Raw genomic sequence first — 1,122,600 nt, forward strand, 5'->3', positions numbered from 1 at the left:
CAGGTCTCGAAGAGCACAATGTCCTCCGTCATTCTTAAATGGAAGAACTTTGGAACCACCAGGACTCTTCATAGAGCTGGTCGCCGGGCCAAACTGAGTAATTAGGGGAGAATGGTCTTGGTCAGAGAGGAGACCAAGAACCCGATGGTCACCCTGACAGAGCTCCAGGGTTCCTCTGTGGAGATGGGAGGAACTTCCAGAAGGACAACTATATCTGCAGCACTCCACCAATCAGGCCTTTATGGTAGAGTGGCCGGACGGAAGCCACTCCTCAGTAAAAGGCACATGACAGCCCACTTGGAGTTTGTCAAAAGGTATGGGAAACAAGATTCTTTGGTCTCATGAAACCAAGATTGAACTCTTTGGCCTGAATGCCAAGCATCACATCTGGAGGAAACCAGGCACTGTTCATCACCTGGCCAATACGATACCCATAGTGAAGCATGGTGGTGGCAGCATCATGCTGTGGGGAAGTTTTTCAGTGGCAGGAACTAGTCAGGATCTAGGGAAAGATGAACAGAGCAAAGTACAGAGAGACCCTTGATGAAAACCTACTCCAGAGTGGTCTGGACCTCAGACTAGGGCAGAGGTTCACCTTCCAACAGGACAACGACCCTAAGCACACAGCAAGACAACGCAGGAGTGGCATTGTGACAAGTCTGTGAATGTCCTTGAGTGGCCCAGCCAGAGGATTTGAACCGGATCGAATATCTCAGGAGGGACCTGAAAATAGCTGTGCATTGACGCTCCCCGTCCAACCTGACAGAGCTTGAGAGGATCTGCAGGGAAGAATGGGAGAAATTACCGAAATACAGGTGTGCCAAGCTTGTAGCGTCATACCCAAGAAGACATGAGGCTGTAATCGCTGCCAAAGGTGCCTCAACAAAGTACTGAGTGAAGGGTCAGAGTACTTATGTAAATGTGATATTTCATGTTATTTATTTTTAAATACTTTGAAAAAGTTTCTGAACACTAGTTTTCACTATTTTATTATGGGGTATTGTGTACAGATTGATGATAAAAAATGACTTTAATCCATATTAGAATAAGGCTTTATTTAACGTAACCAAATGTGGAAAAAATGCACTGTATCTCGTTTATTTTCAAGCTGCTGTCACAAGATTGTTCCTCACAAAACATCCATGATTCATCCCCTAGCAAATTGCAATCCACCTCCAACCACCCTTCCAAATTCTCAGAACAAAATTCTTGTCCCTAGAGTTTATCATTTCATTACATTGAGATTTCAGAGGAAAGGGACGGAAACTGACATAACTGAGACCAAGAAAGAATGAAGGAAAGAGCTCAGAGGTGAAAGTATCATGCTGCATTAAATAAAAGCAAGCTAGTTGTAAAAGGAATGGGAAGCAGGCAGATTAAGTCATTTCTGGATAACAAACCTGGTTGGATCTTCATCCCTCATGGCTTGTGCTAAGCAAAGTAGTGTGCACCAACGCAATGTGATATCATGTTCTACAACACTGACGGGTGCTATATTTCCATATGGCCAGTTTCCAGTTTTTTTTTAAATAACCTTACTCATTACACTTTAAAAATTAATTTATTGACTGAAAAATTGCTTTTGGGATTGGGATTTGGGATGTTTCGTCTCTTCTCTTTTTTCTTATTACATTCTCTGCCCAAATAAGAATATTCTCTGCCCAAACTGTGGCCAGGCATGGGTGAGAGGAAAAGACAAATCTCTGTATTTTTTCTTGATGTTATAGAAATCTTCTCTTTTCCCATGAACCTTAGATAAACCTCTCTTTGCTCAATAATACTGAAGTTCTCTCACAAAGCAAAAATCCCTTTAGAGATCGCAAAAGATTGGGCTAATGGGAAGCCAATTAGTTAGTTTGTAAGAATCCTTTTGTATTTCGCCCCAAAAATTAAGCAGCTTTGAGTTTAACCCGATACCAAACATAAAATGCTCACCCCAGAAATAGAAATAATAAAGGAAATTTAGAGAATATTTTAGCATTCATCGCATTATACCATCCTTTGCACTCATGGGAAAAATGTTACAACTTATTTACTGCTATTTCACCTATTATCTCAGGAAATAACCAAACTTTTAGTTGACATAGCGGTGCCATTATGACATCACTAAGATGAAAATTTACTTTTTTTTGTAACGTGAGTGGCACTGAGATATGAGATAAATTACAGAGGATATGATGTCACTGGAATACAGTACAAAAAGATCACTTCAGCACATAGAATTTATTCCGGCGGTAAGTTCAATTCTTCCTCCTAATTGTATGTTTTCTACTTTGTTCCCATCATTACCATATGCATATGTCTAACACGTACCAAATATTAGATTTATGCAGTAAAGTAAAAACTTCAAAATAATGGCAGCAATTCCCACCTCCCTACTTTGAGTGCAGGTATGTGCAGGATGGGGTAAGGGAGTGGGAACAGCAAATATGACCATGAATATCAAAAACATGTCATTAAAGCATTTTAAAACTGGGCAGTGCTAAACAAAAAGAGGCAGGTGGTTTAGTATCAGAGGAGCCCTTATCAGGCCTGTTTGTTTACAATGCAGCAGAAGTAAAACCATCACATTCATAGCTGGAAATGTTTACATTCAACCTAGTCTTTAGGCGACTGGCTCCAGATATAAGAGCAATAACAATTTTAATCATATCACATCTTTAGCACGGGCAAATTTAGAACATTCCCAGATATGGTTCAGGTGAAAAACATCTTAAAAGTGGGAAACAAAAGTTGCTCACAAATGATGGATGCATTGTTCCTTTCATGGTTGCAGCTGCGAGTTAACATTGCCCCACAAGAAACTGAATTTTGGATTTCCCTTATGATAAATCCAGCTTTCACAAATATCTTGTGGGGACATTCCCCCCCAGGATACTGAACTTCGGATATCCCTTATTATATATCCTGCTACAATTGTGCGCAAGTACCAAACATGAAAAAGAGTACCAGAAACATTTTGTGTCACCTCCATATATTCAGTTCCACTGCTTTTTCTACCTTGTGCTTTTATATTCTAAAAAAAGATCATAATAAAGTAAGACAATAAAATTATTTGGATAGCAGTTTAGGTATAATTCATTCAAGTATAACTGAAACTGGTGGAAGAGCAGAAATCATTGGACAAAAACAAAATTAAACACAGATGCCTAGAAATTCTGACAGAGGAGACAGCTGATGCTGGAATCTTGAGCTACATATAAAGTGCTGGATGAACTCAACAGGCCAGACAGTATCTGTGGAGGGGTTGGACAGACAACATTTTAGGTTGGGGTGTCCCAACACAAAATGTTCAATGTCCTTCCCCCTCACTGATGCTTCCTGGTGTGCTTAGGTCCTCCAGCACGTTTTTATGTAATGCAGTACATTATCTACTACATGGTGCATTATTTGGAAAATATTACAAGATATTGGAAATGATCAGAGGCTGCTTGGCATGCAGAGTAACATAAAAAATCTGTGTAAACCTTGTATTAGACATTCCTTATGGTGAAATGGGTTTTGCACATAAGATCAGTAAATAGCTCAATTTCAAATAATGAAGCAAGGCTTAAAAGGTTGAGGACCAACCAGTCTAAATTGTTTGTATCCAGCCAGTCCATGATTGATTTCACCAGGTAGTTTCTTTCAGTTTGCTTTGTTACTGATTGCATCCCATCTATTTATGCCTACCTGTATCTTCATTATTGTATCTTCTTGATCCCTCCCTCATCATGTCCTTGAACAATTCCAATGCAATCTGTTTCCAACCTTTGACTGCCTCAAACGGCTAAACCCTGATGATCTCCCCAAATAACCTATCCTCCATATTATCTTCTCACCTCAACACCTCCATATTTCCACTACCAGCTCCTCCAATTGATGGTTAGGATCCTCTCATCTCAAACCCCACCCCATTTCTTGATCGAAACTATCAATTAACTAGAACAACTCCATCCCCACCCTACACTCAGTTCTATCTCCTATTCTGAACAGCTGATGCAGCAATTTAGTCCTGAATACACATTCTCTGCTTTTTCCCCTACTGCAATGGTTGAATATTGTACAGGAAAGGCCTGTATGATTGTAAGGCTGTTCTTCAGTATTTGTTATTGAGTCTCACACATTATAAAATAGCATATCCTGGGGACAGTCCACAATACTACCACCACCACCACATGCTGCTCATTTGGCATTGTTTTAATCGAATGCAATGTTTTATTGTCCATTGTGTGTACCTTTGATTTAAACCAGGATCTGCAGTTCTTTCCTACACATGAGATCTTCATCAAGTGGTTGCTGGTGCACTCCTGCAGATGGCACATGAGCTACTACACACTGCCTCGTGGCCCATCTACATATTAGCTGTAGGTGAAGGGAAGCTGGAAATCCTCGGAGTTCCTATAAATGTACAAAAGTAACTGATGACATCAGGTGGCACCATACTGTCAGATTTTGCAACCTATACCAACTACATAAAAGAGGCTATTTGAAATCAATGTTGGCTTCAGCAGTCCAACGAGAGCACCTTGTTAAAGGTAGATGCGTCTCCACCCTGTGATACTGAAATAGACTGGGGCATGAGTTACAAAATTGCTAGCTCTTTACAAACTTTCTTAAGTAACATTCATTAGGTTATGAATTTGACATTCATCCTGGCATACTTTCAAAAAACTGGATTCATTCTTTGTGGGGCATAAGACATTAAGCTTTTTTTTAGAATAATGGCTAGCAAGTTCGCTTTTCAGATTGATTACATTTCGAAGAACACATGCCCATGAAGGTGCACATAGCCACTCATGTATTCAATAAATTTAGATAGTTCATGATCAACAAAACTACATTTTGATAAGTTTCCTGGAAACTTATACCACTATACACCACTCAAAGAGCCTTCTATTAATTCATGGTATTTCTAAATGGATCTTGGGCAACCAAGGCTGCAGGAGAAAGTTGATGTTAGGCACATGGCTTATCTTAGTACAAACGTAAAGCAGGGATTTTAAAATAAGATCGGACTAATTGCCTGACAATACTGACTGAGGAGTCAAGATGACTGTGATGCACTTTATACTATACAGTTATACTGACTGGTGGGGTATCATCCATCAAACAGCCACCAGATAATATAATAATATCTAAAATTATGGCATACAGAATGCTGTATGGGGGTGAAATATAGAGAATATTTTCAACGCTGGACCAACCCAAGTTCCTATATGGATATTTGTTGAAGTATCATCTCCTCAACCCACCGATGAAATATTCTACAAAGTTGTCACCACCAGAATAGTGGTAAGTTACTAGATGACAAACATAAGTTTTTTAAAATATAAATGTTAACTTTTATATTTGTTTCTATGCCAAATAATTACGAAGATTAGTGATGGTGGCAGAGCACCTTTTAAAAATGGAACAATTTTATAAATGGAGGAATATTTGAGTGATTCATGCCAGAAGGAATTAGGAACCCAATGTACAATAATGCATTTAAAGCATTACATGAAGATATAGAGTTTTTGCATTTCTAAGTTGTAAATATGTGTCAGTCATTGCCTCTAACTGAATGAAATGGCAGAATAACAAGTACTAATTATTGAGCCTGCAAGCATGTAACACATTAAATGGATCTTTCATCTGCCAAAGCCCTGTGTCTTCCTTGTTGATCCCTAGGAAAAGGCTGAGATCAGGATTTCTCTGGAATGGGTCACACAAAATTCACACATTTCACTATAACTTATGTTTGTTAAAAATGCCAGCATATGAAATAGACAGAGTGGCAAATATTCCCCATTGTGCATGAGTTTTGCATGAATGGCATCATGATTACATTATAACAACACTGATTTGATCCGAAGCTGCCTCGTACACTATTTTTAAAGTACACCCACAATATAATGCCTCTACTTCCTGAGAAGATTATGGAGAGTCGGTTTGTCAAGGAGGACTCTCTCTAACTTCTACAGGTGCACAGTAGAGAGCATGCTGAACGGTTGCATCGTGGCTTGGTTCGGCAACTTGAGTGCCCTGGAGAGGAAAAGACTACAAAAAATAGTAAACACTGCCCAGTCCATCATCGGCTCTGACCTCCCTTCCATCGAGGCGATCTATCACAGTCGCTGCCTCAAAAAGGCTGGCAGTATCATCAAGGACCCACACCATCCTGGCCACACACTCATCTCCCTGCTACCTTCAGGTAGAATGTACAGGAGCCTGAAGACTGCAACAACCAGGTTCAGGAATAGCTACTTCCCCACACCCATCAGGCTATTAACCTTGGCTCGGACAAAACTCAGAACATTAATAGCCCATTATCTTTTATTTGCACTTTATCAGTTTATTTATTCATGTGTGTATATATTTATATAATGGTATATGGACACACTGATCTGTTTTGAAGTCAATGCCTACTATGTTCTGTTGTGCTGAAGCAAAGCAAGAATTTCATTGTCCTATCAGGGACACATGACAATAAAATCTCTTGAATCTTGAATTTAATGATAGAAACAAGGAACTCAAAATGCTGTCTTACAATAAAAGACTGGATAGTCTTCAGTTCCAAAGTGCTGGAATAACTCAGCAGGTTCGGCAGCATCCCTGGAGAACAAAGGATGGGTGACTTTTCGGGTCAGGACCCTTCTTCACACCAAAGATGCTTCACACTGATCCGAAGTCTATCAGTCTGAAGAAGCTACCCAACCTGAAATGTCACCTATCCAGTTTTTCCAGGGATGCTGCCTGAATGTTATCCCAGCATATTTGTTTACAATATAGCAATGCCGGTGTGAAACCAGAGGTTGTAACATTAGTTCTGGACAAACAGCATCTTATATACACAGAATTCTTGCAAATGGGATTCTCTCCAGTCAGGGGAAAGTTCTGTATGGCAACCTTACAATACAAAGTTCCTATCTCTCCACAATTTCATCTAAATTGTTCATGCAGTGCAAAATAGAATTGTCTGAACTCACTAAGCATTTAAGGTTATTCAATGTTATTTTTAAGCCTCTTCAAATTGAAAAATAAAAAAAGACGCAAAATGTTGGGGTAACTCAGCCGGGGTCAGGCAGAATTTCTGGCATATATGGATGGGTGATGTTTCAGGTCAGGACCCTGATTTTCCGACTATTTATTGTGGAGGGAGGAAGAAGCTGGAAGAGGGGGCAGGACAAAGCCTGTCGAGTGATAGGTGGATACAAGGTGAGGGGGGGGGGGGGGGGGGGGGGGGGGGGCGGTTGATAGGCAGATGGTTGGCTAAAGACCAGAGATGAAAAGACAAAAAGTGTGTGATAAGGATAGAAGATGTGTGAATTGTGAAGCCAGAGAAAAGAATATAGCTGGAAGGGGAGAAAAGCGTGTGTGGGTACTGGGAGGAGAGGGAAGAAAAAAAAATAGGGGTTAAGGGAGGGATGGGATGGTTTGTGTTAGTTACCTAAAATTGGAGATTTCAATGTTCATACCATTAAGTTGTGAGCTACATAAGTAGAATATGAGGAGTTGTTCCTCCAGTTTGTGTGTGGCCTCACTGGTGATGGAGGAGGCCCTGGACAGAAAGGTCAGTTCAGGGATTGGAAGTGGAGTTAAGATGGTTAGCAACTGGGAGATTCAGCCGGCTTTGGAGGATTGAGCGCAAGTGAGTGGCAAAATGGTCGGCCAGTCTGCGATTGGTCTTGCTGATGTAAAGGAGGCCACATCAAGAACATTGAATGCAGTAGATGAGGTTAAAGGAGATGCAAGTGAACCTCTGTCTCAACTGGAAGGAATGCTGGAGTCTCTGGATGGATGTGAGAGAGTAGGTGTAGGGACAGGTGTTACATCTCTTGTGATTGCAGAGAGCGGGGGGGGAGGGAGTTTGGATGGGAAAGGATGAATGAACCAAGGAGTTGCGGAGGGAGAGGTCTTTTTTTAAGGTGGAAAGGGAGAAGATGTGACTGATGGTGGTATCGAGTTGAAGGTGGCGGAAATGTCGGAGAATGATGTGTTGGATGCGGAGGGGTGTAAGGAAAGGAAGTAGGGAACACATCGAGGGATCCATCTGTGACCGCAGGAGGGAATTTTTTTTAAAGGTAAAGGGCATCTCAGATGTCCGAGAATGAAAAGTCTCATATTGGGAGCAGATGTCCCATTCTAGGGCAGCCTCACTGTAAAACTTTCTTGAATATCTAATGCAAAATCCATGATGTTGAAGTAAATGATAACTAATGGTTAGTAAATTAGCTGGGTAGACACATTTAGTTTTTGCATGATTTGTAACTTCCTTATGTAAATATTTCATTTTTCAGGTCTTCGTTAATGGTGTCGATATTTTAATATTTGGTGCTCTGCATAATGCGTAAAAGGTTAATTAAAAATGCTTGATGTTGTTTCTAAATATTTTTTAAGTGGTTGCCTCCTTAGGCTACTTGAAGGTGTCACAGCTGCTGGGCAGAAGGCATTGTTGGATCTTCTTGAAAATATGCCTGACAGTTCGAACGGGCAGGGTTCCTCCTCATTACCAGTGTCTAGAAGATCCCCAGCTGTAGTTTTATGAATCCGGAGTTAAATCACCCAACTGATTTTGTGGGTACACTTCACTAATTAATTCCCTTGTTTGAAACTATGTATGTGAGCTTAGTTTTATAAATGTATTTCGATGCTTATCTATATGGACAGTTCAAAATTAAATTTCTCATTTACATGCCAATTTGGAAATCAATGGGAAGCAAAATCCACTACATCGTGGGTGCTCTGGTTTCCTCCTACACTCCAAAGATATACAGGTTTGTAGGTTGATTGACCAGAAAAAATTGTAAATTGTCACTAGTGTGTAGGATAATGCTAATGTACGAGGATCACTGTTCAGCACGGACTCAGCGGGCCAAAGGGACTGTTTTCACGCTGTATCTCCAAATTACACTAAACTATAAAGAAAGCAAATGAACACCTCTACTTCCTTACAAGGGTTAGGAAGTTTGGCATGTCCCCAATGACCCTCACCAATTTCTACAGATGTGCCATAGAAAGCATCTTATTGGGATACATCACCACCTGATTTGGCAACAGCTACATCCAAGACTGCAAGAAATTGCAGAAAATTGTGGACATAGCCGTGACTATCATGCAAACCAACCTCCTTCCATTGACTCGATCCACACTTTGCAACAGCATAGTTAAGGATCAGTCTCACCCCAGTCACTCCCTCTTCTCCCCTCTCCCATCAGGCAGGAGATACAGAAGTTTCAAAATGCATCCCTCCAGATTCAGGAACAGCTTCTTCCCAGCTGCTATCACTGTCGTCTCATCCGCTAAGGGTGCAGTTCTGATCTCCCACCTACCTCATTGGAGACATATGAACTACCTTTAATCAGACTTCAATGTTATATAGTGCACTAAATGGAGTATGTAGCCTTTATCCTTTATCTGTGCACTGTGGACAGCTTAAGTGTATTCAAGTGTAGTCTTTTCGTTGACTGGACAGCATGCAATCTAAAGCTTTTCACTGTACCTCGGTTTACCTAAATTAAAGCAGTATATGTGAAAGACTAAGTAACATCACCCAATACTGGGCCAACTATGATAAATTACAAAGAAAAAATCTGTGATAATGTAGGATAGTGAAATGTATATTGATGCCCAAAGTCGGTCAGGAAGGGACAGAGTATAAAAACATCCAGCCCTACGGTCTCTCACCATTTAGATAAAATCCATTTGATATATTCCCTGACAAATACATAATTTGACATTCATGTACATTACACGTCATTGCCAGGTGTTTACCCATATCTTAACATGTCTATATTCTTTTGTAGCCTCCTTATCTAATCTTTGCAACTTACTTTCCCAGCTATCTTTGTCTCATCAATGAGTTTATCATCACCTGGTAGTTGAGGGTTCTTTTGAAAACCATTCAATAAAGGGACTTTGGAAAAGTTAGTTGTAACGTACATTAAAAAAATTGAAGATTCTGAAGTGACAGAAGTGAACAGTGAACATGATATAATTGATGTTTATATAAAACAAAATTAATTTAGTTCAATCAGAAACTAAGATTTTAAATCTGAGTAAAGGAAATTGCAAAGACATGAGGTATAAATGTGGTCAATCAGGAAACACTAAATGGTAGTGGATGTAGAATATGAGAAACATAAAAACAATAGACAATAGAGCCATTCGGCCTTTCGAGCCAGGACCTTTGTAATCATGGCTGATCATCCACAATCAGTAACCTGTTCCTGCCTTCTCCCCATAACCCTCAACTCCGCTATCTTTAAGAGCTCTATCTAACTCTCTCTTGAAAGCATCCAGAGAATTGGCCTCCACTGCCTTCTGAGGCAGAGAATTCCATAGATTCACTACTCTCGGGGTGAAAACGTTTTTCTTCTCATCACCATTCTAAATGGCCAACCCCTTATTCTTATACTGTTCTGGACTCCCCCAACATTTGGAATATATTTCCTGCCTCTAGCGTGTCTAATCCCTTAATAATCTTATATGTTTCAATAAGATACCCTCTCATCCTTCTAAATTCCAGTTACAAGCCCAGTCGCTCCATTCTCTCAACATATGATAGTCCCGCCATCCCAGGATTTAACCTCGTGAACCTACGCTGCACTCCAATAGCAAGAATGTCCTTCATCAAATTTGGAGACCAAAACTGCACACAATACTCCAGGTGTGGTCTCACCAGGGATCTGTACAACTGCAGAAGGACGTATTTACTCCTATACTCAACTCCTCTTGTTATGAAGGCCAACATGCCATTATCTTTTTTCACTGTCTGCTGTACCTGCATGCTTACTTTCAGTGACTGATGAACAAGGACCCCCCAGATCTCATTGTACTTCCCCTTTTCCCAACTTGACCAGTCAGATAGTAATCTGCCTTCCTGCTTTTGCCACCAAAGTGGATAACCTCACATTTATCCACATTAAACTGTATCTGCCATGCATCTGCCCACTCACCAAACCTGTCCAAGTCACTCTGCATCCTCATAGCATCCTCCTCACAATCCACACTGTCATCTGCAAATTTACTAATTTTACTTTAAATTAAATTAGATTAAATCCCTTCATCTAAATCATTAATGAATATTGTAAATAGCTGCGGTCCCAGCACCAAGCCTAGCGGTACCCCACTAGTCACTGCCTGGCATTCTGAAAGGAACACATTAAATCCTACTCTTTGTTTCCTGTCTGCCAACCAATTTTCTATCCATGTCAGCACTCTACCCCCAATACCATGTGCTCTAATTTTACCCACTAATCTCCTATGTGAGACTTTATCAAAGGCTTTCTGAGAGTCCAGTTGCACTACATACACTGGCTCTCCCCTGTCCATTTTCCTAGTTACATCCTCAAAAAATTTCAGATTAGTCAAGCATGATTTCCCCTTCGTAAATCCATGCTGACCCGGACATATCCTGTTACTGCTATCCAAATGTGCCGCTATTTCATCTTTTATAATTGACTCCAGCATCTTCCCAACCACCGAGGACAGATGATAAAAATCTATATGGACAACAGATGAGGCACATTTGATGTGGATTGCTCACAGAATAAAAACAGAACTTATATAGTGAATATGCAACAGAGAACTTAAATATTTAAGTGTTCATCATCCTGGAATAGACATAGAAATCTCTCAGAAATGGTGGAACTATAGGCTAGATTAAAAGAGCAGTTAAAAAGATTAGTATTAGGAGAAAAACAGCTTTGGAAAAAAACTAATCAATTAAACGCCAATGAGTCCCCCAGAACCTACTGGCCTGCATTCCAAGTTTTTGATTGAGTTGGCTATGAAGATAATCAATATACTGTTTGTCATCTTCCACAATTCTGTAGATTTTAGATTGATTCCAACATATTGGAGAACCTCCATGAATATTGGTTAACAAAGAGAATAATGTAGAGCATATAGGTGTAAATAAACAATCCATTTTCAAATTGATAGGCTGTGGCTATTGGGTGATAGGTATTCCATTTGTTCGTGATCTCTGTCAGTCATTTGGCTGAGGGGATTAAGTGTAATAATATATTTATGTTGATGGTCTAAAGCAAAGTGTCAGTGTGGGTCATGAGGTGGATTCAAAAATATATGGATAATTTTAACTGGACAGGAGAGGATATGGAATAAAATGTGAAAATAATAAATCATTGACTTTGGTAACAAATTAGAACGACAAGCTTTGTTTGAAAAAGTGAGATTGAAAGATGTTGCTGTTTAGAGGTATCTAGGTGTCCTTGTATAGAAATTACAGAAAGTTAATTTGCAGATATAGTTCCTGTACTGTTGGAGTCTTACTACTGGTACACATTGCCCTCTGGACAGCTGCAATGAAGAGGATGAGATGCTTGTCCACCTCTGTAGAATAAGGATTTGTGAAGAGGGTCTGGACAAGGATCCTTGTTAAGGGGTGGCAAAATGGCACAGCTGGTAGAGCTGCTGTCTCACAGCGCTAGGTTCGATCCTAACCTCGGGTGGTGTCTGTGTGGAGTTTGCACGTACTTCCTCTGACCACATGGGGTTTTTTTCTTCGGATTCTCCATTTTCCTCCCACATACCAAAGACATGCAGGTTTATAGGTTAATTGGTTGTAAATTGCCCCAAATATGTGGGGAGTAGATGCGAAAGTGGGATAACATGAGAACGGATGATCAATAGGCGACGTGGACTCGGGGCCAAAGGGCTTGTTTCCATGCCTAAACTAAACTAATTAGGAAGACAAATGAGAGGTTGGCCTGTATTGCAACATGACTTGAATACAAGAATTAAAGATGTATTGTTGAAGTTTTATGGAGGCTCCGGTGAGTCTGTACCTGGAGTACTGTGAAGAAGCTTGGTCTCTCGACTTACAGGAAAATATAGTTGTGATATAGGTACGTTTACGAATGCTCACGTATCCTGGAATACGGAAGGGCACGGAGATTGATCTATGAGAGATTAAACCGAGCTGAAACTTTCTTTCTGAGAGTTTAGAAGAATGAGAGCTGTTCTCGTTCAAATATACAGGATTCTTATACAGTTTAATAATAAAGATGCACGGAAGGTTTTGCCCGGCTGGGAACAATTTCGAAATAAGAGGTTGACAATTCCGGGCAGAGATTAGAGGAAAGTAAATATTAGGAAATGTAACCCAAACTGCTGTGGAGTGTCAGTACATTCAAGGCGGAGATCAATAGAACTTTCGGAAAGTAACGGAATGATGGGACTTGTGGTGAATGCCGAAAAGTAGGTCGAGGTGAAATTTAGTCTGGGTCTTATTAAACGCGGAGCTTGTACAGCGGGTCGAATGGCCTAATACTGCTTCCTTTTGTGTAACAACGCAATTCTTTGTCATGGTAAAACTTGGTTTTGAATTGCCATTTTACCACAAAACCTCGTCAAAACGTTGCTGCAAATAACAAGTATTATTGGCGCTACAACTGCACAATCATTTCATCACAGAGGTGTAAGAGACGTCTACCAGTTCTGTGGCGTAAGCAGATGCACTGTCGTTTTCAGAAAATTGTAAGCCTGTGAATTGTACAACGAGGGGCAACGCGTTTTATTTCTCTCCCCCGCACTGCTTTGGAACCTAAAGCAGGGAGGAATATGTCAAAGAAAAGATTAGAGAAGGGGCACGCATCCTTCGCCCACCCGCCGAACAAGTATATGATAGCTGTCAACTTACAGGACGCGGAAGCTCCGCATAGAGTGAACGCCATCGTTAGAGACAGCAGAGTAAACGTGTTTGGACAACACGTAGACGAGATCAAGACTAAAGATGGGGAAGTTCGGTACAATTTTCATGGGTTTGCGAACGAATTTGAGCTGCCTGATAACGTGGACCCGGATTCTCTCACTCTCAGTGTGGCCGATAATCAAACTATCATAATCGAGGGGGACAAACTCAGTCGCCGAGGAAGTGCCAGGAAACTAAGTGGATCGCAAAGGCCACTTCGGGAATCTCGATCTCAACCCAGAACTTACTCGCAGACCCAACCCTCAAAGGCAAGCAGACCAGAAGATCGATCAGAGAACAAGTCGGGACCAACGTCTTGGAAGACATGGAAAGAGGAAGACCTGCAGGCTCGGAGAACACACCCATATAAGCCGATTCACGAAAACAACTTGCCTCCATGTGAGCCACCAACCATGCAGTGGACGAAATCCAGACCCGTCACGCCTCCAGGTACTCCCTGCTGCCCACTTTGCTGCGGCCCCGTGTAAGGGCTAGAGTGCAAGGTCCGAACAGTCTTTTCCTGCAAATACACTTCTCGGCAAAAAGCGGAAAGACTTAATAAGACAAACTGAAGCACGTTTAATTACAAAAACAGCACAAGATAATCCAAGATTTGGGGACGACGCCTATCTAGCTTCCACAGAGAGTGCTTTACCATCCAAACCCTCTGCACTAATAAGACGGTGCAAAAAATAAGTACATTGTATTTGAGCTGGAAACAGTGACTCCTGGGTTTCCACCTGCTTAATAAAACTGACAATTGCCATTTCTTGTTGAAATTCATTCAAAACCTGTTAAATATTTAAACCATATTTTAAGATAATTATGTTACATATTAGTTCAATCAAACGTTTAATTTGAGGAATGATTATCGAATAAGCATCTATTATTTTCTTCGGACTATAATCGAAGTAAAGCACTAATATACTGCAGCTGATTCCAACACTCTGCTCCCCTCTTGTTAACAATATGATAGAATTTAAGAATATACAACTGATGCACTGTGTGCCAGAGCATATTGGTGTACAATATCTATGTGCAACTTCCTAATCAAAGGCCTAAATTTACATAATTTTAAATTTGGGTTTAAAATGTAAATAGGGCAGGCATATGCAAGAGACAAAATAGTGTGTGTGTACGATAGGTAGGGGGTGATTAAAATGACCTTGAGATTTTTCAAAGTAAATGATCCTCTCTTTATTTGGATATTTTTCAACAATAATTCGTTCATGCTGATCGGAGGATTAGCATATCCTGCAGTTGCCGTGCACACTTAAGCCAAGAAACCTGAGGCAACTTCTACTAAGTAGTCTTACAGTGTTTAGTGTTGATATCAGGGTGGTGTTTTTAATAGTATAGAAAATATTTTAAATAGTATAAAATCTTACTGATTTTTGAATAAAGACAGTGGGTGAATGGTCAGTTCACAAGATGATTAAGTGCATGGCAAAATGTAAATACTGTTTGTTGAATAAATCATAAAATATTTTTAATATATAAATCCTACAAAAGTATCCACTGAAAATAGCTCTCTATTTCCATGGTTTACTGTGTCAGTAATGATTTTCTGGATCGATAGAACAATGATTGATAAAGCATTTAATCAAGATATTTGTGCAAGACAATAATATAGCAGGTCGAGTAAGGGAGCACAAGAATTGTTGGTGTACCAGTCTCTAACAAACAGAATTTTCCGTGGAATATTTGACAAGTTCAATATAACAAAAACAACAGCATTTCCTACTATTTTCCATAGAATGAAAACAGGATGACTGACTATTCCTTACTTTATCTAGGAAACTGCATGTTTCTTAGGTCCAAAATTCAGTGGAACATCTCTTTCTTAAGGTATGGTTAAAGTATGGATTCATCAAATCCCTCTTATGATTTTCAGATTGGCTCCTGTTTATTAACAACTCTAGTTGAAGAAAAGCACATATGATGAATATAATCATTTCATCCAATGCGTATAAATGTAGTTGAAAATAGGGTTGCATGTTGAGGAACATGCTTTCTCCAACCCTGAAAGCATTCATTTTTAAATGCAGTATAATGCAACTGAGATACCAACAGCTGCTCCTTTGTATAAAGGCTGTGCAAATGGAAAAATGACTTTGGAAACAAAAGGAATTGCAAGATGTTGGTTTCCAAAAAAAACAAAGTGCTGGAGTAACTCAGCGAGTCAGAGAGCATCTCCAGAGGGTATGAATGGACAATGTTTTGGCTTGGGTTTGTTCTTCAGCCTGATTATATAGGGGGGGGGGGGGGGGGGGGGGGGGGGGGGGGGGGGGGGGGTGAAAAGTAGAAAAAGTAGAAAAAGTGGTGGGGGTGGAACAAAGCCTGGCAAATGATAGGTGGGTACAGGCGAAGAGTGTAAGATAAAGAGAGAAGAGGAGTGTCATGTGAAGTCAGAGGGAGGGATATACATGGAAGGGGATGATGGAAATAGGAAAGGAATGGTGGCACAGCAGGAGAAATGGGGTGTGCACCAGAGTGGGGCACAGGGAACGGGATGGGGGGGGGGGGGGGGGGGGGGGGGAGGTGTTAGGTGTTATCAACAATTGGAGAATTCAATGTTCATTAGGCTGTAAACTATCCAAGCAGTTATGAGGTATTGTTCCTCCAGTTTGCATGTGACCTCACTCTGCCAATGAAGGCGTCCCTGGATAGAAAGGTTTGTATGTGAATGGGTAAGGAATTAAAATACTGAGCAATCAGGAGATCCAGCAGGCCTTGGCAGAGGGAGCACAAGTGTTCAGCATGACAGCCACCGAGTTTATGTTTGGTTTCGCCAATGTAAAGGAGGCCACAACAGGAGCAGTGAATGCAATGCATGAGTTCAGCGGCGGTGCACGTGAAACTCAATTTCACCTGGAAGGATTGTTGGGGTCCCTGAATGGATTTAAGGAAGGAGGTGGGACAGGTGTTACACCTCCTGTGGTTACAGCAGAAAACACATGGGGGGGGGGGGGGGGGGGGGGGTTAGGTGGGAAGGGGTGAGGCACCCAAGGGGTTACATAGGGCAGGGTATCTATGGAAAGTGGCGAAGATGGGATAATGTTACTGGTGGTGGGGTCATGTTGAAGGTAGCAGAAATGTCTGTGAAAGAAGTGTTGGGTGAGAAGGCTGGTGGAATTATAGGTAAGGACCAGGACTATACATGTTTTTTTTTAGATACATTTATTGTTTTTATTTTTATATTAATAGTTTTGAGCAGGAGATAAGTTTATTGATCCACTCCATGTATACAAATTATTTATTTGTTGCATTTCCAATCATCCTTAATCTTGTGTTGACAAAGGCCTGTGTAGTTCCATCTTGCAATTCATTAAGGTCTCTTATTCTTCTGTTTCTTCAAATGCTTAACACATTTGAAGTAAAAATATCCTTCCTTTCCTGCCTTTCATTTGTAAAGGTGAATCATTCGTTTTAAGTTGTGTACATGAGAGAAAGGTATCGCTGGTTCTAATTTATCAAAAGTTTCATGATTTAAAAATGTTAAATCACGAAACTTAGTGCAACACACAAAACTTCCTGGTGGAATGGGAACTTGCAGAATATTGGTATGGGATAATAACACAGTGTAACATAATAGCACAATACATACAGACAAGAGAAATAAGCAAAAAGATGACAGATGAAATGCTGAGAACTGTGAAAGGATTCACTCGGCAGTAAAAACAATCCGAGCAAAGATGCACCAAATGGCTCAGTTTCAAAAGTGAGGTTGTACATGTCTGCAAGAAGGTTAGTTTGCTGCAGAAACAGGGACTAAGCAGAGAACAGAGGGACTTTCTGTTCTCAGTAAAATTCTCAACCGGGTCATCCTCAACCGTCTTCGGGAAGCTGTAGACAAGAGGCTACGGGACCAGCAAGCAGGATTCAGGAAGGATCGCTCATGCACAAACCACATAGCAACACTACGCATCATCATTGAGCAGTCTATTGAATGGAACACTTCCCTGTACATCAACTTCATCGACTTTGAGAAAGCGTTTGACAGCTTAGATAGGACAACACTATCGCGCCTAATAGACCACTATGGAATTCCCACCAAGATCATAAACTTAATCAAGAACTCGTATGATGGAACCTCATGCAAAGTTATGCATGCAGGCCCGTTCTCTCAGAGCTTTAGTGTCAGGACGGGCGTTAAGCAGGGGTGTCTATTGTCACCATTCCTGTTCCTCCTGGCAATTGACTGGATCATGATGGAAATAACTGAAGGGAAAATAAATGGAATTCAGTGGACAATGTGGGAGCAGCTAGATGATCTTGACTTTGCAGATGACATGGGTCTCCTTTCACACACACAGATACAAATGCAGAAGACGGACAGACTCTCACAAGCTGCAACAAAACTTAGTCTTACACCCAATACAGCAAAGACACAGGTGATGAGGATCCACTCCAAAACCAGCAACCCTATCCTTATGCACAGCACTGCTCTGGAGGAGGTAGAAACATTCACATACCTAGGCAGTGTTGTGGACATCACCAGGGGGGCAGAAGCAGACATAAGAAGTAGAATCAATAAGGCTAGGGTGGTGTTTAACATGCTCAGGAAGATCTGGAGCTCAAAACACATCCCAATCAACACCAAAATATGCATCTTTAACTCAAATGTAAAACAGATGAAGCCCATACTTTGAGCTATGGTTTTCGACACTAAGGTCTCTCTCTCTCCATCAATGTTATTAAGGGGATGCTGTTGAGGGTCCTGTCATTTCCCCTTACATTTAATCTTCCACAGTGCAACCTCATACTTTCCTGGATTAAACTCCATCTGCCATATCTCCACCTATATATGTGTTATAGACCATCACTGCTATAGACCATCACTGGTTACAGGCCTGCAGATACAAATGACACCCTTCCATCACTATCCCCTGCATTTCTCTATAATCTAAACAACAAAATCACCATGGATCCCAAGCATCTTAATCTTCTGGATCAATGAGGGACCTTATCGAATTCCTTACCAAAGACTATGAAGACATGGTCTGAAGTGGGGTCTCGACCCAAAACATCACCCATTCCTTCTCTCCAGAGATGATGCCTGTCCCACTGAGTTACTCCAGCATTTTGTGCCTCTCTACCATGTAGACAACATCCAATACCCTACTCTCATCAATCACCTGCGTCACCTCCTCCTTTTGCACAGTCTTTATCCTCTCATGTTCTTGTATCATTTATGTACAATTTATGTTTGCGTTTTGTCTGAGTTTATGTGCCTGTGACGCTGCTTTAAACAAGATTTTCACTTTACATGTACCTCACTTCACTTGTGCATATGACAATCAAATCAACTTGACAGTTCAGGGAAGTTCCACGCTTAAAAATAAAAATATACAATTCTGGGTTTTATATGTGGAGGCGAAGGTAAAAGTAACTAAAGCAAATAAGTGAATATTAAAGATTAATTGAACACGATAGAAAATGAGGTAAAAAAAATTATTATAAAAGGGAAAAATATATTTCAGAATCTAAATAGATAGATAGATAGAATAGGTGAAACTAAGAAAAACAGCTATATAGGGGAAACAAAGAAATAAGGGGTGATCACCCTGATGGGATTGTACTAAAGGCTCGTCAAAAATTGTGGTTATTAATTTAACAAAACTAAATAAGTCCAAAAGCTACTTCTGAAGAAATATCTTTGCTGAAAGAATAGTAAGAACAAATAATTCACTTTTACAGGGAGCAACCTGCAGAATCAATATAAATACATTTAAGACGTTGGATAAACATGAGGATATATGTGGAAAGAGTGTTATGCTGAAGAAATTAAATGAGCAAAATTGGGAAAGTCATTAAAGGATTGAATGGACCAAATTGACAGTTTGGTTACCATGTATTCTGTGTATAATAGTGTTCAAAATTATAAGGAGTGGCCAACTTGATATAGCAGCTGACAAGAAAGTGAAGGGTCATTTGGGGCGGCACGTGGCGCAGTAGAATTGCTGCCTTGTTGCACCAGAGACCCGACCCTGACTGTGCAGAGTTTGTACATTCTCCCCGTGACCACGTGGGTTTTCCCCAGGTGCTCTGGTTTCATCCCACATTCCAAAGACGTACAGATTTGTAGGTGAACTGGCTTCGGTAAAAATTGTAAATTGTAGATTAATTGGCTTTGGTAAAAACTGTAAATTGTTCCTTGTGTGTAGTGTAGTAACGGGGATCCCTGGTCGGGGCGGACCCGGTGAGCCGAAGGGCATCTTTCCACATTGTATCTCTGTATCTGTGTTTCTGTAATAATTAAAGGGTACAATTTAAGGATAATCGGGAAAAGAACCAAAGGGTACATACCTGAAAGTAAATGTTTAGTCATTTGATAGTACCTCTTTATCAGTGGTACTTATATAAACTTTTTCTGGACACATGGTTTAGCAGAACTTTATTTAACTTTATTTTCCTGAAGTGAATGCTGACTATAATACGTGACAATCAAATGATTGTCTGGTCAGGATTCTTAAAAATGCTTGTGATATATCAGTCCATGGTATATTTAATGATCTTTTGTGAATTTCCAATATCGATCTTAAAGAAATATGATCTAAACGTATTGTACATGGATCCTTGCTGACTTCAGAGATGCACACTGGACTTCAGAAGCATTTCCAAGATTATTCTTGAGTAAGATTAAACAGTTTTCATACACATATGTTAACTGTCATTTACATGTTTTCCCATTTGTAAAGTTGCAGCAAGTAAGAATTTAATAGTGCCAGTGCATATCTGGTGAATATGACAAATAAAGACTCGATTTGATTTCCCCCATATGGCAATGAAAAAAGAAACAGTATCTTCATACCATGCCTTGATCAAAGCCCATGTTTTTCAGGACCTGAACGTTAAAAAAAAACCTACCGATGGAAGGAACAGAATATTTGACAAATCATTTTCTGTGTCAAAGATTCCTGAATTAGAATGCATTTGCTCATTCTAGTCCTCAAAAGCAAACTGATTTATTGCATGAAATAGTAGAGTATAGAATTAATTAACATATCATTAATAAGCAATAGAACATTTCAAACTGTATTGTGTATGGATCTTCTCATTGCTCCTCCGGAAGTCAGACATCCAGCTGAGTTACTCCAGCATTTTGTGTCTATCTTCTATTAAATGTTAAATTCCGTTTATACTCAATGTAAATATGATATCATTTTTGCATTTGATTTAGACATAGATTTGATCAAAATGCTTTGTGGATATGTTCTATATCAAAACTCTTTTGTTTATTTCAATATTCTTTTGATGTCGTCTTCTAAGGCGATAATAGCAATCTCCAATCAAATATTAAAAGTAGTTCCATGGAGTATTATTTGTGATATCATATCATACCCATCTTCCCAATTCATTTTAATTATAAAGAGGATTTAGCATATTTTCAAACCACTAACTGAGCTAAGAAATTTTATTTCTAAATGGCAAATTTATTAATGACACATTGTTGTTACTTTCAAGCTGTTCTCTGCGACTTAGAATATTATGACAAAGTCATTATAATATTTGTCCATATTTTGTAGAACACTGTTGTGTACATTCCCACAAATGTACACAGCATAAAATGCTCTGATTATAAAGCAAGGGCATGTTGTACTTAAGTTATGGCTTATCAATTTCCAGGATGTTCCAAAGCCATTACGGGGGGTGGGGGGGATTACCATTGGCAAATGGCCAATGTGCACCATTGACTCCAAACAGCAAATTGAATCAATATGCTAGATGAGCGGGGTGGACAGTTGACAAGGGAACTAAGGCTTCCACTATGAATACTGCTATGATACTGTCCTAATTATCCACATAGCAACAGTACTTGGCACTAAAGGTAATTGTTGGTCCACATTAAGGTGCTCAGTCCTTGGGTACACAACTTTCTGAATCAGAGATTAGCACACTATTGATATTTATATAAGAACCAAACCAATATGTGTGAGGATTGCCCCATTTTCTATAATAATTAGATTTCTTAACAACAGGTGATGATGTGCAGTGGTCGTAATTCAGCGGTTTAAGAGTGACCCTTTACTTAATTCTTCACTGCCAGGAATTCCAAAGAGGGTCTTTCATTTTATAACTGAATTCCAAACTTGACTCGCTGGGGCGACTGTTGGTTGGTCCTCACGCCCAGCAGAACATAATTTTCTACTTTCCTTTTCCCATTTTACAACGATGTAGAATTTATTGTTGTTCTTTATATTAACATAAGTTGTTTTAACATATTTATAAAGTCAAGGGAATGTTTTCCCCATAGTTTCATGTGAGCAGTTTTACCTTGATGGTCAGCGCAATATGATTTCTCCGCAAATAACTGTGTATTAAAAATTGTGCATAGCCATTTTCATCATAGAGGTGGATAAACGCTTGTAAATCGTTTGCGTAAACAAATGTACTGCCAGTTTCAGAAAGTTACAAGCCTGTGAATTATGCAACGTTGGTCAGCGGAGGATGGCGAGGCGTGTAAGCGGTCCGCTGAATTAACCAAAGGCCCGGAACAGTCAAAACGTCTGCAAGGGGGAGCCGGGAACTCTGGCAAGGATGAGGCTCCACCGCAGTTTATCGTCTGTATCAATCTGGGCGACGTTCCTCCGGAGAACGTGAACGCGACCATCACCGGGCGGACTGTAAATATCACTGGAGAGCGGACGGAAATGATCGAAGAATATGACGGAATGATCAGAAAAAACTACCAAGGCTTTTCCAACACGTTTAACATCCCCCCAGAGGTGGACATAACTACGCTGAACTTAACCATTTGTGAAAAGCACACGTTATTGGTTGAGGCCGATTATTTCGACAACGTTGTTGGCCTGGAGGAGTACACAGGAGGCCCCAGGCAAAGCCGATTGAAATCCTTGGATAAATTGACCACCCAAGTAACATCAGCTCTGGATTTGGTCGCTTCGTCAGAACAAAGTGGGGACTCTTTGTACCAGACAGCCTTGCAATATCAGCCGTCTAAACAGTCTTTTCTTCCCAGTGGAGATCCTAGCAGAAGGAGCTCAGCTGCCACCAGAGCCTCGCTTAAAGAGAAGAGACGCCCAGTTCCCGACTTAGTTGCATGTAAAAAACCCGTGAGTCAAGAAGAAGGGAGGAGAGGCTCAGTACCCCACACAACTGGAAGCAGAAGACCCTCTTTAGGTCGTGATATTCGCGAAGAAGGGACGAGAAGCCCATTACCTCAAGCAATTGGAAGCAGAAGAACCTCTATAAGTCGTGACGGGAAAAGAGGCCCAATTGGAAGCAGAAGACCCTCAAAGAATTTAGAGCAATGTCAACGTGTGCAGGAGGAAGAAAATAAAATACCCACCACGAGTACAGATGGTGAACAGATAGGTTCGACGTTTGATCAAGATCAATGCAGAAGATCCTCAGTGGGATCAACAAAACGAAACGCTGTGCATGAGGAAGGGAAGCGAGGCTCATTAACTGAACAGGAACAGAGAAAACCTGCATGTCATGAAAAACCCCATGACAAAGGGAAGAGATGCTCCCACCACGATGGAAGCAGATCAGCTATGAGTCCAGAAAGAAGTCATTCGGTGCACAGTAAAAGAAAGGACTCAAAACATGTGCCAGTAAAAAGGCATAATAGACCCCGGACACCATCCACAGATAAATCCTCTAACTCAATTGAGACTTCTCTGAACTCCAGTGGCAGTACAATCTCAAATACAAGCAAAACCTCTTGGAACTCCGATGAAGGTGGAAGCGCAGGATCCATCCCAACATCCATGCGATCCCGACCATCCATCACTGATACAAGTGGGGTTACCCCAAAATCCACAAGGGATTCAGTTTCTAGTCAACAGAATTCAACAGATCCAAGATATGCAAATCAGATTTCAGCTGCCGCATCATCGACCCGCAGCAAAAACGCTCAGAAATCAAAAGCAGCTAAAAAAGAAAAGACATTAGCTTTTGATAGTTTTCCATTCTGCTGTTGCCCCCAGTCATTCTGAATCTCTGAAACTTAGTCAGTCGCCAGCAGAAATATCCAAAGAATCATGTCTGTAATATAGTTCTGACACTGGAAGACACTGAGAGCTGCAGAGTCCAGAGCAAAATGAAACTCGTCTAAAAAAGAAGCTATTTAGTTTCTTAAACTTATGGAATAGTTAGTCAAAGCAGAAGATCTAGCTTTACATCCATGTGGAATTAGAGGTCTCTAAAATGTAACTCTTTAATAAAATTCTGAATTAATCTTTGGTGCATTCCCCAATCATATTCCTTGTATTATCTTTTAGAAGATACGTAATATCAACATATTTTAAACAAACTGCTTGACCGACCTAAATGGGCAAAGGTTATTCAACTGATGTAATTTCACATTTTTAAAGGACCTTTGATAATGTGGCCAATTATAAATTCATGAATAAGATTAGCGAATGAGAGGAAAGAGCACAAAGTGCAGAAAGGGTTGATAACTGGCTATCAGCGAGAAATCAGAGAGTAGGTGGGGTAGTGGTGTACCACAAGGGTTAGTAGCAATGCTATTCAAACTTTAGACTCTGAAAAGGCACAATTTCTAAATTTAGTTACAATATTAACGGGGCATGGGCAAGGATGGGGTTGTCAATATTCAGAAGGATTATAACAAGTTACAGAAGCATATACAGCACCTTTGATTCTTCCTTGACTCAACTATTCTCTCAACTAACACTCTCTGCCCAGCAGAAATTATCCTCAGCCTCAACAACTTCTTCTTTGACTCTTCTCAATTTCTTTAACTTGAGGTGTAGCCATGGCCATTCGCTGGACCTCAGTCATGCTTGTGCTTTTGATGGCTAAGCTGAACAGTCCTTGTTCCAATCATACACTGGCACCATCCTCCAACTCTTTCTCCACTACATCGATGGCTGCATTGGGGTTGCCTCATGCACCCATGTAGAACGTTGATTTCATTAACTGTACCACTAAATTTTACCCTGCCCTTAAATTCACCTGGACTATCTCTGATACCTCCGTCCCCTTTCTTGATTTCTATCTTCATCACAGGGGCTATTGACTGACATCTACGACAAATCTACCAACTCCCACAGTTATTTGGACTACACTTCCTCCCACCCTGCCTCCAGCAAAGATGTTATCCCCTAATCTCAATTTCTCCGTTTCCACGGCATCTGCTCCCAAAATGAGCACTTCCATCTAGGACATCTGAGATGTCCACATTCTTTCGTAAACATGGTTTCCCCCCCCTGCTGTCATAGATTCATTCCTCACCCATGCCTCCTCTGTGCCTTATAGTTCTGTTCTCACTGCAGAGAGCCAGGCCACGTGCAAACTGGGGGAACGACACCTCAGATACCACTTGGGTAGCTTACAACTCAACAGTATAAATATTGAATGATCCAATAATAGGTAACCTCTAACAAATCCCCCCTTTTCCACCACACTCACCTTCCCACCACCTCCCCTGTGCCCAACCCGACAGACCTATTTCTTCACACCCTCCACACCCACGCCCAGTCATACAGCATGGAAACAGGCCCTTCAACCCAGTTTGTTGACGCCAACCAACATGCCCCATCATCACCAGTCCCATCTGCTAGCGTTTGACCCATAACCCTCTAAACACATCTTATCCATGAACCTGTCCAATTGTCTCTTAAATGTTATCATCGCACCTGCCTCAACTACAGTATCTCCTTTGGCAGCACATTCCAGATGTCTTATACAACAGTAACATGACCTCCCAACTCCTATACTCAGTACTCTGATTGATGAAGGACAATGTGCTGAAAGCCTTTGTGTCCACCCTATCTACCTGTGATACCACTTTCATGGAACTATACCTGCATTCTTAGCTCCCTCTGCTCTATAACACTCTCCAGAGCCCTACTATTCACTGTGTGGGTCCTGCCCATGTTAGAATTCCCAAAATGCAACATCTTTCTCTGCATTAAATTCTATCAACTATTTCCTCAGCCCACCATCGCAACCGATCAAGATCCTGTTGCAATTTTTGACAATCATCTTCAATATCTTAAATACCCCCCACTTTACTGTCATATGCAAACTTGCTAATCTTGCCTTGCATATTCTCATCCAAATCATAGAAGTAGATGTCAAACAGCAATGGGCCCAACACCGAATCCTGAAGCACACCAATAGTCACAGTCCGAAAAGCAACCTTCAACCATCCATGAAGCAAATTTTCTATTCCTTCGGCCGTCTCTCCTTGGATCCCATGCGATCTAACGTTCCAGAGCACCCTGCCATGTACAACTTTGTCAAAAGCCTTGCTGAATTCCATATAATCAACGTCTACAGCTCTGCATTCATCAACATTTTTCGTCACATCCTCAAAAAAACTCAGATTCATGAGATACAATCTCCCAAGTACAAAAAAACCCTGCTGACTATCCCTAATCGGCCCTTATCCATTTAAATGCAGAGATATCTTATCCCTCAGAATACGCCCTAGTAACTTTCTGACCACAGATGTTGGGCTCATTAGCCTGCATTTCCCAAGCAGCCCTTGGGAATAGAGGCACAACATTTGCCACCTTCCAGAATTCCGGCACCTCACCCATATTTAATGATGACTCTTAGATCTCAGCCAGGGCACTTACAATTTTCTCTCCTGCTTCCCACACTGCCCTCGGATATATCTGATCAAGTCCGGGAGATTTTACCTTCATACACATCAGGACCTTCAGCACCTCCACAACCATAAAAGTGACTGCCTTTAAGCCACTTTCATTGACCGCCCCAAGTTCCTCATGTCTTTCTTCATGTTCAAAACAGAGGAAAAATACACTTGAGGACCTTACCCATCTCCTGTGGCTCCACACACAGTAAACTACTTTGATTCCTGAATGGTCCCTTTTTCTATCTGGTTACCCTTTTCCCCTTTTATTTACATCAAATCTCTTGGGATTATCCTTAACATTATCTGCCCGAGCTATCTCCTGTTCCACTTTACCCTCCTGATCTTTTTTTTTAATCTTGTTTCCCAATTCCCAAAACTCCTCCAGGGATATGCTTGATCCCAGCTGCCTATAGCTGCCCATGCCTCCTCCTTACTCTTGACCAGAGCTTCAATTTCTCTCGTCATCCAAGTTTCCGTATGCCCACCTGCTTTGCCCTTCACTCTAACAGGAACATACATGTTCTGGACTTCAGCTCACTTTTAAAATCATCTCACTTTGCTGACATTCTTTTTCCTTCAAACAAACTGCTCCAATCAACTAGAGCGAGTTCATGTCGAATACCCACAGTTAGTCTTGTCCCAATTTAGGATTTTACCATGCGAGCCCACCCTGTCTCAATCCATAACTATCTTAAACTTAATGGAACAGTGGTTGCTGGTCGCAAAAGGATCATCCACAAACACTTCTTCCACTTACCCCTTTCAATTTCCCAAGACTGGATCAAGTGTTGCCCTCTCCCATGTAGGGCCCCTCTACATTTTGCCGGAGGAAATGTTGCTGAACGCATTTGACAAATTCTGCCCCATCTAAACCTTATTCACTATGACATTCCAAGACAATGTTGAGAAAGTTAAAATCCCCTTCTGCAACAACCTTATAAATCTTGCAGCTGCCTGCAATCTCCTAGCAAATTTGCTCTTCTAATCCCCGTTGATTATTTGGGGGCCTGCAGTACACTCCCAATGAGGTGGTCATCCTTTTCTTGTTTCTCAGTACCTCCACATGGGCGGACTCTCTGGATCAATACAAAAACACTGCCTCTTTTACCCCCTCCTTTGACTTTCCTGAAATACCAGTAGCTGGGAATGTTGCCCTGCCAGTCCTGTCCCTCTTTTAACCAGGTTTCTGTAATAGCTACAATATCCCAGTTGCACGTTCCTATCCATTCCCTGAATTTATCTATCTTATCTGTCAGGCCTCTTGCAATAAAATAAGTGTAATTCAAAGCAACACTCCTCCTTTGCTCCCTGCCTTTCTCCTGCCTATAGGGTCCACTAACCTTTCTCTCATCACCATACGGATTTCCATCCTCTCACCTGCCTTGGTCCTCTGCATTGGATCACCACCCTCCTGCCAATCAAGTTTAAATCCACCCATGTAGCACTAGTGAACCTGCCTGCCAGGATATTGGTTCTCCTCCAGTTTAGATGTAACCTATCCTTTCTGCACCAGAAGTGATCCCATGGTCCAGAAATCTGAATCCTTGCCCCTTGCACCAACTCAGCCACACATTCATCTCCCCCATCTTCCTGTTCCAAAGACGTGCAGGTTTGTAGGTTAATTGGCTTGGTAAATGTAGAAAAAAATTGGCCCTAGTGGGTGTTGGATCGTGTTAATGTGCGGGGATCGCTGGTCGGCGCGGACCCGGTGGTGGACAAAGGGCCTGTTTCCATCCCGTATCTCTAAACTAAACTAATCTACCTCACTAGCAGGTGGCACTGAAAGCAATCCAGAAATGAGTACCCTGGAGGTCATGCATTTTAGCCTTTAACTTAATTCCCTGTACTCCTATTGCAAAACCTCATTCCATTTCCTACCTTGGTCATTTGTGCTAACATGCACAACAAAGTCCGGCTGCTCCCCCTCTCCCCTGAGCAGCAGCTCCGAGACATCCTGAATCCTGGCACCAGGGAGACAGCACACCATCCTGGAGTCTTGAATGCTGCCACAGAATCCCCTGTCCGCATCCCTAACTAAAGGGTAGCCTACAACTAAGCCTCTGCCTGGTGTCACACTTATGTGCTGAACCTCAGTGTCAAGGTTGGTATCACAGCCCAGTCTGCAGCTCAATCTTGATGTGTCATCCCCCTGACAGCACCCAGAAGGGTGTACCATTTTAGAAGGGGGATGGCCACTGGGGTCACCTACACTGCACGTCGAATTCCCTTTCTCGTGGTCACCCATCTTCCCTTTTTCTGGATCTTTGGCATGATCCATTTCAGCCGGTCTCCTCTCCATTCTGAAATCCATCCTCTGCACTTTTGGAGACAGAGCCTTCTCCAGGGCAGCTCCCAGGCTCTGGAACTCCCTCCCACAATTGATCTGAACTTCTGAGTCCCTCACCATCTTCCAAGTCACCTCAAGACCCATCTCTTCACCTCTGCATACCCTTAGTCCCATGTCCCCCTCCCCTTTGCATCTCTGTCTTACTGCTCTATTGTGTTTTGTTCTTGACTCACCATGTAAAGCGACTTTGAGTCCTTGAAAAGCGCTATACAAATAAAATGTATTATTATTATTATTATTATTATTATGACACCCTCGCTACACGTCCTGTCCAAGAAACTCTCATTTTCCTGGATAGTCCTGAGGTCATCCAGCTGCTGCTCCATTTCCCTAATGTCAAGGAGCTTTAAGGAGCTACTGTACATGTGGACATAATTCCCACAGGTGAAGTCATCAGCAACACCAGCAGTTTCGCTGACTTTCCACATCCTGCAGGAGCATTGTACCAATTTACCCGCCATCACCTCTACAACGGAACCAATAATAAATAATGAGACTCACACACGAGAGCAGACTGAACCTTATCCTCCAATCCACCTCAGAGAGCTTCCTTGCCTCAGCCTCCTCGCAGAAGATAAACCAAAGACTCCCACTTGACCTCAACACAGCCTTTCACCTCTACACAGCCTCCCTCCCAACTTGGCTGCTCCCAATAGGTCACTCCGCTGTACCTTGCCTTGTTTTTAGTTGCTACTCAATTAGTCAACTTGGCCTCTCCAACCAATCTATGTACTTGTTGCTCCAAGCTGTTGCTCCTGCTCTGGCCTGCAGTTCAATTGCTTTTGTCTCACACCTGTTTTTTCATCACTGACCTTTATCTAACCATCTGCCAATCAATCCCCCCCCCCTCACCTGTGTTCACCTATTACCTGACATGCATTGTCTTGTCCTTCCTCTCTTCAAGCTTTCTTTCACCTCCCCTACAATCAGTCAGAATTCTCCAATTTTATTCTCCAATTTAAGTTACTAATTTTAGATAACCACATAACCTTCCCCCTTCGTCCCCCAAATACCCCCCCCCTCCCTCTTCCCCCCCCCCCCCCCCTTGTGTCCCATCTGGACGTAGCTATTTCACCCCATCCCCTCCCTTTCCACCTACATTTCCTCCTCTAGCACGGACAGCACGGACTGGGTGGGCCGAAGTGCCTGCTTCTGCGCTGTATGTCTAAACCAAATAAACTAAACTATTAACATAACAATGTCCGATAGTGTAGAAATCACCAAAGTTCCATACATGATATATTAACGTAGTTTTACAGTAGACTGTGATCTGCTGTTGTTTTAAAACACAACTGAATGTTTGTTAAGATTGCACAAGCAATGGCTACAAATCATTTGAGTGGAAAATAAATAGCTTTGAGATGTATTGCTGTAAAAAAGAACTTAATTATAACTTCATAATAATAAAGTCCACAGGGCATGGCTTTAAGGTGAAAGGGGTAAAGTTTAAAGGAGATGTGCCGCTCAGGTTTTTTTACACAGAGGGTAGTGGGTGCCTGGAACGCTCTGACAGGAGTGGTACTGGAGGAAAATACAACGGTGTGTTTAAGAGCCTTTTAGATATCACGGATATGCAGGAAATGAAGGTATATGGAATGGATCATGTGCAGGCAGCTGAAATTAATTTAGCTTAGCGTCATGTTCAGCACAGACATTTTGGGTTGCAGGGTCTGTACCTGTGCTGTTTTCTTCTATATTTTATGTAATGCCTGATTTGATGGATTAATTGAAATGATTGAGGTGATAAGACTGGACGATATGGTTACAGGTTTATGGAGGTTATATCTCAAGGTGTTTATTTTATGATGTCAAAAACAATACAAAATACGACAATGTGGCTGCATTGTTCCACAGTAGATCTTGAAAAGGGCAATTGAGAAACTCCTGTTAAAAGGACATCTCCATGTTGGAAATAGGTTGTTAATTACTTGTAATTGTGCTGCATTCTGGCCAGGTGAAGGAAACAGAGACTTGCAATTTATAAAATCATATAACAATCAAGAACTAATCCCACCACCTTGTTCTCCACCACAGACTTCTTCCTCAACTTCAAAAACACCAACAAAGGAGCAGATAAAGAAACAGTTGAATACAAGAGTAGGCTAGCAAGAAACATCACAACATCCTGCAAGAGCTTCTATAAATTTGTTGAAAAGAAACAGATTAGTATATGTGGCCAGGAGAAATTATTTGGGAGAATAAAGAAATGCTGAGAAATTATATTCTTATGTTCTTACAAATCCACTCTTTACATAAATGTTACAATGGGTTCTTCCTTTGCTTGTGGCATAAGTTCCTCAGTAATATCTTTGTAGCTATAGTCATACAGCATGAAAACAGGGCATTTGACCAAACTTGCCCACGCGACCAGCAGGTCCTTTTTTCATTAGTCGCACCTGGCTGCGTTTGGCCCAATTCCCTCTAAAACTCTCCTATCCATGTACCTGTACCTATCTAAATGTTTCTTAAGTGTTGCAATGGTACCTGCCCCAACTAGCTCCTCCAACAGCTTGTTTCATACTGTCCTCTGGTTCTTAATTCCCCTACTCTGGGCAAGCGACTCTGCATTTTGTTGACCCAATTCCTCTCATGATATTGTACACCTCTATAAGATCATCCATCATCCTGCTGCGCTCCAAGACAGAGTCCTAGTCTGCTCAACCTCTCCCAATAGCTCAGGCACTTGAGTCTTGGCAACATCCTCTAAATCTTCTCTGCACTGGTTACAACTGAACATACTCTAAATGTGGCCTCACCGATGTCTGATATAACTGTAACATGACTTCCCAACTTCAACACTCAATATTCTGGCTGATGAAAGCCTTTTTGACCACCATTTCTACCTGTGACACCACTTTCAAGGAATTATGTACCTGCACTCCTAGATCCCTCTGCTCTACGACACAGCCCAGAGCCTTCCCATTGATTGTGTAGGTCTCGCCCACGTTAGACTTCCCAAAAATGCATCCTCACATTTCTCTGTATTACATTTCAGATATGTTTCTCTTCTCTTAATCATTCTCCCCATTTTCTTAACTACAATTAAAAACTAAAGATTCATGACTTGCAGAAATAACTTTCCCTAGTCAGTTTACTAAAACTCTTCACACTTAATAACCCTGCATTAAATCACTTTTTAGCTTTCTGGAATCTATTGGAAGTAGATAGTAGAAAGTTATAATTTAAATTTTGGAAGGCTGAGCGACGAAGTCGTACTATATGACTCATTACTTTATTTTCCTTTCTTAAGAAGTAATCAACATGTACAAATTACTTCAGATATATATTAATCAAAGTGGTGCACAAATTAATCTCAACCTTTCTATTGTCATTGCCTCACATATAAACAATGTTGGTTATTTTGAAATGTATCTAGTAGCATTCGTAACTTGGAATTATTTCACTCCGCGGCAAGTCCAGACATTCATCGTGAACTGATTCCTAGATTCCACACGCTGGATACAAAATGTCATGAGTTATTGCCGCTGTCATTTTTATACTGTTAGTAGAGCGGAATAATTCAAGTATTCCATCTCCTATTCTTATACTCTTTTTGTTCAATGATTGTACATCAAATTATTAATTCACTGATTCATAGAACAGTCGCGATCCACAACAAACTGCTGATAAGTAACTGGATCAATCAATCTTACCTGATGAAATTATATGTGATCCACCAAAACTTGGTCACTTCACTCCTTTCCTGATCCATACAAAGGAATGATCCCACATTGTCCGTGGTCACTTTTATGACTGAAGTGTGTGTGTGTGTGATGCGACAATCAGACAGATGTGATGTCACAGTAATAGTAAACAGCAATAATAAAATTAAAAGATATAAACACAGACAACAAGAATAATACAATTAAAAGGCAAAAAAGCAGAATATATCATTTCCAAGCCTGATGAAAATTGAATCGTTTTTACCCCCTTTATAAATGTGCTATTTTGTTTTTCATTTCTAGTTACCTACTAAAGTAATTCGGTGTGTGTTGAAAGACCTTTGAAATTTTAGTCTGGAAATTGAATGTGCAATTCCATTTGTCCAAAATTGTTAATCGGTGAATTTAGTGCAGAATATTCAATTCGAGTAGTAAAAATAACTAAATAGCCCTAACATAATCGGTTAGTTGAACTCCGGTAACATTTCACTGATATCAACTTTTATTAATGATCAAGTTTAAACTTGGGAGTTTAATGGAATGAAATAGTGGATGAGTTTAATTTACTACGTTTATAAAGAGCCCGTACTACCTTCCTTTTGTGTTGCCATTAAATGGACAATGGGACAACTTGATTACATTTGTTTGCATCACTGTCATGTGTGATCTCATACTCGGCAAGCTGTGGCGTAAGGGCAAGGCTGACAGAAACACGGCCTCTCCAAGAGACGGGGGCACGAAGGGCGAAGCGCTTGTGGGAACCACCGCGCCGGTTTCAGAGACGGCCCCGAATACACACAAAGGCGAGACACATGCAATCCGCCACCGAACCGCCCGAGTTCTCATACTCCGTCAATCTGAGCGGGGTTTCTCCCGAAGAGATAGCCGTGAGGTTCGCCGATGGCAGAATGTCAGTTTATGGAGAACACGTGGAGAGATTCAAAGATGCTAACGGCGCAATGAATTTATGTTTGCGCGGTTTTTCGAACGAAGTTAATCTCCCTCCAGGTGTTGGCACAGATGCATTGACTTTCAGCATCTGCAATGACAAGATTCTGAAAATCAAGGCAAAAATGCCTCGCCCGCGTGTTGCTCCCGTCGCCAAGAGCCCAAAGGTTGTAACAAAGCCCCACTGTGAGAACTTCTCCTTGCAACCGGCGGGAAGCTCCAATCCTCTGTCGCCCTCCGGTCAACGACAGCCGTCGCCCAATCTCCAGAGAATGATGACTTGCTGCCACGACTTCGACTGCAGGAATAGGAATCTGTCCGGCGCCGCAAACTCACAATGTAATGATGTTGTCACCAAAGAATAGAGGACAGGGCAGGGCAGAACCGGCCGCAGGCTCAGGAGCGAGGTGAGGTGGGCAATTCAATAAACAAGCACCAGAACAGAAAGAAGAAAACTCTGGAGATATTTTCCAACTGTTGGATGGCGAAGCAACACGTGGCAAAGACGGAAGGTATTTCACTAAAACCCCTTTCCAGGAGGCAGGCGATGCCTGAAGCTGTTTAATAAAATCCAGGCGTCATGTTCACTTTCCTTTTTGTTTCAAATTCTTATACATATCTTTGCAGGCATCAAAAACGGAAAAACTATTTGAAATCCGAACAACAGACTCAAAACGAAAGCGATAACCCAAGAATTTACCAACGCTACTTTCTTATAACTGTTTAACCAGCCGTCGAAGTGCTTTAGCGGGTCTCGCTGAAGTCAAGTATTGATAGTAGACGAATCAAATTCAAATCCACTGCATGGACATGTTGTGGTCACAAGCTACAATTTCGTTCATCTGTTTAAAAAACCCTAAAATCAATTAATGTTGCCTATAGCGAGAGAAATTGTTACATTGATAATGTAGTGGACCATGCGAATGTTACTCTTAAATTGCAGGTGAACAGTGTTCTATTCCTTTGCTATTATCATTACGAATGAATGAATGACACTTTACTATCACGTGTTACATGTCACAGTGAGACGTTTTGCATACAAAGTATTCAAAGAGTCGCCAGATACAGGGGACCGAAAGTTGCAAAGTATTCAATTTTGTCCCCAATTGTCCCCTTATGTTCTCGGCGCACCCCCAAATCTAGGCTGTTGTTTAATTACGGCAGAATAAAGGGCGATTTGCGTAGAATTGAGCTAAACACACAGTCAACGTGAAGGGCCGCATGGACTCAACGGGCGGAACGGGCTTGGTTCCGTGCTGTGTTGCTCTGAGCGCAGACGGAGCATGAAACGTCAAGGATCATAGAGTCATAGCCATACAGTTACAGTGACATACAACGTCGAAACAGGCCCTTCGGTCCAACTTGCCCATACCGAACAACAAGACCTATCTACACTAATCCCGCCTGCGTGCATTTGGCCCATATCCATCGAAACCTGTCTTATCCATGCACCTGCCCAAATGTTTCTTAAACTTTGCAATACTACTTGCCTTAACTACCTTCTCGGGCAACGAGGTCCATACACCCACCACCCTCTGTATGAAAAAGTAATCCCTTGGTTCCCATTAAATCTTACCCCGCTCACTTTAAACCTACGTCCCCCGATTCTTGATTCCCCTACTCTGGGCAAGAAACTCTGTGCATTTACCTCATCTATTCCTCACATGATTTTGTGCATCCCTATAAGATTACCCCTTATCCTCCTGCGCTCCAAGGAATAGAGTCTGGGCCTGCTAGCATTGAAATTAAGTCGGAAGAAGGGTCTCGAACCAAAACATCACCCATTCCTTCTCTCCAGAGATGCTGCCTGACCCGCTGAGTTACTCCAGCATTTTGTGTCTATATTTGGAATAAAGTCCTAGTTGGTTTAACCTCTTCCTATAGCTCAGGCCCTTGAGTCATGGCAACATCCTCGTTAATCTTCTCTGCACCCTTTCCAGCTTGACAACATATTTCCTATAACATAGCGCCCAGATTTGAACACAATACTATGAATGCGGACTCACCAACGTCTTATATAACTGCAACATGACCACCAACTTCTATACTCAATACTGTGACTGATGAAGGCCAATGTGCCAAAACCCATTTTGACCACCCTATCCACCTGTGCTGCCACTTTTAATGAGCTATATACCCACACCAAATCCCTCTGTCTACAACACTCCCCAGATCCCTACCATTCACTGTGTAGGTCCTGCCGTTAGTCTTCTAAAAATGCAACACCTCTGCATAAAAATCTAATTGAAACATTCCTCAGCCCAATTGCCCAACTGATCCAGGTCTTGCTGCAATTTTTGACAACCATCTTCACTATCTAGAATATCATCCACTTTAGCGTCACCTCCGATCACTACCAGAGATCACTTACCTCTGAGATGCTCATCTGAAAATGCCTTGTTTGGATGGTGTAAGCGATCTAACACAATTGGTTGAAGAAGAGGGTTATTCTTCTGGAAATATGCCTCATTTTGCTGCTTTCAATTACATTATTAAAACAGAGCAAAATCAAATGCTGTAACTGCGAACTCAGATGGATAGGAAGTATCAGGTGGACAATGTAGGAATCTTTCAAAAACTGCTTACTGCTCCTTCACTAAGAAATTAACATTTATAATTTCACTCCCCTCACAATATTCCTATTTGCCACGATTCGCTTCCTATTTTTGCCCACTTTGCAATACAAACCATGTTAATGGAAATGAGATTTTTTTACTATGGAAGAAACACTGAAAATTCCTTATGTGTTAATTTGTCTTTATTAATAAATAATATATCTGTGAAACAGCTTGGAAGCTTTTAGTTTATTGCCCCGTAGGCAAATGTAAGTTTATGTTGTAGTTCATTAAAATTAAAAAAAATACATTTTTGAGAAGAAAAAATGGTGTTAAACAGAGAAATTTACTGTCACTTGGAAACATCCAATATTAATAACTAGTATTTGAATTATTCAAAAGAATTTACTAATGTGGACTATCTTCAAATTATTAGCATGGGAATAAAGAATTACCTTTGAGATTAAATATCTCTTTTTTGGGGTACTACTAATCACATTTGTCTCCATTCAGACCGTGAAGAATTAAGAAATATTTTGGTCATCTATTTTAAAGACATCTCACACAGAGTTGACACTGCTCATTCGCAAAGCATGAAATATGTTTTTTTCAATTGAAACTATTTTATGGCTGAATGTAAACTATTTTTCTGATGAGCATTACTGGAGTTGATGGAATGGGTTATCTAATTGCAAGACAATTCTGTTCAGTTAATACGATACAATAAATACGATATTCCAGGAGGGAAATTGATCTATAGCTTTTATAGTACAAAGTAACTATCTTCTTGAATGGCGCCCCACAGTAAGTACTTCACCATCCACAAAATGAATTTCACAATATAACCATATAACCATATAACAATTACAGCACAGAAACAGGCCATCTCGGCCCTACAAGTCCGTGCCGAACAATTTTTCCCCTTAGTCCCACCTGCCTGCACTCATACCATAACCCTCCATTCCCTTCTCATCCATATGCCTATCCAATTTATTTTTAAATGATACCAATGAACCTGCCTCCACCACTTCCCCTGGAAGCTCATTCCACACCGCCACCATTCTCCGAGTAAAGAAGTTTCCCCTCATATTACCCCTAACTTCTGTCCCTTAATTCTGAAGTCCTGTCCTCTTGTTTTGAATCTTCCCTATTCTCAAAGGGAAAAGCTTGTCCACATCAACTCTGTCTATCCCTCTCATCATTTTAAAGACCTCTATCAGGTCCCCCCTTAACCTTCTGCGCTCCAGAGAATAAAGACCTAACTTATTCACCTATCTCTGTAACTTAGTTGTTGAAACCCGGCATCATTCTAGTCTCTCTCCTCTGTACTCTGACTATTTCCTTGACATCCTTCCTATAATTGGGCGACCAAAATTGTACACCATACTCCAGATTTGCTCCCACCAATGCCTTGTACAATTTTAACATTACATCCCAACTTCTATACTCAATGCTCTGATTTATAAAGGCTAGCATACCAAAAGCTTTCTTTACCACCCTATCTAAAGATTCCCCTTCAAGGAACTATGCACCCCAACCATGGACTGTTTGCCCTCCTCCCATCAGGGATTACTGTTCTGCCAAGGGCAGTACAGGAGCATCAGGTCACGTACTACTCCATCTGTAGCCCATTTTTCCAAATGGCCTAAATCACTCAGACTTTGGAAATCCTCTTCATTATCCACAACACCCCCCTATCTTTATAATCTGCATACTTACTAATCCAAGTCCCGCCACCTTCATCCAGATCATTGATGTACATGACAAACAACAAAGGACCCAACCAGATCCCTGAGGCACCCCACTAGTCACCTGCCTCCAACCCGATAAACAGCCATCCACCATTACCCTCTGGCTCTTCCCATTCAGCCACTGTTGAATCCATCTTGCTATTCCTGCATTTATACCCAACAGTTGAACCTTCTTAACCAACCTTCCATGAGGAACCTTGTCAAAGGCCTTACTAAAGTCCATATAGACAACATCCACTGCTTTACCCTCGTCAATTTCCCTAGTAACCTCTTCAAAAAATTCAAGAAGATTAGTCAAACATGACCTTCCAGGCACAAATCCATGTTGACTGTTGAATATACGAGGTAATTTCCTCCAACAGAATCTATATAATGTGTGACAGATTGTAAGCAATTGCTCTTTTTGTGAAGAGCAATGCTGGAGTAGACAGAATGGCTGATCTGATTGCAAGACACAGCAGGCAGTGAAGAAAGCTAATGGCGTGTTGGCCTTCATTGCGAGAGAATTTGTGTTTAGGAGCAAGGAGGTCCTACTGCATCTATACAGGGCACTGGTGAGATTGCACCTGGAGTATTGTGTGCAATTTTGGTCTCTTAATTTGAGGAACGAAATTATTGCTATTGAGGGAGTGCGGTGTAGGTTCACCAGGTTAATTCCAGGATGGCGGGACTGACATATGATGAAAGAATGGGTCACCTGTGCTTGTATGCACTGGAATTTAGAAGGATGAGAGGATATCTTATAGAAACATATAAAATTCTGCAAGGATTGGACAGGCTAAATACAGGAAAAATGTTCCTGATGTTGGGGGAGTCCAGAACCAGGGGTCACAGTTTAAGAATAAGGGGTAGTCCATTTAGGACTGAGATGGGGACAAACTTTTTCACCCAGAGAGTTGTGAATCTGTGGAATTCCCTGCCACAGAAGGCAGTGGAGGCCAATTCACTGGATGTTTTCAAGAGAGAGTTAGATTTAGCTCATAGGGCTAACAGAATCAACGGATATGGGGAAAAAGCAGGAACGGGGTACTGATTATAGATGATCAGCCATGATCATATTGAATGGCGATGCTGGTTCGAAGGGGCGAATGTTTCTAAGACAGGTTAGCTGATAATATTTGAAGCATGAAGCAGTCTCTTATTTAAAGGCATCTAATGTGAGTGTGGTGTTATCTGCAAACCTCAATTGCACTATAGGAAGTAACCTCCATCAAATTAATCTAATTGTGTGGTTGAACATAAAACAAATTCTCGTTATGTTACACTAGAATATTTGAAATGATTTATTTCTCATAGGTTCAATTTAATTTTGTTATATGAAGGATCTCACAGAGTGTTGCACCATCTGCAAAGCTTATTCATATGTGAAATAACTTTCAATTGAAACTTTGACACAATATTATATTTTTCTCTAAATGTGAAGAGCAAAGCCAAGTAGGGTGTAAATGTTTTCCTCATTAGGAATCTCCCCACTGATTTATACTTTTCTGAGACATTGCTTACCTGTAGCATTGGAACAAAGCATTGTAGAGGTGCAATCAAGACTGTCTGAATAAAATCATCTCAATCTCTTTGCAGGAAAAATGTTGGTATTCTCTGTCAGACTAACACACACGGTGGATATTGTTAGCACGCTTCACATTAAATTCCCAATTAGAGGCACTTTGAGTTTAAAGAGGATGGAGGAATTGTCAATGATGTTTGCACAATCCGCATGAAAGTGTGTATTACCAGACTCATGGTAATCATTGGCTCCATCATCGCACAAAAAGGAGGAACAATTGAATGACACTGAGAACATTGAGACCCTTCATTGGAAGGACACAGAAGGCCAGCTAAAATGGTGGAAAGTGTGCATCACCTCCTAAACTCCCACATTGCTGTCCTATCAAGCACCCGTGATACAATTTACAGAACTCCCATTGGTCTTATCAGCCAGCTTGGAACTGGTGTGTAAACAGATGAATATTGACCGTGAGGGTTCTGTTGAAGAAGAACATTGTAAGAACTTTCAACTCATCAATAGAGGAAATCATGCAACCTCAGTTTCAGTGTTGTGTTACAAATGGAATCATGACCATGCTGTTCTGTGCACCTTGCATATGAATTTCGTGTTTTCATGAGCAATGTTAGGAAGACACATAATTCTGCTTTATCATTATAAAAAAAAAACAGAATTATTTTTAGGCGGTATAATTTAATATCTCAGCGTTAAATTCGAACTCATCTGCTCCTTCACACTATCTGCTCCTTTCCCATACCCCAAGAAGACTTATGTTTACAAATCTACTGTTCCTTTCTTAAATGCATTCAGCAACTTGGCCTCCATTGCCTACTGTAGTAGCAAATTTCACAGGTTCATTACTCTCTAAGTGAAGAAATTCCTCATCTCTGGTCAGAATATCATATTTCATGTCCACTGGGTCAAGCCCTTATGGACTTTTATATGTATCTATGAGATCCCCTCTCATTTTTCTAAACCCTAGTGTATACAAGCTTGGTCAACCTAATCATTCCTTCGACCACTGTCTTCTCACACTAGAAATCAGATATTGAACATTCATTACATTTCCTCTATGCCATGCATGTAGTTTGTTAAGCAAGGAGATGTGTTCATTCTACATATTTTTGGTACTGAGTTATGCAGAGAGCCTTCACCACTAACAATTATGTAATTAATACGATTAAAGGTATCACAAAATGTCGCAGGAATAAAAGTGTCATCATTTACTGAGACCTATAGCTGATGGAGGGGCGGGGTCAATGTCTCCGATAGTCAATACAAATATTGTTAAACTTGTAACAGGTGGGCAAAGAAACACAAATAACTAACAGGAAATAATGTAGAGATTAGGTAAAAAAAAGAAATACACCCATATAATTCAATGTACTAGTTCATTTAAATCCAATATGTTATATTATATTAAAAAAAAACCAGAAGAGTCAGAAAGAGAGACTAAAGATACAGGGAATATTGCGTTTATTTGAACATCAAATGGAATATACCACAGGAAATGAGGACTTGCACATTTAAAAAATCATAATGGGCTAATAATTGAAAGTACTTCTGTTTCATGTTCCACTGTTTTAACTAACCTGGGTTTACAGTTGGCAACAAATCATGAACGGGACCAAAATGTAGCAGAGATGCTCACACAATTATATGCATAAAAACATTTGATTTACTGTGTTCATCAAGATTCAAGATATAACTTTTTCCCAACATAACTGCCTCATTCATATTTGCAATAATTCTTTAGCAGTGCAGGTAGTTCTAGCCAGTCAATAGCTAGTCTGTGCATTATGTGTTTCTGTACAACCTGACGGCACAAAGTCTGTAGAGATGGAACTGCAGGGACAAAAATCAAAAGTGATCTTTTTAATCACAAATTTCATACTTCAAACTGACTGAAGTTCATGCATTTGATCTGTATTTATCAATGAACACGCACATATTTGTTTTTGAATCATTTTCATGCTTTTGTCCAGTAGGCTATCCAAAGCAGTGACGTGGTTGGAATTACCTTTCATCACAATATTTGATTTCTTCGTGACGTTATTTGGTATATCATATACACTTCATAAATCATGCTATAGCTACATTAAGTTTTAGATTTACAGGCTAAATTTTGATTTTTTTAATGGATATATGTATCTGTCTACTTTTACCACATCGCAAAGAAATATAGACAAGATTTTCGACACTGAATTAAAAAAATACAGTCTAGATTTGTTCTTATTGAAACAGAGTGGCCGATGAAGACTATCTGTACAAATATTCTAATTGAACTGAAGCAATTTTATCTTTATGTACTCTGAATGCAAAATTGTTGATGCGTATACTGATATTCCTTCATATTTTTTCAGAACAAAACACAATCTATTTTCAAGGATGACATAATATACTAGTTTGCAATCCAGGACATAAGTACAAACCACAAATGCAATGCACTGGCATTCAAGAAAATGAATACAGCGTTATTCCTAAAGCAAATCAAATTGAAAGATTAGCCTAATGATGGCTATTAGTTGGTGATACTTACAACCATAGTCTACTTGAATAATCCTTACAGATTTAGTGGAAGCGAACACATCCACAACAGCATAAAGAGGCTGATTTATGGGGATTCCTCTGGCGCAGGGACCCATATCCTCGCCGTTGATGACAATGTGCAAGTCTCCCATATTAGCACGAATGATATACAAGACCCCGACTCTACTCCCTCTGGCAGTTGCAGGAAGAATATTGGTCTTGTACAATTGATCCAAGATGTGACTGTACCTTCCTGGTCTGCTCCGTCCCACCAGTTTGTCCTTGGGGACCTTACAATTGCCAATTTGCAGAAAAGCCTCCATGGAACAGTGCGATTTTGGAGCAGGATTTGACTGTTGATCATCAGTGGTGACCTTATTATGATTTCTGGTTATTGCAAAAATCCAACTGCTCCCCAAATTTACCAGATCAGGGAGGGAGTACTCAGGAACAGTCTCCAGATTTCTTGGATCGTGTGCCGTCAAACCAATCCTTACATTACCGCACCAGCCTAACTCCTTCTCTTCAATTTCTACAAGGAAAATCTTGCCAGGGTCCAAAGGTTCTTTACTGAAACAAACTCCGTTGCCAAAGCTCTCGGCCCTGGTGGCCTGAGTCTGGGAATCATCCAGTCTCACGTTAGCTCCGTGGATTTGATGGAAACGCATATATAAATCTGACACTGCAGCCATTCTGTGATCCTTACTGCTTCTGCTATTTTTAACTGTGGCTGGAATTTATGCCCTGACAGCTGGGACTGACGGTGAAGCCTTTGGCTGAAACTTGCTGTCCAGTTTCCCAGAATCCTTCTGCTTCTCAAAGCACCAAAACTAATTAAACCATTAGGGAGGATATGAGGATTTTTTTTTTCACCCAGAAAATAGTATGGGTATGGAATTTTACTTGCCTAGAAGAGTCGTCCAAAATGTCTGACCTATCAATCAAAAGAACTAAGTTATCAGTGTTTATTGATACGAAAGCCAGATTACTGTTGATAGTTGATAGAAGCAATCAGCTGGAAGAACTCAGCTGGTTGTGTGGTATTTGTGGTGGGGAGGGGGTGTGGGGTGGGGGTGGAACCATTGCCAATGTTTCATGTTTATGTAGTTGTACAAAATGATACATGGAATAATACAGCGAGGAAACAGGCCCTTCAGCCCAACTTACCCACACCAACCAAAATGCCCAATCAGATTCAGATTCAATTTTAATTGTCATTGTCAGTGTACAGTACAGAGACAACGAAATCCACACTAGTCCCACCTGCCTGTATTTGGCCCATATCCCTCTAAACTTGTCCTATCCACATATGTGCCCGAATGCCTTTTTAAACATTGTTATTGTACCTGCCTCAACCACATCCAATGGTGGCTCATTCCATAAATGTACCACCCTCTGCATGGGAAAAACCTCTAGGTTGCCCCTCAGGTTAATATTAAATCCTTCTCCTCTTATCATAAACCTATGCCCGCTGAGGCAGCACAGTAGTGCAGTGGTAGAGTTGCTGCCTTAGAGTGCCAGAGACTTGGATTTGATCCTGACTACAGGTGCTTGGCTGTATGGGAGTTTGTCCATTTTTCTTGTGACCGTGTGGGTTTCCTCTGGGTGCTCCAGTTTCCTCCCACATTTCAAAGACGTGCTGGTTTGCAGGTCAATTGGTTTCTGTAAATTGACCCTATTCTATGATAGAACTAGTACAGGGAATCATTGGTGGGCCAAAGGGCCTGTTTCCATCCTGTATTTCAAATCTAAACTAAACATGTAATCCCCCATCCCATTTCTGCCCCTTATGATTTTATAGATTCTAAGATCATCCTTCCATCTCCTACATTTGAAGGAATATATCTTTCAAGGCTGCCCAACCTCTTCCTATAGCCCAGACTCTCGAGTCCTGGCAACATCGTTTTGAATCTTTCCAGTACTCTTTCAACCTTAGTGACATCTTTCCAGGAGCTATGTGATGAAAATTGAACACAATGTTCCAAGGTTTTGGATAAATAAAAATTACAATCCACTTCAAAGTGTGGAGAGGCAGGGAGGGTAGAAGGGTTGTGGGGAAAGAGAATCTCCCTGTGGATATAATCATTGCAGTAGGGGGAGTATTGGTCAGCAGTGGACCATTGGGGATAAGGATGTAAGGTTATGATGACTGGGTTAAGGCTATTGGGTAGGGGAAATAGTGGAGGTGATAAGGAGACAATAGGGTGCACAGTGGTGCTGATGCCTTACACGCCAGAGACCCAGGTTTGAGCCTGTCTACGAAGGGAGTTTGTACCTTCTCCCTGTGACTGCGTAGGGTGTTCTGCTTTCCCTGCTATGAACCTGCTTTCCCCCCACAGGTGCAGGTTCATAGGTTAATTGGCATCAGTACAATGTTCCTGGTGTGTAGATTAGAACTAGTGTTCAGGTGATCATTGGTCAGTGTTGTGCGGCAAATGAAACTTTTCACTACTCGTAATTTACTTAACTTTATTTAAGCTTTAAGCAACTGATTTATTTAATACATCAACTCAGAAACGTCTGGCAAACATGGATGATTCCGCAGGCCTTTCCTGCCCGAAATTCTTCGCACACGCGCACTCCGGAAAAGTCCTGCACATGCGCACATGCACCCGCTTCAGTCAGCGTGGGCTGAGGGCCTGTTTCCATGCTGTATCTCTAAATTGAACTAATGGTGACGGGATGGGGGAAGCAATTAGTAACCATAACCATTTACAACGCTCCTTCCTGGAAGACGCGTGTATTTGGATTTCACTGTGGTAGTCTACGTGAAGCCTGGCCCTTTATATAAAAACTGCATGCTTCAAACCTACTGGCAGACCCAGCATTTGTGGAGTAAGATAGTGTAAGTGACAATGAAACAAGTATTTTTTGCAAAAATTCATTAGAATGCTGTGTTAACTGCTGAATTACTCCAGCATTTTGTGTCTTTGGTGTAAGCCAGTATCTGCAGTTCCTTTTTATTACATTATTTTTGGGGGGGAATTTACTGTATGTGGCCTGAGGACCCTGCACAAGTGTATCTAAAGCCCAACTTCGCTTTGAAAAATGTGTTACCAATGCAGTTGGGGTTTTTTTAAATACCATAGTGATGTGCACAAATTCATTGTTCAGTCTAAAAATCATGGTATATTGTTGTAGAAAATCGCTTTAACATTCCTGTAAATCAGCATACACTGGTTTTTGCGGCACTTCCAGTAAAGAATCAGGAGTCACTCGGCTTCCACTTACTATATTTTTCAGATGTGTTAAGAATTCCTTTTATTTCATAACTTGTTCATTACAGTTCAAATAAGTGATTAAAAAGTTATTCAATATTTAATGTAAATAGCAAAATATTTCATTGACATTTTCTAAAACATTTAAATCTGCCACTGTACTTTATAAAATTAAAATCTATGTCCATATGTCCCTAAATAATTGTCGCCAGGATTATGTTATCTCTTATCAGGTATGGTTGCACCATTCTTAAAGTTACGATTCTCATTTAAAAAGTTCAGATTAAAAGTTAGTTACCCATTGGCTTACCTACTGTAAGTCTTATTTCAGAAGGAGTTTCCATTTACATAATGCATTTCCATTCCCAGAAAGTCCAAAACATTTTGCAAATGTAAAAAAACAGGAAGGAAGGTGTTCCGTCAAAATAGCAACATATATAATTAATAAAATTGACCATCTCTGATGTTGATTGAGAGAAATAATAATTGATACAAGCCTACCTGCCATTGTATGAATAATGTAATGGTAGAACTTGACTCCACCTCTAGCAGTAAATAGTTAAGTTGCTGAGGTTCGTATTTTTGTTTGAAGATGTAACATTACAGGAATACAGGTGTCAGAGGCATTTTATTTAGAGATACAGCATGGAAACAGGCCCTTCGGCCCACTGAGTCCGCACCGACCGACGATTACCCGATATTGTTACATCAAGTTTCCTGCTGGAAATAAAATGTATCCTTGGTTCACAATATTAAAAGCTCAGTCTGGCAACTACCTTGGCAGCGATGGCCAGATCATCCCAATACCAAAATATATTAATCACACCACGTGACGGGATGGGGGAAGCAATCAGTAACCATAACCATTTACAACGCCCCTTACAACTTTATAATCTGTTGTAGTGTCTTTTTTATGAACCGTCTTTGAAGGTATGTATTGACACTATCCAGAGTAGGAAAATATAGTCCCTTCATTAACGAGTGACAATGAAAACAAAGAAAATTGGTGTTTTGGCAGCAATTACAATTTCTAATGCAGTTTATTCAGAATGGTTGAAGAATTGTCTAATCAGGAACAACGTGTATTCAAAATGAGAAAGTATTATTCTATGATTCATTAATCTTCATTAAAATCATGAGCAATGATACAGGATTATTCTTTCACCCAACTTCATAATAAGGAACACACTCCCAAAGTGGTCATAGGAGAAAATTATGATTTGATTGGCTGGGGAGAATCATTTTCTGGAGGTATATCCAAAAAAGGGCATTAACCTAAAATCCACGCTAGGACGTTGGTATGCAATGTCAGGAACTACTTCCTTATTAAGCATGATGGAAATTGGGAATAGTTTCCCCAACACCCCCCTCCAAAACATTTAATCTGAGTTAATTCCAATTTTCTAACTGAAGACTGATAGATTTTGTTTATTCCCTTGAGCAAGACTGTAAACCATGGTTGTTGAAGTGCAGTTAACCAGAGAATTTGATTCTCAGCTGGTGTCATGACTTTCATTGTCTCTAAGCAGGTTAGAAGTGGAAAGTTTTAAATTAAACATCAGTGACGTGAACCAAGCACCTTTTAATAAATGTACATCTCCCGTAGTCCCTACTGAACCAAAATCCACAACGCCATTTATCCAAACATCATAAAAGGATCAGTTACTACAGGGATGAAGTGCCCCCTGTCTGAATTATTTCCCAATAGGTTTAGTCGACTCTGATGTAATCTCAATAACTGCAGGTACATTCACCCGCCAGAACTATAAACTGATTGTTGATCCAACAATGACAAAGTCCTGTGTGCTCTCCCAGATGGATGTAAAATATCTATAGCATTACACTGTAAGCAAAGCGGAAAGTTCCCTTCTGTCCTGGTTTAATTCTAGTTATTCAGATGGTCATTAATACATGGACTTGCTATGCATTGTAATTTACAAGAATAACAATGCTTCAGAAGCTATTCATTGATTCTAAAGTGCTTTGAAATGTCCTGAAGTAATGAAAGGCACTATATAAATGTAAGTGTTCAAGAAGGAACTGCAGATGCTGGAAAATCCAAGGTACACAAAAATGCCGGAGAAACTCAGCGGGTGCAGCAGCATCTATGGAGCGAAGCAATTTCCTTCACTCCATAGATGCTGCTGCACCCGCTGAGTTTCTCCGGCATTTTTGTGTACCATATAAATGTAGGTGTTTATTTTGTTTATCTTTTTTCCTGTTGCATTATGGAGCTGTATATAATTCATTCCAAAAAATATTTAATAAGGTGTTCTTTGAGACTAGGTTGGTTTAAAATATCGACTCCTGTCTCCTGGACTTGCTGGAGTCTTGCTTCAGATTGGCGTTTGTCTTTAGCTACTTTCCATGAGAGCCTGATGTTGGCTTGAAGTAAAGGCACGAGTAAAGGATGATATTCCTGGTTTTCTATAGTCTGCAAGGCCCGCCCGCAGTAAGCTTGGGCCTCTTCTAGTTGATCTTGTTCTTGGTAACACACAGAAATAGAAGTTAGGGTGAAAAGTAAATGGCTTGCATCATAGGAGCACAACTTCTGCTGCAAGTGAAGAGCATTGATTAATGTCTCCATAGCATTCTCACGCATACCCCCCTGTAATAATCTTTGACCCACCGTTAAATCTCGAAGGTAAAAAAATTCCAAAAATATTTTGGACCTGCGAATGTCCGAAAATGAGTGGATATGCTGGAGATACTGTTCGAAAGCCCGACTGCGTTTTGCAATGGTTTCATGTGTGTAGTTTTTCCGGATTCTTTTCTTTGGAAAGACCACCTTGCCCATATCCTCCCTGAAGTTCTTGTGGAGTGTTTCATTCAATTTTGCAAAATCAGTGTAACGCCGAATAATCAGTGCTTTGTCTTCGTCCAAACTTCCAAACCTTATTACTTGTATGGTGTAAGCCTTTGGGAAAGATAAGAAACTCATTAGAAGTATGCCTTAAAAAGTATTAATTGCAATATTAATACTGAAAACAAAATATCTGTAATGACGTCCACCCCACTGCCCACTCCCCACTGAATGTAGCCATGGTGCATTGCTACCATTTCTGCTTCCAATCAAGGTAGAGTGGCCAATAGAGGAGAATGCCCAGACCCTATTGACAAATCTAAAAGATTCCATGGTACTTTTTTTTAAAGAAGTATAGAGAGGTTTTCAATGGTTACTGCTGAACATGCTTATTCAGTCCTCAAGGAAAATATATATTTTTAACCTTTTCTTTAAAAATAAAAAGAATTTAAAAAATAATGTACAGGAATTGTGAAAGACTACAAATGATTCCTTACATGTCACACATTATGAATAAGACTCAACCAATGAGAATTTCCTTAATAAATGTTTTAGTTCCACTAACAATGTTGAGAAATAGAAAACAATGGTCATTGTACATGTTTGATTTGTGGAATCAAATTAAATCTTAATCCCATTACTCCTTCAAGAACCACATAGGTCTTTACAGCAGAGAAAACTGGTGGGAATTTTTGACTTCCTTTTCTAAAGGTACAATCGAATAGGTGTTTTTGCACGATAAAGGAACCATATTTTTTTTTTCTGTGAAAGTACAGATAGAGTTGCCTTAATTAGGAAAGGTATAGAGTACTTAAGCTGGGAGATCATGATGCAACATGGACTGTGCGCAGTTCTGATCGGCCAGTTATATAAAGGATGTCATTAAGTTGGAACAGTGTGCAGCAGAGGTTTACCAGGCAGTTACCTGGGCTTGAGGGCTTGAGTTGAAATGAGAGATTTGCAAAGATGTAACATCCAGAGACAGATGGCTCTGGGAGGAGATTCTACAGATACAAAAGAGAGATGCTGGAAACCAAGAACAAAGAAGCACAGGAGGAAAGTAATGTCACATAATCGACACCACATCAACATAAACACCAGAACATAGCTGAGATAACTTTTACTCCCACTGTGAACAGAACAAGGAAATGGGGATGTTTTGGGAACTGACATTTAGTGAAAGTACTACTAGGCAAATTATACAGTATAAACAGACACTTTGATTATTTTGGACCAGATGAACAGATGGTGGATCTGTGCCAATATGAATTTGAGAGTGAAAGCAGATATCTAGTGGTATGTGAAGAAAGGGACAGGAAGTATCTCGTAGGTGAACAGAGGGTAGTGATTCTGGTGACCAACCATCGAAGAAGCCAACCTTGAATCAGGTCTCAGAAAATAAATCACTGCTGAACTCAGCCACGTTCATTTAAAGCAGGTAAGTAGCGGGTTTTGACAGTTGTAAAAGTAAACTACAGAAGGACGTAAATAAAGCTGAAAGTAAGTATTTGAACAATGCAGTGAATCTTTAAGTTATTTCAACTAATTGCCCAACTAACTGGGTAGCACAGGGGCTCAGCTGGTAGAGCCACTGCCTGACCTATGGTGCTGTCATGTGGAGTTTACACGTTTCCCTGTGACCACGTGGGTTTCCTCCTTGTGCTCCGGTTTCCTCCCACATGCCAAAGATGTGCAGGTTAGAGCCTCTGTAAAATTCTCCATGTGTAGGGAGCCCATGAGAAAACGGGATAACGCAGAAATGGTGTGAACATGTGATCAATGGTTGGTGTGGACCCGGTGGGCCAAAGGGCCTGTTTCCATGCTGTATCTCTAAACTAAACGTTGTTAATAGTGTATACTTATTAGGCAAACTCATTGGTGTATACTCGTGCGTGTGCTATATTAAATCAACAACAGATGAAATTAGAACAGCTACAAAAAGTGGAAAAACTGGAATTCTAAAAATGACTAGCGTTACCCATTTTACCAAACAAGTAATAGTGTTGGTGTGTGGATTAGACACTGATGCTGAATGTGAGGGTGTGGTTTATTAACTTCTAAAAATAAAAGGTTGTGCCCTTCGTTTGGTTTATTCCAGATTGGGCGTTAGCAAATTTGTGGTATCATTTTTGCTCAGAAGGGCAAAAGTTGAAATAAAATTGCAACGTTTTTTTTTAACTGCACATGTGAAGTCATTTGGGCCCCAAATAGTTCCTGTTGCTGTTTATATTCCATTTTATTCATCTTCTCTAATTCACATAATGTTTTACTCCTTTCTCCTCCATATCTATCCTGCTTTTCTTTAAATTGATTTATAATATTTACCACAAATACGTGGGCACAAAAAGCACGCATGATTTTTCAGACATGCCAATCAGGATGCACCATAAAATTGGATTTTCAGCAGTCACAGATTTGGGAGGTGTTGAGAGACTTGTCCAGGGAAATAACTGCAGTACATCATACGGGTGATAAACATACTAGCCACCGTGCAGGGACTGAATGCTTAGGATGGAGGTTGTGCCGTTAGTCAAGACGGCTGCATTTTCTTGGATGAATTAAGGTTAGTTGAGAGTTATTCATAGACTCATCCAACATGTGGAAAGTATCCCATTTCACATGTTTCTAGATTGTGGAAGGGCTTAGGGAAACCAAAGGATGAATCTTACTTCATTCTCTGAATTGATCTTGTGGACACCATGTATTTGCTGGGCAGACCAGCTGAGTAGATTATCTGGCATTTACTTTGCTACCATGCAGCAGTGCTTCTTTATTCGAATGAATGGAGACCCTGTTACTCTGCCAGGTGTGACAGAGCACTCAGTTTTTCGGGTGCATTTCCCCAAGTTTGACGTTTTGGAAATTCATCCAAATGTCTGCTTGGACACCTGACTCCATGAGGAGTGGCGTGTCAAAATAGGCAGGAAAGACAGGGTAACTCACAATTACTCACATGCAGGAATTGTGAAATTGGGACAATCTGTCATTTACTTTCAACAGAAAGAACTCACCACGTATTTGGAAGACGAGTCCTGGATGACGTTGGCACTCGTGACCTCAAATGTTAGCTTCTCTTCAATAAACTTCACTCTGGGCTTCTTCCAACTTTCCTGAAGCTGCTTTGTAAGCATATTGCATTGTTTAAGTTCACCCAAGGGATTTCCTACAAAACACAAGACATGAATTGTATGTTACATAGCACATAGAACACTACAACACAGGAAATGTTATGGATGAAAGTTATTTCAAGTGTTAAAATACAGTAACAGTACAGTAAGGTGCAATTTATCGATAGCGCAGATTGTATTGGTCACTTTCTTACTTGTATATAGGACAGGCGCAATCTGGCTCAGAATATGGTTAATGGTAATATGAGACCAAGCATTTTACTTCACCAATTGGAAGTGCATTCCAAATGCAACAAGAGTTTAAATCCTTATATTTTTAAACCAAGTTTTTAAAATTAACCGGCTGGAATATTGAAAAATTAATTAACAATATTCCTAACCAGCATGTCTTGGTGTTCTGGGGTATGCAAAACTTGCATACAGTAAAGGATAATTTTGTTTCCGAAGCTAGAGTCTTTTGTAGAATGCATTAGACCATTTCTCATTATTAAACTAGTCTGACCATGGCGATGTAGGTCAGAGCCTGGCATTCCTGCTCTCTGCATTGTTTCAGGCTGTGGTGACAGTTGATGTCTGCCTTCCGTTTTAGATTACAGTTCACAGTTTCAGTTGCAACGTCACAGAGCTTCTGTGTTCAAGGATTGGGAAATACATCCCTTTTGCCTTGATTGGAATGCAAGCAGGCATAGCAAACAGGTTTTCCTCTGATAGTGATAGTCTCACAGTCAGGAGAGAGAGAGAGACCGAGAGAGAGACAGAGACAGAGGGAGAGAGAGAGCGAGAGAGAGAGAGGGAGAGATTCTCCCCCTGGCTCAAACATAGCCCTCCGTGAAGGTTAAACATGATGCTGGAGGACTTTGGAATGATCTTGTTCAACACTGTTTATTGGTATTTAAAGTCCCCTTTTGTGCACAATCCCAGTCACAGAACCCAATTGCATATTATTCTGTGCCTCTGGATTCTTAGAATATTGAAAGGTGCAGTTTCCTACATGTCAAATGTCTAAACCCAAGATCAGCAGAATACACAGTGATGTGACTGATTCTCACGTAACCTTCATTTCACACCACACTAGGCTCTTTATATCACTAAACCACCGTTAAGTCTTGCATATGAAATTAGGTCGGAACAGCAGGAAGAAGCCTGATTTCTGAATGTCTAAGGAGGATTCTTAATTATCAGTAGGTTTGTTGCGGTGCCCATTAGTGGAGAGCTTGTTCGTAGATGATCCCAGCAGCAAATCTGTATTGGTTGAAGAGAATTTCTATCATTGAGATGTTTGAGCCTGTTTGTAAAACTAATGCTCTCAAAGTGATCCAACATTGACTCCAGGAGCAGGGAGGACCTTGGGTCAAAGGGCTCTGGCAAGGAGGGTCTTCTGCCCATTGTTCTGGGAAAAATATTCTTATACCAAAGGTCCAAAGGTCCAAAGACCCAAGATGTCAAAAGAATCAAATGCTGAGAAACGCACTGTCATCTCCTGGATTTAGCTGCAGCGGGCAATGCAGACTTTGGGTTTCCTACAGTGACCATCCCCATGATAGAGAAATCACATCCATGGCATGGACTCTTCATATTAATACCAAGTTGGTCATCAACTGCGATGTTTACATAGTATGTCATAGAATTATACAGTTTAAAAGAAAACATGGTTGCTCAGGTGGAGTGCCATCACCTCTATGTAACCACACAAAAGAAATCCAAATTGTTCAATACTAAAAGCAGCTTTCTGTTTGTTATATTTCAGCCGTCATCAGGACGAACTCTCCGCTGAATCCATGCTCCTTTGTCCATGTATAAGCAAATTCCAGGTGCAAGTTATGCCCCTGTCCCACAGGAAACCTGAACGGAAACCTCTGGAGACTTTGCGCCCCATCCAAGGTTTCCGTGTGGTTCCCAGAGGTTTTTGTCAGTCTCCCTACCTGCTTCCAACCTGCAACCTCCGGGAACCACCTGCAACCTCCGGGAACCGCACGGAAACCTTGGGTGGGGCACAAAGTCTCCAGAGGTTTCGTTCAGGTTTCCTCAGTGGGACAGGGGCTTAACACACCAGAACAAATGTTTATACTAGTATATTAGAGCAACTCTTCAATGTGCTATTCAAGTTACAGACCATATCCTTTATAATTCCATTACCCTTTGCCCTTCTCTATCTCCCTTCTTATCCCGATCATCCCCAAATTGCATAGATAGATGCTCTTCCCCCACCCTATCGATGCTGGCCATCAAATATCCATCTATAATAATACCATTTACCAGCACATGGACTGTAGCCTTTTGACTTTTCCAGCAAGTATCTGCATCTTCCAAAGGAGATAAGAAATAATAACAGAAGTAAACCATTGATCTTCACATGCCTACTTGTCATTCAATAATTTCAGCTTATCCTGTATTTAGTGCCACTTTCCTGATCTAACCCCTTATCTTTCAATTACCTTAATATTTAAAAAATCTAATAATCTTTATCTGGAATATACTCAGCAACCCCTTCCACAGACTTTCAAGTACAGAATTCCTAAAATGTGTTGCCCTCTGAATAATGACATTTCTTCTCATCTCAACATTGAACAGTCAGTCTCTACATTGACACTGTGACCCCTGTCATGGGAAACATCAACTTCTTATCTACTGTCAGGCCCTATAAGATTTCTCTTCACTCCTCTCCCGTCAAGAAGAAAATTCAAAAGCTTGAAAGCGCATACCACCAGATTCAAGAACAGCTCTGTTGTTATCAGACTCTTGAACGGAGCTCTCATGTACTGTCCAAACCTTCCAATCTAATTTGCTGCAGCCCTTATACTTTTTTAAAATCTGCACCTTCTTTGTAGCTGTAACACTATCTTCTGCAATCTGTTTATTTTCTCTATTGCACGACCTGATGGACTCATGTATGGTATGAATTGCCTGAAAAGCATGCAAAACAATGTACCTTAGGACACGTGACAATAATACGTTAATACCAATTAACATTAATTATCTGCTACATTAATTGGAATTACAATGCGTTATTAAATCATGGACCAAGGAAGCCCTGCACATTTGCAAGGTACGCATCGCCTATCATCATTTTTACCTTTTTGGCTGGCAAATAGGAAATAGAGTACATGGACGGGTTTACTTCTGCTTGACAAGATACAACAAATGGTTTGTCACAGGGATCAGTTTAGGGCCTTAATATTTCAGAATTTCGATCAAAGACTGGGATGAAGACACCAATTTTATGGTTACCAAATCTGCTGAGATAGGCAGTAAAATCAAGTTGTGAAGTGGGCATAAGGAAGCTGAGTGAAGGGCAAAGAGCTGCTAAATGGAGTACAAGATGGGTCCATTTTATGAAGAAAAATCAGAAGGCATATTATCGAATTAGTGAGAGATTGCAGAGCTCTGAGATGCAGAAGGCTTTAGGCAGTGCAAATATGGTAAACAATTAGGAAAGCAGAATGTTATTGTTTATTACAATGGATATTTAATACAAGGGGGTTATGCTTCAGTTGCAAAGAGCATTTATGAGACCATATCTCTATACCGTGCAGTATTCCTTTCCATATTTAAGAAGATATATTAATGCATTGAAAGCAATTCAGAGAATATTTACTAAACTCTACTAGGTGGGATGTCTCATGAGGAAAGGTTGGGCAAGTTAGTCTTGTATACTCTGGTGTTTAGAAGAGAAAGAGTAGATTTGATTGAAACATGAGAGGTCTTGACAGGTGGATGTGTAGGGGATATTTCCACCTGTGCAAAGGTCTACAGCTCGGGATCATTGCAAAAAAAAAAAATTCACCTCACCTTCTCCTACATTGCAGCTCTCTTATACGTTTTTAAACAGAGCATTGGCAGACTTGGGGACTTTTTTCCTCAAAGGGCAATGAAAGCAGAATAAATAAGGAAGCGAGGTAAATTCTTTAAAAGAAAGGGGTTGGAAGGGTATCAGTGGTTGGCAAGAGGTGAAGTTGAGGTTATAATCAGTTCGGCAAAATCCTATTAACTGTGGAACAAGCACTGGGGCTGAATGCGCCACACCTAATGCAAGACTAATAAACTTCCAAGAGGTGACGGACAACACAGTTGCGATGGTTACGAGTCATGAAGTTGGTGGCGGTGGCCATGGGAGGCTCTACAGCAACGTGGTAAGTGCATGGATCGATTGCAGCCTGTGGAGGGTGTACATGGCATCTTGTGGTGGGCTAGGCCGGGCCTTACTTCAATGATCCAGTGTTGCCTGGACATCGGGCCATGAAACGAGAATATGAGACTTGGAAGATGTAAGATGGCGCTGGATAATGCATGCTGTTCCAGAAAATGTATAGTATAATTTGACCAAATAGCATGCAGAACTAGCTTTTCACCATATATCTGTACACATGACAATAATAAACTAAACAAAATTAAATGAATGCTAATTTGTACATTTGTTCACTAAGCTTTCTTGGATGAGGTTATACAAATAACTAGAAATAGAACAAAGTATGATATCATCATTTTTGCTTTTTAATCACTCCTGCCTTCCACTCTTTTTTCTTTTTTCCCTTGCATTGCACCGATTCTTGAGGGCATATTGTTAAACCTCCTGCATTTCCCATTTGTAAATGGAGGTTATCAATCTTGAGGGTAGATGCTGGAGTAACTCAGCGGGACAAGCTGCATCTCTGGAGCCAATCTTGAACTCTTTCAACCTTTACCTCGCTCTGTACATTCTACCTGATCTACCACCATTTATCTTTATCCTATTGGATTTCTGGTATCTGCAACATTTTCTTTTTCTCAAAAAAATAGATTTCAACCATTTCGGGACATCCTTTAATCCTAACATGCATTGATATAAATCCATGCTTTCTCTCTATTAACAACTATCACTGTCACCACAGTATATGCAATAATATACAGAGAAATGATTGATCACAGATTTCAGCTTGTACAGGAGACATATTCAAGATTCAATGTCAGATTTCAAACATTATCAAATGTATGTATAACTATATATGAAATCAATGGGTTTAATATTTTATAGCAATGGGAAGGTTAAAGAAAGAATGTGGTGGGGACATAAACATTGGTAAATAAAGCGTTTGTTAAAACATTTGTAGGGTCTTTAATACCTCAATAACTTTTAAATAAAAGAGGATGTCATGGTTTCAATATTATTCAGAGCTCTGAATCATGGTTTCAATATTATGCAGAGCTCTGAATCTAAATCACTATTCTGAGATTTATTCTCAGTATGGTTATGAAAATCAAATGTGATGAGAACTGGAAGGATTAGTTCTACTGACGTCAACAGAAGTGAATGTGTTGAGACATATCGACCAGCAGCCGATAATTTCACATGCTCATTGCCAGAAACCATTGGTGAATTTGTTCTTTATATTTTACACGGGTGGGCACTGCCGACCAACACACCTTCCGGGCGTGCGTCGACGCCACGAGACGAACAACTACGTGCGGCCCGCCTCCTGGGCAAGGATCTCAGCTCAACAAGATTAATAAACAGCTATCCTTCAGCACTGAACCGAAAATTAGTATGTGTGATCGATCACAAGGCTGAAAGGTCTGAGAATCCTTTATTTTCAAAAAAAAAAATGAGACTTTAATGATATGAAAAATGGGGTGCCTGAGAGTGACAAATGGCCGAGGAATAGAAAGACGACATTGATAGTAGAACATTTATGTGAAATAAATTTAAAATTCATTCAATAATAAAAGAAAAACTATCCTTCACGTTGAAATTCAAAAGAAACACGATTATTTTAATTGCTATCTGTATACAATATCATGGTTAATTCCATTACTGCAGATATAAAAGGGAAAAAAAGCACCAAACCAAAATGCAAATTGTCTCCTCATTAAAACTTATGACATCATTCAGTCACTCATAATACAAATTCTGCCAATCTTAGCATTATCAAAGAACCATTGGCACTGTCCCTAACAAGCTGCAGGATTCAATTTAATGGAGATTTTCCCACTTCCTTCTCCACCAAGGGAACGATGCATCCATCTTATACACACCGAGTACGATCTGCCTTATTTTCATTTCTTACAATGTAATGATGAAAGGTACCACTTCATCTTTCATGCTGTTTATATCATTGTTCCCCCTTTTTTCTGCAAATGATTTTGCAAATAAAAAACTGCAACATTCTACTTAGGCCATGACTATTGATGATCTCTACAAATAAACTTGACTCAAAGAAAGTAAGAAGCTTCCAGCCCATTGACGTCGATGCAATTAAAATAAAATCTACTGATTTTCCCCCCTCTTTCATAACTCACATTGCTCTCGCTGGGATACGGTTCCAGGAAATTGCTTTGTTCCCAGCTACTTTGTGTTCTAGTTTCTCATGGAAGTTATTGAAACATACTAGGAAGGAAGTGGATGCCACATACCCAACTCCAATGCTGCACTCACTGATGTTAATACACTAACAAAGGAGATGACAAGGGCAGAGTTGGAGCAAGAGCTCATGATAAGGCTCCATACATATTCCTGGCCTGAATGAGCTAAGACACCGCTGATTAGGGACTGAACCAAACAATTCATGGGTCTGCATCAATCATCTTTCATCGCCTCGATGAACTCAGACTGCCATTTTATCAAGGCAACAAATGTCAACTCTCTAGGAGCTAGTGGAATCAAGGGATATGGGGAGAAGGCAGGCACGGGTTATTGATTGGGGATGATCAGCCATGATCACAATGAATGGCGGTGCTGGCTCGAAGGGCTGAATGGCTTCTTCCTGTACCTATTTTCTATGTTTCTATGTATGTTTCTATGAAAACCATGATGCCAAATTAAAGTAACCCCATCTGCCTGCATTTGGTCCATATGCCTCCATTCTCTGCATGACCATGTCTCTGCCTAAATGCCTCTGAAAGATTGCTATCATATCTGCTTTTCACAATTCCCTGACAGCGCATTCCAGGTTTAGGTTTAGGTTTATTATTGTCACCTGTACTGCTGTACAGTGAAAAGCCTTGTTTTGCATGATATTCACTCGTCAGATAACACGATATGTAAATACAGCCAAGCTAACTCAAGTACAATAAGTAGAACAAAGGGAAATATATAGAGTGCAAACTATAGTTCTCAGCATTGCAGAACTCCAGTTCCAGAGTTAACATACAATGTCCACAATGGGGTGGAGGTGAATAGAACAGTACCCTAGGTTATGGAAGGGCCTTTCAGGAATCAGATAACAGAGGGGAAGAAGTTATTTCTGGGACACCAGCCAATCTTTGTGTAAAAAACAACTTGTCTTGCAACTACCTTTAAACTATCTTCCTCTCATTTTAAACCTATACCTCTAGTGTTGTCATTTTCAGTCTGGGGAAGAAAAATATTATCTATGATTCTCAGTCTCCAACACTCCAGAGAAAACAATCCAGTTTGTCCAATCTTCCCTCACATACCACCAGATCCAGAAACAGCTTCTTCTCTGTTATCAGACTTCGGAGCAGTCCTTTCATAACCACGGTACAGTTCTGATTCTCCAACCTACCTAATTGTAGACATTGGACTGTTTCTCTGGAACAGTTTGCTACATTGCTGAGAAACTATATTCTCCACTCTGGTATCTTTCTCTACGCTCTATCTATTGTACTTATGTTTGGCTTGATTATATTCATGTATAGTATTGTCTAATTTGATTAGGTAGCAGGCAAACTCAAGGTTTTCACAGTATCTTGATATTTGTGACAATAATTAAACTAATGCTAAACCTCTTCAGTACCCTCTGTTAAGCTTGTACATCTTTCCTCTGGAGTGTGTACGAGAAATACACACGATACTCCAAATGTGGCCTCACAAAAGTGTTAAGTAGCTGCAACCTGACAAGTAATCAAAATCTGAATGAATGAAGATCCACACTCTGAAAATGTAATACTCAATGTCATAGATTTTCTTTGGCAGCCATTGTTACTCACTGTGCAGTAACAACAAAGATCGCTCACATAGAATAGAAGACCCAGCAACATTCTGTAGATTATGTAGCAGCAAAAACCTACATCTATCCTGAATTTCAGTGCTATGTCTCTCAGCCAGGTATCAAACAGCAAAGTTGAGCAAAGATTCAGAGCTACTGAAATGGCAACCTCCTTATTATGGCCTACATTGGAGGCAGCAAACTGGTTGACTCCATATTATCACTGACACCTGTCAATTTCTTTATATATTCTGCTCTCCCCTGTCCATCTGGGACTTGGAATATCCACAACACTGGATGGATTCTATCAATGATGTCCCCACTAAATCTACTGGCAGAATAAGTGACCAAGTGTCAGTGAGCATCCCAGGCACTAAGGGCTATATTATACACAGGCAATTCCACTAGGAGAGCCTCTATTATACATGTCAAGAGCACACAGAATCCTACTGTAAAAAGCACAAGGAGTTTACCATCTCATAAACTAACTGCCCCCTTCCCTGCCAAGCAACAAATGCCTCATCTGAGGTAAAAGCTGCCTCCTCAGAATCTACAGAACTGAAGTGGTAGCAAGTCCTCCTCCAACCCAAGGGACTGCCTAAAAACGACTGCTGCCAAATTGGCATAAGTACCACAATCGTCAATGAATGCTTTTGGATAACATTCCAAACCTTTCACTCTTTCCCAAGTAAGCTCGCTAACTTTATTAGCTTTGCTGTTGAGCAATAACTCTGAGTCTCCAAGCCCACATTAGGTAACAAAGTTGAATAAACATCAATCAAATAATATAGTAAATTATTTCCTGAGGCCATCACGATCACCCCAATCTTGCAGCAGCTCTTAGCCAGTCGCTTGGGTTGGAGGGTTTGTTTCCACTTCGGTTCTACATATAAAGACAGCACCAGTCTGGTACTTAAATGTTAAGAATTTATGTCGACGTATTTTTTTTAAAGAAATGTGAATTTGTACCCGTCCTTTCAAGCTCATCACTCTCAACGCTGCATACAAACTCAGGGTCGCCGTCCACACCATCTGCTTGGGCCCAGTCCTTTTCTGCAACATCCGTCTCTCCAAAACTCAGGGTCCCACTAAGGCGCGCCGACAACCCGTCCATGTCATCGTACAGTTCCGATCTCTCAGGAAGATCTTCCACCGTTTCGACGTTGTGTCTGTCAACTTTCTTCCGGAACCGGTGCAACAGTTTTGAGGCCATGTCCACACTCTGTAAAAGTACATCAAACAAAAGCAAGTCAACATTGTGTGCAGGAAGGGACTGCAGATGCTGGTTTACACCGAAGATAGACACGAAATGCTGGAACGACTCAGCGGGGCAGTCAGCATCACTGGAGAAAAGGAATGGGTGACATTTCGTGTCTTCAGGAGAGTCTGAAGAAGGGTCTCGACCCGAAACGTCAGCCATTCATTCTCCATAGCGATGCTGCCTGTCCCGCTGAGTTACTCCAGCATTTCATGTCTATCAGCAAGTTAACATTTTACAGCCTGAATGAAGGATGTGGAAACGACACGATAGACAAGAGAAAGTGGAGATTCATCACAAGGTCAAACCTTGCAGGAATATTAAACATTTCCACTGCACTAAACCCTGGTCAATCACGGCAACACACATGACCGGGACGTGGGGAAGCGTAGCAGAACACGGCACTGAAGTCTGCTGGCGAGGAGTGAGCAAGCACAGCGCCGAGCTGCTGCTGTTCACTGTGTTTAAGAGGGAACTGCAGATGCTGGAGAATCGAAGGTTACACAAAAAAGCTGGAGAAACTCAGCGGGTGCAGCAGCATCATAGATGCTGCTGCACCCGCTGAGTTTCTCCAGCTTTTTTGTGTAACCTGCTGCTGTTCACTGTCGGGGACAGTGGCAGAGAGACCCGGGGGGGGGGGGGGGGGACAGTGGCAGAGAGCCACCCGCGGGGGGGCAGGAAGCGCCTGCGTTTCTCACAAATCACAGCGTTGCTAGTTACATTCTTAATTCGTGAGGCATGCGATTTGAGGGGCGAATACAAAATATTGTCGACACACAAATCCCACGGAAGTGTAACAATTCCGGTCTCGCTCCCTCCCCCTCCCCAACACACATCCAACTCCCAGCTCAGTTAAAGGTGGTAGCCGTCTCCCTCCCTGCGGCGAAGGTTAACACAGGGGCCTGCGGGAAGAGGGGTTCTTGGGCTGAGAGGCAACGCTGTGGAAACCCAGCCTTGGGCCCGGCCCGGCCGGTCGGGCTCAGGGATCTTTCACTAGACTAACCTGGGTTCAGTTCTGGCTCGGCCGGGAGCGTATTCCTCCCAGGGAGAAAAACATTCCCTGCCCCCTCGTTAGGTAGAAAACAAATGCAGAGGATAAGGAGCTGCAAAAGTTTGCAGAACTTTTAATCCAGCTTTCCCGCAGGCAGGACGAGAACTTCCTGGTGAGGCGCCGAGGAGGTGGATCCGGGATCGCGACGCTGCCGGCCGCCAACCTACCCACTCCCTCTCTTTCCCTCTTTTTCTCTCACTCACTCACTCACTCACTCACTCCCTCTCTCTCTCTCTCTCCCGATCCCTTCCTCTCTCTCCATCTTCTCTCTTTCCCTCTCTCTCTCTCTCCCAGCCCCCTCCCCCCGCCACGGCCGCAGGAGGCGGGACAGCCAGCAAAAGGCGAGGCCACGGTAGGAGCGGGTAGGTTTGGATGGGCTGTGGGAGAGAGATAGGTAGACAAGCCTAAAAGAAAATTGATTTTGAAAATGAATATTTCAACAAACAAAGCCAAGTGCAAAGGGTGCTCTGGATGGGACACAGAGTGAGTGCATTGAGAACATCATACCTCTCAGACTGTTCTAACATGAAAAAAATGCTTTGCACTTTATGAACAATGATGAATTGTGGAAATGTACTGCAGACCAACGCCAAAGCTAATCTAAGATGCCAAATTGGATTGCTGAAGGTATGTGACAGCGCTGCCGCGGCGGAATGAATGCGTTCTGTCTCTTGGATCCAGTCTGTACACTGGACACGTATGCAGAGATTTCATTGGGGGGCGAAGGAATTGGATTCATCTATGAATATCAGCAAGAAACGCACAGGTGGTATTCGGATAGATTCTACATTAGATTCTACATTTGACAATTCGAATCATATAAAACAAAGACAATATTCTCGGCCAACAGCCCCGAGAACTTAGTCGCTCTCAGCTGATATATGACTACAGTGAAAATGTTGTTTTGCAAAAGAAGACATAAAATGACAGTTTTGAAGAATGAGTCCAATGACCCCGTGGATCAACGGCAAAACACGTTAACCCTGTTTCATTCTCTGCAGACGCTTTTTGACCTGTTGAGTATTAGCAGAAAGTTTGTGTTCTTGTTCTATGTCTGCCCACCAAACATCAGACGTGGCTGCAGGAGGATCTGGCATGGGAACTTAATATTCAGTGTTATATATCCTATAGAAAGGACAGGAATGTGGGCAGAGGATGGGGGGTAGCTCTGCTGGTGAGGGATGGAATTCAGACCCTTGAGAAGGAAGACATAGGAACTGACGAGGTAGAGTCACTGTGGATTGAGTTGAGGAATTGCAAAGGCAAGAAGACACTATGTGTTCAAGACGGAACTGCAGATGCTGGAAGATCGAAGGTACACAAAAATGCTGGAGAAACTCAGCGGGTGCAGCAGCATCTATGGAGCGAAGGAAATAGGCGACGTTTCGGGCCGAAACCCTTCTTCAGACTGATGGGGGTGGAGGGGGAGAAGGAAGGAAAAAGGGAGGAGGAGGAGCCCGAGGGCGGGGGGATGGGAGGAGACAGCTCGAGGGTTAAGGAAGGGGAGGAGACAGCAAGGGCTAGCAAAACTGGGAGAATTCAACGTTCATGCCATCCGGACGCAAGCAACCCAGGCGGAATATGAGGTGCTGTTCCTCCAATTTCCGATGTTGCTCACTCTGGCAATGGAGGAGACCCAGGACAGAGAGGTCGGATTGGGAAAGGGAGGGGGAGTTGAAGTGCTGAGCCACCGGGAGTTCAGGTAGGTTATTGCGGACTGAGCGGAGGTGTTCGGCGAAACAATCGCCCAACCTCCGCTTAGTCTCCCCGATGTAAATCAGCTGACATCTAGAGCAGCAGATGCAGTAGATGAGGTTGGAGGAGATACAGGTGAACCTTTGTCGCACCTGGAACGACTGCTTGAGTCCTTGAATGGAGTCGAGGGGGGAGGTGAAGGGACAGGTGTATTTCTTGCGGTTGCAACGGAAAGTGCCCGGGGAGGGGGTGGTACGGGAGGGAATGTGGTGTTATCTACAGACCCCCAAATAGTAGCCCGGATGTAGGGTGTAAGTTGCAGCAGGAGTTAAAACAGGCATGTAACAAAGGTATGCCACTGTGGTGATGGGGATTTCAATATGCAGGTAGACTGGGAAAATCAGGTTGGTTCAGGACCCCAAGAAAGAGAGTTTGTAGAGTGCCTCCGAGATGGATTCCTAGAGCAGCTTGTAATGGAGTCGACCAGAGAAAAGGTAATTCTGGATTTAGTGTTGTCCAATGAACCAGATTTGATAAGAGAACTAGAGGTAAAGGAACCGCTTGGAGGTAGTGATCATAATATGATTAGTTTTAATCTGCAATTTGAGAAGGAGAATGTTAAATAGGAAGTGTCAGTGATGCAATTGAACAGAGGGGACTATGAAGGCATGAGAGGGGAGCTGGCCAAGGTAGACTGGAAAGGGATCCTAGCAGGAATGACGGTGGAACAGCAATGGCAGGAATTTCTTGACATAATCTGGAAGATGCAGGATCATTTCAATCCAAAAAGGAAGAAAGATTCTAGAGGGAGTAGGAGGCAACTGTGGCTGATAAGAGAAGTTAGGGATAGAATAAAACTAAAATAAAAGATGTATAATACAGCAAAGAGTAGCCAGAAGCTAGAGGATTGGGAAAATTTCATAGGACAGCAGAAGAAAACAAAACGGGCAATATGGGCTGAAAAGATGAAGTACGAGAGGAAGCTGGCCAGGAATATAAAGAAGGACAGTAAAAGCTTCTTTAAATATGTAAAGGGAAAAAGAGTAGCAAAATCAAATGTGGGTCCCTTGAACAGACACGGGTGAAATTATTATGGGGAAAAAGGAAATGGCAGAAGAGTTGAATAGGTACTTAGAATCTGTCTTCACTAAGGAAGACACAAACAATCTCCCAGATGTACTGGAGGACAGAGGATCTAAGGGGGTAGAGGAACTGAAATAAATTTTCATTAGGCGAGAAATAGCATTGGGTAGGCTAATGGGACTGAACGATGATAAATCCCCTGGCCCTGATGGGCTGCATCCCAGGGTCCTCAGGGAGGTGGCTCTAGAAATGGTGGACGCATTGGTGATCATTTCCTAATGTTCAATAGATTCAGGTTCAGTTCCTGTGGACTGGAGGAAGCTAATGTTATCCCACTTTTCAAGAAAGGAGCAAGAGAGAAAACGGGGAATTACAGACCAGTTAGCCTGACTGGTGGTTGGAAAGATGCTGGAGTCAATTATTAAAGAGGTAATAATGGGGCATTTGGATAGCAATAAAGGGATTAGTCCGAGTCAGCATGGATTTATGAAAGGAAAATCATGCTTGACTAATCTTCTGGAATTTTTTGAGGATGTGACAAGTAAAATGAATGAAGGGGAGCCAGTGGATGTAGTGTATCTAGATTTTCAGAAAGCCTTTGATAAGGTCCCGCACGGGAGACTGGTGACTAAAATTAGAGCACATGGCATTGGGGGTAGGGTGTTGACGTGGATAGAAAATTGGTTGGCAGACAGGAAGCAGGAAGCAAAAAGTGACGTTCATATATATATTAATCTTTACCAGTATGCTCCAAGGAGCCAAAGATCTCCTATACCAACTTTTATACAGCTGAAGAATTGTTGAAGAAGCTGACAACTCGGTGGGTGAGGCAGTATTTCAGGAGCACATGGACAGTCAGACCTCAGGGTCCAGACCGTAAATGTCGCCAATCCATGTTTTCCAGGTATGCCAGCTGACCCAATTAGTTACTCCAGCACTTTGTGTTATAGAAAGAACTGCAGATGCTGGAAAAATCAAAGGTAGACAAAAATGCTGGAGAAACTCAGCAGGTGAGGCAGCATCTATGGAGAGAAGGAATAGGCAACTTTACGGGTCGAGCCCCTTCTTCAGACTTTGTGTCTTCTTTTGCAAAGCAACATCAAGAGTCATGACTCATGAGTGTTTTATTGTCATATGTCTCAGAAAAGAACAGTGAAATTCTTACTTGCAGCAGCACAACAAAATATGTAAGCAGTACACAGTAAACAATATAATAAACAAGAGAGAAAAAAAAGTTCAGTGTGTGTATATCTATATTACTAAAACTCTGATCTTGACCGCTTTTGGCCCACCGTGCTGCGATTTCCGAGAGAGCGCCGCCACCTACGGCCGTCATTTTTGGCCACCTTGATCAGAGCCCACGTCTGCCTTCCTGGACCAGAGTATTTTTCCCATCGATGAAAAATCAGAGAGAAATTAATGTTTTTAAAACATTCGCCATTCTCTCTGCTGCCCCTGCTGGAGGGAGGGGGAGGGACTATAAAACCAGGAAGTGGTGTGCCTCAATCAGTCTCTACAAGATGGAGGTCTGAGCTCTGAATGACACTGAACACAACTGTGAGTACCCTTAATTTGGTTTGAAAATGAAAATATAGTTAGTTTGAAGTAAAAAAGCACTGCCTGCAAATGTTTGTTTGGGTTGAATTAAAAAGGCACTCTCTCTCTCTCTCCCCACCTCTCTCTCTCCCTATCCCTCTCTCTTTCTCTCTCTCTCTCTCTCCCTTTCTCTCTCTCTCTCTCCCTCCCTCTCTCTCCCCCTCTCTCTCTCTCTCTCCCCCCTCTCTCCCTCTCCCCCCCTCCCCCCCCCTCTCCCCCTCTCCTCTCCTCCCCCTCTCTCTCTCCCCCTCTCCACTCCTCTCCCCCCTCTCCTCTACTCCCTCCTCTCTCCTCCTCCCTCTCCTCTCCCCCACTCCTCTCCTCCCCCCTCCCTCTCCCCTCCTCCTCCCTCTTTCTCCCCCTCTCCTCTCCCCCCCCTCTCTCTTCCCCCCTCTCCCCCCCTTTCCCCCCCCCCCTCCCTCTCCCCCCTCCTCTCTCTCTCCCCCCTTCCCCTCCCCTACCCCCTTCCCTCCCCCTCCCCCCCCGCTCCCCACCTCCCCCCTCATCCCAACCCCCTCCCCCTCCCGCCTCTCCCCCATCCCCTCTCCCCCTCCCCTCCCCTCCACCCTCCACACCCCCTACCCCCTCTCTCCACCCTCCCCCCCCCCTCCCCTAGCCCTCCCCCTCTCAGCACCCCCTCTCTCTCCCCCTCACTCTCACCCTCACTCTCTCTCCCTCCCCTCCTCCCCCACCTTTCCCCCCCCTCACCCATCCCCCCTCTTCTCCTCCTCTCCACCCCCCTTCCTCTTGCCCCTCTCTCTGTGTCTCTGTGTCTCTCTCTGTCTCTTCTCTCTTTGCCCCTTCTCTCTCCCCCCTCACCCCCTACCCCCCCCCCCCCTAGATGTGACTGCAAGTTGGGGGCTATGCATCAATAGATAGGGTGGTTATGGGGTAAAAGGAGCAATTTAATAATATTAATATAATATCAAGGTGGGCAATTAGCGTGAGTGGGGGGGGGGGGGGGGGGGGGGGGGTTAGTTAGTGTGTGTGACGCATGCTGCCTCCCCCCCCACACACCGCACATTGGGGGAACAGACCCAACGGGTCTGCACTTGGTCTAGTATACACATACAAATGCACATATAATACACACACATACGTATACACAAAAAACAAATAATAAAACAATAATAGTCCATGTAGTTCAGAGTTTATTTGAGCTGGCAGTGTTTAATAGCTGAAAGAAGCTGTTCCTGAACCTGGACGTTACACTTTCTGCAGTTTCTTCCGTAGACATGTATCTGTTCATTTTGGAACAATGTTTCCTCCTCTGAACGTCGTGGTCTGGCATAGTTGTAAAATTACTGACCTTGTCCCCATTAATTCTGGATTCATTCCCAAAAGCTTTTGGAGTTGTTAATGCTCAGATTGTTGCAGCAGCAAATTCCATTTAACAACTCTTCAAAATGATGAAGTGGTCAAACATCAATCTGACTGACATTCCTTAATGAAAAGGGACGTTCATGGTGGATTTACATTAATCGGGTGGCACGGTGGCGCAGCTGGTAGAGCTGCTGCCTCACAATGCCAGAGACCCAGGCTCCATCCTGACATTGGGTGCTGTCTATATGGTGTTCGCATATTCTCCCTGTGAATGTTCTCATCAATGTCTGCCTTCACTGAGAGGTTGCTTCCAAGATCCAAAACATAGAAACATAGAAATTAGGTGCAGGAGTTTGGGCATTCGTTTTAGGGAGCCTGCACCGCCATTCAATATGATCATGGCTGATCATTTAAACTCAGTATCCCGATATTTGCCTTCTCTCCATACCCTCTGATCCCCTTGGCCACAAGGGCCACATGGTTTTAACTCCCTCTTAAAAATATTATTTTTTATAAATGGCCTCAACTACCCTCTGTGGCAGAGAGTCTAGCCAGAGATTCACCACTCTCTGTGTGAAAAAAGTACTCCTCATCTCGGTTTTAAAGGGTTTTCCCCCTGGAGTGTTCAGCTGTGACCCCTTTCCTGGACTTCCCCATACATCGGGAACAATCTTATGCATCTAGCTGTCCAACCCCTTAAGATGATTTGTAAGTTTCTATAAGATCCCCTCTCAATCTCCTAAATTCTAGAGAGTATAAACCAAGTCTATCCAGTCTTTCTTCATAAGACAGTCCTGACATCCCAGGAATCAGTCTGGTGAACCTTCTCTGCACTCCCTCTATGGCAATAATGTCCTTCCTCAGATTTGGAGACCAAAACTGCACGCAATACTCCAGGTGTGGTCTCACCAAGACCCTGTACAACAACAGCAGTAGAATCTCCCTGCTCCAATACTCAAATCCTCTTACTATGAAAGCCAACATACCATTCGCTTTCTTTACTGCCTGCTGCACCTGCATGCCTACCTTCAATGACTGGTGTACCATGACACCCAGGTCTCGCTGCATCTCCCCCTTTCCCAATCGGCCACCATTTAGATAATAGTCTGCTTTCCCGTTTTTGCCACCAAAATGGATAACCTCACATTTATCCACATTATGCTGCATCTGCCAAACATTTGCCCACTCACCCAGTCTATCCAAGTCACCTTGCAGTCTCCTAGCATCCTCCTCACACCTAACACTGCCCCCCAGCTTCGTGTCATCCGCAAACTTGGAGATATTGCCTTCAATTCCCTCATCCAGATCATTAATATATATCAAGATCCAAAACATAGCCCATTTTTCCCATGGTTTTATCATTTTTGGGCAATGTTTTAGGGATAGGTTGCCAGAGGACCTTAAATTTGTTTCCGATTATATTTAAACTGTGCTCTGGGATATTTAAATACACTGATTACACACAGATATTTCAAAACAGTTAATACTGGTTTTAATTATTTTTTTAAATTTTATTTTTTATATATTATATAATATATATTATAAATCTAGCCTTACTCTCACACCATTAATAAAGTGCACAATACTGTACTTTTAGTAACTGTATATTGAGGTTATGATTCATGGAGTGTACAGCACAGTAGGCCTTTCTGCCTGACTTGACCATACCTATTGAGACGCCTATCTATGCTAACCATTACGTAAGATGATTTGAATTTAAATGGATCTATATAAATCATGCAAAGTGACTGAACAAGACAAGATTTTCCTGAATATGTACTTGTAGATTGAGGCAAGGCAATTATATAATTGGTAACAATGCCAGTGCATCATTCATTGCATTTGTTTGAGAAACTTTTATAATAATCGGGTGAGATTACACAAGCTGGGTTTGTTTTATTTATCCGATACTGCCTGTTTCTATCCCCTTCCCAAAATCCACAAGTAGAGTTTGCAGGCCGACCGATTGTTCCTGCCCCACTAAACTCATCTGTAAATACCTTGTTATTATCTTGTCCCTTCCAGCCTACATCCAAAAAACTTAAAAAACGTTCTTCAAAACTTCAATAATTTTTAACTCCTAGGCCCATCACCTCAGTTTTATGATAGAAGCCTGATTGCTTAACATCTCCATTTACCATCATTTAGGACCCCCCACCTCTTTTTTCTCCCTCTTATTCTCCTTTCTTATTGTGTCCTCCTCCACCCCCAACATGGTTTGTGCCTCTTTCTCCCAGTATACTCTTACCGCCTCCCTAGCTCCCTCTCTCTGGCCTTACAGTTTACTCCAATATTACTCCACTCTCTCCTTACCATCTCCTTTTCATCGCTCGCCTTTGTCCATCCATCTGCCAATCAAACCCCCCCTCACCTGTTTCCACCTGTCACATGCCAAGCTTTGTCTTGCCCCCACCTCTTTTCCAACTTTCTCCACCTATAATCAGTCTGAAGAACAGTTCTGATTCGAAACTTCACATATCCATGTCCTCCAGAGATGCCACCTGACCCGTTGAGTTACTCAAGCACTTTGTGTCTTATTGAAGATTCCAGCATTAGCAGTTCCTTGTGTCTCCAGGTATTTGAATGAGTAGGGCAAAGAAGGATATGGAATTGACGCAAGTGAGTAGGATTTGTATAGATAGGCTTGATGATCGGCATAGACACTATGGGCATGAGGGCCTGTTCCTGTGCTTAGGGTCATAGCATAATACACCATGAAAACAGGCTCTTCGGTCCAACTTGCCCACACCGACCAACATGTCCATTTTTCACAAATCTGTGACCATATGTCTATAATATGGAATACATGCACTGTTGAAAATCAAAGACAAATACAAAAGGCTGGAGTAACTCAGTGGGTCAGACAGCATCACTGGAGAAATGGAATATGTGATGCTGAGTTACTCCAGCCTTTTGTGTCTGACTTCAGTTTAAAACGTTCTCGCTGGAAATCAAAATAGTTTGTGCTGCCATCTAGTGTTATCGTTGATACTTAAGGGCAATATTTGACTGCATTATCCCCAGTATTAACTCACATTGCATTAATAATTACAATAATTAAACAACACCATTGATCAACAGAATATTAAATATCTTATGTTTAAGAAAGAACTGCAGATGCTGGAAAATCGAAGGTAGACAAGAGTGCTGGAGAAACTCAGCAGGTGCAGCAGCATCTATGGAGCGAAGGAAATAGGCAACGTTTCGGGCCGAAACACTTCTTCAGACTGACGGAGTGTGGGGGAGGGGGGAGCGGGGAGAAGATAGGAGGAAGGAAGAGGAGGAGCCCGAGGGCTGAGGGAGAGCTGAGAAGGGGAGGAGACAACAAGGGCTACCGGAATTTGGAGAATTCAATGTTTATGCCGCTAGGGTGCAGACTGCCCAAGCGGAATATGAGGTGCTGCTCCTCCAATTTCCGGTGGTGCTCACTCTGGCCATGGAGGAGGCCCAGGACAGAGAGGTCGGATTTTGGAATGGGAGGGGGAGTTGAAGTGCCGAGCCACCGGTTGGTTAATGCAGGTCAGGTTGGTTAATGCAGACCGAGGGGAGGTGTTCGGCGAAACGATCGCCAAGCCTACGCTTGGTCTCACCGATGTAGATCAGCTGACATCTAGAGCAGCGGATGCAGCAGATGAGATTGGAGGAGATGCAGGTGAACCTCTGTCGCACCTGGAATGACTACTTGGGTCCTTGAATTGATCCAGGCAACCAATGTGTACAGCTTGTTCTTCAATTTGCCATCCGGAGTATAACAATTATCACTACTGGTCAAAAAAAAATCCCTTTTATATTTTATCCCATTTGCGTTAAGAAGAACTAGCCAGATTTAGTGCATGCACGAGCTTGTCTTTTAGTCTTTCATCATTACGCTGTTAGAGTAAATTGTGATTTATTTTTGAAGAATTTGAAACAGTTCCAAATCACCTGCATAATTCATTACACTATTTCGAAAAGCATGTATGTAAAACTAGCTGATTTTAAAATCTGATCTCTTTCTTCATGGCTTTGCCCAAGGTATTCCTGAAACTGTCTTTGGGGAACGCATGAGAGTTGTGATTCATTCTCATCCTCGTGTATCTAATGGAGGTTTGTCTCACCACGTTGAAGAGGCTGCTCCTCACAGTCTGCTGAACCATTGTGTAGAACATCATGAGTATGTCTCCTATAGTGGCACTGCTGCAATGTGTGCCACAGATAGTGTGCTCTGTTCTTCTTTTACACATATATGAATGGGAGCTCCTATTAACTAAACAAAAGAAGAACAAAGCACACTATCTGTGCAATGTGTGCCACAGATAGTTCGCTCTGTTCTTCTTTTATTTAGTTAATAGGTGCTCCCATTCATATATGTGTGCACAACCTTATCCAACAAAATAAACACAGGGTATACTATTTATATTTGTTAACGTTACTCCTACTCACACAAAATTAAGATCACACATACACTCTTTGGTGAAATGCTCAATTTCACAGATGGGATTTAATGCCTGGAGACTGAAGGACATTTATGCTCTATTTTTGTATCAAGTCCACATGAAATTCCATCTGCAGCCAAATGTCTTTGACAGGCATCATGATTGGTATATTAACTGTGACCTTCATGGTTAATTTGCAATTTAGAACATATTTCCTTCAGCAGTATGTAGATTAAACCACTATGCTTTATTAGCTTCTCAATTTCATAGTAATACAATTATACAAATTAGAGAGAGAAAGAGCAACATATAATGTGGGGGAGGGGGAGAGGAGGGGGGCAGGAGGAGGATAAAGGGAGGGGGAGGAGGAGGATGAAGGGAGGGGGAGGATGAAGGGTGGGAGGAGGGGCCGGTGGAGGGGTTGGGAAGGAACCGCCGGAAGGAGCCACTGGGAAAAACACATTGAAGAAGCATTGCCCCGTCCCACTTAGGAAACTTGAACGGAAACCTCTGGAGACTTTGCGCCCCACCCAAGGTTTCCGTGCGGTTCCCGGAGGTTGCAGGTGGTTGCCGGAGGTTGCAAGTAGTGGAAGCAGGTAGGGAGACTGACAAAAACCTCTGGGAACTGCATGGAAACCTTGGGTGGGGCGCAAAGTCTCCAGAGGTTTCCGTTCAGATTTTCCCAAGTGGGACAGGAGCATTAGACGGTTAGTGCCTCGACTGAGGTTAAAGTGAGTGGCTGGGACAAGCCTATTTCTGCCCATAGAAAACGAGGGATGGCGTCCACACACAGCGGCAAAGACAGGATATACCCAGTTACCATGAGCTCTGTCTTTTGAAGCCCAAACCTGAGACCGCCTGTGCCCCCTCTTGAGGAAAAGATGAACCTCAGGGAATAGCCTGAGATTGTGACGCCTCCTCCTTTGAAGACTAGAACTGCACTGTCGGGACATGTCCATCGTACTTGCGCCCTGACACATAAGGCCAGTGCCCCCATGACTTTCTTACCACTATAAATAAAATATATACATGTGGTCACCCTACTATAAGTGTCGGTGTGGTCACTGCCAAACCCAGAGTCATCCCTAATGCCACAACTTCAATGAAAGAAAATAATCTCACTCTACTCTTTTCTCATGTTCTGATATTCTCCTCCGACTGAAAAGTATTTTTCTTATCTCCCATTTGATTCTGTACATCTGCATTGCACCTTCTCAGTAATAAGCTGATCCCTCAGCCCATTATAAAAAATGGCCTGTCATATGTGCTCATAGAACTGCTGTGCCTCAACTCCAATGCATGGGTTCAATCCTGCTTGTTCGGAGTTTGCACATTTGCTCTGTAAACTCACCCTCGTGTGTAGGGATATAGCGGCAGCGGTTAAATCTTTGGGGAGTTGATGGGAATATGGAAGGAATAAAATAGGATTTGTGCACGTGACTGTTGTTGGTCAGCATGGACTGAGGGCTGAATGGCTTGTTTCCAGGCTGCATAAATTTATGACTAAGTCATCAGATATTTGGAATCAGAAGCCTTAGGAAAGAAAGATAGTTTGTTACTGCAAGTTTCATAGAATCATGGAAAATTTATGATTGAAGGAGCCATTCAGTCTCTTGTGTCTCTATACTGGTCAAAAGCAACAACCCAAGTTAATCTCACCTGCCAGCCCCAGCTCTAGCAAGACATGCCATAACATTTAACAACTGATTCCAACTGCTGTTTAAATATGAAAGGTTACTGTCTCCTCTATTCTTTCCGACTGTGCTCCAAAGCCCTGTTCCCTCTGACTATAAAGTATTTTTACATATCTCTGCTCTAACCTTTGTAAATCTCTTCTGCAAGCTCCCCGGTGCAATCACAACTTTTCTGTAATGTGGTAAAAATTATACGCACTACTCAAACTATGGTTCCGTTGATTTTGTGCACAGTACAAGTACAAAACGCCTCTTCTTCTATTCCATGCCTCATCCTTGTGATTTTCTCTTTCTACATGAACACATTTAATCTGCTAACATAACCACAACATCTAGGGAACTTTTCATGATTATGTGGCAAACTGTGTAATTTATAAACTTTTATGTAATTCATAATCCCTCCATTTCCACGAGACATGCCTGATTCGTTCTCTGCAAGGTGCACAATAGTTTTGCCCACTTCTAATTCGCAACCACGTTCAAATATTTAATTGGAAAGTAATAGATTTTTCAAATGTGGCGGCACCTTCCTAATCAAAAAAAAAATGAAACAAAGCACAAATGGTTACCGAACCAACACATGTGTACAAGCTTACAAATCGCTACACATATGGCTGCAAAAGTGTACTACATTGAAGACACGTTAATATTTTTGGATACGAGAAAAATATTTGGATGACAGCTGGGAGGCATTTGTAGCTGCTCTGAGGATTGATGTGACAGCTATTTCCAGCTGCACCATGAGAGAGGTTTGGTAATATGACAAATTATACTCACAGATCCACAGAAAGCAATGGAAAACTGAAAATAAGGCAGCTAATATTTCTCAGGCCAGACCTTGAAGCTTTCCTTCATCTCGCTTGAATATTTCATGTTAAATTCCCGTGTTGTATTAAAATAGCACCAAGAAGGAAAGAGTTTGATATTTTATTTTGAATTTCTTTTGATCTCCACCCACATTATCTCTAAAACATTTTTATCAAAAGACATATCCAGAAAATATTTTTTTTGGCCTTGCGACTGTGTACTTCTTTGTGCAGTAACGTGTAATCTGACAATCCTTCATGTAATACAAATACTTAATTTGAAAAGATTCATACATTCAGCTTTCTTTACTTTATAACTAAATTACAATGTTCATGTCTTTAGTTTTATTTCTAATTCATGTTCCTTTGCGATACAAAGGGAGACTATTTTAATCCATTGAGTGTGTCAGCTGACATTAATTGTGCCTTTTAACAGTTCCCTCCACATTCTCATCAATTTACCCTAGATTCTGCCACTCACCAACCACATTACAAGAATTCTGAAGAAGGGTCCTGACTTGAAATGTCACCCATCATTTTCTCCAGAGGTGCTGCTTGACCCGCTGAGTTACGCCAGCACTTTGAGTCTATACACAAAAAGGGCAGCTATGCTTTAAAATATTTTCTCATTATCATTTCCCACTTGCGAGTTTTGAAAATGAGTTTCCTTTCAACCGAACAGGAACATAAAGATTCTGTACTCTTAAAATTTCTCCTTTAAATGTCCTCCATTTCTCTTCTACATCTTTTGGGTTATACCGGGTTAATAGGTGATCAGAGGCAACTGAGTGCAACAGGTGAGGAGAGTTGGGCTGATGAGAGGGGAGTGGCAGGCGAGGAGAAGGAGGGACCGGTGGAAAAGTACTGGGAGGTGAAGTGGATGAGAATGAGGAGAGGGCAGACTGACAGTTTTATCAGCATGATTAATGGATCACATAAATTATCCAGATTTGACTGTTAGCTCTTTCACTGGGCATCTGCATGCAATGATGGCTGTCTGGCGCGTCTTGTGCTTCTTATGTGTGGTGGTGGTGGAAAGATTAGTGGAAACAAGGTCGCTACATGCATTCGCTTTCCTTGACCTCATTCTCCAGGTAGGTGAATTTAAACACAAGCAATGAGAATTGGTATTTAGAGTTCTGGTTTAACAGAGTCAATAATAGATGAGGGAAAGGCACTGATGGATTATTGGGTTAGGGAATGTTGCTGGTGGAATAATGTAACTGTAAATGATGAAACAGACGACTGATACAATAGGAAATAATACAGTTGAGGCACTTGAATCATTTAAACTAAATTTTCAATACTAGAATCAGATGAAGTATCATTTTTGCACCTTTGTCATTCTGCCATTAATAATCTTGTCATTGCATTGGGAGTGCAACTTGGGGCCAATTTAAGTCCGTAACAGCTTCAGCACGACGGTGTTTCTTTTGTGATACCTTTCAACTGGTCTTGGAGAAGGAGACTGATTGAAGGTATGTTTTATATGCCATGCTGATGAGCCATTATACAAAAGGGAGCTTGCCATTTCTCGAGAAGAATAAACATACAGACATTAATCTGTCACCTGGAACTAACTGGGAAGCTTAATCTTGATCACAGAAGCAGATTGTCAGGCTTCTGACATTCAGTGAATCCCATGAAACCGACCAGTAAAGCTGGCCCCAATAAAAACTATCATGATGATTACAGGTAAGATAATTCATAGATACACCGAGATAATGTATCAATAACTATCACATGATCATTGTAAATCGACCACGCTACCCCATGAAAATGTAAAAATAAGGATGTAATAAAAATTCTATATCTGATGAACACACTTAAAATTAAAACACCACCTAAATGTAATATCAAATCTGGCATTTCCAAATTGAGCAATCTAGCTGGAACAATTCCAAGTTTCTCTTTGTTTCCAGTTCTTCTACTTAACTCTTTCTCTCTCTCTGGATTGTCTAGTCTGTTTTTGTAACGGGTATAGCTTGGACCCAATAGCAGCACAGAGTAGTAACACGGGAATGGGTACACCGTTCTCACACAGAGGCTCAGGATTGAGCGAGGGTTCCGAAGAGGGGCAGGCAGGAGACGTAGTCGGGGTAGCGGAAGGTCCGGTAACCAGGAGATCCAACACACGATGCAAACAAACCAGCGAGGGACAGACGAAAGGAGAGTCGAAGCCAGGCAGGAAGTCGAGGAGCCGTTGCAGGGATACACCAAACAGCCCAGGAGAGAGGCAGACAGAAACCAGGAGGTACGGGACGAAACCCGTGGTCGGGGACAGAAGGCTGAGGTGATATCCGGGAAGACGACAGGACGGAATGGTCAGGGGCAGGCAGGTTCGAATCCGTGTAGGCAGTCGGGAAATCGCTGGAGAGTCTTGCATGAATGCTGAGAACAATCTGGCACTGTGTGAATGGTGAGGAGAGTTTATATAACATATAACAATTACAGCACGGAAACAGGCCATCTCGGCCCTACAAGTCCGTGCCGAACAACTTTTTTTTCCCTTAGTCCCACCTGCCTGCACTCATACCATAACCCTCCATTCCCTTCTCATCCATATGCCTATCCAATTTATTTTTAAATGATACCAACGAACCTGCCTCCACCACTTCCACTGGAAGCTTATTCCACACCGCTACCACTCTCTGAGTAAAGAAGTTCCCCCTCATGTTACCCCTAAGCTTCTGTCCCTTAATTCTGAAGTAGTGTCCTCTTGTTTGAATCTTCCCTATTCTCAAAGGGAAAAGCTTGTCCACATCAACTCTGTCTATCCCTCTCATCATTTTAAAGACCTCTATCAAGTCCCCCCTTAACCTTCTACGCTCCAGAGAATAAAGACCTAACTTATTCAACCTATCTCTGTAACTTAGTTGTTGAAACCCAAGCAACATTCTAGTAAATCTCCTCTGTACTCTCTCTATTTTGTTGACATCCTTCCTATAATTGGGCGACCAAAATTGTACCCCATACTCCAGATTTGGTCTCACCAATGCCTTGTACAATTTTAACATTACATCCCAGCTTCTATACTCAATGCTCTGATTTATAAAGGCTAGCATACCAAAAGCTTTCTTTACCACCCTATCTATATGAGATTCCACCTTCAAGGAACTATGCACGGTTATTCCCAGATCCCTCTGTTCAACTGTATTCTTCAATTCCCTACCATTTACCATGTACGTCCTATTTTGATTTGTCCTGCCAAGGTGTAGCACCTCACATTTATCAGCGTTAAACTCCACCTGCCATCTTTCAGCCCATTTTTCCCAAATGGCCTAAATCACTCTGTAGACTTTGGAAATCCTCTTCATTATCCACACCACCCCCTATCTTGGTATCATCTGCATACTTACTAATCCAATTTACCACACCTTCATCCAGATCATTGATGTACATGACAAACAACAAAGGACCCAACACAGATCCCTGAGGCACCCCACTAGTCACCTGCCTCCAACCTGATATACAGACATCCACCATTACCCTCTGGCTTCTCCCATTCAGCCACTGTTGAATCCATCTTGCTATTCCTGCATTTATACCCAACAGTTGAACCTTCTTAACCAACCTTTCATGAGGAACTTTGTCAAACGCCTTACTAAAGTCCATATAGACAACATCCACTGCTTTACCCTCGTCAATTTCCCTAGTAACCTCTTCAAAAAATTCAAGAAGATTAGTCAAACATGACCTTCCAGGCACAAATCCATGTTGACTGTTCCTAATCAGACCCTGTTTATCCAGATGCTTATATATATTATCTCTAAGTATCTTTTTCATTAATTTGCCCACCATTGAAGTGAAATTAACAGGTCTATAATTGCTAGGTTTACTCTTAGAACCCTTTTTAAACAATGGAACAACATGCGCAGTACGCCAATCCTGGGGACTATTCCCGTTTCTAATGACATTTGAAATATTTCTGTCATAGCCCCGGCTATTTCTACACTAACTTCCCTCAATGTCCTAGGGAATATCCTGTCAGGGCCTGGAGCCTTTTCCACTTTTATATTTTTCAAAAGTGTCAGTACTTCTTTTACTTTGAACCTCGTAGTATCCATAGCTACTCTACTAGTTTCCCTTACCTCACATAATTCAATATCCTTCTCCTTGGTGAATACCAAAGAGAAAAAATTGTTCAATATCTCCCCCATCTCTTTTGGCTCTGCAGATAGCTGTCCACTCTGTCTCTCCAATGGACCAATTTTATCCCTCGTTATCCTTTTGCTATTAATATAGCTGTAGAAACCCTTTGGCTTTACTTTCACCTTACTTGCCAAAGCAACCTCATATCTTCTTTTAGCTTTTCTAATTTCTTTCTTAAGATTCGTTTTACATTCCTTATACTCCTCAAGCACCTCATTTACTTCATGCTGCCTATAATTATTGTAGATCTCCCTCTTTTTCCGAACAAGATGTCCAATTTCCCTTGAAAACCGAACAGGAACATAAAGATTCTGTACTCTTAAAATTTCCCCTTTAAATGTCCTCCATTTCTCTTCTGCATCTTTCGGGTTATACCGGGTTAATAGATGGTCAGAGGCAACTGAGTGCAACAGGTGAGGAGAGTTGGGCTGATGAGAGGGGAGTGGCAGGCGAGAAGAAGGAGGGACCGGTGGAAAAGTACTGGGAGGTGAAGTGGATGAGAATGAGGAGAGGGCAGACTGTGACAGTTTTATCAGCATGATTAATGGATCACATAAATTATCTAGATTTGACTGTTAGCTCTTTCACTGGGCATCTGCATGCAATGATGTCTGTCTGGCGCTTCTTGTGCTTCTTATGTGTGGTGGTGGTGGAAAGATTAGTGGAAACAGGGTCGCAAAGAAAACATCATGGCTATTGTTGCAAACATGAAGGAACCATAAGTACTGCAAAGTGTAAGCTCCTGAATAGATCGAGCAACAATAGATAAATGCTTCAGAATTTGGTTAATAATGTGTGCATGTTCTTCTACTTCAATATTAATGTTGGCTTTTTGGCATAATTATCAGTATCATGAGATGGATATTATTATTCAAAAATGGTAAGATAGAGTTAACCCGATTACATATCGTGATTACATTGTGATGAGAAAGAATATGTAACTTACTATCTAAATTTGCTAAATCTAAAGTTGAACATTCTGTCTCATAAGCTGCAGAAGCCTCTTTTTCTGGGAGGTTAAACTGGAAGAGGGGATTTATGTTGTAACTCTTGTAGTTAGTAAAGGGGCTGTCCCAGTGCAGCGACCTATTTGGCAAGTTTAGGAGAGTTTGAAAAGGTGTCATGTTGAAGACCTCCTTCGACTATGTAGAAGACCTCCTTCGACCTCCTTTGACTATGTTGAATAGCTTTGACTAGCTTCGGGTAAATTGGACACTGAATAGTGGAGAGTGAAGACGACCTCCTTCGATCTCCTTCAACTTCCCTTCAACTTTGTTCAACTACCTTCGATTACACTCGATTACCTACGAATAACATGCTGACCTACTTCGACTAAACCTATGAGTAAAAAAAAAACATCAATTTTTTTCCATGGTGACCTTATTTTACTCGCGGGCATTTTTCAGCATGTTGAAAAATATGCCGCGACTTAGCTGAGGCTTCGAGTATGCGGGACGACTCTCGAGCATGAAGGAGAGTTAGAAAGACCACCCAGGACCTCGTGTCGACCATGCTGCGGGTATGAGTCGAGGGCAAAGTCTTCTAAATTCACAAATTAGGTTTCCGCAGTGGGACAGCGCCCTAAACTAATTAACACAAAACAATTTGCAAATTTTGGAAGAGCACCAATCACGAGCAGGAATAGAAGAGATATTCAAGACCACAGTGATTAATCTGTGATGAACGTCGTCAAATTGCACTTTACAGGTAAGGATTAAAACTAGATCCGGACTCCGAGCGGGTTGGGGTTGGGATCAATGTCGGAGAAAGAGTGGGAAAATGTGCCAGGCATCCACATGTATCAATTATATATATCTGTACACTTTGAGTTTGGTCACAATAAGAAGGACACATGGTGGAGTTTGGTTATCAGGGAAAATATCATGTATTGATTAGATCAGGCATAGCATATGTATGTACTGGTAATATTAAGGCCACACTTAGTAAGATATGGTACAAAGAATCCCATGCTTAATAAGATAAGAATACTGAATGCCCCATGCAGAAGGGCTGTCACAACTGACACAATCAGGGGCAGCTGTGGGATCTGTAAAGGAGGGTCTTCTTCAGTTCTCACGAGTTGTCTAGTGACTTTAACTGTTGCAGCTAAGAAGAATGGTGGGTCAAAGCTCATTAGGGATAAACATTACAATTTCAGAGAAAAATCTGAACAGGAAAAAAAGTGGTGTTTCTTCTTTTATGCCCAGTTCAAGATTAAATCATTACATTTAATTAATAAAGAGCAAGATAATTAACCAACTAATTTCAGTGAAAACTTTTAACGTACAATTCAAAGAATATAGAAGAAGAAATAGTGGATATGTGGCCCTGCATACACACCACACATGCACACAACATCTTAAAGAGCCACTTCCTCTTAAAAGATAAGATATCATGCAAATTTGTTTCACTTTAGGTTTCTTTCATTTGGTTCATCCTTATCCTTTAACATATTTCATTCACTCGCTCACCTCGCCTCGCTTTTAAAAATCAAAGTATGCTCCCAGACTTTTACAGGTCATGCAGCATTTTTAAACTCGCATATGATTCACATTTTTAACAGTTTAATAAATGACTTGCTCTTCAAGAGTTAGATATATTCATACAAACTTTAAGGAAACATTTAAATTTCAAGACATTAAAGGAAAATAAACCTTATAATACTTTTAGAACAACATTGGGTAATTATTAAAATGTTGTTGAACAGGTCCTGGATAAGTATATTCTGCAAGAAGAAAATCTAAATTCAAACTGATGAGACATGTGGGAATAAAAAAAATAAGGAAATTGATGCAAATAAGAAACAAATACCAAGTATACAGACACAGGAAATGAGCATGCAACAGACTGCTGGTGTTTCACTGATTGAATAGCAATCAATACAAGTTATATTTTCAGTTTTGATTTTAATATTTTTCTTACTGGCAGCATTTATGCAGACGGTGTCATAAACAGCTGGGCAGTTAAGTTTCTTTCATTAAGTATATATTGTAACCATATGTTATTTCTCAATGTAGAAGTGCTCATCGTGCCAAGTGGGTATGTGCCAATTAGAATATTGAGATTTTCATGGAAATTGAGTCGGGAGAGTGGCATGGAAAACCTTTGGTGAAAAGTACATTTTTTTTCATGATTTTATTGCTGTAACTATTTGAGTTTGCAGTCCCTTAAAAATGTATCCATTATTTCTTTTTATGAAATAAAGAGTCATGAAACAAAGAACCTCGCAGTTTACTTACCTACATTTAAATGCTGGAAGTGTATTCACTGTTGTAGGAATTGTTCTTTCTAAGTGTTATTTTAAATGTTTCCCTGAAATGTTGAGCTAATGCCTTATAGCGCCAGAGATCCGGGTTCGATCCTGACTCCAGATGCTTGTTTGTACGGAGTTTGTATGTTCTCGCTGTGACCTGTGCGGGTTTTCTCTGAGATCTTTGATTTCCCAGTTTGCCAAAAATCATCTCTAGTGTGTGTAGGGTAGTGTTAATGTGCGGGGATCGCTGGTCAATGCGGTCTCGGTGGGCCGAAGGGCCTGTGTCCATGCTGTATCTTTAAACTAAAATGTGTGTTTCTTACTGGAAGAAATAATTCCCCCAATGTCCACAAATGTGATCAGTTAAGTTCTCTGACATGTCAAACACATGATCCTTTAAACATTCAGAAAGAAATAAATAGCATTTCAACGTACAAATAAAGACATGTTGCAAAGTTGTACTTTTCAATATTTATGTTAAAAGACTCAGCAATGTCAAAACGCCTGTTTTACTCATGCAAATCTACATATACCCTTCTCCAACCACGAACATGTATGTGCCCATTTAGTGCAAAACTATTCGCTTTTGCCGTTTGATAATTGTAGTCTTAATTATTTAATCCAAATTACTTTTACAGATTTGCAAATGCCATTTGGACAAAAAATAACGTTCACAATACTACGAGACGTATTGAATGGAAAAATGTGCCTGAAAAGCCACAGCAAATAAACATTTCATTATTCCAGTTCATATCCAGTGCATATGACAAAATAAACCCCACTCTTGACACTCAGTCTTGTAGAGGTTATCCACTCTTGTAGAGATACTGGTATAAGGTGAACAATGAAGACTCGTTCCTTGTACTGAAAATACATCCAGATGCCACGATGTTTTCCTGATTTCTGTAAACCGGCCAAATTCATTAAATTGGTATTCTAAAAAATGTAGACTAAATTAATAATCCCAGCAAATTACATGGAATTTTTTTTTTCTCTTGAAAAGCAGCAAATGAGAATACATAACGCACACTCCATTGAAAGTGCAGAATTTGTTTTTACTGGTGCATTAAATTATTTCCTTAACGGCTCCCAATGAACTGTTGCAGGATTCACAAAAGCTCTTAGAAAAATCCTCCCATTATATGGAATCTCTCCTTGCATTAGAAGCTTACATATCTGTTTGCCAGTTGAATTGTGAAGAACAAAATTTTACCACACTTCTTCCTAATTTTGACAACTTTGGTTGGATTGCTGCATATTAAAATAACAAAAATTAAATTTTAAAATGTTTACTGAGCAACGATATCCATCATTTGCATTTTGCAGGATATTATAAAATATTAGTACAACATTTAGCACGACTTTCAGATCAACTCACTTCACCTGGGCGGTACAGTGGTTCAAAGGTAGAATTGCTGCCTTACAGACTCGGGTTTAATCCTGATTATCGGTGCTGTCTATATGGAATTTGTACATTCCCCCATGACCAATTGTGTTTTCTCCAAGCGCTGTGGTTTCCTCCCACATTTCAAACATGTGCAGGTTTGTTTGTAGGTTAATTTGCTTTTGTAAATTTATCTATAGTGTGTATGAGCTAGTGTATGGGTGATTGTTGGTCAGCGCCGACTCGGTGGGCCTGTTTCCACCTTGTATCTCTAAAGCTAAAATAAAACCTGCATTTGTTAAGAAATCTGACCTCCTTCTTTGGAGAACGACTGAATCCCATTACGAAATGTCACCTATCCATGTTCTCTTATGCTGCCTGACCTGCTAACTTACTCCAGCACTTTAAGTCTTTTTTTGTAAACCTGCATCTGCAGATCCTTGTTTCCTCATTCTCCATTATCCCAATGAAATAATAGCTTTCATTTATACCAATCAGTGCAGAAAAATCATTTTACAATGGCATATTTATTTAATTAGAAATACACCTTGCAATTTGAAGGCACCAATTTCATCATTTTAGGATTTTCCTTTGAGGTTCTTTTGAGCAGAAATCATGTGTGATTACATTTGCCAAAGGACATTTATTCTCCGTCTTAGACATTCAGAGGGTGCCATCTCAATCATAGTTAAAAGATATCTGCTCATGATTTTCTTTCTGAAGCCATTGCTCCCACTAACTCAGCAGATGTCACCTGCATGGTTCCATTGTGAAGTGGTGGGATCTAAGCCCCTGCATCTTATCCACTGCAGAATCCTAAATCGAGTGTTCCACTGAACTGGAGCTTCTAAATATTTTAACAATCCCTCATTCTTTTGCTATAAATGGCTTTTCTTGTGGAGGGAGAGCTGCCAAATGTCAGCTGTTCACACTTCAGTTCTGTTTGGACTTTAACATATGCTCAGCCAAATGTGAGAATACAAAACAGATGCCAGCATAGACGCCCTCCATCTCCAGCTCTGGGGATCTTCATGTACAGCCCATCAGCTTTACACCAGGGCATGCAGGCAATTGCTTCAATAATTTGAATGGAACCACCAACATCAAAATTATAAAAATCAAATGGTGGAAGTTAAATACAGTGAAAAAAATATTTATTTTGTTTTATCATTTTTAATTAATTACAATTTTAATGTGTTTTCATTTTTTAATTTTCAAACTTAAAAAAACTAGTATTCATTATTATTATTTATTTAAATATTTCGAAGCTGACTATCAGAGCTCTGGCAACAAATATCCTCCCTACATGAACAACAGTGGGGAATGCATGAAGCACTGATAAACATTGCCAATTTGCAGTTCATGACTGGCAAGACACTGCAGAACTGTTTGAAGTTTGGGTGGTATGCTACCTCAGAAATGCAGGGCGGCACAGTAGCTCAGTTGCAGTCTTGCTGCCTTACAGCACCAGAGACCCTGGTTCGACTCTGACTACAGGTGCTGTCTGTATGGAGTTTCATAAGTTCATTGACCATAAGAGCAGTATGAGGTCATTCAGCTCATCGAGTCTGCTCCACTCATGGCTGATCTATCGTTCTCTCTCAGTCACATTCTCCTGCCTTCTCCCCATAACTTTTGATACCTTTACTAATCAAGAATATGTCAATCCCCACTTTTAAAATACCCAATGACGGCCTCCACAGCCGTCTGTGGCCATGAATTCCACAGATTCACCACTCTTTGACTAAAGAAATTTCTCCTCAATTCCTTAATAAAGCCAGGGGCGGAAATCTCGGTGGGGACAGGTGGGACACGCGCTCCCCCCCCCCCCCCCCCCCCCCCCTGAGGCCAGTTCATTGGCTATAGTTAAGAGGGAGTTGGATGTGGCCCTTGTGGCTAAAGGGATCAGGAGGAATGGAGAGAAGGCAGGTACAGGATACTGAGTTGGATGATCAGCCATGATCATATTGAATTGTGGTGCAGGCTCGAAGGGCCGAATGGCCTCTACTCCTGCACCTATTTTCTATGTTTCTATCTGCAGGTCTTTCTTAAACTGTTGCAGCACCAGCATAGGGTCCCTTGGCCCAACAGCTCCGGCACTAACCGACACCACAGTAGCGCGGTTCAAATGGAAACTCTTCAAATGGATTACATCGAGCTAGAGAAGTGCCAAGGATATAGGTGTGTATGAAGTGGTGAGTCTGGGGAATTTTCTGCCTCGGAGGGCGGTGGAGGCAGGTTCTCTGGATGCTTTCAAGAAAGAGCCAGATAGGGCTCTTGAAAATAGCAGAGTCAGGGGATATGTGGAGAAGACAGGAACGGGGTATTGATTCGGGATGATCAGCCATGATCACATTGAACTGTGTTTAGTCCAAAAGTCCCGCTCATTTCTAGACTTCCGCTTAGTGGACAGGTCGCGCTGATTGCGTAATTTCAGGTGAGTGCAGATGTCACGCTGATTGTGGAAGTGCTATGTGTTGAAACTATGTTATATACCGTTACATGATTGGGCCAAAGAGTTGTCATTCTATGTGTTTTGCAGCCGGTATCGGTAATTGACTTGGAGGGGTTGCCTCCCCCAAGTAATGTCACACCCTTAGTTCAGAAGGGTATAGAAAGTGGGTAAGTCTTTGGGGTGGGTCGGATGAATGAGATATTGTTGTCTTGCGTGAGTGGATTGGCAACCATCCCTGCAGTTTGTCCTTCAACAAAGTAAGGTTTTGGAACCAGAGTTTGACAGTGTTTGACTAAACCAGACTAGGGGAGTAAGTATAGAACCGGAATTAACACTGGTCTTGATCCCTTCCTCTTTCGGAATGTGTAAGATTAGATGCCTGAATTTCAAGGATGGTTTCTAAAGTATTGAATATCACATAGCTTCTTAAGATGGCTCAAGTCACTACAGATGTCACTCTCCACTTCTGCCTGCTTCCCTATATGGTATCATAGCAGAACCTTCAGTTAAAAATAAATATACCAGATATACTGTATTATATCTGCTGAGGCAGCACCTTCAGACATGTGAAACTGCATATAATCCAGGTCACGCATTATTGTTTGTGCGTGAAACAATGTTAACAATGAGACAAAGTTAACAAATGGACAATGTTGACAAATAGAAAGCTATATCAGCAACGTAAGTGAAATTATTTCAATGATTAAGATAAATATTGACATCCAGGTTTCTTCATCTTTAATAAAGGAGAGGTACAGATTTTGTAATTATTAGTTTTTGTCATTAAACAAGGTGGGTGGGGGACGGGGGGGGGAGGAAGGTGGGGCGGGGGGGGGGGGGGGGGGTGGGGGGGGGTGGGGGGGGGGGGGGTTGGGGGGTGGTGGTGGTGGTGGTCAGGAATGACTGAGTAAAGTACGATGTTATTTACTGAGGATTAAATTAACATGCAAGTTTTCTCCTTAACAATCATTTATTCAATTGACAGATAGCATTGAATATCAAACAGGTAAACTTGGACAGGAGTGACAAATCCATTACCTAGACAAACGTTTGTGTGGCTGAGGAGTTAAATGGACAAGTAGCTGCTTCCTCTGTTTACATGGTGGTGAAGACATGGTTTCACTTGCATTCATGTTTTGAATAAAAGTTTTTATTTTCATTGGAATATGACTGTGAACCCTTGAAGGTCAATCAGCCCAGCCCCAGGCCATCACTGCAGGAGTTCCTCAGGCAGTGCCCTGGATTCATCCATTTTCAACTACTTCATCAATGACCTTTATTTCATCACAAGGGCAGTGGTCAGAATTTCACTGATGGTTGCAAAATGTTTGATTCCATGTGCAATTCCTCAGAAAACAGTCAGCGTCTCCATTAGACAGGGCCTTCAAAGTTCAGGCAAGGCCTAGCAATGTCAAATATTGTTGTAGCTGCACAGGTTCCAGTCAATGATCATTTCCAATAAATGAGTCTTAACGACTACCATTGGCATTCATTGGCACATTCATTAGACAATAGACAATAGCATTTGGCCCTTCGAGCAAGCACAGCCATTCACTGTGATCACGGCTGATCATCCACAATCAGTACCCCGTTCCTGCTTTCTCCCCATATCCCTTGCCTCTGCTATCTTTAAGAGCTCTATCTAACTCTCTCTCGAAAGCATCCAGAGAATTGGCCTCCACTGCCTTATGAGGCAGAGAATTCCACAGATTCACAACTCTTTGGGTGAAACAAGCCCAGTCGCTGCATTCTTTCAACATATGACAGCCCCGCCATTCGGGGAATTAACCTCCCAGGGATTAACTCCCTCAATAGCAAGAGTGTCCTTCCTCAAATTTGGATACCAAAACTGCACACAATACTCTAGGTGCGGTCTCACTAGGGCCCAGTACAACTGCAGAAGGACCGTTTGATCCTATACTCAATTTCTCTTGTTATGAAGGCCAACATGCCATTTGCTTTCTTCACTGCTTGCTATACCTGCTGAACAAGGACACCCAGATCTCGTTGTACTTCCCCTTTTCCTAACTTGACATCATTCAGATAATAATCTGCCTTCCTGTTCTTGCCAGCAAAGTGGATAACATGTATCCACATTAAGCTGCATCTGTCATGCATCTGCCCACTCACCCAACCTGTCCAAGTCGCCCTGCATCCTCATAGCATCCTCCTCACAGTTCACACTGCCACCCAGCGTCGTGTCATTTGCAAATTTGCTAATGTTACTTTTAATTCCTTCATCTAAATAATTTATGTATATTGTAAATAGTTGCAGTTCCAGCACCCAGCCTTGCGGTACCACATTAGTCACTGCCTGCCATTCTGAAAGGGACCTGTTAATCCCTACTTGTTGTTTCCTGTCTGCCAACCAATTTTCTATCCATGTCAGTGCCCTATTCTCAATACCATGTGCTCTAATTTTACCCACTATGTGGGACCTTATCAAAGGCTTTCTGAAAGTCCAGGTACACTACATCCACTGGCTCTCCCTTGTCCATGTTCCTAGTTACATCTTCCAAACCTACAAACATATTGACTCCCACAGTTATCTGGACTACACTTCTTCCTCTTGCAAAGACTATCCCCAACTCCCAACTCCTCTGTCTCCCCGCTTCTACTTCCAAGATAAGCTGTTCTACACTCGGACATCTGAGATGTCCTCATTCATAAGGGAACGGGGGTTCTCCCCTTCTATCATAGATGAAGCCCTCACAAGTGTCTCCTCTGTATTCAGTAGTTCTGCTGTTGCTTCCTCTCCCTCCAGTCGTAACAGGGACAGAGTCCCCCTGTCCTCACCTTTCACCCCATCAGTCTCCGACATTTTCGTCACCGCCAATGGGATCCCACCACAGACACGTCCTCCCATCTCCACCCCTTTTATGTTGCTTTCCACAGAGACTATTCCCTCCACAACTCCCTGATTCACTTTTAATATAAAAACTTAGTGAAAGCAGTCGTAAGAATATAATATACCATAGATTGGTACTTCTCCTTGAACAAATTCTACCATGTAACGAGAATCGTCTTGCTTTAAGGAATTGCTTGTTACCTGAGCCTCTGAAACTCAGACAAACAGATGGTTAGATTTAACAGTGAAATCTCCTGTGTACAAATTACTTGTCTCTCGAAAACATTGGCGGGGCAAGTGGCCGTCCCGCCTGTCGAAGATGATGAAGGTGACATCCCCGTCCGCGAATGAAGAACATTGGCCCCAAATAGAGAACTGATTCCAACCGCAAATAACCAAGTCGGTTGGGATGCGTGGTTCCTCCGAAATTTAAACCGCCCCAGGAGGACAAACTAGGCGAGTTCTTCAACGTACGTTCCCAGAAATGGTCTCTGTGTACATTGGCGGCGGTGAACTCCACTGAGCGCATTGGCAAAACCTACCGTTTGTGCAATACTGCCTACCCGGGCTCGTCCGTTGAGTCGTTGCTTGTCACCAGCATTATATCAATGTGGAAAATTGGGAATCTTCAATCCACGAGACCATTGTGTGTATTATTGATTATATATTGAATTATTCATTGGAAAGCAAAGCTCGGTAATATTGAAGAAAACTGAAGTTTAAAGTAGGTATAAGTCATCCGGACAGCAATCTCTCCAAACAGCACGAGGATGGGAGACTGATGACTGAGGCCCCAGGAATCGGCCACATTCAGCTCACAGCGTCGAATCGGATCAAACTGTGAATGAAGGAGATCTCATCCTCCCCGAAATAGTGAACGTGTGATAAATAGCGCGTTATATTGGTGTCTTATCCAGGTCACTTGTTTGGGCTATTTTTCAGATTGTGTGATTTAGATAATGTAATTAAAAAATGTGAAAATTAGTCGAATGTTTATTAAAATCTATAAATGAACCCAAGATGCTGGATTTACTTGTCAGACAGCATCACTTGGGGAAATGGAAAGGTGACGTTTCGGGTCGGGACCCTTCATCAGATTGTTACACAGAAAAGCTGGAGAAACTCAGCGGGTGCAGCAGCATCTATGGAGCGAAGGAAATAGGCAACGTTTCGGGCCGAAACCCTTCTTCAGACTGCGTACAGTTGGAGGGCAGGAGGGATCACAGATGGGGGACAGTTAGAGAGGAGGTTGTGAAACTGTCTCCGGAGAGAAGAGGAGAACTTCTTCAAGGTAGGCATATCTTGAAGAGATAACGCAGTAGAGTGTACACAGTGTTAAAGAGGGAACTGCAGATGCTGGAGAATCGAAGGTTACACAGAAAAGCTGGAGAAACTCAGCGGGTGCAGCAGCATCTATGGAGCTACCTTGAAGAAGTTCTCCTCTTCTCTCCGGAGACAGTTTCACAACCTCCTCTCTAACTGTCCCCCATCTGTGATCCCTCCTGCCCTCCAACTGTACGCCTAAACGTTGCCTATTTCCTTCGCTCCATAGATGCTGCTGCACCCGCTGAGTTTCTCCAGCTTTTCTGTGTAACCTTCGATTCTCCAGCATCTGCAGTTCCCTCTTTAACACTGTGTACACTCTACTGCGTTATCTCTTCAAGATATGCCTACCTTGAAGAAGTTCTCCTCTTCTCTCCGGAGACAGTTTCACAACCTCCTCTCTAACTGTCCCCCATCTGTGATCCCTCCTGCCCTCCAACTGTACGCAGTCTGAAGAAGGGTTTCGGCCCGAAACGTTGCCTATTTCCTTCGCTCCATAGATGCTGCTGCACCCGCTGAGTTTCTCCAGCTTTTCTGTGTAACCTTCGATTCTCCAGCATCTTGCAGTTCCCTCTTTAACACTGTGTACACTCTACTGCGTTATCTCTTCAAGATATGCCTACCTTGAAGAAGTTCTCCTCTTCTCTCCGGAGACAGTTTCACAACCTCCTCTCTAACTGTCCCCCATCTGTGATCCCTCCTGCCCTCCAACTGTACGCAGTCTGAAGAAGGGTTTCGGCCCGAAACGTTGCCTATTTCCTTCGCTCCATAGATGCTGCTGCACCCGCTGAGTTTCTCCAGCTTTTCTGTGTAACCTTCGATTCTCCAGCATCTGCAGTTCCCTCTTTAACCCTTCATCAGATTGTTTGGGGGAGGAGGGGGGGGGGGAAGCAAGAAGCAAGAAAAGATCAGGACAATTGACCCCTGATAGGGATCCCTGATAGACTGATTGTTCGCTGCGAAGTGAACCAAGAAGTGTGATACCAAGAAGAGGGGTAAAGTGAACCATTAGCTCCACCGTTGTAACTATCAATAGCTACTCATAGTATTAACAACTATGTACACATGGGCAGCGCCTCGGGCGGGATTTCCTGGCTTGAACAATTTCAGTAAAATCAGCGGACGGAAGATATGAATCTGCCGACGTGAGACTCAGGTGGAGGATCACGTTATCACTTGTTCCAAAGTGTGGCCTGTATAGTGAAACTACAGCTTAAGGATAGATGTCTGTTTGTCAGGGAATGTCAACAATGTTAATCTAAATGTGTTATAAAAAGGGCCGAGTCCTAAAGTCTTAAATAAAAGTACAAAACTCTGAAAGAGCTGAAAGGTCCACGGTCTCTCAGAGGCGGACTGGTGTAGATACTTCGGTTAAACCAATTCTCATGTTTGACCCAGACCTTTATGACAATGTCTACTTTTACTTGCGCCTTAAATACCGATATACTCGCTCCAAAGAGAATTCGGGCACGCTCAAAGACAAGTACAAAGGAGGTTTCACAAATGTATACGGGATATTCGTAAGGGAGAAACAGATTTCAAACTATCGTAGATAATAAAGGGATGTCAGTGTCAAATTCAGGTATAACCCTCACAAACAAACCCGGGCATGTTGAACACAGCAAACACTAAGAATGTACGGCATCCGCTGCCGTCAGTTAAACAAATTATTTGAGGGTGTTTGAAGGAAGTTATCGATGATCTCCTTCTAGTGATAGTGATCGAACTGTCGTCCAACGTCAGGCTCTTGGTTCCACGGATTCCCTTTCACTCACCTCCTGTCCTGTCAAACGTGTCAAGGTCGTTTGCTTTGAAAAGTAACCCAACATACGCGGCAGCTGGCCGTAATAAAAAAAACAGGCTTCAAAATTGCATCCAGTACTCCATACATTGCTACTCAAGCTCAATGACTTTTAGCACATGAAACTAATGCATCAATAAACTCGTGTTTTGTTTTCAGTTTTAATTAAGCCGGAGACCTCACGTTAAAAGTCAGCTTAGTTTTTTTTTAATATTCTGACGTGTCTCTGCTGCTAAACGGGAGGTTGATCTGAAACTCAGAGTGTGAACTGGCATTCTTTTAAAACAGACACACATGTAAATCTGCCAAGGATGTACAGTTCCCGGTCAAACACATGCATGTCCTGGTGATAAACACATAATGGGTGTACACTCCAACGCTTGGTGAATTCTGCTTCACAATGATAGGAAGAGCCGACAACAAAGGATCAAAAAGGACGTCGCTATGAACGATTGGCCGCCACAAGCCAGTTATCCCTGTGGTAACTGTGGGCGAGTATACTTTGTTAAAGTAGTGATAGTGATAGAATACTCGCCCAGGATAATTGCAGATAGACACAACGTGCTCAAATGCCGATATACACGGAACAGATCATTTCAGTTACACGTAATGATCTGACTTCTGTATAAGGTGCCGTCAAACACACGTGTGCGCATCGTAGACCAATACATCTCGAGACAAATAGGCTTTACATGGAATAAAACATATATACATTTGAATGGGATGCAACACATGTATTCTTATAACATATAAATGTAGGTGATGCATTGTAGACATCGCAGAGAAATAAGGATATCACTGTCCCATAAAAAATTACTGATATGCCAGTACAGAGACAACGAAATGCATTGATTACTGATATGCCAGCATAATAAGTTCTTCAGACTGCAGGGTCCCGACCCGGAAAGTCGCCTATCCATGCTCTCCAGAGATGCTGTCTGGCCGGCTGAGTTACTCCAGCGCTTTGTGTCATTTTTTTCGTAAACCAGCATCTGCAGTTCCTCGTTTCCTCACTGCCAAATACACATGTTCCCACTGTAGACAAATTATAGCATTTCCTTCACAAATAAACGTATACCCGACACAAGCAGATGGGGGTAACCTTTACAGACAACTACGCATGATGTGGGCACACCCGTCACTTAAAAAATGCACCCATTACAACCAAATACTAATATAGCAGTAACAGAAGAGAGCAGCTGCGCAAGTCACATAGAAATACAGCGATACCCGTGTGTATCCATAGAGAAACAAAGGCACGAATATACTCCACGAATAGATAAAAACACACAAAAATGTCCCTCAGCGGGACAGGCAGCATCTCTGGAGATAAGAGATGCACGGAAACGTAATTATTTATTTTATGTAAAGCATTTTGGTTTCAACGCGTTGATTTAAACGTGCTATATAAATAAAATTTACTTACTTACTTACTAAATATCGATATACTCGCTCCAAAGAGAATTCGGGTACACTCAAATATCCCGCATACATTTCGCAAATACATACGGGATATTCGTAAGGGAGAAACAGATTTCAAACTACCGTAGATAATAAAGGTATGTCAGTGTCAAATTCAGGTTTAACCCTCACAGCCAAACCCGGTCATGTTGAACACAGCAAACACTAAGAATGGACAAATAATGTTACATTCATGAAAATGCAGGTGTCACCATCATATTAAGAGGGAGTTAGAAGTGGCCCTTGTGGCTAAAGGGATCAGGGGGCATGGAGAGAAGGCAGGTACAGGATACTGAGTTGGGTGATCAGCCATGATCATATTGAATGGCGGTGCAGGCTCGAGGGCCGAATGGCCTACTCCTGCACCTATTTTCTATGTTTCTATATACAAATTCAGGTACATTTTCACACCCATTCAACGGTACAGCATTATCCAACACGGTGTGCTTATGAGTAAACAAATGCAGACGAGCACATCAAATCTGAATTCTAAAAATGTCCGCAATTGATTCTCACATAAAGCTCCATTCATTAAACAATTATTAAGTTAAATAGAAACCATTATTCGACATTTCTTTTGATTTTTAAAACGCATAATAATTAAGATTATATCAGTTATTTAAACGAAGAAATATATGAAAAGGGGGAATATACCATTTGCTTCATTAACCTCCATTGTGTTCAGGATTCTTTCCGCAGGATAATAGTTCACCTCCGGGGAATTATCATTAACTTTGTTGACATCTATTATCCCGCATCGTAATTAATAATACAAGAAAATAAAGTGCTTAGGGACTGCGGTACTAATTTTGCATCAACATCAAAATACAGATGTGATGCGATTCAAATGTATGGCACAAAATGCTGGGGTAACTCAGCGGGACAGGCAGCATCTCTGGAGATAAGAAATGGGTGACGTTTCGGGTCGAGACCCTTCTTCAGATGGTATTTGTTCGTTAAATGGTAGATCACTGTAGTTTGATAATTTTTATCCAAATTTTTATAGTTATTCTCAATAAAGGAATGTTCTAAAAACATGTTTTGTTTTTAATCCCCTGATTGAAAATGATGCATTTTGAGAAAAGTGTAAGCTTTTTGGTCCGCAGTAAAACTATTGACCATTTCCGAGGCACAATTATATAAGCATTTTTATCATTAAATTGAAGAGCACCGTTCTCAATGTTCTCGGTGATTGATCCCTGAGTTAAAAGTATGATTCCCTGTTTCGACTGAAGGAGCTTTCTTCTTTAAGACCTCGCTGAGACAAGGAGGCAAATGCTTGCATCCGCCAGTTAAATAATATTATCTCAAATCCTCAATGGACATCGAGCAATTGTGCAGTTTGCTTTACAATAAACATATCAATTTTCAATCCAATGTTACCATATCACAGCTCTGAAGGAGTTCAGTATAGTTTGCAACGGAGATTTATTGGAGCCGTTTTGCGAATAGCCGCAGTGCTAACCATGACATTAAATCGTTGTAGCATTCTATATTTTTATTCAGAAACATAAAAGGAACACAACTGCAGAACTCTGGCAGAATTTTGGCTGAAATGTTCTCACAATGTTCCCAGGAGAACAATGAGGGGGGGGGGGGGGGGGGGGGGGGGGGGGGGGGGGGGGGGGGGGGGGTTGATCTCTGGAATGATTGAATAGAAAGTTGTTTTTTTTACAAAAGGATTTAAGAATGAGTTTATCTATGGTTCTCGGCGCCAATAGTATATGCATACTAACAACTGATGATGCACGTTACAATGCACGGGGAAGCAAGCCACACAGTGAATGATATATAAAACGTTAAACTGGACTCGTATAGTAGCGTGCAGAATGGCTCTTCAGAAACACAGTCACATACCTGAGATGCTCCGGGATTTGGCCTCAATCGGGCACTTTGTATAATTTTTTTTACACAGAGCCCTCCCTCATTTGGTTGTAAAAAGGGAACACGTGCCCGAGTGACAATCTCACTATTGGCTTTTCAGAAAACAAGATCACAGATCCTGAAAGCTCACTGGGCATTCGGCTAATTAAAGAAAATGGGCAAGTTAAAAGCTGAGCCCAAAAAAGACTAGCTTTCAAGTGGGAATTGTGGAGAAGAGGAGTTTCATTTTATCTGAGATTCTGTGCCGCCTTAGTAAACCAGGACAATGGTAAGCAAAAGTCATTAAATTAATGTTTCCAGTGTGTTGTTTCATTACTTTCAGCATCATGCTAATCTCACCCAGGGTGTAAGAAATAGCTCCTGTGTCGTATATATAATATACAGTTATAAATATATATTTTAAATACTGAAAGGGACGTGACTATGCACAAGCGGAAGTATTCAAATAGTATTGCAAAGCTATTTTCAAAGCTATTTCAAATAGAAAATTATCAACAGAAAGGAATTATTCGGCATTCAATTCGGACAAGCAACCGAAAAGGGGATTTGAAGGCAATAAACAGCCACGGGCGTCTGGCGCTTATCACGACATGAAGAAATTAGTATTACCTGAAATCAGGTTCTGTAGAACCGTCTGATGACAAATTGGCAGAGACGACGGCTGGTTTTCACCTGAGTAGCCTTCATTGTTTTTAGGGAAAAGCAAACTGGATATGCAGGATGTTTGTAAAATTTGCAAATTACATAAGAGTAGACACATTTAAGAGTATAGCCATCTAGGATTAAAATGAAATTTATTTAAATCTTTTTTCAGACAACTTGAGTTACATAGGAAACTGCCATAAGAGAAAACAAATTCTTCAGCTTGGTACAGCCTCCAAAGTCAACATTTCAAAGCCCTAACAGCATGATAAATTTGAAAAAATAAAAAAAAGATAATCAGAAATTTCCCCCATTTGCTCTGAGTCTTTGCACTGTGACTTGTTCAAGAGCTCCAGCCCGACAGTTGTGCATGCAAGAGCAACCGAAGCAGAGAAAAGTCGCGGTCTCGCGTTATAAATAGAGTGAATAGGACGGCGCCTTCACTTACGAGGCACATTCCGATGACTAAAGTTTCTGCGTTGAGAGAGTCGCTCATCTGGGAGTTTGGAGTTTTCCGCCTTCGCCTCCTTTAATGGGCTCGCAGATTTCGAAATGTTGGCAGGAAAAGCGCAAGACGCTGAACCAGTTTGTATTGTGGAAATGTTGTTGTATGTTTTAACTGTCCAATTTCAAAATTCACCTGTCTTAATTTTATTCCGTTCTCCCCAAATGAGATTAAATAATGCTGCAGAGTTATGAGTTACAACTCCGCTAAAAATATTGACAATCCTTTTTATGGATTGAGAGAAAAAGAAATAGGCGCAAAAATAATAATTGCTTTATTGACGGGATAAAGTCTTAGATCTGGGCTATGGCCAATGAAGTCAGACAACGTATAACCGAATTTGCTGATCATTTCAAACTGCCGGCTGTCTCATCACTAATTTAAACCTCTGCTGGAGGAGTGTCACTGCCCGGCTGAATATCCCCTATATGGAGTCGATTAATTCTTCCAGTTAAAAATATATGATATATTATTTCATTGCAAGACCGTCCTGCTAAGTCAATCACTTGAGTTTGTGATATCTACTGCCACCCAGTGAATCGTCGACTCGGAATCGTCTGATTTGTAGACTTTATTGCCTTTCATATTGCCATGCAACTGAAACAAATCATTGTAAATTATTGCTGGAGGAACTCTGAGGGTCGGGCAGTACCTGTGGAGGGAATGGGTAGTAACATTTCGGATCAGGGTCCTTCTTCAGGCCCAGACCGATACGTCGACTGTCCATTCCCTCCACAAATGCTTCTTGACCCGCTGAGTCGCTTCAGCACTTCGTGTTTTGCTCAAGATTCCAGCATCTGCAGTTTCTTATGCCTTCAAAGTAAACTATTGGCGGATTTCTCACTTACACAACTGTTATTAAATATTTTCATTTGGACCACTCTTGAGCGTATTCCGACAAAATGTATTTGATAGATCGTAAAGTACAGAAACGGGTAGTTCGGCCCACTTCACATGATGACCCATCATGTACCTGTCTATATCGACATATCTCGACCTAAAACGTCACACTTTCCTTCGCTCCATAGATGCTGCCTCGCCCGCTGAGTTTCTCCAGCAATTTTATCTACCATCAATTTTTCCAGCATCTGCAGTTCTTTCTTAAACATACAATTGCTGGTCACTTTCAAATATTAGACACCGAATGAATAACATGAGCCATGTATATTGTTCATTGGGCAGTGAAGCATTGTTAATGGGCAATGATGAAGTGCTTTCAACCCAACTGACCAGGTGGAAACTCCCAGCAATAGGTTTGCAACCGCTCAACATAAACGCCCACGGATTTCAATCAATCGAGAATCGAATAGCTGCGTAAAACGAGGCAGGTTTCTCGACAAGGGGAGGGGGCTAACATTGCATCTCAATCGACATATCGTAAATTATTGCGGGATGATCCGGAAGTTCTCAGTTCCACACTTTGCTTCCTGCAATTTTACTGCGTAGTCAGCGCAATATTTTATTCTTACCCTGAGCTGATTTGCTGTTGAAGAAAGCCGACGTCGGCTATTTCACCAAGGTACATTTACAGACCAAGTGACATTCATATTGTTGCTGCTGCCGAAGTCAGAAGTAGAGGTTGTGAAAAAATAAAGGCTGAGGTAAGAAAACACTCTCTGTTCGTAATAATCTAGGGTTGGAATAACTTGGGAGGGTTTTATCTCAACATCTTATTGATGAAATCTACACATTTGATGTTGTTTTCTACGTACATCAATATAACAGCAACGCAAATCGTCCTTTGGTCAGATAAGTAACGGATCACCCGGGCATATTCTGATTGCCTAGAAGCAACCTCAAGACGGGAAAGCCTTGTGTACTTTGGGATTTATGTGCTGAATTCGTAGACGTTCATTGGATATACAGTTTGCGTGGTGTGTAAGGTGTACATTAAACAAAGTCGTCGGCAAGAAGCACTGGTTTTCAATCTTCAACAAATTCTCTGAAGTTTATTTCAAGTGGATTGCAATCTTGAAATTCAAGTTCAAGGAAGTATGCTTTGCCTGGTACCGTGCATTGGCAATATGAATTTGTAATTTTATATTCAGACAGTGAATATATTTATGATTAATTTATCCATCAAATTATTTTCAGATTAATAATTCATTCTCTTCCTCACTGCGTAACTGATTTGTGTGGCGCTTTTTCAGAAATGAGATAAATAGTTACTTGTCCGGAAAGTACTCAAGGGCGTGAGAAACTAAATGGTTAACTGGTACTAATGCACAGATCAGTCAGTTTATTTAAAATGAAGGGACACACTTTGATGCCGACTATACCACATACCGTTGCTTCATTCTGATCAGGCATCCACCGTTACGAATTGCTCGCTTTCAGCACCTGCACACCTGTTTATTGCGTTAAGCATGGCGTCTTTATTTCCTTTGGCATCGTGAGAATGGCATTAAACATCGTCGGTGTTCATAGTCCTTAAATTATGTATTATACATTGGATCGCTGAAGCGATTGCAATTTAAAAAGCACTCATTCGGTTATTGGATTATTTTTATTGATCTCTTTTACGTGCAGACCACCAAGAGCATTATACATTGCATTGGAATTAGGCCAAATGTAATAGAAGAAGCAGCAGCTAACCGTTCTCTGGTGTGTCTGAAAGGTGGAAGGGAGAATCTTTAAAAGGTTATAAGATGTACTGCCATGCCCTATGCTAAATTTAGTCGCAGACTCTGCTGTGAGAACTACCATTTATAGAAGCAGAGGCTCCTTGGCTGCAGCAGATACTGATCTAAGATTGAGCAGTGATCTGATAGATTATGGGATTCACTGCCTTGTATTGAATTTGCTTGGCAGTAAGAAACCAGTCCTGGGCTATAAACCATAAATGTGGCATACTCATTGGCTTTTTTGGCACATGAATATGCCAGGTACTATGTAGGTCTTGCAAAGGAGAATTTGCTTTTCTGAGAAAGTACAGAATATCGTTTCAAAATTAAACATGCCAGGGAAATAAACTGCAGTGCTTCAGGAACATCACATGACATTCAGAACTACCAACTTACCGCGACACTGCCAACTCCTATTAAACATGCGTTCAAACAATAGGTAAACATTAACAGTAATCTGGGAATTAAAATAATTGACTCAAAACATTTTGAGGAGACAAACATCCAGATTTGTTAAAATTATTCTCATTGGAGTAACCAGATTGATTTTCTTATTTGAAGATGCAAGAACGATATATCATGAAGGAATTGCAGTTGGTGCGTCCACATAAATATTTAGAAGACATTCCTATATAAAAGATTGGTTAGCAGATATGAGCCCTGTGGAATTATGGACTCGATAGAATTAGGGATTCCAAGATTGATGAACAAAGCAAAATGTGGTGGTACATTGTTTTTCAGACATGACAATGGTGGACAGACGTGTTCCCCAGTGATCAATCTTGGGAGCATATCTCATATCTACTATTGACTTAGGGACGAGTGGCAGAGGAAAATGTTCAAATTTGCAGATGACACAAAAGTAAGAAAAGTGATGAATAAGGAGGGAGATAGTAATATGTTGCAAAGGGCCATAGACAGATAAACGGCAATTAAAATGTGATACATAAGTGTAAAGTGATACGCTTTAACAGATACAAAAAGGAGAGTCAATATAGTCAGGTTCTTCTGTATAGGATCTGGTATAGACCAAGGTAGGTTGATTGAGTAATTAGTTTTATATATGGATTCTGAGAGTCATGCATCAAAGCATTGAGTTACTAACAATTTGAAGGTATATTGAATTTGCCTGCAAATTGGCTGTTACAAATGGAGAATTGTGCCCAATTCTGAAACCGAACTGCAAAAAAACTCATTCAATCAGTTCTAGAAACAAGTGTTTTCAGTGTAGCATGACCAGTCAGTATTGGAAATACTCAATAGATTTGGCAGCATCTGTGAAAAGAGAAACAAAGATATGTTTTCTGGTCATTAGTCCTTATAAAGGTTAATCAACCTGTACTGTTGACTGTTTCTCTCCACAGGTGCTGCCTGATCTGCTGAGTGTTTCCTGCTCTTTTGTTTCAGATGCCCAGCATCCACAGATTTTTATTTTTCATGTTCGGCCACAAGATTAGGCTAGGAAAGCTGGGCTGTTTAGGGTTAGATTTAAGTTTAGAGATACAGCGCGGAAACAGGCCCTTCGGCCCACAGAGTCTGCACTGACCAACGATCCCCGCACATTAACACTATCCTACACACACTAGGGACAATTTTACACATTCACCAAGACAATTAACCTACATAACTGTACGTCTGTCAGCATGAAATAAGGAAGGTTAGAGAAGGTTTGATAGAGGGGCATGAGATCATAACTGGTTTAAACAGGGTAAACAGAAGAATGTTATGTCCATTTGGATATAGTTTAAGGATTAGAGTGAATTGCAGGCAGTAGCTGGCAGAATACAGAGTTCAAAATTCACATGAATTGTCACTCAGATGAAAAGGAAACCTGTTGAGATGCACATCAACCTTAATCTAAATGATAGGTTTATTTGCATTTACCTTGAAGGATTGAACGATTGTTCCATCCATACTGGAAGCTAAAAAAAAAAAGATAAGATACTAAAACAGCACATTGGGTCTCATCAGCATCTGAACCATGGAAAACAATAGTTGAATATTTTGGGAGGACATCAGCCAAAGAACTTCATCTGACTTCGGCAGACTCTTGCTGTGAAGAGGAGCATGACCAGATAACTTTTATTACTGGATAAACCTAGGTTCAAGAGATCACCTCCTATTAGATTGTTCAATGTGGCTTCATGCAATCATTTGTTTCTTTTCTATGAGAGCATAGAGTTAAATGGCATTAGAGCAACCTGAGGCAAAGGAGTAGAATAAAGGTCAACATAGATGTTTAATGGATATTCGATCCACCAGAATTGAGCATAAATGTATCTTTGTCCCAGTGTCATAAAGCACAGGAACAGGCAGTCTGGCCCACCGAGTTCATGCTAATCACCAACCAGGCATTTACACCAATCCCATTGCTTAAAGATGGCACAGTGGTGCAGCTGATAAGAGCTGCTGCCTCACAGCACCAGAAACCCGGGATTCGATCCTGTCTGTGTTGAGTTTACACGTTCTCCTTGTGACTGTGTGAATATCCTTCAGATGCTCGGGTTTCTTCCTGCATCCCAAAGACTTGTGGGTTTAAAGGTTAATTGGACTATGTGTAGGGAGTGGATGCGAAAGTGGAATAACATAGAACTATTGGAAATGGGTGATCGAATGTCAGCGTGGACTTGCTGAAGGGCCTGTTTCCATGCTGTTTTTCTAAACTAAACTAAATTATTCTAATTCTTTGCATATTGTCATCAACTCTCCCCTAAATTCTACCACTCACCCATGAATTAGGAACAATTTACAGCGGCTAGTTAAACTATCAACCCTTATATCTTTGGAATTTGTGAGGAAAATGGGATGAAACCCATATAGTAACTGCAAGAACATCCAAACTCCACACAAACAATATCAAAGGTCAGGAGTGAATCCAGATCTCTCGCCGTGACGTAGTGGCTGTATTGACTGCACAGCTGTGCTGCTCCTGGCCTCCGAAACACTTCCGAAACTTCACATTGGTATCAGAACACACGTTTAAAAAGCAATGCATCAGTTGTGTTGATTTGTTTTTATCTTACTTGGAAAATCACTGTACATATTATTTCTAGCTCAGCTCTGAATCGAGTATGCATATCTCAAGGTACACTATGTAGACAATGTTTTTAAAACGTTTCTCTTCTCTTTCAGCCAATGACAGAACAACAAGCAGATGCGAGGTCTTACCTCAGCGAGGAAATGATCGCTGGTGAGTGGAAGATAAATTAAAGTTGGCTAAATATTTTAATAACAATTCAAGAGTAAGAGTACATATTTCACTTTCAGGTTGGATGCTGTGAATCACACTTCATGCGGTGTTGCATGTTCTCAGAATTGTTGGAATTAGTGCATTAAAATCTTGAACCTTTTGCTTCAGACTATGGATAGCATTTTCATCATCAGTCAGAAGGATGTGGCCTTAGGCTCCACCTCAGTACAGTACTGAAAGAATGCTGAACTCTCAGAGGGAATGTCTAGTGGATGGGTTATCTCGTAAAAGATTCTAGGTACACACTTCTGACCTGTAGGCTGTAGTTATGTAAATCAATATAACATGTATGAAATGATTTAATCATGTGTGAAATGTTGTTTGTGTGCATCCGAAGGATGCCTCTTGGAGCCTCAGGTGTTTTTAATATATTAATATATATATTATTTTAAGATGAGTCCACAAGGGTATATACATAATACAGGCAACAATTAAATATTAAAAAATAGGCTTTAAATAATGAAGGCATCAAGTAGCTGTATACTGTTGGCAGTAGGGCAAGTCACAGTTACTTCAACTTGCATATTGGAAGCAAATAGACAAGAATATAGATATAAGATGTAAGAATTATAGGTTAGTGCTTAGGGTTGTCTAGTTAAACCCTACAACAGTTACAATGGGAATAATTCAAAGTTGCAGTTCGGACTCACATTGGATATATTAGGAGTCATGAAGCCCATGACCAACCTTGAGAGTTTTGGTCTTCAGGCAGAGTGAAGAGAGCTGTTTCTCAGGGAAACAAAACAGATGAAATTGAGAGTAGGTGTAAAATGCCACCACACAATGATAGAAGAAAACAATGATTTTTATACCATAAAATATTCTAAGTACTCAGTAATCAGGCAGCATCTGTAAGAGAGTAACAAAGTCAATGTTTGTTTTAATTGTCGCAAGAAAATTTCAAATCAAAGATGCTTTATGATTTCATTTATAGAGATAGGCTCAGATATACTTGTTATTCAATGAGTTGATGGAGAGATTTTTAGAACCATCAATTGCCCATGGAAATCATGGAAAGTTACAAATTTGGTGTCTGAAACCAAAAGTCAGATGAGACTACTCATGACCAGTTAGTTGTATTAAAGAGCTTGACACAATGTAGTTATCTTGACACCTTCCTGAATGAGGCACCAAGAGAAAGAGATCCAATTTAATTACTGAACATTCAAAATTTCACATTTGAGGATAATATAAATGAGGCATGTTGATACAGATGACTTTTAAAATTGGCATACATTTTCAGCACATGCAAAATGTGCAAGAATGTGCATTCCTAGAGTGGTCGGTCATCTCCCTTTACATCGTCAGTCCTGATGCAACCCAAAACATCGACTTCTTTGCTTCTATCTCTCTGCTTCAGCTGCTTGACTCACTGAGTTTGGGTTTTTTTTGCACCAGATCTAAGCATGTGCATTATCTCGTGTCTCCGCTGTGCTCAATAATCCTTTCGAACAAAGCAAATGATGTGATCCAATTATTTGTATTTCTCTCCAGAGTTTAAGGCCGCATTCGACATGTTTGATATTGATGGTGGTGGTGACATTAGCACCAAGGAGTTGGGACAAGTCATGAAAATCCTGGGGCAAACTCCGACCAGAGAAGAATTAGATGCCATTATTGAGGAAGTGGATGAAGATGGTAAGATTGCAATTGTTAATAGCACCTAGCACTTGCAAATGTGCTCTTTTTCTTCAAGTCGTTTTACTATAATTGCTTATTTATCTCAGGAAGCGGTACCATCGACTTTGAAGAGTTCTTGGTGATGATGGTGCGCCAAATGAAAGAGGAAGCAAAAGGCAAATCTGAAGAAGAGTTGGCAGAATTCTTTCGCATATTTGATCAGTGAGTTTGACTTTTTAATTCCCAGGTAGATTAAAAAAACAATCCTAATTTTAGTAGAATATTTAGATTTCTAAATTCCTTGTTGCTTCTCTGGCCAAGAAGAGAAATATGTTGGCCTGTGGTCACTGGGAGAAAAGGAAAGTTACAAGTAACTGAGAGAAAACATATTGGCCTCATCAATCATGTGGGTCCAGACCAATATGAGAATTGGTATTTTACCTGATCTTTGAAAACTGATAGGCCCACATTGATCTGGAAGTGCCTTTGTTGCATCCAAAATCTTATTAAAGCTCAATGACAAATATCTTATGCTATATGTGCAAGCTTCTCCTCCATGGATTGCATGTGTGAATAACATGAAACTTTCAGAGCCACGTATAAATTCACATTTCCATTACTCTGCATTACTGATTCAGATATGTTATGAATTGTTGGGAACATTTTAAAACATCCCTCCATCAAAAAACAGAATGAATGAAGGGGCTTTCAGAATTGACTATAACCAGTGAGGATTGGATTGATAGGTTGCTAGATTGCTATTGTTCTGGGGAACAGCTGGTGCCCCAGGAATTGAAGGCTGGTGGACTCTGATTTATGACATAGCTGGAAAAGGACATATTATGTGAGACAATTGAGAGACTTAATGATTTTTCGGTTTCCAACATATCCAGCAATTTATGACTTATTTTACATTTCCATCATCGAGATAGATTTTCTACTGCCCTAAAGCTAACAAATGGGTTATCAGTATTCATCATATATTCATCAATCCTTCAACAATAACCATGTGAAATACCAAGAATGTGGGTGCTATGTTCAATGGCATAACATTTTGGGATTACCAATTTCAATAACTTCCAGCATGATATAACAAATGTAACATGCATGGAAGTAACATTGCCTTTAAATCTATAGTTTCCAAGCTCTGGATTAGTGGACTATGTTAGTAAAAATGTCTAGGTTTAGTTGCAGAATAATAGGTAAAAAATATTAATATGCTTAACCATAGACTGTTATCAGTGTCATGTGATTACTAGAGCTCAAGTGAGAAGACCTGGGTCTTTTCTCATCTGCTAACTTCCAAGGCAAATAACATTGTAAAATCAGCCCCTTCAGGCCACTCGACCTTCAATATCATTATGACCAATATGCCCTAGGTTTAAGCACATCTATTCCAGTTCTCTATAGTTCTCGATTCCCCATTCTTTCAAAAAATATATGTAGCTCCTCTTTGAATCTCCCCAGAGATAGATCCCTTACAATTCTCCAGGATAGAGAATTCCAGAGACTAACTGAAGGAGGAATTCCAATATATCTCAGTTCAAATGACTATTTCCTTATCCGCTAACCATGTCTGCTAATCCACGACCCTCTTATGAGCGAAAACATCATGTACCCTGTAAATGCCTCCTTTGGATCTTATGTTTCAGTAAGCCTACCCCTCATTCTCTTAAACTCCAGAGAATATTCAACTTCTTTAGCTGTTTTCCAAAGGATGATCCTTTCCTCTGGGGAACTAACCTAGTAAATCTCTTGTGAACTACTGCCAATGTGAGTATCCTCTTTCTTAAGTAAGGGACTAAAACTGTATATAGTGTTCCAGGTGTGGCCTCACCAACATGCTTTACATTAGTTACAATGCTTCTCTACACCAACCTTCTTGCATAAAAGTCACATACCCAAGTTCCAGTTGAACCTGCCTGCTAATATTTTGTGATTCATGCATGAGAAACCTAAATTGCATTATTTTGAATCCTCTGCATTTAGATAATAATTTTCCTTTTGATTCCTTTTCGCAAAGTGCATGATCTCACACTTTCTTCAATTAAACTCCAATTGCCAGATTTTCACTCACTCAATCTTTCTATATCCTGCTGCAGGGTCCAAATATCCTCATTATAACATACCCTTCCACCTATTTTCATGTGCTTAGAATACTTGGATATCTAACCCTTTACTGCTCCTCGTCATTAATATAGATAGCAAATAATTGTGAGCCAATAATAGTACCTTGGGCACCACTAATTATACCCCTCTAGCCGTCTTTGGTTTCTTATTTAAGAAAGACAATACTTGCATTGGAAGTAGTCCAGAAGAGATTCATGAGGTTAGTTGCTTGGATGAGAGGGTCGTGCTATCACAAACACCTAAACAAGTTGGATGTGCATTCTTTGGAGCAAATGACTTATTTATTGAGACTCTTTTCCATAACAACCAGCCTTAATCCATGCTAACACACTTATCTTGTGCACAGGAATGCTGATGGTTTCATCGAGCGGGATGAGCTTAAAGCTATAATAATGAGTGCTGGAGAAAAAGTTACAGAAGATGAAATTGATGAGCTCATGAAGGAGGGCGACAAAAACAACGATGGAAAACTAGACTTTGACGGTGTGTACAATTATCAAAATGATATGGAATGAATAAAATTCTGGCTGAAAGATTTATTTTCTTTCTACTATGTAAATTAAGCATTTTTTAAACACACCTTTTATCTTTCTTTCTGTTCTTTCCAGAATGGTTGAAGATGATGGAAAATGTCCAGTAAATGACCAACATTCCTCAACAACTGTCGGCATCTCATTTCTTAAGGAACCTTTTAAAATGTCACCTTTTATCTCATAATGAAAATCTATTACTTCTTTTTGTTTTTGGCTTGGCCTTGCCTCAAGATCATAAACATTAATCATAAAATAAATTGCAACGAATAGTTCATTATGCTGCACCTCTTACCACATTTTTCATGTCCTACTGCAGCTAATTGATTAGACATCAGAAAGGAACGTGATCACTGCATTGAATGCAAAGTCTATTCGACATGACTAATGCTATACATCAAGATTGCTAGTATAGTTATTGCAATTCGACCATACATGGGAAGGAACAAAATTCTATGTATGAAACTCTTAATGATTTTTCCAGCAACCTAGAACAAAGTACCATATATTCCAAGCTGTTTCCTAATAAAGCTAATGTCAATTTTTGGAGTCAGTTGTTGTCACATTTATTGAATGCATAATATGCTTAACATTTTCCAGGTGACTATTCTCAATTATCAAGAGGTGTTGAAGTTCAATTGCAACTTTCCAGACGTCTCGGTAACCTGCTCTTGGTATTTCACAGACTGTAGAACACTATTCCAGTATTTATGAACGTTTGTTCAAGTGCTTATGACAAAGTGTTCGGCATTCAATTCAATTTTGAAGTAGAAAAAATGGTACTCTAAAGGTGTGTGTACTGAAAACATTTGGTTGAAAGTTAATAAATTTGAACTTATCCATTAAGATTGAGTCTACCCGTAGCCGGCTGTCAACACATATCAAACGTAAGGACATCTGACCTTCTGCTCTACTTCTGGACTAATGACTAGTTCCACCACTAACTGGATCATTGATGTGTCAAGGTGAGAATCTATGCAGTGCCATGGTTACCCGTGTTTAAGAACTGCAACCCCATTCAATTGAACCTGTAAAATGTAAATAGCTTACTTATTTTAATTATTTGCTTTCATTATTTTTTAATTAAAATATTTTGTTATATTTATTAATTAATTTTATTCATTATTTAAATATATTTGAATATTTTCAACTGAAGAAATTTAACAAAAGTTCCACGGGCCTTTTGTCAGAAGGCTGTCCTGTGGTTAGGGTCTCAGCATACACGGCTGAGGCCAACTCAAAAAGTAAAAGTTGCTTCTCTCAAAGAGTGTGAACTCGGTCATCTCCACCCCCCATATCTGAAGGAGGTCATAAGATTCAAATTAGTTTATTGTCATATTCATCAGGGTGCAATGAAATTGTTGTTTGAATGAAGCTAATAGAGAAAAAATTATACATGGTAATGATACATCCAAGAACAAATACAATGATGAACGCAAAAAAACAAATGGTGCAAAGTTTGTACAGTGGTCTGAATACCAAAGTGCAATTACTGAATATCCAAATGCGATAGTTAAGATCAAGTACTTCTTGCAGCACCTCAAGGAAGAGAGTGTGGAAATGGTGTTTGGTTCAGGTATCTGATAACATTGGGGAAGAAACTGTTCTTAAGTTCAGATGTCTCAGATTTTGAGTTCATGTATTTTCTCGGAGAGGGTAGTAGAGAGAATAAGGAATGGCCAGGGTATCGGGTATCCTTGGAGATACTTCCTGTTGCAATGCACCATGAAGATGGACTGACCAAAGAGCCAGTGATGGAAAGGGCTATGATCACCACTCTGAAGGTTCTTGTGGTCAGGAGCAGAGCAAATGCCATGCCAGGTTTCGGTGCATCGCATTACAATACTTTCTATAACACATCTGTAAAAGTACAAGAGCATCCTTAAATGCCCCCAAAAATAAATATGCTTAATAAAACTTCCTTGATCACCACATCAGTATGAAGGAACAAGGTTAGGTTGCTGGTGATATGGATGCCTAGGAACGTAAAGCTGTTGACCATCTCTGCAGCAGCTCCATTGATGAGGACCCTTGCTTCCTCAGGTCAACAACCAACTTGTTTGTCTTGTTTACATTTAGGGCTACTTGTTGTCCTGACGTCATGTCACATGGTTACCAATCTCTTTTTTGTACTTAAGCTCATCATTGTTGTTAATCCAACTGAATACAATGGCATCATCTGAGAACATAGAGTCTAGTTTACAGATATAGCGTGGAACCAGGTCCTACAGCACACTGACCAACAATCACCCAAACACTAGTTCTGCCGTACACCCTAGGGACAATATACAGAAGCCAATTAACCTAAATACCCACACGTCTTTGGAATGTGGGACGAAATTGGAGTAGGAACATAGAAAATAGGTGCATTCGGACTTCGAGCCGGCACCGCCATTCAATATGATCATGACTGATCATCAAAAATCAGTACTGTGCTGCCCCAAAATTAAGCCACGCTATCGTGGGTGTATAGAGAGTAGAGCATTGGACTGAGTTCACACAACCTCGAGGAGCACAAATTTGGAGAAAATGTTATGATCATTTCTACCCCATTTAGGTCAGCTAGTCAGGAAGTCCAAATCCAGTTGCAGATGGAGGTCCCAAGGCTTGGTCTGGGAGTTTATAGATGAGCTTATTTGTTATTATGGTGTTGAAGGCAGAGTAGTGGACAGTGAACAACATTCTGACATGTGTCGACACAAAATGCTGGAGTAACTCAGCGGGGCAGCATCTCTGGAGAGTAGGAATGGGTGACGTTTCGGGTCGAGACCCTTCAGATTGATGTCAGGGGAATGGGCAGGACAGAGATAGATTGTAGTCAGACACAGTAAGACTGGTGGGAGAACTGGGAAGGGGGAGGGGATGGAGAGAGAGAGAGAAAGCAAGGGCTATTTGAAGTTAGAGAAGTCAATGTTCATGTCGCTGGGGTGTAAGCTACCCAAGCAAAATATGAGGTGCTGTTCATCCAATTTGCGCTGGGCCTCAATATGTATGCAATGGCTGATGGGGTGGAAGGTGAGGACAAGGGGGACTGTCCTTGTTACAAATGAGGAGCAAGAGCGGAGCTGCAAGATATCTAGGAGACCCTAGTGAGAGCCTCATCCATAACGGAAGAGTGGAACCACCGTTTCCTAACGAATAAGGACATCTCCGATGCCCTGGTATAGAAAATCTCATCCTGTGCGCAGATGCTGCATAAACATAGGAATTGGGAGTAGGGGGATAGAGTCTTTCCAGGAAGCAGAGTGGGAAGAAGTGTAGTCTAGATAGCTTGAGTGAGTCAGTGGGTTTGTAGTAGATGTCGTTCAATAGTCTGGATGTCGGTCAATAGATGAAGACGGTGAGATTTAGAAATGTTAGGGAGATGTCGGCGATGGTGCAAGTGAATTCCTTCCTTCTCTCCTTCTCTGCCTGTCCCACTGAGATACGCCAGCATTTTATTTCACCATTCCAGAGCATCAACGATGTCCTCATTCTTTAGGAAACAGGGGTTCCCCCCTTCTATTATAGATGAGGCTCTCACTAGGGTCTCCTCGATATCCCGCAGCTCCGCTCTTGCTCCCCCTCCCCTCATTCGTAACAAAGACAGAGTCCCCCTGGTCATCGAAACATAGAAAATAGGTGCAGGAGTAGGCCATTCGGCCCTTCGAGCCCGCACCGCCATTCAATATGATCATGGCTGGTCATCCAACTCAGTATTCTGTACCTGCCTTCTCTCCATACCCCCACCTTTAGCCACAAGGGCCACATCTAACTCCCTCCTAAATATAGCCAATGAACTGGCCTCAACTGCCTTCTGTGGCAGAGAATTCTCCAGATTCACCACTCTCTGTGTAAAAAAATGTTTTTCTTATCTCGGTCCTAAAAGGCTTCCCCCTTATCCTTAAACTGTGACCCCTTGTTCTGGACTTCCCCAACATCGGGAATAATCTTTCTGCATCTAGCCTGTCCTCACCTTCTACCCCATCAGCCGTCGCATACAGCATATAATCCTCCAACATTTTCGCCACCTCCAACGGGATCCTACTACAGGCCACATCTTCCCATCTCCACCACTTGTTGCTTTGCGCAGAGACCAGTCGTCCCTTCCCATCCAAATCACCCCCTCGTCTCTTCCCAACCAACTTGTCCCTTCCCATCCAAACCACCCCCTCCCCAGGTACTTTCCCCTGCAACTACAGGAGATGCAACACCTGTCCCTTTACCTCCCCCCTCAACTACATCCAAGGACCCCAACAGTCTTTTCAGGTGAGGCAGAAGTTCACTCGCACTTTCTCCAACCTCATCTACTGCATCCGCTGTTCCTGGTGTCAACTCCTGTACATCGACGAGACCAAGTGCCGGCTCAGTGATCATTTCGCTGAACACCTCCGCTCAGTCCGACTTAACCTACCTGATCTCCCAGTTGCTCAGCAGTTTGACTCCCCCTCCCATTCCCACACTGACCTTTCTGTCCTCCATTGTCATAGTGAGGCCCAGTGCAAATTGGAGGAACAGCACCTCATATTTCGCTTGGGAATCTAACACCCCAGTAACATGAACATTGACTTTTGTAACTTCAAATAGCCCTTACTTTCCCTCTCTCTCCATCCCCTCCCCCTTCCCAGTTCTCCCAACCGTCTTACTGTCACCGACTACATTCTATCTCTGTCCCACCCACTCCCCCGACATCAGTCTGAAGAAGGGTCTTAACTCAAAATGTGACCCGTTCCTTCTCTCCAGAGAAGCTGCCTGTCCCACTGAGCTACTCCAGCATTTTGTGACTACCTTTGATTTAAACCAGCATCTGCATTTCTTTGATACACATCCTGACATATGTGTTCTTCTTATCAAGGTGAATGGAGTGGGGATGTCAAATGTCAAGAATGTTTAATTGTCTTGTGTCTTGATAATGGAACAATGTAATTTTTACTTACAGCAGCTTAACAGGCGTTAAATTAAATAAATCAATAACTGTAATACTAGTGCAAAAATACTGAAGTGCACAGTGCAACCAAAGACACAGTCCATAGACGTTCATCGTTGCTGAGGTTCGTGTTGCGTAATGTTCTGGTTGCTGGGAAGAAGCTATTCTTGAAATTGTTGGTGATGATTTTCAGGCTCCTGTACCTGTCTCCTGATAGTAGGAGAGAAATGGGAACGTGGCTAGGGTGGTGTGGGTCTTTGATGATATTGGCTGCCTTTTTGCGGAAGCATCTCCTATAGATTCCTTCAATGGTGGGGTGGTCAGTGCGTATGAATGACCTGTCAGTGTCTACCACTCTCTGTTATTTTCCTTCATTCATGGGCGCTCAAGTTACCGAACCAGGTTGTGATGAAATCAGTATGCTCTCTACTGTATACCTGTGGAAATTCAGTAGAATATTTGTCAACAGACTAAATCTCTTAAATCTCAAAGGAAGTAGGGGCATTGAAAAGCTTTCTTTGTGATATTTAATCAATTGCTGGGCCCAGAATAGATCTTCAGAAATTTGCACACCCAGGAATTCGAGGCTGTTGACTCTCTTCACTGCCATTCTATCGATGAAGACAGGTTCGTGGATCATTGGCTTTCTCCTCCTGAAGTTGATAATCATCTCCCTGGTCTCGCTAACAATGAGAGCATGATTGTTGTTCTGGCACCATTCAGAATTTCAATCTATACTGTGACTCATCGTTGCCCATTAGTCATTCCACAACGATGGTGTCATTGGTGAATGTAATAACCATATAACCATATAACAATTACAGCACGGAAACAGGCCATCTCGACCCTTCTAGTCCGTGCCGAACACATAATCTCCCCTAGTCCCATATACCTGCGCTCAGACCATAACCCTCCATTCCCTTCCCATCCATATAACTATCCAATTTATTTATTTATTTATTTATTTTTTTTTTTTTATTAGAAGTAAGTACAGTCATATGGCACCAAAGTGCCTAATATATATTTTCATAATACATTTTATGTACAACTTCTTTTTTTTTTTTTGTTACATTGAAAAAAGATGAGAATAAGAAAAAGAAGTTAGATAGTAAAGGATAGAAAGATGTGAAATATATAGTGTGTGAAGAAAGAAAACGAGTAAATGAAGAAAATTGAGAGAGAAAATAGTGAAAAGAAAAGGAGATCATTATTTATAATCTTGACCAACCCTCGTCCAGTCCTGAAACAGTTATTTTTTACAATTGTGTTGCACCATATGATTCCAAAAAAACGACGAATGGAGACCAACTCGTTATGAATTGGTCTGATTTATCCATTAGGAGGAATCGCATTTCCTCAAGATGAGCGGTGTCCAACATACTTGCAATCCACATTTTAAGCGTTGGTATTGATGTACCCTTCCAAAATTTAAGTATTAATTTTTTTGCTATTATTAAACCATAGTTAAGGAATAGATTTTGAGATGTGTTCAATTTATTCCCATCTTCCATTACACCAAATATAATCATTTCAGTATTAGGTTCCATTCTTGTCTTGAATAATTTTGTAAGTATTTCAAAAATATCATTCCAAAATCTATAAAGTTTTATGCAGGAAACTAAGGAGTGTGTTATAGTTGCCTTTTGGGCTAGACATTTATCACAAGTGGCGGATATATTTGGATAAAATTTGTTCAATCTTGTTTTTGAATAATATAATCTATGTACAATTTTAAATTGAATTAGATTATGTCTTACATTAATTGAACATTTGTGAATATATATCAGGTATTTTTCCCATTTAACCTTCGTAATTTTTATCATTAATTCCCGTTCCCACTCTTCTCTAAGTACCTCTGTCGATGGTAGGTCTATATTTAGAATACTATTATATAAATAGGATATTAATTTTTGTGAGTCAGCTTCAATATTCATTGCTTCTTCCAATAAGTCAGGAGTTACTTTTTGATATCCTTGTATATATTTTTTCACAAAGTCGCAAATCTGAAGATATTTAAAATATTGGTTGTTTTTCAATTTTAATTTTAATTGTAGTTGTTGGAATGATAGTAGGTTTCCCATTTCGTACATATCCCTGATCCTTCTAATTCCGAGACTTTCCCATTGGTTATATGTCTTATCAATAAGAGATGGTTTAAATAAAGGGTTATTCGCTATTGGCATTAACAGTGATAGATTTCTTAATTTTAAAGATAATTTTATTTGTTTCCAAATTCTTATTGTACCATATATAATTGGGTTCTTCTTATATATTGTGTTATTCAGTTTTTTGGGGGAAAAGAGGATCGTTCCTATATTACAAGGATGGCAATCCTCCTTCTCCATTTTTATCCATTCTGTCTGTTGGGTAGAACTATCCAACCAATAAATCATATTCTTAATATGCACTGCCCAGTAATAATACATAAAATTCGGAAGTGAAAGTCCCCCGACCTCTTTTGGTTTACATAAGTGTTTTTTTGTGATTCTATGTGATTTATAGTCCCAAATATAATTTGTAATGTTAGAGTCTAATTAAAAAAAAAAATATTTTGGTATATATACCGGTATAGACTGAAATAGGTATAGTAATTGTGGTAGGAAGATCATTTTTATTGCATTTATTCTACCTAATAATGATAAGGGAAGTGTTTTCCAAAATTTAATCCGTGTATTAAGTTTATTTAATAAAGGTATGAAATTAGCATTGAATAATGCTTTATATTTTCTAGTAATCTGAATACCCAAATATTAAAATTTTTCTGTTGCGATTTTAAAGGGGAATCCAATTTATTTTTAAATGATAAAAACTAACCTGCCTCCATCACCTTCACTGGAAGCTCATTCCACACAGCTACCACTCTCTGAGTAAAGAAGTTCCCCCTCATGTTACCCCTAAACTTCAGTACCTTAATTCTCAAGTCATGTCCCCTTGTTTGAATCATCCCTACTCTCAGTGGGAAAAGCTTTTCCACGTCAACTCTGTCTATCCCTCTCATCATTTAAAAAACCTCTATCAAGTCCCCCCTTAACCTTCTGCGCTCCAAAGAATAAAGCCCTAACTTGTTCAACCTTTCTCTGTAACTTAGTTGCTGAAACCCAGGCAACATTCTAGTAAATCTCCTCTGTACTCTCTCTATTTTGTTGACATCCTTCCTATAATTAGGCGACCAAAATTGTACACCATACTCCAGAATTGGCCTCACCAATGCCTTGTACAATTTTAACATTACATCCCAACTTCTATACTCAATGCTCCGATTTATAAAGGCCAGCACACCAAAAGCTTTCTTTACCACCCTATCTACATGAGATTCCACTTTCAGGGAACTGTGCAGTTATTCCCAGATCCCTCTGTTCACCTACATTCTTCAATTCCCTACCATTTACCATGTACGTCCTATTTTGATTTGTCCTGCCAAGATGTAGCACCTCACACTTATCAGCATTAAACTCCATCTGCCATCTTTCAGCCCACTCTTCCAACTGGCATAAAGCTCTCTGTAGACTTTGAAACTCTACTTCATTACCCGCAACCCCACCTATCTTAGTATCATCTGCATACTTACTAATCCAATTTACCACACCATCATCCAGATCATTGATGTACATGACAAACAACAGTGGACCCAACACAGATCCCTGTGGCACCCCACTCGTCACTGGCCTCCAACCTGACAAACAACCATCCACCATTACTCTCTGGCTTCTCCCATTCAGCCACTGTTGAATCCATCTTGCTACTCCACCATTAATACCCAACCATTGAACCTTCTCAACCAACCTTCCATGAGGAACCTTGTCAAAGGCCTTACTGAAGTCCATATACACAACATCCACTGCTTTACCCTCATCAATTTCCCGAGTAACATCTTCAAAAAATTCAAGAAGATTAATTAAACATGACCTTCCAGGCACAAATCCATGTTGACTGTTCCTAATCAGACCCTGTTTATCCAGATGCTTATATATATATATTATCTCTAAGTATTCTTTCCATTAATTTGCCCACCACTGACGTCAAACTAACAGATCTATAATTGCTAGGTTTACTCTTAGACCCCTTTTTAAACAATGGAACAACATGCGCAGTACGCCAATCCTCCGGCACTATTCCCGTTTCTAATGACATTTGAAATATATCTGCCATAGCCCCTGCTATTTCTACACTAACTTCCCTCAATGTCCTAGGGAATATCCTGTCCGGACCTGGAGACTTATCCAAATTTATATTTCTCAAGTGTCAGTACTTCCTCTTCTTTGATCCTCATAGTTTCCATAGCTACTCAAGTAGAGTTTCACTTATCTCACATAATTCAATATCCTTCTCCTTGGTGAATACCGAAGAAAAGAAATTGTTCAATATCTCCCCCATCTCTTTTGGCTCTGCAGATAGTTGTCCACTCTGACTCTCTAATGGACCAATTTTATCCCTCGTTATCCTTTTGCTATTAATATAGCGGTAGAAACCCTTCGGATTTACTTTTACCTTACTTGCCAAAGCAACCTCATATCTTCTTTTAGCTTTTCTAATTTCTTTCTTAAGATTCTTTTTACATTCTTTATACTCCTCAAGCACCTCTTTTACTCCATGCTGCCTATAATTATTGTAGATCTCCCTCTTTTTCCAAACCAAGTGTCCAATTTCCCTTGAAAACCATGGCTCTTTACAATTTTTACGATTTCCTTTCAACCGAACAGGGACATAAAGATTCTGTACTCTTAAAATTTCACCTTTAAATGTACTCTATTTCTCTTCCACATCTTTCCCATAAAACAAACTGTCCCAATTTACTCCTTTTTAAATCCTTTCGCATCTCCTCAAAGTTAGCCTTTCTCCAATCAAAAATCTCAACCCTAGGTCCAGTTTTGTCCCTCTCCATAATTATATTGAAACTAATGTTATTGTGATCACTGGACCCGAACTGTTCCCCAACGCATACCTCTGCCACCTGACCCATCTCATTTCCTAACAGGAGGTCCAGTACCGCCGCTTCTCTGGTAGGTACTTCTATGTATTGTTGCAAAAAACTATCCTGCACACATTTTACAAACTCCAACCCATCCAGCCCATTTACAGAATGTGTTTCCCAGTCTATGTGTGGAAAATTGAAATCTCCCACAATCACTACCTTGTGCTTACTACTAATATCTGCAATCTCCTTACATATTTGCTCTTCCAATTCTCGCTCCCCATTTGGCGGTCTATAATACACCCCTATAAGTGTTGCTACCCCTTTCCCATTTCTCAGTTCCACCCAAATAGCCTCCCTAGACGAGCCCTCTAATCTATCCTGCCAAAGCACTGCTGTAATATCTTCCCTGATAAGCAATGCAACACCTCCACCTCTTGCCCCTCCAATTCTATCACACCTGAAGCAACAAAATCCTGGAATATTTAGTTTCCAATCACAGCCCTCCTGCAACCATGTTTCACTGATCGCCACAACATCATACTTCCAGGTGTCAATCCAGGCTCTAAGTTCATCCACTTTTCTTACAATGCTCCTAGCATTAAAATATACACATTTAAGAAACCCACCCAGTCTTATTCTCTGATTATTTTCTTTTTCTTCTCTCTCCCCTACATTTTGGGTCAGAGTGCTACCATTCTCTGCCCCCTGCTTCACACACTGACTGCTAGCTTTCCCAATTTGAGTCCCTCCCCCCAACCATACTAGTTTAAAGTCTCCCCAGTAGCCTTTGCAAATCTCCCCGCCAGGATATTGGTCCCCCTTGAGTTCAAGTGCAACCCATCCTTTCTGTACAGGTCGCACCTTCCCCAAAAGAGGTCCCAATGATCCAGAAACTTGAATCCATACCCACTGCACCAGTCCCTCATCCACGCATTTATCCTCCACCTCGCTCCATTCCTACTCTCACTGTCGCGTGGCACAGGCAGTAATCCTGAGATTGTTACCTTTCCAGTCCTTCTCCTTAACTCTCTACCCAACTCCCTAAATTCTTCTTTCAGGACCTCTTCTCTTTTTTTACCTATGTCGTTGGTACCTATATGCACCACAACCTCAGGCTCCTCTCCCTCCCATTTCAGGATTTCTTGGACACGTTCAGACACATCCCTGACCCTGGCACCAGGGAGGCAAACTACCATCCGGGACTCCTGTCTGCGTCCACAGAATCGTCTATCCGACCCCCTGACTATAGAGTCCCCTATTACAATTGCCCTCCCCTTCTTTTACTTACCCTTCTGAGCAACCGGACCTGTCTTTGTGCCAGAGGCCCGGCCGCTGTCGCTGCCCCCAGGTAGGCTGTCTCCCCCACCCTTACTCAAGCACGAGTACTTATTTTCAAGGTGTACAGCCACCGGGGTACTCACCAGTCCCTGCCTCTGCCCGTTGCCCTTCCTAACTGTGACCCAGTTTTCTGTCTCCCATGGTCTTGGAGTGACCACCTCCCTGTAACTCCTTTCTATGACCTCCTCGCTCTCCCCGAGCAGACAGAGGTCATCGAGTTGCTGTTCCAGGTTCCTGACACGGTCCCTTAGGAGCCCCATCTCGACGCACCTTGCGCAGATGTGGACGTCTGGAGGGCACTCCGACTCCATGACCTCTCACATCTGACATCCAGAACAGTAAACTGCCCTGGCCTTCATTCTCCCCCTTATCCAAATACAATAAAGCCTTACAATTACAATACAAATACAATACAAGCCAATCAGCTGCTTCCGCTGGTCCTCTTCCACCAATCAGAGGCTTCCACCAGAATCAGAATCCTTCTCTGGAAGTGAGATGGAACGTTGCAGATTTGGGTAACTCACAGCTCTAGGTAAGTCCTCCTCTCGCCAACGGCTCCCCGGGCCTCTGTAGAAGCAAACCCCGCGCTGTTTTTATACTCACAGCTCCAGGCAAGTCCTCCTCTCACCAACGGCTCCTCAGGCCTCTCAGTAATGATCGTACTGGAGCTATGTCTGGTTACACATTCATAGCTATAGAGAGACTGGAATAGGGGATTGAGCACAGCCTTGAGGTGCACCTGTGTTGATGGTCTTTAAGGAGGAAGTGCTGTTGCTAATTTGTACTGATAGTTATTTGCTGATGAGGAAGTTGAGGATTTGTTTATATATGGTATGGCAGAGACAAGTTCTCAGAGATTAACGATAAGTTTGGAGGGGGTGATAATGTGTAACACCGTGCTGCAATCAATGACAACAGCCTAATGTACAATAAAGGACCTGACCCACCAGCATGCGTCTAGCGCGCCCAAATGTGGTTGCTTGAGGCGTACGGCCTCGCGGGGCCGGTCCCACTTCCAAATGCGGAGGCGTATGGAGTTGTGCGGGACTGGTCCCGACATCGCGCGGGGCTCCAAAATTCCCGCATTGTCCGAAAATCCCGCGCGCCAATGGCCTGTCAGCCCGCAGGCGCATTGAGGGCGTACACAGCGTCTCGACGGGCGTACGCAACGTCACGACGTCGTACGCAGCGTCTAGATGGCGTATGCCTAGCAAGTGGCGTAGCGCGATGACGTCACCTCCCAGCATGCCGTTGGGTGTTGACGTCACCGCCCGACACCGTGCGACATCCAAATTCAGTCGGTCCGTCTCCTGCCCAGCTGATTGGTGAGTATGATGTCGGGACCAGCACCGCACAACTCCATACGCCTCCGCGGGTTCGAATTGGGACCAGCCCCGCGCGGCCGTACGCCTCAAGCGACCAGGTTTGGTCACGCTAGACGCATGCAATCGCATGCTGGTGGGACAGGCCCTTAATGTTCTTATTGTCCAAATGGTCTAAGCAGCGTGGATAGTTAAGAAGATTGTGTCCTCTGCTGGTCTATTGTGGAAGTACGCAAATTGTAATGGTCCAGGTCCTTACTAAGACAGGAGTTGGTATGTCCTAACCAACCTCTCAAAGCACTTCATCACTGTGGATGCTAGTGCCATGGATCAGTAATCCATGAGGCATGTGTCCTCACATTTTTGGGTCATCTGTATTATTGATGTCCTTTTGAACAACTTGATTGGTAGGCTCCCACAACCTCATCTTTACTATGAATGTACAGTCTCTATACATCTCCATCCTATATCAGGGACATCTTAACCCCTCCCTTCTTCCTGCAATAAGGACCTTACCGGTACCTCTCCATCAACACTCCCATCAATCTGGCAGAACTTGTTCTTACCCTGAACAACTTCTCTTTGAATTCCTCTTATTTCATACAAATTAAAGTAACATCCACCCCATCCTCAACATCACTTGGACCATTTCCAACACTTTTCTCTCTTCTCTGGATCTACGTTCTTTCCTCCCGCCTTCTGACTCCACCTGCCCATCATATACTGGTCATAAGACAGAACAGCACTGAAACAGGTCCTTCAGCCAACAACGTCTGTGTCAAACACAATGCCAAGTTAAACTCATCTCTGCTGCCTGCAAGTGACCCATATCCCTCAATTCCCTGCATCCCTCTATACCCTAGTCCCTTGGTCAATCCCTTCTCTGCTCTTATTTATACCAATTCAATACCATCATTAATTCCTTTCCCTATATATTGCTCCGTGACCTGTTATAGCCATAGAGTAATGCAGCATGGACACAGACTCAACGGCCCAACTTGCCTGTGCTGACCAAGCTGCAACCTCTACACTAGCTCCACCTGTCTGTGTTTGGCCAATATCCCTCTAAACCTTTCCTGTCCATGTACCTATCCAAATGTCTTTTAAATATTGTTACATTGTTGAGTTCTTCCAGTAGTTAGTTTTTTTGCTCTTCAGCATGTGTGTGAGCCTTTTTTGCAGCTTTGTCAAGTTGGTAATTCATTTTTGGATGCAGTTTCCAACATGCCCCTGCACAGCCATTGAACCAGGTTGGTAACCTACTTTAACTCTTATGGTAGGGTGAGAGATATGCAAGGTCCAGCAGTTACAGAATGTACTGGAATACATTTTGGATGCACTAGATGACCTTCAGCACCTCATGATGCCCAAGTATTAGCTACCAGAATTTATTGCATTTAGAATGATGGTTGTGCTGCACGTCATAAAAATATGTTAGAAATAGAACAGGTTTCGGCAAAAATCAAGCCTGCTCTCCTTTTCACTATGATAGTGGTTGATCCAATCATGGCTTCAGCACTACTTTCTTTCTTTCTGCCCTCAATCCTTAACGTCTCTGTGGTTCAAAGGATTCTCAAATTCTGCTGTGAATATTCAATGACACCACAACCATAGCTCCCTGAGATGGCCAAATTTTCACACCGTCTGGAATTCTTCTTCATCTCAGTCAGATCTATATAGCACGGAAACAAACGTTTTGTTCGAACTTGTCCATGCCAACAAAGTTGCTTAAACAAACTATTCCCACTTACCTGTGCCTGACCCACATCCCTTCATGCCTTTCCTATCCATTCCCCCTTCTACCACTTCCTCTGGCAGATCAATCCATGCACTCGCATCTCTCATGTAAAAATACTGCACCTCAGGTACCTTTTAAAATTTTTCTCTCAATTTAAATATATGTTCACTAGTTTTTTGATTCACCTAACCCGAGTGTAGATTAGTCGGTCTTTAGTATATCATTTACCACCTTCGTCTACGTTTGTGACGAACTAGTACAACAAGATGGCATTATCGTAAAGGGCCATAAATCTGTAATTCCTGCCTCCCTGCACAGCAAGTACTTTGATGCCGTCCATGGGGGACACCCAGGTGCAGAGGGAGCCATTCTACAAGCGAAAAACATGTTTTTCTGGCCTGGAATGACTGATTATATTCGTGAGAAGGTAGTCCTGTGCGGTGTGCAACAGTTTGACACCACACCAACAAAAGCAACCACTTCTCTCACACCCGGGTTCCCGACCTCCCATGGTCCACAGTGGCAACTAACATTTTTGCTTGGCATGGCAAACAATACCTGGTTCTAGTCGACTCGTATTGCGGATGGTTTGAAATTGATCTGCTCCGTAGCCCCACCTCCGCAGTGGTAGTCCAGAAGCTGGCACGCCATTTCTCTGTTCATGGGTCACCGTATCAACTACTGTCTGGCAAAAACAGGCACTGGTACCGCAAGTTCGCACACCACCTGAAATCCAATCCAAGCTTCAACAAAAATGAAACGTGCAAAAAAGATGGTATGGCAAGACGAGCAGACCACTTCCACCACTAGCCAAGGGACAAGTGGTCTGTCTACAAACAGAAAAGAGTCACGACTGCCTCGGTGTAATATCTGAAATTGCTCCCGAACCACTTTCATATCTGGTCAATGCCGACGGCAGCACCTAGACATAATAGACAGCACATCCTGCCTGTGAACAAACCAGCACCACCTCCGTATTATCCCAACCGCACAAGTATACTTCCAACCCCATCCAGCGGCACCGGCCCGACCATACCACCGTTGCCTGCCGCCTCTGGTTTCGCCCATGACCACGTCACCTCGACCCCTGCCAAGGTCTCCAGTTTCGTCGCCGTGGATGTTGCTTCAATTTCCTGCACCTCTTCTACCACCAATCACATCTCCGGTGAAGGAAGGAAATGCAGGGCTGTACCATACATGTGCAGGTCACACCTGCAAGCCTAACCTAAAGTACCAGGATTACGTTTGAACTGCCTCTGGTGTTGTTCCCTTCAGTTTACTTATACCTGCCACATGTAATCAGTGGTGCCTATATCTTGCATGCGATTATCATATCTATTTTATTATGTTAATTCCTTAAGAGGAAGGATGTAGATAAGTCTGTCTTTACTATATCTATCACCACACAATTAAGCATGCTGCACATTCCTTCTGTAGTCCAGTCCAGCTCTTCATCCCTACCCTGGACTGCTAGTCCTGCAAAGATAGTGCGTCACTGTCTCCCGACAGACTTGATGCAGACTATGGTGATGAAAGCATGTAATGTTCCCTCCGCTTGTACTGCAATAAAGACTATGAGTTATTACTTCTGTGTGCGGGTCTCATCATTCAACATGGTGTCAGAAGTGGGATTCGAACCCACGCCTCCAGTTGGTACCCATGCGACAAGGTATCAGCCAAGTGCATGGCCTTGACGGTCTCAAACCCAATCCATCAAAGACTATTGCAATTAACGAGTTACCAGCATCCACAGATATGAACAGCCTGCAGAGATTCCTTGGCATGGTAAACTACTTGGGGAAATTCATTCAGAATTTCATTGAACTATCGCCCCACTGCGCCAGCTAACTCACAAAGACACTGTTTGGTCCTGGCATGAACAGCAGCAGAGGGCGTTTGACACTCTTAAACAATAAATATCTTGTGCCCCCTCTCTCACCTACTTCGATGTTAAGCTACCTGTCACACTGATTTGTGACGCCTCCCAGTATGGTTTTGGAGCAGCTTGCCTCCAAAACAACGGGGACGGTAACAGACCCGTTGCCCATGCTTCTTGCACCATGACCGACACAGAACAACGCTAGGTTCAGATTGCAAAGGAGCTGCTAGCGGTAGTTTTTGCTTGCAATAAGTTTAATGACTTTATCTTCGGAAAAACGGTCACGATTGAAACTGACCATCAACCCCTAATCAACAAATGTGCTGCTATCCCATCTTTAATAACTGATTCAAGCAGTTTCCCCACTACCAACGTTAGACTAACTGGTCTGTAATTCCCCATTTTCTCTCTCCCTCCCTTTTTAAAAAGTGGTGTTACATTAGCTACCCTCCAATCCTCAGGAACTACTCCAGAATATAGAGTTTTGAAAAATTATCACTAATGCATCCACTATTTCTAGGGCTACTTCCTTAAGTACTTTGGGATGCAGCCTATCTGGCCCTGGGGATTTATCGGCCTTTAATCCATTCAATTTACCTAACACCACTTCCCGGCTAACCTGGATTTCACTCAGTTCCTCCATCTCATTTGACCCCCAGTCCCCTGCTATTTCCAGCAGATTATTTATGTCTTCCTTAGTGAAGACAGAACCAAAGTAGTTATTCAATTGGTCTGCCATGTCCTTGTTCCCCATGATCAATTCACCCGTTTCTGACTGCAAGGTTCTTTTTAACTCGTAGTGCAGTGGAGTCGCTATTTAGTTACAGGCAGTCGAGAGCAGCCATAGGCAATCTCCTTTGCTGACCGGGCATTTTGATTGGCTCATTGGAGTTTTCAGGACCAAGGAAAACCGACTGCTAAACTTTATTATACTTCTTAAAAATGTCTCCACTCCTTCTCCCCCCCCCCCCCCCCACACACACACTATCTATGTTACAAAACATCCGTCCAGCGGTGCTACAGTTCTGTCACTGCCCGTGTGCGCGACTTTGGTGCCTTTGAGAGGGGGAGGGGGGCCGGTTTAAAATGTCGTTTTTTCCCAGCCTGTTCAAATCGATTTTTGTCAGGCTGTTTAGCTGCTGAAGAATAATCGCTCCGACATCGGTTTTATTACGTTTTTTTAAAACTGCACTGGATATTTTAATAGCAGGAGTAATTTAAAAATCAACTTCTAAAGCTGTCAACACCGAAAACGGGAACGGATTTCACGTCTGGGATAGGTAAAGGAAAGCCGTTTATTTTACATATAAACGTGCTTCTAAGGATGCCTTTAATCAAAATGTTACGTTGCGAAAAGGTGACTTAGGACCCATACGAAAAGGCAGTATTTTTCCTGCCGATATGGGGTTTAAATTCACCTTAACCGCAACGTTCCAAACGATCACGTTCCACAAAATCCCACTCGCAAGATGATTAAAATGGCCTTTAATTTATGGAAATTAAACACTAAATTCCTTCCACTTGGCCTATAAATTCATGGCAATGAGATTTAAAAATCGTTATATTGTGAATTCTTGTGTGAATGTTATTTGGACACAGGCTATTTAAAAATGTTAACCTTCTCTTAAGAAATTGATAGATGTTTAGATCTAGTAATTGAATTTTATAATTAGCTACAATGAGATAACTAATTATATGTTGTAATTTCAGGTCATCCAAGTAAGATTGTTTCATATTTGTTTCAGAATGCTTCAATCTATAACAACTGAAAATGTCATTAAGTTCTCTTAATTTTTAAGAAAGTTGTGGGCTTTTGACTGTCCTCGATCACAGCTTTTGAGTTAAGTCAATGGAAAAGCAATAGGGAACAAGATGCTAATTTCCGAGTATGAATGGCCATAACCTTTTTTAATACTGAAGATATGAAAGTGAATTAGGTGTCAAATTAAACTTCGTTTTATGCTTTATCTGATGGGATAAATTGCAGACTTGATTTTTAAAAATCTCAAAATGTTGTAATATTGCTACACTATCAGTCTGAAGAAGGGTCCAAACCCGAAACGGCACCCGTCCCTTTTGTCCAGAGATGCTGCCTGACCCGCTGAGTTACTCCAGCATTCTGTGTCTGTCATTGGCATAAGCCTGTATCTGCAGTTCGTTGTTTGTAAATCAACAGATAGTTGCTCAATGGCGTTTGCACGATGGCCATTGCCATGAAGCACTGTGATCGCACACACATTTCGCCACACCCCTCAACCCACCTCTGGATCGAAGGAGTGGGTCACGTTTCGGGTAGAAACCCTTTCTCAGACGAGTCTGAAGTAGGATCTCGACCCGAAACGTCACCCATTCCTTCTACCCAGAGATGCTGCCTGTCCCGCTGAGTTACTCCAGCATTTTATATCTGTCTTCGGTGTAAACCAAAGATCATAGAGCGATGTAAACGAGTATCGACAATTCCTTCCTGCACCCTACCCACCAAAGATCCTCGCTACTCACCTCCCCCTCGCAACCGGGCACATGCGCAGTCGGGGCGATCGGCGCATGCGTGGTCACCGCTGATTCGGCCAAGCGGGAGGTTACAGTGCACAAGGACGCATGCGCAGAGAAAGCCCCTGGTCGCCTTCCGAGAGCGAGTGTGGTGAAGTCGGATGAGGCTAGTTGTCGTCCAGACAAGGAGAGTCATTCGTACAACAATCGACCTTGGTCGTCAGTTTACTTCAAGTTGATTAACGGTAAGAAATCAGCGGGCAGTTTGTGACGAAGTCGTGTTGGGAGTAGATCTTCTGACGGTTGGAATAAAAGCCGCTGTCTAATGGCCGCCGGCGCCTTTCTCCGCACAAAGAGCTGCGCGCTCAACATGGCGGACTCAAAGCTTAGCTCCGGACGCCGAGCGGCCGTGAACTAGCCGATGGTTGGAAGAGGTGGATCATAGTAGCTGGGACGTGATGGTGTTGGCAGGGTTGGGAAACGGAGTGGGGCCACGCTTCGCGGGGGATGCGCTTGGAAACGCGACCTGAAGGACAGAGCAGCTTAAAATGGCGGCGGGAGCAGATGGGGGAGGCGCTTCATCCCAGTCACTGCTGCTGTCCGCTTCTTTATCGGAATATCAAACTCTGATTATCACACTGAAAACAAAACGCACTCACATTTATTCTTGCATTCATTTTGCATTTGACTGAATAAAACTGGAGTACCTGAATTTCCACTCCGACACCAAGCACGGCTTCTGATGTTTTAAATGTGTCCGCTCATCAATCCGCTAGTATTTATTCATGGACACTGCAGAGATTCTTAATGTCTTTTTTCCTGAGATAACAATGAGGCAGAATAGGCAATATGACACTGCGCGCCAACGATTTTCCGTTGTGTACACGGGCCTGTACATTTTATACGTTACAACTCAGACCAAACTATCACACGACATCTGCTGGAGACTTATTGAGGACTCGCCACATTCTTTTTTTATGGGTAATTTGAAAATATTCCTCTTTGGATACGGTTTCTTGAGGAGCGTGGGCACGGTTTATATTTGGCGTATGCGAAAACGCTGTTCATTTTTCCCGCGCCTTTTGACAAGAAAAAATCGCCCATGGTTGTAATCAACGCGAGTCTCAGAAAAGTTGCACGTGGAACCGCCGGACACCACCTGCACACGTTTGGAGAAGGGAGCTCATGTTCGCTGTTAGAAGGAAGTGCGCCACTCTGGACCCCGTAATAACATGTCAAAGTGACGTCGATGGTGTTCATCTGTCTGTATTTTCGTCTTCTAATTTTTTTTTATTGCGTTTTAAAAGTCGGTGTAAATGTTCTCCGGTTTGTTTTAGGTGGGGGGGAGGGAGAGTCGGGGGAAACTTTTTTTTTCCGTTTCTTACCTTGCCGGAGATGCGATTGTTTTCTGGGTCGCATCTCGGGTCGCTCTGCGGCCTACCATCGATGGAACTGGAGGCCTCCTAGGACTGCCTTTGAGCCATGGTGAGGAAGGATTTGGAGGAAATGTTCCTTAAATATGGCAAGATAAATGGTTAGTATCTGGAAACACGGGGCCGTGGACATTGGAGTCCATCCCTTGCCTGGGATCGCTCCAACCGCGGCCTGCGGATTTTACATCGAGAGCTTGCAGTCGCGGGAGAGGCTAGTCTGGAGCTCCAATGACGCAGAGTCGATCGCCCGGTTCGGGGAAGGTGAACCCCCCCCCCCCCCCGAGGTGGAGGGCCAAAACGCCGCTGTCCACAAGAATCAAGATCGTCCAGTCAACGAAGGGCTCGAGGCCTCCGACCGCTGGAGAGCAAAGAAGGGAAGAGATCTGAACTTTTTTTTCATTTTCCATCGCAGTGAGGAATGTGGAGGAGTCACTGTTGTGGATGTTTATGTTAAAATGTATTTGTGTGTTCTGTTGATTGTTATTTGCATGATTATTAACTTGGCAAATGAAGTTCCTCGTATATTGCAAATCATACTTGGCTAATAGGGAGGTTTCACGGCAGTCGGGTCACGACCCAAGACCCGTACTGTTGCTACGCTACTCCAAATGGATTACACGCGATGAACTGCAGGTAGGCACTTACCATTGTTTCCAGCGTAGCGGGCCTGTTAAAACCCGCTGAAATTGTCAATATTTGCGCTGTAAATAATTATGGAAATCGGGATAAGCGGCGTGTGTGACATTTAGCCTACTTCAGAATTCTGAAAGTGAGGAGAAATGACGGTAGATAGAAACGAGAGCTGAAGGGACAACAACAGCCAGAGTGCTTGGCGAACATTGGCCGTTTGCTCACTGCATTTCATCAACTAAGGTGTTTTTTCATGATTCCTTTGGCATCTAAAAGGTTTCAGAAGTGATAAATCTGGCTGTAATTTTTTTAAATCGCCCATGGTTTGTTCCCAAGTGGGTTTTTACATACAAAATGGAAACACATCTGAAGAAAGATTTACAGCCAGATTTATCATTTCTGAGAATTTTTAGATACCAAAGGAATCAAGAAAAAACACAAATAATGCCTTACTTGATGAAAAGCAGTGAGCAAACGCGATAATTCCCGATATTTTCAATTCCGATAACTGCACGGCCAATGTTTACCTAGTACTTTAGCTGCTGTAGTCCCTTCAGTTCTCGCTTCTCTATACCTTCATTTTGCTTCACTTTTGGAATTCTAAAGTTGGGTACATGTCTCTCACATTTACCCCGACTCCCACAATTTTTTCAGCGCAAAAATTCAACATTTTGGCGGTTTTTAACGGGTAGGAAAGTACGTGTTTTTAGCATTAATAACATATACCGGAAGTGATGGATGTCCTCCAGATGGATTTAGCAGCTCCGTGTGTCAAGCCCTATGACCCAGTGACCTTACGTGCAACCCCCTTATTAAGTATTCTTGTGATTGCATGAATTGGCGGAGAATTTATAATTGCAAATGATAGCAACAATCATACAGAATGACACAAAAAGTTGGACTAACTCAGCGGGACAGGCAGCAGCTCTGGCGAGTTATGGGTGTCCTTTGGGGACGAGACTTCAACTTACTTTTGGATTGATTAGCAATTTCCAGATTGAGGTGCGAAATATTGCATGGTAGCATTCTACTTAATCGGCAGGAGCAGAATATTTATCTTTTGCACTGGTTTCTGCAAAGGTGTCTTGGATAGGTTTTTTTCTCTTCCCTCTAAAAATGTTTCCCTTTGGTACTTTATGTTTAAATTACAATACAGTACGTTTTTTGTTTGAGTTAGAAACATAGAAATTAGGTGCAGGAGTAGGCCATTCGGCCCTTCGAGCCTGCACCGCCATTCAATATGATCATGGCTGATCATCCAACTCAGTATCCCGTACCTGCCTTCTCTCCATACCCCCTGATCCCCTTAGCCACAAGGGCCACATCTAACTCCCTCTTAAATATAGCCAATGAAGTGGAGTTCTGCTTCAATTTTATTATCTGGAAAAGTTTGGATTTGTCATGTTACTTAAAATCACAGGTTGTGACTGCAGCAATTGAGAAGTTCCAAATTTGAAAAATAGAATCTAAATCTTCCAATCTAATCTAAGTGTGTTAAATCAGATTTCAGTAATTGTGTAGATTTTCATGATTGGCTAAGCCGTAACTGCTTTGTAAAATGCCTATTACAGAACATACACATTATAAATTAATGCCTGATTCAACATTATCATAATGTTCAACTGATTTGCCTATCCATTCAATTCTAAAGTTTATCAAATCAAGTCAAGTTTATTCGTCACATACACATACGAGATGTGCAGTGAAATGAAAAGTGGCAATGCTCGCGGACTTTGTGCAAAAAACAAACAAACTCCAAACAATGGAACAGAATCACATATTCTTTTATTGTGGGAGGAAGGAAAAAGGAAAACACAGCGTGGCAACGGATGCGTTTGCCTGACCGTAGCAACTGGAACAGTCCGTTGTAGGGGTGGAAGGGGTCTCCCATGATCTTATTGGCTCTGGAGTTACACCTTCTGATGTATAGATCCTGCAGAGTGAAGTTCCCATAGTGCGTTCAGCCGAACGCACTACTCTGCAGAGCCTTCTTGTCCTGGGCAGAGCAGTTCCCAAATCAAATCGTGATATTTCTGGACAGGATGCTTTCCACAGCTGCTGAGTAGAAGCACTGGAGGATCCTCAGAGACACTGAATTTCCTCAATTGCCTGAGGTGGTAAGGGCGCTGTCTTGCCTTACTCACGAGTGCTGCAGCATGTGATGTCCATGTCATATCCTCAGAGATGTGGACTCCCAGGTATTTAAAACAGCGCACCCTATCAACAGTATTCCCATTTATCCTCAATGGCGTGTACATCTTAACTACGTTTACAATATTCTTTGTAACTTTAGCAATGACTGCTGATGGCCTACTTGAGTTACATTCTCTGGAATGTTGGTGCTTAACTGTTGAATTTGATTTTCCATCCAAGAGCAATTTATTCAATACAAAATTCATACCTATGCCACTGAACATTTCAAGTGCTTTGAAATTATATGTGTTATGATATTAAACATAGCAAAATATATCCATTAGCTTATTTGTTGTGAAGGTTATTTAATGCTCATTTTGTTTGACAAGACTGATTTTTTTGTTACCTCCCATGTCCTCTCTTCTGTAGTATGAGTTAATTTCCTATTGTAAATTAAGTGTGACTTTTGTGGTATTTGGTATGAGTTTAGTGGGTCATTGGGAGATAGAGCTTGGTTCAAGCTTGAAAATACCTATTTTGTTTCAGTCTTTAGGCTCGGTTTGGATGGGGCTAGGCTAATTAGAAACAGAAAAATAGGTGCACGTAGGCCATTCGGCCCTTTGAGCCAGCACCACCATTCAATATGATCATGGCTGATCATTTAAAATCAGTACCCCGTTCCTGCTTTTTTCCCATATCCCATGATTCATTTAGCCCTAAGCTAAATCTAACTTTCTTGAAAATTCTGTGTAAATAAATGCCCTTGATCTTACTAGTTCAGGATATGATTGGAATGATTTTCCTATAAATGGTTGGTAAAGTGTACTTAGCAGGAAAGCTGTCACATTGTTTACTTTTCCTGAACATTTTTGTGTAATTTTACTTTTCCTGAACATTTTTGTGTAATTTAATGAATGCTTAGGTATCGGGTTTTTGTTTTATTCAAAGGAGCTAGTAGGTATTGAGGGGGGTGGAAACTGATTAACGCTGAGTGTTAGTATAGACAGAAGGCATTGGATTTGTAACATGGATGTACAAGAGTAACTGATTTGAATAATTACATAATTATGCTTAATTGATCAGCATTTTAAATGATCTAAAATCAATCTAATTTTTTTTTTGTCAGGCTTTCTGAAACATGTAATGTTCCAGTTAATGTGTGGTCTGATTAATAACAATTTGCTCGTGATCTTATTGAATGATTGTGCAAGAAACAATGGCCCACTGGCTCCATCTCCAATTTATGTTTTTGTGTCATATTCATTATATTCTTATTTTCAATTGTGTAAGACAGCCTTATTTAGTCTAATCTAAATTTGTTTGGAAAAAAAGTCTGCTGGACTGGAGTAAAAGGTAAAATGCAGTATCGGGGTTGAGCTTCTGATATAAAGGCTTGCTTCCTGAGTGTGACATAACTACATGTTGGGTATGGGAATCAGTACTGTATGAATTCTTGATAAGGTTTGGGTTGGACGTGGCTGGGTATTAATTTTATACCTGAACAGTTGGCCCACACAGGCCAACATGTCCTAGCTACACTAGTCTCACCTGCCATCGTTTGGCCCATATCCCTCCAACCTGTCTTATCCATGTACCTATCTAACTGTTTTTTAAATGTTGGGATAGTCCATGCCTCAACTACCTCCTCTGGCAGTTTGTTCCATACACCCACCACCCTTTTTGTGAAAAAGTTACACCCCAGCAGATTCCTATTAAATCTGTTCCCCTTAACCATAAACATACTTCCTTGATTCACCTACTCTGGACAGGATACGCTGTGCATCCACCCGATCTATTCTTTTCACAATTTTATACACATCTAAGATCAATTTTTTATTAATTGAACATAGCGATGGGCAAATATTGAAATGACTCAATTCCCCACATGTCAAAACAGTCTTGATTTTAAGTGGCCCATAGTCCTTCCAGCAGCCATGAGGACCGAATCGGTTTGTTCACTGGACCCGATTATGAAACTACTGAAAATAGCTTTAAAACAGGTGTCATTATTTTGTGATCAGACTAGTAATGGAGATGGCTTTCACTATTTTCGTTTGGTTAATGAGAGATGAGCGCCCTGAAGTTTTTTTATGTTGAACAGATTCCTATGTAGTGGGTTTCATGTTTTAGAGTAAAATAATAATTCAAGGCGCAGGGTGGCAAAATTCAGCACACAGACCATCATTTCATAATTTTCTATTCTACTATGATCCGATGACAGGTCATCGGTTGCGGTTAACTTTAATTTTTGACATTAATTATCTATTTCAGTGATGGTTAAATCGAACAGCATTTTGATTTACTTGTGGGTACTGTAATCTGTAGAAATTCATGTATCAAGTATCCTTTATTGTCATTCAGACTTTTCAGTCTGAACAAAATTTCGTGCCTTGCAGTCATAACATAGAATAAAAATAACAAAACACACAATAAACACAGATTTAACATCCACCACACTGAGTCCACCAGGCCCTCCTCACTGTGATGGGAGGCAAAAGTCTTAAGTCCTTGTCTCTTACCTCCTTGTTCTCCAATGCGTTGAATTGATCCAAGCTTCCGATGTTGTGACCCCACCGGGTGATGGTAAGTCCCACGGCTGAATCCGAGCACCGCAAACGGGCTGGTTCAAACTCCGCGGCCCGGGGCGGTCGAAGCTGCCACCCTCCAGTCCAGCGGACGCAGCTGTTGTTGCGGGAGCTCTGGAGAACAGGTCACCAACCTGTGACCTGCGAGCTCCAGACGTTATCGTCCACTGGGCCAGCGGCCGAGCCTCCGAAGTCGGGTCGCCGCCGCCACAGCCCCGAAGTCGGCCAGCTGGCTCTGCCTCCGGAGCCTCGAGGTCGGTCCCAGTTGGAGGCTGCCAGCTCCGCCGTTAGGCCTCAGCGGAGACGAAGAGGGGACGACGACAAGAAAAGGTCGCATCCCCCCGAAGGAAGAGACTAAAAACAACACACATACACAACTAATATAAACCGAAATAAACTGTAATAACATACACAACTAAATTAAAACTGAAACAAACTGACTGCAGGCGAGCCGCAGCTGCTAGGGCAGCGTCGCCACTTCCGGAGCAAATTGTCAGCCAAAATAAGTTATTGGGTGTATGTATATACTAAGATTGTTTTAACAAAATAGTTGAGTTTGGCTTTGCGTTTACTTGAGCAAAAAACTCGTGAACGGATCATCGTTGTAGTACTAATCCATGTGTAGAAATTGTTTACTGGATATGTTGTTACTAATGTAGTGAGTTAACTTGTCACCAATTTCTTACATAAAATCTCTTGTGAATAACTCAGCAATTACTTCACGTTGAAACCTGTTTTTTGTCCTTATTCTAAACACAATATTCTATTAATTATTTTTAAGTGATGGCAAAAGAAATCTTTATGCTATCAATGTAGATTATGTTTTTGGTAGAATGTCAAAAAATAATAAAATAAGGTAGGTATTGTCAGGAAATTATTTGGTATTTATACGGAATATACAGCAAATGAATCAATCGATCCAACACAGAGACATACAATTCATAATTTTCTATTCTACTATGATCCGGAAACAGGTCATTGATTGCAGTTAACTATTATTTTCGACATCTGATTTTTGAGACAAGGTAGGAGTACTGCATCGGTAGTATTATTGCACACTTCATTGAAATAACATCTCAAATTAATTTATAATTGTGCCTCATATCCAAGGCACCAAATTTAAAACTGAGCTGTATAAAACAAACCTAGTGATTCCTGTCTACTAACTGCTGGCATTTCACCACATAACATAGTCTTAATGTGGTGGCCCCAAACCCAATTTTGCATAACTTCTGATGTAACTTACAGGACTCTTTTTGCTAACGACTTCTCCTCAAACTTATAATCTAATGCAAATGGAAATTTTCTCTTTTTTGTTTCACGTGGTAAAGCCCGTAAAAGGATTCTAAATGATGTCCCGGAGAAGAAGCAGAAGTCCGTCCCGAGAACGTAGAATGCGTGGTGACCGGGGAGCAAGTAACAAGACTGACAGTGCTGATCCTCGAGATCTTGAGAGGCGTGTTTTTGTTGGAAATTTGCCCACCGACTCCATGGTGAGGAAGGATTTGGAGGAAATGTTCCTTAAATATGGCAAGATAAATGGTTAGTATCTGGAAACATTAGACTATCCAACTGAAACTGGTGCTTGCTTCTAATGTCCTACCTTTTACCGTTTGAAAGGTATGCTACCAGAATTAAACTGTGTTATCTTCTGGAAATTCAGTATCATTTGTTGACCCTTTGCTCCCAAGTTAGTAAATTGCAGCTGGAAAGCACGGACTTGAATTTTCTTATTTATCGCTATTTCTTGATTTAGTGGAGCAATGTGCTAAAATCTGTTTGAATCATTCATTTGTCCATGTTTGCACAACTCTGAATTCCCATTGCTTGTAATGGATATTCCTAAATATTGGGGAAAGGAGGTTTTTTTTTAAAAAAAACATTTCATGTGGCTTGAGGTAAGTTTGATTCTTTGAATTGGTGTGATGCATTAAATAGACTTTACCATTCTAACAACCAAAGTCAACGTATAGGGGGCAAAGTCCAAGATTTGGAGCAGTCATGCAGGAAAACTTGGAAATGGATGGCTGAATTGTGCTTCCTTTTCTATTCCGAAGTATACTAACCCCATTTCCAAACACTTAGTCAAACAGGAACAAAATATCATATTTTTCACCAGCAAGCCCAAGAGTTGCAATTAACGTGCTGCATTAAAGTTTTACGCAACATTCATCTTCCTTATACGATCAATTCTTTTTTGGTTCAACGTGGACATTTCATACTCTGGTATGACTAAACTAGTTGTCTGTTGGAAACTAACACTCTTAATCTGTGATTTGAAGTGTGGAATCCGCCATCAGTTTAAGTTTGATTTTAACATTCTACTTGAAGATCAGCCACGAGTGATGTCTCATCTGTTGCCAAGATAAGGAAAGATGAATTCACTTATTGCATCTCTGATAACTGAATCGGATCAAAGAGCCACATTTAATATTATTCAAAACAAGTAATGAAATAATTCACCAGGTTTGATCTTTTTAAGTGCCAGTGGGAAATACTTTTTTGTTTCTGGCTCATGGTGTCCTTAAAATTTTCGGTTCTAAACACAATAGCTAACAAAACAGTTATGCTGTGATGGAAGTTCATTTAATTCTGATATATTGGCTGCCAAACCTCTTGATGTACATAATTCTAATTACCGAAATACAGTTCCTGACTGATCTTCAACAAAATTTAAGGTCATTTTGTCCAATGACCTCTGGAATGGACTTGTGCGAACACTAGGTTGTGATTGCTTTTGTGGTTGATTCCTTACATTGGTATCAGCTGACATGGATGGACGTGTTTTGACGTGCTTCTGAGATTGCAGTGGATCTCTGCGGGAAATATCACAGTGAAAGGGAGGAACTGGGGATATTCTGTAATTATGATGTACATCTTGGAAAATATAACAATAAGTGAAAAGTTATTATGTTTGAGAGAATTTTATGACCAGATCACCAATATATGAGAAGAAAATCCACATGCAAGAAAATAAGTTTAATTTAGTACTTCTATGGAAACTATACTTTGCATTGGAGTAATTTGGGGATTGTATTATGGGTGTGGTTTTAAAATGAGACTGAATAAAAAGTGCTTCCAAATTTCTTTGATTGGGTTAGTTATCTCACCAGACTCTCAGATCCCCACCCCAATCTAGTCTAATATTAAATAATTTCAGAACTGCAAGGCAAATGTTTCGCCTTGTTGACACTCATGTCTTGGGGATTGGGGTGGAATCCATTTCGAAGTGGATGAGCCAGGTATCTACCACGGGCTTATATAGTCATTATGCTAAATGCTAAATGCATTTCGTTGTCTTTGTACTGTACACTGACAATGACAATTAAAATTGAATCTGAATCTGAATTACATATCCACTAGTAATGAAGGGTGATTTTGCATTTAATTTGAAAATATGAAATAATAACCAATTTTTTGGAAATGTAAGATTCCACATTGTACACTGACCATCAATTAAAATAAGCTTCCAGCTGGGCTCCTATAGTAATTACAAAGATTTGACAATGCCAGGTTCTGATTTGTTTTTTAGTTTAACTAGATTCCTGGGACACAGCAGGTATATAATGAAAGTGATTGGCCATTAAGCCAGCTGAAAGAATTCTGAGGGCCAGAAAGCAAATTTTTATTAACTTGGCTATCCATTACCTTATGAAATAAATATTGGACTGCGCACATAATCAACAATTACAAACAAGAATCATCTTATAAAATTTAAGGGAATTAAAGTAAGCATAAATATTAGGCTTTGCAAGCCTGCCATTTCTTCCGGTGGAAATTTGACTTGCTAAATGAATAGCAACTTAATTATATCTTGAGCCTATGACATTTTCAAGTTTTTATTTATATATATATTCAATATATACATATATAAAATATACTATATTGAATGATTACCTGATATTCGTGTCTTGAGTCTGTTGCACAATTAAATAATTACACAATTAAATAATAGTACAGCAAAGATGAAATTCTCTTAAGCTGTGGCAAATCTGCCTTTTATTTGTGTACTAATTTTCAGATATTTCCTTAAATTATTACGTGCACTTTAATTGGAGATGCGTTGCACAAAGGAAGTCTTTATATTTTGGTCAACTAACACAGAAAGGACACTATTTCAACCAGGACTGACATCTGATTTTTGAATTTCTCTAAAGGAAGCTTCTTTGGTTATTATATATAAATGGTAAAGGGCAATCATCAAGGCTAGCCTTTGCAATTTTATGAATGGATGAAATCCAGAGATTTTAATTTCTTGAAATGAATAATGGAGAATTTGCGAGCAGGAAGAGGCTTCATTAAGAACGTTTGAACTTTTGGCTTTTCATTTAATGCTGAATTGTTGGTGACACCCATAATATGGTTTTAAATTACAGAAGGAAAGAGGAAAATGTTAATGTGGGGATGTCAGTCATTCTTGCACTATGTATTGGCACTGATCTATGAACCTGAGTTATCAGTATAAGTCACTTTGGAGAGCTACTCAGTGGGCCAAACAGTATCTGTGAAAGAAAGTGGAAACCGGACGTTTTGGGATCCAGATGAAGGGTCTCAGGTGAAAATGGCGACTGCCCCCTTTCCAGATGCTGCCTGACCTGTTGATTTCTTCCAACAGCTTTTTTTTTTGTTCCAATACGACACAACCTGGTTTTCACACCATAGATAAACGTATTGTTTTGATATAACATGATCACTAATTAGAATACCCAATTTTGAAACTGGCGAACAAATAAATCAGCTAATTCGGCTGACTGGATTGCACACATGACAATAAACTGAACTCAACTAATTTGTTATCTATAGCTAACATATGGAAAATCTAAAACCATTGTTCTCATAAAGTTGTTATATTAAACTTTCTCCATACAGTGCTGATTCTAAAGCCTCCAACCACGTATTTCACAATTTATGGCCCATAATATGTGGGTAAATTTGTAGAATTATTTAAATCCTGAGTGCAATATGGAAATTTGGTTGATTTCTCATTATTTGTCAAACTCCTACTTGCATTCGTTTGGCAATATCTCTGAAAGGACTGGAAAAATATGCCAAATGAGTACATTTTAGTGGATGCTGCTCGATTTTTTTTCTTCCTAACAATGAATCAGATTTTTCAAATTTTTGTGCCCGATTTCGACAGTTTAGTTGGCAATGGAAGGAGTCAGTGGAGGTACCGGTCTGGAGGCGGGCAAGCTTGTGATTCATGATGGAAGTCGGCAAGATCAGCCAATAGCGGCAAACGCGCGCACACACACACATGCACACACAGGAGGCCATGGGCGGAGGGAACACAACAACGCTCTCTGGCTGCTACTGAGTTCAGCCTGGCGGAGGCGGTATGTGAGCTTTGACGGTGCCCGTTTGTCGGAGGGAACCGGAACACGAGCGGGTGTGATGCGGGGCCACGCGCGTGAGAGCGGGCTGGGGCCAGGACAGCTAAGACAGTGGTGATGACTGCTGCCCCTCCCCCTCCTCTCGTGAGGAAAATAAATATATTAACACTACAGTGTTTTGTGTTTCCCATATGGAGCTGCAACTGGGAAGGGAATGGTACCGGTGATGATAGTGGGAGTTAGAGAGATGTGGGGACCTGCCTCCTGGGCAGCGGCAACCCCCTCTCCTTTCTGGTGATTTTTTGTTTACATTGGGAATTTTTGTTTTTATTGTTATTGGCAGAGGGTTTTTAGTTTTCTACCTTCTTAGAGTTGTAGATGTGACATCAGTGTATTGACAGTTAACTGCGGTGCAGTATTGTGCATAATTATGCCTTGAGATGGTACCTTTCTAAGGTGATGTGTATGTTTTACTTTTGTGTTCTTTTGGTATCTCTACAAATAGCTAATTTAGAAATTCAGGTAATATTCTTTGTAAAAAAAATTTAGATGCATGAAGTCAGTTGTTTCATGAAATAGTTACCTTTTGGGGGGGTTTTACTGGTTATGTGCTGGAAAAATTCTAAGCTGTTATGTAAACCACTAGCAGAAACCTTAGGAATTACTTTCAATTTATTGAAAATGAAGGAGCCCCCTGAACCCCCACCGGGGGCGCTGCCCCTGGACCCTGCTGGGGGCCTAGCTGGCCTCCAGGACCCCCAGCCAATACTTCCTACTTTTTTTCTGGAGGTGAATATCATGCCTCATAATATTACTTAAAGGCGTGCTTTGTTCCATCTTTAGATTTGCCCACTTGGTAATTGTTGTGACTTGCTGAAAAGCAGTGCAGACTGTCAGGAAGAGTTTGTGAACTTGATTTATCCAATGTCTGTACAAGTGCACTTCAATTAGGAGTATCTGCAGTGCAATATAAAGCTTAATGACTTTGAGTTGTGTGCTGGATGTGGAGAGGCTTCATGGGAATATAGACAACTGGATGGATGAGCGCATTGCAGACAAAATGAGGAAACTTGCAAAGATGTACATTTTCAGCAGAAAAAAAAAATGAGTATTTTTTCTCTGGTTGAAAAATGCTATGTTTGGAAAGACCTGGGTGTGTATATATGAATCAATGAAATGTATAATAGAGGTATGTTTGTATATGAATCAATGAAAGGTTTAATAGAGGTATTGCATCGAAATAGGATGGGAAAACCATTTACTGGTCTTTATTGAAAGATTGAGTACAGAAAGATGTATTGCTGCAATTTGGTAATGCGTCAGGAATATTATGTACAGATCTGGGCTTCCTACCCCGTGACAGTGAGTGTTCAACAAAGGCTCTGGGAGATGGAGCCATACTTTCATTAATTTAGAAGAATGAGAAATGATTTCATTGAAGCACCTGGGATTCTTGTAGGTTTTTGGCATGATGGAAAAAGGGATGTTCTCTGGGCTGGGAGATACAACAAAGTTACATGGTCAGCCGTCTGAAGAAGGGTCTTGACCTGATTCCTTCTCTCCAGAAATGTTGCCTGTCCTGTTGAGTTACCCCAGCATTTTGTATCTATCTAATTTGTTTCAATGTCACTCAGAATTAGGATGAGAATGAATGAGATGTCCTTTGGGTGATGAAATCTTTACAATTGTCTACCATTGGGCAAGCTCAAGTTCTGACATTATTGGATATTAATGGATTGGTAATGCTGAGGCAAAGTATCAGCCAATGTTTTAATTAGAGGCAGAGCAGGCAACAGTCCCCAGGTTTCTGTTCATGTTCCCAGCAAGACCAAAGCCTGTGGATTTGCATTGATCAGATATTGTTTTTTTGCCATTTGATTTGATCTTGAACATAATTGAGAATTGGTAGTCTATCTGGCTATTGGTTAAAGCATTGAGACATTATACAAGCATTTCTTGCTGTCATTTTTCATTGTGTCATTATTTTACCTATTGGATCCACGTGAATGAGATCCACAAGAATGTTGCTTTGAGAAAAGCCTAGCCAGAATGTTGAGCTAGTCATTGCCATATAATCTCTTTTCATTGCTGATTTTGTTCCAGATGACTGCTTTTATGCCACTGTAAACTTCCCTATTCAGGGCTGACAATATGACCACCTTTGTATTTTTTTGCATGTTCTGAGTCACTGGAACACCTAAGCACTTTTTTCTTTGGAAGGGATTGGTTGGTCCTGTCAGAAATTGCCTCTGTACTGGATGATGCTACCCGCAGTGTGGCCCTGAATGGCAGGGGGGCACAATTGCTGATTGATGAACTAAAAACATGCAAACCTTGCTTCAAAAATGTCCTGCAATTGATCTGGTTGGCTCTTCCCCCCCCCTCCCCCCCACCCCCCCTTCTCTCCCCAGCTCTACTTTTTCCCTAGGATAATGCTTTAGAATTCTAGCATTCTAGAACCCGAGTCTAGATGCATTTCCTGTCTTTTTTTCTGAAGTCTGACCAGTTTTGATAGCTGAATTCTGGTGTCTGCAATTTGAACCACTGGCAAAAAGGTAGTGTATCTTTTATTGGTGTGGGTAAGTTGGAGTGCAAAGCCAATTTAAACCACTGTGCTTTAAATCACTCTTTACATGCTTGACATCAAAAATAAATATATACAATACAATGGATGCAGAAACTGAAGTATACTGCTACACTTGGCAAGGACAAGGCTTTTATGGTGAATGTAATAATGTTGCAGGTCAGCAACAGAACTGAATGTTTAAATGTTACAAATTTATAGTACCACTTTATATAACTTGGGATAAGTCATACCTGATGTTTTTTGCTCGGTGTCAAATTAAGCTGGTTTCTCCACCTCAGTTTGACAATTATGGATTTATTATAGATTTTCATATAGGTATTCCTGTTTTAGTTTTATTAATCGGTATAGAATTACTTGTTCCTAGAGGGACAATCCTAATTTTTTTTTTTACTGTGGGCAATGTTAGCTTTGTATAAATATAGATGCAGACATTTTGTTCAGTTAAATGAGGTGCTTATAGTTACATTTGGTATATTTTATTCATAATATTTTGCAGTAAAACACTACTTTTTCTTATAAATGTGATCTCTATTGATCTTATATTTTGTTGGTTACTATGCAGCAATTTTAATGCCTCTGGCTTGCTTAGTGAATCAAGTTCATAGGTTCTAGGAGCAGAATAAGGCCATTCGGCCCATCAACTCTACTCTGCCATTCAATCATGGCTGATTTATCTTTCCCACTCAACTCGATTTTCTTGCCTTCGCCCCATAAACCCTGGTACCCTTTGTAAAAGTTGAAATGTGAATATTTTGAGATTATGCATTTCCACTAATGGACACAAAGAAAGGAACTAAGTACTGTTTCCATTCAAGTTGCACGATTTGCTGCAATTTACCACAGAAACCTGCACTGCCTCACATTCTCGGTAATCACTTAAATGAAAAATTGGCATTGCAAATATAATTAGAGAAGATGCTTTCTTACTTGGCATTGTGGTGATTATGTTTAAGACGGCATTATTTCCCACTTATAACGCCGCTTCGCTTCAGGTTAGAGAATCTGAATAAGATTTATTTATTTCACATTCCAACTAATTTAAACCTTGCTTGAAGATTTCAATAATAGAAACGTTGAAATTGGGAACCTCTATTGAGAGGAATGCTGATATTTTGGTGCATGAACCTGTGGAGTGCTGCCACTTAGGTGCTTTTGTGCATTTTACTTAATGTGGTTAAACATCCACATTATTCACAACTAACTGACTAATTTTATATATTTTATATATATGACTCTAACATTCAAAAATGATTCATAAATTTGAGGCTTGAATAAACTTGGAGCATTTTACTCGTTAGAGACATCGGTCACTTTAGGTCACATCTTAGTCAGGATGATCCAAGAAATAGACATTGTAGTTTTTCAATGTTTTCAATTGCTTTTAATTAAAAAAAATTGCATGTTAATTTTGAAAATACCAGGTTTTTCAAGGTAGTTATACTTATAATTTTGATTTACAAGCTGGCATCTGGAGATTTGGCCAATGTTTAAAACTTAGGATCTATTGAGGTTAAAATGGCAATGTCTACCAAATAACAGTGATATTCCTATGGAATAAAACTTTTGGTCATCCTTTGAATACAAAATTACTGCATAGTTGTGTACTTGTTTTGGCAGCCACATTAATGTATTGTTAACTGTATGTATGAAATAAAAATATTATCCCCATTTTGAGCTCTGGACCTGTCTGTTTTGTTTTGGAATTGAGCTGCTTTTGTGTCTTCTGTTAAATGTAGGTAATAAGGTAGAAACTTTCCTTAAACCGCACATTGAAATTTACGTCGGAATTGGAACTAAACTCGACATTGGTTGATGTTCATTAAAGCCAAATTAATTTACTGTGGAACAGCTTTGGCATTGATCATGGTTTGATCAAACAAAGCACCTTACTAACAGGAAGTTTCATTATCTATTAACTTATCCCTAATGCAGTTACTTTTTGAGAATGCTTTAACAGCCCCATTGGTTGAGTGAAAAAGTATTTTTTATTTAAAAATAAGCCGTACAACAGTATTACCAGTGTAGTCTTGATTAATATAGAGATGAACCAAAGTTGCATCAGGAGGATTGTGTAGAACTAATGGATTTGTGAAGTTGGAATAGCTTAGGTTTGGTTATTAGTATTTTGAAAGATGATCTAAATTTGGTAAATATTTCAAACTTCTTTCCGTTCAATCTTTTTTTAAAGTTCATCTACTGCTAACTGATTGGAAAAAAAACTGAACTATCAAGTTTGTGTACTACACCATTGATTCTATTGGCTGGTTCCACCAAATAGGCTACAATTTGGTGTTGTCTGGAGCTACTTATGAGCTCATTATTATTGAGATCTTGTTTACAACATTTTGGATCCTGCCTTCAATATGGGGAATTTTGCCTGGCCATGTGAACAGTTTGAAGAGGTAATGGATTTCGTCATCAATTCAGTTGACCATCTGTGAATTAGACATTGCCAGTTTAACTTGCAAGTGTCAAGGGAAGTAATTTTGCTCTATTGAATGGAGATTTTTGAACATCTGGAATTTTCCATCCGACAGGTATGTACATTTTCATTAACAACATTAATTTTGCAGCTTTGTCAATACACCATGGATTTGGGTTTGTGCAGTTTGATCGTGTTGAGGATGCTAAAGCTGCCGTGCAAGGAGAGAACGAGCGAATGTGTAGAGGGTACAGATTAGGTAAGAACATGAGATAACTGCAAATGTATACTGTGAATGCATTGGGATTTACAAGCATTAAAGAACATATTTCTAAAGGAGTGTATTGCTTAACTGATTGACGGTGCTCATTTTTATTCTGGTTCCTTGTGCATTATTGCATCAGCCCATAATTCTCAAATAAATGGATTTGCAAGCTCGGACGTTCATGTGTTAACACTAGTTTTGGCATGTTTGGCATCCCAGTGTGATCTCGCTGTGGTAATCCGGAGTTTATTCTGAATGAGGTAACATTACACCACACCATCAATCCAACCATTTTTTTTGTTTGGTGTAACTCAATGGTCAAGATAGCAGAATTTTGTGTTCCGGAGAGATTTTCAAACTGTTAATTTATCCAAAACACGGGCGTGAGGACCTGCAATACCTCTTTCTCTCATTCTTGACTTTGGCTGTGCTGGAGCGGTTTTCCTATTTAGCTCAATTTTTAAAGCTACTGAAATGTAAAATTTACACCAGAAATTGTGTCGTTTGGAGTACATAATTCAGATGTCAGATTTTGATCGCGTGTCTGAATGTCATCTGTAAGCTTTTTGCTTCACACGTTAAACAATTCTTCTGGTAATAAAAAATTACGTAAATCTTGTCTTTGGATATGTTTGCTTTCAAGTCTGTTATGTTTTTGTTTTGTACAAATTGGTTGGTTGGTTCTTTTCAGATGTTAATATGGCAGCTGAACGAAGAAATTCGAATAAATCTGCACGGAGACCGAGTCCTCCGAGAAGGTAATAATACTTGTGCATCTTTTTATCACGAAGACAAGACTATTTGCCAGTGATGGGATGAAGGTCGTCTCTTGTTAAAACAGCATATTAAAATCTTAACAAAATTGGCACAATTTGTGTGGGGAGTTGTGAATCTGCTTTTTAAACTGGCTGTTCCACATTTGCGTTGAAGTAAGTTATACATCTCTTTTAAGGATTCTTGTTCGTTGTGTTGGCGTGTCAGTTGTACATTTTGCTAGCTTAAATAAAGTATGACTGTAGCATTAATGCTTGTGTATGTCTACAATGTAAATTAGTATTTATAAAAATTGAATAAAAGGTGCATTTTGTAATGAATTGCAGCTTGTAGTGAATTTTCCAAATGTTTTTTTGGAGTGATGACTATGGCATGGTTCCCAGTGATTCTCGTTTGCGCCCTTCTGTCACACGTCACTTCACATCTTGCTTACTCTTACGTCGAAGAATCATATGTGCGTTCATTTACTTTACACATGTAGGCTTGGGTGTCATGTCCAGTGAGGTAAGTATCAGGAGGACAAGTGGCGAGGGAGCACGAGGCTGATTCAGAGCTGGCAATAATTACTTATTGCTATTTTAAGCTTCTGTGGCCACACAGTTCTGCAGTCTTGATACACTATGGCGGCATAGAACTTACAATTTACTAGGCACTTACAAATTCAAAAGCCGCTTCAAATAAAGGCTGATGCCATGATTAAATCAATGGAAGCTGTTTTATTACCGATTTGGTCATTTGTATTTATTGTCGTATTCACACGGTCTATTTGGAAATGCTGATAACTATTTTGTACTTGGAGGATTATCACCTGATATGACAAAAGAACTCTTGATCCATTATTTAGAGCACACATACAGAATCAGCCACTTTGTGTAAATTTATTCACAACAGTGGAATGTGAGATGCTGATTACTTAAGAAATTGTTTCATTTAAGCAACCGACCAATGGATCTCATCATTAAAGCTTCTCAGAAAGCAGTCATAGTATGATTTTCCTGGATCTCAAGATCATATTCTTAAAAAAAGGTTTACTTGTAGGGCAATCTCTCTTCCCCCGTTTTCTCTTTCCCTCTACTGCCTTCTTGCTCCCTTCCTTAATGAGATAATAAATGGAAGGTAAGTATCACTTGATTAGCACAAGATTTCAAGAATAAGGCAGAGATGTCGGTTATGCTAACTTCTAAGGACATTGAAAATAGATTTCCAAAAAGCTTGACAAGCCAGCTATGGATTTACCATAGCTGTTGGAAAATGTGGCGGCAAAACTGGATCACCGGTATACAGAAGGGTTGTCTACAGTTCCTTTGTGAACCGTCTAATTGTAAAAACAAACAAATCTTCAGGAAATGACTGATGCATTCATATCAATATTTATGATAAAAATGAAGCATTGTACTGGATTTTGGGATTTAATCTCTCTGAACCTAAATAGCTAGACATTCTGATTTGATGTTCTTCAGTTTTCAAGACAACATGCAATGCAACATGGCCAGTTATAATACTTTATATAGAGAGTGCATCTTGAATCCTTAATTCACTGCTGGGTAGTATTTTTTTTATTTACTTTTATCCAAACACTTTCCTTGCTTCGCGCCCCTTGCCCCACATATTAAATGTTACATTCACAAAACCTGAACATTTAATGTGCAAGAAACTTGAGTGATTCCCATAAACACTATGAAAGTACTCATTTTGATTTATTGGTATTCAAACCGAAAGTTTTTGGTATATTGTGTTGTGCATGATTTTGGAAATAGCACATCAAAAACAAAGGGTAAATGGCGATGTGCCTGGTGCCAATACCAAAGTCAAGTGAAACTTGGTTCATTTAAAAAAAAAAAAAAATACAGTAAATGGTAATCTGCATCATTTTATTAAAATGTTAGAGATTTCAAGGTCATATGTGTTATTTTAGATTTTAGGCACCTTGTGACATATTTTGATCTCCAATATACAGTGCTCTCCATAATGTTTGGGACAAAGACCCGTTTATTTATTTGCCTCTGCACATTGTCAGGTTTTATTTAAGGCCATTTTTATACATTTTGTTTCGCTATGTAGAAATTACAGCTGTGTTTATGCATTTCAGGGCACCATAGTGTTTGGAACATATGGCATCACAGCCATGTAATTGCTCAGGTGTGTTTAAATGCCTCCTTATCGCAGGTAAAAGAGAGCCCTCCGCAGCTTGTCTTTCCATCACCTTTGGAAACATTTATGCTGTTTATCAACTTGAGGACCAAAGTTGTGCCAATGAAAGTCAAAGAAGCCATTCTGAGACTGAGAAACAAGAATAAAACTGTTAGAGATATCAGCCAAACCTTAGGCTTACCAAAATCAACTGTTTGGAACATCGTTAATAAGAAAGAGCACTGGTGAGCTTACTAATCACAAAGGGACTGCCAGGCTGATGACAGAAGAATTCTCTATAATAAAGAAAAATCCCCAAACACCTGTCCGACAGATCAGAAATACTCTTCAGGAGTCGGGTGTGAATTTGCAATGACCACTATGCAGAAGACGTCATGAACAGGAATACAGAGGCTACACTGCAAGATGCAACCACTGGTTAGCTGCAAAAATAGGATTGCCAGGTTACAGTTTGCCAAGAAGTACTTAAAAGAGCAACCACAGTTCTGGAAAATGGTCTTGTGGACAGATGGGACGAAGATTAACTTGCATCAGAGTGATGGCAAGAGCAAAGTATGGAGGAGAGAAAAGAACTGCACAATGCATACTATCTCATCTGTGAAACGCAGTGGTGGGGGTGTTATGGCCTGGGCATGTAAGGCTGCTGAAGTTACTGGCACACTTATCTTCATTAATGATAGAACTGCCGATGGTAGCAGTATAATGAATTACTCAAGATCAAACCTCAAATCTCATTGGCTGGCAGTTCATTCTACAGCAAGACAATGATCCCAAACACGCTGCAAAAGCAACAAAGGAGTTTTTCAAAGTTTTATAAATGGTTGATTCCTGAGTGGCCGTCAATCACCTGATCTGAACCCAATTGAGCATGCTGTTTATATGCTGAAGAGAAAACTGAAGGGGACTGCCCCCCAAAACAAGCATCGCCAGAGAAGCCCCCCCAGCAACTGGTGACATCCGTGAATCGCAGTCTTCAAGCAGTCATTGCATGCAAAGGATATGCACCAAAATACTAAACATGACTTATTTCATTCACATGACGTTGCTGTGTCCCAAACATTATGGTGCGCTGCTTCTACTTCTTGCGTATGGCGTGCACAGCCTAAAGTTGCAGGACAACTTGTTCTATTTGATTGTGCACGCCGGGTTGATTGCATTTGTTGAAACAGGGCGGACCACGTGAAGGCTACAATCTTACAAGTACATGGCTGTGAAGCATTGTGTCCCAAACATTATGGTGCGCTGAAATGGGGGGGGGGGGGGGGGGGGGGGGTGACTATGTATAAACACTGCTGTAATTTCTACATGCTGAAACCAAAATGTATAAAAATGGCCTTTAATAAAATCTGACAATGTGCACTTTTTTTTTAAAATATTAAAAAATCTCATTGTGGAGTGCAGAGGGAAATAAATAAATGACGGGTCTTTGTCCCAAACATTATGGAGGGCACTGTACCTTGTGAGAGTAACATCAAGATAGTTCTTAAATTCAAATATAAAGTGTTATTTCAGTAGATTTACACTGAGTCTACGTATTGGAGCAAATAGACTTGAAAGTGTGCTTATTTAATTTATCTGCTTTCGTTAGAGATCCATTTGCCTTTGGTGATGAACGTGATGTAAGGCGTGATCGCTCTCCACTCAGATCTACTAGAGATGAACGTGATGCAAGGGACCCTCTTTCCGATCGATATGCGAATGCTCGAGACCCCAGGGACGCTACATACAGGTAAAATTAATTAAAATGAAAAGTATACTGAAAATTCCCATATCATGCAGCACCTGGAGAATGCTGGGGTTTCTCTGTCTAGATGCAATTAATGTTAAGTAGATCAGGCAGAATTTGTGCTTCAGATTTTTCGCTTGTGTTTTTTTCAATTCTAGGTAGAAAAATAGCGCAGGAACTGGTCCTTCGGCCCACAATGTCTGTGCCAAACATATTGCCAAGCTAAACTTATCGAATCTCATCTTCCTGCACGTAAACCATATCCCTCCATTTCCTGCATATCCATGTGCAGAGTTGCCAGGTAGTACGGATTTTCCGTATTTTGTACGGAAATGCGATTTGAATACAGATGTACGATTTTGTGTTGTTAAATACAGATTTTAAATACGGAGTTCAGTTCAGTCTGAAGAAGGGTCTCGACCAGAAACGTCACCCATTCCTTCTCTCGAGTTGCTGCCTGTCCCGCTCCAGGTTTAAACAGAGCGCTGTCAGTTTAACGCGTGGGAATTTAAACGAAGAGCTGTCGGCTGCGCGCTGTGGGTTCAAAATATAGTGCTACCGGCTGGAGGACCATGGGCTTTAAACAGCGCTATGGTCACAGACTTTTCGGGAAAATTCTCGTATAACAATAATTCTCTTTCTCAGTGTAAGTTGACACATTGATTATTTTTCAGGCAATAGACAATAGGTGCAGGAGTAGGCCATTCGGCCCTTCGAGCCAGCACCATTCAATTTGGTCATGGCTGATCATCCCTAATCAGTACCCCGTTCCTGCCTTCTCCCCATCTCCCCTGACTCCGCTATTTTTAAGAGCCCTATCTAGCTCTCTCTTGAAAGCATCCAGAGAACCCGCCTCCATTACCCTCTGAGGCAGAGAATTCCACAGACTCTCTGAGAAAAAGTGTTTACTCGTCTCCGTTCTAAATGGCTTACTCCTTATTCTTAAACTGTGGCCCCTGGTTCTGGATTCCCTAACATCGGGAACATGTTTCCTGCCTCTAGCGTGTCCAAACCCTTAGCAATCTTATATGTTTCATTGATCCCCTCTCATCCTTCTAAACTCCAGAGTGTACACGCCCAGCTGCTCCATTCTCTCAGCATATGACTGTCCCGCCATCCCGGGAATGAACCTTTGTAAACCTACGCTGCACTCCCTCAATAGCAAGAATGTCCTTCCTCCAATTAGGGGACCAAAACTGCACACAATACTCCAGGTGTGGTCTCACTAGGGCTCTGTACAATTGCAGAAGGACCTCTTTGCTCCTATATTCGATTTCTCTTGTTATAAAGGCCAACATGCCATTCACTTTCTTCACTACCTGCTGTACCTGCATGTTTACTTTCATAGACTGATGTACAAGGATCTTCAGATCCCGTTGTACTTCCCCTTTTCCCAACTTGACGCCATTTAGATAATAATCTGCCTTCCTGTTTTTGCTACCAAAGTGGATAATCTCACATTTATCCACATTAAACTGCATCTGTCATGCATCTGCCCACTCACCCAACCTGTCCAAGTCACCCTGCATTCTCATAGCATCCTCCTCACAGTTCACACTGCCACCTAGCTTTGTGTCATCTGCAAATTTGCTAATGTTACTTTGAATCCCTTCATCCAAATCATTGATGTATATTGTAAATAGCTGCAGTCCCAGCACCGAGCCTCGCGGTGCTGCGCTAGTCACTGCCTGCCATTCTGAAAGGGACTCGTTAATCCCTACTCTTTGTTTCCTGTATGCCAACCACTTCTCTATTCATGTCAGCACTCTACCCCCAATACCATGTGCCCTAATATTGCCCACTAATCTCCTATGTGGCACCTTATCAAATGCGTTCTGAAAGTCCAGATGGCTCTCCACTGGCTCTCCCTTGTCCACTTTCCTAGTTACATCTTCAAAAAATTCCAGAAGATTAGTCAAGCATGATTTCCCCTTCGTAAATCCATGCTGACTCGGACAGATCCTGTTACTGCTATCCAAATGTTCGGCTATCTCATCTTTTATAATTGACTCCAGCATTTTCCCCACCACTGATGTCAGGCTAACTGGTCTATAATTCCCTGTTTTCTCTCTCCCACCTTTCTTAAAAAGTGGGATAACATTAGCTATCCTTCAATCCACAGGAACTGATCCTGAGTATAGAACATTGGAAAATGATCACCAATGCATCCACGGTTTCTAGAGCCACTTCCTTAAGTGCCCTGGGATGCAGACCATCAGGCCCAGGGGATTGATCAGCCTTCAGTCCCATCAGTCTGTCCAACACCATTTCCTGCCTAATGTGGATTTCCTTCAGTTCCTCTGTCAGCCCCAGATCCTCTGGCCACTGCTATATCAGGAAGATTGTTTGAGCCCTCCTTAGTGAAGACAGATCCAAAGTACTTGTTCAACTCATCTGCCATTTCCTTGTTCCCCATAATAAATTCACCTTTTTCAGTCTTCAAGGGTCCAACTTTGGTCTTAACTATTTTTTTTCCTCTTCCCATGTCTAAAGAAGCTTTTACTTAATATTCTTGGCTAGCTTACCTTCGTACCTCATCTTTTCTCCCCGTATTGTCTTTTTGGTTATCTTCTGTTGTTCTTTAAACATTACCCAATCCTCTTGCTTCCCGTCCATCTTTGCTAGGCAGTGGTAAAATTCTGGATAAGCCTAATGATGAAAGGTTATCAGTGGGACTGCAGTTACATTGGGATTGGCATTGATTTTTACAGAATGGTGGGTGGGCTCAAGGGGGATAGAGGGAGGGGTGGTGAGGGAGAAGGAAAGGGAGGGAGAAGAAAAGAGGGGGAGGGAGAGTGGGGGAGCGAGGGAGAGGGAAGCTTCCAAAATGGCTTCTACATCATCATCATCATCATCTGGTGCTAAAAGCAGGAAGCAGCCGCTCAAACAGCAGTATACAAAGATATGGCAATGAATGCACTGTCAGGTATGGTGCGTAGAAGACGTGTCAATTGGTAGCAAAGTTATGCATTCTTGTACTCTTAAATGGGTATGACCGCACATAAAAAACAAAAAATTTCAGCAAAATGGCGCTGCGTAAAAATACTGATTTCCTCTGTAAAATACTGATTTTCATTTACTAGAATACTGAACTGTTCTGACAAAACTTGGCAGCTCTGCATGTGCATATCTAAAAGCCTCTTAAATGCCCCCAACCTTCACACTTTGGCAGCATGTACGAGGCACCCACCACCCTCTGTATAATCAAAAATGTGCTCCATGTGCATTGGCATCTAACTGTTGTTGTTACACTTGCAAAAATCAACGACTGAATGGTGGGTGAAATGGCCATTTAAATGTTTTAAATTTACCTGCCAATCTGAATTACACAATTACTTCTGCCATTGAAAAGGATGTTTAATTACTGGTTCATTGAGCAAACTTTTCCTGCGAGCTTGGTATAAACACAGAGTGAGAACTGAATTAAGAGTAATTACAGCATGATAGAAATCATGATCGTGACAGTAAGATTTTGATTCCTGAATTTTTCTTTATTGTTTCCTGTAGTGTGAATTTGGAGCTTCATGCAATTTCTCTTCCCCCCCCCAGTTATTTTTGTACTGTTAATTGGATAACAATTTGAATATTTGTATGATTCTTGGATGAGAAGAACCGTTGCTTATGAATTGGGGCAAGATGCTTCGGTTAATATTTTCCTTTTTGGGTTTGTAATTATAGTTGATATGGGCAAGCTCGGTGGAAAGACCTGTTGCTGTGTTGTATGACTCTGACTGTGACCTTGTCTGTACTGAGGCAGTATCTTATCTATGCACAATATAGTCCGTTGTGCTGGTTTTTATTTCACAATTTTTTATAAAGAAAGGAAATAAAAGCCTTGAAGTCACAAATTAATGTCATAAATTTTGTGATTAAATGCCAACCATTTGTCATGCATTGTCGCAAAACTTAATTGCATGCACTTAATAGGAACGGTCATGCATGCACACTTAAGAATTTGTACTACACTATGTGTATTCACTAACTACTAGACAATAACCATGGACTCTTATAACCTTATAACTCAGCAAGGTGGCTTTTTTGATCTTGGCCTCAGATCCATTTCCCTCATATTGCATCAGCTCCACTTCCCATCGGGCTCTGTGCGAAAAAATTTCAGCGATGTCATCAGATATGAGATTTTTCCGCAGATTTTGAAATTCAGTGATGCTTCACCACCGCCGAGGCAGCTAGTCTTTCCTAGTCTTTCCATCACCTTTGGAAACATTTATTGCTGTTTATCAACATGAGGACCAAAGTTGTGCCAATGAACTTAAGAGACTGAGAAACAAGAATAAAAATTGTTAGAGACATCAGCCAAACCTTAGGCTTACCAAAATCAACTGTTTGGAACATCATTAATAAGAAAGAGAGCACTGGTGAGCTTACTAATTGCAAAGGGACTGGCAAGCCAAGGAAGACCTCCATAGCTGATGACAGAAGATTTATCTAATAAATAAAAATAAACACCTGTCCGACAGATCAGAAACACTCTTCAGGAGTCAGGTGTGAATTTGCAATGACCACTATCTGCAGAAGACTTAATGAACAGAAATACAGAGGCTGCACTGCAAGATGCAAACCATTGGTTAGCCGCAAAAATAGGATGGCCAGGTTACAGTTTGCCAAGTACTTAAAAGAGCAACCACAATTCTGGAAAAAGGTCTTGTGGAAACATGAGCCGAAACATGGTAGTGGCATACACAGATCTGGGGAAGGGTATTAAACAATTTCTGCAGCATTGCAGGTCCCGAAGAGCACAGTGGCCTCCGTCATTCTCAAATGGAAGAACTTTGGAACCACCAGGACTCTTCATAGAGCTGGCCGCCCGGCCAAACTGAGCAATCAATCGGGCGAGAAGGGCCTTAGTCAGGGAGGTGACCAAGAACCCAATGGTCACTCTGACAGAGTTCCTTTGTGGAGATGGGAGAACCTTCCAGAAGGACAGCTATATCTGCAGCACTCCACCAATCGGGCCTTTATGGTAGAGTGGCCAGACGGAAGGCACTCCTCAGTAAAAGGCACATGACAGCCCGCTTGGAGTTTGCCAAATGGCAACTAAATGAGAAACAAGATTCTCTGGTCTGATGAAACCAAAATTGAACTCTTTGGCCTGAATGCCAAGCGTCACGTCTGGAGGAAACCAGGCACTGCTCATCACCTGGCCAATACCATGCCTTCGGTGAAACATGGTGGTGGCAGCATCATGCTGTGGGGATGTTTTTCAGCGGTGGGGATGTTTTTCAGCGGCAGGAACTGGGAGACTAGTTGGGATCGAGGGAAAGGTGAACGGAGTGAAATACAGAGAGATCCTTGATATAAACCTGCTCCAGAACGTTCTGGACCTTGGTGGCCAATCAACTGCTGTCTCTAAGGGGTTTGCGTCCAATCACCGACCAGCTTCCCTTAAAATCCGCTTCGGCCTATAGTTCTCCAATCAGCCGCTGTCTCCAAGGGCGTTTCATCTCATCACCGACCAGCATCTCTTAAAATTCCCATCCAATCAACAAATCAATTTCCTGCTGACCAATCAGCCGCTGTTTCCAAAGGCGCTACGCCCAATCACATAATGCGGCGATCACTTGGCGGCCAATCAGATGCAGTCTCCGAGGGGCATTGCGGCCAATCACCGACCAGCTTCCCTTCCTGAAGCAGAGCAGAAGATGGCTGCAGGAGCCAAGAGGAATGAACTTGTTAGCAGCTCAGCTGGCAAGAAAGAAGCACAGGGAAGCCATGTTGAGCAAGTTTACAAAAAGAACGTGTCATGCAAAGAGGAAGTCAAACTAGAGTTTAGGTAATGTTACTTATGTCATCGGTTTATCAATCACTTTTTCTGTGCTGTTTGCACACAGTGCTAGGCAAAGAAACATCTCGGGTAACATTTTTTGTAAAGAGATTTTTTGCTGTATGAAGTCATTTATTTCATGAAGTATTTATCTTTTGGGGGTTATTTTACTGGTTAGGTGTTAGAAAAATTCAAAGCTGTTTTGTAAACTATCAGCAGAAAGCTGGCCTCATGGACCCCTGGTCAATACTTCCTACTTTTTTTCTGGAGGTGAATATCATGCCTGGCCAAGCTTGTAGTGTCATACCGAAGAAAACTTGAGGCTGTAATTGCTGCCGAAGGTGCCTCAACAAAGTACTGAGTAATGGGTCTGAATACTTATGTGATATTTCTATTTAATTTGCAAAATTTTCTAAACACCTGTTTTTGCATTTTCTTATTGTGCACAATGTGAATGTGTGACAACGTGCACTTGATTTGCAGTCTCCTGCTGTAGCAGCTAGAATATAGCTAACTTGCTAACTTGATCACCTCCTTGTATAAACCATTAAATTATTGTTGTCCTTGGGTGCATACCTGATCAATTTTGATTTATTTTACTTTATACAATGCAATGAAGTTATCTTCTGTTATTGGTTTTAACAAGGACTATAACTTTTATACCAAGGGTTCCCAACCTGGGATAAATTTACCCAGGGGGTAAATTTGATGATTCTGGGTTTGTACATATTTGTAAATAATAATTTTAAGAACAGTATTTTTAAATGTCCCCTTTGTCAGTGGCTTTAATATGGTAGAAGTGTAAACTCAATTTACTGAACAAAACAGGGTGAGGGTAAATTTACTTTCAAAAAGGTACTTGGGATAAACGGGACAGAGCAGGATGGGAACCCCTATTTTATTCCTCAAAGTCCACTCTGAGTACAGGTTGAACATCGATTTTGCGACACCCTCTGTTCCAGCGCCATCTGTTTTTATGGACCAACTGAGATGAGGTGATAATGAAATGACAAGACACCCATGGCCTGATAATTACACCCCTCCCGTGTCCCTTAAAGAACCATGGTGTGCCAGAAACATATAAATATCAAATATAAAATGTAAATTTAATGTGAATCGAAAGACCTGCTGAACCATCCCTGGCTCCCACTGTCTTCCTGGACATTTAGCCGAGTTACTCCAGCACCTTGTGTTTTTAAAACTAGTAAAACTTGTGTCACATTAAAACTAGTCGCCGATGCTGCTGGTCTGCACCAGCGAGCCCTTAACCATCTTCCAAGGTGGAGTATGTCAGCGACTCCGGGGGGAAGGGAGGAGGGAGAGGTAACTCAAAGAAAGGACTGCGTGAGCTGCAACAACAGCATTGTCACCGAAACATGCGGTGGGTGAACCGGGGACACGTTGCGAGCTGTGTTTGGGTCGGCAGGCGAGTCTGCTGTATCCAACATCTATTATAAGGGGGTCGTTAAAACAAGGGTTTTCTGCATTGTCTTTGTCAAACAGTTAGGAGAATAGATTGAGAGCATAGTTTTTTCTTTCACGATGAGGGAACACAACTGGAAAGAGCACTTGCCACTCGCAATGCCATCTGTGGCAGCTCAGGGAGTTTCAACTGAGCTCTCATAATTTAGGCCAGATTATAGGGATGGGTGGACCATCAGTTACCGGAAATTCAATGTTCAACATGTAATTGGTCATTTGTGGTTTAGAACTCTATAGTCAGGCTGAATATACAGAATAGTGTTGTTTGTTTTTACTGTTATTATGTGTGAAATGTTTTAAGTTTCATGTGCGATGCTCCGGTATTACCTGGGAAACGTCTTCTCATTTTGCACTGTACAACTGTTGCTTTGCAAGATGACAATAAAGGTTGATTGATTGATTGATTGATAGTCAAATTACAGTAGGTTTTCTGGCGTTTTGAGATTAATCTGCTTTATTGCCATTTTTTAAACATTTAGACCAATTGTCCAGCAAAGTAGCTAGCTAAAAGTGATGCAAATGGATAATTGCAATTCCTATTAGTTAATAGAGCAATGAACAAATTATGAATATGATGTTAGATGTGTCCTCTGAGCATGTTAGCCATATTCTTGTTGGTTGTGTTAATGCTAAACAAAATCTTTGACTTTCTTTACATCAGAGTTATGACCATTCTGATTTTTTTTTTAAATTCCATCCCCTAATGCATTATCTTGTATCTGGTCCTATCCCCTTTCCAATTCACTTCTCTCCAATCAGAAGAGAAAAATCATCTTCCAAATTCAGTTCTACCAACCTGAGGAAGGTTCCCAAGCTGAATCGTTGTAAATCCATTCCCTCCACAGGCACTGCCTGTTTCGCTGAGTTACTCCAGAAGCTGTGTTTTATCTCAAGATTCCAGTGCTTTGTATATTTAATTCTTATATTGATTGGATTGCTTCCTAAGCCGGAAATAATTCTGCTGTTGTCATAAATGCTTAACAGCCCAGCTATTTCTAATTTATATAAAGATGGACCCATAAGGCAGCATTTTCTATTTGCTTTTGACATATTTGGCATCTATTTAAGATGCCTATTTCAATAATAAAATTATTTGGGATTCTTTCAAAGGTTTGTTGGCAGATATCTGACTCGTAATTTCAAGAGAATGCTGAAAATTCCTGAAAAAGTCCTATGGCATTTATCATCGTGGTTATAGCCTGGGAATAGTAATTTTTTGTTACAAAATAAATGATCCGGGGGGGTTGGGCGAAATGATCTCGAAATAAACGTGTGTAGGAAGGAACAACAGATGCTGGTTTACACCGAAGATAGACACAAAGGATAGACAGCATCTTGGGATAGAAGGAATGGGTGAGACTTCGGGTCAAAACTCTTCTTCAGTCTTCCATCCAAAGATGCTGTCTGTCTCGCTGAGTTACTCCAGCATCTTATGTATAAACATGTGAAGTATCTTGCATTGTAGCTCTATTCAATGGGATTTCTATAAGAATAATTGCAACGTAAACTCAATGACTAATCATTTTCCTAAAATTGCTCAAATATTTTTACCTTAATTTGTATTGGGATGTATTTCTGGTAACTTCATAATATCTCTGCACTGTAGACTGGACGTCTATGATCGCTATTATCGCTATGATGATATTTTGAGCAGGAAGAAGGAGCCATATATGGACAGATTCCGTGAGCCTTGGGATCCCAGAGCATCTCGTGAAGTTGATGGTAAATAATGAGCGAACTTTTGATGCTGTCATATGCAAAGAACAAATTAAATCTATCTTGACTAGTATGTAGCTCTGGCAAATGCGTTAAGTGTTACTAATATTTCAATGTATTTTGAATGTATTGATTTGTTGTCTCCAGTGAATTCAGTATGCGGACATTTGAAACTTGGCACTAAGATTTTTGATTTTGCATTTCATTCCTCACGTTTTAAAAAAAATATTTTCACTATTATCCAAAGCATTTCTGCTTTTCATATGAAAGCAAGTATTGCTAATATTTGACAAGTGCATGTGTGGGTGTGTTCCACTCTGACAGTTGTAAACCTCTCCCTGTCTCTTTCCTTTGATACAATTAACTAGATTAATCTTAATTAAGGTTAAGGAAACAAACTTTTCTTTCGTCATAGCTGCAACATATCAATCCTGACAATGTATTTATGAATCTCCGTTGTACCTCGTTCCATCCAGCATAATCTTTAATCCAAGGTTTCACCTGCCATAGACGAGTAAATTGTTGTCACTTAACTATATCACTCTTGATATGATTTCCTTTCCCCCTCTGAGGAATGCTAGTGTTGCCTTTTTATTCATCAGCACAACACATTGCTTTGTTTTTTTATATTTAGCAGTTACTCGTGGCTCTTTTGGACTTTTTACTCGCTATCTGCTAATGTCTGGTATAAAACCATAACCCTCTTCTGTCAGTTATATTACGTTTCACTTTTACTAGTGGATACTTCTCTGTTAATGTCTTTATTTTTGTCCATTGTTCATGAGGAGATCTAATCTCTTGTGTCCCAGGTTGTATCTCTCTTTATTTGCAGTGAAAAATATACTTCCTCCAATTGCCATTCGCACATCAGCATTGCTGATAGGGCCAGCCAGTATTTATTGTTCCTCTATCAGTAAATGTGTTGGTGAGTCACCTTGATTGGTGCCTAATGATTGTAATATCACGCTGGTATTAGATGAGCCGATTCGGGGTTTATACCCGGGAACAGTAAATAACTAGCAAGTGAGCCCACTTTTGAGGAACTATATACTTGTCCTCCTTGATCCCACTGCTGTACAACACTCCAGGGCCCAACCATTCACTGTGAAGGTCCTACCACGGTTTCACTTCCAAAAATACAACACCACGCACTTATCTGAATTAAACTTCATTAGCCATTCCTCGGCACACTTGCCCAGTTAATCATTAGAGTCAAACAGCACAAAAACAGACCCCTTAGGTCAACTCGCTAGGGCGAATGGTATGTTAGCTTTCATTGCAAAAGGATTTGAGTATAGGAGCAGAGAGGTTCTACTGCAGTTGTACAGGGTCTTGGTGAGACCACACCTGGAGTATTGCGTACAGTTTTGGTCTCCAAATCTGAGGAAGGACATTATTGCCATAGAGGGAGTGCAGAGACGGTTCACCAGACTGATTCCTGGGATGTCAGGACTGTCTTATGAAGAAAGACTGGATAGACTTGGTTTATACTCTCTAGAATTTAGAAGATTGAGAGGAGGGGATCTTATAGAAACTTACAAAATTCTTAAGGGGTTGGACAGGCTAGATGCAGGAAGATTGTTCCCGATGTTAGGGAAGTCCAGGACAAGGGGTCACAGCTTAAGGATAAAGGGGAAATCCTTTAAAACCGAGATGAGAAGAACTTTTTTCACGCAGAGAGTGGTGAATCTCTGGAACTCTCTGCCACAGAGGGTAGTTGAGGCCACTTCATTGGCTATATTTAAGAGGGAGTTAGATGTGGCCCTTGTGGCTAAGGGGATCAGGGGGTATGGAGAGAAGGCAGGTACGGGATACTGAGTTGGATGATCAGCCATGATCATATTGAATGGCGGTGCAGGCTCGAAGAGCCGAATGGCCTACTCCTGCACCTAATTTCTATGTTTCTAACTCATCCATGCCAACCTAGATGTCCCATTTCTTGTGATTGGCCCAAATCCCTCTAAAGCTTTCCTATCCATGTACCTATCTAAATGTATTTTAAATGCTGTACCTGCCTCAAATACCTCCTGGCAGCTTGTTCCATGTACCTTGTACCATCCAAGAGACAAAGTTGCTGATCTCGTTCCTATAAAATCTTTCCTTGATCAGTTGATCAAAATCCACCTCTAACTCTTGGGAACCATCTTCAATGTCCACGATACCACCTATTTTGGCCCAGTACAGATCCCTGAGGCACACCACTAGTCAGGGGCTTCTAGTCTGAAAAACAACCTTCCATCACTACTCTGTACTTCCTACCATGAAGCCTATTCTGTGTCCAGTTAGGTAGATCTCCCTGGATCCCATGCAATCTAACCTTCTAGAGCAGCCTACCATGCAGAACCTTACCAAAGGCCTTGCTGAAGTCCATACAGAATATGTGTACAGCCCTGTCCTCATCAACCTTGGGCACTTTAGAGATACAGCTCGGCCACGGACCCTTCGGCCCACTGAATCTATGCTGACCATCAACCACCAGTTCTTGCCATTTCTACGTTATCCAACTTGCCCATCCACTCCCTGTACACCAGGGGCAACCTTGCAGAGGCTAATTACTATAAACCAGCACATCTTTGGGATGTTGGAGGAAATCTGAATACCCGGGGGACATTCACATGGTCACAGAGAATTTGCAAACTCCACACAGGCAACACCCAAGGCCAAGATAGGACCCAGGTCACTGGTACTGTAAGGCTGCAGCTCTACCAGATGTGCCTCAGTGTCATCCTGAAAGAACTATTGTAGGCTCCAGTGAGGTTTGATCCAGGTTTACAAGACCTGTTCTCTAACTTCTGAGCATTGCGGCCCGTGCCTCAAAAAAAATCCATTCAAATTTGTGAGAAACGATTTCCCACATAGAAAACCAAGCTAACTATCCCTAATCAACCCCTGTTTATCCAAATGCATTTTATCTAATCCCTCAGATATGCTCTCCAGTAACTTTCCTCCCATAGATGTTCAGCTTACTGGTCTATGGTACCCAGGTTTTTCTTTGCAGCTTCTTGTATAAACACACGCGATTAGCCACCCTCCAGTCTTTGGGCACCTCACTGAGTAGTAAGATTATAATCTATCTGGCTTTGGGAAATGCTCAAATATAAAGTTGATAATCATACACTGCCCATTTAAATTTGCTTGCAGCAAGCCACAATCTGGTTGGGAAAGAAGATATTTTCAATCTTGTTTTAATAATTCTTTTCTTTCTAAGATCCCCTGAGAAGAGAGCGCCGAAGAGAAGAATTGTATCGGCGGTATTATGATGAAATCCAAAGACGTTATGATGCTGAAAGACCTGTGGATTGTTCAGTTATTGTAGTCAATAAACAACAAAAGTAAGTTAAATAGAATGTTGCTATTTAGTGTGCATTCAGAAAGTATTCAGACCCCTACACTTTTTCCACATTTTGTTACGTTACAGCAGAGCTGCCAAGTATTTGTACGGAAATACGATAAGAATACGGATGTATGGATTTGCTTTGTAAAATACGGACTTCCTGTTTCGTCTTTTAAAAAAATGCAAGGATTTGGTAGCAAAGTTATGCATTCTTGTACTCTTACCGCACATAAAAAACATTTTTTTTCCAGCAAAATGGCATTGTGTAAAAGTACTGATTTCCTCGGCAAAATACTGATTTTCAGGTACTAGAATACTGATCTGCTTTAACAAAACTTGGCAGCTCTGTTACAGTTTTATTCTAAAATGGATTGAATTATTTTTTTTTAACATCAATCTGCACACAATACCCCATAATAAAAAGCAGATTGTTGGAATATCACTAGCAGATTATCACTAGCAGGTCCTGCTCTGTCCATATAGTGCTGGGCTGCAGCAGATGCTGAAGGTGTGCTCTCAGTATGGCCTTGATTATGACATAAAGTATAACGCTAAGAAAAGCCGCATAATGGTAGTTAGAAGCGCTGAGGACAGGGAATCAACTTTTCCAACCTTTTATTTGTCAGACAGTCCTCTTGCAGTGTGTGAGGAAATTAAATACTTGGGTCATGTCATATCTGATGACTGGAAGGATGACAAAGACCTCTACCGACAGCGCTGTAAAATTTATCTTCAAGCCAACATGCTTATAAGGAAGTTTTATATGTGCTCTGACCATGTAAGTGTTCCCTGTTCAGAACCTACATCACACCGTTATATACTGCTCAATTGTGGTCTAAGTACAAGCACAAAAGAAAGTATGCGGAGGCGGATTTCAGAATGGAAGATTTTTAGCGTAGACAAGGTGATGAAAAGTCTGGAGGTTGCTACTTCGGGAGAATCATTGTGTCCCTAGTTTGGAGGGCATAGTGCCAGTCAATTTAATTCTTGTCCCCTACCTAGCGACTCCCAAACCTGTCCGGCCGAGGCACTCTCCGACCCGGCAAGACAGCTGATGTCCAAATTAGTTCCGAGAATGTCGGGTCGCCTGGCAGCCCAAGATCAGAGAACGCACATAATTGAAGTCCTTAGTCGGAGCGCTGTGGCCCTCTGAAAAGCGTCGCTGGATATGGAGCCGCGGAGCTGGGGGCTTCCACTTCTAGGCGGTTAAGATGGCACCCTGGCTGGCTCCAATCCAGCGACGCTCCGCGCGGCCACACAGCGCTCCGGAGCTTACGGCGACCCGGTAAGGCATTTTAGCGCTGCGAATATGCATTTCTTGGAATGTAGCGCCTCAGGGGTAGAGTTGTCGGAGCTACAACTGCGCGCCCGCCCGCAGCCCCAACGGCCACATTCTTTGTACGGTAAGTTTGATGTGTATATGGACCTGTGTCTGAAATAAAGCTTAACCCCCTCTTCGACCCCCTTCACTAATAAAAGCCCTGACTAACATTTAAGCAATGATTTACAGATTTAAGCGTCTAAGGAATAATAATAATATCACGTTAGCACAACCTCCATTTAATTCTGAAAATCGCTTTGACCACAATGAAAGTGGTACTGTGGTGCAGCAGGTGGTGCCTGGTATCCAGAAGTACTGATGATAGGTTAATTGGCCCCTATTAATGGGGCCTGCAGTGCATTCAGAAAGTATTCAGATCCCTTCACTTTTTCCACATTTTGTTACGTTACAGCCTTATATTAAAAAGGATTAAATTCATTTTTTTAAATCATCAATCTACGCACAATACCCCAGCACAATGAATGAAGAAGCGAAAACAGGCGTTTAGGAATTTTTGCAAAGTAATTAAAAATAAATAACTGAATATCACATTTACATAAGTATTCAGACCCTTTGCAAGCATATTCAAAATTGAGCATCCTGTTTCCATTGATTATCCTTGATGTTTCTACAACGATTGGAGTCTACCAGTGGCAAATTAAATTGATTGTACATGATTTGGAAAGGCACACACCAGTCTAGATAAGGTCTCACAGTTGACAGTGCATATCGGAGCAAAAACCAAACCACGAAGACAGGAATTGTTCGTAGACCACCGAGACAGGATCTGCGGAAGGGCATAAAACAATTTCTGCAGCATTGCAGGTCCCGAAGAGTACAGTGGCCTCCGTCATTCTTAAATGGAAGAACTTTGGAACCACCAGGACTCTTCATAGAGCTGGCCGTACGGCCAAACTGAGCAATCGGTGGAGAAGGGCCTTGATCAGGGAGCTGACCAAGAACCCGATGGTCAATCTGACAGAGCTCCAGAGTTCCTCTGTGGAGATGGGAGAACCTTCCAGAAGGACAACTATAACGGTAGCACTCCACCAATCAGGCCTTTATGGTAGAGTGGCTAGGTGGAAGCCCGGACTCTCGGACCATGAGAAACAAGATTCTCTGGTCTGATGAAACCAAGATTGAACTCTGGCCTGAATACCAAGCGACATGTCTGGAGGAAACCAGGCATCGCTCATCACCTGGCCAATACCATACCTACGGTGAAGCATGGTAGTCGCAGCATCATGCTGTGGGGATGTTTTTCAGCGACAGGAACTGGGAGACTAGTCAGGATCGAGGGAAAGATGTACGGAGCAAAGTACAGAGAGATCCTTGATGTAAACCTGCTCCAGAGAGTTCAGGACATCGGACTGGGTCAGATATTCACCTTCCAACAGGACAACAACCCTAAGCACACAGCCAAGACAACACAGGAGTGGCTTTGTGACAAATCTGTGAATGTCCTTGAGTGGCCCAGCCAGAACCCGGACTTGAACCCGATCGAACATCTCTTGGGGGCCCTGAAAATAGCTGTGCATCGACACTCCCCGTCCAACATGACAGAGCTTGAGAGGATCTGCAGAGAAGAATGGGAGAAATTATCCAAATACAGGTGTGCCAAGCTTGTAGCGTCATCACCTAGAAGACTTGAGGCTGTAATCGCTGCCAAAGGTGCCTCAACAAAGTACTGAGTAAAGGGTCTGAAAACTTATGTAAATGTGATATTTCAGTTATTTATTTTTAATTAATTTGCAAAAATTTCTAAACTCCTGTTTTTGTGTTTTTGCTTTTTTATTATGAGGTATTATGTATAGATTGGTGATAAAGATGCATTTAATCCATTTTTGAATAAGGCTGTAACGTAACAAAATATGGTAAAAGTGAAGGGGTCTGAATACTTTCTGAATGCACTGTATATGTTGTCGTTCATGATCTTGATCGTGCCACACAACCAAATAAATATTTGGGAAATGTATTCAGAGGTACAGAAAGGCTACAGCATTGATGAGACATTTTTGCCCTTTGACTATGTGCTGGATGTTTGCAAAACCACTCCCTTTTTGTAACAATTAACATCCTTCAATGCATTCTGGATCTAAACCATTCATGTCTTTTTTTTTTGCCAATTACCACTACTTCTATATGCATAACACAAAGTTCTGGAGTAACTCAGCAGGTCAGGAATCATCTGTGGAGGAAGTTTTGGTAGAGGTCCTTTTTCAGACATACTGTAGTTGGGAGTGAGAATACTGGAAAAGGGTGGGGATGGGACAAAACTTGACAAGTGGCAGCTCCAAACTCTTTCAAGTTCCCATGGTGTGGGGCAGCATCGCTACCTGCTGCACCTCTGGGAGTAAAGAATTCTGGCCTTTGAATCTGTCCCAATGAGATCCTCAAAGCCATTTTCTGAGCTTTTCCAACAATCTTTGATTCTGCTGCTTAACAATCAATCTTTTTTACCTCTGAATTAATTCAAGAATTATGCTTTCTGGGGTGAGGTCATGATAGGCACTCAACTCTTGTAGCGAGCTTCTTCCTTATCTCAGGCCGAAGTAGGTAATAATGGTGTCCCTTTATTTTGAAATGATGCCCTCTGGTCCTGGCCTCTCCCACGAGTCTTCCTAGCATTTACTAACAAACCTAGCAAATCTTTTGTATTTCAATAGTCCCTATGTGGGTTGTGTTCTTTCAAAGTACTGGGCGCAGTGCTGCCAGCAGAATACTGCAGGACATCACTCTGAAACAAGGAGCACGTGGCATTAGGCAATGTAACCAATTAATTCATAGTAATGGACAGTTAGCCCCATTTTTCCATCAGTTATTTGTTATAGGTCTTAATTTTGAGTGGTTGTTTATTTTTGATTTTTGTAATTATTTAGGGAATATGCCGAGTCGGTTGGTCGAAAGGTTCGTGACCTTGGTATGGTGGTTGACTTGATATTCCTGAATACAGAAGTGTCACTTACTCAAGCCCTTGAAGATGTCAGCAGAGGAGGCACAGCATTTGCGATTGTTATTACCCAACAACATGAGATACACAGATCATGTACTGTCAATATCCTGTTTGGGACACCACAGGGTGAGTTTTTGCTGTGTAAGGTAGTGTTTAGTTTATTTTCAACTTTCATCTGCACTCACTAAACCTTTGAGACACAAGGACCTGCAGATGCTGGAATCATGCGTAATTGACAATAATAAATCTACACCTAAAGGAATATGAGGTGCTGTTCTTCCCTCGTATTTCATTCTACTCGGTCCTCTTCTTACCTAACATCTTTTTGTCACTGTTTTCTTTCTTTTTCATTGCCTACCTTTGTCTACCCATCTGCCAATCAAACCCCGTGTGTCAGGCTTTGTCCTGTCTCCTCTTTTACAGCTTCTGAAGAGGGTTCCGTCCCGAAACGCCTCCTATCCATGTCCTCCAAAGGTGCTGCCCGACTTGCTGAGTTACGCCAACAGTTTGTGTTCCTGGCTAAGATTTTGTTTGATGATTTAAAAAAAATCATCTGTAAGATAGAATAGGTGTTGGATAGAGCTAGTGTATGGGCGACCCTTGGTCGGCGTAGACTTGGTGGGCCGAAGGGCCTGTTTCCACACATTATCTCCAAACTAAACCAAGTGATAGTGGGAGGAGGGGTTGATTGGCAGATAACTGTCAAGTTGGAGAGCCAGGGTGGAGAAAAGAAATGGCAATTCAGATGTGGTAAGTGGAGAGCAAAAGGGTTCCGATTCTGGAATCTGATCCAAACAAGGTTAAAATTGATCTCAATGAGGGGTGGTAGCATTTGGGAGTGAGCAATAGGGTGTAAGCTGATCTACGGGAGGAGTGCAGGGCGAAACACGTTCTCGAGTGATGGAGTTTTGGTCTATGGTGAGAAGAAAGGTTCAGACAGGATCAGGATAGAGAGAAGGAGAGAGAAAGGGACAAATGGGGTGTTGGTTACCTGGAATTAGAGTATTAAGTGTTCATGCTGTTTAGTTGTAAACTACACAGGTGGAAGAGAAGGTGCTATTCCTCTAGTTTGCTTTGGCCTTACTCTGGCAGTGGAGATTATAACAGCGAATAGAGTGCAAATGTTCAGTAAAGTAGTTACATAGTCAACATTTGAGGTCACCAATGTATAGAAGACCTCATCGTGAGCACTGAATGCAATACATGAAGTTGGTGCAGGTGCAAGTGAATCGCTGTCTCAACTAGAAGGGCTATTTAGGTCACTGGATGGACGTGAAGAAGGAGATGTTGGTTGCAGGGGAAAGTGCCAGCGGAGAGGGGGAATTAATGATCCAGGGAGTCATAAAGGGAGTGGTCCCTGCAGAAAGCAAAGGGGTGTGTAATAGAAGGTGTGACTGGTGTTGAGATCATGTTGAAACTAGTGGAAATGTCAAAGAATAATGTGCTTGGTGTGTAGTCTGGTGGGATGAAAGGTAAGAATTAAGGGAACTTTATTCTGTCTGGGAAGAGGTGGGGGTGAGAGCAGAAGTGCAGGATATGGAGGAGATGCAGGAGATTTCCTCTTTACTACTTTCAAAGTGTCTTTCATACTCTCCTACATTTTATTTCTCCTCTTGATATACCTCCCCAACTTATAAAAGAGCTATGTTCTGCGAACCCTTGCATAAACCAGATTTTCCATAAATTGAAATCACTATCCCCCGGCCTGAAATAATTCACGTAGAGCATTAACTGTTTTGCTGTATCCGGTGCACTTATTGCCGTGCGTGGGCTTCTGGGTAAGCATTGCTGGCTAGATTTCTGTCTCGTCATTGGGGCACCTGGCCTTCTGGTTAAGCACTACTGCCATTTCTAGCCTGTTTCTGATGTAAACTTCAGTGATCGTACAGTGTTGTGGAAATTATAAACTGCCTTGATTGCACTAGGGTTTGAGTAAAGAATTGTTTACATAAGTGCGAGTTTACGCAAGTTGTAAAATTTACGTAAAATGTTGATAATCTAGCATCCTCTTGTTCAGGAATTCAATGGTCCAGCATCTGCTTCACTTCTGAAGGTATATTGGTCTAAAGAGCAAGCCAAGTTTGTGACTGGGGTCTTGAATATAGGCAGAATTGCAATGGGTTGGGGTCAGGAATATGGGTTGGCTTGAGGCCCGAGTTGGCATCTTGTCTTTTTTTTTGCACCGAACAAAATACTCTGTAACATAAATATATAATTGGAAAATTTGTGTATTAATAGAAATAACATCCAATCATTTACAAAATCTGCTAATTGGCACTACTAAATGCTCAAGGGTGGCAGATTATCATATTTTTTAATCTACTCCCATTGACCTTTCCATTCATTTTTTCACACTCTGCAAGAAATTTTGTTTTCTCTCTTTTGCTGTTCTGAAAAAGGGTCTTTGACCCTTGAAATACTATAACTATTTCTCTTTTGCCTGATCTGTGCATCCAGCATCTCCTATTTTTTATTTCACACCTCTAGCATGTGTAGATTTTTGACGGGTCTTCAGCAAAAACATCGAAGACTCTGAAACTTAAAAGAAAATTATTCTCTTCCAGATTTAGTGATAACGAACTGTTAATTGCAATGGGGAAAGTGGAAGATACATGTTTCAGAAATGTATGGATAATTGCAACTAATTTATGTGGAAGATCTTTGACTCATTTATCACATACAAATGCAATTTGGAATTATTGAGGCATACTTTCAATGAAATGCAAAAAAAAAAAAAAAGAAAGAAATCTGAAATAAAATCCCCAAATCCTGCCTGAACTGCTGGTATCTCCAGATTCTGTGGATAGAGGGAAATAATTAACATTTGGGGAGACAACCATTTTGGGTCTGATTGAAAAATCAATATGGTGCTTCCCTTCGCAGCTGCTGTCTGATCGGAATAATTTTATGCCTTTAATTTCTTAAATTAAAGAATATTTAATACTCTGCCGCATAGAGACTTGAGCACTAATGTAAGGATAGATTGATAAAATAGAAGTTTTAATTTTGTTTAAAGTTTCAATTTTGGTTAATCTAGCTAGAGAATCAAGGATAAATCCAATATGTTTTGCACTTTTACTATCCAGAACATCGTAATATGCCAATGGCTGACGCTATGATCTTGGTTGCACGTAATTATGAAAGGTACAAGACAGAAATGCGAGAGAAGGAGCGCGAGGAGATTGCAAGAAAGGCAGCAAAAATGGCAGATGAGATAACAATGCGGGAACGGGAACCTACTCAAGGAGGTCTCGAAGAACGAGTGAATCCCCCCAATATCCAGCCATTATTGAACCTGCTTGCAGATGGAAGATACCTTACCACAGAGGAAATTGATAAAATCATCGAATATCTGAGAGTGAAAAAGGAACGATTTCTTCGGGGAGGAGACTCCTTGCATGGTAACATGAAAAACTTGTACATGCAAATTCTATGAATTTTTCGGTGTTGTCATTTTATTAGCCAAGTGTGTTTTGCAACATACGAGGAAGAGATTGAACTTTTTTTCGCCTTCCATCACAGTGAGGAATGTGGAGTAGTCACTGTGATGGATGTTTATGTTAAAATGTGTTTTGGTTCTGTTGATTTTTATTTATGTGACTGACTTGGCAAATGAAATTCCTCTTATGTTGCAAAACATACTTGGCTAATAAAGTATGATTGTGATTGTGTGATTTTGTTTGACCCTTGTAAGCCTGCTGGTGATTGGATTATTTGACATTTTGAAAGTACAGTGATTACTTTCTACCAGTTCTTTGTTTGGTAATCTAACTGGAACGTCAGGCTATTTCCGATTTGGGATGTGCTCCATTATGGGTAAGAACACCGCAGATACTTAATTATCCATGTTTCGTACGGGTATTTGTGGTGGCATTTCAAATAGAGTCTGCGTCCAGTGAATGAATAAAATGTTTATATTTGGAACGGGGTTTTGCATTGATTTGTGAAATTATATGCTTTAATGAATGAAAGTGTTTGGGAAATTAAAAGTTATTCATTCAAGTTGCTTTGTGAGAATGTTCCGCTGTTCTGTCAACATTTTGTGGTGTTTTCCTATTTACTTTCCCGAATAGCTTGGCTCTGCTTTTTGCATTATGTTCGTCTGTCCTAAACTCCCCCATAAGTTGAATGCTTTTCTATTTATGTATTCCTTTCAGTCAGAATCCTAAAATCAACTTGTCTCTCTGTCTCTCAGAATCTCAATCCCATTGACTGTCATTTATGGAATCTATCCTTGAAGCTGTGGCAATATTCTTTGAATTTATGATGTATTCCATATGTTTGAATCCTTGAATAAATATAATAAGGGTTCTTAGCATAGATTTTGTCTGATATTAATCATTTACTTCCAATTAGACCACAATACAATTGTCTCTTGCCTACTTTAATCGTTAATTCTCAGATTAAATTAATTGCTTACTCTGGTCTTCAAATAGTAAAAGTAATACCTAATAATAATGATCCTTTGATGTTGTTGCAAATTAAAATAAATATATTAAAAAGGATATGTTTTTGTACTATTTCTCTTGACAGGACCTGTTCTCAATCCAGCTCCCATGACAAGACCAATCATGGGTTCTTCAGGAATGAATCCACTTGGTGCACAACAGTCTCTGCCAAATACTCAGACTTTGAAGGGAGGTCTACAGGATGTACAAGCAACACAACAGCAAGAGCTACAAGCCAAGATCCTAAGCCTCTTCAACAGTGGAACATCTGGCACCAATACTAATACTGCAGGAGCACAGGGCCCAGCATATGGAAGTACATTAAGCACCCAGCCTCAAAATCGTGCTGGCCAGCTTGGCCTCAGTAATTCCTCATATCTATCTCAAGCTCAGCTGCGCATGACGGGTCCTAATTCACAACTTCCATCTTTAATGAGTCAAGCAGTTGCACCGAGAGCCACTGCAATTCGCTCACCTCTGCCACAAACCCCAGGTCTCTATGGCCAGCAGCAACCTCGAGGTCCAATCCCCAACCAGTCAATTGTTTTGTCTCAAGCCCAGAGATCTGGTGTTGCAACGGGTATAAACTTTGATAACCCTAGTGTGCAGAAAGCATTGGATACCCTTATTCAGAGTGGTCCATCTCTTTCCCACCTCGTAAACCAAGCCTCTGTCCAGGTACCACGTCCTGGACCTCCAATGAATCAGGCTTCTATGGCGACTTACCAACGTCACTACTGAGCCTGTGGGGTGGGTAGTTTTCTCTTTATGGAAGAGCAGTCAGCAAATCTTTTGAATCCCTTCAAGGCTACCTGTTAAGGTTTCATAAACAAATGTATAAAATCAAGAGAGTGCTTCATTAAATTCTTGTTTTTGCTGGGCTTGGATGTTATTTAAAAAAATCCATTATGATTTTATGGTAGCCAGGTAATGATTTTTTTTTTACCACGGCACTCAATTTAACTTCTAACTGCATATAATAAAAAACACATTTGTTAATGAACAAGGCCTTAATTGCATTCACTTGGTTCATGTTGACTTTCATCTTTTAAATTCTAAAAAATTGAAATGTTAACCAGATGATTCTGTATTAAAGCATAATGCTGCAGTCTGAATCCAATGTTTTTAAATGGATATTTCTAAAAAATGTAACTAAAACCCAGGATAGCAGACCTTACTAGAGTTTTTTTATATTTTAATGTTTTGCCACTTTTTTAAAAATAATTAGATCAGACAGGTTGTGTCACTGTCATTATGGTTCTGTAAAATGAACTTCTGTACGTTTTTTATGATTTTCTGTTGCATTTGTGATCCCTTTCCCTTGTTCACTCTGCAGTTTTGAGCAATTGTTTTTGTGCTTCATTTGTAGCCAGAGCCATTTACAGTTGTGGAATGGTAGCTGCTGTATATTTCTTAGCAGTTCAATGTTTGAGTCATTACTTTCATCTGGTTTGTAAAGAATAAAGGTTTATCTTCCATTTTCCCCCTTTTTTATTGTGTATGTGTATATCTGCGTATATATACACATTTTGGATGGTCAGGAGAGAGTCCAAACTGGACAGATGGATAATGATACATTGTTAACACATTCCATTTTAAATACCATTGAGATATAAACAAGGAAGGTTGTAGAGGAAGTTACATCTTGAGCAGCAAAAAGTATAGTATTGATGAACTAGGGATTTTTTTTGAAAATATTGCTGAAATGGTGAAGTTGAAAAATGGTCATGAAAATTGAAAAGATAAGTTTTCAGGGAATGGGTCTCGATATGTTGAGAATAATATGCCTGAAGACAACACTGAATCTTTGCGTGAGGGCTAGATGGAATCTGAAAATTAAAGGAAAAATACTGCATGATTAATTTGGAATGCCCTTAAATATCAAAGAAGCCTTTTTGACCTTTACTTAATGTAAATGTTCCAAAAGTTGTAGATTAAGATTCAACACATATTGGAAGTGATATTCTGATTTTAAGTCTAAGGCTAGTTTAAAAACTATGGTGTAATGGTCCACCATGGGATATCATTTCAGATTAGTTGGATTCAATGGAATCTTTTCCCTAACAAGTTATAGTTTGTACAGTACATTTGTAACCCTATGGAAGTTGGCCAAAAGCAATAGGTTCCTTGCGCAGAGGATCACAGATGTAGGCCCAATCATTTTTCTGAAGACAGAATGTATTATCTCATGCACTGTGAAAATCAGGATGATCAAAAATGACACGATGGTTTATCAGTTTTTATATAGTAATAACCAGATGTTTTTGTCACCGGATGTTCTTGCACTTATTGGTCATTGCTGTTTTTAGTTTCTATCTCCAGTTGCATGCCTTTATTGAACAAAGAAGGTATCTTATATTACTCTATTTAAGTTGAAGGCAGCTGCTGCCATATTAATTTTTCAAATGGATATTCCAGAATTGGATTTCAGCAGAACCTAACGTGGCACATAGAAAATTGGAAATTATGAATTTGGGGATTGGTGCAAGAGTGGTGTATTTTTTTGATTTATTTGTATTGATACAGAAAATAGGTTCTGTAATATAGTGTATTTTATGCCTTGTTATTTCTATCTTTGATCTTGATGTATATCAATTCTAAAATAAGAAATATCTGCTATATGGGGAATTTAGTACAAATGTGTCAGTTTAGCATTATTCATATGTTCATTTTGGTTGGGTGAAGATTGGAAAATTCATAATTATAGGAAATTGTTGTAAACTTGAAGATTTGGTATAAGTAGCAGAGGGCACAGCCGGCATTTAATTCTTTTAAGTAAGATTGGGTGAGGGGCATGATGTGTTGATATAGGATTGGGATGGCACAAACAGTAATGTCAACTTTGTTTTGTAATTGCTCGGAGATTAAACAAAGTGTACGGAGGCAGCTGCATTGTTTGAGGCAGAGAGGCAAAACTACATGGCACTCCTATTTATGCTCTCTTGACAATCTAAAAAATATTGATTTCCAACCAAATTGGAGATTATTCTTGATCATGTACATTCCTAAAAGCCTATCAAGTACACTGATCTACTGCAAGTAATGACCAAGGATATAATGCAAGGATATAATTGTACTCAAACGTTTTTATCCCTAGTCTGATTAAGCAGTTAACCAACAGATCTATTTTCCCTTCTGGCTCAATGGTATTATTTATGTTTCAGACACCCAGAATACAGTGTGGATAGCAGGACATGTGATCATCAGCCAGTCACGTGACAGAGCAGCTACCAAACCGTATGGGACCAATCTTGGCCTTGATAAGCATGGTTTTTCAGTTCATTGGCTGAGCACACCTGACCTGCGATGGTGCCAGCTCCGTGGCCTCCTTATCCATCACCTGGGTCAAAATCAGCCCCCAAAGTACCTGCTCATTCATTTGGGAGATAATGAGATGGGGTACACCCAGGGTACTGATTTAATATACATATTGAAGGAGGTGTTGGGAGCTCTAGAACCCCTTCTACCACAAACTGTATTGGTGTGTTCAGAATTGCTCCCGCGCCCCAAGTTGGCTTTTCAACCTGGTGCTCCACTTGAGGATGTAAGAACAACCATAAATGGGGTAATAAAACAATATATGGTATACAAGGGGCAAAGATTCATAGAGCATCCTTATTTTGATAAGTCTCAAGCTCTTTATGCTAGCTCAGGGGATTACTTATCTAGTGTTGGTTTAGATTTATTTAATAATACTTTGATGGATAGCCTGAGTGTTTTTTAAGACAAGATTTGATGCGCAGTACTTAATGTTCCTCCCTGATTAACTAATCCCATCTGTCCACTGAAGCTCCAATCCTATGAGTGGCTACTGCAGTATCGGCTCGACTACAGTTAAGTTGGTTCGCTTGTCAATTTTGAGGATTTGTGAACTCGTAATCTTGTGCAGCTGCTGATAAACTGATATAAACAGTGAGCTAGTGCAGTTATGTTGACAAAATGAAAACCAAAATGGGGTGCAGCAAAATTGCATTATGTATATTAGTTTGAAAGCCTATAGACAAGACTAGGAAAAAAAATCCATGCCTGTTTGAATGGACTCTTATTTGTAATAAATACAGGCTGAATAGCCTTTCATTGTTAAGTGGTGTTGTGTTTTTCATTTTCACAGTCAGTTCAGAGTTAGGGCCATGCCACAACAGAACTGCTGTGCTTGAGTGTTGCTTTAGTGAACTGTAAATGTTGATACTGTACATGGCAGTGGATGCTTTTATATCATTGAACTGCACTCCCATGTGGTGAAAGAAATACCTTCATTTTAGAAAATCATGGGAAAAGGAGAAACAATACTGGTTTACAAAAAAAAAGACTGCTGGAGCAACTCAGTGGGTCAGGCAGCTCGGAAAAAATGGATAAGATGACGTTTTGGGTTGGGACCCCCCGGACTGATCGTGGTGGGGGAAGTGGAGAGGGAGGGCAGGATAAAGCATGGCAAGTAATATGTAAGGAACTGGCTGATGCTGGTTTAAACCGAAGATAGACACAAAGTTGGGAGTGACTCAGCGGGACAGGTAGCAACTCTGGAGAGATGGAATTGGTGACGTTTCTGGTCGAGACCCTTCAGACTGAAGAAGAGCCTTGACCCTAATCGTCACCCATTCCTTCTCTCCAGAGATGCTGCCTGTCCCGTTGAGTTACTCTAGCAATTTGTGTCTATCCTGGCAAGTAATATGTGGACATAGGTGAGGATGGGGTTGGGTTGATATGCAGAATGTTAGCCAAAAACCAGAGATGAAAGGACCAAAAATATGAGATTAGAAAATAAATAGAAACTTAGGTGGAAGGGGAGAAATGACTGTCCAGGTGAGGCACGGTAATATGGGGTGGGTGGGTGTTGCCTAAAATCAGAGAATGAAATGTCCATACCATTGAGTTATAAGCTGCCCAAGCAGAATATGAGGTGCTGTACTTCCAGTTTGTGTGTTGCCTCACTCTTGACAATGGGTGAGGTCCAGAATAGAATGGTCCACATGGGAAGGGGAGTTAAAATAGTTTGTCATCAAGAGACTCGGTAGGCTTTGGCTGTCAGAGCGCAAGTGTTTGGAGAAACACTCTGCTTGGGCTCGTTGATGTAAAGTAGGCCATGTCAGGAACACTGGATGCAGTAAATGAAGTTGGAGGAGATGCACATGAGCCCCTGTCTCACCTGGTAGGACCACTGGGGTCCCTGGATGGATGTAAGAGAGGGGGTGTAGGAACAAGTGTTGCATCTGTGGTTGCAGGGGAATGTACCCGGGTGAGGGTGGTTTATGTGGGATGGGATGAGTGAACTAGGTAATTGCAGGGGGAGCAGTCTGCAGAAGGTGGAAAGGGGTGGGGATAGAAAAATGTGACATGGTAAGATCACATTGAAGTTGGTGGAATTGTTGGAGAATAATCTTGGATACATACAGATGCTGGTGGGGTCAAAGATGAAGAGGGAGGGAACTCTATCCTTGTTCTGTTTGGGGGAAGGGTGAGGAAGAGCAGAACTACAGGATGCAATGGTGATGAGAGTGATTCACCTATGACCTCAGGAGGGAAATGACATTTACTAAAGAAAGGACATCTCGGATGTCCTAGTATGGACAGGCCCTTTGAGCAGCTGACATCACGACAGAAGTTGAGAGTTGGAGATATTGTCTGCAAAATGCAGGGTGGGAGTCTGTGTGGGTTTGTAGTGGATATCAATAGTATGTACCCTGTGATGGAGGCAGCGATGAATAAAGGGGAGAGGTGTCAGAGATAGTCCAAGTCATTTGAAGGCAGGGTGGAAGTTAATGGTAAAGGTAATGAAATAAAAACAAATTCTGCACGGGTGCGGGAGGCAGCCCTGGTGCTGTCGATGTAGCGGAGAAAGAGTTGGGGGATGGTGCAGTGTACGTTTGGAACAAGGATTGTTTGACGTAACCAACAAAAGGACAGCTGGGGCCCATGCAAGTGCCCATGGCTACAACTTTAACAAAGAAGGTAAGGAGTCAAATAAATTGTTGAGGGGGAGGACAAGTTGTGACATGGATGAGTGTTAGAAGGAAACTGATTGGGTCTCTGTTCAAAGAAGAGCCAGAGGCTCTGAGACATTCCTGGAGTGTGATGGAGGTGCAAAGGGATTGGACGTCCATGGTAAAGATGAGGCAATAGGGGCCTGGAAATTGAAAGCTAATAAAAAGTTGAAGGGCATGTGAGGTCTCAGATGTAGGTGTGAAGGGACTGGCCATAGCAGTAATGAATTAGATTAATGCTATATTTTGATTTGGCACTAATAATACTAAAAAATAACCGATTGTAGTAAAACAACACATTGCATTAAAAAAAATTTCAACACAGGAAAAAGGCGTTTAAAAAATAAATGTTCATTAAATGTCATATGCGGTGCAGATTTAAATGCAATGTTGCATTTTTCCATGTTGGTCCTATAATAGTGCAATATAGAAAGGCATCACAACACGTCACTTTAGTTTAGTTGGGAAATACAGTGTGGAAACGGGTCCTTCAGCCCATTGAGAGTCCACGCTGACCAATGATCACCCGTACACTATTTCTATCCCACACAGTAGGGACAATTAACAGAAGCTAATTAACTTATTTGGAATGTGGGAGGATATCAAGGATATCATAGCACCTAGAGAAAACCACATCATCACAGGGATAATGTACAAACTGCGTACAGACAGAACAACCCATGGTCTGGATCAAACCCAGGCTTTTGGCACTGCAAGGCAGAGATTTTACCACTGCGCCACTATGCCCTTCAACAGCCCAATTTCTCTCAAATTAGGTATTTAGATGATTTGATACGGCACAGAAAAAAGCCAATCAGCACATTGAGTGCACAGAGGTTCAATCACTCATTTACTCTAATCTTACATTAATCCCTAGATTTATTCCCCCCACATTCCCATTAATTCCCTCGGGCTCTAACACTCACCTTCAGGCAATTACCACAACACCTACAGGATATAGGCAATGTACAATAGCCATTTAAGATAGCAAACTGCCTTTCTTGGATGTGGTTGGAAACCAGAGACCCTAAAGGAAATCCACAGTCACTGGGAGAATGCTAATTACACACAAGCATTGTCAAAGATCACAACTGAACCTGGGTCTGGCACTATGAAGCAGAGGCACTCCAAGCTGTGCTGCCCGCTGTGGGCCCACTCTCAACTGTGCTGCCCTGTGCATTTTTCCAATTTTAAATCTTAATCTTTTGAATGATAAATCATTCAGTGCAGAGCTTATTAAGGTTCATGGCTGAAACCATTCGTTACTTTTATAGGAATTTTTTTTAAATGTGCTATAAAAAATTTATTGTAGCACATAGTTAAGGTTAATATTGATGGAACCAATTATTCACAAAACTAGGAGCTGCCTCACCCGCTGAGATTCTCCAGCATTTTTGTTTACCTTCAATTTTCCAGCACCTGCAGTTCCTTCTTAAATATTCTTTATATTCAAAGGGTCCTGAACAAAAACATCACATATCAATGTTCTCCAGAGATGCTGCCTGACCAAATGAGTTACACTTTTTTAAATGTATTCATCAACTGTTTTCACCACTGAGGCATAAAGAAAGAAAAATCAGATTGTAGGAATGTCACGTTAGCACAACCTCCATTTAATTCTGAAAATTGCGTTGACTTCACAATGAAAGTGGTACTGTGGTGCAGCAGATGGTGCCTGGTATCCAGAAGTACTGATGATAGGTTAATTGGCCCCTATAAATGGTGCCTGCAGTGCATTCAGAAAGTATTCAGACCCTTTCACTTTTTCCACATTTTGTTACGTTACAGCCTTATTTTAAAAAGGATTTAATTCTTTTTTTTTTAATCATCAATCTACACACAATACCCCAGAATGAAGAAGCGAAAACAGGTGTTTAGACATTTTTGCAAGGTAATTAAAAAGAAATAACTGAAAGATCACATTTACATAAGTATTCAGACCCTTTGCTATGACACTCAAAATTGAGCTTAGGTTCAACCTGTTTCCATTGATTATCCTTGAGATGTTTCTACAACTTGATTTGAGCATGGATTTACGAAGGGTTTCATGCTTGACTAACCTCTGGGATTTTTTGAGGATGTAACTAGGAAAATGGACAAGGGAGAGCCAGTGGATGTAGTGTACCTGGACTTTCAGAAAGCATTTGATAAGGTCACACATAGGAGATTAGTGTGCAAATTTAGGGTACAGTGCTGACATGGATAGAAAATAAATTGGCACACAGGAAACCAAGTAGGGATTAACAGGTTCCTTTCAGAATGACAGGCAGTGACAGGTGGGGTACCGCAAGGCTCGGTGCTGGAACCGCAGCTATTTACAATATACATCAATGATTTAGATGAAGGGATTCAAAGTAACATTAGCAAATTTGCAGATGACTCAAAGCTGGGTGGCAGTGTGAACTGTGAGGAGGATGCTAAGAGAATGTAGGGTGACTTGGACAGGTTGGGTGAGTGGGCAGATGCAGTTTAACGTGCAAAAATGTGAGGTTATCCACTTTGGTAGCAAAAACAGGAAGGCAGACTATAATCTAAATGGTGTCAAGTTGGGAAAATGGGAAGTACAACGGGATCTGGGGGTCCTTGTTCATCAGTCAATGAAAGTAAGCATGCAGCTACAGCAGGCAGTGAAGAAAGCGAATGGCTTGTTGGCCTTCATAAAAGAGGAGTTGAGTAAAGGAGCAAAGAGGTCCTTCTGCAGTTATACAGGGCTCGAGTGAGACCACACCTGGAGTATTGTGTGCAGATTTGGTCTCCTAATTTGAGGAAGGACATTCTTGCTATTGAGGGAGTGCAGTCGGGGTTAACAAGGTTAATTGCTGGGATGGGGGGGACTGTCATATGCTGAGAGAATGGAGCGGCTAGGCTTGTATACTCTGGAATTTAGAAGGATGAGAGGATATCTTATTGAAACATATAAGATTATAAAGGGTTTGGACACGCAAGAGGCAGGAAACATGTTCCCGATGTTGGGGGAGTCCAGAACCAGGAGCCACAGTTTAAGAATAAGGAGTAAGCCATTTTGAACGGAGACGAGGAAACACTTTTTCTCACAGAGTGTTATGCGTCTGTGGTATTCTCTGCCTCAGAGGGCGGTGGAGGCCGGTTCTCTGGATACCTTAAAGAGTGAGCTAGATAGGGCTCTTAAAGATAGCTGAATCGGGGATATGGGGAGAAGGCAGGAACGGGGTACTGATTGGGGATGATCAGCCATGATCACATTGAATGATGGTGCTGGCTCGAAGGGCTTGCTCCTGCACCTATTGTCTATTGAGAGAACCAGTGGTAAATTAAATTGAGTGGACGTGATTTGGAAAGGTGCACACCTGTCTATATAAGGTCCCACAGTTGACAGTGCATGTCAGATCAAAAACCAAGCCATGAAGATGAAGGAATTGCCCGTAAACCTCCGAGACCGGATTGTGTCGAGACACAGATCTGGGGAAGGGTATAAAACATTGCAGGTCCTGAAGAGCACAGTGGTCTCCGTCATTCTTAAATGGAAGAACTTTGGAGCCACCAGGACTCTTCATAGAGCTGGCAGCCCAACCAAACTGAGCAATTGAGGGAGAAGAGCCTTGGTCAGGGAGGTAACCAAGAACCCGATGGTCACTCTAACAGAGCTCCAGAGTTCCTCTGTGGAGGTGGGGGAACCTTCCAAGAAGGACAACTGTATCTGCAGCACTCCACCAATCAGACCTTTATGGTAGAGCGGCCAGACAGAAGCCACTCCTCAGTAAAAGACACATGACAGCCCACTTGGAGTTTGCCAAAAGGCAACTAAATGGCTTTCAGACCATGAGACACAATATTCTCTGGTCTGATGAAACCAAGATTAATAATAATAATAATAATAATAACTTTATTTATAGAGCACTTTAAAAACAACCACTGTTGCAACAAAGTGCTGTACATGACTAATCATGGACAACAAATTATTACACAACAATAAAAACATTAAAAGAGAGAGTAAAAACAATAAAAAAATAAAAAATAAAAAATAAATTAAAAAAAACATTAAAAACACTAAAACAGGAGCAAAGTCTCATGCAGGGTCAAAAGCCAAGGAATAGAAATGGGTTTTAAGATTGGTTTTGAAGATGGACAGTGAGCAACCGCCCTCTGAGGTAGAGAATACCACAGACACATAACACTCTGTGAGAAAAAGTGTTTCTTCGTCTCCGTTCGAAATGGCTTACTCCTTATTCTTAAACTGTGGCTCCTGGTTCTGGACTCCCCCAACATCGGGAACATGTTTCCTGCCTCTTGTGTGTCCAAACCCTTTATAATCTTATATGTTTCTATAATATAATATTATAAGTATCCTCTGTTATGTGATCAACATCAAAATAATTTCAAATGTAATGTTTTCACAGAACATAGACTATTTACGCCAAAGGATTCATGCCAGCTCCTGAAGAATTGCAATTGAACTCTTTGGCCTGAATGCCAAGCATCACGTCTGGAGGAAACCAGGCACCACTCATCACCTGGTCAATACCATACCTATGGTGAAGCATGATGGTGACAGCATCATGCTGTGTGGATGTTTTTTCAGTGCAGGAACTGAGAGACTAATCAGGATCGAGGGAAAGATGAACGGAGCAAAGTACGGAGAGATCCGTGATGAAAACTTGCTCCCGAGCGTTCAGGGCCTCAGACTGGGGCGGAGGTTCACTTTCTAACAGGACAACGCAGGAGTGGCTTTGTGACAAGTCTGTGAATGTCCTTGAGTGGCCCAGCCAGAGCCTGGACTTGAACCCGATCGAACATCTCTAGAGGGCCCTGAAAATAGCTGTGCATCGACACTCCCCAACCAACCTGACAGAGCTTGAGGGGATCTGCAGAGAAGAATGGGAGAAATGGCCCAAATACAGGTGTGCCGAGCTTGCAGCCTCATACCCAAGAAGACTTGAGGCTGTAATCACTGCCAAAGGTGCCTCAACAAAGTACTGAGTAAAGGGTCTGAACACTTATGTAAATGTGATATTTCAGATTTATTTTTGATTACTTTGCAAACATTTCTATTCACCTGTTTTTGCTGTTTTATTATGGGCTATTGTGTGTAGATTGATGATAAAAAAAAAAAAAAAAAATCAATTTTAGAATAAGGCTGTAACATAACAAAAAGAGGTCTGAATACTTTCTGAATGCACTGTATATTCTAGAGTTTAGAATAATGAGAGTGATCTCATTAGAATGTACAACATTTATGTGGGACTTCATAGGGTAGATGCCGGAGTGATGTTTCCTCTAGTTGGGTGTCTAAAACCATGGATTATTCTACTAAAATAAGAAGTCAGCTATTTGGGCCTGAGATGGGGAAATATTTTCACCCAGAGGATGTTGAATGTTTTGGCGTCATCAGTTGTACTGTTGTGCAGGAGTGCCTGGTATCCCAAAGTACTGTTGATAGGTTAATTGCCCCCTATAAATTACTCCTAGTTTTGGGTGGCCAAAGAATCGAAGGTTGATGAGCATGTGTGAGAGTATAGATTACATGAAAATGGGATCAATAGCAATTCTTCAGGAGCTGGCATGAATCCTTTGCGGTAAATAGTCTATGTTCTGTGAAAACATTACGTTTGAAATTATTTTGATGTTGATCGCATAACAGAGGATACTTTCAAACTGTTTAGGTGCACTAGCATACATTATTAAATATGTACCATAATAACAAAAGTTTGGGATTGTTCCATTAACTTAAACCATTAGCAAAGATGAAGGAATATGTCATTAGTTTGAGCAGGTTATAGGGCCTGTTTGAGGCATTTTAATTTTCAACAAATGGAAGAAGTACGAAAGTAATTTCTGTCAATGATCACAGTCCATTCAGTTCGTTTGATTATATGCATTAGCTTTAATGTGTTGTTCCAGTAGGCGGCGCGACTCTGGTCAGCAGCGGCCTCTGCAGCCTGTCCGCGTTTTTATTATTTTTTGTCTATGTTTATATGTAGTTTTTGTTATTTTATGTTGGGGTGTGTGTGTGGGGGGGTGGGGGTGGGAGGGAGGGGGAAACTTTTAAATCTCTCCCTGCACTGGAGACCCGACCTTTTCTCGTCGGGTCTCAGTTGTCGTTGGGGCTGCAACGAGGAGCGGCCTCCAACAGAAGAAGCCGGGGACTCTGGTGCCGACTCACCTCACCGTCGCGGAGCTGGCCGAGACCGGAGCGGGTGGAGCGGTGGAGGAGCGCTGCCGCTGCTGCGCTGCTGCTGCTGCCGCTGCTGCTGCTGATGCGGAGGCTGCTACTGCGGGTCTGCGGACGGCGGCACCGGGAGCCCGCGGATCCCTGGAGGGAGACCGCTTTTCAGGGCTCCTGCAACGGCGACTTCTCCCGCCCGAGTTGCGGGGTCGAAGAGCTCCTGGAGCGGGGCCTACATCACTGCCCCGCGCGGCTTGGAATGGCCGCGGGACTCTGCGAGCGCACGCCGGGGTCTCTAACACCAAGACCCGGTGTGCGACCTCGCACCACCCGGCGTGGCTTTAATGGCCGCGGGACAATCGCCATCGCCAGCCGGGGGCTTTGACTTTGACTCTGGCATCGGGGGGGGGGGGGGGGGGGGGGGGGGGGAGAGTGCAGTGGAGAGATAAGTTTTTTTTGAACCTCCAGGGGTCCAAATGACAATTAAATAGACTATTGACTATTGACTATTGACTATTGTTTGCTCGAGTAATTAGATACAGTAACTTGAAGCTACTATAAGATACAGAATGAAGGTTGTAATTTCTTTTTCCTCGTATATTCTTTTACACTGGAGTCAACGACTGCAACAATTTTGTTATTTTCCTAAATAAATTTATGTAATTTCTACTTTACCAGGAATACAAGTCAACAGATTGGAGGTAGGCCATGAATTTATTCCTTTCCATGCTGTGCTGAGGCAATCCACACTTAGAAAGATCCTGTGTAAGATTGCATGGCGATAGCAATTTATTTACCGAAGAAACCAAACCCAGCCTGCCATAACGACTTTCGACCAGTGGCCCTAACACCCATTGTAATGAGTGTTAAAGAGGGAACTGCAGATGCTGGAGAATCGAAGGTTACACAGAAAAGCTGGAGAAACTCAGCGGGTGCAGCAGCATCTATGGAGCGAAGGAAATAGGCAACGTTTCGGGCCGAAACCCTTCTTCAGACTTCAGTCTGAAGAAGGGTTTCGGCCCGAAACGTTGCCTATTTCCTTCGCTCCATAGATGCTGCTGCACCCGCTGAGTTTCTCCAGCTTTTCTGTGTAACCCATTGTAATGAAGTGTTTTGAGCGACTAGTTATGCAGCACATCAAAAACAGTCTACCTGCCGACCTAGACCCACTGCAGTTCGCCTACAGAGCCAACCGATCCACAGAGGACGCAGTCTCAACAACACTGAACCTCGTGTTGTCACATCTCGATCGGAAAAACACCTATGCCAGGATCCTCTTCATAGACTTCAGCTCCGCTTTCAACACAATCATCCCGCAGCAGCTGGTGGAGAAGTTGGAGCTGTTGGGGGTTGATGCTGGCACATGTAGCTGGGTCCTGAACTTCCTGTCGCAGCGGCAGCAGACAGTCAGGGTGGGCAGTAGGACATCAAAAACCATAGCCGTGAGCACTGGCTCACCCCAAGGCTGTGTCCTAAGCCCCCTTCTGTTTAGTCTGCTGACACACGACTGTACTGCCAGACTCAATAACAACTTCATCAACAAGTTCGCTGATGACACAACAGTAGTGGGTCTCATCAGTGACAACGATGAATCGGCGTACAGGATGGAGGTGGAGCTGCTCACAGGTTGGTGCAAATCCCACAACCTCACTCTTAACGTGGGAAAAACTAAGGAGATGGTGGTTGACTTCAGGAGGGCGGGGAAACATCACCATGCACCTCTGCACATCGACGGAGCTGATGTGGAAAGGGTCAGCAGCATGAAGTTCTTAGGACTACATCTGTCTGATGACCTGACGTCCACGGCCAACACCACAGCTCTGGTCAAGAGAGCCCAGCAGCGACTTCACCCCCTCCGAAGACTACGGAAAGCAGGGCTCCCCACCACACATCTACGGACTTTTTACAGGGGGACTGTCGAGAGCACACTGACATACGGCATCACTTCCTGGTTCGGGAGCTGCAAGGCGTATGAACGGCACCAACTGGACAGGATAGTGAAGACCGCAAGCAGGATTATTGGTGCTCCACTCCCCTTCCTGCTGGACATATACAAGAAGAGATGCATCAACAGAGCCATCTCCATCATCAAAGACCCTTACCACCCATCGCATGACTTTTTCACCATCCTCCCATCTGGGAAGAGGTACAGGAGCATCAGCTGCAAAACCAGCAGGATGCTCCTCAGCTTCTTCCCACAGGCTATAAGACTGTTAAATGAACTTTCCCCCCTGCCAAGTATCGCGCACAAACCCCCCACACTGCAGCAGAGCCACTGTTGTGCCGCTGCTGGTCGGAACGGCTGTTGAATGTTATTGAATGTTATTAGAGGGTTAAATTGTTCATGACATGTATTTTAATTTTAATTGCTATTTATTTTGTAACGAAAACTGAATGGACACTGGTTGAGAAACGTTTTTTTGTTTCCTCTGAGTATGCGAATACTCAGGAAATGACAATAAAGATTTACAATTTACAATTTACAATTTACAATTTATTTCAAACTATTAAACCTGAGTTATGACCATTCAACTACTAGTGGAATAATCAGGATTACAGAACCTAGTGCACATTTTAGCAATGTGGCATGTACCACTGTAGGCTTAGTTGTATCTAGATTCTAACCTCTACCCCACCACTAATCCTTTTTCTCTTCTGATGTTTGCTTTTGGTATATAATCCTATAAAATGTATCTTTGTTATACCCCCTTTAAAATCTATAGTGTTACATTTTTATTAAATCTACATTTACTTCATTTCAGATAGTGCTTCAGATCGCCCCAACTGGATGAAATGGGTGGGGAAGAAGGATGAATCTTTCATCCAGATATTTTCTGTTCTTTTTACAATCTCTGCTTATTGATTCAAAATCAAAGGGTAGGTTTCTCCATGAAAGTGACAACTTGAAATGTATATTAGTTCACCATTTAACCTTCACTCCCAGGAGGGCAGTCCTAAACCTTCTAGCTTTGAAAGCTTATAGTCCTGATAAATCTGTTCCTTTTTTTAAAGCAGCTGATAAATTTCCCGTTGCTTTTCCTCTGTACATTTTCCACGTGAGGCTTAACTGATATGTATATTAGCACTATGATATCTTTGCTTTAATATTCTATGACTCGGTTATCAGCCTAAGTAATTTGCATGTTTTTATCATTGCCACCCAAATGATCACCAATTATATCTCTGCTTACTTCCTTTTAAAACATTGCCTTTTACATTTTTGGCTTTGTGCTGTTATGAACAAAGGGAATTGTTTCATGCTTATCCATATTTAATTTTGGCTGTCATACTTCTGTGAACTTTATCTTCTTGCTTTTCTTTTGGAAGTCAACTATCCTCATCCTTGCTCTTTCCATGTTATTTACCTGCTATATTTACAACAAAGACCCATGTACTATAATCATAGATATTATGTAAAGAAATGTACTGATGGTAACAGAATTCGTGCATTCCAGAGTCAATGTTATAAACTCTTCCAATTAGGTGATGGATAATCACAATCCACTTCTTCTGTTGCATTTCTCAAAATTAGATTGAACATTGCTTTCCTTGCATGTTGACTGAACATTGCTTTCCTTGCATGTTGACTGGAGTCATGGTGGGTGAGAATGTTTTCTTGCACATGGATGAAATCCATCACTTTTGATATCTTATTACTCTTGCCACATCTGTTTTGAAGTTGTTAATGACTTCCCAAAGTTCCCAACAATATTGAGGATCTCAACCTGGAACGTCGCCTATCCAGAGATGCTGCCTGTCCTGCTGAGTTACTCTAGCTTTTTGTGTATATCTGTTTATTGCCCCACTTATTTTAGAGGCCTACTTCAGCTAACATAACAAATAACCATTTTGTTTATATCCTTTCAGAACTAATATGTCTAATGCTGCAACAGCAGAAGACACAAAAGAAATCCTTGAAAAATATTAACAGTAGTAAAAATTAATATTGGAGAAATTAATGGGACTGAATACTGACTAAATGCTTAACACCCAATGACCTGTTTTCAAAGCTTTGGAATGGGTGGCTGTGAACACAGTGGATTAACTGGTTGTCAACTTCCAAAAATCGTGCAGTCTTAATTAAAGTGGCTCCTAATTTTAATTTAAGATTGGAATGGAATGTAGTGAATATAACCTAATTATCAAAAAGGGATATAGGAAATATGGAACAAAGGCAAGTTAGTCTGGCATTAGCAATAGTGAAAATACTAGAATGTTTTACTGAGGTGGTAGTAGAGAATAGTAATAGGGGTAGGCAGTCGTGCAAGATTTTAAACGGTAAATTATGGTTGATTAATGTTTTTGTCGTGGCAGCCAGCAGAATAGACTGGAAGTGGGTAGAAACAGTGGATTTGATGGATGTGATGTAGATTGAGGTTTGGTTAAAGGACAGTGGAAACAGAAAAGACTTGATAGTGCCACGCCCTTAACAGTATTAATGTACAGAGGGTTCTTGGGGTCAATGTCCATAGCTCCCTGAAAGTGCAACACAAGTAGATACAGTGGTTTGGAAGGCATATGGTACACTTGCTTTTAGTGGGCAGGGCAATATGATAGTCAAGTTTCAGGAGGGTGGCTTTATAAGACTTTATAAGACTATAGGCTGTATTTGGAGTATTTCATGCAGTCATGGTCATCCCGTATAGGAAAGATGTGGAGGCTTTGGAGAGGATGCCCAAGAGGATTACCAGAATGTTTCCTTGATTAGAAGCTATTAGCAATATGGAAAGGTGAGACGGACTTGGAATATTTTCTCTCGAATGCCAGAGGTTGAGGGGCGACATGACAGAACTATATACAATAATGAGAGGCATAGATAAGGCAGGCAGAACCTTCTACCCAGGGTGGAAATGTCTAAGGCTAGAGAGCATAGCTTTAAGATGATAGGGGCAAAGTGTAAAGGAGATGTGCGAGGTAAGGACTTTTTTACACAGAGGGTGGGAGATATGCAGGAATTGAAGGGATATTGATCATGTGATGGCAGATGAGATCAGTTTATTTTGACATCATGTTCGGCACACAGACGTCGGCTAAACGCCCTGCTCTTGTGCTACACTTTCTATGTTTAAATGGGAGCTCGTGACAATTGCAGCTCTGAAGAGACTGGCTGTTCACAATCTCTCAGTGATTTGAATTGGGAGATAATTTACTGATAATATAAAGCTTGGCGAAACCTGATTGAGGGGGATACAGAGAAGCTTCAGAGTTAAATAAATGAATAGTGGAGCCTGTGACAATAGACAATAGGTGCAGGAGTAGGCCATTTGGACCTTCGAGCCAGCACCGCCATTCAATGTGATCATGGCTGATCATCCCCAATCAGTACCCCGTTCCTGCCTTCTCCCCATATCCCCTAACTCCGCTATTAAGAGCCCTATCTAGCTCTCTCTTGAAAGCATCCAGAGAACCTGCCTCCACCGCCCTCTGAGGCAGGTTCCACAGACTCACCACTCTCTGTGAGAAAAAGTGTTTCCTCGCCTCCGTTCGAAATGGCTTACTACTTATTCTTAAATTGTGGCCCCTGGTTCTGGACTCCCCCAACATTGGGAACATGTTTCCGGCCTCTAGAGTGTCCAAGCCCTTAACAATCTTATATGTTTCAATGAGATTCCCTCTCATCCTTCTAAACTCCAGAGTGTACAAGCCCAGCTGCTCCATTCTCTCAGCATATGACAGTCATGCCATCCTGGGAATTAACCTTGTAAACTTACGCTGCACTCCCTCAATAGCAAGAATGTCCTTCCTCAAATTAGGGGATCAAAACTGCACACAATAATCCAGGTGTGGTCTCACTAGGGCTCTGTACAACTGCAGAAGGACCTCTTTGCTCCTATATTCGATTCCTCTTGTTATAAAGGCCAACATGCCATTTGCTTTCTTCACTGCCTGCTGTACCTGCATGCTTACTTTCATAGACAGATGTACAAGGACCCCCCAGATTCCGTTGTACTTCCCCTTTCCCCAACTTGACGCCATTTAGATAGTAATCTGCCCACCTGTTTTTACTACCAAAGTGGATAACCTCACATTTATCCGCATTGAACTTCATCTGCCATGCATCTGCCCACTCCCCCCAACCTGTCCAAGTCACCCTGCATTCTCATAGCATCCTCCTCACAGTTCACACTGCCACCCAGCTTTGTGTCATCTGCAAATTTACTAATGTTACTTTGAATCCCTTCATCCAAATCATTGATGTATATTGTAAATAGCTGCGGTCCCAGGACTGAGCCTTGCAGTACCCCACCATCCACTGCCTGCCATTCTGAAAGGGTCCCGTTAATCCTTACTCTTTGTTTCCTGTCTGCCAACCAATTTTCTATCCATGTCAGCACTCTACCCCCAATACCATGTGCCTTAATTTTGCCCACTAATCTCCTATGTGGGACCTTATCAAATGCTTTCTGAAAGTCCAGGTACACTACATCCACTGGCTCTCCCTTGTCTATTTTCCTAGTTACATCTTCAAAAAATTCCAGAAGATTAGTCAAGCATGATTTCCCCTTCGTAAATCTATGCTGACTCGGACCGATCCTGTTACTGCTATCCAAATGTGCAGCTATCTCATCTTTTATAATTGACTCCAGCATCTTCCCCACCACCGATGTCAGGCTAACTGGTCTATATTTCCCCGTTTTCTCTCTCCCGCCTTTCTTAAAAAGTGGGATAACATTAGCTACCCTCCAATCCACGGGAACTGATCCTGAGTCTATAGAACATTGGAAAATTATCACCAATGCATCCACGATTTCTAGAGCCACTTCCTTAAGTACCCTGGGATGCAGACCATCAGGCCCAGGGGATTTATCAGCCTTCAGTCCCATCAGTCTATCCAACACCATTTCCTGCCCAATGTGGATTTCCTTCAGTTCCTCTGTCACCCCAGATCCTCTGGCCACTACTATATCAGGAAGATTGTTTGTGTCCTCCTTAGTGAAGACAGATCCGAAGTACCTGTTCAACTCATCTGCCATTTCCTTGTTCCCCATAATAAATTCACCTTTTTCAGTCTTCAAGGGTCCAACTTTGGTCTTAACTAATTTTTTCCTCTTCACATACCTAAAGAAGCTTTTACTATCATGCTTTATATTCTTGGCTAGCTTACCTTTGTACCTCATATTTTCTCCCTGTATTGTCTTTTTGGTTATCTTCTGTTGTTCTTTAAACATTACCCAATCCTCTTGCTTCCCGCTCATCTTTGCTACGTTGTACTTCTTTGCTTTAATTTTTATACTGTCCCTGACGTCCCTTGTCAGCCATGGTCGTCGCTTTCTCCCCTTGGAATCTTTCTTCCTCCTAGGAATGAACCGATCCTGCACCTTCTGTATTATTCCTAGAAACACCTGCCATTTGTGTTCCACTGTCATCCCTGCTAGTGTATCTTTCCAGTCAACTTTGGCCAGCTCCTCCTTCATGGCCCTATAGTCCCCTTTATTCAACTGCAACACTGACACCTCCGATCTACTCTTCTCCCTCTCCAATTGTAGATTAAACCTGACCATGTTATGGTCACTGCCTCCTAATGGCTCATTAACCTCGAGGTTCTTTATCAAATCCGGTTCATTACATAACACTAAATCCAGAATTGCCTTCTCCCTGGTAGGCTCCAATACAAGCTGTTCAAAGAATCCATCACGAAGGCACTCTACAAAGTCCCTTTCTTGGGGTCCAGTACCAACCTGATTTTCCCAGTCTACCTGCATGTTGAAATCTCCCATAACAACCACAGCATTACTTTTGCTACATGCCAATTTTAACTCTTGATTCAACTTGCGCGCTATGTCCAGGCTACTGTTTGGGGGCCTGTAGATTAGTCCCATTAGGGTCTTTTTACCCTTACAATTCCTTAGTTCTATCCATACTGACTACACATCTCCTGTTTCAATGTCACCCCTTGCAAGGGACTGAATTTCATTTCTCACCATCAGGGCAACCCCACCCCCTCTGCCCACTTGTATGTCTTTTCGATAGGAGGTATACCCTTGAATATTCAGTTCCCAGCCCTGGCCCTCTTGCAGCCATGTCTCAGCAATTCCCACAACATCATACTTGCCAGTTTCTAACTGAGCTTCAAACTTTATTCCTTATACTTTGCGCATTTCATATACAGTACTTTGACCTCCGTATTCACTTCCCCCCTCGCAATTGTCCCTGACCTTACTCTGTTTTCCATTCTCAAGCTTTCATTCCCATTAATTCGAGAAACTTTTGTAATTTTTCCTGTAGCCACTCTCCCATCAACTACATCTTTATACTCCCAATTTGTAAATCCCTCCCCCCCACTATTTAGTTTAAACCCACACGTGTAGCCCTAGCAAACCTGCCTGCCAGAATGTCGGTCGCCCTCCTGTGGAAGGTGAAACATCTGACAAAATGTCAGCTTATTCACTTTGGAAGAAAAATATAAAGAATCAGTTTTAAATAGTGGGAAGTTACAGAGTATTGGTTGTTCAGAGGGATCTGGGTGTGAGTGCCCTTGTATACAGATCACAAGTACAACAATCACCAAGGAAGGCAAATGGTATGCAGACCATTATTGAAAAAGGACTTGGGTACAAAAGCAAAGAATCTTGCTATAGTTATACAGGACCCTGGGAAGACTGCACCTGGAATGATGTGAATTGACCTGGTCTCCCTAAGGAATGATATACCTACAACACAGAGATAAGGACCAGTTCACCAGATTGACTCTTGGGATATTGGGATTTGTTCGGACAGAAGATTAAGCAGATGGGGCCTGTATTCTAGAGCTCATAATACTGAGTGATCTCATTAATGTACAATATTTATGTGGCACTTCATAGGGTAGATGCGGGGGTCAGCTATATGGGCCTATGGGGGAAATATTTTCACCCAGAGGATGTTGAACATTTTCGAGTCATCAGTGCTATACTGATGTGGATTGACGTTGGTCTAATGGACTGTGAATATAGAAAAGACTAAACATAATTAACAATCAGGAATATAAAATAACTCTGGAAACAATTAATCCCATTCCATATGATTTAAGATGAGAGCAAAATATTTGAAGGGGATCTGAGGCAGGATTTCAGTATGTGTGAGGATTTCAGTAGTTGCTAGAATAAGCGGTAAAGGCAGGTACAATTACTGGCCATCCCAGTTTATGAATACCAAACTTGTGTAGAGCCTTTTCATAAAATGAGCATCTGGGAGACTGGTGGTGCGGATTTATCTGCTGGTGTGAGGCTGCAGACATTTTTTGGTATGAGGAAACATTGGGTCAGTGAAATACCCGGTTTGACTAGAAGTTGCCCTTGGTTGGCCTAAGTTTTATTTATTTGGGTGGCCACATTTCCAACTTGCGAACTGTTTGGATTACAAACAGTTGTCGGGAACAGAACCCTATCATAATCTTTGCAACATTTTAAAAATATTTGGATAGGTATATGCTTAGGAGAATTTTAAAGTAATATGGGCCAAACATAAATAGAATTAGCTTAAATATGCACCTTGGTTAGCAAGGATGCATTGGTCCGAAGTTTTTGTTTCAGTACTATATGCTATAAATTACTTTAGTCCCATCCAATGAATGAATAATATGAAGTAAAGGTAATATCTAGGGTATGTAGTGATTCTCAAATAATTTTCAGGTTGGCTGGATGGCAGAAGGCAAAGAGTGGCAATAAAGGGGACTTTTCTGTTTGGCTGCCAGTGATTAGCAGAGTTCCGCAGGGGCTTGGTGCTGGGGCTGCTGCTCTTCACGTTGTATGTTAACGATTTGAATGAGGGGATTGAAGGCTTTGTTGCCAAATTTGTGGATGATGTGAAAATAGGTGGAGGGGCAGGTAGTGTAGAGAAAACGGGGACTCTGCAGAAGGACTTGGATAGGTTGGGAGAGTTGGCAGAGAAGTGACAGATGGAATATAGTGTAGCAAATTGTGGAGTCATGCATTTTGGTAGTAGGAATAAAGCTGTAGATTATTTTCTAAATGGAGAGAGAATCCAGAAATCTGAGGTGCAAAGGGGCTTGGGAGTGCTGATGCAGGATTCCCAAAAAGTTAATCTGTAAATTGAATCCATAATAAAGAAAGCAAACATGATTTCAAGAGGGCTTGTATACAAAAACAGAGATGTAATGCTGAGGCTCTATAAGTGCTGGTCAGACTGCATTTGGAATATTGTGAACAATTTTGGGCACCATATTTGAGGAAGTTCTAGAGAGGGTCCAGAGGAGGTTTACATGAATGATCCCAGGAATGAGTAGGTTGACATATGATGAGTGTTTGACGTCACTGGGTCTATATTCGTTGGAATTTAGAAGAATGAGGACCTCATTCTGAAATGCACAGAATAGTGAAGTCTTGGATAGAGTGGATGTGGAGAGGATGTTTTCACAAGTCGGAGAGTCTAGGACTAGAGGTCATAGCCTTTTCGGTAGGAGATGAGGAGGAATTTCTTTAGTCAGAGGGTGGTGAATCTGTGGAATTCTTTGCCACATAAGGCAGTGGAAGCAGTCAGTGGATATATTTAAGACAGAGATGGATAGATTCTTGATTAGTACGGGTGTCAGAGGTTATGGGGAGAAGGCAGGGGAATGGGGTTAGGAGGGAGAGATAGAAAAGCAATGATTGAATGGCAGAGTATACCTGATGGGCCAAATGGCCTAATTCTGCTCCTATCACATGATTTTATGAAGGGTAAATTTAACCTTAATAACTGAATAGTAATTCCAACTTAAATGTCAGAGCAATAGGAAGTTTAATTCTAATTCTAATAGTAATTTTTTTATGCGAGACATCCAATAGAAAAAAAACATTGATTTTAACCCCAATGTATAAAAGGAATGTAACTATTATCTGCCTATGAATGGGAATTTAGTTTCATGGTGAGAAAATACTTCACTCCCAATTGAATCTAATTCTGAGGACATTCAGTACAGATTGAAATTTATGGTCAAGTACTAAATATTCAGTAAGGAATATCTGTATTGCTGCCATCCTTGGATATCTTTGGATGTAATTTTAGTATGCCATAAGGGCTGACAGCTAATTCCAAGGATAAATGTAGCTGTTGTGGCAGTAATCGTAGATAACTGAATGATGCTTGACATTAAGGTCCTATGTATCTGGTGCACATTGCAATTTTTGTTGTGATCTACCACATAATACAACATATGATGTTAAAACAATTAATGCCATAAAATGAGATTTGAAAAGGGGAAAACGATTTTGATGGGATTTCTATGTAAATAGCTCACATTTGTCTAAGTTTACATAGTAAAAATTTCAAGAAAGCATTATCTTTTATTGCTGGTTGCAAGTACACATTCTAATAACATCCTAATTATTTCAGCCTTCCACATATTATTTTACAGCCTTTATTAATATGTGTGCATCCATTTAGTCTCTGGTAGGCTACTTACAAATTTGAAAAATTGCATGCAGTCAAACTTCGGATAATATGCACAATATGCACCACAGCACATGAATACGTACCAGACATTACACAGGCATCCAGAATAAATACACAGGCATCCAAACTCTATAAACTAATCTATAATGCAAAAACTCAAGAACAGTGGAAAACTGCAAAGCATAATCATCAATATATGATGATGTTCCTTAATATTTAAATGCATCATTTTGAATAGATTAATAAATCTGATGCTCCTGCTATAATGATTGAACAGCTCTTTTTAAAAATGTCTTAACTACAGTTCATACTTAATAGACTTTTTAACCAAGTGTATACTTTTTTTCAATCATAATTAATTTAAGGGATGTTCGGAGAAAAATACCTAAAGAATTGAAGGGTCAGAGACATAAAATGCAGTGTTATATTTTAAGTAGACAATGTCTTGAAAGTTGATATGTTTTATTTGGGAAGATATTTGGTCTTCCATTTGTGTATTTAATTAAGTTATATTGGTTATTTAATTAGCTCTTAGCTTTACTGCAATTGTTAGTGCTTCGAAACAAACTACCCAAAACATATGCTGGAATCATTAAATGATCTGAAAGCAGGTACAAACTTAACGTGTTACTTACATATTATGAAAAGAAATGTCTTCCAAACAAAACTTGATTAATATTGGACTATCAAGTTATTTCTATCATTAATATCTTATCAAAATCAAAGAGTATCCATAGCCTATGAATGCTATAGCATTCAAATGGTAACCAATCATAATTAGATGTAATGCGTTACAGGATAGCACATCTTCCAGCGACAATCAATTTTATTTAATAAGAGCTATCAACTTCAGATATAGATTTAGTTACAATTACTTATAACGTTAGCACATTCAATAGAAGATTTTTTAAATCTTGCAATAAGTATGTGTTCAGAGCATCTTGTCATTTAGTGTTTAGTATACACAAAAATTGTATATTTAATTTTGACACATTCAAGATTTATCTCTTATTTGTTCCAACATGGTTCTCATTGTATGGTAAACAAAGCCGTCACATCACCAGAAAAATCACCATATAAAAATATTTGCTGGGAATTAGGAAGTGATAAAATATTTATTGTCAGTTAAGTTCATTGGGGGGCTTTACAAACCACTAATTAATATTCCCAACTTGTTAGGTTACTTTTATTAACCAAATGTACTTTAAGCCAAGTACTAATGAATATATTGTAATGCTAAGTAGGGGATAAAATTTGAAAATACCACCATCTGCAAAATCTTCATATAATTTTAAATAGTGATATAAGTAAATGCCAAATTGTAATTTCTCTAAAAAAACATTGACAATCAAACCTAAAATGGGTGACAATGTTCTTTATTCTTCAATCATTCGACATCATAGCATTTTTGTTAACACCCCCTTTCATACCACTCATTACATTGGTTTCACAGACTAAAGTCACATAGGAATTGATATTCAATGAAGTTGAATATTCAATTTACATACATGAAACCATAGTTAACTTTGTCAGTGCAGCCAAGGGTAATAAATTTAAGCTTGTGCTGACCATTCACAGAAAGATATGTCAACTATACTTCAGCAAAGAATGTGATAATAGACAAGTGTAAAATTATCTTGGCATTCATTAACATGTAAACTACTGAATCAAAATAGATTTTACTTTTAAATGGTGCACCAACACATTTATAAAAGTGATTTGGGATAAAGTCCTTTTATGAATTAAATTTAGAGCAAGCAGATTGGTATTTTGCATATTACCTTTTTTTTGCATTCGGTTATAACTACAACTTAGTAGCATCATTCGAGAGAAGTAATACTATGAAATTGAATAGAAGAGTTGATGGCATAAGTAGAAACCCCACTGCTAAGATCTCATAATTATTTCTACCCCAACCTTCCTACCCTAAGTACATGCACAGATGGCTGCTACAGAATGAAATATTCCAACTCATGTTAGTGATCCTTTTAACTGAAATTATATTAAAAAGATAAAAGGATATAAATACTGCAACTACACCTAACACATGATTGATTAAAGAAGGCGGAAATAGATACTGAAAACACAACTCTACAACGATCTTACTCTATATAACATATTTGCAAATTGTATTTGAAATATAAATTTAGGTATATTTTCTGGAAAAATGACCAGACCATTCAATGGTTGATATCCCAATGACTTTTTACAGTAACTGTGTTTGCAAAACCAAAGGCGCATGCACAAGAACACGTTGTGGCAACAGGCAATAACACTTTAATTTAATTAATTAAATCAGTGGAACAAATTCTGCAATAAATTGTCTGGTATCATAGATCTTCATAATTTCTACTTTTTAAAAAATAAATGTCTGAACATCCATGATGGAAGGTTTGTTGTATTTGCATGACTGCATGAAGTGTCTGATTTTAGAGTTTTCCTCTTTGGCTTATTTTATAAATCTGTGCCATTTGCAGAATGACCAATTCAACAAAGGCTATAAATCATATGAACATACTCATTGAATCCGAATGTATTTATGAAGTTCTTACAACACTGAATAATCCTATCCCGGGAAGACACTGGAAGCTCGAAGCTTAACTACACTGATAGAAACCATCAGGAGAAGCATGTAGAGGTATCTTGAGGAATGAGCATGTAAGAGCATTATAATTGTCCAGCGAATAAATCCCCATGTATACATAAGCCAACTGTCCAGCAAATAAACACCTGCAAGTACCAAGAGTAATTGTCCGGTAATTAAACACCCATGCTTTCTAACAGAAGCTGTTCAGTCAATGAAATGTCCACAGCTTTGATTAGAACCAGTATAGTAAATAAAGTAAACAATGGAACTGTCCAATAAATAGATATCAGTGGATTTAGTAGAAGCTATATTGATACATTTGAAGCTGCCTGAAAAATAATAATACCATTGGAATCAATAACAGATGTCCAATAATTAAAGGCTAGTACATGTCTATTGAAACTGTCTGATAAATACGTATGTGCAATCACTTTTTTTTAGCATCTATAGGTGTTAATAAGAGTTTAAATAACTTTTTTCTAGGTACTTATTTAAGCAGAACAATACCGCGTAACAGATTCATTTACCCAACTGATGTTTAGTTCCCATCAGAACAATACATTGTTCTGATGGGAACTAAAAATCAGTTGGCTAAATAAATCTGTTATACGGTTAGAAATTGACAAGCAAATAGCAGTAGTTACAAATACAATGGTTTCAGTAAACAGTTGTGGGTTATCTTCATTAGAAAAATGCTAATAAATACTATTACAATTTGGCTGGTAGATTTCTGTAATCACTATAGGATCCTGTGAATATTTATGATTAAAATGACAAATTATTACTGTAAGAAACTGGCCAATACATTACTTTTATATACTGATAGTAACTATTTAGTGCATACAGAAATACACTTGGTTGCAGGCTAGTAAAATGTCTAAACAGGGTTAGAAAAGGTCAATGAAGTACCTGTCAGTACTTTTAATATCTGTCTAGTAGATAGCTGTAGGCACTTTCAGGTATGTATTAGCTGGTGAAATCCCACAGACAATGTTTGAAAATGGTCAGGGGAAGTACCCATAGTTGCATTAAGAAATATTCAAAACATCCAAGAGAAACTAGCCAATAATGTTCTCGTAAATACTGCTAGAAATTGTCACATTTTATCAATAGGTTTTAAACCGTTTTCTTATCATTTAAATGACAGACTCTTCCATAATTAACAATTTACAATTTATTTATACTTGTATGAATTTACGTGGTATGAGAAAGTTCAGGTTGCTGATTATTGCAATTATGGCTAATGAAGGAAATGGGTTAAATATTATCTAGGTCTATTGAATGGAGATTCAAAATAAATATTGGATTATTTATCCCATTAATTTAATAACCCATTATCCAATTTAACAATGGTTCCTGTATTTGATGATTTGAACAATATTGTGTAGTGGTTTTTTGCATGCACTGTTGCTATGCATGTTACCAGGTTTGAGTAATTCCTCAAGTTGTACCGTTGTAGGTATATGCGAATGGGATACGGCAACACTCAGTGAAGCACATTGCACGCAACCAGTGATAATCACTGTAGCAATTAAATGAATTTAACAGTGAACTTGTATTTTTACTAGGTCACTCTCTCTCTCTCATTGACTCAGAAACAAAACACATTCATGACAAATTGAAAAATGCAAAGACAATATGATTATCATTGTTGATAGAATTGGTGTCATCGGGAAAATGTATGAGATACAAAAAATTGTCTGGTAATAGTCATACAAAATAAACCAAAGAGCTCTAATATTTTCTAAGATGAATACTGTTTTAATTATTGGTTAAAATAATGAAAAGTAATATGAGGGCGAAAATAAATATTTAAGAAATGGTGACGAAAACATTTGTGACATCTTGTGGCCACTAAATGCATACCATTATTACTTCAGTTTTATGTACCACAATGAATATTTAAATGTTGCCTTTTTGCAAGCCTATTTCCAAGGAAATACCATAAAATAGGTTCTGAAAGTAAAGAATCACTGAAACAACAAAATGAATTTTAGTGAAGTAAAGATTGAGAATCAGAAGATGCTTTGGAAATTGTTATGTCATTGTCATATCAGATTTGCAATCAAAATCCTAATCTTCAGTATGTAACAGTCTTGAAAATACAAATCGTCTTGAAACAAGTGAATGTCTGAAGTGTTAAACATTTGTGTGTATAATTGTAACTCTAGGTAGTTGCTTTGATGTTAAAGCTAAGATTGTGCAGCTGTCTACTCTAGAATTTTTGTTTGATAATTTGCTATAACAAGTTAATTTCCTTAATTTCAGTCATTTTATCTTTCGCAAAACTGTTCTGCTACTAAATGCTTCATTTTCCCCACTCTGTTTGAATAGATCAAATTTTATATATTCTGATCATATTTCCCCAATAAATGCACTGAATGATCAAAAACTAAATACAGCTTGTTTCAGTTGTAGAAATCTATTAAAATGCAGCATGTAACAAATTATCATCAAAGAGAAATGCCCACAAGACACAGCTTTTAAATACATGAGCAAACTGCCCAAATCATTAATTTTTATGTTCTATGTTGCCATATAATTTTGAAAATTGATCAAGTGTATCTAATTACATGTTTGATATTGGCTCCTAATCACAATCAGTTTGATATGTCAAGAAATGAAACACAAAAATCACAATATGCTGTGATAGATATTAATCATTTACATTTCAGGGTTTCTAATTAGGAAACACACTTTCTGAGTAGTAACTTTTAATTTGTGAACCTTGTAATAAACGACTGCTAATATTCTCTAGATGCACATATCTCCTTGAGTAATATATATCAGCCCTTCTTTCAGGTTACAGTAATTTGCTATTTATAGTATATACATAATCAGCAATAACTGAATATCCTTTATCAGGGTCAGTGAAAAATGCTTCTTATCTGTGAAAATATATTCATATTGCTCATATTTTCCTTCTCAATTCATTCCAGCCAAAAAATAATCACAACCTTAAGAACACTAAATATGTGAGAAAGGATTATCGAGATGTTTTGAAATGTAGTCCACAAAACCTAATGTATTTTGGATAAATATTATTGGAGAATGCGCATCTCAACTAATTGTACAGTGTGTAACATATAATTAATATGGAGCGGTTTCACATCAACTGATGAATCCGATTAACCCTTAAATTGCAAGAGAACTAGTGTCTTGCTGAAATAATGATAAGTATTAAGGTTACTGAAACAGCAAGAGCAGTATTATTATTGTAATACTTGTTCAATCAGAAAACAGTATTGACAATACAAAGAAACACGACACTTAAATGTAACATCAACTTACCCCCAAGCTTCTCTTTCCCACTTTATATTTTATTTTACTTTATTTGTATCTAATATACCATATTTTATCTATTTTACATCCTCTAAAAATAAATAGCTTTCTTTTCTCACCTGCCCCCAGTGGTATCTTGGAAACTGAGTCCATCTTGAATAGATGAGCCTTCAACTGGATAAACACCAGCTAAAGGGCCAGTTTTTCATTCATTTATACTGGATGTTTGGAGATTGACAAGGTTGCATCGCAGATGCAAGTAAGCCAAATTCTTGCCTAATAATCTTGTGTAAAGTAGAAGGATCCTGGCCTTGAATGACTACCTTAACGAACAGCTCACCTGTGGAGTAATCCACACATGATGCACCAAGGTTTAAATTGTAAATAGGATGTTTTCTGGAAAGTTTTCTCTTGCATTACTAATGTTGCCAATTTGTGTATGTAGCCATACATCCCAGAATGGGTTACTGACACCTACAGTGCCCATGTATTATAATGATAGCTTTCTAATATTGTACTTGAATGGCAAGTTCCTAGAGAACAACTGAAGACAGGCATAAGCAAAGTAATTTAAGACAAGAAGCTGTGTCGGTGAGCATTCCCCTTACTGGTCTTTCAGTATTACTTTCTATCATGCCTCCAACAGGAAACATTTTACAAATACCATTGCCAGGAATTGAATAGAATGTTTCATTAGCTGCACGAGAAATATTATACATTGAGAAGAGACTAGGAGTTACTGAGAAAAAGCTGTGATGGGTTCATTGTGTGAACGTAGGTCAGGACTGATGCTCAGGAGTAAATGGTGATAACTTCTCGGCCTCCGCCACGGACCAACAGCACGCGTTCCAGACCTTCTGTCAACACTTCCAGAAACTCCATGTCTGTAATGTCTGTCAAAGAAAAGAATTTCTATCTTGACAACCATCGAGCTGAGACGCGAAGGCAAACAACATTACTGTGGACTAACTGCTCTTTACCCATTTATTCACCTTCATCTATCTCCAAGAGAGGGTCCAACCATCTCCCCTTGACATTCAAAGGCATTCACTACCTTCATCCAATTTCCCCCTAACGTCAGGTAATTTCCTGGAGGAAATGTAAGTAGAAGAAATGAATGGGGACTGAGATGGGAGAGAACTGTGAGCTACAGCACTCAGCAATTGGGAATCTGAAATAAAAGACAATGCTGGAAGTACCATCAGATCAGGTGCCATCTGTGGAGAGAGGGAAGCTGTGTTAATATTATTGATTATTACCTTCCTTCACTACCTTTAGTTTGGTTTAGAGATATCTTGCCGAAACAGACCCTTCGGCCCACCGAGTCCGTGCCTACCAGCGATCCCCACATATTAACAGAAGTCTACACATACTAGGGTCAATTTACACTTACGGTATACCAAGTATACAAACCCAAGCCAATTAACCTACAAACCTGTATGTTTTTGGAGTGTGGGAGGAAATCGAAGATCTCAGAGAAAACTCACGCGGTCACGAGGGGAACGTACAAACTCCGTACAGACAACACTCGTAGTTGGATCGAACCCAGGCCTCTGGCGCTGTAAGGCAGCAACTCTACTGCTGTGCCACCGTGACCTTTTCTCAGATAGCACTATGATTTGTGCCACTCATTTGCTTTTGGTTCTCAGTCGTTCACAGACATTCTTTCTGTTGGCTTCGATCCACCCCATCCCTGCATTTAAAATATGTTTTTCTAAATGTATCCTAGCTCTGATTAAATCTTACCAACCTGAAATGCCAACTTGGTTTCTTGCTCTGCAAAAGTAACCTGACTTGTTGAATCTCTCTGACACTTTCTGCATACATTTATGATTTCTAGCAGTCAGAGTTTTATTGTGCTTTAATTGGCCAGAAATGCTACAATTAAGATTAGTCTAACTTGGTTGAAAGGTTTTCAGCTAGAGAAGGAGAGCTGTTAACCTTCTTACACGAAAAGACTGTGCCAACTTATGACTATTAATTGCCAAGAATAGAAATTTACCAGCTCAGTTAAATTACAATTACAAAACACAAAGTACGTGCTATAACACCAGGATAAGCGTTCACCCAAGAAAACCAAGCCCAGTACTATCTAAACTGATTATACAAACTCCATATGCAATAATAAACTACATACATGTTAACAAGCACATAAAAACTGATTGGGTACATGCAAGTATATCATTGGGGATATCAAGTGTGCACCTCCCTTAACGTCGCTCAGCGGTTAGTTCTATCGTCCCAGGACTATCCCCCTCAATAATTGCTCTCACCACCTATGCTTCCAGTATCTACTAAATAAAGGAAACTTCAGATGATTAACGGAAGTTGGGGGATATTGCAATATTCATGTTGATGCTTGGTGTAATATATCCATGGACAGATATATCCTAGCAGTTTTAAGGGATATCTGATAGAGTTCTACACGAACAAAACCCTCCAGTACATAACCGGATAGATATACATGCTGGTATGAAATAAACTAAACCTGAACAACTCAGGATTTGTCTCAAACATCTTTATTAGAAATAAAAAGATGGGGGATGCCGGGTTATTATGGATTATCAATACTTCACAATGTTGTGCAATATATTCATTTTAAAAATGGATATGTTTAGCAGTGAAAAGATTTAGTGTGCAGCAGGCTAGTCTATGGGAAGTATTAATTTAAGATCCTCTGCTATTCAATATCAAACTGGGGGAAAAAATTTTTAAACCATGTGGGGACTGCTGCAACACCAAATCATAGAATATGTATATGGATGTCACTTAAACTTAAAAACAAATGCTAAACACTCGCATCCTGTCTTCCACTTATCCTAACCAATCATTAAACAGTTGTAGCGCCACTAATATCAGCCTCGCATAACACCGGGATACATCTACATGGGAATGCACTTGCAAAGAAATAGACACATACCATGCGTTGTTCATTTCCTTTCTGCCCCCAACTCACACTCTTTCTTCCCCTCCACCAAATCCACATACTACCTTGCTCTGCAAAAATGGCTGGTTATAGGTGCCTGATATAATGGTTTCAATATCAATGCATAATGTCCTAAGAAATATCACCCTAAAGATTTTTGTAAGGTTACTGCGTGATACCCAATGACTCTTTAGGTTTTAGGCTCACTGTTGCAAACTGAAATATTTTCTGAGGGCAAACGGGGTTGAGATGGGAGAGGGTGACAGTGGTTAAACAGATGTGGCTGTGTGATGTCAGGACCTTGTGTAATTTAGTTTAGAGATGCAACATGGAAACAACCCTTTGGCCCACCGAGTCCACACCAACTACTGATCACCCATTCACACTATATCTTCGTTATCCCACTTTCTCATCCATTCCCGACACTCGGGGCAATTTACAGAGGCCAATTAATAAATATATCTGCATGCCTTTGTAATGTGGGAGGAAAGTAGAACACCAGGTGGAACCCCACGCGGTCACGAGGAGAATGGGCATTCTCCACACAGACAGCATCTGAGGTCAGAATCAAACCCTGGGTCCCTGGCGCTGTGAGGCAGCAGGTCTACCAGCTCTGTTACTGTGATGACCCTGTTCAGGAGGAGGAGTGGTGAACTTGACAGGAAGGGCAAGGCTGATACTCTGAGGAGGGAGGACCATGAAGGTGAAACAAATTAGGAATAGTAGTTAATCAAATTGAGACATGCTGTGCTCAATAGTATGATGATATCCCATGCTCTGATTTCCCAAGTTCTGCAGTAATTATGTTGACATTTAAGTTCTTTTAACATGTGCACTTTGTATATTACATCTGCTTCACTTCCTTTATGTATACTTTCCAATCACCTATTGCTTTTCACTTGACAACTGTTTTTCTCTCTGCCTCTCTGGAAGAAGAGTGAGCCAGAGTTAGTAGGTATCTGAGCTGTTGAGAAGAGAATTCTCAACAGCTCAGATACCTACTAACTCTGGCTCACTCTTCTTCCATAATTCCCTATTGTGACATGATGGAGAGAAGAATTCAGGACCTTGACAGAAATAATGAAATTAAACCAAATGTATTCAGACTTTGAAGTAAAATAATCCTCCCACCTCAGATGCTGCTTTCCAATTGGAATTATTTATACCTAAAATAAAGACATAACTTGGTTACTTCACTATGATCCCAACTACTGAGATAAGGAGTTTGACAAAAGTGCTGGAGAAACTCAGCGGGTGAGGCAGCATCTATGGCGAGAAGGAAATAGGCAACGTTTCAGACCATAGAAACATAGAAAATAAGTGCAGGAGTAGGCCATTCGGCCCTTCGAGCCTGCACCGCCATTCAATATGATCATGGCTGATCATCCAACTCAGTATCCTGTACCTGCCTTCTCTCCATATCCCCTGATCCCTTTAGCCACAAGAGCCACATCTAGCTCCCTCTTAAATATAGCCAATGAACTGGCCTCAACTACATTCTGTGGCAGAGAATTCCACATATTCACCACTCTCTGTGTGAAAAATGTTTTTCTCATCTCGGTCCTAAAAGGAAGAGGTGGAGCCAGTGGGCTGAGGGAGAGATAAGGATACAGTTTTCATCTCCGTTCCGATTTTTAGGAGGTCCAGGCATGTTCAGGAGGACCAGCTTTGCTTCTTGCGACTTCTTCACAATGGCTTCATTCAGTTTCACTGCTGTGTGCATCCGCCGAACATTTGACTGATTTCTGATTAACAGAGAAAATTATCATCCTTTGCACTACAAATGAATAAATGCTTGTGTAGAATGAGACATTGAAAGTGAGTGCTAAACCTTAGGAGTAGCTGGTGGTGCTAAGAGAGCTGTATTTTAATACCATTACTTTGTGAAGGAGCAGGTCTTTTAAAAAAAAAAAATTGTGTGGTCACAGTAAATATACAACACTCAACTCAACAATTAATAGCATCAGCCCAGTTCATTTGTGGACCATCTAATACTGTAAAATTATCAAGCAGCATTACGATTTTCTTAAAAACTGTTTATATACCCCAGAATATCATACTCTGCAGTTTTTGTTACCTGTTGTTTTCTTGCCAATCACTTAATCAAGAGAACACTGATTGACATAAACAACAGCCAGCATTGTGGCCTCGTTAACTTTGTAATGTTAAAATATCAGCTATGTCCATGGGCAGTGGAACTGTAAATGCCATGTAAACAAAGCACATAAATCTACCAATGGATGAAGAAGAAATAAGATGGAAAAGCAATAAATTTGACTTACAGATTCTCCCACTCACTGGTAGCATAAAGAAAGTGAGAGAAAAAAAGAAATTAAAATTGTCAATGATTCTGACATAGCCATCAATTAAAAAAAAAAACACTCTTGCAGCTTTAAGAAGCTTAAAATCAAGCAAAGTTCTAATATTCACACAGGAACCTACATATTAATCTAATTTTATTCACTACAATGCGAATAAGGTTTAGTTATATAACTTCCCAGCTTCTCCATTGTGTGAACCATTTCAGATTAAATATACTTACGGTTTCATACTGAAGAGATCCCGGATTTCTTCTGGTGTAACAGGTCCTTTGTTTTTGCTCTTATCTCCTGTTAACTTATCTTTTGTCCAGGTCATGTGAACTTTCTCTCCAGGTGTGCTCACCTCATCTGCAGGTGACTGAGAAGCTATTGACTGAGTGGAAGCCGTTTTGTCAAGAATCAACTGAACCTGGAGTGTGGAGAAAGAGAGAATATAATAGGAATATGCAGCATGAGTAGTGGCCTGGAATCTGATTAACCACTGAACACACACAGAAGGCTCTTAGCCTAAAATATTTGTATATAGATATACCATGTTCCTTCCTGTACCATTTAATCAAAGTGAGTATAGCGCTGTAAAATAGCTGGAAAGGGGATTTTATTTTGGACGCCTGTAGAAAACTGGCATTTGGCAATTGGCTCAGCATTATCTATGCCCAACCTTTCCCTTCATTGTAGTTGGCAGAAAACAAATAGGGAATCCCCTGCACTGACTCATCAGCTTCCTGCTGAAGAAGGAGTAATGGTATGGGTGGGGGAGCAGGGGGGTGTTTAGTTGTGATATCCATCCCACTGTAATCTGTGGAAGGTTGATGGATCAGTGAGTCCCTGTTCTTAATTTCTTGAGTTCTTTATCAACTTTCAAAACTCCAGTTCCAAAGTGGTGCATAACTTTCAGTCAACTCTTCATCCATCTGTACAGATCCTTCAGCTTGGACTCATTCATTAATGGGGTTGGAATAAGATTTGGAATCACCAATCCTTTGCTACAATCACAATACCTCCTCCTCAGGCTTCTCTTCAACACTTCCCTCCTGTTCCTCCTGAGATCCCATGCGCAGCTTGGCTTTCGCTGGATGTTTACGACGAATGGAGCCACGCGATTCATCGGTGATGCTCTGAATCTGGGCAACAGAGAAAGTGAACAGTGGGGTAAGTTACCTCAAGAACTCTGGCTTCTTTTGTTGAGGAAATTACTTCAGTGACTGTGAGAGGTTCAGGGAGATATCATCGAGTCTCAATGATTGATTTTGCTTTTTGTTAAGATAATTAATATTTTCTCATCTTTAATAACTTCCTTTCCCATTTAGCATTTAGACAATAGGTGCGGGAGTAGGCCATTCGGCTATTCGAGCCAGCACCGCCATTCACTGTAATCATGGCTGATCATTCACAAACAGTACCCCGTTCCTGCCTTCTCCCCATATCCCTTGGCTTATCCCATATCCTTAAACTGTGGCCCCTGGCTCTGGACTCTCCCAACATTGGGAACATGTTTCCTGCCTCTAGCGTGTCCAAACCCTTAATAATCTTATGTGTTTCAATAAGATTCCCTCTCATCCTTCTAAATTCCAGAATATACAAGCCATTCCGCTCCATTCTATCAACATATGACAGTCCCGCCATCCGGCAATTAATGCTGTACTCCCTCAATCGCAAGAATGTCATTCCTCAAATTTGGAGACCAAAACTGCACACAATACTTCAGTGTAGTATCACTAGGGCCCAGTACAATTGCAGAAGGACCTCTTTGCTCCTAGACTCAACTCCTCTTGTTATGAAGGCCAACATGCCGTTCGCTTTCTTTACTGCCTTGAGAAAGACGGGAGAGAAATCCAGTCTTATTACCAGACCACTGGTTGAACCATCCATCATTTAAACCTACTCCTTGTTTCTACTCAGCCTGACGCAGCATCAGTTATCTGTGCAACTTTGCATGTTGTGTAGCATAACAAATGAATATTATCAACACGGTTGCATTCCCAGTTATTCCAGGGTCTAAACTTCTGATGTGCAGTTCAGTACATTTCCCAGGCACAATTTTCTCTCAGCTAGTCCTTTGTCCTGCATTCATATGGGTTAATACCATTTCACAAAAGATAATGGGTTAATAGTTTCAACTAAATAAGTTCTACATTTTAAGATTTTATAAACTTAACCAGTAGCCGGAAGAAGAGATGACTTGGGACAAAATAACTGATCCTGTACCTCACGCTCTCTCTCATTCTTCGTCAGTTGCATTTCCTTCAGGATCTGGGACCGCTGCTCCATCATCAGTGTTCGCTCATAAGTATAAGCTGAGATGTCACTGTCATGCTGTAGGGGGTGAGTCAGATAAAAATGAAACTTTCTTCAACTGGTCATATTACTTTGGAATAAATAAAATATCAATATGTCAGAAGTAGTAGAGAAGAGGGGAATGCAGGGATGGGTAGTTGGGGTTGAGATGTGTCAGGGATAGGAGTGGTGGGGGTTTGGGAGTCTGCAGAGGTGCATTAGAGATAGATATGCAGTTAAAGGTTCTTGAGAGTGAGTTGGGGACAGTTGGGGGTGCTGTGGGTAGGTGAGGGCCCAATTACCCATGAGATAAGACGAGTTTAAACAAATTAAACTGATGGATAACTGATGTCTGCTTCTTCCAGCTGTCAACTTTGATACCTATGTCTACACTACTGACGCAGCATTTTGTTAACCTCCTTCTCTTTGGGTCAATGATGCAGCTGTAATAGAATGTCGTGCTGAGTGGATCATTAAAAAAGAGTGAAAATCTCTTTCCATGGGAATTTAAAATGTACACATGTCTTCCACTTGGGCATGTGACAATTGGCAATTATTTTTTATATATGTGCCTGTTGCTAGAAGAGGTCTCTAGTAGGGTAAATTCCATTTGTCACAGACGGAATATGGCCACTGTGAATTCCAAAGTGCTCATCCTTTCTTTTAGTCCACTGATAATAATGATAGCAAAATGTACTTATCCACATATCTCCATACTTCACTGATGTCTCATACCATCTCTACGACTTCCACTTCGGCTACAATACGCAGGTGATAGAGGAATACGGTAAGGTCCTTCTTCATCTGGATACTATTATCTTCCATCTGGGCCACTGTAAAAATGCGCATCTTGCACTTCTTCCACACCTATCAGTCAATGAAAGGGCAGAAACAGGCTCAGCAATGCCTTGTCAAATACAGCTTTACAATGAGCTGTAATGATATTAACCTTACATTTATCAATGAATTTTACAAATAAGTTATGTTACTTTCCCTGAGATCTTGAAATGGCATCCACCATGCCTGTCACATCAGAATTGACCTGGGGTGACCCTTTTCTTCAAAGAATCTTCAATCTTCAAAGACAGTGCTACATCCTAAAATTTCTGAAATTACTTGGAAGGATCTTGCCATATAAGATGAGAAGATGGTTTCTCATAAGTCCTGGAAGAAAGACCATGCAATTTCTTGGGAGGTGTGCTCAATTCTTGGGTTTCTTTTGGATTGTAATGGAGTGGGATCACTACTGATTGACATTTTGAGTTCCAGCTAATTTGGCTCATTCAATTGATGGTCTATGATAATATGCTGCATTCTATGAGGATCCCGGTGTCTGGATGGAGACAGACGAGAAGGATAGGGTGGATAGAATGTTCCAGTGCAGGTAGGCTTGCAAGAATTATTGGGACTCTTCTCGAGAATGTGAGGCATGCTCTCTTGACAGATCCTGCAATGGACCTTTCAACTGAAATGGGCAGGTAGATAGCTGAAATGTGAATTCAGTGTCATGGTGCTCCATAGTGTTGTGCTGTTGATTTAGCAAACTGCACTAAGTGTGATCACAGCCTGCCAGTTGGCACAATGGTGGTGCACTGAATGAAACTGAAGTCTGTAAAGAATGTTCATAAGTTATAGGAGCAGAATTAGGCCATTCTGCCCATCAAATCTACTCTACCATTTAATCATGACTGATTTCCCTTTCCATCTCAACCCCATTCTCCTGCCTTCTCCCCAATACCCCTGACACCCTTACTGATCAAGAATGTATCTCATGTTTTGTTTCTGGTGAATAGGCATGCTACCCCTGAAACACTAAGACTCTGCCTGCAATGAGTAATGATTGTACTCTCTTAAGTGCACTGATGAATGTTCTTACCTGGGTATGGAAGGGGGAGCATAAATTAAAAGCAATTAATCTTTAGGCCATAACGAAATACAAGAAAATTATCTATCATATGGGGGAACAGACCCAACGGGTCTGCACTTGGTCTAGTATCTATTAAAACTATGTGTGTGTGTGTGTGTGTGTGTGTGTGTGCGCACGTGTGCACGTGCACGTATTTTGCACGTGAAACGTATCTCCTCGAAAACCAGACACAAGAACACGGAGATTTTTATAATTTCGTTAGGGATTTAACATTAGTTCAGAAACCACTCCTCTCTAGATTTCGTCAATTGTTTCCACAGAGTTTGTATAAAATTGTTCACAAAACTTAAAAAACTGCTCTGTCCCTGTAGTCCTGTATTAAGAATTATGTATTTCCTGTACTTTCTGTCCTATTGTCAATGGTATAGTCATGCAGCTGTCTGTATTGCTGCTTGTACCTACACATATCTGTACCCACTGTCCTCTACATATTGTCCTATATTTCCTTTATTTGCTGCCCTATTTTACAGTCCTGCTGCAGTGATCCTGTATCTGTTTTCCTTACTGACTTTCCTGTACTTATGGTAATGTCCCATGGTAATGCAGCGTAATGCATGGTAATGGCATGGTAATCCATGATAATGCGTAATCACAGTGAGATTTACTGTACTGGGAGATGATGGTGTCAATTCTTGAACAAAATTTGATAACAGTTAAGAAAAGTCTCGACCCAAAACGTCACCCATTCCTTCTATCTATCTTCGGTTTTAAACCAGAATCTGCATTTCTTTCCTATAACAGTACTACTGTTGGTCGAGCAGAACTAATCAAACAACATGGTTGGACGATAAAGGGATTAATATAACATTTCCGCCTTACCTTGTGCTGCCTGAGAAGGAACGGCAACAGCATCAGCATTCCTCCATCATGGACTATCCACCAGACATCGATATAACCCTCAGAGTACCTCTCCTGACTGGATGGGAAGGCTGCAATATTCTTAGCCACCAGAAGGGCTAAGCGGCCTGCGGTTGTTTCTCGAACCACTTCTACAAAAAGAGAGGGTATAAAATGTTTTGTTGTTGCTCTAACTGTTGGGATCTCTCACTCCTGCATTCACAGAATCTTTTGAAAGCACATTATTATTATCATTAACTTATTCAGAAGAAAATTTTAATGGGAACTCATCAATAACAAGAGAAAATAACCTCAATTAAAAATGAAACAGTTTACCTCACAAAGGGCTGCAGAAATCAGGAATTTGCTACTGAGTCCAGACACTGCAATAGGTCCAGACTAATGATAGGTGCTGTTTCTAAAGCTCGTTGGACCTCATTATAACAATGCAGGAGGCCAAATCATCCAGGTGAGATATTGTTTAAGAAGGAACTGCAGATGCTGAAGGTAGACTAAAGGTAGAAGGTATCCGAAGGTAGACAAAAATGCTGGAGAAACTCATTGGGTGAGGCAGCATCAATATCCTTCGCTCCATTGATGCTGCCTGACCCGCTGAGTTTCTCCAGCGTTTTTGTCTACCAGGTATTGGTTCAGTTTTGTTCTGTCCCCAGCACCACCGCCCTGTGGGCCTTATCCTGCATTCCTCCGTTTCACAGCTCTCACACGTCTTTATCACCACTCCTCATTTCCTATCTTTCATGTTTTCCCTTCCTTACTGTCCCCATTGATCCATCTGTCTGATGACCTAATTTACAGCTCATTTACAGAGAGTCTCACCTTATCAGAGATATTCCCTTTGTCCTGTCCATCCCTCCTCCTAATTTTCCCGCAGCTTGATACTCAGTTATTTTCTCTGTTTACCTGTTCTAAGGTTCTTCAGCCTAAAACTTGAACCTTGCTCCTCTTTTCCACAGACACTGTATGACAACTGCAAAGTTTTAGCATCTGCAGCTTTATGAATTTCAGATATCAGAAATTCCCTTCTTAAAGGATTGCTGGTGTTGTAGATAACTCAAGTGTGAGGTTGATACATTTCCATTAGTCAAGTAATTGTCATTCCAGGACTACAGTAGGCAAGTGAAATGAAGGCAAAGTTAGCATGTTCTGATTTCAATCTAAATTAGGATTGAACACACGTATTTGGAGTGGCAAATTAGCAGCTTTATGCAACGTTATGCTACCCAATGGGTAGGGGTATATAATAATACTATATATCAGACAATTTCCAAGAAAGACTATATACCAAACTTCAATATTTTACTGACCCATTTCTTCCGTCAGGTATTTTCATTCTTTTGGGGTTCCTTAAGATCTCCTGGTAAATAATTCTTTTTTACACATTTTTCTCCCTCTTATTGAATGTGACCATTGTGACTACAAAGCTATTGTGTGAACGGTGACATGAGAGAGCAGAAATTAAACAATCCAGTGAATTTGTGTATAAATATTGACTCATTGTGAGTGGTTTTGAACTCTAACCCTATTAACCCGAGTTTTCAGTGCAATCTTCACATCGGATTATAAAAGAAAATGCAATAACTATTTCTACTAATTTCTTTTAATTATTTTTCAATGCAATTCCTGTGCTATTTTCAAAAGACACATGTATTTTGTCACCGCTTCAGCTTGAATGGAAAGCTCTTTAACGTTCTTTGTTAAATGTTACACATACCAATTATATTTTTCCACGTTCTGGGATCATCAGATTGCCTCCAAGCTCTTGGCCAACCCATCAGGACAGTGTTGTGCTGCATTCCTCCTAGACCACATGACTGGATGAGGTGGGACATGCCATCGCGCAGGTTGGACGATACGACTGCCTGGCAGAACCCCTTCACCTTCTCCACTTCCATGAGACGTTTAATCGCCTGTCCAGAGAGACGCAGATGGGGCAAAGTGTGAAAGAGAATAATTTGGACAGATTGTCAGAGACATCAGTATTTGTGTGACTGCTTGATGGAGTGGGCTGCAATAACTGGAAAGAGCATGTTTAATCAACAATACAGAGGATTGATTTGAAATCTTTATTAACAGGTCTTTACAACTTTTCCTTCTTTCCCTGGACAAGTTTGAACCATTTGTCACACCTACGGTGGTGGGTGTAAGCAATTAGCTGACAGAGGAGGTAGTTGAGGCAGGTATTATAACAACATTTAATATACATTTGGACAGGTACATGGATCGGAAAGGTTTAGAGGGATATTTCCTCTATATTTCAAGGGAAATACAGGCAGATGGGACTATTGTAGATGGGGCACCTTGGTCAGCATTGTCAATCGGGCCAAAAGACCTATTTCCATGCTGTATGACTGACTCATTCGGCAGCAGTTTATAAATTCCTGAAAAATCTAACTGCAAAGGTCTTAAATTATACTTTTCAAAAGTCTTGAAGTACTTTGGTTTGTGATATCACAGGCAGAATCTTTCATGCCGAGCAATATTGGAAATAAAAACAAACATTTGACAAATACTCAACATCTGAGTATTTTCAGCACATTCTAGTTTTATTTCAGATTTCTGGCATCTGCTGATTTTGCTATTTGAGCAGTTATCTGAAGCAGTACATACTTCATTGCTCTCGTTACCAGTCCAACATGCTTGTGGGATGGTGATCATGTTTCTCAGTTCCCCATTCTGCACTTCAGCAGTGAGTAATTCTTGTAAAAACTCACTTTGACAGCAACAATGTAAAAAATAGTAGCAATTAAAAAATAATTGCCTCAATCAATTAAATCTTCAGGGATTGTTCTTGCAAAAGCAGTTTATGATATTTATAATATATCTTTTACAATGCAGAAAACTTATTAGTCGTTTTTATATGTAATTGGAAATATCTTACCTCTGCAATGAGGGATGGAAAAATCAGAAATCAAATGAAGTGAAATAAAACTATAGACATATAAACTCTTGGTTCAACATAAATAGTGCTAGGGAACAGAAACAAACATTGCTACCTACTACTCCAGTGGTTTTTTGAAAATGTAGTGTCAGATGAGGTTGTTTAGAGACACTAATGTGGGTGGTATGTATCGTAGATAATGAAGCTGATTATCAAAAATAGTGGAGAGATCTTTCCCCAGCTTCAGACTGCCACCTAGGGCCAATTGAAAAACTACTGTCTGGCATGGCATGGCATGGCACAGGAGGGTGAATGCTTCCTGAGATGCTCTGATGGGAGGTGGATTGATGTCTCGGTGAGGGGGGTAATGATTGTTATGAACCAGGGTGCACGGCAACCACTCATGGGTAGATGTTGGTGCATGACACACCGACAGCCTGTCCACCATTGCACCAACCTCCGAACTCTAACACTGCCCAGCCAGCAGACACGGTCCCCCATGGAAGCAGCACTCTGCTCAGGATGAGGAAAGGGGGCTGGAAGAGTATTCCTGTGTGCCATGTCTCTGTTCTGGCCGGAAGGAGAATTGTTCATTCATGATCATGCAGGACAGCGCGTTGTTCTCATGCAGTATTCCTTTACTTCTGGAGATCTGTGAATTACTGATGGGTGAAGCCACTGTGCTCACAGAGAGCTGCCCGCTCATGAGCATCCTCCTTCTGTTCAAGACATCAGCCCACTCCCTGGGGATATGCTGCTATTCTTGAGATGCTTCAAGTTGCTATCAATGGAGTGTTTATTCCTCCAGCCATGTCAGAAACACATTCTGTGGCCTCTTGACAGGTGTGATTAACTCTATGTGTGTGTGAGAGTGTGGGTGCGTGTGTGCGTGCGTATATGTGTGAAGCTCCCTTGGCATACCTTGTGACACTAGGGGATTTCTTCAGATCTTGTGCTGTGGTTCAAGGCTTCAGATTCTGGAAATTAAAGTGCAACTCCCCCTGCTTGACTCATCCTAAGGAGATCCTGACTGGTCATTCAGACCCTCTGGAGGTCATAACTTCTTACCTGCGTTTTTCAAGTTACTGATTTTTCAGGGTCTGGGCATCACTGGCAAGGCTAGCATTTGTTGCCCATCCCTATTAATCCTGAAGTAGGGACGAGCCACCCTCTTGAACCATTGCGGTATTTTTGGTGAAGGTGTTCCCACAGTGCTGTTGGGAATGGAGTTCCAGGATTTGGACCCAGTGATGATGAAGGACCAGTGATATATTTCCAAATCAGGACAGTGAAGGACTTGGAGAGAGACCTGCAGGAGGTGGTATCCTCATGCACTAGCTGCTTAGACCGTTGAGTTCTCCCAGCACTCTCTTGCTGGAGATGGACATTGCCTGGCACTTTTAAGGTGTGATTGTTACTTTCCACTTCCTCGCCCATGGTGTCTCAGTCTTGCTGAGTGCAAGCACAGGCTGCTCCATTTGCTGAGGAGTTACAAATGGATTCAAAGACACTGCAATCATTAGTGAACCTTCTAACCTTCTAATGGAAGGTTGGCATTGATGAAGCAGCTGAAGTTAGTTAGATCTATTTTTAAAATAAAGGCATTTGCATGTCTTTTTTAACAGAACACCCTGCTTATCTCTCTGGAAATAGGCCAAGCACAAAAATGAAGCAACCTCGTTCAGATGAAATGAACTTTGGAGCATTAATCTCACATGACATTCCCTAAAAAAAGCACTATGAATGGTGGCCTTGAGGTAGATCACCTGGAAATGGTTCTAACATTTCATTGAAACTTGCATTTCAAACTTAAGCGTGAAAGCTATTTATTCTCATATTTAGAAACCCTTGACAATAACTCACATCTCAGAATCTGTCAGGCTTTGAAATTAAATTTACTGGATGATTAAGATTAATTTGCCAAATAGCTTAAACACACTATGCCTGCACAAATAGAATACTGTGCTTCAATTGTTTATGCAAAGTACTGTTGACTATTTGGTGTAGAAATAGGTTAAAAACAATTGTTTCCTCTATATATTTTCTTACAGCATAGAAGGAGATCTTTCAGTCAATGGCAGCTCTCTGAGTAATTCCAGGGCTCCACTAACTTTCCCCATATTTCCATCAAATAGATCACCAGCGTTCACGGGGCAATTTCACAGTGCCCGGTTAATCTCACAATCTGCATGGAATTTGTGATGTGGGTGGAAACCAGAGTATCCAGTGGAACCTCATATGGTCATAGAGAGAACATATAAACCCACACAGGCAGCACCAGTGGTCAGGGTTGAACCTTTGCGCAGCTGTGCCATTGTGTGGTTATATCATCTCTGTCAAATCTAAGGTGAAATACCAGACGCACCTGGGAGTTTAGTTAGATAAATCTTTGAAGGTGGTAGTTTGCAGGGCTGGGTAGCAATGTTGCTAGAATAAAACGTATGTGACCATTGGCTTTAACACAAACATACAAAACACCCCCTGGTGAAGTCCTTTGGGAGTAAATTGGGCTAGCTGTGACAGCTGAGGAAACATTGCTGACCGCAGATAAATTCTGCATCTGTTCACTGGTCAGAACGACAACCATCTGTAACCTTTGCAGTGCTATCTTCATATGTAAGCAGGCAGCACCACACTGCAGCACATCCGTGATATGGAGCTACACGCTATATTTATCCCTCATGCTGATCATAACTAGCTTACTAAACTTGACATTTGTTATGCATATGAATCATTTCTTCAAAATCAAATTGGTAGCCCCAGGTTAGTAATAAGACAGTCACTGCTGCACATGCGGAGGTGAATAGTTTGCTTTTGCATCTTGTAGCTGGTCAAATCTCAATACAGTTATAATGCTAGTGACTGATTAAAGCTACCCTCAAATACGAGACTCTACCTGAAATCAGCTGCTATTCTTGTGCCAGCATTGATTTGAACAAAATTAATAGCTCGCTTATGATTGTGTGTCATTGATACTCACAACAATGAACAATGATTAGCACTAGGTGGCCAATATATTTGGTGGTAATAAAGTGATATGTAGTGACAGTACTTTATTTTCTTGACATCACTTCAATTAACTCCAAAGATTCCCAGCTTGATTGCATCCAATGAGTTATGTGAAAAGCCAGAATGTGGAAACTGCAATCTAAAACCCACCAATTACATTGGATAGGAGTAGAGGCCGCCTCTTTATTTTGATCCAGCATCGAAGACAAGAGCATAGGATAACATAGGATAACACCTAGGAGCAAACTACCTGTATAAATCAACCGTAAATCACATTTACAATGACAATTATCTTGTGTGATAGTTATCTCTTCAGAAAACAATCTCGTTCTAATTATATTTTTCTGCCGGCAAAAGTTGTGAGTCAAAATTAATCTATTGCTGCCAGTCATTCAATTTTCAAAATGTTGTGTCAGACAATCTGAGATGAGAAACGTTTAGAGTTTGTTGTTCAAATTTTAATCAGAAATTGATTTTTTTTTAAACTGGGATCTGTTTTCCATTAAAATATTGCAAAAGTTTTGTTATTAAAATTCTGAATTGTTTCTCACAACATCTTCAAGGAGCTGTTATTTTTGATCTGCCTTTTGGTAAGGTCAAAAGAGGCAGCTAAAATGAATGGGTGACAAACAGATTTTTCATGCACAGAAGTACAACATCAAGTAGACCAGAAATGCAGTTCGGAAAAATGCCGATGCATTCATCCCAAGGACATGGTGAGAAAACAATTTTGATGAAAATTTACAAGGCATGATCAGTTAGTTTGCAGATGACACAAAAGTGGGGTGCATCATATAGTGAAGATGGTTATCAAAAATTGCAGCAGGATTTCAATCAGTTGGGCAGGTGGGCTGAGGCATGATTAATGGAGTTTTATACAGTGGGATGTTGCCTTTTGGGAAATCAAACGATGGCTGGATCTTCACAATGAATGGCAGGCTCTGGGAAGTGCTGCAGAATAGAGATCTAGGAGTGCAGGTGCATGGTTCCTTGAAAGTGATGTCAAGAAGGGTGGTCAAGAAGGCTTTTGGCACATTGGCCTTCGAAATTTATGGTACTTAATACAAAAGGTTGGGTTCTTATGTTACAGTTGTGTAAGACACTGGGGAGGCCACATTTGGAGTATTATGTTCAGTTTTGATCTTGGTTTTATCGGAAAAATTTTGTTAAGTTGGATAGGATCCAGAGAAGATTTATAAGGATGTTGCCAGAAATCAAGGGCCTGAGCTATAAGGAGTTGTTGAGAAGGCCAGGACTTTATTCCTTAGAGTACAGTAGGATGAGGGGTTAACTTATACATGTGTATAATATCATGAGGGGAATACATTAATGCACAGAGCCTTTTAGCCAGAGTGTGGGAATTAAGAACCAGAGGACATAGATTTAGGGTGAGCGAGAAAGATTTAATAAGGACCTGAGGGCAACTTTGTCATGCAAAAGTAGGTGTGCATATGGTATGAGCTGCCAGGGGTTGTTGTGGAGGCAGATACTATTACTACATTTAAAATACATTTGGACAGGTACATGGATAGGAAATGTTTAGAAGGATATGGGTCAAATGCAGGTAGTGTAGATGAGGCAACTTGGTCAGCATGCGCAAGTTGGGCCAAAGAGCCTGTTTCCATGCTGAATGACTCTATGACTCTGACTATACTGTAAAGGCTGAAGAACGCCATACACAATAGTTTCTAAATTCAGTAACAGTCTGGGCTCCACTGAACAAGCTGTTTAGAATCTGTTATCGAAGTGGTTAATCTAGGCTTTTTTAAATCATATATCTTTGATGTTTGCTCTCTAATTATCATCCAATTAAATTACAGCGACTATCGACTTTTAATATTATGAGTTTATTTACTATTGGGTTAATCCAAGTAGTTTAAAATTCTGAAAATTTAACATTCTTTACAGTGCAGAATGCAATTAATATTTTGGGCTGCTGTCATATATTATGATGATGAAGTCAAAGAATTTGTAATCTGAGGAAATACATTCTTGCCATAGAGGGAGTACAGAGAAGTTTCACCAGACTGATTCCTGGGATGGCGGGACTTTCATATGAAGAAAGACTGGATAGACTCGGCTTGTACTCGCTAGAATTTAGAAGAATGAGGGGGGATCTTATAGGAACGTACAAAATTCTTAAGGGGTTGGACAGGCTAGATGCAAGAAGATTGTTCCCGATGTTGGAGAAGTCCAGAACAAGGGGTCACAGTTTAAGGATAAGAGGGAAGTCTTTTAGGACCGAGATGAGAAAAACATTTTTCACACAGAGAGTGGTGAATCTCTGTGAAAAATGATGTGGAATCTCTGCCACAGAAGGTAGTTGAGGCCAGTTCATTGGCTTATATTTAAGAGGGAGTTAGATGTGGCCCTTGTGACTAAAGGATCACAGGGGGTATGGAGAGAAGGCAGGTACAGGATAATGAGGTGGATGATCAACCATGATCGTATTGAATGGCGGTGCAGGCTCGAAGGGCCGAATGGCCTACTCCTGCACCTATTTTCTATGTTTCTATGTTTCTATGTAAGCAATCCTGGCTGAAAGGATAGGGCCATAAGTTTGGTTTACTTGGAGAATCTATCACAATATTTCAGTTTGCAATTCTGAATAGTTGTTTATCATTGCTAATTGTAGTTAGTGGAAGACTGATTGCATGATGGATTGGGGCAGAGTACCATTTCTTTTGAAATTATAATTTGATAAAAAACATTATTTGGAACTTCAAAAGTGTCCCTTCTACATGTCTGTGGTAATTATAACACAGTTCGAGTTACAAGAACATTTAGGACAACAAAGTATGTTTGAAAAGAGAAACCATGCTCGTGTTTGGGAACAGGGAAACACAAGCAATCAATAATTCAGCATAATTAAGGAAAATCCTTGTAGGCCTGTGTAAAGAAAAGTAGGGAACAAACTTCCCTCCAGCCTCACTATCCCAAGGCATTTCACAAGAAAGATCACACAGGAAAGAAATCCTTTATGAATCATTTTTTTCCTTTCAATGGAAGTCTGTCAGTATGAATCTGTCAGACACGATCTGGAACAAAATAATTACTTGCTCAGGTGCATACAAGAGCCAATAACTAAAGTTGTTCTATTCTGGGCCTCACATCACAGGCAAAGATTGGGTTTGTTTTTTGGTATGGCTTTACCAGATTAACTCGACTGAAGACAGATAATTCTTGCTGGAATACAGAGGGAAACATTAAAAATTAATGAGGTTTAACTGCACACTATTGAAACCAAGGACCATTAGAATGCATAGCTCAGTTGTAGTTCAATTAACATCTGCTGACAAATAATGATTTAACTCGATCAAAAGAGATAATTCCAGAAAAAAATGGAAAACATGAATTCAATGGATATTAGAATTTCATTTTTGTATGTATATTTATGTTCATTGCCATCTTCAGCCTGAAGAGCATGCTTAAAGTATGCTCCTAGATTTAGCTAACAGAATTGATTTCAGCTTAGGAAATGGCTGATGCCCGGCAACTATTTAATATTTTAGACTGGAAATTGGAGTAGAGATACCACCAGTGTTTCTGCTGTACATTTGGAAAATATGACACCCAGACCTGGCAGCAACACCCCACTACAACTTTGCCTAAAAACGACAGATCAGGGTCCACCAGATGCAATGTTCAGGCGATTCTATGAAGTGGACGGCCGTCTTTCTGACTGAAAGCCTGGATACTGTAAATATGGAAATTAGTGTCACAGTTTAAGGATAAGGGGGAAATCTTTTAGGACCCAGATGAGAAAAACATTTTTCACACAGAGAGTGGTGAATCTCTGGAATTCTCTGCCACAGAAAGTAGTTGGGGCCAGTTCATTGGCTATATTTAAGAGGGGGATTTTGCCCTTGTGGCTAAAGGGATCAGGGGGTATGGAGAGAAGGCAGGTACTGGATACTGAGTTGGATGATCAGCAATGATCATATTGAATGGCGGTGCAGGCTTGAAGGGCCGAATGGCCTACTCCTGCACTTATTTTCTATGTTTCTATGTTTCTATGTTTCCAGATTCTCAGGAAGCCAGTTTTAAGTTTTTCATTGCACAATTCAGATCCAAATGGCTGGAAGGTAAGCCTCTTGCCATTGTCAAGAGCACAGAATGGGCTAACCAAATGTTCCAACGGAGCTATGGAAACTGCTTAGGGATTGTTGCAGGAAGTTTTTATTTCTTCTCTTCTATTCCTCTTCCTCTTCCTCTTCCTCTTCCACTTCCTCTTCCTCTTCTTCCTCTTCCACTTCCTCTTTCTCTTTCTCTACCTCTTTCTCTTCTCTCCAGAGATGCTGCCTGTCCCACTGAGTTACTCAGCATTTTGTGTCTACCTTTGATTTAATCCAGCATCTGCAGTTCTTTCCAACGCAGGAAGTTTTTATTTCTTATTTTAATGATCTAGAAAAAGCCGGCAGTTATTTCTGGGCCTTGGAAAAAACTCCAGCCCAGGATCACCTTCCTCGGGTCATCGTCATCGGGTGGCAACGCGCGCGGCAGCCTCGCCAGCGGTTTGTCCGTCCTTTCACCCTTTTTGTTGTTTTTAGTCTGTCTAAATGTTTTTAGTCTGTCTAATGTATTTGGAGGTTTCTTTGTCTTTTTTATGTGGTGGGTGGGAGGGGAAGAGATGAAACCATTTCCCAGTCACTACTTGGTCGAGGATGCGTGTTTCTCCGAGTTGCATCTTCGCCTCCACCCTCGCGGCCTATCATCTGGATTGTCGTGGCCTTTCCTGCCGGAGACAGGCCAGAGCTTCAGCCGAGGCGCAACACTGGATTCCATTGTGGAGTGGGCGATGCCTTACCGGGGATCGCCGTGTTGGAGCTCCAGAGTGTTCGATGCTGATTAACACCGTGGAGCTGTGGTTTGCGGAGCTTCTAGCCACGGGCGGCACTGACTTTAACATCGCGGAGTCCTGAGATCTTTTGCTGGGGGTCGCAAGCGTTGAATCTGCGTCCATCTCAGCCTATGGACTTCGGGAGCCGCGGTCTCCGGTAGGAAGTGGCCGATTCGGAAACTCCAAGCCACTGAGTGTGTTCTTCTGTTCTGATGTCGGAGTTCCGATCATCCTGGCGAGAGGGCCTGAACATCGGGCCGCCCGTAGCGGCGACTGCGGAGGGCTCAAAGGCCCCGACCACGGGTGAACAATGAGGAAGATGACTGAACTTTATTGCCTTCCCTCACAGTGGGAAATGGTGATTCCACTGTGGGGGGATGTTTATGTTAAACTCTAGCGTGAATTGCGTTCTTTTTTATTCGTACGGCTGTATGGTAACTCAAATCTCAATGTACCAATTGGTGCATGTGACAATAAATGTAACTTGAACTTGAACTTAAACTCTCTCGTCCCAAGATTGTCCTGTCAGCCAATTCAGCACAGGAGCCAACTGATTCCCATCTCTCCTCAATCAGTGAACTGCTGCAAAGACGGTGCATAATTCACATGGCCCGTCAGGGAAAAAAGCATACAAATCATACTTTGAAGTAAGAATAATGCTTGGCTTGGATGATAAGATGCCATTAAAAGGAGTAGGAGCCTGAATACTTCAGTACAAAAACAGGCACATGAAGGTTGGAAACAGTCACAGGCCGCACACCCTCTATTGAGTGAGAATCAGTCACTGTTTTCTCTCACTTTCTATTAGAATAATGCTAAGTGTTTCTGGATTTTAAAAAATGTTTTGGTTTCTAGTAACTGCAGTTTATTGCTTTCATTTTTAGCAGAGTCATGAGTTTTTGATTTATTTAAAGGCCTGTTCTTGCAGTCACGCCATCAGTCACAGCAAAAGCTGGGCCATAAATTTCAAGTCATAGAAACTGGTATAAGACTCTTTCAGTTCCGAACATCAGGTAACCCTCCTATTCACCTTTGGCACTGAATTAGTGAGCTCACATTGAATGAAAAAGTATGGTGTTGCACAGTACAGCTGGGTCAATGAGATGTAGAGAATACAGCCAACCAAATCAGTGTTGACCAGGTGCTCTTCAAACTCTGTGGTTGAGACATACTGCTAGGCGATAGTGTAAGAAGAAACTGCAGATGCTGGTTCACACTGAAGGTAGACGCAAAATGCTGGAGTAACTCAGCGGGTCTGGCAGCATCTCTGGAGAAAATAGGTGACTTTTATGGGACTGAGAATCAGAGAAGGGGACACTGGAGGTATGGAGAGGTACAGAACAAAGCAGAGCCTGCATTGATGACTCAGGAAAGGTGAAGCCCACAATAGTCCAATGTTGGCTGGGATGAAGCGATAATGAAGGAATACAAACTGTGAAATTAGCAAGAGGACTGGGGTGGGGAGGGTTGGAGAGAGAGGTAATGCAAGGGTTACGATGTTAGAGAGGTGTTTAGTTGGAATGTGCTTGGAAGAAATCTCTTCCAAGGAACACCATGCTTCAGCTTGATGTACAAAATAATTACTGTTAAAAATGGTAAGATATGTTTATACGTTATTGATTTTAGCAGGTCATTTTGAAAATTATGAATTATCACCCAAATGGAAATGTTCCTAACTTCAAGAAAGTATTTTTTGCCAACAGCTTTACCAATAAATAGTACCTAATATTTTATGTGGTAATGACTTGAATTCTACTCTATTTCCGAAATTCTTTGGGTGCATGGAATATTGACTGCTATCAATTTCAAGTGTATTATTTTGCACCCTAAGCATATTATGAGTCAAGTGTCAATTCACGTGGTAAATATAAACTGATACACGCCGTATAATGTTTTTATACGTGTACCTTGGAGTACCAGGCTGCAAACTCTCAATTAACTTTTTCCAAAGAATGACCTTATTCTATCAGCCCACACACATCAATTGAAGCAAACTTGCAAAAGTATATGAGTGATTACCTCCTCAGCCCGTTGGGCCTGGGTGTGATTTTCCAGGAAGCTGCCCTGTAACACAGAGCCCACAATAGTGAGTCCTTTCCCAGCCTTCAGCTGGCAGGTGAATGCCAGAAGTTGTGGATGTTTGACATTCTGATCTTGGTCCACCTTTACAAGCACAAGAAGTTGGGGCCTAACGACAAAGCAAATTACTTAGTCAACTCAACATGTAAGAAAAAACATAACCTATCTGATCATACATTTAAAATAAATTTATAATATAAGTAACACAACCTTCATTATTAATGTTTTTGTGGGAGAGGAGTAGGTTAATATCATAAAGTCGCAGAGAGAGTCAACATAAAAATAGGCCCTTCAGATCTCTTACTCAGTGTTGCCATCAAAAACCCACTTACACTAATACTACCTAACCCATTTTATTCTCTCCTCATTCCCATCACCCCCCTCTGGATTCTATCACTCACCTACACACTTGGCAATTTGCAGTGGCCAATTAATCAACTTATCTTGAGATGTGGGAGAAAACTAGAGCGCTTGGAGGAAAGATCCATTGTATAATCTAGAGGAATATGCAAACTCCAAATAGACAGCAGCAGAGACCAGGATTGAACTTGAGTCTCTGGAGTTGTGGGGCAGTAGAAACATATCTGTATCTGACCATTTTAACCGAGCAAACACAGGTCTGAGTTTGTGGAACAGATGTTTGCACCATAGGTAGAACATAGACCCTTTGAAATCAGATAGTCCCTGGCAGGTTTGTTGACCTGGTCTTTTGCCACTAACAATTATGAAATGTCAACAAATATGCAGAGGCTTCCAAGATACCGTTTTGATTTTGAAGGTTAAGAGCTTAGTTTGGTAACTTGCCTCCAGTTCTTGGTGTGCGGAGGACCTTCTTCAAGCCGGAGTAGAGCGTAGCGGGCCGCACTGAGAGACACGCCACGGATTCCATCACCCCATTCTTTCTCAGCTCTTCAGGAAGAAAATAAAGATCAGTGAAACATTCTAGTGTTTAATAGTATATGCGTGATCTTTATAAATTACAGATTACTGATCAACAATAATTGGTCAGTCGCACATTTGCAATAATATTTTCCACAAAATGTACATTGATTACTCTATGAACAAACCAAAATTGAAATTCTTCTTGAGGTTAGATGCCATAAGAATTGATTTCATTGTTTTAATATTCTTCATCATTCTGATGTCAATCAAACAAATCTCATCAGTTTGTATAGAGTGGTTTTATTGGATTACTGGTCATTGTTTCCTGCTCCTTCAGGGTAATTTAAAAATAAATGTGATTAGTTTTCTAAACTCTCAAAGTTTTTTCTTTTGATCCTTTTCAGCTCTTTGGAACGCCATTGTCAAATGTTGGTAACTTCATGACTCTTTTGCCATTCAGGTTTCTCAAATGATCTATTTTGCTGGTAGTTTAGCTCAGTTCAAGGTCCCATGTTCTTGAGCTATGCCTGCTATTGAAGTAAGATATCAGATTTTCAGTTTTAATGTATGAATCAGTTTCAATGCTCCCGGAGACTGAATAAAATGATCTTGGCTTGTCCCTAAATCACAGGGTTATGAAAGGTACTGTAGTCACAAACATACAAGCAGACAGATTCACACACACTTACAATCTCTTTCATTTGCTCTTAGGGGGAACTTTCTGTGTTCTACCTAACAACTAAATCACAAATTGTCTCCCACCATTTCTAGGACCAGCAACCAGAAACTGAATGATCTGTCCATAAATGAAATTATTTCCTTTTGGTGAAATGCATCTTCCATTCTTCTTCTTTGTATATCTATCTGCCAGAGTCACATGTCAATCTATTGAGTGGTACTATACAAAGCTCACAGGTTGGTCTCAGCAAGATCTCCAAACTATGCATTAACTGGAGCGGATAGTGAGGTTGGGGTGGGGGATGTAGAAAATCCAAGGGTCGCTGATTCAGCAAATTTCTACCAGGGTGAAATCTGGAAACAATTCAAGATGAACTAGTTTTGAAATTCATACATTTGACCCCCAGCTATTACTGTTGGCAGATATCTGTCAGAGCGGCATTTCCTCCAATTGTGGCTGCTAGAATATTTGAGAGTCTATAGTAGGCTGGTATAATGAAAATGGAGGAAAGACCAATGGTCTAAATTCACTTTTGCTTAAACAAAGAAATAGGTCATTAAATGATAAAAAATGACTTTATATTTGCTAATTTATTAAATACAGAGCCAGCTCAGTTATTCTCCTTTCAAAGACTTATTTGTTCTTTTCCTCATATGCTGTGTAATTACTGTATTTCTTCCAGTATTTTCTACTTTTTAACAGATTTTCATCTCTTGCCTTTTCTGAGTTAACTACTGTCTCTCTCTTGCAACCTCAATGGCTCAGCCAGCAAAGAACCAGCCTGAACCCAAGCTCGAGCACTTGTATTGTGTAATTTAGTGGTAACATTTTGCACAGAGTAGAATTATCACCAGCAGGGTATGACTGGCTGGACTGTGATGCAAGGACATGGCAGTGAGTGTCATTCTACAAATTGTTGTTACAAAAGAAGTACAGTTACTTACCCATTGAATTCAATATACTTGTAGATAAGTCCAGCTATTACCATGGCCACAATGGCATAGTACCAAGAGCATATAAACATCAGGGCCAGGCACAGGCTCATTCCCAGGAATGACATAGCCCTAAAAGAAAACAAAATCTTGTCACGTGTGGAAATATAATTGTAGTTGCTAATATATATTGCTTATTGTTATGTATATACAATTCATCACAATTATTTAGTACTGTTCATTACAGGTTATCCACAATTGTGTCCGTTTTTGAATTATATTAGTGATCACTGGAAAGTATTTAATTGGGTGTAAAGCATGAAAAAGACATGTGGAAGATGTTGCAGAAATGTCCTTGTATGTAATTCATAATTAATTACAAGCAAGAACAGAATTGATTGTGAACATACAGCTGAGATCTTCTGAGTACAGAAGGAGTTAAGAGTTAGTTTTGTTTTGCAGAGGTAAGACACGGATCTAATGATAAGAGCCATTTCACTTTTTAAGAATAAGGGGTAGACCATTTAGGACTGAGATGAGGAAAATTGTTTTCACCCAGAGAGTTGTGAATCTGTGGAATTCTCTGCCACAGGCAGTGAAAGCCAATTCACTAGATGTTTTCAAGAGACAGTTAAATAAAGCTCTTGGGGCTAACAGAATCAAGGGATATGGGGAGAAAGCAGGAATGTGGAACTGATTTTGGTGATCAACCATCATTATATTGAATGGTGGTGCTGGTTCGAAGGGCCGAATGGCCAACTCCTGCACCTATTTTCTATGTTTCTATGTTTCCTGAAGTTGGCATTTTGTTGCCAGAACTACCCAGGAAATTAATGGGGAAGATTTTCATGCCAAAACTAACATTGGTGATTTACACTTCTGTAATGACTAGGAATGTTAATTAGGGAAATGGGAAGGGTCAGATGATCTTTCTTCATTACTGAGATTCATTCTTATAAATCTTGATAATATCCTCAGAAGTTATTGATTTATACTTATTTATCTACTATGTTAATTAAACACATTCTAAGGAACCTGCTACAATCTGTAAAACATCTGCAATGTACTTCAAACTATTTGCTATCAACTAAACCTACCTTAAATAATTTGTTGTCATACAAATCAAATGTTGATTCAACTGTAATCAATTAAGCAACACTGCTTTATTTAAGAATAATTTTTCAAATGCTTTTGTCACTATTAGAAAAAAAACTGAATGTTCAAATAAATAACTCATTGTTTATTATTGGTATTTTCTTGGCAGTGCTTAGATATATACTGTGCATTTCATAAGATCTCCGTATAATTTTCAGGTGCGTGTGTCGCCCTTTTGCATGAAGGTGCTAACACATGTGCAATGGTGTCCAATGGTGTTCTTCCTGCTTAATACCATCTATGGCACATGAATGGCACAGGCCAGTCATATGGGGGTAGTCCTTTACACAATATGTGATCTATTTCATTGGGATGTAAAGACAAATCTGGTCTGGTGCACTGCAGTCTTGAACTACAATCCATCAAAATTCTGTATTTCTGTAGATCTTCTTCCATCCTGTACTGGCAGATCCTAATTTATTCACAATCACAACCCCTGCCCCACCCTCCATACTCATATTGTGATCCATATTCCCAACCTCAATCACAAATCATTTGCCACTCCATACCTTGTGTACACCTGAATTCCAAGGTCCTGATTCTGCCCCCTTTTGAGGAACCCTATCTTTCCATCAAACTCCCTCCTCTTCACCCTCCGCGACCTGTTTGACTTTCTCCTCTTACCCTTGTGTTGCACAGCAAGTGGAGGAAATGTCTTTGTGCAATTCCTGGGTTTCATGCACAACAGAAATCTGCAGTAAGAGGTCATGTATAATATATGCGTTGACCTATCCTGCTTTATCAGGTTAGTACGCTTTCATAAGTTCATAAATGATAGGAGCAGAATTAGGCCATTCAGTCCATCAAGTCTACTCTGTCATTCAATCATTGCTGATCTATCTTTCTCACAACCCCATTCTCCTGCCTTCTCTCCATAAACCCTGACAGCTGTACTTTCCCCAGCACATGATCATTTAATAGATTATGTTGACTTTGAAACCAGATCATGATTTTTACATAATCATTTCATACCAGTGGTAATATTTGAATCGGGGTCTCCAGTTCGGAGTTCGGAGTAGAGTCTGCAGAGCGCAAGCCAGGTTCACAAACATATAACACATCAAGAAGAACCTGAGAAGAAAGAAATGTAATTTTAGATCACTTAATTTGTCATGCAATAGAAAAGGTACTGTTTTTTCTTTGATTAGTTTAAAGAACGCAGGATAAATCTGACGATAATAAAGAACAAACCCTAACAAACTGCATGATACATTTTTACTGTAAGCTTGGCTGTACGAAGATATTAATATTTGAAACCTTTATTTATGGTGCTACTATATTCCAGGTCATCCCAAACGTTAACGTTTCCCTTTCTAGTGCTCACTAGTTGCTCTGGTTTTCCCAGTATTTTCTTATAATTATTTCAGATTATTTTCTGTGCAAGATTTATTTATTTCTGTGTATACCAATTATTTCCAATATTCATGGATCATTAGATAATCCTTCCATCACTAAATGGAGTGCTGGTTTGGATTACTAGATTGTATCCTTCAGTGTTGGTGAATACACGTGTGTTTAGTGTAATTTCACAATCGTACACAGGTGCACGGATAATTTATAAATGTTGCTTTGCTGAGTGAAACGATATAAGAACATAACAGATAAAAACTGAAGGTTAACAAGAATTACGATGAAGAAACCCTCCAAACATAAGTATTTTAGAATCTTTTGCTAAGAGAATACAAAATAGAATCAGAAGTAATCAGGAATGATGAGATATAGGATCTACATTTAAAAGATAAATTAGACAGTTACAAAAAATGATTATGGTTTTTCAATAATAGTGGGTTGCATGTTAATTCTGTGCAGTTGCATGAGTGCTCATATTGTAGGGAGATACTTTCTGTTTGGAGCTTTCACCGTAGCTCCTTCTTTGGGAGACAAGGATGGGCGACACTACATGTGAGTTTTTTAAGCCTCTGCACTGGAGGGATTGGTGTATGTGGGTGCTTAGTGGTTGCTGGGTATTCAGTGGACCAAGGAGACCATACTTGTAATATAGGACTCTATTACTCTACGGCCTTAGTCATGTAGTTATAGATGGAGATTGTAGCTGCAAATAAGGAGATATGGTCAGACACAATGAAGGGATGATAGAAGATATCCACAGCAGTTAATCACAAGTGTTACATTTAATGATCCCATTCAAAGTGTCAAGAGCAGCAAATGCATCTTCAATCCCAATAACTGCACCGCTGGCCTCAGCGCCTCATGGCTCCATTATTCACAAACCAACAGACTATGCCAATCCTGTGTTCTACCTTACATTCCCAGGTTCTGTCCCTCTCCTCATGCTGCATGTTTTACTGCCTTCACAGACATCCATCCAGCTAACCCTTCATAACAGTAGCATCGCCCAAACACGGTGACATCAACTCAGTTCTCTCTATTTTGTCGGTTAAAATGGTTCACTGCAGCAATTGGCAACAGCTATTTGGCATGAGACAGATGAATGGAGGAAAGGGTTTTCATCATAAATGAAGTGGTTATGACTGAGACTGTGGTTGGCAGTGTAGCCAAAGCCACTAAAATCTCACACTTTGTCCTGAAACCTGGTCTGATTTACGTATCGATTCTGCAAGAATGCAACTCTTGAGATTTCTCTGTCCCTTCTCTCACCAAAAATGATCCCTGTACATTTCAGTTAGCTACGAACTTGGCCAGATGACTAGGCAGAAGAATAAAAAGAAAGTGACGATGAAGTCACAATCTAACACTTGCAAATATGATATGGAAGTCCCATTATACTCCCAGGTAACGTTTTCAACAGTTAGTTTGTGGTCTTTGACTGACTTAAGGCTACAGTCATGGTTGGAACATTTGATGGTCTTCCATAAGGACTTTTTAGTGGAGATATCTTTTATACTGTTCCTCACTGAACTCCAGGTTGGAAAATTGGCCCCAGTACATGCCTCTGCAGATAGGGCCTTTACTGCAAATCCCTTTGCTCTTCCTCCTATTTTTTTGCCCAAGTGCTTTTTTCTTCAGATTAGATTAGATTAGATTTGTGCACTGAATGACAATAAACGAGTCATGTTTCCCTGTCATGCTGTACGTAAGAGGAATGCATACAAATGAATCTGGATTAGGTTTGTGTTTAACCTCAAAGTCTAAAGAAGCTCTAATGCCTTTAGTATTTTCAGTAAGCAAGGATATGCATAAACTTCACTTTCTACTCTCTTCGAAGAGATCTGATTGCATCTGGTTAAACTCACCGAGAGATAATAGAATACATCCTGTGACATTTCATTTTTACCAAACGGGAATGCAAAAGAGCATTATGCAAAGGAAATTATGTAAGAAATATGTCAACTTAGCGTTTGGATTTGTTTTGCATTTTCATGGGTCAATTGTCAGCTGGAACTGGTTACCAAAGAATTTGTGAGATTCCAGTTAGTGAACGTTACAATCTAAAAAATATATATCTCTGGGAAATTAGTGTATGTCTGTTAGAATTAATATGAATTGCTTTTGAGAATGAAACACAATTTTATGCAAAATTGATCAACGTTGCTTTGTTGCTTCATGAAGTATCAAGTGTAGGATGTCTGCTACAGACCTGCTCTGCATAGCCTAGTTGGTCTTTCCCTTCCCTGCATTCTCCATTTCATGTCCAAGGTCTGTTGGAGAAATTTACTGCTTTTGGTTTGATGATGAAATGCACTGCTATCCAAAAACTCCCTATCACCTGTTGATGGAGCACGGGCTCACTTTCACAGAACCTCATCTTGTAAATGATTGATGGGAAGCATGGGGTCATGAAGAGGGATTTATTCGTAGGAAATGTCATTCATGTCTTTCTAAAATATATCCAGGGCAAAACAAAACAGAACTTACTGAGGAACACATCACAGAGTGACTGACATTTTAATAAATCCGAGCAAAATGTACACATTTATTTTTTTGATAAACAACACAATCCAAATGATTATTAAAATAATAGACAAAAAAGTACTGCTGAGAAAAACAGATGAGTTTCCAATTTGTCAACATTGGAAAATGTAACGCCACTGAAAATGCAAAATGTAACATTTGACCCTCGATTTGCAGGGTGGTTTGCATTGTCTAATATGTGTACGTACATGGAAAGGATGGGGGCTACTTCATCTAGAGAGGCAATGAGAATTCCGGTTTCACAGATGCATGCTGTCAGTAGCAGGGCCCAGGTGGGTTCACCGTTTGCTTTTCCATGGCCAAACACCTGAGAAATATAAATATAAATATAGACAAAGTGAGAAAATGAGAGCAAAATGACGCATATTCACAAAATGGTAAGTGCTTTAAAATTAACTCAACATTTAAAAGCAATCGGAAGAAAAAAATCCTTTTAGAGGAAATTGATTAGTTATCTATTTCCAGTTGCTCTATTGCTGACCCAAGATCCCGTTAAAAGTACATTTTTGTTAGATTCATGAATACCTAATAATTTGACTCAAAATTTGTAACTGTCTGTCCATAACATCTGAATGGTGAATTATAAACCACTGTAGCAGCGCCTGCTGGCGTACGCAGAGATCGAACCCGGCATTCGGAAGTTGCGGTCACGTGACTCGGGAGGCGCCGCTTGTTTTGCGCGGTTTTTGCTTGTGCGCGTTTGTTCAGCGCTGACCACCGTTGTGGGCAGACGTGTCTAAAGAACCTGTATACTGGAAATTGAACTTTTGAATAAAGATCTGTTGGAAACCCCAGTTGCCGTTCTTCAGACCGCCAAACCATGAAATTATTCTGTGCATACAGATTTTGGTTACAGTTTATCAGAACAGCCTACATATTCATTTTAAAGAAGTTTGGTATTAAAAAGCAGAAGGATTTCTCTAATGCTCCAATCATTTGTCCATCATTATTTGCATGGTGTGACAAAACCCACATCCTAATGCAGCATTATTGCTTGAGAGTGGGAGGAAAGTTTCATAGTTTCTTGCCTGTTGGACATTTTGAAATAAAACAGTGCCTGTCAAATGCATAACTTTCCCATGAGCCTCAATGTTATGAAGGAAGATAGTCCTATGTTTATTGATGTCTTGACATTTGCAGTCACTTTGATTTAAAAGCTGCTGGTTTGACACAGCTTTACAGAATATGTTGACTTTGTGAAGATATAATGTGGTTGATAATGAATAGGCAGAGGCCTGAAGTAAAATCTTCCTATTGGCTTCAATTGAAATATAAATATTGAATAACGTAAAGCAGGTTTCTCGATTGCTATCCCACATTTCACAATATTACACAAAGACCAAATTGTACACATTTTATGAAAACTCTGCTAATCAATGTTAAGTGACGGGTTTTATCCCATGCCACCTGATGGGAAACAAACGGGCAAGGATTACTGTATCGCTTCTTCATACTGAAGCTGAAAACCACATCAAAAATTGGTGGCAATTATAATTTAACTGTGAGCGTTGAAAGCTGTGGTATATGCCAGGTCCATCGCAAGGGGGCAGCTGAAGAAGTTTTCATTGGGTTTCAGTGACCCAACCTCTCCATTCCCACGGCATCAAATACTGCAAGTGGTACCTCCTGCATTTCCCTAAACGTTTAATACCAAATCCACAATTGACAAGGCTAACACATGCATTTCTACTGTTTTCTTATGAAAACCAGGCTAGTTTGCTACTTTAAATAAAATCTTCTTGAAGCTGAGAGATTTCTGTGACTAGTGAAAGCAAATGGATCTCTCTCCAGAGACATGTGTCACACGGTATCACCGTAATGCACATTTCCAAGAACCCTATGCCGAAGGCTTAAAGAGCCGCATGTTAGCAACAGTTCAAGGGAAACTGTCTCCGCAATTCAGAAATGTAAAATTTTGATGAAGTGGAGTCACGAAAATAGTAAGAGACCAAAAACCTCCTGGGGTAAGAAAGGATATGTAATGGCTGCTGTTGATAACTTTGTCACATTCAATTATTGTTCCCACAATGAGCCCTTTTTATTCTAATAAAAAGATTAAAAATGCTGAAAACACTCAGTTGGTCAGGCAGCATTTGTGGAGAGAGAAATTAGAGATAATGTTTCAAGTTTATCATCTTTCATTGGAGTTTTTGATGCAGGCTATTAACCTGAAACTTTAACTGTTTCTCTCCCCTCAGATGTTGCCTGATCTGCTGTGTATGTCCAGTATGGTGTGTTTTTATTTCAGATTGCCATCATCTGCAGTTACAGTAATTTGCTTTTTTATTATTTGTTGCATTTGGGATTCTCCGAGAGCAGTTATATGTAGGTTCTTTGCCCAGTAATGGTTTAAAAAAGGCCAGATTCTGGAACTCTACATTTTCCTTAGTTATATCTTCTATTACCCTGTTGGGGTGGGAGATGGCAACCTTCACGTGGTCCACCCTGTTTCGACTAATGCAACCGACCCGATGTGCACAAACAAATGGATCAAATAGATCCAGTTGTCCTACAACTTTAGGTTGTGAACACAATACGTAAGAAGAAGATGTACCTTGTTGTGTGTTGTGACTGTTGGCAGACCAATTTCCCTCCGGGGATGAATAAAGTTTATCTTATCGTATCGTAGATTGCTGAGAACAATTGGAAGCTCGGTGTTGAAGGGGGAAGGGGAATTGGAGCCTAGAAGATCATTAGTGATGGACGGGGGGGGATTTCTGGGTCCATGTGGAATTGTGAGGTCAAGCAGATCCTTCATCAGTGGCTGGATAATTTATTGGGCATTAGGAATGTGATGGAGAAGTAACCTTAATGTGGGGCAGGTAAAGGTTGAGCATTTTATTTCCTTTGCAACCCTTCCCATTTGGCATTGCAGGAGATAGGCCAGGTTGCTCTGGGAATATCCCCCAACTAATACCTGAAAGAAGTGGACCAGATTCCCCTGTAATGTTCCAACATGTTTGTTGCGTGAAAGATGATATCATCACATGCCCTCACACGGGAAAAGTGATGAAGATATACAGCGTGGAAATAGGCCCTTCCTTCCATTGAGTCCACACCAACCAGCGATCCCCGCATATTAACACTATCCTACACTAGGGCAAATTTTTTAACCATTTATACCAAGTCAATTAACCTACAATCTTGTACGTCTTTGAAGTGTGGGAGGAAACAGAAGTGTTCGGAGAAAACCCACGCAGGTCACAAGGAGAACTTACAAATGCCGTACAGATAAGCACCCATAGCCAGGATCGAACCCAGGCCTGTGGCACTGGAAGGCAGTATCTCTACTGCTGCCACTGTGTCGCTCTAGCATGTGTCCCATAATGATATAAGTTGTATGTGATTTTTCCTCTTTTTATATGTTCCTGTCATCCATCACCTCAAATTTCTCACGACGGAGATCATTTGGTTGGAATCATCAGCGTGCAAAATACATTTCTACCCAAATGGAACACAGCCGTTGTTTTGTAACCTCAAATGTTGTCCTCCATCTCCTAATGACAACAACTAAAAGCAGTAAAAAACATACCCGTAGGAATGGTACAATCCCATCTCGAGAGATGGCCTGCAAGAGGCGAGGGGCGCCTGTCAGGCTCTGAAGACCAGCGCCACATGTTGAGAAGAATGAGCCAATCACAATGACCCAAGGATTTGGCCAGGACAACGTTCCAATGACAAGATTTCCATTCACGCCCTCTCCAAATCTACAAAATCAACCACTAATTTTTACAAAACAATCGAACACAATTCCATTTGATCATGACATTTACTTTGAAATGTACAACACTAGTTAAAACATTTAATTAAAACAGTCCATTAACATTGAATACAAAGTGCAGTTTAAGTTTTATTTCAGACATTTTGTACATTAATGTCACTTTACCATTTTCCCTTTATATTATTGATATTTTGCCCCTAAATCCAGAAATGTGTGTGGTGTAATCAATTAGTTAGAACTTGCAGGTAATTGCTTGACCAGTCACATCCCAAAGCCCTGTTCCCCACCTTGATCTCTCATGGTTAGCAGCGTAATACAAGAGGAGTGATTTTAGCACAACTTGGCTTCTGTCGGAGAGGGCACAGACCGAGGATGTTGGTAAGTTTCTCCAATGCGCTTTGTGGATGGTACAGAGACTGCCCTCCGTATGCTTGTAACGGATGTACAAATTAAGATGGAAGATTGTGTATCAATCATGTAACCTGCCTTGTTCTTGAAAAGCATTTATCTCAAGTGTTGCTGAAGCTTAGCACATCCAGTCAAATGGGATATTCCATCAGACCACTGTGATGTCTTATAGAAGGCGGAAATGCTTTGGGAATTCAAGAATAGAAACATTCCTAAAAGAATGCTGAGCACCTGTCTGGTCAATGGCAATCATCCATCAAAAACCACTCCAATCCTTCCAAATCAGGATTGACCATTGTATTGGACAAATTAAGTTTTAAATCTGTGGCCAGCTCTAGCATCAATATGAAGTATGTGCAGGGGGAAGGTGAATTTCAATGGATAGGGCACACACTCTGGCCTCTTCCCGACACCAATTTACCAAAGTGAAATTCAGGTTCTTGAGAGCTATGAAGATGAACCCCAGCACTAAACAATTGGGTTGCAAAGTAAACCTGAGCATGACACCAGTAAAACCTGATGGCCAAGAGGGAATTTCATTAATGTATTTCAGGAAATAGAATTAGGAGGAAATGATTTGCATTAATATAGTGCCATTCACATCACTTTAGCAATATCAGAAAGTGCTTAACAACCAAAGACGTACCTTTGAAGTTTAGTAAAACATGGTGATGGTAATGCATAAATGATTAATAATAGGGCACAGAGATAGAGATTTAGTGAGTTTCAATTCACAAGCAATAATAAATTAAGCAAGGATTTAACTCCCAATTCTTAGAGTTAGATTTAGCTCTTAGGGATAAGGGAATCAAGGGATATGGGGGAAAAGCTAGAACGGGGTCTGATTTTGGATGATCGGCCATGATCATATTGAATGACCGAATGGTCACTCCTGCACCTATTTTCTATATTTCTATGTTTCTATGTTTCTTGTCCTTTACATATAATGCTGGTAAGGCATATTGGGAAACAAAGAACTGTGTTACATAGCTAGTGCATGCCTCGTCAGAGATCATGTTAGTATTTATCAATGGGCCAAGTGACAGGAAAATGGGAATTAAGTGACATGGCATTAGAATTATTGCTAGTATGCAGGATAAATCCCAATGCTGTCTGGGTGGGCTGAATGGCCAGGTTCATGAAATTCCTGTTTCATTCAGGGCAGTGTACTTTGGACAAAATGGTTGATTCTGTATTTAGAATGGCAACTTCTTTCTAAATGGATGAACAAAGATGTGATGAGTAACTTCTTCTTAATGTGTTTAATGCAGTTGGCAAGCACAGAGGTTGACCTGCATATGAACTACAAGTATCCCATCTGTAGTGTTTTTAATGCACTCGGAAAGTACAATAACAAAAGGACAATTTGTGGTCTTCACCCAACATTATACATTGGACGCTACGGAGAGAATGGAGATAAAATAGGTCAGTTTCCATAAATGCTGTAATTGGCTGTAACAGGGATGAATTGAAGTACAATCAGAGATAAGGTATGGAAATAACCCCTTCAGCACATTGAGACTGCTCTGACCTCAAACACACAGAATCCACCCCAACCCACTTTATTTCCTTCATATTCCCATTAACTCTCCCTTAGATTTTACCACTCACCTTCACACCAGGGGCAACTTACAATGGACAATCAACCTACAAAACCTGCACATTTTTGGGAAGTTGAATTGGATCTCTCAGAGAAAAATCTACAGAGAGACAACACAAACTGTTTTTAATATGGAAATGTTACCTAAATGTGCACAAAATTTCACTGAATTGAGGCATCAGAGATTTTTAAAAGATTGTTTGTTTTAGTTCCTGAGAAGTCTGAGTGATTTTAACTCATGTTTGGACTATTACATTAAATAGTTGTTGGATCTTTATTGGAAAATAGAATAAAAGATTGTTAAAAAAAAGGTCCATTAGCTCATTGGATCAGGTAACTCATGATCTGCTTTGAATTTCTGGTCAAGGTGAATTGTGAAATTGAATTAGCAAATCAAGTAAATTCAGATAAATGTATTGGGCCATCACAAAAGGATAGCTGCTTCAGTAGCATTTTTCAGCATTAAGAGAGAGGAAACACTTTCAACACCATCTAATAATTATCCAGCTGAGTCTGAAGGTAGGGGTGAACTGCAGGAAGAAGCCTGAGATCGCCATATCTCCTCCCTCTAAGCTGCCACGGCTAGCCCGAGATTATCAGTGTCAACGCACATACGCTCTGTCAGTAATGGACAATGCTCCCGGGCGGTCCTGGGCTTTCCTACCACTGTAAAATCAAGTGAATTAACCATACTGCGAGTATGTTGTGGTCATTGCGAAACTCGGCATCATCTCCGATGCCACAGTACAGAGGATCAAACCTGGTTCTCTAGTGTTGTGAGGCAGCAACTCTACTGCTTCATCACTGTGCCGCCCCGTATGTATGTTGGACTTTTGAATTTAATATTATGGGAACTGATTCATATGTAGGTGTGTCTATAAGTCAAGCGTTGGTAACCTGGGGAACACCTGCAACATGCATAATTTCAGTGAGGTCCCCCATCACTAGCTTCTCTGGTAAACTATATTTGGGCACAAAACTCAAAGTTGTTTCTATGATGCCAAGAATGAGTTTTATTGGGTTCACTAAACACACTTCATAACCACTCCAAATGTTCTTATTCTGTGGAACAAGGTAGATAAATCTTGTGGGCCTGATCAGATATAACCAAGGACATTGAGAGAGGCTGGAAAAGAATTTGCAGGGGCCTGCCTGAGATGTATGACTCATAATAAGACAGGGGCGAGGTGTTGGAAGAATGGAGGGTGGCTAATGCTGTGCCTCTATTTAAGAAGGGCTGCAAGGAAAATCCTGTGAATGATAAACCAGTGAGGTAGGTAGATCTTGGGCTAGATCTGTGGTTGGTAGGTTACTGGAGAGGATTCTGAGGGATAAGAGATATATGCATTTAGATAAGCAATGGCTGGTTAAGAATAGTCTGCATGGTTTTACATGTGGGAAATCATGAAGTAATCGAAAAGGTTGACGAGAGCAAAGCTGTAGGCGTTGTCGTATGCGGACTTCAGCAAGGCATTTGATACAGTTTCGCATGGGAGGCTGCTTTGGAAGTTTAGGTCACATGGGATCCAGGGAGAGTTAGCCGACTGGAAAGATACAGTAATTGGCTTTATGGAAGGAAGCCGAGGATAATCGTGCAGGCGTGGCTTTTTAGATTGAACGCCTATGATAAGTGCGGTGTCTCAGGATTTGGTGCATGGGTCTTTACTGTTTTTGGTTTCTATCAATGATTTAGATGAGAATGTACAAGGTATGATTAGTAAGATTGCAGATGACAATAAAGTGGGTGGTATTGTTGATAGCGAAAATGGATGTCAAATATAATAGCAGGATCCCGATCATTGGGCAAGTAGACGGACAAATAGTTGATGGATTTTAAAGCAGATAAGTGCAAGGTGTTACATTTTGTAAAAGCAAGCTAGATCTTTATTACTTAGAGCGCAGGAGGCTGAGGGGTGATCTTCTAGAGGTGTATACGGTCATGAAGGAAATTGATGGGGTGAATGCACAGTATCTTTTACCCAGAGTAGGGAAATCAAGAACTTGAAGGCCTAGGTTTAAAGTGAGGGGGTGAGATTTAATATTTTAGGACAGGTACATGGATAAAAAGTTTTTAGGGGGATGTGGGCCAAATGTGGGCATGTCGGACTCGCATAGATCGGGCATCTTGGTTGACATAGACAAGTTGGGCTGAAGGGACGGTTTCCTTGCTGTATGACTATGACTATGACTTGTCTCTGATGTGTAAACTCATAAGGTAATCGTTGATCGACAGTTCTGTGGATTTGTAATGGCCAACAGTTCAGCCTAATTTTGTCCTTCTTTGATAGCTATACATTCTGAAATGCATTATCTGAATTGGTAAGAGCACAGATTTAAAAATCGAACAGATTCAAAGAGGAATTGAATAAATATGTGAAAATAAACTATTTGTAAAAGATTGGGAAAGACCAGGGAATGGGATTAACTCTCTATAAAAGCTCTCATATTCGCAAAAGGCTATAAATTCCAGAAAAAAAATCTCAAACAAGCATTGGGAGTCAATTAACTAATCTTATTTTTGCCTCTCCTTCTCATGCATATTGAGGCCTGTTGTAACCTCCACCCAACCTGTGATTTGACTAATTCACACAGCAGGGGTCTGCACCTGCTAAGTGTGATTCCACCTTGATCCTTAATCATGTGTGTTAAGGAAGTAAGAAGGAATGACATAGGAATGAGAAAGTGAAGGGGAAAGGTCCTTTTAATTTATTAATGGGAAGTGACAAGGTTGGTATTTCTGGCTTGCCTCTAACCGCCTGCGAAGGTGGGACTAAGTCACCTTCTTGAACTGGCTCAGCCTTAGATACTGAAGATACTTGGAATTGAGTTACTGTTCCTTCATTACATGTTTTACCAATGGTGAATGAAATGTACTTACTTGTCTCGGAGCACCACACCTTCTATACATGCACCAAAGAGAATAATAGTGGATACATCTGTGATGGATTATGAAGGATCGAAACCATGTGAATGCAGGGAATTATCGCAAAAACAAACACTTCATTCCTCAGGGATCAAAGGGTGAAGAACCTAGGCCCTTGATTGGAGCAAAAGCAATGTTTTTATGTGTATTTTATTTTTCTACTTACAGCAGTGATGATAAATATAACTCCATTGCAATCCAAATGCTTTTGTTCCATTTTATGAACAGTAAAATAAGTATAAGTGAGGTGGAACATTGTCCACCGAAGCACCAGCTTTACAAGTCTGGTACCTGACGTGCCTGATCATTTACATTTATGTTACAGTTAGATCTCAGGGATACCATTCAGCTGGTCCTCATTAATAATTAAAATCTAACGCGATTGCATTATACAGATGTTCTGCCATCCATTTGCCCAGAATAGATGAGCATGTAAACATTGCTCAGAACTAGGCAGAATAATTCCTTGTGAACATAATAATACTCAAGCAATTATAAAGCTGACTAGAGTGGAAGTACTGGTGGACAATACAGGATTTACATCAAATTTATCAGATTTTTAATTTATATGGGAATTCATGTGAAAGGATTTGCTGTTAAATACATTACAACTCAAGCCTATTTCCAGATCTTTTTAATCTAATTTTTTTCTATTTTACTTCTCTCAGCTTGTCATTTGTTCTTATTAATCCTGTGGTCTTCCCGCAGCAAGGACTCAGTGAAAAAACTGACAAATGCCAGCCTGGTCAGTTGGAGCATAGAACACAGAACAGTACGACACTGAAAGAGGCCCTTCAGCCCGCTATGCCTGTGCCAAACATGATGCCTAGCTCAACTAATTTCCCCTAATTCAACTAATTTCCAAATTAAAAACATCTTTCCTATACAAAACTGAAAACAATACTCTAAATTTGGTCTCACCAATGTCCTGTACAACTGTAATCTGACCTCCCAAATTATATTCTCTGACTGATGAAGGCCAATGTGCCACTTTCAAGGAACATTGTTCCGGCACTCTGTTTTTACAACACTCCCCAGAGCCCTGCCATGCACTGTTTAGGTTCTGCCCTGGTTAGACTTCCCAAAATGCAACAACTCACACTCCTCTGTATTAAACTCCATCATCCATTCCTCAGACCACCTGCCCAACCAATCACAATCCTGCTTCAGTTTTGAACAACCATCTTCACTATCTACAATGCCACCCACTTTAGTGTCATCTGCAAACGTACTAATCATGCCTTGTACGTTCACATCCAAATCATTGATATAGATGACAAACAGCAATAGTCCCAGCACCGAACCCTGAGGCCCACTAGTCACAGGCCTCTAGTTTGAAAAACAACCTTCCACTATCACCCTCTGCTTCCTTTCATAAAGCAATTTTCTATCCAGTCACCTGGCTCTCCTTGGATCTCATGTGATCTCACCTTCCAGAGCTGCCCTCATCAACCTTTCTTGGTTACATCTTCAAAATACAGATTCGTGAGACACAATCTCCCACATTCAAAACTATGCTGACTCTCCCTAATCAGCCCTAGTCCATCTAAATGTGTACATACCTTAGCCCTCAGAATACTCTCTGGTTACATTTTGACCATAGTTAGTTAAACTCACTGGCCTATGGTTCCCAGGCTTTTCCTTGCAGCCCTTCTTAAATAGAAGCACAACATTTACCACCCTCCGGTATTCCGCACCTCAGCTGTATTTAATGATGACTCATGAATCTTAGCCAGGCGCCTGCAGCTTCCCACAGTGTCCTCGGATATATCAGATCAGCCCTTGGATATTCATCTGTGCAGGCTGATGAGATCATTTCAGCTGGGCATTATATTCAGCACAAACTGTGGGCTGAAGGGCCTGTTCCTGTATTGTACTGTTCTATGTTCTATGAATTATATCTACTTCCCTTATTAATTCAATGGACAACATTGGCTACTGTCTGACCTCTGGGACTTTGCCTGCGGCGAGAGACAATGCAAAGATCTTTGTCATGGCCGCTAAAATCTCCTCCTTTGCCTCTCTCAATTACTTGGGATAGACCCGGTCAGGCCCTGAGAATTTATCTACCTAAATGCTCTTCAAGAGTCCAAAAACCACCTCTGTCATGATCTCAATCTGTCCTAGCGTATTAGCATTCCCCACACAAAGCTCACTGAGCTCCATGTCCTTCCTCTCAGTAAATACAGGTGCAAAGTACTCATTTATTACCTCACCTGCATCCTATAACTCAAGTATAATACCCCTCCTTTATTTTTGAGTGATCATCCCTTCTGCCTCGTTACCCTCCTGCTTTAAATGTATGTATAAAAAGCCTTGGGATTTTCTTTAATCCGACTTGCCAATGGCATTTCATTGCTCCTTTTAGTCCTTTTCATTGCCCGCTTGAGTTCTTTCCTGCTAGCTTTATATTCCTTAAAACCCATGTCTGATTTCATCCTTCTTAACCTTACATATGGTTCCTTTTTCTTTTTGACTAAATTTGCATCCTCTTTCTTCATCCAAGGTTCTCTTACTTTGCCATCCTTTTCCCTTCTCTTATTGGAACATGACGGTCTTGTACTCGAATCAGTTAGCCTTTAAGTGGCTCCAAATTTTCAAATGTGGATTTACACTATAACAACTGCTCCCAATTTACTCTCCCTAGCTCGTGCCAAATAATGCTGTAATCTTTCTTACCTCGTCTTTCCCCAAAGTCCTTATTCATAACTATCGTTAGACCCTATCAGGCCCTTGGGATTTAATTGCCGTAATGTTCTTAAAGATACTCAAGACCAACTCCTTCTTGATCTCGAACTGCCCAAACTATATTAGAACACTCCACGCTAATGTCACTATCCTCCATGTCCTTCTCCTTGGTGAATTGGGGAAAAGGGTACTTGTTTTTTTTACCTCACCTACATTCTCTGACTCAAAGGATACATTCCCTCCTTCTTTCTTGATTTTACCTTTATTCTATTTTGTTGTTCATCCTTTATTCTACCTTCAACCAGATTCCCCTCTCGTTTTTAATGTACAAGTGAAAAGACGGGTTTTCGTGTATCTGACATTTAGTGGCTTCTTTTGACCCTTCCCTTTGCTCACTTGAGATCTTTCCTGTTAGTTTGAATTCCTCAAAGGCCCCGTGTGATTTTATCTTTTTTAACCTTGCATGCATTTCTTTTTTTCTTTTTGACGAAACTTACAACCTGGGTGGAGGAGTGACAGATGTCAATTATATTTAATGGCGGCGTTATATCAAGTGATATCCAGTGATTAACGCAGAAACAGTTTCACAGCCAAACATGAGGCAGTGGAAGGGTTAAGATGTATTGTATTAATGTTAATGATGCACTTTGGTGCCAGAACTACTGATAATGATAATAACGTGTCTCTTTCTTTCTCCCTCCAAAAGGGTCTCTTAACTTTCCCATACAAATGCAGCTTACAGTATGAATGGAGTTTCTGCTACAGAGTGACAATCAGGATCATCCTTTTTATTTTATCATTTTACCAGTTGAAAATAATGTGACCACGAATCATCCTGCGGCCACACATATTGTGCCTTCTATTAGGTAATACCAGGTGTTCCCATTATTTTACTAGTTTTTGCAAAGTTTTAAAATATTTTTTACATCTAATTTGTGAACTCAGGAAAGGCACCTGCTGTTGGCAACCTGTGAAGCTGAGGTCACATTGCTGTGGAAAGTGTACTGATTCCATTTGGCCTTTTGATATCAGCAGCTGCTATACCACTGCTGTACCTGTTGTCCAGTCATAAAATGCAAAGCACTCATGTATTCCCTAGAGCAAATCCATTATCCTAGAGCAGAGCTGAAGTGATCTATGCAGATGGACACAAAATGCTGGAGTAACTCGGCGGGACAGGCAGGCAGCATCTCTGGAGAGAAGGAATGGGTTCAAGATTCAAGATTCAAGATTCAAGAGAGTTTATAGTCATGTGTCCCAGATAGGACAATGAAATTCATGCTTTGCTTCAGCACAACAGAATATTGCAGGCATAAATAAATACGGAACAGGGTGACGTTTTGGGTCTAGACCCGTCTTCAGACTGATGCAGATTCTATGCAGACTCGATGCAGATCTGGCTTCACTGCCGACTGCAAAGCTCTCCATCTGTTATAAAATATGGATAATAGAACTTCGCACTTCAGGGGTTCCTGGTTTCAGCTGAACTAATGAATCTAGTCAGTCACTTTCTTTACACAAGAGATCTTGTAGGATTTAACAGCATTCTCCCCTGGAAATCTACCTGTAAACTGATCATTGGAAAGACATTATTTTCTGCCTTTGTTTTTTTGTCAGTTTTGCTTAACTGTAAGCTCACATATAATGCAATTACATGACCTCCCAACATATCCATTAATGTGATCTTTCGCTTTCACACACCATTAACAGTAATATTTGCACCACTGTAGCCAGCAATTTGCAGCATTTCTACACGAGGTTGTGGAGAAGTGTATTGGTGGTCCAAAGCCATTTTGGTGAGAAATGCCATCAATCTGCAGAAAGGGACTGACCAGAATTCTTGTTTTCACAGATGCTGCCTGACCCGCTGAGGTCCTTCAGCACTTTGTGTTTTTTTTTCTCAAAATTCTAGCATCTGCAGTCCTTTGTATTTCCATTTTGGAGACCTATTCATTTTAATGAAAGATCATTAGCATTCACAGATATTTCAAATACTTCTATTCTGCTTATCAGAGAGCAGCAGAAGAAAGTTTAGGTTTTATATTGAGTGAGTGAAATGAAGTGTTTCTGATGTATTTTCTCATACTGTATATCCCACTAATTTTATTTAATGTTAGCAGCATTAAACAGCCTCCAGCCACGCTTTTTATTATTTTTTTGGCTTGTCAGCAATTATGATTAATAACCACGTGAGATAAATTTAATGTTCTCCACTTTGCAGCAGTAAAGATGATCAAATAATAAGGAGCAGGTTGGCTACTTTAAACTGTAAGAGAGAAAAGGATACAGACTGCAGAAGTTGTTGCAATCGCCATGATGGTACCAATTGGAATAGACCTCTGGGCATCCCTAAGATCTCCAGAACGATTTGAACCAGCCATGATTCCTAAAAGAAATAAGAATAGGTTACAGGGATTACACAATGCCAGTGACACGAGCCTTGTGTATAAAACCAAAGTTCTTCAAGTTCTAATTAGCTTGGAGGCTGTATTAACAAACTCTCCATTGAGTGGAATATTACTAAAGGAAGAAAAATCGAGCAATATAAAAAGTGTTTAAAAATAAAACTCCATTTACACAAAGCTTTCCATAAATTGACTGATTACTAATTTATCACCACAGTTAAGGAGATCCTTGTTGTATAAACAGAGATGAATAAAAACAGTTACTATAATTCAAACTGTTTTGGTTAAAATTAAGAATAAAGTGGTTCTAACTACTTCTGAGATGAATTGGTTAAATTACGTTTTAAGAATGGTCATACAGCCCAATAGATAACCTCAAGGCAGATGGACACTGGTGTAAATACAGCATTCTCTTGAGATCTGAACAGGATATCTGAAATATATTTGCATCTTTGAATAACAGGCGGCTAGAAAGAATTACTAACCTGATTTGTTTCCCAGTTAGTGATCTCACTAAACAGCAGGTTTCACTCAGTAAACTTATTTAGCGCATTGTAAAAAAACAATAGCAAATGTCAATAGGTCTTTCTAATTAACACAATAAAATGAGGAAAGCTCCTGATAACTCATCACAACTTTTGTGGAAAAAGGTAGAAAGTGCTGAAGAATGGTCCCAACTTGAAATGTCACCTATCCGTGTTTGGCAGGGATGCTGCCTGACCCATTGAGCTATTCTAACATGTTGTGTCTTTTATTTGTAAACCAGCACCTACAGTTCCTTGTATCCACAAGTTTTGTGAAATTGTGGATACAACCTTCCAATTGAAAACTTTAGAGATTCTTACTAACACTTTTTTGAGAGTTCTTTCTGAGGGCAATATTGAAGGTTAAGGGCATTTCCATGTTGAAGTGATGTGCCTAATGACCATGAAAACACATAGTAAATTACTGGCTATAAACAATTTACAGAGCAACAATTTCACACTCACTCCAATAACAATTTAATTGCCTATTACTTCAATGTGATTTTATTAAAGAAATGTGAGGGTGCTTTGCCTTAAAATCTAATATTTACAAAATATCACCTTTTTCCGATTCCAATAAGCCTGATAATTTCACTTCTTACCAGAAAAATGTTGTGACAAAATTACTTCCAAATCATCCCAAGTTGGGGGTAGACAAAAATGCTGGAGAAACTCAACGGGTGAGGCAGCATCTATGGAACGAAGGAAATAGGGAACGTTTCGGGTCGAGACCCTTCTTCAATTTGGAGCATCACTTTCTTGAACATGGAACCAAGTGACTGTGTTTAAATATTGGACCTTGTGGGACCTGTGGGCGTAGCTGGCAATTGTATCAATACATTAAAGAAATGTGAGGGTGCTTTGCCTTAAAATCTAATATTTACAAAATATCACCTTTTTCCGCTTCCAATAAGCCTGATAATTTCACTTCTTACCAGAAAAATGTTGTGACAAAATTACTTCCAAATCATCCCAAGTTGGGAGTAGACAAAAATGCTGGAGAAACCCCCCCCCCCCCCCCCCCCCCCCCCCCCCGCCCCCACACACGGGTGAGGCATGGGATTATGTGCAGACAGATCCCTCAAGAGTTGATCTCTGCATCATCAGAATCTTTTTCTCAGGATTCAGATGAGAGGACCAAAGTTTAAAGGAGATTTTTTTTTACACAGACTGTGGTGGCGCAGATATTGATTATGTGCTGTACTGTTCTATGTTCTATGTTCTATGTTCCCATGCATCATTCAACATGGTCATGGAAGACCCAACCTTGGCTTCAGCATCACTTTTGCTCTCACTCTCCACTACCTCTTGACTCATTTATGGAGGTACGCATGAAGGAGTTTTGTGCTAAACTGCACAAATATATTCACAAATTGGAGGCGATTGGACTCCCAACTTTTACATTGTAAATCACTTTGCATATTGTTTAATTCTCACTTAAAGTTTAGAGCGAACAAACATGTAGGTTTATATGGTTATAAATGTGAACCACTGAATGGTGTGACCTTGGGTTACTTATCCAAATGATTAATGAATGCTTAATAAATGTGCATTAGCCTGCTGGTTTTCTAATTGATGGAAGCCTGCAGCTAAATGAACACAATGCAATTAGAATGCCTTCAGTCCCACATCAGAAAATGTATTGGAAATTAACTGCAATCGTAGATACTCTGGAATTTAAAACCACCCCCATTCCAGCACTAGGATTTACGCATTACTGTAATTTCAGCAGGCTTCCTGTTTTAAGGGATCTCGAGGCAATATGATACCTTCATATAATAATTGTTTGTTTTTCATGCAATGTGCCAACTCCTTCAAAAATAATTACAAATCATTTTGGTGAATGAGGCTTTAGTATTAGTCAGTTTTTTGAGCATATTTATTGTTTTTTGTTCTGTACGCAGCAGCCACTGATCTTATTGGGATCGTAGGAGATTGAGGTCAATTTTAGTTTTTGTTGCATGTGCAGTGACTGCTCAGCTGGTAAAAGTAACATTTACCTTTGAATCTTTAAACCTTTAAACTAATGTAATGGATAAGTGATTGGTTATTTTTTATTTTAATTTAATTTGTTAATTGTTTCAGGTAACATCACAATGTGTGTACTTAAGAAACTTTAGTTCCATCACAGCATTTTCTCCGAAGATGCGATCCTTGACCCTGAATAATCTCTGCTAAGTTTTAAATCATTCGAATTCTTATTTGTGAGTTCTTCATTAATTCATCCTGTGCAATATTATTCATAATGTTCTTTATCAAGGTCGATGTGAAATTGGTAATAATATTTTCACTGCACGACTCCTTCCTATGAAACCAATGTCTTTAGTGCTATTTACTCAATTACCTGTGAATTTAGATGAACATTGATTCTCCACCATTCCAGGATTGTGGATACGATTTACCATACCATAAATTCCATTGACTTGTGTAATACATTGTCATGTTCCAAATTATTTTTCCTCTTTCTCAACTGTGACGTTCTTCTTTAACATCCCTCTACGTTAGCACAATATGCTCTCTGCTATCTGCTTTTACACAGATAATGACCACTAATCAAAGCTACCAAAGGTCGTGGTTGTGAGTGTGGACTGTTGCTTTGTGCAGCAAGTCTCTGGTGCTTCAGTAGGTGGTGCCATTATACCAACCACCGTAGTAAATCCTTCACTTTGACTGGCTTGTCAGGCATGCAAGGTTCATCCGCTATTTTCCTCAATGTCGAAGCTATAGTAATGCAGGGTTAACAAGAGACCAAGCTGTCTTTATAACTTTCTCCATGCTGTGTATTCCTATTAAATCTCTGTACACTTCAAAATCTGGTATCTTACACATGCTTGACCTTCATACTCCACTGTTGGAGGCTGTGAATTCATTGTCCAAACCTCTTGAGTTCTTTCTGAATCCATTCTCTCTCCCTTCCTTTAGAACTCATTGAAATCTCTTTGACTCAGCTTTTAGTCACCCATCTTAATATTTTACACCGCTTATGTCAAATTTTGTTTGATATTACTCATGTGACCTTGTTACATCTTACTATTTTGAAGGCCATACAAAGATGGAAAATAATCAGTAAAATCCTTCACTTTTGACTAAAATCTCTATGATGATGTTTTCAGGCTTTCATTGAGTTGTGGAGAGAGTGTCCTTTTTTGTCAATGCTGAATGGGAGTGGAAGAAATTCACCTTTGCTGTTCGTGGCTGAGAATTAAACCGTAGCAGTAACTATGTGGGATTGCACTTTAGTCAACAGGACTGGCATTCTTCATATTGAAGGGGATACATTCTACGTAAATTCAAAAATAACAATTTCATATGAATTCAAAAATATTGTCATAAAATTAATATGTTGGCTATCCTCTCATTTTTCTCATTCAACATTCACTTTGCCTGGACCTCATCTAAATTAGTAATAATATGTGAAAAATAACTAACTTTCTTTCTCTCCTCATTAGAAAAGAAACAAAGGCTGCACCTACATAGTGCCTTTTATAACACTTGGTCTTTGCTTTTTCAATCAATTAAGGATATTTGAAGTTTAGATGTTATACTGTACATCATATGGTGAGCCTTAACCAATGCAATGTGGTGAATGTTCAGTTGATTTCCTTCATAGAGATTGCTTGAAGATTTAACATGGGCCCAGACTCTATTCTTCAAAATCTTTTAACCAACCAGGTGGGCTCAGATTAAACTGTAATCTTCTCAAAAATTCTCCCACAGCAGAGAATTTTCTTGGTTTTATATTTGAATGTCAACGAAGTATTTGTTTTATTTGCAGCGGATGCAATTAGTATGAAAATATGACCCCATATATATGACATGACCTGGCCTGAAAGGCCTGGATAGGTGAATGTGGAGAGGATGTTTCCACTAGTGGGAGTGTTTATGACCAGAGGCAATAGCCTCAGAATAAAATGGAGTACCTTTAGAAAGGAGATAAGAAGGAATGTCTTTAGTCAGAGTGTGGTGAATCTGTGCAATGTATTGCCACAGACAGTTGTGGAGGCCAAGTCAATAGATATTTTAAAGGCGGGGATTAACAGATTCTTGATTAGTAATGCCCCTGTCCCACTTAGGAAACCTGAACGGAAACCTCTGGAGACTTTGCGCCCCACCCAAGGTTTCCGTGCGGTTCCCGGAGGTTTTTGTCAATCTCCTTACCTGCTTCCACTACCTGCAACCTCCGGCAACCAACTGCAACCTCTGGGAACCGCACGGAAACCTTGGGTGGGGCGCAAAGTCTCCAGAGGTTTCCGTTCAGGTTTTCTAAGTGGGACAGGGGCATTAGAGTGTCCGGGGTCATGGGGTGAAGGCAGGAAAGTGGGGTTGAGAGGGAAAGATAGATCAGCCATGAGTGAACGATGGAGTAGACTTGATGGGTCAAATGGCTTTATTCTGCTCCTAGAACATATGAAATTATGAACAAGCTCTATAATATTAAGGACATTTCAGGACCAAGACTGGCAAAAGTTGTCAGTGTTATTTTTTTTTAATGTTATTCAAACATTCCTATGTGAAAGCTGATTGGCGTGTGGACATATTGCATGATGAAGAATCAGCGTCAATTATGTTCTAATGAATCAGATACTGTGTTGACCATTCACATCCAAATAATTGTCTGGATGAGGTGTTGATACCAAATAAAATGTAACTGTCATGGGTCAGTGGCCACAATGGAGAAATATTGATGAAAAAAGGCAAACTTCTCATAGAGACTGAAACAAAAACCGATAAATGTTATCAGGAGTAAATAGAAATATTCCACTAGCAGAACGGTCAGTAACCAGCAGCCATGGTTTAAAGTAGTTGGCAAAAATACCCGAGGCATCATAAGTCACTTTGCTTTATGCAGCACATGTTGTGATCAGAAATATATTCTAAGCAAGGGTGAAGCAGAATTCATAGCAATATTCAACTATGGATGAATACAAGAAGTGATAACATTTCTTGAACTGCAGGTAGAAATGGAGTATCTATTCATTGTTCATTGGAGAAATATGCTAAAATGCCAGCACAGGCATGTGGGACTGAAAGGTTGGCCAATAATATTTGAGAGTGTAGCAATAACCTGTAAAACTGAACCTCAGATCTTTTGGAGACGAGTTAGGATGAATGATTTCAAGCATCAGTGTGGATCCAAAATGCAATTTCATGGGTCAGAAGTTGTCTGAACATAATGTAGTTACTACAGCTGTTCCCAGGCTTGATGGCAACTTAATAGAATTGAAATTGTCTGTTGAAAATAAATTGCAGTTTAAGTAGTTAATTTCTTGCAAGTAGAAATCTGATTCGAAAATTAACATGTTGAATAGTGATATTAATTGCACTAACCCGTAAAACACAGCAGAGAATACTTTATAAACAAAATCTAAGAACAACATATAAGGGCAGCACGGTGGCGCAGTGGTAGAGTTGCTGCCTTACAGCGCCAGAGACCCGGGTTTGATTCTGACTGTGGATGCTGTTTGTACGGAGTTGGTACATGCTCTTGGCTTGGTAAAATTGCAAATTGTCCCAAGTGTGTGTAGGATAGTGTTAATGTGCAGGGATCCCTGGTTTGCGCAGACTCAGTGGGCCAAAGGGCCTGTTTCCGCGCTGTATCTCTAAACCAAACTAAACTTAACTAACACATTTGACAGTTCATTTTTAGAATAATGCTTGTGACATTGAGATAAAACATTAGCTTATATTGATAGTCTATAAACTTATTGTGGATTTTGTTAAATTGCCTTTAGTTATTGATAGGTGATAGACAGCCAATAATTTATTGGGAAAGGTCACTTCGGATCTCTGATTAATTGCAACTGATAAAATGGTTTAAAGATTGGCAGCAACACGATTATGAACAACTATTATTTGCAAAGTAGGTAGAATAGATTTTAAGTGGTGAAAAGTAGCACCTTCAACTAAGATTTTAGTTTTTGCTTCTATTAACTGCACATCTTTAGAATGATCATATCGTATCGTATCAAAACATGAACACCCGGAGAAAATCCATGTGCAAATTCCATACAAACAGCACCCATAGTCAGAATCGAACCTGGGTCTCTGCGCTATAAGGCTACTGTGCCACCTTAATCTTTCTTATCCATGTACCTCTCTGTTTTTTTAAATATTTAATTGTACCCGCATTGATCACTTGTTCTGACAGCTCATTCCATGTAAACATTCGCCCTCTGTGTGAAAAAAATTGGTCTGTTTTATATCTTTCCCCTCTCACCTTAAATCAATGCCCTCGAGTTTTAGACTCCCCTGACCAGAGAAAAAAACTGTGGCTATTCCCCTTATCTAAGCCCATCCTGATTTTGTATACATTTATCAAGTCACCTTGCAGCCTCCTACCCATGGAAAAGAGACTCAGCTTTTCCAATGTCTCCTTATAACTCAAACCCTACAGATCAAGTAACATCCTTTAAATATTTTTTGCACCCTATCATTATTCTGCTCCAATAGTAGGTTGACTAGAAGTGTACACAGTACTCAAAATGTGGTTTTACCAACATCTTGTACAGCTGTAAGATCACGTCCCGATTCCTGTACTCAACATCCCCACCAATGAAGGCAAGCACACCAAACATCTTCTTCACCACCCTGTCCATCTGTGTTGCTACTTTCATGCATACTATATATCTGCACTAATAGATCTTTCTGTTCATCAATTCTCCCCTGTGCACTACCATTTGTTGCAGATGTTTTCAACTGGCTTATCAAACCAAATGTATTTTTCTGAATTAATCTCTATCTAATTTTCCTTGCATATTTGCTGAGTCGATGTAATCCTTGATAACCTTTTGCACTGTCCACCATATCACCAAATTTAAAGCCATCTGCAAAATTGTTATTGTTATAGGCCTCCAGTCTAAAAAAAATTCTCTACCACCACCTTCTCTTTCCAACCTTCAAGCCAATTTTTGCATCCCAGTTTGCCTGGGCTCTCATCCAGATCTAACCTTCCAGACCAGCCTACCTTTACAACATGTTTTCTAAAGACCATGTGGACAATATGTACAGCTTTGCCATTATCAATCGTCTTGGTCACCATTTCCGAAAATATTCAATCAAATTGGCAAGACATGATTTCCCACAAACAAAGCCATGCTGATTACCCTAACCATTCCTCGCCTTTCCAAATACTGATAGATCCTGTCCCTCAGAATCCCCTCCAATAACTTACCAACCACTGATGTAAGGCTCACAGGTCTGTAGTTCCCAGGCTTTTTTCCATTATTATCACATGTAATGAGATACAGTGAAAAACTTTGTATCCTGGCGAATCATAGAATATGTAAGTACAATGAAACCATAAGTGAATAACCATCACAATATTAGCCACCTTCCAGTCTTTTAACACTTCACCTGTGGCTAAAGATGATTAAAAAATATATCAGAACCATGTCTTTGGTGTAAGTTCAACCCAAACAGAATCGGACCTCAGTCCATTTACACGATCTCCGCATAAAAATACTTCTTACCTGTTACTGAAGGGAAGTAGATGCCGACCAGCAGTGTGAAAAATGATGTAATGTCAGTGAAAACATAAGGTTGCTCCAAGTCAACTTTCCTGGAGGTGACGGGGACAGAAGGCAGTGCACTATGCTCCACAATCACACCTTTAGTCAGATAATTCGACCACAAATTCTCTGGAACAAAGAAAAATTAAAGGGGTAAATGTACTGGATTATCTTCATACAAAACCGTTTCAGCAGGATTATTATTTTCTCGATCATAGTGATGTTAATAAGCCCATTATGTTTGTCTGTCGTGTCATTTTGGGTCAAGTTAGAAAGTATTCATATTTTTTAATGACCTGAATCTCCCTCACAACTTCCTTTCCACCATCTTCTTTCCCTGATGGCAGATCACAGCTTTAGACAGGACATTAACCCACCTACATTTGCAGTCATCAATAATGGCACTGCTCAGAGTGCTCCATCGGATCAAACAGTTATAACACTGTGGAAGAAACCATGGTACTCAATACATCAATTTCAAAAATTTCTCCTGTACTCATAAAATGGTCTTAGTTCAGGAGATTCAAAACATTCCACTAGTTACATGAGATGAACAAAAATCTACAATGTTTTAAATTGAATCAGTTGAAAATATTCTGCTAAAAAAAAATCAATAAAGTCTTCATGAATTGGTTTGCACAATGTTCAGGGATCGTTTATCCTTCTGTGTGGGACCCGCCACACAGTAGAAAACATATGTAGATTTCTCTAATTTTTTATGTTTGGAAAGTATTAGCTTAAATTGCATATCCACGAGTAACTTAGAACATACTATAGTAACATCATTGGCAGATTAATAAACTTTCCAATGGGTAACAATACCAGTATATTGCATTAACTGTAGAAACAGGTCCCTACCCAATGCTACTGTTTATGATCCATTATAACGTTTGGGGAGGTTCTACATTCTCACCACTATCTGGGTAAAATAAACTTTCTGAATTCACAACCTGATTTGTTGCTGGCTCTATTATATTATAAATTCAAGATCTACCTAACCAATGGAGACATTCTCTCCATTTACTTTCACAATTTGAAAGACCTATATTAGGTCATAGAGTCATAGTTATACAGGCCCTTCAGCCCAATTTGCCCATGCCAACTAAGATGCCCCAATAAAACAAATAGAACTGCTGATTATTCTGCAAGAATGGTCCAGTCAAAATATGTTTAACATAACTTCTGTTGAGCCAATGGGCCTGTTTCCATGCTGTATGACCATAGCTATGACTCGAAGAGAATAAGGCCATTACAAAAGCAACTTGCGGGCTGGGTTTTTCCCCCAGAGAAAGAGAATTGAAGTTCTGTTAAACATATTTTGATGTGACCATATTTTGATACTCGGACGATTATGAACAGTTCTATTTATTGTATTAGTAGAAGGAAATAGAGGCACTGAAGGATGTATTAAAAGGCAGCAGAAAGATACAAGAAGTGCTACATGGATGGGAAAGGTTTAGAGGGATATGGGCCAAACGCAGGCAGGTGGGACTACTGTAGATGTGGCATCTTGGTCGACATGGGCACATTGAACACAATACTCAACCAATGTTCACTTGAGTAAAGCTTCTCTCAGTTCTCTAACAGTCTTGCCTATATTATGATGGGTTATAGAGGTGAATAATTATCTTGGAATACAATATTGGCATCAGGGAAAGTCTATTGAAGAGAAGTCACAACTGGAAGGTACTGCTAATACCAGTTTTCACCAATTAGGCCAAAACTGGCTCGATAGTTATCTGGATCACATTTATTTAGTTTTAATGGGACATATGAGCAATATTCACATCCTCAACTATGTGTCACTGTGATGATTGTACTCGTTCATATAAGCTGGCTGTAGTGATTGGAGTTGGACGAGATAGGGAGGCAGTGAGATGCAGCTGTTCTGGTGCATAAGTTTTAAGCAACTTAGATGATGTTTTTAGAGCCTGTGTCACATGGAGTTAATCAAAGTGACTGAAGACTTCAAAATTGGAATCATCCAGTCACTATTTTTGTCTGAACACTCCAGCTAATCACTCTTTAATTTTTCGACTTGCACATAAGCTCTGAAACAAAATTAAGGTGATGCACATATTGGCACAGTCAACCATTGAAACCTGAGTTAATGTCCTCACACTGCTGAAGGTTTAATCTCAATGGCAAATGAATGCAATAAAAATGATTAAATATGTCATATCCAGATTTCTGGCGGCTTGCCAAAAAATGAACATCTGTTGCAAAGTAGCTTATGACTTTGCTGCATTTGTAAGCCCAGAGGAACCAAGGTGAAAGACATTAAAACTAGGCCCAACAGGAAACCTTTTGATCTAAATGATAAATAATATCATTTTATCAGTTAAAGCCACCACTGTTTACATTTTAAATAGCGATTCTGGTTGGGGCGACTGCAGACGACTTAATTTAGATCCCTTCACCAACTTGCATTCATTATTAATAACTTATGCTGCATTTGGTAATTGTATTATTTGCAGATGAACAGGATTGGGTAACAAGGATTGGGTATCGATCCAACCTTGCAACTGTTTGGTTATAAAGTGACTGTGATTGATTTTATGAATTAAGTTTATGTGTATCACTGCCCTCCACTCACTGAATTATTGTGTAAAATTAGCCTGCTGCTTCTATTGGGTTGACATGCTGTCATTCTTGACATAAGTTCTGTTTCCTCCATTATCCAAGTAAGTTGACTTTGTTTAGAAACATAGAAACATAGAAAATAGGTGCAGGAGTAGGCCATTCGGCCCTTCGAGCCTGCACCGCCATTCGATATGATCATGGCTGATCATCCAACTCAGTATCCCATCCCTGCCTTCTCTCCATACCCCCTGATCCCTTTAGCCACAAGGGCCACATCTAACTCCTTCTTATATATAGCCAATGAACTGGCCTCAACTACCTTCTGTGGCAGGGGATTCCACAGATTTACCACTCTCTGTGTAAAAAATGATTTTCTCATCTCGGTCCTAAAAGACTTCCCTCTTATCCTTAAACTGTGACCCCTAGTTCTGGACTTCCCCAACATCAGGAATAATCTTCCTGCATCTAGCCTGTCCAACCCCTTAAGAATTTTGTAAGTTTCTATAAGAAATTTTGTAAGTTTGCTCTGAGTCCAGAAATAAATTTGGGTCTGGCTCAAACTCACTGGCTGCGACAATGTTGTCAAATGCACACACTGTAATTATTACCTATTCAGCTTGTCCCTGTCACTTAATCTACTCTTGACTAGTTTCATCTCGCTTTTTTTGGCAACAATACTGTACCCAAGAACATTGTCAGGAAAGAGTCTGGTCAGGTCACAGCCACTGAACGATAGGGCTGACCCATATGACTGCTTTTAGAATTGTCTTTTTGAGACTGATGATTGAACTCCAGTCCAATTGATCATAAGCCTCCCTGGTGATGGAAGCATTAACCATAATGGCACAGAAAATAGTCTGTGTCAACTAAAAAAGACCTCTTTAAATTAATGCCACACTCAGTCTCAGTCTGTATTCTTGCAGGTTTTCATTCTTCAAATGCTTGTTCAGTACGTTTTATAAATGGTGAGAGGTTCAGCTCCAACACCATTACTGTGCATTCTCTCCCCCCATTACTCCTTGAGTAGAAAGAAGATAATCAACATGCCTCTAATAGTTTTACCAAATTAATTTAAACCTATGTAACTTTGTTATTGACCTGTTTGCCAAGAAAAATAGTTCACATTATTCTTCTTATCTCACCCTCTCAGAACGTTATACGCTTCAATTAATTTCCCACAATAGTCTTTTGCTATCTTTGGAACATCTGACCACGTTTACTGAATGAAAATGTTATCACCTGTTACATCTGAACTAGAGGGTGTGAGAGCTGGAAAATTCCAGTAAGATTGACGAACACCTTCTCCAGTTCTATCACATTCTTCTAGCCGTTAGCTGAACTGAACACAGTGCAGTGATTTTGCAATATTTCTAGCTTATCTTTTGCTATGACATTGTGGTGTAACAGGAGTCCAGTGGCACTGACGAGATGACCCAATGCTCCAAACTAAATGCGGGAGATATTGGCCAACACCAGGTAAAATATATTGAAATAATTAACCATTTGCTTAATCAGGGTCGGGTTGAAGCCAGGCTGCTAGAGCTGGTAGGCAGCAACTCTATCCAGTTTGGAATGATATTCATGAATGAATGATCACTACTGTGGGAAAAGCTGGGAGGCATTTTTTAGGGAGAAAAATAATGCAGACATAGAAACATAGAAACATAGAAATTAGGTGCAGGTGTAGGCCATTCGGCCCTTCGAGCCTGCACCGCCATTCAATATGATCATGGCTGATCATCCAACTCAGTATCCCGTACCTGCCTTCTCTCCATACCCCCTGATCCTCTTAGCCACAAGAGCCACATCTAACTCCCTCTTAAATATAGCCAATGAACTGGCCTCAACTACCCAAAATTCATGCTCTTAAAATAGTGCAGTGGATAGTTAATTCTCTCTGACTCTTCCGGACTTATTTGTACATTTGGATGTACAGACATGACATCATTTTATCAGGTGATCATTTGAGCTGTAGACATTCGTCACTGGTCGTTGTTGGTTTTCGGTTGTCGTCCTCTGAGGTTGAAGGGGGTTGTGCTCATTCGCGGACCAATTTGCCAGAGACCATCATCGAGTAAAAGGTACACGGTCGAAGCCAGTCTTCAACATAGTCGAAGGAGGTCGAAGGAGACCTTCTTCATAGTTGAGGGAGGTCTTCAACATAGTCATAGGAGGTCGTACACATAGTCGAGGAAGGTCATAGGAGGTCGTAGGTCACTGCGGCCTTGATTTTTCTTTTAGTTGCTTAAGGTCGCCAGAGGTCGCGGTGGAGGTCTCCCAAGTGGGACAGGCCCATAAGTTTTAGCTTTTGAGATGCATCGCAGAAACAGGCCCTTCGGCCCACCGAGTCAGCGATCCTCCCATATTAACAATATCCTCCACACACTAGGGACAATTACACATTATATCAGTGAAATAATCTACAAACCTACAAGCATTTTGAGTGTGGGGAGGAAACCGAAGATCTTGGAAAAACCCACGCGGTCACGGGGAGAACGTACAAACTCCATACAGATAGCACCCGTAGTCTGGATCGAACCAGGGTCTCCGCCACTGTAAGACAGCAACTCTACCCCTGCGCCACCATGCAGCCCAAATGTACTTACAGTAGGTTTGTTTTGAATTGTCCAGAAGTCATAGTTAATACAACATGGAAGAAAACCTTTGTCAATCATATAGGACTCATTGCAAGGATCTGGAAATATTGGAGATCCATATCTTGTTTACCCTGATATATGGATACCTGCTGTGACCACTAGAATTCAGGCAACACTGGAAGAAGCTGCACTGTTTCTTAAGCATTTATTGAGGTCAATTTATGAATTTATAACCAGCAGCAGAATAGTGGAGCCTGAGAGAAAATTACCCTTGAAAGCTTCAAGTGTGTTGGTTTAAATTGACTTAAAATTTAATACGCTTTCGTCACCAGTGATAGTTAAATATAGCTTGTTTCAACCAGGCAGGCATGAACAACTGAATTCTGACATAATTAATTTATTTTGGGTGTGTTTGAAAACACATTGAATTTTGCCCATTTCTCGTATGTTGTAATTCACCTTCCTTGAAGCATGTGCATAACAGCAGACTATCGGGTGAATAACTTGTTTGACTATCGAGAATAACTGCAGCAAAGGCAGGGAACCTGCAGTGGATGTCTTCTAGGTCAACTGAAGGATTATCTTTTCGTTCCCATGCCATCTGGCAGCGCAGCTGATCTATTGCTTTTGAGTGTTACATTTATTATACCTTCCACCATTTCAGAATATCCTAGAATATATTAGCCTCTGTGAAATACACTTTTGAAATGGAATCACTATGACAATGTAAAAAATACAGGAGCTAATTTGTAAACTGGAATGGGAAAAGCGTCTTGATTATCCCTTTTGAAATCTTACTATTATGATATAACCATTGACCAGTGGCAAAATTCATGCTCTTAAAATAGTGCAGTGGATAGTTAATTCTCTCTGACTCTTCCGGACTTATTTGTACATTTGCATTTTGTGCCCATCACCACCGGGTGGCGCCGTACACGGCAGCATCGCCGATAGCCTGTATCGTCCCTTTCTTCTTTCATTGTTTTTAGTCTGGTTTTACTTGTATGTTTTAGTGTATCTTTAGTTTTTGTTTTATGTGGGGGTGGGGTGTTGGGGGAAACTTTTAAAATTTCTTTCCTCAACGGAGATGCGACCTTTTCTATATCGTATCTCCGTCCGCACTGCGGCATTCCATCTTGGAGCTGGCGGTCTTTTTGTTTGCGATCAACTGTAGGAGCCCTAACAACAGAAGCTTTGACTGCCCGATCGTGGGAGCATCGATCGCCCTGATGCGGGGGCTTCGATCGCTCCGACTGCCGGAGGTTCAATCGCTCCGACTGTGGAGGTTTCAATTGCCCCAACCGCGGGAGAAAAGGAGGAAAGAAGGTACGTTATTTGCCTTCCATCACAGTGGGGAATGTGAAGTCGCTGAAAAACAAGATGGACGTGCTGCCTGCACTGGGGAGGACTCGGAGAGAGTGTCGTGAGTGCAGTGATCTCGGTGCTTTGTGGGGACATGGCTCTATGTGGTCATCCCGGAGTCTAGTGCAAGTGTGGACGGCTTTCTGACTGTTCAGGCAGACAGGGACTGCAGAGAGAGTGACAGCGGTCGGTACAACTCTGGTCACATCACGGTGAAGGAGCGTATGTGTGGCCTGGCCATTGAACTGATGGCTGTGGGTCTCCGCTTATGCTGTGTGCCCTGGGGATTCTCACACGCCGCTGTGGTGGCTGTTTAAGTCTATGTTTAATCTTTATTTAATCATGTATCTTGTTGCTTTTTGTTGTATGACTGATGGTAAATCAAATTGCACTGTACCTCAAGGTAGACGAGACAATAAAGGACCATTGAACCATTTCATATTATTTTGCATTTTATGGATAGAATTACTCTGATCTTTCAAAAAGCAAGAATATTTAAATACTATGCAACATTTTTTACTTTTTCGATTAGCCTTGATTTAATTTACTAAATAACTTGAATCTAGCAATTATGTCAATAAAATAAAATTCAAAAGGAAGATCCCACAATCAGAATCATGTCAAATACAGATTGAAGTCACGATTATCATAACTAGCTTCCCAAGTTATTAATTGTGACTGTAAAGTTGCAAAGTGTGTTTATAATGCAGAGAGCTACGAGGAATGTGGTTTCATACACTGATGTCAAATCGGACACGAGCAACCAGCTGAGAAAATACATTTCTATCTATCAACTGGGATGGTATTTAAAATCTGCTCATGGATGTAGGAACATGCTCAGGGAAAAGAACAAGCACTTTGAAAATTAAGCCTGGACACCCCTGGAGTGTTGAGACGTTTACATGCCATTACATGTATACTTCAGGAAGAGACAGGTAAAACTGTGATAATATAACCATGGACCAGAGCTGAATTCTATTTTGCTGTTTTGACAAGTTAAACATTCAAGACACAGACACTCTTTTGGAAAACTAAAGATTCAGCTTCAATCCTGACCTCTTGAATGTCTATGGGGAGTTTGTACATTCTCCCTGTGACAATGTCCCATTTTCCCCCAGATGGTCCAGTTTCCTTCCATACTCCAAAGAAATTAGTGGTGGTTGGTTAATTGGCCACTGTAAAGCAACCTCGGGTCTAGGTGAGTAGCAGAGTCTGAAAGGGAGTGTAACTAATCAGAAGCTAATCGGAATGAGGGGAGAATAAAAAATGAGATTATTCTGGGGAATAGTGTAAATGCGTGTTTGATATTGAGCATGGACTTGGTAGCCTGAATGGTCTATTTATGTGTTGTATCTCTCTGTGACTCTCTGATTCTCTAATGATGAAAACACTCAGTAACATGATGCTATTTGCCCAATTTGTATCAATGCATTATTTTTGCATCTGATCTTTGGCCAAGCATTGACAGATTTAAGAGGTGTCAATTGTGATCTTTATACTTTTATTAGGGTGAATGCTCAATTTGACCAAGGTAGGAAGTCATTGTATATCTTAGAACAATCGGTTGAGAGGAATAGTGGCACATCTGCATGTGTTGACACTCTGCATCTCAGAGACTGACCTCCACTTCCTGTTTGAAGGCGAGGACAGCAGAAAAAACATCCTTTATGTTTGGAGACTCAGGAAGTTATGAGATAAAGTTCCAATCGGTTGGCCAGGAATGATGAACTGACCTAGTCCCACTACAGGAATAAACGTAATGCCCTCCTGTATGTGTGAGATTAATGCAAACAGCAACAAATGTAATCTACCAACAAATTCACTCATACACTTACATGTATTGTCACTCACTTACACATCTCACACTTTCCGATATTAAACCATACCATCTCTAATTGCACACACATGTGCATGCACACATACACACATGCATGCACACACACACATGCACAAACATGCACACAATCTCACCCCTTGAGTGGACTTTCATTTTCATTATGTGTAAAGTCAAGGTGGGTGTGGCAGTATCAGATGCCATTTATTTTTCTGACTGATTTCAAAGAGAGTACAATGGTTGACATTTCGATCCATACACAGAACTATTTAGATATTCTAATCGTGACTGAGTTGGGATTTCAACAGCTTCATTATAATAAGAAAAATAACATAATTCATTTTGAATTGCTTTTCCCACAAGAAAACTCTGTGAGCAACCCAAGTGTGTTTATCATAGACACGGCAATTGGCTAAAAAATGTTTTCACTAGGCTTTAATTTTCTCCTTGTAATTTTGTTTTTTACGTCAGCAATTGGCCCCAGGAGATAAAGCACTTTCAGGTAACACCATTTCATTTCACAGTCAACTTACAAAAAAATCACCAACGGATTCACTTTTCTCAATACATTGCATCAGGTAGAAGGGGAATATTGACCATTCAGTTATAGTTGGCTGCCAGGATTAAAACAAATGTATTGAATGAATGTTTGGGTTGGGTAGGGTAGGGTTTGGTTTTACAATTGCCAGTGTCAGAAAGGATGTCATTTTATTTAGGGCTGTTTTGAAAGTGAAATCAACGGTTGACCATTGGAATAGATTGGAACTGTGCTTGAGTTGGAGGAGCACGTGGCCATCTTTCTATTCCCATCAGGGCTGTTTTTGCACCTTCTAGTTAGCTGAGGATGAAGGTCTGACATGACCAGTAAGCTTCATGGCACATGGATCAGATTCTGGGCTGAGCTACTTTAGCTGTTTGTAGCAACAGCAGCTGGGGGTTTATTACAATGGACCTCAGCACCTTTTGGTGTTAGAGGGGGCATCCAATTGGCAGAGTTTTTGATCATGCTGCCCATTGAAGCTTGTGAACATTGCCTCAGCCTGTCTGTGAAGAACCTAAGGTTGAATAGCCTGTTGGCTCTGCACATGATGGAGTGTGCATGATGAGTATCTCTGGATCTGCATTGCCAGGTCATCAACTCGGTGAAAGATGCTCTTTGGTCTGCCCGAGCGTTGTTCAACACCCAGCAGGGCGAGATGTCCGTTGGGGAATGTTGCCGACTGGCCCGCTGCAGACTGCAGGAGGACGTGCTGAGGGACTCACTGAAGCTCGGTGCAGCCAACGCCACGGCTCGGTGGGGGAGGGCCACAGTCTAGGGCCCTTCCGCTGCTGGACATGGGGGGGCACGGTATGGTGGAGACGACCCCCAAAATAAGGGTAGGTATCCCACGCCAGGGGGCACATGAGTGGCATGGGTGGGGGACAGTTTTGTGGAATTTGAAAAATGTATAAACTGTATTGAACAATTTGTATAGCCTCCGAAAATGTCGGATGAATTTTTTTGCACGGTTCACGCATTTATTACTTGAATAAAGTCCATTTTGAAATTAAAAATAAATTTAAAAAAAGATGTGGAAGGAAGCCAACAGGGCAACGTGAAGTGAAAGGAATTTGAAAACCATTGATTTACGCTGGCCACCTGCACAAACGACCCTTACGCTAATTAATCTTTCTACTGCTCCTTGAACTGCCAATTACCTGCTATAAGTCCACTGGCGACTCCTGGGATCCCTTGTACTTCAGTGACGTTGTTGTTCATAAAGTATTCATCACATGTTGCATTGAGCAAATCAGACGTGCAGAAGAGTCGCCAAAGTTTGGTGGTCACGGTCTTATTGGCCACAGTGATCACTTTGGCACAAATATCAAAATCACTCTGTGACAATGTTCTGTTCCCTAGAATACAGACACTGAAAATAGAGATAGCATCTTGTTAACAGTTCTCCATAAAGTGTGAGTGAGCCTCAGTTACACTTATAAAAGTTCCCAAGGTAAACCTTATAAATTTTTTGTCATTTTGAGTAGATCATAAAAGTTACTGTAAAGATGACATCATGTAACAGCAAATAATGCACAATGTGTTACTCCACGGCTAATTGTTCTTAGTGGCCCTGTACCTCAAAGGTTTAATTTATCTGATTTAGCATTTGTAATCTGGCAGCTGATGTCGACAGGAATTTGCCGAGGTACTTTGTGTCGTTTGTTGTAAACCAGGATCCGCAGTTCCTACAGTTTGCAGAGGTATTTGGTAGTTTTTAGTTTGGGTTTCATTTGATAAAAGTGCTACTCTTTTTATGTCATGTGTTCCAGAGTTTGGGTAGCCACAAATCTTCTTTACAGATAGGTACTGTGTAAAAGCTCTGACTGACATGCCTGTATTATCAATTTGCTGCATTGTATAACAACAGCTCCATTGGTTTAGTCACTGCTGGTCGCCTCTATACTTTATTTTATCTTTGATTTTGCCTCCACTTTCAGAACACATTTTTGGTTAACCTACTCAGCATGTGAACTTTTTGAAATTTTAAATGACTAAGTTCCATGATATGGATCTGTATGGTGGTCTGTTTAGTTGCATCATTTCTATCTGAACCTGTTTGCCCTTACCCACAACAAGGAGAGAGACCCTTAAGAAAAGGGAGTGGAAAGGGAGCCAGGTTGTTTGGTGCTTTGGGGCTGCTGTGCTATTCAACACCATGGCTGCACTCTGCCTGTCAATTTTGATTTCTTTGGTAACCAAACAGCAGTCTCTGATACTCATCAACTGAGTGGATATTGTCTACTAGGGTAGAGAATTTCAAGCATACAGAACACATCAAGAAAATAACTTTTTCTTCATTCTAGTCCAAAGACAGTGTTCTCTGGTTCTGGAAACATCTCACCTGTCAAGCCCCTTAATAATTTTCAATAGGTAATTGCATATTATTCTACGTTCTCTGGGCTATATGCTTGGACTCTCAGTCTCTCCCGACAGGACAATACAATCATCTCAGAAATCCTTCTGGTGAAGCTTTGTTGCTCCGATAAAGAGGAGAATCTATGCTAGTACCTGTACTTCAAATATGGTCTATTCTGAGCCCTAATGCTGCAACTTTTGTTAGTTCTTTTACTTCAATCCTTCATAAAAAAAAGCTAGAATACTTCTCACTTTCCCAATTGTTATTTGTACCAGCAAGTTTGTGATTTGTTTACAAAGTCATCCAGGTTTCTTTCTATTAACGTTTTTTCCATAGTTACAATTAAAAAAAAATCTTACTTTCTACTTTATTTTTATGATAAAGTAGATATCCTAACACTTATTTGAATAAAATGCTATCATACACTTTCTAACAATTAACCTGTCTATGAATCTTTCCAATCTTTACTGTAATCAAGTTAACATTTTCTCATTGACTCTCTGTCTGAAAAAAAGGTCCTTAGACAGAGAGTCAATGACGAAGATCCTTCTTTAGACTGAGAGTCAGGGAAGGGAATGGTAATGGTTTCCTCCCCTGACTCTCAGTCTGAAGAAGGATCTCGACCTGAAATGTCACCTATTCCTTTTTACCAGAGATGCTGCCTGACCCACTGAGTTACTCCAGCATTTTATGTCTATTAACATTTTAAAATATCACCAAACTTTGGATTATTGGCAGACTTAAATTTGCTCATCCAAGACTTTGATATATATTACAGTTGCTGAACTCCAGACTTTGATCCGAGGCACCTCAGCAATCAATCAAAAAGTATCCATTTGTTCCTGCACTTTGTTTTCTGCTTGTTGATCAGTTCTCAATTCATGCTAACATATTACTTCCAATACTACTGTTGAAGTTCAGAACAAAATATCTGAAGTAGAATGCCGATGATATAGTTGTCTTTACCTAGCATTCATTGCAAATAGAATTAAATATAATAAAATGCAATTTCGATGCAAAGTGCAAGCTAGTAAGATTACCACAGTGGTGTTATTCTACTTCAAAAATATTTTATGGGACCTTCTTGAATTTAAGTTGCAAAAGCTGTATTATAAATGCACTGGTTTTCCTCACTGTGAATAATCCACTTCAATGGTTCCTAACATGCAGTTCATGGCAATCTTGGGGTGGGTGGCAAATGTTGCTGGCAATCTGTGATGCTGACGAATAATACTTTAAGGATAAAAAAAAAAAAACGTTGTACACTAGGTGTCCCTGATGTAGAATGACTGGTCATTGATATGAATTCCCTAGACAGTCTCAGCTGCTCAAACAAACAGGTCTGTGGATGTTTATGGAGGGAGGCAGGTGTATGTGTCTTATTGAGTATGAGTAACTGGGATATTCATGGACAAACACGGCGAACAACTGCTCTAGTTTCAGACATTTCTCTAATTTTCAACATTATCTATTAGAAAGCAAACAATCTCCCAATGCACTAGTCATGGGAATTGAGCAGAAAAAATATCATAATTTACATATTGATAATTAATGGCTGATTAAGGCAAATTATTCAATGCAGCAAAGAATGAAATGGTCACCAGCTAGGATGGATCAACTAAGAAAAATTAAAAGAATGATTTATTTCCAAAAGGGAATAGCGAATTAATTTAGTAGAAAAGTGCATCGGACATTGCAGATTAAAGAGGTTCATTTAAAAAAATGATACATTTTTAGAGAGAAAGAATTAAGGGATTTGATTAAAAGGCTGCTAGGTTGGATTGGCCTGCCAGATAAAAGTAGATTACCTAATGCTTTATCTGATAGCTATTATATTGAAAAGATAGATTCGGAGCCAGATGCATTTTAAGATGGTATTTTGTTGGATGAGACTACTGAATTCTATCAGAAAAACATGCAGCAGGGCATTTCATGCAACATCCATGGTGAACTTTACAGGCTCATGAGGTGTACTTCGATGCCATGCAAGGCATTGAACTTTTTGGCTTACATATTATTTTGGTGAATTTTGTTGTCCAGAATCTGGATCTGATCTTACTATTCTCTTGTTACAGGACTCATAATGTCCCTTCATTTGGAACAATGAGATAGTTGATGGCTGAGGTAGAACTATTCCTACCTGGACCTTCTAGATAAGCTGGAAAATTTGAATTAATTCCAATAGGTCAATTATTAGCTACAGCAGCTTGTAAGGCAAATATACTATGTGGAGCCTTTCATTTCGCTGTATTTTTTAAATGGTTATTTTCCTTTTATTTCGGATCCCAGCACTTTTCTTTTAATCTGTCCAGGTTATCTGGCTATTAACTGTGCAGAAAATAGAGATGAAAGAATAAACTTATGCATTGAATTCAAATAATGTCCAATAACTTCCAGCTTTCATATTATCCCATGGTACATCACCAGCAGCATGACTGGTAATTTAAATATTAATAAATATTGCATCGTTACTCTGGGGTATTGTACTTACGGGAAGTTTGGTGGGTCAAATGCAGATTTGATTACTCCAGCATAAATAGAAAGAATGGATAAGATGACACATGCCAGGAATACCAGAGCAAACTTGTTGACGTATTTGACTCCTACAAAGACTACTAGAGCCATGCAGGTGAGGACACACGTTCCATACACACGCATGTTATTCAACATGGCTGCTGCTTCCTCACTGGCTTCCTCGCCTTTGAAAATTGCCATACCAGGGAATATGTAGGTCTGCAAAAAGTACAGGGAGTTACAGAATTATCACATAAATATGTTGCCACCTTTCCCTTTGGACTCTTTGAACATAGTTATCAGTGCTTTTTAAGAGAAGGTGATAGCACTCAGAAATTGCTGACCCCTCACTTATTAACTGTACATAATAGAACAAGCAGGCTGGATCAGAACACAGAGTTAATGTAAGATGGAAATTCCATTGCAGGTGTAGGTATATGTGCAGGAGACTATACCAACATATTGTAAGGCCCCATTTATGGATAAGGTCCAAGTATTGCAAATGGTAGAATAACCCATCCACACTTGTGCTCACAAAGCCGTTTACTTCATGGAAGCTTGCCCTTGTGGAGAGTGAATATTGGAAAGGGAAGAAGTTTGTTGGACAGACTAAACAGGAGTATGGTTTGAGGAGTGGATCCTGAGCATTAGTGAGAGGGCAAGGTGAGTTTGCAGGATATCGTTAAGAATGGGGAGTACTATTGGTATGCTGGACAATAGTTTGGGGGAGGGGGTAAAGGGAAGATCACTAATAATGAAAAGTAGGATCCTGTCTGGGAATAGACATCTCAGGTTGCCAGGCAGAGTTGCAGGAATGGCTGTGCTCTTTGCAAGGAATCCTCAGGTCTCCAGTTAAGATTTACTTTGGTGTTCAAAGTCCGCGGACCTCATAAATACAGCAGGATTTTTCAGAACTAAAATCAATTAACCATTTTATACCATATTGTACATACCCACTCACTGATCACTATGCATATGCAGTGGTTAAGTTCTGAAACAAAATCTGTTGCAGAGCACAACGTAACATTGTTGAGCCAAAGGATGAAACGACTAGGCCAGCATATTATTATCAAGGTTCAATAGAATGTTCTTATTATATATTTACAATATTAATCTCGTTTGTTTTAAAAAAAATCTCAAAAAGAAGCAAAGTTTGCTTAAAAATGCCCTGCATATCAATTCCATTCTCTGCCCGAGCTTTATTAACTTTTAACACGCACGTGAACTAAACTGTGCCAATGGTAGACTCCGAAGTGTCTGTTAGCCCAGTGTTCATCTTGTTTTGCAGCAGAAAATTTCAAACTTCTCTTGTTCTTTAGCATATCTATATAATTAAAAGTCTCATCTTGACCACTTCCTGATGCCTGAACGTGAGTCAGTCACTCTGCAAGATCATGAGGGAGAGGCCATGACTGTCATTTTAAGCTGTGAATCAACTGAACGGTGAGTGTGCAATGTACTTGAAATAAATGATTTGTTAGCCCTTAACGACAATGCCATGAGTTGTTTGGCCTGATGCCCTGCCTATGCTTGAAAGTGCAATGCTTAATTTGAAATGAAATGAAATGACAATGCCATGAGTTGTTTGGCCTGCTACCCTGCCTGTGCTTGAAAGTACAATGCTTAATTGGAAATGAAATGACAATGCCATGAGTTGTTTGGCCTGCTGCCCTGCCTGTGCTTGAAACTGCAATGCTTTATTAGGTCAGACTGTGTTTGGAAGCAATAAATGCTTTATTAGGTCCGACTGTGTTTGGAAGGAATAAATGTTTTATTAGGTCCGACTGTGTTTAGTCCAAAAGTCCCGCTCATTTTGTGACTTCCGCTTAGTGGACAGGTTGCGTTGATTGCGTAATTTCTGGTGAATGCAGAGGTCATGCGAATTGCGGAAGTGCCGCTGACTGCGGAAGTCCCAAAGTGGAGAGGCCGCGCTCAGCCGTGTGAGTAGATTCAAGAAATTTTACTGTCATATATATTGTGTGTGAGTCAGTGTGTGTGAGTGTGAGTGTGAGTATGTGTATGTGAGTGTGTATGTGAGTGTGATTGTGTGTGTGTGTGTGTGTGTGAGAGTGTGTGAGTGTGTGTGTGTTTGTGTGTGTGTATGTGTGTGTGTGTGTGTGTGTGTGAGTGTTTGTGTGTGTGATGGTGTGTATGTGCGTGTGAGTGTGAGTGTATGTGTGTGTGTGTGTGAGTGTATGTGTGTGTGTGTGTGTGAGTGTTTGGCCGTGTTTGGAGCTTAGATGCTTGCGCAGAAGTTTAGTTTTTAGATTAGTTTGGGGAGACGATGGGAAGGTTAACCTTTGTACCATGCGGGCCATGCGGGGTCCATGGGAGATCTAAAGGAGATCATGCCAGATCTTGCCAGTGTTACGGAGACAAGAGAAGTTTTCTAATGTCTAAAGTAATAAGCTTGAGTTTGAAGAAGATTGTAGTAATTAGTCGGAAGAAATTTGGATGTATCTCACTGTTTTCTATCAATAATAAAGCATTTATTCATCAAAAGACTGTGTTTTGAATCCTTATCTGTGAAGAAGCTCTGAAGGTCTCTGTGAGTGAGCTTGCATGCGTTTAGAAGCCACCCCCTTCAATCATTCTCATCCAAATAACGGCTAAGGTGCTAATTACCTGAAAGATATGAAAATCTGCCGCTACACTCTGCACCTAATGATTTTTATTCTTAATCCAATTTTCACTGCAGTACTACAGGCATCTAAAACAGGAAACCCACTTGAACAGATACCCATCCATTTACAGAATACTGTTCCTGTTAATCCTGGCCAAATTGGAGAGGCTAGGACTTTAAAATGGGGTAAAAGCTTCAGGGCTGCTGGGAGATTTGGTCAATTTGGAATTGCTCTCTGCAGAACTGGGACAAGCTTCGGAGTGATGCCAGTGTGTCGAGAGCCTAGATACAAGTTGCAAGAAAAGAATAAGAACATCTGCAGACCCTATCAATTAGGTGCAAAATGCATAGAATGGATTGGATGGCTGTAAATCAGACATACACCTTGTAAATAATTGTAAATAATGTTGCAGAGTTCTACATTGCCGAGTGTTGATTAGATGAGGTATTGTGCCTTGTTTGGGTTTCTTGCAGATCAGGGTAAATGTTTCTAAGTTGGCTTCTTTCAGAAGTCCTGTTTGAATACAATGTATTATGCTGCTGTATTATTGGGTTAGAGAAATGTCTGTTACATATGGGGCTAATCGATATCTGTAATTGGATTATTAAGAGACCACCCCATGTGGTTCGGCCCCTCGAGGTCCCGGGACCTATAAAAGTCCACTGCCACGAGGTCCAGGGGCCATCTTCTGGGAGAGCGCTTGGGACTGCACGACCTCCTGGAGTGTCTCTGTTTGAGTGAGGCCTATAGGGCTTAATCAGGCAGATTCGAGGATAGAACCCGCAGTGGGATAGGTATAGTAGTTGAACTGTCATTGTGCTTTGTTAAAATAAAGATTAGTTGTTCAAGTGCTTAATTCAGTGGGTTTTTTACTTAAACTAGTCTGGGGGGAAGCTCAGAACAAGCAATTTACATTCCTTGCCCCAGTCAGGACTCCGTTACCCAGGCAATCCTTTTGCCATTCGTTCTCTCTCCCTACATTCTTCAAGTGAGGAACTTCTCAAGCCTTGCCCCAAACAGATTCCTAAGTACTAAAAGTCATTTCTTCATTCTCAGCAGTGCCTCCTCCACTTGATTTATTTACTCCCAGTACTGGACAGCAACCACCTCCTGTTACTCCCAACCCTGGCCAGCCACTACTTCTGTTACTCCCAGTACTGGACAGCAACCACTTCCTGTTACTCCCAACACTGGCCACCTACCACTTATTGTTACTTCCAATGCTGGACAGCTACCACTTCCTGCTGGAAGCCTGCTCTGGCTGGATATACCCCTGGAGGTGTCACCACATGAATTCTGACTACCACCCATCTGTTCATTGATCCATTTATCCATCTGCACCATTTCTCCTATCTTACAGACCAGGGCCCAGGAGGTCCGTGCTTCACTCCTGTCAACTCCAAACAAGTCTCGGTAGATTGTGACCCAAGATAGTTGATCAGTTCATGGGTTTATAATACCAAGGTTGCAGCAGTCGCAGATTGTGTGTGCACTTTTACCTCTTGACTTCAGAGAGTCTCCTGACTTCAGTGATTCAGTCAGTAAGCACAGTGGCCTGTGCGAATCACAATCTCTGCTCATATTTACTCTTTAGTTAGTAGTGAGCACTCTCACTCTGAACATGTACAGTGCCGTGGGCATGCTGAAGTCATGAAAGGTGTATCAGGAATGCATTTCTATACTTTGCCCAACCCGTGTTGCTTGTACTCACCAGCAGGATTTCAATGGTACCCAGGATGTACATGGCACCAGCAAATGTTGTTCCCAGGTAGAAACAAAGACCTACCGCACCACCGAATTCAGGACCCAATGAGCGTGAGATCATGTAGTAGGCGCCACCAGCTGCAGGAAACACAAGGGAAACAGGAGAGGATTGTTAATGCTTTAATTATTTGGCCTATGCATCTTTCTCCCTTTGATTTGGCATGAGATCAATTCAAAAGATTATGAAGGTAATGATGTTTGAAGAGTGCAGCATTTTCTGGGAATTAAATGATGCAAATTAAAGTTTTAACTCATTATTTGTTACATAATAGCTTGTATTTATAGTGTCTTTGTAATCCGGAGGTTATGCAACAAAATCCGACACCAAACAATGTAGTGAGATATTACATCTGGTGACCAGAAGGTGTATTAAGGAGGTAGGTTTTCATGGATGTATTATAGGATGGGAGAGAAATAAAGATGTTGTGATTTTGGGAGGGAGCATTGGTGCTTAGAGATCTGACAGTTATAGGTACAGTTGCCAGTGGTGGAGGTCAGAGATGGAGGAGTCCCCCCATCCACTCCATCTACACTTCACATTGCCTCGAGGAATTAGCCAAAACAAGCTAGGACTACCCGCGCCCCAGTCATTCTCTCTACTCCCCTCTCCTGTTGGGCAGGAGATACAAAAACTTAAAAGCACCTACTACCAGAATCAAGTACAGCTCCCCCCCCGCCCCAACTCTTATCGGACTCTTAAATAGACCTCACATAATCTAAGGATATATTCCCGATCTTCCAATCTGTCTCGTTGTGGCCTGTGCATGTATTTTTTCATCTGCACTTTCTCTACATCTGCAAAATAATAATTTGCACTGTTTATTTTCTCTTCCGCATTGCATGTTGAACTCGTGTATGGTATGATGTGCTTTGACGGCATGCAAAACAAAGTTTTACACGGCACCTGAGTACACGTGAAAATGAAAAAAAACTGTACCAATAGCAATACCAGATGTCAAAGCTAGTTGGGTGAGGTTGGCCAGACCCACAAACCTGAACACCCTTTCACTCTCACCCATCTTATCACAGGCAATGTTCATGTAATTGCCTGCCCTGGGATCAAGTCATCAGTCATCTGCCTTAAGGGCCTGTCCCACTTGGCCGTCATTTACACGACAGGTCGGTAGTGCGCGTAAACAGTCGCGCGCATCATCATGCGTCCACACAGCCGTCTGGAGCGCGTGACATCATTTGAAGATAGACACAAAATGCAGGAGCAATTCAGCGGGCCCAGCAGCATCTCTGGAGAGAAGGAATGGGCGATGTTTTGGTTCTTCAGTCTGAAGAAGGGCCTCAACCCGAAATGTCACCCATTGCTTCTCTCCAGAGATGCTGCCGGTCCCGCTGAGTTACTCCAGCATTTTGTGTCTATCTCCAATCGTCTTGGCCCCGCTCTGGGAGGAGGAGTGGGGGCGGATCCGGATCCGCAACGGCCGTGAGCCCCAGGCCGAGCTCGGCGATCGTTTGCCTGCTTCTGCTGCTGCTGGAGGTGAGACTTTGCGCCACACCAGGGCTTTGGGCCTGTCCCACTTTGGCTGTCAGTTATGCAACAGGCCGGTGGCACGCGAATATTTTGTGCAGGACGAAGTCCACAAGCCTCCACGCCACTCCACACTCCTCCACGCCACTCCACTCCATGCACCCGTCCCGCGCTACCCACGCACTACTCACGCGCGACCCACACACTAGAAGGTTGCGTAAATAGCGCGCGAATGACAGCCAAGTGGGACAGCCCCTTTATACCTATTTGTGCCATTGAAGATGAGATTGTGCAAAGTAAGTAAAGGGTGATGTGGTTTACATAGCCGGCAGCAGGCTATGGCCTCCAGCAAACAAGCAGCCTCACTCTAAAGACTCTGTGTTTGCCTACGACAAACACAATCCTGAATCTCCTACCACTCTGATACTCAAGCTTATCTGCTTGCTTATGACAGTACATCCTTCTGTGTTGTATCAAATAATTATTTGTACCTCCCCTTCCGTAGGTGAAGGTGAGGAACAGCCTATGCCGTTAATAACATAAGAATGTAAGATTATAGAAGCAAGAGTTGGCCATTCAATTGCATGAACCAGATGCTAATGTTTCACAAGATCATGCCTCATCTTCTGCCTTTGATACCTTAGTTCCCTTAGGAATCTATCAAACACTGTGCTGTGCCTCCATAATCCAATGGGATAGAGAATTCCAAAGATTCACTATCCTCTGTGTGAGAACATTTCTCCTCATCTTGTCCGGATCCTTGTTGTGAGAACGTGGCATGGACTTTAAAGCCGAGGGAATCATCCTCTCTGCATCCAGCACTCGAGCCCAGCAAGGTTGGATGAAGTATCTTCAAAATATGTTTCTAATTGCTTCCCTTTCCATAAATGCCGAGAGTTTCTAGCATTCTTTGTTTCATTCGAGATTTCCCAGCATCTGCAGTTTTTAGATTTTCATGATAAGATTTCAATGAGATTCCTTCTTATTCTTCGCAACTATAGGTAATACAGATTCAGATTTGTTTATTGTCATGTATACCAGGGTGTAATGAATGTCCTTGTTCACATGAAGATTATAGAGTAAACAGTGTACAATAGTAATAGATACAATCGTAGATACAACAGCAGAACGGTGCAAAGATTGAAGTGCAATCTGAAGTACTGCAAAAAAATAATAAAGTGCAATAACTGAATAACCGAATGAGGAAGAGTTAATAATGAAAGTGGATGTATTGGTTCAGGAGTCTGCTAGCTGTGAAAATAAACTCTTAAGGATGGACATCCAGGCTTTCAAGCTTCTGTATCTTCTCTCAGAAGGTAGAAGAGAGAATGGGAAATGGTTAGGGTGGCAGACATCCTTAACAACACTTCTAGCCTTTGTGATGCAACGTAATGTGAAGATGCACTATCCGACCTCTCCTCCTGTGGCAAACATGCCACCCCTGGAACCATGCAATGAATTGTTGCTGCACTTCCTCTATCTCTTTCTCTTTCATTCTTTTCTAGGTAAGGAGACCAAAACTATATGGATTATCCCAGATACAGTATCACCAGTATAACCCCCATATTCCAGATTCTCTTGCTAATGTTCATTGTATCCCTAACCTAAGTCTCAAAGCATTGGAGAATAATGAGCCCCATGTTATGTGGCCATTGAAACCTGCAGAGTGTGATTCATAACTACGTTTTTTAAATCGACCAGAAAATAGATCATGTCAGTCATCCTTTGCGTTGGATATTTGTTTCCTTTGACTTTATTAACTCAAATAAAATTGAGTGCATGTAAGTTACAAATGATTTCATTCACTTTTTTATAATGTGAATTCACTTTCAATTTTAAATTTAAATAGCAGCAATTTGCAATCAGATTAAAATGACATAACATCCATGTTACATATATTTCATGAGTTGATTTCTTTGCTCCAGTACCAAGAATTGGACACTGCTCTGTTCAGCATTTAATTTTGGAAATTTACCAAGATCCCAATGATTAAATACCATGACCTTTTTTTATCAGTCATTTAAGTTAGCAGGGACTTCCGTGACTGAACCTCTCCAATCAAGATACCAATGGCCTAATTCCCTGATAAATGGAAAGCAGTGATTTATTAAAACAATAATCCAGAAAGTCAAATAAAACCCTGACTGCGTCTTTTGTATACGTCTCCAGCCAGTCTCCATAAGAGTTCGGAATTAATTTGCAGTTGGCTGTGCTGTTTTGCATCCACCAGGGTTTGTACCAGGAAGTGTCCTAGTTCAGCACTGCGGCACTTTCAATTGACCTAGATAAGCAGCTCTTCCACAGCAATCACAACCACAGCAATGTGGCCTCATTTTTCTTTCTCAAAAGTTTATTTCCAAATGAAATGAAATGCAAGGCTCAATATTATTTTCACTGAACAGCAGGGTAAAATAATATAAATTGAATTCATCAGTCAATCATACTTTTCCCCCTCATCATTGTAGGCTGTGAGCTGTTGATAAAATTTACAATGAAGGGCATTGTATAAAAGCGCTAAGATATAACTGTGGCAGTTGGAAGATATCTGGTTGGCATGTGGTGCTCATAACTCCAACTCTCAATCCCAATGCTGTCAATGTGGAGTTTGAACCTTCTCTGGTTTCTTTCTACATCCGAACAAGGTATCCTGGCAGTCAACTGGCTACTTTAAATTGCCACTTGTGTAGGTAGATGGTAAGATAATCAGAAGGGATTTTAATTGGCATATGTGGTAATACAGATTATAGCAAAATAAATGGAGAATTGAGATTAATCTGAGAGCAAGCATGGACTTGATGGGCTGAATGGCTTTATACTATATTATAACCATATAACCATATAACAATTACAGCACGGAAACAGGCCATCTCGACCCTTCTAGTCCGTGCCGAACACATAATCTCCCCTAGTCCCATATACCTGCGCTCAGACCATAACCCTCCATTCCCTTCCCATCCATATAACTATCCAATTTATTTTTAAATGATAAAAACGAACCTGCCTCCACCACCTTCACTGGAAGCTCATTCCACACAGCTACCACTCTCTGAGTAAAGAAGTTCCCCCTCATGTTACCCCTAAACTTCAGTCCCTTAATTCTCAAGTCATGTCCCCTTGTTTGAATCTTCCCTACTCTCAGTGGGAAAAGCTTTTCCACGTCAACTCTGTCTATCTCTCTCATCATTTTAAAAACCTCTATCAAGTCCCCCCTTAACCTTCTGCGCTCCAAAGAATAAAGCCCAAACTTGTTCAACCTTTCTCTGTAACTTAGTTGCTGAAACCCAGGCAACATTCTAATAAATCTCCTCTGTACTCTCTCTTATTATAAGGAAATATGTAAAATATCTGTCCTTCTCTGTTAACTAGACTCCAATAAACATCAGCTTTTATCATCAGATCAAATGCCTTAAAATAGATGAGTGCAGTCCCTAATTTGTGCACAGATCTGCCCATCAACCATTCCCTAGTCCATTTCCCGGGTTGATCCAGATCCTTGTGTAAACCTCGATCCTGTGTCATTGTACACTAACCCACCAATTTCGGTGCCATGCACAAATTTCTTAATCACATTAACTATATTGTTATCCAAATTATTAATATAGATGACAAACAGAAGTGAACCCAGCATGGGTCCCTACCGCACACCACTGGTCACAGGCCTCCAGACAGGAAAACAACCAATATCACTCTCTGACCTCTTCCACGAAGGGAATTTTCATTATTGTTGGCTCACTCACCCCTGGATCTCATGATCAAATTTTCCCAGCGAGCCTACTAAGTAGGATCTTGTCAAAAGGCCTTGCTAAATTCTGTGTAGACCAATCCACTGTCCTGACCTTGCCAATCCACTTGGTGACCTCTTCAAGACATATCACAGAGAATAGTACAATGCAGAAACGGGCCATTCGGCCCACAATGGCCATGCCAAATATGATTCCAAGTTAAACTAGTTGCCTCTGCCTGTAAGTGATCCATGTCAATTCCATGCATATCCACATGCCTATCTATATCAAAACTCAATCAAATTGGTGAGATGATTTCCCACACAAAAATCCATGCTGACCATTCCTAGTCAGTTCGTGCCAATCCAAATGCTGGTGATCATGTCCCTCGGAATCCCCTCCAGTGACTTTCTCACTACTGACGTCACTGAGGAGTCAGTTCCTATGATACGTGTGATCAATCTCACCCACGGCTTTTGTTGTTAAAGTTCACTAGATCTTTCCTTTTTTATAACAACACGTGCAATTTGATTAATATAAAACCCAACCCTAATTTACAATCTTTATTTTATTCTTGGCAACAAAAGCTGATCTTTGGGAAGAGGATATGCAATCAGAAGAGGAGAGAATAATAAACGACAATGCTGGAATCATGTAAACCATGCACTGCAAATGGTTGGTACTTGGTTTTGACAGGTGGCTGTTAACCTTTGAAAGGCTCACTCCGTCTGTGCAGTGAATGATTTCATTGTCCTCCACACAGAATGTTTTCCCCTCTGGTGTTCTAGATTTATCAGCATATTGAAAGACTGCTGAATAGGTTTTATTCTAGCAACAATTGGGGCACAAACATGTCCAAAGGCGTTTGGAGGTAAATTCAGACTCTTTGGGTACAAGTCCGTTATTTCATTGTGGTGGGTATGAAAAGACAGACAGATAGAACAAACATCATCACTGTATTCATTATTAACTTCTCATCCTGTGTACAATACTAATCTATTGCAGTATTGTTTGCAGTTCTGGTTTCTCTCCTGCAGGAGGGATGTTATTAAAGTTCAGAAACAATTCATCCAAACTTGAGAGGTTAAGTTCTAAGGAGAGTATATAGGCTTGGACATTTTTCCTGGAGTACAATAAATTAAGCGGTGACCTTAGAGAGGTATACAAAATCATGAGAGGCATAGAAAAATTGGATGGTTCCATTTTTTTCCCCAAGGGTAGAGTAGTCCAGAATTAGAGGGCATAGGTGTAAAGTGAGAGGAGAAAGATTTAAAAAAACACCTGAGGGGATTTTCTTCATGCAGAGTGGTGTGGAGAGGAAGCTGTAGAAGGGGAAACAATTCCAACATCTAAAAGACATTTAGACACGAGCCGCATGGGAAAGGTTCAAAGGATATGAGCCAAAAGCAGGTAAATGGGACTAGTTATATAACCTGGTCGGCATCCATTAGTTGGGCTGAAGAACATATTACTGTGCTGTATATCTATGACTTTATCAGGTGAATTATGTTCAAAATCACCTTGAGTTTGATAACATATATTAACTGCTTGACACTTTCTTCCTTCTGCTTTATCTGTGATGAAGGTAATTCATTTATTTTGAAATTAGTTCATCACTTTTAGTTTAGTTTAGTTTAGAGATACAGCAAGGAAACAGGCCCTTCGGCCCAACGGGTCCGCGCCGACCAGCGATCCCCGCACATTAACACCATCCTACACCCACTAGGGACAATTTTTACATTTACCAAGCCAATTAACCTACAAACCTGTAAGTCTTTAGAGCGTGGGAGGAAACCGAAGATCTCGGAGAAAACCCACGTGGGTCTTAGGGAGAACGTACAAACTCCGTACAGACAGCACCCGTAGTCGGGATCGAACCTGGGTCTCAGGCACTTAATTTGCTGTAAGGCAACAACTCTACCGCTGCGCCACCGTGACCGTCCTTTATTCTTCACTGAAAAATAATGCCAAACAGATGGGCTGGAAATTCTTCAAAGTTAGGAATCATATACCTAGGGAGTGTTGGCCCATATCAGTTGTGTGTGAGACCCTTGGCAGTGAAAGCCTTATCACACATGAAGCCTGATGACAGATTAGTTCCCTTTAATTAACGCCAAGGTAGGGCCCTATTCCCCAGATCAATCCTGCTATGAAGTGAGCAACTTGCTTCATTTGCTGTGATCCAACATACAATCTAACTTTGCACAATTCATTCTTGAAATCTAGCAGTGTGTTTTATGTCATCCAATCTCTCTCTCCACTCAATCTGTAATCCATGTATAAGAAAGAACTACAGATGCTGGTTTAAATCGAAGGTGGACCCAAACATCACCCATTCCTTCTCTCCAGAGGTGCTGCCTGTCCTGCTGAGTTACTCCAGCATTTTGTGTCTACCTGTCTTCCATGTATCTACATATCATATGGATAAGGAACCCACAACAAATTCTCCTTTACATCAGCGCGACCAATGGTAGACTAGGCCACTGTTCCATTGAATACTTATGCTTGATATGCCAAGGCTGCAGGATCTGGTTGCTAACTCCCCTTCCCACTCCCATACTGACCTTTCCATGATGGGCCTCCTCCATTGCCAGAATGAGGCCACATGCAAATTGGAGGACCAGCACCTCATATTCCACTTAGGTAGTTTACAATCCAACGGTATGAACATTGATTTCTCCAATTTTAGGTTATACCCTTGCTTTTCCCCCCCTCTCTTTCCTGTGCCTCTCCCATCCATGTGTGCACACATTTCTTCCATTACCCCACTCCCTTTCCCTCCCCATGACCCTTTCCACCCATATCACCCTACACTGGCTTTACATTTCACTGCTCTCCTTATCCTTGTCTCCTTTTTGAATAATTCTGTCATCCTTTTGTCACCCTTTTGACTCATTTTCTTTACCAGCTTTTGATCTGCCAATGAAACTTCCATTTCCCTAACCTGTATCCAAAACTTGTCAGGCTTCGTCCCATCCCCACTTTTTTTCCTGCGTTCTCCTCCCTACCACAATCAGTCTGAAGAATGGTCCTGACCCGAAACTTAGTTTACCCACGTCCTCCAGAGATGTTGTCTGACCCGCTGAGTTACTCCAGCACTGTGTGCTATGCAAGATTCCAGCATTTGCAGTTCCATAAATCTTCAAATATGCATACGATTGTTTTGCATTTAGTGATTAGATTTTAAATAAAGTTCCTATGTATTTATTGTACTCCACCAGCCTATTACACTTTCCTATCTCAGGCCATACATTAGAACATTCTAAAATCTGTATCATTATTTGATTGTAACTATCCTGAGATGACCGTAGCTGAACAAGACTTCAATAAAGCGTTCAAAAGTATGATAGGCCAAGAGTTTGCATTGAGTGAATTACGATCACTGGTTAAAAAAAAAGTTAAGAGTTAAGGATAATTAGTTTATACAGCGTGGGTTGTTGTTATCTGGGTTGCTCTGTGATACACAATAATGGAAGCATTTTTTTTAATTTCACAAGGGAACTGGATGAAAAGGAGACATCTGCAGGTCTCTGGGGATGGAGTTGAAGATTAAGACCATTGGAGAACTCTTTCAAATGATCAATGCAGGAATGATGGATGAAAAAGCAACATCCTGTCTATATGTGAACTACTTTTTACATTTTGCCTTTTTTGAGTTGTCAGTGCTTTGATTTGCTGTGCTTGATTTTGCTGCATTTTTAGGTTGGCACACAGAAGCACGTGTGACACAGTGTGATTAAATCCTGAAGCTCTAACTCTTGAATTAATGGAGAATTTAAAAATCCAATACAGAGTTTGACAATTGCAGCCTCATGTAGAATGTATTGTGATTCAATTTCTTCTTTTATTTTCCAGTGGGCTCACCTTGAAATAAAACCTCCATTACAATGTTTTCTTTCTAATCTACTTTGTTAGCCTGGTGAAACCAGCTCATTAATACATGCCAGGCAAATTTTAATTTACACCTGAATAAATCAAAAGCCCCTGAGAATTTTGTGCTCAATCATTACTTCTCATCTCTCAGAGGAGATTTGAATCTTTGGAATTTTCTGACCTGAGGTGGTGGAGGTCAGATCATTAGATATATTTAAGGAGCAGATAGATAAATGCTTGAAAGATCAATTAATTGACGGTATGGGGATCTGGTGCAGTAGAGTAGTTGAGGGTAGCCATAATTATATCGAATGGCCCTGCTCGCTTGAGGAGCTTGGTGTCCTATTCCTGCCTTGTCTTGTATTTCTGTGTTTTTAATCCCAAAACCTCAATGACAACATATTCCTTTATTACACATGTAATATCAGTGCAATAAATATCAATACCAAAGAGACATGAAAACAAAATATTACATTTTTATATTTTGTTATATTGTACCTTGGCAATGAAAATGGAGAGCAACTAAATTGGCAATTTAGGTGAACACACTTTAATGACTTACAGGACATATAAAACTTCACATAGGAAAGAAAGTGTGATTTTAAGATGGAGTTAGAGAAACATTTGAACCTGAAATGATAGTTTGAGATATTATTTCAAGTAGCATTGAGTATGCAGAGATGGATTATTTCTCTGGATGGGGAGTAATTATAGGGGCAACTATTCTGTTGTACATAGTACATGCTTGTCTGTTACATCTGTTGAGATTGACTAGAAATCTACTGTACGTACATGGGTAGATTTACATAAAACGATTCAACCCTCTGCATAAAATACTACACATTAATGTGTTTGGCTACTGTCACTTGAACCTTATTTCTGCAATTCATCATCAGTTTCCTGAAGCAAAATAATGACAGTCCCACTTGGGCTGACACAAGCAAATCCCGTGTAATTGTTAAAGTGTTAGATGAATGGGACAAGGGTACATCAAAGGTTAAATTTCCCTAGAGTGTAGTATCGAGAAGCAGCAATCGATGCAAGTAAACAGATGTGGCAATGTGATCGTGTCAGGGTGATAAATAGCAGTTAATTAACTGGAGTTGCAGTGACGAAGCAATGTCAGGATGCAGTGTAAGCTGCAAATGTGCTGAACATGTAGGCTGCTACACAATCACTCTGGAAGACCAACAGAGCACAACTAGGTGGCAACATCTCTCTGCAGCACCAAGGCTAGACAACAGCTGTTACTTTACATTATATTGGGATCGACTTTTGACCTTGTCATATGTGTTGATCATATGAAATAGCTGTTATATGATCAAGCAGCAATACACAGTCCTGAGACAGGGTTTCACACCAAAATATCAACAAGATTACTTCACCCAATGGATGCTGTTCATTGCTCCAAGAGATTGTCTGTTGCCCCAGCATATACATATGATATTTTAATTATTAAATTTAGTTCCTAAACACTCCACTTACCCAATGTCGGTTATAATGTAAATAGAATCATATGGCACAGTAAAAGATCATTTGGCTCCTCGTGTATTTGCTGGCACTGAGAGGAAAGGGCTATCCAATTAGTCAAAACTTGGGCAATCTGCACGTGCAAAATCAAGCATCTCTATACTTATAAAAACCTGATCTTGGATGTGTATTTATTTGTGTGTTTGCATGTAATCACATCTTCGCAAAAAAACGATGCGGTAACGGTAACATTTTAACATATTCCAGTAGACATTTTTCCCCTGGAGTCCAAAATCGCCTCATCTGAAAATTTAATGCTTTATTTCACGTTGTTACTGAAAATGTTCAAAAATCTGACAAAACTTTGAATTTAAAAACGACCCTTTTGCTGATGACGTCACAATGGGTTTGCTCCACGTGCCGTATCTCGCGCTGCGAGTGATGTCCCCCCACCTACCATTCCCCCCCCCCCAAGGTTATTGAAAAGACGCAGAAAGAACAAGCAAGTTGGGCCCTGTACTCGCCTTGGGTTGGCGCATGGTGGGGAAGTTGCTGCTGCAGGCCGAGCACGGCGACTGGACCTGGGCAGAAGCAGAGCCTGGAGCTGGGACTGGAGCTGGAACGAGGGAGTATTGCGTTCGGGAACCAGCCCTCCCCTGTGACGCCGCGAGCCCTCCCATGCCTCTGTCTCTGCCCTCTGTCTTTGCCTCTGTCTCTGCCCTCTGCCCCCGCCCTCACTCTGCCCCTGCCCTCTCTCCCTCTCCCTCTCTAGCCATGCCTGTGATTTGGGGGCTATGCATGAGTGAATTGGCTAAAAGGAGCGAATGAATAATATTAATATAATATCAAGAAGGGTAGTTAGTGTGTGTGCGGGGGGGGTGGTTAGTGTGTGTGACGCTGCAGGCCGCATGCCCCCTCCCCCGCAACCGCGCGTTGAGGGGCGTGACCCAACTGGTCCCACTTGGTCTAGTATTACTTAAAACCTTCTGACCTGCTGAGTTAATTTGTCTTCTTAAAAAATAATCTTTCACTTTGCTTGCAGAATAATGACAAGTGTACACCTACCCACAGATTGTAATAATCCGTGCTTTTATGACAAATGCTATTCTGTTTTGAAGGTTTTGATGTTTCATGTTCTCATTACACCGTTTCAACTTAACCCAACACATATACTCCCTTTGTTCCACATATATTCCTCCCCCACCTTTTCGCCAACTGAAAACCTACCCAAATCTTTCTCTTTTTTCATTTTTGACAAAAGGGCGCTGTCCCGAAAGTTCCATAGATACTGCCAGACGTGCAGAGGTTTTTCAGCATGTTCTATTTTCGTTCCCACTGTCACGAATCAGCATATTTTAATTTTATTTTCAGACATTATTAGTGATTAGTTGAAAGTTAACTGGCTTTTGATGCTTGGATTTAAATATTTTTGGTTTCAAATATTGTTTTTGTGATGGTTTTTATTTTTATTCTCTAACAGATAGCAACGCATAGAATACAAGATGATGTATTCATTGGTTAATGTAAAACTGGGTTTCTGTTTTGGGTGATGCTTACTCATTTCACTCCTGGCATCAGGAAGAAGGTACAGGAGCCTGAAAACTGTAACGTCCAGGTTCAGGAACAGCTTCTTCCATACAACCATCAGGCTATTAAACACTACATCCTCAAAAAAACTCTGAACTTTAATAGACTATTATTATTATTATTATTATTATTATTATTATTAGTATTATTATTATTAGTATTATTATTATTACACTACTATTGTTTTTTTTTGTGTATATGTGTACATATATATATTTTTTTCTCTCTCGTTTATCATATTGTTTACAGTGTACTATGTTTCAATATATTGTTATGCTGCAGCAAGAATTTTATTGTTCTATCTGAGACACATGACAATAAAACACTCTTGATTTGACTTCACCCTTTTTCATTCCACATCTTCATTTCCCTGTATTGTTGGTCCATACCGGCACTTGATATGCAACTGGTAACAAGGGCTGTGCCTTCATGAAGACAGAGCAGTGCAGCAGAGGGCAGACATGGCAGACAGGTGGGATAACTCCATTACAGAATGCTAATATATCTGCTTCAGATGTGTCTATCCACCGTGGATAGGAGGAAGAAACAAATCCAAATTAATATTTTCAGAAATGTCAGTGTGTTGACGATTTGTTTCCCAAAATCAACGCAACGACACAGCTCCTAAACTGACTGAATAGGAAATGAAGCCATTGACATGAAAATGACATAACTGCAGGTGGGGGTCCCGCAGGTCATGTGACAACACAACTAAACATATGTTGCAGTTGCAATCATCTCTAGCCGGGCACAAACTTTCTGAACATCACGACAGCAGAACATTAGGCAGTACATAAAAAAAGGATAATGCCAAAATGATTGAGAACTAAATATATGTAATTCACATTTCAGTTTCAGAGCTATTGGTTACCATAAATGTCTTCATATACATATTTGTGATAATGTTAACATTGCAAGACTAAATACTGTACTGTGTTACACAGCAATAAATAACACGTCTCATCCAAGCATGGTTAACTTGCCAGGACAGGGTATACATGCTCCCTGTTCATTCAGCTCATTCATGTGACTACCTTCACATTTTGCACAGGGAGAATTGTTTGTCCTGAGTTTAACCAACCGATTTATCCGATATATCCAATTTATCTTTGGTATTTCTCTTCATATTTTCTTCATGATTTCCAGATATTCGAAGCAAAGCAAAAGATACATAAAATTGACAAGGGTGGAAAAAGTATTAAGTGAGAAATAAATAACTATTGACAGGACATCTGAAAGTCTGAACATCATCAAGATAAGCAGGAGTGCTACCTACATTACTTATTTGAATAACTGCTGTATTCTTTCTCTTCAGTTATTGTTCTAAAGTATGGTGTTGTATCTTCTGCTTAATGCTCATGTAGTCCTGATGGGGACGAGGTGCCCATAGGGATGACAAGCAGTTAATTTCAGGACACTCATTTAGTAACCATAGTGGAAGTTAGTAAACTGCACAAACATTACCAATTAGATACAAGAAGCTGGAGTAACTCAGTGGGTCGGACAGCATTTAGGGAGAAAGGGAATTGGTAATGTTTCGAGTCGAGACCCTTCTTTAGGCTGAGGGTCAGTGGAAAGGGAAACGAGAGATATAGATGGTGATATAGAGAGATATGGAACAAGTGAATGAAAGATATGCAAAAAAGTAATGATGATAAAGGAAACAGGCCATTGTTAGCTGTGGGCCAGGTGAAAATGAGTTACAGACAATGGAACTCACTAGGATGGCAGTGAAACTAGGGTGGGGGTGGGACGGAAAGAGAGGGGATGCAAGAGTTACTTGAAGTTAGATAAATCAACATTCACACTGCTACATTGTAAACAGCCCAAGTGAAATATGAGGTACTGTTCCACCAATTTGCATTTGGCCTCACTCTGACAATGGTGGAGGTCCAGGACAGAAAGGTCAGTGTGGGAATGAGATGGGGAGTTAAAGTGTTTGGCAACTTGGAGATCACATTGGCACAGAATAGAATAGAATAGTTTCTTTATTGTCATTGTAACATGAAGCATGTACAACAAAATTTAAAAATGTCAGCCAGTCAGTGCACCATTCAAACATTTCTAAAAGCTAACGATACATATAAGGTAAAATATTAAAAAAGATAAACAACTAAATTAAATATCATGAAAATAGCACGCATAAACACCCAATCCTACACCCTTCTGTCGATTTCACAGTGTACCACAGTCCCTTAGTATGTATCGCCCCTGCGTTCCTTGGCGGCTACATCTAGTGCCTTTATAGCAGTGGGGTAAAAACTGTTTTTAAGCCTGTTTGTCCTTGTCCTTGTAGATCTGTACCGTCTGCCTGACGGCAACAGTTCAAACAGGGAGTGTCTGGGGTGGGAAATGTCCTTTATAATACTCTGGGATTTTTTGATGCAGCGGGAACTGTGTAAGTCCTCTTAGGCAAGGAGAGGGCAGCCGACAATCCTCTGGGTGTTGTCAATGGCCCTCTGGAGCGCTTTCCTCTGAGTCGCTGTGCAGCTGGTGTACCATACGCATACACAGTATGTTAGGAGCATCGATAATAATCTCAATGGAGCATCGATAAAAGGACAGCAGCAGTCTCTGAGTGATGTTATTCATCCTGAGCACCCTCAGGAAGTGCAGTCTCTGCTGGACCTTTTTCAGCACCGCAGAGGTGTTCACGCTCCACGTCAGGTCCTCCTCAATATGGATTCCCAGGAAGCGGAAATCCGCCACCCTCTCCACACAGTCCCCTCTGATAATTAATGGTATCATGTCCGTTTTATTCTTCCTGAAGTCTATTATTATTTCCTTTGTCTTTAAGATGTTGAGGAGCAGGTTATTTTCTCCACACCACACTGTCAGCTGCTCCGCCTCATCCCGATAGGCGTACTCGTCCCCCTCGGAGATGAGTCCCACCACCGTAGTGTCATCCGCAAATTTGACAATGGTATTGCTGTGGTGGGCGGGGGTGCAGTCATGTGTGTAGATGGTGTAGAGCAGGGGGCTCAGCACGCAGCCCTATGGAGAGCCGGTACTGAGGCTGAGGGCCGTGGATGTGTGATGGCCCACTCTGACTCCTGGCTGCGACTAGACAGGAAGCTATTTATCCACATGCAGGTGGAGTGTGGAAGTCCCAAGTCCCCCAGTTTGTCCACCAGTTTGTGGGGAAGGATGGTATTAAAAGCAGAGCTGTAGTCCACAAAGAGCATCCGCACGTAGCTCCCCCGCTGCTCCAGGTGGGACAGTGCAGCATGGAGAGCTGTGGCTACAGCGTCCTCTGTAGATCTATTCGCTCTGTACGCAAACTGGTGGTGGTCAAAGCTTCGGGGCAGGAGTGATGTGATACGACCCCGGACCAGTTTTTCAAAACACTTCATCACCACTAGTGTGAGTGCGACTGGCCGGTAGTCGTTGAGGCTGGAACTGTGGGTTTTTTTGGGCAAGGGGACTATGGTTGCGGACTTCAGACAGGGTGGAACAGTGGACTGGGCCAGAGACTGGTTGAAAATCCTCGTACAGACTCCAGCCAGCTGCTCTGCGCAGTCCTTCAGCACGCGTCCAGAGACGCCGTCAGGTCCTGTAGCCTTCCTTGGATTGATGGCCCGCAGCGTGCGCCTCACCTCATGCTCCTCTATCTTGAGGGTTAGGCTGCTGTGGACCATGTGGTGTGATTTGGCTGTCTCGGGTGGCTCCACTTCAAAGCGAGCAAAGAAGAGGTTCAGCTCCTCTGCCAACGAGGCGTCACCTTCAGCAGCTCCATGGTTGGTCTTGTAGTTGGTGAGATACTGGATCCCCTGCCACACCTGCCTGCTGTTGTTACTGTCCAGGTGGTCCTCTATCTTCCTCCTGTAGTCTGATTTGGCCTCTCTGATGCCTCTCTTCAGGTTAGCTCGGGCCGTGCTGTATAAAGCCCTATCGCCAGTCCTAAGAGCGGTGTTCCTATCTTTTAACAGCCGCTGAACCTCCCGGGTCATCCAGGTGGACTGAGCGGAGGTGTTCAGCAAAATGATTGCCCAGTCTACGTTTGGACTCACTGATGTATAAGAGTCCACACCTGGAACAACGGATACAGTAGCTGAGGTTGGAGGAGGTGTAAGTGAACCTCTGCCTAACCTGAAAAGACTGTCAGGGTCTCTGGACAGAGTTGAGGGGGAGGTTTAGGGACAGGGTTGACTCTCCTGCGGTTGCAGGGAAAGGTACCTGGGGAGGGAGTGGTTTGGATGGAAAGGATGAGTTAACCAGGGAGTTGCGGAGGGAGCGGTCTCTGCAGAAGGTGGAAAGGAGTGGAGATGGAAAGATATGCTTAGTGGTGGGAATGATGGCACTGAAGCCAGGCTGGTTGCAGAAGTGGATCAGCTATCAACATTATAATCACTCCATTGGAGGTGGTGAAAATATTGTAAACATATGATCAAAAACACATAATTCTCTGACATTTTCACATGGAAAAGCAGAGGCTAATCAGGGAGAATCAGCCTGCCTTTGTGCTTGGGAAATCCTATCTCATCAATTTGGTTGAGCATTTTTGAGGAGGTAACACAGAAGATGAGGGCGGAGCAGCAGTCATTGTCTATATGGATGATAGACACAAAATACTGCAGTAACTAAGCAAGTCAGGCACCACCTCTGGAGAAATTTAGTTATTGCAACCTAAAAAAAAGATGTCTTGCATGTGATTGAATATGTGTCAGATTGTGATGATTTGGAAATTGCTTGCTTCTTATTGGTATTAACATTTTGGATGATTGTCCTGTTCCCAGCACTTAGATGTGATCTGAAGTGGGTGCACTAGGACCTTTACTTTGTTACAGGTTTAACAAAATTCATCATGTCACCAAATACTCTAACAAATACTACAGATATTTTGTAAACTGGTTGCAACATGCTTGGTATGGCAGTGAGAAGAAGGCATGGCCTCGAATCACCTTTTTGAGGCAGCAGTTTTTATAGATGCTATGGAAGATGAAATGCTGTGTCTGTGATGGAATGGGCTGAGTCCACATCTCTCCGCAGCCTCTCGCATTCCAGTGCATTGGAATTGCCGTATGAGGCCATGTTGTAACCAGTCAGTATACTTTATACAGAACATCTGTAGTATTAAGTGACATGGTAGATTTTGTTAAACTTTTAAGAAAGTAGAGGCCCTGGTGCACCATCTTCAGATTCCATCTACATGCTGGGCCAAGGGCAAACATCTGAAATGTTAATACCCAAGAATTTGAACCTGGTAACTCTCTCCACCGCTGACCCACCAATGAAAAGTGGTGCATGGTCACCCAACGTTCCCTTTCTGGAGTCTCTTAGTACATTGGCAATGCTACAAAGTTTATTTCATTCCTAAAGAAATATACACATGCTGAACTCAACATGATCGCAATTGCAGGAGGAATGGGTGGCATTTTGTACAGGGTGGAATACAATTAGTTTATATTATGATCATAGAACAATCTTAGTTTAGTTGGGTTTATTATTGTTACATGTACGTAGGTACGGTGAAGTTCTTTGTTGCATGATATCTAGTCAATGAGAAGAATATACATGATTACAATCAAGCTGTCCAAAGTGTACAGATACAGAGTAAAGGATATCTTATTTTGTGCAAGATAAAGTCTGACAAGGTATGATTAAAAATAGTTTAAAGGTCTCCAATGAGATAGATAGTAGGTCAGACCTGCACACTAGCTGGTGAAAGGATGGTTTAGTTGCCTGATAACAGCTGGGAAGAAACTGGCCCAGAATCTTCAGGTATGCACTTTAAACCGTCTGTACCTCTTGCCTGATGGGGGAGGGGAGAAGAGGGAGTGACCGGGGTGAGACTCATCCTTGATTATTCTGGTGGCCAATACAAGGCAGTGCGGTGTAAATGGGATTTGTGTAATGGTCTGCGCTATGTCCACGATTTTCTGCAATTTCTTGCTGTCTTGGACGGAATTGTTCCCAAACTATGCTGTGATGCATCCCGATAAAATGATTTCTATGGCACTTCTGTATAAGTTGGGGAGGGTTGTTGGGACCATGCCAAACTTCCTAAGGCGTTGGTGTGCTTTCTGATTCATTGCTGTTGATATTTACTTCTAAGAACTTCTAACAAGCTTTGGGCTTTGCACAGCTTGGCGCCATCAATATATACTGATGTGTGTGTACTGCTTCAGTTCCTGAAGTCAACCACAATCTTCTTTGTCTTGCTGAAATTGAGAGAGAGGTTGTTGTTTTTGTACGTTGTTACGAGATTCTTAATCTTTTTCTCTGTCTCCTGATTATTTTTGTGATTAGTTGATTGCACAGTCCAGTAGGGGGCTGAGAACACCTTGCTGGCATTGCTTAAAGGATGATTTGGATATCCACAGTGATTGGGTGTATGATCAGGAAGTCAAGGGACCAGTAGGGGGCTGACTCCAAGAACACTTCCTCGCTGAAAGTAGAGCACCATGAATAGGTGCCGTACGTGATTCTTCCAGCTTAAAGGATGATTTGTGTAGGGCCAGGGAAACATAACCTCTCTGATTGTGGTGCTGTTGTTTGAGGAAGTCAAGGGACCAGTTGAAGAGGGAAGTGCTGACTCCAAGTTCCACAAGTTAATCTAAGGGAGACTCCTTTTTTGAGCTTGGCATTGCGGCATTACGTTTTGAAAGCGGTAGGCGGGGACAGGGTAGTCAATGAAAAAATCTAAGTTTAGGTAATACTTACCTTTACGTTACGTGTGTTCCCCGCCTGCAAGCGGCCCCCTTGGATCCAGAGTTTTTCCGTTCGCAGGGGAGGATGAATGAGAGGGGACCATGGGGAAACCTGTGCCGGGCGGTAAATCAACAGGGGCGACATCGAGAGAGAGCGCAGGAAGACGGCGCTAGCACTGCGTTGGGGTTCCCCTCAGTCCTCGCTCGTCGAGTACTGTCCAGGTGAGGGGCAGGCGCAAACTGGAGTGCATCCGACATTTGCGGAGCCGTTAAGGGGACCCACTGTGCAGTGCTGGCAGGCGAGTGCAGGTGAGCAGCAGCCCGGATTTAGCGAGGACCGCTAATGCCACTGCACCAAGCCCCAGCCTCTTGGGAGGGGGGAAAAGCACTTTCATGATGGTGGAGCAACAGGCGGTAGGACCGCTTAGCGGGCGGTCCGCAAGGCCAGCCAGCCCGCTAGCACCTGTAAAACCCCGGCGGTGGAGCCGACATCGGACTGGGGACAATTGAAATCTTGGTCTTCTTTGGCACTGGGGTGATAATGATCTTCTTGAAGCAGGTTAATCTAAGGACTAAATTGTGGGAATTTTTCAAAGACTCACTCCTTTTCGTTCTCCAATTCTGATAGGGTGAACTGAACAGCCGCCTTAACTTCATTTTTCTGGAGGAGAATTCCACCGGGAACAGCAGCCTCCCTGAGACAGGACAGGCACTCCTCCATTTCATATTCCTTTGCTCCCTCATACCAAGGTTGGAGTTGACTCTTGGTGTTGGTATGGTCTGCAAATGGGGTAGGGGACAAAATCGGGAGGATGCATGAGGTCTTGTATCTTGTTCAATGGTGTGGTTACCGCTTCCACCCCACGGGCTGGAGCACCGCCGGAGCCATGGCAGCCAGCAAGAAATCTTGAACACTGCTTTCCCTCAAAGGCTTCGGCACTGAGTCATAAAGCTTGCATGGTTTGAAATCACAGAAGCTTTGAAATCTTCACGTAGTCACTCACGTGACTCCGAAGTAAAATAGTAAGATTAAACGAGAACTTACCAGTTTGAAGTTTGATCTGTATTTTATGAGGAGTTACGATGAGGGTCTACGTGCCCTCCGCTCCCACCCTCATTACATGGATCAAACTGACTGATGGCTTTATTCTTTACGCACCCCTTGTGTAATCTGTATTCCACACTTTAGTATGCCGCAATGCGTGCTGGGGCGGGCTTCTTCACGTAACCTCATCGTAACTCCTCTGTCGTGCACTTCTGGTAAGTTCTCGACTTACTATTCTGATACTGGAAACATTTTTCTGTTGCATTTTTGAGGTCTATTAGCCTGATGTTGGTCCAACACAGGCTCAGTCAGATTGCTCCAAGTTACTTGTGACCTTCAGTTATCCAGCAATGGCATGCACAATGGTATTACTGCATGCGTATGACCGTGTTAGTACTGAGGGGCATATGCATCACCTACCGACGTATGTCTTGGATACTGGATCGCTGACGCACCCCTTGTTTACAAGAAGCACCATCTACTCTGTCGTGCACTTCCTACCTCTTACTGGAAACAATCAAACCTAAATGTCACATACAGATTGCTAAGTTACTTGTGACCTTCATTATGTCATTGTAATCTTACTTATTGCAGTAGATGATCTTTGGGAGGAGGTTAATTCTAATCCATTTGTTTTCTACTTTGAAGATATAAAAATGAGAGAAATATTTCACTGGAGATTACTTACAAGTTTAAATCTGATAATTTAACAAGGGAATAAAAATACAATGGAGAGATGCTTTCGGAAAAGATAAATAACTGAAGGAGATTTGGTTCTACAATTCACAGCCCTCAGAGATTCTCGTATCTGGCGTTCCTTGGGGATTTATTATGGAGCAGTTTTCTGCCATTTACTTACAGTACAGTGCAAGAAATTTGACATGCCTGAATTTAACATCAGGGTCACCACTCCCCGCTACCCCTGTCCCACCTCCCCTACCCCTCTCCCCCCCTTCCTGCCCTCCCCGCTCTCCTTCCACTCCCCACTCTCCTCTCCCTCCCCATCTCTCCCCCAGCCCCATCTCTCTCCCTCCCCAATCTCTCCCCTTCCCCTCCTCCCCCTCTCCCCTCCCTCCCCCATCCCCATCTCTCTCCCCCATCCCCATCTCTCTCCCTCCCCCATCTCTCCTCCTCCCCCTCTCCCCTCCCTCCCCTCTTCTAGCATCTGCAGTTCCTTCTTAAATATGCTGTCTGACCCGTTGTGTTACTCCAGCTTTTTGTGTCTATCTTCAGTTTAGACCAGCATCTGCAGTTCCTTCCTACACTGAAAATTCTTTGCTGTTTTTTTCTCCGACAGTGAAGATATTTTGTTTATTATTGTGAATGTTCACAGCTGGCTAATGCTGGCTAATGGTTCCAAGAGGCAGTAGCACCCAGCTGGTTGGCAATGCTTAGCTCACAGAAGTGAAATACTGTTGTAAAATCATGATAATCATATGACACTAAAGTGTGCAAAACACATACCAGTATTTTCAGAAATCAGTCAAACAAAACCTTATATTTATGTCTGAAATACGTTTCAACAATCAATTCTGCAATCTTCAAAACTCCTCAGACCGTTAGTATGATTGCAGCTCACAGGCTAAGCCCTGAACAAATCTCGCTTGTAATCAACTATGAACAACATTTACTTTATGTTGCTTTCCAAAGCAGCACTAATGCAGAAAATTAAATTTCATCGGTGGCAGACCTGAAAGGGTCTGAACTTCAAGGTGCAGGAGCTCCAGTAATTTGAATCCATGCACGACACTTTCAGATTACACATATTAATCTCTCGCATATCTAAAGCGTGACATTTTTAATTTATAGTGTAATTCAAACCAATGCAGTTGTAGGCAGAATTGTGTAAAGCCATGAAAATTGTAGATTGTTGGGTTGAGTGCAGACTTTGTGGAGAATTGAGCACAACACAGAACTAGATCAGTCAACTCAGCTATTGTTTGTGTGTAAGAAGGAACTGGAGATGCCGGTTTAAAGCAACGACAGACACAAGAAGCTGGAGTAACTCGGCAGGACAGGCAGCATCTCTGGAAAGAAAGAATAGGTGACTTTTCGGGTCGAGACCCTTCTTCAGACTTTAAAACAGGCCGTTGTAAGTTGTTTGTAGAGTAAAAATGAGAAGCTAGTGCGACTTGGGTGGGGGAGGGATAGAGAGAGAGGGATTGCCGGGGTTACTTGACGTTAGATAAATCAACACATACCGTTGGACTGTAAGCTGCCCAGGCGAAATATGGGATGCTGTTCCACCAATTTGCATTTAGCCTCACTCTGACAATGGAGGAGACCTAGGACAGAAAGGTCTGTGTAGGAATGGGAAGGAGAATTAAAGTGTCCAGCAAATGGGAGATCAGATTGGTTCACGCGGGCTGAGCAAAGGTGTTCGGCGAAACGATCACCCAGTCTGCGTTTGGGAGTTGTGGAGGGAACGGTCTCAGTGGAAGGTGGAAACGGGTGGAGATGGGGAAATGTGGCTAGTGGTGGGATCCCGTTGGAGGTGGCAGATTTTGGAGGATTATGTGTTGTATGTTACAGCTGATGGGGTGGAAGGTAAGCACCAGGGGGATTCTGCCTCTGTTGCAACTAGGACCTCATTTATGATGGGAGAGGGGGAGCAAGGGCGGAGCAGCGGGTACCGAGGAGACATGAGTGAGGACCTCATTTATGATGGGAGAGGGGAACCCTCCTTCCCTAAAGAATGAGGCCATCTCGGATGTTCTAGCACGTAACACCTCATCTTGGGCACAGATACGGCATAGATGGAGGAATTGGGAGTAGGGGATAGTGTCTCTGCAGGAAGCAGGGTGGGAAGAAATGTAGATGAGATAGTTGTGGGAGTCAATGGGTTTGTAATAGACGTCAGTCAATGGTCTATTTCTTGTGATGGAGACTGAGATCAAGAAAGGGGAAGGAGATGTCGGAGATGGTCCAAGTAAATTTGAGTGTAGGATGAAAATTGGTGGTGAAGTGAAGTCTGAAGAAGGGTCTCGACCTGAAACGTCACCCATTTCTTCTCTCCAGAGACGCTGCCTGTCCTGCTGAGTTACTCCAGCTTTTTGTGTCTATCTTCAGTTATTGTTAATGTTTGACATGAGTCACTATCTCCAATTCTTCAACAAGAAATGTCAATATAACCTTCTTTTCCTTTCTCCTTGTTTTCTGAGCTCCCCTAAATGCAACTAAACTTTGTTTCAGCTATTCCTTGTGACAGAGACCTTCACACTCTGACCACTCAACGGGTAGAGAATTTTACCTGATTTCCCTTTTGATGCGTTAGTGACAAGGATTCAGGTTCAATATTCGCAAAAAGCTGAATTATGGGAGCAGAAATTCAATCTCACTTTAGGTGCTACATGACTGAACTGAAGGGTCATGTTGAGATGTAAGCACAATCATTAAAATTTAGTTTTTGGTTTTAGTATTTTACATACGGCGCAGAAACAGGTCCTTCGGCCCACTGAGTCCGAGCGGACCAGCGATCCCTGCACACTAACACTATCCTACACACACACAATGGACAATTTACAATTTTGCCAAGCCAATTAGCGTACAAACCTGTACATCTTTGGCGTGTGGGAGGAAACCGGAGCACCTGGAGAAAACTCACGGTGCAGGTCATGTGGAGAACATACAAACTCTGTACTGACAGCACCCATGGTCAGGATCGAACCAGGGTCTATGGCGCTATAAGGGTGCAAGTCTACCTCTGCCACCCTTAATGTCATGAATATATTATATGATACAAAATAGGATTGTGTGCATCCATGCACATAACATGCCAGTGTACATTGGATGCTGGACGGTGACATGAATTTGGCTTTGCTGTTGCAACACTGAAGCATAAATACAGAAGCTTTGAAAGCAAGCGTTATGTGAGGATCATTCAAACTGCCTTGGCCACTCCAATCTTCACCTCAGTTATTCGCAATGATGTCTGACTGAGCATTGGCCAAACAAGGTGTCTGCTGCTTTGTCTATTTCATTATGTTTATCATTAGATGACATTCCTGCAATGGTTCCATTTACAAACCACCACGTTAAGAGTACCTGACCTGGCAGTACATTGCATTGAAAACTTAAATCTTCCCATACAGCTTCAGAAAATATACATACTTAATGTCAAGGACCAGATTAATAGGCTGGAAATCAAGAGGGTTTTGTGCACAGGCTCTCGTGCATAGTGTGCTGATGAAAATGATTGCCACATTGTCCTGGGTGGAATGTGTCATTTTTACACATGAGTTTCTGTGTAAAATGTTTTTAGTCTAGTTTCCTTTCCTTCAAATCCTTTCATAACCTTAGATTTATCCAATGTAACCGTCTTTGGTCTTCTATCTTCTAGGATAAAGAGATTCAGCTTGTTCTGTCTCCTTTGATCCATTATTCTGGTATCATAGAAACATAGAAACATAGAAACATAGAAATTAGGTGCAGGAGTAGGCCATTAGGCCCTTCGAGCCTGCACCGCCATTCAATATGATCATGGCTGATCATCCAACTCAGTATCCCATACCCGCCTTCTCTCCATACCCCCTGATACCCTTAGCCACAAGAGCCACATCTAACTCCCTCTTAAATATAGCCAATGAACTGGCCTCAACTACCCTCTGTGGCAGAGAGTTCCAGAGATTCACCACTCTCTGTGTGAAAAACGTTCTTCTCATCTCGGTTTTAAAGGATTTCCCCCTTATCCTTAAGCTGTGACCCCTTGTCCTGGACTTCCCCAACATCGGGAACAATCTTCCTGCATCTAGCCTGTCCAACCCCTTAAGAATTTTGTAAGTTTCTATAAGATCCCCTCTCAATCTCCTAAATTCTAGAGAGTATAAACCAAGTCTATCCAGTCTTTCTTCATAAGACAGTCCTGACATTCCAGGAATCAGTCTGGTGAACCTTCTCTGCACTCCCTCTATGGCAATAATGTCCTTCCTCAGATTTGGAGACCAAAACTGTACGCAATACTCCAGGTGTGGTCTCACCAAGACCCTGTACAACTGCAGTAGAATCTCCCTGCTCCTATACTCAAATCCTTTTGCAATGAAAGCTAACATACCATTCGCTTTCTTTACTGCCATATCAATGCCATTATCCTTAGCAAATTGAATGCAGTAATCTGGACTGAATCCTTGCAGCTCTGAGTGTTGCACTGACAGAGGTTGCACCCTTCAGGTGAAGGTTAAAACATGGCCTGGTCGCATTCTCAGGTGGATGTGAAAGACCACTTGATATTATCTTCAAATAGAGCAGGCCTGTCATTCCCTCGAGCCAGAAAGTATTTTTCCTCAATCAGCATCATCAAAGCAGACTATGTGATCTTTTCACATTTCATCTCACAGGACTGTAAACAAATCTGCTATTATATTCACTGTGTTACAACTCTTCCAAGTACTTGAATTGGCTGTAAGGCCACAAGGGGCATTATGAGTTCCTGAAAACCCCATATAAATGCAAATGTTTTTTATTATAACGTGGTGAACAGAAACATGCACAATATTCCAAATATAGCTTAATGATGGGTTGAAAAAATCAAAACGTAATTTCCTGTTTTCCCATGTATTTTTCATGGACTTCTTAAAATAGATTTCTATTTGTGTATCTGGAGCCCTCTACTTATTCTTATTCTTTGTGCTGAGGTTTACCTTCTCATGTTTACCTGTACCAAAGCTCAGCTCTCAACTATATACCCACTCCACAAATGTATCGATGTTTCCTTTCATTGGGTTACAATCTTAATCACTGCACGAGTTAACCTTTGAATTTATAATTATTCATTATCGTTTAATAATAATTAATTAGCATGTATTATAATAAAATAATCATTTTATATAGGATCTTTGTGGTTTTCATTGAACATTTACCACACACACTCTAGAATTAGAGACCTTTTGTTAAAGTAAGATTTGAAGAAAAAAAACTCCAAATAAATCTAATGATTTAATTATTAATTAATTTTTTTTTTTGTCAAAATACAGTTTTGCAAGGTTCGCCATTATCTTTCAGATATTACACATTCATTACTCAGGGAAAGTACAGAAGATCACGAGGCAGCAGTGTAGAAAAATAAACAGTCAGAATAGGAATTAAAGGTCACCCACCCAAAACTGTCATCTCTCTTATAGTTGTACAGATATTGGATTATTTGCTGAGTATTTCCAGCAAAGATAGTTTTAACTTCAGAATTTGCAATATTTTCATTATTTTTGACATTGAAGTACTGAGAGTGTTAGCTGGAACTTTCAGAGGACTTATCTGGAGCCTAAACATGACACTGAATCAAATAATAATTTGCAGATTTCAGAGAAGAGGCTTTCAAATTGTAACTTCCTGCACTTTTGGTTGGAGTGCAGATTGCAGTAGAAGGAGAGAATCATTTTGACTGTGAGCAATAGGATAACTTGAGTGATATCAAATTGGTTGCTCATTTTTAACCTCCTGACCTATTAATTTCATTTAAAAAGTAGATTGGGAGATGTAAAAGAGCTACCAATTTATTCTCGCTGTTATTATAAATGGTCCCTAGTTTCTTCAGGTCAGAGGGTACATCCGTTCCCAAAATGTGACTTTGGACCTTCAGGAGGGAAACAATTACAGCCAAGAAGCAGCTTAGTTTTGAGGAAAGGCACTGATAAAACTCGGTGAACTGAGGACCATCAGATGTACATTTCTGTGGGTAATTTGGATTCTGCCACAAGCAACCAGGATTTTTATGGCAAGCTATCTAACCAGGATTCTCAATCAGATCCTTGTCTGAAATTCTCATAAGTAATTACAAATGTAAACGTTCTGCTGAAAGCTTCCAAAAAATAATTGGTACCATTGACTCTGAACTAAAGAAAGTTTTTAAAAGAAAGCAGTGGTGTTTTTTGGCATGTACAAAAACAGATGGTTGAGACCAGTGCTTTTTTTGTGAACAAAAAGGTGTCGGTATGCATATAATCCTTCATGTGATACTATTGCCTGCTGTACATCAATCTAGTTTTTAATTGCCGCACTGGCATGTAATGTTACAATTGAGGCAGTGATCGAGACTTCCAGTATTTATACCATATTCTTATATCATATTTTGGGATATATCATATTTATATCATATTATATCATAACAGCCCTACATTTGCACTCAAGGTCTGCCTGCTAACTGTACCCTCTTAATATGGAGGCCTAAGACTACCTGATGTTGGATCACAGACCTCATCAACTAATTTGGCATAAGTATGTCAGTACCTCTCTCCAATGCCTCATGTCTTTCATCAACAGAAATACTGAACCAATTATTGAAGGTAGACAAAAATGCTGGAGAAACTTAGCGGGTGAGGCAGTATCTATGGAACGAAGGAAAAGGTGACGTTTCGGTTCGAGACCCTGCTTCAGACTGAAGATATGAAAGTGAATTAGGTGTCAAATTAAACTTATTTTTATGCTTTATCTGATGGGATAAATTAAAGACTTGATTTTTAAAATCTCAAAATTTTGTAACATTGCTACATCAGTCCCTCCAGAATCCACAAAACTGGTGTGGTAGAAAGTTATTCTTGATTCTGAGGGTCTGCCCAAGAGGAATTATGCAACTACTACTTTCCAATCTTAAACAAAGCAGGTCTCACTCAGCTCAGATGAAATTTTCCATAAGGGTGACTGATTCAGGAATTGCCTATACAAGTGGTCGAATGTTTGCTGGCGTATTATAATCCTTTGTGAAATTGTTATATTTATAACTGGCACAGAATAGATGCAGCACATTTCACCCTGAAAAGGAACCCCATTTCCCGATCAGTAAATGGAATAACAAATGTTTGTTCTCTACCATCCAACAACTGGTTTCTATTCCCATTGAAGAAATAACCGAAAAACATCTAAAATACTGGGAAGTTTTTTTTTTTTTGTCTTGTTTTGGCTAAGTTTTAGTTTATTAGGGGGGGGGGGGGGGGGGGGGGTGAAACATGTTTTTTTGTCTCTCCCTTCGGGGGAATGCGACTTTTTCTTGTCGTATCCCCCTTCTCTGCCTCCGTCTGCGCTGAGGCCTAATGGCGGAGCTGGCAGTCTCCAACCTGCGACTGACCTCGAGGCTCCGGAGGCAGAGCCAGCCAGGACTTACCAACGCGAGGCTGGCCGTCTTCGGGGCCGAGGCAGCGGTGGCCCGACTCGCTGATGAGGCGTTCCAGCTTTCGGCAGCGGCCCGGAGCTGAGACTGCAGCGGAACTCGGAGCTGATGCAGTGGCCCTGGGCTGGGGCTGCGGGACTCGGAGCTGGGGCAGCGGGACTCGGAGCTGTTGCAGCGGCCTGGAGCTGAGGCGGGACTCGGAGCTGTTGCAGCGGGACTCGAAGCTGATGCAGCGAGACTCGGAGCTGATGCAGCGGCCCTGAGCTGAGGCTGCGGGACTCGGAGCTGGGGTAGCAGGACTCGGAGCTGAGGCTGCAGGACTCGGAGCTGGGGCAGCGGGACTCGGAGCTGAGGCTGCGGGACTCGGAGCTGTTGCAGCAGGACTCGGAGCTGAGGCTGCGGGACTCGGAGCTGAGGCTGCGGGACTCGGAGCTGTTGCAGCGGGACTCGGAGCTGAGGCTGCGGGACTCGGAGCTGAGGCTGCGGGACTCGGAGCTGAGGCTGCGGGACTCGGAGCTGAGGCTGCGGGACTCGGAGCTGAGGCTGCGGGACTCGGAGCTGATGCAGCGGGACAGCGGGACTCGGAGCTGATGCAGCGGGACTCGGAGCTGATGCAGCGGGACTCGGAGCTGAGGCTGTGGCGGGCCGACTCGGAGCTGAGATGGCGTTCCGGCTTTTGGCAGCGGTGACATCACCACGGAGATCCGCTGGACTGGAGAGCGGCATCTTCGGCCTGGATCGATCGCCTCAGCGCAGAGGGAGAACAAGGAGGGAAGAGACAGAGACTTTTGCCTCCATCACAGTGAGGAGGTGCTTGGTGAACTCACTGTGGTGGATGTTAATTTGTGTTTATTGTATGTTTTGTTATTTATTGTTACTGTGTATGACTGCAGGCAACGTAATTTCGTTCAGACCGAAAGGTCTGAATGACAATAAAGGAATCAAATTCAAATCAAATTCAAATCAAATTCAAATTCAAGTACAGCAATGCACAAGAATCAATTTGCTTCATTTAAGCAGTTATTGCAGATTTTTAGGGAATATCAATAAACCGTGAACTGGAGATAAGAATGATTAGAGTACTATTAAGAAGATTGCTGCTCGAATATCTGATGAATAATAGAACTGAAGATCATAGGATTACCAGGAAAGTACGTATATAGATAACAAAAATACCCAGTGGAAAACAATCACCCCATCCTTTTAGTTTGCTGTTATCAGTTAGCAAAGTGTGCATGACAAGGTTAGATTAATATGGCTAAACCGTGCATGATATGTCTGGAGTTATGTAAGGCACAATTCCCTTGGTAGATCTTTGCGCATTTTCACCACTAAGAGAGTAGATAAATTAGATAATCTCTTTGTTAGGTCAAATTGTTTCAGATCTGTAGAAAGGAAACTTGCTAACCATGCCATGTAGGTTATCATTGGAATCATTGATACAGAAGACAATCAGCAATGGTCCCAGCACCAGTCCGAAAAACAACCTTCCACCATCACCCTCTGCTTCATCCCATGATGCCAATTTTCCATCCATTCAGCTAACTTTCCTTGAATCCCATGGGATCTAACCTTCCAGAGCAGCCTATCATGCGGGACCTTGTTGAATGCCGTACTGAAATCCGTGTCTACAACCTACAGCTTTGCCCCCATTGACCTTTTTGGTCACATCCACATGACCTCCCAGGCACAAAAACCATGTTGAGTATCCTTAATCAGCACATCTATCTAAAAGCATGTATATCCTATCCCTCAGACTACTCTCCAGTAACCTTCCAACCACAGCTGTTAAGCCCATTGGCTGTAGTTCCTAGCCTTTTCCTTGCAGCCCTCTTCTTGAATAGAGATACAACATTTGTTCCATCCAGTCTTCCAGCAGCACGCCCGTTTGTAATGACGACTCATAAATCACAGCGAGGGCTCCTGCAATTTTCTCTTTAGCTTCCTGCAGTGTCCTCGAGTATATCTGATCAGGCCTGGGTCTATACTACGGATAACAATCCCATCTAATCAAATACCTCTGTGTAACTGAAGCTTCACATCTCTGACATTCTGGAAAATCTCCTCTGCCTTCTTGCTGAAGGGTGTATGCTTGATTTGAATCAACCTTCTCTCTTTGAAAATGGCAGCAGACAAATAAGAATAACATACTCCGGTTGAGTATTAAGTGCAATAGGATGGAAACAATTGATCTCATGCAGACTTTAGGGAAATCCTAAATGCGAATGTCAACTAATATTAACATTTAGTTTAGGTTTTTCAAAAGACTTTTATATGCGTTTTGCTGTGGGGCAATAACTACCTGGGGATGTTCACGAATTACCATTTGTGAGAACCCAGTCACTTCATTATGCTGTTGTTTCATTATAGTGAGGCAGAGATGTAACTGAGTTATTCATTTCTCTAATGTTTGAGGTTTTCAGAATTCAGTGGACAATTTTCTGTTATGCTTAGCTGAGCTGCTGGATGGACCAGAAGAATTCTGTCTTAGGAGAAGAAATATCAACAGGAATGTGATAGTAGAGAGAGACATAAACTTGTTGCACCAAAACTGAATGTGAGATATAGAGAAAAGAACCATTTGGATGAAATAAAAAATTAAACTTCAACAAGACATTATTTTTGAAAGCAACTCAGGAATATGAACAGGTGTTTAGCACATGTGAGCAGTTCTTTGCTGTATGAGAAAATGGAAAGGTCAGTAAGGCCCACTGATGTGAAGCTCGTTGGCAAGGCCAATGAATGGGATCCTAGTTCTTTCTGGAATACTGCCCAACACTGGGAGATTTATAAAGGCAAGGAAGACATTCTGCGGCACTATAATTGAGTTAATTTGTATCCACCTCTGGGTGATTTAGTGCTCCATGATCACAGTGGTTTTTCTAATCTGAGTTGGGCAGTGATTCCGATCTACCTTGAAGCAACAGCTGCAGTGGAAATAATGCCAGAGAATCAGAGCAGTCTTGTGCATACACTGTTCACAGGCTTCAGACTCAATCACACAACTTTATTTCAGTTTTTTTCTTCAACATCATCAATAACGAATGCGTGCTTTCATACCTGGCACAACACCATTAGTAGCGATGGCACTCATCGAGATTGCTGTCAGCATGGTCTGCAAAAGAAGAAAACACCTCCCGTCACTGTGGAGATTTAATCATCACATCAAGACTGGTCCCAAAGTCAACATGCATCAAATGAAGCACTTTTGCTTTCTCTTCCTTTTGAGACCAGGAAGACGGCAAATTTTAATTTGATTAAAGGGTTATAAGTCTAGATCTGGTTCATTCTGCACCAGATAGTCTGAGGAAGGGTCTCGACCCAAAACATTACTTATCCTTCTTCTCCAGAGATGCTGCATGACCCGCTGAATTATTCCAGCACTTTGTGACTATCTTTGGTATAAATCAGCATCGGCAGTTCTTTGTTTCTACATTTTGCAAGGCAAGTTGGATGTCTTACTTACAAATCAGAGGTTTTACATCATGCATGGACAATATACAATTTTCTTGTGCTAAACATGTCACTTTATGGCCACAAACGTAATTGTTGCAAATAGGAATGCTGAGATGCTGTGAAGTGAATTTTTATTACTCAACATGATCGTTTTGAACAGAAAACTTGGATTGAGCCTTGTTTCAATGAGCCTTTTCTCCCTGTCTCCAGTACCTGGGGGCCACAAAAAAAAGCGAGAGGATTGGTGGTGGTTTGGCAGCACCTCTGATTTATATTTCTGGAAGCCATTCCAATATAATTCAATATGTAGTTGAAGTAGTTTAGTTTATTGCCACCTGCACTGAAGTACAGATAAAAGCTTTAGTAGTGTGCTCGCCAGCAGCAGAAAGATTATCCATGATTACAATTGAGCCACTACTTGTATTGGGTGGGGTGGTACGGATAGATTGGGAAGGGGATTCACAAATATCATGACACATAGTGAATGACCATGGTAAGCATGACATAACCAGGCTGCCAGTTTACTCAGAGTGCAATTTGTGCAAAAAGTAATTTCAGATCAGCTGTCTCCAGTATGATAGTTGTGTAGCAGTAGAGCTACTGCCTTATACCCCTGTCCCACTTATGAAACCTGAACGGAAACCTCTGGAGACTTTGCGCCCCACCCAAGGTTTCCGGGCGGTTCCCGGAGGTTGCAGGTGGTTGCTGGAGGTTGCAGGTAGTGGAAGCAGGTAGGGAGACTGACAAAACCTCCGGGTTGGTACAAATTTTGACTTACTTGAGGCTTGAAAACCTCACTCTTCAATAAATTCTGTCCACCCGTGCACATAATTCGACAACTGGAGTATGATTAGGTTAATTAGATTATCATAAGAATAAGGTACAGTAGGAAGTGGAGGCACACTTAATTGAAAATCAATTTTGGTCCCCAATGACTGTTATTAAAGAGATAACGCAGGAGAGTTTGGCAGTCTGCCAAGGGCTTTTGATCTGCTTCTGAAGAGATTTGTTTTGGTTTGTACATCAGCAAATATTTTTCTTCATACCTAATGCAAAGATTCAAATTCAAATTGGAGCAACCAATCATGAGACCAAGTCTGCAAATACAGGCACATAACTATATGTTCAATTTCAGATGGGGAAACTTCTCCCTTAGGAAGATGTCTACACTTTTGAGCACATAGTCTATGTCAGTGGTAACGTTAGAAGAATGGAGTAGAAGTGGAGGGCCAGAAATGTTGCCAGAATTGCCACTTGTGTGAAACACTGACATTAACAGCTCACTTGGCAAGAGTAACAGCATCCGAAAACTAGCTTGAAATCCATATAATCCACATTTTTTGTTAGGAAGCTTTAAGTTTTTATCCTTTAAGATTATCCCTCTATAACATTGATGCAAAAACACTACAATAAATCCCTGATGCTGATCCCTGATTCCCCATGCACTGAATTTCTCAGTATTATCTTCAGTAGTTATTTTTGTGAATGGTCGAATATTGGAGCCTTTCAGCAGGCAGCAGGTTGTTATTTAAATGGCCCTAATCGAGTCTGACAGAGGTCACTATTTAATTATGAAGGATCAGTTATGATGTCTCTAAGCCCAAGAGACCCTAGAACATAGGAGCCCAGCAACACACAGGCCTGGCCAAACATCACGATCCAGACTCATTAGTTTTGCATGTAGCAAGTGACAAAATGGGAGTAAAGCTAGAGCATGTTGATGTAGATATAGAGAAAGCAAATTTGTAAATGTGCTTTGCCTCCATAGGGAACTACAACATAAAACATACGACTGTACCTTTTCCAGTCTCCCTCCCAAAAGATGAAGTATGACAAGGAATTCATACGTTGTGACCAAAAATTCAGTGATTAGAGACACAATCAAACCACAGATGCTGGAGGAACTCAGTGGAGGGAATGACAAACGACGTTTTGGGTTGGGACCCTTTTTCAGAATGATGGAGTAGGGAGGGAGTGACTGGAAAAGAGAGGTGGGGATGGGACAAAGTCTGGCAAGCAATAGGTGGGTACAGGTGAGGGTGGGGGAGGGGAGGGGGTTAATTGGTAGTTGGGAGGAATAAATGACAAATGCTAAAGAAGAAAAGGAGACAAAAAGGTTTCAGATAAGGAGGGAAGACGAGGAATAATATGTAAAGTTGGTGTGAGGGATATCGGAGGAATGGAACAGGGGGAGGAGAAAATGGGGGGGGATAAAAGAAAATGGGGATAGGGAATGGTAGTTGAGTTTACAAAGGAGAGGAAAGGCGCGGCATAACTGGGGAGATGGGAGATGGCGGGAGAAGGTGGAGTGCACTATGGAGTGAGGAGGGGGGCGGGGGAGGTACTGGAAAGAACAGGGCGTATTTCTTGAAAATTGAGAATTCAATGTTTATACCATTGAGTTGGCAACTACCTAAGCGCAATATGAGGTGCTGTTCCTCCAGTTTGCATGTTGCTTCACTCTGGCAATGGCGGAGGCCAAGGACGGAAAGGTCAGTATGAGAATGGGAAGAGGAGTTAAAATGGTTAAAAATCAAGCGATCCAACAGGCCTTGGTGGACATAGCACATGTGTTTGGTGAAACGGCCACTTGGTCTTGTTTCGCTGTAAAGGAGACTACATCGGGAGTACCGAATGCAGCAGAAAAGCTGACCATGGACGTCTGTATCTTGAAGGACCAGATGGAAGGGAGAAAGGGGAGGTTGCAGAGGGAAGGCACTGGGGGATGGATGAAAAGGCCTGAGTGAACCAAGGAGCTGCAGAGGTAGTGGTTTCCATGGAAAGTGATAAAGGAGTGCGTATTTGAAAATGTGGACAGGTGTGGGATCATATTGAAGGTGGCGGTAATATCGGAGCATGATAAATTGGATACAGGGTTAAAAGCGAGGACCAGAGGACTTCTAACCTTGTTCTAGCTAACGGGAGAGGATTGAGATTCACATGTGAGACACAGAGGAGACACAGGTGAGGGCCCTATCTATAACAGCAGTGGGCACCACATTTACTAAAGAAAGAGGACATCTCGGGTGTCCTGGAGTAGAAAGCCTCACCTTGGTACCAGATGCAGATGGAGAAATTGAGAGGAAGGGATGGCATCCTTGGCATCACTCCTCTCTTCTCTCCTGACCTAGCTTTACATTTCACTCCTCTCTTCTCTCCTGACCTGACACCATTTTGTCCTTTTCACCTCTAGCTTTTGTCACCTAATTCACTCATTTGCCAATCAAACCCTCACCTCACCAGTATCCATTTGTCATTTGCCAGACTTTGTCTCCACCCACCCCCCAACTCTATTTCAGCTTTCCCCTCCATATTCCAATCAGTCTGGGTAAAGGTCTTAACTTGAAATGTTGTCTGCTCATTCCTTTCGCAGATGCTGCCTGACCCGCTGAGATATTCCAGCATTTTGTTTTTTGCACACGATTCCAGTATCCACAATTTCTGTGTCTCCAATCATAATATCTATGTGGCTGCTTCCAACTGATATTTTGGTCAATGGTGACTCCCGGGAGGTAAGTGATGAAGGTCTCTCTTATTGGAAGTGGTCACTTTCTGACTTGTGTGGTTCAGTTGTTAGTTGTAATTTATCAATTCACATCTGAATGCTAGAGATGGCCAGCTGCATGAAGGCATGGATTTTTCATGGAATTTTCTTTTTCTGGGTAGTTGTGAATAGAATTGAACGTTCCCACTTCTGAACTCATAAAGAAAAAGACTGGGCCCAAGACTGTTCTGAGGAACACCTGCAGCAAATTCAGTGCTGAGGGGACTGATCTGCAACAAACACATCATCTTACTTTGCACAATTTCCCAATGAGGCCCATTCACTTTCACTCCACCCGGGCTTATTGATGCCACATTCATTAAGTCAAAGGCTGTCACACACCCTTCAGAATAAGGTGGAAGAAGACCCCAGAAGGAGTGCTAATTTCATCCACATCACAATAAGCATGTTAGGTTTTAAGTTTGAAACAATGCACAGACAGCTAATCCCCATATTGTAGAGCTGTCCCCACACTGAACACAGAACAATGTAACTGGGGACTCGACAAAATCATATCTTATAGCCTCCTCCATTTCAATCTCTTTCTAAGTGCTGTTTCAATGAAAATGACAGGTTAGGTTTTTCAAAAGCCTGGGTCATTCCACTTAACACATAAGACTCCACCTCCTCATCCCACCCTCTGAATTTGCCAAGCCTTTTGAGTGAACATGTGGGTGCTATCCAATTCATTTGAACCACCTCCAGTGTCAGGACTAATGGCAGAAGCTTGCCAGAAAGATGATAACAATTTTTTTTCCACTTCTTTATCATTGTTCTTTGGAAGGAGTTCAATTATAATGCCTTGGATTTCCTTTTTATGTTCTTCTAAATGCCCAGTTTTCCACCTGGGTAATTTCCTTGGGCACCACATACACTCCGTTTTTTTGTCTAATTTATTTTGCTCACGTGTGAATCTAACTCCATTGACAGGGTGTTGTGGATTTGGAAGGAATCCTGCCAGTGCTGATTGCAGATTGATTCTGGGATATTGGGGACTTCATTTTTACTCACCTCCTGGTGCAGAATTTTACAGACCTTTTTAGTTGCCCATTGGTTGATTGAATCAGATAAATTGAATATAATTGATGTATTGACCATTTGGCCACAGATTGCCACGATGCTGTTCCATATCTAGATATACTATGTTACACCTACGTCAGTTTACAACAAATGCACTTCTTTTGCGTTACTTTTTGCGTGGAAGAGGAGTTAAGGTCGGTAATTCATTCAGCAATAACAGCGGGATTGAAATGCATCTACTTCGTGCTAGGTCATATAATATGCGAGTTAAGTCTCACAGCTGAGCATGTGGAAAGAGAATTCTTACTTACACAGGAGCAGCACAAGATGACAATGAAGAAAGTTTCCATGATCCCGCCAACACCCACAACCCACGTCAGACGTAAGAACAATATGACTCCGAAGATATTCTGCAGGCAGGGAAAGTAGACTCCCATGATTGTACCCATTCGTGTTGCCTGCAAAGAAAGAAAATACAGTGGAAAAAGTCTTAGATCCAGATGTTTTATAATGTGCAAAAATAGGAATATAGTTAACGTCTATCTTAATTACTACATTAGTTTCCAGTGGAAGCATTATACATAATCCCTTTGCCATACTTTGCATCCTTTGGCATTTCATTGGCTTAAGAAGGGAAGCAATTGAAGAGGGTTCTTCAGACTAGGATTTACTCGCATTTGAAAGAGAATGGAACAATTAGTGACAGTCAGCAAGGTAATGTTTTACTGAAGCAAGGGCATCTTTTACTTTCAGCCTCAGTCTGAAGAAGGGTCTCGACCTGAAACATAGAAACATAGAAACATAGAAATTAGGTGCAGGAGTAGGCCATTCGGCCCTTCGAGCCTGCACCGCCATTTAATATGATCATGGCTGATCATCCAACTCAGTATCCCGTACCTGCCTTCTCTCCATACCCTCTGATCCCCTTGGCCACAAGGGCCACATCTAACTCCCTCTTAAATATAGCCAATGAACTGGCCTCAACTACCCTCTGTGGCAGAGAGTTCCAGAGATTCACCACTCTCTGTGTGAAAAAAAGTTCTCCTCATCTCGGTTTTAAAGGATTTCCCCCTTATCCTTAAGCTGTGACCCCTTGTCCTGGACTTCCCCAACATCGGGAACAATCTTCCTGCATCTAGCCTGTCCAACCCCTTAAGAATTTTGTAAGTTTCTATAAGATCCCCTCTCAATCTCCTAAATTCTAGAGAGTATAAACCAAGTCTATCCAGTCTTTCTTCATAAGACAGTCCTGACATCCCAGGAATCAGTCTGGTGAACCTTCTCTGCACTCCCTCTATGGCAATAATGTCCTTCCTCAGATTTGGAGACCAAAACTGCACGCAATACTCCAGGCGTGGTCTCACCAAGACCATATACAACTGCAGTAGAACCTCCCTGCTCCTATACTGAAACATCACCTATTCCCTTTCTCCAGAGATGCTGCCTGACCCGCTGAGTTACTCCAGCATTTTGTGCCTATCTCATGTTTTACTAACTTGAGTGAGTTTTTGATGAGGTAATGTAGGTGATTGATGAGGGCAGGGCAGAGGGTGTTGTTTATATGGATTTTAGTGAGGCTTTTTACAAATTTGTTCATGGTATTCTAATCCAGAAGATTAAGATGCATGGGATCTACTGTGACTTGGCATTTTGGAAGAAGACCGTTAAAAGGTCCGCCAAGAGATAGATCAGTTACGGATATGGGCAGAGTAATAGCAGGTGGAGGTTATTCTGAGCAAATGTGAGGGTGGTCAAATGTAAGGAGAAAGTATACAGTTAAAGGCAAGACCCTTAACAGAAATGATGTACAGAGAGATCGTGGGGTCCAATTTACAGCTCACTGAAAGAGGCAACACAAGTAGATAGCACAGCAAAGAAAGCATATTTTTAGACCACATTTGGAGTATTGCATGCTATTTTATAGGAGGCTCTGGAGAGGGTGCAGGAGGTTTACCAGAATGGTGTCTAGATTAGAAGGCATTAGCTATAAGGAGAGGTTGGACAAATGTTTTCTCTGGAATGTTCTCTGAAGTATATGCAATTATTAGAGGTATAGATAGGGTAGATAGTTGGTCCCTTTTTCCCATGGTAGAAGTGTCAAAGATTAGAGGGCATAGTTTTAAGGTGAGAGGGGCAGAGTTTAAAGGAGATGTGCAGGGCAGTTTTTTTCTATACAGAAAGTGATGAGGGCTTGGAACATACTGCCAAGCATGGTGGTGGAAGCAGATAGAATAGTGGTGTTTAAGAGGCTTTTAGATAGGCAGGTGGACATGCAAGGACTGGAGTAATATGAATCGCATGCAGGCAGAGGAGATCAGTTTAACTTGGCATCATGGTCAGCTCAGACATCATTGGCCAAAGAGCCTGTTCGTGTGCTGTACATGCCCGAGTATGTTACTCAGACTTCATTCATCTCAGTTTGCTCCCACTACCTAAGGCTGGGCTACAAACATCAAATCTTTACCCTGTTGATATATAAAATGTTTCCACTCTGAGATAATGGCCCAGCGGTAGAGTTGCTGCCTTACAGCGCTTGCAGCGCCGGAGACCCGGGATCGAACCCGACCACGGGTGCTGTCTGTAGTGCATGTGTAAATTGTTCCTGGTGTGTGTAGGATTGTGTTAATGAGTGCGGGGATTGCTGGTCGGTGTGGACTCGGTGGGCCAAAGGGCCTGTTTCCGTGCTGTATCTCTAAACTAAACTACTTTGGTAAATTGGCAAATTATTGAACTCTATTTATAATCTTAAACCTGATGCAAATTGACAATATCATAGGTAGTAGAGCAATCTGTGTCCAACCTGAGTGATGACATTCGAGATACTGTTAAGACTGTGGTGTCTGACCACAGTTCTGAGTTCAATAGAGAAGCAAGGGTCCAACAGACCAATTTCCAGCACCATTTACTTTACACTAACCACAGCCAATGCTGTGCAAACTGCGACTACTTTTTCCAGAGCCATTATCACTAACTGTTGCCGGCCTTGAGAGCGACCTTAAGCAACCATGATGGGCTTATTACATTTACCAGCAAGTGAAGCTGAAAGGAACTGAAGGGCTCCATCCCCTACCTGTCAGTAAGTCAAACCGCCTAAAGTAATGTCAAATCTGATCTGATTCTTGAGGTGGTAGCAATTTCTGCCAGTCCAATTGGCTTTCCATTTGAGCATTTAGAGACAATTCTGTGGCTTAAAAAGGCCATGACAAATTACCACCTCTATTTATAATTATGCAGTTAACTGTCATTCACAGTTGAGGTTTGGCGCAAGAAAGACATTTCAGAAAGGCGTTGATATGTGTTATTGAAACATGAACACCAGCTTGAAAAAATACAACACGCTGTCGGTCACAACTGTACCAACCAGAACTGATTCTCCCCCATTCTCCAACTGTTGGTTCAATTCCTAAAAGCTAAAAGAAAATGATACTCCTACAGTCCAATGTCAACGTTTCAACTGATAATATTAATCACAAGGAGGCCCTCTCTCATTGGTTAGGGGCAATGTTCACCAGCGGGCATAAAGTCATTAAGTCCGGCAGTAAAGGGGAAGATATAGTGTGCAGGATATAGTTCTCAGCATTTTAGCACATTGTAACACAGCAGTTCCATAGACAAAATCCAATGTCCACAATGGGGTAGAGGTGAATTGGACAGTACCATAGCTTGTGGAAGTGTTTAGAAGCTTGATAATTTAGGAGAATATACTGTTCCTGAGTCTGGTGGTTTGTGCTCTCAAGCATCTGTATGTTCTACTGGATGGGAACAGGGAACAGAAGTAATGACTGGATTGGAACAAGTCTTTGATTATGTTGGTTGCTTTAACGAGGCAGCATGAAGTGTAGACGGAGTGAATAATGGGAAGTCTCGTCTGTGTGAAGGTCTGGGCTGTATCTACAACTCTCTGCACTTTCTTGCAATCTTGGACAGAGCTGTTTCAAATCCACAATATCGTGTAACTTGACAGTATGCTTTCTGTGGTGTATCTGTAGAAGTTTCCAAGAGTCATTGGGAACATGCCAAATTTCTTCAGTCTCCTCAGGAGGTAGAGGCACTGATGTGCCTTCTTGGCAGACGCATCAATGTGGTTGATCCACGACAGATCGTTAGTAATAATATAGCCAAGGAACTTGAAGATCTTAGCCATTTCTATTTCCGCACAACTGACCAGTGGTTCTGATATCCACCGTCATGAAGTGCTTTGAGAAACTGGTAATAGCGCTCATTAACTCCACCCTCCCAGCTGGTCTTGATCCATTTAGTTTGCTCACCGACAGAACAGGTCTACAGCAGACTGCCATCTCTGTGGACCAAAACCTATTTCTGGAAGACCTAGACAAGATGGACCCCTACGTTAGTCTCCTTTTCATCAACTGCTGGACGTAGGAATGAATTCCTCCCTCTGCCACTGGATCCTCAAATGTCTGACCCACAGACCTCAATCAGTGAGCATAGGTGACAACACCTCCTCCACAGTAACTCTCAAACTAGTACGCCACAGGGATGATTTCTCAGTTAAACCAGCAACTCTCCCATTTTCCTCCTTTCAAATAGTAGCTCTGAGAGAAATGTTTTTTTTACTAGTCTGTGGTGTGGGGGCAGTGGAACAGAAGATATCAAGAGTCCATTTTGTACCACATTTAAACTCTAGTTTGGGCTCAACTCCTAAAGGAGCTCATACAAATGTTCGGATATTATATCCTGGTAAGGAAGCACTTTTCCTGGTGTTAGTGACCATCGATGCCATTGTTACCTTATCCTGTCTGTTACATTCCTCCCCCGGACCATTGGAAATTCTGTTCATTAACTTCGACCACGCTGCCCATTGTGTATGTGTTTACAGATCTACACTGGGTCATAGCTTAGTTCTATCTCAATTTTAAATTTCCATTTCTTGCTTGAAATTCTTCCATGGCCTTATCCTTTCCTTCCTGCATAAAAAACACCTACCTGTGGCTCAGATCTCTGCATTACTCCAGTTCTGGTCTCAATCCCATTCTTAATATTCTACATTCCACCCCAGTTGGATGTGTTTTTGGCTGGGCGGCTCTCAGGTCTGGAGTTCTCTCTATTAATCCCTCTGGCCCTCCACATTGTTTAGCTCTTCTCAACCAGTGCTCCTTAAAACCTAGTAGTGTTTCCCACTATCTCATCCGTGCAGTGCCCTATCTTGTTAATATTCCGCTGCAGAGCTTTGGAATGGTTTCATGTTTAAGGTAAAATTGTAAGTTATTATTTATGCTTCAATGGTACCCGTAGATACAAAATGCTGGATTTACTCAGCGGGTCAGGCAGCATCTCTGGAGAAAATGAAGAGGTGACGTTTTGGGCCAAGACCCTTGATCTGACTGAGAGTCAGGGAGGTGGACACTGGAGGTATGGGGGAACACATAACCAATATGCTACATCTGCAGCATAGCATCTGCAGTTCCTTCTTACCCACTCACTAATTAGTGGGGTAGGCATCTATTGTTTATTGCTTCTTTGATATTCACTAGTTTTGCTACTTTAGATCACTATGCTGCAAATGAATTTCCAATCAGCTGATAGCTTTGGATGTTTTTTATGGACTGTGTTACATTGTGCTGTGTGGAGCAATCTCTGTGGGCATCCCTCTGTAGTTGTCAGCGGATCACTGTTGGTTGGTAGTCAGACACGGATGCACCTGAAATCATTCCTTACCTGACCACCTGCATGTAGAGGGAGAGACAACTGCCTTTGGAAATATCACAATTCCCACTTGTGAGACAACAATTCCCAAAGAAGCTCAGCCGGGAGCTGTGCACACTGAGGCAGACAATGTTTGTACAAGGACATCACGCTCATTGGCTGGTAGCATCTGTATTTATTTTTCAAAACGTTTGTTCCTTCCAAGTCACAGCAGGGAACATTTGCCAAATGTTTCTAACCTGCAGGATGCGGTTGCATCAAGCAGATTGCAGAGAGATTTTTGCCCAGTTCACTTATTTGATCAATTCCATACCCAACACGATGCGATATATATGGGGCCATTATAAGCAGACTTTTCCAACTGCGGGGCATAGCTGATGCCATGAACTTGAATGGACAGCTTCTGTCTTCCAGTTCTACCACGTTATGAACAAATTGTACTCAGGCACTCACTCACTGAAAGCACACATTGTCAGTGACCACAAATACAAATCCAAGGGCCTGAGTAGCAATATTGTAAAAACAACATACACCCACCCTCCAACATATGAACATCAGACTTTCCATGGCCTCATACAGCATTTACCAATGACTGTCCAAATATTTGGTTACCCTCACAAGCACAGACACCCTACACTGGAGATGCTAATTATATGTTGAAATTAATAACCAAAGGAAATAGAAACATAGAAACATTGAAATGTACAGCACAGAAACAGGCCCTACAGCCCACCATGTTAGCACTAACTATAAATTAAACTAATGCCATCTGTATCCCTTTCTTCCCTGCTTATTCATGTGTCTGTCCAAATGCCTCTTAAATGCTTCGCTTGTATCTGCTTCTAACCCCCACTGGTAGCAAATTCCAGGCACATAGATTCTGTCTAGAAAAAGACTTGCCTTGCAACTCTCCTTTACATTTTCCCTTCACCTTAAATCTGTCCCCTTTAGTATTGTTGATGACTCTTACCATGCTATTTTCCTTAATGTCCCTGTTGATATGTCTAGCCTGCTGAACACTATAACATGAAACAGCTTATAGACATAATAGGTTGTACTAGAGATCCAATCTGGGTGGGCTATTGTTTGGCTGATGGATATTTCAAATTAGTTTCTCACTTTTCCAACAGCCAGTTAGATCGGGCATGTGGGATATTGGCTGTTCTCATGGGAGACACTAAGAACTGCAGATGCTGGAATCCTGAGTAAAACTCAAAATGCTCAAAAAAGAGGGCAGGCAGCATCTCTGGAGGATAGGGATACAACATTTTGAGTTGGGAAACTTCTTCAGCCTTCCCAGTATAATATGGTTCTAATTCTCCAGAAGCAAAGTACTGCATGGGGAATGACATCATAAGATGCCTTCCTGACATGGAAATTGCATTGATTTCAAAAGGATGGTTCATGTCAGAAGTGCCAGGTTGAATTTTTCAGTTGATGTGAGTCGATGTGGAAATGCTTGGAAAGCAATTTACTTCTGCCCTGCTTTTCAATTTTCCAAACCAGACTATAATTTAGGTCTCTAAATTCCAATTAAATTTCAAATTAGAGGCAACTTTCCACTGTGTTTTAAATTGGCAACCAGAAGAAAGCCATGCTGGCTAATTTTGTAACTTTTAGTGCCTTGTCCTCGAGTAATGTGGGTGGCACACTAGTGCAGCGGTAGAGTTGCTGCCTTACAGTGCCAGAGACCCGTGTTTGACCTTTACTATGGGTGCTGTCTGTACAGAGTTTCAATGTTCTCCCTGTGACCATGTAGGCTTTTTGCGGTTGCTCCAGTTTTCTCCCACACCCCAAAGATATATCGGTTTGTAGGTTAAGTGGTTTCTGTAAATTGTCTTTAGTGTGCAGGATAGTGCTAGTGTATGGGGTGATTGCTGGTCGGTGCGGACTCGGTGAGACAAACAACCTGTTTCCATGCTGCATCTCTAAAGTCTAAAGTCTAATGCAGCCTGATTACACATTTCTATGCAACTGATGCACTATCATGCAGAGAATTACATTCTGCACTCTGTATCTTCACCTTTGCTCTATCTACTGGATGGGATTGAACTGTTTGTATGCATGTATGGTGTATCTGATCTGTTTGGATAGCATGCAAAACAAAGCTTTTCACTGCACCTCGGTACATTTGACAATAATAAGCCTCAACCTAAACCCCGACCATCTTCCTATCCTCACAACTTCCTGCATTCCATGGTGACCGCTCCCTCCGCAACTCCTTGGTTCACTAATCCCTTCCCATCCAACCTGCTCCATCCTATGCACTTTCTCCTTCGACTGCAGGGAAAGTAACACCTCTCTCCCTTCATCCAGCAACCTGGCTGCCCTTCCAGGTGAGGTTCAGAATCTCTTCACTCCTTGTTTATTGTATTTGGTGTCCTGACATTTCTCTGAACTCTTTCACTCTGCCCACCAATTCCTCTACATCTCCCAGTTGCTAACCATTCTCCCTTTCTCATTTCTGCACCATTCATTCCCTTTCCAATTTTCCATTCACTCTGACAATGGTAGAGGTCAAGGACGGAAAGGTCTGCATCAGAATGGGAAGTAGAGTTTAAATGATATTGGATCAGGAGGTCCAGTAGGCCTCGGTGGACATTCGTTAGGTGGGCACTGGAAATTGCTCCGTGTGTAGGGAGTAGATGAGAAAGTAGGATAACAGAAATAATGTGAATGGGTGATGATGATCGGTGGGCTAAAGAGGCTGATTCATACTGTATCTATCAAACTCAAACAAACATTTCTCCTACCATCTTCCACCATCTTTGTTGTCCTGCTCATTCATCTCTTTCAGATGCTCATCTTTCATCCCCAAGTGCCATATTTTCTTTTTATCCTTCACTTTCCCCTAATCTCCATCTCTTTCCATCAATTTCCCTTCCCTCAGTTACATTTGACCCCTCCTTTCTTTATCTCCTTTTCACCTCTAGCCTTTGTCACTTACTTGACAAATCTGCCAATAATTACCCCCTCACCTGCATCCACTTATCACTTGCTAGGCTTTGCCCCAATCCCACCTCTTTTCAAGAGTCAAGTCAAAAGTCAAAAATCAAGAGTGTTTAATTGTTATATCTGCCAACAATGGAAAAATTAAATTCTTAATTGGAGCAGTGTAACAAGCCTGTAATACTATACACATAGATATCAATATTACTAAAAGTCTGATCTTGACCACTTCCTGTTGTTCTGTATATTGATTATAGAAAAAACGCTGCCACTTTCGGCTGTGATTTCTAGCCATGTTACTCAGAGTCCCCCCTCCGCTGCACAGGACAAGAGGATGTTTCCTATCGATGAAAAATAAAAGCGTTATTAGTATTTAAATATTGTTGAGATTGTTGGAAATGCTAAAGCTGTGTTGCCTTTGGTTTGGAAATGCTAAAGCTGTGTTGCCTTTGGTTTGGAAATGCTAACGCTGTGTTGCCTAATTAAAGTTGCCTTGCATAATTAAAGTTGCCTTGCCTAATTAAAGTTGTCTTGCCTATCTGAATAAATCAATGTATGAGCAAAATCCGATAATACACATTACCCTACGTATCTGGAAACAGTTGAAATTATGTCTTAAACTGAGAAATTTGTCTCTCCCTGTCTATTGCTAACAATCCCTCATTTAAATCTACCTTAGATAAAGTGTTTGTTCATTGGAAAAACCTAGAAATTCATACTGTGGGAGACCTCTATAAGAAGGGGACTCTCCTCTCTTTTCAAGAACAACAGGAGAAATATCATTTGAAAGCAAGCAATCTTTTGAGATATCTTCAAGTCCGAGATTATGTGAAAGCATTGTCCTTTTATGGGTCCAGATATATTAGACGATTGTTTGAATAGACATGCCGACACAAGTAAGTTGATATCTTACATTTATAACACTCTCTTAAATGTTGATACCCCACCTTCTGAGATGTGTAGGCAAGCATGGGAAGACAAGTTGGGTTTATCATTTTCAAAAGAAATATGGGAGGAAAGTCTAATATACATACATTACTGTTCTTTCAATGTCAGGCATTCCCTTGATACAATTCAAAATACTGCATAGGCTATACTACTCAAAGACTGGATTGAATAAGATCTTCCCAACCGTCTCCCCTATCTGTGATAAATGTCACCTCCAAGAAGCTACCTTAACCCATTCCTTTGCATCCTGTGTCAAGATACAAAACTTCTGGATGGAATTATTCGATATATTTTCTAAAACACTTAAAATTAAACTGGAATCAGATACAAAACTAATAATTTTAGGAATGTCAGAGGCCTGCTCTAAGTTAACGATATTTCAAAGATGTTTCCTTGATTACGGCTTAATAACTGTGAAAAAACTCATACTCAAATTCTGGAAAAAGGATAACAGTTTCCAAAGTGAAGATGTGGATTACTGAAATGTCCGAGACACTACATTTAGAAAAACTTCGGCTTGTTTTGGCTGATAAAGTAGACCAATTCTCCAAAACATGGTCTCCTTTCAATGAATTTCTTCAACAACAGAATGGTTCTTGGTTCTTGGGTTACTTGGTCCTCCAAAATACTCCAACTGGAATTTAAACTGGAGGTGGTGAAGGGAGGGATTAAGCCAGAAAGGGTTATTGGGCTACTTTAAATTTAGTTGCATCTGGTTGGGTAACTATAGTTTGGTGGAGATTATTCCATGCTTTAATTGTGTGTGGGAATTGCTGTACACATCTGTCTTTGTAGCTGGGATCACAAATTGGATCGAATGCCCTCGTCTGCTCCTAATTGGTTTGGGGTTGGTGTAGGTCTTTAATGATTCTGTGTGTCTTTTGAGGCAGTGTCTGCAAAATAATCCGTCAATGGATGGGACATGTGTATCCGCAATGGACCGGGCGGTGACCACCACCTTTTGTAATCTCCTTTATTCCTGGGCATTCAAGTTGCTGTCCAGGTCATGATGCAACCTGTTAATATGCTCTCTACTGTACACTTGTAGAGATTCAAGAGGGGATTCATCGACATACCGAATCCCCTCAATTTTCTAAAGAAGTAGAGGCATTGATGGCCTACGTTTACATTTGCATCAATGTGCTGGGCCCAGGACAGTTCTTCAGAGATATGCACACCTGGGAACTTGCAGCTGTGACACTCTCCATCGCCAACCTGTCAATGAGGACAGGTTAGTGGATCTTTGGCTTCCCCTTCTAAAGTCAGCAATCAGCTCCTCGATCTTGCTGTTAATGAGAGCAAGGCTGTTGTTCAGGCACCATTCAAACAGATTTTCGATCTCCTTCATATATTCTGACTCATCATTACCCATTATTCGCTGACAACAGTGGTGACACCCGCAAATTTAAAGATGGCATTAGAACTGTGCTGGTTACTCAGTCCTATGCATTGAGCGAGGTGAGCAGGGGACTGAGCACAGCCTGAAGTACTCTTGTGCTGATGGCTATTGAGGAGGAGGTATTAATGCCAATTTGTGCTGGAAAGGCAATGCAAAGTGGGCTAGTGGGTGGTGTTGTAGGTCTGTTGATAACTGAAGTCATGGATTCAGTTGCATAGAGATACGTAGAACCCCTTTACCCTGAGTTTGATAACAGGTGTGGAGGGGATGATGGTGTTGAACGCCAATTTGTGGTCACAGAACAAAAGCCTGATATACCTTTTCCAGCTTTCTCCAACTACTCCATCAGTCTGAAGAAGCGTCCTAGCCCAAAATGTCATCTATCTATTCCCTCCACAGTTGCTGCTTGACCCGCTGAGTTCCTCCACCCTTTTGTTTCTTGATAGTTGCTGCGTGTGTGAGGGAATGAATAAGGGTTAGTGGGTGGTGTAGTGGGCGGCAAGCTGAGCCATGAAATAAAGATCAATGTGGGTATTAAAATTACAGTGAATTAATATTCATATTAGTGAACCATGACGGAGGAAGGAAGAGTGGATTGTGCCGATCTGGTGAGCTGCGGACACTTGTGAAGCTTTCTCTGTGTTATAAATTCTAACACGTGCAATGCGATTGTTATAGGGTACTGTTGGAGGATGACACTTAGGATGAGTCATGGGACTGTTTACTATGCAGAATAACAATGTTGAGAAATGATTAACCATGCAGCAAACCCATCAAAAGGTTCAGTCGATGGCTGTCTGATTCGCAGCAAATTATAATGATCTTCTGAAGGCTGGGATGAGATTAGTATCAATAAATCACTCCCATTTATTTATGGGTTCTTCATTATATGTGGAGTTCACAGATCGTGTTATTTCATTCATGGAAGGAGGATCTTTCTACTGCGAATGCTCTGTACAGCTGTTAGAACTCATCCTTCAGTAAGAGCAACACGGTTTTATTATCTGCCAACTTAATGAATTAAAAATATATTATCTCTGTATTTTGATCAGAAATGAAAGAATATGGAGTATAAATATATAGAACATCTTAAATTGTCCTTTGACTAAAATATATTACGATCGCAATAGCTAAGTGAACCCAATGGACTGCAGTTTTTTCCTGCATGCTTATTTTTTTCTCTTCCATGCACACGAGTCCCCAAACACGGCACGAGAAAGAGATAGTGCGACATGTAGGCATTGTCTGCAGTGATTCAGATGAATCGCAGAGGTTTTTTTTTAATGCTGCTTTCTATTGAGGAGAATAGTCTTCTCCTTCCCTTTCCTGGCTGTAACAAAATCTGGGATCTGGATTAGGAAAGAAAATTAAATTTAAAGCTCTAACTTCAACATTCATTTTGTTTGGCTTCGTGGTTTGATTAAATCCCTGCAAGCATCGCTGACATTTAATCAGCTGTGGGGGTTATTTATAGCCTCATATAATTTGATGGAAATCAATATATGAACAATGCCGGGCACTACCTGAAACTTCCTGCGTGTGGCTCTCTCTTTAACTGCATTCTTAGCTTTCAGGACTAGAGTACCGTCTTTTGTTTAAGCATGCAACACAGTGGCATCTGGATAGCCTCCTACTTGTATAGTTCGATTCCGTGGACAAAATCTGTTCAATTGCACATTCAGTGCATATGTCCAGGGGCAGATTTCCAGCCTATTGCCCATGAGTGCTCCACCCACTTAAACAGCTCTTCTATCTCCAACATGTACTTAAATCAAATAGACAAAAATATTCACTTGCATTAACATCTCTGTGCTGTTTTTTTAGGTTGCTTGCACTGAAGATTACCTCTTAAAGATTCCTGGACTCTCCTGGGAATTAGCATCTACATAGGTTTTGGCGATTCACAAGCCTACAACATCCTCTCCATCCTGGAGCCATCATCCTTTGTCCCATTCAGTCTCATTTGTTTTCTATTTTATCACACATTTTTATTGCACCTTTCCTGCTTCACTGTAACCTAAAGGCATATTTGAGATTTTACTTTTCCTGCCCTTTACCTCTACAGCCTTTGAATCCAATGTCCATGCTGACCAAGATGCCCCATCTACACTGGTCCCACAGGCATGCATTTGACCCATATACTTTTAAACCTTTCCTTTCCATAACCCCGTCCAACTGTCTTTTAAATGTTGTGATAGTACTTGCCTCAACTACCTCATTTGCAGCTCATTCCATATCCCCACCACCCTTGGTGTGAAACAGTTGTCCCTCAGATTCCTATTAAATCCTTCCCCTCTCACCTTAAACCCAGTGATCTCTGATTCTTGATTCCCATAAGTAAAAGACTCTGTGCATTTAACCTATCCATTCCCCTCATGATCTTATACACCTTTATAAGATCATCCCTTATCCTCCTGTGCTCCAAGTAATAAAGTCCTAGTCTGCACAACCTGTCCATATAGCTCAGGTCCGCGAGTCCTGGCAACATCCTTGTGAATCTTCTCTGTTCCCTTTCCCACATGACAACATCTTTCCTATAGCAGGGTGACGAAAACTGAACTCAATACTCCAAATCTGGCCTCACAAATGTCTTATACAACTCTAACACAACATTCCATCTTCTATACTCAATACTCTGGCTGATGATGGCCAATGTGCCGAAAGCCTTCTTGACAATGCTATCTACCTGCGTCCCCACTTTCAAGGAACTATTTATCTGCACTCCTAGATCCCTCTGCTCCACAACACTCCCCAGAGCCCGATCATTCACTGTGAAGGTCCTACCCTGGTTTGACTTCCCAAAATGCAACACCACGCACTTGTTCGCTGGAGTATTGTGTGCAGATTTGGTCCCCTAATTTGAGGAAGGACATTATTGCTATTGAGGGAGTGCAGCGTAGGTTTACAAGGTTAATTCCCGGGATGGCGGGACTTTCATAAGAAACACTTTTTCTCACGGAGAGTTGTGAGTCTGTGGAATTCTCTGCATCAGAGGGCGGTGGAGGCTGGTTCTTTGGATACTTTCAAGATAGGGCTCTTGACGATAGTGGAGTCAGGGGATATGGGGAGAAGACAGGAACGGCGTACTGATTGGGGATGATCAGCCATGATCACATTGAATGGAGGTGCTGGCTCGAAGGGCTGAATGGCCTACTCCTGCACCTATTGTCTATTATCTATTGCCTATTGACTGTGTTAAATTCCATCAACCATCCCTAAGCCCACGTGCCCAACTGATCAAAGTCCAGCTACAAATGTTGATATCTATGATGCCACATAACTATCTATGATGCCACCTACTTTTGTGTCATCTGCAAACTTACTAATCATGCCTTGTACATTCTCTACCACTCTGCCAAGTGTGCTGATCACTACCAGGCATTCTTCCCCACGCGGTCTTCGGCAGCTTCCTCTCAGCAAAACCTATTCAACCCATTCTAACTCTGACATGACTCTTCTGCTTACTGATCCTGGAACCAACCATACAAGTCCTGGTTTTATGAACCAAGTTCTGTTCCCTGAATCTTCATTCCACCAAGTCCAGGCATCCTTTCTATGGACAAGGCACCAGACTCTGACCTGCTCAATTTAATTTGCAGTGTCCACTTTATTATATAGCCATACAATCATACAGCATCAAAACAGACACTTTGGCCCAAAAGGGCTCGTTTCCATGATATATGGTTTGGGCCTCAATTGTCACTAAATTTCCTGGTCCCAAAGTTAAGGTCTCAGCAAAAATAATTGATAATCGAATACAAGTATGCAGATTGCTGCTCCTAAACAACCTACCTTTAAGTTTCTAGGCAAATGTATTTTATCAAGATTCCTAAAAGTTACCTCAAGCAGGCTTTAGGTGTTTAACGAGAAATTCTTGAGTATTGCTGTTTTACTTAAGAAATAGACATATGGAAGTAACTGTAATAATCAGTGTACCCATCAAAATAAATCCTAATATCACTGCTTAACAGATTACGTAAACATTTTTAGTCATCCAGTCACATAGTAGGAGTACCTAAATCACAATGTAGTCACTCATAAAATCAAATAATTCAAAATTTGGTATTAAATCACAGCTCAAGGTGTCAGCTCTTAAATTTCATGTCATCTCAATCATTTGATATATTATCCATTTCAATACCAGGCAGTTTTGTGTTTTTCTCTGTATCTGTGCAGGCTGTGTATTATTCTCTCAATGCCACAGTGCATCCTTTCTGCCACCTATCATATCTTGTGTTGCATTATGCATCAAGCTGGTTCAGCTGCTAGTGATCCCACCTTTGAGTCAAAAGGCTGTGTGTTCAATCAGCAAAGGCTCAAAGGAATTGCCGAGACTACCACTCCAATCGAGCATCATGGAGTTTCAATTGTTACAAGACTAAGTGGGACCCGTTGGGTCCCTTTGTCACACGAGAGGCCTGGTCCCCCAACGCAATATTCCACCACTAAGCCATATCCCACAACTGCACATGATCGGCTCACAGTCCCGCACTAACGGCAGAAGTTAAGTTAAACTTTGCATTTAATATTTCCATTACCTCGCCATCCCTCCTCATACTCCTACCCTCCTACACCTCCCAGCACTCCGTCCCCCTCTTCTTGACCCTCCCACTTATTTCACCTGTCCTCCTCCCCTTCCACACTCCCTCCCTCACCTCTCCGTTCCTCTCCTTGCCCCTACCCTCAGTCATTGGCTCCCTCCTTAAGTCCTCTCCATCTCCTCCCCCCCCTCCCCCACTCTCCCTCCTCACCGCCCCCACTTTCCCCTCCTTCTCCCTCCCTACCCCCTCCTCTCCTTCAATCCCCCCCTCAGTCTCCCCCCCCTCACCCCTTCCCAGGACCCAATGAAGTTGTACTTGAGGTGCGGCAATGAAGTTGTACTTGAGGTGCGGGCTGGGGGGGGGGGGGGGAGAGATGAGTATCCTGGAGCCGGGGGAGGGCTTGAGGCAGGGGGTGGGGGGCTGTTAGTTAATTGGTGATGGTGTTGGGGGGGGAGGGGCAGAGAGGGGGGGGGGGGGGAGAGGGCTTTTATTAACTGACCCAACATCAATCCATTGAAAGCTGCAAATCAGTGAACAGCTTGTGGGTGTAGAACAGAGTTACTGGAATGTGTTTGTGTTACAGTGAGCGGTGTATCAATGTTACAGGGAGGAAGAGAGGGACGGTGAAAGGAGAGAGAGAGGGGAGGGTGAGAGAGTGGGAGGGAGAGGGGAGAGATAAAATGGGAGAGAGGGGGAGAGAGAGAGAGTGAGAGAGAGAGGGAGAGGAGGAGGGAGGAGGGAGGGGGAGGGGGAGAGAGAAGAGTGAGGGGTGTATCAGTTGTACTGTGAAAAAGGAGGGAGAGGGGTAGAGAGATGGGGAGGGAAAGAGTGGAGGGATAGAGGGAGGGGTTGAGAGGGAGGGGGGGAGGGTGAAGGGTGTATCAATAATGAGAGTCTGTGATCCCTCTCTCCCCCCCACCCCAGTCTCCCACTGTGTCTCTTTACCCTCCCCCTCCCCCTTCCCCCTCTACCACCTCTACCCTCTCTCCCCCCCCCCCCCCACCCCCACCGTTGCATCAGTTTGGTATAGGCTCATTTAGACACTCATTAGGAGACTGTGAACATAAATGGGGCGTTTGGACGGTGTAAACTTGTTGTGACCCTCTAAGCCCACGCCCACGATTAGACTCCCGATCCCCATCCGAGCCAGAGATGGCACTCTAGACCCTTCCCCGAGTAATGTTAGAAGCCTTTAAACTCGTTAGGAATATCTCAACGTTTCTTGACGGTCGGAATAGTCTAGTGATCTCTGGGACTCTCTGATCTCTTCCCAAGGGTGCTCAGACACTCCCAGAGAGGTTTGACCGGTCCCACAAGGCAGCAGAGGTTTGCACCCTCTAAACGTTACGCGGCAGGAGTTTGTACCGTCTAAATGCACTCACCAGGCGCTTGGATACTCTAAATGTGAACCAGCGGGGGACTTGACCCTCAACACGAATCCCATGGGCGGTTGGACCCTCTAATTGTGCCCCAGCTGGCATCCTTATCCTCTAAATGCACTCAGCGGGCCTTAACCCTCTAAACTTAAATCAGCCGGTGCTTGGACCATCTACTCTACTTGCAGGTGTGGGCGGGGAGGGAGCGAGCTCGGAGAAAAGATGGGGGAAGAGTCATGGGGGAGAGGGAGGTATCACGTGGGTGCAGGAACCAGCGAGGGGGACCAGAGGGGAAGGGGCTGGAGCTGCGGGGCGTTGCGATAGCCGTGCGTTTTGGACACACAGTGGGCGCTGGACGCTCTCCTCCGCCAGGATCAGATTCACCGCTTTTTGTTTGGCGACATCGCCCCGCCGCTTCCGGTCCCTCTAAAAATTGTATTGGGCTGGAGACCTCCGCCACCCACCCACAGCGTCCCTCAGTTCCAATAAAGATGCGATGGCACAGGAAGGAGTGGGCTGTCCCGGGGAGTGACAGGAGAAGAGACATCCACGCGGCGCTGACTGGCAGGAGAGGAGATCGATCTGTGCATTTATGATTTTTATGATTTATAAACCTCGCTAACTTTTACAATATACCACCGATTGGAACAAAACTTGTTGCACTCGCAGCACAGGAGAACGGTGAGTGAGCTGACGAAAAATCGTAGCACTATCGTGTATCGTTTTTGCGCAAATAGAAAAAAACGCGCAAACTGGAAGAGCACAAGATCAGAGCTTTAGTTATGTATAGAAGATGGAGAGATGGAGAGATGGAGAGATGGAGAGATGGAGAGATAGATAACTCACATGGGATGTCATTAGCCGAGGTCCCAGCTGCACATTCAGATCAATGGCAGAATCCTTGTGAAATTATATACAAAACACAGTAGTGTGTCTGATACTTCAGTTGTTTTGATCTAAGCATTCTGTCTGATCCCTCCTATTTTGTCCTCGTCTTTGACAGATTCTTGAACATTACCACAAGGCAAATGGAGTAAGAATTTAAATGTTGTTAAAAGATGGAATTCCAAAATCCAGTACTAAGCTTGCCATTTTTCCTATGACAGTGAGTTTTTTGTTCCTGTCATTGGCCAAGTGCTAAGCTTCACACCACTTACTAGTTCTTTTCCTTTTCCATTTTCTGCTTTCTGGTCTGTAGACAAATTGTAGAGTCCACTCCTTGCATCAATCGCCAGTGAAGATATATAATTACAATTCGGCTCCTCTCATTGCTCAGGTACAGGGTTGTTCCCAGCCCATTTTTCTTTACTTTAGAGCCAGGCATTAAGACTGCTAGGAAGCAGCTTCTCTGTTCGCCTACTCCGAGCAAAAGACTGCATCTAACTTTGAAGACTACAGCAGAATAAATACTTATTATTAACATTGGTCAAACACGTTACTTATTAGCCCAAAAAATCACTTGCTGTGAATTGCTTTCACCAGGACTTCATCTTTCTTTAACTCTCTAATTAGGAGATATTTCTTCTACCTTGCTCATTAAGGGATCAGATAGTATCTGTAGTTTTCAATAGAATGGTATGACTCCAGCTTTGATCCATGAATGTGTCTTGTATCCCGTGATTCCCATGTAAGAATGCTTGAAGATATAATTATATCTGTGTTCAAATGTCTGTAAGTGTAACTTTTGAATATGGATGTTTCCTTACCAATATGTTTTAATCTTCTGAGCCAAGCCTTAGCCAAGAGCTTTCAAAGTATCGTCAGGGGAACCTGGTGGTAACTCAAGATATTGGCAGTTATAATGAAGTGTGCATTGTATTCAGCTGAATGTCTTCTGGACTGTGCCCAGATCGGTTTTAAGACTGACTCTGCTTGTTGTTATATTGGGTGATTGAACTTTTTATCAGTGGTATTTCTATTCATACTGAAACACTGTTAATCAACATTACCAGTGATTTGTCATTGATCAGCACTGTGACATTAAAACCTTGTCATTTCACACCATGGCAATCTGCAGTGTCGGTTCGGGACAGATTAAAGTCGGCATTTGTTCTGATGTTGTAAAGATTCCTTGTCTGTAGATTCTCACTGAAGTGGCTTCCCTCTTTGTGCCTGTGTTGCACTGGAAACAGTATTCCACACGCACTTTCTTTTAATGTGCAATACTTAGTGTTCGTACGGGACCAAGTACAAGATGATTGGGTGTTGTCTTTTCACTGTAAGCTATAATTACATTTTTGGCAAGTGAGAGGAAGCAGACTTTAGCACTTTTGGCTGCCATCTCATTGAAGCTGTGATCTTGCAAATCAGATCAAAAATGAGGTTTCTTGCACCCAACAACTTATTTTGGATCTTTTTACAATCCAAACCACATAGCAGTCTGTCTCTCAGTGTGCATGCTAAAACCCCTCCAGAAATACAGAGCCTTGGCAGGTCTTTCACCCTGGCTACATGACCATTTACAATTCTTACATTTCCTGTTGCCAAATCTATAGCTCCTTTTTTTCCCTCAAATGGTTACAAGCCAAAGTTAGGTCCCAACTATGGTACTACCTCTACAAACACGATATCTTTAACTTTTTTGCAATGGCACACTGGGTGCAGGTCAAGTCGACTGAGTTTCACCTAGAGGAGACTGAATCCCTGGAACTTTCTACTTAAGAGGACTGTGGAGGCTCTGATATTGAATATACTAAAAATAGAGATGGACAGATTTTTAGATATTAATAAGGGAATCAAGGGATCTAGGATTAGTCAGTTGTAGTAATGGTAAAAGAACAGCTTTGATCTTATTGAAAAGCAGATTGACCTGCTCCTGCTTTTTATGTATTCTACATGGGTTTAGTGAGTGGAAGAGAAGTTTCCTAACTGATAGTTATAATAGCATTCACTTTTTTTTCCCCCTTTATCAAGATCATCATGGCAATTGTTTCTGAATCCTATGGATGTTGGTTATGCCTGTTGTTTAATGTTATACATTCCCATGAGTGAATATCTTTAACTCATTCTTGACTGTTACAATTCACATCTAGTGCTCCTTCAAAAGGGAAACAATGTTACTAGGATAGGACAGGTTTGGAGGGATATGGACCAAACGCAGGCAGGTGGGATTAGTGTAGCTGGGACATGTTGGCTGTTGTGGGCACGTTGGGCTGAAAGGTTTGTTTCCACACTATAACACTCTATAACTCTATAAGCCCAGATTTTGTAATGTGACAACACAGAATATTGAAGTACAGTCCTCAAGTGAGGAAATGCTTGGGATTTTTTTTACCCTTAAGAAAATTTGCCTAATAAAAAATAAGGAAACGTCCCATTTCATTACTGAGCTGCTTGAGAGTAATAAGTCGTTGTCAGACTGATTTTTCAGGGCTCCTTTCATGTTGCTCAGTAAATGGAATGAAAGATCATGCTGTTGGTAAAGAGAGGCAGTGAACTAAGTCAGTATGTCTATCAAGAACAGTCAAGTAGACTGATAATAAGAGGAAGCTAAAAATCAGTCAAGCATTACCTTTCCTGTTCTGCATATATCACCTTTCTATTCTTCCAGTGGGTGAAAACAATGACTGTTATGTAACTACATATTTATAAATGACAACACTTGAAAGTGGAAGTGTCATGACCGACAGTTCTGGGGCATGCTTTTGAAGCATTTCTAGTGTGTACATCAAATTACAGGCTCAAGAAAGATAGGTTATGTAACATCTGGTGCATTTAAAAATGTTAATAAGCTGGGAACAAAGTGTTTGTAGCTCTTTACGTTGTCTCAATCCATCGTTCACTTAGGAAATGCACCACTTTAATAGACTAGGAGCATGAATAATTCATATTATTTCAATTAGTGTTCCATGAAAATGCCGATTAGCTAATTCCCTAAAACTAAACTGCAATCTGGTACTAAGACAAATTTACGCTGGACATTTGCATGTTAGCCCATGCTTTTGCAAACATGATTTACATTGTGTTAGAGTGGGTGACATTCGAGAAGGACACTTTCTCAAGTAAAGGCACAAAGTAATTCAACGGGTCAGGCAGCATCTCTGGAGAACATGGACGTGATATTTCAGGTTGGCACCTTTCATTGGACTTCTCCGATCCAAATCGTCACTGATCCATGTTGTCCAGAGATACAGACTGACCCGCTGAGTTACTTCAGCACTTTGTGTCTTTTTTGTAAACAGCAACCACCGTTCCTCTTATCTACACTTTCTCAAGAGTCTCCCACTCTAACATAATGAGAACTATGTAAAAGATGGCATTGGGGATTTATGTCTGTGGATGCAGACATAAGGGGTTGGACAGGTTAGATGCAGGAAGACTGTTCCCGATGTTGGGGAAGTTCGGGACAAAGGGTCACAGTTTAAGGATAAGGGGGAAATCCTTTAGGACTGAGATGAGAAAAACATTTTTCACACAGAGTGGCGAGTCTTTGGAACTCTCTGCCACATAAGGTAGTTGAGGCCAGTTCATTGGCTATATTTAAGAGGGAGTTAGATATGGCCCTTGTGGCTAAAGGGATCGGGGGTATGGAGAGAAGGCAGGTACAGGATACTGAGTTGGATGATCATATTGAATAGCGGTGCAGGCTTGAAGGGCCGAATGGCCTACTCCTGCACCTATTTTCTATGTTTCTATGCTGAATAACATTTGTGATTTGAAATCAATTTTTGGTGTATTATTACAGCTATCTAAAAGTGCTAACGGTTGTAGTTACATCGTTTAATAAAGTATCATTGGACAAGTGCCAATAGAAACGATCACTTGTTCATTGCACTATTATTGTTTGTTTGTTTTATATATATATATTGTGGCGTCGAGGATGATGCCGGGTTCAGCAGTGACCACACCAACATTCATAGTATGGTGAACTCACATGATATATTTTATTTACAGTGGTAAGAAAATCCAGGGTCCTCAGGCTTTCATAAGAAATAGGCAAATCCAGTACGGATGGCTAAATCAATATCAGCTAATTGAACCCAGCTATTGCCAATGATACTTTAAAGAATACTATGTTTACATACCTGCTGTGTTGCTGCAAGTAAGAATTATTCAGTTTGGAGAAATGTGACAATAAAACACTCTTGACTCTTGATTTGAATTTCAATGGCCTCTGTGGTGAAAGTAGCAGCTGAGTTCCAAAGGGACAATAGTATCTGATTACTGCAGCGAGGATGCATGGAATCATTTTATTTCGAAACAGCTTTTTTTTTCAGCATGCAATTTACAAATGAACTTCTGGAGGGTCCTTTAGTTCCTAATCAAAATGGCATTATAACCAATTCAGTCCGTGCAAGACAAATCCAATTCCTAGTTTCATTGAACGTGTTATATCAAATTCATTCTGTGAAGCATTCAAGGAGAACTATCTGTAATGTTTAAAGGCGAGGAGTAAAGAAAGCTGCCGTAAAGGGGAAGTAGTCTGAGAGGCTCACATAACTACTGTCAGAGAGAGAGAGAGAGAGCTTTGTTAAAGTAGGCATGCATTGAGGACATTTTGTAAACCAGCATCTGCACTTCCATGATTCTAATAACTGGAATTGGTGGGTTGCTTTATGAGTGAATGTTTGACAAGATGCGCTTTAATCTGCTGGAGTTTAGAGTCAGTGTGGACTTGGGAGAACAAAAATAAAAGCTAGAGGAGTCTTGACAGTGCAGATATGGATAAAATATTTCCTCTCGTGATAAAAACCAGATGTTTAAAAATACTATGATGAGGTAAAATAGTTTCTCTCAGATGTTCCTGAATCTTTGGAACACACTCATCAAAGGCTGTTGGTCAAAAAGACTTATTAAGGCAGAGGTAGGGAGATGATAAGCTTGGGGATGAAAGATTACCGCACGGAGTATATACCGCAGAGTTGAGGTTAGAATCAGATTGATCATGACATTGAATAGTGGAGCTGGTTTGATGGGCCAGGTGGGCTACACTTGCTCCTGGTTTGCATGTCTGTTAATATATTTGTACGTTTATTCTGTGTAGTGCTTTTTTTTACATTAGACCATTGCAAAGAACAGAAAAAAAGCTGTACACTGAATAACATCCATTCAAATCCTAATATAAAATGTACTAACCATTGACTGCCAATGATGAGCAGAAGGTGTGCAATGACCTGACACCCAGGAAAAGTCAGTAATAATAATCTGCTGATTCAAATTGTTTTAGCTCATTCAGTTTATTGGGATTTACCAACTCGATGCAGTTAGTGCACACTGATTGGAATCGCATCCCAGGGGAAGGGCTTAACACTTAGTTTTTCCACAACATTGACAGACTGAAAGACATGTTACCACACAGATATTGTTCATTATTTTTACCTATCTCTTTGACCAGTATAAGGTTATTACAGGTCAAAGTTCACTTTCTAAGTTATCTAGCAATCTTTAGGAGCAAGTAAAATGCATGTCATAAAAGGGCCCTTTCTCATAAATCAATGTCATCTTATAGAATGTCTCAATACCTCCTAATCTTTTTGTTCTTCAGAGACCAGTTTAGTGTATTGATCTCATATACAGTGTAGAGTGAGTTACCCGATTAATTATACTATACATGCTTGAATCAATTTGGATATTTAAAACATCTTATTTTCTATAAGTTTGCTATGAGTTTGTTTGTGAATGTAAACATATAGAGTCATGAGTGTTTTATTGTCATGTCCCAGATAGAACGATGAAATTCTTACTTGCAGCAGCACAACAGAATATGTAAATATAGTACTCTGTAAACAATATAATAAACAAGAAAAAAATCCAACCCTAGACATTTCAAACAACTCTCTTGCCTGAGGAGAGCAGGTTACTGGAACCATTTAAGGCTGGAATTCAGGCCAAGCCAGAACCGATAGCAACAGGTGAGAGGATGGCGGGAGCAATGGTGATAGGATAAATCGAGGAAGAAGCCAAACTGGACTAGGGTCCACAGCATGAGAGACATCGTAATGATGAGGCCATAAACCAGCAGAATCTGGTGAAGCGATTGGGGATGTTGTGAGTTGGTCTAAATCTCAGAGACCCAATGATCTCCAAATCAGCATTTTGAAATTGGTGAAATTGATGATGTAATAGTTATGATCTTTCAAGATGCTTTTATTGAGGGATTGCCCCATAGATTGGAAAATTGCTAACACGACTTTAGTATTAAAAGAAGGTTGGAGACAAATTAAGGCATACAGGCTTTTAGTCTAATGCCTGTAGTGAAATGGCTACAAGAGTGGATAATGAGGGTTCAACTGATTGTACAGTCAGACAATGTGAGCTGATCATGGATTCTGTTATGTCTAACTAATCTAGTTTAAATAAAATCCAATAACTATGGCAGATAAAAGAGTGCCTATGTATAATATTTTTAGATGTATATAGATATCTTAAATCCTTTTGATGACATTTCGCTTAAAATCATTAAAGATGTGTGTGTAAGTATGGAATTAAAGGCAACTACAGGCTTGGACCAAGAAGTTGTGAGGAGGTGGAAAACACAGAGCAGTGTCCCCAATGAGTTTGTACCATGACTGCAACCTACTTACAAAATACATAAATTACTTTGATGATGGAAAAGATAGTTTTGTACATAAACAGAAGTCATGCAATATTTTGTAGAAACAGGTTTAATGTTTTAATTCAACAACTTTTCACCGGGACCACCTTCTGATAAAATATCATCAACCTGAAGCAGCACCAATTAATCGGGGCCATTTTGTTAGCTCGGTGGTTTATTGCAAGTGAGTTTTGTGATTGGGTAATGATATTCCCACTGAACATTGTGCCTCAAATAAATAGCTAAAGCACAAGCTATTGTGAGGAAGGATTGTAGGCAAGATTAAAGATATCTACAAAGTCAATCAAAGTATATTGGGACATATATGATTGGGCCTGAAGCTAGAGGGAGAAGCTTAATAACCTTATGATTTATTTTCCTGAATTATTATTAGTTTTGTGTTCATTGTTATTTTTAATCGGATAAAAAATGTAAGCAGATAAAAAACTTTAACAGAAGTGTCATAATAATAATAATGGTTAACTGATCTGAATGCACATATAAATGAAAACAACCTATGTTCATACTATTATGAATAATGGAAGTAGAGCGTAACCAATTTAAAAAATGGGCAACCAGAAAGACATAAATAACATTAACTGCCAGTTCGAATGTAAAACTGTTAAGAATGGAACCTTACTTTTCAGATCTCTTGTATTGCATTGGATGTTTTACTATTGGAAATCTCACAAACATTTTAATGTTCCATCCATTTCTTTATTTAGCATTTGGGACAATGATTCCTCTGCTTTATTTGTACATTAAAGGTGACAGGATACCTCAGGATGTAAAAACATTACTCCCCACAGTGGGATTTCCAGCATACATTGATATTGGATGACGACATTGCATTGTTTGTTGCCAGCCACATTAGTTACTTCATGCAATCCTTCAGTGGGTTTATAGACCACCATTTTAAGCCACCCCTGAATTTGGCACATTGCAGATAAAAGGCACTCAGATTTGGCAGTGACACTCTGAACCGCAAGAGCATATTTTATAGACAAAGAGGGCAAAGGTGTAGAGGGAATTGTTGTGTTGCTGCTACATTGAATGAAATTGATAGGTAGGGAAATGAGCAGTGGGAGTGGGAAGCTAATGAATAGAAAAGTAATTGCTGAGTTTGGAAATATTCTTTATGCCTTGGTGTTTATGTTTCATGGTCTCATGCAAGATGCAATAGTGAGAAGTATTTAGTGAGAAATTAATGTATGATCGTCTATTTTCTATACCTGGGAGTATCCTAATCACTATTGTATTCTGAAGCATGACTACTGTTGAAAATTAGGAACTGGGAAGAGATATCTGATATAGAGGAGAACTGATTGTGAGTACACAATGAGAAAGAGAGAGAGAACTATGGTTGCCCCTAAGAACATGGAAATGTTGGCCAATCCAAGTTATAAAGGATGAAAATGTGTTCCTTTTTATCACAGTGCTTGTTCAAACGTATACTAATTTTTAAAGCTTCTCTTTTCAATACTTCATAATGTAACTTACAAATACTGTGATCATTTACAACTATGATTCAAAAAAAATTAATAGCTATACTAACATGACCAAGACATGAGGGCCATATTCTGATCTTATTTATTACACATTCATAAATCCATTTCTGTGTAGCTACTTTTCAACAAAACTTCCCTCTGAACCTTTCTGATATTCAGCCAGAATAGTAGAATGTCAGTCAAAAGTTCAACGTATATACATTGGATTTATATTTTTCATGGTGAATCAAACAAGGATCAGTCATTGGTTACTTATTTGTTGGGTCCTTAGAAGATGAGAAACACAAAACTTACAGTGTTATTAAAATAACAGATAAATGTGCCCCTATTACATTAATCCAATTACTATTTTAGAGAAATGCATACATTATTAGAAGAAAGAATGTTTTAAGCAATATTTTAAATCTGAATTATTTGGAAGACATGTGGTAAGCATATGTTTTATATACTTACAAGTGCATTATTAATGTGCCTGACAATTAATGGAGGTAGAGGAGATAAAGATGTTTTGCATTACCTACCAAGAACATTTTCTGCGCTTAATGAATGAATGAATGAATAAGTTTATTGGCCAAGTATTCACATACAAGGAATTTGCCTTGATGCTCCGCCCGCAAGTGACAACATGACATACAGTGAGAGTTAGGTTAAACATGTGAATTAAATAAAATACCAGAGCAAAAGAAGGCTACAGATTTTTGGTTATTGAGTAGAGCTACTACTCGTGGAAAAAAACTGTCTGGCTGTGCCAGCTTTGGGAGGTTGTATGTCTCTAACTGAGCTGTTCCTTCCATTGGAATGAATGTAAGGATGCTGAGATTGATCATGGCCTGATCAAGGAGATGTCCTCTCCTTTCTTTTCAGAGACAGTGAATCAGTAAGATGGTTACAGAAGCCTGGCAGCATCATGACCATTTGTACTGATAGCAGCTGCTTATTTCCAGATTTTGGTAACCAAACTCCAATGTTCAAACAGCTCTACTAACCGCTGAACTCACAAATTATGAATTATCAATCCAGACCCTGAGATTAGTTGTTACATAATCACTACACAATGGTGATATAATTGTAATAAACACTGCTGGAAGTGGGAAATATGTGGCGATCACAGCTGCATTTCAGTGTAAATACTATTCCAATGAGTTTTAATGAGGTCTGTGAAGATTGAAGCTACTTGAATGCATCTGGTATAGGAATTGAGATCAAATTGATTTGAATGGATTGTACCTAAATGGCTTCAGAACAAAATGAAAGTAAGATAAGTAAGTTTGGTAATATTTTGTTTGAATTCATTTTTTTAATTATTTATGATTTGGACGTTTTCAGTTTCCTTTATCTTTGATTTGACTTTTTTTGTTCTGAGTACCAGAATACAGTAAACCCTTGTTATAACAGACCATCGGGGAAGGGTAGAGGAGAGTGGGGGATGGTGTCTGTTATTGCCGATTGTCCACTCAAACTGAGAAAGAGTTTTTTCCCATTGATATCACTGCCCGGGTGCCAGGTAGGAATCCTGGATTGCCATCACTAAGAGCCCTGTGGGTACTCCCTGCCTGTCACCACCTTATCCAGCGCAGCAGGGGAACAGCAATAACCTCTGCCTCTGCAGCTGATTCCCGCATTCAGAGATTGAGAGGCAAATAGAAGGTCTGGGGTGTTGAGGTGGCGGAGTGAGGAAACCCTATTCTGCTCTAAGTGTGTCTTCCACACCGAACTTACCGGCCCAGAGATCAGGGTGAAAAGACATCAACCTTTTAAACATGAACTCTGTTTCTCCTTCTAAAGGCACTGCATTCTCCTTCTAAACCACATCTTATCTTCACACAGAGAGTCTATGATCTAAATCCCTCCAACATTCACTCTGCATGGCACTCCACAATTGAGGGCCAGTCTCTTGTTGGCTATATTTAAGAGGGAGTTACCTTTGCCCTTGTGGCTATGGGGATCAATGTATGGAGAGAAGGCAGGTACGGGATACTGAGTTGGATGATCAGCCATGATCATATTGAATGGCTGTGCAGGCTCAGGGCCGAATTGCCTACTCTGCAATCAATTTCAAATGACTGATATGTTTAAAACAGTCATGCAGAACCTATTTAACCACATCTTATCTTGTTTCACAGGGTGAGTCTATGATACTAAACATCTTCCAACAAAAAGCATGGCACTCTACAATAAAGGGCCATGACAAAATGTGTTTGTTGGTCTGCCACCTTTGCCACTTATTTGCGGAACATCAATGTATATCTAGTCTGGAATGTTCGCCAGGAATATTTACCGGGCTATCTCACCAGCATTGTTAATCTGACATCAGCATGAAAAGTCTCTGTCTAGGGTGATGTCAAACAGTCAACGGACAATTATTTCATTGCAATATCATATTCTATTCACTCATTAGAGTATAAATACAAATTTTATCAAAAAAAGATGAAGAAATTCATGTGACAGAGCAGTTTACAGCCCCGTAACCCCCTGCCACTTATTAGAAAGAGCATCACACCAGATTTCACAGAAGGTCACACATTTGCACAGCCATGAAGACAGAAGGAGAGTTGATGTGTTGCACACACTAGAATTAAGAAAATAGTCTCTAGCTGCACATGGGATGAGCCAATCAGTCAACTGACAAGCTTTAAGATGCAGTTAGAATTTTCTAGTCTCTCATTAGATTGCAATCAAATATATATCAGGACCAAGGCACTTCATCAGGAAAGCAGTACCTGCAGGCTCCGTAACCCCCGGGCCATTGACACTGAACTTCCAGGGCTATAACCAGATGTACCAACCATTTTCTAAATCGTAGTTGTATCCATCACAGCCACATCAGCTACCTCAAAGTGTGGCATCTTCCACATGTTTATGAATTCTTCAGGAGGGGTGTGAGCTTTTCCTGCCATGTTGTGTTGTGTTGGGGATGGCTGAGTCGAGGAAGCACTGGAGTGGACATGTTACTGCAAGTTATTCACCTCTTACGCTGGTATTCTACCCCATTGGTTATCTAGCTAAAAGAAGGTCGGAACTGTCTTCACTAAGGAAGACACAAACAATCTCCCAGATGTACTGGAGGATAGACGATCTAAGGGGGTAGAGAAACTGAAAGAAATTCTCATTCAGTGAGAAATAGTATTGGGTAAGTTAATGGGACTGACTGAAGGATGATAAATCCCCTGGGCCTGATGGTCTGCATCCCTGGGTCCTCAGGGAGGTGGCTCTAGAAATAGTGGACGCATTGGTGATCATTTTCCAATGTTCAATAGATTCAGGATCAGTTCCTGTGGATTGGAGGATAGCTAATATCATCCCACCCAGCTTTTTACAGACCAAGGAAAGCAATTATTAAAGAGGTAAAATGGGGCACGGATAGCAGTAAAAGGAATTAGTCCAGACCATGGATTTACGAAAGGGAAATCCTGACATTTTCTGGAATTTTTTGAAGATGGGACAAGTAAAATGCTGAAGGGGAGAGGGGATGTAATCTTATTCAGAAAACCTTTGAGGTCACACGGGAGACTGGTGACTAAAATTAGAGCACATGGCATTGACGTGGATGGAAAATAGCAGTCCTTTTCAGAATGGCAGGCAGTGGCAAGTGGAAAAGCAGACTGTTTACTAATCCAAGTTAGGAGCATGGCAAGTTTACGAATGACACAAATCTGGGTGGCAGTGTGAACTGTGAAGAGGATGTTAGGAGGTTGCAGGGTGAGCTGGACAGGGTGAGTGAGTGGGCAGTTGCGTGGCAGATGCAGTATCATATAGATGAACGTGAGGTTATCCACTTTGGCGGCAAATCAAGGGGGCAGATTATTATCTCAATGGGGTTAGGTTAGGTAAGGGGGTGGTGCAGCGAAACCTGGGTGTCCTTGTACACCAGTCACTGAAAGTTGGTGTGCAGGTACAGCAGGCAGTGAAGAAAGCTAATGGAATGTTGGCCTTCATAACAAGAGGATTTCAGTATAGGAGTAAAGAGGTTCTTCTGCAATTGTATCTGGCTCTGGTAAGACCACATCTGGAGTATTGTGTACAGTTTTGGTCTCCTAATTTGAGGAAGGACATCCTTGTGATTGAGGCAGTGCAGCGTAGGTTCACGAGATTGGTCCCTGGAATGGCGGGACTGTCATCTGAGGAAAGATTGAAAAGACTAGGCTTGTATTCACTGGAGTTTAGAAGGATGAGGGGAGATCTTATAGAAACATATAAAATTATAAAAGGACTGGACATGCTAGATGCAGGAAAAATGTTCCCAATGTTGGGCAAGCCCAGAACCAGGGGCCACAGTCTTAGAATAAAGGGGAGGCCACTTAAGTCTGAGGTGAGAAAAAACGTTTTCACCCAGAGTTGTGAATTTGTGGAATTCCCTGCCACAGAGGGCAGTGGAGGCCAAGTCACTGGATGGATTTAAGAGAGAGTTAGATATAGCTCTAGGGGTTAGTGGAATCAAGGGATATGGGGAGAAGGCAGGCACGGCTTATTGATAGGTGACGATCAGCCATGATCACAATGAATGGCGGTGCTGGCTCGAAGGGCTGAATGGCCTCCTCCTGCACCTATTTTCTATGTTTCTATGGGTTGGCTTTAGATTCATAATAAACACCCTAACTTATTTTCAGAATGTCTTTACAACTCCCTACCACTGTGATGCAGGACACGCATCAGTTAATTTGCGTGAGCCGATCTCTGTAATCAACAAGACAGTAAGCCAACAATCTATGCTTCAGTAGTCTTGTTTGATCTGCAGCCCAGCTTAAAATAAAATAATGGGATCTTTTGCGGCCACCTGTTAAACTTAACTTGGGAACTCACTTGGGAATGTTTTGTGAATCACTGTATTACGTGCTCAAATCTAAAATAGTTATTCCACATTATTACAAGTGTTGCTTTTGTAAAAAGGTATTTTTAAATGTGACACTCGCTGTAAAGCTAAAGATTAAATGTAAAAATGTTTTCAATCTATATTAAGAACTGCAAGAAGTTTTGGGCACTCTAAGTACAAGCTCCCATTATAAGGTTCTTGTTAAATATTAACATGACATGTACTGTGCCAATCTCAAAATGAATTAAGCCACACAAGAAGACAGACACAAAATGCTGGAGTAACGCAGCGGGGCAGGCAGTATCTCTGGAGAGAAGGAATGGGTGACGAAATGGTCAAGAACTGTTCTTCAGACTCAGCCCTCAAAATTAATTGTTCAATTTAGAAATAAAACAAAGTTGATTGGGCCTGATCCTAAAATAAGCTATGAAAGAACTATGAAACTTGCTCCAGCCTCACAGTTTTAAAGTGGAAAGGGAAAGAAAAGTAATCTTGTTTGTTTTTTCCACTAATATACAAATATTATACTTTATTCATCAGTCTTAAACGTGATAGATGATTATAGATGGAACTAATTAGATTACAGATCTCAGAAAGAACAATTAAATTCTTACTCGCAGCAGCACAAAAGAATATGTAAACATAGTGTAAACAATATAATAAACAAAAATAAACGTTGTCTGTCTGTCTGTCTGTCTGTCTGTCTGTCTGTCTGTCTGTCTGTCTGACAGAACCAATGCCCCCAGGTCTATGTTATTCAGAGCTAATTTGGAAGTTGTAGTGTTTAATTGCCTGATGGCTGTAGGGAAGCAGCTGTTCCTGAACCAGGACGTTACAGTTTTCAGACAACTATATCTTCTTCTTGATGGCAGGAGAGAAAGTGTTCACCACTTTTTGCAGTCTTCTTTGTTCCTGGGCATTCAAGTTGCCGAACAAGGCCATGATGCAACCAGACAATGTGGTCACACTACACCTGTAGAAGTTCAAGAGAATCCTCTCAGACATACCGAATCTCTGCAATCTTTTCAGGAAGTAGAGGTATTTTTTGCGCTTTCTTTACAATTGCATCAGTGTGCAGGGTCCATGAAAGATCCTCAGAAATATGCACGCCCAAGTATTTGCACCTTTTCTCTCGATATGGGCAAATTTGTGGGTCTTCATCCTTCCATTTCCAAAGTACCACAATTAGTTCCTTGGTCTTACTGACATTGAGAGCCAGGTTGTTGTGCTGGCACTATTTGGTCAGTCGTTCGATCTCACTTCTATATTCTGACTCATCATCATCTGTAGTTTGTCTAACAATGGTAGTGTGGTTGGTGAACTTGAAGATGGAGTTTGCGCTGTGTCCGGCCAAACAGTCTTAAGTATAGGATGAGTAGAGCAGGGTGCTGAATACGCAGCCTTGAGGTGCTCCCGTATTGATGGCTATCGGGGAAGAAGTGGTGCTGCCAATTTGTAAGGACTGTGGTCTGTTGATGAGGAAGTCAAGGATCCAGTTGCAGAGGAATCTGTAGACCTGCACAATATCATTTACATCATCTTTAGTTTATTTTAAAGATACAGCATGGAAACAGGCCCTTTGTCCCACTAATTCAACGCCAACAAGTGATTACCTGTTCACACTAGTCCGATGTTAAATATGGCTTAAAGATAGCGGTCAGGGGATATGGTGAGAAGGCAGGAACTGGGTACTGATTGAGGATGATCAGCCATGATCACAGTGAATGGCGGTGCTGGTTCAAAGGGCCAAATGGCCTACTCCTGCATCTATTGTCTATTGTCTATGTTATTCCACTTTCTCATCCACTCCCTTCAATATTAACAGAAATTTACAGAGGCCTACAAACCTACAAACCTGCACATCTTTGGGATGTAGGAGGAAGCCCAAGAGCCCAGAAGAATCCCGTCTGGACACCAGAAGAATGTGTAAACACCACACAGACAACACTCGAGTTCAGGATTGAACTCGAGTTTCTGGTGCTGTGAGGCAGCAGCTCTATCAGCTGTGCCACTGTGCCATCCTGAGTCAAAAAGAAAATCATTTGGGTATCTTTTGTAAAGTTTTTATGATCAGATCACCTGGATGCTGCCCATGGATGGATCTATAACAATGATTAAGCAGAGTACACTAAAGAGGGGAACCTTGTGCAAACTAATACATGGATCTGCTGGAGAACTGGACAACAGGTTAATCTTCTTAGGCATCTATATCACCAGCAACCAAACCTCATTTCACCCTCACCTGAAGTGGTGATTACGAAAGCATATCAGTGCATTTTCATAGGTGTCTGAGAAGATTTGGCATGTCCATAAGGATTCTCTCAAACTTCAACAGATGCACTTTAAAAGGTATTCTGACAGGATACATCACCCTATTTTGCCAACTCCTCTGCTCTTGACCGCCTGAACCTGCAGAGAGTGGTGAACACAGCCCAGTCCATTAAAGGCTTTCACTTCCTTCCATCCAGCCCATTTTCACAGAGAGTTGCATCAGGAGGGCTGGAAATTTCGTCAAGGATGCTTGGTCGTTCCCTTTGTTCTATTCTACCTTCTGGGAGAAGACACAGGAGCTTGGAAGCCCAAATGTCCAGAATTAAGAACAAATTCTTCTCCATGGCTACCAGACTCCTGAACCAATCACATCACTCACACCCCCCTATGGAGTGCTGCCATGTACTCTTACTGTTAACTCTACTTCATTTGTATATTTAATTATTGCATTTATTTTGCACAACTTCAGATTACACTACAGTCTTGGCACCATTCTGCTGTTTTGCCCTAGTGCTTTATTAATTGCTGTGGTTATCATTACTGTATGTATACTGTTTACTTTGTGAGCTTCTTGTGAACTAGGAATTTCATGGCACATTGGTGTATATGGCAATAATCAAATCTGAATCATAATCTGTAATTGAAGGGACAACAGTGAACAAGATATTTTGAGAGAAGGGACGGGAGTTCTAAACACTCAATATGGTTAAAACAACCCAAAGTAAATTTTGTTTAGAACCAGATATCAAAGATTTTCTATGTTTTTTACACCTTTTTGTTGTGATATGGCAATCCTAATCCCTTTGAATGGTCTCACACTGTTTCTCTCGTGTGTTCGGTTCAGATCAGATTCCAGATATTTACTAAATTGCAAAAACCAGTATCAATACCAGTACAACAACACCGTAGCTCTCTGCCCTGAAGTCTTTGTACCTTGACTTGCTTCTTCTTGGCTCCTTCATTATTTTCAGCCTCTTCATGCTCCTTTACCCCCTGGGGAAGGTTGGTGTAGTTGGCCAGTCCACTAAGAAGAGATGACACCATGGGGCTGGTGTCCATTTCTTCCTGCAAAACATTACAGACAGAACACAAAACTGTGAAAAACAATGAATGTCATGCTGCCAGACAACAATGAAACATTGTGTTTCTGCAATAGATTAGAGCTGTATTGATTAATCAATAAACACATTACAAAACTATTAGATTTTAAAGGCCATATTTACTATGTATGGATTAAATGTGTGAATGTTGCAAATGCAGTAACATCAAAACTAATGCTATGAATATCTAATCTAGAAAAGGTCACTTGGGATGCACAGGCCCTCTCTGACACTACTAGAATCTCACCAATACATGAGTATACTCTGGAGCAAAATATGATCTATTAAAGACAATATTTAGCAAATATTGTCAGCAAAATTTTCAGCAAAAACGCACAAGTTAGTCCAAATTCTCAATAAGGTATGATCCCTCATACAAATATAAATTGGAATATTGTAAATTGTCACAATGGTATTTTATATTCTGTGCCCAAGGGAAATCCATGCTGCAACAAAACAATTTGTCCATAATGTGCATTATTTTAGTCTAACTACAACTTAAGTTATAACCCAATCTTCAAATGGAATTAAAGCATTTTTCTGTATACATTTAAAAGGTTTGTCCTTAAATTCATCCTCAAATGATAAACACTAAACATGGTGTCAAGTACTATCAAAATAATGCAATCCATCTCTCTTTTTTATGCATTGTCATGAAGCCATAGAGGGATAGTATGGAAAAGGGCCCTTTGGCACTCCAACTCAGAGTGCCAAAGTTAACCAAGAAGCATCCACTAATCCTCTCCTAATCCACGTTATTCCTTTCACATTTCCAATAACCCCCCTAAGATGTTACAATTTATCTACACATTAGGGACAATTTGTAGTGGCCAATTGACCAATCATTTCACACATTTTTGGGATGTGGGAGGAAACCAGATGAAACCTACATTGTCGCAGAGAGAAGGTGCAAATTCCACACAGGCAGCACCCAAGGTTGGGACTGCATCTGCATCACTGCCTGCCTGCCTGCACCACTGTGCTGCCCATTGTGTTCCAAGTGTAAGAAAAACTTGCATTACAGCATGGCCAGAATAGCCAACATACAGTGAAAGTTGTCTGATGCAAAACACTGAATAAAAGCAAAGTGGAGATCAATATGAAACATCCTCAACCCAGGATTGCAGACATCACTGATGATAGTCACGCACAAAGAAAGGGGCATCTGAGGGAAAGGCCATTTGAGGACCAAGATCTCTAACTCAATACAATGCTCATTTTCCACTGTCCTCCTGCATATTCAGATATATGACCAATCTACAGCAGATTATTCAAAGAGCGAACACCTATGCCTTCTTTACAAGGTTCCCCCAAATCCACTGGCAGGACAGGTCAACCGATACCAATGTTCTCTCCAAGGCACAAACCCCCGCCTATTAAGCTTTTTATTTGAGCTCTGATGGACAGGCCACACTATTTGCATGATCGACTCCAGACTGCCAAAAGAGACTCCTTGAGTTCTGTCGTGGCAAGAATTTACCAGGAGAATTAAAGGCCTAATTGGAGGATATTCTCAAAGACACATTGTAATAATGTAAAATCTTAACCAAACTGTGGGAATTGCTGACCCTTGACCACTCAAACTGCAGATGGGACTTTTAGGTTGGCATTGAGAACCTTGATACCATTCTTCGGAAAAATATGGAAACCAGGTGAAAATGGCAGAAGGGTCCACCGGCATTCTACCCTCCCCATCCTCTGGAAACACCTCCCATCTCACCAAGGGCAGAGTATGGAGAGCCCACATTGGTCTCATCTACTTCCTCAGAACCAACAGAAGTGAAGTGGAAACAAGTCCCTTTCGATCCAAAGGGACTAATGAAGAAAAGTATGTACAATTGAATTTAACATGGGTTTATGCAAAATGACAGGAATTATTTGCAATCAAATCTTCCATTTATCTCAGTTCAATGTTCTTCTTCATCAAACAACTGTTCACTGAAAACAAAACTCAATATGTATTCATCTCACCAATAGAATACATTCTGACAGATAATGAATACTTACTGAAATACGATTATGAACATGTCAACATTCTGTATCCATTCGCAATGTTATTGACCCCATTATGCGTTCTTCTATTCATGCAAATTGTTTTATTCAGTGATGCTGTGAGACGAATTACCAATGTGGAGTATGTTCAACCAATATTTCTCTTTCTCTTGAAATGAATACTCATCAAGATGATGGTAATCAATTGGATTTGGTAGCTACCGCATGGGTTCAGGGCAGGTATGTAGGTTCGGCCAACTCTTCCCGAATTATGCACCTTTCCAAACACTATACCAGTGGAGTATTTTCATTTTTATGTAACCAAAATTATTTCATAAGAGTATTATTAATTATTTCATAACAGTAATTAAAAATAGATGTTTATCATTATTAGCATACACTGATGGCTTTGCAATCAGTGACATGTCAATTTTCATTTTAGTATTAGTCGTCAATATCAAACCACTGTGTATTATTGCCCATGTAAAAATAGTAGGTTAACACGGTCCTGCAAAGAACCATTTGGTTTGCTTTGCCCAGGGAGATACTGTATTTATGGACATAAGAAAATGAGAAAATAAGAAATAGAAGTAGAATGTATTCATTTGGCCCGTCACTTCTGTTCCATCATTCAATAAAATCATGGTTGATTTTTATTATCGTCGGCACTTTTTTGTATTAACCATGCAGTTCTTGATAACTTTAGTGTTCAAAAGCTTCTCAGATCCAGAACAGTTCTCTTGGATAAAGAATTCCAAAGATTCACTACCCTTGGGGTGAAAGCATATCTCATCTCAATCCTGAATGGCTGCCCCTTTACATTGAAATTCTGTGCTCTGGTTGTAGAAACCCTAGCCAGGGGAAATATCATTTCAGCATCTAATAAAAACCACACACACAAATGCTGAAGTAACTCAGCAGGTCAGGTAACATCTCTGGAGAGCATGGGTAGGTGATGTTTCGAGTCGAGCCTCTTTTTCAGTCTGAAGAAAGGTGAAACCTGAAATGTCGTCAATTCATGTATTTCAGAGATGCTGCATGACCTGCTGAGTTATTTGTGCACTTTGTGTCTTTTTTTTGTAAATCAGAATCTACTGTAGTCCCTTACTTCCTTATCACTGCATCTAGCCTGTCAAATAATGTCAACATTATGCATATTTTAATGAGATAATCTCTCAATCTACTAAACTCCAGAGAGCATAGGCTAGTCTGCTTATTCTTCCTTCAAACCCATCACCCCTGATTCATGAAGTAACCTTTGATGTATACCCCCTGTTCCAAATATCTCTTCCTTAGATATGGAGATCAGACTTGTACACAATACAAGTTGCAGTCATGCTAAAGCATGAGATAACTGGAGTAAGACATTTGTTTCTTGTACCTAAATCTTCTTGCAATAAAGACCAATCTACCATTGCCTTCCTAATTGCTTGCTGCACCTGAATGCTAACTCTCAAACTTTGTGTCCAAAAATACTTAAGTCCTTCATAGAAACATAGAAACATAGAAAATAGGTTTCTGTTTCTATGCTTCTAAAGCCCAATACTTATCAATATGTCATCATTTAAAGAATCTTCTCCTTTCCTGTTTTAACTGCTTAAGTGGATGACTTCCCATTTTCCATATTAATTTCCTGCCAATATCCCGTTGAAATATTTCTTCACCCTCTTCACAACTCAGCTTTCTATCATGCAGTGACTAGTGGGGTGCCGTAAGGCTTTGTGCTGGGATCCCAGTTATTTACAATATATAATGATTTAGACGACCAATTCTATTCCTTAGAATAAAGGAATTAAATGTAACATCTCCATGTTTGTGGATGACACAAGGCTGGGTGTCAGTGTGAGCTGCGAGGAGGATGTTATGAGGCTGCAGGGTGATTTGGATAGGTTGGGTGATCTAGCAGATGCATGGCAGAAGCAGTATAATGTGGATAAATGTGAGGTTATCCACTTTGGTGGCAAGAACAAGAAGGCAGATTATTATCTGATTGGTGCCAGATTAGGAAAAGGGGACGTGCAATGGGACGTGGGTGTCCTTGTACATCAGTCACTGAAAGTAAGCATGCAGATAAAGCAGGCAGTGAAGAAAGCAAATGGCATGTTGGCTTTCATAGTGAGAGGATTTGAGGATAGGAGCAAGGAGGTCCTACTGCTGTTGTACTGGGCCCAGTTGATAACACACCTGGCCAAAATTGAGGAAGGACATTCTTGCTATTGAGGGAGTCCAGCATAGGTTCTCCAGGTTAATTCCCAGGATGATAGGACTCACATATGATGAAAGAATAGATCGATTAGGCTTATATTCACTGGAATTTAGAAAGATGAGAGGGGAACTTATAGAAACATTTACAATTCTCAAGGGATTGGACAGGCTTGATTGAAGGGGAAATGTTCCCGATATTGGGGGAGTCCAGAAGCAGGGGTCACAGTTCAAGGAAAAGGGTGAGGCCTGAGGACTGAGGTGAGGAAAAACTTTAACACCCAGAAAGTTGTGAATCTGTGGAATTCTCTGCCACAGAAGGCAGTGGAGGCCAATTCAGTAGATGTATTCAAGGGAGAGTTAGATATAGTTCTTAGGGCTAACATAATCAAGAGGAAAAGCAGGCACAGGGTACTGATTCTGGATGATCAGCCATCATATCATATTGAATAGTGGTGCTCACTCGAAGGGCCAAATGGCCTACTCCTGTATCTACTTTCTATGTTTCCATGTTTCTATCAACAACTTCACAATCGTTTTTCCCACATTTGTTGCCAAAATGCTCTCTCCTCAAGTTGGACTCTCTGCAAACCATTTCAAGAAACTCTCTTTGAATACACCTACAAATTTGGCCTTTGAACTTTGAGATGCCAGTCCTGTCCCTCTCGCAACATTACAGATTAATGCACGTTTCCAGGCAATAAGTTCATCTGCATTACTCACCATATTCCTTGCATTGAACTGAATACACTTTAGGTCATCAGTCTCGCCATGTTCACTGACCTGTGTTTGTTTGTCCTTCCTTTCAGACTTACTTGCCATAACTTTTACCTTCTCATCTGTCTCTCCACTTGCTCTCCTGCTGTTCATCCTGCTGCCACTCTAGTCCAAACCCTCCTGAGTAGCCATAGCAAAGCTCCTGCAAGGATATTGGTTCCCCTCCAGTTCAGGTGCAAGCCATCCCACTTCTATAGGTCTCACATGCTCTGAAAGAGAGTCCGGTGATCCATATATCTAAACCCTCTCTCCTGCACTAGGTTCTTAGTCATGTATCTTTTTACTTCTTGCCTCATAGCTATTTGCTGCTTTCATTTTCCTTCAGCTAAATTCCTACCCACTTTGAATTACTTGCACCCAGATAGATCACAATATAGCAATTAGATGTTGCAAACCTTATAACACATTTTGGGTTGGGGCATGAAACTGCTTCTGAAACAAAAGATCAACCATGATTGCATTGAATGGTGGAACAGGCATGGTGGACTGATGATTGTATACCACTTCTATTTCTTTTCTTGTTGGAAAAACCACCTGGATTACAGGAAGGCAGCGGGGAAGGCAGTGAGACAAGAAGTGCAGGTGTTTGACTACAGCCATAAACTTGGTGATATTCTCCATCACTGCTTTACAAATGCGTTCCGGCAATGTAATAAGTGATAGGAGCAGAATCAGGCTATTTGGCCCTTCAATTCTATTCTGCTATTCAACCATGGCTGATTTATCTCTCCCTCCTAACCTCATTCTCCCGCCTTTGCCCCTGAAACCCGTACTAATCAAGAATCTATCTATCTCTGCCTTAAAAATAGCCATTGGCTTGGCCTCCACAGCCTTCTGTCTGCCTCTGGGCCTGTCAACCACCAAATAATGTGTTAGCAGAAAAATTATTATCATTAGCTATTGTTTGAGGTGGAACAAATGATGAGAGCAGAGAATTCCCCCAGTGAGATTACAAACCATCTGATATGTTTTTCAAATATTGCTCTGTATTTCTTGCATTGATTGTATTTGAATGTCAACGTAGGGAGATGTCTCAATGTAGTCAGCTCTCCTGCTAGCTCCACAATATGCTCACATTGTCTTGGCACGGTTACAACACATTTTTCTCACAGTGGCAAGTGCTTCCCCATGCCCTCCAAAGTTAATATTTAAACTTAAAACACTCACTGTTTGGTGTTTTTATAACTTGGTTTACTGTACCTCAAATAGAGCCATGTTTTTCCCATCATATTCTCTTCCTTTCTCAGCCTCAGTGCTGTTAATGAATGGACTGCTTTCCTTGGGGTTGGCATCTCCTACAACACAATGAAAACAGAAGCATTGATAAGAATGTGGCTGGCAATTTAGCAAACAAAAACCATTCCTCAAACACATTGTGCATATTTTTATATATGAATCTGAAAATCAAATACAGAGAGGCACTAAATCACACTATACAAATTGAATCAGTTTTATGTCACTAGAATGTACATTGAATGTACAGTAAATAAAGTTGAGTGGTTGCATTTTAAAGATAACATACTTACCATTTTAAACCTAGTACTTGATAAAAAACTGTGTAATATCAACCAAGAAAACTGGGTAGAAAAATGTTATACCTAACTTTCAAAAGTTGAAACTCGAATTTAACAACAAGTTGGATCCTATTATCGATACGGTGAATCAACATGGTCAGGCTATAGCTGAGTCAAGTGCTGATACAACAAAAAGGGTATTAACGGAGACTCAGCGCCTATATGAGTAAAGCAACTGAAAAATGTATTGATTTAGAGGGACACTCTAAACGTCAGAACATAAGGATTGCTGGAATTACAGAGGGCTGAGAGAAAGATAAAAACATCCGTGATTTCACTGCTGAACTTCTACAACACACTTTACAACTGGATGCAAAACCTCTGCTGGACCGAGCACACAGAGCACTGAGAGCTCGGCTGAAAGCCGCCGCCCCCCCAAGATATCTGATATTGAAGGTGCACTACGATCATGTTTTAGAAGAGATTTTGATGAAAATTGGCACCAACAGAAATTTAATATTCCAAGGTGACAACATTCGTATTTTCAGAGATTACCCTGCTGAGGTTGTTAAGAGAAGAGCACTTTTTAATGACACAAGAACAATTCTCAGGAAGATTCCAAACCTAAGATTTGGACTACTGTACCCAGCCAAGTTGCGAGTCACCTACAAGAATACAGAAACCTTCTTTACTTAGCTCGGAAGACTGAAAAATCCTGGGGGGGCTGAATATCGTCATATGGCTTTTATAGTCGGCAGATAATAGACTGGACTTTAAGCTGTTATAACTTAAGATCTATGTTGGCTGAACAAGTTAATTTGCTATTAATTATTACTAATTATTACTAATTAAAAATTATCATAAATTACTATAAATGAGAAACTTAAGCAATACTTGATTTATGCTTATCTTTAACAATTAACTAACACTTTTTAGGGGAGAAAAACTGTCCTACTGTTGGATTCATTTCCCTTGGACCTGTCCTGTTTGCTTCCCCTTTTTTTTATATCATTTTTTATTGGAAATTTAAAATAAAATGGAGCTGGTATTATTTTTACAAAAGCTACGGAAGTCGTTAGATTTTTTGCCACATTAGAGTGTCTCTCACTAACTACAATAACTGTAGTTGTAGTTTTAGTTGTATTTTTACTTTTCCGGCACTCTTCTAATTCTGTACTCACTTTTCTTATTTCTAATTTTTACCTCACTATTAAGATTTTTTTTTTTTTTGAGACACTTTTGGGAGAAAGATCAAATAGATCCAAAACCCATCCATCGTTGTCAGGTGGAACGCTGTGTTTAATGTGTTGAACCATTTACGTTTCTACAGACTATTTAACCCATAGAATGCAAGACACTACCATGAAAATTGGGGGTAAAGGAATTACATTCTGTAGTTGGAATGTCAAGGGCGTTAATGAACCAATTAAAAGAGGCAAAGTACTAACACATTTAAAATTACTTAAGGCTGATATAATGTTCCTTCAGGAAACCCATCTTAAAAATGAGGCAAATAATAGATTGAAAGCCAAATGGATTGACAAATCATACCATTCATTATTCTCTTATGTCAAGAGGGGTAGCTATCTTAATTCGTAAGGGTTTACCACTCAAACATATCTCATCTATCATTGATACCGAAGGTAGATATGTTATGTTACTGGGTGAATTGCACTCAACAAGATTGATATTAGTTAATATCTATGCACCAAACTTTGATAACCCGTTATTTTCTTAAGAAAATATTTAAAACTATCCCAGAATTCGGACGGTATAATTTGATAATTGGAGGAGATTTAAATTGCACATTAGATCCCTATTTGGACAGATCGTCAACTCAAAAAAAAAAAATCCAAGACGTGTGAACTATTAAATTCATACATAAACACTGCCAATATTAAAGATGCTTGGAAAATTGAAAATCCCTCAGGGCAAGAGTATTTATTTTATTCTCCAATGCACAAAACTTACTCAATAATTGATTATTTCTTAGTGGATTCCAAACTTATTCCTTATATGTATCTCAAAATATCATAACATTATTATTTCTGATCATTCTCCCTTAACTTTTATGGTAAAAGTACAAGGAATATTGGAGATGCAGACACACTGGAAATTCAATCAACAAATTCTAAATGACAGGTCATGTTATGACTTCCGCAACATGCAGATTAAAATGTTTTTTCAGATGAATGACCTTCCAGAAATATTTGCTTCCTTTCTCTGGGAAACATTTAAAGCATTTGTCAGAGGGTGTCTTATTGAATTTCCAGCTTCTCAAAACAAGAAGAATCGAGCTAAACAACATGAATTAGAAAGAGAGATAAGACAGTTAGACATAGAAAATGCGATCACTCCTTCTATGATAAAACATAACAAAATTGCTGCTCTCAAATAAAGGTTAAATCATATACTCTCAGCTCAAATTTTAAAGCTATTCCAGCATACTAAACAAATCCACTTTGAATTTGGCGATAAACCACAGAAATTGTTAGCCCGTCAACCGCAAATTAGAGGACAAACGAACAATCTACAAAATCAGATCAGATAAGGGAGATTTGCTCACACTACCTAAGGACATTAATGATAGATTCTTGCAATATTACCAGACACTATACTCAGCAAAAACAACAGACAACTCAGTGAACATGCAAAATGTTCTGCAGAAATGCAACCTCTCAGGTTTAAATGAGAGAGAGAGAGATTTATTGGGCGCAGAAATAACATTAACAGATATTGAAGAAACTATCAGATCTTTGAAAAATGGAAAGACCTCTGGCTCCGACGGTTTGAACAATGAATTTTATAAAAAAATTTAGTGACATTTACAGACTTTATATAGCTATGCTTTTAAACAACAGATAGTGCCACAAACTCTGACTGAATCAACAATAACACTTATTCCAAAAAAAAAGTATCTTGAAGACCCTGGTTTATATAGCCCTTTTAAGCACTGATCTGAAGATACCAGCCAAAATCCTAGCTCACAGATTAAGTTTGGTTATCCACAAGTTAATACATCCCTACCAATGAGGTTTTATCCTGAAACGATATTCATTCTATAATCTGAAACTTTCGTTTAATATAATATATTCAAATAGAATATGAAATGAAGATTAATCAATCATTTCGTTAGACGCTGAAAAAGCATTTGATTAGGTGGAATGGCCCAACCTTGTTTCTGTGATGGAAAAATGTCATCTCGGTGAAAACTTCTGTTCATGGGTGAAACTCCTATATACAAACCCAACAGCTAGAATATTGACTAATCAAATGTTATCACCTAATTTTCATTGATCCAGAGGGTGTAGACAAGTATGTCCACTTTCCCCGCTCTTATTGTTGGATTGGAAACCAAGGGTTTCTGCCCGAAACGTTGCCTATTTCCTTCGCTCCATAGATGCTGCTGCACCCGCTGAGTTTCTCCAGCATTTTTGTGTACCTTCGATTTTCCAGCATCTGCAGTTCCTTCTTAAATACTTTAGGAGAGCCTTTATCAGAACTACAACACTTGATGAAGACAGCTCATCACCATCTTCTCTGGGGCAATTATGGATGTGCGATAATTTTTGCACTGCCAGTGATGCTCAGAAGTTGAAAAATTAATATATAAAACATATCTTGCTTGCAGAAGCTGTTCATACAGATAGTGCAAGAATGTCACAAGTAATCATCACATCTCTGGTCTGTGTAATTAAAACGAACATGTGAATAGCTGAGATTCTGATATATATACACATTCCCTTACATAAACAATGATACATGCTGTAGGAAATGTTCTTGTACACCCTCACATCAATGATTTTATTCAAATTGCACAATTTGTAAGGGCCATTAAAATGTAGCTTAAGTGGTTTCTGACCTGCTGCGATATCTCTCTATACAGTTCTAGTTCATAGATAAGGAAGAAGTACAAGATGGATATAGATTAGTTTTAACCACCAGCTAAAATTAATCGTCAGCTGCACAGCTGAAAAATAGACAGCTTATCAAATGTCTGATTGTTGATCTAAATCTAATTTCTAATGAAATTTGGCCTATTGACCGGAAAACTATCTTCTTATTCAGGACGTGTCTGAGTTTTCTGGCTCCAATTGTATGTTCTGATTTCAGCATTTCTGGTATCCAAACACTCTCCCCACCATCTATTCAGTAATGAATTTCAGCCATGCTTGGCTTTGATAGTTTTATGATTTTGCCACTTTGTCCATCGTATTTTAGAGGTAATATTTTCCTTGTACTGTTTACAGACTGGTAGAACTGACATCAAACAAAAATCTGTGTGATGATATGGTGGTGTTTATTATGCAACCTGTGATTATTTTAGTTTTGTTTAGAGATACAGCTCGGAAACAGGCCCTTCGGCCCACTGAGTTCACACCGACATGCGATCCCCAAACACTAACACTCTCCTACACACACAAGGGACAATTTACACTTGTACTAAGTATACAAATCCAAGCCAATTAATCTACAAACATGTACGTCTTTGGGGTGTTTTTCATTGTTTCCCCCGTGACCAGTCTCGATCTCAGTCTGACAATGATACTGGCAGTCTTGCCTTCTGTCCCAATACGGTCATGCTCGCCCCCAGAAGGCCAGAGTCAGTGGCTGAGTGTTCATTAACATACATGTATCTGAAGTAGTCAAATGGAGTTTGCTCATTCTCACTGTGACCATGTGGGTTTTCTTTGGGTGGTCTGGTTTCCTCTCACACTCCTCTCACACTCCAAAGACTTGCTGGGTTGTAGGTTAATTGGCTGTGGTAAAATTTGTAAATTGTCCCTAGTGTGTAGGATAGTGTTAGTCTACAGGTCGATGGATAGCAGAGACTTGGTGGGCTGAAGGGCCTGTTTCCATGCTGTATCTCCAAACTAAACAAAACAAAACTAAACTAAATTAAAATAAACTAAAAAGAAGGGCCTTTTGAGCTTTGGAAGTAATTTTAACACAGTCTTGCCAGGATGCAGGGTCTGCTTAAGAGAAAACTCAAATTACTTTCAACTCGGCTGACCAGCTAAAACTGTAACTGCTCCTTAATTTTCTCCATATCAGTAGTTATTGTCTGCCATCTGTGGAGTGGAGGATCTCTCCGCTTGGCAACATTCTTGGCTTTGCTAAAAGCCTTGCGATAAAGGCCCAGAATTTGTAGTCTATTGCAAAGTAACAGTTTTCCAATGTCCGGGAGGAAAGCTCCCTCCACTGATGTATGATATTTTTTATTATAGATCTATATGGGTGAGTGCACCTGAGCAAAAGAATGGGATCCTGGAATGCACCAAGATAGCTTTAATAGTCCTGCATCAAAAATGATGCTGCAACAATCTCAACTGTTCATCTGTGACTCAAACTGGCAGTAGTTCTACAGTAGATCAAACCCCATTGTGCAAATGAGCTCATTTTTGGATAGACCCAGTTCACCAGAAGTGAAGGATAATGACTGAAATTAGAGGTGCAAGTGAATCAAGTCAGCATTTATTGGCAATCTCCTCTCAACCTGAAATAAATTTTAATAAATCAGCGTGGGTGTGAAAAGCACTGTCATTTTGTCTTTCGGAGCTGGCAAAGGTAAGTATTATAAAGTAGATCAAATACCATTTGATTTAACCTTCCCTGATCAGAATGAGTAAACAGTGTCGTGTGCTGCATTCGAGATGGATTGGAACATATTGATTTTCTGTCATAATGAATGTTTGTATTAATAATTGGAAGTGCCTTGCATTTACATTTGAACTGCATGCCACCGTGCAAAGCTGATTGTGCCTATTCTCTTATGACCTTCATTGTATGCAGAGGATCCCTAAGTAAATTGGTATTGACTAAAGTGGACAGTCATATTGATATATCACTTTTTATTAATATTTTATTGGCTTTCTAGTTGCAGAATGATGTTCAAAAAGAAAACGCAGGAATATCAGCCAGCAATGGTGGATTGATAGCTGTGAGACGACAATGACTCATAGGATTATGTTCTGACCATTTTGTTAAGCAGACTCAATAGACAATAAATATACATGACAACATCTGATATTAGACAGTGTGTAAATTCTGTATATAACCCTATGATGATATGCAAGTTCAATACTATTGTTGGAGTGCTAATCACAATGTTTTCACCCAGAACTTGAAAGTGCCTTTGGTATTATTAATGAATGTGCATCTCCTAAATTTGTATTTATATTCTTGAAGCCTGCATCTCTTTTTTGAATTGGTATACTCTTTTAGGTATATAAATTAGTTATACAATATAACTAAAACCAATGTGAATATTTCATATAATATGGGAAATTGTTGCACCGAAGATGAAAAAAATAGGTCGCCCATCCTTCATTATCAAAGCACACTTTGAGTTAAGTAAAATTGAAGTGAATGGGAATCAGGGAAAAAAACCCAACTAATTGCTGGCTTGAGTCATGTCTTATTATAGGGATGTGATTGTTGGAGGCCAGTCAGTCCAAGGACTTCATTGAAAGAGTCTCTTGGTTGGGCTTAACCAACTGCTGCTGTTTTCATCAATGACCTTCCCTATACCATAACAGCAGAAATGTACAAACTCTCTGTTGACTGCACTTGGTTCAGTTTGTATTATGCCTCCTTCAATAGCCTATATCCACACTGCAGTAACATTTGCACCAGATTTAGACTTGGATTAACAAGTGCCAAATAAAACTTGCACCTCTCAGCTATAAAGAATCGAAAATTGCCAACGTCAGGAATCTTCCCCTTCAATAGTGTTATTATCTCCACTCCACTCACCATCAGCACCTCAGAAATGGTCATCTATCACAGGCTTACCTGGGAGAACAACATACATACTGTGGGTGTAATGGCATTTTTCCGTGACTAATAACTTACTTCTGGATTCTTTCTACCATGTAAAGGGCCTGTCCCATGATGCGAGTTCACCCAAGAGCTCTCCCGAGTACAAAAAAAAATAATCAAACTCGTGATACCTCATCATGAGTATTTTTTCAATCTTGGAAATTTTTCACACTTTTGAAAAAAACATCACAAGTTTCCGCGTTTCCCGAGTACCTGCCGTTAGCATTACGAGCCACTACAAGACATCCACGAGCTCCGACGTACCTGCTACGTACATTCTATGTACTTACCACGAGTTTGATTTTTTTTTAAACTCGTGAAAGCTCTTGGGTAAACTTCCATCGTGGAACAGGGCCTTAAGGAGTGTGACTAAATACTCTCCAGTTACTTGATTGGCATGGGTCTAACTATGGATGGGAAGGGAATGGAAGGTTATGGTCTGAGCGCAGGTATATGGGACTAGGGGAGAATATGTGTTCGGCACGGACGGGGTAGTAAGGGTCTTTGATGATGGAGATGGCTCTGTTGATACATCTCTTCCTGTATATGTCCAGCAGGAAGGGGAGTGCTGTAACTTGTTATATGGTTATATGGTTAACTACACATGAGAAGTTCAATATCATCCATGACAAAACAACTTGTTAGGTTAGGATCTCAAATCCCATCAGGATCTCAGCTCCAGCTCCGGCATGTCATTGCTTAAGTGCATCATTTCCCACCCATCTCCAGCAGCACGTCCCAAACCCCGGACCTAATAATTAATTATATAATGCAGCATCTATGGATAAGTACTACAACATAGATGTAGATTCTGCAAACTGACATTCATATCTCAAGTCACCAAGTATCTCTTGACTTCCAGATATGGCTGCAACATGTGAACGTCTGAGACATGACTGCTGTTTGGACAGTGGAACCTACAGCAGTAACTAGTGGCATTTGGCACAATGTGTGTCATTGGCAGGTTGAGGAGTGCCTCTTATTTGGCCAGTTTTGTTGCCATACACTACAATGTTTTTACAGATGCTTGACACGCTCAACATTTCCAGCAAGATCCTGCACGGTTCTTGGAGACACGATCAGAGGAGCAGGCAAAGAAACTAAGGTGCACATTGGCTTCACAATATTAAAGTCCACAGGCCCTGCGGTTGGAGCTTCGAACCCTGGCAAAGGGATCACAAGCTCCGCGATGTTAAGGTCCCGCAGATTCCTGTGGCTTGGAGCACCCATCGGTCTCCGGGAAAGGCCACCAACTCCACAATGTTAGGCCACAACGGGGACAGTTACGATATGGAAAACAAAATTGCATCTCTGTCGAGGTAAGAGATTGAAAAAAACATTCCCCCAACCACTCCACCCCACATAAAACAAACCAAGGAACACTAAAACATACATTTAACACATACTAATAATGACGAAAAAGAAGAAAGGACAGACAGGAGCGCCTCTTATTTGACAAGGTTTGTTGCCATTACAATGCTTTTACAGATGCTTGAAACGTTCAACATTTCCAGCAAGATCCTGCGCGGTTCTTGGAGACATGATCAAAGGAGCAGGAAAGAAATTAAGGTGCACATTGACATTTTGTTATCATGTGTAGAGATAACCATGTTTGAAGCACTCAGCAGGTCTGGGAAGGGAAACAGGGTCAATGTTCCAATTCAAGTCTACATCGTTCTTGACTGTACTTCCATACTTCCTCCCATCCAGTATGATGGCTTTGTAGAACACCTTTGTTTACTCCACAGTAGTGACTCAGGCCTTCCTGTCAAATGCCACATTGATTCTCCATTGCTCTCCCACAATGACCTATCTGCCTACACTGTTATAATGAAGCTCATTGTTAGCCTAAGGAACAACACCTCATCTTCCTGCAGTTTGCAAACTTTCAGATCCAGTATCAATTTAATAACTTCAGTTAGCGGTCTGTTTCAAGACTGGCCACTTTTGCCGCAAGTCTTCCTGCTGTGATATTGGCTCACGGTTTTTCTCTCTCTACTGGCAAAGTCTGCCTGGCTGAGCTTGCCTCACGGCCCCGCATTGAGCAGCTTTTATGTTCCTATGCTTTCTCACTCTCCAGTTGATCACATTCCATAGCTTAGTTCTTTATCTCTCAAATTTCCCCAAGTAACCCATCAATGGATGACCTCTACAACTTATCCCCGTGGCAACACTGACTTGACATTTATACCTGATGCCAATGAAGAGTATTGTAGTTTAAAGTTTCAGTATGATAGTGTTCTTTTCCAGGCTGATTTGCAAATAAGACCTCTACTCATTTGGGAAATATCCTGTGACTAAAGTCCAACAAGCAAATGTGATGGAGATGGGTTGGCAACGAGATATCTTTTTGACCAACCCCACAAGGGATTCATTTGGGAAATATGTTTGATATAATAACTTAAATGCTCTATTGACACTAGTATTGGCAAGAAAAGGTACGGTACACAAATTAGATTCCTTCTCTCCAGAGATGCTGCCTGTCCCGCTGAGTTATTCCAGCTTTTTGTGCCTATCATCGGTTTAAACCAGCATCTGCAGTTCCTTCTTACACAAGAATTAGAGCTGTATTTCACCCAAAAATAAATACAGAGAATCCTGGAAGAACTTAGCATATCAAACAATAGTTGTGTAGCAGGAAACTAAGTTAGTATTTCAGATTGATGATATGTTTGGTGATGTAGGTTCTGATGAGCATGAGGGGTAAAGTTCCAATTAATAATCTTGCTGTTGTAGTTCGCTGGCTGGTGACCTATTACTGACTACCTCCCTCTGAGTGCTGTCAAGCATGATGCTGGGAATCTAGTACACTGAAAGAATCGCACACCGCCAATTCCCTGCTGGAAATGAACTCAATCACTGCTTCAACCGGCAGCTTTCCATTCAAGAGCTGCATTAAAGAGTAATGCTTTACATTACTCTCTGTGAACAAAGTAACAGCTGTTATCAGCCTCACAGTGATGGTTTGTAAGGCTATTTTAAGCGCAAATTGCAAAATAGATGCAACCTTATGAATACAAAGAAAGAGCCTTCTCCAGTGTCCACACCCTCAGTTCTATTGAATATCTCTCACAGTATTTCTTGCTTGCCCCTGTCCCACTTAGGAAACCTGAACGGAAACCTCTGGAGACTTTGCGCCCCACCCAAGGTTTCCGTGCGGTTCCCGGAGGTTGCAGGTGGTACATTTCGCGAGGTTAATTCTGCCACTAATTCCCTTAAATATCTGCGCAGCAACTATTGGCCAAGTTAGTAAGTATAATTTCTTACCAAACCATCTTCATCTCTTTTGACACATAGTTCTGACCAAAGCATTTTAGTCCATGCCTTACGTGGCTCAGTGACAAATTTTTCCAGTGAGACAATTGATATTTCGCAACATTAGTTAATTTTAAGGCCATTAGAAGCAGGAGCAGTAGGTGCAGAAGAGATTTACCAGAATGTTGCCCAGATGAGAGAGTAATCACTATAAGGAGAGGTTGGACAAATTTAGATAGTATTCTCTGGAGCATTGGAAGCTGAGGGGAGACTTGATAGAAGTATATAAAATTATGAATAGGGTAGACTGACCTTTTGGTGGTAATGTCGAACACTCGAGGGCATTGCATTAAAGTTAGAGGGGGAAAGTTTAAAGGAGTTGTGCAGGACAAGAGTTTTTATTACGGAGTGCCTAGAACACACTGCCAGGGTTGGTGGTGGACGAAGATACGATAAAACACTCAGCAGCTGTGAACATTCGGAGGTGGACGGAGAGGCATGGACGAGAGAACTTCCCAGTTTCCTGATTAAAAATACAACAGGAACTTGCATTTTTATGGAAGTTTCTAGTTTGCAAAACGTCCTACTGTGCCTTATCAGGTATTACCAAATAAATCTGACCATTTATCCTGACATTTCCTTACGTGATACATTACTCCGTGTTTGGTCAAAGTGATGAGTTAATTTAGAGTTTAGTTTAGAGATGCAACTCAGATTCAGATTCAGATTCAGATTCAATTTTAATTGTCATTGTCAGTGTACAGTACAGAGACAACGAAATGCGACGGAGAATTTACAAAAGCCAATTAACCTACAACCCCATTTGTCTTTGAAACGTGGGAGAAAACCGGAGCATCCGGAGAAAACCCACGTGATCACAGGGAGAACATACAAACTCTATACAGATCGCACCCGTAGTCAGGATCAAACTCTGTTCTCTTGCTCAGCATCTCTACCGCTGTGCCATTGTGCAGTGGAAGTCAAACAAAAATGTCCTGAAAAAGGAGAAAGGTGAATAGATGGAGGGGTTTGGAGAGTGAATACCTGAGTTTAGTGCTGGGCAGCTGAATGTACAGCCACCAATCATAGCGCTACATATTCTCAACAGTGGTGCCCCACAGGGATGCTTTCTCAGCCCCCTACTACACTGTATAATGTTTCTACACATGACTCTGCAGCCAAATACCAATCCAACTCAATTTACAAGTTTGCATTCGACACCAGAGTAGTGGCTCAACATCAAATAAAGACAAGACGGAGTACAGACAGGAGATTCAAAACCTTGTAACCTGGTGCAAAGACCACAACCTCTCCCTCAATGTAGAAACAAAGAACTGCAAATGCTGGTTAATTCACAAAAGGACACAAAAGTGCTGGAGTAACTAAGCAGTCAGGCAGCATCCCAGGTGAACATAGATAGGTGACGTTTTGGTTCAAGACCCATCTTCAGACCCCCTCCCTCAATGTCAGCAAGACAAAGGAGATTGTGTTTGACTTCAGAAAGTGAAGCAGTAAACATACCCTGGTATAAATTGATGGCGTCTTAGTAGAGATGGATAATCAGAGACATTTAAAAATAATTGAAATTGATTTAATAATTATAAAGAAAAACATAAAATCATGAATTTATGTAAAGACACATTCAACTCCAATCAATTAAGAACATAAATATAGTTAAATGATTTAAAATAAATATAATGCTTATCTAATCTTAAATTTATGATGAAGGTCAGCAACCTCATTCAAGTGAATGGGTTGTACTAGAAGCAGCCTACATGGCTGATGTTAATGTGCTCAGTACCTCGGCTGACTAAGCTATGGAATGCCCCCACACTCAATGTATGCTCAAGCCTGCACTGCACCTAAGCAGTGGTTTTCTAAGGAACCACCAGCTTGCAATCTGGACAATCCACCCCAGTATCTCCATGTGCATAACCTGCAACTTAATGGTATGAACATTAAATTCTCCAAATTTCAGGTTACATCCCCCACAATTCTCTTTCCTTTTGATCTAGCCAGGTTCTCTCATCAACATATTACATTCCACACCTTCTACATGCCCACCACACAGTTCCTTTCCCTTCCTCCTACTTCATCCAGCTCTCCAAATTGCACACCTGCTCCCTGTTCTCACCTACCAACTACCGCCCCTCCGGTTCTACATTTCACTCCTCACCTCCCTTTCTTGTCAAATTACACCATCTGAACCACTTTGTCTTCCCCACTTACCACCTGCACCATTTGTGACCATCTCCACCCTTCGCTCTGCAGATGACTCATCTGCCAATCAACCCATCCTGACCTGCATCCACTTTTCATTTGCCACTTTCTGCCCTTCCCCTTCCTCTCATCTATTTTACCAACTCTCTGTCATCCACTCTGTCTGAAGAAGAGTCTTGAACTGAAAGGTCGTCTGTCCATTTTTCTTTTACAGATGCTGAGTGACCCATTGAGATTCTACAGCAGTCTGCATTTTTTTATATATCCAAATGTTGCAAATCTGGCCCTCGTTTAATTCATTCATAACAGAGAAAATGCCCTTTATCTCAAGAGGTACAATAGGTAACCTTAAGAAAAGCTGAGAATTATTTTAAATGTTATTTTGCAGTCTATTTGTTATTTCTTTTATAAATAAGCAAATTTAAAATCTTATTTCTCAGATTATATTAATTCACTTTGAATTTTCTCCCTTCATTCCTAATCTTCAACCAATCTGATACTGTCTTTGGTGGATTTACACCCTCATTCCAGATAAGCACTAAACACTGTACAAATTGGGAAGCTTTCAAGGAAGTTAAAATGGATGTAGGCAATACTACAAATTAAGAGTTGAAAAGCTCGTTTTGGCCCTAATCCTGTCAGTTGATATCTTCCAAGGAAGAAATATTTCCCAAGGTGATGAAAATGTTTTGAAATGTTCTTATATTTCTAATCCTGCCATTCCTAGGTGTGCTGGTTCCATTAAGCAAATGACTTAAAGTAGACTTATCCGTTCATCTTTGCTCAGTGGTAGCACTCTTGTCTTTGAGTAACAAAGCCACAGGTTTGAGTTCCTCACCAGAGAGACTATCACATTATTCATGACTGGCCGTTCAATATGGTGCTGTTCTGTGGGAAGTGCTGTTCTTCAGAATCGGTTATATTAAAGCCTCATTGCTACTTAAATGAATGCAGGAACTATTTCGATTTAAAGTAATTAAGATCATAAAATATAGATTATATGAAAAATATAGCATACATATTTTTCAGTTGTCACTATTATATTGGTCTTTTTGAATCATCCTCAACAGTGGACCAATATAGTATTGAATCTTGATTGTATAGTGTAGTATTGTATAGTGGACAGTATCTTGATGAAAGAAAGGAGCTCCTTCAGAGATTAAAGTCATTGCAACTGAACTCGAGTGCCTCACTGCCCATGATGTATAATTATTTTATCATGTCTCCATAATTCTGATCTTAAAACCATGGGAATTTGTCACCTTAAACAATTTCTCATCTCTTTAATCATAGGTTTAAGGACTAAGAAACAGACAAAACATAGATCTGTGGTATTTTGGTATTTCTCCAAAAATGTCCTTTGAAATTAAGTACCATCTTGCTGTGTATTGTATAATCTACAGTCTTCTGTGACAAGTGCTTGATGGAATAGACACATTGCTTTAATAATTTTCTAAAGCTACATCTGAAATTATATGTTGTGCTGAATTACCGCAAAACTTAAGCAAACCTCTTTCACATTACAAGCATTGCTTACTTGATCCAATGATTTGCTTATTGAAGTGTTATTCTCATGGTCTGGGTTTGAATTGCAAACAATAACAATGATTGCATACATCGTTCAAGAGCATAGCCTTGCAGAAATAGCACTTGAATCAGTGTAGCCCACAGTATCTCACAAAGCATTCCGATTATTCTTCAACAGGGAAGGTGACTTATCTGCACTACTGGGGATGATCCAGAAGAAAGCATCAAAATCAGGGCAACTGAGATTGGAATATTAAAGGAGGTAAAGTATTTGGATGATGCTTGAAATGGCTGGGAGCAGATTTATACCCACTGTACATTGCTTACATTTCCTTTCCATTGATTTTAATAAAAAGAGACACATGCAGATTATAAAACAAATATCCGGTCCATTACTGTGCATTTTGAAACATGACCCCAAAGTTAAGTTTTATCCCTAACATTCTGAAATTGTGATTTGGCATTAACCCACTTAAAAGTAGAAATGTATGTAACCCTTAATAGTTATCTTTGCCAAATAATTATCATCCTTCATCAAAAGACTGATGACTAAAATTACAGAGGGAGGCACAGCTAATTCCTTACCAAGAAGGGACTTGCCAGATGATCTACAAACCTCTCAATAAATTTGTAAACCACGTGCATTCTGTCTTGCATTGTTCAGAAGTGAGGTAAATAAATGAAGTTGTTGATGAACAGACTTAAGTAAAAAATAAACTGAAATGGTCAGCCTGATGATGTTTAACAAATCATTAATTTCCATGACCAGATCACACGAGAAAATAAAATGGGGGTCATCTTAATCCAAAGGTTAATTTTCATAAATGAAATAAGTTTTGGATACCTTAAACTATGGAAGAGAACCACGATTAAACTTGGCACAGGCAGCACCATCATATCAGTTGTGTTTAACTGAGTCACAGAGACAATGAAGTGACAGAATGTTCCAATATCGAGGAGATGATAGATTCTTACATTGGGATCTAGATCCACTGTCAGGGTCATTCCATTGTCAGAGACACAGAAGAGTACAGGGTTTTAAATCAGATGGATTGTGGAGGTATGTGTGAGCATATTCTTTATGTCAAGAGTTGAATTTGTGCTTATCTATCCACTGCCTTACACGGTATACATTTCATTAGGATGACATTGAAGGTGGGACCATGCTCTTGTTTCCCCTCACCACAGCTGGTCGGATACAATGAAGCTCATATAATATTAATCAAATTATTAATATGCAGAGGAAATAGAAATTTAATATTTTATCTATACGTAATGGGAAAATTATACATTAGATTTATTAATATATCATAACCTTTGTTAATCTAGATCAGTGCTTGAACAAATTCAGATGTCCTTTTGAGATTGGGAGGAAGAAGGAAGGAAGGATTTATATCTTGATTGTATCTTTCATAACCTTACCCTTCCTATCCCTTCCCTGTACATGTCTGCTGCAGGCGGATTGGTGACAGTGTGTTGGTTCCCTTACTAGCTGCAGTAGAACTCAATGAAAAGCAAAATTCTGCAGATGTTGTATATGTGAAATTAAAACAGAGGATGCTGGAAACACTCAGCAGGCCAGGTTGCATGCATGGAAGGAGAAACAAAGCTAATGTTTCAGGTTGAAGACCCTGCTTCACGACTGCAAAGAGAGAACAAGTTGCTAGCAAGCTGACTTCATAACATAGAGAAAGGACATAATGATAGCTATGTCCTTTAGGATTTGATCAACTCTATCAGCTATAGATTTACCAATGTACTCCTAGCTTTATCTGCTGTGGCTGTGTTATGAATTATAAATCTGGAATTTTGCAATAGATGTTGCCTGCTTCTAGGTTGCAGAACGCTTCATAACCTTCTTGTCACCACAGTTCAATTACGTTGCTGAAACAGGCCATGGTGAAAATCTCCTGAGTTTGCACTCCCTGCTCCATCACTGTGTGTACCATAATGAGCTTAGTGTCAACTTGCTGTCAAAGGTAAATCCTATGAAGATGTTCAATGGTGGGCTATCCCATTTATTTACTTGTGTGAGGAAGTTTCATGGTGTGAGACGATGTAATTAAAATGAACTAGACTAAGTGGGACTGGTACCCAATGCAACCCATTCCCCAACGCAATATTCCACCACTCACCTGTTCCCCCAACACAACCTGTTCCCCCAACGCAATATTCCACCACTCACCCATAGCCAATAACTGCGCAGGCACAGCTCATTTCCCCTCATCCCCGAGCACTCCCTCCCCCTCCTCTTCATGTGTGGGATGGGAGGAAGGGAGGGAGGGAAGTAAGAGGAGGGGTGTGGGGTGGGAGGGGAGGAGGCAATTGTGTGGATGGGGAGGTGTAGGGGGAAGCGGTGTGGGGGAGGGGGGGTGTGTGGCAGGGGAGGAGGTGTGTATGTGGGCAGGAGGGGGTGTGGGAGGGAGGGAGGAGGGATGTGGGAAGGGGGGTGGAGGGATGTATGGGGGAGGGTGTGTGTGTGGGGGGTGTGTGTGTGTGTGTGTGGGGGGGGGGGTATGCGTGTGTTGGAGGGGTGTGGCGGGGAGATGTGACATTCAACAAATTAATGACATTCAACCGATCGGAACAAAACTTGGTGCAATCATAGCATAGGAGGACGGTGAGTCAACTGGCGAAAAATCGTAGCGCTATCGCAAACAGTTTTTTGCGTAAATAGAAAGACCGCACAAACCGGAAGGTAACAAGATCAGAGTTTTAGTTATGTAAGATAGAAGATAGATAGATAAATAATTTGAGCTGCTGGAGTAGTTTGATTAATTACTTTTTGTAATATAGCACAGAATTCCAAGGTGGAATGCAATGTTTTATGAGGTGATTGATCTGACAGGCATTTGCAGATAATTTTCTACTACACCTACCAAGAAATATGATCTGGAGTGCATTGGCTGTAAAGGTAGAGGAAAAATACTTGTAGAGCGAGAGAGAAAGTGCAGAAGAATGAGAATTGTCAGCAAATGGTACAGTATGTTATGATTAACTAATCCTTCTTCATTACACAATACCCAATCTAGGTTGGCTTGCTCTCTAGTCTGGTTCTTCTACATATTGGTTTAAAAAACCATCCTGTATACTTTACAAGAAATCCTCCTCCTCAGGCTGTTACCAATTTGGTTTGCCAAATCTACGGACCAATCTATATGTAGATTAAAGTCACTCATGATAATTGCTGTACCTTTGCTACATACATCCCTGATTTTCTGCTTGATGCTATCCCCAACCTCCCTACTGCTATTTATGCTCAGGATATGTGAGCAGTGGTGTTTCGCAATAATCTGTTCTGAGCTGATCTTGTTTGTGATACATATAAATTACATTGTTGAAAATGTAGTTCCATTGGTTGTTAAGTTTGCAGGTGCCACAAAAATTGGTGGAGTTGCAGACAGTGAAGAAGTCTGCCAAAGGATGCAGCAGGGTATAGATTAGTTCAAGATTTAGGTGGAGAAATGGCAGATAGTGTTTAATCCAAGCAAGCGAGAGGTTTTGCACTTTGGGAGGTCAAATGCAAGGGAAAAGTAAGCAGCTAAAGGGCCTGTTCCACTGTACGAGGTAATTCATGAGCTCTCCCGAGTTTGAAAACAATCAAACTCGTGGTGAGTACGTAGAATGTACGTAGGAGCTACGTCGGAGCACGTGGATGTCTCGTAACGGCTTGTTATTACAACGGCAGGTGCTCAGGAAAAGCGGTAACTCGTGAAGTTTTTTCAGCACTGAAAAATGTCCACGAGAGCCCTGAGTACCTACGAACCGCTATTACCCTAATTCTCTGAGTTCGAATCAGGGGAAACTCGGGAGAACTCTTGAATTACCTCATACAGTGGGGCAGGCCCTTAAACAAAACCCTTAACAGCTTTGATGTACGGAAGAATCTTGAGGTCCAAGTCGAAAGTTCCCTGAAAATGGCAACAAATAGATAGAAAGATACATTAGGTGTTGAGCGTGCATGCTGTCATTGGATAGGGCTCAGAGTGTAAGAGTCAAGAAGTTACGTTACAACTTTATAAACATTTAGTTAGGCCACATTTGGAAGAATTTTGCAATTTTGGAGATGGTGCAGAATGGTTCACTAACGGTACTGCTTGGATAAGAGAGTATTAGCTATGAGGAGGTAAACTTGGATTGCTTTCGCTGGAGCATTGGAGACTGAGGGAAGTTCTGAAATAAGTTTATAAAATGATGACAGGCATAGATAGAGGAAATTAGCAGGGCAAGCTTTTTTCTTACTCAGAGAGTGGTGGGTGCGAGGGATGATGGTGGAAACAGATATGACACTGGCATTTATGGGCTTTTAGATAGACATGTGAATATACAAGGAATAGAGGGATATGGATCATGTATCATTCCTGCAAGCACAGGAATTAGTTTAATTAGCATAGACATTCTGAGTTGAAGGGCCTGTTCCTCTGCTGTACTGTTTTAAGTTCTATATTAATTGATTTTGAAATCAGTGTAAACGTTATCCCCAGGATAGATCACCTCTCAACAACATTTACATCGCTTTCATCAGGATGCAATGTGTGGAATAAATTGCAGTCATTCTGCTCAATTCCATATAATTTACTGGCACAAGGAATTAACATCAAAGAATAGCCCAGAGCCAGTCAAGAATTTCCAACATCACAGAACCAGTCAAGATTATCCAACATCAAATAGACAAGCAAAAAAAGCAAAATGCTGATTATTTTTCTCTGTCACGGCTTAGATTCCTCCACATAAGCATCACTGAACTTACTACATGATTAATCCAGGTCTTTTCATGCTGGTGCAAATCAGATGTAATAGATATATAGTTAGTGCAAGAACATGGCGTTGGCGTAAAAGATCAGTCGTGATCTTACTGAATGCAGAGCAAGTACGTGGAACTGAATGGATTACTCCTTCTTCTACTTCCAATGATCCTACACAACTGAGGGAGTCAGTCTTCCATAGTCTAGGGCTGGGAGCTCGATATGCAGGGGTGTTCAATATTCAGGAAGGGCAGACAGAAAGGAAGAGGAGGTGGGGTGGCATTGCTTGTTAAAGAGGAGATGAATGCAATAGTAAGGAGAGACATTAGCTGTAGAATCTGTATGGGTAGAACTGCGAAATAGCCAAGGGAGCAAACGCTTGTTGGAGTTGTGTACAGGCCACCAAACAACAGTAGGGAGGTAGGGGACAGCATCAAACAGGAAATTAAGGATGCGTGTAGCAAAGGTACAGCAGTTATCATGGGTGACTTTAATCCACATATAGATTGGATAACCAAATTGGTAACAATGCTGAGGAGGAGGATTTCCTGGAGTCAAATGGATGGTTTTCGAAGCCAATATGTAGAGGAACCAACTAGAGGGCAGGCCACCCTAGACTGGGCATTGTGTAATGAGGACGGATCAGTTAATGATCTTGTTGTGCAAAGCCCCTTGGGCAACAATGACAATAATATGGTGGAATTCTGCATTGAGATGGAGAATGACACGGTTAATTCAGAGACGAGGGTGCTGAACTTAAAGAAAGGAGACTTTGATTGTATGAGATGGGAATTGGCTTGGATGGACTGGCAAATTATACTTAAAGGGTTGATGGTGGAGATGCAATGGCAAAGATTTAAAGTTTGCATGGATGAGCTACAAAAATTGCTCATCCCTGTCTGACGAAAAAATAAAACAGGGAAGGCGGTTCAACCGTGGCTAACGAGGGAAATGAGGAATAGTGTTAAATCCAAGGAAGAGGCATATAAATTGGCCAGTGGAAGCAGTAAACTAGAGAACTGAGAGAAATTTAGAATTCAACAGACGACAGGGTTTAATTAAGAGGAGGGAAATAGAGCATGAAAGAAAGCTTACGGGGAATATAAAAACTAAATGTAAAAACTTCTTTAGATATGTGAAGAGGAAAAGATTAGTGAAAACAAATGTTGGTCCGTTACAGTCAGAAACACGTGAATTTATAATGGGAAACAAGGAAATGGCAGACCAGTTAAACAAGTACTTTGGTTCTGTCTTCACTAAGAAAGACACAAACAATCTCCCAGAAATACTAGAGGACTGAGGATCTATTGGAAAGGAGGAACTGAAAAGAATGCAGTTTAGTCAGGAAATGGTGTTAGGTAAACTGTTGGGGCTGAAGGCAGATCAATTGCCAGGGTCTGATGGTCTGCATCCCAGAGTACTCAAGGAGGTGACCCTATAAATTGTGGATGCATTGATGATCATTTTCCAATGTTCCATAGACTCTGGATCAGTTCCTGTGGACTGGAGGATAGCTAATGTAGCCCCACTTTTTAAGAAAGGAGGTAGAGAGAAAACAGGAAATGATAGACCAGTTAGCCTAGCCTTACATCGGTAGTGGGGAAGATGCTGGAGTCAATTATTAAAGATGTTATACATTTGTAAAGCAGTGACAGGATCGGTCAAAGTCAGCATGGATTTATGAAGGGGAAATCATGCTTGATTAATCTTCTGGAATTTTTTGAGGATGTAACAAGTAGAATGGATAGGGGAGAGACAGTGGATGTGGTCCATCTGGACTTTCAAAAAGCCTTTGCCAAGGTCCCCCACAAGAGATTAGTGTGCAAAATTAGAGTACATGGTATTGGGGGTAGGTTATTGCCATGGATAGAGAACTGGTTGCCAGACAGAAAGCAAAGAATAGGAATTAACGGGCCCTTTTCAGAATTCCAGGCAATGACTAGTGGGGTGATGCCAGGCGCAGTGCTGGAACTCCAGCTATTTACAATATATATTAACGATTTAGATGAGGGAATTAAATGTAATATCTCCAAGTCTAAGCTGTGAGGAGGATACTATGAGGCTGCAGATTGACTTGGATAGGTTGGGTGAGTGGGCAGATGCGTGGCAGATGCTATATTACGTGGATATATGTGAGGTTATCCACTTCGGTGGCAAGAACAAGAAGGCAGATTATTATCTGGATGGTTTCAGATTAGGAAAAGGGGAGGTGCAATGAGACCTGAGTGTCCTTGTACATCAGTCACTGAAAGTAAGCATGCAGGTATAGTATGCAGCGAAGAAAGCAAATAGCATGTTAGCCTTCATAGCGAGAGGAGTTGAGTATAGTAGTAAGGAGGTCCTTCTGCAGTTGTACATGGCCCTGGTGAGACCACATCTGGTATATTATGTGCAGTTTTGGTCTCCTAATTTGAGAGAGGACATTTTTACTATTGAGGGAGTGCAGCGTAGGTTCACAAGGTTAGTTCCCGGGTGGCGGGACTGACTTATGATGAAAGAATGGGTCGACTGGGCTTGTATTCACTGTAATTTAGAAGGATGAGATTGAATCTTATAGAAACATCAAATTCTTAAGGGATTGGACAGGCTAGAATGAAGGAAAAATGTTCCCCATGTTTGGAGAGTTCAGAACCTGGGGTCACAGTTTAAGAATAAGGGGCAGGCTATTTCAGACTGAGATGAGGAAAACCTTTTTCACCCAGAGAGTTGTGAATCTGGGAATTTGCTGCCACAGAAGGCAGTGAATGCCAATTCACTGGATGTTTTCAAGAGTTAGATTTAGCTCTTAGAACTAACAGAATCAAGGGATATGGGGAAAAAGCAGGAACGGGGTGCTGATTTTGGATGATCAGCCACGATCATATTGAATGGCGGTGCTGGCTCGAAGGGCCAAATGGCCTACACCTGCACCTATTATATATGTTTCTGTTTCTGCCTGACATGTGCAATTGTTTGGAGGGCTTTTCCATTTTAGATATGGAGATTTTAATCAGAACACTTCTCTTGGAAGATCCCAAAGTAGATCCCTACTTGATTCCTATCTCATTTGGTGTCTGTCCTACCTGCCCTATGACTACCACCTGTTCCACAGGCCCAGTTCATGCAGAATACCCATTGGGTAACAAGGCTATTGACAAAGGGTCATGATGAGAAATGTTGGTGCCCATCTCCACAATAATAATGAACTAACTAAATTAAGCAAAGCTCCAAAACAATTATTGCGAGGCAGCTGACATTAAGACATCAAATTTCTCAAACCATTCATTCTCACGGCATTTTCAAAATTCATACCACCAATCACTAAAACAACTCAACTTGATCCAATATCTAGGCAGCTTTACAAAAAAAATCATATATGTGGAAACAATTGCTTTACTTAGAAATGTTCCAATGACTGTCGACTTAAGAATAGGATGGATCCTTTTTATGGATTGAATCGTGAGAGATTCCACACACAGTGACTAATACAAAGATGAAATTGCCTCAACAAATGGACTTAAAAAGAGCCTGGTGATATAAGGTGCAGGTGGATGCATTAAATTTTAAATCAGCCTGCTGTCAATTGATGACTAATTATTTGATAAAGAACCATAGATAAATCACAGTATTAACTGGTGGCCAAGATATATAACTCATTTGTTATGCTTCCAATATCTCAAGAGTTACCTCGTGGTGAAGAAAGCCACTGACTTCCATGCAGCCTTTGTTAGTTGAAGGAAAGGGTATTCGAGGACTTCAGACCCTGCAGAAAACCTATGTTGTTCGAGTGTTCATTGCGGAAAGGCAGAGCTTAAAATCTTAAATTCCAATACTAGAGAATATTAATACATTCTGTCGAGCACAGTTGCCAGAGAGTGGCTTTGGAACTATTGACCCTCTCAGGCTTCTAGAATATGCATCAGATCTTCCATGTACCAGTGAAATTGTACCTACTAATCAACTAATAGAGATCGAATAAGTAATCTGCACTCATTGAGATGAAGAGTCCACAGTGTGACCTGACTTATGTCATAATTTTGTATAGAGTTACTTATGAATGAGGCTGCTGAACACTTGACATGTCATGTCATGGCCTTTATAGTTGTGATTAAAAGACCCCATACCTTCGGTGATGAAATGCCCCAACAACACATTGTGGATTAACCCAACTAGTCAGTTCAGGATTTGGAGACATAGGAACAGTCCTTGCTGCTTTAGACTGTTGGAGAGAAAGGCAGGGAATCTGCAGCACCAACCTTGACTTCAGAATATCTCAAATGCGTCATATAGTCATTGAGAACACTTTCAGAATTGTGATGATTGTGGTGATACAAGAAATGTGTGAGTCTTTCTAAGCACAGCAACCATCCATTAGCAAAAGTGAGCATCAGACTTAATTATTTTTTTCTGCAGGATAGTGAACATAAAAATGTACCAACTTTTTGAATAATGCCTTGGGATTTTTTGCAAGCACCTGTGAGGGAGGATGGTCTCTTCTAAGTAATTAATTGACACTTCACTGGAGTCAGTGTCTGATTGCATTATCTGTTCAAGATTGAAGTGAAACTGATATCTGCAACCTTCTGACTCAGAGATGAGAATGTTAACAACCGCATCACGACTGATATCAGCTGGCACCAAGTCAAGTTATGTTTCCTCATTAATAATGTGTAGTGCAAATGCATAAACAATTCTTGGGAATAAAAGTGCTCATCACGATAAAGATAAAATGCAAGAAACAGAGGCAAAGCCGTCAGAACATTCCTCCAACCTACTCCATCATTCAGGAGCATGGCAGGCAATAAGATCATTAATTCTGTCTGCATGAGCTGATTAATGGCTACAAATTCACTGGTGTATAAAACAAGCTAATATAGATTCACTTTCCTGCCTTACATTGTAGAAACATCTTAAATAAACGTAGTTATTGAGCATCCACATTCCTTGTCATTCCAAAAATTTCGCAACACACTGAAGATTTCACAGGGAGACCAAACATACTGTACACTCATGGTACACCCAATGCTGCCTCTCTTGACCTATAAAAGCGGAGCAAGATTTTGAAACTGCTTACTACCTTCAATAAAGGGGTAGATCTAAATTGCTTGCTATACCTAAATGTTAATTTTCTGTGCTTTTGTGCCTGAACGAGGACCCCCAAATCCTTTCAATCCCGGCATTTACATTTTCCACACCCATAATTGTTATTTTGCATTCTTTTGATCAATGTCGATAATTTCATACTTCCTACCTCAACTTTGTGCAATTAGTTAACTGCTCTTTATCCTATTCAAACAGTTTTATTAGCAAATGTAGACATTTAGCATCAGGCTCTTCCTCTAAATTGTTGATGCAATCTGTAAATTTTGTGGGATCACTAATTACAATCCGCCATCCTGAAAATACTGCATTATTGCTACTCAGTATATTCTCTCTTCATTAATCTTAACTTAAGTTAATTTAAGTACATTTTTCTCCATATTATTTTTAGAAAGATGGATTATGTTTACTGCCTTCCAATCCACAGTGACCATTCTGGAATTTAGGGTATTCTGGAAAATCAAAAATAATTTTTCCCTGTCTCTAGGAAACCATGTAAAATCAATAACAGCTCCCTCATCGCTGTTATCAATTTCTGGGATGGGCTCTCAAATACTGAGGATGTATTCCCGATCTTCCAATACACCAAGTTGAGGCTCTTTCATTTTTTTCTATCTGCACTTTCTCTGCAGCCATAACACTACATTAAGCACTGTTCTCTTTGTGAGTTATTTGCTGGTATGATTTGCCTGGATAACACGCAAATCAAAGCTTTTCTCTCCATCTTATATTTGGCAATATTAAAACAATATTAATACCATGGATGTAAACTATCAGGCTCTGGAAATTTGTAGACTTTTAGCCTCATGATTGTTACCAGAATATATTCTTCATTGGCTTTTGAGTTCTATTTTCTTGTTAAATATTCAGTACCTCAAAATAAGCTGTATGCTTTTTGGGGCTTCCACTGAAAGTTGTATTCCCATTCTGCAGTTGTACAGAGCCCTAGCGAGACCACACCTGGAGTATTTTTCACACAGAGAGTTGTGAGTCTGTGGAATTCTCTGCCTCATAAGGCGGTGGAGGCCGGATCCCTGGATGCTTTCAAGAGGGAGTTTGATAGAGCTCCCCAGGAACTTCTTTGCAACTGCAGTCGATGTTATATTGATCCCTGCACCTCCTCTCTCATAACCACCCTTGGATCTCAGCAGTCTTTCCATGTGAGACAGTGGTTAATTTGCACCTCTTCCAACTTTGTCTATTGCACTTGATCCCTACACCTCCTCTCGCAAATCCATGCCATTGCATCTATTCCAACCTTGTATATTGTATTTGATGCTCCTGATGTGGCCTCTACTACATTAGCGAAACCAAGCATGGATGAAGCGTTTTTTTTTTGCCAAGACTGCTGGAACCCCCAATAAAGCCAAAGGGCTGTATTTTGCTTTTTATAAACCAGAGAGGATGATTGTGCCTCTCCACAGTTCTTGCTGAGTAATAAATCATGTGTCTCAAGGGTTTAGGCTGGGGTCATGTGCAATGTGAAGATATTAAAAGTCTCAAGTGCCAACCAAACCTGCCATTTCTGCATTTAACATGAAAATGTGGCTTTCAAGAGAAGTTAAAGACAATTTTGCTTGATCCAATTGCCTAAAAATTTGTAACTGTGAAGAATGAGCGCACTTCAGAATCCAACAAGAAAATAAAATAACATATGAGAGTAGGCTGTGGAATAAGATAAAATCAGATTACAGGAGCTTCTGTCAATGTGTAAAAAAAGGAAAAGATTATCTGAAGTTAATACGAGTCCCTTAAGTGCTAAAAGGAAGAAAGTTTATTTGGAATAAGGAAATGCGGAGAGAAAAAAAATTGGTATCTTTCTTCACAAAAGAATGAGGAGCTGAAATAAACTAGTACTATTAAAATAATTAGCACAGGAGAACTTAAAGGGACAGACAGGTAATGAATGCCAGAATGTAATGAGGAGCATCTTTGGACTTGAAGTAATTAGCCTGGACATAGTGGACACATTGCCTGTCATTCAGAGGCCCATAGATTCTAGAACAGTTCCCACTGACTGGCAGGTAACAAATGTTACCTTAATATTTAAGAGCAGAGAGGCTGAAAAATAAAACACAGTGGTCTATAAATCACTAGGTCTGACATCAGCAGAAAGGTAAATACTGGAAACAATGATTAAGGAAATTGGAACAGGGCATAAAAACGATTGGGAAGAGTCAACGTGGATTTATAAAAGGATAATGCCATTTGACAAACAAAATATTTTAATGTGAGGTTGTAGGTAATAGATGACTGCAAATCAATTGATTAAACATATTTGGATTCTCAGAAGGCTTTCAAATAAAGTGCCAGTCTCGAGGTTACTAATCAAGATTACATTGTGCAAGATAGTGGGGTTGGGGCTGGGCCGAGGAAAATGTACTGCTGAAGATTGTGCACTGGTAGATTATTTTCTGGTAGGGAGGTTGAGACTTCTGGGGACTTGCAGGGATCAATGCAAGGGTGTCAGCATTTCTCAATCTATGTCAGCTATTTGAATGAGGGGAATATTTTTAATGGAGAGTCAAGGAGCCAACGAGTTATACGTCATGAAAAGAGGCCTTTCACCCCAACTCGTCCATGTCAATCAAGTTGTCTACCTAAGAACGTCCTATTTTCCATATATCCAAGGTGACAGATGATAGAGATCTGAATGGCAGTGCAGTCTCTGAGAAGGATACAGAGAGCTTAGGAGTTTGGACAGTTTAAGAGAATATCCAAGAACATGGCAGGGAATGTAACATGGACATAAATGAGGTCATCCTCATTGGTGGAAAGAATATTACCACACTACTTTACTTACATGGTGAACGATTGAAAAGTGTTGGTGTTCAGATGAAATTGGATATCCTTGTAGATAAATCATCGTAAATTAAAATATAGGTACAGCAACTAAGAAGGCGAATGATGCATTGGGCTTTATTACATGAGGATTTAACTACAAGAGAAGAAACAGCTTGGTCCAATTTTAGAGTGATCTATTGAGACCCCTGGAATATAGTGTGCAGGTCTGATCTCCCTAACCAAGGATATGCTCATGATTGAGGAAGTTTACTGAAGTTTTGCCAGATTAATTCCTGGGATGGTGCAAATGTCAGAGAGGGATTAAGCAGTATGCGTTTGGGCATACAGGTTTAGAAAAATTGAAGATGAAAATGTACAAACATTGTTATTAAGCTATGCCGGGTAGATGCAGGTTTTTTCTCCGACTGAAGTGTTTAGAACCAAGGATTACAGAGTTAAACTAAGGAGTATAGACATGTGAAGAAATCCCATTAACGGAATAGTGCATCTTTAAAATTCTTCACCCAGGAAGACTGGGGATTCAATCATTTAGTATATTCAAGGCCGTGATTAGTAGATTTTCATATATTTGGAATCAATGGAGATCAGGTTCACAATGCGAGCTACAAGATCTACCATGATCCTATTGAATGGCAGAGAACACAGAACAGCACAACGCACGAACAGGCTCTACAACCCACCACATCTGTGCTGACCATAATGCCAAATTAAACTAATGCCAGATGTCTGCAAATAGTTTGTATCCCTCCTTTCCCTACTTGTTCATGTGCCTGTTTAAATGCCTTTTAAATGTTACTATCAAATTTACTTTCACCGTTTCCATGTTGTACACACCTAACACTTTCTGCTTAAAGAAACTTTCCCTCTCTCACCTTAAAGCTATGCCAACCTGTATTTGGAATTTGAAGGAAGAAATATGATGGAAGATAGGACAAAGCAGGCCGCTTGATTTGTATCTAATCCACCAGATCATCCAACATCTTCATTGGGTGGCTGCAGTATGTACAATCTACAAAACACACTACAGGTTCTCAGCAAGGATAATCTAACAATACCATCCCAAACTCATAAATCTATTACCAAGAATGACAAGGGCAGTAGCATATGAATCACCACCATCTGTACCTTGCCCACTGTTTACCAACATGACTTGGAAATTTATCACTAGTCCTTTCACCATCACTGGAACTCCTATCCTAAGAGCACTGCAGGAGCACCTTTATCAAAATGATTGCAATAGTTGATGAAGATGGCGCACGTATAAAAGCTAGCGATTTACCCAATAAAAGCTAATGATTACCACACCACAAATTAAATGAAAAATAAAATAAGAACAAGCTGACTCTTCAGAAGTCTGACCCAGCCACATTCAGATCCATCATAGGAGGAAAAGAACAAACTTCATATTAAGCATTTCAGATGACAAAAACAGTGGACACTCCAGTACATCTGTTGTCGTGTAGGAAATGTGGCAACCTAACATCACTATATTCAACAAGGAACAATGCAAGGAGGATGCAATAGAATTTGTTAGCGGAGGGATAAAGATCAGACAAGCCTCCAGTGAGAATCACAATGATTATTTTAAAATATTGTAATGGAAAGTTTTACACTGAGAGGGGTGACTGAGCCTCCAGCAGAGCAGCACTCCTTCACTATTGTTTATGAGCATCAGCCTTAATTTTATATTGGAAACTCTGGAGAATGCCCTTGGTGCAAACCTTCTGGCTCAAGACACAAATGCCAACCACTATGCCACAGGATTGACATTGCTTTATTAAATTGGAATAGTGTTTGAAATATACTTCACTGTGAAGATATCACACTTGAAACAAAACTAAACATATGAAGATCTGATTAAAGAGGTGAACTAGTTTGTCGCATGCAAGGGTATTATTACTTTCCGCTGCACTGTGGAAACGGGCAGGGGTATTATTAATATAATTCGGTTCAATGATGTCATGAGATTGCCAATCACATTTTTACCAATGGCTGAGAAGGATGCCAGTCTCATAGTAACTTTATCTGTAGAACAGTGATGATCTCAGCAGGTAACAAGCAGAAATGCTGCTGCAATTACTGACTGCCTGTTAACACAGCCACAAGGGTCTGTCAGAGTTAGGATATCATACCAGAAGCTAATAAAGCATCAGGTGTTGTATCTGACTCAATATCCTAATGAATATCAATCTGGGCTGTATTTTAGACACCGACTTCTTTGATTTCAACAAGGTTAAAAACACTGATTTTCATGACCGCATGAATTGCTGTATCTCGGAACTCTTGAGTGCACTTATAATCCTATTAATATAACAGAGAAATGCAATGCACATGAATATGTTAAGAGTTGCATCCATTTTGGGAGGATAAGTTCAAGGCCTTGTTATTGCTGCTATGTCATCAGGTAAACCTAATGATTTGTTCAATTTTCAAGTAGAATTGGCAGCATAAATAGTTCAATATAAGCTATTCAGTATGAAATCAGGCACCTCAGTTTAATTTATGTTAGAGAGCCGGTTTTATTTTGGGAAAAGATATCTTTTGTATCCCTATAATTATTTAGCCACTAAAATATAATTGCAATGTTATTAATTTTTTTTGATGTCTTATTTGATAATATAAAATGTTTTTGCAACAGGAATTAACTCTGTAGATTCTATCATTTTTGATCTCCGGATCAAATTCTTTTTCATCTTGACAGTGGATGTGGTAAAGACATATACAAATTATGACGAAGGATGACACGAAAAGCAGGAGTACCTCAACCGATGAGGCAACACCTCTGGAGAAAAGGAATAGGTGACGTTTTGGGCTGAGACCCTTCTTCAAACAGAGGGTCAGGGGAGAGGAAAACAAGAAATATAGAAGACACATGGAACACCAACGGTATGTAAAAAGCAACGATGATCAAGGAAAGGTGGAGCCCACAACGTTCCACTGTTGGCTGTAGGGAAGGTGATAAGCTGCCTAAGCAAAACATAGGTTGCTGTTCCTCCAATTTGCGTTTAGCCTCACTAGGACAATGGAGGAGTCCCAGGACAGAAAGGTCAGTATGGGAATGGGAAGGGGAGTTAAAGTGTTTGGCAACCGGGAGATCATGTAGGCCAAGGCGAATTGAGTGAAGGTATTCAGCGAACCAGATTCAGATTCAGATTCAGATTCAATTTAATTGTCATTGTCAGTGTACAGTACAGAGACAACGAAATGCATTAAGACAACGAAATGAGGACATGAGGACCAACAGCATAAAAACAAGATGAACCAATTGCCCAGTCTGCGCTTGGTCTCATCGATTTATAGGAGTCCACTCCTGGACACATCAGTCCCCGCCCCCCAGTCGCAACAGGGACAGAGTCCCCCTCGTCTTCGTCTTTCACCCCATCAGCCAACGCATACAGCACATAATCCTCCAACATTTTTGACACCACAAACGGGATCTTTACATCTTCCCATCTCCACTCCTTTCAGCTTTCTGCAGAGACCATTCTCTCCACAACTCCTTGGTAAACTCACCCTTTCCCACCTACACCACTCCCTCCCCAGGTACTTTCCCCTGAAACTGCATGAAGTGCAACACCTGTCCCTATACCTCCTCCCTTGATTCTGTCCAAGGACCCCAACAGTCCTTTCAGGTGAGGCATGGGTTCAATTGCACCTCCTCCAACCTCATCTACTGTAGCTGCTTCCAGGTATGAACTCCCACATATCGGCGAGACCTAGCACAGTTGGGCGATCGTTTCGCTGAACATCTTTGCGCAGTCTGCCTTATCCTATGCCATCTCCTGGTTGCCAAATACTTTACCTCCCCTTCCCATTCCCATACTGACATTTCTGTCTTGGGCCTCCTCCTCCACTGTCAGAGTGAGACAAAACTAGTATCACTGTCATGCTGCTCAGTTTCATTGTTTGTATCACTTGTTATCACCTTGAAGTTGTGCATTGAAATCTCACATCTTTTTCTACCTGCTAAAGAATATTAATTCATAAAGGAAATAGCTTCAATTCTGCATTTAATGTCCATAAATGATAATTCCATTAGATATTCAATATTATTTTAACAACCACTAGAGTTTCTGAGGTTTTATTAGGGCAGATGCAATTAAGAATAATTGATCTGGGGAAGGAAATTGCACCCTCAATAGTAATAATGGGAATGTTTTGCAACCTCCAGTCTGTTGCAACTCAAATATAATTGAGCAACACAAAATATGCTGGTTGCTTCCCCATGGAACATAGAATTCCTACTGTACCCGAGGCTGTTGAGAGATCAAAAACTGTCTGCTGGAAGTCCTTACAAGTCTCATCAATTATTGATAATCTGAAAAAGTGAAGAACAAAGTGGATGCTCTGGGCACGAATTTGTAACAGGAACATCATAAAACACATAATATTCGATAGACTATCCATTAGACATGTCAACTTGTCAGCCTCGGCCGCACTTTCAACCAGCAGAATGTAAGCTGAAAGCTGAGTATTTAATTCTTGCTCACACTTCAATGTTGTACTGAAGAAAACATTCACTGCCAGGAATGCCATCTCATTTCTAAAATAGATTCCATAGATACATGGTTCTGTTAATCAAGAAAATCAGGGGTGTTTTCCAGTCCCTTTTAAAACATATAGACCTCAACCAGCATGAGTACAATGCTCAGCTGGCCTTTACCCAATTTCTTTTTGCATGACCTTGGTATGTGCTGGCATATTTCCCCATGTTTCAGTGATAAAACAAGTAACTCAATAGGCACGATGCCATGGTGTGCCCTAACAGCATGTTGAATATTGGAACTTCACAGTGCAGTAACAACAATGGAAATGAGGCAAATAGGAATCATGAGAAGCCATGACATGAGGACCAACAGCATAAAAAATAACCCAAATTGTTCATTTTTAAAATAATAAATCCAAGACAATTCTGTAATTGTTTCACCATTTGTTTAAACAGGGAATTACTTCCTTTTGTCATTTTAATCAGAGTTCATTTTTTATTAACTCTTTAATAGTTCTTTTGTGTGTCCTTTTAATTTTCAAAGAACAATACAGCCTGACCAGTGAAAATAATTGCATTAATGATCTTCTTTGTTGCTTCATTTATCTTGGCCATTTTAGTCAGAGCATGGCTGTCATGTGTTTCACATTTTGAAAGAATTATAGCTTACAAAAGAGCACAAAGCAAAGCTGGATGCCAGTTCGTTCTTCAATGCAATTGTTTCTTCTGGATAATGTCTGATGCCAGATGCTGAAATTATTTTTATTCTAATTGGAAAAATCTCACACGGCCGATGAAGCTGTGGTTTTGGTAGGGATGAACGATGGGGCCAGTGTTGTATCATAACAATTAAGGTCAGAATATAGAAACCTATAATTATATATATGAGCACAGGTGATACAGCGTTCATGATACTGACTTCATAACTGACTGTATCACACTCTCCATGCCGTTAAAGTCAGGAAATGACTGAGACATTTTCAATAGTCTGGCTTCACTTACTGGGTACACTGGAAATTCAAACATAGTGACATTACAAGTGTCTGTGTGGAAACAACCCATGACATTGAATTTAATCACTACCTGTGACAGACACTGACAATGTTCCTGTCTTAATTGCCGAATCTGTTTTAGACTTTTCATCTTGGTGACCTTAGTTACTGACCATGTGACGCAGAATGTAACACTAAATTCAGTTACTTCTTGGACTGCACAATGTCCATGGTATTGACTTCAGTTACTGGCATTGTTGCTGGTGCTTTGAGAGTGTTAAAAGGACAAACACTCATGCCAATCATTGCCAATGTTATACTGTTATAATGGTGTCTATTAATTGACATCAATTATTGTGTGAAAATGCCCATTTGAAGGATAGCAGGATATTGGCCAAGAATATACTGTATACCCCATCCCATCAATCCTTGACATTTGGAAGATATCCTGCTTGTTTCCCCAAGGAATACTGTATTTGTGAGGTGCCAATATGTGATATATCTGTCAGGGACATGCCCGTGGGCTGCATATAATGAAGTGTGTGGGCAGTGACTGAAGTGAGATAATGGGCAAGAGAACATACCTCTGAAGACAAATTAGGCTATTGTTCAAATTTAAAAAAAAAAGTTACATCAGTCTCTGGTTTGGACCACCAAGATACAGAAAGGACCACATTGAAGTCAATCTGTTCGCAAATCATCTCACAACTACCCACCCGCCTGCTCCAACAGTTACCTCCTGACTCCTGTGGAAAAGTCTGTGGCTCCCACATTGGCCTTAAACCTACCTCAGGAAATATAACGAGCAGAGGCATGTCCTCAACCCTGAGAGACTGGGTAAGAAGAAGGTATTAACAGAGTGATGGAAATATTGTAGTCATTAGTAATGTTTTTCCAAAGCTCCTGAATAAAACAAATTTGTAATTTCAATTGTAGATTCTTCAACACAATTCTTATTTACTCCACCAAATAAGAACTTTCTCAAAACTGTTTTTGAAATGGATTATATCATACCACATATGCAGTATAATGTGGATAAATGTGAAGTTATCCACTTTGGTGGCAAAAACAGGAAAGTAGACTATTATCTGAATGGTGGCCGATTAGGAAAAGGGGAGATGCAACGAGACCTGGGTGTCATGGTACACCAGTCATTGAAAGTAGGAATGCAGGTACAGCAGGCAGTGAAGAAAGCAAATGGTATGTTAGCATTCATAGCAAAATGATTTGAGTATAAGAGCAGGGAGGTTCTACTGCAGTTGTACAGGAGACCTTGGTGAGACCACACCTGGAGTATTGCGTACAGTTTTGGTCTCCTAATCTGAGGAAAGATATTCTTGCCATAGAGGGAGTACAGAGAAGGTTCACCAGACTGATTCTTGGGATGGCAGGACTTTCATATGAAGAAAGACTGGATAGACTCGGCTTGTATACGCTGGAATTCAGAAGATTGAGGGGGGATCTTATAGAAACTTACAAAATTCTTAAGGAGTTGGACAGGCTAGATGCAGGAAGATTATTCCCGATGTTGGGGAAGTCCAGAACTAGGGGTCACAGTTTAAGGATAAGAGGGAAGTCTTTTAGGACCGAGATGAGAAAATCATTTTTTACACAGAGAGTGGTGAATCTGTGGAATTCTCTGCCACAGAAGGTAGTTGAGGCCAGTTAATTGGCTATATTTAAGAGGGAGTTAGATGTGGCCCTTGTGGCTAAAGGGATCAGGGGGTATGGAGAGAAGGCAGGGATGGAATACTGAGTTGGATGATCAGCCATGATCACATCGAATGGCGGTGCAGACTCAAAGGGCCGAATGGCCTACTCCTGCACCTATTTTCTATGTTTCTATGTTTCTATGTTTCACTTGGGTAATAATACATCACCAATGGATAATTGTTTGGCATTGAAAATTAAGGCAAGTCAGGTGCTGTAAGGAATAATTAATTCATATATTTTTGTTGGGTGAGTATCTTGAAGTAATGTATGTGACATGATACTAGGAAACTGCTGTGAGTGTGCAAATACCATGGTTATTTATAGAACATCAAGCCCGTGGAAAGATTGTGAATATGCACTGATGAGCTGGTCTATCATACCTATCATACCTATATATCAACCACATGTTGTGATATGATTCTGACCCAAATCATCATAGAGAAACTGATTTTGAAACACTCAATTAAGGAGTTAGGACACCTGGTTATCTCTGAGATAAAGCAATGATAAATTAGAACACATGTTCTAGATGGGTACATTGACAGGCAAGGGGGAAGTATTGGATCGGTGACATTTCGGTTTGAGACCTGCCTGAAGAAGTGTCTCAACTCATCCCTTCTCTCCAGAGATGCTGCCTGACCCGCTGAGTTACTCCAGTATTTTAGTGTCTATCGAGGTTTAAACCAACATCTGCAGTTCCTTCCTACACAAAGGAAAGGTATTGTTTTGTAATGATTACCTGTGGGGAAAAAGGTTAAAAAAATACAGCAAAATCTTTTGCATTCATGTTCACAACTTTGTTTCTGTATGTATCTACATTTTTATATAATATTTGAAATCTTAAGGATGTTGACATGTAGAATATACTCTTATATGTCATATCAAATAACCACAATGGAAGGGAAATTTGACTCACAAAGGTTCAGAAATGATTTTAAATGAGCCGACAACACAAATCCTCACTTGAATAATCATCAAATATTTGCATGGGTTCTTGAACATGAAATTAGAGATTAGGTATGACATGCCCAAACTCCAGAATGCCTTGACAATCCTAACGAGTTAAGTGAATGATTCCCAATGACACAACTGCACACACATGGCTTGGTTTGAATAAGATACAATCATAATATTCTTGAAACATTCATCACCTAAGTACAACAGCAATAATGAACAAATGTAATTCCAGGAAATTGAATACACTGAAAAAAAACTAGAGGAAATGAGTGTATAACATTGATACAATGGGTCATATTTAATCAAGTTAGTTGTATTAGATTTTTGCATAATATCTACTTTAACACAATAATGACAGACACTTGAGGGATTAAAGGGGGGATATGTAGGATTGAGGGACAGTGAGGAAAGAACGGTGTGGGATTTTCAGATATTCTGGTTATTTCTCAAAAATCTGGGAGCTGCTGATACAATGCAATATATACAAGGGCAAAAATGAGATGAGATCAGAGATATGATTGTAGAGATTGTACATTTACAATGATGTACAGTATGTATGGGGACTGCAATGAGATCAGAATTGATGGAGATGTCTCTACAGATGCCTCTTAAGATGCATTCCTCTGATGGTGCCATAAAATGAGCTATTGTTTGTGTTTACAAATAAGAAAGTTAGATCAATATCTGGTATGGGCCAACAGGAGCTTGAAACATAGCTAATCATGGAATCAACCTGGGTCAACAGTAATTGAGTCCACAAATCAGAAAATGGAGAAGGTGTTTTTGTAGATGGGGTTCAGGACCTTCTCCACAGGAGAGGATGGGCAGCAACATACCCATGACACTGCCCATGGCTTTGACTAGATTTTGCTAAATTTGTTGGACATGGCTTTGGGTTCATTTAATGGCCAGTGCACCGATTATGATAGACAATTTCCATGGTTTAGAGATCAGTTACTAATTATCACAAGAATGGATCCTCATTAGTATTATCACAGTTTGCCCATTGCTACAGGAGTGATGAATCTCACAAGTTGTTTATTGGTTTATGAGCATAGCGAGAGTGGACTGGGTGGCCATGCTACTTATTAACGTGGAGACTGAGCCTACTCACAGGTCGGTCGATCATTAGCGCCGGGAAGATGTAGCTAAAGCAAGGGCTGATCATTGCACAGGGGTGGATTGCTACTACACAGGCAGCTGGAACATAATCAAAACTGAGTGAGTGATCTTCATGAGTAGTCATTATCGTAGCGGGTCAGAGCTCGAGGATCGTTGCAAGGGTTGTTCATTATCACAGGTGCTGAATAATTATCAGGGAAGGGTTTGTGATTCTGGTCAACCTGCCGTGAAAATAATAAACACGATGATAATGTTCAAGCACTGTGACAATGGCCAATTCATGCAAGACTAACTGACCACTACACCCCTTGGATGCTGAATTTATCTGCTGTGTTAATGATCAACTCTCTGTGATAACTGCCAGCCCACTGTGATAAAATAAACTCCATGATGATGCTTCAGATCCCTGTGTCGGTGGTGGAACCCCCGCCACAATAAGTGGCTCCCTTGTGAAAGTCATCCACTCCTGTCATAACATTCTACCGACATGTGAATGTTCAAGCTACAGTGTAAAAACTGTGATTGTTGAATTCGTATGTGATCCCCATTGATTCTTACTGACAATGATCGACCTGCCCATGTTCATAATGAAAGATTCTGCATTAATAATAGAATGTTAACTTATTTCTCCGCAAAAAAAACGATCGGTCCTCTATGGCTTCATGTGATGATTACCGCACCGATTATGTGATCCGTTCCGTCGTGCTGAATTCAGTGGTTATGTGATACTGTCCATGGTGCTGAGTTCAGTGGCTATGTGGTGCTGTCCATGGTGCTGAGTTCAGTGGATGTGTGGTTCTCTCCATGGTGCTAAATCCAGTGACTGCCTAATGCACTGTCCATGGTTCTCACATCAGTAACTGTTCGTATAGAACATTGTTAAAGGCATTTGTGTCATTCATTTGCTGGGTGACACTGTCCTTCGCGATTCCTTCATCCGAATGCAAGAAGCAGACGGAAAGTAGGCTATTCAATCCTTTAGTCCTCCATTCAATGGCATTATGGCTTTTTCTCTTCTACCTCAGCACCACTTTCCCGACTAATGCCTATTAGCCTCTGATTTCCATAATAACCCATACTTGGCAGTTAAGTTAGCAGTAGAAAATCTCCAGACGTGCTACACAGAAACTGGCCGACCCCTTATTTCACTCTGCGACTCTGCCAGCATATTTTCTTCATATAAGACAAACCCATCGTCCCACGGAAGCAGTCCAGTGAATATTCACCACACTCCCTCTATTGTAATGACATCTTTCTTTAAGCAGGGAAATCACTCCTTGTCACATTTTTCTAATTAGGATCTCACAAGGCCTCTACATAATCGGAACGAGATCTCCTTTATATTCAAATCCCTTTTTCTTTCAAGACCAGCATAAAGGTCGACAATCCTAATTACTTGCTTAACATGCATGTTATATATCTGTTATATGTGTATAGGACATCTTGGTTCCCCTGAATACTTTTACATTTCAATCTCTCACCATTAGAAAATAATGTGCCCTTTCATATTTCTCCCAAATTGGATGCAGTTACATTCTTGTCCAAGTTATATTACATGTTGCATATACTTGCACTCATTCGAACTTTATAGGCATCCTCCTCACAGCTGGCCACAGCTGCAGGTTGCGTGACTCCCTGATAACTGCCTTTGATAATGCTCATACTCTCCACCCGGTGATCATGTACTACCCCCACATGATAGTGATACCCCTCTGTGATAATGATTGAACACCTGCGAATATAATCGACCATGTGATGGAAAGCCAACATTAACTGATGATCCCGTCGATAATACTCATCCTCCAGCCTTTGACATTGTTTGTCCATACCGGTCATGTTGATTTACCCACCTATGGTAATGATCGATCTGTCTGCAATGTTAATCGGCCAATGCCTTAACAAAAACTACTGTGATAATGAACAGCATCCATGAGAACTATCGGCCCCCTTGTGATGATGTTAGGTTCTCCTTTGATAATCATCAGCTGGCCTGTGAAATGGATCAAACTAACAATGTTGATAAACTGTCATTCAATTGCACAGATCTCAGTTGTTGACCGTGGGACACGTCAAGTGTCTGACCTCAGACTACAGTCTATATAAAACACAACCCATACGTTGAATTCAGTTTGACAGTCAGTGGCAATTCATACTGTGACTGACCAATAGCTGCTCTCTATCATGATGAATGCCATCAAATGAAATCAGGTACCACCAATGGGGCTTAAATCAGAATCGGTGTGAGAGAGAGTGAATAACCTTATCTCTATGACTGACTGTGACACTGTTCGTGGCTTCGAGTTATATGTAAAGACAACTGTCCATCCGATTTGTGGCACGACACTGATTTAATTTGCTGGTGGTAGATTCAATTCATGGTCTGCTTCCCGTTAGTGTCTGTGTGATGCTGTGCCTGGCACTGACTTCCGTCATTGCTTGTGTGGGACACTATCATGGGCACTGTCACACGATCAGTAATTAAAGACAAAGCCATGAATATTTTTTAATACAGTCAGCTGAAACAGCGCCTCGATCAATGTCACACTCTCAGTAAGAGAAGTCAGCACCTTGGGACTAATAAACAAAACTCGATACTATTTATAGTGGCTAACAGTTCACACGTAAAATCAGCGTACAGCTGTTACTAAAATGAACGCAAGTCAGAATCACTGAACTCCTAATTGAAGTTACTGCCTTGACAGTATCCAATACAGTCAGAAACTGACTTCAGCAAAGGGCGGTACCTAAGACGAATGACACTGACTTCAATTACAAACCGCGTGTCACTCAACCTCGCAGGGGACTCCAGTAGGCTCTGTTCATGGCGCTGAATTAATTTACCTACTGTTGAACTGTGTTCATCTTGTATAGTTTCTGAAAGGGCTCAGCTGCGACTATGGCATTAACACGAGTTACTGTCTGGGTACGTTCTATTTGTGGCACTGATTTCACTTTCTGACCATGTCACGGTCACCACAAGACAGCTTTCAGTTAATGGCCATTAGTCGATTTCACTCAGTGTTTTGTTCGACACTATCCACATTGCTGACATCAGTTTTTTTAAAATACGTGGCACTGACTTTAGTTACTTATGGTGGATGCTCCATAGATTCTGAAATGTTTCTTTAGATCGGAGGGTAACAAAAGTATTATCCTACCTCCCCTCTCTGTCAAAAGGAATGGAGAAGGAAGACAGGAAACTATCGACCAACCAGCCTCGTGTTAATGGTGGGGAAATTACTGGAATCTGTAAGAAAACTGTACTTTGAAAAGAATTTTGCCTTTAGCGAAACATCACATTTAATTAATCTGGTGACGTTCTTTCAGGATGCAATTAGCTGAATAGATTTGTGCATATAGTACATTTAGATAATGCGGAAAGATATGAAGTTTGCTATACAACAGAGAAACTAGGCTTTTGTTAAATCAGTAGTCTGGATAATGCTGATGTTCAAAAGGATCTGCCTATATTACACTAGTCGCTGAAATTCAACATGTCAATGCTATGAATGATACTTCAATACAGGGGCTGGGACGTTTTATTGCAATTGTGCATGGCAATGAAGACATCAGGATGGTCAGGGTGGCGCAGCGGTAGAGTTGCTTCGAACCCGAGGTTCGAACCCGACTATGGGTACTGTCTGTACGGAGTTTTGTACGTTTACCCCGTGACCATGAGGGACAATTTACTCATACACCAAGCCAAATAACCTACATACTTGTACGTCTTTGGAGTGTGGGAGGAAACCAAAGATCTCGGAGAAATCCCACGTGGTCACGGGGTAAGGGTTTCGGCCCGAAACGTTGCCTATTTCCTTCGCTCCATAGATGCTGCTGCACCCGCTGAGTTTCTCCAGCTTTTTTGTGTACCGTTGATTTAAGACAGATTGTCCATGTTCCTGATATCAGTTGCAGAGAGAGTGACACCAACCTCGATGACTGCAATGGACATGATGTTTGGTGCTGATCTGTTACTTTGTGCGATACACTGACTGAGCAATGATGTCGTAGAGTCAGAGAGTCAAACAACGAGGAAACAGGCCCTTTGGCCCAACTTGCCCATGCCGACCAATATATACCATCCACACAAGTCCCACCTGCCTGTGTTTGGCCCATATCCCTCTAAACATATCCAATCCATCTACCTGTCTTAAACATTGTGATAGTACTTGCCTTAAATACCTCCTCTGACAGTTCACTCTATATACTCACCACCCTTTGTGTAATAAAGATCCCCCCTCAGGTTCCTATTAAATCTCTCTCTCAACCCAGCCCACCCCACACACACACACCTTAAACCTATGTCCTTTGGTTCTCAATTCCCCTAGGCTGCGCAATCTATCCCTATCATGATTTTGTACACCTTTCAGATTCAGATTCAGATTCAATTTTAATTGTCATTGTCAGTGCACAGTACAGAGACAACGAAATGCATTTAGCATCTCCCTTGAAGGGCGACATAGCAAACGATTTGAATAAAAAATAAATAATAAGTGTCCGGGGGGGGGGGGGGGGGGGGGGGGGGGGGGGTGATTGGCAGTCACCGAGGTACGTTGTTTAGTAGAGTGACAGCCGCCGGAAAGAAGCTGTTCCTCGACCTGCTGGTTCGGCAACGGAGAGACCTGTATCGCCTCCCGGATGGTAGGAGGGTAAACAGTCCATGGTTGGGGTGAGAGCAGTCCTTGGCGATGCTGAGCGCCCTCCGCAGACAGCGCTTGCTTTGGACAGACTCAATGGAGGGGAGCGTGGAACCGGTGATGCGTTGGGCAATTTTCACCACCCTCTGCAGTGCCTTCCGGTCGGAGACAGAGCAGTTGCCATACCATACTGTGATGCAGTTGGTAAGGATGCTCTCGATGGTGCAGCGGTAGAAGTTCACCAGGATCTGAGGAGACAGATGGACCTTCTTCAGTCTCCTCAGGAAGAAGAGACGCTGATGAGCCTTCTTCATCAGAGTAGAGGTATTGTGGGTCCAAGAGAGGTCATCGGAGATGTTGACTCCCAGGAACCTGAAGTTAGAAACACGTTCCACCTCCGTCCCGTTAATGTGGATGGGGGTGTGCGTGCCACCTCTGGACTTCCTGAAGTCTACAATGAGCTCCTTGATCTTCTTGGAGTTAAGGGCCAGGTTGTTTTCAGCGCACCATGCTGCTAAGTGCTGGACCTCCTCCCTGTAGGCCAACTCATCGTTGTTGCTGATGAGGCCAATCACCGTTGTATCATCTGCATACTTGATGATGGTGTTAGTACCATGTACAGGTGTGCAGTCATAGGTGAAGAGGGAGTAGAGGAGGGGGCTCAGCACACAGCCCTGAGGAACGCCGGTGTTCGGGGTGAGGGTCGAAGAGGTGTGCTTGTCTAACCTCACAGACTGGGGTCTGTTGGTTAGAAAGTCCAGTATGCAGTTGCAGAGGGAGGGGTCGATGCCCAGGTTACCGAGTTTGGTGATCAGTTTTGATGGAATAATGGTGTTGAATGCTGAGCTGTAATCGATGAACAGCATTCTTACATAAGTGTCTCTGTTGTCAAGGGGGGAGAGGGCGGAGTGAAGTGCCGTTGAGATGGCATCCTCCGTACTCCTGTTTCTTGCGGTAGGCAAACTGATAGGGATCCAGTGTGGGGGGTAGGCAGCTTTTGAGGTGTGCCAGGACCAGCCTCTCGAAGCACTTGGTGATGATGGGGGTAAGTGCAACTGGGCGGAAGTCGTTGAGGCTTGCCGCAGTGGAGTGTTTTGGCACTGGCACGATGGAGGTGGCTTTAAGGCAAGTGGGGACAACTGCTTGGGCAAGTGACAGGTTGAAGATGTCAGTCCAAACGTCTGTCAGCTGCGCAGCACAGGCCCTGAGCACGCGCCCGGGGATGCCGTCAGGGCCAGCAGCCTTACGTGCATTAGTCCTACTCAGTGCCACGTACACGTCGTAGGGGGTGAGTGTGAGGGGTTGGTGATCGGCAGGTAGCACAGCCTTGATGGCTGTCTCTAGATTGTCCCTGTCGAAGCGGCCATAGAAGTGGTTAAGCTCCTCAAGGAAGGAGGCGTCGCTGGATGTGGGGGTGATGTTGGAGGGTCTGTAGTCCGTGATGGCCTGGATGCCTTGCCACATGCGTCGGGGGTCGGAGTTGTTGTTGAAGTGCTCCTCAATCCTGAGCTTATGGCAGTCCTTTATAACATCAATCCTGCGCCCCAAGGAATAGAGTCCTAACCTCTCCCTATAGCTCAGGCCCTTGAGTCCTGGTAACATCCTCATATATCTTCTCTGCACTCTTTCCAGCTTGACCATATCTTTCCTATACCATGGTGCCAAAAGCTGAAATTACCCTCGCCCTGAACACCGGCGTTCCTCAGGGCTGTGTGCTGAGCCCCCTCCTCTACTCCCTCTTCACCTATGACTGCACACCTGTACATGGTACTAACACCATCATCAAGTATGCAGATGATACAACGGTGATTGGCCTCATCAGCAACAACGATGCTGAGCTGGCCTACAGGGAGGAGGTCCAGCACTTAGCAGCATGGTGCGCTGACAACAACCTGGCCCTTAACTCCAAGAAGACCAAGGAGCTCATTGTAGACTTCAGGAAGTCCAGAGGCGGCACGCACACCCCCATCCACATTAACGGGATGGAGATGGAACGTGTTTCTAGCTTCAGGTTCCTGGGAGTCAACATCTCCCATGACCTCTCTTGGACCCACAATACCTTACTCTGATCAAGAAGGCTCATCAGCGTCTCTTCTTCCTGAGGAGACTGAAGAAGGTCCATCTGTCTCCTCAGATCCTGGTGAACTTCTACCGCTGCACCATCGAGAGCATCCTTACCAACTGCATCACAGTATGGTATGGCAACTGCTCTGTCTCCGACCGGAAGGCATTGCAGAGGGTGGTGAAAATTGCCCAACGCATCACCGGTTCCACGCTCCCCTCCATTGAGTCTGTCCAAAGCAAGCGCTGTCTGCGGAGGGCGCTCAGCATCGCCAAGGACTGCTCTCACCCCAACCATGGACTGTTTACCCTCCTACCATCCGGGAGGCGCTACAGGTCTCTCCGTTGCCGAACCAGCAGGTCCAGGAACAGCTTCTTTCCGGCGGCTGTCACTCTACTCAACAACGTACCTCGGTGACTGCCAATCACCACCCCCCCCCCCCCCGGACACTTATTATTTTTTATTCAAATCGTTTGCTATGTCGCTCTTCAAGGGAGATGCTAAATGCATTTCGTTGTCTCTGTACTGTACACTGACAATGACAATTAAAATTGAATCTGAATCTGAATCTGAACACTGAACACAATACACTAAATGTGGCTTCACCAACGTCTTATATAACTGCAACATGACCTCCCAACCTCTATGTATGATACTCTGATGAAGGCCAATGTGCCGAAAGCCTTTTTGACCACCCTATCTACCTGTCCGTTGTGGGCTGTGTGAGACATTTCAAATGATGCTGATGTCCAGTTCTCACAAAATATTTTGTGTTAAAAGTGTAGTTAGTTCCATGGAAACTGCCCCTGATCCCAGATTCACTTAATCTGGTTATGTCCTTGTAGCAGTTACTGCCTATATGACATCAGCCAGGGTGTTGTCTGCAGCCACAGTCAGTGATTATGTGAAACGGAGTCAATGGCGCTGCCGTGAGTGCTGAAAGTAGCTGAAAGTGTCACTGATTTTGTGCACTGACTATGGCCCTACCCGCAGTTACTGATTGTGTTAGAGACGGCCCACGGCCTCGATGCCTATGGGTTGTGTGTGCGAGAGTAAATGGCACTGGCTCAGTCACTGTCTGTACTGCACAAATTATTGATTATGTTTCACTCTGCATGCTTTGGATACTGTGTATGCCAATGGCCTGAGATACTGACTGTGTCAAACACTACTCCTGGTGCTGATTATGCCACACTGCCCAAAGATCTGACGAAGTATTCATTGTCTGCATGTTCCAAAGGGCTGACTTCAGCTGTTACCTGGGTTAGACCTAGTTCCTGAATTTAGTTATTCACTAGATGACCGGTCCTTGGGGCTACCTTCATTTACTCATTGTGCATCATAGTCCGAGTAGCCCACGCCTGACGTTGACTGGATGAGGCTGTCCCGCTGCCTAATTCAGTTGGTCTCTCAGCTTGGTGGAATCGTTGGTGTTCTCTCCATTAAAGACTTCTGTGATACTTTAACTAATGTGAAGAAAGCCAATTGCTCTTTATTCAAATCATTCACTTCTGGCTGATTCTCTCCTTCTGTTCGAACCCCTCCCTGTCCATGGGGAAACGACATGTTGTCGGTTCTAATTTCCGATTCAGAATGACACCGCTCTCAATCTGATCTATCCAGCTGATTCACACCACATATTGCTCAGTTTTCTGTTACGGCACCTAGTTCTGACACTCTCACACCGTTCTTCAACCATCCCCTCTCTAACTGTCAGGTTGTTTGCCTCGTGATCAGCTTGTGACAATTATACTCTATAAACCAATTTCCCAATGCAGTCAGCATTTGTAGTCTTTAAGCAATTAATTTTGCAATCGATAGCAGTTTGATCTCTGTTTGGGTTCCATATCTGTCCAGCACGAAAGAAGTTACCATGGAAACTTCCCAGTTATGATTTGACACCGTCAGATTCGGACATCCTTTGTATATCTTCACCCCTCCATCAATTTCAGTTCATCCGTACTTCTACTGTATGTCATATTTTCCAATCCAAGTTCCAGTTTAGTTTAGTTTTGTGATACAGCGCGGAAACAGGCCCTTCAGCTGACTGATTCTGCACCAACCAGCGATCACCGCACACGAACACTATCCTACACACACTAGGGAAATTTACACAAACACCAAGCCAATTAACCTACATACCTGTACATCATTGGAATGTGGGAGGAAACTGAAGATAATAGACAATAGACAATAGGTGCAGGAGTAGGCCATTTGGCCCTTCGAGCCAGCAGCGCCATTCAATATGATCATGGCTGATCATCCACAATCAGTACCCCGTTCCTGTCTTCTCACCATATCCCTTGACTCCTCTATCTCTAAGAGCTCTATCTAACTCTTGAAAACATCCAGAGAATAGGCCTCCATTGCCTTCTGAGGCAGAGAATTCCACAGATTTACAGCTCTCTGGGTGAAAAAGTTTTTCCTCATCTCCGTTCTAAATGGCCTACCCCTTATTCTTAATCTCGGAGAAAACCCACGCGGTCACGGGGAGAAGGTACAAACTCTGTACAGACAGCACCCGTAGTCGGGATCGAACCCGGGTCTGTGGCGCTGCATGCACTGTAAGGCAGCAACTCCACCGTGGCCGCCCACATTTCTTCTATTAATCCCATAAATGTGACCTCCTAGTTACCCAAACACTCTAAGGTTATCACCCCAACATTTGGATATTGCACTAATGGTTATGGAGAACCCACCATTACCTCTCATCAGGAATGATAATATCTATTCTTTATGTTTAAGAAGGAACTGCAGATGCTGGAGAATCAAAGGTAGACAAAAATGTTGGAGAAACTCAATGGGTGAGGCCACATTTATGGAGTGAAGGAAATAGGCAACGTTTCGGGTCAAGACCCTTCTTCAGACTTATCTATTCTTTATGTATTTTTAAACGTGGAAAAGCCAGATTTGTTGTCAGTGACTTAACAAGGGAAGTCATTGGAAATCACAAGAAGTGCAATAACCTCAAGATACTTATTGTCCAGGCCTGGTACACAATACATTGAAAGTTTTACCTGTGGTTGCAGGTGGTTTAAAGGCACAGTTAAGCTACTTGCTGCTTATCAGTTTAACTGCTCTGATAAAACTAATTTTACATTTGTCTAAATTCCATACATGAATATTACAGAAGAAAAGATCTCTGCTTTACATGATTTTTATATAGGGATGCTTGATGTCAGAATGAAGTGATACCTATGTTCTAGGGGGCAGTTTGTATTGCTAGCGAGATTGAATTGAGTATTGGTTGGGGTAATGGCTTATGGATCAAAAGGACAATATGATCTACAGTAATAGTAATTCCTGAGATTTGGCAGTTAAATTGTAGATTGAAAGGGGATAGGATGGGTATAGAAATCAGGGAATGGGTTAGGACAAGTTCTGAGGTTGAAAATTTGGGGTCGGAGGGTGGGTGAGTCAGCAAGAAGATACAGTTAGGAGGGGGTGTTGCTGGGTTCTCAGGCAAGGGTCTTAAGCAGCGATGGTGGAGGGTGTGAGGTAGAACTTTAGCAGAAGAAGTGGTTTCCCAATTCTGGACCTCAACTGAAAATCACGCTATTCTGGTTTACAGGTTTATCATGTCCCTGGATGCAGCAAACTCCTTCAAGCACCAGTGTGTCAGACTTGAATGATAAAAGAGTGTGAAGTTTGTGGCAGTTGTAGCAAATCTATCAATAACCTTTTGCGAGTCATTTTTGAACAAGAACACATGATACAGCTGCGTTGCACTCTCCATTTGCTGGACAAATTCATTTTACTTCTGCGGAAGGAAATTGTGCAAATTCTTTAAATTCTTTGGCTGTTTTCTAGCTCGATATTATCATAGCAGTTGGGCATCAGAAATCACCTCTGATCCCCAGTAAGGACAATAGAGAAGGAGAAGAGCAAACCGGAGAGTGGAAGGATCTGGAGTGGAGTAGAGGGCAACTTGCCTCACTGGCACTGCCAGGCACCAATGTATGGGGACACTAACCACTGAACTCGTCGATTAACAACCACTGGAGAACAGTTGAGTTTTGCAAAACCTTACTGTTTACAATTGGTTTCCAACAATCAAGGGAAAGCCTAACATTTTGTTAGGCCAGCTGAGCTTTCACTGGGGCATGGCCAGAGATAAACCTTCTGTTGCTCAATGTTCAAATACTTGTCTATGAAATTGCAGTCAACTGTCGTCCATTCATATAGTGTATCATTTTTCTTATCCACACAATGTCATTGGACACATTAAAGCTACATGTAAAAGTGAACATGTCCTTCACTTTCCCTCATTTGCAACAATGCCAAAATGAAAACTGATCGTTTGTATTATTAACTGCAGTTTCTACAATAATTGCAGAAATAAAGCCATTGTTCCATTTAAAATGTGACAGCTGAAATACTGTTTCTATGTTGATGTATTAATTATTGCAACTTCGACAGGCATCATTAAAACATGCACCTTCCAAATAACATATTCAAAGGTTATGGTTTAGCAACCTGTCAATGATACAGAAAGTATTTTGTATCGCACAATCTCAGAATGAATCACAATCTACCAATGACACCGATATCCCAATTACAGGAAAAGAGCATGCCCAAGGACACAAACAGCACTCCAAGCGGGATTTGGTCTTCCGGTCGCCAGCCGAAACTCTTAGCCCATTTGTATCTGTCGTCCATGCTATCTACAATTTAAATGACAACGATATATCAAAGACATGCAATAAAAATCATTTGGCTTTTGCAACAATGATACCTTTAAATAAACTTATCAAAGACATGCAATAAAATCAGGCTGCAACAGTTTCATATTTAGCGGAAGCTCAGATTTTACTTGACATTCTTATGAATATTTAACAGGTCTTTGAACACAGCAACAACCAAACACCAATAGCAAAAGAGGGCACAAAGGCCACAGTTATGTTGGATTTAAAAAGACAAAAAAAAATAATCAACAGAAGATGAAATTCTGAGTTCTTTCTCCTCCCCTAACATAAACATTTATGATGAAGGTTAAGAATGGCAAAGCTGATAAATGGATTCTTCCAATTTTCAGACTTCAGCTCTGCACGTCTTTGGGATGTGAGAGGAAACCGGAGCACCTCAGCGGAACCCACGCTGTCACAGGGAGAACATGCAAACTGCAAACAGCCAACACCCAAGGTCAGGATCAAACCCAGTTCTCTGGCACTGTGAAGCAGTGGTTCTATCAGTTGCACTAAATCAGGTAGGTCACACTGGAGCTTATCAGGAATGCTTCGGCCCCAATGGCATTAGAGAGGAGGGGAAATATATTCATAGGAATTAATCTCCGGTTAAGGGAATTTAGTTATATGGATGTACTGGAGGTCAGGTTGTTTCATTTAGAACAGAGGAGGTTAATAGTTGATCTAATAGGGTGTTTGGAAACATGAAGGATACAGGCAGAGTAAATAGCAATTCACAGAAGGGACGAGAATCAAAGGGCAGAGAATTGAGGGGGCTGGTAAAAGATGAGAGAAAAAATTTTAGAGTAATTAGAAACTGGAAATCATTGTCAGGATAAAAATTATGGCAGATTCAATTATGGAATTCAATAGTAATCAGAACAATGACCCGAAAATAAAATATTTGTTGAACTGTAGGAGGAGGGGGGCAGAGCTACCTGGAGGTTTCTCTTGTGAGGTAACATGGAAGTGATGGGTCAATTGGCCTCTTCCTGTGCCTGATATGAATGGAGGAAGGTAGAGGAGATATATATGTATTGATAGTAGACACTATTGATAGTAGTAAATCCTGGAGTAACTCAGAGGGACAGGCAGAAGGAATGGGTGACGTTTCAGTATTGTTAGGTCATGTATATATGTTGATTGGACATTAAACCCATTATCTCCAAATCCTCCTCCTCTGGTGCTGCCTGATCTGCTAAATATTTCCATCACGTTCTGCTTTTAGTTTAGATTTTGTACTACATCAAGTCTTGTAGAGGCAGCAACATTGTACCAGAAAATTAGGTTGGTAATGGACCCCAAGAAAGGGAGTTTGTAGTGCCTCCGAGATGGATTCTTAGAGCAGCTTGTACTGGAGCCTACCAGGGAGATGGCAATTCTGGATTTAGTGTTGTGTAATGAATCGGATTTGATAAGGGAACTCAAGGTAAAGGCACCATTAGGAGGTAGTGACCATAACATGATGAGTTTTAATCTGCAATTTGAGAGGGAGAAGGTAAATTCAAAAGTGTCAGTATTGCAGTTGAACAAAGGGGACTATGTTGGCATGAAGGAGGAGCTGGCCAAAGTTGGCTGGAAAGGGACCCTAGCAGGGATGACGGTGGAACAGCAATGGCAGGTGTTTCTGGGAATAATCCAGAAGATGCAGGGTCATGTCATTCCAAATAGGAAGAAAGATTCCAAGGGGAGTAAGAGGTGACCGTGGCTGACAATAAAAGAGAAGACGTATAACATAGCAAAGATGAGCGGGAAGTCAGAGGATTGGGCAACTTTAAAAGATCAACGGAAGGTAACTAAAAAGGCAATGCAGGGAGAAAAGATGAAGTATGAAGGTAAGCTAGCCAAAAATATAAAGGAGGATAGTAAAAGCTTATGTGAAGAGAAAAAAATTAGTTAAGACAAATGAGGGTCCCTTGAAGACAGAAACGGGTGAATGATGGGAAACAAAGAAATGGCAGACGAGTTGAACAGGTACTTTGGTTCTGTTTTCACTAAGGAAGACACAAACAATCTCCCAGATATACTAGGGGACAGAGGACCTAGGGTGACGGGGAAACTGAAGGAAATTCACATTAGTCAGGAAATGATGTTGGGTAGACTGATGGGACTGAAGACTGATAAGTCCCCAGGACCTGATGGTCTGCATCACGGGGTATTCAAGGAGGTGGCTCTAGAAATCGTGGATGCATTAGTGATCATTTTCAAATGTTCCATAGATTCTGGATCAGTTCCTGTGGATTGGAGGGTAGTTAATGTTATCCTACTTTTCAAGAAAGGAGGGAGAGAGAAAGCAGGGAATTATTTACCAGTTAGCCTGACATCGGTGCTGGGGAAGATATAATAGCGGCGCATTTGAATAGCAGTAACAGGATCGGTCCAAGTCAGCAGGGATTTACGAAGGGGAAATCATGCTTGACAAATCTTCTGAAATTTTTTGAGGATGTTACAAGTAAAATGGACCAGGGAAAGCCAATGGATGTAGTGTACCTGGACTTTCAGAAAACGTTTGATAAGGTCCCACACAGGAGATTAGAGGGCAAAATTAGAGCACATGGTATTGGGGGTAGGGTATTGACATGGATAGAAAATTGTTTGGCAGACAGGAAACAAAGAGTAGGGATTAACGAGTCCCTTTTAGAATGGTAGGCAGTGACTAGTGGGGTGCCGCAAGGCTCGGTGCTGGGACCGCAGTTATTTACAATATACATTAATGATTTAGATGAAGGAATTAAAAGTAACGTTAGCAATTTGCAGATGACACATAGCTGGGTGGCAGTGTGAACTGTGAAGAGGATGCAGGGTGACTTGGACAGGTTGGATGAGTGGGCAGATGCATGACATATGCAGTATAATGTGAAAAATGTGAGGTTATCCACTTTGGACGCAAGAACAGGAATTTATCTGAATGGTGTCAGGTTAGGAAAAAAGTGGAAGTACAACGAGACCTGGGTGTTCTAGTACATCAGTCACTGAAAGTAAGCATACAGGTACAACAGGCAGTGAAAAAAGCTAATGGCATGTTGGCCATAAAGAGAGGAGTTGAGTGTAGGAGCAAAGAGGTCCTTCTGCAGTTGTACAGGACCTTGGTGAGACCACACCTGGAATATTAATGGCTGTTTGGTCTCCTAATTTGAGGAAGGATATTCTTGCTATTGAGGGAGTGCAGCGTAGGCTCACGAGGTTAATTCCCAGGATGGCGGGACTGTCATATGATGAAAGAATTGAGTGACTAGGCTTGTATTCACTGGAATTTAGGATGTAAAATTATCAAGGGATTGGACATGCTAGATGCAGGAAACATGTTCCTGATGTTGGGGGAGTCCAGAACCAGGGGTCACAGTTTAAAAATAAGGGGTAGACCATTTAGAACTGAGATGAGGGAAAACTTTTTCACACAGAGAGTTGTGGATTTGTGGAATTCTCTGCCTCAGAAGGCAGTGGAGGCCGATTCACTGGATGCATTCAAAAGAGAGATAGATAGAGCTCTTAGGGCTAACGGAATCAAGGGGTTTGGGGAAAAGGCAGGAACTGATTGTGGATGATCAGCCATGATCACATTGAATGGAGGTGCTGGCTCAAAGGGCCGAATGACCTGCTCCTGCACCTATTGTCTATGCATCTATGTCTATATATCTGTGCAATGCCCAGCACTGCATGCTTAGGCAGAAAATTGAACGTTAATAATCACAGACCTTGAGGATTACAATGATTTAAGGTTATAAATTGTATTTAGATATAAATAATTTCATCCTCACTTACTGAAAAATTAACATTCAATTTTAATTAATTAAAAACAGGACTAAATATTTGCACTGATAAATCATTCATTCAGGATGTGAATATTTAAACAAGTGCTTGTATGATTGTGCCATTTATGTGGAAGCTCTCTATAATACGTTTACCAATTACAAGTTTATTAAATTCAGTAAATATATTGTTCAATGTAATTGCTTGAGGGAGTGTTTGCTCTGCTGGGAATTCTATCAAGAAGCACTAGAATTTCTAAACATAAAACTGCGTGTGAAAAAAGATGGATGTCACCCCTTTGACCTTTTATTTATAAAATATAATTGAAAAGACAATTTTCGCTCAGTTTTTTCCATTCCAGCAGTGGAATAGAGAGAGGTGGCACGATGGAAACATCCTTAGCAACAAATCCTGTTCATTATGATATTTTATGACATAAACTGTATTCAGACTGCTTTATTGGGGATGAGCTGTGAAAGGTAAGGTCAACATCACAATAACACTTTTAAGGCAATCAGTTAAAGTTCTCCATTATAGCTTTTTTTTTGGAATGCTATGTCATCTCTAAATGCCCTTTTCTCTTTAAACTTAACATATATCTTACTTGGTTGTAGTTAAATAAAATTAATTCTGTCCATTCATTGTAGTGTGTGCTATTCTGTATCTAGTGGAAAATAACTGAGAGTTGATTCAAGGCTCAACCACTTGATAAAAGTAATCGGTGAGCCAGATAATCTCGGGACTCACCAATCATGGCATGTGCTCATGCTAACCTATTCCAGATACAGAGGGCCAGGTAAATTGACCCTTCATTGCTGGGTGCTATTTCACCAAGTGAAGCAGGGTGTGGGGGAGGGGGAGGGGGTCGGGGGAGAATGACGAGGAAGGTATCCTGGGGGATCCACATCAGTAATGACCCTCTACCTTTTCTATTTTCATACTTTTGATGGGTAGCCTTAAAGCCATAAAGGCCTTTGAACTATTTTTTTTATTATAAAGATTTCTGATGCAGAAATTGAAAGACTGAATAACCACAACTATTTCTAAAATATAATCAATAAACCCTGAAAGCATGAGAAATAAATAAAAACATGGAGGGGAGGCGAAATCAAATAAATAACCCACTTGCCTTTCTATTCAGAGTGAGTGACTCCATTCAATTGAACGTAGTTATGTCTGTTATGTCGACCAGCCCTGATGTCAAGCTCTGGGACTGGATGTTAGGTTCATCCAGCTCCACTATTTCAGTGTACAGATGGCACAAGTTTAAGTTGTGGACGTTTGAGGTAAGTTAAAGAGCAGGTAACAGATAGGCAGCAGTTCCACTCAAAATTGACTGCTAAAGAAAATGTAATCCAACTATGACTTCCAGCCTGGGGGTGCAGGCCACATTAAGAATGTGGAACTGCATCATCCAAAACACCGATATTTGGCAAGAATGATTCTGGTACATTACCTGGAAACTCACTTATTTTACATTTTAATTTACCCTGCAATTTTCTCACTTGAATCAGATGGCTAATAAACATGCCTTTTGCAAAGCACAATCTTTATTTACTAGTATTAAGGACCAAGTGAAATTGTCAGACCCCAATTATACATCTAAATCAGACAATTTAACCAAATAATATACATAAAATCAAATAAAATTGCAACCCCAATTATTTATTCCAACACAAATACAATTCTATGATTTCAAAGCATTAATGAAAAAGTTCCAACCTAAAACGTGGCCTACTCATGTTCGTCAGAGATGCTGCTTGACCCGCTAAGTTACTCTAGCATTTTGTGTCTTTGTTTCTCTCTATGCCATGCTCATTTAAGTACCTGTCCAGGTGTCTCTTAAATATTGTCACAGTTACTGTCTCCACCATCTCCTCTGACAAGACAATTCAGATACCAACTAGACTTTGTGTGCAAAATGTAAAATGTGACAGGGTCAATCTGGTGGTAGATGCAATATCACTGTAGATAAAAACAATTCCCATGGATATTTTTACACCTCAGCACAGATTACAAAATACCTAATAACTGTACACCTAATAACTACATGTAGAAGATAATTCTCACTCCCTTCATTTTATTCAGTTATTTCACGGTGTTCATTTGATTAACTTTCTGTACTTAATCGTAACTGAATACCTAATGTGGAGATGAGTCTAACTAGCTGAGTAAATGATATTCCAGTTTCAAAGTATAATATTTACATTGAGACTTTTTTCATCTGAAGTTGAGTTCTGCACCTTACTCAGGAGATGGGAAACAAAAGGCATGACAAAGATAATGAGATCTTTTGACACATCTCACTTGCTTCTGTTCATCTGATGCTGAAGCGGCTGATATGGTATTAACTCTTAACAAAATGATTGGGCTGGAAACTGATAATCAATTGGTTAAGAACAATTGGAAATGTAAATTAGGTCATAAGGTCATCAGTGATAGGAATACAATTAAGTAATCTGGCCCATCAAGTCTACTCTGCCATTCAATCGTGGCTGATCTATCTTTCCCTTCTAACCCCATTCCCCTGCTTTCTCCCCATAACCTCTGACACCTGCACTAAACAAGGACCATTTTTCATGTTCAGAATGTCTCAAAGTACTTTAGAATTGGTGAGCTATTTATACAAAATGTAGTCATTGGTGTAAAATGTTGAACCATGGGAGCTAATTTGTTCCAAATAAAGTAGCACAAGCAGCAATCAGAGGTTGACAGCCAGATCAAGATTTAGAAAACTTGCTTGTTCTTTGAATTGAGCCTTCAGCCACCATCAATAGTATTAGCATCTTTGTTTTAATTCATTATGTTGGGGCTGCATGTTGAATTGTGTTTCTGAAATTGACTTCAACGGCATCAATTCCTTAAAAGTTACTATTTTTCAATGTTGGTGTGATTGTACTAAATTTAGTTGGATAATTCTCTTTGGAACATTTCATTACAAAGGTGGCATGTAAAATATAAATTGGAATGTTTGACATGAAATGAATCTGGAAAAAAAACAAATAAATTGACCTTAAAAGCTAATATTTGGCAGATATAGATTGTGTTACAGTGTGCAGACTGACATGGAGAAAATATCTTCTCCAACTATTCTGAAGTCTCTTGGAAAGTTTCTCATTAAGGCTTCAGTTATTCTAAACTTACACTCTAATTTACTCGGCTAATTTATAAACTTCGTTATTTTTTCATGACCTTTAAAATCTCTGGAGAGAATGACACAATGACATTGTAATATACAGAGACAAAGATAATTAATGGCTGAAAGAAAGCTCATTTAACATGAAGAACAAACCATACTAAAAATCCCATCATTAATACAAGATTTTCCCTAACGAGCGAGCCAGTAAACCTTTACTTGATGAAATGGCTGTCTATGAATAATTTAATACTGTATTACTGTTCTTAAACCCCTCATGCACCAAAATACTGTTGGTTTAGAGATTGTCACCTACAGGGAGAGGTTGGATAGACTTGGATTGTTTTCTCTTGGAGACTTGATAGTATATAAAATTATGTGATACATAGATAGGGTAGATAGTTAGAACCTTTTCCCCTAGGTGAAAATGTCCAGCATTAGAGGACATAGCCAACAAGTGAGAGGGGGAAAGTTGAATGTAGATGAGTGAGGCAATTTTGTTTTTACATTGACAGTAGTGGAAGCCTGGAACACTTTGCCAGGGGTGATAATGGGGTTTATGATGGTTTTAGATAGGCAGATGGAAGTACAGGGAATATAGAGATATGGATCATGTACATGCAGATTAGATCAGTTTAACTTGACATCATGTTTGGTACAAGCACTGTGGACCGATAGGCATGTTCATGTGTTGTACTGTTCTATGTTCTAACATACCATTCAGTTAAGATAAAACAGCATGTCAGCACTTATTCATTACTGAACCATCTCTGATCTAGAAAGTCTACCATAACTGCAATTTTTGAGCTTATTTTCACAGTACCTGAGAACCCATTTTATTTTCTAAACATAGGGAAACACATTCTGTTGCTGTATAAAGGTCAGCAATCTAATATATAAATACTTATTTGGAAACAAATGCTTTACTCTTGCTTCTGCTAGATACAGTCGGTCTACAATGGTCAGTCTAAAACCTGGATTTTAAATTACTTTGTGGATATATTTACACCATTGTTTGTAAGGCAGGATATCTTGGAAACTCTGGGAGGTTTTGAAGGATATCATCCCTCCTAGAAGGCACTCCGTGGGGACGACAGAGTGACAGGTACTTACTGGTGATGAAATGGACTCTTAATGTGTAGAATTCTCTATTGATTGTAAACACACGATTCAGGGAACATCAAAGTTAGCATTCAGCATTCGTTATCAAAAATCTGGATTTTAGGGAAGATTGGATGTTGGGTTACCTGATTGAGATTATTCAAATAAATGAAGGAACAAATAGTTTTCCAGACAAAAGCTTATTCCAATTAAATAGGGTATTTTAGGTTATATAGGTCACATATCATTCCCAATCTCTGGATGTTTTTTTCCCATCTTTCCTATTTCCCATCTTCAGGCCAGACCAAGCAAAAAAAAAAAAATAGCATACAGGAGGTTCCCACCATTGGATTATGTGGTGGCTGCCAATTCATTTGACTAATTCATACTAGATTTGGATTTATTTTGGCTGTGCAGAATCAATTCTAAAGCGAGTAATCATATGAGGCATCCACAAACTCCTACCGACCTGCTACGGACATTCTCCGAGTTCGAATCAGGGGAAAACGCAAGAGAACTCGTGAATTACCTCATACAGTGGGACAGGGGCTTAAAGCAAAGGATACAGGATCATACTACATTGCAGATGAAGTGCTGAAGGCATGCACTGCAGAACTAACTATGCCTCTAGTCTTGATGTTCCACTCCAGTTACATTACTGGCACTGACCCAACAACATGGAATGTTGCCCAGATATGTCCTGTTCATAAAACGCAGGACAAATCCAATTTGGTTAATTACAGACTAATCAGTCTTCTGCCAATCATCAGCAGTGATAGACACTGTTATAACAGTGTTACTGCATGGTACTTATTCACCAATAACCTTCTCACTAATGTCCAGTTAGGAATTTTCCGGGATCATTTAGCTTGATAACTCATCTCATCCTTGATCGGTATGTGGATCAAAGGACTGGGGTAGGAGTGTTTCTCTTTGACATCAAAACAGTATTTGATTGAGTGTAGCGTCATAGATCCTTGGTAATATAAATGAATGAGCATCTCAGGAAAATACTCCAGTGGAGAGGTACATCTCACACAACACAAGGTGGTGGTGATTGTTCATGTAACTGGACATCACTGCAGGAGTTCCTAATGGCAGTGTCCTTCAGCTGCCTCAAGAAAGACCTTCCTTCCAACTCAAGGTCAGAAGTGGGGATGTTGCCAATGACTGCATTTTCATTAATTCCTTTCATCAATAACTCCTTAGCAAATGAAGCAGGCCATGCCTGCAGGCAGCAAATCCAAGGTAATATTTAAGGCATGGGCTGATAAATGACAAGCAATATTCGTGCCAAGAAGTGTCAGGCAATGCACATCCTCAACAGGGGAGATTCTAACCATTTACCCTTAAGATGCAATGCAATTTACCATCACTTAGAATCTCACATCTACATCTTGTGGGATTGGCATTGACCAGAAACTCAAATGGTCCAGCCACATACATCTCCTGTCTACAAAATACCGTTTTTCAGAGGCTGGGTATCCCATGGCGAATGACCCCTCCTGACACTCCAAAGCAATTCTGTCATCTAGAAGGCAAAAGTTAGTAATGTGCTGGAGTACTATCAACTTTCCTGGATGATTGCAGCTCCAATACTCAAGAAGCTCAACGCGTTCCAGGACAATGCAGTCCGCTTGATTGCTACCCCATTCCCAAACCTAAACATTCAATCCCTTCATCACCACCCAACAGTGACTGCATGGTATAGCAGGATACAATACACATCAATTACTCACTTAGGATGCACTTAGAGCACCTCCCAAACCAGCAATCTCCACCACCGTGGATGAAAAGGACTTCAGGAACATGGGAGCACCACCACATATTCATTCCCATCTACTTCATGATTAGGAAATATGCTACTGGTCCTCTACTGTCATTATGTGTAAACCCTGTTAAACTTCACAACAGCACTGTGGGTGTACCTTCGCCACCATCTCAAAGGAAATTAGATATGGCCATTAAATGCTGGCTATGGCAATAATGTTCAGGTGTAGGAAGAAAAATAAAAAAAACTGTAACCTAAATTCAAATTGGCCATTTTCCAATAACTCCACTAGCAAATTCCTCCTTATCCATTATAACCAGTCCCCACTGAACTTTACATCTTTACCCGGCGATATCTCTCTGAATCCTTTTCCTGCAGCCAGTGGAAGCTGAATCATTTTGCTTCAGGTTCCTGCCAGTTCTATGAAAGAATGTTATTTGTCGGCGTGCATTCAGGCAATTCATGATTGACTCAAGCAAATGCTTCCAATAAACTTTGCATTAACTCAGAGTATCTCCTATTCTTTTTAATCTGGGGAGTTACTGGCATATATAAAATCCTGTTCAAATTCTCCATTTATTTTCTGACAATTGTATCATGTGGTAATTTATTCAACTTTACCATGCGCAAATTTCAAAAATATAATTACTTTTCCTTACATTTAATTAATGATTTAATAGTTCATGCTGGTTTATTATTGTAATCCCGATACATTTCACAGTAAAATAGCTAATCCAAATGAACAGTTTCGCACCCACCAGAGGCATGCCATGCACCTGCCATTTTAAATTACACATTTTAGTTGGTTAAGAATGATCTCAGACCATAAGACAAGGGCTTAAATGTCATGGTACAATGATGTAATTCAGACCCTCATCATATTTTAACAAATTGTAGTAAAGTTGGAGCCTGGACCTCCCCTTGACAGAATGTAAAAGCATTGCCAAGGTTTGGTTACTACTCTTGAAGTTTCTTGGTTGTCTGAGAGGTGAGGTTGCTCCTTGCCATCCCACAGTAAGTGATTAGGACTCCTCTGCTCCAGGATTTCTGCAAACTGATTGACTTCTACTTGCACACCAACCCTGTGTGCTCTCACCCATGCTTCACTCCAACAACCCCAGTCCCCACCCACCCTGGCCAGCTCCCATTTGGTTAGTCTCTGGAACTGTTCGTCCCCAGCTGCCTTTCCTGTTATATTTTTCCACTTCTCCTCTAGGCCAATGATACCTGTCCCCAAAAACATTTTGGCTGGTCTATGCAAATATGAAATTGGACTTGAACTGACATAAGGCGAAACTCAATCAGTTAGCCGGGCATTCCATATGAACAACTCACTCAGAATGAAAGTTTTACTATTTTTATGAATCTAATGATACTTAAAACATATTTGTATTTCTAAAGAAAATATTACCTATATGTTAGCAATAGAAGCCCACATTTATGCCTTTTCACAGAGTGAAAAGTGAGTCAGGACTGGTTAAATTGGATAGGCGCTGGAATGGTGATTTATGATTATCTTGTGCCCATTTGACTTGATGCTGAAAGTCGCCATCTTGGTGCTACATGCTCACGAACATGACTTCATCACGCAATATTCACAGATTGTGCTGGAGCTCAATGCCCACCTCAGCAAGGACCTCCGATTCAGCATTGGCTGACACCACTTGGTACTAGTTGCATCTTTCAGCTAAGGGATCAAAAGTGGTGAGAGCAGTTCAGAGCTTTGTCAGATCTGAATCCTGTTCAGGAAAGGACAACCTAGCTGAAGGCTGGGAGAGAGCATGCACTCTAGTTTTCCTGTACTGCATGAGGTTTTGGAGCGGCAGGTGGAAATAAGACAAGTCATCTTTCATCGATGGTGACCCACAGAGTGCTCCACACTTAAAGTAAATGGCAGTAGAAGCAGACAGATAATGACATGATACCAACCCTAGCAGTGTGTAGCAGCCTAGGTAGCTCAGTCAGTAGAGCAGCATATCTTTAATCTCATGGTCCATGCTTCAAGTTTCTGTTCAGGTGGGCAACACGGTGGTCCAGCAGCAGAGTTCCTGCCTCACAACGCCATAGACCCAGGTTCAATCCTGATTAACAGGTCTGTCCCACTTAGGTGATTTTTTAGTCGACTACAGGTGACTAGGCTGTCACCACATGGTCGCTTGGGTGTCTCCTGCATGGTCATGAGTAGTTTCCTCAATCGCGCATAGAGTCATAGCGTCTTTCTGGTCGTCGCTGGATTTTCAACATGTGGGACAGGCCCTTAAGGGTATTGTCTGTACGTAGTTTGTACGTTCTCCCCATGACCGCGTGGGGTTATCCCAGGTGCTCCAGGTTCCTTCCACACTCCAAAGATGTACAGGTTTGTAGGTTAATTGGCTTTGGTAAAAATTGTAAATTGTCCCTAATATGTAGGATAGTGCTGGTGTATATAGGGATAGCTGGTTGGTGTGGACCCAGTAGGCGGAAGGGCCTGTTTCTACACTGTATCTCTAAACTAAACTAAACTAAATACTGCAAGAAGGTGTAGAGTCATGGAATCATTCTGTAAAGCATAGAAACAGGCCCTTCGGCCCAACTCATCCAAGTCAACTAAGTTACCTAACCAAATCAGTCCTACTTGCCTACATTTGGCCTATCTCTCTACCAACCTTTCTTGTCCTAGTACCACCCCGTGCCTTTCAAATAAAGTAATTGTACCCACCTCTACCACTTCTTCTGGCAGTGCATTCCATGTACCCTTTATCTCTTTGAGTAATAAATTGACCCTCCGGTCTCTTTCAGATCTTTCCTTTCTCATCTTAAACCTATGCCCTCTAACTTTAGACTTCTCTATCCTGGAGGGAGGGGGAACTAGCTATTTGCCTTACCAATGCCTTTCATGGTTTTCTAAACATCTAAAAGGTCACCTCTCAGTCTCCTACAATCCAGAAAAAAACATAAGCCACCCAGAACCTGTAACATCCTTGTGAATCCTTTTTTCACCCTTTCACGTTTAATGACATCATTCCTATAGCAAGGGGATCAAAGCTATGTACAGTAGTACAATAACCTCAAGGAAATGATCAAGGTCAATGAATGCAACTTTAATTATTATGTTCCTCACCAGTCTCAGCCAGCGTGTCAATCACCATCGGGTCAACCAGCAGCACTCTCCATCAATCAGAAAGCATCTGCTTCACTGCACCATCACATCACACTGAGCCTCAAGCTTTGTAAATATAGCTGCTTTACCACTGCTGTACTTCCCTCTTCTTTACATAACTGATATAGCTGGAAATAACCAAAGGGATGGGGCAGCTTTGTGTTCTTACCCCATTATAACTAGTGCCATTGCTGAGACCATGACCAGCAATGATAGCACTGAAGGTAGACACAAAATGCTGGAGTAACTCAGCGGGACAGGCAGCATCTCTGGATAGAAGGAGTGGGTGATGTTTCGGGTCGAGACCTTCCTTCAGCACTGAAGGCGTTGGAACCTCCTCACAACCCTGTCCCACAATCTCCTCCAGCTGGAACCCAGGTTATTTTGTGCCTTTCTTTTACCATGACTTACCCTTTTTAAGTTTTGCTTTTCAGGCATGGAGAAACTGCAACCTGATCAATAATACAGGATAATAGGAAAAGAGCAATGAGATTGCAGTAAACTGTTTGGATACTGTGGCACTGTGCAAATATTGGAGATAGATTAAAGGTTGGAAATGTTGACCATGTGAGCCAGTGGTCTGCAGTCAGAGAAGATGCTATCCTTTCCAGCATGGTTGACACAGTGGTGCAGTGAGAAGAATTGATGTCTCATAGCTCATACTACCTGGGTTCGATCCTGGCCTCCAGTGCGTCTGTGTGGAGTTTGCTTGTTCTCCCTGGGATTGCGTGATTTTCCTGCCTGGTTTTAGTTTTCCCCCCACATCCCAAAGATATGCAGATCGCTAGATTACTTGGCTGCTGTAAACTGTTGTTAATAAGTGGGTGAACAGTAGAAACTACGCATGAACAAGGGGAGAATAAAATGGGATTAATGTAGGATTAGTGGACATGGGTGCTTGACCTGGCACACATGTCCACATGGCGTTGCACAACTCCAAAGAAGCAGAGACCAATACTATTACGACAATCAAGGTGCAGAGTCCCAGCTTCCTTTGTGTTTGGCACATAACAATGCTGTGTGCTGCAGTGGAATTTCTGACTGAGAACTGGTAAAAACCCAGGCAGCACTGACTCCAGATTCTCATCTGCCACATCAATTGCTCCTCCTTCTCTTTCACAGCATCTTATGACAGCATCTCAACCTTCACTTCCTCCTGCATCAATGGCTTTTGTGCCATTGAGTGCTCAGTGTTTCATCTTCATGTTTATTCTTATTTGCCAACCTGACAGCATCATGCTTTATGAACCATGACTACATCAAAGTTTCCATTTGAATTGAATAATCTTTCATGCTAAGAATAGCTGTGCTGGAAAAGTCTTACTCTGTTTTCTTCACGGTCACTGTTTGACAGAACAATTGTCTTAAAAGAACTTCCAGTACATATTAAATAACTGAACAGATCGTGGTAAAAAGAATTGCACGAAGAAATGGCAAATGACAGTATGTAGTATGGCAAATTCAGTGCAGATGAAAGCAATAAAGGAAGCATTCTTTCCAAATTCTGATCAGGGAATCACAACCATGGGTGAACTGTGAGACAGTCACCAAGCAAATTGAGTGCTGAAGAAATGCCCTGCAGAAATGCACCCCAGTTTTTGGTTCTAAAAGCAGTTTACAGTAGTGACAGAGGATTAAACTCTCAAAACTGGTCCCATTCACTTGAATGCAGTTGAATTGCAGAACCAGAATAAAAAGCTTGATGATTCTTATCCGGAACGTTTAGCACTCATGTCTGGGCTGAAAACCTGGATAATAAAGCTGAAGACGTCGTGAAAATATCTTGCAACAGCAATAAATAATGAGTATTCATACTAAGAAAGAGTTATTGTGAAATGAAAAATACAATTAAAAAAAAGGTGAGAAACAATGATCTGGGAGAAACTGTTACGGAGAAGACGTAAGGATGCAGATATGGAACCTTCTAAGGCAAGGTGGAGAGTGAAATACAGAACCAGCGGAAGGGAAAGTGGGAGGAAGGGAGTGAGAAGGCATTTGTCTATTTCCCCTCACAGATTCTGCCTGACCCGTTGAGTTCCTTCAGCAGTTTATTTTTTGATTAAGAGTACCTACAGTTCCCTTTTCACTTAAAGAAGCCTTTGCAACTTGGATTGCATTTTACCCACTGTGCTCAACTTTCCAAAGTAATAGAATGGACATTTTTAAAACATGTTTTTATTTTACATCAAAACAGGCCACATTTCCTGAAATAGTGATGTAGGAAGTAAATTTTCAATACTATCTCCATTCATAGAAAAAAGAAAACCATAGAGCAAAGGAATAAATAACCAAATTCCCCCATTTTTTTTTTTTTAAAGGCAATAGATCAGAAATAATGATATAAGGTGTTTTTTCTCTATCAGATGCTGACCAATCTGCTGTGATTTGATGGGATTTTCTGTACATAGGAAATAGCAGCACAGTGCTCTGGTTATAGGTTAGATTTGCCAAACCAGATCACTACAGACCTGACAAATCAGTGAAAATATTATGCTGCGAATGTAAATATTATTATCTCTGACCTCTTGTATAAAATCTAAAAAATCTGTAAAAAGCCTGTATAAAATCTACCAATTGGTTTTATTAACCTTTTAAAAACCGTACTCATCAGTCGGGTGTTAGAGAAAGATAATGTTTTCCAACATCTTCAGCTGTGATAATTATGCAGCATAGTTTTTGCCATTTTGCAAATCTATACATTTGTCCAAATTTGATGCATTCAGACTCTTCATCTGAGTTGATGTTGCCTCTCTTTGATGGATGGGAGCATGAGGCATAGTGAAAATCTGTGCACACAAGTCTAATCAAACCTTTTTTTTCACCTTGTCAAGTGCTGCTCAGTGGAAGCTGAGAGCGAAGGAAAGGTCAAGGTGAGATGAGTGAAGCAGCAATATCTTCAGTTTATCACAGTAACAGAATTAGAAACTAGGACGCTGCAGAGAGATTTCATTGCTTGGATGTTTAGAGGCTGCGTGGTGGCAGTTGGAGGTGAGGTGTGACCATAGGAAGGTGTTCTATCCACTCAAATATTAAAAATACATTTTCTCAATCAATATGGTGATATGCCATTTCAGTTCCTGTGTAATTGATTTATCAATTATTTTCCTCTAATCTGCCAAAGGAAGAGAGAAACATGACAGCTCATTCATCTGACTCGTAGCAATCGCAATTCTTATTAGCTGGGAAGATGACTTGAAAGTGCAGTCTTTGGAGTCTCTGAAACTTGCTCAAGCATTTCATAGAAGACGAGAGGAGAAAAATAGCCCTCACTGAGGAAAATGTGTTTTGCGCACAATGTCAAATATTTTCTGTGGGGTTCACAGTATAGGGACTGCTGTCAACAAGCACTTTATTTCCTTTCGCTTCTGAACAATAATTTCACAAGTAAGGCAGGCAGATAAATGATGTGATTATGAAGAATGTAAATGCCAAGTGTGGTTGTTGATGCTTAATAAAGAAATCCATGCGCATTCCAGATCTCAAGGGCTGCCTATTACCATAGCAATCTCTATTGGTCGAACAGAATCTGCATATACCAGATGTAAACAAGCTTCAGCTTTTGAAATGTGGAAGGTTCAGAGACAAAGTTTTCCACTCCGAAAAAAACACTATTCTTACTATTCTTGCCAGCACTATGACTCGAATAATGAAATTAGACAGGTTCGATTAATTCACAGAGTCTAAACATAAGCAATACATTTTTTCAGCTCAGAAGCATTTAATTTGTGAATGTTTTTCTTATTGTAAAGCTCTGTAATCTACAGGCTTTCTGTAAGAATGCACTATGCAGAAATGTGCAAGAAGTCATTTCTAAATTTTAAAAGTATGCTTTCAATGTGGTAAACTCATCCTTCTCACTGTGGAAAATGAACTATATAACAATAGGTAGGCAATGAACTACACAGTTAGTAAGAAACACAAGTGGTCATGAAGAGAAAATATGCTATATGAAACCATTGCTAAAATGTGACTATGGAACCACAGTTTATTGGTCAGGATCATGGTTATCTCCTGTGTATAGCTTTATTATTGATAAAATGATACAACAAAGAGGATTCTTGGGTTGGCTCTTTGAAACTGCTGTCCAACAAGTACCACCCCACAACTCTTTCTTACAGTTCCGTAACTTTGCCTCCAAGTATTTATCTGATTCATTTTTGAAAATTACCAAAGAACCTGCTTCTTCCATTAAAATAATGCATTTTCCTATTTAATTTCCGATTCTTTTGACAATTTCTTATATCTACCTGTCTATCACCCTATTTATTCTTTCAAAATCCCAAACCATTTGATTACATTTTTATTTTATTTCTCATTAGCCATATCTGCATGTTTTTGCTATTCCTACCATGATTTCCAACAATAAATATACTATTAGCCTTTGCTATGCAGGTTCCGAGTAAGTTGTGTACATCCTTTCAAAATACCGATCCATGTGTAAAATGTTGGTTTACTGAAATTATCTCTGTTAAAGTAGTTTTAGATCTCAAGCAATAGCCACAGCCATGACATCAGTCCAATATAATTGAGCCCTACCAATCCAACCTCATTCTGCTCTGTCGGTTGTCCTACCCAATTACATCAGTTGTTGCAGCCTATTCAGTCCTATTATAACCTCCATTATAACCTAACCTGTCATTCCCATCTTGCCCTGTGGGCAGCCCTAGCCGATGGTGTTAATTCCCATTAAGTGTACTCATATTTCCACTGTAACATGGCCTGTCCAATCTCATCCTGGGCTGTGGCCCATGTGTCCAATCCTATTCTGGATTGTGGTCAATACTGCTAAATCTAATTCTATGCTGGTCAAAGTTGTTCAGTTATCCTTTGCTGTGGCTTTCATATCCTACATCACATGTTCTACCATAAACCATCTCTAATAACTTCAGCCTACACATTTTGCCCTTTGGAAAATCCTAATATCATTTCTGGAGCCATGTAGTTATTGAACCACAAAGCACAGAAACAGACCTTTCAGCCCATTGAGTCTGTGCCAACCATCAAGCACCCATTCACACTCATTTTACACTACACATCTTATTCTCCACTCTACCACTCACCTACACACTAGTGGACATTTTACAGTGGCCAATTAATCTATTGTCCTGCACATCTTTCGGGTGTAAGGAAACCACAGCACCTCAGAGAAATCAACATTGGTCCCAAGTGCAACACAGACAGTGGCAGGGTCATATTTGAACCTGCATTTCTGGGGGTCTGAAGCAACATCTCTACTAACTGCCAACTGCATTTTTTCTCATTCCATCCCATTGCCTGCCTTTATACCATCTGCTAATTGCATCCTGGCTCTGTCCCATCCCAATTTAATCAACCCGGGCACCTGGTGAAACACATTGTACTGCTGAATACTTTCTGCTCCATGCAATGATTCCCACATTTACTGAAATCCTGTTCACACTTATTCCATGACCCAAGACCTGCCCTATTGTGAGAACATCCCTTTCCATAACTCAGGAGATCCTGTGAGACCCATTGTCCCAATTGTCCGCCAACACCTCTGCTAGATACAAGATACATTTAATTGTCATTTGGACCCCTTGAGGTCCAAACGAAATGCCGTTTCTGCAGCCATACATTACAAACAAATAGACCCAAGACACAACAACACAACATAATTTACATAAACATCCATCACATCATTATGATGGAAGGCCAAAAACACTTATCTCTCCACTGCACTCTTCCCCCCCCACGATGTCAGAGTCAAAGTCAAAGCCCCCGGCTGGCGATGGCGATTGTCCCGCGGCCATTAAAGCCACGCCGGGTGATGCGAGGTCGCACACCGGGTCTTGGTGTTAGAGCCCCCGGCGTGCGCTCGCAGAGTCCCGAGGCCATTCCAAGCCTCGCGGGGTGGTGCTGTAAAGGCCCCGCTCCAGGAGCTCTTCGACCCCGCAACTCGGACGGGGGAAGTCGCCGTTGCGAGAGCCCTGAAAAGCGGTCTCCCTCCAGGGAGCCGCGGGCTCCCGGTGCCGCCGTCCACAGACCTGCCGTTGGAGCCTCCGACTCTCCGGTAGCAGCAGCAGCAGCAGCAGCAGCAGCAGCAGCGCTCCTCCACCGCTCCACCCGCTCCGGACTCGGCCAGCCCCGCGACGGCGACGGTGAGTCGTAGCACCAGAGTCCCCGGCTTCTTCCTGTTGGAAGCCGCTCCTCGTTGCGGCCCCAACGACAACGGAAACCCGACGAGAAAAGGTCGGGTCTCCAGTGCAGGGAGAGATTTAAAAAGTTTCCCCCTCCCTCCTACCCCACCCCCACCCCCCCACACACACACACCCCAACAAAAAATAACAAAAACTACATTAAAACACAGACAAAAAATAATAAACCGCGGACAGACTGCAGAGGCCGCTGCTGACGAGAGTCGCGCCGCCCACCGGATGCTTAAGGCATTGCCACATTTTGAGACAAGATTCAGTACCAAAGTAATCTGGGGCCCTTTTTTTTCAATGCTAGGTTTTTATCTATTTGCACTCCAGTAATGTTATATGGAATTACATCCATAATCTTTTTAAAAACCTCAGCGCCACAGATTAATGTCTGTGATGCTGTTGAAAGCAAGATTGTCATTGTAATTGTGTGTCAGCATACTTATGTATATGACAATAAACTCAACTTGACTTGATCTGACAGTCCCAAATATGGACTTTTCAAATTTATTCTGTGTACATGGGAACAAAGCTTTTGAATAAAGCTTGAATAAACTTTTGCATTTTAATGCAAAAACTGAAGGTTACTCCACTTTTTACTAGCATGGCTTTCTGACCTGTCAATATTGTACATTAATTCAATTGCAAATCACAGGTTAGTGAGAAGATGGTGCTAATCATCACTGTGGTTATATCAGGCATTGATATTCCTCATTCTTTTCAGGGACCAGAAATGAGTACCCTTAGCATCCTAATTAGTCTCTTTTATTGTATTTTTTTCTCCTCATATTTTTAATGGAATTTCTTTGTGAACAGATCTCACTCTTAAGTGGATGTAGCCTTACATTTATATTGTTGTGGCACTTGCACCTTTTTTATCAGCACGTCCTCTGTAGCTGTAACACTATATTCAGCACTCTGTTTTCATTTTCTTTTTGCATTACCGGTTGTACTCATGTATGGTTTGATTGTAATTATGCATGCTATGATTTACCTGGATAAATGGAAAATACATTTTGCACTGTATCTCAGTGCATGTCATAACGGTAAACAAATGCTATTCTTGCAATCCTCTCTGGTTTGGAAATGTGTAATAAAGCCATATTATTACATACAAATGCAGGTTTCTTTCACAAAAAAGTAATCAAAAGCCCTGGACATTTATGCCAACTTGTTGAAGATTCATGTCCATTGACAATTTATAGTTTCCATGTAAGAGGCAAAGAGATCCGCAATAAATAGTATCATATTTGGATGCCATCAAAGTGTATGATGGGTGAGGAACAGCCAGATGTTCATAATTGGAAACCTCTAATAAATTCACCTGATGCTGATGTATCGCTGCATTGCAGCATTTTGAAGATGAACTCCATTAATATTTGTTTTCCTACTCATTGCTTCTAAATTTATGGGAAACTGCTAAAGGAATGTTTAACAAACAGCACTGTCGAACCTGCATGTCTATAACTAAGACTTGTCAAGAAATGGTGTTTGCCCTCTGTTTCAAGTTCTCTGAGCTGTTTTCCAACAGCTGAGAGACACCAGTTAACAGATCTTGGTGATTATCATTAATCTTTGTGTTTATTTGATAGAAACAACACTGGTAACAAAGTTGTTGAATGCTGATACACCAATAATCCAAAACCATCAAAATGGAGTAGATAAGGATACCATGTTGGGAGCAGCCTTAATTAAAATTAATCCTGTGCTCATTTTCAAATGTGTTTTCTTTTGCCCCAGTTGGCAATTGTAATTGCCTTCAGACAAGTTCTTATCATTACGCACGTTTTATGCCCCCCCCTGTGGTTAATGTCATTAATCTGTTGATGCTATATTCGCGAGTGAAAAATATCAGCTTCACAAATGTCAATGCTTAAATTGTGAGCTGCAGTGGATTTGCAGTTGCATCTGTCTCTGGAATTGCAACTGGAGTCTGCCATCCTGGGACGTTGCTGACACCAGTAAGACACCAATTGGGATTGTAGCCCTCAACAACAGGCTGATTAGTTGGCTTTTATTGGTGCAGTATCAGTAAAGTTCAGGAGGAACAAGATTATTTCTACATCAATGATTGCTCTAGTTATCTAAACAAATGTAATTAAATTTGAAAGTGATAACAGAACTAAAATATTGCTGGGAAGCTGTGAACATAAATGTTATCAATAGAAGGTGCTGACAGACTGAGAATGTTATTAATATTCATCGTTCATTTTGAAGCTAGGAGTCGAAATATAGCAAATCTAACTGTTCCGAACCAAATGCATTATTTCAAATAAAACATTCAGTTGTTTGAACCTATGAAATTATGTCCTGTTTTAATTGTCTTCTTTGTTTCTTTATCCAAAGTAGCAAAAAGCAGTAATAATGGTGGGAGGAACCAAAAAAAATATGTGCTATACTTTAAAACTAAGAGATCTATGTAGATTTCATTTTCTGACCCTATGATAATGAAATTCTGCATCAAGGATGATATGTCGCAAAATATCCTTCATTTCAGTCTCTGTGACGAGGTGATGCTGCTGTATAAATCCAGTGTTGTTTCCTTCCTGTCCTTCAGCCTAAAATAGTCCCTTGTGGATCACAATCTACCCTGCAGTTATTTCACTGTTTCACCAATGAGTAGTTTGTTGCAAGAGTACGCAAATATTAAATACTAGTGGAGGTGATTGTGAACCCTGTTTATGCTGGGGAAATTTATGTAAATCTATGATTTATTTTGCTTTACACAAATACTGAAAATATGTATGGCAGCAATGCAAACTGGGGAAAACCAGCCAGCTTTAGTACACATTATGTAAATAGTAGCTAGAGTCACAGAATTCTACAGCACAGAAACAGCCCCTTTGGCCCAACTCTCCCATGTCATTTAGGGTGTATAATTGAGCTAGTCACATTTGCCTGCATTTGCCCCATATCCCTATAAATCGTTCCGATCATGTACCTGCATAAATGTATTTTACATGTTGTAATTGTATCAAATAGATATTGTGCAATTTTAATTTAGCATAGGTTCAACATCCTTGGCAAGTAAATTACCAGTATATGCAGATTATAGGATGTTAACAAGCGATTGCAAGAGCTTACTGATCTGGATGTCACAGTATTGGAAGTGGAATGAAGGTGAGAGGTGCTGCTGGTATGGTGATACAAGTCAATGTGCTCTCCTATAGTTTGCACAATTGCCAAGACGATTTGAGAATCATTATCCATAGTTGTCTTTTTTCTAAATTAGCCACAGGTTTCTCATCCAAATTTCTTTCTACCTGTCTCAGGGGTGTGTGTAACCCACAGAGGGGAAATTGTGATTTCATTGAGTAAGCATGTTGCATCCCCTAGGGTGAGCAATCCTGATGGGCACATTTTGGAAAAAGACAACAGTTCCCACAGTGAAGATGTGAATTACTGACATGTCCGAGACACTACATTTAGAAAACCTTAGAATTGTTTTGGCTGAAAAAGCAGATCAATTTCTCAAAACATGGTCTCCTTTCACTGAATTTCTGCAACACCAGAATGGTTGAACACAAATTTAAATCCGATGCTAGGGATGGGTGAGGGGGGGGCAGGTATATCTCCATCTTAATTTTTCTTATTTCTTTTCATTCCTCCTGCACTTCTTTGGTAGTTCAGGGGTCTTTTCTTTCCTTTTTTAAATTTTACTTCTTTTTCTTCATTCTCTCTTTTTTTTCTCTTTTTTTTAAATTCAGGTTTCAATGTTAAAAATGAACCTGTACAAAAATTGTATAACTGTCATGTCGATTGCCTTATTCTTGTACAATTCCTTCTAATAAAATAAAATTAAAAAAATTAAAAATCCTTAGGAAAGGGCCCTGACCCAAAACGTCAACTGTCCATTCCCTGCACAGATGCTACCAGACCCATTGAGTTGCTCCAGCACTTTGTGTTTTGCTCAAGATGTCAGCATCTCCTATAGTTCCTTGTGTCTCAGCAACAAAGAAAACAATAGAAGCCACTTGAGCTTCTCAATTTAGGATTATTCTGAACTCATAACATTCATTATAATTTAGGATCTATGGCTTAATCTGAGATCTTATAAAGAAATGTGAAAAAAAAGCCTCAAATTACAAAAAAATGAAATTTGACAAATATATTTGCAACTAATTTCACTATCATCATTACACATTTAGTTGATTCAGTTTTCCCTATTACGACAAGACACTGATTGACAATGTTCACCAGTATAAAAAGAAAAGTATAGAAAGCATTAATATTGGTTAGAAGTGATTGTAGATATCCCTAGTTGGCAGGATAAATAAACAACCTCAATATTCTCTCAGGCCAAGATCCCAGCACTGATGCACCTGTTATACTCAGTTGACATTGTTAGGCAGGCACATTGTTTGAATGCCCAACACCAGGCTCTCGAACATTATTTTGAGCTCTGTTCTGGAAAGAGATTCCCAGGATTACAAAGGAAAAGACTCAAGAGGCTGAAAACCTTGTTGACACTTTGACCACATTAGGCAAATTCACAGATGGTCGAGCTCATGGGAAAAACATTGATGAAAAACAAGAGAGCTCCAAACATAGGTCGAAAACCCACTGGTCCCTGATCACTAAAAGCGGCGAAGGAGTATTTATGATGGTACCGAGAACTTTGTGTCCATGTATCGTGAATTAACAGAAGCTTGGTGTTAATAGTAGAGGGAGCGAAGCATCCTCCAAATAATCTGCATGCCTAAAGCACAAAGCACTTTCTGCATGATTTTGGAACGTTTGTCAAATCAGATCCTTAGGACTCACAGAACCTGAATGGAAGAAAGTCATCCTCAACTCTGATGGACATCCCGAGAAGAAGACAAATAATAATAGTAGTAATAATTATAATCATCATCATCAACATCATCATCTTCACTATCATCATCATGATCCTTATCCTAGGATTGGTTCAATGCAATTTAGCCTTGCTGAATATTGGGAAAATTGAAAAATGAGCACATTTATTTCCAAAACTGATAACACTTGTTAATTGTTAATTGTAAACTGGAGATCCAATGATGGGTATTATTATATTATATGAGTATTATAATGATGGATATTAACAGAGGTAAAACCATGAATTTGGGGGGAAATTGGCCCATTATTGTAATTCATATAGAATTAATTCCTTTTGGACCAGCACCGAAAAGCAGACCATTAACTCAGTTGAGACCTGATGTCAATTTCAACATAACCTCACAACAGCAATGGAAATTAACATTGACACTTTCATTCAGTGACCAGATCCAGTTCATCTGATTTCCTATTCTCTGGCAACCCACTAAATTCTTTCACTTTTTATGAAGTTGATTGACACTTGAAGAATACTTGAATTTTTGCCTAAATCTCACAGAAAATACTTTTCATTACAATCTATGGGATCCACAGAATCCTAAATGCCATTATGGAAAATGCAATCTTGGAATCACACTGATAGTAGTGGTGGTTTCAAACCACAGTAACATTTTGACAAACTTATTTTTGTAGCATTGGTTAAAATACTGTACCAGCCTTTCGACAAATGTCAGAGTGAAAGTTGTTTTCAAGTGGACCTGTCAACTTCTTCCATTTTGTAATGAGCCCATTTATTTTCACCCTAATATCAATCAATTATTTTCACATCTGAACATCAATCAATTAAGTCAAGGGTCAACTAATGGAAAAGAGGTGCAATATATGCTGAAAAGAAAGAAAAGCAGCATGTAATCTCAACACATTATAAAAAATTGTTGCTATTCTTACATCGCACCTGTTTTTTCCCCCCAGAGTTTACTGAAATGCTTCACATATACTCCATTTATCTTATTGTTTATTTGGGGCTTCAGTTCGTTCTGCCTGTTGTTTCATCCTATCATGGTTGCTGTTAGTTTTTTCTTGTGCTCATCATTTCTCAGTCACTCCTTATAAAAAGATTCAAGATCGAGTGTATACTGCAATAAAATTCTCTGACAAGTTCCATGGGGTTAATTCTTCAGAAAGACATATTTTTTGAGGAAACTTGTAGAGAAGTGTAAGAAGGACTGGTGGCAGTGTGGTCGACCTGACCGACATTGCCCCACAGAGCAACGGTATTCCACTTTGAGGGACATTTGCCTCGTTGAATCTCATTCACCCTCATAGTTCTGAAGCAAGACTGATGGCAGCAGTTATTTCCCAAGCCATGCCTGCAACATCTGGTTTCACTCTATCAGCGAGCTGGTGAAGTGCAAAATAACAACAAATGACACACACAGCAACTAAATAAATCTCATTTTGAACATATTAGCCCAAAACCGCTACACACAGTGTTGACAAAAATCAGTGCTACTCAATGCACTTTCAACTTTACCCCATGTAGATCTATTTTGTAGGCTTTTCCAGAAGGATCTGGACTGGAAAACTTGGGCGTGATTGAAGCTAACCTGCCTGAGATTTCTAGGTATCAAACATGTCAAATGACTTCACTGAAGAGCACCAAGAGTAGGTGAAGCAGAAGGAAGAAGCAGGTACCACAAATAAATAGCTGTTCAGCAATTTCCAGGCAATTATTTCCCTTAAATTACACAGATTTTTAATAAAAGATGACAAACTTCATAAAATAGGTTGCACGCATATTAAATTATCTTGTGTAGGAAGAATCTGCAGATACTGCTCTAAACCAAAGTTAGAAACAAAAAGCTGGAGAAACTCAGCAGGTCAGACAATATCCCTGAAGAAAAGGAATAGATGACGTTTTCACCTATCTCTTTTCTACAAAATTATCTTGTTGATTTGGCCTTACTTTTAGACTGCTTTGAGGAAATCTCCTATCATTCTCTGCATTTTTCTGATTATTGCATCAATTGCCATAGTATCTTCTCACATAAAGACCCCCATTCCCTTGATGATTTTCCCCATTTCACCGCAACTTATTTACACAATAGTACGTTTGCTAATTATTTGGAAAGGTTTTCTTTAATACAATTCCACCATTATTTTTGGTATTGCATTTAAACATAATGCAGAAAATAAAATCCCCCCCCTTCATACCTTTAGCTTGGTCACTTATATGGAAAAGAATAAACTTAGGAAGTAGCACTGTTATATCAATGGGCATTTTAACATAATTCTTTAGGAAAATGCACTCGACTCATTTAATAAATAAATGCAGTAATGAGGAGACTACTTGGTGGTATTCTATGAGCATAAAATTAAATAGATTTGCTCATTGTAAATTCCCTTGAGCTTTTCATTGAGTTTAATATGTCTGTATGTTTACCCACTTGCAGTTTAACTTAAACATACGCCATCTATTGCAATAAGATTCTTGAAGTTCCTTTTTGTAGTCTACTAATGATGTTGTAAAAAAAAACAACCAGACAGTTGTTGGACGGGCATTGTCTGGAGGTGTAGGCTTTTGTCATGTCACCTAGTTTTATGTTTGATGTTGGAGGAAGGTTATGCATGTGACCTTATTTTAGCAGCAAACAGCATTTGCTTCATGAAATACAAATACAGTTCGATAATTGACTACTTCCTTTATTTCATACTTGACTCTTGATCATACTTTCCTAAGCAATAGTCAATAGTCAGATTTATTCCTCACATACACAATGAAGTGCAATGAAATGAATTTGCCAGCAGCAGTACAATAAAAAAAGAACGCCCAATGTACAATAAAACATTTTTACACAAAACACCCAATAAAGCATTCATCACTGTGGTGGAAGGCACAAAGTTCAGTCAGTTCTTCTCCATTTTTCCCCGTGGTCAAGCAGCATCTGTATACACAAAGAACTGCAGATGCTAGTTTACCAAAAAAAAGACACAAAATGCTGGAATAATTTATTGATCAGGCAGCACCTCTGGAGAACATGGATAGGTGATGTTTTGGGTTGGGACCCTTCATCAAACAGATTGGGGGATGGCGGGGTAGAAAGCTGAAAGAGAGGGGGGAAAGACAAACCCTGGCAAGTGATAGATGGAGACAGGTGAGGTCGGGGAGGGGGGGGGGGGGGTGGGGGGACAAAAGAAAGGGGTTATCTAAATTTAGAGCATTAAATAATCATACTGTTGGGTTGTAAGCTACCCAAGGAGAATATGATGTGTTGTTTGCCGGTGGCCCCACTCTGGCAATGGAGGAGACCCAGATGTGGTCCAGATTCCACTTCTTTACCCACTCGTCCAATCTGTCCAAGTCCTTCTGCAGACTCCCTGCTTCCTCTACTTTACCTGCCCCACCACCCATCTTTGTATCATCTACAAACCTGGCCACAAGGCCTTCAATTCCATCATCCAAATCATTAATATACAAATGTCACATCTAGATAAATCATTTTGCCATTTCATTCTCATTGTCTATGGGTATGCAAGTTTTCACATTGTGGGTTTAAATTGTTCGTTTTTATGGAATGCTAGTAAAATGTAAGTACATTGAATGGGGTATTATAGTTTTTGTCATAACCAGTGCCACAAGAATACAACAATTTATCTACATCACCTCTGATGGAAGGAAAATTACTTAAATTTATCTTCATTAAAAACAGAAACGTTGCCTTTACGATATCAAAAGGATTTAAAGTTATTCCTCTAAGCATGTAGTTAATGTTATTGTTCAAATTGTTTGCTGGTATACACTTTTGAGGGAGTATAATTTATTAAATCCTGGTATGAGGGGAAACTAATCATTGTCTAGTCCTTCCCTGACTCTGAAAGTCTGGAATTTCCTGCATTTTGGCATATCCCATTTTGCTGCTCCTCCACCACTGAGGCTGTCCATTCAAATGTCAATGAGTTAAGCTCTTATTTCCAGCGTTCAAGCACTAATTATGCATATGTATCTAACGGTACATGAACATACTATGCCAGAATGTGGTAAATACATGCTAGTTTTATCCATCCTCCACAAGCCACCTACTTGTCTTGCTGGAAGGCAGCTGTGAAAAGAATGCAAGATGATTCAATCACCCTGGATCTTTCATTTACTCATTTGTAGCATGTGGACCTTGCTTGTGGATAAACATTTATCAGCCAAACCTGACTGCCCTTAAGAAGGTGATGATGATTCACCTGGAACCACTGAAGTCCTGGAGGACACTCCTACAACATTGTTGGCTTGGATATAGAGACTGTAATGATACAGGAAAGCCAACATATTCTGCACCAGTTACCCCTGCCCTTCAAATGTGTAGAGGTCAAGGAATAAGGTGAGCAACAAGATTCTCCATGTAGAATTGATGTGTTGTAGTTGATGTTATGGTCTGAAAATGACTAAAGGTCATTCCCTCTTCCTAAAACTCAATGGTCCACATTATCTGTTTTCAAAAATTCAAGACCATATCATGAGAAATCCTTACCAACCTGACATTTCACAATGCATAATTGCAGACTTTCATTTCGGAGAGTGGAGCACTGTGGATGATTTAGTCCCCAGGAAATGTACTGACAAGAAAACAAAACCAAAACAGAAAGCAGATCCCTGTGGCAATGCTCACGGTAATCTTGTGTCAGCAACATGGATCAGTGGTTTGCACTGCTAACCTGGGCAAATCCCTCTGGGCTATTTGTTTAAGCAGGCACATTGAAATTGCCCAATGAACAGCTGAGGCGACTTGGAGGTTAGCTGCAACTATTTGTAATTTAAGGCTGCAAGCAAACACAACATCGACATTCTACCTCATATTGACTTACATTGTTAAGAAAATGTTATTCTTTGAAATGTGAAGTTAGGAATGAGATTCTCTCTCACACACATGCATACATACACCATAAAGGGTCTGAAGACGGGTCCTGGTCTGATTTATTGTCTGTCCATTCCATCCATAAGTGCTATCTGACCAATTAATTTCCATCAACACTTTGTATTTTGCTCAAGATTCCAGCACCTGCAGTCCCTTGTGCCACTACATACATAAACTCCTCATATGTTGCTATTTTCAGCCAGAAACCATTATTTTCTTCTCTGGTCCACATAACTGATCGCACCCACCGATTCTCATCTGTTATATTTTCTCATGCAACTACAGGAGATGGATTACCTGTCCCCTTCCCTGTCCCCCCCCCCCCACCACAATCCAGGGATCTAAATGGCTATTCCACATGGAGCAGAGGTTCACCTGCACTTCTTCCAACCTGGAATTCAACCTGTTAGGTAACTGGATGTGCGAAGAGTGTTACCCTGTCTATCCTGGGATCAATGGTTTTACATGAGTCACGGGAGACCATGTGTAGTGATGCTTTGGATCTAGTGAGAAATACAATAATCTTCGAATTAAATTTGGCTCTCAAGCAAGTGTCAATAGTTTAACTTGCCTTCAAGACTCTCGAGAATGCCCAATCCAATTTGTTATTTGCTCCGGAGAAACAAGGAACTGCAGATGCTAGTTTACAAAAAAAAAGACGCAAAGTACTGGAGTAACTCAACTGGTCAGGCAGCATCTCAGAAGAAATGGACTTCAGTATAAGGACTTCAGTAAGGCCTTTGACAAGGTTCATCATGGAAGGTTAGTTAAGAAGGTTTCAATGGTTGGGTATTAATGGTGGAGTAGCAAGATGGATTCAACAGTGGCTGAATGGGAGATGCCAGAGAGTAATGGTAGATGGTTGTTTGTCAGGTTGGAGGCCAGTGACGAGTGGGGTGCCACAGGGATCTGTGTTAGGTCCACTGTTGTTTGTCATGTACATCAATGATCTGGATGATGGTGTGGTAAATTGGATTAGTAAGTATGCAGATGATACTAAGATAGGTGGGGTTGCGGGTAATGAAGTAGAGTTTCAAAGTCTACAGAGAGATTTATGCCAGTTGGAAGAGTGGGCTGAAAGATGGCAGATGGAGTTTAATGCTGATAAGTGTGGGGTGCTACATCTTGGCAGGACAAATCAAAATAGGACGTACATGGTAAATGGTAGGGAATTGAAGAATGTAGGTGAACAGAGGGATCTGGGAATAACTGTGCACAGTTCCCCGAAAGTGGAATCTCATGTAGATAGGGTGGTAAAGGAAGCTTTTGGTGTGCTGGCCTTTATAAATCAGAGCATTGAGTATAGAAGTTGGGATGTAATGTTAAAATTGTATAAGGCACTGGTGAGGCCAATCCTGGAGTATGGTGTACAATTTTGGTCGCCTAATTATAGGAAGGATGTCAACAAAATAGAGAGAGTACAGAGGAGATTTACTAGAATGTTGCCTGGGTTTCAGCAACTAAGTTACAGAGAAAGGTTGAACAAGTTAGGGCTTTATTCTTTGGAGTGCAGAAGGTTAAGGGGGGACTTGATAGGGGTTTTTAAAATGATGAGAGGGATAGACAGAGTTGACGTCGAAAAGCTTTTCCCACTGAGAGTAGGGAAGATTCAAACAAGGGGACATGACATGAGAATTAAGGGACTGAAGTTTAGGGGTAACATGAGGGGGAACTTCTTTACTCAGAGAGTGGTAGCTGTGTGGAATGAGCTTCCAGTGAAGGTGGTGGAGGCAGGTTCGTTTTTATCATTTAAAAATAAATTGGATAGTTATATGGATGGGAAGGGAATGGAGGGTTATGGTCTGAGCGCAGGTATATGGGACTAGGGGAGATTATGTGTTCGGCACGGACTAGAAGGGTCGAGATGGCCTGTTTCCGTGCTGTAATTGTTATATGGTTATATGGTTATGGTTAAGAAACTGGATAGGAGATGTTTCGGGACTGGACTCTTGGTTGCTTTGTTCACTTTGGTCCCAGATATCCATTTTCATTCATCAGACTTCCATAGCCCGTAGTAGCAGTGGCCTCACCAGAAATGCCGTCTGTCCATTCCCTCCACAGATGCTGTCTGACACGGGTTCCTCCAGGACTTTGTGGTTTGCTCAAGATTTGCTGTTCCATACATCTCTGTATTAGCAGATATCCTGTTACTTCAAAATGTAACTGCTTCTTTTAATACTTCAGCTATTTTCTCCTGGTTGGTCACATTGGCAAGAATTAATTTTAATTTCTAGAGACTGCATGTCAACCATAAATTATCCCAGTTATAAAGTACCCTAGTGAATAACAGTTAGCTCAGAGCTGCAGATAAAATGGTAATGATGCTGAGCTCATTTTTCAAAGGAATAATCTTTTACTGAATTTCAGAAGATATAGAGGCCAACAAAATAACAACATATGAACATATCCTACTCGCCGCAAAACAGTCAATAGGAACCAATATTTCTCGTACTGTGAGGCAACAGGGTGTCTATTTAAATAGGAATGCAGCCATAATTTAGCAATGAAAATAATAGCAAGTCAAAGACTCTCACCATGCATCTACGGTGTGCATCGGTAACCGCTGGCATTTATGTAAGATCAAAGCCACAAGGCTGTTTTTATTAAGAGATTCACGCAGACCTGTGTGCATCTTCCGCAGTAAAGTGCCAGCAAGCATATTAAATAGGTAATTCCTTCAGCTCAATGCAGACATTACTGGTTGAATTGAATTCAATGTGCCTTCATCATATTGCATCGGATTTGCTGCACGGCCACCTGCATTCACTTCAATTGGTCAATGCCAGAGTTTAAATTATTCCCACCCACACACAATAACCTTGTCAACCTGTTTTCTGGTCCTTTTCCTTCAGGTATTTATGTTTCCCTACGAGGGAAATGTGCAATGTTCTCGTGTATATGTTACTATTGGGGCCGTGGTACAATTCACCAAGGGTGCGGCACGATTGGCAGCCCCGCCAACAGTCTGTCTGGTTTTTCATCTTTTTAAAGAACATTACAGTGCGTGGTTTTTTTCAGTTTCTTACCTTGCCGGAGATGTGATTATTTTCTGGTCGCTCTGCGGCTTACCATCGATGGAGCTGGAGGCCACCTCGGACTGCCTTTGAGCCCCACCGCGGGTGTGGACTTAACATCGGAGCCGATCCCTTGCATGGGATCGCTCCAACTTTACCATCGCGAGCTCGCAGTCTCGGGAGAGGCCTAGTCGGGAGCTCCAACATCGTGGCAGAGTTCGACCAGTCTTGACCCGGGGTCTGATCGCCGGTGCAGGGGAGCTGACATCTCCCCGATGCAGGAGATGATTGCCCCGATGCGGAGGGCCCAAACGCTGCCAGCCACGGGAATCAAGATCGTACCGTGAACAGAGGGCTCGGGGCCCCCGACCACGGGAGAGCTAAGGGAAGAGATTGAACTTTTTTTTTCGCCTTCCATCACAGTTATGCCCCTGTCCCACTTAGGAAACCTCAACGGAAACCTCTGGAGACTTTGCGCCCCACCCAAGGTTTCCGTGCGGTTCCCGGAGGTTGCAGGTGGTTGCCGGAGGATGCAGGTGGTGGAAGCAGGTAGGGGGACCGACAAATGCCTCCTGGAACCGCACAGAAACCTTGGGTGGTGCGCAAAGTTTCCAGAGGTTTCCGTTCGGGTTTCCTAAGTGGGACAGGGGCATAAGGAATGGGGAGGAGTCACTGTGGTGAATGTTTCTGTTAAAATGTGTTTTGTATGTTCCGTTGCTTTTTATTTGTATGACTGACTTGGCAAATGAAATTCCTCATATGTTGCAAAACATACGTGGCTAATAAAGTATTATTATGATTGTGATTGTGATTTTGATTAATCATACATTAGCAAACTGGACACTGTGGTCTGGGCCATAATTCCAAGCTTGCCAATGAAATTAAACTTGGAAATGGAATAAAGATTGAGAAAAATAGCAATAGATGGAGATGGGTGGGAGCTTATGAAACATAATGCATAGAAAAGTGAAGTGATTCATTGAGAAGAATGAGAAAAGACACATTGAACAACATGCTTCTGTTATGAAATTGGTTTAGGAGCAGTGAGACCTCAACCTTAAAGTTAACTGGACCAATTGTGAACATAAGGATTAGGAGCATAAGGATTAAGGTAATTTAGTCCCTCAGATCTGTTCTAACATTCATTGAGATCATAGCTCATCTGAATGTAGCCCCAAATTCAAATTCCCAGTGACCTTTCACCTTTGCTTAAGAAGAATGTATCTGATCTATCCATCACAACCTGAAATATCCAAACATTCTGCTTCTTACGCACTTCAAGGAAGAGAATTCCAAAGACAAAATAATCCTCAGAGAGAATAAAATTTCTCACGTGAGTTCAAAAGGTGACCACTTATTTTTAAAATGACCCTGGTTTTGGATTATTTCACGAAAAGAAACATGATCTCCACATTCATTCAAATAGGATTGCTCAGTTTCTTATATGTTTCAGTCTATCCAACCATTCCTCATGAGACAACTTTTCCATTCCAAGCATCGGCTGAGTAAACATTGGAAATGTTTCCAATATATAAACATCCTTTCTAAAGTAGGGAGACCAATACTGAACACAATACGTCAGGTGCAGTTTCACCAATGCCCAATATAACAAGCATAATTTCCACATTTACAGTATATATTCAATTCCTCCTACAATAAACAATAATATTCTGTTAATTTTCTCAATTATTTGCTATACCTGTGCACCAGCAATGTGCATATCATTCACTCGGATACCCAGATCACTTTGCATCTAGAAATCTGCAGTCCCTAACCATATAGACCATTTGTTTCTTCATTATTTTTCTGGCCAAAGTGGACACTTTCACATCTTCACACATTATACTCCACTTGGACAATTGCCCACTCTCTGTTTCCTGTTAACCAGACAATTCTTACATCCATGCCAACATGTTACTTTTCATACCATGACGTTTTATTTTCTGCAATACCCTTTGGTGTGGTGTCTTCTCAAATGCTATTGGGAAATTAGTGTGTAATAGTTCCCTTGTAGTCACATGTTGCCTCTTGGAACTATCCACCAGAGGGATCAAACATAATTTCCCTTTCACAAAATTGGGTTGCCTTTGTCTGAATACATGATTTTGTTTTTTAAGTGTCCAGCTAAAACATTTCAAATAGTTGTTTCTTATATCTTCCTATGAATAAAGTTCAACAAACTGACCTGTGTAACTTTTTTGAATGAGTTACAGGCACTATTTTCCAATCTAAAATAAATTTGCTCTGAATCCAAGGAATTTTGGAAACATTGAATCTAATGCCTCATCTACATCATGAGGTATTTGTTTTAATGCCATGTTTTGAGGTCCATCATGAACCGGGGACGTATTCCCTCTCAGATCGTCTGGGACAAGTCTGCTCTGTGTCCCCAGAGTCAGAACTAAACATGGAGAGGCAGCATTTAGTTTTTATGCACCACATATCTGGAACAAACTCCCAGAAAACTGCAGGTCTGCTGCAACTGTCAGCTCTTTTAAATCTAGACTGAAGACTTTTCTGTTTGCCGCTGCCTTTCAGTAAACAATACAATTTATTAATTACCTATACTGCACTGTAACTTCTATTCCTGGTTTTATTCTATTTTAAATATTTTATTTGATTGCTTTTAATTTTGTAATTATTTTATCTGAATAATCTAATAATCGTTTTACATCTAAATGTCATTTTATATGTGTTTCTTTCCAATGCTTTTAATGTTTTATGTAAAGCACTTTGAATTACCTTATTGTTGAAAGGTGTTATACAAATAAACTTGCCTTGCCTTGCCTTGCATTGCCTCAGTTCCAATAATTTGCTTATGACCTCTGGCTTGATGATTGTGGTTTTTCTGAGTTCCTTCCTTCACTCGATTTCCTGATTTATAAACATCTTTCTGGGATTTTACCTGCATACTCTCATGTGAAGACCAATGGAAAATCTTTGTAATTCACATATTTTCCATTATTATTTCCCAGATTATTTTTCTCTGACCAGAGTTTACTTTCTTTATAGCTATAAATATAAAACAACAAACCTTGGTATCCATTTTCATTTTCAGGTCGAGATGGATGAGGCTCGCTGGTCACTGCAAACGCCACCCAGAAATGCCAGCAAACAAGGTTGTGCTGTGAGTGCCCACCCATAGAAGACGTGAGGCAGGACGGCAAATCAAGACGATGCCAAAGACGTTGATGGAAGATGCATGTGTAGAGACAAAAGAACAGCTTGCCAGCCGCATGGAGGATAAAGATGTGTGGTGCGTCCGTCACCATGCCCGTCGGAAACCAGCACCACTGCATCACTAATGTTTTCAATCTTCTTCTTGCGAATGGCGTGCACAGCCTAACGTTGTAGGACAACTTGTTCTATTTGATCTTATTTGATTGTGCACGCCAGATTGATTGCATTCGACGAAACAGGGTGGACCATGTGAAGGTTGCAATGATTTAATAATAATAATAATAAATAATAATAAATAATTCATTTTTGCAACTGTCTCAAACTGTAATTTTTCCTTCCTTATTTACTGCTTTTTATAGTCTGTTTATAGTATTTTTATAGTACAATCTTCTGACCTGCCATGCGCCCCTTTGCACAATTACTATCCATGCTTCTTCTTTCCGTTTGATACCATCTTTGGATGGTTTAGCTAACCACAGATGGTAGGTGCTCCCTATTGAATTTTTCTTCCTCTTTTGAATGTTTTTGTTGCGGGTTCTCAAAGATCACATTCCATTTCTGGCACTGCCCTCTTGACTAATGATCCCTTAACCTGATGCATTAAACAAAAACAATTGATGGATCTTTGGCTCCATTGGCAGAGGCCAATATGTAAGAACGTCATATTAAATGGCATACTGGTTTGACCTCAGCTGGAGTGTTGTGTTCAAATTTGGGGGCTTGATACAAAGGGCATACAAGAAATTTATATGTATGGTGCCTGTATGATAGTCTTTGGTTTTGTGGAGCAATTGAAGCTAAAGTTGTTTTTATTAGAGGAGAGAAAATTTAGGAAATTTGATGGAGTTTTTCCAAATTACATAAATAAGGCGAATAAGCAGAAGGATTTGATGCAATTTTTTTTAAGTACTTGTAAAAAGTACCATAGATGAGATTTGTTTAACTTTAGAAAAACACTATCAGAGGATTGTTGAAAGCAGTTTAAATTATAACTCTGAAAGAAATTGACCTTCGAGAAAGGAATTTAGCAATACTTGAAATCTTTGTGTATTCAATTCAATTCAATTCAATTCAATTCAATTCAATTCAATTCAACTTTATTGTCATTGCACAAATACGAGTACAGGTACAACAAAATGCAGTTTAGCGTCTGGTCATAGTGCAAGATAGTAGAAATAAAAATACTGGTTAACAATGTGTGGACTGTGGATGAATTAAACTGGTACATAGGCAAATAAATGTATACAAATGGGAGAGTATAAAGATAGCTAGCGACGGGACTGTGAGTTCAGCAGTGTAATGGTGTTATTGGAAAAGCTGTACAAGACCATACAGGCACAAGATTTCTTAACCAAGCTTCAATAATTCAGCTCTTCATCCTAATCATTCTCTGAGTAAAAACATTTATTCTAAACTCTTTGTTGGAACTTTTAACATCTCTCATCCTTATGACCTTTAGCTCTGGAATATTTTGTGTCAGGGATAAATAAAATTGAATAACTCCATGCAACAGAGGTTGCACTTCACTTGGGTTCCAAATACAAAGTGCCCTGAGAGTGGCAACAAAGGTTGCTAGGATGGTGAGGAAGTACAGAGGAGATTCACCAAGACATTGCCTGGATTGGAGTGCTTTATTTAAGGGGGTGGATGGAATAGGCTGGGTTTATTTTCTCAGGAGTGCACAAGGCAGAGGAGGTGACCTATTGGAGGTATATACAATTATGAGAGGCATAATTAAGGCAGCCAGAATCTTTCCCCCATGATAAGGGTACCAGAAACAAGAGGAAGTAGGTCCAATGTGTGGATAAAAGTTTAAAAACGTATTTGAGGGGACATTTTTTTTTACACTGAGACTGAATGATACCTGGATCTCATTGCTTGAGGAAGTGGGGAAGTCAAATGCAATCATTATGTTTAAGAAGCATTTAGACAGGCATTTAAATACATGTTTATTTTAGTTCTGACTCATCCAAAATCTGCCCAAATGCAATTGTATACATTTGTATTTTTATCACTGTGTAATGTTGGTAAGGATTGTAAATATAATCAAATTGTAACTGATACATTAATCTATAATGTACAAAATAGCTTGTTTAAAATGTCACAAGGGGAAGCAAAAAAAAATTCAGCAATATGCTGACTGGTTAAAAACATTCTCGCTGCTGGTGAAACTTGATTATTGAGTATCGGACTTAATATCAATTAAAAAAATAATTGCCAATTTAGGATCTTCATACTGCAGTAGGGACAATCATTTTGGATGATTACACCATATGGTCAGGTTATAGCCAAGCACGTTCAACATATCAAATGGAACCTGCACTATATTTCAAGCATATAAGAAATAGATGGGAAGAATGGGAATAGATCTGAAGCTAGACGTGGTTTAGTTTAGATTTAGTTTAGTTTAGTATCAAGATACTGCATGTAAACAGGCCCTTTATCCCACCGAGACCACACCAACCATCGATCACTGTTCACACTCATTCCATGTTATCTCACTTTCTCATCCACACCCTACACACTAGGAGCAATTTACAGAGGACCAATTAACCGACAAACCCACATGTCTTTGGTATGTGGGAGGGAACAAGAGCACTCAGAGGAAACCCACACGGTCACAGGGAGATCATGCCAATTGCACACAGACAGCAACTGAGGTCAGGAACGAACCCGGGTCTTGTGAGGCAGCAGCTCTAACCAGCAGTGCCACTGTGTCGCCCAAATGAAGGGAGAAAGAATGGAAAGATATTTATAGAAGTATTTAGACGAGTGCTAACATTTATGTCATAGTAGGCCACCAGCGAATGCTGGAAAATGGGATTAATACAGCTGTGTATGTTAATGCCTGCATGGATGTAGTGGGCCAATGAATCAGCTTCGTTGCTGTATGAATTTATGGGTCCATGTGCTGATTGTTCTGCTGCGCTAATTTTGACAGAAATATGTTTATCAGTTCCATCTAAAGATTTTGAAATGTTATGAATCATTTGCCACTGAGATTAAATTTTATCTGACATATCTAATATGAGTTTTCCACATGACTACCCGAGGTCTTCCAGGTCATATCATAACAATTCCAGCATCTGCCCTTATCAGCTTTGTCCATTTAGAATCTGACATTGCCCATGACTCTCCATCTGAGTTTATTGATATTGAGAATATTATTATTTTGGATCGGCTAAGATATCAAATTCTTTCCCTGGCTTTTCCGATCAGAATTTCATTCTGGATTCTACTAATGTCCCATGTAACAATGGAAATTGAGTTTCATGTTTTACATTACAATTGTTTTCATTTGCTGAATTGTAATGGTTTGAGCAACTCAAATCATGAATAAAAAGATTATTGATTTGCTGGTATTTTCTTACAAAGTCAAGAATCCAAAAGGTCTGCCAATTTGTCCATGGATTTATCCGAACTTTCAAACTCATATAGAGTCTTGAAATGTCAAAATTATAATCAGGTTTAAACAAACATTGAATTTACTCTGGATTATTTTTCATCAGAAAAAAGCGGAAAGCGTAATGTACCACTAGTATGATGTAAAATAGGAGCTGATCCAATGTTCAAAAAATTGTTTTGTTTATTTTAGAGATACGGTGTGGAAACAGGCCCTGCAGCCCATTGGTCAGCGCTGACCAAAGATCACCCGTATACTAGATCTATCCTTTGCACCAGGGATGATTTACAGAAGTCAATTACCCTATAAACCTGCACTTCTTTGGAATGTGGAAGGAAACCAGAACACCCGGAGGAAACCCACGAGGTCACCAGGAGAACGTGCAATCTCCACACAGAAAGCATCCATAATCAGGATTGAACCTGGGTCTCTGGCGTTGTAAGGCAGCAACTCTATCAGTTCTGTTTCATAACTGCTCCAATTGATACATCCAATTCCAAATTAAATTTATAACATTTAGATAATATTGTATTATTCAAATCAGAACTAATGTTGCAAGAAGGGGAACGTTTTTGCCACTCTCCACTGGACTGATTCCTCATTCGTGATGCAGCAAGGCCAAGGAAGCGGTTTGGATTGTTTCTGGACAACACGTTGTAACAGACTGGTCTCCACAACGGAGTACCGATTTCACGGGAAAAGGAAAACTGAGAGCAACGTTAGTTATTGAAACAAAAACTGGAGCCAAGCTTTAAGTGAATAAAACTAAATGCAAGAGAAAAGGAAGTATTGAATAAGAAACTTCAAATCAAGTGTTTTCCTGTAAGCTAGAAAAGCAATTATCACATCAACAACATTTTGACACATACCATGGATTATAATGAACAATTAATTATGATGTCATTTATTACTGCATATTTCGCAAGGAATCAATTGTTAACCAGCATAAAGTAAAACAGTTGTTTCGTACACTGTTTTGTGACCGGCACAGTTGAAGTTGAATGGTTGTGAAATACCACAGAGTCCTGCACTTCACAGAAATATAACAGCCAACATCTTCCTGAGAGCCCTTTCTAAATGCCATTTCCACAGACTCTGTAGCAATGGTATTGGGATTATTATTGTCACTTGTACTGAGATACAGTGGAGGATCTTATTTACATAGCACAATGAAAACATTGCTGATGAATTTTTAAAGTAGTGTTACATTTTTAATTAAGTTGATGGGTTCGTGATGTAAATTGAGTCTTATTCACAGTAAACTTCCACAGGGGTTAAGTGAAGGTAGCTGGTGTACTTTTACTACTTTCTGCATATTGCTGCTAATGAGCTCCCAGAAGACAAAAGTTTCACTTTATCTGCTGTTGTTATTTGAAGCAACATAAAAATTACAAATGACCCATTGTGAGAACAAAACTGCAGCAATCTACAAATATTTTTCTTGATAATCAGCTCAACAATGCCTTTAGTTAAAATGGCCCAATGGTATGTCTTGAAACAAATAGTAACAAATAGCCAAATAATGCTCAGGATCTAGAATCCAACTTTTCTGTCCTAGGTTTATTCCAACTAGTACACAGTAAGTACATCATGAAAGTTTTGCCCAGGCTCAGTAATTGGGCTGTGTTGCATTTGGGGCTTCAGGGAAAAATAGCGCAATTCTGAGAAATACTGTAAAATGGTACCCGTGGTCCACACCTACCACGTTCCAACCTATTTTCGTTATCAGTTCTTGGCTCTCTTAACTTTGTATGTTCAATTTGCTTGTGAAATAGATGACCATATCGTGTCCTCCAAAGCAGCTGCAAAACAATAGTTTACTAACGCCAGATAACCTGAAAGCTAGTTTCCTTCTGGAAACACTGTTCTGTATCATAATTTTAATGGTGATGCTGTTTTCTGAAATGATTTGCATATTGATGTACTTTCATAATTTAAGCACAATCAGCCCAACAGATCCATGATTAATTTATGTTCCATACAAGCTAATAATTGGAAAAGCAACAGCATACATTAGCATATAAACACAAGGAACTGCAGTTGCTGGTTTACAAAAAGAGGCATACAATGCTGGGGTAACCCAATGGGTCAGGCAGCATATTTGGAATACATTAATAGTCCCCTATCCAACTGAATTCCTTTCATCATTGCTCTCTGAAACATCTTATTTCTAGACTTGATTTATTTGGGATCAATGGCTATTCCACATGTTTATTCCATTGAAGCAAATACAGGTAGGTGCAAATTTCATATGTTCAGTATAAAATGCGTATGCCATTATCTTGTGTGCTCAGCACGTGGCATAACAGGCAAATATTTGCCCTATTTTATTCCAACCATTCTCAATTTTTTTGAACTGAGACTTAGTTATACTCCTGGTTTAAATGATCAGTTACAGAACATTATGCAGTGTTACTTTTATTAAGATCGAAGCATTCCTTGCAGCAAGAATGCCAATATAAAGTAAAATGAGGAGGTTAAATCATGCAATGGAATTAAAACTGGATGGTATTGAACTCAACCAGAAATAGTTAGGCAATCCCTCTATTTTTCCTCAGTTTTGCTGGACAGTAGGGAAAGGTAACCAGTGACCTTGATGTTGAAAACTATTCAATATACTCTTCAGTTGCATAAGTGCTTGTTAAGGGGCTGTCCCACTGCGGCGACCTAATTGGCGAGTTCAGAAGAGTTTAGGAGAGTTTGAAAAAGTATCATGTTGAAGACCTCCTTCGACTATGTAGAAGACCTCCTTCAACCTCCTTCGACTATGTTGAAGACTAACTTCGACGAGCTTCGACTAGCTTCTGGAAAATCGGACACCGAATAGTGGAGAGTGAAAACGACCTCCTTCGATCTCTTTCGACTATGTTGAAGATTATCTACGACTACCTTCGACTACCCTCGATTACCTATGAATAACATGCCGACCTACTACGACCTACTTTGACTAAACCTACGAGTAAAAAAATATTGATTTTTTTCCATGGCGACCTTTTTTTACTTGCGGGCATTTTTCAGCATGTTGAAAAATACGCCGCGACCTAGCTGAGGCCTCGAGTACGCAGGGACTACTCTCGAGCATGAAGGAGAGTTACAAAGACCTCCTAGGACCTCTTGTCGACCATGCTATGAGTACGAGCCGAGGGCAAACTCTTCTGAACTCGCGGATTAGGTTGCCGCAGTGGGACAGCCCCTTTACTCTCCACAAGGCACTCAAAATATGAAGCACTTTTGTGACATTCTTCAAAACTGTCATGATCTGAAGACTAATTGGTTCCTTAGAAAACACAACCCAGTTGCATGTGGTGAAGATGATTGGATTTTTTTAATAAACATCTTCAATCTTAAATATTCAGAACAGTTGAACAGTATATATAAAACATAAAATCTATTAAAATAATGTAAAAACATAATTTCCTTTGAGAAATTTCACTCAACACTGAAAAATTAGAAGAAACAATTTATTGCATTGAACATATTGCTAACAGCTCAGTGCATGGAACATCATGTGAAGATTTGTTTATATACCCACTGAAATTTTCTTGTTCTATTTCTGCTATTTTGTCTTCTAGTTTTGACTGGATTTCAATAAAATCTTCAGATTCCGTTTATTTGAAGCTTTTTTCCTATGCTTTAGAATGTAAGAATCAAGTATGGATTTTATTGTTCCAATTCAGTACATATGGCATTTAAACATTCTTGACTCGCGACACTTGAATGTTGTTATTTTAAATAAACTGTTTCCCAGCATTTGTTGCTAGATCAATCCTGCAAAGAATTCCATGGACCTGCTGTCTTGTCCTTGGTGGTGAAGGCCATAAGTTTGGGAGATGCTGTCAGTAGCTCCGGTGAGAAACTGCAGTATTTGTATGCTTGGTAGATATCACATAAATATGTGTCTGTGGCTGCAGAATATGCTTGGCCACTTGGCATGAATATTATCCACTTCTTAACAACATACGTTTGATTTCAAAATTTAACTCTTGCAGGATAATTTGTGAAAGTACCAACTTCAAGGTCAATGCATTCTCTGAACATGTGGGCCCAGTGCAAGAACCAATAGTATAGTTGGAGAGTAACCAGTGTTTTGTATTACTGTCACTTAACCACTACTCCTTTATATCCCAGACCTTCTGACAACATTCCACTTTAAATTATATATAATGCATAACATGGAAGCAAGCCTTGAGTCAACACGTCCATATCTGCATTTTAACATTCTCTTCCTCACTTCTCATTTAATTAAATTGTCCTAAATGTCCATTCTTTTCCCCATGGTCTGACTATCTCCCCTTCCCTAACCGCCTCAATATTTCTAACCTCAACAACTCGCATTAGCACAATTTCTGTCATTTTTGAACCTGTCCACTGACTGTAAATAGTATTTTTTAATACAAGAGCTCTCATCCCCAGTCTGTAGTTTTTTGGCCACATAAAATTTGTTAATTATGTCCAAATTGTGTGAGCTCATTCTTCCAACTGAACTCCATCTGGTACCATTCTACCCACACATTTCTACTACCAATATTCCTTTGGAACCTGCTCCCCCCTTCACTACTGACCATCTCATCCAATTGATCCATGGTAAATATACTCTATTCCATCATAAATGTTCATGATAAATACATTATGGGTGGACCATACCTATTAATCAAATTTGATGTCCCCACTCTCCCATCAATTCACTACTCATGGAAATTGATACCATTCATACCACGTCCTTTCATCACTAGAGCGGAAACGGATCATTTCTTATAGCTACATGAAAAGCTGAAAGTAGGATATCAGTTTCTTCTTAAAACAACACCAATTGTGAAACTTGCTTTTTGTTTCTCAAGGAAATGAAATTGTAAGCACATTAATTTCTGTCAGATTTCAATGTCAATAATATTAACCAATATATAACAATTACTTTTATTTCTTATGATTGTGCAGCACAGCTAAGTGAAAGCTAATAGGAAACAACACAAGATTGGCTTTGACAGACAAAATAATGTAGTTTAAAGTAAATAATTTTGTTGGTGGAAGAGACATTTATTTTGATTGAAAAAACAAATTTATGCAACCTATGATATTAATTTGCATTTTGGTTCACTCTTTGCAAATCCCACTTACTGAACATAGAAAAACAAAATGATGCTCCGCAGTTATTGCATTTATTGTCAGTGATCCTTGCAAATATTTGCCATCTTAACTATGAGAATAAATATGTGGCACCTCAAAAGACTGAGGCTGGGATATTGTACGTAAAATTATTTATCAGAGCAGAAAGATGTTTAATCCCAATTTACAAATTTGGAAACGGCACCACCGTTGTTGGCCAGATATCAAATAATGATGAGATGAAGTACAGGAAGAAGATTGAGAACCTTGTGACCTGGTGTTGAGAGAACAACCTTTCTCTCAATATCAGCAAGGAAATAGATATTGACTTCAGGACGCAAAGCGATACGCATACCCTAGTTTGCATTGACGGCGCCAAAGTAGAGATGGTTGAAGCTTAAAATTCCTAGGAGTAAATATCACCAGCAACATGTCCTGGACCACCCATATTGAAGCAATGGCCAAGAAAACACAGCAAGATCTCAACTTCCTTAGAAGGCTTAGGAAGTTCGGCATGTAACAAACAAATCTCAACCACGTCTACAAATGTGCTGCAGAAAATATTTTATCAGGAAGCATGACAGCATGGTTTGGGAACAGCTCCATCCAAGACCACAACAAATTGCAGGGAATTGTGGATGCAGCCCAGACCATGACACAAACCAACCTCCCTTCCATTGTCTCCATTTACACCTCAAGCTGCCTCGGCAAGGCCAGCAGCATAATCAAGGACGAGTCGCATCCTGGCCACTTTCTGTTCTTCTCTTTCCCATCAGGCAAGAGGTATAGAAGTGTGAAAACACACACATCCAGATTCAGGGACAGTTTCTTCCCAGTTGTTAACAGGTAACTGAAACATCCTAGCAACAACTAGAGAGCAGTCCAGAAGTACTATCCACCTCATTGGAGACCCATGGACTATCTATTGTTAGACTTTACTGGACTTTATCTTGCACTAAACGTTATTCTTGTAATTTTTTCTATCTCCACAGATCTCTGACAAGGCAATGAACAAATAAAACGTCCGCCATTCTTTTAACAGTTGAAGGGCATACATTCCTGTTATCAAAGTCATCAGATTCATCAGGGTGATGCAGCCTCTTTAATACATTTGATGCTTATACATTAAACAATAGGAAACTTTATTTCATTTTTGCAGTTATACCACTGTAGCTTTTGCATAATTATAGATTATTTTGCAAAACATTTCCTGTAACTGCTAATTAGTGTGGTATAAGCATTTAATAGTACTTGTTTTCATAAGGTGCAAGCTGATTCCCAAACTCATTAAAGAGTCATAACTTGGATCATTATGCTGATGAGATCTTGTTCAATGACTCATAGTTCAGAAGAACTACTACAGGTACTAACTTCTGCCGATTTTAAAATGTCTCAGAAAAATCAACCTATTGATCTTTTTGGAAAAAAAGATGTTAGGTTTTCTTTTGTCCAATAATAATTTGTACAATGAGGGCACAAGGTCTTAGATCTTCAGTGGAGTAGTAAATTAATTGTTTCATTTCATAAGTGGCTTTAAGAAGTTGATCAAGAGTTGAGGTTCATTCCCCATTCCTTCCTTCAGATCTCCAAGATTCTGATCACATGAATCACATTGAATGGTGGTGCTGGCTCGAAGGGTCGAACGACCTACTCCTGCACCTATTGTCTATTCTAGTTAATAAAAGAAAATGAAATGGTAATTATTTATAATTATAACTGTTAGTTTAGCATTAAGATGCAAAACAATGCTGGTTTGTACCCACTGCAAATATTTAAAGAATTTATTTTTCAGAGTTCAACTGAGCCAAACTTGATGTCTAAAATAATTTTGCAGTAACACCTCTGTGAATACAAAAGTATTGGGGACAATTAGCAGATATATAGTAAAACAAAAGGGAGGTTTGAATACTGTTGCTGTCATTTATTTTTTTTCTATTGGCCTCTCCCAACTGTGTTGTTATGAAAACATATCAGACTCCTTTACAGCAACCATTAGTGGACACAGCCATTTCTCTGGGACAATTAACTCATCAATGGTGACATTATTTGATTAACATTATTTGATTATTTGGCTTACAGTAAATAAGGTATTCCAAGCCACTGTGAAGGTCCAAAGGTTTTTTTCTGACATCTCATCTACCAGCATTGTTGCATAAGATGCTGTCAGAAATCATGACTGAAAGACTAATATTCAACCATCCAATGTCCTCTACAACAGGCCAATATATAAAAGTATAATAGTGCAATTAGTCTCAATAAAGTGCCTGAGGGATGACAATCTGAATATAAATCATTTTAGAACAGATAAAGGGACTGCCGAAGGGTTTTTGACCAGAAACATTGACTCTGTTTCTCTTTCCATGGATACGGTTTGACCTGCTCAGTATTTACAGCATTTTCTGTTTTTGTCTTATATTTCCAGTATCTGCAGTTTTTTAAAATTTTCAATATCTTAAAAAGTGCACTTAATATAAATGCATTAACAATGGTTGAAGAGAGAGATAAAAAGAAAAAATTGATACAAATGCTTTGAACGTTACTAAAACGTCATTGCTAATAAAATATCTACCTGCATGAGTTAAGATCACTTGGGAGGTCAAATTTTTAATAACAATTTAACAATTAAAGTATTATATCAACAGGTTTGAACTTGAGCTTTTAGATATCAGTAAACCACTAAAGTAGAAATCAATTCACCATGCCTGTAAATTTGTTCCCTGTATTCAATTTAAAATGTTTCCATATTTAATGCATTTCCTCTGGGAAAGTTGACAAGCAGATTGCTAATACTTACTTTCACGTCCAACAATGACATCTCTGTCATTTAGAATGGCCTATAGCAGGTACTCATTGTACACAATGAGAATTGGGGTTTTTTACGGCATGCAACTGTAAAATTACCTTCGTAGTGAATGCTGAATGAATTAAGGTTAGATGTAAAATAGAAACATTTTGGGTGAAAAGGGTAATAGGAGAGCTGGATATTCTTCAGCTTACTTCACATCAATTGCTTGGAGTTGAATGCAATATATTCAGCAATTGCAGTCTAAATAGAATTTGTGAAATACTTGAAAAGCAAAACAAAACAGGGCCATGTGGGAAAAGCGAAGGAGTGGAATAAATTGAATACTTCTCCTGAAAGAGTTGATGTAGACGCAATGAAATGCCATAGGGATAACTATAAATTTACCATAAATCTGCCAATTTTTCCCAATGTTTATCATAAGGTATATGGTATTAAAGGAGACCATTTCACCCATTACAGCATGTTCATGCTACCCCCTCTGAATCATGACTTTATGACATAGAACCATGGGACTGGCAGTGTTTCACAGGGTCCTGTCCTCTGCTGTACATGGATCTTTGATTTCCGGATTTGTGAACTTTGCATCTGACCTTTTAGTTTGCATCAGTCATGACTGTTGTCAAGAGCATGGATCTTGTTTGTTGAACAAATGCAACAGGTCAGGCAACATCATTGGAAAGAGGTAGACTTTTGCACAAGGAGATTGGCTAAAATTCCAAATCAATTTGGAGGGCAGTTATTGTGAAATGTTTTGAAGTATAACCAAACATACGCAGATCCTGGCATTTTAATATTAAAATAGGAAGTTTTGATAAAGGATCTTTGACCTCAATGCTAATTCATTCCACAGATGCTGCTTGACATACTGACTATTTCCATTGTTTTCTGTTTTTATTTTGGAAATCTCAGTGACTCTTTTTTCAAAACTCAATAAAAACAAGCATGATAATAACAGTTAAGATCTATTAATCCACCAAGCAGTTGTCATCAGACAGGATTCATGCATCTGCCTTAAAACACGACTATTACTCTAATACACTTAAATGAGACTCGTACAACAGGCAGAGAAAATCAGATGAAATTTCCCTGAGTCATAACTCCTAAAGTTCACTAACTGTTAAATATTACCCCAATTTTTTGAAGTATGTAACTAAACAGAACCTTAGAATAAAATGTGCAGGAGTTGGGTGGGATGCAATATGTTAATAGTAATAGAATATTTTGAGTGCTTCCTTAAATCACATTTGCAATATTTTTCGTGGTTTGAAGGCCTCCCACTATATTTGTGGAATGATTGTTATTCTCCACCCTCAATAGAATTGAATTGAATTGTTTTCCTGGTAGCTATATTACTCCCTATTCAGAAGGTGAGAGATATGTTATGATCCCTTGTCATATCTTCCATAGGGAATTGTGTGTGACTTTATCCAGATTGTCGTAGAAAGAGATTATGGTGCAATTTGAAAAGGATATTATTGACATCTTTACATGCTGCTATGGAAACGTATTTTTGATTCCATGCTGTTTTTATTTAAGACTGGATTCAGAAAGTCACTTTTGGAGTAAATCCTACAGTGCAAAATCCGTACAAATGGATAAATGTCTATCAAGGTACTAAGCAACATTGTCACGAAATCCTGTTTTTACAACTTGTCAGGGTTGATGTTTCTTTTCAACGCAACTTTGTCTGTCTGAATTATTTTATTGGCAATGAGGTATTGCTTTCCTGCCCCTTTTTTTCTTTTATCCCATAAATTTCTGTTTTCTGTTTGTCTGGTTTAAAATTAGTAACCATCACATATCTCCAGTTTAAGTCCATTTTATCACAGCACTCAGACTGTCGACATCATACATTTGTGACCTGTATGTTTTCAAATTGCAGCCAGGTTTTCTTGCACTAAGTGCTGGTATTTCACCACTCTAAATCTCCTGCTATTCCAATTTTTTATTATTGTGATGTCCCGCTCAAAATCTCCACAGCACTCATGTTGCCGATGTTCTTTACAAGCTATTTGGATTGTTCTGATTTATTCTCTTTTAAGATTGTTGTTTAAGATTTTAAGATACATACACAAGTGATGGTTTTAAGAATGTTTAGGTTTTATTTACAATACTTATAACTGCATTGTAATTTCAGATACTACCTTCACTGTAATTATAAACTGTGGAGCTCACTGACTGGAGGAAATGATGGAAAACACACACATTCACCTTCACAGTCACACACACATACTCACACACTCACACATACACACATACATATTCATACACACACACTCACATTCACATACACAGACACATGCATGATCGCATGCACACACGCGCACACACACACACACCTGGAATGCTCTCTTCCATCTCTTCCAGGATTTCTGCAGGCTGTTGCACACAGAATTGTACCAGATGAAACTTACATAGTGAAATACTTCATCTCCCCAGTGAAGGTACACCAGAGGAGCATAATCTCATAATGTGAATTGTACTGTTGTCCCAGTTCATATCCTGTGAATGATTAAATTCTCAGGCAATCTTGGAACCTGCATTTCCCTTATAGTGCCATTTATTAATACAACATATCTCCCTTCAGGAGTGCTGTGCTTTAGGTGGGGTGGGAATGGAAGATTTATTTTCCTGAAAGACAAATTGAATCAGATAGCTCCTTACAGCAATCAAGTAGTTTTGTTTGACAAAGTCCAAATGGCATGGTATGTTTCAAACCCCAATCTTCAGGTCAATCATCCTGACCAATTAGTCCAATTGCAAGGCTGCTACTTCGGTGCAGAAACAGGCAATGTTGCCTGAGCACCCGTAGTTATAATCCCTATGCACGTTACTGAGAAGTATCCAATTTAGCTCCTGGCAGCTTCTTAATCACTAATAGCACCGAATGATAAGCGTGGGAGAATCTGGTTGATACAATGGTGGTATTTATTCACCTTTACTTATTAAGTCTATCTCACTTATGACAACATTTTACACTTCAGCAAGTGGTAAAATTAGTGACAACATCGTTTCAGTAAACAGAACATTTTCCAAGTGAAATGGATTGGATGAGGTAAGAGATCTTCGGCAGCGTTCTCCATTTAGGCATGAATTATCGTGCTCTAATCCCAAAAGGATGATTTAGATCATTCAACTTCTGTATAGGAAGAATTTACAGATACACAACAACCTTTCATTCACTTAGGATTGTTAATAATTTATTAAATCATGTTTCGTTATTTGTCATGCATTTCTGTTTCCATCTCTCAGATATGACAAGTAAAACTTAACCCTTCACCACTTTGGAAAAACTAAAAATACTAATAATAAGACATAATCAAAAAAGTTACTCTTGTGCCAGATAAAAGGATTACACTCCGGTGGTTTTAAAACAATTAATTGATTTGCTAGACATAATTGCATGAGAAACCCTGGGTGCAGCTCCTCCATTTATTCAGTTCTCCCTCAGCCAACGTTTCAGGCGAAACCCCTTCTTCTTCTTCCCCCCCCGCATCAGTCTGGGGGGGGGGGTTTGGCTTGAAATGTTGCCTATTTCCTTTGCTCCGTAGATGCTGCCGCACCCGCTGAGTTTCTCCACCAATTTTGTCTATCTTCATAGTTTCTGGTCCTTCCTACATATTTAAACCTATATACTATTTAAAAGCTGTTGGAAAAGAAGAATTTAATGCCAGATATAATTCATTTTAAGCATATCTGTGTGGTTTAGTAAGTAAGGATATGACCATCTATAATGATTAAGCAACACTTCAATCATATGTTAATATTAATCCATGGAATAAGACTCTTCTTGAAGAACAAATTTCTCAGATTTTGGATTACTATTTTATATTTGTAAAAAATTACCAAAAACCAAAATAATATAGCTCTATTGAGAAGGAGCAACTAATATAATTGTAATGGATTTCACTCATACCTGGTACTATTTTATTCCCTGCTCTTACTTAAAGTTTGATCGTTTTGGTTTGGTTCCCTCATTCTGAGCTTGCTTTCAAGTGAAGCATTTTATTTCCACAGCATTGTCTCTCATTATTCAAAAGAATATTGTCACCTTTAGTCTTTTATAGTGATAACAAGTGCAGATCTCCATAAATTAAAGCTTCAAGTGCCACGTTCAACAACCTTGCTCTTTAATGAACTGTCATCAATGTTCAGCACTCCACAAATACAGAACGAGATTCCCAAATACATCCTGTGTCATGGATAATTAGAATGGAACTGATTCAGTATTGAATTCTCATACTACAGTACTGGCACTATTCAAAGTCAGTTTGTCACCCTTTCCCAATTATTTAATAAACTTGTGTCCCCATGTGTGCTGGATATCTCCTTTGTGTTTGACCTTCGGTGGAGCCAACAGAGCGGTCGCAGCAGAGTTATTTCCTTACAGCACCAGAGACCCGGGTTCGATCCAGACTACGGACACTATCTTTACGGAGTTTGTACGTTCCCCTGCATGGGTTTGCTTTGGATGCTCCGGTTTCCTCCCACACTCCAAAGACATACAGGCCTCTAGGTTAATTGGCTTCTGTAAAAATTGTAAATTGTCCCTAATGCATAGGATAGTGCCTGTGTATGGTGTCATCGCTCATTGGAGTGGACCTAGTGAACCAAAGGGCCTATTTCCATGTTGTATCTATAAAGGCTAAAGTAAAGTTTAAAAGTTATATTCAGCAAATAATGTTGTTGGATGGAAGGGAAATCAAGCTGGTTCCTGTATAGAGCTGTAAAGATTCAAGTCATTCAGAAGCCTGTGCTCTGTAAGAGTTAATGATCTGGCCACCGGTGCGTCTGGTTGTCCGGGGTGCTGTGATATCAGCTGTGCCAAAGAAGGCACCCATTAAATGCAGTAACATGTAATTAACATCAGTATTCCTTGGTTAAATATAACTGCTTTCACTTTTAATGGGTGTTCTTGCTCATTACAGTCAAGCCTATTAAATACACTATTTGAATGTGCTTTCTATAAACAATTGGCAGACATCTATTTCAATGAAGAGGGGAAAAAAAAGCTGTTTTCTTTGTTTGAGAAGAATGAACATTTTGACAAGGTACTAATCTGGTCTGTGCAATCAGCAAGCGTGGATAAATACAGTACCTGCTCATTAATGTGCGTGACTAGATTATCAATTTCATTTTTACTTGAGGAAATTATTTTACCACAGACCTTTTTTCTCACCTTCCTCACCATGGAATCTCACAAAGAACAAAGATAAATTCATGCTTCCATGTTAATCATTTTATTGCAATTTATATTGTGACGGTGTGGCGGGGAAATTTAAGTTTGCATTTTTGAGTCCTACAATGGCACTGCCAGCAGCTCATAGCCAAACAGGGAATGGTGGGGTAGTCTGGACCTTGGGACTTAGAACCCATTGTAAATCAGGAACCAACTACATGGGTAGACAGAGGATTCTACAGGAAGCTATTTTGGTCAGTCAACTCCGATTCCTGTTAGGGGGATTGAAGTCAAGTTAGAAGTGAGGTCAGAAATCGTTGAATCAGGAATAGTTGTGAGCCTGGTAATAACTTACCTGATGTTAATTAGCTTGTGTTTAGAGTTGTTGTTCCAGATACAGTCAGTAACTAACGTTGCAACAGGGACCAAAGGCAGATCATTCACATGCATAGACAGATGCACGGCATTTTGTGGTGCATTGGCTTGAACCATGAAACTTTGCTCAAGTTGTTTTCATCCTGATGGTGTAGTGATGGGACATTCTGAACCAATGATAGAATAATAGAATGCTGTACAGTAGTTTCCATTTAACTCCTCAAGCTGATTTGGCCACTTGATGTGACTGTGGCAAATTTTTGCCAACACTATCCACCCTTCTTTTCCTTGTAATTCTTTGGTTTAACAACAATCCACTAGGTTAAAATTTCCAAATGATCAGTATCAACTGTCTTTGCAGAGGGGAGTTCCAAACCTCTATCCTGTGGAAATTTCTATTCCTAGCTTCATGCCTGAAAATCTTGGTCGTAGTTTTAAACAGGTCTCCTAATCCTCAATTTCCCAACCAGAGGAATCGTTGCACACTACTCGTGCTCTTTATGATCTTAAAATCTACAATCAATTCACCCATTTACATTCCTGGAAATAAAATCCTTGTTAGGTAATCATCCTTGTAATTGAATAAAGTCCATGTACTGCATCAGTAAGTCTGTGATGAATAACCTCTGAACATAGAGCAGTACAGGAGAGGAGCAGGCTCTTCAACCCATGGTGTCTGTGCCACTCTAATCTAACCCACGAGCCTGCACATAGTCAACATCACCCCATTCCCTACGTGTTCATGTGTCTATCTAAATGCCTCAGATTCCTCCAAAACCTTAATATTCTGCCTCACAATATGTTCCAGTGCAATCTAACCAGCGCATGTAAAACCTGATGAAATTATTTTTATTAAAGATCTTTCTGTATCTTTGGACATTTGCTTTTAATAGGTATGACTAATTTTGAAACTATTCTGCCTTCTTTATAGCCAATGGAGAATTATTATTATTATTAATTATTATTATTATTATTATTATTATTATTATTGATTATTATTATTAAATTTTATTTCAGACCCAAGGTCCAGACAAGGGACAACATTACATAAAATACATTGCATATAAAAACAGTGCAATATGCTCTAAACAGAGATATCTTCACCACATCTGTACACGCACCAAGGAGAATATTCACCTGTACATACGGTATATGTCGTTGCCTATAAATATCCTCATCATCTGTTATTTGTTCTCTAATAAAATGCCCAAGATATTTTACCTTATTACAGACACTAAGATTATTGTCAGACAGTTTAAAATCAGGAAATATTAGACATTTATCCTCTTTGGTTCTACAGATCATAACAACACTCTTACAAGCATTTTATTTAATATCATGTTCCACACCATACACAGAACATATAGTAAGGAGCTGTTGGAGACCAGTGCTAGATAGACTAAAGACCACAAGATCACCTGCATACATAATATGGTTCACTAAAATATTACCAATCATGCACCCAGTATTACATGCTTTCAATTACTTGCACAGATCAATATAAAGATTTAAAAAGACTCGGGACAAAATTCCCCCTTGTCTAACACCATTACTAACCCCAAATGGGGCTGAGACTCTATTGCCCCATTTTATTTGCATAGTCTGGTGGGCATACCAGTAAGCCAGAATTCTTACAATGTATTTAGGCACCCCTCTTTGACTCATTTTAACGAACAGCTTTCTATGAGTAACACGATCAAAGGCTTTGGAAGCATCAATTAAACACATAAGGATTGAAGGGTTTTTGCGTCTATATTTGTTTACAATCTCCTTTAGGGCACATATGCACGTCAGTGCCATGTTTAGCTTTAAAACCAAACTGGTTATCTGTGGAGTTAACAAACTCATTTACTCTATCCAGCAGAATTCTTTCTAGGACTTTTGACAATATGCTGGCTAAAGCTATGGGCCTGTAATTATTTAGGTTGCCTACTTTACCAGCTTTGTCCTTAATGACCAGCACTAGCAGAACAGACAACATTGAGTCTGGTAACAAGGCATGAATCATAAAGCCAGTAAAACAAATATCAAGGAGAGGAGCTATCCTCATACTCGCATACTTAAGATGTTCAGCAGAAATATGATCCAAGCCATTTGCTTTGTTGTTGGACAGCTTGTTCATGGCATGATACACCTCATGTGACATAATCACCATTGAGTCATTGCTCTCAATATTGTCCACCCTATACAAATCACCTTGGACACAGTTGAATAAAATACTATAATGTTGTCGCCATAACTCCGCGATATTAGCTGTTCTTGAGATTCCATCTACAGTGCATGGTTGAGATATTTTGCAACTGTTAAGAGCTCTAGTCCTTTTCAAAAATCAGTATCATTGTTACTTAGCAGCTTCTTAGCCATGGAATCAGCCCTCATAGCTTGCTCATTTTTACAGATGAAGCGAACAGCATACTTATATTTTGCAGTAGTGAGCTTCTTGTACTCAAACACAGGCCCTTGTCTAGGTCTACCTGCCATAGCCCATGACTTAGTGGCTTCACGGGGCTCAGCATGATACTCAGCTACATACTTATTCCAGCCAGGCTGATATTATGTGTCTTATTTTTATGCTTGCAGTAGTGCTTGCTGCCTACATATAAAGCACTTACTATATCATTATACATGGAGCAAATATCTCTCCTATGCTTCATATCCATACTAAATATGTGGATTTCTATCCTATCATCAAATGTTATAAGCCAAGTAGTTGAGAGCCCAGTGCAGATTATGGAACATGTCCACTGACATCTTAATTTATTTTATAATATCAATAGTTTATTTTCAAAAAGCCCACATTGTCCCTGACATGTGGTTTCATCCTAATAGTTTTAAAGACATTGAGTTTAATACCTCCTGCAATTTTCCATTCATATTCACTTTTTGTAATGTTTATCTTTTACTTCATCATTGGTTTTAGTATGGTTACCGTACCATATTCTGTCAAAGTTGCCACTTAATGCACCAATGAACAACTGGGTTGTGAGTCAGTTCAATATTGGCACAAATCCAAAGTTGTGGAAGCTACTAAGATCTTCCTTCCAGGACACAAGGCTCTTCATCCTTTTTGGAGGGGGTCAACATTCTTGCCCACTATTACCATATACCCATGTCTCATTCCAGTTGTTATTCCACTGCTTTCTACCTTTTGATGACATAGTTTATGCATCTCTTCAAAGAAGGTGCTGCTACTTTCATAACTATACGAGAATTGCAGAGGCAAGCCAAAGCCTCTCACCACAAATATTCTCCCTCTTCTTAGCTCAGCCTCTCGATGGGTTACTCCTTATCCTTACACCATGCCACTCACCCAACAGTGGTCACAATCATCCCACTGCCTCTTCTACCTTGTCATCTCTGTTTACTTGCATGCATGAGTTTGTAATACATTTGATGTTATAAATGAACAATAAAATAAATAGATTGTCTTGACTTGACTTGAAAATGGGGAATTCAATTGATGCTCTTCAACATTTGCCATACTATACATATACCTATTATTAAGCAGCATTTATTTAATAATTCTGTGAGAACAACTAATCATTAATATTCACAATCATCTCTTGAAAGCATCTGTGGAATCTGAACTGTTTGCACACTAATGCACGTTAACAAATATGTTATGTACATTTGTATCCAAGAGGTTTAGAAGTGCACTTCCCTTGGCTCAAAATCAAACAATTTCGTCAAACCCAATTTATGTTCAACTTACTATCCATTGATTTATAATTTGGAGACATCCTCCACCAGCCCCACCATATCAACGGGAAATTATTTACATTATTTTGAATGTTTTCAAACATAATTTACAGATTTGGGTACAAAAACTTACACAAATATCTGAAGATTAAATTTAAATCAAATAAATGTTGCTGTTCAGAATAATTTATATTGTTCAGTCAGTGAAAATAGAACATTAAGCTGATCTAGGCTTTAGATGAGATCATAAAATCTTTGCCGGTATAAAAATGGATTTCTACTTTAAAATATTTAATTCCTTCAAAAATAAAGATACATTTATGATTGAATATGTACATTCTGCAACATGAAATAATGGAGGTGTCTAAAATAATTAAAAGACTCCACTTTGTACACACAAATAACTTATTTCATTAGAAAAGGAAATATTTAAAAACCTTGGGTCTGTCCCCCTATATAATTAGATCAAGGCTGGTCTGTTTCTTTAACTCAAATTCATTTATTTGTCCGGACATTAACCCAAAAATACAAATATTCCTGCCTTGGTAGAGAATTCCATAGATTCACGAGACTGTGAAAATTATTTCCTCCTCATGTTTGGCTTAAATGCGGCATCCTTCCTCTTTAAACCATGCTTCCCAAATGTTGGATAATGCCATCTGAGGAAACATCTTCTCAGTATCTATTCTCTTAAGCCCATTACTAGTACAATATATTTTAATAAACTCACTTCTCATTTTTCTACACTACAGAGATTAAATGTTCATTATACTTAATCTTTCCTCATTAGATAACACTTTCAGCACAGGATTCAATCTAGTGAACCTTCTCTGCAATGCCTCTAAGGCATATATATCCTCCCATAATTAAAGAGAGCAAAACCGAATGCTTTACGTTGGGTTTCAAATGCTGTTTCAAGAACCTTTCACTGGATTGTCTGCGTGAAACATGTGGCATTTACCTAATGCAGCGAATGCTTTCAAAATGATTTGTTATATTCTGCCTCAATGATAAACTAATGCACTTTCATTATGACTACCAGCTTGCCTAAAGTCCCTGTCCCACTTTCACGACCTAATTGGCGACCTCTGCCGAGTTTGCCCTTGACTCGTACTCGCAGCATGGTCGCCACAAGGTCGTAGGAGGTTGTAGGAGGTGTTCGTAACTCTTCCTCATGCTCATGAGTGGTCTCCGCGTACTCGTGGCCTCAAATAGTCGAGGCGTTTTTTACAGCCTGATAAAAAATGTCCACGAGTAAAAAAAAGGTCGGCATGGAAGAAATTGACACTTTTTACTCGTAGGTAGGTCGTAGTAGGTCGTGATGGTAGTCGTAGGCTATCGTAGATAGTCGTAGGTTGGTAACTGGCTCGAGAAGAAAAATGCAAACATGACATCATTTTATCATGTGATCATTTTCCACTCGTAGCTAGTCGTAGTTGGTCTTAGCTGTGGAAGACTGAGGTCGAGGGGGGTCGTAGGAGGTCGTAGACATAGTCGTAGGAGGGAGGTCGTAGGAGGTCTTTAACTTCGGCGAGTCAACACGACCTTGACATCTTTTTCAACTCGTCTAGTGTCTTTTAAACTCGTGAATTAGGTCGTCCAAGTGGGACAGGCCCTTAACAAGAACTTTCAACATATGCACTACTGCAAACATTTGTCAGCCCCTGTGCAGCTACAAACAGTCAAATCAGTGCCCACCTGCATGATGAATTTGATTTGTAAACCTCTGGCAATTTCATCTTCAAAACCATAAGATGTAAATGGCACATGCCCGTCGGAAGATTGTATCATTGAACTCTTGCCTTGAATTGAAACATTTCCCTTGCAAAACATATTGATCATCAATTCTATTCTAATCTGATATTAACTATGTATGAGCATTAATGACCACTGTGAGATATGGGTTAAGGACCATAATACAACTGCATAACAAATGGGGCAGTGCTGACCTCATGTCCTCACTTTTTTTACATGCAATCTATTCCATTTCACTCACACCCATTAAAACCCCTCTGATTCTTCTGCTATCTACTAGCTATGATTTACAGTAGCCAATTCATCTGCCAATGTGGGTGGAAACCGGATCTCATTGACGAAACTTGCAGGTTCACAGGAAAATGTACAACGTTCATGGGCTGCACGGTTGCACAGAGTATAAATTTAAATTGTCCATAGTGTGTGTAGGATAGTGTTAATGCGCAGGGATCGCTGGTCGGTGCGGACTTGATGGGCCGAAGGGCCTGTTTCCGCTCTGTATCTCTAAACTAAACTAAACTAATCCACAGAAACCGTTCCCGAGGTCAAGATTGAACTAGCGTTCCTGCAGGCAGCTGCACTACCTGCTACACCAGTGAACCACTCCCAACCTAGACAGTTCCAAATATCAGGAGTGAACTTGGATTCCTGCAGGCAGCTGCACTACCTGTTACACTGCACTACCACTCCCAACCTATTCTGGCTGCCATTTCTACCACTCTCAGTCCATTCTCATGTACTTCTACCTCTGCACCAGCACTTTGAACAATCCACAACTAATAATCCCACACTCGTCTTGAGATTTTGAATGGCAGAGACAGGGGAACCCGAATATCCATTTGCTTCTACATTTAGTTTATGGTTTGCCTTCAGAGACACAGAAGAGATCAGTTCCTCCCCAGATTGTGAGCACACTATTTAGGGAAATCGGAATTGTTTGTCCGTACAAGTGAGTGTTTGAGCTGTGGGCATCCTCTGCAATGTGCGACTCGGTTCACGGTTGCATTTTTGTCAGGTTCCAAACAGTTCTCAGGAACAGAACCTTGCAAGGCGATTATTCTCTACAGTTCAATCATCACAATACAGTAATAAAGTAAATACCATGGAAGGTGCAGGTCATGGTTAGGGTAGAAGAGGAATTTGCCTAAATTAGAGAACTTTAGTTATGAAGACAGAAAGGCTAGATTGAAATTATTTAGTTTGGACAGCGTAAATTCTAGGAAATTTAATTTGTGGGTAACCTAATGAGAAGCCTAAATCTTGGATACATTTCCTTTAGCAGGGAGATCAATTGGTAGTAGGATTTGAAGGAAATTGTGGGACCAGCCTTTCTCGGAAAGGTGGTGGGAACTGGAGCCCACGGCCAAAAAAAGGCATTGGCAGTAGCCCTCGGTACAGGAAAGGAGTTCAAAATGCACAGCTGACGTTCTGGAGTCCAGTGAGTTTGGGTGAAAAACTGGGAAGGAGGTTGTGTGCAGTATCTATCGTACCTATGCCAGGGATATATAGTTAGAATAGCTTCCTCTAGTGCTTTCAATTTCTGTGACATCCTGTGATTAAAGTTATGCACTGAGAACACAGTTGCAACAGCCTGACAGCTTGGAGCCACATGGTAAGGTGGGTGCCTTGTTTGGCCTCACCAGCAGGACACTTCCTCACAAGAATCATTGATCTACTCGAACTTGTCTGAGTGCCATAAACCTTTTCCTGAATTATTTGTAGACTTGCATCTTTCTACAGTTTGACACCTGAGACTCCTGTACTGGTGCAATAAACATCCATCGGTTCTCTGAGGTTCACTTGTCTTACTTAACCCAAAGCAGAGGTCCACACTCTCTTCATTACTGCATTACTTTCATCTCTGCAACATTCATCCATGTTGGTCCCTTCCACACTGACACTGTTGGCAAAGCTTTGTTCCTGCTGACTGGCTCAATTTCTCCCAATCCCTCCTTGGAAATTAACTACTTTCTACTTTCTACAAACTTCTCCAACAGTCTTTCTTTGCGAATGTAATGGAAAATACTGCCAAAGCTGCAAATCTGAAGAAGCACGCTAAACGTGGAAATAATCAGAAAGTCTCTATGGATCTATGGAGAAGTTAATGAGCATTCATTAGGTGGAGGTTAAATTAAAATATAACAGAGTAAGGTGGAGAAAAGAAAAGAAATGTGGGAAAATGAACTACCAATGAGATAGAGAATGAGGCACGAATGGATGGGTGTACAGTGGATGATGAGGGGGAGGAGCAAGGCAAAGGGTAAGGGCAGGGAAGAATGAAATGGAATAGATAAGGTTAATGACCTTGATATCTGCCATGGAGGGAAGCCTAAGCTGAGTGACATTCTGGTAAGACCAGGGATTTATGAGTTGGAGATTGGAAAGATGAGCTAATGATGGGTGGTTGAGAGAATCAGCGATTAGTAGAGGGAGTGGGTCCTGGATCAATTGCTACAGGGAGTGAACATTGAGGGTTGGATAGTAGTTGTATAATGTAGATAGAAGATGGAGACGGGGAGTACAGTATTGATACAGTATTGATAATTAGGATGAATACTTTGTTGCAGGGGGCTAATGAACTGGAAAGGTGTTAACCAGAAGAAACATCAGAGACAACAAGCAGGTTGTAGTCAGTTCCATATTTTTATTTTTGTTTAGAATTTCATTGATATTATATCACAAAATTATAGCGACTTGTGGCACAGTTTCACCTATCTCCTTCCACCTTTAAAAAAATTCCATATTTCCTGAAACATTTTCATTGCTCCTAACATGGTTCAGTCCCTATAGTTTTCTCTTCCCTCTTGAAACACCTTGACTCATCTTGGCATGTTAACAGTAAAAGATAAATGTTTGAGGTTGTTGCTAAAAATAAACAATGATGAACACTTCTTATCTGCAGTGGGGAAGTTATTTTGGTTCATGCGGGACATGGTCTGAAACAAGTAGGCGGTTCCTTTTTGCAATCCAACTAAATTCACACGTGAGGCGTGCTGCAGGTCTAAATCTAAATTTCTATAACCTCCAGGCCTTTTCCTACATTTGGAGACACATGCTGGAATTTGGAACAACAAATCCCTGCTGAAGGATCTCAATGTTGAGCAGGATCAATGGGAAGAAATGGACAATCAATGTTTCGAGTCGGGACCTATCGATCGGAATGGTGGTCCTGTACATAGGGATCCCGATCTGAAAAGTTGTCTGCCCATTTCCCTTCACAGATAGACACAAAAAGCTGGAGTAACTCAGCGGGACACACTGCATCTTTGGAGAAAAGGAATAGGTGACGTTTCGGATCGAGACCCTTCGGGGTTCACGACCCAAAACATCACCTATTTCATTTCTCCAGAGATGCTAGATGACCCGCTGAATTACTTCAGCTTTTGGTGTCTATCTTTGGTTTAAACCAGCATCTGCAGTTCCTTCCTACACATTTCCCTCCACAGATTGATTCATTGATTGAGTATTTACTTGATACTTGATGCTGCCTGAGTTCCTCCACTAGATTGTTTATTGCTCACGTGATCACAGAGAGAACATGTAAACTCCACACAGACAGCACCTGACACCACGATCGAACCCGGGTCTCTGTTGCTATAAAACAAGCAATTCTACCAGCAGTGCCAATGTGCCACCCTTTATAGGATATAGTCGTGTTGTATGCAGGATATAGTAGTGTTGATCTTTGCTATTGAAATCAAATCTATTGATTCCATTGAAATTTCTGAAGTGTTTAATATGTACATAGCAGTGTAATGCAAGACCAAAGAAGAATTGTGGTTTGTTTGAGATGTTTAGGCTTGTCTCTGTGTTCCAGACCTCCTAATTCCCTTTAGTTTAGACATGGCAATCCCAGTTTTAATCAATCACTTGCATTTATTAGATATGAGGATATGTTTCATTCCCTGGTGGTTGTTCACCACACACAGCCTATCAATTACTTCAACTGGTATTAAACAGATACATTTAAGCTTTATGAAAGTCCACAGCATCCAGGATTATAAATAAAACTCTGAATAAATCCCCAAAAAAGTTAATAATCTCCGCCTTCATGAAATGTTCCTCTGGTCTCCTTTACAAAAAAATTTCAGCCCATTCTTGATATCAGCAAAAGAGAATATAAACTTGCTTTCCATTAAGTGGCACCAATTACAGAAAAAAATTATCATAAAAGAAAGTCTCTTTCCAATTTAGTTTCTTCCAAGTGATGTCTTGAAATGATGTGGGCAACGGGTGTGTAAAGACTATCGCCTCTCCAACATCTTGACATCTGTGCTGACGACTCAGGCCGCAGAGATACAGTGGCTTGCAAAAGTATTCATACCCCTTGAACTTTTCCACATTTTGTCATGTTACAACCACAAACGTAAATGTATTTTATTGGGATTTTATGTGATAGACCAACACAAAGTGGCGCATAATTGTGAAGTGGAAGGAAAATGATACATGGTTTTCAATTTTTTTTACAAATAAAAAACTGAAAAGTGTGGCGTGCAAAAGTATTCAGCCCCCTTTACTCTGATACCCCTAAATAAAATCCAGTGCAACCAATTGCCTTCAGAAGTCACCTAATTAGTAAATAAAGTCCACTTGTGTGTAATCTAATCTCAGTATAAATACAGCTGTTCTGTGAAGGCCTCAGAGGTTTGTTAGAGAACATTAGTGAACAAACAGCATCATGAAGCCCAAGGAACACACCAGACAGGTCAGGGATAAAGTTGTGGATAAGTTTAAAGCAGGGTTAGGTTATAAAAAAATATCCCAAGCTTTGAACATCTCACGGAGCACTGTTCAATCCATCATCCAAAAATGGAAAGAGTATGGCACAACTTCAAACCTACCAAGACATGGCCGTCCACCTAAACTGACAGGCCAGGCAAGGAGAGCATTGATCAGAGAAGCAGCCAAGAGGTTCATGGTAACTCTGGAGGAGCTGCAGAGATCTACAGCTCAGGAGGGAGAATCTGTCCACAGGACAACTATTAGTCGTGCACTCCACAAATCGGGCCTTTATGGAAGAGTGGCAAGAAGAGAGCCATTGTTGAAAAAAAGCCATAAGAAGTCCCGTTTGCAGTTTGCCACAAGCCATGTGGGGGACACAGCAAACATGTGGAGGAAGGTGCTCTGGTCAGATGAGACCAAAATTGAAGTTTTGGGCCTAAATGCAAAACGCTATGTGTGGCGGAAAACTAACAATGCACATCACCCTGAACATACCATCCCCACTGTGAAACATGGTAGTGGCAGCATCATGCTGTGGGGATGCTTTTCTTCAGCAGGGACAGGGAAGCTGGTCAGAGTTGATGGGAAGATGGATGGAGCCAAATACAGGGCAATCTTGGAAGAAAACCTGTTAGAGTCTGCAAAAGACTTGAGCCTGGGGCGGAGGTTCACCTTCCAGCAGGACAACGGCCCTAAACATACAGCCAGAGCTAAAATGGAATGGTTTAGATCAAAGCATATTCATGTGTTAGAATGGCCCAGTCAAAGTCCAGACCTAAATCCAATTGAGAATCTCTGGCAAGACTTGAAAATTGCTGTTCACAGACGCTCTCCATCCAATCTGACTGAGCTTGAGCTATTTTGCAAAGAAGAATGGGCAAAGATTTCAGTCTCTAGATGTGCAAAGCTGGTAGAGACATACCCCAAAAGACTTGCAGCTGTAATTGCAGCAAAAGGTGGTTCTACAAAGTATTGACTCAGGGGGTCTGAATACTTTTGCACGCCACACTTTTCAGTTTTTTATTTGTAAAAAAAATTGAAAACCATGTATCATTTTCCTTCCACTTCACAACTATGCACCACTTTGTGTTGGTCTATCACATAAAATCCCAATGAAATAGATTTACATTTGTGGTTGTAACGTGACAAAATGTGGAAAAGTTCAAGGGGTATGAAAACTTTTGCAAGCCACTGTATATACATTTTTAGCCAAGCTGACACAGTATATCTGCAACTCTGCATATCTATCTCACAGGAAAAATGGCCCAGATATGGCCACGTGAAATTTATAGGTTGGTAAATCTCACATCAGTGGTTGAGAAGTTATGGAGAGGATTTGTTGCAATAGAATGGACTAATAAAGGACAGTTAAGGGCCTGTCCCACTTTCACAACCTTTTTTACTCGTGGGCATTTTTCATCATGCTAGAAAAAATGCCCTGACCTACTTGATGTCACGAGTACCTACGACTAGCATCACGGCCTGCTACGACCTACCTATGACCTCCTATGACCTCCTACAACCTCGTGACGACCATGCTGCGAGTATGAGAAGGGCAAACTCGGCAGAGATCGTGAATTAGGTCATGAAAGTGGGACAGGCACTTTGGCACGGGTTTGTCCATGGCAAGACATGTCCTGATTGAGTTTTACGAGGGTGATGAAAGGTGATCAATGAGGACTAGGCAGTGGATGTCGTCTACATGGACTCCAGTAAGGCATTTGATAAAGTTCATCATGGTCAGTTGATTCAGAAGATTAAGATACATGGAATCTATGGTGACTTGGTTGTTTGGATTTAGAACTGGTTTACTCATAGAAGATAGAGGGTTGAATGGAAAGGTGTTATTTTGACTGAGGGTCTGTGAAAGGTATGTCCTCCGGGAACCTGTGCTGGATCCTCCATTGCTTGTGACATATAGAAATGACTTGAACATAATTGTAGATTTGTAAATAATGTAATGTCTATTGTCTATGTTAAATAATGTAATGTCTATTGTCTATTTTTATTGGTATGTTGTCTGTCTGTGTTTTTAATATTACTTGCACATTTGAGTATGGGGAAACGTAATTTCAATCCTCCGTGTAACTACTGTTGCATAATTGAATTAACAACCAAGTTTACTTTGAACTTTGAACTTTGAACTAGATGTGCTAGGTGGTAAGTTGCAGTCGACACCAAAATTAATGGACATTGAGGAAGATTATCAAAGTATATCGTAGATCAGCTGCAGAACTGGTCAGAGCGTTAACAAGTGGAGTTTAATCTGAGCATGTGTGATGAATTGCACTTAGGAGGTTGAATGTCATTACCAAATCTCATTGCATTTGTGTGCAATGACAATAAAATATATTGTTATTGTAAGGGGAAAATATACAGCAAGACCCTTAATGGTATTGATGTACGGTACCAGGTAGTCCCAACTGTCTGCTCCGCTTCTCAGCTCTCCCTCAGCCCTCTGGCTTCTCCTCTTCCTTTCTTCTTCCTGCCCCCCCCCCCCTCCCCCCTCCACACTCACATCAGTCTGAAGAAGGGTTTTGGCCCAAAACATTGCCTATTTCCTTCGCTCCATAGATGCTGCTGCACCCGCTGAGTTTCTCCAGCATTTTTCCATTACGCTGTCTGTGTGAGATTGAGAAGGGTGAAGTGGGCTTATAGATAATCATTTATATTGTTTTGCATTGGATCATGCCAATATTATAGCCACGTAAGAACTTAGAATCATGAAAAATAAGGTTCAGAGTGCACCATTCTTTTCTTCGTGCTTGCTCCAACATTCAATATGATCATGAATGTTTGTCCGATCTCAATACCTGTTCCAGCTTTTCCCCATATACTTTAACCCTGACTAGCTTTAAAAAACCCCATCTGATCTAACGATTTAGTTTCAACTGATTTCATTGGTAAACAATTCCACAGATTCAATACTCCTTGGGAGATGAACATTTTCATCTCAGCCTTAGACACTCTCATTAGACTGTGACCCCTGGGCCTGAACTCCCCACCATTGGGAACATCCTTCCTGCTTCTAAACAATCCAGTCTTGTTGGAATTAATAATGAAATCCCTTTTCATTCGTCAAAGCTCCAGTGGATATAAGACTAATTGATGCAATCTTTCCTCATACTCCAGTCATGCCTTCACAGAAATTAATCTCATGAAACCTCACCAAAATCTTTCCATTGCAAGTATGTCCTTCCGCAGATAGCGAAGCCAAAACTGTACACAATACTTAAGGTATGATCTCACCAAGGTCTTGGACCACTCCTGGCTTTCATATCAACATTTATGTAAGAGTTTCCATCAAGGTGAATTGATGGTATAATTTTATCTTGATAGTAATGTGATGCTGCAATATTTCCTAACCTACAATCGATGCTTATCTCAATGAAATTGTAAAGGAACTAATTGCAATATGATCTGTTGGTAATAGCAGTGAATACATGATCATATTTTATTATATTCGTTTGATACAGATTTAGGAATGTAATTGGGCTGTACTTCTGCAGAGCTTGGAAAAGGAGAAGTATTCACATGTGGCTCTCCTTATTTTGATAGACCTAATATCACATGTGATTCATGCCGATAGCACTGATATATGGGACATCTACCATAAACATTGTTTACTACTGGAAAATCAATTGCCAATTTCAAATCTGTGACTAATAGATTTTTTTTGGCAAGTCATCTGAGAATGATTGAATCAAACCAGGTGCTGAAAGATACTGAACAGATATGATCAAATTGAATGCTGAACAGGATTAAAGGGTTGAATGGCATCCTATTGCTCCAATGTTAATGCAAACTGTGGAAACTCCTGAGATATGGCTTAAACGACCACAATGCAGAATCCCAGGGGTTTCTCATCAGTGACACAGGTCAATTGATAGCATTGGCGCAGTTTCCTGTACTTCGATTGAAAACAAAGATAGACATTGCCGACAAGACACATCGTGAGTGCTCCTACTGATAACAAACCATGCGTGTCTTCACTTATGAGTCACATTACTTGTCAAGATACTTACTGTGTAATAGTGTTGTTTGAAAATAACATTATAAAATCCAATTTGTTCAGAAGGATAACACTTTGAAACGTTGACAGGTTGAGGAGATCACAAGTATTACAGCAAAGGTCATTATATGAGGCAATTCATCTTTCAGGGAAATAGATAACATTTGTCCACAACTGCTGATGACTCATTATAGAAAATTACACTTTATTGCCATGTGTAGGGTTCTTTTACACTCTCAGTATTTCTTGATGAATTACACAGATTGTAAAACAATTTATCTGGCTTCTGACAGGACAAATTCTGGTCAGAATTGAGTAACCACAGTACTGACTTGTGTATTTCATATTAAATCCAAATTAAACCTTAATATTTATTATATTTTTATTAATTTCAATTGGTTAATAACTCGGTTTTCCTCCCAGTTATTTTGCCCGTCTCAAACCCAACCCTCATCATATTTTATTTAATACATACAGCCTCCTCCTATTTGAACAAATATCGTCGTATATTCTCAAACCAAGTTAATACACATGAGTTCCATATGACTAGGTAAATAATTATGGTTAATAAGCTCCTGCTCTGATATGCCAAATGTTTGATGATAAATTATTTCACATCAATATGAGGCATGAATAGAAGAACAGGTGTAGGATGATCAGACCACAATGTAGCAAAAAGAAGACCATGCATACAATTGCAGGAGCATCCGCACTAGACATCACCTGGGAAAAGCAATCCAATTGAATCATGTCATAAACAGCAAATCAATCTTACTGGGCTTTTCATTTTTCTGTTGGTACGATCAAAGTTTGTTTTGGCAGAGGATCAACACATTATTGAATTGCTATTGTGTAATTGAATACATTGGGAATTAATGTATAATCATTGCAGTTTGTGGCTGAATAGATAGGTGCATCTTGTTTTTTAACAAAAGGATTTTAAGTGTATTCGCCTGCGGCAAGTCACAGCAAAAATCATCCATTTCACTAAAATGGGGTCACACAGAAATGAATGACTAACCACTGAAGAAAGCAGATTATATCAAGATATTATTTCACTGGTACCTATATTTTGATAAGCAGCCTTACAGAAAATAGTGAGACGAAAAATAGGAAATTATAGACCAGCTAGTGTAACATATGTCATTGGGAAAATGTACAATTACAGTGGTTTTACAGTTTTACGGGACTTTCAGAAAATCATTAACAATTTAAGAAAGATTTAACTTTTGATAAAAATATATCAACAAATGAGAATGTGCAAGGCCCGATTAGTAAGTTTGCAGATTACATGAAAGTGGTGATATCGTCGATAGCAAAGATGGTTATCAAAAGCAGGATCTTAATCAGTTGGGTAGGTGGGCTTAGGAATGGTTAATGGAGTTTAATACAGATGAGAGCGAGTTGTTGCATTTTAGGAAGTCAAACTAGGGCAATATCTTCATAGTGAATGGCAGGGTTCTGGGGACTGTTGTAGAGCTGAGGGATTTAGGATTGCAGGTACATAATTCCTTGGAAATGGTATCATAGGTAGATAGGGTGGTCAAGAAAGCTTTCGGCACTTAGGCCTTCATTAGTCAGAGTATTAAGTACAGAAGTTGGGATTTTATGTTACAGTTCTACAAGACCACATTTGGAGTATCATGTTCAATTTTGGTCACCCTGTTATAGGAAGTGTTATTAAGCTGGAAAGGGTGCAGGGAAGATTGACGAGGATGTTGCTTCAAGAGGATGGTTATGGAACACATTTAATCAAGCCTGCCAAGCAACATTGATCCATTGCAGTTCACTTACCACCACAACAGATCATGGCTTATTTCATCTCCTTGACCCTACACTCACTCTTGGAACATCGGATAAGAAGGGCACTTACATTCATATACTACAGCTCTGCTTTCAATACCATTATAACATCCAAGGTCAACTGCAAACTCAGGGAACGGAGTCAGCACTTCCCTCTACAACTGGATCCCTGACTTCCTGATCCTCAGGCCACAATCAGTGAGGATAGGTGACAAATTATCGTCTACAGTAATCCTCAACACTGGTGCCCCACATGGATGCATTCTCAGCCCCCTTCTATACTCCTTATACACTCACAACTGTACAACCAAATGCTAATCCAACTCAATTTACAAATTCACAGTCAAAACACTGCAGTAGGCCAAATATCAAATAATAACAAAATATATTGTGTGTAAACCAATGTCACCAGTTCCTTCCCACACATAAGAATGCATAAGTTGTGGATAATACATTGCAGTGGATATGGAAGTGACAAATCAACAAGAAACAGAGAGACAGGTTAAATGCGCCATTTTAGGATTGGCAATCAGTAACAAATGGATGCTACAAAAAACAGTTTTGGGGCCTCAACAAGTTATATGAAGGATCAAATGTGCTGATGCCAGGGATTTGCCGATTTTATAAAGATAGATCAAAAGATCATAACAAACAGGACCTTAATTGAGCCATTCAGCACACCAAGTCTGCTCCACAATTCGATAAGGCTGATCTATTTTTCGCTCTCACCCCTATTATCCTGCCTGCTCTCTGTAAGCTTTGACACCTTTACTAATCAAGAACCTATCATTCTCCACTTTAAAAATACCCAATGACATGGCCTCCACAGCCATCTGTGACAATGAATTCCACAGATTCACAACCATCTGGCTAAAGAAATTCCTCCTCATGTCCAATCGAAAGGACATCCTTTTATTCTTTGGCTGTGCCCTCTGGTCCTAGACTCTCCCACTACTAGAAATATCCTCTCCAATCCACTCTATCTAAGCCTTTCATTATTCATTATAGGTGGGTTGGCTCGTATGAGGAGATCATGACGATAAATGGATGGATGAAGTGAGTGAGCAAGAAGGTGGCAGTTGGGGCATGATTCAGGCAAATGTGAGGTTACCACTTTGGAAGAAAGAAATAAATTATTATGTATATGGAATGAGACTACAAAATGCTGCAAGTATAACGAGATCAGGAGTCCGAGTACATTAAATACAAAAGTTTAGCAGGTAGGTGCAAGTAATGAGGAACACAACACAAATAGCTGAAGTAACAGACATTTATAACCTCTTTTGCGGTTTTCATGGTACCCTACCCTCTGCTGGCAATGTTGACAATTTCTGAAATACAGGGCTTCTCTTTGGAAGTAGTCCATTGGCGCCTTACAACAGATTCCTTCTCCCTGAGAATTTTCCTTGTAAATTCTCCAAGCATGAAAGAAAAACACAGCATTTTCTTCCATTTCATTGAATGCATTTTTATGGCATGTGTTAGTGACAATAAAATTTAGTCAAGCTCTCCTAGTCGGGTGACATGGTGGTGCTGTGATTTATATTATTGTTATTACTTATGTTATTACTTCAGCAATCCAGGTTAGATACTGATCTCAGATGCTATCTGCATGGACTTTGCATATTCCTCCCATGGCTGTGCGGGTTTCTGTTAGGTGATGTGTTTTTTCCCCCATATCCTGAGGATGTGTCGTTAGTTTACCTAAATGTTCGTAAGTGGCAAAGTAATAAAAAATATAGACTTAATAGACATGTGGGAAAGTAAGTTGCAGGGCTACGTGGAAGTAAGGATATTAGAAATAGGACTGAAGAGAATGCTCCCCTGCGATACAATTTGTCACTGGCTTCAATGGTCTCCTTGTTATAGTAAGCAGTAGATAGTCTCTTTTTGTAGCTGAGAGTTCTGAAATTAATCATAGAGCACTAAAATATGTCGTGAAGAAATCACAGGACATTTAGCCATGTTAAAGGTGCTAAATAATTTCAAGTTGTTGCCAGGCAACAAAACTAACTCCACTCTTACTTGCTTCCCTTAGTGTTAAGGTGCCATCTCATACAGTTCAATACATCCACTGTGTAGCAGATATTTTCTGTCATACCTATTTAAGAATTCTTCAGACTGGATTTGACATTTAGACATCCCTTTATGACTGCATTTCCGAAAGTCCTGTATCTTGAAAATGAAAATTACCATGCCAGGAAATCCAGTCTGCAATAGATCCCAGCTAATAAATGCATATTTTCGGCACTGATGACTGAGCAGTTATCAGTGGGAGCACCATTTCTGTATTTCCATGCTAATTCTTGAAAAACGACAAACAATATCCTTGTGTCCTTATTTCCTTACAGGGAGATAATTAATTTTCCCAATATGAGGACAATAGTTAAATCCAACCTAATTGCATCCTGAATCCTGGTGCCTTATTTCAGAGAGTTAGATTCCATGGAAGATCCAAAAGTGATCCTTTCTCATCTCCACAATATCGCTTGTTAAATCTAAATCTTGGAACCACAATAGATTTGATTTGATTTAATTTTAAATGAAGTTACCCTTTGTCTCAACATTTTTTTTTTAACAATGTGTATAAATTGCAAGAACTTGCCCAAGGTCATTTTAGCTTAATGGATCCAGATCAGTGTATCAAATTATGGCCCAAAGTTTTGGTAATTGTTTGATTTTGGACTGTCTTCTCTCCATCTCCGTTAATATCTCAGACAATGTTAGAATAAATAGACATACAATGACAGTCAAACCAACTACTTGCTAATCAGCCCAGGGATTTTTTATTTTCGGATCTTGAGCAATGGTTTAATTTTGGAAACATGAACATAAATGCTTGGTCTCGTGATATCCCTAATATCACAGGGACTGGTCTGCAGGCAAGTTAATTCACTCCAGTTGATGTAAAAAAATGGCAGACCGTACCAGGTAAAGGAAAGGCTGTGGCATCATTAACATCCCAATTGAAGCTGTTCTGGAGCAACTAAAGCACTGGCATCTACAGCCAACACCAATGACTATTATATCCTATCCAAAAAAAAAGACGGAGAAAAAGATAAATTAATATTGCATACCAACCTTGAAATAATTGCCTTTGGGAAGTGGAAAGGTTGAATGGCTTACCTCCTCGGCCAGAAATGTTGCCTATTTCCTTCGCACCATAGATGTTGCTGCACCCGCTGAGTTTCTCCAGCTCTTTTGTCTACCTTTTAATCCCAAATGTGATTTCCAAATGTTCCTCTAAAGGCCATATTTTTGCTTATGTGAGAGGCTACTTTCAACAATATTGGTCACAGTCCCACTGTTACCTGGTGTGAACTCATTAGCTGTTCTCTCACAGTATAACAGGTTTGAGTCTCACAGCTTGTCATTTAATGTATTAAGGGCTGCTAAATTGCTTTAGGTCCAGACTATTTGTAAAATGCATCGGGTAGCTCCTGCTGAAAATAACAATTCAATAACGATTCCATTTTGATCACTCTGACATTGCTTTTGATTGTGACAAGTTTGTTTTTTTAACCTGTATCACCATGACTTTGTGGCATTTGGTAATGCAGAAGCAGGAGTCGGCTACTCCGCTCCTCAGATGTGTTCTGCCATTCAATGGGATCAAGCCTGATGTGTTAACAGGCACTAGTTTAGCCTTAGTCCACTTACACCTTAATGATTTTCATCTTTGCACACTCTCAAATATCATTTGTATTGCTGAAGAGATTTGTATTTGTATGCAGAACTGTTTTCTATCTTTACTCCTCAATGACCTGCATTTATCTTTTAGATTAAGGTTCATTATCTTGAATTCCTTCCCCCATGGAAGTAGATTTTTTTCTCTTTCTTATTCTTTATTAGTTGGTCCCCATTAATATGATATCAAATCAACCCCTATTTTATATCCCGTGGAAAACAAGTTTACTTTAGATCATCTGAAAAAGTAGTGCCATGAAAAAAATAAATCTATTAAACTTTCCTTAATCAAGTCAAGTTATATGAATACATCCAACCAAACAGAAAACCATAAATGGAATTCATACACTGTCATCAAATGTTATTTACATTTGGAAATGTTATATTTGTAGGTTCAGGACAGATATTGGTATGGAATTTTAGAAACATTTGTAACTTTCAAATGTTGTGATTCAATTCTTAGTGCACTATAGAAAACACGTGAAATTGCACTTCTCATTCTTATTATAGGATCGGAAATGTATTGATGTTTGAACATATGTACAAGGCATTGCAGATTACATCAGATAAATATTTTCTGATCATGAAAAATTCAGAGATTTATTTTATTGGCCTGTATAGGTCAACCAAAAATAGATTTATTTTTCAAATATATTTGTACAATTTCCCAAAGTCAGATGAAACTTAAACAAAAATATTTTTAATGGTGGATTTAAAGTTTGTTCTAAAAGAGTTACTGATATGCTACAATTGTTTTTAATGGAATATTGGTTCGTTTTAAGAAATTGATTAAAATTTAAGCATGTTTGGAGCTTAAAGTAGATGTGCTATTGTAGCATAAAATCCTCAATCGGGAGTAGGAGAAAGAGTATATGAATGATTTGAGCTCTGTGATAAAGCCGTGTTTAAGACTGACTTTAATCCTGTATGTGGCAAATCGTGAGAGCCAATTGTCTTTGTGTAGGAGATGGGGATGGATGTGCCTGTGGGCATGTACTGTAGATGCAAGCATCAAGGAGCAGTATTGCTGATAATGATGTAAAGGTCACTTCCTACTCCAAGGGATGTCAAAACATTTCTTTCAGCATTCCTCCAGACACATCTCATTCACCAGCACTTCAATGTCTCTAACAGAGAACCTTGCTGTTCACTGTCTAGCAATTGAAGGTGATTCACTTTGTTTAAATAGTTTTCCAGCACCGAGTGAGGATGATAAATGGGCTGTAAATGCAACATTAGCGTAAGATAATAAGATATTGGGCCTGGTGATCTAAAGTTAATTTAAAGAGCTAGATGTTAAGGAACAATATAAAAGGTGAGAAATTTGAAGAGAGACAATGATTTAGGACTAATGAGGGCCAAAGTTCAAGAACATCTCAATTCTTTCTTTCACTATCATCAACGTTTCACACCTTGGTAAGTTAGAAAAAGCAGATTTTGATGTGTTGTTCGCTTCACAAATGTGAAACTTCTCATGAGCAATATTAAGAATCAAACATTTTAAACTTGTCTTAATTGAAATACAGAGGCAAATTTCCATGAAGGTCCCCTCAATTGCCCAGAATACTTTGGTGGAAGATCTGCACGAATCCTGGACAAATGGAACAAACCAAGATCTTCCAATATAAGTAGCCTTATTTGAGACAACCGCAGGGTGAAATAGGTTACGGGCTGCCTGCTTCAATGTCCATAACCTACACAGCAATTCTATGCAGATCATTTTTTAATGGTTCCAGTTCTGGAAAGTAAAATCACAGAGAACAAAGGCAAATCTGTGATGGTTTACCTGTAGGAGTAGATAGGGGTTTGTGTTTATTCCACTATGAGCAATTTTTGAAAATATTAATTTTGTTTAGCACATTGGATAGCATGGTCTACTTATCTGGAACATCTGAGTCCAATGCCTGTTGTGATGGTGCTGTGGCGGTGCTGGCTCGAAGGGCCGAATGGCCTACTCCCTATTGTCTATTGTCTATTGATACATAGAAACATAGAAACATAGAAAATAGGTGCAGGAGGAGGCCATTCAGCCCTTCGAGCCAGCACCGCCATTCATTGTGATCATGGCTGATCGTCCCCAATCAATAACCCGTGCCTGCCTTCTCCCCATATCCCTTGATTCCACTAGAGCCTAGAGCTCTATCTAACTCTCTCTTAAATCCATCCAGTGATTTGGCCTCCACTGCCCTCTGTGGCAGTAAATTCCACAAATTCACAACTCTCTGGGTGAAAAAGTTTTTTCTCACCTCAGTTTTAAATGGCCTCGCCTTTTATTCTAAAGCCCCTGTCCCACTTATGTGTCCTTGGCATGATAATTACGCGACCTCGTGGTCGCGTTGAGGCACGACGGTCCCGCGCGACTTCATTCACCCACACAGCCATCTGGAGTGGGTGACATCATTTGAAGATGGACACAAAATGCAGGAGTAACTCAGCAGGCCCGGCAGCATCTCTGGAGAGAAGCAATGGGTAATCGTCTGAAAGAAGGGTCTTGACCCGAAACGTCACACATTGCTTCTCTCCAGAGATGCTGCTGGTCCCGCTGAGTTACTCCAGCATTTTGTGTCCATCTTCAATTTTCTTGGCCCCGCTCTGGGAGTAGAAGTGGGGGCGGATCCGGACCCCAACGACGTGAGTCCCAGGCCGACCTTGGCGATCGTTTGCCTCCTTCTGTTGCTGTTGAAGGTGAGGCGTTGCGTCGCGCCAGGATCTTGGGCCTGTCCCACTTTGGCCGTCAGTTATGCGACAGACCGTTAGCGTGCAAAGATTTCATTCGCTACAAAATTTCGGAGCCCCGCACGATGTCACGCACAACTACACACCCCTCCGCGCTTCTCAGTGGGACCAGCCCCACCCAGCAACACGATGCCCATGCGCCTCAATGCGACGACGAGTCACGTAATTTGCGTGCCAAGGACACCTAAGTGGGACAGGCCCTTAAGACTTTGGCCCCTGGTTCTGGACTCGCCCAACATTGGGAACATTTTTCCTGCATCTAGCTTGTCCAGTCCTTTTATAATTTTAAATGTTTCTATAAGATTCCCTCTCATCCTTCTAAACTCCAGTGAATACAAGCCTAGTCTTTTCAATCTTTCCTCATATGACAGTCCCGCCATCCCAGGGATCAATCTCGTGAACTTACGCTGCACTGCCTCGATCACAAGGATGTCCTTCCTCAAATTAGGAGACCAAAACTGTACACAATACTCCAGATGTGGTCTTACCAGAGCCCTATACAACTGCAGAAGAACTTCTCTACTCCTATACTGAAATCCTCTTGTTATGAAGGCCAACATTCCATTAGCTTTCTTCAATGCCTGCTGTACCTGCACGCCAACTTTCAGTGACCGGTGTACACCAAGGTCTCGCTGTACCTCCCCCTTACCTAACCTAACCCCATTGAGATGATAATCTGCTCCCTTGTTTTTGCCACCAAAGTGGATAACTTCACATTTATCTACATTATATTGCATCTGCCACGCATCTGCCCACTCACTCAACATGTCCAGGTCACCCTGCAACCTCCTAACATTCTTTTCACAGTTCACACTGCTACCCAGCTTTGTGTCATCCACAAACCTGCTAGTGTTGCTCCTAATTCCCTCTTCCAAATCATTAATATATATGGTAAACAGTTGCGGCCCCAACACCGAGCCTTGCAGCAGTCCACTCGCCACTGCCTGCCATTCTGAAAATGATCCGTTCACTCCTACTCTTTGCTTCCTCTCTGCCAACCAATTTTTTATCCACGTCAACACCCTACCCCCAATACCATGTACTCAAATTTTAGTCACCAGTCTCCCGTGCGGGACCTTATCAAAGACTTTCTGAAAGTCTAGATACACTACATCCACTGGCTCCCATTCATCCATTTTACTTGTCACATCCTCAAAAAATTCAAAACATTACGAGTCTTTAAGATTGCATCAGTAATTGTGAGAGGTAGCAATGGAAATTGTGCACCAAATGATCTTGGAGATTTAGCACAGGAAAGTAGAGGTTCGGCACTGCATGATTTTTTTTAGATTGAGAACTTAATAATATTAGAGATTGGAATTCTCATTCAAGAAATCCCTCCAGAGTTTCACCCTGGAAGTCTGTGATGTCTAGGCTTATCTAATCCTCCTGAAACATCGCCAACGTTTAGCAAGCAGCCATTAACAGTGAACCTGCAGCTAAAACTTGGTTTTCCCCTCATCAATCATCTCTGCTTCATTACTTTCCTTAATACACTCATTCAAACTTTCTACTCTGTAAAACTTCCCTAAAATTACAAGTGGCTTATAAAAGTATGGTTTGATAATGTTCATATAATACTCTTTAAGACATTTTATGACATTACACACAATAGGTAAATGCACATTTTTATTATTCTTGTTGAGTATGGGTAGATATTAATATTGGATCTTGTTCCTAATTACTTGCTGTGCGGAATTCTAGTTTTATTTTTGTGTGTTTAATGTACCCAATATAATGATCTCTTTGTACTGGGCAATAGTGACAATACGGTACTAGGTGATAGTAAATCAGACACAAGATGCTGAAAATCAAAATGAAACAGCAGATGCTGAAAATCTAATACAAAAACAGATAATGCTGTAAATATTTAGTAGGTCAGGCTGCATCAGTGGGAAGAGAAACAGAGTCGATGTTTCAGGTCAGATACCCTTTACCAGAACTAATAAATGACCCGTTGGTTTTGTTTCTCTTCCCACAGATGCGGCCTGACCTTCTGAGTATTTCCAGCATTTTCTGTTTTTTTGTTTGGCTCTACATGTTATTAGATTGAGAAAGGGATGGTATTGAAGATTGAGTACCACACAGTTTAGAGATTTGAGAATTGGCTGGCATCAATGTTTACATATTGCATTGATACTATTTGGCCACTTGGTAAAATTAGATTGAGGTGTTGGGTGGTGTTTAAACACTGGTTAATAATGAGTGATGGATGGTATTGATGGTACTTGCGAGTATTTCAGTTTGAGCACCAGGTTTTGGCTTTGGTTTATTAGATCAGAATGGAACGTTGTTAGACGCTGGGTACTAAATTGCCCACTGGATGGTATTTGTTATAAGGTATCATATGCTGTTTGAGATGGACAATTCATACTATTGGTGATTGAACACTGGTATCAGAAATTGAACCCTGGGTTGTGGTAACAGAGCAAGATGTTGGAAATGGGGCACTCAGCTGAATTGGGATTGGATGTTAATGGAGGTTGGATAATGAATGGCATTAAAGACCAGTCTCTAATTATTTTGCTGAGATGTAATTTTAAGTACAGTCTAGACTTTTAGTTTAAGTTATTATTTTTATGTTGGAAGGGAAATCTGACTTTCCTGTATAGTCAGAATTCTCTGCTAGCGAAATAATCTTAATCACAAAAGTTCATTGAAATTGAATTCTAAAAAGGTGGGCTCCAAATTTAGAACATCTAGGTTAGTAATCATGTACAATAACCATTGTACTTTCACACCCCATCAGCAGCAATGGATTTACGGTGGGCACAAGCAGTAATGGAGCCCGCGGCCGGTCCATGGGTTGGCGGAGCCTGCGGCTGGGGCCTGGGATGGCTCCACAGAGGCGTCCGGAGAGGACCCGGCGATGCTAGTGGAGAACTGACATGGGAGAACTGCCGTGAGGGAGGGGGACGGGGGAGAACAAGGGGGACCTGGCTCAGGGGGACTGCCATGTGGGAAGGGGACGGGGGTGAACAAAGGGGGGGAGAAAAACAAGAGGGACCTGGTGCGGATACTTTGTAACTGTGTAACTGCCCTTTACGTGGTGACTATTTGTATACCTTGGGTGTGCAAGCAACAAATTTCACTGTGCCTTGTCACATGTGACAATAAAGTATTCATTCATTTCATTCATTCAATTGCAGGCACCCTGGCAACTCGAGCCTTTTCTCTCCTTGTGATTGACAGAAATCTTTGGGTGGTTCTGTCTACAATAGGAAGAAATCAGCTGCACTATTTCAAGGATAGGCAGAGTGGCTCTGTTCACAAATTTAATAAACCCTTTTGCGCAAATTGGGCTAAATTTGGAACGCTGCAAGTGTGTCCAAAATAACTCAACTCAAATTGAATCAGGTTATAAATTAAATTTACTGCTCTGTCCCGTGTATTGTCACTAAAATGTATAGAATATTGTGTGTTTAATGCGTGGTAATCAGTATCATCATGTCTGCACAATGATTTAATAAACAAGGTAGTTGTGTCCTTCAACTGTCATTTCATTTCCAAAGTCTTTGAAAATCTGCCATTCCCAGGTATTTATTTAAAGACAGGGTGAGATGAAGGACGTCAGTGACAGATTCAATATTAATGTTCATGTATTTTGTGGAGAAATCTAAAGCAGATCTATTAGTGAGAATACTTCTACCTCATCAACAAACACAGCATCATAACAATTAAAGTGAGGGGAGTTCCATTCTAACTGGAGTTGTGTTTAAGATCTCACTGGAAACATAGGATTGGGAAGGGGGCAAAATGCTTGCCATTAGGAATAACATCAGCCAGCAAGTCGAGCAGAGGCAGGCTGGAAAGGTCACTGGCCAGAGGAAGGAGATCAGCCAGAGGAGAGTCCTGGATGAAGAAATTATCATGATATAAAGAAGGAAACAGGTCAAATGTGTCTAGGAAGGAACTGCAGGTGCTGGTTTAAACCGAAGATAGACACAAAAAGCTGGAGTAACTCAGCGGGTCAGGCAGCATTTCTGGAGAATAGGAACCGACGTCCAATGTCCTATTCCTTTTCTCCCGAGATGCTGTCTGACCCGCTGAGTTACTCTAGCTTTTTGTGTCTATCTTCAGGTCAGAATATGGTTGGAACAGTGGAACAACTGCTGCCTCCCAACACCAGCAACGCAAGTTCAATCATGACTGTGTGAAGTTTGCATGCTCTCCATGTTCCGTTGGGTGTCTTGGTTTCCGCTAAAATCCAAAGTCATAGGTTAATTGGCCAATGGTGTGTCGGGGAATGGCAGAATTTGGCTAGGTTACAGGGGAAATCAGGAGGTGGTTAAGATTGCACTGTGAGCCCATATGGGTGCATTGGTCAAATGGCCTCTTCAAGTCATAAACAAATCATCCACTCGAAATATTAATGCTATTTCGCATTCTACAGAGGCTGCCTGACCTGTTGCGTTTTTCCAGAATGTTCTACGTTTATTTCCTTTACGCAGTGTTGGTGTAGAACACTATAGAACATTAAACATGGAGCATGGACACAGTTTAGCACAAGCACAGACCTTCAGCCCCTGATGCATGTGCTGACCATTGTGGCGATTTAAACAAATTCCATTGGCATGCAAAAGATCTTCATCCATTCCCTGCCTAATCATGTCCCTTTCTATATTGTCTATTTAATGTAGCTATCATTTCTATGAAGGGACCATATAGAAATAAAGTTATAATTTCAATGACAATGGAATTTATTTTGTACAAAAAAAAGAAGGGAGGCAATCTCATTATCCCCAAGTTACTTAGATGGTTTGTAGTGGGGGTAGGGAGATGCTGAGGCAATTCAGTAGGCTTTACATTTCAAAATCTTCCCGGTGATTGCATTAGTTCTGTGCCGTTGAGTTGATTTCTGGAGAAGATGGGCAAGGTTTGGCCCAAAAGGTTCCCAAGGTCCAAAGGCCTACTTTTAATCATGTGTTATGCTATGATACAAAATGACCATGGTTATAGTTCTAAAGGAATTGTCGGCAGAATCGAAGGAAGATAGCAGAAATAAATTTATTTTTGTATCCCAGTTTTAAAAATATGAGTCATATGGTTTAATAGCTATTAAATTCTAGTGGAAATTCCTACGCACCCTTTACATCAACGTGTCCTCAACATCCAGGAAATGTGAAATATTTACATACTGCTTGCAATGGACAGCAATAAGAAATAGACACCTAGAAAATAACTCATGAGGACCGCAAAATCCAAATTCATTTTAGTTACTTACTTTGCCTCGGTAACCATACATAAAATTGTACTTAATTCATATTATGTGCTTCAGAACATCCTGAAATGAGCAAAGTATTAGAAGTCAGGTCTATGTTTCCTTTAACAACAGGTTGTGTGGCATTGTTGTTATTGTATCCACCAGATTAGATATTCATTTATGGACCATGGCCAGTTAACTGCAGTATAACAAACTTATGTCAAAGCAGTTACAATGTTGGCAGACTACAATCACTGAGCTGCTGAGAATCAACACAAAATCAGAGAGCAAGAGGTCCAGTCTTTTAAGGAACTTTTATTGAACGCCAATGAAAGGATAATCGACTTTTTAATTCAAGTACTGCAATTACCACTGCAATCAAAATAAAGTATTATATTGCAATGTTTAAAAGTTCAATAAAACATAACCCTTCAGTTCTTTATTAATATAACTGCTTTGAGGTTTTTCAAATTTTCATCAACAACAGCTTCTCATTTCCTTTTACAATTTAGAAATGCAAGCCATGTACATGTGTGGAGCGATGGAGAACGTTTGTGCTTCCTTCTGACTATGCTCCCCGTCTCAGAGATAACTATCTGACAATGGCAGGGCTTATATGCAGCTGAATCCTTTTGTAGTTAAGCTTTGTGAAGCACAATAAAGTATTCCATTTTGCACGAAGCAGATGAATTTCACCAGCGTTGTACAGCCTGAAATGCTGGACAAAACCTGAACAATGTAATCTGGCTACCGTATCAATAATAATTTAAAGGTTGGTGTGGAGGATTTCTAGTAGGAGAACAAACAATCTTCTGCTTCTGTGGGCTTTGTGCTTGATCACACAGTTTAGTCAACAACAAAAGTTACAATCAGAAACCAAGGTAGTTTCCACAAGGCTGAATTCAAAAACAAAATGTAAATTTGTGATTTAGATGACAAGTAGAATTTCTTAATTCAATTGCGATTATTTATAGGTCGTGCTTTTTGACCACTGTTCATGAATTCATAATTTTACTATACCACAGGATCAACATTAGATTTGGCATTTTGCTTTTTTCATTACAATGTATAACATTGAAGTAGATTTGATATTAACTTCTAAAACGGATACATTTGATCATTGTTGGATGAATTACAGATGACGATGAGTCAGATTATAGGAGGGAGATTGATCGGTTGACCAAATAAAGAAAGCCCATCAATGCCTCTACTTCCTTAGAAGATTGAGGAGATTTGGTATGTCAACGAATACCCCCTTGAACTTCTACAGTAGAGAGTATATTGACTGGTTGCATCACAGCCTAGTTTGGCAATTCATATGCCCAGGAATGAAGAAGATTGAAAAAAGTGGTGAACACTGCCCAGTCCATTACAGGTACTGACCTCCCCACCATCGAGGGGATCTGCCTCAAAAATGCAACCAGCATCATCAGGCATCCATATCACCCTGGCCACACTCTCGTTTCACTCCTGCCATCGGAAATAGGAGCCTGAAAAGTGCAATATCCGGGTTCATGTTTGGAATTATATTTGGCTCTAGGGGTTGAAGGTGACTCGTTTCCTCTACAATGGATGATGACACTGCATGATTGCTTTAAAAGCAGGGGACATACCAGCCACCCATGGCCTTGGCAGACTGGTTCCAAACCAAACAAGGCCTGGTTCCTATGGCAAAGAGGTCTGAAAACTGGAAACTGAGTTCCCCTGCACGGACTTGTGTTTACACACTAACTGAACAAATCATGTACAGCAGCAGTAAACAACAGGAAAAAATGTTATATTGTGGCCAAAAAATAAAATATTTGAGCTAGGTAGGAGAGCAACGGTTATTGTTGCTTTCCTTACAAGATGCTGCCTGGCCTGCAGATTTCCTCCAGCATTTTGTTCTTGGCTCAGTTATTTGTTTCCCTTACGGAACTGAAGACTGGACAGAGAGTACCTGGGTCAACACTGCATTAAACCACACAATTTTTTTTCTCAACAAATTTCCTCCAGATTTGTCCAGATTGCTCTGCAGCCTTAAACCCTAAAAACTATTCCCAGCCTTTATTAAATTTCCAGATTTAAAACTTTATTTTAAATTCAGAAATGAAAAACCAAACACAGACTGAAAAGAATTAGGACAGCGGATATCTTGGTTATACAGCAGATATTGACAGGATACATCACTAGGCAATGTTTGTCTTTTGGACATTGTCATTTGCACTCAATGCATGCTGAACGATGGTTCACGCAAAAAGAACAGCTATTCCATTACCTGTAGAACACTATTAACCCACAATCAGCACTGGTACTAAAATTGTTGCTAAAAGTTGGAAACTCCTTGCTGTTGGAAGAAGTGGATTTAAACATACTATTATCCTAAAAGCCCCAATTGTTGCAGTAATTTAAAACCCTATTTTGTGTTACAGTGATCCTATATACAACGTTATAGAACTGCAGCAATCATGAATTGTTAGGATAGATTACACAAACTTACACATTCTTTTTGTGCAAGCTTCTGGGATTCTGGTCCAGTTTTTGTCCTTTAAATTACTTTCTGCTGTGTGGTACTTTATATATACTCAAATGCATGAAAGCAACAAGCCAATTAGCCCTGTCTTTCCCAGAATACAATGGGAAGTTTTGTGACCCATTTTGATATACATAATTCTCCTTGAGTTAACAAAAATTGCCAGTTTAAATTTAAGCAATGATGCACGGAGATTTCTAAATTACGAGAAATGAAAGTTTGATTGTATAATTGCTCTTTGCTATTTAATCCATGGGAGTCCAGCTGTCATTCAGGTAAATCCACCCTGTACTTCCTCCAAGATCAAAGTAGAAGGCCTGGTGACCATAACAACTCAAGACTTGATCTAACCAGTACGTGGTATAACTGAAGAGATAAAGAATAATTGGCATTCTCTTTCATTGTAAATAGCAAGCCAGCATTTAATTTACTATTGTGATCATTTTCTGTGCTTGTGCTTGAGTTTTTGTCGATTGATTTACATAGACCTTTATTTTTCAAGGTTTCCATTGTTTCAAGATTCTCACAATATAGAATATATTCTGTTTCAAACTTTTTATTTCCAAACTGAAAGATTAGGTTATTAACTGATTTTGGCTCATTTTCACATCCGACATGATTATCCTCTTGTTACTGGTTCTTAAATTGAGTAGTCTTAAAAAATGGCACATAATTATGCAAGAGATAAACAGCCTTGATGGTAAAATGGAAGACCCAATAGAAACGCTGGCAAGTAAAATTGAATAATTGCATGTATTTGAAGATGTTCAGAATTTAGCTAATATGCATAAACAATTGCCCTTAGCTTTGATGGTCTCAATTACGACAAAGAAAAGAATTGCATTTTCAGTCATTTTTCATTCTCTAATAACAGGCACTAAATGGAATATTGTGCTATGCTAGTAGGGCTCTATGATACTGCAGTACTGATATAAAGGATTATAAATCCTTTGTAATTATTATCACTGAGATTGAGGATATCTGAAGAAAATACAGATGCCAATGAAGCAGAAAAAACCGGCAGAACGAAAAGGAGAAATAACTTAATCAATAAAAGTCTGTAAGATATACACTGGAGATCATCTGGTGTGATAGATTTATATTATGTCTACATCTGTATTTGGGACTTCATCCCTCCGTCTCCTATGACATCTGAAGAATCCATGTGAGTCTGCTGATTGAGGTTTGCCCAAGGAAATACAGGGGTGGGGAAGGTTCTTTATGAATGGGCAGAGAAAATAATTTGTGAATGTGTGAATGGAGCTGTGAAGAGGCAAGAGACAAAATTACTTTATTAGTGAAGAAAAAATCAATAAATTGCATTAGGAATTATCACATTAATTATCACCAAATGCAAAAAAGAAAATAAATGCTGAAATCAATTTTTTTTGCAACGCTGACTAGAATAAAACACTAACACTTATTGTTGTCATGGACTTGATCAGACGAGAGATTTGATGTCCGTGTGGAGCCTTATAAAGTCTTATCAGGTTAACACATCACGCCAGAGATTGAAGTTTGACCATCTTAACACCATAAATCTACTCAATTCACTCAAAACAAGTAAAGTGTCTCATCAGGTAGAATTTTTAATAAAATATTCTCGCAATGAGTAATTTTCTCTTCGTCCTTTGGTTGATTTCATCATTACTACTGAGTAGGAATTTTAAGAAAATATTCCAAATCAACATATTAATAAGTAAAGGAACAGACATTTCACCCACCGGAAACTACTCTGGGAAACAATTAGATTTTGACACGTGTTCACTTTCTCCAATTGCACACCTTTGTACATTGTCCGTTGAAAAGCTAGCCTAACCAAAATATATGAAACAGTCCTATATGCAAGTAAAATATAAAGCATGTAACACTGGGTTTTAACTATCTCTGCCATTGTTCTCTCACTTTGCAGTTAATTTCTATTGTATTTTCCCTGCTCACAGATTCAAGCTCACAGATTCAGTACAGGGTGTGCAAGCATTCTCAAATATTGGTTCCATCACTTTCCACAGCAGCAAGTTCCAGGCATCTACCTCACTGTGCGTAAACGAACGGCCTTGTAAATCTCCTTTAAGCTTGTTCCATATCACCTTAAATAAATGGCCTCCAGTATTTTTATCTCTCCAATCTAGGACTACTGACTCTCAACCCCATCAATTCCTCTCACCCTTTAGCCTCTACCGTTCCAGAGAAAACTTACAATGCAACTTTACTCTAATAGTATGTATATGTCTGAATGTAAAAGAAAGCTTTGCATTTTTGTAGCATTTTTCACATCACCTTCACATCCTCTTTAAAATGTTTTAAAGATTCACAACTGAAGTACTTAGGAAATGCAGTTACAGTTAGCATCAGTGAATCAGAGTGTTTCAAATAGAGGCATTCACTCCACTGAGTCCATACAGGCTTTCTGTAAATCGATCCAATTATTCTCACGGTCCTGCCCTTACTCCATGGCCCTGAAGCTCATTTCTCTCAATTAACCTATTCCTTTTTAGGAATCTTGACACACAGTTTGCACCTCCCTGCAGGCAACGACTGCTAGATCATCACCACTCTCTGCCCATCCTTCTGAACCTGTGTCCCTTCTAATCTTTGAACAATCCATTGATCCGTATTCCAGAAATACATCAGCCAATTCATGCATGACAAGCAACAGTGATAACAAATAATAACAAAAAAATGAAGTTCTGGAAAGGATAAATAGTGGTTAGGACACGGGATAACTCAGGTGTCTTTCAATACTGCCAAGGGATCTGTTACATATATATTACTGTCTTTGCTTAACACTGCCTCCGGAAAAAATGATGCCCATGACAGTCCAAATTGCCCACAATGCTGCATCAGACCTACACTTCTACACTGTAGTGCCTTGATTGGACCTTGTACACAGTGTTCTTCAATAAAGAGGCAAGATTGTGAAGTGATTTGAAGAGCTATCACAGTTATCTGCGTTTTGCAATTTGATTTTGTGTCTTGTTCTTTTCACTGTCTTGTAGAATTTATGTGTAGTTTATGTATAATTTATGTTAGTGTGTGTTGTCTGTGTGATGCTACTACAAGCAAGATTTTCATTGTACCTGCACCTCGCAGTACTTGGCCATGTAACAACAAACCTGGCTTGACATGAGTGGATAATGAATGGAGAATAATGCGGAAACATCCACTTTAGTAGGAAAAAGTCAAAGACATTTAAAAAATGTTCAAACAGATTTAATTATTTAACATGGTGTTCTAACAAAATTAAAAATATGGAAATAACAAATATGATTAAAATTATTTCTAACGATTAAGATAAAGTTAAATAAATAAAAATAAACAAACTTCTAACTTGTATTTATCTTATGGTCAGGTTGTGGACTCTATTCAAATAATTGGTGACTCACACAGCATTTTGCCCGCTCTGCCAGAGCTACTGACTTACAGCGCCAGAGACCAGGGTTCAATCCTGACTATGGGTGCTTGGGTTTTCTCCGAGATCTACGATTTCCTCCCACACCCAAAGACGTACAGGTTTGTAGATTAATTGGCTTGGCCTTTTTACCCTAGTGTGTGTAGGATAGTGTAAGTGTGCGTGGATCGCTGGTCAGTGCGGACTCGATGGGCCACTAAGGTTCTAAACTAAACTAAACCGAGGGGCCAAATGACAAGTGCATCTATTTCTACAGCTCCGCCCCTGAGTCCAATGGTTGAACATGAGGTCTGATCTGGGTCTGAATTCCAGATTTCTCTGACTGTTCAATTTCAATGTTAAGGCTCACAATTCAGGAACAAGCTGGTCCAGGAGGAGAATGTCATCAGTAGCCCGAAAAAGAGGAAAAGCTAATGGCACAGAGGCTCTGCAAATATTTTGTATCTGTCTTCACAATTGAAAATTTGGTACCTCTCCCAATGCTAGCAGGAAATTAGGAGAAAAATTGCAGGGGAATATTCAAATAATAATTTCCGCAAGAAAAATATCCTGTAAACTAATGGGATTAATGCTGTCAACTCCCCCTGATCTATATCTTAATGTACCAAAATAAATTGCTGCAGTTATATGACATGATCTTCAAAAAATTCCTGAATACTGGAAAGGTTTCATTGGATTGTAAACTGCAAATGTAGCCCTTCTATTGGGAAAAGGAGGCAGAGAGAAATTAGGGAATAATGGCTTGTTAACCTAAAGATTGTCATTAGGAAAGTGCTAGAATCCAATCCTTAGGAAATAGCAATAGATTATGCAAAAAAACAGTTTTAGAAAGGGGAAATGATGCGGTAGGGGTGCTTTCCTGTACGGCTGCCTGTCCTGCAGCTGTCCGTTTTCTTCACTTCTTTTTTATTATTTTTAGTGCGTTAAAGTGTGTAGTCGGGGGGTCTAATCTTTTTATGTGTGGGGGGTGGTGGGGGAGAAGGGGGAAACTGCTTTTCAAGTCCCTACCTGGTCGGTGAGGCTGCCTTCGATCTGTCCTCGCGGCCTACCAGCGGGTCCTGGAGCGACGTTTTCTGAGGGGACCTGGCCAGAACCTCGGCTTTGGCGGCGGCGCAGCACTGGGGCGCTGTCGCGGAGCGGGCGGAGCGGGCGATGCCTTGCCTGGGTCGCCGTGCTGGAACTCCAGTATGCTGGGACCACCGATAAAAACATCGTGGAGCCGTGGTTCTGTGGAGCGGTCAGCTGCGGCGCTGAACTTTACATCTCTGAGCCTGGGATCTTTCGCCGAGATCGCCAGTGAGTGAAGCTTCGTTCAGCGCGGTCTGTTCGCCTGGAGGCCGCGGTCTCCGGTAAGAGGGCGGCCGTTCCTGGCACCCCAAGCCGCTGAGGGTTCTAACGATGCCAGAGTACCATCACCTGGCGAGAACGGCCGGGAACATCGGGCCCCGTAACGGCAACTGTGGAGGCCTCAATAGGCCTGACTCTGGGTGGACAAGAGGATGGGGACTGGACTTTGTGCCTTCCCCCACAGTGGGAACCTCTGTGGGGGGATGTTTTATGTTTTAATGTTAAACTTCTTGAATGCTATGTTGTATTTTTATTAGTGTGCTGCAAGGACATCTGAATTTCCCCTGAATAAGGGGATTAATAAAGTAATAATCTAATCTATTCATTTTAATAGGATGGACTGAGGGCAGAATATTATTTAAAAGGTGCAAGACAACCGGAACAAAATGTTCCTGTTCGGACAATTCTGGGATTCCTCGTACATAAAGCACGGAAGTTTGATTTATGTATTAGATCCGGAGATGAATTCAGAAGGTAAATGGAAAGTCAGTCTGTACATGCCGTCTGTACGGAGTTTGTACATTCTCCCCATGACCGCGTGGGTTTTCTCCGAGATCTTCAGTTGGAAGATATACAGGTGTGGAGGTTAATTGGCATGTGTAAATTGTCCTTTGTATCTATAAGGTAATGTTAATATGTGGGGGTTGCTGGGTGGTGTGGACGGTGGGCCTAAGGGCATACTTCTGCACTGTATCTCTAAAACTAAAAACTAAACTAAATTAGCCATGGTGCAAAGAGAATGGTGCATGTAGAGACGTTCTGCTGAACTGCACATAGATCTGATGAGATCACACTTGGAGAGCTGCATACAATTTTGGACTCCTTACCCAAAAGAACAGAGATAAGATTCATAAGATTGATTTGTGGGATGAAGAGATTATGAAGAGAGATTACGCAGTTTGAACATATGTTCCAGAGTAAGATCTAGAAGAATGAGGTGACCTTATTTAATCATGTATAATTCTGGGGAAGCTTGGCAAGATAGATTTTGAGAAAATGTTTCCTATAATGATGGGGCTGAGATTAAAGGGACATTATGACAAGGTTTTAAGATTTTTTTTTCTATCAGTATTAAGAATCTTTGGAATTCTCTGTCTCAGAGAGCTGTGAATGCTGATCCGTTAAGTATGTTCAATGCGAAAGCAAACTTCAGTGAAATTGAGGGCTGAACGGAATGTGAAGTTCAGCCCAAATTTAGATTAAACATGATCATATTGAATGGTTCAAAGGGTCTTATGGTATGGGACTGCTACCATTTTTTAATGTATAATGTTTTTATATCTTCAACGCCCAATTTTCAGGGAGTCCTGCACCTATAAATGTTGCTGTGTCTTTCAGGGCTTAAATACACTAAAGATCAAGATCAATTTCTCTGTAATTCTGCCCCAGTTTATTTCAACAGTGTTCCCTCCTCATTGCTCTCTCTAAGTAACTCATGATCTTTTGATTATTTCAGCCCTTCATTAGCAAAACAAATTAAATCTCCAAATTTAAAACAAAGCATATGATTGATTCTTTGATACTTGTCTAGCACTAGCATGACTCAGTGGGATAGTCCATTTTAATCAAAACTTATTCATCTGCATTCAGAAAACAAAAGGGTTTTGGAGGGAATATCTAGTATCCACATGAATTTAGAAACGTTACTAATCAATTCATCTGAGAAATGGTATGCTTTGTGGAGAATTAAAATTAACTCAATGTGCAGCACCAACTGGATTTCAAATATTCTCACATAAAAATATAATTTAGATTTATTCTTTGAACATTGAGTCTGGTTAACACATCTCCCTTTGAAATAGTTGTACAAAGGCAAAACCAACCAGGACATTTCAATTTACACACTACAACACTAGTGATTATTTTACCTCAAGTGGTGTTATTTAAAATGTTTTATCTGTGACAGACTCGAGGCTAAACATATTAGATGAAGACCACAATTTTATCTATCTAACTTAAAGTAGACAATCCCTCCATCAGAAATTGTTGTTATTTATGCAGATAGGAAGGAAAGAAGGAAGGGGCAAACAATAGTTAATTTAGCATATTGCCTGTGATTCAATTCCTTGGCATATTGACAAATTTGTACCAACTATGTGCAAAATCTCTTTTACATTAAAACTGCATACCAATTTTTCATCTAATGATCCTCACAGATTTCTGATAATCAATGTTTCAGAATAGAAAAGCATACAGACTGAATGACTGAATTCTCAGTTCTAGCACTCTAACCAAATTAAAGCGTTGGAATTTTGATAGTCCTTCTTTTGAAGTATTTGTCAGAGGAGATGTTGCTTAAAACAACCAAGGGATCATACTGTATAATAATTTACAATGTATTACAATGTATTCATCAAATAATGCATGGCAGCCCATATACCTACTGTGAAGGCATTTTATTTAGGCCACCTTGAATGCTAAGATGTTGGCACAGTTTGTGCGTCTAGAATTGGATGAGTTGAGTCACTCTAAAGCCAGAAATCTTGTTTAGAAGTGGTTGGTGGGATTGAACTGGAGGGCTTGCTTGTGAGCGTTGTCAAGGAGAAGAGGTGTGACGACTAAGGCTGATGTCTAATAAACTCAGTGAAAATTAAATTCCTGTTTGTATTTACATGATCTGCCAACCGAAAATGCTACCTGCTTAGAGGTACAAGACTAGGAGAGATAAACAGCGACAGTAACTCAGCAGCAGATTGTAACATTATTATTGCTGCATCATAAAGAGAGAAACAAAGCGGCAGAAACAGGAGAAACAGCTTGCAATAGAGCAGGTGTCCCCATGTCTCAGAGTGTTGCTGCCAACTTCTTAAATTTTGTTTTACATAATTCTTTTGCAAACTGCTTTACTAAATATGAAGAAGTCGTGCAGAAGCACGGGCAGAGGGTTCATTTGGTTGTCTGCATTAATATTTGATTACCGGTGATGATAATGAAGGAACAAGAAAAGGTATATGAACTTGAAAGAGAAAAATGACAACTAACAAATAACTGATAAAGGAGCAAGAATGAGTAGGTGTAAGGAACCTTACACTTTAACACTTACACCCACCTGGACTATTAAAAGTTTGGATTGCACTTGTGCAGCTGGTAAGGCTGGTGTCTCACAGCGCCAGAGATCCGGGTTCAATCCTAACATCGGGTGCTGTCTGTGTGGAGTTTGCACGTTCTGACCGCACGGGTTTCCTCCGGGTGTTCCGGCTTCCTTCCTCATCCCAAAGATATGTAGGATTGTAGTTTAATTGGCCTTTGTAAATTTTCCCCACTATGTAGGGAGTGGACATGAAAGTGGGATGGAAGCGTGTGAACAGATTGGGGTGGACTTGATGGGTTGTTTCCGTGCTGTAAATTTGAATCGATCAATCTTACATTCAATCAATATTTTAATAAGATGGCAGATAAATTCAATCTCATTTTTAATACCGTCAGATTTTAGTGTAACAGGAATTTGTGAAAATATTCTGTGCTGCATAAATGCTAGAAGACTTCAACTTGTTTGTGTGGTCTGCTGTTATTTCCCTTATTTATCCTGGCACCTGAAGGAGAGGATGTTGTGTGTATTTTCAGAGCTTTCCGTATGAATTATTTAATAATTATGTGTGTATCATCGGTAAACTATTGCCCTGTCAGGTCTCCTGAGGTCAGGAGCATATCCCTTTAAGTAGCAACTAACTGTCATGATGTTTTATATCATGTTAATAACGTTATATCCATTAGTTTTGCAGAGACTGTTCTGGAATGGTGCTAGCTAGAAGATTTAATCCCCAATTAATGTTTGTGTGGTGAACTTGTGAAAATCATGAATAATGATGTGATAAGATGTGTAATTGATGCAGGGAAATGTCACTACCATGGATCATACATGGCAGGGCCTCGACCAATTTTGCATTGGCATGATTTCACCCAAAAGGACTATTTGTGCCATTTGCTCTGGGTGAAAATGAACTTTGTATGACAAACATCTGTTCGATGGGTGCAACTTGATTGAATCCGAAGGCTTATAAATGTGCCCAGATGAATACAAAATAGTCTCTCGCACCACCTTGGCACAAAAACTGGAACTTGAAGTTAGGTTTTATTTACAGCATCCAAACTGGTTGTTTTCCTTTGCAAGACATTCTCAGTCTTGACCAACTAGGAAGATAACGTTCCTCCCTTGAAGCAATCAGAAGAGTATTACTCACGTTCTTGCTCTGCAACACTGCTTGCCATGGTTATAGAGTGCTGTTCTCATACTTGAGGTTGAAGGCCTGTGGATCTAGCTTCTAAATTAAAAATCTGAACAAAGAATTTGGACTAACACCTCAATGGAGTGTTCAGACTATGTTGCAAAGTTTCAAGGCCTAAATTTTGGATAAGTTAAATAGGCCTCATCAGTTCACATTGGTAAATCCAGCAGGGAAGAGCAGTGTCCTGACCAACATTTATCCATTATTCCCTACGTCTCCAATAAAATGGAGTATTTGGTAATTTATCATCACTTTTTGTGCATATCATATTTTATATTTTTATATTCTCATAATTTCTTGTGATGCAGAAGGAGGCCATTTGGCCATCACTGGTTCTCAGAGTAAGCTATCTCAGTACCTTTCCCCATTCATTTCCCTGCAACTATTTGCTTTTATATGGCCATTAGCACCAGTCTGATCATCTACTTTCCAGCCAGACCAGTGAGAATTTACAGTACCTAATTGTGTGCTAAAGTGTGCTCTTGTGATGTGGGAGTAAATCAGAGCACCCAGGAAAGCCAACAGTGCTATAGAAACCCTTCTTCAGTCTGAAGAAGGGTTTCGGCCCGAAACGTTGTCTATTTCCTTCGCTCCATAGATGCTGCTGCACCCGCTCAGTTTCTCCAGCACTTTTGTCTACCTTCGATTTTCCAGTGACTGCAGTTCCTTCTTAAGGCTGTGCAGAACATCAGGTACCTCGGGGTCAACATCAGCCACGACCTGACCTGGACCGTCAACATCACGGCGACGGCCAAGAAAGGACTTCAAAGGCTTCACTTCCTGAGGTGCTTGAAGAGGGCACGTCTCCCACAACAGCTGCTGGTGAGCTTCTACAGGTCAGCCATCGAGTCAGTTCTCACATACTGCATCACAGTATGGTACTCTGGCTGCACCGCAGAGAACAGGAAAGCTCTCCAACGCGTCATTAAGACTGCTGAGAGGATCACTGGCACCCAGCTCCCCAGACTGGAGGACATCTACCGGACCCGCTGCATCCGGAGGGTCAAGGGCATCATTAGAGACAGCACACACCCTGGACACTGCCTCTTCACCCCCCTGCCCTCAGGAAGACGATACAGGACACTGAGCGCCCGCACTACAAGACTAAAAAACAGCTTCTACCATAGAGCTGTGACACTACTGAACTCTATCCCCCTCCCACACTGATTCCCCCCCTCTCTCTCACACACCCGCCCATACTATTATATGTTTAGAGTCTAATTTTTTTAATAGTTATTTTTTAAACGTATTTTTATACTCATATTCCTGTGCAGCTGGAGGACTGCTCCAACAAAATTTTGTTGTCTTGTACAATGACAATAAAGATTATTATTATTATTAAACACTGGTATAGGGAGAATGTGTCAATTCCACGGAGACACAGCCGAGATCATCATTAAACCCGGGTCATTGGAGCTGTGAGAAAGCTGAACTACCTGTGCTACAGTTTGGAATCATTAGTAGTGAACACTTTGTGATTTTCTGAGATCATAACGAGTTCCATGCAAGGACTGGACAAGCTAGATACAGGAAACATTTTCCCAAGGTTGGGCGAGTCCAGAACCAGGGGCCACAGTCTTAGAATGAAGGGGAGGTCATTTAAGACTGAGGTGAGAAAAAACTTTTTCACCCAGAGAGTTGTGAATTTATGGAATTCCCTGCCGCAGAGGGCAGTGGAGGCCAAGTCATTGGATTGATTTAAGAGAGAGTTAGATAGAGCTCTAGAGGCTAGTGGAGTCAAGGGATATAGGGAGAAGGCAGGCACGGGTTATTGATAGGGGCCGATCAGCCATGATCACAATGAATGACGGTGCTGGCTCGAAGGGCCGAATAGCCTCCTCCTGCATCTATTTTCTATGTTTCTATGTTTCTATGTTAAATAAATAGATAGGAAAGGTTTAGAGGGATATGGGCAAAATGTGGGAATGTGGGACTAGTGCAGATGGGACATCTCGGTTTGCATGGGCAAGTTGGGTTGAAGGACATATTTCCATGCTCTATGACATGACTCTCCATATAATATTTATATAAAATCATTTAATTTGTTTATTCACTCAGAACAAATATATAGCTTGGGGCTAAGTTAAGCAGCCACATGTTGTATAATTCTACCAAACAGCAGAAAAATGTAAGATGTGGATGAACAGTATAACATCCAGGATGAGAGATGAGGAAAGAACTGGGACCTGGATGCCCTATGGAGAGAGGAGTCGTCTTTTTCAATTTAGGCACAGAATGAGTGAGTTTATTAGTAAGCTCCTTTGAATGCAAGGGGACATACATGTAGGTTAAGGTGGGCGAGGAGCCTGTGGTTGGGGAAATATTAATTCTCCATCATCTTTATGGGTTCTTTTTTCTGGAGAGATAATATCACCATTATTGAATCACCGTGCTGTGCCTTGCTTCAAAAATACAACCACCACAAACATTTGCTTATATGAATCGGTGGGCGTAAAAAAACAGGAGGGGATAACAGTCAACTGCAGCACAATTATTACAACTATGCTGCAGTAACAAGTACATTGTTGAGCCAAATATTACACCTGATAATGGCTTTTCACTGTGCTAATTATGTCTTTCTGATCCCATTGGTAAAATTCCAATATCACAGTTCTGTAAACATAAGGAGTGATGTAAGCAGCACACTGCAGATGCTGGAAATCTGAAACAAAACTGAAAATAACCCTTTGTCAAACTGAAACGTTAACTGTTTGCTCTCTACACAGATACCACCTGACTTGCTGAGTATTTCCGACATTTTTAGTTTTATATTTTGAACTATATTTAACTGAGCAAAACAAAGGGTAAAATCATATGGAATATTAACCATTGGGACAAAAATAAACACTATTACCAATTGTCACACCTTAATGGGATAGGACTTTAATTACATGTTGTATATCTAAGCATATGATAACAAAATCGCACATGAGGAATGGTTTAGTTAATTATCATGACGATTCACCAAAAAGGCAATCATTGTCAAATTAATTTTGCTGTGTGCAATAATCACTTTATTTCTTCCCAAGATGGTGGAATAACTTGCATATTCACCCAAATTGTTGGAATATATAACTCTATTAAGCATACACCCAAGTACAATTATAAGTGAAACAATGCCTACAGTTTTGCTATCCTTTTTTAGATAGCCCAAGAGAGAATTTTAATCTTATGTTTACTTCACTTGTCAATAGCCCAGATTTGTTTTCAGTTCATTTGATAAGGTGGAACTTCCCACATTTTGTATCATGGGATCCAAGAATAAAATGGCCACTCAATGTACAATTTCCAATCCAAACTTGAATGCAATCTCTATTGTAGATATTAGCTGGATGGACAGGTTTGGTGGGATATGGGCCAAACACGGGCAGGTGAGACCAGTGTAGCTGGGAGATGTTGACCGGTCTGGGCAAGTTGGACTGAAGGGCCTGCTTCTATGCTGTATCTCTCTATGACTCTAGCTCTCATCTTAAAATCTGTTGCTCTAGATGTCAGCTGATCTACATCGGTGAGACCAAGCGTAGGCTTGGCGATCGTTTCGCCGAACACCTCCGCTCAGTCCGCATTAACCAACCTGATCTCCCTGTGGCTCAGCACTTCAACTCCCCCTCCCATTCCGAATCTGACCTTTATGTCCTGGGCCTCCTCCATGGCCAGAGTGAACACCACCAGAAATTGGAGGTGCAGCACCTCATATTCCGCTTGGGCAATTTGCACCCTAGCGACATGAACATTGACTTCTCCAATTTCCGGTAGCCCTTGCTGTCTCCGCCCCTTGTCAGTGTTCCCTCAGCCCTCTGGCTCCTCCTCTTCCTTTCTCCTTTCTTCTCCATCCCCCCCCCCTATATCAGTCTGCAAAACTCCCACCTCCCCCTTCGGGGCAATTCCTCTTGGGCACCCCTCAGCCTCTCCCCGCCCTGACATGACCTATTGAAAACGTTTTGGAAGACCCCTCCATATCAGTCTGAAGAAGGGTTTCGTCTGAAACGTTACCTATATCCTTCGCTCCATAGATGCTGCCTCACCCGCTGAGTTTCTTCAGCACTTTTGTCTATCTTAAAATCTGTTACCAGTTATATATTTATAGCCCATCTCAACTTGCCATTGAGTGTCCATGTTGAACCATTGCAATCCAGTTGGAGAAAGTACAAACAAGTTAGTTGGATTAGTTTCCAGGATCTAGACCTAGCATTAATAAATGATGTTCTGTGACCAAGTATATACTCTCAGAGATAGTGGTTGGGGATTTGAGAGATTTGAGAAAATATTCTAAAGGAGGAGCTGCAGTACATTTATTGATAGTATGCACTATGACAGTGGTGGAAAGACGAGTTATGGTGAGAGTACTAGTCAAGTGGGCAGCTTTCAAAATTCAGTTGGCATGCATTCAAACAAACATAAAGACTCCATCACATCTCTGACATGCACACAGACAGTGGAAAGGAGCTGAGCCCCTCACTGCAGGATACCAAGACTCTTATCTGCTCTTGTAACTATATTTAACTAGCTAGTCCAGATGAGTTTCTGGTCAATGTTAACCCTGGAGATTGATGTGGAATGATTCAATGATGGTCATGCCAATTAAAATCAAGGGTATGTGGTACATTTCACACAGTAGTTTTTTGGTATGTATATTACTGGTTGTCTACCAGTTGATTATTGTCTCAGTCTTGATGAAGGCAGCCTTAGATGGCTTCATTTGTTGAGGAGTTGTGAATGTAACTGAACATTGTGTATCATTAGCAAACATCCTCACTTCTGATCTCATGACGGATGGATGGACATTAATGAAGCAGCTGAAGGTGGGGCCTAGGGAATCTCTATAGCAAATCCCCATCATCAAATAGCTTCAGCTATCTTCCTTAGTGCATTGGAATGTTTTGGGTGCTGGTGAATAAATGGTGTGTGACAGCATTATCATTTAAATCTTCTATCACTTTGCTGATGATTGAGTGTAGACTGACTGGGCAGTAATTAGTTGCCTAGGATTTTTCTTATTTTCTGTGGATAAGAAATACCCGGACACATTTCCAACTTATCAACTTGCTGCCAGTGCTGTAACTGTGCTGGAACAGAGATACAGGCGGTTCTGGAGCATGGGTCTTCAGTTAGATAGCTGACGATTGCATGTTCCAAAGACCTTCCTGTATCCTGTAATTTTACAGAGAGGCCAGATTCTGATGATCACAGGAGTAATACAAGATGGATCATCCATTAGATACTTCTGATGAATGTGGTTGCTGGCACTATGGCCATTCACATACATCCTTTCCTGATCACTGTTTAACCGCCCATTATCATTCATAACGAGATATGACTAAACTTCAGAGCATCAATCTGATCCATTGGTTGTGACGTTGTTTAGTTTTGCAAACTACACTTTCTGGTTAGCACACCTGTTTGTACACCTGTGTTGCAACTTTACAGCTTCTGATCTGATTGTCAGTGGAATGGCGGAATATTACGAGGCATTAGGTTAAAGATAATTAAAGATAAAGATAATATGGTGGAATACATTTCTACTGCTGCTGATGTCACTTCATGGCTATCCAGTTTTTAGCTGCCAGATCTGTTATGAGTCCATTTAGCATTGTGGTACTGTAACATATTATGATGGAGAGTTTTCTTGGTGTGAAGATAGGACCATATGGTTGTCATTCCAGCAAGGCTGTCATGGATTGATGCATTAACAACAGTTAAATTGAAAGAGATGAAAGTCCATGATTGGGAAAACAAATCAGGATAGGTAATGGCCAAGATTGTATAATGGGAATTCCAGAGTGCTAAGAAAGACTGCATGCAATTTGTGAAGCACTGAAGCTCCTCATGAGGAAGAATGGGCAGTGGAGAAAAGTCGTAACGGTGTGGGAGGAGAAAATGGGAAGCATTGCCAATCAACCAGTACAAAGGCGAACATAAACAGGTGCAGATATACCAATCTAATTTCAGTCCTAGATAGTGCAGTGGAATCAATGCTCAGTAATAAATCTTATGATTATCAGAATTAATAAATTTGGCCGCATTAATATTCATGAGGAATGGCAACCATTATAGAAATGTTTAATATATGGTAAAAGTCTAATTTCAAAGTAAAATTGACAATGTTTAAAATAGGCTAATAATTAAAGTCAAAGTAGTTGTGTTTAATAGAATTCTTGGGAATGGTTCTGGCACCTAATAAAAGGTAGAGAGTCTCAAGTAATAGTTACAATGACAATAAACTTGAAGCAAACAATGAAACAATTAGGGAATCATGCCATAACAGGGAGAGCAAGTAGAATACCAGAGGGACGCTCCTTAGCTTAGTAATTCGACTGTGACAATTTCTTGGTAACATTCTCTGGCCTGTACTGGAAATTGGCCAGAAATACAGTTAAAGATAAAGGTGGATGAATGGTTGCCACCAGGCAAACAGCAGAATGAATTAGACAAATGATATGTCGATGAAACAATAACGTCAAATTTTGATAAATGACAACACATTTACACTGTGAATAACAGACTAGGGGAAGGAAACAGAGATCTTTCGATTTCCACAAAGCACACTGAACAAAATGTCCACTCACCATTGTCAACAACATGTTGGATTAGCCAATGCAGTTGACAATATTTCATAGGAGGTCACACTCAAGGTGGTAGAACACTCCGATCACTGTGTCCAATCCGACCATTCAGATATCAGCGATCAGAGTCATAATGGTGTTAGAGCTTTCAAATTGAGGTAAGATCAGAGAAGTGTACAATTCAGGAGCCAAACAGACATTCAGTACATGGGATTCTTGCCAGGCCTCCCACATCACCAATCCCTCTAAAATATTTCACGCAACAGTTAGACTGTGCAACCTATCTCTTCATGTAAATAACCTGCATAAATTGGAGTTATCAGATCTAATTCTTATGGTACTGTCGAATTGCTGTAATGGTCCAGATTGCTTCTCAGTCTGGATCCCACCAGTGATGCCCATTTCATCTGTCTAGATGCCTCTATATTGATGTCCATTCAACATATCTGCTTCTTTGTTCTGGTTCTCATGGCATGACAAATGGGAAATGTTACAAAAACAAGAACCAATTGCTTGTACAAGACATTTTTGAAATGACTGACTGCAAAAGCCTGATTAAAGACTTTCATTCTTGGAAAGCCTGTTGGGATTTCTAAGACTATTAAAGACCACGCAGATCTGGGTCTTCAGCCTTATCCAAGCTATCACTCCTGACTGCAGTGGAGTGACAGTAATAATCAGAATGAATTCAAAGGAATTTGACCTTGATGCCTCTTTGAAATGCAAAATGGCTACTCTGAGCTGATGCACTTCTGAAGGTTGATAGAAACAGGATTTGTTTTTAAAATTGCAGATGGCTAAAATAAAAGATAATATGAGTTTGAGATATTAATTCCATTTTGGGACCAAACCCATTTGCACTCCCTTTAGACGAAGTTCCTGATCTTTGCTGTGGTTGTGCAGAGAGATTGTGCATTGGTGGTAATAAAAAATTATTTCTTTATTTCTGAAACGTTAACATTCCAAATGCAAAATAACTACTTTACATCTCAGGAAAATGGCTGGATGCTTCTTCAGATAATTGCCAAAATATTCAAGTTCATGTGAAGCATTCAGTGAAGATTTAGTTTGTTCTTTGTGCCAAGACTCTGCAACCTTGCACCTGGTTATCTTGCTGTAATGTGCTGTGATAGTTTGTAATTTAATCAGCATTGACGGGGAACATTGCATGCAGCCTGTGGATGGTGAAAGATGGACATCTTTGCAGCAAGTGGGACCTTTCGAGAAATCAAAAATTGATTCGTTTTCTGCAATTCAACAGAACTCTTCAGCATCGAACACCCCCCTCCCCACCCCCTGACCAATATTATAAATTGCATTGTGACTTCCTCTATGTTTGCTCTTTATGTGTCTTCTGCCGCAGTCCATGCCATGAGCCAACCTGTTTCCACACCTCTTGATTTCAGCTGGGAGGAAGCTCATTACCCAAAGTGATCAGGCATGGTGACCACGATCCTGCCACCACTGTGTCTGTAGCATCTGCATTTGTGGTGACATTCGGGTGCGTGCACAATTACATGTCCAGCAATGTGAATGCAGTCACAGGTGTGTAACCACTGCCAAGCTGCCTTACAGGAGGCTGCGTCTGCCTGTGCTAGTAAAACGATCCGACACTGTCTACGCATCTTAATCCTCATCCATCGGGCATACCATTCTAATCAGACATTCTCCTATTCGTTATTCTAACATAGGAAGGCAAAAGACAGAATGTTGAATCCAACTTTAACTGAATATCCACATCTAGTTAAATTTGAAATTCTGGTGAATGACCTAGTTTCATGGAAATATTACACAACGTACTGTTATGCAGTTTCCAAATAAAGATTTTAATGCCAAATTGTTGTTACACAAACAAATTAAAACAGACCAGAATGTAAATGCCGAGGTAGCTCATATCATTCCGCATCAGACTGAATGCCAGAAAATATACACATTGACACTATGATCTAGCGTCAAGTATCACACACAACCTGTGTCACAAATCTATATCACTTCATCCCAGAGTCTTGTTACATAAAGGTAGTCACCTTGTTATATGATGCAGTAATAGGGGATTTCCTAAGGCAGGTAACCAAAGGACTCCTGATGATATCCTCCAGGGGAGCCCATTCAAAACCTACTGAATCCTTATCAAGGTCTTTAGTATCTAACATAGAATTCCATAATCGGGACCTCATTTTGTAAGATTTTACATGTGACTACATTGTAGCAGAAATGTTTAAACGCTGCAGGATTATTACTACATCTGATAACTGCTAACGGAACACCCTTGAAGAAATAGCTTGCAAGAGGTACATGGTTTTTTTTTGGTGGAGGGAGAATATCAAAAACTATTTCGGTGTTCAGTCGCAACACCTCTTGCTATCAAACAGACCAACACAACGATTTAGCATTGGGTTTTATTGTTTGTCATTTAAGTATGTTTCGACATTTTTGCTATTACCAATCACACGCTGCAGAGGCGGCATTTAAAAACACTGCAGCACTTCCACACTATGGCCAGCTTAAATAAGAAACACATTTTGCAGACCCACATCCAGTCATTTTATTTTAAGCACTTAACAGCTTAAAACAAAGCAGATTTCTGTACCGATTCTCCTCTTGGAAACTAAATGGCAGATTTATCATTAAGCCTCTGAAATCCGCAACACACTCTTAAGCTTTACGTAGTTATCCTCAACAGCCCCCTCCCCTCACCCCCTATTCCTGTCTATGATTTAGTGTTAAGGGGCAACTTGAAGATTTTGACTCAAGGAATCTGTCACTTCAGCCTTGGAGGGCACTTTTACAGTCCCTAAAGTGACCCCCAATTATAAACCTCGAGAAGCAGACAGAGAGAAAGGCAAAGGTTGCAAACGATCAGCAGGAGTCGTGTAGTTAGCCCCACTGAATCCTTCACATCAAAGAATCACAGCTGTCACCCTGCCTCCGCTGTGGTGTATCTGCACCATACAACAATCTGCTTAATCCGAAACAGTGACAGCATGTCAAAAGGACATTTGGTTGCACCCTCAGTCACTGCTACACATTCCAGCACTGCAGACGGACCTTAACATTGTAACCATGAATACTGTAATACAGTAGGGAAGCACATCACAAGCTTGCTGTCTCTGTCGATCCCGCACTCACTCACACTCTCTCTCTCTCTCTCTGTCTCTCACACACATACACACTCTCACTCTCTCTATCTCTCTCTCTCTCTCTCTCTCTCTCTCTGTAATTCTATCTTCTGACACATGCACGCACAGAGCAATATTTAACATGAAGCAACAAGACAGAATGCCAGTACTTACCCTGGTTTGGACCACCATCACCATCATCACATTCGTTCAAATTATTGATCATTGTTTTCCCAGCTGGTTGTGGTTCAATATAAGGGGGGGCAGGTGGGAGGGGGAGGGTGGAGGGGTTGCTGTTGACTGGGGAAAAGGACCAGAGCCTTCAGCTTGCAGTCAGGTCCCTCTCTCTATCCACCAAACAGAAGAGGAGGCTGCACTGCAGAGCGTCTCAGCACACACGACAGCAGCAAGCTCAAGCTGACTGAAGTCATCATGTATGCACAAGGCATTATCTGTGTGTGTATGTGCTGAGGGGGGGGGGGGGGGGGGGGGGGCAGCGAGAGGTGGTGAGGGGGAGGAGGACGGAGGCAGGGCTTTCCACAGAAGCCCTAGGGCACCTTTTTTTTTCACATTCTGAACCAACGGTGTTACACACTACAGCATAATGAAATACAAATGATAAATAGGGAAGAAAAAACCATGTCCTGGTAAAATAGCAGGATTAATATTTATGTGAAATGGAGTGGGTCTAACAAAAGGCAGCCTGATTTGTATTTCAGAAAATTGGTTTATGATTAACAGCATCCTTTCGAACAGTAGCAATGTGTACAAATGGGGCTGCACGCAGCATGCTGTAGAATTGAAAAATAGATATTAACCCTCCCTAGACTACTGCTGCCGAAGATTCTCCAGCACCAACATTTACCTAAATCTTACAGTTAGGATATTTTCCTGTGTTTATTGTTGAAAAGGCACCTTGAAAGCAAGCTAAAAGTGTGAACACATCTAGGGCAGCGCTGGTAATTGTGAGGAAGAAATCCGACAGGGGAGAGGGGAAAATATTTCTCAACTTCACTATTCTACCTGACTACCTTGAGCTACCCTGCAATATTTTGCAATTATTCAGATTATTAATGATAATTGTAATATTAAATGTATTTCAGCGTATCTTGCAATGAATGAAAAATGAATCTTATTAATCACAGAACTCTCTGTTTCCAAAGGCGGTGCAAACGGTAGGTAGGTGTTTGTCCCACAGGGCTGTGTTTCAGAGATGCTTCTAGTTTATGGCTTCAATTAGTTTGAAAGTTACGATTAGATTTATTGCAGTCTTGCGACTGAGCTAAAGATTTTTGGTTTGTCCCAATCCAGAGATTATAACTCAAAAATCGCTAGTTGAGGATGCTTCAAACTCTAACCATGACTGCACTAACAATAAGACTCATTAATACCCCAGCAAGTGAAACTCAAATAGCAGGCTCTTCAGCATAGTAGCAAGGTGGAGATTGCATTATCAGTGGTGTAATTCTTTAGATGAAATGTTTATCTCACTTCACATGGCTCCATATTGGAGAAGAGGAGGGGAGAAACCCCACCCAACATTTATTTATCAACTATTATTACTAAATGTATTATCTGTTCAGTACACATTGGTTTTTGTTTGAGCTTGCTGTGGCCACAATATTTTCCATCTATACAATGGTGGCCATATTTTGTAATCATTGTACTGGCTGTAAAGGGACATGAAAGCCCCCATATAAAATAAGCCTTCCTATGCTTTGCTTGAGAATACTCCAAACTTCAGCAATTGCTGTGCCAAAGAACAAGACTTGTCAGTACCTGTACTATAAGAAGTGAACTATTCACCATTGTCAAATTCATGTCTTTGAGAAATGCAACTGAAATGTCTGGGATACTGAACACAACAAAAAAAATGAGGAGCAGGAGAGGCTACTCTGCCCCTCAAACCAGCTCCATCATTTAACAAGAACATGGCTGATCTGATTGTAATCTCACTTCTGCATTCTATATATCCCCAGTAACCCTTCATAGAGCCATAGAGATAAACGGCGCAAACACAGACTGTTTGGCTCATCAAATTCACAATGACAACCAGCATTTACCTTAATTTATGCATTAATCCCAATTTATTCTCCCTATATTCACGTCAACTCCCCCAGTTTCTACCACTCATCCCGGGCAGAGTTTACAAACCAGTAGATCTCATGGATGTGGGAGGAAACCAGAAGATCCAGGGGAAGTCCATGTAGTTACAGGGAGAGCATGCAAACTCCACTCAGACAACACCCAAGATTAGGATAGAACCTGCGCCTCTTGAGTTGTGATGCTGTGGTTCCACTAGTTGTGCCACTGTGCCTCCCAAAGTTCGGTTGGCATGCAGGGATGGAAAAGAGCAGGAAGAGGTAAGAGATGTGCTTCCCTGTGGTGATTCCAGGCAATTGCAATCTAATCCACTCCCTTGCTAATCACTCATCATTCCACTTCTAACTTTAAAATATTCAAACACTCTGCTTTCTCCGTTTTTTGAGGCAAAGACTTCCAAAGACTCATGATAGCAAAGAGCAAAGGAATTTTACCTCAGCTGGTTTAAGTTGGCAATCCTTATTTTTAAACAGTTCTAGATTATCCCACAAGTTGAAACAGGCAAAAACGGCCACTGCATATCCAGCTTGTCATTACCCATCAGGATCACTTCAATTAGGTCCCTTCAAAACCTCCACAGTGAAGGAAAATATTGAAGAGTATTTTGTCTATTAATCAGCAATGTGGAGAAAGAAGTAAACTAACAGTGTTGATGTCCATAGGTATAGAGGAAACAACCAGTTCAGGGGTGCAGAGGTCTGGACATATTCAATAACAGGATCTTGATCCATTTTTTTCCCTCTTGGTTCCTGTCCAACAGCATTAGGCAGGTAAGGAAGGATGGAAGAGCAGTGGGGATGGGCTCTCATGTGAAGGTTTCAGACAATTGAAAACTTGGAGCTCAGGAGCTGAGATAATGCTTACCGTCCAATTGTCAACTCTCTGCCCTGCGATTCATCTTTTACTATCACAGGGCAACTCAATGTCTCAGTTCCCTCCATCTTCCTCCTCTTGCCAACACCCATCCCCAAGAACCAATCACCCCATTTAGTGTTTGATAACAGCTTAGGGTTTCCTTTATGGTTAGCAACAGGTGTGAGTGTGATTCACGACCTGAGACATCTCGCCACTAATGCAAGGATCTTGCTGGCTGTATGTTTGAGACCAATTAGGCTTTAAGGGCCTGTCCCAGTAACTAGACTTTTCAGCAACTGTTTTCGACCTTCTAGCTCGAGGGCACTCGCCTGAAAAACCTCGAGCTGGATCGACCGTCAGCGATGAAACCACGAGCTAGATTGACCGTCAGCACAGGTGCGAGTGTGATTCACACACACACACACACACACACACACACACACACACACACACACACACACACACACACACACACACACACACACACACACACACACACACACAAAAAAACACACACACACACAAAAAAAAACACAAACACACACAAACAAACACAAACACACACAAAAACAAAAAAACACAAAAACAAACACACACACACACACAAACAAAAACACATCGCAAAGGCGGGGTCCAGGGAAAGCGGGGGAGCGCTCTCTGAAATTCACACCCGTGATGAACAGGAAGGTAAAAGACGGCTGGCACAGTTACGGTAAGTCCTTTAGGGGGGGGGGGAGGGAGAGAGAAGGGGAGAGAGGGGGAAGAAGGGGGGAGAAGGGGAGCGAGGCGGGGGAGAGGGGGGGGGAGAGGGGGGAGCGAGGGGGGGGGGGGGGGAGAAGGGGGAGAGAGGGGGGAGAAGGGGGGGGGGGGGGGAGAAGGAGATGAGACACTTTTAAGATGCCAGACAACTTTTAATATAGTTTAGCGGGTATTTAACATTACCGGTCGGTTTTCCTTGGTTCTGAAAACTCCAATGAGCCAAGTAAAATGCCTGGTCAGCAAAGGTGATTGCCTATGGCTACCTCTACTGCCTATAACTACATAGCGACTGCACTACAAGTTCAAAAGGACCATGCCGACCAATTTTGACTCGCATGCTGAAAATTTTTCCTCGACCAAACCAGGCCGCGAGTATGCGGGAACTTCCCTCGAACATGAAGGAGAGTTACAATGACCTCCTAGGACCACGTGTCGACCATACTGCGAGTTTGAGTCGAGCGCAAACTCTTCTAAACTCGCAAATTATGTCCCCGCAGTGGAACAGGCATAATTATATTGTGTACTGGAGACCATTGATACTGGGAGAGGCGAGAAGGAACATGCAAATGGGATAGATACGAAACTAGAGTCACAAATCCTTCATTGCTCACCAGCAAGAGGGTTAGGTAATAGTTGGGGTTCGTTGCATCTGGAAATAGAAGTGTGAGATTGAGGATCCTCTTGTCATGGACCAATTGAAAACTAATTTATCTGGAGCTAGAGCAACAAACAATCTGCTGGAGAAACTCAGGGGGTCAGGCAGCATCTATGGAGGGAAATGGACAGTTGGCATTTTAGGTTGGTACGCCAGCATCTGCAGTCTCTGTGTCTCCTCTTTAGGTAAAGGTAGGTATGATGACTGCTAAATGAATCTGAGAAGCTGGGCCAAATTAAAATCCAAAGCCGAACAATTACTTGACAGGTTCACTGGATTGTTTGCCAAGCCTTGCATAAATTATCAGTGTGACACATAGAGCAGTGAGCTGAATGCATAGATCAAAGAGAAGGATGAGAGACAGATATTTTCACTCTTGAGACCCAGGCACCTGTACAGTGGAACCTATTTTATTGCTGTGAGATCCAGTTAGACTCAATCAGTGTTGGGAGAAATGAACAGATACGGAACCAGTTGCAAATGATAAAACCTTAAATGAAAGAACTTGGGGGAAGTCAGTGAGAAGTTAAAAATTAATAAAGAAAAGTGAAGTCTATAGAACAACTTAACTATAGAAATTGAAACTTACCTAATAGTGAAAGGCTTGGCTAGAGTGGATGTGCAGAGGATGTTTCCACTAGTGGGAGAGTCTATGACTAGAGATCATAGAATTAAAGGATGTTTAAGAAGGAACTGCAGATGCTGGAAAATCGAAGGTAGACAAAAATGCTGGAGAAACTCAGTAGGTAAGGCAGCATCTATGGAGACAGTGGGCTGAGGGAGAGCTGAGAAGGTGAAGAGAAAGTAGGGACTACCTGAAATTAGAGAAGTCGATGTCCAAAATAAATAATAAATATGAGGTGCTGCTCCTCCAATTTACGGTGGTCCTCACTCTGGCATAATATGCATAAACTAGAATAGAATATTAAAAAATAAAAAAACTTTTTAAAAGGAAGTGGGTAGTGATAAGAATTCCAGGGGCTTTGAAAGCATAATTATATAATAGTGGAGAATAAAGAAGTGGCTTAAAGTAGCTACTATTTTGGATCAATTTTCACGATAAAGTATAGATCAAATGCACCCCAAATAGTGGTGAACTAAACAGTGGGTGGAGCGTCAAATAATTAATATTGGGAAGTAGAAAGTAAGGAGGGAATGAAAGGTCATGAAAACCAACAAATCCCCAAACTTGGCCGACATCCTAGTTCTAAAAAGTAGCTTTAGGGATTGCGGATGTATTAGCGGTGATCTTCTATAATTCCCTAAATCTGGAATGGCACAAGTGGAGTGGTAGGTTGTACGCAATGTGCAGCCGACCAGTTAGTATGGTCTGTTTGTGGGGGAAATATTGTAATCCACAAGAAAAGATCTGTTAACACTGAGAAAATTATGATGATTAGGAAAAGTCAGCATACTTTTTCTGAAAGTGAAAGGTAACATCCTTTCAACAAATGTGAAAGAGCTTCCTGAGAATGTAATTAGCAGTGTGGTACATGAAAGAATGGATATGGTAACATTTTACAAAGTTTTATACAAAATATTCTTCAGCAAGATAATGGGGAAAAAACACGAGAATAATTTAAAACGTGAAAACTATGGACGGAGAATTGGTTGAAAGACAGATACGCTGCCAGGGTTATTTTCAGTCTGGCAAGTTGTGGGTGTCAAAATTAATTCTGAGTCCAAAGCTATTTTGAGATTATGTTAATTAGATGAAAAGACGGAAAATATATTAATGTTTGCTGTTATTGAAAAGTGAGTTGGGAAATTTAGTTGTGACTTAAGCTTATAACTTGTTTTTTTGTCTGTTGGATCCTTGCTAGATTAGCCAAAAAGAGTGTTGTGGTCCTTTAAAATTCTGTAACCTGGGCTAAAATGGAACCTGCACAGTGCCAAAGGGAATCACACTTAATCTACACAGCTGTGACATTGTAATAAGGGAAGGGCATTAGTCCTTGTAGGCCCACTCACCACGACAGGCAGCGGCAACACACACTGTGGTTGCCATGGAGGAGAGGGAGTCTGCAGAAGAAATAAGTGAACGACATCTAAACATTATCAGCTGTGAGACTGTTGGGTTGATTGTGAGAGGATACTGGCAAGAGCTTGCCCCTCCAATTCCACTCTGTGCAGCAATAAAATAAATATAGATCACTCCCTCTCAAAAAATGTCAGGCTGAGCTTGTACTGGGCCCACAATTTTGTTAACACCACGTGAGAAATATGTCTCCCACCCAGACAATACCTGCTTTCTCTCCTCATCTGGGAGATGAATTTGTGGATGCTGAGGAGAGATGCCCTCCAACAGCCAGCTTAATGTAGTTGTCTTGCCTCATCCACCCTCTGTGTTCTGCTGTGGGACCACCCAGGTATGGGTGTCCTTGCTGCTCACCCTCCAGCTCCATTTTCTGTCTTATGATTATCCAGCACACAGCTCACCACAAGGAAGTCTCTGCACCTACAGGAAACCAGTAGGATTTTCCTCCATGATTCCACGATACATGTGAGATTTCAGTACTCCGCAAATTTTGTCAAAATGTTAACTGACATCAGGAGCCAGAAAAAAGAAAGCATGGTCTGTGTCTCCCATGGCACAGCTTGTGGAGCTCTGCCTCGCATCTCCGGCTACTTGGGTTCAAACCTGACCTCAGGTGCTGCCTGCCTTGAGCTTTCATACCCTCCCTGTGACAACCTGTGTTTTCCTCATTTGGTTCAATTTCTTCCCTCTGTCCAAGGACATGTGCCTGGTAGTATGCCCTTAGTAGGCTAGTGAGTTGTAGAATCTGGAGGGAGTTGATGAGAAAGTGGGGAGAATAGGTTACAAAGAAAACCAGTCAGGGAATGGATTTGCTCTGACTGCACAAGGGCTTTAAGCAAAATGGCCCTCCTTCTATGTGATGAGGAAATATAAACGATGAAACCAGCCAGTCCCAATGACTGAAAATGTCTCGCTGTGAAGATTTGCTCAGGGTTATGGTGTCACGTTTTCTGAAAACATAGCATCAGGAAATTCTTCCCATACCTCACATTCCCTCATGATGTGGAAGAAGGCCATTCAACCTCTTGAGTCTATGCTGCCTCAGAGCAATCTGGTCCTTTCACACATGCCCATGTGAGATGTGCCAAGAGGGCATCAGGAGGACTGTTGGGTCCATCGTGGGAAGATCCTGGCAGGAACTTGCCCCTACAGGTGTGCAGCAATGAAATAAATATAGATCACTCCCTCTCAAAAAAATGTCAGGCTGTACTAGCCACCATCCACGGTTACAATTGGAACAGGCATTCATTTGATCTATCGGTATTATATATTGATTGCTGGTATGTGAAGAAAGGAACTGCAGATGCTGGTTTAAACCAGATAGATACAAAATGCCGCAGTAACTCAGCAGGACAGGCAGCATCTCTGGAGAGAAGGAATGAGTGACTTTTCGGGTTGAGAGCCTTCTCAGACTAGAGTCAGGAGAAAGGGAAATGAGAAATATAGATGGTGATGTGGAGAGATATAGAACAAATTAATGAAAGATATGCAAAAAAGTAATGATGATGAAGGAAACTGGCTATTTGTAACTGTTTGCTAGGTGAGAAAAAGAAGCTGGTATGAGTTGGGTGGGGGAGGATGGAGAGAGAGGGAATGCAGGGGTTATTTAAAGTTTGAGAAACCAATATTCATACCACTGGGTTGTAAGCTGCCCAAGCGAAATATGAGATGCTGTTCCTCGAATTTACGTTTAACCTCACTGACAATGGAAGAGGCCTAGGACAGAAAGGTCAGTGTGGGAATGGGAAGGGGAATTAAAGTGTTTGGCAACCGGGAGATGAGGTAGGTTTAGGCAGACTGAGCAAAGGTCTGCAGCGAAACAATCACCCAGTCTACGTTTGATATAAGAGTCCACATCTTGAACAACGGATACAGTAGATGAGGTTGGAGGAGGTGCAAGTGAACCTCTGCCTAACTTGAAAGAACTGTCAGGATCCCACGACAGAGTCGAGCAAGGAGGTATAGGGATAGGTGTTGCATCTCCTGCGTTTGCAGGGAAAGGTGCCTGGGGAGGGGGCAGTTTGGGTGTGAAGAGATGAGCTAACCAGGGAGTGGAGGGAACAGCCTCTGCGGAAGGTGGAAGGGGTGGAGATGGGAAAATGTGACTAGTGGTGGGATCCCGTTGTAGGTGGCGAAAATGTCAGAGGATTATTTGTTGTATGCGACGGCTGATGGGGTGAAAGGTAACGGCTAGAGGGACTCTGTCTCTATTGTGACAGAGATACACTGCATCTGCACCCAATATGAGGTGTTCCATACCAGGACATCCGAGAAATCCTCATTCTTTAGGGAATGCGGGTTCCTATTTTCCATCATAGATGAGGCCCTCACATGTGTCTCCTTGGTACTCCACATCTATGATGGAAGATGGGAACCCCATTCCCTAAAGAATGAGGACATCTCAGATATGGAACCCTTAAAGCCCTGTCCCATGGTACGAGTTCATTCCAAGAACTCTCCCGAGTTTGCCCTGATTCGAACTCGGAGATTTACAGTAATGGCCACTCGTCGGTACTCAGGGCTCTCGTGGTCATTTTTCAACATGTTGAAAAATCTTCATGAGTCTTCCCGTGCTTACCACGAGTTTGATTTATTTTTTAAACTCGGGAGAGCTCTTGGAATGAACTCATACCGTGGGACAGGGCTTTTAATCTTGGGTGCAGATGCGGTGTAGACAGAGGAATTGGGTGTAGAATCCATGGAGGAAGCAGGGTGGGAAGAAGTGTAGTCGAGATAGTTCTGGGAGTCAGTGGGCTTGTAATAGACATCAGTCAATAGTCTATCTCCTGCGATGGAGACGGTGAGATCAATAAAGGGGAGGGAGGTCCGAGATGACTCATGTGAATTTGTGTGCAGGATGGAAATTGGTGGCGGTTAATTAAATCACGGTATGACCTGCTGGGTGGGAGATTGCAACCTTCACGTGGTCCGCCTTGTTTCGACGAATGCAATCAACCTGGCGCGCACAATCAAGTAAGATCTAATAGAACAAGTTGTCCTACAACTTTAGGCTGTGCACGCCATACGCAAGAAGAAGAAGTATGACCTGCTTGTGGTTGTATTGTTGTTTTATCCAAGTTACCAATAGAAAACAGATGATAATTGATTCAATATCTAACTAAATGAGTCAGCAAATAATTATAGCCAGGTTAAGTGAGTAGGCAAAAGAAAAAGATAGTTAAGGCATAATAAAGGTAAAATTGAATTTGGTGTGGAGAAAGAAAAAGAATCATATATTTCAAAATAGTAAATGTTGATGTCAGAGGTATCTGGAAATGTATATAAAATAAATGAAGTTAATATACAACAAGCAATTAAAAGTAAAAATTGGTTAGGTTTTATTGAAAAGATTGCAGCACAGAAGTTGCTTCATTTGTGCATCTATAATTGTGTGTACGGCTCTGTTCACCACACATCTGGAAGGAGATACTTGTCTCGCCAATGAGTACTGCAGATTCACTTAATTAAGTCCTAGAATGAAGGTCTAAACATTTGGGAAGTGCTTGATAAGGATGGGAAGCTGGAGGAATGAGAGATGATTTTATTCAAAATAAGATTCTCAGACAGATTGAGAGCATGGATAACTGGAGAGTTGAAACCTAAGAGACATATCTCAGCACAGGGAGAGACCATTAAGATTGAGATGTGGTAAAAATTCTTTACTCAGAGGGCTGTGAATCTTTGGAATGCACTACCCTGAGGAAGGCTGCGGATGCCAAGCGGATTAGTTTATTGAAGCTTGAGACTGATATATTTTTGGACTGTGAAGCAAGGGATATGAGGATCAAGTGGGAAAGTAGGCATAAAAGAGCCAACCGTAACAATAAATGAGAAAGCAAGTTCAAGCCCTCTCAAGCCTGTACCTGTTACATTTTTCCTCTGCTCCAAATTTTATTTGTATTTGTATTTATATCTACATTCTGTCACAGATTGAAAAAAACAAAATTGCCTTTTAAATTGATTCATCTTCTGGAATATTTTGCAAAAAAGTCAAAGATTCAATATGCTAACAAATCTTTTTAATTAAGCATAGTCATGAGGTTAATAGTATTTCAGAAATGTGAGCCCTATATTTTCTCTTTCCACAGTAAAACATAGGTTGGATATTAATATGGAGTGGGACTCTACCCAGTCAATCCGTCCCTGCTCTATCTGCACTTTCAAAGTGGATCTGGCTAGGACAACCTCCCCAATGTGGGAATCTTAATTCAGAATGCCAGCTCTGGCATGTTAATGTCAGATGTGGTTGGGGGTTGGGGGAATGTAATTGGCTATGGTAAATCACCAGATTTAATTGTTTGCATTGGTCCCTTTAAAATTGAAAACCAGTGCATTTACGGAGACTATATATTTTCACTTGTATACAACTATAGCATCTTGACCCCTCAAATCTTGGAGAAGTGCAACATACTCACTTTAGGTCCTCACAGAATTGCACTTCAACACTTTAGATCTATGTAGATGTAATATATTAGTTTATCAGGAAGATTATCTTTATATAGTGGCTTATCAGAGAAGATTACCAATTGGATTTACTGCAAAACTGCAAAAGAAGGGTGAATAAGTTACTTGCAGTGCCAGATATTATTGTGCAAATAGGCTGGTGTTGTTGGTTTGTGTGTGGAAAATAGGCATATTTGACAATTCGTTAAAATCAAGCCCAAATGAAGCCTTCCCAAATGTCTTATAGGTATCATGTGCCAGAAATACAGACCCCTTTGCAATTTATGGTGTTTAATTGACCAGTGATTGATTCAAAGAACACTGGCCTTGGTGTAATCTGAACAAAATAGCACAAAATAAGCATTTTTGTTAGAAAAAGTTAGACATGGCAAGACAGCCTGAAATTAATGAGAATTTGAGTGAGACTGGACCTGGTGTTGCTTCAATGTCCATTTCGAACATGCAAGATATAATTCTTGCAGCCAGTACTGAGTGGAATCACTTGATTAATTCTCAGGCTGATAGGATTAATATTTGAAGAGAGATTGTGTAATATCTCCCCTACATTCTCTGATTGATAATTAGATCAATATCGCTGATTATTGCAATTTTATTGGTGAAACAATAACAATATTTCTCTTGCAAATTACATGTGATAATCATTTTCATACTTTGCCAATGTGGCTGTAATGAGCTAACAGCCGCAATGATGCAGAATACAAATGTGTAACAGTGGTTTTGCTTCCTTGTACACCTCTGCTTACTAGGATTAAGCATTTACACCTCATAACAACGCAGGTTAGACCCAATTCCGCTCCTCACAGTAAGGAGAATGATTATTTAATAAAAAATAATTTGCCTGCCTTCCTTCCTAAAAGTACAAACTCTGACTGAGTAAAATTCCAGATATATCAACCATCTTGTAGTCCCTTCTCCATAGGCCCATTTTGTTGGTGCTGTGATCACTGACTCTACACATACACATAGTGCCACATATCCATGCATAGGAAAGAACTGCAGATGCTGGTTTAAATCGAAGATAGACACAAAATGCTGGAGTAACTCAGCGGGACAGGCAGCATCTTTGGAGAGAAGGAATGGGCGAAGTTTTGGGTTGAGGCCCTTCTTCAGAAGAAGGGTCTCAATCCAAGGGAAGTGGAGGAGAGCCAGACTGCCAAATGAAGAGAGAGAGAGAAGCGGCTTCTGACTCTGGAAACCCACAGCTGTGCCAACAGTGATGAGAAGTTTAAGCACGTGATCCTATAGCGGAGAGGAGTAGATTCAGCGCGTGAGGAGGCGCTGCCCCGAGATCTGTAGACCAAAGAAGCTATAGCGAAACAGAGCTGTAGAATGTTTGTTCTGCAGAACTTTCTCGATCTCTCTGCGCCTTTAATCCACAGCAGCGGGGGGGGGGCCAAGACACAGGTGGGCCTCGATTGGTCGGCATGTGGGCATTGTGATGTCAGCAACTGGTGAGCGCCATTTATATTTTTAAAATTGAGTTTTGTGATCAATTTTATTCAAAATCTGGGGAAATAATTGACCAGGGAGTGGATTCCTGAACTTATAAGTTAAATCCTTACCGAAATATGTTAAAATCTCCGCATTTTTGCATCTGGTTTTCGAGGAAATACGTTTCACATGCAAAAGGACACACACACATCTACACACGCACACACACACACACACACACACACACACACACACACACACACACACACACACACACACACACACACACACACACACACACACACACACACACACACACACACACACACACACACAGAGTTTTAATAGATATATGATGTGTTGTATCTTGATGTGTGTTCGAGTCGACTCATTAAACCACAGATTGTTGTTTTCCTGCTTTAAGCTTGGCCTGACATGCTGAGGCGATATGGCCCTTCTTCTGGCAGTTATAGCACTGGGCTATTTTGAACTGACAAAATTGGGATGAGTAATTACCGTTGCAACGATAACAACTGGCCGAACTTGAATCCCCGCCATTCTTTGGTTTTGGTTTAGCGCCTCATGGTATGGCCATAGGCACTGCCTTGTGACTGTAAACGGCCACTGCAGTCTGCGGTGGACAAAACTCACCAGCATTCTTGGATGCCATCTCCATTGTGGTAGCAATCTTGCATACTTTCTCGAATGTAAGATCTGGAGTGTTCATGAGTTAGGACTGAATTCGTTCATCCACTGGACCACAAACAAATCTGTCGCGTAGTGCTGGTCCAAGAACGGTTCCAAAGTTACAGTGCAAAGTTAAGTTTTTCAAGGCAACAATGTACTCATTGATTGTCTCATTCTGCTTCTGGTTTCTAGTGCCAAATTTATAGATTTCTGCAATTTCCAGAGGCTTTGGGTTTAAATGCTCCTCCAACTTCTACATAATGTCATTGAATGGCACGTCTTTTGCCCTTACAGGTGCAAGGAGGTTCAGGAGTGTGCCGTACACTTCAGGACCGATCTCTGTGAGCAGAATCGCTTTCATGCGTTTGCAAAAGGCCTTATTTATTTCAGTCACTATCTCGCCTTCACCACTTATCTCCATTATGTTGTTTGCCGTGAAAAACGTTTGCTCTCTCCATATAGGAGCTGAACGGCTCTCTGCTCGTCAAAAGTGCCAAGGTTTCCGATGTAGCCCGTGGATGCTGCCATTGTGTCGTTCTCTTTTTTGTCTTTGTCTTTGAAAGTCCATTCAAAAACCCTGATTTCCTGTCTGGTCTGGTGTAACAATTCACCTAAAACTTAGCTGTACAAAGGCTATTCAGCTTGAGGAACTCGACAAAAATAAAATCTTATACCATCCCAAGGACGGCATCTTGCCACGTAGGCATAACATAGAGATAGCTTGACTAACTCGCGATTGATTTGTCCAGCTGCTGTTTTAAGCTACAGTCCCCTGCATAGAAGGGTCTGCGGCCTATCGTGCCCAGCTCGCAAACAACTGCGACACAACTTCGTATTTACTGTTTAAAATGTTAAACAATACTGCATGTTGCAAAACAGTCCTGCACTGTATTTAAAGTATGTGTTCACAAACTCCCATCCGCATCGCCAATTTTGATATATTCCGGAGGGCAGAATGAATAACAACTTACACGCAGGTTGCCTGGATCACGAGAGAGAGATTTATTACCCAACATTCCCTGCTTATATTGAACACCAACTTATTAACATATACATGAATATGTATGAATACATTACAATTACCTTCCATCACAGGGGGGTAGCCAATGCGGTGGATGCTTATGTTAACTTTTATTTTATGTGACTGTGTGTCTTGTTGCTTTTTGGTAACTCAAATTTCACTGTACCTTTATTGGTACATGTGACAATAAACTGGCCTTGAAGCCTTGACCTTGAACCTTGAAATCACATTTGCCCTGAAACATTCAGGATATTTAATAAACGCCTGACAAGAGCAGGTCTGCTTGTTACTATCTAAATTAAAGTTGAAACCTTCATTGCGATCTATCAGTCTTTGCAGTACGCTTGACTAACCTCGACATTTAAACATTCTGCCATTTCATTCCAGTTAACAGGACCAGTGCACAATCCCTCCCGTGAGTTCTTTTCACATTTCTTAATTCTTTCACAAAGCCTTTTTCATCATTGAAGTGACTATAGTTAATCATCTGCACCTTTACTCCCCACTAACCCCCCCCCCCCCCTGCCCTCTCCCCCCCCCCCCCACACCCCCCCCCCTCCCCCCCCCCCCCCACCCCACCCCCCCCATCTCCCCACACCCTCTGTCACCAATTACTTTTGCTTTCTGATAAACCTTTTATTCACACTTGTTTAACAAGAACAGGCCACCTTGAAGCCAGCAGTGCCTTTCACTGTGAACAAAGTACATTTGTGACGGTTATCATGGAGTGCAGAGCTAATTATATGTAAGTGTGAAACATTTATGAACATTACAGTTTTTGAAATGGAAACAATTGATTTCAATTTTGGCCTTTGCTATTAAACATACACTTTCTTGCTCATTGCTAGTTTTCCCTGAGAAGAGGTACTGTGTTTTTTAACTGTTGCAGGGCTTCCACATTGCCGCTAGGTGAGGAGTTCAAGAGTTCGAACCCAGCGGCAATGACGAACAACAGTATATTTCCAAATCAAAATTATCCCAGCCAAGGTAGGAATCTGGTGGTATTCTCATCGCTTTTACACTGATCCCTTCAATGTCATGATCATTTACCCCATATGTGAACTTTCAAAGTTATTTCTCCAGTAAATAATCGTGAAAGCTTTTCCTCCCCTTTGAATTGTTAGGTATCACACGACCTGTCACATAAGATTTGAAATTTACAGCATCACAAACAATATCAGAATATATTGGCTGCTTTCACACATATACTTGATTAAATTGGTAGTTCCATTCCATCAGTATTAAAGATTCACCACAAGATAAAACCCATATTGGAATTGTGAAATAACTAATTCAGACATTTGTTCAGAATTCTACTTACTGTAAGCCACCATAAGGTTGCTAATATTTAGAATATTAGTCCATCTGTATTGCTCTAAGATGTTTGCTATAAAGCATTTTTTGAGCTGAATTTTTCAAAGACATCTCGTCACAGAGGAGAGAAACAAAATAGCTATTTAACCTGACATTAAGTACAATATAGTCTGACAGAATGCTGTTTGGATTTTCCATCTGAAGAACACCTTGACATAATTATTTTATCTTATTTGGAAATAGTAGTATTGTCATTTCACCTGTCACAAAGCCAAATGTAGTTGTTTAATCGGGTGTTTAATATGCAACTCACTTTAAAGGCTTTAAAGAAGTAATTGTCTATTACAGTAGATTACGTTACATACAACAGTGACCTTGAGTTGCATAACCCTAGCCCTCTGCCAGATTTGTTGTTGGGATAATCTCTTCATTTCCTTTTAGGTTAACATTGTGCTGTTAACCAAATATATCTTTGGATTGTCATGATGAACCTTGTATAAACCGCTGGTTCAGCTACAAATAGAATTTGGGGGTGCACACTTTAGGAAAAGTATAAAGGCTTTGGAGAGGGTGGAGAAGAGATTTATTTAAATGAATCCAAAGTTGAGGAACTTTAATTTTGTGGATAGAGTGCAAAAGCTAGGATTATTCACCTTGAAATAGGAAAGGTTCGGAGAAGATCTGACAGCGGTACTTAAAATCATGAAGAGAATACACAAAGTAGACAGTGAGAAAGTTCCAATTGATGGCAGAATCTAGAACTGGATGATATTTGATAATGGCGGTGAGCAAAAAAGTGACATCAGAACATCAGGGAGTGAATGGGGTTTATAATATACAGCCAGGCATGGGAATGGAGATTGATTGAAATGCAGCATTTAACATGGAGAGGATATGTATCTGAAAATAATGAATTTACAGCATTCTGGATGGAAGGCAGGGGAATGGGACTGGCTGATTTGTTCCTACATAGAGATTTATGGAGTTAATAGGATAAATGAGTCCTTCCATGGTATAACTATTCCCTGACTCGCAATGTCAACCTTTCATCATTAAATGGGTTCCATCTGTAGACATATGTCACAGATACAGAGTAAAATACCTGACTAGTTTGTTCTAGCCAATGATGGAAACTATTCCTTCCACGGTGGCATCAAGGATGCAGCGCTGGGCAATTTTGCTGTCCCAGTATGACTACAAGGTGGAGTACAGAAGCTCCAAGTGCAACGCAGTTGCAGATGCATTGTCCCGGTTGCCCCATGAGAACTCTGACGTGGGAAGTGAGAACTCAATCTACACACTGAAAGTTGTAGATGAAGATTTTCCGGTGACTGCAACAGAAATTGCAGCAGAAACAGAGAAAGACACTGTGCTGAAGCGGATCTATGAACAGACAGTGAACGGTTGGATTGAAATGATAGTGGATTGAACTCAGTTCTGAACTCAGAGCTGAAGCCTTTCCATAATCGATGCCATGAATTATCATGTGAGCAGGGATGCATTATGTGGGGTTACATAGTGGTTGTACCAGCGTCTTTGAGAAACAAAATTATGAATGAACTTCATGCTGAACATCCTGGCATAGTAAGCATGAAGTCAATTGCCAGAGGTTTTGTGTATTGGCCTGGTATTGACAGTGACATCGAGCCACTGATGAGCAAATATAGTGTCTGCCAAAATTGCCGGAGTAAACCACCAAAAACACCACTGCAACCCTGGTCATGGCCAAGTAGACCTTTTCAGAGAGTTCATGCAGATTTTTGTGAAAAGGGTAATGATCACTTTCTGGTACTAGTAGATATTCATTCCAAATGGATTGAGGTTAAGCATATGGGGTCAAGCACTACTACTGAATGTACCATAGATGAGTTGAGATCAATTTTTGCATGCCATGGTTTACCGGAAGAACTTGTTTCTGATAATGGGCCTCAGTTTTGTTCAGAACGGTTCAAAGAGTTCATGCCGCAGAATGGTGTAAAACACACACTTGTTCCAGGGCGGTGGAAATGTCTGTTAGAGTTGTCAAAGACGCTCTCAAGAAACAGGTTTTGCAGGGTAGTTCAAAGCTCAGCATGAAAGATTGTTTGGCTAGTTTCTTGCTGAAGTACAGAAACACACAACACACAACGGGTTACTCATCTGCAGAACTTTGATAAAGAGAAGGCTAAGAATACGCCTAAGTCTAGTTCAACCCAATTTGACATTGAGACTTGAGCAAACACAGTTAAGTCAAAAGTGCCATTTTGACTCCCACAAAAAAGAGAGGTACTTCAAGCCAGATGAGCAGGTTCGTGTTCTCAGTCCTTCCAACAAGTCCATTTGAGACAAATGGGATGTTGGGAAAATAGTGGAAGTATGTGGAACAAAAAGATACTTAGTTGAAGTTGAAGATAGGATTAAAAGTGTTCATGTTGATCAAATGATTCCAGCCAAAGATGAACAAAAAACTGAGCATGGTCGTAATCCCTGAGTTTTTATCTGAAAGTGAGTTGGAAGAGACCACTGTGATTGAAACACAAAGTTCAGTTAGTACAGAGAAAGAAACAGATTGCTCTGGTCAAAGTCAGGGTACTAAAACAGAGCCAAACAAGCCTCCAGCTAAACATGTTACAACTGTTACTGTTAGACGATCAGGCAGGATCCGTAAACCAGTAGTCAGGTTAGGTTTGTAAGTTAAGTAACTCACTGTATAAGTAAAACGTAAATGTGTAGATATGTAAAATATATATATTATGTTTATCATTTAATATTTCATAAATACTGGTTTAATCAAGTATCACAAAAACAAAATTGTAACTGAGTACTTAGATTTAATACTTTTAAAAAGGGGAGTAGTGTAATGTATTCATGTTAATGACTTGGTTAATGTTAATGAGTTGGTGTTCAATATAAGCAGGGAATGTTGGGTAACAAATCTCTCTCTTGTGATCCAGGCAACCTGCGTGTAACTTGTTATTCATTCTGCCATCAGGAATATAACAGTAATAAAGTCCATTCTCCTCCCTCTTTATTCTCCCGCAGTCGGGGCTGTCGAACCATCCACAGTCGGGGCCATCAAAGCTCCCGCAGCCAGCAATCCAAAGCCCTTGCGTCGGGGTGATCGAAATTCCCTCGTCGAGACGGTTGAAACTCTCTGCGGTTTGGAGCTCCCAAATCGGTCTCTAACCAGGGACCATGGGCTCAACAATGTTAAAGTCCACAGGCACGTGGTTGGAGCTCTCCACAGACAATCCCCAACAAAGGGATCGCAAGCTCCACGATGTTAAGTCCGCACTGCGCCCGCAGTTGAAGCGCCGGGTGGGGCTTCAGGAAAGGCCATGCCACTCCATGATGTTAAGCCATGATACGGAAATAAATTGCATCAACGTTGAGGTAAGGGATTGAAAAAAGTTTCCGCCAGCCCCCCACCTGCCACATAAAGCAAAACAAGGAACACTGAAACATACTCTTTAACACGTACTTAAAATAACAAAAACAGAAGAAAGTACAGACAGAATGTTGGCGAGGCAGCCACTTGCTGGCGCCACCCGCTGATTTGAAAGCATATCTCAAATTTAAAGGAGGGAAGGGGGCAGATGTAGTCAATTTAGCAATGGGTAGTGGATCTAATTTAACCAAAAACAAATGAATATTAATCGGTGAATGCAATTTGATCAATTTAATGTTATATTAAAATAGTAGAAATTGACAACAGCTATTAAGATTAATGAGATAAACATAAAATGCTGGAGGAACTCAACGGTAGACAAAAAAGCTGGAGGAACTCAGCAGGTGATGCCGCATCTATGGAGCGAAGGAAATGGGCGACATTTCGGGACGAGACCCTTCTTCAGACTGATGTGGGGGTCGAGGTAGCGTGAAGAAGAAAGATAGAGGCGGACAGTAGGCTGTGGGAGTGCTGGGAAGGGGAGGGGAAAGAAGGAGAAAGCAGGGACTACCTATAATTGGAGAAGTCAATGTTCATACCGCTGGGGTGTAAACTACACAAGCGAAATATGAGGTACTGCTCCTCAAATTTACGGTGGGCCTCACACTGGCCATGGAGGAGGCCCAGGACAGAAAGGTCTCAACGGGTCAGGCAGCATCTGTGGGGGGAACGGACAGGCAGTGTTTTGGGTTGGGACTTTTCTTCAGACTTGTTGAGATTCCAGATTGAGGTAAAGCTGATCAAAGCCCATTTAAAGTGGGGATACCTGCTGTTGGTTAAATAGCCGATGGCTAGTGGAACATAAAATTAAAGGAAAAGGCATTAAAGATTCATAAATACTACCACAGACTCTGGTGGTTGTGAAAGATGCTAAGGAAAACAACAGTGAAAAGAGATCCACAAGTGAAATGGAAAAGAGCTTGAAAGGAAGATTACATTTTCTCTCTCCACAGATGCGTCTGATCTGAATATTTTCAAAATGTTCTGCTTTGATTTCATTAATGCAATGCAATGAGAAACGATGGTGCGCCTTGCGAGCTGGGTGTGGTGTCGGAAGCCGCGATGGGTCGGGGATATGGGCATGAGTAGTAAATGTAAGCATGAGTAGTAAAGCCCTTCTGAGTGTAGTGGACAAACTTTGGGCAAAATTTTACAGGAGCAGGCTGTCAAACAAACCCTTCGTTGGTCCTGCATCACATCCTGTCATTCACTTGGAGTGAGGAAGATTGTTGCTCCATCTGAGAAATATCTTGCGCGCTGACCCACTAATGTGATAGCACTCTACAAGCAAGTTTTAAGGGAATTCTGTAAGCCCCAAAGTCTCACCCTTCCAGAGGTCAATCATTTTTTATTACCAAACTAATTTCTGATTACATTTATCAGCACCATTGCGCAACACAGGAAAATTACATAGATGCCATCTGCACTGCTATAATGAGATCCAATGCAAGCATGAGGAATTCATCTTCTATCTGAGTACATTGCTGATTTCCAGATTCAATATCAATTTCTCCAGCTTCCAATAACTTAATTTGCTCTGTATTTATAATAATTGAATGTTTCTCCTGGAAATCCTCAAAGGGGTAAGTATTATTGTTCTAATCGAAAAATATATTGTGGATATGACCAATCTGAAAATAAAACACAAAATACTGGAATTACTCAACAGGTCAGCCATCATTGATGGGGGGAGAAACGCAATTGAGATTTAAAGGCAATGTCCCATCCTCACAACACAGTGCCAGAGACCCGGGATTGATCCCGACTACAGGTGCCGTCTGTACGGAGTTTGTACGTTCCCCGCATGACCATGTGGGTTTTACTCCGAGATCTTCGATTTCCTCCCACATCCAAAGGCGTACAGGTTTGTACGTTAATTGGCTTGGTATAAATGTGAATTGTCCCCAGTGTGTGTACGATGTATGGGGATCACTGGTCGGCGTGGATTTAGTGGACCGACGGGCCTGTTTCCGTGCTGTGTCTCCAGCTAAAATTAATGAATAAATATGCTATAATGTGCAGGAGAAGGGGAGCCAGAGGAAAGAACAGAAAGTCTCAAGAAAGTGGAAGAGATTGGTGAAAGGGATAAATACCAGAAAACAATGAAATGTTAGAGAAATAAATACCAAGGTGCAAACAGACATAGCAGATTCATCACTTGGAACTACTGAACTCAATCCCAGAAGTGACAGCTGGGGAGGATGAGTTGCTGCTCCTTCAGCCTACGCTGGCTTTGTTCTTTCACTTAAAAGCTGATACTTCCACTTGGAACTTCCAACTTTTACGTATATAACTGGGCAAAAGTTCAGAAAGCCTGAGTGGAGGTGTGATGCCATCTTTCCACTCAGCCCCGCAATAATCCCAGGAAACCTAAGTTGCAAGAGAATTACAAAAGTGTTTAATGTATCAAAAATAGAACAATATAATTCTTATTTGCAGCACCATAGGTCTGTAAACATGGTACTCATAGATAACATAATTAAAAAAATTAAAAACCACGATATAATATTATATGGATATGTAGGGAATGGAGGGACATGGATTCTGTGCAATTAGATAAGAGGTGGTCTTGGTGTCATGGTCAGCACAAACAATGTGGGCCGAATGGCCTATACTATTTGTTGTATGGTTCTATGTTCTGTGCTACATGACAAGAGTGAAATCAGAGTGTGGCCAGGGTGGCGTGGGTATATGATGGTGCTGGTTGCCTTTTTTGAGACAGCACCTCTTATAGATCCCTTCATGGTGGGGAGATTTGTACCTGTGATGGACCAGGCGGTGTCTACCACCTTTTGTTATCACCTCTGTTCCTGGGCATTTGAGTTGCCCAGCCATACCCAGATGTAACCAATTAATATGCTCTCTACCATACACCTGTAGAAGATTAAGAGAATATTTGTCGACACATCGACTCTCCTCAATCTTCTAAGGACGTATAGGTGTTGATGGGTGTTCTTTCTGATTGCATCAATGTGTTGGGCCCAGCACAGGTCTTCAGAGAAATTCACACCCAGGAACCTGAAGTTATTTTCTCTGTCCAACGCCGATTTGTTGATAAAGGCAGGTTTTTGGATCCTCGACCTCCCTCTTCTAAAGTCAAAAATCAGCTCCTTGGTCTTGCTGACAATGAAAGCAAGGTGTTGTTCCGCTACTATTCAATCAGACGATCCATCTTCCTCTTATTCCCTGACTCACCATTCCCATAATTCATCCAATAACGGTGGTGTTCCCATGGAATCCATCGAAGGAATGAAAAGATCTCCCAGGCACTTGTGCTAAATCAGCTGCCTCTTGAAACTGTGAAATAAATGTGCTGCAAGTCAGCATTGATTTTACTAGAACAAATAAGTGTGAGGAGAATAAAAAATAGAAATTGTTTGTTCTAATTGAACAACTGTAATTTAATTTTTACATTTTTTTGAGATGCACGAGACTGCAGACGCTAGAAATTGGAGCTAAAAACAAACTGCTAATGGGACTCCATACATCAGGCACCAACAATGGAAATGGACAGATAATGTTTCAGGTCTGTACTGAAAGGGTAGAATGGAGAGAGCCAGTTTAAAATGTGAAGGGCATTGGGTGGGGAAGAGCTGGTAAGCAATAGATGGATCTAAGTGAGGAGGGGTTGATTAGTAGATGGAGTCAGGTGGGCCATGGAGTGTTGAGTCATAGTCTAGCCAGGCTGAATATGAGTGCTGTCCTTCTCTCGTATTCCAAATGGATACCCTGTAACACAATGGCACAAATGTTGAATGATCCAGTTTCAGATTACCTGCTCCCCCTAAGCAAGTTGAGGCTTCAGCAGTAAATAGTCTCCAGGCAATGTTCTGCTGAAACAACTGTCAGAAAACCCAAATTGCCATCACCCTCTTCCAAGAGCTGGTAATGTTGTGTGACAGTTTTCAAATGTTCAATTAAATCTATTGATTGGTTCAAGTAACATAAAAACAGAGAAGAAATAATAAAATAAGGGGGTGAACTTGCCATATTTGCATTTTCCCATTTTATTCTCAGGGCTTGGAATCTGCAGGGTGATTGCTCCTGAGACAGGTCTGCGGGGGGGGGGGGGGGGGGGGGGGGGGGGGGGGGGGGGGGGGGGGGGGGGGGGGGGGGGGGGGGGGTGGGAGATGGATTTTCACAGTGTGCACACCAGACCTGTGGAATATTGGTCATCACCTTAAGAGAATTGGAACCCAGTGACAGAGTGAGATGACAGTGTGCATCCTTGACTCTTTATGGGTCTTGTCCGTGTCCAGAACTCACACACACAGAATGGCTGAACTATTCAGTTCACAACCAGGGCCACAGCCAGCCTAGGTAATACAGGTAAATGCATACATTCAGTTGCTTTCATTTCCCATCTCCAATACCTTTCACAAATATTTTAAAAGCAGATTATTGTTTTCATTAGGATTCGGTACTTTATTGAGCTTTCAGTGTGTAATCCCTCTACAACTGCTATTTCCTCTAAATTGACATTACCAGGCAAACTCTGTGATTCTCAATTGTTGGTTTACTTCCAAATTGTCACAGTGTTGGGTAATCAAGTTGAATCTACCGTCAGTAAAGTCAGTCAAAATATGGCCTACCTGGCAAGAGGCAAGATACTGTGGAGGATAAAGGGCCTCAGTTGACAAGGTACACAAATCACGAATAATTAGTCCATTATTCCCGAAGTAATCAAACTATAAATGGAATATTTGTTCTCATTTTACAATTCAGGAGTTCTTATCTGTCATATCGTAAGAGTTGGAATACAAGAGAAAGGACCTTGTATTTCTGTCCAGTAGAGTATTATACATACAGTAAAAAGCACGGTTCTTCAGTGACATGTTTGCGCTGTTAATGAGAAGTCAAAAACATACTGTATTCCCCTGATTTCATTCTAATGAATTGTTTCTGTACCTTATTTCTACAAAAAGCATGTTCCTCTGAAAAGGAATGGAAACCCTGCCCAGTGACAGTCCTTGTACTACGATTTTACATTGCCTGATGTTTATAAATAACCTGGCTGTGCATGTAGAAGAATATGCTAAATGAGGTAATTTGATTCAAAAATTGGATTCATTGAAGAAATAAAGAATAACAGGAAGAATTTTCAATGTCAATGTCTACCTTCACCTGGTGAATGAAGAGCAAAATGAATAAATTCAGTGTTCAGATCCATGGTTTATTTCAGTCGTGTTAGTTTTTGTTAAAAGGTCATGAACTTGTGCTGCAACATACTGGTGATACTTATATAACCTTTCTTGCTGCAATTCACTCCAACAAGCTTCCTGCTGGCATGGAGCTCACACACAGGACTAATAGTAGACTGTTCTGCCCCTGTTGTCTCCACATCCATGCCAAGGTCACCCCCAGTTCAGTAGTTGAGCTGCAGTTCAGAAATGACAGGTGCGTCGGTGCATGCTCAGAGTTGGGTACCCAGTCAGTGTAAAATTCTTCACCAAAGCTTATTGAAAGGACGGATCTTACACTCAAGCTCAACAAAACAAACTCCTCTGCCAATCTGTTCCTGCTTGGCAACATCACCACCCAACAATAAAGGTTCACGCAAGACTCTGGAAAAGATAGACCGTGTTGAATTTCTCGGCCACCTCTCAGAGATGTCAGACATTGATGATGAAATTTATCAGCACCTACAGGGAGCAATCACAGCCTTTGGTTGACTGAGTGGAAAGTAGTGTTTGAAGATTAAAATGTCAAACCTGGCAAAAATAAATCCTCATCAACTATTTGGCAGTAATGATTTTTGCCCTCCTACCTGAGACCTGGACTTTATACTGGAGGAAGTTGAAGACATGAGTAAATACCACCTAATTCATGCAAGCTAAAGTCAGGTTTACACCCATGTTAATATCCACAGCAAAGAAACCCGATTACACTCAATTAACCATGTTGGGCAGGCCACATTGCTCGCTTGCCTGAGATCGGACTGTACTCATAGCTCTGTCACATGAAGAGATGACAGAGGAAAAGATTAAACAGCATGCTCAAAGCTTCCTTGAGAAATTCAGCATCCCTACTGACTCTTGGGAATCCCTGGCTGCTTCAAGTGAAGAAGGAGCACAAAAGAAGGCTCGGAGACCGTGAGTCAATATGTCAGCAGCGCATGGAATGGGCTTCAATGTGTCAGCCACTGCTGTCCAGCCATAGTAGAGTCTGAGAGTCCAACATCGGCCTCACCAGTCATTTGCAAAACTGGATTGAAAGCAAGTCATCGCCTTAAATGGAGGATTTCAGCCATGAAATGTGGCTACCTTGCCTGAGGATAAAAGTTTATAACGGTTTTCACTGCGGCAGTCAGCAGCTAATCTCTATAAATGGAATTTCTGCTTGAATAACTGATTTTACCACGTAATGAGGAAATATAACCCCCTTCCCCCATGTTCAGCACTGGATGAAATAAGCCTTTGATGGTTTAAATATGGATTAAAAAGAAACACTTGCTTTCATATTTTTTGTTTGCATGTATGTGACTTTCATTAACTTGGGACATTCCACAATATTTTACAGCATATTTTGAAGAGTCACTTGAAGTGAAGCCATTACACACTGACTGCTGTAATGTTGGGAGACGAAACTGGCCAATTTGCACACAGCAAGTTCCCACTAACAGCATTAAAGTAATGACCCGATAATGGACCAGAAATTAAATCATGTTGTGCACTGCAGGATTGATTTGTGGCATAAAATCAATCACTAAACTTGAACAGGATCTTATAGTACACATAGAGAATAATGACTTTTAATCATATGTTTTTCATAATATGGTCATTTACAATAAAGACCATGCAAGAATAATGTAAATTGCCATGCAACATATTCCCCTGTGAAATGTGCAGTTAACCCACAGTCTGAACCATATACAAGGTGATAGCATTCATTTTGCCCTCAACCCTGACATCAATGTCAGTGTTCCCTGATAAACACTGTTGTGGAAGGTGGCTTCTCAGCACTCTCAACCACAACTAGGTATAAGCCATGTGCTGACCTCCTTCTAGCATCTGCCAGCCATGATTGAGGATAAATAAAAATAAATCAGTATCCCCTGGGTGATACAGCTACTATTTTGCCATCCAAGTGTGTAGCTGAGTAGTAGAATGTGGAGGGAGTTGATCAGAATGTTAGCAAAATAAAATGGACATGGATTCTTGATGGTTAGTGTGGGCCAACTATTTCTGTGCTGAGTTACAATGGATTTAGTACATCACTATACAACGTGCCAGGAGAGCTGATCTAAAGCCAGGGGTCATGAGAAGGATCTAAGACATTCCAAACAATGATTTTCTCTGGAGAACATGCAATCACAAATTCAAAGAGCAAATTTGAAACTAAAGTAGACAAAGTGCACAAATCCAGGTTAACCATTTATCTAAACAATTTAAACAATGTTCAAAGCATTGAAGCAAATTTATGAAACTTTGATCCATAATTCAAAACAGCACTATTAAACGTTGCATTGTAAAAGAGACTCATATGGCATAGAAACATTCGACCCACCATGTCCATGTTCAACAGTAAGCACCCTCTGTACTAACATAATTTTGAAGCATATCGTCTGTTGCCCTGTATACCATAGATTTTTAAATTGGCCATCTAATACGTTTTTCATTGTTGTAAGAGTACTCAAAAATCCTAACCCATAAGACAGTGTGATCCAGAATTATTTTGAAGCCAGTATAAATAGTAAAGCAGTAAGAGAGAAGAACAAAATATCATCTACCAGTAATTGTATTGCAGCTGGAATCATTCTCACCTTAAAATTTAATCAAAAAATGTAATATATTAATCCTCAGATTAAAAGCATTTTCTATGCAATTATTTTCAGTCCCTGGTGAGAGTTTGCTAAATAAAGCCTGGCTGGCAGCCGAGTACAATCACAGCATTTGTACGGCATTTGTTTCACAGCACAGAAGTCCCACATCTGACTGGCAACACAATCAGCCAAAGTGAGGTTTGTCAGTGAGGTAGGAGATGGCAAAGCTAGTGGCGAAGGAACATCTCATTCCATAAAAGGACAAAATGGCAATTTGTTGCCTCACCTTTTCTGATGAGAATAGGTTTTAATGGACAGGAACTCATCACAGATAGTTTGTGCTGGAATTAGCTAAAGCTGGGCAATGAAGGGTGTCTACACTTCCTTAAACTAGTTCCCTCTTAGTTAATTTGCCGAAGCTTTTGTACCAGAAGTTGCATTTCAAGGGAGGTTAAATAATTAGAGGGCATCAGGACTAGAGTGACCAATCAGACTGATGGATTGATCAGGATTTGAGGAGAAATAGTAAATGCACTCTAAAAAGAAATTAAAGTGAAGGTTGAACAAAATGGAAAAGAAATAAAACTAACAAATGTATTCACAAAAATCTTCTGTGACTATTAAAAGCTGAAAGAATGAAGCATCACATCTGTCATTGATAATTTTTGGTGCCATTTAGGTTGTTCAACAGTGCAAAGACATAGCGCATGTCTAAGACATCAGGATGGAAATTTCACAGCATTCAAGTGGTGAGCCATCTGGTAATGTGCAGCTTTAGTGCAACTTACAGTTGAATGGTACACCTTGGAGAAAAATCCTTGCAGCCTTTTATGTTTAACTAGTCACTTGCTGTCTGATTTGGGCATACAGTAAATAATCATGAGCACTTCCTGTGATATAGTGTGGAAACAGGCCCTTTGGCCTAACTTGTCCACATCGGCCAACAATGTCCCAACTACATTAGTCCCACTCGCCAGTGTTGGAGCTCCGACCGCGGGTGCCTGTTGACTTTAACATCGTGGAGCAGTGGTCAGCGGAGTTTTTAGCTGCGGGCGTGGCGCGGACTTTAACATCGCAAAGCTGCGATCCTTTGCCGAGGATCACCACTGTTGGAGGTCTGACCGCGGGGCCTGTGGACTTTAACATCGTGAAGCCGCAGTCTTCAAAGCGGCCGATTCGGGAATTCCAAGCCGCGGAGTGTGTCCCAACGTCGGACTTTCGATTGTCCCGATGAGAGGGCCTGAACATCTCAGCGACTGCGGAGGGTTCAAGGCCCCGACCATGGGTGAACAAAGGAGGAAGATGACTGAACTTTATTGCCTTCCATCACAGTGAAGAATATTGATTCCACTGTGGTGGATGTTTATGTCAAATTCTATTGAATATTGTATTATTTTTACTTGTATGGCTGTATGGTAACTCAAATATCACTGTACCGTAATTCGTGCATGTGATAATAAATGTGAACCTGACCTCTATAAGATCACCCCTCATCCTTCTGCGCTTTATGAAATAGAGACCCAGCCGACTCAACCTTTCCTTCTAGTCCGGCAACATCCTCGTAAATCTTTTCTGAACCTTTTCAAGCTTGATAATATCTTTCTTATAACATGATGCCCAGAACTGAACCCAATATTCTAAATGCGGTCTCACTAATGTCTTATACAACTGCAACATGACCTTCCAACTTCTATACTCAATACTGATGAAGGCCAATGTGCCAAAAGCCTTTTTGACCACCTTATCTACCTGTGACTCGATCTTCAAGGAACCATGCACCTGCACTCCTAGGTCTAACCTTTATTATTCCATTTGGACACATTCTCTACGAAAACATGATCTCATGCATATGACCACGAGAAGAATAGATAGGGTAAATGCACAGTCTATTATCCAGAATAGTGGAATCAAGAACCAGAGAACATAGGTTTAAGGTGAGGGCTGAAAGATTTAATAGTTATTAAGGTGCGGCTATTTTAGACAAATGGTGGTTGGTTTATGGAATGAGCTGCCAGAAGAGGTAGTTAAGGTGGGTACTATCACACGTTTAAAAAACATTTAGACAGGTATTTGGATAGGATAGGGTTAGCAGGATATGGGCCAAATGTAGGCAGGTGGGACCAGTGTAGATGGGGCATGTTGATCGACGTGGGCAAGTTGGGCAGACGTTATGTATTAAGTTATGACTATAAAAGCAAGGGACAGAAATTGCTTTAAAATATGAGTCATAGTCACACATCATGGAAGCAGGCCCTTCGACTACTCTCAGGCATGCCGACCAAGAACAAGCCAGGGAGATGTATCTACATTTATAGGTTTTTGGGCATCCAGAACCTCGTAGACTGTAGTACGGACTGTCCTCAAGACACCTCCATTGATATTCCCAAGTTCCATAGTCTTAACACCTTTCTCCAGGGTAGAAACAAAATACTCATCGAGGTCCTTACCCATCTCCTTCAGCTCCATAGATGAGCGCTTTGGTTTCTAAGATGCTCTATTCTCTTGCTTTACCCTTTTCTCTTTGATACACATAAAACATCTTTGGATTCTCCCTAATCTTACAACCCTCTTCATTGGTCGGTGCGGTCACGTGACCACGGGGGTTCGTTTCGTGGACTTTTGGGGTGTGTCAATTCGTCAGTGCTCCTCCTAGCAACAGGAACTATTATTGTTAGTTCAGTCAGACACGCGTACTTCATGGATTTTTGTTCATTTTTATTGAAAATTAAAATCATTTTGCTTGACTTGTCTGGCCTCGCTACAGAGTATTAGTTTTATGGAGAGGTTGGACAAAACTTGATTGTTTTCTCTGAACATTTGGAAGTTGAGAGTATCAAATTATGAGAGGCATGGTTAGTCAGGGTGGGCAGTCAGAACCCTTTCCCATGGTGGAAATGTCAAGGAGTAGAGGACATAGCTTTAAGGTGAGAGGGGCAAAGTTTAAAAGAGAATTGCGGGAACGTTTTTTTACTCGTAGAATGGTGGGGGCCTGGAACGTGCTGCCAGGGGTGGTGATTGTGTTGTGGATTGTGGATGCAGATACAATAGTGGCATTTAAGAGGCCTTTAGATAGGCACATGGATATGCAGAGAATGGACAGAAAGGGATCACATGCAGGCAAATAAAATGAGTTTAACCTGGCATCTTATTTGACTCAGACACTGTGAGGCCAAAGGGTCTACTGTGGTGTTAACCTGTTCTACGTTCTAAGTACCTGCCTTACCCTTTGCCAAAACAGGAAAAGGCATACCTTTAATTCCCACTAACACAGTTTTAAAATCTTCCCACTCTCCAGACATCGCTTTGGATGCAAACAACCTGGTCTAACCAACTTTTAAAAGTTCCGGCGTAATATACCATCAAAATTGGTCTTACCTCGATTTAGAACTTTAAACTTGTGGACCAGAGCTGTCCTTATCCATAACTATTTTAAAGTTAATAGAACTGTGGTCTCTGGTCCCAAAGGGCTCACCAACTAACATTTCAACCATTTATCCTATCCAAGGCCCTAAGTAGATCAATTACTCCACTCTGGTGAAATATCTTGGCAACATTATATGCAAGTCAGCTCGCATTGACTTTTAACTGGTAGGATATAAATTTAAATTAATATCTGTATATTCAGGTAAATGCCAGGACAAAAAGATTTGTGGTTATTGCATGATTTATTGACATGTGATCTGAAATTGTTGCATCAAGGTTCTGGAGTGAATTAAAGTACTGTGCACTCTCCCAAAAAGCTGGCCATTGCTATGACAGTAATGCCAAGAGCTGCTCTGCACAACACCGGCTGATGCTTCCAAGGCCGCCTGGGTCAAGACGAGATGGAGAGACCAGTGGAAGTCAACGGAACCATCTAGGCTACACCATTACATCACTGACCCCATGCAGTGGACAATCCTCAACCACTTGAGGACAGGCGTCGGACGCTATGGAGTAGCAATGAAGAGGGGGGCCTTGTGAATAGCGCCTCCTGCAAGTGTGGGGACCCAACACAGACAGTGGAGCACATAGTCACCAGTTGCCCCAAACACCGGCCACCGAATGGTGAACGAGGTCCGATTGGCCTATATGATGATACATTGGCCAGGCTCGCCTCAACGGAGCTGCAGGTCTTAAAGACATACGACAGAAGAAGAAGAAGAAGTCCTTGCTTCTCTGGAAGAACTGGGGTAATAAAAATACTGAAACTGATGGAGGAAAGAGTTCTCAATCTCTACCCAGTGAAAATAAGGGAATACAATACTTTACTTATGTAACTGTGAAAGTAGAAAGCAGAGTTATAAAAGACCACAGATTATGTGAGACTCAGAATCAATCAACTTGAACCAATCGTCACTTGCAGGGGAAGATTCGCACACAAAAGGGGGTTTCCACGATAAAATGGAGACCAACAGAAAATGCATGGCACTGATAAGTTTTGGATCGGAGGAGGTGATGTAGGCTTGTAAATGGAAGCTGATCTATTTGAGGGGCTGGAGGAGAGTGTGTGTGTGTGTGTGTGTGTGAAAAGAATTATAAAAGTGGAGAGAAAAACCTGCAGGAACCTTGAGGTGCAGAAGAAAGCAGTTCTGCAGGTCTGAGATAAGGACAATAATGCTTCCTGACCTGCTTTTTGATTCTGTTTTTATTTCAAATTTCAGCAACTGTGATATTTTTCATTCGCTGCTCTTCTTCATAACATAATTGCTTAATGGAAGCCGCGACAATTAATTAAAAAAAATATTTGCTTTCAAATTCTTTCTATCTGCAATTGGCAAATTTGACATGAGGGTCCAGTTTTGTTCAGATTCCAATTTGTCAAAATCTAATTTTGTGTGGGTATGACAGAGCAGAGTGAAAGTACTGGGCGTGATGAAATATGATTTGAGGTGCTTGGTGTTTTAAATTAGAAACGTTAATTACTTCTTTACCCTCTCACCATGCTCATTGGTCATGAAATCAAGAATAAAAGTCAGGCAGTCATGTTGCAGTTGTATGAAAGTTTGATTGGGTTTAGGTTTAGGTTTACTATGTTCTTTTGCATTCTGTCCAATCAGATCAAATAATACCATACATAAATATAATCATGTCAAACTGAAGTATAATAGGTAAATCAAAGTGGAAGAGTGCAGAATATTGTTCTCAGCATTGAAGTGCACCAATGAGTTCCATAGACAAAGCCCAATGTTCACAATGGGGGAGAAGTGAATTGGACAGTACTTATGTACTATTGGTAGTACTTCTGAATTTATGGAAAATCAGAGGGGGAGAAGTTGTTCCTGGATCTGGCTGTTGTGCTTTTAAGGTTCGGTACCTTATGCCCGGCTGCAGCAGGCAGAAGAAGAGATGACTGAGGTGGGTAAAGTCTTTAATTATGTTGGCTGCTTTTACAAGGCATTTACAAGTGTAAATTGAATCAGTAGTGGGGAGACTATTCTGTGTGATGGACTGGGTTGCATCTACAACTCTCTGCAGAAGTTTGTAAGAGTCACTGGAGAAATGCCAAATGTCTTCAGTTTCCTCAGGAAGTAGAGGAGTTTGTGTGCTTTCTTAACTAGGCATTGATATGGTTGGTCCAAGCCAGATCCTTGATAATATTAATGTGAAAAAAAAATTGAAGTTCTCAACCATTTCCACTGACACTGTTGATGCTGATTGGAGCAGATACTCCATCATGCTTCATGAAGTTGATAACTAGCTCATTCATCTTGCTGGCATAGAGGCAGAGGTTGAAGTCCTGACACACATTACCAAAATTTAGAGTTTAGTTTGGAGAGTTTAAAGAGTTTAGTGTATAAAAATACAGCACGGAAACAGGCCCATTGGCCCACCGAGTTCCCACTGACATGTGCCTTGTATGTGGCAGAGGTTATGGTTTGGCTAATGTTGTTCAAGAAGCCTGGCCTCATTGTTGCCACATCACCCTAATACAATAAGTGTATTTGGCTCAGATAGCCTACTTAAACCAGTGCAGCTCTATTAATTTTGTTGACAAAATATTTTCCTTCAACCTGAGAGGAACAATACATTAATTTGATCAGCCTAATTGTTAATCATTGAATGGGAGAGTGCCAGAGGTATAACACCGGAGGACAGCGAGAGAGAGAAAACACAGAGATATGCGGCACAGTGATGCAGACTGTAGCCTCAGAGTTCCACTGATCTTGGGTTCAATCCAGACCTCTGGGTTTGGCTGCATGGAGACTGAACATTCTCCCTGTGACTGCATGTGTTTCCTCCCCATGTTCCAGTTTCCTCCCACATGCCAAAAATATAGAGATTGGAAGGTTATTATTGCTTGTAGATTGCAGTTTCGCTGTAGATAGGCGGTAGGATTGAGGGGAAGTTGATGGGAATGTGGGTGAATTTGATGGGTTAGGGTAGGAAGGACAGAGTGGGTCAAAGAGCCTGTTTCTGTACTCTATCTCTTAAGGACCATATTTATTTACCTCTCCAGAGCAAAGCTGGGTTAGTGAGTGGGCTGGTTTCATTTGGAGCAGGCAATGAAACTCATTGTAAAAGATAATAGTATTTTTCTAATTATTATTATTGTTTTTCTAAAGCGATCTTCAGTGCTTTGTCGAAGTAAGATGACACACGATTGGATTCTTGAGTGGATGTATTCACTTGATTGTTAAATGATAACCTTGAGTTCGAGGAGTAAGCTTATGGACCCTTCAATCTGTTCTACCACTCAGTGAGATGTACGGCCACAATTTTACCTTCCTGCCTGATTTCCATATGTTCGTAAACATTCTCTTTATCAGCATTGAAATATATTCATTCCAGTTTAGTGAATTCCTAAAGGGCCTGTCTCACATGCAAAATAATATGAATAATATGTGTGTTATGATTGTGTTTATAATTTGTTTGGTTGTTTTGTTGTTCCGCGAGCATTGCCACTTTCATTTCACTGCACATCTCGTATGTGTATGTGACAAATAAACTTGACTTGACTTGACTTGACTTGACTTGCGATTTTTTCAGCGACTGCCGGCACCCATCATAATCGCAGCAGGTTGCCGCAAATTTTCAAAATGTTGAAAATCCAGCGGCGATCAGAAAAAGGTACGACTCTTTGGGTGATTGCTCACGACCATACAGGCGACATGTCGCGGGGTGAAGCAACAAAGGAGTTTTTCATTGCTAAAAAATGGTAAATTCTTGAATGGCCAAGTCAATCACCCGATCTGAACCCAATTGACTATGCCTTTTATATGCTGAAGAGAAAACTGAAGGGGACTAGCCCCCAAAACAAGTATAAGCTAAAGATGGCTGCAATACAGGCCGGGCAGAGCATCACCAGATAAGACACCCAGCAACTGGCGATGTCCATGGATCGCAGACTTCAAGCAGTCATTGCATGCAAAGGATATGAAACAAAATACTAAACACGACTACTTTCATTTATATGACATTGCTGTGTCCCAAACATTATGGTGCCCTGAAATGGGGGGACTATGTATAAACACTGCTGTAATTTCTACATGGTGAAAACAAAATGTATTAAAATGGCCTTTATTAAAATCTGACAATATGTTCTTTATCCACATGTGATTTTTTTCTATTACAAATCTCAAATTGTGGAGTACAGAGGCAAATAAATAAATGATGGGTCTTTGTCCCAAATATTATGGAGGGCACTGTAACTCCTTACATTTGCAGTAAAATCACCTCACCAAAAATAATAACATTCTGTTAGCTTTCATATTGTTTGTTTTACCTGCACAGTTGCCTTTTGTGAAACATGCTCTCAAACACCCATCTCCCTCTGCCCATCAGAATTCTGCAATGTCTCACAGCTGTGCTGCTGCATGTATACAGACCTGCGTTTCATCCATAGTCAGGATCAAACCCGAGTCTCTGGCACTGCAAGCACTGTTGAATTGCTACTGGACCGTCCCCATCCCCTCCCGAGTGTCGCATCCCTGTCCGGGGGTGGCAGGAGATGTCCGGGGTGACCATGGACTGACGGGACACCAGCCCGGAACAGTGGCAGCCCAGGCTTACAGCCAGTGCGGAGAAGAAACGCTAACTCTACTGCTCCGGGCCGGTGTGCAGTCAGTCCAGGGCTGTCGGTTAACCCGCGGGACAAGGCAGAGTTGAGCTGGAGTTAGAGCTTCTTCTCCGTGCTGGCTGTAAGCCTGGGTCGCCACTGCTCCGGGCCGGTGTCCCGTCAGTCCAGGATCACCCCAGACATCTCCGGCTTCACCCGGACAGGGATGGGACACTCGGGAAGGGACGGGGATGGTCCAGTAGCAATTCAACAGTGCTTGCAGCGCCGGAGACCCAGGTTGGATCCTGACTCCGGATGAAACGCAAGTCTGTATACATGCAGCAACACAGTTGCTGAGAATGTTTATCACAAGTGACCTTTGACAAATCCCATGATTCCTTGCTTTTTGTACGGAATACCGAACTCACTTATTAAAGGGAACATGCTGGACCACCTCAGGTTGCAGTGTCTCAGTTTGGTCTTATTTGCCCTGTATACTTTTTCTCACAATAATAGTCCCTTGGGCACCCTCATCACAAGCGGAACCCCTACCCTCAGCAACTGATAACAAATCTATTATCATTCCCATCTTATGCTGGCTCTTGTCTGACCCCTGACTCCACCGTATTGATTGCTAGTCTGACTGTTGACCTCACGTTGTTGATTGTTAATCTGACCCACCTACTCGTAGTTAATCGTGACCACACCTCAACATTACCCCAAATTTATCTTCAAGGCCCTATCTCAACCTCCTATTTACAATAACCATCAACCCACAAGAGGTACATTTACAATGAAGACACTCACAGCTCCTCTCCAAAATCTGTGGGAGGTATTTATTTTATTAAATCTGTGGGAGGTATTGCTTGTGGACAGTGCATTTCATTTTGCAAGGATCGAGCTAGAGAAAACCGCACCATGCCCCTGATGTGCTATAGAATGGCACCAGCAGGGTGATGAAAAAGACATGTCTTGGCTCAGTGTTCTCCCATTTATCGTGCCCACCCAGGAACTTATACGTTTGGCTAGATTTCTCCTTTGTCAGTCTATTCCCTACACATTTTCCTTTTGTTATATAGGTTTTCTAGCAATCATTTCTGGCAATAGTGAAAACTCATCAGATTTGATTCTATTGTAAAGCGTGATATCACAGTAAGAGATTTATAAGACACAGCTTGTGCTTCTTCCACCTACCATTGGAGCTATTTAAGTACCTCCCTGCACATGTTGTACCAGGCACAATTGACAGCTTCACCTGCAGTTAGGCTTGTTATTCCCAGATTCTCTATAAATATTTTGTAATTATTTATCGTTTTGAAGTTTTAAAAAGCATTAAAACACAGATAAATATTTAACCTATTAGAGAAGAATAAAGTTAGTGAAATAGAAGCTAACATTTGGGCTCTGACACTAGATTTGAGTGCAGCCCAGTGAAGGAGCAGAATAACTGATATGTGGCATCCGTCACTCAATTCATCCAAGACGTACAGTGGCATTTGCCAGTGGCCATTTGCCAGAAATTCCCTACAGGAATCTCAGCCGCAGCTGAGTCAATCTGACCCATTGATTTAACAGACAGCAGCAAGCTACTTTCTGTCATGTCAAAAATAGAAATACCTGGGAAAGGACTCTTGAGGTTTGACCACATACAAGACAACAAATGTATCCATAACTCACTGTAAGACAACTTGATGTAGCTGCAAAGACTCCAATCAGAAATCCTGAAAGAGGACAGAGTAGAAGAAGCAAACGAGAAACAGTCAGTATTTAATACAAAAAGAATAAATAATTGCACCTACATTCCAGCATTCAATATTGAGTTCTAATAACCTAAAAGGATTGAAAAAGTATTGTCTGAATATATGAGACTGTTTACATGGTGCAGTAGGCTTCTAAAGAAAACACTGGGCTACAAATATTTATTTGTTTCATGCACCAGCAGTGGCATATAATCTCATCACATTGCACTCAGGGAACTTCATTTCATTGATTTCAGAGGTGTAGCAGTAGTGAAATGGGGAGTAAAATGGAGTTCCATTGGTGGGGCAGAAGTGTGGTTCAGGAACTAAGTGGGTACTTTTGATTGGTATTGACCAAGTAAGGAGGACCTTGCCATGATAAGCAAGAAGATTGTCAGGCAGAATTACAGCCCCTACGACCTTACAGTTCCAGCAACCCATGTCTAATACTGACCTCTGGTGTTGACTGTGGTTTGTATGCTATGGGGGTTTTCTTTGGGTGTTTCAGCTTCCTCTCACATCTCAAAGGCATGCAGTAGATTAACCGGTTAGGGCTAATATCCTTTTAGTATATTTTTTTAATTCACTTTTTAATATCGTCTATCCATAAAAGTCCTGGAGAAGGTGTTTGCAAGCAGCCTTGTTGAACAAAAGTTATTTTGCCGAAGGAACTCTCACAGGCCTCTTGGGGAGGGAATACCAAGATCTGAAAACAAAGGAACAGCAATACATTTCCAAGTCAGGAAGGTGTGTTACTTGGAGGGGAATATGCAGGTGGTCTTTCAATGTGCCTGCTGCCCTTGTTCTTGTTAGCGATGGGGGTCTCAAGAATGGGAGGCATGTAACTAGGGCAAATAAATATTGTATGCCTTATATGCACTGTGGCCTCTATGTTCTGGTGATGGAATATATCAGTTGGGTGGTTTATGGGTGCTAATCAAGTGGGCTCTTTGTCCTGGATTAAGTTTATTTTTTTGTTAACTGCTGGAACTATACCCATCTAGGAAAATAGAGAGTATTCCATCACAAGACTTGTGCTTTGTGGATGTGGGTATGCCTTGTAATGTCAGGAGGTGAGTCATTTGTTAAGGTAGTTGAGGTCATTTGTTGAGGTAGTTGAGGCCAGTTCATTGGCTATATTTAAGAGGGAGTTAGATGTGGCCCTTGTGGCTAAAGAGACCAGGGGGTATGGAGAGAAGGCAGGTACAGGATACTGAGTTGGATGATCAGCCATGATCATATTGAATGGCGGTGTAGGCTCGAAGGGCCGAATGGCCTACTCCCGCACCTATTTTCTATGTTTCTATTTGTTGCAGGTTACCCAGCCTCTTGTCACCACAGTGTTGATGTGGCTGGTCAATGATGACCCCCCCAGATTATTTATAATGGGGGATTTGACCTTGGTAGTGCCGATGAATGTCAAGGGTCAGTGATTAGACCTCTCTTGTTGGACATCCTGATTGTCTGTTATTTTAGTGCCACAAAAATGTTACCTACCTCTTATCAGCCCATGCCTGAGCATGGACTAGATCTTGTTTCATGGGATCACAAGGTGCTTTGTTTACTGAAGAATGGAAAATGGAATCGAACACAGTATAATAAAGTAAGTGGCAAAATAATTAAGTGAGTTGAGGGCTCATGAGACAGAAAGAATTGAAGGCTACAGGGAAGGAAGGAATGGCACTGAGGGAATTTCTCTGTTAGAACTGGCATGGACTCATTGGGCTACATGGCAATAAATAACCATATCAGATGTGATTAAATATAAATGAAGACATAGAAAGGTTGGCAGCAGCTAATGTGGACATATCACTGGGGGGTTGGAATATTTCCAAAGTCATTCACAGAAGTAATCAGAAAGTCAAGGATGCTGGTCATGATTTTCCAATATTCCTCAGCCACTGGAATAGTGATGGAAGTTGGGGGGAATTGCTTGGTAAAAGGACAAATCTACCAGCTGGTGGTGAAATGTTTGTAGAATCAATTATCTGGTAGAAAATGTTCCATAGTTTAGATAAGCATGCACTAACAAACAGGAGCAAGCAGAGATTTGTTTATAGCAAAAGTATAATTGATGTTGTGTTTTGTAATGAGGTGAAAGGGAGAGTGAATGAGTGTGATGCAGATGATGTGGGCAGATTATCAAAATATTTCCCTTCCAGATTCCCTGTGTATCTGGTCCTAGACTCTCCCACTTGTGAAAACATCCCATCATATTCACTCTATCCAGGCCTTTCATTATTCGGTAAATTTTAATGAGATACTCGTCATCCTTCGAAACTCCAGCAAGTACAGGCCCAGAGCCATTAGACCCTCATCATACATTAACCCAATCATCCCCAGGATCATTCTCCTAAACCTCCTCTGGACCCATTCCAATGCCAGGAGTTCCCTCCTCAGATACGAGACCCAAAACCGCTCATAATAATCCAAATGCGGTCTGACCAAACCGAAACAACCAGATGAATCCTACAAGGTTACAGAGGGAGAATGCATATTCCACACAGAGTGCTCTACTATATGGATATCTGATTTTTACAATCAAATGTTAATCCAATTAAGTGCGTATTTTGAAGTGGTCCATGAAATATGGCCACTAATTCCTGCTTACAAACAGCAACACAAGGAATGATCAGGATGCTTATTTTAGGTGGTGTTAGTTGCAGCAGGGCCAGACACAGTGAGAACGTGGGTATTTCTTGAACAGTGAAAACATTTTTGATCCCCTGTTGCAGCAGATGGAATCTGATTTAACATCTCCTCCGAAAAATGCCAATTTTGTCAGTGCCTTGCACCTTTAGATAAGGACTGGTGTGCCAGCAAACTAGTGACACAGAGGCAGGTGTGGTGTAATGAAGTCTAAGTTAATTTCTCAATGTTGTAAAGAGCATGCAACACATATTAATTGATGGCCAAGTGAGGGGGAAATAACATCTCTGTAATTACAGTTGAATCGGAAAAGGTATGAAACTGTAAATGATGTGACTCTTCTGCAAGCAGTTGCATTGCTGTTCTCCCCCAACACACTGTGCTCCCTCACTGCAGATTGTGGGAGATTTTCTAGCTCATGTCTTTTGATTAGAATTAGAATTAGATCCTTTATTTGTCATTCAGACCTTACGGTCTGAACGAAATGTCGTCACCTGCAGCCATACATACAATAATAAACAACAGAACAGACAGTAAACACAAATTAACATCCACCACAGTGAGTCCACCAAACACCTCCTCACTGTGATGGAGGCAAAAATCTTAAGGCTGCAGTCTCTTCCCTCCTCTTCTCCCTCTGCGCTGAGGCAATACCCCACCGGGCGATGGTAAATCAGTCCCGCGGCTCACCGAGCTCCGCGAACGGGCCGGTTGAAACACCGCGGCCCGGGGTGGTCGAAGCTGCCGCCCTCCAGTCCAGCGGACACAGCTGTTGACGATGTCATCCACTGGCCCGCGGCCGAACCCCGGACTTAGGCCGCCGCCGCCAGAACGCTGTCTCAGCCACCGGAGCACCGTTCCAGCCCCGAGCCGGGTCGCCCTCACGTGAGCGCCGTTCCACCCTCGAGCCAGGCCGCCCTCACGGGAGCATCTTAGCCCCGTGCCAGGCCGCCCTCATGGGAGCGTCGTTACCCTCGAGCCAGGCCGCCCTCACGGGAGCGTCATTACCCTCGAGCCGGGCCGCCCTCACGGGAGCGCCGTTCCAGCCCCGAGCCACGCCGCCCTCACGGGAGCGAGCCCAGGGCGAGTCCTGACAGCCTCTGCCTCCGGAGTCTCGAGGTCGCTAGCTCCGCCATTAGGCCTCAGCGCAGACGGAGGCAGAGAAGGGGGATACGACAAGAAAGTCGCATTCCCCCGAAGGGAGAGACAGAAAGCCCTGTATCAACCCTCCACATCCCCCCACCCCCACCCACACACATAACACAAACCTAAAAAACAAAAACTTAACTAAACAAGACGAAAAAAACAACACAAAAAAGTAAAAACGAACGGACTGCAGGCGAGCCGCAGCCGTTCACCAGCGCCGCCACTTCCGCAATGTAGCTAACATTAATTCTGGGTTATAAATGTTTGTCAGGAGAGGAATATGTTGAGAAATGATTTCTTCTCTGTGCTCTTTGTGGTAGATTGCTGTTCACCATTATTTAATAAAATAAATAATTTTATCGCAAAACTATTGGGTATAATTAAACATTGGAAGTAAAGAGCTTTATTCAGTTTGCAAAGAGAAGCAGAACTCTAAGTTTTTAGTTAAAATGTCTGTGTTTGTTCGTGGGTGAAAATCTGAGTCATTATTCAGCGACAGCTCTGTAAATGGGATTACAGATTAATGCACAAACCTTTTAATGCAAGTCACCATCAATATTCATCAAATGCCTCCAGTAATCATTGTTACACAGCTCTCACATGCCTGGTTTGTGTTTCACTTGATATAAAAGATGGTAATGTCTTCTTTGCCCAGCAAGATATCGGGTGCAAAACCATCAATGCATACCTTGCATGAACCATCTATTCCAGGTACAGATTCTATAAAGTCAGTAATGAGGTCAGTAATAACAGCTACACCAGATGCCTTAATCTGTCTTCAAAACTGAAATATAACTTGCTAGCACCACCGCATGAAAAAATAATTAGTGAGCAACAGAGAATGACAGAAAGTGCTGGAGTAACTCAACAGGTCAGGCAGTATCTCTGGAGGACATTGATAGATGATGTGTGACATTTCAGGTGGAGACCCTTCTTCAGACTGATGATCCAGCAACAAGAACCTATATTCTGCATTCCGCTGAGTTCTCTGGTCTCAGCTGTGCCAACAGTATGTTGCTGTAGCGACACAAGGAACTGCAGATGCTGGGTTACAAAAGAAAAACACAAAGTGATGGTGTAACTCAGCAGGTCAGACAGCATCTCTGGCGGATATGTGTAGGTGCCATGTTGGGTCAGGACTCTTCTTCAGACTCATTCGAACAGCAGGAGAGCAGCAGGAATGACAGAGTAGTAAGATAAAGTATTTTCATTGGAGAGAGGCGCATAACTTCTTAAAAAGTATGCAGACTTTAAGCAAATAAGTTGCCATATTAGGCTTAGGTGCCACCAGACAATGGAAGATTAGGGGATGATTCCCAACAGCTCACTGAAAAAAATCATCAGCGGTTGCCATGAATGCTAATTGTGAATCAACGTCCATTGGGCATATTATTGACCAGGATCTCTGATTTTAGTTTAGTTTAGTTTAGAGATACACTACGGAAACAGGCCATTCGGCCCACCATGTCTGCGCTGACCAGCAATCCCCGCACACTGACACCATCATATACACACTAGGGACAATTTACAATTTAACCAAGCCAATTAGCCTACAAACCTTTATGTCTTTGGGATGTGGGAGGAAACCGGAGCACCCAGAGAAAACCCACACAGGTCACGGGAAGAACATACAAACTCCATACAGATAGTCGGGTTCCGAGTGCCCAGTCACCCTCCAGCCCCAGGCGGTCTTGCGTTGGAAAATGACCCCCACCCTCCCATCTCCCCAAGCCAGTGATGTGACTGACATGGGGGTCTGGACCAATCACTGACAAGTCCTGCCCCTGGCGACGTCATGGCCGTTATTTGGCTTTTCGGCATTGCGTCCGATTGGTTATTTTGCTTTTCGGCGTTGCGCCCTTTCAGTTATTTGGCTTTTTCGGCGTTGTACTTTTCGGTTATTTGGCTTTTCATTTCCATTCGGTTATTTGACTTCCACTTCTTTTCTTTGGCTACTTATTCTTCGACGCCACATCCGGGTACCATACCGAGATACAGTAAAAACATTGTTTGCATGCTCGCCTGCAAATCATGCTATACATTACAATCAAGCCACACGCAACTACATCGCATAATAATCATCGAGAGTCAGAGAAATATATAGCACAGAATCAAGCTCTTCAGTTCAACTAGTCCATGCTAGTCCCATCTGCTTATCAGTGCATAGCAAACCTATTTATCTGCTGTAAACATGAGATTCTCTGAGCATTGTATTTGAGGCAGCGGGTCATTTTCAATCGGTGTGAGGGCAGAAAATCCTCAGCATAATGTTTATTCATGAATTATTCATGACTCGAGGGTGCAGGACTTTAAATAGATATTTTTTGATAAAAGAGAGATAACAGAAGCAAAGATCTTTCTGCATTGCTCTCCATAAATGGCTGATTTGAGAATAGAGAGAAATTATTATTTTTTTAAACCCCTCTCGATTTATACAGTTAAGAAGTTTAAATCTTTCTAATGTTTAAGAAGGAACTGCAGATGGTGGAAAATCGAAGGTAGACAAAAATGCCGGAGAAACTCGGCGGGTGAGGCAGCATCTATGGAGCGAAGGAAATAGGCAGTGTTTTGGGTCAAGACCCGAAACGTTGCCTATAATCCCTGATAAATAAGGAAACATCTTTAATCCCACGGGTTCTGAGAGAAAAGTCTTGCTTTGTGAGGTGCAACATTTTGATGAAACAAAACATTCAGAACCAGTTTGGAGGAAAATGCTCAAGGCTGTCATCGTTCAATGTTATTAATGTTTCTGAGCAAATGGCTTCTACTATTGAAGCAAACAGGAACTTTGTTGCAGAGTCACAGGTTTTTTGTGATAAATTGGGAAAAAGTGAAGCATTTATGTAACGTTGATTCTAGTTCCCAGGTCTTATTTTCAATCTTAAAATGAAAAACTGTTTTTTGATGAACCAGAATCCCCTGTTCATTTGAGAGCATAACTGGGGCTGTGTGCTAGAAATGCAAATAAGCATTAGACATTCAGAGCTAATACCTGCAGGCAATGCTTTCGAAGGGATTGGTGCACTAACAATTATCTTGGTTCCACTTCAAACTCCTTGTCACAAAGTTAGTCCAGGAATGGAACACCATTGTGGTGTTTCGCAAGAGCAAATCGTATAAAAAGGCAATGCACAATTGAAATGGGAAGGCAAATTTAGGTGAAATCTGTCCAATTTCTGGTAACATTCTCCATTAACAGATTAAACTATGAAGTTTAGAGAATCCTGCCAAAGCCTATTCCTCAATCAACATTGTCTGATTTTTGTGGCGAGATTGACGCTCACTGCGAGTTCTCATTTTATTCTTAATCTGATTTTGATTCAACTAATGACCTTTTACCCCCTTATGTATCAAGAATTCACACATCTCTACTTCAACAATATTTGGATACCCTCCATCAGGCTTTGAGAAAGAACATTTCAAAGATTCACAATTGTCTGAGAGAGAAAAATAAAGTCACCTTGGTCTCTAATGGGTGACACCATGTTTATAAACAGTGACCCTCTGATCTAGATTCCCTCCACAGGAGGAAATATTGTCTCCACATCCACTCTGTCAAGACCCTCAGGATCATATATATTTTAATTGAGTTGCCACTCACTTTTATAAGCTGAGCATTGGCTACAACCCCATTCTAGCCAACCTCTCCTCAGAAGTACATTTCAAGTAACAGTTCAGGTAACAGTTTCATCAACATTTCTGGCATCCTTCAATGAATTGACACAAGGAAATCAAGGTTGGACATAGTGCTTCAGATGTGGTCATCATATCCTATGTAACTAAATCATAATTTCCCTAGTATTTATTCAATTGCCTACCAATGAATGATAAAATCTGTTACCTTTCCTAATTCTTTGCTATGTCTGCGTACCAACCATTTGTGAATCAGGTAGCTGCATCTGCAAAGCACAAAGTGCTGGAGGAACTCAGTGGGTCCGGCTGCCACTGTGGACAGGCCACATTTCGGATCAGGACTCTTCCTCAGATTGATCATTTTCATGTGGGACCTTTTTAAAGGATTTACTGGTCAATGTAGATTATCGGTATTAATACATTTGGTTTAACACTTCAGAAGATTCAATCAAACATGATCTCTGGCTGACAAGGACATGCTGACAATGAAATGTTTTGCAGACAGTGTTACCAAATTGTTAAAATGCCAGCAAATCTTCTGGTGATAAAAAAGCGTAATTAAATAATGCATTAATGTATGGACAGGCGAGGAGAGAACATCAATTTGCAGGTCAACCCACACGTCCAAGGGAAGGTGATGGGCTGGGGTGATGGGTCCGCAGCAGCCTGGGACTTGTCTGGAACGGGCATCGCTCATAGGAACAAGAGCGCGGACTGGACTTTGCGAATGGTGCCAAAACATGGCACCACTTGCAGATGGGCTTGGTAAACTATTTCTGTATACTTGCTATTTGGGGATGTGCTTAGGTATGGAAATACTCAACTGGCCTGTTTGTAAATAAATAATTTCACTGTTAGCACTAAGCGCGTTAGCACTTTGCATATGTGACAATAAGAAGATCATTGACCATAGACCATTAAAATAATGGGTTAAGGCTTTATCAGCTGCTTTTGTTTTATTTGCCATTCAAAATCAGGAGACATAGATTATTGTTAGTTTTACAAGTTATCACAACTTCTCTGCTAATCGACCGCCACTGCCAGTCCACATTTGTGAAACTTTGGCAAGATAACGTCAGATGGCATGTGACCAAATATAATCAGACTTTAAAGTAGTCTTTTAAGCACTTCATTTCTGTTACAGTAGAAGGCTGTTCTCTAAGCTATTGATCCACAGTATTTTGCCAATATGGTTGCCTTTGGGAATTTGAAGCTATAAATGAGAATTACTCATGCGGAAGGGGGATCAATTATCCTGTATTGTTTGTGAGATTCATTTAGGAAGCCATTGAAGAATATTTATAGTAAAAGAGTTTCCATTCTAAATCATCTTGATGAAGGAGAACTCAGGAAGGCAGCGGTGGAGTTGCAGCCTTACAGCACCAGAGACCCTGATGCGATCCTGATGACAGTGCTGTCTGAATGGAGTTTGACCATTCTCCCAATGACGGCGTGGGTTTTTTAATTTTAGTTTTTTAGTTTTAGTTTTCAGTTTTAGAGATACAGCATGGAAACAAGCCCTTCGGCCCATCGGGTCCGCGTCGACCAGCGATCCCTGCACATTAACATTATCCAACACCCACTAGGGACAATTTTTACATTTACAAAGCCAATTAACCTACAAATCTGTAAGTCTTTGGAATGTGGGAGGAAACCAAAGATCTCGGAGGAACCCACGCAGGTCACGGGGAGAACATACAAATTCCGTACAGAAAGCAACAAAGCACCCAAAACACAATTTAACATAAACATCCACCACAGTGACTCCTCCACATTCCTCACTGTGATGGAAGGCGAAAAATAAGTTTGAACTCTTCCCTTTGTACTCCCATGGTCGGGGTCCTTGAGCCTTCCATTGTCAGGGCGATCTTGGTTCCTGTAGCCGGCAATGGGGGCCTCCGCATCAGGAGTGGGGGTATCTCAGCTCCCCACGCTGGGCAATCGGACCCCGGGTCGGGGCTGGTTGAACCTCTTGCGACTTTGGAGCTTCCTGACATCAACTGCAAGCTCCTCGATGTTGAAATCCGCTGGCCATGGTTGGAGTATCGATCGTGGGCAAGAGATCACAGGCTCTGATGGTAAGTCCACGGCCCAACGCTGGGGCTCAAAGTCAGTCTCGAGCAAGGTTTTCAGCTCCATGATGTTAGGCCACAGAGCGACCGGAGATACGATCTGGTAAACAACCGCATCTCGGGAAGACTTGCTAATGGCAGGTAAGCACGGGAAGACTTGTGAAGATTTTTCAACATGGTAAAAAATGTCCACGAGAGCCCCGAGTACCAATGAGTTGCCATTACGGTAAATCTCCGAGTTCGAATCAGGGCAAACTCGGGAGAGCTCTTGGAATGAACTTGTACCATGAGACAGGGTTTTAATGCTGTGCACGCCATACGCAAGAAGAAGAAGACTAGTTGGCCTCATACGCAGTTGGTTCAGATTGTAGGATTTAAAGAGTATCAGGCATCATACATCTTCAAACCACATTGTAGGTGCAACATGCAGAAAACTTTGCTTGTTTCTAATATTCCAGTGCTACATTTAGGTGCAAGGCCCTCAAAGGTTATGTTTACTTAGCAAAGTGAACCAAATGCAGGAACTCGGACAAGTATGATTGAGTGCAATTTGGGGATTAAAAAATGTGCACACAGTGTTTGAAACCTTTTGTTAGCAATGTTCTCTGGAAGGAGGCAAAACAACCACCCTAGTATTGGTTTTGATTTATATTCTCTCCTTATGTTGTATCTTGGGTAAAGCAATAGCACAGCAAGAATTTCCTAACGATCTGTGTCAAGTTTTAATGTTTCAATGGGATTACAACTCATCAATTTTTCAGATGTGTGGTGGGTTGTTTCCCTCTATACCTTGAAACAGTGCATACTCTGTTACCACAAGAGTAATCCAATGTTTATTGTACGGATTCCCAAGGGTACTTTCAAAGTAATCTTGCTTAATATAAATAGAGTGTTTAATAGAATAAGTAAGAGTCTTGTTGTATTGGATTCTTGGTGTCCACATTTACACTGCTTCAATCACACGAAGATGAATGACCACTAATAGAATGAGAATAGACCCGGGTTCGATCCTGATTATGGGTGTTTGCCTGTATGGAGTTTATAAGTTCTCCCCGTGACCTGCGTGGGTTTTCTCCGGAATCTCAGGCTCCCTCCCACACTCCAAAGAAGTACAGTTTTTTAGGTTAATTGGCTTGGTATAATTAGACTGTAAATTGCCTCTTGTGTGTGTCGGATGGCGTTAGTGTGCGGGAATCGCCGGTTGGCAGGGACCTGGTGCGCCGAAGAGCCTGTTTCCCGCGCTGTATCTCTAAACTAAACTAAATCTAAACAACAAAATGCTGTAGGCTGAGGTTGACAAAAATGCTGGAGAAACTCAGCGGGTGAGGCAGCATCGATGGAGCGAAGGAAATAAGCAACATTTCGGGTCAAAACCCTTCTTCAGACTGATGTAAGGGTGGAGGAGGTGGGGGTGGGGGGGTGAGGGAGGAAGAAAGGTTGAGGTGGAGCCAGAGGGCTGAGGGAGAGCTGAGAAGGGGAGGAGAAAGTAAGGACCACCTGAAATTAGAGAAGTCAATGTTCATACCGCTGGGGTGCAAACTGCCCAAGCAAAATATGAGGTGCTGCTCCTCCAATTTACAGTGGTCCTCACTCTGGCCATGGAGGAGGCCCAGGACAGAAAGGTCGGATTTGGAATGGGAGGGGAGAGTTGAAGTGCTGAGCCACCGGGAGATCAGGTTGGTTATTGCGAACTGAGCGGAGGTGTTCGGCGAAGCGATCGCCAAGCCTAATGGTTTTGCAGACTAGTAGTTGGCTCGCCACAGATCAGTGCAGAGATACTGTAAATATTTTGCCATACAATTGATAGCAAAGTTGGAAAACAATGAGGATAATACCAATCAACTGCACATGCCACTGACAGGCCAGCAGAGTGGCACCCACGTGTTGTATTGAATTTAATACAGAGATGTGTGAGGTGACACACTTTGGCTGTATGTATAATTACCATGGCAGTGCCATGTCGGAAAATTTGTCATTGGTCTCTTCAGAATAATGGAAGGTAACAATAGATTTGAAATAAGTGATCAATATTATAAACAATTTACTTAAGTTAAATAAAGAAGAGCTACTCCTTTAAGTTGACCAGAATGTGCCAAGGGGATGCAAATTTAAGGTCATGGCCAAGATATTGTGGCCAACATATACACATTGAACATACGAATTTGGGGCTACTCTGGGACCAGCATCACTATTCAATAAAATGACGGCTGAGCTGATTGTAATATTAGGTTAGCATTCCTGTCCACTTCTTGTAATTATTCACTGCTTCATTTTGAACCATTTATCTAGCATTTCCTTAAAAATATTAAAAGATTTTTCCACTGCCATTTGAAGGAAACTCCTTATTTTTAAGGTACACAACAAAGCTGGAGGAACTCAGCGGGTGCAGCAGCATCAATGGAGCGAAGTAAATAGGCAACGTTTCGGGCCGAAACCCTTCTTCAGACCCGAAACGTTGCCTATTTCCTTCACTCCATAGATGCTGCTGCTCCCGCTGAGTTCCTCCAGCATTTGTGTGTACCTTCGATTTTTAAACCTTGTCTCCTAGTTCTAAATATTGACATGAGAAACATTGGCTCACATCTCCCCCATCATGAGCTCTCGGGATTTGATATGTTTCAGTTGTCTCCCTCTCTCTTCTAAACTCTTCTAAAGTGGATATAAGCCAAGCTTTCCAACATTTGCTCATTAGACAACCATTTCCTCCTCCCCTTCATTCCAAGTATTGGTTTAGTAAATCTTCTGTGAATTGCTTCCTACACGTTAACATCCATTCTTAAATAAGGAGCCCTCCAGTTAAGATTATTTAAATAATTTCACGCTTCCATCACCACCAAATACCCTTCTTTTCTCTTGAGAGTTACAGTCACATAGCATTCAAATAGGCCCATCAGCCCAACTGGCCATACTGACGAAGATGCCCCATCTAGGCTACACACATTTGCCTACATTTTTCCCATATCTCTAAACCTTTCCTATCTGTGTACCTATTCAACTGTCTTTTAAATGCTGTTATAGCACTGCCTCAAACACCTCCTCTGGCTGCTTGTTCCATATACCCACGATACTCTGAGTGAAAAAGTTGCTCAGATTCCTAGTAAATCTTCTCCCTCTCTCCCTACCCCTCTATGGTTCTTTATTCCCCTACCCTGGGTAAAAGACTCTCAGCTTTCTATTCCCATCATGATTTTATACACCTCTATTAGATCACTTTAGCCTCCTACGGTCCAAAGGAAGTAAGTCCTATCCTGCCCAAGATTTCCCGACAACGAATACACTCGAGTCCTGGCAACATCCTTATAAATCTCCTCTGTGCTCATTCCAACTTAATGACATTCGTCCTATAGGAGTGCAACCAAAACCAAACACAGTACTCCAAATGCGGCCTCACCAATTTCTTGTAAAATGTTAACACAATGTTCCAACCTCTGTACTGATGAAGGCCAATGTACCAAAAGCCGTCTTTACCAGCTTATCTACCTATAACACTACTTTTATGGAGCTATGTACCGGTCAGACTAGTTCCCTCTTCACTACAATACTCCCCAGGGCCTACCATTCACTGTGAAGGTCCCGCCTTGGTAGCAGCAGGAGATGAAACAGCTGCCTTGTTTCCTTTACCATCCCACCATGCAGGGGTTTAAGGACCTGTCCCACGTGGGCGATGGTGAAGCGTCAGTGACCGACGCACGTAAAACCATCAAGTTGCACGACATACACGCTGACGTACGATGTCATGCGGGTGACGCCCGATTAGGGTTGAGGCTGTAAAATATTCTTCCTTCAATGCATGGATTTTAAACATTAATATATTAAATTTAATACAATAAAATCAATTGTGCAAATGAAAAGATGTCTGAGTCAGTCATTCCATTTTATTTATAGATGTATTGGCCCGCTTCCAGATCCGATCACCAGGGATGTATTCAGTGAGTGTAGACTGAACTCCCCTCTCCCCTCTTCCCCCCTCCAGCCCCCATCCCTCCTTCTCCACTCCCCTCTACCCTTCTCCCCTCATTCTTCCCTTCCTCCCTTCTCCCTGCTCCACTCTTCTCCCCCTTATCCACTACCCCCTCCCCCTCCCATCCACTTCTCACCAGCTCCCTCCCTTCTCCCATTCTACACCCCCCCCCACCACTTTCCCCGATGCCCCCCCATTTGTGGACCCAGCCTGCGACCAGCGACGCCCTCACACACTATCCCACACGCGCGAGGGACAATTTATACAAATCTGTGCGCCTATGGAGTGCGGGACGAAACCCAAACCCTAATCCTAACCCTAGCCTTAACCCTAGCCCTAGCCCTAACCCTAACCCTACGCTAGCCCTAACCTAACTGGGAGAAGGGAGGGAGAGGGGGCGAAGGGGATGTGAGGGGAGAGGGGGTAGTGACGCGCATATGGCGCGCGACTGCGGACTGACGCACTGCAAAATCCTGGGGCACTGCGTGTTACCGTGTGTCACTACATATGTCATCACGCCTCACCACGCGCCATGCGTGCGTCACGAAGCGCTATGCGCGCGTCACCACGCACCAACCAGTTTTTAGGATGTCGCGTAAATGGCGTGCAAATGACGCCCAAGTGGGACAGGCCCTTTAGGCAGACATTCCAGGGAACGCAGCAATTGACTCATTCCTATTACTGGTACTGCATTCAATACTCAGAATATGGCCTCTTCTACAATTGAGAAACAAAATGCACACTGGGTGACTGTATTGAAAGTCGCCTCTGTTCCATCCACAAGGATGACCCAGGGCTTCTGACCACTTGTTATTCATATTCGCTATCCCAGTCTCCAATAATAACATGCTTTAACGTTTTATTTTTCTTGCTTTATTAGACTATTCACATTTTCCCACGTTACATGTTATTTGCCAGATATTAGCCCATGCATAAGTTACCAACCTCCCTTTACGTAGCATCTTGATGTCCTCACTACGCTACTTTCTGGCATATCTTTGCATCAGCATCATCAGATTTAGAAATCACTCACGCAGTGCCTTCGTTCAAATCTTTCTAATGATAAAACTTAAGGTTCTAGCATCAATCCCTGTGGCATACCATTCATTACATCCTGCTAATCAGAAAAGGACCAATTATGTCCTCTTTCTTTTTCCCATTAACAAGATTTAGGGATTAATTTCATTGATAAATTTTTTCCGTCATCTGGAAAAAATGTATATAAAAGGAATATCTTCTAACTGGAGAATTGGTGGAATGTAGCTGCTATTTTTTAATTTTTCAAACTACCAGCTCAAAACAGTAGGGAAAAGTCTTCATCACACAGCGAACGGTTGCGGTTAGCTTTTTAGGTCATTCATGATTTAATCAGGGTGAGGGAAAATTGATGGACATGCAATACATGTGATATATAACATTTAATATAAATTAGTGCAAGGTGATGCATTCTGGTAGGAAGAGTAAGAAGGCAATGCAATATGAATACTAAATGCAATGCAATACTTAAGATAATTTAGTCAATTTGATGTATATTTTGCATAAGTCTGAAAATGGTAGGGCAGGTTAAGAAAATGGTGAAAAATTCCAATGGAATTCTGAGCTTCATGAATATTAACTCAATGTATAGCCATGGAACTCACAGTAAACTTCATGAAACATACATACAGTTCTAAGTGGTGCTGTCAGCGGTGGTTTTCCACTTTAGGAAGGATGTGAATGCCTAAGAAACCATTTGCTAGAATGGTTCTGGGGACAAGGACAAATATAGGGAATGGCTAGACACCTGGGATGAATCATACTGCAGCTAGAGATTATTAAAATAATGTGATCAGAACAGTTGATATAAATATTTCCATTGGTGGATGGGTTGAGAACTGAAGAAACTTAAGGGGCTGTCCCACTTGGGCGACCTAATCTGCGAGTTTAGAAGAGTGGCTTCGACCTTCAAACTTGCAGCATGGTCGACACGTGGTCCTAGGAGGTCCTATGAGGTCGCTGGAACTCTCCTTCATGCTCGAGGGAAGTTCCCGAATACTCGTAGCCTCAGCTAGGTCATGGAATATTTTTCAGCATGTTGAAAAATTTTCCGCAAGTAAAACTTGGTCGGCATGGGTCTTTTTAACTCGTAGTGCAGTGGAGTGGGCAGGCACTTGAGGGCTGCCATAGGCAATCTCCTTCGCTGACTGGGCATTTTGATTGGCTCATTTGAGTTTTCAGGACCAAGGAAGGCCTAACGGTATGTAAAATAGGTAAAATGCCCTTCCCTTCTCCCCCCCCTCCGTGTTCTCTAAAGGACTTACCGGTACTGTGCAGCCGTTTTACCTTCTTCTTCATTGCGGGTGTGAATTTCAGACAGCGCTCCCCCGCTTTCCCTGGCCCCTACCTTCATGATGTGTTTGTGTGTGGGTGTGTCAGTGTGTGTGTGCGGTCAGTCGATCCAGCTCGCGGTTTCAACGCGGACGGTCGGTCCAGCTCGAGGCTTTCCAGGCGAGTGGCCTCGAGCTTGAAAGTCGAAGACACTCTTCTGGACTTGCGGATTAGGTTGCCCAAGTGGGACAGCCCCTTAAATTTGATCGAAGGAGATTACTTGTGGGCTAAGGGATGTCCGGAAAGTGGAATGTTTTTTTAAAAGAGTGATGGTTAGAGTTGAAGGCATGCATGTTCCTGTTAGAGGCTCTGATCAGAAAAAGGAAAAGGTATGGGCTAGGTTCATGTTCATAAGTGATAGGAGCAGAATTAGGCCATTCGGCCCATCAAGTCTACACTGCCATTCAATCTTGACTGATCTTTCTTTCCCCCTTAAACCCATTCTCACATCTTCTCCCCATAACCCCATGACACCCCTAGGTACTGTATATGCAGCTGGGATCAAAAATATCCTTGGAATGGCTTAGGGAACAGTAGCATTACTAATAAGGAAACTAGGAGGGCAAAAAAGGTGCAGGAGACAGCTCCGGCATATAAAACTAAGGAAATTCCAAAGTTATTTTATAAATACTTTAAGGGAAAGAGAGTAACCAGAGAGAGAATACAAGTCCTTAGAAACCAATGTGTTGAAACCAACGGCAGACAAAAATGTTGGAGAAACTCAGCGGGTGAGGCAGCACCTATGGAGCGCTATGTGTTGAGTTGAGTTGAGATGTGTTGAGATGGGCAAGGTCCTCAGTGAGTGTTTCCCCTCTGTTTTTACCCAGCAGAAAGTCATGAAGGCCAGGGAACCTGGGGAAATTAATGGAAATGTTGAGGACAGACGGTATTACAGCGGAGGAGGTGCTGGACTTCCTAAGCCGTATGAAGGTAAATAAATCTCCTGGGGTTGATCAGATACATTTGAGGACACTGTAGAGATGACATTGCAGAAGCCCAAGCTGAGATATACGAATCATCATGGTGAGATGCCGGATGACTGGAAGATGGCTAATGTTGTGCCTATATTTAGGCAGGGCTGCAGGGAAAAGCTTGGGAACAATAGACCAGTGAGCCTAACATCTGTGGTAGGTGGATTACTGGAGAAGATTCTGAGTTTAGTTTAGTTTCGAGAAACTGTGCGAAAACAGGCCCATCGGCCTATTGACTCAGCGCCACCAGTGATCCCCACACATTAATACTATCCCACGCACAATTTTACATTTTTTAAATATACTATGCCAATGAGCCTACAAACCTGTATGTCTTTGGAGTGTTGGGGGAAACCGAAGATCTCGGAGAAAACCCACGCTTACACGGGGAGAACGTACAAACTCTGTACCGACAGCACCCATAATCGCGATCGAATCCCGGTCTCTGGCACTGAAATCACTGTAAGGCAGCAACTCTACCGCTGCACCACTGTGCCACCATGAGGGATAAGATGGATTTGGATAGACAGAAAATGATTAGGCATTGTGTTGTGTGTGGTAGATCATGCCTTACGAATTTGATTGTGTTGTTTAAAAAAGTAAGCCAAACGTTTGATGAAGGCAAGGCCACAGACATTGCCCACATAGACTTCCGCAAACCATTGAAAAGTTCCACATGTTTGACTGCTCTGAAAGGTTAAATTACATGGTATCCAGGGAGAGCTAGAATTGTAATCGTAAACAGAATTGTGTTCATGGAAGGAAGTAGAGGGTGGTGCTGGAAAATTGTTTTTTGGACAGCAGGCATTGGCGTGTCGTGTGCCTCAGGGATCGACGTTGGACCCATTACCGTTAGTGGTTTATATCAACTATTTGGAAGAGAATGCATAAGGCTTGATTAGTAAGTTTGCAGATGATACTAAAGAAGGTGGGTATCGAAGATGCTTATCAAAAAATACAGCAAGATATTGACCGATTGTGCAGGTAGGCCGAGGAATGGCTAGTGGAGTTTAATGCAGATAAGTGCAAGGTGTTGCATTTTGGGAAGTCAAAAGAGGGCAGGATCCTCACAGTGAACTGGGGAGTGTTGTAGAGCAGCAGGATCTAGCATAGGTACATAGTTCCCTGAAAGAAGCATCACTGGTAATAAGGTACATTAAGTCCTTGTGGTATATTAGCCATCATATGGCAGGGTATTGAGTACAGAACTTGGGACATTATGTTAAAGTTGTACAAGACATTGGTGAGTCTTCTTTTGGAATATTGTGTTCAGTTTTGGTCTTTGCTTTAGGAAGCTGGAAAGTGCAGAGAGAAATTACGATGATGTTTCCAGGACAAGGGAACTATAGGAAAAGGTTGGACACACTAGGACTTTATTCATTAGAGCACAGGAGGATGAGAGGTGATCTATAGAAGTGTGTAAAATGATGAGGGGAATAGGTAGGGTGAATGGACAAATTATTTTAACCAGGGTAAGGGAATCAAGAACCAGTGAACATAGGTTTAGGTTGAGAGGGGCAAAATTGGTTGGTATATGGTTGGTATATGGAACAAGTTGTCAGTGGAGGTATTTGAACCAGGCACTTTACACCATGTAAAAGACTCATGGACAGGTACACAGTGACGAAAGGTTTAATGTCATAAAGTCACAAGGAATCGGAGTAGAATTAGGTCATTCGGCACAACAAGTCTACTCCGCCATTCAATCATGGCTGATCTATCTCTCCCTCTTAATAATAATAATAATAATAATCTTATTATATAGAGTACTTGCATTGACCCCAAATTAGGTCATTCATTTACACACAGGCAAAGGTCTACTTGCCCCGCCATTCAGTAACTCCAGCGGGATTCGCGGTGACTCATTATCTCGTCCCTCTTAACCCCCCATTCTCCTGCCTTCTCTCCATAACCTTTGACACCTGTACCAATTAAGAATCTATCTACAGTGCCTTAAAAATATCCACTGGCTTGGCCTCCACAGCCTTCTGTGGCAAAGAATTCTCCAGATTCACCACCCTCTGACTAAAGAAATTTCCCCTCATCTCCTTCCTTAAATAATGTCCTATAATTCTGAGGCTGTGACCTCTCGTCCTAAACTCTCCTACTAGTGGAAACATCCTCTTCACATCCAATCCAAGCCTTTCACTATTCTGTGTGTTTCAATGAGGTCCCTCCTCATTCTTCTAAACTCCGGCGAGTACAGGCCCAGTGCCGACAAATGCTCATCGTAGGTTAACCTACTCATTCCTGGGACCATTACTTGTAAACCTCCTCTAGATCTTCTCCAGAGCCACTTCCTTCCTCAGATATGGTGCCCAAGATTTAGAGGGATATGGGCCAAATGCAAATGCGTCTAGCTTAAATGGTGCAAGGTGGACAGCATGGATAAGTTGGGGCGAGTGGCCTGTTTAAATGCTGTATACCTCTATCATCCCCAATTCTTTGACCCATATATAGGACATCTAACAAAAGAACAAAAAGGTGGGGAAAATGTCACACAGAGCCATCTAAAGAGACTTAGATGATATGGGTTGGCAATAGATTCAATAATAGCTTTGAATTGACAGCACTTGAAAGAACAAAGTCTAGAAGAAAGATGAAAGGATAGAAAAATTGCATTCCTTTTCTCACAGGATTTAATATCCTCCATCTGTACTGGTACCATTCTATAAATCTCCGGTTTCATCATCTCTCCAGAAACTGCTGACCTACTTTATCAGACACTTCAACACAAATTATTAGTCAATTGTACTGTTCTCCCAGGATTAATTCTAAGTTCATCATGCCGAAAATACAAAAAATAGCACTATTAGTGATCTGTGAGGAAACTGCTGCGGTTACTTTTTGGAACGGTTTCTGGAACACTCCCACAGATGCTATCATATTCATATCTCATTTCCAACAAACGATACAGAATACGGCCTTTCAGCAGGCAACCCGATGATGCTCTTGAATGTGATCAGTTTCTGAAATTAATGACGTCGATCCCTGTGATGCTGGTAGAAACAGTAATTTTCTTCACCAGCCTACATGAGCCAACATCAACATCTGCCAACAACTGGAATTTAGAAGAATGAGAGGGGTTCTTATAAAAACATATAAAAATCCTTAAATGATTGGGCAGTCTAGATGCAGGAATAATGTTCCCGATGTTGGGGTAGTCTAGAATCAGGGGTCACAGTTTATAGTTTAAGAATAAGGGGTAGGCCATTTAGGACTGAGATGGGGGAAAACTTTTTCATCCAGATAGTTGTGAATCTGTGGAATTCTCTGCCATTGAAGGCTGTGGAGGCCAATTCACTGGATGTTTTCAAGAGAGATTTAAATTTAGCTCTTAGGCCTAAGTGAATCAAGGGATATGGGGAAAAACCCGGAACGGGGTACTCATTTTGCATGATCAGCCATGATCATATTGAAAGAACCGAAGGACCGAATCGCTGACTCCTTCCTGCACCTATGTTTCTATGGAGATGGTCCAAGTAAATTTGAGTGCAGGATGAAAATTGGTGGTGAAGTTGATGAAGTCCATGAGTTCTGCATGGGTGCTGGAGGTAGCACTGATGCAGTCATCAATGTAACGGAGATGCAGTTTGGGGATAGGGCCAGTGTACGCCTATTTTTCTGTTTCTATGTTTCTAACATCACCTGGGGTTGCTGCTTTACACAGTGGTGGCACATTGGCTGAGCCGCTGCCGCACAGTAACCAGAAACCTGTGTTTGATCCTGACCTTGGGCGCTGTCTGTGTGGAGTTTGTACGCTCTCCCTTTGCCTCCGTGGGTTTCCCCTGGGTGCTGTGGTTTCCTCCCACATGCCAAAGACATGCGGAATTGTAGGTTAATGGCCTCTGTAAGTTGCCCCTAATGTGCAAGGAGTTGATGAAAGAGTGGAATGACATAAAACTATTGTGAATGGGTGATCGGTGGTTGGAGTGGACTCAGTGGGCTGAGGGCCTGTTTCCATAGTGTATCTCTAAACTAAATGCAGCTATGTATTTTGCCATTATAGTATAATGGTTAGGAATACAATATGCACAAACACAATTCTTGTCTTATTTTCTCTACATTTGTTTTGTGGCTTGCAGGAAGAAAGGAAATCAATGCTGCAATTATGTATAAAACTAATGTAAACTAGAGGAAGGGAACAGCAAATAGATTTCTTAATTTTTCCAAAAAAATTAGGTTTGGAAGATATTTTTCAAATAGCAAAATAGAAGGTTGTGGATTAGAGTCAGTCATAGAGCATTGAAACAGGCCCTTCAGCCCAACTTGCCCATGCAAGTCAAGATGCCAATCTAAACACAATATGAGACTAGGCCAGCTTACAACCCAATAGTTTGAATATCGATTTCTCTAACTTCAAGTAACCTTTACATCCCCTATCTCTCCATCCCTCTACCTCCCTAGTCATTGTACTAGTTTCAATGTGGTCCTCAATGGCTCATTTCCTTTATCATTGTTGCTTTTTGCATATCTTTCATTCATTTGTTCTATATCTCTCTATATCACCATCTATATCTCTCGTTTCCCTTTCCCCTGACTCTCAGTCTGAAGAAAGGTCTCGACCCGAAACGTCACCTATTCCTTTTCTCCAGAGATACCCGCTGAGTTAATCCAGCTTTTTCTGTCTATCCCAACTTTTATACTCAATACATTGATTGATGAAGGTCAATATTTTGAAGGTCTCTTTGACTACCCTATTTACCCTTGATGTAACTTTCAAGGAACTATGTACCTGCACTCCAAGATCCCTCTGCTCTACAACACTCCCCACAGGCCCGCCATTCACTGTGAAGGTCGTGCCCTAGTTTGACTTTCCAAAATACAACACCTCACACTTATCTATATAAAATTCCATTAACCAGAAGAATCATCATAGATGAGTGTATGAAAGGTCAGCATGGACTTGATGGGATGAAGGTCCAGCTTCTGTGCTATATAACAGAATTATTGGGTTATACTGCATAGAAACAGGCCATTCAGCTCACCGTCTATGCTGACGATCGAGTACAATTCTCTACTAATACTACATTAATCTAATTTTATTCTCGCCACATTCTCATCAACTGTTTCCATATTCTACCACTCGCCCACACACTATTAATTGAGCATTTTCGGTAGCCAATTATTTATAATTCTATGAGATTATCATTTGAAAAATTCCTTTCTGAAGGAACATGCTTAGATTGTTCAGGCAGCTCCATGTTTGTCCTTTTATCTTTTACCCACTTAATGAGGATTTTCTTTAGCTTTGGGCAACTGAATTGTCCGTCATCAGCCTCCTAATAATTTTATGCCATTAATATAGAGTTTCACAATTAACATTCCTCTTGTGCCTGCCTTCTATTCACATTGGCAATATTCTTCATAATAAATATGCTGACAGAATTCCTACACAATGAATTAAGTTCGGAGACAAGGCTGACATTAGAGAGACAGCAGCATTGGTGGAATGCAAATTCAACTGCCTACATATATTATTATGCTGACTGTGATTACGAATATAAATGAACAATGTTAAACTGATCTCTCACTTACTTCACAGTAGGATTTAAGGACTCCTGGAATGGAAATGAGATGTAGTTAATATGGTTTAAATTAGGGCAGAGATGGTCTGATATCGCTTCTACATTATTGTGAAGTGTTGAGAGGTAGTTAAAGAGAAAATAAAGAGGAGATGAAGTGGCTGTATGCTGCAAAGTTAGCTGTGGAAAAGAGAGATAAAAACAGTGGAAAAGGTGAGAACTAGCTGTGAAAGTACAGGATAAGTGAATGTGCACAAGGGACAAATAGGAGAGAGCTCAAGAGAAAGGGAGGAAGAGTGCATAAGCAGAATGGAAGATGAGAAAATTAATGGCAAAGAGCATATAAAACATGGGACATCATAATCAGAGCTATGGTAAGAGAAATATTGCATTGGAAATTCTATAATGGATTAATTTGAAACCAAAAATCAAAATTGAGGGACACTTATTTGAGCCACTGTTTTGGAATCTGTTACTAAAGAGGAGTATCAAATATTTAGGGATGTTAATACTGTTAAAGGTAAGGTCTTTATTTGTTCAGGAGGGAGGGTGAAGATGTCTTTCATGAACCTTCCTCAGATGACATGGTCCTAATATTACTCTACTTTCATCTGTCTGGCTTCTTGTTTCAGTGAGTAGTGAGTTGATAATAATAGAGTAATATCCATCTCTGTTTTGTCAGCTTTGGAAGAAGCCCTGAGTTGAAGGAACACTGAGACTAAGGCATAGGCTCTGTCAGTATTAAAAAGGTTCAATAGCATCTTCCCTATAATGTGGGAAAATTAGGAAAACCGCCCTCATAGTTTGAGGGATAAAAGGAGATTCAGTGACAATCATTTGGGCTGCAATGATATGAGATGAATCATAAGATATAGGATTATTAAGAAGGCACATGGCCTAAAGTTCGACCCAGCTCTCATTTTAGGCATCAGAGAGCGAGAAGGGGTATTCAGACATTTGAATAGGGAGAATTACTTTGAGAGCTCTCCTGATGGTGCCAACATGTTGACTACACTGGAGAGAGGAGATTCACCAGGACAATGCATCGGATGGAGAATTATCCTTTAGTCATGGGAAGAGATTTGATAAGCTGGTTGTTTTCCTTGGAGCAGAAGAGGCTGAAGGGAACTTGATTGAGGTGAACAATGTTGTGGGATGCATAGATTGAATAGGCAGCAAGAAACATTTCCCAAAGCAGAGATGTCGAAAGCCAGACAACACAGATTTAAAGTAAGGGGTAATAGGTTTAGAGGGGTTCTGAAGAAGATTTTTTCATCCAATGTTGTATAGTTCAATTTAGTTTAGAGATATAGCTTGGAAACAGGCCCTTTGACCCACTGAGTCTATGCTAACCATTGATCACCCATTCATACTTGTACTATGTAATCCCACTTTCCCATCCACTCCCTCCACATTTGGGGCAACTTTACAGGGACCTACAAGTGACTACAAATTAACCTATAGACCCACATATCTTTGGGATGTGAGAAGAAACTGGAGCACCTAGATAATTATTTTTCATCATTATTTAAGGTAAGGACATTTGGCACTTCCTGCCTTCCCTGTCAGTGGGTTTCACATTGTTCCAGTTATTCAAAGTGCATAACTATGACTGTTTAAAGCTGTTTAAAGACCACTCCCATCAATGCGAAGACCCTATTATCACTCGTCAGTTCAATCTCCGTCGGACTCATTTGATGTGTAGGAAGAAACTGCAGAAGCTGGTTTAAACCGGATAGACACAAAAAGCTGGAGTAACTCAGCGGTTCAGACAACATATCAGGAGAAAGGGAATAGGCGATGTTTCGGGTCGAGACTCTTCTTCAGACTGAGAGTCAGGGAAAACGGAAATGAGAGATATAGATGGTGATATAGAGAGATATAAAACAAATGAATGAAAGATATGCACAAAAGTAGCAATGATAAATGAAACGGGCCATTGTTAGCTGGGGGCCAGGTGAAAATGAATTATGCAGACAATAAAACTCACCAGGACGATAGCGTCCTAGTACAATGACTAGGATGGGGGAGGGACGGAGAATGAGGGTTATTTGAAGTAAGAGAAATCAATATTCAATATCCCTTCTCTCCAGAGATGCTGCCTGTCTGAGTTACCGGCATCTGCAGTTCCTTCCTACACAATATTCATACTGCTGGGTTGTAACCTGCCCAAGCGAAATACATGGCCTCACTCTCACAGTAATAATAATAATAATAATAATCTTATTTATATAGCACATTTTTAGTCAACTTGCATTGACCCCAAAGTGCTTCACATAATTACATTACATTTTACACACAGGAAAAGGTGGGTGAAGTGTCTTGTCCCAAGGACACAACGACAGTATGCACTCCAGGCGGGATTCGAACCGGCTACCTTCCGGTCGCCAGCCAAACACTTAGCCCATTGCGCCATCTGTCGTCCCACACAATGGGGGAGGCCCAGGACTGAAAAGTCAGTGTGGGAATGGGAAGGGGAGTTAGAGGGTTTGGCAACTGGGAGACTCATTTGATGTTCTTTTGGGTATATGACCCTGCTTAATTGTATTCTTAACCAATATTGCTACCCATCCTCCTACTTCCTGTCTTAAGACCCTACAACCTGAAAGATTCAACTGCTAGTCCTGGACACATGTAAAGGGATTTCAGTCATGGGCACTCTGGCATATTCCACTGTTTATCCATGCCTTTATTCCCCAGACCACTTACATTAAATGGGTATTGGGGTCATCTTTCCACCAGCAAACATATTTCTAGTCTAAGATTGCAAGATCGCACACAGCAAGGTTTTGCGTGGGAGTTGAGTGATAAAATTCACACCTCTATGTTAACTTAAAACAAACGTCATTGAGAGGACTGAAATGTTGCGGTATTTGCAGCAGAATACCCGATAGTTAGGCAATGTTTCTTTGTAACTTCTCTTTGTAATGTATGCTTTTCCTGGAATAAGAGCAGAATATACTGGAGTGACTGCCTCCACAGATGCTCTGGAGGAAGAACCAGACATAATGTGTAGAAAGGAACTGCAGGTGCTGGTTTAGACCAAAGATAGACACAAAATGCTGGAGTGACTCAGCGTGTCAGGCAGCATCTCTGGCGAGAAGGAATGGGTGACATTTTGGGTTGAGATCCTTCTTGAGGGTCTCAACCCAAAATGTCCCCCATTCCTTCTCTCCAGAGATGCTGCCTGTCCCACTGAGACACTCCACCGTAGATAAAGTTTCAGCTCAAAAACCTAGCCTGGCCTGCTCAGTATTTCCAGGACCTGAAGGATTTTGCTCTTCAAGTACAAAACCATTGTCTCCTCTTCCTGATTAACTTCACCTCTTGAGGGAGATAAGTAATTCGTAGAGGACAATGCAACAAGAAAAAGGAAATGAAAAATGTGAAACTCTCCAATAAAATCAAACCATTCTGGAATCAGACAGTGAGTCAGGAAGCATGTGTGAAGAGAGAACTTGTCAGGTTCATGACCATTTTGATCAATCTCCTTTGGATCAATATCCTGGACAATAATTCTCAGGCAATAGGGACAAGTAGATACACACTGGAAGCTAAATTGGATAGCGCTGGAAGCAGGAGTGACTAGCAATCTGTTCCAACTCACTGAAGATAGACACAAAAAGCTGGTGTCACCGAGTGGATCAGGCAGCATCTGTGGAGAAAAGGAATGCTGTAGCTGACGTTTTGGGTCGAGACCCTTCTTCAGAAATGGCCAGTAATAGTTTCCTTCCTGGAAGTTATTGCACGTTATAGGAAACCGCCACTGAAATCTGGTCATGTTATGTGGTACTACTGGTCTCCCTTCCCCACCCCCCCCTTGCCCCCCAACTACAATCAGTCTGAAGAAGGGCCCATAACATCACCTCTCTTCTCCAAAGATACTGCCTGGCCCACTGAGTTACTCCAGCACTTTGTGTCTTTTTTTTTTATAAACCAGCATCTATAGTTCCTTGTTTCTACATTAGTCTCACAAAGAGTTCTGCTGGATCCCAGATCTAGAGGTAATATCACATTCCTTGTGGATTGTAGAAAAAAAAACAGCACTCGCCCATTATTCATTGCTGCTCATCACTAAACTCACATTGCAATAGACAAATGCAGTAATACCAGGATTAACGTGGTCATGATAATACAGGGAAGTAATCAACTGCTAAATCCTGAGAAATGTCCTTAATCTGAATCTTATCCCCCATGTGAAATGTTGATATCTACAAGAGATAAAACCCTAGCAAATAAAAAAAATGGGTTTGCTATTTTGAAACTTTAGGCTGTCAGAGATGCTTGCAATAAGAATCATTCACTGACTGCAGAAATTCGGAACAAAATGTGAACATTATGTCCCAAGGTGATGTTGACTTTTACTTATTTCTGCACATCCTATGCTGTGATGAGTTGTGACTGCCTCGGCTGAAGCAGGTACAATGCACAGGGTGATAACTGAACAAGTCAAGTCAACCCTGCCAAGATGTAGGAAGCCCTGGTAGGGTTGCTCCTGGGCCTGGCCAAGCTGGCCATCCGCCAGTCACGGAGCCAGGCGGTGGAGGGCTGTACCCGAGCCAGTTGTCTGCCCCTTTTCCGTGGTTACGTCCGTGCCCGGATGGGGTTAGAAAGGGAATATGCTCTGTCCACGTGCACCCTGAGGGAGTTCCGGGAATGCTGGGCTCTGCAGGATGTTGAATGCATCCTTGACAAGGAGTGTAAGATAGCTGTATTGTATTATGGTAGTGGGTTCTGGTTTGTTTTATTGTAGTGTAATATTATTTTTTTAATAATTGAATACAAAATTTTTTGAAAACAAAAGATGCAGGAGGCCCTGAGAGTGTAATAGTAAGCCACCGTTCTTCTTTCACATGCACTTGAACTTACCACACCAATTCTTTTGAGGAGGGTAATTTTTTTGTCCATCGAACAAAGCGATTTCATTAACAACAGCAGTGCACAGTTCTGATAGAAAGCTAAATTTGATCTGACTGCAAATGTTGAACTTGCAGATTGTAGTTTGATAGCATGGAACACATTTTGTTCATGTGTAGTTTGCAGTCCATGTGAGATATCTCAAATGAGGAAAGCTGAAGGTTTTCAGCTGATGTGGTCTGAGGCTTGAATCCTTTGGCAGGTAGAACCCCATAAACATGAGCACTAAACATTTATTAACTGCCCATTCATTATTTTTCAATTTCCTATCCCCAAACTCAAGCACCCAACATACTTGCCTCCTCCATCAGCCAACATCCAACAATCTGACAATATTCCAACAGTTGAGATCCTCACTTCCCAATGCCAACTGCAAGACTAAACTCCCTTGTCAATTGTGACCTACCTCACTGCCTGCCATGACCCATCAGGACCTGATTTCCCCATTCGATGAAGTTCCCCATGCCAGACCTCCTTCCACAGTAAGCCTCCCACCAACTCTGCAATGATCTGCAATCTGTGTGGCCTTTGCTGGCCCAGCAGTGGTAGAACTGCTGTGGAAATGGCCTTTTTGAGCGACTTCCTTCCAAGGTTCGATGTGCGCGTCATTGAGGCCATCTTGGAACAAATACAACTTAGATTATTCCAGCCATATTTCTTGCACAGATTAGTTGTAGACCAGTCCACTTTTTAAAGCAATAACATGTAGTAATATCTGCACTGAATGGAAATTATAAAGAAACTGAAATCAAAACAGGTTGGAAATACTGCACTCAGTCCAAAAATGTTATCTGTTTTGTTTTCCACAGATGCCATCTGACCTGCTGAGGGGTTTAATCATTCCATGTTTTTACAGTAATCTCTGAACCACCAGAGGGAGTTTTATCATGGAGGTAATGCTGTCATAATTGCAGTATCAACATCTTAGGTTCACGCTGCAGCTCCAACACTAATAAATCTGATGAGCATAAGCAAAAAAAATGGACCCAGACACAAATTGACTATAAAGAGTCATATTATGCATCAAAGAGGAATTAATTGGCTCTAAAGTGATTACGATTATCCTAGAATGCACATGAAAGACACAATATAAGAGACTGCAGGCACAAGAGACTGCAGATGCTGGATTCTTGTGTCAGTCGTAACTAGCTGGAGGAAGTCAGTGGGTCAAGCACCATCTGCAGGTGGAAAAGGACAAGCGATGTTTGGGTTGGGACCCTTATTTAGGTCAATATCAGTCTGAATAAGGCCCCAAACTGAAATATAATGTACCGAACTTTGCACACAAAGCTCTACCTAACAATGGCCAGTTTGCCAAATGTCTTCTTCACCATCCTGTCTATCCGTCACGTCACTTTCAGGCAACTGTGTACTAGTTCTCCTAGGTCCAATCATTCAGCCGATGTTTGCCAACATACCTCAAATCGCATGGTGCAGCAGTAGAATTGCTGTCTTATAGTGCCATGGACCTGGGTTCAATCCTGACGACGGGTGCTATCTGTACAGAGTTTGTACGCTTCCCCAGGTGCTCCGGTTTCCACTCACACTCCAAACATGTACAGGTTCATAGGTTAATTGGTTTTGGTAAAAATTGGATATTGTCCCTAGTGTGTAGGATAGTGCCAGTGTACAGGGTTCGCTGGTCGGCAAGAACTCGGTGGGCTGTAGGGCCTGTTTCCGCACTGGATCTCTAAACTAAACTAAATCCCTTGTGCATTAATTTTCTAGACCAGCCTGGTGGTAAGTACGTAGAATGTATGTAGCGGGTACGTCGGAGCTCGGAATATCTCTTAGTGGCTCGTAACGCTAACGGCAGGTACTCGGGAAACGTGGTTAGCTCGTGAAGATTTTGCAACCTGTTGAAAAATGTCCACGAGAGCCACAGGTACCTATGAGCGGCTATTACCGTAATTCTCCAAGTTCGAGTCAGGGGAAACGCGGGAAAACTCTTGAATTACCTCGTACAGTGGGACAGGCCCTTTAAGGCTAATGGAATCAAGGGATATGGGGAGAAAGCAGGAACAGGGTACTGATTTTGGATGATCAGCCATGATCGTATTGAATGGCGGTGCTGTGTCGAAGGGGTCGAATGGCCCACTCCTGCACCTATTTTCTATGTTTCTACAGTATGTTGATTATTTTATACTCATCCGATCTTAACCCATTTTATTTTCCTACATTCCCATCAATTAGTTCCCATTCCTCCAGATTCTAATGCTCATCTACACAATAGGGGCAATTTGCAATGGGCAATTAACCAACCAAACCCCAACATTTTCAGGGTGTGGATGGAAACCAGAGCACCTATAATTAAATACAGGTAAATATAAATCACTTTTCTAGATAGTGGTGTTGGTTTGAAAGCTTGCTGCTGACGTGTTTTATTGAAGCCAATGAGCCACAGCAATGTGGAAATCATAAAGTAAGTCATTAACTGCGAGGAAAGATTGCAAGGCTACTGCTGCTTTCTTTGGAACAGAGGAGGCTGAAGGGAGATTTAATTGCGGTATAAAATATTATGAGAGGTTTATATTTACACAAACAGGAGGAATCTATTCTGCTCAGTGGGCTGTGATTTAAAGTAATTGATGAAAGAATGAGGGGGGAGTGGAGGAAATACTTTCTTACCCAGAGCACCAGTGGTTATCGAATACATTGCCTGAAAGGATGATTGGGGGCAAAAACCTTGTCTGCATTTAAACAACATTTGATTCAATAGTTGAGATGCTGTGCAGTTGGGTACTCCACCACCTTGAATTTCTATGAAGATGAAAGGCGGTTTCAACTCTGGACTAACTGTGCAGAGGTGTGAAACTAGCCTGGAGTTATTGCTTCTTAAAATGACAAAAAAATAAGGATAGAGTTTGTTTGCAATGGGGTGCAGGCAGTATTGTGATGTGCAACACTACTGAGATCAGAAACAACAGTCTTAGTGAAAAATCAAATGTGGGAATTGAAATGCTGTTCAGATTTTGCTGGCCAGGCTTTTCATGGTCAATCTTTCTCTAGCAAATATTGCCAAACATGTTTATTTCCGCTACACCACCTGAAACACGGTGAATGAATGTTGATGGTTGGGCTACACTGGTATCAATCTAGTAAATTGTAAATATCTGTGTCCTCCCCCAAGGCCTTGGGTCTGCCTGAAGATAGTGAGCCCAGAACTCGTATGAAACTTTGAAATATTTTATCGAGTAATTGTGGCAAATTCCAATGGGTATAATCCACCTGAGAGCAGAGATTGATTCGGTAACTGGCAGCTGATTCAGTAACTGCAACCATCTGCGCTTTGAATTCTGTGGCAACTTGCTTTTCAGTGCCAATCCATTGACCTGTTTTGAGGAGCATTCATTTCTACCCAGCACAAAGACAGATTTGGGGGTGCGATGAAGAGAGAAACAGATTCCTGATAACGAGGTCTTCAATTTACCAGGGGGTAAATACTTCAATCCATTCACAGCACGAAATGAAGAATTGATCAGACAAAAATTCAATCCCACAGTGACCTTCATTTATTCTGTAAACATAATTAACCAATCGTCAAGATCTTTTTTTTCTCAGCCTGTTAGAAGCTGCCTTCGACTGACAATATTAGTCTATTAAATTACTCCTTGTGTACATTGGGGAAGAGAACCTGGATCTGTGCATGCTTGGAAATTATAGATTGCTAGTTGCTCAAATTAGTAGTCTGACATTACACAACATTGTTTCAGTACATCTGGATGGAATTTCTGTCCAGTGTTACAGTGAAAGAAGTAAACCCTTTATTACCTTAAGTACTTAACATCTGTGTTAAACAACAGAAAGGAAACTGCACATTAACACATTTGCCCAATTGTTATTGAAGACACAAAGCTTGCTTGCACCTCATTACTTCTTTTTTTCATATTATTTTCCTTGTATCTAAAATAATAACATATTTTTTAGACAACGAAGTTGATTTTCAAGCTTGCATGTTTCATTAAAGCCAATGAGCCAAAGCAATATGGAAATCACATTAAAGCAAGTCATTAGCTGCAGAGAAGGTTGCAAAGGTCGCTGTTGCTTTATCTTTCAACCTAAACCACCCACTCCCCAGCTACTTTCCCCTGCAACCGCAAGAGGCGCAACACCTGTCCCTTTACCTCCCCCCTCGACTCCATCCAAGGACCACAACAGTTTTTTCAGGTGAGGCAGAGGTTCAATTGCACCTTCTCAAACCTCATCTACTTTACCCATTGATCCAGGTGTCCTGTACATCGGTGAGACCAAGCGCAGGCTCGGCGATCGTTTCACTGAACACCTCCACTCAGTCCGCATTAACCTACCTGATCTCCTGGTTGCTCAGCACTTTAACTGCCCCTCCCATTCCCAATCTGACCATTCTGTGCTGGGCCTCCTCCATTGTCAAAATGAGGCACAGCACAAATTGGAGGAACAGCACCTCATATTTCGCTTGAGTAGCTTACACCCCAGCAGTATGAACATTGACTTTGTTAACTTCAAATAGCCCTTGCTCTTCCCTCTCTCTCCATCCCCTCCCCTTCCCAGTTCTCCCACTAGTCTTACTGTCTCCGACTACATTCTATCTCTGTCCCGCCTCCTCCCCTGACATCAGTCTGAAGAAGGGTCTCAACCCGAAACGTCGCCCATTCCTTCTCTCCAGAGATGCTGCCTGTCCCGTTGAGTTACTCCAGCATTTTGTGTCTACCTGCTGTTGCTTTCTTTGGAACACGGGAGTCTGAGGAGATATTTAACTGAGGTATAAAACATTAAGAGAGGTTTATAGCTGCACAAATAGGAAGAACTTATTCTGCTCATTTGTGTGGCCGAGAATAAGTGGACGAGATTTAATGTAATTAGTGGAAGGATTAGAAGGGAGAGGAGGACATTCTTTCTCATCGAGAGCATTGGTCTGGAACTCATGGCCTGGAAGGATGATGGAGGGGGCAGGAAACCATGTCTGCATTTAAACAATGCTTCATTCAATACTTAAAGCTTCAAGTTCCAAGTCCAAGTTCAATTTTAAAATGTTGTGCATCCCTGATGCTTTGTCAGATGCATCTGATGGTTATATGGCTTCTATGCAGCCTCTGCTCACCAGGGTCGAGATTTAATGTAATTAGTGGAAGGATTAGAAGGGAGCGGAACTCACCTCCCTGTGGAAGGAGGATCAGGAGGCAGGAAACCATGTTTCCACCCTCAATTTTAAAATGTTGTGCATCCCTGATGCTTTGTCAGTTGATACCCCAGCCTCTGATGCTTCTATGCAGCCTCTTCACCAGGGTCAAAACTCACCTCCCTGCGGTTCAATTTCCACCCTAAAACCCTGTCCTCACCCTCTCTCCAATCTGCACCTTCCCCCTCGGCACAGGTCTTTGGGCTACTTAGCTTGATACGAGCAATGACAGATCTGGCAGGCCGCATGCCCTCACATAGTCAAGGCTTAACCTGCTCACCAAAGTGATAAACCCTGTGAGCGATGGAGTTTCTCTTTCTCACAAAAATCTGTTACAGGCCCCGCTTAGAGGGCCACTATAATGACACTTTACCACACAGGAGAATTCCTGGGCCCACTGCTTTCGGTGTTGGTTGAAGAATAACCATGGTGGGGTTATCTCTAGGGTGGCACAGGGACAGTTCACAGAGCCTGGGACCTGGGTTAAATTCTGAACTCAAGTGCCATCTGTGTGGAGTTTGCATGTTCTCCCTTAGACTATGTGAGTTTCTTCCAGGTGTTTTGATGTCCTCTCACGCCTGAAAGATATGTGGATTGGTGCACTAAATAGCTGCTGTAAATTGTCCCTGGTGTGTAAGTCAGCAATAGAACGTGGGGAAAACTGATGACATATGAGGAGAATAAACAATGGCATGAACGTTAGTATCGTGTAAAATGGGTGGTTGTTGGTCAATTTGGATGGTGGGCCGAAGGACTTGTTTCCATGGTGTAACTCTATAAGTCAGTGGAGCAAGTTGTCATTGAGCCATGACTGATGGTAACTCCCAAATGTCCCTGATCCAGCTTGGATGGTGGCCTTGAGTAAGAACTGGTTCCTATTGGAAATGGATGGGGATGCTATAAATATCATGATCCTTTGCCATATAAAGAACATCGATACTTCCTTAATGCCCAATCTAGGTATCCACAATCCCCTTCCGAACACAAGTACAATGCAGCAGTGATATGACTTTTGTGATGACTAAGCTCCATCAGCCGGATCTAGCTTTGCTGCCAATGTACAGACTCTTTCATCATTAGTGTGGGCACAAAGACCCAGAACGTGGTCCATTACTGGAGTTAGATTTTGTGTTTGCATGACTCTAAATAGAGTGTTGCCATAGTGACAGATTGCCAAAGTAAATTGCTTTCCTCCACGATGGTAAAGGTGCATGAGCTGAAATTAGGAAAGATGCAGCCACTAAGTGGAAGATTCAGCTTGTTTATACACTGTGCACTTTAACGCATCAACTGTTCCAAATATCATTCAGAATCAAGTAAAGAAAATCATCAGATTGAAAAGGTAATAAAATATCAAATAGCATCACCTGAGGAAAATGTTTGTAAATATTTTATGCAGACGGAAAACCTCCCTATGTTGATTAGAGTTGTTTCTGATTTGAGAACATTTGACATAAAATTAGTCAACACAGGAAGAAGCAGTATGGTCCATTTTGCTTGCGACAGCTTTTTAATAAAACTAACCAAGTGATCCCACTGCTGTAAATATTTATCTAAATGTTTCCCTGATTCTCCTTGGAAATTACTCTTCCACCTCTTTAAGTAATGCATATTGGATGCAAACAACTTGAAATGCTATTCTAAACCAGGGAGATGGTTTTTGTTTCTATCATCTAATTTTATTTGTTCTGCTTCCTTCTTAAGTGAACCTGAATGAGATTGGACTGTGTTGAAGCAATCAAGTCTTTTCACTAAGTATTAACAAATGGAATTCACACCTTTAGAAGGCACTGATATCTGATTCAGAGCAATTAAATACAGATTGTCTAGTTTTAGTCTCTATTCACTCTTATTAATAATTTGCGGTGAGAACATTCTATTCATTCCATTAGCAAGTCTTTCTATTAAATTAGATTTCAACAATCTTGAACTGTTTCTGTCTAACTAGAACACCGGACTTGCATAATATGCTGCTGCTTGCTTACGCCAACATCCATCTCTTGGTAAGAATCATTGCTAAATGATATTTGCGAGGAGTGCCAGCACCTACGTAAAGTAAAGACAATGCTTTCACTTCTCCTGAAACTAATATCAAAAGCAATGAGTTTATACATGACCCAGGAGTCCAGTTAATAGATTTTGTCATTTACTTATACGATACCATGGCAACGCAATTGACTTAAATAATTGAACACCAATTGCTTTGACAGGAGGAAATAAGAAGAGCTCAATATGTAGGCAACCAATGAATAATTGTTCCTGTGGAAGGTATGATCTGTGAATCCGCACTGGAGCAAAGGATTTTATTTGGTCTTAATTCCAGGCGCAACGCGCTAATATGCACGGATTGCCAAGATCTGCATCTAGTTAATGTGTTGTAGATTTGTCCATTCTTCAAATAAAATTTGGTTTTGTAATTTGTTATAGCATCAAAGGATGGCGTTCAGCTTACTGACCCATCTCACCCAAGCCCCTATTATTTCCCTGCACCTATTTTCTTTCACCTTCCCATCAACACGCACACATAGCACAATGGGAAGTTGCTGTAATCTTGTCTATGGTATAGCTCTTGATCATTCTTTGTTTTGTATTCTAAAGCTACTTGTTAGAAGATATATGACAGAACTCCCATCCACGTGACCATCAGGATGCTGCAATCTGAACCACGGCAACATAGAGGCACAGAATCATTTGTTATCAGTGCAGCAATTTTTCTTACATCCATGCAGCTTTGCCTTTCTCTGTCAAGATTTCTAAGATGCTATTGTCTCCAAACCGTTGCCAGCAAATCAGAAAAATAATCACTATTAACATCCACTGCTCTAAAAGACGATAGAATGACTTGAAATTTGAGTTATTTTTTATATTTATCTCAAACGAGTCTTCACAAAACTGTTTAGTACCGTAATGGTTATCAATGAGACAGGAAATGATCAGGAAACTTGGGTCACTAGTCAACTTGCACACGGGTCAGGGCAAATGCGCTTTGGGCTTAAGGAAAATCAGCTGGGGATTGAAGGAATCTAAGAACAAATTGCTTCATCAGCAGGAGATTCAGACTATCAGAGCTCTAAAAGCAAACTGCATACAGATTTTATTTTCTTAGGCAACTAAGATATGCGAGGATGACTTACTTCAGCTCTAGTCTTGTGTGTTGTGAGTGATTGAGCTGATGTGGAAATTGCAGACTCTTCCACAGAGTGCAGGAGGTGGCTGAGGTAAGGCACATCCCTTCCACTGCTTATGCTGGCTTCTATGCATGGTTGCAAGGTTCTCAATGCAATCCCAAATACTCCTTCTCACTTTGAGTGGACATTGGCAGGAAAGTTCCAAGTACCAGAGTGGACATTGTTTCTTAAGGAGGTTTTGAGCATGTCCCTGTCCACATTGTATGTCTGCCTATGTCAGAACTAAGAATAAAGGATCTCATTTGAGGATCTGGTGTCAGGCATGTGAATGACACAGGCAACATAATGTAGCTGTGAGTGTAACTAGGGTCTCAATGCCAGAGATATTGCCTGGATAAGGACACTGAATTTGGTTCTCCTGAATTTTGAAAATGTTGTGGTAATAGCATTAGTGGTGTATTTCAAGTGCTGTAAGATGCCTGCCATAAATAATCCAGCTCTAAAAATCATATGTGATCACCACTACCCAGCATACCACAAGTTTTGTGCCAAATTTACTTTTCAAACACCTTTTTTTCCTCAATAGCCCTTGCATTAAATGCAAGGCTATGCATTAAATGTAATTTCAATTAATCAGGCTTTTCAAAAGTGAGAGGAAATAATGTGCTGGGTCTTGGAGAAAGAGCAGCAAAAGGACTAGGCAACAGAAATGGCGGTCCAAAGACTAACAGGATCATTGCACTCAGAATCGGCATGGTCTCGATGAACCAGAAGCACTTAAGTTATGTAAACACTTCATAAAATTTGTGGACTATAAGGCAAAAATCAGCTGGTGTTTTTATTTTATTTTCAATACCAGTTTTTCTTCAGTTATAATACAATCAGTTACTATACTTTGCTTACAAGAGGGTTTTGCAATTGTAGTTCTCAGTCTTGCCATTGTGCTTAAATTATGGGATTTAAATAATCACTCATCCAATCTAAAATGGATCCTGACCTTTTCTGACCTATTCTGGTTCAATTATAGAACAAGACCATAACCTCAAAATACTCTCTGACGTTCAAGTAGACACAAGCAGTTGACCTGGGATCTCAATCCCATATGTCCTGTTTTCACACCTTACAATTCCTTATCTATGTATCTTCCTCTCCTCTGACATCAATCTGAGGAAGGGTCTTGACCCAAAATGCATGCCCGCTGAGTTACTCCAGCATTTTGTGTCTATCACAGAATAGTTACAGGTCTTAAGGAGGTCACTCGCCTGTCATGTCTGCACCAGCTACTCTCAGTCACCCGCTCTGCACATTCTTCCCTTTCAGACACTTACCCGGATCTCATTTGAACATTACAATTGAATCAACCTCCAACACTGCAGTGGACTCTAGATTGCAACCACGCACTGTTTAAATAAAATATTCTCATGCTCCTTTTAGTTGTTTTGCCAATGATATTCAGGTTGCCTTAGTCATCCATATTTCTGTGATAAGTCATTGACAACTTTATCCTTTTCATGTTTTCACGGCCTTCCTCGGTTTATTGTTCCATCAAGGTTAGTGCAGTCATTTTCTTTCTCAAATTGAGTCTAAACCATCATTGCCAACTATTGATTCTTTCTTAAGCTGGCAGCTTATTATATCTTTAATGATTTGTTGTATCATGGATGCTCGAGTACTCCTCTGGGCCAACTTTTGCTGCAGTTTAGGTTAAAGATTACAATTAAATAACTTTTCAAAAGATCAATGTAATCTTCTAAACAGCAATTCCGACCTCTGGCTCACCAACATTCCCACTCCAGTCTCATAGGATTTTTGCTAATCATGGAATGGACCGCAATCCTGGCTGGAAAAGTGGAGAGAGCGAAGAGAGTGAAGGTGATTGGTGATGTGGTATTGAAGGCTTCTAAGAATGATATGTTGTGGCATAATGTAGAAAGAAAATGGTGGTGTGAGTCCTCAAGTCGTTGTTAATACAATCTGGGGTGATAGACAGATAAAAGAAGAAAAATTGTGAAGGATATGGACTCCTGTCCTGTGGCACATGAGTAGGAATTCTGAATAGAGAAATACACAAGGGTGTATATTCTAGCAAAGGCACTGACTTCATCAGTGAGTAGAGTCCCTTTAATAACGACTGAAGGAAGGATTGAGGTCATTCAAAGGTAATAACAAGTGAATACGTCAACCGAGCAACTCTTTACAATGGATTTAGGGATTAGATTCTCTGGTGAAGTTATCAGGAATTAAATTTGCACGGGAATCTAGCAAACGGGGAGAGAGCACACTGAATACATTTTGTGCAACAGCTGTGTCAAAGTGGACACCTAGGTGGAGATGGGGGGGGAAGCTGGGCCGGGTGTAGCTGGGTAACTTGGAATGGATTTGTGCAAGTGGAGATGCGAAGGTTCATAAGAAACTTAGTCTTCAGACAAGAGTAGCATGAGTGAAGGTTTTGGCAGCATTTGATGTCCCATTGTTAGAATTAGGTGCTGCAGGCAACAATTTAGATGGGAGTTTAAATCACAGCTTATATGGTAATGTAACTGCAGACCCAGTCTGAGTGGGCATTCAGAGTGAGATGAAAGAATAAGGCACAATATTGAAGGGAGAAGACCACCAGCATGGGTTGCAAGTTTTGCAAATGTTTAGACTGATGCAGCAATTGCCATTTGAGGTATAGTTACACTGCCTGATGATAGTACTAGAATTGTGCAAATATTCCACTGAAATATCTGGAGCTAAAACCCCTGTCCCATGGTACGAGTTCATTCCAAGAGTTCTCCTGAGTTTGCCCTGACTCGCTCGGATATTTACAGTAATGGCCACTCGTCGGTACTCAGGACTCTCATAGACATTTTTCATCATGTTGAAAAATCTTTACGAGTCTTCCCGTGCTTACCTGCCGCTAGCGAGTCTTCCCGAGTACCTGCCAGGATAACAGCCTCCTCTTGAACATCAAAAAAACGAAGGAGCTGATCATGGACTTTAGGAGGGCACATCATCCAAGGATGCACACTCCATTGAGGATAAATGGGGATCCTGTGGATAGGGTGAACTGTTTTAAATATCTGGGAGTCCACATCTCTGAGGATATGACATGGGCATCACACGCCTCAGCACTCGTGAGTAAGGCAAGGCAGCGCCTTTACCACCTCAGGCAATTGAGGAAATTCAGAGTGTCTCCGAGGATCCTCCAGTGCTTCTACGCAGTGGCGGTGGAAGGCATCTTGTCCGGGAACATTACCATCTGGTTTGGGAATTGCTCTGCCAAGGGCAAGAAGGCTCTGCAGAGAGTAGTGCGTTCGGCCGAACGCACTATGGGAACTTCACTGAGTTTCTTCCCAGAGGCAATTCGGACTGTAAACGCCTATCTCACCAGGGACTAACTCTACAGAACGTTTTTCCTTCCATTATTTATTATGTAAAATAATATGTGTGTTATGATTGTGTTTATAATTTGTTTGGTTGTTTTGTTGTTTGTCTTTTGCACAAAAGTCCGCGAGCATTGCCACTTTCATTTCACTGCACATCTCATATGTGTATGTGACAAATAAACTTGATTTGACTTGCTGTTAGTGCTAAGAGACGTCCCCAAGCTCCGACGTACCCGCTACGTTCATTCTCCGTGCTTACTACGAGTTTGATTTTTTTTTAACTCGGGAGAACTATTGGAATGAACTCATACCGTGGGACAGGGCTTTAATTAAATGTCTGTAATTAACCCCACTGGGTTCTCAATGTTAACTGCTGATTATCGATATATTCAAGAGATAGATATAGCTCTTAAGGCTAACAGAATGAAGGAATATGGGGAGAAAACAGGAATGGGGTATTGATTTTGGATGATCAGCCATGATCATATTGAATGGAGGTGCTGGCTTGAAGGGCTGAATGGCCTACTACTGCACCTATTTTCTATTTTTCTATGTTTCTATGATATACACAGTGAGGCTCTTGATTTCGTCCCATATCCTGACAGTCACATCTAAGTGAGGGTAAATGTCATTGGCAGGATTGACCATGGATCTCCTATGACTGAAAAAAATTCAGTTTAATGAAAACCTCAAACCCAGCATCAAGCTCATGGTCTAATGGACAGCAGTAACCACCATTCCCTCTATCCTCTGTGACCATGTAGAAACTATATCTCAAAGCATTCCAAATGGACCATCAGGACAGTCTCTGAGAAATCTAACAAATCCATATGTCAACCATTATAACTCTGATTATACACAACCTGTGCTGATAAGCAGGACATAGACAGCACTGGAGATCAGCACTGAATCCAGGTTGCAGGAGCGGTGAGTCAGCAGCTGTATTAGCTGCACCTCTGTGAGATATTAAATGGATGCGAAAGGATGACCGGATGTTGGAGCATTTTAAGGACTGGTGTTGGAGAGTTTGTAAATGGAGGGATCTGGAAGTTATAGCGGCAGGTGGGCTGAGTGAAATGTTGTCCCGACACAAATCCTTGAATGTATTATATCCACTCTTATTGCAACCGATCATAAGGGCATTGGAATGCGTTTACTTCAGACAAGCATTGTTCCTTGCATCAGACTTGTAAATGGTCCTTTGTTCTCTAACTCCGAATGTCTAATTCATTTGCCAATAAAGTATTAGTCTACTTTGCCAAATAGCCATGTATTTCAACCAAGACGTACATTGCAAAGGGGTGAGCTGGTGGTCTGAGACACCACATGAGAGTATAAGTTTGTTGTGCTTAAAGTAAGATGGTCAAATGTACAGCATGCACTGGTGGCGGTGGGTGCATTGTGTGACTGCACTTTCTGTGCCTGAACCCAGTTCAAGTTGGCTCCTGCAGCCAGACTGCTGTAGCTCACCTGCTCCTGCGATCTGTGGTCACTACTTTCAGAGATTTAAAATGTCTGATGTGTAATGAATGTGAGCATCATCGCTGAGATTAATGAAAACAGATTATTAGATATTCCACTGTCTTGATTGAAATTGTCTAGGTAAAGTAAATCTACTTTGTGGAACTGACATAGCATCATATTTCAAATTACAAAGATAGAACATGTAGGTTTTAAATTTAAAGATGACTGCAGTGTTTTTGAGACATCAAAATCCTTAAAAGGGAAACTATAACCTTTTTAGCAGATACTTATTTACATTTCACTGTCATCTCACAAATACTATCATCATAGCCTGAAGCACTAGATTTCTCTCTTCAAACCACTTTGCATCGCTATATCTCAATTCTCCATTAAATCCCCCTCCTTCGACAAGTATTTGACCACATGTATTGATGAAGGACTCTTCATAGAAGGAAAGAAGATTAAAGCAAAATGTAGAATATTGGGATAATGGGGAGCTCCACACAGGATATGAACACAAATGTTGTCTTGATAATGCTGCTCTCTGCTAGAGAATTGGTAACAAATTGGTTTACTGGTTGGAGCCAGAGGTGTACCTCACCCCTGAGGATACAGATGAACTTCCATGCTAGAGACAACAATAAGAATAAATTATTCAAGTTTAGAGTACTTTCCTTGCATATGGAAGTAGTTGGGGGTCCTGTAGAATGCTCACAAGACTCAGCAGTGTTCCTTGAGAAAATGTCCTTTGCAATTGTATATGCAAAGAAGTGACTGCGTGCAACCTCTTGGGCTGTTTTTAGACCTTGACGTTTATGTTCAACCAGCAGATAGAGTCAGAGAATGACACATTGTGGAACCAGGCCCTTCGGTTTAACTTGTTCACACCGGCCAACATGTCCCATCTACACTAGTTTACCTGCCTGCATTTGGTCCATATCCCTCCAAACCTGTCCTATCCATGTACCTGTCAACTGTTTCTTAAATGTTTCTTAAACATTGGGATAGTCCCTGCCCCGACTACCTCCTCCGGCAGCTTGTTCCATACACCCACCTCCCTTTGTATTTATTAACCTGAAACTAAGATGGGCATTGTGACACTTCAATCAAAGGTAAAGCCAGGGAGGAGGCAGCAAGTCAGTAATCTGCTGTTATGTGGATCCTCATCATTGAATTTCTGCTCATGAAAGCAAAGATGGGAATATAATATATTGGTCATAAGACAAGTGTGCTGATATTCCTGATATTCCTACCCCATTGCATTTAGTTTTGTGATTTATAAAAAATCTTCACATGTCTGCAGATGGGTGAAAATAGACACAAAATGCCTTCAGCGGGACAGGCATACTCTGGCAGCGAATGGGTGTCAGATCGGACCATTTACTCCAGTATTGTGTGTCTATAAAATTATCTGTAATCCCTTCCCAATACATCCTAAGGCATTTGGAGTGTGTTTTTTAAATTATCTGGATTGGAGTGATTAGGATGAAGGGGTGTAGTCTATATTACTAAAAGTATGATCTTGACCACTTCCTGTTATTCTTTATATTGATTTTAGAAAAAATGCTGCCACTTACGGCTGTGATTTTTGGCCATCTTACTCAGAGTCCCCCTCCGCTGCGCAGGATGATGATTTTTCCCATCGATGAAAAATAAAAGAGTTATTAGTGTTTAAAAAATGTTGAGATTCTCTCTCCTGAAGGCCATGCCCCTTCCGGAGGGACTATAAAACCCGGAAGTGTTGAGTGCCTCAGTCAGTCTCTGCAAGATGGATGAGCAAGAGGGTTACGTCTCTCAGTCTGAGCTGTGAATAACACTGAACACATGTCTACTAAACTGTGAGTGTGGTTTTACTGACCTTGAGGGCCCTTAATGTGGTTTGAAAATGAAAATGTGGTTGGTTTGAAATGAAGCACAGCAAATGGTTGGTGGTGGTTGGATTGAAATGAAGCACAGCAAATGGTTGGTGGTGGTTGGTTTGAAATGACAAATGATGATAGTTCTGTTGCTGTTCTGTACTCTTCTATATTCTATGTTCCATGTTCTAAAATGAAATGGTGGTTGAATATGTATTCAAATTGAGGACGTTATCACTACTGTGATAACAGCAACGCAATCTCTCAGCTGTTAAGGGACAGATTAAGGTGTGGAATCAACAATGAATGGTTACAGTAGGAGTTATTAACAGGCGCATCTGACCTTTGAGAACAGACTGAGTATTACCCAAGCAGATGAACTGATTAGATAAATCATGTAGGGCTTGCAAGCGAGATCAATAGTTTCATGGTGGACAAGCGGCAAAACACACTATTCCAAAGCAAACTGAGCACCGAGTCAAAAAACAAAAACAAAGGGTGCCATTGGTGGAGGGAAATCATACCATCTGAATGTCAGTTCAGGTATTAAATGGTGGTACCAAAGTGACACCAACGTGCTGATATGAAAATTAATCATTCATCGGCACTACAATGGTGTTTTTCTGAGGAATGACTGAATATTCAAAAATCACAATATCTGAATTTATAAATGTATGGGTAAATCAGAATTTTGGAGTTTGTGACATGATAGTGACATATGTATGACATGTTAAAACTTTACCACTGTTAGTGGTTGCAGACTCTGGAACAAACCTGTTGAACAGGCGACTGAAAGAAATTCCCTGAAGTGGGCAAATATTCATCATGCTAAGGTGGGTGAGACTGGAACATTACAAGAGGTGCTAGAGAGATATGAAAGCGTTGAAGCGTATCCAGAACAAAGTTCACGGTGATCTACCATTCCACTATGATTCTTCAAGGTGGTACGGGATACGGAGTTGGATGATCAGCCATGATCATATTGAATGGCCGAATGGCCTACTCCTTCACCTATTTTCTATGTTTCTATGTTTTTATGTTTCAAGGCAAAGTCAGTGACCTACTCAAAATAAAGCATTTGGAAGCAGAAAATGACAGGCATCTCCAAGAAGAAATAATTGAACCTGTTAAGTTGTTCATTGTGTCAGAGTTAAAACATGATGATTCATTCAGGATGTGTGAAGGTTCCAAGTTGACTGCAAATTAAATCTTGACCTGAAAGAATATCATATTTCTAGAATAGAAGACTTACGTAGTTGCAGTTTTATCTGAAGGGCAGCAATTCACTGAATTGAATTTAAGTCAAGAACATCAACAGATAGTGTAAGAGGAGCAGAGTAAGAAGATTTTGACTGTTGATACACAAAGCATAAATTATTACCTCCACCCCATTGAGGACATTGGACTTTGTCTAAGGAACTGATGTGCTCCAATGCTGGAAACTATAGTCTGCACTCTGTATCTTCCCCTTTGTCCTATCTATTGTACCTGAGTTTGAACTGATTGTATCTGTATGTATGGTATATCTGATCTGTTTGGATAGCATGCAAAACAAAGCTTTTCACTGTACCTCGGTAGATGAGACAATCATAAACCTAAACCTATCCCTCCAGGGAACCGACAACCATTCAGAGATTCCTCTGTATTTGTTATCTGTTAGAGAATGATGGAGTGGTTGCTGTGGAGGGTTCCCAAGGTCATTTGTGTACCTGGATGATCCTGGTTGGGAGAGTTGTGATAGGTGATACATTTGTTGAATCTGGAAGAATTGGTGAGAAAAGGAAAAAGGCAAGCCTACGTTTAATGAAAAGTAATTGTACTTCCTTAGTAAATGAAGTGAAACCCTTTGAATTCCATTGGGGTAAAGAACAGTAGCCAGTGCTTCTGCCCAACTGGTGTAATCAAACTGAAGGCCTGCCCTAGATTTTTGAACTATTATTATAAATTGCCATATTTAACATGCTCATGGCTCTAGTGCTGTGAAAGGGTATGAAGTGGGGATGATCAAGAAATTGTGAAAGTGCATTCCATAGAGTTGTCAGTCTATTGAGCTTTCTGTCTAGTACTCATAAGATGGAAAATGATTCTTATCTAATGATGCATCATCATGCAATGTCAGTGCTGTGTTGTCCTATCACAACTGAACTGAACTGAACTGAACTTTATTTATAGAGCACTTTAAAAACAACCACTGTTGCAACAAAGTGCTGTACTTGACTAATCATAAACATAAAACAAAACAATAAAAACATTAAAAGACAGTAAAAACAATAAAAAAAACCCAATAGAAACACTAAAACAGGAGCAAAGTCTCATGCAGGGTCAAAAGCCAAGGAATAGAAAAGGGTTTTAAGATTAGTTTTGAAAATGGACAGTGAAGGGGCCTGTCTAATGTGCAAAGGTAGAGTGTTCCATAATGTCGGACCAGCAACAGAGAAGGCTCTAATATAAATGAAGATGGCTCTGAAAAACCAATTGAATTATGCCGAGAACATTATGGAAGCAGAGAAAATGTACTCTCAGCAAGATAAATGTTCAGTCTTCATAGTCGGAGTATGGCATTTTCATGAGTTCATTTACAGACCAGCTACTCTCAAACCACTGATTTCTCTTTTACATGAAATGAAGTCTGTGCCAATACATCAAGTAGTTTATAATTCTTCTATTATCTTCAAAGCAGGGATATAACGGAAATACAACTGCTTTCAGTCATCTTCCGACCCTGTTATTGAAGAAGACAGGGCTAAGTGCTGATGATGGTTATCTGGGATCATTGCCTGTGAGTTTTGTACATATTAGACAGTGAACAGTAAACAATGTTGTACTGTCTCCAGTGATGGTTGGGTGCACCACCTGAAAGAGGAGATTTTCAGCGCGTTTGAAAAGACGTCGTAATATGTTGGGGCAGGGTGGGAGTCATTGATGGGGGTAGGAGAGAGAAATGTAATGATGTATGTAATCAAAATAATTGTGTTTAGATGAAAGTTGTTCTCCTTCATTCCAGCAGGTATCAATGAGCTTTTGGGGGCTTATCTTTGATTATTATTTAAGTCCTTGGTAGACACCATTTGGTTGATCTCTGTAAGAGCTGTGTTTGCAGTCGTGTACACACAGAAGGCTTGAAGAAAATGAACACTTTTCCTGAACAACAAAACTCAGCCTCAACTTATTTTGTTAATTAAAATATAACAGTTTGAGCAGGCAATCTACTATATAACTCTACCCTGAATCCATTTATACTGTTCATTTCAGTAGCATTCAATTTTAATTCCACGGTCTACTTCCTCCACTTGCACTTTCCATCCTAACATCGATGTTTCTGTGCTTTCATTTGTGCGGGTCAACCACAATGCATTCAACAAATAAATATCAGATCAGGAAAATCATCAGGCAACAGAGATACGTATTTCAAGCAAAGTCATGAACAAAATAAGTATTTCACTTTAATTGTAAATTTGACCTCCAAGCCAACAACGCCACAATACTTTTCTTTAACCGTGTACGAATAAATGTCCAGAATTTCTTTACAAAGTCAGAAAATGCTGAAAATACACAGTAGGTCAGGTAGCGTCCGTGGAAAGAGAAACAGAATTACGGCGTTAATGTCACCAATTATTTGTCGTGGACCAACCACACTAATGCAACGGCCAAGAAGACACACCGATATCTCTATTTCCCGAGGAGACAGAGGAAATTCGGCCTGTCTCCAATGGCTGCTACCAACCTCTACAGTTGAACCATAGAACCATGCTGTCAGGTTGGATCACAGCTTGGTTTGGGAACACCTTTGCCCAAGGCTTGCTCTGTCCATCACACTGACCAGACTTCCACCATTGACTCCATCTACTTTTCAAGTTGCCTCAGAAAAGCATCAAACATAATCAAAGACGTCCCATCAGGTCATTCTTTCTTCTCTCTGCTCCTGTCTGGCAGAAGGTTCAGAAGTTAAAGATGTGTACCGCCAGATCAGGAACAGCTTCTTCCCCTGCATTATTAGGCCTCTGAGCAGTCCTTCCATAAGCTGGGAGACTGTCCGATTCACCTCAACCGCAATGGGGACATTAGACTTTGTTAATGGAACTACAGGTGGCACAGTGGCGCTGCAGTAGAGTTGCTGCCTTACAGCGCTTGCAGCGCCAGAGATCTGGGTTCAATCCTGACCATGGGTGCTGTCTGTACGGAGTTTGCATGTTCTCCCCGTGTCCATGTGGGTTTTCTCCGAGCTATTTGGCTTCCTTCCACACTCTAAGGACGTACAGGTTTGTAGGTTAATTGGCTTGGTATAAGTGTAACTTGTCCCTAGTGTGTGTAGGATAATGTTAATGTGCAGGGACCATTAGTGGCTGCGGTCTCAGTGGGTCAAAGTGCCTGTTTCCATGCTGTATCTCTAAACAAAACTAAACTAAACTAAACTGATGCACTACAATGCTAAAAAATATATTCTGCACTTTGTATCTTCCCCTTTGGTCTATTTATTGTACATGTGTTTGAAGTGATTGTATCTATATTTGGTATATCAGATTTGTTTGGATAGCATGCAAAACAAAGGTTTTCACTGTACCTCAGTACATGTGACAATAATAAAACTGAACCTAAAGTACAAGCCTTGATTGTCAGTACTATCTGCAGAATCTGTTACTGTCCGCAATACACTGAATCTGAGTGCAGCATCAATGGGAATAGCAGCCTGAGCAAGGTATGGGCAAATTCTAGAATCCATGTTCCAGCATACCTGCCTGCCTGCCTGCCTCACGGGCAACAGAGAAGCAATTTTGAAAGTATTAAAAAAATAATGTCCAGGTAGGTAACATTACCTTCAACAAATTGAGAATTAACAGCAGGTATGTGCCATCCTGAATCAAGCCTTCTCTACCATGGAGGTAATGGGACAACATAGTGGTACATCAGTTAGAGCACCTTCCCCACATCTCCAGTGTCCCTGATCTCGGGAACTGTCTATATGGAGTTTGCATGTTCTAAATGTGACTACATGGGTCGAGCTTCATGCTCTGTTTTTTTCCCTTATCCTAAAAACATGCTGGTACATTAACTGGCTACGATAACTTCTGCGAATGTAGGAAAGAGGCGAGAGTTGATGTTGTACGTGGGAGATAATATGTTGCAGAGATGGATTTAATTAAGAATAGGACTAGGACTAATGGAATTGCTCTGCTGGGTGCTAGAATGGGTCCAATGGGCCAAATGGCATCCTGGATCATAATTGTTGTTAAACTGAATGCCCTTGATTTTGAATGCTGATGTATGCATTTCCTTGGATTTTTTTTCCCCCTCACAACGCCTGCCATCAATGTTGGGTTGTTTCGCCTGAAGTTTCTTGGTCTATCTTCTTCACTCTTTATAAACAAAAATAGATTGAAATACATGTTGGATTAAATGGTTTGCAAGCAGATGATGAACAGGGAAATTTAAAGACATGTACCATAATTTGCATGCAGGATGCAGTCCAGCGAGAAATAAAAAGTCCAGGAGAAATGTGATCCATCTGTCGCTAATTAATAAGTGCAGGATGTTATTGAATGAGAAGCTTTAAATATTGCCAAACGAGCAGTGAGCTGAAATACTGGAAGTGTTTCAGGAAACAAAACAGGTGACCAGGCAACTGAGTTCTAATGAAGGGACTTGACCTGAAAGATTAATTCTGTTCCTTTTCCCACTGGAGCTGCATGGCCAGCCAAGTGATTCCACATTTTTAATTCCCATTTTCACTGAAAAAGAACAACAATAGAAACAACTAAAATATTCACCCAAATCAAATCTAAAACAGAATTGTAAGTTTTATTTATAGCTACGCAAAAAGGAAGAGGGTAGCAAAAATAAATAGGGTCTCGGAGAAGTAATGGCAAGAAAAATATTAATAGGGTATACAGAAACATTACAGAATGTATTCTGTAGTAAAAATATCAATGAACTAGAGAATGAATGACAGTCAGGGATCTAAAGTAATTGATATCACTGAAGAGAAAGTAGGTGAACTCAAACCAACCAAATATTCTGGACCTGCATTTGAGAATCTGAGGAGAAAGGAAAACTTGTGGTTTAAACTACATTTATTTCAATGCAAGAGGATTAGTAAGTAAAGCAAATTAACTTAGTGCGTGGATTGACTCTGGGGACAGAAATATCATAGTCATAACAGAATAGACAATAGACAATAGGTGCCGGATTAGGCTATTCGGCCCTTTGAGCCAGCACCGCCATTCAATGTGATCATGGCTGATCATCCCCAATCAGTACCCTGTTCCTGCCTTCTCCCCATATCCCATGCTATCTTTAAGAGCCCTATCTAGCTCTCTCTTGAAAGTATCCAGAGAACCGGCCTCCACTGCCCTCTGAGGCAGAGAATTCCACAGACTCACAACTCTTTGTGTGAAAAAGTGTTTCCTCATCTCTGTTATAAATGGCTTACCCCTTATTCTTAAACTGTGGCCCCTGGTTCTGGACTCCCCCAACATCGGGAACATGTTTCCTGCCTCTAGAATGTCAAAAACCCTTAACAATCTTATATGTTTCAATAAGATATCCTCTCATCCTCCTAAACTCTAGAATGTATAAGCCCAGCCGCTTAATTCTCTCAGCATATAAGAGTCCCGCCATCCCGGGAATTAACCTTGTAAACCTACGCTGCACTCCTTCAATAGCAAGAATGTCCTTCCTCAAATTAGGGGGCCAAAACTGCACACAATACACCAGGTGTGGTCTCACTAGGGCTCTGTACAAGTGCAGAAGGGCCTCTTTGCTCCTATACTCGACTCCTCTTGTTATAAAGGCCAACATGCCATTCGATTTCTTTACTGCCTGCTATACCTGCATGCTTACTTTCATAGACTGATGAACAAAGACCCCCAGATCCCGTTGTACTTCCCCTTTTCCCAACTTGACGCCATTTAGATAGTAATCTGCCTTTCTATTTTTGCTACCAAAGTGGATAACCTCACATTTATCCACATTAAACTTAATCTGCCATGCATCTGCCCACTCCCCCAACCTGTCCAGTTCACCCTCCATTCTCATAGCATTCTCCTCACAGTTCACACTGCCACCCAGCTTTGTGTCATCTGCAAATTTGCTAATGTTACTTTGAATCCCTTCATCCAAATCAGTGATGTATATTGTAAACAGCTGCGGTCCCAGCACCGAGCCTTGCGGTAACCCTCTAGTCACTTCCTGCCATTCTGAAAGGGACCGGTTAATCCCTACTCTTTGTTTCTTGTCTGCCAACCAATTTTCTATCCATGTCAGCACTTTACCCCCAATACCATGTGCCCTAATTTTTTTGCCCACTAATATCCTATGTGCGACCTTATCAAATGTGAAACATGGCTGAAAGGAAGACAGGGCTTACAGCTCAATGATCTAGGTTACAGATGCTGCTGTGTGATAGATACTGGTTAAAGAGGAGGAGGTATCGCTTTTTGATGAGGGAGGACTTAACAACAGTGCTCACAGAGGATATTCTTGAGTTTAAATGAGTAGAAATTAGAAACAAGATGGGGATGATCACCTTGATGGGATCATAGGACATGACCTTCCCTTGGGAGATAAGGTTGGGCAAGTGAAGTGTCAGTCAGGAAGCATTTTGGGATGAATGACCATAATTAGTTGAGTTTCATTTAGTTTATTATTGTCACATGTACCGAGGTACAGTGAAGAGATAACCAAAAGGATTGATGAAGACAGGGAAGTAGACACTGTGTTTATATGAACTTTAGCAAGGCCTTTGTCAAGGTAGTCTGGCAGATTATTTTGCATTGGCTTGATGTTAGAAAGCATAGAATGAAGGATGTTTGTCAGACTGGAGGCCTGTGACTAGTGGTGTGTCACAAGGATTAGTGTTGTGCCATTGTTTATCACCAATTTTTAAGGATTTCAATGTGATTGCACAAAGCACGATTAGCAACATTCTAGATGACATAAAAGGAGGTAACATGAACATTGAAGTTTGATGTCAAAAATTACACTGGGATCACAATGGTCCCACGGAACATCAAATGATGTTCAATTCAGAGAAGTGTGAGGTGTTGCATTTAGGGAAGTCAAACCGGGATAGGACTTTCACTCTGAAAGGTAGGACCCCAGGGAATGTGGTAGAACAGAGAAACCTAGCAATGTAAGTACATCCCTCTCTTAAAATGGTGTCAAAGGTAGACCAGAGGACATAGGTTTAAGGAGAGGAGGAAAAGATTTAACAGGAACCGGAGGGGCAGCGTTTTTTTCACAAAGGGTGGTATATATATGGAACGAGCTGCCGGAGGAGGTAGTTGAGACAGGTACTATCACAACATTTAAGAAATATCAGACAAGCACATGGATAGGATATGTTTAGAGGGGGGGAAGATTGGAAACTGCCGAGCTTGGCCCCAAAGGCCAGGGAGTCGAGAAGGAGGGAGCTGCTGGTGACGACAGACGAAGAGTGGGCTGGTAGGAGAGGAACCGCAGTATTGCCTCCATGCCTTCAAGGTCAGCTGCAGGAACAAAGGCGATCGGGTGAGGAGAGGGAAGTTGGTTTGCGGCAGCCTCTGGATAAGGATCCGCTGCAGTACATCAAGCTAGTGGTCCGGACTTTGGGCTTTTCTTTGTGCATGGTGCAAAAATATGTAGACTCGTGCATGTGTGATCTATGCAAAAAGAATTTCACTGTTGCAGTGCACACATGACTATAAAGTACCATTGAACAAAGTGGTGAAGAAGGTGTTTGGCACACTGGCCTCCATCAGTTAGGGCATTGAGTACAGGAGTAGGGATGTTATACACTAGGTTTCTGGTGGTGTGAGGCAACAGCTCTACTTCCTGCGCCACTGTGTCACCCATCTTAGAACCTATCGTACCTCAAAGGCAAACAGTTCAAACTTTTTACTTTGTTGCTTTCTCCACAGAGGCCAACTGATTTCCTCAGCATTTCCAGCACTTTCTGCTTTGATCTTGGATTTGCGGTGTTCACCATATTTAGTTTTCCTTTTGGCTATGCCCTCAAGTTAGTTAGCTGTGAGCTGGATAAAACATAAGGCTAAAACAGGTGTGCCAGATTCTTTGCAATTTGGAAAAGAATTAGGCCAATAATTTTTTTATTCGTCATAATCCAGGATGATCATCCATGAAATATGCAAATGATGTTTCATCATTTAAGAGCTTCAGACAGTTTTCAGACAGTTCTCTATGACAACCTCAATGCATTGGTATTTGGTCAGAAGCCAACAGGATACTGATCAATCCCGCGGAGATAAAACAAATTAAATCTGCATTTCAAAGGAAAGAAAAAAAATCCCATGGCTCCTGATACTGTGTTTGGTAAATGTGCAGGCTGTAAATATCTCTGCTTCAAAATATCTTTTGCATGGCTGTGCCAAATGACTTCAATGAGATATTTGCATGGTGTATGTAAAAGCAATTTAGATTATCTCACTGCTGAAGATTTATTGTTTTGTTCCCCAAACAGTGCTATATTCTGAGTGGAATATGTAAATTGGCAATTTATTTTTAGCACCTAGCTCGTGTTGGTTGCAAAATTGCAGAAAAAGGAACTCATCTTTTGGTTGGATAATTTAACAGGATTAGAATAAATGATGACAGCCTATAGAAAAAGATACATTGTGGGGTGCTGAAATCAAATCAGTCCAGTTTCATGTGTCATTTATTAGTGATAGCAGAGGGAAAAATCTAGAGAGCATATTAATTACTTAGTGATTGCTAAAGAGCAGCATAAATGTTCATGCTGCTGCATTTTTATTGCTTCTGCAACATTAAGTATTTCAATCTTTGTATTATAATGTATCAAATCTATTAATAAAAGGATATTTTCCTCTTTCACTTGCATTGCTAGGAAAGTTGTTACAACACGTATGCTGCCTCATGGCAGTAACCTGATACCTGGTCACTTGGTTAAGTCATCATATCACGATGGATGGCACCACGTTCTAGCCTTAAAGGTTTTCAGTTCTATCCTGATACACAACCAAAACCTTTGCCAACAGAAGGTGTACCATAGACAATGGAGCCACCAAGCATCCTATGTCCAATCATGACTAATAACATCAAACTTGGGCATATACTAAGATTCAAATCTTTGCAGCTGTTATTGACAAATTCGACGTGTATGTGCCAATTATGCCAAGAAAAGAATCATGAATTATTTTTAATTGCTCAGTACAAACAGAAAGTTTATGAACATTTATCATCACTGGAGATGGAAATTATGTTCTGAATTTTTGTTCAGCCGATTGATATTTCTTTTTCCCTTAAAGCTTTGCAGCTATTTCTCTTACCCCACATGGTGAACGTCTTTGTGACATTTTTGCTAGTTGGGGCTTGTCTTTTCAATCAAGTGAGTTCTGGACCTTCAGCTGGTACAGATAGCAAATAACACAAAGATGAGAACAACTGAAGCGGATTAGTGCAATGCAATGTAACTAGCTTTCAGACAAACTCTTTCGGAGTCTCAGCAGCTTTCTTCTACAGTGTGTGAGGCCAGGATGGGGTGGGAGATTGCAACCTTCATGTGGTCCGCCCTGTTTCAACAAATGCAATTAACCTGGCGTGCACAATCAAATAAGATCAAATAGTTGTCCTACAACTTTAGGCTGTGCACGCCATACGCAAGAAGAAGAAGGCCAGGATAGTGGCAAAGTATCAGAAAAACAAACCACCGGGTGGCACCAGCAATGGCTGCCTCGCCAACAGTCTGTCTGTCCTTTCCTTCTTTGTGTTTTAATTGTATGTGTTAAATGGATGTTTTTAGTGTTCTTTAGCTTGTTTTATGTGGGGGGTGGAGGAAACTTTTTCCAATCTCTTACCGCGATTATTTTCTGTATCGTATCTCAGTCCATATTGCGGCCTAACATCGAGGAGTTGGCGGCCTTTGCTGGAGACCGATTTTGAGGGCTCCACTGCGGTCGCCTGCGGACTTACCATCTCGGAGCCCGCGATCTCTTTGCCATGGGTCGACCTCGCAGCTCCAACCGTCATTGGTCAGAGACCGACTTCAGGAACTCCAAGCCGCGGGAGTTTTGACCCCCCAATACAGGAGTTTCGATCGCCCCCAACGCGGGAGTTTCGCTCGCTCCGACGCAGGGGCTTCGACCGCTGGTTGTGGGAGCTTCGATCGCCCCAACAGATAGTTTGACTGCCCCAACTGCAGGAGAATAAAGAGGAAGAATATTGGAATTTTTTGCCTTCCATCACAGTGAGGAATGTGGGGAATCTGCTGTGGTGGATGTTTATCTTAACGATTATCTAGTTGTGTGTCATGTTGCTTTTTCCCCCCCTATGGTTGTATGGTAATTTGCATATCACTCTACCATGGTACATGTGCCAGAATGAACCCGCCATGCAGAGTAACGAGAATTACCGCAAATGTGCCGTAGGTGGGTCACCAGGTTTTAGGCGACCTACTATGGGCTGCCAGGAGGTCGGCAGATGTTCTTGTAGGTTGTAGCCAGCCTTCTTGGTCGTGTGAATTCCCGCATTGGCTGATTAGGTAAGAAAAATGGCCAGAAACGCCATAGTTTTGCGTGCCGAACCAGGAGGTCAAAGGTTCTTGTAGGTTGTAGCCAGTGCTGACCGGTGAATTTCATTGGCTGATTAGGAAAAAAAATGTAAACAATAGTTTTCAGAACCAAGGATAACTGACAGGTAATGTTATTGTCCGCCGAGCTTCACAGCTGTGTATCTCTGGTTTTTAAAAGTTGGCTCCCCCCCTTCCCCCCCCCCCCCCCCCCCCCCCCCCCCTCTTTTAAAGAACTTATGTGACCCTTCCCGTACACTGTGCTTCCACAGTCTTAATTACAGCGCCAACCTTCCTGTTCATTCCTTGACAGTCGCCGGCAGTCGCCTGAAAAATCACCTATGTGGGACAGGCCCATAAGCCAATTAAAAAACTCTAATCTTTTTTCTTCAGTTAGGTTAACATTTCCATTCATCCACATGTAGCTCAGGGAAACAAGAATAAGGAAGCCTTCAAAATCCACTTACAATCATGATGAATTCTTACTGAAAGTTGACTGGAACAAGTGCTGTAAAGACCTGTGAATCTAAATGACCTTAACTGATCATATATTGATTTTTACTGTATTTCAAAATTGTTCTTTTTTTTCTTCAATTTCCTTTAAACATGCTTTGTGATTTATTGAGCGACTTTCTGAGTACACTTTCATTTAAATGCTCGGACACATACTGAGTCTTTCCTATCCCTCTTCTTGCAGTTCAGAATTTACATTCCCTCCACATGTAATTGTAGTTTTGAGTTTATCTGAAGAAGATCAGCTCATTTTTAATCATATTTATTAACTTGACCTAGGATGCATGATATATTGAAAATATCTTCATTAGAATGAATGCATATGTTGGAATGAAAAAAAGAAAATAAGCCACAGATGGGCCAGGTGTTATATGAGTGACTATCTGTATTTACTGAGGAGAAGGTCATGGTCGCAAAATAATTCAGGGAAATAATTAGTGAAGTGTTCAACCAAATCTGAATTACAAAAGAGAAATCCTGGCAGCCTTAAAAAAAATTAAGGTGCATGATTCCCACCGTCTGACCAAATGTATCCTTGGATGTTGTGTGAAGCGAGGGAACAACTGACTGGTGTCCTGGCAGAGGTACAGTACTTGTATCATCTTTAGCCGTGCGTGAGGTACTGGAAAACAGTGAGTAATATTGTACATTTATTTAAAATGAGTTGCAAGGACAATCAAGGGATTTATATAGTCCAATGAGCCTGCCATCAGCAGAGGGTACGTTACTGGAGGATATTCTTAGGAATGTGAGCAATTGGATAGGCAATGATTAATTAGGGAACGTGAGCATCACTTGGTGTGTGGAAAACCATGCCTCACAAATTTGATAGCATTTTTTGTAGAAGCTAGGTAACTAGATTAAACAATAATTTGGTGGGCAAAGTCAGAGGGTGGCAATAGAGGGAAGTGTTTTTCTGATTGGAGGGATTCACCAGCAGTCTGCTGCAGGGATCATTGCTGTCATAGTCATAGAGTCATACAGCATGGAAACAGGCCCTTTGGCCCAACTTGCCCTGCTGACCAAGATGCCCCATCTATGTTGGTCCCACCCAGTCCACCTTTAGCCCATATCCCTCTAAACCTTTCCAATCCATGCTCCTGTCAAAATGTTTTTTTTAATGTTGTTATAGTACCTGCCTCAACTACCTCATCGGGCACCTAGTACCATATACCCACCACATTCAGTCTAAAAATGTTGCTTGGGTTCCTATTAATCTTTTCCCTCTCACCTTAAATTGTTAAATTGTTTGTCATCCACATTTTAAAAAATGGATGATAATGTTTAACCAATAAACCAAAATTAGTGATATAGTAAAAAAAATGAGGATGGTTATCCTAGTTTACAAAAGGATCTGGATGAACTAGAATAGTGGGCCGAGGAATGGTAGATGGAATTTAACTCTGACAAGTGTGAGATGGTGCATTTTGGCTAGTCAAACAACTAAATAGTAAGATCATGTAGAGTGTTGTGGAGCAGAGAAACCTATGGGTATAGGTAAACAGTTCCCTAATAGTGGCAACACGGTTAGACAGGTACACATGATGGTGAAGAAGGCATTGAGCACACTTGTCTTCATCGGTGAGAGCATTGAGTATAGGAGTGGAGATGTCATGCTGTACAAGAAATTGGTGAGACCACATTTGGAGTATTGTCTGCAGTTTTGTTATCCTGCTATAGGAAGGATGTCATTAAACTGGAAAGGATGCTGAAAACATTCTCCATGATGTTGCCAGAATGTGTGAGTTCGAGTTTTAAGGAATTTTAAGAAGTTACAAGGCTAGGATTCCCCCCCCTACGAGATGATTTTATAAAGGTGTACAAGGGGAATAGATAAGGTGAATGGTTACAGTTTTATTTTTCCCATGGAAGAGTGGTCCAGAACTCGGCATAGGTTTAAGGTGAGAGTTGCAATATGTAAACAAGACACGAGGGCCAATGTCATCACACAGAGTGTAGTGCAAATATTGTACAAGTTGCTGGAGGAAGCTGTAGAAGAGGGTACAATGGCCATGTTTAAAATACATTTAGGCAGGTACATGGATAAGAAAGGTTTAGAGGGATTTGGGCCAGACACAGGCAAATGGGACTATAAAAGTTGGTCAGCATGGACAGATTAAGTCGAAGGGCCTGCTTCCATATTTCATGGTTCTATTACTCTAGCATGCGTTTGTGGAACCTCGAATTCTCACCTGTCCAGATTGAGTGTGAATCGTGATTCTCAACAGAGAGGAATCTGTATTTCCAATCAATGCATAATTGGCCAGGAATCTAGGACTGAATAAGCAGCAAGCAGGAATCTTTATTTTCAGTTCACTTTCCACAGCTACAGTTGATGGCATGACAGAGGATTAAGGTTCACCCACGATCACTGTTTATCTCTCCAAGGTTTTTGACTCGTCAAATTGATCGCCAAATTTCTCATTCGAAAAGACTAACATTGTTGTTGCCAAGGATGAAATATCAAAGAAAATGCTAAAACGCTTCTCAGTATAAAATGAAATGTTCTTACGACACATTATAACTCTGTTTTAGTAAAGACATCAACTGTTGAATAGATTTATCTTCCACTCATTAATTATCAATGACAAACTGCTTTAAGCATGAATATTTCATCAGTTGTTGCCTGATAAAATGTAATGCTGTAAATCAACATATGCTGTTCGTTAGTGAAGGAAGGCCAAGATATTAGGATCACCTAATTTTTAATTATTTGAAACGCATTTGCAAGGATTGAGCTTCCTTAAAATGGAATGGTTTTCATGGTCAAAGTCAGTTTTCCAATGACCAATTTAAAATTATACAATAAAATAGAATAGAACAGATTCAGATGCCATGAGATTCAGGGTAAGAGGTACTTTAAAGTTCTACTGGGTCTGTTGCTGTAAACATCCAGCATCTTCATCACCATAATTCCAATCAATTACATTTCCAGACCCATTAATCTAGGACTTAGCATCCCTCTCTGCAACTAGGTCCTGGCTCATGGAGCATAGTCAAAAGGAGAGGTGACAAAAACATCACCCAAAATGATTCTGAGCACTGGTGCCTCACAACGCTGCATTCTCAGGCCTTTACCATTCTCACTATTCACACTCAACGCTGTAGTGAAATGCTGCTCTGACTCTATTTACAAGTTTGCAAATGATGCCTGTGTAGTGTCCTGGATTTTAAACATTGAAGAGTTGCAGTACAGGAAGGGTATGTCAGTGACATGGTGTCACGACAAAAACCTCTTTCTCAATGTTAGCAAAACTAAGGAGCTGATTATCAACTTCAGGAAGCTGAATGGATTACATGCCTCATTCTGTATCAATGCTGCTGAAATGGAGATAGCTGAGAGCTTCAAGTTCCCAGATGTAAATATCTTCAACAATTTGTCCTGGTCCAACCACTTCGGCACCATGCCAAAGAAAGCTTACAAATACCTCTTCTGCTGACTAGTTATCGCACAACACAAGCTTTCCACTGAACCTCAGTATACATGACAATAAACTAAACCAAATGAAAGAAAAGGCTTCAGAAACCTAACATGTCTCCAATGTCTCTTACCAATTTCCACAGATGCACCATAGAAAGTGCCTTATTGGGATGCATCACAGCTAGGTTTGGCAACTGCTCTGCCCAAGACTGCAACAAATTGCAGAGCATTGTGAACACAGTCTAGTCCATCAGCCAAACCTGTCTCTCCAATCCTCCATCAATTTCACCAACATGAATGGCTTAGGAAAAGGAGAGAAAGCAGGAACGAGGTACTAATTTTGAATGATCAGCCATGATCATATTAAATGGTGGTGTTGGCTCGTGGTGCAAAGGGCTGAATGGCCTACTCCTGCACCTGTTTTATATGTTTCTATGTTTCAACCAATATAATAAAGGGCCCACTCATACCCTGGTCATTCTCTCTTCTGCTCCCACGTCAGGAAGAAGACATGCTTGAATGCACAGACCACCAGATTGAAGAGTAGCTACTTTCCTGCTGCTATCAGACTCTTGAAAATACCTCCCATACTGTATACTCAGAATGAATTGCCGATCTTCCAATCTTCCTCTTTGTGGCCTTTCACTTCTTTTTTTATCTGCACTTTGCAGCTGTAATGCATTATTCTGCACTGTTTGTTTTCTCTTTTGTAGTACCCGATGTACTCAGGTATGGTACAACTTGCCTGTGTAGCAAGCAAAGCAATGTTTTCATTGTATCTCAGTAAACATGACACAAATAAACCTGTATCAGTATCAAGTAGAGATGAAATTCATCGGCTAAACAGGAGCAATACACTCAGCTGCACCTCTGGGATCTATTCTCCACCAGGCATTCATGTTATTTTGTTTTTAAGAGAGGGTCACAGCAGAAAGTCAATTCTCAAATGCCTCTTTAGCACTTGCAAACATGGCGGAACCTTAATTGCCCCTTTTGTTCGCTGACGCTCGATTCATCATCTCTTGTTTATGACCTGGTTGGCAAACTTCAGGCATTGGAGCCTTAGCAAGATTGACCCTTGTTCACTATTACCTTCTCATACCAAAACACATGCCTCCATTTCAGTAAGCTGCTTGTTCGTTTAGTATCAGCTGATAATGATGTAAGTGCTGGATTTCCAGGCTGCTTGAGTTGACAGCCATTTCCATGCTCCTTTAAAACCTTTAATTCTAAGTCATTTATTTCACTGTTGTGTCACCTTAGCTAATAAATAATTAGCTGAAAAACACTTCAGGGCATGTGTCAGTTGCAATTCAGTCATGACAGCCTTGCCTCTGTGTGTATAGATCTAAGCTGCCTGTCGAGTACTGGAGCAATATTGCACCTCCAGAGGTGGCATTCTTTCAATTTAGATACTAATCAGATCTCCCATTCACCCTGTCTAATGGCATAAATGATCCTAAAGCATCATTTTGAAGTAGAGCAGTGATATTCTCCTCTACTTATTGAAGGATAGAATTTAGAAGGAAACCATCAGGTCCTTTGAGTTTATTTGCAAATTCAGATCCATTGAATTTATTTGCAAACAGTAGAGAAGAAAGGTCCCAATTATTCCTTATTCTTACAATTTCCCAAACCTGGCACCATCCTTGTATATTTTTTGTGCATTACCCATTGCTTCTCTCTCCTCTTCATAGCATGGAGATTTCTACATCTACCATATGCTCATAGGCAGCAAATACTGAGATATAAAACCAAATACTGTTCAGCTTAGCACTGTTTCCACTATTTTGAACCCGATACCACAGAGCACTGATATCATTTTCAGTTGTGTTACTGACCTGCACTGATGCACTGACCTTTCAATGATTTGTCCATTTGCATCCCTGGATCTATTTAGTCAATCAGTTGTTTATTTTTCAATATATTGATTATGTTCTTTTTTTTACCTTCAAAGTCTATCAACTCACATTTGTCTCTGTTTGAGTTCATTTGCCCAATGACCCGGTCTCTAAGCGATATACGATGTAATGTTACATTTCATCTCCTCCCCCCAATCCTCTCAAAATATCAAATGTTGATACTGTGTTTCTAGATGGTAATAGGTTCTCAGTCATTTGCCGCTTCTTTCTACTTTTATTTCCAATCTTCATCAATTATAGTTTATACGTTTTCTATCTTACTAAACTTTTCAATTAATTTAAGAGGTAGTGAAGACATGGATAAAGCACTGGGAACATGGCCAGTATTATCCAATTAATCAATGTGATGCTGCATCAAAGATTGCTTTCTTCAAGGGGTTGAAAGAATAAACTAGATAAACCTCTATTAAATGTTTCAATAGCTGTTTGCAAATTCATTGCGAGATTTTCTAACATTGATGAATCATAATAAACATCTAAAGCAAAATATTATTAGAATCAGCTTTAGTGGAGAGATTGAAACGCTACTAATTTCAACAGAACATGGATTCTCAGTGAAGCCATATTTATTAGAACCAATGCCAGTACAGGATCTCTTGCAGTGATCATGTAGATTATCTTTTTTCCATGTTCACACATATATAGTTTTCTAAAAATGCAATCAAGAAGCTGTGTTTGTGAGTAGAAATAACACTAGGTTTTGTGAAATTTTGGCTTGTTCAGAAGTCTTGGAAGGTTGTTTTTTCATGATTCACCAAAAATGAATAAGTAGATTTTTGTTCTAAACCACCTTGAACATTTGTGACATTTTGTAACTGAGCCTGTGTTTACATGTAATAATGGATAGCAGCTTTGTTTAACCATTTCTAGGAACATCAGCACTAATAAGCGGTGGCATTCACTGGCTATACTAATTGTACCAGGAAGTGTGTGGAATGTTTTCAATAAGTATTTCTCCCACTGATTAGTTGCCTAATCCCTTTCAGAACTCAATCATAAGGTGCAAATCCGAGATTGCCTGGTAGCGAAATGATTGGAAGTGTTAACTTTCCTACAAATATTTATTATGAATCTGTTTCTTTGGATACATCCAGCAAGTTCACAAATTGATTCAATTTCAGTTTTACAACTTACATGTTGAATCTTGAAATTATGACTTGACCTTTACAAATCATACTTGGAAACTCGGCATCATTGGGAGCCCAACCTGCAGCACTGATCATATCCAATTCAGATTCAGATTTAGATTCTGAATCTTAATTGGATATGATCAGTGCAGGTTGGGCTCCCAATGATGCTGAGTTTCCAAGAATGATTTGTAAAGGTCAAGTCATAATTTCAAGATTCATTCTTGGAAACATTCTTGGAATCATTCTTGGAAACTCGGCATCATTGGGAGCCCAACCTGCACTGATCATATATCCAATTGTGCTTGGGAAAGTAGTGGTGAGCTACCATCACAAACAGATTCATGCAGAGGTTGGGATAACATCAGCATTGCATGGGAGTGGAGTCCACGATTTGAGCCAGCTATTGTGAAGAATAGCTACCATATGTTCAAGACAAGATTAGGGGCAACTTGGAGAGTAATTTGTAAATGGTGGTTTTCCAGGACCTCTTCAAACTTTGTTCTTCAAGCTAATGGAGATTGTGGAATTATAAATTGATTTTGAAGAGGCCCAAGAAGATGGCTATGATTGCATTTGTAGATAGTACAGTGTGCACTTGGATAAGGTGCAGACGGAGGAACAGAAGGTCCTAGGTGTGCAAGTCCAAGCATATTCAAACATGGCAGCTCATATAAATAATGCAGTGAAGAAGGCATACAGAATATTAGCTTTCATTAACCGGAAGAACAGAATCTAGTAGCAGAGGGGTCGTAGTATAACTCTGTAAAATATTGGCTTAGGCCACAGCTAGAGCACTGCACAGTTCTCGTTGCCACATTAAATGAAAGATACTTTTGCACAATAGAGGGTGCAGAGGAGATTCACTAGGATATTGCCTGGGATGCAGCTACAGAGAGACTAGACTTTGTTCAGGTAGGTTTGTTTTCCCTTGAGCAGTGGCGGCTAAGTGGGGATCTGATTGAGATCCACTCCTTACAAAAGTATGTGCATCATTAGGGCAAACTGTAATATACTTTTCTCCAATAGAGAGGTATCTCAAACTGTGGGCATTAGTTAGATTAACATAAAGGGTAGGAAGTCGAGAGGGCAGTTGAGGAAGAAATATTTTCATCCAGAGGGTAAATAGAATCTTGAATAAACTGCCTGAGTGAGTTGAAGACAGGAACTTTCAAGTCAATTAAGAAGTTACTGGATGGGTAGTGACATCAGCAAAGCACAGAAAGCCCTGGGTGAAGAGCTGTAAACTGGGGTGAATTTAGATGAGTAATTAATGATCAGTATGGACAAGATGGGCTTAAAGGTCTGCTTCTGTGCTACTATGATTCTATGAGTCTGTGACTCTCACCACATGTGCTGCTTTGTCAAGGATAGTAATTAAATTGAAGGGTCAACTTATCCGGTGAGATGTAAACACTGAATGGTCTTCTGGAGACAGATGACACACTTGGTGTAAATTTTCACCTCAGTACTTGCAACTGGAATATGTATTTGTCTAGTGTCCTCCCACCCCACAGCCATAATGATATTGCTAGGAATATGGCAATGGTTCTGTGATTAAATTTCACGGGGAGGTGGTTTGACATCCCTTTATTGATAATATTCGTTGCAAGGCACAAAAGTTAGCTACCATTTTTCAGCACAAGTTTTCATGGTGTTGACATCCTTCTGCATGTGGACAAGGACTGTTTAATTGTCCAAATCTTTGTAAATGTCATTATATGCTGTATGATCATCACTAGGTATCCTCACTTGCTGGAGTAATCCAATAGGTCAAGCAGCTTCTCTGGGGAAAATGCATGGGTCGGGTCGGCTCCCTTCTTCAGGCTGATTGTAAGGGGTGGAGGGGTGGAACTGGAAACAAGAAAAGACCAGGACAAAGCAGGGGCTGGCAACAGATTACCTGAGGCAGGGTGGTTCCCTGATATGCCAATTGTTGGCTAGGACATTGCAACTGGAGTCACTGAGCCAGTAATTTGAGAGTGATTGCCTTGAGCATCCATTGCTCGACAATGTATTTTAGCCCATTATTCTTGACTAAATATTCCAAACACTGCAATGATTTGATCAGATCTATTCATTGTGAAATTATTAGGACATAGTGGAAGAGAGGATTGAACCAGTAATTATGTGAATTCAGGCCAGGGCTTAAGGGAACCTTGGGGAATCTTTGGTCTGCTGAGCTAGGGAATTGAGGGAAGTAGCAGAAGCAATGTGCATTCTTGATTATAGCGTTTAAGAAACATTTAGAGGGATATGGGCCAAACGCAGGTGGCAGTGAAGATGGGGCATCTTGGTTGGCATGGGCAAGTTGGGCTGCAGGGCCTCTTTCTGTGCTGTATTTCTCTATGACATGGCAATAGAAAAAAATAAGTCAAGCCACTTCCCAGCAACTACACTGGCAACTGAGCCTTCATAACAATAATTTCTAGGTATCTGCAATTAGTAGAGAATGGTGGGCACAAACTTGGTGGGCCGAAGGGCCTGTTTCTGTCCTGTGTGACTGTGACTTCATAACCCTTTTGATGCACCAAAAACATATTTTTCTACTTCACAATCCGATCATGAAACTGGACATCACATCGGGATGGAGGGTTTAGTCTCACACCATATATCTTAATGAACAAATTGAGTATAATAGCAAAATTCAAGTGTGACTGCCAAATGCACTTTCAATGTATTCCTATGCACTTTTATTAGAGAGGCTTAAACTGTTAAACAGTTTAAACACTTTCAAAAATGTGTATTGAAAAATTGCCAATTGTAAATACATTGTGCTGGCCCATATCACAAAACACCTGCTGGACCCTCTGGAGTTTGCATACCGGGCTAATAGATAAGCAGTAAGCCTGCACTTCACCCTTTAGCACCTAGACTGCCTGGGGACCTATGCAGGGATTTTGTTTGTGGATTTTAGCTCTGCATTCAACACCATTGTGCCAGAGCTACTACACTCCAAACTCTCCCAGTTGACTGTGCCTGAACCCCTCTGCCGGTGGATCACCAATTTCCTGACAGACACGAAGCAGCATGTGGTGCTGGGAAAGCACATCTCGGACCCGCAAACCCTCAGCATAGGAGCATCGCAAGGCTGCGTACTCTCCCCTCTCCTTTACTCTCTCTACACCAACAACCTCCACCTCCACAGACTCCTCTGTCAAGCTTCTCAAGTTTGCGGATGACACAACCCTGATTGGACTGATCCAGGATGGGGAGGAATCTGCTTACAGACAGGAAGTGACACAGCTGGTGTCCTTGTACCTTTGTAACAACCTGGAGCTCAATGCTCTTAAGATAGTGGAATTGATAGTAGACTTTAGGAGATCTCCTCCTCCCCTTGCCCCCAATCATCATCAACAACACCACAGTCACATCTGTGGAGTCTTTTAAGTTCCTTGGAGCCATCATCTCCAAGGACCTTAAATGGGGGGCCACAATTGATGCCACAGTCAAAAAGGACCAACAGAGGATGTACTTCCTGTAGCAGCTGAGGAAACACAATCTGCCACATGCAATGATGGTCCAATTCTATACCGCCATCGTAGTCTGTCCTCAACTTTTCCATCAAGGTCTGGTTTGGCTCAGCCACCAAGCACGACATCCAGATGCTGCAGTGAATTGTTCGATCAGCTGAGAAGGTTGTTGACTGCAACCTTCCCCTCATTGACGAACTGTGCAGTGCAAGGGCCAGGAAGAGAGCGGGTAAGATCATCTCTGACCCCTCTCACCCTGGCCTCAAATTCATTGGCTTTCTCCCTCTTTCCCCTCCCATCCCAGCTCTCCCACAGCCTACTGTCACCGCCTCTTCCTTTCTTCTTCCTGCCCCCCACCCCTACATCAGTCTGAAGAAGGGTCTCAACTCGAAACATCACATTCCTTCGCCTCATAGATGCTGCCTCACCCACTGAGTTTCTCCAGCATTTTGGTCTACCAAACTAGAAGACTCCAGTTTCAGTCAAGAGGCAAACAATTTAAAGGAGATCTGAGAGGCAAGATTTTCCCAGAGAAGTTGATGGTTATATGGAATAATCTGCTAGCTTGCTAGAGTTCATTTTGGAAAAAATAGCAATTCTCATTAGTGCCATATATTGACTTAATTATCATTTATTATTTTTAATGGCGTATTTTCTAGATATTATTGATCCGGACTGCCCAATCTAGAACTCAAGCACCCAGTCCCTGACAACATCCTTATAAGTCTTTTCTGTACTCTTTTCACCTTTAAGGCATATTTCATGTTAGAAAATGAGAAAAAAAAACTGAACACAATACCCCAAATGTGGCCTCAGCAATATCTTGTAACACTGCATCATAACATCCAAACCTCTATACTAAATGCCTTTATCAATGAGGGCTACTATGCCAAAAGCCTTCTTCACTACCCTGTCTTCCTGTGACAGAAAAACTAAATACAATGTAAAACTTACTGACTGTGGCAAAATAGAATAAACAGGACTCTATGAAAGTCATTAACCTATGTTGATACTCTCTCTCCGATACTACTAGATTTACTCAATATTCCTGCCATTCTATGTTTTATTTTAGATTTTCAACGTATCTAATATTTTATATTTTGAATCATTTGCCAAATTGGAGTGTTGGAGCAATCTACCTTAATGTAGTCGCTGTAAGGAGGATATTGAGGGATTTGCCATGTCCGTTTGTGCTTTACAGATAATTTAATTTATTTCAATTGTTGTCACCAATGTAATGTAAGGAAAATAGCAGCCTACGTATACACAGCAATTATCTCAAAAGTAGAAACTTGATAATGACAGGACAATTTGTTTTTGTGATGTTGGTTGAGGAATATATATATTGGGATGGACACCATGGGAACTTCTCTACGCTTTCAAATATTGTGTGGTCTTTCTCACCCCGTGACCTTGATTAAATATTGAGTTCTGTGTGTTCAAGTTCAATCTATAACTTCTTGACATTTAAGTCTTTTAGATAGGCACATGGATATGCAGGAAATGGATCACTTACAGGCAGAGGAAATTGGTTTAACTTGGCATCATGTTCAGCATGGGCATAGTTGGCCAAATGGCCTACTCACGTGCTGTACTGTTCTCTGTTCTAAGTTCCACGCAAATACAAAAGTGCTAATAACTAAAACAAGCTGTTACATCAAACATAGATTTCTTTTTCAGCAAAGCCGGTGTTTTCTATCTCACGTAGAGTATGTTGAGGCTCTCAATGAGATTATAAGTCGCCCAACTATGCAAATGTTCAAAGATGGAAACAGTACATTGGTCCAAAAATCAAGTTGTTGGAGAAACTCATTAGGTCACAGCATCTGTGAAAGAAAATGGACAGATGACATTTTGAGTCAGGACACTTCTTCAAGTACACTCCACTCCACTGATGCTGCCTGATCCACTGAGTTCCTCCAGCAGTTTATATTTTGTTGAAGATTTCAGCAACACCAATCTCCAGTGTCTCTAACAAAATATGGAGTTCTATTCAAAAATCGTTTATTTTCTTCCATATATGGTATTATAAACTAAGTTCCAAATTAATACAGACTGTTTATAATGGCCGATTTTTAATAATTACCTCATATTGGATTTATATTCTCCACTTTGTCAATTTGAGACTTTCTAAGTCGGAGTCATCAAAGCAAAGGCATATTGGACTTCAGTTACTGCTTAATCAATCATGTACGGCATTGAATTGATCGCACAGTCATGCATGAATTGAGCTACAAGAGTTGATTTTATAAATTTGCTCTGAATGTGAAGTTCACATTGAATTTTTTTTTTTAATTGCATAGATAAAGGAGCAAGGTATTATTCCATTCTGCCTATCTGTGCTAGTGTTTGTGGCCCAAGCAACCCTGATTTCATCTTCTTTTATTTCATTCTTCCAGCATATTCCCAAGCCGGAAATACATGTTGGGAATTTGAATATGGAAATCAACGATTTTGTTCAATAATTCCCTCTATAAATTTCCAGAGGGATGGAGTTCTGTTCCACCGGTGCAAACTTATCAAAAAAGGGCATTCTCGACACTGGGACATGAGATTCATGTTTAGCCAATGTCAGATCCATTCTAAATAAATGGAATGCTCAGTGTTTTAAAAACAAGAGGCAACCAAACATGGAGTAAAGCTCATTCAACATGAATGAGAAAATATAGGTCTTGCACTTCATTTAAATGGAGTCCACCAGAAATTACTGACAGCTGTTACTTTTTAATCAAGGATCCTTTCACTTAATCTGTGTCAAGTACAATGATAAGTCGATTCTCCTGAAAGAGCATGATTACAGGATGTTTCCTAATGTGAAAAGTATTCAGTCATCCCAGTTCATTCACTCAGAGTTTGCAGTTGTTCACTCATTCTAGAACATCATTGTTTCTTCAACGATCCCAGGTTTCAATCTGCTGTATTATATCAAATCATGATGCATTGATTGGTCTTTCTTCCTGATCTCACCTCCTTTTTAAAAAAGTGAAATTGTGCCCTTTAAAGCTATTCTCATTTTTGCTTGACTATAGCTCTGCTTCAACACCATAATGCCATCCCAAACCCATCTTGAAACCCCTGGATGTACGAGTCAGCTCCACTCTCTGCCACTGGATCCCTGGCTTTCTGACTACAATCAGGGAGGATATGTGAGAACACATCGTCCACAATAATTCTCAATATTGGTGCTTGATAACGGTGGCTTCTCAGTCCCCTACCATATTGCCGATATACTCACGACCGTGCTCTAGATTTGGCTCTGACTTAATCTGCAATTGTATAGATGATACCACAGTGGTGGGCTAGATCAGTGATTCCCAACCAGGGGTCATGGCAAATTTCAGGGGGTCCACAGAACATTTTGGGGATTTAGGGGGCCACAGGTTCAATGAAGGGGGCTACTTTTTTCCGCTAATAATGTCAGGGGAGGCCACAGAAAAATAAAAGAGCCCATGAACTAAAAAAGGTTGGGAACCACTGGGCTAGATCATGAACAATGATGAGTATGAGTACAGAAAGCCAATAGAGAACAGAATAATATGTTGTCAGGACAACAACCTCTTCTACATATTTGTCAACAAGACAAAGGAGCTAGTTATTGACTTTTGGAAACAAGGTGGTGTACATGCCCCAATCAACATCATTGGTGTTGAAGTGGAAATAGTAATGAGTTTCAAGTTCCTCTGGGTAATAATGATCTGTCATGGACCAACCACATTGAAACAACAGCCCAGAAGACGCATTTATGCCTCTTCTTCCTCGGGAAACAAAGGGAATTCACCATGTTTACTTTAGAAATACAGCGTGGAAACAGGCTCCTCAGCCCACAGAGTTCACGGAGACCAGCGAACCCCGCACATTAACACTATCCTACACTCACTAGGGATAATTTACACACACACCATGCCAATTATCCTACACCTGTACGTCTTTCGAGTGTGGGAAGAAACCGAAGATCTCGGGGAAAACCCACGCGGTCACGGGAGAACGTACAAACTCCGTACAGACAGCACCTGTAGTCAGAATCGAACCCAGGCATTTGGCACTGCAAGTGCTTTAAGGCAGCAACTCTACCGCTGCGCCACCATGCCGCCCCATCTCCAGTGACTCTTATAAGCTTCTACTGATATGCCATAGAGAGTATACTGTCAAGTTTTATCATAGTTTGGTTTGGGGCAACCCTGGCCAAGATTGCAAGAAATTGCAGAGAGTTACGGATGAAGCCTGGTCTATCACTCAGACTTAACTCCCCACTACTGACTTTATCTACACGATCCCTCAGCAAAAGCAGCCTACACAATTAATAACCTCTCCCATCTCAGTTATTTCATCTTTCCCCTACTCCCATTGAGCAGAAGATACAGGAACTTGAAAGTGTGCACCAGTAGACTAAGGAACAAATTATTTCCCTTTTTTTTTATCAGGTTCTGAACAGTCATTCCATGAGCAAGGGTACTGTCTGATTCTCCCCCATCTTATTGCAGATATTGAACTTTGTCTTTGGAATTTGTGCTCTGCAATGCTGAGAATGATAATCTGCATCTGTGTCCTTCCCTTTGCTCGACCTATGGTACTTGAGTTGGTCGTGATTGTATAATAATAACTGATTTCTTTGGATAGCATGCAAAACAAAGCTTTCCACTATTCTTTAGTACACCTGAAGATAACAAACCTAAACCTAAACCCAAAATATTTGTAACTGTAAACTTCTATAAATTTGTGTTGGCCTAATGCTGAGTCTCCTCCACAAGCTTTATAGGATTAGTTGAACTTTATGGCAAAATTTGAGGAAGTTTAAAATGAAGTTGAGATGTGCTCAAAGCTAATTACACCCACATTTAGAGAATCTCTGTCATGGTTTGAGATTTAATTCAATGTAATGAAATCCTGTCCATAAAACCAGCCATTCGCCAAGTTGAAATTGCGAGGTAGTTGATTTCATGTTGTTTGGGAAGGATTTTCAATTAGCACTAATTTTGTGGGCAATAGGCTGTAGTAATCAAAATGTAAAAGTTTTGCCATCAAAAAAATATACATATGCTCATGCACTAATGAAGCTTTTAAATGGTTCAATAGCATTTTTCAGTTAATTTAAAGCAAGAGGAAGTCTAGGCACTGCATTAATGCTAAAGTGATAATACCAGGTTATAATATCTACATGGGCAGCACATTCGTGGAGCCAGTAGAGCTGCTACATCATGGCTACAGACCTCCAGTTTTGATCCTGAAGTCGGACACTACACATTAAATGACCACTGTAAATTGACGCTGGTGTGAAGGAGTGTGGTGGAATCTGGGATGGGCGGCCAGTTGGAGAAAATGAGGGAGGAATATAAAGTAGGATTAATTAGGATTAGTGTGAATGAATGGTGGTTGATGGGCCAAAATACCTGTTTCCATGCTGTATCTGTCATTGACATATAATGAGAGGCACATTCTAATGAAGAAAATATTGAATTCTATACGATTTCCGATTGTTCTAATTCATAGAAAAAATCTTAATGGTGCCAAAACAGAAACATCCACTTAACGGCTGTTATATTTAACACCAGATTTTGATGTTGTTTTGTTTATTGTTCAGCCTCACTAATTAATGCAGAAAATCAAAGCTATTAAAACAGACGGAATGCACACTTCATGGCCTCATACCTAGTCTTTTTTTAGAATTATTAATTACAGGTTAAGAGCATGCAAAGAAGGATTCAGATTAATTTGTCAAGGAGTGAAGTAAGTAGGAAAAAAAGAGCACAGGCTTATTATGTAGCAGAAGCAACATTTAGAAACAATTCCTGCAAAAACAAGTTTTTTCCCCCAACTGCTCCTTGAATCATAAGGTAGCCCCAGTGGCTCTGACATGTGTGGGACTCTGCACATGTCTAATTTACATTCTGTAACCTAATAAATTCCTTCAGTTGCTAGAATGATTAAAATAAAACAATAAACAGCAAGGTGATGAGGGTTTTCGTGCCTCTTCATGTCTGGCTGTGATCTCAAGCTATCTAGGTTATGGAAATTAGTCTCAATCCAGAGAGACAGGAGCGTGCACAGAATAACAATAATCAGTCAGCAGGCAAATGCATAAACTGGCTGTCATGCTCAAATTCTAGTAGCAACAAAACGTAGACTGAAAATGTCCTCAGACTTGCTCGTGCTTCATCTTCTATTGTTTTTACAGCAATGGACCCAAGTCGCTTCTCAGGAAATTTACCAAACCCGTTAAAAATGAAAAGAAATCTGTTGGAATTAGCCAAAGACTGGACCTATCTTTGCTACATAAAGTCTCATTTGGCATCGAAAAGAGATGAGCAGTATGCTTCTATTACAAGACTGATTTAATTAGAGGCGGTATAGTCGCAAATTGGATTTCAGAGTATCAGAATCTGCTACATTGATAAGTGGCATGCCTAACACAGTGCAATGATGCAGCACTGTTTGGAGAATGCTGGTTTGTGCATTAATATGTCAGCAGACCAGGAAAATGTAATGAGAGAGTAAGGCATAGACTGTGTGAGGTGGGAGTGGCATATGTTAAATAGGTGGTGGTCAGTGGTTGTGTGGTAATGAAGTAGAAAGCAGTGGGATTAGGGGATTTCTTGCAAATCTTTCCATTTTCAGTCCCTGGCTCAGTGATGGGATTCTTGTCCATAATTCAGAGAGTTGTTGGTTCAAATCCCACCCCAGAGGCTTAAGCATACACTCTGGATAAACACTACTGCAGTTTGAGTGAATGTTATATTATTGGACGTGTCCTTGGAATTTTGGCATATACTCTTTCAAAGGTTGTTTGAAGGTGAATAGATAAGTTCTAGCTGGTGTCTGGCCATCTAAGCACTGGTACCTTGGCTAATCTTATATGACTGTTTGTTGGACTTCCAAGTGCAATAATTATATCAGTGCAGCAGAATCCACAGCCCCAAAATACTTTGGCTGTAAAGCCTTCCGATACGTTGAGGTGGTGGACAGAGTCTGTATAATTTCCAAGTCTTTCAGAAAATTGACAGACTATTCTGAACAAAACAGGTGCTGATCTGCCCCTGCTGCCCTCTGAGGAAAAGCTCAAGGCAACGTTTATTCTGCAATGGCAATTTTCAAGAGAGTTAGATTTAGCTCTGAGGGCTCAAGGAATCAAGGGATATGGGGGAAAAAGCAAGAATGGGGTACTGATTTTGGATGATCAGCCATGATCATATTGAATGGCGGTGCTGCCTTGAAGGGCCGAATGGCCTACTCCTGCACCTATTTTCTATGAAAGGTTTCCATGAGATTATTCTCATTGTAGTGTCATGCTTTCCCAACCTGCGGTGTGAGGGTGCACTGTGCCCTATCTGAAGCAGCCACTGGAAATTCATAGGCACAACTACAATGATACAAGAGGATTCACAGCAGATTAACCTTAAGTCTCTGCTCAATAATGTTTATTCTATTTTGTTTTGTATTTATTACTTAAATCCAAGCCGAGTACGTGTAGATTACATTTATGCATCAGTCCTGGAAGCTCTCGTAATACATCAGAGTACAGGAAACCAAGTTGTAGATGATTTCATACTTTTACGTGCCTGTTTATTTCATTTGAATTTCACAAATATTGGCACTATGGCACAACAGTTAAAGGTGCTGCCATATTGCTCCAGCCGCCTGGTTTGAACACAGCTTAAGATGAGGTCTGTGTGGAGTATACACATTCTCCTGCGATGGTGTGGGTTTCTTCCATAAACATAGACTATAGAACCATACAGCATAGGAATAAACCTTTTGGCCCACGACGTAGGGCTGAGGAAATCAAGGGATATGGGGAGAAAGCCAGAACGGGGTACTGATTTGGGATGATCAGCCATGATCATATTGAAAGGCAGTGCTGGCTCAAAGGGACGAATGACCTACTCTTGACATGTTTCTATGTTTCCATGTATGTGCCGAACATGATGCCAAGTTAAACTGATCTCATCTGCCTGTACATGATCAATATCCCTCTTTTCCCTGCTCTTCCACATGCCTATCTAAAATCACCATTATCGTATCTATAACCACCCCTGGCAATGCGTTCCAGGCCCACACCACTCTATGTGTTAACAAATTGCCCCGCGCAATGCCATTAAACTTTTCCCCTCTCACCTTTTTGCTATGCTCTTTAGTGATGGACAGTTCTGACTGTCTACCCTATCTATGCCTCTCATCTTTAATATATTTTCATCAAGATTTCCCTCAATATCCGCTGTTCCAGAGAAAACAATCCATGTCTATCCAACTTCTCCTGCAGCTGAAACCCTCTAATCAGACAGCATTCTGTTAAATCTCTGCACCTTCTCCAAAGCCTCCACATCCTTCCTGTAATGGGGCAATCAGAACTGAACACAATACTCCAAATGCAGCCTACCCGATGCCTTATAGAGCTGCATCATGACATCCTAACTCTTATACTCAATGCCCCTAGCAATGAAGGCTAACATACCAGCCAATCTTCTTTGCCATCCTTTGTACGTGCTGCCACCTTCTGTGAGCTATGAACTTGGACTCCAAGATCGCCTCTGTACACCTTGCTGTTAAGGGTTTTAGAATTAAGTGTACATTCTCCCCTTACATTAGGGTGGCACAATTGCACAGTGGTAGAGCACTGCCAGACACTCAGGTTTGATCCTGACTATGGATGCTGTCTGTGTGTAGATTGCACATTCTCCCTGTGACCATGTGGGTTATCTCCAAGTGCTCTGGTTGCTCCTGCATTCTAAAGTCTTGTGGGTTTGTAGGCTAATTGGCTTCTGTAAATTGGCCCTGGGGTGTAGGATGTGAAAGTGGGATAACACAGACTAGTGTACAGGTGATCGATGATCGGTGTGGATTCAGTAGGACAAAGGGCCTGTTTCCATGCTGTGTACGTAAACTAAACTAAAATTCAACCTCCCAAAGTGCAACACCTCACAATTGACCGGATTAAACTCCATCTGCCATTTCCCCACCCATTTCTGCAGCTGATCTTTATCCAGAGCATCTTCTGACAGACTTCCTCATTGTCTGCAATTCTTCCCTTTTTGGTGTCATCAGCAAACTTACTCACCAACCCATCTATATTTACCTCCAAGTCATTTATATCAATCACAACAGCAGAGGTCCCAGCACTTATATCTGCGGAACTCCACTGGTTATAGACAACCAGTCAGAATTTATTTATTCCATCACAATTTCTGTCTTCAATGAATAAGCCAGTTCTGAATCCAGTGTTCCGTTATCTCTGATATCCTCCAAGACATTCTTGTTGGTTATTTACCCACTGTAATGAGCCCCTAGTGTAGGTGGATGACAGGAAGGTCATGGGAGTTGATGAGCAGATGAAAGAGAATAAGTTATATAGAAATAAGCGAGGGTAAGGGACTGAACAGTGTGCCTTTTAGTGCACATAGACTAGATGGTTCAAATGGCTTCCTCATGCTTTGTAGCAAAAAACATGAGGTTGATGATTTGCTAAATTATCTGGCTTATTTGGTTTCTAAGAGTATAGAAATATGCACGTGTTTGAAAGCATTGGTTTAACATTTATATTTGACCAGTGAAGTGATAGAATATTCATAATTGAATTAGTAAACCTAGGGCACTACACACTTACACAAAAAAATTACATGGGTACTGGTGATGCTTTTGAGCCAAACTGCTGAGCTGCTTTACAAGCTGCTGAGGTGGAGCAGGCCACCCCATGCTAATTGGTTACTTTGGAATAGCCAATATATTTATTCTGTGCCTAGGTAGTCCGGGTGTCACTGTGAGTTGATTAGGTATTAGTGGTCGAATGTTCTGTGGCAGGATCAAGGATTGCAAATATCTACTTTCCAAGGCAGGTTCTGGGAAAAGGGATCACTTTGAATGTCAATCCATGCAGTTGCTGTTTTAGGCACCTTGGTCTTTACCTTGTGATATAGATTTTAATTGAATGTATTGGTAACAAACCTCTGATGAAACACAGTTGTCAACTGGATTACATAGAAACATAGAAAATAGGTGTAGGAGTAGGCCATTCGGCCCTTCGATATGCCTCTGGGACAAAACGGATTAACGTTCCTGCGGTCTATTTGGATGCGGTCTAAAATGACTTTCGGCTTGAAGTGTTATGAGAAGTCCTGAGACTATGATAGAAATGTTATGAATCTAGGCTTTATTTTCTTTAATGGCATTTGCTGGTGTCAAATGTAAATCGTCATGCTCTATTCACTCAATTAGAATTAATCTCTATTTACATTAAATCTGCTGCTATAACCTAGAGTTCAGGTAACCCAGTTTTGAAAGACACCGTGAGGCCTTGAAAGATTGGGTGTTTTTTATTCACATAAGTAATAAATATTCCTATTGGGCCTTCAGAAATACAGCATGGAAACAGGTCCTTCAGCCCACCGCATCCGCGCTGACCAGCGATCTCCGCACACTAACATTATCCTACACACACTAGGGACAATTTTATAATTTTATCAAACCAATTAACATACAAACCTTTATGTCTTTGGAGAAAAAACACATAGCTCCCGGAGAAAACCCATGCAGGTTACGGGGAGAACGTACAAACTCTGTACAGACAGCACCCATGGTCAGGATTGAGCTGGGTCTCTGGCACTGTAAATCCTGTGCTGAGGCCTTTTGATTGAATTTAAACAAAAATCAAAATTCTTTATATCTTGCTGCATCCTAACTGAGAACAGATGCACCAGTGTTTGCTCCTGATTGATAAAGCTGTGAAATGAAGAGCTGCAGAAGCAAACTAATAAAATTCAGGCTTCTGGGCATTTTACATGAAGAGTAATTCATCACAAGATCTGGATAAGTGAATAACAACTGTTTGTCAAGTAAGAAAAACGTAACAGAAGCATCCATTGGTTTACTGCGCAGATAATACAGATAAACCCTGTATGCTGTATAATCAGTATGGGACAGAACCTAATATTGAGCAACTACTGATAATATTTAATGTCAGATCTCATGTGATTGAAAAGATGAATCAAAGTGCAGCCCAAAATGAAGCCATTGGGCATGTGAAGAACATCTTCTCAGTGTGGCACAGACTTCGGAAAAGGAATATTCGGTATCTCTTTCCCTGGGCATGGAAACATAGAAAGCAGGAGGAGGCCATTTGCACCGTCGAGCCTGCACCGCCATTCATTGTGAGCATGGCTGATTATCCACAAAGGTAACCTGTGCCTGCCTTTTACCCATATCCCTTGTTTCCGCTAGCCCCTAGAGCTCTATCTAACTCTCTTTTAAATCCATCCAGTGAATTGGCCTCTACTGCCTTCTGTGGCAGAGAATTCCACAAATTCACAACTTCCTGGGCAACAATAGTATGTGGCAGAAATTTGTGTTGGTACTGACACTGTTGTTGCAAATTCATTTTCATGTTGGTATGATCCCTCTGAACTGATATTTGGCAATAATACAAATGAAAGTTAGGCCCTTGTTCCACAGAATCAGAATAATTTTGTTCTGTTTATTTTTTCTATTCCATTTACGACAGAATAAGCTCTTAGTTGAGTAATATTGGGGTAGTCTGAGAGGCATTGAGTCATACAGCACGGAAACAGGTACTTTGGCCCAAGTTGCCCATGACGACCAAGCTGCCCCATCTAATTGATCCAGCTGCGCGCGTTTGGCCCATAAAGCCCCAATACATTTTCTATCCAAATACCTGTCCAAATTACTTTCAAATATTGTTATAGTTTCATCTGCATCATCTATTTCCTCTGCCAGCCATGTACCCATCACCCTCTGAGTGAAAATGTCACCTTTCTGGTTCCTATTAAATCTTTCCCCTCTCGCCACAAACCTATGCCCTTGACTCCCCGAACTTGGGAAAAAGCTACAGGCATTCAACCTATCAAGATTTCAATAAGATCACTCATCTGCTTCATCCATTTCAAATAATAAAAATTTAACCTGTCCAACTCAGTCCCTTGAGTCCTGGCAACATCCTCATAAGTCTTTTCTGGAACTCTTTCCAGCCCGGTTGCTTCTTTCCTTTGGAGGGTGAGGCAAAACTGAACCCAATGCTCCAAGTGCAGCCTCACCAACTTGTACAACCTTATTAGTTTAGTTTAGTTTAGAGATACAGCATGGAAACAAGCCTTTAGGCCCACGCCAACCACCAATCACCCACACACGAATTCCATCCTACACACTGGGGACAAGTTATACAAACCCATGAACTTACAAGCCAGCATGTCTTTGGAATGTGGAGAGGAAACTGGAACACCCTGAGAAAATATATATTATATAATAAATATTATAATGGTAGAGAGAATTTAGTTTTGACATTACATTTTGTTGTAAGATCAACAAATCAAATCGCAATATTACTTTAAACTCTACAGTAATGGCAGGCTAATGTACTATGGCCCGAGGTAAACCCTGGCATAAAGCAAGACTTGCTGGCAAGCTCATACAGCAGAATGGTATTTATTTCTCAATTTAGACACCACACTTGGATGCAAAGCAGGCGTTGATGGTAAACACAACGATGTTACTGCTGGCAAGTTGTGACTCTGGGGATCTGGGAACAGATTGCTATTGGGTTAAGGAATTAGTCTATGCAACCTTACTTGTTAAATATTTTATAGGTTATCTGAGATTACAAGATAAGTTTGGGTGAAGACATTTCAATCCTTCTGAGTACTAACTTCCCATCACTTTACCAAGATAGTCCTTGAGTATGAAAACATACTGATTGCAACAAATCTTCCTGCAACTCCATCTGGTCATCTGACTCTTTCTGTTTGAATAGCCGTTGGCTGCTCTTCCACTATATTATTGTGTTTAGTTTAGTTGAGTTTAGTTCAGTTCTGAACTGAACTGTTCAGTTCAGTTTAGTTTAGTTTAGTTTAGAGATCCAGCATGAAAACAAACTCTTTGGCCCACGGGGTCTGCGCCACCAGCGATTCCCGCACACTAACACTGTTCTACAAAAACTAGGGACAATTAATTCATTTCGCATAAATGAATTACTGACAAGAAAAGGGTATCAGAATAATACAATAATATACCAATACTTAACTATGTGAAGGCATTCTAGCAGGCACAATTTTCATATGTACACTACAGATACCAAGTTTTACTTTCCACCACCTAACACCACAGGATCTAGGACACACACTCCGATCCTCAACTTTCCATTAAAGGATTGGAAACCTGGAGGTGGAGATTCTATACAGGGGATTGGAAAAGGGAAAATCAGCCGCTCCTGCATTTTTCCAGCTATGATGTACAGGTTGAGGAGTTGGTGCAGGTGGGGTAAGGACAGACAGGATCAGTTTTGGGAGCTGTATGAAGAATATTGCCCGAGATTAGAGCCATGCTGGAGGGGAGCCGAGTTTGACAAGAGAAGGTCATAGGGCATGAAGAGAGAGGAGGAAATTGACAAGAGAAAGAGGAGCTAAAGAGAACCAGCAAGTTAAAAATAAATTAAGGAGGACCCAGGTGGATAGATTCCGTGTGCTGGACTGGAACCTGCTGTAGGAGACCTCGAGATGCCTGCATCCAATGACAGGCACACCTCAGCATGATGTGAGCTTGTTTCCTGAGCAACATTTCAAAAGGAAAGGGACTTCATCCCATTTGTGACTGACAAGGAAATCAGATCAATATGAAACCCAAAAACAAATGGCAGTGGAATTTCTGGAATTGCTCACTCTGTCGTGGAAATAAACAGGTTTCAGGTGTTATACAGAAAAGCAGGACGTAGCAAGACATCCTAATTTCTTGGTTATTATCTCATTAGTGAAAAGTTACAGAACACTGATCTTTGTGTGATTAGATTTCCTGGTTTACATGGTTAATTCTGTGCATCCAGTCCAGCTAATTTTAGCGTCAAATGAGCTAAAGTTTTAGTCAGCCATTTTAATTATTATCCTGCAGAACCTCCCTCACCATAAACTAATTGTGAAGAAATGTTGAATGAATCTATTTCATTATCACAGGTCATTACTGCACTTAGCATTTGATGTTGACTCGTGCATCTTAGCAACATCACTTGTTCAAAATCCTACCCACCTCTATTATGCATATAAAACATTGCATTAAAGACAAATAACATAAAAATCACATTAACTATACAATAATATCATTTCAATGGATTGATACACGTAATCTGCATATATTTGTACTTTGAGTACTGCTTGGTTCTGAAGTACTTGGACTGGAGAGCTCACACAGACCTAGAAAGTGTATTGCAGCTAGGGTGCAATGTGGAATGTGCCAATGACAACTGTTTCTTGCAATGCACAGGACCAGTAACATGAGTAGACCAGCCTGCTGTCAGAGAAGCCTTGGCAAATGTAATACTTCATCCTGTAGATGATAGGTGTTGCATATTCACAATTTTCACAGTTCCCGTTATGTGGTGTGGTCATAATATTTATTGTACTCATACAGCTCTCTAAATAGGCACTAGATGATTCGCTTCCTCACAGTGCCGGAGACTTAGATTCAATCTTGCCTTTAAATGTCGTCTGTGCGGGGTTTGAACATTCTCACTGTGATCATGTGTTTGTTTCCATCGGGTGGCTTCATTCTCCGTCCACATGCCAAAGACATGTGATTTGGTACTTTAATTGGCCACTGTAAACTGCCTCTTGTATGTAGGTGCATGGTAGAATCTAAGGGTAGGACGTGGGGGAATTGATGACAATGAGGGGAGAATTTAAAAAATAGGTTTATTGTAGGATTAGTATGGGTGAGGTTAATGGTCACCATTGATTCAGGGTACAAAGGACTGTTTACATTCATGTTTATGTGAACTTCTCCATGGAGAGCATAATGACTGGTTACATCACAACCTATATAGGCAACTAGAATGGCCAGGAACAAAGGAGATTTCAAAAGGTGGAGGAGACTGTCCAGTCCATCGCAGGTACTGACCTCCCTTCCATTGAAGGGCTCTATAGAAGGTGCTGAATCAGAAAGGCAGCCAGCATTATGAAAATCCCACACCACCTTGGCCATGCCCATATTTTACTCCGACTGTATGGAACAAGGTATAGGGGTCTAAAAAACCCAGGGCACGGGTTCAGGAATAGTTTCTTCCCAACAATAGTCAGGTTCTCGAAAACTACAAAACACCAAGTGAACTATGAAACATGGAATGTTTTTGGATGTACTAAGGACTTCAGGGTTGTTTGCACCTGTGTTGGGGTTATTAATTTTTTTTTGTTTCTTTATTTATGATATGTTATCTCTAAGTGTTGTGTTTACAGGCCTGTTATGCTGCTGCAAGTAAGAATTTTATTATTCCATTGTTGATACACATGACAATTAAATATTCTTGACTATTGAATGACTCGATGACTCCAGATATCTTGCCATAGAATCGGCTACAATTGTACCGTGTGGCATATATTTTGGAGAATGCACTCATCTTATCAAAAAGGTGTCAAAAGGTACAAAAAAGGTGTATGCTTAACACTAGCCTTCCTTGGACTTAAGGAGAAAATTACTCAAACAGACCTAGGATCAGATTTTAACAAGGCTTGGTAAGGCACAGCACAAAGGGAAACTGGCTTTTTTTAAAGTTTAGTTTAGTTTGAAGGAATTGTGTGGAAATAGGCCCTTCAGCCCATCAAGTCTGTGCCGACCAGCGATACCCGCATACTAACCCTATCCTACACATTAGGGACAATTTACATTAATACCAAGCCAATTTACCTACAAATCTGTAGTTTTGGAGTGAGGGAGGAAACCGAAGCTTCCTGGAGAAAACCCACGCAGGTCAAGATTCAAGAGAGTTATTGTCCCAGAAAAGACAATGAAATTCTTGCTTTGCTTTAGCACAACAGAATATTGCAGGCATAAATAATACAGAACAGATCAGTGTGTCACGGGGAGAAAGTACAAACTCCATACAGACAGTACCCAAAGTCAGGATCGAACCCAGGTCTCTGGCGCTGCAAGGCAACAACTCTACCGCTACTTACATTCAGATTCCTAAAGATTTAACATATGTGCATTGTAGTTGATATCATTTTACAAAATACCTGTAGTTTTCTGCATGACTAAATCATAAATAAATAGTAGAGCAATTTTGTTCTGTAAAAAGGGCTGAGGTGTGATCTCTGCTAAAGTAAATAGGCTAGGGATACAATAGGAAGGCAAACAAAATTCTGCTATTATTGTCAAATCAAGGAATTGTCAGATATTAATAGATAGAGCTTAACATCTCTCATGGAAGGCATTGTAATATCATAAATGTTTCAGAATAATACAAGACATTTACTGACAGGAACCCTAAAACAGTAATTGTACCATTGGAAAGGACAAGAATATCAGCTAAGGAGGTTTGGCATATCTCCAACAACATACTACTTTCGACCATAGTAAGCACCCTACTGCGATGCATCACAACTTTGTTTGGCAACTGCTCTGCCATGCACCACAGGAAATTGCAGAGCTGTGGATTCAGTCCAGTCCATCACACTGTCCAGCCCCCCCCCCCTCCCCCCCCCCCCCCCCCCCATTGACGGTCTACACTTCACACTAACTCAGGAAAGCAGCTTACATCATCAAGGACCACTTTCACCCTGGCCATTCCCTCTTCTCCCTTCTCAGGCAGAAGATACAAAATCTTGAAAGCATGTGTAACCATATTGAGGAAGAGCGTCTTCCCGCTATTATCAAACTACTGATCAAACCTCTCGTTAGCTAATGGTGTAGTCCAGATCTCCCTACATATCTCATTACAGCCCTTGCACGTTATTATTTGCACTCGTTTAGTTTAGATTAGTTTAGAGATACAGCACGGAAACAGGCCCTTTAGCCAATCAGGTCCACACCGACCAGCGACCCCCGAACTTTTACACCCACTAGGGACAATTTTTACATTTACCAAGCCAATTAACCTACAAATATGTCAGTTTTTGGATTGTGGGAGGAAACCGAAGATCTCGGAGAAAACCCACGCATGTCACGGGGAGAACGTATAAACTGCCTACAGACAGCACCCGTAGTCGGGATCGAACCCGGGTCTCCGTAGTGGCATTCGGTGTAAGGCAGCAACTCCGTTAGCCCTAAGAACTATATCTTGAATACATCTCTTGAATACATTTACTGTCCTTGTGAATGGCTTGATTGCACATATGCATAGTATGATTTGACTTGATGGCATGCAGATAATCTTGGTACATATGGTGGTAATGATCCAATACCAATACTCTTCTGGACACAAGGAATTGCAGATGTCTAGGGGTGCTGCCCTGGCAGCACGTTCTACCTACAGCCTGTCTGTCATTTCTATCTTTTTTTTAATTTTCAGTTAGTCCAAAGTCTGTTTTAGGGGGAACTTTTACTTTTCTATGTGGGGGAGGGGGCAGGGTAAGGGGGAAACCGTTTCCCAGTCTCTTCCGGGCGGGGACGCGACTATTTCTCCGAGTCGCGTTCTCGCCCCCCACCTCGCAGCCTACCAGCTGGATCGGAGCGGCCTTTCCTGCCGGGGACCGGACCAGGGCTGCTACAGCGGCGGCGCAGCGCTGGAGTCACCGCGGAGCGGGCGATGCCTACCTGGGTCGCCGTTTGGAGCTCCGGAACGTTGGGCCGCTGCTCCAACATCGTGGAGCTCTGGTGCGGAGAACTTCCAACGCGGGCGGCGCTGAACGGCATCGTGGAGACCTGGGGCGCGTTGCAGAGGGCCTACAACAGCAGTCTCCACACGGCGCGGCCTGCGGACTTTGGGAGCCGCTGACTCCGGTAGGAGGGGGCTGACTCTGGTGTCCACGCAGCTGAGGACGTCCCGCAGCCCCGACGTCGGACTTACAACACCCCGGCGAGCGGTCCTGAACATCGGGCCGCCTGTAGCGGCAACTGCGAAGGGCACGGGGATGCCCTGACCACGGGGAACAGTGGAGGAAGAGACTGACTTTGGTGCCTTTCCACACAGTGGGAAACTCTGATTCTGCTGTGTGGGGATGTTTTATGTCAAATTCTATAGTGTGTTGTGTTCTTTATTTTTATTGTATGGCTGTATGGGAATTTCATTTCACTGTGCCATCTGGCACATGTGATAATTAAATGTATCTTGAATCTTGAATCTTGAATGCTGGTTCACAAAAAAACACACAAAGCATTACAGACAACTTTACCTTGTTACCTATTCACATACAATTGTGCTGTTGCAAAATGTATCAGGCTGGTTATTATGAGGGCATATAGGTTAAAAATAGAGTGTGAGAGAGCCAAATAACAGAAATGAATGAATGGAGTGTGATATCTCACCAGATTCATCACTCTTAATAGATCCCAATGAAGCACAATCCAGGCTCACATTGCAATATCTCTGTGTCAACTCAAATGGAATTGATTGTCCAGAGTCATTTTGTTAGATGGTAATACTAAGCTAATATCAAACTTAATTAGACTTAAACATAAAGTCAAGTGGATGGTTAGCTCCAGACTGACAATGAATGTCGAGCTAGTGTTCTGATGCCAAGAAGTATCATTGCCACAGTCTACTCCTGCAGTGTGTGCTGTTGAAACTACTATACAATGCAGCATTATACAGAATGTAATACCTTCAATGGCGAACAAGCAGCTAGGAAAACTACTGCCTCATGTAGCTCATGTAGCTCCAGTGACCCAGATACAATCCTAAACCTTGATGCATGCCAAGTTTGCACATTATTCCTGTGTACGCCACTGTGTATGTTTCCTCCGGGTGCTCTGGCTTTCAGCAATATCCCAAAGACTGCTGGATAGTAGGTTAACAGGCCTCTCTGTTGTCCTTTGTGTAGTTTGTGGAATTGGGCATGTGTGGGGAATAAGTCACGGAGAAAATTGGTGGGGGAATGGGATTGCTCTGAGGGTCAGCTAGTGGCAGCCACAACTCCTGCTGTTTAATAGTGGGAATCTGACTCCCCCTCTCTCATCCTCTGACAGTTGGCAGCCTCTGCTATCAGTGATACAGGCAGCAGCAGCTGTATCATTTCACCCAGAATACCTGGAATACCAAATGGTGAGGCTTCTGGCTGTGTTGGCCCTGGTGATGAACAGCATCTATGGGCCAACCTGGCTCTTGCACTGGTAAAGAGGTGGGAGATTGCAACCTTCACGTGGTCCGGCCTGTTTCGACGAATGTAATCAACCTGGCGTGCACAATCAAGTAAGATCAAATAGAACAAGTTCCTACAACTTTAGGCTGTGCACGCCATACGTAAGAAGAAGAAGCACTGGTAAAGTGGGGGGGGGGAGAGACTTGTTACAACACAATGCAGCTGGCAACATTTTAAACTTTTACTTTTGCCTTCTGATGATATTAGTTTTTTTCCTCCCTCAACTTCTCCTTGGCATTTGAAACTCAGACACCATTGCAAAAAGACCAGTTATAGATTAGTTTGGATTCCGGAGTCACTATAATCTTGTCTGGACTTTGAGAACAATGGGCGTTTGGTAAAACAGAAAGATGCTGTTTTTCGTGATAAAAAAGCTGAATAAGAACAAATATAAGAACAAATATGAAAGAGATGACAATCATACACAACATGTTCACTTCGTAATTGAGACCTCACATCGTATTTTAGAATGTCTTTACTTTTCCTACCTTTGCCCGTGCCTATAATGCTCCTGTGAGCATGTGACTGATAAGAAAGCATCCTGTTGCAAGGAAAACTCTAAAATGTTATCTAACCCCCTCATCCCCCCTTTTATGGGTATCACCCTCTGTAACTTTGTCATTTGTACCTTAAAAACCTCCTGAATGAAAACAAAACACGTACAATGTGTACCAGTACCCTATAGGCTGATTCCATCTCTTTAGAAACATAGAAATTAGGTGCAGGAGTAGGCCATTCGGCCCTTCGAGCCTGCACCGCCATTCAATATGTGCTGATCATCCAAGGTCCCAGTGGAGAAGCCCATAACTGTTGATCCCCTTGGCCCATCAGTCCCTCCCTTAAATATAAGAGAGTGGAGGAGATGAGAGAACCACTCTCTGATGAAAATAGTTTCTCCCATCTCGGTTTTAAAGGATTTCCCCCTTATCCTTAAGCTGTGACCCCTTGTCCTGGACTTCCCCAACATCGGGACAATCTTCCTGCAATGCTGACCCCTTAAGCTGTGTATTTATAAATCATCCCCTCTCAATCTCCTAAATTCCAGAAATAAACCAAGTCTATCCAGTCTTTCTTGTCATGAGTTCTGCAGTCTGGTGCCCTGTTCTCTATGGCAATAATGTCCTTCCTCAGATTTGGAGACCAAAACTAAACCAGGTGTGGAGACATTACCTCCCTGCTCCTATACTCAAATCCTCTTGACATACCATTCGCTTTCTTTACTGCCTGCTGCCTACCTTCAATGACTGGTGTACCATGACACCCAGGTCTCGCTGATTATCGGCCACCATTTATATAATATGCTTTCCCCGTTTTTGCCACCAAAATGGATAACCTCACATTTATCCACATTATACTGAAGCTTAGTCACCTTGCAGTCTCCTAGCATCCTCCTCACACCTAACACTGCCCCCCAGCTTAGTGTCATCCGCAAACTTGGAGATATTGCTGTCATCCAGATCATTAATATATATTGTAAATAGCTCCATTCTGATTTCACTGCCTGCCATTATGAAAAGGACCCGTTTACTCCTACTCTTTGCTTCCTGTTTGCCAGCCAGTTCTCTATCCACATCAATACTGAACCCCCAATGCCGTGTGCTTTAAGTTTGTATACTAATCTCTTATGTGGGACCTTGTTGAAAGCCTTCTGGAAGTCCAGATACACCACATCTACTGGTTCTCCCCTATCCACGCTACTAGTTACATCCTCGAAGAATTCTATAAGATTCGTCAGACATGATTTACCTTTCGTAAATCCATGCTGACTTTGTCCAATGATTTCACCACTTTCCAAATGTGCTGCTATGTGCACCAAATGTGCACCACTTTCTAAATCTTTCATCTGTCCCTTCTGCACAGAAAAGCCTGTTATAACTATATGATATTTTCTGTAAGCAAAGAAAGACCAAAGATTTTAAGCTTTCTATCAACTTAATACACATGCTTTCAGTCATCCGTGCTTGCGACAGAAAGACAAGTTGCAGACGTTGTGTAATTGCTTTGTTCAATCCATCATCCACGAGCAGCGAGGGCGGATACGCTCCTCACTTTGTTGTATTGTCTACTCAATGGAAATTATTGGAAACTTGTGCTTTGTTGTAGATGAAAATAAGCAAAAGGTCAGGAGTTACTTATATTTGATACTTTATCTTTTTTTGGCAGTCCCCCTTGCTTCAGCTCCAGTTTGTGGGTTCTGAGGTGGCACATGAAACTAATGTGTGAACTATAGGCTCTTATTCAGACAGGGCAAGGGGTGGTTGATCAGGCGAGTGGGTAGGTAGTTTGAGATGGCCTGCTCCTTTTGCCACTCCTGATGCATGACTTCTTATTCTCTTTGGGAAGTCATGGGCCAGAGAATCCTTGGAGTCAGTGAAAATGATACATTTCTTCAAGGAGGTATTGAGCACATTCTTGAATCTAGTAGAGTCTCCCCATGCCAAGGTCTAAACAGAGCTTCTGTTTTGGGAGTCTGATGTTGGCCAAACAACGGACATGGGCTCGCCACAGTGACTGACTGAAAGTAACCAGGGCAATACATTACCAATCTGAAGAAAAACGTCATCCATCCTTTTTCTCCAGAGATGCTGCCTGAACAGTTGAGCTGCTCCAGCACTTTGTGTCTATCTAGCAAAACACTGAGGTTGCTGTCTAGGAAAGGGTTCTGACATTGTCTCACATTTGGAGGATTTTGTAGATTGGTGCCTGCTGTTCAGGTCTCAGAGGCAAGTGAGAGGGCAGGGATTATTGAAGGTAGTGGTGAATTTTATCTTCAGCGTATGCCTCACTAAAATATGACAAATGGTCATGAATCTTTCTTGTTGGATGCCAATGTAGTTCAACACGCAGATTGGGAAATAACTTTTGCCTTGCAGATATTGAGAGTAGGGCTCATCCTCTCCTGTATTATACTTCAGTAAAATCTTTAATAATGGCTGGGAAGTCGCCTCCAAGTGTGCACAAGATACTGAGGCTCAAGGAGGGTACAGCATCCCATTAGTTCTGAAAATTAGCTCCACTCACTTAGAACATTTATTTAGGTTTTACAAAGAATGAGTAACAAGTTGGAAGGTAATGGAAGCATTTAAACGGTTTACAAAAAGTATCATAGACTCTTTGACACAAGGTATAATCTAACAGGTTTCAAATTTAAGCAGTATTGGATTTCTGGGTTAGCCAATAACCACACTTACATAGCAACTTTACGTAATAAAATTTCCTCATGTGTTTTAAAATAATTAATTAACAAAAAATGGCACTGATCTAAGGAAGGAAGAGGTAAACCATTAGGCAAAAGGGGGGTCAAAAGTCATGACCTTTGAGACGAGCTGAAATTTGAGTTGCAGTGATGATTGTGTGCAATGATTGATCATGAAGGTTTATAGATTGGGGTTTTGCAAAATGTTTACATAATACAGCTGGAAAAGAGGATCGAAGCTTTAGAATCTTGAACAAAAAGCTGGGATACCTATCAAAGCATCTGACATTATTTGACATATAAATGGCAAGTTATCTCACAATTCACCTGCCTTTGACAAATGGGTTGAACAATCATGAATTTAGATTTCCGTTTAGACTAATTGGAGTAATCTACCAGAATCGCCTACAACACCAATCTGTAACCTTCAAATTGCCGTGTACCCAAAAATGGGGATCTGTTGGAATTCACACAACATACTCAGGAGATTACAGGTCATTTCCCTCATCAAGATAAACATCTATTTTAGTTCACTTAATCTTCTTGCAAACATGAAGATGCTAATGAATTTACACTCTATAATCCACATGCATACGGATCTGAAATACAAAGTCCCTAAGTCACATGATCACAAGGCATTGCATTCCGAAAGTTTTTTTTTAAACAGCAGACGCTAAAAATTGTTATTGAACAAAAAATACTGGAAACACTCAGCAGGTCAGATAGCATCTGTGGAAAGAGAAGAAGAGCTGACATTTCAGATTGAAAACACTTCATCGTAACTGGGGAAGTGAAAAAGCAAGTTTGTTTTAAGTTGCAGAGAGGCAGGGGAAGGAATTGGTAGCAAGGTACCATCTATCTATCCCTCTATGGTCCTACATGTTCCTTTCACACAATTCTTACTAAAAGTGACATTTTTCCAATCTTGACTAACACGTGAAACATTAACTCAGTTTCCCTTTCCACGGATGCTGTCTGACCTGCTGAGAGTTTCCACCATTTACTGCAAACTGAAGGAATGGGCGCAGATGGGCAGAATTACACTTGGACACCATATTGCACCTTCAATTGAACCATTACACTACTTCACAGTGGCACTTCATTTTCTAGTGTTTATTTGTGTTCTTCAAAATGCCGGTTTGTACAGAAGTTCACTTTCATGCTTGTCAGATTTACTTTGGTCTGCCATCAATATAACAGTTTGCCAAGCAGATGTTGGGCAGTATCTGCTGGCTACAGATCACTGATAGGAAAGTAATCCCTCCCACACCATTCCCACACATTCGGCTCTCAAAAGCAATCAGTGGAAATGCCTGTTGATATTCTTTACCCTTGCAATGCCAAGAGCACAAATGCATGCTGTAACTATCTCAACCACACCAGGTGAATTCACTTTTCAACCTCTGACCTGCGATGGACTGATGCTTTGTTCTCGGTGCCGTTACATCACATGGTTCATTTAATGCACTGCAAAAAATATACCACAGGGAGGAGAAATATTGCTGCAATGAGTAAAAAACATTGCATGAAAGCAAAGCTCCAAAGAGCCACAGCTAACCAAAAGACTAAATAATTCATCCAACCAACAAACTGGAACTGAAGTATAAGGTCATAAAGAAGCATCCTAATCCACATGGGTAGCTGCAACCCAATTGTATGAACACAGAAGATTCCCAATTCAGGTAACCCAATCCCCTTGTTTATTTTCCCACTCCCACCAGACCATCCAGGGACCCTCTCCTTTTGTTTACCTTTTCCATTCCTCCCCCCTCTGCCACTTACATCAATCTCCCCCACCTGGTTCCATTTGCCCATGTTATTACTATGTTGCTCGCCCTGCTGTGTTTTCCAGCAATTTAACATTTGTTCCAGGTTCCAGAAATTATGCTGTAATGGTTAATGCTTACTGAATGAGGGTGGGGTTTTCCATTCCTTGATTTACACTGAATTATAATCTCCAGGGTCAGAATGGATTTGCTTACATACATAAATTCACCAGAGACAAACTCTGAGGTATGTAAATGGTAAACCACAATTTGCACTAAACTAACAGCTCTAACACACTGATGACTGACCACAAGGCACTTCACCAAAGCTTCATCAGGCCAAATCTCAGACTGAACAACTTGGAATGGAATGCAATATTTTATTATCACATGTGACTAGGCACAGTAAACATCTTTGCTTGTATTCCCAATGTATACAAATAGTGGCGCTGACAATTACAAAGCACACCGGCTCCTCCCATTGTTCTCCCTCCCCCCTCACCCACCACATTGGTTCCCCCACACTGGGTCCTCCCTTGTTCTTCCCCTCCCGCCTCACAGTGGTCCTCCATGCTCTCATCGACCGGTCCACCAGCGAGGCTTCACCACCGCCGATGCCCCATTGTCGCGAAGCATCACCACTGCCGCCGCCTCACTTCACGCCTCCGTGGTGCTGATCCGGGCCCCAGCCGCGGGCTCCGTCAGCCGCTCCGCCAACCCGCGACGTGATATACCTCCACCTAACTCGCGAGGCCCCGGCTGGTGCTTCACAACTCAACTGATGAGATATGCTTAAAACATGTCAAAGTGTTTGGAATTAATGAGCATTTTATAAGAGAGGCACAGAGATTTATTATGAATTATTATTCTAAAGATTATGGCTCTGACCACAATAACAAAGCAGCCAATGGTAGTCCAAGGGAAATGGGGAATGCACTGGAGGTCAGAATTGCGGGGATATGGAGTTTCCGGTCGGTCATGGGGCCAGAGGACAATACATATACAGGGGGTGCAAAGTAAGGAAGAATTTAATGCAAGAATAGGTCCTCACATTTATAAAGGTTTTGCAATGTGTCCGTTTGCTGGAACCCAGGCTTCCTTACACTGTGGACCGAGTCGGATGAAGGGACATCCTTCCATCTCAAACCAGTTGTGCACCTTTTCTGTAAAACCACTACTGGACTGATTTACTCACGAGGGGAGTGGTTTCCAATAGTCATTCTCAGTAAATCATGAACCCATACCTCTCATTAAGCAGCTACGTAAATAAACAGATGGCAGATTGAATAGGTGAAAGGCTCCCTGGAAGGACTGCCTCGCACGGGATTAGCAATGTGGAAATCACTTTAATCAGAATCCAATCCAAGTCTCGTGGCCAGAAAGATTGTGCTTTCCAAACCACTGCACGACAAACCTCTGTGATTTACTTTGTAAATAATTTATCATAAATTATCATTTGTTGCGAAAATAATGTCTGTTTATGAATTCAATATATATCTGCCAAAGCGTCTTATCTCCTTTTTATAGCAGTTACCGGTATATAAATTTCACTTTTCTGTTTCTTGTTAGTGAATGTCTGTATGACAACAAAACGTAGCCAACAGCCAGGTACACAATTTCTACAAAAGGCTTGAACTATTTCTGGCACATACTACCTCTTAAACAAAAGACCTTGGAAAAGTTGGGATTTTAGTGTGGATCAGTAAATTTCAGTAGCCCCTCACTAGAAAAGTCACACACTGCACATTCTACAGACATATTTGGAATATAAGTAAAATAAATAATTTATTTAAATCTGAGGGTGAATGGGGGCAATTTGTACACCTGGCTTTCACTATCAGAAACAAATCTGGCAATTCTGAAGAAAGGTTTTGACCCGAAACGTCGCCTATTCCTTCGCTCCATAGATGCTGCCTCACCCGCTGAGTTCCACCAGCATTTTTGTCTACCTACTGGCAATTAATTTTCTCATTTTGCAAGAAAAGAAAATAGTAGGAAGTATAAATCTGATTATTGAATCACGGTCAAAATTGTGGCCACTATGGGTGTGATATCAGGGAGAACTGCAGCATACAAATGGAGCTGCTGAGATATATTCTGGGTGAGGATGTCAACAAAGAATGCTGGATGGGGAGATATAAGGAACTGATCAGTCCTGTTCCAATTGAATGGTGAATTCATTTTAGCACATTCTTGAAATCTACTGTTTCTGCTGTGGAGTCAGCTGTGAGTTACGTTCTGCTCATATATCCATATTATTACCATGTACACTCACCCTACTTCCATACCATAATTCACCTTTACTTTTTCTCCAAATCCGTCAACTTCAACTACTTCAATTTTATCTTGACCTCCACTCATCCACTCCCTCCTGACCTATATCCAAGACATCTCACATGCTCTTCAAATCTTCATTAACTTTCATTTCCTAGCCCCCATTGCTTATACTTCACCCTTGAACAGTGACCCTAACCTCAACTAACACTCTCCTCTGCCCAGTAGAACATCCTCACTCTCACTCATCCTGGCTGCTCAACACCCGGCTTGAGATCTAACTATTCCATTGGTTTATGTTTCATTCGTACGAAGAAAAAGAAGACTCTCACTAACTTTCCTTTTGACCCATCTCACTTTCTTCAAGTCAACGATGTAGCTATGTGCACTTGCATGGGCCCTAGCTATTCCAGCATTCGTTTGGGTAATGTCAAACAAGTCCTTGTTCCAAACTTAACTCGCACCATTCCGCAACTCTTTCTCTTCTACATCGACAACTGCATCAAGGCTGCCTCCAGCGCCTGTGCAGAATTAATTAATTTCATCAACTTTATTACAAGTTCTACACTACCCTCAAATTTGTAGTAGATCTCAGTTGATAGTCTGTCCCCTGTAACCCTCAAATTAATTTGGACTATCTCTGGCATCTCTCTCTCATATCTCAATCTCTCAATCTCTATCACAGGATACAGAGTATCAATTGATCTGCCGGACTGTCTCTGATTTCATCACTTCTGGTTAATCTGCCCTCCACAGCCTCCATCCTTATCTTTCAGCTGCCAGTCATTCATCTTTACTATGGATGTCCAGTTCCTCTACATCTCCATCCCCCACCAGGAAGGTCTCAAAGCTCCCTATTTCTTCCTTGAACCGAGACCAAATCATTTTCCATCTACTAACACTCTTCTCCATCTATTGGAACTTGTCCTCACCCATAACAAAGTCTCCTTCAGCTTCTTTCACTTTCTCCAAGTTAAAGAGGTAACTTTGCATGGGCCCCAGCTATGCCTGCCTTTTTGTTGGTTGCATCGAGTAAAACAACCCTTGTTCCAGGCACACACTGGCACTATCCCCTAACTTTTTATTTGCTACATCAACAGCTGCATTAGGGCTGCCTCCTGCACCAGTGCAGAACTCATGAACTTTATTCATTTAACCACTAACTTCCACCCTTCCCTCAAATTTACCGGGGCAACCTCTGACACTTCTCTCCCTTTCTTAATCTCTCCGACTCCATCACAGGGAACAGACTATCAACTGACATCTACTACAAATCTCTCACACCCACAGTTATCTTAACTACACTTCCTCCAAAACTTCCTGCAAAGAGGCTATCCCCCTGCTCCCAATTCCTACATCTCTGCCGCATCTGCTCCCAATTTGAGGCTATCCATACAAGAACATCCGAGATGTCCACATCCTTTAGTGAGCATGGTTTTCCCTGGCTGTCATGGATGGATCCCACACCTGCATCTCTTCTGCGCCCTCCGTTCTGCTCTTGCTCCCTCTTCCCCAAAGTGCAATAAGGACAGTTCCCTGGTCCTCACCTTTCACCCCACCAGCCTTCACATCCACCACATCATCCTCCGACATTTCTGTCACCTACAACATGATCCCACCACTAATCCAATCTCCCATATCCACACATTTTCACCTTCCGCAGAGATTGCTCCCTCCTCAACTCCTTGTTCTATTCATCTCTTCCCACCCAACCCACCCCTTGCCCTGCAGATACTTTCTCCTGCAACCACAGAAGATGCTACACTGTCCTTATACCTCTTTCCTCGCCTTCATCCAAGGACCCCAGCAGTCCTTCCAGGTGAGGCAGAGGTTCACATGCACCTCCTCTAACCTCGACTACTGCATCCGGTGTTCCCAATGTGAGCTCGCATACATTGGCGAGGCTAAATGTAGACTTGCCAACCTTTTTATGAACACTTAAGCTTGGTCTGTCAAGGCCTGCTGGATTTCCCAGTTTCTAACCTCTTTAACACCCCTTCCCATTCCCATACTGACCTTTCTCTCCTGGACCTCCTCCATTGCCAGAATAAGGCTACATGCAAATTGGAGGAACAGCCCCACATATTTTGCTTGAGTAGCTTACAACCCAAAGGTATGAACATTGAATTCTCCAATTTTAGGTAACTTCTACAAACACCTCTCCCCCCGCTCCCCCCAAGCCTCTCCTCCTCCACTAAAAGGCTGATAACCTGCTCCACAGTTTGCAACTAAGTATCCCTATCTAAGGACACTTTCATACCTGTCTCTAGCCAACAATCAGTCTATCAGGGAACGTCCTTGCCTAAGGTCACCTGTTGCCAGCCCCGATAAGAAGGGTCCCGACCTGAAACATCACCTATCAATTTTCCCCAGAGATGCTGCCTGACCCGTTGAGTTACTGGAGCATTTTGTGTCTGTCTTTGGTATAAACCAGCATCTACAGTTCCTTTTTTATTAAATCATAGAATTTGTTTTGGTATCCTAATCCGATCAATTTGCACGACATGACTCAGAACTGGAGTGGGGATCCATCAGATCATGCATTGTATTTGATTTGAGTGGGGGGGAGAGTGCCGTGAAAGAGGGGGAAGAACAATGGACAATGGAGGACCTGGCAGGGTGGGACGCTGTGTGGGGAGGAGAACAAAGGGGGAGCTGGCGTGGGGGTACTTTGTAACTTTGTGACAATAAAGTATTCAATTCCATTCAATTCAACTTTCTGAAATGTACAAACTGCCAGAAGCCATCTTCCTCCACACGTGCAATCTGAGTTTTTCTTCACATTTTCACATACAAGAAACTTTTTTTTAGAAAAAGGGAAGTAATAAAAAATACATTTGAATCATTATTTTTAATTGTGACCTTTTCAATTTTAGTTAAGTTAAGAGGTAATTACTTGGAGCAGTAGTGCAGTTTATGAAATGGTTTGGTCATGCCCTGGAAAATTATGTGTGCTGTTTCAACTTAATCTTCATTCAGTTCGTAGTAACTGGGTCCCTGGGAAAAATCTGGTGTATTCAAGAAAAAATAATGAAGGCATTGAAAGGCACTTCATTGCTTAGATTTCATCTTGTTATTGTGGAAAAGTTAATATTGTTAGATCCACTGTTTCAAGTTTTAGTTACCAAGAAGATCGACAGATAACTTTGCAGAAGAAAAGATAATAAGTGACTTACAACAATTCTAGAACTATTGGTAAAGAGTTTTCTGGGATAATTTTCCATTGAATTCATATTAGTCTGCCATCTAGTGATGTGGATAACCATAACACACAATGATTAACATCTGGATTCTCATCGGGGATAATGGCATACATTACAATTAGGCAAGTGCCTTGTGCAAGATTCGAACCAGCTACAGAACACGAGCGAGTTTGTAACAGGAATAAAAAATGTTTGAAATTATGTTTTAACTGGGGATATTTAACAGCAGTGTGTTGCTTGAATATTTAGAATTATTAATATTCTCTTTTATTCATCTCCTACCGGGGAGACTAACTCAGGTTGGAAAATGTCTTACATTTCCCATATTAGGCAGGATCATCTTTGGTATTACTATCAATTAAAACTTTCATCAAGGTTTCAACCTGTTCAATTGTAAACTGGTTCTTTCATTGCTTCACTTGCATGCATTCTAAACATAGATTCATATATTCATACAGTACAGAAACAGGGCTTTTGGCTCACTGATTGTGTTCCAACCATCAAGCACCATCTACACTAATCCCCTCCTTTACCTTTCTCTCCCTCACAGCCAAAATAAATCGCTCCCAGTCCTGATGCCCACTGAATTCACCTGTACTCTCCTCCTCTCAATTGCTGTAGTTATACACTTCAGTACCTGGGTATGCTGCCAAGTATATCGACCCTGGGATGGACTAGTCCTACATGCTGATAAAATATGCCTCAACATTGGCAACTCGGAACACAAGGGACACGCCGGGTCCCCACCTACCCATTGTTTGAGGTTCTGCTGTGATGGCAGCACATCATACTGTAAATAGCCCTTATAAGGAAACTTACATGACCCGTTTCCATGCACCACAGGTCCCTCCAGCCAAACCTCCTCTTTTCTACACTTGCCCAGTTCATTCACTGTCCCTGCTTAACCTGAGCTACTGCCCTTACATTTCTCACTGCTTCCTCCTGACGACATACCCGCTCTACAACCAATTCCTCCTCTCTGTTGAACCTGCCTTACTCCACACTGGTTTCCCTGTGCTGAGCCCCAAGCCTCCTTTCCCTTGCTGCACCCTACCAACAATGTTCGTATGTCTCAGAGTTGCTTGTGCTTCTTCTACTGCCTGCTTTGAGTTCCACTTCCTCCCTCTAGTTACTCAGCACCATATTACTAATGAAGGTATCCTTACTCCCTGATAATTGCAACTCCAACCTCATCTTAATACTGTATACCTGTGGAAGCTTTAGAGTAACCTGCAACAGGCCAAATATCCTCTATTTTGTAAGGAAGTAGCGGTGCTGATCAGCTTTCTTTGTGATTGCATCAGTATGCTGCACCCATGACAGATCTCCAGAGATATGTTCCCCCAGGAACATGAAGCTGTTAATTCTCCACACCATTGTCCAGTCAATAAATGCAAGTTCATGGATCTTTGGCATTCTTGTCCTGAGGTCAACAATCAGCTCCTTGGTCTTGCTAATGCTGAACGCACGACTGTTGTTCTGACCATTCAATCAGATCATCCTTCTCCCTCCTGTACTCTGATTCATGGTCCCCGAGTTAAAATGTGACAGATTTATAACTTGATGACTAATAAATCACAGTGAAAACTTGGTCCATTTTATGATGTTGTTGCCTATTGTGGTTTGACAAAAGCCAATCGCAGGAATAATCTGTGAGAAAATGAGGTGTTAATTGGCAAGCCCAATATTCACCAATGGTGTGTGTAAGAAAAAACTGTCTGAAAGCATCTCCCAGAAAAGATTGTCAATTTACAAAGTAAATTCAACAAGACTATTGAAACACCCTCAAGGGCAACAATAACACCGTGTTTAGTACAGATGGTACTTGGTGGTCACATGGACTCAGTGGGCTGAAGGGTTCGTTTCTGTGCAGTACAACTATGACTTTATTATATAGCAACGAAGATTGACCAGATTGGTTCTAGAGTAGCAGGTTTATCCAAATGGGCTGGCATTGTACTCCATAGAAACAAAAAGACACACAAGACTGCAGGTGGTGGAATCTGGAGCAAATAATGAACCATTGGAAGAACTGAAGCAACATCTGTGAATGTTCACTGATTTGGATTGAGACCCTGAATCAGGATTTGTATTCCGTAAATTTCACAAGATTGAGGAGTGATCAGTCCAGAGCAGAGGACCTCGGTGGCAGAGGTCAGAGATAGTAAATTAGGAAGTGCTTGGTCTTGTTGAAGGAGCTGGAGAGTTTTACAGAGATGGAGAGGAGTAAGATTTAAAAATCAAGGAAAAATACTTTATAATAAAGGCCAGTATTTTGCGATCAGCGAGCACAAGAGTGATGGGTCCATGGTATTTGAAGAATACAAGGTCAGAGGCTGGATGAGTTTATGAGTGTGTATGATGGAAGAGAGGGGAGATCAGACAGGAGTCTCATCTGGAGATAACAAAGACATGAATTAATTGAGGCAGGAGCAGAGTCAGATAACAAAGGCAGTCTTAATATACGGTCAGCAGCTCAGCTCAGATCAAATACAACAGTAATTTACAAGAAGTGATATTGATCAGAGAATTGGCTGTTAAGAACCGTCTATGCAATTTGTGAAATTATCCTCAATTCCCATGAAAGATTTAATCACAGTGCGAAAATAAGATACCTGCGACCAATTTTCCAATCAATGCTCCCCTGTCATGAATTTGGGCTCAGCTATCTAGGGTGAATGTGTAACCCATAAAGACAAGAATAACTGATGCTATACACTTATATACTGGCTTTAATAGCATGCAAGCATAATATGGAACATGACCAAACACAAAACTGATGCTGAGCTTGCTAATGGGAGCTTAGGCCTGATGATCATAAGCTCAGTCAACAAAATAATTTTTAGAGAATTCTCAAAGGTGGAAAGAAATACAAAAAAAGCAGAGAGATTGAGTGAAAGGTTCAGAGGTCAGATCTCAAGAGTTGCCATTGGTGAACCAGCTCACTTTCAGTTTATCAAGACACCAGCACTTGAGAAGTACCTTGGAGTGATGTACCGCTGTGACAAAGATAGGAAGGGATGAGGCTTGGAGGGATCTGAAAATAATGTGGGGCATTAATAGAAAGTCTCAGAGTTTTCTATTTAAATTATAATTACATATAATTTTAAAAAATGTAGTTGTGTCTTCTGTATTACATTACTGTCATCTTCCAACCTCAAGTAAAAATGTATCCCCACAAAATCACAAATTCTGGTCTCTTGTTATTTATTAGATCCCTGGATATTACATAATCAATAGAAATTCAGTCATCAACCTGTCATAAATGAGGACAGGCAACTAGGCAGATACTAGTCCTACAGAATGACACTGGAATGCAACGGAGAAGGAATGTTCTCCGCATCAGTCAACAGTCACACACATCCTCAAAGGCGTTCAGAAAGCCAGACTGGGAGAGGGAGAATTGCGCCAACTCCAGACAGACTTGCAGCAACTACTGCTTCTGCAACCAAGGAAGGTAAATGGGAGGGAGGAGCTCTGAGAAATGAAGAGTCGGCAAGCCACACTCTAGACCTCAGAATCCTCCAAGATCATCTTCAGGTACAGAGCCCGCTCCGTGGAGCATGATGAGGCATGCTCACCCTTCTTCTTCTAAAAGGTTCACAGAAGGAGCTCTATGATCCAAACCATAAAGAAGAGGATGGCTTGGTAATATCCTCGCAGAAGGACATGTTGACGATCTACCGATCTTTCTGTGGGCCTGTTTAACAGAAATGCTACAGGCAACACAGCCTCCAAGAATTTCCTGTCCTCTATAACTGAAGTGTTGGAGGACAACAAGTTGGAGAGTCTAGACCAACTACTAACCCTGGCAGACTGGCTTCCTTGTTCTTTTGGCTCAAATAAAACTCCCAGAAGTGATGGCTTGCCAGCTGAGTTGTACTTGACTCTGTAGGATTGGATTGTCCTGGACTTGCTGGAAGTGTCAATGCAACACTCCCAGCTGGCAACATGCCAGACTCCATGGGGAAGGGCATCATCACCCTCATCTGCAAGCAGAAGGCAGAGAAGGATGACATCAATTGTCCATAGAATATTAAGTTGAAGAACTAAGTTTGAAAATATATTAACCCAATAGATTTTTATATTTACATTAGGCATGGTGAGATCCCGGATGACAGCTAATATTGTGCCTTTATTTAAGAAGGTGCAGCAAGGATAAGTCAGTGAACGACAGGCTGGTGAGCCTCATATCTGAAATTGAATGGAAGGGATCCTGGAGGACAGCATATATTTCTATTGGGAAATGCAAGGGCTGATTGGAGATAATCAGCATGGCTTAGTTCATGGGAGGTCATCCTTCACAAATTTAAGTGAGTTTTCTGAGGAGGTGACCAAGAGAAATGTCGAGGGCAGTGCAGTGGATGTTGTCTACATGAACTTTAGCAAGGCTTTTGAACTTCTGGTAGGCAGGTCTGATGGTTAGAATACATGGGAACCAGGGTAAGATAGTAGATTGGATACAAAATTGCATAGGGTGATAGGAGGTAGGGGGTGGTAGTGGAGGCTTACATTTCAGATTGGAGACTTGTAAACTGTAGAGTGCTGCAGACACCATCCTGGCTTCTTTGTTGTTCATCATATACATTATTGATTTAGAAAATGTAAGTGGCATAATTAGTAAATCTGCAGATGACACAAAAATTGGTGGTATAATGGACAACTGGGACAATGGGCAAGGGAATGGGTGATGGAATGGACATTTTTAGAGGGATATAGGCTAAACACAAGCAAATTTGATTAGCTCAGATAGGCATCTTGGTCAGCATGAACAAGTTGGGCCGAAAGGCCTGATTCAACATTGTATAACTCCATGGAGCTATGAATAGTAATCAATCCCCTATCACACATCTGATATTAAATATGGCAATTACGAAGCATTTACCACTACTCCATCCCATTGGAAATGTCTAGACCTTTTCATCTGTGGCCAGCAGAATCATCAGACATACCTTTTATATTTAAAATGAACATCTCTAATATATGAAATCTCACTCTGCTCAAGGGATAAGTTAAAAGCATGAATGCCTAAAAGCATTCAGAGCTTTTATTTTAACATTTCCGCAGGGAGCACTAGACAGATAATTCATAATTTATCAGACTTTAAGCTTATTTTGACCGGCTTGGTGAACAAAAATTAACCAAAAAAATTGCAAATTTCAGTTAAGTATAAATAATATTTTCATGAATTAATATTTTAGTGGTGAATACCTTCCTGCTGAAACTACATTCACCTGAGAAACATATAACAACTCGCTTTTCAAGGATTATTCTGTATACACAAATACCTTTTGTCGATGCTCTATTCACTGAATGAGTGAACAATAGACCTCACCATTCAAATTGTGGTGGGTAGTTTGTGAACATCTGAGGTCTGTGATGCTAAACAGTAGAAGCTTAAATCTTCTTAGGGATCCTGCAAAAACATTTTTAAAATGACCCTTAGGCTTTATGGATAAAGTCTAACATCTCAGCATTTATCGCCTCATCCATGTGCACTTGCTAAGAATACAGATTAACTAATTTTCTCTCACTCTACATTTTAGGATATTTCAGGAATTAGGATATGTCACAATTGTGGACAGCAGAATATGTTCCTGCGCTGAAGATTCACACTTCTAGATTGAGCAACAGTTTCTTCCCAGCTGTTATCAGGCAACTGAATCATCCTACGACAACTAGAGAGCAGACTTGAACTACTATCTACCTCATTAGTGACCCTCAGACTATATTTGATCAAACTTGTTTTACCTGCACTAAAACGCTATTCCCTTATCAAAACAGTTATTCCCTTATCATGTATCTGTACACTGTAAATAGCTCGATTGTAATCATGTATTGTCTTTCCGCCGACTGTATAGCACACAACAAAAGCTTTTCACTGTATCTCGATACATATGACAATAAACTAAACTGCGTGAAAAAAAAAAATGAGTGTCGGGAAAACAGGATAGAGAAGGTAGACAAAAATGCTGGAGAAACTCAGCGGGTGCGGCAGCATCTATGGAGCGAAGGAAATAGGCAACGTTTCGGGCCGAAACCCTTCTTCAGACTGTGAAGACTGCGAAACCCTTCTTCAGACTTCAGTCCAAGCCCACCACTTCAGTCTGAAAAAGGGTTTTGGCCCGAAACGTTGACTATTTCCTTCGCTTCGTAGATGCTGCCGCACCCGCTGAGTTTCTCCAGCATATTTGTCTACCTTCGAATTTCCAGCATCTGCAGTTCCTTCTTGAACGGGATAAAGAAGGTTATTAAGATGCATGATAACATTTGCTAAAGTTATTACTAGTTTCATTTTGGTAAACTGGGAAAAGTACATCCACTGATTAACAAGTCAGTAACTAATGGATTAATATAAAATCCTCACTAAAGAGTAAGAGTTCACCAACATTATGTTTTTTTGGTTTTTTTAAAGTGTTGTGCAGGCATTGGATATACACCAAAATAAATGGTCTGAGCAACATTCAAAATAATTTACAGAAATATTTTGGATAGTTTTTTTGAAAAATAAATCGTTCTCAACCTGAAACATTAACTCTGTTGCTTTTACACAGATGCTGCATGATCTGCTGAGCATTTCCAGCATTGTATGACATATTCAATTCAATTCAATTCAATTCAACTTTATTGTCATTGCACAGATACAAGTATGGGTACAACGAAATGCAGTTTAGCGTCAGTCCGTAGTAATAGTGCAAAATAGAAATAAAAATACAGAATAAGCAAACAATGTGGACGGAGAAACTGGAGAAATCTATCGGCGGGACTCCGAGTTCAGCAATGTGATAGTGTTGTTGTAGAAGCTGTTCCTCATCCTACTAGTACGAGACCTGAGGCTCCTGTACTGCCTCCCTGATGGGAGGAGGGCAAACAGCCCATGGTTAGGGTGGGAGGAATCTTTGATGATCTTCCCGGCCCGTCTCAGACACCGTTTTCGGTGGAGGGCATCCATGGCAGGGAGCGGGGCACCGATGATGTGCTGAGCGGTTTTCACCACCCGTTGTAGTGCCTTCCTGTCCGCTACGGTGCAACTGCTGTACCATACCGTGAAGCAGGTGGTCAGGATGCTTTCGATGGCACAGCGGTAAATGTTGGTCAGGATCTGGGGGGACAGGTGAGCTTTCTTGAGCCTCCTCAGGAAGTAAAGGAGCTGCTGCACCTTTTTGATCAGCTTGGAGGTGTTGAGGGACCAGGACAGATCCTCCGAGATGTGTACCCCGAGGAATTTGTAGTTGGAGACGCGCTCCACCTCAGTCCCATTTATATGGATGGGGGTATGTCTGCCACCTCTGTTCTTCCTGAAGTCAACAATAATTTCCTTCGTCTTCTTGGAGTTGAGGACGAGGTTATTGTTGGCACACCAGGTTGTCAGGTGCTGGACCTCATCCCTGTAGGCTGACTCATTGTTGTCACTGATCAGTCCTACCACCGTGGTGTCGTCGGCAAATTTAATGATGGCGTTGGAGCCATTCTTAGGGATGCAGTCATGGGTAAAGAGGGAGTAGAGGAGAGGGCTGAGCACACAGCCCTGTGGCACGCCGGTGTTCAGTGTTATAGTGGAGGAGGTGAGGTTGTTGACCCTAACAGACTGTGGTCTGTTGGTGAGGAAATCCAGTGTTCAATTGCAGAGGGAGGTGGCGATGCCAAGTCCGCTGAGTTTGGTGATCAAGCTGGCGGGGATGACAGTGTTAGAGGCAGAGCTGAAATCAATGAACAACAACCTGATGTAGGAGTTGTTGTTGTCCAGGTGGGTCAGGGCAGAGTGTAGGGCCGCAGATATGGCGTCCTCTGTAGACCTGTTGGTCCGGTAGGCAAACTGATGGGGGTTCAGTGTGGGGGGGGAGGCTGGCTTTGAGGTGAGCCAAGATCAGCCGCTCAAAGCACTTTGCAATGACAGGGGTGAGTGCCACTGGGCGGAAGTCGTTGAGACTCCCTGAAGCTGATTGTTTGGGCACTGGCACAATGATTGATGTCTTGAGGCAAGTAGGAAGACGACACCCTGGGCCAGTGACAGATTGAAAATGTCAGTGAAGACCAGGGTTAGTTGTCCAGCACATGCCCTGAGCACCCGCCCGGGGATGCCATCGGGGCCAGCAGCTTTGTACTTCAGATTTCCAGTATCCACAGTGTTTTGCTTTTAGAAATGTTTAATTCACCACTGCTTCTCTTCCCAAAAATCCTACCATAAAGAGACTGAACACTGCAGTAGCATTTCTATTTGTCTCTATTTCCGCATTTATTTAATCATTTTCTGTTTCCTATCCGGTCTTTAATCAGGAATTTATCAAAACTTGCATTGACCGCAATATCTACTGCCTCAGTGTTAGATTTATTCCACACAAAAAGGAAGGTAATCATTGCCCTGTAACATTAACCCCGATTCTTCCTCCACAGATTCTGTCTGACCTGCCGAGTATTTGTGTATATTTTGGATTTATCTCATATAATAAAAGGTTAAATATTTGAGGAAGTGCACAATTAATTCAACGAGCGGAGACAAAAAGAATGGCTATCTGCACTACAAATGCTGGTATTAAAATGCTCTTTGAATTTCTGCAGAATGGCCCAACGACAATACAGCCCTGAAGAAATTATGATACGGCTTTTTGTTGCTTCCCCTATCCTCAGGCAACCACAAAGTAAAAAGTAGCAAAATGCCTTAAGGAGCTTAAAAGTAGTTGCACGGTGCTATAGATAGGGCTGCAGCTATGAATAGAGTCTTTCACACAATCAGTTTCTCATGTGGTCTCTATTATTTCACACAATCAGTTTCTCACGTGGTCTCAATTATGTTTCTGAAGCAGAAATATCTGACCCACTTTCAGCTGCTGATACTTCAACCAATCCATGGATTATGTAGAACATTATTCCTTGCACACTCCATGCACCAAACCAGGTGTGCACACTGGCATATCACCAAACACCAAAATAATGTTAGGACTTTTGCAAATATCTGAATGATTAAGCTTAAAAATAAATAAATCTCCCACATTGTACAGAAAACTACTGCCCACTTCATGTAAACTTATAGCTGATGAATTTCTTGATTAAATCATAATTTAAACAAGCATATTTCAAGGTTGGGATAATCTGGAAAATCGTTATTCATTTTCAGTAATTTTTTTGTAAGTGGGAATCAAGAATTAGTTACAGCATAATGGCCTACATTTGTTGCTTGGCGATAGAGGGGTGTGATAAGATTGTTTTGGGGACAATGAAGACCACTGAGTGCTTGAAGCAGCATCCATAGAGAGAAGAAATAGGCAAGGTTTCAGGTTGAGACCCTTCTTCAGACTGATGTCGGGGTGGGGGAGAAAAAGAAAGGAAGAGGCGGAGACAGTAGGCTTGTGGGAGAGCTGGGAAGGGGAGAGGAAGGAGGGAGAAAAGCAAGGACAATCTGAAATTAGAGAAGTCCTACCTTTCTCCCTCCTTCCCCTCTCCCTTCCCACTTCTCCCACAAGCCTACTGTCTCTGCCTATTCCTCTCTTTTTATCCACCCCTACCGGCCCCCCCCTCCCCCGACATCGATCTGAAGAAGGGTCTCAACCCGAAACGTCGCCTATTTCTTCTCTACATAAATGCTGCCTCACCCGCTGAGTTCCTCCAGTATTTTTGTCTACCGTCGATTTTTCCAGCATCTGCAGTTATTTCTTAAACACTGAGTGCTTGAACATCAGTTGCACTCCAGGTCAACAGCCTGAATGAAGTTTGTAATTTTCCCTTCATTGAATCCTATTGGATCAGTTCCAAGATTTTTGTGCTGGGAACCAGAGGTGAGAAACAGGCCAAATCAAAATTGTTACTGAGATCAGAGGGCTGGCAATAGGCCAACACTCACAAGGACTGGGGATTGGGAAGTTTGGGGAAAGTTGGGCCTATTCTTTTATGTAATATGGAAATCAGAAGTGTACATGACACTCCAAGTTCCGTCTAAGAAAGATTAGAACTTGTGTACAATTTTACATGGACCCGATCCATGTAAACATGTTTTCTGCCTACTCTTTGAAATTAATTGAGTGTTGCTGGAATATGTTTAAATGAGCTCCATCTGCTTTTTGGTTTCTTTATAAGTCAGTACAGGCAGAACATATCGGTGGGCATCCCAATCTTTTAATAACGCTCAAATGGATGAAAGTGTATAGAAATATATACACAACACCAATAGGGTGGAGTCAAATGGTCGACAATGTATGACAAATGTTATTAGTCTCTGAAATATTTGAAAATTGCACAATCCATAATCAATATTGAAGGAAAATTTGAAAATTGGCATGTGATCTAGAATTTGTTAACCTTGGAAGATCAAAGTGTATCTTTGTGCTATTTTCCTACTGTTTCCTAAGTTGGCAAAATAATGAGTTTGGATACTAATTGTTTTTAAAAATGGAACATCCTTGTTGGACACTCACCCTCATTAATAGCCAATGAAGAATTTGAAGGTGAACATTGTATGTTCAGCATGACAATTTATATAGCAACTCACAAGGTACGTATTCTAACAATAAACGGTTGGAAGAATAGAAAGAGGACAACAAATGCAAAACAACATTTTGAACACTGACAATGTTGCAGTTTTGCTTTAATGTGCCTCATGCCTTGCAGGATCCATACTCATGAAACTGGCATCTGATAAAGAACACTTAGCAAAGGCTCAAGGAATGTGCTGAAGTTGAAGAATTTGGAAGACATTGAAATGGCTACTTTTGCCTAATTATTCCTTAAAGAAAAGTATATTAAAAAAGGAGCAAAGCCTAAAAGTAAAGGATATTGGTAGTAAGAAGTCAGGTGAAACATTTAACCTGAACCTAGTATAGGGGTAGTCTGGTAGGTGAGAAATTTATTGATGATGTCATTCGCCCAATACACCCCTCAGCTAACCAAGTCCATGCCAAACACTGAGCCACCTTTTATGTTGTCCTTACACTAATCACATTCTATTCTTCCCACATTTTACGTTTAACCTACATCCTATGGGCAATATATATTATCCAACTAACTTACTAGCCCACATATCTTTGCGATGTGGGAGAAAAACAGTGCTCCAGGAGAACATACAAGCACTTCACATACAGCACAGATTCGAGCCAGATTGTTGGAGGTGTGAGGCATGAGCTGCACTATTGTGCCACCCACAGTATTCTTTGGCACAGCATGAATTATAAATGGATTGGGAAGTGGCAAAGCAAGACATAGTTCAACCTGATGGAATTTTACTATTCGCAGAATTGAGTTGGGCAGCTTGAATGGTGTTTAAATTCTATGCTAGGCATTGAATACAAAGAGAATCCCACGAGACGCTAATAACATATGCTGTTTCCATCAGGTGTCAGAAATGTGCATTCTGGTGAAATATGGACTGCTTCCAGTGAGAGCTGTGCCTGTGGAGAAATTTCAATCTAACTATCAGCTGGAAGTAGTGGGGGTACTAATTACTCACTTGTTGTGTGACGTGTTTTGGAAAGGCTTATGCTTTGTATGTTCACAGTCAGTCTGCGAGGGAATAAATGTATTGAGAGCCCAAATGCTTCATTTAAAAAAAGTGTTCAATATATTATAAATGATGTTAAGTCTCAATGTTGCATAGACATTGAAGCTGCGGATTGTACCATGAAAGCAACATAATGCCATTACAAAACATGCGCTGTGCAATCAACGCCACAAAAGGCTTTATTTCTTGTCAACCAACAGGAAATAAAAATCACTGCTTAGCAGCAGTAGAGCTGCACATTTGGAGACCGATCAAAGAAATCTTATTAAAGAAAAGTAAAGTAAAGGTGTAGTTTATAGTCGAGCCTCCAGTGAATAAAGTGTAGAAATGATGTGGGGAGAATATTGCACCTGCCAACCTCCAGAAGTAGGCAACAGTGGCTGGAGATATTTTTACAATTTCAAAGGACATATTAAGGCAAGTCATTGAGTCACTCATAAACATAAAACAGCACAAAGATTTAGTAAAATAAAGAGAGCTGGGGAAAATAAATCTAAAGAATCAACTAAAATTTGATGTTTAAAGCACACTGGTGCCACAAATAGAGGTAGTTTCAGTCCCAGTTTTGATTCTGACCTTGAGTGCTCTCTATGTGGAGTTTACACATTCTCCTTGTGTCTGTAGAATGGTCTCGACCCAAAACTTTACCCATTCCTTCCATCCAGAGATGCTGTCTGCCACTGAGTTACTCCGGCATTTTGGGTCTATCTCCTTGTGACTGCATGTGTTTCCTCCAGGTGCTCCAGTTTCCTCCCACATTCCAAATATGTGTGTTATGGTGAGTTAATTGGCCGCTAAATTGTCCCAGCATGTGGTGAATGGGAAAACCTGGAGGGAGTTGATGGGAATGAGGGGAGAATGAAATGAGATTAAGTTAAATTCAATTCAAGGGGTTGGTGGGCAATGTGGATTTAATGAACCCACGGGGCTGTTTCTGTGCTGTACGACTCCATGATTTATAGACAATAGACAATAGGTGCAAGAGCAGGGCATTCGGTCCTTCGAGCCAGCACCGCCATTCACTGTGATCATGGCTGATCATCCACAATCAGTTCCCTATCCCCACCTTCTCCCCATACCCCTTGACTCGGCTATCTTTTGCGGCGACCAGAAAGACACTACGACTTTTTGAGCGACTGAGACTACTCCCGGCGACCACCAGCGAACATGTGGCAACAAATTAGTCGCCTGTAGTTGCCCATTACTACCGATTTGGCTTGCAAATTAACCTGCCAATCCTGCACTAAAATTCACAAGTCCCTTTGCAACTCCAATTTCTGGATTCTCTCCCCCTTTAGAAAATAGTCTACGACTTTATTCCTACTACCACAGACATGGTGTGCACAATGTTAGAGTTGCTGCCTTACAGTGCTTGCGACGTCAGAGATCCGGGTTCGATCCCGACTAGGGATGGTGGCTGTAAGGAGTTTGTACATTCTCCCTGTGACCGCATGAGTTTTCTCAGAGATCTTCGGTTTCCTCCCACACTCCAAAGACATACAGGTATGTAGGTTAATTGGCTTGGTGTTTGTGTAAATTGCCCCTAATGTGTGTAGGATAGTTTTAATGTGTTGGGATCGCTGGTCAGTGTGGTGTTGGTGGGCCACAGGGCCAGTTTCCGCGCTGTATCTCTAAACAAAACTACCAAATTGCATGCCTTGGGTTTCGGCCCAAAACATTGCCCATTTCCTTCGCTCCATAGATGCTGCTGCACCCGCTGAGTTTCTCCAGCATTTTTGTGTACCTACCAAAATGCATGACTTCACACTTTGTTACGCTGTATTCCATCTGCCACTTCCCTGCCCACTCTCCCAACCTGTCCAAGTCCTTTTGCAGAGTCCCTGTTTTCTCTACACTACCTGCCCCTCCACCTATTTTTGTATCATCTGCAAACTTGGCCACAATGCCTTCAACCTATTCATCCAAATCATTAATATACAACGTGAAGAGTAGCGGCTCCAGCAACGGACCCTGTGGAATCCTGTTAGTCGCTGGCAGCTAACTAGAAAAAGCCACTTTCTTGCCACTCTTTGCCTTCTGTGCTCCGGTTTCCTCCCACACTCCAAAGTTGTACAGGTTTGTAGGTTAATTGGCTTTGGTAAAAATTTAAATTGTCCATAGTGTGCAAAATAGTGCTAGTGCACTGCGATTGCTGCTCGGCACGGACTCGGTAGGCCGAAGGACTGGTTTCCACGCTGTATCTCTGAACTAATAAACTAAACTGAATGGGTCGAACAGCATCCGTTGAGGGGGTAAGGAATTATTGACATTTTAGGTTGAAACCTTCCATCGTTATTTAGAATGGACTGGGAACAGGTATAACGCTGATGTATTTAAAATATTGTACTATGGATTTGTCAGCTTGTAACATTTATTTAGAAGTTTAACCATCAAGTTTTACCCTCTGGTGGGTCATGGAATCATTAGATTTTCAGATCAAAACATGAGATATTAAAAGAAATATTTAAAGAATGCCTTCAAGGACGTTTGAGAGTTAAAGTGGTTTTGGACATAAATCAGGAATTTGAGAGAATGGCAATTTGTGTTTTTTCTATTTTGAACGATTGGAAATGAGAATACATGGGCCAATTGTAGGAAGTCAGGGCGAAGAACAATGGGTGGTTTTGGAGGCTGGGAATCAAAAGCATGGGATAATTGTGGGGTTGAGGATGAAGGCTTCGATCCTTCAAGGGTTGATGGTGGTGAGGGGCCAGGGCTGGGGACCACTCAGGGAGCCAGCCATGAAGATAGTTGAGAGTTACGGGCAATCAAGTGATTGGGGCATGGAGCCGGCTGGGGATTTGGGGCTTGGAGCCAGGAAGTCGGAGTTGGATTAGTAGGGCACGGTTAAGATTGGAGGATGTAGTGGTGAGTATTGAAGTGGGAGAATTGTGCTGAAGTGGAGGGTTAGAGAAGGATAATAGGGCTTTGTGGGGTCCTTGTCTGTGGGAATGTTATTCAAATCCAGTTGTTGCAGAGCAAATCAGTGACAAATGCATTCTGAATAATATTGATTTAATGTATCCCCATCTTTGCTCCAAAACAGAATGGAATCATGTGATCAGTTTGTGATGTGGATACTGTGGCCGATATGCATGGATGAATCACACTTTGAAAGTGCTTACTTGAATTTCCCTGCCTCATAATGTAAAGCATTAATGGTTTAACTCAAAGGTCTGAAGAAGGGTTTCGGCCCGAAACGTTGCCTATTTCCTTCGCTCCATAGATGCTGCTGCACCCGCTGCGTTTCTCCAGCTTGTTTTTTGTGTAACCAATGGTTTAACTCACTTTGCCTTGCTGAAAAAAGTTGACTTGTCAGGCAATAGTTCTATGTGTTCCCATTTCCAGGCCACTACATACTGCGCTTGATTTCCACACCTCTGTCCATTCATTCTATATTGCATAATCTTTTATTTCAGGTTTGTTTGCATTATATTTCCGGACCAGGCTCTATCAGTTATAGATGTCTGCTGTGTCTTGTTGCTGTGTGCTGTGCACCGTGAAACCTTGCAGCTCAGAATTGACACTGCAGCAATCATGCCAATCATGAAGCAGAAAATAGCAACTGTTCAGGTCATTTTTCTGTTGAAGACTCAAATTCTGACAGAGGTCATGATGCAACAGGCATTCCAATGAGATGCTGTGATGCTCTGAGGAATTTGTAATGAGCTACCTGTTCTTTCAGGGCACTGCCCATCTGGATATGATAAACAATGCTGCAAAAAAAAGATGCAAATAGAAGAGAACATGTGTTGTGCTACTTACTCGATGCATATGTCATAAGTAGAAATTGGTTAGGCAGTAATTAAATTCTGTAGAGCAATCAGCCACTTTGCAGATTATGTTAGTTCATGCTTGTTCATCCAGTGTGGAACCTCCAGGGTTATGCAACTATCCAGTGACTAATTTACCCTTGCCTGGTTGGTATGGCTAGCTAACAAGATCACACACTCTTTTACCTAATCAAACAAGTTCACCTCAAATTTTAGAGACATTGCTATGCCACTGTGCTGCCCTGAGACAGGTTGAGATATAAAGGGACATTATACATGTCTGCTTTGCTACTGATAAAAATGTAATAACAAAATCTAGAATACTTTTTCAGGCTCCATATTAAAAACATATAAAAAGGAAATTGTGAAAATAAATTATTGTTAAAAAAATATTCTGGTAGTCCGACGTATAAGTTTGACTCTCACACCTCTCCAGTTGAACAGGTGAAAGTTATATTATTTTTTTTAAGTTTAGTTTGGTTTATTGTCATGTGTACAAAGGTTCAGTGAAATGCTTTTGTTGTTGCCACCCAGTCAGCAGAAAGACAATACATTAAAAAATGGATTTATAACCAAAGGCAATCAACACTATATCAGCAATCATTTTACAATGTGGTCTGAATACAAACACAATGTTTGAACTCTCAACATTTCTATAAATTTAGGATGCAGTTTTTGTTTTTTTTTGCAAGGCCTCCTTTACAGCTTTATGTTGGCTCTTCCTATTTATTTCATATTTTTCTCAATGATTAATACTGATATCGATTTTGATGACTTGGCCACAGCAGATGGTACAAATTGTTTGGTATATGATTTTGCTCGTGCCTCATAGAGTTGCAATAATACTTTCTTTAATTATCCAACCTCCTTGAAATAAGGGTCGGTGTTCCATATGCCTTTCCTACTTCCTGCTGTACTTGTAATTTCAACTTGTATTGCATGCTCAGTGCCCCCAAATCCCATTGTGCCATGGCATTCTGCAATTTTTCATCAGCTCAATAATAATCTATTTTCTTCCCAAAATTAGACACTTTTTCACGAGATACTCCATTTGCCAACCTTTTACCCACTCACTTAACCAATCAATCTATCTGTAAACTTGATATCCACACAGCTTGCCTTCTCACTTACTTGTTTGTCATCAGCAAATGTTCTAATATACATTCATTTCCTTCTTCCAAGTCATTAATATATTAACAGTTGTTGCAAACAACTGTAGTAAACACAGATCCTTGCGGCCACAAGTTACCAAACCTAAAAAGGATTGGTAACTTCTGTATTTATTCTCAATCACTGTGTCTTGTTTGTTCACCAATCCTCTATCCGTTTCATATATTATCTCCAACATCGGGGTTTTTCTTGCGTCTTCATCTTTTGTGAGTCACCATGCCCAGCAACTCCTGGAAGTTCAATACAACGCAAGTACCGACTCCCCTCCATCACACTTATCAAGACATCCTCGAAAATCTAATAAATTGGACAAATATAATTTCCCCTTCATAAAGCCATGTTGACTCTGTGTGATTAGATCACGATTCAAGAAATGGCTGCTATTACTTCCTTAATAATTCATTCCAATATTTTTCTAATGTTAGATGTTTGACCAATTAGTCATAGAGGCATGCAGCATGGAAACAGGCCCTTCAGCCCATCTTGGCCATGCCAACAAAAATGACTCATTAGAAGCAACTCCCCGCGTTTGGCCCATATTCCTGTACACTTTTCCTATCTATGTATGTGTCATGTTAAATGTTGTTATAGTATCTGTTTCAACAACCTCCTCTTGTTCCATATACCCACCACTGTTAGTGTGAAAAAGTTACCCCTCAAATTCCTATGAAATCTTTCCCCTCTTACCTTAAACCTGTGACCTTTGGTTCATGATTCCCCTACTCATGCATTCACCCTATCTATTGCCCTCATAATACGATACACCTCTATAAGATGACCCCTCAGCCCCCTTTTCTCCAAGGAATGAAGTCCTAGCTTGCCCAACCTCTCCTTGTAGCTCAGGCCCTCAAGGACTGGCCAAATCCTTGCACCCTTTCCAGCTTGACAACGTTTTCTATAACATGGTGACCAAAGCGGAATGCAATACTACAAATAACGACCCAACTAGTGCCTTGTACAACTATTACATATCATCCCAACTTCTTGCTCAATGCCCTGGCTGATGAAGGCCAATGTCCCAAAAGACTTCTCGACCACCCTATCCATCTGACCCACTTTCAAGAAATTATGTACATGCACTCCTTGATCCCTCTTCTCTACATCCCCAGTGCCCTGGCATTCACTGTGAAGATCCCGCCTTGGTTTACCTTCACAAAATGCATACCTTCACACCTTGGTTTACTTTCACACCTCACACTTATCTGGATTAAACTTCATTAACCATTCCTCAGCCCACTTGCCTAACTGATCAAGATCCTGGTATGAATTTTGATAACTTAGTAATCATGCTTTCTACATTCTCATTCAAATTGTTGATATGAACCACAAACAGCAATGGGCCCAGCACTGATCCCTGAAACACACCACCAGTCACTGGAAATCTCACTTTATTTTCACATACTTTAAGTCGTCACATTTCAAGTCACATTTATTTATATAGCACATTTAAAAACAACTCTTGTTGGCCAAAGTGCTTTACATTTGTTATAAGAATAGTATAAACAAACAAACTACACACATATACGTGAGAAAATCATTTTTTTACACAGAGAGTGGTGAATCTGTGGAATTCTTTGCCACAGAAGGTAGTTGAGGCCAGTTCATTGGCTATATTTAAGAGGCAGTTAGATGTGGCCCTTGTGGCTAAAGGGATCAGGGGGTATGGAGAGAAGGCAGGTATGGGATACTGAGTTGGATGATCAGCCATGATCATATCGAATGGCGGTGAAGGCTCGAAGGGCCGAATGGTCTACTCCTGCACCTGTTTTCTATGTTTCTATGTAGCCCTCGCTCAGTGGATGTCAGGAAATGCTTGGAAGTATAGATACGTTTTTAATCTTGACTTAAAGGAGTCGATGGAGGGGGCAGTTCTGATGGGAAAGGGGATGCTGTTCCACAGTCTAGTTAAATAAACTCTTATTCTCTTCCTAGCGTACACTCTCTGTAACTTTGTAAGCCATGGTTACCTTATTTTACCCTTTGTACCTTTCCTCCTTAAATACAATTTTAATGTGTGTTATGAATTAACTTCTTAGATAATTGCCATTGCAACAGTTATTTCTGACCCAATTTTCTCCTTCACAAACCGAATGCAAAATTTCATTATGCTAGGAATTTTGCAATATCCATGTTTCAATACCTCACATTTTTCTGTGTTAAATTCCATCAACCATTCCTGAGCCCTCCTGCCCAACCAATCAAGATCCTGCTGCAGTTTTAGACAACCATCTTCACTATCTACAATACCACCCACTTTTGTTTCATCTGTAAACTTGCTAATCATGGCACGTACGACAAATATCAATGGGCCCAGCACCAAATCCTGAGGCATGCCACTAGTCACAGGCTTCCAGTCCAAAAAGCAACTGTTTCCTTCCTCTGATTCCTTCCATTCCAAAAGAATTTTCAAATACAATATCCATTCAGTATAATCATGGATGATTATATATCCCAATACCATATTCTTGCTTAACCCCCCTCACCCCACCTCACATCTTGTTTATGTCTTTTGTGCCCAGAAATCTAAATCCTTTTTTTGGTGCATATTTATCCACCTGGTCTCTACGGACCTCTGTGGCGTTCCACAGTTAATGACCTTCGAAGTGGAGACAGATTTCCTCATTCCAGTGTCTCAATCCTCACTACTTTACCATATATTCTGTGATTGAGATCCCTTGCTCTAAACAGCTCATACCATCCCCTTACCCAGTCGAGTTTCAATATCATCCCTTCTTAATTCTTAAATTTTGCAGAATTTGTCTCTCTGAAGTCAACTGACTGGTGCAAAGCAGACACCTGTTTGGTAGAACATGTGTCCATGTGCCAAAAAGCTGTATTGTTATTTTCCTGCATTTCCTGTATTGTTATTTCGCTGCGTTAAATTTATCTTAGATTAATAAAACATGAAATTTTATAGTATGTTACTATCCAAATATGTGTAAATCCACTGCCTTTGGCCAAGGTAACTAAATTTGTTTTTCCTTGGTGAATTACATATTCTGATGGGAAGACATTAGTTTTAAGTTTATGCTGGCAGTTAATGCCCGTCCCTAAATGCACCGGACTCATGAAGAAATTAAAATTGAACCACGTCATCAGGACTCTCTTCTTGGCCAGCTAAGTGTAGGACATCGATGAAGCTTTTTAAAACAATCCAGTAGCTTCATAGTAAGACAAGATTTTTTAACAAATACCAGATATATTTAAGTATTGAGTTTAAATTTTCCATCTGCCACGGCGGGATTTGTACTCGCGTCTCTGGAACAATGATTCAGCACTCTGCCTGTTTATCTGGTAATTGGAAAGTGTATTGTGTTTACATGTTAATGACATTACGGAACTTCATGGCTTTTCAATGCTGATCACTTGCACATTTTTCAGACTGATAGTCACCAAGGTCCAGATATGTGCTGTACGATTTGGAAGTCAAGAGCTTCAAGGGATCATCATTCCTCTAAATGACAAACAATGGTGCTTAATAGTTTTTTTTGTAATGTGTTTCATGGAGTGGTAGATGCCTACAACAAGAAGTTTAATTGTGATTGACTTCTCCAATATTATTGTCTGTTTTCCATTGCTCAGTGTGTAGGGGATGGACTGATGTTTTGTGTAGAGTAAATATGCCGAAGAGCAAAGCATCATAAATAAACATTCAGCAATATTTTTCCCCATTATGAAGACAATCTAACTGAACAGAATCCAACATTTCCCCTTCTATAAGAATATTTAAAAAAAAAGAAAAAGAAACAAAGCGTATCTGATAAATTCACCCCTCTGTAGAATGTGCATGCGCATATTGGAGTGTAAGAGACTGGAATATTAACGTGAATGAATGAATGAAATTAAAGCCAGGATTTGCATATAGGAAGGTAACCCATCAGCTTCCAGTACATTGGCAGAATGCCTTGTGTGACATGTAAAAAAGAATAAGAACCTGTAAAACCAGATACAAGTCTTACATCAATATAGTACTTTGAGTACAGTAATATTTGGCCTCGCGGGGCTGGCAAAGCCTCCCGGTTCGACCTGCGGTTGGCGGTCGATAAGAGCTCTGGGGGGGGGGGCTCTGAGGGGGGGGGGGGGGGGGGGGGGAGCAATGGAGGACCCGGCATGGGGGGGGGAAGAACAATGGAGGGGGGGGGGGGGGGGGGGGGGGGGGGGATCCGCTGTGGGGGAGGGGTTGGGAGAACAAAGGAGGAACCGGCATACTTTGTAACTTTGTCAATGCCGTAGATGTGACAATAAAGAATTCCATTCCATACCAGCATGCCAGCAATCCTCCTCAGCATTTTGAATACTTGGTCCTCAGTAGGAGTACAATTCACTCACATATTTCTAAGTTGTAAAAATTCCTCCTGTGAATATAACTCAGAAGTATTAAAGGGTAGAGGGAATAGCTTCAGGACACATGTACAAAGTTTTAAGAAGATATGCAGTGCACCTCATTTTAAACAGATAATGGTGGGTGCCAGGAATGCACTGCAGAATTGGTGGTGAATGGATATGCAAGCAATGGATGGACATGGATCACGTGCAGACGGATTAGTTCAACTAGGCATCATGTTCATCACATTCAATGTGGGAAGAAAGGCCTGTTCTTGTGATGTTCAAAAAAAATCTGCATTATAAAACTAAGGTAGGAAAATGTCATAAACTCTTTCACCACATAGTTTCAATCAATATCATGAAAGTTTTTCTGGCATATTTTTTAAAAAGAATGAATCATGATATAAATTGCATCTGATCTTTGTACGACTGTGAAGGGCTAGACTTTGCTTTGAATCTGTCAGAATGCCAAGTTGAAATGCAATCTATGAGATTTGAAGAATTTAGCTGCCAAATCGCAGACTTACCACAAAACACAACCTTTCATAAATTACCACATTATGTTTCATCGCCTCCCCCAGTAACACAAGAGAAACTACGTGGGAGATCTGTCGACAGAGTTTGAGAATAACAGTCTCACTGTAGCATTATATTCTAACACGAACGGTTTGTCTATAATATCTTACATCATAACATAGTACTGTTTACCCTTAGTAAAAAAACTTCCCCTGGGTCACTCTTTCAAAAATCTCTTCTCGTAGAAAATGTAATGTATCGTTCATTTATAATGATAATTGTTAATAACATTTGCCTCGCTATAATTACATCCTCCAAACATCAGTGGTGGTGCTACAACATCTCAAACATCTCCTAGGCAATCAATTTGAAATGCAGAAGAACCTACTGTTTTATCTCGAGTCCTCTCAGTTTCTACAGTTCAAAGGGGTAGCAATGAACACTTGCACGGGCCCTATCCTTTTGTTGGCTACTTGGAACAGTCATTGTTCCAAGCTGATTTTAGCACCTCAAGTTATCCACTGATCAAATATATTTTATCCAATTCCTGACTGGCCGTTTTACCGCTTCTCCACAAACAGAACAGAAGTAGACTTCATATCTATGTCATGTCACATTTCAATCCACCATCCTCTTTATCCAACACTTTATCACCATTCCCTCCAGTTCCAACATTATTCCACCACCAGTCACATCTTCTCTTTTTCATCCTTTTCTGCTTTCTGTGGGGTTCACTCTGTTCATGACCCCTTGGTCCACTCATCCCTCTCTGTCCCCTGGCCCTTTGACTGCTTCCTCAACTACATACATGGAGCTAAACAGCCTTTCAAAGTGAGAGAGATTTATTGTACCACTTCCAACCTGGATACTTCAACTCTGCATCTTATCATGTTAGTGATTTGTGCATTAAAACACTCAGATATACTGTGAACATCAACACATTTCAATCCTTGCCATTCAAAACAATAATCTGTTTTTTTCTACCTTTTCTAATAATGTAGCAGACCTGACATTTTTTTCCTAATTATATTCCATCTCTCCCATCTTTGCTTAATCGCTTAGCCTGGCCATATTCCCCTCAAACCCTCTTTACATCCCCCTCACAATCACACTGCCATCTAGATTAATACCAGCAAATCTGAATGTATTACATTTGTTCTTCTCATCTAATCCATTGATATAAATTGTGAATATATGGTGCCTGTTCTCAGTCTCTCCACCTTAAATTGATCCTTTTATTCCTATTCTTCCACCCATTAACCAATTCTCATCAGTATATTACCACCAATCCCTTGTGCTCTGGTTACCACAAGGATTGTTACCTTATTACCACAAATCTCTTGTGTTTTATTTAATAACCTCTTACATAGCATCTCATTGAAGGTCTTTAGAAAGTCCAAATGCACCATATTGATGGGTTCTTTATTATCTACTCTGCTGTATGAATAAATGTTACAAAAGTTGCATTCGCGTATATGCAGGGTTGCAATAATAAACGCATTTCTAACCTGATTCCCGATCTTATTTCTTACAGAAAGTCTTTATCAACCCATCGAGCAGATCGGCAAACACTCAGAAGTCTCTCCATGACAAATGGAAAGCCTACCCTCAGTTATATTAATTAGCAATGTTGGACAAGTGCAGACAACGCACAATATACTGACCCGCTTTGAAGCATGCACAAGGACAAATGCTTTAAGCTCTCATTATTTTAACAAGTAGCTGATAATTTCAGAAGCAGCCTTGAAGTTCGAACCCTCATTTGCATTTTTACAATAATTTACTGATTAGGTGCAAGGAAAATTGTTACCGTTAAAGTGATAATTATTATAGGTCATGCCTGAAATATTCTAAATTGTTGTGAAAGATGATATCTCTACACTGAGATAATTTAGGAATAAAAGTATAACTCTGTCAGTCTGAAGAAAGGTCTCAACCCAAAACATCACCTATTCCTTTTCTTCAGAGATGTTGCCTGACCTGCTAAGATACTCGAGCATTTTGTGTCTATCAAATCTTAAAGTTGCTTGCTATAAATGCACATTCAATTACAGAGATTGCCTACAGAAGAAACTTTGGACCATTCATCCCATTACATCTTCAGCAACATAACAAATCTAGTCTATTTGAGATAAGTGTTGGGGCACTTTCCAATGTGGTATCAGATGGTTAATGTCTCCAATTCCATGGACTAAAAGTTGGCTGTGAGATTATTCAGACTTTTGCCATGCCAGGTTAGCTTGCTGCCATGCAAAGTAGATTACTAGTTTAATGCCCATGATATCCAATGCTCGAAGAGTTCACAGGGTTTGACAGAAATCTACCAAATGGTCCTCCATCTGGTTCCTTGGAATACCACGGCATTACCCTGGGGGAGTGGCAGGGCTCTGTGTTGCACAAATCTGCTGTCCTCTTCTAGTGCACTATTGTCAATCTTCCAATAGTCTTTGCTGTGTCAACCAACCAAACCAGACTCCTGCTCCAATGGACAAGGAGACTAGTTTGAACTGTTCCACACCATATTTCATTCCAACTTGGCCTCGGACTGTATAGGAGATTCAATCGTTCCTGATAAAGCTGAAAATGTGATGGCAAACAGGCCTTGCAGAATTTAAAGCAATGGGAATCAAGGAATCAAAGGAACTCCATTAGCTGGAGACATACCAAGCATAAAGGAATGTGGTTGACACAATTCAGGCTAATGATTACATCTGCAGATGAATGTGCAGGAACACCTCAAGTACCTTCTTCTTTTAATAATTTTAGAAGACGAGTGTTGCTGAGCATGCCGTTATTTATTGACCAGACCTCATTCACCTTGAGAAGGTGTTGATGAGCTGCCTTCTTGATCCACTTCAATCCTTCAGGTGATGGTGCTCCCAAGGTGCTGTTGGGCAGGAAGTTGCAGTATTCAGACTCAGTGAAAGACGGTTGATTTATTTCTAAGGCAGGATGATTGGAGGGGAATCTGCAAAACCTGTGATTTATCTTTCAGCTGCTGCATAATCAGTCAGTAGGGAAGTGAACTAATGAGAGTAGAATAGACTCAGTCAATTGAGTTGTTAAAGATGGAATGAGCGGGATAGCCACAATGTCTTCTTCCTGTAAATTCTATGATGGTGTTCTGTTGTCCTGCAGGTCTGAGACCTCCCACACCAGGCATCTCAATGCATTAAAAGGTATGACAACGGCATCTCTACAAAATGCTTCATTTTCACCTGAAGGATTCGTGAACAGACATCTGTACTCTTTTCCAGGACAGTATCTCCAGAATTGAGGCCCGAGTCACACTTAGTTGGTCAGAGTGGGCTGGTCCTATTATTTGCATCCCTGACTACAGACAGTGACACAGCTAGTAGAGCTCCGGGCATTTGGGTTCAATCCTGACCTCCAATGTTGTATGTTGTTTGTTTTGGTTTCAGTTTTGTTTAGTGATACAGCACGGAAACAGGCATCTTTGGCCTACCGGGTCCACACCGACCAGCGATCCCCACACACTAACACTATCCTACACACGCTTGGAACAATTTACATTTATACCAAGCCAATTAACCTACAAACCTGTACCTTTGGAGTGTGGGAGGAAACCGAAGATCTCAGAGAAAACCCACGCAGGTCACAGGGAGAACGTACAAACTCTGTACAGACAAGCACCTGCAGTCAGGATCGAACCCGGGTCTCTTGCACTATAAGGCGGCAACTCTACCACAACGCCACCGTGCCACTCCACGTGTGGAGCTTACACGTTCCATGCATAGATTTCCCTATAGGTACTCCAGTTTCCTCCCACATCCCAAAGCTAGGAGGCTGCAAGGTGACTTGAATAGGCTGGGTGAGTGGGCAAATGCATGGCAGATGCAGTATAATGTGGATAAATGTGAGGTTATCCACTTTGGTGGCAAAAACAGGAAAGTAGACTATTATCTGAATGGTGGCCGATTAGGAAAAGGGGAGATGCAACGAGAGCTGGGTGTCATGGTACACCAGTCATTAAAAGTAGGCATGCAGGTGCAGCGGGCAGTGAAGAAAGCGAATGGTATGTTAGCATTCATAGCAAAAGGATTTGAGTATAGGAGCAGGGAGGTTCTATTGCAGTTGTACAGGGTCTTGGTGAGACCATAACTGGAGTATTGCGTACAGTTTTTGTCTCCTAATCTGAGGAAAGACATTCTTGCCATAGAAGAGGTACAGAGAAGGTTCGCCAGACTGATTCCTGGGATGTCAGGACTTTCATATGAAGAAAGACTGGATAGACTCGGCTGGTACTCGCTAGAATTTAGAAGATTGAGTGGGGATCTTATAGAAACTTACAAAATTCTTAAGGGGTTGGACAGGCTAGATGCAGAAAGATTGTTCCCGATGTTGGGGAAGTCCAGAACAAGGGGTCACAGTTTAAGGATAAGGGGGAAATCTTTTAGGACCGAGATGAGGAAAACATTTTTCACACAGAGTGGTGAATCTCTGGAATTCTCTGCCACAGAAGGTAGTTGAGGCCAGTTCATTGGCTATATTTAAGAGGGAGTTAGATGTGGCCCTTGTGGCTAAAGGGATCAGGTGGTATGGAGAGAAGGCAGGTACAGGATATTGAGTTGGATGATCAGCCATGATCATATTGAATGGCGGTGCAGGCTCGAAGGGCCGAATGGCCTACTCCTGCACCTATTTTCTATGTTTCTATAAGCAGGGTGGTGAATTATTTTGCTTTGTCTGCCCCGAGTGTTGAGGTGAATGATAGAATTTGAGCAGGACTTGATAGGAACATTGGAATAATTAAATAGGTTTGGATAGAATTTGCGTAAAAATGGGTGGTTGGTAGTTGGTGCAGACCTGCTGGGCCAAAGGGTTCACCTCTGTTCCATATCTCACTATGACTGACTACCACTGGCCAAATGTCCAACATCCTCGATTAGACTGAATAATTCATGAGCACCATCCTCCACCCTAGTAAACACTTGACAAAGCCACCATGGATGGTTTAAAATCACATCACCCATTCTGCAGCAGGCAGTATACACCCAGCTGACCCAAACACACACTGTCCAGTTAGAAGGAAATTTGTGATGCATTCAAAGTAGGGACAACTCACCTCACAACCGATCCCACAGAAGTGGTCCTTGACATCAATCTCCCTCTAGGAGAGTATGAACAGCTCTCTGCAGGATCTGCACAGGCCACAGACCGACAAGTGGAAAACAATCAGTGAACCCAAGTACAACTACAGCCATGAGTTCTAAATCATGGAAATTGTCGCATAACACTGCCTATCAAACCTGATAGGGAGGCAGTTCATTACTGCTCTTGGTATCTCAGGGGATTGTGGTCAGGACAGATAAAAATGAGTGTTTCATACTATATAATAAAGAAGGACTCCATCTACAAAATCCATTGCAAGCTCTCAGCCAAGGTATTTCCTCAGTAGTTCTGAAACGTTTAATCTCTATTATATATATGGGAAAAGTAGCAGGTACTTGAAAAATGCAACCAGTCACAGCTTCGCACTCGATGTGGCACTTGGGTCTGAGTGGAAAAGATATCACCTTCGCATCACTGTCACCAGCTCAAACTGTTAATGACAGCACTGGGAGAGTACATTCACCACAAGGACTTCCACAAATCAAGATTGTATATCACCACCTGCTCACGGAAAAAACTAGTGATAGCCAATAAATGTTGGCCTTATTAGCGAGTTCTTCATTTTCTAAGGGAATATATTAAAAAACGCAGGGTAATGGTTTATGATACCATTAATATTTCAAAATTACGTTGCAAATCATTCTGAATTTACAAAGGTCCTGTGCTTGAATTAATTATGCATTTCACGCATACGTGCTGAAGAGAAATCTTCTGGAGAGGAAACAATGACTGAACCCTTGCAACCCTGTCTTAATTACATTTTACTCATAACTTATGAGTGCAACAAATCACTGGAAGCCAGAGCAGCATTTGTTTAAATGTAAATTTTTGTTGCTGATATAGAAGCCTTGAACTTTGAGGCAGAGGGGCTCATCAGAGGTGGATAGTAAATACCTTCAAGTCCATTGAACACATTTAGAGTTAGCATCAACACCTCATCAGTTAGGTATCTATATTGCTTCTCTTTCCAGTTTTAAACATTAAAAAATGTTGTGAAGATGTGGAGTTAAAGTGCAGTCATAGGCTATTTAGCGCATTGAGTCTGTGACAACCATCAATGAGTCATTTACACTAATTCCATTTTATTCTCTTGACATTCCCATTAACTTGCCCCCGATTCTACCATTCACCAATCCACTAGGGACAATTTACAGTGGTGGCAAATTAACCTTCCAGCTGGTTTAGCTTAGATGGATAACAGACCCAACAGATGTTATTAAAATACACCTTAAATAAACAAATTGATTCTTTAAATAATTATTTAATTTTAGAAAAAAAATAATATTGCCTCTTGATCTGGGAAGACTGCCAAAGTTGCTAGTGTGAAATTCTTCCCAATATTTTAATGTCAGCTTAATCAAGCAACATATCAACCTCGTTCCCAGTGTCAGCAGAGATGTAATTATTCATTGCAGCATTGAAAAAAAACTGTACAACCGGAGACAGAAAATGTTTGAACGGCAAAAACTCAAAGAATTATCTGTGTCCTGGTTTAAATCTTTTTCCAAGAGAACATTTCAAGGTGAACAGAATTGGCTCGCAAGAGAGAAAGCAAAGTAAAATTATTATTTTTGAGACAGTTTCCCTTAATGAAACCACTTAATTTAAATCACAATTTCAAATTCAACACCAGTGCCAGAACTAGAGTTTTGTGCTAATTACAATGATGAACAGCAGAGCCGATTTGAACATCAGCCATTTTGCATTGATAATCGTCTCAAGTGTTGCTGTGGAATGTGCAGGCAGGATGTATGAGAGCACTAGACTCTGCTGTGTAGCTTAATCGAGCGTAGACAATGTTTTTTTCTGCCAACACTGGGCATATGCTTCTCTTAGAAATTGTTCAATAAATTTACAAACTTTTTTTAAACAACAAAATGATACTTTATGAAATTTTAATTCCACTGAAGTTTTGTTATAATATTAAAATTAATTTCTGCTGAAGAACTGTTTTGAAATCCCAAGGGCCTGGTGTCTCGCCATTGCAGCTATGCTGCATATCCAATAGAAAATTGTTTATGTGAACAAAAAAATCCCCACTTTTCCAGGAAAGTACAATGCGGAAGTGGGGGCAGCTGGAAGAAAGATGTGACGTGCTGGTTTTGTGCAAGTCAGTTAATGTTTATTTAATCCTCTTCCAGCAGGTAAAAGGTCCTTTTAAACATTGTCAATCACATCTGATTGTGTGGATAGAGTGGATGTAGAGTGGATGTGGAGTGGATGTTTCCACTAGTGGGAGAGTCTAGAACTAGAGGTCATAGCCTCAGAATTAAAGGACGTTCTTTCAGGAAGGAGATGAGGAGAAATTTATTTTGTCAGTGTGTGGTGAATCTGTGGAATTATTTGCCACAGAAGGCTGTGGAGGCAAAGTCAGTGGATAAATTCAAGGCAGAGATAGATAGCTTCTTGATTAGCATGGGTGTCAGTGGTTATGGGGAGAATGCGGGGGGAATGGGGCTTATGATCCAAATCAAATTCATCATCCAGATATCACGCATGTTGCAGGAATCTATATTCTCATTGCAGTATTGAATTCCTCCAGAAATCTCATTATAGTTGTGCGTCCCTCCAGATATTCCACACTGATATTACATCTCTCCAGACACTGGACTCCTACTAATTGTGCAGCAGAGGTGCCATATCCACACACTCCCTCATCTCTGCACTTCTCCAGTTCTGGTCATTTGTATTTTCCTAACTTTCAGCACACCACTGAACAGATGTGTCATAGCTATCTGATATCTAAGCTCTGAAATTCCCTGTCAAGATATCTCCACCTATCTATCCTTATCGAGTTGGAGAGTCAAAAATGGAAGACAATGCAGAAACAGGTCCTTCGGCCCACAAATTAAATCCTTTATTTTATATTCTCCCCACTTTCCCACCTAGTCACCTTTTCCTCCCCATATTGTCAACAAAATAGAGAGAGTACAGAGGAGATTTACTAGAATGTTGCTGGGTTTCAGCAACTAAGTTACAGAGAAAGGTTGAACAAGTTAGGGCTTTTATTCTTTGGAGCGCAGAAGGTTAAGGGGGGACTTGATAGAGGTTTTTAAAATGATGAGAGGGATAGACAGAGTTGACGTGGAAAAGCTTTTCCCACTGAGAGTAGGGAAGATTCAAACAAGGGGACATGACTTGAGAATTAAGGGACTGAAGTTTAGGGGTAACATGAGGGGGAACTTCTATACTCAGAGAGTGGTAGCTGTGTGGAATGAGCTTCCAGTGAAGGTGGTGGAGGCAGGTTCGTTTTTATCATTTAAAAATAAATTGGATAGTTATATGGATGGGAAGGGAATGGAGGGTTATGGTCTGAGCGCAGGTATATGGGACTAGGGGAGATTATGTGTTCGGCACGGACTAGAAGGGTCGAGATGGCCTGTTTCCGTGCTGTAATTGTTTATATTCCAACACGCACCTACACACTCACCACAATTTACTATGGTCAATTCGCCAACCAGCCCACACGTTTGGAATGTGGGAGAAAACCGGGGCACCCGAAGGAAACCCATATGGTCACAGGGAGAAGGTAAACACTCCACACAGTTGGTGCCAGACGTCAGGATCGAACTTAAGTTTATGGTGTTGTGAGGCAGTGCCTTTACCATATGTGCCACTGTGCAATACTTTAACACCATACTATCTACATCTCTAACTCAAAGCACCGCTTGACACCTCCATCTCTACCCAACGATTTGTCCTTATAGCTTATTGGGGCAGATGATACTCTTTGGAGGTTAATGAATCTATAGATAACTTGTTCTTGTAAAAGATGCTGACAGCTCAGAATTAAATCTGTAAGGACTCCAGTAACATCAGTAATCAATAAAGTATCAGTAATACTGTACTCAATAATCAGCCAAGCAATCCTTTAATCTTCCATTTGGATAACTATCAAAAATAAAATTGAAGTAAATTTGTTTGCCATCAAACAAAGCTCAGAACATCATTCAAAGGCTCTGTTGACTCTTATGAAAAGTGTAGAAGCAGAACATTCAATCTGATTCTTCTCTGCAAATATGTATGCTGAATATATCCCACATCTGACACAAGGCCTCCAGTGAATCACCAGCTAGCCAGCAGTGCATTTCCACTGAGCAACTACATTGGTGTGAGACTCTGCCATGATATTCTTCAGGATGTTTTCTAGAAGGTTAATGGTATACCTAATGTAGGTTGCTGTAGTAGGTTGCTTCCATTGAGCCAGAGTTGCCACAAAGTTACTTATTTGTTTCTGTCCCCGCAAAATTGTGCTAAAGGACAACGAACCACGGGATAAAGTACAGAATTTTTTTAAAGCATGTTCAAGAATTAAGTAGGTGTTAATAACAGGTAAGACTGGGCATTGCAATGAATTGCTGGTTTACAATGGAAGCTGGCATAGCCACACATAAAAACAGCTTTTTTTCCACGAGTAGTAGCTCTACTGAATAACTAAAAATCTGTAGCCTCCTTTTGCTCTGGTATTTTATGTAATTCATCTGTTTGATCGATAATGTTTTATTATTAATGTTTAATGTTTTATGTGTAATTCCTAATTGGCACTGTATGTCATGTTGTCACTTGCGGGTGGAGCACCAATGCAAATTCCTTGTATGTGAATACTTGGCCAATAAACGTATTCATTCATTTATTCATACATGGCAATACAAAACTGCAAGGATGTGGATTGTCTCAGTAATGCAACTAGTGAAGTTGTTGCCTCACAGCTCCAGTGACCCATATGCTATCTTTATAGTTTACACATTCTCCATGTGACCCTGTGGATTTCTTCCCAGTGCTCCTGTTTCCTCCTACACTCCTAAACTACTGGGCTTGCAGCTTAGACACAAATAGCTGGAGTAAGTCAATGGGACAGGCAGCATCTCTGGAGAGAATTGGTGACGTTTCAGGTCAAGAACTTTCTGCAGACTGATGTCAAGGGAGTGGGAGGTACAGAGATAAAATGTAGTCAGAGACAGTAGGACTGGCAGGATAACTGGGTAGTGGGAGGGGATGGAGAGAGAGTGAAAGCAAGCTAGAGAAGCCAATGTTCATACCGTTGGGGTGAAAGTTACCAAAGCAAAATATGAGGTGCTGTTTCTCCAATTTGCAGTATCACTCTGACAATGGCTTCCACTTCTGATTAAGTATAGAACTGGGCTTAATCGTGAAATATCCAAGGACAGGTCAAATAAAGCATTTAAGAGGAATTCCTTCACACAGGGCTGGGTGGATTGTAATACATATTTGGCATGGAAAGGTTGAAAGACGTGGTTTTACAAGAGGAAATGTAATACATGTAAAAGAGGGAAGAGTGCACAGAATCATGAGGTTAGTGGAAATAGATTAGTCCTTGTGACAGTTAACCAAATTTGTGTCAAATCTAATCGGATAATAATATCTAAATGTAAACTAAACATACTGTTTGGCTGATATTTAGCTATAGCACTACTGAAGTATGTCTAACAGATTTAATCCTAAACCATCAACACCTTTTCATAATAAATTGGTTACAGAATCATTAACTTACAATAAACTTTGAAATTAATACGTTGTACTTTATACTACATACTTTGCACTTAGTCTTGCTTTACAGGTCCACCTGGATGTTGGGGTAACCCAGTCGTATTCCAGTCTTATGGAAACAGGGAGTGCTGGAATTACTCAGAAAGTCAAGTATCATCTGTGGCAAAAGAAACATTAACATTTTTGGTAACAACTTATTTTCTCTCTCCGGCAGATAATGTCTGCCTGGTAAAGTATTCCTAGTATTTTCTGGTTTTAATTCAGATTTCCAGCAGCAAAGTATTTTGTTTTTGTACCAACATTTGTTGCAACATAAAACCAAACTTGTTGCAACAATAAAACCAGTCCCTTTGTGATTAGTAAGCTCACCAGTGCTCTCTTTCTTCTTAATGGTGTTCCAAACAGTTGATTTTGGTAAGCCTAAGCTTTGGTGGATGTCACTAACCCAGTTTTATATTTGTTACTCAGTCTCATAATGGCTTATTTGACTTTCATTGGCACAACTTCTGTCCTCATGTTGATAAAGAACAATACAAGTTTCAAAAGGTGATGGAAAGACTGGAGGAAAGACAAAGTGCTTGGAGCTCTTTTATACCTGCATTAAGGAGGCAATTAAACACACCTGGGCAATTACAAACACCTGTGAAGCCATGTGGCCCAAACATTATTGTGCCCTGAAATGGGGTGGGGGGTATATGTATAAACACAGCTGTAATTTCTACATGGTTAAACCAAAATGTATAAAAATTCCCTTTAATAAAATCTGACAATGTGCACTTTAACCACAAGTGATTTTTTTTTCTATTACAAATCTAAAATTAGGGAATACAGAGGAAAATAAATAAATGATGGGTCTTTCTCCCAAACATTATGAGGGGCACTGTATTTTAGAAATACAATCACATAAACAACTGTGCTCTGGTGATATGATAGTAGCTGCGGGAATACTGTTGGTTGAGGCATGGGAGAACAAGCCCTCTTTTTTCAAGTAGTGCTATGTCTACATCAAGATCAAGCAACCTGTCTGTCCAATGTTCCATTATCTTATCCAATGTATCATTTGTGTAAAAAAAATCTAAGTTTGAGGGATAAATTACTTTTAACTTTTCACTGACTTTTAAGTGAATAATTCATGATATTGACTCAGTCACCATTAAACACTTCTCCTAATTGTCTTTTTCATTGACAAAACATCAACAGCTGTTTAACAGGTGCATTAACTGATATTGCACATTTTACTCTTATCAGTTAAGTCAAAGCTACTTCCAAGCTACAGGCTGATCCAAAACAATAGAAGTGGCATGTTGACAATTTGTTTCAATAAGGCTACCTTTCTACCTTTCTACCTTTCTTCTCCCTTGCGCCATTATTCAGGTTCCTGCATTATTGATAGTATTAGGTAGATTTCCCCTTTGTGCCTTGGAAATGATGGTAGAGTGTGTGGTTGTCCATTACAGAAAGGGCATGTGCATCAGTCCTTTAATTTAATGGACTTAAAATCATTGGGGTTGATGCATTGCACAAGATTCAGCTTCTGAAGATGAAAATCAACCAATAGACATGCATTTCAGGCTCCAATAGATGTATATATTTACGGCTTTCTGAAACAGTTATTGACTTCATTTTCCTTGTCATCTTAGAAAGCAAATGTTGCACTGATTGCATTGAAGCACGTTTTTTGTGCTTATTGTAGAGTAAATTATATTTGCAGTTACAGTGGAGGTGGGGGGGATGGTGAATATTAATGCTGAAATAAAATCTCTGGGCATTGACAATTTTCCTATAAAGTGGACTAAAGTTCAATGACCCAGTTTAGCACAATACACAACCTTCACCCAGCTTGGGATCAAAATATTACCATGTAAAAACATTGCAAAATAAAAGATTGAATCACTAGCAGGTCCTTAATGAACTCCTCATTACAGCCATTTAGAGATGTGACAGCCTGTAATTCCAGTGAAATTTCTGTCATTTAAAACATGCCCTACTGGGAGTATTGATTCTTCCGATATGACACATCAACTCTAATGGTGTTATTAAAATGATGAATATATCATTCAATTCTTCACTACAAATACGATCTTAAAAATAACTCAGAAAAGCCATGTGCATGAAATGTGATTACTGCTTTGAAAGGTCGTGGTAATTTCTCAGTTACTGATTCAAGTTAAATCTTAATTTTAATCTGAGCAGCATTAGAAGTACCAGCTGCTGAGCTTCTGTCTGTCCTCATATTGTGATGGATGGGTCTGGCTTCAATGTGGTGGAATGTTCCACCCTGTTGAAATAAGCTGCAGCACTTTCCTCTTGTAGAAAGGTTTCTGCGGAAATATATTTTTGATTATAAGGCCATCAGACAAAGGTCTGCAACAACTAACCTGCAGATCTTGTAGCATGTTCATTGGGCTGACCATCAAAGTCATTTGGCAGAATGCCTTGTAACCAGACCTCTCGAACAAACACACAAACCTTTCTTTGTTGGAGGTGGAAAGAACCCTCCTTGTCAGCTGCTTAATGCAGAGCCAGAGTCTTCATTACACCATTACCATTGTAGTGGCACTGGTGTGGATGAGAGAGTCATCCACCTACTTATAGATTATGTCTCTGCCAAGGATAAGCAGCTGCTCGAAGAACTCTGTGTTCTACCGGTTGTTCTGAGACACTGAGACAAACATCGACTGCAGTCATCAAGAACAGTAAAAGATGCTCTTTGCTCTGTCTGAAGCCTGTAGGCCTTCCTGTGTAAGTAGATGTCCATAACCAAATGCTGCTGGCTAGCACATTTCAAGGTACCAAGGGTGTACGTGCTGAGGGACACACTGAAAACAGGTGCAGCCACTGCAAGGATTTCATGTAGAAAAATCACAGGTGAGTATCTATCTCACCACAGGACACCAAGGCAAAAGTAATGAGGTGGGAATAAATAGACCAGGGCAGCCAGATGTAATTCAATACCAATTATTTTTTAATATATCTATAAAATGTTGTGGTTTTATACTATTGACCAAATAAAAGCAAAATTCAGCACACTTGGTAAATAGAGTTGGTGCTTTAACCTGAGCCTGCAGGACTGAGACATACCGCTGGTGCTAGAGTGTAACTATGGTGTGAATGTTTACATTGACAGCTTCCACTAATGAACAGAGGAATGTGCGCTAAGAGTATGTTGGAAAAACTGTCACCAAAATGGAACAACGAAGAAAGAAGAAAGATATTGGAGATAGTTACGGCAGACATGGGAAAAGATTCCAGGATATGTTCAAAGTCTCCTTGAAGAAATGCAACATCCACATTAGATCCTGGGAACTTCTGGCCCATGCTCTAACAGCAAGACCCGGTGTGCGACCTCGCACCACCCTGGACAATCGCCATCGGCCAGCCGGGGCTTTGACGGTTGAACGTGTTCAGACTGAAGCACAGTTGAGGGTCAGCCGGGGGGGGCTTTGACTTTGACTCTGACATCGGGGGGGGGGGGGGGAGTGCAGTGGAGAGATAAGTTTATTAGGCCTTCCATCACAGCGATGTGATGGATGTTTATGTAAATTATGTTGTGTCTTGGGTCTATGTGTTTGTAATGTATGGCTGCAGAAACTGCATTTCGTTTCGACCTCAAGGGGTCCAAATGACAATTAAATGTATCTTGTATCTTGTGTCAGCAGGTGAACATCACCTCACAAATGACCACACTCCCAGCCATCCCAACCTGTCACCTCCTGCCCAATCTCTACATGAGTTTGTGGTTCTTACAATGGATTAAGTAACTATTTCTGAACCCACAAAAGCAGCGTGGGAATAAAGCATCTTCGGTCCAGAGGGAGTGTCTAAGTAGTTCATCCACCAGTTATTTGCCCTTTATGAAGCAATTGAAGCATCCACCAACCTAACGGTATTTGATTAATATGTTCTTTAATCTCTATCCATTAGTTCAGATTCAGATTAGTTTTAAACTTGTGTCATTAAAAAAAGATAATTCTTATTACCACACCAATAAACAATAATGTGTGCATTGCTACAGTGCTAGTTATGTAATAAACTGACAACAAGCTATGCAATGCAATATTAACAAATAAAAATTTAAAAGCAAAGCACTATGAGTTATTTTATTAGATGGCCAATACCTTGGTATTGGTATTAGTATTAGTTTAATAGTGTCACATGTACTGAGTGTGACAGCACCCCCTCCCTTGGATGCCGCTCTGATCCCTATCATTGTGGACAGGCCAGGAGAGGTTAAGGGACCGGGGCAAACTTGAGACTGCTAGTGCCTTTCCCTGCCCATAGACAATGTGAGAATGCACCCACACACAGAGGCAAATATTTAGCCACCAGGATAAGCCTGAGAACATCAATGCTGCCTCTTCATGCCCAAAGTTGAAGTGCCAGGATAAGCCTGAGATCGCCAGCCCCTCCTTCGGGATCAGGACTGAGCTGCTGGGACAAGCCCACGATTGCCAGCTCCTCGTCACGTGCCCTGATGGCAAGGGTCAGCGCCCAAATGCGGACCTGAACTTTCTTGTCGCTGTAAATAAACCGTATCATGTGAGTTCACCTTACTGCGAGTGTCTTTGTGGTCATCGTCGAACCTGGCATTATCCCCGACACCACGTGAGATATACTGAAAATCTATGTTTGCATGCTATCCAGTCAAATCATATTATACATGAGTATATTCAAGCTATTACACTAATGCAACAGATGGTGCAAAGACAACAATAACAGAATATTGTTACAGGATGATAGCGTCACAGTTACAGTGAAAGTGCAGAAAAAAGTGCAAGAGCTGCAATGAGGTAGGCTGGGAAATTGAGATTACGCTCGTGCTTTTTGAGCGGAATGTTTAACAGCATAATAACAGTAGAGAAGAAGCTCTTTCTTTATCTTTGCTCTACTATTGTACTTGAGTTTGACTTGATTGTATTTATGTATAGTATTACCTGATCTAATTGGATAGTATGCAAAACAAAATCTTTCACTGTCCCTCGATACACATGACAATAATAAATGTGGACAGAAAGATGATGGTGTGTATCACATGGTTGGAAAACAAAATAATAATGTTAAACCTGCTCATAGCATCACAAAATATAATCTACACTTTCCTTTGAACTTCTGCATGGGATGAAGGAGACATTGCCATGTGCAGAGGTACTGCCCAGTGCCATGCCTATTTTTCCACCTTTCTTCTACCCCAAACACCATTTTGCAGCAATTCTTTCATAATGCGCATCACTATTTATGTCTGATTATACAACGAGGATGTTAACTGTTTTCTGCTGCAGAGATTGGAATGTAAAGGCACTATAATAATATGTGCATATCTTAAGGCAACTAACATTACTATTTGCTGCTTTGAATTATTGACTTGGGGGATTATATAGTGATCAGCATTTGCTTGCCAGTCATCCCAATATACTACAACAAAATGCTGGAAGCAACTTATGAAATTAAAATCATGACGTTTCACGGAAGGTGGCTTTTTGCAATATTTTTGATAAGCATAATGAAGGGATCCATGTATTATTGGTATATTGAATACATTTTAATAAAATTAGTGTTACTACGAAGGTGTATTTGGAATTGTGGGAGACATGAAGCCGATTTTGTCAATTATTTCATAATTCATCCAGAGATGGCAGAATAATTGTTCTTCATTTGTTACACACGGTCACACATTCCATGAGCATCAGTCGCAAATGTATGAGTGAGAGTGAAACAAATCAAGACAGATGGTCTGCTTAGTGATTAAATGTATTTGTTAAACTAGCCAGAGGAACAGAACTAATGTACAACTGCAAATGTTTACTGTTGCTCAAGGCAAACCTCCAAAAGATAAAATATTACAGGAAATGATGCACTGAGACATCTGCCAACAATGCATCAAGCTCTGTTGGGTAATCAAAAAACTCGAGCTGAAAACTAAGAAGTTTGTTGTGGTCACATTGTAAATTATTATCATAAACCATTAAAGTTTCCATATGCCATTCCACATCATTCCTTCTGTCAAAACCTGGGTTATAATGATATTGAAAATTAAGATAAATGAATTCTAAACTTTCTGATGACAACTAGATTATCCTCAAAAACAGAGCCAGGAAAAATGTGCTCCGAAAGAATATTTAATAATGATGAGGTTATATTTCAAGACTGAAGTTAATTTATCATAGGATCAAGACAAGGAACTACAGATGCGGGAATCTTGAGCAAAATACAAAGTACTGAAGCAGACAAAAATGTTGGAGAAACCACGGGTACCATGTAATAATGCAATTGTGGGTCCTGTCCAGGAAGCTCTCGTTTTCTCGGATAGTCCTGAGATCATCCAGCTGTTGATCCAGTTCTCTAACAGGGTCCTTCAGGAGCTGCACCTGGACATAATTTCCACAGGTGTAGTCGTCAGAAGCACCAGCAATGTCTGTGATTTCCCACATCCTACAAGAGTCACACTGCGGCAACTTGCCTTCCATTACTTCAGTAGACAAATCCCAATTGGTTGTGCCTCTCTCCTTCTACGCCTTTGAACGTAGTCTCCTCGCCTCAGCTTCTTCCCCGAAGACTCTCGAGCCGAAGACTCGCACTTTACTCTCCAAGGCACTTCGCCTCGACAAGGCCGCTCCGCTACAGCTGCATTTATTTTTATCTGCTACCTAATCAACTACTTTAGGGCTCATTTGTAAATTACTTAAACCTGGGCCTTTGGCACTCTTTTAAAATCTTCGTTCCCTCTGACTCACCTTCTTTCAGCCAATACTTGCTCTGGCTGCTAATTCTCCCGTTGCTCTTGAACCCATAACTAACACTACTGCATTTATTGAACAGGTTAATTCAACCTAGATCAATGTTAAACTATGCATATTACTTATCTATAAGGTTCAGTCAGTCAACTGATGTTCAGTGAATATTGAAATGATGAGCATGTTTTTATTTCCAGTTTTCAGGAGCGACCATTATGATCTCAGTACAATTGACAATTGTGATTCATATTTATGGGAATCTGTCAAAATCAATTTTAATTCTGGAAATTACCTTTTATTTGGGCATGACAAAAATGCTGGAGAAACTCAGCTGTGAGGCAGCATCTATGGAGCGAAGGAAATAGGCAACATTTTGGGGCTGAAGAAGGGTCTCGACACAAAACATTGCCCATTTCCTTCGTTCCATAGATGCGGCCTCACCCGCTGAGTTTCTCCAGCATTTTTGTCTACTTTCGATTTTCCAGCATCTGCAGTTCCTTCTTAAACATTTTGTTTGGGCATGATAGTTTATGAAGTCTGAAAGAAAAAAGGTGACTGCTTCATTTCAGTGCCCTGATTGCCATGTATCTCATTGCGCCATGTACACAGAGTAGCATATATGGCATGGAAAGAATCCATTCAATCTATCTAGTCTACACTGGTACTGATGCTTCTCCATGTTTTTTCTGCAACAAATTCTATCAGTGTAATCCTTTACTTATTTCTTCCTTATAAACTTGTCTGGCCTCACCTTAAATTTATCTGTAATATTCCATTCAACCATTCCCTATGCCAGCAGATTCCACATCGCATAGGATCCAAGGAGAGATAGCTGAATGGATGGGAAATTGGCTTCATGGAAGGAAGCAGAGGGCGATGGTGGAAGGTTGTTTCTCAGACTGAAGGCCTGTGACTAGTGGGGTGCCTCAGGTTTCGGTGCTGGGCCCGTTACTGTTTGTCATCTACATTAATGATTTGGATGAGAACATACAGGGCAAGATTAGCAAGTTTGCTGATGATACAAAAGTCAGTGGTTTTGCAGCTAGTGAAGATGGTTGTGAAAAATTGCAGCAGGATCTTGATCGATTGGCCAGGTGGGCTGAGGAATGGTTGATGGAATTTAATACAGAGAAATGTGAGCTGTTGCATTATGAGACGTCTAACAAGGGCAGGACCTACACAGTGAATGGTAGGGAGTGTTGTTCCTTACCTTTATCCCCTTTACCACTCACCTTCCTAATAGTTTGCTACACCTACAAAGTTCACTTTTGGTTTATAGAGTCATAGAGCCATAGAGTTATAGAGTGATATAGTGTGGAAACAAGTCCTTCGGCCCAATGCCCTCACGGGCCAACATGTCCCAGCTACACTAGTCCCACCTGCCTGCGCTTGGTCCATACCCCTCCAAACCTGTCCTATCCATGTATCTGTCTAACTGTTTCTTAAATGTTGGGATAGTCCCAGCTTCAACTACCTCCTCTGACAGCTTGTTCCATACACCCACTACCCTTTGTGTGAAAAAGTTACCCCTCAGATTCCTATTAAATCTTTTCCCCTTCACCTTATATTTATGTCCTCTGGTCCTCGATTCACCTACCCTGGGCAAGTGACTGTGCATCTACCTAATCTATTTCATGATTTTATACACCTCTATAAGATCACCCCTTGTCCTCCTGCACTGCAAGGAATAGAGTCCCAGCCTACTCAACCTCTCCCTATAGCTCAGACCTTCTAGTCCTGGCAACATCCTCATGAATCTTCTCTGTGCCATTTTCAGCTTCACAACATCTTTCCTATATCATGGTGCCAAGAACATAACCCAATACTCTAAATTCTGTCTCACCAACTCTTATACAAGTGCAAAATGACCTCCCAACTTCTATACTCAACAATCTGACATGAAGGTTAATGTGCCAAAAGCCTTTTTCATCACCCTATCCAGCCGTGACTCCACCTTCAAGGAACCATGCACCTGCACTCCTAGATCCCTCTGCTCCACAACACTCCCCAGAGGCCTACCATTCACTGTGAAGGTCCTGCCCATGTTAGACTTTCCAAAATGCAACACCTCACATTTCTCTGTATTCAATTCCATCATCCATTCCACAACCAACCTGGACAATTTAGGTATGAATAAACTATAAAACTTTTAATAAGGACTCTGAAAATCTTGGACATCTGTTTACAAGAAGATGCCTAAAGAGCCAGCACAGGGAACCACAATCTTCTCAAAGGGATTTTAGTGAGCCTCAAATGTCATTATGTCCCTAGCCATCTGGACATATGTCTCATTATATCTATATTCAATATCTGTATGGAGTGACATGTTAGCATGGGTTTTTTTTTTTTAAAATATTCCACGATTAAAAACACTTCTGCTTTACTTTTTACTTAAATGGGTTGATGTATTAGTTCAGAAGTTAACATTTGAGGTGTTTTGTGAAGTAGCAAATATCCTTTTAGAAACTCTCCACAGGGAACATTTCTAAACCACCATGAAACTTGACTTTCTTGCCATATTCTCTCGCCCAGTCTCTTCTATGGGATTTCTAAATAACATTGCCACTCATCACTGTGATGCTTTAATTATTAATCATAAACTTAATCGTAAATTAATCTTAAATCTAAATTTAATGATTAAGAACTTAATGATTAGATAACGTTTTGCCAGAACTGTCCAGCCTTATGTCAATGTGATTTAACTTTTCAACCTTTTGTATTAGAAGCAAAATAACAGTAAATATTATTTTTCCAGTATAACTATGTGGTTTTGTTGTTTTGAATTTTTCGATGATTCAAGTCACAGGTTCTGTGCAATATAAAGTATTGCTTCTGCTGCTGAAGAAAGGCTTTGAGTATTTAACAATTCTCTGTGCTCTTTCCCCCTTGGTGTCTCGTGTGGGCCTCTCTGTTAATCCTCAGTGTGGGTATATTCATTGACAATGTGAACCATCCGTTAACTGATCACAACTGCTACCATCTGTCGTTACACCATCACAAAAACAAACTGCAAGATGAAGAACTTACTGCATTAGTATTTAAACAATGTGACATTCTGCATCATCTAGCCTTGAATTTAATCTAGCATTGCAGACAAACTGTTCCTGCATGGTGAATTATAGCACTGCACGATTTACTTGCTATTTTATAATATATTGTTGGGTAATTAGCATCTTATACGTCACATGTGCTCCTTCAGCTGCCAAAGTAAGGCCCTGGGAGCACCAGCCGAAAATAGAACAGACAGTAGCTCTCAAAGCTAATCCTGGTGTAAACATTGTCTAGCACTGGGGTCGTGACAGCTCAGCGAGACAAGACTGGTTCTAGCCTGGCTCCTCCTGTTTACCATTCTGTTGCTTTGGAACTGAGTATAAATGACAGCCGTTGAAATGTAAGGTGATAATATACAGTTCATTCACTGAATAGCAGGATGCTGGCTGCAACCCAGCTCTATATATTCCCCCAAAAAAACCAACGCATCTAATTCCCCCACAAAAAACAATGCAGCTAATTCCCTCACCTGCAATAAATGGGCCATATTGGTTCAAACTGCACCCACTGGTGGGTATGTAGGCGACCACATTCCAAACTCCCTGCAGAACTCAACAATGTTTTGGATGTTGGATTCGAGCACATCAGGCCCATTTATCTCAATATTCAGTCCACAGGCAATCTTAAATTGGTGAATTACGAGCCCCAAAGAATTTTATGCTCAAATTTACACCAACCATCGTTCCAATATCTGTGGATGAATGAGGTTACCAACCTTCATTGCAAAGTTAAGATCACGTAAATGTTAATTCATTTAATTTTGTTTCAAAGTACATTTATTGGTTTTAATGAACAGCAGCTTATGGTGTTTCCAAATACACTTATTATTTTTGATATGTTATCTTTTTAAAAAGTTTTAATTCTTTCACTCATGCTGATTAAATGGATTCCAGCCGGTGGTGTGTTGCCTCCCGGATGCCAGTTTCACGGATGTCTCAGACATACAGTCGCAAGCACGGGACATTCTGAAAGGGGAATGTTAAGTTAATGTGGAATGTTAAGTTAAAGAGGACATAATGCTGAGCCTCGCACCAGGAACATACGTCTGGAAGGTTGTATTGAGCAGCTTGCCACATAAATTGGCTGCTGGAACTCATGAAAGAGGCTGCATGGCATCTTGGTGACCAACATGATCTAGCACCTCCTCCTAATAGCAGGCAACAAATCTTGAGTAAAGAGGTTTATTGCAGAATATTCTTCTATTTTTCTATCATTTCTATTTTTATTTTTACAGAATTATAGAGCTGGGTGACATTCATTGGATTTTCCTAAAAGCTCTTTAGAAGGTGAAGGTTATCTGCCTATTTGAACAGTTACACAATGCCTAGTGAAGGCATACCCATGGTGCAGTTAGGTAAAGAGTTCCAATGTTTCAACCTTGCAACAATGAAGGATTACTAACACATATCCAAGTCAAGATAATTTGTAACCATGAGGAGAAGATGCAAGTCATAGGCTGATACCCTTGTGTCCCTATCTGCAGTGGCCACTGGCCTGGGAGGTATGGTCGAAGATGCAAACTAATTGTGGGGAAGGGGAATGTGGAATGAATTCCTAAAAGGGAAGATTATCAGGAAATGGGATTGTTGTGAGATGGCTTAAACAATGAGGCAAAATGGACTCCATCTACATCATAAGGAAATATGGGAAATAAGGTGAGAGCAACAAGTTTGAATTAGTGGTGGAAGGAGTAAATGTTAGAGGGGGAGGATTAAACTGACTGCCTTTTTCTGGCTGGAGTCGAGTCCCTTGAATATTGTTAGAACTGTAGCCATCCAGATGAGTTAAGTTCCATTATAGTCCTGACATGTCCTGCAGATGGTGGAAACGTTTTGAGTCACTCTTCACACCACACCACAATTTTGATTGTTGGTGCAGTGATGCTTCTGGACAATGGTGACCCCAGGACATGGAGTGAGCTCTCCCTTGCTGGAGCTGACAATTACCTAACATTTGTGTAGTACATGATCAATGAGATCAAAGATGCAAATGAAATTGGTTCAGCCTAGAATACTTCCTGAAAAAACTCTTGCAAAGATGATTGACTTACAACTCCAATCATTGTTATACTTGGTGTTGCTTAATGGAACATTTTCACTTTGATTCCCGTGGATGGTAGTTTTTCCGTTACACCTTGATGCCACATTTGGTGAATTGGTGTCTAGGCGTGAGAGGTAGCAATTCATATTTCAACTCTCATCAGTTAACACTGATTGTGTGCAGGCTGTGATGATGTCTGGAACTGGGGCAATATCCAACCAAGCAGAATATACGTCACTTATTGACTCATTGTAATATGTTTTTGTGACTTGCTTATGATTGGAAATAGTTGATATGGTGGTAATTTGCCTGGACGTTTGGTAGTTGAAAGTCTATCATCTTGTACTTTTCAAGGTTTGAAGAGACCATAGGTAACATAGTGAGGGACACAGTTGGACACTTTGATGGAAACTATAGCACTACCACCATCAGTTTTGGCAATTCTCTTCCTAAAGAAAGCTAAGTGCTGTACTCTGATTTATTGGAGAAAGGAAATCTTTGATTATTTTCATCCTGCAAGCGATTTTCCTCAATCTGGAGGAGGAAAAGGATAATGCTTAGTCACCCAATTTGGTGGAGGATGTGTTCAAGGAACTGCAGATGCTGGAAGATCGAAGGTACACAAAAATGCTGGAGAAACTCAGCGGGTGCAGCAGCATCTATGGAGCGAAGGAAATTGGCAATGTTTCGGGCCGAAACCCTTCTTTAGACTGATGGGGGGGTGGGGGGGAGAAGGAAGGAAAAAGGGAGGAGGAGGAACCCGAGGGCGGGGGGATGGGAGGAGACAGCTCGAGGGTTAAGGAAGGGGAGGAGACAGCAAGGGCTAGCAAAACTGGGAGAATTCAACATTCATGCCATCCGGACGCAAGCAACCCAGGCGGAATATGAGGTGCTGTTCCTCCAATTTCCGGTGTTGCTCACTCTGGCAATGGAGGAGACCCAGGACAGAGAGGTCGGATTGGGAATGGGAGGGGGAGTTGAAGGGCTGAGCCACCGGGAGTTCAGGTAGGTTATTGCGGACTGAGCAGAGGTGTTCGGTGAAACGATCGCCCAACCTCCGCTTAGTCTCCCTGATGTAAATCAGCTGACATCTAGAGCAGCGGATGCAGTAGATGAGGTTGGAGGAGATACAGGTGAACCTTTGTCGCACCTGGAACGACTGCTTGGGTCCTTGAATGGAGTCGAGGGGGGAGGTGAAGGGACAGGTGTTGCATTTCTTGCGGTTGCAACGGAAAGTGCCCGGGGAGGGGGTGGTACGGGAGGGAAGGGAAGAATTGACAAGGGAGTTGCGGAGGGAGCGGTCTTTGCGGAAGGCAGTCATAGGGGAGGATGGGAAGATGTGGCGAGTGGTGGAGTCACATTGGAGGTGGCGGAAATGGCGGAGGATTATTTGTTGTATTTGCCGGCTGGTGGGGTGAAAGGTGAGGACTAGGGGGACTCTGCCCTTGTTGCGAGTGCGGGGATGGGGAGAGAGAGCAGAGTTGCGGGGTATGGATGAGACCCTGGTGCGAGCCTCATCTATGGTGGCGGAGGGGAATCCCCGTTCCCTGATGAACGAGGACATTTCCGATGCCCTGGTGTGGAACGTCTCATCCTGGGAGCAGATGCGGCATAGGCGGAGGAATTGGGAGTAGGGGATGGAGTCTTTACAGGGGGCAGGGTGGGAAGACGTGTAGTCCAGATAGCCATGTGAGTCAGTTGGTTTGTAGTGTATGTCGGTCAGAAGTCTGTCCCCTGCGATTGAGATGGTGAGGTCAAGGAATGGTAGGGAAGTGTCAGAAATGGTCCAGGTGTATTGGAGTGCCGGATGGAAGTTGGTGGTGAAGTGGATGAAGTCAGTCAGTTGTGTGTGGGTGCAGGAGGTGGCCCCAAAGCAGTCGTCAATGTAACGGAGGTAGAGGTCGGGGATGGGGCCCTGGTACGTATTGAACAAGGATTGTTCAACATACCCGACAAAGAGGCAGGCATAGCTGGGGCCCATGTGTGTGCCCATAGCTACACCTTGTGTTTGGAGGAAATGGGAGGAGTCAAACGTAAAGTTGTTGAGGGTGAGGACCAACTCCGCTAGGCAGAGGAGGGTGCCAGTGGCTGGGTATAGGTATTTCCTTCGCTCCATAGATGCTGCTGCACCTGCTGAGTTTCTCCAGCATATTTGTGTACCTTTGGTGGAGGATGAACTGGAGGAATTGGACAAAGGTTGACTCCTTCCCATTGCTGGTGTAAGATATCTACTGCGCTTCCACCAGGGCCACCAAACAGCATCTATTAGAACATACTATTTCCCTCAGTCTTAATGCCATCATGAGATGTGCAGGTGAGTGCACATATGGTGCCCACTGCCACTACCCCATGCTAATTGCACTTAATCAGTCCTTGTGGGTTCATCGATAAGGAGTAAAAGATGGTCATTGATGTAATCACTAAATGCACAATATTGCAACTGCCATATGGAGAGCTCTGCTTCTACAATCCCCTTCCACTGAGTTCAATGGAACCTGTTTTCTGAAGTGACATACAACATGTGTATGTAGCATATATGTAGCACACAGGAATGGGGATAAATATGCAGTTCCATCCTTCTGCTTGGTATCAGTGTTGGTCAGGCTCACATTCTATACAAAATAAAACCAAAGTGTTGGAATAACACAGCGGTCAGAGAGCATCTCTAGAGGACACGGAGAGGTGATGTTTTTGGTCAGGATCCTTGTTCAGACATTGTGTCTCACACTCCATACAAGTCACTTGAACAAATTCCTCTTGGAGTTCTTCCTGCTGAGTCAGCATGTATGTTGTTTTTGTCATGTGTGTACTTTATGGTAAATAGACCAGATTATGCCATTACTGCACAGTCTAATAGCATGTATCAGAAAATATCAGAATAAAATATAAGAAACTCAAAATTAAATTTCTTGCTTAGCCATTGGTTGAATAGTAGGGCTTCTTCCCATTAAAATCCAATATATTCCTCAATAGGCTACATATACCCAAGCAATAAATAATCACAAATAATTATACACAGAGGATATATCTTCATCAAGAAAAAATAAAAACAAGTGGGGCAATTAAACAAGCACGCAGAACCATGAAATTAATGCATTATTAAGCCATGATATCATTTAGCTCATTACACAGCATGCATTTAACATTCATTTGTCTATCAGAGAATGACAGACAGATCAGCTGCAGTTTATCTTTGAAATAGCAATATCACAGGCATCTGAAACCTCCTTCTGTGAAGTTCAACTTGCATTATTCTCAGCTGTCAGTGTAACATGGAGAACCGGGGAAAAGGTTGTGAGTATAAGAAGCAGAGACCGCAACAATAACACAAAACAAATTAAACCACAGGCACTAAATCTCTGCTTCAGTCAAACTTAATTTTACTCAACATTACTATAACAATGGAGCCATTTTCACTGAAACACAAAACTCTAAATGCAGTATTTAACTTAAAGAAAAGGAACGATGAAAAGAACAGAAACATCCCACAAGGCAAAGGGAATTAAGAGCCTGTGCAGAGGGACTGCAAATTAAATGCTAAGTGAGCTGGTTTCTGCAGAAAGCTATTCCTTCACTTCAACAAATCATTGAGAATCAGCAGATGGATGGATTAAGGTGCTACCACTTTCAATTGGCCTCAAATGTCTCACATAAAATAAAATGGTTAGTTGTTTCCTAATTTCTATTCGACTTGACTCCAGACAAAACATGTTTCTCATTTAGAGCTCCAAGCTAGAGTGTATGTCTGGGTGTTATGTATTACATTTAGCTTTTGAGTTCTTAAAATGTGTCAATATCACCTTGAACCTTGCAAAGTGAGCAGAATAAGAGATTTTCAGATCATAGCTATAGATCAAACAGTATGGCTGATTTGATCCGTGTCTGGCTTTGCCTGCTTTCTGTCAGGTTGGGATCTGTAACCTCCAGAAATGGTTTCGCCCTCATTCTGGTAACTTGAGAAAAATTTCACATGTTCGATGAGTGGATTAGCTTGAGGGTCACGCAACTGTCAAAACTTTCTCTTGAGACACTCAGGGTCATCCGGCGACTCAGCCCGGGTCACGATCAGCGCCCCACCATCGGCAGGTTGATGAGTTATTGTCTCAGCGTACACAAACTATTGTGCTCATTCGTAAGCTTCATCTCCTGCGAGGAGTAGGAGCATGCTCGCACGGACCATTGCCGGCTTGTCATGAGAAGTTGCAGCAATGAACAAATCATACTGTCGCTCAAAGGTACGCCACCGCTGTCTGATTCTACTATTGAAAACGAGTGGTCAGGTTTTCAGAAACCTTCAGCCATGTTTGAGACTATGAAAAGCCTTGTAAATAACCGCCAAAGTCAATCCGAAATCCCACCTCTGACACCATGTGGCAAACATGACATGGATTATGGATCAGGTCATCAGCAGCAAAACCAGGCACGGATCAAACCAGCAATACATCATGGCTACATATCAATAGAAAGTACCCCTTTTGCAGCACCTGGTTCCTGACTTGCCGTGGCCTATGGTGGCTACTGACATTTTCGACTGGCGTGGCAACCAATACTTGGTCCTGATTGACTCTTACAGGTGGTTTGAGATTGATCTGCTCCCCACAATTTCCACTGCAGCGGTCGTCAAGAAACTTGCGAGGCATATTTTGGTCCATGGGGGACCTATAACCCTCATGTCTGACAATGGTGGCCAATTCACAAATCAGCAATACTGTTTGATCTGCAATAGCCTTTTCGAAGAAAAAGTTGCTATGTGATTCTGATTAAAACACGGAACTACATGTGTGGTTTTAAAAAAACCCCAACATTCCCCAGAAATGCTGCCTGACCTACTGAGTTATGCCCCTGTCCCACTTAGAAAACCTGAACGGAAACCTCTGGAGGCTTTGCGCCTCACCCAAGGTTTCCGTGTGGTTCCCGGAGGTTGCAGGTAGTGGAAACAGGTAAGGAGACGGACAAAAACCTCCGGGAACCACACGGAAACCTTGGGTGGGGCGCAAAGGGGAGGGGGGGTGTAGGGGAGGGGGTGTATTGTTGGGGAGGAGGGGTTGTAGGGGGTGTGTAGGGGAGGGGGGTGCAGGGAGGGGGGTGTGTAGGGGAGGGGGGTGTAGGATAGGGGGTGTGTAGCGGAGGGGAGATGTAGGGGAAGGGGGTTGTGGGGGTAGATGTAGGGGAGGGGGTGTATGTGGGAAGGGGTGGTGTGGGTGCCCGCTCACAAAACACAGAGCACAGCCCCCACTCACACACGCATCCCCCACACTCTGCTCACTACGCTTTTTCAGCTTTATTCTCACGGCCGGTGATTGATAGCGGGTGCCAGAAGGGGCATCACCGTCCTGGCGAATAACAGACCTATAACTTTTCTAGTATTTCACAGATCAGAAAAAAACTTATTTAACTTGCAGCTGAGGAGAATGGTGAGTAAGGTGGCGAAAAATCGTAGCACTATGGGGGATCGTTTTTGTGCAAATTTAATTACAACGCAGACTGGAAGTGGTCTAGATGAGAGTTTTAGTAATAGTATAGAAGAAGATATTTAGATTGATATCACCACTGCCCTCAACTAAATCCAATGATACATCTGCCATGTAAAGAACCCGTCCAGCTGAAGAGAAACTCCAATAAATGCAACAGTATAACATCATAACCAATGCCACTAATCCCAATGACTGGGTCAACTACTTTTGAATGAAAGAAGCTTGATAGATGGCTAAGAATAACCTTAGACTCAACATACTTGAACCAAGTAATCAAGAGTGAACCACTACCCATTCCAACTGTTGAAGCGGTCACATCATCACAGGCAGATGCCAACGTTTTCAGCAAGCTTGCTGCCAGCGTTGTAATGTAAAGCTTGATGAGGATTCTTCACTCAATGTGAACATTTAGTGTAGTATTTGCATGATGTGAGTTCCGATGTCTATCTTTGGGCCTTAGAGTAAGTGTGGATGTATTCCAGCAAGAAGTGATGAGCCTCAGATTGGATGGAAGGGAACAGTTGGCAGAGCAGATGACATCCCCATAGTAACAATGACAAAATCTGTGACTGTCATCCCCATGAGGTAATGGGGAGGAGAAGAAAGGCGGGATTAAACTGAGTGCGGAGAAACACATCAGAAAGGAGATGAACGCCATTTTTTGGGAATACTGTTGCGCAGATGGAGTTATGCCAATCCCAGATCAAGACACCAGCTGTTGCTGGGACAATAGCACCAAAGGACAAGAAAGAACTGAACAGCTTTTTTATGGGTAATCCACAATAAATTATTTAATTCCTCACATCAGAAAGTACAGACTATAAGAAGATACTGAATATCAAATGCTACAATCCGATGAACCCAGTTTAAACTTATGCGAGATGGTGATGTGCACTGAATCAAACATCAAACTACAACAGTGTAAAATATTGACATTTTACAGGTGAGTAGCTTAAATAAAGGCTGCAAAACAGCACCAGCATACAGTAAATGGCAAGCCAGTAGCATTTCACATTGGTGGAAGATTCAAGATTCAAGATGCAAGGGGTTTATTGTCACGCCAGTTCCATACACGATACAATCCTGTGCGAAAATCTTGTGCTGGAGGATTCTGTACAGTAAATTTAACATTAAATTATAAAGTGCATGTATTAAATTATAAAGTGAACATTAAATTATAGACAGAGTCCAGTTCAGGTGAGTTTCAGGACTGGTTGTTTCAGCAGCCTGATTGCCTGGGGGAAAATGCTGTTTGAGTGTCTAGTGATACGGGAGCTAATGCTCCACTACCTTCTGCCTGAAGATGATATCCCCGCATAAAAAAAAGGGTGGTCAGTGACTGTATCTGGATGAAAAAACCTGCATGCTTATCTCTGCAGAAGTGGATTCATGTTAGAAAGGGATCAGTGACTCGTGGAATAAATCCACAAGGAAAGCCTGAAATGTGTGCAGCAGACCACGGAGATCAATTTTGAAGCATCAGTGTTTTGACTTCACTGAGAAATACAAGCAGGGCACCAGAAGTTGCACTGACTCCTTTCCCACTGCAGGAGGAGCAGGAGATAAGGAGATACTGTTCCCAGTAAATGTGGCCCCACCAGAGTCAAGTGAGATCCAAGAAGAAGTTGACAAAGAGTTATCAATGCTTGTTCAGGGGGTATGGAGAGAAGGCAGGTATGGGATACTGAGTTGGATGATCAGCCATGATCATATTGAATGGCGGTGCAGGCTCGAAGGGCCGAATGGCCTACTCCTGCACCTATTTTCTATGTTTCTATGTTTCCAAACAATCGCCTAGACTATGTTTGGCATCGCTGATGTATAAGAGTCTACATCTTGAACAACTGATACAGTAGATGTTTAAGAAGGAACTGCAGATGCTGGAAAATCGAAGGTACACAAAAATGCTGGAGAAACTCAGCGGGTGCAGCAGCATCTATGATCTATAGATGAGGTTGGAGGAGGTGCATGTGTACCTCTGCCTAACCTAAAGTGACTGTCGGGGTTCCCTGGAAAGAGCCGAGGGAGAAGGTATAGGGACCTATACCTCCATATACCCTATAACCGTGTACCCTTATACCTCCTCACTCTACACTGTCCAGGGAAGCTCACAACCCAGGGGTATGATATTGAATCTCCAACTTCAACCCCTGCATTCTTTCTCTCTCCATCTCTCCCCCACCGAAGTCACACCAGCTTTTTGTTTTCACCTAGAAAACAGCTAACAATGGTCTTTTATCATTGTAACTTTTATGCATATCTTCCATTCATTTGTTCGATATCTCTCTACATCTTTGGCTATCTCTTGTTTCCCTTTCCCGTGAATTTCATTCTGAAGGGTCTCGACCCGAAATGTCACCTTCTCTCCAGAGATTCTGCCTGTCCCGCTGAGTTACTCCAGCATTTTGTGTCTATCTTCGATTTAAACCAGCATCTGTAGTTCCTTCCTCCACATGCTGTACAAGCAGAATGGCACAAATACACAATGAAAATAAATGGTGGCACTAGATATACCGTCTAGGCTAAGTCATATCATGTTCACCAATGTAACAAACAGTGGCATGTCATAGTTGTAGGCTGCTACACCAAGTTCCCACTCATCAGGAGCATGAAAGACTTGAGAGGCACAACAATTACCATGGACGCTGCACACAAGGGATTCCTGCGGATCAATATTTATCAAGGTTGGTCAAGAACACACTTATGAAATACAGAGGAGAAAAGGAAGACACAAACCTTTACTCATTGTTACCCATGCTGCAATGCTTGAGACTGACATGAAATTGCCAGCTAAGTTATTAATAGCAGAATGTAGAAAACAACAATACAAAGCAAAGTTTATCCTTCTCCAGACCAGGTGATAAGACAATGTCTAACCGATGCACAAAAAAGCCAACACCACAATATTACAATAACCACAGAAAAACCATTGATAACAAATGCTTGAAATGTTTAGCATGTTAACTTTGTGTCACCCTCCATGGATGCTGCTTGATATGCTGAGTTGCCAACATCTGTCTATATTTCAGATTTTCAGTATCAGCAGTTATTTGATAATTGGTAACCAATCAATTACTTGAGTTGTTACATAGAAACATAGAAAATAGGTGCAGGAGGAGGCCATTTGGCCCTTCGATCCAGCAACACCATTCATTGCGATCATGGTTGATCGTCCCCTATCAATAACCCATGCCTGCGTTCCCCCCATATCCCTTGACTCTTGATCCCTTGTTGATCCCTTGTTGAAGGGGCAGTTAGTGTACCCACAACATCCGGTTATGAAAACTTGAACCAACTAATGTTATTGAAGATGCAAATACCTCAAGGTTATATGAAGCAGATTAATTGCTTTAGAATCCATTACCAGCTGATATCAAAGATCATAAAGTAGAGCCTATCAGTAGCAATGCTGTCGACATTGAGTTAGAAACATAGAAACATAGAAAATAGGTGCAGAAGTGGGCCATTCGGCCCTTTGAGCCAGCATTGCCATTCAATATTATCATGGCTGATCATCCAAAATCAGTAGCCTGTAACCGCTTTCTCCCCATAACCCTTGATTCCGTTAGCCCTAAGAGCTATATCTCTTGCCTCTCTTGAAAACATCCAGTGAATTGGCCTCCACTGCCTTCTGTGGCAGAGAATTTCACAGAGTCACAACTCTCAAGGTTAAAAGGTTTTCTTCATCTCAGCCCTAAATGGCCTACCCCTTATTCTTAAACTGTGACGCCTGGTTCTGGATTTCCCCAACATCGGGATCATTTTTACCTAAATTCCTTAAGAATTTTCTATGTTTTTATGATATTCCCTCTCATCCTTCTAAATTCCAGTGACTATAAGCCCAGTCGATCCATTCTTTCTTCATATGACAGTCCCACCATTCTGGGATTTAACCTGGTCAACCTACACCACACTCCCTCAATAGCAAGAATGTCCTTCCTCAAATTAGGAGGCCAAAACTGCACACATTACTCCAGGTGTGGTCTCACCAGGGCCATGTACAACTGCAGTGGGACCTCCTTGCTCCAGTACTCAAATTCTCTTGCTATGAAGGCCACCATGCCATTTGCTTTCTTCACTACCTGCTGTACCTGTAGGCTTATTTTCAACACATGTCATGTTACACCGCATCACCAACAAAGCACACCTCATCTCACAGCAGGATGACCATGTCCAAGTGGATAAACACAAAATGCTGGAGTAATTCAGCGGCTCAGGCAGCATCTCTGGAGAACAGGAATAGGTGATTTTTCGTGCCGAGACACATGTTTACGATCCCACATGCCCAAGTGGAAATGGACAGGCAACAACTTATCACCTGAGCACATGAGCAATAAATGCCAGGGACACCATATCCCATGAATGTTTAAAAAAAACATGAATAAGTAGTCTTTAAATTATAAAAAGTTATAAACGTTAAAATAAATCATCCAAGTATGAAGGAAACAGATAAACAATTGAAAAAAGAAAAATCAGATGCGGCAGTTTTACATGAATGGAAGGGAACCATTTTATTAAACCAGACGGGATGCGGAGGTGGGGGGGGGGGGGTAGAGGATGGTGTCCATTATTGCTGATTGACAGAAGGCTAGGCGGGAAGAAACGTGGCGTTTGGGAAACGTGGGTTGGGATGGGTTAAACCTGCGGGAATTCATAGCCCCGGAAGCCACCGAGCCCCGGGCCCCACACGGGGACGGGGACGGGCCCGGTTCTCACGACACCTTCACGCTGCTCGCTCCTGCAACCAGAAGTATGCCTATACTATATGAAGGTCCATTATTGCGAGGGTTTCCCGTATTGTACAATATAATTCACAAGTGCTCAATATTCCGTGCAGAAAACGTACAGTATTTCCTGGCAGCACATGGCTGGTAGTTTGAAGATAAATGCGCCTAATCAAGAAATAGAACTCTCAGCGCACCGAGGCTCATCAATTTACTTTGCAGTACACACTGATACAATTTCAGGGTAATGAGTGAGGGGCAATAAATTGTAGCCTTGCTCGTTTCTGAGTGTAAGTGGATTTTGGACAATGCAAAATTAAACTCAGATGTGAATTAGGTCAGCCATCAGATAAATGCCCCGACTGTTCATAGACAGAATATCAAGTTCTCACACAGAAGCACACATAAACACACACATACCACATGCACAGAGTCAGGCACACATGCGTGTACAGTCGCCCAAACACACTCACACACAACTGCCATTAGTTCAGATGTTGAGCTCACTTCTCCCATAACACCTTAAAACCATGCCGCTGAATCACAGATAAAACATTTAAAAATCCCAAAATGCTGGAGTAACTCAGCGGGACAGGCAGCATCTCTGGAGAGAAGGAATAGGTGACGTTTCGGGTCAAGACCCTTCTTCAGACTGATGAACAAGATCTTGCAGAGGCACAGAACAAAAAAGGCAAAGACAACAATAGTAATAAAAAACAGAAAACACTCATCATGTCGGGCAGCATCCACAGAGAAAGGAACAGTTCCTGCTTCAGATTGGAGAAACTATGTCAAAACTGGGAAAGAGAGATAACAAGTTGGTTTTCAGTTGGAGAGAGGGATGTGGAGCAAAGGAAATATCTCAAATATTGAGAGCAAGTAACCGTGACACTTAGACCCCCTTTATGCTTCCTTATATGTACAATGTTTTGCCAAAAGACTATATTATTGGGGGGCACAGTGGTGCAGTGGTAGAGCTGCTGCCTCACAGCACTGTGGACCCCAGGTCAAGCCTGACTATGGGTGATGTCGGTGCAGTATTTGTTCTTTCTCCCTGTGACCACATGGGTTTCCTCCGGGTGCTCCAGTTTCCTCCCATATTCCAAAGACGCGCAGGTTTGTAGGTTAATTGGCTCCTGTGAATTTCCCTAAGTGTATTGGACATAGAACTAATGCGCAGGTGACTCGGTATCACACCTGTTTCCATGCTGTACCTCTAAACTAAACTAACTCATCTAAATTAATAGATAAAGAAAAAATGAGCAAAAATTATGACAGGCAGAACTGGCCAGTTATGATGCAGATGGAAAGAAAGAGTAAATATCTAAGGTAGGATAATATTAAGTCCCCACAATTGCTACAAGACCAGGTGGAAGATGAAGTGTTGTTCCTCAAGCTTGTGTTGGGCCTTGTTGTAACTGTGCTGGACACCACAGATCGAAAAGTCACAGTGAGAGTGAGATGGTGAATTTCAGCAGCAGGTAACCAGAAGCTCAGGGTCACATCTACAGACTGAACACAGCTAATCCATAAAACGATCACCCTATCTGTGTTTTGGTTTCTCCTGTGGTGGAGACCACACTGGATGTAATACCTGGAAGAGGTGCAAGTGAATCCTTTCTTCACCTGAAAACATTGGTGGGCTCCTGGAAGTTAGGAAAGGAATATGTAAAAAGACAAGCACTGGATCGTGGTTACGTGGCTCCCTGACATGCTCAGTGTCCCCAATATTGTCTGATTTTATTTCAGAATTCTAGTATCTGCAGTTTATTTAATTAACATGTAATTGTTCTTAAGTGAATGAGAACTGTGTCAGGTTAGCCTGGAGATACAACTGATTTTGTGGAGGTAGACAGGTTTGCATTAACTGATCTGCAAAAAAATCATGGGGGCTTTGGGAAGATATTAAAGTTAAGGTGTGTAAGAAAGAACTGCAGATGCTGGTTTAAATCAAAGGTTGACACAAAATGCTGGATTAACTCAGCGGTACAGGCAACATCTCTGGAGAGAAGGAATGGGTGACATTTTGGGTCGAGACTCTTCTTCAGACAAACATTGCCCAAATAAAGGAGCATAAAGGGGTTCTAAATGTCACTTGAAGTTACTTGCTCTCACTCTATTTGAGATATTACCTTTGTTCCACATCCCTCTCTCCAACTGAAAACCAACTTGTTTTCTCCCTTTCCTAATTTTGACAACGTTTCTCCAATCTGAAACATGTACTGTTCCTTTGTGGATGCTGCCTGACATGATGAGTGCTTCCATCATTTTCTGTTTTTATTACTATTGTGGCCTTTCACTTTCTTGTTCTGTGCCTCTGCAAGATTTTGCTCATCAGTCTGAAGAAGGGTCTCGACCTGAAACGTCACCCATTCCTTCTCTCTAGAGAAGCTGCCTGTCCTGCTGAGTTACTCCACCACTTTGTGTCTACCTTAAAGTTAAGGTGGATTGCCCCCATTTTCAATAAAATGCTATGAAACCTCAAGATACAAAACTGAATAAATGCCTTGTTTTGAGAACTGAGCAAGTGGACTCAAGGGGAAAGATGGTGGTGCAGTTATCAGGAATCAACCCTTCTGCAAAAACATTTACAAAATTTACAGTTGCTGCAGAGACTGCCCATGCTGCCTGATCAGTGAACCAGGGCATCTCACCAAATTCAGTATGAAAATAAATATAGCTTAATTCCCCTTACTCAATAATTCAATTTTTATGAGCAATTATCTCCTGTCAAGGTATTTTCTTAGTCTTATGTCGACCAAAGACATTGCATGCACTGAGGGGAATATGTTGACAGAATGCGAGAATAACAAAACATACCTTCAAGCATTTCTATACCCCATTCTAAAAATAGAAACTAGGTTGTGGTCTTAAAGCCAAGATTTATTCCGTCCAAATCCACACAGAACAGATCTGTCATTGCGTGTGTGACACACAAACTCCTCTGCAGCTGTACTTGCTCACGAGCCCAGAATACCAATGAGATCTTGTCTCCATGGCAACACAGTCTTCAATAATAGATGGAGGCATCAAGGCAGGCCTAACTATAGGCTAACACTCATGCCTTGCGGCTGACATAACATCAGCAGCAGTGCATCATGAACCCACATCAGCACAAGTCGTTTACACAAAATAAGATGCACCACTCTTGCAAATTAGTACATTATTTGTCCAATATAATATTACAATCATTTCACAACTACTAGAGAGGGAAAAGGAACATCACAGCCTGAAATTACTAATGTAATTACAAAGATATCATCACACTTTATCGACCTGAAACCATTTCCCTCTTCACATTACCACTATCTGGAGAATATGACCAAGTTGATTCATAGAATCAGAGGGCTATCCTATGTCCTATGACTGTGACCTGCAAGAAGTGCTTCCCATGTAATCTGGAGTTAAAAAGAATGAGAATTGATTTTAATGAATGCCTCGATGCTTCTTAATTGTCACGTATACGCAGCACAGTGAAATACTTTCGCTCAACCCAGAGGTGTCAGAGGTTATGGGGGAAAGGCAGGTGAATGGAGTTAGAGAAAGATCAGCCATGATTGAATGGCGGAGTAGACTGGGTGGGCGGAATGGTCTAATTCTGCTCCTATCACATGATGTTATGAACCCACAAATGCACTTTCACCATATTTTGGTGCCGTTTACAAAGAAAAAGTTCGAAGTGGCGGAAGTCCTGGTGTGCTCCCGATCCAGATAAAATCAGGCTGCAGCAGGCCCATGACCTGACATCCCCCTCTTTGCCCGACCGCCTTGGTGTCCCGGAGGCATCTCATCTAGATGACCTTAAAGCCGCTGGAGGTAATACACTGGTCCCTCCCCTACCAGGCCACTCCTCACATCTGTAGTCACCAGCAGCTCCGTCCTCGACTCTCCGGTATACGGGGTTTCTGAACGTTCCCCTGTAGGCAGCGGCCTGCCTGGCCCTTCGTCACAGCGGTGAACCAGATCTTGCAGGAACTCCCCACTTGTAATATTAAACATGTGAGATTCTTCATGCGCTTGTCAGGGTAGAGTTGCCAACAAAAGTCATTTACTACCGGGGAACATAGTTATACATTGTACCTAACTGACCTTTTTAAAAACAACTATGTCTGAAGAAGGGTGTCAACCCAAAACATTCCCTATCCATGTTCTCCAGAGATACTGCATGACCTACTGAGTTACTCTAGCACTTTGTGTCCATTGTGTATCAACCAGAACCGCATTTATTTGCTTCTACTTATATAATCCCTTTAATATATCAAAACAAAAGACGTCAAAGTGGTTTCAATGTCTTTTGAAGGAGAGAGATGTCAGAAAAAGTTTAGGAGGGAATTTCATTGCTTGGAGCATTGACAGCGAAACCCAGGGGTGCCTGTAATAGAACGATGAACTTCGCAGATGGTCAAGAGAACAGAACTGAAGACATGAGTTGCATTTTGGTTCGGGATTAAGTGGTTTGGCTGGACAGAAAATGGAATTAAGTCATGGAAATATTTGAAAAGAGTAATGATAACTTGAAAATATATAGAGGCATTGCTTAAATGGGAGCTAATTTAGACATGATCACTGGAGTGAATTGATGAGAGTCAGGATACGGGCACCAGGGTTTTTAGCAACCTTACATTGATGCATTGAAGAACAAGGATACCAGCCAGGTAAGTGCTGGGATGGTCAAATCCAGACATAACAAGGGCATGGATTAGTTAAGGTTGAAATTGGCAGTGTTGGTAAAGGCAAGACCCTGAAACCTGACCAGGGATCAACTGTCATCAAGGGAAGAACAATGGAGGACCCGGCGTGGAGGGGACTGCCATGTGGAGGGGGAGGGGGCAGGGGAGAGGGGGAAAACAAAGGGGGACCTGGCGCAACTTTGTAAGCACCCTCTATGTGGTGACTATTTGCATACCCTGGGTATGCAAGCAAAGAATTTCACTGTAACGTCACATGTGACAATAAAGCATTAATTCATTTAGAATAGTAAAAAACATTGAAAATTACTGCTGTTGAACGAATTATGATAGTCAGACTTCGATTCACTATTTGGACTTGATTGTAAAGCGGGAATCAAAAGGATCTCCCATCTGTAAGATATGACAAAGCAATCCCCATATTGTCAGTCCATTTAATCCTCTTCTTGACAAACTATTGCTGTCATATATGAACTGGCATAATGGAAGTAATTAGAATTGCGAGTAGATGGTACTGAATCAGTCTTTCATTACATTTTCCTCTCCATTGAGGCCAATTATAATTATGTATAATGTATGTATAATTTATGTTTTATGTGCCGCCTGAGTCTATGTGCCTGTGATGCTGTTGCAAGCAAGATTTCATTGGACCGGTACCTCACTGTACTGGTGCATATAATACATTTGACTAGAAAATAAATCTGGGATTTGCAGATGCTGATCTGAAAACTCATATTTTTCACAAGCGCCAGCAGTTTCAATTGCGTTGCATTTTCAACCTCTATTAACATCCAAAAAAAGAACAGTTCCCTCTGTGAAAACACTTGTAATCTTTCCTGGAACATAAATATATCCTCAAAACATAGACCAACTTGTTCTTCTTTGAAACAAGAATGTCAGGAAACAGAATGTAGAAACAAGGAACAGCAGATGCTGGTTTACCAAGGAAAGACACAAAATGCTGGAATAACTCAAAGGGCCAAGCAGCATCCCTGGAGAATTTGCTGAAGAAGGGTCCTGAATCAAAAAGTCACTTATCCATGTTCTGCAGGGATGCTGCCTGACCCTCTGAGTTGCTCCAGCTTTTGTGTCTTTCCATGACAAGAAACTTGTTTAATCCAACAAGACAAATAACAACCATGTATATGTTTGTAGGAATTTTGAACTGCATGTCAATGGGACATAAGGGCCCATCAAAGGACAAGGACAGCATGATTATTTACAATACAGCTGGCAGAGACTGATTCATTTCTTCGTGATTAGATGACTCTGTTTTTATTTGCCTTTCTCAGAAGATATTAACATGAGCTTAACTGAGAGAGCAGGTTGTTTACTGTAGCCTACAAGAAACATAGAATTCAACTATGCACCTTTTCTGATTATTTCCCCACCTCTTAATAAGGCCACAGTCATTTGCCAATAGAGAACAGTTAATTCACATTGTTCTCTTCAAAATAACAGACAGAAAATCCAGCCAGTCTGCAACCTAAAACACTCCTTCTGCTGCACTTTTAAACATGGGTAATTCAGAGCCAACTGATGATTAAGAATGTTGTATTGCTGCCTTTTCATGATCTTTAAGTATAGACTCTGAGGGGAAGGGACGTCAGACATGGCTATTGTAATAGGAGATTCATTAGGGGACTGACTAATACTATGGCACCAAATGGGACTCCACAATGATGTATTGCCCAACTGTTTCTCTTTCCACAGATGTAGCCTGACCTGTTGAGTATTTCCACCACTTAACCGATTGGAACATTCCACTGATGTGCCACTTCAGACTTAAAGATTATGTCCAAAAACAGATCAATCAGCCCTTATCTCATGTGTACGAAAGAACTGCAGATGCTGGAAAAATCAAAGGTAGATAAAAAAGCTGGAGAAACTCAGCGGGTGAGGCAGCTTCTATGGAGCGAAGGACTAGGTGACGTTTCGGGTCGAGACCCTTCTTCAGACTTATCTGATTATCGTTTATGGAGCTTTGTGGAAAATTTGTGATTTGTTATCCTGCAGAATAATGTCTCATACTTCCAAAAAAGCAATTTATTGGATATTAAAAAAATCACTAACATGTTAAAGGCTTTTAAAAAAAAAGGAAGAATTCAATTGGATTACATTTTTGTTCCTTTCGTAGCTAGGTATTATGGAGCATGCTTTACTCGGCATGTGTAGAGTTCTGCACCAAATTCACCTTGGTAATTGCTTATAAACATGCACAGTTTCTTATCAAAATATATATATATATTTTTAATGCATGAAAAATCATCTCACCTCATAAAATAAAAATAATTTGCCATCCAAGTTACAGGAGATTAAAAAAGGACGAATGAATAAAACAAAATATATTAGAGAAGATCAAATAACTGCAAATTATTAGAAATCTAAAATAAAAACAGAACATTTTGAAAGTCTCATCAGGTGAGGCAGCACCGGTGGAGAGAGAATGAATTAACGTTTCAGTTCTGGGATCTTTCAGCCTGGTATTTGTACTGTTGCTTTAATATGTACATTTGTGATGCCAAGATCACAAACACGGTATTTATAGGTGGAACTGTTACATATTAAACAATCATAAGAATGATGCTACAACTAACATATAAGCCTTTGTGCCAGCTTCTAGATAACTTTAATAAGTTTAAAAATAAGGAATTCAACTGAGTGATATCATAATGTACAATTCACCCACATTCATTGACAGGGTTGGTGATAATCAGAACTCAAAAGCACTGAATGCTTAAAAGGAAAGCTAATGTTTATTAAAAAAAAGGAATCAAATTGCTGGAGTAACTCAGCAGGTCAGGCAGCATTTCTGGAGAACTTGGATAGGCCACAATTCGGGTTGGGATCCATCTTCAGACTGATTGTAGATCCGAAATGTGAAGCCAGAAGAAGGAAAATAAGTGAAATGGGACTGGGGGGGAGGTCACACCAATACAAAGGTGGCCACATCAGGAGCATGGAATGCAGTGGAGGAGGTTAGAGGAGGTGCACATAAACCTTTATATCACCTGGAAAGAGTGCTAGGGGTCCTGGATGGATGTGAGGGAGGATGTATAGGGACAGGTGTTGCATCTTCTGCGGTTGTAGGGGAAAGCAGTTTGGGTGGGAAGGAAGGAGTTAGGGAGGAGGTAGTTTGGGTGGGAAGGAACGAGTAAACCAAAGAATTGTGGAGGAAATTGTCTCTGCGGAAGGACGGCACAGCGGCACAGGTGTAGAGTTACCACTTTACAGCACCAGACACCCGGGCTTGATCCTGACCTCGGGTGCTGTCTGTGTGTAGTCTGCATGTTCTCTCTGTAACCATGTGGGTTTTCTCCGGGTGCTCTGGTTTCTTCCCACATCCCACAGATGTACAAGTTCGTAGGTTAATTGGCGTTGGTAAAATTGCAAATTGTCCCTAGTGTGTAGGATAGCGCTAGTGTACAGGGTGTTCACTGGTCGGCGAGACTCGGTGGCCCGAAGGGCCTCATTCCATGCTGTATCTCTAAAGTACGGGACACAGAGGAGATGTGGGTGAGGGGTCCATCTATGACAGCAGGGGGAAACTACACGCTAATACAATTAGAGTCCTTTATCTGAAACTGAGTTCACACTATCTCAAACGTGTTCAAGTCTAATTATTTCTCCATATCCTTAATCACTTGAAGCTCACACTACATGGACACAAGAGGGAAATGGATCAAAATAAAGTGGATCGGAGCGGCCTTTCCTACCTGAGACTGGGCACCGGAGCTTCGGCAGCGGCAGCGCGGTGCAGGATTCACAGCGGAGCGGGTGATGCCTTCCTGGATCGCCGTTTGGAGCACCAAACAGCGATCCAGGAAGACATCGAGGAGCTGTGGTTCGCGGAGCTCCCAACGCAGGCGGCGCTGACCGACATCGCGGATCCCTGGGGGCCTTTGCCAAGGGACGCCAACGTGAATCTCTGCCCAGCGCAACCTGGGGACGTCGGGAGCCGCGGACTCTGGTAGGAAGCGGCCGATTCGGAGGTCCAAGCCGCTGAGGTTGACCTTCAGTCCCGACGTTGGAGTTCCAACATTCCAGCGAGCGGGCCTGAGCGGTGACTGCGGAGGGCTCCGGAGGCCTCGACCACGGGTGAACATCGAGGAAGATGACTGACTTTGGTGCCTTCCCTCACAGTGGGAAACTTTTGATTCTGCTGTGTGGGGATGTTTTATGTTGAACTCTATCGTGTGTTGTGTTCTTTATTTTATTGCATGGCTGTATGGTGATCACATTTCACTGTGCCAAATGGCACATGTGACAACTAAATATATCCTGTATCCTGTATCCTGACACAATAAAAAAAGTTATTTCTCCCCGCAGGATTTCCGAAAATCAAGGTGTTTTTTTTAATAACTGTGTTTATTTTTGTTACTGAAAGCTAAAAATATAGACTATCTGTTATATTGTTTAATAGCGTAATATTGCACAAGTGACAATAGAAATGATTGCTTGTCATTTTCAATGACCTCCAGTGGTGCAAGTGGCAGCTGTGTACTTTAGAGACAATAGAACTATGTTTTAAACTCAGGACAGCTTTTTCTCTACCTGCCAGTTTTCAAAGTAACTTTTAGGTGATTCTCTAGTTCCCCATCATAATTGTGTTATTACCTATTCCGTCTAAATAGTGTTTTCTATTGCAACACTCGTGTTATATCCAATGTGCATTGTGGAAACCCACAACATAGCAAAATAATCTGTATGCTCACTTCCATTTTCCAGAATTATAGAAAAGGACGTGGAATTCAAACACTAAAACACCGATCAAAAACCACTAATACCTGTTATCAAAGATAGAATTTGGCGCATCCAGTCACTTGAAACCTATCGTGATAAGACGTGATAATTATTAAAAGAAACAATGTATTTTCAGACGATCTTTTTATGTTTGGTCAGGGGATGCAGATATCAATAGCAATATGGTTGCTTGACCTTATTTAGCACCACGCTGAGCAGCTGACAAGACCTCTTCATAACTGCATAGTGGGATTTGAAGAGGAACCTCTGGGTTGTGAATGATATTGCTATCATTCAAATAATTAATTTGCTGTGTATCTGTACCCTACAATCTTGAGAAACACCCTGAAAGAGTTTTAGTAATCCAGGCACTCCCCAATGTACGTAATAGGTAACCTACATAAGCTTTCACTTACATAAGTTATTATTTAAACTCACTGCATTATTTCTGAGCTGAATGTCTCGGTAGTTGTGCGCTACTGTGCATGCTGTTGTTTCAAGTTCAAGTTCAAGTTCACATTTATTGTCACATGCACCATTTAAGGTAAAGTGATATTTGAGTTACCATACAGCCATACAAGTAAAAAAGAACACAATACACAATAAATGTAACATTCCTCACTGTGATGGAAGGTAATACAATCTTCCTCCTTTATTCACCCGTGGTGGTCGGGGCTTTTGAACCCTCAGCACTGCCTCTGCCGACGGTCCGTAGTTCAAGCCCTCTCGTCGGGATGATGGAAACTCCGGCATCGGGACGGATCGGAACATTCCACGGCATGGAGCTCCCGAGTCGGCCTCTTCCTACCGGAGACCGCGGCATCAAGGTGTTAAAGCCCACAGGCCCCGCGATCGGAGCTCTTCCACAGCGATCCTCGGCAAAGGATCACCCGCTCCGCGGCTTGAAGCTCTGGGCCGGTCTCCAGGAAAGGCCGCACCAATACAAGTTGTTAGGCCATAGGGGGGGATGGAGAGAGATCACATCTCCGTCGAGGTAAGTGACTGAACAACGTTTCGCCCTAATCTCCCCCCCCCCACACACAACACATACCGAGAAACATTCAAACATACATTTTAGACACACTAAAAATAACAAATAAAGTCAAAATGATACACAGACTGCTGGCGAGGCTGCCATCGCGGCACCACCCGGTGGATATCCGCAAGCCAGTCAGCTGTTCTTCTCCCATTGATACTGCACAATATGGATAGTAAATTTACACGGCACAGTAGCATTTCCATTTTTGACTTGAGTAACATCTGACACGCATGGGTCCATGGATGTAACCCTTGCGTAGGTTGGGGAGCTTCTGTACAGAAAACAGACATGTACATATCATATACATGTATCTATGTACACACACACCTGACAAATGGAGCAACAACAATGCTGTGTTCATGGAGATATACTTCATCGAGTTCCACTTCGTGGATTTATCATCATAGAGACATTTTCAGACAAGTGACATTGAATTTCATAGTAAAATCTTTTCAGGGAGCAGGACGTTGCCTGGGAGCGCGTTCAGTCGACCAACAGTGTTTATAACAGGTGGTTGGGAGTCCGAGTCCCACAATGTTCTTTGCAGATGGGAACTGTCTCGTTGATTGTATCTGAATATCCCATCTAAGGCAAGTATCCTTATGAAAAGCCACATTGCCATTGGCACTTTACACCTGCTCCTTTGATCAACACTTTGACCACCTGTCCTATTATTTGGAATACTGATGGTTCTCTATGGTTCTCTGTGTAATTCTAAAATGCTGCAACACTCTATTCTGCATCCTGGTGTTTCTCTCTTTGCACTTGAGTGGAGTTTGCTTATACTTTTATACGGCATGATTTGACTTGACTGTGTAGCGAACAAACAAAAGCTTTTCACTGTATCCCAGTACACATGACAACAATAAATCAAAACCAATACCAAAATTTGGCCAACAATATTCCTGTGAAGAATATTGGCATTTTCATGAAGTCAATTACGCTGAGTAAATGCTTGTTACCTGAATATGTAGTAGTCAGGCAACAAGGTTGGGATTTGGATGGCAAAGGGACTGGGGAATGGACCTTGAGAGGAGAGGCAATTGGGACCTTAAGGGAGTTGGCTGAGATTTACGGGTTGACAGAGATAAGCTAAATCAACCCTAAAGGAAATCACATCAAGGAAACTGTACCTGAAGGAAGATAGGACACCCAAGCTCGCTACATTTCTAGTGGTTGGGTCCTGGTTCAGCAAAAGGACTCCAGAAAATTCCTTAAGTTTTGTTTTGCAACTGTTTAAAATTATGAATATGTATTTACATGGCTTTACAATTCACTGCCAAAACTCAAAGGATATATTGTACTTCAACCACTGGGTTCGCAATACAATGGCAAAACAAGATCAATATAAATGCACGGATGGTTCACAGCAGTCAATACAAAATGTTCACAGGCCGCTAGGAATCTAGAGATGGAGAAAAGCGACTTTACTGGGTGTAGCTGGGGAATTATCAACTTCAGCCGTTCAATGATTCTGTTTCACAGTAAATATTTTCGCTGGTCTAGCTGCGGCCACTTTCAACTACATATAGGCAAGGTAAACACAAAGTATAGAAACTCTATGTTAGATATGCTCCCTTTGTAATCTATTTTTGAGCTTTCTAATAACAGTTAACAAGTTTTACTTTTTGTTCTATGAGAAACATAGGCTGTGATCAGTTTTAACCCAATGCTGCTTAAAGTGTTCTGTTTACAGTCAACCTTGCTTACATTAAAAGTGAGCAAGAGAACATATTTATCAGTGATGCCAACTCAAGCATCTAGATTGCAACTTTGATGACCTCATCATAATTAATAAAGTCATCAAATCAAATCAATTTTAGATGGGTAACTACTTTGCTGAACACCTACATTTGGTCTCCAGGTATCAGTTTAATTTCTTGCCCCTACACTTCTTTGTACTCATCTTTACTTATAACCATATAACCATATAACAATTACAGCACGGAAACAGGCCATCTCGACCCTTCTAGTCCGTGCCAAACACGTATTCTCCCCTAGTCCCATATACCTGCGCTCAGACCATAACCCTCCATTCCTTTCCCGTCCATATAACTATCCAATTTATTTTTAAATGATAAAAACGAACCTGCCTCCACCACCTTCACTGGAAGCTCATTCCACACAGCCACCACTCTCTGAGTAAAGAGGTTCCCCCTCATGTTACCCCTAAACTTCTGTCCCTTAATTCTCCCTTATTTGAATCTTCCCTACTCTCAGTGGGAAAAGCTTATCCACGTACTTGCTGTGCTTATGGTTGCAGTAGAAAAGCTGCAGTAGAAAAGCTCAGATTTTTCCAATTCTGAAGATATGCCATTGACCTGAAACTTTCTATTTTTCTCCCTACGGATGTTGCCGGATCTGCTGAATAGTTCCAGCACTTATTGCACATCTATTTATCATGTATTTTAAGTTTAGTTACACCAGGCCAGCTATTTTAAAACATGTCCACCACGCATGATCAGTTTTGACAGAGCTTTTAAAGTTACATTATCCTGATAAGATACAACTTCTAGTTCTCATTCCATAGAGGATGGCATTCTTATTTTTTAAATACTACTTGTTGTGCCTCTTCAGCACCACGGGGTGTTGGGTGAAGCAAATGTGTGCGCAGAAGGTGAAGTCAGAAGTGTCCAAACACCTTCTGGTGGTTACTTGAGACATTTAAAAAAACTATACAACTGCAGTAGATTCAATGATGAATATAGGATGCTAACGAAAGCACAAAAACGACTCAGTACCTCCAATGTCAGGCTATCCAATTAGTATACATATTAAACTTCCTTATAGACACAACGTACTGAAGAACTCAGCGGATCAGGCAGAGACGCTGCCTGACCCACTGAGTTACACTTTGTGTCTATCTTTAGTATATACCCAGCATCTGAAGTTCCTTTCTACATTAAACTTCCGTATCCTCTCTGTTCTTTGCACATATTTGTTCTTGATCATTAATGATGTTAACAAAATCTTGGAATCAACTCAATTCCAACAACACTGATGCAACCATCCACAAGATAAGCCTTCATATTTATTTTTCAGTTCAAACCTGCCCTCAGATGCAAAGAAGTCTGGGCATAGTTGTAAACATAATTCACCTAGATAATCCATTACAAACAGTATATCCTCTGCACTTATTCTTCAAATTCTGCCCAGGAGTTGATCTAGAAAAATTGTTTCCTTTGACACATCCTCCTAAGGTGATACAATGATTCCACCATTTATTAATAATGGTGCTCTGGATTGCGAGAATAATTTCACAGTTGTCAGATTGACTAATAATGATGTTGAGAATAGAGTTTGCGTGTTGAAGGGTCGGAAAGTGGACAGTTGAAAGCAGCTGAACACCCAGTCACTCACTTAGTCGACAAGTTAGAAACAGGTGTCTAGTTAACATTATATTTTTCAACAAGTTTTTGGCACCCAATTTGCATGGTAGAAGTATCCAGGCAGCTATTAAACAACAACAGAGATGATAATTCCAAACTAAATGAATAATGGTCAAAATATGACACCCAATACCACACACAGTTCATCTAGGGATTCTTCAGTGGAATGGTGGCTAATTAACTTTCATATTGCGGATCAGTATTACCTTGCCAGAGTACCAACTGCAGTTCTCTCTCATCATAGGTTCAGCCGACCAGGTTCAACACCAAAAGATTTCCTTCAGTTTCAAGATAAATCTTTTGTTTCAAAATTAATGGGTTGCCTACATCAGATGAATAATAACAGAATTAATGCTAAGAAACTCACAAAACTGGTCAATGATTATCTTGGATTACAACTGAATTTCTGCAATAAAAAATGAACACAATGGATATTTAATAAACAAAAATACTCAAAGTATGAACTTCATTTTTCTACATTCCAAGAAATGTGAAGTGTTTTTACAAAGTGAAATCAGTGTTCCTGACAATGGTGTCCATCTCTGAACTGAGGTAACCAAGGCCAGTTCTCCCTGGAAATGTCAAAAGAGCATCAAAGGTAGAAGAGCTTTCAGCCAGGGCGAGTTGATGCTGCACAGAGAGTTTGTGAGCCGAATGTGATATTTCTTCCCACTGAATGTGGATCTAAGGAATTCCTCAAAGATGTCCGATATCACAATGAAAGTGAGTTTTGTTGCTTTTGCATCAAAGAAGAAATGAAGGCACAAATATTGCAAATGATGAAATCAGGACCGAATAAAATACAACCTGCTCAGGAACTCAGTGGATTGGGCAACATCTGCAGAGGGCAGTGGACTTTCATTAGATACATAGATACATAGACAATAGGAGCAGGAGTAGGTCATTCGGCCCTTCGAGCTAGCACCGCCATTCAATGTGATCATGGCTCATCAACTACAATCAATACCCCATTCCTGCCTTCTCCCCATATCCCTTAATTCCACTAACCCTAATGGCTCTATCTAACTCTTTTGAATGCATCCAGTGAATCGGCCTCCACTGCCTTCTGTGGCAGAGAATTCTGCAATTTTCACAACTCTCTGTGTGAAAAAGTTTTTCCTTGTCTCAGTTCTAAATGGCCCACCCCTTATTGTTAAACTGTGGCCCCTGGTTCTGGACTCCCCCAACACCGGGAACATGTTTCCTGCATCTGGTGTGTCCAATCCCTTAAGAGTTGTATATGTTTCTATAAGATCCCCTCTCATCCTTCTAAATTCCAATGAATACATGCCCAATCACTCCATTCTTTCATCATATGACAGTCCCGCCATCCCAGGAATTAACCTCGTGAACGTATGCTGCACTCCCTCAATAGCTATAATGTCCTTCCTCAAATTAGGAGACCAAAATCGATGTCAGGCTAACTGGTCTATAATTCCCTGCTTTCTCTCTCCCTCCTTTCTTGAAAAGTGAGATAACATTAGCTACCCTCCAATCCACAGGATCAGATCCAAAATCTGTAGAACATTGGAAAATGATCACCAATGTGACTACGATTTCTAGAACCACCTCCTTGAGTACCCTGGGATGCTGACCATCAGGCTCGGGGGATTTATCAGCCTTCAGTCCCATCAGTTTACTCAACACCATTTCCTAACTAATGTGAATTTTCTTCAATTCCTCCATCACCCCAGATCCTCTGGCCACTAGTATATCAGGAAGATTGGTTTTGTCCTCCTTAGTGAAGACAGAACCAAAATACCTGTTCAACTCATCTGCCATTTCCTTGTTCCCATAATAAATTCACTTGTTTCTGACTTCAAGGGACCCACATTTGGCTTAACTAATGTTTTCCTCTTCACATACCTAAATAAGCTTTTACTATTCTGCATTATATTCTTGGTGAGCTTACTTTTGTTCTTTTCTCCTCGTTTTGCCATTTAAGTTACCTTCTGTTGATCTTTAACCTTTCCAAATCCTCTGACTTCACGCTCATCTATGCTATGTTATATGTCTTCTCTTTTATTTTTATACTGTCCTTGACTTCCCTTGTTAGCCATGATCGCCTCTTCCTTCCCTCCTCTTTGGAATGAAATGATCCTACATCTTCTGGATTATTCCCAGAAATACCTGCCATTGCTGTTCCACCGTCATTGTATTGGGTCGAATCCCTTCATCATCAAGAAATGTTAAAAAAAATAGTTAAGTGAACAAAGTTAATGAGGCAAAGGAATTTCTGTTGGGAAGCATTGCTAAACAACTTCTAAATGAGCATTCCTGGAGGTGGCAGTGAGCTGGAAAGTTTTTTCCGACCCTCCCCATGCCTGCAGTTTGGATATCACCCATCACAGAGAGCAAGAAGATCTGGTCAGGAAAGTGATGTGCTCCCCCTCACGTACATTTAAAAAAAATAGAATTCAATTTACTCTAAGGCTTTCTCGCAGAGGCAGGGAACATTCCACCATTTGAACTTCTGCCAATTCCCTGGAAGTGCTGAAGTTTTTCCCATCCTTCTTCACATATATTCAAAATTATTCCCTTTCAAATATGCATCAGCCCCCTACTCCAAGGGCATCTACTAAAGCAATGACATTTATGAGCAGACTAATCCATATTATGAGCATGTGCTATACCTGTCCTGCTGCTCTCCGCAGATTCTATATCCCCGCAGGAGACGGGGGAATATTTAAGCATTAAGAATTTTTACTTTAAGTATTCACTCCAAGTGAACTCAATTTTATGCGAGCATCCAATGCCCCAGAGGTCAGATACAGACTCAAACATCCTTCTGCTCTGCCCACAATGTGCTCTCTTTCTGATGTTGTTGATTTCAATATCCAGTGAATTTAACTGAATAGAAATTGACAGGGCAGCAATGGAAGAGGAGGTTGGGGGGAAATAGATTAGCATCGCATTATTGCCCTTTCACTGTTGGTGTGTGTTTGAACTTGAATTTATTTAATACTTTGTAGGTCTGGAATTTGGTCATGGGACTGATATGATTCAGAACTGATTACTGGAACAATGGATTTTCTCTTCCTGCAGTCGGTTATCCTAATGAAACTCACCCGCTGAGATTCTCCAGCATTTTCATTATCCTCATGAAAATCTTTCACCTCCACACTGACCTCGATCCTCTCTGTGGGCAGCTTTCATTCATTTCTAGTCAAACAAAGCGTTCTCTGCACTATTATTAAAAGAGCCATCTCTGGATTATTGAGCAGATCAGACTCAAAACGCAATAATATAAATTGCTTCAATAAGAAACCTCTGACATTTTCTCCTAAAAATTTTAATGAGTAAATGAGTCTAGTACAAGTTTCAAGAAACTGTTCCAGTATGAGCTCATCGTTAAGTCCGTGATTCCTCCTTGGATGATCTCCCTTTTTGTTTAATTAGTATGATATGCTTAAGTGTCCTCAGCCATTTAGGTTTCAACCAAAACCCATTCAAATGTCTAACTTAACATTTCTGTGGAAGCCATGAAATATATATTTGGAGCAACTTGCAAGGAACTTGGACTTGGAATATAAATACAAACTAGACTAAGTGGGACCCGTTGGGACCCTGTCCCTCCCTCCCCCCCACTATCCCTCCTGACCTCCCCCCATTGCCCTCCTCTCCCTCTATTCCCCACTCCCTACCTCCCCCACCCCCCCTTCTCTCCCCCTATTATCCCCCATCCCCCCACTGCCCTCCCCCCACTCTCCTCACCTCCCCACACCTCCCCCCTACTTTGCCCTCCTCCCCCCCACTCCCTCCCTTTACCCTTTCCTCTCCCTCAATCCCTCCACACTCCCTCCTCACCTCCCCAGGATCTTTCCCATCTCCTTTAGGATTATGTCTTCATATATCCTATATAAGGAGAGGAATAGTGAGTACATTCAAAAGCTTAGGCTGCAAGTGCATATCCAATGGCACTTTCAATAAAATTATATGTTTATGAGGATAATCTAGGTTGGTCTTTGGAAATGTTTGATGAAGCATTTGCATTTTGATCTGTATGGAAACAAATGATATATTCACTTGCGTTATTTAAATATTATCCATTCAGACAGGGGTAAGATTCTGAATACTGGTCAAACTTATCACTCTTAACTTTGATTGATTGTTATGGGTCTTTAAGATTCGGCTTTTGATTTGTCATCTGCAGGATTACCATCTCCAAGCAGTTCGGGATGCCTTCAGTACAAACCTGTATCAAACTTAATTAAATATCTAACCTCAGGATGAGTCGTGGAACTATGAGTTTCACATCCTGTGGCATGTGTGATGCAAAGTAGAGCAGGGAAATATCTGGTTGAATTCATATAGAGCAAGATAATCTGCGAACATGTTCATCATCATAAACCTTGAATTTTGTTCATCACCAGCCCTGTCCACTAAATTCATTGACAGTCAATATTCAATATCCAACCGACACACAATATGAAAAAAAGTAAGCTCTGTTTTGCAGGTGTTTTATGCTGCATTTGAAAGCTGAAAGGGACCGTTTAGAAAAAGAATGCACAAGAGCTAAGATCCCATCTCCTGGATAAGGTGGGGACTGCACTGCACCAACAAGTAAACTCCTGCAGTGCTCTGCAGATACCTCCGCTCTCAGTCACTGCAACATGTTCCCTAGCTAAGTAAAAGGAATTGAAACATTCAGACACTTCCTTTATAGATACATTTACAGTGTAATCAGTATAAATTGTACTGTCTGCTTTCAAAGGTCAGTTGCTTTTTGTTTTCGCCGCATTGATTAGAGAGTTCAAAATAGCCCAGGCATTCAGTCACGCAATTGTTCTGTACACCCTGCCCAAGAACTTTATTACACAATCAATCAGTGGAAGCAATTAGGTATGTATTACATCTTCAACAAAGCAAGTCAATTTATCTGTGGGTAGTCTATGCTAATGGTACAATGGCGTGCGGAGGTGCCTGAATGCAATGGCTGGAAATTAAATTGCATATGAGTAGCCACGAACAACATTGGCAATCGAGTCACAGAACCGTAAACAGACCCTTCAACCCACTGAGTCCATGCTGACCATCAAGCACCGATTTACACTAAAAGCCCTGTCCCACTGTACGAGTTCATTCAAGTGCTCTCCCGAGCTTAAAAAAAAAAGAAACTCGTGGTAAGCACGTAGAATGAACGTAGCGGTAAAGTCTGAGCTCGGGGACGTCTCTTAGCGGCTCATAACGCTAACGGCAGGTACTGGGGAAACGCGGTAAGCTCGGGAAGACTTGTGAAGATTTTTCAGCATGTTAAAAAATGTCCACGAGAGCCCCGAGTACTTACGAGCGGCCATTACCGTAAATCTCAGAGATTGAATCAGGGCAAACTCAGGAGAACTCTTGAATGAACTCATACAGTGGGGCAGGGCTCTGTGTCTAGGCCTATTCTATTTTATTTTCCTCACGTTGCAATCAACCACCATTCACATGCAGGGTCAGGGCAATTTATAGCTGCCAATTAATGTATCAATCTGCAGGTCTTTGCGATGGGGGTGGAAACTGGAGCATCCAGTGGAAACTTGTGTAGTCACAGGAAGAACGTGCAAATTCCACACAGACATCACTGGAGGGCAGGATTGAACCTGGGTCTCTGGAGCCATGAGGCAGCAGTTCTACCAGCTGTGTCATTGTGTTGTATTATTCAGACCCATGCAAGCCTTCAAAAATCCAGGTGAGGCCTGCCTTGGCGTTAGGCCTTTAACATTAACAGACCTGCTTGACCACGTTCTGGTCTGACAGTGTCCAATCGATGGGACCACTGTGAACCCCACGACCAGTCCTCCGTCCTGCCCCCACCCCGGTTATGCACTCTGACCTTTTTACTCTCCTATCTGTATCCCAATCACCACAATCACAGGAGTGTTATAGAGGGTGTTATAGAGAATCTCCTCAATCTCACCCATGTGACAGAATGACAAGCTTCATTCCCCAGCCATTGTTTGCACCTACACCCTCCTCCACTTAGCTCGTTCTACCCTCTTTTTCCTTTATCTGCTTCCATCTATTAACCATCTGCCTTTGTCTCCCAACTCCACTCCTCCGCCACCTAACTCCATCTGTTTGTCATCCTCATCCACCCCCAATCCACCTACTGGCCCCTGTCTTACTTCATGCCCTCCCCCTCTTCATACCGGCTATCCTCCCTCTCCAATCTCAGTGACGGATGCTGCTCTCCCACCGAATTCCTCTAGCGGTTTGTTCTTTGGAGATAGACACAAAGTGCTGGAGTGACTCAACGGGTCAGGTTGCATCTCAGGAGAAAAAGGATGGGTGACATTTCGAGTCGGAACCCTTCTTCGGACTGATAGTAGAAGGGAGGGAACTGGAGGTAGGAAAAGGCCTGAACAAATCAGGACCAGCAACAGATGACCAAGGTGGAGTGGAACCCATAATGGCCCATTATTGGATGTGGAAGAGGTGATAATAAAGCGATATAAGGATGCAAACTGTGGAACTAGTAAGACAACGAGTGGGAGGGGGGGAGAGAGGAAATGCAGAGGTACTTGAAATTAGAGACGTCAATGTTCGTACCACTGGGCCATAAACTACCCATGCTAAACGTGAGGAGCTGTTTCTCCATTTTGCATGTGGCCTCACTCTGTCAGTGGAGGAGGTCCAGGGCAGAAAGGTCAGCACAGGAACGGGAAGCGGAGGTAAAATGTCTGGCAACCGGGAAATCGCATATGCCAAGGCAGACTGAGACTAAGTGTTCAGCGAAACGATGGCCCATTCTCTGTTTGGTCTCCGCTATATATAGGAGACAAACTGAGAACAACGGATACAGTAGATGAGATTGGAGGAGGTGCAAGTGAACCTCAGCCTCACCTGAATGGCCTATCGGGGTCCCTGGATGGAGTAGAGGTGGGAGGTTTAAAGAGAGGTGCGGCATCTCCTGCAGTTTCAGGCAAAAGTACCAGGGGAGGGGGTGGTCTGGGTGGGAAGGGATGAGTGAGCTCCAGAACCAGCTTCATTCTCTGCCCGGTTACAGCAACACTTGAAATAGCTCCAACTTTGCTTGCTGGAGCAATTGACTTGAAAGATTTTTTTTTTTATATTGCTGGCACTGATTTTAAAACCTCTTTAAACTAGATTGGAATTAGCCAACAAATCAAATAAATAAGTTTGCTACAGAAGTTAGACACCCAGCAATAAAATTCAGTGCATCTTCTGCTTACGCAGTTGTTTAATGTCATAATAAAGAGATGCCGGTACATACTGTGGGAGTCAACAGTACAGAGTGTGAAGAGCTCTGATAGCTCTCTCATTGTCGGATAATAAACTGCAATTTTCTCGTCTCAACTGCTTATCTCTTTTATTAGATCATTACTGCTATGTTCCTGCTTGAGGTGAGCGTGATACAGGGAAGCAATGCAGGTTGCCAAAGAAATGAACTGTTCAGGCAGTTTTGGGCCTATAGCTTCAGTCAGTCGTCAGAGGGCAGAGCTGAGATCAAAATCCTTACATATCCAAGATTATTTTTGACTGTAATACCCTTTTGGGAGCAAGCCTCTGATCTATATCATCTAATGTACTGGACATGATGAGTTGCAAGATAACATGCATTCCTGACAATGGTATTTCATAAATCTTCAGGTTAGTCAATTATGGAAGAAGTGCCAATTGGAAAGATGCAGAAATGCCTCACCCACTTTGCAAATTTCTCAATCCATTTCTCTGGCCATATACTAATCCTGTCATCCCATGTGGCCTCACTATACTTGTCACCTTAACCACATCTCTGATGATTCCTTAAATCACCTTTCATCAATGCCCATCAATCACTCTCCTTTCCCTTCCAATCCCATAGCTTCCATGCCCATCAAAGAGAAACCTCTGTCTCTGTCAGTTGTATCCTCGCCTTCATAATCTCAGCTCTTCGCCTTAACTCCTTAGTTAATGCTACATTTATGCAGCTAACAACCTGCTGAACTACACCCCTATCTCAGCCTTCAATGCTCATAACCTCCATTTCTTTCAGCCCCTTTGACATGGAGAATGATTATTTTAGGTATGTTACTTTGCCTTTCACGGCCATATCAACAGAGACCACTCTTGTTTATCCTGCTCCTGTCTGTCAGATGTGTTCTATGTTTAGGATTGCAAAGATAACCTCAGATTCTTCACTTTACAGCTGCAAGCTCCTCCACCTTAACTTGCAAAAAGTCTAAAATGTTAGCCACCTCTGTGGGAAGACTTTTATCTCCAAACACAACAGACCGTTTGCTAGAATTAGACTTGCATGCATTGGCCGTTCTTTCATCTTCATGCTTTCTGTGAAAACACCTTAGGCTCATGCAGTCAGGAAGTTATAGCACAGAAACAAACCTCTGAACACATGGACCATCAAACATTAATTAATACAGCACGTGCTGGAAATCTGAAATAAGACCATACAATGCTCAAAATACTGATCACGTCAGGTAGCATTGTTTGGAAAGAAACCAAGCCATTAACCTGGAGCATCAACTCCATTTCTCTCACGTCATATGCTACCTCATAGAATATAGAACAGTGTAGCACATGACTATGTCCTCCAGCACACAATGTCTGCACTGAGCATAATGCCAAGGCCAAGGCACATAATCCATATTCGCATATCTTTCATTCTTTGATCTATAACTCTCGATATCACCGTTGTCGGGTTATGCTTGTAATAAGGCTCGTACGACGACGTAAACGGAGTATCTCTTTATTTAACAACTCTGTACAACAGCAGCAACAGCAACAGCCTCGTGTGCCAGCCCAGGCAACTCCCTAACTGCCACACCCAAGGGTTCCAGTCACATCCGGTTACTGGAGCCTGGCTTCTGTCACACTGGGTCCTAGTGCCCGTCTGCCCAGCCTTACACTATTATTGCATAATACCACAACCGTCTATATCTCTCATTTCCCTTTCCCCTGACTCTCAGTCTGAAGAAGAGTCCTGACCCGAAACATCACCTTTTCGTTTTCTCCAGATATGCTGTCTGACCTGCTGAGTTGTGTCTATCTTTGGTTTAAAACCAGCATCTGCAGTTCCTTCCTCCATTCCCCATATGTCTATGCGCCTATCCAAAAGTCTCTTAAATAGTGCTATAGTACCTGCCTCCACACCGCCCCCTGCAGGGTGCTCCAGGCACTCACTAACCTCTGTGTAAAAAAACTTGCCCTGCACATCCCCTTTAAACTTTGCCTCTTGAAATATTCTATTTGTCATTCTCAGTTTAACTTAAGAGAAGATTTCAATCACATTGTAGAGTTCAAAAAATGTCTATCACATAACGGTGTTTTAGGCAACATAGCAATTTGAATGCATAAAATGATACAGCACAGAGGGTGACATCTTAACCCAGCGTGTCTGTGTCAGCTCTTTGAAAGAGCAATCCAATTAGGTTCTTTCCCAACAAATTTTATGTAGACGGCTTCATGAAAAGCATGACAACCCTACTTGTTTACATGAATACAAGGCAATCATGTGCATCACCAAGTAATTACAGTTGAGGAAGGCAATGAAGTGGTATTCCCATGGCTAGTGCATTACAGCATTCGATTAATTCATAAAATATTTGTGTAGTTCTGATTCCACTATTCTGGAAGTCTGTTGAAAATGCTGGCGATTCTGCATGCAAAGAATGAGTTCCGAATATTTGCTCTAAATTTATTTTCCACATGTTTGAACTGCTCTCCCTAATCCCATTTCCTAAATCTGTCCTCTTAATGTAATTTAAATGAATATTGCAGGTTAATCTTTCATTTAATTTGTTTAATTTCCACACAAAACTACACCACTATGCTCTTTACGAGTGCCTTCATAATGTTGAAAATTATACCCTGTAATTCTTCCTCATTGAAAATTATTTGATATCCTTTTTTTTCCTTAAAGGCAGAGCAGACAGAGATGGAACCAACTGCCATACTCGCTGCTTTGCTCCAGTACATTTTTGTAAACCACCATCTGCAGTGTCTAGTTGTCTAAATGCTTCCTCAATATTTGTGAGAGTTTCTGCCTTCACCATCCCATTCATTGTGAACTTCTGCAAGAGTGGCCCTCACATCAATAATTCACATATCTGAGCAAATTCCATGTAAGTAGTATTCTGGTTTGCACTAGATCCCATTACACAGGATTCCCTTTGCATACTGCTAATGACAGAATGTCCAAGTCATTAAATGTCATAGTGAATATAGCATAGGCCTCAAAATTATAAATCAGTACATCATCTCTGGAGTGAGTATTTAATTCAATTTAAATTCATGGGATTAAAGATTTCTTTGTTTTACTCATTGAGCTTTGACAACCTTAATTCAATGCACATTAAATCAAATGTGTATTGAATTAAGGTTGTCAAACCTCAATCATTATTGAGAACTAGTCAAAAAGCACCATTGTTCCTAATTCAGCACTGATTTGGAGTAGGGTGGGAGAGAGCATGTGAAATGCCAATCTCCCAGTGTAATGAACTTTAAACTAAATAGCAAGGGGGCTGGGTTCCACAATTTGAAAATGTATGGATGAAGTTAAAGGAAAGGACATCTTAGGGGAGTCTCCAGAAGAAATAATAGGACATAACATTTCAGAAGGGATAAGAGTCTAAGATTAGGCAAAATGGGGTCCAATTTGAGTAAAGGGGTGGTGAATACTGAAATAAACGATGTTAACAGCAGTAAAAATACAGTATACAGAACAACGTGTTGAGCTTATTGCAATTAGAAATTGATAGGTACAATGTTGTGGGCACCACAGAGTTATGGCTGAAAGATGATCAGAGCTGGGAGCTGAACATCCAAGGTTACACATCTTATTGATAAGACAGGCAGGTGGGAAGAGTGGGTGGGGTGGCTCGGCTGGAAAGGAATGAAATTCAATCCTTAGCAAGGTATGACAGGATTTGAAGATGTAGAATCCTTGTGGATACTGCTGAGAAACTGCAAGGGTAAAAAGATCCTGATGGAAGTTACATACAGGTCTTCAACAGTAGGGGACAAATTGCAATAGAGATACAAGACAAGAAGCCAAGCAAACGTAAGAAAGGCAATGTTACGGTGGTCATGGGGGATTTCAATATGCAGATACACTGGGAAAACTCAGATTGGCACTGTAACCCAAGAGAAAGAATTCATAGAGCGCCTACGAATGGCTTTTTAAAGTAGCTTGTGGTCAAACCTACTAAGGAAAAGGCAATTCTGGATTTGGTGTTGTGTAACAAACCAGATTTAATTTGGAGGCTTATGTAAAAGAACTCCTGGGATGTAGGGACCATAATATGATGACATTCAACCTGCTATTTGAGAGTGAGAAGATTAAATCAGATGTGTCGGTATTATTGTTGAGTAAAGGCAACTACAGAGACATGAGGGAGGAGCTGGGAAAGGTTAATTGGAAAGGGACCCGGTCAGGAATGACGGTGGAACAACAATGCATGTGTTTCTGGGACGTTTTCATCCCAAAGAGGAAGAAAGATTCCAAGGGAAGAATGAGGGGACTGTGGCTGACAAAGGAAGTCAAGACATCATAAAAGAGAAGGCATATAATATTGCAAAGATTAGCAGGAAGCTACAGGATTGGGAGGCTTTCAAACGCCAATGGAAGGCAACTAAAAAGACAATAAGGGGAGAAAAGATGAATGTATGCTAGTCAATAATATAAAATACCAATGGTTACTTCAGATATACAAAGAGTATGAGAGGCAAGAGTGGATATTGCACCACTGAAATTGATGCTGGAGAAGTAGTGAATAAAGACATTGAGTATGAATTAAATAAGTATTTTGCATCAGTCATCACAGCGGAAGACACCATCAACGTGCCAGAAATTCAAGTCAGGAGGCGGATATTAGTACTAAGGAGAAGGTGCTTGGGAAGGTAGATAATTCAGATAGGTTCTGAAAGAGGAAGTCTTAGAGATTGTGGAGGCATCAATAGTGATCGTTCAATAGTCAGGAATGGTCCCAGAGGACTGGAGAATTGCAAATGTTACTCCACTGTTTAACAAGGGAATGAGGCAAAAGAGGGGAAACTATAGGCTGGTTCGCTTGACTTCAGTCATTGGTAAGATTTTAGAGACCATTATTAAGGATGTAGTTTCTGAGTACTTAGAAACACATGATAGAGTAAGCCAAAGTCAAAATCGTTTAGTGCTTGACAAATCTGTTGGAATTCTTTGAGAAAGTAAATAGCAGGATAGACAAAGTAGTGTCAGTGCATGTTGTTTACTTGGATTTTCAGAAGGCCTTAAATAAGGTGCCACACATGAGGCTGCTAAATAAGATAAGAGTCCATTGTATCAGAAGGAAAATATTATCATGGATAGAAGGTTGGCTGAGTAGCAGAAGGCAAAGAGTGGGAATAAAGGATCTTTCTTTCTGGTTCACTGCCAGTAACTAGTGGTGTTCTGCAGGGGTTTTTGTTGGGTCAGCTACTCTTCACGTTGTATATTAATGATTTGGATGAAAGGGTTGATGGCTTTATGGCTTGGTTTGTGGATGATACGAAGATAGGTAGAGGGGCAGATAGTGTAGAGGAAGCAGGTGGGGTCTGCAGAATGTTTTTGGACAGACTGGAAGAGTGAGAGGGAAAGATAAATCAGCCATAATTGAACGGTGCTGTGGACTCGATGGGCCAGATGGCCTAATTCTGCTTCTATGACTTATAAACATGAACTCTGGTGAAATGATGATCTACGATGCTGGGCCAGAATAAGGAAGGACCACTAGAACCAACTGATATTCTTATTCTGACATCAAAGTTGTCGGTGGCCACAGTGGAAATTTTGTGAGTAATCTTTCAGTTCTTGATCATCAATATAGCTCTGAGGAACTTCTCAATGCATTTTCTTCAAGTAATTTTAACTTCACAATTCATATTTATTTTCCACACAACTAAAGAATTACTTGTGACATAATTGAAAATGCAAATAATTGAAATGAGCTACCTGAAAAGAAATTTGCATTGTTTGTAGCCCACTGGTGGGAGTATGATAGTGTGTCATTATTTGGATAAAGATAGACGGGCCTGGGCTTATTATGTTCCTCACCCTTTTCCTTTGTTCATTTCCAGACACTGTAGTGAAACTATATTTCTTGCTCATTTGCTGTAAATCTTATGGGGAAAATATCTGCTTTTGAAGTATTTATATCTTGGAATACAGTATCAATCCAACCAGAAATATAGACTGCTGCATAAAAGTCATCAGCTTCTTTATTAGTCTGAGACAATATTGCATTACCATACGGCCTTTGGAAAATTTATCAGCTTGTTTTTCAGCAAAGCAGCTGTCTAATCAGATTAGAAAAGGGCTCCCTTTCAGATTGGCAAATGAATAATCATGGTGATGTTTTATTGTCAAGCCTTTGCACAAATGGTGCACTGAAGGGTGTCCTTATTGGTGAGAATTTATCTCCTGATTTGATTGAACATGCCAATATTAAATTTCATTGGAATTTGCACAACAGCAGTATGCATGATAATTCATTGGGTTTGGTGTTCCGTCATCTGGCAACCAATTCCACGATAAATTATACTTTTATGCTAACAGAACACAAACCCAAAAAATAATAATCTCATTAAACTTGGAAAATTTCCAAGAAAATATAATTACTCAGGATAACAGCATTTCAGTGAAATGAACAATCTGCTGGGAAGCGTTTGGAATGCTAAAATAAACTTTCAAGCCTTACAGCATTTAGGAAGACGAGAAGCCCTAATTCCACCTGTCCTCAGGTATCAGCATTGCTCAGTAACGACTCTTGAGTGCAAGCTCTCTTGGTCTGGTGATTCATGGCATGACTGAACAAAATGTAGTTAAATCTCTTTGCAGAGGGAGTCTTGGTGAAACTTCACATCTAACAATGGGTGTTATGGTTGTGCAATGCCATGGTCAGTTGCTTAAAGCCCCTGTCCCACTTACGTGTCCTTGGCACGCTAATTACACGACCTCATGGTCGCGTTCAAGAGCGACGGTCGCGCGAAGGTCGTACGCGACTTTATTCGACCGCACAACCGTCTGGAGCGTGTGACGTCATTTGAAGATGGACACAAAATGCTGGAGTAACTCAATGGGACCGGCAGCATCTCCGGAGAGAAGGAATGGGTGAGTTTCGAGTCGCTACCCTTCTTCAGTCTGAAAGAAGGGTCTTAACTCGAAACGTCACCCATTCCTTCTCTCCAGAGATGCTGCTCGTCCTGCTGAGTTACTCCAGCATTTTGTGACTATCTTCAATTTTCTTGGCCCCGCTCTGGGAGTAGAAGTGGGGGCGGATCCGGACCGCAACTGCCGTGAGCCCCAGGCCGAGTTCGGCGATCGTTTGCCTGCTTCTGCTGCTATTGGAGGTGAGACGTTGCGTCGCGCCACGGTCTTGGGCCTCTCACACTTTGGCTGTCAGTTACGCGACAGGCCGTTGTCACGCGAAGATTTCATTCGCTACAAAAATTTCGGAGCCCGTGCGATGTCACGCACAACTATATACCCCTCGGCGCTTCTCAGTGGGACCGGCCCCTTGCGGCCACACGATGCCCTTGTGCCTCAACGCGACGTCGAGGTCATGTAATTTGCATGGCAAGGATATGTAAGTGGAACAGGCCCTTAAAGCTGCACCTTGTTAACCACTAATAACACTTTGATGATTTTCACATCTGCATCTTTCCTTGAAATGAGAACTCTCGACTCCACCCAATAGGAATCTTCGCACTCTAAGCTCACCACCTCCTCTGACTGACAAGTCAAAAAGTTTCTAAACAAGAAATAGCTATGCCTCAGGGACAAAGGACCTTTCTACAAAAGTTCTAAAAGTTGGTGGGGAGGAAGTTCAGTCATAAATCCTCATTGAAACTTACTGATTAGTGAAAGGCTTGGATAGAGTGGATGTGGAGAGGATGTTTTCACCAGTGGGAGAATCTAGGCCTAGAGGTCATAGCCTCCGAATTAAAGGACGGTCCTTTAGGAAGGACATGAGGAGGATTTTCTTTAGTCAGAGGGTGGTGAATCTGTGGAATTCTTTGTCACAAAAGGCTGTAGAGGCCAAATCAATGGATATTTTTAAAACATAGATAAATAGATTCTTAATTTGTATGGGTGTCAGGGGTTACGGGGAGAAGGCAGGAGAATGGGGTTAGGAGGGAGAGATAGATCAGCCATGATTGAATGGCAGAGTAGACTTGATGGGGCCGAATGGCCTAATCCTGCTCCTGTTACTTATGACCTTATATATCCTAGCAAGACTCAGACAACATTTACAAATGTGCCAGGAACATTCATGCTAAGTAAGTGCCAGACTCTGACCATCGCCAACATGAGAGAATCTAACTACCGATGCACACTGTCTTCAACATTTCCACAAAGGTAGACACAAAATGCCGGTGCAACTCAGGGGGTCAGGCAGCATCTCTGTAGAAAAGGAATAGGTGACATTTGAGATTGAGACCCATCTTCAGACTGAGAGTCAGGGGAGAGGGAAACTAGAAGAATTAAAAGGTTCAGAACAAGTCAGAGCCACCACCAATGTCCAAGGAAAGGTGGAGCCCACAATGACTGTGGAAGAGGTGATAACAAAGGGATATATGGATGTGAACAGTGGGAGCATTTCGTCTCTTGGTAAAACATAATCTGTATTTAATAGGCACCTTCATGGCATCATTACACAGTCAATTCCTCTTAATTCAAAGAACCTTAATTCAAATTATTTCCATATTAATTTTATTTCAAATATTAAATTGCTACCTTACTTTTTGTACTTCAAGCAAATTTTGGATAAAATGATATGTTATCAATCAGTTGTTCCAATAATTTTCAATAAATCGGGTGACAATTTTGAAGTAATCGCTCTCTCAACAAGTGAGATGAGGGGTTATCCTTGCAATGACTGATCCAGAACAACCCCAATCTCAAAAATGCTGCCAGATAAAAACAAACTGAAGACGTTGCCTGTGGAAAGATATTTAAGACTTTAGACTTTTAGACTTTAGAGATACAGCATGGAAACGGGCCCTTCCCACCGAGTCCACAAACACTATCCTACTTAACAAGGGACAGTTAATAATTTACAGAAGCCAATTAAACTGCAATCCTGCACATCATTAGAGTGTGGGAGAAAACCGGAGCACCCGGAGAAAACCCATGCAGTTACAGGAAGAATGTATAAATTCTGTACAGACAGCACCGGTACTCAGGATCAAACCCGGGTCTCTGGCGCTGTAAGGCAGCAACAACCGCTGCACCAATGTGCCACCCTCTTTCCATATCCAGGAGTCCAGGAGGAATGATACTACCTCAACGTAATGTTATCACAGTGATAGGGAAAGAGTCAAGCAAAGGGAAGCGAGGAAAGCATTTTATTTGAAGTTTATGGATAATGACTTCGCAATTCCAAAGATATTCTCTTTGGATAGAGTTATTGCATTATTGAATATGTTCAAGACTGGGATATACAGACTTCTGGACACTAGATGATCTCGCTGAGGTCAAGAGCAGATGAGCCGTAATGTCATGTGCTTCGAGCCTGTTCTACCAGTCAATAAGATCACGTCTCATCTGATTATTTCCCAATATATGTAATGCATTGAGAGCTTTGCCACTTTACATAAATCTTTCAATTGGTGGGGAAAATGCAGCAGCACAGTTTGTGCTGTTTCATGGGATGGATTGCAATGAGCAGAAAATCTTTCACAAGCCATGAGGATTATATTATAAACTGCATCGCTGGCCTGAAAAAATATCACTAAGTAGGAACAGTCCATTAAGGCTCTAAAGCAGTCATTGCCATTTACAGAGCAAACAGGTTTTTTTTTTCCCTCAGCAGCAGCTGCTTACTCTGTGTGTCATTTTACGTCATGTAATAATTCTGCCTTGTCCACTGCCAAATTCAGGAGACATTGATGTTTGTGAGGTGCATTTATCATTAATAAAAGATGTGCTGTCATTGGAACAAAGGAATTGCAGGACAAATAGAGACAGATTCTTCTACAAGCTGTAGCAGACATGAACAAGTAAAACACCAGCCACAGAATGCTTTGGAAAACATACACATGACAATTTATTTTTTTCTCCCAATCATAAGCATCTTTCATCATGCAGAAATTTCCTGGCAGAAATGAACACCCGCCATTAAATATTAACCACAAATTGGACTGGATCAGACACCTCACATCATTGGCGTTATATTTAACCCAAGGATGACATCTTTACCTCATCTGATCTGTTGCCTCAGCCTTCCTTCTAACTTCATCGATATTATACTAAAACTCTTCCCTTTGTTCACAACATTCTAAATTTTCTCCCCCCCCCCCCCCTCTCTCTCTCTCTCTCCCCCCCTCCCACTCTCTCTCTCTCCCCCCCCTCTCTCTCTCTGCCCTCACTCTCCCCCCCCCCCCCCCCCTCTCTAGACGCGCCTGCGAGTTGGGGGCTATGTGTCAGTAGATAGGCCAATTATGGGGTAAAAGGAGCAAATAATAATATTAAATATTAATAAGGGGGGTAGTTAGCATGTGTGCGGGGGGGGGGGGGGGTAGTTAGTGTGCGTGGGGGGGTGGTTAATGTGTGCGACGCCGCATGCCCCCCCCCCCCCTCTCAACCACATGTTGGGGGAACAGACCCAACGGGTCTGCACTTGGTCTAGTATTATACTAAAACTCTTCCCTTTGTTCTCACCATTCGAAATGTCTGTGTATGCAGGGTTGTGTTGGCTTTCTTTTAATATCCTTAACTTGTATCTTCTTCCAAATGCCTTCCCATTTTCACACATGCTACTCACACTTAATAGAACAAGTTGTCCTCCCACTCCCTATCTACCCCCCTCCCTCCCTCTCTACCCCCTCCCTCTTTACTCCCCTCCCTCTTTACCCCACTCCCCCTCCCTCTCTACCCCATCCCTCTCTGCACCCCCCTCTACCCCCCTCCCTCTCTGTCCCCTCTCCCTCCCTGCCCCCCCCCCCCTTCTTCTCTCGGTAGTAGTGAGTATTGGGACCTATGGGTGAGTGGTGGAGTATTGCGTTCGGGGACAAACCCTCCCCTGTGACGCCGCGCCCCCCCCCCCCCCTTAATCTCTACCCCCACCCCCTCCCCCTCCCCCTAACTTCCCTCTCTACCCCCCTCACCCTCTCCCTCTCTACCCCCCCTCCTCCTCTCTAACTTGTTTGGGTCTCTGCATGAGTGGATAGCGCGGGGGAGGGGTAAAGAAGCAAATGAATAATATTAATATAATATCAAGGGGAGGGGAGTTAGTGTGTGTGTGTGTGTGTGTGTGTGTGTGTGTGTGTGTGTGTGTGTGTGTGTGTGTGTGTGTGTGTGTGTGTGTGTGTGTGTGTGTGTGTGTGTGTGTGTGTGTGTGTGTGTGTGTGTGTGTGTGTGTGTGTGGGTTAGGGTTAGGTTAGCCCCCCCCCCCCCCCCCCCCCCCCCGCAACCGCGCAGTCTAGTTAACTCTAAAATTCAATATTTCAACTCACCTCTTGGTTCTGCTGTCCAAACATTTGAGGACATTGAGATTCTGCTTTCAGCAAGCTTCAGTGATTCACCTGTTATCTAAGATTTATCTGTCCAACAACACATCAGCTTCAAAATTCCTGGTTTTCAAATCATTCCATGGTCTCACCCATCCCTACCTGTGTAATCACCTCCAGCCAGCATCTACGCTCCACTATTTCGGTCTTATGATCATGACCTATTGATTTCCATCCAAACAAATCTCCAGCTGGCAAACTGGGCAGCACAGTGGAGCAGCGGGTAGAGTTGCTGCCTTACAGTGCGTGCAGCACCAGAGACCCAGGTTCGATCGCGACTACAGCTGCTGTCTGTACAGAGTTTGTATGTTCTCCCCGTGAACGTGTGGGTTTTCTCCAAAGACGTACAGGTTTGTAGGTTAATTGGCTTCTATCAATTGTAAACTGGCTTGATATAAGTGTAAATTGTCCCTAGTTTGTGTAGGATAGTGTTAATGTGCGGGGATTGCTGCTCGGTGTGGACTCAATGGGCCAAAGGGGCTGTTTCTACGCTGTATCTCTAAACTGTATCTCTAAACTAAACTAAACGCATCGGCCCCAGGATTCTTTTCTGACACCTCTCTATTCTTCTTTCCACCCTTAATTTAGCTTTTGGACCCGTCTTGATCATCTGTTCAAACATCCCATGTGGCAAAGTTTTAAGATTTATGTAATTACTCATCTTGAGATGCTTCCTTACAAAGTTTTGTTGATGCTGTTATCCATTGACTTTGAACGCCAGGCACCTGGGACCCCATTTTGACACTGACTGGGTGGTCAATCAAACATGACAACAAAATCTTAGAGCAGATCTAAAGTCCACTGAATGGAGGGAGCTCTCAGGTAGTTTGGCTTCATTGCAGGAAAAATGATCCTAACCCAGTGTATTCTGGACACCCATTTCCCTCAACACTAAGTCAGTAACACTTGGAACAGGCAACACAGTGTGCTGGCTGCATTGGTTGTTATATGACAACAAAATTAATGTCATATTTTAAAATATTATTTCAAACAATAGTTGGTCAGTGCTAGATAATGTCACCCCCAAGGATGGTAATGTGTTTTGATTTGATAAGATCACAAGTGGTAGGTGCAGAATTAGGCCATTACTCTGCCATTTAATCATGGCTGATCTATCTCTCCCTCCTAACCCCATTCTCCTGTCTTCTCCCCATAACCCCAGTCAGTTTATTGTCCGTGGGGAAGAGCTTACTTTATCCACAAACTCAGATACTGTAACTGAATGTACATTTTCTTAAGCAACGTGCATTCCATACAACCTGTCGCAGTGAAGGCTTTTAATACTTTGCTATGAATCCATTCTCTATAGTACACAAAGGAATCAGAGCATAAATGCTTCAAGAGTATATTGGATTTACAATCCGATAACAACAGGATCTGTCTATCTGCCACTACTGCGGTACTGCAGCATTGTAATTACTTATCACACACAACCTGCTAACATAGAGAGGCACACAAAGCACTATCAGGGGCTGTGTTAATCGGCAGATCAATACGCATATCTCAGATCCTTATTGTTGATCTTCTGAAATAGCTTTCACCTCAATGGCTACTCAGACAAATCAAGATTTGCATTAAAAATTATTCATTTCAGTGGATTATTTCTCCAGTCTAATTTTAGACTGTGATTATTTGTTTGGTGTAGTGCAAAGATCTTCTAGCGAGCAAGATGGTCCACTCCGCTAAAAAGTCTAAGATCTTTGGTGCAGTGTACATTTACTTGAGTTGCCAATGTCAACAAAAGGCTCTCGGTTCTATGTCTACTCCAGTTAGGAGATTAACTCTTTAGCCATTTTATTCAATCTCTTACCTTTCAATTACCTTTGCCTCAAATTGTAAATATTTAATTTTTGCCAGTCCTTAGTTTCAAATAAACCAAAATAGTTTTGCTCAATAGAGTAACTAGGCAGAGGATGGGTACGTTTAAGAATCACTGGAGATACGTGATGTATTAAATTAATATTTCTCATCTGCATTTACCAAAGGTCATAGAAACAAAACAATTACAGGAAATGAATAGTAATGCATTGAAATTATTCCACATTACTGAAGAGGATGTTCCTAGAAACCTAATGGAATATTAAGGTGGATAAATCTCTAGGGCCTGACACCTTCAGACATGGTGGGAAGTTGGGAAAAATGTTACGGGAGCACTGGCAGAGATATTTGCATCGTCTTTAGCCTCAGGCGAGGTACCAGAATATGGAAAAGTGGCAAATGTTATGCCTTTATTTAAGAAGGACTACAATGACAAGCCAAGGAATTATAAGCCGCTGAGCTAGCATCAGCAGTGGGAATTTTACAGTAGGTGATTCCGGGAGACAGGATCCACATCCATTCGGATCGGCAAGGACTGATCAGGGATAGTCAGCATGGCTTTGTGCGTGGGAAATCTGACTGAGTTTTTTTGAAGAGGTGTCAAAGAGCTCGGAATCTCGGAAAGGGGCTGATGTGAGGAAGATCCAAAGTCGCAGAAGGATCTTCACACCCCATCTTCACTTCCCCTCGGAGTTGGTGAATTTGAAGATGGAGTTGAAAATGTGTCCAGCTATTTACACTGTAATAGGTATACAGTGAGTAGAGCAGGGGACCAAGAACACAGCCTTGCGGTGCTGATGGTCATTGAGGAGGAAGTGTTGTTCTCAAGGACACACTCAAGGGCCTGTCCCGCCTGGGCATCATTTGCACGTCATGCAGGTGGCGCGCGAAGATTTTGTGAATCCCCAAATCATGGGGCGCCGCATGCAACCGCGCGTCACTGCCTATGTCACCACCCACCATGCGCGCGTAATGCTCGTGTCTTGCGTCATGACGCGTAAATTATGTCGCATAAATGACGCGCAAATGATCCCCAGGTGGGACAGGCCCTTAAATCACTGCTTCCTTTCATGAAGAAATCACTATTTACTTCTCAGAGTTCCCTTCCTTCCATATCCTTCTCCAATGGTAAATACAGATGATAAATATTTATTTTGGTTCCTGCGCATCTCCAGTGGCGCCACACATCGACAATCTTTTGATCTTTAAGGTGTCCTACTCTCTCCCTAGTTATTCTGTTGCCTTTAATATCCTTGTCGAGTTTCTCTGGATTCTGCCTCTGACTAACTTAAAGCTAGCAACGTCTATCGAGGGTGGATTCCTCACAGTGGGAATTTGCAAAATGGATAATGCCTGCAGTTAATGCACATCAATTTGTTTCCATTTTAGTAGAAGCCGTGCAAGCTGTTTTCTAATTGGACATTCCTATCCTGCTTCAAAAGCAATACAGGAGTTACTATTCATCCCTTGGCAGAAGCTAAATGCGTCGCTAATGTTTTCAACGGTGAATGAAATGAATTAATGAGAAGGTAAAACTCAGAGTTACTGCCCTGACATATGTTGCTTATTGCCATAAAGGGCAGTAAACAGACACTAGAAACAGAGAACAGAACTCCAGGTGAAATAAATATGAATGCAGCCGAAAAATATTTCATCATTCAGAGAAGAATGTGTCTCATTTACTGTCAATAATACTGTTCTGCCTTTTATTTTCTATTATTGGGTGTTCTGGTTTTAAATCAATAAATCAAGTCTGTAGAAACAAGGGCAAACATCAATTTGAGGCCTGAGAAACAACAGCATATGACTTTTTGCAATCAAAGATATGATGGAAAAGTTGTGTTTTTTTCCATTAAAATTACGTGTGTGTGTCTGTGTGTGTGTTCTCTTGTGGTTGACAATGGAAGGTTGCAAGGTTCCACCTAAAATTCAATTTTCTCAGCATTTCCACTTCATTTGGTTCTTATTGGAATTATGAACTGATCCCACTTGGAGAACATCACTTACAATCATTCAAAAAGGACACAGAGTGCTGGAGTAATTCAACAGGTCAGACAGCATCTTTGGAGAACATGGATAGGTAACTTTTTGGGTACTGACCTTTCTTCAGAGTGATTTTTGGGGGGGGGGGGGGGCGAAAGAAAGCTGGAAGTGAAGAAGGGCAGGACAAATGTAGAAACAAGGAACTACAGGTTTACAAAAAAGAACACAAAGTACCACCCATAAACTAATTCATTGGATCAGACAGCATTTCTGGAGAACATTCTGGGTGCCGTTTTGGGCTGGAATCCTTTTTCAGACAGAAAAAGAGGCCTGATCCAAAACGTAACCCATCCATCTTCTTCAGAGATGCTGCTTGATTCACTGAATAACTCCAGCACTTGGTGTCCTTTTATATGGACAAGACAAAGCCTGGCAGATAATAGGTGGATATAGGTGAGGGACGGGTTTAATAGGCCGATGCTGGACAAAGGCCAAAGATAAAGACAGAAGGTGTGAAACAAATGGATTGAAATTTTGCAAATTGTGAAGCTAGAGAAAGGAATGTAGGTGGAGTTACGTAAAATTGGAGAATTCAATGTTACGTTCACAGATTGCTCTTCATAGTGAACATTGCTATCAACAGTCAAACAATGGAAAGCATTGCAATGATGGCAATTATAAAAAAAGCTGCAGATGTTGGAAATTTAAAACAAAAGCAGAAATTGACAAAATTACTCTCCATTTGTGGAAAGAAAAACAGAGTTAACACAGCAGGTCAAAGACAGGATAGAGACAAGATTGCAGCAAATTTGGAAGTAGTGCTTTTGTCTCAAAAACGAGGGTGACCTTGATCATAAACTGCAAACAAGACTAATCTGGTCAATGAGTGAATGGGACAGGTGAGAACATAGACAAAGAAAACAGAGACAAAACAATGTACAACCCCCCTGCCCTCACCTTCACATAATCAATCTTTAACTCTTTCCTTCATTTTCCAAACCTCGGTCTCCAACTCAGAAAGTAGATAACTACTAACATCCATTATAAGCATTCCCGCTCCCAGCAGTTATCTTGGTTACCCTTAGTCTCACCTTGCCTCTTGCAGAAACTTTCTACCATTCTCCCAGTGCCAACATCTCTGCCATATTAGCTCCAATGTTGAGACTTATCAGACAGGAAATATCTCCCTTCTTCCTGAACTGCAGTTTCCCCTATACTTTTGTTTTTAAAAAAAAGCCCTTAACCTTCTCATCTATTTCCCATGCTTCTGCTCCCATCTCCTCCGCTCTGGGATGGAACATTTCCCCTGGTCCTTGCCTTCCACCCCACCAGCCTCTATATTCAACAGATTTCTGCGATTTCCACCGCAATTTCCACCTACTTCAAGGAAATTCCACCATCAGACACACCTTCCCCACTTCTTCCCTTTCAGCATTCCGCAGGGACGTCTCTTTGTGACTCCCCGTCCACTCTTCTCTTCTCTTCCCACCAACCCCCCCCCCCCCCCCCCCCACCACCCTTTTTACAGCATTTTCCCTTGCAACCACAGCCAATGCTACATGTCCTTTCACATCTTCTCTTTCCACCAAGAATCCAGGTACTTTCAAGGTGAAACACAATTCACTTGCACTTCTTCAATCTAGTGTTCTGCATTAGGTGTTCCTAATGTGACCTCTTTCATATTGGGAGAACCAAATGCAGACTGGGTGACAGTATTGCAGAACACCCATGTTCAGTTCACAGTGGTAATCTTGAGCTTCCTGTTGCCACTTATGTTCCTCAATCCACCCATTCTAACTGATTGATCTGCAGCCTCCTGTTCTATAATAATGAGGCTCATCACAAGCTCAAGGGACAGAACTTCATCTTTTCTCAGGCTTTGCTGCAGTTGGAAAGGAGATTGCACGTTTCCTTGTGATTTAATGGGTTTCCTCTGGGTGGTCCAGTTCCTTCCCACATTCCAATAACATGGGGGTTGGCCACTTTAAATTTCCCCTAGTGCATTAAATGTGGAGGAAATAAAAAATTGAATTAATGCAAGAATGGTGAAATTGTGGCTGATAGTTGGCATGGATGATGGCCTGAAATGGCCAGTTTCTGTGCTGTATCAAGTGAGGCTAAACTGTTTGGGTCTGTATTCCTTGAAGTTTAGAAGAATTAATGGCGATCATATAAGACTCTAAAGGGGTGACAAGGTAAGTGACTAGTCATAGAGTCATACAGCATGGAAACAGGCCCTTCAGCCCAACTTGCCCACATCAACCACATTGTCCCATCTACACTAGTCCCACCTCCCTGCATTTGGCCCATATCCCTCTAATCCTATCCTACCCATCTACGTCTAAATGTTTCTTGAACATTGAGATAGTACCTGACTCAACTACCTCCCCCGGCAGCTCTTTCCACATACCCACCATATTTTGTGTGAAAAACATACTCAGGTCCCTATTAAATCATTCCCTCCTCAGCTTAAACCCATGTCCTCAGGTTCTCGATTCCCCAAGTCTGCGCAAGAGACTGTGCATTTACCTAATCTATTCCTCTCATGATTTTGTACACCTCTATAAGATTACCTCTCATCTGCACTCCAAGGAATAGAGCTCTAGTCTGCTCAACCTCTCCCTATAGCTCAAGCCCTCGAATCCTGGCACCCCTCGTAGATCATTAGAAGTATACAAGCTGGAGGTAGATAAATATTTGGAAGATCAAGGAATTGATGACTATTGGGAACTGGCATAGAAGAAAAGCTGAAGCCAGTATAGATCAGCATGATCATATTGAATAGTAGGGCAGGCTTGAGGAGCCTGCTGTATTTCAATGACTAATCCAGCAGGTTTCTCGCTATTATTGATAATACTAGCCAACTATTCTAGCTTTATTTAAATTAACTGAATTAAAATTCACCAGTGGTGGTGGTAGATGAACTCAAATCTGTAATTTAATTGTCCTGTACTTGGGATTACTTGTTCAACATTATGATCTTCATGTTACCATTCCCCACAATTCCTGAAGCAACTAATTTTCCAAACGACATCCCATGGATACCAGTTCAGAAATGATTTGAAATAAAATCTTTAAATTATCTTGGAGTAGTAATTGCAGATTCCTAGTCGACAATTTATTTGATCTCACAGACAGTTGTATGCATTTTCTTGCCTCTCTGCCTCAGTATTGGGCACCAGGCTGAGGTTCAAAGTTGGGAAAGAAACTGACCAAATATCGGGGTGTGCAGCAGATTCAGTGGAAATATAAATGTTCCATTGCTGCAACAATACAGTTGCTAATATAAATGTAATTTAGAACAAGAAATCGTGAAATTATTTTTATCCTTTTGGATGAAAGAAATATATTTGAGAAGACCCAACACCATAAAGCCAAGACAGAAACAAAATGCTGGAGTAATTCAGCGGGTGACGCAGAATCTCTGAAGAGAAGGAATGGGCGACGTCTCGGGTCGAGTCCCTTCTTCAGACTAATGTCAGGGGAGGGGGCAGGACAAAGATAGAATGTAGTTGGAGACAGGAAGAGTAGCGAGAGAACTAGGAAGTGGAAGGGGATGGAGAGAGAAAGCAAGGGCTATCTGAAGTTAGAGAAGTCAATGTTCATACTGCTGGAGTGTAAACTACCCAAGCAAAATACGAGGTGCCGTTTCACCAATTTGTGCTGGGCCTCACTCTGACAATGGAGGAGGCCCAGGATAGTAAGGTCAGATTGGGAATAGGAGAGGGAGTTGAAGAGCTGAACCACCAGGAGATCAGGTAGGTACCATAAGATAAAGCTAAGAGTGGTTTGGTAATGAGAGAGTAAGAAGAGACAGTGTAAATTGTCCAAATTCACCGCATTCAAATCATTTCCATTTATAGTGTATGCCTATTATCTGTGTTAATGTTTTGGCCAAATCAGACAAGGTGTACGTGTATCTGAATGCCAATACAAACACCTCCAGTCGCTACATTGTGAAATGGGTCCTTTACATTAATATCAGTTGACTGGATAACAACCAACAGAGTCCTTGCTCAGAGGCCATGTTTCGATGCCTGTAGAGTGTGCAAATAATGTGAGGTCAAACCAATCTTCTCTCCAAGGGTGGTGAATCTCTGAAATTCTTTACCCGGAGGGTTGTAGAGGCTAGACTAATGGCAGTATTTAAAGCAAACTTGAGAACATTTTTTTAAATGTTGAGTGGACTTGAGTGGGCATGAGAGCTATGGAGAACTGGTGCAGAGGAGAAGTTGAGGCCAGGGGCAGGTTAGTCATAAACATATGGAACGGAGGGGCAAGCTTAAGGGGCCAGGTGGTCTACTCTTTTATTTCTCATGTCCCAATGAACATGCATTGAATGAATTTTGGATTTCTATATATGTGCAGTACAATTAAGAAATACAAGAATTAAAGTAATTCAAAACATTACTGCTTGCATCCTGAAAATGTATAACCTACTAATGCCATAAATATAGACTGAATATTGTGATTGTGGGTTATTAATGACGTGGGCTAATTGTGGGTTATTAATAATGGATGTTTTCCAATTACTGCAGAGATTCCTGGAATTAAACAGAGGCTACACATGCACAGCTGGCAGTAGGAATATTTACACTTCTAACCTGGAAATAATTCTAACTTAGCCATGCACTGTAAAACAGAACTTTGGAATATTTATGCATAGTAAAATCAGATTCAGAAAATGCAATGCAGAGACCAAAATATGGGTTTAAACTAGAGACATATTTAAAAAAAAACAATTAAAAAAATATCTGAAATGACTAAATTGTGAATGAACGCGAGGTTGCTTGGCAGTAATTAAAGTTTACATTGCCATTATAAATTCATTTAATTGCACTAGACCTAACTGTTTCTGCCATGTTTAATGAACAATGGATAAGAAAGTATCAGAACATTTGCACTTACATAACCCTCGGTCCCCAGTTCATCAATGTGGAGTACAACTGCTAAGTATGCAAGGCAAATTGAATGGCCACTGGTTTTCTGTGTTTAACTCTCTTTGTCTGAAAACAGGATGTTGCTGGCTCATTTAGTCTGTTCAGCATGGTGATTGCTAATAACTTCATCCCAGTCCTATCACAATATCTGGATTTATATTACTTTGTCTATTATTTGCTGGAGTTAAAATGCATCCATGGAAATGGAAAGCATATGTTTAGGTTATTTGTGAGATACGGCATGGTAACAGGCCCTTCGGCCCACCAAATCCACACTGCCCAGCCATCGCCCGAAGCAATTAACCTACTTTCCCATCCACTCCCTATAAACTTGCACATCTTTGGGATGTAGGAGGAAACTGGAGCACCTGGAGTCACAGGGAGAAGGTACAAACTACACAAACAGCGCCCTAGGTCGGGATCAAATCTGGGTCTCAGGCACTGAGGGGTAGCAGCAAAACCAGCTGCACCACTGTGCATCAGGTGATTTGAATCTGTCACAAATTCAGACAGCCCACTGCCTTTTCCAAAATTATTTTTACTTAATGGTTTTAAATGATTCTTAAGCTTTGTGGCATTGTGTCTGCCGCTGGGGCTAGTGATGATGGCACATCGCCCAGTTGGTAACATATGCCAATACTTAAAGATAGTCTATTCATTCAAAGGGATAGACAATTATTTCACATGGTCACCAGAACATCAAATAGATCTTTCCACTGTGCCCAAGATAGACACAAAAAGCTGGAGTGACGCAGCACTGTGAAGAGAAAGAATAGGTAACATTTCAGGTCTGAAAGGTCACCTATTCTTTTTCTTCAGAAAGCTGCCTGACTTACTGAGTTACTACAGCATTTTATGTCTACCTTTGGTATAAACCAGCACCTGCAGTTCCTTCCTATATATTTCAACTGTGCCCTACAGGACACTCCCTGCAATGACAGGTTTATACAACGGAAACTAGGGAAACTGTTGAAATGTTGATGGAGGATAGGGAGAAAAGCAGGGGCGAGTCCAAGGGGAATTTGGAATTTCAAGGATGCTGGCATTTGCAATTTATCAAGTGTGATGCTGCTCCCTGTCAAGTTTGAACGAGAACACTCTTGTGCCCTCCCTACTCCCAGTCTACACTGGTGATGTCTACGAGAGCTTTTACAGGTAAAGTCTGGTGCCATCCACAAAGCTTGTCTGCACTGGAAGATGGCAGTCTACTTCCATGTGGTGGTTTAGGCAGTTTGAACAGGTAAAAATAACTTGGGTGGACCGGAATGTTACTGATATGGTCTCCATCCACGGACTAGAAGGGTAGATGGCCTGTTTCCGTGCTGTAACTGTCAACTGTACTGCTGGTATAACACTGAACCATAGCCTGAATCCCTTAAACTGTAAATAACTTTGGAGGCTCACAGCAAATATAAACATGAACTTTGAAAGCAAATGGATGCTTCACTTCCAAATATTATTACCAATGCTGAGCAGCCCTTGCATGTTGACAGGGTTGCCTTCGCTCATGCTGTTGCTTTATTGTCCATGCCAAGGAATATCTACAGTAACACGATCGGCTTGGTTGAAACATCAACAATCTTTTTGTTCTATGATTTAAATCAAACTATTAGGTTGCAGAAGAAGATGCCACCCGCAAAAAATATTTTGTACTCTGCTATGGTACCATTTCACTTGTGCCTTATTGGCTGAGAAATCACTTTCACTTTCAGTATTTCAATGGTGTATTTACTGCCAATTTCTGCAGTAACACATCCCTCATTCAGCACAGCAATATCACCCCCTGATGGTGCATTGAAGATATATTCATGATAATTGGTTACACTTTATTTCCTCTTCATTTATGGTGCATCATTATGAAAAGCAGGCTGGAAACCCTAATCAATTTCCACGCTTTGGATTGCCTTACAATGAATTAATATATAAATAAAACATGGTTACATTTCACAAATAAACCATTTTAAGAATCTTTCTATTTCCCTAACAAAGGTTGGCACAGTGGTGCAGCTGGTAGAGCTGCTGCTGCTTCATAGCGACAGAGACGTGGGTTCCATCCCAAAATTGGATGTCACCTGTGTGGAGGTTGAATATTCTCCCTGTGACTTCTTGGGTTTCCTCCAGGTGCTCCGGTTTACTCCCACACCTCAAGGATGTGTGGATTTCCAGGTTTCTTGGCTTCTGTAAGTTGGGGACAGTCAACAGGGTTTTGTGCAGGGTTGGGAATCCCGGGGGGGGGGGGGGGGGGGGGGGGGGGGGACACATCCCCCCTCTGTTTTGAGAGGAGGGGAACAATCCCCCCCTGTTTTTTGTAATCCGGATTTTAAAACCCAGTGAAACCTCCGCTTTCCGTGAGACAGTGGGGGTGGGACTGCTGATCGAGGGTGCCGATTGGACGAGAGAGATGTCGGTTAGCAGGCAATGGGGGCGGGACATGATGATTCAGTGTGATCATTGGAGTGGGGCTGAGGATAGATTGGAGCAGGGAGACGTGCCAAAACACTCTCGGCACAGACCTGCGCCGCATCCGTAGCCAGGATTGATCCCGGCTCTCCGGCGCTGTCCCGTCCTCACCCGAGTGCCCCACCCGGGGGTGGCCAGAGACGTCGGGAGTCAGACGGGAGCGATGCCCCCAGGCCCACAGCCAGCGCAGAGAAGCAGCGCTAAATCCTGCTCAACTTTGCCTGTCCCGCCAGCCTTGGCTGGGCTTACGGGAAATATGGCCAAGGTTTTCAGCCAGCGTGGAGAAGCAGCGCTGGTGTCCCATTAGTCCAGGCAGGGCTGTAGGTTAACCCAGCGAGACAGGCAGGGTTGAGCTGCATTTAGCCCTGGTTTGAGCTGTAATTACTATTCACAGGGCCCACAGCTGCAGCCTCCGAAGTCTCGCGAGTGTGTGTGAGTGTGCGCATGCATGCGCGACCACCAAGAAATTGTGTCCCCCCCTGTACCCCGGTCCTCTCCATATTTTGATAGCGATTTCCGTGCCTGGTTTTGTGCATGGGTGGACTGCTTGTGAATTTGATTTAGTTTTTTGTAGAAGTAACAAAGACGGTTGATGAGGACAGGGCTGTAGACATTGTCGATATGCACACCAGCAAAGCCTTTCATAAGGTTTGCTTGGTCAGCTGCTCCGGAAGTGTTCCACGGAGAGCTAGATAAATGGATACAGAATTGACTTAATGGTAAAAAGCAGAGGGTGGCAGTGAAGGTTGTTTTTCAGTCTGTAGGCCTGTGACTAGTAGTGTGCCTCAGCAATCAGTGCCAGAACCATTGCCGCTTGTCATTTACATCAACAACTAAGATGAGAATGTACAAGGTATGATTAATGAGTTTACAGATTACACTAAAATAGGTATTATCATTGACAGTGAAGACTTACAGTGGGATTTTGATCGGCTGAGCAGGTGGGAGTTGTTGTATTTTGGGGAGTCACACCAGGGTAGGGCCTTCTCAGTGAATGGTAGGGCCCTAAAGAATGTTATTGAGCAGAGGGAACTAGACGTTTATGTACATAGTTCCCTGAAAGTGGCATTACAGGTAGACAATGGGGGTAAAGGCTTTTGACACATGGGTCTTCAACAGTCATCAAAAGCAGTATGTAAGTTGGAATGACATGTTACAGTTGTACAAGACATAAGTGAGGCCACACTTTGTCCATACAGACAAGCACCCATAGTCAGGATTGAACCCAGGTCTCTGGCACTGTAAAGCAGCAACTTTACCATGGCAGTGCCACCATGCCGCCATGAAAGGTTGGGCAGGTTAGGACTTTATTCCTTGGAGTGCAGGTGGCTGAAGGATGAGGGGAAGTCAACATCTTCAAGTCTCTGGGTGTGCATATCTCTGAAAAATTGTCTTGGATCCACATACACTCAAGAAAACCCATCAACTTCCTTTGAAACTTGAGGAGATTCAGAATGTCGACAGGTGTACGGAAGAAGTAGGTATGTTGCAAAACTTACCTTCAGCAGCGTTGCAGTTCTGCCGCTGCCCGTGTGCGCGGATTTGGCACCTTTGAGAGGGGGGCGGGTTTAAAACGCGATTTTCTCTAGGCTGTTGAAATCGAGGTTGTTGAGCCTACTTAGTTGCTGACGAAAAATCGTTGCGACATTCGTTCACTGCAGCTATTTTTAAACTAAATTGGGTTATTTAATTGTTATAGTAGATTAAAAATCATCCTCTAAAGCCGCAAACCCCGACAACGGGACGGATCTCATGTAGGGGACAAGGCAAGGTAGGTTGCTTATTTTTCACATTAAGAAGGGCTTCTTAAGATCCCTTTATTCAAAATTTTAAGTTGCGAGTACATGAATTGGGGGCCCATTCAATCCCGCAGTATCTTTCTGGGCATATGGGCTTCAAATCCACCGCAATGGCAACGTTCCAAACCATCATGTTCGAGAAAAACCCACTGGCAAGCTGATTTAAATGGTCATTAATTTACAGCAATTGAACACTAAATCCCTTCCATTTGGCCTATAAATTAATGTCAATGAGATTTAAAAATCATGTTTTATTGTGAATTCTTGTGTGAATGTTCTTTGGACACTTAGGCTATTTAAAAATGTTAATCTTTTCTTAAGAAATGGATAGATGTTTAGATCTAGTAATTGAATTTTGGAATTAGCTACAATTGGGTAACTAACTAATTATATGCTTTAATTTCAGGTCATCCAAGTAAGATTGTTTAATATTTGTTTCAGAATGCTTCAATCTATAATAACTGAAAATGTCTTTCAGTTCTCTTAATTTTTTAATAAAGTTATGGCCATTTCACTGTCCTTGATCACAACTTTTGTGTTAAGTCAATGGAAAATCAATAGGGAACAAGATGCTAATTTCCGAGTATGAAAATGGCCATAACCTTTTTAATACTAAAGATATGAAAATGAATTAGGTGTCAAATTAAACTTCTTTTTATGCTTGATCTGATGGGATAAATTGCAGACTTGATTTTTTAAATCTCAAAATTTTGTAACATTGCTAGAAGTACATTGATTGGTTGCATCATAGCACAACAAACTATCAAAACATAGAAATTATTGAAAGCACCAATCTAGATAAAGTAAACCATAAAAAAAAACAAGCAATGAGATTTAGTATTGGAATTGAAAATGGGCGGTTAATTGTCAGCACAGGCTCATAATAATAATAATAATAAACTTTATTTCAGACTCGGGGTCCAGACGAGGGACAACATTACATAAAAATACATTGCATACAAAAACACTATAAAATACATATACAATCTTAGTATATTACTTATAAAAGCACATTTTACTTATATCATAAAGTAAATATTTTAAAAAAAACATGATTTAAAATCCAGAATAAAAAAAGAAAGATCAGTGTCCTACAACGAGACAGTGATACCAGCGTCTCCACAACTGGGATTCATAGCATGTAGTGCTAAACCTTATGTTTGACAAGGCCAAGGTAATTACATTTTAGAGTCATTTATCCTGCAAATGAATTTATACATATGATTTCTTAGGATTGCTACTAAATTAGCCACAAGCATGTTGCCAGCACTACACCATCTAGGTTTCCTTAGCAGTATTCTCATGGCATAATTATAAGCTACCTTGAGTCTTTGCAAACTTGGCTTTCCATAGTTCCACAGGTACGCAGTATAGAGTGGTGTGCAATGTGCACTAAACAGCGACATCTTCACCACATCTGTACACGCACCAAACTTACGCAAGAGAATATTCGCCTATACATACAGCATTTGTCGTTGCCTATAAATATCCTCATCATCTGTCATTTGTTCTGTCATAAAATACCCAAGATATTTTACCTTATTACAGACATTAAGATTATTGTCAGACAATTTAAAATCAGGAAATTTTAGACATCTCTGAAAATTTCTCAATGGGCCAAGGGGTCTTTTTCCACATGTATAACTCGTAATATTTATAAATTAACTTGGTAATATTTTAAATTGTCTTGAGTGAGTAGGATAATGTTACACCGCTGCTTGGTGCAGATTTGATGGGCCTGTATCCCCACTGTATATCTGACGTCTTTAAAGTAAAGTCTAATCAGTGTTAAGAAAACATATTTCATGTAGCAAAGTTTTATTATTGCTTCCTCTTCCTCACCTCCTGAGTTTTCCATTGTGATCTACATTTCATGCTTTGTCCACAAGATGGCAATAAAATCAAAATTACCATGACTATCTTACTGTACAGTGTTCTTCAGGCTGACAATGCGATAGTGTCAGCTGGGGTGCAACCGAGAATGTGTACATGGAGAGGGTGGGCAAGGAAGAATTAAAGGGGTCTGAGGGAGAGCTGGATGGACCAGCATCTGCAGTTCCTTCCTACACATAGATGTTAAGATGTTATGTTACACTTGTGCATATGTTGATGAGGCCACATTTGGAGCATTGTGTTCAGTTTTGGTCTTCATGCATGAGGAAGAATGTCACTAAGTTGGGAAAAGTGCAGAGAAGACTTACAGGGATGTTGCCGGAGGGCCTGACGTATCGGGAGAGATTGAGCAGGCTAGGACTTTATTCTGTGGAGTACAGGAGGCTGAGAGGTGATCTTGTAGAAAAGTATAAAATCACGAGGGGAACAGACACAGAGAATGCACCATCTTATACTCACAGTTGGGAATCAAGAAACAGAGGACAAGGGTTTAAGGTGAGAGAGAAAAGGTTTAAATGGAACCAGAATGGCAACTTTTCCACTCAAATGGTGGTAGCAAGCTGCCAGAGAAGGTAGTTGAGGCAGACACTATAACAACATTTAAACGACACTTGGACAGGAATACCGATAGGAAAGGTTTAGAAGAATATGGGCCAAACATGGGAAAGTTGGACTAGCTTAGACGGAGCATCTCTTTCTGCTGTGTCCCCACTTAAACTACATCAATTTCAAAGGACAAAGGACATTTATTGTCACGTACAATAATTGGTGTCGTGAAATTTGAGTTGCCATATGCAGCACACCAATAAAAATAAAACACAACATTAAAGAATTTAACATTGAACATAACCCCCCCCCCCACAATGGTTCCCACTGTGAGGGAAGGCAACAAAAGTCCAGTTCTCTTCCTCTTGTTCACCCCTGGTCGGGCCTATTGAGGCCTCCGCAGTCGCCACGACAACGGCCTGATGTTTCAGACCCTCTCGCCGGATGATGGAGCTCCGGAGTCGGGAGAACACTCGCAGTGGCTTGGAGTGTCTGGAACGGTTGCTTCTTCCCCGGAGACCACAGCTCCCGAAGTCCACAGGCCGCGCTGTACAGGGATCCAACACTGGTGACCTCAGCACGGGATCCCAGGCTCCGCAGTGTTTAAACCCAGCGTTGCCCGCAGCTGGAAGCTCCGTGACCACAACTCCGCGATGTAGGAGGTAAGCCACGTGGAAGGGGCGAAGATGCGAATGAGGTTGAAAGAACAAACAGCTGCAGGCAAGGCAGCCATACTCGACAGCGCTCCCACTAAAGGGCCTGTCCCACTGTACGAGGTAAATCAAGAGTTCCCCCGTGTTTTCCCCCGATTCGAACTTGGGCATGACAATAAACTCACTTGAAAATGAACTTGAGAATGTCCGTAGCGGGTCCGTAGGAGTTCGTGAATGTCCCGTAGTGCCTCGTACCAGTAACGGTAGGTACTTGGGAAATCCGGTAAACTCGTGATGGAACAGCCCTTGCAGAGTGAACTGGTAGAGGATGGGTGCCGGAAGTCGCCGAAAAAGACGTGTCAGTGGGACATGCCCTTAAGGGATCTTTTGTGGAAGAAGAGCCGCAGCAGCAGCTCAACTGCTCAGCTCTCTGTTGTCTGCTTTAACAGAGTTAATACCTATGATCAAAGATTGGGATAGATAGATAGAGAGAAAACAAGTTAGTTTTAAGTTGCAGTAAAGGTAGAGATGGATGGATAGGACAATAGGATGACTGGTTGGGGTGAGGCAGAGTTTGCTGTGGGATTAAGTGGTAGACGTATTCCGGTCCAAGGTTAAATGAGTTATTGTTGTCCAACAGCTTAGCATGACTAAATAATGTAAAATGGTTGTATCGGGATTGCTTTCAGGAGACCTGTGTGAACTGTGCATGTTCATGTACTAGCTGGAAACTGAGGGTGGAATATTTTCTTCTGGAACTTGATATGTCCCCCCCCCCCCCCCAGCAATACCTTCCATCAATCATTCCCTGCAATGCATGCAAACCCACAATCATTGCTTTGTGCACTGTTTTCTGGTGGGAGAGAAAGATAGCAGAACAATTCTGACTGCAAAAACGACTGACCTCCATTTAGCAACAATGTATGCAAATTGGGAGTCAATGCAGATTATCAACTCGAGTCTGGAAGGAAACTAACACATGAAAGTCCATGCTCAATGTGACCTTAACAGTGTCTGATAAAGCATTTCTCCTGCTTTGTAATAGCCACTATACAAATGGGTTATTTCAGTGAGGGTTACTTACTGAAGCATTGATGGCTTGTCAATTATTTCTGGCTGAACATTCCTGGGTGGACACAGCTCCTTGCTGGAAATTGGGAACATATCATGAGGATCAGGATGAAAGCACTTTTTAGTGTATATCCTCCACGATATATTAATTTATAGAGCAGCTTGGGCTTAATGTAACACCCAATACTGCCCCTCTATCTAGTAAAATGGATCCAATGGTACGTGTAATTGGGGTCGTGCACATGGTATTTGTAACGTGGATTGGACACAATGGTTGTTCCTTCAAGTCTGTACCCTTTGAAGGATTGTGTCACGTGGGTATCTGCTGTCTGGGTTGTAGAAATGCTTGGAGAATGTCCTGGAGAAAAGTTAATTAATTTTCTTCAAGCCTACTGTGTACACATTCTACAAATACAGAGATAAACCAATATGGTGTCCATCAAAGATCAAAACAGTGACACAAGTCGCAACAAGCGAGAAGACTGCTGCTGGCTTAAAGAACTATATACGTTCAATGATATGTACATACATGATATATGTTATCATCGCAGCATGGAGATCTGCAGAAATAATAAAAGTCATTGATTGCCTAATGACTCTTGGCTTCTGAGGATTTAACAGTATTGGAATCCAACATCCATTTTCTTTGTAAAGTGATTTCTCTGCTTGCAAGATTCAAATGCCTCAGGGCAATGTCTGACTTCCTTCCATTGTCATAGTGCAAATCAATGCTGGAGCATTGTGCCAGCTCCCAGAAAGGAAGCTGCGGGCAGCCTTCAGGTCTCATTCATTTCTGCCGTCAATACAGTTACATCCAAGAACGGCACTTTGGTGTTCTGAAACATTGTGGAAAAGTTAAACCAGACTCTCTCCATCATCCTGATCTGCTCTTTCTAACTTTTTCCATCTGCTGTGCCAAGTGATATTAATAGCAAGCAATCACAGGCTCTCATTACAGTGAAGTATCATGCGTGTTACAAATATTTTACAGGACCCACAATATGAGAGAAATAGTAAAGGAACAATTGAGACAATGGAAACTACAGATGCTGCTATCTGATGCAAAAAGAAAAACTGCTGGAGGAACTCAGTGGGTCAGGCAGTATCAGTGGAAGGAATGCATGGAAAATATTTTCGGTCAAGATGCTTCGTCATACTGATGGAGTAGAGAAGCGAAGGCTGGCAAGTAATAGGTGCATACAAGTGGGGGTTAGGATTCCGCATGTGCATGGAATAAATGATAAAGCCGCGAGGTGAAAAGCAGACAACAGGGTGTTGTATAGGGAAAGACGAGCAGATGTGAAATACAGAGCCAGAGGGAGAGAAATGGGTGGAATGGGGCAGGAGATGGGGAAAGAGGAGGAATTAAGGGAAAATATGGGTCTTGGGAATGGAAGAAGAGTATCTGGAGGAGGGGAAAGAAGCTGGAGCTGGTGGGCGATGGTAGAAATGCGTGTGCATGTGTGTTGGGGATGGGGGAGAGAGAAGTAGGCCAGTTAGGGCATGATTTGAAAGTGGGGAACTCAATGTTCATATAGTTGCATTATAAGTTACCCAAGGGGAAAGTACTGTCCCTCCAGTTTGCATGAGGCCTCGGTCTGGACAACACACACTTAAACCATTTTAACTCTCCTTTCCATTCCAGTGCCGACCTTTCTGTCCTTGGTGACCTTCATGCCAGTGTGAGACGCAATCAAACTGGAAGAAGAGCACCCCATACTCCCCTTGGGTAGCCTATGACCCACCGGTATGAACAAAGAATTATCCAAATACAATTAAATCATCCCACCCCCTACTCTCCTCACTAGCACCACCCTACCTGGTGTACACATATTGCTCCCACCATCACCCACCAGGCAAGTCACCATGCTGCTTCCCTTCCTCCATACACTCATCTCCCACCCACCAGATCCAAATTTCCCTTTTATTTCTCCTCGTTCCCTTTATTTTGTATCTTCATTTTTCATGAGATCATTTTTTGAACTGTTTTTAACTCTTATGTATTCTTCTCTGTCAGGTGCTGGCAAGTCTACTTTAATTAAAGAGATTTTAAGGAATTCTATATTTGTTCGCTGTTACACAAAATATTGGCACCTAGAGTTGAAAGTCATACCTTCACAATTAACCTGCAATTGTTGGTTACAAATCCTCCCCAGGTTATAACTTCCGCTGAGAACTCCAGCTTTTTGTGTCTATCTTCACTTCTTGAGAACTGTTCATAACCCGAACACTTCATAAGTTACAAGTGCGGCTGTTTTATAATATATTTAAATAATAATATAGGCCAACCTCGGACAACATGTAGCTAAATCAGGGTGTTTAACTCAACCATTCACATATTCCGCGAACCAGATTCTCATGTAGTACAACTCTAGTAGACATACTGGAGTAGAAAATTCTTGCTGCCCGACAGCAGTCAGCACATCCATCCCGTCGGTCTCCCAAACATTCCTTCGAATGTATGGCCTGTACACAAGCCGAGTGTTTGCAATCTGGGAAGGACCGATACTGGCAGCTTTGATCACAAACCAAGAGGTCTGTGGGGAAATCACAGCAAAGATTTCAAACCACTGCAGAAACTTAATAGGTGAGCAAAGCTGGAAGTTGCAAATAGGACATGGAGGCCTGCTCATGCTACTAAGAATAGACTAGACACATTAGATTAGACTAAAAAAAAACATATCTTTCATTGAATAAAGGGCTTCACTTAAGCCAGATAACATCATACCAAGCCAACGTCAGTTCTGAAACCAGACAAACGAAAGTCACACTAGCTGTCTAAAACCAGAACAAATGTCCAGTCCTACATAATTTAGTAACCTTGGCAGAAAATGGATGTGGTTTTCTCACTCTCTTTTTTCTTGTTATTTAGCTGACTTTGGTTTCCTCACAGCTTTTTTCAGAGGGAGTTTGCTATCTGAGTTATTATCCGTCCAGATATTCACTGCAGGCACTCACATTTAATCACCACCTTGAATCTGCAGCTGCAGGAACAATGAATATGATCATCAATTTAAAATATTCATTTCATTTTCTGTTGTTAAAAATGGTCACATAATTAATATGAATCACATAAATTAATGAAATATTGGCTTTGTTTCAAAGATGTATGCATTTTCAGACTAACTGCATCATATTTCTACATTGCTACACATGCACTCCGTAATAGTATGAACTTAACATTCATATTAGATTACTCCTGGACAGAAGTACTGGTCCTGTGCTGGGAGGTTAACCAATGCAGCCTAACAAAAAATCATAACCTTTGCAAAAATGTGTGGGAGCACTTGAAGTGGGCAGTACATCACTAACTAACAGTCTTCACAGATAATTAGAAGTAAATACAATAATATGGTACCATAGATACATAGTATATATTAACATGTTACAGTTCATGTACAGCTTCTTATTTTTTTTTAAATTTTAACAATAAAAAGGAGACAGAGAGAAGTGTGTGATATCAGAAAGTGAGAAAAGGAAAATGAGAAAAGAAAGAAAATGAAGAGAAAAGAAGCAGAGGTAGAAAGCAGAAGAATAAAGGAGAGATAGCTATTTGTTATTCTTGACCATCATTCACCCAGTCCTGAAACGGATCATTTCTACGTTTGTGTTGCACCATATGCTTGTAAGAAGTCGACAAATGGAGACCAAATCCTTAGGAATGCGTCTACTTTGCCTGTTAGGAAAAATCGCATTTCTGTCCAACCAATAGATTATATTTTTTATATGCACTGCCCAGTAGTAGTACAAAACGTTCGGGAGTGAAAGTCCCCCAGAATCTTTGGGTTTACACAAATGTTTTCTTTGAATTCTGTGTGATTTATAGTCCCAAATGAAATTTGTAATATTAGAGTCTAGTTTTTTTAAAGAAGTTTTTTGGTATGTATAATGGTATTGATTGGAATAGGTATAATATTTGTGGTAAAAAATTCATTTTTATAGCGTTTATTCTGCCTATTAAAGACAACGGCAATGTTTTCCAGAATTTAATCTGCATATTCAATTTAGTTAATAACGGCATGAAATTAGCATTAAGTAATGATTTATATTTTCTAGTAATTTGGATACCCAAGTATTTAAATTTTTCTGTTACAATTTTAAAGGGAAATGTTAATAAATGTGTTGATTCTTGAGGTTTTAACGTCATAATTTCACTTTTATTCCAGGTTATTCTATAACCTGAAAAAGATCCAAATTCCTCTATTAAGTTTAATAAATTTGGTAAACTAGTTTGCGATTTTGTGATGTATAAAAGTATATCGTCTGCGTATAGTGAGATTTTATTATTTGAGTCTTTGGTATTGTATCCCCCAATATTCGGATGAGTTCTTATACTTTCTGCCAAGGGCTCTATCACAAGGGCAAATAGCAGGGGTGATAGTGCACATCCCTGTCTATGTATTTGTGTGCTACCAGTCAAATCAAACAATAGATGAGTACAATCAAGCCATACACAGTAAAATATTGAACATCAAATGGTACAGCACAAGAATGAGCCCTTCGATCCACAATATATGTGCCGAACATGATGCCAAGACCAACTCATCTGTCTGCACAAAATCCATATTCCTCCATTCCCTGCATATCCATATGCCAATGTAAAAGTTTCTGAAATGGCACTATCATATCTGCCTTAACCACCATCCGTGGCAGTGCATTCCAGGCATTCACCATGCTCTATGTAAAGCAACTTTCCCACACAACTCCTTTAAACCTTACCCTCCCATCTTAAAGCTGTGTCCTCTAGTATTTGATTTTTTCATCCCGGGGAAAAAAGGTTACGACTGTCTACCCAATCTAGGCCTCTTATAATTTTATATACTCCTATCAGGTCTCCCTGCAACCTCCAACATTCTAAAGAAAACAAGTCAAATCTGTTCAACCGCTCTCTGTAGCTAATACATTCCAATCCATTCATTATTCTGGTAAACCACCTCTGCACACTTTCCATATCCACCACATCCTTACTGTAATGAGGTGACCAGAACTACATGCAATACTCCAAACGCAGCCAAATCCAAATCCTATAATCATCTGGTACTGCCAAGGGAAAAGTACTAGAAATTAATAGGAAGATCTCCTGAAAGGCAAGAATGACAAGGGAGGAAAGAGATCATATAGAGCAGAAATATGAGCATGGCCACTAGGGCATAACAACCACCTTCTTCATTGAAATTACATGTAGACATATGAAATTTGAATGTGATTATGGTGCAAGTTAATAAAACTGGGACAATGAATGTTGATTCAATTTTTTATAGATCCACCTTTGTTTTGCACTGATTTCCAGTTGAGTTGACCAGGATTCGTTACACCAAGACTTCATCAAGGGATGAAACAATGGCTATTTTCCAAACTGAAAATATTCAGCAGGAAATCTGGGCTCTTTTCAAAGTCTGTAACCAAATTATACAACATTTCTAAAATAAACCAGTGCCTGTTCTGGATCACCTCACCTTACTTTGGAATCACTTGTTGTGGTCGTTATACTTTCTTTACAAATTTCTGCAGTGCTGTTATGAACCTGATTTACTGTATATTCCTTCCTCATATTAGTGGTGGCCTTCAACATATTCATTTCTTACTCCTTTAATCTTAATTTCTCTCCAAGCCACATCTTTGTCCCATACTTCCTCATTCTGCCTTCTCTCGCTCATCTTCAAAATCACCTACAAAATCCCTCCCCCATTATTCTATGCTTTCTGTTACTCCCCATTAATGTCCATTTTCCACTTTCAATAGCAAAGGCTCTTGTAATATTTTTCTCTGTAAAAGTCATTGTGTAATATGTCCACTGACAATTGCTTGAATGCTTGATCACAGACCTTTCTCGGCCCTTTGTTCCTTGAAGGTCAATGTTCTGACAAAGGACACTCTTAATAACACGAGCCGTAAGCATCAGACCAGCATCATTATGTGATTCCACATAAAGTGTGAAAGATGGACATGTAGAACCACAAATTATTAACAGGCAAAAAGTGAGCAGTGGTTGATCTCAGCAACCTGGATATGTCTTGACTGAGATGTAATGATTCAAATTATTTTCTGTGGTGTGAGAGCTATAATAATTGGGATTATTTTACAACAAATTAAGTCCAGGAGTAATTTTTCAGTTAGGGACATCTTTTCTCCCATTTGCCTATTTCAGGCAAAACATAATGGCGACTGAGCTTTAAGTTAAACATGCAAATTTTGAATTTTTAGTTTAGTTAGAGATGCAGTGCAGAAACGGGCCCTTCGGCCCACCAAGTCCGCACCGACCAGCAATCCCCCGCACATTAACACTATCCTACACACACTAGGGACAATTTACACTTATACCAAACCAATCGATGAAAAATCAGAGTTATTAATGTTTTTTTTTAATTTGTCATTCTCTCTGCTTCCCCTGTGGGTGGGAGGGAGGAGGGACTATAAAACCCGGAAGTGGTGTGCCTCATTTTATATGTTTCTTCCCTACAAGAAGGATGTGGTAGCATTAAATTGAGTGCAGAAGAGAATCACCAGGTTGTTGCTGGAATGGATGGCCGTGGTTGTAAAAAGAGATTGGTTAGGCTCGGTTTATTCTAAGGTGGCTGAGGGAGGACCTAGCTGAGGTTTACACATTTATGAGGGACATAAAGTGTATAGATAGTTACAAAATTCCTCGCAGGACAGGGGGCTCGGACTAGAAGGCATATGTTTACAATTAGAGGGCCAACATTTAAAGGAGATCTGAGGGGTAGGTTTTCCACACATAAAGTGATGAATGTCAAAAACAAGTTACCAGACAAGGTAGTGGAGCAGAAACAATCATAACTTTTCAGAGGCATGTGAACACATACTTAGAAAGGAATGGCCAAGAGGGATATGGACCTAATGCACGCAAATGGGATTAGTTTGGTCAGCAAGGGTAAAGGTGCGCTGAAAAGGCACATTTCTTAGCTGTATGATTGTATAATTCAATTATATTGTCCCTAAATTGAGGAACAGGAAGTTAAAGATCAACCACACTGGTGGTTCTCAAATCAATTTAGATCAGAACTGGGAAGGACCAGGCAGTTTTTTTTGGCAAACCAGTAGTTTGACAGTGATCATTACCGACACTAGCTTTCCTTAAAATTCCAGATTAATTTAATGATGCAAATTTAGATTTCCCAACTCACAGTGGGATTTGAATTTATACCCCTGGATTGACGACCAAAATGCTTGTCCAATAATCCATGCACAGGAAATCTATGTGGAGTTTCCATCACACGTATATGACCTCGGAGACTCTGGACTTTTCATGTATGTCGTTTGTAGAGTGAAATGGTTAGAATAATCAATTATTGTAGTATATTTCAGCATGAACATGTCTATTGCATAGTGACTGCAACATTAAATGCTATAAAACTGGATTTGGATTTGATACCAAATTCCAGTAGATATTGTAGTGATAGCTGCCTGGAAGATTTACTAAAAAACCATGTCCCTCATAATGTTGAAATATAGTTGGCATCCTCATGTTAAGATTTTGGTTATCTGATGAGTAAATTTACTGTTGCACAAAGGTCATCTACATGTCAAAAGTCACAATAAAGGACTATTTAATTTGCCTTTAGCTTGGCAAATGCTGACAACCACAAATCTTGATTTCCTGCTCCAATATCATTGCAAATCTAATTCAGAAACAAGGTCACGATAAATGATCAGCAGCAGTTAGCTCTTTGACAATTGCTGGCTGGCAAAAGCATCTTATTTTCAAACAAAATAAAATCAATTCTTCTTACCAGAGCTGGGTACTTCTAACATTCCGCAGTTGTCCAGGTGGAAACGTGGAGGCACAGAGGCAGATACCCTTGTTGCATCATCTGTTACCTGTTGCCCCTCTCCCACTGATGCAGCTGCAAAGGTCGGCATGGTAACTAGATTTTCTCTCTTCTGTCTTCCACAGTTTAAAAAAAGAAAATAACCCAAGATAGACAAGGATGGTAATCATGTGATTTATCCTTGCGTGGGCACAGCTTACTCATTCTCACCTGCTTTAATCTGCAATTTGATCTCCTCTCCATCTAATAAAATTAAAATGGTGTGAGAGGAATAAAACATGGGTTTGGAAAATCCTACTGTGTAACAAAGTGTTTGTGTGTGCCACTGAGTACTGTTTCTAAATGATGATCAGAAATGAAAATGACAGACTTTCTGTGAATTCAGCAAAGAGATTTTTCAGAGCAAAAAAACAAAGTAGCAGAGGAGCTGAGCAGTATTTGTGAATCTGGGATTGTCCTTTTAGGTCTTCTTTGTGTCTGCTTTACTCATGTGCAGAGGGCAAACACAGTGACTTCCAGCCCGTCTCACACATACCGGAGAAAGCTTCTGTAATTTGGCTCTGCACTGGTTGTGTGGCAAGAAATACATTGACTGCTGTTGGAAGATCATCTACTCAGTGTAAGGTGCCCTTTGGTCTGCACTCCCTGAGCTCTAGTTTTGTCCCTGGGCTCTCAACAGCCTCTTTGTAATCCCTGGGCTCGAGTTTATATTTAGTTTAGTTCAGAGACACAGTGGAAATAGGCCCTTAGGCCAACTGAGTCCACACCGACCAATGATCACCTATACCCTGGTTCTATCCTACACACTAGGGGCAATTTACAGAATTAAATTAACCTACAAACTTGCACATCTTTGAAAGTGGGAGGAATCCAGAGCATCCAGAGAAAACCCAAGTGGTCACAGCGAGAATATACAGTACAAACGCCATACAGACAGCATCTGTAGTCAGGATTGAACCCAGGTCTCTAGCGCTTTAAGGCAGCAATCTACCACTGCACCATTATGCCACCAAGGTGGAAGTTTGAACCTTGACATGATGCGATTTAAACTCATATCTCCAGAGATGACAGCCTAAATCCAGCGCCTTAAACTGCCCATCTACACTACTGCTCTAATAGGAGCATTGCAAGCCTCAGTGTTCCAAATCAGAGATTGAGGTACACAGAGCACTGAGTATGAGGATTAGGACAAGGAAAGTCAGATGGAAAAGACAAGCATTAGGAACTCTTCGCTACCTGCCGCACCACTTTCTGCAGATCTTAACACCTTTATAAAAAACACCTGCAAGCTTTTAATATTTGGTTAATCATTGTATTAGCTTTAGAAACCAACAAACAAATAATGGGCAAGAAATTGATGAACTCTTTAATTAACAATGCTGGGAGGGTATAAGGTGTCGCCATTGCTGCTGCTGAACATCTTTTCAACAATGTCCTAGTGTGGATTTGAAAAGTTGAGCCTCAGAATGTCAGTGCTGTGTCCAATTAGCATTGCATGTCAACTGTGTCCAATTAGCATTGCATGTCACACCCTCAACTCTGAATCCTCTGAACATTAGCTGTTCAGCCCGACTGTTCAGTGGCACCTGTTGTACCTGAAGTATTTGGGTGTGCATCAGATATCATAGAGCAATCAACACCAGAGAACTGTAGCTCCTAATGCATATCTTCTCTGGAGCTGAATATCGCAAGTAAAAGAGTTTTAGTTATTTTTCGGACTTGTCCTCAAGTTCAAGTGAGTTTATTGTCATGTGTCCCTGTATAGGACAATGAGATTCTTGTAGGCATTTACTACAAAACAGATAAGTGTGTCCATATACTATAATATAAATATATACACACACATGAATAAATAAACTGATAAATTGCAAATAACAGAAAATGGGTTATTAATAATCAGAGTTTTGTCCGAGCCAGGTGCCTGATGGCTGTGGGGAAGTAGTTCTCCCGTTTCCTTTATCAGAGCGGCACTGGGCTGCAAGCTATTCTTAGATAATTAAGGGAAAGGGCACTGAGGTTAAAGATCTGCTTTGATCTTGTTGGATGGTGGAGAAGCCAGGGAGGGAATGGGGTACTCTTGCTTCCATTTATGTAGTATATATTTTGTATATGACGAAGAGGAAAGGAAAGAGGAATAATTAGAAATATCTGAGCAGCAGCAATGTTGCAGAGATGTTGTTGAAAAAGTGCACAACCCATTCTGCCTTACCCGAGGATGCCATAAAACCAGTGAGTGGAAGACGGAGAAAGATCCCGTATGAGGAAATGTTTGGAAGTTTAAGCCGATCAATGCATCACATTGGGAAAGGTGATGTATATTGTTCTGGGCACCAGGTGATGTACTAAATGGAATTGAAATGTGGTTGATGTGCTCCACTTCAATCCCACTCACTCAAGCCAAGCTACTAGAAGGAATTAATGAAGGATATTGAGTTGTACAGTTTGATTCCTGGTCTCAGGAAAACTAGGACAAGGTAGCAACTGGTGTATATTAAAGAATAACTTCAGAACCCTTTGATTAGGAAGTATCTACCCAGCTAAGATTTGTAACTAAGTGTCCAGCAATTTCTTATCTAAAACGAGTAATGCTGGGCTGAGCAACTTCTTTTTCACAGGATTGGACTTGCACCACAAGTGAATAACCACTTATTTTCAAATCACAGCCCAGCTTTACTGCATTCTGCTGTCAGATCTGAAGCATCTCGTTATCCTAGACTGCATACACTAATCCTGATGAACACATTAGGGTAGTACATTAGAATACATCAAGAAATGTCTTCAGGCTCTGTCACAGTATTTGATGCAAGGATCGTCACCGACCAATAATCGTCACCGACCAATAATATCAGAAAGCAGCAAATACACATTAGTTTTCTAGCTTATCAATAAATTTAAATACATGGCCGGGAGGTTCTGTTTACATGGTTTGTTTCTCAGTATAATTTAGCCAAAATTTGTGCAACAGATGCAAAACTCTGTGACATTTTAAACAAATGTTGTATTCAGCACCAAACTAGCTTTCACAAGCTTTGCAATATTTTTTTAATTATCTTGCTAGCAGCAGGCTCTGTCAACAAACTGGCAATGCCCCAAGGGGAATTCATCACCGAGAACATTAACTGTGCTCAATTCCAATCCTAGAAGAAAGCTCTATAAGTGAAAGCATCTCTTTCCATCACAGGAATAGAAATAGCAACGTTTTCTAAAGATTATGAAAATAACTTCTAAAAAAATCAATATAGTAGAAACTATAACTGGGAAATTGCTCCATATAGAAAGTCACCCCATATAAATTGTTGATGTAATCAAAAGTACTTACTGCAACAGACAGATTTTAATTTTTTATATTAACTTAACTAAATCACGGTGAACATTATTCTAAAAATTAAAGAAATAAGTTAAATGTGGTATTCGACAGGTTCCTGCAGAATTTAAATTTATTAATGTACAAGACGAACTTGGCCAAAACATAAATTTCAACAATGCAAATATCTACGAGTCATCATTAATTACAGGTAAGGTGCTAGAAGACTATAGGGTGGCAAATGTTGTGCCTCTGTTCAAAAAAACTGCAGGGAAAAGGCAGGGAATTGCAGGCAGGTGAGCTTAACATTTGTAGTTAGAATGTTACTGGAGGATATTCTAAGGGAGAGGATATGTACGTAGTTAGATGTACAAGGGGTAATTAGGGATAGTCAGCATTGTTTTGTACGTGGGAGGTCATGCCTCACAAATCATATTGAGTTTTTTGATGATACGACCAAAGAGGTTGATGAAGGCACAGCTGTAGATGTTGTATTTATGTTTTTTGGATTGATTTCACGAACATTTGACAAGGTTCCACATGGTAGGCAGCTCTGGAAGATTAGATCCCATGGAATCCAAGGAGAGATAGCTGAATGGATAGAAAATTGGCTTCATGGAAGGAGCAGAGGATGATGGTAGAAGGTTGTTTTTCGGACTGGAGTCCTGTGAATAGTGGTGTGCCTCAGGGATCAGTGCTGGGCTTGTTGCATTTTATCACCTATAACAACGATTTGGATGAGAACATACATGATTAGCAATTTGCAGATGACACTAAGGTAGGTGGTATTGAAGATAGTGAAGATGGTTGTCAAAATTGCAACTGAATCTTGATCGTTTGGGCAAGTGGGCTGAGGAATAGTTGATGAAATTTAATACAGAGAAATATGAGGTATTACATTTTGGGAAGACTAACATTGGCAGGACCTACACAGTGAATAGTGGGCTCTGCGTAGTGTTGGACAGCAGAGGGATCGAGTAGTGTAGGTACTTAGTTCATTGAAGGTGGCACCACAGGTGGGATAGGGTGGTCAAAAAGGCTTTTGGCACATTGTCCTTCATTGGCCTTCCACATTGGTGAAGCCCCATTTAAAGTATTGTGTTCATTTCTGGGTGGCAAATTGTAATAGGAAAGATGTTGTCAAGCTGGAAAGAATGCAGAGAGGATTTATGAGGATGTTGCCAGGATTCGAGGGCCTGTTCTACAGGGAGAGGTTGAGCATGCTAGGACTCTAGTCCTTGGAGTGCAAGTGGATGAGAGGTGATCTTATCGAGGTGTACAAAATCATGAGAGGAATAGATCAGGTAGACCCACAGACTCTTGCTCAGATGAGGGGAATAGAGAACCAGAGGACATAGGCTTAAGGTGAGGGGGGATAAATTTAATAGGAAACTGAGGGGTAATGTTTTCACACAAAGGGTGGTGGGATTATGGAAAGAGCTGCTCGAGGAGGTAGTTGAACCAGGTACGATCACAACGTTTAAGAAACATTTGGGCAGATACATGGATAGGACAGGTTTAGAAGGATGTGGGCTAAATGTAGGCAGGTTAGACTAGTGAGGATGGGATGTTGATTGGTGTGAGCAAGTTGGGCCAAAGGTCCTGTTTCAACACTGTATGTCTCTATAACTATCTCTACAGTCTTAACTGTTCTGTTAAATGCACCCGCATTGCAAATTTCAGCATTCACCTTGCTTTGATTTAAGTAAAGATGAATTATAGACAATAGACAACAGGTGCAGGAGTAGGCCATTCGGCCCTTCGAGCCAGCACCATGAATTGCACAAAAAGAATAGGAAATTACATTTATCTTCTTGTATTTGGTGACATATCTTGTTTGGTTGCATATCTTGCTAAAATGAAGACTAAATCTTTGAGCAACTCTGGGCAAAGCTCAAGGGATGCAATAAGTGATGAAGCCAACAAAAACCATGGAATTCACCAACCCAAAAACAGAAAATTTCCAAAGCAGGAAAAACTTGATTGAAGCAGGTAAATTTGATTGATATGGAGGCAAGTGGAGATAGTGTGGATGGGCAACAAACGCGGCATGTATGCAGTTGTCTGAAAGATCAATTTCTGTGTTATGTGGCTCCATGAGTTTAGTATTGACAAGGAATAATCTCATCTATAACAAAGGATTTTAGTAGTGGGTATCCGATTCATATCCCACCCAATTTCTTTTGAATTAAAACCAATAGATAAAAAAGACCTGAGATATTTAAAGGGGAAACGCCCTCATCATTTGCACTCAATTAGTACTGCTATTATCACATCCTCCCATACTAACTACAACTGTTCATCCATTGTGTACTAATACATGTCCCTATGTAGGAAATCAAAAGGAAAAGCTACATACACAAGTCTGATGTTTGCACTCATGGCAAACCTCAGTGTCCCAATATGCAATATAGTTTTTTCCAAATATTCATTTGAGCAGCAACAGCTTGTTGAAATTAGACTGCAAGTTCTGCATGTTTAGCTACCAACCTATCTCTATAATTTCCTCAGACAAGGTCAAATTATCAAGTGGGAAAAGAAAGCATCAGTCATTAGACATGTAATACCAACTTTAGATCAATAATACAGAAATAATACAAAAAGCATGTTAGCAGGTTGTTATTTTTTTTAAAGCGGTGACAGAGATTGCAGGTTTGTACTTGTGTTAAATAGGCAGTGGCATATTGAAAATTATTTTCTGTGTGTTCCAGCAAGATCTGCATCTGTTCATTCCACCAGTTAAAACTCTGACTGTAAAAGAAGACAAGGTATAATTTGCTTTCCATTCAAGTACCTGCTTTGCATTAATGGGGGGTAGTAGTGTCAACACTGTGCTGTCATGGTAATGTGGCAAATGTCATATTTTCTTATAACCGCAGGGAATGTTTGATCAGAAACTGTTCTTTGATTGCATTTTCTAAAAGTCTGCAATTTTGAGATTTTGGGCACAAAACAAAAAGAAAGAAAGGCGGGATAACAGGGAATTATAGAGCAGTTAGCCTGTTATTGGTGTGGGGAAGATGCTGGAGTCATTTATAAAAGATGAAATAGCAGCACATTTGAATAGCAGTAACATGATCGGTCCGAGTCAGCATGGATTTACGAGGGGAAATCATGCTTTACTAATCTTCTGGAATTTTTTGACGATGCAACTCGGAAATTGAACAAGGGAGAGCCAGTGGATGTAGTGTATCTGGACTTTCAGAAAGACAATAGACAATAGGTGCAGGAGTAGGCCATTCGGCCCTTCGAGCCAGCACCGTCATTCAATGTGATCATGGCTGATCATCCCCAATCAGAACCCCTTCCTGCCTTCTCCCCATATCCCCTGGCTCCGCTATTTTTAAGAGCCCTATCTAGCTCTCTCTAGCGTGTCCAAAGTATCCTTATATGTTTCAAGAACCTGCCTCCATCCTTCACCTTACAATTCCAGCTGAGGCAGAGAATCCCGCCATCCACAAACTACGCTGCGCTCCCTCACTCTCTTAGGGTGAGAAAAAGTGTTTCACTCGTACTGCAGAAGCCCTCTTTCTAAATGTCTTGTTACAAAGGCCAACTGCCTTATTCTTAAACTGTGCTTCCCATAGACTGGTGTCTGGATCCCGTTGTACTTCCCCTTTTCCCAACGATGCCATTTAGATAGTAATCTGCCTTCCTGTTTTTGCTACCAAATTGGATAACCTCACATTTATCCACATTAAACTTCATCTGCCATGCATCTGCCCACTCAACCAACCTGTCCAAGTCACCCTGCATTCTCATAGCATCCTCCTCAAAGTTCACAAATCTCCTATTATCAAATGCCTTATCAAAGATTTAGATGAAGGGATTCAAAGTACACATTCAAATTTATATTAGACACAAAGGCAGTGTTCCTGGAGGGTGAGGTTGAAGGAAAGTGGTGAGTATTGTGTGCAGTTTTGGTCCCCTAAATTTGAGGAAAACATCCCTTGTGCAGGTTATCCTTGTGAATTCCCGGGAAAAACATAGCTTCATGGCTGGGCTTGTATGCCAGGGAGAGGGGAAACATATAAGATTATTAAGGGACAGGCTAGAGGCAGGAAACTGTTCCCAATGTTTCCAGAACCCCTCATGAATAAATTTAACAGAGAGTTGTGAGTCTGTATGGATGCACAAAATCTAAAATAGAAATAACAAATGCTGTCGAAGGGTCGAATGGCCTACCCTGCACTCTATTGTCTATCACCCTAGGCCTCAGAAGACCCTCAGAAGCAACAGAGTCTGGCTCTGTCTGAGATACAATGGGGCTCAGGGAAGAAAAGAGTAGATATGGAACATGGATGCATGCAGGGTACTGTGAACTCTCCAAGCAGTTCAGGTCTCATCTCATTCCTTCTATCCAGAGATTGTGTCTGTCCCGCTAAGTTATTTTGTATCTATCTTCAGTGGAAAGAGAAACGGAGTTAACGTCTCAGTCGAAGACATTTTTTGTCAAAACCTTTTCAGTTAACTCTGCTTTTCTAAACTTCAAAATCTACAGATGCAGCCAGATCTATTTTCCAGCATTTTCTGTCCCGCTAAGTTATTTTGTATCTATCTTCAGTGGAAAGAGAAACGGAGTTAACGTCTCAGTCGAAGACATTTTTTGTCAAAACCTTTTCAGTTAACTCTGTTTCTCTTCCCACAGATGCAGCCAGATCTATTTCCAGCATTTTCTGCTTTTAAACGGAATATATATGACTCCTGACTTACTACAATATATCACTGATGTAAAAAGTCCCACAGGAATGGCCTGGAATCTCTTTAGTTTAGAAATACAGCATGGAAACAGGGCCTTCGGCCCACTGTGATCACGCCAACCATCGATCATCCATTCACACGTTCTATTCCACTTCCTCTACACACTATGTAAAATTTGCTGAGGCTAATTAACCTACAAACCTGCATGTCTTTGGGATGTGGCAAGAAACCGGAGCACCCAGAGGAAACCCATGCGATTACAGGAAGAACGTGCAAACTCACGCAGACCGCACCCAAGGTGAGGATTGAACCTGGGTCCCTGGTGTTATGACACGACTGCTCTATCAGCTGTGGCTCTGTGCCACCCAGTGAGGATGAGCAATAAATGCTGGCCCTACCAACAATGCCTACGAGCTGAAATATGAATTAACAAATTGCCTTTGACAACATGCTTTACAAAGAAGCCCTTTCGGAACTGTGGTTATATTGTAATACAGGAAATAACTTGAAACAAGATTAAATATTTCTGATAACATGTGTTAAGGTGTCCTGAATGTTCTTAATTATGAAACTGAGGAAATAGGACACCAACTAATAGGAAGTACGGTGGAAGGAACATGTTGCAAGAAACCAGCACGGGATATTTGTTAACTTCTCTTGGGATATATGTTAGCTTTTAGTCTTACAGTAAGTTTTAAAGACAGGACAGTATCAAGACTCTGCTAAGGTTATCCGCTAGCTGAGCAGCCTCTGAATAATTTAGCTGATCGGAACAAACATTTCCATTGGTGACAGAGTTAATGTGTGGGCAACACCAATGCCATTATAATTGTAGACCTAACAAAGTGACATGGTAATTATAAAGGTGTGAGCCTAACTTCCAATGAGTTTAGAATTTTACCCTCCACCCTTCAAACCTTTGGAAGTATTTTGAATAACACGTAATGTGAAACTCAGTAATTAACTACTGTAACTTTAACACTACTCTCCATTTTTTTGTTTTAAGTTTGTTTTACAAATATAATCATCAGAATTATAAAGTTAGTAACCAGTATTAAAGAAGTAATCGGTGCCCTCCACTGAAAACGGTGTCTGAGACGGGCTGGGAAGATCATCAAAGACCCCTCACACCCCAAACATGGACTGTTTGCCCTCCTCCCATCAGGGAGGCGGTACAGGAGCCTCAGGTCACGTACTAGTAGGATGAGGAACAGCTTCTACAACAATACAATCACACTGCTGAACTCGGAGTCCCGCCGATAGATTTCTCCGGTCCCTCCGTCCCCATTGTTTAATTATTCTGTATTTTTTGATTATTCTGTATCTTCTCTCTTTCTATTTTTTTTATTTCTTTTCTTTATGCACAACTGACGCAAAACTGCATTTCGTTGTACTCGTACTTGTATTTGTGCGATGACATTAAAGTTGAATTGAATTGAATTGAATTGAAAAAAAAAGTAACCTCCCAGGAAATAACAAGTGGACAAAAGATTGACTTAAGGTAAACAAAGATTTTAAAAAGCTGCAGTTCGACAGTGTTTTTGTTCGGCATGTATTCAGTGGAAAGATTGCATTGACTATTGTGTGTTAAAAGCAGATACAGAGAATCGTAAAATCATAGACTGCTTACAGCACAGCACAATGGACCCATTGTATTCACAAAGGATGATAACACAATGGGTCCACATAGGCTGAGAGCAACTTAGATGTATGACTGAAAATAATTATTTTCAAGGCTGTGGATAAAGAATGGGGGGGAAAAGAAATATTGATAGTTTTTCCAGAATGCCAATATACCCACTACCAACATAATGGTTTTTTCTTGATCTATGTCATTCCATGAGAGATTAAATATATACATCATCAAAGTAATTATGTGCAGAGGTTTTGTTCAACAATATACATGTAAAATTTGACCACATCGGTAGGGGAATGCGATTACAATGGTTTCCATGTCACATTGCAGCAGAATCTCAACAAACAACCATTGGTTGCAGACCATGCTTATGCTGATGAAGTCAGATTCTGCGTCAGATTCACACGGAAGGATGCAACTTGCTGTGCAAACCATTTAGAGCATTGCCTGAGAAATTAGGCCATATCATGTTGAGGGGACTTCCCATGATTTAGCAGTGTTTATCTCTTAACACGCTTGATCTAGGAGACCCTCTCAGGTATGTACCCATACTTATAGGAGTTCCTTCCCACAAGGTAAAAATACTGAGCTTCCCAATCATCCTCTAACTCAGTGTCCTTGCACCCCAATGGACTTCTACCTCTGAAGCCATAATTTGTGGTGGGAGATTGCAACCTTCATGTGGTCCGCCCTGTTTCGACGAATGCAATCAACCCGGCGTGCGCAATCAAATAAGATTTATTTGATTGATACAACTTTAGGCTGTGCACACCATACGCAAGAAGAAGAAGAAGTCCTAATTTGAGGGGATGATTCCTTCATCATTCCCTCAAATGCCTCTTCAATCCTTCAGCCCAAACTTCCAGTTCCCCGATTTAACTCACAATTTGCCCTCAGCCTCAAACGACAGATAATCTGTGACCCACGATTACTGGCTCCACTCTCCTCTGTTACCCCTGGACTCAGCCTTGACTACAAATTTACCTTTGTGTGCTGTGTAACAGAATTCCAGGTTAGTTACTAATCCTTGCGCTGAATTTTGGGGCAGCAAGCTCCACCCAAAGCACAGAATATGGTGACCCGCTGTATCTATATTTATAGAGGTTATTGTCTCCTTGAATCTCCAGACTATGGTGGGGAATTCCTAGTCATGGATTCATGAAAAGATCCAGCATACAAGTAGGCCCTATGACCCACTAAGTTCACACTAGCTAAGGGCAAGGTGGCGCAGTGGTAGAGTTATTGCCTTACAGCACCAGAGACCCGGGTTCGATTTTGACTTCAGTTGCTGTCTATACGGAGTTTGTATGTTCTACCCGTGACCTGCTTGTGTTTTCTCCGAGATCTTCGGTTTCCTCCCACTGTCCAATTTTTTAGGTTAATTGGCTTGGTACAAATGTAAATTGTCCCCAACGTGTGTAGGATAGTGTTAGTGCGTAGGGGGTCGCTGGTCGGTGCGGAGGGCCTTTTTAACATGCTGTTTCTCCAAACTAAACTAACAACCACCCATTTATACTAATCTTACATTAGTGTCAACTCCCCACAGATTCTACCAGTCATCAATACTCAAGAGGGAATCTACAATGGCCAATCAACCTAGCAACCCACAGGTCTTTAGTGTGTGGAAGGGAAATGGTGCAAACTCCACATGGACAGCCCCTGAGTTCTGGATTGAACCCACATCCTGATGCTGGGAGGTGCTGGCTTTGTGCTGCCCCAGCAAATATCATTAATCTTGTATGCCATAAAATAGATAAAATAATATAATTCAGAGAAGAGCTGGAGTTGGGAGCCGGGGCCAACATGGTATGAATGGTCTGATTGGTTGACACTGCCAGTCTTCAAAACTTGTGAAAAATACTTTGTTATCAACAATAAAGGTTGGGTTAAATGTTGAAATTTCTCTAATGTTGAATCATCTCTGAATTCTATAAATAGAATTCCAGATATGGTTTTAGCAAACTCGAGATACCTTGGGTTGCTGTTCTTTATGGCTGGAAAATCAGAGTACACAGGTTAGAAGTCATGTTTCACCAATAAAAAAAAGCCTAAAGGTTCTGTGCAACAATGCTGTAGTGCAAACCGGCACATCTTTGGAATGTGGGAGGAAACCGGAGCACCCAAGGGAAACCTACATGGTCACAAGGAGAACGTGCAAACTCTACACAGATAGCAGTTGAGGTCAGGTACAAACTTGGGTCTCTGCTGCTGTGAGACAGCAACTGTACCCACTGCGCCATTGTGCCGCCCTGATCTATTTCTCATGCAGACATGAAGTTATCGAGCAATACAGCATGAAAACAGGCCCTTTGGCACAACTTATCCATGACAACCAGGTTAACATTCTTTTGGCCCATACCTCTCTGAACTCATCTTATCGATATATCTGTCCAAATGTCTTTTAAAGGTTTTAATTGTAGCCACTTCTATTGTTTCCTCTGGCAGCTCATTCCAGATACAGACTATTCTCTTATGTTCTTATGTACAATTATTCAGCAACTACATCAAGGGCAGGAGATTTAAAAAATGTTTCTCTTTGACAAGGAGAAAATAACCTCACTCTTTAGTTAGTTTTATCCCCAAAGTAGTGAACTATTAAAATCAATCTGTATAATAATTTTGCGATACACATTATCGCCTTTTGACATTATACACATTATATCCTTTATAAAACACCAAAGAAATTTAATGTTTAATAAGCATAATTTACAAATACAGTAGATTAGAATTTCAAACTGAAAGATATGGCTATACAGGTTTTGTATTCCTTTTTGTAAAACAGAATAAATTTTGACAACCAATTAAAATTGATTTCACAGATTTACTTAGTACTAAATTAATTTCTGTTCTACTTCTATCCATTTAATGCTGTATTTAATTCCCAGAGATAACATGCACACAATGGTGTTGATTTTATTAATATGTATCTGGAACAAATAAAAATACAAGGGAGTCACTGATTACAAATCAATGGCCAAAGGTTTTAATAAAGGGAATATTTTTTCCCCACAGAATTATCAGGAACTGAATTATTCTTCTTCAAAATGGGAAAAGGTGACTGCATGAATGTTGTAGGGCAGATACTTCAAAATAAAGAACTTACAGAAGGTGACTAAGCATAACTGATCTAGCAAGGAATCAATGCTGACTGAACATGACAACTACCCCCTCTGCCATCAACTTGATACCTTGAAATAAAAACAGACAATGTTCAGCAAGCATTTGTGGAAAGAGAAACAGTCAAAATTACGATTGATGATTTCACATCACAGCTAGAAAATGTTGGAATTTATAACAATGTTCAGCAAGGACCGTGATAGATAAAGACAAAAAGGAATAGATAAAACAAAAGACCTGTGAGAGGATGCAAAACAAGAGGAATTGGACGGGTATATGACAAGACAAATGCAGAACGAAAGATAGGTTTAAAAGTGGTGTCAATTGCAATGCTGCTCAAAGTAACATTCTGATCTGAAATAATTGAACTGGAACACTGGAATGTGCATAATGAACAGAGGAGGTGCTCCTTCTTGAGGTATCATGATTGTTCTTTGGCACGGTGGCACGGTGGCACAGCGGTAGAGTTGCTGCCTTACAGTGCTTGCAACGCTAAAGGCCCAGGTCCAATCCCAACTACATGTGCTGTCTGTAGGTAGTTTAAAAGTACTCTCTGTGACCGCGTGTGTTTTCTCAGAGATCTTCAGTTTCCTCCCACACTCCATAGACATACAGGTCTGTATGTGAATTGGCTTGGGTTTGTACACTTGATATAAGTGTAAATAGTACCCAGTGTGTGTAGGCTTGTTTTAATGTGCGGGGATCGTTGGTCGGTGTGAACTTGGTGGGCCTGTTTCTGTGCTGTATCTAAACTAAACTAAACAAAGGTAGAAGGGCAAGAACAAAGGGGTGAAAGTGCAAGTGAGATGGAGACAAAATCACAAGCAGGTAAAAGCTCAAGTTCAAGCCAGTGGATGTAATGGAGTTGTTTCATAATAACCTTTGGTACTGATTTTCCTATTATCGTTACATCTCCTCTGGTCTCATTTATTTTCATTTCTTGCTCCTTTTACCCCTGTTTTTTTGCCATCCAAAAAGGAATCACGTTTGACATTTAGGCTTTACACCTATTATGGGCCTTCCCGTTGATTTCTCAATCTCAGCTTTAGTATCTTTTGTACATGATCAAACCATTTTTGTTATTACTTCTTCAGACTGATGGAGTAGACAGGAGATAGCAGTTCAACTGTTGCTCTTTATGTCACTACTGCACCCTTGATGAATGAAAGGCCAACTCTTGTTTCTCTCTCAATTCTTTCTACAAGGTATCTCCCTTTTGCTTCATCAGTCTAGAAGAAGGGTTTGACCCAGAAAGTCATTTGTCCATTTCCCTCACCATTGAGTTCCTCCAGCAGTTAAATCTGTGCCTTTCTGCTGCTGTTAGACCCGTGTAGAGTTTCATCATTTTCAGCTTGGAACATGTAATAAAACTAAATTACAATTAATTTTTCCTTCTGTGTTGATGTGAAATAGTGTGATTTTTGTGAGCCAGTGGCTATAATGGAGATGAAAGAAGAGTTCTAAGGTCAAGTTTGATGAATGGGCTGTAGTGGATCCAAGAATATAAGAATATATTATGCCAGGACCTTGAAGCCTGCCCTGATATTCAATCTGATCTACCCAAACCTCAATGCCTATTCTGTATCAGTTATCCAAGGCTCTCAATTCCCCGATCATTCAAAAATGATCTGCCTTCTCTTTAGATACTTCCAATGCTCTAACGTCCGCAACCCTCAACAGTTCACCATGGAGGCTCACAAAATAATCTGTGTCCTTGATTAATGTCTCATGTGCCAATTATGAAAAATTGTTATTTTCATCCAGTAACCTTACCAGGCAGTGGAAGCATTTCTAGATTTCCGTTTGATGAAAGATTAAATCCACACAGTTGTTTTTACTTGGACATCCCTGGTATATTTCTGCTAATATATTGCTGGAAGAGCCTCTGAATCTGACTGAATTGAGAATTTATATTTGAGTTCAAAACCAGTGCTCGTACTTTTAATTTAGACAGCCTTCATTGTAATGTTCAACCTTTTCCCTGGGTTCAGGAAACAAGAAGTAGAAAGGATATGTTTGCAGTGAGAGAGAAAGCCCAAGGCACAACTTTTTCACATTGAGTGTGATGGGTATATGGAAGGTGCTGCCAAATGAGGTAGTTGAAGCAGGTACTTCAACAACATTTAAAAGATGTTAGGACAGGTACATGGCTAGAAAAGAATTAGAGTGATATTATTCAAACGAGGAAACAAGATTAGCAGAGAAGGGCCAATTTCCATGCCGTATGACTCTGACTATAGCAGTTGCTATTCACACCACTTCTAGGCCCTTAATGAAGGCTAACTCTGCTTTTCTCTCTCCACAGGTATTGCTTGACCTGCTGAGCATTTCCAGCATTTTCTGATTTTAAATTGAAAGAAATACCAATGCAAAATAGGCACTGAAACCCACCCTGCCCACTCCTGTTTGCTGAAAGAGCTGTCCAATTAATTGCATATCCTTTCTCTTCCTTACAGTCCACCAAAATTCTCTTTTCAAACATTTTTCCAAATCCATTGCAAAAATAATAAATTTCCTTACCATTCCTTCTAAGTCGGGTGCGTTCCAGATTACAGCCTAACTCTTATCTCAATACTTTTAAGGCTATTTTTTTCAAAGACCTTCTACATTGATCCAGATTACAAATACTCATGGTTAAGGCTATATTTTTCCATACATGAGTTATCATGGCAAGATACCTTCTGCATGAAAGACTAAATGCTTCAGCAAAATGTTCCACTATCAAACACAAGTGAAATGTCTGGATTACCAGGTGACCTTGTTCATCGGTTCAACACTTAGGCTCAACTTATTATCCATAGCAGAACACAAAAAGTAGAACAACATTAAAATAACAAATAGCAATAACACCATCTGAAATTAAAGTTTCCCCAGCAATATATAAACATAGAAACATAGAAAATAGGTGCAGGGGTAGGCCATTCGGCCCTTCGAGCCTGCACCGCCATTCAATATGATCATGGCTGATCATCCAACTCAGTATCCTGTTCCTGCCTTCTCTCCATACCGCCTGATCCCTTTAGCCACAAGGGCCACATCTAACTCCCTCTTAAATGTAGCCAATGAACTGGCCTCAACTACCTTCTGCGGCAGAGAATTCCAGTGATTCACCACTCTCTGTGTGAAAAAGGTTTTCCTCATCTCGGTCCTAAAAGATTTCCCCCTCATCCTTAAACTGTGACCCCTTGTTCTGGACTTCCCCAACATCGGGAACAATCTTCCTGCATCTAGCCTGTCCAACCCTTAAGAATTTTGTAAGTTTCTATAAGATCCCCCCTCAATCTTCTAAATTCTAGCGAGTACAAACCGAGTCTATCCAGTATTTCTTCATATGAAAGTCCTGACATCCCAGGAATCAACAGTTAAATTGGCATTATACTCAACAATTATGATGCTGGGCTGTCTCAGATGCATCGCGGTAATGCACGGATATACTGGGGCAGATCGTCTGACTGGGTTCCAGTGCACCGTCAACCATCCTTACCTTTCCTGGTCAAAGTCCTGATGTTTAGCACTGATATGAGCTTAAGCTACCTGAAGCATCTTCCACTTGGCAGCCAGCTGACCCTGGGCCGGTTGGGTGGAACCCAATGGGCATTTATTTGCATGCATCGAATTGCTTCAAAATATCAATGGCTGATTTTAATCTTTTGATTGTTAATTACCTTAATGCTCCTTTTGTTTTGATTTGCTTCTCAGCGATTTTGAGTGTTTGTGAATTCCATAGACAATGACAGCTTCACCATCTATCAATATCATTCTGTGAGTGCTACCAGTAACTTACACTGGGAGTGCCCATACTGCATTATTGGGCCACATCAATCAATGTGATGGGACACAGGGTCATAACTCAAGATTGCACCTGGATTTAGGCTGCAGGACACAGTGAAACTTCAAGCACTTTCTATTTCTGGAAAAGCTGCACATCTCAGCAAACCAGAGATGTCACTATTTTTCTGCCACGTATTGTTCTGTTTTAAGTTAAGTAGTTTGCAGCTCAGAATCTCACCAATGTACAGTATTAGCAAATGTTTCATATTATCTTTTCATCACTATTCTTTCCTTTATACACCAAATATAGGAAGGGTAGATTGAATAGGAAGCATATCTGTGAGCTTCCTCGTTCTGTGGGGTTTGGAATCAAGGGGTTTTAGCTTTTCTGATCAGAGCGTTTTGTTTTACAGACATCTTTTTAGATAATGACCAAAGTGCACAATCCTATAATCTAAACCCTCCATTCCATCGCCAGAATATTTTCAAAAATCATTTGCATGATTTATAAGGTTTTCCCATTTATGTGATGATGTAATGTCTAACCCTCAGAGAGGTATTTGTAAATAAATGTAAAAGTCAATTAGAGGGCTGTCCCACTTGGCCGTCATTTACGCGACAAGCTGGTAGTGAATGACGCGTGACAGTCGCGGGCATCATCATGCATCCGCACAGCCGTCTGGAGCGCGTGATGTCATTTGAAGATAGACACAAAATTCAGGAGCAACTCAGTGGAACTGGCAGCATCTCTGGAGAGAAGGAATGGATGATGTTTCGGATCGAAATTCTGAAGAAGGGTCTTGACCCATAATGTCACCCATTGGTTCTCTCCAGAGATGCTGCCGGTCCCGCTGAGTTACTCCTGCATTTTGTATCAATCTCCAATCGTCTTGGCCCCGCTCTGGGAGTAGGAGTAGGAGCGTATCCGGATCCGCAACGACCGAGCTCGGCGATCACGTGCCTGCTTCTGCTGCTGTTGGAGGTGAGACATTGCGCCGCACCAGAGTGTCCCACATGGCCAACATTTACATGACAGGCTGGTGGCATGCGAAGATTTCATGCAGAACGAAATCCTGGAGCGCTGCGCGATACCGCGCGCAACTCCAGACTCTTCCACGGCACTCCATGTGCCCGTCCCGCCCAACCCACACGCTACCCATACGCTACCAGGTCACATAAATGGGGCGCAAATGACGGCCAAGTGGGACAGGCCCTTTAGTCTTTGGCTGTAAATGTGAGGCAACAGAATGGCAACCGCTACTTGAAGACTCCAATGAGCCAGTTTCAATTCCAACCTGTGGTGCTGTTTAATGATGTCCTCGCATTCCTGTTGTGATCCCATGAGTTTCCTCTCAATTTCCTCTCAATGCTCTTTCCTCCAAGGGAGAAAGATAAAACAGAAGAAACAGAAAGAAAGCAACAGAGGACATTCTCTGTTCCTACTGTATAAGTACAAAATGCAGGAGTAACTCCAAAATGGCGGCGCTGCCTCAGCAGCTGCGGCTCGCCTGCAGTCCGTCTGTTTTTTTCTTTTTTTTGTTGTTCTTTTGTCCTGTTTTAGTTAATTTTTGGTTTATTAGGTTGTGTATGTGTGTGGGTGGGGGGGAGAAACATGTTTTTGGTCTCTTCCTTCGGGGGGGGATGCGACTTCTCTTGTCGTATCCCCCGTCTCCGTCTCCGCCTGCGCCGAGGCCTAATAGCGGAGCTGGCGGCCTCGGAGCTGGGCAGCGGCATCGGCGACCCAGCCTCGGAGCTGGGGCAGCGGCATCGGCGACCCGGCCTCGGAGCTGGGGCAATGTTCCGGCAGCAGCGGCCACCCGACCTGACCGCGGGCCGAGTGGACGAAACATCGTCGGGAGCTCGCAGGTCACAGGTTGGTGACCTGTTCTCCGGAGCTCCCACAACAACAGCTGCGTCCGCTGGCCTGGAGGGCCGCAGCTTCGGCAGCTTCGACCACCCCGGGCCGCGGAGTTGAACCGGCCCGTTCGCGGAGCTCGGATTCAGCCGCGGGACTGACATTACTTACCATCGCCCGGCGGGGTCACAACATCTGAAGCCTGGATCGCCTCGGCGCAGAGGGAGAATAAGAAGGGATGACAAAGACTTAAGACTTTTGCCTTCCATCACAGTGAGGAGGTGCCTGGTGAACTCACTGTGGTGGATGTTAATTTGTGTTTTTTGTGTGTTTTTGTCATTTTTACAATATGTAGGACTGCAAGGCAACAAAATTTTGTTCAGACCGCAAGGTCTGAATGACAATAAAGGCGACTTTGACTTTGACTTTGACAATGTTTTTCTTTTCCACTCTCTTCTTTTCACATTCTCATTCGTATAATTCTGTTGCATCTGATCTTAATCCATTGCTCGCTTTCTCTTGCTCATTTCATTACTTCTCTCTTTCTGTGCTTCTGTGTCCATTCTCCCCTACCTTCACTCTCCCTCACTTCAAAACAACGAATATCACAACAGAAATTCAGAAAATGGTTCAACAACACAAGCAACGGAAAGAAACAAAGAGACTGATCAAGAAAGTGTGTAGCAAATACAATGAGGGAGAAATGGCCAAAGGTTAAAGCACGACTCCTGCAAAATAATTGTGAAATATATTCATTTTTGGATAATAAAGTGGATAAAGCTTTCATGAATGGAGGTTTCGGTCGAAAACGTGGCTTCAATTATCCTACTATTACTCACATCACTCTCTCCATTACCTCTCATTGCAACATATTTCCATTCCATTGCTTGAGTTTCGTTAGAGCTTTAATCAATCTAAATGATATAACTATGGGAGAAGGCAAATCTTCATGGAGCTAAGCTAACCTGACAGATTTTGCCTTGTTGCAGAGATGAAGCCAATTACTCTCAATAAGTGAGGCACATAGTGGAAAGTTAAAGCCATCTATTGTGAGCATAGGGCACTCAAGAGACAATACTCCAAGATATCTCAAAAAGATCTGAACAACACATAATTACAGGGCTCTTTGCCTGTGAGCTGAAAAGTTCAATGTATAGACTGACAAACTGGATAGGGAATTAAACCAAATGTTACAATCTCTCAGTGTTGCAATCATTACAATCTCAATATGCCATCTGCCAAGTAGATCATTCCTGGCAGTACATAGAGATTGTATCTGTGCATTGATATTTTGAAGAAGGAGATAATGTTTCCTATATGTTTGAACAGATTTGTCTGTCAGCACTAAGAGCAATAACTGCGGTAAAGATACACAGGCCTCCCATGGTTAAGTCATACATTTTGGCTGTTGATATTTTACCAGACACCACGTATTTCCAAAACATTAATTTTACACGTACAACTCATAAGATATTCACAGATTTTTTTTCTGGCTGATGTGAGCTTAGAAATAGTGCATGAAAACATGGAGCTGTTTGTTCTGGTGGTCTCGTCTGAGGCATTTGTGCTCATGCGTGGACTTGGGCGTACAGAAGGCACTCCGAGAAACTGTCTATTCCATGAAAGGACCGACCATGTTATTTCACAAATCCTATTTACAAGCTTAAACTAACTTTGGCTCCTGCTCCTCCAAGAGTGGAGGACTGAATCTGTCAATTGCCATTAGTGATGTAGCATGGGGAACAATGGCTGCACAAGTTTGGTCATCTTTATGGAGCGAGACAGAGCAGTTCCACTATTTTGAGCCAAGGCCAATTTTGGAAGATATTAGACAGGAACTTACTCAAATTGATTGGAGTAGGTTGTTTCAAGGAAAAGGAACCAGGAAAGTGGGATGAATTTAAAAGTTTTTCGAACAAGTCCAGGATGTGCATGTTCCTGTTAGAGCAAGGCAGGTGAGAGAAATTGAGGCTCTGGTCAAGAGTAAGAAGGATGCATGGGGCACGTATAGGCAGCCAGGGTCAAGTGTATCCCTGGAGGAGCTTCAGGAACTGAGGAGCAAGGTAATAAAGGAATTCAAGATGGCAAAAGGGAGGCAGGAGATGCCTTTGCCAGATAATATTAAGGATAATTCTAAGAGATTTTATAAGTACATAAAGGGAAAAAGGGTAACCAGAGAGAGAAAGGGTCCCCTTACAAATCAAAGCAGTCGACTGTGTGGATCCACAGGAGATGGGCAAGGTCTTATAATGTGTATTTCTCCTCTATATATACAGTGGAGGAAGACATAATGACCGGGGAACTTGAGGCAGTCAATGGAAGTGCCTTAAGGGCAGTCAGTATTATGACCAGAGAAGTGCTGAAGGTTTTGAAGATGTGTCCAAAAAGATACACAAGGGCAGAACTGTAGACATTGTATATAGGAATTTCAGCAAGGTATTTGACTAGCTTCCACTTGATAGGCTGCTCTGGAAGGTTAGATTCCAAGGTGCTATAGCTGAATGGATAGAAAATTGGCTTCATGGAAAGAAAATTGGCTTCATGGAAAGAAGTAGATAGTGATTGTGGAAGGTTGCTTTTAGAACCGGAGGCCCGTAACTAGTGGTGTGCTGGGTCCATTGCTGTTCAAGACTTGACTAGCAAGTTTGCAGCTGACATTAAAATGGGTGGTATTATAGATAGTGAAGAAGGTTGTCAAAAAAGCAGCAGGATCTTGATCCATTACACAGATGGACTGAGGGCTGCTTGATGGAATGTAATACAGATAAGTGTGAGGTGTTGCATTTTGGGAAGTCTAACCAGGGCAAGACTTGCACAGCGAATGGCAAGGTTCTAGGGAGTGTTGTAGATATAGGGGTGCAGGTACATAGTTCCTTGAAAGTGGCATCACAGGTAGATTGGGTGGTCAAAAATGTTTTTGGTACATTGGCCTTCATCAATCAGAGTAATGAGCATCAACGTTGGAAGGTCATGTTGCAATTGTACGTAAAAGACATTGGTGAGGCCATATTAAGAGTATTATATTCATTTTTTGTCACCATGATATAGGAAAGATTTTGTCAAGCTGGAAAGGGTGCGGAGAATAATGTGGAGGATGTTGTTAGAACTCAAGGGCCAGAGCTATAGTGTGAGGTGGAGCAGGCAAGGACCTTATTCCTTGGTGTGCGGGAGGATGAGGGGTGATCTTATGGAGGTGTACAAGATCATGAGAGGAATAAATTGGGTAAATGCACAAAGTCTTTTGCCCAACGTATGGGGAATCGAGAACAAGAGAACATAGGTTTACGGTGAGAGAGGAAAGATTTAATAGGAACTTGAGGGGTAACCTTTTGACACAAATGGAGGTGGGTATATGGAATGAGCAGCCAGAGTAGGTCAGTGAGCCAGGTACTATTATAATGTTAAAGAGATATTTGAACATGTCCTTAATATGGGCCAAACGGCAGTAGGTGAGACTCGTGTAGATGCGGAATGTTGGTTGGCATGGATAATTATGGCCAAAGGGCTTGATTCCAGGCTCTTATATGCTATTTTGGAGATTATTGTCTTTGTGATCAAGGAGTCAGGGTATCATAAATGTTTGCAGAAGATGGTATGCTCATATTCAATACCTCTCACATCCCAGTTCTCTTCTCTTCTAGTGAACAACATACAGCTAGTTTAAACATGCACTTTTTTTCCATTTTTGTGGTGCCTTTCTCATTTCAGGTACACAATAAACACCACTCTGCTGAGCCTTGCAGCATCAAGTCTCCCGAGCCAAGCCATCCCATCCCAAATAGAAAGAAGTCACCACACCACTGCATTTGAAGTGGCCAGACAATGCAATGGCACTAGACGATGGGTTAAGGAAGCAATTTCCACTGGTTGAGTCACCATGCACTTCAGCCAAGTGTAGTGGAAAAGCTAGTGTGTAACACCCTCGTGGACTAATTCTACAAAAATCAAATGGCTGCAACCGAAGAAGATCGATTAGCATGGAGAGAGGGTTCTTGGGGAATTGGTGTAAAATTAGTATGTGTTGTTCCTTGCAAAGCATGCAAGTTCCTGCTCTTCAGATCAGCTTTTCTGCACATGGTGCACAATGGGAGTAAACAGCTTCATGTGACTCAGTCCACAGGACTAGGAGCATGTAACACACAAGGTGCATGGAACTGGTGCATCAAACATTTTCCATTGTAACATCAGGATTGCATTTAATGAAGCATGTGAATTCTGGGCCTTTATTTAGCGCACAGGAACAGGGACATAATTAAAGAATCTAAATAAGAGAGATATACAAATACTAAATTAGCCGAAGATCAAATATAATGAAATCTTAGAAACTACAAATGGGAAAACGGACTAATTTTAAACTAAATTCCAATTTGCAGTTCTGTTTGCATTGATGCTGAACAATATGTTGTTTTGACAAATATATAGACCAACAGTTGATATGTCATCAGATTACCAGCTCCATATTACGTTCATTTTTTGAAATTTTACTTTGATAACCAAATTTAATTGTGTAATCAGTAATGCTCTCCATGCACAAGTTCAACTCCATTCTTTCACCCTTGACCGAAGACATACATTTCCCTGGTGTTTCTACTCATAAGTATATATTTATTAATAATCTATAAGTGATCTAAAGAAAGCAAGGTTTTACTTCCATTTTTGAAGCGTGAAATCAGTCCATGCTATATATTTGGCAGAACCTCTGGCCAGCTTCCTGGCCTCATCTTCACTGGCAAGCCACTTTTGACCACATGGGTGCCATCATGTGAAGAAATCCGAACAAGTCGCGTCCACAACGCAACAGAATACAACTCTTGACAGCTTGTAAAATATGCACCCTGGCTTAACCACCAGTTAACGCTGTCAACAGCTTTCTGACATTCAGAAACACCCTGAAGGCAACAATAAAAACAAAATTAAATTATCTAACAATAATTTTTTTTTAAGCCACAAGAATTATTTGAAACAATTATATAATGACTAAACCAAAGGTTAAAAAAAACATGGATATGGTCTTCAAGTACCTTGGTTCTTGCAGCCATTCCTCTGACTCAAATGAACAGAGACCCCATCCCCACATTAGGTTTGTTATTTTTAAATATTGATTCATCAATGTTCCAGGGAATTGTCACGACTTTGCACACTGCCATTGAACTATTATGGAGTGAGAGTTATCAGTATTTCTGGGTGCCACTGTTGCATTCATATACACATTGTTCCTTGGTGACCTTTTCATTGAGGAACCTCTGATAGTTCCTTGTAGAGCTTCCAGCAATGACAGGCAGTTCTATGACATGAAGTTGTATTCTTAAGAAACCTCATAGAAAATCTTGTTATATGAAACCTAATTATAACAACAACTGTGTCAAAAGGGGAAAGTGGTGGAAGGCTATAACTCTGACTTGCAATTGCAGTTATTTCTTCCACAGGATATTCAAAAAGTAAGGTATTTTTAATAGCTATGTTTATTTTTGTTCCTGAATGTTCAATTACTAAAGGCTATATGCTACATTGTTGAATTGAGTATCATTGAGCAAATGTCAACTGAAACTATTCTTGTCAATTTCAATGCCAATCTGTGGTAAACTGTGTTCTGAAAACACAATGGGTACTGCAGGGATATTCCGTGGAAATATTTTTCTTTCCCCAGAACTGTTTTTGTTTTGCCAGACAGCTTTTTTCCTTCTTGTCAATTTCCAAAGTAACTTTTAAGTGGTTCTCTAGTTCCTGATAAAAATCTTGTTATAATCAATTTGGCCCCCATAATAATAGTGTTCCCCAATTCAATTACATTATATCCTATCTGTACTTACAAAACTCATACCACTAGGCTGAATGCCTCTTTAGTCTGTAAATAGCCAAGATAATACAGTATCATACTGATGCTATGACTTTAAAGGCTTTAATCCCCAGCTCCATGTTTGTACAAGCATATGAAAACAATTGGCAGGAAAAGACCAACTGGTTCGTTAGATTGAACTTGATACTCATGAAGGATGGAGCTTTGTAATCAGACAGCTCCTATTCCCTGTTGACTGGTATCTGCTAAAATCATTTAGCTAGGTACTTTGATTTTATCTCCTTCTGTATGTTCATCGTATGTAACAAAATAAAAAATACGGGTTCTTTATAAATGGACTTTCTATTACATTGTATACAGAGTGCAAAAAGTAATTGCCCAAATTAGTTTATTTTATATTGGAGGAAATAGAATACTTCAGGGGAAAAAGATAAGCACACATTCAACATGCTATGAAGATCAAACTTAAAATGTATATTGAATACAGTGAGAGTCAGTGACTGAACAAATAACCTTGCATGGGATAGGACCCAGAGTTGATACTCGAAACCTTACTGTACTGATAATAGTGTTTCAGTTTTAACCTTGGTAAACATTGCTTGCATGCCTATCATTATTCCACGGCCGCATGTTAAGTAAAGGACTTTCTCTCATGATAGCATTCACTGGACAGCAAAATTAAAGATTAAAACATCAACAAACCAAACCCATCAAAATCTCTTAAAACACCATGTATATACCGGATGGCATTCACTGATCAACAGAAATTAATAACAATCATTTGGGATATTCATGGCGATGCCAACTTGAATTCGCAAAACATTTCAGACCATTTTAGAAACGTGTTGGTTTTTTCTGACCATTTCAAGACTCACAGGGCAACGTATTTCTAATTTAATGCTTCCCTTCCCCTCTCCTAATTAAAAGCAAACCATAAAGCATTATCCTATAAAACAATGAGCCAGTTCTGTTTTCCACCCACTGCAGTGTAATGAAATTGAAGTTTAGTGGGAGCAATTACAGCACTCACATTAAGTACAGTCATAGGAACAAAGAACGTAAGAGCTACTATTATTCAAAACCATCTTTGCTCTATGCTATACCAGCTTTCTGAAACTGAATCATAAGGCTTTGACTCGAATTACTTAATTCTAGTGTCAAAAATATATGAAGGCATATTGCTGCCACAGAATATCACTAGCACAAGTCATGTTTAGCACTGGTTTATGCAACATCTTGTTTTTTTTCACAAAATCACCTTAGCTTCTTTAGACAGGCTGAAATGTAGCTGACATTTACTTTCAACCAAGGCCAAAATCTAATTTACCTCGTTGAGTATTCAAACTGTAGCTAAATATAAACTGATGTCATTAACACAGTTCATTGTTGCGAGAGTTTCATATTCCTGCCATGCTGTTAGAATCCAACATTCCATTTGATACCACTCAATTCAATCAATAACTTCGCTTCATACTCCTTGTCGCTGCATCATGGATTTCAATTATTTTCTGAATGGCTGCTGGAGCTTGCCTTTATATTAAAGTCAGCTCAGAGAATTAGGTACTCATTGTACACTACTCTGAAGGTGTCTTTCCTACCTGGTTTTGGAACTTGTGGTGCAGCCGGCAGAGAGCTGTCCCTGTGCTCAGACAGTTCTGGTGCTTCATTTCCATTTGAAAAGCTGCCTTCTTTTCTTGCTCCTGATATATTAGTTTGAGCCCAGGCTGCTTCGTCCTCTCCATGGATTGAGGTGACCGTGAACCTCTTGCTCATCTTGCAGGGAAATTAATGAATAACAGAGCAAATTAAACAAAGTGCCTTTAAAATACCATCAGACCAGACAACTACACCCAGTTCCCTTCTTCAGCATCTCAGCACGAAATGAAGTGAATACTGCTCTGCTTTCTGTCCTCTCTGGGTCTTAGTGCCCAACCTGTTCACTTGAGGCTGAGTAAATAAGAAAAATCAACAGAAAATGAGCTGCTTTGGAAGTAACTTTGTTCCAACATCTTATTGGTATCTATTGCAATTGTTCTTTTGGTTTAATTTTCTGAACATTATGAGTGAAAGTAAATAATTAAATCATATGTCTCTGCCATAAACCTATATTGAAGTGCTGTTTTTTTTTTTAACTTGTTCTATGGATGTGGTCCTTGCGTGTTATAACTGGCTGTTATTAATCAGTCTTGATTACCCCTGAACCCTGGTTAAGATTGAATCTCATTCATGGGTCTGGACAAAATGTGGACATATGAGGTTGTCAGCAAGATCAGAGGCAGATAAAAGAAAAGGGAAAAGAAAGAATAAAAAGCCTGTGACAAGATGCAATGTATGAGGGTTTGAAAGAGAATACTAATAAGATTAACGGAAACAAAAGATGGGTGTAGAGGTGGTATAAATGGAAATACTTGAATCAATCCATGTGCCTTCTGCCCAAAGTAAAAGTGGGTTGTGATTTTAAAATGTTAAACTAGAGAACTCCTCTGTATCTAAAGATCAGAAAGGTGAGGTAATGTTTCTTGAGGCTTCATTGATGTTCTTTGAACAGAGCAGAAGGCAAGGACAGAGGGGCAAAAGTGCAAATGCGATGGAGGTTTAAAGCAGCAAGCAAACAAAAGCTTGGAGACTGAGTATTTCACAAAATGACACTAGGTGCTGGAGTAACTCAGCAGGCTGGGCAGCATCTCTGGAGACCATGGATAGGTGATGTTTCGGGTCGGGACCCTTCTTCAGACTAATTAAGGGGAGGGAGAAGAAAGCTGGAAAAAGGGAGAAGCAAGACAAAGCGTAACAGGTACGAGGTCAACACAGGCAAGGGGGGGTTTTGACAAGCAGGTGGTTGGAACAAAGGCCAGGTGTGGGTGATAGGTTTTGAGAGTTGTGGATTTTGAAACAATGGGAGGGAAGTAGAAGGATGTAGACAGTCCAGTTGGAGCAGAGGAGAGGGAAGTGGGGGGGGTTGGGGGGGGTGGGGGGGGGGGGGGGGGGGGGGGGGGGGGGAGGGGGGGGGGGGGGTAAGGGGTGGAGGTTAGAAAGAGATTATCTAAAATTTGAGAATTCAACGTTCATACCATTGGGTTGTGGAATATGAAATGTTGTTCCTCCAGTTTGCAATGTGGGCTCACTCTGGCAATGGAAGAGGCCCAGGACAGAAAGGTCAATGTGGGGATGGGAAGGGAAGTTAAAATGGTTAGCAATTGATGTTAGATCCTATAGATCTTGGCAGGCTGAGCACAGTATTCAGCTAAATGTATTTCACATAATTTTTTATCTTGATTCTGCTATTGCTGTTGAGTCAGAGGTATAGAGTCTAACCGCACAGAAACAGGCCGTTTAGATCAACAGGTCAATGCTAATCCCATTTTGTTTTCTCCACGTACTCATCAACCACTGCCCACCCCACCCCTATCCCCATCCCTCTCCCCACCCCACTCCCTCTGTTCTACCTCTCAGCTAGATGGTAAGGGCAATTTATACTAGCTTAGTAATACTATTGTTATACCTCACTGAGTCGGACAGTACAGAAACTGGCCCTTCAGCCCATCACATCCATGGCAACCTTTCTGCACATTCATGCTGATCCCTTTTACCTTTATCAGAATTGTATCCCTCTATGCTTGCCCATTCAAATGCGTGTCTAAATGCTTTTAAAAAGTAGTGATTGTATCTGATTCCACCACCTCCTCTGGAATCTGTTCCAGGTTTTAAATACTCTTTGTGTAAAAATGTTTTCCTTTTAAATCTTGTTTAAACTCCCTCCAGTGCAATCACATCGATCCTGAAGACTGGTGACTAGAACTACACACAATACTCCAGGTGCAGCATAACCAGTGTTTCATATAGTTGCAATATAATGTTTTAACTCTTATTTTTTATGCCCCAAACTATGAAGCCAAGAAAGCCATACGTTTTCTTCAATGCCCTTTCAGCCAGGGAATTATAGACTTGGATCGCTAAGTCTCCCTTATTCTTTCGTACCTTAGGGCAGCACGGTGGTGCAGTGGCAGAGTTGTTGCCTTAAGGGCCTGTCCCACTTGGGCGTCATTTGCGCGGCATTTACGCGACATCATTTACGCGTCACACATGGTGCGTGGTGACGTAGGCAGTGACCCCAGGATTTTGAGATTTACAAAAGCCACCTCCGTGACGCGCAAATGACGCCCAAGTGGGACAGGCCCTTTACAGTGTCAGAGACCCGGGTTCAATCCTGACTATGGGTGCTTGTCTGTGGGTGATTCTTCAGTAACTGTCTACTTTGTGTGTGTGTGTGTGTGTGTGTGTGTGTGTGTGTGTGTGTGTGTGTGTGTGTGTGTGTGTGTGTGTGTGTGTGTGTGTGTGTGTGTGTGTGTGTGTGTGTGTGTGTGTGTGTGTGTGTGTGTGTGTGTGTGTGTGTGTGTGTGTGTGTGTGTGTGTGTGTGCGCCCCACCCCCACTCCTGGAAAACTGCATGTCCCAATGGTTACTTGTGAAATTTCAAGTCGACATATTTATTTAATGGGGGATCTATCTGAAATACTTTTAAACAGTAGGTATTAATAATTAAAATATTTATCACCCTTAAAAAAATTCCTTTATTCTTAATAAAATTATAAATCTTACCGATTTTTTCAAAAATTCCTTGTCCCGATGATTGGAGTAATTTGCCGTCACTCACCTTTGTGAGCCGTCCCACATGGATTTAAATGGAATAGACGTGCACTTCCACCCTCAAAAGACCACGGAATTCGAAAGTCCCCAACCTTGTGAATTTCTCCTGATTGGCGGGACGAGAAGCATGTGAAAACGCCGCTTTTTGCTGCATAACGGCCTGTAATCAGCGCCAACTCCGAACGGTGTTGAACTCTTAGAAAATCAAAAACAATTTTTGGTCTTTTTTGATTTGTTCTGAAGATGTGTTCGTGCCATGTGCCATTCTTCCAAACGATATGGCCAGCCATGGCCTTCCGGCGAGGCTATGCTGGGCAAGAGGCTTGGGCCACCATACCCATCACGGCCATCTCCGTAACTTAACCCCCAATAACCATTTATCTCCAGCTCCAGCCGGACACAATGGCCTGTTGCAGCCGTCGCCTCTTCCCGTGACACAATGTCCCTCTCCACGCCCGGCCCTCTTCAGCCGTTGTTCCTCGGTGGGGGGGAACAGTTTTTCAGCAGTAAACTGTTATGAAGGTTTAAAATTAATGCGTTAGACTGAAAAAGTATTTTTATGGTGGTTTATTTGAGGAAGACACTTTCTATAATTTGAAAGACTGCAACAAAATATTGATTTTATATTCTTAAATCTGTTATATTTTACAGTGTTGTTCATCATAAAAATGCGACGGATATGACTGAATGCAATGGGCAACCTGGGAAAAGAAGAGGAAAAAATAAATGGAATTCTCTAAAAGATTGTGCCAAACATATTTTTCCCATAGTAGAGATGTTCATCTATGTGAAACAACATTCAAAGTTTCAAAAATTTAAGTTTTATAATCGGGTTTCCAGAAACTTCAAAGTAGACACTTTCTGAAGAATCACTCCTGTACGGAGTTTGTACGGTCTCCCCGTGACTTGCGTGGGTGTTCCATAGGTGCTCCGATATCCTCCCACACTTCAATGATGTACAGGTTTGTAGATTCATTGGCTTGGTAAATTTGTAAATTGTCCCTAGTGTGTGCTGTATTGTATTAATGTGTGGGTATCGCTGATTGGCGTGGACTCGGTGGGTAGAAGGGCCCATTTCCATGCTGTATCTCTCAACTAAACTAAAAAACAAAATCATTTACAGTATATTTCCTATCATCAATTAACTTTGCAAATTGCATCAGCTTGCACTTGTCAGGATCAAATTCCATCTGCCGATGTTCCTACCAAATCTCCATCTGACCTATATGCAGCTACAGACGACCTTCCTCGCTGTTCATTGTGATGGATATTCCTTATCCAGGCCCAGGTGGGTTATGGCTGACCTCTGTTTACGAGAAGCTTTTAAGTTTAAAATCCATATTGTTAATGAAGATCAACTTCTGGCCGAAACAGTTGGTCCATCGTATTGATATTATGAAGAAAAACTGCACCGCCCATGGTGACTTTAGGATTATGACACACCAGTCCTGGGGTGGAAGATTACAACCTTCACAAGGTCCGCCCTGTTTCGACGAATGCAATCAACCCGGTGTGCACAATCAAATAAGATCAAATAGAACAAGTTGTCCTACAACTTTAGGCTGTGCACGCCACACGCAAGAAGAAGACACAACAGTCCCAAGAATTGATAAAAATGAAGCACAAGGTTCACAGTAACCTTATCAAGAATGTGATGTTAGTAAAAAAAAACGCCCACGTTGAACTAAGTTACTCACACCGTCCATTTGGCCTGGCCAATGTAGTTGCAAGTCATCACATGCAGATGATGTCAATTGGTAGAAAATCAGTATGCGTTGGAAGACAGTGAATGTGGTCAGGAACTACAGAGGAAAGATGCATAATTCGTGCCACAGACTCTATCTTCGACAGACAAGTTGTTCATCTGCAAATTATTGGTATGCTTTTCTAGTATTGTAAGTATTATACTTGTGTTTTAAAAATCCTTTGTCAATTATAACCTTTGTGGAAGTTACCCCCTAGAATTAAACATGCTTAATTTAAATATATAATTATGTTGGCTGTGAATATCTCCTCCTTGGTTGGAAGAGGGGACTCACCACTCAAAATAGTGATTATTGACAACTAAATTCATTCAGAAAAGAGACTAAGGTTGATAGAGTATAATCTCCCTCGTGAGGGTACTAGTAGATACTTAAGACTGGTAGGGCTTAATGTCTTGACTTAAGCTTCTGACTATAGAAGGGGTCTACACAATATTATCGCACCACGCAATTTGGATTCACATTATACAGACTGGGAAACTGGAGAAAGACTAAATGTATTTTTTGAATGTTAATGGGGAAAGTAAACATTTACACATGGATCATTTGTCATTTGATTATGTACAATGTTACAATATGTGACTCAGATTCAGTTTATCTGAAGCACTCTGTGGCTTTTGCAGAGCGTTTGCAAATCAAATTCTTTAAGAAAATACTGACTGTTTATTTCAGGACTAGGTAAAGGATTCAATTTCCTGTGCAATGCAGTCAGTTCTTCTTCAGAAGCTGACCAAGCTGTTATGGATTTTTGCATACATTTCTGTGTTCTGACATTCCCGACTTATCTTTAATTTCATCAGTCTGAAGAATGGTATCGACCCGAAACGTTGCCTATTTCCTTCGCTCCATAGATGCTGCCTCACCTGCTGAGTTTCTCCAACATTTTTGTCTACCTTTAATTTCATCCACATAAGCATAGATATAGGACACCACTCCATAGGCAACCCTACATTTCCCAAATGGGAGAAACAAGGAACTGCAGATGCTGGTTTAGAAAAGAGGACAAAGAGGATTTTCTCTCAGCAAAAAGAGCAAGTGCAGGAAGCACCAATTTAAGAGATTTTATAGGATTATTGGGAAAGTTGAGGAATATTGTATTCACCCAGAAGAGAACACAGGTCTCAAACTCACTGCCTGAAAGAGAGGTGGTGCTGAAAAGCCCATTGTATTTAGAAAGCACTTAGATGATCATTTGGTGTATGTAACCCTCAAGGCTTTGGAGCAAGTGCAGGGAAGTTGTATTAAATAGAATCTCTCTTTTTCATTTACCATGGATATTCTGAGTCAAATTATCATTCTCTGCCCCATAAAGTGCTATGATATCGGCATAAAAAATTAGCATTAGCCTCATATGTAAGATACACAATATATCTGAAATAAACTCATTAAACACAAGAAAATAGGAGTGGGAGCATGTCCCTCAAGCCTCCCTTGTCATTCAATGGAATCGTGATTGATCTGTCCTGGGTCTCAGCTTCACTTCACCGGGAGTTCTCCTAAGCCCTCAATTCACCACTCTTTCAAATATATATCCACCTCTTCTTTCATAGGTTTATCCACCTCCTCTTTAAATATACCCCCTTCTCCTTTTGAAAAAAAGCTGGCGGGGCTTAGAATTTCTCACTCAAAGAAACAAAAAATAAAAATAAAGAAAGTAACAATTCAATTTGCCCAAATCTCCTCCATTTTGAATTACTGAAAGGTTGGAGGAGGTGGAGGGTCATGGCAGGTGGAGCGATGGTGAATTCTTATTGAATGACAATACTAGTTCAAGGGACCAATTGGGGAGAGAGTTCCTTTCACAGCGTGTGGGGAGTCTGGCCAGATGTCCAAGACAGAGGTATTAGCTGCACCAATCTATAACTAACATAGATACAATAGGTGTCCTAGCATCATGAAATAATATAACACAGAAACAAGCTCTTCAGCAAAACATTTCCATGCCAGCCAAGATGCCCAAATCCCTCTATACCATTCATAGCCACGTATCTGTTCAAAGGTCTTTTAAAAGTTTATCTTTTCACCTCAAGGTCCCGCGATCAAGCGACCAATGAAGTTACTCGTGGTGACACAGGTTTAAGCTCCACCGCCCGCTGTCCTGTTATCCATCGCCCGCTGACCCGCTCTTAAGCTGGTCCCCTCACTGTCCGGTCTACATTGAAAGATGCGGACCGAGTAGTGAATGCCATGCAGTGTCACCCAGCGCAGCAAGTGAGGCCATGTCCTGCTCCCAGCGACAGTCGGAATTTAAGGATTTGCGGGAAGCGGCTGACATGAGCGAGGCCGGCGAGCGGCAGGATAAAGGTGTTCAGACGGAGAGCACTGCCAGAGGTGAGAGGGCCGGCAGAAGGTGCTGAGACGGCGGCCGGTTTCACCTGAGCTAATTCCCTTCCCGGCCACAATACGGTGGCTCCGCACCCGGAGCGCAGCGGCAGCAGTGAGTGAGTGAGTTGCTGGCATGATCCCCGACTCCCGCCTTCTGAACGCTCCTGCCCTCCCCGCAACTTTACACCGGCCAGACTCACCACACGCTGTGAAAAGAACTCTCCTCCCCCCAGCGGCATTGTCCTTTTACAGCCACTTCCCAATTTACAGCCACTTCCCATCAACTGCCAGCAATGAGGGATAGACTTGGCTTGTTCTTGATGTTGCTGTACTGAGGGATGGCCAAGTCTTGGCTAACAACCTAACCTTCGGCCTCCTTGATGCAGGTAAATTTTCGTGCCTTATTTTTGGGTAAAAAGCAGTGGCTTCATTGCCGGGAAGTATGGTTTTTAAAAACATATAGCTCAATTAAATTTACTTACCACATTATTTATACACAAACTCCATTCTTCTCTCTTTGTTTCTTAAGATACTCTTAAGATAATGACAATCCATGTTTGAAAACCCGCCAAGAAACTTGCGCTGCACATGCGCAGTAGGCTGCTGTGCAGCACATGCACGCAGTTCACGGTGCAAAGGCTTAGCAGCCTTCAGCTCCCCTTGGCATTGAAGGCTTGAAGCAGCATCAACGGCACATGCGCTGCACATACTTTCGCGTGTTACATGTACTGCGGATGAAAGGCACGGAAGAATCATGCTCACCTAAGAGATCGATCTCGTAGGTATGCATAATTCTCCCATGCCTTTATTATTTATATTTAATAATTACCATTTTATAATTTTAGTTAGGGTAGGCACTGCCTACCCTGATGGCATGTGCCTGCCATTCTGTCACAATGTCCTTGCATTTACAATATGGGAGGAGAGATAGAAACACTGTGGTTATTCTATCCTACACGCTGTGAATCATATTCAATCGTATTCATTCCCCGATCGTATTCATTAGTCTGTTCTCAAAGGTATCAAAGGTATCAAAGGTATTTTATTTGTCACATTCACATACACCTAGGTGTAGTGAAGTGAAATGCTTCTTGCCATTTTGCAGCACATAAAGAAGGAATACAGACATAACATTAATAAGAGTTTTAAACATAAAAAACATCCCCCCACAATGGTTCCCATTATGAGGGAAGGCACAAAGTCCAGTCCCCAACCCCAGTTCACCCATAGTCGGGCCCATTGAGGCCTCCACAGTTGCCTCTACGGAGGCCCGATGTTCCAGGCCGTTCTCGCCGGGTGATGTTGCTCCGGCGTCGGGAGAGTCCTCTCAGCGGCTTGGGAACCCTGGAATGGCCGCTTCCGTACTGGAGGCCGCGGCTTCCAAAGCCAACAAGGCCGCGCCGGTTGGAGCTCCACAACTGGCGATCTCATCTAGAGATCCCAGGCTCCCGGTGTAAAGTCAGCGCCGCCGCCCGCAGCTGGTGGCTCCACAGTCCCGCAGCTCCGTGATGTTTTCCTCAGCGATCTTCAGCTCACCGGAGCACCAGCGCGGCGACCCGGGCAAGGCATCGCCTGCTCCGCGATAGCGCTCCAGCGCTGTGCCGCCGCCGAAGCCGAGGTTCTGGGCGGTCCCCGACAGGAAACGCTGCTCCAGGCCCGCTGGTAGGCCGCGAGGACGGGTCGTAGCTGCAGCCCGGAGAAAAGCTGCCTCTCCGAACAGGTAGGGACCCTGAAAGGTAGTTTCTCCCCCCACCCCCCCATCCCCCCACCCCCCCATCCCCCCACATAAAAAAGACTAGACCTCCAAACAAAACACTTAACTAACTAAAATAAAAAATAAAAATATGAAAAGGCAGACAGCTGCTGGCTCCTTATCAAAAGCCTTTTAAAAATCTATCAATTGTGTTAAGTTGTTGACTTCCTCTGTTACCTCTCGAAAAAATCATTAAAACTGGACATGTTTTTTTCCCTTTTGAAAACCACGCAGTCTAGTCATTATTATACCTTGATTCTTAATGTTCTTCTATTCCCTCCATCAGTAAGGATTTCATTATATTTCATACCACTCACACTAAGTTAAACATTAGTTGCCATGGGAGACAGTACTTCCAAGTGCTTTTAAACATCCATCAGCTCTGCTACAGCAATTTGAAATGTTAAAAATTAGTCAATGAAGTAGTGTTTAAAATGTATGTGCCTGACCCAATCTCTTTCTCATCTAGCATCCGACCAGGAGGGTCATTCACAGGGTAAATCAGCTCTTAATTCCCAGGCAGACGTTTAATGGGCAATAGGCAAATCAGATTTACTGTTACATTTTTCATGAGGACCAAGGTACAGAGATAGATCATTGATATTGTTCCACAGGTTTGAAGTCCTTCTCATTGCTCTTGGTGGGCAGAGGGAATTAAGACTTTGCTCTTAGAAAAACCTGCTTGGGTTGAATGTAAAGATGAAATATGCATGATGTGGTACAGTAAGTGAACAGCCTTTATATTTTGTTTAAGAAGGAACTGCAGATGCTGGAAAATCGAAGGTACACAAAAATGCTGGAGAAACTCAGCGGGTGCAGCAGCATCTATGGAGCGAAGGAAATAGGCAACGTTTCGGGCCAAAACCCTTCTTCAGACTGATGGGCCTTTATATTTTGTTCTTTCTCTGCACGGGAATGCAGCATTTGGAGGTGTGAGAAAAGTAATGGCACACCATTGGCGGTGGCTTGGCAGTTTGAGAGTTGGAGAGGGTATTACAACATTTATTATTATCCCACTGACTGAGACACAAGCTGCTAACTAGCTGGCCTGTGACTGTGGCCATGGTTTCATCATAAAGCAGAGCTCAAGCGTGACCTGGGTGGCACCCCCATTTCTACTGGCATGCTGGGTTAAAGTTATCCAATGCTTGCAATTGATCCATTCTATTTTACTCAAGCAGTACCAGTTGCCCATGGCCAAGGGGTGCGATGCCAACTCCACAAATGTCCTCTACACTATTGAGCACTCTCGCATATCCTGTTGTTACTGGGCCTGGTTACCCACGATTTTCCAGGGCTTTTGTGGGAAGAGGTGTCCAGCCAAGATCCATGTGCAGCCTTGGACATTGGTGAGATAATAATGAGTTTAAGTGCCGAAGAATAATGAGCATTTCATAAGCGTTTCTCCAGTATCTTCCATTGGTATTCAGGATCTACAAATGACATTCAACCAATAACGCACTTCCTCTTTGATGCAGGTAATAGGTGAATGAGGTGGGCTCCATCAATGAGCCTCTGCACCTTAGTACATTGATCTTGTACATTGGGATGGATGTCCCATTTGGAAAAGGGCTTAAGATAGTCATTGATGATGAGCTCTGAAGTGGTCCAGGCAGCCCTGCTAATATCAACTCCTCACAGCACTCTGGTTGGTAATTGCCCATAACACCAGTGTCAACAAACCCCCCCCCACACGCATAGATTTTGAGCCCTGTAGTCATGGTCACCAGCAAAACCTGCAGGAGATTAAAAAAAATTGTTGTAAATCTTCTTTAAGTTGTTGAAAAGGGAACCAATGGTGGAAGCAAAGGTAGATATGGCCGTGAAGAAGTCATACAACTTCAATAGCCAGGGCGTAGAATATTAAAAAATGGAGGTCTTGGTACACTTTCATAAAACATTGGTTTGCTGGAAAATGTAATGTAGTTATGGTCAACACACAACAGGAAAGATGTGATTGCACTGGAGAAGGTGCGGAGGAGATTTGGCAAATGTTGCCTGGGATGAATCGTTTTAATTATGAGGAGAGATTGGATAGGTGGTTTTGTTATCATTGGAGTTGAGGAGGCCGAGGGAGGACATGTTGAGGATTTACATTATTATGGTGGACATGGATAGGGAAGTTAGTAAGTAACTATTCCACTGAGCAGAGGTATCCAAGACAAAAAGCACACATTTAATGTGAGGAGTAATCTCATTAGTGGTGATTTGAGGAAGGAATATTTCACCCAACAGATGGATACAATTTGGCACGCAGTGCCGGAGAAGGTGGTGGAGGAAGGTATTCCTATATATATATATATATATATAAGAAGCATCTGGACAAGCACCTGAATCACCAAAACATAGAAGATTATCAACCAAAACGGTGAATTGTATCCAAAAAATATGTACTTAAACAGAAAGCAGGTAGAAAAATGTGTGACAGAGTTTAAAAACCATGTGCAAATCAGTAAACATTCCCTCAGAAGATCTCTATATGTGACTTCAAATCCATAACAATGAACTTGACTTATCTCACCTTTGCTCAGTTGCAACAAACTGCTGCAGGGAAGCACAGGAAGAATATCACTAGAGAGCTGACAATACTTTGAACTAGTCAGACACAACAACGCACACTAAATAGATTGGATTCTGAACAAATTCAGTCTCTCAAAACTTGGCATCCATAAATCACTATGGTCCATCAACAGCAGCAATGAAAGAGAAATTGGAGCTAAGTGTCCCTTGTTAGGGATTGCTAGACATAGGACATCCTTCAGGAATTATGTGGAGCGCAGGCATTAATACAAATGAGAATAAAATTCTGTTCAAATGTAAACTACAAGTAGTAAACAGTTTACAAATTAAAAGGATAGCTTTGTAAACAAAGAGCACCAGTTGGCACAGACAAGTTGGCCAAAGGGCCTGACTCAACCATGACTCTACTGTGTGAAGTGCTGGCTACTGGCGCATAGCAGGGTGCCTGTGAACAGCACGTAGTCCCTCTCTCGTACCACCCGGGTGCGGACATATCCCCAGAAAAGGGGCAGGCAGCCGGCTTGGGGAGAGCCCTCTTCTGCCTGGCGCCGTGACTTGCGGAAGGCCAGCTTGACCAGGCCTAGGAGCAATCCGACCAGGACATCTTCGGCCCTACCCTCTCCCCTACGCACAGGGTATCCAAAGATGAGGATGGTGGGTGAGAAATGCAGCCAGAAGGCAAGGAGAAGCCCCCATTAGGTATGGAACTGGGGCTGCAGCCTCACACACTCCATATACACGTGGTACACTGACTCTTCCAGCCTGCAGAAATGGCAGGAGGCTGGCGAGTCTGTGAACCGTGAGAGAAACAGGTTGCAAGGGACTCCTCAGTGCAATACCCTTCACCGCAGGTACCCGATGTAGAGGGGGAGAATCCCTGCGTAGAGGGACCCGCACCAGGGACCCCACTCGTGACCGGAAGGCAACACCGACCGCCACTTAGTGTCCAAATGGTGGACCAGGGCGTGGAAGTGCAGGGTGTGGAGGAGGAGCCCGTACAGGACATGCATCTCAGAGGGAGAACATAAAACACTTTAGAGGTGTTGTTGCAAACTGACATGACTATGAGACAACCTATAGGCATCAGCCCAATGTACGACAGTGGTATGTGTTACACACAAGGGACTGAAGATGGGTCCTGACCCAAAATATTGCTTATTTATTCCTTCCACAGATGCTGCCTGACCCACTGAGTTACTCCAGCACTTTGTGTTTTTTCACCCCTCCTCTGTTTTCTCTCCTATTTCTCCCCTCCCCTACTGCTACTTTCCGCTCTCTGGCTTTGCAATTTGCAACTCTTCAATCTTGTCTCAAACCTTGTGCCTTTATCTCTGGCCTTTGTTTCATCTGCCTATCTAAACACCTGACACTTGCATTCTATCACCTGGCAAGCTTTGCCCCGCCTCTCCCCTCTCCGAGCTTTCTTCTCCCACCCCTTACAATCAGCCTGAAGAATGGTCTTCACCCAAACCATCACCCATCCATGTTCTCCCACGATGCTGCCTGATCTGCTCAGTTACTCTGCCACTTTGTGACATTTTATGCATTAACCAGCATCTGCAGTTTCATGTTTCTGCAGATCAGTAGCCATGATGGACCAGGCAGTGTCCACCACTTTTTATAATCCCCTTCATTCCTAGGAGATTGAGTGGCAAGCAAGGCCGTGCAGAAGCCAGACAATATGCTCTCCATATTCAAGAGATTATATGTTGGCATACGAAACATCCTCAATCTGCTGCGGAAATAGAGGTGTTGATAGGCTTTCTCTGTGTTTGCATCAACAGGCTTGGCATAAGGCAGATCTTCAGAGACACGCACACCCAGGAACTTGAATTTGTTGACTATCTCCACCACCAACCTGTCGATGAAGACAGGTTCATGGATCCTCTCGGCCTCTCTCTTCAAAAGTCAACAATCCACTCCTTGGTCTGAGTGACATTGAGAGCAAGGTTGTTGTTCAGGAATCATTTATTTAAACAATCAATTTTTCCTCCTATACTCTGACTCATCATTACCCATAATGGTAGTGTTGTTGGTGAATTTAAAGATGGAGTTGGGACAGTTGCTGCCTACACAGTCATAGGATAAAGAGTGATTAGAACAGAGAATCAAGCACACAGGTTTGAGGTGTCCCAGTACAGATGGTTATCGAGGAGGAACTGTTGTTGCCAAATCACTCTAATTGGGGTCTGTTGATGAGGAAGTTGAAGATCTGGTTGCAAAGGGATAGGTAAATTAGGATATTTGCATTAGACAGCCGTCAACATTAATTTTGGAGTGTCTGGATTATTCTGCCCTCAGAAGATTTTAGATTATCCATGTGGATTACTTTGTCCCCACCAAATGTGTCTGAATATTCAGTGGTGTTTAGTCAGTTCCAAGAGCTCCCATTGTAAAAAATGCAATTCAATAGTATCAATTGTTGAATGCAAAATATTGAAGTAACCCATGTCATTGTAGCTACTGGAATTGTGTTGAATCACCTGCTGCTACCTTTGTTCTTAAGAGTATAAAAAATGGATGCACTTTGTGTTCTGGGAGATTCTACTGAGAGTGTCTACCAGAGAATGCCTGCTGGTCATGATGAACAAAGACCTTTTACATCCAGCAGCTTCAGTCTCCATTGGCTTCCTCACAGTCACAGCATTCCTGGCAGTGCCAGACTCAGCATCATTTGCAGGTTTCTTCGGAACAGATGCCACTTGAAAGGACTGTCGAGGAAAGCTATCATTACATATCTGATAATTGGGAATACATTAGGAGAATTTGCTGAATAGGATTTGTTCTATTATTTTTGTCTCGAGAAGACACCTTGTCAAATTGCACCATTGATACATATTTGGCTGGCTGTGTTTGTTATCAATAGAACTCATTAGCTACTAGTTGCATAGGAACCTTGTATTCACATAACATCAAGAAGGTATTCATGTCCACGGTCTTAAAGCCACCTCACTATCTCCATTGCAGGTGATAGACTTCTAACCGACATACACTATAAACCCACTGACTCCCATGGCTATCTGGACTACACTTCTTCCCACCCTGCCTCCTGTAAGGACTCCATCCCCTACTCCCAATTCCTCCGTCTACGCCGCATCTGCTCCACGGATGAGGCGTTCCACACCAGGACATCTGAAATGTCCTCACTATTCAGGGAACGGGGGTTCCCATCCTCCACCATAAATGAGGCTCGCACCAGGGTCTCTTCCATACCCCGCAACAGTGCTCTCTCTCCCCATCCCCGCACTCGCAACAAGGGCCGAGTCCCCCTAGTCCTCACCTTTCACCCCACCAGCCGTCACATACAAAAAGTAATCCTCCGTCAGTTTCGCCACCTCCAACGTGACCCCACTACTCGCCACATCTTCCCATCTCCCCCCATATCTGCCTTCCGCAAAGACCGCTCCCTCCATAACTCCCTTGTCGATTCTTCCCTGCCCTCGCGGTCCACCCCCTCCCCGGGCACTTTCCCTTGCAACCGCAAGAGATGCAACACTTGTCCCTTTACCTCCCCCCTCGACTCCGTTCAAGGACCCAAGCAATCGTTCCAGGTGCGACAGAGGTTTACCTGCATCTCTTCCAACCTCATCTATTGCGTCCGCTGCTCTAGATGTCAGCAGATCTATATTGTGAGACCAAGCGGAGGTTGGGCGATCGTTTCGCCGAACACCTCCGCTCGGTCCGCAATAACCAAGCTGACCTCCCAGTGAACTCAGCACTTCAACTCCCCCTCCCACTCCGTCTCCGACCTCTCTGTCCTGGGTCTCCTCCATGGCCACAGCGAGCAGCACCGGAAATTGGAGGAACAGCACCTCATATTCCGTTTGGGGAGTCTGCACCCCGGGGGCATGAACATCGAATTCTCCCAATTTTGTTAGTCCTTGCTGTCTCCTCCCTTCTCAGCCCCCCTGCTGTCTCCTCCCATCCCCCAGCCTTCTGGCTACTCCTCCTTTTCCCTTTCTTGTCCCCACCCACCCCCGCCCCCGATCAGTCTGAAGAAGGGTTTCGGCCCGAAACGTTGCCTATTTCCTTCGCTCCATAGATGCTGCTGCACCCGCTGAGTTTCTCCAGCTTTTTTGTGTAACCGTCTTAAAGCCTGTCTGGGATGGGAAACACACAGTTCTCTAGCAAGCGATACTTAAATACACTGAATGAAGATGTGTTGAAAAGTGCTGCAAGTACTTCTCAGATTTACACATAATTTAGAACTATTTTTTAGGACTAAACATTCAGCTTGGGAAAAACAGTTCAAAACAACAGTTCAGTCATACCGCTGGTAAAACTGATGCCTGACAGCTCAAGTGACTTGGGTTTGATTCTGACCACCATTGCTACCTATGTGGGTTTGCAATCTGTAATCTCCAGTGTTTTCTCCTTGTGCTCCAGTTTCATCTATGTTCTAAAGATGTACAGGTGGGTAGGATAATTTGGCATTGTAAAATGCTCCTTTAGAAGAGTGGCAGAATATGGAGAATTTGATGGGACAGAGATCATGTTTCCGTGCCACCTGACTATGATTTATAACCGTGAGTGTTTGAAGCTATCGGAATAGTACATGATCTAACAGGGTAGGCATGTTTTTGTTGCAGCAAAGGGCATGGTTCTCTAATGCTGAGAAAGCTTGTTGATGGATGATTGCACGCTGAACAACACACAACGCACACTGATGGGTTTATCTCACCAATGGAAAACGGTTCAGTGGTAAAAGCAGAATAAACAACACAAGTTACACAGCTCCAAAATAATTTGAATGGCATCAAGAAACTGGAGAAGCAGAAGCAATTTGTTTAATAACTACAAAGTCTGCATGCAGATTTTAGTCCTGCTCAATACTGTGTGCTAGAATGTTTGCAGGCACTTCATGCCAAAGCCTCATTGAGATTCCAGAATACATAAAAAAATATTTAAATCGACACCTGCCACAATTTGTCATCTTCTGCCAGGATGGGGGTTTTTTTGCGCTTGGAACTCATTTTGAATGAAGGCATGGGGAAGTCCTATGCCTGGCCGAATACTTAGAGAGTATTTTGAATAGATTAGTTTGTTAGATTTTCACTACACTTTACATTTTCCGCGGCCTTTGCAGATTAGAGTAAGTCATTGTAGGATCATTGAATTCTCAATGATTTGCCGTGGCCAGTAGTAGCGTTTTAAACTTTATATTCAAGCACAACGGTTATACAGCATCAGAGCAGATCTTAACTAAAAACTGAACATATCATAACTGACAAAACAAAGACACTATAGAACTGCAACTAAAGGACTGAAGACTGAACAAGATGAGAGACAACAGACTTGGGACTAACAATCTTACAGAACAGAATGCAGAATACACTGCTGAATAACAAGCTCCCTTGTCTATACTATTACTAAAACTCTCATCTTGTCCTCATCTGGTTTGCATTGCTTTTAGATTTGCGCAAAAATGGTACCCTATTTTGCTAGGACCTTTGGCCACCTTACTCCTCTGCTCCAAGCTCACCAAGTTTTGTTCCAATCGGTGGAATATTACAAAAATTATGAAGGTTTAAAAAATCATGAGATCAGTAGATTGGTCTCCTCGCCTGTCAGTCACCATGAAGGTAACGCCCCTTCTGGCACCTGCTGTCAATCACCATGGCGAGGAGAATAAAGCACCGGAGGCAGGGCTGTCCCCCCCAGACACAACCCCCCCCCCCCGCACAACCCCTCCCCCCCCACACATCCACACCCCTCCCCCACAAACCCCTCAACCCCCTCCCCTTGACCCCCTCCCCCAACAATCCCTCCCCAACCCTACACCCCTCTCCACCATCACAACCTCTCCCCCATCCCCGCAACCCCTTCCCACTCCACCCCCACCCCATCCTCACACCATCCTCTCCCCCTTCCTACACTCCCCCCACCCCACACACACCCCCTCCGTTCCCACCCCACACCCCCCCCCTTGTCACACACAACCCCGTCCCTCCCCTCTCCCCCCCCCCTCCCCACCCACTCCTCCTCCCCTCCCACACATGAAGAGGAGGGGGGAGGGAGTGCAGGGGGATGAGGGGAAATGAGCCATGCCTGCACAGTTAGGGGCTATGGGTGAGTGGTGGAATATTGTGTTTGTGGAACGGGTTGTGTTGGGGGAACAGCTGAGTGGTGGAATATTGTGTTGGGGAATGGGTTGTGTTGGGAGACCAGGCCTCCCGTATGACAGGGACCCAATGGGTCCCACTTAGTCTAGTCTACAGTATATAGGGTGATTGATGCCCTTTGAATACAGCTATCCAGGATGAAAGCCGCAGCGGTTAAATTGCTGTGCAGCTGGCTGACACCTCACTTCACAGAGACACAGCTTTTGTAGCCCCCTGTCTTATCAGAAACAACAATCCTGGGAGTTATCAAGTCCCACAGAATAACGTCTCCACTCCAATATTGCAATCATAGTGCCATCCATAATGTGCAAGCTCCCACAGTCATAAACGAGCAACACCAATAAGAATTTTTAATTGGGAGCCTGTGATGCACATAATTAGCGGGAGCAACTTACAATGCGATGTAAATTATGTACCTAGGTGTGCAAGTTACACCACAGGTGAGGTAATTGATGGTGGATAGATGATAGTTGAGTTCAATGATGTGCCTGATTGGTTATGACATTGCAAAGCATTTTATTGAAGAGTTAACAGAGAAAGCCTGAAGGATGTATTGCAATAGATGTTGCCAAATTGGTTTTCGGAACGACAATTGAAATGTTCCACTTGAAAGACTGGTCAGCAAAATCAGCCATACATATTATTTCCAACATCATTAATTCAAGGGACCCTTCACAGCATGGATAAGAAGCCAGAAAACAGAGGGCAGTGGCAAATGGTTTGTCAAATTGTTGACATCTATTGTCAACATTTACACTACTATCCTCACAACTCTTTCAATTTACAGATCTCACTGTCAACCCTGGAGTACTGCACACTCAATCCCTTTCAACATTCCTCAAGAACCTTATCCCACTATAAGTTTAGGGCGGTACGCTGCCTTACAGTGTCAGAGACCCAAGTTGAATACGGGTGCTGGCTGTACAGAGTATGTATGCTCTCCACATGACGTACAGGTTTGTAGGTAAGTTGGCTTAGGTATAATTGTAAATTGTGCCTAGTGTATAGGATAGTGCTATCCTATACGGGGATTGCTGATGGCGTGGACTTGGTCGGCCTGTTTCCATGCTGTATCTCTAAACTAAACTCTTTCTAAACTAAACCAATAAATGAAAATGTTCTACCCTGTATGTAAATGCCTTATTTTTACATTACAGAATATGTGGATTTGTACAGAATATGTGCCTCAAATGTGATTTTTTCCCCCTAGAAATCTCAGTTGACATGTTTCCTGAAGTACCAGCAGAAGTGGTCATTAAACTGGCAAATGTTTAATGTTGCTTTATTTTTGTTCAGACCGTTATTAATTCTTTCCAACAAACATGTTTCTTGCCAATGATTGCACAGTGCCCACTTATTCTGAACAATTCCAATGACAGGAACTCACAAGCAATTTCAATGTGACCCATTCAGACCACACGGAGACCAAAGGAGGATGTTCGTACATCATAAGATGACATAAGATATGAAATATTATCAATGTCCTTCGAGGTTTATTTAATTAATAATTTTTCAACCTATTTGCTGGGGAACAAGACTTGTTTGTTGATGTGAAATAGACTGTAGACTGAGCAGTTCAGATCAATCATTAACCTACTAAAACCGTTAAACAGCCCTAGTTCCCATCCATTTGAGGCTGATGAAAGAGCTCATCATGACGCAAAGTTACTGGAGTTAGAATGGACAGGAAATTGAACTGGAGAAAGAATTGGAGCAGGTGGGGACAATATTTTTCTTCTACTTTGTCCTATAATTATGTGCCATTAGCAGCAAATTGACTCCTTAAATATAATTAGTGCCTAATATTTAATGCCAAAATATTATTGCTATGTCCTGGTAAGGCACCAATCCTTTAAAGAGAACAAAACCTATGAGTGATTTTATTTACTCCATTAGAAGATAAGTACCTGGGTTTATGCTGACCTGCAGCTTTAACCCCCATTCATGGACACAAGAAAACAAAAGAGAAAATATCTGATCATCTTTGCTTTAGATTAAACCAAGGAACCTTAATCCATTGCAGCTGGATATAAAACATGACAAAATATGAAGAAAGAAAGGAAAGAGAAAGGGATTCCTTTAGAGTTTGACGAATAATAATGACTCGATCCACATATTAAACTGATTACCTGAACATTATATACCGAAGCATGATATTAGAAAGTTGGTCTCCTTGTCCCTGTGTAGGTAGGAATGATGGATGCTAGTTTACACCAAGGCGGACTGAGCGAAGGGGTTCAGTGAAATAATCGCACAGTCTGTGTTTGGTCTCACCGACATGTAGGAGTCCACACCGAGGACAATGGATACAGTAAATAAGGTTGGAGGAGGTGCAAGTGAATTTTTGCATCATCTGAAAGGACTGTCAGGCTCCATAAATGAAGTCGAGGGAGGAGGTATAGGGATAGGTGCTGCATCTCCTGGGTAGGAATAAGTGTCGCCGAGATAGCTGTGGGAGTCAGCAGGTTTGTAATAGATGCCAGTTGATAGCCTATCTCCTGTGATGGTAGAGGGAGGTGTCGGAGATGGTCCAAGTGATTTTGAGTGTAGTATGGAAATCTTTTATATGACAGCATCTGCAGTACATTATTTCTACCATGAAGGTATTCCTTCTTTATACATTCACTGAGAAACCTGCAATTAAGAAAAATTGTAGTGAAAGATAAAACTTCTTATTTGCTACATATTTGGTTTGTTACCTGCATCCTGAATTTACCGGATGAAAATTATCTACAGAAACCAGCAGTCAATAATATGTGTCAAACTAATCACTGAGTTCTCACTCTTTGCAAGGTGTAGCAGTAAATCCAATTAAACGACAAGTGCACATTTCCACTTACATCTACAATTTTGATTTGTTTTGATATATGATTTCCTCAGATGTTACAAATGATTAAAAAAAAAAGAAACTTACATTTACAAATGTCACTTCAGTAAGAGAGACTCACTGAACTTAACATGATCGTAAGAGACCAATACACCATGAGTTTATAAGGATTATGGAAGACAGATACTTTGTGGTGGTTAAATTCAGATAAGAGAGTGGATGCTTCACACTTGTTTTAGTCCAGATCTCTGTATGGATTTTCATTATGTGCCCTGGTTTCCTCCCACATCACAAAGACCTGCAGTTGTTAGGTTAATTGACCACTGTAAAATGCTTCTAGTGTGAAGGTGAATCACAGAATGGGGAGTTGATGGGGATGTGGGAAAAATAAAATAGTGGATTGATGTAGGATTAGTGCCAATGGGCGGTTGATTGTCATAGGGAACTCAGTGGAACAAGTGGTCTGTTTCTTTGCTATGTGATTCAGTGATTATCGTGGCTCAGACATTTCGGCAAACTGTTCAACTGTAAAAAAAAACATGGCAATTAGCTTTCAAACTAGACTCACAATTAGTGCATGATAATGCCATAGAATGATACCCCATGGACGTAGTAATTTTCAGAGCATTAAAGCTATGTCTTAGATTTTCCTTCACTGACTTTCTCCCTTTTAAACTCAAGAAAGGCCATTTATTAAATCGGCAATGGGAACTGGTTTTGTGATGTCAAATTATTACCATCTGTATTTCAGAACTGATCATTTCATTTTGGCTTCAGAATTATCAGAGCAATGCAACAAAATACACTTAGCCGCTGTTTAACAAATTCACATGCAACTCAATCCAATATGGCTTTATTATGTACTCAATGAATACTGTAAAGAATATACAGTTACAAATAAACAATATCAATTGAAGTTATGCTTTGCTTAGCTCAAGAACCATGAGAAGCAGAGCAAAGAAAAATTGGTAAATAGAACTTCCAGCAGGAAAACATGCTTAATTGTTTGTGACACAAGAGACAGCAGATGCTCTCAGTTGGTCGAGCAGCATCCGTTGAGGAAAGATAATTATCTGGTGGTTGTCTTTTAATTTAAATTAGGGAAATCCCACATTCTTCTGTGAAGAGAAGGCAACACTTTGTCATTTCTGAATTGGTGGTGATTATTAATTAGGTGTATATAATGTAGGAGTATTTTAATCTGTGGTTTTATAGACTCATTAGGAATTAATGTGTTTATCCCTGATGACTAAGAAAGTTATCAAAGACATATAATGTTTGCACACATGCTTGACTATGAGATTCCAAGATAAATAAATGTGAATTACCAGAGTTTGTCAAACAAAATGATCAGTAAATAATCCCATCCCACATTCAAGATAACATGCTGAGATTAATATTTTGTCAGCAACTTACCAAGCAAGGTGAACTGGGAACTTCACACTATCTTACAATTAGCTGGGAAAATCTTGTCAGCTGAGATTCAGAAACACCCTTGTGATAATTATTTAAAGATGTTCTGTACAATGATGACATTCCAGTAATCAAATCAAATAAATTCCAGTAATTAAATCACAATAATAATCACGATAACAAGCTATTTGTAATCACCGAGGGTAGCTACTGCAAATATTAGATGCTTTTCAAAAGAGATTGGCTAAGTGCATGAAGAAATCCACAGATGGATGGACAGCTAGGGTAGATGAAGAGGGTTGGAGGAGGGTCATGATATATGAACTGTTGTGCAAACAGCCTTATTTCAGTGCTGTAAACAGCATGGAATTCCTTGCAATAAAGCCTCAATCTGTGTGAATTAGAAACATGCCCACTGGTCATTAACGCCATTTCACAGTATTATTCATAAAATAGAGCAAGGGAAGGTTGTCTTTGTGTTGAGAGAGCAGGAGAAGAGGGAAATTATCACTACTCAGAGGAGAGATTAAAAAGAGTCCACAATTAAGCATAGGAACAAATATGTGACTAAACTAAAAAAACAACCAGATTAAATTATCAGCATGATATATAAATCTTGGGCCACTGGAGGTCTCTATCGCAACAGCAAACACCATGGCAATTTAAAGTTCTTCCCTGGTTTCCAGAAGGCACAGAGTGACCTGAGGTACTGAAGTGCAATGTTAACAATGGCTCCCACAGCGTAATAATTTCTGACTTTGATGGAGGCACTTCATCAGTGTGGGGAACTTTGACTAGATTTTGTTACTTCCACATTTGATCATCACACTTGATATTCCCAGTTCAAAGGAGGGAATTTTGACGGCGTTTCCCGATGTGCATTTATAAGGCCTTTTAATAAACTGACTTGTTCGATAGACTCACCACTGATCAACAAGCTGGGTTATTTTGTGTCTGTGCCTATCTGAGTAAAGTCAGATATAGGGTACGGATAAGTACAAAATTCACTCCTACGGCGGCTTTTGTAGGCATTGATTGTGACGTTGTTCCAAATTATCAATGGAAAGCTAGAGATGTCACAGGTAAGGTGATTCATCCCCAGGTGAGCGTCTTCTCAAAACTTCTGAACACCTTACACTGAGAAAAAGCTGACTTCCTTTAACATTTTGTATCTACTTTGAATAATGAGGGAGAGAGCGAGAGACATATAAAACTAAAATTGCTGGAAACACTCAACAGATCAGACAGCATCTGATTGATTGACTGACTGACTGACTGACTGATTGATCGATTGATTGAAAGGTATCGCATGGAACAGGCCCTTCGGCCATCGAGTCCACACAGACCATCGATTACACATTCCCACTAGTTTTACACTGTCCCTCTTTCACATGCACTCCCTTTAAACTAAGGGAATTAACCTACAAGCGCACATATCTTTGGGATGTGGGAGGAAACCAGAGCACCCAGATGAAACCCATAACGTTACAGGGAGAAAGTGCAAACTATACACAGAAAGCACCCAAGGTCAGTATTGAACGTTGACTTCTGGCACTGTGAGGCAGCAGCTGTACCACTGTGCTGCCCATCGGTGGAGAGAGAAACAGAGTTAACCTTTCAAGTTGAAGACCTGTTGGCAGAGCCAATACAGGAGGGATGAAACACCGGTGTTAAATAGAGGCCAGAGTATAGGCACAAGTGCGTAAGGAACAGGTACAATGGAAATGTTGGTTGCAGCAGCATCACTGACATACAGACTCAGAAAACACATTCAAAAATACCTCTGTAAGATCACCCCTCATCCTTTGCACTCCTAGGAATAGTCTTAACCTGATCAAACTCTCCCTGCAGCTCAAGCCCTCGAGTCTGGCAGCATCCTAATAAATCATCTCTGCCCCCTTTCCAGCTTAACAGCATATTTCCTATAACATGGTGACCAAAACTGAACACAATCGTCTGAAGAAGGGTTTCGGCCCAAACATAGCCTATTTCCTTCGATCCATAGATGCTGCCTCACCCGCTGAGTTTCTTCAGCATTTTTGTCAACCTTCGATTTTCCAGCAACTGCAGTTCCTTCTTAAACACGATACTCCAAATGTGGCCTGACCAAAGTCCTGTAAGTCCTTGTAACATGACTTCCTGGCTCTTAATCTCAATTCTTGGACCATTCTTTGCCACTCTATCTACTTGTATTACCACCTTCAAGGATTGATGGGTTTTGATCCCAAAATCTCTCTGCACATTAATGCTGTTAGTGGTCTTGGCATTAACTGGATAATTTCCCCTGGCACTCAACCTCCAAAACTGCCACACCTCATACTTACTAAGATTTTACTTCGGAGTCACGTGAGTGATTCCGTGAAGACCCCAGCTCCAGTGCGCATGCGACATAATCGCACAGCGTGCAGAACGCGGCAGCCAGCGGGAGTCGGGCGCTCCCGCATCCAAGGACGAGAGGTAAGTACTTACCTTAATCGGGCCTTGTGGTTTTTGCTCCAGGGGGAGCAAAGTGAGGCATGGTGAGCGGGCCCCGTTTCGACTCCAGCGTGGGGCCGACAGTGACGGGGACAAGGTGCCACCCGGACCGCTAACGCTGCGGACCGCTGCTAGGAGCTGCGCTATGCCGGTCCGCTGAACAGCTGTTCCGTACAGCCGCGGACCGGCGGGAAATTTTAAAAAACCCGACCGGCAGCCCTGCAGACTCCTGACCAGGAGAATCACCGCCCGGGAACCGCCACAACGCCGCCTGGAAAACGGCAGGCAGCCTCTACATGCAGGTAAGGGGAAATCTTACCAATTTACAGGTTCTACAGGAGCCATCTTCCTCCAAGCTGGAACAGGTTGGAGACAGCAAAAATGAGTATGTCTGTCTCCCCAAGCCAGAGGAGGTCATGAAGTTCACCTCCAGGAGAAGGACTGCCTGCCCAACTCCACACGAGGGTCCTTATCTGGGAGGCAGCCACCGGTAGCGGTGGAGCTATTTCAATGCTCCCGCTCACTCGACACCGAGCCGCTCCCTGTGCCGCCGGTGTAAAGGGGCACTGGCTGAATGCCAAGGGAGCTGACTCCTACCCCAGTGCTATTGCACTAGCCATCTCCCTTGTCGAGGGATTGATGCAACAGCGGAGTGGAGTGCTTTGCCTCCTCCCATTTAGCGCATCCTTTATGCTCCTTTTTTAAGGGCTAAGGAGGCCAGGGCTGGGCTGGCTTAAGTGCTGGGCAGGCGGACGAGAACAGCAGTATGCCAGGGGAGCAGGATCAGGAAGAGCCACTGGGTGTCGTGGGCCACTACATGGCTCCTCCACGCGACCATCTTCCCAACAAAAGCCCTGCAGGAGGGCCTTTCCAGAGGCAAATCCGCAGGCAGCTGGGTCTCGTAGACTCACAGACAAGCAGCGAATTCTACAGAAGGTCAAGATGTTACCACCTTTGCTCGCCTTTGGTGCTGACGCCTAAGATGTTCCCATATTTGGGATACTCGACTGAACGATGGTGCATATAGACCTGCCCGCAACCCCGAATATATGGGGCTATGCAAACCGCTGCTGCGGGGAAGAGGGAGCAGGCTATGGGACGAGCAGGACATCACATCCAACACCCAGCTGGCAGCACCCCTCGGCATCCACCAGCAATATCAAACAAGGACTGGTGAAAGCCTGGTGACCGCTGCAGATCCCCATAGTTCTTTTTAGACGGGGCCCAGAGCGGAGCCGTGGGAAGATGCGCCGCCCCACCGACAGCACCAGCATACCAGCAAACTACGCCTTCATGAAAAACAACAAGCATGGAGGTAGGTAGTCTGGTTCCTCCCAGTTTACACTAAAACAAGGGTGTTCTACTAAACTGCATGGGGAGTGGGCTAAGCATGGGATGCTGTCACAAATAACCAAAATATACTCAACAGCATTAGAGGATAAAAACGAATTCAAATTGGGCATTTTACTGCCAGTTCAGCAATGCGCCCAAAGGGCTGTTTCTCCCTCTAAGAAAAGAGAAGTGAGAAGGCAAGCTGAACTAAACAGGCACATTACTAAACGGATTGGAATTTGTATCGAATATATTCACCAAAACTATAAAAGATGATGAATATAGCATCATCATTGATCTAATATCACTAAATAAATCTGTTGAGTATATCCACTTTAAGATGGAGGTGGAGTTTTGTCACTGCCAGACATCTGATCTCCCTAGGATACCTATGGGGAGCATTGATATGGGAGATGCTAACTATCTTATACCATACACTAGGATCATTATAGATACCTAAATATATTTACCTGGATCATGGATATCCCGGTTAGGGCAACCATGGGAGCATATAGCATTTCATATGGTCTAAACCTCCGCCCTAAACTATTAAAAATGGCCATGAAAATATTAAGAAAACAAGCATAATCATGGCACATATTGGATGATATCCTCATATTAGGGGAAACAAAGGAATTAGCTGTGGAGCAGTTCTAGCTACGAAACAGCTCCCTAAAGCTGAGGTTCATCCCACGCCCAGATAAACCAGAATTGAAGCGTTACTACCAAGGATTATCTGGGCTTCAATAACAATTCCGTCCATATGACTGTTACTTTGCCAAGACACTTGGGTCACTATAATCAAATCATGAATGTACCCACTGAAGCTATATCACAATTAAGGTGGTGGGCAGACATATATTTGGCATAGTTTTCAGCCCTATTATCATCACCAATCCCAACTTGGTTATTTTTAAAAACCAATGCCAGTACTTTAGGCTGGGGAGCAACTAAACTCCATATCCAGCACAGGTAACAGATGGACCAAGTCACAAACATCGTTACTACACATACCGGGCATCAACTTCTTGGGATTGGTGATCGCCTATTGGGCTAAAAAGCATATGCATTTCAAATGCAGCACGTACATATGTGGTTACGGATTGATAATACTATGGTGGTGGCTTATATCAACCATATGGGGAGCATAATAATCATTATTGTGCAACAAATTGGTCAAACAAATCTGTCAATGGTGTGTCAAAAGACATTTTAACTATCAGCTGCCTATGTCCTAGGAAGCTAGAACACAGTAGGAGACACCATGTCACGGGGTACAATTTATGATTACATTGAATAGATGTCATAACCCAAAATATCTGCTAAATTTATTAAGCAGTTTGAAAGCCAGATATCAATTTGGTTGCACAAGACGGAATCACCAGTAACCCATGTATGTGACTTAGGAACCAGATTAGAGGCAGCAGCGATAGATGCCTATACGCTGGAAGGGGGAATTTCTGCTTTGCCTTCCTCCCTTCTGCCTCATCCGTCGGGCACTTCGCAATACAGATGGGATCTGTCTCCGAGATATTGAACGTGCCCGACCGGCCTACAGCCATGGTTCCCAGTTCATCACGACACGGTGGGCGAGTCACCTATGGATTTCCCTAGTGGACCATGGTTGCTGACTCAACCCAGTATCAGGCATAAGCCACCCATGCCAGGGGAAACATCAAACTCCTGGGTGCAGGTTTTGAATAGACCTTACCAGGGACTGGGATTATCCAAAGGAACCATTACCACCATGTCGGCATCCCTGCGAACAGTCACTAAAAGCTAACATGGGTAAAATACTGCCACGACGCAGGGACAACGAACTATTCAACCACTGACGTATTGGAGTTCCTGGAACATCTACACCATGACTAAAAGGTGAGTTACAGTGCCGTAAATACAGCATGGAGCGCCTTATCTGCTTATCTAAAACCGCATGTCAGCAGAGCATGGGATCCCATCCACTGAAGGTAAACTTATGAAGGGCAACTATAATATAAGCCCCAAACACCCAGGTATATACCCATGTATGGGATATTGGTGTGATATTGACATACCTCAGAGAATGGCACCAGCCAGATCCCTCAGCTTGCTTAATCTATGTTTTTAAAAAAGGCTCATGCTTATGGCTCTCGTACACGCTCAAAGAGTCCGGTCACTCCATAAACTAGACTGGATACATGGTGATTACCCCAGACGCATCAAGTTCATATTTAGGTCTGGTAAAATCTAACTCGCAGGTATATGGATTCGGCACGAACTAGCAGGGTCGAGATCGCCTGTGTTTTCCGTGCTGTAGTCGTTATATGGCTATATGGACCAGGAACGCCCGATTCACTGGTGGGATTCCGGGCCTACCCACCAGAGTCCAGGTTGAGTGTGGTGACCCATCTACTACAATATATAGACACAACCCACTATCTTAGAGGGAGAGGGAAGCCTATGGGTCAACCACAGTAACCCAAAACGGGGTACGAGCCAAACCACTCCAAGGTGGCTCAAACAGGTACTGAAAGCTGCCGGAATAGATAATAATACATTTAATCCCATTCCACTAGGGCAGCATTGATATCAGCGGCTGAACGAATGGACATCCCGGTTGACCACATTTTCAATACAGCAGAATGGTCAAGGGAACCGCGTTCAGAACATTTTTTATTATAAACCGTTGATAAACCTGATTTAATTGCAGGAGAATATTACAAACTGCAATATTAATTTAAGCTCAGAGGAGCTCTGTTATGTTGTTATTGTTAACAAATACCTTTCTGTTTCTTTTGAAAGCAGATCCACTGGTTGATTACGATAACACTTCCTCCCTCATAAACTTCGGCAGTGAGTGAAATAAAAACTGTTACACGGTTTGAAATCACAGACCTTTGAAGTCTTCACGGAATCACTCACGTGACTCCGAAGTAAAATAGTAAGATTAAACGAGTACTTACCAGTACGAAGTTTGATCTGTATTTTATGAGGAGTTACGGTGAGGGATTAAGTGCCCGCCGCTCCCACCCTCATTATACAGATCAAGCTAATAAACTGATGTCTCGTGATCTTTACTATCTTACTTCAAATATTGTGTCTATTCTGTGATTTCACACCGCTGCTTCGAAGTATGCCGCATGCGCACTGGAGCTGGGGTCTTCACTTAATCCCTCACCGTAACTCCTCATAAAATACAGATCAAACTTCGTACTGGTAAGTACTCGTTTAATCTTACTATTAAACTCCATCTGCCATTTCTCCACCCATTTCTATAGTTGATCTATATCTCGCTATGTACTTTGTCAACCTTCCTCACTTACTGTAACTCCACCAATTTTGATGCCATCTGAAACTTACTACCCAAGTCATCCAGATTTAAATCCAAGTAATTTGACTCCACTGGTCACAGATCTCCAGCCAGAATAATGCCCTTCCCCCTTCCACCACAAATCTGTGCCTTCTATGAGTAAGCCAGTTCTGAATATAAACAAGCAAGTTACTGTAGATCTGATGCAGCTTAATCATCCTCGATCAGTCTACCAGTGAGGGGTGATCAAATGCCTTATTAAAATCCATGTGGACAATGTCCACTGTTCAGGGCCCCAAGCACTGATACAGGCAATAAGTTATTTAATAAATAAATAAATTCATCTGTTTTACCCACGATACTCCTTGCATTGAAATAAGTACACATCAGATCATCAGTTACACCATATCCCTTAACCTCTCTCTGCCTGTCCTTCCTTTGAGTCTTATTGGTCTCAACCATTACCTTCATATCAGTCCTTCCATTTGTTGACCTACTCTGGATTTCACCCTCACTCCCACTCTGGTTTAAACCTTCCAAAGCAACACTAACAAACATACCTGCAAGGATATTGGTCCCCCATTAGTTACACATACAACCTATTGCTCTTGTACTAGTCACATCTGCCCCAAAAGAGATCGCAATGATTTCAAAAATCTGAATCCCTGTTCCAGCACCAACTCCTGAGCCACATATTCATCCATCCTCTCATCCTATTCTTACCTTCACTAGCATGTGGCACTGGGAACAATCTGGAGATTGTTAACCCTTGAGGTCCTGCTTTTTAATCTTTTTACCTAACTACCTATATTCACTCTGCAGAGCCTCATCCTACGTATTTTATACCAATGTGCACATGACCTCTGGCTGCTCAACCTCGCCCTTGAGAATGTTCTGTAGCTGCTCGGTGACACCCAGTACTCTGGCACCAAGAAATCAACAAACCATACAGGAGTCCCCTGTCTGTTCCTCCCACTAATTGGTCGTGGAGCACAATTGCTTTGTCTGCCTTCACCCTTCCCCTCTGTGCTTCAGATGCAGGCCTGGTGCCACAGACCAGACTGCTACTGCTGCTCTTCACTGACCAGTCAAACTCCCCTCCCCCGCCTCAAACAGGATACAAAAGGATATACATATTTTGGAGGGAAATAGCCACAAGGGATTCATGCACTCTCTGCCTGCACCCTTCCCTGATGGTCACACATCTAACTTTGCCTGACCACCTCATTATAACTCTTCTGCTCTCATGCTCCCACACAATCCTAACATCATCCAACGGCAGCTCCACTTCCCTCACTCCCTCACTGCAGCTGCTCCCTAAGTGAGCAGCTGCAGATGGAAATACTTCCCACGGGTGTAGTCCTCAGGGACACTGGAAGTCTCCCTTCCTTCCCACCTCCTGCAGGGGGAGCACTCCTATGCCACTACAGTCTGAAGAAGGGTCTCGACCCAAAACGTCACCCATTCCTTCTCTCCAGGGGTGCTGCCTGTCCCGCTGAGTTACTCCAGCATTTTGTGTCTAACTGCTAGTTTCACTACATCACCACGAGAGGAACTTGTGAAAGTAAAGGACCTCACTTCTACTTAAACTCATTCTCCTCGTCAAAGCCTCTCAAGCCTAAGCTTCAGAGGTACAAGTGCTCTGTCTCCCAAAGAAGCACATGCACCTCAACACATAGGCGCTCCCAATAGGTTGCTCTGCTCTAACTTGCCTTCTTATTGGCTGCCGTGCCTCTCAGTGAGCCAGTCAAACAACTCTTTTCTAAATGTCCCGTCGTTCCTCGGCTCCGCCTCAGCTGATCCAGGCTTTCAGCATCCGTACCAGCCCATGACACAACCTAAAATGTTAACTTGTTTCTTCTTTCTACACATGCTGCCTGACCTGCTGAGTTTTTCCAGCATTTCCTGTTTTTATTTCACTTTGATCTAGTTTTTTTCTAAACGAGGCAAGATCAGTTCCCACAAATGCCGTGTGAAGGATCAAAGTACCCAGCTTCATTTTCCCAGACTTGTCAACATATTTAGCTTCCACTTCAAAATAAACACCAGGAATTATGTTGGTTTTCAAAACAAGGACTCTGTGGAATCTATTGGTAAGAGGGGGATTTGTACTGTTTACCCTTTTTTTTCCACTGACATTACAAAATAAAATTAGGAGAATCTTGAAAATATCCAGGTCAAAGTTGTCACCACTGTAAAGGTGGGGGTTGATATAGGAAGACTGAGTTGTGATCATTGCTCTGATTATTTTCAGGGCAGTCAGCATAACTCTTTGTGTGCATCCTGTGGTCAATATGCAGACGAAATGGGAATATGTTCTAAAGCATAGATCTGACTCCAATTTCCTTTGAAATCATAATCTTATGTTTTTACTGTAATGCACCGGATGTTCTCAGCCACAAATCACTGTAATGAGGAAATTTCCGAATTACTGAGTTGCATTAATAATTTTCTTATATTCCAGTCATCATGAAGACACAACCACATTATAACAATCTGTAAGGTCGCAATAGTCCAGGCATTCAAAATGTATCACATACCAGGAATGACTACTGTCTGTTTGAACCACACATTTCTCAGTAAGTTGCAGTAAATTTCTTGGATAAACTTTCTTTATGCTACTATATTAACTCGCTCTCTCACCATACTTTGATATTTCATTACTCCTTCATGCAAAAATCTTCTAATATTTTACCACAATACTTTAGTATCCATGCATGCCATGCATCAGACAGATACCTTGTCTTGGCTGTCGTGTCCTGACTGCATTATCTGAAGAGTGTAGGAAGGAGTGTAGTTGCTGGTTTAAACCGAAGGTAGACACAAAATGATGGAGCTGAAAAAATTAAAACTCATGATTCTGTGGAATCCCTGGCATCAGACAAATCAGAATAGTGAACTATCCAGATGATATTGAGAACATCAAAACTCTTCAGTGCGAGTACGTGGAAGCTGAACCATAAGATTCAGATTCAGATTCAATTTTAATTGTCATTGGGAGGGGGGGGGGGTGATTGGCAGTCACCGAGGTACGTTGTTGAGTAGAGTGACAGCCGCCGGAAAGAAGCTGTTCCTCGACCTGCTGGTTCGGCAGCGGAGAGACCTGTAGCGCCTCCCGGATGGTAGGAGGGTAAACAGTCCATGGTTGGGGTGAGAGCAGTCCTTGGCGATGCTGAGCGCCCTCCGCAGACAGCGCTTGCTTTGGACAGACTCAATGGAGGGGAGCGTGGAACCGGTGATGCGTTGGGCAATTTTCACCACCCTCTGCAATGCCTTCCGGTCGGAGACAGAGCAGTTGCCATACCATACTGTGATGCAGTTGGTAAGGATGCTCTCGATGGTGCAGCGGTAGAAGTTCACCAGGATCTGAGGAGACAGATGGACCTTCTTCAGTCTCCTCAGGAAGAAGAGACGCTGATGAGCCTTCTTGATCAGAGTAGAGGTATTGTGGGTCCAAGAGAGGTCATCGGAGATGTTGACTCCCAGGAACCTGAAGCTAGAAACACGTTCCACCTCCGTCCCGATAACAGTACAAGGTTTGTTTATCTCCCAAACTACCAAGCAACCCATCCCACAAATCACATCCTCCCAAGATTCTGTGGATCCTAAGCTGTTCTCAGAAACCAGTTCAGGACACATAGAATTGGAACTGAAAAAAATCGTCCTCAATGCCTAAGAAGAAGAAACAAACCAGGTTTTCGCTAGTTATTTGCTTTTTCTTTGCAAGTGTCACTTGTTTTAGAGTTTTCAGTGGTCTGTTGTGCTTGCAGTGAACTTGTTAGGCTGGAATGATTAGGAATAATTCTCAACTCAATGCAAGAGTGCTAGATGAGAATTAAATAAACAAAAACTCTCATCCCTTTCACAACACACCTCCAGGACAGCCTTTTGGAGCATTCATCAAGGCAAGAGATGGAGCCTGGATCATTTCCCTTTGAAATGCTAATCCTATTTCTCTCTCTACAGATGCTGCCTGACCTGCACAGTATTTCTGACATTTTCTGTTTTTATAAACCAAGTTTTAAAGATAGTTAAAGGAAGAAAGAAAGATAGAGAGGTACATAGATTACTGGAGGATATTTCAGTGAGACAGAAAACAATATGCCATATGTTGGTCGAACCCCGAAGACGTACAGGTTTGTAGGTTAATTAGCTTGGTGTATGTAAGTGTGCGTAAGATAGTGTTAATGTGCGGGAATTGCTGGTCGGTGCGGACTCGGTGGGCTGAAGGGTCCGTTTCCACTCTGTATTTCTAAACTAAAAAAAAATTGACAGAAACTCAAAGGATGCATAATAGTGGAGAGATGAATGAAACCTGTGCGAGTGGAGAGAGATACTAAAACCTTCTGCACATCAATACATCATGTATCAAACCTTTACTATTCACTTCTATGTCAATATTTTATCATGGTGGACATCATAGGCTATTGCTTATATTTATTTTTAAACTTCTTTAACCTAGGATATCAGTCTACCAATAGAATACACTTACACAACTCACAAAAATCCACAATTAGTGTCAAAAGGAATGTCATTGTAAGTAACCCTCCTGAGGAGTTTCTCAATACACCACTGCAAAGGTCATGCTAATTGTTCTTTTATAATGCCATTCGCATAATATTGTATTTATATTTTAATTATTAACATCCTCATTTCCCACCGCAATCACACAATATTTAGCACAAATGCTTTAGACGTTAGAGGGGGGAGGGGGAGAAGGGAGTGAGGGAAGTAGAGAAAGAAGGGAGGGAGTGAGGGAGGGAGGGGAAGGGAGGGAGGGAAGGGAGAAGGAGGGAGAAGGAGAGAAGGGAGGGAGGGAAGGAGAGAAGGGAGGGAGGGAAGGAGAGAAGGGAAGGGGAGGGAAGGAGAGGAAGGAGGGAGGGAGGGAAGGAGAGAAAGAAGGGGGAGGGAGGAAAGGAAGGGAGAGGGTCAGCGGCAGGAGAGGATGACGGGATCCGGGCGGGTGTGAGCTGAGGCCGAGGTTTGTAAACGTTGCTCCAACCCACAGCCCGGCCCTCCCTGTATTGTTCACCGCATCTCCCAGGGGCGAGAGAGGGGTGGAGCCTGGGCTGCGTGTGTGAAGCAAGGTGACTGGAGGGGTGGGAGCGCTGCCCCGGGACCGTGAGGAAATAACCCACCTCCCCCTCTCCATTCCCCCTCACACCCCCTCCCCGTCTATCCCTTTCTTCCCCCTCCACCCCTCTATTCTCTCTCCACCCCTCTCTCCCCGCTCCACCCGGGATAGATCTACCTGAGCTGAGAGTAGATTACTCTGGCGTGGGGCCCCCTTAGGCACGGGGCCCAATTGGGAGCAATTGGTCCAATAGGGCTTAAGCCCAGCCCTGCGAGGAACGGATGTGGTTGGCAGCTTGTAAGTGACAATAACAGCAAGCTCAAATACAATTGCCACACTATCACCAGTGCTTGGGTTTAATGGGAGCAGTATTGCTTATATAAAATGCCTCCTTACATGGAGGTGGGTCCATTCTTAAGATTAATGGAACAAGGAGGCAAGATCTGCATGGATCTCCCACAGGATAGCCCACATCTGAATATTCCAGAGCAGAGAGTGTCGCACGTTGTCCTGCACTGCATATCACTGGCTGAAGGACAATTCCAAAGATCTGAGACTCCTCATGAGCTTCATCTGAGAAACCTACAGTATACCCGTTAAACCCATGCCCCATGCTGCACCTATACCAGGTTAACCTAGTGCATTAACATGTGCCTACTGTCGCACCCTGGCCACTCCTCCTTCTCTCCTCTCCCATCATGCAAAAGGAAAATAAGCATGAAAACGCACACCTTCAGATTCAGGAAGAATTGCTTCCTAGCTGTTATCAGGCAACTGAATCACTGAATCATCCTACCATATCCAGAGAGCAATCCTGAACTACTATCTACCTCATTGGTGATCCTCAGACTATCTTTGATCAGACTTTGCTGGTTTTACCTTGCACTAAACGTTATTCCCTTATCATGTATCTCTACATGGCTCGATTGTAATCATGTATTGTCTTTCCACTGACTGGATAGCATTCAACAAAAGCTTTTCATTGTACCTCGGTACATGTGACAATAAACTATACTGAACTGAAAGTAATAGCAAAAATCATCTCGAATTTTTTAAAATTTTATTGAATGAAACTAATGCTGTATCTATGTGCGTGTATGTGTGTGTTTGTATGCGTGTGTGGGCAAGTACATGCGAGTGTGCGATAGTGAGTGCCTGGGTGTGTAAGTGTGTATCTTCTTCCTCGGGTCCATACACCTTCTATCACGTCTTTCCGGTCGGTCAGTGATGGTTGACGGTCGGTGGTTGCAGAGTTGGCTACTTCAGTCAGTCACTGTGGTACAGTTTCTGTCGTCAGCATTGCCTGCGATGTGCCACATGGAGGCTTCTGCTTGCACCCCTGAGTGTGTATGAGTGTGCGTGAATGATTGTGTGTTCATGTGTATTCTTTTAATCTTTAAAGCAGACATTTTATAGAGGCAATGCTGGCCGCATTAAAGCCAAGCACTGCTGTCAGGGTTGCAATTGCATATGTGGTGGCTGCTATTTTACATATTACTTCTGGTTTCCCGGATAATTTAGAATTTTGTGCCTCATCGGCAGTGAGTGAGCTGACATGAGACCTTGGCTGTTGGGCCACTATGGCTGTGCATCAGCCACATGCACTGAACAAAACCCTGCACTGCACTGGGCCCCACCGATGAGCTGAGAGCCAACATCCCCGAGGAAGATTGCAAGGTTGTGTTCTTGGCCACATCGGAACAAACCCTGTAATTAAGAGCAGAGGCTGGCAGTGAGCTCACGATAATTTGGGCCATGACTTTAACTCTTTTTTTTAATGTTCTCAAGAAACATTTAATATAATATTCAGTTGCCTGGGACTTGGGAAAACTGCTTTTTAAAGATCCAGCTGGTTGATGTGAATAAAGGCTCAGGGTTTAAATTCTTTAATCTACTGAAATGTCCCAAAATACTTTCCAGCAGGAATATCATCTAACAAAAATAAATTGACATTTAACCGATGTATCATTTCAGGAAATTGTACACAGAATGGAATTGTACAGCATGCAAACAACACTTTGAATTTTCAAACACTTCAAATTCTAAATTTCAACAAGTCATCAAGCACCAATTCAAACCAACCCTACACTAAACCAGTTTTATTTTCATACATTTTCCATCTTCTCTCCTGAAACTACTACTCACCTACCCAGCAGGGATACTACCAGTATCCAATTACCTACTAACCTGCATGTATGTCTTTGGGACATTTGAGGAAATCAGAGCACCCAGTGAAATCCCACAGGGAGAATGTGTGATTGCCAGTGCTGAAGATCAGGATAGAACCCTGGCCACTGGAGCTGTGAGGCAGCAGCTCTGCTAGCTGTATCACTGTCCCACCCAATATTCAACTAACATTCCAATACAGAACTAAGGGAGCGGGGCACCGTGATGTACAGTAGCTATCAAATGGGCCCCGTTTTCACTCTCAGATTGATGTCATGGATTATATGTTACTACTTCAAGGATAAGCAGGGGATTCTCCGTCATACTTTGTAATACTCATTCGTCAACTGTTGTAAATTGAATAACATCATTATTGCATTGTTGGGAGTAGTTGAGCAGACCTGTTCTGGGCATTTCTCGTGTTCGTGCTTTGGGAAACATTGAGGTTTTAAAAGTTAAAAGGTATAAGCATCGGAGCAGAATTGCACATCTATCTATCTATCTATCTATCTATCTATCTATCTATCTATCAATCTATCAATCTATCAATCTATCAATCTGTCAATCTATCTATCTATCTATCTATCTATCTATCTATCTATCTATCTACTAAAACTCTCATCTTGTCCTCTTCCGGTTTGTGTTGTTTTTAAACTAAAAGCACAATTATCATAGGTGAGAAATTGGGGGAAAGGAAATGGTAGTCGGGCAGGAAGATTGACGTCTCTCCATCTGCTTTGCATGGCTCAGTAAATGCCTCACGTATCTTGGCAAGTGTTACTTTAGCAGCAACACATCATATGGCCAGATCCCCAAAAGTCCTGTGGTTAAATGAAGAGATATTTTCCTATGCGGTCAGTGGACTGGAACTAGGGTGGGTTTCCTGAAATGGCGGTAAAATAGTATTTACTGGAAAAGTTTATGTATACGTGAAGTAGAGAAATATACAAAGCTGAGGGCAAAGAGAAGGGCAGTAAACATATGGAAAGGCAGTGGAAATGTAGAAAATACTGGCAGTAGACCATTCGGCCCTTCAAGTCTGCTCTAATACTTAATACCTCACTGGCCAATCCTCTATCTCAATGCCATTGTTATATAGGGAGTAGGAGTAATTGGACAGCGAATCCAAAGAGACAGTGGACACCACCAAAGAGCAAGCAAGAAGGTGGATGATCTCCTTTTATGCCGTGGGATTCCCAGTATCAAGAGGCACCAGGGACCTCTATTACTCTACTCATATTTTATGTTGTTCAGATATTGTTTATTCATCACCAGTTCTCTTCCAAGAACGTTCCACTTGAAGACATTCTGATCCTATCCTCAATAGAATTTGGTTTCTCTCTTTCACTTTTCTCACCCTTAATGGTTTATCTTTCCGTCTCCAATTTTCAAAAGGTATTGACCAAACCCACTTTCACAGCCGCATCTCTTTCCTTAGCAGATGATTCCAGCTACAATTTTTTTCACATGGATTCCAATGGAAATGGAAATAGCTCGTTCAAAGCTTCCCCCAGTCTAGTTTCAGTCAAAAATCACTGAGTCAAGCACACGCATCTAAACTATTTTGACAAAACACAATTACAGTTCCCACTACTGTAACCAACCACCACGGGTTCGATCCTTGTATCTGCCTGATCAAGCCCTCTTTAGCCTCGCTCAGGCAGAGACACTCCAGAAGGTCATGCAGTCCTAAACAGTCTCCCAGAAGATCGATACAGGACCTCGTGAGAGCGGTCTTTTATAGGTCCCTGAACCTTGAGGGGCCGAACCATATGGGGGGTGGTCTCTTTACAGTCCAGTAACAGATATCGATTAACACAGTATATAATAGACATTTCCCTAACCCAATAATACAGTGACTAATACAATGCATTCAAACGGAACTTCTGAAGAGGAAACAAACATCGCAACATGTGCCTTGATATTCAAGAAACACAGACAAGGCTCAATACTGAATCCAATCAACATCTAGCAATGTAAAGCTTCGCAACAATATATACAATGTGTATATCTGGTTTGCATTCATCCAATCCATTCCATGCAATTTGCACCTAATTGTCAGGATCGGCAGATGTTTCATTCTCTTCCTGCAGCTCGTATCTAGTCTCTAGACAAACTGGCACCATTCTGCAGCTTGTCCTACTTCTGCAGAAGGCACATTTAAATTGACCAAATGGCCTAGCAGCCTTTACTCAATTTTAGTGTCCTGGCCTCTCCAATTTGGCCAGAATTAACAGAAACTCCACCCTTCAAGGATCAGACATCTATATTTACAGGTAAATATACAGGTAAATATATTCAAACTATCCAGCATTTCCTGAATCACCTTCACATTGCAGTTCAGATGCTGGATCATTGACCTGAAACATTGCCTCTACAAATTCTGCCTGACATGCTGAACATTTCAAACATTTCCGTATTTAGTTTCACCTCGTTCTGACTCCTGCATCTTCCATCACATCATGGCCACTAGATGGAACTTTACTCTCTGGTCTCTGTACTGAATATTCTAAGCAGTGAGACTTTGCTCCCACAAAAGTGTGTTGGTTTGTGCAAAATAGTTATTTGAAGTAGTAAACATTTCAACAGCATTTGAACAGCATGGGAAGCAAACGGTTAAAGGAGTGAGGTTCATTGCTCAAAAAAACATTGAACAAACACAATTGTTCATAGTTTTGTTTAAGAAGGATGCTGAAAATTGAAGGTAGACAAAAATGCTGGAGAAACTCAGCAGGTGAGGCAGCATCAATGGAGCAAAGGAAATAGGCGACGTTTCGGGACAAGACCCTTCTTCAGATTGATGTGCGGGTGGGAGGGGGCGGGAGATGAAAGGAAGAGATGGAGACAGTAGGCTGTGGGAGAGTTGGGAAGGAGAGGGGAAAGAAGGAGAAAGCAGGGACTACCTAAGATTGGAGATCAATGTTCATACCGTTGGGGTGTAAACTACCCAAGCGAAATTCCGACCCTTCTGTCCTGGGCCTCCTCCATGGCCAGTGTGAGGCCCACCATAAATTGGAGGAGCAGTACCTCATGTTTCGCTTGGGTAGTTTACACCCCAGTGGTATGAACATTACTTCTCCAATTTTAGGTAGTCCCTGCTTTCTCCTTCTTTCCCCTCCCCTTCCCAGCTCTCCGACAGCCCACTGTCCTCGCCTCGTCCTTTCTTCTTCCCCCCCCCCTCACCCCCCCTCCCACCCCCACATTAGTCTTAAGAAGGGTCTCGACCCGAAACATCGCCTATTTCCTTTGTTCCATAGATGCTGCCTCACCCGCTGAGTTTCTCCAGCATTTTTGTCTACCAATAGTTCATAGTAGTCATTTTCAGGCAATGGTACCAGTTAATTTATTTTCATTTTAAGATATGAATAAACTGAGGTTGTTTTACATTCTGCTCCTAATACCAATATAACAATAGCTTGAGGTGAATTCTAACCAGCTGCTTCTACACAAAAGTGGATTAGTCAGGAGAATAACAACTGTCACAACAAAAAAATTGCAGATGTTGGAAATCTGAAACAAAACCAAAGAATGTGTGAAGCACCCAGCACTTCAGGCTATTTCCATGAGAGAAACAGAGTTGTTGTTCAGAATAGGGACTCTTATTGAGAACACTTTAGTTTAGCTTAGTTTAGTTTAGTTTAGAGATCCTGAGACTATTAGAAGCTGTGGAAAGGGAGAGTTCTGAAGAGAACAAAGGGATGGCTGGGCTGATGTGCTGCTATTAATGTACAGTTACTTTGTACAAAGTCCAATTGAAATACCCCAATAAAAGTACAGTCACACCAGTGGAAGGAAATGTAGCTTATTTGAAATTGTTAAACTAACTATCAAGTCTAACGAGCAACACTAGCAAGTTTGCAGATGACACAAAGCTGGGTGGCAGTGTGAACTGTGAAGGGGATGTTAGGATGTTGCAGGGTGACCTGGACAGGTTGAGTGAGTGGGCAGATGCGTGGCAGATGCCGTATAATATAGATAAATGTGAGGTTATCCACTTTGGCGGCAAAACAAGGGGGCAGATTATTATCTCAATGGGGTTAGGTTAGGCAAGGGGGAGGTGCAGCGAGACCTGGGCGTCCTTGTACACCAGTCACTGAAAGTTGGCGTGCAGGTACAGCAGGCAGTGAAGAAAGCTAATGGAATGTTGGCCTTCATAACAAGAGAATTTCAGTATAGTAGTAAAGAGGTTCTCCTGCAGTTGTATAGGGCCCTGGTGAGGCCACATCTGGAGTATTGTGCACAGTTTTGGTCTCCTAATTTGAGGAAGGACATTCTTGTGATTGAGGCAGTGCAGCGTAGGTTCACGAGATTGATCCCTGGGATGGCGGGACTGTCATATGCGGAAAGATTGAAAAGACTAGGCTTGTATTCACTGGAGTTTAGAAGGATGAGGGAGGATCTTATAGAAACATATAAAATTATAAAAGGACTGGACAAGCTAGATGCAGGAGAAATGTTCCCAATGTTGGGTGAGTCGAGAACCAGGGACCACAGTCTTAGAATAAAGGGGAAGCAATTTAAGACTGAGATGAGAAAAACGCTTTCACCCAGAGATTTGTGAATTTATGGAATTCCCTGCCACAGAGGGCAGTGGAGGCCAAGTCACTGGATGGATTTAAGAGAGAGTTAGATAGAGCTCTAGGGGCTAGTGGAATCAAGGGATATGGGGAGAAGGCCCAAACGGGTTATTGATTGGGGATGATCAGCCATGGTCACAATGAATGGCGGTGCTGGCTCAAAGGGTCAAATGGCCTCCTCCTGCACCTATTTTCTATGTTTCTATGTTTCTACGCAAGTCCCAAGAGACATTATGTTCCCAGTCTGAAAATGAGGTGTGGTTTCATGGGCTTATATTGGGTATTGGTTTTTAAGATAATCATCACCTTGACGTGATGTCCAACATAAACTTGCTAAGTAAATACATAATTTAACAGAACAAATCAATTCATGATTTTTACGAGATAACACAAGTATTATTATATGGGAGACAGAGTGTAATGGCTATAAGATGAACCAGAAAGATGCCAACAAAAGTTGAAGCCTCACAGCAACCTGATCAAAGCAATTTAAACTTGTCTCTGAAATATGAAAAACAATCAGTTGATAATATCCTTCCAAACACACAAAGGTGGAGAACCAAGAGAGAGTTTATTTTCTTGCTGCACATGTTACTGGAAAGATGTAGCTTGCAGACTCCAGTGACTTTCATACTTGAATCACTGATCATTGCAACACCAGAACATTGTTTGTTGATATTGCAATGACCATTGCACGTATTAGGAAACATTCAATTCTCCTTTCCTGTAAGTATTGGCTCAGCTCATTTACAGAAAGTATAATTCAACCTCAAAACGTATTGTTCTGAAATTTTGCTCCACATATGCACTATCCTACATTGCTTTGGTGCTCTTATGCCCCTATTTATAAAACCAGGAGCCCCTATGTTTTTAGCAGCAGACTTATCAACTTGTCAGATCACCTTCAGAGTTTTTTTTAAAAAGGTACGCACATAGGTTTTCCAATACCTACACCCTATTTAATACTTTACCATTTAATTAAGCATGAACTGTTTTATTTTCCATATTTTAGTGAAGACAGAACAAAGGTGAATGTTTTTAGAGCGTTTGATGCTTCTGGAATTTTTCATCTAATACATTATATTTAGACAATATTCATGATAGATGCAGCAGTCGGCTTTGCATATCAAGATCAATGCAAAACATGAATAACCCAAGGGAAATTCCTAATTGAGTTCCAGAGAGGATGTGGTGTCTGTGGGAGGAGGAGCTCCACTGACAAGCAGATATTTCCTCCTTGTCTTAAAGTCCCTGACCCACCTTCATGACTACATGGCTACATTTATGCCTCCAGTTGTCAGCAGGGCCACCACTCAAATTCTTATTTGTTAGATTCCTTGGACTTTACGATATGAATTAACAGTCATAAAACACAAAATACATGAAACATGAATATTAAAGTGAAGTGGAAGATGCAGTATGGAACGCCACATGAGATCCTTCTTCCCTGTGGCTATCAAACTGTACAACGCCTCCTCCTCCTGTTGTGGGGTAGACCGACTCCCCTCCCCAATCTTTGCACTTTGGTGGCAGAGAATTCCACAGATTCACAACTCGTTGGGTGAAGAAACTTTTCCTCATATCAGTCCTAAATGGCCTACCCCATATTCTTAGCATACTTACATGTAGAGCTATCTACTCTACTGGAAGAAACCTTCTACATTTTGTTTGGTTCTGCAGACATATTTGATTTAATTTCATAACAAATTTTAAGTCTGAATGATTACAAGTGTAATCCAATTTGTGGTGCATGTGAGTCATGTGGAATAAATAATAATTTAAGGTCTATCGCTGGATAAGATCGGAGTGTGGCATTAATGCACCGCAGTAAAACTAAAGTTTTTGAGACTCAAAGAGAAAACCTTCTAATGCTGAAGTCACACCTAGCAGAAACAAAGATGACTCTAGTTGTCAGATATCAATCAGGTTCCCCCACTGATCCCCTAAGGTGAAAAAACAACTTCAGTCATTTATTGCTCATGACCTTATTTTCACATATTAGCGAACTAAGGAAACCATTCCCCGTTCCCCCCAGACACACACTGGTAGACACACACCTCTTCCACCAGCCTGGAGGTTCGCAAGGCCCTCAACAATAACCTCAAAACAGATTTTCTCATCTGAAAAGAGGGGTTTTGCACGGTTTATCAAAAGAAAGTTGAGAGGTGCATCACAAAGATGGATGGGCTTCCTGTTGAGGCTGTATGCCTTTCTAATAACAATGCAAACCCAATGATGAGGGGCCTACTCCAGTTTGTTACCTCAACATTAACTGGATGAGATCAAAATAAGAAAGAAGTTGAGAGAGAATAAGCAGAGTATTAAACATTACTGAATCATGCATAGAAGAACAAGTCTGACCCGGGTTATTCATTGGTGATCAATAAATTAAGAAATACTTTTAATTTAGTTGGATGAATGAAGATCCAGTAACACTCAACAAGCTCTACAGTATGCAGGCCCAAAACCACTCAGTTAACTTGATCTATTTCCACCACCTAAACATGCCCTCCAGTTTCCTTCAATGGCTGCAATACATGCCATCCAAACTAACTAGATTAATGCATTAATGCTTCTTTGGTGCCACTGCACAATCCTGGAAATCTAGAAAGTAAAGGGTAGCTGGTGGGAGAGAATGTCACAACCTACAAAATCCCAGCCTCACCAAATACCACCCTTGCTTGGAAATATATTGCCATTCCTTCATTGCAGTGGATTCAAAGTCCTGGAATTCCATGCTCAGCGATATTGTGGAGCATTTCCCATAATGGGCACAGATGTAAGCCAGCTCAGCACAATGTCCTGAAGGCAATGCAGGGCAGGAGTTAAATGCTGAACGTTACTGGGCTACCCATTCACCACAGTTTAGCAGAATGTTAGGCACCCTTTCCAGTACAGTTAATCCCAGTTTATGAAAGAGTACTGTCCCCAAGAGATAATTTGAGAATCAAGAATTAATTTCTTATTTATTCTAATATAAAATCTCTGCTTGCTTGTATTGTATTGTATTGTATTCAAATTTATTGTCATTGTCTCAATTTGAGACAACGAAATGAATTTCCCTTACAGGCAGTATCATTAAAAAAAAATAATAAATAAATTTTTTTTTAAAATAAAAAATTCTGCTCTCCAGAACTCAAGAATCTTGGTCAAAGGAATCTAATCACTATTCACTTAAAGTATCACTTAAAGTTTTTCAATACAAACATCTTAGTTAATGAAGTATTATTTTCTTAATGATCAATTAATTAATTAATTAATATAGTAATGCACTTTTTAATGGGCTGGACCAAGCAAAACATAATGGTGCCTGTGCGGTCTTGACATTGTGGACATGTTAAGTTAAGAACAATGGAGGATCCGGTGTGGGGTGACCACCGTGGGGGGGGGGGCTTTAGAATTCTCTTCCACGAAGGGCAGTGGACATACAACCCTTTTTAAGGCAGATCCTTGATAAACAAAAGATTACCAAGGCTGGGTAGGAATGAGAAGTTAAAATCAACCATGAATTTATTGAACTGCGCTGTAGGCTCAAGGAGCAGATAGTTTGTTCCGTCTCCTTATTGATCTCATCAGGGTATGTAAGGGGTAGTGATGGCTTGGTATGGGGGGGGTGGGGGGGGGGGGGGGGGGGGGGGGGGGGGGGGGTTAGGAGTGGCGAGAGACAGAATCATCATTAGATAATGCAGGAGCATCTTCGACCTGAAACATTACCTCCTTTTCCTTGCCGCAGATCCTGCCTGATCTGCTCATTGCTATCTTGAGTAGGATTTTGTTTAATTGTTAAGGTTTTTTCGTTTTGGTTTCAAATTTCTCATGTTGACGTGGTGATGTTTATAATTATTTTTTTCGCAATTTTAACATATGGCGCAACTGCAATACAGGAAACCACATACGCCAGGATGAGAAACTGCAATTAATAGTTCAGAGATCAGCCATTTGGTAATTAATTGCTGTTTTGAGTCAATATGCGTGCAATAGTAACCATCAACAACACCTTAAAAGGAATAAAAGACACAAAGTGCTGGAGCACTCCGTGTCTCGAAAGCAGCATTCCCGAAGAACATGGACATTCAGGTTAAAAGCCCTTCAGAATGATTGTAGTGGGTAGGGAAGAGAGGTGGGGGGTGGGATAAAGTCTGACAAGTAGTGGGTGGATACAAATGAGGTGGGTCGGTTTTGTTGGCTGTTAGTTGGACAAAGGACAGAGATGAAAAGACAAAGTGTGAGATGTCCACGGAAGAAGCACAAAATGTGAAGCCAGAGGAAGGAATATAGATGGAAGGAGATAGGGGAGGGGGGGGGGGGAAAGGAAGAAATGGGTGTGCAACCAGGTGGGGCACAGGGAGGAGAGGGAAAAGGTGGAGGGGAAAGGCAGTTATAGAAACTGGAGAATTCAATATTCATATGGTTGGGTTCATATATCGCTACACTACACAGGCGGAATATAGATACTGTTCCTCCATTTTGTGGAAAGCCTAATGCCCCTGTCTCATGGTGCGAGTCCACCCACGAGTGATCCAGAGTTTAAAACAAATCAAACTTGTGGTAATCACGTAGAATTAACGTAACGGGAACGTCGGAACTCGTAACACTAATGGCAGGTCCTCGGGAAACTTGTTAACTGGTGAAAATCTTTCAACATGATGAAAGATTCCCACAAGTCAAATTTACTCTTGAAGTAAAAATGTTAAACTTTTAAACTCGTTGTAAGAACGTAGTAGCCCGTGAGTAGCTTAAGGGGTTGGACAGGCTAGATGCAGGAAGATTGTTCCCGATGTTAGGGAAGTCCAGGACAAGGGGTCACAGCTTTAGGATAAGGGGGAAATCCTTTAAAACCGAGATGAGAAGAACTTTTTTCACACAGAGAGTGGCGAATCTCTGGACCTCTCTGCCACAGAGGGTAGTTGAGGCCAGTTCATTGGCTATATTTAAGAGGGAGTTAGATGTGGCCCTTGTGGCTGAGGGGATCAGGGGGTATGGAGAGAAGGCAGGTACGGGATACTGAGTTGGATGATCAGCCATGATCATATTGAATGGTGGTGCAGGCTCGAAGGGCCGAATGGCCTACTCCTGCACCTTATTTCTATGTTTCTATGTTTCTATGTGAGTTTACCGTAGTGACTCGTGAGTCCACCGTGGGCACCCTTTAACTCAGCAGGACAGGCAGCATCTCTGGAGAGAAGGAATGGGTGACGGGATGACGTTTCCAAAATTCTGCTGCGTCTTTGTGTTACTCCAGCGCTGTGTGTTCACTTTTTGTCAACCAGCATCTGCCCTTTCTTGTGTATGACACTCGCACCGTGGGTGGACTCGCACCGTGAGACAGGGGTTTCCTGGGGAAAAGGTTTGACTGTCTACCATATCTATGCCTCTCAATTTAATACTTAATATCAGGTCTCCCCTAAGTTTCTGACACTTTTTTTCCTCTGAAATGTCAGAGACTGAGGGGAGAGCTGATAGAAAAGTATTAAATTGAGAGGCAATGATATGGTAGACAGTCAAACCTTTTTCCCAGGGAAGACATGTCAAGGATCATAGGGCATAGTTTTAAGGTCAGAAGGGAATGGAGGGGTATGGATTATGTACAGGCAGAAGGAATTGTGTTTAGTTTGACATCATGGTTCGCACAGACATCAAAGACCTGTGCTGTATTTTTCGATGTTCTATGAAGGAAGGAAGGTCATTGATGAAAGACAGAGGTGAGAAAAAACTTTTTCACCCAGAGAGTTGTGAATTTACGGAATTCCCTGCCACAGAGAGCAGTGGAGGCCAAATCGCTGGATGGATTTAAGGGAGAGTTAGATAGAGCTCTAGGGGCTAGTGGAGTCAAGGAATATGGGGAGAAGGCAGTCACGGGTTATTGATAGGGGACGATCAGCCATGATTGCAATGAATGGCGGTGCTGGCTCGAAGGGCCGAAGGGCCTCCTCCAGCACCTATTTTCTATGTTTCTATGTTTCTATGCTTCACTCTGGCAATGGATGAGGCCAAGGATAGAAAGGGTCAGCATGGATATGGGAAGGGGATTTAAAATGGTTAGCAACCAGGTGACCAGCAGAACTTAGAGGACTAAGGATAAATAAAGGAGGCCACATTGAGAGCACTCTTTTAGAACTTTATCCATCCCCCCCTCTCCCGCCCGCCACCCACTACAATCAGTCTGAAGAAGGCTCCTGACCCAAAATTTTTCATGACCATGTTCTCCAGAGATGCTGTCTGATTCATTGAGTAATTCCAGCATTTAGTGGGTTTTTTTGTAAACCAGCATCTGCAGTTCCCTGTGTCTACCTTAAAAGGAATACTCAATTTGTTTTAGTTATTCCCTCTTATTCCATCTTAGTTGCAAAATGACACACAGGTAAATATTTATCTCCTTTGTGCTTTGTAAATTACCTCAGCAAAAGCTGGCCACCACAGCAAAGCGCAATAGCTTTAAATACGTATCGATTTCCAGACTGTGAAGAAAATGTTCACCAATATTGGGAATACAATACTTCATACATTCTTGTGCAGTGTTGAAGATGCTATTCATCATTTTATACCTATGTAGGCTTCTGGAGAAAACTATCCACATGGTCCCATTCTAAAGAATGGTTCCAACCTACAATGTCACCTATTCACGTTCTCCAGAGATGCTGTCTGACCCACTGAGTTACTCCAGCACTTTCTGCCCTTTTGTGTAAACCAGCATCTACAAATAAGCTGCAACAAGCATTTTATCATGATGCATTACAGCCTGATTTGGGAACAGCTGCATCCAAGATCACAAGAAATTGAAGAGAGTTGTGGGAACCCAGACCACCACGCAAACCAACCTCCCTTACATTGCTTCCATCTACACTTCACGCGGTCTCGGCACGGACAGCTGCGTAATCAAGGACGAGTCTCTCCTCTGTCACTCCCTCTTCTCTGCTCTCCCATCCATATCTCCAGATTCAGGGACAATTTCTTCCCAGCTGTTATCAGGCAACAGAATGGTCTCTCATCAGCTGGAGTGTGGTCGTGAAATCCCGCAAAACTCATTAGAGACAGTTGTACGATCTTCAATAGGACTTTATCAAACTTTATCTTGCGCTAAACGCTACACCCTTTATCCTTTATCTGTGCACTGTGGACAGCTTGATTGTAATCATGTATAGTCTTTTCTTTGGCTTGATATAATGCAAACAAAAGCTTTTCATTGTACATTGGTACACTTGACAATAATACACTTTACCAAACTAAAACTTAAGGGCCTGTCCTACTTGCCGATTTTTTCGGTGACTGCCGGTGTCATATCAGTGTTACCAAAAGAATTTGAACATTTCAAAATCCAGCGGCGACAAAAAACAATGTTGCGACACTTGAAAAAACACCGCGCATCTTATGTCATTACACCGCGTCACTGCCGCGTCCCGCCCGCATCACGCCGCAAAATTTTCGGTGACCTGATACGTCAATGATGCCGGCAGTCGCCGAAAAAAAATCGCCAAGTGGGACAGGCCCTTAAATCTGCAGTTCCTCGTTTCCACATTTTGACTGCTCCACTGCAAACTTTCCTCAAGGTATGCAGTATGCAGTTTCCCACCCGAAACATCATCTATCCATGTTCTCCAGAGATATTGCCTAATCTGCTGAGTTACCTTAGCACCTCGTTTCCTTTTTGTCCCACCCTAATATGTTTTCCATGCATCCTTGCAATTATCACACAGTTCTCTTTGGAATATTTTTTGTTCCATCACACCTTCAGATGGTGTACCCTTAACAATGTGTTGGAAAGGAAAATCTCACATCAACACACATTATTTTACCTATTGTCTACATTTGCCAATCTTTCTCATTAGGAACACTCTCCTGGGACACCTCAGTACATCAAGCACTCCTTGATCTGATGGAGTTAACATATTTTCAAAATATTATTCAATATTTTCTTTCAGACTACCAGCAGTATTATCTCTCTGTGATTTGATTCTAGGGTCTGCGACAGTCAAACAATATTCTGAGTTCACCCTGGTACATCCCTTGAACGCCCAACAATATTAGCTACAATCACTTCTCTTTCACTAATGCAACCTCACATTAACTAGGAGTGCAGGATACACCAGAAGGAAATGAGAATATTAGTAAGTGGAGTAGCAGCAAACTCTAGAATCTTTTGAACCTGCTCCTTCAACCAGTAAGATCACAGCTGAACTTTTCTGCCAGAACTGTTTTCCTAGCCTGTACCCAAATCATTTGTAATCTGTAATCAAAACTCAGTCAATCCTGCTTTAGACATAAAAGCGCAACTTTTCACTATTGTTTATGCAACTTTTCGTTGAGTCAGACTCTTAGCTCTCAATATACACAGCAGAGTCCAAAATGAAATGTTTGCATCATAAGAATATAAATGTTTCTACATTTGAATTAAATTTTATTCCCTACTAATGTAATGGAGAAGTAAATCAAATAGTTACACGTGAAATGAAGAGTGCCTTACAAATGATACTTGGGGAAATATGACAATAACAATTTTAATGTTCAGTACAGCTTATTACTAGTTGTTGTAGCTTTGTTAGATGGATATTTAAATATTTGCAAAGGATATTTGAAGAATGAAAATAACAGTCGCTACCACAATGTACTCAAAGGCAGGAAACTGAGACAGTAGCCAGGAAACTGAATCATTCAGCACTCTGCTTCTTTGCAATGTATCTCATGAAGGGGAGATGGTAGAGAGTCAGGTAGCAGTAAAGACAGTGATCCAAAACTGTTGTTCTAGGATCTCCTTCCCATTATACAACATTGTGTTACTGCTGAACAAAGACTAGGAAAGAAGGCTACAAGCAGCATCAATCAAAGCTACCCAACTACAACTTCCCACCTGGATGTCTGCTGGCCCAGAGACCGCCCCGGATATTTCCTTACTAACTTCCTGGAGTACATGTCTGATCAGAAATCTGCCATTGCTCTACACAAAGAGATGTTCCATAAAGGAGAAAGCTACTTTATCTATTCTGGAACAAAAAAAAAAGCAGAAAATCAGACTATTTAAGTAGATATAAGATAGAACTTTTACAAATACCTTCAGAATGCTGCAAAATGAAATAAAATAAAATCCTTTACTTAAAGACGTAAAAACACAGAAAATAGGAGCAGGAGAAGCCCTTACTCAGCCTGCCATTGAATATGATCATACCCTCAGTCTTTACACTTCTTTACCAGGTCCACAAAGCCCTCATAGTCACAGGTCAGGATGGCTGCTTGGTGCACAGAAGGTTTAGAAGAAATTTAATAGGGATACTCCAATTGAAGAGACTTATTGAGTAGAGTAGATTGCAACCTATTTCATTACCAGAAAGTTCTGAAGTAACCAAAGGAGACAGAATTAAATCACTGAAGAAAAGGTTGTGGAAGCAGATTAAATAGCAATTTTCAAAAGACAATTGGATCTGTAACTAAAAGGACAACATTTGCAGAGCAGTTGAGTAAGAGCCAGAGTGTGATATTAAGGGCACAACTTTCAGAGAACCAATGATGAATGCAAGTGCACTATATGTTCATTCTGCATGAGAAAACATTTCCATACATATTCTGCTTTCTCTTCTGAGGGCAGTTCAGAAGTATTCCATTTTTTGTTAGATTGGAGCTGCCACAAATGAACAGGTTTGGTGGGACAAGGATTAAATTGAACAAATACAACAATGGTTATTTTGTATCCATAGCTCAATCAAATATTTGTTTCCTAGAATACATATTTTTAATTTCTCCATATCAGTCTTCATTTACAATTCCATTCACACATTTGGTTCAGATCATAACAGAGAACATGCATAAAGTAACCACAGGCAGCTATTTTATCTCATAATAATCCACATGATTAGAAGATTAACTTTTGCAGAATTAAATGGAAAGAAATGAACCATAAAAATGTTTCGACAAAGTTATTTTTAGGTTTTGATTAACCGATGTCTGATGGAAGCAGAAATTTATGGCCCAGCAGAAATAATTTCCCCCCTTTGAATTATTGCATAATCTGCACCCAGCTGTGGGGCTGTGTTTGGCTGATACACCTCCTCCCACACACTTTTTGCATTTAACCATGGCAAAGAAACCAAGATATCAATCAGTAGATCCGTTTCCACATGTATAGGCATGGACTATACTGATGTTTAGTCTACTAAATCCAAGGGTTTTAACTCCAAACTACCTTTTGTTAATCTGGCTGAGAATACACTAATACTGTATCATACTGTCCAAGAAGAGCAAGGTGACATGCCTCAATGACTACCGACCAATAGAACTTGGATCCATTGTGGAAAAACTGCTTTGAGGAGTTGGTTATCATGCATATCAACTCCTGCTTTAGTAAGGACCATGGCCCACAACAATTTACAAAAGATCAATAGGAGATGCGATCTTACTGGCTCTCCACTCTGCACTGGCCCACTTGGAGTATAAGACCATGTTCATCAGGCTGTTGTTGTTCTTCAACTCCAGCTTGGCATTCTACACCATTATCCTCTATAGACCTAATCATCTAAATCAGGGAACTGGGTCACTGCTCATTTTTATCCTCATCAGCAGACCTCAATCTATGGATTAGAAACAATACCTCCATTTCAATGACCATCAACACAGGGGCACTTCAAGGCTGTGTGCTCAGTCCATCACTCCACTCTCTCTATAGCTTTGAGTGGATAATCAGATACAACCCCAATGCCATCTTTACATTCACCAACAAAACCACTGTTGTTGGATGAATAACGGGTAATAATGAGTCGGAAAACAAATAGAACCAGAGCAATATTTTTTCTCTCAACATGAGCATGACCAAAACAGCCGATTATTGACTGATTATTGACAGCACACCAATACAATTATGAAGAAAGGTCATCAATGCCTCAGCTTCCTTCAAATATTGAGGCAATTTGTCATGCTGTTGAATACATTTGAATCAAATGTCCACAATATGAGAGAGAATATACTGACTGCTTGCATCAGGCCCCAGTTCAGTAACTCAAACACTCAAGCATGAATGAGGTTGCAGAATGTTGTGGACATTACCTGGTGCATCATGGGTATTTCACCTTCCCACCACTGAAGGGCACCACAGGTAGTGCTGCCTCAAAATGGCAGCCAATATTACCAAAGACCCACACCACCCTGATCATGCTCTCATTTGGCTGCTACCATCGGAAAGCCTGAGAACCATGACCTCCTGGTTCAAGCACAGCTTCTCCCATCAACCATCAGGCTCTATATCTGCTGTGGCCAGTGATGGGTTCATGACTGTGGGCTGGGTTTGCAAGAAGAGGTTGGAGTCTGGACCACCAGTGGTAAGGAATGTGGGTAAGTTTTTGTGGCTTGAAGTTGAAAGGCACTAACTGCAAATGGGTGGCGTGGGTGCATTGGCCTGAAGTTGAAAGGCACTACTTACTGCAAATGGTGGCATGAAGTTGAAAGACACTACTTACTGCAAATGGTGGCGTGGGTGCAATGGCTTGAAGTTGAAAGGCACTACTTACTGCAAATGGTGGCTTGGGAGCTTTGGTTTGAAGTTGAAAGACACCACTTACTGCAAATGGGGGCATGAAGTTGAAAGGCACTATTACTGCAAATGGGTGGCATGAAGTTGAAAGACACTACTTACTGCAAATGGTGGCTTAAAGTTGGGTGCTTTGGCAAATGATGGTGTGGCTTGAAGTTGAAAGACACTACTTACTGCAAATAGTGGCTTGGGTGTGGCGAAGTTGAAATACACCACTTACTGCAAATGGTGGCTTGGGAGCTTGAAGTTGAAAGGCACTACTTACTGCAAATGATGGCTTGGGTGTGGCTTGAAGTTGAAAGAAACCACTTACTGCAAATGATGGCTTGGTGTGGTTTGAAGTTGAAATACACCACTTACTGCAAATGGTGGCATGAAGTTGAAAGGCACTACTTACTGCGAATGGTGGCTTGGGTGCAATGGCTTGAAGTTAAAATGCATTACTTATTGCAAATGGTGGCTTGGGAGCTTTGGCTTGAAGTTGAAAGGCACTCATTACTGCAAATGGTAGCTTGGGTGCTGTGGCTTGAAGTTGAAAGGCACCACTTCCTGCAAATTGTGGCTTGAAGTTGAAAGGCACTCATTACTGCAAATGGTGGCTTAGATGCAATGGCTTGAAGTTGAAAGGCATTACTTACTGCAAATGGTGGCATGAAGTTGAAATGCATTACTTACTGCAAATGGTGGCTTGGGTGCTTTGGCTTGAAGTTAAAAGGCACTACTGTATATGCACTTACTTCCTGTTTGCACTGTATATTGATTTTAGATAAAAACGCTACCACATACGGCTGTGATTTTTGGCCATCCTTACTCAGTCCCCCTCCGCTGAGCAGGTGCAGAGAATTCTTTCCATCAATGAAAAATAAAAGTGTTATGTTTTTTTTTTTGAATGTTGAGAATCTCTCTCCTGTCAATCACTCCATGAAAGCCACACCTTTTCCGGTGGGGGGGGAAGGGGTTATAAAACCCGGAAATGTGGGTGTGGCTCAGTCTCTGCAAGATGGAGGAGGGAGAGGTCACGACTCGCTGTCTTTAGTGGCTTTGCACCCTACTTCAAATGGTATGAAATTGCACTTGAATTTGGTGGCCTTGCACCCTGCAAGAAGTGGTAAGAAACTGCACTTGAATTTGGTGGCCTTATACCCTGCTTGAAATAGAATTTCAATGATTAGCCGTGAGTCAACTACCAGCCCACCAGCCGTGAGTGAGTGAGTTGCCAGCACAACAGGCTTGATTGACTGAGACGCCAGCCCAAGAATCCATTTGGCGCACAATTTGCATACTAGCCCTCTGGAAACCAGTCCATAACACCCATACTAGCGCTCCAGAAAGCCTCCCCCCCCCCAATATTTGAATTGGTGGAGAGGTGGAATATTGTGTTGGATGACCAGCCCTCCTGTGTGATGCTGGGACCCAACGGGTCCCACATAGTCTAGTATAGATATAAATGTGGACAGACACTCAAAGAGTCAAGGGATGGAGGGATACAAACTTTGTGCAGGTAGATGGGATAGTTTAAATTTGCATAATGGGTGTCACAAACATCATAGACCATAGGGCCTGTTCCTGTTCTGTACTGTCCTGTGGTCTACGTTCTTACATCCCACTGTCTGGAAAGTCTGCTAATTCAAGTATCAAGTTTACTTTATTGTCATTCAGATTTTTCAGTCTGAATGAAATTTCGTGCCTTGCAGTCATAACATAGAATAAAATAACAAAACACACAATAAACACAGATTTAACATCCACCACAGTTAGTCTACCAGGCCCTCTCACTGTGATGGAAGGCAAAATTCTTAAAGTCCTTGTTTCTTCCCTCCTTGTTCTCCCTCTGCGTTGAGGCGATCCAGGCTTCCGATGTTGTGACCCCACTGCGTGAAGGTAAATAAGTCCCGCGGATGTCTCCGAGCTTCTCGAACGGGCCTGTTCAAACTCCGCAGCCCGGGACAGTCGAAGCTGCCAAAGCAGCCACCCTCCAGTCCAGCGGACGAAGCTGTGTTGCAGGAGCTCTGGAAAAACAGGTCACCAACCTGGGACCTGCGAGCTCCCGATGATGTCGTCCACTGGACCCGCGGCCGAGCCTCCGAGGCTCCGAAGTCGGGTCGCCGCCGCCGCAACGGCAACGCCGCCACAGCCCTGAAGTCGGCCAGCCTCGTGTTGGTAAGTCCTGTACTAAAACAAGTTTTCTCTCCCCCCCCCCCCCTCACACATACACAACTAAAATAAACTGAAATAAACTGTAACAAGGGGACAAAAGAAAAAAAAAAGAAAAGAAAAGAAAAGACAAACGGACTGCAGGCAAGCCGCAGTTGCTAGGGCAGCGCCGCCACTTCCGGATTCAGCACCCTCACCAAGGTTATTGATACTGTATATATCATTTTGAGATATTTGGAGCCAAATGGGAAACAATTCTTGCCTCCTGTAGTGAGCCGGAGAGAGGGATTGATGACCCCACTGCTTCAGTAGCTGGAGAGCTATTTTTAGACAAATTACAAGCCTTCATGAAACGGGTAACAAATAAGCAAAAAGGTGTTTTATAGAAGTGCCATAAAATCGATAGTTTCAAAATTAAATCCCAGGAGATTAAAGTGACCATCTGATGGGAAGAAGGATCCCGACCCGAAACACCATCTGTCTATTCCTTCTGTAGATGCTGCCTGACCCACTGAGCTCCTCAAGAGGTTTTTTTTAATTAAAGTAAGATAGTCTTTTTGTGGATATAAAACCAAATAAAGGAGAGAAAGCAGGGACTGGCTGTGAACAGTGTTTTACAAATGGGAAATAGTGTGCAGATATATTTCCTTTGGCTCAATTAGAACCACTAATCTATTTGTTGTTCACCATGAAATGAACTTAAGATGACTGCAGACAACCCGAGATTGAGAATGTAATAAACAACCAGAAAATGCAAACTACAGCAGGACATAGATTCGGGAAATGTGCTGAGATGTGGCAGATATGGTTAATGGGGAAAAGGTGAAGCATTATTTTTTTACACAGGGAATGAGGGAAACACTATATGAACTAAATTATAAAATGTTCAGAGGCAAGCAAGAATAAAGTGAATGTACTCAGATCTTTGGATGCTTGAACGCAACTTGAAAAAACAAGGGCAACGTTAAGCAGAAAAAAATAATGGAATAAAAGAATAGAATACAAAAGTAACGAATAATGCTGGTCTGCTGTGTTTATTTTTAACAGCTTTCAACAGATGAATATTGGGCTGTTTAATGCCCGTTTGGATTCAACTCTGACCAGAGGGATGGGTGGATGGGGACCAGTGTTGCATTAGGGTCAAGGAAGGGTATGGATGTCGGTACGAGGTAGTCACTGTGGAAATGGGAAGAGAGCTGATTTCATATGAATGGATTAAACTTAAAAACATTTTGGCATCACTGAATTCAACAACAGCACCCAAAACAGCAGCTGGAGAACTTTAACATGGCCTGTTTACACTGGACATTGATCCCCAAAGCTCCCAGCGAGCACCGCAGGGCCGTCCAAGAGGGGACCTGGCAGTGGGCGGATGATGGCAGGCCCCTGTGAGGTTGGCCAAGGACTGGCCCGTGTCTAATCCACCATTCAACTCCTCTGACATTCATAAGATCATGTGATAGGAGCATAATTAGATCAGTCAGCCAATCAAGTCCTCCACCCTCCAATCATGACTGATCTATTCCCTCCTAACCCCATTCTCCTGCCATCATCTGATAACCTCTGGCACCTGTACTAACCTATCTCTGCCTTAAATATTGCCTATCTCTGCACATATATCTCTATCTCTGTCTTAAAATTGCAATTGTGTGGGTGATTGCAACCTTCACATGGTCCGCCCTGATTCAATGAATGCAATCAACCTGGTTGCACAATCAAATAAGATCAAATAGAACAAGTTGTCCTACAACTTTAGGCTGTGCACACCATATGCAAGAAGAAGAAGACATTGCAATGGCTTGGCATCCTGTTCATCACAGCACCAGTTCCCTCATTCCCTTCTGCTCTCCAGAGCCCCACTTCCCCCTCACTTCCACTCTCCATGGCCCGGTAACTGTAGTCATTAGGTAATTTGGTGATTTTTATATTATGGTGGTGGGTGTGTTACCACTATTTTTGTTTGTAAATATCATTCTTTATATTAATTTAATAAATTATTAATTTTTTACAAAATGTATAAAAGAGGCAGAGGCTCAACTATTAATCATTCTGATACTAAAACAGGAGTGGAGAACATGTTGCCACCCACGTTTCTCTGAGGCACCTCTTGAGCAGAAACAGCCAACTCATCAGCAGCCCACACCAACATTTTTGGCTGCTCAGAAATATTTATCATTAGACCTTGCTGAAACTGCGCCTGTTTGCACAGTATTTAAGGGAGTTTCCAAGTCGGGAAGATCCCGAAAATGCAGCCTGAAATCCCAGACAGTGGACATTACACGCGAGTTTGTCCCATTGTGTCACACCCTAATGAGCCCAATATACATGCCCACCTTTCACTAAAGTGAGACGAGTGAATGGGGAAGAGGAAATGACTCGGGTTTGTTTTTCTGCCTTATGCAGCACAACAGCCCTGAGCAGCTTCCCTGAACAGCTTCAACTGATTATTAAATCACACAGATTGTGTTAGTAGGCTGTCAGATTGTTATAAAGATCCTGCTGGTTAAGAATGCTTTCCCAAAAAAAGAGAACTAGCCATTCTTCATTACTCGGGCTTACATGGTGAATCTACCCCCAAACCAAATTATTATATTGTCTGTTCACAGAAACGTCATCGCCTTTGTTGGAAAATTAACAAAAGGCCAACAAATGTTTGCCCTAACCACATGTCCCAAAACTGAATAAAAAACAAACAATAAATACAATAGAATAGATCTATTTAACTTAATATTATGCTATTGCTTCAACGTTCAACATCCATGTGAGGGATTTCAATTTATAGATATTGGAGAAATCATTTTGGGTTTGAACAGATCCAGCAAAAACAACTCGAAACCCTCCATTGATGGCTCCGTTGGAAATGATGGAGTTCAATCTAAAAATGTTGAATTTAGAAAGAAGTTTTTTCTCCATGAAACAATATAGATTGTTAATACTTATCCTTCACAGAGGAATGCAGATAGTTTAATCATTCCTGTAAAGTTAATGGTTTTCTTCTTCCTCCTGTAATCGGCTGAATAAAAAGAAAGAGCAAGGGTGATCCCCACATACAATCACCCCAGGCATTGTCCCTTCATGCAGGTTCACTCATCCCTGGGAAAGGACCCTCACAAATATGATTCTCCAGGTAACACGGTTATTGCATGCTTGGTCCCCTCAGACACAATGTCCCTGGGCAAGGTGACCCACACACACCATCGCACTGCGTCAGAAGGCTCCCTGGATGCGCTGAACGAAGAAAGACCCGATGGACCGCCGAGAAGGAAGACCCAGTGGGCCGTCGTAAAGTAGGACCTGGCCGGCCACAGCCTACAGGGGGAAGCTCAGAAGGCACCGAGCTCAGTCGTGAAGATAGGAGAGTCGAAGAGGAGAGAGCTACTGGCAAAAACGGATTTGATGAATAGGCTAGTATACAGAGGTAAAGCAGTAATTTGTGAAAAATCAAAACGTTCTCCAAATCTCATAATAGACACAAAAAGCTAGAGTAAAGCCCCTGTCCCACTCTCACGACCTATTTCGCGGCCTCTGCCAAGTTTGCCCTTGACTCGTACTCGCAGCATGGTCACCATGAGGTTGTAGGAGGTCGTAGGAGGTCTTCCTCGTGCTCGTGAGTGGTCTCTGTGTACTCGTGGCATCTAGTAGGTCACGGCGTTTTTTCTAGCCTGATAAAAAATGTCCACGAGTAAAAAAAAGGTCGGCATGGAAAAAATCGATACTCTTTACTCGTAGGTAGGTCGTAGGTAGGTCGTAGGTAGGTCGTAGTAGGTCGTGATGCTAGTCGTAGGTACTCATGGGGCTTAAAGGGCATGTCCCACCTTCACGTGTTATTCGCAAATTCTCCCGAGATTTCCCCTTGATTCAAATTCGCAGAATGTTCGTAACGAGTCCATAGGAGGTCATAGTAGTTCATAGTTATAGCGTAACGGCTCGTTATGCTAGCCGTAGGTACTCGTGGCATCAGGTAAGTCGGGACGTTTTTTCCAGCCAGATAAAAAATGTCCACGAGTAAGAAAATGGTTGGGATGAAAGAAATTGCAACTTTTTACTCGTAAGGAGGGCATCATAGAAACATAGAAACATAGAAAATAGGTGCAGGCGTAGGCCATTCGGCCCTTCGAGCCTGCACCGCCATCCAATATGATCATTGCTGATCATCCAACTCAGTATCCCATCCCTGCCTTCTCTCCATACCCCCTGATCCCTTTAGCCACAAGGGCCACATCTAACTCCCTCTTAAATGTAGCCAATGAACTGGCCTCAACTACCTTCTGTGGCAGAGAAATCCACAGATTCACCACTATCTGTGTAAAAAATGATTTTCTCATCTCGGTCCTAAAAGGCTTCCCTCCTATCCTTAAACTGTGACCCCTAGTTCTGGACTTCCCCAACAACGGGAATAATCCTGCATCTAGCCTGTCCAACCCCTTAAGAATTTGATATGTTTCTATAAGATCCCCCCTCAATCTTCTGAATTCCAGTATGTACAAGCCGAGTCTATCCAGTCTTTCTTCATATGAAAGTCCTGCCATCCCAGAAATCAGTCTGGTGAAACTTCTCTGTACTCCCTCTATGGCAAGAATGTCTTTCCTCAGAATAGGAGACCAAAACTGTACGCAATACTCCAGGTGTGGTCTCACCTAGACCCTGTACAACTGCAGTAGAACCTCCCTGCTCTTATACTCAAATCCTTTTGCTATGAATGCTAACATACCATTTGCTTTGTTCACTGCCTGCTGCACCTGCATTCCTACTTTCAATGACTGGTGTACCATGACACCCAGGTCTCGTTGCATCTCCCCTTTTCCTAATCGGCCACCATTCAGATAATAGTCTACTTTCCTGTTTTTGCCACCAAAGTGGATAACCTCACATTTATCCACATTATTGTATTGTATTGTATTGTATTGTATTGTATTGTATTGTATTGTATTGTATTGTATATCTTTATTGTCATTTCCTGAGTATTCGCATACCCAGAAGAAACAAAAAAACGTTGCTCAACCAGTGTCCATTCAGTGTGCATGAAAAATAAATAAAAATAAAAAATACATGTATCATGATCAAATTTAACACTCTACTAAACATTCAACAGGCGTTCCGACCGGCAGCGGCACAATACTTGGCAGGGGGCAAAGTCCATTTAGCAGTCTTATAGCCTGTGGGAAGAAGCTGAGGAGCATCCTGCTGGTTTTGCAGCTAATGCTCCTGTACCTCTTCCCAGATGGCAGGATGGAGAAAATGTCATGCGATGGGTGGTAAGGGTCTTTGATGATGGAGATGGCTCTGCTGATACATCTCTTCCTGTATATGTCCAGCAGGAAGGGGAGTGGAGCACCAATAATCCTGCTGGCGGTCTTCACTATCCTGTCTAGTTGGTGCCGTTTCGTACGCCTTGCAGCTCCCGAACCAGGAAGTGATGCCGTAGGTCAATGTGCTCTCGACAGTCCCCCTATAAAAAGTCCGTAGGTGTGTAGTGGGGAGGCCTGCTTTACGTAGTCTTCGGAGAGGGTGAAGTCGCTGCTGGGCTCTCTTGACCAGAGCTGTGGTGTTGGCCGTGGACGTCGGGTCATCAGACAGATGTAGTCCTAGGAACTTCATGCTGCTTCATCCTGCATACTGCATCTGCCATGCATTTGCCCACTCACCCAACCTATCCAAGTCACCTTGCAGCCTCCTAGCATCCTCCTCACAGCTAACACTGCCCCCCAGCCTTGTGTCATCCGTAAACTTGGAGATGTTGCATTCAATTCCCTCATCCAGATCATTAATATATATTGTAAATAGCTGTGGTCCCAGCACTGAGCCTTGCGGTACATCACTAGTCACTGCCTGCCATTCTGAAAAGGACCCGTTTACTCCTACACTTTGCTTCCTGTCTGCCAGCCAGTTCTCTATCCACATCAATACTGAGCCCCCAATACCATGTGCTTTAAGTTTGTATACTAATCTCTTATGTTGGATCCCGTTTTCTCTCTCCCTCCCTTTTTAAAAAGTGGGCTTACATTAGCTACCCTCCAGTCCTCAGGAACTACTCCAGAATCTAAAGAGTTTTGAAAAATTATCACTAATGCATCCACTATTTCTGCGGCTACTTCCTTAAGTACTCTGGGATGCAACTTATCTGGCCCTGGGGATTTATCGGCCTTTAATCCATTCAATTTACCTAACACCACTTCCCGGCTAACCTGGATTTCATTCAGTTCTTCCATCTCATTTAACCCCCGGTCCCTTGCTATTTCTGGCAGATTATTTATGTCTTCCTTAGTGAAGACAGAACCAAAGTAGTTATTCAATTGATCTGCCATGTCCTTGTTCCCCATGATCAATTCGCCTGTTTCTGACTGCAAGGGACCTACATTTATTTTAACTAATCTTTTCCTCTTCACATATCTATAAAAACCTTTGCAGTCAGTTTTTATGTTCCCTGCCAGTTTTCTTTCATAATCTATTTTCCCTTTCTTAATTAAGCCTTTTGTCCTCCTCTGCTGGACTCTAAATTTCTCCCAGTCCTCTGGTAGGCTGCTTGTTCTGGCTAATTTGTACGCTTCATCTTTTGTTTTGATACTATCCCTGATTTCCCTTGTTATCCATGGAAATAGTCGTGGGAATTCGTAGACACACTCTCGTAGGAGTTCGTGAACATAGTCATGGAAGGTCGTAGGAGTTCATAGATTACCACAATCTTGATTTTTTTTTTTAGGTCCTTTAATCTCGGCAGAGATTTTGAATTGTCGTGAAAGTGGGACAGGTCCTTAACTCAGCAGGACAGGCAACATCTCTAGAGAGAAGAAATGGATAACGTTTCAGGTCGAGACCCTTCTTCAGACATATCTCAATCAATAGACAATAGGTGCAGAAGTAGGCCATTCAGTCCTTCAAGCCTGCACCGCCATTCAATGTGATCATGGCTGATCATCCCCAATCAATAACCTGTTCCTGCTTTCTCTCCATATCCCCTGACTCCGCTATCTTTAAGAGCCGTATCTAGCTCTCTCTTGAAAGCATCCAGAGAACTGGCCTCCACCACCCTCTGAGGCAGAGAATTCCACAGACTAACAACTCTCTGTGTGAAAAAGTGTTTCCTCGTCTCCGTTCTAAATGGCTTACTGTTAATTGTTAAACTGTGGCCCCTGGTTCTGGACTCTCCCAACATCAGGAATATCTCATGTATCATTGTCAGCTCTCTTGCCTTTCAGAGAGTATAACCTTCTGGTTCAATCTTACTATCAATAAATTTCTATGATGAATTCATCGTTTCATAGGTAGTTAGAGAATCACATGAACAGACAGCGAATGGAGGAATAAAGACCATATGAGGTTGATTTAAATTGGCATCATGGTCAGTATGTACATGGGCTGAAGGCCTGTTTCTGTTGATTTTATGACATGTTTTGTTTATGATTTGTTTATTTGAAAAAAGCTCTTTGACTTTTTAGCGGTTTTGTTTTTCTGCTTTATTTCATTCCAACCTGACCATTAATGTTTTAAAAGGAATAGGAGTAGGAATAGGTTGATACTGAAGAAGGGTCTCTAACCAAAAAGTCATCTATTCCTTTTCAGAAGAGATGCTGTCTGACCAGTTGAGTTACGCCAGCTTTTTGTGTCTGTCTTCGGTTTAAACCAGCATCTGCAGTTTCTTCCTACACTAAAACATCCTACAATGTTTTAATGTCTTTTAATTAATAACGAGTAGCCAGTCACTGAAATTCAAAGGCTCAGCCTCTGTTAATGAAGACACAGGTTCCGACTCTGAGGATCAATTCCCTCTTCTCCAATACGCTGAGATATTAAAGTTCTTATTAAAGACTCTGATGCATCGGGAGTGAAGCTCTACTCATTAGACATCATATATAACCAAAATGAGTAACCTGTTGTCTCACATATTGTGGATTTCTGTATTTTCTGCTCATAAAACAAGTTACTACAGGGCTAATGAGGGTGTGAATAAACTGCTGGAGTGTAAATACCAGATTCTGATGGCTAGCTCCCGCAAATTAACTGAGGTCGGAACAGAATTATTCTTTCAGGTGCAGAAGCAGAGAACCAACAAGTGCAGCTCAATCTCAAGAGTCTAACTGTGGCATTAGGGAGGATAAGGGTATTGGAGATAGGGTATAGTTCAACATAGAGGTGGAGACGAGGCTTGATATTAACTTTAAACAGATTCTGGGGAGTGGCACAGGGAGATTGATGTGTGCTAAACTGAACTAGCCTGAGGTCTCAGGTATTCTAACCTGCATATCACTCGTCAACTGCTCACCTGCAATGATAAACAGCATCTAAAATATGGGACATGTTTTAGACAGCCCCGGGTCACCAGTATTACAGAAGAGCTCAGGAGTAATTCGTTTTGTCACAGGGAGTGTTCCATCAGATAGCTCTTGCGGGAGATGTGTGGACTGGGAATGCTCGGGTCGGGTGAGGCCGCACCTTATGTGGTGAAGTGGAAGTGCCATCCTGTTCCTGTTGACAAAATACTAATTTACCTTCGAGACCCATTTTTGTTTACGTACCTGCTACAACCTGAGGAAAAGCAGAAACAGCACCACCATTGAAAGAAAATCCCATTGATGTAACAGGGTCCAAGTTTATAATATTTCACCTCCTGACTTGGCTGGGCCCCTGATCTGGTAAAAATCAGAAGAAACGGGAGAGGAGACACAAGAAACTACAGATCTTGGAAACTTGAGTGAAAACAAAGTGTGGAGGAAGGCAGCAGGTCAGGCAGCATCTGCGGAGGGAATGGATAGGTAACATTCTGGGTGGGGATGAAAAAGTTACTTTTATAACTACTAAACCAGGTTCGCTTCTTAATAAACAGACACCACACAAACTGTTTGGTAGACCAGTTCAAAACTTTACTTAACATCGGCCGATGGAAGGGAGCAAGAATTCCAGTCAAGTGACCAATGCAGACACTCGACTGTCCTCCGTCCACCTTCTCTTAACAACAGAATTACATTGCCTTAAATAGGGGTTTTTTGTCCCCTTAGCACATTCCACAGACATTAGTCATGGTCAGAGGTACAGGAAAAGGTTTCCACAGAATGCATCACATCAAACCTTTTGTTTACATGGTACAAGATATACTAAAACATTGGCCATTTGCTTTAGGTCATTTTATCTCCAAATAGACCACCCTAGCTCTTTTTGCTGCTTCCTCTCTGTCACTTGGTCCCTCATAAACATAGGCCATTTGTTTACAAAGATGTGACTAGCTATTTCTCTCTTCCTTTATTGCCTCCTCCCCCATAAACATTGGTCATTTTGTTTATGGCATCTTACTTCAAAGATATCTCTCTAGCTCCTTCTCTGCCTGTCACTTGGGAGACAATGTTATAGTATTTTTTATCTCACACACCGCAACCTGAGGAAAGCCTAATTTGACACTAAATATAAGCTGTAAGCTAGCCCAGAAGCCAATTTAATATCTTCTTATATTTTTAACTAAAATTCAGCTTCATCAGGGACCCTTCTTCAGACTCATTGTAGCAGGAGAAACAAGAGAGAGTTTGATTCCAAACCATATTGATCTTTACATTTTAAACTGATTTGACACCTGGTTTCTCCAGGTAGCTGGTATGGAAGCTAACCTGTTGTAAACAATAACCTGCTCTAGCTTATGTTCATATAGTTATGTCATAGGAGTAGAATTAGACCATCTAGTCTACTCCGCCATTCAATCATGGCTGATCTATCTTTCCCTCTCGCCCCCATTATCCTGCCGTCTTTCCACAACCATTAATACCCTTACTAATCAGGAACCTGTCAATCTCCACCTTAACAATACCCAAACACAGCCTCCACAGCCGTCTGTGGCAATTAATTCCACAGATTCACCACCCTCTGACTAATGAAATTCCTCCTCATCTCCTTTCTAAAGGCACGTCCTTTTACTCTGAGGCTTTACACTCTGGTCCAAGACTCTCCCACTATTGAAAACATCCTCTCTACATTAACTCCATCTGGGTCTTTCACTATTTGGTAAGTTTCAATGAGGTACCCCATCATCCTTCTAAACTCCAGTGTGTTCAGACCCAGCGCTGTCAAACACTCAATATATGTTAACACAATCATCGCCACAATCATTCTCATAAACTTCCTCTGGACCCTCTCCACCGCCAGCACATGCTTCCTCTGATATGCGGCCATAAACGGCTCACAATACTCCAAATGCCATCTGACCAGTGCTTTATAAAGCCTCAGCATTACATCCCTGTTTTTATACTCTAGTCCTTGGGAAATAAATGTTAACATTGCATTTACCTTCCTTACTACCAATTTCAATGGGAATTCTGCAACAGCACTCCCAAGTCCCCTTGCACCTCCGATTTCTGAATCCTCTCCCCATTAAGAAAATAGCCTACGCTCTTATTCATACTACCAATATGTATAACTCCATAGTTTGCTACACTGTATTTCATTTGGCAGTTCTTTGCCCACTCTCCCAACCTGTCCAAGTCCTTCTGCAGATTCCCTCCTTTCTGAACAATACTTGCCCCTCCACCAATCTTCGTATCATCCGCAAACTTGGTCACAAAGCCTTCAATTCCCTCAACTAGGTCATTGATATATAACGTGGAGAGTAGCAGTTCCAGCACTGACCCCTGGGGAACACCACCAGTCACTGACAACCAAAAAGAAAAAGCCTCTTTAATTCCCACTCTTGTCCTTCTGCCATCTAGCCTTTGTGACTATTGATCCTTATGGTAGTGAATAGTGTCTATTCCCCTGACTATATTATCCCCAATGACAACTACCTGTCTCTTCTCTCACCCTTCTTGAATGGCCCCCTGATCCATAGTGCCATCATCTGCACAGGGAGCAAGAATCTCAGACCTGCTTGACAAGCTCAAGGCCTGAGGCTCCTCTAACACTGTCTGTACAATGAGGAGGAGTTGGTCAAAATGTTGATGTTTACAACCTTTTAAGAGGTTCAACCATGACAGAGCAGAGAGAAGTGAAGAATATAAAGGACCGTGATAAATAAATGAGGAGGAAGAAATGTGTTTGGCCATCTAGAGATAGGTTGTCTATCAATTAGTTTAGTTTAGTTTAGTTTAGTTTAGTTTAGTTTAGTTTAGAGATACAGCGTGGAAACAGGCCCTTCGACCCACCGTCCGCACCGACCAGCGATCCCCGACACATTAACACACTAGGGACAATTTACATTTATACCAAAGCCAATTAACCTTCAAATCTGTACATCTTTGGAGTGCAGGATGAAACCGAAGATCTCGGAGAAAAGCCACGCGGTCACAGGGAGAACATACAAACTCCGTACAGATAGCACCCGCAATCAGGATCAGACCCAGGTCTCTGGCCCATAAGGGAGCAACTCTACTGCTGTGCCACCGTGCCGGCCATTTTATTTTTCGATTTGTAATTACATGTTATTGCTTTGTTGTTTTAATTGCATTAATTTTGTTTTATCTTATCCAAACCATTAAAAATGTATTAAAAAGCTCTGTGCCATCTTTGTTCCTTTCAGTAGGGAAGAAGAAAGGAAGAGGTGGAGCCAGTGGGCTGAGGGAGAGCTGAGAAGGGGAGAAGAAAGTAAGGACTACCTGAAATTAGAGAAGTCAACTTTCATACCGCTGGGGTGCAGACTGCCCAAGCAAAATATGAAGTGCTGCTCCTCCAATTTACGGTGGTCCTCACTCTGGCCATGGAGGAGGCCCAGGACAGAAAGGTCGGATTCGGAATGGGAGGGGGAGTTGAACTGCTGGGACACCGGGAGATCAGGTTGATTATTGCGAACTGAGCGGAGGTGTGGGCAAAGCGATTGCTAAGCCTAGGCTATGTCTCACCGATGTAGAGCAACCGACATCTAGAGCAGCGGATGCAATAGATGAGGTTGGAGGAAGAACAGGTGAACCTCTGCCACACCTGGAAAGACAGCTTGGGTCCTTGAATGGAGTCAAGGGGAGAGGTAAAGCGACAAGTGTAGCATTTCTTGCGGTTGTAAGGGAAAGTGCCCGGGGAGGGATGGTTGGGGTGGGTAAGGACAAATTGACCAGAGAGTTATCGAGGGAACGGTCTCTGCAGAAAGCAGACAGGGGAGGAGATGGGAAGATGTGGCAAGTGGTGGGGTCACGTTGGAGGTGCCTAAAATGACGAAGGATTATTTGTTGTATGTGACGGCTGGTTGGGTGGAAGGTGAGGCTATTGTTAGCTGTTTGTTTGGTGAAAACACAAGAAGCTAGTGTGACTTGGGTGGGGGATGGAGAGAGAGAGGGGGAATGCCGGGGCTACCTGAAGTTAGAGAAGTCAATATTCATATCACTGAGCTATAAACTACCCAAACAAAGTATATAGAGTGCTGATTGTCCACACAGCGTGGCGCAGAGATCTCATGCCATGATCTCATGCCATAAATAGTATCCTAAAAGAAGTCAAAGCATGTGACTGCAAGGTGGCCTTCACACAGCGTGTTCAATACAAAGATGACCAATGTCTCTATCTGTTACTTTAAACATGCAAAATTAAGGGCAGGACATTATTAAAGTTCCTAGCTCCTCATCTGCCCTGGATTATTTTGCTGTGGCAAGTTTTTAAAAACACCTGCCCATTAAACGCTTTGCTTATGACTCTTACGGTAATCTCACTTTTATTTCCAGGGCTGCTGGTGGGAGATCCAGGAAGGGCTTTGATTATTGTCTATACAAAGTGGAGTAAAGTTGTAGTTATGATGAAGCAATGAGATAAACAAAAAAATTATGGTGCCAGGAATTAAATGTGTGATGTTTTATGAGAAAGTTACGCAACATTCTTACACAAGACAGTTCTGAAAACTACCTCACAATGTAATTGAACTGAATTCTAAAGAATATATAAACCCAGATAATAATGAGCCCACTTGTAAAACAAAACCGACCGTTAGATTTTAAGAAATAGAAGCAAGAGTAGGCATTCAACCCTCGAGACAGCTCCACCATAGTTGGTCTTTTACCGAGGCATCACTTTCTTGTACTAACTCCATAACAATTGATTCCCTTAATATGCAAAAAATCTTAGTTATAGTCAAGATGTAATATAGCATGGAGCCAGGCATTTTGACCCAATTCGTCCACGTCAACATATAAACTAAGATAGACACTAATTGCTGGAATAACTCAGCAGGACAGGTAGCATCTTTGGAGAGAAGGAATGGGTGACATTTCAGGTCGAGACCTTCCTTCGGACTCCATATAAACTGATCATCTTTGCCTGAGTTTCCCTAATAAAATCTGTTGACCTGTGTCTTAAATATACGCATCATCTGAGGCCCCTTTTGGAGAGATAATTCTGAAGCTTCTCTTCCTTCTAAGTGAAGAACGTACTTCTCAAGTCTGTCGTTAATGGCTGGCCCCTTAAACGTTTAACTGTGATTTGGCAAAATGAATATAGTAACAGGTAGGACAATGTCAAGGGAAGTGGGAGAAGTGGATGGCCATGGAAAATAGGAAGGAACGTCAGGTGTAGAGAGGGGAACTGCAGGGAGATATTCTATATTGAGCTGCAATGAAAGGCAGGAAAGTGCCAGTGTGAAAGTGAGGAAGTTTATAAATTGGATAAATTGTGGAAGATACGATGGGAAGAGAGGAGGGGGGGGGGGGGGGGGGGGGTGCAGGGATGTGAAGGGAGTCAATGTGGAAGAGCAATTTAAGAGAATTGGCTAAAATTCAATGTGCATGGAGACACAGTTACCCCAGGTACTCCAGTTTCTCAGTCACTTTAAATAGCCTTCAGTGTAGATGAGTGGCAGAATAATAATAATAATAATAATAATAATAATAATAATAATAATAATAATAATAATAATAATAATAATAATATTGTCATTGCACATCAGTGCAACGAGATTTGGTCTGCAGCTTCCAACCGATGTCAAAACAAAAACAAAAAAAAACGTGCGACGTGACCATCTGAGGGAGACAATCCAGGTGGGATGGGGGGCACTCAGCAGGGCAGGTTCAGAGCCGCTATAGCTCTGGGAATGAAGCTGTTCCTGAGTCTGGAGGTTCGGGCGTAGAAGGCCTTGTAACGTCTGCCGGAGGGAAGTAGTTCGAACAGTCCATTACAAGGGTGTGATGAGTCTTTATGGATGCTGAAGGCCTTCCTGAGGCACCGTGTGAGGTAGATGCCTTCCAAGGCTGGTAGCTGTGTCCTAATAATCCTCTGCGCTCTGTGGACGACACGCTGAAGAGATCTCCTCTCTGCCTCCGTGCAGCTGAGATACCACACAGAGATGCCATACGTTAATATGCTCTCTGTGGTGCAGCGGTAGAAGGTTGTCAGCAGCTGTTGGGGCAGACCAGTCTTTTTTAATGTCCTCAGGAAGAACAGTCGTTGCTGTGCCTTCTTGACCAGCGCATCGGTGTTGGTGGACCATGTGAGATCCTCTGAAATGTGAGTGCCCAGAAACTTAAAGCTGGACACTCTCTCCACACTTTCCCCGTAGGAGAGATAGGGAGAATGTAAGGACATGTGAAAGATAATAGATTGCAGGGAAATGCGGGGGAATATGATAAATGGGATTGTTCAAAGTGCTATTATAGACTTTATGGGCTAAATGTTCTCCTCCTACATTGTATAAAAACATGAAATTTGAAAATATGAATATCACCAGTTAAAAATTAAACAGAATTTCATAATGCCTTTGATTTCTTCTGACAATAACATCAATATAGATTTTTCCTGAGTTCCTCCAGCATTTTTGTGTACCTTTCTGTTACTCAAAATGGTCAGCTGCCCTCAAAATATCTATGCCTCGCCAGTTATTAAGTTGTCTGAAATCTTTGGTTAAATTGCAGACTTATTACTCATTCCAAATATGCGTAACATTGTGCCTGTTTTCAAGTAGAGTCTGTATTGGTTGTGGTTTTATTTTGTTGCTGTAGAAACATATCAAGAACTTGTTGAAGCTTGGTGATATCTAATTAAGAATTAAGTTGGCATAGCTGTGGTTATAGTGGAATGCGCACATGGACTAACATTAGCATTCTGCATTTAGCGTTCTTTGTCAATATGCAACAAAATCGAGGCTGGTGAAGAATATAATTTATTTCTGTTTTATGTTTTGGGAACTGTTTTACGTTTCAGGAAAATGTTAGTGTGCGGGGATTGTGGTCTGCGTGGACTCGGTGGGCCGAAGGGCCTGTTTCTGCACTGTATCTTAAAACTAAATTAAACTGGAGACAAACATCAGGAACGTGGCTGACACCTGCATTCGTATTCTCCGTTCCACTGATGGCAAAAAGGGATGACCTATACACCAATATCAAAGAAGATATACTTTCTTTTTAAAAGGGTTGTGTTAATATAAATGTCAGATTACTGAATTTGGTGAAACGGAAAAGGTTCACGAGGGTCGGAATATGCACCAATTGTAATTTGCTTGCTGGAACTTTGGTCAGCCAACTGACAAAGTGTACGTGTTGCTTGAATAAATGACAAGATCAGAGTGAATGGTAGAATCTGAAAGGAGGGGAGAAGCAAGATTAATAAAATTCAAAACCATCCACAGCTATGCCAAAAGCTGCAAGATCGACAAACTTGGATTGTTATCTCTGGACGGTCAGAGGTTGGAAGTAGACTAGAAGTATATAAAAGTATGAGAGGCACAGGTAGGGTAGACAGTCAGAATCTTTTACCCGGGGTGGAAATATCCAAGACTAGAATGCATAGCTTTAAAGGAGAAGAGCAAATTTTAAAGGAGACGTGTAGGGCAAGTTTTTTTACACAGAGAGTGGTGCGCACCTGGAATGCACTGCCAGGGTGGGGGTGGAAGCACTGATGTCCTTGCAGTGGACAAAGAACCAGAGCCCAGAGAATTCAATAATGCCAGTGGAAAGAAACGGCAACAGAATGATATGATCCAAGTCATTCAATTGATTTAACGTTAAACACTTTTATATCTTTTTGATTTGCTGTAGTATTTTGCAGTTTTGATTTTTTTTGTCATATTTTTACATTTTTACAGCAGTAGAACAATGGAACATTTTTGAAGTCCGTCTTTGTGTAAGTGGGGCCAAAATATGGTGATGTGCGTGTGCAAGCTATGCAAAAATAATTTCACTGTGCAGTGCACACGTGACAATAAAGAACCATCGAACCAGTTATGTTTTGTTTTTAATTGGTTTTGAATATTTGTGAATGGCAAATATTGATAGCTGTAAATCTGGTGTGCAGCCAGCCAGGCAAGTCCCCATCAAAGGAGTAGTGCGTTCAAGGGAGCTGATCTCCAGCTAAGGCAATGCACTAATCGGCAGCCCAGTGTTATAGAGTATCTAATATAAGTTTTATATTTGTGCCAGGTGAGATGTGCTAAGGATGTGATCTACTTGCTGAACTTTGCAAGAAAGATCAATACTTGTCTGAATGTTTGTCAGCTTCAATTAGATTTTATTATTCAATTTAATATTTAGGAATGTTTATATTTTGGAAATTGATATGGTAATATGAACCACAATGATAATTTGTATGTTATCCGCTGATGATAATGTTTTGTACAGGCAATTGTGCAACACAGCCTTCTCAGAAACAACTACACAGGAAGCAATGAACAGATGGATAGACCATGAAATGGAGAAGGAAGAACAAACATATTTTCTCTCAACCAAAGATTAAAATAAGCTTGGTTTTGCACTAAGCAGTAAAAGCAGAAGCATCAAAAGTTTGAAATACCTATCCAAAATCAATGGGATTTGGAAGTAAAGGTAGCGAGTGAGTCTTTTCTTGATATTTTTATCTTAAGAACTCAGGCAAGCGTAATCTCAAATGTGGTAAACATATATGAACAAACATCTATTCTGAGTATCCTTTGAACAGATTACCAGGTAGACAGAAGAGATGATTCAAAGATTCCTTGAAGAAATGCAACACCTTTATTAAGTCCTGGCCTACGACCTTCAAAGCAGAGAAGATGCACTCAGTATTAAGAACCTGGATGCCATGCATTGGACGCACACTGATGCCCTGTATGAACGTCAGACCACAAACTATCACTCATCTCACCCTATCAGACATCTACTGCCCTATTGGTATAAGAGCGTGCAATTCCCACATTGTCCTTGTCAGTCATCCAAGAATCCACAGAACAGGAGAGGAAGCAAATAATCCTTGCCGCAGAGGTTTGTCCCGAGAATGAGAAAATTGAATAACAATTGGAGCCAACTCTATGGACTGAATTTCCTCTTCCCAATCTCAAGATGAAAGTTCACTGTGCATGAACTGATTTCCCGCTGTTTACTAGCTCAAGCTGCTTCCATAAGCCAAATGATTATTAACTTGGATTTATGTCAAATCATTCATGAGTCCAACTATCCCAATGTGTTTTAGAGTTGACAACATTGGGGACTAGGGGATGGCGATTGGCAACTTTAGCCTCTTTAGACTGATCTACCTTCAGCAAAAGGTCAAAATCTATACTCATTTTCCCAACTCTATTTCTCCAGCTAACTTTGACTTGCAACTTAGTCCCAAGCTGCTGAGAATGATTCAGAACAAAACGCATGGTGCTGAGGTAACGCAGCGGATTAGACAGCATCTTCGAAGAACATGGATTGGTGATGTTTTCTGCATAAAGAAGGATTCAATGCTTGCCTGACTCTCAACGTGGCTCCAGTCAGGACAACTGATGGACTTATAATGCTGGCCTTACTTGCTGCTGATAAGAACAGTGGGCCACCAGCCTTTGAGCTTCTCCTAGAGTCATAGATTCATACAGCATGGGAACAGGCTCGTTGGCCTAACTTACCCATGCCGACCAAGGTGCCCCATCTATACTAACCCCATTTGCCCGCATTTGGACCATATCCCTCTAAATCTTTCATATCCACGTATCTGTCATTGGCTCATAACTTACCCCATTCAGATTTTTTGAGGGTGCAATCAGTGCAAGGTTTGGAGTTCTACAAAGTACCAACTGAAGGGACAGAGCTAGAGGGAGGATGGAGTCACTCCTCCTTTATTTGTATCATCTCTGGATTCCAGCACTCTTGCCAGTCCTGGCAAAGTGAAGTAAAGTGGGGCATCGCTGAGAATGAAGTGTCACTGGTGACCAACAAGAGGATAGAAGAATGGGAGATAGGCTCAGTACCACCCTTGAGGATTTTTTGCATTGGAGTAGCCATCACCATTACCATCCAGAGGAGATACCCCCCCCCCCCCTTAATGTTTTTGTTGACATTTTATTTACCAAGCCATTTTAGTCTGCAATTGTGGAAACATCCCAGGTTCTGTCTATTTCCTTGTTGAGGTCCAAATGTAAATAATCCTCAGGTAGTTCTAAAGTCAGATGAATCTTTCCAGCTTTGATGCTGAGCTCATGTTGCCAAATTAAAGAGAAGGGAGCATTGATCTTGTAACAGTTATGAGTCCAGAGACAAAGCGACTGATCTGATGCCCCTACAGTTAATCATCAGTGCTCTCTGCACTTCCTCATTGTTTACACAAGCATAGAAGTCACAGCCATGCTGAGAAATGATAGGTGGGTAGGCCAATGAGCGACAACTCTGACTAAAAAGACTTGTGGTTTGTTAGGTTAATTGGACACTGTAAATTGTTTTCATAGGTGAGCGATTGAAAATGGGAGGAGCTGTGAGTAATATAAGGAGAATAAAATAGTCGGATCAGTGTGAGATTAGTGTAATTGTGGTCATAGAGTCATAGATGGCAGTCATAGAGTAATACAATGAGCAAACAGGCCCTTGGACCCAAGTTGCTCACGCCGACCAACATACCTCATCCACACTGTCCTCATCTCCCACCATATCCTTCTAAAAGGCCTGACCCATTTGGCCATTTTGCCGGCGCCATATCAGTGGCGGCAAAAGATTTTGAGCATTTCAAAATCCAGCGGCGTCAAAAAAAGTGTTGTGACACTTGAAAAAACACCACACGTCATACGTCATCACGCCCATCACCGCCACGTCATACGTCATCACGCCCATCACCGCCACGTCATACATCATCACGCCCATCACCGCCACGTCATACATCATCACGCCCATCATCGCCACGTCATATGTCATCACGTCGCACATTTTTCGGTGACCTGATACGTCAGTCAATGATGCCGGCAGTCGCCGTAAAAATCACCGAGGGACAGGCCCTTAAACCTATTCTATCCAAGCACCTGTCTAAATGTTTTTTAAACATGGTGATTGTACCTGCCTCAACTGCCTCCTCTGGCAGCTCTTCCAATATACCGACTGCCCGGTTCCTATTAAATCTTTACAACTGCGCATTTACCTTATTTATTCCTTTCATGGTCTTATATCATCCTTCATCCTCCTGTGCTCCAAGGAATAAAGTCCTATTCTGCTCAATCTCTCCCTCCAGGTCAGGCCCTCGAGTCCTGGCAACATCCTGGTAAATCTTTTCTGCACCCTTTACAACTTGACAATGTCTTTCCTATAACATGTTAACCAAAGCTGAACACAATCCTCACCAATGTCTTGCACAACTGTAACATAACCTCCCAACTTCTATATTCAATATTTTGACTGATGAAGGCCAATGCGTCGAAAGCTTTCTCGCCCACGCTTGTTATCTGTGGTGCTACTTTCAAGTTACTATGTACCTGTACTCCTAGATCCCCCTGCTCTACAACACACCCCAGATCCCAACATTTACTGTGTACATCCTAGTTAGACGCAACACCTCACACTATGTGAATTATACTCCTTCAACCATTCCTCAGCCCACCTATCCAACCAATCAAGATCAATAATTGTGAATTTGTGGAATTCTCTGCCACAGAGGGCAGTGGAGGCCAATTCACTGGATGTTTTCAAGAGAGAGTTAGATATAGTGCTTAGGGCTAACAGAATCAATGGATGTGGGGAGAAAGCAGGAACGGGGTACTGATTTTGGATTATCAGCCATGATCATATTGAATGGTGGTGCTGGCTCGAAGGGCCGAATGGCCTACTCCTCACCATATTAAAGACCTATTCTTTATTCTGAGACTTTGAACCGTGGTTCTAGGGCTGGTTTTACAGCTAGGAGAAACATCTTCACTGCATTTTTATAGCATTATTGATAGAGGGAAATATTATATGTAGGAAGGAGCTGCAGATGCTGGTTTAAAACAAAGATAGACATAAAAAGTGGGAGTAACTCAGCGGGGCAGGCAGCCTCTCAGGAGAGAAGGAATGGGTGATGTTTTGGGTCGGGGCTCTTCATTCTAGAGATTCTGCCTGTCCCACTGAGTTATTCCAGCTTATTGTAGCAAATATTATTATTACCATCTTGAATAATACTAGTTCAGGTAAACAGCCTCTCGTATAATTAAACCATTAAAGAAGTTGTCCAACTTATGAATCAAATATGCTTCTGCTGATTTGATTTAAGCGAATCACATCAACATCAGCTCAAAAATTCTTCTTACTTAGCTTTGTGATCTCATGTTATATATATATATATATATATATATATATATATATATATATTCTCCATTTATTTTATCCAGTAAAACACTAAATATGTTCCAAAATAATATGGGTGCCATATAGAGGAAATAAAAGGAATCTGAGTGGAGATATTAACAATGCAGTTACAGAAAGTATGTAGCTTCCCGAGATACTTCTGTTGCCCAGTCACTTGAAAAGGGCAAGACCCCAACTTCAGTTTGTAATATAAAGGCAAGAAACTACTGGCTAGGATTGCAAAAGATTATCTTTCTTTATTGTCAAGATTATTTGGCACAACTTAGCCCCATGACATGTTAATTTATTTCTACCCAATGCCCAAATTAGCTAAATGAACTTTGCTTTAGAGAAGACAGGAAATGTGTGCAATTGGTTGTTGAGGAAAATACACAAACGGTAGACACCAAGCTACATGAAACATTGAGCAAACAAGAGAGGATACAAAGTCTACTTGCCCATGCAAGTGATCAAATTGTTTAACATTGAGAAATAACCTGGAGTACAGCCTGTTGATGTTGGCTTTGATTGATAGTTTGTCTCAAGTTGTGGTGACACCTCAGATCACAGGGAATAAAGAGATATCATGACAGGCACTTACATTGTTACTTTAACCTTATGTGGGTCAGATATTATGGAGGATGAATTATGGTGTATTTCGTGTATAAATGTTTATCGGTGCTTTGTTATGAACTTTGCTATAAGAAAGTTCCAACATCTTTGTAGCTTAAAAATTCCAATGCAGTTCTCATTTTAAAAACTAATTCACGTTGTTTCTGTATCTCTCTCGTTACAAAAATAAATAAGCAGCTTTTAGTCCTAAAGCACAGCCTAACTTGCCTCTTAGGCACCAAAACCTAGGACAGTTGCTGTGAGTTTATTTGCCACATATGTTAAATAAAAGTTTGTTATTCCCCAAGGATATAATGCATGATTTAAATTAGTTATGTGGATGTTTTAGTCAATGGAAATATGTTTTGCCACAAAGCTATTTTTACAAGAATGAATGTTTGTATTACTTTCTCCTTCCTCCCACAAACAATTAGGGAAGATACATAACTGTTATCTATATACAGTACCCGACCTAAATTACAGTTCTAAAGGATCCTTAAGAAAGTTCCTGTGATTGAATACCAGTTCCTACATAGTACATCAGTCATCAGTCTGAGGAAGGGTCTCAATCCGAAACGTCACCCATTCCTTTTCTCAAGAGATGCTGCCTGTCCCGCTGAGTCACTCCAGCATTTTGTGTCTACCGGATGTAAACACCATTAATGACGTTCAGCACCGAGAAACAAATATCTAATAACACATATTAAAAAAGATAGAGAGTAAACAAAAAGGTACTGGAAGAACATAGCAGGTAAGACAGCATCACAGAAATGGGAAATGGATGGATGGATAATGTCCCTCCACATGTGCTGCCTGACCCACTCTGGGTTCCTCCAGCACTTTGTTTTTACTCAAGGTTCCAGCATCTGCAGTCCCTTGTGTCTCCAGAAAAGGTAGAGAAACCTGTGGGTTGGTTTTCAACTAATTGGTTCATTAACTGGTCATCGATGAAACACCAAAATACCGTGAGGAAATGTTGGCCTTGGAATATTGTACCCTAATGCTAATCATCTATTTAAAATGTGTTTCCAACTATTATAACAGAAGCACAACACCATAAAAACAAACTTGTAATCTCGTCCAACAAGAGTGAAAGAAAAAAATTAAGAGGCAGGTTAGGAGTTTGAGCATTAAAGGCACTAAAGGCATGACTCCAAAAATCTTAAAGTTGATCCACAGTTCTGGTATTTTTGTGGAAATTTCCAACAACAATTAATATCTGAATGAAGAAGACTCAACAATTGCAATAGTTAAAATTTAATAGGCTATTAATAATGTGTCATTAAGAGAATTTAATTTTGAAATTTCAGCTTTCAGTTTTGAGATTACTATGAATCATATAAAATAGAAACATAGGCCATTTGGCCATTCGGCCCTCCGAGCCTGCACCGCCAATCAATATGATCATGGTTGATCATCCAAAATCAGTTCCTGCTTTTCCCCCATATCCCTTGATTCCCACATGTAAATACAGGAACTTTGTCTTGTTCAATAAATACGAAAAGGGAGTCGGATAGTAAGATGACCACCTCATAACTGGCAGATCATTCATGTCAGCAATGTGCTTCTTTAAAGCAACACAGGTAAACCTGATAGATATCCTCAATCCTCCATGGTAGTCGTGTAACGTAATTGACAGGAACATCCTAATATAACTGCAAATCAAAATAATAGATATTCTAATTGATAAATTTAGTATTTAGCAACAATGTTGCTCCTCTGCATATGCAAAGCATGTGACTATTGGAACATGTTGTCCACTAAATCAGAAATCACCCTTGAACTTTTTGTGTTCTGCATACTAAGTAGGAATGCTCTAATCTGCGTGTACAGTTTATGTTACATGAGTTACAAAGTCATTACGTTTGGCAGTGAATGATTCAGTAGCATGCGCTACATTTATATTTGGATCAAATGCCCACATAAATTAACTGTGAGCATAAATTCTAAGAAAGGAAATAAAAAGCTACACGTTCATTTATGTGCATTAAATAAACAGTGTTGAGGTGATGATTGGGTAGAACTCATTGCTTCCATGCTGATAGGACCTCCATCCCTGAATCGTGGCAACTGCAGTCCATCAGCCGCTTGGGCCTGTACCATTATTTTATCAGATTGTTAGTGACTTACCAACATATTTTGGAACCATAGTCTTGTGTAAACCTTAACTAACAATCTGTGCCGCTTTTTCTTTCTCCTGTTTCACAGTTTCCCACTGGCTTCAACATCTTTTCAAGTGTGAGAACCACACAATTCAAAGGATAAACCCAATCCTTTCCACATTAAGGTTCTGCTAATTTGTCGATTTGAGAATGTATTGTTTGTAATTGAAAAGACTCATGTTTGTGGTATTCCTGGTTTGCAAGTAATGATCTGCACATTGTATTTATTACAAGGACTTATTTCTCCTGAAAAACTTGAGTCATTCCAAAATCTTTCTTAATCTAATCTTCAAAAACCCCACCCTATCAAAAGTATTTGCCTATTTTCATAGAATTGCATTGCTTCATGTTTTATGGGTTTCCTGCCAATAATGTTAGCTACATTACACAACCTCTAGACGCAAAGGCAAAACCCAAACATCACTTCTGTCCCATTCTTTACTGCAGCTCCTCGTAAGTGGGCAATACATAACTAACTGGCATAGGGAGAGCTGCGTTTTTCATGGGTTCTCGTACATTTCTATGTTCTGTTCATTCCAGGAGGTACAAAGAGGGTTAGTCCTCTATGAGTGGAAAACTCCACTCAGAATGGAAGTGAGAAAAGTTATACTGGCAGCAGATAAGATGTTCACCATTGAGGCACTCTCCCAGAGGTGGCTGAAGAAGGAAATAAAATCAAGCATAAAAATAAACACCGAAGCCAGAAAGGCACATACAGATATTTTTTATGTTTATTCTTATAATGTTGGTAGAGTTACAACAAATATACTGTAAGTGTGGAACCCAAATATATTAATGTTCAGTTTAAATTATTTCTAAGTTAGACTGCTTTTTCTTTCCTGACCCCCCCCCCCCCCCCCCCCCCCCCCCCCCCCCCCCCCCCCCCCCCCATGTAAATGGCTGAAGGATCCTCTGGGTATTGAGTATCTATTTGGCATAAGGATCGAAGGAGAAGCTATCAGGGTAGAAAGACCTTTGCTTGCAGATAACCTCCGCAAAAGCTCCTGACTTCTTCATTCTCACAAAGCCCTGCCTTTATCGGTGGCACCTTGAGCAATGTAGTTGGCCAAGCACATAATATAGCAAGCATCAGAGAGTTGTGTAGTGCCAATGATCTGAACACTTCATTCTGCACAGTAGCTCAACACGGTGCAGGCAGAGCCATTTCCAAAGAAACAATAGTCTTGGCCCTTCTTTGCTGGGACAATATTTTTACCATATCTTTTTGCCTTTATTGGCATTTAATATACTTAAAAAACTCATATTTTTCTTCACGAGTCAAGACAGTTTTATTACCATATATTTCAAAGGAACAATGAAATCCTTGGTAGACGCCAGAATAAACAACAAAAAGTGCAATATTGTTAAAAAAACAAAAAGAATGCCGCATGTCCATAGCGCAATGAAGGTAGTTTGTAGTTCAAAGCATAGTTGGAGTTCGCAGTTCAATAGCCTGTTAGTTATAGTCCTCAATCTTTTTACTTTTATTATATCCAACCTTCTTGAATATATTTTATGATTTGGCCTTAACTGCCTTCTGTGGTAAACAATTCCACTGGTTCACCAATCTCTGAGTGAGCACATTTCTTCCCAGTCTTCAATGACTTTCCCATCACCTTTGGCTGTTAATACTGGACATGAACTTACTGACCATTGTTCCATCTGGATTTTGTATGTTTCATAAGCTTCCTCTCCTTCTCCTAAACCCTCACAAATTAATATTACTAAATATAGGAAGAGTGAGTCCAATTCTTCCTATCTCTTTTCATCGGTCACTCCTGCCTTCGCAGAAATCTTCTGATTCGCTATTGTTCTGCTCCCTCCAGGACAACACCATTTTCCTTACATAAGATGACCAGAGATGCACTCATCACTTAAGGTTAGGTCTCAGTAGGGCCACAACAATTGCAGCAAGAGATCCCTGCACCTGCATTTAAATCCTCTCACTACAAAACCCAACATCACATTCTCCCTTTTCAAAAAATAGTTTGCCTTCCAGGATGGATAACCTCACATCCTACTGCATTTCCCATGTATTTGCCCACTCCCTTAGCCTGTCCAATTCAGATGGGCACCTCCATGCTTCCTCAGAGCTCATACTCTCATCTGGCCTTTTGTAGTCCAACAATATCCAAAGATGTGTATGCAATATAGAGGGGGATCATCACAAGTAACTCCAGCATCACTCCCCTTCCTCTACCATGCTTACCCATTGCCTATTCCCTTCCAGCTCCTGTAGTTTTTGCTCACAGTGTGACTGCATCCATAAATGTGATTTTCACCTACATCTCAGTGTTGTGTTACTCAATGATGAATCCATCTGGTCCAGCTTCATAATGTCTGAAGAAGGGTCACGACCCGAAACGTCACCCGTTCCTTCTCTCCACAGATGCTGCCTGTCCTGCTGAGTTACTCCAGCCTTTTATGTCTTTCTTCATAATGTGGTTAACTGGCAGCTGCAGTTGGATACGCTTCCTGACCACATAGTGGCCAGGGACCATACACGCAACCCTGATTCTCATATGGTGTAGGAGGCTCAGGCTCTCCTGCCATGACTTATCATCTAGTTGACATAAATTAAATTATAGCCTAGTAATTACACTGCTGCTTAACAACCAACCTGGGGACCTACAGGAGCTCCCCTGGAATGCATTGACTTTGATTCCTTTTCTTTACTATCCTTTGCCCTTTCAGGTACCATGTTACAGATGACATTGAGGTATCAGCCAATATAATTTTTATCTCTCGTAACTGAAGACAATTTTCTTTATTTTATAGACAAAAACAATGGAAGCTGCTCATGTGTTCTTTTCAGAAATAAGAATGGATTTTAGCTATTGAATGTGGATGCTACAAGAGCTGGTAAACTGGTCAGAATCTCAATCCCACAGTGGCCCCAGATTTTCCCGACAACTGAATCTATCCACTGAACCTCTGCCAGATTAATATAGAGACAAGTAACTGCAGATGCAGGTTTACCAAAAAGGCACCAAGTACTGGAGTAACTGAGTAGGTCAGGCAGCATTTCAGGAGAACGTGGATAGGCAATTTTTCGGGTTGGGACCATTCTACGACCTGACCCAAAACATTGCCTATCCATGTTCTCCAGAGATGCTGTCCAACCCATTGAGTTATTCTAGCACTTTATGTCCTTCTTGCTGCACCAGATTAACAGCAGTGTCTGAATACCTGTGAAGGAGAAGGGTAAGATTTAGTAATATACTTCTTTTTAATTGATGATGTATGTTTTTAGTTGATCATGTTTATTGCTTTTTAATTTTGTTCAATTTTTAACATTTTATAATAGCTGGCTCAATAATCAATATTTGAATCTTTCTCAAGATTCATTCAAACATAATTAAAATTTCACATGGTCAGTACCAGAGATCAGGGTTGAACCAGTTCAATGGAGCTGTAAGACAACACCTCTACAGCAGCTCTGCTATGACACCCTAAAAGGAAATTGCATTTCACAATTGTGATGGACTTTGACAAATATTAGCTTTCCAATTTACAGAGCACCAGCCCAGGATAAAGCTCTAGCTCATGTCAAATTATTTACAATGCTTAATTTATGTATGTCTTTTTAAGATGGTGTATTGCCCATATTAATGATATCACATTCACCCGACATAGAGCATCAGAAGATACAGAGACACAGCGTGAGAGTGGACTAAGGAATAAAAACAATTGAGATGACAAGAATTCAGTTCCATGAGGCAGAACAGATCAAATTGATTGGTCTGTTGGATGTGTCTGTTTGTAATTCTTCCAGAAGGAGGTGAAAGTTGGACTGGGAGATTGGGAGGTCAGAGATCATGCAAGAGACCTCCAGATAAGATAAGGTCGGTGTCTGGGCAATGAAAGCTTGATGTACCATGGTGATGTCATGGTCCAGGAGGAATTAAAAGACTGTCTGATAGTTGTCTTTCATCTCGTTAAGATAAAATAGAACCCCTTTTGCCTGCTACTACAATGGCATTGATAGGGTTGAACATGAGAAAATAGAGAGAAGCAAGTAAATCATTGTGTGTGAGGGGAGTTGAAACCCTGTTCCATCCAGAGGTGCCAGCAGATCTCAGTGAAACGATAAGGAAAGGGTATAGGGGAGGAGGGAGGAGGGAGGTGCCCGGATGAGAATTCAGACTGGGAGGTAGGTCTGCTGAGCAGAGGTAAGAGGATGTGGGTGAGGAAATGGGGAAGAATCCTGGAAAAACTCTGGGCTAAGATAGCAGAAGCAATTGCTGAATGGCGTAACTTACATGAACAGTTGAAAAAAGTTACATAAAAAGGAAAGATCATCTGGTCCATGAAGTGGCCTCATGCCACAATGGGAAGACCAACGTGAATGGTTGACAAAAAATGCTGCAGAGACTCAGCGGGTGAGGCAGCATCTATGGAAAGAAGGACCAGGCAAAGTTCCTGGTCGAGACCCTTCTTCAGATTGTCGAGGGGGGACGGGAAAACGAAGGAGGTAGGCGGAGACAGTAGGACTTGTGGGAGAACTGGGAAGGGGGAGGGGAAGGAGGGAGAAAGCAAGGGCTATCTAAAATTAGAAAAGTCAACGTTCATACCGCTGGGGTGTAAACTACCCGAGCGAAATATGAGGTGCTGTTCTTCCAATTTGCGCTGGGCCTCACTCTGGCAATGGAGGAGGCCCAGGACAGAAAGGTCAGATTGGGAATGGGAGGGGGAGTTGAAGTGCTGAGCAACCGGTCGATCAGGTTGGTTAACACGGACTGAGCGGAGGTGTTCAGCGAAACGATCGCCGAGCCTGCGCTTGGTCTCTCCGATGCGGAGAAGTTGACACCTAGAAATGATGCACCAAAGAACAGGGTAAATAAAGGTAAAAAATATTATTATTCAAGTTGCTTGAGCTATCAGAACCATCCCAGGACATAACAGTATATACCAAGGCAACTGTAGCATTACCAAATTCCACAATGATGCATTTATTTTTATCTATCTCATTGCAACTATGCTTATTGTGAGAGAAAATAATTGAATTTAACCTTAAAAAAAATGTATAATCTCTGAGTGGATCTGCATTCCTCATCTGTGAAGGAAGTTGGTGGGTGATCTGTGGTTGATGTTCAAAATGCGAAATATCCATGTGTTGCAGTGTGCGGTCAAATGTTTGATAATTTGGTGTATATAAACAAGCTATCAGTGTGATGAAGTAAGGATTGTTCTGAAGTTGATGTGGTAATCACATTTTGTTTGGATCATAGAAACATAGAAAATAGGTACAGAAGTGGTCATTCGGCCCTTCGAGCCAGTACCGCCATTCATTGTGATCATGGCTGATCATCCCCAATCAATAACCCGTGCCTGCCTTCTCCCCATATCCCTTGATTCCACTCGTCCCTAGATCTCTATCTAACTCAATATTTAGATAATTATTTGTAGTCAGTACTTTGGTTCTGATTTCCAAGTGACCAAACTGTAAACACATTCCAGAAAATATTCCAGGAAATTATCACAGGGAATTATTACAGGACAAATGCCACAACAATTATTCCCGTATGGCTATGTACATGAAGCACCAATATTCAAGCCTGGAGCAGCAAGAGATTAAACTCCAATTAGCAAAATTACCTAAATTGGGAATTTTTACTAAAATCTAAATTTGCCTGGAAACTCATTAAAAAGGATATTTCCCATGCCCACAGTAGACTCTGGGGTATATTTCCTAAACATTGGATCCAATAGTTAAGTTATTTGCTCAAAATAAAGGCCCTTCCAACCTTCACCAAGATACTTTGACAGATCATTTATGCAGCTGAGTTGTTAGAATGTTGTAGAACAACACTCCCTAAATTCAATCAATCTTCTCATTCGTTTACTGATTCATGGAATTTACCAATAAAAGCAGTCAGGGTGTTGTAAGAAGGTGAAGGAAGTTGATCCCAACAATGGTTTGTGTTATAGGTGACTCCAGTTTCACCCTTTCTGCTTGAGTCAGTGTCTGCAGGGCAACAAAGTTGATAAGTAACTTATGTATGTTTTGCCACAAGAATGCTGGAGAAACTGAGCGGGTGAGGCAGCATCTATGGAGCGAAGGAATGGGTGGGGTTTCGGGTCGAGACCCTTGAAGGATCCAGATACAGGAAGCAAAATAATGGGTTTTAGTCGCTTCTTGGAGGTGCCATTTATCACAAATAGGGGAGACGGTTGGGAAGATCTTAGTCAATTTGGTCTTTGAATAATAAAGTCTATGCAGTATTTTAGATTGTATCAGAGAGTGCCTGACATTGAGAGAACAGTAATGTATGTATAGTAGGCTTTCCTCCCAGATATCCTTTGAAATTAATGTACCTAATTCGTCGAATTGGGTAGTGTGGTTCTTTGCAGTTTTTTATCAGTTCGATACATTGGAAGCGTTCACACATTTGGTATATTGAGCACAATCGACACTCATGTGGCCTCCTGTGATGACACAAACTATAAGTTTTTCTGAGGTTTCAATGCCAGACTTAGCCCCTCAATGTCTACTTGCGCAAGAATCTGAAGTTCAGTTCTTAGAAAACCGTTGCCTTGGCTGCACAAAGCTTCAGTGCGTTTCTCAGCACTGTGTTAGAAAGATAAAGCCAATGAGAGACTTAAGATCCATGTTTGATAGTTTCTACTCCTCTATTACTTTTGTAAAGTTGAGATGGCACAAATATCAGGAGAGTGACAAATCCCAGAAGCACATACAAGTCATCAAAGGGTTATGGTACATGCGGCATCTCACCCCAACCAAAATAATGGGTCTTTACTGTGCTTAATGTTTCTCTGGTACACAATTAACAACACTACAATTACGATGAGTAAGGTCTTTGAAAGTGTAAAGGGCCTGTCCCACTTACGTGTCCTTGGAATGCAAATTACGCGACCTAGTGGTCGCGTTGAGCCGCGACGGTCCAGCGAAGGTCGGGTGTGATTACATGCGTACGCACAGCCGTCTGGAGCGCATGACGTCATTTGATGATGGACACAAAGCTGGAGTAACTCAGCGTGACCGGCAGCATCTCTGGAGAGAAGCAATGGGTGGTGTTGACCGTGCGACTCAACGCGACCACGAGGTCACGTAATTTGCGTGCCAAGGACACGTAAGTGGGACAGGCCTTTTAATGACCTGAGTAATAGAGTCCAGTTGTGCAGACACCTGTACCTGCAGGCAACTGCACTCAGGACTTTGGCAGTTGTCAAATTTCAGTGCAGGGATGGGAGAGGTGCGTAGGTTAAAAAATAATTCCAAATTGGGTCAAGGCCAATGTTTCTAGACTATGAGGTGATTCAACAAATAGACTGAAAAAGAAGCAACTGAAGGTAAATGATCTAAGAACTATGTAAGGCATTCAAGAAAGACATTTAAGGAGAGCAGGGTAAACATGCTCAAACAATGTGAGATAGAACTGCCAAGTTTAGGCCTGGGTGGAGAGAAGGTGAGGTAAGGCAAAACAGGACGCTTATTGGGGCCATAAGGAACAAGTGCAGCAGAAAGTCAAAGAGAGTATTGAATGTGTACATGGGGAATTGAAAGGGAAATTAGGAAAGCAAAGAAAGGCTAAAAATATTACGTACAAGAAATTTGAAAACATGTTTTACGTGTACATAAAGAACAAAGGTATAACTAAGGAAAGTACAATACTGTAACTTGTGAATGGAGATTCAAGATGTTTGTTACTGTAGGTGCTAATGAATACTTGTGGAAACCATCACAAATGAAAGGGTTGATGACAAGACCCGATGAAAGGCGGCACGGTGGTTCAACAGTAGAGTTGCTGCCTTATAGCGCCATAGACCCGGGTTCGATCCTGGATTACCGATGCTGTCTGTACGGAGATTGTATGTTCTCCCCGTGACCTGCATGGGTTTCCTGTGGGATCTCCGATTTCCTCTGACACTCCAAAGATGTACAGGCTTGTAGGTTAATTGGCTTAGTATAAGTGTAAATTGTCCCTAGTGTGTGTATGATAGTGTCAGTGCAGGAATCTCTGGTTAGCGTGGACTAGGTGGGCCGTAGGGCCTGATTTCATGTTGTATCTCAAAACTAAACTAAACCAGGAGACTCATAGCAAAAGAGGAGCTTTTAAGGAGTTTTCAAAATTAGATAAATTGCTAGACATGGATGAAGTATATCCCCAGGCTGTTAAAGTAAAAAAGGGGAATAAGATGCTGCGTGTTTTGCCATTATTTTCCAACCTCCTTTGCCAGAGGAATGCTGCCAGGAAATTGGAAGACTACTTCTTCTTGTCGAGTCCATACACAAGATTAGAAGTTGTTCAGCCAGAGATGAACACACGTCTTGGCATCCGCATACAATGGTGTCTGTCTTGCGCTTCTTGTGCGTGGGGGTGGAAAGATTGGTGGAAACAGGTCCGCGACGTGAACACTCTTTCCTCGACCCCGGAAGACTACTAATGTTATACCAATGCTTAAGATCATAAGATCACAAGATATAGGAACAGAATTGGGGCATTTGGACCTTTTATTCAGAGGCTGTGCACTCTGGTTCTAGACTTTCCCACTACTGGAAACATCCTCTCCACATGCAATCTATCTAGTCCTTTCATTATTCGGTCGGTTTCAATGAGATTCCAGCTCATCCATTTAGACTCCAGTGAGTACAGGTCCGAAGCAATTAAATGCTCCTCATATGTAATACCAGTGTTATCCCCAGGATCATTCTCATAAACTGCCTCTGTACCCTCTATAGCGCTAGCACCTCCTTCCTCAGATATGGGGCACAAAACTGATCATAATATTTCAAATCTGGTCTGGCTAAAGCAGTATAAAGCCTCAGCAGTGCATTCCTGCTTTTATATTCTAGTCCTCAGTTGCCTTCTTTACTGCTGATTCAACCTGAAAAATAACCCTTTGGGAATCCTGCACCAGCACTCCCAAGTCCCTTTGCACCTCCGATTTCTGAATCTTCTCCCCATTTAGAAAGTCGTCTGTACCTTTATTCCTCTGCCACAGTGCATGACCATACACTTAGCTACGCTGTACTTCATTTGCCCACTTTCCCAATCTGTCCAAATCTTTCTGCAGACTCCCAGCTTCCTCTACACTACCTGCCCCTCCACCTATCGGCGTATCGTCCGCAAACTTGGCCACAAAACCATGAATTCCGTCATGCAGATCATTAACATATAATGTGAAAAGTAGCGGACCCAACATCGAGCCCTGCGGATCACCACTAGTCACCAGCAGCCAACCAGAAAAAAGCTCCCTTTATTCCTATTCTTTGCCTTCTGCCAGTCAGCCAATCTTCTATCCATGTTAGTACGTTGCCTTTATTACCAAGGGCTCCTATCTTGTTTAGCAGTTTTATGCACAGCACCTTATCAAGGGCCTTCTGAAAATCCAAAACAGCATCCACTGACACTTCTTTATCTATCCTGCTATTTACTTCCTCAAATAATTCCAACAGATTTGTCAGGCAAGATCTCCCCAAAACAAAACCATGCGGACTTTGGCTATTTTATTGTGTGCTTCCAAGTATCCCGAAAACTCATCCTTAATATTGGACTCTAAAATCTTATCAACCACTAATGTCAGGTTAATTGATTTCCTTTCTTTTTCCTCGCTCCCTTCTCAAACAGTGGAGTAACATTTGCAATTTTCCCATCCTCTCGAACCATTCCTGACTCTAGTGATTCTTGAAAGATCACTACTAATCCCTCCCTACAGATATCTCTTTCAGAACCCTGGATTATAGTCCACCTGGTCAAGGTGACATCCACCATTAGACCTTTCAGCTTCCCAAGCAGCTTCTCCTTTGTAATTGTGACTGTATTCACTTCTGCCCCCTGAATTTCTAGCATCTACCTGGTATATTCCACCGTGAAGACTGATGGAAAAAACATTCAGTTTGCTGTGGCGGGCCGTCTCGGAGCGGAGATGGCGTTCCGGCTTTCGGCGGCGGTGACATCACCACGGAGGTCCGCTGGACTGGAGGACGGCGTCTTCGGCCTGGATCAATCGTCTCAGCGCAGAGGGAGAACAAGGAGGGAAGAGACGGAGACTAAGACTTTGCCTCCACCACAGTGAGGATGTGCTTGGTGAACTCACTGTGGTGGATATTTAATTTGTGTTTATTGTATGTCTTGTTATTATTGATTCTGTGTATGACTGCAGGCAACATAATTTCGTTCAGACCGAAAGGTCTGAATGGCAATAAAGGAATCTAGCTATCTACTTCCAGCGTCCAAAACATCACCTAACCATGTTCTCCAGAGTTGCTGCCACCCTGCTGAGGTACTTCAGTACTCTGTGTCCTTTTGTATATTAACCAGCATCTGCAGTTCATTGTTTCCACATTGAGTTCCTCTCGCAATTTGCTTTTTATTCATGTTTCCAGCACTTGCAGTCTCTAGTGTCTCCCTTGATAAACCCCAAGCTCATTTATAAGATTTGGTTTCCCAAAACAGAACAAAAGTAGTAAAATAAATTCTGTTTAACTCTTACATTGCGCCCATAAACAGGATTGAACCCCAGGGAGCACAGCAAAGAGTGTACCCTTAAGAAAAGTACATATTTTGATTATTTTCTTTAATTTTTCAATTTTTCTTTCACCTAGAAATGAAGATGAATTCAATGCAATTACAGGAAACAAAGAATGAGCCATATTCACATGTTATGGCTTGCTGATGAATATGTACTCATTTATCACTGGCATAGCATGGAGAAACATCCTTGTTACATCACTTACTCCAATTCAGTTCCAAGCATGTCATAAACCTTTGGGAAACCATTCAAGCGAGCAGCAAAAAGCTGGCCTTAGGCTAAAGCCAACAAAATATGATGCACGTTACCAGCAAATTGTCACTTGATTTCCCTTTTTACAGACTACCCAGCCCAGCTAGATTTAGTCACAGTTCTAATCTCAGCCCCACCCTTGCAAGCACCTTGCATTAATGGCAGTCTTTGGACAAACACGGATTTGGATCAATTCGTTCACTGGCAAATGTAACAAAGAGAATACGTTAAACCTCACTGAGATTCGAGAGCCATTAGAGGGTCAGAATGGACAGCTATCTGCAGAGCCAAAAGAGATGGGGGAGATATTGAACAATTTCTTATCTTCGGTATTCACCAAGGAGAAGGATATTGAATTGTGTAAAGTAAGGGAAACAAGTATAGTAGCTATGGAAACTATGAGGATCAAAGAAGAGGAAATACTGACACTTTTGAAAAATATAAAAGTGGATAAGTCTCCAGGACCTGACAGGATATTCCCTAGGACATTGAGGGAAGTTAGTGTAGAAATAGCAGGGGCTATGACAGAAATATTTCAAATGTCATTAGAAAGGGGAATGGTGCCGGAGGATTGGTGTACTGCACATGTTGCCCCATTGTTTAAAAAGGGTTCTAACAGTAAACCTAGCAATTATAGATCTGTTAGTCTGACATCAGTGGTGGGCAAATTAATGGAAAGGATACTTAGAGATAATATATATAATCATCTGGATAAATAGGGTCTGATTAGGAACAGTCAACATGGATTTGTGCCTGGAAGGTCATGTTTGACTAATCTTCTTTCATTTTTTGAAGAGGTTACTAGGGAAATTGATGAGGGTAAAGCAGTGGATGTTGTCTATATGGACTTCAGTAAGGCCTTTGACAAGGTTCCACGTGGAAGGTTGGTTAAGAAGGTTCAATTGTTGGGTATTAATAGTGGAGTAGCAAGATGGATTCAACAGTGGCTGAATGGGAGATACCAGAGAGTAATGGTGGATAACTGTTTGTCAGGTTGGAGGCCGGTGACTAGTGGAGTGCCTCAGGGATCCGTGTTGCATCCACTGTTGTTTGTCATATACATCATTGATCTGGATAATGGTGTGGTAAATTGGATTAGTAAGTATGCAGATGATACAAAGATAGGTGGTGTTGTAGATAATGAAGTAGATTTTCAAACAGAGAGATTTAGGCTATTTGGAAGAGTGGGCTGAAAGATGGCAGATGGAGTTCAATGCTGATAAGTGTGAGGTGCTACATCTTGACAGGACAAATCAAAATAGGACGTACATGGTAAATGGTAGCGAATTGAGGAATGCAGATAAACAGAGGGATCTAGGAATAACTGTGCATAGTTCCCTGAAGGTGGAATCTCATGAAGATAGGGTGGTAAAGAAAGCTTTTGGTGTGCTGGCCTTTATAAATCAGAGCATTGAGTATAGAAGTTGGGATGTAATGTTAAAATTTTACAAGGCATTGGTGAGGCCAATTCTGGAGTATGGTGTACAATTTTGGTCGCCAAATTATAGGAAAGATGTCAACAAAATAGAGAGAGTACAGAGGTGATTTACTAGAATGTTGCCTAGGTTTCAGCACCTAGGTTACAGAGAAAGGTTGAACAAGATAGGTCTTTATTCTTTGGAGCGCAGAAAGGTTAAGGGGGGACTTGATAGAGGTCTTTAAAATTATGAGAGGGATAAACAGAGTTGATGTGGATAAGCTTTTTCCATTGAGAGTAGGGAAGATTCAAACAAGAGGACATGATTTGAGAATTAAGGGACAAACGATTAGGGGTAACATGAGGGGGGACTTCTTTACTCAGAGAGTGGTAGCTGTGTGGAATGAGCTTCCAGTGGAAGTGGTGGAGGCAGGTTCGATTTTATCATTTAAAAATAAATTGGATAGGTATATGGACAGGAAAGGAATGGAGGGTTATGGTCTGAGTGCAGGTAGATAGGACTAGGTGAGAGTAAATGTTCGGCACGGACTAGAAGGGCCGAGATGGCCTGGTTCCGTGCTGTAATTGTTATATGGTTATATGATATGAAGGAAGGCAGGCAAAATGTAGGCGTAGAGAGTCATCAAAAAATAATTTACCCATATGACTTCTGCCACCATTTATTCACCAGAACTTTAGAGAAAATACAATGTTCAGGTGAAAATATAAAGTAGAATTCTTTATTTGAAGTACTTCAAAAGTTAAAAATGTTAAGGTGGCACAGCGGCCCAGCGATGGAGTTGCTGCCTTACAGCACCAGAGACTCAGGATTGATCCTGACTATGGTTGTTGTGTGTATAGAGTTTGTACGTTCTCCCTGTAGCCGCATGGGTTTTCTCTGAGTGCTCTGGTTTCTTCCCACATTCCAAAGACGTGTAAGTTTGTAGGTTAATTGGATTCTGTAAATTGTCCAACAGGTGGAGGATAGAGCTAGTGTATGGGTGACCGTTGGTCAGCGTAGACTCGGTGGGCTGAAGGGTCTGTTTCCACACTGTATCTGAAATCTAAGAAAATATTGGATCTGTTTTTACTCACCTTCAAGGCAATGCATACCAAATCATTGTACCCCATTGTACCCCTAGCTCTGCTGCTGCAGATAGAATGGGGGTTACACAGTGGTGCAGTTAGTAGAGCCATTGCCTCATAATGCCTAAGATCAGGTTCAGACTGAAGAAGAATCCCAATCCAAAGCTGTCTGTCTATTCCCTCCACAGAAGCTGCCTGACCCATTGAGTTCCTCCAGTGATTACGGTAGTTTATTGCTCAAGATTCCAGCAACGTTTCTTGTGTTTCTGGCACACATCACATAAGGTTTGACATTCTCTATTGTGCTTCCTGATATGCACGTCCACATTGGAATTGAAGTCCCTAGAAAGATTTACTCCTTGACACTAAAAAGCCACATTTTCATGTTCCACTATAAACATTTTAAGTCCTACACAGCACCATAAAAGCTTGATAAAACAATTTCTATTGGCAACCTTTCTGGAAATACACATTATAAGTCTTAAATTTTTCATTATGTAACTCCTTGAACAAAAATAGGCATACATTCACTTGCTTTCCCACGGAGGAATTAACGTTTTAATCGCAGATAATCAGGGATAACAGAGGGAGTGCTTCCCTAGAAAAAGGTTCGTATCATGATTTTCTGTATGCAAACCATATTTTCCCTTAGGCCAGTGTTAGATTCAGTGATGGACAAGGCTCGTGTGGAAGAAACAGCAAATTCTGTTCATGCTTATTTTCAATTACTTATTACTGTGAGGCATTGGGATTTGTGTATGGCTTCACTGCTTAGGTTGGGTTGGCAGTCACAGCCGAGTCACTCCTTTACCATGACTTTTCCAGTCTGAGGATGTGAACCTCAGTATGCGCTGCTGCCACACTCTTCTCCCGCGAGGCATTTTCTATGATATGCTACATTGTGTGCACCTACAGTAGCCATGGCCAGATTGTACACCAGCTTAATAATGTACGTAATTCCTTTGCATTTACTACAATTCCCCAAAGTCTCTGTGCTTTATCCTGCCATTACCCCCCCAATAAAATCCTTCTCAATCACCTTTCTTTTATGAATTCCGATCCTTGAATCACAACCCATTCCCTGATATCCTCACTTGGTAAACCCATGAGAGCCTAGTGAGGGAGGGACTCAGCTGTGACCGCCAACACAATCAGCACGGTGAGGTCAAATGTCGATCTTATTGCCACATGGTCTATAGTGGCTGGAAATAGGAATCAATAAAATTTGTTGTGTCTATTGTATATTGTGTCTATTTATTTATTTGTCCCCACTTGAATTCCATCAGAGCAGATTTTATTCGCCATCTCAATTGTTTGGGTAGTGGTATGTGAATTCCATTTGGAAAAATTTCCGTAACCCAAACACATGGCTGGCTGCCTGTATCTGCAAGAAAGGAATATTTTGCGTATGGATTATCTATCTATCTATCTATATTTAAAACTCCGTGTGTGTCTGGCTGTGTGGCTGTGTGTGTTTCTGACTTGTGGCTGCCAGCCTTTGATTCGTTGCTACGCCAACACCCGACCCACAAACGCCCTGATTTTTTCCATTTCGGTAGAGATTTCACTTTTCATTCCAAGTATCCACTCCTCATTAAATGTTGTCGTGTTTATGTACACATTTTTAATAAAATCCTTCTCCCCCCCCCACTCACTCATTTTGTCGCCTCCTGCTGGCCAGCGACCATAACGGCTGCTGGCGCCCGCATCTCGCCTCAAAGACGCCATTTAAAAACAGCCGCACTGCTGATTCCTGAGCCGCTTGAGTTGGAGGACCACGTCTCCCGTGGGGGCTAAGGGTAGGGAATGGCTGTGCTGGGGGAGCAGATCCAACAGGTCTGCACTTGGTCTAGTATATAACTAAAAGTCTCATCTTGTATATATATATTTGTATGTATATATGTTCCCGAAATGCAGCCAAAACGGTACATGATAGAACAACAATGTTAGGGGCGCCTTACTCACCATTTGCCAGCGGTGTACAGTAGCAATTTCATTCAATTTCACAAAGTAATTCCCTTGATAAACTTTAATTTACTTTTTACTGTGAACGTCACTGCGCTCCCACTTGCCAGGACCGTCAGCCGCACCTGCGCATTTGGGGGAGGGTTGCCGGGCCCGCCGCCATTTTCAGATCACCATTCCGACTGGCGTCACAACGAGGATCTCTGGCGTCACAACGGGGACCAAAAGGGTCCACAGGTCGTCTAGTACCTGTTAAAATCCACTTTAGATTTGCCTAACCTTTGTGATTGCAAGAGCTGTTCTGAGGCACAAGTTGCTTGAACACACTTTAGTTTTAGTTTTAGAGATACAGCACGGAAACAGGCCCTTTGGCCCACCGAATCCGCACCGACCAGTGATCCCCCACATTAACACTATCCTACTCGTACTAGGGACAATTTTTGCATTGATACCAAGCCAATTAACTTCCCACGTCTTTGGAGTGTGGGAGGAAAACGAAGATCTCGGAGAAAACCCACGTGGTCACAGGGATAATGTACGAACTTTGTACAGACAGCACCCTTAGTCGGGATCGAACCCGGGTCTCTGGTGCTGTAAGCTCTGTAGGGCAGCAAATTTACCACCATGCCACAGTGCTGCCTACTAAACTTGGATTATGTTAGTTCTAGTGAGTAGCCACACAACTGAAGAAAGGTCCTGACCTGAAACAACACCTATCCATGTTCTCCAGGGATGCTGCCTGACCTGCTGAGTTACTCCAGCATTTTGTGTCTTTCCTTAGAACAGGGGAGGTTTAGAGTCTGTAACCGGGTGGTAACATTGGATAGGATCAGCAGGAGTGTGGGCTGCTACACATTTTAGTGTTTAAACTAAATTGTCTGACTTTGTAAGAGCTAATTTGGGTCCGAATGAATCTAAAATGTTAGCAAGGTCAAAATTCTTAATATAGCTGTGTTGTGTCAGCTGCCTAGGAACTTACTTAACAGCAAATCTGTTAAACAAACTGGAATAATTCTTGCAGCGTTGCATAAAAACACTTGGCAAGATATTCTGAATGACCTTATATTGTGGCAATTAAAATACTGGGCTCAGATGAACAAGATCTATTTCAATACTAGGACAGAATTTATGATGTCATTAGCTGATAACCACTGGTACACCATCCACTTAGGATCACTCTCCTGCCTGTTGGGTGCCATTCAGTTGCAGAGCATCCCTGAGATAGACAAACTCTTGACATTTCAACACCATCAAACAACTAGACTCTCTATAATTGTGGATTAAGCGCCTCAAGAATGTACTCTAGGAAGAGAGGTAAATCACATCCAGCAGAGATTGGGAAAGTAAAATGTAGAGCTGTCCTTCATTCCACAGTTCTTTCTAGCCTCCAGAAGTTAGGTCTGTTTTCCTTGGAGCTGAGATTAAGAGGGGACATGATTGAGATATATAAAATTATGAGATATGTACATGGGTAGACCTTAGGAAACCTTTCCCCATATCAGTTAGATAAAACAAAAGGACAGATTTAGGGGAAGGGGTGAGAGAAAATAGCCCGGGCCTTTATTTTAAAATGCATGACTGCACACTGTACTACATTTGTTCCATCTGCCACTTCTTTGCCCACTCTCCCAACCTGTCCACGTCCTTCTGTAGAGTCCCTGCTTTCTCTACATTACCTGCCCTTCCACCTATCTTAGTATCATCCGCAAATCCAGTCACAAAGCCTTCAACGTGAAGAGTAGCGGCCCCTGCAAAACACTTCTGGCAGCCAACCTGAAAAAGCTCCCTTTATTCACACTCTTTGCCTTCTGCCATTCAGCCAGCTTTCTATCCATGCTAGTATAGTCTCTCTAATACCATGGGCTCTCATCTCCTTTAGCAGCCTCACGTGTGGCACCTTATCAAAGGCTTTCTGAAAATCCAGGTGAACAACACCCACTGACTCTCCTTTGTCTATGTCACTATTAACTTCCTCAAATAATTCCAACAGGTTCTTCAGGCAAGATATTCTCTTCACAAAACCATGCTGACTTTGGCCTATTTAATCATGTACCTCTAAGTACTCGGAAACCTCATCCTTTATAATGGAATCTAAAATCTTACCAACCACTGAATTTAGGCTAACCCAGATTATAGTTTGCCCTCTTTTGCTTCGCTCCTTTCTTGAACAGCGGGGTAACATTTGCAATTTTCCAGTCCTCTTGAACCACTGCTGACTCTAGTGATTCTTGAAAGATCACTGCTATTGCCTCCACAATGTCTAAAGCCACCTCTTTCAAAACGCTGGGGTGCAGTCCATCCGGTCCAGGTGACTTATCCACATTCAGATCTTTCAGTTGCCCAAGCACCTTCTCCATAGTAATAGGAACTTCACTAAGATCCACTTCCTGACTCTCTTGAATTTCAGGCACATTGCAGGTCTCTTCCGCTGTGAAGATTGATGTAAAAAGCTTACTCAATTCCTCTACCATTGCTTTGTTCATTATCACTTCTCCAGCATCATTTCCCATGGTCCAATGTCCATTATATATCTGAAGTAACTTTTCCTATTCTCTTTTATATTATTGGCTAGCTTTCCTTTATATTTTATCTTTTCTCCCTGTATTACCTTTTTAGTTGCCTTCTGTTGGTTTTTAAAAGCTTCCCAGTCCTCTGGCTTCCCACTAATCTTTGTAATAGTATATGCCTTCTCTTTTGGTTTTATGCTGTCTTTGACTTCTCTTGTCAGCCACGGTCCCTGTATAGTCACCTTTACTCAACAATAGTACCGCCACATCGGATTTCATCATCTCCCTCTCAAACTACACGTTGAATTTTATCATATAATGGTTACTACCTCTTCGTAAGGGTTCCTTTACCTTAAGATCTCTAATCAAATTCATTTTTTTACCCAGTACCAAATCCAGAATTAAATTAATGAAATCAGATCATACTATACATGAGGACAATCAACCCATTCACAAGTTAAACCTCCAGGCTCGTGGGCATAGTAACATACTTAAATTGCCAAGAATATTTTAGGAGTACATCGATGATGGCAGGCGTGAATGATATGGGTGGTGAGTGACAATACAAATTTCTTCAAGTGGTGGCATGTTACCTGAATGTTGTCAGTGCTGCATTCATCCAGGAAAGAACTGAAAGTTCTCGTACTCCTGAATTGTTTGAAGGTAGTGAACATGTGGTGTTTGCAACAGGATGCCTAAACTCTGATGTTTTTATAGCAAACTAATTACGTGCCTAGCACAGTTTAAATTACAAGTGAATGGATATCTTACTTACTTATTTACTTACTGCCTATTATGCCTCCTAGCATGTAGGGCAGCAACAAAGGTCCTCCACTCCTGTCTGTTCTGGGCTAGCTTCTGGACACTACCCCAGGTCAGGTCCATTGTTTTCATTTCCTCCTCTACAGTTCAACGCCAGATGGTTTGGGTCTCCCTCTTTTCCTTTTCCCTTCTGGTGTCCAGTGCAGGGCTATTCTTGGGATGCTGTCTGGTTCTCTTCCATTGACATTCATCCTAGCATCTGTCGACAGCCCTGGAAGTTCATCACGCCCAGGAGTGTTGATTCCTTCAGTTGCTGTTTCCGTAACTTATTTGTTTTACGAAACAGGGTTGTTAGCCCTGTGCTCAACCTCCAAATTGGAGGACCAGTGGATCGCTCTTCATCTCGCCTCTACCCTTCGACCTGTCCAGCATGGGAGACCCTAACAGGATATTCACTGGAATTTAGAAGGATGAGAGGAGATCTTATAGAAACATATAAAATTCTTAAGGAATTGGACAGGCTAGATGCAGGAAAAATGTTCCCGATGTTAGGGGAGTCCAGAACCAGGGGACTTTTTAGAATTTTTAGAATAATGTTGTAAGCCATTTAGGACTGAGATGAGGAATAACATTTTCACACAGAGAGTTGTGAATCTGCGGAATTCTCTACCACAGAAGGCAATGGAGGCCAATTCACAGGATGTTTTCAAGAGAGAGTTAGATATAGCTCTTAGGGCTAACGGAATCAAGGGATATGGGGAGAAAGCAGGTACGGAGTACTGTTTTAGATGATCAGTCATGATCATATTGAATGATGGTGCTGGCTTGAAGGGCCAAATGGCCTACTCCTGCACCTATCTTCTACATGTCTATGTTAACCTCAACTTTCTCACATGCCTTCTCATAATATGCTATCAGACTATCAGACTCCTGCAAGTTGTCTTCACTAACTTTTCTCCACATTGCCCGCAGGCCATTGAGGATCCCCTGAACTAGGCCTGGTGTGGGCTTCAGAGGAAGAACTTCCTGCTCCTAAATGGCGTGTTCATCAACCTTGCTCAAACCGTGGATTTAGCTGGATTGACAAAATCCGTTTAATTGAAGACGCATCAACTCAGCAGTACAAAAGGACTGAGATCACAGTCTGTCTACTCTGCACGTCTGGACAATGCATTAACTACACATTTAACTTCCTTATTAATGTGGCAGAACGCATGGGTTCCACTAACTATTTGCAGATGGCACCCTTAACATCCACTTATTGCACAATTTTGCAGCCTTTGTTTCTGATAAATATTTTACTTTGAAAAATGTCTAGTCAAAAAAATACGCCACCACATGTGAGTGACCAGTTCGGTGCTGATGGTGTCAGATTTCGAGAGGTGAGTAAGCATCTGATGCATAAATTATCACAGGTGTGTGTGAATTCCTTGTGATGGGACTCCCATGGTCTTTTCTCAGTCCTGTACCATCAGTCATAAGGAATAAGTAGATTCCATTAACATATCTCCTCAAGGTAGGCAGAAATCCATAGCTACAAACCAACCTATACCACAGAATATTGGAGCACCAAGATGCCACCAAGTGGCACAGCTGGTCGTGCTGTTGCCTCACAGTATCGGAGATCTGGATTTGATCCTGAACTCGGGTTTTGTCTACATGGAGTCTGCATGGTCTCCCTGTGACCGCTTGGCTTTCCTCTAGTTGTTCCTGTTTCCTCCCACATCCCAAAGATGTGTGGGTTTGGAGATTAATTGGCCCTAATGTGTAGAGAGTGGATGAGAAAGTGGATTAACATAGAACTTGAGTGAACAGGTGATCAATGGTCAGTTTGGATTGGGTGAGCCGAAGGGCCTGTTTGCATGCTGTATTTCTAAATGAAACTAAACTAAATATTCACCTTTTTTATTGGGAACGTGTTCTTTGCCCCAAACTATTTGTGAGGTTCATGCATGAACTGCCTTCAGCATCATTGCACTGCCTAGTGGTTCTGCTGCACTCTAGGTGAGGTGTCCACGGTGGAGAAAGAATGAGTGCCTGGGTTGTTGCCCCACCACATCAAAATCAGGTCACAACTGATCGCAGACACTCTGGGTACTAGCCTAATGGCCACCTAATGCTCCTGTTCAAAACCAAACTCAGGGTGAGCATGGGGACAGGGCACCTGGGACCAAATAGTCACTGGCACCATGGCATTCATACACCTATCCGTGTGGCTGGGTGTGCTGTCACTCGGCCAGTCCTCCATGGAGAGATGATGATTGGTCTTCATGTCTGTTTGAATGGTGGTGGGAGGAAGGAGTTGAAAAGGAAGCAATTAGGTTTCCACTAAAATGTGTTCCGAGGGGGAGGGGCAGGAGTCAGGAAATAGTTGGGGGTAATTATAGTTATGGGGTGACTCACTTTGGGAGGCATTTGTGGGTCCCCTTGTGCCTGGGGGGTTGCTGGGGGGGCGGCGAGGGGGCTACATTTAAAAGTGGGTTGCAGGATTAAGATCAATTGTTCACAGTTATCTTCAGGCTCTCTGGTGTTAAGACCTAATTGACCCAGGAGTTTTCAGTGATTCACAGGCCAACATGATCCCGGTTCCCAGGGAGACACTACACAAGGAACAATACCATCCAGTCTAGCCTTGACTTGCCATCACATTGGGACACAGGGCAAGTTAGGATTGGAAGTACCTGGTTGAATTTTCCAAGGGATGGAAAATAAGCCATTGTTTTGTTTCACTCACAGAAACATTTATATTCTATCCTATAATGCTGTCAGAGATGCATTATGCAATTGAATTTCCAGCAATAGAGCTTTTGTATTCTGTTTATTGAGCACATGTTAAAACTTGCAATTAATTTCCAATCATACAAATAAAGGGCTTTAGTGATATCTTGTGCCAGTGCAGTGACCTAACATCTGTAATAAAACTAGATTGTAAAGGGGGCTCAAAGTGGAATAGATTCCTGAACTTCAATTAATGCCGAAAATCCCATCTTTTCGCATATCTCTTATTTTTATCTGATATTTAAAATGATAATTTTTCCCATCAGGCCAATGGTTCTCATTCCCCTACTTATTGCCGTGTAAATTGTTATCTTTCACATTCCCAGTAAATTCTACCTAGATCCTACCACTCATCTATACTCTGGGGTCAATTGACCAAGTCTTTGGAACGCGGGAGGAAACTAGAGGACCCGAAGGAAACTCACGTGATCACTGGAAGAATGTGCAAATTTGAAACAGACAGCATCAGAGATCAGAACCCAAACCAGGTCAGTGGAGCTGTGAGCAGGGCCGGATTAAGACCCATAGAGGCCCTAAGCACTTAAAAGATTTTGGTGCCCCCATATATATGTAATTCAAAATATAAACAATAATAAACCATAAAATATCTTTTTATTTTTCAAAATGAAACAAAACTAACAGTAAGATGGAAAATAATGTTTATTTTTGTATACTTCAACTTTATTTATATTTGAAAAGTTTTCTCCTACTTTTTTTAATTGCAGTCTTTGAACAGATCCTCAAAATTAATCTTACTATGATACCATGAACACTTCGAAATTATATTTCCGATCATATAAACCACTTCGAATATTATTTAGACAAGTGATTTATTTTGTGCTGTAAACCATTTACCATTTCTGTGGTGCCCCCCCTTCCCTTGATGCCCTAAGCACGTGCTTATTTTGCTTAATGGTTAAGCCAGCCCTGGCTGTGAGGCAGTAACACCAGATGTGCTACTCTGCTACTTTCTGACAAATATCTCTGATACACTATGACACACCATAATAGAACACGGATCCACCCTCAATTCCCAAACTCTGTGCCATTATTGCCAATAAGCTTCCAACTGATGAGTGGACTTCACTGGAATTTAAAACAATGCCAATGAACTAATCCAATGAATTTTCTGCAACAATGTTTCAGTATTTAACATGGAAATCCACACATTTTAGAATGCTGAACAGGGTTTCAAATGTAACTATCAAAATAAAATTGGATGTGTATTAAACATATAGGGCTGTGGAGTAGAGCAAGATAATGGATTTTATTTATATGTTTTCTAATAAAGCAGCACAGGAAGAATGAACCAAATAGCTGTCTTTTGCGCTAAAAACACATAAAGTGCTGGAGTAACTCAGCGGATTGGCAGATGGTTGGACAAAGGCCAGAGGGGAAAAAACAGAAGTTGTGACAAAAGGATTAAGACTCGTGAATTGTGAAGCCAGAGGAATAAATGGTAGGTGGAGGTGGAGGGGGAGGTGAGAAATAGGTGTGAGTCCAGGTTGCTGTATGATTTAGAACTCAGTCTTTAATGCCTGATTTTGAACAATGGAGAATTGAAATGAGAGCCTTCAGCACTTGAATTCTGTAAAGTAATTTTCAGGCTTAGGCATGTTAAATTGAGCTTGTGTTATAAAACAATATTTAGAGTTAGTTTAAGTTGGCTGATTTACGCTTGTTGAACTCAGACTATACAATAAAACTGTTGCCTGGTTTGTATGTCTAAGGATAAAGAAAAGGTACAAGCTGAGACACAACTCTCTTAGCATTTGCATCATGGTTACTGGAAAATATTGAAAAGGACGTGTTTATATGAATGTTGACTGGAATTAGCTGTCAGGCACCCTTGAATGTGGATGGAATTAGCTGGTGTGTAGTAAATGAACAATGTTTATTTTCTTTTAAAAATATTGTTAATTTAGCGCTAACAACAAAGACAAGGAGCGATTTATGCAGTTATTCCCACTTTAAGCATTGAGTTTTGCCATTCTGTACCAATCCTTAAACCTCAAACTAACACCAGAAGAATGCCCTCAGAAGATGCTAGGAGACTGCAAGGTGACTTGGATAGGCTGGGTGAGTGGGCAAATGTTTGGCAGATGCAGTATAATGTGGATAAATGTGAGGTTATCCATTTTAGTGGCAAAAACCGGAAAGCAGACTATTATCTAAATGGTGGCCGATTGAGAAAGGGGGAGATGCAGCGTGACCTGGGTGTCATGGTATACCAGTCATTGAAGGTAGGCATGCAGGTGCAGCAGGCAGTAAAGAAAGCGAATGGTATGTTAGCTTTCATTGCAAAAGGATTTGAGTATAGGAGCAGGGAGATTCTACTGCAGTTGTACAGGGTCTTGGTGAGACCACACCTGGAGTATTGCGTACAGTTTTGGTCTCCAAATCTGAGGAAGGACATTATTGCCATAGAGGGCGTGCAGAGACGGTTCACCAGACTGATTCCTGGGATGTCAGGACTGTCTTATGAAGAAAAACTGGATAGACTTGGTTTATACTCTCTAGAATTTAGGAGATTGAGAGGGGATTTATAGAAACTTACAAAATTCTTAAGGGGTTGGATAGGCTAGATGCAGGAAGATTGTTCCCGATGTTAGGGAAGTCCAGGACAAGGGGTCGCAGCTTAAGGATAAGGGGGAAATCCTTTAAAACCGAGATGAGAAGAACTTTTTTCACACAGAGAGTGGTGAATCTCTGGAACTCTCTGCCACAGAGGGTAGTTGAGGCCAGTTCATTGGCTATATTTAAGAGGGAGTTAGATGTGGCCCTTGTGGCTAAGGGGATCAGGGGGTATGGGGAGAAGGCAGGTACGGGATACTGAGTTGGATGATCAGCCATGATCATATTGAATGGCGGTGCAGGCTCGAAGGGCCGAATGGCCTACTCCTGCACCTAATTTCTATGTTTCTATGTTTCTATTGTGAACGGTTCTTCTATCACTCAATCCATAGCCTCTCAAGGAATAGCTTATTGTGTACTAATTTTAAACATAAAGTTAAACAGTTTAATCTCTGTAAATTAAGTGATTGATCCATATAAATTAATATGAACGCTAAGACATTGTCGCAAAATGATGGGATAGAAATTCCACGTTGACATTGTGGAAAAATTGTCTTAAATATCCTAGTACAATTTTCGACAATTTTCTGCTGAAATTAATTTGCATAACCATAAATATAAAATCTTTCATGAAGCAGTGTAATAGTACATATTTTTTAACTTATTAAAAACATTCATTGAACTGTGGCGGCACGGTGGTGCAGCAGTAGAATTGCTGTCTTCAATCCTGACTGCAGGTGCTTGTCTGTATGGAGTTTGAACATTCTCCACGTGACCGGCGTGGGTTTTCTGCGAGATTTTTGGTTTCCTTCCACACTCCAAAGATGTACGGGTTTGTAGGTTAATTGGCTTGATATAAATATAAATTGTCCCTAGTGTGTGTAGGATTGTGTTAATGTATGGGGATTGCTGGTTGGTGCGGAATCGGTGGGCTGAAGGGCCTGTTTGCGCACTGTATCTCTGAACTAAACTATAGCTTTTTCAGATTTATTACTATAGCTGAAAATGTAACTATCTTCAAAAGTAAATCTTAATAAATTAGCCAGCCAAACATCTGTAACCTGATTTAGTAATTAAAACTGTTATTGGTGCCAATTTTGTCATAATTAAATATTGCTCTTGTGTCTGGAAAATATTAGCAAATTTGTGCATTACAAAGATCCTTCGAAAACTCATGTGGTTGCAAAAATTTGGCATTTTAACCTTGGAGCTCATCCATACTCGTGGACAGTGCCTGATTGAGAGGAAGTGAATTGTCTTCTGTGTGGAAAGATGTGAAAAAAACACAACCACTGTGCATGACTCAAGTATCCTTTAAATTATTTGACCTTGTGTGGGTCTGCTGACTACAGCTAGATTGTGCTGACTTAACAGAGCAGCAACAGTTGCAAACTCTATGTTGCCATCTTCAAACTGTATATCCAGGAAGGGGAATTTACCCGTTCAAGTTCATTATCATCGTCGCTTCAAAATTCATTATCAAGAATGTGGAACTCCTTCTGAGGCATACAACAAAGCAAATTCCCAAACAACCTACTCCAATCAACTTAAGCAAATTCCTGTCTAACACCATCAAAGTTGGCCTTGCCCCAATTCTGAATTTTAACTCGTGTACCCTCCCTGCCTTTATCCATGACTATTTTAAAACTTAAATAGCGGCGGTCACTGGTCCCAAGAGATTTGCCCACCAGCACTTCAGTCTCTTGCCCTTCCCAATTTCCTAAGAGTAGATCTTGATTTGCTCTCTCCTGTGTGGGACCCTCTATTTATTGCCCAAAGGAAACTTTCCTGAACAGATTGTTTTTTAATCCACCCCGTCTAAACCCTTGGCACTATAACTAGTGGGAAAGTTAAAATCCCCTACTTTGCCAATCTTGTTAGTCTTGCAGCTGTCTGCAATCTCCTGGCATATTTGCTCTTCTAATTCACATTGAATTCATGTGAATTCTCTTCTAATTCACTTTACTATTTGGGGGCTTGAATTACATTTCCAATGACTTAGGTCAAAGACTTTTTATCAGAAAAGTTAGAATAAAACCTCATTGCCAAGTGTCCCATTAATTCCACCCCCAACCCTCTCCCCTTTACTTCCATGTAACTCATTTTCTCTCATCAAATGCCTCGTTATTTCCAGGCACCCACATACATTGGTGTTGTCATATCAACCAATTAATCTACTGAAAAGCATATGTTTGTGGAGGAAACCAGAGCACAGAGGTAGGATTGGGGGGGGTTCGTCGAGTCTATGACTCTGTCCATGTAACTTCTGCTGGCACGACAAACTTTCTGGAAATCTGCACTCATCTGGTTCTGCGCTCATGATTATCCCTGAGTTGATCATTCCTCCAGTTGTAAACATGCCTTTAGGTGGCAGGGCCTAAGCTCTGAATTCCTTCACTTACTCCTTTTCAATCCGTATTTATTACAACAAATAGGGTGGATACATATGAGGACTCACTTTAACTTCTAAACAAAAAAACAAATTCACTAAGACTGAATACTCCATCACAATATTACAATACCAGAGAAGATTGTGTGCTCAGGTCCTTCATATGTGAGAAAACAAAATAGTAGCGGCCATTTATGTTGAGACCTGTCACATCTCATGGTCCATTTATTTTGAGGCAGACTTCCTCATCCCATGCTTTCATAGAACAAAGAACCAGAAAAATATAAACCTCAATTAATGTAAGACCTGGTAATACAATGGTGTATACATTACAAGCATTTAAGAGCTCAAAGTCACATCTCAGAGAGGTGTCAACCTCGTTGGCAACACCAACACAAGTCAATCAGCTTGCACATGGACTCATTATTTATACTGTTCCAATGTTGTGGTGAGGAATAGGATATAATTCACTGCAGACAATTTTCTATCAAGGCTGCATTATTGCTCCAAAGCCTTTCTCAATTCTTCTTGTTACGTGAATCAGAGATACAGATTTGACATTACACTTTATGTTTGCACTCATCAGTACAACCCATTGATGGGAAAGGATCCCAGCCACACATAATGTTTTCTTGCACACACACAGGAGGCAGCAGATCAGTTTTCATCAGAATATTGTCAGACATTGGCTTTGACTGTTACTATTTTCCTCATCAATTAGAATCAACTATTTCTTCTGGAACTTCCATCTTAACCTCAGTAATCAGGAATTGCATTCTGATGTAAATGGTATTGGTATTGTTTATTATTGTTCTGTGCATCAAGATACAGCAAAAAAACATTGCTTTGCGGGCTATCCAGGTCGATGCACATTTCATGTTAGTCCTTCATTAACATTTAACCTGTAATTTATCTCACAGGGAGAGATGCAGTAGATTACTGGACAAACAGTCTAAACATGTCTCCCCTACCATGCCCACCCCCACGTTTAACCAGCACGAACAGCTCAAGAACTTTTCATGTCTCAAAAGATGGAGAGCAACCAGCAGGTTTCTGCTGTTGATTCCTCCTTTCAAGCCAAAATGTCCACTGATGCTTCCATTTTAAAACCAGGAGGGATTCTTGGCTTCATAAATAGGACATAACTTAGAAAAGCAAGGAAGTCATGTTAAGACTTATAACACACGAGTCACGCCTCAACTGTGCACTGTTTAGAAACATAGGAAAGTAGGTGCAGGAGTGGGCCATTCGGCCCTTCAAGCCAGCACCACCATTCAATATGATCATGGCTGATCATCTAAAATCAGTACCCCATTCATGTTTTTTCCTCATATCCCTTGATTCCTGGGGAAAAAGCAGGAAAGTGGTACTGCTTTTAGATGATCAGCCATGATCATATTGAATGGCGATTTCACACATTTTCTGGCATTTCAGATAGCATATCAAGACACTGAATGTAATACAGAATAGCGTTCATAAAATTGTACTAAATATTAGGGATTTCAGTTATCCTGAGTACAAAGAAACTGTTATTTCTTCAACAGAAGTGATTTATGTCTGAATCTGTATCTTGGTGCAGGTGACAATACTAAACCAATACCAATACCATTTAAATCAGGACACAATTTTATACAACTTGTAACTTGAGGTTAAGATATGAGTTCCAAATGATGAGTGGTGTTTTTAATGGGCTAAGGAGATAGATTGCTGAAATCCTTGACCTTGGTCCCACGAAAATCAATTAGGAAAACAATTGTGGAAGCTCTAATGAATTATGTTGTAATGCACAGAAAAGCACATTCTAAGTGTCTGAATTTTAACTGATTAACCATTATTGGCTTCTTGTTGTTGGTTTACATCTGAACAAAAACTGGGCTGAGAAACTCTACAAATAGTTCCTTCATACATGTGACTATTAGCATTTGGGTGGGTAAAGCTGACCCATAAAAATAATTCAGATTGACAATTTGATGCGATCCCTAAAAGGTTGTATACCACTGATTTTGATCGCGGTCTATTGTCTCTATGAACTTTGCTGTCAAGTGCTGCCCTCACCTGGAATCAGAATGTAATTTTCTAACTCTTAGTATGAGGTGGCTGTGCTGGTACATTGGGAGAACAAGAACATAGCCACAACAGCAGTCGTGAATTCTAAATCCTCTTTTCAAATAATGAGCACCAGTGTTAGGAGGAATCAACAGAAGATACTTGCTGGTTACTGTCCATCTTTTGTAACATTAAAAGCTCTTGAACTGTTAGCTATGTATTGGTTTGTAGGTTATCGGTTCACTTCTGTCTCTTGGAGTTTGTGCACGTCAACTCCAAACTCTTACACTCATGACCACATGCATCATTGAAAATGTTTCCTTTTGCGTGAGTTATCACGTGTTGCTTGACATATTTCAGCTATACCTTCCTTTCACTTTCCAAATATTTTCTAACTGGTAGTAATTTGAATGATTTCAGTATTTACATGGATGGGTTGTTTTCCACAAGAAGAATATGAATGGCTACCTGTCTATCAGCAGACTGATAAAGCAAAACCTGGGCTCAAAATTACTGATCAGGTTTCCGGTCAGGAAATGGGGTGTTTCTTTGCTAGAGGCCATCCATTGTAGGGCAAACAATGTCAGGATATTTCAACGCATCAGTGAAGGAAAAATGAATGACAAAGACAAAATGAAAGGAGAAATAGGAATTTAAAATAGAAAACTAAAACAGAGATAGAGTTTCAAAACATAGAACTGCATGGATCTCAGTCTTGCTTTTACCTGGGCTCAACAGGCTCAATAGGCTCTCTACCTGACCTCAAACTACTGTGGTGTCATCACTCGTCACCCACACAATCAATTCTCTGTGATTCAGTTGAAAATATGAATTTTCACAGAACTGGGAAAATTTTGAACTTCAATACTTGATGTTTAGAAGCACTAGAAATCTTGCTTTCATATAGTATGCGCCATATCTTTTTAATGCACTAAATCACATTGCACCAAAGACATGAGTTTGATACTGGAGTTACTGTTAAACAAACATGTACAACAGCTTGGTTGGTAACCACATTTATATAAATACATAAATTAGGTCTGTTAAGGTGTTGACTGAAGGAAGAATTGTGCCAAGATACTTAAAGACTTGTGCACTCCTTTTAAAATAATAATGTCTTTTAATCCACTTAGCAGATGTGATCTTTTCTCCATTAATTTAATCACTGTTGTTTTAGATGAACAATAGAGTATTCATTGGTGCAATTTTACAACCTCAGAATTGCACATCAGATTCTGTGTTAAAATCCTGTGCCAAGACTTGAACCCACAATATCCTGATCCAGCAGCTGAAGTGCCGCCAACTGTGTCAAGATGACACTGTTGGTAATACCTTTGCTATGTTGTAAACCATCTCCGATGTTCCGATGACCTGCTTTCAGTGTCCAATCTTTCCAAACAATTACACCATAAAATAATATCACTCACTTCATCCTTGAGATTGTCAAATCATTTCAATTAAATTATAATATTGGAATTCAATCAGTATTTATAAATGCAATATAATTCAATATAATTCAAGCTGTGCTCAGATTGAATATCTGTTATGTATTGCTATAAGTTTATTTTTTATTTTTATACGGAAAAGCAGTGTTTCAATATCTTAAGAACTTGAAGGGTTTACATCCTGGAGGTTTATACGAATAGTTAGTAAACGATGGCAACATAGCAAGAAAATATCTAATTCTTAAATCTGTACTGATTTTATCTGCTGCACCACTGTTGTTTAAGAAATTTTCTGCTTAAATGGTTTCAATTCTTTAGATCATAAAGTTCTGAATAGGAGACCTTTCTAGAGACCTTAAAGGGCCTGTCCCACTTATGCAATCTTTTTAGCGATTTGCCGGCACCCATCATAGTCGCAGCAGGTTGCCGAAAATTTACATGTTGAAAATCGAGCGGCGACCAGAAAAAGGTACGACTCTTTGGGTGACTACTCACGACCATACAGGCGTCACCCCGCGAACTGCTTAAGGAATTACCATATGAGTATTACCTATAGCTATTAGGTCATGGATGAAGTGCTGGGGAATTATTTTTAGCAACAAAGTAGTATCAAGTATCAACCATTCACAAAACCAAACATTTTGGCACATCCCTTATTTGCGATTTATTCATTTAAAACTTCAGGAAGCGTGGGAAAATGAGGGATTATTTCAACTAGAGATATATCTGCACTTGCATTCGTATGCACCTAACATTCTGGGATCAACCCAATTATGAAAGTTAAAAAGTGGCAGAATTTTGGGTTTACGTGTTATCCATTTAGCTACAATATCTAATTCTCATCAGTCTCTTGAATTTCTTCATAAGACTTACCTGATTGATATTCTGCCATGCCCCAACACTTAATTGTGAGTATCTTCCAATAGTACTCGCTTAGCGAGATCTCTTAATATTCTGACAAGATCTTAAGGTAAAGGAAGAACAAAATAATTATTCTAGTATTCAATTGCTACTTAATCAATGTTTTAGAAGGTGTATTCTCAAACTTGTTCTGCATTTTCTATTTACCCATCAGATTTTTGCATTACCCATCAGATTGAATATTCTTCAAAATGCAGCACAGAATGCATATGAATAATCGGTACGTTATTAAAAGTTTAAATTTTAAGATCCAGATGAGAAATAAATGAAGGGATTTAGTGTTTCCTTAGCTTTTGATTCGGTACATTGATTTATTTCTAATTTAAGTTCAGGCAACTCCTGATAAACTGAGAGCCTGAGCACAGGGCAGGTAGCAAGTCTGACTCTAATGCGATGTCAGCAAAATGCACACAAATTGTAGTTTGGGGTCTATATTCTGGAGTTGGTCAAAGATGAAATGTAATTGGCTTGATAATATTGCTGCAAACACATTGCAATATCGTACAGATCACGTCATTCTTCACAACAAACTGTTCTGTTCTGTTACCACATGTGCCCACATCCTTTCCTTTCCTGTCAATTCCAAAGTGACTTTAATTGAGCTGACTGTTAAGGCTGAATAAATGTGGAACATGTATTTAGTTCACTGGTCACTCAAGGAATGTGTTCATGAAAAATTTGACATTTTTTTTAGTATATTCTGTTAGATAAGCAATAAATCAATAATAATGTTCTCCATTCTATATGTTCACTAACAGGGCCTTCCCTTCGGTAGATTTTGTTTTTCAGCTATTCATTTTTATCAGACCCAACTTCACCAATATCTAATTTAGATATAATGCAATCCATGGCAAGTGATCAACACAAATTTGCATTGTAAATAGTATCTTTAACACAACAAAATAGTGATTAACATTTACAGAGACCTAACGTTATACATGATCACACTTTATACTGCTACATCAATCAATCTGAGCTCTGTGTTCAGTTTTAGGATCAGTTTACTGGAGGACCATTTAAACAACTGATGAAAAAACTGCATATGCTGGAAACCTGAAATAAAAACAAAGAATGCTGAAAGAAACTCAGTTGGTCAGGCAGCATCATGTGGAGAGAGAAAAACAGAGGATTTTAGGATTCAACAAGTGTTTACAACCTGAATGTTCCAGCACAAGTGTTCCCAAATTTGTTGATTCTGGATTTGTACATAATTTTTCTAATTGACTGACTGTGTTTGGTTCTGGTATACCGGTATCTGTTCATCATTAATTGTTCATAAATAAGTGAAATAACATTGTTATGTGCTATTAAAGTTGCCAGGGGTAAACGAGACAAAAAGGTTGGGAATCCCTGTTCTAGCAGATCCAACCAAACCAAACCATTTAAATAGGATGATACAGAGACAACGAAATGCATTAAACTCACCGTGATAGCATTAGATTTCAACTGTGTGAATTACTGGACATTATTTATGTTAAGTATTACACTATTTTCTGAAAGTTGTCAGTTTATTGTATGTATCATGTTCATCGTTCCTAGTATTCGTAAGCACAGGAGCATTTGGCTTAAATATGTGAAATGCTGAATACACTAAAATAAATCATTTCAAAATGTTGATTACTACAAATGTAACTGTTGGTCAATGTTTAATTGACATATTGTAAATAATGGTCAGTTTTAATTGCAGATCATTTCATTAGTGAAGATCAAAATAATTAATATGTTGCAAGATTGGTGCTGACAAACATTTCTTTACCTTGGCACTGAGCCCGGTTTCCTCATCGAAGGTTGATGAATCATGCTGTTTTGCCTTGATTGAGTCACTGGCCTGTGATGTCAGTCATTCTGTGTGCATATATATAAGCTATTCTCCAACTGAGAGGAACAGGAGCATCTGAAGTACTTGAAACTCAGGCTGATCTTCCATTCGGTACAAAATGATGCTGAAAGAGGTGGTGTTGGTCTTCGCTCTGTTTGCACACAGTTGCTTCAGTGCACCGACAATTCCCCTGCCCATAACATTCCCTGGGGAGCAGAATGTGACTGACATTGAGAAGGCAATGGTAAGATAAAAAGCAACTTTGGATTTTTTAAGATTCCATCTTCATTTAACACTTGTGTGAATGTAATTACATGTTCTTCGAGAAAATAAGTACCTGTAGTTTTAAATAATGGAAGTTCAGAAAGGAAATGTGGGTTCATGTCGCAAGTGACAATGTCATCATTTATCCTGTCAGACTAATTGTGATGATGGAAGAGGGATCCGTAGATAGAGATAAACGAGATGGTTAATCGGTTTAATAATCTCCCATAGATTTTTGAAAAGTCAGGTATGTTCTACCTAACATTTGAAATTTTTAATTTCGCCTGAGCAGTCAGGAACCAGTGAATGGAGTGAAGCAATGCTCCAAAATAGAACAAAGATATAAAGAACCTGAATGTGGCATAACAAGCATCTAGCGGCCCAGTTGGAAGTACCCCAAGTGTATGGTTTCAGATATGGAAATGATTGGAATCTTTGTTTCATCTCATAGTTGTGAAGGTTACTAGCAGATTTAGCTTTCATTAAACTGTTGATTTATATAAGGAGTTTGTAGAGAGGGAGGATGAACTGGAAGTAACTTAAATCAATCTGGAGCTTTAGTTGGCAATATTTAATTTGTTTGTTTAAAGCGGAAAATACCACAGTTCAATTGTGGTTTCCCAACCCAAGTCTCAGGAATTACAATGTGCGTAGACCTGACAATTTTTTTTTAAAATATATCAGTAAACATTAATGAGTATTAATTTTAACACAAGCATAGAAAGGCATTAAAATATTTCTGCTAATTACAAGCAGTTGATCAGTGTGTAAATTGCAATATGTTGTTTATCAGGCTAAAATTTACTACACCAGGATATAACTGTGAAATATTTATCCTCTCCACTACTCGGGTCTAAACTAGTTGGAGTTAAATTTGCGAAAGTTCATCTAATGCAATTATATTTCTTGTGCCCTACAGCAGAAGTAAAAATAAAAAAAGATGTAAATATGCAACAGGTCAGGCAGCATCAATGGAGAAAGAAATGTTAAATGTGCCATGCCAATTGTCTTTCTGATGAAGTAATTTTCTGGTTTTATTTTAGGTTTACAACATCTGAAGCGTTTTGTTTTCCAATAAACTCCAGTAATATTATTTTTTATTATTACAAATGCTAATTTTGTGCAATCATAAAAATACAAAACAATAAACGTCTACATTTAAGTCCAAAACTAAACACTGATGATAATTGTGGAAATTTGCAAAAATTAATATTTGGATTCTTACTATATATAAGGCAAACCTTATCAGAGTTACTCATTCCACCTATTTATTAATAGGGAATTAATTGCAATATTTTTTATGTCAATGTTAGGATTCCTGTCATGATTGTCGTTCCCATCTGATTGATTGTTTAATCATTCAGTTTGGATATCTTCTCATATTTGCCCTCCGGTTTCAGTGGCAACATGCTTACGATGTGATTTGGCACGGCACACAGGACACATAAAACACCAAAAAAAAAATTTGAACAGCAAAGTCTTGTTTTGAACTGAGCCTGAGATGTCATGTGTGATATATAAGAATGTGGATTGTTTATATATGTTGAGTCTTGTGCAATTAGCAGTGTATTCCTGCTCATGGATCTTGCGCAGTCAGCTCTAGCCCTGAGGTTAACCTGCTTGGATTTGCAATGGCTGAATGTTATCTTGTGCCAGGACTCATGTTGTATAAATGAAGAATGTGAGCTCCTCTAATAGCTGTGCTGGCACATTAAGAAGGTCATACATTAGGCTGTTAGTAGGAGGTACCAATATTGGTATTTTCTCTAAAATGCACAAGAAAAAAAATTAACAAATATTCCTATTTTGCCCCTAGTGACATCTACCAACTGCCAAGTGCATTTGTGTGCGTATGTGACTGTATGGAGATATATAGCATGATCGGGCATGTGTGCAGTATATTCATTGCCAAGTCATCTCCAATGTATCTGTGAAAACACATCAATAATGCTCTACATCTTGCCATCCACAGATTTACCTTCAAAGGTTTGGTTACGTGAATTTACAAGGGACAGACACCGCAATGTTTAGTCTAAAATCTGCCATCATAAAGGCACAAAGAAACTTAGGTCTGCCCGAAACAGGAGAATTTGATCCCTCCACACTCAGTGCCATGAAACGGCCACGCTGTGGGGTCCCTGATGTCCTGAGCTACAAGACGTTTGATGATAAAATTTGGGAGCACACCAATTTAACTTACAGGTGAGTACATGAAGAAAGCAGTTTCGCTTTATGTAAAATAGACACGAGCCATAGAAGTGTTCCAGTTTTTAATTGAAAAGGGCTCTTAAAAATAGCGGAGTCAGGAGATATGGGGAGAAGGCAGGAACGGGGTACTGATTGGGGATGATCAGCCATGATCACATTGCATAGCAGTGCTGGAAAGTAGCTGGCAACATAAAGACTGAGGATGGATTAGGGATATTAGATGTCCAGCAAGGCAGCACTGAAGTTAGCACTGGTACTACAACTATTTAATGTGCATTAGAAAACTCCGGTGGCCACAGTGAGAAAGACTAGTTATTCCACCAAGACTATACCAGCCACATTGCTTTTGCTGAGTTGTTTTGAATTATAAAATGTCATTTAGATGTGATACTTCAACCTGTACCAACATAAATTCCATTGCAAACTAAAATTGCAAGGCAGAACTGACAGTGCATCAGTGACTTATCAGAATAAGATTAAGCATAGTTTACACAAAGTACTATTCCATGGCATTGGCCTGAAATGTGGAGTATCCTGGTGATGATTTTATTTTCTCCAAACAGAATACAAACGTATACCCCCGATTTGGATCCATCGGTTGTTGATGACGCAATCGCTCGTGCATTCAAAGTGTGGAGTGATATCACTCCGTTAACCTTCGCTAGAGTTTATGGTGGAGAACCAGACATCATGATTAAATTCGGCAGAGAATGTGAGTAGCCAGGCACTCAGTTATCTTAGTAATTCCGCTGAGTTTCTCTTTTCATTTTAATTGATTCAACAGCATCATTTCTTATGAATGAACTAAATTGTAGGTTTTCTATCATAACCCAACTAGATATACTTGACCCAACCTAAAGAGTGAAGCTAAAGGCAGATACCAAAAGTATATTAAAGGACACATTCTGAAATATTGTCAAACTCCAAGTCAAGTTTATCCATCACATTGTTGGCCTAATCAAAATGTTAGGCACTTCAGTATCCTCAGATGATGGAGCACAAAATATTCAACTGCTCCATGCTGATGGATCATGTTGGAAAGTGCATGTGGATCTCGGTTGAGGAATAACTTAGCGTTAGCTCTGTGCTCTTACCCCAGTTGAACATTCTGCCAACATTCACTGACCGGGCTCTCATGTCTTTTACTGCCTACCTTAGGATTTGTAGATTTCTGGATCGCTGCTTCCATATATATGTTTCAATTATATTTCTTGAAGGGCATGGAGATCCATATCCATTTGATGGAAAGGATGGTCTGTTGGCACATGCCTACCCACCTATGAAAGATGTGTATGGTGACCTGAGCGGTGATGCGCATTTTGATGATGATGAATTCTGGACCTTGGGAAAAGGAGCAGGTAACTAACCATGAATGCAGATGAATCTATCATTGTTTTGCCTAAGATTCATGAAGCTTACCAATCAGTAAACCACTTAAGAAGATAGGAACAGGAATATGCCATTCTGCCCCTCAAGCCTGGTTCACCATTCAACATGATCCTGTTTGATCTGTCTTTCGTTAAATATGTACAGGTTTGTAGGTTTATTGGCTCGGTAGAAATGTAAATTGCCCTTAGTGTGTGTAGGGTAGTGTTACTGTGCGGGGATCATGAGTTGGTGCAGGCTCGGTTGGCCGAAGGGTTTGTTTCCACGCTGTATCTCTAAACTAAAAATTCTAATGATCAAGTCTCCATAATCCTAAGGATAGAAGGCAGCACAGTGGGGCATCAGGTAGATCCAGGTTTGATCCCAACATCGGGAGCTGCCTGTGTTGAGTTTGCACATTCTCCCTGGGGCCATGTGGTTTGTCCCTTGTGTGTATGGACTCAGCGGGCTGAAGGGCCTGTTAACGTGCTTTTTTAGTTCAATCAATACACAAGAAATAGTTGGATATAATAATAATAATAATAATAATAATAATAATAATAATAATCATCATCATTTTATTTATAGAGCACTTTAAAAACAATCATAGTTGCAACAAAGTGCTGTACATCACTAATCATTGACAAAAAAAGTTAATACACACCAATAATAACAATCAAAAGAAATAGTAGGAAAAGATATGTAAAATAAAGAAACATTAAAAACAATAAAAAACAGAAGCAAAGTCTCAGGCATGGTCAAAAGCCAGGGAGTACAAATGTGTTTTAACACTGGATTTGAAGATGGACAGTGAGGGGGCCTGCCTGATGTGCAACGGCAGGGTGTTCCAGAGTGCCGGAGCAGCAACAGAGAAGGCTCTATCCCCTCTGAGCTTCCGATTAGACCTCGGTACCTCCAGGAGCAGCTGACCAGCTGACCTGAGGGACCAGGCAGGAGCGTATGGGTGGAGCAGCTCAGAGAGGTAAGGCGGGGCGAGCCCATTCAGAGATTTAAAAACAAATAACAGTATCTTAAAATGAACTCGAAAGTGCACTGGGAGCCAGTGGAGGGAGGCCAGAATTGACGATATGTGCTCCCTCTTTCGAGTCCCAGTTAAAAGGCGAGCAACAGCATTCTGAATCAACTGGAGACAAGCCATATATGGATATAGCTCTTGGAGCTAACGGAATCAAGGGATATGTGGAGAAAGCAGGAACGGGGTACTGATTTTGGATGATCTACCATGATCATATTGAATGGTGTTGCTGGCTCAAAGGGCTAAATGGCCTACTCCTGCACATATTTTCTATGTTTCTATGTCTATTTTTCTAATAGGGAATTCCAGATTCACAATCTTTTGCAAGAAAAGGTTCTGATGTAACTCAGTTGTAAATGACCCCCTCCAAATCTTCTAACCCCTCATTCAAGATTCGTCAGCGAACAAGAACACTTCAACATCTACCTGTCATCCTCACTAAGGAGCAATTCCTGCATCATTTGGTGCACTGGTAGAACAAGAGGAGCATTGCCTCCTTCACTTCCACCCTAATGTTTACCTTTATTTCTGGCAGCGGTTAAAACTCATTTTGGAAATGCCAATGGAGATTTCTGCCACTTCCCCTTTACATTCGCTGGGAAGACATATAAGGCCTGTACTTTGGATGGAAGAAATGACGGATATGCTTGGTGTGCCACTACCCCAGACTTCGATAAAGACCAGAAGTATGGATTCTGCCCACAGGGATGTAAGTCGCTAGTTATCCATTCATTTTGATGGACTCTATGATAATGCTTACAGTCTTACTGTGTCTTTCCTCAAGTTTCAGTTCAGGGTTCCATTCCAACAGCTGACAATCTGATATGATGTGAAGCAATTTGAATTGGTATCAGGTTACATTCACTACAATGTCATTACATTTGTTGAACTTTTATAAATATTACATTAGATTAAAAATTATAGTTATTTTAAATTTGTGGAACTTAAATATGCTGCTGGCAAAAATAAAACAATTGACCTTAATAACAAGCAATTAAATCATTAATAACTAATTCAAACAACGATCCATCCTGTAGAAAATTAAAGCTTATGACTTTCAGATTCTGCTAAAGCCTTTACTTGTTCCTATTTCATCATCCATCAATCTCAGCTAAGGTAACAGGAACATAGCTGAATTTGTCCTGAACAGTTTGGAGATCACAAAAGGGATAAAATAAACCAAAGGACCATTACTGATCACCACCTAAGACATGTGTTGCAGCACCCAATGGTAGACAAGGGTTGAACTTTACAGACAAGAGTTTTTAAGGGTTTTTATTAATATGTACAGTAGTTACCAACAATTACAGAATAGGCAATAAATGGTCGATAGATGTCAGTTAAATGCATCATTGGTTTCAGAGGAAAACCAGATAGACTAACACTTCAAGACTATCTCAAACTTTGTAACATTAGTTATTCAGCAAAACTATTACCATTAAGAAGCTTACTCTTTCAATTAACATTTCTATAAAGGCATTACCATCACAAAAGTTTCTTTGTTATTGGTTACTTCAATTGTTTTGTTTTCCATTCACTTTTTTGTGTAGTGCTTTACACCTTTGATGGAAACAGTGACAGTTCACCTTGTGTGTTCCCTTTTGAATTTGATGGAAAGAGTTATGATCAATGTACATCAGAGGGTCGTAATGATGGCCTCAAATGGTGCGCAACCACCAGCAACTATGATGTAGATACAAAGTACGGCTTCTGTCCCAGTCCAGGTAATTATTCATATTTGAAAAGCTCTCTTCAATAATTGCAATATGTTTTGTCAAAGCACATTGAATGTGATATACCTACTGCGACCAAGACTAAGGAAGCAGTTTTTGTTCAGCAAGTATTTATTCAGTGAAGGCAATGTTGTCTAGGATTATACTTCAAGAAATACCACTGGGAGCCATGGATGCTCTTAGAACGGTTTCTCCGTGAATGCCAAACCCTGCCAAATGAACTGACAAAAATGCAGAGCAAATTAACATATAACATGGATCATTAGTTACAAATATCCATACTATGTTTTTTTCTTGCATAGACATTTTTGAATATTAAAGATATGAACCAGGTCAGGGATAAGAAAATGCAGCAAGGCCATCAATCCCCCCATCCAGCTTAACATCAAATTAGATTTGAATTACAAATGGTCATGGCCTTTTTAGTAAATGTTGGGTGAGTCCAGAACCAGGGGCCACAGTCTTAGGATAAAGGGGAGGTCATTTAAGACTAAGGTGAGAAAAACCTTTTTCTCCCAGAGAGTTGTGAATTTATGGAATTCCCTGCCACAGAGGGCAGTGGAGGCCAAATCACTGGATGGATTTAAGAGAGAGTTAGATAGAGCTCTATGGGCTAGTGGAGTCAAGGGATATGGGGAGAAGGCAGGCACGGGTTATTTATAGGGGATTATCACAATGAATGGCGGTGCTGGCTCGAAGGGCCGAAGGGCCGAATGGCCTCCACCTGCACCTATTTTCTATGTTTCTATGTTAAAGAATTGTTTTCATCCGCCTGATTTAAATCCGTGTTTCACTCATTTTACATACTGTATTTTCATCTAGCCCAACAGACTTTGCAGCTTTAATTTAGATTGAGCTCTTGGTAGCTCTTTCCTCCAATCTACCTCATTGCACGTATTTTTCTTGCAGCTGATGCTGTGATTGGTGGCAATTCTAATGGCAAGCAGTGTACATTTCCTTTCAAATTCCAAGACAAGATGTATAGCGAGTGTACCACCGTTGGACGATCAGATGGGAAGCCATGGTGTGCAACCACCAGTAACTTTGATGTAGACAAAATGTGGGGCTTCTGCCCTGATGCTGGTAAATATCAGTTCAACTTTTCACTGTTCCTCATTTTCTTTGTACCAATCTTCCACAATGCGATAACTAAAAAAATCGTCCGAGTGAACTATTCCTTACAACAGTCTGTCCAATCTGTTAAAATCACTTGCTGTCTTAAATTTGGGCAACATTTAGCTTTCCACTGATCAGTGTAGCATGGAACTCTGAAGCATTGCACTAGACTTGAATGAAAAAGTGGAAATCAATGTGCACACAAACTAAAATTAGACAACTAATAATAGTTACCCTTCCAAAAAGAAGTCCTGGTGCATGTCTCTTTTCTTATTTCTCTGTCAGATAGTGTGTCCAGGTGTATATTTGTGAGAAAGCGAGATATTTTCGAGGCTCTTCCATACTCTATTTGGTTTCAGAATTTATAATTGCTCTGGAGTTAAAGCCTGGATCATTTAAACTGTCAATGGCTCATATTCAGTAATTGAGCTAAGATTTTCAAATTGTTCCTTTGGACGGTAACATAAAGACACCATTCATTATTTACACTGTTACCAGCTCAATTGATCAAGTTGGTCTATTTGGGGCTTTTGTGTTTCATTGAGGATACCTTCAAGATTGGGATGGTGTGCGATGTAGAATTGTAAATAATAAATACATTTATTATTGAAATCGTTTAAACTGAAATCTTTCTGTTTTTTTTGTGTAGGATACAGTCTATTTTTAGTGGCAGCCCATGAGTTTGGACATTCTCTGGGATTAGATCATTCAACTGTAAAAGATGCCCTCATGTACCCAATGTACACATACAAAGAAAACTTCAAGTTACCCAATGATGACATTGCAGGAATACAGTATCTATATGGTATGGCCAGTTCCATTGTTCAAAGCTAATGGGCCAAAGCACAAAGTCTTTAGCCTAGATGTTAAGATAGATATTTTAAGTAGACGTTCATGATTTTATTTCAATCACAGGATCAAAATCAAGTTCTAGATTCAACAACATTGGCACCAGTTTCAACAATGGCACCAGATTCAACAACATTGGCACCAGTTTCAACAACAGTGGCACCAGTTCCAACAGCTGTGCTCACCACAACCACTGTTGAGCCGGCTATAGATATCTGCAACGTGGATATTTTTGATGCAGTTGCAAGTATCAAGGAAACACTTCATTTCTTCAAGAACGGGTAAGCAATCATTACTTTGATCCATTAATTATTTAAGGTGGTGAAAACAGAAAATAAAAGCATTTTTGTTGAGGAAATCAACCAGAACATAATTATGCTGTTTGCTCCTTCAAGCCTGTTCTGTGACTGATCTATTGGTCTCAATTCTCATGACCAAATTGTCTTCAGAATTCTGTGACAATTCTGTCACACAAAATCGATGAGAATTATGTTTATATCAACCAACCTTTATTCCATGAATCATCGGGTATTGACTAACCTGTAGTTTTATCATGGGGCCGTTTACGCTTCAACAATATATTGTTTGAACAAATACAGTATTTCCTAATTTACTTCTTTGTTGTGAAGCTCCAAATGTCTTCTCTCAGACACTGCCTTTCAATCCTGTTGTTTTTAGATCCCCAAAGCAAATAAATCGATCATTTAGTCTTTCTCATACCTGCAAAAACAACTGAAATGTGCATGATCTTGCGCCATAATTTAACATCTGTAACTATGGTGACATAGTGTTGAGGTTATGCCACACTCCTCAGAGACTAATATCTTGGGAATAGTACTAAATAAGACAATACTTAGATGTCATTGAGACGTTACTCGATCTGCCATCAGTCACCTTGTCTTCCTGGTACAGTATTTCTTATACAGGTACTGCATATATATTTTCTGAAGAGACCATTTTCCCTTGTACAGAGGTTTGATTAAAATTTCCTTTAGAGTGGGAACATGATGGGCATTAAATTTGACAGCTTTTGGAGAGAGCAGTTGAAATAGAAGTAGGTCATATACATACATAGTTACGAACTTGCCTTAATGCTCTTATGTTATGTGATGGTGGAGAATGGGGGAGGGGGGAGGTGAGGAAGGGGGAGTTCATGAAGCCCCCCACCCCCCCCCGACAAATTCTTCTGGCAACAACTGCTGCAATATCTGGAAGGGCAAAGTAATGCCACAGCTGTATTAATATAGTATGTATTTCATTCTGACTGCAGCACACATCTTATCGAATGCCTGATATTTAAAATGTGTTAGTACAAGGGGTATTTGAGGCAAACAGCAAAATTCTGCTGCTGAGGCTGGATAAAAAGGGAGGAGGGGAATTTCAGTAGTAGACAGGATGTTGGGCAAACAACCCATTTCTGTTCTCTAAATGTTGATAGTTCAAAAGATAACATAGGGATTCAGATTGTGGGGTAAAAGTAGTATGTTGTGGTATACTGCTTAAATCACTGGCTTAGGACCTAGTGGCCTACTCCATTGATCCAGAGAAATGGGATCACATGTTCATCACTACACATAAGAGAAAATTCAAGTTATTATATGTATGAAAATTACAAAAATCATAGATCTGATCTCAGTGATGGTGAATACGAAATCACAGAAATGTTTTAAAGTCAGTTTTTTTACCCTATTCCAGAACTCAAGTAACTGAAGTAATCCCTGAAAGGTAGTTAAATCTTAACTGCCCTTGCTTGACTATGGATGGACAGAAATGTTGGCCTTGCTACTAACATCCATGCTGTACTGAATATCATGATTTTACTTTTACTTCTAGAAATGTCTGGAAATTTGCAGCAACAAAGAAAATTGTCAAAGGACCAATTCCAATTGCAAAGCTGTGGCCAAAAGCGCCTTCTAAAATTGATGCTGCATTTGAAGATGTAAATAGCAAGGAAGTTTACATTTTCTCAGGTTTGTTTGAGTTATTGAGAAATAATTATTTTCAGAAAAATATTTGGGCAATGTTATCATCTAAACCAGATAATGGGGTGATTTACATTAAACTCTTAGGTAGACTAACTTTTTGCAAAATACATAATTTTAATATTAATTTAACCTAGTTGTGTTGGAATAGATTTGTTTTATTTTGTATAAATTAGTGTGAATTAGTATGATAGAGACTGGAAATTATTTGTCAGGAAATAGTCTAAAAACAGGCAACCCACCAGACATAAATAATAACATACTGCTTTTGTATACTCACAGCCAATCATAGATTGTACACCCTTCCTAAATTTAGATTCACTCCTCTTTATCTTGAACCTACATTGCTTTCTTTTCACAAGGAATAAATGGCTTTGTCCAACCATGTCTGAAAATGGTTTTGTCCAACCAGTACTGAAATTGTGCTCAAAGGGAACCCCAATGTTTTGTCTGTTTAACCTATTGATCACCACTTTGCAATTAAAGTCAATGCAAGTAAATGCCTTTGGCTAAAATGTGTTGTTGCCAATTGTACCAAATGAATATGTAATACCCTGTACATTATAAAATGTTGCACAGAACTATTTTAACACAGGTAGTGTTTATTTATTTGTGTTATAGCATTATCTTTCTTCACTGCAAGTGGTAATTACTGAGGTGATAAAGTTGTTAATGTTCCCTAGTATTGCTGTAACTTCAAATTAAGCTGTTCCTTTATATTTCGTACAGGGCGATCATACTGGGTATTTTCTGGCACCAGACTGCTGCAGGGTTATCCCAAGGATATTAGGAAACTGGGTATTGATGACCAGGTGCAACGGATAGTTGGTGGCATTATGTTAAACCGGAAAAATGTGCAGCTGATTGGTGGGCAGAAGGTCTGGAGGTGAGCAGAAAGTGTTAAGAGCTGAGATTCTCACACAGTAATGTTTTTATATGCTATATAATTGCATATAATCAAAAATCTGATGGCTAAATGTGACTGGGTATTTTCTATGCACATTACTTGTTTTCCCAACTGTGTTCCGAGTCCACAGTCCATCTTTTGCAGACTAAATTATATCAAATGGCATGCAAGATGTTTGTTTTCACATCACTAGTACAACCATCACCAGTTGCAGACCAGCTCCAGCCACTCACACTGCAGCTGAGGGAGAGGCCTATATTAGAATAAAAGGGGCCCAAACCATTTAGTATCTCATGAATTAAGTTTAATTCAGTAGAGTAACAGTGTGGAAATGTACCTGTCTAAATTTTTCTTAAGCATTTAAGCAAGACAGGTGCCTGTCGCAACTACCTCCTCCAGCAGCATATCCATGCACCTACCAACTTTTTTATAGCGAAAGTTTCCCCTCAGATTCCTATTAAATCTTTTCCCCCCTCACCTTAAACCTATGTCCTCTGGTTCTTAATTCCTCTACTCTAGGTAAAAGATGCTGTGCATTTACTCTATCTATAATCTATTCCTCTCATGATCTTGTACACCTTTATAAGATAAACCCCTCATCTTCCTATAAGGAATAAAGTCCTATCCTTCTCAACCTCGCACTATAGCTCAGGCCCTAGAGACATGGCAACATCCTCATGAATAGTCTCTGCACCCTTTCTAGCTTAACATCTCTCCTAAAACAGATTGATCAACACTGAACACAACACTGGTGAATATGGCCTCAGCAATGTATTACGCAACTGTAACATGATCTCCCAACTTCGATACTCAATATGTGTAGGAAGGAACTGCAGATGCTGGTTTACACCGTAGACACAAAATGTTGGAGCAACTCAGCGGGACAAGCAGTATCTCTGAAGAGAAGGGATGGGTGACGTTATGGGTAGAGACCCTTCTTCAGACTGAGAGTAGGGGAAGAGGGAGACATCGAGATATTGAAGGGAATGGTGTAAAAAAACAAATCAAGGAAATGTAGAATGGTACATTTCTTTAGCAATGGGGAAGGTGACATTGAGACATATGATCAGTAAATATTTAATCAGGACAATGAAACTAGTCAGAGAACTAGGATGAGGGAAAGCAAGAGTTACCTCATGTTGGAGAGATCATTAATCATATCGCCTAGTTGTAAACTGCCCAAGCGAAATATGAGGTGTTGTTCCTCCGATTTGCATTGAGCCTCACTTTGACAGTGGAGGAGGCCCAGGACAGAAAGGTCATTATGAGAATGGGAGGTGAAGTTAAAGTGTTTAACTACTGGGAGATCACGTAGTCCTAGGCGGATTGAGCCGAGGAGTTCAGCGAAACAATCGCCGAGCCTGCGCTTGGTCTCGCCGATACACAGGAGCTCATACCTGGAACAGTGGATACACTACCAAAGGCTCTTTCCTCTACAATCACAGAATATGCACTTTAATTCCCGTCTCTCCCTCCCTTTACCCTTCCATATTTCCATGTCTCCCTCTCCCCTGACTCTGTCTGAAGAAGGGAAATCACCCATTTCATCTCTCCAGAGATGCTGTCTGTCCCACTGAGTTACTCCACTATTTCATGTTTATTTTTAAGTTAAACTAATGCTTGTATAAGACCAAATTAAATTAATTCATGTATTTCTGGAACTATGTTTTAAAGTAAAATTTCATTTTGTATTTAATCAGTCAGTTCCATTTGTCAATGGAAGACTTGTATTCAACTTAAGAGCACGTTTTATCTGATATTCAGGTTCAACATGGAGACACAGAGAGTCGACAGGGTCAGCAAGATTTATGATGATTTTCTTCACGTGCCTATTGATTCCAATATTGTATTCATGCACCAAAGTAAGTTTATCATAAGGATTACAAGTTTAAATATCAAACCACTATGCTGACTCCCATGTTTATCTGGACTACACTTCTTCCCACCATGCTTCCTCTAAGGACTCCATCCCCCTACTCCCAATTCCTCCGTCTACGCTGCATCTGCATCCAGGATGTGGTGTACCACACCAGGGCATGAGATGTCTTAATTCTTCAGGGTACGGGGGTTCCCCTCTTCTACCATAGATGACTCTCACCAGGGTCTCTTCTATACCCAACCCCCCCCACTCGTAACAAGGGCAGAGTCCCCTTTGTACTCACCTTCCACCCTACCAGCCGTCACATACAACAAATAATCATCTGACATTTTCGCAACCTCCAACGGGATCCCACCACCGGCCACATCTTCCCATCCTCTCCCTTCTGCTTTCCGAGGAGATCTCTTCCTCCCTAAGTCCCTGGTTAATTCATCCCTTCCCACCCAAACGACCCTCTCTCCAGCACTTTCCCTTGCAACCACAGGAAATGCTACACTTGTCACTTTACCTCCCCCCTCGACTCCATTCAAGGACGCAAGCAGTCTTTCCGGGTGCGGCAGAGGTTCACCTGCACCACCTCCAACTTCATCTATTGCATCCGCTGCTCTATGTGTCAGCTGCTCTACATTGGTGAGACCAAGCATAGGCTTGGCGATCGCTTCGCCCAACACCTCCGCTCAGTTTGCATGAACCTACCTGATCTCCCGGTGGCTCAGCACTTCAACTCCCCCTCCCATTCCGAATCCGACCTTTCTGTCCTGGGCCTCCTCCATGGCCAGAGTGAGAACCACCGTTAATTGAAGGAGCAGCACCTCATATTTAGTTTGGGCAGTCTACACCCCAACGGTATGAACATTGACTTCTCCAATTTCAGGTGGTCCTTGCTTTCTCCCTCCTTCCCCTCCCCTTCCCAGCTCTCCCACAGCCCACCGTCTCCGCCTCTGCCTTTCATCTTCCCGCCTCCTGCTCACCCCACCCCCACATCAGTCTGAAGAAAGGTCTTGACCCGAAACGTTGCCTATTTCCTTCACCCCATAGATGCTGCCTCACCCGCTGAGTTTCTCCGGCATTTTTGTCTGTCACATGCAATATTGTTATTTATATTTGCTAAATCAACTGTGTTCAATTAAACAGAAACAATCTGCAATATGCAAAATGATGGCGTTTTGTAGTTAAACTGCTGGTCTCGTTACCAGCGCCACTGAACATTCCAATTCATTCTCTTTCAGTGAGCTTCTACTTCCTCCGTGATAAGTATTTCTGGAAAATGGACAACCACTATCGGGTTACTTACGTGGGATATATCATGAGGAACCTACTGAACTGCAAAGCACAAAAATGAACTTCCAGACCAGCATCCCCTGGACAAAGAATTATTCTGTAATTTATTGTGTTCATGTTCTTGTGTTATCTTTTCGCCTCGCAGCATAATCCTTGAGTTTTCTTTTGCTTTCAATTTTACTGGGAGGTCCTCAAAGGATAAATAAATTTAGGCCAAAACGTTATCAAGGAGAAAGGTGAAAGTATAAAGTAAAATTGAAATATCATTTAAATAAAAGGATTAAATCATTTGTAAAATATAAACTAATTGCCTCTGAAGAAAGGTCTCGACCCGAAATGTCACACATTCCTTCACTCCAGAGATGCTTCCTGTCCCGCTGAGTTACATTCGCTTTTTGTGCCTATCTTCGGTTTAAACCAGCATCTGCAGTTCCTTCTTACACAATTGACTGCTTATTCAGGTTGAGTCAATGTGCCTGCTGAACAGGCTGAATCTGGAATTAGATTTGTAATGCACTGTCTATGTGAACCAAAGCTATGTCACACAATGGCAGCCTTGTACAATTGTGAAGCAGATACAAATTAATATAGATTCTTTATAGGATGTAAAAAACAATCCATGTGATTATCAGTGGAAAATATTGTTCATGGTGTTATCAAATGTAATGTATCATGGAATTCAAACATGTCTTCCTTGGTGGACAGTGGGGGAAATTTGTATCCTGTAACCACGGCAAGTTATCTTGCACAAATTCAGATTATTATATATTATTTATTCATTTTTCTGTTTATTTTTTCCACTGTGGAATAATTTTGAGAAATTTCACGTGGCTATTTGTCAATGAGAAAATCTAGCCGTTGATCGGTATAAGTGCATTGCAATTACAGCCAGCCCTTTGTGTATGTCAATGGTGTGGCTCTGCATCCATCCGGTGATAATTTATTGCCATTATTTAGGCCATGAAATAGCTGGCCATGAAATAAAGTGAGTCAGTAGTCATTGCTATGCCACGACTGCACAAAACATAGAAAAGAGGTCTAAATCATTTCAACTTTCCTTGTACAACTTTCTCTGGCTCTTGGATTCGACAATATGGAACTTCATTTGTCTCTCCAACAATGCTAATTTTCAACTCAGCTCATGGAGGGAAGGACAACAGTGGACCCCCAGGAATTCACTGGGGTCCCGAGTTCCTCAGTAGATTCTGAGGCTGAGAAGCTTCCATTGCATCTTGTTAATAACATTGCATAATTAAAACACAGTTCAAGACTGTGAAGATGGTTTATCTGTCATGCCAGTTGTTTGTTAAGTTGTACGTGGATTCCACTTCGCTCAGCATTACTGAGTCCAATATCAGTATTTTAAAATAAAACTGTTTTAATACTAGTTAATTTAAATTTTAAACAATGTAATTGAAGATAAATTATGTTCATTTTCAATACTTTTTTGTAAATAATAAACCTTGTTGAACTTCTGAACTCTCCTTGATGACTGAGTCTGTGAACCATGAAGCTATTTTAGTGCTATCTTTGCCTTGCAGTCCGTGGTAACATGTGGCTATCAGCATATCAAGTATAGCTGGAGTCACATGACTGAAAGCAAGCTGAATGGCCAAATCTTGTTGATCGTCCATTACTTGGAAGAAAGCGGAGGAGATGCGAGAGTAACTCGGCAGGTCAGGCAGCAACTCTGGAGGATTGGATAGGCGGCATTTAGGGTCAAGACCCTTCTTCAGGTTGTTTGCAGCAGGAGTAGCTTTCTCCCACTATCCAACCCCTTACCAACCTCTCCCCAAGTCACTTCCACCTATATTCCTCCCTCAGGCTTTAAATTTAATTCCTCTTCTCTGCACCCTTTAGACTCCTTTACGGCTCTAGACTTTGTCTACCCATCTTCCAATCAACCCCCCCACACTTCACCTGTATCCACCTATCACTTGCCAGGTTTTATCTCACTCCCACCTCTCTTTTCCTGCTTTCTCCCCCTAACTACATTCAGTCTGAAGAAGGGTCCCAACCGGAAATATCCATATCCTCCAGATATGCTGTTTGAGGTGCTGAGTTACTCCAGCACTCTGTTTTACCTGAAAGAACAAATTCAATTAGCACAAATCATTTCCACGTTCTAGGCTGTGATCCCAGGTGTATCACAATTATTCGTAATGCAAACTCTTGCCAAAAATGTGTTTTTTTTTTCTCTTTTAAACATTATGTGTTTATTTGTTGTTTTTTTTACATAAATTCCATAAGAGCACATTTTTATTCCGTATCTCAGATTTTTTGGTAGAGATTTGCAAATTACATAGGGCAAATTTCAGTTACTGGAACTGCCACAAGGCAGGGGGTACACTGTACTAGTCAAATTCAGGGATTCCACAGAATTAATTCCCATCTCTACTTATATTGTTTGCCTAAATAAGCCCAGTAATTGATTGAACAATTTAGATAATGCCTTTTTATTATGATATATACGCCGAGGCTTTCTTGCTGCAGCTTTCTAATAAGCGAGTTCGGTATTCCGAAAAACGCAAGGAATCATGAGATTTATCAAAGGTCACTCGCTATAAATAAAAAGCGAACAAAGCGCTGACTGTGTACGCTGTGTATAAATTCTTATTTTTATTCATGATTTATGTGTAAAAATATATTTAATCTGAGGAACAGGGGCTGCCAGGTAGCTGAAGAACGGGGTGTAACAAGGAGATAGAGGGGGCAGATGTGAGTGGGAAACAGTGGGGGGGGGGGGGAAGAGACTGGACAGGAGGAGAGACATTCTCAGCAGCTGCAAGCACACAGACTCGTGCCTCATCCGCAGCCAGGAACGAACCAGGGTCCCTGGCACTGCAAGCGCTGCCGAACCGTCACTGGACCGTCCCCGTCCTCCCCCGAGTGACTCATCCCCATCCGGGGGCAGCCGGAGACATTCAGACCGATGGGACATTGGCCCAGAGCAGCTGCCCCCAGCCAGCCCGGTTTAGTTTGTATCATAATCATGCATTTGTTCCTCCTTTGACTACTTATCTAATTCCTTTCGAAAGACAATTGCAAAATGTGTGCCCAGCAGGCAATAAATTACTTACAGCGTACAGGTTATTCACCTGAAAGAATGTTAATTGACCTCAAGCTTCCAGCAAGCAAACAAATTGCAGACTGTGGATCTCAGCTTCTAATTAGAAACTTAAAATAACCTCAACTATGGGTTGATTACTTAAATAATTACTGTTTACTTGGTTTAATCTACACTGCTATTACAAAATTACCCCCTCCCTTCTTCAATAAGTGTCACATTCATGGTTTTCTAATTTTCTGCTACTCTCCTGGAACAGGTTGAATAACTTCAGTCTATGGATCTTCTATAGCTCCTGTTCCACTTTCCCGAGTTACACACAAATTCTCCCGAGTTTTCCCCTTGACCAAACTCGAAGAATGTCCGTAGCGAGTCCGTCGGAGTCTGTAGATATTTTGTTGCGGCTCGTAATGCCAGCCGTATGTACTCGGGGCGTCAGGTAAGTCGGGACATTTTTTCAGCATGTTGAAAAATGTCCACGAGTAAAAAAAATGCCTCGAGTACCTACGGCTGGCATCTCCGAGTTTGAATCAAGGGGAAAACTCAGGAGAATTCGTGAGTAACTCGGGAAAGTGGGACAGGGGCTTATCTCTACAGCCACTTCTTTTGAAAACCTTGAATGCAACTCATCAGGACCTGGTGACATGTTAGATTTTTCTCTCCAATTCTTTGTCCCTTGGAGGGTTGTTATAAGTTCTTCCCTCCTATTTGAAACTGGCCCACGTGTTACCTAGATATTTGTGTAGTCCTCACTGTGTAGAATGACCCGTTTATATCAACTGGTCGATGGTTGAAAGGGTCAAGTGCTTCAAATTCCTGGGCGTGCACATCTCTGAAGATCTTTCCTGGTCCGAGAACATTAATGCAATTATCAAGGAAGCACATCAGCGCCTCTACTTCCTAAGATTACGGAGAGTCGTTTTGCCAAGGAGGACTCTCTCGAACTTCTACAGGTGTACGGTAGAGAGCATGCTGACTGGTTGCATCGTTGCTTGGTTCGGCAACTTGAGCGCCCTGGAGCGGAAAAGACTACAAAAAAGTAGTAAACACTGCCCAGTCCATCATCGGCTCTGACCTACCTTCCATCGAGGGGATCCAGCACAGTCGATGCCTCAAAAAAGGCTATTAAACCTGGCAGTATCATCAAAGACCCACACCACTAATTTGTCCTGGGTAGGCGGCACGGCTCTGGCCAGCACCGCGTTTTTATTATTTTTGTCTGTCTGTGTTTTTTATGTAGTGTTTGTTATTTTATGTTGGGGTGTGTGTGGGGGGGGGGGTGGGGGTGGGGTGGGAAAACTTTTTGAATCTCTTCCTGGAGACCCGACCTTTACCTTCGGGTAGAAGGTACAGGAGTCTGAAGACTGCAACGACCAGGTTCAGGAATAGCTACTTTCCCACAGCCATCAGGCTATCTGAAGAACGGCTCCCTGGGGATAACCGCTTTTCGGGCGCTTCTGCAGGGGCTTCTTCCTCCCGCGTCCCTTCTCCCGCGAAGAGCTCCTGGAGCGGGGCCCTGACACCACGGATATGGCCGCGGTTCGGCCTGAAATGTTGCCTATTTTCTTCTCGGGAGGCCCACGGCTCCCTCTCCATAGATGCGGCTGGAATGCTGCAGCGCCACCGGGGGCTCCAACACCAAGACCCGGTTCTCCAGCATTTTAATGTGTACCATCATCGCCAGCCGGGGCTATATTAAACCTGGCTCGGACAAAACTCTGATCATTAATAACCCATTATCTGTAATTTGTACTTCATCAGTTTATTTATTCATGTGTGTATATATTTATATAATTGTATATGGACACACTGATCTGTTTTGTAGTAAATGCCTACTATGTTCTGTGTGCTGAAGCAAAGCAAAAATTTATTTGTCCTATCAGGGACACATGACAATAAACTAATTTGAACTTGATACAAAGTATTGGTTTAAATTTAAAAAAAGACGAAGTAACTCAGCGTGTCAGGAGAACTTGGATGGGCGATATTTTGGGTCGGGATGACCCCCATGTCTGCCTTCCGCAAAGACCGCTCCCTCCGCAACTCCCTTGTCAATTCTTCCATTCCCTCCCGTACCACCCCCTCCCCCGGCACTGTCCGTTGCAACCGCAAGAAATTCAACACCTGTCCCTTTACCTCCCCCCTCGACTCCATTCAAGGACCCAAACAGTCGTTCCAGGTGCGACAGAGGTTCACCTGTATCTCCTCCAACCTCATCTACTGCATCCGCTGCTCTAGATGTCAGCTGATCTACATCGGTGGGACCAAGCAAAGGTAGGGCGATTGTTTCGCCGAACTACCTGACCTCCCGGTGGCTCAGCACTTCAACTCCCCCTCCCACTCTGAATCCGACCTCTCTGTCCTGGGTCTCCTCCATGGCCAGAGCGAGCAACACCGGAAATTGGAGGAACAGCACCTTATATTCCGCTTGGGGAGTCTGCAGCCTGCGGGCTTGAACATTGAATTCTCCCAATTTTGTTAACCCTTGCTGTCTCCTCCCCTTCCTTAGCCCTCGGGCTTCTCCTCCTTCTTTTTCCATCCTTCTCCCCGCCACCCCCTATCAGTCTGAAGTAGGGTTTCGGCCCGAAACGTTGCCTATTTCCTTCGCTCCATAGATGCTGCTGCACCCGCTGAGTTTCTCCAGCTTTTTTGTGTACCTTTTGGGTCGGGATCCTCCTTCAGAATATCTGTTTCCTTACATGAGAGCCCAGTTCCATGCGAGCTAGTCAATCACACGTGTGTGTGCCTATTTCCATAGCCATGTCCATACCCATAGGCATGCCAATGTCCATGTCCATGTCCATACCTACACCACTGTCCACACCGTCCCACCGCCCCACGGCCCGACAACAGCAACTCTCCCGAACCGAGCGCAACGCCCAACACGTCAGACGCAGGACGCCGACGTCATACGCAGGGTGCTCTGGCACCACGCCGCATCACTGCGCCGATTAAACCCATCCACATCCGCCCATTGCGAATAATAGTTCTTCCGCTCAATTTCGTTTTCCGGCGAAATATAATGAAAACTTCGGCCCGAAGTCTCTTCGCTGCGGGCGTCCCTGCGAGTGGGAAGAGTTGCCGACATGCGGGCGTCGAGCTGCGCCCCGCCCCCCCGCGCAGCGAGCGGACGCCGGTCCTTGCGGGGATGAATACAAAAGCAGGCCCGAGGGGTGAGGCGGCGCGAGAGGCGACATGGCGTCTTTCAAGATTGCCCTGTTATTTGTGTAGCTTTGTGGCCGGCTTGGGCGCAGCGGCGGCGTATCGGCGCTCTGTAATTTCCCGCTTTCCGTAGGTGCGGGGCGAAGGTGAGGATCGGGCGGCCGCGCGGAAGCCGGGGTGCGGTGGAGGCGCGGGAGGCGAGGCCAAGGCGGCCTGACGGAGCGGGGCCTCAGGCCCGGGCTCGCCTCCTCCCCTTCCATAGGAGCTCCGCACGTTCGCCTGCGCGGAAAGCGCGGTATCGCCGGCCCGGCGCTCAGGCAGGGCGAGGGCAGCAGCCGGCAGGGGCAGGACACGGGGAGGAGTGGGATAGAGAGACACAGGGGAGGAGAGAGACACAGGGGAGGAGTGGTGTAGAGAGGCACAGGGGAGGAGTGGGATAGAGAGACACAGGGGAGGAGTGGTGTAGAGAGGCACAGGGGAGGAGAGAGGCATCAGAGAGACAGGAGAGGGAGGAGATGGGCTGGGATCGGGGGGAGAGGGATAGGGAAGAGAAGGGGCAAGGGATGAGGGGAATCGGGGAGGAGAGGGACAGGAGAGGAAGCAGGTGGTCACGGCGAAGGGACATCGAGGATAGGTGTGGGGGAAGGGAGAGAGCGACAGACGGAGAAGAGGGCAGAAGGGTATCCTTGAGAGAGTGGCCAGGGGAGAGGGATATCATGGAGATGGGCAGGTTAATGGGGTGAGGTGGAAATCAGGATCAGAAGGAACTTTGATGGCTAATGGATGTTGAACGTATTATTTTGTTGGAAGTGGGCTACTGGATTATGGGGAGATTAAGTAGCCAAATGGAGTAGGGTTACCCGAGAGGGTTGGGGCATTTTGGCCACAGTGGTGAGATTCATCTGGATAAGTGGGACCTTTTGGACAGTCACCCAGGGTGGAGAATTGGCACAGCCAGAAAGGCGAATTATATATTACACTAGTGGAATAATTGGATGTAATAATGCTGCAAAAGAAAGTTGATGTTCAGGTGATACTCAAAACTTGGGTGACAGCAAATAATTTAGATAGTTCAAAAACTAGAAATGCAAGTTTTGTGTACCTAGCATGCAACGCCTAGATAATTTTTCACCAATGCCTTCAGGTGATATGTGAAATATATTCATATTTCACATATCACCCATATTCATATTTCACAATGTATTTTTTTGTTTTATGCAAATAAAGCAAACAATTTTTCAACATTTTGAACCTGGCTATTGAAATTGCATAATAATAATAATGTTTATATAGCACTTTTCAACAAAACCAGTATTTGAACCAAAGTACAGAGATTGATTAAATTAATTGAACAGATCAAATGTCAATAAATCCATACAATAATGGCTATTTTTAAATTATATTTTAATTTCAACTGAACGTAGAAATAAATGAACACAACCTCTGAATTGCTCTTGAATCTGTAATATGTGACTGATGGATTGGATTTCTGGTCATTGATGATCCCCACACCCCCTGGCCAAGCTATCATTGTTGGGCAACATATAGATAATGTCATTACGTAGTTGAACTTTTCGTGTAGTTAGTATTTGTGTGGAATGAATGTTGCTTGTCACTTTTCAGACCGTGCCTGAATGTTGTCTAGGTACTGCTGCAGATATGGGTAACTTCAATTGCAGAGAGGTTGCAAATGGAATGGCTGTTGACTTCTGATCTTCTAATGGAAGGAAAGTTATTGAAGAAGCAGCTGATGATGATGATTGGCTCCAGGGTACTTTGTTGAGGAGCTCTTGTAGTAGTGTCCTAGGGCTGCAGGGATTGACCTACAGTCACAATTACTTTTTTATTTGTGCAAGGTATAAGTCTTACCATTAGATTGTACACCTTTGATGCTTTCTATTCAAATCCCTTCCTCCCTTAACTTCAGTTTTACCGGACAAAACGCAAATCAAATGCTTTGATGTCCAGGGCAATTATACTTGTCCCAACTGAAATTAAACTTCTTTTGTTTCTGTTTAGATGAAGACTGTGATGAGGTCTGATGGTTTGTTTATAGGTAGCATTGTGGATGACGACTTTCATTTTTGACGATTCAACTAGACTTATTTGGTTGGAATTAGTGGATTAGATTTGCTTTACTTTTGTGAACAATATTTCTACATTTCTTGTTGGGTTGATGCCAGTATTGTAACTATTGGAACAGTTTGCTAGGAGGTTAGCCGGTTCTGGCGGGAATACCTCAGAATTGTGCCTGGAAAGCTGTCTGGTCATGCAACCTTTGCTGTATTTGATGCTTGCTATCATTTCCTTGTATCTTGTGAGGTGAATCAAATAAGATTAAGACTGGCTTCTGTGATGGAGGGATCTCAGGAAGAAGCTAATATGGAGCTTCACCTCTTGTCTTTAGCACTCGCTTACTTAGTTCCCCAATCATTGAGGGTGATAATGTTCTCGGGTCTATTCCTGCTGTTGAGTGTTAATTTGAAGGAATGGGCACCAAGAACATTATCGCCCTCAATAATCACCGCCATTCATGTTTAGATTGGCAGAACTTCATGTGGTTCATTGATTGTGGAATGACTTTGCTCTATCTTTGCCTTGTCTGTGGTCTGAGCCATGGAACTATACAGCACAGAAATGGGCCATTTAGCCCACCACATCCATGCCACCCTTTTAGCCAATCTATACTAATCACATTTTCCGTTACTAGATCTGTATCCTTCTATACTTTTCCTTTTCAAGTGGCCATCTAAATCTTTCAAATGTCGATATTGTATCTGACTCCAAACCTCCTGGCAACGAGTTCCAGATATCAACCACGATGTGCAAGTCTTTTAATTTAAAGTTTTCTCTTCAAATCCCTTCCTAATTGTTACCTTAAACCTTTGAGTTTTTTTTTGTTTAACTTCATTCATGGAAAAACAATTTTTAACAATCCCCTCTGTGCCTCTTCTAATTTTAAGTGCCACTGTCAGCTTCTCCCACGCCCTGCCTTTCCAAGGAAAATAACCCCAGCCCACAAAATCTTCCTCCTTAAAATCCTCTAATCACAGCAGCATCTTTGGTGATTCGCCTCGGCACTCGCAACGCAACCAGATTGTTGCTATAGTGTGGTGACTAGAAGTGCACACAATACACTAAGTGTGATCTAATCCGTGTTTTGTAAAATTGCACCATAGTATCCCTATTTTTATATTCTATGCCCTAGCTTATGTCTGCCATAGGTTACCTTTGCCATCCTATTGACTTATATTACCATTTTCAGTGAATTAAGGACTTGAATCCCAGGGACCCCTGTTCATCTATATTGTTTAGTGCTCTTCCATTTACTGTATATATCATACACCTCTTTGACTTCTCAGAATACAACACTGTACCTATCGAGAATAAATTGTATTTGATAACGGTTTCTAACACAGAAAAATGGGTGCCGAAATAGGCCATTCGGCCCTTTGAGCCAGCACCGCTGTTCAATATGATCATGGCTGATCAGCCAGAATCAGGGTACTGATTCTCCCCATGTCCCTTGACAGGTTAGGAGAGCGGGCAGAGAAATGGCAAATGAAATTCAGTATGGTAAAGTGTGGAGTCGTGCATTTTGGTAATAAGAATAAAGCAATAGATTATTTTCTAAATGGAGAGAGAATCCAGAAATTTGAGGTGCAAAGTGACTTGGGAGTGCTGGCGCAGTTCTCCCAAAAAGTTAATTTGCAAGTCAAATTGGTAGTGAAAAAGGCAAATTAAATGCATTTATATAAATAGCATTATATCAAGAGGATTGGAATACAAAAACAGAAATGTAATGCTGAGGCTCTATGAGGTGCTGGTCAGGCTGCATTTGAAGGACTGAGCAGATTTGGGCTCCATATCTGAGGAAGGCTGTACTGGCTCTGGAGAGGGTTCAGAGGAGGTTTACACAAATTATTCCAGTAATGAGTGGTATAATGGCAGTTTTTACAAAGTTTTCAAAGCTTAATGGTGAGCGCTTGACCCGGTGGAGTTTGGAATGTTGAGGGGGACATTGAAACTTACAGAATAATTGTAAATTGGTTATTGCATGTGTACCAATCATAGCAGAGTAGCAACATGAACCCCACCTTACTGTATGCTTTATACTTCCTACATTAGGTAGTCTTGGAAGCGGTGATGATGAATTAACAACTAGCAACCTGCTGTACAGCTATATTATGTGTTACAATTAAAGATGACTTTAAACTCGAGACCTGTGTAACAATCAATTAAAATAATGAAAGGCATAGAGTGTATATGGAAAGGATGTTTCCACTGGTGGGAGAGTCTCGGACCGGAGGTCATAACCTCAGAATTAAAGGGTGCTCCTTTAGAAAGAAGGTGAGGAGGAACTTTAGTTATTTGGTGGTTAATCTGTGGAACTCATTGCCACAGTGGACTGTGGAGGCCATCAGTGGATATTTTTAAGGCAGAGATAGACAAATTCTTGATTAGCACGGGCATCAAGTATTATGGGGAGAAGGCAGGAAAATGGGATTAGGAGGCAGAGATCAGCCATGATTGAATGGCAGAGGAGACTCGATGTGCCAAATGGCCTAATTCTGCTGCTATAACTTGTGAACCTTCGCAGTTGAGCAGAACCAGCCAATTTCCCTCTATCAACACTCTCCTCCACCTCACTTACTCTTAACAACTTATCTTTCAACTTCTCCCACTTTCTCCAGAACCAAGGCGTAACCATGGGCACTCGTATGGGCCCCAGCTAGGCCTGCCTCTTTGCACGGTATGTCGAGCAATCCCTGTTCCAGACTTACATTGGTCCTATTCCCAAACTCTGTCTCTGCTCAGTCTGAAGACGGGTCTTGACCCGAAACGTCACCCATTCATTCGATCCAGAGATGCTACCTGTCCCCGCTGAGTTACTCATGCAATTTGTGTATCTTCTATTAAGAAAACCCTTTGGTTCTGGTATTGCGTAGGATGTGAATTGTGTGGATAACAGAAGCAGTAACTTTACTTAATAAAACAGTTTGTTTCTCCTCATTTTGCATCACTCTTTTTTCAGTTACAGGCTATAGTAGAAAAGGGGCACAATGGAGCTGGAGGAGGAGAATGCGGTGCAGAGCAGCAGTGATGCTGCTCCCTTGGGCCAGGAAGAGCCCTCTGAGAGTGGCATGATAGTGGAGACATCCGAGGCTGTATCTGCAGACAGCAGTGACACAGTAACCACACTCAGCATGGGATCTGAGGCAGACAATAGTTCAGGCGTTGATTCTGGCGTCGGCCAGAGCTCTGAAGAATCCATGGTATGGCACCCTAATTGGAAACATGAACAGAGAAACGTTGAATCCAATTAATGTTGAATCTAATTAACCACCTTTAATTTCTGCTTCCTGACGTGTCCAAGAGCAAATTATTCGTAGTCACATGAGCCTAATTCTCATTAATAAGCAATCATTTTAATTTTATTAAAATATATTTCAGGTCTTGGCATTACACGTAGTGTGTAATTTTATTACTTAATTTCACTAAAGAATAAAATGTTTTTAACTTAAATTAATCGTATTATGATATAATAACGGATCTCATTTGTAAACTTCACAGATAATGCTTGCTTTGCCAGTTTGAGGTTACAATGTCTATTTAATTAACACAACTGATTATAAGCTGAACTGCATGTATATTTGAAATGAAATTGTGATTTTAAACTTAAAAGTAGACGCACAAGAAATATTAAAAATACATAAAGGTACATCCCCTCGGTCTTGGTCAAAGAGAGGATGTTCCAGGAAATGAATCTGGAAGGTTTTGGTTGGAGGGAAATTCCAGACCTAAGCAGAGCATGCAAGGTTGACAATAGACATTCGGTCCTTCGAGCCAGCACCGCCATTCAATGTGATCATGGCTGATCATCCCCAATCAGTACCCCGTTCCTGCCTACTCCCCATATCCCCTGACTCCACTATTTTTAAAAGGCCTATCTAGCTCTCTTGAAAGCATCCAGAGAGCCTGCCTCCACCGCCCTCTGAGGCAGACAATTCCACAGACTCACCACTCTCTGAGAGTGACTTGGAGCAAATAGGAATAATCATGTCCTTGTGTCTCGTAAGTTAAAGGGAAGTTTTAGCAATAGATGTTTTAAGACAATTTTTTTATTTGGAAAAATGTATTTATATTTAGATAGTTACAGGGTTGTTTTAGTTTCAAGATTAGCATCTGTCCAGTTTGACCCAAAATGGTGGCCAGTATGAATGGGAGAATTGGTGAAGACCTTTCTTCCAAGACCAAGTCACAAAAAGTCTAACCGTTTTAACTTGTACTGTTAATTTAAACCACAAACTGTAAGAAGTGTTACCCTGCCACATGTCAGTCAGTCAATGTTTGTTTCAAATTCGAAAATATAATTTGTATTTTGTAATGCATTCTTGGAATGAAAAGGTGGGTTTGTGGCAGTGATATGCATTGGGGTATTTTTGTGGTGTTGCTAACAGAGGGAAGGCATGTCTGATCAGCTTTATGATGAAGATTAGTCCTGCGTAGACTTCTGCACTATTGCAGATACAGTGAACCTATAAATGGATGAGAACTTTAATACAAATGCTTTTCCTTTTGTTGATATTTCAGGAGGTAGTTCCTGAAACAAGTTCCAGCACAGATGTCATCACTATTGCTCACCTACCAGATTCCTCCTCTGTTGCTCAGTCCACTATTGTGTCCAGCGTCTCCACAGTTACACAGTCCATCATGGTGTCTGAATCTGCCCAAGTGCTGGTCCACTCTAGTGTTGCGCCGGATGGAACCATGATCGTGTCTGATTCGACTGCATCAACATCATCTGATCTTGGGTCGGCCATCGATAAAATCATTGGTCCCGAGGCCATGCAAAGTGAGTGTCTGAACAGGGTAGCTAAAGGACATTCTACTGATGATTATTTATCCCAGAAATAAAGACATTTATGGTGGTATAGTGCTTGATACGAGATCATTTATCCACAAATGCAAGTTCAAATCCCACCATGGCAGCTGGGCAGTTTAGTTCAATTTAATTTGATAAACTTGAGTTTGGAGGGGGGTGGGGAGGTGTAATGGCAACCGTGAAACTGCTATTTAATGATTTTTAAAACCCCAACTGATTTATGAATTTCTTTAGCGAAGGAATTCTGTCATCCGTGCCTAGCCCAGCATTTATGTGATTCCAGCCCCACCAATGTAATTGTTTCTCTTCGCCCTCCTCCGTTGGGGCAATTCATGTTCATATTGCTAATTGCACCATTTAGCTTGAATGAATAAAGTAAAATAAATTCTATTGAAAATAACACTTATCTACAGCAGAATGTAGTTGTGTCTCAAACTTGTTAATTGGCACTAATCAAGCTTATCATTTGTTCCATTTAAACTTCGAAGTAACAATGTTTTGTATTTGAAATCCTTTATCATAGTTGTAAGATGAAACTTGCTTTGCTCTTTAAGATTTGTATTTTAGTGTCCTCTGGTTATTATATCAGATTTGTAAGACATTTTCAATTGTTAACCATCTTTTTTGATCATGATGATGATTTCTGCTCAACCAGGTTGCATCGCTGTAACAAGTGCAGGAGATGGATCTGAAGCCACTCGGTATCTTGTACTGCCGGGTCCTGATGATGGTGAGAATGTACCTCTGTTTTGTCTTTTGTAAGAAATGACATTATAGAGATATACATTTGCTTGCAAACATGATTTCATTGGGTAATATGATTTTGAACTTTAAGTGACGTGATGTACACGTGTTTGAGTTATCTTTGTATTGCACAAGTATACAATACTGTGGGGTTATAATTAATTGAATGTAATTTCAATTTGTTATGAACTGCTTAATATTTTCCATCTTGTATAAAATCGGCTGTATTGAGACTGCTGCTTACTGTCTATTGCACATGAGATGGTTTGAAGGTCGCATTGAAATGTGTAAGCAGATCAGATGCTGCATAGTATTGTTTATGTGTGATTCAGTGCCCACTTTTCTTTGACTTTAATTTTATGTTGTATTCCTCTAGGTGGTACTATTGATTCTCAAATGTCTACCTCTGAGCTGTCCAGCTCTAGGCTTTCCAACACATCAGGGGATGGGTTGGCAGAAGGACCAACATCTACTTGTGCAGATCATCTTGAACAGCATGACCTGGCCAATCTAGAAGACATGATGGAAGTGGTAGTTGTGCAGCAGTTCAAATGCAAGATGTGCCCTTACAAAAGCATTTCAAAGGACAATCTTATCAATCACATGAAGGAGCGACATCTCAACATTGGTAATTATCAGTTCAGTGCTTAACCCGATACTTTGTGCTTATTTATTCTTGAATCTTGAACAATTTTAGCACTACTTCATGAATTTATTTTTTCTCAACCTCTTTACTTATCCATCGTGTTCTTTTCCATGAACACTGCTTCTTTCAGGTACCAATACTGTTTGGATAGGATTGGTTGGAAGAGGAACTTGCACTGAATTAGCTTTTTAATGCATTGTTGCTGGTTGTAATTATGGTTCTCAGTTTCAAACCATGATCTTGTGAAAGCGCTTCTGTCTTGCACATTCAGCCAGGGTAGAGCTTGCTGCCTAGACCTGCCATCTTACATTAGCAAGGAGCTCCTGTTTATTGAAGGCTGATCAACATTGCTGCCTTTGAGTGTTAATCCAGATATGTGATAGTACTGGGGACACTATCTGATTCCAATTTGCAGACTGCATTTCCTTGATTCTTAGTAAGGCAGACTAACCTCTCCTTCACTGTGGTTTTACATTTCACATTATTGTAGGATAAGAAGAATGGACATTTAGCAAGGTACCAAAGTGAACATTCTGGTACAGTTTGAGGCAGCGGTTAAAAATGGCTAGTATTTGATGTTTTCACTCTTTCCACTGTTTAATTGAAGGGCATTTGTGCTCATCCTGTTCTGGATGACTGATGAGCAATGTGACAAAAATAATATTGGATGGATGGGGAAAACTGGTTTACACCCCAACGTTTTGTTTTCAGATGAAATTCCCAAGGGCAGTGAGTAGACAATCACTGGGAGGTCATTTGCACACAATCTTCAGCAACTCTTGAGGTAACAGTCTAAGAATGGAAGGAGAAGGCAGTGCAATTAATTCTTTGTCTGCATAAGGTTAAACGAGAATAAAACAAGGTGAGACTGCCCCACTTGGGTGACCAGAGGAAATCAATAATTGAGGATTGTATAGTAATCTAATTGAAACATTGCAGATCAGTTTAGTGGGGATAATTGAATTATTGTTGCATTATTGCTTAATTCTAGTCCTCCCTTTGTATGATTTGCCTTCCAGTCATCAACCTGGTGCAATGCTGTTATGATTGGATGTTGAATATGTTAGTGCAGTCGGGCCCATCATTGTTTGAGTATTGTTGAGAATGTTGTTAGCTCAATTTGAAATTAAAATGCAACGTCTATAAAAACTTTATTTAGTGGAATATTGTTGCCAGAAACAACAACCAATCTCCAGTAGAAATCCTTTACTTTCCTTTGCTTCCAGTGTTCATAATCTTTCCTCTTGAAAGGGTGTTAAGAGAGTCCATTGTCACAATTTCTTGCTCGTAGGTCTACTGACATCTCCGTATGCAGATCTCTTAATTGTTGAAAGTAGATGTAGAGAATGTCTACTTATTATATTCTGCACGGCAATACTTTGTAAATTAAAGCTGCACATTTTATCTTGACCTCCATACTATTTTCAACTTTAGGAGGTTTTCTGTGTAAGAAGCGAGGGAGAGGACGGCCAAGGAAGCAGAATGCCTCACCGAGACCAGAGGAAATGAAAACTCAAGAGGACAAGGAACTAGAGCAAGAAGATGAGGAGGATGATATTGTGGATGCTGGTGCTATTGATGACCGAGAAGGTAATGAACTACCAGACAAGTGCAGGCACAGACTCGTTCTTTAATTTCACCTGACTCAAAACGGGGGACAGGAGACATGCAAAGATTTGCAGCCATTCTGGTTGAATGGTTATCATGGCCTTCTGAAACTTTCAACCCAATTTCAATTTTAATTCCGTTTTCAATATTGAATACTTTTTCGCTAACCACCCCTTTGTTGTAAAATAAGAATTTGTGTGGCACCTGATTTCAGAGACCAGTTTTGCATTTGTTGGCTTAGTATAGCTTAAATACACAGAACTTGTGTAGAAGAATAGATAAAGGAGTAGGCCATTCGGCCCTTCAAGCCAGCACCGCCATTCAATGTGATCATGGCTGATCATCCCCATTCAGTACCCCGTTCCTGCCTTCTCCCCATATCCCCTGACTCTGCTATCTTTTAGAGCCCTATCTAGCTCTCTCTTGAAAGTATCCAGAGAACCGGCTTCCACCGCCCTCTGAGGCAGAGAATTCCACACTCACAACTCTCTGTGAGAAAAAAAAAGTCCTTGTCTCCGTTCTAAATTGCTTACCCCTTATTCTTAAACTGTGACCCCTGGTTCTGGACTCCCCCAACATTTTTCCCTCCTCTAGCGTGTCCAAACTCTTAATAATCTTATGTTTCAATAAGATACCCTCTCATCCTTCTAAACTCCAGAGTATACAAGCCCAGCCGCTCCATTCTCTCAGCATATGTCAGCCCCGCAATCCCGGGAATTAACCTTGTAAACCTACGCTGCACTCCATCAATAGCAAGAATGTCCTTCCTCAAATTAGGGAAACTAAAACTGCACACAATACTCCTGGTGTGGTCTCACTAGGGCCCTATACAACTGCAGAAGGACCTCTTTGCTCCTATACTCAACTCCTCTTGTTGTATAGGCCAACATGCCATTCGCTTTCTTCACTGCCTGCATGCTTGCTTTCATTGACTGATGAACAAGGACTGCCAGATCCCGTTGTTCTTCCCCTTTTCCCAACTTGACACCATTTAGATAGTAATCTGTCTTCCTGTTTTTGCTACCAAAGTGGATAACCTCACATTTATCTGCATTAAACTGCATCTGCCCACTCACCCAACCTGTCCAAGTCACCCTGCATTCTCATAGCATCCCCCTCACAGTTCACCCTGCCACCCAGCTTTGTGTCATCTGCAAATTTGCTAATGTTATTTTGAATCCCTTCATCTATATTGTAAATAGCTGTGGTCCCAGCACTGAGCCTTGCAGTACCCCACTAGTCACTGCCTGCCATTCTGAAAGGGACCTGTTAATCCCTCTCTTCGTTTCCTGTCTGCCAACCAATTTTCTATCCATGTCAGCACTCTACCCCCAATACCATGTGCCCTAATTTTGCCCACTAATCTCCTATGTGGGACCTTATCAAATGTTTTCTGAAAGTCCAGGTACACTACATCCACTGGCTCTCCCTTGTCCATTTTCCTAGTTACATCCTCAAAAAATTCCAGAAGATTAGTCAAGCATGATTTCCCCTTCGTAAATCCATGCTGACTCGGACCGATCCTGTTACTGCTATCCAAATGTGCTGCAATTTCATCTTTTATAATTTCCTCCAGCATCATCCCCACCACAGATGTCGGGCTAACTGGTCTATAATTCCCTGTTTTCTCTCTCCTGCCTTTCTTCAAAAGTGGGATAACATTAGCTACCCTCCAATCCACAGGAACTGATCCTGAATCTATAGAACATTGGAAAATTATAACCAGTGCGTCCACGATTTCTAGAGCCACTTAAGTATCCTGGGATGCAGACCATCAGGCCCTGGGGATTTATCAGCCTTCAGTCCCATCAATCTACCCAACACCATTTCCTGCCAAATGTGGATTTCCTTCAGTTCCTCCGTCACCCCAGGTCCTGTGGCCACTAGTACATCAGGAAGATTGTTTGTGTCCTCCTTATTGAAGATGGATCCAAAGTACCTCTTCAACTCATCTGCCATTTCCTTGTTCCCCCATAATAAATTCATCTTTTTCAGTCTTCAAGGGTTCAACTTTGGTCTTGACTAATTCATATACCTGAAGAAGCTTTTACTGTCCTCCTTTATATTCTTGGCTAGCTTGCCTTCGTACCTCATCTTTTCTCCCCGTATTGCCCTTTTAGTTATATTCTGTTGCTCTTTAAACATTACCCTATCCTCTTGCTTCCTGCTCATCTTTGCTACGTAGTACTTCTCTTTTATTTTTATACTGTCCCTGACGTCCCTTGTCAGCCCTGGTCGCCCCTTACTCCCCTAAGAATCTTTCTTCCTCTTTGGAATGAACTGATGCTGCACCTTCTGTATTATTCCCAGAAATACCTGCCATTGTTGTTCCACTGTCAACCCTGCTAGGTTATCATTCCAGTCAACTTTGGCCAGCTCCTCCCTCATGGCTCCATGGTCCCCTTTATTCAACTGTAACACTGACACCTCTGATTTACCCTTCTCGATTTCCAATTGTAGATTAAACTTGACTATATTATGGTCACTACCACCTAATGGCTCCTTAACCTCAAGTTCCTTTATCAAATCTGGTTCATAACATAACACTAAATCCAGAATTGCCTTCTCCCTGGTAGGCTCCAATACAAGCTGCTCTAAGAATCCATCACAAAGGGACTCCACAAACTTCCTTTCTTGGGGTCCAACACCAACCTGATTTTCCCAGTCTACCTGCATGTTGAAATCTCCCGTAACAACTGTAGAATTACCTTTACTACATGCCAATTTAAACTCCTGATTCAACTTGCACCCTATATCCAGGCTACTGTTTGTGGGCCTGTAGATAAGTCCCATTAGGGTCTTTTTATCCTTGCAATTCCTTAGTTCTATCCATACTGACTACACATTTCCTGTTTCAATGTCACCCCTTGCAAGGGACTGAATTTCTTTCCTCACCAACAGAACTACTCTCCCCACCTGTCTGTTTTTTCGATAGGAGGTATACCCTTGAATACTCAGTTCCCAGGCCCTGGCCCTCTTGCAGCTAAGCCTCTGTCCCAAAAAATGCGTCTTGAATGTACGGCGAAGTATAATATTCAAAATTTCAAAAGGGCTGCAATGCATGAAATCTGGAAATGGGAGGCAGGAGAGGCCACATGTGATTGAGAAAAATAAAAGTTGTTTCATGTTGAAGACACTTTGTCAGACCTGGGAAGCAGCCAATGAAGCTTGTTAAACTACAGGGATAATCAAGCTCAGGGTAGGGTAAAACAGGGGTGACCATCTGAGCAGTGAGCGAGTGGGAACAGTTATTGAGTGTCATAATCGGCAAATGAACGTACAGATGAGTTAGTATTTGCAAAATGCAGAGTAGGGAGGTGTGCCCAGCAAGTCATGAGATTGGAACAGACTAACTGAGCTACTAAAACAGATGTGTGACTCGGACAGACAGAAATCAAGTTACCTGAAGTTGTAGAATTCAATATTGAGTACAGAAGGCCTAATAAAAGATGAGGTGATTTGACCTGAAATAGTATATGTATTTCTTCCCATGAACGCAGCTTGACCTGGCACAAATATTTGCATTTATTGTTTTTAAGGAACATTTTTCATAATGTATCATGCAACAGTTTCACTCTTACCAGTTTCACAAAAAAACTAGCTGATTTAATCATACAGTGGATATGCTGATTCCTCCCGAGTAAATTTTCATTCTGGAAAATAATCTCTTGTTAGCCGACAGCGATTATAATCCAGCGGAGGATGAGGCGCGTGGGAGACAACCGAACTACAGTCGCAATGTCACCACTTCATCCAGTGACCGGCCTCGCAGGCGCCCAGGGAGGCCTCGTAAGGTTTTGCAAACAGAAGCAGCATCTGGGTTTGATGGTAAAATAGTTCCAGCACAACCTCCTCATCAACACGTTGATAAATTGTATTTGACTCATTGCTTCTCATTTCTGTCTGTACATACCTGCAAGCAAGATAGATGGCTAAGAAAAGTTCACAAATCTTTAGCTTTCCAGAAATGTTTGACCACTGTTGAGATAAATGTTGTTTCTGTTTCTTCCATGTTCATGAAGCTTCAGGCTTTCCTCAATGTTATCAAAGTCCCCTCCCAAATCTGCATTGATTAGTTCATTTGTGTCACATAATATTACACACAATTTATGTAATGGAGCAGTTGGGGAAGAAAACAGGTAAAGAAATGTGTCATAAAAGAACATAAACTGCTGGAGTAACTCAGCAGGTCAGGCAGCATCTCCGGAGAACATAGATACGTGATGATATACGTCGAGGCCCTTCTTCAGTCTCATAACAGACACATAGCATAACATAGCAGAATTGTCATCTGGTTTCCCAAACAAATATTGTGGTGACTTGGTTTTGGTCTTGTAGAAACATTGAAACATAGAAAGTAGGTGCAAGAGTAGGCCATTCAGCCCTTCGAGCCGGCACCGCCTTTCAATATGATCATGGCTGATCATCCAGAATCAGTACCCCGTTCCTGCTTTCTCCCTGTATACCTTGATTCCATTAGCCCTAAGAGCCATATCCAACTCTCCCTTGAATACATCATTCTCTGGTCTGGTCTATCTCCTACTTTGCACAGGTTGGGTGGGAAATTTCAACAGTTTACCTCAATCCACATACTGATTTTTTTTTTTTCCTCATCTTGAGTCCCTTCTTCTGAGACTGGCCTCTTGTTTTAGACTCAATAATTCTTGCAACATGTGATATTCAGATGTGATATTCAACTATAAACTCCAACAGATGGCAAGCGATATCATAACCAGCCTTTGCATATCACATTGTTCAGTAATTGGATAACGTTTTTATTTTGCTAATATTTCCCTCCTTTGTCCCAGTTACAAGTTAAAATTTGGCTTATCTTGGTCTATGCAGGGAGTAGTACAGCAAAATGTTTTAAGGTATTAACTGCACTAGTTTTTGCACACAATCTTATTTCCAAAAATAGAAACAGTTTAGTTTAGAAATACAGCGTGGAAACGGGCCATTCGGCCCACCGGGTCCATGCCGACCAGTGATCCCTGCACATTTACACTATTATACCAGGGACAATTTTTTTACATTTACCATCTTTGGGTCCTGTTTCAATTCCATCCTAAATACTGGCTCTGGTGAATATTTGAATTCCACCGCCCTTATACTTTTGTTGAACAAGAGCAGCGGATAGAATTATGTAAAGCGTCTCTGATCCACATTAAATTAGTATGTGGATCATGATCCACCATGTTAAAATCAGACAAAAGGTGGTGACTGGCAAAGAGCTAGATTCAAAAAGGATCTGGTTTTGTGACTGACTGATGTCTAATTTGTAGCTATGCTAGGAGGAGAAAGCCGATTTAAGAGCCCCAAACAAGTTTGTAAACGATGGGCATATGCATGTGAAACAACAGCTTGTACAATAATTTTGGTGAAGAAACCAGTGAACATGGGTTGCTAGTTGACAAGTTCATCAATAATGTCGAACTAGAAATTTAACAATTGAGCATTGATAAATTCAACAAAATACTGATGAGCTTCTGATTTTAAAAAAATTGGCTTGCATGTTCATTCATCTACGTCATTCCACAATTTCTCCTTGATCTGAAGTATTTTATTTGTTTGGCCCCAAACTGAATTTTAATAGTATACTGTTGGATCCCTGTCACACGGGAGGCCTGGTCCCCCAACGCAACCCGTTCCCCCAACGCAATATTCCAATTGTAGCGCTATCTTGTATTTTGGCGTAGTTCTAAGATCACATAGGCAGACGCGCGCACGCATAGAAACGGGATGAGTTTTAGTGCTATATATAGATATAATCTGCCAAGATCATCTATATTTATCTCCATTTCCTAACATGCCACTATTCCTATTCAATTTTTGAACCCCTGATTTACAGTATTTAAATATTTCCAATGAAATGAAGTACATGTTGTAGCATCTTTGACAATTGTAGGATACTCCAATTGCTTTTAAGTCGGTGAGAAAATGTTTTAATGTTCCTTCTACAATAAAATATAGGAAAGCACAGTAGCCACATTAGAAGCAGCATGGCCCTACAAAGTTGAAATCGTTTAATTGAGAAACGAGGAACTGTAGATGCTTTATATATTTTTTTTAAAGACATTATGCTGGTGTAACTCCAAATAGTGTTTGCTTGCCTCCAATGCAGTTAATGACTGTGCTCTCTGACTTTACTACAACTGTACCTTCTATCCTAGAACTCCTTTTGTAAATCCTTCCATCTTGTTTCATCTCTTTCTATCTTTTAAAACGCCTTCTCATAGTCAACATCTTAGATTCTATTTTCCATCTGTAAACCTGGCTCTGGTGAATATTTGAATTCCACCCCCTTGTCCTTCTGTCAAACAGGAGCAGAGGTTGAGGCACTTGTCACTTCCCAGTCCAACCTAATGGATCTCCAGACCTCTGAAGCAGCCAGTTCAACTGCCCATGAGAATGGTGATGTGTCGGCAGCCAATGAGGTTGTAGCAGAGTCTGGGATCAGCCAGTCCGATTCGGAGAACAAAGATCCATCATCAAACACCAGCGAGCCATCTTATAAACATTTGAGAAGACGAGGTCGTCCACCTAAAAGGTTCGGCAGGAGGAAATACAGAGGATACCTGGGCCGCAGGTAAACCATTTGATGAGTGAATTTGTTGATTTGGTTTTCAGAGGCCTGGATAGAGGCATTCTTATGCCTAAACCTGTCCTCTCAAAATGAGTGAGACATATTGAGATGGTTCAACCATAGCCTAATAATAATCTCACTATTTGTTGTTTTGCCCACTATCCGCCAGAATTTGAAATGCAATTGGTGTAGAGAACCCAATCTTTCCACAAAACTTGCAATTGTCATGATTGGGTTAAAGGACATTCGGGCTGAATTCAATTCGGGCTAAAGTCCAATTGCTGAAAGTCGCTAAATCAAGAGATATAGTTGGAAAGTTGGGCATTGACATGATGCCAGATCGTATGACTATGAAAAATTACCTGCCAGATCCAATACACCTGACTCGTATTGGGATTTGTGTCTAACAGATGCATTTGTGTCTGTCTTATTAAGCAGACGTTTAATAAGACATAAAAATGTCATTTGGCATCTCTCGTTTAATAAGACATAAAAATGTCATTTGGCATCTCTCTCTTTGTGAGTAGGTTGGCTTTTAGAAGTGGAGAACAGAAATGTTTTTTCACCACCTATCTTTTCCCAAATCCAAACATGTTAAATTACCATCTGAAACATTTCTCGAGATTGACAACATCAATTCTGACGTCTGTTAGGGGAAAGTGTGTTTTATATTGAATGTAAAATCTGGCTGATTATATTCCGGTTTTTGGACAGATAAAATTAGTATATGTACATTAAATAAATTCTAATAAATTCTGAATGTGACCTTTTTTTTATGTGGACACAAAGATACAATTACTATAGATCAAACAAACCCCTGATGAGGCCCCACCATTGTCGGATCTGTGGCTCCCGCTTCCTGACCCAAGAAGATTTGAGATTTCACATAGATTCACATGAAGGGAATGATCCAGAACGGTTCAAGTGCCTGCAGTGCAGTTATCGTTGTAAACGGTGGTCATCACTCAAGGTTAGTAATAACCTCAAAAGTGCTAACTTTTGATGGTCTTTGGAAGCAAGAGGGCATTGGGCTTATTGGTTCAGCAACAATGTTGTCGATGTTATATCCACTCCTTCCCAATATTGCCTGTGTTTGGCCCATATCCTTCTAAATCTTTCCTGTCCATGTATCTGTTCAAATGTCTTTAAAATATAGTGATAGTACCAGCCTCAACTACCTCCTGTGGCAGATCGGTCCATATACCCACCATCCTTTGTGTAGAAAACATTGACCTTCGGGTTCCTATTAAATCTATTCCCTCTTGCCTTAAACCTATGTCCTCTGGTTCTTGCTTACCTACTCTACGTAAAAGACTGCATTTACCCTGTTTATTCCCCTCGTGCTCTTGCACCTCTATAACATCATCCCTCCTACTGTGCTCTTAAGGAATAAAGTCCTAGCCTGCTCAACCCTTCCCTATAGCTCAGGTCCTCGAAACCTGGCAACCTCCTCATAAATGTTCTCTGCAACCTTTTAAGCTTAGCAACAACTTCCCTATAACATGGTGACCAAACTGTACACAATACCCCAAATGTGACCTCACCAATGTCTTGTGTAACTGTAACAACATAACATCTGACTGATGAAGGCCAATGTGCCAAAGGTTGACTTGAACACCCTATCAACCTGTGATGCCACTTCTGAGGAAATATGTACCTGCACTCCTAGATCACTCTGCTCCACAATACTCCCCAGTGCCCTGCCATTTACTGTGAAGATCCTGGTTTGTGTTTCCAAAATGCAGCACCTCGCACCTATATTAAACTCCATTAACCCTTCCTCAGCCCTGCTGCAATGTTTGATAATCATCTTTGTTTAATATGATACGACCCACTTTTGTGTATTTCGCAGACGTACTAATCATGCCTTGTACATTCTCATCTAACTCGCTGATGTAAACCACAAACAGCAATGGCCCCAGCACTGACCCTTGAGGTACAACACTAGTCACAAGCCTCCAGTCTGAAAAACAACCTTCCACCATCACCGTCTATTTTCTTTCATGCGGCCAATTGGCTACCCAGTAGTCTAGCTCTCCCTGGATACCACGTGAACTAACATTTCAGAGCAACCGACTATGGAACATTATCAAATGCCTTGCTGAGATCCACATAGACAACATCTACGGCTGTGCTTTCATCAACCTTTTTGGTTACTCCTTCAAAAAACACGATCAGATTCGTGAGACGTGCAACAATATCTCCCACGTACAAAACTATGCTGACAATTTCTAATCAGCCCATATATATGCATTCTTATATATTATCCTTCTGAATACTCTCCAGTAATCATTGACCTATGGTTCCCAGGCTTTTTCTTGCAGCCCTTCTTAAATAGAGGCCCAACATTAGCCACCCTTCAGTCTTCTGGCACCTCATCCGTATCAAATGGTGATCCTTATTGGTTAACCTGCATTTTCTTTTTCTCTAGCTTCCCACAGTGTCCTCCGATATATCTGCAGGCCCAGGAGATTTATCCACCTTCATATGCCTTCTGATGTTGAACAACTCCTTAACTTGTAATACTGATTGTCCTCCAGATACTTCCATTAACTGTCCCAAGTTCCCCAGTCTTCATATCTTTTTCCATGGTAAACACAGAGGAATATCACTCATTAAGAACCTTGCTCATCGCCTGCAGCTCCACACAGTTGATGCCGTTGGTTCTAAGAGGCCCTATTCTCTCTAGTCGTTTTCTTTCCCTTAATAAAGATAAAATGTATTTGGATTTCCCTTCATATTATCTGCCAGAGCTATCTCCTGCCCCCTTTTTGCCCTTCTGATTTCCTTCTTCAGTATGCTCCTAAGTTCCTGAAACTCCGACAGGGATACACTTGATTCCAGCTTCCTATACCTGTCCCATGCTGCTTCCTTTGTCTGACAGAGCTCAATTTCTCATCATCCAAGCATCCATTCCCTCTGCTGTGCCCTTCCCTCTAACAGGAACATACATGCCCTGAATTCTTGTCACCACACTCTTAAATACATCCAATTTTTCAGGCATTCCTTTGCTGGTAAACAACCTACTTAAATCAACTTGATCACGTTCCTGTCTGATACCATCATAGTTGGCCTGGCCACAATTTAGAGTTTTAACACGTCGCCCTGTCTTTATCCATAACTATCTTAAAGCTAATAGAACACTGATAGCTGATCCCAAAAGGCTCACTACAGACATTTCAAGCCAAAGGGTCTCCTTCCAAGCTATCATATTCTGTGTGCTCCGTCTTCAGAACTGTGCATTTTTTACTGTAATGTTATTATTTGTATGACCTCGGTGACGTTAAAATCTGCAGGATGTCGTGAAGTAACTGATTCTTTGCTAGAAAGAATGAGAAGGGACCTGAACTACATGTGGCTAAAGAGGTGAAATATACCCAGATTTGCAATGTCTTGATTGCTACCCAATAAATCCATCTTGGCAAGAGGGTGATTGCAAGTATTTAGAAGGGGAAATATTGAGCTAATTCAAATAGTTGGTAGGTTAAACATGAATTAAGGCACCTCCTACAAAGGGGAAATGAGCTGTTGCTAAGAGTCAAGAGGGTTCTTGCTGCCACTTGGTGCTTTGTCTCAGTAGCAGCAGGAGGATCTTATAAATATTAATTCGTATTTGGGCTACATGCTATGCAGACAATGAAAATAGATTGAAAGAGAATGAAGCTAAAATACATTAAAAAAAATAAGGACTTTAATACTCTCTATTGTTTTATATTTGTCACACAGGAGCACATGTTTAATCATGTTGGAACAAAGCCATATAAATGTGAGGAATGTGATTATACAAGTGTTTACAAAAAGGATGTCCTCAGGCACTCATCAATACACACAAAAGAACGGTAAGCACCAACTTGTGTCTCATACTGCCCAGATTGGTTTGAGCTTTCCAGTTGTTAATCCTAAATATTAAAGATTAGGAGAAAGAGTTGTTTAGATTAAGGATGCGTAAATGGACTGAAAATGAGATTCAAACCAGAAAATGCTGGAAATATGGTGCATATTAGGCAGTGTCTGGAGAGGAAATTGAATTAATGCTTCAGCTGAATGGCTTTGCATCAGAAGGTGCTTGTACCCAGTGCTTATTTCGACTGATTTAAGTTTTTGGACCTTTTTGTATTTGGAAGGTGTGATGATATGGAATTGGAAGTGTGGAAACGTGCCCTTTGGTTCACTGAGTCCACGCTACCCCACGCACTAGGGTTAATTATCTGAAAGCAGTTAACCTACAAACCTGCATGTTTTTGGAATGTGGGAGGGAAACCAGAACACCTGGAGAAAACCTATGTGATCACAGGGAGAACATACAAAGTCTGTAACGACAGCACCTGTAGTCGTGATTGAACGTGGGTCTCTAGTGCTGTAAAGCAACAACTCTACCGCTATGCTACTGTGTCGCCCTTAAGTGTTGCAAGCACAAGATTCAATTGAGTAAGCAATCCAAACGAAAAGCCTGCAAGCGTGATCATGGATTTGAAAATAAGAATCCCTAAAAAGACAAATATGTGCAGGATATGCTTGCTTATCCTTTGCCAGATGTTATTTAATTTTGTGTGACTTTGTTTTCTTTTTCTTCCTTTCCAGAAAGAAGAAAGCTGACCTGGTGAGCATTCATTAAGCATTCGCAAGATTTGGGCACACCTTAAGAAATCAAGGGTTTTTCCCTCCTCTGACTAATGTTTCTGGTATTGGAACTGTATTGTACCTTTCAATCCAAATGCTAAAAAAACTGAGCATTTGATTGTGACTACATTTCATCTGCTAATTGTTCTTTATTATCACTTCTATTAATTTGGACAAAGGTTTCATAAAACTTGAACAATTTGGTTCAGGCAGCGGGGGATAAGAGGTAGATTTGAATTTCTGACGCATCTGAAGACCTTTAATACACAGAAACGGTCCTAATACGTGACTCTGGTGTTTGCTTCATGCCAGTCTTTACTTGCTCCACTTGATTCAACTGTTTCAGTACAACATTTATTTTCCTCTCCTACGCTCCGCACTCATTAGCTTCTTAAATATGTGTAATCTGTACTCTTCATTTGCCCTTTCTAGAAGTTAGATGTTTTCAGCAATTTAAGAATCTAACTTTTGTTCTTAAAGATATCTTTAGGTTATAGCTTTAATGCGAGAAGGGCCGAGTTTAAAGGAGATGTGCGGGGCAATTTTTTTTACAGAGGGTGGTGACTGACTGGAACGTGCTGTTCAAGGTGGTGGTTAATACAGATACGTTAGTGGCATTTAAAATACTTTTGGATAGGCGTATGGCTACGCAGGGAATGGGCAGATATGCGTGATGTGCAGAAAGATGAGTGATGGTCTTGGCACCATGTTCAGCACAGACATTGTGGGCCGAAGGGCCTATACTCTGTTTTATGTTTTAATATACTAAATATCTAAGAATGAAGAAAACTATCATGGAATTTAAAGATTTTCCCCACGTTACCTTATTTATTAATAATCTTTAGAGAAGGACCCCTGTTCGTTTCTTTCCTGTAAAACTTAACGTAAAATTATTCATAACTGTCTTTTAAATTGGCCTGATTGTATCAAGCCTACACAAAGAACACCCTATAGAATATGATGATTTAAGAAGAACAAAGCATTCTAATGCAAACCTGCGCTCTGTTGCAAGGTCTCAACCCAAAACATTAACGATTCCTTTCCCCTACAGATGTTCTTTGATCCTCTGAGTTCCTGCAATAATTTGTTTTTTTACGTCCATTCTATGTCTGTAATTGCAAGCTTTTTGTTAATCCTTTAAACTACAGAATGTGGTTGAAGTGAAGCTAAATGAATTTCCAAAGCCAGTGAAGGATAAAGCAAGATATTTATTAAGGGCAATGCTCAATTAATATTGAGAACAACAGGGTACCATCAATCATAGATTCGAAGTCGGGTTCAAACTGTCATTATTCTGAAAAATAAAATGTTGGTTTCCTGTCCAGATTTATTTTAACCAGCCTGATTCCCCGATGAATGGGTTGAAACGTGACTAAATCCCATGCTAGTCCCGTTCAAAGACATAACTCCGGATCAGGCATATATTTAAGAAGGACTAGACTAAGTGGGACCCGTTGGGTCTCAGTCACATGGGAGGCCTCGTACCCTAACGCAACCCATTCCCCAATGCAATATTCCACCACTCACCCATAGCCCCTAACTGCACACATCTCCCAACACCGCGCCGCTTCTGGTCTCTCTGAAAATTGGGTCCGGTTCGAGACAGTCCCAGGGGGTGACAGGAGAAGAGACCAATCCGCACGGCGCTGACTGGCAGGAGAGGAGATCGATCTACGCACGTGCAGGTTTTTAAGATTTTTAAACCTCTAACTTTTAGAATATACCACCGATTGGAGCAAAACTTGTTGCACTCGCAGCACAAGCAAACGGTGAGTGAGCTGGCGAGAAATCGTAGCGCTATCGCATACCGTTTTTGCGCAAATAGAAAAACCAGGAAGAGCACAAACCGGAAGACCACAAGATCAGAGTTTTAGTTATGTATAGATAGATTAAAGTTTGTTGAAATTAGATCTTTTGCAAAATGAAATTTGCACTTTTTACCTCTTGCACTGTACTTGCTCTTTCAGATACAAGGCATTTTCTGCAGTTCTGTGAAATAATCATTATAGAATGGAACTGCCTAAAAAAGGGGTTTTTATTGAATGATTATTCTCTTGATGTTTCATTATCTGATTATTCCTTAAACCTAATTATTAATGCAGTGCACAAATAAAGCAGAATCTGTTCCTCCTTTTACCCCCAAAATTGATACTACAGTTTGAACGTTTAATGTTTTATTCATAATGACGTCAAATTAAACCAAAGTAACAGTTTTATTCTGTAAAGTTTGAGGTCTAATTTTTGTATCCGCTTTACCTATTTTGATGACTGCCGTCATATTATGCAGATTCTTACAAAGTCTGTCTCCAATGTCCACTGCTTTCCACAGAGACCATGCCCTCGGCAACTCCCTGGTCAACTCGTCCCTATCCACCCAAACCAGCCCCTCCCCAGGTACCCCTACAATCGCAACAGCTATCCCTATACCTGCTCCCTCGACTCCGTCCAAGGACTCCCAACAGTTCTTTCAGGTGAGGCAGAGGTTCACTTGCACCTCCTCCAACCTCATCTATTGTATCTGTTGTTCCAGGTGTGGACTCCTATATATCGGCGAGACTAAGTGCATACTTGTTGATCATTTTTGCTGAACGCCCCTGCTCAGTCTGCCTTGGCCTATCCGATCTCCCAGTTGCTAAACTCTTTAACTCCCCCTCCCATTCCCACACTGACCTTTCTGTCCTGGGCCTCTTCTGCTGTTAAAGCAAGGCCCAATGCAAATTGGTGGAACAACACCTCATATTTCGCTTGGGTAGCTTACAACCCAGCGGTATTAATATTGTTTTCTCTGTAACTTTAACCCTTACTGTCCCTCTCTGTACGACCCTCCCCCAATCCTAGTTCTCCGACTGGGTTCATTCTCCTGATTAAATATACTGATTGTATGCTTAATTGTCACCTTCCCCTCTGCTTACAATGTACCCTTCTACATTTCCTTGAACATTGTCCCCTTTGATCAGTGTTTTCACACCTTACCCTTCTATATCTCTCTGTTTCCCTCTCCCCTGACTCTAAAGGGGCTGTCCCACGAGCATGCGGCAAGCGCAACCTAACGTGGTCGCTTGAGCCGTATGGCCTCGCGGGGCCGGTCCCACTTCGATCCCCGGGGCAGTATGGAGTTGTGCGGAGCTGGTCCCAACATCGCGCGGGACTCCGAAAAACTGACACTGTCCAAAAATTCCACGCAGCAACGGCCTGAAGGCCTGCAGCCGCATTGAGGCCGTACGCACCGCCTCGACGGCCGTGCGTAGCGTTTCGACGGCGTACGCAGCGTCTTGACGGCGTACGCCTAGCGCGAACTTCCCGCAGACTTCGCTCGAACTTCTCGTCAACTCGTACGGGATCACTCGACCTCCGCATGGCCCCCGCTTCCGGTTTGGTCGCGCTCACCACATGCAGTCGCATGCTGGTGGGACAGGCCCTGTACGGGGATCACTCTACCTCCGCGCGGCCCCCGCTTCCAGTTTGGTCGCGCTTGCCGCATGTAGTCGCATGCTCGTGGGACAGGCCCTTAAGTCTGAAGAAGGGTCTTGATCGTTCCTTCTCTCCAGAGATGCTGAGGTAATCTTCAATGCTTCACCATTTCCTCATGTGAGTTACTCCAGCATTTTTGTGTCTTATCAAGGTCAAGGTCAGTTTATTGTCATATGAGCCAATTAAGGTGTAGTGAAATTCAATTTACCATTAAGCCATACTTAACAAAAAAAGCAACAAGATACACAACTACTTAAAAGTTAACATAAACATCCACCACAACAGATTCCCCACATTCCACACCGTGATGGAAGGCAATGGGGTCCAGTCTTCTTCCTCTTTATTCTCCCGTGGTCAGGGCAGTCGAACCAAAGCTCCCGCAGCCGGTGATCAAAGCTCCTGCACTGGGGCGGTCAAAGCTCCCGCGTCTGGGTGTCTTAAGCTCCTGCGGCTTGGAGCTCCCTGTCGGTCTCCAACCAGGAACCTCAAGCTCCACAATGTTAAGTCCGCAGGCTCCCGCGGTTGGAGCTCCCGAAGTCGGTCTCTAGCAAAGGCCGCCAACTCCTCGATGTTAGACCGCAGCGTGGACGGAGATACGATACGGAAAAAAATTGCATCTCTGTCGAGGTGAGGTTTTAAAAAGTTGCCCCACCCCCCACATAAAACAAGCTAAAGAACACTAAAACATACATTTAACACATACTATCACACAACAAAGAAGGAAGGGACAGGCAGACGTTGGCGAACCAGCATTTGCAGTTCTTTCCTACACATAGCTTTTCTTCATCAGTTCACGTGATAGGAGAAGAACCAGGACATTCGGCCCATCAAGTTTACTCAAATTTACATGGCTGATTTGTCTCTCCCTCCTAACCCCATTCTCCTGCCTTCTCCCCATAACTCTGACACCCGTACTAATCAAGGAAAATATTGTTTTAATCTTGTTCTATTTTATTGCATCTCTCAATATCCTTAATTTATTTAGTATCTAACAACCAATCACTTTAATTCTTAAATTGCATAAAGATCCATAGCCCTATGAGGAAGTAAATTCCTAAGATGTGCAATCCTCAGTGAGAAACATTTTCCCTTGGGCTAAAATGCCTAACTATTTATTCTGATACCTGACCTCCATCTCTGGAAAACAGTACTCGTGCATTAAAAATATCTAATTATCTTAAAGTCCAGTGTTTATAATTGCATTCTACTCTATTTACCTTCCTGATGACAGGATCTTTCGGTTGCCTCATAACATTTGGGAAGAAAATGTCCTTGAATCTGGAAGTATGCATTTTCAAACTTCTGTATCTTTGTTCCACCTTGCAACTCCTCCCAACTTAATTGCATTATCATGAATCTGATAATAATTATTCTCAGACCCCTCATCTAACTCGGCTCAATGTAAATAATAAATTTCAACTTCTGTTAACCAGGCTCATTAAAAAAAATATCAGGTGATTATTGGTTTAGCACTTTTCTTACTGAGTACTCTTGGCTTGGTTGGAAAACAATTGGCATTCTCAGAAAATCCAATTCGACTTTTGGATTTACTGGTTTTCCTTGTAGATGTTTATGGACTTAAATGTAGTGGCTTGCAGTAGTATCCTCAAATTATAGAATACAGTATCCAAATGTCCTCTTTAAAGGTTTTGCTCATCTTTTCTAATATTAAATGTGGCTTAGCTTTTTATTTGCTCAAGCTTCTTGAAATACGTTAGCTCGTTTTATGATGTATCAAACGTCTTAGAAATTGTTTTTAAATTTGGTGTGTGTTCAAGATAAACTGCTTTTCTGCTGAGATGATCAAATGGGAAGAGTGTTTGTATACTTAGTACAACTAAAATACACATTGACAAAACACCCTGTAGTTCTGAGGTCTAGAATTACCAAATGTAAATCCCATCCGCTGCAGAGGCAGTTTAATGAGATCTAATCACATAAGGTGGTAATCTGTGCATTAGATAAGGAATGAGAGGTTTAAACTAATAAAAAGCAAATTGGAGAATAATTAAAACTAATTAAAACATGGGATGCTCTGTTCAAAATGGTAACTTCATTTTGTGCTCAAATAGATCTTTCATCACCTCCTGCCATTTATGAAAACGGGTCATTGTGATAACTAACCTGGCTTTATCTGCGTCTCCTGACTGACCCGCATATTTTTGTTTTGGAATACATTTTGAAAATTCAAGTCCTATTCTAATATGATTGATTATAGTTAGACCAACGTGTCACAAATTCTGTATAAAATAACTTTAATATGTTTTCTTAGCAACAATTCATCCTTGTTTTGAATTGTCTGCAGGTGCCCAAGGTGAATTCCTATCCTTGTCCTGTTTGCTATCGTGTCTATCCCATGCAGAAGAGACTAACACAGCACTTGAAAACGCACAGTGCTGAAAAGCCACATATGTGTGATAAGGTTTGAGCATGTCTTCTGTTCTTCTCTGAAAACAAAGATCTAATTTTGTGCCATAAAAATGTCTTCCTTATAAATTACTCGACCCCAGTAACTACATTTTATTTTGAAACTAAAGACTGTCCATACCTTTTTTGGATACAATCATACTACACATGTAAATACATTTTTGTTGTGCTGCCAATGGATTTTGGTAAGATTATTAACCCAAGATGTACACCATAAGTGGGTGGGGCCCGATTGAACATTGAGGAACTGCAACATTGGTGTACATGTCCAGGGATTCCTGGAAGCACTGATACAAGTAGCTAAGGTGGTTTTGATCATATGGAATCCCTGCTTTCATTAACTAGGGCATAGAATATTAAAGATTATATATTATGAGAACTTATTATGCATCGGCTGGGGTACTGTGTGCATTTCTATTTGCCGCACTATAAGACATGTGATTGCAGTGTAGAAGAGGCAGAGGAGATTTAGCAGGTTCGTTGCCTGGGGTGGACCATATGAGGAGAGCTTAATACTCACCATTTGTTTTCATCGGAGTGGAAGAATCTACGGAGAGACCTGATTAAAATTTAATTTAAAATTATGTGTGGCATAGATGGGAACGATAGTATTAACCTTCCCCATAGCAGAGGTGTCTTCACCTACAAGATGAACGTTTAAGCTAAGAGCAGTGATATTTGGAGGATGTCTGAGCAATTGTTTTTAATCTGAAGACTGCTTGCAATTTTCCTGAGGGGGTTGTGCAGTCAGAGGCTCACAATATTTTAGGAAGTATCGCAAACACTATGGAAAATAAGATTTGTATGGATCAGTGTTCATTGGTTGGCATGGGCCAAGGGAATGCAGACATTGTCCACGTAACTTATCTACTACTTTCACCTTTTTATTGCAGTGTGGGAAATCATTTAAAAAGCGATACACATTCAAAATGCATCTACTAACCCACATTCAGTCTGTTGGGAACAGCAGGTAAGAATGTCTTCTAAAGCTACATTGTCATATGCTGCTAGAGGAATTTTATTAAACATTTGCAAAATCTAAAATTTAATTCCCCCCTTTCATAAATTTCCTTCATCTCCTAGATGTTTTATATAAATATTTCATGTTTTAAATGTTTTAAATTCATTACCAGGGAAACTACAATGTAGAAACAAAATGGAGTTATGTTTAACAGAGATCCCTAGTTGGACAATACCAGAAGCACTGTTAGCAACTTGCCTTTGGATGAAAGTATTGGCTTTTGATAGAATGAAGCATATCATTGGCAGAATAACATCTGAATTCCAAGTTTTACATTATAAGATATTACATAACTGTAGTATTTCCTGGAACTTGGAAGTTATTGAGTAATTAACTGCTTCAATGGGAATTGATAATCCATGTTTTGAGTACTTCAATATATATATTTTCCAGGTAACATTAAGTTTACACGGTTTTTGATCCTTTAACAAAATGCAGATTTTAATTCATGTAAAATTGGTTGATAAATGTTGTCAAAAGTTTTTAGGGGACCTGAAATCCAGATGCAGTTGAATATGTGTACCAAAATCGAGAGTGTTGGCAGATTAGAGAATTGGTGTTTTGCATTACAGCCAAACATAATTTTGAGATGTATCCAAATGTAAATGATTTTCTTTCCAGCTGATTACTCTGCAAATGTTTATTCTTTCAAATTCTTGTGGTAATTAAAAAACAATAGTCCCATATTCTCCAGGCAGTGCAGATCTGTTCCTTTCCTACTACAGGTGCACAACCTTTTATCCGAAAGCCTTGGGACCAGACACCTTTCGTAATCAAGAATTTTTCGGATTTCGGAATGGAAGATTTTTAGCGTAGATTTTAACGGCTGCTCAGTGGTAGAGTGCTCGGCTCATACCCGCAAGTTCACGAGTTTGCGCCTAGATCCCGGCAGTTACTCGATCGCGAGTTTGAGTAATAATAATAATAATAATAATAAGTTTATTTATATAGCACATTTATAGTCAATTTTCATTGACCCCAAAGTGCTTTACATAATTTAAAAATCAGTTCCATACAAAGCATAAAGATGGGTTAACAAAATAATAAAATGCATAAACGGGACACAACATGTAACATAAACATCCACCACAGCATTCATCACTGTGGTGGAAGGCACAAAAAATTTTGGCCGTCCTCCTCCATTTCCCCCACCGTGGACAAGACCAGAGTCCAGTCCAGGATCGGTCTTTCCTCACCGGAGACTGCGGCTTCAAGATTGTGTAGGCCGCAGGCCGGTGGTTGAGATTTAAAGTCCCCGCCGCAGCCAGAAGCACCGTAGACTGCAGGGCCGGCGGTCGAAGCTCCCCTCTAGGGGAGATGGTAAGTCCATGCCGGGCCCTCGGTAGAAGTTATCCGCGGGCCGGCAATGGCGGCTTCTTCTTCCTCCGGGTCCCCCACGAGGGATCCCGGGCTGTAGACGCCGCAGCAGCTGGAACTCTGCAGACCGCGACTTCAGGCTGCCGGCTGCCGCGGGCCAGTGAAACGGAGCGCTCCCCTCCGGCGAGCCCCAGCGAGGGCTCACCCGCTCCACGCCTTCAATGTAGTTTTTTCTTGCAGAATAGGAGAGAATAGGGAGGGTTAGGCTGGGATCATTCTCTGCGAGATGATCTTAGTGCGGGAGACAAGTGTAGGAGAGGTGTACTGACTGTGTGGGCAGAACTTTGGAAGTGATTGCCCACCATTCTCAAAAGCCGCTGTGTCTCCCTGTCCCTCCAACTCCAGAGGAATTCGCTCCCTGATGGGCCGCTACGGTGACAAGTGGCAGTTCGCCCACAGCCCGAGCTGCGCCACCCCAAGAACAAGACGTACCTTGCACACCATTAGCTTCTGCGTGTTCCTCTGGAGTTGGAGCGGGGCTGGGCTGGAGTTGCTGATCTGGGATCTCCGTGCTTGCAATGGGCCTGGGGGTCGGTGTCCCGATGAGGGGGCGCAGCTCGGGCTGTGGGCAAACTGCCATTTGTCGCCGTAGCGGCCCATCGGGGAGCGGCTTCTGGTGGTCCTGACGTCTCTCAGCTCCTGTCCAGGGGGGTGGCCGGAGACGTCGGGACCAACAGGAACCCGCTCCCCGATGCGCCGCTACAGCGACAAGTGGCAGTTCGCCCACAGCCTGAGCTGCGCCCCCTCATCCGCAACCCTGGTTCCTCTGGGGTTGGAGCGGGGCTGGGCTAGAGTTGCTGCTGGCTGTGTGTCTCTGGGATCTCCGTGCTTTCAGTCGGTGTCCCGGTGGTCCGTTGGCCACCCCCTGGAATGGAGCTGAGACTGGGAACTGTACTGCCCTTGCCCCCTCCCTCTGCAACTGCAAACAACCCCACAGTTCCCAGTCTCAGCTCCTGTACAGGGGGGTGGCCGGAGACGTCACAGCCCGAGCTGCGCCGCCTCAGCCGCAACCCCAAGACCAAGACGTACCTTGCACACCATCAGCTTCGGTCCCTATGGGGAGCGTGTTCCTCTGGAATTGGAACGGGGCTGGGCTGCTGCTGGCTGTGGGTCTCTGGGACCTCCGCGCTTGCAGTGGGCCTGGGGGGTCGGTGTCCCGTTGGTCCTGACGTCTCCGGTGACTGGCACTGACCTGCTGGCATCGCCGATGTGAAGACAGTGCAAAGCCCCCGCGCCGGTGCAATGGGCAGGGAGCTGGAGAGGGGAGGGAAGGGGTCACACACATGGCCGGGAAGCAGAGGGGTGTAGGTGGGGTGAAACTGAAGGGAGCGACAATCTGCTGCTGCCTGCCCGCTGAGTTTAAAAAGTTCCCACGCAAGACTCACGATACACTGTGTATCGTGAGTCTACCTTGGGAACTTTCTAACTCAGGCAGGCAGCAGCAGATTGTCAATTATTAACCCTCCCGCGCAATATACCCTCACCTTCTCTTTTACGAATGGGGATTTAGTTCCCCTTTCTTCGAGGACCGACCGGAGGTTCCGCTGTCACCTCTGCGGGCCGCGCTCGGTGAACGTCTTCAAGGGCCGAAAAAATGTCCGCTATTCGGAGCTTTTCGTTATTTGGAACTTCGGATAAAAGGTTGTGCACCTGTACTGCAACAAACCGGAGGCACTGGTCAATAATCCCAGCTGCTTAAGCATATTTGGTTGTTGATCTGCTCATTGAATTGCCAGCTTCCTCTTGTGTTGAGGATTACACGGAAACAGAGCAGAAACTGCACTGAGCGAAAGAAACACAATTGAAGCTGAGAGGGAGGGAAAGAAAAAGACAATGCGAGTAGAAAATAGTAAAGACAAGAAAGAAACAAGTGCATGAAGAAAGAGAATAATATGATAGCAATAGAGAAGTGGTGCCTTAGGAGAAACTAGCATTTTTTTAAATAACTCATTATTTGGAGTATTGTCAGGTTTCAGTGATGGGTGAAATCAAGACATGTAAAATGAGGAATTGTTGAAGCATTGAAGATGGGAATCTCTGGCAGACAGAAGAAATGCGTGCTAGTTTTCATAATACAAATATTTTGCTATGATTACCAGAGTAGAATGTCATTGTCCTATCAGGGACACATGACAATAAACTCACTTAAACTTGAACTTGAAATGATTTTGAAACTATCTGTCAGCAAATGGTAGGTAAATATTGTTTACTGTTCTTTTGTTGTACATTTGCTTTATTGTTTGGGAATTTTGTATCACAGTAAATCTCAGTACTGTTAGACTCTGGAATGTGAAGGCTTAGGCAAGCAGTTTGGCTCTAGACGATTAGGGAATGATGGAAATGTCCAGGCGGCTTTCATTAAATTAGTTTATAAAAGGGGTATATTGAGAGCTATGATAGTGGTTAAATGGCTAAATTAGTACTCGTATGCGTAGACTCTGAATATATGCAAATCCCTACCTTGACAGCTGGGAAATTATAGTGAATTGTGCATTAAAGCTACTGTCAGGAATAGGCAAGATGTGTAGGAAGGAACTGCAATTGCTGGTTTAAACCAAAGATAGGCATATATCTAATGTCGGGAATAGTTGCCCTGAAACCACCAGATTGCTGTGAAAATACAAATGATCCACTAATATCCTTTGAAGAAGGAATCCTGCCATCCTTGCCTGGTTGGCCTACATGCGACCCGAGTCCTAAAGCAATGTGCATTAGTCTTAACAGCCAGCTGAAATGGCCAAATGAGTTATTCAGGATCAATAGGGAATGGCCAATAAATGTTGATGCCCATTTCTTGTGAACAAAAAGTCTAATTATTGTTTTGTGAACTGCATAAACAAATGAGCAATATTTATATTATCTATCTTTTGTTCTAATTTCTAGATTTAAATGTGAATTTTGTGACTACATCTGTGAAAACAAGAAGCTTCTCCTCAACCACCAGCTTTCACACACCACAGATAAACCATTTAAATGTGATTTCTGCAAGTATTCCACTATCAAAGAAGATTTCCTAGTTTCTCATGTTGCCATTAAACATACAGGTATGCTTGTAGAAAGGGACTCTCAATTGCAGTTAAATATTTTTCTCCTATCAAGAAATTGCATTAAACTGAAGGGTGTTTTAAATGATAGCCCTCAGTTTTATGTTTTGATCAATTGCATGAATTTTGAAAGTGTTTTCTAAAACTGTGAAATATAAAATTACAAGGTGTAAGAAATATCCCGACCCAAGACGTCACCCATCCATGTCTTCCAGAGATGCTCCCTGAATCATGAGTTACCCCAGCACTGTCTTTTTAAAATGTACAGCATCACTTTTGATATTTTGAGCACGAATAATGTTTTTCCATGTTGCATTAAGTATCCTAGGTAAAGAAACCTTTAACAAGTTTCACACTTTTAACTGACATAAAATAAAACAACAGAAAACATTTTGATCTAGAAATGTCTTTACATTTTTTTAATGGTGTCAAAAGATCCTTGCAATTACCCTGTGGAAATCCCATAAAGATCCATCTTCAGTTGCAAATGTTGTAGGTTTGCCTCTGTAATACTAAACTCTATTACTGTAATTGCAAGCAATGTAATCTGCCTAATGCCACAATCATATATACTTCAATTACCTGGCAGTGCATATCAAGCAGCTGCCGCCCTCTGTAATAAAAAAAACCTCTCACCTAAAAGCTATGCCCCCTATTATTAGATTTTTTTCCATCCTGATATAAAAGGCTCTGATTGTCTATGCATCTTTTAATTTTATTTACTTCTATCACATCGCCCCGTAATCTCCAGCGTTCCAGAGTAAACAATCCAAGTCTGTCCAGCATCTCCCTGTAGCTACTACCCCGTAATCCAGACATCATTCTGATAAACCTGCTCTGCGCCCTATCCAAAGCCTCCACATCCTTTCTATAATGGGGCAACCAGAACTGTTACCAATGCTTCAATGCAGCCAAACCAAAGTCCTAAAAAGCTACATCATGACTTCCTGACTCCTATATTCGATGTCACACCCTATGAAAGCAACAATAATCTATACTTTCTTTACCACTCTACCTACCATAACATTATTAAGGAGAAGTTGTAAGATCCCTCTGTACTTCAATTCTGTTAAAATTGCACAAATCTTCCTTACTCATTCACTCCAATTCTTTGGCAATAAAAGTTAATGTATGATTTAGTTTTTCAATTACCTACTTTACCTGCACAATCATTTTCTGAAATTTGCGCATGAAGGCTTGCAAATCCTGTTATTACCAACATTTCCTTTTCACTTTTTCTTCCCGGTGGAGAATTTACTTTAACTGCCCCTTGCCCGATCATATTGCTGATCATCCTGCAACCATATTCCTTTGACTTTGTCTTATTTGATATTATTAAAAAATTGCAAGGAGCGAGCTGATATGTTTTACAGCAGTGAATCCCAAGTGCGACATGTATTTGGTGTGGAGATTTTCCGTGAACCAAACTACCCATATGTTTTCACCAAACTATATAAGACTATAAATCAAAACTCTACCTTGTTGTTTCAAATGAGATATTTGCATATCAAATAGTTAATATTGTACTGTATAGTGAAATATACAATTTAATATTCTTAGAATTAAGTTCCTGTTTAACTAAACTAGTCAGTGTTTTGAAGATTTGGTGGAACACTGCAAAAAAATGTTTGTCTGGGGATTACATGTGTAAGCTCTGCATTCACTTAGGTGAGAAGCCATTTTCCTGTGATCTCTGCCATTTCAACACAAAGCACAAGAAGAACCTGCGACTCCATGTCCAATGTCGTCACCCGGAATATTATGATAATTGGGCAAAGATCCATCCTGAGGAGCCACCACGAAGGCGAAGGCCGTTCTTCACTCTGCAGCAAATCGAAGAGTTGAAACAACAACATGAGCAGATGCAGTCTACACAGGAAAGCATACGGGATACTATTGTAAGTACAATACTTAGATTCCATTGTAGAATGCCCACATGTTGCGAAACTTACCTGTTTAAATTATGGCTGTTGTATTCTTTGAATTATGGCTGTTGTATGTGTGTGAAGGGTATTACGTTTTAATTTGCTTATTGGGCAAATTTTACTATATTGTTTCCCATTATAATTGATTAGAAAATGTATCGCAAACTTTGTTTGCATTAAATGCTCTGTACGTTGTGATTTTTCCTAATTAATTTTTCCAAACGCATGCTCAATTAGAAATGGGAGGTAAACAGCCAGTTTCCCATTCTAATCTTTGGTAATCCTTAAAAATACATAGTAAATTATTGTACCTGAAAAGCTGAAAAAATTATCCTAATCCCATCTCATGTTACTTATGTCAGTTCCTATAATTCCCTATGCCTTAATGGGCGCTCTTCAACAACAAGAATGTTGAGATTATGTTCCCATTTCTAACCACTACAGTTAATTAAACATGGCTTTCTTTAACCAAAGAATATTTCCAAAGAGCACATTCAATTTCCTTTAAAATTTGTTGCTATTTGTCTCCACCTGGAGTAAAACTCCAAATAGTTTGGCACACTAAGGACTTTAGTGGTCACAGATTTTCCAGGCTATTAGATGTTGTTCCTGTTTAATACCCCATTCATTTTTTTGGGATGTTCCACAGTATTATACATTTTCTGCTGAACCAAGCACAGCAAATAAGATGCCATTCAGTTCAAAGAAAGCACAAGAACTGAAGCACAGTGAGTTAACAGGGAACACGGCAACCTTCAACTGATGAGCCAGATGCTGAATCATCAGAATTTCAGAATAATTGGATACTGGATTGTCTGAGGGAATTTTACTGGGTACTCCTTTTAGATTTGGCTTATCACCGTTAGGATTTTATTCGGTAAGCTGCTGTCTTTTCCCCAGTGTAAGAGTGACAGCAGTCAGTACAACTCTGGTCGCATCATGTTGAAAGAGTGTATGTGTGGCCCGGACATTGAACTGATGGATGTGGGTTTCCACTTATGCTCGGTGCCCATGGGATTCTCACACGCCGCTGTGGTGGCTGTTTATGTTTAAATGTTTATGTAGTTTTGTATCTTGTTGCTTTTTTGGTATGACTAAGGTAAATCAAATTTTGCTGTACCTCGGTACACGTGACAATAAAGGACTATTGAAGCATTTACTTTGAAGCCCTCTACCCTTTTCACAATCATATTCTGCAGTAGTTTGCACAGTGTTCCAAATAAGATTTCTTAATGCAAATTGTCTTTATTCTTTGCCTTTTTGATGGACTACTCCTGTAACCAAGGAAATATAAATTGTTGAGTTGAGACCAATTTCAATACCTACTGCTTTTGTACCCTCTTACCATTATTTCAGCTGCTTTGATCACCTTGGTATTCTCAGTACGTCTATTATTTTGAGTATTCAATCTCACTTATAGTTCAGTGAATCACACTTTCCTCGGTCAGAAGAGTGTACATTTGATTTCCACACCAGAGACTTGAACATGAAGGTTAGACTGACTTCCCAGTGTCCAGAGCTTGAATTCAGTAGATTCTATATTTAGAAAATCATCAAAATCTTGAGATTGAATTGCTGCACCAAATGTAGTGATAGCTAATTGTTTAGAAACTTCACTTTTGACTTTTACACCGAGCACTGCACAGTAGAGTAGGTTTTAATAGACAGTCTGGCCCAGCAGATAACCAAATAATGTGAATTTACAATCAGTGTCTTAAGATTCAATATATTATCTTGCAGCAGAAAATACAAGTGCAAAGGATACATTGTCACTGTAGCAGTATACATTCCCCCAGTAGTTTAGCTTAGAGTTACAGCGCGGAAGCAGGCCCTTCGGTTCACCGGCAGATTTTTAGGTATTGAGGGAATCAAAGATGTCAGTGCAGGAAAGTGGTGCTGAGGTAAAAGATCCAGTGTGTTCCTCAATAATGGCAGAGCTGGTAGCTAGGAGCCAAGTGAGTTGCTCTTGTTTCTATTTCTTATGTTCATTGACACAAGTGAAGTTTATGTTTAATCCCCCAAACTCTATATAACTTCTCTGAAAATCTGTGCTTTTATATTGACAGATGCCTCTGACGTACCACACTGTTCCAACATCAATAGTCAATCAGGATTCCTTGGGAACTGCCACTATCATTTATGAACGAGGTAAATGAGTGGGACAAAATTCTGTCAAGTAGTTTTGAAAGTAGAAAACAATTTTTGATTGGAGATCTTTAGATATAAACTATACTCTATAAACCATGTGTAAAACAATTTGATTTGGCACAGTGCTTTTAATAAGGTAACAATTGCCAAGACATTTTACAGCAGATTATTTGAACATTGGTGTCAAGCAAAATAAAATATGGATTCCAAGGACTAACTTAAGTACTTAGGTTTGATAGGGTTATGGTGTGAGTCCCTGTGTGCGGAACCTAAATAGGTTAGAATGCACTACAAAACCAGAGTCAAGGGAATGTTCTGTGTTCAAGTTATCTGCAAATTTATTATAAAAAGAACATCAGCATTTTGGCTGAGCTCAGGATAATGGAATGATCAAATGGGCAGCTAATTAGAAATTTAAAAATGCACATTTTGTATATGTGCAAAATTTGGATGAATAAGCCTCAATCATTGAATGCTCACTCCATTCCTGTTGCCCTCATTGGGCCTTGAAATGTATTTAACATTCAAATATCTTGGAATCCATGTTAATTTAGATGTATTTTTGTAGTTCAAGTACTTACTCTAAATTCCTTATCTGGTCACTGCCAAACCTCTGTCTACATTGATAGAAGACATAACTAGAAAATGAACATGGATATAATCTTTCATTTGTCAGGTACAAGTGAATCGTCGGAGATCGCAGCACAAAATGCCTTGGATCTCCTGCTGAACATGAGCACGCCAAGGGAGCTGGTTACAAATTCATTACAGGTACAGAACTTTGAAGTATACCATATCAATTATTAAATAAATGATGTGTCTTTTGAAATTATTTGATCTAAAGGACAGTCAGCAATTTAAAACATGTAATGAGGGGAAAGACTACACAGGTGAAGAATTTTATTTGCTTTTAATTATTACTTGGATTTCTCTCAAAACTAAGAGCAAATTCAAGACATATATTAGTGCCTTGCAGACAGAAACAATAGTTAACTTTTTAGTTTAATGGAAAGATTGGCAACCTGAAGCAATAACTTTGCACGTGTCCAGTGGACTACCTATTTCCAATAATCCTGCCATATCTAATTCTCGCAATATTTTTTCCAGAATAAAGTTTGTCCAAAGTAAGATATTTGAATAAATTGCAAATTGGGAGCTTTGATTACTTGGTCTTAAATTTGTTTTATTCTGTTTGTGCTTATACATTTCACAAGAGCTTGTTAATTGCTTAAGGGTAAAGCAATACCAAGAGCATTTCCTGGATTGGATTCCACACTGTTTACAGCACATTCTGTTTTGGGACATTTGGTGTCTGCCAGTAATCTTTGCACAGCTTCATATGCAGTCACAGACCCCTCACTTGAAGTGGCCAAATATTTCTTGTACTAAAGGGCCTGTCCCACTTGGCGATTTTTCTTTTTTTTTTTCCCCCCCCAGCAACTGCCAGCGTCATATAAATGTCGCCAGAAGATTTTGAACATTTCGAAATCCAGCTGCGACAAAAAAAAATGTTGCGCCACTTGGAAAAAACACCGCACGTCAAACATCATACCGCAAATTTTTCGGTGACCTGGATATGTCAAGTAGACTAGGCCCTTAAGGGTTCACACTAAGACTTGGTTCCGACTGATATTGACACTGCTGTAGTTCGGCAGTGATATATTTGGGAATGATAAATTGGTTAGTGATGATCTTTGAAAAAGCCAGCGTTCAGAATCACTGTTTTTCCCCAGTTAAGTGATTTTCACAGTTAAGTGATACATTAGTCGTATGATTGTGGAAGTGACCAGTGGCTAAGGTCAGTGGGGGAATAATGATATTTGCCATGCAGCTCTACAACTTTTGCCATACAGAGGCAGCAACTGATGTTTTTATGTGAATGTCCTGAACTTGCTGTTGGATTTAAATGTTTATGCAGGCCTTTTTTTGCATGGTGAATGAAGCCTACACTTTATTTCCCAAAATATTCCCACCAGGGTGTGAAACTGTGTGAGCTTTCAATGTTCCCTCACCACGAAATTGGAGGAGAAATCAATTATTAATGGACCTTAAATATTTGCCGCAGAATGTTTTCAATTATTCTGGTCCCTTGAATGGTTGTGGGCAAGCATTGCTGAGGTATAATCACAGCACTTTTGGTATGTTTCTCATTCATGTGCTTTGTTCAGGTAGCAGTACTAAAGTCGGACAGTACAGTCCAAGACCAACAAGAAGAAGCTCAAGACCATGAGGAGGAGCAGTTAACCATGTCGCCCCAACACAAAATTGTTGCACTTCATGTGGGTGAACATGGCGAGACTGTGGTCCAAGAGATGTATGAAACTACCACCATCGATAGCTGTGGAATCCCTCAAGTCACCATAAGCCCTTTCACCAATGGCACGGAATATAATATTGTCACACCAGGAAGTGAGGAGGTGCAGCACACCACCACAGTTTACAGGTAACACAATACAATGTCAAGGCATGCTTCCTTGCATAAATTGTTTTTTATATATTATTACCAAATAGTTCTAATTGGTCATAATTTGAATTATCAAAATATTGCTCCCAAGTCCGTGGCAAAATGTACTTTTTTGGATATTGTCACAAAGGTTTATCCAGCAAAACTGATTCTGAGTGATCCACACTTTCTTCTACTCCACGATTTGAATTATCAGGAGTAATTCGGCCCTTCGAGCTGCACCGCCAAATATCATGGCTGATCATCCAATCAGTACGTACCTGCCTTTTTACCCTGGATCCCCTTGTCACAAGGGCCACATCTAATCCCTCTTAAATATAGCAAAACTGGATTCTGTGTGGCAGAGAGTTGATTCACCACTCTCTGTGTGAACTTATCTTGGAATTACTCCACGAATTATCTTTCCATGATCTAGCTCTGACTGGAATTAAATAGAGCAAGGAAATTCTAAGGAATAGTAGTAATGCATATTCTCTTTCCATTTGTTACTGTTTTTGTTGAGTCAGTTTTGTTTAAAGAAAGAATTCTGTACTCAATATTTTTCGGCCATGAAGTACAACAGGCTTTGTTCCATCCAATTGCATGCTTTTCTTGAGTTAATCAGAAGTTAATTGGAAAAATAACATCTTGCACTGTCCCTGCTTTCCTTGCAGGTGACAATGAATACCTTGTCTCTTGGGTTTATCAAAAGGAGCCTGGATATCTTCCTTTTATACTGTATATGAGAAATGCCTTCCACAGATGCTAGTGAATTTACTTTGTCATAAAGTTAACCAGGTCTTGATTTGTTCTGTACCAGATTCACTTTCAAACTTGTGGATTGTAAACTATAAAAACTCAAACATTACTGTGAATTTAATATTGTTAAAAAGTTTTATTTTGTGTATCAGTATATTTTTATTCAGCTGCTAGAATTTATTTTGTATTTCATTCTGTAGTGGCTCCAGTGGCAGTGGGGATGTGGCTCACACCGTGTTAGTCAGTGGTGATGAGTTAAAGCAACACCAGAGTCGCTTTATCATGTCAACAAACTTGCAGGGGAACCAATTTCAACAGATTGAGGTATATGTTTATTTTGGGGGTTTTTAACTCGATTCTTCTTTTCTCTGCTCTGCAGGATTTGATAGTTTTATGGTACTGAACTAATGAACAAGATAATATTAATTCAACAAACCTGAATATAGAATTAAAAACATTGAAATCAATTAAATGGGCATTAAAGCTGCTCCATTTATCATGACAAAACATTTTGTTCACTGATGTCTGTGAAGGAAACCTGCTGTCCTTTCCTGATCTGGCATTGATATTCTTAAATTTATGCCAGCATGCCACGCTCCAGCATACAATTTCATCAGAATGTGACCTGTCCTGCAGCTATTCTAAACAATGTTTATACCCCAATGAGCATAATTTTAAAAATATAACATAGTTTGCAGAGCATTTCAGAAGCTGCCCAGTGAGATGTTCCGGAATCAGCAAGAAGTCAATTTGAATTGCCAGTAAAAAAGATAACACTTTTGTGTCATTTATGGGTATGAGCATTATTGGCATATGTTGGCTTTTATTGTTCATCCTAATTGCCCCAAATAGTTAGGCACAACTGCATTGAAAGGTCTAGATTCATGTATGGGTCGTAGAAGGCAAGGATCGCAAATTTCCTTCCTGATGTGGATTTTCACAGCAACCCCATAATTTCATGGTTACTGTTACTAAGACCATCTATTTATTAATTTTGTTCCAGAACTGTTTAAATATGTGGTTCTGCCCTGTTGGACTTCTAACTTGAATCCCTGGATAAAGATAGATTCTTGATTAGTACGGGTACCAGGGGTTATGGGGAGAAGGCAGGAAAATGGGGTTACGAGGGAGAGATAGGTCAGCCATGATTGAATGGCATAGACTGGATGGGCCAAATGACCTAATTCCACTCCTATCACATGACACGATGAATGGTTGAGCTGTGATGGTAAATTCAGTAAATTAGCCTTTATTCTATCATACCCTGGTGTTTCATATTTTCTCAATTGTTCCCCGACTGTCACAGTAAGGAGCATAATATGGACTGAATCTTGTACTGTGTAATAATGCAGTAGGGATAATAGCAAGCTCCCTATTGTGGGTCACAACCAGAAATGTGTTTCAAACGCTTGTTTAGAATGTTCCTTTCACCTGATGAGTGTGCGGGGTTAAAAATTGACATGTTGCATCAGTTTTTTAGTAGGAAAGAACTGTAGATGCTGGTTTAAATCGAAGGTAGTGTATTTTTGTGCCTACCTTCAGTTTTTTAGTACATCTGCCATTAGTATGGGATTTTTGAGGCAAGAATGCAACCTTATATATTGAATACAACACTGAGATTCTTGTTATCACATCTCATTATGAGCTTGCATATCCTGAAGTTCCAACAGGTGACACCATGGAAGATCAATGTTCACCATTTCTATCCAAAATATTTTGTGGCACTAGATGACAAAATATTCCAATGAACAGGTTAGAGCATTGATCTGAAAGTTTCAAAATTATAAAGTTAGAGAGCAATAATTAACTGTATCTGACTCTACATCCTGGTATCTGAACTCCCAGACAGGATAGATGCTACTCATAGTCCTGCTACACTTGACTGTTACTCTAGTGACTCACCGCTGCTGTGTATGTATCAAATCTGTTTCTATCCATTGCAATAAAACTGATTTCAGACCTGCCCGAGGGGAGACCAAGTTTAAATATTCCAATTTACTTCCTTGATTTCCCAGTTTGCAGGTGACATTACATCTCCGCCAGTTGATTCAAGCCTTCAGTCATCCATGAAGAAATTCTCCTGCAAAATATGCACGGCATCGTTTCATGGGCGCGCAGAGATGGAGAGTCACAAGAGAGCACATGCCGGTGAACATGGCTTCAAATGTCTTGATTGTAACTTTGCAGCTAACACGTGGCCAGAGGTTCGAGTAAGTTTTCCGATTCTTTCCGGATTATCTTTAATATCTGTTTCGGGTTTCATCAGTTCGCTGTAAACTGTGACCTATTATTCAACATCTTGGCACTTTGTTATACACTTTGCCTCCTCTATGTTTTTCACATCGTTGATAATACATAATTAATCAGAATCATCAAATCAAAGCAACATAGGTTGCTAGCTATTTTTTTTCCAGGAGCAATCCAATTGATCTTATTCCCTTACACTTGTCCTGCAGGGGGTGTTTTCCTTGTCGGTACTTTTTCTAATCTCTTTGTGAAAGTCACAATTGTACTTTATTGCCACCCATTCAGACTGAATTCTACATTATAATAATTTGTATGAAGATCATTTCCTTATGATTCTTCAGCTGATTTATGTAATTCTCGGACTTCCGGTTGTCATGAAGAGCATAATGGCTTTTTGAGTCCATTCCATATAAATAAAGTGCCTTGTTTTTGGGACTGTTAGTAAATTATTTCTGCATCTTATTTTGTCCCTTACAATTACGATCATACAAGTATGATAATGAATTTTGGTTTTAACATATCCAGAGCTGATGCTATAGACTCTTAAATGGACTCTATTAGCACGGCCCCTGAATCACAGTGATGTAGAATGTCAAGATGTGGGAAATGCACCTTTTATGATTTCTGCCTTTGTCTTCTCCTTCACTTAAACTTCCATTAAACTCATAACCAAGGTTTGCCGACAATTCTGTACAGATAACATGCAATGTATTATTTTCAACAGTTTAAACTGATTTTATTCTGAATGTATCTCTTAGTAAAATTAAAATTTGTCTTGCCCTGCAGGATCATATGTTGCAGCATTCCAACTTGAGACCTCACAAATGTAACCAGTGTAGTTTTGCATCCAAGAACAAGAAGGATCTACGGCGGCATCTGCTCACACATACAAATGAGAAGCCTTTTGCCTGTGATATCTGTGGACAGAGGTAATGCCTTTCATTTTTTTTAACTTCATGCCTTATCACAACAACAAAAATATATATTTTTAATATTTACAGCAGAGGGTATGATCCTTTGTCAAGATTCCTTTGGAGGTTAGGCTTTCATTATAATGCACATTTTTGTTCCGCTTATTGTTATAAATGAACAGAATCTTTATTACACTAATATTGAAAATTCTTTTTTTAATATCCATGATCCCTTTCTTTAGGATTTATCCATAGATGTACTCCATGCCTTGTAAATGTCAAATTCCACTTGATTCACTTTTCCCTTCCATCAATCCACCTTCCCTCAATTAAATTATAATAATATTTTAATAGTATAGTCCACTGTTTCTACTGGGTCTCCTGTCACATTTATTGGTACGGTATCCCATCTAGTATTGAACAAAACTCAATACAAAACTAGAAGGCAGGTCACAAGTCACCGGTTATAATTACTGTGCTCATCTTATCAATATTCTCCATTTCTCTCCACGTACCCATGCACATCATCACAGCAACTAATTGTGTGTGTGATGTGTCTCTAATAGGTTTCTGTTCACTTTGCTGTTATCCTGTGGGATACTGTTTCTCACATCCAATGTCAGAAAAGTTGTCCTTAATTCTCCTTCGTTCTCCTTTTTCTTAACTTGATAGTTATGGGCTTAATGTAAACTAGTAGGACATCCTTAATGAATGATTTTAGCTTTGTGTGCAACTTAAATTATTTTTTCCTTCAGATCTTGCATTTGAGTTCACTCGCCCTCCAACCTCAAAGCCTTTATAATTTCCCGCCTTATCCAGTTTTCTGCTATATTTATCCTGTGGCATCTGTCACAGGTGATAGGGGTGATCAAGCCTACCTTGCTTGTTTTGCCCTATGCAGCCCAATGCATTGATAGGATGTTCATCCCATGAAAATTGTATCTGTGTGCTCAATGTTGCTGGATGCTCAAGTTCTATTCACGCCATTGTAATAATACTACTAAATATCACTGTATTCAATTAAATGATTGCCATCTTGTAATTTCCTTTTTTTTTAAATGAAGGTTTAATCGAAATGGCCACCTGAAGTTTCACATTGAGCGACTGCATAGTTCTGACTCCCATCAGAAGAAGCCTCGTCAGCAACATGTCATACTGAATAGTGATGATGAAACAATTGGTAAGAAACAATGCGGCTGCCAGTAAAAAACAAACTCCCCTTCACAATTTAGCAAACAGAACGATTCTGATTTGTTTGTTTAGGCAGCAAATCTTTAAAAAGAAAAAAGAGAGAATCAATTGACCCAATGAGCACAGTAATTATAACCGGTGACTTGTGACCTGCCTTCTACTTTTGTATTGAGCTTCGTTCAATGTTGTGGATACCACGGGTAAATGCATTAACACACTTGGTATATTTTTCATCTGAATGGAATGACTCTGGTGCCATAGTGTTGCTTGTGCAGATAAAATGAGAGAAGAACAAGGATAATGTCATGTTGAGTGTGAAAAGCAGAAGGGGGCATTTTTAAATCATTAGAATATTGTGCACCAGAATAGACAATAGGATGTAAGGGAACTGGATTTTAAGGGATGTTAGGATGAATGTATAGTCATCCTTGCTCATCTTTGACCTTCTCTTGGTCATTGCACACATGGTGGCAGACTTTTGGAGTAGTGATAAGGGAGTGAATTAAATGACAGCAATGTTTTTGGCAGATGTTATCTGTTCCTATTTCTTCCGACCTTGGCCAGATGTGCGAGATCTTGGAACTTTACGTAGCTCAAGAATACATCCCTGGGGGCATGACCAGACACTAATCTATCTGGTCCTCTTCTCCTCCTGCAGCTCAATGCCAGCTTAGTACCTACTTGGTCATCCCCTGCAGATCTTCTCACTCTCCACTAGAACCTAGAAGTTCATGTCAGTCAAATGAGACGCACGTTCAAAAGAAAATCTATATTGTCCACACCACCACTGGTGGTTACATTTGCTGCTAATTTTGCTGCTTGGGTTCAGCGACGTGCTGTGAATTGGCTATGCGGGCAGACCATTTCTTGTTCTCTGTGGTCAAAGTAAGCTTCACTTTTAATATTCTCTGGAGGAGAAACCAACATGATAAATCAGTCAGATGGAGGGAACAAAAGTGTAAAATGCTGAAAAATCTGGCCATCTGTCAGAATCTGAATGCAGTTTATTCATGGGTATTCAATGCTACTGATCCACCTGAACAATATTTTATTTTTCAGTTATCTCACCACATTCCCCTTTCTCTTAATAACAACTGGAGTTTGTTCAGCCTTTCCAGTAAGATCATGGCTTTTCATCAGACTGAACCTCCCTTTCCCTCTATCTCTTAATTCTACTGTGTTACTCTACTCTGTTACCTTCCACAAGTAATCTTTATTGAAATTTTGACCACAGCATTTGTTCCTAATCTTGAGAGCTGAAAGAGACATGGCAAGATCAGATTGAACTTGTTGTTAAACTGCGGAATGCATCATCTCGCCATGAGCTATCCTGCTCTGCTCTCTTCCAGATATTGTTCTGGATTTGCAGTTTTATAAGCTTGGATATTGTTTAAAAAGCCTAAAGTAATTCTGAGTCTACTAACCGAGGAAAATTATTCTACAGCTCTACAGACTGATGATGCTGTCATTTCATCAGATCGATTCCAGGCATTGGCCCAGGACCACATCATTGTTGCCCAAGAACAGGCAATTTCTGACCAGGTGGGTAATGTCTGTTGTGTTTACTATCTTGAGACTTTTGTGAGTGGGCTAAGGTAAACTCGAGTCTCACTATCAAACTGCTTTAATTTTTTTCTTGGTCTTTGTTATGATTTTCTTCTTTCTTCCTCTGCCACCCCCTTGTCCCTGAACATAAATTTAGGATGAGACCACATACTTCCAACATATAACATCCAATGGGCAGACTGTTCAACATTTGGTAACAGGAGATAACCAGGTAATTTAGTAAACTATTTCTCGTGTTAGTTTTTGAATAGTTTATCCAGCTTATCCTCAAACTGTCAATTTGTTGTCTGGTTACTTTTGAATTAAATCCTACCTAAAGGGTCTCCAAATATTGGTATTAAAACATTGTAACATTGACCCAATAATATTCATTTATATAAATAAAACTTGTAAAACAATAGTGGTTGTGCAACAAAAAAAAATCACTGCTGTGCATACGTGACAATAAAGAATTGTACTCCACTTTTTACTACGTTTGTATGTCATGGATTTTTTCCATTGTTGATATAGGTGATGTAGGTTTTAAATTTTAGGGATGTTTTTTTCCCGTTTGTCTCATAATAGTGACTGCCCCTTCAGATATTTGCCACCTAATGTAGACACCTAATGTTTTCAGCTGTTCCTTTGATAATGTAAAAAAAACCTTGCTCCTGAATCTCAGATCAAAAGAGTTTTTAATACCAATGCTAAAATAACTTACGGAATGAACTTCTGGTATTCAAGCTCCCATGTGAGGAGCAAACTCAGTGACCAAATTACAGAGCAAAGGGTTTTCTGGGGATCATGGCTTCACTAATGCTGTGTGCATGTATGTGGGCATCTTGACTTAACATCCTCGTTGGTACGATTGATCCATGACATTGAATAGATGATTTGAGGCCAGAAATAGAAATAATTATTTCTGTTTAATTTGCTGGATATGTATTCTGAAATAATAATTTGTTAATTTACAAGTGTGGAAATAAAAATTGCCAGGTATCCTTTTGTGATTAAAATAGTGAGGCTACCTACAGAATTAAAAAAATAGATGCAATGTGAAACGTTTGAAATTAACTATTGTTGCTTTTTTAGTTACCTGGTGTTATATGTAAAATTGACACATAGTCAATCTTTTATAAACTGGCTGTAGAAGGGAAGGTATTGGTGCATTACCTCCGCTCCCCAAAGTATTCATTTATAACAAACCTCAGATGAAAGTGAAAATCTAAATTTTCAATTAGGATGGTCAAAATGAATACTACCTTGAGCTATTTGGTGCTGCAAATTTCCATATAGTTACAAACACTATATTGTGTTATTGTTGTGTGTATCAAGGTACAATGAAATCCTTTGTTCTGCATGGTACTCAGTCAGATAATACCGCACATAAATACAATCGAGTCAAACTTAAGAACAATAGGTAGAGTGAAGGTGAAGATACAGAGTGCAGAATATAGTTCACAGCATTATAGTGATAATTCAAACCCCGGTGTCCTCAATAGGATAGAGTTGAATCAGAAAAACCTGAAACATATGAAAGGGACCATTTAGAAGCCTGGTAAGAGGAAGAGAAGATGTCCCAAGTCTGCTGATGTGCATTTTCAAGCTTCTGTATCTGCTACCCATTAGGAGCATGGAGAAGGTATAACTGGGTTGGGTTAAGTCTTTGATTATGTTGGCTGCTTTTCTGAGACAGCACAGTATTGATGAAGTTGAGTAGTGGGGAGTCTGGTCTATGTGATGGACTGGACTACATCCATAAATCTCTGCAATTTCTTGCAGTTTTGTACAGAGTAGTTCCCAAACCAAACAGTGATGTGACCTGATAATATTATTTCCATGGTGCATCTGTTGACATTTGTAGACAGTGGAGACATGCTGAATTTCCTTGGGAACTAGAGGCATTGGTGAGCCTTTTGGCTGTCACTTCAAAGTGTTTTTTCACAACCGTTTGTTGGTAATATTTAGGCCAAGGAACTAGAAGCTTTCAGCCATTTCCACTTTGGCGCCATTGATGCTGATTGGGGCATGTTCTCCATTGCGTTTCCTGAAGTTGATAATTAGCCCCTTCGTCTTCTGACATTGAGGGAAAGATTATTATCCTGACACCATGTCACTAAGTTCTCTATTTCCTTCTTGTAGCCTGTCTCATCGTTGTACATGATCAAGCCCACCACTGTGGTGTCAACTGCACATTTGTAGATAGAGTTGGAGCCAAATTTGGCGGCATAGTCGTGAGTGTGTAAAAGTTAGAGTTGAAAGGAAAATGTAGTATTTCACTGAGATAATGAATATGTGCTCTTTTCCTAAATCTCTTGATGTTCTTTCCTTTCTGAAGGTGCAATACATAATTTCACAGGAAGGTGTACAACACCTTGTTCCACAGGAATACGTGGTTGTCCCTGATGGTCACCATATTCAGGTGGGTGTCAATTTATTCTGGTTTGTCGTACAAGTTTGTCAGAAAAAGCACCAAAATATATTCAAGAATGGAGTGTCGACATACTTAACATGTTTCAAAAGTAACTCTTGGCTGGGCTAGAACATTAAAGTGATGAATGGCTTTGATTAATTCCATCTTTATGATTCTGGTTCTGTGGTTATGTGACATTCCCCTTAAGGCTGAAAAACAGATGTGTTCCTGGCAGCTAAAACAGTAGAGGCCTGAAAACATGGAAAAGAACCATTCTTTTGAGTGGGTGGAGAAGGGGAAATTATACCTATTCCAGCGATACCCCTTTTGCCTAATAGTTGAGCTTGTAATCAGATTCCATATGTTATGTGCCAAATGCTCCTCCACACAGAAAGAAGTATTACAGAAAATGGCAATGATTTGAAGTAACCTACTGGGATGATTTGTAACATACTATGTGTGCCCGGTATGCACATAAACCATGGGAAGAATAATGCTGGCTCCACCAGAACACCATCTAATTTACCAGCTGTCTCTACAGGTTCAAGATGGTCAAATCCACCACATACAATATGAATCGGATCCACAAATACACCAGGTCTTGGAGGGACAGCAGGTAAGGCTCTTCACTTGTGAAATACAATAATACAATACAATAATACTTTATTAGCCAAGTATGTTTTGCAACATACGAGGAATTTCATTTGCCAAGTCGGTTATACAAATAAAAAAGCAACAGATCACACAAAATACATTTTAACATAAACATCTGCCATAGTGACTCCTCCACATCCCTCACTGGATGGAAAGGCAAAAAAAAAAGTTCAATCTCTTCCCTTCTTTGTTCTCCCACAGTCGACGGCCTCGAGCCGTGACTATCTTGACTCCTGTAGCCGAGGAGTCTACGGGAGTCAACATTAAAAATAGTTATTTACCATGATATGAATATCAAGGTTTCCTAAACTGTTCATGATTTGTTATTCTTGACAGCAAAAAAAGTGTGCATTCCCTGCTGTCAATGCTAGTGTTGTGGAACCATGTATTGGCATTTCATTGAGTGATATGTGTAATAATGCTTCTGCTTCCAGGGTGACTTGTCCATCGTGATATGCGGTTAACGCATTGATTACTTTAATCTCCAGAAGAAAGTTCTTGGTTAGCCTCAGCTAATTGGCATTGCCACTGGGTAGATAAGATGACTGAATACCCTGCTTCCATGGTCAAAGGATTGAATCATGTTAACCGCAATCAGTGAGTCGGAAGGGAACCACTAACATTTGGTCCTTCACCCTGAAGCATGTCCCAGAGGATTTCTAGCAATGCGCCTCAGTGCTGATGATCTTACCGAAGCCCTTTCTTGCCGGGGTATCTGTCTCTCTGATCCCATGCCAGGTTAGAGCGGGTATCAGAGCAGAGACCCCATTCATGTGGGCCTGCAAAACAATACTGTAAAACTTAATTGTCTTTGTAGGGGACTTCACGGGTGACATCACCAGCGGTCTATAGACAATAGACTATAACAATAGACAATGTACTAACCTGCTGTCCCTTTTGCAGCCAGCAATGCCCATCTGTCCAGCTTACAATAGAATCTCCTGCTACTGTCAACCTGTACCCATCTTTCTTTGTAGCTACATCCTATGTAGTGCCACACACTGGACTGATGCTGCTGTTCTGCCCTAGGAGGCCATCCCCCAACAGTATCCAACATGGTATATACCTGACAAAGGGGGAATAAGCACAGAGGACTTCACCAACTCTCTGCTCCCTGGTGATCACCCATATTCACTCATTGTGTACTTGTGGACTGACCACCATGGTAAATGTACTTTCTCCCACATTCTCTTCATCCTCTGCTCTAGCTGTTCTGCCGTTTGCCAGGAGCTGTAGCTGGACATGTTTCATGCAGATGTGGTCATCAGCAATGTGGAATATATCCATGACCTCCCACATCCTGCAGAAGCATTTCACTGCCCAGCATCTGTATCTTTTATCCCAATGCCTACAGGTTGCAGCCGCCAGTATCTATACTTGATGGATCGCTCTGCATGGCCTCTTGTGATCTTTTGTGGCTCTCAATATGTTTACATGCTATTGTTTCAATTAAGATTGCAGTGAGCCATGATGGGCAGATCCAATATGTGCCAATCACCGACCGACAGGTAGTGACTCAAGCAGAGTTGGAGGCAGCTGCACACTCAGCAGTGACAGGTGAGCCACCACTTTTTGCCCTGTTCTGGTATGAAGGGAAAGTCATGGCCAGTTCTGATGGAAGGTCATCAATCTGTATTTCTCTCTCTATGATGCTGTCTGGTCTGTGTTGAAATATTTGCAACATTCTCATTTTTGGTTCAGATTTGCAGCATCAACAGTGTTTTGTGCATCACAAATCCAGCATTCTTTGTATAGTTTCATCTGCCGTCCATTCACGTTTCTCTATGTATACCCCTCAGACTGATTAGCAATGATTCACCATCATCTCGTCAACTGCACCAGCAGCATTAATGTCATCTGCATTCTATTGATCATCATCCTTCCAGACCTTTTCCTTATTCTTTCCGCACTCCCCACTTCTGTGTCATGTAAAGCATGCTTCTTTTTCAGTTCAAATGAAAAGTTACCAATCTGTTCTCGTCCAAACCCTCATTTTACTGTTTCTTCCCCCCCCACCCCCTTTCCTTTTATCACCCCTTTCACTGTATCACCCCAAAGGCCTAATCATGAGGCATAATTTGCTGCGCACAAAGCCACTTTGAATCTTCCTAGCCAGTCCTTGCCTTTCCAAACGCTGATAGATTCTGTCTTCAGTAACTGATCCAGTTGAACCTGTTATTCTCTGCCTTGTTGTTGCATCCTTTCTTAAGCAAAGTCACAACTTCAGACATACTTGCATACCTCACACTTGCCTAACCAAGATACAAACATAGACAGGGGCTGATTAGGAATAGTCACAGTAGTTTTGGTTGTGGGAGATTATCTTATGAATTTTATTGGGGGAGTCCAGAACCAGGGGTCATACTTTAAGAATAAGGGGTAGGCCATTTAGGACTGAGATGAGAAACTTTTTCATCCAGTGAATTGCGAGTCTGTAGAATTCTCTGCCACAGAAGACAGTGGAGGCCAACTCACTGGATGTTTTCAAGAGAGTATTAGATATAGCTCTTGGGGCTAACAGAATCAAGGGATGTGGGGAGAAAGCAGGAACGGGGTACTGATTTTAGATGCTCAGCCATGATCATATTGAATGGCAGTGCTGGTTCGAATGGCCGAATAGCCTACTCCTGCATATATTTTGTATGTTTCTATGTTATTGAGATTTTTAAAGAAGTAACCAAGAAAATTGATATGGGCTGAATCATAAACATTGTCTACATAGACTTGGGCAAGGCATTTGATAGGTTCCACATGGTAGGCTGCTCTGGAAGGTTAGATCGCATGGGATCCAGGGAGAGCTAGCTGACTCTAGAATTGGCTTCATGGAAGGAAACAGAGGGTGGTAGTGGAAGATTGTTTTTCGTACTGGAGGCCTGTGACTAATGGTATGCTGTGGATTGGTTGGTACTGGGCCCTTCGCTGTTTATGGTTTATACCAGCAATTTGGATGAGAATGTAGAAAGCGTGATTAAGTTTGCTTTCTTATTGCTTGGTAAATAACTTGTTGCTTGGTAAATAATCTCTCCCTTGCAAAGGGCGATTGCTAGCTCCTCGTACCTTTCTTGCGAGTTCTACCGTCAGGCCATAGTCTCTCAGTCACTGAACATTTTCTCTGGAGATGTGCTCTGCATAGGCACAGCATAGTTCACTAATCCTTCACAGCCTATTTCTACCTCCTGCCCAAGATCTACAAGCATCTGGCTCCACCTATCAGCCTCTCCATAAGTACACAAGTGCACACACTGTACTGCTATACACTTCTCATTCCTTCTCAGTCCTGATGCAGGCTCTGGACCCTAAATGTTGATTTGCTTCCATAGATGGTGTTTGACCCACTGAGTTCTTCCAGTATTCTGCACTGTTCACTCTCCACAGATGCTGCTTGACCGGAGGTTTTGGCATTTTCTTTTTATTTATGCTCTTTGAGAAGGATCTGTTTTTTGATTGAATTATATTAATGGTGTTTCTTGTGATCTTGAGTATACTTTGATTTGACCAATATTGCACACAATTCTTTCTTTGCACAGAAATTAATTGTTTCCTGAAATTTGTTTACCATCTGCTACCATTTCCTTCTATAATAATAAATATTATTTATTGCTAAATCTTTGATATTTATTCTCTGTACCCTGGACAACCATGCTGGGATTTGGGCATTCTTTCTCGGCTGATATGAAAATTGCCTGCCCAACACACCATTTATTAAAAGAGATGTTCAATCGAAAGTCCATCTGCTTTTGCAAGTTGATGCAATCTTAAATTAGTGAATTCTCCTAGTCTCTTGGCCAATATTTATTCCTCCAACATAATCATAATCAGATTATTAATATAATTACTACTTGTGAGACTTTATCATTTAGAGATTGCTGTTTGCCTTCCTTTACTCTGGTGATGAATACACTTCACGTTAACCAGTGGAAGCAGAAAAAGGAAACATTCTCTCCCTCCATGAGTCTTCTGCCCATTGTTTTACCTCTTGCTGCAGTGACCCTCTCGATGCAACTTTCTTTCTATTCCTCTTAAATACAAAGCAGAAATTGCTCGTCAGCTGCATTGCTTTATTGGTTCTTTTTAAGGCATTAATGCTTTTGTTTTTGTTCAGAATTAAGATATAATAATAATTAAGCTCTGGGGATATGTAAACGTAAAGTTATAAACATTTAAAAAGCAAAAAAACTTCGGAATTACTAAAAGAATCTCTTGACAAGTCTTTTGATAAGTTCACTTATTACAGTTTTTCCATAAATTTTTGTCAAAATTATACTGTATTCATTTGGACATTGCCATGTTAATTAGCTTGATCTTTTGTTCTTAAAAACAAAAATACAAATTTGCATGGCAGCATCTAAAATAGAATGTTTTCTTCAGGTAACGCCTGTTTTTTTAAAAAATATATTTATATAGTTTTAAGAAATATATTTTATAAATCAAAGGTAAGCTGTGGTTTTTTGTCCTGCACAGCTGTAGCAGATGCTGCCATGGCCCAGGTTCAAGGGATCTACACGACTGAAGCCACAGAGGAACAGATCCAGCAGCTTCAGCAGCAAGCAATCCAGTATGAAATGGCTCATGCGGAAGTCATCACATATTCAGAAGACTAATGCAATGCGGGAGGAAGAGATAACGACTTATGCACTTTTTGTTTTTGGTTAACAAGAAATGAGGGTCAGTGAGGCCAGGAAAAGGGGAGAAAAACATTATGTCCTTTCACTATCTCATAATAATAACTTGGTTTGCTTTTGAAATTGTCCTCGCCACCTCTTGCATGTAGTGAACAAATGAAAACCTGATTTGTACATCTTGCTTCCAACCATCCACCTCAACCTTTCCTTGTCAACACTACCTTTGCAGATTTGTTAATAATTAGACCAATGGGTTACCTTGGTACTGAATCTTTGCAAATAGCTTGAAATTCAAACCTCCCTTTTGAAGTTTATTGAAAGGTTTAGCACAATCTTTAAGATGGATCGATGAACCAGTGTCTTTATAAAAGAAAAACAAAGAATTACAAGCTTCCACCTTTTGAGAAATTATCTACACACAGTTCTATACATTTCTTGTATTTAATGTATGTGTATAAAGAATATATACAAAATATTATGTACAGATTATTGAATGCCTGCGGGTGAATAATGAGACAAAGATCTAGTTGGGGAATTCAGTTGCTTGATCATTGTATTATTCATCATTGCTTCTTGTTTTCCATTTTAATATATAACAAATTGCATTTTTTTTTAAACCTTGCCATTGTAGCAATCTGTTGTGATGTTAATATTGTTTTCAAGATGAAAGGACAAATGTGTTCTGCTATTTAGTATCTTGTTTTATTTGCAGAGAACTAGTTGCAGCTGCTACTGCTGCTGGAGATGCAGTGACGTGATCCAATATTCGATTCTGGTGTGGGATGAAAATTCCCCATCACGTGATTTCTGCAAATTCACTCAGTACGCCATGAGTCTGCCTTCAACCACAGCTCAGTGCTGAGCTGGCTGCTATCACTGGGGCATCAATTGATCTCTTGAAATAAAATTTGGCCCCAGTAATAAAGTCAACAAGGCAATCTCGCATAAGTAACTTCCAATAAGTAAATGTACAGGGATCACATCTTTTATATATGAATGATGGGCTTTTGAGGATAGGGGTATAAAGCACAAGTACACTTGTATTGCAGTGTAATAAAAGAGGCATTTTATTTGGCTATATACTAGATTCGGTGCAGAAGAATATTTATTTGTTGAAACATCATCCGTAACTTATGACATTCGGAGGAAAAAACTAAAGGTAAAGTGAAACCAGTAGTGGCTGATAAAGATTCAGGATTATATTTGGAACTGAGCTAATTGATATTTCATAATGATACATTTAGCCCAGTTTATTATATCGTTCACTTCATGGTTTTCATAATGCCTGTTGTCAACATCCCAATGCTGCATTAATGTTGCTACATTAATGTTGGCCCCCAAGCATTATGAAAACAATTTCATTGATCATTGTTTTCCGAAGGTTGCTTATGCTAATTCTATAAAACTGAATTGTTTCAACAATAATATACACAGACTAATTTATTGAGTAAGATGCGTGTTTTCTTTTACCTTAAACCTAAATTATTCATTAGCTCATTTATTCGATTTGGAAGCTGGGCTCACTGGCAGGTCAGAATATTTCACCCTTGAGAAAGTGATGGTGAACTTCCATGAACTGCTGCAGTCTCTGGTGTAGGTACTTCCTCAATGGTGTTGAATAGGTGGTTTTGAAATTTAGAGCCAACGATGAAGGGTGGGTATATTTCCAAATCGGAATGTGAATTGGAGAACTTGGGTGGTGGTGTTTTTGTGCACATACTTTCCTTGCATTTTCTTGATCTGTTGGTAGTAGAGATTGTGGGCTTGGGATTGCTTTCTGAGTAACCTATATCAATAATGGCAAATGTGTTTTGTAAGTGGTACACATGCAGCAATTATGCTGGTGGTGGTGAAAATTATGTTTGGGGTGGTCGAAGGCATACTAATTCAGCGGGCTGCTTTACTATTGTTGATGCTGAACTTCTTGGGATTTGTTGGAGCGGTTCACCCAAGTAAGTGGCAAATGTTCCATTGCACTGCTGACAAGTGCCTTGTAGATAGTACAAAGGCCTTGGTCTGTCAGGAGGCGAGTCGTTTGCTACAAGAAATACCATCTATGACTTGTTCTTGTAGCTACCATATTTATCTGGCTGATCCAATTGAATTTCTGTTTACTCATGACCCTAGGGCTGTTTGTAAAACATAGTAATGGCACTGTCATTATATACAAAGAGAATGCGATTAGATTATCTAATTGCATGGTACAGTGGTTACTTGCCACTTTTCAACCTGGTAGCAGAATACTGTATAGTTCTTGCTGCATGCCGATATGAACTGCTTCACTGGTACATTACCTCTGTTCTGTGCTTGCCATATTTCTGATCTGGTTATTGTTTGTTTTTCCTCGCACCTGATTTTTTTTTTAATTTTTTTTAATTTTTAATTAATGCATCCCTTCATTTTGAATGTGACCATTTCCCTTTTTGCTTTTTCTAGACAATGTTTCCACTGCCATTGTACAACCAACAATGTATTGATATCAAAGAGCCTGCAATCCAAAAACGCATTGAATTGGACAAGTACGAAACAATTCCAGTAATCGTAATTCAATGTGGACATTTTTCTCAAAGTGGGGTTTAGTAAAGTTAAAAATGTGAATAACTTTTTAAACACAACATCAATCTGAACAATGATTAAAAAACATGCCACAAGACAATTGTGAGTAAGATGGCCCATAAATTGTAGGGCTATAGTGTACCGTTTTGGCATAGTTCCGGGAGCACATACGCACGCAGTATCACAAACGAGATGAGAGTTTTAGTAATATATACTAGATCATATGGGACCCGTTGGGGCCTGTTCCCCCAAAGTAATATTCCACTGCTCACCCGTTTCCCCCAACGCAACCCGTTTCCACCACTCGTCCATAGCCCCCAACTGCGCAGGCACGGCTTATTTCCCCTCATCATCCTCTTCCACATTCCCTCTCCTTTCGCCTACCCTCAGTCACTCCCTCCCTCCATAACCTCACTCCGTCCCTACCTTCTGACCAGTTGGGCCCGCAACATTGCACCACTCACACATAGCCACTACGGGAGGCCTGGTCCCCCAATGCAAACCGTTCCCCCAACGCAATATTCCATCACTCACCCATAGCCCACAACTGCGCAGGGGCAGCTCATTTCCCCTTATCGCCCAGCAAGATTAATCTACAATCTTTTTATGTATTATTTGGTAATGCTATCTGGTCGCGTGTGTGGCATTTTGGTTCACTTTCCAAGGAATGGGCCTTCTGTTGATGGGTCTTCGACCTGAAAATAACTATTTTTCTTTCTGCAGAAGCTGTCTCCCTGCTAAGTGTTTCTAGCATTTTCTGTCCGTGTTGTTAATTAAGTTAGTTATTGGACAGTAACTACAAAGTGAACATATCTATGAGACCGCCAAACTAGTGAGGAACTATATACAAGCAATGAGGGAAGCTAAATTAGTGCCTCCATTTATTGCTATATGATTTTAATACAAAAGTAGGGAAGTTACATAGAGCATTGGTGAGACTATAATCTGGAATACTATATACAGTACAGTAACCCCCGTTTTAATGGACTTCTTTATAATGAATTTCAGTTATAGCGAACTGACCTACTAACGCTACCTGTAGTGTCGCCGGCACGCACCGCCACCCCGGCTGTACCTGCTGCTGTCGCCACCGCGCCACATGACCTGCACTCAGGTTGCCCGCAGGCTACGATCATTGACTTTGCTGATCCTCACCTCTCCACAAGCAGACCGGGGCTGTCAACTCGCCTGGATTCTGGAATCCAGGCCCAGTTCCGGACCAAGAGATTGAAGAAGGGACCTGACACGAAATATCACCAATTCATGGTCCCAGCGATGCTGAGTAACTCCAGCACTTTTTGTACTTTTGATAGATCGACACAAAGCTCTGGAGTAACTCAGCGGGACAGGCAGCATCTCTGGAGAGAAGGGATGGGTTGACATGAGTCAGAAGAAGGGTCACCCATTCCTTCTCTCCAGAGATGTTGCCTGAGTTACTCCAGCATTTTGTGTCTATCTTCAATGACAATACCATACTCGGTTACAGCGGACAAAGGGCAATAACTAACACCTTAACCTAACTAACCCTAACTCTAACCCACCTATAGTCCGTAATAATGAGTGTTTATTGTATTTGTCTCCTTAATATTGATATTGCGTGGGGAATACATAAAGGATTGACTGACCTTATGTCTCCAATGGGTGGATTGAATTATGAGGAAAAATTGGGCACACTCGGCTTGTAGCTGCTGGAACTCAACAACTCGTACAGCTGCTACCTCTTCTATGTCTTTGGTCATTGACCATTCTACTAACTCCTGATCTACCCCTTCAAAACGTGACGTCCCCCAATATCTCTAATGTTCACGTCCAAGCTTAATGACATGTTCACCCATTGTTCTCCTCTTGCTGAATCCCCTGTTAAGAAACATCTCAAGGTTAAAATTCTCCACAAAAAAAGTGCTGGAGTAACTCAGCAGTTCAGGCATCATCTTCCATCTTTGTTTTCAAATCCATCTCCTGTCTCGCTGCTCTCTTTTAGCAATCTCGTCCAGCATCTCGAACTCTGAGCTCAAACAGCCCCAGTTGTAACGGCCTCTGGTTAGCGGACACTTTTCCAACAGTTTACTCCAATTTCCTTGGAATCCCCTTTCTCACTTTCAAGTAAGATCACAGTTTTGTTTGCTGTTTGAATTTCAGTGAAAAATGAAACCATGTGGCTGACAGGAACTTCCTTTTTTAATGTTTCTTCAGGGATGCTGACCAATTTCAGGCAAAAACTCGCTAAAGCATCTCCGTGCGCCACTAGATGGTGCAATAGGTTACCGCATTATCCGTCTGACTAAGAGTTGGCTACAATGATCTCGAGGATGATTCAACCTCCTTGCGTTCCCCATCAAATTGATCAGTCTACAGGATTTTAAAAAAACACTCCATTTTCAATATCAACCCAACACGTCATAACTGCTGCACATGGCAGATGTGTGTGTAATGGGTGCGTGTTCAAGACCTGGTATTAAAGTGTCATGAAGTTTTCAAAGGTAGACATTTGGTTTACGTTTTATTATTCAACCAGTTGATTAATGGAACTAAATTTAAACAAATAAGAAACGTCTTTCCTTCAAAGAATGATTTATGTTGAGTGTCAGTTTCAGCAAAGCTGCTACGATTGGTATCCTAGATTAAGGAAGAGGGAAATTGTCCACTGCTCGTCCTCCAGGTTGATTACCAGGAGCTCATGGGGGTAATAGCAGAGAGGAAATCGGACTTGTTTGTGTCAAGCTCAACAACTGAAAAGCCTGTCCACACATACTGAAGAATGGCTAAAAGCAAAGATACTGTAATGCTTGGCCAAGCAGCACTGTGGAGAGAGCTTCAAGCCGATCACAATTCTGATGAAAGATAGTCATACTCTTCTTCCGGAGAGTTGTGAATTGTGGAATTTTCTGCCACAGAAGGCAGTGGAGGCCAATTCTCTGGATGCTTTCAAGAGATAGGTAGATAGAGCTCTTAAAGATAGCGGAGTCAGGGGATATGACGAGAAGGCAGGAACGGGGTACTGACTGTGGATGATCGAACCAATTGTCTAAGCGTTCTGAAATACCCTCTCCCGCTGCAACCCCTCTGACTTTTTTTTTGCATATCTTTCATTCATTTGTTCTATATCTCACTATATCACCGACTATATCTCGTTTCCCTTTCCCTGACTCTCATAGAAACATAGAAAGTAGGTGCAGGAGTAGGCCATTCGGTCCTTTGAACCAGCACCGCCATTCAATATGATCATGGGTGATCATCCAAAATCAGTACCCCATTCATGCTTTCTTCCGACATCCATTGACTCTGTTAGCCCAGGAGCTAAATCTAACTCTCTTGAAAACATCCAGTAAATTGCCTTCTTTGGCAGAGAATTCCACAGATTCACAACTCTGGTTGAAAAAGTTTTTCCTCATCTCAGTCCTAAATGGGCTACCCCTTATTTTCAAACTGTGACCCCTGGTTCTGGACTTCCCAAATATGAGGAACATTGTTCCTGCATCTAGTCTGGCCAATCCCTTAAGATATAATTATGTTTCCAAAAGACTCTCACTCTGAAGAAGGGTCTCCACCCGAAACGTGACCTCTTCCTTTTCTCCAGAGATGCTGCCTGACCCGCTGCGTTACTCCAGCTTTTGGTGCGTATCTTCTGTCCCACAGATGTTGACTGATTGCAGCATTTCCTGTCTTTATTTAAGAAAGGTACCTCATGCCACCGGAGCGTTAACAGAGCAAAAGTTAATTACTTAAAAATTGGACCTTTCGCACACATTTGACATGTACAATTCCCGCGTGAAAACATTGTTTACACGTGTTGCACTGAGCCCGGTATGGTTTCTGGTTCAACGGTTGCTAAACTGCCCCTGAGCTTTCCTAAAATTTGCCTTGTGTCAATCGTTCAGTGAACAGGGCCGCTTCCTTCACTGCCGCCAAAAACTGGATATTTGGACACAAACTCCTTGGAGCACATGTGCGGGTTTGGGAGCGAAATGCCAGCTGTAGGTTGTTAATCGTCGCGTCAATGTCCTGAGAAAAGCGCAACGTGTCCCAGACGGAGTCCACTGGAACGTCGGTCGTTGATTGCAGCAGACCAATCAATGCTGGGCTGCATGCTGCCACCACTGGCCTCTGTATCCGCTCACGGCCAGCACTGACCTGGGACACAGCTATATCTCAGGACCATTCAACGCACCAAAAAAATGTTTTTCTCAGTCCTAAAAGATTTCCCCTTTATCCTTAAACTGTGACCCCCTTGTTCTGGACTCTACCAACATCGGGAACAATCTTCCTGCATCTAGCCTGTCCAACCCTTTAAGAATTGGGTAAGTTTCTGTAAGATCCCCCCCTCAATCTTCTAAATTCTAGCGAGATACTAGAGGCAAAGATACTAGCGCCTCGTCCCCCCCCCCCCCCCCCCCCCCCCCCCCAGGACGCTGCACCCTGACACGTACTCTTGACCAAAGATTATAGAGGAGCTCCTCTAGGATCTTTGCTCTTGACACCACTGTGCATAACACAATTACCTTACTTTTAACAGCAAAGGTACTGGAGAAACTCGGCGGGTGAACAGCATCTATGGAGAGAAGGAATAGGCGACGTTTCGGGTCGAGACCCTTCTTCAGACTTTTAACAGATATTTTTTTGCCCAATTTCATGAGATTTGGGTTTCAGGGAAGAAAGCAGACTTCAGTGTTATATGCGCCGCGCATGCAGCACACAGAGGGCTCAGCAAATAGCTCCAGTGGAAACCAAAAACGTGCAGATCGTTGAGAATTGTACGTCGAAAGAGTCTTTGGCGACATAAAGAATAAACCAAAGTGTAAACAATTATACAAAACCTTTTTTTTCAAACAATATGTATGACAATTGTGTAATACAGAACTGCAGATGCTATTTTAAATCTAATATCCTATAGCTCCTCCTGGTTTAAATCGAAGTCTGAGGAAGGTTCTCGACCCGAAATGTCACCCATTCCTTCTGTCCAGGGATGCTGCCTGTCCCGCTGGGTTACTCCAGCATTTTGCGCCTATCTTGTGCCCAGCATAGCCTTTTCGGTCGCCTTTTCAGATTCAGATTCAGATTCAATTTTAATTGTCATTGTCAGTGTACAGTACAGAGACAACGAAATGCATTTAGCATCTTTTCACTCAGATTGTCTGTGAGGCTAAAATAAACGCCACCCGTCCTTTTTCTCCAGAGACGCTGCCTGACCCGCTGAGTTACTCCAGCACTTTGTGTCTATCTTTGGTATAAACCAGCATTTGCAGTGTGTAGGAAGGAACTGCTGATGGTGGATTACACCGAAGATAGAATCAAAATGCTGGAGTAACTCAGCGGGGCAGGCAGCGTCTCTGGATAGAAGGAATGGGTGACATTTCGGGTCGAGAACCTTCTGAGAGTCAGGGGAGAGGTAGACACAGAGATGAGGAAATGTAAGGTGTGTGAAAACGAGACATCAAAAGAGACGTGGATCAAGGAAAATGTATTTAACTTGGAGAAAGTAACAACAAAGCAAACAGATTCATTGTTTATACGAAATCCAGGATTGATTTATGACAATGGTTAATTACTCCAACAGGAGTAAGGAGTAAGGAAAGCAGCGGCCAATGTTAGAAGTGTTTAAGAAGGAACTGCAGATGCTGGAAAATCGAAGGTACACACAAATGCTGCAGAAACTCAGCATCTATGGAACGAAGGAAATAGGCAACGTTTCGGGCCGAAACCCTTCCTCAGACTGGGTTTGAAGAAGGGTTTCGGCCCGAAACGTTGCCTATTTCCTTCGCTCCATAGATGCTGCTGCACCCGCTGAGTTTCTCCAGCATATTTGTGTACCTCCGGCCAATGTTAGAAGGTGCGTCCCGCTCTCGGCTGATGCTCCTCGATCCACTAAAATGGACAGCGTGCATCCCTCACTGCGTTTAAGACCCCAAAATAAAATATATTTGTTATAACTCTTTTTGGAGAACTACTTATATGATTAATATTGTGATTTGATTATTATATTTGAATAGTATGATTTGGAGAGAAACAAAATATCTGACACGATATCCACCACTGTGGATTATTTCTGTAACCACAAAAGCCCGTTTCAATGAAAGCAGCATTTAGTTTGTTGAAATGTTAAGTAGATTTGTTGATGTGGCTCTAAGTCGCAAACACTGGTATAAGCTGCTGCTTCTAATGCTCGGCTAAAAACAGAATCTATCTTCATTGGTAAGCTTAGTGTTGAGTGTTTGTGTATAAGTGTAACAGATAATTACGATATTACACACATTCGGATTGTGTGAACGGAAAGCTCTCATGATTCCGTGTTTCGGAAGCCCAATTGATGAGCACATCTGCGCCGAGCAGGTTTTAATCAGTGTTAACGTTGTAATCTGGCTGGTATTTGCATTTCACTGATCTCTTCTGCATATTCAAATACCTGTTGTCCCCCAATTCGCCGTTTAACCCTGTTCTTCAATGTTGTCGCTGAAAATTGTACCGACTTTTCCAAACTTGTTTTGTTGTTCTTCGCAATAATGAGGTAGGCAGATTATATACACCAAATGTAAGTAATATTGTCACAACAAATAACTAAAGGTGCGTTTTTACAAACATTATCGGACTGATTCTCCCGGAGTACAGATCGGACTGTGCGGTGGGGATTGAGCGGTTGAACATCCCGCCCACCAAGCACAATAGGCCAGTTGCTGTCCATTGCATGATGCCGCATTGCATAGCAGCAGTGAAGAGTGTTATTGACTTGCACCGGTTTGATCCCGAGGCAAATTTGTGAAGTTCATTATTCATCTGAGCATCCAGCGAACACTAACTGCAGTGTTGATTAGTAAGAAGGGTTTCGGCCCGAAACGTTGCCTATTTCCTTCGCTCCATAGATGCTGTTGCACCCGCTGAGTTTCTCCAGCATTTGTGTGTACCTGCAGTGTTGATTATTAAAATTATTGATTTCGGAAAGACATGAGGAGTGACCACCCACTGGTACTGGATAGGTGGTGGGGAGAATAGTCCCTTTAAATTCCTGCACCCAACACATTGGTGTAATTAATAAGAAGCTGTGCCAGTGCCTCTTCGAAGCTTAAAAGATTTGTCATGTCACCCAATGCACTAACTGACTTTTAAAGGTAGAAGAAACACTGTAAAAATATCCTGACTTGTTGCAATGTACAGGAACACAAGTGGTGGACAGTCTGGTCCTTCACAGCTGTAGTTTATACAAGGTACATTCTAAATAATGCAACATCTATCATCAAGGATCCCCATTATCCAGACTATGCCCTCTCCTTAGAAGCCATGTACCACCAGGTTCAGGATCAGCTACTTTCCTACAACTATCTGGTTCTCAAACCAAACCTAATCCAATCTTGACAACACACTATGTACCACTTCTTTTTCCACCATGACTTGTTTTTTATAATTGTGGTTTGCACTAATGTCCTGTATTTTTGCAGTCTTTATTTTATTTTCATTAACTTGAAGAATTGTGTGTAATCTGTATAATTTATATTTGCCTGAGCCTATGTGCCTGTGAGGCTACTGCACGATTTCATTGTACCTATACATCACCGTACTTGTGCATATGACAGTAAACTTGACTCTTAATGATCAGTGGGGAACAACGAGGATGTTCTCAAAGTCTCCTTGAGTAAAGGTCTCCTGACCCATCACTGCACAAAACAGAGATGGAACATTGAGGATGGCATTGAGAACGGCTATGGGTTGGCAGTATATAGATGATGTGTCAATGATTGCAGCTTTGCAGAAGACAATACAAGAGGGAGAGAAGAAGATGTCTCAGCTACGGCAGCAGAGGAGGTTTTTTTACCCACAGAATACTCCCCAGCACAAGCTGATAAGGACGAGGGAGCAGGGAGCTGAAAAAGTTGAATGCCAAAAGTCATGTGCCCCAGACACAGATGAGGTGCTGCAAAAAGATGAATGGCCTCAGAAGCCTGACGACGGTCACTAAAACCATCTTCAGTTGCCACAACCCAAAAACGACACTGCTGGGCTCACACATTGATTGCAAACTGGGCCACCATTCATAATCCAAGTAGCTCCATCACTCAGAACTTCAATCAAACATTCATTTTCTCCAACACACCTTGTACAGTGCATTCAGAAAGTATTCAGACCCCTTCACGTTTTCCACATTTGTTACGTTACAGCCTTATTTTAAAATGGATTAAATTATTTTTTTACTCATCAATCTACACACAGTACCCCAGAATGAAGAAGCAAAAACAGGTGTTTAGAAGTTTTTGCAAAGTTATTAAAAAAGAAACAACTGAAATATCACATTTACATAAGTATTCAGATCCTTTGCTATGACACTCAAAATTGAGCTTAGATTCATCCTGTTTCCAATGATTATCTTTGAGATGTTTTTACAACTTGATTGGACTCCACCAGTGGTAAATTAAATTGATTGGACATGATTTGGAAAGGGACACACCTGTCTATATAAGGTCCCAAAGTTGACAGTGCATGTCAGAGCAAAACCCAAGCCATGAAGACAAAGGAATTGTCCGTAGGCCTCCGAGACAGGATTGTGTCGAGACACAGATCTGGGGAAGGGTATAAAACAATTTCTGCAGCATTGCAGATCCCGAAGAGCACAGTGGCCTCCGTCATTATTAAATGGAAGAACTTTGGAACCACCAGGACTCTTCATAGAGCTGGTCGCCGGGCCAAACTGAGTAATTAGGGGAGAAGGGTCTTGGTCAGGGAGGTGACCAAGAACCCGATGGTCACTCTGACAGAGCTCCAGAGTTCCTCTGTGGAGATGGGAGGACCTTTCATCAGGCCAACTATATTTGCAGCACTCTACTAATCAGGCCTTTATGGTAGAGTGGCCAGACGGAAGCCTCTCTTCAGTAAAAGGCACATGAAAGCCCGCTTGGAGTTTATCAAAAGGCTTGAGAAACAAAATTCTCTGATCTGATGAAACCAGGTTTGATCTATTTGGCCTGAATGCCAAGCATCAAGTCTGGAGGAAACCAGGCACCAATACCATACCTACGGTAAAGCATGGTGGTGGCAGCATCATGCTGTGGGGATGTTTTCCAGCGGTAGGAACCGTGAGATTAGTCAGGATCGAGGGGAAATATGAACAGAGCAAAGTATGAGTGGCCCAGCCAGAGCCCGGATTTGAACCCGTTTGAACATCTCTGGAAGGACCTGAAAATAGCTGTGCATCGACGCTCCCCACCCAACCTGACAGAGCTTGGGAGGATCTACAGAGAAGAATGGGAGAAATTACCCAAATAAAGATGTGCTAAGCTTGTAGCATCATACCCAAGAAGACTTGAGGCTGTAATCGCTGCCAAAGGTGCCTCAACAAAGTACTGAGTAAAGGGTCTGAATACTTGTGTAAATATGATATGTCAGTTATTTCCTTTAAATTACTTTGCAAAAATTTCTAAACACCTGTTTTCCATTTTTTATTATGGGGTATTGTGTGTAGATTGATGATTAAAAAAAAAGAATTTAATCCATTTCAGAATAAGGCTGTAATGTAACAAAATGTTGGAGAAGTGAAGAGGTCTGAATACTTTCTGAATGCACTATACATACCCAGCACATCTGCAACCCACGCAGGTTCCAAATATTGACAGCCATGCAATCATAACAGCACAATACGATGTACAAAGCTCACTAACACAGGCCGCCAACCCTTGCAGTACAAAATGAAAATGAACTGCCACCAGTTGCAGCAGGCTGTTGGTGCTGCCTCGCCTTAGTCATCAAGGGATGAATGGTGCTTGGAAGAGTTCTGTGCCGAAGAAATGCACCGGTGAAAACAAAATTCCTGCTCAGAAGTTAAGGGATGAATTTCCTATCAGACGTTCGACACCCAAAAACAGTAGCAAAATGGCCCTCCACTGACTGAAGCAATTTGTAACTGCAATAGCACTTTTTGGAACTTTGCAAACAAATTCCTGGACCTGATTAGAGGCAGGAAGGTGTTGAAGTAAAGGATTAACACAAGGGGTCATTTGGCCTTAACCTCTCCCAATGTTCTTCGCAGACAGAGATTGATCATATGTGTACAGAGGAATTTCAGCGTTACAGAGGGCTACATACACATGGATACAAAGAAAGTCCAAGGTATTTCTCCTCATTTCAGTACTGCTACAGAGGTGTTGAGATGTGTGAGATTCAGTCAAATTAGGAGAGTTCAGAAAATAGAAATGAGATCCCCAGAACTAAATTAGATTACACTAAAAATGGGCACAAGGATCATGGCGATCCATCTATATAGGCAATTCATCTCATTTTGGTCACTACTAAGTGCAAGCGCTGAGTGTTAGCCCTGGTGTTCAGTGTCTGGCACAGCTCAGCATGAGGCTATGAATCACTAACACCCTTTAGATTTTGTTCATGTTACTTTAAGCCAACATGTAACTCTTATAGAGAAAACTGCATGCTGGCTCCCAAAGGATCTCTCAGATGTTCTGGAATTTCAGCTGAGTCTCAGAGCTCAGAAACAGGACATTTGCTGACGGAGTCCATGCCAACCATTTGAAACCAATCCTATTTTAATCTTCCCACATTTTCATCAACCCCTCCTCTTGCCTACACACTGGGAGCAATTTACAGTGGCTAATTAATCTACCGCTGAACATGCACCTGGGGGAAACCCATGTGATTACTTGCTAGGTGTGCAAACTCCATCCTGACAGTACTGCGATGTAACCTGGGTCACTGGAGCTGTGAAGCAATAGCTCTGCTAGCTGCAGCATTGTGCCAGCCTGGAAACATTGGGAAGATTATCAAAACATAAGGTATCAAGCTCCAAAGGTGTCCACTGTCTGATTAGAAGGCTTGATGAAGAAGATGTGGAGGCCTCTGAAGCTGTAGAAAGTGACAAGACATGGGATTCAGTACCAGAAGATCTAAATTCAGTGCCACTGGATGTTCAGTGAATTCACTGAACACAGCTTCATTTCTCCAACTGGACCATTTACCACCAGCACCACACACCCACCACTTAACTGCCAACAATTTCAAGCACTGGACCCACCGGACCTTCACTCACTGAGCGACGCAATAAAGCTTCAGACGCCTCTCCGACAGCCTGAACATCCTCACAATTATTCAAAAATGGCCAATGCATCAAATACAAAATACGATTAAGGCATGTTCTTTCTGCTCTGCCACTCAGCAAGTCAGTGGCTGAGATTTTATCTCTACTTCACCATAACCCTCGATTCCCTTAATATTCAAAATTCTATTGCTCTCTCTGCCTTGAATAGACTCAGTGAATGAACCTCCACAGACCCCTTTGGTGGAGAATTGGAAAGACTGATTATCCTCTGTTTTTTTTTCTCTTCTCAGCACTGAATGACCCACCCATTATTTTGAGACAGTTACACCTGGTTCAAACTACCACAGGTTTTAAAATATTATTTCTGTTATTAGCCTGTTAAGTGCAGAAGAAGTTTGTATCATTTCAATGTGATCACTCCTAAACTGTTGACTGTATCAGTCTTTGCTGTTTAATGTTTCCTCATAGGAAACTATCCATCCCAAGAATTGATCCAATGAATCTTGTTGCACTCCTTCTATCACAGTCATAACTTAGACTGGCTGGCAAGACCTTCTCCATAATATCTTTCTGGTGTGGTCTCCCCAGGTCTCTATATAATTTCAGTGAGGTATACTCTCAGTCTCAAATCCAATTGCAATATAGGATAATACATTGAATAGGTTACTGGATTGCTTTCTCTGGAGTGTCAAGGGCTGAGAGAGACCTGGTAGATGTAAGTAATATCATGGGAAGCATATATAGGGTATACAGTCAGAATCTTTCACCCAGGATGTAAATGGCAAATATTGAATGGCTAGATTTAATGTGAGCAGGAAAAGGGTTAAAGGAGATGTGTGAGGCAGGGGGGTTTTTATATACAGAGAATGATAGAGACCTGTCATATGCTACCAGAGAAGGTGGTGGAAGCAGATACAATAGCAACGTAAAGAGGCATTTTAATAGACACAAGAACAGGCTGGGAATAGAGGGATATGGACCATGTGCCGTCATATGAGATTAGGTAGATTGGGATTGTGGTCAGGACAGACAGAGTGAGTCAAAGCTTGTGCCTGTGCTGTACTGTTCAATGCACTATGTCTATGAAACAATCACTTTACTCAAGGAGCTAATTTTGACACCGCTATCCATTTAATTACAGGCTTACACTGTCAAGCAGCTTTGGGTATCCTGTGGACATAAGAAAGAACTTTCTCACTGCTAATTCTACTCAGTGAATCTTGCTAACAATTGTGGATATCAGGTGAAATAGGAGTTTGTGTGGTACTTTCATGCTGGAGCACCTGTCTAATAACACTAATATGAGTAACTGTAAATGAACCGGTAAAATCAAATTCCAGGCAACAGGCAATCTGTGCAGAAGAGAGGCAAAACTAAATGTGGGTTGCAATGTCGTGAATTTATACTGTATGTCCATCAAATAGTTTTCAAAACGGTGGATACTTGCACAAAGAGAATCTCCAGCCTTCCTATTTGCATGGGCTGGATGCAGGGTTAAAAATGGATGTAGCCTCTTTAAGCAGTAAGTATTAATGCAGTAAACAGCCATTATAAACCATCAAGTTCCCCAGTAATCACTCCTGCTAGCTGTGACTGCCTACAGATTGTGTGACAATGTATTAGCATGTACTGCTGAGAAAAAAAACATGACACACAAGGGCATTACTAATGTGCAGATGGGGAGGATAGCGTTCCCATGCAAAGACTTTCAAAAATCAGCTTAAACTAGCTCCATTCATTTATAATCCTCCCCATGCCAGAAACTAAAGTCTAAACAACATTTACTCTGCAATAAATAACCTTTACACAGATTTATCGACAAAAAAAGAGTCTTTATGTCTCCTTTTTGGCATATCCTCAGTGTTTTTATGAACTCTGACCTTGTCCATGGAAACTGTAGCAGAAATGTCAACACTGATGGGCAGGATAAAGAGAGGCTGTGTTTTAATGTGCATATGAGACAGGTTGGAAAGAAAGCTGTTGCCTGGTATTGAATTTATAAGATATCAGTCTGATAAAAGAGCATACAGGCTTTTTATTAAAGTGATTAAAGCCAGGGAAAAGGACTGTGGTTTAGCTTTCTCTAGCTGTGACAAAAAAAGGAGCAAAGCCCACAGACTTGGACCCTGGGAATGGCACACGGTTAAAGCCACGTTTGCTCTTCTTTTCCGACCTTGTTTGCATATATCGACTGTGGGATTTCATTAATCTGTTCAAATACCCCATTTTCACAGGTCATTGCATTTTTTTAAGATTCGTTGAGATTTGACGAATTGAAGCAGATATCTCATTTATGCCGACACACTGGCCCAATACCTTATTAACCTTCTCAGGTCTATCCCCGCACCATTTAACACATGGCCATTATCTTTTTTTTTGCATTGTCAGGTTGCTTCTAAATATGAAGACATCCAATGTTCATTTCCAACCTTTTGCAGGATGTAAGTTGAACATATTTTTTCATCACAATATAATTGTCCCAACCTACTTCACCTCCACCTCCACTGCAGTTCTAACCACTAAAAATGACTAGCATGAACTTGTTGAGAAAACCAATGAGCAAGCCCAAGGGTTTTTTTCAACAGAGACATGAATAATCTGGACAATAAATTCACCGCTAGATTGTCATTTTTCTTGGAAACTACTAGCATCGCGTTCCTGCTTTATTCTTTAAACATTAAGAGGCCAACTACTATGTTAAATTATTTAGAAGGATGAGAGGGGATCTTATAGAAGCATATAAAATTCTTCGAGGATTGGACAGGGTAGATGCAGGAAAAATGTTCCCGATGTTGGGGGAGACCAGAACCAGGGATCACAGTTTAATAATAAGGGATAGGCCATTTCGGACTGAGATGAGGAAAAACTTTTTCACCCAGAGAGTTGTGAATCTGTGGAACTCTCTGCAACCGAATGCAGTTGAGGTAAATTCACTGGATGTTTTCGAGCGAGTGTTAGATTTAGCTCTGCGGGCTGAGAGAATCACTGATATGGGGAAAAAGCCGGAACGAGGTACTGATTTTGGATGATCAACCATGATCATATTGAATGGTTGCGCTGGCTCAAAGGGCCGAATGGCCTACTCCTGCACCTATTTTCTATGTTTCTGAAACAGATACTTATATAGGAAGTGTAACATGGATGTGAGGAAGAATATTTTGCATTGTTCTAGCAACAGGCATCTCCTAAACAAGAACTGAAGCATTGAACTGATGATTTTACAAGTTGAAAGGTGTATGTTTATTGCAAAGGCTAGTTTTGGTTGTTTCTAGTGAAGAATCATTCTTCTGGTCAAAGTTCTATTTTTTCGTACACAGGAGCATCAATCACACACACAGTTTTAATCCCACATACTGCAACTTGGTCATATTGCTGTAGGGGGAAGCAAGTGCTAGAAATTGGATTCCTGCTAATTCAGGGAGCTAATCCTGTGTTATGTGATTAATAGTATACTGTATTTCAACCAGTGTACCCTGGATAGGAGTCTCAATCGCAAACTTTGTGCTCATATGTAAGTGTATTGGGAGTGAGCATCGGCTCACTTTTGTCCCAACTATAGTTACGTCACTTTAGTGGACCTGTCAACACATTCATGCACTGACTAAAATCTGGGCTTAAAGGGCCTAAAGAGGACTTCCATTTGGTGACGCAGTGATAGAATTCCTACCTTACAGCGTTTGCAGCACCGGAGACCTGGGTACGAACCCGACTGCATTGCATTTGAATTTGGTGGCCTGCACTCTGCTTGAAATGGCATGAATTTGCATTTGGTGGCTTGCACTCTGCTTGAAATAGTATAAAATTGCATCTGGTAGCCTGCACTCTGCTTGAAATGGTATGAAATTGCATTTGAATTTGGTGCCCTGCGCTCTGCTTGAAATTGTATGAAATTGCATTTTGAATTTGATGGCCTGCACTCTGCTTGAAATGGCATGAAATTGCATTTGGTGGCCTGCACTCTGCTTGAAATGGAATTTCAAGGAATACCCGTGAGTCAATCAACTGCCAGCCCAACCAACCGTGAGTCAATCAACTGCCAGCTCACCAGCTGTGAGTGAATGAACTGCCAGCCCACCAGCCGTGAGTGAGTGAGTGAACTGCCAGCACACCTTTGGCCTAACTGAAACCACTTATTTTGGTCCACAAGGCCCCTATTAGCCCAGAAACCAGTCTCTTTTGCCCAAAATGGTCGTATTATCCCAGGAGGAGCATTTTGGCCCAAAAGGCCAGTGCCAGGCCAGAAAAAGTCCACAAAAAGTGCCTTTCACTGAGATTTCACTGATTTTTTTTTGTCCCTTCGGCCCATCAGGCATGTTCTAGTCCAGGATGACAAACAATTTGCTTTCAATGTCAGCATGGCTAATTTTCTTGTCCTTTCTCTCTCTGGGTCAATAAAACTGACCTGGTGTAGCGGTGATCAACTAACACAAAAGAGACCAGGAATTAAAGCTAGTTTTTGTACGAGTTGTCAGGGGAGCCCCCATGATAGATTTTGTTGCACATTCAGCATAGTGAAAATTTTTGCACAATAATAGAATCGCACTAAATTCGTTGGTCAACCTTAACCATGATTTACAGAATTAATCCTACTTTAACAATGCCTAAAAAAAAATTTCTTCAATGAACATTTAAAATACAAACACCTGAAAAATGTCTACCCATTGATGGCATTTGCTTGATCAAAAATGACATTTGAGAAAATGACATTAATAGCTGTGATTCATCACTGTCTAGACATGACATCACTGAAAGAAGTATTTTAAACCAGTGTCCACTCAATCACCCTCAAAAATCAGTGAGAGGTTTTACACATGTTGCCTCATGACTGAAATTTGGAGTATAAATATTTAAATCACTTTATCATCCAAGTTAAATAATTCTTATATTCTCTGATCATCTTTAACTTTTTTCTACAAGTGTAGGAATCTCTGCAACTCTCTGCGCAAGGGGTGAGGCACAGCAGGTAGAACTGCTGCTAAGGGGATCAGGGGTATGGAGAGAAGGCAGGTACGGGATACTGTGCTTGAGGTTCCATGATCCTGACCGAAGGGTGCTGGCCTACTCCTGCACCTAGTTTTCATGTTCTCTATGTTTTTATGATCATTTTAACTCTCTAAATTGGGCAAAATGGCGCAAGGGTTCCTTCCGCAATGTAAAGAACTGATGATCAGGTGCGTTGACCTTAGGTGCTGTCTTAATTGACCCGCAGGTTTCTGTTGGGTGCTCCGGTTCCTAAAGATGATGTTTGTAGGTTAATTGACCTCGATAAATTGTCCCTAGTAGGAAATCGATAGAAGTAGACTGAACGGGTGATCGAAGGTCAGTGAGGAATCAGTGGGCCGATAGGCCTGTGTTCATGCTGTATCTCTAAACTAGAAAATATTAGATTTACAGCAATTACAATAAATATAGACATATAGACACAAGAAACTGTAGATACTGGTTTACAAAAATAATCACAGAACTGGAGTAACTCCACAGGTCAGGCAGCATCTTTGGAGGGAATGGAAGGAATGGACAGACGATGTTTTCCAAACCGAAACGTCGCCAATCCATTTCATCCACAAATGCTGCCTAACCTGCTGTGTTACTCCTGAACTTTGTATGTAAATGTAAGTATAAACAGATAGATATCTGTTGCACTTTCTTTCATACGCTGATAAATTAGCCACTTTTTCCATGTCCCATTCAAATCTCACATAAATGATTACCTTGTCTATTCAGTTTACCTTTGCCTGGTTGTCCTCACCTGCTTTAAAAGGGCATCAATTATACCAGTGCCCAAGAAGAGTAAGGTGACGTGCCTCAATGACTATCGACCAGTGGCACTAACGCCGGTGGTGATATATATGGTTGAATGGGTCAAGGGCTTCAAATTCCTGGGCGTGCACATCTCTGAAGATCTTTCCTGGTCCGAGAACACTAATGCAATTATCAAGAAAGCTCATCAGCGCCTCTACTTTCTGAGAAGATTACGGAGAGTCGGTTTGTCAAGGAGGACTCTCTCTAACTTCTACAGGTGCACAGTAGAGAGCATGCTGACCGGTTGCATCGTGGCTTGGTTTGGCAACTTGAGCGCCCTGGAAAGGAAAAGACTACAAAAAGTTGTAAACACTGCCCAGTCCATCATCGGCTCTGACCTTCCTTCCATCAAGGGGATTTATCGCAGTCGCTGCCTCAAAAAGGCTGGCAGTATCATCAAAGACCCACACCATCCTGGCCACACACTCATCTCCCTGCTACCTTCAAGTAGAAGGTACAGGAGCCTGAAGATTGCAACAACCAGGTTCAGGAATAGCTACTTCCCCACAGCCATCAGACTATTAAACCTGGCTCGGACAAAACTTTGATTATTAATAACCAATTATCTGTTATTTGCACTTTATCATTTTATTTATTCATGTGTGTATATATTTATATTCTAGTATATGGACACATTGATCTGTTTTGTAGTAAATGCCTACTATGTTCTGTGTGCTGAAGCAAAGCAAGAATTTCATTGTCCTATCAGGGACACATGACAATAAACTCACTTGAACTTGTCACCTTAGCATCAATGAAAGTTATTTGAAATTCAACTGATGTAGAATCATGAATTGTAGAGTAGAAAATTAATTTTAAATCATCCCACAAATACTTTTGTGGCATTTTCAATATGAATTCTTTGCTAGGCTACAAAGAAAAACCTCGAAACTGTAGATAAATAAACTTAACATCTGTGGTGGGCAAGTTATGGAGAAGATTCTGAGAGAGATATGCATCCATTTGGAAAGACATGGGTTGATTTGGGATAGTCAGCATGATTTTGGATGGGAGATCCCGTTTCACGAATTTGATTGAGTTTAAAGAAATAACCAAAAAGGTTGATGAGGGCAGGGCCACAGATGTAGTCCATAGGAACAGCTAACTAACCGGATACATAACTGACTTCATGGTAGGAAGCAGAAGTTGGTAGTGGGAAGTTATTTTATGGATGGACTGGTGGTGTGGCTCAAGGATCAGCACCAGGTCCATTGCAGTCTGACATATATAATAAACGATTGCAATGCGAATGTACAAGGGTAGAATAATCACTTTGCAGAAGACATCAAAAGAAAGCAAACTCAATGCTAGCATTTATTTCAAGAGGACTTGTATACAAAAACAGGGATGTAATGTTGAGGCTCTAAAAGGTGCTGGTAACGCTGCATTTGGAATATTGTGGGCATCATATCTGAGGAAGGATATGCTGGTTCTGGAGAGGGTCCAGAGGAAGTTTACAAAAATGATCCCGGGAATGAGTAGAACCTATGATGAGTGTTTGTCAGCACTGGGCCTGTACTCGCTGCAGTTTAGAAGAACGAGGGGGGGATCTAATTGAAACACACAGAATAGTGAAAGTGTTGGACAGAGTGGATGTGGCGAGGATGTTTCCACTAGTGGAAGAATCCAGGACTAGAGGTCATAGCCTCAAAATTAAAGGACGTCCATTTTTTTTGGAAGGAGATCAGGAGAAATTTATTTCATCAGAGTGTAGTGAATCTGTGGAATTCTTTGCCACAGAAGGCTGTGGAAGCTATGTCAGTGGATATTTTTTAAGGCAGAGATAGATAGATTTTTGATTAGTACAAGTGTCAGAGGTAAAGGGGAGAAGGCAGGAATCTATTTAATTGGCAGAATGGCCTAATTCTACTCCTATTCCTTATGACCTTAAAATAGGTTGTATCATATATAATGAAGATGCTTATCAAGAATCACAGCAGGCTCTTGATCTTTTGGGAAGTTTAACCAAGGCAGACTATCTAATGAATCTTAGGGCCCTAGGGTATCCTGTAGAGAAGAGGGATCTAGGAGCACAAGTACATCATTCCCTGTATATCACAGGTAGATAAGGTGGTGATGAAGGCTTTGGCATGTTGGTCTTCATCTGTCAGGTAATTAAGTATTAATATTGGGACGTTACATTACAACTGTACGTTGGTGAGGCTGCACTTGAAGTATTGTGTGTAATTTTTGTCACCCTGCTATAGGAAAAATGCCATTAAGCTGGAAAGAGTACTTGAGAAGATTTACGAGGATGTTGCTAAAATTCTAGGACCTAAACAATATGGAAGGATTTATTCCTTTGAACGCAGGAGGCTGCGAGATTATCTAATAGAGGTGTATAAAATCGTAAGAAGAATAGATTTGGTGAATGCACTTTTCCCCAAGGTAAGAGAATCATGAATTGGAGGATATGGTTTTAACATGAGAGGGAAAAGATTTAAGACTAACCTGAGGGGTAACATTTTCACACAGAGGGTCATGGGTATATGAAACGAGCATGCAGAAGAAGTAGCTGAGGCAGGTCAAGTATCAACATTTTAAAAATATTTGGACAGGTACAGAGAAAATAAAGGTTTAGAGAAGGACCAAACCAAGGCAAATGGAACTAGCTTAGATGAAGCATTTTGGTCAGCATGGACGAGTTGGGCTGAATGGCCAGTTTCCATGCTGTATGCTTAAAACAACCACATATTTAAACATATTTTAGCGGATGCAGAAACGACGACCAACTTTTCGGAACATTTTTTATTGAACACTCGCTCCTTAGCAAACAGATCTCTGCATACATGTCTAATCACAACGGTGGAGAGCAAAACAACTGTTGCGCGAAAACGAAACTGCTCAAAGACAGCAGCTCCTCCCGAGTCACGTGACCGCGGCTTCCGAACGCCGGGTTCGATATTTGCGTGCGCCAGCAGGCACTGCTACAATATGTAGATTTGAGGGTCATTTTCTTTATACAAGTATATATGTCTTTTTTTTAGCATGAACACCTTATTGGCCATCTTTGTTATTCTGAGAAAATGGTTGTGAATCTTCTTGAATCAATTGTCCATGGTTCAGTCGCATGGAGACCACAGGCACTTCAGAGTGCACTGTGTTAACCGCAAAACTATGGGACTGTAATCAATATGGACGTCTCATGGCTAGTTGGGCGGCGCGATCAACGTCGCAGCGGTCTCTGCAGTCTGTCTGAGTATTTTTTGTTTTTTTGTCCTGTTGAGGGTTTAGTTTGTAGCGGGTTTTTAAATGTGTATATGTGGGGGGTGGGGGGTGGGTGGGGGAAACTTTTAAATCTCTTCCCTGCATGGAGACCCGACCTTTTCCCTGTTGGGTCTCCGTTGCCATTGGGGCCTAGCGCCGTGGAGCGGCCTCCAACCGGAACGACCTGGAGGCTCAAGTCACGGAGCTGCAGACCTACCTCCGTGGAGCTGGCCAGCTTCGAAGCATGGAGAGCTGCGGTGGCGCGCTGCTGCGACCCGACTCCGGTGGATGGTGACACCGGGAGCTCGCGGGTCCCCGGTGGCAGACTGCTTTGTGGGGCACCAGCAACGACGACTTCTCCCGCCCAAATTGCGAGGTTGAGAGTGACCTGGAGCGGGGCCTTACAACGCCCGGCGCGGCTTTCATTTGCCGCGGACTGCTAGCGCCCACCGGGGGCTCCAACACCAAGACCCGGGGCAGGGCCTTACATCGCCCGGCGTGGCTTTGAGTAGCCGCGGACTTGCTAGCGCCCGCCGGGGGCTTTGACCTCGACTTCGGGAGAGGAATGGAGAGCAGGGGAGAGACAAGACTTTGCCTTCCATCACAGTGAGGAGGAGACTCACTGTGATGGATGTTTGTGTAAATTGTGTTGGTGTGTGTCTTGGTTCTTTTCTTGTATGGCTGCAGAAACCAAATTTCGTTTGAACCTCATGTGAGGTTCAAATGACAAATAAAAAGTATTGTATTGTATTGTATTTAGTGTTCTGGTATTAACCTATTTTGTCTTCTTTTCGTGTCCATCTTGTTGACCTTGCTGTCATCGTGCGTCCTGAAAATGACTCTTGGTTCCAGCGACAGTCAGTGGAAGCCATCACTTGTCGCAATAGATGATGGTGGTAGCAGAATTAGCACAGAATATTTCCAGTTTCCAGCCCCGCGACGTGGACGCTTTTGCTTTGGGGCCATTAACCTACTGAATTGAACTTTGTGCTTGTTCATGAAGATAGTTCATGAAGCCCGTGTCACGGGGTTGGAACGACCTGGAGCGGGGACGTACATCGCCCGGCACGGCTTCATGGCCGTGGGACATTCCAGCGCCCGCCGGGGGCTCCAACATTGTGACATTTAGACCGGGAGCGGGGCCGTAAATCGCCCGGCACGGCCTAAAATGGCAGTGGGACTTAGCATCGCCCGCCTGGGGCTTGGACATCAGGAGAGAAATGGAGAACGGGGGAGAGAAAAGACTTTGCCTTCCATCACAGTGGGTTCACTGTGATGGATGTTTGTGTGAATTAAATTGTGTGTATGTTTGTAGGAAATTGTCTTTGTTTGTATGGCTGTGGAAACGGAATTTCGTTTGAGCCTCACTGAGGCTGTTTCACTGAGGCTCAAATGACAATAAATGGTATTGTATTGTATTGTATTGTAGTTGCAACTCCTATGTAGATACATTTTTTCCTGATTTAGTTGGTGCCATTTTGAGTTTTCCTTTGTGCTGGGTAGCACTGCACTTTGCCAGTGGAGCTGCAGTGTTCCACGATAGGATTCAAAGGGCTAATCCTCATTTGGAAACCTGCCCCAAAATCGTTGGCTTCCTTGATTAAATTTTCTTTGGAATTTTAAATCCAATGTACTGATGGCAAACAGTGCAAATTGAGTTTTGTTGTCTGAAGGTCAGCTTTTAACACGAGCCTGTGAATGGCTACCCCCTGGTGCAGGCAGAACGCCAACAGTTTGTAGAAAAGTTAAACAATGGATCTTTCTTTTTAATTTCTTTAAATCCTTTCCATTTTACTGCCTGGTTGCAATGAAAGTGATTCCACAGATCTCAAACAGTGGGTTGATTTGTGTCCAGATCCCCAAGTGTCTAAGCTTCCTGCATGTCAGAAAGTAAAGCTATCCCTTTGGCCTCCCTTTTTGCCCATTCTGAGATTGGTTAAAAGTGACCTTGAAGAGGTATAATTGTTGTAAAGATGCAATGGTTTCATTAACATTTGAGAAATAGATACCGTGTATTCTCTGCTGGTCACCTTCACACAGCATGGACACAAGCCGTAGACACAAAAAACTGGAGTAACTCAGCGTTTCGGAAGGGTCGAGACCCTTCTTCCGAAAGTCACTCATTCCTTCTCTCCAGAGGTGCTGCCTGTCCCACTGAGTTACACCAGCTTTTTGTGTCTATTTATGGTTTAAACCAGCATCTGCAGTTCCTTCTTTCACATGGACACACGCCTTTCATCCCATTAAGGTCATCCCCAACCATCAAGCATCCTTTCAATTAATCCTAATAAGTCTGGCCTGCATTTCACTTCTGTTCTAAATACAGTTGACTACTAATTTTGCCCTGAAATGGCTCAAGAAATCATTCCTCGACATTTCCACCTTCTACGAGCAAAAGGGCTGGGCCAAAGTATCATGGGTGACCATACCTCAACAAAGTATTTTTTTAAATGCCCTGTGGAGTTGCCATTGGTTCTGGTTTGTCAATGCCTGCTTCAATCCATATCTTTTATATATTACATTTGTTAAGTATGCCAATATATCTTATATAAACATCATTGTCCCGTTATATTTCCGTGTAGCATGTGGGACAGATTTTCCCATTTTCAAGACTTTATTGTAAAATCAACTGTTGCATATCGTGTCTGCAGTTACAAATGATTTATCACTAAATATTTCATTATTGCAGATCCCCATACCTGCTGCAATACTGATGCACAGAAGGAAAATCACGTTGCTGTTTGTAGTGTCATATAACTATTAAATTATCTATCTATTCATAACCCAATGGGTCCCACAGTCTAGTAATGAATAAAAAGGACATGAGGATGCCCTATATTTTGTTGTTATAACAGATACCTCTCATCTTTGGTTGACATTTTCAGTGCATTTGCACCTGCAGCTAATTATACATTTCATTTAAAATAACGTGCAGGAAACTTTCATCTTCATGACTTGAGCAATAATCTGGCAGAGCAGATTTGGGTGCAACCACTATCAACACACACATTGCCCCACCCGCCCATCTGTGTACACATTCAGAAGCAAGTGTGCTGCTGCCACAGTTATATAGCCTGCTGGGAAAGAAGGGTGATTGGATTTGACAAATAAAGTTCATCCCTTTGTAAAATTTGTTCTCAAGGCAAAGATCCCTGTTCAAAATGGATATACTTAGACAATTATGGTAAATCGTGATCAGCCAAGGTAGCACTCTGGATGCACCATATATTCAATTGTGCAAGAGTCCCGTGCATCCTTCTATAATCCCACACTATTGTACACAGTGGTGGTAAATTAGGGAGTGGAATGAAGTTGGAAGGGGAGACATATGAGCATGAATAAATGTAAGAATTATCAATGTATCGCAGCTCGACTAAATAGTCAACATGATCAATGAAGTACCAGAGAGGAAGGATCTCACACTTAAGACCAATATTGTCTACCAACCTAATCCATTGCACCACACAGAATTCTGACAATAAAGACGAGACTGGATTATCGGGAGCTTTATCTTGGGAGCCACCTCTCAGCCGAGACATCAAAGGGTGCAACTGGTGCATCTGCTTGTGCATCTGCTCCCTCACAGTGCCGCAACCCTGGGTTCGATACTTGGGTGCTGTATGTGTGAAGTTTGCACATTCTCCCTGTGACTGCATCTAAACTGAATTTTTCCGAAGAAAGAGGACTCTTCCAAAATACTTAACAACCAATAAAGTATATGGAGAAGTGTTCCAATATAGAAAAGTGTAGCAGCTAATTTCCACACAGTAAGATGTTACAAACAGAATGGAAAATTAAGCAGATAATCAATTTTAATTCCGTTGCTTCATTTTAAAGAAAACAATAGAATCTTAATTTCAAAGACAGAATTCCTGACAAGCTACTTTTGGACTTTGAGTCCAGATTCTGTGCTTGAAGGTCCGAACTCATGACCTTTCGACTCAATAGCAAGAGTACCACTATGAAGCCACAGCTGAATATTAGATTGCAGTTAGTTTTAATTCTGACCACGTCATCCCAGAATGAACGTCAGATTCAATGAGTTGAAGTGACAGATGTGTAAAGAATTAAGAGATTGTGCATAACGTTGAGGTAATAGGTCAGTAATGTTCTCAATTCATGGCAGAGGCAGCACAGAGCTGAATAACATATTCCTACTTCTTTTGTTGTTATGGTACTATAATCATTCCCAAAACTGTAGGCTGCAGAAAGGGGTAAATTATACAGGATTTTTGACATTGATTAATGACCTCATTCTGAAGTAGTTTATGAGCAAGCAGGTCCGGTAAAAGCTGGATCTATCTTGTAAAGCCTACATAATCTACATAAAATTGCATATAAAACTTTGAAAATTGGGCAACGTGCGTACACTTCTACTGTAGCCTTGCTCATCAGAGCTCTTATTGGAGAATCCTACAGCAGAACAATGCATTATGAAGCTGACACAAAAGTTCACCTTTCCTCCAGTTCAAACATGTCTGACGACTCCTGTAGTGGCCATTTGACTTGTTTTGTGTGTCATTAATTATGGCATGTGTCTTTAAATTTTAGACTGCCCGTTATATTGTGGGTGGGATTTATGATGTATTCTAGGGCGTGTTTCTTGCGCAGAAGCTTAGTTTTTAGTTTAGTTTTGGACCAGCATGAGGAAGGCATGCCCTTTGATCATGCGAAGTGTAACGGCGACATGAGGAGTTTTCTAACCTTTAAAGCGATAAGCTAGTTCGATGAAGATTATAGTGTACGTCAGAAGAGGTTTGGCTGTACAATAAAGAATCTATTAATCAAAAGACTTATGAAAATTTATCTGTGAAGAAGCTCTGAATGTCTTTGACTGAAGGCTCACCTGCATATAACAACATTCTCCTTAATCATGAAGTCCTCTTAGTGGCTAGAGGGAGTAATCTCTTGAACAATATAAAAATCTGACACTACAACTCCCACATGCAGATCCCCCTTATAATCCAACATTCATATAAGGCCCAGCTTTGATTGTTGAGCATGTGGCTAAGAGTGATACAGGTTTCCGTGTCCAGCCCTCACTTCTGTCCTTATCTGTGATTATGTGGCATCTTCTCCCACAAGTCACTTCAAGTCAAGTCAAGTCACTTTTATTTCTATAGCACATTTAAAAAACTTTCGTTGACCAAAGTGCTTTACATTAGTGGAGGTATTAATGTTATACAACATTGGTTCATAGATTAAGTACATACATACATATAGCCCTCCCTCAGAGGATGTCAAGAAAGGCTTGAAAGGCACAAGGGATGGAAAATTGTGCTAACGTGTACACTAGCAATATTTCTCCTACGGCTGAATAGCAGGAAATTAGGGGTATTGTCGGAGTTAAGAATGTGAGGGAATGTTACTTTCCAAATCCTGTTTAATAGATTGTTGTTAGGCAAGTTAAGAGTTATGTTATGAACAATGTGTGCAAGGGTTTGATGATGAGGAGGATGTGGATGTGTTTACTAAGTTCAACCGGTACAATGGTATTTTGTCTTCTTTCGGTGCTGGAACAAGGTCCCTCAGGTTAGACTCCTGACACAAACTTCCTCTGACCTACTCCCACTGATGCTTAACGATTTGCCTTGATGATTTCCTCCCATCTTGTGGTAGTGCATCCCTCCTCCAACTCGCTCACCAGAGCATAATTAATAAGAAAAAGTCAGCGCTTTCTATATATCTTCCTGCAGTTTTTCCAAATGTGCCTATTAGTCACAATGCATATTCTCTTTGGGGGGTGCTGGCCTGGATTCCATTATATCAATCCAGCCCAGTTGCTGCTAGCCTCTTCAGACATTGAGTTGCACGTATATAGTGCTAGCACACCATTGCAATCATAAAATTAGGTTTAAATATGTATTCCACATGTGAACTCCAACAGGCCTGGTTCCAACAGGCATGGGCCAATGCACATTACAAATTCCAAGCCCGTTCCTGTGGACCTTTATTTTTCCTGTTGATCACAGCAGTTCTCAGGAGATTAATATTTAATTCCTGGAGATTCCAGGACAATCCCCGAGGATTTGTAAACCTAGCCGCCAGGGTTCTGATTTCTGATGCGTTTCGAATCACTGATTCTTTCAATTAGGTTGCCAAAGCTAAAAAGGGGTATTACAAGCCAGAAACTCTTAACGACAGTGGCCCTTTAAAATGTTTAATTGTGTCACAAAGCTCTTGAGCCTAAGCCAAGTTCCCAGCTTCAATTCTGAAAGCAACATTTTGGCATTGTGCACAGTCTTTGGACCATGGTCTGTTAGGAAACTTTTATAAACATTGGCAAACAACTGTGCTAATGTTTCCATGCAGCCCTCCATTACAAAACCATCTAATGTTATACTGACATTTTGCTTCCTGTATTGTTTGGCACTAGATTAACAACCTGGAAGAGTGTTTCCTGGAGCCTTCACAATATCTCCAGTGAAAGGAAACAACATCAATGTGCAATACTGACTTGACATATTTTTGTTTGCCTGGTATAAGTTTATATTTGTGTCTATTTCTGTAAAAAGATGAGGCTTTAACAAAAGAGAATTTATAACATTTCAACTTTCACCACTTAACTCTCTTTTTACTTTGAAATTATCTTTGATCCAACAACAAAATGAAATTTATATTCTTTCACAATATTTTATCCGAAACATTCGACATCCCTTCCAGCACCTTTCCAATTCTGTTTTATTTTCCTTGGACATTTCTACTTGAGCAAAGGTGATTTGAACATTGTCCCATTTAAAGATTTTAACAATGGATATCCAAAATAGAAAGAGAATGTCCTCTTCAGAAATGACACTTTTCCATGTTTGTTTAGATTGTTATTGTTTGTGAAGGAATCACTTTACCAAGAACCTACATTAGGAGCATTACACATACATTACATCACAATAGGTCCATGACATTGTTAAGTCTCCTCCCACCAGAGCTTTACAGCTTTTGAAGGTGAACTGGGAAAGGTGAACAAACTGGGTAGTTTGTAGCAAAGATCTTATAGCAGAGCTATAGCTTCGCTATAAGATCTTTGGTTTGTAGAGGGATGAGAAAGTAGGTGGAGCATGGGGGGGAAATGGGAAATGCCTTGTATTATGTTCCTAATATTTCAAAAGTAATCTTTGTCTACAAAAACCTTTGGAACAATCAAAGGACAGAAAATGTATTATATTAATGCAAGTCTTTCTTTTCTTTGTTTCAGAAAGGACATTTACATCCAGGGACACGAGACAAGGGAACGCGACTCATACGCAATGACCCATGGAAATATATTTGTGAAATCCCGTGACACAATTCATCAAAAACTAATCACGTGGTTCATGATTAATCATCAAATAAAAATTTGATGATTTTGAAAACCCACGTTTCCTGGAAGTGGAGGTCTGATTTTTTTCGGGATAAATATTTCATGGAGAGTGGTAGCTCCATCTGGAGGAGGCACAATGGCATTCCCTTAAATCAGTACCAGAACAACTTTATTTTCTCCTCTAATAATTAATAATGATTAGCACCGAGTGTGCAAGGCATGATTTCTAAATATGCAGATGACACAAGCATGGAGGCATGGTAAACCCAGAGGAGGATAATGATAATTTTCAAGGACGTGTTGATAGGCTGCACAAACATATTTATTTATGCAGCGACTTAGTCCAGGTTTAGGGAGCAGGTGAGAAATGTGAAGTGTAATGTATTGGCAGGAAGAATGAGATGATAGAATATAAACAGAAGGCACCATGAACCATCCGACCAACAACTAGAGAGCAGCCCTGAGCTACTATCTACCTCATTGGAAAGCCTTGGACTATCTTTGATCAGACTTTACTGGACTTTATTTTGCACTGAACATTATTCATGTGTTCCTTTATCATGTATCTGTACTCTGTAGATGGCTCAATTATAATCATTGCACTCTTTCCACTGACTGGTTAGCATGCCACAAAGCTTTTACTTGTACCTCGGTACACGTGAAAAAAACCAAAACTAACTAATTTAAAAAAGGGATAGACAGATATCTGAGGGTATATGCGCATAGTTTATTTTTGAAGTAATATGGTAGGTTGTGAATATAATTTTTTTAAAGCATACAAGATCCTGGGCATTATAAAGCATAGTGCACAAAAACAAGGAATTCATGATAGACCTCATAGTACAGTAGTAACCAAAGTACGGGGTGATACACTTTAAAACAAAATGTGAAAGCTTTTGAAGGAGGTGCAGCAGGGATACACAAAAATAATTCCAGGCTTGAGAGATATTAGTTATCTGGATAGAATGAAAAAGCTGGAAATATTCTCCCTGGAACAGAAGTTGCAAATTGTCGATAACAATATTTACCCATGATAACTGTTGTCTTGATAACAGCATTCTTCCTGTCAACACATTAATTGTGAGAAAAAAAATAATCTGAAAATCTGATATATAAAAATAGAATTGACTGGAAACACTACTTAGCATTACGGAAAGGGGCATAAAATAAACATTTCAGGTCGAAGACCCTTCATCAGAAAAGTCAAAACGTTTTCAACCTAAAACGTCAACTCTGTTTTCTTCCTGCTGATGTTGCCTGAATTATTGATTGCTTCTACCATTTTCTATGAATATTTAAATCCATTAATGCAATTGACAGTAGATTGGGAATAATTTCTCTCATTGGCAAAGGAGTCGTAAACTAGGAGACATGGAACAATGGTGATTTGCATAAGAACTAAAAGTGTCATTGGGATGGGTTTTTTGCACAATATTTGTTGGATTTTGGAATGCACTTTAGTATGTATTGTATTGTATTCAAATTTATTGTCATTGTCTCATTTGAGACAACAAAATGAATTCCCAATTAAAAAACAATAAATTAATAAATAAATAATAAAACATTAAAAATAAAATTGAAATTGAATTAAAATTTTTTAAAAAGCACAAACACAGAAAGTCCACAACACAACATAACATAAATGGCACCCAGGTGAGGACGGCACCATTGTCCAGCCAGCCTCCCCTCCGTGTTCATCCGTGGACGGGGCCTTCCGAGCACCCGCAGTCGCCGCCCCGGGTGGCCCGATGTTCAGGCCCTCACGCCGGGCTGGTGGGAACGCCGACGCCAAACCCCGACGGTGAGCATCCTCCTCCTCAGCGGCCCGGACCTCCTGATCAGCCGCCTCCCGCTGCCGGAGTCTGCAGCTCCCGGTCCACAGGCCGAGCTGGGCAGAGTCGCAGGACCCCGCGCTGTCCATCAGCGCCGCCCGCGTTGGGAGCTCCGCAAACCGCAGCTCTAGGATGTTGATGCAGCAGGTCCAGCACTCCGGGCTCCAGACGGCGACCCCCGGTAAGGCATCGCCAGCCCCGTGATGTTTCAACGCTGTCCCGCCGCTGCTGGAGCTCCCGGTTTCCCGGTAGGAAAGGCCGCGATCCAGGAGGTAGCCGCTGTGGATTCTCCAGAGGACGTTAGAGCTAGTAGTGAAGTCAGATTTAATTGGGACTAGGATCTCGGACAGCAATTCTCCAGAGGACCTGAGATAAGATTGTATAAGACGTTGGAGAGGCCAAATTTGGAGAATTGTGTTAAGTTTTGGACACAATGTTGTTAAGCTGGGGAGAGTGCAGAGAAGATTTACGAGAATGTTGCCAGAACTTGAGCTGTAGGGAGAGGCTTGGACGTTATTCCTTGGATCGCAAGAGGTTGAGGGGTGATCTTACAGAGGTGTGCAGTAACATGAGGGGAATAGATAGAGTAAATACACAAAGTCTTTTAATCAGAGTAGGGGAATCAAGAACCAGGGGACATAGGTTTAAGGTCAGAAGGGAAAAATTTAATAGGAACCTTAAGGGCAACTTTTTGACAGAGGGTGATTGGTATATGGAATGAATTGTTGAACCTAATACTATAAAAACATTTCAAAGGCATTTGGACAGGTACAGGAAAGGTTTAGATGGGCCAAATGCAGGCAGGTGGGACTTGTTGGACAAGTTGGGCAAGTTTCTGTGCTGCATGACTTTATGACTATGTAACATCACTGCAGCTAAATTGACACAAATTAAGAATCTAACAAAAGAAAGGTAACTCTGACAAGTTGAATACACATTGTTAGAGACACATAAGACTGCAATGCTGGAATCCAGTGCAAAAATGAAACTGTTGGAGGAACTCAGCGGGTTAGGAAACATCTGTGGAGGGCAATAGACAATAGCCATTTTGGGTAGAGTCCCTTTCTCTGATTCATTGATAATATATGCATTTTCTTGCTGTAGATGGTTTCATTTAAAAATGATGGAAAGAAGCGGGCAGTGATGAAGGAAAGCAAAAAAGTGTAAACATTTCCAAGAAAATAAATCTGTCTAATTTCTGGCACTGTAAGACAGCAACTCAATCGCTGAGTCACTGTGCCGCCCTTGAAGCAAAGTATTATTAAATTCAACGCAGAATATCACACAGAGTATTCAAACTGTTTATACTTGAAAGTGTCCCCAGATTCTAATACTCCTTTTATAAATAGATATTCAGTCAACCTTCTTCACTTTATCTGTCCATGTCATGCTACATGTTTTATATGAATGCTGTGTGCAGCCAGAATGATGAGCAATGATCATTGAGTGTGCACGAGCAAGTGTTTCAACTCTGTCTGCAAAAAAGGCATTAGGTTTGATCACAAACCAGCATGGATCCACCTCTCTCAGCAAACTGATAAGAACAGATCGCAGCATTGAAGATATAATCCTTAGATAAATGTCATCATCACCGCCATTTTGATCACGATGTAAACTGACAACCATTCCTTCACCCCCCCACCCCCACCCCCACCCCGCCCTCTGCAGATACATTTTGCCTCACATGTAACCATACGAATCATAGTTAGACAAGGGTGAGTTGCCGGAAGACTGGTTTACATGAACTTCATCTTGACATTTGGCATGACAAGCTGTTCTGGAAGATTAGGTCATATCAGTTCTAGGGAGATCTAGCTCAAAACAGATTTGGCGTCATGATAGGAAGCAATGGATAGTGGTGGAAGGTTGTTTTTCGGACTAGAGGCCTACAATTATTGCTGTGCCTCAGGAATTGGTGCTAGGCCTGGTGCTGTTTGTCATCTATGTCAACAATTTTGAGGAGAATTTACAAGGCATGATTAGTAAGTTTGCAGATGACACTACAGTAAGTGGTATGATAGACAGTGAAGATGATGATCAAAAACTACAGCTGGGCAAGTAGGCCGAGGAATGGTTAATGGAGTTTACTTCAGATAAATGTGAATGGTATGTTTTGGGAAGTCTAACTGGGGCAGGACCTTCACACTGAATGATATGATCCTGTAGTGAAAGTGATATCAAAAAGTGGTGGACACCACCCAGTCAATCAGGAGTACTAATTTCCCCATCTTCGTAGGAATCTATAGGAGGAGCTGCCCCAAAAGGCACCCGGCATCATCAAAGAAGCACACCACCCAGGCCATGGTCATATTTCGCTCGTACCATTGGGAAGAAGGTTTACGAGTCAAAAAAACGTAACTTCCAGTTTCATAGCTTCTTCCCAACAACCATCTTGAACACTACCAAACACTAATAAACTAGTGTGTGTGTGTGTGTGTGTGTGTGTGTGTGTGTGTGTGTGTGTGTGTGTGTGTGTGTGTGTGTGTGTGTGTGTGTGTGTGTGTGTGTGTGTGTGTGTGTGTGTGTGTGTGTGTGTGTGTGTGTGTGTGTGTGTGTGTGTGTGTGTGTGTGTGTGTGTGTGTGTGTGTGTGTGTGTGTGTGTGTGTGTGTGTGTGTGTGTGTGTGTGTGTTCCACTCTGACAGTCGCCGTTACAGTCAGTCACCTGAAAAATCGCCTAGATGGGACAGGCCCATAACTTTCTTGGTTGCACTAAGAATCTCGGGCTTTTGCACTAATATTGGGCTTTTAAATTTATTGATGCTTCTTGTTTGTTATATTATCTCTATGTACTGTGTTTGCAGGCCTGTTATGCTGCTGCAAGTAAGAATTTCTTTGTTCCATTGTAAGTACACATGACACTCTCCGTCTTGACATGTTTCTCCATCTGCCATGTTGTTATCCACTTATTTAAAATGAGTTATAAAAGAGTTTCCCCTCAGGTTCCTACTAAATCTTTCCCCTCAAATCTATGTCCTCTGGTTCTCGAGTGGTCAGACAAGAGGATAGAAGAGTTGTGAATTGCATGTGGCCTCACTCTGGCAATGGGGGACAGCAAGGTAAATATGGGAATGGGAAGAGGGGTTAAAATGATTTGCAACTGGGAGATCTAGTAGGACCTGGTGTACTGTGCATTGGGTGAAATGGTCACAGAGCCAACTCTTGGTCTCGCCAATGTACAAGAGGCCACATTGGGAACACCAGATGCAGTAGCTGAGGTTAGAAGAGGTGCACATGAACCTCTATCTCACCTGGAAGGACTGCTGGGATCCCTGGATGGTTAGGGAGGAGGAATAGGGATAGGAATTACATATCCTGAGATTGCACGGGATAGTACCCAGAGAGGAAGTGGTATGAGTGTTAGGAGATGAGTGAACCAAGGATTTACGGAAGGAGTGTGAGGGTAGAACTACGGGACACAAAGGAGATGAGGGTGAGGGATGCATCGATGACAGCTGGGGGGAAACCACATTTACTATCAAAATACGACATCTCAGATGTCCAAGAATACAAAGCCTTATCTTGGGAATAGATACCGCAGAAATTGAGAAATTGACATGAATCAAAAGAGATGTTGTTGAGGGTGAGGACAAGTTCTGCCAGGCTGAGGAGAGTATTTGTATTGGAGATTGTTTAGGTCTCCGTGCAAGAAAGAACTGGAGGGTCTTGAAACCTTCCTGGTGGGGAATGGAAATGCAAAGGGAGTGGACGTCCATGGTAAAGATGATACAATGGGAACCTAAAAATAAAAGTCATTGAAGAGTTGAAGGGTGTGTGAGGTGTCGTGGATGTTGCTTGGAAGGAACTGGATGGGGGGGGGGGGAACTCACTAACTAAAGGGAGAAGTTGGGTAGGCTGGGACTCTATTACTTCAAATGCAGTAGGATGTGGGGTGATCTTATAGAGGTGCATAAAATCATGAGAGGAATAGATCAGGTAAATGAACAGTCACCTGCCCAGACTAGGTGAATTGAGGACCAGAGGATGTAGGTTTAAGGTGAAGGAAAAAAGATTTGATCAGAACTTTTTTCACACAAAAGGTGGTGGGTGTATGGAACAAGCTGCCAGAGGAGGTAGTTGAGGCAGGGACTATCCCCAATGTTTAAGGAACAGTTAGACAGGTACATGGGTATGACAGGTTTGGAGGGATATGGACCAAACTCGGGCAGGTAGGACTAGTGTAGCTGGGTAATGTTGGCCGGTGTGGGCAAGCGGCCTGTTTCCTCGCTGTATCACTCTATAATATGTTTAAGAAGGAACTGCAGATGCTGGAAAATCGAAGGTAGACAAAAATGCTGGAGAAACTCAGCAGATGAGGAAGTATCTATGGAGCAAAGGAAATAGGCAAAGTTTTGGGTCGAAACCCTTCTTCAGACTGATGTGAGGGTGGGGGGCAGGAAGAAGAAAGAAAGAGGTGGAGCCAGTGGGCTGAGGGAGAGCTGAGAAGGGAAGGAGAAAGTGGTGAAATTAGAGGTCAATGTTCATACAGCTGGGGTGCAAACTGCCCAAGTAAAATATGAGGTGCTGCTCCTCCAATTTACGGTGGTCCTCACTCTGGCCATGGAGGAGGCCCAGGACAGAAAGGTCGGATTCGTAATGGGAGGGGGAGTTGAAGTGCTGAGCCACCAGGTGATCAGTTTGGTTATTGCAAACCGAGTGGAGGAAGGCAATAGATGAGGTTGGAGGAGGTGCAGGTGAACCTCTGCCGCACCTGTACCTTTGTAGGGTACGTCAAACAATCCTTGATTGAAGCGTACCGTGGCCCTATCCCCAAACTCTACCTCCGCTACATCGACAACTGCATTGGTGCTACCTCCTGCACCCACACACAACTCATTGACTTCATCCATTTCACCACTAACTTCCATCCGGCACTCAAATACATTGGACCATTTCCGACATTTCCCTGCCATTTCTTCTCCTCAATATCTCCATCGCAGGTGATAGACTACTGACCGACATCCACTATAAACCCACTAACTCCCATGGCTATCCGGACTACACTTCTTCCCACCCTGCTTCCTGTAAGGACTCCATCCTGTACTCCCAATTCCTCCGTCTACACCGCATTTGCACCCAGGATGAGATTCCATACCAGGGCATGGGAGATATCCTTATTCTTCAGGGAACGGGGTTTCCCCTCTTCTACTATAGATGAGGCTCTCATCAGGGTCTCTTCTATACCCCGTGACTCTGCTCTCACTCCCCATCTCCCACTCATCCTCACCTTCCACCCTACCAGCCATCACATACAACAAATAATCCCCTGACATTTTCGCCACCTCCAACGTGATCCCACCACTTGCCACATCTTCCCATCTCCTCCCGTCTGCTTTCCGCAGAGAACGCTCCCTCCGTAACTCCCTGGTCAATTTGTCCCTTCCCACACGTACCACCCCCTCTCCGAGCACTTTCCCTGGCAACCGCAGGAAATGCTACACTTGTCGCTTTACCTCCCCCCTTGACTCCATTCAAGGACCCAAGCAATTGTTCTAGATGCGGCAGAGGTTCACCTGCACCTCCTCCAACCTCATCTATTGCATCCGCTGCTCTAGATGTCAGCTGCTCTACATCAGTGAGACCAAACGTAGGCTTGGCGATCGCTTCGCCGAACACCTCCACTCGGTTCGCACTAACCAACCTGATCTCCTGGTGGCTCAGCACTTCAACTCCCCCTCCCATTCCAAATCGGTCCATTCTGTCCTGGGCCTCCCCCATGGCCAGAGTGGGGCCCACCGAAAATTGGATACGCAGCACAGCCAGGAGGGGGGCTACATGAGGATGCTGTTCATAGACTACAGTTCAGCCTTCAACACGATAGTCCCCACCAGACTGGCCGAGAAGCTGCTGGAATTGGGGCTCAACACCTCCCTGTGTGCCTGGGTCCTGGACTTTCTCACCGCCAGGCCCCAGGTAGTCAAGATGGGAGGGAATACATCGGAGTCCCTCACCCTGAGCACAGGATCGCCCCAGGGTTGCGTCCTCAGCCCCCTATTGTACTCCCTGTACACACATGACTGTGTGGCTAGGTTCAGCTCCAATTCAATAATTAAGTTTGCTGATGACACTGTGGTGGTGGGCCTGATCTCAGACAACGATGAGAAGGCCTACCGGGAGGAGGTGGCTGATCTAGCACTCTGGTGCCAGGATAACAGCCTCCTCTTGAACATCAAAAAAACGAAGGAGCTGATCATGGACTTTAGGAGGGCACATCATCCGAGGACGTACATTCCATTGAGGATAAATGGGGATCCTGTGGATAGGGTGAACTGTTTTAAATATCTGGGAGTCCACATCTCTGAGGATATGACATGGGCATCACACGCCTCAGCACTCGTGAGTAAGGCAAGGCAGCGCCTTTACCACCTCAGGCAATTGAGGAAATTCAGAGTGTCTCCGAGGATCCTCCAGTGCTTCTACGCAGCGGCGGTGGAAAGCATCTTGTCCGGGAACATTACCATCTGGTTTGGGAATTGCTCTGCCAAGGACAAGAAGGCTCTGCAGAGAGTAGTGCGTTCGGCCGAACGCACTATGGGAACTTCACTCACCCCCCTGCAGGAACTATACAACAAGAGGTGCAACTCCAGAGCAAATAAAATCATGGGAGACCCCTTCCACCCCTGCAACGGACTGTTCCAGCTGCTACGGTCAGGCAAACGCCTCCGTTGCCATGCGGTGAGAACGGAGAGGTTGAGAAGGAGTTTCTTCCCAGAGGCAATTCGGACTATAAACGCCTATCTCACCAGGGACTAACTCTACAGAACGTTTTTCCTTCCATTATTTATTATGTAAAAGAATATGTGTGTTATGATTGTGTTTATAATTTGTTTGGTTGTTTTGTTGTTTGTCTTTTGCACAAAAGTCCGCGAGCATTGCCACTTTCATTTCACTGCACATCTCGTATGTGTATGTGACAAATAAACTTGACTTGACCTCATATTTCGCTTGGGCAGTTTACACCCCAGCGATATTTACATTGACTTCTCTAATTTCAGGTAGTCCCTACTTTCGCCTCCCCTTCTCAGCTCTCCCACAGCCCACTGGAAAGGAAGAGGTCTTGCTTTCTTCTTCCCATCCTCACATCAGTCTGAAGAAGGGGTCTCGACCTGAAACGTTGCCTATTTCCTTCGCCCCATAGATGCTTCCTCGCTCGCTGAGTTTCTCCAGCGTTTTTGTCTACCTTCACTCTATAATATCCCTGGGTGAGAACTCAACAGCAAAGATCCTAGAGGAGCTGCTCTATAGTCTTTGCTCTAATAGTGTGAGATGTGCATGATAATATATGCTTCTGCGCAGGCGCCGATAGGCATGCGTGGCTGCAGAGTGCGCATGCGCGGTGAGTAAGGCAGCTGCGGTTTGAAGCCAGGACGCGGGCGGCGCGAGTCCCACCCGAGCTCGGGGCGAGTCCGTTAGCAGCGAGCGGGCGGGCGGGCGGGCGGGCGGCGTCTACTCGCCTCACACACAAGCGATGGCAGCGTGCGGGTCTGGCCAGCAGCTGCGAGAAGATGCTTTGGTCGACTTCTTGGCAAAGAACGGCGGCCGTGTCCAAAACAAGGAGCTGGTGGAGAGGTTCAAAACGTTTATCAACGACCCCGAGCCGCAGCTGAAAGGTGAGCGAGCGGCCGAGCGTCCGTCCGCTGGTCAAGCACCTGGTTAGACAAGAAAATGCTGGACACCCGAAACGTCACCCGCTCCTTCTCTCCTGAGATGCTGCCAGCCCCACTGAGTTACTCCAGCATTTTGTGTCTGCCTTCGGTGTAAACAGCATCTGTAGTTTCTTCCAACCCAATGGTTATTGTGGCGGAGTTTATGTCGCGCATGTCTGGATTGATGGCGGTGTGAATGGTCATCCCAAGTGCCAGTCACAAGAGGATGTCCTGGGCGTGGGTGGTCCTGGGCCGCTCTGTAATCTTTGGTCCTGGGGGCGCGTCACGTTTACTCCAGTAGGTGTGGGGTGAAGTGGAAGGTAACGGGGAGGAGGGGCGTGACAGACATGGCCATGTGTGTGTGGCAAGATCAGTAATCATTGTCCTGATTAATTTTACTGATTGTATGCCTCCTTGTCACCTTCCCCATATCTGACAATGAACCATTCTACATGTCCTAGGTAGACAAAACCGCTGGAGAAACTCAACGGGTGAGGCATCATCTATGGAGCAAAGGACTTTGCTCCATAGATGCTGCCTCACCCGCTGAGTTTCTCCAGCTTTTTTGTCTACCTTTGATTTTTCAGTCATCTGCAGTTCTTTCTTAAACATTCTACATGTCCTTGTCGTCGTCTGATTTGATCTGTCCTTTTCATGCCTGCATAAGTTCACAAGTTGTAGGAGTAGAATTGGGCGATTCGGCCCATTGAGTCATCTCCATCTTTCAATCATGGCTGACCTTGTCTCCTAATCCCATTTTTCTGTCTTCTCCCCATGACCCCTGCCACCTATTTTAATCAAGAATGTGTCTATTTCTTCCTTAAAAATATCCACTGACATGGCCTCCATAGGCCTCTGTGGCAATGAGTTGCACAGATTAACTACCCTCTAACTAAAGTTCCTCGTCACCCCCTTTCTAAAAGAGCGCTCTTTAATTCTGAGGCTATGACCTCTGGTCCTAGACTCACCCACCAATGGAAACATCCTTTCCGCATCCACTCTTACTATTCCTCACTCTTTCATATTTCTAGACTCCCTCTCTCCTGACTCACAGGCTGAAGAAGGGTCTTGACCTGAAACGTCATCCCCAAAGATGCTGCCTGCCCCCTAAGTTACTCCAGCATTTTGTGTCTACAATAAAAATAATTACTCTGTTATTAACATACTCAGCGAAAGTGCAATGACTTGTAGATTTCTGAAAAGGACCAATGTGATTTGGTTAAGATCCTACAGCCTTATACTAGAGCATATAAACTCATTGGTGCACTCATAATATTGGCTATTTGAAGAAAGACATGCTGGCCACTGGATGAGTGCTGCTGCCAAGGGTCAAAAGAAATCCAGATCACAATGAAGTTTTACTTGGCTGGCTTCATTATAATGTGTTTACGAATCCATTGTTTTCTAGTTGTAGCTACTATCCAATGCTGATAATTTGATTATGGTTCTGATTGGGGTTTGTCAGGATGACCATTAAAGTATTCTGACATTGAATATGTTGTACTTGTATAAAATAAATCATGTAAATGAGTCATGGGTTCATTGTACTTGGAGGTTATGGTATTCGAGTTCTGGAACCCTTGTCCCAATGGTAGCAGCAAGTTGAGAACATGGCCAGGATGGCGTATGTCTTTGATGGTATTAGCAGCTTTTTTGAGGCAGCACTTCCTGTAGATCCCTTTGGTGGGAAGGTCAATACCCATGATGAACAGGTCAATAGTCACCACTTTCTGCAGCCTTCTTGGTTCTTAGATATTCGAGTTACTGAACCAGAATGTGATGCAACCAGACTATGCTGATGGAGTAGTTTGCTACATACTGAATCATAATGAAGTAGTGACATTGATTTCTATATGCTTGCATGAATGTGCTGATCCCAGGTCAAATCTATTGCATCTGCTGCTCTAGCTGCTCAGTGAGACCAAGTGTAGGCTTGGCGATCGTTTCACCGAACACCTCCACTCGGTTCGCACTAACCAACCTGATCTCCTGGTGGCTCAGCACTTCAACTCCCCCTCCCATTCCGAATCCGATCTTTCTGTCCTGGGCCTCCTCCATGGCCAGAGTGAGGACCACCGTAAAATTGGAGAAACGGCACCTCATATTTCGCTTGGGCAGTTTGCACCCCAGTGGTATGAACATTGACTTGTCTAATTTCAGGTAGTCCTTACTTTCTCCTCCCCTTCTCAGCTCTCCCTCAGCCCTCTGGCTCCACCTCTTCCTTTCCCCCTCCCCCCCCCCCCCCCCCCCCCCCCCCCCCCCCCCCCCCCCCCCCCCCACCCTCACATCAGTCTGAAGAAGGGTTTCGAACCGAAACATTGCCTATTTCCTTCGCACCATAAATGCTGCCTCACTCGCTGAGTTTCTCCAGCATTTGTGTCTACCAAATCTTCTGAAATGTGCCTGCCCAGGAACTCGAAGCTGTTTACTCTCTCCATATAACCATATAACAATTACAGCACGGAAACAGGCCATCTCGACCCTTCTAGTCCGTGCCGAACACATAATCTCCCCTAGTCCCATATATACCTGCGCTCAGACCATAACCCTCCATTCCCTTCCCATCCATATAACTATCCAATTTATTTTTAAATGATAAAAACGAACCTGCCTCCACCACCTTCACTGGAAGCTCATTCCACACAGCTACCACTCTCTGAGTAAAGAAGTTCCCCCTCATGTTACCCCTAAACTTCAGTCCCTTAATTCTCATGTCATGTCCCCTTGTTTGAATCTTCCCTACTCTCAGTGGGAAAAGCTTTTCCACGTCAACTCTGTCTATCCCTCTCATCATTTAAAAAACCTCTATCAAGTCCCCCCTTAACCTTCTGCGCTCCAAAGAATAAAGCCCTAACTTGTTCAACCTTTCTCTGTAACTTAGTTGCTGAAACCCAGGCAACATTCTAGTAAATCTCCTCTGTACTCTCTCTATTTTGTTGACATCCTTCCTATAATTAGGCGACCAAAATTGTACACCATACTCCAGAATTGGCCTCACCAATGCCTTGTACAATTTTAACATTACATCCCAACTTCTATACTCAATGCTCTGATTTATAAAGGCCAGCACACCAAAAGCTTTCTTTACCACCCTATCTACATGAGATTCCACTTTCAGGGAACTGTGCACAGTTATTCCCAGATCCCTCTGTTCTCCTACATTCTTCAATTCCCTACCATTTACCATGTACGTCCTATTTTGATTTGTCCTGCCAAGATGTAGCACCTCACACTTATCAGCATTAAACTCCATCTGCCATCTTTCAGCCCACTCTTCCAACTGGCATAAATCTCTCTGTAGACTTTGAAACTCTACTTCATTACCCGCAACCCCACCTATCTTAGTATCATCTGCATACTTACTAATCCAATTTACCACACCATCATCCAGATCATTGATGTACATGACAAACAACAGTGGACCCAACACAGATCCCTGTGGCACCCCACTCGTCACTGGCCTCCAACCTGACAAACAACCATCCACCATTACTCTCTGGCATCTCCCATTCAGCCACTGTTGAATCCATCTTGCTACTCCACCATTAATACCCAACCATTGAACCTTCTTAACCAACCTTCCATGAGGAACCTTGTCAAAGGCCTTACTGAAGTCCATATACACAACATCCACTGCTTTACCCTCATCAATTTCCCGAGTAACATCTTCAAAAAATTCAAGATTAGTTAAACATGACCTTCCAGGCACAAATCCATGTTGACTGTTCCTAATCAGACCCTGTTTATCCAGATGCTTATATATATTATCTCTAAGTATTCTTTCCATTAATTTGCCCACCACTGACGTCAAACTAACAGGTCTATAATTGCTAGGTTTACTCTTAGACCCCTTTTTAAACAATGGAACAGCATGCGCAGTATGCCAATCCTCCGGCACTATTCCCGTTTCTAATGACATTTGAAATATTTCTGCCATAGCCCCTGCTATTTCTACACTAACTTCCCTCAATGTCCTAGGGAATATCCTGTCCGGACCTGGAGACTTATCCACTTTTATATTTCTCAAAAGTGTCAGTACTTCCTCTTCTTTGATCCTCATAGTTCCCATAGCTACTCTACTCGTTTCCCCTTACCTCACATAATTCAATATCCTTCTCCTTGGTGAATACCGAAGAAAAGAAACTGTTTAATATCTCCCCCATCTCTTTTGGCTCTGCAGATAGTTGTCCACTCTGACTCTCTAATGGACCAATTTTATCCCTCGTTATCCTTTTGCTATTAATATAGCGGTAGAAACCCTTCGGATTTACTTTTACCTTACTTGCCAAAGCAACCTCGTATCTTCTTTTAGCTTTTCTAATTTCTTTCTTAAGATTTTTTATACTCCTCAAGCACCTCATTTACTCCATGCTGCCTATAATTATTGTAGATCTCCCTCTTTTTCCGAACCAAGTGTCCAATTTCCCTTGAAAACCATGGCTCTTTATAATTTTACGATTTCCTTTCAATCGAACAGGGACATAAAGATTCTGTACTCTTAAAATTTCACCTTTAAATGTACTCCATTTCTCTTCCACATCTTTCCCATAAAACAAACTGTCCCAATTTACTCCTTTTAAATCCTTTCGCATCTCCTCCTCTGCTCCATTGATGAAGAACAGGTTAATGGATCCTCAGCTTTTCCTTCCTGATGTCAATAATTAGCTCCCTAGTCTTGCTAAAGTTGAGAGAAAAATTGTTGTTCTGGCACAATTTAATCAAATGTACAATCTACCTGTACTCTGACTCTGACTAGTTTTTCCCATTATTTGTCCAACTACTGTGGTATTGTCAGTGAATTTAAGCTTAGCACTGTGGTGATGTCTGGCTGCCCAATCATTGGTATAGAGGGGGCAGAGCAGGGGACTGAGCACACTCCCCTTGAGATGCCCCTTTGCTGATGGGCATCGAGGAGGAAGTGTTGTCAGTTTATACTGATAGAGATACGCTCACGAGTTCCTGTAGTATTTTGAACTTCAGATTCTAGTATCAGTTTGCACTGATAGAGATGATCCAATTGCATGGGGATGAGCATGAATCCAGTTCTCTTATTTTGTCAAGATTTTTCAGGAGTTGATATGACATTGCCAAACTCAAAGCACTTCATCACAACAATGGATGTAAGTACCACCGGTTTGTAGTTATCGAATCATGTCACTTTGCTCTTATTGGGCATTGGTATTATGGATGTCATTTTAATACAGTCTCTTGTTGTATAATAAATTCTTCATTGGTAGTTGGTGAGCATGGCAACGGTGAAATTGATTCGATATGACTTGGTATGGCATCGTCTGTGACATTTGGGTGACTTGCGTTTGTGAAACGTGGAAGACTAAATATGTGTATTGGAATAGTCAAGTCTACAGATCACCAGTAGAATCAATGCCAGCGTGGGGTGATGTTACAGAGGCATAAATGCAATTTATGGGTGGGATTGAAAACAACACTGACTTTCTCAGTATTCAGTTGGAAAAAATATTTATTATTAATTCACATTGGATTGGTTTTGTCAAATCTGAGGGATCATTGTTTGCAGAATTGCACTCTGATACCTGAGGAAAGAATATAGTTAAAGATAAGGGAAAGCAAATGTGTTAAGCACCAAGCCAATTGAGGCAGTGTAGATAGTCAAAAAGGTCAAAGGAGCTGCGGGATATCGAGGAGACCCCAGTGAGACCTCGTCTATAATGGAAGAGGGGAACCCCCGTTTCTTAAAAAATGAAGATATCTCCGATGCCCTGTTATGGAACACCTCATCCTAGGCGCAGATGCGGCATAGACGGAGGTTTAACGGGGGTTTCCCCTCTTCCATTATAGATGAGGCTCTCACTTGGCTCTCTATATCCCGCAGCTCCGCTTTTACTCCCCCTCTCCCCATTCGTAACAAAGACAGAGTCCCCCTTGTCCTCACCTTTCATACCATCAGCCGTCGCATACAGCATATAATTTTTATATGCTGTTTTATAAAATGCTCCAACATTTTCCCAACCGCCAACGGGTTCCCACTACTTGCCACATCTTCCCATCCCCACCCCTTTCTGCTTTCCGCAATGTCTTAACCTACATGATCTCCCGGTGGCTCAGCACTTCAACTCACCGCTCCCATTCCAAATCTGACCTATGATAATGATAAAGAACAATTACCATATTGGAGAGAGAATGGAAACTAGGACATGACTTTATTAATATTATGGGAGCTTGTTCATATGTACCGTGTCCATGAGATGTCTGTTCAGAACAAAGGGATAGCCTGTAAATACTGTAGAAATATTGTTGCTTGATATGTCATTTGCATGATGCATGTATTGTATTTATTTTATTCAAATTTAATTATACAGAAAATACCGTCTCAGAGAGTGGTGTTAAAATGTAAATCTACTAAAACTTTATTTTCCGCAGCTAAATATCGTGACATCTTCAAAGATATTGTCAACCGAATTGCAGTGGTTAAACATGAAGATGTGAGTATTGACTATATTTTATACTTCTCTTCCATGGTCTCCTTTCCCAGTTATAGAGCTTGCTTATACTTTGTAACTGAATGTTTCTGTTAATCCTAGGTGATCAATTATGAGATAATAGTACAGAGGAGCCAATTAAAATATTCAGTGTGTGTCATTATGTTATTGTGAAGGGTAGCAGGCACTACCAAACAAAAATCACTACAATTTTTGATTAGTTGTTGCTGGCAAGCCACTATGCTCTACATTTATTCCTTTTAAATCTAATTTCAAAAGTGGTTATACCTTTCAAAGTATGACATTTTCGTCTGAGTTTACTACTAAGTTCACTACTGAGACCTTAAAACTGACTATTGGAGATTTCACTTCTCATCTATAATGCTAGATAATTTTAACAGGTAGAAGCAAGAACCTTGCTATTTCAACTTTCCTATTGCAGTACTCTTCTAACCAACCTTGCCTCCTCTACTGAACTCAGTTAGAAAACTGTCTAAATTCGTACCGATTCCTATCAGCTTTGACACAGTAATTGTTTTGAATTGTTGGTCAACTTTTTTTAATATAGTTTTATTGCCATGGGCTTCTCTACCTCCACTGCTGATACATTTACAATAATGTTAGTGCATATTTCCAATATCATAAAATGTTCCATTGCTGGCAGTATCATCAAAGACCCATACCATCCTGGCCACACACTCATCTCCCTGCTACCTTCAGGTAGAAGGTACAGGAGCCTGAAGACTGCAACAACCAGGTTCAGGAATAGCTACTTCCCCACAGCCATCAGGCTATTAAACCTGGCTCGGACAAAACTCTGATTATTTATAACCCATTTTCTGTTATTTGCACTTTATCAGTTTATTTATTCATGTGTATATATATTTATATCATGGTACAGGTGCACAACCTTTTATCCGAAAGCCTTGGGACCAGACACTTTTCGTAATTCAGAATTTGTCGGTCTTCGGAATGGAAATTTTTTAGCGTAGATTTTAATGGCTGGCTAAATGGTAGAGTGCTCGGCTCATATCCGCAAGGTCGCGAGTTTGCGCCTTGATCCCGGCAGTTACTCGGTCGCGAGTTTGAGTCTTCAATGTAGTTTTTTTCTTGCAGAATAAATGTTTGTATGAAATGCAGTGTAGGAGAGGTGTACTGACTGTGTGGGTAGAACTTTGGAAGTGATTGCCCACCAGTCTAAAAAGCCGCTGTGTTTCCCTGTCCTGGGATAGTAGGGGGCGATCAAACAGCACAATACCCCCCTCCCCCTCCAACTCCAGAGGAATCCTCTCCCCGATGGGCCGCTAGGGCGACAAGTGGCAGTTTGCCCACAACCCGAGCTGCGCCACCCCAAGAACAAGAAAGACGTACCTTGCACACCATCCGCTTCTGCCCCTACGTGTTCCCCTGGAGTTGGAGCGGGGCTGGACTGGAGTTGCTGCTGGCTGTGGGTCTCTGGGATCTCCCTGCTTGCAGTGGGCCTGGGGGTCGCTGTCCCGTTGGTCCTGACGTCTCCGGCCACCCCCCTGGACTGGAGCTGAGACTGGGAACTGTACCGCCCTTGCCCCCTCCCTCTGCAACTGCAAACAACCCCACTCTCCTGCAAGGGCGGTACAGTTCCCGGAGGATAGCAGGTGGCCGGATACGTCAGGATCAACAGGAACCCGCTCCCCGATGGGCCCCTACAACGCCCCGAGCTGCGCCCCGTCATCCGTAACACAGGTTCCTCTGTAGTTGGAGCGGGGCTGGGCTGCTGTTGGCTGTGGGTCTCTCGGTTCTCCGTGCTTGCGGTGGGCCTGGTGGTCGACGTCCAATTGGTCCCGACGTCTCCGGTGACTGCACTGTATGCTGCCATCGCCGACGTGAAGACAGTTCAAAGCCCCCGCGCCGGTGCATTGAGCGGGGAGCTGGAGAGGGGAGGGATGGGGTCACACACATGGCCGGGGAGCAGAGGGGTGTAGGTGGGGTGAAATTGAAGGGAGCGACAATCTGCTGCTGCCTGCACGCTGAGTTGAGAAGTTCCCACGCAAGACTCATGATACACTGTGTATCGTGAGTCTACCGTGGGAACTTTTTAACTCAGCGGGCAGGTAGCAGCATATTGTCAATTATTAACCCTCCCGCGCAATATACCCTCACCTTCTCTTTTATGAAGGGGATTTAGTTCCCCTTTCTTCGAGGACCGACCGCAGGTTCCGCTGTCACCTCTGCGGGCCGCCCTCGGTGAACGTCCTGTCTCCCTGTCCCTGGGATAGCAGGGGGCGATCAAACAGCACAATACCCCCCTCCAACTCCAGAGGAATCCGCTCCCCGATGGGCCGCTACGGCGACAAGTGGCAGTTCGCCCACAGCCCAAGCTGCGCGACCCCAAGACCAAGATGTACCTTACCTTGCACACCATCAGCTTCTGCCCCTACGGGGAGCGTGTTCCTCTGGAGTTGGAGCGGGGCTTGGCTGGAGTTGCTGATCTGGGATCTCCGTGCTTGCAGTGGGCCTGGGGGTCGGTGTCCCGATGAGGGGGCACAGCTCGGGGAGCGGCTTCTGGTGGTCCTGACGTCTCCGGCCAGTTTGCAGTTTTCCTCTGGAGTTGGAACGGGGCTGGGCTGCTGCTGGCTGTGGGTCTCTGGGATCTCCGTGCTTACAGTGGGCCTGGGGGTCGGTGTCCCGTTGGTCCTGACGTCTCCGGTGACTGGCACTGTGCTGCTAGCATCGCCGACGCAAAGTACCCGCGCCGGTGCAATGAGCGGGGAGCTGGAGAGGGGAGGGAAGGGGTCACACACATGGCCGAGAAGCAGAGGGGTGTAGGTGGGGTGAAACTGAAGGGAGCGACAATCTGCTGCTGCCTGCACGCTGAGTTAAAAAGTTCCCACGCAAGACTCACGATACACTGTGTATCGTGAGTCTACCGTGGGAACGTTTTAACTCAGCGGGCAGGTAGCAGCATATTGTCAATTATTAACCCTCCCGCGGAATATACCCTCGCCGCCTCTTTTATGAATGGGGATTTAGTTCCCCTTTCTTCGAGGACCGACCGGAGGTTCCGCTGTCACCTCTGCGGGCCGCCCTCGGTGAACGTTTTCAAGGACCTTTCTTCAAGGACCGAAAAAATGTCGCTATGCGGAGGTTTTCGTTATTTGGATCTTCGGATAAAAGGTTGTGCACCTGTATATGGACACACTTATCTGTTCTGTAGTAAATGCCTACTATGTTCTGTGTGCTGAAGCAAAGCAAGAATTTCATTGTCCTATACAGGGACACATGACAATAAACTCACTTGAACTTGAACTTGCTAGTCGCAGTCATGTTATCAACCTAAGTTTGAGTCCAAAACCTTTGGACATAAGATGTTGCTTTGAATTTAGTTTTGCAAATTGTTGCTGTTGCAATGCAACACTTAGACTTTTTGTCCCAAGCCAAGTGTGATTAATTGTAAGAGCTGCATGTTCACATGTACCTCCTCTAACCTCATCTACAGCATCTGGTTTTCTCAATGTGGGCTCCTGTACATCGGCAAGACCAAGCGTAGACTTGGCGACCATTTCGTTGAACACTTATGCTTGGTCTAGACCTATGGGATCTCCCAGTTGCCAATCATTTCAACTCCCCTTCCCATTTAAATACTGACCTCTCTGTCCTGAATCTCCTCCATTACAAGAGCGAGGCCACATGCAAATTGGAGGAACAGCACATCATATTTTGCTTGGGTAGCTAACAACCCAACGATATGAACATTAAATTCTCTAATTTTAAGAGACTTCCTCTCACACTCCCCTCCCCCTCCCTCTTTGCTCCCTTCCTCCTCCCGAGTGTTCTTAACAGTTCCACAGTCTTCCACATTATTTATCTTGAATCTTCCAAGGGAACTTTGGAACATCTTCCCTCGCCAACAATTGACCTACTAGCAACAACCTGCCTGAGGTAATATGTGGCTGGCCCTGATTTGTGCTGGTCTTTTATCACCTCCATCCTTTTATCCAGAGATGCTGACCTGCTGAGTTACTCTAGCACTTTGTGTCTAATTTTGGTATAAACCAGCATCTGTAGTTCTTTGTTTCTACTCTGTATCCAAATTACCTATATCTGCTTAATATTGCAGCGTCGCAAACTGGATAAGACACTTCTTTGCTTTAACCTCTGCTATTTTTTGACTGAAAACATGGACCATTAGTTGTATTTTTACAATGTACTGTCGCATTTTTTTTACAAGCCATTTGAACCATGACCCGGCAAATCTGCAGTCACAATTTTAGTATAGACACCAGAAAACTGAAACATTATGTCAGTGTTGTAGAGTGCATTGTTCCAATGTGATTATCAGTATATTCAAATAGATTTTGTTCGTCTGATTGGACTAGTGGACAAAGCAAATACTTTGAAGGGTATAAGAAAAAGAAAAGGGCTCTGCCATTTAATGATCATGGCTGTAAGCTATGCAAGCAAAATGTGAGGTACTGTTGTAAACGGCCAAAGTGAAATATGAGGTGCTGTGGGTATCCGCAAATTGGAGGAGTTTCGCAGGAAGGAGTTTTGCTGGTGTTTGGTCCACCAAGGCCTACTGGATCACCCCGTTGTTAGCAATTTTAACTCCTCTTCCCATACCCATACTAATATTTTTGTCCTGGGCCTCCCCTATTGCCAGAGTGAGGTTACACACAAATTGTTCTGTATCCTGTCTAAAACAGTCATATATATAATGTACTCTAGTTCATTTTTTCTTTTTGAACCACTGCAGCCCTCAAAGTATGTATGATTAGAATATGAGTTAAATTCTAAAAGAAGCAACTCAGAAAAAAGTCAAGCTGATTTAAAAAAAAAAAACCAAGTGAAAACATTTCCTACTCTCACAAATCATAAAGTTAAGCAACCTTGCTCCCTGACTACTCGCAATAGCCTTTGCAACAATACTTGCATCCATATCCGTGCTTACCTCTTAGAAGAATACAATCTGAAAGCGAGAGAGAGCCAGAATGATGTGTATTATTAATCACCACTAGATGTTTGAAAATATAGATGTAGGGAACCTTTATTCGATCAGTCCAAGATTTTGTTTCAGTTTGGGTTTCTGGATGTCTTTCTTTGGTCCTGTAAATATTGTTGATATTTTTTTTTAATTGTTCTATAATAACTTAGTAATCCACTTGTTTTGTTTACATTTTCAGGGTGAAAAATACATTGTTCTTAAAAAGAAATATCGGCATCTTGTGCATGAAAAAGATAGCAGCAGCAGCAACAAAGAAAAGAATACATCTGTGCAAGCAACATTTGAAAAAATGCTAGAGAGTGAACAACCTGTGTATTTTGGAAAAGATAAGCAAACTAGCTCTTTCTCAGATGTCCATCAATTTATGCAAAAGTCTCAAAATGAAACATCAGAAATCTCAACATCATCAAATGTGAATTTATGTGAATGGATTACACAAGATGTACCAACATCCGATACAATATCTAAAGCACCTTTGGAAATAACGAATGACAGCCAGGTATGGTATGCACTATCTTAGTTTTGGCTATCTTTCTTGTTCTTTTGTCCATCTCCCTTAAGACAAAGAGTTCTAACTGAGATTTGACGGTGTAAGCATCCAGAGAGCCTGGAGTACTGTGCCTTCTTAATCATTCTCCGTTAACAAATCTGGACAATTCTTGCACACTGCGGTGCAGATCCATATGCACAATTCCAAAAGATGAAAAGCATTGATAGAAACGAATGACCTTTCTCACAGTAACTTTGAAACTGAAGACGTCAAGTGAAGAGTGGTTTATTGTCATATGCCCCAGATAGAACAATGAAATTCTTACTTGCTGCAGCACAACAGAATATGTATTCATAATAAGTAATATAACAAAAACTCAGAGAGAAAAATGAACAAACAGTAACAGTGCAATAATAATAATAGTCTATTGTGGTTCATAGCTTAGGAGGTTGTTGTGTTTAATAGCCTGATGGCTGTAGGGTAGAAGCGGTTCCTGAACCTGGACGTGTTCTCAGGCTCCTGTACTTTTTTCCCGATGGCAGTGGTGAGATGAGTGTGTGAACAGGATGGTGTGGGTCTTTGATGATGATGATGGCTGCCGTTTTGAGGCAGCGACTACGATTAGTCCCTTCGATAGTGGCTCTATAGATCTTCGATAGAGGTCAGACCCGGTGATGGCCTGGGTAGTGTTTACAACTTTTTGCAGTCTTTTCTGCTCCTGGACGTTCAAGTTGCCGAACCAGGCCACGATGCAACCCGTCAGTATGCTCTCTACTGTGCAGCTGTAGAAGGGTTTCGGCCTGAAACGTCGCTTATTTACTTCGCTCCATAGATGCTGCTGCACCCGCTGAGTTTCTCCAGCAATTTTGTGTACCTTCGAAGTTCAAGAGAATCCTCTTTGACATACCAAATCTCCGTAATCTTCTCAGGAATTAGAGGTGCTGATGTGCTTTCTTTATGATTGCAACAGTGTGCTGGGTCCAGGAAAGATCGTTGGATATATGCATGCCCATGAATTTGAAGTTTTCAATTCTCTCCACTGATGTAAACAGGATTGTGGGTCCTCAACCTTCCTCTTTCGAAGTCCACAATCAGTTCTTTTGTTTTGCTGATATTGAGAGCCAGGTTGTTGTGCTGGCAGAAAAATAAGATTCATGTCTGTCATGTAGAAGGTGATGTCGGAAGTGATGAAGACAGTGATGAAGCTGGTATGCATGCTGTTAAAAAGAATTATCAGTTTGCATTGAATGATAGCCATCACGAGAAAGTTGTTAGAGGTGTTACAGTGCCAGTGATTGTAGATTCTGGTAGCGACAGCAACGCAATTGACAGATCACTTTGGGAATGCTTGAAACTGCAGAAAATCAAGTGTACGTCAAGGAGGTGTAGTAGGAAGTTATATCCATACACCGCAACTAAACCATTGCAGACCATTAGATGTTTCACGGTTAAAGTAGAAGTCGGAGATAGAGAAACTGAAGCAGAATTTGTGGTGATAGAGGAGGGAGAACCTCTGCTGAGTAGAAATACAGCTCGAGAGCTGGGTGTGCTTCACATCGGAGTGCACGTCAATTCAGTGCAATCATATGACACGAGGCAGGATTTTCATTCAGTATTTCAAGGGATTGGAAAATTGAAAGGCCGGCAAGTGAAGTTAGCCATTGATGGAAATGTCAAGCCAATAGCTCAACTGGATCGGAGAACACCATTTGGACAAGTAGAAGCTAAAACCAAAGAGTTGATTTATCAGGACATTATTGAACCAGTTGAATGTTCGACACCATGGGTGAGTGCAGTTGTGATTGTGCCGAAACCCAATGATGACATTAGACTGTGTGTTGACATGAGGAGAGCCAATGAGGCAATAATCAGAGAAAGACACCCAATTCCTACGGTTGATGAGGTACTACTAGAGCTACCAGCAAAATATTTTCCAAAATTGATCTCAAGTGGGGATATCATCAGTTGGAATTACATCCAGAGTCAAGAGAGGTGACAGCATTCGTCACTCATTGCGGATTGTACCGATACAAAAGACTGATGTTTGGAATCAATGCTGCTCCTGAGATCTATCAATACGAAATCCACAGAGTGATTCAAGCTGTACCAGGAGTAGCAAACATATCAGACGACATCATTGTCCATGCATCAAGTTGGGAAGAGCATGACAGGAGGTTGAAGCTAGTGTTGACTAAACTTCATGAAGCAGGTCTCACTGCGAATGAAGACAAGTACAAATTTGGCGTTTCTGAGATCGATTTCATGGGACACAGATTCACAAGTGAAGGGCTGAACCCAGCCAAAGCTAAAGTGAAAGCTATTGCAGATGCACATGAACCTCAGAATGCAACCGAGATGAGGAGTTTTCTAGGACTTGTCAATTATTGTGCAAAATTCATTCCAATTTTTGTTACATTGGCAGATCAACTGAAAAAGTTGACCAGGAAAGATGTACCGTTCAAGTTTGGTAGTGAACATAGACAGACGTTCAAATCACTGAAACGGGGCCTAATGAGTGCAGATATCCTTGGAAATTACGATCCTGCTGCACCAACAAAAGTCATAGCAGATGCTAGTCCGGTCGGGTTAGGAGCAGTGTTGGTACAGACATATGCAGATGGACCCAGAATCATAGCATATGCCAGTAGATCGTTAACCAGCGTGGCGAGAAGGTATTCTCAAACAGAGAAAGAAGCACTGGGACTAGTGTGGGCCTGTGAAAGGTTCCATGCATACTTGTACGGCATTGAATTTGAACTTGTTACAGATCACAAGCCGCTGGAAGTTATCTATTCGACAAGGTCTAAGCCATGTGCCAGAATAGAACGTTGGGTGCCAAGACTCCAACAGTACAAGTACAAAGTAGCCCACATTGGCGGGAAAGCAAACATCGTGGACCCGCTGTCGAGACTGTCGAAAGTTGAACAGCTGGAAACAACATCCACGCTAGAGAGGGAAGCAGAGATCTTTGTGCCATTTGTTGCAATTCAGTCAACCCCAGGAGCTGTGACAACGTAAGAAGTTGAAAGGGAATCAGAACATGATCCTGAACTCAAAGATATCAGAGAGCGTATACAGAGTGGGCAATGGGATCAATGTCCTTACAAAGCATATGTTCCCATAAAAGATGAACTTTGTGTAATTGGTCAGTGTGTGCTGAGAGGTAGCAGATTGGTGATCCCGCATCATTAGCTCATGAAGGACATTTAGGCATTGTCGGTACTAAACAGAATTTGCGGTGGCCAGGTTGTGAGAAAGATGCTCAAAAATCTGTTAAGACATGTCATGGATGCCAAATCACAAGCAGGAGCAACCGACCAGAACCAACTAGAAGTACAAAGTTGCCAACGGGACCATGGGTTGACATAGCTGTTGACTTTCTTGGACCACTTCCAACAGGTGAATCAATTATGGTAGTGGTAGACTACTATAGTAGGTACTATGAGTATGCAGTGATGGTCAACTACAGCAGAAAAAACTGTACAGGCATTAGCAGAAATTATCGCCAGACATGGATTGCCTGTTAAATTGTATTCCAACAATGGACCACAGTTTGTTTCTGAGACATTTGCTATCATGAGAATCACAGGTATCCATCATCGCAAGGTGACTCCGAAATGGCCACAAGCTAATGGAGAAGTAGAGAGACAAAACCAATCCATAGAGAAGAGGATCCGAATCGGCCATGCCAAAGGGAAAAACTGGAAGGAGGCACTGTTAGCATATGTAGCTGTATATCGGGCAATCACTCACTCAACGACAGGGAAAAGTCCAGCAGAAGCTTTGTTTGGAAGGAAAATTTGCACTAAAATACCAGAGGAGCGAGAGATTATGGAAGACCAAGGGATGAGAGACTGATGCCGAAAAGAAAGGTGCGACAAAATGGTATTCCGACGAAACGAGGAGCCAGGCACTCTGAAATAATGCCTGGGGATGATGTGCTTGTGAGGCGAGATGATGGTAGTAAGATAGACATTCCTTACCATTGCCAACGATACAATGTTGTACCGAGGAGCCGGAGCATGGTGACAGTCAAGTCTCCAAAAGGTGTTATCTACAAGAGGAATGTATCGAGCATTAAAAAATACGTGTCCGGGGACTCTCAAAATGAGTTAGCCCAAATTTCACCAAGAGTTACGGATCCAGTGGCAAGACGACATTTCTGAGGTGGTGACCAGAGTTCCAGAGGCTGCACGCTGCAATGCAGGTGGTGAGCAGAGACTCTGATGCTTCTGTGCCAACTGGTAGACCAAAACGTGAAAGGAGAATTCCCAAGCGATACGACGATTTTGTGTTGTAGATTATAATACTGTTATTATGAAGCTGTTTATTATAATATTGTTTATTATGAGCAAGGAGGTTATTAAAGGTACGAGACGTGTAAAAAGTTTTGTAGTTGTAATGCATCCAGTTTATAAGTTATTGGAACACAAATGAAAGCACAAATATGTCTTGTAAGAATTTAATTGGGAAGTATGTTAGGAAGAATACATGTTAATTTAAAGTTTAGGTCTGGTAAAGGAGGAATGTCATGACGATGACTCATGATGATGATATGTAAATAAGATGACCTCTGTATCAGATGACCTGGAGATCAGATCGGGTGGGGCTGTGTAAGCCAAGATGGAATCTGTGACTGTGAGTTAATAAACACAGAGAACAATGAATGTACCTCTTAATAATGTGTCAATATCAGTATTACTTCACATCTGCGGCCAGGATGTGACAAGGGACAACACTACTACAAATATTATTTCACATGTCAGTTGTCTAGCACGTCTGACTTTAATCTGATGCAAAATTCAGTTTATTCAGTATTCAGAATATAAAAGCTCTGTCTGAACCATAAATGTTTTAATGTTTTCTCATTTAAAATAAAATTCCTCGTACTTTCTATGTTGGCTCTGAACATTCCAATTGGTCTTGTTCCCCCCCCCTTTTTCCCCTGTATGCTGTTCTCTTTGGTAACCATCAACGCTTCCTTGTATCAATGTTGGGATGTTATTCGAAGGGATTCTGAGAGATGGGATCCATTTGGATTTGTTTAGGGATAGACTGCATGGCTTTTTGTGTAGGAAATCGTATCTCGCAAATATATGAAAGTTTTTGAAGCATTTGAAGAGCATTGTCTATGGCTTTGACAAGATCCCATATTTGGGCTATTTCCAAACGTTAGAAGATGTGAGATCTTGGGTGAGCCTGCCAGAATATAAAATCAGCTTGGTAGCAGGTGGTGGAGAGTTGTTTTTCAGTTTCGAGACACTCAAAAATGAATTGTGGCAATCTTGTGCCACAGAGCATGTGCTGAGTTCTCTATTGCTTGTCATTTATGATAATGAATTCGATGATAATATAGGTGACATAATTAGTAAATTTGCAGATGACATAAAAATTGGTGTTACTATGGACAGTGAAAAAGATAAATTTAATGTTACAATCATGTTTAATATTACAACAGGACATTGATCAACTAGTAAAGTGGACAAACAAATAGCGGATGGAATTTAATTCAGAAGTTCAATGTGATACATTTTGCGAAGTCAAACAAGTACAGGGCTTCCACTGTGAATGGCTGGGCCCCGGGGAGTGTGGTGGAACAGACACTGAGAAATGCAACTGCAAAGTTTCCTTTGGGAGACATGATGGTTTACATTGGCAACGTGGGCAGAAAGTCCTGTTTCTACACTGTAGAACTATATGATATTGATTCTCCTGCATCCTTGTTACAGTATGGACAACTTACAGTAGCCAGTTGGCTCACCAGCAAGTCTTTGAGATTTTGGAAGATGGGAATACCTGGGGGAAATCCATGTTGTTACAGGGCAAATGTACAATCAGCACATCAGAATTGGTATGCTGAGGATGTGCAGCAGCAATAGCAACTGTTGTTATTGTGTCATTAATTACTAGTTTTTGAAAGTTTAATGAAAACCAAAACATATAAAACCTATTTGAATCCAAATTTAAATCCAGCTTTTTATCATCTCTGGATTTTGAAGCAGGAAATCGGAGGAGGTGTATGTCTGGTAGAGACAGCGGGAATCAAGCAAATCCCTTGGAGTAAAAGAAATGTTGAAGTACAGTTCTGAGAGAAAACAGGTGGGCAAAAAGATGACATATCATGGACATGGTGGGAAGCTAGGGGAAAAAATTACAGGTGCCCTGGCAGAGATATTTGTATCAGCTTTAGCCATGAGTGAAGCACCAGAAGGTTATAGAGTGGTTAAAGTTTTGGCTTTTTTTTTTAAGAAGAGAAATTAGAAACCATAGAACTACAGGTTGGAAAATCTAAGATCAAAGTGAGAAAGTTACTGGTGGGCATTCTGAAGGACAGGATCTACCAGCATTTGGAAAGGCAAGGACTGATTTTGGATTGTCCGCACGCTTTGTGCATGGGAAATCATATCTCGCAAATTTGATCTTTTTAAAGAGTTTATCATGAGGATTGACGAGGGCAGGGTATTAGATGTTACCGACGTGCACATTAGCAAGGATTTAATGAGGTTCCACAGGGTATATGATTTATGTTATATGTTAGTACATTTTTAGTTAGTCAGTAAATGTTGGTACATCTTGTGTAAAAAAAAATAAATACATAAAATCGAAGGTAAACTATCCAATCAAACACAAACTTGGAGATGCAAGGAGTCAGAGGGTGGTAATGGAGGATTGTTATTCAGATTGGTGGCCTGTGACCAGTAGTGCGTCTCATACATTAATACGGGATCCACAGTTTTGTCATCTATATTAACAATTTGGAAGGTAATATTGTTAGAAGGGTAGTAAGTTTGCAGATGACTCTGACATTGGTGGTGTAGTGAAGGAGATTAACTGAGATGACAAAATCTCTATGAACTTGCTGGGGAAGTGAGCTAAGAAATGGTAGATAGAATTTAACTCTTGACAAATGTGAGGTGTGGTATTATGGTAAGTTAAACCAAGGCAGGTCTTGCACCATAAATGGTAGAACAGAGAAACTCAGGGTTAGGGACACATAGTTCTCTGAAAGTAGCGGCGACATGAGTATACCGAGTCGCGAAGTAGCATGTGCACATCATCAAGATACTGAGTAATAACTTGCACAGTTGTAACATGCTTTCATGTTACAACTGAACAAGTTAGTCATGAGAATACACTTAGAGCGTTCTGTGCGTTTTCGGTCTCTGGCCTCTAATAAGAATGTTAGTAAGCTGGAAAGGGTGCAGAAAAGATTTGTGTCTCAAGGGTGTGAGGTATAAGTAGAAGCTATATAGACTAGGACTGGTTTCTTGTAGAGTAGGAGGTTGATAGGTTAACTTATAGGCAGGCACGTGCCATGAGTAATTACTCGGGGTAGGCTGTCGGCTTTGAAAGAATCTTAAACCGCGCATGCGCAGATAGTTCTCCTCTCCGTAAGCTGTCAATCGACTTTTATAAAGTCTTCAATAGCCATATCTCTTAACAAAGTACTGTTTTTCCCGGCAATGAAGACGCACCTGCGTCGAAGACGCACCCTAGTTTTGAGTCGCTAAATTTTGAAAGAAGGCTGGCGGGCCATGGAATTTCTCAAAGTAACAATTCAATTTGCTCAAGGCTTCCAAGTCTCCTTCATTCTGAATTACTGAGTGGGTAGGGGGCGACGGCAGGTGGAGAGATGGTGGGGAAAACGGGAGCACACCAGGACAAGTTGAATCAGTTGTGATCTTATTGAATGACAATACTAGTTCAAGGGACCAATATGGGGGAGAGTTACTTTTACAGCGTGTGGGAAGTCTGGTCAGGGGTAAATGACAAGGAGAGCTGAAGACAGCACTTTTTCCTCACAGAGAGTGGTGAGTCTGGAATTCTCTGCCACACAGGGTGGTGGAGGCAGGTTCTCTGGATGCTTTCAAGGGAGAGCTAGATACGGCTCTTAAAAGTAGCGGAGTCAGGGGATATGGGGAGAAGGCAGGAATGGGGTACTGATTGGGGATGATCAGCTATTATCACATTGAATGGCATCCTCCTGCACCTATTGCCTATTGTCTAAAGTTGCGGGGAGGGCAGGAACGTTGAGAAGGAAGGGGTCGGAGATCATACCAGTAACCCACTCACTCATCGCTGCCGCGGCGCATCGGGCGAGGAACCACCGCATTGTGGCCATGGAGGAAAGTAGCTCGGGTGGCTGCGAGCGGCCGCCGGGACCTCAGCGCTTTCTGCCGGCCCGCTCACCTCTGGCAGTGCTCTCCGTCTGAACACCTCTCTCCTGCCGCTTGCCGGCCTCGCTCAAGTCAGCCGCTTCCTGCAAATCCTTAAATTCCGACTGCTGCTGGGAGCAGGACATGGCCTCATTTGCTGCGCTGGGTGACACTGCATGGCATTTACTGCCCGGTCCGTGTCTTTCAATGTAGACCGGACAGTGAGGGGACCAGCTCAAGAGCAAAGATCTTAGAGCGGGTCAGCGGGCGATGGATAACAGGACAATGGGCGGTGGAGCTTACTCCTGTGTCAGTGCAAACAAGGGACCAATTGAGGTTACTCGCGCTGACACAGGAGTAAATCCCACTGCCCGCTGTCCTGTTATTCATTGCCCGCTGACCCTCTAGAGCTGGTTGCTGGCATGATCCCCGACCCCCAGAATGAAGAAGCAAAAACAGGTGTTTAGAAATGTTTGCAAAGTAATTAAAAAGAAATAACTGAAATATCACATATACGTAAGTATTCAGTCCCTTCGCTATGACACTCAAAATTGAGCTTAGCTTCATCCTGTTTCCATTGATTATCCTTGAGATGTTTCTACAACTTGATTGGAGTCCACCAGTGGTAAATTAAATTGATTGGACATGATTTGGAAAGGGACACACTTGTCAATATAAGGTCCCACAGTTGACAGTGCATGTCAGAGCAAAAGGTAAGCCATTAAGACGAAGGAATTGTCCGTAGACCTCCGAGACAGGATTGTGTCGAGACACAGATCTGGGGAAGGGTATAATTTCTGCAGCAATGCAGGTCCCGAAGAGCACAGTGGCCTCCGTCATTCTTAAATGGAAGAAGTTTGGAACCACCAGGACTCTTCATAGAGCTGGCCGCCTGGCCAAACTGAGCAATTGGGGGAGAAGGTCCTTGGTCAGGGAGGTAACCAAGAACCCGATGGTCACTCTGACAGAGCTCCAGTGTTCCTCTGTGAAGATGGGAGTATCTTTCAGAAGGACTACTATATCTGCAGCACTCCACCAATCAGGCCTTTATGGTCGAGTGGCCAGACGGAAGCTACTCCTCAGTAAAAGTCACATGGCAGCCCGCTTAGAGTTTGCCAAACGGCACCTAAAGGCACCAAACGCCTCAACTTCTCCACTCCCCTGTCTCACTCCAATCTCACCACATGAACGTTCTGCCATCGACTCACTCCGCAACAACCCAGATTTGGTTATCAAACCCGCTGACAAGGGAGGTGCCGTGGTAGTCTGGCGCGCCGATCTCTACAAAGCTGAGGCCACGCGCCAACTATCGGACACCTCCTCCTACTTACCCCTGGACCATGACCCCACTGACGAGCACCAGGCCACCATCTCCAGCACCATCACCAACTTCATCCACTCCAATGCCCTACCCGACCGAGCCTCCAACCTCATCGTTCCCCAGCCCCGCACAGCCCGATTTTACCTTCTCCCTAAAATCCACAAACCTGACTGTCCCGGAAGACCCATTGTCTCCGCCTGTTCGTGCCCCACCGAACTCATTTCCAAATACCTTGACTCCATCCTATCACCCTTGGTTAAATCCCTCCCTACCTATGTTCAAGACACCTCAGACACTCTCCGTCGTCTCCGCGCATTCAATTCTCTAGGCCCTCACCCCCTCATCTTCACCATGGACGTCCAATCACTCTACACCTCCATCCCCCACCACGATGGTCTCATAGCCCTCCGGTTCTTCCTCGACCAGAGAAGCAACCTATACCCAGCCACTGACACTCTCCTCCGCCTAGCGGAGCTGGTCCTTACCCTCAATAACTTCACGTTCGACTCCTCCCATTTCCTCCAAATACAAGGCGTAGCTATGGGCACACGCATGGGCCCCAGCTATGCCTGCCTATTTGTAGGTTACGTCGAGCAATCCTTGTTCAATACATACCAGGACCCCATCCCCGACCTCTACCTCCGCTACATCGACGACTGCTTTGGTGCCACCTCCTGCACCCGCACACAACTGACTGACTTCATCCACTTCACCACTAACTTCCATCCGGCACTCAAATACACCTGGACCATTTCCGACACTTCCCTACCATTCCTTGACCTCACTATCTCCATTGCAGGTGATAGACTTCTGACCGACATACACTATAAACCCACTGACTCCCATGGCTATCTGGACTACACTTCTTCCCACCCTGCTTCCTGTAAGGACTCCATCCCCTACTCCCAATTCCTCCGTCTACGCCGCATCTGCTCCACGGATGAGGCGTTCCACACCAGGACATCTGAAATGTCCTCATTATTCAGGGAACGGGGGTTCCCCTCCTCCACCATAAATGAGGCTCGCCCCAGGGTCTCTTCCATACCCCGCAACATTGCTCTCTCTCCCCATCCCCGCACTCGCAACAAGGGCCGAGTCCCCCTAGTCCTCACCTTTCATCCCACCAGCCGTCACATATAAAAAGTAATCCTCCGTCAGTTTCGCCACCTCCAACGTGACCCCACCACTCGCCACATCTTCCCATCTCCCCCCATATCTGCCTTCTGCAAAGACCGCTCCCTCCATAACTCCCTTGTCAATTCTTCCCTTCCCTCTCGGTCCACCCCCTCCCCGGGCACTTTCCCTTGCAACCGCAAGAGATGCAACACTTGTCCCTTTACCTCCCCCCTCGACTCCGTTCAAGGACCCAAGCAATCGTTCCAGGTGCGACAGAGGTTTACCTGCAGCTCTTCCAACCTCATCTATTGTGTCCGCTGCTCTAGATGTCAGCAGATCTATATCGGTGAGACCAAGCGGAGGTTGGGCGATCGTTTCGCCGAACACCTCCGCTCGGTCCGCAATAACCAAGCTGACCTCCCGGTGGCTCAGCACTTCAACTCCCCCTCCCACTCCGTCTCCGACCTCTCTGTCCTGGGTCTCCTCCATGGCCACAGCGAGCAGCACCGGAAATTGGAGGAACAGCACCTCATATTCCGTTTGGGGAGTCTGCATCCCGGGGGCATGAACATCGAATTCTCCCAATTTTGTTAGTCCTTGCTGACTCCTCCCCTTCCTCAGCCCCCCTGCTGTCTCCTCCCATCCCCCAGCCTTCGGGCTCCTCCTCCTTTTCCCTTCCTTGTCCCCACCCACCCCTGCCCCCGATCAGTCTGAAGAAGGGTTTCGGCCCGAAACGTTGCCTATTTCCTTCGCTCCATAGATGCTGCTGCACCCGCTGAGTTTCTCCAGCTTTTTTGTGTAACCTTCGATTCTCCAGCATCTGCAGTTCCCTCTTAGGCACCTAAAGGATTCTGGGATCATGAGAAACAAGTTTCTCTGGTCTGATGAAACCAAGATTGAACTCTTTGGCCTGAATGCCAAGCATCATGTCTGGAGGAAACCAGACACCGCTCATCACCTGGCCAGTACCATACCTACGGTGAAGCATGGTGGTGGCAGCATCATGCTGTGGGGATGTTTTTCAGCGACAGGAACTGGGAGGATAGTCAAGATCGAGGTAAAGATGAACGGAGCTAAATACAGAGAGATCCTTGATGAAAACCTGCTCCAGAGCGTTCAGGACCTCGGACTGGGGCGGAGGTTCACCTTTGAACAACAACCCGAAGCACACTGCCAAGGCAACGCAGGAGTGGCTTCGCGACAAGTCTGTGAATGTCCTTGAGTGGCTTAGCCAGAGCCTGGACTTGAACCTGAACGAACATCTCTGGAGGGACCTGAAAATAGTTTTGCATCGACGCTCTCAATCCAACCTGACAGAGCTGGAGAGGATCTGCAGAGAAGAATGGGAGAAATTACCCAAATACAGGTGTGCCAAGCCAAGTATCATACCCAAGAAGGCTTGAGGCTGTAATCGCTGCCAAAGGTGCCTCAACAAAGTACTGAATAAAGGGTCTGAATACTTTTTTTATTTCTTTCTTTTTAATTACTTTGCAAAAATTTCTAAACACCTATTTTCCCTTTTTTATTATGGGCTATTGTGTGTAGATTGATGATAAAAAAAATCAATTGAATCCATCTCAGAATAAGGCCGTAACTTAATAAAATAAGGAAAAAGTGAAGGGGTGTGAATACTTTCTGAATGCACTGTACATGGCCCCCCCCCCCCCCCCCCCCCCCCCCCCCCCCCCCCCCCCCCCCCCCCCCATTTCACTGCACCATAATGTTTGGGCCACATGGCTTCACAGGTGTTTGTAATTGCTCAGGTGTGATTAATTGACTAATTGACGCAGGTATAAGAGTTCTCAACACCTAATCTTTCCTCCAGTCTTTCCATCACCTTTGGAAACTTTTATTGCTGTCAACATGAGGACCAAAGTTGTGCCAATGAAAGACGAATAAGCCATTATGAGACTGAGAAACAAGAATAAAACTGTTAAGAGACGTCAGCCAGACCTTAGACTTGCCAAAGTCAACTGTTTTGAACATAATTAAGAAGAAAGAGAGTACTGGAGAGCTTAAGGGGCTGTCCCACGAGCATGCGACTCCATGCGGCAAGCGCGACCTAACGTGGTCGCTTGAGCTGTAGGGCCTCGCGGGGCCGGTCCTACTTCGATCGCCGGAGCTGTATGGAGTTGTGCGGAGCTGGTCCCAACATCGCTCGGGGCTCCGAAAAAGTGACCGTGATCAAAAATTCCGCGAGGCAACGGACTGCCGGCCCGCAGCCGCCTCAATGCCATATGCACCGCCTGGACGGACGTGCGCAGCAGCATCGCGACGTAGTATGCAGCGTCTTGACGCCATACGTCACGCGCAAACTTCTCGCGGACTTCCCTCGAACTTCATGTCACTCACTCGACCTCCACGAGGCCCCCGCTTTCGATTTGGTCGCACTCGCCGCATGTAGGCGCATGCTGGTGGGACCGGCCCTGCACGGGGATCACTCGACCTCCGCGCGGCCCCCATTTCCGGTTTGGTCGCGCTTGCTGCATGCAGGTCGCATGCTCGTGGGACAGGCCCTTTACCAATCGCAAATGGGCTGGCAGGCCAAGGAAGACCTCAACAGCTGAAGACAGAAAATATATCTCTATAATAAAAATAAATCTCCAAACATCTGTCTGACAGATCAGAAACACCCTTCAAGAGTCAGGTGTGGATTTGTCAATGACCACTGTCCGCAGAAGAATTCGTGAACAGAAATACAGAGGCTCGCTGCAAGATGCAAACCATTGGTTTGCTGCAAAAATAGGATGGCCAGGTTCCAGTTTGCCAAGAAGGCAAATAAATAAATGATGGGTCTTTGTCCCAAACATTATGTAGGGCTCTGTATATAATCAAATCAGATAATACTCTAAATGAATACAATCATGCCAAACACAAGTACAAAAGGTAGAATGAAGAGAAAGATTCCAGTGCAGAATATATTTCTAAGCATTATAACCTACATTTCCAGATATGAAGTCCAATGTCCACATTAAGGTAGGTTGGAGAAGGGACTTCAACCTAGCTTATGAATGGGCTGTTCAGAAGATTAATAATAGAGGGGTAGAAGCTGGTCTTGTGTCTAGTGGTTCATGTATTCAAACTTCTGTACATTCTGCCTGACAGTAGCTGGGAGAAGAAGGAATATCTGGGGTGGGAGAGGTCCTTAATTATGTTGGCTGTTTTCCTGAAGCAGCGCAAAGTGTATATAGATTCAATGGTGGGGAGCCTGGTCTGTGTGATGGACTTGACTACATCCACAACTCTGCGATTGCTTGCTGTTTTGGGCAGAGCTGTTTCCAAACCAAGCTATGATGCAACCTAACAATATGCTTTCCACGGTTCATCTATAAAAGTTAGTTAGAGTCTTTGGAGACATGCTGATTTTCCTTGGTCTCCTGAAGAAGTAGAGATACTGGTGTAATTTTTGGCTGTCGCTTCAGTGTTCCAGAGGTGAGTTGAAGACCAGGGAGATTGGATCTGCTGTGAACCTGTTGCAACAGTAGGCAAAAGCAGTGGATCAAAACTGTCCGGGAGGCAGGAATGAATGTGCACCATCATCTGCCTCTCAAAGCACTTCATGATGGCGAATGTCGAAGCCACTGGACGGTAGTCATTAAGATCTTGATTTTCTTTGGCATCTGGATTGTCTTAAAGCAGGTGGAGTCATAAGAATGGTGGGTGGTTAAAGATGGCTCTGAATATCTCTGCCACTGGTCCTGAGGATGAGGCCAGGGACTCCATCTGGATAGTTGCTTACTGTGTATTCACTCTCAAGAAAGTTGATCTTGCAATCTGCCACAGCGATTGTTAGTACAGGCACACCCGAGGCTGACGGGGCAGGTGATGTTATCCCGCCAACCTTCTAGGTATGTTACAAAACCTACCTGAATCGCCATTGGGAATCTGCCCTCAGCCATGTCGGCGATTTTGGCGCTGTTTGGAGGGGGCGGGTTTAAAACGCGATTTTTACTAGGCTGTACTAATCGCAGATGTTCAGCCTAGTAAATCATTAACGAAAAATCGCTGCAAGACCCGGTCGCAAAAGGTATTATTAGTTTTATAGGCCTCGATAATATAGTTTTAATAGTTTAAAATTACTCTCTGATTCCGCAACATCTCGCAGCCCCAGGGTTTTATAAAGCAAACAATTAAAGGTATGTACCTTATTTTTACATTAAATGGGGCATATATATAACCCTATATATCAAGTTATCTATAGCGAATAGTTCATTTTGGGCTTTTTATATCCCGCAGTATTTTTCTCGGCATTTGAGGGCACTAATCCAGCGCGCTGTCAACATTCTAAACCAGCGCGTTCCACATGAACCCACTAGAAAGCCGATTTAAATGGGCATTTATTTACAGCAATTGAACACTAAATTCCTTCCATTTGGCCTATAAATTAATGTAAATTAGATATAAAAATCATGTTATATTGTGAATTATTTGTGAATAATCTTTGGACACTTAGGCTATTTAAAAATGTTAATCTTTCCTTAAGAAATGGGCCTTTGATTATCCAAGATCACAGCTTTTTTGTAATGTCCATTGAAAATCAATAGGGAACAAGATGCTAATTTCCGAGTATGAAAATGGCCATAACTTTTTTAATACTTGAGATATGAAAGTGAATTTGGTGTCAAATTAAACTTATTGTTATGCTTTATCTGATGGGATAAATTGCAGACTTGATTTTTAAAATCTCAAAATTTTGTAACATTGCTAAACCTTCTGTTCAGAATGAGCATGGAATGCATTGAGCTTATGTTAGGACCCGTTATTTCAGCAATACTGCCCGACTTTGTAACCGTTATAATATGCAAGCACTCCCACAATCGACGGGGTCCTTGGCATTGCCTCTGGACTCCCAGTTGACATCCTTAATGGATTTAGATAGATTTAGGTTGTAGATAGATTTCTTGGATCAAGTTAGATTGGGATTGGATAGATTTTGGGATTGTTTGATTTGAATGTTACAGACTTGGACTTCACCTGAAAGTGGGCTTTGCTGTTGATACATGGAAAATGCCTTTGGTATATATTCCTCTACACGCTGATGAAGTCTGTGTACTCATCGAGGTTTGCTGCAGAGTCCTTGGATATGGACCAGTTCACTGACTCAAAGTAGTCACACAGAATCTAATCTGTTTCCTCAGAGCACCACTGCTCAACTCTCTGTACTGGATCCTCATGCCTCAGCTTCTGCTTGTTAGCAGGTAGTAGAAGCGCAGCCAGGTGGCCAAATTTACCGAAGTCTGATCAGGGGAAGTAGCAATATGCATATTTGGTTGTGTAGCAATGTTCAAAGGTGTTTGGGCCTCTGTTTGGATAGAAAATGTCCAATAAGTCATCCAATGAGATGTATAAATTACTCTGCAGATAAATTTGAAGTTAATTAACATTTTTGTTCTAACCTGTGCCCCTAAGTATCACCATTGCAATTCAATATTTTCAAGCTCTGAAGCAGATATCTAGGAACATTTCAACATGTGTTTCCCCCGTAAAAAAAATCACCAGGTTAACTGTTATATTTTTAGTTGAAAGTTGGTGACGTCTCATAAATTATTTTGTTTTAGCTATATGGAGTTTTGCATATCTCATGACTGTTATTCTTTTTTTTTTGCCTCCCTGGTGTATGTTGCATTGTATTAAATTTCATATCTTCTTTTGTCCACATGTTAAACTTCATCCATTCATTGTAATACTGGCAAAATGCTGTTGGGGCACAGCCAACATGCATCAGATGGTACATTAAACTGAAGCCACCCACATCTGGCTTGCACAGGCTGTTGATATTTTTTATTGATTTAAATTGCAGGGAAATCCCAGACTTGGCTCCAACGAAGCAACTGGAGAAAGGCAAGATGAAAGGTTTGATGTGTCTAAAAACAATGCAGCAAATTCAGTGAATATTGAAATAAAGGTGGAAGAAGCTCAAGAGGAAGAATTTGACTCTGTGTTCAAGGTATTCTTATAAATCTATGTCCCTCCAATAATTGGGGAAGTTAGAAATCATCCTGAGGGAATAATGTACTTCATACAAAAATGTAAAGGCTATTTGATAATGTAGAGTTCAACTTGCCAAAAAATGCTAAAACTGGGGGAAAGTATGTACCCGAATTACAAGTAGTATGAATTGCCATTAAAAGTTTAGCAAAAAAAGAATAGTAAATTGAAACATAATTTAAGGATGACTTTCCAAATGTATATTTTACATCCATTGTATATTGTATTCATTGTATATTTTGTTCATATTTCATTTAGATTGTATATTTCTGGACTACATATTACATGATAGAGAATGGCGACTGTTTTGGGGAGAGAAGAGATAGGCAGTAAAAGAAAGGTGTTACAATGTTGAAGGTAGTGTTGCGGACAAAGAAACATTCTGTTGACCCTTAATGTTTCTTGAATTTCCCCACTATTTGTTTTTGCAGCTGTGGTATGATGGAAAGCAGGTGCCTTCTAGCTGAGTTGCAAAGAATAGCCAAAGATTGTCTTATTGTGAAGTAGATTTAAATTGTCATTTTTGAACTGCACTATAAAAGTGACTGGTTAAAGATAGCATCAAGTTCATTATCATCACGGAAGAATATAAATGATTTGGGAAAGATCACAGAAAAAGTTTTAAATTGGAGTAGGTTTTGAAGAGAAAAACAATTTGTTTGAATTGACAAATTGTATGGTGATGCTGTTTTTCATAAGGATCAGTGGATACACATTTCAAAACTGGATCATGGAAACTACTTCAATTTGGTAAAGAATCTGTAATAGTCAAACATTAAATGAAATTGTATAAAATTGCAGCGAATTAGAAGGAATGATAATTGCTTCAGGATTTAGCATTTTGGCAGAGGTTTGTTTATGTAGCCCAGAATAATTTCAGATCTGACCACTTTTTTTTCAAAGGTAAGTTATGCTTGACTGCGGGTCAGAATTATAACATTTGAAGCAAAGTCAATTCTGTCTGATAAAACTGACATGGAAATTGCCATTTATTACAACATAGTTTCAAAGCTAATTGCAATCAGATTGTTTTACCTTTGTTACACTATTACAGATACTACTGTATGGAACAACTTAACTATCTCACTTGTCAGAAAGACTAATAGGACAACTAATTTTATTTATAAATGTTAATTATTCATTCCTCACCATAAAAGTCTTCCAATTTCTACCATCTGGTTATTTTTGTAATTAACATAAGTTCTCCATGCTTTGTGAAAATTGCAGTAGTGCGGGTGGGGTGTGGAGAGCCCCTGAATTTCATGAATTGTAATTGTATTTTTGCTTGAACAGTTCCCAGGTTGTAGAAAGCAGATAATGCTGAGTTATGGCTTGTTGATGTGAAAATGGTAATTTGTCATTGTCATTCACTATTACTCGTGATAGTTTTTTTTGTTTCATAATTCTCAAAGTATACTGTGAGTTGAACACCACCATTGGTGCCACGATCAATAGTCTATGACATAATGTTGCTCCACACTTTTCAAAATCTGCAATCATTGTATAAAACCTGTATATCCCCACCAGATTTGAAGGTTAATCCTTACTGAAGTACGTTTTTTCAAGTGCCTTTTTCCCTCCTCGATCTTGCCAAAATGACCTGTTATTTTGTGAACTCAGATAATAAATCTCTACAGCTATGGAGATGGTGACAAGTGGACCTAGTCATGTTTGATACAGATATTCTTTTCTCTAGTTATTCAATGATTACATCTAGCCAAACAGCACATTTGGAGGTATCTGTCCATTCCAGTTTTAAGGTAGAGCAGTGTTGTTCTTGTGATGGAGAAGACATTGGATTTGAAGCTTGGCATGGAGTCAAATGTGACATGGTTGTACATAGTCTGCTGCAATCAGAGACTGTGATCAGGGAGCAGAATAGGATTAATGCTAATGAGCAGAATTTATTGTAAGGGCCCATTATTTGCCTACCCCTAGATGTTTAACTGAGTAAAATTCAGGACTATGATTGTGCGGCAATGAGACAACATGTGAATTGGAGACATATTTGAACTTGTTGACATTATTAGAAAACATAGGGGACCCGATGTCATATCTTTGGATAACATTGCCAAGGATCAAAGAAGAGGAGAGCAAAATAATTCAACATAAAAGTTTCAGACACCTGCAGAATACCTGGCTTCTATTTGATTGCCAGGCCATACATCACCTCTGTCTGAAAATAAAGTTAGGGGTATAGTTAGGGGTTCTAATTGGGGCATCTTCTGTTTGTAAACTTTCCATGTTTTTACATGACCCATCTTACCCCACTATTTCTGTTATTTGTGCTTTCTCTGACTCTGGACCAGCTCTATCAGTCATATAACCTGTAGTTTAACAGAAGAAGATGATTAAATCACTACCTTCTCTCATTTATTCTTCTTCATCATTTTGTTCTTTTCTTATTTCATTGTAATTCTGTGTTCCTGACAGAGTTCACCTGCAAGTATTAACATTTGCTCTAACAAAGGTGACATCTTTTAATTTTTAAGATTTTGTTTATTTTCAACAAACATTTTTCAAAGAGGTTGGGTTATTTTTATACTTCATCCTGCCTGATGAACCACTCAGGGTTGAGTTAGTTACATTTCATGACAAATGAGGACTATATGACACAAAAATATCATACCTCAATTCTGAGGAAAAGCTAGCAATGCATTGGCGTTATTACTGTGGTGATTAGAATTTCAGCTCTGAAGTTGGGCACTACACTGGGAAGTGCTGTTTTGGCGTCATTTTCTGAAGCATTGAGAGTTAAATACAATGCTGATCATCATATGCAATGTTCATGAAAAGTTAATTCCTAAGTTAGTATGAGAAGTTTTAAAAATATTCAGTCTACAGTAGGTGGAAGTTTCCTCTTAGTGATTTTTCCCAAAGGAGCATAATATATTAACGACTGATTTACAGTATGTGTACTTTGGCTGTAAAGCTAATGTACAAATCTAGCATTGATACCAATCATAGCATTCTACTTGAATTTAAAAGATATACTAAGTTCCTTTCATAAAATTACTTTAATTTGGCAGTTCACAAAATAGAACTACAAAACGAAGGAAAAAAAAATTGTACTTAAATAACCAGATATTTTGAGTGACAGTTAATAATGGATATTAAACCTACTTTCTTTTCACTTGCAAAGGAGTTATAAAACTCGTAAAAATTAATCTGCATTGCATATGGGTAAATAGGTGGGCATCATTGAGCCTGTATGAAGAATAACACAGCCATTTTGATAATTTCTTGAGTAATTTATATTTAACGTTTTTGATGGAAGAGTTTAATAATGTGATGTTTAGTGATAACTTTAGGAAAGTCCCAGCAACAGCAACAATAACTTGTACTTACTTGACACAATTAATGTATAATTATAATTTCTAAACATAATTTAGATGATTTAGAATTATGTTTGTGAAAATGCTTAATCTTTGATATATGATTTTGAGTTTACTTTTTAAATTTATGATATTTTCCCATTTTTAATTTCCCCCAGAATAGGGTTATTGATGCATGGAGTACTAAATACAAGGTTACAAAATAATGCAAGTCTTTGGCATTTGGTAATCTGATGTTTTCAGTTTGTACAGTAGTATTGTGGTTTAGCAGCAAGATTTTTGGATCATGCTCCAGCCTAGTTTAAATTACATCATAAGTTGGGGATTTTAAATGTAAGTAATTACATTTTTTAAATCTGGAATTGGTTTTAGAATTACACTACAAGATTGTTGTGAAAATCCAGAGAATGTGCCATCATTAATCTGTCCTGTGTGCGATAAGTGACACCAATGTGGCTGATTTACAGCTACCTATGTATGATTCAGTGGCAATTAGGGATGGGGAATAAATGCTGGCATTGTGGGTGAAATTTGCATCCCTGAGGCAAGCGATTACAGTATATCATAAAGTATCCCTTGCTAAATCTATTTTTGTAATGTTCTATTACTGCTTTATCTATTAAAAGAGGCAAAGTGTTTTAATGGAGCAAAATTACAGTGTCATGATGAGTAATGAAAATATCCTTGGCCTTCGCAAAAACAAGGTACAGCTTTTTAAAGTCTTAACATTTTTTGATTGGGTGGCTAGAAAAGGACAGAATTTCTCCGCGAACAGCTTGCAGACATGCATTTACTTGCTTATGAAATAAGTCACTTGAAAAGAGCAAAAAATTGCTTGCACTGTGAAACTATGTTCCAGCAATGTGGCAGAGTGAAAGGAGGCAGAAAGAAGGGAATGAGTGATTTCAATTCTTAAAGAATGTTGTTCAGTCCTAAATATTTACAATTAAATACAATTTACTAATCTAACATTTTAGAATGTTTCTCTAATTCATTTCACACTCTTTTGGTAAATGTACAAAAATAAATTCAGTTTTATCTGGCAAGCCCATAGTACCCTGAAAGTGTCATCAAAAGTAGATAGGGTGGTCAAGAAGGTTATTAGTACATTGGCTTTCATTAATCAGGATATTGAATATAGAAGCTGTAGAAGACTTTGGTGATGCCACATTTGGAATATTGCATTTAGTTTTGGTTGCCCTGCTATAAGAAGGATGTCATAAGCTGGAAAGAGTGCAGAGAAGATATACTAGAATGTTGTCAGAACTAGATGGGCTGAACTATAGGGAGAGTTTTGACAGTGCCAGAGCAGGAGTTCAGTCATGACCTTGGGTGCTGTCTGTGTGGAGTGTGCACATTCTCCCCATGACTATGTGGGTTTCCTCTGGGATGCTCTGGTTTCCTCCCACATCACAAAGACATGCAGGTTTGTAGGTTAATAAATTGCCCCGAACGTGTAAGGAGTGGATGGGAAAGTGGGATAACAGACCGAGTGTAAATGGTAGTTCGATGGTTGTTGTGGCCGCGGGCCTGTTTACATGCTGTATCTCCAAACTAAACTAAACTAAACCAGACGACATAGATTTAAGGTGAAAGGGGAAGGAGAACCTGAGAAGCAGCTTTTTCACTTGGGGTGGTAGGTATATGGAACGAGCTGCCAGAGAAGGTGGTTGAGAAAGGTACCATTAAGGCAGTGAAAATACATGGATGGATATATGGATCGGAAAAGAGTAGAGGGAGAAGGACCAAAGGTAGGCATCGGGACCAGCTTAGATAGGGCATCTTGGTCGGCAAGAACGAGTTGGGCCAAGGGGTCTGTTTCCGTGCTGTATGGCTCTGTGATTCAACAGAGGTTAGTAAACTACAAAAGGAATAATTTTGTGCTTTTCATTGCACTGTAATTTACTATCCAACCCATAAATGAATAATCCCAAATATTAATGGATTGATAGTAACAATTTATTGTTTGAAAATGTAATCCAAACTCTACTTCCATATGATTCGATCTTTATAGTCGGCAAAAGCCAGTACTGAACACATTTTTGAATTTTAACTTTTAATAACCACATTTTTATTAAGCTGTTTAAAATATGTGTGAATTTTGTGTGGATTATTTCATGACAGCTTTTAGAGAGGTTTTCATTGAATATATAATATTCCTGTAATTTAAGAGTAAACCTTTTAAGAGGTCTTTGAATATGAATTTAAACTATAGAGCCTTGTAATTTGAAAGGGAAAGAAAAACTATTAAAGTATTCTGAATTTTTCATTTTTTCTTTCATCATATTTGCTTATTCAGTCCAACAAACCTGTGATGGCACTAGGAGTGATGCGATTCCCCCACTTAATTTGCTGCACACTGTTGTCTTACACATGCCCTCAAACAACTCCTGATTCTTCCATCTCCTAACAATTCACAGTAGCAAAGTTTCATAATAATCCCAGCATGTGTTTGAGAAACAGAATAAAAGTGACACATCTGGTGGAAACCCAGGCAATCATGGGTGGAATGTGCAAGTCCATGCAGACAGCACCTCTGGTCACGATCAATTGCAAATCCCTGAAGTTGTGAGGCAATAGTACCAACTGCTGACACTGTGCCACCTCCGAGTAATGTCAATTCCCATCTGACACGTAAATCACATCATTGGAATTGGTGTGATTTGCATCTGGAAGTGGCTCACTAAATTATTGAAGAGGCACAAATTGCTTTGCAAATACTGTTAATAGAGTTTCACATGTATTGGTAATGAATAAAATTATGTTGCACACTTGAATTTTTAGATCATTTTGTTTTAAAGCTGGACATGCCTAATATTGATTGTATTGGACATAATTTGAAGGAGAAAAGTAATATTGAAAATTAATCATTTGTAATGTGTAACCTGCAAGCAGCCAGAAGTCATTATGCACATTGGCACAAATGACATGGGTAGGAAAAGGGATGAGATCCTGCAAAGTGAAAATAAGGAGTTCGGTGAAGATTAAAAAAAAATAGAATCCTGAGAATAGTAATGTGGATTATTCCTGCTGCCACGTGCTAGTGAGGGTAGAGATAGGATAGTCGGACAGATGAATATGCCAGGAGTTGGTGCGGGGGGGGGGGCAGGTATTCAGACTTTTAGATTATTGGGATCTCTTCTGGGGCAGGTATACCTAAGAGATACTAGACTAAGGTGGGACCCGTCGGGGCGTTACCTTCATGGTGACTGCCGGGCGAGAAGACCAATCTGCTGAGCTCACGATTTTTTAAACCTTCATAACTTTTGTAATCTTCCACCGATCGGAACAAAACTTGGTGGCTTGGAGCAGAGGAGAATGGTGTGCAAGGTGGTGAGTAATCCTACAGATATAGGGTAGCGTTTTTGCGCAAATTTAAATATAATGCAGACCGGAAGTGGTCAAGATGAGAGTTTTGGTAATAGTATAGATAGATGTTGCATCTGAACTGAAGGGGATCCAGTATCGTTCAAGGGAGATTTGCTCATGCCACTCAGAAACGTTTAAACTAGAGAAGCATGGGGTGGTAACCAGAGTAGTTGGTCTGAATTTGAAAGGATTATGAGAAGGTAGACATCAGGACTAGTAAGTCTCAAAAGAAGGATAAGCACAGAGAGGTGAAGGAATAGGGTGACACTGATGGGCTGAAGTAAGTTTATTTGAATGTGCATATTGTGGCGAAAGTATATGAACTTGGAGCCTGGCTGATGGTTGGAACTATAATGTTGTGGCAATTATGAAAATGTGCTTGCAGTAGGGACATAACTGGCAGTTCGATGTTCCGGGGTTTTGATGTTTCAAATGTGATTGGGACAGGCAAAGGAGGAGGAGGAGTTGCATTACTGATTGGGTAGACACGGCGGCTCTCAGATAATATAGAGGAGGGTTCGGCCACTGAGGCAGCATGGTTAGAAATAAGAGCGTAGGCACACTCATGGGATTGTACTATTGAACCCCCCAATAGTAAGTAGGAGATAGAGGAACAGATATGTAGACAGATTACCGAAAGATGCCGAATCAACAGGGTTGTCTCAGTGGGTGACTTTTAACTTTCCCTGTATTGCCTGGGGCTTGCTCATGGCAAAGGCTTCGACGAGGTAGAATTTGTGAGGTATAACCAAGAGGGTTTCCTGAAATAATATGTGGATAATCCAACCTGAAAAGGGACCATACTGGACCAGGTGTTGGGAAATGAGCCTGGCCAGGCAACTGGTGTTTCGTTGGAAATTCATTTTGGGCATAGTGATTACGTTTTAAGATCGTCTTGATTAGAGAGAAGACAGGACCTTGAAGGAAGGTGCTAAATTAAAGCAAGGAAAATATATATGATGTGTTTGCATTTGTGGATCGGGGCTTGCTTCAATATTCTCAGGAAGTCAAAATACCGCTTTATTGGACTTTGGTTAGACCACATTTGGAGTATTATGTGCAGTTCCCGTTGCCTAATTACAGGAAGGATATGGAGGCTTTGGAAAGGGTGCAGAAGAGGTTTACCAGAATGATGCATGGATTGAAGGGTATTAGCTATTGGAAGAGGTTGTACAGATTGGGATTTTTTCCTCTGCATTGCCTAAGATTGCAAGAAGACCTGATAGTAGTATATAAAATTGTGACCAGCATAGATAAGATAGATGGTCAGAATCTTTTTCCCAGGATGGAAAAAACAAATACTAAAGGGCACAGCTTAAAGGTCGAGCAAGTTTTATTACACAGAGGGTGGCCGGTACCTATAACATGCTGTTGGGGGTGATATAGTCTGATATGATGGTGGTATCTAAGAGACTTTTGGATGGGAACGTAGATTTACAAGGAATGGTTTACATGCAGGCAGATAAGTGATGGTCATGTCATCGTGGGCGGAAGGGCCTGTTGCTGAACTGTTCTATGCTTTTGTCCATGAAGTATTATGTTTTGTTTTTCAGGAGGAACTGGAACAAATTGTATTTGAGGATGGCAGCGGAAGCATGGGATCACCATCTGTTGCGGTAAGTATTGAATTTTATACGACATTAGTAATGCTTTTCACTTGAATTCTTTTGCATAATTTTATTTGTCACTGACTTGTATTTTTAGATTTAAATCAGAAAACTAAAACTTGTATAACGTAACACGAACAAAATAATATTTGTAGATTAAATTAATGTTAGAATAAGAAGCGCCAAAATATGGCGCCTCCTGCAAGCAGGATCAACGGACTATTACTGTACAATTTGCTGATTGGGGATATGCTTGGGTATGGCAAATAATACTCTACTAGACTGTTTGTGAGAAAATAATTTCACTGTGCATTTGCACTTTGCACATGTGACAATAACACCACCACCAAATAAAAGTTGACGATTTCAAATTGTTGAAAACTTTATAAATTTGATTTTTTTTAATTGCAGTTTACTCATCTAGCTTTTATACACTTTCTGTTGAAAGTTTATGGAACAACCAAGGTGCTGAAATGCACAAGAATCCACTCCAATAATTGGAAACTAATATCACTGCTCAGTCAGGCTCAAAACAGTAAATGTTGTTGAGGCACCAATTAAGGACTGCTCACTTTTTATATGAGATTTTTATCAGTTGTCATGAAGTATCAAAATAGGTTAAGTTGTGAAGTGTAAACTGAAATATTCTTAGATTGTTTACCTATGAATGCAAATGGGTGCTTCTCATGATTTTGACTTGCTTCTCAGGGGATTAAAGGCCATCCTGCTGTATCAAATGACATCTGCTATTAGTTTGGTTCATTGCTACAACATTTAGTGCCTACAAAACTATTGCAAATATGAACTGATAATTCTACAGTCATGGTAATAGGTATTTGGGTCCCAAATGAGAAGATGAACTTGTAGGATGTCTCTTTAATTGACTAAAAAGATTGACAAATAAACACAGACTGTTGATCTACAAGTTGAAATAAAGAAAATACATTCAGTGTTAAAGCTTTAAGGGCCTGTCCCACTTACGTGTCCTTGGCACACAAATTACGCGACCTCGTGGTCGCGTTGAGACGCACGGGCATCTATGGCCGTGCGGGGCCAGTCCCACTTAGAAGAGTGGAGGGATATTGAGTTGTGCACGATATCGCGCGGGGCTCCGAACTTTTTGTAGTGAACGAAATCTTCGTGCGCCAATGCCCTGTCATGGAACTGACAGCCAAAGTGGGACAGGCCCAAGACCCTGGTGCGACGCAACGTCTCACCTTCAACAGCAGCAGAAGCAGGCACACGATCGCCAAACTCGGCCAGGGGCTCACGGCTGATACGGATCCGTCCCCACTCCTACTCCCAGAGCGGGGCCAAGAAAATTGAAGATAGACACAAAATGCTGGAGTAACTCAGCAGGACCGGCAGCATCTCTGGAGAGAAGGAATGGGTGATGTTTCCGGTCAAGACCCTTTTCATACTGAAGAAGAGTCTCGACATGAAACGCCATCCATTGCTTCTCTCCAGAGATGCTGCCGGTCCCGCTGAGTTACTCCAGCTTTGTGTCCATCTTCAAATGACGTCACACGCTCCAGACGGCTGTGCGTACACATGTAATCGCACCCGACCTTCGCAGGACCGTCTCGGCTCAACGTGACCATGAGGTCGCGTAATTTGCGTGCCATGGACACGTAAGTGGGACAGGCCCTTTAGAGAAAAATAAATGGGCAAAATCAAAGCTGGAAAGAAATAGTCAAATTACAACAATTTGAACATCCCACCACAGCCCAAAATTCAAATGAATCCAATGTGAGAAAGATTGATTCAGAATATTTAACACATGGCATTGTTAAAAGGATGCTCATGCCTTAAATACCTGCAGCCGATTTGATTTGTGCATACTCTGCAAACACAGCTGCTGACCTGTATTTGGTATTTCTCAATGCGACACCAAACATCAGCAAAACCAGTCGTGGAACTGGTTTATTTTCTTTCATTCTGCTTCGACTCCTCACCTGAAATTGTTTCATTAGTTACAAGTATAAAACAACAAGTGGCATTAGTCTATAAAATCTGGCCCAATTTGTAATGCTGAATGCAGTTGGCAATTTGATCATATTGCTTATGTTCGTTAATCTGCCAATTAGTGACATCATTTACCAGTTTTTAATGCTATTTTCATTGCCTTAAACTGCTTAGCTTTGAAACATTGCTGGATATTTCAAATTATATATACATACATTTGGTGTTCTCCAATATTAGAACTGTAGGCTATTGCACAATTTGTTTTTTTCAATTAATGTAATTGTCTCTTCTATCAATGATAGACAAAACCAATATTGAAAAACTATGTTACTTCAGTAAGAATTTGCTATTATGAAGAGGTTTTCAATGAAGTACTCCTATGTCAAGATTTTTTATTTCACATCGGTGATGTAATCTGTTTGAATTTTTCTTTATTCATTTTATCTTCATCTGTTAAATACTTTCCATGTTGCTTAGATTTCTTTACTTGGCAGTTGTTGCAATGATATTGTATTTTCATTAATGTTTGTTTCATACTGTCTCTTCATCTAGCCTTGTTACACTATCCTTCTGTTTTTTACTTTAATTATTTAGTCATTTCAAGGGCATTTGTCGTTTGTCTCCGTCACCCCATTGGAAGTAAGTTCCAAATTTTAAGTATTCTTTAGATAGTGATGTTTCTCTTGAATTCCTTATTGGGTTTAACTAATGGTTTTGTCTTTTGTGTTTTGTCTTTTCGCTGCCTTTTCTGATCCTCCAGCCCCACATCTGCTTTTTGTCTTATTTTCTTTTGTGATGCATGTTCTAATCCAATTTTCTCTCATGAGGCTCTCATAATATACTTCAAAAAAGTATGAACATTGCAACAGGAGTAAACCACTCAGCATCTCAGATGTCTGCCATTAAATCAAAACTGATCTGCATCTTCATTCCATCATTTTATGTGGTCTACAATCACCCTCTCATGTCTCAGCAACAGCACAATGCGCTGTGTAATCCTGAACAATTGAGGCCTGCATCACACTTTGATTTAATAATGCAGCATGGAGTGGGCTAGAGATCCTATTTGGAATATATGCCATGACGCCAATTTAAGCAGGACCTTAGGGGATATAATCACTGGATTATTACCCAACTGGTGTACAAATTGTGCTACAGTGGCCTCCATAATGTTTGGGACAAAGACCCATCATTTATTTATTTGCCTCTGTACTCCACAATTTAAGATTTGTAATAGAAAAAAAATCACATATGGTTAAAGTATACATTGTCAGATTTTATTAAAGGCCATTTTTGTACATTTTGATTTCACCGTGTAGAAATTACAGCAGTGTTTATACATAGTCCCTCCATTTCAGGGCACCATAATGTGTGGGACACATGGCTTCACAGGTGTTGGTAATTGCTCAGGTGTGTTTGATTGCCTCCATAATGCACGCATAAGAGAGTTCTCAGCACCTAGTCTTTCCTCCAATCTTTCCATCACCTTTGGAAACTTTTATTGCTGTTTATCAACATGAGGACCAAAGTTGTGCCAATGAAGCTCAGAAGCATGTTATTATGAGTGAGAAACAGGAATAAAACTGTTAGAGGCATCAGCCAAACCTAAGGCTCACCAAAATCAACTGTTTGGAACATTGTTAAGAAGAAAGAGGGCACTGGTGAGCTTACTAATCGCAAAGGGACTGGCATGCCAAAGAAGCCCACCACTAACCAAATGTGCGGCTATTTCATCTTTTATAATTGACTCCAGCATCTTCCCCACCACCGATGTAAGGCTAACTGGTCTATAATTCCCTATTTTCTCTCTCCCGCCTTTCTTAAAAAGTGGGATAACATTAGCAATCCTCCAATCCACAGGAACTGATCCTGAGTCTATAGAACATTGGAAAATTATCACCAATGCATCCACGATTTCTAGAGCTACTTCCTTAAGTACTCTGGGATGCAGACCACCAGGCCCCGGGGATTTATCAACCTTCAGTCCCATCAGGTAGTAGCCAGCTACATGAAAGTGGCACCACCTGTGATCTCTTCCACTTGAAGGATCTGTTGGAGCCTCAACAGACTGCCACCTTTCTGCATTAGCTGGAAATTGTGTGAATATACATGATCTCTGCAAACCCTTTGTCCTCTATAATTATCTCTGTTATTAATTTACAATTTTAACACATCTACCCTCAGTATGTTGTGTTAAGTCCACTGAAATATTTAGGTGTAATTTTATTCAGTCTGCAGAGCTTTATAAATGTAAGAAACTAAGCAAGTGATGTATGCTATATTGTAAACATCTGAGAACACTTAAAAAGGAATGGAAGGAGATATTTCAGTGCAAGTTAGGGTATGTTGGGATGTTTATTAAAGGTGATCTAGACCATTCACTCAGTTATAGAAGTATGCAGACAGATGGACAGTGGTATCACAAAATTTTGATACAAATAATGGACTGCTGTAGTTGCTTTTATTAAGGTAGTTTTGGAAATATTAATTTATTACATCGATTGTGAAGCATATTTCCAACAGTAAATGCCAGATTTGAGTGATTGCAGTTGTTGAGAGATCATCCATCATGAAAGCTTAAGCCCAGTTAAATAGTCTGTCAGGATCTGTTTTTATTTGCCTTGGGTCACTCTTCATTGGAAGGGATGCAGTGAATAAGCAGTGCGTAATCCCTTGATACTAAGTGAATTTTATTCTAGGAATGTGTAAAGCCGTCTTATGGATGTGCACTGTGTATTATTCCAACAAGTAATTACACTAAAGTGGTGACATTAAAGCAACTGTGATTGCAGAAAATGATCAGCAAATTAGATCTTATTACTGGGCACATCAAAAACTAGCCTTAATACTTTAACTCTGCCAGTAATAATGTTGTGTAATCATCTATCAGACAGATACAGCCTAGATCTGACTGGGATATTGCCAAAGATCTATATTTTAATAACTATTATTTTCCAGACTTGTTTTTATCAGTGTTTCAATTTGTTATAATTCAAATGAAATAATTCATATTGACAGATAATAGTTGACAGATTTGAATGATTGCAAATGATTTTGTACAAAGATTTGTAATAAACTACAAATGTAATTCTATTTACTATATTCTCCTTCCTGATACAGATATATTATTCAATGAAGATTTTTGTTCTGTTAGTTTAAATGTTAAGAATGTTAGTTTAAAAAGGTTTACAATGAACTTGTGGCTGCTCAGCCGTTCACTAAGATCATAGCTGGTCAAATCTGTGGGCATCACTCAGTTTTTCAGACAGAAGCCTGCACCCCTTGATTACCCAACTATTAGTTTTTACATAAGAATGCCATTTGGTGCATTGAATTTGTTCCTGCTTTTAATTTTCTTTCCTGCTCTTTCCCAATAAGTGTCTATTCAGTTTGTTTTTGAAAGTGCCCATTTTGTTTTCACCATCACTATAGGTCTTGAGTTCCACAAGCTACAACAACCTGGGTGTTTTTTTAAATAATTTTTCCTTGTGTCTTTTGGCAATGATATTGCATCAGTACCTCTGGTCCTTGAAACGTGTGTTAATGGCCACAACTTCTAAATCTATTTAGGTCAAATCGTTCCTATAAGCCTTTATTTTGAAGAATCAAATTCCAGTCTAACCTCGGCATACTGCCTCTGCAAGGACACCTGCATAATCAAGGATGATTCTCACTTCCTCTTCTCCCCTCTCCCATCAGGCAAGAGGTACAGAAGTGTGAAAACATAGCTCCAGATTCAGGGACAGTTTCTTCCCGTCAGGCAACTGAGCTAGAGAGCGGTCTTGAGCTACTATCTATCTCATTATAGACCCAAGGTCTATCCTTAATCTGGCTTTACTGGACTTTATCTTGTGCTAAAAGTTGTGTTAAAAGTGAAATATTCCTCATACAGTCTGCACTGTCATGTTTCCCCCATAAGCTTCTATCTTTAGACTTTAGAGATACAGCGCGGAAACAGGTCCTCTGGCCCACCAAGACTGCGCCGATGGAAAAGTCTTGATCTGAAACGTCACCCTAGCCATGTTCTCCAGAGATGCTGCCTGACCTGCTAAGTTATTCCAGCACTCAATGTTGGGTTGTGGTGATAGCAGCCTGAAGTAAACATGCCCTGGCCACTGTCCATGTTTTCTATCCATCTGTACTTGTCTGACCTGGAGTAAGTGAGCGGTTGTTCTCCGAGACCCTAATTAAACCTCGGGTAGGGTTGTGAATGTCAAGTGCTCAGAATGCCCCTGATCAACTTATCTGAAGGGAAACTTGGAGATGAGCTACTCTCTGTTAAAGCTGTTAAAAGGTTTTTAAGTGTTTAAATGTCCTGGGTCTTCAGAACCATCTAAGGAATTAATTAAAATATAAACCAAGTTGTGTGACTTTAGACTACCTACCCTTTTGCTTTCTAGTAGACAGATTTTGATCAAAATCAATGGGTCTATAAATATATGCCAAGTATGTCAATAGACAATGGGTGCAGGAGTAGGCCATTTGGCCCTTTGAGCCAGCACCGCCATTCAATGTGATCATGGCTGATCTTCCCCAATCAGTACCCCGTTCCTGCCTTCTCCCCATATCCCCTGACTCCGCTATTTTTAAGAGCCCTATCTAGCTCTCTCTAGAAAGCATCCAGGGAACTTGCCTCCACCGTGCTCCGAGGCAGAGAATTCCACACTCACCACTCTCTGTGAGAAAAAGTGTTTCCTCGTCTCCGTTCTAAATGGCTTACTCCTTATTCTTAAACTGTAGCCCCTGGTTCTGGACTCCCCCAACATCGGGAACATGTTTCCTGCCTCTAGTGTGCCCAAGCCCTTAACTATCTTGTATGTTTCAATGAGATATCCTCTCATCCTTCTAAACTCCAGAGTGTACATGCCCAGCTGCTCCATTCTCTCACCATATGACAGTCCCGCCATCCCTGGAATTAACTTTGAATGTTAGATTCAATTTAAGATTGAAGAGGTGATATACCTAGTATAGTGTTGGATCCCAGCAAGGTTGCATTTCATTTAAGAAAGAACTACAGATGCTGGGAAAATCAAAGGTAGACAATAATGTTGGAGGAACTCAACAGGTGAGGCAGCATCTATGGAGAGAAGGAATAGGCGACGTTTCTGGTCGAGACCCTTCTTCAGGCATTTCTATCTGTCAATCAGTAATCTCAGATTTCCTCACATGGCAGTGCATAGTTTCAGACTAACTCCAACCAGCAATGTTCATCCCACTAACTTCCATAAAACTGAATTTTGGAAGCGGAGTACAATTTGTTTAGACTTCAATAGCGCATCTTCCATTAGCGCATGCTAATTTTTTACCAGTGTAATAAATATTTGTTTGCCTCAGAACGTACCAAGGGCTCCTTGACATTTCTGTTACTGTTTATAAGGATTCTGTTTATTCTCTGAAGATATCAAACACACATAGAAACCAGTTTATTTTATGTTGTTAGTAATTGCTTTCAGCCTAGACACATCTCTCCCCCATTCAATCCATATGTCGTAGATGTAATTGAAGCTGGTTTGTGGTGTGGAATTACTGTCATTGTGAATTGGATGTAATTGTTTAGATTCATCATAAGGGACTTGCAGATAAAATACAGTGAATACTTCAGATTCAGATTCAATTTTAATTGTCATTGTCAGTGTACAGTACAGAGACAACAAAATGCATTTAGCATCTCCCTTGAAGAGCGACATAGCAAACGAATACTTAAGTTGAAGTTGTATTTTGTGAACTTTGTGTTGACATTGATTATTTGTTTTAATTGTATATTCAAATTTGCACTTATTGGTAGTAATAAAAGATGGGTGTAACTGAACTTGCTTTACATTTACAATGGGAATCAAGAATAGACTTTGCAGGATTTCTCTCTACAAAATGTTATGTTTCTGATCAGGTAAGACCAGCTGCAAGAAACTAGGTAATTTATTGTAACATATTAAAAGATGTGACCTTTTGAAGAGAGGATGATTCTATATATCCTAGTTGTTATTCGATTGCATCCCATAAGATTTTTCATTTGCAAAGTTCTAACTTGTGCTGGAAATGGAATTATATATGTTTACCACACCATGTTTTTTATCACCATACCTGATAATTGGATGACTCTGACCTATTGTCCCTTAGGACCGAACAATGGAAAACCTGTACAGAAAGTAAACCTATTGTTAAATGAAAATGTATTTGTTTAATGGACAACTCTCAATCTTCTGTTTCCTAAAGTTGGATCCTTTGGAGAAGGAGTGGCTGAAGTGTGCTGCCATTGGACATTTAGCCGCTTTGAGTGATCTTCTCAGGCAGGATCCATCTCTGGCAATGAAAAAGGTAACAATTGCCACATGTGATACTGAAAAATTACATGGAGAAATAAATGCAACCAAAATATAATAGTTTAAAAAAAAGAAGATAAATGCAATAGTTTCTTGGTGCATTAATTTAAAAGAAGCTTAATTCAAGCATTTTTTTAGCATAGACTTTAAGTTAAAACTGCTGCATTAAGACCTGACCTGGGAGAGTAATATTCTGCCAACTTTTCCAATCAATATTGATCAAATAAATTTAAACTGCACACTATGGCCTGCACACTTGAGTTATCTGATTCATATATGCAGAAACTAAATTTTCTTACTGAAGTGTTCAGTCTTCAGTTATTACTCCACACTTGGAGTTTCTAGTTTCCTGTAATTGCTCTATATTCAGGGCAATTCCCCAGGTATCAGGAATTTAAACCCCTAGTGTGCAGTTGCTTGTAACTTAAGTAACAGATAGGTAACAACTTATGCCATTGAAAGGGTATGGGTCTCTCAGGCATCACAGTTATATTACAAATATTTCCGAATAATCAAAAAAAGTTAAAGGCTAAAATTTTGGGCCACTCAAGTAAGTATTGCAAATATTAACAGCAGGCGGGGCTACTTACTCTTAAGAGTTGCACCTATTCGCCACGCATATTAGTTTTACTAAGTATTTAATGTAACATTTGGCACAAATATCAATTCTAATCAAGTAATCAGGAACTGTGATTGGAGTTTCCAGTGAGAGCTGTTTATCTTGTGCATACCTGAATTATTGCCTTTATAAATAATGAAATAATTTCACTCGAAGTGGTAGATCAGACCGCAACTAATTCATAGCTTACAAAAAAAAATTTGCTCCAACTCCTTGGCGGTCAGTTTCTGGTGGAGTCCACCTCCACGGGTTCTAGAGGAGGCCTTTGTGGAAATAAAATGCAGATTTTTTTTTATTGATTGAAAGAAAGCATGGAAATTCTGAATTGAAAAAATTCTGAATTTCAAAAGGAAATCTGGCTCATCAGGATTAACATGCAAATTCACCATCTATTGGATGTATTATGCAATGTAATTAAGATAATTTCATGTTATTAAAAATCTGTTCTTTGTCGGTTCTGTAAAAGCTCCAAGAAAATGCATTAAAAATGTTTCTCTTCCATGTAAACTTCCATGAAATTCTGAAGGACTTCACATCTGTAAGTATGATTCTTGTCACTTCCAGGTTTTATTTTTATCTTTGAATACAATTTAAATGTGCAGTATTTAAAACTTGTTCAATACATGTTAGGCTCATTCCATATTGGGCTATTCAATATCAATAACATTTGCACAAAAAGTTAGATGATCTGACAATGCTGACAACAGGCACGTGCTGTGAGTAATTACTCAGGGTAGGTAGTCAGTCGGCTTTTAAAAAATCTTAAACGGCGCATGCGCAGATTGTTCTCCTCTCCATAAGCTGTCAGTCGATTTTTATAAAGTCTTCAAAAGCCATATCTCTTAATAAAGTAACGTATTTCCCGGCAATGAAGAGGCACCCCCATTTTGAGTTGCTAAATTTTGAAAGAAGGCTGGTGGGACATAGAATTTCTCACACTCAAAAAAATTAAAATAAGGAAAGTAACAATTCAATTTTCCCAAATCTCCTTCATTCTGAATTACTGAATGGGTGCGGGGTGGAGGGTGATGGCAGGTGGAGAGATGGTGGGAAAAACGGGAGCACACTGGGACGTTGAATCAGTTGTGATCTTATTGAATGACAATACTAGTTCAAGGGACCAATTGGGGGGAGAGTTCCTTTCACAGCGTGTGGTGAGTGTGGCCAGCGGTAAATTTGCGGGGAGGGCAGCAATGTTGAGAAGGAGGGGGCCGCGGTGCTCCAGGCGTGGAGCCACCGCATTGTGGCCGGGGAGGGAAGCAGCTCGGGTGGCTGTGAGCGGCCGCCAGGACCGGACAGCGGAACCGTCCGCCGGGTCCTCGGGGCCTGCCGGCCCGCTAACTTCTGGCAGTGCTCAACTCCGGCCCGCTCACCTCTGGCTGAGTAACCACAATTGGTCCCTTGATCGCGGTGTCGGAATTTAAGGATTTGCGGAAAGCTGCTGACATTGGCGAGGCCGGCGAGCGGCAGGAGAGAGGTTTTCAGCCGGAGAGCACTGCCAGTAGTGAGCCGGCCAGCAGAAGGCGCTGAGGTGGCGGCCGCTCGCAGCCACCCGGACTACTTCTCCCCCCCGGCCACAATGCGATGGCTCCGCGACCGGAGCGTCGCGGCAAGTGAGTTGCTGGCATGATCCCCGACCCCCTCCTTCTCAACGCTCCTGCCCTCCCCGCAACTTAACCCCGGGCCAGACTCCCCACACACTGTGAAAGGGACTCTTTTCCCACCCCCCAGCGGCGCTGTCCTTTTACAGCCGCTTCCCATCAGCTGCGAGCAATGAAGGATAGACTTGGCTATCCCTCAGTACAGCAACATCGTTCTTGAAATAGCGTCTTCACTGCAAGGAAATACGGTATTTAAAAAAATATAACTCCAATAAATTTACTTACCATATTATTTGTACCTGAACCCTATTCTTCTCTTTTTGTTTCCTAAAATGCTGTTAAGATAAGGACAATCCATGTTTGACAAACCCGCCAAGAAACTTGCCCTGCGCATGCGCTGTAGGCTGCTGTGCATGCGCAGTACCCAGTCCACGCTGCAAAGGCAGAATTTCAGCTACCTTCAGCTCGCCTTGAAATTGACGGCTTTAAGCAGTGTCGAAGGCACGTCAGCTGCACAGACTTTAGCGTGTTACAAGCATTGCGGATGAAAGGCATGGGAGAATTATGCCAACCTAAGAGATCGATTTCATGGCCCTATTACAAAGAAAAACTGAATTTATCCCTGATGTCTATATAATATTTATCTCTCAAACCTAACAGCATATTAAGAAAATAATTAGCCATTATACTATTGCTGTTTTGGGGATTTTTCTATGTAAACTTCTAAAATACCTAATTGCAAAAACACTTTTGAAGATCCCAAGTTCTTATAAGACTCATGTGGTTTTACTGCATTGAAATGTGGGAATTAATTCACAACTGTTGATATGCCTCTGTCTGAACGCTTTGTAAATTACTAAGGATTTTTATAAATATCTGTCACTGACCACTGTTAAAGATTGTGTTAATTTCATGTAAACTCTTGCTTTTTTCCAATAACAATGCATATCTCTCTTCTCAGTAATTATAGCCTGTAAAACTGCTTTAATATTAACAATTATAATTATTTTAAATATCGAAGAGATACAAATCCAAATTGACCAAATACTATTTTGCACGACATACTATCTGCCAATAGATCTCAGTTCATTTTGCTCATACTTTGGAAGTTTCCATTCATGACTGAAATAATGTTTCTTTTTTCTCCTCAACTCCTTTGTAATTGATACTCCTATTAATTCAATCAACTTGAAACAATCTGTGATGATAGGGGGTAAGTACATGACCACAATGAAATAATTTTAGTCATGCGCCAAAGTGTGTTGTTTGTTACTGATCAAGGAAGATCTATGTTTAGTCCATGATGTATGGTGAGTTAATTAATCCCCCCCACAGCTATTGGAGGCAGAGCATTCCAATTGGCATGTGCTAAAGGGGGGAATAAATTGATGACAACTCTATTTATCTCATAATTTTCCAAATGCTGCTAACCCCAGGATTTGTAGGTCAAGAGAATGAGATTTCACCTTTGAGGTTATGTGTGAATTATCATTGGAAGTTGATGCTTTTTAAAATGTACTATAGAATGCCATTGAGTGGCCCTTTTCAAACAACAGAACTTATTTATAAAAAGTAGCGCTTTGTAGTAATTATACTTTTATCCAATCCTGACACTAATACTTGAAGAATATAAGTAAAATTTCTCATTTGAGGTGGCACAGTGGCGCAGTGGTTGAGTTGCTGCCTTACAGCGATTACGGGTTCGATCCCAACTACGGGTACTGTCTTTATGGAGTTTGTTTGGAGTTTCTCCCCGTGACCGCGTGGGTTTTCCCCAAGACCTTCAGTTTCCTCCCACACTCCAAAAGTTTGTAGGTTAATTGGCTTGGTAGAAATATAAAATTGTCTAGTGTTAATATGCGGGGATCGCTGGTCGGTGCGGACTCGGTAGGCCGAAGAGTCTCTTTCCGCACTGTATTTCTAAACTAAACTAAATTTCTAACACTTCAACATCTTGTGAATAACTGGATTTTTAAAGAATAATTCCCTCTGGTCATTAACATGTCGCAATTGTTCAATTAATTGTGGTAGCAATGACTTGTTAAAATGCTAGGACAAGAGAAAACTATGAAGAAAACTGCCCACATAGATATCAATTAGAAAAATCAGGGTGAGATTACTTTGCTTAATTATTATCTGCTAACATCTACCTCTTTGCAACTTCGATTAATAATATTTTAAATAAGTACGCTTGAAGACATACAATACTTATCACCTCCATCGGCACGTAATGGCTATAGTATATACCATTTAAGAAACGTGTCAAATTTACTCCCCATGACTACTCCAGAAGAACCTCCCAAACCTGAGATCTCTTCCACCAAGGAACATGGTCTGAAATGCATGGGAACATCATCAGCTTTGGACTTGCATAGGCTTCCACTCAAGAAAATAGGTGAAGAAGTAGACGCATCAAGCCTGCACCACAGCTCAATAAAATCATGCCACATCTGCCTGAAACTCCACCAAACGTCAACTTATTGCAATTTCCATGCGGCCTTCAGTTCCTCAAACGCACAAAAATATATCTCTCTCTAAATATCTCAAGTATTATAATGTAGCCTCCACAGGCCTCTGAGGTGGAGAACTTCCTTTACCAGTGTGATACCACCATCTGAGAAATTATTGTGCACCACAGTTTTTCCAATGATGGCCTCCATGTCTTTTGAACTATGATTTCCTCACTCTGTTCAAAACATTCCCACCCTTGGAAACATTTAAGCAGCATTCCAGCTGTGGATCCAATGTTTCAGTCGTATCACCCCACTTCTATCGATTGTTTATTATATCGAAGAACTTGTGCAAATTTCTTAACATGATTTCCATTTCATGAAACCACGACTTGGTTTGATTGCATTAAGCTTTTCCTTAGGACAAGCTGTTTTTTACTTGATTATGTGCTCCAGCATCTCTCTGACTTTAGATGTTAAACTACTGACCTATAGTTTTTAAATTAGACAGTCATATGCACAGCTTTCCAATCTACATGTACCTTCCTGTAGGTTGTTTAGTTTTGACATTTTTTAACGAACAGCGCTACTATCTCTGCATCCCCTTTCTTTAAAACCCATGGTTGCCGACCATTGGTTCTTGTGGATTTGTCTGTCTTTTATCCCATTTTCGAATACATTGAGCCTTGTGATCGGATGTTACAATTTCTTCCCTCTTATTTGAGACAAGTCATCTGTGATCCAGGAGATATCTGTGTTGCCTTAATGCAAACTATTGATTTAAATGATCTGCCATACTTTAAACTATTTCTCTTGCTAATTCACCAAACTCTCACTCAAGGGGTGCCATGCTTAGCTACCATTTTCCCTTGAATATCCTCAGAAGCCTGTTTGGTTTCTTCTAATAATTACTTGCCAGTTTACTCTTGTAACCAATTTTCCAACTTCTTATTAGCTTTTAAGGCCTGCATTGCTGGTTCTAGAAAAAAGTACAGTCCTGTGGTCAACCATGTGCATTTTGCCACTGTATGTTTTCAGTTTTTGTTTTGATTGTCTTTGATCTTTTGTTAATCAGGGATGATTAATCTCTCTTATTTGGGTATCTCTAATTTACTGCAATAATTGCCATGGCTCATGTGACTTTTCCTTTAGGTTATTTTCCCTATCTCTTCTAGACTAATCTTTTTTTAATGTTCCTATTTAAGTTAGGACATTGATTTTTGAACCAAAGGTGTTCATCTTTAAACTATCTGGAATTTTATTATGTGGGGATCACTATTGCCTTGAAGATCCTTAACAACAAAATCTGTTAAATCCCATTCATTACGTATGACCAATTGTAAAATAGCTTGATTCTGGTTGGCTTGTGTAGCATAATTATCTAAGAAATAATCCCTGATGCACTCCATAAATTTATCCGTTACAGTATTCTTGCTATTTTGACTAATTTAATCAAGCATATAAATTAAAATCGTCCAAGATAATTCTGTCCTACATTTTATGTTTCCATATTTATGCTTTATCCTACTATAAAGCAACTCTGGGGCCCCATAGACTCATCCCCTCCCCCCAACCCCAACCTTTCCTCTGCTATTTCTTATTTGCACTAAATTGATTCCACATCACAAACAACTGCACCGATGTAAATACCCATCACTGCAATGATATCTTGATTAATAATGATTCTCCTCCTTTCCATTTTTGCATATTCTTTTGGAACATCAAATAGCAGGAAATATCATTCCCAGTTCTGGTCCCAGTGAGGCTATTTGGGTGGAACTGAGAAGTGGGAAAGGTGTAGCAACACTTATAGGGGTGTATTATAGACCGCCAAATGGGGAACGAGAATTGGAAGAGCAAATATGTAAGGAGATAGCAGATATTAGTAGTAAGCACAAGGTAGTGATTGTGGGAGATTTCAACTTTCCACACATAGACTGGGAAACACATTCTGTAAATGGGCTGGATGGTTTGGAGTTTGTAAAATGTGTGCAGGATAGTTTTTTGCAGCAATACATAGAGGTACCTACTAGAGGAGGGGCAGTGCTGGACCTCCTGTTAGGAAATGAGACGGGACAGGTGGCGGAGGTATGCGTTGGGGAGCACTTCGGGTCCAGTTATCACAATACCATTAGTTTCAATATAATTATGGAGAAGGTCAGAACTGGACCTAGGGTTGAGATTTTTGATTGGAGAAAGGCTAACTTTGATGAGATGCGAGATGATTTAAAAGGAGTGAACTGGGACATTTTGTTTTATGGGAAAGATGTAGAAGAGAAATGGAGGACATTTAAAGGGGAAATTTTAAGAGTACAGAATCTTTATGTTCCTGTTCGGTTGAAAGGAAACAGTAAAAATTGGAAAGAGCCCTGGTTTTCAAGGGAAATTGGACATCTTGTTCGGAAAAAGAGAGAGATCTACAATAATTATAGGCAGCATGAAGTAAATGAGGTGCTTGTGGAGTATAAGGAATGTAAAAAGAATCTTAAGAAAGAAATTAGAAAAGCTAAAAGAAGATATGAGGTTGCTTTGGCAAGTAAGGTGAAAGTAAATCCAAAGGGTTTCACTGGTCCTTTATCATGATTGGGTCTGAATCTTGGCAATCTCCATGCGTATGCACTGAGATTACGTTCACCAGAATGGCGTTGGCATTTCAGAAAGGCGGGATAAACTATAAATACTGTCCTTTTGAACCATACCCAGATTTCCAAGAAATTGTGAATTTTTAAAAGCAATTCTCTGGTCACCAGCCTCATACCAGTAATGTTTAGGGAGAGGCATGTTTCTGAAAAGTCTGACATCATCTCTGAATCATAATTCTACTCTGGCTATATTATGCAAGTTAATTCCTTTTTTTAATAAATCTTTCCAGGGTTCATTTCAAAAAGTCTCATTTTATAATTTCAGTATTCTTATGTGAATTTGAATGGCACGAAATGAAAGGCAATTTCACTTTGCGGATGTCAAGGCAAACCCTAAACTTACTTACTACAAGTACACTTTCCAACAATCAGAAGAAGGCACTTTAGTTGCTCACATAATTCTAGGTCAACCATGCTGACCCTTGGTTTCCCTTTAACTGGCCTGGCTGAGATTTTGTTGCATTCATTTCATTTTTGAAATAAGTGAGCTTCTTTTGGCTTTTTATTTTATGTTGATGTTGTCCCTTAGTTTTGTGAGCTGATGATGTGATGCTCAAACCTTGCATTCACTCCGTAGAATCATTGAGTGATGCAGTGTGGAAAAAGGCCCAACTTGCCCACCCTGGCCAACATGTCCCAGGTGCAGTGGTCCCACCTGTCCGCATTTGGTGCATATCCCTCCAAACCTATCCTATCCATGTACCTAACTGCTTCTTAAATGTTGGGATAGACCCTGCCTCAACTACCTCCTCTGATAACTTGTTTCATACATCCACCACCTTTTGTGTGAAAAAGTTATCCCTCAGATTCCTATTAAATCTTTTCCGCTTCACCTTAAACCTATATCATCTGATCCTCAATTCACCTACTCTGAGCAAGAGACTGGCATCTACTCCTCATATGCGAATACTCAGGAAATGACAATAAAGATTTACAATTACAATTACAATTACAATAAAGGGCCTGTCCCACTATCGTGACTTTTCAGCGACTGTCTTTGACCTTCAAGCTCGAGGGCACTCTCCTGAAAAACCTCGAGCTAGATCGACCGTCAGCGATGAAACCGCGAGCTGGATCGACTGTTTGTGCGCGCACACACACACACGGAGACACACACACACACACACACACACACACACACACACACACACACACACACACACACACACACACACACACACACACACACACACACACACACACACACACACACACACACACAGACACCGCGAAGGCGGGGGCCAGGGAAAGCGAGGGAGCGGTGTCTGAAATTCACACCTCCGGTGAACAGGAAGGTCAAAGACGGCTGGCACAGTTACAGTAAGTCCTTTAGAGAGCGCTTTTATTGTTTCCACATTTTCTGCACAATTGCATCCAAATTTCCCTTCCAACCACTCATTCCTCCTGCCACTAGCTTAACTCAAATCCCCACCCCAGGATGACCTGTTTTCTTCATCCGTTCAGAATATACAGTTGAAATAAAGTGAAACAAATTCAAAAGGTACAAATACAAGTTAGGAAAGAATAGTGTATGTTGAGAATAAAGTCAATCAACCTTGCAGGGAGGCTGAGCAGAAAATGTACAGGCTGATACTGATATGCACAGATGGGAGGATGACCTATAGATAAGAAACTACCAAGAAAATGAACATGGAAGGAGAGATAATACTTGAAAATGAATTGAAATAATTAACAAAATATCACCAAATATTCTGGGAAAATGAATGGCAATATATATTACAAAAACAAGATGCAAAAGAGATAACGTGCTTTTTTTTTTTAAACTTGCATTAAGAGAAATAAGAAGTTTTTGTTTGCATAAAATAATGTTTGAAATTATCCCTTACCAAAAATGAAGGTGCATACAAATAACCTTGCCTATGATTGCTCTTTGACTTGGGGTCTGCATGCAATTATAAGTTGTGAATTTTCCATGTTTTATGCAGTACAAAACTACCTTCTATAATTTGGAATGTAGAATAGATTTATTGAAAGTTTTTCTCATTGACATTTTTCTTTTTATCTCTTCACAATTTGTTTCTTGTCTTTGAATTGTGGATTATCTTTTCAACGTCGGAAATGATCTTCACGATAGTTTGTAAGTCGCTTTTGTATCGTGTTACGAAATATAGCTAAATAATGTTTATTTTTGCTAAATTTGTAAATATTAATTTTATTAGCTTGTCTTTTTGTTTCGACTTAATGAAGACCGATGATCAGAGGAGAAAAAAATAATATTGTGTTTGGTCTTGCTATTGCATATAGTCGGGAAGCTTTGCTTGCAGTTATTATGGATTGTTGAGGACCACTGGGATAACCCCACTCTTGCAAGTACAATACCCCTGCCATCTCTTTAGATTATATATATTTCTAAGGGCTAGTGTGCATTTAACCAATAGGTGGCCCATGATAGATCAATTTCATTTTTTAATCACCATCTCACCACTGTCCCTGCTATCATCTTTGGTTAATGGACTGATGAATGTTTGGTTGTAACTGAAAGTCCTTGGTATGCCTTAAATAATCCACTCAAAAGAGAAGCTTGCTTTCAGATTTGATTACTCCTTTTATGTAGATAATTGAAGTCTATAGAAAGCAAATCTATACATTAGTCAGTGAAATCGCAGAAATGTCTTTGCCACACACATGAAATCTTTGTGCGTGCTGCTATAAATTACACTTTAAAATTAGGTGTGTATTGTCCAAATTGAATGTTTAGATTACCAAGAGACGATTGGCAAAGCTGTTCAGTTTTAATGAGTTGGTAATAATACTGTCTCATTAAAATACATCTACTTCTGGAGGAAGTTTCTTCTCCCAGGTGTCTAATGAGCCTATTGCAATTACTCCGGTTTTCTTTCTTTCACTAAAATTTAACATAAATATTAAGCTTCAGTTGTGACATTCCCAGTGAGCAGGATGTTGGTGAGAGCATAACTAGGTCCCTGTTCAGCACAGCCAATGGGTTGCAGCAAGCATCATCAATCATCAGTCCTGTCAAGTACTTACACCTTGGCTTCATTTGAGGCACGCTTGGTTTGTTGTTTTGTAATTAGCTTGGCCGAGCGGGCAGGAAATGTTGTACATACACTCGTGAGCAGCTGGCAAATTCAAGGAATTTTCCAGCATGAAACAGACGGTGAACTACAAACACTGGGCCTCCAAAGAGGGAAGATGATCATCAGATAGTAACAGCCTGCCATATTTCTTTGGCTAATTTAAGAGACATCTTTGATCCATGTTTGAAAAACACATTCATTTAAAATTGTTTTTAACTTTTGGCATATTCTAAAATTATACCAATAAACATTTAGCAATAAATTTTTGAAGATTGAGGAAATATTGGTTACTGTCCAGTCCTGTGGGAGGTTGTTTGTGACCACAAAATATACAAAGTTCTTTCTCAAGAACACTATAAACGCCTCTCTTGCCTCTTCATAACCTGGGATCGATTCCATCAGGGCCTGGGAATTTAATACTCCTAGAGTCCCAATATCACCACTGTTTTAATCTCAAGTAGCCCAAGCACACTGGTATGCCCCTCACTGATCTCACTGTCTTCTATGTTCTTCTTCTTGATGAAATGTATGTGTGTGTATATATATATATATATATATTAGAACTTATTTCGTACCTTCCATATATCCTCTGACTCCAAGCATAAATTCACTCCTTTATTCTTGATTATCTTCTTGTTTATAAAACCTTTTTTATTTAAAAAAGATATTCAATTAGATTTGCCAGTGGTATTCCCCAGTGTCCCTTCTAATTTCCCACTTGAGTTCTTTAATGCTTACTTTATATTCCTCAAATGACCTGTTTGATTTCATCTTTCCAAACCTTGCATATGCTTTCTTTTTGACCAAATTTAAAACATTTTTGGTCATGTAACATTCCCTTGCTATTCTTATCCGTCCTCCTTGCTGGAATATGCCAGCCCTGGACTCTGATCAGCTGGTCTTTAAATGACTCACATGTCAGATATGGACTTGCCCAATATCAACAGCTCCTAATTTACTCTTCTTGGCTCCTGCCTAATAATGTTGTAAACTGCCTAACCCAATTTAATTCCTTCCCCAATGTCCAGACTTATTCATAACTATCTTGAAACATATGGAGTTGTGATCACTGTTCCAAATGTACTCTTTCATTGAAACACTAGTCACCTGACCAGGCGCGTTTCCCAGTTATAGGGCCAGTATGATCCCCTCCTTAAGTTAGACTATCCACATACTGTTTCAGGAAACACTCTTGGATACATCTAACACGTTCTACTCCATCTAATCTTTTGCACTGAGCAAATGCAGTCAATATTTGTGAAGTTAAAGTTATGTCAATCCTGTTGCTTTTGCATCTGCTATAGTCTCTTTGCCTATCTGTTCCTCTTTATCCTCTTATCAGAGATGTCAGGTTTTTACAATGCCTCTATGTTCCCATTTAATAGCATTTTAAAACTTAAAAGATGAAATGCACAACTATTTTTAAAGGTAAAATGTATTATTAAGTTAATCAAGTTAATTAATTTATTTTGCTTCCAGACTGCTTTACACTGGGCAGCAAAACATGGCAAAGAAAATATGGCAAGAATGTTAATAAATGCAGGAGTGGACATCAATCTCAGAGCTGTAAGTTCCATATTTTCCTTTTTAAATTTACTATACTGCAGAAGGAGGTCCAAAATCTCTTAAAATAAATTTCCATTGTTAACGATCTGCAGATGATACAATTGGAACAGCAGCCGATAACATGATTTTTTTTGCTGCATTGCTAATTATAATGAAGAGGAGGCATTTTATTTTCCTTTGGAGTAATTTTGTTTAAAGTTCAGAGAGCCTAACATCAACGGTCGCAAAGTTACTAGAGAGTATTCTGAGGGATAAGATAGATATGCATTTAGATGACATGGGATAGTCTGCACGGTTTTGTATGTGAGAGATCGTGTATCACGAATCTGAGGTTATTTTTTTAAAGATGTGTCCAAAAAGGCGGTTCAGTTTTGGTTTGATATATGAAGGATGTCATTAAGCTGAAACAAGTGCAGGGAAGATTTACGAGGATGTTGGCATCGTGCATTGTGAAAACGTGTAGTATCCAAAATTTGCTTTTATTTCTTAGAGTGCAGGAGGCTGAGAGGTGATCTTATAGAGGCGTTTCAAATCATGAGGGGAATAGATAGGATGAATGCACAGAGTCTTTTACCCAGGGTAGGGGTAATAAAATAAAAAAAACGAAGACAAAAATTTATGGTGAGAGAGGCACGATTTAATACAAACCTGAGGGGCAACTTTTTCCAATCAGAGGCTGGTGGGTATATAGTGCCTTCCATAATGTTTGGGACAAAGTCCCATCATTTATTTATTTGCCTCTGTACTCCACAATTTCAGATTTGTAATATAAAAAAAATTACATGTGGTTAAACACATTGTCAGATTTTATTAAAGGCCATTTTTATACATTTTGGTTTCACCATGTAGAAATTACAGCAGGTTTTATACATAGCCCCCCCCCCCCCCCCCATTTCAGGGCACCATAATGTTTGGGACACAGCAATGTCATGTTTAGTATTTTGTTGCATATCCTTTGTATGCAATGACTGCTTGAAGTCTGTGATTCATGGACATCACCAGTTGCTGGGTGTCTTCTCTGGTGATGCTCTGCCAGGTCTCTATTGCAGCCATCTTTTGCTTATGCTTGTTTTGGGGACTAGTCTCCCTCAGTTTTCTCTTGAGCATATAAAAGGCATGCTCAATTGGGTTCAGATCGGGTGATTGACTTGACCACTCACGAATTGATCATTTTTTAGCTTTAAAAAACTCCTTTGTTGCTTAAGCAGTATGTTTGGGATCATTATCTTACTGTAGAATGAACCACCGGCCAATGAGTTTTGAGGCATTTGTTTGAACTTGAGCAGATGGGATGTGTCTATACACTTCAGAATTCATTGTGCTACTACCACCAGCAGTTGTATCATCAATGAAGATAAGTGAGTAAGTACTTCAGCAGCCATACATGGCCAGGCCATAACACCCCCACCACTGTGTTTCACAGATGAGATGGTATGCTTTGGATCTTGTGCAGTTCCTTCTCTCCTCCATACATTGCTCTTGACATCACTCTGATGTGTTAATCTTCGCCTCATCTGTCCACAAGACGTTTTTTCCAGAACTGTGGTTGCTCTTTTAAGTACTTCTTGGCAAACTGTAACCCGGCCATCCTATTTTTGCAGCTAACCAGTGGTTAAACCTGTGGCATCGTGTAGTGTAGCCTCTGTAATTCTGTTCATGAAGTCTTCTGCGGTCAGTGGTCATTGACAAATCCACACCAGACTCCTGAAGAGTGTTTCTGATCTGTCGGACAGGTGTTTGGGGGGTATTTCTTTATTATAGAGAGAATTTGTCTGTCATCATCTGTGGCGGTCTTCCTTGACCTGCCAGTCCCTTTGCGATTAGTAAGCTCACCAGTGCTCTCTTTCTTCTTAATGATGTTCCAAACAGTTGATTTTGGTAAGCCTAAGGTTTCGCTGATGTCTCTAACAGTTTTATTCGTCTTTCTCAGTCTCATAATGACTTCTTTGACTTTCATTGGCACAACTTTGGCCCTCATGTGATAAACAGCAATTAAAGTTTCCAACGGTGATGGAAAGACTGGAGGAAAGACTAGGTGCTGAGAGCTCTCTTATACCTGCATTAAGCAGGCAGTTAAACACACCTGAGCTGTGAAGCCATGTGTCCCAAATATTATGGTGCCCTGAAATGGGGGGACTGTGTATAAACACATTGTAATTTCTGCATGGTGAAACCAAAATGTATAAAATTGCCCTTTAATAAATTCTGACAATGTGCACTTTAACCACATGTGATTTTTTTTTTTAATTACAAATCTCAAATTGTGGAGTACAGAGGCAAATAAATAAATGATGGGCCTTTGTCCCAAACATTATGGAGAGCACTGTATGGGACGAGCTGCCAGGGAAGGTAGTTTAAGCAGATACTATAACAGTATTTAAAAAACATTTGGACAGGTACATGGATAGGAAAGGTTTAGAGGGATATGGACCAAGCATGGAAAAAGGGATATGCTTAGATGGGAGTCATGGTCGACATGGACGAGTTGGGCCAAAAGGCCCATTTCCAAGCTGTATGATTTTAGTTTACAACCTTTTGAATCTCTCCATTGTAGAAAACTGCATCTCTTTACTACATTCTTAATATTTGAAAAGTTTCAAATTACAATCCTAATAACCTGATTCAGGGAAATAGTATTACTATATATCCCCAACATGACATGATTATTTACATAATATATAATTGTGGAATTCATTTTAATCATTTACATATGTTCTGTAGCACAAACACATTATCTGGGAAAAGTTGTCATTTGTAGAATACACAATCATGAAACAACTAAATGCACGAGTAGGCACCGGAGTATAAAACCAGCGGTGGAAGTGGATAAAGGTTAACAAATGTACAAAGCTAATTATAGAGGTCACGATTAGGTGGCTGGCATGTCATAGTCTGGAGTAATATAGTGGTCCTTTGGGTATTAGATAGCAGTGCACATGACAGGCAGCTGGAGGAAGAGAATGGACAAGGCAAAGAATTCATACTTGGACAATTAGGCAGGTGCGGAAAATAGTTGAGTGCAAGAAAACATCTTGTTAAAACCATAATAGCCCTATGTGATAAATGATGAATCTGCATTTTAAAACATTATTCCACAATTGTGTATCATACTATATAAACACTAGTAACAAAATGATGAGGAAAATCTCTAGTTTTGATCACAAATTGGCCCGTGCTTTCACTGACATTGTACCAGACCACACTGTTGCTCATGGTAGTGCATGGGTAGTGACTCTGAACACTTATGAACATATCTGTTTTGTCTCATTGTTCATGCATTACATAATAGCTGATATATTGCTGCTTAAACTGCTCTGTGGAATAGGAGATCTAAAAGTGAATCCACAGATTAATCTATTTCTTGTATTAAGAAACAATAATTTCTGTTATTGTTCCTCGTTGTAGAGCACAGTTAAGTTTGCTGAGAACAAAAGGTAAAATTGTGTTTTAGATCATCATTTATTCTGATGAGAATTATCCTTAATTCTTTTTTCTTACTGCCTAGCAGTATCTGGCTGGTTTGAACCACTGCCTTTGTTTTATAGCTGCTTTGCATGTTCCAAAAAAGAACATTCAAGTGGCATGGCAAGCTCAAAGGAGGATGGTTAATTAGTTGAACCATTGCCTCTTTTATGGGGGCTGATACAGAGTGAACAACAGTATTACATACTGAACTCTTGAATAAGTGCAACATATAGATCTGATCATCTGACTTTGGATATTCAAACCCCTTATGTTACTTCCATTTTACTATATGAATTTTTAGTGAAATTGTAATTAAAGCATTTTTTTTGTTTCCTCTTTCACTGTTTTCTGCCAACTGATGGATAAACAAAGCATGTAAGTTCAAGCTATTTTATCATTTGTTTTGAGCAATTGTGTTCTGTTAGATGAAACTACATTTCAGATGATGGAGCAAAAAGGCAAGTGGTCACTGGAGATTTGATTACAACTTTGCAGAATTTAGTTAATTCCAAATTTAAATCTGTTAACCTTGACATGCTATTATTTGAAACTATATTTTTAATTGCCATTTTTCTGTTGGTTTTCCTTCCCTTCCTTAAAAGCATTGAATCCTTGTTGACCATGACTTTGTCTGTGGTCAACACACTCATCAACTTCATTATTTTATTCTTGCAAGCAGTGTCAAAAACCTTTTTGACAATATTGAATGAGGAACCTTGCTTATCTACTATTTGTATTAACAAGACTCCCTGGAATTTACAATGATTAACATTGTTTTGTTTTTGGCTCCAAGCAAATTGAGTTAAATTTAGCACTCAATGACAGCCACTTCAAATTTTACCACAGTTATAGTGCTGGCACGGAATATACCGGTGGCATGGAATATTGTTTAAACAAGCTGATTACTTATTAACTTAGTAGGCTAAATATGGTTCTGATTTGTTTTAATTGAATCAAACCTCAAATCACTATTTTGGTAATTCTTGAATTTAAAAAATAGGTAAAGGTGCGTTTTCCATTATACTCAAGCACCTGTTTGCCTATAAAGCAACACTGACAGTGCTGTGGAGATAATTGTTGGCAGCTACATTTCTCTCTCCCAAGTTTATCCTGTTCTTAAGTCAAAAAGAATTATCAAAATTCCCCCAAAAATTGCCTCAAATATTTAGGATATTTCAATTTCACATTTTAAGAAAATTAAAATATCAAAAAATCTTTTTGTATTGTAAAATCATGCAATATTACAATACCTACACGAAAGATTGTAACTTCCTGGTTACTAACAGTCACTTAATATTTCTCGACATCTATGAAAGGTCTCACAACTAATAAAGCCTTGTGGTCTTCGAAAGCTTTAATATATTTGTGATGCTTTTGATGTTTGGAGACGTTTAAAAATTACAGATTAATATAAATTAAAAGATTGCTATCTATACAGAATTTTTTTTTTTAATGAAGTACGCATATATTTTTAAAAGTCTTGGATTCCGCAACAAGGACACCGTAGTGGTTGGGCTCAAGTATAATGCTGAGGAACCCATCCTGGTGTCCCAATGACAGCTCTTTTTATCAGTTGTAACATTAAATCAGTCTAAATTTGGGACTTGCATATTTTACACATCCAGGACACATTGCTGCAGTTTGAGCAGATACATGACAATAGTTTGTTTAGAGACATCAGAAATTAAGTCACATTTTTTTTTTGGGGGGGGGGCAAGAGTTTGATACTACAGACACTTTTATCCTTAATCTTCACCATTCTTCATTTATTTTTAAAATGGTACCCTACTGTTAAAATTAGTACAACAAATTGTTTAAATTCAGTTGTGTACATTTTCTCCATCCATCTTCTATCAATATTATTTATCAATTGAGAAACTTTACAGAATTCAAGTAAAGATGAAGATTATCAGTCAGTACAGTAGGAATAATTCTGATAGCTGGCAAATTCTGAGATTGGGAGGTGGGACAATTAAAAATAATATTTTATGTAAATGAAATCCTTGGATAATCACTGCTTGATTAAACTTTTTTTTTCCTTTCTGCTTTTGGTGATTGTCTTCTGCAACAGGGAGTGAGTATTGCATGTCTTTTTCATTATTTTCCTTTGCCTGATAAATTATAAGCATTGGTCTGTGGCTTTAATTTGCTTTTCATGATCACTGATCTAATACTGATGATGCTATGTGCAAGTCGCACACTGTCGGTACCCTTAAAGCTTTATACCTACCTATAAAAATGAGGCTGTACATTGTTCAGGATTTTTTTAAAGTAATTACATTGTTTAGGATAAAAAAGTAGTTACAGCGCCCTCCATAATGTTTGAGACTAAGACCCATCATTTATTTATTTGCCTCTGTACTGCACAATTTGAGATTTGTAATAGAAAAAAATCACATGTGGGTAAAGTGCACATTGTCAGATTTTAATAAAGGCCGTTTTTATACATTTTGGTTTCACCATGTCGAGATTACAGCAGTGTTTGTACATAGTCCCCCCCCCCCCCCCCCCCCCCCCCATTTCAGGACACCATAATGCTTGGGACACAGTAATGTAATGTAAATGAAAGTAGTCATGTTTAGTATTTTGTTGCAAATTGTTTGCATGCAATGACTGCTTGAAGTCTGTGATTCATGGACATCACCAGTTGCTGGGTGTCTTCTCTGGTGATGCTCTGCCAGGTCTCTATTGCAGCCATCTTTGGCTTATGCTTGTATTGGGGACTAGTTCCCCTTCAGTTTTCTCTTGAGCATATAAAAGGCATGCTCAATTAGGTTCAGATTGGGTGATTGACTTGACCACTCAAGAATTTATCATTTTTTAGCTTTAAAAAACTCATTTGTTGCTTTAGCAGTATGTTTGGGATCATTGTCTTGCTGTACAATGAAACGCCGGCCAATGAGTTTTGAGTCATTTGTTTGAACTTGAGCAGATGGGAGGTGTCTATACACTTCAGAATTCATTATACTATTACCATCAGCAGTTGTATCATCAATGAATATAAGTGAGCCAGTACCATCAGCAACCATACATGCCCAGGCCAGAACACCCCCACCACCATGTTTCACAGATGAGGAGGTATGCTTTAGATCTTATGCAGTTCCTTCTCTCCTCCATACTTTGCACTTGCCATCATTCACATATATGTTAATCTTTGTCTCATCTATCCACAAGACCCTTTTCCAGAACTGTAGTTGCTCTTTTAAGTACTTCTTGGCAAACTGTAACCTGGCCATCCTATTTTTGTGGCTAATCCAGTGGTTTGCATCTTGCAGTGTAGCCTCTGTACTTCTGTTCATGACATCTTCTGCAGACATTGACAAATCCACACCTGACACCTGAAGAGTGTTTCTGATCTTTCGGACAGGGATTTTTCTTTATTATAGAGAATTCTTCTGTCATCAGCTGTGGAGGTCTTCCTTGGCCTGCCAGTCCCTTTGTGATTAGTAAGCTCACCAGTGCTCTCTTTCTTCTTAATGATGTTCCAAACATTTGATTTTGGTAAGCCTAAGTTTGGCTGATGTCTCTAACAGTTTTAAGCTTGTTTCTCAGTCTCATAATGGCTTAGTTTACTTTCATTGGTACAACTTTTGTCCTCATGTTGATAAACAGCAATAAAAGTTTCCAAAGGTGATGGAAATACTGGAGGAAAGAATAGGTGCTGAGAGCTCATTTTTACCCAATTGCCTCCTTAATCTAGGTTTATGCCTAGATTAAGGAGGCAATTAAACACACCTGAGCAATTACAAATGCCTGTGAATCCATGTGTCGAAAACATTATGGTGCGCTGAAATGGGGGTACTATGTACAAACACTGCTGTAATTTCTACATGGTGAAACCGAAATGTATAAAAATGGCCTTTAATAAAATCTGACAATGTACACTTTAACCACATGTGATTGTTCTATTACAAATCTCAAATAAATAAATGATTAGTCTTTGACCCAAACATGTATTTTCAATCTTTAACTTTATTATTATGCACTGACGTATGTCAGAACTTTGGGGTGGGGGCTAAAACGGACAAAATATCTAATGTGTTGCTTAAAAGTTAACAGATCAACACTGCTTTGTTGTAACGTAAGCAAATGAGAGGATTACCAAACATCGCAATAAAGATGATGTATCTTTTGTACAATTAGCACTTCGGTAACAAAATGCAAGCTTTATCCTCAGTTGGTAGAATTGTGTATTCTTCCATCAGTAATCATTTCTCTAAGAGATAATCTTTAAAATTATTTTGTTACCCCAAATAAATGAACTATTTATTTATTCTTAACTGTTTGTAGAGATATTATGAAAATACGTGCAGATAGTCTCTTTAATCAGCCTTTTTTTTTTTTTTGCAACAAGAGAGTCTGTTGTCCCACTGAAGAACACGTGAAATAATCCAGATGCTGGAAATCTGAGTTAATTAGTTAAATATTGTTATTTTGATTTGGCAGCATCTGTGGTTGAAAACTAACAACCCTTAATGGGTTTTAATCTATTTGAAATGGGATGGTATAGAAATTGCAATATGCTTTTGATTGTGTGATGAAGCAATTGCTTTTGAGAAATTAATATCTCTTAGCTATTTTCTGAACTTTTTGTTAAATGTTGATAAAATAAACATAATGCCTTTAGATGGTATAATTATTTTGTTCCTTGATTTATCATTACATTCAATAGAAGAAACAAAAAGATCTGCCTAACAGTTGTATTACGTTTTTGGTATTTCTTCCCACAAAGCTTCATCTTATTTTAAAGTAAGACTGGTTAACTGTTTTCTCAGGGGTACACACCTTTGCACATAGCAGCACTCCACTCCCACTTGGACATCATGGATCTTCTTATTCATAACTATGGTGAGATGCCTGATGAATTGAATGCTTTTGTAGTAATATTTCATTGCCGTATTCATTGATAGATGTTCAAAAATGTGCATGTATAAACTGTTCATTTTATCCAAAATTCTGAAGTGGAGAAATCTTTAAAGCTGTTAAATAAAAGTTGAAACATTTATTGATTAAGAACTGGAATCTTGTAGTATTTAAATTAAAGTATGGACACCTTTTGTTGAACTGTATACGTTTAGTAGTACAGGTGCACAACCTTTTATCCGAAAGCCTTGGGACCAGACACTTGTCGGATTTCGGACATTTTCGGATTTCAGAATGGAAGATTTTTAGCGTAGATTAGGTAGGTAGCGCGGGCGGCTTGAAAAGTCTGGAGCTGCTGCCTCCTCCCCGGTGACTGGCAGAATCATTGCATAAATGTTAGTCAGTTAGTTTGGAGGGATTTTATGTGGTGGTGGTGGAGTCGGGGTGAAGGGGGAAACTTTAATTCTTAGTCCCCTACCTGGTCGGCGACTCCCAACCTCGCGGAGCTGGGGGCTCCGTCCGGCCGCGGGCGGCGCCGGTTGTAGCTCCGACCCCGGCAACTCTACCCCTGGCTGCGAGGCGCTCCAAATCCAGCGCCGCCCGCGGTCGGACGTCCCAGCTCCGGGAATGTCGGGAGTCGGCAGCGTCGCAGCGCTGGGATACCAGCGGGGAGCGAGCAATGCCTTACCGGGTCGCCGTGCGGCAAGCTCCGGAACGCTGTGGCCGCCGACACACAACATCGCGGAGCGTCGCTGGATTTGAAGCCGCGGAGCTGGGGGCTCCGTCCGGCCGCGGGCGGCGCCGGTTGGAGCTCCAACCCCGGCAACTCTACCCCTGGCTGCGCGGCTCCAAATCCAGCGACGCTCCGCGATGTTGTGTGTCGGCGGCCACAGCGCTCCGGAGCTTGCCGCACGGCGACCCGGTAAGGCATTGCCCGCTCCCCGCTGGTATCCCAGCGCTGCGAAGCCGGCGACTCCCGACATTCGCGGAGCTGGGGCGTCCGGCCGCGGGCCGCGCTGGATTTGGAGCGCCTCGCAGCCAGGGGTAGAGTTGCTGGGGTCGGAGCTACAACCGGTGTCGCCCACAGCCCCAACGACCACAGTGCTGCGGAGCTTACTGCACAGCGACCCGGTAAGGCATTGACCGCTCCCCGCCTCTCCGACCAGGTAGGGGACTAAGAATTAAAGTTTACCCCTTCACCCCCCTTCACATAAAAGCCCTCCAAACTAACTGACTAACATTTAAGCAATGATTTACAGATGTTTAAGCGTCTCCCGGTCTCCAGGGAGGAGGCAGCCGCTACAGTAGTACAGACCTGGGTTGACCGTGGGTCGTTTTGGGTCAAGTTTGGCGCCAAACGCGAGCTTTGGTGCGCAGACGACATCTGGAAAAAATGGCCGGTTTTCGGAGCTTTTCGGTTTCTGGAACACCGGATAAAAGGTTGTGCACCTGTAGCAAGAATAATGTTCTTAATATATTGTGAACAATGGATGTTTATGAAGGGTTTGAAATTAATTGAGTGTAAATATAAAATGCAAGATTGCATTGGTTTTGGAAGACTGAAGTCATAATTTTTGTATTCATGTATTTTGCATCATGTGTAACTAAATACCAGCTTTTAACTGGAAGATCCAACCCGTAGGTTTTATGTAGACATAATCCAGAAGTGGAGGTATGTATGAGGATTGAGCATATTGTTCAAAGTTAAAATTGAACCCGATTCTAATGTAGTCTGAGATTAACCTCCATGCAAAGCTTAAAGGATGTAGTTAACAATTGTATTTGTCCATTTTGCCCCTCCTTGAGCTATGGGCTCTACAATCAATTGAAATGCCCCTAATAACAACCAGACAATTGGGTAATACAGACCGCTATTATTTGGGAGATGAAGTGCGAGCTGAGGATGGATCCTGTTTTGTACAGCCAGTTGCTTTATTAAAATATAACCACCCCCTCCCCGGGTACTTTCCCCTGCAACCACAGGAAATGTGGTTTACCTCCCCCCTCGACCCCATCCAAGGATCAAATCATTCTTTCCAGGTGAGGCAGAGGTTCACCTGGACCTTCTCCAACCTCATCTACTGCATCCGCTGTTCCAGGTCTCAATTTCTCCACATCGGAGAGACCAAGCTCAGGCTTGGCGATCGCTTCACTGAACGCCTCCGCTCAGTCCGTCTTAACCAACCTGATCGCCCGGTTGCTCAGCACTTCAACTCCCCCTCCCATTCCCACTCTGACCTTTCTGGTCTGGGCCTCCACCATTGCCAGAGTGAGGCCCAGCTCAAATTGGAGGAACAGCACCTCATATTTCGCTTGGGTAGCTTGGGTATGAACATTCAAATCTCTAATTTTAGATAGCTCTTGCTTTCTCCTTCCTTCTCATAGAAACATAGAAAATAGGTGCAGGAGGAGGCCATTCGGCCCTTTGAGCCAGCATCGCCATTCATTGTGATCATGGCTGATCGTCCCTTATCAATAATCCGTGCCTGTCTTCGCCCCATAACATAGAAAATAGGTGCAGGTGGGGGCCATTCGGCCCTTCGAGCCAGCATCCCTTCTCCTCCGCTTCCCAGTTCTCCCACAAGTCATATGGCTCCGCCTACTTCCCTTATTTTTCCCGGACAAATTACAACTGAGGCACAACTAAAATATTAGAACAGTTCCAAATCATTTATACCTGTTAAAATACAACGTCTGAAATATTATACAGTGCCCAGTGTCAGGACATCAGATAAAGGATCTCAGACTTGAAATGTTAACTGTTCCTCTTCTTTCAGATGCCATCTGTCCTACTGTTCTGTCATGTCTTGGCTTCTTCCATTATCAGAGGGTTCAAATTTGTTTAGCATGTTAAAATATGTTGATGCTATAACTATCTACGGCTAGAATCTAATGCAAATATAATCTAGGTCAATTGACCAGTATAATAATTATTTCTTGATTTTTCAACAGGTGCAAAAACAAATGTAAGAGACTATAGTGGACGGTTTGCATCCCACTATCTAAAAGACAACGATGATTCTACAGATTGTTCTAACATATCTTCAAGTAAGCTTTACTTGTAATATTGTTGATAATTACTGGGTCCTTGTGTTTGTTGGGAGTGTGCTTCATTTCATTTGCCTCAGTCAGAAAGCTGGGCGTTCAAATTTCACTCAAAAGACTTAAACACAAAAATTTAATTTGATGTGTAATTACAATATTGAGAGGCCACAGTATCGTCAGTAGTGCTAATTTAAGTTCCTGCCTGAACTCGTAAATGGATGTAAACTTTCAATGGTACTATTTAGAAAAATAGGTGTAGGAGTAGGCCATTCGGCCCTTCGAACCTGCACCGCCATTCAATATGATTGTGGCTGATCATCCAACTCAGTTGGATGATCAGTACCTGCCTTCTCTCCATACCCCCTGATCCCTTTAGCCACAAGGGCCACATCTAACTCCCTCTTGAAAATATAGCCAATGAACTGGCCTCAACTACCTCTTGTGGCAGAGAATTCCAGAGATTCACCACTCTCTGTGTGAAAAATGTTTTCCTCATCTCGGTCCTAAAATATTTCCCCCTTATCCTTAAACTGTGACCCTTTGTTCTGGACTTCCCCAACATCGGGAACAATCTTCCTGCATCTAGCCTGTCCAACCCCTTAAGAATTTTGTAAGTTTCTATAAGATCCCCCCTCAATCTTCTCTTTCTTAGACATTTCTTAGAAACGTGGGGCATTATCCCCAACATTCCAGGCCCAATTGTACTTTTCAACCAATAACGCTGCAGTGCAACAGATGGTACTGCCTCGTGGCTTTGCATCTTTGCATCTTCTCTAGCCATAGGCGAGGTCCTGGAGGACAGGAAAGTAGCTGATGTCATTCCTACTACTGGATACTGCTGACCGCGCCTCACTAACTTGTGCTGCCATGAAATACGAGAGTAGCAACTGAAGGGAACACCACCACCTGCAGCTTCCCCTTCAAGTCGTGCTTCAGCCTCTCTTGGAATCATGTCAGCAATCCTTCATTGGATCTAAACAGGGACACTCACTGCCCAACAGCGTCGTTGTGAAAGATAAAATAGGAATTAATGTGATAAAATATCTGTACATCATTGATTAACATCTTCCATGGCGGTATAATAAAATCATTTTCCAGATGAAATGTTAATCTTAAAGAATTTGATACATTCTGTGCTGGTAATTTTATGTAACTTTATTGTAATTACTGAAGGAATTTTCCCTTTGAAAACAATATCATGTGACCAATGTTTAATTTGAGATGCACTAGAATTTGACTGAGCTGTTCAATAATTGAGTTCACAAGCTGACTGAATAAAGGGTTCCATTTAAAAGGCTAATGTGATATGAGAAGAATTAGTCTATTTGGTCCATCAAGCATACCTTGCCATTCAATCATGGTTGATACAGTGCATTCGGAAGGTATTCAAACCCCTTCACTTTTTCCACATTTTGTTACGTTGCAGCCTTATTTTAAAATTGATTAGATTCATTTATTTTTAATCATCAACCTACACACAATACGCCAGAATGAAGAAGCAAAAAACAGGTGTTTAGAAACGTTTGCAAAATAATTAAAAATAAATAACTGAAATATCACATTTATGTAAGTATTCAGACCCTTTTGATATGACACTTCAAAATTGAGCTTTGGTTCATCCTGTTTCCATTGATTATCCTTGAGATGTTTCTACAACTTGATTGGAGTCCACCAGTGGTAAATTAAATTGATTGGACATGATTTGGAAAGGGACACACCTATCTATACAAGGTCCCACAGTTGACAGTGCATGTCAGAGCAAAACCCAAGCCATGAAGACGAAGGAATTGTCCGTGGACCTCCGAGACAGGATTGTGTCGAGACACAGATCTGGGGAAGGGTATAAAACAATTTCTGCAGCATTGCAGGTCCCAAAGAGCACAATGGCCTCCGTCATTCTGAAATGGAAGAACTTTGGAACCACCAGACCCTTCATAGAGCTGGCCGCCTGGCCAAACTGAGCAATCGGGGAAGAAGGGCCTTTATACGGAGGTGATTCTGATGTTCACTCTGACAGAGCTCCAGAGATGGGAGAACCTTTCAGAAGGACAACTCCTCAGTAATAGGTGCAGGACAGCCTACTTGGAGTTTGCAAAGGGCACCTAAAAGACTCTCAGACCATAAGAAACAAGATTCTCTGGTCTGATGAAACCAAAATTGAACTCTTTGGCCTGAATGCCAAGTGTTACATCTGGAGGAAACCAGGCACCGCACATCATCTGGCCAATACCATACCTACAGTGAAGCATGGTGGCGGCAGCATCATGCTGTGGGGATGTTTTTCAGCGGCAGGAACTGGGAGACTAGTCAGGATCGAGGGAAAGATGAATGGACCAAAGTACAGAGAGATCCTTGATGAAAACCTGCTCGAGAGCGTTCTGGACCTCAGACTGGGGCGGAGGTTTACCTTCCAACAGGACAACGACCCTAAACACACAGCCAAGACAATGCAGGAGTGGCTTCATGACAAGTCTGTGAATGTCCTTGAGTGGCCCAGGCAGAGTCTGGACTTGAACCCGATCGAACATCTCTGGAGAGACCTGAAAATAGCTGTGCATCGACGCTCCCCATCCAACCCGACAGTGCTTGAGAGTATCTGCAGAGAAGAATGGTAGAAATTACCTAAATACAGGTGTGCCAAGCTTGCAACATCATACCCAAGAAGACTTGAGGCTATAATCGCTGCCAAAGGTGCCTCAACAAATTATTGAGTAAAGGGTGTGAATATTTATGTAAATGTGATATTTCAGTTATTTAATTTTAATTACTTTCCAAACATTTCTAAACACCTGTTTTTGCTTTTTTATTATGGGGTATTGTGTGTAGATAGATGAATTAAAAAAAAAAAAAAATCAATTCTAGAATAAAGCTATAACGTAACAAAATGTGGAAAAAGTGAAGGGGTCTGAATAAAAGAATGCACTGTATATCTTTCCCACTCAATCCCATCCTCCTGCCTTTTCCCCAGAATCCCTGACACCCATGCTAATCAAGTTTCTAGCAATCTCTGCCTTAAAAATATCCATTGACTTGACCTCCACAGCTGCCTGTGGCAATACATTCCACAGATTCACCACCCTCTGATGAAAGAAATTCCTCCCAGTCAGAGGGCAGTGAATCTGAAGCTCAAAGGTTGGTGAATCTTAAAGAAAGAAAACTGCTTTGGTACTATAATTATTCTTTAGAGCCACTGTGGTTAGATGTATTAATATTAGGTAATTACAAATACTATGTGAATTTGATTTTTAGTTGATAACTGTTTGTTCTTTTGTGTTTTAGAATTCCAACAGTCTCGGGGAGGACGACGGAACCGGAAGCTTGCTGGACTCTTCCTGCCAAAGAGCTATGGAAGCAATAAAAAGAATTGGGGTTCAGTAGAGAACCTGACAACAGATGACAAAGATGGTTCCATATTCCTGTCTGTACCAACATCATACAAAGCAGTACGCAAGTTTTCAAGATAGGATGCGTGTGTAAGCGAGAAGTTGTTATTTGAAGTTTGTGGACCCGTTACAATCTTTTATTCGAAACACGCAGCACATATATTTGTTTATTATATTAATATAAACACTTAATAGCAAGAATAATTGAAGTTGTATTTTAGGCACCTACTTCACCCACTGTGTAATGTTACTCAAGATACAAACCAGAGGAATCTTCCTTACTAAGTATTATTTAATCTGTTTTGTATTGTTGGTTGGTTCTGGGTTTTCAATTTTCCATGCCTTGCAAGTTTTGCATTGGACTTGCTGGTGGCTTCGAAGTGGCATTTTTACAACAATTTTTGTTCTTGTATTCTGCCAGGTTTTAATGCTTAATCATTAACCTTGGAAGTACATGTTTGAAGCTCATTTTGGGTAAACCGGTGAGGTTCACTGTCTACAAGGATAATCATCCATGTAATAAACAGCCTTGTAAACAAAACAGTAAGATCCAACTGATGTCGATATGCTTATAAGAGGGATAAGTGTTGACTCCACTTGTGCGATATTGTGATTGGGTTCTTTAGTGCAGATTTCTAGTGCAATCACATGCTTTGTTCAATACATTTTTGGAAGTACGAGAAAGCTGCTTGTATTCACAGAATAGTATCTTGAGTAAAATCAGACACTGGGAAGCGATGCTCTCTGAAGTAAAACCTGGAAGACCAAAATAAATTCATTTTTTTGCACACAAATAAAATCTGTAGTTATGCAACTTTTTCTATTGAAAGTGATAGTTATCCCATACAAGCCCTAAATTTGTGAGAATGTTGAGATGAATTCTTGGAATTCCACTCAACTCTCATTCTTGAACACTAATTATTCGAGCAACCCTGCCATATCATATAATCATAACTAATTTCTCTTTTTGATATCAATATATTTCAGCTATGATATACCTAGTTAATACTATTATTTCTACAGTCATGTTAAGGCTGTGAATATTTGCAACTGCAGGTTTCACATGATTTGATGTGAGAAGACTAGTACGATTACTTATTAAAGTTGGTGCAGATACAAGTATGCTTTGCTGTCTTGTTACTTGTTACATGATGCGAAGAGCTCCTGGAGCGGAGCCTTACAGCACCGCCCCGCGCGGCTTGGAATAGCCGCGGGACTCTGCGAGCGCACGCCGGGGGCTCTAACATCAAGAACCCGGTGTGCGACCTTGCATCACCCGGCGTGGCTTTAATGGCCTCGGGACAATCGCCATCGCCAGCCGGGGGCTTTGACTGACATCGGGGGGGGGGGGGGGGAGTGCAGTGGAGAGATAAGTTTTTTTGGCCTTCCATCACAGCAATGTGATGGATGTTTATGTAAATTATGTTGTGTCTTGGGTCTATTTGTTTGTAATGTATGGCTACAGAAACGTCATTTCGTTTGGACCTCAAGGGGTCCAAATGACAAATAAATTGTATCTTGTATCTTGATATTACCATCAGCTCAGGTTCTGAAATTCCAATTCAATACTTCATCGTGAAATTATTTTTCAATTGTGTGAATTCGCAGACTATATAACTGCAGCTTCACAGGAATGATGCATAACCTTTTGTGCATAACTCCTCCATCTAACATCACAATATATATTTCTTTATTCATGCACTTTATTCATGGACTTAAAACATATTGTTACTTAGCTATGACCCCCAATAGTAAGATTCCAGGATTTTTACAGGTTTACAATAATATGAGCATGTACTGGAGGTTAAAATAACTCCTAAAACATTGCTATGTGGCACAATTTTTCTGGTCAGGCAGCAGTGTGTGATGTGCAAACCTAAATTTAGAAAGAGATCATTTGGGTTGGTCTAAATTTCAAATCTTTTGTCGAAAATACCTACATAAATTAAGTGCCAGATGACTGAAGTATTTTTTAACTTATGAGGGTGTGACTTGAAACTTTTGAGAATGAATGGGTTAGTGGAGAAAATCAAACTATTTGGTATCTAGATTAATATTAAAGCACAACTGTTTGTATCATAAAGCACTAAATAGCAAGCTCAACAGGACAAAATAGTACTCTGATTCTGGCAAACTGCCATTGTTCCATGTAGTTACAAAATATGTAGAAATAAAGTAAATCTGAATTCATTCAAAATATGTTTTAATTTTTGTGTTTATTCAACGCGTATCTGAAACAGCCTTGAATGCTGATGTGACCTTTTTACTTGAGAGGGTTATGTAGAGAAAGTGTTTCTACTTTATCATTTTCAAATGTTATTATGTGAAGTAAAGTATCAGGTTTTTACAAAAACAGAGCAATTTCTTGGCCAACAACCAACTTCCCAAGTGAATGTGATATCTTAATCCAAAGACATTGTGCTCTAGAACCTTGTGACCAATGGCTGGTTGGATAAGACAAACTGAAAAATACCTTGTATAATTAAAATAAAAATAAATATCAATTATCAGCAGGTGGGGAATCTAAAAATACTGCTATGAAGTAAAATCATGCAAATTGTTACGCACATCTGACAGCACTCTGAAGGAGACAGGATATAACAATTTGTGGAAAGTAAAGCTGCTACACGGCTGGCTCTAAACTCTTCACTTAGCACTCTTTTCTTTAATGTTAATAGCAGAGATTTATGTAATTCTAGATGGTCCCCAAAGAGACTCTATTATCAGTCTGTAAATCCTTTGGAGGACCTGATGTAGATTAAGCAACTTGCACAATGGTTTTATCCAGAATTTGAGGTATATTATGTCTTTACTTGGAAAATCCTGTGAAATAAAAGATCAAAAATGTGTTTTTTATTGAGTACAAAAACAAGCACCTTAGGTGATTAAAGCTTTGATCAATCTAAAGTATGTTTTTTTTTTAAATCAAAACTATAATATGAGTGTTGTTTTCAGAGTATAGTTGTTTGAATAATAATTTAAAGCAACAATTTCACTAAAATGAGAAAATACAAAAACAAAGTATCGTGGATAATAAATCACTTTTATTAGACAAAAGTATATTTTGAAGTGTTTCTAAGTATGAATGATGGGACAGAATAATTAGAAGCTGTTTCTAAAGATTGAAGCAAATAAAATGAAGAGGGCATGGCAGTCATGAAACCGAATACAAAACTTTTTTTACAGAAACGTTTGAGACTGCGCATTCCTTGTCAGATTTGTGATTTAAGCAGAGAGCGGATTAACACTTCAGAAACTATTTAAATGTAGTTAAAATTTATGCAGATAAAAGAATATGGGAATAGTTAAACCACATCGCAATAATACTATTGGTTATGTTGAAAACAATACAAAAGCAGTGTGTTTTGGCAAACCTATTACTATTGCCATTTCTGTGTGAAATTGGTTACTGATATGCTGTTTCAATTGCAGCTTAAATTATCATGCAGTGACTCCTCAACTAATCAGTATTAAAGACAAAGTAGTATACGTAGTAGAATATATTGCGTTTCATGTTTTCTTAATAAATGCAAATGGAAAGTCCACGATGAACAAGCAGTGTGCTTCACTGCAGGATAAAAGTCTACCTCATTAACAGCGTGTCTTCAAATGTAATGTAGAGTTTCCCAATCTGTGTAACTCTACATTATGAATTCCAGTATAGAAACACACCATCTATTTGGGTACTACTGAATACCAGATCTATTTTGTAGGTAAATGTTAAATGGGGGATGATGCCTTGCTATGTGTTTGTAAAGATTACAGAAATTGTTGGTGAATACAGAGAAGTGGTTGTCAGGTATCATTCTACAGTAAATTGTTTAAAGACAGAGCTATTGACACACAGGAAGGTCTTGTCTGTGCAACTTTAGAAATGGTAATTTAATTAATCCAATCCTCCCATTTTCCCCATAGCCCACCTTTTCCAATATATATCCACTTCCCATAGAAAACTACTTTTGTGTCTGCTTCCATTCTCGAGCAATACATTTCAGAAAATTGCTGCATTAGAACTATCTCTGTCTAGCCATTTTTCCATTTGCTTCATCTGCTCACTGCCACATCTGCCAACAGAAACACTTCTGCCTTACTCGTTACATCCAAGAGACTCCCATTTTCAATAGCTCTGCTGCATCTTTTCTTTCCCTTGGTATTTCCCACCAGCATTAACTTTTCCACATAATATCTCTTAGTAAATCAAATTGTTCATTAAGTAAAGCTTTTGCTCGGCAGCTGGATGGGTGATGTAATGGGTGTACTCTTAAGTTCACAGCTACTGCAATTTGTCCTTTTCAACGGATGATGGATGTTGACTTCAAGCAGAGATGTACATGGATGTTTAACAAGCCTTACAAACCTGCTCTTTTCCGTTTTGTTCATCTATATATTGTTAGGTCAGTTTACTTTTCAAACTCCATAACTTTTTAAAATATGCACATATGCAATTATTTTTATCTAAAACTTTATCTATTTTCAAACGTGAATAAAATTTATTTAATGCATCTTAAAACTTTTTTTATCGTGGCGCAATCACTTTGGATTATATTTACTTACAGCACAATATCTGTTTTGCGATAGATCTGCAGATGGGACAGCTCTTTAGCTAATGCCCTAGGTTTCAACAAAGTAACTAATTTGCCCTCTGAACCAGGTATTGTTTCAAATCTATTTGATTTCAAATCCATTTGCTTCTCCTCGGCTTGTTTGTCCAGCTGAACACGATCCTGTTGTAATTTTTGATAACCATCTTTGCTGTCTACAATGCCACCTATTTTAGTGTCATCCAAAAATTTACCAATCACACCTTGTACATTCTCATCCAAACTGTTGACATAGATGATGAATAATGATCAGCCCAGCACCCTGTCCTGAGGCACAACACAAGTCATAGGCCTCCAGTCTAAAAATCAAACCTTCCACCATCATCCTGCTTCTTACCATGAAGCCAATTCTGTATCCAGTTAGCTTGTTCTCCCCTGATCCCATGTAATCTAACCTTCCTGAACGACCTTCCGTGTGCAACTTCATCAAAGTGTGCTGAAATCAATATAAACTATATAGCCCTGCCCTCATCAATCTTGATTGCTACTTCGAATACCTCGATCAAATTCAGGAGACATAATCTCCAGCATACAAAACCATGTTGACTATCCCTGTCTTTCCAAATGCATGTTTATCTTACCTATCAGAATCCTCTCCAGAAACTTTCCTACCACTGGTGTCAGGTTTATTGCTCTTTAGTTCCCAAATTTTTCTTTGCAGCCCTTCTTAAATAGAGGCACAATATGTGCCATCCTCCAGACTACCAGCACCTCATCCACGTCTAATGCCAATTCATATTTCTCATCTAGGACTCCTGCATTTTCTTCTCTTGCTTCCCACAGTCCTCTAGTATATTTGATCAGGCCTGGGAGTTTCATCTATGTCCGTACGTCTTTGGGTGTCCAACACCTCCTTGCATGTAATAAGACTCTCTGTGTTGATGCAAATAGGTTAATTAATAATGTTAGTGATCTGAACATATTGGTAAAAAAATTAATTCCTTTTCCCTCAATGGATTATAATGGTCATTTGAATCTAGTAGCTTGAATAAGCTGGGGAAGAATAGTTTCCCATTGTCACAGTGACAAAGTGAAATCAAATATCACTATCTTAATTGGTACATGTGACAATAAAAGACCTTTGAACTTTTGGACTGGCTTCTACCATTTCAGTCCTCTGTCAGTCAGAGCCTGAATTTTGAGAGCAGTCAGATCACTGGAAGGCAATCAGGAATGCCTACCTGCGTTTGTCTCAGTCTAATGGTGCTGCCTCATCTTGAATGAGAATACTTACAGCAACATGCAACATGAAAACTACAAATTGGACTGAACTTAATCTTGCACAAAATTAAGTAATCTCTTAGGAACATTTACAATGTTAAAACATGCACCCATAGCACAAACAGGCATCTAATTCAACGGTCTGCAATAAGCATAGTGTATATCAGAAAACGCCTTGGAGTACTGCAGTCTGAATATTTCATTGTAGCAATGACTCCTGTTCATGCATGTTGCATGAATTTTCCCCTGTGCCTCCCTCACTTTTGTTTATCTCTTTAAACAGGTTGTACATTTGAGGGTTATTTTTAATCCCCCCCCCTCCCCCCGGCCATTTTCGTGAAAATGTTATATGGCTGGCAGATGGTGCAAAATTAAACACAATTTGAAAGTGATTACAAGCAGATTTTCTCTGAACTCCCCTGGTGGCTCAGCAAGTGTGTCCAGTAAGTCTCGAATCCAAACAGTAGGAAAACTCTGATCCCTGGTCTGATGTGGTTTAGCTGATTCAATTGAGCCAATAGGAGAGCTGCAATGGCTTCAGTGCCACTTAGCAATGGGATAGAGATGTCAGCCAAGGTGCCCACTTCTTATTGCTATCCTATGACTCCTTCTGGAAGCAGGAGACAACGTTGGGTTAGGTCAGTATTAAGTTCTGTTGAAATGCCCCATACAGTCGCATAACCTGTCAATGCTGTCAGTTATTGTTTAGATATGCACATCAGTGATAACCCAATAAACGTAGCTACTTTCAAGAGTGATTTGGAAGAGAAAACAGACTTTTAATAATAATTACTAGCTGTTTTGTTTCTTAACCATTATATGCCGGACAATTTTTATGTAGCTTTACATAAAATGTCTAAGTTGTGCCATTGGACTCTGAAGCAAGCAAAGCAACAGGTAGGATAAAATAAGGGGACTGAAAAAAAATCGTTCATTTGAGAAAGAAAAAGGAACAGAATGGAAAATTTCATTTTCAAAATGTGTATCTCTCATCTTTTCTTATATTACAAGGGAGAAATTGAAATTAAAATTAATTCAGTGAAATACAACTCCAGTGAATTAGCTGAACAAACCATTTCCATGCTGCCTGAACCATGATTAAGCAAGACTAGAATTACACTGCATTCTTTGGCGATGAGTTCTTCCTGGTTCCTTATCTCTCAATCAAACTGATTATATGGTTGTAATCGAGAGACTTTCCACAGCACCACTTTTGTGCTACATTCTCTTCTGAATATGCTGCCATTTCAGGGTTGGCACCAACTTTCATAATTAACTGTTAACTACATACATTTATTGGTTGTGAGTGATGATTATGCAACTACCAAAACAAAAAAAAAGCTTTGAATGCTCTGTGGCTCAGAGACCAGCCATCATAGTCCCTGAAGTCAGACTCCTGATGAGGTGGCTACAACTCAATTTGTCAGCACAGTGAAAGTTCCCCAAGAAAATCTCCGCTCATAAAGCTGATTTAACATACTGTGAAGCCTTTTGGTCGTAGGAGATCAGATCTAATTATTTGGCAGGAATATTTTTACAGCTCTTCCATCTGCCCTGCCTCTTCCTCAGCTGGATTAAGTTGTGGACCAGGTGGACTCATGATTTTCACAGCAGTTTGTCAATTGATTTGTAATCAAGCCAGAATTTGAGAGTAAATCTGGCATTATAGTTCTATATACTGGATTGTTCTATTCAATTGAAGACCTCTATGATTTTTGTTTGTATTTGAGGTGATGGGGAAAGAAACTTCATGTTCACCTAAAGAAATTACTGGTTAAAATGTAATTTAAAAAAATCACTATGCACAATTCCAAATTTGTTTACTAATTTGCTACATAAAATAATTACAGCTTTCAAACAAATTTCTAACACCCAAATTTACTAATTTATGTGTACTGTCTTGCTAAAGCTGAGGTGTACAGGATAAAACAAACCGCTGGTTTAAACTCAAGTGGGTCAGACAGCATCTGTTGAAGGAACAGAGAAGCAACGTTTTGGATTAAACATAGAAAATAGGTGCAGTAGGAGGCCATTTGGGCTTCGAGCCAGCACCGCCATTTATTGTGATCATGGCTGATCATCCACAATCAGTAACCCGTGTCTGCCTTCTCCCCGTATCCCTTGATTCCGCTAGCCCCCTAGAGCTCTATCTAACTCTTTTTAAATTCATCCAGTGAATTGGCCTCTACTGCCTTCTGTGGCAGAAGATTCCACAAATTCACAACTCTCTGGGTGAAAAAGTATTTTCTCCTCTCAGTTTTAAATTGCGTCACATTCGTTCTTAGACTGCGGCCCCTGGTTCTGGACTCCCCAACATTGGGAACATTTTTCCTGTATCTAGCTGGTCCAGTCCTTTTATAATTTTATATGTTTCTATAAGATATCCTCTCATCCTTCTAAATTCCAGTAAATACAAGCCCAATCTTTCCTCATATGACAGTCCTGCCATCCCGGGGATTAACCTTGTGATCCAAGCAACGACATCCTTGCTATTGGTTCAATAGCAAGGATGTCCTTCATCATATTAGGAGACAAACTGCACACAATAAGCCAGATGTGGTCTCACCAGGGCCCTGTACAATTGCGGAACGACCTCTACTCCTATTCTCAAATCCTCTTGTTATGAAGGCCAACATGCCATTAGCTTCCTTCACTGCCTGCTGTACCTGGTCTCATTGCACTTCCCTTTTTCCTAATCTGACACCATTGAGATAATAATCTGCCTCCTTGTTCTTGTAGCCAAAGTGGATAACCTTACATTTATCTACATAGTACTGCATCTGCCCACTCACTCAACCTGTCCATGTCACCCTGTATCCTCCTAGCATCCACTTCGCAGTTCACACTGCAACCCAGTTTTGTGTCATCTGCAATTTGCTAGTGTTACTTTTAATTCCATCATCAGACTCATCAATATATGTTGTAAATAGTTGTGGCCCCAGCACCGAGCCTTGCGGCACTCCACTCGCCACTGCCTGCCATTCTGACAGGGACCCGTTTATTCCCACTCTTTGTTTCCTGTCTGCCAACCAATTCTCTTTCCATGTCAATACCCTATCCCCAAAACCATATGCTCTAATTTTCCCACTAATCACCTGTGTGGGACTTTATCAAAGGCTTTCTGAAAGTCCAGACCACTGGCTCTTCTTCATCCATTTTACTTGTCACATCCTCAAACAATTCCAGAAGATTAGTCAAGCAGGATTTCCCCATCATAAATCCATACTGACTTGGACCAATCCTTTTACTGCTATCCAAATGCAACGTTATTACCACTTTAATAATTGACTCCAGCATCTTCCCCACCACCGATGTAGGGCTAACTGGAGCCTTTCGTCAGGCAGGTATACAGGGTATTTTCATACTAACAAAAGTGATCTATTGGTGTGCTGAAATATTTGTTTTATGTTAATCCCACATGCAAACAAAAGTATATTGTCAAAAGAATGCTCGGAGCAGGGATGACGTGCTTTGTACCCAGAACCAAAGCTCAAAATGGGATTTGCTTGATTCCCAAGAGGACCAAGCTCAAGTAAGATACGAGTCAGAAGGGAAGCCCACCCTCTCTCCAGAGTTAACAGACTGCTCCTTTCACCCAGTCTCAAACAAGGGGCAGCCTTTCAGGACAGAGAAAATAAGTAACTTATTCACCCAGACGGTAGAGAAATTTTGGATCATCCAGCCAAATGAGCTGTGGGTATTGAATATTTGGTAGGTTTCAATGAGATTCCTCCTCATCTGAAGGATGCCTCCCTTTGGGATGTGGATAAAATCGTAGCACGCAAATTCAAAGTAAGGGGAGACTGGCTGACGGGACATCAGGGACAGTATAAAAATAAAAGAAGAAGTACAACGTAGCAAAGATGAGCAGGAAGCAAGAGGATTGGGTAATGTTTAAAGAGCACCAGAAGATAACTAAAAAGGCAATACGGGGAGAAAAGATAAGGTATGAAGGTAAGCTAGCCAAGAATATAAAGGAGGATAGTAAAAGCTTCTTTAGGTATGTGAAGAGCAAAAAATAGTTAAGACCAAAGTTGGACCCTTGCAGACTGAAAAAGGTGAATTTATTATGGGGAACAAGGAAATGGCAGATGAGTTGAACAGGTACTTTGGATCCGTCTTCACTAAGGAGCACACAAACAATCTTCCTGATATAGTAGTGGCCAGAGGATCTGGGGTGACAGGAATTGAAGGAAATCCACATTAGGCAGGAAATGGTGTTGGGTAGACTGATGGGACTGAAGGCTGATAAATCCCCAAGGCCTGATGATCTGCATCCCAGGGTACTTAAGAAAGTGGCTCTAGAAATTGTGGATGCATTGGTGATAATTTTCCAATGTTCTGTAGATTCAGGATCAGTTCCTGTGGATTGGAGGGTAGCTAATGTTATCCCACTTTTTAAGAAAGGCGGGAGAGAGAAAACAAAATTATAGACCAGTTAGCCTGATATAGAAACATAGAAAATAGGTGCAGGAGTAGGCCATTCGGCCCGGAGCGGAAACTGCGGGACCCGGAGCTGGGGCGGCGGCCCGGAGCGGAGACTGCGGGACCCGGAGCTGGGGCGGCGGCCCGGAGCGGAGACTGCGGGACACGGAGCAGGGGCGGCGGCCTGGAGCTGGGACGGCTGCCCGGAGCTGATGCTGTGGCGGGCCGTCTCAGAGCGGAGACGGCGTTCCGGCTTTCGGTGGCTGCGACATCACCACATAGTTCCGCTGGACTGGAGGGCGGCATCTCCGGCCTGGATCGATCGCCTCAGCGCAGAGGGAGAACAAGGAGGGAAGAGACGGAGACTAAGACTTTGCGTCCATCACAGTGAGGATGTGCTTGGTGAACTCACTGTGGTGGATGTTTAATTTGTGTTTATTGTGTGTTTTGTTTTTATTGGTTCTGTGTATGACTACAGGCAACATAATTTTGTTCAGACCGAAAGGTCTGAATGACAATAAAGGAATCTAATTCTAATACTGCACTCTAATGAAACAAAAGACTTAACTCTATCACTTATTCATAATCATGTTAGACAGATCAGTTTTTATTTTAATGTGCTTATGTAGGTAGCTGGTTAATGCATATGGAGTTAGTTATTGCCCTTAGCACAAATTTGTATAATCAGTTTGGATAGTACTTGGCTTTGGGTTTGGTTTTCTTGGTTGAGTGCTTATCCTGGTGTTACAGCACAAGTACTTTGTGTTTTAATTATGATTTTAAGGCACATATATTTGCAATTCAGTTTCCCTTCCAATGTTTGCTAAACATAATACAACAGTTAAAAGCAATACAGGATTAGAATTAATGTGGAAAATCTTACTTTACACAAGCATTATTAGTTCACATAATATATGCACAATTGAGCTCGAATGACCAATCAGTGACATTTCAAAACAATAGTCTCTAAAGGCAAACTACAATTCAGAATCCATGACCTTGGTAAGTTAATAACCATTAAATAACAACAATTTCCAATTACAAACCGATTTTTAAGGTAACAAAATATTCCAAAAATGTTTGACACTAGCAAGTAACTGCAGATGTTACTTACTCCAACACCTTGTGTCTTTTTTTGTAACTTTGCTGGTCAGCCAGCATCTCTGGAGAACATGAATATCTGGGTAACATGAACATGTATAGACCAACCCAAAACGTCACCTATTCACATTTTCCAGTGATAATGCCTGACCTGCTGAGTTATCCAGAACTTCGTCTTTTTTTATTCCAAAACATTTCATTGGAGCATTAGCAAACATAAGTGGACAGTGAACAACTTAAAAAGGTAGAGGTAAGTTTAAAACAGGAAAGAGAGGTGAAGAGGTTCATGAAGAAATTGCTGTACTCGTGACTTTGGTAGCTAAAGACATATCCACTAGTGGTAGAGTGACTACGGTCATGATAACCAAGAGGACAGAATTCAAGGAGTACAGATAACTGAAGGGTTGGAATTCGGGAGAAGATTTCTGAGATCTGGATGGGCAAGACCAAATGATCGGATCTTACCACACTGGCATGAAAACTAGCCAGTATTTAAGTTTTTATTTCCAAATGGTTTTTACAAAGTAGTTCTGACATAAATATATTATGAATTGACTAAAACCCGTGTAGCTTTGTTGTAATTCTAACTCCACTGTACAGTTGAATAATCAGCAACAGCAAGGTTTGCCTTTAGCTTTGAACATTTTGGATTATTAGGTTTTACGCAGATTAGGCAATTGAACCTAAAGAGTTTAACATAAATGGCACAGAGCACACTGATCCTTGCTGAGGTGGACCACTGTCACCTGTGAGTGGTTTTAATGATGCACGGCTAGAATTTAAAACAGGTGAAAGTTATGTTGGCCATAGATGACTCCTGGTAGTAGGTTTTCACATTCAGATCATTACACAAAGAGGCACAGATGTGACATTCATTGCAGTCAAAGAGCTTGCTGACACCGACTAGGTTGAAGAAAAGTGAACAGACAAGATACCAGTGGGCTCCTGGCACCTTTACAGCCCTCATGTGGAAAGAGAATAATAAAGGGATAATGTGGCCTATAACAGGAGTCAGGTTGTATTGAAGTCATAGAATCATTGAAGTCATAGAGGTCATTAATTCAAATTCGTAGAATTCACCTGGTATCATTAATTTCTGTTGTGTTTATCTTTATTTTCTCTGCCCCTTCAGACAATGTAAATGGATGAAACAGTAAACATTTCCATTAATCGCAGGCACAAATTAAATTTCCATTGCAGTTACTCTTGAGTTTTCTAATAAGTGGTTTCCCTCAACGATCCCTCCCACCGCCACCATCCATTTCCCCAGTTACCTTAACCGTTTGCTGGCGGGCAGCTAGCAAGCCAGGTTTTGGGAAAGCACACTGCCGAAGTTATCTACAACAGTGTACATCTAAAATCAACTTCTGGGCGTGGATGCAGCTGATGTGGTGAGTGGCAAACCAAGGAAATGTGAATCAGCTGCACTGCCCCTGGCTACTGAGGAGAGAGTTCATCAGAAGGCACTAACTATTGGGGTGCAGTTCTAAAAATGTATTTTATTACACAATCATCAATTTCATACATGACGTTGGACATGCTAGTGGCTGAGTATTCTGACCATAATCATGTCCTCACTTAGAATCTATGTTTCTTCTGTGGAAGCCACTGAATGATGCCGAGAGGAGAGATACCAGCTGGTATTTTTGCCGTCTCTTATCGGGCCAGAGAAATATCATAATGGTTGGTCCTGGCTGAGATCAGATCATTCACACAGAATGAGGATTAAACCTGGATGTCACTGGTCTGTAAAGCTCACCATGAAACCAATCATTGCCTTTAATCACTCAACAATGGTGTGTGTGGCTTTTATGTTTTAATATGTAAACATGAAAAAATTTAGTTTATTTACTGTTTTCTCATTTTCCTTTTAATATCAAGTGACATTCATTAAAGGAAGAGGTTCTGAATCAATTATTTTAAGAAGATTAATTTTATTCCAGTGGTAATGTATTACTTGTATTATAATGCATAATATATGTAGAAGTATTATGTACCATGCACTTAAAAAGTCCCACTATATGCTAGTTATGGATGTTTCAATGAATCCAAGCTGTGTCAAATTTTATTTCCTAATAAGTGTCTTAAGATGTTTTACTATGTTAAAGTGACTATGTAAATCCGAGATGTTGCGCAAAAGGTCACAGCAGAGTTTTGTTTGTGTTGTCTGAGATTTCATTCTTTTTCATACTTAGATTTCATGAAGTCGTATCGTCCTGTAAAGTGTTTCTAACTCAGCTCCGGAATGCTGTTGTTACTGTTTACAAAGTTGAAGACACTAAACAACTGGTTGAGGGTTAACTAATAAGAAGTGTATTTTACACACAGCAGCAGCAGCATTAATGAGATCAGTGGATAGCTGTGCTACTACCACAGTTCTTCATCCCCTTACCCCAATAATCTGACTTTACAAAGTTCCTTTGATCTACAAAGCCCAGTGTAAATCAGTTTGAGGTGCACAGATGGAGTAAATATGGAGATTAACTGTTCTCCATACGGCTTTAGCAGCTAATGCCTGATTAGTGCAGAATGGCCCCAGTTGCTTCAGTGTCAGGTATCAGAGCTGGGCAGCTCAGAAGGGGGTAAGATGAAGGCAGTTTCTGTAACAGATACTTATTTCGACCCAGTTCTCTGAAGAGATTATAGGCCCAGGATGGCACATTAGCCCTAATCCAAAACTTCTGTGCTGTCCCTTCAATGCATTCAGACTCCACTGTTGTTGACCACAGAACAAATGGGAAACTGGGACTCGCTGCTGGGGAGCCCAAGGTGTCATGCTGTGGCAAAAAGAAAGCAGGCTCACTGTGTGAGGCTGGAAGAGCGCAAACTGCTGTGTAAATGCCTGATCCTTTAGATCAGAAGATTAGACCCTCATTGTCTTACAGTGGCTGCACATTCTATTGAACAACTGAGCATTGTGTGGAGTGCAGCTCAGACTGAGATTACAGCTCCCTTTGTTGTTCTGAACTCTCAGCCTCTATCATTCCAAATTCACATTCTATGTTTTCCCTAAAAATTTTCATGAATGTCAGTCATTCGCTCCTTGACATGAGATTGCAACATAAAAGTTTCCAAGAAGTTTTGAAATCTGCAGAAAGAAATGGAAAATAAAGAATTACAAGCATTACGTGATAGTTACATGGTTTATTCTTGACCTTTTTCAATTTTTCCTCACTATTACAGTGCCCTAAATCTGTTTGCCTGGTTTAATCTTCAGCTGCCCAAATCTCTTAAAAGGAGGATTCAGTGTGAGAAGGGAATCACCTCTCCTCGGACAGAAAGGTACTAACTGAACATGGGGGGATCCTTTGCTAAATAGCACACATTAATTTTGTCCCTCAGGGTGTTCCGGAACATGTTACAAACAGTGGAATCCACCTGAATGTTACCATTATTCTCTAGTTGAATGAAAGGCTACTTTATGCTCTATTATTTCAACTTCTTATTTCCCCTGAAGCATGGACTTATAAAAGTACTGTTTTGTGGCACAGATTGCCCTCACTATGATTACTTAAGAATGAAGTTTGACAACAAGTACAGCATCACAAATAAGCCCAATCCTAGGATCCGTGGCATAACTGCGCAATAATAGAGATCCAGATCTATAATCGCTGCTAATCAGAGGGCTCAAGGCATTGCTTTGCCTCACATTAGCTAACTGCCTAGACCATGGGAAATTACCGGTTTCTAACAGGTCTATTTGTGACTGAATAATCTGTTTTGTGTGTTAAAGGCTATTTGATTATTACATCATAATTACCACGCCAGCTCTCGAATTATTATCACAATGCTTAAGAAACATTTGGACTGGTAGATGAATGGGTGAGCTTTGGAGGAATATGGGCCAAACATAGGTGGGACTAGTGTAGATGAGATATGTGGGTCGGTGTGGGCAAGTTGGGCCGAACGGCCTGTTTCCGCACTGTATGACTGACTAGGACCATATCAACGAAACAATGTATACAGTTATTTGTAAAGGTTTACCATGTAATTCAATGTGTATTAGAATATACCTGTAGCAGGTAATTTTTAAATTGTGTTGTTTCCCACGATAGAGGAATTCATAAAGAAGTAAGGAACATTCAAATATCAACAACAATCTGCACTTTTAGACTCTGTTGGCAAAATACAATGTATGTTTGGCAAAAGAGAGCAGCCACCAAACTGGAGTTTGTGGTGGGTTAGGAATAGCAACTGAGGTGGTGAAGTAGGAGAAGGGATAACAAGCACAGATCTGGTGAGGCTGAGTGTATTCGGCTTTTGAGTTCCTGAAGGATGAAAAAGGGGGAAATAACACGGTGGAGGGAAGAGCTGAAAGCAGCCTGGCACAAACTATTGTGGTTCAATCAATTGCTGATTGCAGTGCCTTGGCACAAGAAAAGTAACTGCATTTGAGTAGCAAACAATCATTAGTATACTTCAAATGGATTATATTAATTGTAAAATATTCTGAGACACACCTAGGGACATTATCTTTATATAAAACACAGGTGATTATGCTTTCCTTCCCTCTGTGTCCAAGTGCTGAACTCCAAATCGGGGTACATTTGCTAAATATGTACGATGAGCACTGCTAAGCTATGGTGGGCAATTTGCTGTGCATTGCCTGCATGGTGAAATGTCAACACGGGGTGTATGGGCACTAAGAGGGCACCAAGCCTCCCAAGCATGTTCCTCAATTTAATGACATTATACAGAGCTGTGATCTAGCTGCACAGCCCTTTGATTGTGATCTAGCCGTACAGGCCTTTAATCCTATGCTTCAATTTCTCCAAATAGCAAAAGTATATGAACCTCCGATTAGGATTAATATTTGACTTAGCAGTTTATTGAAGGAAATTACAAATTTCTGAGACTTGAATTTCACCTCTATAGAGTCTACTTTGTCTATAATGATAGTACTTCATCCCAAAGTCCTAGACTGCCAAAAGGTAATGTTTATTACTATCTAACCTATCTATCCCTCTTAATAGGTAGACATTTTTGATCACAGCAGCCCTTGATATAATTTTCTTTAATGTACCCCTGGCTACAGGTACTCTATAAACATGGCCTCTTGACTATCCACATTGTCAGTTACATGTTAACTGGATCATCCTCTCCCTTTCCTATCTGTATTCAACTAGTTGAAGATGTCCCCACTTGGGCACTAAATGTGCAATGCCTCCGTGGATCTTTCAATCATGTTTGCAGAAGGTGTTATTTGTCTCTTGAATCTAATCGACAAAGCCACAAAAAGTATTCTGTTGTCCTTGTTTTGACAGTGCGGTATGGGTGCTAGAAAATGAATGGCAGGTTAATGTTGCACTTCTGATCTCTCAAGAGTCCCCTAATTATATCTAAGGAATGATTACACACTGCCATCTTTAATCCAGCACCACACATTGGGTGGTTACTTAGATAACAACAGGAGGTATCGGATCCCGACCCTCTGCTGCAGCAGCACTTTCACTGTCTGACATTGTAGATGATCTGAAAAGCAAAAACTGCTGTTCTGGAAATCTGAATGAAAACAAAAATTGCGGGAATCGTTCAGCAGGTCATGGAGCATACGTGCAAAGAGAAACAGTTGATATTTCAGGTCAATAATTTAAGGCCAGCAGTACCTGACCTTATCCTGACTTAAATCTCTTACAGCCACCCATACTATCCTCATGTTTCATATAGCAACCATATGAACCATTGTGCATCAGGAATAGAAGGGCTATCATCTTTAAGTTTAAACAAGCAGCATCCAATATTTATGCTAGCATAAGCTGCCTGCAATGTAAAAGATGTTGTCAAATGCTGTTGAATTAGAAAACTCAACTGTTGAAAAAGGGTCTTCAAGCTTGAAATATTAACTTTATTCTCTTCTCTTTGATGTGACCTGATCTACAGACCTTTCCCAGCATTTGAATTTTCAATACTAGATTCTCAGCATCTGTGTTTATTTTTTTATTAATTTTTAGCTCTCCATCTTGTTTTATTCCCAAAGCTGGTTAAGTAATTTGTGCAGTGTAGGTGTTCAGTGCAGCACACACTAGCCACCCTGACTTCAAAGTGCTTCAAAGCCAAGCTCACACCTTTACCATGAACAACCCCATTGTCCATTACCCCTCACTCAGAGCATCCTGCTGCGGTGAAGTGTTTGAAGCCTGCTAATAACCTAACTGTTGCATTGTCCATGTCTATTCAGCTGGGAGAAGTACTTAGCAGCATTGGTTCACATAACAGGCCTTTCATCCCCCAGCCTGTTGCTGCAACACATCAACTAAGTGGTGAATGATTGAGGCAGGGAGGGGAAGGGCTGAGTTGACATCTCCCTTTATCACTGATAATAAAAGCAGTGATTGCTTTTCAGCTGAGTAACCAGTGCAAGCACTGCCTCAATCAGCTTCTAATCTGTGCCGTCATTACTTTTGTTTATTGGGATGTTGCTCATGCCAATAAAGCCCCATTATGTGGAATTCTGATCAAGTTCAGCTCAACCTGTCCTAGTTTTAGGAGTTCTGTCCTTTTGACAGGCAATAATTATATCTGTGCCATATGATGTCAGCAGGTCACGAAGGGTCTCGACCCGAAACGTCACCCATTCCTTCTCTCCAGAGATGCTGCCTGTCCCGCTGAGTTACTCCAGCTTTTTGTGTCTATCTTCCTTTAACATGATAAATGTTTTCCGGAGCACCTATTAATAGAGTTTCACTGATGGAGACACTTATATCTGTGTGTAATCACCATTGCCTGCAATACCTGTGCAGTGCCTTGGTATATGGCAAGAAGTTCCAATGTACTTCATGGCAGTGCCAGCAGAGAAAATCTAACACTGGACCACATAGGAGATGGTAGAATATACTGTTTTAAGGGCCTGCTCTTAAAGATAAATAGAGAGGCGGAGAGGTTCAGCAAATTACAATGTAGGGCTTAAGCTGCTGAAATCTATGTACCAACCTCGAAGTGAAGGACATTGAGTTATTAATATTCAGACATGTCATATGTAAAGGTGATGTTATTTTATTATAGGAAGGAACTGCAGGTGCTGGTCTTACACCAAAGATAGACAGAAAATGCTGGAGTAACTCAGTGGAACATGCAGCATCTCTGGATAAAAGTAATGGGTGATGATGAAGGGTCTCGACCAGAACGGTCACCCATTCCTATTTAGAGATGCTGCCTGTTTTGCCAAGATACTCCAGTATTTTTTGTCTATCATTGCTATTTTGGTAGTGTTGGGTGAGGTAGGTAATTCAAAACTGACCTAGGTTTGCACTTGGTTTGCCCGGTATCACACAACACAAGGTCGCAGTTTGGAATATTTTTTGTAAGTGTAGAAGAGTTAAGCTTCATCACAATTTGAATAAAAATACCTCCAGACCTGCACTTTATCTTACTTTGGATGGAACAGCTGCTTGCCCGTTGGAACGGCAAACATGTTTTCCTGCTATGCGATTTCTTTGAAGGGACACAGATGATCAGATGCAGTGTAGTAAAGAGTAAAATAAAGTTAGTTGAAATATCATTCATATTAAGCAAAGTCTACCTTCAAACATGGTTTAAAGCGACTACAATTTACCAGAAGATTCTAGTAGATGCAAAGAACAGATCCTGCAGTATTTATTTATTGACCTTATATGAGTAATATGACAGTAATATGGATGCAAGGAACTGGAGATGCTGGTTGAGTCTGAAGGAGGAACATCACCTATCCATGTTCTCCAGAGTGGCTGCCTGACTCTCTGAGTTACTTCAGCACTGTGTCTTTTTTAACAGTAAAATGTGACAATTTCACAATTTGTTTCACCTTCTTATTATGTATTAATGGTGCTGTTACAGCGGCATCTGAGTTCATTTGTAAAATAGTGAAGTCAATAATGAATGATTGACTTTCCCACTAACTCAGTGGGCAAGTATCTCCTGCATGATTATAATATTACAACCAATATTGCCCTGACAGTTCAGCTCTCCCCCAGTCTAGCTCAAACCTTATGAGTGGGATTTGAGTTTTACTGACTCAGAAGTGAGAGATCTACTGACTGGCTGGTTATCTATATTTCAAAAGGTAATCATAGCTCAGAAAATCCACCAAACTTGTAAAATGTAGGAGTACGGACTTTTACAGTTTGATACTAGCATTGCCAGTGGAAGTGGATTCTTCTTTTTCCTTGGAAAACTAGAGTCATTGTCTATTTGCCTATTATACCAATGCCGCATCTAGCCACTGGTCATAGAATTGTACCACAGGGAAAAAGGCCCTTTGGCCCAACCAGGCTGTTCCAATCATCAAGCACCCATTTATGCAAATTCCATTTTGTTCTCTTCAACATCCTCCAGATTCTACCATTCACCTACACACTAGGGCCAATCAACCTGGCAACCTTTGAGAGCATCCAGCAGACATGCAAATTCACTGGAGGTCGGTATTGAAACTGGAGCTGTGAGGCAAAAACACTAACTGCGCCACCCCAAGTTGAAGGGAATTTCCAGTGGACAGAAATATATTTGAGACGGTATATAACTGGAGGCAGGGAAGGTGCATGCTTTGGCTTCATAATGCAACTTGTGAAATATGGCAATTTCTGGGAGACCAAATGAACGTGAGGGCATTGAAACTAATTTCATTTTAATTCATTATAATGATCATTCATACAGTTTTCCAGCAGTGGGCAATTGCCATTGAACAGAAATGAAAACCTGTTAGTTTGGAGGATTTGAGGTGGATGTCACACTGTAATAAGCTTTGACTAATTGTAAGTAATACAAATATTGTAGGGCTTGGGAATAGGTTCGCATAAAAGTAAGCTGTTCTATCTTTGCCTATTCTTTCAACTTGCTTTACCATCTGGGCTAATATCTGAGAGAGTTTATATCCCAAAAGAAGCCTTGTAACTGGTTACTATGATCCTGCCTTGCCACTGAATATTGGTGGCAAAATGCTGGGATTTCTGAACAATAAGATAATGGATAGGTGATGCTTCACTGTTAATTTTTAACTACTTAAGGAATATATCAACCATGCATCTGATACAAAAAGTTAATAGTTCAGGTAATACCAAAGAGCTTTGAGCACACAATCCGGCCTGACATTTCAGTGCAAAACTGAGGTAGTGCCAGGCTAAAGGAAGTAATAACCTTTGAATGAAACCAAGATATCTCTGTTTCCTCGAGATAATGTCAAGCGACCAAAAGCAAAGGATGAAGAGAGAGTCTGAGGGAAAATCAGTGAAAATAAGTGTGATGGCAGATGGAATTTAACAAGGATGACTTTGAACTATCGGGTTATGCAGTTTGATGAATAGAAATCCAGTGAGGCGAACAATTAAAAAATTGTACGCAATTAAGAATTTCGGCAATCGAGGAATTGAAGTATGAACTAGCAGGTTTGGAGTAAATGATCTTGATGATATCTAGGATTAGGTGTTTGAAGCTAGATTCAAGCTGGGGCCATGCTTCTTTCAACCGAGCAAGTAGTATGGGATGAAAGTGACACTTTAGACTGTAGCTACAGCACGTAAACAGGCTCTTCAGCCTACCGACTCCACACTGATCAGTGATCATCCCGTACACTAGCACTATGCTACACACTACGGATAATTTACAAATGTTACTGAAGCCGATTAACCTATAAACCTGTACGCCGTTGGAGTGTGGGAGGACACCGCAGCACCCAGAAGAAACTTACATGGTCACAGGGAGAACGTACAAACTCCATACAGATAGCACCCATAGTCAGAATTGAACCTGGGTCTCTGGCACTGTTAAGTAGCAACTCGACCACTGCACCACTGTTCCAATCCCAAACATACCATGGGAATTCTTCATTCTATGATTTCATGCATGGAAGGGAAGCATGCCATTTGGTGCAAGGCTGCAAGGGTGTTGTATTGCACACAATGTCCTATGTAGTTTATGCTAGGACCAACCTTTCATACACAATACACAATCACATAGTCAAGTCAAATTTATTTGTCACATACACATACGAGATGTGCAGTGAAATGAAAGTGGCAATGCTCGCGGACTTTTGTGCAAAAAGACAAACAACCAAACAAACTATAAACACAATCATAACACACATATTCTTTTACATAATAAATAATGGAAGGAAAAACGTTCAGTAGAGTTAGTCCCTGGTGAGATAGGCGTTTACAGTCCGAATGGCCTCTGGGAAGAAACTCCTTCTCAACCTCTCCGTTCTCACCGTATGGCAACGGAGGCGTTTGCCTGACTGTAGCAGCTGGAACAGTCCGTTGCAGGGGTGGAAGGGGTCTCTCATGATATTGTTGGCTCTGGAGTTGCACCTCCTGATGTATAGTTCCTGCAGGGGGGCAAGTGAAGTTCCCATAGTACGTTCGGCCGAACGCACTACTCTCTGCAGAGCCTTCTTGTCCTTGGCAGAGCAATTCCCAAACCAGATGGTAATGTTCCCGGACAAGATGCTTTCCACCGCCGCTGTGTCGAAAGTTCTTTCCTCCATGATCTCCCACCTTCAGATGCCAGAATTCAATTTGAGAGGGTTAGGATCATTTGGCAGAATGTAAGGTGAGTGAGGTGGGAAGATCTTTGGAAGATTATCAACACTGGATTGGAGGAAGGACAGATGATGGAGAAGCTTGGTTCCAAGCAGGATTTTGGGAAGGGGCTCAGTAAGGAGATCAGGTTGCTGGGGGCATTGCGGAGTAGGTCACTGGGTATCTGAAAATCCATAGAGACAGGGGTTGGAGGGGTGGTAGAGGCTTTGGAATGATGTAATTAATTTCTTCTTGAATTTAGATGCATCTTTGATATAACCAATTGCAGGAAGGAAAATGGCTGGGCATTTAACAAATACAGGAACAGAACTTAATCCAAAGATTTGGCCAAGAATCGAAGCCCGCACAACATTTACATCACTTGTACAAAGTAAAAAATAGTGTATGTGATACTGTCCATTGTGCAGCCATAAATACAATACTTAGGACTAAATTAGTGGAAATGTTTAGGATTATTGTAAATTAATGGAAACATTTATGAGGTTGGTTGTATATAGATATCAACATGTTTTGTAATATTGTATTTTTAACCAATGGCTTTGCCATTACAAGTTTGTCTAGAATTGCTATTATGAATTGATTTTGGACAGATAGCATATTCAGATTTTTTCTGTGCAAATATTACAAAGGAGAATAATGGCAGAAACAAGCTTGCAGAGGTGTAGAGGTGAAGTTGGACATCAACAACAACTATGTAGAGTATTGCTCTGTAATTCTTTTACAGGAAGGGTCAGATTAGCATTCCAAATCAACTAATCAAATATGGGCGACACAGTGGCGCAGTGGTAGAGTTGTTACACAGCACCAGAGACACATATGTGAAGGGACACATGCAAGAGTTTATGGACAGACCATTTTATATTCCAATTACTACTAAACAGCTACTCACTAATAATGGCTTTCTTACATAAAATGCAGGGAGTTCTGACATGACAACATATCTTTCAATTTAAGATTGATTGTTTAACAAATGAAATAAAATTTGATTATTAAAAATATTTACCTCCTCCTAATCCCATACCTGACATTGTTTTGATTTCACTTACTCTCTGACCACAAAATACCCACCACCATTTTCTATTGTTTTGATATCAAACTGCATGATATCACAGCCGTGTGCAGCTGGTGGAGCTGCTGTCTCATCGGTTCAATCCTGACCTATGATGCTCTCTGCGAGATGTTTGCAGATTTCACCTGTGACCGAGTGAGATTCCCCTGGCTGTTCTCGTTTCCTCCCACATCCCAAAATTTTGTGGGTTGGTAAGTTAATTGGCCATTGTTAAATGCCCCCAATGTGTCGATAAGCAGCAGAATCTGGAGAGTGATGATAGAAACGCGGGGAAAATAGGTTAGAAGGAAATTCATAGAGGCAATGGGATTCGTCTGTGAGGTGGCATTAATTTGATGTGCTGAAATAGGCTCCTCTGCATCATATCAAAATTTGAAAAATTTCAGATATTACAACTCAGATTAATAGAATTCAGTTTGCCATGTATTCTAATGTCTTCACCACCATACCATCCACTATATACCCCACCACCAAGACTCAGTCTGGTCAAGTTACAGCCTTTGTTTTCTGCAGTTATGACATGCATAACAAGTGGAGACTTGTACAAGTTTACTCATCACTCTATTTGCTCCTTTGATCACTGCAAGCACAGAAAATACATTTTGTTGTCTTCCACCTTGCAATTCCATTCACCACCTTCTTAGAATCTTCAGTCTTAAAATGAACAAGGAACACTGCATTTGCCTTTGTTGAATTATGTCTAAATACCAGGTAATGTGTAAATAAATCTGTCTAAATAATGTGTAAATATTTGCTAAGCCATCTGTTCCTGATTTTCCCTCTTATTTTGCTTTTCATTTAACCTGACAGTTTTTCACTTCATTTCAATAGTTAAGTCATTATTGAAGGTAGGGGTGGAAGATTGCAACCTTCACGTAGTCCGCCCTGTTTCGACTAATGCAATCAACTAGATGTGCACAAACAAGATCAAATAGAACAAGTTGTCCTACAACTTTAAGCTGTGCATGCCACACGAAAGAAGAAGATTGAAGGTAGGAAACAATCAATTAAACAAACTCTATTCATCTCCTTCCCCTAAAGACAATAAATGTTCTTTTTTAAATCACATATATCACATTTATTTCCCCCTGTTTCTTTATGACTTGGAAGGAGTCCAGTTGGCCTTTCAATTCAATGCCAGCTTTCAGACCAATCTCATTCATCCAACAGCATCCTGGCTGTTCATCAATTTCTGAAGAAGTCCCACTTTCGACTTGGATGGCAATGACTTTTTTTATCTGCTTTAGTACTTTTTCCAAGTAGTATTTTGTGAATAGGTTTCTGAATGTCTATGATGTGAGAAACACCACAGCCTGTGACATCCTTGGAGCTCAAGGAAGTTTCACTCACAGTGGGAAACGCTGATTCCGCTGTGTGGGGATGTTCATGTTAAATTCTATCATGTGTTACCAATTGGTACAATGACAATAAATGTAAACTTGAAACTTGAACTTGAAGTTTCTAACAGTTGATTATCCTCTGAATTCCACACAAAGAAACGCTGGGTGTTTTATCCCAAGATCAGTAAAGCATATTACAAAAATGGCAACTGTCTGCGTGAGAGAGAAAACGAGATATATTAAAACTCACCATGAATGAGATTGTTGATGATGGGTGTCTCTGGGCATAAACCATACTCTGGTGCAAGGAGATCAAATGGGGAAGTTGCTCTTCTTCCATGCTTTGCCAATGGTGCCTTGCCCCTTTACATTTATTATTTGTGTTAACGTGCTACAGTAATTTGTTTGTCAAAGAACAAACATGATTAAATGTTTAACCTTGCAATAAGAATTTAAATGAGCTGCAAGGACAGCAACAATGAGGAGTTGGCTAAGCAGCTTGTTCAGTTTGTGCCTCACAAAGGAAGGAAATGTGAAGAGGACCAAACACAATTACTGATTTATTAATTGGCATTCTCTTAATTTACCTCTTGGATATGCCATTTATCTTTTACTAAAGCTATGATTACGGTGAAGTAAATCAATTTGAACTGAAATCAAAAGAGAAAGTCGGCCCACAAAGTTGAAATGGAAACTTGCAGTGGTCCTGTCAACATCCGCAGACATTGTTGCTATTGGGGGGGAGGGGGGTGAGTGTGTGTACAGATGAGGTCTAAATGAATGGAGCCAGTGAACAGGTAACAGGCGAGAGAGATACCAGCCCATTCCTGCCACACTCACAACATTACTTGCTGAAGTAGCAGTTGTCAGCTGAGCTAAGTGTTCTAGTGAAATATTTCTCTGCACAGAGTACTTTGTGAATGAATGTGCAATTGGCGGAAGAAGCAGCTCGTAATGAAAAGAGTATTCTGTGAAACAGTAATTTATTGACAACACTTCAGCCAATGCATAGGAAGTGGGGCAGAGAGTATGATTCACGGCAAATAGTCTATTGTGCGGCAAACAAAGACAAATGTCTTGATAAACAGAGCCTGTTTCTTTAAAAAAAAAAGGGGGAACTAGAAACTATAGGAATTCTAATAAATGGATGATGAATAAAAATGCAATGAGGGGAGGAGCGTTATCCTTAAATTACATTCATAAATCAGTCATGATCACATAACCGCAGCACCATCATCAAGCGTGATTCACAGAATCACAGGAAGATTCGGGCACCAAAAGGGGAATTCAGTTTTAGAGCCAGAACAGTGGTCTAACTGGTGCTGTATGCAGTTCCAACGTAACCACCCTGTTCTTATATTCCATGTGTGGGCGAGGAAAGAAAGTTATCCCTCATTTTTAACCACTTTATTGACCTGAATCTGAGTGTTTGAGGATTTGTGAAGGTACATTCCAGAACTGTTGCACGTAGCTCCATAAACCCCCATTTACTTCATCTTCCCCTGCCTCCTCTGAATGCATTACATGTCTGAAAGTAACAGCAGTGTTGTCACTGGCATCCTGCACAACTGAAAAGGCTGCATTTCTTAAGAATCCTTACTTTTGCTCTGCCTGCTGAACTCTGGCAAGAGGAAATGAAGTGCAGCCAGTGTTTTGAGCATAGTGAGAAATGGGGTTGTCCTATATCGTTGCCCTCTCCCCACAACACCACTAATTCTTTCTTTTCCACCACACATCAGCTTCCTTCATAATTTTGCTCCATAACAACCTCTGCCAGTGCATTCTGGACTCTAACGACTTGTTGTACAAGCAAGCTTCTTCTTATTTCACTTTTGGTTCTTTAATCAATCAGTTTTAATGAATGTCCCCTGGTTTTGATCCCTCTGTCAATGGGAATATCCTCTCTCTATCTACTCTGAACTAAACCTCCCTTAGATCTCCTCAAAACCTAACTTGTTCCAAAGAGAGCAATCCCAGCTTCTCCAATTAGTCTACATAACCAAAGTCCCTCGATCCTGAAATAATTTTAGTAAATCTCTTCTGTCCTGTCTGAAGTCTAAAGATTTCCCCTAGAATGTAGCGTCCAGAATTGGACACAATGCTCCAGATGTAGTCAAACAAGTGTGCTGTAAAGGTTCATCAAGGCATTGTTTATTTTGTAGCATGTGGCACAGTGATGCAACGGTAGAGTTGCTGCCTTACAGTGCCAGGGACGTGGGTTCGATCCTGACTAAAGGTGCTGTCTGTATAGAGTTTGTACATTCTTCCTGTGACTGAATGGGATTTCTCTGGGTATTCTGGTTTCCTCCCAAATTCTAAAGACATACTGGTTTGTAGGTTAATTGGCTTTGGTATAATTGTTAAATCGTCCATAATATGTAGGATAGTGTTAGTGTATGAGGTGATTGCTGGTTGATGCGGACTCGGTGGGTCAAATGGCCTGTTTCTGCGCTGTATCTCTAAAGTCTAAAGTCATGTTTAAGAAAGAACTGCAGAGTCTGGAAAAATTGAAGGTTGACAAAAATGCTGGAGAAATTCAGCGAGTGAGGCAGCATCTATGGAGCGAAGGAATAGGTGATGTTTCGCGTCAAGACTTCTCTTCATGTCTCTGTTTAGAAGTCCCAGTATCCTACATGGTTTTTTTTTAACCACCTTCCCAGTCCCCATATCTTTTTGTTCATATGGCCAATTTAGAATTGTGCTTTCAGCATTATGCTGTCTCTTATTAACCTTCAATTATGTTCTCAGGTTTATGCTGTCTATTATCAATCTCCCCCCCCCCCCCCCAAAGAAATGCTAATCCTTTGCATTCTCATGTGTTAAATTGCAACAGGCACATGTATCTGCCTATTGGCCATCCCTAGTTCCTTGTACTTGAAGTCTATTACTATCCCCCTCACAGATCACTGTATCAATAAATTATAACAGAGTTTGGCAGGGTACTTAAACATTTCAATGCTGTCTAGCTATATTTTATAACCCAATTCAGCCTTTGTGAAATGATGCAAACTTACTTTGTGTAGCTTAGTCCTGGAGTCATAGATTTGTGCAGCCTTTTGACCCACCTTGTCTCTCGCAACTAATTTGGTGTATTAGGCTAGTCCCATTTATCTTCATTTGGTCCATATCCCTCTAAACCCCTTCCTATCCATATACAGTATCTGTCCAAATGTCTTTTAAAAATCATAATTCCCCAGCCTTCTCTGGCAGTTCATTCTAGATATGCACTATCCTCTGAGTGAAAAGTTAAAATAGAAAGCAGTGCAAGAGTAGGCCATTCAGTCCTTCGAACCAGCACCGCCATTCAATATGATCATGGCTGATCATCCAGAATCAGTACCCTGTTCCTGCTTTCTCTCCATACCCCATGATTCCGTTAACCCTAAGAGCTGATGACCCTCTTAAATCTAACCCTTCTCACTTTAAGCCAGTGTCCTCTAGAGTTTGAATTCACCATCCTTGGAAGAAGACTGTGAGCATTCATTTTATCCATACCCCTCGTGATCTTGTCCACCTGAATAAGGGCGCTTCTCAGCCTCCTATGCTCCTAGCCTAACCAACCTTTCTTGATACCCTAAGCCCACAAACCCAGGTAACATCCTGGTGATTTTTTTCTGCACGCTTTCCATCTTAATGACCTTGTTTCTATTGCTATGTCACTCCATACTGTCACGGTGGTGCAGCGCTAGGTTGCTGTCTTACAGCAAATGCAGTGCCTGGGTTCGATTCGGACTACAGGTGCTGTCTGTACGGAGCTTGTACATTCTCCCCATGACCTGCGTGGGTTTTCTCCAAGATCTTCGGTTTCCTCCCACATTCCAAAGACGTACAGGTTTGTAGGTTAATTGGCTTGGTAAATGTAAAATAAAATGTCCCTAGTGGGTGTAGGATAGTGTTAATGTGCGGGGATCGCTGGTCTGCGTGGACCCGGTGCGCTGAAGGGCCTGTTTCCGCACTGCATCTCTAAACTAAACTCATCTAAACTTTTTTTCCACCACTGACGTCATGCTCATTGGTCTATTGTTGCCTGGCTTATCTTTGCTACCCTTTTAAATAATGAGATAATATTAGCCAGCCTTCGGTCTTCAGGAACTACACCTGTGGTTAAAGACGATGCAGCTATCTCTGCAAGGGGCTGTGTAATATCCTCCTCAGCTTTCCTCCTGGGGATTTATCCACCTTAATATGCTTTTACACCACCAATAATCCTCTTTAGTAACTTGTATATGATCTAAGACATCTCAATCACTATACCTCAATTCCATTGCTTCTACAATCTTCTCATTAACAATGAATCAAAGATGTATGTATTCATTTAATATTTCCCCTGTTTCATGTGCTTCTGCACAAAGATGGCCATAGGTTAAAAGATGGCCAAAAGATTAAGGGGACCTATTATTTTCCCAACTAGCATTTTACTGTTAATATACCGGTAGAACTTCTTGGAATTTTCCTTTACCTTGCCGGCCAGCACATGCCCTCGTTTTTCCCTTGTTTTGTCATATGTCCCGGATGGGACAATGAAATTCTTACTTGCTGCAGCATAACAGAATATGTGAATATGTAAATATTGTATATAACGGGAGGAAAAAAAGTTCAATAAATAACAAATATAGTTTGTTTGTTTGTTGTTCATTCCGGTTTGGGCACTGTGCACACGGCATGTCCTTTTTATTTTGCACTTTTAATTTCAAGTTTTTATGCACCTTGTGTGCTGTGGCTGTTGGCAGACCAATATCCCTCTGGGGATGAATAAAGTTTTATTGTATCTTATCGTACTTGCATTTCTAACACACCTATAGCACCTATACCCTAGAGCGTTCAGTCCTGTCCTTTTGCTGTTATATCTATAATATCCCAGTCCCCGCCCATCCCACCCATCCACCCCAGCAGTGCCCTCAGTCTATCTGCTTTACCCATTAAACCTAGCATTGAAATAAATACAGTTTAAACCAGCAGTATTCTCTCTCTCTTAGATGAGCAACTGATTGGCTTGTCTGCTCATTTTGTGCTCATTGACTAGTCTACAGTATTTGTCTCCAACTTCTCATCTGCCTCCTTCCGCTTCTGGGATCCTCCCTCCTGCCAATTTAGTTTAAACCCTTCTGAGAAGCATTAGCAAAACCCTCCCAGGATATTGTTCGCGGTCCATTTCAGGTGCAACCCGCCTTCTCTTGCAAGTCACTTCAGCCCCAGAAAAGATCCCAATGATGCAAAAACCTGAAACGCTCCACCTGCAATAGATTCATCTAGCCTATCTTTACACATGCGCCCTCACTAGCATATGGCACTGGCAGTAATCCAGAGATTACCACCATCGGGGTCCTGCTTTTTAACGTATTTCCTAACTCCCTATATTAACTCTGCAGGACCTAGTTTATTTTCCAATGTCATTCTACCATTTCAACAATGTCCACAATGAACTCTTGCTGCTCACCCTTCGCTTCGAGAATTGTCTCCAGTTGCTCCGAGACATCCTGGGCACTGGCCTAGGGAGGCATCACATCATCCTGGAATTCTGTTTGTGGCTACAGAACCTCCTGTCTGTCCCCTAACAGTAGAATCTCCTATCTCTATTGCCCTACTGACTTCACTGCACTGTGCCTTAGAGCCAGTCTGACTTAGTGCCACTGACCTGTAATGCTGCTTTCTCCTTCATTGTCAATCCACCCCCCCCCCCCCCCCCCCCCCCCCCCCAATAGTATCCAAAGGGGAAATGTGTTTTTGAAGGGAAAGGCCACAGAGATTATTGCACTCTCTGTCTACTCCCCTAACCATTCTTTGTGGTCACCCATCTCCTATGTAACTACAACTTAGGTGTGTACATCTCACTATAACTCCTATCTTTGATTCTCTCATTCTCCCAGATGATTCTGAGATCCAGTTGCAGCCATAGTTCCCTCATGCAGTCAGTTAGAAACTGCAGCTGGATGCACCTCCCACAGGTGTAGTCCTCAGGGACACTGGAAATGTCCCCGACTTCCCACATCCTGCAAGAGGAGCATACCTGTGTTCTATCTGTCATCCTGACTACACTTAAACTAAAGAAAAGAGTCATAAAACCAAGATCTTAAGGAATAATGGAACCTTGTCTTCTCATCACCTTCTGCTTAGCATCCTCGCTGAAGTCTATCGAGTCATAGTCTTAACATTTAACCTCAATTGCAGCACTTCACCTCAACACACAGCATATGATTCATACTCCAGAATCTCTCAACTCTTTTAATTTATTTACTTCCCCCTTTTTTTTAAGACCCCACCTGAGACCTACCACCTTTACAGAGCTTTCAGTTATTGTTTGTGTTCCATTTTTTTGCTCTTGTGAAGTGCAAAGAGAATGTTGTTACATTAAAGTCACTAAATAAATGTTATTGTTATTGCTCATGGATTTATTTTACCCCAGATTGCTAGTTAAGATATCTATTTGTAAACTGGAGTAAAATCATCTTTCCTCACTTGGTTCTCTGAAGACCGTTTAATCTAGTTAACCTTTTACATGTTATGCCCTGAAACAAATATGTTACATGTGTCCGAGAGAGGGGCTGCATTAAAGAGTTTTTGAGCTCCTATGGGAACATCTGATAATGCTTTGGCTTGTAACCAAATCCCTTGTTATATACCTACTTCCACATCTGCTCTTTGTGCTGATCGGTGACTCAAGCCCTCTGAAGTGAATAATGAAAATGGAGTCACAACCCGAAATGGAGCAAGTGGTGTACTCTTAGGTCAGCAATGTAAGAACACTTTGGACTGCAACTGCAGTCAATGAACTTACACCAATGCCATCATTGCTGCAAATTAACAAACAAGCATCGCCTTGTATGCCTGGCAATGCACTAAATGTGGAGGCACACTTTATAACGACATTGAAGAATTTAAAGTGATCAATATCTAAATATTGTTCAATGGTATTAAAAGCATGTAAAGGTTATAAAGCGGTCTGTGGACAAAAGAACCCACAGATGCTGAAACCTGAAACGAAAAAACAACGCTGGAAGAACTGAATCGGTCAAGCAACATCTGTGGAGGCAAAAGGCGTATTTCGAGTCAGGGCCCCTCAACAGGTCCTAATGCAAGGATTTCAACCCAAAACAAGGGCTCCTTTTGCCTCATCAGATGTTGCTTGACTCGATGAATTCTTCCAGCACTCTGTTCTATGTGGTCCAATAAGTCCACTGGTGAAGTTCAATAATGCATGAGACCCAACATGGTGTGTGCTGAACACAGTATGGATAATTAAAAGCTTGACAGGTTCACAAAGTATAGTACCTGTAGTAGAATTAGGCCATTCGGCCCATCGGGTCTACTCCACCATTCAATCATGACTGTTCTCCTAATCCCATTTTCCTGCCTTCTCCCCAAAACCCTTGACACCAGTTCTAATTTAAAAAATGTCTATCTCTGCCTTAAAATATCCACTGACTTTGCCTCCATAGCCCTCTCTGGCAATGAGTTCCACCGATTAACTACCCTCTGACTAAAGAAGTTCCTCTTCACCTCCTTTCTAAAAGAGCGCCCATTAATTCTGAGGCTATGACCTCTGGTCCTAGACCAGAGCGGGAATGACCTTTGTCCTGGGCCTCCTTCATTGCCAGAGTGAGGCCCAGCGCAAATTGGGGGAAACAGCACATCATATTTCGCTTGGGTAGTTTACACGCCAGGGGTTTGAACAATTACTTCTCTCATTTTAGATAACACTTGCTTTCTCCCTCCTTCCCCTCCCCTTCCCAGTTCTCCCACGTCCTTCTGTCTCCACCTACTTCCTTTCTTTTTCCTGCCTCCCCCCTCAGCATCAGTCTGAAGGAGGGTCCCGACCGGCAATGTCGCCAATTCCTTCTCTCTATAGATGCTGCCTCACCCGCTGAATTTCTCCAGCATTTTTTGTCTACCATCAATTTTTCCAACATCTGCAGTTCTTTCTTAAACAAAAGATCAAATAGATATGTAATAAACAAAACAATCTTGGCTTGGGAAGATGGTGAGGACCTCCTGTCGAATGATCTAGGGAAGAACTGTAGATGCTGGTTTAAATCGAAGTTATACAAAATGCTGGACTAACTAAGATCCCCTCTCATCCTAAATTCCAGTGAATACAACCCCAGTCGCTCCATTCTTTCATCATATGACAGTCCCACCAACCTGGGACTTAACCTCGTGAACCTATGCTGCACTCCCTCAATAGCAAGAATGTCCTTCCTCAAATTAGGTTGCAACTATATTATGTAGGACCATTGACACCCCTTCTCTTCACCTCAGGCAGTCCATCTATTCCAATTCCAAGGGTTCTGTAGTGACCCATGATGCCACTATCAAACTCTCAGAGCCAGACACAGGTGGTATGAAGAGCATTGCCAAGGTGGTCAAAATCGAGGGTGGGGGGAGGGGGAGGGGAGATATTAGGCTTGTTTGAGGTTTTGCATTCTTCTCTCAATTTACACTGGTTTTCTGTGTGTGCTGGGTGGATTAAATTTAAGGCTCTTAATCCCACACAGATTCTGATCAGTCATGGGCCAGGGATCCCTATGACTGAAATCATTTTTCATGAAGGCTTTGAGCACATCCTTGGACTGAGGGAATGCTGAATTGTTGAAGGCTTGTTCATTTGGATCAGTTATTAAATCAGGCTTTCTCAAATAGACAGGAAAGATTCCCATACAATACCTTGAATGGAAGTAGGACTGATCTCTAGCATGCCGACTAATAATTTAACTCTTAAATCAATGCTTAAATACAAATTATCAGCTCATTATCACTGTGCAATTTGAGGGAACTTACTGTTCATATTAGTTGGCACATTCCCGATGTAACAGCATGACAGTATTTCTGAGTGTATTGGTTTTTGCAACTCCTTGAAAGGAATAATCCTCCCTGGTTTGGAAAGTGTACAGAAGATATTTACCAAGATGGTGCCTGAAGTGGAGGGTATCAGCTATCTGGATATCAGGAGAGGTTGGACAAACTTGGATTGTTTTCCCCAGAGCTTCGGAGGCTGAGGAGAGATCTGCAGAAGTTTATAAAATTAGGAGACATAGATAGGGGAGATATAAATAGGCACCTACCAGTCTGTGTAAAAATAAAAACATGCCTTTGAACCTTCTCCCTCTTTCCTTGAATGTAGATTCAAGTAAATCCTCTGGTATTTGATATTTTCACCTTGAGGAAAGGAAGGACATATCAAATACTAATTGACACCGATTCAAGGAATGAGGGAGAAGGTTTAAAGGAGATGTGTGTGAGGGAAGTTTTTGTACAGTGGTGGGTGCCTGAATGTGTTGCCAGGGTGGTGGCGGAAGAAGATATCATTGTGGCATTTGAGGCTTTTAGATAGGAAGAAGAATTTGGAAAAATATATATCATGTGCAGGCAGAGGGGGATTAGTTTAATTTGCCATCGTGTTCTGCATAGACATGTTGACATGAAGGTTCCTGTACTGTGCCATTCTATGTTCAACTGTGCTATGAGATAACTTGCAACGTCAAAGCAACGGTGGATAAATAGCCCTGGAGCTAAAAAAGGGAAGAACACGAATTTCCTACCTAGTTAGTAGTCAATTCGCAGTGAGGCATCGCAACATAATTAGACTGCCTTTCAATGGCATATGATGTATGAAAAGCCCATTGAGATAGTAAACAGCACACACTCTCGGTAGGTAGACGAAAATGCTGGAGAAACTCAGCGGGTGATGAGGCAGCTTCTTCAATGCAGGGTCTCGACCACTCTCGGTAGATGGGTTATGCAGGGACACCAGAGACAGGGCGAAAAAAACAAACCTTGATTTCATGTGTAGGAAGGAACTGCAGATGCTGGTTTAAACTGAAGATAGACACAAAAAAAGCTGGAGTAACTCAGCGGGTCAGGCAGCTTCTCTAGGGGAAGGGGATAGGTGAGGTTTCGGGTCGTGACGGCCATGTAAGTCGTCGGCTATTCCCAGTGCAAACATGGCAGAATACTTTAAATGAATTTAAAAGTTAACGTGTGCCCATAAACTGCAAAATGACTGGTGCAGTTTATGGGCATAAAGGGCCTAGCTTTGAGCTACATTTCTACATTTGGACTTCTTTCAACCAGCGGGAGAGGAAAGTCTAATAGAAAGCCAGATAAATTATTGCAATAGTTTCTACAGTCCTCTCTAACAAGACGATAACGGATTGACGGAAGGAAAATCGCAAAGTTGTGTTGTGACCAAGACGCTTTAACCGCGGATTGGACCTAAACGCACAAGGATTTGTAATGAAGTTAGAATGAAGTCAACCGGCTTAATTATTCAGACTGTACAACTTTACCGTCACGCATTTTAATGAGATTATCACTGATATTATTATGCACTGTGCAAAATAAAATTCTCCCATAAAACAAATATTTTAAAAATTCGATGGTATTATCCATTTGATTATCCATTTGATCTCAGAAGGGCGAGACAATAATTTATCTGGATGATCCGGCTTGTGATTATTCCGGTAAAGTCAACCTTCTTAATTAGTGTTTAATGAAGTGAATACAAAAGGGTATCAGGCGATTACTAGTTTGATAACTTATCACCGATTTATTTTAGAACGGTTGGTCGTGATATTTTTGTTACACACTGACACTAATTTCAGGCGGGCAATATTACACAGAGTGTTCCTGAAATCTAGACGCTCGCCCCCAATTTTCCCTCCTCATCCTCTCCCGGTCATGTGGGTGGATAGCGCCCGTTTACCGTTGACAGACGCGCTGCTGAAAACCACCCGTTCTTTCCGCTCAACTCCAGATACCCATTTATTTCCCTTGCCTTGCCGTTACTAAAGTTGAGGCGGAAATTGATCGTTAGTAAAAAGTAGTTAACTATCGTCAAAATGAATGGAGTAAATTAGAACCGTGAAATCATTCTGAATACTCAGAGTCGGAAAACACTGAAGAACCTCCGTCTGTACCTTCCTTTGCATCTAAAGAATTTAACTTGTTCATAGCTCATGAGAATTCACAGCAGTCTAAAACAATTAGCACTGTATAAATGTGTTCCCGTTGTTGCTACTGTCTTTATATCTGATTTTAAAATAATTTAAATACTTGGAGGAAGAGGTGCTAATGAATGCGTTACTCACATTTACACATAGCATTGCCCTGGTGTTTATTACAAAAAACGCGAACTCCTAATTTAATAAAGGCTAGACTGAATGCAGCATTCTCCGATTGAGTGTTTGGCTGGCCAATGGTTAAATCTTGCTAATCGTATGTAAATAAATTTACAAGGCCCCCGTCAATCACGCCAGCCCTCTCCAATGCCGTGGACAGAAAGGGATATATAGAGACAGGAGGTGGATTAGTTTGGCAGTGTTTTTAGGTTGATCCGCATCATGGCAGTGCCTCAGCTGGGATATGGAGACGTGGTCACTGCCGGCAAGGGCTCGGCTTTGACTGGTCTGCAGGCAGTGTTTGTGGAGAGGCGAGCAGCGATGCTGGCTTCTCCCGGAGCCGCTCTCAGCCTGGGAGTTCCCCCGCCTCTCCACGCTCTCTTGGCTCGCTACCCCGGCACCTATCCCATTCCACAGGGATACAGTCTTCAGCCGTATCCCGATCTCAGACATCTATCCCATCTGGTAAGGACGTGCTTTGGGTTTCATTGGATTTCTTTGTAATTTTAGAAATGTAAGTCATTAGACTGGGAGAGTTGGACAAGACGATGCTAGCATTGGGCCACGCCGGGCACCTGGATGGAGCCCTCTGTTTGGTGCAAGTTACTGACCAAAGATCTAGAATCTTTGTTACTGACCACATCGTCCAGCGAGTGTTAACTCACCTGGAATAAAGGATTGAGCTTGTCGGGTGAACACGATCCTCGCAATATTAACGTGCAACATCTCGGCATCGCTGGTTAAAATAAAACTAATCATTTCATAACTTCATGCCAGGTTAAATGGTTTGTTTCCTAAACTGGACAGATATGTAACAGTAACTGAATGAAATGCGACAAGAAGCACATGATTTAATAACGCCTCGCTGTTAACAAAAATAGTTACCATAATATCGAATGATATTGGACATGGAGTTGATTTACAATGGGGACATTAGCTTTAAACCCAAGTAAATCTACACGGAACATTTTGATTCACAAATTTGAAAAGTAATGTTCAAAAATCGCGCGTTAACTTTTAAATTCATAAAAAAATATTCTGCCATGTTTGCGCATAACTTCAATCCACTTTTAATTTCCATAACGCACGCGTCTATATTTTCTCCACTGATACAGGAAGCGGCACCGGGTATAACCTGTAGCCCACTGACCTGCGGGATGGTGCAGTTGATTTCCTTTAGCGGAGGATGGGTTGATTATAGTGCCGTATATTAAACCATCTCACCCTATAGTCTATCTGCATCATACCCGCTGAGACATTCTGGTCTCTGGCTTCAGGTTAGACGTTTAGACGTGAGGTTTTAAATAAGTTTGCTACTATTTCAGCAAGTCGGATGGAAAGTTTGCAAACTTGCTTCTCGCGATGGAAACGACAGTCACTCAATAATTTCCATTAAAGATGGGTGCAAATAATTAAACCATAGACTCACAAATTCAACAGTCCGAGTATTAAAAATGGCATGGATGCCTTTAAAACACCTTCACATCGAAACCACACTGGTAGTCCGTAAAAGTGGAACCAGTATTAAAATTTAACAGAATATAATATTTCTCCGCTTCGTTCGATTTACTTAATTTTTATATTGCAGATGATATTTTGAATACTTTATGTCAAATTCCAAAATATTACAGAAATATTTAGAAGAGTTTCAGTATTAAATATAATAAAATTTAATAAATTAAATTTGTGATGCCACAGAGTTGTGAGTCTGTGGAATTCTCTGCCTCAGGCCGGTTCTCTGGATACTTTCAAGAGAGAGCTAGAGAGGGCTCTTAAAGATAGCGGGGTCAGGGGATATGGGGAGAAGGCAGGAACGGGGTACTGATTGGGATGATCAGCCATGATCGCATTGACTGGCGGTGCTGGCTCGAAGGGTCGAATGGCCTACTCCTGCACCTGTTTGTCTATTGTCTAAAATGATATTTACCTGATGCTGCTTAGATGGTGTTTATTTTGTATTTATTGTGAATGGGTTAAATTCCGGGTTTTTTGAGAAAACCATTCATTATGTTTGAGCTTGCGTGTAATTATAGTTTACTTCTAACTGCAGGCTTCGCCCTACGACCTGAAAACCGGTTGCGTCTATTCCCATGCCAGCTTTCCTCCCGCCGGCACCCTGTACTCTCCTTACCGGCCCATGGCGCACGGGGATGCGGGTCGAGCCAAGAATGCCACCCGGGAGAGCACCAGCACCCTGAAGGCCTGGCTGAACGAACACTTGAAGAATCCATACCCGACCAAAGGGGAAAAGATCATGTTGGCCATCGTCACCAAAATGACCCTGACTCAAGTCTCCACTTGGTTCGCTAACGCCAGGAGGCGACTGAAGAAAGAGAATAAAATGACTTGGGTGCCCAAAACCAAGTCGGACGAGGAGGACAGTGAAAGCGAAGATGAAGAGGATAAGAAAGGAGAGGATGTGAAACAGTCCAGAAGTGCTGCCAAGCAGCCGGTCAGGGAACAATGTAGAGGTGGCTTGGAAGCATCTTCTCCGGGATGTGGCGACAGAGCGCCGGCCGAGGATATCACCGGCTGTGACAAGGAACGGGGTCACGGTTTGCGGACAAACTTGGAGCCGAATGAGATGAGAAAATCGGAACTGGGCTCGACTGAGGAGGAAGGCGATGCGAAGGTGGCAGTCGCCACTGGACCCAGAGAGGGAATCGCTGCTCTCAAACCCAAGATATGGTCCCTGGCAGAAACTGCCACCTCCGACCACGGGAAGAGCAGTCGGGTTGGTCTGAACGGAGAGCAGCCAGTGCCTCCCGCCCCGGTCGCTCACTACAGAATCTGGGCTGGCGCCTGTTTCACAGACTCGGGGCAGCTCGTGTTCAACAACCATTGCAGGAGAGAGTCAAAGAGAGGACTTGTGGGCCCCGATCAATGAGAGGAGGTGAATGCAAACCGGGGTGTGAACCGTGAAGGTTCTGTCGGTTGAATAAACTCCTGGCATTCTGCACTTTCATCTGGCCTGACGACCTCTCACGGACGATGCCTGTCAGTAGTGTGGGCCAACACACGCCCTCAGTAGCTGTGGGTTAATGGAAGCGGGCGGAGGCCCAATGGATTAATTTATAGCAATTATCGCGACTTTAGTTCAATTCTCGATAATTAACACAGCAGAGTGCAACGGACGTTACACAAAAAAGCTGGAGAAACTCAGCGGGTGCAGCAGCATCTATGGAGCGAAGGAAATAGGCAACGTTTCGGGCCGGTTTCGGCCCGAAACGTTGCCTATTTCCTTCGCTCCATAGATGCTGCTGCACCCGCTGAGTTTCTCCAGCTTTTTTGTGTAACCTTCGATTCTCCAGCATCTGCAGTTCCCTCTTAAACAGAGTGCAACGGACTTTTCTTTAGTAAAGGCCAAGGCTTGACCATTCTCTTCACATTGCTAAACACAACAAGCCACAAGGCTGGACATGACGTGCATCTCGGTAAAAATGTAAATATTATCAATGTCTCTGAACTCGGTACGAAAATGTTCGGATGGTCCTCTCGGTTTAAATATCAAATGGTTGCGTAATATGGTACAGCGCACACTAACACACGTATCTGGATAAACTAGCAACAGCATACCAGAGGAAATGCATTTCTCACGTTCACTTGAAGGTTCAACTATAAGGCAATTCTACAATGAACTGCAGATGCTGGTTTACAAAAAAGACAAGATACAAAGTGCTGGAGTAACCAAGTAGGTCAGGCAAGATCTCTGGAGAATATGGATAGGCGACGTTTAGATCGCGATCCTTCTATCCAGATGCTGCCGAACTCGCAGTTACTCCAGTACTTTGTGTATTTTAAACTATTCTATAGTGTTTTACGGCATTTTAATATCTCGATGCTTTTGTGCTAAATTCTGACACATGAAATCCATCCAACCAGATTCTAATCAAAAGATGTCGACATGCCAGATATCATTTCACTATATTAAGGCGTCTAATTCTACAAAGGCTGCCATTACTTATTTTTTAGTTGTTCAGGATGAGCGAAGGTTTTTTTTAAAAGATGGAAACTCATCTCAATAGCCTTTGATCAGTGTTAAATTACTCCAGCTTGGTCTTTATGAAAATGTAAGAGCCAGCACTGAAACAATTATAAAAATGCCTCCTTGGAAACTATCTCCAGCTGCACACATTTCTAAGACTTTTTCCCCCCTGAAACACAAAATGAACGAATCTAATTTAAAAAAATGAGATGCAGTATTAGAAGCACAAAAGTGTATATGAATTCAGCCAGGAATCCCTATAATTAATAATATCCAATAAACTTACGTGTTTTGGTTTTGACCAGAAACCCCGATTATTTCAATGAGACAGAAAAGTACATTCAGGAAGTACCTGGACTCAAACCCCTATGACAAGACAGTGATGAGTAGCCCAGTGATCGTTTTACCGCCCTTCTAATACATTACCCCCTTTCACTGGAGTAACCTCACAAATTGACAACAGCTTCTTCCCATTTTAACTATTTTAAGGAACAATTGGAGCAAATTCGGTTAGTAATCCGCCGTTCCCCTTTTCCAGTTGACCGCGGTTAAAAAAAAGACACATCTTATTCCAGATTTTATAACCAAATGCGGAGCTTCAAAAAAAAATCAGGGGGTTTTCTGTCAAGATTTATGCAATATGTTTTATATTAAATAGTGTTTGTACAAAATAAAACTGTAAATAAACATTGGGATATAAATATTTTATATTTTGCCTAATAAACTAAGCAGAGGTTTCTTCTCACTTGTTTCGTTAAATTGTGAACATTTTTGGACAAAATGACAAAACGACCTCTGGTGGTGGCCAATACTTCAGAAGATGAGCTATAGTTTTAAACATCTGTAAATGAAAAGGCAGGCGCGTGAAAAAAGTTAAGCTGTTGGGTTTGTTATAAACATTCTAATAATTCAGTATTTCCCTTTCTGGAGGGAATTCTGCTCTCGTTACCCGATTTGGCCTACCAGTATAAGGTCTATCATACGGTTGAGGTGAGGGGGTGGGGGGGTGGGGGAGGGATCAGGAGCCTGAGGGGTAACGTTACTTTACACAAAGAGTGGTTGTATAGAACGAGCTGCAGGAGGAGGGAGTTGAGGCAAATACTATTGGAACGTTTAATAAATATTTAGACGGGTACATGGATAGGACAGGTTTAGATGGATATGGGCCAAACGCAGGCAGGTGGGACTAATGTAGATGGGACATGTTGGCAAGTTGGGCCGAAGGTTGAGATTATGCAGTCCAGCCTTTGATTCTGAAATGCTTAATTGTATTGATGAGGGAACATCTCAAGTTTGTGCTTTCCAGCAGTTTAAGAAGGTGGTGGCCAGACATCTTCTCATCACAAGCAGGAATGACTATAAACACCAGCTTTGTCAGTGGCATATGCATTATTAAGGTCTTGAAATGATAATCAGACAAAAACTGAAATAAAACAAAATGCTGGAAACTCAACAGGTCAGGCTGCATCTGTGGAAGGAGAAATGATCGAGTGTTCGGACACTTAAATTATCTTTACCAAGGTTTTGAAGATGCATTAACTTGTTTCGATGGACTGATTCCTCCATTAAAATGCCACAAGGAAGGGTTACCTATGTTGGGGTCCCGTTGGGATGATTCACTTCCATTTTCATCTTTCTTGACGAAACGTATCTCTTGGCGTGGTGGTGATCGGAAGGAGCTGGTTTGATTGTGCTGATAGAGCAATCAACACATGATAAACTCTGTATTCCCAAACTAGAATTGGAATAATCGCCAGGATTTCTGCCTGTCAAAGCGTGCTCACGCATTCAAGTTAAACAATATCTACATAAACATTATCAAAGACAATTTATATGTCTATAATGCAACAGTGTAAGATTAAAAATGGTGACTGTGACTATACTGTATTGTTTATCTTAATCAATCTTCCTGCATGTAACATAATACCCATCTTCTTCCAAAACCATTCATATACCATCCAATTTCATTAAACTGTATGCTTGTAGTCCCCAGTTTTAGGCATCGGATCATAGCCAGAGATCTTTGGCAATGGATATTTCCATTGCTCTTAGTTTGTTACTGTCTGTTCCCCAGGAATTGTCTTTTCCTCTTCCTCATCTACATGCTGTACCATGGTCATTGCATCTCATCAGATCTACTTGTAGTCTACCCCTCACATACTCACGATGTACATTGGTCAATTAACCCACTAATTGCTTGAGTAAGGGCTCCCTTAAACAACCAGGACCATGGCACGAACAAGGCAGGTTACCTCTGCGTCAACATATGGGTCATTGTGGTTCATGAGCAGATGTGGCTGGTTCAGGAGTTGATTTTCCAGATCGGCTGCCACATGTATTCTGGAAGACGGCATTTAGTTTGGACCTCAAGGGGTCCAAATGACAATTAAATTGAATCTTAAATCTTGAAAGTAAAGGAGACTTCAGGGAGCACAGGTGATCGAGCCAGTGCTGTATTAAAGGATTGATGGGACGGGTGGGCACAGGCTATCTTTGGCTCAGACAAAAGATGTGTAGCATGGATACAAGGAGAGTCACCAAGTGACACGGCCAGGAATGTAGAAGGTCAGGTTGGTGGTCTGCACTAGTCCAAGATGTCCTGCACTGTGAGCTGCATCCTGCTCATCCTGGTGTACTGCATGGGGTAGCACCTTGCAGCTGATGCTAGAGGAAGAGCAGCATGGAGGACCACCCTAGAACAAGAGGAGCAGGAGGAGGGAGAAGACTGTGGGGAGAGAATCCCGCCTCAGCATCCGCAGTCTCGCCCACTGACTGGGCTAAGGAGTGAACCATGCGGCATTTTGGAGTCCCTGACTAAGGGACGCTTCTCCTTAGAAGACTGCAACTCTTCCATGCTCCCCAACTCGTGACCCTCTCCAAACTTCAAGTACATCAATGATCAGACTGGGAAGCCCATGTGGCCTGTAACAATTCATCGCCTGATGCTTTCCTGTCCACCAGCACTGATTGTAAGACATCTGTAAAATAATGCCTAATCCAATTACCAAACCAACAGCAAAAGTGCATACATAGTATAGATACCGGGAAGTGAGAGGCTGCAGAGGGAGGAGGTAGTTCTCTGATTAGCCCCTCATTGCAGCATTGCTCTGTTGTTTGTAACTTGTTCTGACAATTGTATTTAAGGACATAAAATCAGTCTGTATATTGGTGCATTGGGTTTGGATTCTTAACAGCCACATCCTGCCAGGCCCTTCCTATGTTGGCCTTTGGGGGTCTCCTGGGCTGCTGGATGCTCTGAGGTGAATTTCAAGCTCTCTGTCACAAAATCTCTAAGCTTCACTTCGTTGCCCAGCGATCTGGCTCTCCACTGCACCTCAAACAAGTATTGCTCCTGTCCAGCCAAGTTCCTTTCTCAGATCAGCATCATCACACAGTCAGAAGCTGAGAACTGCACAGATTGGAGTTTACCTTGTGATTCTGGTTGTGGACCACTCTAACACCGTTTCACACATGTTTTTAAGCCAACGTTGCAACTTGATTGTGCGGGACCTCAGTGACAGTTAGCACTAACTGCAAGAGTGTGTCGCATGCCAAAAAAGGTGAGCCCTGATTTCTATCCATTTGCTTTGATACCAAATGCCTTTTAACTACATGCTCAACTCATACTATCACTTTCAAAGATATGTTATTCTGAGAAACTTCTGTTATAGCATATTCTCCCAATAACTGTCTGTGCTCTGAAATGCTACTATCTTTCTCTCTCTTTAATACAATTTAGTAAGGTTTGAAATTATTACCTTATTTGGCCAGTTCCTGTTCATTTACTTTTGGTCATGAGAGGTAATCATTGTTGTTAACTTCTAATTGCTGCTAAACTGGGGAAGGAGACAGGAGTTATCTCTTTGATGGGTCTGGAATACCATGCAGCATGGATAAGGACAACCGATTTCCATCCCCAATGAACATTAGGAAACCAAATGTATTTTTAATGACAAAACAGTAGCTTTGTGTTGCTATCACTGATATTAGTTTGTTACTCCAGATTTCATTGGTTCCTTGTATTCAAATTTTTGTCTCTGGATCAGTTGTTCAGGCCCCCTGAATCTCAGTTCAGTACTCAGAGTCACTCAGAGTCAATTTAATTGTCATTTGGACCCCTGGAGGTCCAAACGAAATGCCGTTTCTGCAGCCATACATTACATACAAATAGACCCCAGACACAACAATAATTACATTTAACATAAACATCCATCACATAGCTGTGATGGAAGGCCAAATAAACTTATCTCTCCACTGCACTCTCCCCCCCCGATGTCAGAGTCAAAGTCATAGCCCCCGGCTGGCGATGGCGATTGTCCCGCGGCCATTAAAGCCACGCCGGGTGGTGCGAGGTCGCACACCGGGTCTTGGTGTTAGAGCCCCCGGTGTGCGCTCGCAGAGTCCGCGGCCATTCCAGCCGCGCGGGGCAGTGGTGTCAGGCCCCGCTCCAGGAGCTCTTCAACCCCGCAACTCGGGCGGGAGAAGTCGCCGTTGCAGGAGCCCTGAGAAGCGGTCTCCGTCCAGGGAGCCGTGGGCTCCCGGAGCCGTCGTCCATAGACCTGTCGTTGGAGCCTCCGACTCTCCGGCAGCAGCAGCAGCAGCAGCAGCAACGACAGCAGCAGCAGCAGCGCTCCTCCACCGCTCCACCCGCTCCGGACTCGGCCAGCTCCGCGACGGCAACAGTGAGTCGACACCTGAGTCCCCGGCTTCTTCCTGTTGGAGGCCGCTCCCCGTTGCGGCCTCAACGACACCTGAGACCCGACGAGAAAAGGTCGGGTCTCCAGTGCAGGGAGAGATTCAAAAAGTTTCCCCCCCCCTCCCCCCCCCACCCCCCCCCCCCCACACACACACCCCAACATAAAATAACAAAAACGACATAAAAACACAGACAAAAAATAATAAAAACGCGGACAGGCTGCAGAGGCCGCTGCTGGCCAGAGCCGCGCCGCCTACCGGAGTAATTGAACCTTCATGTTACCATATGGTCTCAATCAAATCTCATCCTTGTTTGAGCTTATTCTCTGTAAATGCTGCCATTTCAGACTCCCAAGTGGTTAGTGGTGCATGCATCTCTACAACCTCATTAACCACCTACTGTTACGTTTTGCAGACTTCTACAATACCCGAACAGGATGGCTCATATTCCCCTTACCTGAATCAAAGATCAGCCTTTCAGCCCACTGTTTGAGCCAACCATCGATTACACTATATACCCACTTACACTAATCCCATTTTTTTTGCTCATTAATTTCCTCCCAGACCACTCACTTACATAATAGGGACAGTTTACAGCTACCAGTTGAGTTACCAATCTATACATCTTTCGCTTTTGGTGGAAAACCAGATGATCTGGAGGAAACCCACTCCGTCACAGGGAAATTGGCCATACTCCATGCAGACAGTAGCAGAGGACAGGATTGAACCTGGGTCTCTGGAGCTGTCAGGCAGCAACTCTGCTTGTTGTGTCATTGTGCTGCCAACAACCTTTATGCAAAGGTACTCTGTGCATCTGGTGCTATTTCCCTGAAGTTTCATTTCCTCCTTTGCTAAATAATTTAACACCTCCCGCATGAGTGAAGGGCCAGTCCCACTTGGACAACCTAATCCACGAGTTTAGAAGACACAAGACGAGTTGAAAAAAATGTCAAGGTCGTATTGACTCGCCAAAGTAAAATACCTCCTACGGCCTCCTACGATTATGTCTACGACCTCCTATGACCCCCATCGACCTCAGTCTTCCACACCTAAGACCAACTACGACTAGCTACGAGTGGAAAATTATCACATGATAAAATGATGTCATGTTTGCATTTTTTTTTTTCGGGCCAGTTACCGACCTACGACAACTTACGACTACCCACGACTATCTACGACTACCATCACAACCTACCCACGACCTACCTACGAGGAAAAAGTATCAATTTTTTCCATGCCGACCTTTTTTTTAATCATGGCCATTTTTTTATCAGGCTGGAAAAAAACGCCACGACCTACTTGAGGCCACGAGTACGTGGAGACCACTCACGAGCATGAAGAAGAGTTACGAAGACCTCCTATGACCTCGTGGCGACCATGCATAGAGTATGAGTCAAGGGCAAACGCGGCAGAGGTCGCCAATTAGGTCGTGAAAGTGGGACATGGGCTTTAACATCCCAATGAGATCATCGGCCAGATGAGGGGGGACGAGTCCACCTCTACAGTTTTCTCCTAACTCAGGACAAGACTAAAAACCACACAAAGACTTTCTCCTGCTGCATTTTTTTAGTTACACGTTAACCATTTTACCTTACTTTTTTTTTACCTTCCCTTGCTTCTGTGGTCAATAGCATGTGTCACTGGGAATGAACCAGAGATTACTGCCTAGAAATTAAATAGCACTCACTGGGTCTGATTAGACTGTCAATTGCAGACAGGCTAATGACTGATCTGTTTTCAAGGGTCTGCAACTGGGAAATCCAGCACATCTGTAATCTGTAAATCACTGGAAGATATGCAAGTCATTGGAAGTACAGCCTTATAACAATACAAGATCCTGGGCAATATATAATCCTACAACCAGCACTTCACGTTTAGTAACCAGCAGAGCATTAGTGACTTCATGTGCAGGAAGGAACTGCAGATTCTGGTTTAAACTGAAGATTAACTAAACTAACTAGGAACTGCAGGACAGGCAGCATCTCTGGTGAGAAGGAATGGGTGACTTTTTGGGTCGAGACCCTTCAGGACTCAACCCGAAACGTTACCCATTCCTTGTCTCCAGAGATGCTGACTGTCCCGCAGAGTTACTCTAGCATTTTGTGTCTTAATATTATTCCCCCCTCTCCCTGGTGCTGGATATTTTTCTTTCACTATTTCTCTCTAACTTCTGGCACTAATGGCACTGAGTTGCAATCTCCACAGGGAAATGGTTCAAAGTATGTCGGCCATCTGTCACATGTTGCTGAAGCAACCAAGTAGTCAAGAAGAATTACTTCTCCCATAAAAGCCAAAGTATACAGGATATGGTTGAAGAACTCAACAGCTGGCCATGTGTAATTCAGTTGGAGTAGTTTTAGCCACATTTCAGAGCCGACTGCACAGTCTCTGCTTATTCCACAAAGCAGCAATAAAGGACCATCAGAATTTTCAGGTGTCATCTTGTATATGAGGCATTAAACCAAGACTCCACCTACTCCCTCAGGTGGATGTAAAGGATTCCACTTTGGGGAAGATTTCCACGGTTTTCAAGCTAATGTTTATTCCCTGACCAATACTTCCAACATCTGCTTGCTATTACATTGTTGAAAGAATGATTTGCATTTATATAGCGTAATTCACAACCTCAGGAATACCAAAGCTTTATACCTAGTGAAAGTCTTTGTAACTTATGGTCATTTTTGCAATATGGAAAACATGCAGCCAATGTGTTTGGTAAATTCCCACAGACACCAATGATCTGGATAATGTTGCACATTGCACAGTCACTAACTAGGAATAACTTTTGTGCTCATGTGATGTTTGCTTTCCATCCCAGCAGGCAGTTTCTCAGTTTAACATCTCATCAGATAGATGGCAGCTCTCATGGCCCAACTGTTCCTTGTTTCTGTACTGATATGGCAATACTAAGGTTCCAGATACAATTAAATCATTTAAAAGAAAACTGCAGATGCTGGTAATCTGCAATAAAAGCAGAAAATGATGGGAAAACACAGCAGGTTAGGCAGCACATATGGAAAGAGAAACAGTAACATTTCGGTTCTGAAAAAATATATACTTCAGCATTCCTCCCCAGGGACCACTGTTGTGACAAAGGGGCCTGCCTTGAAACATTGTGATTATTTTTCCACAGATGCTACCTGATCTGCCAGGTGTTTCCAGCATTTTGTTTTTATTTCACATTTTCCTTATTCTTATGTTCATGTCCACCGGCGAAAGGACCAACATACAATTGTCCTTTCTAACTCCCCACTGTAACTGCATTGCAGTCAGTGGTATATGTATGGCTCAGCGGTAAGAATTCTTGCAACTAACCTGTGACTTGGACCTTGCTGTGTGCAAATTGCCTGCTGCACTTCTGACATTTCAGCAGTAACAACACTTCAAATACCGGGCACATGATGACAGAATGCCTTGGGAATGTGAATATATATATTTTTTTCTCCAGTTATTTTTTCAGTTGAGGTCTGAACAACTTGGATTCAGACTACAAGTTTTTTTAGAATTTAGAGATACAGCGCAGAAACAGTCCTAAACTGTATCACCCCATACACTAACGTACACACAATAGGGGCTATTTCAAGCCAAGTAACCTACAAACCTGCACGTCTTTGGAGTGTGGGAGGAAACCGGGGCAACCGGAGAAAACCCACGTGGTCACAGGGAGAACGTACAAACTACATACAGACAGCACCCGTAGTCAGTGTTGAACCTGGGTCTCTGGCACCGTGAAGCAGCAACTCTACCATAGCGGCACTGTGCCACTCATCAAAAATAAAGCAAAATATAGCTGGAAAATAGTGATGGGGAAAACACGTTTCTGTAATGTGAATATCGGAACCACGGCTGGAATGATCTAACTTTAGTCAAGTATTGATCATAAGGATGAACTTATTAAAGAAAGAAAAGGTGAATAAATAACCAATGAATGGAAAGATAACAAATGGAAAATTGTGAGGGTCAATTGTGGAATGGAAATATGTCTAGAAATTGAATACTGTCACCTAAATGTACTAAATGCAATGTTTACAACAGAGGTTGTGGTACCTAGGAGAAAAATAGATCCTATTTTTGAACCATTTGTTGAGCTGTGTTGAATAGTATGAGTCTAATGACAGAGGGATCTCTGTGAGTGGTGGAAGGAGGGTTAAAGTGATTTCACTATTGGTAGCTCAGAGTTTTAATTTTAGTTTAGTTTATTGCGTGCTTTCCAGTCAGTGGGAAGATTATGCATGTATACAATCAAACTGTCCACAGTGTACAGATACAGGATAAAAGGAATAATGCTCGGTGCAAAATAAAATCACACCCACTCCATCTTTTTCATTGCTGAAGCTATAATATTATCCCCTTTTTGTATTTGGAAACAGTCTTTTTCGTTAATGTATTTGGGTGGCACGGTGGTAGAGTTGCTGCCTTACATGAGAGACCCAGGTTCGATCCTGACTATGGGTGCTCATCTGTAAGGAGCTTGTACGTTCTCCCCATGACCTGCGTGGGTTTTCTCTGGGATCTCCGATCTCCTCCCACACTCCAAAGACGTGCAGGTTTGACTTGGTAAAATTGTAAATTGTACCTTGTGTGTGTAGGATAGTGCTAGGTTATGGGGATCGCTGGTCGATTGAAGGGCCTGTGTTCATGCTGTATCTCTGAACTAAACTAAAATAATCTGAAGTAAAAATCTGATTTAATTTCAAATATTTTAAAGCTCTTTGAGGATAGGAGTTCTATTGACTGAATTAAGTATTAATTGAAAACTTTTCAGCAGGCAATTGATGGTGGGTCTTAATAAAATACAGCCTTGGCTCATTTAGTTACAATCATGGGTAACAATTTTGATTAGCAGAGTGCTTAATAAACAAAAATCAAAAGCTAATGGATTCATTTGGTTCTGATAAAATGTAAAGAAGACACTGTGTGGTTTACTGGCCCCAGGCTAGTCAAAGGGAACCAGTGTAACTCAATCCCATCCCCTCAGTCACTGTTAATTACAGGTTGCCTCTTGTTTCTGTCAGCACCTTCCTAATCTGTCTAATTACCAAGATCATCAGAGACATATGATCTGTTCATTCTCTTTCGGATACAAATCAGACGAAAAATGCATCGCTAACAGCAATGGATACATTTCCCATTTTATCAAATGCTGCATGCAATTGGATAGTTAGATAAGGTTACGGCCTTCTTGGTTCTTAAATAAGTTTATTAACTCTTCTGCCTTAATTTCTTCCACATTCAGCTGCAGCAATTTACCTGTAATTAATGTCATTGGATCACGTGTCACTGGTTCACGCAGACGTCCATCTAGCATTGGATGAGCTGCACGTCATGGTCAACAAGCACCAGTCTGCATACCCCAAAGCCTTTACCACCATAGCTGGGGACTTCAACAAAGCCAACCTGAAAAAATCACTACCAAACTACCACCAACATGTCGTTTAAGAGGGAACTGCAGATGCTGGAGAATCGAAGGTTACACAAAAAAGCTGGAGAAACGCAGCGGGTGCAGCAGCATCTATGGAGCGAAGGAAATAGGCAACGTTTCGGGCCGAAACCCTTCTTCAGACTGGAGAAGGGTCTGAAGAAGGGTTTCGGCCCGAAACGTTGCCTATTTCCTTCACTCCATAGATGCTGCTGCACCCGCTGAGTTTCTCCAGCTTTTTTGTGTAACCTACCACCAACATGTCTCCTGCAGCACCAGAGGATCAAACACCCTGGACCACTGTATACGACCATTAAGGATGCCTATCGCTCCATCCCATATCCTCACTTCAGGAAATCCGACCATTCAGCGATACTGCTTCTTCCTGCATGCTGAAGAGCGCACCCCCAGAGATTAGGGCTGCACAGAGCTGATCTGGGGAGTCAGAGGAACAACTACGGGAGTCAGTAGACTGGGCTTGGAGTCAGTAGACTGGGCAATGTTTGTGGACTCGGCAACGGACCTGAATGAATACACTACAGTCGTGAATCAGACTTTACAAGGAAATGTGTGGATGGCTGTGTTCCTACAAAAACCTTCCGAGTGTTTCCTAACCAGAAGCCTTGGATAAACCAGGAGATTTGCAATCTTCTGAGGACCGGATCCTGGGCATTCAGGTCTGGTGACGCAGAGGTCTATAAGAAGCCCAGATACGACCTTGACAAGGTCATCAAAAAGGCCAAAAGGGACTTCCGCTCAACGCTGGAGGATGAGGCGGATGTTCAGCAATTGTGGCAGGGCTTGAATGCCATCTCCTCCTACAAGGCAAAACCAGGATGCAGCTCAAGCGACAGCGAAGCATCACTTCCTGGCAAGCTACGGTGTTAGAGAGGGACTATGCGCTGCCCATGGATGCCCCGGGGATTTCCGGGACCACTGGGCACCGCGGGGGGTTGAATGCATCCTTGACAAGGAGTGTAAGATAGTTGTATAACAGTTTATCGTTTGTCGTGTATTATGGTGGTGGGTTCTGCTTTGTTTTTTTTTTACTGTACTGTATATATTATTTTAATATTTGAATAAATATTTTTGATTTAAAAAAAAGCTGGTTGCCAAGCTCACGGAACTGGGTCTCTGCGCATCCCTCTGCAATTGGATCCTCGACTTCCTCATCCACAGACCACAGTCTGTTCGAATTGGCAGAAATACTTCTTCCTCATTAACAATCAGTACGGGAGCACCTCAAGGCTGCGTGCTCAGCCCCCTGCTCTACTCACTCTATACTCATGACTATGCAGCCAGACACAGTGCGAACTCTATCTTCAAGTCCGCCGACGACACCACCGTTGTTGGACCAATTACAGATGGTGAGTGTAGAAGTGAAATCGACCGATTGACCAAAAGGTGCCAGCACAACAACCTGGCTCTCTTTATTTATTTATTTTATTTATTTATCTATTTTTGTTAGATTTCTGTTAGAAGTAAGTACAATACTGTGGTACCTCAGTACCTAATACTTGTTGACATATTACATTTCATATACAACTTCTTATTTTATAATTTAATAACAAAACAGGAATAAGGAAGAAAAGAGTAGAAAAGAAGAGATTGACATAAGTGGTGTGTGAGATAGAAAGATAGTCCAAAAGAAGGAAGAAGAAAGAAGAAGATAGAAGGAGAAAGAGACGAAAAAGCGAAAATAAAAATAAAAGAAGAAAAGGAAAAAGGAGATTGAAAGCTATATACCTATTTTATGTTCCAGGCCACTCGCCACCTGATTCTAAAAACAATTTATTTCGAGGGTTGTGTTGCACCATATGCTTGTAAGAAATCGATAAAAGGAGACAAAAACAATAAGAACTGGCCTGCTTTACTTGCTAGGAGGAGTTGCATTTCTTCCAGATATGCCGTTTCCGACATATTTGAAATCCACATTTTGAGCGTTGGTGTTGGCGCATTTTTCCAAAATTAAGTATACGTTTTTTTGCCGTTATTAAACCATAATTAAGTAGAGATTTTTGAAACGTGTTTAGCTTATTCCCATCTTCCATTGATCCAAAGATAATCATTTCTGTATTAGGTTCGAGTCTTCTATTAAATAGTTTTGTAAAAATTTCAAGATTTCATTCCAAAATGTGTAAAGTTTTATACAGGAGACAAAAGAGTGCGTTATAGTGGCATTCTCAGATAAGCATTTATAAGATATTTGGATAGATTTTATTCAATCTTGTTTTCGAATAATATAAACTATGTAAAATTTTAAATTGAATTAAATTTTGTTTTACATTAATCGAACATTTATGTATATATAATCAGGTGTTTTTCCCATGTTTCTTTTGAAATTTTTATCTGTAGTTCTCGTTCCCAATCTGCTCTAATTGCCTCTGTCGATGATGATTCTATATTTAAAATTATATTATATACGTATGATATTAAATTGCATGAATCTGCCTTAATATTCATTACTTCATCTAATAAATCTTGAGTTAGACTTTGATAACCTTGTATATGTTTTTTCCTGGCCACATGCTCATTTCATCCCTGCCATCGGGAAGAAGGTACACGAGCCTGAAAACTGTAACGTCCAGGTTCAGGAACAGCTTCTTCCATACAACCTAAATAATCTTTGAACTACAATTATTATTATTATTATTATTCCGCTATTATTGTTCGTTTTTTGTGTGTACCTATGTGTGTGTATGTATGTGTGTATGTATTTGTGAGAATGTTTATATATACACACTGAACTTTATTTCCCTCTCTTGTTTATTATATTGTTTACAGTGTACTATGTTCTGTCGTGCTGCAGCAAGTAAGAATTTCATTGTTCTATCTGGGACATATGACAATAAAACACTCTTGTCTCTCTTGACTCTCCTGAAAACCCAAGTATATTATTTGATCTTAAATCCACAAATCAACCTGAAGAAGCTAGAGATACTTCCATACAGGAGAACTCTTGGCTAACTGGGGGTTCTTTCTCTTTCAGCCAAGTCTTCTCTTCCAAGTTTTTCCAGCATCCAATGCAAGGCCTTATACTTCCGAGCAGGCTGCTGCCTTATATAGGCCTGGTCCCCACAACAACTGATTGTTTCCCAGGAAAGGGACACTGATTTATTGAAATTGAATGAATAAGATTAATCTCTTACACCATGAGATGTTTTATTTGCTGTGCTTGGTAGTTGTCTTTTCCATGTATTGCTTAGTGCAACAGCCTTTTACAACAACTTTGAACTGCCCATCTGCCAATATAGCCCCTTCACCTGTATCCACCAATCACTTGTGTAGGAAAGAACTGCAGATGCTGGTTTAAATCAAAGGTAGACACAAAGTGCTGCAGTAAGTCAGCGGGTCAGGCAGCATCTCTGGAGAGAAGGAATTGGTGACATTTCTTCAGATTGATCAGTTTGAAGACGGGTCTCGACCCGAAACGTCACCCATTCCTTATCTCCAGAGATGCTGCCTGACCTGCTGAATTCCTCCAGCATTTTGTGTCCACCTATCACTTGTTGGGCTTTGTCCTGCCCCCCATCTCTCTTTTCCAGCTTTCTCCCCTACTCCAATCAGTCTGAAGAAGGGTCCCGATCCAAAACGTTGTCTGTCCATTCCCTCCACGGATGTTGCCTGACTCATTGAGTTCCTCTAGCACTACTTTGCACTTTGAGCTCTGCAGAAAGTAAGCTATAGGTTCAAACAATATGGGAAAAAAAATTGAAAAAATTGAATATCTGAAAAGGAATACAATAGATTAATGGTATTGAGAATTGTCTTCAAAGGGTTTAGATGGAAGCAAACCTCACACAATGTTTTGTATTGAAAATAAAAGAATAAAGATACAATATTAAAAGTAATTTAACTCAATAGTGTAGGACGTTATCAGCCGGCGATTTAAATCTGAAGAAGGGTTTTGGCCCAAAACGTTGCCTATTTCCTTTGCTCCATAGATGCTGCTGCACCCGCTGAGTTTCTCCAGCATTTTTGTGTACCAGCAATTTAAATCTTCTTTTACAAATAATATTATATGAAAGAAAGACAAGAGACAATAGGTGCAGGAATAGCCCCCTCAAGCCAGCATCGCCATTCAATGTGATCATGGCTGATCATCCACAATCCACTCTCAGGAAAGGTTGAAAAGGCCTGCTGGGAGAAAGAAACTTAAGGGTCACTTCTTGGCAATGGAAGGATTTGACAGCAAAATGATTTCCGATTGAATGGGAATTCAAACCCAGTCATTACAAACATGTGAAAAATAAATGCGAGAAATTCAAGAGAAGCTATTTATTTACATGAGGGATGGCTCGACAGTGAATTTAGTGCTGCATAGAATTGGAGAGATGAGAAGTAAAATGTATGTGTGGATCAGAGAAAGTAATAGTATATGGTGATGAGGTTAAATGATGGCTGGATGGTCCATTAAAATGATATGGCTCCATAAAGTTCAAATACCTCTAGTCCACTGGATGGCTGCCTCGCCAACAGTCTGTCTGTCCCTTCCTTCTTTGTTGTTTTATTAGTATGTGTTAAATGTATGTTTTAGTGTTCTTTAGCTTGTTTTATGTGGGGGGATTGGGGGAATTTTTTTTAAATTCGTACTCCGACGGAGATGCAAATTTTTTCCATATTGTATCTCCGTCCGCACTGCGGCCTAACATTAAGGAGTTGGTGGCCTTTGCTGGAGATCGACTTTGTGAGATTCAACCGTGGGTTCCTGCAGGACTTACCATCGTGGAATTTGCGATCCCTTTGACAGCGATCAACCGCAGGAGCCTGCGGACATAACATCGTGGAGCTTGCGGTCCCTGGTTAGAGACCGACTTCAGAAGTTCCAAGCCGCAGGAACTTCGATCGCCCCAACACAGGAGCTTTGATCGCTGGCTGCGTGAGATTCGATCGCCCCTACTGCGGATCGTTCGACTGCCCCGACCGCGGGAGAACAAAGAGGAAGAAGATTGGACTTTATTGCCTTCCATCACAGTGAGACGTGGGGAATCCGCTGTGGTGGATGTTTATGTTAACTTTTATGTAGTTGTGCGTCTTGTTGCTTTTTTTAGTATAGCTGTGTGGTAATTCGAGTTTCACTGTACTGTAATTGGTACATGTGACAATAAATTGAACCTTTGAACCTTTCAACTTAGATCAGCAACACAAATTGCCACTTTAAAGATGTAAAGTCTACATAGCATCGCTATAAAAAAAGTTTTTTTGACCAAATTCAGCACATTATTGTTTACAAACACAAGGGCATTCTATTTATTACAATTGTGATAGAACTTTCTGATCAGCAATTCTAGTTTAATTGAACAAGTAGAATTGAATGTTTCACAGAGTATTGGTCCCATAAGATGTAGACTAAGGTCTCTATTTATGTTTTAAAGCTACTTCATTGGAACATAGTCCAAAATGAGAACTCTTCCTGCAATTGTTCCATAGTATTAACATATTATCAACCACTAGCTTCAGACATGTAGTATTGTTTAAATAGAGGTAGAGAGGGATAGAGGCCATTTGGCCTACATGCCAACCATCCATCAACCATCTATTCCCATTTACTCACCCCATGCATTCATTAATCCCCTCCACGTTGGGAGAATGACTGATATAATGATGTGTTTAAAGTTTCTAAAATCCCTTCCTTCAATGATTCCTCTCTCTATATTGCTCCATTTCTTTACCTGAACCATTCAACAGACTGGAGAGATGAAGAAAGGACATTTTGAATTGCTGGAAAGTCCAAAACCAGGGATCACTGTCTAAGAATAATGAGCAAGTCATTTAAGACTGGGAAGAGGAGAAGTTTCTTCTTGCAGGGAGTGGTAAACCAGTGAAATTTTCCACCACAGAAAGGAGTTGAAGCCAAACCATTAAATATATTTGTAGGTAGATATTCTTCTTAAAAATACCCATGTCAGGGGATACGGGGAGAAACCTCTAGCAGGTGCTGAATTTGCCATAAGCAAGTTGAATAATGGAACAAATGGCCTGCTCCTGCCTCAATCTTCTATGCTCCAGTTCAGTTTAGTTTATTGTATAGTGAAAAGCTTTCGTTGCGTGCTAACCAGTCTTCTATCTTTAAGATGTTCTTTGATTCCCTACCTATTGACCACGGTTTCGATTATATGACTCAGTATCTCCTTGTGTGGCCTGGTTGCACTAAATCTCAAAGTGTTTCAGAGGTAATGTTGGCAAATGGTCTTGTGAAACTCCCTGAGGCAATTTGCTGTGAAATAAATGTTCTAAACTGTTGTTTGCTTTAGGTTGTATCATATAGTCTGTCTTCCGTGTTACAGCTGTGGGAACCGCTGGTCCTGGTCTGATTGCTGAAGTGTTGCTGGTCTGAGGCACCTGCTTTGTGTCGTGACAACAACTCTCCAGTAACCTAAACTAAATAAATCACGGAAACATGGTGGAAGTTCCAGTAAATAAAAAGCAAAAAAAAAAAAGAAAACGGTTTACCTGGATCTAGTAAATAATCCAACAAAAGAGAACAATTAACTGCAGAAAGTACCACACAGTTTACTGGAAAATCGTCCTTCATCAGTGACTTTTTGAGTGAAGCTTTTAATTTGAATTGTTTATCTGAAGAATCTACTTTGAAGAGGAATTATCTGTATCCTGGAGACATTGGCATTTGAAGAGAAAATGTTTCTTTTATCATTCAGGAACTTCTTTTGTACTGGGTCTTAATTCCCTGATTAGTCTATTAAAGGATTTACATAGCTGCAAATAAATGACTAATCCCCTGAAATTAGCAGTGATGAAACCTGTTTATTGTTCCCTCTAACTGAAAGGTAATGAATCCATCTAAATTTAACGAATGATCCCACGTATACAGGGCCGAGAGATCAAGCATCAAGTTCTTTCAAGTTCCCACAGACCAATGTGAGAAGAGTGTAACACGATCCTGAGCTAGTAACAAGGCTCTAACGAGATAAAGCTTTAACTAAATCTGAATTATGTTAGTTCAAGAGTCATGAGTGTTTCATTGTTATATGTGTTGACAACAGAACAATGAAATTCTAACTAGCAGCATCTTAACAAGACCATAAATGCAATAACACAAAGATAATGTGTGCAATAAAAAATACAATAAATTAATAACCTTAACACTGGGTAATCATAAAAGTGCACAAACTGAAGTCTGTAGTGCAACCAAAGACTCAGACCAGAGAAGACCAAGATACAAGATACATTTATTTGTCACATGTGCCAGATGGCACAGTGAAATGAGATTACCATACAGCCATACAATAAAAATAAAGAACACAACACACGATAGAATTCAACATAAAAACATCCCCACACAGCAGAGTCAAAGTTTCCCACTGCGAGGGAAGGCACCAAAGTCAGTCTCTTCCTCTAATGTTCCCCAATGTTCACTCATGGTCGGGGCCTTCCTGAGCCCTCCGCAGTCGCAGCTACAGGCGGCCCGATGTTCTGGCCCGCTCGCCGCGGTGATGTAAGTCCGACATCGGGGCTGAGGGACGTCCTCAGCGGCCTGGACAACCGAGTCGGCCACCTCCTACCGGAGTCCGCGGCTCCCAAAGTCCGCAGGCCGCGCCGGGCGGAGACTTGTGCTGGCGGCCCTCTGCAAGGAGCACCAGGACTCCGCGATGACAGTCAGCACCGCCCGCGTTGGAAGCTCTCCCAAACCGCAGCTCCACGATGTTGGAGCACTGGCCCAACGCTCCGGCGATCCTGGTAGGCATCGCCCACTCCGTGGTGAATCCAGCGCTGCACTGCCACTGTTGTAGCTCTGGTCCGGTCCCCGGTCCCCGGTCCCCGGCAGGAAAGGCCGCTCCGATCCAGCTGGTAGACTAATTGCTGAGGTACCTATTGTGCAGTTAAAAAAGTTGAAAATAGAAGCAGAATATGTTGGATTAGCAGGACTAAGGTTAAAAAGGGGGAGTGCTGCATATTGGATGCTTCTTTCAAACAAAGAACAATGCACACACATTCTAAATAACTCTGCAGATCCCCTGGCTCTGACATGCCCTTGTTGCCACACAGGAGGCCATAAATCACCATCCCTTGTTGCCAATAATATGCCCAAAGGAAAATTGAATAGAAACTATTTACCCAAACAACAGTTATGATGTGGTACATACTACCACAGGGAGATGTTAAGGTAAATAGCATAGATATATCTAATGATAGTTGGGTAAGCACATGAGAGAGGTGTCATAGGATTTGTAGATGAGGCTGATGAAGAATGATAGCAAGGGATTTGCTTGGAAATATGAATTCTATTGTCTGCACCTATGCACCTGTTGGATCAAATGTTATCTACGTTCCCCCTGGCAAATAGCCCACAGTATTTTTTTTACTGATGTGGCGTGGAAACAGCCCCTTCAGCCCACCAAATCCACGGCAACCATCAATCACCCGTTCACACTGGTTCTACGGTATCCCACTTTTGCGTCGACTCTCTTCACACGAGGGGCAATGTTCAGTGGCCAGTTAACCTACAAACCCGCACGTTTCAATGAACCATGTTCAGTTGCTACCTACTGTGCTGTCTATGTGGAGTTTGCACACGCACCTTGTGATCCCGTGGGCTTCTCCGGTGTGCTCCATTTCCTCTCACATCCCAAAGACTTGCAGGTTGGTGGATTAATCAGTCACAGCATATTACCCTGATTTAGGGTGCTGGTAGAATTTGGGAAGTTGTGGGGAGAATAGAATAGTAAAGATACCAGATTAACATAAATGGATATTGACAGGAGACACAAGAGACTACAGCTGCTGGAATCTTGAGCAGAAACCAAACTGCTGGAGGAGCTCAGCGGGTTAGTCTGCATCTATGGAGGGAAACGGAAAGACAACGTTTCAGTCAAATGTTCAGATGACTTTTCAGGCCAGAGCATTGTCTGTCCATTTCCCTCCTCAGATGCTGCCTGACTCACCGGGTTCCTCCGGCAGTTTGGAAAATGAGTGGTTGATGGTCAGCATGGACTTGGTGGGTGAAAGGGCCTATTTCTGTGCAATAATTGCATCGGGGATTCTTTTACTCCATGTGTTCAAAACATAAATTCAAGTCGCCATTTGCAGTAGATATTGGTTCTTGCTGATCCTAATTTATTGACAATGAAGTGAAATGCATCTCAGAAATTGCTGAAAAATATCCAATCTGAAATGTATTTGTCAGTTTACATAACACATGTTTAAAAATTACACATATGTGAATAACGTCTGGTTTCAGAGCCCCCACAGATTTGAACAGTAATAACTCAGCTTGGGTAGATTTTGTTCAGGAAATGCCTGTGTATCTTGAGGCCTGGGCAAAGGAAGGATATATCTCCATTAGATAGACACAAAAAGCTGGAGTACTTCAGTGGGTCAGACAGCATCTCTGGAGAAACGGAGTAAGTGATGTTTCGGGTCTCAACCAATCTAACAGATGGGCCTCCAAACATACCCCATGGATGAGAAAAATCATTATATAATGTGATCGATACTAATATGATCAACAGCCTGAAGAAGGGTCTCGGCTCGAAACATCACCTATTCCTTCTTTCCATAGATGGTGCCTCACCAGCTGAGTTTCTCCAGCATTTTTCGTCTACCTTCAATTCTTTTCATATTTTTCACCTGTACAGATTGTCAAAACTATCAGTAAAGAACGAAGTAAAAGTGGCAAAAGATAAAATACTTATTTTCCTCAGATCTCATATATAATTTTCAGTTTTGAAAATTTGATTGCTTACGTCATTCATTTTTATTTAAATAAAGATAGTATTAATATTTGGGTATAACGTGCCATTTTTAGGACCCCATCATCAACCCAAAGAGACAAACTTAGTGGTCTGAATCCAGGCCTCATTATCTTAACCATTTAACATGGAGCAGAGGGATTAAACTGTGGATCCCCAGGGTGAGCTCTTCAGAAGCACTGAATGAAACGGATAGGATGTAAAGGACACTCCCTTCAGTTTACATGGAAATTCAGTAGCCCACCCGACTAATCTGCAGATAATTGGAAATCTCATTTGGAGGGCAGCAGTTTATCAGTAAGATCATCGTGCTCAATGCTGCTGTTACTGTTCACAAACTGCATGAAAGAGGTGAGAAACACAGCCGTCAACAGGAAGTAAAACTAGCTGTAATTCAACATGTCTCTCAGTAATTCAGAAGTGACTCAGCTAATAGGTTGCTCCCATCTACAAAGGGATCCAGTTCACATAATTTCTCAAATTAACTCTCTACAGGAGTGCAGAGAGAGAATTTAACATCTCAGAGATTGAAATTGGTCTTTAAGAAGCCCGTTGAACTTTAGGAAGAGTGAGCCACAATCAACAATCATCAGAAAAACGCAGACAGACAGGAGGCACTCAGCTAAGCAGGCAGTACATGCGTAGACAGGTTACCATTTCAGGCTCGAAATATCAGAAGATGTTTCCTCAAAGTTTTATATCACCCCTCAACATCAGTGGCACCACGGTGGAGAGAGTGGAGAGCATAAAGTTCCTCCGAGTGCAAATTACAGACAGTCTAACCTGGTCCAGGAACAACGCTGGGATTGTCAAACGACTGCACTTCCTGAGGAAACTCAAACAGACCTCACTCCCCACCAACATCCTCAGGACTTTTTACAGGGGCACGGTGGAGTCTGTACTCACGAACTGCATGAACACGTGGTACTCCAACTGTAACTGCTCAGACAGGAAGGCTCTGCAGAGGGTAGTGAGGGGAGCAGAGAGGATCATTGGCGTCTCCCTACCCTCGGTACAAGAACTGTTCCAGAGCCGCTGTCTGAAAAAAGCTCTGAGAATAGCTAAGGACAAACTGCACCCCCTCCACACACATCTGGATCTCCTGCCATCAGGCAAGAGATACCGTAGCATCAAAGCCCGGACTACCAGACTGCTAAACAGCTTCCTGCCACAGGCTGTGAGGCTGCTAAACAGTCACTCCACCTGATTCTGTGGCTTTGCACTGTCAATTTAATAACTCTGGCACTGGCCACTCAAATCAGCTGCCCTGGACATTTTAATGACTGTTTTTACTGTATTTTAATGTTGCTGTTTTACCTGCTTTTAATTATTTATACTGTTTCATCAGGGACTGGATTGATCTTATAGCTTTTGATCTTTGTTTTTACTGTTATTATGTGTTAAATGTTTAAGTTTTATGTGCGATGCTCCGGTATTCCCTGGGAAACATCTTCTCATTTTGCACTGTACAATTGTTGCTTTGCAAGATGACAATAAAGGTTTTTTATTTATTTATTATTTTTTTTTTTTAATGATGCTGCCTGTAAGGGAAATTCATTTTGTTGTCTCAAATTGAGACAATGACAATAAATTTGAATACAACAATACGATACAATACAATAAAGGTTGATTTGATTTGATTTGATTTGATTTGAAAAGTTTTTACTCAATATTCCAACATCTGTAGCATCCCATGTCTTCAAATATCAGAATGTTACTTTATTCATTGAGTGTTTTCTTTGTATGTTTTTGTCTCAACATTTCCAGCACTTTAGCATAATGGAACTGTGGTTGCAGGGGAAAAAGTCAGTCAACCCATTGAATCTATCTTAGCTCCAACTACACTGGGCCTGTGAGGAGTGACAGGGTGGCACAGCGGTAGAGTTGCTGCCTTGCAGCACCACCAGAGACCCAGGTTTGATTCAGACTATGGGTGCTCTCTGTACAGAGTTTGCATGTTCTCCCTGTGACTGTGTGGGTTTTCTCTGGGTGCTCCGGTTTCCACCCACACTCCAGCGACGTGCAGGTTTGTAGGTGAATTGGCTTTGGTAAGAATTATAATTTGTCCTCAGTGTGTAGAATAGCATTAGTGTAAGGGGATCGCTGGTCGGCACGGACTCGGTGGGCCAAAGGGCCTATTTCCGTGCTGTATCTGTAAACTAAACTAAACTAAACTAGTCAGTCTCTTTCCACAACATTTCCCCATAACCTTGCAAGTTATTATCTCTCAAGAGTCTATCGACATCTACTGAAGGTCCTGGCCCTGATTACCGTTGTCCTAAATCTGTGACATTTTTCATGACTAATGTTGGGACTTCATAGGTATTTGCAAAGCAGACCTAAGGGTAATGCTTCCTAAACCTTGATCTCTGACTAGGCTTGACCTTAGCATTGATTCTGGTGTTGTGGCGGTGAGAGTGAAATGAAGAAAGTGGATACAAGGAACTGCAAATGCTCGTTTACAAAACAAGACACAAAGTGCTGGAGTAATCAGTGGGTCGGGCAGCATCTCTGGAGGACGTGAATAAGTGACGTTTAGGATCAGGACCCTTTTTCAGACTGAATGTGGTAGGGGGTGGGTGGGGTGGGAGTGAAGGAAATATGGAAGAGAGGAGATGCAGGACAAACCCTGGCAGGTAGTAGGCTGATACAGATATTTGATAAGTAGATGATGGACAAAGGCCAGAGATGAATAGACAGAAGGTGTGAAAAAAAGGATTGAAGATAGACACAAAATGCTGGAGAAACTCAGTGGGATAGGTAGCATCTCTGGAGAGACGGAATGGGTGATGTTTTGGGTCGAGACCCTTCTTCAGGTGTGCACTGCTGAGTTACTCCAGCTGTTGGTGTCTATCTTCAGTGTAAACCTGCAGATCCTCCCAAAGCACCTCAATTTCTACATTTGCTATCGACTTTTGCACTTAAAAATATCTGATACTGGACATTAAGAATAAAAACAGAAAATGCTGAAAACACTCAGCAGGTCAGGCAGCATATTACAGACAGAGAAACAGAATGAGTGTTTCAGGTTGAAGACACCATATGAAAACTGTCCTATCTTGGTTGCCTCTCACTTCAACTCCTCATTATAAAATTGAGTTACACAGAAATTCACCCACTGTATCTTCCCCACATTCCATTGAGTTCCTTTTAAAATGGCTGAGTATTTGATGACCTTATTGATATGTACAAGATCATGAAAGGTATGCATAAAGTGAACACTCAACATAGTCTTTTTTCCAGAATAAAAGATTCTGAAACTAGGGCTCATAGTCTTCAGGTGAGAAGGGAGAGATTTACTTTGCACCTAGAGGGTAGTCCGTGTCTGGTTTGTTTAAGAATAAGGGGTAGCCATTTAGGAAAAACGTCTTCACCCAGAGAGTTGTGAAACTGTGGAATTCTCTGCCCCAGAAGGCAGTGGAGGCCAATTCATGGATGTTTTCGAGAGAGAGATTTAGCTCTTAGGGCTAAAGGAATCAAGGGATATGAGGAAAAAGAAGGAATGGGGTACTGATTTTAGATGATCATATAGAATGGTGTTGCTGTCTCAAAGGGTCGATGGCCTACTCCTGCACCTATTTTTCTATGTTTCTATGTTTTCTATGTTTCTATGTTGCTATGGAATGAGCTGCCAGAGGAAGGTATTGAATTGGATACAATTATGACATTGAAAAGACATTTGAAGAGATATATGGATAAGATGTTTTTAGAGGGCTATGGGCCAAATTAAGGTAAACGGATTAGCTCAGCATGGACAAGGTGGGCTGAAGGGCCTGTTTCCTTGCGTACAGCTCTATGACTATGACTCTAAACAGTTTAACTTTTAAACAATAGTCCTAGTTCTAGATTTCCTCATAAGAGGAAACATCCTCCCCACATCCACTCTTTCAAGATCCTAGAGCGAGAAAGAATACTACTGATGATTAAATATATTCATATGCTCCTTCACCCCAAACTAAAGTGTTTGCATGTTAAAGAGGAATAATCCATGCAGTGGAACAATCCACTTGGAACATGTTGGTAAGGGCCTAAGAGCACCAACACTGCCATCTGCTGGTAAAAAGATGCATTGCTTCTACCAAGCCAGAGTATAGATTAGGAGCAGCAAAAATGAATAATTTTGCATTTGATTCTGAACAACTACTGCTAAACTGATGCATTTTCAGAGGTGTTGCCATGAGGTTGCACAGTAAATTGATAGCTTACCAATAAGGGCTATGCTTATTGACTGAGCTGCACGCGTTCCATTCATTATGAAAATACTGTAAGGTATCAGAGGTCTTGAAGACTATTCGATACTATTTCAACCTAGTACAAAGAGAGTGCTTTACTGTCCCTTGGATGGGACATTGACCCCTGTCTCTAAATTCCCTCCCTCAGGTGGATGTTAGAATCACCTGTCAATATTAGTAGAAGCAGAACAACAACTTTAAGTCTTCACAGTCTTGACCTACTGTCAATTACATAGAAACATAGAAAAAGGTGCAGGAATTGGTCATTCTGTCCTTTGAGCCAGCACCTTCATTCAATATGATCATGGCTGATCATCTAAAATCAGTACTCCGCACTTGCTTTTTTCCCATATCTCTTGATTCCTTTAACCCAAAGAGCTAATTCTAACTCTCTTGAAAACCTTGGTTTTTAGTCTAGTTTAGTTTAGTTTAGAGGTGCAGCACAGAAATAGGCCTTGGGCCCACCAGGTTTGCGCTGACCAATGATCCCCATACACTAACACTATCTACACACACAAGGGACAATTTACAATTTTTATCAAAGCCAAATTAACCTACAAACTTGTATGTCTTTGGAGTGTGAGAGAAAACCAGAGCACCTGGAAAACAAAACATGCAGTCATGGGGAAATGTACAAACTCCATACAGACAGTCAGGGTCGAACCCAGGTATCTGTCACTGTAGGATTTTAACATTGCAATCATTCTTTTTCCTACAACTGAAATCATCCAAGGGCAGGGCAGGTTCCAACACTATCCTGTCCCGGTAGCAGTGTCCCATTTCAGCAGAAGAGTCCCAGCCTGATGTTCCAGCCAGTCTGAAGAAAGGTCCCGACCTGAAACATCACCTATTCCTTTTCTCCAGAGATGCTGTCTGACCCGCGGAGTTACTCCAGTTTTTTGTGTCTATTCCCAGTTTGAAACATTGTCTATCCATTTCCTCCACATATGCTGCCTGACCCATTGAGTTCCTCTAGCGGTTTGTTTCTGCTCAAGATTCCAGCATGTGCAGTTTCTTGTGTCCCCACTATCTTGGCTTGCTTCCTTTAATAACAGAGCAGAACAATGGTTGCTAGTTGCAGCTTAGCCATTTTAAAAGGAATTAATTTGGAATTACTTAGAGTATAGAGTAGAGTCAGAGTATAGAAGTGAGATCGGCCGATTGACCCAATGGTGCCAGCATAATAACCTGACTCTCAACACCAACAAAACCAAGGAACTGATTGTGGACTTTGGAAGAGGTAGGATAGGGATCAACAATCCCGTTTATATCAATGGGTCGATGGTGGAAAGGGTCAAGAACTTCAAATTCCTGGGCGTGCATATTTCCGAAGATCTCTCCAGGTCCCAGCACACTGATGCAATTATAAAGAAAGCACATCAGTGCTTCTACTTCCTGAGAAGATTACGGAGAGTCGGTATGTCAAGGAGGACTCTCTTGAACTTCTACAGGTGCACAGTAGAGAGCATGCTGACCCGTTGCATTGTGGCTTGGTTCGGCAACTTGAGCGTCCAGGAGCCGGAAAAGGCTGCAAAAAGTCGTAAACGCTGCCCAGGCCATCACTCTCTGACTTGAAACACGTGCAAGAGAAAAAGAAGATGGCACATGGAATTAACTGGATTTCTCTTTCAAGGAGCTGGCACAGGCATGCGGATTGAATGGCCTCATGTGTTGTAAGATTAATCATTCTCAATGTTGAATTTAAGTTATTCCTTTTCATACTTTAGCCAGGTTTACAATATGGAAAGCAGGTTTGGAAGGTGGAACAAACAAGATCACTGGGGTTTAAATTAATGAAGGCGCAGAAAACTGCTGCACGTTGCTTGGAATGCCAAGTGTTTGAATGTATTCACACTGCAAGCCAGCTCCAATCACTTGTTGCTTGGCTGAGTCAATGTGCTGCTTTGCTTGACAAGAACAGACCACCCTAGAGGTACATTCAGCTTAATTATTGTGCAATGTGAACACAAACATCCACTTGTTTCCGTGCTGGAGAAATGGGTGCATGTTTACTGATAGAGCTGAGAACTTTACAGTCTGTTCCAAGTAAAGTTCAAACTGGGCCTTTCTGGAGTCTGACCTCAGCTTCAGCCTCTGAACCCTTTCTTCCTTTCTTTTCTGGATCCAAATCATTAAATATTTCTCCTTTTCTGTGGCAGTTAACACGTGACAGGAAGCAGAGTTCAACAGTGAAGATAGACTCATAGGGATTGGAAGTGTAAACTTGGTAAGTGAGGGGACCATTGAATCTTGGTGTGCACACTATTCAGTGATACATCCACTGCCATGTATGCCACTGAACCTCACAGGGAACAGCTTTGCTTCAATCTACTGTACTGTGATAGTTGGTGTATAATATTAGATGAAAAATATACAAAGTTCTAGGAATTTTTTTAAGCAATCTGGTAACGTCTAATGGATTTGCTCCAGTTGTATTGCATAACTCAAGTTTGTTTTTGTTAATTTGTTTTCATAAAAGCCAGTATGGATAACCCACCCCCACCCCCATTAGAGATATGATTAATGTTGTTCCTTTAAGGTGAACACCTATTGTGGATCATGGTCTCTTGGACCTTGAACCTACAGATGACTGATGAGCATGTGGAACTCACTACAACCAGAGATCGTTCAGGCAAATACCTGTAGATGAGATGCATTTCAGGGGAAATTCCATAGGGGCAGAAGTGTGAAGGAATGAAATAATTTACTAATAGTGTTAGATGGAGTAGAATGCGAGGAACCTCATTTGAAGTATATACATATATTGTTCGCTGCTACTTACTTGTTTATCACTGTTCAGAAAGAGGCCATTCAGCCCATCAAGCCCACACCAGTTCCCAGCAGTACCTTCTGTCCCTACAATTTAATCTTCCTTATATTGCCTTCCACAATTTCTTTTGCTTCTTTCAACCACTTATGAGCGGTAATTTGCAGCAGCCAATTGACTATTTTGGAGATGTGTGGGGAAATCAGAAGATAGTTGAGAGTGAGGTGCATTTATTGTTGAAAGATAGGATTCTCCTGTGTGTGAGTGAAAGTGAGTATCTAAAACCACATACACTACCTCATTATGTAGTTTAGTTTTTAGTTTAATTTAGAGATACAGCATGGACAACAGGCCTTTCGGCTCACCGAGTCCACACCGACAAGCAATCCCTGCACATTAACACTATCCTACACATACGAGGGACAATTTATACATACACCAAGCCAATTAACCTACATACTTGTACGTCTTTGGAGTGTAGGAGGAAACCACAGATCTCTGAGAAAACCCACACGGTCACAGGGAGAACGTACAAACTCCGTACAGAGAGCACCCGTAGTCGGGGTTGAACCCGAGTCTCCAGCACTGTAAGGCAGTAACCCTACCCCTGTGCCACAGTCACCATGCCATAATCAAAACAGAAAATGGTAGAAACACTCAGCAGGTCAGACAGCATCTGCAGAGAGAGAAATAGAGCCTGGGGTAAATATCCCTTTATTCCCTGCATGTTCATGTGCATGACTAAAAGCTTCTTAAGTTGTCACCATCATGTCTGGTTCCACAACATTCCCTGACAGCATGTTTCAGACATTTACCATTCTCTGTGTAAAAAAATCACCCCTGCCATCTCCTTTGAACATTCCCCCTCTCAACTTAAAGATATGCAGTGTAGTATTTGATAAAGCAAATAAAAATAAGGAAATGGCAAACTTGGTCAATAAGTAGACAATAGGTGCAGGAGTAGGCCATTCGGCCCTTCAGAGTCGCTGGCAGCGCCGATCTGCACAGCTAGTTCCTCTTCGGCTCCTAGAGGGAGCAGCTTGGCAACTCCGAGACGGGGCAAAGCCACAGCCTAGTCTGTGAGACAAGTCCTGTCTAACGATTCGGGACAAGAGGATTCTGCCCCCACATCTATGGCAGATGTGATTGGCCGTTTGTCTCAATTGAAACATACGATGGTGGCACAAAATATGCTCCACAGGTAGTTCGAGTCAGGGTTGCAATATTCCTCCTACTCCGATGAAGGGAGTGTTGGAGATGGTGTCATAACTGGCATTAGGGTAGCTTGTTATGGGAATTATCTCATAAGCAAAAGGGACATGATTGCGTACATTTGAAGTTGACGGCATACCCACCAGAGCAGATATTGGGGGTGTCATTAGGTATACAAGTGCACTGAGCTTGCTAGTACCTATGAGATGAAAAATCGTTTCTTTATTGTTATTCAATAGTCTCAAGATATTGCTGATGGCTCATTAGCAGCCAATATAATGGATAGTTCCCTTTCATCATACAGCAAGAGGCTTACATAGTGCGTTAATACATTTTAAAATTTGGTTGAATAGGTCTGGATATTTACAGATAGAATCCTGCACAATGTTGCATGAGTTATTGTCTAACTCAGTCAATTGGGACTATGGTCCGGTTATGAACAATGGCCATGTATGCAAGTTAGCATCATGGTATTAATAACCTATGTTTTTCTACCATTGATGGTTTATCTGTTTAAGCGTTTCACACACAGATTGGATTACTGCATGAAACCACAGAGCTTTGAAAGCTTCACGTAGTCGCTCACGTGACTTTGAAATATAATAGAAATATTAAACAAGAACTTACCGTTTGAAATTTGATCTTTATTTTATGAGAAGTTGAAGTGAGGGCATACATGGACTCCACTCCCAACCTTAAAATAAAGATCAAACTTCAAACGGTAAGTTCTCGTTTAATCTTTCTATTAATAATTTATGTGGTCATTACAAGATACAAGATACATTTATTTGTCGCATGTACAGTGAAATGTGAAATACAGCCATACAATAAAATAAAGAAAACACCACATGATAGAGTCAACATAAAACATCCCCACACAGCAGAATCGAAAGTTTTGCACTGTGACGGAAGGCACCAAAGTCAGTCATCTTCCTCGATGTTCACCCGTGGTCGGGGCCTCCGGAGCCCTCTGCAGTCACCGCTATGGGCGGCCCGCCGCTCAGGCCCGCTCGCCGGGATGTTGGTACTCCATCGTCGGAACGGGAGGCCAACCTATGCGGCTTGGAATCCAAAACGGCTGCTTCCCACCAGAGACCGCTGCTCCCGATGTCCCCAGGCCGTCCCCAGCGGAGATTCAACGCTGGCAGCCCTCGGCAAAGGGCCCCAGGACTCCACGATGTTGGTCAGTGCTGCCCATGCTGGGAGCTCCGTGAACCACAGCCCCGCGATGTTGGAGCAGCGGGCCCAACACTCCGGAGCTTCAAACGGCAATCCAGGTAGGTATCGCCCTCTCCGTGGTGAATCCAGCGCCGCGCCGCCGAAGCTCTGGTCCGGTCCCTGGTCACTGGTAGGAAAGTCCGCTCCGATCCAGTGGTAGGCCACGAAGAGGGGAGGGGGGGGGCGAGAACGCAACTTGAAATAGCCGCATCCTCGCTAGGAAGCGACTGGGAAACGGTTTCCCCCTCACCCCTCCCCACATAGATAAACTAAAGAATCCCCAAAACAAACTGCTTAGACAAACTAAAATTTAAAAAAGAGGGGAAAGAATGGACAGACTGTAGGCAGAGGCGCCTTCAATGCAGCGCCCCTAGTGGAGCAACGAATAAATTAGAGGCAATGAATAAACAATAGATAGAAATAAAATTCCATTTCATTATCATCTGTATAAAAATAAAAA

At 41.3% G+C, this 1,122,600-nt stretch overlaps 11 protein-coding genes and 1 long non-coding RNA gene across 22 annotated transcripts; 9 read left to right on the forward strand and 3 right to left on the reverse strand.

The window, feature by feature from the left end:
• The first annotated feature begins 1,040 nt into the window (after nt 1–1,040).
• LOC129707386 (uncharacterized) lies at nt 1,041–28,972 on the forward strand. The gene is made up of 3 exons (XM_055652377.1): nt 1,041–2,234; nt 5,137–5,274; nt 22,081–28,972. The coding sequence occupies exon 3, from the start codon at nt 22,108–22,110 to the stop codon at nt 23,641–23,643; it is 1,536 nt and encodes a 511-aa protein (XP_055508352.1). The 5' UTR covers nt 1,041–2,234; nt 5,137–5,274; nt 22,081–22,107; the 3' UTR covers nt 23,644–28,972.
• Nucleotides 28,973–40,487: 11,515 nt separating this feature from the next.
• neurl2 (neuralized E3 ubiquitin protein ligase 2) lies at nt 40,488–42,294 on the reverse strand. Its single transcript, XM_055652720.1, has 2 exons — nt 41,583–42,294; nt 40,488–40,888 (listed from the first exon to the last, which is right to left on the reverse strand). The coding sequence occupies exons 1-2, from the start codon at nt 42,262–42,264 to the stop codon at nt 40,773–40,775; spliced, it is 798 nt and encodes a 265-aa protein (XP_055508695.1). The 5' UTR covers nt 42,265–42,294; the 3' UTR covers nt 40,488–40,772.
• A 4,653-nt stretch (nt 42,295–46,947) lies between these two features.
• Nucleotides 46,948–61,150, reverse strand: snx21 (sorting nexin family member 21). Of its 2 annotated transcripts, none has more exons than XM_055652379.1 (4): nt 60,210–60,309; nt 59,613–59,865; nt 50,605–50,756; nt 46,948–47,707 (listed from the first exon to the last, which is right to left on the reverse strand). In XM_055652379.1, the coding sequence occupies exons 2-4, from the start codon at nt 59,854–59,856 to the stop codon at nt 47,036–47,038; spliced, it is 1,068 nt and encodes a 355-aa protein (XP_055508354.1). In that variant the 5' UTR covers nt 59,857–59,865; nt 60,210–60,309; the 3' UTR covers nt 46,948–47,035. The 2 variants fall into 2 exon arrangements, with proteins under 2 accessions (XP_055508354.1, XP_055508353.1); XM_055652378.1 differs by lacking the exon at nt 60,210–60,309 and adding an exon at nt 60,905–61,150 and having other exon boundaries at nt 46,949–47,707.
• Nucleotides 61,151–94,298: 33,148 nt separating this feature from the next.
• On the forward strand, nt 94,299–105,975 carry LOC129707389 (troponin C, skeletal muscle-like). 2 transcript variants are annotated; one of them, XM_055652385.1, is made up of 6 exons: nt 94,299–94,393; nt 101,029–101,086; nt 102,641–102,784; nt 102,874–102,988; nt 105,243–105,379; nt 105,505–105,975. In XM_055652385.1, the coding sequence occupies exons 1-6, from the start codon at nt 94,391–94,393 to the stop codon at nt 105,534–105,536; spliced, it is 489 nt and encodes a 162-aa protein (XP_055508360.1). In that variant the 5' UTR covers nt 94,299–94,390; the 3' UTR covers nt 105,537–105,975. The 2 variants fall into 2 exon arrangements, with proteins under 2 accessions (XP_055508360.1, XP_055508361.1); XM_055652386.1 differs by lacking the exon at nt 94,299–94,393 and adding an exon at nt 96,720–96,873.
• An 18,053-nt stretch (nt 105,976–124,028) lies between these two features.
• On the forward strand, nt 124,029–168,572 carry ncoa5 (nuclear receptor coactivator 5). Of its 3 annotated transcripts, XM_055652380.1 has the most exons (10): nt 124,101–124,259; nt 132,127–132,337; nt 141,289–141,396; nt 142,094–142,160; nt 145,916–146,056; nt 154,924–155,039; nt 158,242–158,365; nt 162,568–162,767; nt 165,728–166,042; nt 167,175–168,572. In XM_055652380.1, the coding sequence occupies exons 2-10, from the start codon at nt 132,145–132,147 to the stop codon at nt 167,828–167,830; spliced, it is 1,920 nt and encodes a 639-aa protein (XP_055508355.1). In that variant the 5' UTR covers nt 124,101–124,259; nt 132,127–132,144; the 3' UTR covers nt 167,831–168,572. The 3 variants fall into 3 exon arrangements, with proteins under 3 accessions (XP_055508359.1, XP_055508355.1, XP_055508356.1); XM_055652381.1 differs by lacking the exon at nt 141,289–141,396; XM_055652384.1 differs by lacking the exons at nt 132,127–132,337; nt 141,289–141,396 and having other exon boundaries at nt 124,029–124,259.
• A 21,400-nt stretch (nt 168,573–189,972) lies between these two features.
• Nucleotides 189,973–758,621, reverse strand: LOC129707390 (solute carrier family 12 member 5-like). 2 transcript variants are annotated; one of them, XM_055652387.1, is made up of 26 exons: nt 758,231–758,621; nt 343,280–343,374; nt 336,942–337,073; nt 303,317–303,463; nt 298,046–298,100; nt 267,011–267,141; nt 262,653–262,894; nt 258,963–259,174; nt 248,850–249,017; nt 240,739–240,837; nt 235,719–235,776; nt 230,644–230,818; nt 227,300–227,418; nt 224,190–224,288; nt 222,075–222,194; nt 220,374–220,478; nt 219,510–219,678; nt 208,475–208,670; nt 206,725–206,894; nt 204,714–204,845; nt 203,910–204,017; nt 202,703–202,825; nt 201,923–202,110; nt 201,663–201,677; nt 200,992–201,125; nt 189,973–197,338 (listed from the first exon to the last, which is right to left on the reverse strand). In XM_055652387.1, exons 1-26 carry the CDS (start codon nt 758,403–758,405, stop codon nt 197,247–197,249), a joined length of 3,459 nt encoding a protein of 1,152 aa, XP_055508362.1. In that variant the 5' UTR covers nt 758,406–758,621; the 3' UTR covers nt 189,973–197,246. The 2 variants fall into 2 exon arrangements, with proteins under 2 accessions (XP_055508362.1, XP_055508363.1); XM_055652388.1 differs by lacking the exon at nt 758,231–758,621 and adding an exon at nt 491,490–491,732.
• A 109,647-nt stretch (nt 758,622–868,268) lies between these two features.
• On the forward strand, nt 868,269–884,325 carry mmp9 (matrix metallopeptidase 9). Its single transcript, XM_055652394.1, has 13 exons — nt 868,269–868,470; nt 870,463–870,692; nt 871,262–871,410; nt 871,916–872,056; nt 873,635–873,808; nt 874,650–874,823; nt 875,742–875,915; nt 876,598–876,770; nt 876,864–877,078; nt 878,631–878,767; nt 879,509–879,665; nt 881,451–881,548; nt 882,795–884,325. The coding sequence occupies exons 1-13, from the start codon at nt 868,345–868,347 to the stop codon at nt 882,905–882,907; spliced, it is 2,061 nt and encodes a 686-aa protein (XP_055508369.1). The 5' UTR covers nt 868,269–868,344; the 3' UTR covers nt 882,908–884,325.
• A 4,737-nt stretch (nt 884,326–889,062) lies between these two features.
• Nucleotides 889,063–944,223, forward strand: znf335 (zinc finger protein 335). Of its 4 annotated transcripts, none has more exons than XM_055652391.1 (28): nt 889,063–889,086; nt 894,111–894,351; nt 895,670–895,931; nt 896,617–896,691; nt 897,082–897,333; nt 898,786–898,941; nt 902,635–902,787; nt 905,281–905,545; nt 906,332–906,512; nt 909,269–909,381; nt 910,124–910,142; nt 915,906–916,055; nt 916,954–917,030; nt 921,342–921,502; nt 923,171–923,400; nt 925,494–925,575; nt 926,252–926,346; nt 927,744–928,018; nt 928,978–929,101; nt 930,793–930,987; nt 931,811–931,953; nt 933,000–933,115; nt 934,571–934,668; nt 934,829–934,903; nt 937,010–937,093; nt 937,626–937,700; nt 939,193–939,295; nt 942,200–944,223. In XM_055652391.1, the coding sequence occupies exons 2-28, from the start codon at nt 894,139–894,141 to the stop codon at nt 942,337–942,339; spliced, it is 3,912 nt and encodes a 1,303-aa protein (XP_055508366.1). In that variant the 5' UTR covers nt 889,063–889,086; nt 894,111–894,138; the 3' UTR covers nt 942,340–944,223. The 4 variants fall into 4 exon arrangements, with proteins under 4 accessions (XP_055508366.1, XP_055508365.1, XP_055508364.1 ...); XM_055652390.1 differs by having other exon boundaries at nt 889,082–889,221; XM_055652389.1 differs by lacking the exon at nt 889,063–889,086 and adding an exon at nt 889,758–890,105.
• Nucleotides 944,224–951,197: 6,974 nt separating this feature from the next.
• LOC129707393 (uncharacterized) lies at nt 951,198–973,699 on the forward strand. Its single transcript, XR_008725174.1, has 3 exons — nt 951,198–951,418; nt 957,084–957,185; nt 972,144–973,699. It is a non-coding gene; the product is annotated as an uncharacterized LOC129707393 (long non-coding RNA).
• Nucleotides 973,700–981,440: 7,741 nt separating this feature from the next.
• Nucleotides 981,441–1,028,281, forward strand: LOC129707394 (uncharacterized). Of its 3 annotated transcripts, XM_055652397.1 has the most exons (8): nt 981,461–981,688; nt 988,124–988,185; nt 993,342–993,662; nt 1,010,047–1,010,193; nt 1,018,492–1,018,554; nt 1,021,105–1,021,149; nt 1,026,724–1,026,825; nt 1,027,976–1,028,281. In XM_055652397.1, the coding sequence occupies exons 1-8, from the start codon at nt 981,547–981,549 to the stop codon at nt 1,028,030–1,028,032; spliced, it is 939 nt and encodes a 312-aa protein (XP_055508372.1). In that variant the 5' UTR covers nt 981,461–981,546; the 3' UTR covers nt 1,028,033–1,028,281. The 3 variants fall into 3 exon arrangements, with proteins under 3 accessions (XP_055508370.1, XP_055508371.1, XP_055508372.1); XM_055652395.1 differs by lacking the exon at nt 1,021,105–1,021,149 and having other exon boundaries at nt 981,441–981,688; nt 1,027,976–1,028,268; XM_055652396.1 differs by lacking the exons at nt 1,021,105–1,021,149; nt 1,026,724–1,026,825; nt 1,027,976–1,028,281 and adding an exon at nt 1,018,957–1,019,352 and having other exon boundaries at nt 981,441–981,688.
• A 10,399-nt stretch (nt 1,028,282–1,038,680) lies between these two features.
• On the forward strand, nt 1,038,681–1,054,064 carry LOC129707395 (ankyrin repeat domain-containing protein SOWAHB-like). Its single transcript, XM_055652398.1, has 4 exons — nt 1,038,681–1,038,767; nt 1,047,008–1,047,080; nt 1,050,048–1,050,143; nt 1,053,420–1,054,064. Exons 1-4 carry the CDS (start codon nt 1,038,720–1,038,722, stop codon nt 1,053,602–1,053,604), a joined length of 402 nt encoding a protein of 133 aa, XP_055508373.1. The 5' UTR covers nt 1,038,681–1,038,719; the 3' UTR covers nt 1,053,605–1,054,064.
• A 35,012-nt stretch (nt 1,054,065–1,089,076) lies between these two features.
• Nucleotides 1,089,077–1,092,034, forward strand: LOC129707396 (iroquois-class homeodomain protein irx-1-A-like). Its single transcript, XM_055652399.1, has 2 exons — nt 1,089,077–1,089,367; nt 1,090,953–1,092,034. Exons 1-2 carry the CDS (start codon nt 1,089,125–1,089,127, stop codon nt 1,091,787–1,091,789), a joined length of 1,080 nt encoding a protein of 359 aa, XP_055508374.1. The 5' UTR covers nt 1,089,077–1,089,124; the 3' UTR covers nt 1,091,790–1,092,034.
• Nucleotides 1,092,035–1,122,600: the final 30,566 nt, after the last annotated feature.

The sequence above is a fragment of the Leucoraja erinacea genome, chromosome 21, assembly GCF_028641065.1.
Source record: "Leucoraja erinacea ecotype New England chromosome 21, Leri_hhj_1, whole genome shotgun sequence".
Taxonomy (NCBI): Eukaryota; Metazoa; Chordata; class Chondrichthyes; order Rajiformes; family Rajidae; genus Leucoraja; species Leucoraja erinaceus.

What these genes read in the sequence shown, in the direction of transcription:
- LOC129707386 (XM_055652377.1), top strand. Translation starts at nt 22,108, where the DNA reads ATGCAACGTTGGTCAGCGGAGGATGGCGAGGCGTGTAAGCGGTCCGCT.
- neurl2 (XM_055652720.1), bottom strand. Translation starts at nt 42,264, where the DNA reads ATGGCTGCAGTGTCAGATTTATATATGCGTTTCCATCAAATCCACGGA. An exon ending in TATTCAAGTAGACTATGGTT is followed by an intron (nt 40,889 to 41,582) that starts GTAAGTATCACC and finishes TTGTCCCTGCAG; the next exon opens with TTCCATCTCTACAGACTTTG.
- snx21 (XM_055652379.1), bottom strand. Translation starts at nt 59,856, where the DNA reads ATGGCCTCAAAACTGTTGCACCGGTTCCGGAAGAAAGTTGACAGACAC. An exon ending in TGATGAGCTTGAAAGGACGG is followed by an intron (nt 50,757 to 59,612) that starts GTACAAATTCAC and finishes TGTGTTTTGTAG; the next exon opens with GAAATCCCTTGGGTGAACTT. An exon ending in ACTCGTCTTCCAAATACGTG is followed by an intron (nt 47,708 to 50,604) that starts GTGAGTTCTTTC and finishes TCTTTCCCAAAG; the next exon opens with GCTTACACCATACAAGTAAT.
- LOC129707389 (XM_055652385.1), top strand. An exon ending in CAGCGAGGAAATGATCGCTG is followed by an intron (nt 101,087 to 102,640) that starts GTGAGTGGAAGA and finishes ATTTCTCTCCAG; the next exon opens with AGTTTAAGGCCGCATTCGAC. An exon ending in TTCTTTCGCATATTTGATCA is followed by an intron (nt 102,989 to 105,242) that starts GTGAGTTTGACT and finishes TCTTGTGCACAG; the next exon opens with GAATGCTGATGGTTTCATCG.
- ncoa5 (XM_055652380.1), top strand. Translation starts at nt 132,145, where the DNA reads ATGATGTCCCGGAGAAGAAGCAGAAGTCCGTCCCGAGAACGTAGAATG. An exon ending in CCCAGGGACGCTACATACAG is followed by an intron (nt 146,057 to 154,923) that starts GTAAAATTAATT and finishes TCTGCACTGTAG; the next exon opens with ACTGGACGTCTATGATCGCT. An exon ending in CCTGTTTGGGACACCACAGG is followed by an intron (nt 162,768 to 165,727) that starts GTGAGTTTTTGC and finishes TTTACTATCCAG; the next exon opens with AACATCGTAATATGCCAATG.
- LOC129707390 (XM_055652387.1), bottom strand. Translation starts at nt 758,405, where the DNA reads ATGAGCAAGAGGTTCACGGTCACCTCAATCCATGGAGAGGACGAAGCA. An exon ending in TACTAATGGTGTTGTGCCAG is followed by an intron (nt 267,142 to 298,045) that starts GTATGAAAGCAC and finishes TGTTTCCTGCAG; the next exon opens with CTGGTGGCGCCTACTACATG. An exon ending in GGTGTGGTGCTCCGAGACAA is followed by an intron (nt 230,819 to 235,718) that starts GTAAGTACATTT and finishes TTGATTTTGTAG; the next exon opens with ATTTGGAGAGGGCGTGAATG.
- mmp9 (XM_055652394.1), top strand. Translation starts at nt 868,345, where the DNA reads ATGATGCTGAAAGAGGTGGTGTTGGTCTTCGCTCTGTTTGCACACAGT. An exon ending in GACCTTGGGAAAAGGAGCAG is followed by an intron (nt 872,057 to 873,634) that starts GTAACTAACCAT and finishes TATTTCTGGCAG; the next exon opens with CGGTTAAAACTCATTTTGGA. An exon ending in TATTGTATTCATGCACCAAA is followed by an intron (nt 881,549 to 882,794) that starts GTAAGTTTATCA and finishes ATTCTCTTTCAG; the next exon opens with TGAGCTTCTACTTCCTCCGT.
- znf335 (XM_055652391.1), top strand. Translation starts at nt 894,139, where the DNA reads ATGGAGCTGGAGGAGGAGAATGCGGTGCAGAGCAGCAGTGATGCTGCT. An exon ending in AGCAGCATCTGGGTTTGATG is followed by an intron (nt 902,788 to 905,280) that starts GTAAAATAGTTC and finishes TCTGTCAAACAG; the next exon opens with GAGCAGAGGTTGAGGCACTT. An exon ending in ACACGTGGCCAGAGGTTCGA is followed by an intron (nt 930,988 to 931,810) that starts GTAAGTTTTCCG and finishes CTTGCCCTGCAG; the next exon opens with GATCATATGTTGCAGCATTC.
- LOC129707394 (XM_055652397.1), top strand. Translation starts at nt 981,547, where the DNA reads ATGGCAGCGTGCGGGTCTGGCCAGCAGCTGCGAGAAGATGCTTTGGTC. An exon ending in CCCCGAGCCGCAGCTGAAAG is followed by an intron (nt 981,689 to 988,123) that starts GTGAGCGAGCGG and finishes TATTTTCCGCAG; the next exon opens with CTAAATATCGTGACATCTTC. An exon ending in AAATAACGAATGACAGCCAG is followed by an intron (nt 993,663 to 1,010,046) that starts GTATGGTATGCA and finishes TTTAAATTGCAG; the next exon opens with GGAAATCCCAGACTTGGCTC.
- LOC129707395 (XM_055652398.1), top strand. Translation starts at nt 1,038,720, where the DNA reads ATGGCAAGAATGTTAATAAATGCAGGAGTGGACATCAATCTCAGAGCT. An exon ending in TGGACATCAATCTCAGAGCT is followed by an intron (nt 1,038,768 to 1,047,007) that starts GTAAGTTCCATA and finishes CTGTTTTCTCAG; the next exon opens with GGGTACACACCTTTGCACAT. An exon ending in TTGTTCTAACATATCTTCAA is followed by an intron (nt 1,050,144 to 1,053,419) that starts GTAAGCTTTACT and finishes TTTGTGTTTTAG; the next exon opens with AATTCCAACAGTCTCGGGGA.
- LOC129707396 (XM_055652399.1), top strand. Translation starts at nt 1,089,125, where the DNA reads ATGGCAGTGCCTCAGCTGGGATATGGAGACGTGGTCACTGCCGGCAAG. An exon ending in TCAGACATCTATCCCATCTG is followed by an intron (nt 1,089,368 to 1,090,952) that starts GTAAGGACGTGC and finishes TTCTAACTGCAG; the next exon opens with GCTTCGCCCTACGACCTGAA.